This window comes from Sus scrofa, chromosome 1 (assembly GCF_054392235.1).
Source record: "Sus scrofa isolate SSC_HxYL_T2T_F1_AM1 chromosome 1, Sscrofa_HxYL_maternal_Yorkshire_Landrace_v2.0, whole genome shotgun sequence".
Taxonomy (NCBI): Eukaryota; Metazoa; Chordata; class Mammalia; order Artiodactyla; family Suidae; genus Sus; species Sus scrofa.
In genome coordinates, this window is record NC_139383.1 from 73,017,998 (window position 1) to 74,161,009 (window position 1,143,012).

Below are 1,143,012 nucleotides of genomic sequence, written 5' to 3' on the forward strand. Positions count from 1 at the left end.
CTGTGGGCCATCTGGAAAAGAGCAAGGTACAGAAGAGGAGTTTCTAAAAATGACAAAGAATGATGATTCCTACGAGGAAATCACCTGCACCTTCTAAAGTAGACAAGAAATACATTTAGGGGAGTTCCCGCCATGGCTCAGTTAACGAATCCGACTAGGAACGATGAGGTTTCAGGTTCGATCCCTGCCCTTGCTCAGTGGGTTGGGGATCCGGCGTTGCCATGAGCTGTGGTGTAGGTTGCAGACGCAGCTCGGATCCCTCGTTGCTGTGGCTCTGGTGTAGGCCGGCGGCTACAGCTCCAATTAGACCCCTAGCCTGGGAACATCCATGTGCCATGGGAGCGGCCCAAGAAGTGGCAAAAAGACAAAAAAAAAAAAGAAAGAAAGAAATACATTTAGGAATTTAGAAGAGACTCTGAAGGACAGTGAAAAGAGATTTGGTTACAGGATACCAATGAGTAGTCCTTGGGGATTCTGGAAACTGTGTCAGGCCCTTTTCCACTCAAGCAGGGGAGCAAACGAATGGAATTAGTTACTCAAGATTAACTACTTTTACTCTCCCTCCCTCTCCTCAAATGTCTGATTACCTGTACTGAGGCTATTGCCTGTGAGAACCCAGAGTAAAATTTATTCATTGCATTTAGAGCCTGGGGACAGTTTAACGGAAATAACAGTTTCCTCAGTTATTTCATAACTTAAGCAGTGTGTACATTAGAACAAAAGCCTGAAAATTCAATAAAGGCAAATAACACATGAAAAAAAAAAAAAAAAACAGCCAACAGTAAATAAGAGTAACTATAGGATTTCAGAGGGCCTTTTTCTTTATACCTCAGTGGAATATAAACCAAAAAGATTTTAGGCAGTTTATTAAAAATATATTATTGGAGTTCCCGTCGTGGCGCAGTGGTTAATGAATCTGACTAGGAACCATGAGGTTGCAAGTTCGATCCCTGGCCTTGCTCAGTGGGTTAAGGATCTGGCATTGCCATGAGCTGTGGTGTAGGTTGCAGACTCGGCTTGGATCCCACGACAGCTACAGCTCCAATTAGACCCCTAGCCTGGGAACCTCCATATTGCCAAGGGAGCGGCCCTAGAAAAGGCAGAAAGTCAAAAAGATCATAATAATAAAAAAATAAAAATATATTATTACAATGGCATAAAAGTAAACGGTTGTGGAAATCTCTAAATTGATTTTTTAAAAAAATAAGAGAAAGGGGGAAAAACCAGGAATATGATTAAAATTTAAATACTTGTGAAGGTATTTATACAGATGTTTAAGGTGATATGGTGGGAAGTTTTCCAGTTGCTTTCCTAGTAGATGAGGCCGCCAGATAAACCTGGGTTTGAGTCCTATTACTGCCATTTACGAGTTGTGTAAACTGAGCTTCAGTATCCTGACCTGTGATATGGAGATACATTTTCTTTTTTTTTTCTTTTTAGGGCCGTACCCCCAGCATATGGAGAGTCCCAGGCTAGGGGTCCAATCGGAGCTACAGCTGCCAGCCTACACCAGAGCCACAGCAATGCAGGATCCACATCTGCAAGCTACACCACAGCTCACAGCAACACCAGATCCTTAACCCACTGAGCAAGGCCAGGGATCAAACCCTCAACCTCAAGGTTCCTAGTCAGATTTGTTTCCGCTTCGCCACAACAAGAACTCCTGGAGATGCTATTTACTCCAAGGGACAGTTGGAGGATTAAAAAGGGATGAACGGAAAGCACCTAGTATAATGCCTGATAGAATCAGTACTCAAAAGCTTGTAGCTGTAAATGAGTGCATGTGATCATGAAGTTATCATTTTCTTATAGATGATATAGATATACATTAAACTAATATGGTCAAATTGCAATATACTGAAAACTTATGTTAGAGACTAGCTATATAGCTCTCTGATGACCTGGCTTCCTCTGAGGATAAAGTTGAAAATAATCTGGAAGAACTGATGGATGGCACATGTTTTAATCAATTTCCATGAGTTCTTGATAAAGGACCGGCTGACACTGGGTTCAAAGACCTGGAGGTCTTTTAAAAAGCCCCTGTGCTCTGCCAACCAAGGGAAGAGCAGGACCCACATGTTCTTTTCTGAATGAAGCCTCCCAAAATGTGGCTAGCCCCATACCCTGCGGGGAGACACTTTCCACAGAGTCAAAGTTCTTCACAAAACTCAGCTCCATTCCAACATATAGGCCCCAAAATACTACATCTTGGCTCCAATTATTTTAATATGGGGGAAATTGAGGATTTATGTTACCTAAAGCCAGCTAATCTGGCCATTCAGGGGAAAAAGTTAATGAGGTACCCATGGGGCCACTGACGGTAAGCAATTTCATTCCTTGGTGGATCTTCCAAGGTAAATTAGTTGCACAATGGACCTGTAGAATAATATAGAATTGGTATCAGGTATATGCCATGATGGGACGTGACAATTTTAGCAGAGGTCATATGGCAGGACCAGTTGTATTTAGGGACCAATCATAGTATAGGATTCTTATCTTTCTGTTTTCTATAAAAGTATATTCATCTAAATCATCCAAAACTGGTTTCAAGTCACTAACATAAATGCTAAAAGAACATGAGGCTGGAATTCAAAGTTTTAAGGCTTAAAATAACCAGGTAAGTTCTAATACCCTATACTCTTAGAACCATTCCATCACAAGCATGTAAAAAGACACGGAGCATTACATCTGTGGCATGCGTGGGTTCCCAGGCTAGGGATCGGACACATGCCACAGCAGCCACCTGAGCCATTGCAATGACAACTTCAGGACCTTGACCCACTGAGCCACCAGGGAACTCCCACAAGTGTGTACTTGTCATAGGATGTGATGGAAATGGCTTTTCACCTCCAGTCTTCCTCCCAATACCCCAAACCCAGTCTAATCATGAGAAGAACATCAGATAGATTCTGATACTGGAGGCTCCGACAAAATATGTGCCCAGTCCTCAAAACTGTCAAGGTCATCAAAACCGTGAACTCCAAGAACTGCCATAGCCAAGAGGAGCCTTAAAGAGACAGGACAACTGGAGTTCCCTGGTGGTCTAGTGGTTAGGGCTTGGTGTTTTCACTGCTTGGTGTTTTCACTCCCTGCTCTGGGACCTGAGATCCCACATCAAGCTGCTGCATGCCTTAGCCAAAAGAGAGACATGGTAACTAAATGTAATATGGGATTCTGCAACAGAAAGGAAGGACCATAGGTAAAAACAAAGAAAATGGATATAATCTCTGGATACTAGTTATTAAAGTATTAGCATAATTTTTTAAAAAGACATGGAGCATCAAATGACATGCAAATTATTTTCTTAGCTGTACTCCAGGGAAATGGCCACCAGGATGCAGCTAATTGGTATAGAATTAAGGTAGTGTTAATGGGAAAAGAAGAGAGATGTTGTAAAGTGAAAATCAGAAGAATTTAGGGGTTAAATGGATTTGAAGTTATGGGAAAAAGATGGGAAAGAAACATGATGTTTATACTGAGAAATGCTCTCAACTAGAAAAATTATACTCAACTTAATAAAAACGAGGAGAGCAAGAATGACTTGTAGGGGCTGAAGATGAACACCACAATCAAGAAGAAACACCTAACAGGTATTGGGAAAAGAGGCAAGTTAGAAAGACGGCACTTGCAGGGTCAGAAGGACAGATGGTGAGGTCTAGCCCCTCTTCCCTGTTTTATTACAAAAAAATTCAAATATAAAGCCCTGAACACTCACCTGCCCACCACCTATATTCTACCATTGACATTTTACTTTGTGTTATTATGTTCCTATCCCTCTATTATCTCCATTCATCAATCCACTTTATTTTTAAAACATACATCTCAAAGTACACATTACCCTGAATACTTAAGCATACCTATCATTAACTTGAGTTCAATATTTGTTTATGGGATTTTTTTTAGGTAAAACTTATATACAATGAAATGCACAAATCTTAAGGGTACATTTCCTGAGTTTTGACAGATGCATACACCTGTGTAACACCAACCCCTATCAACATACAAACCCTCACAATAATTTCTGTCACCCAGAAAACTTCCTCACACCATTTCCTAGTTAATCCCTGCTCCCACCCTTCCAGAGGCAACCCTTCTTCTGATTTTTTTCCCCCCAAACAACTTAGTTTTGCTTATTCTAGAATTTCATCTGAATGTAACCTGCATTGGGTCACCTAAAAGATTATTTGAGAAATGCAAGAGCTCTGGTTTTGAATTTGATTTGAACTGATTTTCAAGTTACAAAAGTAATGCTTGTTCCCTAGTAGGGTTAAGTGGAAACACACACACAAAAGAAAGAAAAAGAAAACTCACTATCTCACCATCTAGATGTGTATATGTGTATATATGTTTGTTAATAAAATCAGTGTCATAACACAGTTGTGCAACCATTACCACTAGATCCAAGAATTTTTTTGTGTGAGTGTCTTTTTGTCTTTTCTAGGCCCGCACTCTCAGCATATGGAGGTTCTCAGGCTAGGGGGTCGAATCAGATCTGTAGCCACTGGCCTGCACCAGAGCCACAGCAACGCAGGATCCGAGCCGTGTCTGCGATCTACACCACAGCTCACGGCAACACTGGATCCTTAACCCACTGAGCAAGGCCAGGGATCAAACCCACAACCTCATAGTTCCTAGTTGGATTCGTTAGCCACTGAGCCACGGTGGAAAAGTCCAGAATTTTTTTTAATTATCCCACGAAGAAAGCCCACACCCATTAGCAGTCACTCCCCATTCCACTCTACCCCCAGCCTCTGGTAACTGCTAATTTACTTTTTGTCTATGGATTTTCTTCTACTGGAGTTTTCATATAAATGGAATCATACAGTATATGACCTCTTATGTCTGGCATCTTTTTCTTAGCAACATGTTTTCAATATTCATCTACACCGAAGCCTGTATCAATATCTCCCTGTTCTTTATGGTTGAATAATATGCCACCATGTAGATATACCACATTTTGTTAATTTATTCATCGGCTGATGGATATTTGGATTGTTTCCATTTGGGGACTGAATAAAGCTGTTATGATCGTTCATGTACATGTATTATGTGTGAATATGTTTTCATTTTGCTTGAACCGTATGCCTAGGTGTGGAATTGCCGGGTCATGGGGTAACTCTGTGTTTAACTATCTGAGGAACTGCCAAATTTTTCCAAAGTGGCTACACTGTTTTACATTTCCACCAACAATATATGAGGGTTCCAACTGCTTCATGTTCTTGCTAACCCACTAGCCCTCATCTGCATTTTTTTTTTTTTTTTTTTTTTTGCTTTTTGGGGCTGAACCCAAGGCATATGGTAGTTCTTAGGCTAGGGGTTAAATCAGAGCTGTAGCCTGCAGCCTACACCACAGCCATAGATAGCAACACAGGATTCAAGCTGCATCTTCGACCTACACCACAGCTCACAGCAACACTGGATCCTTAAGCCACTAAGTGAGGCCAGGGATCAAATCCGCATTCCCGTGGATACTAGTCAGGTTCATTGCTGCTGAGCCACAATGAGAACTCTCTTGTAGTGGTTTTGAGTTGTAGTTCTCTAGTAACTGATGATATTGATATTGAGTATCTTTTCACGTGCTGATTGGACAATCATATTTATATTTAAATAGACATTTCTGCAAATATATATGCTTATTTTAACACTGGGTTGTCTTTTTATTGTTGAGTTTAAGAGGTTTTGGAAAATATCCATTTTGGATACAATCCCTTGTCAGATACGTGGTTTTCAAATTTTTTCTCCCATTCTGTGAATTATCTTCTCATGTTCTTGAAGGTTTTCTTAGAAGCAGTAAAATTTTTTATTTTGATGAATTTACTTGTTTTGTTTTTGTGACTTTTGCCTTTGGTGTCATAGGTCAAATGTACCTATAATCTGTTTTAGAAAACGGTACAAAGAAGAGACCTAACCTTAAAAAAACCATTTAAGTCAGTACCTGTCTGTACCACTATTAGAGTATAAATGCTCGTATACAGTCGGGTCTAATTTTGGCTCATGGCCAAAGCTTTGTTAGTTTGTCCTAAGATGGTCCCAAAGTAGTCTGAGTATGGCACACAAAAGAAATAGTGGTACCTCCAGTTTTGCCTCAGCCCACCCTTGTATAACCAGGTATCTTTTATTCTAAGGCATTTATAAAATGTTTATCAAGTTGAATGGGAAAACAGTTTTAGGGAAGAAAAAGCGTGAACAATCATGGACCAGCCAACACTGACCCAGCACTGTTCTCATTGTTTCCATTTCTGCTGAGATCATCCCTGCTCTCATTTAAACTCCTCTTTCAACACATTTTCAGTACACTCGGGGTAAACATTAGTCTTATTTGTCAAACATTTCCAGCTCATTCCTCTCTCAGACCCTCTCTCGTGGTTAGGTGAAATCACATGCCTGGTTCCAGCCAATGCACTGGGTGGAAGCACCAAGCAGAGTTTGCTGGGTTGGTTGGATCTCTCCAGAGTATGCTTTTCTCTCCAGCAATGTTCAAAATGGTGGCTATTCCATCAATCTAAGCCCCCAAGTGACTAAGATTAGATTTTTTTTTTTTAAAGCATGAAGACTTTCGTTGTTTTAAACCATTGATATTTGGAGGAGAAAGTTAATGAAGCATCACAGCCTGTCCCAACTAATATACCAGTCACTGTCCTCCTATTCTTAACTCATTGGTCTGCTTTATTGAATGGGGCGGGTGGTCGGGTAAAAGCATGGGTTTTAGGCAGAACATGAAGCAACTGGGCCTGAAAGGATTTCATGCAAGGGTCCTTATTCACTATTCTCAAATGCATGACTTCAACTACACTTTAGAGTACACCTACCAATGGTATAGAGGACTTGGGTGTTTCAGAGTGCTTCAGTGTCCAAAAGGGGAAATGCCTGGGCAATGAACATTTTCATAAAAAGTAAAAGAAACATTTATGTAGTTACATTGAATGGGTAAAATTTTACAGAGGGGAAAGCCCCCTACTTTTCAGTACAGGGCAAAACTTTTGACACAGCTCAGAAAAATCACTATAAAGAAATACACAATTAAGTCACCAATTTGACACATATCTACCACTTTCAAACTGTTTCATAGTCTTTTATACTTCTATTTACTGCACATTTACAAAACTCTTATCATTCGTATTGTGCCCATCCTCCAAATACACTAAACATTGAGGACTTGGCAAAATATAAATTGATGTAAGCTATGAGCAATCAATATAAACAAAATGGGTGTATATATAATCTGATAAATTGATCACTTGGCAAGTTGCTGTCTTGACCTAGAGCTTTTATAATCATAACTCAGATAATATTAGGGAAAGAGAAAGGGGAAGTATTATGTATCAAAGAGTTTCAATATGCATTTTTTTGCTTTATGATGATTAATTAGAATTGCAATGTTTCTAGAAGAAACAAGTCAGCTAAAAGTAAATTTAAGTTTACCCCTTTGTTTCTCTGTGAAACACAAAACGTCCTGGTATGAGAGCATTTCCACTAGGAAAGGATTATACATTTTGAAGCTTAATGAACTACCTGTATGAAATAGTTGCAAGCAAAGAAACTAGGACTAGTATAAAATTAACTTTGGAATTAGTGTACCAGCTAAACTGTACTAATACCACTATAGGCAAGCAACTTAAACATTAGCAGAAAATAACACTCATTCTTATCACGCATTATTTTTATGAAAACCCTCTACTTTACAAACACAAACGTCGTTTCAAAAAATGACTTATCAGAGGTACCACCTCACAGGGGTCAGAATGGCTATCATTAGTAAGTCTACAAATAACAAATGAAGGAGAGGATGTGGAGAAAAGGGAAACCTCCTGCACTGTTGGTGGGAATGTAAATTGGTACAACAACTAAGGAAAACAGTGTGGAGATTTCTCAGAAAACTAAGTATAGAACTACTGTATGACCCAGCAATCCCACTCCTGGGCATATACCCAGACAAAACTGTAATCCAAAAAATACACGCACCCCTATGTTCATAGCAGCACTATGCACAATAGCCAAGAAATAGAAACAACCTAAATGTCCATTGACAGATGAGTGGATTAAGAAGATGTGGTACAAGAGAAAACCACGACTCGCAAAGACACATGTACTCCGATGTTCATTGTAGCACTATTTACAATAGCCAAGACATGGAAACAACCTAAATGTCCATCAACAGAGGAGTAGATCCAGAAGATGTGGTACATATACACAACGGAATATTACTCAGCCATTAAAATGAAGGAAATACCAGCATTTTTAGCAACATGGATGGACCTAGAAACTATCATGCTAACTGAAGTCAGCCATACAATGAGACACCAACATCAAATGCTTTCACTGACATGTGGAATCTGAAAAAAGGTCAGACTGAACTTCTTTGCAGAACAGATGCTGACTTACAGACATTGAAAAACTTTTGGTCTCCAGAGGAGACAGTTTGGGGGGTGGGGGGATGTGCCTGGGCTGTGGGATGGAAACCCTGTGAAATCAGATTGTTATGATCATTACACAACTATAGATGTGATAAATTCATTTGAGTAATTAAAAAAAGGAAAAAAATAAAGAAGAAGATGGAATACTTCTCAGCCATAAAAAAGAACAAAATAATGCCATTTGCAGCAACATGGCTGCAACTAGAGATTCTCATACTAAGTGAGGTAAGTCAGAAATAGAAAGACAAATACCATATGATATCACTTATATGTGGAATCTAAAATGTGACACAAATGAACCTATCTATAGAGCAGAAACAGATTCACAGACATGGAGAACAGACTTGTGGTTGCCAAGGGGGAGGGAGAGGGAGTGGGATGGACTGGGAGTTGGGAGTTAGTAAATGTAAACTATTATGTTTAGAATGGATAAGCAATGAGGTCCTGCTATATAGTATAGGGAACTATATCCAGTCTCTTGTGATAAAACATGATAGAAAATAATATGAGAAAAATAATGTGTATATATATATATATATGTATGAGTGGGTCACTTTGCCGTACAGTAGAAATCGACAGAACACTGTAAATCAACTATAATAAAAAAGGTCTGCTGAATAAATTAATATCATGAAGTTATCAATGCACAAATATTAGTTTATATTTCAAAAAATTAAAAGACAAATAAATAGGAGTTATATTAATTGGAAGAAAAGTTATGAAATGATCACTTTCAGGTTATATTAGTTGCCTCTTTGGAAAACCAAGAGAATCAATCAAAAAATTATTCTAAATAATATAAGAACTAAATAAAGAGACTGGGCCCAAAACTAATGTTCAGAAATAAATAACATTTTTATATGCAAATAAGAATCTGTTAGAATTTACATTGTTCAGCACAGCAGCCACTAGCCACACACAGCTATTCAAATTTTATTTTATTTTATTGCTTTTCAGGGCCGTGCCCGTGGCATATGGAGGTTCTCAGGCTAGGGGTCAAATTGGAGCTGTAGCTGCCAGCCTACACCACAGCAACGCCAGATCCGAGCCACGTCTGCAACCTACACCACAGCTCATGGCAACACCAGATCCTTAACCCAAGTTTTGTATTTAAATTTTATATTCAAATTTTAATAAAAATTAAAGAAAATTTGAATTTTAGTTTATTAATAACATTAGCCATATTCCACATCCTCAATAGTCAATTGATATTTTGGGGAAACTAGCCAGTTGGAATTATTTTCCATAGGCCATATGATAAACAAGCAATAAGGGCCAGGGGAGTTCCCGTTGTGGTGCAGTGGCTAACGAATCCGACTAGGAACCATGAGGTTGCGGGTTCGATCCCTGGCCTCGCTCAGTGGGTTAAGGATCTGGCGTTGCTGTGAGCTGTGGTGTAGGTCGCAGATGCAGCTCGGATCCCGCGTTGCTGTGGCTCTGGTGTAGGCCGGTGGCTGCAGCTCTGATTTCCACCCCTAGCCTGGGAACCTCCATATGCCGCAGGAGAGGCGCTAGAAAAGGCAAAAAGAAAAAAAAAAAATTTTATTACAAAAACCAAAGCCTATAAGCTTTATAGGCTGCATTTCCCCTACCTCCGATTTCTGTCCCATGTAAGTTTAATTTCTTATATGAGAGCTGCAGAAGGTCTGTGGGCAGTCGTTTCAGGCTTCAGTGCAGTAAACCCTCATCTAGAAGGTTAGAATTTGACAATCTGCCTAATAAGTGTTTAGTAGGAACGAGGATCTGCTATCGATACGCTTAGTAGGCACGTATTCAGTCAGAATTTTCTATATATATATTTTTTTGTCTTTTTGCCATTTCTTGAGCCGTTCCCAGGGCATATGGAGGTTCCCAGGCTAGGGGTCTAATCGGAGCTGTAGCTGCCAGCCTATGCCAGAGCCACAGCAACTTGGGATCCAATCCGCGTCTGCGACCTACACCACAGCTCACGGCAACACCTGATCGTTAACCCACTGAGCAAGGGCGGGGATCTAACCCACAACCTCATGGTTCCTAGTCGGATTAGTTAACCACTACGCCACGATGGGAACTCCAACAGCTCAATTTAGATCTTTTAAAAGGCAATGGAGTTTTTCCAGGTATTGACATTATGTTCTTGGAGCCTAAGGAAATTACTCTAGAATAGGTTTGTCTGTCAAAGACTACCCTAGAAAACCCCTGGGTCGGGGGGTAGGTGGGGGGAATGCCATATAACACGATTGAACTTTTAACAATTTCTTTCCATCAGTAGTTGTTTTGTGGTGGGGGGGAGTGGGGTCGAAGATGGTGGGATGGGGTGGCCATGCCTGCAGCATGTGCAAGTTCCCAGGCCAAGGATCAGACCTGAGCTGCAGCAGTGACAGCAGTTGGATTCCTAACCTGCTGCACCCCAGGAGAACTCCTGTTAGTAATTGTTTTAAAATTCAAGACAACCAATTGAAACATAAAGGAACTTTCTTTGTAATTAATTTTGCTGTCCAGTATTTAGGCACAGATTTCATGGGTAAGACAAAGCTCCTCAGAGCCTTGATTTCCACATGTGTTGAATGGGGCTGGGAGTGATTCCACGGGGCAGGATTCAGAGGGTGTTGGATCAAAGCAGGCAAAACATTACTCTGGATAAAGAAGTGTTTACTAGGAGCACTGTCCTGGAGTATAGGAATCAACACCCTGGCAGGAACCCCAGCAAATGGTGCAAGTATCCTGTTAGGATGGTCCCAAGAAGTACAGAAAAAGCAACGAGACACGTTCACTGAGGCTGAAATGCCAGCACTGCCCTGGAAGGTGGTAGAAGTGGGGGGAAGGCTCAGAGAAGTGGGCATGCACCAGTGGATGTCCTCTGCCAGGCCTAGATGACTGCGCCCTGGGAAGGGACCACAGCACATGATTCAGCAGAGCAATAAGCAATGTGCTGGCAAAAGGGGTGCCAGCACTCGAAGACTGCAGTGGTAGCTCTCCTGTGCAGATCGGGGATGAGGTTCTGTCTTTTCAGATCTGAGCTCCTTGACAGCAGTGAGAGCAATAGGACAACTCCCACTGGTCCCACACCAGCCCCTCCTCATGGAGGCCAAGTGGTGGTATTTAGCCACAGAAGCCACATGCATGCAATTATTGTCATGGATAGTAGGGTGGAGTGACAGCCAGGTGGCCTGACCCACACAGACGCATGGAGAGGGTGAATAAATGTAGTGGTCCTGGAGGCAAGTGCATGAGTAGCCCAAAAAGGTATTTCTCAACCCATACAAACAAAAGAAATCAAGGATACAGGATGAAAGCAGTCAGCCCAATGAGAAGTCAGGATGACTTGCCCATTTTCCAGAACCAAGCCAGCTTTGGGACCCAACTGAAAGAGGCTAGGTGCTCAGGAAGCACAAGTATTCATAGAAATGATTTCCTGGTCCTTCCCAAAGGGATCCGTGGCCACGCGCTTGAATAACTCCACACTGGGGGATGGTGAAGACCCAAACATTATAAGGATTGTTGGACACAGAGTCCTGGTGGACATTAATACCTGGAACCCTGAAACATCAGTATGGAACCCTGTTAGAGTGGGGACGGGGCCAACATCATGGAAATGTCTGTGACCCGTGAGGTTCTAAGTGCGGTTTAATTCTGGGTGTAATGCTCTGGTATTGCCCTCTTGAAATGCTTAATAATTTTCAAACAAGGGGCCCTGCATTTTCAGCTTGTGTTGGGTCCTGCAAAGTCCACAGCTGGTCCTGCTGGGAATGTATGAGTGGCCTAGAAATGAATGGAGCTCTGGCCCTGAGCTTATGTTGCATCTCTTGGGTATGCAGACCCGTCACAAATATTTTGCTGCTCTCTGACTGTATACTTGAGATAGACATTCCCAGTAACTGACATATCATGCTGTCTCCTTGGCCTGTGGGATAAGCACGAGAGTGAAGACAGCCAAGTGGAAAGCTCTGAAACAATTTTCCCCAAAGGTCAAAAGCATCATGTTGAGAAACCCTGACCTGAGAAATCACTCAGTGTAAATATTTCTTCTAGCTGCCAGTTTTTTTATGCCACCTCATTTTTTTCGTCCATTCTTAGTTTTTGTGGTTTTATTCCCCACCCCCCTTTTTTCCTTTTTAGCACCGCACCCACAGCGTATGAAGGTTCCCAGGCTAGGGGTCAAATCAGAGCTGTAGCCGCCAGCCTATGCCACAGCCACAGCAACGCCAGATCCGAGCTGTGTCTGTAACCTATACCACAACTCACGGCAACGCTGGATTCTTAACCCACTGAGCAAGGCCAGGGATCGAACCTGCGTCCTCATGAATACTAGCCAGATTTGTTAACCACTGAGACATGACAGGAACTCCTGTGGTTTTACGCCTTTTAAAAATCCTTTACTGACACTTAAGAGTCTGTTCTGGGAGAAGTGATAGTAAACATAATTGTTTAACTGTCACATTTACAAAACCCATATGGTGAAATGTGAATTTATGTCTGTTGAAAAATACTTCCACTTCTGTCTGAAATGATGACTTAGGTGAATGGTTAGCATTAGGAAAAATGTGTGAACCAAAGAATGAAAACAGAATGATTGTGGAATCAGCAAGAAATGGACTTTGGGTCTTACGGAATATTCCATACAGTTGTTCTGAAGGTAAGCTGTCATTTTCTAAAAGTAAAAAATGAGTAGCTAAAAGCTGCAGACAGCAATAACCAGACATTATCAGTTGAAATGTATCAATTTTTTTTTTTTTGTCTTTTTAGGGCCACATATGGAGGTTCCCAGGCTAGGGGTCCAATCGGAGTTACAGCTGCCGGCCTACATCACAGGCACAGCAATGCTGGATCCTTAACCCACTGATGGAGGCCAGGGATCAAACCCACAACCTCATGGTTCCTAGTCAGATTCGTTTCTGCTGTGCCACAACGGGAACTCCTTTAAATACTTTTTAATCTTTCTAAAGGACGACTAGAATTTTCTGAAGGACATTTCACACACGCTGCCACTCCCTCCATTATTATTTAAACAGCGTTTATTTAAACTTAAGAGTTACAGATGTTTCTTATCGATTGTTCTGGGCTTAAACAGAAGTTGGATTACATGGGACTTGCTGCATTCATTCTGAATCTTAAAACAGGAGTCAGGAAGCCAGCATAAAGAAGTTTTTGAGGAACTCAGTCTAGGAATGCAGAATGAAAACCCTACTCTGAACTCAAAGACTGTCCCCTCCTTCCAAGGGACATCCCTATCATTCTCTTAACTCCGTGTGCCAGCGGGAGCCTTGGGGCATATTGGTGTGTCCTGGTCTTTTACTCTGGCCTCTCATTTAAAGGAGTAACACCCCCACCACCACCACCGCCTTTGAAATGGAAAAGCATTGAGAACCGGCTGTATAGCACTGGGAATTGTATCTAGTCACTTATGATGGAGCATGACAATGTGAGAAAAAGAATATATATGTGTATATATATATATGTAGGTGTGACAGGGTCACCTTGCTATACAGTAAAGTGATGGAACACTGTAAACAAGCTCTGATGGAAAAAATAAAAATCACTAAGAAAAAATAAAGGTGTAACGTCGCAAGGCATGTTTCTACAGTATCTTCTTAGCCTCTTTGCTTCTATTTTCTATGCTGAAAACTCCATCTTGTCCTGCTTTACTTTACCCCATATTCCTGCTTGAAAAACAGTCGCAGTGCTGGTAAATGACTTAAGCTTAAGAACAAAGACCTAAAGGCATAAGTTATTCATAGGGTCAACTGAATGAGGACAAAATGTGTTGGTCTAGGCACACCAGACCTGTGCAGATTGGCACACTGTTTACACAGCATGATATGTCCTCTTAACAATAAAAGGAAGAGGAACCCCATGGCCCCAACTGGTTTATGAGGGGTCGTTAGCATAATACGCATTAGCAAAGAGAACCAAGGTGCAAATTTAGGCACGCCCCAGGTTGCCACAGATAGACGTGCCAATTGCGAAAGCACAGTGATGATTCTCTAGATGCTATGCATAGATAGCTAACGCCAAGCTTCCTCAAATGTTAATGATTGTTAAATGCCTAAAGGTCAGAGTAAAAGCTTAACCATCTACCAGCTATGTGACTTTTAAAATAATAAAAGAACTATTAAAATAATAAAAAAAAAACCCTATATCCTGTACCTATAGCCCCCTCCTCACTTGACGTAATCCCAAAGAGCACAATAAAAGCAGTGTGGTTTCTTGAGGTGGCGCTCTTGGTCCCTAAGACCTTCAGTCCCCGGTTCCCTCCTTTAATTAAGATAAATGTCTCGTGCCTTGTTTTATGTTAACTTTTTTCCTTAAGTTTCACAGCACCCATTCTTCAGCCCTCACCTGCTGAGCTGGTCTCAGCAGTGTACCCTTTCATGACATCTTTGAGGCATTAATAAACCCCTTTATTTATTTATATGAAATCAAAACTGTTTTGTGGGATCTAATTAGAAATTGCTTGGACTAGAGTTCCCATTGGGGCTCAGCGGAAACAAATCTGACTAGCATCCATGAGGACACAGGTTCGATCCCTGGCCTCACTCAGTGAGGTTAAGGATCCAGTGTTGCTGTGAGCTGTGGTGTAGGCCAGTGTCTTACAGCTCCGATGCAACCCCTAGCCTGGGAACTTTCATATGCCACAGGTGCAGCCCTAAAAAGGCGAAAGAAAGAAAGGAAGAAAGAAGGAAGGAAAGAAAGAAAGAAACTGCTTGGACTAGAAAACAGCTTTAAAAAAACACATTGATTTATCATTATTACTTTTCCAATGGACTTTGGAAAATCAATACATTCCTATGAAGGAAAAATATCAAGTTAAAGAATCCAACTCTGTGGTTAATAAGAATGTATTCGGCATACCTCTGCAAGGTACACTTGGAGGGTTTCTGTGGAAACAAACATGAAAACATACAAAATATGGGTTAAAATGAAGGTTTAAGGGACACTTTATAAATTTATTCTTTAAAAATATGTTCTCTAACTTGAAGCTTTTTCTTATTTTTCAGTCATCTGTTTTGTGTGTATGTGTGCTTATAAATAAAAAATTCCCTTTATAAGAGGTTAAGTCCTTGGTTGAAAAGCATACACGTACCCTTCCATTTCTTTTTCCACGAAAAACTTCCATGACTCTCAAAATTACAAGAGAAATACCACAGTAAGTAAATTTTAACAAATTTTATATTCATTAGTAAATCATGGTTTCAGTTGTGTAAATAATTCCATTTGCTATTATTTGAAGAAAAGGGTATTTGTGTGGCCTAGAAAAAGACTCAGTCCTCATAGTCTTTATTATAGATAAAATGATTCTGAAACTAAATTTGTGTAATAGTCCTTGACATAAAAGGCAAACATATACCGTATCATTTCTCTCTGATACCATTTTCCATTCTTACAAAGAAAAAAATAAAAATAATCGCATTTCAAATAAAGTCTATTAGCAGGCTGAGCTTTGATCAGTTTCTAAACCATCAAGAAATGTCTTCTTTTTGAGAAATGAGAAAGCCTACCTATGACCTGGAGGTGAAATATAGAGCTCCTATAACCATAGCAGTACCAAAAATCTACCTACCAGAACTCTGCCAAAGTCAACCCTTCCAGTCCTCACCCCCAACATAGCTTATTGAATTCTGATCAGTGCCAATGAGAAGCAAAGCCAGTCATCTGGTTTCTGCACATCAGTAAGGGTGGCCTTTCTGCTGGAGGTCCTAGGAGGGAACTCCTGGGCAGTGCAGTCATGGTAGCAAGTGGTGGCAGAACAAGTTGACAGTATCACATGACAACATGCTCTAACCTCTCCCTCGTTCATGACTTTGGCTTCAAAGGCCACACAAGACACTTTTCAAGACAAAAGGCTTGAACTTCTGTGCACCCTGAGACGTGGATGGAAACCACAGCTACAAGCCAATTCCTTGCCTACACTCAATGAAAATGCTGTAATGCAGCCTCGCACGGGGTTTCCTCGGAGGTCAACCTACAGAACTTCTGCAAAGGTTGTTAATAATCCACTAATTGCTTTCCTGCACCTCCCCCAGTCCCATCAAATGACTCTGAAATCTAATTTCTTTGCTCTGACAAACAGAGCAAGGAAAGAATACATGATCTCAAGGGAGACAGAGGCCAAGACAAGATAGGGCCAAGGACCTTGGAACGATGGCCATGTTCACACAGCCCCTCCTGGAGTTCCCTGTACCATCCCCTCTTCGGCTCACAACCCATTTCTCTTTCAACAAACCTAGGAACTGGCAAAAAATTAGGGGGAGGGGGAGGATATTGTTTTTCATCCAACACGAGGTATTCAGCAAAACTCTGCAGGGAGGCAAAAACTTTTCCTCTCTCCTCTGACAGTCTCCAGCTGGGCCTGCCAATTAAATTGATCTGAAGACAGATTAACAGGCAAAAAGCATGCCAATTCTATTTAATATTTTTACCTGCTCATAGGAGCCTTCACAGGAAAATGAAGACACCTTCCGCCCAAAGCACTAAGGCCCAAGTACTAATGCACTAGTTTGAACAACAAGTAATCGTTGTGGAAAAGGAGCTAAAACATCTGTGGAGACTACAGGAAGATGAAAGTTACTCCAACGAGGTCTGTGTGTACAGAGTTCTTGCCGCCTGGACACCCCATCTTGGGGGATGTTTCTTTCCTCCTGGTTCAGGGAGGGTCCTTGTCACTTTGGGCAGAGGAAAGGGTGGGAGGGAGACTGTGGGAGTTTTCTCTTTTGCTTATGTTATTTTTCAAGTGCCTTGAACTCTAAACAGTCCTTATGCCAAAGTGGCATACTTTGGGGTGACATAGTCTGCTACTCTCTACCTCCAAAAGCAAATGAGGGGTTAGAGATGGCATCGTGCTCCTCACCCCCCAAATTCACGTGCTGAGGTCTTAACCCCTAGGGCCTTAGCATGTGACGGTACTTGGAGATGGGGCCATTTAATTAAGGTTAAATGATGTCATATGAGTGGAAATGATGTCATTTGAGAGGTCCTAAGCCAGTGTACCTGGTGTCCTGATAAAAACAGAGGTCCTGGGGTGCATGCACAGAGGGACCATCATGTCAAGGACACAGCAAGAGGGAAGCTATCTGCAAGCCAAAGAGAGATGGTGCTGAAGGACCCAACCCTGCCAGCACCTTGACAGTGGACTTTCAGCCACCAGCACCATGAGAAAATACATTTTTGTTGTTCAAGAAAATACATTTCTGTTGTTCAAGCCACTCCATCCTGATATTCTGTGACTGCAGCCTGAGTAGATTAATATACATGGCAAAAGAATATCACATAAAATGTTTCCCTGAGGAACTATCTAGACTTTCCCCTTGATACATCTCCTCAACCTGCCTATTTACAATCAGCACTGCCTTCCGAAAGGCTACATCTTACAGGTTCTTGTCCGATGTGTGTGTTCTTCCCTCCTGGCTCTCTGATAACATTCTCCCCAGTCATTTGGCAGCTCCCTAATTGGTTTTCTATTTTCCAAGTGCCAGTTTTCTGATGAAAGCTGTTTACAGCCTCACCACTTTGGGCAGAGGAGAGGGAGGGAGGGAGACTGTTGACAGAAGCTGTTTCTAAGAAACATCTCTTGTTTCCTCTTGACACAGTCTGTGATGGGAGAAGAGACTAAAGGGACAACTTAGGAAACAAAATATCAGATCACGAGCAGGGATGTGATTCCCTGCAGAGTGCTAGTCATGCACCATTTGGCCACGGTGGCTTGAGCTGTTCTGTACCAGGCTCGGCGCCAGGCATGGAGGATGCAGAATGAGTTAATGTTCCAGTCAAGTGTGATGTCTTAATTAATGAACCCCCAGACTAATGCTGCTCTAAAATGAAGTTGGGTGCATTTAAAACACACACACATTCTGAAGGCATCATAGAGAAGTTCAGAGACAAGAATGAAGAAAGGGGGAGAGGGGGTCTAACGAGCAGAGAGCTAAGGGGCAGAATCAGAGTGAGGAGCCCAAGAGGATGGGAGATGGGGAGACCAGGGCTAAGGAAGAGGCAGCCTTGGTGAATGGAAGGGGCCTTGACCTTCTCTCAGCTATAACCTCAGGGCAGCCCCCCACCTCCCCACCTCAGAGCAAATGCTGATGCCTTATCTGTGGTGGGAATGCCTTGCTGTCCACAGGGCTCCAGAGCCCTCTAAGGAAGAGCGGGACATTTAGAAGGAGCCTGTGCATTCACCATTTCTGGGGCCAGAAAGCTGCACCAGGGCATGAACTGTGAGCTGCAGCAAAGCGACCACCTTGAGAGCCATCGTAGTCTCCCTCCACCAACCTCAGACTCTCCCTCTCTCAACACCCCTATCCCATCCCACTGTGGAGAAAGAAAGCAGATACCCAAACAATGCCCAGGATCAACCAAACCAAAAGTTGGTTCTTTGGGAAATGTTCTATATCTATACACGTGGAAAATCAGCAGCCCTCAGAAAATTAAGGGCTTTACTGCTTTAGGAAACAGAAAAAGAAAAGGGGAAATTGAGAGGAAAAAAAATGCTAATGGTGAGTAATAAAAAGAGTGAACATGAGAAAGAACTTATTAGGGGCCGAACCCTGGCCTTTGTCATTGTTGAGCTCCGCCAGCAAGCATCCCAGTTGAAAAGATGAGTTCAGTGCATTTGACTTGGAAGGAAGAGATTATTCAAATTCCCCAAAGATGACAGCTTCTGGGAACACCTGGAGGGGTTCTGTTACTTCCTAGTTTGAACCTTTGAATCAGTATAGGTGATACAGTAGCACTATCTTCCATCTAAGAAAACCTTTAGATTCTACCTCTACCCTTCAAAACAGCGGCCAGGCCAGTCTCTTTGGAATTCTCATAGTCATCATGGCCTACCCAGGGTTTTTGGCATTTACTGCCTCCTGCACCTAAGTGTCTGTGTTAGCCTCTTGTCACAGTTTCTTTCATCTGTGGCCACAGTGAACCACTCCTGAAACTCATGCTCTTGTGCAAACCCTTCCCCTTGAGGCTGCGCTGGCCCTGTGACAGCTGCAGCTGATAAGATGTGGTAGATATGATGTTTTGGGGCTTCTGGGCCTAGGTGCTAAGAAGATCTGGGAAGCCCAGGCTAGTCATATGGAGAGGCTGCATGGGCAGAGGGTGCCTGGCCAGCCCCACCTGATGTACCAGGCATACAACTCAGAAGGCCATCTTGGATGGTCCAGCCAATAAAAGCCACATGCCACAGAGATGGGCCTTTTTTACCAAGCCCAAATCACAGAATTGTGAGTAAATAATTGTTGCTTTTACATAGTTTCTGTAGTGGTGCAGCAGAAACGAATCAAACTAGGAACCATGAGGTTGCAGGTTCCATCCCTGGCCTCACTCTGCAGGTTAAGGATCTGGCATAGCTGTGGCCATAGGCCAGCAGCTACAGCTCCGGTTAGACCCTTAGCCTAGTAACCTCCAAATGACAAGGATGTAGCCCTGAAAAGACTAAAAATAAAATAAAAAAAAAAATGTTGCTTTTAGTCACTGAGTTTTGGGATACTTGTTACCTAGTCATTGAAAACCAAAACATTTCTCTTCACCAAGTCTTTTTCAATCACTTCCTTCAAGATCTAGGTTAAGTTGTCCTCTCTGGAAGATGACCTGACAAACGCAAGGCAGTGTTTATTTCATTTTATTTTAGAACTTGATATATTGTTTGGATTATGCAGTCCTATGCTTTCTTTTTTTGGTCAGTTTCCTAAATTAACCTCTCTTTAAAGTTCATAATGATACTATCTAACATCGACCATCACGGACCAGGCCCTATAGCTGGGAATACATAATATTACCCACGTGTTACAGATTAGGAAACTGAGGCACAAAGAGGTTAAGTAACTTGCCCGAAGATGGTCCTGTAAAACTCATGAATTTGTTCATCATTCTATAGCATTGGTGGCATGCATCTGAGCTTTAAATGCAAACAATGAAAATTATATAGAAAAAATAGCATTGCGTCAATACTCTCAGTAAGAAGAAGAAAGGAGGAAGAAAAGAGACTACAGTAAGAGACTCAGAAACTGTGGTATGTGGTTATTGGACTAATAACGTCATGTAGACTCAGGGGCATTGGCTGGGCCAGTTTTGTAGTGTGTGGGTTTGTGGTGTGAACAAGAGTTAGGTAAGCCATGAAACGATGGAAAAACAGCAAATCATCACTTTAATTTTGAAGGTTTCCCAAAGCCAGTGCCATGAAGAGAGGCTCTACTTCGACTGGGATGCATGTGAGCTGGCCTGCTGTTGTTTTGTTTGTGTGTGTGTAATAAACTCTCTTTTGAGCTAATTTGGATGGGTTTCTGTATCCTGTAATAAAAAAGACCTCTGGCTAAGGTCCTTCCAAATGACCACATCTAGATGACCAAAGGTGATGGCCGTAAAACATTTCAAAATATATTTACTGGCTATGCAATTTTCTACTCTGTGAAACATAGGTTTCCTGACAAATTTTATATTAGGAGAGAAATGAAAGATCATGCCAGGAAACATAAAGTTCTTAGGAAGTAATTTGATTATAAACATATTTCCTTAATAGGATACAATTTGATTCTAATGCTCATTACCTTTTGACAAGAACATCAAATACTGGTTGTTTAGGTCAACGATTCATGACGCTCTCTCAAACGTTCACAGCCCAGTAGGGTACACAGCAGAGGCCAGCATCCATCTTCATTTTACTGATGGGCCTGAACTCTAAAGGGTTGGAGAATATCTGAGAGCACAAGGGCAGGAGGCAGGAAGCTGGCTTGGTCTTAGGGTTCTTGGCCCAGGGCTCTTTTAACCAGAGCGTATTATTCTATGATGCCGTTTTTCACTCCTGTAAGAATCAAGGAGACTTCTTTCTGACCATACAGACCTCAAGGTTCCATTAGAGCCTCTCCAGAGCTAAATGTGCTACAGAGGTCGTTATTCTATCATGGTCACTTAGGGAGCTCTTCCGAATACCATGCTTATCATAAAGTCATCTGCCTCCAAACGTTTCCTCCACTGACCAAACATTTCAGTGCTATGAAGACATCCTAGCTTTGAAATTTCTATTGAATCCATGTCTATCAATGTTATGAAGATCACTTAAGCTTCCATTCTTGCAACAAAGGTGACAGTAAAATTAAGTTTGGGGCACAGCATATGAACAGGACAAGAGGGTAATCTGGAGTATTGTTTTGTAAGCTCACACCTGTCTTCTGCTCATAAAGTGGCAAGGTCAGTGTGACCCTGATGCTGCCATTACGCCCTCCTCAAACCAAGGGGCTTATTCAATTTTTGCATCCTTTTGAAATATTTGCAACTTTAACCTGCCATTGGAGAAGTCATACATTTGGTTCGGCTCCAACAGCAATTTACATGTGAGAAAAAAATTCAGGAGGATTTAGGAAGAGGGGAAAAGCCATGGTGGCAGTTCAAGTGAAACAGTGACCTTCCGCATTTAAGAAGGGAAGATTATGTGCCGTTTAACAGACTTTGCAAGTTCCTTTCCTGGTCAGATACGCCATTCTTCAACCTCCTTTCCTCTAGTCCTGAGACTGCCCTGTAGGCAAAGGCCAAAGAGGCTGTGGCCTGAGGGCTGCTGGGGCCTGCCTACCTGCATCCTAGAGATTCTGCTGCTGCCTGGACTTCTCTCTGCCAGACAAGAGCAAGGAGAGGCTTGGATGTATATGATTTCGTGTCTCCCCAAGACAGAACAGTCCACTGTCCATTGACCTGCTGCTCGTGAGATGGCCAGGGAGAGGCTTGCACCAACGTCAGTGACACCACACAGTGCTGGCTCATTTCTCTGCTTTGTCTTATGTTTTAATCACAAATGGAAGAAGGTAGGAGGTTGTATAAACATAAAGATATAGCCTCTTTGGGGCTGTTGTCAACAGCAATCTAGAAAGTCTTTGGATCTGATTTGTGTTCATGTGGGAGAATCACACACAATTCAGTACAGTTGTTCCTTGGTATCCATGGGGGATTGACTCCAGGATTCCTGCAGATACCAAAATCCTATAGATGCTCAATTCCCTTATATAAAATGGCATAGTATTTTCATATAACCCACACACATTTTTTTTTTCTCTCTCTCTCTCTTTTTTTTTCTTTTTAGGACCGCACCTTCAGTATATGAAAGTTCCCAGGCTAGGGGTCAAATCAGAGCCATCGCTACCAGCCTATACCCCAGCCACAGCAACACCAGATCCAAGCCCCATCCGTGACCTATGCTGCAGTTTGCAGCAACGTTGGATCCTTAACCCACTGAGCATGGCCAGGAATCGAGCCCCCATCCTCGTGGATACTTGTTTGGTTCTTAACCCACTGAACCACAATGGGAACTCCATGAATATCTTACCATGTATTTTAATTCATCTTTAGATTACTCACAATATCTAGTACAATGCAAATTCTATGTAAATAGTTGTAAATACAATGTAAATTCTATGTAAACAGTTGCCGGAGCACAACAAATTCATGTTTTACTTTTTGGAACTTTCCGAAATTTTTTTCCCAAATACTTTTTTTAAAACTGATTGATTTACAATATTGTGTTAGTTTCAGGTGTACAGCAAAGTGATTCAGTTATATATATTATTTTTTTCAGATTATTTTCAGTTACAAGTTATTTACAAGATTTGACTGTATTCCCCTGTGCTATACAGTAGGTCCTTGTTGCTTATGCATTTTATGCATAGTAGTTTGTATCTGTTAATCCCATTTTCCTAATTTATTCATCCCCCACCTCCCTTCTCCTTTGGTAACCATATGACTGTTTTGTATGTCTATGAGTCTGTTTCTGTTTTGAATATAGATTCATTTGTATAATTTTTTAGATTCCACACATGAGTATACATACTATTTGTCTTTGACTTACTTAGTATGATCATCTCTATGTCCATGTATGTTGCTGCAAATGGGAGTTTCTTTCTTTTTTATGGCTAAGTAATACTACATTGTGCGTATGTGTATATATAGGGATGAAGAGAGAGAGAGTGCCATATCTTCTTAAACTAATTGTCTGCTGATGGGCACTTGGGTTTTTTCCAAGTCTTAGCTATTGTGAACAATGCTGCTATGAACATTGGAGTGCATGTATCCTTTCAAATTGCAGTTATCATCTTTTCCAGATATATGCCTGGGGTCATATGATTATTATATTTTTAGTTTTTAAAAGAACTTCTATACTATTTTCCATAGTGGTTGTACCAATGTACATTCCCACTGACAATATAGGAGGGTTCCCTTTTCTCTAAACCCTCTCCAGCATTTATTATTTATAGAATTTTTGATGGTTGCAATTCTGACTGATGTGAGGTGATAACTCATTGTGGGTATTGATTTGCATTTCTCTAATAATTAGCAATGTTGAGCATATTTTCATGTGCCTGTTGGCCAGCTGCATGTATTCTTTTGAGAAATGTCTATTTAGGTCTTTTGCCCCTTTTTTGATTTTTGTTTTTAATTGAGTTGTATGAGCAACAAATTAGACAACCTAGAAGAAATGGTAAACTTTCTAGAAACATACAGCCAGCCAAAACTGAGTCAAGAAGAAACAGAATTTGAACAGACTGATCACTAGAAGTGAAATAGAATCTATAATTAAAAAAAAAAAAAAAAAGTCCTGCAAATAAAAGTCCAGGGCCAGAGAGATTCACTGGAGAATTCTACCAAACATACAAAGAAGAACTTATACCAATGCTTCTCAAACTATTCCAAAGTATTGAAAAGGGGGGAACTCTCCCAAGTTTGTTTTATGATGATACTGAATACTGAAATCAAAGATAACACAAAAAAATAAAATTATAGGCCAACATCTCTGAGGAATATAGATGCAAAATCCTCAACAAAATATTAGCAAACCGAATCTAACAATATATAAAATGGATCACCTATCACGATCAAACTGGATTCATTCCAGGACCACAAGGATGGTTCAATAAATATGTAAGTCAATTAAAGTGATACACCACATCACCAAAAGACCAAAAAACCCCACATGATTATCTTAATAGATGAAGAAAAAGCATTTGATAAAATTCAGCATCCAGTCATGATAAAAACTCTCACCAAAGTGGGTATAGAGAAAACATATCTCAACATAAAAAAAGCCATTTATGACAAACCCACAGCCAACATAATACTGTGAAAAGCTGAGAGCCTTTCTGCTAAATTCAGGAACAAAACAAGGATGCCCATCCTCATCAATTCTATTCGATATAGTTTTCCCAAACATCTTCAATCCCCATTTGGCTGAATTCTTCAATGCAGAATCCATGGATATGGGAGGCCAACTGTAAACTTGTTTGAATCAAAACAAGTCTTCCTGAAAGGATCTACCCTGGTTTATATTTAAGTAGGCCTGAGGAATTATCAACCAAGATACTCCCCTTATATTCAGCATATCTGTGCTTTAATCTCAGAGCCCAGGTTAACATCGCACATTTCTCTTCCCACCAAACTAAATTCTTAAAAGTAAGCCCATGCTTTCATTGGTCTAACCTTCTTCTGTAGGCCTCTGTGATCCCAGCAGTTCACCTCAACACAGAAATCCTGGAACAGTCATGGTTAAACACCAGGGTTCTGTCTCCAGTGCTGCTAAAATCCGCATTTCTGTACAACTTTTCTTTGCCAGTGAAGTTTGACCCTTAGGCGAATTGAGACTTTTCTTTTATTCTCTTGAGACTTCATTTACAACATTTTTTTTAAGCCATAAAGGTGTTAAAGGGACTGTGATGGGTTGGGTTTTTTGTTTGTTTGTTTGTTTTTTAACCTCACATGACTAGCATTTGGGGCCAGGTGATGCTTTGTTGTGGGGGATACAGGATATTGAGAAACATCCCTAGTCTCTACCCACTTAGACACCAGCAGCCTTCCACCCCCACCCATACCAGTATGACAGTCAAGTGTATCTCCAGACCAAAAATGTCCCCTGAAGAACAAATGATTCATGATTGAAGGCTGCTGGGCTAATATACGGATCAAATCGCCTTCAAGGACTTTTCTCCTCGCTGGCTTTCTCTTGCATGGCTTTCAACGAAACTCTGCCAAACACTTAATCTTGGTTTACTTGCAGTAGCTCTATTCATGCAGAGTTTCATAACAAAATTTACAGAGCACTCAGCATATTACAGACTTTTGAGTGTTTTCTATACATTACTTCATTAAATCTTGACAATCCTAAACGGTCAGTACAATTGTCAATGATGCCTATTTAAAAAGGAAGAAACTGAGGCTTGGCAAGTTCAAGTGATTTGCCCAAGGTCACACAGTGGGTCAATGGCAGAGCCCTCCTTAGCCACCATGCTCTGTTGTCTCTTTGCTGCAGACCGTAGAGTTGATAAGTTAGAATTCATAACTTTGGGCAAAACCAAAGCAGACTCTACGGGTATACTCATGGTTTCTGAAAACTCTTCAAGTCTGTGTGAGTCTGTCTCCTTGCATTTTGTATGTTTTTATTAACACCAGGGGGGCAATAATCATTTGAACAGTTAAATCGATTTAGCACAGTAAAATCCACTTTTTTTTTTCAGTCTTGAAATTACAGTGGATTTTGCCATTCTGACTGGGCTACCATCCCTCCTTGGCAGCCCCGCCCCATCATCCCACATCTCTCCCACTGCTCCTTAGGCCCCATTACCTGTGCTTCTATTTTTCTTTTTAATTTTCCAAACAACAAGATTGTATTTTATAGTTCAAATATTACTCCAAGGGATAATAAGTGGGGAACTCTGCAGCCAAAATGCTCAGAAAGACATCAAGCAAATCAAGAAGAGAAGAAACAGAAAGGGAAAATTGAGATCACAAATATTTTCTAGACCCCTTGAAATTTAAGCTTGAAAAGCCACAGTGCTTTGCAAAATACCACATTCAATTGTTAGTTAAAAAAAAAAATTTGTTGGACGCGCCCTTTGTGCACCAAGGGGTGGGGAAGAGGTACTGGCTGGCCTAGGGAATGCATCCCACCCCCCAGGGGTCCAGGCCAGCTCTGGAGGCTTAGGCCTTTCTGATATGATCGATGGAAAGGTTATTAAGAGAATCTGTTAAAATCGCTCATATTTCTCACCTTTCTTGAGGCACCAGGAGCCCATTTGGAGTCCAGAGTTAGGTCCAGTTAGGTAGGTCCGCTCTCCCTCTGTGGCTGAGCCAGGCTCGACATCTAGAAAGTGGCCTTAAGACACTAATCATGAGGAAAATAGAGGAAAGAGCATCTTTAGTTAAGACAGCCCACCTCATGACTGCCTGGGAGCCTCCGGAAGCTGTGTAGACCCAATCCCCAACATTCCCTTCATCTGAGGGCCCACCTCTGACCTCAGTTAGACCAAATATTGGGAATAGCTGTGAATTGTTTATAGCTTAATACACAGGATATCGGGAGTTCCCCTTGTGGCTCAGCGGAAATAAATCCAACTAGTGTCCATGAGGATGGGGGTTTGGTTCCTGCCCTCGCTCAGTGGTCAGGGATCTGGTGTTGCCCTTGCTGTGGTGTAGGTCACAGATGTGGCTTGGATCCCTCGTTGCTGTGGCTGCGGTGTAGGCCTGGCAGCTGCAGCTCCAATTTGACCCCTAGCCTGGGAACTTCCATATGCTTCAGGTGTGGGCCCCCCCCCCCAAAAAAAAGTACAGGATATCATTTAAAATTGGATAGCTCCATTTCAATAACAGTTTTAACCACACTCATCCCTGTTCTTTTCCAAAAGCAGGGCCCAGTCAATATCACATATTATATGAGGAAGGTATTTGGTGCTACATTTCCTAAAGGAAAAATCTGGCCCTAAGGCCTCTCCTGCTCCCCTTTTACCCCATGAGGTAATAAGCATGGAACTCTGGGAGAAGAGGTGCAAAACTTTTAACAGACTTAAGTTTAGATTGAATTTTTTTTTCTTTTTTCCTTTTTTTTTTTTTTTTTTGCTTTTTAGGGCCACACCCATGGCATATGGAAGTTCCCAGGCTAGGGATTGAATCAGAGCTGTAGCTGCCGGCCTACACCACAGCCACAGCAACATGGGATCCGAGTTGCGTCTGCGACCTACACCACAGCTCATGACGGCAACTCAGGATCCTTAACCCACTGCACGAGGCCAGGGATGGAACATGAGTCCTCCTGGATGATAGTCGGACTCGTTACCGCTGCACCACAATGAGAACTTCCTAGATTGAATTCAGTATTTTTCAAATTGCAACTTTTTAGAGATGGATAAAAAACCAATTTGGTTAGTTGCAAATGGCACACACACACACACAAACACACACACACACACACACACACACACACACACACACACACACACACACAAAAGAACAAAACTTGACTCCAATGGCAGTTCTGGTTCAAAGCTTTGCAGGGTAAGAGTGCATCCTGGAAAAGCCTGGCTTCAGCCCTCCCACCTGGAGGGAGCCATCCTCTCCAAGTCACTGTCACAGTCAGATTTAGAGGTTCAAGGAAGTTTAGTATCTATTCAAGAACTCACCAACACAGGGGTGACAAGTCCTTCCCTATCAATCTGGTAGAATCTGCTGATTACAGAGCACACACAGTCTGTAGCCTTCTTCCCCAACATGGGTGCAGAGGGATACCTGGGCTTAGAGCGGTTTTTCCCTAATGTAGGTTCTTTGAAAGAAGGCTTCTAGGGGCAAATATTTGAGGAACAGTCTTTCCCATGGTCCTTTTATAGATTCCCAGGGCACAGTGGTTTATGGAAGAGAAGAGTAGGGGCCCTTTAACAGTTTCACCTGATGTGCTCCCTGCATATTTGACCTTGGCACCCTTTATTAAACAAGCTCATCAACAATTCCACGAACCCCCACTCCCACCCCCAAACCAAGGCCTCAGCCTCAGGGCTCCCCTCAGCTTACCACACAGCAGCATTGCCCTGGATCAGGTGGGACCTGTAGTCTTGACTCTGTTGTCCATGGTGGGCCCCCCACGTTCTCTCTCTCTCTCCCCTTTTCTTTTTTGCTTTTTAGGGCCACACCTGCAGCATATGGAAGTTCCCAGGCTAGGGGTCAAATTGGAGCTACAGCTACCAGTCTCTGCAACCTGTGGTGGATCCTTAAACAACTGAGTGAGGCCAAGGATTGAACCTGCATCCTCATGGATATTAGTCAGGTTCTTAACCCACTGAGCCACAATGGGAACTCCCCTGTGTTGTTTTGATGGAGACAGGAAGTAAAGTTTGCCAAAGTATCTCCTTGACAGTTTGAGGAGTTTTGTTTTGTTTTGCTTTTTTTTTAGGGCCACAGCGCACCTGCAGCATATGGAAGTTCCCAGGCTAGGAGTGGAGTCGGAGCTACAGGTGTGGCCTACAACGCAGGATCCAAGCCGTGTCTGTGACCTACACCACGGCTCACGGCAATGCCGGATCCTCAACCCACTAAGCGAGGCCAGGGATTGAACCTGCATCCTCATGGTTCCTAGTCGGATTCATTTCTGCAGCGCTGCAATGGGAACTCCCCAACTTGAGGAGTTTTAACCACTAGGGCCCCATCATCACTATTACACTTTGGCTTTTATTTAGCAAAGGAGTTGATTTCTACAGTGACTGGAATGAAATTGAATGAAATCTAAGTGTTGCTCAGTTGATCACCGTGGATGAAGTCAGTTTCTTGGCTTATAAAATCATTTTGTATTTTTTTCCTCTTTCTTCCCTGGGGTGCTGTGCTGGGCACTGAGCACCTGCCTGTGTGCCCAGTGCTGTGAACTCAACCATTCAGTCACTTTCTCTTTTTCATGTTCAAACAGGAGACAAGCCACGCTGGCTGGGGCTTGGGGACTCTGCCTGCAATTCATGAAGGAACTGAAGTTACAAAGTAGTCAAACACTGCAGCCTGTCCTTTAGACACAGGTGCCAAGAGAGGAAATGTTTCATATTTTCCACAGGGCATGGCTATCAGAGAGTGTTTCCAATCAAACTGAGTCTGTTTATGCAGCTCAATCAGAGGTCTAGATTCTTCCTTTCGCCTCAGGGCTCTGGTTGCTGGCTGGTGGCCGGCCTCTCCCTGCCCCCGCCTCTCTCCTGCCACGGTGCTGCTGTGGCAGCCGCCATGCCTGGGTGAAAATTTAGTTCAGGTCCCTTCCAGTGTCAGCTGGTTGGGCTATTTGCAAGCCACTCTTTTCAAGGAACCCTTCTTTGTCATTTCTGAAACCAATCCTGCTTTCCAGCAGCTAGGCGGTGCAGGGTATTCCACGCTTGCTGACAGCAGAAGCTGTTTTCTGTCCCCAGAAAGAACCCTGGGGACACACCAGCCCACTCAGAGCCACCCTTGCAGGAGACTTGAGGGGCAACCCTCCCGCTCCCCCCCGGGGGGGGCAAGGTGGGAGGGGCCACTGCCATGGCTTCTACTTAGCCCAGCCTGCTCCACCCCAAACCCCCATTTCTCATCCTCTCTTTGTCCTATTTTCTACATATTTTCCTCCCTTGCATTTAAACAGCACTGATGGAATAATTCAGAGGTGTGAAGGCTTTTTAATTGACAGGCTCTAATCATCACATTACCAAATTCTGCATGTCCCTGCAAAATAAGGCTTGGCTCTCGGAAGGTCTCATTTGTTCATTTTACCAGTAAGGATGGACTGTTAACTATGTACCAGATAGTTCTAAGGCCCTAGAGAAACAACAGCGACACAATCCCTGCCCTGGTGCCTACATGCTAATGAGAGAAGCAGATAATAAACCAAATCAGCAAAATATATGGAATGTTAGTGACAATGTGCTCAGGGTTGAAAACAAGGCTGTGAAATGGGGGATGGAAGTTTGGGGACAGGGGTGGGGGTTGAGATTATAGAGGGGGTGGCCGGGGAAGGCCTCTCTGACAAGAGGGTGTTTGCACAACGACCCAAAAGGGCAGGAGGAGAGAGAGCCGTGTGAGGAAAGCACATTTCAGGGCAAAGGACCAGCCTGTGCCTTTGGGGTGGCATATGCCAGGCGGGGTCAGTGTGCAGGGAGCTGAAGGGCTGCTGTGAAGATAAATGTCGATGGAATGCCCGGCATCCAGATAGGGTTCAATAAGTGGTAGCTATAATTTTGACAGTTGTCCATTAGATATTTGTAGTGTGATTGGTATAAATCCATACATAGGTACAAGTAGGCCCAAGTCTGTTCCTTGGCCCTGAGAGGAATGTTGATTGACAGCCCTGCAAACCTTTGAATGTGGCCCCAGCAGGCATCCCATCGGCGTCCCTAATCTTCTCTTTCCATAGAGACATAAGGCCATTATCAAGCAAAAGAAAAATGTGGCTGAGCACATTTCTTTTGCCTACTACAAGGCCGTAGGGCCTGACGTGTCTCAGGAACACTCGGGAACTTGCTAGAAATGCCAGATCTCAAACTGCACCAGATCTACGGAGTCAGAACCTCTGGGATGGGGCTCAGCTATCAGCCTTCACCAAGCCCTCCAAGTCACTGTGACACAGGCTAGGTTTCAGAACCACAGCCTGGAGTTTCTGTTCAAAAATTCTCCCAGGTATTTGTCTTTCTCTTTCTGACTTACCTCACTTAGTATGAGAATCTCTAGTTGCACCCCTGTTGCTGCAAATGGTGTGATTTTGTTCATTTTTATGGCTGAGTAGTAGTCTGTTGTATACGTGTACCACATCTTCTTAATCCATTCATCTGTTGATGGACATTTAAGTTGTTTCCATGTCTTGGCTATTGTGAATAGTGCTGCAGTGAACATAGGGGTACACGTATCTTTTTGAATTATAGTTTTGCCTGGATATATGCCCAGGAGTAGGATTGTGGATCCTACGGTAGTTCTACATTTAGTTTTCTGAGGAATATCCGTACTGTTTTACATAGTGGTTGTATCAATTTACACCTCCACCAACAGTGAAGGAGGGTTCCATTTTCTCCACACCCTCCCCAGCATTTATTATCTGTAGACTTGTTAATGATGGCCATTCTGGTAGATGCAAACTATTACATTTAGAATGGATAAGTAATGAGGTCCTACTGTACTACAGCACAGGAAACTATATCCAATCTCTTGGGTTAGAACATGGTGGAAGATAGTATGAGAAAAAGAATATATACATATACATATTCTTTACTCATAGTGACTGGCTTACTATGCTGTACAATAGAAATTGACACAACAATGTAAATCAACTATACTTTAAAAAAAAAGTCTTGGAGTTTCCATCGTGGCTCAGTGGTTAACGAATCCAACTAGGAACAATGATGTTGCGGGTTCCATCCCTGGCCTCACTCAGTGGGTTAAGGATCCAGTGTTGCCATGAGCTGTGGTGTAGGTTGCAGATGAGGCTCAGATCCCGTGTTGCTGTGGCTGTGGCTGTGGCTGTGGCTGTGGCCGGCAGCTACAGCTCCGATTAGACCCCTAGCCTGGGAACCTCCATATGCCACAGGAGCGGCCCTAGAAAAGGCAAAAAGACAAAAAAAAAAAAAAAAGTCTCCCAGGGCTGGCCTGGGGGAGGCTTAAGTAGGCCCCCATGGTCATTTCCTTTGCTCTCTGTGCCACCACCTGATCAGAAAGACGGTTTGTTTCTGTTGTTGCTTTTTAAGTTTCCTGAGATGCCCCCCTGGCTCTCTAGGGCTGCTGCTCCTCAGTTCTCTAGAGATTGCCCGTCTGTTTTTCCTATGTCACCCACTTTTGAATGAAAACAGCCACATCTGGGCTCTGAGACTCACCCAGGGGACTCTCCCCTCGTCACTTCACTTCTTCCAGCCCTTGCAGAAATGACAGGGACCACCTCTAAGAGCTGTTTTAAGTTTTGCTATTAAGGAATAAAAAAAAAAAAAAGGCAACTTTAAAAACCAAGACAGACCAGCTCAGATTTTCAGACACAATCAGCCTTTATTACCCTCCCTGTCACAGGTCATCTTACTGTTTACTATAAAGTAGATAAAGCTCCAGGAACCAAGGCACTTCCGGGAACTTTTCTGGTATTAAATGGCAACGTGACCCAACTTTTCCATAAGAAATGGTGTGACTGACTTAGAGTAACAACCCTTCTGGTCTTCCACTGTAATGATGTGGGGATGGGGGGCTGGAGGGAGAAGAGGAAGGAGAGGTCTTTGAAAAACCCCACTTTGTTTCTCCTCAGTTTGAACCCTCTGGTAACTTCCATCGGCCTAAGCAGCAGTTCACATTGTGGGGATCTAGAAAATATTTGTCTTAAAATTCACAGATTAAAAAAATGTTCTTTATGATGTAGGAGCTGCTCCCTCTCAAGACTAAATCTCCTACCATTCTTCTCTTACCATTTAGGATACTATTTGTTCTTAAATTTTTTTTTATAGTCTTCAATATATTTTACAATTTTTACAAATTTTTGTTATTTTTCTTCTATTTCTAATTTACCTTATTAGGAATATCTGCTAAATTTTATTTTAAAATAGTTTTATTGGTAATTATTTCTAAAAATCCAATCTATTGCTATAATGGATTATGTCAATAGGTTTCCTGATATTAACTCACCCTTGAATTTCTAGAATAAATCTTGTATTGTCAAGGGTGCTATTCTTTGAATATATTATTGGATTCTATTTAAAATAAAATTTGTTACATTTCAAAGTTTTAGCTTTTTTTGGCCATACCCATGAAATGCAGAAGTTCCAGGGCCAGGTAGCAAACCTATGCCACACAGTGACAACACTCCTGTGTTCCCCGATGGTTCTCCTTAACCATCGGGGAACTCATTTTTTTGGCCAATTTTTATTAAGGTAAAGAGTTTTAAAGGGTCAAGTAGTTCCATAAAACTTATAATACAAAATAGTAGTCCACGCTTTTGTCCCTACCTACCTCCACTCTCTAGAAGACAGCCACTTACAGCTTTCATATCTATTTCTTCTAGTATTTGCTTTTATGTTTCTAAGTGGCATGCTCATGTAATTATTTCTTGATATTTTAGTTTTTGATATCATGTACATCTTCCAACTACTGCATTATGAGATTTAGCTTCTTTACCTACACAAACTGTACACACAGAAGTTCATACACACCCCCCCACACACCACGCATACTCTTTTCCATACTTTGGTTAATGTTCAGTTTACATTATTATGACTATGTAAATAATATTCCCAACTAAATCATGAAATAAACTATGTAAATTTTCGAAAATTTTATAAATTTTCGAAAATTTAAACATTTTTTTCTCGTACAACTTCTGGTTTTCTCTGCTATTAATTTTCTCTCCTTCTATGCTTCTCAGTTTTCCTGCACATCAATCACTAATTCACATCTGAACCCTCTGGTGGAATTAAAATCTCATCTCAATACTTTCAATCATCAGATATTCTATAAAATTCATCTTTTTCAAGTAGATACCTTGTTTAGAGCCTTCTGTCCTGCTTCAATCAGGACTGATCATTCTCTAGGCTTGCTGTACAGTTATCTTCCTAAGATCTCCCTCTTTCATTATCTTAGGAATTTCCTGCCTCTCTCTCTTGGGGTCTTTATCTTCTTCCTTGGTTAACTCTCACATTTAAAAAAATTTTTTTTTAATTTTTTCCATCATAGTTGGTTTACAGTGTTCTGTCAATTTTCTACTGTACAGAAAGATGACCCAGTCATGTATACATATACACATTCTTTTTCTCACATTATCATGCTCCATCACAAGGGGCTAGATATAGTTCCCAGTGCTATACAGCAGGATCTCATTGCTAATCCATTCCAAAGGCAATAGTTTGCATCTATTAACCCCAAACTCCCAGCCCATCCCACTCCTTCCCCCTTTCCCCTTGGCAACGACAAGTCTTCTCTCCAAGTCCATGATTTTCTTCTCTGTGGAAAGGTTCATTTGTGCCGTATATTAGATTCCAAATATAAGTGATATCATACGGCATTTGTCTTTCTCTTGCTGACTTACTTCACTTCATATGAGAGTCTCTAGTTCCATCCATGTTGCTGCAAATGGCATGATTTTGTTCTTTTTCATGGCTGAGTAGTATTCTATTGTGTATATATACCACATCTTCTTGATCCATTCTGTTGATGGACATTTAGGTTGTTTCCATGTCGTGGCTGTTGTGAATAGTGCTGCAATGAATATACAGGTGCATGAGTCTTTTTCAAGGAAAGTTTTGTCTAGATATATGCCCAAGAGTGAGATTGCTGGGTCATACAGTAGTTCTATATTTAGTTTTCTAAGGTAACTCCATACTGTTTTCCCACTCCCACATTTGATTGACAACATCCTCCAATAGCTTTCTGAGAAAGGGAACATGGAAGTTAAGTTGTCTGAAAGATTCTGGAAAGAATTTTTATTCTGCCTTCAGATATGTTGGTCTGTTTAGCTGGGGGGTAGAATTCTAGACTGGAAATAAATTTTCTCTGAGAATTGAGAAGGCATTACTTCATTGTTTTCTGCTGCAAATTTTTGCCATTCTCATTTCTGATTCTCTGTATGTGGCTTGATTTTCTCTGTTTTGTCCTTGGTGCTATGCAATTTCATAATGATGTGCTTTGTCAGAAATTTTTTATCCTTGTGCTTGGCTCTAGGTGGACTCTATCAGTCAGTTCTGGGAAATTTCCTTGATAATTCATTCTGTTTTCTCTGTTCTCTTTTTCTGGAACTCCTTATTCAAATATTGGACTTCCTCAACTCATCTTTGAATTTTGTTATTTTCTATCTCAGCTTTTCTCTCTTTCTCTGGTTATATTTTCTTTGAGATTTCATCAAATTTGTCTTCCAACTAGTGTTACTAGATAAAATACAGTGTACTGAGGTAAATTTTAACTTCAGACAAACTAAGTATTGCCTGGGACCTTTTTATACTAAAACACTTGTTTATCTAAAATTCAAATTAAACTGAGATTCCTATATTTCTATTTGCTAAAATTGGCAACACTTCCAATTCTTCTCTTGAATTGTTCCTTTCTGCTATCCTATTTTTAAGGTCCAATTAAAAATAGATCCCCACAGACTATTAAATTTAGAATGGATGGGTGATTGGGTCCTGCTGTGTGGCACAGGGAATTGTATCCAGTCTCTTGGGTAAGAACCTGATGGAAAATGGAAAAATTTAAAAAAAGAAAATGTGTATGGGTGGCTGGGTCACTTTGCTATACAGCAGAAATTGAAGGAACATTGAAATCAACTATACTTTAATAGAAATTAAAACAAAACAATACAAAACAAAAGATCTCTATTCCTTGTTCTCTAAATGTTTTTTCAATTGCTTTCATTTCTTTTCTTTTTTTTTTCTTTTTTTGCTTTCATTTCTTGAATACAGTGTCTATTGTACGTTTTTTTCTGTGGCCTCTACTTTTTCCTCGTTTCCAAATTTCTTTTTCTTTCTTTTTGGTCCCTGCATTTCACATATCTTGGGATCCTTGATTGTCTGCTAGTATTTAAGAGTGATGCACTACAGACATAGAAAACAAACTTATTTTACCAAAAGGGAAAGGGATGGGGGATAAATTAGGAATTTAGGATTAACAGATCTACTCTGCTATATAAAAAATACATAAACCACAGGGACCTACTGTATAGCACAGTGAAAGTATCGTCAATATCTTGTAATAACCTATAATGGAAAATAATCTGAAAAAAAGAATATATATACACATACAAGTATGTCTGTCTATCTATCTATCCACCTATCTGAATCATTTTGCTGCCCACCTGGAATTTTGCAAATCAACTATACTTCAATTAAAAAAAATAATGGTGCACTAGATGGCAGTTTAGGAGTTCAGTGTGGGGACGGAGGCTGTTGATTTTTGGGCTTCCCTGAAGCCCTGTTTCCTTGCGGGGGGGGTTCTACCTGTCAATATCTTTGGGTCTTCTCCCCTGAGCTGGTCAGGTCCTCAGAGGGGAACCCTCTAATACCTTTCCTGAGAGGGATAAGCATGGCTGCTCTGTTCTGGAAAGTGAGGCACAGAGGAAGACCAGGACCCACTCCCCATTCAGCTCCTCCTTGGCCTCTTCGGTAGGAAGCCCAGCACAGTCACACTGGAACTGTGCTGACTTTAGTCTTGACAGCCCAACTCCTCCCAGGATTTGCTGCTGTCAATTTTTCCTCCTGGCCTTTAACATGATCCTTTAGGTACTTGACTATCCCACTGAGAGAAGGAACCTCACGATTCTCTCACCTTGGTGCCCGCTAAAGCCCAAGGCTCCACTCTCACCCAGCCTCCACAGGAACTAGCAGCTATTTGGCTCCAGAGAGGAAGAAACTGGGGGTTTTGGAGTGGGAAAGATGAAAACTGCATCCAGGTTGTTGTATTCCCAGAACCCGCTTCAGCCCCCACAAATTATTTTTGTAGTCATTAATCACATAGGGGGAGCCATGATTAAAAGAGCAGAGTGAATAGCTATCGTCCTAGTTGGACACCTGAATACAAGTTCATCCTACTCCTGAACCTCAGATTGGTCCATCCAGGAGACAAATGCCAATTCCTATGTCCTCCACCACGATGTTAGCACCACTGCATTAAGAGATAAGACAGAGTTACTGCTCTCTCTCTATGGAAGAAAGCAATCAAAATGATGCAGAGTAAAACTCTTAAGTCTCTCTGAACCCTGCTTCATCCGATGCGATATCTCTCTGCAGTGAGGAATCACTGCCTGTCTCCCCTTAGAAAGTTTAAAGATCAGGCTGGTTCTCAAAAGGAAGATTGAGTGGGCATATTATTAACCTAAATGGAATTAGGTTTCTGTTTCAATAAAGATTCTCATTAAAGCTGAAAGCAATACAGCTACAGCACTGCAGCCATAACCACCCACTGCCAGTAGGAAGATGTGCTTAAATTACACCTGGCTGTGTACCCCATTATCACTTTGCAAAAGGCAGTAACTTGAGGTGGACCTCTGTGATCACCGTGTCCTTCAGATGACAGCCTCAAAGGAATCCTAGCTTGGATGCAATCAATATACTGAACATAGGTTACTCATGTATCAGCACACGACCAGAGGCTGACAATGATTAATCAACTAATTATGAGAGGCTCTCCTCATTCCATAGTACGTGGCTTACTGAATGTTTGGTATTTTTGTATTTAGTCGCAATAAAAAAGGTATGACAGGCGTATTTCATTGAATCTGTGTTTACAGGTAAATCAGTGTCATCGTTCTCATCAGAGGGGCCTTGCCAGGGCCTACCATGCTGGGGAAAGCAGCAATTCAAGAGTCTCTGTCTCCTTTGCCTATTTCCATTCTGGTGAAAATATCCATTCTCCTCCCTTAAAAGACTCATGAAGGACATCACGCACTAGCAGCCTGGGGGCTGCATCCAGCTCTCAGATGTGTTTTGTATGAGCAGCATGGTCTAAAAAAATGAATTCACAATCAGCCTTTCAAATAAGAAAATTTAACATGAAAGTCTAGACTTCAGCTTTTCTTGCAATAAAGATCATTTAGCCACTCTGGGCACTGACAACTAGCAGGTCAAGTTGGAGTCTGCCCCTGTTTTTAATCAACCTTTTTTTTTTTTTTTTTTTTTGTCTTTTTAAGGGCTGCACCCATGGTATATGGAGGTTACCAGACTAAGGGTCGAATCTGAGCTGTAGCTGCTGGCCTATGCTACAGCCACAGCAACCTGGGATCGAGCCGCCTCTGGGACCTACATCACAGCTCACAGCAACACTGAATCCTTAACCCTCTGAGCAAGGCCAGGGATCGAACCTACATTCTCATGAATGCTAGTCAGACTCATTTCCGCTGAGCCACGACAGGAACTCCCTGCCCCTATTTCGATGACCCCAGACCCAGCTGTTATTTTATAACCAACAACTTCTCTCATTTTCATCAGCTGCCTGGCAGCTGCCTGGCTGTTGAACCAGTAGGAACAGTCACCCAAAGGCCACAGTTCCTGTCCCCACTGCCCTGGGCATCTCACATCACAATATTAAGGCTTTATTACATATCAGGGAACGGGGAAGAGAGAAGGGGAAGTGGCTGCCTGAGGCAGGAGTCCAGTGTCTTTCCCATGCACTGTGAGGAGGAACTCACACCTAGGGCATAGACAAGAGTGCTTCCATTGTTCAGGGACGAGGAAGGGCACCAGGAGCTGATGAGGCAGGTGGCAGAATGCCTATCAGGCAGGGTGCCTCCCTGGGTGACCAGATGTGTCTAAAGGACAATCCTGACTCTCTTCCTGTTTCCTCCATAGAGAGAGGTTGTTAACAACGCCACTTTCTAGTTCCTCCACACCTGCTACTTTGCATCCAGATAAGAAGTTCTCAGAATCCCTCAGAGTCTCCGGCCTGATTCTGTCTGGGGGCACCTCTGCCCAGATCAGAGCGCCAAGGGGATCCTGGACTTTACTCATTCAATTGGGACATCTTCTTGATCCATTCAGAGCTCAGACAAAGCCCTATGGGCCTTTCTGTTGATTTGAATCTGCTTAACCCCCAGCCAATGAAGACAACATCAACAGATTTGGTGGACATAGGAATCAATCATAGGCTCTTGTTAAAATGTGAATTCTGATTCAGAAAAGTCTGGGCAGGGGCCTAAAACCCTGCATTTCTAACAAACTCCCAGGTGAGGCCAGTGCTGCATGTCCAAGGACATTTTTGGTAGAGAGGAGCTCTAGAAAACACCTTCTATGCTGGCTCATGGACACTTTTGCTCTTCTTTCTGGAGTTCTTGTCTGTTTTCTCTACCTTGTTTTCTTTTTTCCTATCCTTTTTTTCTTCTCTTCATCTATCCTTCTTCTTGCCAACTCATTATTCCTACCAGGCATCCCTACCACCTCCCGACCTTCCTTTTAGGGATAAAGAAACTCCTGCTCCTTTTCCTCCAGAGATCTATCTCCCTTCCTCCTCTTCTCAGTAGGGCCAGAAAAATAAAAGTCACAATTTATTGACAATTGTGTGCCAAGCACACTCTCTCAAGTGTGTTAATGTTGGGCTGCATCCTGCAGGCCTGCAAGTACTGTAATTGCCCAGTTGCAAGACTCAAGAAAGAGCCCAGAGACAGAGATGTCAACAATTTATTGGACAGGGCATCTTGAAAGTCTGCAGTGAAGTCCTGGAGTAACACTGCACCATGTATGGCTGCAGACAGGAACCTTCATCACTTGGGGGAGAAGGAGGCTACCATTTATAGGGGAAAGTGACACTGGGTTGGCTCATTAGTTACCAGGAAATCCAGTGGCAGGGGCAGGGAACAAGCACATAGTACTGATTGAGCCCCGTGATTAAGCGAATCAGATAGTCATGTGAGTAGGGTGTAGTGAAGGAGTAACAAGTCCAGCATGGGATGTACAAAGAGCGAGAGAACAGTCATTTTGAGTGGCCTGACCATACAGTTACTCATATTATTTGGTTCTCACGACAGCCCTACAAAGTATATATCAATACTGTCGTTTTAGAAATGAGAAAATTGAGATTTAAGTAGTTAAAGAAACGTTGTCCTGGAGTTCCCGTCGTGGCGCAGTGGTTAACGAATCTGACTAGGAACCATGAGGTTGCGGGTTCGGTCCCTGCCCTTGCTCAGTGGGTTAACGATCCGGCGTTGCCGTGAGCTGTGGTGTGGGTTGCAGACGCGGCTCGGATCCCGCGTTGCTGTAGCTCTGGCGTAGGCCGGTGGCTACAGCTCCGATTCGGCCCCTAGCCTGGGAACCTCCATATGCCGCGGGAGCAGCCCAAGAAATAGCAACAACAACAACAAAAGACAAAAAAAAAAAAAAAAAAAAAAAAAAAAAAAAAAAAAAAAGAAAAGAAACGTTGTCCTCAACTAGGAAGTGATGAGTTGAGCTTAGAATTTGGATCTAATGCCAAAGGCTACAACCTTTATACTACATTATGCTCATATAAGGTGAAATGGTCTAGAAATCAGCAGGTAGAGGTGAATTGAGAAAAAAGAAATGAAGTACCCCAAGCATCACTCCAACTCTGCATCCCGTACAGTTCCCTGCACCCTTCTTAACAGATGCGTTATGGGGGTGGCTTGATGGAGGGATAATAAGAGCTGTTTTGGGAATGCCCAGATTAGCTGACATGGGACAGGAGTTTTAATAAAAACACAAACTTGCCAATATGTCTAAATTTCCATTGTAACTCTTAAATTCGGCTCATAACTGTACCTACTACTAAAGAGAGATTCCTACAATTAGCCAATCACCCAATCATAGAGTCTAAAGGATGATGTCAGATCAATCCACAGAAGTTCCTCTTTGGATGAGTAGCCAATTCCTCTCTCTCTCTCTCTCTCTCTCTCTAGTTTCTCTTCCATGGCTCCTCCTCTAGCATCCCCTTGGTCTGTTATTTCAAGATCCTGCCTAAGTGTCTTGGTCTCCAACCTAGGAGCCTTAGCCGATCTTAAAGCCTTTGTATCTTTCAGATTCTTCAAAACGGCAGAATCTACAAAATAAACACATCTTGCTTATGTTGGCTATCTCTCTCCCCTGACTTTATTTAGGTGTAGCAAAAAAAATTTCTTAATCTCCTTTTAAATTCTCCTAAAGATCCCACAAGATGTGAGAGGAAAAAAGGCAAGGGGTAGGGATGAGGAAAATTCCATATTGCTACAAAAATTTTGAAATGGTCTAAATTCACTCAAAGGAGAAGAGTCAGAATTTTAAAATATGGAATGGACAGAGAAATTGAGAGCTGTGTGGTTTGGGAGAAGGGGCCCTGGCCCAGGAGTCCTGAGATTTGGGCTCTAAATCCATCTTTGCCACCAACTAGCTGTGTAACCTTGGATAAGCTGTATCGGTTTTCTTGACACCAGTTTCTTGAAGTGAGGGCATTGGATTGAATGATTACCAAGATTCTGTTGATCTCTACTCTTCAAGGTCTTCCCTAGAGCCTAAAATAAAGTGAACCAGAAAGTTTTTGTGAAATAATGTTGCATCTCATCAGAAATTTAGACACAAACTAGGTTGAGTCAATGCATGAAAATAAGAAGGCAAAAAACTCCCACAGTGATTAATAATGAGAAATGAATAATAATGATAAAAATAAAAGACCAAGAAATTAAAGACAAAAATGGAGATTCTATAGCTTTTCTTTTTAAAAAATTTTTAAATTCTCTACCAAGTGGCCACCCACCAGCCGTAATTATCAGTTACTTGTAAAATATGTAATTGGGGCAAGGCATGTTCCATTTTGTAGTATATTGCCATTTAAAAAAATTATTTTCTAATAAAAAGTATTGAATTATAAGGTCAGCCATGGACATTTTGCTTCTAAACAATGGTAGGTAGATCAGAAATAAAATTAGGTCAACATGAATAATTTTCTTCCTGGCAGGTTATGGAATTTAGCATACATGGTATTTTCCATCTTCGAAGTTAACATGCAATTATGTTTGCTTTATGCCAACTCATCTGCCCCCAAATATTTCAAACAGAAAAAGGGAAACACAAATCCGCCTGTAGCTACCTCTCCGTCCATGCATTTACCTAGCCAGAAGAGAGAATTGCTGGGGCACACCTGCCCTGCATCCTTTTGGAGAATGTGCTTTGGGGGAGACCTACCCCTCAATAATATAAGGGCAAAGCTAATATCTCTGTGTTTTAGAGTCATCTGGATCAGTAAAAAAATATGTCAGTATACATCAGTCAGTCTCCATGGACACCACCTCCCTCAGTCCTGTAATTAAGGATGCCCTCCCGCATCTGGCCCTTTAAGACCTGCCCTCGCTGATCTGCCCACAATCACCCTTAATCTGCCCAAGTCATTTGTGGAGGAGGATGCCTCAACCACTGCACTCAGGGGGTGCCTTGGCCAGGAGGAACCTTTTCTGTGATGATGCTATGGTTTGAAGATTCATCTCATTAACTTCCTTCCATAGCCCCATTCTGGCCCCAAGTGCAAATAGCCTTTATGGCAAAAATCGCATCTGGAAATAATATATATACACATACAGTCTTTTTAGGGCCGCACCCATGGCATATGGAGGTTCCCAGGCTTGGGGTCTAATCGGAGTTGTAGCTGCCGGCCTACACCACAGCCATAGCAACACAGGATCTGAGCTGCATCTGTGACCTACACCGCAGGTCACGGTGAGGCCGGATCCTTAACCCACTGAGTGAGATCAGGGATAGAACCCACATCCTCATGGATGCTAGTTGGGTTCGTTAACCACTGAGCCATGATGGGAACTCCTGAAAATAATATTTTGATCATTTGTCCTGAACTCCCCAGGCCTAACTTACATTTACCATTGAGTTCTAGAATTCTCCTTTGTTAAATAGCAGTTATTACCTTGGAGAACCCTAGTTCCACTCTTTCATGTCCACTATGTTCCCAGATGGGGGAAATGAAAGGCACGGATTAGATGGGAGTGTCAGAATCCTTGAGTAGATCAAAAAGCAAGTTTGAGGAATAATCTTAACTCCTGGTGTTCTCCACAAATCACTAGGACCTACTTACTGTTTATCAAGAACAATTACAAAATATGCCTGAAGATATGCTTTACAAATTGACTCAATCCATTTGTCAATTCTGTAATTATTGCATTCCTGTGGTAAATACTGCTAAATACCTGGAATTAGAGGAGGATGGAGCCTCTTTATCCCTTTTCCTCTCCACCTTGCAACAGCCTGGGACCTGGGACCAGGACCCTTTGCTGCAGTGCTTGCACCTGAATCTCCCCAAGTAACAATACAAAGAAACTATAAGGGACTAAATATAACTATGCGTATGTGCAGTTGGGGCAAATTGTGAACAACAAGATGCAAAAAGACCAAAAACCTAACTGCTACTTCTGAGGAGTTGGGACCAAAGCAGGGTACTGTGCAGGGTCCCTGCACACAGCACCACCAAGGGGGCGGGCAGACCACCTAAGCCACCCCTCCAGCCTGACCCATAGATCCACCCCTACCCTCACCCCTCTTAAGGGACAAACTCACCTCCCCCCCGCCTCGGCCAAATCAGGGAGTTAGTTAGGGAACCTGTTACTTATTTTCCCTCCTCGTGCTACAGCACAAATCCCAATAAAGCCTTGCCTAAATTTCTCATCTGGCCTCTTAGCAAATTCTATTGATTAAAGAGTCCAAGAACCCAGGTCAAAAACAATCTCACCCCCAAGCAGTGCGTCATGATGAAAGCCATTCTTTGGCCAGTTTCTGCCACACGTACAAACCTTCATGAATATACAAATATTGAATCATTATGTTGTACACCTGAAAGTAATATAATCTCTTTTTTATTTTATTTTTATTTTATTTATTTTATTTTTTTTTTTTTGTCTTTTTGCTATTTCTTGGGCCGCTCCCGCGGCATATGGAGGTTCCCAGGTTAGGGGTCTAATCGGACCTGTAGCTGCCAGCCTATGCCAGAGCCACAGCAACTCGGGATCCCAGCCACATCTGCAACCTACACCACAGCTCACGGCAATGCTGGATCGTTAACCCACTGAGCAAGGGCAGGGATTGAACCCACAACCTCATGGTTCCTAGTCGGATTCATTAACCACTGCTCCACGACAGGAACTCCCAATCTCATTTTTTAAATGTATTTTACAAATGTAGGAATAAATGTAAACTTAAAAAAAAAACAAACCTGCAATAGCAACCAGGCACAAAATTCATCATTGAATTCTTCCTTTAATCTTGGTCAAGTCCTCACATTCAGACAATAACAACACCTTACGTGAGAAGGAGGCAAAAATTCTAACAGTCTGATAGCTGCTCGGCTGAGCCTCTGGTAGAATCAGGCAAGAGAACCCCCTCGTGCAGTGGAAGGAGGCAGGGCCAGATGGATTTCTGGACCTGGAGCACTGCCTCAATGTGTAAGCCTCTCGAGCTTGCTGTAAAGGTACACTATTTCCATGTAAGGATGGTGGGACCTATTAGTCTTCTATCCAAACTCAAAGTTGAACACTGTTCATTTAGCCAATAAAACAGTCTTTTTTTTAATATATCTCCAAGGCTAATTGACATACCCTTCAGAATAGATTTTTGTAACAATATTTACAATGCTTATATGACTCCTTCTAGATGGTGATTTCCTGATTAGCTTCCTTCAACATGCTATCCATAACTCCAAGAGTGAAAATTAGAGTTAATTTATACATAAGAGCATCACAGTGTTTATACTGAATTATTTTAAATTAGCAAAGAGACAACTCTCTGACATATCCTGTCTGCAAACTTGACATCTGAAACCCCTCCACTGTTCCCATTCATCATATTACTGCAGAAATTATGGAAGTATGCAAATAAAATAATAACATTCTTTTTGAGTTTGCATCCCAGCTCCATGTTTAGCCATTACAGAAACTGTATTTGAATAGAGCACAGAGGAAGGCAGGCAGGTGAAAACAAAGTGGAGAAAGAAATGACCTGGGGATGTAGGAATTCATTTTTAGCTTAATTGAATTGTCTTAGTAAAGCAGACTTTGCTTAAAAGGAGGGACGGGACAGAAGAAGGGATTGGAGAGAGATGGGTTTGGAAGGGGAGGGTGGACACGACAGTCTTCCCCAAGGTACTCTCTCTGCAAAAGGAGCCCAGACCATTTCGTAAAGGAGGGATTTCCTTTCTGGGCTTCGCATGGCAGATGCTGAGCTTATTAACAGTGGCTCATGGAGCCACCGCTCAGGTAAAGAAGAGTGAAAAGGACCACTGAGCAGATCCTTCCCTCACCTGTTCTTCAAAGGAGCAAAGCAAGTTCTTTACCAGAGTCACTTACAGACAACTCAGACCATTTTTCCCTGGAGTAGGACAATGGCTCACTTGATCGGTAACCTGCTGCTTTATCAGTTATAATAACTCGTGCCTTGCCCCCTTCCACTCGCTGTTGACATATGCTTTGCATGGTAAGTTAGCAGAGTAAAAGAGCAGCATAGTTTTATTTGGCAAAATGTTCAGAAACACGTTCAGAACTATTCCCTGTTATTTTACTTAATTATCAGTTATTGAGCTTCCGTGGATGAGTAGAAAGTTGTGAAATGGGAAGAGCAATGGAACAGAAAAAAGAGACCTGGATTCTTGTCCCAGCTCCATTACTCCCTATGTGCGTGGCAGCCTGGTCCCTTCTCTGAATTGAGACCAGACCAGATGACCTCTGAGGTCCCAGCATTCATTCCCTTAACCATTATTTATTGATCATCTTCTCCATGTGAAGCATGGTTCTGTTGTGTCTAGAGGATACAATAGTGAATAAAAAAGACAAAATCCTTAACCTAGTGGAACTTACATTTAATGGGGGATGAAAAAAATGAATACGTGAACAAATGCACAGTATGTCACATTATGTGATCACTGCTATGGGGGGAAATGAAGCGGAGTAAGAGAGATTGGGTGCGGGGGTTCCCGTCGTGGCACAATGGATACGAATCCGACTAGGAACCATGAGGTTGTGGGTTTGATCCCTGGCCTTGCTCAGTGGGTTAAGTGGTGTAAGAGAAGGCCTCCTTAGCAAGGGGAGCATTTAAGGAGGGACCTCATGTCTCTGTGTTTATTGGGGTGAGGAGTGGTCTAATAGAGGGAACAGCAAAAACAAAGCCCCTGATATAGGCATGTGCTTATTATGATCAAAGAATTCCTGTGGCTGGAGCAGAGTAAAGAGAGGAGGAAAATGGGGGAAAGACTGGGGGTGAGGTTAGAGGACAGTAGGGTGTGGGGGCATGTAAGGTCTTTGGACTGTATTCTGGAAACTTGGGAGACCCCTGGGAGATTTTTGATCTGAGAACTGCCACTTTCTGACTCATATTGGAACAGGATCCCTGTAGCTGCTGACTTCAGGAGTTAAAGTGCTAAAGCATAAGAAATGCTAGAGATAAGGGTAGCTTGGACCATATTGAAAGTTTTAGAGATGAAAAAGTGGTCAGGTTATGGATATATCTTGAGAACAGAACCAAAAGTTATGAGAGAGAAAAACCAAAAACAAATCTAGGATTTTTTGCAATTGGAAAAATGCAAGATTTTTTTCTATTTGTTTATTAGTGGTGAGAAAAAGAAAAAATAAGTTTGGCTTGGGACATGTGAAGGATGAGATGCTTATTAGAAGTCCTAGAGGAGATGTTAAGAAGCCTGTTGTATGTATGTCTGAAATAAGGGAGAGGTTTCAGACACAGATATAGGGCAGGCCCTGACAATGTCTTGCTCGTATCTCTTTGGCACACTCTGGAGGTCACCTTCAGCTTGGTAGATGGTTGCCATACCTACTGTAGCAGATAGACTCCTAGGTGATATCATGATTCTGGCCTCTTGGTGTTCTCCCCCTTGTGGGATGCCCTTCCCTGTAAGTATGGGACCTAGGAATTGACTCGAGCAAAAGTGGCAGGATATATGTGATTATATGTGCATGACTATGTGGTTATGTTCCATAGAATTACAGTGCCCATGTTCCTAGAGTCTTTCTTTCCCCACAAAGAAGGAAGTAGCCATGTTGAGCAATCCCAAGTGGTGGAGAACCCTGGGCATCCTCTCAGAGCTGAGAGCATCCTCTAACAGTCAACCCCAAAATAAGATCTGAGCAATACAACCATGAGGAACTATATGCTCCCAATCACCATGTGAGTAGGGAAGTCAAATCTGAGGGCTTTCTGTGGAGCGGGGCAGACATGCTAGAGGGTAAATGTCCCCAGGAGCAACCTTTAAGCAAGGGGAATACATATCCCAGATGCCCCAGGACTTGGTGGGACAAATCTGGGATATGAGGTCAAGATCCAAGGATGAATAAACCAAAGGAACAGGAAGAAGAGAGTCCTGAAACATACACACTTGGATGAACACTTGATGGTAACAAAGGTGGCACTGAAGAATAAGAAAAGAATGGCCATTTCAATAAGATGGAAAAATGGAAACTCAACCGCTGTCTCACACCATACTCAAAAATCAATCCAGGTAGTTTGTAGATATAAATTTGAGAAGCAAAATGATCAAGATTCTAGAGGTAACCTAAGAGAATAATTTTATATCCTTTGAGGTAGGCAAAGATTTTTTAATCAGGAATTGTAAAGTACTAACCATAAAGGAAAAGACTAATAAATTGAACAACCAGAATTAGGAATGCCTGTTCATCCAAAGACATCCTTAAGAGAATAAACCATGAAGAGGGTGAAATTATTTGTGACCATCTAACAGAGCTTGTATCTGAGCTATACAAAGACCTATAAAACTAAAAACCTATAAAACTGAAAACTGACAACACAATAGAAAAAAGGGCAAAACACTTGAACACAAAAGAGGAAATTCAAATGACTGAAAATTTGTGAGAGTTTAACCTCATTAGTTATCAGGGACATACAAATGAGATCTTACCATATACCCACTAAAAGGCTAAAACTTTAAGTTAAATACTGAGTATTGGTATAATGTACCCATTTAGTTTAGAAAACTGTTTGGCAATGTCTACTCAAGTTGCATGGTACATCATAAGGCTGCAATTTCACTCTGAGGTATACGCCCAAGAGAACTAAGTGCATTTGGGCATCAAAAGATGTGTACAAGAGTGTTCACAGCAGGATTATTTGCAGTAGCCAATAAATGGAGACATCTCACATGGCCATCAATAGCACAATGGATAAAGTTGTTCTGGTCACACCATGGAACATTATTCAGCACTGAAAATGAACAGATGTACTATTGATGAACCCCACAGGTGCAAGGCTGAGCAAAAGAAGCCTTTATAGGAATGGAGCAAGGAATGTCAAGGTTAAGAAATTTTCTTCATTTTCATATAAAACTGTGTCTGAAACAGAAGTAGGAAATGGCCAACATTTGTTAATTCTGGGTAATGGGAACACAGGTGCTTATATTACATTATTCTTTGTACTTTCCAGGATTTAAAACATATGTGCCCTTCTCAGAAAACAAAAACAAGCCAGTGTGTGGTGCATAAGCAGAGGTAGTGAGGCTGCCCATGCAAGGCCTAATTTCCTCTCTGCTAAAGCTCTTATTATTTTATACCACACAGTTAAGTACCTAATTACTGATTATTTTGCCTCATTGGCTAGTTGCTTCACACATGTTATTTTTGCAACTCAAACTAGATTGAAAATTCAGGCCACAGACTAACATTTCTCCAATACTCCTCTGTGGTTCTTTGTATTGTGAAAGACACATCTTGAAATAATCAATAAACACTTGAGTGATTTACGGCTTGATTGACAGAAGTAAATTTGGTAATGTCAGGCAAGACATTTATTTAACTTTCCAGGCCACATTTTCTCCATTTGCGTGAATTCTTTCCTTGTAGTTTAATATCCATCCCTGCATTTCCCTAAGGCTTTGCTATAATAGGCTTCAATAAATATGTATTGAACAAATAAATTAATTTCAAGGGGATTCACACACAAGCTCACATACTTTCCCCATCTGGAAGATGCAAGAAATTTTCAGCTGCATCTCTTCCACTGGCTGTTGAGCCTAGAAAAATGCCAATAACTCCAGAGAACTAACACTTTCAATTGTTATTAGTCATTTACACTTTAGCATAAATTAAGAAAGCCATTTTAATGTTTTTAAATGTTCAAAACCTATTAATTTGATTTTTCTTTTCAACAAGCCTGGAGCATAAAACCTGGAGACGAAGCAGTTTCTCTGTAAACGTATTATTGCCAAGTGAGTCTGGCCAGCCAGAGAATACAATCTGCAACAAAGAAAAAACTAGCACTTGCATTCTAGATCATTCTGGCGGAATGTGTAGTCGACTTGAAATTTGCTAAAGCAATGCCAAGGGTTTTTCCCTTTCACTGAGTTTGAGTTTCCTATAGGCTGAAAAAAAAAAAAAAAAAAAAAAAAAAAGTTTTTCAATGCCTAAGTACAGTACCATCGCTGCAGAACTGGCAGGAAATAGACCTTGTCTCTCTCACTCCTCTCACTTTTCTGCTTTCACAAGTTGCCCCAGCAGGACCTTTGCCTTCTGAGCAGCCCAGAGAGCCTAGGCCCAGGTCAGAACAGCACAGCTCTGGCCTCCTCCCAGGACCCTCTTTGAGGGCAGGAGCCATATCCCTGCTCAGCCTTGGCCTGTGGCTGAATAGCCCACCTGGAACTTAGTTCACAGTCAATTTCAGCATATCCTGAGACCCTCTGGGACTGGGGCTGCCAGGGGAGAAACAAAATTTGAAGGTTGATCTGCCTAAGCTCTTTGTTCCACAGAGCAGGTTAATTTCATACTAGCAAAAATTACATACTTAGTAATTATCTAGACTTGGGGGGGGTGTATCAGTGGGTTGATAGCCACATAAAATAGAATTTAAAGTATGGAGCACAGAGAGTAGATATCTAGGCGTTTGCCTCTAGCTATTCCAAACCAATATTTGCTTACAATGACTCTCTAATCTGACCCGACCTGGCTTGTCAGCTTCAGAGCCATATTTCAACCCTGTGACCTTTGATGGCTCCCACTTGCCCTCAGTAAGTCATTCGGTGTGTGTACAATCACTTTGCAAGCCACCCCCACTGACATTCCCTCCTCATACCCACACACCAGACATACATAGCAAATTCCTTGCAGTTCCCCACAGGCCCCGTGCCCTCTGGGGCTTCTGTGCCTTTGCACATGCTGTTCCTCCTGCCTGGAATGCTCTCTGCTTGGCCTTTCTGCCTGGCTCGCTCTGGACCATCCTGCAGAATGCAGCTCATGTACCATCTCTTTATAACCTACACTCTCTGCTCAGGGCAGTGCTTGTCTGGGCTCCATTGTCCCCAAGGCTCTGTCAGATGATGAATTACAGTGATCTGTTTTCTCATCTTTTTCATACCAGGTTGAATGGGGATCTGGGCCTTTCATCCTTGTCCCCTCAGCTCGGGTCTCTGGTACCTCTCCCAGGGACTTCTGCAGGCACCTTCGTAAGAGGTCTTGCTGCCTCCAATCAAATTCTCCCCTCCCCCAATCTCTCTCCCCTACTCCAGAATTATAGCTAAAACATGTAATTCCCCCTTTCTCTTTTTTTAAAATCTTCCTTTGCTTCTCATTGCTCCAACTCTATGGTCCACAAATCTTCAAGGCCTTTGTCAACCTGACCCCAAATGCCTCTTCCATGTGCTTCTTGCTCTGTTTTGGCCATATAGCCCATGCCACAGCCAGGAATTCCCTCAAGGGGTCACAGAATTTTCCTATGCTCTGGCTTCTGGGGTTTCCTCCTCCTCTGTCCCTGATAGGCAAATCCCAGGTGAAATGTTCCCAGTGCATGCCCTCAACTCCTAAGCCAGAGTTCAACCCTTCTCTGGGGGCTGGTGACTTGGGCCAGCTCGGCTTAACCTCTCCCTCTCACCAGGCTGGGCTCCTGACCAGAAATCTCAGCTGTCCTAGCAGGTAGCAGCTGGAATCGATGGTCTGACCTCATTGCTCTGAGCCTGAGATGAGTCCAGGAAGCTGAAGCAGTAATGGTGACCTTCCAGCACATCACACGCACACAAACACAGACTCACAACACACCGCCCTTCATCAAGGGGGGGCCATCTGTCCTGACCACCTGTCAGGCACTCTGTTCCTCCATGTCACTCAGCCTCCACCCTGAACCCCGTGCAGGATGACTGGGGTGCTCCTCGGTGCTCTGTTACATGCTCTATCTATCACAAACCCTATCAGACCCAGGGCATGGATGATAGCTGGCTCCACTGCAGGCAGCTGTTCTGGAGAAAGAAAACTTCTTCCCCCCTTCTAGGTTCCTCTGGCTGGTCAAAGAGCTAAAGGGACATAGACAGATTAACAGAAAATCACATGAACGTTCAATAACATGCATACATGAGGGAGACCCAGGAAGACTGAGAAACTCTCCCTCTGAGAAACTCTCCCAAGTGGCTGAAGCCACACCTTAAATACCATCTTCAGCTAAAGACAAAAGAGGAAGTTGGGGGTAGTGGTTTGGGACTTCAAAGAGGAGAAAGGCAATTGGCAGGGAGATGGTAGAACAAAAGTTTGGAAAACACATGTTTTCCGGACCAGGCAGAGGCAATGGGACATGGAGAGGAATTTTAATAAACAGATTTTTTGAGATTCCTCCCTGTCTACACACCTAGTTCATTACGTAGTTATCTAAGGTAATAGCTCCCTTCCTGGACTAGCCCCTCTGTCTGCATTCTTTTAGGCAGTTAAGGGGGAGGTCAAAGGTTCTTTCTGAGTCTTTTGGACCTTAATTGTTTTCAGCTTGAAATAATCCACTTGTCAAAGAGACATATTTTGGGGTAGCAAATTTTGCTCCCCTGCATAGACTCCATGAATGCTCCTCTCTACCGTGGTGTCTTAGTTCACTCAGGCTGTGGTCACGGAGTGCTAGGTGGCTTATGAACAGCAGAGATGTACTGCTCACAGTCCTGGTACCTGGACATCCCAGCAGATTTGGGTTCTGGGAGGATCCCCCTTCTGGTTTGCAGATAGCTGTGTCCTTGTACCCTCACAGGGTAAAGGGGGCACTCATCCCGTTCATGAGGGCTCCATCCTCATGACCTACTCCCCTCCCCCATCTCCTAATTCCATTAGGATGTCGACAAATGAATTCAGGGGAGACACAAACATTCAAACCGTAGCAAGGAGGATCCATTTAAACCTAAGAACAGGCTCTGAAAACCTGCCATCTGTCCTCTCAGCAACACTTAGCACAATCTGGTGCTTGGTTTTCACAGGCAGCTCCTGTGGGAGCTGCTCCAGCTAAGTGTGGAGATGTACACCATTCTACCCCTTCCAACAGGGCCTCTCCAGAGACGCCTCAAGCCCCGGGCAGGACGGGTTGGAAGCACGGGGCAGTGTCTGCCCTCGAAGTGAGGTCTGACCCACTGGGTGGTGCCCCTCTGCAGATAGATGGTGACGTGCTGGGGGAGGGGGGCAGGAGGGGGAGCCAGGTCACATCTGTCACTGGCACAAGTGACAGGTGCATATCATAGGTAGAGGATTAAAAGTGAGAATAAACTCAAGTAAAAGGTGGTCTTTTACTTGAGTAAAATTGTTGAGGTATGATTGCGGTATAATTGTCCATGAAAAATGATAGAGATTTAAAGTGTACAAGTTGATGATTTGAATATCATGAAATATTCACCACGATCAAGGCAATTAATATATCCAGCACCTCATAGAATAACTTTTTCCTTTCCTTCTTTCTTTCTTTTGTCTGCTTTTGATTTTTACCCGAAATGGGCAATTTAACGTAATAGCGATGACAAAATACTCCTCCTTCCCCAAATACTTTTTAGATGTAAACTCTAAACAATTTCCGCGACTGCTTTTGAGTTTTAATTATATGCTAAGCTTCAAAATAGCAAAGTGAAATGAAACTTATTCATTGATTTGCATTGTTCTCTATGAAAAGTAATTTTTTGGGGGGCTGTGCATGGGGAAGTTCCCAGACTGGGAATCAGACCCACACCACAGCAGCAACCTGAACCACAGCAGTGACAACTCCAGACTCTTAACCTCCTGCACTACAGTGGAATTCCTGTGAAAGGTAACTTTAGAAAACTCCCAGTTATACATCTCCCAACACACACAGACTCATATACACAAGATTAAGTCTAAAAAGTCAGAATCCTTACAGGTTCCTACAATCCTTGGGTACTAAACATATCTGCACTTAATTTAACAGAATTGAAACAAACACTGAGAACACAATGATTATAAGGATGAAGAAGTAAAACTTCAATTACTTCCATGCTGTCTAGAATGGTAAGTCTTTGGAGTTTTTATTTGTATTCAAAAGTTTAAAGCTGATAGGGACAGCGTGAAGGGACCAAGTAGGTGATTAAATAGTTAATCCCACTAGGGGATTGTAAGTCGAAAAAAGTATGGGAGAACTCTGCATGTTAATGATCACTCAAGAAAGCAGACTCAACTTAAAAACAAAATCAAGCAGGCTTGCTTAGCAACAAAACCAAGCAACAGAGCTTAAGACATGTCCCCAAATAATGGTGGAATAAGACGCACATCCTGCCCAGTGAAGTTAGTAAGTTAATAATTCCTAGGACATGCTCCTCTGTGCACATGGAAAACAAAAATATAGGGAAAAGTGACATTTATACTGAAACCTGAGATGATTTACTATATTTAATATATGTTAGAACCTTTTGCTCACTTCCATCGCACTGGGACAGTCCTGGTTTGACCACACAGGGGCAAGAAAAGTCCCCGGCCGGACACCGAGCTGAAGCTGGAAGCTTGACAGCTACTCAAGAATGAGGAAGAGGAGTTTCTGTCATGGTGCAGCAGTAACAAACCCAACTAGTATCCATGAGGCTACGGGTTGGATCTCTTGCCCTGCTCAGTGAATTAAGGATCTGGTGTTGTTGCCATGAGCGGAGTGTAGGTTGCAGACTCAGCTCGGATCTTGAGTTGCTGTGGCTGTGGCATAGGCTGGCAGCTGCAGCTCTGATTAGACCCTTAGCCTGGGAACTTTAGGATGTGGCCCTAAAAAAGAAAAAAAAAAAAGAGGAAGAAGGTGATCTTTCTTCCCCTCCCCATCCTTCCTGTGATTAAAACCTGAAGCCCACTAAGTCCTCAGGGTGCAGCCCTCCCTTGCCCACCCACTTGTATTTCTCACAAGCATCCTATTCTAATAAACTCCCTCCTTACCTGTCACGCTGTCTCTCACTGAATTCTTTCTGCACTGAGATGGATGAACCTACACTTTACTAAGTCCCAAGATATATTCTGCTGGTTTCAAAGCAGTGAAACAGAGCATAAACTGTGAGGTGTATTTTTTTCTAACTCTTCTGGAATTGAGATCCAATTCACACAACAAAAAATTAACCATTTCAAAGTGTCCATTCAGTGACATTTAGTATATTCACATGGATGTACAACCATCAACCCATCTAGTTTCAAAATATTTTCATTATCCCAAAGGAGACCCCACACCCATTGAATAATCACTCCCCCTTCCCTCTGTTTTTGACTCAAGTACAAATATTGGTCCATACATGAAATATGTTACTAATTTTCAATTTGTATTTTAAAATTGAAATTGATTCTTTGTAAATTATTCTTGTTATAAACTGTAATGTTGTCATCCAGTATTGCAACAAATATGTAGATATGTTTCTCCTTTTCAAAAACTGTATTAATGTGTTAAAAATATAATCCATAACCTTTCTTTTTATCATACGATAATGTTTATTCCATTTCATTTTTATTTTTTATTGGCATGACTATATTTGTGAAGTTCACTTTTAAAGATTTACTAACGGTGTTTCTTTCTGGACGTTACTCCTATCCATTCCATTTTATGATTCTTACTGAAGATAATTTTGTCATATAGATGAGTATGGACAAAATTGGATCTATTCTGTGTGTCAAATCACCCAGATACACACCAACCATAGCCACGGAAATGTAGTCTGGTCCCTGCTGGATCACTTAGCATTTTCTTGGCTGCCCCTGCCTCTGCAGGTACTCTTGCTCACACCTCCTCCTCACTCTTTCTTTGTGTGGGGATAGTACAAGTAAGGAAAAATCTTTTTTCCCTTTACCCTTCTAGGTTGTCCAGCTGGGGCACTGCAAACTAGACTGACAGAAGATGAATTAAGGAAAACAAACAAATAGAGTTTATTAACATGTGCAACACACACAAACATACACACAAGAGGTGGGAGGATTTCAGAGTAGCTCAAAGAGGCAGTGAGAACTTGGGCTTGTATAGCATCTTAACAAAGGACAATAAATTTGTAGAGAAGTGATAAGACAAAGGAAATAGATTTCAGGCTTCCAAGGGTAGCAAACTTCCAAGGTGGGAAGGTAAATATATAGGAGAAATGAAGAGAAGATAAAGGTGGTTTTAGTGAGTCCTCTGCTGCTGTCTCTGAACTGATAAGAATCTCTGATGATAAAGACGCTAAGCCTGCTTTTAGGCAAATAGGAGAGGGCAGAGAGGGTTTTTTGGCATCTGCTATTTCTCAGTTGTCTTCTGTTCAACAAAATCCTGCTGCCAAAGTGGTGTAGTTTGGAGTGGCACCTTCTGGTCACCTAAGTGGTGATCTCTAGAGACAGCTCCATTTAGGGGAGGCCGATGCTCTCTGCTTCTTCTGGGTATCTTGCTTCTAGGAGGAGCCCAGTGTTGCCAGCTTTCATTGCTCTTCCAAGAAAACTGGCTGGGGCAGAAGAACTCAGCATGCGGCCCAGGGCCACGCCCTGGACCCTCAGCTGCAAGGTAGCGTGAGCCCCAGTATACCCTAGAGAATCTCATGGAGCCTCTTCTTTCAAACACTCTCCTTAGTGGAAAGGCATTTCTAAAAAGAAATAAGCTGGGAAGTTTTGCAAAATATTCTCTCTCTGCAAGAATGACTAGATGTTCTGATCACACCAGGGGCATGAGGACTTCCTGACTATATCTCTACATGTCTGTTTGCATATTTACATCCAGTAGCCTTCAGCCTTAAATGACAGGAGTTTATTTAAGCCTATTTTAAGGATCCAGATCCCCACTCCTGGAGGAATGAATTTTTTTTAAGTATATTTAGATGTCTTACTATTAAAGAAAATGCTGAGATAGTATCATCCATTATTTACCCCATGGAGCCCACTGGTGTGGTAATGACATTGGCTTAGAAGTTTTCAACTCCCACATTGCCCCCAACATTGCAGTGAACCTGCTCATATACAGAGATAAGGTCACTGAGAGACTGATCAAGCCTACACACCTGCACAAAACCTTTTCAAAGCTCTGCACCCAATTTAAATTTTTTTTTTATTTTATTTTTTACAGCTGTACCTGCAGGATATGGAAGTTCCCAGGCTAGAAGTTGAGTTGGAGCTTCAGCTGCCTGCCACAGCCACAGCCACAGCAACACCAGATCCAAGCTACATTTGCTACCTACACTGCAGCTTGCGGCAACAATGGATCCTTAACCCACTGAACGAAGCCAAGGATCAAACCCATATCCTTACGGACACTATGTTGGGTTCCTAACCTGATGAGCCACAATGGGAACTCCTGTATCCAATTTTATATTCGTAATGTATACTCTTAAAAAAAATTTTTTTTTACTCTTTTTTAGGGCTGTACGTGAGGCATATGGAAGTTTACAGGCTAGGGGTTGAATCAGCCGCAGCTGCTGGCCCACGCTGCAGCCACAGAAGTGCCAGATCTGAGCTGCATCTGTGACCTACACTGCAGCTCATGGCAATACCAGATCCTTAGCACACTGAGCAAGGCCAGGGATCGAACCCTCATCCTCATGGATATTAGTTGGGTTCATAATCTTCTGAGCCACATCAGGCAATCCTACATTCTTTTTCTTAAATAGGGTTCCCCAAATTATATAAACTTCAAGCCCCACAAACTCTGGATGGATCCTGCTTCTACATGTCCCTTTAGTGGGCATGTGTGAGAATTTCTAAAGGACCTTTGCTATGAGGGGAATTGCTGGGTCTTAAAGTATCCGTATACTCAATTTGATTAGCTTCTGCCAGGTAATTCTCCTACCTGTGCTCCCACCAGCAGCAAGAGGATCTTGATCCCCATACTCTGCCAGCACTTGGCATTACCCAGCTTTCTAACTGTGCTAGGCTAGGAGCTGTAAGTCCTACAGCTTAATATGCTCTTCAAATGTAGGGTAATAGCGCATCATTGCTTTAATTTGCATTTCTCAGGTTACTAATAAACAGTTTCTTTCATGTTCTTGTAAAGCCTTTGGGTTTCCTCTTTTGTAAATTGTCTGCTCATATATATTACCCACTTTTTTTGTGTGTGTGCTCTCTGGTTGAGTTGCAGGACTTCCTTGTGTGTTCTAGTTGTCTATCCTTTGTCACTTTCAGGTGTCATAAGCCTCATACATCTCTCAATCTGTCCCCTATCTCTTAAATTCAATTCAACTGTGGTGCCCCTTTTAACAGGAACCCTTAATTTTGATGTAATCAGATCTACAGTTTGCCTCCTGGCTTGCACTTTTGAAGTCTGGTTTAAGAAATTTTTTTTTAAATTAATTAATTAATTTGTTTTTTGTCTTTTTGCCATTTCTTGGGCCGCTTCCACGGCATATGGATGTTCCCAGGCTAGGGATCTAATCGGAGCTGTAGCTGCCAGCCTACGCCAGAGCCACAGCAACGCGGGATCCAAGCTGCGTCTGCAACCTACACCACAGCTCACGGCAACACCGGATCATTAACCTACTGAGCAAGGGCAGGGATCGAACCCGCAACCTCATGGTTCCTAGTCGGATTTGTTAACCACTGTGCCACAAACAGGAACTCCTGGTTTAAGAAATTTGTATCCATCCCAGGTTACAAAACTTTTCTCCTGTTAACTGAATAGTTTTACCTTTTGTATTTAGGCCCCTAATCCAGTGGAAATCTCTTCTTTGCCTGTGGGGTTAGATAGAGAGCCAACTGTTTATTTTTTAAGTTTTTCCATTTATTTTCTCTTTCTCCCTTCTTTTTTTTTTTTTGGTCTTTTGTCCTTTTAGGGCCACACCCATGACATATGGAGGTTCCCAGGCTAGGGGTGTAATCGGATTTCCATTTATTTTCTCTAATTGAAGTACAGTTGATTTACAATGCTGTGTTTGTTTCTGGTATACAGCAAAGTGACACAGTTATATATACATATATATTCTTTTTCATTATAGGTTTTCACAAGATATTGAATATATTTCCCTGTGCTATACAGTAGGACCTCGCTGTTATCTATTTTCCATGTAATAGTTCTTAGCTGCTAATCTCAAACTCTAATTTACCCACCCCCTTCCCTTTTGGCAACCATAAGTTTGTTTTCTATGAAGGTGGAACACTTCACGAATTTGCATGTCATCTTTGTGCAGGGGCTGTGCCGATTCTCTCTGTGTCATTCCAATTTTCGTCTAACTGCTGCTGAAGCGAGCACGAGACCCAACTTGACGTCTCTCCATTCCCTTCTTTCACTGCCTGTTTTCCCACCACCACCTATTAAGCAATCCATCTTCCCCCTGTTGATTTGAGGTGCCAACTCTAGGTTAGGTGAAGTTCACAGGTAAACAGAGCTCCCACTGAACTCCTGATTCCATTCCACCGACACAGTAAAGACACTTTTGTAGGTGTCTCAATGTCTAGTAGGCAATTTTCCACTCTCTGTTCTTCTGTCTCAAGACTGGTTCATCTATTTTTGTAGCTTATTTTTCCCTATGTGTTTTAGGATAAATATTTCAAGGTTTTGTTTTTTGTTTTTTGGGTTTTTTTAGGGCTGCATTCGCGGCATATGGAGGTTCCCAGGCTAGGGGTCGAATCGAAGCTATAGCTGCTGACCTACACCATAGCCAGGGCAATGCAGGATCCGCACCACCTCTGTGACTTACACCACAGCTCATGGCAATACTAGATCCTTAACCCACTGGGCGAGGCCAGGGATTGAACCCGAAACCTCATGGTTCCCAGTCAGATTTGCTTCTGCTGTGCCACCATGAAACTCCTAAATATTTCAAGTTTCTAAAAAAACTTTTCTTCAGCTAGAATTTTGACTGGAATTCCAAAGAATTATCAATTGATTTGGAGATGTTTGCTATCTTTATAATTTAAGTCATGCAATTCAAGTCCTAATATAAGAGGTAAGAGAATTGTGAGAAGAAATGAAGCCAGCTATGAATGGATGCCTTTGAGAGGGCCTGCAGCCCTGTTCTCACCATTGGCCTCCTTATTTGAATCTTGGGGGATGAAGGAATAAAAACAAAAATCTCATGTTGGTGAAGGAGGAACCAGACGCAGAGGGAACTGTGCTTCGCTTCCCTGGGTGTGAGCCAGAAGCTCTGAAAGCATGCAAGAGATGGCTCTGTCTGGCATGGCTCCAGCAATGACTGGGCGAGGGGCCAAGAGAGTGTCTCAGAGACGCCCACTCCCCAGCAAGGGGATGAGGAAGCAGCCAAGTGTGCCCAAGTGGGCAGGCACAGCAGCCTGGCAGAGCTAAAGGAACCTGAGATGGGGATCAAGTGAATGCGTATGTGGGGGCCTGCTGGCTGCAGGCCGTGGTGGGACTGGAGGCATGAATGGTGGATGCCAGCCCATGGCTATGCTGACATGACAAGTTCTGGCTGAGTAGATGCCAGTGGAATGCAGAGGGTGGGGGTGAGCCAGAAACTCCTCTCCCTAGTGCCTGGGGGTGGTACCCGCTCTCCCTCTGCACAGGAACTGGGGTGGCCTCTAGGGAGAAGGTGGCCCAGAGGGACAGACAAAATATAGAAATGCACGCTGGGGAATATGAACTGCTATATAGCACAGGGAACTCTACCCAATATGCTGTGATCATCTAGGTGGGAAAAGAATCTAAAAAAGAACAGGTGTGTGTATATGTACAACTGAATCACTCTGTTGTGCAGCAGAAATTATCACAACATTGTAAATCAACTATACTTCAATAAAACTTTTTAAAAATTGACCATTTATTCAGAGGAATCTGGGTTTTAAAGCGGAAGCCATCTTAAACCAAGTTCAGCTCTGTAGAAATAAATACATGCTTTTTGAAAAACATGTGAGATGTCAAACTATTGGTTCTATAAATTTCATATCCACTCTATATCTTTTAGTTTCTACACATTGGGTTTCAGAATAGGAAAAACTCTGGTAAGGAGGGGCTGGGAGAATTAAGTAGGACATAACAGTAAGGCAGGGAAAAGAACAGAGGCATAAGGAAACGAAAAGCTTTGCTTCTCATCAAAGTGAATGAATGGTGGACAAATGCATCATTTCCAGTGCTCATTCTGGCTCTGAATTTAAACAAGTACCTTGAGGGGATTCTGAAATAACCCCCTTGAGACCACAGGACTTGTTCACAAGAGCCTGCTCTGTCTAGGATGCTGAATTATAAAACGGGGAGCTTTCCCCCAAGCCCACCCCCCCCAACCTCCCATCTCCAGGGTGATGTCACCACCTGACAGGAAGTATCCAGCACACCAGGGCTGGTCAGGTTTCCTGTTGTCACAAGGTGACCCCTTTCTCAGACAACATGGCAGCCCCTTGGTGGCCAGGCATCCTGCAGCTGCACTAGGAAGCCCTCCTTGTCCTGTAGCACAGGACAGGTGTGGCTTTTCAATATCTTTCCTTGTTCTATAAGGAAAGGCAGATGCAGCTGCTAAGAAGATCCCCCCAAGTCTAGCTCGGGGTTATTTCTGGATTGGTGAGCTCGGAGTGCACTCTGCTGCAAGTCCCCACTTCCTCCTGCACAAATAAGTAAAGGACCCCTCTCCCTGGTCCTCATCAGCTCCAGATAACCCACAGGATTGGAGGCAGGCTGCTTCTCCTCTGAGGAAAGCCTTGTCCACCAGGGTTTTTGGGGGTCAGGAACTGCCTCTACTGTCCTGCTGTGGCCCCTGGCTGTGAGTCCAGGCAGGTCTGTCTGCCCAGCCCAGCCTCCTCCGAATCTGCTGGCCACCAGTCAGCCTCCCCTCCTCTCTCTTCCAACAGGGGCTCAGGCACTTTGCGTGCCTGATCCTCACTGCTCTGTGCACTGTCACTGAGCCAGCTCCAGGCCCTTCTGTCTAGGCGCCTCCCTTGGCCACGTTTGCTAGATGCTCCTGTGCCGTGGGCTTCATGAAGCATCAATAGGAAGCTCACAGCCTCCCCAGGACTCACCCAAGGAGGAAAGCGCAAGCCTTTTCCACCCTGAGGCACCCACACTTACCTGAGGCATCTATTCTATATCCTGAACCCCTAGCGCTCAGGTGTGATAGGAGTCAAGGACCTCAGACCTGCATCCCTGGTCTCATCCTGTTTTGGCACAGCCTGCAAGGTAAGGCTGGCTCTTACATTTCTAAATGGCTGGAAATACATCAACACAAGAAGAATACCTTGTGGCACACAGACATTCTATAAAATTCAATTGTCAGGAGTTCCCGTCATGGCGTAGTGGTTAACGAATCCGACTAGGAACCATGAGGTTGCGGGTTCGGTCCCTGCCCTTGCTCAGTGGGTTAACGATCCGGCGTAGGCTGGCGGCTACAGCTCCAATTCGACCCCTAGCCTGGGAAGCTCCATATGCCGCAGGAGCGGCCCAAAGAAATAGCAAAAAGACAAAACAAAACAAAAAAAATTCAATCGTCAATGACCATAAGTAGAGTTTTATTGGAGCATGGCAGCACCCACTCAATTCTGAACTGTCTGTGGCTGCTTTGGTGCTCCAAGGGCACATTGGAGTCATTGTGACAAAGATGATAAGGCCCACAGAGGCTGAGCTATCAGGCCTTTTACAGTAAATGTCGCTGACCCTTGTCAGGCGCAATCCTCCCTCTCTCCCGAAGCCTGCCAGCCATGTGGAAAGAAGCCACCACTGCTCTTGGAATGTGAGGGAAGACAGAAGGAACAACTTCCACCACCAGACCGAGAGCTCCCAGAGGGGTCACGGCTTTCATCACTGTGTTAGGGGATCGATACACGCTCCTCCTACGGTAAATCATTTTCAGTAGCTCCAAGTTGAAAGTTCTCCTTATAACCAAGCTAATTTGTAATCTTTGGGAAAAAGGGTTATGGCTTTCTGATAATAAATTAACTGTTCTTCGAAGTTAGAATGAATTGAAAAATGACTTCCAGGAGTTCCCACTGTGGCTCAGTGATAATGAACCCAACTAGTACCCATGAGGACATGGGTTTGAGCCCTGGCCTCACTCAGTGGCTTAGGATCTGGCATTGCTGCAAGCTGTAGTGTAGGTTATAGATGTGGCTAGGACCTGACATTGCCATGGCTGTGGTATAGACTGGCATCTATAGCTTCTGTTGGACCCCTAGCGTGGGAAATTCCATATGCCACCCCCCGTGCCCAAAAAAAAGACAAAAAGTAAAAGAAAAAGAATTTCCAAACAGGATGATCCCAAACCAGTTCTGGTTCATTTTAAGATAAATCAGTTGGAACCAGAAACTTGAGTCCTAAAAATATTCAGTACCCTCCAAAATCAAAATGCTTTAATTCCTCTGCTTGTGTGTGTGACTGTCTGTGTCTGTGTCTGTGTGTGTTGTTGAGTTCAGCAAACTAGATTAAGACTAGGATAGGAGAGTTTATCTTCTCGAGGGAGATTTTAAAATCAGATTAGTGATTTATATATATATTTTTTTGTCTTTTACTTTTTGGCTTTTTGCCTTTTCTAGGGCTGTTCCTGCGGCATATGGAGGCTCCCAGGCTAGGGGTCTAATCGGAGCTGTAGCCACCAGCCTACGCCAGAGCCACAGCAACACGGAATCCAAGCCACATCTGAGACCCATACCACAGCTCACGGCAACGCCAGATCCTTAACCTACTGAGCAAGGCCAGGGATTGAACCTGCAACCTCATGGTTCCTTGTCGGATTTGTTAACCACTGTGCCACGATAGGAACTGCAGTGATTTGTATATATATTTTTAAATTAGCAGTGTGTCTCTGATCTCACAGAATAGGAAGGGCTTGGGAGGTAGGTGAGTGCTAGGAAATATGACCATCCTTCGTTCAACTCTGAGAGAGCTAAGCTGAAGATATTGCAACTTGGTCAATGATTTTATGAACTTGTCTTTTCATTTGGGCTTGCAAAAGTTCTCTTATTCAGCAGTCCCTTACTGAGAATCTGCTGTTCACCATGCATTGTATTAGAAGTAAAAGGCTACAAAGATGCATGGTACCATCTTTGCACACAGAGAGAATACAGTAAGGTGGGAGGGTTTTCTTGGTCCTAAGAAACAGATACACAGACAGGCTAACTTGGAAGGAGGAATTTTTTTGTAAAAACTAAACCTGGAGCATTCATGGGGTTTGTCTTTCACAGACAACCAGGGACAGGCCCTGTAGGAGAAAAACTCTCGGCTTTGGGTCTAGGAAGCCAGTCTAGTGTCAGGAAGCCACAGGGCTCTGTGGCAGGAGTTGGAGGTCATGCCCATTGACCTGGCTCTTCTGTGCTGCTTTCCCTTCACCTGAAACTTCTCTCCTCCATCACTTCCACTTGCTCATAGTTTTGGTGTGTTGTAATTTGGGCTCATTATGACTCAGTGTGACCTCAACTCTTATTTTCTTGTTTCTAAGCATCTCATCAAGGCTTCCTCTCTTGACATTTCCCTGTTCAAATGTCCAAGAAAGAAATGGGGATTAACCGAGTTTTCATGGGTATATGTGCCAGGTTATGAGTTGCTGACCAGCCTATCAATTGGCTCCCTCTTGGTTGGGTGTCCATCCTGAACCAATCAGGTCTAGGGGGTGGGGTCACACAGGGCAAAGCATAACCACTTAAAGCTGCTCCTTTGGGTTTCCCCTCACAGGGTTAATGGGAATGGCAGATAATGCAAGTAACTTGTTTGCCATGGAAAGATCGTGGAAAGAGACACATACAAAATCAACCCTATGTTGTGGTAACACTATGAGCCAAATTCACTGGGCATGCTTAGTGGGGATAAAAGAATCTATAACCAGGTAGGATTGGGGCTAAGGTAATTCTTATCGGGAGGGCTCACCCCCGGCTCCCAGGGGTAGCCAGGAGGGCAATATCCAGAGTTAGCAGCTTCAGGCTGTGTATCGTTTCTGAAGGGGATCATGCAGCCAGCCAGGCAGGTTCTGCCTGATGGGTCTGCTGAGAGTCAGTGACTGGTTGTACCATAACCAGGGTAGGTTCCCCATGTAGAGAGGAGCAGTAAGAGCAAGGCAGGGTCCACATATTGTCCAAGTTCAGAGCAAACCACTAATCCCAGTGAGGAACTGGAGCGCTAGGCAGCACCTAAGACAGAGGCTCCCTCCTGCAGATCATGCATGGGGCATGCACGTGTACATGTAAAAGAGATACCAATACCGCTCTGGGGATACACATCAGCTGCAATAACGCAAAGGGTCGGTTAGGGGCACAAATAACCTGAGACCTCTACCTGAGATGAGGCTCAGGCTCCTGGCCGGTGTGGAGTGGGTCTGAAGTGCTTCTAGTTCAGGAGGCAAATACTTAAGGTGATAGAAACAGTGGTGAGTATCGTGGCAGGGAATGTACTGAGGGGTGGGGACATGGAACAGACACACATTTGAAGGTTAATGTAGTACCTTCTTTTGTTCTGGAAAAATTCAAGTGCTCAAGTTGATGCCACAGGCCACTGGATAAATGCCCAAGGGCAATGATGTGGCCTGACCCTGTTACAGAGTTTGCAGCTCAAGGACAATTTTGAGGGCCCATGGTCATTCTCCTCCCATCAGTTTGGGCTCACATGGACACCTGGCTCCCTCCTATATTTATCCCAGAGGCCACTGAGGTTCAAATCCACACGATGCAGTTGGCAGATTTCATCCCCAGAGACCACAGCACGAGGAGGCTCAGTGACTTGTCCAAGGGCATGTATTGAGTCAACTGTAGAAATGAGAAAAAAAACTCAGTCACCTGACACCAGGGCCAGCTCCCCTTCTCTGACACATCACCTAACAGGGAAAATAATCTTCTGAAGTATCAAATAGCTTTGGTCTTTTGATGAGTGAGCAAGGTGATGAGCAAATAATGAGAAAAGTGGGTATAGAATTTCTTTTGACATAACCTTTTCGGAAAATGCAGCAATGGACATGAGAAGAGTGTGAGTTATGTCATAAATGAAAGAAAAAAAAATCTTCTAAAATAGCCTCAGACAGCTGATCAACAGCCACAAGGCCTGGCTGTGAGTGTCAAACACAAAGGAAAACAAAGAGAAAGAATCAAACATGTAAGACACTAGAGTTCTCAGGGAGACAAGGATTCTTGTTTCTATGCAGGGACCAAGCGGCCCTTTCCCATCCTCTTAGTGATGGAGGGTTGGGGAAAGATACTTTTGAAACACAGATCACTTAAGGGGAGTCCCACTTGAGACTTGGATGAGCTGACTAATGACGTTTGCCTGATGAGATCATGATTGCCTGAATTCTTGTTGAGATGAGAGAAAATAGTATCTGCTTCTGAGAAACAAACATATGGTTACAAAGGGGAAAGCGGGGGTGAGGAGGAGATAAATTAGGAGTTTGGATTAACATATGCACACTACTATATATAAGATAGATAAACAAGAAGGACTTAACGATATAGCACAGGGAACAGTATTGCATGTTTGTAATAACCTATAATGAAAAAGAATCTGAAAAAGAATACATACACACACATATACATATGTATGTATAACTGAATCACTTTGCTGTACACCTGAGATGTCGTAAATCAACTATATCGATTTTTTTTTTAAAGCCTGCTTCTGAGAGTAGAGGATCTGTGATTCGCTTCCCTCTATGACATGGAAAGGGATCCAAGGACAAGTCTGGCCTGTGAACTCTGAATGTACTGCCCATTCACACCAAACCGCTATGGGAACTAGGAGAGAAAGGCCTTTCACATTTCAAACTGTGAATTCCGCGAAGGGATGCCATTGCTTACAGATTTCCATATTCATTTTCTTTCCATTGAAATTTCTATGAGCTTCCTAAAAAGATTGTGGCCTCCCTTGGCTGCAAATAGGTTTGCGCCACATTAAAATAGTGCTGTATCATTGCCCCAGTAGGAGCGCCTAGGATTAGGTCTCTCCAGTCTTCCTTTAACAAAACAAAACAACAAGCACAAAATTGAAATGTTTCTTTAATGTCTTTCTTTTGAAAATGAAAAGGGAGTTCCCGTCATGGCTTAGTGGAAACAATCTGACTAGTATCCATGAGGATGCATGTTCAATCTCTGTCCTTGCTCAGTGGGTTGAGGATCTGGCGTTGTCATGAGCTGTGGTGTAGGTCACAGACATGGCCCAGATCTCATGTTGTTATGGCTGTGGTGTAGGCTGGCAGCTACAGCTCTGTTTCAACCCCTAGCCTGGGAAATTCCATAAGCTGTGTGTGCAGCACTAAAAAGCAAAAAAAAAAAAAAAAAAAAAAAAAAAAAAAAAAAAAAAAAAAGACAGAGAGAGAGAAAGAAAGAGAAAAGAAGGTTAGAAGACAAAAGGATTTCTTTCAAAACTTTAATCCACTCTGTTTTTTCAAACATGTCTGTGGGCTTCATTTCATAGATGCAACCAAATACAACCTGTCAGCATCAAGGAACATGGAACATCCAGGCCCCTGGGTAATTTCAAATTAGAAAGTTCAGATATGATTGGACTTGGTGTGATCACTCCATTTCTGTTTCCTCATCTAAGAGATACTCAAGTATTGATCAGTGGGTTGTATTGGGAAAGGGGCCGGGGGCAAAAGCCACTGAAAGGTGGTAACCTTTCCCAGGTTTTCAAAGTTTTCTAATGTGGGAACAAACCTCCATAGACCTTACTCCCCCCAAAACAAATTCTATTCACATGAACAGATGTTCCACTTAACAGGATGGTTCCTCTGGTCTTCTGCAGGTCAATTCTACAGAAGAATCCAGAAGCTAGTTTACAGAGAAAGCTCAGTGTGGATCTCATGCCTGAGCTCTATACACATATCCAACAGCAGAAGTCATCTTCCTCGATGACCCCAAACTTGACTTGTCCTTAGCAGAACCCCTTGTCTCTTCTCCTGGCTCCCCAGCCCTGCTCCACTGACCGTCTCCGTGAATGTGGCCATCTTCCTCAAGGGTATCCAAACTAGAAGCCATGGACTCCTCCTTGACACCATTCTCCTCTCACTCTCTCTACTTTCAATGTTGGCTAGTCCTGTTACTGCTGCCTCCCAAATCTCTCCCATGATTACCTGTTTCTCTTCATTCCTACCACCTGCCACTGCCTGAGCCCAGTTTGCCAGCACCTCTCACCTAGCTCATGGTACCACCCCCTTAATCAGCCTCTGCCTCCTGCCTTGCCCTCCATGTGTCCTCTGTGCAAGGAGAGTGAGCCTTCTAAGTGCAGCTCTGACCCCTCACTTTCCTGCTTAAGCTCCTGCAATGGTCCCCCACTGTCTGGGAATAAGGGCCAAGTAAGACCTTCTGTTTGAAAACATTCATCTCTTCCAATTCTTGACTTGATGCTCCCACACCCTCAAACTCCATTCTTGGGCTATGAAAATTTTAGGTCCCAGGAAATCCTGCCTTGTACCCTCTCCCCTCTTTGCTTTGTGTATCTCTCTTCCCAGAGCTTGGAACACTTCTTACTCTCACTCCTTCTCACCCAATTAAATGCTATTAGTCCTTCAGAACTCAGCTTATAAGTCCGTTCTTTTTTTTTTTTTTTTTTTTTTTTGGCTGCCCCATAGCATATGGAGTTCCCAGATCTGAGTTGCCGTTGCCACCTAAGCCACCTACAATAACACCAGATCCTTAACACACTGTATTGGGCTGGGGATTGAACCTACATACCAGGACTCCCAAGACACCACTGATCCTGTTGCACCACAGAAGGGACTCCACAAGTCTATTCTTGAAGTCACTTAGTGCTCCAATAGCACAATCTGTATGTTCCATTTGAAAGTTCTTGTCTCATTTAGGAGTGCAAATGCCCATTTTTAAAGCCATATTCTCTATTTAAAAGTACGTTCCTTAAATGATGTTCCATACAAGGCAAATTATAGTGACAGTGGTTGCAAGGAGCTGAGGGTGGGAAGAGGGGACTGACTGCAAAGCAGCCAAACTTTTTTAGGTGATAGAAATGCTCAATGGTGTGATGATGGTTATATTAGAAAAAGAGGTTTCTTAAAAACCCATTTAAAATTGCATCCAAAAAATACCTAGGAATAAACTTAACCAAGGAGGTGAAAGACCTATGCTGAAAACTATAAACTGAAGATGATTCAAAGAAATGGGAAGATGTCCAAAGATGTCTCTTGGATTGGAAGAATTAATATTGCTAAAATGGCTATACTACTCAAAGCAATCTACAGATTTAAAGTGATCTCTATCAAAATACCTATGTCATTTTCACAGAACTAGAACAAATAATCCTAAAATTTATATGGAATCAGAAAAGATTCAGAATTGCCAAAGAAATCCTAAGAAAAAAGAACAAAGCTGGAGCTAGAACCCTTCCAGATTTCAGACTATACTACAAAGCTATAATAATCGAAACAATGTGATATTGGCACAAAAACAGACACATGGATCAGTGAAACAGAATGGAAAGCCCAGAAATAAACCTATAGTCAATCTACAAAGGAAACAATAATATACAAGGAAGAAAAGACCATCTCTTCAAGTAGTGCTGGGAAAGTTGGAGAGCTACATGTAAATCAATGAAATTAGAACATTTCCTCACACCATATACAAAAATAAACTTAAAATGATTTAAAGACCTAGGAGTTCCCATCATGGCGCAGCAGAAATGAATCTGACTAGGAACTATGAAGTTCTGGGTTCAATCCCTGGCCTCACTCAGTGGGTTAAGGATCTGGCATTGCCATGAGCTGTGGTGTAGGCCATAGATGAGGCTTGGATTTGGCATTGCTGTGGCTGTGGCGTATGCTGGCCCCTAGTCTGGTAACCTTCCTATGCTGTGGGTCCAGCCCTAAAAAGCAAAAAAAAAAAAAAAAAAGATTTAAAGGCCTAAATGTAAGCTATGACATCATAAAAGAGAACATAGGCTAAATATACTTTGACATTAATCATGGCAATATTTTCTCAAATCAGTCTCCCAAGGCAAAAGAAATAAAATAAAAAATAAAGAGATAGGACCTAATCAAACTTACATGCTTTCGCACAGCAAAAGACACTATTAGCAAATCAAAGAGACAACATATGGAATGGGAGAAAATATCTGCAAATGATGCAATGAACAAGGGGCTAATTCCAAAATATACAAACAGCCATACAATTCAATATCAAATATGAATAAACAACCCAGACAAAAAGGGCAGAAGACTCAATAGACATTTTTCCAGAGAAGACATACAGATGGCCAGCAGGCAGATGAAAAGATATTCAACATCACTAATTATTAGAGAAGTACAAATCAAAACTACAATGAGAAGCTCAGCAGAAATGAACCTGACTAGCATCCGTGAGGATGCAGATTAAATCCCTGGCCTTGCTCAGTGGGTTAAGGATCTGGCATTGCCATGATCTGTGGTATAGGCTGCAGACGTGGCTTGGACCTAGTGTTGCTGTGGCTGTGGCGTAGGCCAGCGGCTGCAGCTCCGATTAGACTCCTAGCCTGGGAAACTCTATATGCTGTGGGTGCATCTCTCAAAAGACAAAAAAACAAAACAAAACAAAAAACTGCAAAGTACCACCTCACACCAGTCAGAATGGCCATCATCATAAAGTCTACAAATAGCAAGTGCTAGAGAGGGTATGGAGAAAAGGGAACCCTCCTACACTGTTGGTGGGAATGTAAATTGGTGCAGCCATTATGGAAAACAGTATGGCGGTTCCTCAAAAAAACTAAAAATAGAACTACCATATGATCCAGCAATTCCATTCCTGAGTATATAGATCAAAGAAAACAAAAACACTAATTCAAAAAGATATATGCTCTTCAATGTTCATAGCAGCATTATTTACAATTATCAAGACATGGAAGCCATCCAAGTGCCCATCAACAAATGATTAACTTAAGAATATCACACACACACACACACACACACACACACACACACACAGAGGAATATTACCCAGCCATAAAAAAGAATGAAATGTGGATGGACCTAGAAAGTACTATGCTTAGTGAAATAAGTCAGACAGAGAAACACCAATACTGTATGATATCACTTATATGTGGAATCTAAAAAATAATGCAAATGAATTTATATACAAAAGATAAGCAGAATCTCAGATATAGAAAACAAACATGGTCACCAAAGGCAAGAGGGAACAGGGGAGGGACAAATTAGGGGTATAGGATTAACAGATACAAACTACTATACACAAAATAGCTAAGTAACAAAGATTTACTGTACAGCACTTGGAATTATACCCAATTTCCTATAATGAAATATAATCTGCAAAAAAACCCCAAACTGAATCACTATGCTATATACCTGAAATTAACACAGTATTATAAATCAACTTTTAATTCAGTTTAAAATTTTAAATTAAAAACACATCAAATTTTATACTTAAAATGGGTGAATTTGTCATATAGAAATTATACCTCAAAAAAGCTGGTTTTAAGAGAAACAAATATATCCCCCTTGAAGGCAGGTTAATACTTAAAACAGGACTTGGCCCACAGTAGGTGACTACAATAAGTCATTGCTAAATGGATGGATGGATAAATGCATGAATATTATTCCCTTTCCCTACTGTTTTATGTAATTGGCATAAAAATGTAAAAAAAAAAAAAAAAAAAAAAAGATGTGTTAAAAAAGTGTTAAGTTATGACCCACCCTAGTGTTCCATTCATGGGATTCAAATTTCTCTCAGTGAGGCGTGTTAATGTAAGACCTGTGCATGTCCTGTGGAGAAAAATGGTTCCAGGAAAAACTCAGGAAAAGAATAAGCATTACAGTGACATGGGACAGCAGTTCTGCTAGCTTATGTAATGGAGAGGGTGAGAAATAAAAGCTTCAGGAGGACGGATACTGGCAGTTCTGAGTTCTTTCCAAGATGTGAAGACAGTGACAATACCAGCCTCCATTCCTTAGCTAGCAAGCATCCTTGTTCCCAAAGACCAGGCAGCTCCAGAGAAGTGGGGTGGGAGCTCCTTCCAGGCCACTATGCCAATTCCTGGCTGTCACTGCAGAAAGACTGGAAACAAGCATCCTACTGGCCTGAGACCCCCTTTACTGGACATTGTCATTTGTCTCTATATATTAATGGTGACCTAGACCCAGAGTTAACCCTTGCGTGGCTGTCCAAGGTTAGGGGCCCTTTCTTTTTATAGAGACCCACACTTATAATCTCTACCAAGAACAAAAGAAAAGTTAGAACTGGACAGGATCAGCTTGCTCATTACTTCACTTTCAGATGAGGAAACAGGTCAGAAGGGATGAGAGACTGGGCTGGACTCTGACCAGACAGCCAGGGCTAGATCTTTGTTTCTAGACTTAAGAGCTTCCCTGACAACTCAGCCTCCATATTCCTTTGCTCATCTTAAAACACTGCCCTGGAGACTGTGCTGCTCCTTTACAATCAAGCAAGCATTAATCCAGTTTGCTTAGCCAGTTTCAGAGAAGACTTGGTGAATCAAAATAATGGATCTCAAGAGACACTGCTTTGGGAAAAAGCCCCAGTGTTCTCCTTGTATGCTGTCAGTAATAATTAAATCTTTCCAATGGAAATTATAGAAAAGCTGGAGCAGCAATACTCAAATCAGACAAAATAGAGTTTAAAATAAAGAAGGTCACAAGAGACAAAGAAGGATCAAAGGATCAATACAACAAGAAGGAATAACAATTTTAAATGTATATGCACCCAACATAGGAGCAGCACAATATATAAGGCAACTACTAACAGCCATAAAAGGAGAAATTGACAGTAACACAAAAATAGTGGGGGACTTTAACACCGCACTTACAGCAGTGGACAGATCATCTAGACAGAAAATCAGCAAGAAAACACAGTTCTTAAATGATACACTAAACCAAATAGACTTAACTGATATCTATAGCACTTTTCGCCCCAAAGCAGCAGAATATACTTTCTTCTGAAGTGCACACAGAACATTCTCCAGATAGATCACACCTTGGGCCAAAGACCAAGCTTTGATAAATTTTTTAAAAAACTGAAATTATTTCAAGCATTTTCTCCAATCACAATGCTATGAGACTAGAAATAAACTACATGAAAAAACGAGCAAAACTCACTAACTCTTAGAAGCTAAATAATATGCTACTAAACAACCAATGGATCAATGAAGAAATCAAAGAGGAAATTAAAATATACATAGAGACAAATGGCAATGAAGATACAACAATGCAAAACCTATGGGATACAGCAAAAGCAGTTCTGAGAGGGAAGTTTCTAGCAATACAATCTTAGGAAAGAAGAAAAATGTAAATAAACAACCTAATCTTACATCTTAAACATCTAGAGCAGGAAGAACAGACAAAGCCCAAAATTAGTAGAAGGAAAGAAATCATAAAGATTAGAGCAGAAATTAATAACACAGAGACAAAGAAAACAATTCAGAAGATCAATGAAACCAAAAGTTTGTTTTTTAAACAGATCAACAAAATTGATAAAATGTTAGTCAGACTCATCAAGAAAAAAACGGAGAGGGTTCAAATCAATAAAATTAGAAATGAAAAAGAAGTTACAACTGATACTGCAAAAATATAAAGGATCATGAGACTACTCTGAGCAACTTTATGCCGATAAAGTGGACAACCTAGAAGAAATGGACAGATTATTACAAAGGTACAACTTACCAAGACTGAACCAGGAAGAAATAGCAAATATGAAGAGACTAATCACAAGTACTGAAATTGAAAATGTGATTAAAACACTTCCCAAAAAAGCAAAAGTCCAGGACCTGATGGCTTCACAGCTGAGTTCTACCAAACATTCAGAGAAGCGTTAGCACCTCTTCTTCTGAAACTCTCACAGAAAATTGCAGAGGAAGGAACACTCCCAAGCTCATTCTATGAAGCCACCATTACCCTCGTACCAAAATCCCAGACAAGGTTACCACAAAAAAAGAAAATTATAGGCCAATATCACTGATGAACATAGATGCAAAAATCCTCAACAAAATATTAGCAAACCTCATACAAATATACATTTAAAAAGATCATACGCCATGATCAAGTAGGATTTATCCCAGGGATGGAAGGATTCTTCAATATTTGCAAATCTATCAATGTGATATATCACATCAACAAACTGGAAAATAAAAACCATATCATCATCTCAATAGATGCAGAAAAAGCATTTTACAAAATTCAACACCCATTTCTGATAAAAATTCTCCAGAGAGTAGGCATAGAGGGGAAGTACCTCAATATAGTAAAAGCCGTTTATGACAAACCCACAGCTAACATCATTCTCAATGGTGAAAAACTGAAAGCATTTCCACTAAGATCAGGAACAAGACAAGGATGTCTTCTTTCACCAGTGTTTTTCAACATAGGCATGGAAGTCCTAGCCATGGCAATCAGAGAAGAAAAAGAAATAAAAGGAATCCAAATTGGAAAGAAGAAGTAAAACTATCACTGTTTGCAGATGACATGATTCTGTACCTAGAAAATCATAAAGACACTACCAGAAAACTATTAGAGCTCATCAATGAATTTGGTAAAGTTACAGGATACAAAATTAATACACAGAAATTGACTGCATTTCTATATACTAACAATGAAAGATCAGAAAGAGAAATGAAAGGAAAATAATACCATTTACCATTGCATCAAAAACAATAAATTACTTAGGAATAAACCTACCTAAAGAGACAAAAGATCTGTACTCTGAAAACTATAAGACACTGATGAAAGAAGTCAAAGAAGATACAAATAGATAGAAAAATCTACCATGCTCTTGGATTGGGAGAATCAATATAGCCAAAATGACATTACTACATAAGGTGATCTACAGATTCAATGCAATCCCTATCAAATTAGCAATGGCATTTTTTGCAGAACTAGAACAAAATATTTTAAAATTTGTATGGAAACACAAAAGACCTTGAATAGCCAAAGCAATATTGAAAAGAAAAAACAAAACTGGAGGAATCAAGCTCCCTGACTTCAGACTCTACTACAAAGCTACAGTCATCAAAACAGTATGGTCCTGGTACAAAAACAGAAATATAGATTAATGGAATAGGATAGAAAGCCCAGAAATAAATCCAAACACCTATGGTCAATTAATCTATGACAAAAGGGCAAGAACATACAGTAGAAGAAAAATAGTCTCTTCAATAAATGTTGCTGGGAAAACTGGACAACTGCATGTAAGAGAATGAAATTAGAACATTGTCTAACACCATACGCAAAAATAAACTCAAAATGGATTAAAGACCTAAATATAAGACCAACATCAAATGGTATCACTTACACGAGGAATCTGAAGAAAGGACACAATGATCTTCTTTGCAGAACAGATACTGACTCACAGACTTTGAAAAACTTATGGTTTCCAAAGGAGACAGGTTGGGGGGTGGGGGGATGCACTGAGGGTTTGGGATGGAAATGCTGTAAAATTTAGTTGTGATGATTATTGTACACATATAAATATAATAAAATTCATTAAGTAATTTAAAGAAATTGAAGAATCACAAATAAAATTTTAAAAAGACCAAACATGGAGTTTCTGTCGTGGCTCAGTGTTTAATGAATCCGACTAGGAACCATGAGGTTGTGGGTTTGATCCCTGGCCTTGCTCAGTGGGTTAAGGATCCGGCATTGCCGTGAGCTGTGGTATAGATCACAGATGCGGCTTGGATCCTGTGTTGCTGTGGCTCTGGCATAGGCCGGAGGCTACAGCTCTGATTCAACCCCTAGCCTGGGAACTTCCATGTGCCACGGGAGCAACCCAAAAAATGGCAAAAAAAAAAAAAAAAAAAAAAAGACAAAAAAAAAAATAAAAATAACATAAAAAAGACCAAACACTACAAAATTCCTAGAGGAAAACATAGGCAAAATGCTCTTTGACATAAATCACAGCAACATCTTGTTTGATCCACCTCCTAGAATAAAGACAATAAATACACAAGTAAACCAATGGGAACTAATGAAATTCAAAAGCTTCTGAACAATAAAGGAAACAATTAAAAAGCTGAAAAGACAACACACAGAATGGGAGAAAATTTTTGCGAATGACTCAGCAAAGGTTTAATCTCCAAAATATACAAACAACTCATACAACTCAACAACCAAAAAACAAAAACAAAAAACCAATTTAAATATGGGAAGACCTAAATAAACGCTTAACAAAGAAGACGTACAGATGGCCAGCAGGCACATGAAAAAATGCTCAACATCACTAATTATCAGAGAAATGCAAATCAAAACCACAATGAGATACAGCCCCACACCAGTTAGAGTGGCCATCATTAACAAGTCAACAAATAACAAATGCTGAAGAGGATGTAGAGAAAAGGGAACCTTCCTACACTGTTGGTGGGAATGTAAATTGGTATAACTAACATGGAAAATAGTATGGAAATACCCTCAGAAAACTAAATATGATCCAGAAATCTTACTCCTGGGCATATATCCAGACAAAAAATTCATTGAAAAAGATACATGCGTCCGTATGTTCATCACAGCACTATTCACAATAGCTAGGACATGGAAACAACCTAAATGCCTATTGATTGATGAATGGATTAGGAAGATGTGGTACATATATACAATGGAATACTAATCAGCCATAAAAAAGTACAACAACATGGATGGAACTAGAATCTCTCATACTGAGTGAAGTAAGTCAGGGAAAGGGAAAGACAGACATATGATAGCACATACGTGGAGTCTAAAATATGGCACAAATGATCTAGCTACTAAAGAGAAAAGATCATGGACATGTAGGACAGACTTGAGTTTGCCAGGGAGGAGGGGGAGAGAGTGGGATGGATTTGGAGTCTGGGGTTAGTAGAAGAAAACTCTTGCATTTGGAGTGGATGGGCAATGAGATCCTGTTGCATAGCACAGGGAACTATATATCTAATTACTTGTGATAGAACATGCTGGAGGATAATGTGAGAAAAAGAATGCACATATAGAGAGTTCCCGTCATGGCTCAGTGGTTAATGAATGCGACTAGGAACCATGAGGTTGCAGGTTCAATCCCTGGCCTCACTCAGTGGGTTAAGGATCCAGCGTTGCCGTGAGCTGAGGTGTGGGTCACAGACGCGGCCTTGCTCTGGCATTGCTGAGGCTCCAGCGTAGGCTGGCGGCTTCAGCTTCAATTGGACCCCTAGCCTGGGAACCTCCTTATGCTGCGGGTGCGGCCCTGGAAAAGACACGAAGACAAAAAAAAAAAAAAAAGAATGCATATACATATATATATATACGACTGGGCCACTTTGCTGTATAGCAGAAACTGATAAAACATTGTAAATCGATCATAATAAAAAATTTTAAAAATCTTTCATCCTCCCTTGGGGAGAAAACATATTGGATCTGGGCACTCAAATTTTCTCTCAGATTTTATCATTGAACAAATGAACAAAAAGAAAAAATAAATGGACGGACTTTCTGACCACACAACTCCTCTGGCTGGGAGAAGGGAGGTTCCCCACCTCTCTTCGAATTTATTGTCACCTGCAGAGGTGCCTGCTTCTCTCCCACCTGTCCAAGCACACAAATTACAAGTCTGCGCCCTGTATCACTCAACACCACCAGTGTTCCTCTCACACACCTGGTGGAGACTGTTGAATGAATAAACAGCCAAGCTCATTTGAAAGGAGGTGGCACAGAATCCAGAATACATTTTCCAAAGGAAACGACGTCATAAGAGGGTTTGGGTTTCCTGAGCCTGCCCACAAAACTGAATTAATCTATCACACCACTGAAAGGCTATATATTTTAGTAGGAAATAAGGGGAGGGGAGAAGAAGTACAGTTATCATACCAATCATAAAATAAACAAGCAAAAAAATCTGAACAAGAAATGCTTGCTGGGGCAGATCTTCCCCACACTGCCCAGCTCCGCTCAGAAGATGAAGTTGGGGTGGGTGGGGGTGGGGGGTCGCCTCTCTTTTAAGTGAGTGATTATGCCTCGAAATTAGTGACTTCCTTTGCTAACAGCCGAATCTCTCTCTGACAGCTGCTCAGAGCAGCCAGGCATATATTACTTTCATCTTTAATAAACAGGCACTCTGAAGTCAGTGGCTGGTCTCCTTGGCAACCAGATCAAGTTTTTTCCACTGATGTTGGGGGCAGAGAGGAAAAAGAGATAGATCACTTTTGCTGAGGCGCTGAACCCTGAGATGGCAGAGGAAGGCGGCTGGTGGCTACAGGAACTGTCCTCTATTTCTTTGCGGGTCCCAGGACAATAGGAAATGACGGTACATTTTACCCCATGGAGGAAGAGCAATTAAGACACAGAGGAAAGGGTTCTTTTGGAGAGTGTAGCACACATCACCTCAATGCAATTTGATCCAACTGAATTTGCGTTTGCTGTGGGTGACTGGCCCTCTGCTGCATGCTGCAGGGGTTACTTACAGGAGGAGGATGTAGACAAAGTGAGAGGCACCAGCAGCTATGGTGAAGGCAGGGCTGGTTCCCAGAAGACATGCAGCCCCTGCCTCTCCCAGCCTGTACAGCCATACCTAGTCCTTGAGCTCGAACCAGGATGACCGCAGCTGGAATCAATAGTTTGTTGATAGTTCACTGATGCAGCGTCAACCTGGGGCCTGCGGAATTTCCACCGTCTCTAAGCTCTTGCCAGCGGGGTCATTTGGTCTGCATGACTGGGATCTCAGTCTCTTTCATAATCCAGCCGGACCCTGCCCGGCTCTTGCCTGCCTCTTCCCTCAGGCACCTGAATCCTGGTTCCATGTCCCCAGGTGAGGTCCTGCTCTAAATAAGCTGGTTACCTGGAATCACACCGACAAGACGTCTCCCTTAACTCAGCTGTTGCCCCTGGACCTGCCTCCCGCTCTGCCCCAGCCGGGGGCTGGACCCTCCAGGTTACTGACTGATGTTTGCAGGCACTGAACTACATTTGCTATGGCCCCTGGAAATTGGACCTGGGGCCACCAAAATTCCCTCATGTTACCACCCCAAGGCCTGTCAGCTTCTGGCCCTAAGCTCTTCTTTTTCCCCAGAAACTAGGGCTGCTGCCCAAACACCAGAAGTCTTACTCCTGAGCCTGAGTGGGCTCTAATGGAGGCGCATATCAGACAAGTGTTAGAGGGCAGCCAGGATTTGGACGGGAGAAGAGAGGACGGTCAGAACAAGGGTCCTTGAGAGTTGTAGGGTGGCAATCCTAAATTCCTGTCCCCACTCAGCAGGGAAGGGCCCTGGGGGTCCTGGATGGGGTGGGGGTGGGGGATCAGGTTCTGCAGGGCACCTGTTACAGGAATTCTCCCACAGCATTCTCCTGGAATTGGGTTGGGTAAAGACAGTCGATACCCTCCAGGACTCTTGGAAGTGGAGCTAGACAGCCAGATTCTGTGAACAGGATTGTAACCAAATGTACATTTACTCATTATTCACAAAACAGATGAGGCTGGAGGAGTAAGAGGGGATTTGTCATGAAGGGCCTAGAGTTTTAATAGGAGATAATGTCAAGCTTTTAAACAATTTGTTTTTTCTTTTCACGGCCGCACTGGCAGCTTATGAAAAGTCCCAGGCTAGGTCGAATCAGAGCTGCAGCTGCCATCTTATGCCACCACCAGATCCGAGTGGCATCTGCGACCCACACTGAAGCTCACGGCAATGCTGAATCCTCAACCCACTGAGTGAGGCCAGGCGTCAAGCCCACACCCTCATGGATACTAGTTGGGTTCTTAACATTGAGCCACCATGGGAACTCCCTAATCAACAATTTTAATCTGGGGATTAATGTGATCAGATGAGGTTTTATGTTGTAGACACAGTGGAGGAAGGGGTGAACTCGGAGACTGAGAAGGAGCCAAGAAGCTCCGCCCACTTGCTCCTCAAGGGACAGGGAGACTCACAGGCTGCAGGTGCCCAGGGCACAGTGGTCCTTGCTTTGGGGTCTCATCCGCTCTTATGGTCTGTGTTTTCACTGCATTCTCTGCTGGGTTCCCTTCCCATCTCCTTGTCCCTGCTGTGCTTTCTGCTGCCCTGTACTCACTTTCTCCTGTGTTTTTCCATTTCCCCCCTCACTTCAGTATCCTCTATCCTCGCCTCTCTTTCTCCTGCTTTTTGTTCTGGTTCTCAAAGTGGAAGGAAAGCTGCCCAGAGACCCACCCTCCCGACCAGCTTTGGAGGAAAAGAGTGGCCCCAGGAGACAAAATGCTTCCGCTCAACTGTTGGAAACAAACACGCTGATTTTTCCATCATAGGAGCGGAACATAAGAGGCTGTTGGCCACACCAGTGGACCAGCAGAAAAGTCTATTAGGAGTTTATTGCTCATTCTACCTGTTCCATGTGGAATATTCTGGGAGCATCCCTTGACCCGAAATACCTCCTCTACAGATGCCTAAAAGCCCTTCATTGGTCTGTCATTCCTGTGTGTTAATCATTACCTTCTCTCAATGGTTTTCCTTTGAACATACAAATCCTCCTGGAAGGGGAAACACATTAGCTTCCTGATGCCTTGATGTGAATAAAACACAGAGGGGAAAAGTATAAAAGGTTTCCAGTTCCTCCTGAACATCACAGATGGGACTCGGGGAGAAATCTAATTCCACCGGATGCAGAATTTACAAAACATTTACATTCTAAAACTGCTGATATCCATATAATCCTTTACTTATTTTAACTTTTTCTTTTTTGTCTTTTTTATTGAAGTGTAATATACAATAGTCAAGTCTTAAGTGTACAGCTTAATGGATTTTTTCATAAGTCTACACATGTAACTACCACCTAGATTAAATATATTTCTAGCATTCCTCAAGGCTCTCTGTGCCTCTTCCTAGTCAATATTCCCTTAAAGATAACCACTGTTCTGGAGTTCCCCTCGTGGCTCAGTGGAAACGAATCTGACTAGTATCCATGAGGATGCAGGTTCCATCCCTGGCCTCGCTCAGTGGGTTAAGGATTCCACATTGCCATGAGCTGTGGTGTAGGTCACAGAAGTGGCTCAGATCTCATGTTGCCATGGCTGTGGCATAGGCTGGCGGCTACAGCTCTGATCCCACCCCTACCCTGGGAACCTCCATATGCTGAGGTTGCAGCCCTAAAAAGACCAAAAAAAAAAAAAAAAAGCACACACAAAAAAGAGACCACTATTCTGACTTCTGTTACTGTAGATTAGTTCTGCCTGTTCTCAAGCTTTATATAAATGGAGTCAGGTGGATTTCTAGCCTGCGGGCTCAATACAATTTCTCTGAGATTCGTATACAACGTTACATGCATGAGTCATCTGTCTTTTCTATAGAGGCTTAGTATTCCATTGTGTGGATATACTACAATTTCTTTTTCTTTTTCTTTTTTTTTTTTTTTTTTTGTCTTTTTGCTATTTCTTGGCCGCTTCCGCGGCATATGGAGATTCCCAGGCTAGGGGTCCAATCGGAGCTGTAGCCATCAGCCTACGCCAGAGCCACAGCAACGTGGGATCCGAGCCGCGTCTGCAACCTACACCACAGCTCACGGCAACGCCGGATCGTTAACCCACTGAGCAAGCGCAGGGACCGAACCCGCAACCTCATGGTTCCTAGTCGGATTCGTTAACCACTGCGCCACGACAGGAACTCCAATTTCTTTTTCTTTTTCTTTTTTGAACATGGATTGTTTCCAGTTTGGGGCTATTATGAATAAAGTAGCTATGAGCATTCTTATACAAATTTTTTTGTGAATAGCTGCACTAGTTTTTCTTTGATATATATCTACAGGAGGGACTGTTAGGTCAAAGAATAAGCATATATTTAACTTTATTAGAAACTGTCAAACATTTCAAAAAGGTTTTTTTTAAGTATCATTTTTTAAAGTTTTTGTCTGTTTGTTTTCAGGGTCACACCTGTGGCAAATGGAGGTTCCCAGGCTAGGGGTTGAATTGGAGCTGCAGCTGCTGGCCTACACCACAGCCACTGTAACGCCAGATCCACGCCACATCTGCAACCTACGCTGCAGCTTGTGGCAACATCAGATCCTTAACCCACCAAGCGAGGCTAGGGACTGAACCCACATCCTCACAGACACTATGATGGGTTTTTAACTGGCTAAGCCACAACAGGAATGCCTTAAAATTTATTTTATTAAAGTATAGTTGATTTACAATGTTGTGCCTGATTATATCATTTTGCTTTCCCACTAGCATGTGTATTAGAGTTGTGGTTGCTTCCCAGCCTTGCAAGCATTGATTGTTGTCAGTCTTTAATTTTAACTATTGTGGTAGGGAAACACTTGTAGTATGTCTGCCTGAGAGAGGTGGATTCCTGGGCTGGGGCTTCTGAGCAGGAGAATGGAGCCCTCATACCAGTGACAGCACTGGGAGTAGAGTTCTGATGAGTTTTGTTTCTTTGCTTAAGAACAAGAACCTGTCAGAATTCCCGTCATGGCTCAGTGGTTAACGAATCCAACCAGGAACCATGAGGTTGCGGGTTTGATCCCTGGCCTTGCTCAGTGGGTTAAGGATCCAGCATTGCCATGTGCTGTGGTGTAAATCACAGACGTGGCTCAGATCCTGTGTTGCTGTGGCTGTAGCATTGGCCAGTGGCTACAGCTCTGATTGGACCCCTAGCCTGGGAACCTCCATATGCTGTGGGAGTGGCCCTAGAAAAGGCAAAAAGACAAAAAAAAAAAAAAAAAAAAAAAAAAAGAACAAGAAATTGTAAGGGATAGAAAGCTAGAGGAATATTTCCTATCAGTACCAGTTTTAAAAAGCCAATCCTGGAGGCTGTGTCACCAGTGGAGGAAAGGCTATATAGGCTAATCCTAGGAGGACACTCCAGACAGGGTGGATTTGAAGACAATCCTTCAGACTCCCCTGTGATGGTCCAGCCAGACAGGGATCCTGTGCCAGGATTCTTGGTTGCAAGCAACAGAAACCAGCTCGAGCTAATATAACCAAGTGGGAACATAATAAGAACTATCTGGGTACTCACAGATGGACAGGCGAGTCAAGGGCCAGGCCTAGAGATGGGCAGGAAGCGGGGAGGGTCCAGAAGGTCAGGAGCAGACAGCTCAGACTATTCAGCATGTTCCTGCCAACTTCCTGAGGCTCTTGTGTCACTTGTTCAAGGCTAAAGTTCCAGAAGAGCTCATCAGATTAGTTGCACTTAGACCACAGGTCCACTCTCAGGGCTGGGAGAGGCAGAATCCGGTCTCCTTAAGAGCTTCCATGGTAGGGAGCAGCAGGCAACTGAATTTAAATCCCACTACAACTGTATACGTGGAGTGGAGCGAATTCCCTAAAAGAAGTCAGATGCCATCAGGAAGAGGGAATCGATGTTGTCATTCCCCCTTCCAACGAAATACCACATGTTCAGTACAGCCCTGCCTTCAACAGCTTTCCTTTCACACCAGGATATTCATTATAATGGAAGAGATAGAAGAATACTGGCCTGGGCCTACAGGGTGGGCAGGAAAAGGGAATTTGACAGGACAATAATGTCATGCTGATTTAAAAAAAATTTTTTTTCTTTATTTTTTTAGAGTAGCACCTGTGACATATGGAAGTTCCCAGGCCAGGAGGTGAATTGGAGCTGTAGCTGCCGGCCTATGCCACAGCCACAGCCCCTCTAGCTCCGAGCATCGTCTGTGACCTACACCACCGTTCACAGCAACGTCGGATCATTAACACTGATTGAGGCCAGGGATCAAACACACATCCTCATGGATACTAGTTGGATTCTTAACCTGCTGAGACACAACAGGAACTCCATGCCTCACTGATTTACTAACCTGTTTTCCAATAGACTTGAACAAGGTAGGCTCATATGACTCAAGGTTTTCTAACCTGTCTGTCGTTTTCAGCAAGTCTGAGTCACTCCATGATCACCTGACAGTGTGGTCAACCCTGACTGCGGGAGTCCTGGGTGAATGTGAGGGGTGGGGACTGCAGAAACCAAGGGAAAATGGCCACAGCATCGGAAAGGCAATTCTTTCCAAGTCCTTATCCCACAGGCTAACACTATTGGTATAGGGCCTAGGGCCTGTGAGCATCTCAGGGTCTAAGGAACGATTAGAAAGTCAGGAGGATGGGGTGGGAATTACGTGTTCCAAAACATATAAAGACAATGGCAAATTTAAATTTTTTTTTTTTTTTTTGGTCTTTTGTCTTTATAGGGCTGCACCCATGGCACACGGAGGTTCCCAGGCTAGGGATCCAATCAGAGCTGTAGCTGCCAGTCTTCACCAGAGCCACAGCAACTCAGGATCCAAGCCGTGCCTGCAACCTATACCACAGCTCACGGCAACGCCGGATCCTTAACCCACTGAGTGAGGCCAGGGATCGAACCTGCAACCTCATGGTTCCAAATCGGATTTGTTAACCACTGAGCCATGACAGGAACTCTTAAATTTAAAAATTTTAAATGTTCAATCAGCATTCAGGTACGTTTTGCCCTCTTTTGTGACACTCCTATCCCCAGGTCCAAGGTCCCCAACCTTCAGCCCATGGTACACTTTTCCAAATGACAGAGCCACCAGAAAATGAGAGCAAGCAAGAGAGGGCTGGGGCAGGTAACTTGGCTCCTCAGCAAGGTGACCACAGCTTGGTCTTCATCCGAAATGAAGAGTCCAAGCCAGCTCTAGAAAGAAGAAGAAATAACTAAAGCTTTAACCTTAAGTTCAGAGACCTAGTTTCTGGATCCTTTGTTTACTCCTCCAATTGTTGAATGGAGATAACTCAAAGTGGCTTTACACCCAGAAAATTGTGAAAATGCCCGAGTTGCCTGAAATTGGGCCAGAGGTCCCATCTAGCCTGAACTTGCAGAGCATGCATTTTCTTACAGTGTTTAAGGGCACAGGTCTGGGTATCCAAAGACCCACATATCATCCAGGCTTTGTCATGAACTCACTACGTGACCTCAGACAAGTCACAACCTTTATTCTTCTCTTTCCTCTTCTGTAAAATGAAGGGAGTTGACTGAGCACTGAAGTTTCTTCAAGTCTTATATCCCTTAAACTCTTAAGTGGATTCCTAAAGCAAAGAAAGAAACCACATGAGCCTCACTGACACATCTTTGCTCATGCTCCACAAAAGGCCAAACGATAAAATAAAAAGCATCTCTGTCCCCCAAACCACACTTAATCTCCAAGTTATGCAGCCTGTGATTAGTAGACCCTATTTCACTGTAATTGAGTGGGGTAGTTCTAGGAAAAAATTATACCAAATTTCACTAAATGTGCATCCATTTGGTTAACCAGAGCACTAGGGCTGACATACTGTACCGATTACCTAATGTGAGCGCCATCAACATCCTCCCATTTTCAGTGAATCGGCTTTTTAGCCATCAGGCTAGAGCCCACTATAATTTATTTTCTTTGTGGTAGCGGCAAACATGTCTAAATTAGTTAAATTACTTTAATATGTGGTGGCTTTAAGGATCAAAAATCCCTGCCCGCTCCTTCCAAAGGAAATATCAACCCACAACATGTGGAATAAATCTCTATTTTCATGTCTTTGTTTCATTTGGGGTTCTTCTGAATGACTTCATTTTTGTTGTTGTTGTTGTTAAATCAACTTAAATTTGGGATCTGACTAAACACTCGGATCGTTGTGCTCATCTCTTGACCAAAACCCTTAGCTTCATGTGGCTCCCCCCACTCTACCGGGCAACATAATTGTGATCGATTACAAATTGCTGGCTGGTGAGCTCTTCATTCTGTCCATAGCAAGATGAATGACTTCCTGCCTCAACCACCTCTCATGGAATAGTATTCTGACCTCCTCGCCTTCTCTGTCCTTCTCAGGGGAGGCCAGTACAAGTCACGCTGATGATCCACGTGAATGTAAGTGGAGCAGTTTGAAAAATGTGCAAACACGTTATTAGCAATGCGTTTAAACAGCAGCTGTCCCTTAGGTGTTCATAATCCTTTAAAGTTATGATATAATTACTCCTTCTGCTGTCAACACTAACATGTATACAGCACAGCAAGAAGCGTGTCTGTCAAGGAACACAGAAGTTATGAATAAATACAAATTATTTCCCATGTCTCACGCAGCATTTATCTTTATTGATAGGATCCATGTATCCTTTGTCTCTTTCAAAAGGGTTTGAGGGGAGTTCCAGCTGTGGCGCAGAGGGTTAAAGATCCGGCGTTGCCATAGCTGCAGCCTAGGCCACAGCTGCGGGGTGGATTTGATCCCTGGCCTGGGAACTTCCATATGCCACTGGTATGGCAAAAATAAAAGGGGCAGGGGTGAGACATCTTACAAACTAATGTTATAGCATAACTCTAATTAAACAGGAATAAAATCATGATGGGAGGTAGGAAAGCTCTCCCCAAACAAGACAAGAAGCCTTAGAGCAAAATGTGACGATTTGATCTCACAGAAATCTAAAAGTTTTAGGCTGCAAAGATCAAGCAGCATACCAGCAGATAAGGGGTTAACACCCATTTTGTCAACTGTATACAAATGCCTAAAAATCAATAATAGATCAATCACTCAAGTGTGTGTTTTGTGCAAAGAATGTGAAGATTAGGCCAGAAGAAACACAAATAATCAAAAATCTCAGGAAAAAATGCTTAAACTCTAGTTCCTACAGGAGTTTCGAATTAAAGCAAGATGACAGTTTGAACCCACTCAATGACAAAATAAAAAGAGATAATACACAGTGTTACAAGGTCATTTTGGTTGTTTTAATGTTTTCCCAGTGCAAAAAAATGCTGCAATGAATGTCCCGGTACATATATTTTTTTGGCAAATACACCAATATTTCTATAAGATAGGTTCCTAGGAGCAAAACTGAGTTAAAATGTACATGCATTTTAAAAACTGATAAACACTGCCCATTGACTCTCCTAAAATATTGTTCTGCTTTACACTTAGCCTGTAGCGCCTGAGTGTGCCCGTTCCCCTAAACATGCAATTACCATACAACCCAGCAGTTATATCCATGGGCATTTATCCCAGAGAAATATAAATTTACACTCACACAAAAATTGTCGGGAATATTCAGAACAACTTTATCTGTAACAGCCGAAACCTGGAAACGATCCGGCTGTCCTTCAGTGGTTGAGTGGTTAAACCAACTGGTACATCCACGTCATGGATGCTGCTCAGCTATACAAAGTGGATACGGCAATCTGGATGAAGCCCCTGGGAGATATGCAGAATGAAGAAGCCAATTCCAAAAGCTTATAAACTGAATGATTACATTTATGTAACATTTCTGAAGTGACAGACGCATAGAAGTGGAGAATGGAGTTGAGAAGCTGTCAGGAGTTAGGAGTGAGGGAACATGCAAGAGGATGTGGGGCAGGGGAGGGGGCGGTATATAAAAGGGCAACACAAGGGACCTTGTGCTGGGTCCTGGTGCTGGGACTGCTCTGTACCGTGACTGTGGCACACACAGGAATTGCACATGTGATAAAATTTCATACAACACACACACACACGAGTACAAGTAAAACTGGGGAAGTCTGAATAAGATGGATGGATTGAATCAATGTCAGTATATCCTCATTGTGATACTGTACTATAATTTTGCAAGATGTTACCACTGGAAGAAACTCACTAAGGGGTACATGAGATCTCTCTGTAGTCTTTCTTAAAATTGCCTGTGAATCTACCATTATCTCAAAACACAAAGTTTAATTTTAAAAAGATATAAGGTGGATCTTGGAGTTCCCTGGTGGCTCAGTAAAGATCAGGCCTTGTCACTGTTGTCTCATAGGTTTGATTTCTGGCCATGGGCACAGACCAAAAAAAAAAGAGAGAGAGACAAGGTGGATCTTTATTATGTAACATGAGATCTAGGATATACTGTTGCATGAGAAAAGCATATCACAAAATCATAGGTGCAGTATCATTCTATGTGTGATAAAGCCCTATATCAGCTTGTGTGTGAGAGTAAATAGAAAATTCAACACTGCTTAACTCTGGAGAGAAGCAAGGGCAAAGGGAGTCTGTAGTCTGTGTTTGGTCTGTGTTGTTGCAGTGCTTTACAAGCAACAGGTCTGACTTTTGTGACTTAAGTATTTTTTTAATTGTAAGGAGAGATTAAATATACTGATAATGAGGGTTAACCAATCTCTCCAGGGTATAAGCAGTGTCTCCTCAAGCAAGCTGGGACCAGGGAGGTGTTCGGGGACAGGCAAGTTTCAGTGCAGGCAAAGAAGCAAAGGAGCCTCCAAGGAGAGCAGACGGAAGAGGAAAGGGGGGCAGTCTGCGTGGAATAGGCACCGCGGGAAGGGCTGAGTGAGGGAACAGTATCCTGTGAAGAAATGCAGAGAGAGAGAAAGAGGGAAGCTGGAGAGGGTGCTTTGGGGGTTTCCCAGTGGGGACAGGAATAAAGAATTGCTTGGGGTTTGTTCTTTGGGGTAGAGTATCATTCATCAGGGAGGTTGAGGGCACGGCCATTGCAGCTCTCAGGGAAACAGCATGGGGAGTCTTCCAGCTACTAAGGCTGTTTTCTCAAACTGTACCTTCTGCAACAGGGATCACATTGGTCTATGGTCTCACTGGACCCCTGGTTAGGTGAGTTCAAGTCAAGTCTCCATCATCTGATCGCAACAGCCACTGCTCTGAAAATGAACCCAGGTGGCAGTTCTGATCTAGAGATCAGCATAAGCACAGCAACATACCCTAAGGAGATGGATAGTGACTTTTCCCCAGTACTCTGTCATCCTGTTAAATGGTCATTTGTCCCTCTAGGCTTGAAGTAAGTTGCAGGGTCCTTTCTGCAAAGTTTCTGGGTCTGGCAACCAGCCTAGGTCTGGGAACTGGATGAGAGGTTAGGAATTCCCACTCTGGTGAGGCAAGTTCAGTCCCTGCCCCGCAGAGGTAGCATTTTTCTCCCTGTTGTAAGGAAGTAACTTAGTAAACTGCCCGTCCAGTTCATTTGAAGAATCTGGTGATCAATTAGCCATTGATTTCCATAGATCCCTGCATGTTCTCCATCCTTGCGGCTTATTACGGTAATTGGATTTACCTTGTCTCTGATGGAAACCAGAGGCCACAGAAACCAATTTCCTTGCGGCATCAACACTGTTATTTCTGACCTTCAGAGAGTCACCTCAAAGCTATTTAATGACCCCGCTGCCTCATTTACCAATGCATTTTCCCTGCCTTGGTGGGTCCTCCTAGGACGAGTGGGGAGGTGAGAGTTGAATGGGCTGGAGTATTTGATCCATTCCAGCATTCTCGTTTCCCTGAGCCTCTAGACTCCTCCTCCTACTGCCTTGCTTCTCAAAGTGCAGTTCACAGACCAGCAGCCTCTTGGTGTCACCTGAGATCACATTAGAATCTCAGGCTGTAAATCAACTATATTCCAGTAAAAAGGAAGGAAGGAAGGAGGAAAGAAAGGGAAGGAAGGAAAAGAAAGGAAGGAAGACAGACAGAGAAAGAAAGAAAGAAAGAAAGAAAGAAAGAAAGAAAGAAAGAAAGAAAGAAAGAAAGAAAGGGAGGAAGGAAGGAAGAAAGAAAGGAAGGAAGGAAGAAAGGAAGGAAGGAAGGAAGGAAGAGAAAAAATCACTCTCAGGCTGTCCTAGACCTTCCAATCAGAATCTGCACCTTGACAAAATCTCCAAGCAATTCATAAGCCCATTAAAATGTGTTTTATAGCAGTGATTCCCAAACTTTAACAGGCATCTAATTCACTTTTGAAAGGACAAATTCCCAGGCTTCAACTCCAGAGTTTCTGATTCTGTAAATCTGGGGTGAGATTCAAGAATTTCCATTTCTAACACCTTTCCAGTTGATGCTGATGGTACCAGGAGATGTGGTCACCACTCTGAATGAACCACTGTTCTACTTTATGCTAGAGAATTTACAGAATTTTGACCTAAATAACCATAGGCCATCATAGACTCTAGGCTCTAATTAGCCAGTCTAACACAATCAACAACATTCCCTGGCTTGACCCCATCCTCAGCCTGATGGAGTCTTCCTAACTCCCTCACGTGTGATCCTCCAGCTTCTCCAGCGTCCATGTGTCAAGAGCTTGTAAATCATTTGGTTTATGACTGGCTATTTTATCCTGGAGCAGGACTTTTCCATTTCTCTTTCTAGACTACATTGAAATCTAATTCTTGTTACCAGGCTGGAGGCAAAGAAGATACTGTGGACCTGAGGAGTATAGGCACCACCTAGCAAGGCAACCACTCCAGCAGTAGTCACCAAAAATGCTGTTTTGCTGAAAGACAGCTCAGGAAAATTTAGGGCTCAAAGTTCTCAGCTTTATCCTTGTCCCACCAGTGCCTCACATAAGCAATAGAGATCTAGAAATGCTGAACTTGTAGCTGGCACTTTAATTCTGAAACACTTGCAATGAGGCTCAGGGCTTGAGTGTTAACTGTAAGGTCCTCAAGATAGATTTCTTCAAGCTTACCATGAAGGCTCAATTCTCTACAGGTGTTCATATATATATTCATACTCTTACCTTTTTACTTATATATGCACTTCAGAGCTGTAAGAAGAAAGTAGTTGACTCTAGAATCTTTAAAATCACTTCCTTTTTAACTTATTTATTTATATTTATTTATTTTTGCTTTTTACAGCTGCACCATGGCATATGGAGGTTCCCAGGCTAGGCGTCCAATTGGAGCTGTAGACACCAGCCCATCAGATCTGAGTTGTGTCTGTGACCGACACCACTGCTCACGGCAACGCCAGACTCTTAACCCACTGAGCGAGGCCAGGGATCGAAACTGCAACCTCAAAGTTCCTCGTCTGGTTCATTTCTGCTGTGCCACAACGGGAACTCCTAAAATCACTTCCTTTGACAGAGCACCTAAGTGCCACAGCCTCTTGATCTCCCTGTGTCTTGCCCTCCTCTTACTCTTCATCCCACACTCTGCCCACTAACATGAATAATTGTGATGCTCCTGAAGGCACTGATTTTACCAGTGTCCATTTCCATTCTCTGAACCTCCACATCCCCCTCAAGGTTATCTTTCCGCTCCTTAAACACGATCAACCCAATCCCAGAAGCACATATTGAGGATCATTTTCCTGGTGCAACTTCTAGTATCAATTGCTCTATCAAGTCCGAGTACCAGAAAGAACCAGCACATGCTCAAATTAGGCTAGTTTTAAGAGGGAACTACTTACAATGGTGTAGACAGAATATAAGGAAATCACAAGAGAGAAGGCAGTGACCAGGAGCTAGTAGCAGCTGAGCAGTACCACCCTATACTTAAGGAGGAGGGTCAGGTAGAGATGCTCCATTAAGAGAAGAAGTGACCTTCAGTCACAGGACTCAGCTTGTGGCAACATCACAGACAGGGAGCCAAGAGACTGAACACCTTGGCCTCACTCTCTCCCCGATCTCCAATCTCTTGCCAAAGACTCTTAGTGGCCAAACCCAAGTGGAAGCCAGAGGCAAGGGAGCCATTGATTATGGTCAACCAAATCAGCCTCCTGGGTGGAGAGTGGATCTGGAGGGGAAAACGCAAGGTCTCTGGCATGATAGGAAAGGCTCTGAGTCTAGTTCTAAACAAATGTGCTCGTGGCATCTAAGCAGAGATGTAAAGCAGGTAACCGAGAGGCTCTGGAGATTGGAGAAAAGTCTGGGCTGTTGTCCAAATTTGAGAGCACAGAGATGAGGCCATGAAGAGATGTAAAAAGATGAGATGGCTGAGATGACCTAAGCGAGCAGTGCAGAGTGAGAAAAGATGAAGATCCAGGGTTGAACACGAGCAGTCCCAACATTTGGAGGTCAAGTAGAAGAGGAAAATCTGCAAAGAGACAGAAATTGAGCCAGAGAGGTGGGAGAAAAACCAGGAGAGTGTGGTAGCTTGGACACCAAGAAAAATAGTTTTTCCCGGAGAAGGAAGGTTAAATCTATTCAAGTCTGCAGAGAGGCCACATGCCACGAGACCAGCAGGGGTGGGAGGGGGGGTGTCCCTGAGATTTAGGGGTATAGAGGTCACTGGATACTTGGATAAAAATAGTGTTAATAGACAAGTAGGGGAGGAAGCCAGTTGGGCCAGGCTGATGAGTAAAGAGTTGCTGAATAAGGGCAAACAATGACTATGCTCAAACTCTTCCAACCAGCCTGGGTGTGAAGGGGAAGAGAGGAAAAGAGTAGGACCACGAAGAAAGTCTGGGGTCCAGGAATGGTGTTTTTAGGAACGAGAGTGACTATAGCATGTTTAGGTGCTGATGAAAAGGATCCATTAGAGGGGAACAGAAAGGGGGGCAGGGATAACTGGTAACACACCTTTTCTGAGAAGGCTGGAATCCATGGCCTGTGGAAGAGAACTGGAGGGAGGTAAGACATCACTTCCATTTCATCAGAAGGGAAGTGCTGAGAATAGGCTCAGGTGCCATCACAGGGGCAGGTTGGGTTATGGTGCAGGTGGCAGGTAATTCCCACCCAAGGGCCTCTGTTTCCTTGGTGAAGTATGGACAGAGACACCTGGGCACCAGGGAGAGATGAGATGGGGACTAAAGACTAGGAAAGTCTGAAGTGGTTGTTTGGAGACTGAAGGTAAATGGACAAGAGGACAGCAGGATCCCAGGATTGAGGGTGACGATGGAGAGTCTCTGCTAGGCTGGGGGATCTTCTCCAGTTGTGTTTTACTGCCTGGAAGTAGATGTGAAGAAGGCATATTGTGATTTTTCCAGGATTGATTCTTGCCCCCAGTGAAAGGTGCTGAAAGGACAGAATAGACCAGCGAGTTTAGGATCTTGGTGAGATAGTGATTGACATAATGGACCGCAGAATCTAATGTGGCTTCCAAGGGGACCAAACACGGGTGTGTTGATGGATAAGGAAATGTAGCGGGGCCAGGAGGCTGAGGACCTCAGGAAGGCTGGGGCACAGAGTAGGTGAGCAAGCTCACCAGCCTAGAATGAGAGGGGGCTGCGGACAGAGGGGAGACGTGATGGATGGCAAAGTCCACCATGTGAGTGAGAATAGGCACTGGAGATGGTGGGTAGACGAAGGAATTGAGAGGCCAGAGTATGGATGAGGTCATACATAGGTACAATCACATCTTCCAGGAGGATGGCAGGGTTGTAGCAGGAGGGCATGCTGTGAGCTAGGAGGTGAAGCTCTTGGGAGATGAGGGGGGTGTTCTGGCAGTGAGTGGAGGTCAAGAACACCAGAGCTTCAGAGAGCAGCCACTTTTACAGGAACATTTGGATTCTGCACTAGGGAATGATGAGTAGGCTAGTTCCACCCCTTATCCTGGAGGTGTGAGCTGCGGAAGAACACTTAAGGGAGCTGCAAAAGAATCAATACTCTTTGGGTAGAGATGAGCTTCAATTCAGGCAAGAAAACAGAGGTTCTCCAGGAGGCTGATGTGAGCAGAGGGAGCAGAAGTGACCAGGGGGAGGCTGCAAACTGCATGTGTTTGGGTCACGGCTTGTAGAAAAAGTTGCCATTAAGAGTTTCCGCTGTGGCTGCAAAGGGATCAGTAGTGTCTATGCAGTGCCAGGATGCAGGTTCCATCCCGGCCATCACAGTGGGTTAAAGAATCCCATTGCCACAGCTGTAGCATAGGTTAAAACTGTGCCTCAGATCTGATCCCTGGCTCCAGGACCTGTATATGCCATGGGGTGGCCAAAAAAGAAAAAGAAAAAGAAAAGAAGTTGTCATTAGGAGATTCAAAATAAGCACTTACTGTGTTTCAAAGACAGATACATATACCAACTAACTCTCATTGTCTTTCACTTTCAACGGTGACCGTGTGTGTGTGGGGGGGGTGTGGGTGTGTGTGGGTGTGTGTGTGTGTGGGTGTGTGTGTGTGTGGGTGTGTGTGAGATCTGGCTCTGGAGAACAATGCCTAACCAGCAGAATTTTCTCCATGCTCAGGACTGTCCTTGGGCTTCTTTGTTCCAACTGCTGTTTGCTGAGTCCAGCATGAGTTTTACCTTTGTCTCTATATTTCTTAGTTTGCCAAACCCTCTGGTTTAAAGAGAACCCTCCCACTAAGGATTGTTTAGGCCAGTGTCCTCTGGATTTCCTATGCCTGCCTCTCACCACATCTTTCAGCCTTATACTTGATATTGTCTCCAAAGATTTCTCTGTGCTCCTCTGTTTCTCTTCTGCATGGGTATCCACCCTCCGCCTTTACCCATTCTCAGCACATCTAGGACAATGACTGGGGTTCCTGGGCAGTCAGGGTGCCTCTAAGATCAGCAGGTGGATGACCATGTAAATGATGTCTCTGTTCTTAATTAAAAAAAAGATGACACAAGACTAAACTTTCAAGACTTTTTCGTTGCACCTTAGATGACTAAACAAACTCTGTAGGTATCACTACGTAAAATAAAAGTTAGTATGTAAACAGTAAAACTGAACTTACTTTCCTTTTGACTTTCCCAATATGTTCTTTTCCTTTCCTTCTGACTTGATTACTCATTTTGCAGGCTGTTACCTAATTGATAGATTGTGATCTCTCAATGACAAATAGATCACAAGTGTTTGTCATTGTTTTTTCTCATTCCCAAGAAGGATACTCATGCACCATCGTGAACAGGTCAGCTTAGAATTCATATCTGGGAGTTCCCGCTGTGGCACCATGGGTTAATGATCTGGCTTGTCTCTATGGAGTGATCCCCAGCCCAATGCAATGGGTCAAGTATCCGGTATTGTTGCAGCTGTGGGATAGGTTGCAGCTCCAGCTCAGGTTCAATCTCTGGCCCCAGAACTTCCATAAGCCATGGGTGTGGCTGAAAAAGAAAAGAAAAAAAGAATGTATGTCAGGTTATGTGTGAAAAACACCCTTAGCAAATTGGTTTCTCTACGCAATAGGATGACTTAGAGCAGTCACGTAACAAGTTACTGCCCTTCAGGTACTTTCCATCAAAACCCTGCCAGTAATTTTTAATTCAGTGTTCTCTCCTCCATGTTGTTTTGCAATTATGGTTTGAGATTTTGCTGTTGTTGTGAGAGTTCTCAATATTTCTGGATGATGCTGTGAGCAGACTGGCTCTAGTATTGGCACTATGATTATTATCATCTATCCCTTCAAATGCTTATAAACTGTCTCAAACAGGATGCCCTTGCTGGCTCTCAGACCTCGTCTTGAGTGACTGGAGAAATGGCTGATACCACGGAAACCCCGCCCCCCCCATGCAGATAACCAAGTTCCCACAGCAACTCCATGGGCTTGTCAATTGCTCTTTCATAACATAAGATAAACAAAAATGTGATTTATTCTTGCAACAGAAGATTTACTTCTAAATTATCAAGATAGATAACTGCAGAACCTCCTTGATATCAGAGGCCCCTCTTAGGAACCAGGTAGAAACTCAAGCTTAAAGTTGCCTGACACATATCTGTTCTAAGATCGTATTATTAGTGTCTAGATAAATACCTTTTTTTCTTACACGTACAACTCAAGTTGGCTGAATCAGACTAAAGAGAAGGATTTATATTCCTTGCTTGAGGGGGGAGTTTTCTTGCCTTATCTTTCTCCTGCTGGATATGAACTAGCCTACATAGGTAGCTCCGTGCCCCAGTAGATTTTTAAAATCCAAAGGGAACCAAACTTGAGATGAAGCCTTTGTTCAGAAGAGCACAACAGGAGGAAACGTGGGTCCTTGTTGACATGGTTGAGTTGTTGACTCAACCAGCCCTGGAGTCCACCCAGCCTCTGGAATTTCAGTTTTGTGAGATGATGAATTTCTTTAGAGTTAAGTCAGTTTGGTATAGTTTGTTTTTAATTTTTTAAAATTGCTATTATTTGCCATGGAAAGCCTCCCAGGTGCCATGGGTACTCATGTGTGCGTGAACTGTGTAACAGAGGAGGACCCAAGAGGAATGTGAATCATGGTATGATTCCTGCCAATCTTTATTCTGCTCCCTCCACCAGACTCCTGCTGTGGGGCTCTTTGTGCCCTGAGTTAGCTTTCCTTTGCTTCTCCCCTACCCCTATCCCATTTTCTCCAGCTCTCAGAAGTCACTGTCATCTTCCCTCTCAATATAGCATGACCTTCAAGTTGAATTTTTTTTTTTTTTTTTTTGTCTTTTTGCCATTTCTTGGGCCGCTTCCGCAGCATATGGAGGTTCCCAGGCTAGGGGTCTAATCGGAGCTGTAGCTGCCAGCCTATGCCAGAGCCACAGCAACTCAGGATCCGAGCCGCGTCTGCAACCTACACCACAGCTCACGGCAACGCCAGATCGTTAACCCACTGAGCAAGGGCAGGGATCGAACCCGCAACCTCATGGTTCCTAGTCGGATTCATTAACCACTGCGCCATGACGGGAACTCCTTCAAGTTGAATTTAAACTGGAATTGGGGAATTCCAGTTGTGGCTCAGCAGTAATGAACCCAGCTAGTATCCATGAGGATGCAGGTTCAATCCCTAGCCTCGCTCAGTGGGTTGAGGATCTGGCATTGCCGTGAGCTGTGGTATAGGTCACAGATGTGGTTCATATCCCGAGTTGCTGCAGCTGTGGTATAGGCCGGCAGCCACAGCTCCAGGAGACCTCCCAGCCTGGGAACTTTCATATGCTGCAGGTGCGGCCTTAAAAAAAGACATAAATAAATAAATAAATAAATAAAAACAAAATAAAATAAAAAACTGGAGTCAAATCAATGCAAAATGTGTGAAGACCCCATCTCAGGGTAGCCTGAAAGAGGAATGTCAGATCACAACTGGCTCAGAAAAGCGTAATCTGTTGCTTTTTGGAGTCAGCAAAATTCTGGGAAGAGATCTTTGAAACTTTGTCAGCATCAGTGCTGTCCCTGAATAATCCTATCCCAGGCCCTATTGCACTTTCAGAAGTTCTTCTGTGTCTTGTCAGTTGAGTGGGTAAGGCTGGGTTTGGAGTCAAAGACATCTAAATGGCTGAAACTATCCTATTTGGAGTTTCTGAGGTTGTAATTTTTTTAACCAGGTTTGAAATTTTTCCAATATTTCTTCAAATATTTTTTTCTACTTCATCTGCTCTCCTCTCCTTCTGGGACTCTAATTACATGTAATTCAGATTGCTTGATACTGTCCCACAGGTAATAAGGCCTTGTTCTTTTTCTTTTAATCTTTTTATCCCTCTTTGTTTAGATAATTCCCATTGACTTGTCGGTAAATTCACTTGTTTGTAATTTCATGTATTGTGTTCATTGTACCTAACCAGTGAGTTTTCAATTTGATATATTTTTCAGTTCCAGGATTTCCATTTGATTATTTTTTTAATTTTTTCATACTACTTTTGAAGTTTCCCATCTCTTCACCTAATATATGCATATTTTCCCAAAGATTTCTTAAATTTTTTATCATAATTATTAAGACTTTGTTAGTGCTAACATCTGAGTCATATGTGGGTCTGTGCTTATTGACTATTGTTTCTCTTCACTGTGGATTGCATTTTCCTTCTTCTTTGCACATTTAGTAATTTTTTAAAATTGTTTACTGAGCTTTATGGATAGTAAAGAGATTTTAGATTCTGCCATCTGAAAGGAAAGTTGAGATTTGTCACAAGTTAAACTACTAACATATCATTTTGATCCTCTTGAGCTATAGCTTTCAATAGAACTTCTGTGATAGAAATGGTCTATACTCTGTGCAGCCCAATGAAATGGACATTAACCGCAAGTGGCTGTATTTAAAATATGACCAGTGTGACTCAGGAACTGCATTTTAAATTTTATTTAATTTGAACTAAATTTCAAAGGCCACATGTACCTAGAGGTTATTTTATTGAATAGTGTAGTTATAAAGAATTGGAATGAAGCTCTGTTAGGGTGGGTCTATTTAGGCTTTGCCTTTATTCCTGGGAAATAATAAGTAGTTCTTACTCCTAAGGTGTGCCCTCTGTAATCTCGATAGAAAGTCTTAGATGCTTACCAGAGCCCTCTAACTGGGTGGGAATTGAACTCTCAGCTCCATCTCCCAACACAAGGCAGCCATAAAAATGGCCTTCCAACTTCCAATGATGCTCTTTCCTGAGCTCCCTGCACCTCACCCTGCAGAGGCACAGTTCAGGAGTCAGCTGAGGATCTGAGGGCTGTTTGTACATAGATTTGGGAGTGCCCCACCTTGAGGCCCCCTCCTTTCCAAGATGCCTTCTTCCCCAGTTTCCAGCTGCTGTGGAAACCCCCAACTACAACTTCCAACTCCTCTGCTCAATAGGACTGCCGCTCTCCCCTTGAGCTCTGTTTCCTGCCATCTGGGAGGAGGAGAGGGCTGTCAGAAGAAATGCCTGCGCAATGTGGATGTCACCCAGTGGAATGCCCTTCTTCCAATGGTATTATATTCTCCTGCTTTTGTCTTCAGAACCCCACCATTTTGGTTGCTTTCTAGAACCCTAAGATAGATTTTGTTGTTATTGTCCTATCTGGGGTTGAGAATTTATCACTGTTTTTGGCAGAAGGGTTAGTCAGATACTACTCACTCAGCCATGATCAGAAGTGCAAACCGATCTGAATGGGCCAAAATCAGACACTAAAGTATTGAGTTCAGTGGGACAGTTTGGCTATCCTTCCCTCCAAGTACACTCTCCCATGTCTCTTTGCACCAGAAGAGGCTCAACATTTACTGAACGAAAGTTTGATGAAAACTGAAAATCCTCTTGAAGGAGCCATACTCTGAAGCATGATTGGTCATTCATAATTTAGAATGGACAAGCCTTTCCTGAAAGCAAATTTTGATAGGCATTAATGATGAAGAACTAGAGGTTCCTGGGTATATCTGTCTTCTGATTACAATGTAGGAAATCTGTCACAATTTTGGCTTAAGCCAAAGGAGAATTTATTGACAAGCCTAGCTTAACATTCCATGGTAGGGCTGGCTCCAGGCATCGCTGGATTTAGGGCTCACACAGTATTAGCACAATATTAGTTTTTCTTTTTTTGGCCCCAGCTTTCAGACCTGTCTATTGCATTGACAGAATTAATCTCAGCTTCCTGTGACTGCAAGAGTTCATTCAGTCTTGCATCTTCTCAGGGGTCCAGTCCAGAGGAGAAAGTGCAAGCCTATTTCCCAGAAATACCCACGAAAATCTCACTGCCTCTCATAGGTTCTGCCTGAGTCATGTGCCCATCCAGGACCAATTACATGGCCATGAAATAGGATGAAGTGATTGGCCTAAGAGTGGTTCATATGCTCCACCCAGCAGTCAAAGTGGTGTCAGTTTCACCAGATCCTCAGGGACTGGGAGTGGGGGAGCAGCTTTCCCCTGATAAATATCTGGGGGGTTCTTCACTGGAAGGCAGATACATGCTGGGACAGAAACAACTGACGCCCACTAAGATGGTTACTGGAAGAGACTAGAAGAAAGGTACCTTGAAGAGGTTAAAAGTTTACAAAGTAGAGAAGCAGGGAGCCTGAAGGAGAAACACTGTTTCTTTTTCCACTTAGCCCCTTGGCTCAGGGCTGCTGGAGGCAGGTGCTCCATGGTATCCTTGCTTCATGGTGATGGTGCTTGGGGACCTGCCATGAGTGAAATCCATGAAATTTCAATACCACCATGGTATCTTAAAAAGGTATCCAGTGGAGAATGGCTTTTTAATGTGGAATCCAGGCCTCCAATTAGAGACTTGTTCCACTTGATAAATTTGGTTTGGGTTAAATGCCCTCTGACCTCTTGTCCCTATAGCATTTCATCTCTGTGATGAATGCTCACGAACGAATCTTCTTATCCCCTGCTCTTCCTAATGGTACACACTCTCTGTACCATTAGAGATCTGACTTCTTTTCCTGGATAAATGGCCAGGTCCTCCTCTCCATCTCTTCCATAAGTGAGGAAGCAATCCAAGGAAAAACAAAGACCCACCAGATGCAGCAATGCTTCTAAATGTTCACTTGGCTTGGCCGTGAACTGACCAGCAGCCCCCATGGCTCCAAACCATCCAGCAGCATTTGGTGGGGGAGGTGGAGGCTTCCTTTTCTCTCCCCTTCCAGGAAACCCAAGAAAACATAGTGGACCCCAGAGGCCACTGGAGAACACCTTGGGAGTCCCTCAATTCACTCAGTCCTCAATGATGGCTCCTCAGCCCCTTCCAGCTTGAACCCGATGGTTCTAAGCTAGCTCAGCAAGACTTCCCTAAGCAATTAAGAGAACTCACACTGATCTTTCAAAAATGTCTGCATGTTTTAAGAGCTCATGTTTTTTCCACAATAGGCGTGCCTCACTTTGCCACACACACACACACACACAAAATAAAATAAGCATGGATATTCAAAGTTTAAGGATTTCCACAAAACTTCGCCCCCTTGGAAAGTTCCTTCCGTGACAAGTGACTGACTGAGAAGTTGCTGCTCACAGCATTTCAGGTTTTTTCTGTCAGTGCAATTACATCTAACGATAAAAAGAGAAACAGACTTCTGATGAATTTAAAAATGCAACAGGGCAGATTCCTGTGGAAAGAATCCCCATCAGTTCTTTTTTCATACCCAGGTGCCCTTTGTGATAAAGCACTAGTTTTTTAGGGAAGTCAGTTCACTCCTTGCTTGTTTTATGAGACATTCAGCTCACTTTTCTCAGTCTCACCTTCCTGGTGAGCCAGTCCTCTAAAGGCTAGAGCTTCTCTGGCAGATGCCCCCACTCTCCACCCATCTTCCTCACTTGCTCTGCGTCCCACCGCCCCAGGACACCTGCCGCTGACCTCATTCTCAGCTTTGTTTGTTTCCCCGATAAGATTACTGGGCAGGTGCTGTAATCTTTGGTCTGCTGGGCTCTTGCCTCCGTGCAGCTCCTGTGACCTGCCCTGTGGATGGAGCGGACTTCTTCATTATTCACAACGAGCCAGAGGTCCAGTTACCAGCAGGGTCCACCTCCGAAACTTGTTGAGCCAGTTTCCTTCTTTCACCGAGCTGTTCCAAGACCGGCACACGCAGATTGACAAAAACACTGAGAGTTTCTGTGTTCCCAGGAACGAATCCCACCAGAACAAGCCTCAGTCTGTTGCTAAACTGTGATTCTCATTTCCTGTGCCCACCCTGGCTTTCCCCTCCATCCCCACCTCCCTTTCCTACAAAGCTACGGGCCATCAAGTTTTAATGCAGTGTCGAGTTGTTGATGAAAACAGCGTGGTTTGTTCTGAATGTCAAACATATGACAATAAGGCAGGCATAAAATATCACGAAAACAAGTGCGTGCTGCTTCTGCCTGGGATGCAAAATGCACAAGTGGCTGAGCTTTAAAAGCTTCCGTGTTCACACGGAATTCTGGAGCATTAAAATTGATGACGGTGATTAGGTTGCCTTTCAGAGCAGCAGAATCTATATAACTGAATCCTCCTGGGTTTAGCCATTTCCAGCCCAGGCATATTAACTTGGCTGGCTGTACGTCGGCTTTTGTATACACACGCACCGGGTTTAACCGTGAGTGCAGTGGGCCCCAAATTAAAACCATATTTTGTGAGCACCACATGTTTCGGCCTTGACAGTATTTATCAAAGGGGGAGGCTGCTGGATTTATTGAACGAAATGAACCTCACGAGGGTCTGGCCAACCCAATCCTGATAGGGAGTTGTTATTTTTACCCTGCCTGGCGAGCAGTACTGCCGCTGTTGACTCAAGGCTGTTTACTCGCTCCGGGCACCGTTGTCGGCACCTTTTGCTACCGGACCTCTCCAGTGCCTGCCTCCCAGGAGCCTGGGCCTCCCGGGAGGTCAACAGCTCCACGGCCGTTTATTCTTCAAGCCCCTGTTTGTGTTCCCTTCTATTCTGTGAAGTCCTTGCTCCCAGAACAAGGACTTGCTTTCCTTCTCCTCTGATCTCTCCAACATCGCTTGAGGGCTGTGGTGGAAATGCAGAGTCCCAGGCTCCACAGCACACCTCCCACATCTTAGCAAGAAGCCCAGGAGATTCTGAAGTTTGAGAAGCACTGCTCTACCCCACTCACCTTCTCTGCCAGTGGCTCTCAGGGGGAGTTATTACCCCCATAGGTGTTTTGGAAACATATAGGGGGCTTTGGGGGTTGTCACAATGATGGGTGCTGGCTGGGAACCCTACTGACAACCATGGGCAGGAGGAGGCTGGGCATCCTGCAGGGCAGAGCTCAGCTCCACACCAGGAAGACTCGGTTCATTCCTCCCATGACTTTCCAAAGGGTTGAAAAACCTATTTTTAATTGTCTAAACCCGGAACCTAATTCCTCTCAACATACAAACACAAAGTATTGGTTGTACAGTTTTAATATCCACTGAATTTTCTAAGAATTCAACTTCTGTGAATGCAGGGAAGACTGTGCTTTGTTTTGTTCAGAATTTTACCTTTGTTCTTCATTTTGGAAGCATATTATCCACAGGAATGTTGCTCACAGGATTTCAGTCTCCAGGACACTACAGCACTATAGGATGCGTTAAAGTGTATATGTTAGGGTATACACACACACACACACACATATGTATGTATGTATGTATGTATTAGGATGTATTGGTAGCTATCCCAATAACAGTGATTTTTTTTAATTGCTGAATTTAACTTTTTAGAAGTTTTAGGTTTATAGCAAAATTGAGAAAAAGGACTGGTATTTCCCACAGCCCCCTGCTGGCCCACACACAGCCTCTTCTACTAACAACACACCACAGCATGGTGGTACTTTCATTACAATCTATGAATCTAGGTTGACACCTCATTGTCCCAAGTTATAGTTTTACATGGGCCAGGTTCATTCTTGGCCAATATCAGTGATTTTCTTTCCTTTATGTTTGTTTGTTTGTTTTATGGCCACACACATGCACCACATGGAAATTCCTGGGCCAGGGATTGAATCCAAGCTGCAGCTGCACCAGCACTGGATCCTTTAACCTACTGTACCAGCCAGGGATCAAACCTGCACCTTCTCAGCCACCCAAGCCACCACACTCAGATTTTTAATCCACCACACTACGGCAGGAACTCCAACAGTGATTTTCTATCCACTTCATGGGTTTTTAGTGTAAATGTGCCTAAGCATTTATATACTGAAATAAATTGTTTTTACTACAAATTGCTTTTATTTTTTCATATCAGAATTAAGAAATTCATTATACTGATTTTGAGTTAGTTGTATTATTCATGTGTGAATTAGCTATATTATTCATGGACTCTATTTTAAGAAAATAAAGCCATTTAAAACTATTTTTTGTGAGAAGAGAATGTTGGGTCTGATAGGGTTGAGAACCTTGATGTTATATTCTTCAATTCGCCCTTATCACATACTGTCTTATAATCTTGCTTATGTTTTTAAGAGACCATGCATAGTCTCCCCTACTAGATTATAAACGTCCTTGGGGTTGGACTGTGTTTTATAAACTTAGTATTCCAGTCACCACTAGGTTCAGTGTAATGCATCTATTGAGCACTAAGTAATTGATCATGTGACTATGTCAAGGAGAGCCCCCACCCTGAATTCCATTCCTCAAGTGCTACTGAGTTCCTATTGTGGGCAGAGCACTGGCAGCCTGGCTACAAAGGGTCGTTAAGAAAGGGTTGGGCACATGGGCTGGGCACAAAGCTTAATACAAAGATTTCTGAAAAACCAGAGGCTCGAAGTGGTTCCCTAGGGAAACAAAATCCTATGGGGTTAAGGAGAAGGAAGTCAGTCCAACATGTACATGTGCACATACCCAAGTCTGGGGTGGTGAATGCACTTAAAAGGTCCTTTATATGTGTTTTTAATTAATGGGTGGGCCATCATCTTCTTTGCCCCATTGAATTAGAAGCTTTTTGAGAGCCAGTCTCAAGTCCTGTAGTTCCTTTGTATGATTGCCAAGCTTCAGTGTTGTGTCAGACAAAATCCCTTCTATTTCTTGGGATGAATTCCGCAGACATACAGTCTTTACAGTTTCATGTGATAATGACTATTTTGTGTAGGCTAGGTTGGCCTGGTGGTCAGGGTCTGGATTTTAACCTATTGATTATGTGGATAGGTCATATCACCACCCTGGTGGTCATTTTTCTCATGAGAAAAGATGGACCAGATCGATGGTTCCCAAACTTGGCCACCCCTGGGGAGATTTTTAAAAATACAGAGGCTCTACTCTCAACATGAAAAGATTTTGGAGGTAGAGTCCAAATAGCTGTAGATTTTAATGGATATCAGGTAATTCCAGGAAGTGACCTATTAAAAATCATCCACATTTAGTGTAAGATAACCTAGCCAAGTTAAATTGTCATGGTAACGTATGGAATATTTCCTTTTTCAATAAGTGGTGCTGGGAAAACTGGAAAGCTATTTGCAACAGAATGAAATTAGAACACTCTCTAACACCAGACACAAAAATAAACTCAAAATGGATTAAAGACCTAAATATAAGACTGGATACTATAAAACTCTTAGAACACTCCTTGACATAAACTGCAGCAATATCTTTTCAGATCCACCTCCTAAAATAATGACAATAAAAACAAAAATAAACAAATGGGACCTAATTCAACTTAAAAGTTTTCCCACAGCAAAGGAAACCATAAATAAAACAAAAAGACAACCCACAGAATGGGAGAAAATATTTGCAAACGAAGCAACGGACAAGGAATTAATCTCCAAAATATACAAACACCTCGTGTAGGTCAGTATCCAAAAAACAAGCAACCTAATCAATAAATGGGCAGAACTAAATAGACATTTCTCCAAAGACATACAGATGGCCAAAAAAAAGCACATGAAAAGATGCTCAACATCACTAATTATTCAAGAAATTCAAATCAAAACTACTATGAGGTACCACCTTATACAGCCAGAACAGCCATCATCAAAAAGTCTACAAATAATAAATGCCGTAGAGGGTGCAGAGAAAAGGGAACACTCTTACACTGTTGGTGGGAAGGTAAATTGGTACAATAACTATGGAAAACACCATGGAGGCTCCTCAAAAAAACTAGAAATAGAATTATGATATGATCCAGCAGTCCCACTCATGAGCATCTATGGGGAAAAACCATAATTCAAAAAGATACATGCATCCCAATGTTCATTGCAGCACTATTTACAATAGCCATACATGGCAGCAACATAAATGTCCATCACAAGAGGAGTGAATAAAGAAGATGTGGTACATATATACAATGGAATACTACTCAGCCATGAAAAAGAATAAAATAATGCCACTTGCAGCACGATGGATGGATCTAGAAATTATACTAGGGGAAGTCAGAAAGAAAAAGACAACCATCATATGCTATCACTTACATGTGGAATCTTAAAAAAGGATATAAAGGAACTTATTTGCAGAACAAAAACAGACTCATAGACTTTGAAAAACTTATGGTTACCAAAGGGGACAGGTGGAGGGGGGGAGGGATGGACTAGGGATTTAGGGATTGGCATAGGCACAGTGTGGTATATGGAACAATTGGCCAGTGGGGATCTACTGTATAGCACAGAGAACACTAACGAAAATTCTGATAATCTATGTGGGAAAAGAATCTGAGGGAGAATAGATGCATGTACATGTATAACTGAACCACTTTGTTGTACAGCAGAAATTATCACAACATTAAAATCAATTATACTTCAGTGAAACTTTAAAAATTAAAAGCAAAATAAAGGTCAAGAATTTTTCCCTTCATTTATAAATTTTAAGTGATACTTTAAAATAACTATGGAGGGAGTTCCTACTATGGCATAGTGGATTAAGAATCTGACTGCAGCAGCTCAGGTCATAGCTGCAGCTCTGAGTCAATCACTGGCCTGTGGGAACTTCCATATGCCCTGAGTGTGGCCATAAAAAAATGTGTTTAAATTAAAAAAAAAAAAATCTATGGAGGATTTCCCCCTTAAGTTAGCATTCCAGAGTACAACATCAAAAGAGTTTTCAAAATCTTTAGAACAGAAAAAAGTTTTTCAACCAATCAGCAGACTTTGAACTAATCGTGGCCCAGGGTGTGATCTGAACGTCATGGCAGGCAGGATCTCTCTCCAAATCCCCCCATGGGCTGGCATGTGCCCAAAATTCCTTTACCAGGGGACAGAGACTCTCCCTCACTCCGTAATTAGTGAGGAGGCTTAAAATACAAACCTCCCCGAGGAGAGGAAAGCACGGACTTTGCATCTTAGCAGAATAGAGAAGTGATGGGCAAGATTTCCATGGAAAGAAGTTTTTTATAGGAAAGAGTTGGGCTGGGGTTACAGGCTGGAGCAGAGAGTAAAACAGATGTTTCAGAAAGGGAAGCCAGGGGCTGAAGTACACTTGATCTTCTTCATAATTTTGTCAGAAGGAGGCTGCACCGTAGGGTTTTCAGAGAACTGCAACGAGCTGGGAGACCATTGCGTTCTTTGAGGAGGCAGGAGGGAGAAGGGAGGAGGGTGGGAAACAGACCCCCCCGAAACAGACCCCCCCTTCACCCCTCCCACCCTCCCACCCTCCCAATTCCTGTGCTCATTTCCTAGGCTGCATGAGAGGCCCTCAGGCATCTTTATCCCACAAACAAGCGAAGGAGTGGCTTGAGGGGAGAAGGGTCAGGAGGAGGAAAACTGAGGTGCCCGAGCTGACCAAGAGGGCTGAGGGAGGCAGAGGGTCAGCAGGAGAACGCGGTGGACCCTAGGAAGAGAAAGGCAGCTGGGGCCCGGAAGAGGCGGGGCCACACAAAGCAAGGTTTGCCTCCTACACAGCGCAGCTGCTCAGACCCAAACCCTCTGCCAGGCAACCTCCTCGCAACCTCCTCCTAACCTCCTGCAACTCACCTCAAGGTCATGGCTGCCAGTTTGAGACGTGTCAACAAGGTGGAGGAAATTGCTGTTTCTTCCAGCAATTAAGACACTTAGTCTCCCCCACAAACTTGTAACACTCAAGGACACCCACATTCAAGGAAAGCAACAAGGCAGCTGGAAGGTCTTTTAGTCTGACTGCTGGATTTGCCTCTGGGCATAGCAGCCAAGGAGCTCAGATCTGGAACAATCTCAAAGAGCTGGGACAGGCTGGGCATCTGACAGGATGTAAAACTGGGAGGAGCTTGCTTCAGCAACCTCCCTCTCAAGGTGCATTCTTTTATCTCAATCATTTTTCTCCAAAAGAGAGGGAGCTGAGGAGTTCCCGTTGTGGTTCAGTGGTTAACGAATCTGACTGGCATCCAAGAGGTTCAATCCCTGGCCTTGCTCAGTGGGTTAAGAATCCAGCATTGCCGTGAGCTATGGTGTAGGCTGCAGAGGTGACTTGGATCCTGCGCTGCTGTGGCTGTGGTATAGGCCAGCAGCTATAGCTCCAGTTCGACCCTTAGCCTGGAAACCTCCATATGCTGCAGGTGCAGCCCTAAAAAGCAAAATAAAAAATAAAATAAAATAAAACAAAATAAAAAAATAGAGAGAGCTGAAAAGAATCAGGCAGATCACTTGGTCTGCTGAGGCCAAGAGGAAAAGAGTTCCAGATTCAAATGGTATTTATACATCTTTAAAGCACATGATTCCCCAACTATCAACTAACACGCAGACACACAAGTGAACACTCAATATAACTAAGGTGAGGGGAAAGAAACTGGTCACTGAAGCACACAGGAGTGCAGCCTGGCTGAGCAGAGTAATCCAGGTCTGCCACAGAGAGATGCGTGGAAGGTCTCTGGCTCCTGCTGACTCGGGTCATAGGGTCAGTGTCCCTTCTAGGGACCCCTAGCACCCAGGCTGCCCACAATGGACTTCAGCATAAGTCCATTTGTGCTGAAGGAGAAGAGAGGAGTGTTACCTTCCCTTACAGTAGAAGTCATTTAGAAGCAAGGTAACCTAAGAATTTGGGTGCTATAAGAGATTTTAGACCATTTAATTCACACTCATCATTTGATAGGTAGAGGCACTGAAACCCAACAAGGGAAAGAGGTTTGTACAAGTTCAGTGGTACAAAGAGGTTTTTACAGGTTCACCAGTACATCCTCAGCAGTGCTGAGTCTAGAATCCAGCTGCCTCCCTAGAGAACATGGGGGCTCTCCTGGCTTGTTGCAGTTTTCTGAAAACCCTTGAGTTGTCAGAGCTCACATTTACCTACCCTATATTCTCAGCCTTAGGGTGGGGCATGATGAGGCTCGCATATAAGCTGCCCCAGCTCCAAACTTGAAAACCAGTGGAGGAGTTCCCGTTGTGGCTCAGTGGTTAACGAATCTGACTAGGAACCATGAGGTTGCAGGTTTGATTCCTGGCCTTGCTCAGTGGGTTAAGGATCTGGCGTTGCCGTGAGCTGTGGTTGTAGGTTGCAGACGCGGCTTGGATCCCACGTTGCTGTGGCTCTGGCATAGGCCAGCGACTACAGCTCCGATTAGACCCCTAGCCTGGGAACCTCCATATGCTGCAGGAGCAGCCCTAGAAAAGGCAAAAAGACAAAAGAAAAAAAAGAAAAGAAAAGAAAAGAAAACTAGTAGAAAGGGAGTTCTTGCCAAAGGCCCATAATGGACTGGAAGAGACAAGACTTAGGTTCATGAACTTACACCACCCTTTTGAGAACTCCATTTTCTTTTCTTTTTTTTAGGGCCACATCCTCAGCCCATGGAAATTCCCAGGCTAGGGGTTGAGTCAGAGCTGCCGCTGCCAGCCAACACCACAGCCACAGCAACAGCAACACCAGATCCAAGCTGCATCTGCAACCTACACCTGTTTTTTTGTTGTTTTTTGTTTTGTTTTGTTTTCTTTTCTTTTTTGGCTACTCCCATGGAAGTTCCCCGGGCTAGAAATCAAATCTGAGCCAGACCTGTGACCTAAACCACAGCTGCATTGATGTCGGATCCTTAACCCACCACACTGAGCTGGTCATCGAACTGGCACCTCCACGGAGACAAGCTGGATCATTATCCACTCCACCACAGTGGGAAGTCCTGGCCCTTTTTAAAGGGTACCACTGTGGCTTTCCTCAGGCATACTCTCCCCACGGGGCGCAGGGAAGGTGTCCACTCACAGCTCACATCTCACCTTCTAGACAACTCTTTGATACCCAGGATCCCAGAATTCCCTGCCCAGGAGTCCTGCATGGGCCTCTCCTTGGGGTCTGAGTCCTGAGGAAAGACTTGCCTGTGTCCATGCTCAACCCCAGGCCTGAGGAATGAGCTGGACATGTGAGCTTGGTGTCTTTAATGTGTGAGATAGAGCTGGGAGAAGGCAGAGAAGGGGGAGCCTGGGGGAGCAGATGTAATACTGGGGGGGGGGGTCTGGGGATTTCTTGGGGGGTGGTCTGAGGAGTCTATATTCAGACTGGGCATTCTGGATCCTTCTGAAAATGTATTTTTTCAAGGCAAGAAGATAGAACATATTCTATATTATAGTTTCTAGGCCAGATGTACAGCTTTTAAACATCTGGACACATGGTAGGTGGGTCTCAATCTGCACTCTTGCCCCAGTCTATAAACCTCTGATGGAAGCAGCCATTTCTTACGCCCAGGTTCCCAGGCTAGAGGTCCAATAGGAGCTGCAGCTGCTGGCCTACACCATGGCTGGAGCAATGCCAGATCCAAGCCATATCTGCGACCTACACCACAGCTCACGGCAATGTTGGATCCTTAACCCACTGAGCGAGGCCAGGGATGGAACCCACATCCTCATGGATACTAGTTAGGTTCTTAGCCTGATGAGCCACAGTGGGAAAATGCCGGATCTTGTCTGATGTCAGAAGCTAAGCAGAGTCAGGCCTGGTTAGAACTTGGATGGGAGGCAGGATTTTTGAGGCAGACAAAAAGACTAGGCTCCCATAGTTAGATGCGGGGGGTGGGGAGTCATGTTATCCCCGGATATACCACACCAGCGCCCTACACTGAGGCCATGGTCCTTGGGCTCAAGGGTTTTTAGCCCTTATTCACACAGGGTCATTAGTCCCATTATATACTCCTAACCAAACACACATCGAAAAATCTGCGAGTTCTACTAAATCAAGAATTACTTCTGGAGTTCCCGTCATGGCACAGTGGTTAATGAATCCAACTAGGAACCATGAGGTTGCGGGTTCGGTCTGCCCTTGCTCAGTGGGTTAACAATCCCGCGTTGCCGTGAGCTGTGGTGTAGGTTGCAGACGCGGCTCGGATCCTGCGTTGCTGTGGCTCTGGCGTAGGCTGGAGGCTACAGCTCCGATTCGACCCCTAGCCTGGGAACCTCCATATGCCGAGGGAGCGGCCCAAAGAAATAGCAAAAAGACAAAAAAAAAAAAAAAAGAATTACTTCTAACACCCTTTTTAAAAAAATTTTTAATTGTTATCAATTGTCTAATACCTTTTCTGGAAAGAAAGCAACCTAAATTGTTAACAGAGACTAGAAGTGACTTGCTCATTTCCTCTACTAATGAACCCACAGTGAAGAGTTAAAACAGGTGTGGATTTACTTGTTCATGCACATGTCACATTACTCATGCCAGAGGATTTAAAAATAAATGACCGCAAGTACGACACAACAGCCAGCCTCCTGGGGCGCCCCTTTGTTCTTCAGCTGGACATGCCTAGGATGGGGCCAGAGGCCACAGGTCCTGGGGTGAGGAATGGACCTGGCCCAAGAACCCAGGACTCAGGGGCTCCCTGGCTTTCTTCCCTCCCTGGAGAGCCGTGCCACCCCTGAGAGACAATTTATATCACTGTAAATAAGAGGTGATCCTTTTGCCACTCAAAAGCCATGTACCCCAGGCCTATGTCCGGGTTTGGGATCCTAAACTATATACTGTACAATATGTATGTAATCTCTCTTTTTTTCTGTGCCAGTCCTACCTGTTAAGCAACTTCCCTTTATCTGTACTTATATTACAGGACCTAAGAATTTTCTGTTCACATCCACTGAGGGGCTTTCCATGAGGAGGACCCGCCTCGTGCAGACTTTCCAACTTTTGGCTATGGTGACTCTTTACACAAACTTGGGCCACCTTCACAGCTGTTTTTCAGCATTCTCAAGAGCTATGAGAAGGCAACACAGGGCCCCAAATGCAGAATCAGAACTAAAAGCTGTGACATTAAAAATCCCAGAGTTGTCTCCCAGATTCTCTAGAAAGTCAAGTGAAAGCCCAAGTAAATTAAAGCAACAGAGAGTGGCAGGTACAAACCTTAGTCTGCAGATATGTGAATGTTTATTTTTCTATAACCCAGCTTAATTTCTCTTTTAGCGGTCATTCATAAGAGGAGCCACATTGTATCAATTCAAGGTTGTATCTTTGTTCTAGGATATAAAGAGCCCTGTGTGGTGGTGGGGAGAGGGGGAGGGAGAATCTAGTCTTCAGTCACCTGTCCACATGGGCATCTGCTGAGACCATTATCATCTCAACTGGCCTTGGTCATCATCCATGCAAATGGCAGCTGGGCTGCCTCTCACTCCTACCTCCAAGTCCATTCAAGGCCAGCCCCTCTCAGTAGCATGGGGGCTCTTCCCTTGTTCTCAGTCCAAGCTGTGGCATGGACAACTTTGTGAGGCTATTTCTACAGCCCTGTCTGCCTAGGCCTGCCCCACATCCATCTCTTTATGATCCTGCCACTTTGCTAGGGCTCTACCCTAGAAGTAACAAACAGTTCCCTCTCCCTCTGGTCTCACAAACTAATCAGTGGGTTCTATCATGCAGCTCCATTTCCATCTGCCTGGGACACACAATCCTGCTTTCAAGACTCCCTTAATGACTATACAGTTCTTACTGTTCCTCTGAGCCACCCTCCCTTCCCAGTATCCCCAGGGACCAGGGACAGGGACCTTCGAGTGGGGCATATTGTCCTTTACCAAATCTCTGGCATATGTCAGAGTCCTTCCTTCACACCTGGGCTTAGACTTGAGAAACTCAAGCAAAACAGGCCCTTTTATCTCTGTTATCTGTTGAGCATTCTTCCCTGAAGCAATGGACACAGACTGAACTTACTTGAAGGAGCAAGAAGATGAGAGGTGGTGAGGAGGTGAAGAAAGAGATATGAGGATAAGAAAGACTACTGGTATCTCAACATTATACCCAAGCATAATACTAACAGTTTTAAACATGTTTCTATAGAGCCTGTTGATAGAATGATCTTTCTTTTTTTTTTATTTTTTTTTTGCTTTTTAGGGCCATACCCAAGGCATGTGGAAGTTCCCAGGATAGGGGCCACAGCCACACCAGATCCGAGCTGCGTTTGTGACCTACACCACAGCTCACAGCAACTCTGGATCCTTAACCCACTGACTGAGGCCAGGGATCAAACCCACATTCTCATGGATACTAGTCAGGTACTTAACCTGCTGACCCACAACAAGAACTCCAAATGATCTTTCTAAAATACAGATATGATTATCTAAATGCTCTGCTTCAAATCCTTCAAATCCAAGGTTCCACTTTGTCCACAAAGTCAGTCCAAGATCCTGGCCTTCCAAGAAGTGAGGTGCTGGGCTCACTGAGCTATTTGTCTGGGAGACCTTCTATTTGCACGAGAAAGCAAATGTTCATGTGGACTCTCCAACCACTAAAGCACTGGGTCCTGGGATCAAAACATACAATTTCCCAAACAGTTCCAAAACTTGGCTCTACTTGGGCAAAAATTCTGACCTAATTTTAAAAGATCCTCTTTGATTTCTTAAATCAAATATCCTTATCCTTCAGGCACTATGGCTGCTCTGAATCAACCAATAAGAATAAGAACAACATTTAAAAAAATACCATGAGCAGGAGTTCCCATCATGGCTCAGTAGTTAACAAATCCGACTAGGAACCATGAGGTTGTGGGTTCGATCCCTGGTCTTGCTCAGTGGGTTGGGGATCCAGCGTTACTGTGAGCTGTGGCGTAGGTCGCAGACATGGCTTAGATGCTGTGTTGCTGTGGCTCTGGCGTAGGCCAGTGGCTACAGCTCCGATTCAACCCCTAGCCTGGGAACCTCCATATGCCACAGGAGTGGCCCTAGAAAAGGCAAAAAGACAACAAAACCAACAAAAAAATACCATGAGCAGAGTTCCTGCTGTGGGGCAGTGGGTCAAGGATCCAGTGTTGTCTCTATGGCTGCACAAGTTCGATTCCTAGAACAGGGGTTTAGGGATGCAGTGTTACCACAGCTGTGGTGTAGGTTGCTGCTGTGGCTCAGGTTTGATCCCTGGCCAGGGAACTTCCATACGCCACAAGTGTGGCACAAAAAAAAAAAAAAAAAATGCCATGAAGGCAGTTTCAGTGTTGGCTTTCTCACCACCTTTCTTCTTGACAGATCCTGACTTCTCTTTTCCAAAATGTGACTGGGGCATCTCCTTCAAGAAGTCTTCTTCCCTGTCTCTGTCCCAGTTCTCATCACACTGTGGTTTATGTGAGTAGCATGGATCCTGTCTGTTGCAGTGTATGTGTCATGTTGTTTTTCCTGTCTTTGTTTTATTAGCCTATAAACTCTCCTCGACAAGGTCTGTACCCCGGTATCTTTTGCAGCATCCCAACCACTCAGTGCAATGGTCTGCACACAGAGGAAACAATGATTTTTGCAGTTTGATATCTGGGTCCCCACCCCAGCTCCTGGGTAATCATTGCCAGCAAGCAAATCGGTTATCAGTAAAACTGCCAAGTCTCCCAGAGTGAATCATTTGTATTTCCACTGCTGGAAAAAACAACATAGGCCACTCTTCTTGCAAAAGAAATTTCAGTAGAGGAATGTGGTCATGACACCACAAGCTGATCTCAAAGCTGATCTCACCTGAGAGTTTTGACATTTTTAACTCTTTGACCTGGAAAGATTTATTTTGAATCATGGGGCCGCCTAGGTTCTTTTAGCCTAAAGGCGTAAAAGTCAGAGAAGGTGACCCTGTCATACTGGCAATAACAACAATTAAATATACATATGGTCTTGGCTGAGCTCCACTAACAGAATTCCTGAGAGCCAAGAATCGCCTCACCCCTGTGGCCTCCGAGATGGCTTCCAGGCTGTGCCTGCCTTGGTCCATGCAGCACGGCCCCACCCAGATGCCATGGCTGCTTCTCATTTGCAGTGGCTGATACTCCCACTGAGGTGGAGAGCCTGTCTTTTCGGCCTGACTTGAGGCTCTAAGTCTATCCAGCAGAGGAAGCTCCTGCCCCTGGCTTCTTGTGGTCCCCTCCTCCCAGGTGGGCGGCTTCACAAGGCAGCCCAGCCCTGGGGAGCTTTTTGAGGAAGAATTCTTTCCCTCCACCTCCTGTTTCTGTCCCTCTCATCCCCTACCTCTCACTCTCCCTGCACAATGTGTTGGCCTTTGCCCAACACCAGCCGCAGCCTTGCAGGACCAGCAGAGAAATTCCATCCCTCCCTGCTACAGGCTTGGACACCCAGAATTTGGAGTCAGACAAGCTAGCTTTAAATTTTAGCTCCACCTTGCCAATCACGTCTCTTTTCTGTACCTCATTTTTGTCATCTGTACACCTACCTACAGTGCTGCCGTGAGGATGAAGCAGTGAGGTCACTAATACTGATAACACCTGATGGCCAAGGGACTTTCATGTGCCAGGTACTCTGTTGCTTTCCTAGATTTCCTTGAAGCCCAGCATGGTGACTGGCCCAGAGCAGCTGATCAACAGGTTCCTTGGATGATCAACATGTTCCTTCCTCTCTTCCTTCTTTCCTTTTCTTTTTAGTTTAGGGCCACACCCAAGGCATATGGAAGTTCCCAGGCTAAGGGTCGAATTAGAGCTGTAGCCACCAGCCCACACCACAGCCACACCAATGCGGGATACAAGCCATGTCTGTGACCTACACCACGGTTCATGACAACGCCGGATCCTTAACCCACTGAGCAACCTCATGGTTCCTAGCCAGGTTCATTAACCACTGAGCCACAACGGGAACTCTCCTCCTCTCTTTCGAAGTCAAGTAGGGCCTGAGGGCACAGCGTCTGGCCCCAAATAGGGGCTCTGTCCTCTCTGCAGTATCTCTTCTTCTCCCACGAGTAGCACGAGAGCACTGAGATCCCCCCCAGACTCTCCACCCAACAGAAACGGGGACTCTTCCCTCTCCTGTCTGAGTCCCCTGCCTAACAGGGCAGCTCTGTTTCTGAAGCCAGGTTTCCAAGCTCTGTCCCCACCCAGGGCCTCTGTACCTGGTACCCTGTTCCTTCAGGAAATGCAGTGGCCATTATCTAGAGATAGGGCTGGCTCCGTGTTCTCCTGGACCCTGAGAGCTGTTTCTTTCCGAGACGGCACGCGGGCAGGCCGTCTGTGCCAGCCATGCTGCAAAACACTTGCTGGACACAGATAACCAATGTCCTAAGGAGCACAGTCTGCAAAGGAGCAGAAGTGGGGGAACTAGCCAGGCCATCCACCACCCCCTCCTAGGGATGCAGCTGAGAGAAAAGGCCCTAGGTGGAGAGGGGGCTGCCTCCCAGCATCAGGAAGGCAGTGGGTGGGACCCCAGGAGTGTGCTGAACTTCAAGGGGCCATCCTGTTGTGGAGTTAGAAGAACTCTGAGGCACTGCCAGCAGATTCTGCAGCCCTTTGCGCCACCTCTGGTGTATGGTCTCAGCAAGGCTCCAGCACCCTCCTCTCCCCTCTCCCCTCTCCATTCCTGCTTCTGGAGGTCCTGCCTGATATCTGTGCTTTGGTTCCTAAGCATCAAATCTCATGCACAGCATACTTCGACAGTTATGGACTCTTTAAACGTTACTCCTAAAATTCTGTTCGCTTCCTTCACCCCCATCCCACTCCCTCCTACCCACTCCCAGTCCTTCCCCAAGGAAACCCTTGGTCAAACACTGGAGCTGCCCTCATCAGCCCTTTCTCCAAGTTTCCAGGGCCTTGTGAGCATCGGTGATCTCCTGTGAGGGCCTCAGAAATTCAAGCGCCTGCCCTGCAGCAGATCGCAGTGGCCGTGCCTGCTGGTTCCAGGCACTCAGATTCTTTCCTGCCTCTGTGGTAAAAAAAAAAAAAAAAAAAAGGACTGGTCACAGCAGAGGTGAGGGCCCCTTGGACAGTCCTCACCTTCCTCTGGCTGGAAGGAGGTGCCCAGCAGGACTCAGGACTCACGACTCAGGAGAAGAGACAGGACTGAAAGTCTTCGGAAGCTAGAAGATCTGAGAAATAATACTGGCAAGCAGCCATTGGACTCTGATCCCTGTTCCTGGTGAATTACGTTCCCCGAATCTTCACAATCATCCTGGTGTGGGGTTGGGGTACGTGCTGTTACCATCCTGCATGCAGACAAGTAAATTGAGGTTCAGAATGGCTCCATCACTGGCCAGTGGTCACACAGGCCAAACCGGAGAAAAGATGACTAGATGTCTTTCTCTTTGTAATTAGGCAGGAGGGTCCCCAGAACCTGGACAAAAAGTAGCCAGACCCAGGTAGCATCACAAAATTGGGGAAGTTTGCTGAACTGGCCCTAGAGCTTCACGAAAGAGTGGCTCTTGAAGGGAGAGGGGGTTCCCCAGGAAAGGGACAAGGAGGATTTGATACTCAAGACAACCTTCGAGACACCTGTAAGAACTCGCCTGGTGTTGACTTCGCAGGTTTTGGCACGGGGTTGGGCGGACCTGGGATTCCCTTTTGCTACCCCCCCAATCTCCTGCAAAAGGCAGCCAGCTCACACCACCTACCATCACATTAATTAGCAGGGGTAGGCATTGCCTGGAGAACAAAAGGACAGAGCAAGGGCTGGCCCAGAGGCAGGCAGTGGAGAAAGGACCGGTGGCTTTGCTGAGCCAGGCGGCACTAGACCATCAAGGATTTGCTCTCAGCTGGAGGGAGAGGGAGGCCGTGGGATGGACTTGCCCTGGGAATCCTCGAACACTCTGGGAAGAGGCTCGGCTCCCCCACGCAACTGGGGATGGAGGTGTGAGTCCTTTGATGAGGATATGAATATAAACCGATTCCCAGAAAGCTGAAGGATGTGGAAACCCTCTGTTTTACCTTGTGCCATTCTAAAAACCACCTGACGAGGTAAATAATTTACTTTCTTCTTGCTCAGATAAGAAAAGCTAAGTCATTTAAGAGGTGGAACTCGTCTGGCACCAAAAGCCAGGGACCCAACGAGGGCTGTCTGTTGGCTCTACCCTAAGAACTGCCCACCCACAGAGGACTTCGACCTGCCTCAAGCTCCTTCCTTTCCTGCACAGGCCTCAGGCAGAAGCCCTTCTTGATGATGAATTTCATGTTCTAACATACTCCCCCTGCCAGTGCAGCCTGCACCTCTTGCCCTGCCATGTTAGAAGTTCTGACTCTGAAGGCAAACAGCCTAACTGTGTGACCTTAACTTCACTGGGACTCAGTTTCTTTCTCTGTAAGACAGGTAATAATAACATCGATTTCAGAGGCCTGGTGTCAGAATTAAACGGGGAAAAAAGAAAAAAAAAAAAAAAAAAGGAAAGTACCTAGCATAGATTTAGCTTGCAATAAAAATGAATTGTATTGCTATCACAGTTTTGCTTCATCCAGTGGACACAGATTGTTTTCTTTAAATTCTAGAAGCATAATAGAAAAAGATCAAATTGTGTTGTACTCTACAACATATGGATATTAATGTTTTCACAAGAAAAGTATATGGATTTCGGAAGGACTAATAAATCCTGATTGGTTATTTTTTCTATTGCAATCATTTCAATGTAGATTTACACTAAGCAGTATTCCCAAGGGGTGTATAACCTGTTAATTAACTACTTTGATAGCCTCGAGGTAGAACTTCAGAAAATCACCAACTATAATTTAGCTCTCTGCATATTTTGGTATACTAACATTTCGTGGCATACTTTAAAATGAATAACATTTCTTTCTAATGATAAAAGTCAACTTGTTTATTGTAGAACATTTTAAAATAAATAGTATGAAAGAGGAAATAAAAATTGTCTGGGGGTGGAGGGGATGGTCTGGGGGTTTGAGATGGAAATGCTGTAAAACTGGGTTGTGATGATCATTGAACAACTATAAATATAATAAAATTCATTGAGTTAAAAACATTGTATGGATACTAACATCTGGAAATACTGTTAATACTGATCTATTGCTATTGTGTCTGCTTAAAAAATTAAATTTATCAAAACTGGCAATATCCAAAAAAAAAAAAAACCCTTGAATGAAACATAAAAACATAAAAAATACAAATTATATGAAGATCAACCCATTTCACTGAATATTAAAAAATGAAAAAATTTAAACATTCTTTAAAAATAATGTTTACGCATGTATAATAGTCCACAATAACATAACATACTCTATAATATAATTTACGTAACTATTTTCCTGTAGTTGTATATTTAGATTCCTTCTAATTGTTCCCACTTTTAATGTGGACAGACACCTTTATACATAAATCTATATGCGCTTCTCTGATTAGTTCTCATCCTTCCTCAGGTATCACAGCAACTTGTGAGTCAAATAAAATCATGTAACAATTTGGCCCAAGTTACAGCAGTACATACAGTTTTACCACCTCCCCAACTCCTGGCCTCCAGCACAGAAGGAAGTGAGTGGGGTCAGAGCTCCAGCCTGTATCCTCATGGAGATTAGCCAGATTCATTTCCACTTAGCCACGATGGGAACTCCTACTGTCCTTATTTCTGTCGTTTGGTGTGGATTGTCATACATTTTGCTGAAGAAATATTAACATATTTATTTACAGGATGCTGCCCCAGAATCACCCAGGGACATTATATATATGATAGACACACTGTATACCTTACTAAAATTAAAAATCTGACCCACAATAAAGTGATGATTCTCAGTCTTGCTTCAATTGGAATAATCTGGTAAGCTTTAAAAAATAAAACCAAAAACTGGTGCCCAGACCTAAATATTCAGATTCAATTATTTTTCCCAGGTTTTTTTTAATACACTTTTTATTTAGAAATAATTATAGATACATAGGAAGTTGCCAAAATTGTTCAGGAATGTCCTGTGGTGGGGGGGGGGGAGTTTAAAAATGGGAATCCCCATCCTGGCTCGGTGGGAACGAATCTGACTAGGATCCATGAGGACACAGGTTCGATCCCTGGCCTCGCTCTATGGGTTAAGGATCCAGCATTGCTGTTAGCTGTGGTGTAAGTTGCAGATACGGATCAGATCTGGCATTGCTGTGGCTGTGGTGTAGGCTGGCAGCTACAGCTCCTATTTGACCCCTAGCCTGGGAACCTCCATATGCCACAGGTGTAGCCCCCAAAAGACAAAAAAGGCAAAGAAGGAAGGAAGGAAGGAAGGAAGAAAGAAAGAAATGCCCTGTGTATCTTTACTTTTCCTCAGTGGTAACATATATAAAACCAGGATATTGACATGGCTACAACTCCACAGATTTTACCAGTTTTCCATGTTCTTGTCTGTGTGTGTATGTGTATGCAATTTTATCACATTCGTGTAACAACCACCGCAATCAAGATACAAAACTGTCCCAGAGGTCCCACTGTGGCACAGTAGGTTAAGAATCTGACTTCAGCTGCTGGGATTGCTACAGAGGCTTGGGTTCCATCTTGGGTTCCAATGCCTGGGGGAATCACTGCACAGGAGTTCATCAGATAGCACCAGGCGGAATTGTAGCATCACAGTTTAGGCTTGGCTGGGAGCCCCACTCATTTCAGGTTCAATTCATTTGACAGCATTAAAAAGAGATTAGCCAACTTCAGCTCAGGGACAAAATCATCAGTTTAGCACTTCAGTAATCTCATGCAAAAGACACATGTCTTACTGAGTCCAGCTTTGGTCCAAAATGTTGGATTATCTAAAGAAGATAATTACCCTCTCTTATTCCCCTCCCATCTACGATAAGATGTCTTCACCATAATTAACGGTGACCTCAGTATTTAAATTACAGAATGGCAGCGGGGGAGCGTGACTCAGCTGAGATAGGAAGGAACATCACCCAAAGATAGATACAAGGACTCTGAAACCACTTTGCTGGAGAGAGTAGCATGTTTTAGGTGGTACAAGAATAACTGCACCACCTTAGGCAAAAACACAATGTTGCCATTGTCTTTATTTGGACATTAAACGGGAGGAAAAGAAGGGTGCTTCAGTGCCAGGTTGCCAAGGCCAAGACTGTGGTGGCTTTGTAGCATTTGAACTGAGCTGAACTGGAACTTTGTTTCCAAGAACTCCCCTGTACTGTTCCAGGTTTGCGTTGGTCACAGGCAAAGTTTTGCAACAGGTTTGGAAGGTGGAAGTGAAGGAGTAGCCATGTTCTCACTTCCTGGAGGTACCTGCGGGACAGCAGGTGCCGTGGTCCCCTGTGAATATTGTCACTGACCCGCTGGCTTGGCTTGTCAATGTGAGACAACACCCAGACCTCAGTTCCTCCAGCTCCTGCCAGATCTCCACTGTTGGTTTTTTTTTCTCCGAGTTCTTGGCCAGGTACACATGTAGCTCTGACCCAGAGAGCTCCAGCTTCTCTTCCAGGTCACCTCGATATAAAGGGTGAAATTGAACAGAGACAGATGGAGGTCCCAGCTGGTCTTCCTTATGTCTATTTGTCCTGTTCTTACCCACTCCTGGCTCCCTTCTCAACTGTCCATCTGGTTGACCTATAGCAACTTCAAGGCTCAACACTAGATGCAGAGCCAAGGGTACACACAGGCAGATCCCTCGGCTAATACAAGTGCAAAGATAGGACTCCCTTCCCCCTTATCCTTACCCCTCACAGTGCTTCTGCAGTTTTGATCAACCCCTGATGGATATAGAATTATGTATTGATTACCTCCCAGAGACGTTAAAACTGACAGAACTTGGAATCTGTTGATTGAACAGAAGATCAAATGTTAACTGTATGTTGATTGAAGACAAGCAAGAAATAAAAACGCCCTGTGGAGATGCATAAAAATATATATTCTCTGCCCAGAACAACAAATCCTGGGTTGCACTGGCCCTTCTACTCTGACACTCCAATATCCTGCCTGTTCCTCAAACAGGAAGCGTCTTTACCAATGCTTAATCATTTATTGACTTGACAAATTATGTATGTTTACCTCTCAGGTATGTCTGCCCCACACATTATACCCTGGCTGGACTCAGATACATAGTAGCTATGGTTCCAAAAATCTGCTTAGGCATTTCCTTCCTCCCAGCCTAGTCTTTTTTTTTTTTTTAATTTTTAAAAATTAGAGTATAGTTGTGTCAATTTCTACTGTACAGCATAGTCACTCCGTAATATAAACACACACACATTCTTTTCCTCATACTATCTTCAATCACGTTCCTCCCAAGAGATTGGATATAGTTCCCTTATGCTGTACAGCCTCCCATCCTAGTCTTGCCTTCCCCCTAATCTTCTTTCCCTTTTTTTTTCTTTGGCCAGGCCCATGGCATGTAGAATTCCCCAGGCCAGAGATAAAACACATGCCATAGCTGTAATTAGAGCCAAAGCAGTGACAATGCAGACCCTTAACCTACTGAGCCACCAGGGAACTCCCTTTTTGTTTTAACTTTATCCCTAAAATTTGAAACTTGTAACTCTGGGTTCTGAGACCCTGACTCAGATCCCTGAGGACCCCTAAATGTCCCATTCCTCTGTCTGCACCCTGGGATCTGGGTCCCCGTCTGCCTAGGGACTCTGCCTTAACTTGGTTCTTCAGATCCTGGCATCTCCTGTGATCCTGGTGGGAGCCCACAGCCTCATCTCCCAGAGTCACTGGATGGTTATCCCAGTGAGAAGGAATAGTTGGTATCCAGACCCCATATGCAGGACCCAACAGTCTGGAAGTGGAGTTAAGCCAGAGAGAGAAATACAATGTTAAATATCTGAAAAGTTTTGAGGAAAGCACACTCCATTCCACCCAACCCAAGGTAATCAGGGGAGTCCTCTTGGATAAGGTGACCTCTGTAGGACTGGTACAAATTTAGCGTAACCCCAGCTATATTTCACAGTCCAAGAGCCGAGCTAGGAAGGTAGAAAGGGAAAAATGCTTAGACAATGGAGAAAGCCAGAGAATTGGAACATGGGTGTTGTGTAGACAAAAATCAATTAAATGAATAAAACAGTGAAGAGATAAAGGTAGGAAATACAGGCAAGTCTCAATTTTCTGTTCTAAAAAAAAACCAGGGAAAATATAACCACCAAACATATGCTTCCAGTATCACTTAAAACTTGTCTTTCATAAACTTCTGGCTGAGGTGAAAAATACCTGAACAGTGAAAGAGGAGAAAAATTAGATGAATGTGAAATATTATTTGGTTGCCCCCCCAAAATGTATGTATATACAGTGGAATATTACTCAGCCATAAAAAAGAACAAAATAATGCCATTTGCAGCAACCTGGTTGCAACTAGAGATTCTCATACTAAGGTGAAGTTAGTCAAAAAGAGAAAGAGAAATACCACATGATGTCACTTACATGTGGAATCTGAAATATGGCACAAATGAACCTATCTATGGAACAGAAACAGACTCATGGACATAGAGAACAAACTTATGGTTGCCAAGGGGGTGGGTGAGGAAGTGGGATGGACTGGAAGTTTGGGGTTGGTAGATGCAAACTATTACATTTAGAATGGAGGAGTTCCCTTGTGGCTCATAGGGTTAAGAACCCAATTAGTATCCATGAGGATGTGGGTTCAATTCCTGGCCTCATTCAGTGTTAAAGATTCGGCATTGCTGCAAGCAGATGTGGCTCAGCTCTGGCACTGCTGTAGCTGTGGTATAAGCCAGCTGATTCAACTCCTAGCCTAGGAACTTCCATATGCCACAGCATGGCCCTAAAAAAGTAAAAAAGAAAAAAAAAAAAAAAAGAATGGTTAAGCAATGAGGTTCTACTGTACAGCACATGGAAATATATCCAGTCTCTCAGGACAGATCATGATAGATGATAATATGAGAAAAAGAATGCATATGTATGTATGATTGGGTCACTATGCTGTACAGCAGAAATTGACATAACCCTTTAAATCAACTATACTCTAATAAAAATAAAATAAAATAAAACTTAAAAAAAAAAAAGAGCACACCATTTCCATAAGGATGAGACAAGTCCTGACTCTGAGGCTTTTGGCAGTTCAGGGAAGCACACATTTCTTGACCAGCTGAGCTGGTAAACATAGCTTAAGAATGCATTTTTGAACATGATAAATAATACAAACAACTCTCTAGTAAAACACAGGGAGAAAATTGCTGAGGATATTTCTGTTTTCAAGAAATACTGCACCACCGCATCTTTCTGACAGCTTATGGCAGTGGATGTTTCTCTAATAACAATTTTTTTTTTTTTTTTTTGGTCTTTTTGCCATTTCTTGGGCGGCTCCCGCGGCATATGGGGATTCCCAGGCTAGGGGTCTAATCGGAGCTGTCGACCTATGCCAGAGCCACATTAACATGGGATCCAAGCCTCGTCTGCAACCTACACCACAGCTCACGGCAATGCCAGATCCTTTAACCCACCGAGCAAGGCCAGGGATCGAACCTGCAACCTCATGATTCCTAGTCGTATGCGTTAACCACTGCGCCACGACGGGAACTCCTAATAACAATTTTTTAAAAAATAATTTGAGAGGACATCAGCAAAATCACTGTACCCTCTAAAGAAATGTTTCAACTACCTTTCTGCAAGACAGGTGTGGTTCTCATAGGATTCTCCAGACAAGAGGATGAAATAAACCTGGGATATTTTGAAGCTTATCTAACAAGTGTTACTCTAGTTGATCCGTTTGGAATAAGTTCCACAGATCCTCACTATTTTAATAAACTCTGATTAGAAAATTTCTCACTCATGGTAATAAAACCGTTCCTCTCCGATTCAGCAGATTTGTTAAAGTCGAGATGAACTATGTCTAGACTTATGGTAGACCCATCCAAAGGACTGTGATCTACCCCAGGAGAGCCAAATTGTGAAGCTGTGTCATCGTATTATTGAATGGAGCTAGGTGGTAGAAAACCTTAGAAAAGGAGGGAACATGGGAATACTTTTCACATAGAATCTGTTTAAAGCTGGGATCCACATGGTGCAGTCTCAGAGTGGTGTGGTGGTCAAAGAAATACAGCCCACTAAAGGTTATCATACTAAGTGAGTAAGCCAGAGAAAGACAAACAACATATAACACGTCTATGTGGAATCTGAAAAAAAGAGAGAGAGAGACAAACAAATGAACTTATTTACAAAACAGAAATAGACTTACAGACCTAGAAAACAAACTTACCAAAGGAGAAGGGGCCAGAGGGATAAATTAAGAGTTTGGGATTAATGTATATACATTACTATATATAAAATAGATAACCAACAAGACCTACTGTACAGCACAGGGAACTATACTCAGTATTTTGTAATAAACTATAAGGGAAAAGAATCTGAAAAAGAATATATATTGTATATACTACATTGTATATATAACATACATATTATATATTGTGTGTCATTATTACGTATATTGTTAAGTATATTATTCTATATATAGTATACATTACATATTATGTATTATTACACATTATATAAAATATAAATATATGTGTGTGGGTGTATATACAAACTGAATGACAGTGCTGTACACCTGAAACATAATATTGTAAATCAACTACACTTCCAATTTTTGTAAAAATTTTTAAATTAGATAAAACAGAAGAAAACAAATTTCATCTCCACACATTGGTTTGTTGATGGTGATGATGTGGCACAGACACCCTCAGACATGGCTGGTGGTTGTGTTTGTTAACACAACTTTTTGGGGGGAAACAATTCAGCAATATGTATGGAGAGCATTAGCATATTCAAACTCTGAGCCTGTAATTCAACTCATAGAAACTAAAGCGAAGAACAGTTTTAAATGTACAAAAGGCATTACCATGGTACGTATTGTGGATTGATTAATACTAGTGACAATTATAAATAAAAAGAAATATGATTCATATATTTTATTAATCTCCTGAATGAAATATTATCCCTTTGTTAAAATGTGTTCCTTAAAAAAAAAAGTACAGTCCAAAAAAGAATTTCACAGACTCACATTCTCTTTTTTTTTTTTTTTTTTTTTTTGTCTTTTTAGGGCCACACCTGCAGTATACGGAAGTTCCCAGGCTGGGGGTCTAATTGGAGCCACAGCAATGCAGGATCCTTAACCCACTGAGTGAGGCAAGGGATCGAACCTGCAACCTCATGGTTCCTAGTCGGATTTGTTTCCACTGCGCCATGACAGGAACTCTTAGACTCACATTCTTTAGGTAAGGGTCTGGAAACCATGAAGGGATGGCCAATACATGGTGCACGGCAACGTTTATGAATTCTCCTTTCTTCTCTGCCCATTTCACTCACAGCTGCTGCATTTGTCCTGAAGCATCTCTTTGCACAATGTCCCCACACCTTTTCCCAAACCTAGCCCCGTACTTGTGTCTTTCCTGTCTTTGCTTTCTCTCCTTTTCTATCTCTTCAGTGTATGTTGATACAGTCTCTCTCCCAGGGATTAAAAAAGGAATAAAACCACTCCCTTTCTAGGCAGAGGATGGAGGGAGGAAATTGGGTGGGCCAGGCCAGCATCATTTTTTTGGTTATCTGGGAAAACGAGGAAGGCTACAGATATTCCCACATAACGATTTTATCCTGTTGAACACCCTCCCTGCCAGAGAGAGATAAGAGAACTTAATTTATCCTGCGATCAGGGTGGGGAACCCAATTCAGAGACACAAATGAAGCCAGGACCACACTTTCAGAAAAAGCATATCCCTCAACAATCTTTGTTGGTTGAGGTATTGTTTCTTTATTGTAAGAAAGTAAATATAAGATAAAATATAAGACTAAATAGCTCATGCTTTGAAAATTAAGATGAGGCATCATAAAACTTGATTTAATAAATGCAACAGATAAAAATAACAACCATAGGGAGTTCCCGTCGTGGTTCACTGGTTAACGAATCCCACTAGGAACCATGAGGTTGCGGGTTCGATCCTTGGCCTTGTTCAGTGGGCTAAGGATCCGGCATTGCTGTGAGCTGTGGTATAGGTCGCAGATGCAGCTCGGATCTGGCATTACTGTGGCTCTGGTGTAGGCCGGCGGCTACAGCTCCAATTAGGATTAGACCCCTAGCCTGGGAACCTCCATATGCCTCAGGAGCAGCCCTTAAGCCCAACCATAAGTTAAAGTGCTACTATGTATCCAATATCTCTCTTAACTTTAGTAGTGTGAATAATAGAGACAGAGTGTTAGATCATTTGGGTGGGTGTCAGATAAAGCTATGTTCTCCCTCCCATCAAGGCTGCATCCTAACTCCAGCATGGGAAAACATCACAGAATTCACCCCTCATAAATCCCAGGGATGATGGCTGCCCTTAGAGCCACACCAATATTCTAAATGTCTATGAAGCCCATTTTATCCTTTTTTAAAGAAAAACTTTAAGTAGAATCTTATGATTGTACATACACTCTGGGACAGGATCTTACTTCCCTGACCCAGGCGGGGGCTGGGGTGGGTCGAAATCCCTTGAGGAATGAGAGCTGCCGAGCTCCACTGCTCAGCTTGGCAGGAGCGTGGAAACAGTCAGAGGAGAGAGGCCTTGGTAGCACACTGGGGGTGGGAGCCCTTGAAAATTACTCGAAGCCAAAAAGGTGTGGAGAGAGAGAACAGCAGGGACCTAATAACCTGAAGTGGCATTTCTGGTGTGCATTCAGGCAGGTTTTTTCCATCTGAGTTTGGGTAAAGGACTCCCTTACATAGAGCTCATACAACCCTCCGTGAACTGCTTAAGCCAGGGTGAGACACACAGCCTCTGGGGAAAAAACAAGATGCCCACTGCAACCTACGGCCCAAACAACTTAGCACAGTATCATGCTTTAGGGCCCACAGTTCTGCCCAGTAAATAAGGTGACAAGCCCTGCAATCTGAAGGTGACTTTACCTTCAAATCAACAAGGACTTCACCATCTCAGGAAAAGTCATGATGAGAAATAAGTTAGTTTTTATCTATTCAAATGCTGCTATAACAAATTACCATAGACGAGGTGTCTCAAACAATAGAAACATTTATTTCTCACATTTCTAAAGGCTAGAAGTTCAAGATCAAGGTGGTGGCACTGTCATGTTCTGACGAGAACCCTCCTCCTGGTTCACGACCTCCTTTTCCGTCTGTCCTCACACCACAGAGAGAGAGAAAGAAGCAAGCTCCCTCAGGTCTTTTTAAATTTTTTTTTATTATTTTTAATTAATTAATTAATTAATTTTTATTTTTTGTCTTTTTGCCATTTCTTGGGCCACTCCTGTGGCATATGGAGGTTCCCATGCTAGGCGTTCAAACAGAGCTCTAGCCGTTGGCCTACACTAGAGCCAAGCAATGCGGGATCCGAGCTGCATCTGCAACCTACATCACAGCTCATGGCAACGCCGGATCCTTAACCCACTGAGCAAGGCCAGGGATGGAACCTGCCACCTCATGGTTCCTAGTCAGATTCGTTAACCACTGAGCCACAACGGGAACTCCAGGTCTTTTTTTAATATGGGCACTAATTACATTCATGAGGGCTCCACCCTCATAACCTAAACAACCCCCAAAGGCCCCACTACTTAATACCAATTACATTGGGGTTAGGATTTCAACATATGAATTTTGGAGGTACACAAATATTCAGTCCATCACACACATACAATTTACAGGTACATGATCTAAAATCACACAGTGTGAATCCTCTTCACAGTCAGCAACATTCTCGGATCATCTATCTAAGCAGAGTTCTACATTAAGGTCCAGGTTTTGGGGGTTTTATTTTCTATTATAGAATTCTGCACTTTGCTAAAGAGGCATCATGGAAAAAAGGCAGCCCCAATGATACCACTATTTATTTATTTGAGGTAGTAATACACTTAGGGCTCAGAGCCTCAGTTTCCTCATCTGAATATTTGGGGATGATAAAACCCACCTTGTAGGATTTTCATGAATCCTAAATGAATGAATTACTCTATGAAAAGCAACTGGCCAGAAGTGGTAACACACACAGTAGAATTAGGGAAAGGATTTGCTTGGCTCCAAAGGTGAAAAAACAAGGTTGGTGAGAAAGGCGGTGGCTGGTTGATAACGAGGCTTTGAGAGCCGCCTGCCTGACTGCCAAGTTTGATTCTGAAATCTCAGGCCCTTGGAAGCTTCTATAAGGGGACAAACAGTGACAATGCTGCACCTTGTAGGGTGGCGTGCAAGGATGCTTGTAAAACTCTGCAAGTCTATTAACAATTCCCTGCAGACCTCTTCACCAAGATCCTTCCCCACCCCACACCCATGAGCCTCTACACACCCAAGGAAACAAAGAAGCAATTCTAAAGCACAAAGGAGCTGCCCAGCTATTCCAGCAGTTTCAGCCGCAGGGGAATGTGCATCCTGACAAGCTTGGCTGGAGCTCACTGGGAACCAGACTGCATCCACTAAGCAGGCAGAGAATGACTTGTCTCCAGCTTTGGCAAAACACATCGTCTTTCAAGGTTTTAAACATGCAGCTATTTACCTTGAAAACCCTCTTGTGTTCATTGCCTAGGTTGAGTAAAATAGGTCTACTTCAGTTTGTGTGAATTTAAATTTTTTTAGAAAGGTTTTTTTTTTCCTTTTCAAGTTTCCTTTTTCTTTTTTCTTTTTCTTTTTGCTTTTTAGGGCCGCACCTGTGGCATATGGAAGTTCCCAGGCTAGGGGTCGAATCAGAGCTACAGCCACAGAGCCACAGCAATGGGGTATCTGAGCCATGTCTGCGACCTACACCACAGCTCATATCAATGCCGGATCCTTAACCCGCTGAGGGAGGCCAGGGATCAAACCCGCATCTTCATGGATACTAGTCAGATTTGTTTCTGCTACACCACAACAGGAACTCCATTTTGTGTTAATTTAAACTCTTAAGAAGACTTATCTAACCCATTTGAGGAAAACAGCTCATGATTTGTTGAGAAGAAAGCACGGGAATCAGAGGCTACAGAACTGGGTCCCGGGCCACTCCTTCGCAGTGACCAGAAACAATCCAGGAACACTTTCTGGCCTCCATGTCCTCGTCGGTAAAATGGACTGAGACATCTTTAAAGTTCCTTTCTGAGAATTACAGGACTTAGGGACAAATGAACGAAAGATCTACGGGTTTGACTGACATCTGTGGTTTCTGTTCCTTGAAAGGAGTGGGGATTAGCTGCCTTTGAGACCAAGGAATGCAATGCTTTGATTATTTTGGTGTCTGTTTTCACAGGCATTGAAGCTGAACCCACTGCCAGCCATGAGACCTGACCAGTCCTCTCCTCTCTTTTGAAAGGAAGCAGGCCTGGCTGTTACGTGACACCGCAGCGGCATGGCCCCCCACCAGCCCCGCCACAGTTAAACTCCATCTTGATCTTCACTGGGTGTGTGGCCTTGGTTAACCACAAACGCACCTAAACGCCTCCCTGGCAGGCCCACTGAATGCCACTGCTTCTTAGCCAGCCACTAAGGGATGTGATTAGAAGAGTTACTTAAAATGTTAAGATGTTACAATCCGAAAGCCCTGGCTGTAACCCAACCAGACTCAAGGCAAGATGGGTGCCCAGCCATTTCACTCCAGAGGAAATCGAAGCGACCTGGTGCCCTTGGGGTGGCACGGCGAGAGAATGGTGAATGAAACGCAAGCCTTTTGGGTAGTTACCTGAGGTTCTCTGAGCAGGTGGCAAAGGAAGAAAGCTTCTTTATTTAAAACAGCAATTAAAGTTCAGGAAGAGAAGGAAGGGTTGTTCTTAATTTTTCACGCTCTCCCTGACCCCAACCTTGGTCCCACAAATTGCCCAGGGTACCTGCCAGCAGAAGTATATAGATACCTCTGGAAAGTTATGAATGATTTACAAGCCGGGTCAATAATTAAGTTGCTCCGGAATGTGTACAAGACAGAACCAAACTTAACTCTGTACATTCCAGGAGGAATGCCTCGAGGGCCGGCAATGGCTGAAAAAAAAAAAAAGCAAAATCCACACAGATTTGAAATGCTTTGAGGTAGTAAAAGGGGTGGATCTGATGGAAAGGCTGATGAATAGAGGTGTTTCCCATCTTGGTCTGTGATGATCTGGGGCAAAGAAAACAAGGTTTACTGGCAAAAGTGCCCACATCTACAACTTCTGTTCTAGCTCTGCTCTGGGAGGCTGGGTGGGTCTGAGTGGGTCCTCTTCCTGGAGCTGGCTCAAAGTGCTCGTCAATAAAGATTTGAGTCACGGCAGATCCAGATCATTCCTAAGGGGAAAAACCATCCACACGTTTGTTTGGGGCAATGGAGTTTGTTTTAGAGCAGTCTATCTCTGCTGGATCCATGGGAGCCACAGCCCCAGGCATCCACTCTAAATTAGGGGTCAAGGGTAAAACCCCCAAAAGGGTCACAAACAGGAGCCTTGCGTAGAGAAGTTCAGAGAAGTCAGCCAGATTTGGGGAGGCCTTTCAGTGGGGGCAGGGCTGGACCCAGGCCTCAAATGATGGGTGGGTGAGGAATGGGACACTTCAGGGACAGACTTAGCTTCTTTCATGTGGTCATTCCAGCCACAAGCCCCTGCTGAGCACTGCCTTGCCTGAGCCAGGTACGGGACTGGGTGCTGGGGGTTTGCGAGTGAGAGAAGGCTAGTGCCTGTTAGGGGCTGAGTTGTGTCCCCTCAAATTCATAAGTTGAAGCCCTCAGCCCCAGTACCTTAGACTGTGACAGTATTTGGACACGGAACCCTCAAAGAGGGGATTGCATGAAAACAAGGCCCCTGGGTAGGTTCTAAGCCAATCTGAAAGGTGTCCCTATAAGCAAAGAAAACTGGATACACAAGGAGACAGCAGAGCTGCAGGTGCACAGAGAGAAGGCCACGTGAGGATACAGCAAGAAGGCACCATCTGCAAGCCGAGGACAACTTGGTCTTGGACTTCCAGCCTCCAGAACTGCGAGAAAATAATGTCTGTTGTGTAAGCCCACTAGTCTGTAGCACTTCGTCCCAGTAGCCCTGGCAGATTAACACAGTGCCCCAACCCTCACAGGACTTGAGTTGGTTGAGAAAGATAGACAAGAAACAAATTGCACAATCAGTGCATTAATGACCGCTGTGCCAAGTACTAGGAAGGAGAGGACAAGGTGTTTTGAAAGCACCCCAAACACAAAATTGGAGAGGGGGTATCTGGAAGCCCAGCTTCAGAGAAGCAGGGAGCACAAGGAGGGATCTGAGTAGCTGCTGTGGCAGGGGGCGGGGGAGAGGGGAGGCCAACAAGCTGGGGACTTCAGAAAGCAGCAGAGCCCCCTGACAAGGGCAGAAAGATTCACCCTCCTCGTTCTCCCTCTCCAAGGCAGTGCAGCACTGTTTCAGGCTTCCAAGTGGAGAAAGGGCACATGGAATGTGTAGAGGGGTTTTTCTTGCAGGCATGTGCTGAAGCCTCCAGCCCCAGGGAAAGAGCATGAGGAGGGGGGCTGAACCGAGGTGGAGCAGGCAGTGAGGCCAGAGGGAGAGGCTGCACATGGAAAGCACCCTGAAGAAGTGACGGGTCTTGGTGATTGATGGGAAACTCTTTTTTCTATCTTGCCCTGCAGTGGCCCATCAGTGACGCTACCCAGCTATAGGAAGGCCCTCCATGGACCCATCGGCTAGGTCACTGGTTGCCATGGCACCCAGCTTTGCATAAGGGGATTTAAAGACCAAATGGAGAGTTTACCTGCCACCTTCCTTCTCCATTCCCTGGTGTGCACTGCTGAGACCCACAGTGCTGCATGATGGGGAGCGTCAGGACAGTGGCCCAAAGGCATTTATTTGATCGCAGCTTTGAGACTCAGTAAGAAAGTAATACCTGGATAACGGTCATAAAGTCATATTGCAGATTTCTCTCTGAGGGTCCTCCAACTTCTTGCAGCATTTTTGGCCATTCACAGCCAGAGTGGGGTGGCAGTGAGGGGATATGGGTAGAAAAAAAAAAAAGTTGTTGAAATAACTAAACGGCCCATACTTCCCCCTGAACAGACACTCTTGCCTGAATGACAGAAGCAGGCCAGCAGTTGCTTAGATCTGCTGGGAAGGAAGGGAAAATACGGAAATACTGGGGCCAACATTCAGGAGTACCGGCTGGCAGCCAAAGCCCATCGACTTGCAGAAACAGGCAGATGAAGAAAGCTGTACACAAGTGGATCCTGGGCTGTCAAGCTCTGCGTGAAGCTCATCACCGGTGTCAAGAAAAGAGGCCAAGCCCCTGGTCAGGAAACCACAGTTCTATAAGCCAGACTTCACAGCTACAGGGAGCTGCCAAGACCAGAGCCCACTTCAAGGTACCCAGGAGAATGCCAGCCTCATCTGCCGTCCGTCAGAGGCTGATGGTTAACTTAGAGACCAAATTAGAGGCACTGCTCTCTGTGAGACCCACATGTGAAGTACTAGGTCAAAGCTAACATAAGGACATGTGCATAAAACACAGGGCGAGAGAGTCCAGCAAAAAATCTTGACATGGCAGGTGACCCCATATGCATTCCCAGGATACCAGTGGAGGGTGGTGGAAGTGTTTTTGAAGAGCAGACCATTTAATAAACTACTTGCACATGGTTGGCAGAGTTTATTACTTTACTATGACTATTTAAAATCTCTTAGGGAGTTCCCGTTGTGGCGCAGTGGTTAACGAATCCGACTAGGAACCATGAGGTTGCGGGTTCGGTCCCTGCCCTTGCTCAGTGGGTTAACGATCCGGCGTTGCCGTGAGCTGTGGTGTAGGTTGCAGACGCGGCTCGGATCCTGCGTTGCTGTGGCTCTGGCGTAGGCTGGTGGCTACAGCTCCGATTAGACCCCTAGCCTGGGAAACTCCATATGCCGCGGGGAGCGGCCCAAGAAATAGCAAAAAGACAAAAAAAAAAAAAAAAATCTCTTAGAATCACGGGGCTTCAAAATGCTCCATTTTGGAGTTCCCCTTGTGGCTCAGCAGGTTAAAATCCCAACTAGTATCCATGAGGACACAGGTTTGGTCCCTGGCCGTGCTGAGTGGGTTAAGGATCTGAGGTCGCCATAGGTAACAGACACGGGTCAGATCTGTTGTTGTTGTGGCTGTGGCGTAGGCTGGCAGCTGCAGCTCTGATTCAACCCCTAGCCCAGGAACTTCCATATGCCATGAGTGTGGCCCTAAAAAGAAGAAGAAGAAAGATGCTCCATTTTGCCCTGGCCAGAAAAACTGGTACGTGTTATTTGCAAGAAGTCCAGTCTGAGGACTGGCCCCATTGGCACAACCCAGGGGCCTGATATAATTGGGGAATCTCAGACCCCAGCCCAGTCCTGAACCAGAATCTGCATGTGATCAAAGTCTCTGAAAGCTTCATGTGCACATTAAAACTGTAAAAGCACTGCTTTAGAGCAAGTTAGGTGGAAAGAAGAGCTGAGACAGATTGCTAACTAAGTGCAGGCTGGCTCTAAACAAGGAGAAATGCTATCGCCAGCCCAGTGCCTGCTTCCACTCACTGGGCAGGAAAACTAGCAACAGCCCCTGGGCCACAGCAAGAGGACGAAGACAGCGACAAAGAGGCAGAGGAAGAGGGCCTGGCTTCAGGTTCTCAACTTAAAGGACAACACAGGTTGTTGTCCTTCTACCCACTGTAAAAAAAAAAAATTGCAAAAGCACATGTTCTCAGCCCTTCACCACAGAAGGCCAAAGCCCCTAGGAATACAGTTCATATAAAAGAAGCCTAAACAATGTAAAAGAGGGGGAGAAAAAAAAAAAAAGATTTGTTTTTCCAAAGGATAATGGACCTTTTCTAAAAACTGGGCTCGGTGGTAGAGGCCACAGAAGTAATTTTCCTTTTGCTTCCTTTTCCAAAGAGGCCACCTCAGGACTGGCCAAGATAATTACTTTGCCTTCAGTCTAGTTGAGCAACAATTGTTCATGGTACCTGTGCTTCCAATCTGTGAGATCGGTGACAAAGGGATTTTTTTTTTTTCTTTTTCTTTTTCTTTTTCATGCACCCATGGCATATGGAAGTTCCCGGCACCAGGGATGGAATCCAAGCTGCACCTGCAACCTACACCACAACTGCGGCAGCACTAGATCCATTAACCCACTGCACCAGAGCAGGAACTCTGAGAAAGTGATTTTTTTTTCCCATGCTGTTTTAGTTATCATGTGACCCTGGACAAGCCTTCTATTTCCTGAAATGGAGACCGTCAACTATAAAATGCTGAGGGTTAATTACAATTGATTACTTGTTACTGAGTGGAAGCATAGAAGGACAGCTTAGCCTGGTCTAATAACAGGCACTATTCCTATGTTAGAGTCTAGGGGACTAAAGCTTTGAGAGGTATGGCCCAGTATCCTCCAGCTAGAAAGTGACAGAGCCCCTACCTGCTAGATGCCAGGACTGTCTCTCTCAAGAGCCCAGAGGATGGTTAAATCTGATACTATCATCTCAATGCCTAGAAAGTCTCTCAATGCTCACTCTCCCAATCCCTTCCACTCTGCCCTGTAATTGATGCTTCCACAGTTTAAGGTAAAATTACAAATGGACCAGATTTACAAAGGGTACACAGCGACAGTTTCTGTTCGGAGAGTCGTCAATGTTGACATCATTTATCTTACTACCCTTCTGACTGCAAAAGTCATTATTGATATTTTGAACTGTGACCTGTCCAATCTTTGATCTCCTTTGCTTCTGAATCATTTGATTTTCCACCCCCACCCCCGGAAAAATCTAACTCTTCATGTCCACAAGAAAAATCCCCAAACAAGATGGTAAAACAAACATCCTATTGACTCTCAGACTGTAAAATAAATAAACATCTTCCCCTCTCTTCCCATCAACTCTTCCCCCTCCTCTCTGCTCTTTTCTTTCTTTCTTTAATGTAAATGAAATCGAGGTTTCAGCTCCTTTCCATCCGAAAGAGTAGGTATACCCTTACCTTAAGTGAAACAGAGAAGGCTGAAACTGAAAAATTAAATAGATTTGAATTAAAACAACTTTCTCTCAAACCATAGCATTGAAGAGAGTTCAGCAAAGGTTAGGAATGCAGAGAATGATGTATTTCCTGGTATCATCTGATTAGCTCTGCAGATCATTAGTGGAGAGGAGAGAATTGCTTAACAACAACCACATTCCTGGAGAGAAGCAGGAAGGGGAGAGCTGAAACTCCTGAGCAGTAGCCCCATTGGCTCACTGGCTTCTTTGACATCCTGGCTTCAGTGCCACGTGGGTGACCCTAGGGGCAGGACTTTTGACGTGTGGGTTTGGTGGCATTCAAACTCCTAGTACTCCTAGTTACCCTTAACTATGTATCACACCCTTTTGCTGGGGGAAATATTTGCTATCCTCATATCGGGAAGAGGGAAATAGCTGCACGCACACAGTCCTCATAACAATCCAATGTGGCGCCTGCTATTATTATTTCCATTTTGCAGATGAGGCAACTGAGTTCTAGACAGATTTAGTAACTTTCCCAAAGCAGTTCAATAATTACTGGAGCCGGAATTAAACCCAGGTCTCTCTGACCCCGGAGTCTGAGCTACAACAAGTAATATTTCTGCCTTATCTCACTTCCTTGTTTTAGATCTACATTTTCGAAATTGCAAGGTAGAAGAGAGAAGCAAAAATCATTACAACAAAAATGCCATGTGTGTTTCCAATAACACCTAGGCTTCCTTTTTTTTTTTTTTTTTTTTACCATTTGGCTGGTCAAGGAGCCAAGCAGTTACCATCGAAATAGATATTCAACAGGAGTTCCCATTGTGGCTCAGCGGAAACAAATCTGACTAGCATCCATGAGGACGCAGGGTCGATCCCTGGCCTCCCTCAGTGAGTTAAGGATCTAGCTTTGCATGAGCTGTGGTGGGGGTCGCAGATTTAGCTCAGATCTGATATTACTGTGGCTGTGGTGTAGGCCAGTGGCCACAGCTCCAATTCCACCCCTAGCCTAGGAACTTCCATATGCCATGGGTTCGGCCCTAAAAAGACCAAAAAAAAAAAAAAAAAAAAAAAAAAAATTTTAACCAATTCTGGTTTCTATCTTTTCTCAGCCATGAACTACTTGTGAATAGTATTCATGATTTTTCCTTAAAAAAAAAAAAAAAAAAAAAACTCTCCCAATATTGCCACGTTGTAAAAAAAAAGATTGGCAGTTGCTGCATATTTAGTGTGGGCTATGTTAGTGCACAGACTGCCGCTCAACCCCTCCCACACCTTATCACACATTGTTAATCCGTCATACTTCTCTTCCCTAGTAAGGCTGAAAAGAACTTCAGAATCTTTCTCAACACAATGCTGTGGGCAACTACTAGCAAATCAACTAGGAGTGGCACTCAAGCCCACACAGTTTTGCTCTTTCTTATGCAAGTACATAGCCGGGTAACTCTCCTTGTCATATGAGCATTCACTACCCAAGTTTCAGTTGCAAGATTGCACAGAGAAAGCAAAAGTTATTATAAGACAAAAATATTCGATAAATGAACTGACCACTCTTCTATGTCAGGCCTCCTCAGCCACTCGCCCCCCTTTCTACACAAGCCAATTCCCCTGAAGTAAGAGTGTGCCCATCGACAGATGATTGGATTAGGAAGATGTGGTATATATACACAATGGAATACTCCTCAGCCATAAAAAAGAACAAAATAATGCCATTTGCAGCAACCTAGATCGAACTAGAGACTCTCATACTGAGTGAAGTAAATCATAAAGAGAAGACATACCATACAATATCACATACCTAGAATGTAATATACGGCACAAATGAACCTTTCCACAGACAAGAAAATCATGGACTTGGAGAATAGACTTGTGGTTTGCCAAGGTGGGGCCGGGGGGTGGGGCATGGCTTGGGAGCTTGGGGTTAATAGATGCAGACTATTGCCTTTGGAATGGATTAGCAATGAGATCCTGCTGTGTAGCACTGGGAACTATGTCTGGTCACCTATGATGGAGCATGATAATGTGCGAAAATAGAATGTATACATGTATGTGTAACTGTGTCACCACGCTGTACGGTAGAAAAAATAAATAAATAAAAGATTAAAAAAATTTTTAAATACAAAATTAAAACATTATAAATACAGAAGAAAAAGAATGTTGTGCTCTTGGTCGGCTGTTCTACAAGTGTATATTCAAAATGCAACGAGATGGCAAATGTTGAAAAATATAAATTTTTTGTGATGTGGGTGGAAGTAATATTGGCAAACTGCTCACATCTGACACGTGACGCCATTAACAAATGAGAATCTGGGAAAACTATACCAGCTAACAATTGAAGAAGAGAAAATCAGAGGGTGATGACAAGCCAGGTGCTTCAAAAGAGCTCATTTAAATATCAAAGGATTGGGCTGAAGCTCTTGGAAACAGTGTTAAAGCCCTGGAATATTTTTGCCAAGAAAAAAAAAAAAATGACCTTGTTTATGCATGTACTGTGAAAACCAAACATAAAGTGGAGGATTGTGCCATACCTCTGCACAAGCCTGGCAGGAAACAATTCTGCTGAGAAAAAAAAAAAATCAACACCACACTAATCATTGAATTCCTAATGAAGTATTTTTTGCCAGTAATGCTACACAAAATAAATCAAACCCAGTCTCACAACTTACATTAAGTTTGGAACTTAATATGAATTTGGAATTCACTGGGGGAATTTTGTTGTTGTTATTTTGTTTAAAAAGAAAGTTTTCAAGTCCAAACCTTTTTGCAGATGAACTGGCTAAACATCACAGAGAGAATCAGTGGTTTGCTGAGGTCACACAGCAACATAGAACCCAGACATAGTCCTAGAGATGCTGAGGATCCATTAATTCAACATTTCTCCCGGTCATGTCTCTGACCTGAGCCTAAACTCCTCAGTTCCCCAGAGGTGATAATGGGAGTGGTGAGGCCAGGTCTGATTCATTTGGTATAGCGTTACATGCAAATAAAACTTCATCAAGGAGTTTCCATTGTGCTTGGTGGGTTAAGGACCCGATGTAGTATCCAGGAGGGTGCAGGTTCAATCCCTGGCCTCACTCAGTGGGTTTAAGGATCCAGTGTTGCCACAAGCTGTAGAACTCAGCTGCAGCTCCAATTCGACCCCTAGCCTGGGAACTTCCATATGCCACACATGCAGCTGTCAGGAAAAGAAGAAAAAAGAAAGAAAACCTTCATCAAGATTTCAAAGAAAGGCACATGTCCCATCTCCTGCCCTGTCACATTTTTTGCCTGTCATATTTCCCAAGAGATAAGGTGTTTCTGGGTAGGTCCTTCCAAAAGCAGGTAAGTCAAAGATGCAAAATTCAAAGGGAATCTTCTGGGTGATGTACCCTGGGTAGTATGTTGAATGGTTAAGGCTACGGACATTGTGGCTTCACATCATATTAGCTGTGTGATCATGGGCAGGTGAACTAACCTCTCTGAGCCTCAGCTACTTTATCTGTAAAATGGAGATAACAATAGCCACCCCCCAGTGTGGTTGTAGGATGTAGTAAGCAAATGCCTGCCAAGTACCCAGAGTAAGATTCAGTCAAAGATAGGTTTCTACCATCCCATTACTTCCTTTCCCTTCCTATCCCAATCTTGGTCCAGTTCTTTAGGAATGCTTCCTCCCCTGCTATAATGTTGGCAATTCAAGGTAGAAGCCTGTGATGCTGATTACGGTAGATAAAAGGCAAGGGACAGAAGGAATTGGGCTGGGCTACCACTGACCCCACCGCCCATGAACCTTTGCAACCACCAGTGGCTGAGCCCTTCTGTTAAGCAAGTAGGATACTTTTCTTTTTTCTTTTCTTTTCTTTTTTTTTTTTTTTTTTTTTTTTTTTTGTCTTTTTCCCTTTTCTAGGGCCGCTCCAGAGGCATATGGAGGTTCCCAGGCTAGGGGTCTAATCGGAGCTGTAGCCGCCAGCCTACACCACAGCCACAACAACTCGGGATCCGAGCCGCGTCTGCAACCTACACCACAGCTCACAGCAACACCAGATCCTTAACCCACTGAGCAAGGCCAGGGATCGAACCTACAACCTCATAATTTCTAGTCAGATTCATTAACCACTGTGCCACGACGGGAACTCCAAGTAGGATACTTTTCTTAAGCTCTACTACTGTCCAGGCTGTAGATTGGAGCCTCTCAAAAGTCTCAGGTCCCAAATTTCATTTCCGAATAGCCTGTGCTAAAACCAGCTCCCACAAATCCTGTCAGCATCACTTGAGGAGGATGCTAGAGCTAAGTTCCCTGGCCAGATGGTCACATGCCTCCCTCCAAAGCCAGAAAACCAGGCACCTGGGTGAAGCTGCATTACAAGGCGGCTATTCACCATCACAGGGAGGAGGTAGGCAAAGGGGGAAGGGAGACACCAAGTTATAGCATTTCACTGGGACACTGGCATGGTCTCAGTCCCAAGACCCTGGTCTACATGCTTCACTTGGTCAACATCTATCAAGTGTCTATTTCATTATCTGCAATGGTGGTTTTCAACATATGGTCCAGGGGCCCCTGGGATGGGGGCCACAAAGTCAACACTATTTTCATAAGAATACTAAGATGTTGATAACGTCTTCAGAATTTTCTATGTATAGCGCCATGTAATCTACAGTGAGTGTTTTACTTTTCCAATTTGGACTTTTTTTATTTCTTTTTTTTTTTTATTTCTTTCTTGTCTGATTACTGTGGCTAGGACTTTCCACCATATTGTTAAATAAAAGTAGTAAGAGTGGGCGTCATTTTCTTATTCCTGATCTTAGAGGCTCTAAGAATATGTACTCTGCTGCTTTAGGATGGAATGCTCTATAAATATCAATTAAGTCTATCTTGTCTAATGTGCCTTTAAAGCCAAAGTTTCCTTACTGATTTCCTGTCTGGATGATCTGTCCATTGATGTAAGTAGGGTTTTAAAGTCCCCAGCTTTTATTACGTTACTGTAAATTTCTTCCTTTATGTCTGTTAATATTTGCCTCATGCATTTAGGTGCTCCTGTGTTGGGGGCTATAAGGATATACAATACAGCACAAGAAGTATAACCAATATTTTATAATAACTAAACGGAAAGTAACTTTTAAAAAGTGTGAATCACTATGTAGTACACTCAAAACTTATATAATATTGTACAGCAACTATATCTCAGTTAAAAAAAAAAATACTAAGATGGGTGTTCACATTATGGCTCAGCAGTAAGGAACCCGAGTGGTATCCATGAGGACCCCATTCAGTGGGTTAAGGATCTGGTGTTGCCATGTGCTGTGGTGTAGGTCGTAGATGCAGCTTGGATCTGGCGTGGCTGTGGCTGTGGCATAGGCCCACAGCTGCAGCTCCAATTCGACCTCTAGTCCGGGAACTTCCATATGCCACCTGTGTGGCCCTAAAAAGACCCCCCCAAAAAAAGTACTAAGATGTTACTTTTTCTTAAACTTATAACCTGATGTACAGTGTTTTTCAGCAGCTACACAATGCTTAGACGTCATCAGTACTCTGATGGATGATGGAATGTGTTTGTGTTTCCTCGTGTTTTCAAAACTTCTCAGCTTCAGTTTTTAACATGGTAAATATCAATAAAGTGAGCCTGCATCAACAAAAATTCTTTGGGATCAGCAATCATTTTTAAGACTATAATACACGGGTCCGAAGTGCAAATGCATAGACAATGAAAAGCAGCTCTTCCTTTCTACTCTGTTCTCTAATCCACAGTCCTCTCCCCAGAGGCAGGCATGTCAGCATATTCCTGTGATTACTTCCTGATGTGGTCAAAGCACATACAAGCATATGTGTGTCCCTGTGATTACCACACTAATAGCATAGCACTGTGCACCTGTTCTCATCTATCTCTCAAGTCATCTCGATGAAGGCTTCCCATCACCGAAGGTCTGTACCTTAAGCTACTCACCCAGGTCCCTGTTGAAAGATGCCTGGGTTGGAGTTCTCACTGTGGGGCAATGGGATCAGCAGTGTTTCTGGAGTTCTAGGATAAGGTTCAATCCCCAGCCCAGCCCAGCCCAGCCCAGATCCTTAACAGGTTAAGGATCCTATGTTGCTGTAGCTGCAGCATAGATTGAAACTGCAGCTGGGATCTGAACCCTGGCCCAGGAACTCCATAGGCCACAGGACAGCCAAAAAAGGAAAAAAGAAAAGAAAGACACCTGGGTTGTCCCTTCCATCTTTTGCAACTTACAAGCAATGCTGAAATGACAATGCTTCTACAAATGTCCTCTCATATATGGGGTAGGATATAATCTATATCCTGCAGAGTATTCTATCCTGGGAAGGTGCGTCATTTATTTAGTCAACTCACTAAACAAAACTGAAAATCATTTAAGTGATTTTCAATTTTTGTGTAACAAACAGTTCCATAATAAACATCTTTGTACCTGAATCTCTCTTTTATTTATTTATTTATTTATTTATTTATTTATTTATTTATTTATTTATTTATTTATTTTTGCTTTTTAAGGCCGCACCCACAGCACATGGAAGTTCCCAGGCTATGGGCCCAATGGGACTCCAGCTGCTGGCCTACACCACAGCCACAGCAACTCAGGATCCAAGCCGCTTCTGCAACCTACACCGCAGCTCACGGCAATGCAGGATCCTTAACCCAGTGAGCAAGGCCAGGGATCAAACCCGCAAACTCATGGTTCCTAGTCAGGTTCATTTCTGATGTGCCATGACGGGAACTCCTGTACCTGAATCTCTTAAAATGACTCCTTACAAAGAAACTGCTAAGTCAGAATGTGTTTGTATTTTAAATTTTTGTCAATATTGTCTATTTTCTCTCCAAAGAGGTTGTCCCAACCTACCTGTCTCCCACGTGTGTTTGAATGCCTCTTTCCCTGCAGCCTCACCCAAAATGTTTGTTATAAAAGCTTTTTGATTTTTAACAATCTAATAGGTGAAAATTTTTATCTTATCGTTGCTTTAGTTAGCACTTAATTATTAAAGCCCTTGGCATCCTTTTTTTTTTTTTTTTTTTCTTTTTAGGCCACATTGACATATGGAAGTTCCCAGGCTAGTGATCAAATTAGAGCTGCAGCTGTGACCAATGCCATAGCCACTGCAATGAAGAATCAGAGCTGCTCTGCATCCTACACCACAGCTCATGGCAATGCTGGATTCTTAACCCACTGAGTGAAGCCAGGGAGCAAACCCGCATCCTCATGGATACTAGTGGGGTTCTTAACCCACTCGGCCACAAACGGAACCACTTAGCATTCTTTTTTATGTTTAGAAATCATTTGTATTTCTTTTGCCTGGCTCTAGCTGTTTTTCACCCATTTATCTATTGAGTTGTAGGTCCTTTTCTTACTGAACTATAAAACTTTTGAAATATACATTCAGTAAATTAGTTCTTTGTCTCCTATGCATACATCTCAAATATTTCCCTAACTTTTTATTTATATTTTGAATTTCTTTTTTTTCTTTTTTCTTTTCTTTTTTAGGGCCTCACCTGCAGCATATGGAGGTTTCCAGGCTAGAGGTTGAGTCGGAGCTGCAGCTACTGGTCTACACCACAGCAATGCCAGATCCTTAATCCACTGAATGTTCTTAACCCTCGTGGATGCTAGTCAGGTTTATAACCCACTGAGCCACAATGGTAACTCCCTGTATTTTGAATTTGTTTATGGTAATTCTTTGCTATGCAGAAATTTAAATGTTTGATGCAGTCAAACTTTCTAGTCTTTTATGGTTTCTAGGTTCTGTGTCTTAGCTTCAGAAAGTCTGGCTTCAGTGTGAGATTATGAAATTTTAACATTCTTCATTTCTAAGATGTTTACGATTTCACTTTCCTACACTTAAGCTTGTGATCCATCTGGAATTTATTGGGTAGAAGGGGTGTTCTGTGCCCTTCCTCCTGGGGCTCTGCATAAGGGCTCTCGGATACTGTTTGGCAGCCACATATAAAACTCCTCGTGAAAACCCCATTTCAAAAATGAGCACAGTGCATGACACAGTAAAAGCAAAACATACAACTTCATTCACGATTTTGAAGCAGAAACTTAAAGGCAAAGGAACTTGGAAATGTCATCAACAGAGGGGCAGCCAGATGTGATACAAAGCACCCTGGATGAAAAGCCTCTTGTTCCAGCCATGGGCTTTGACATCTCCTCTCCTCCTCGTCTATAAAATACTGGGCTTGTGCTAGTAAAGCCCGAGTTTCCTTCTGCAGTAACATTTGAGATTCCAGAACTGCCTCGAGGCCTCTTTCCAAGACTTTTTCTTACGTCCCACAGATTCCTTGGTGAAATTCCCCTGAACCTGCTGCATGGTCTGAAGAAGCTTCCTTGTCTTGCCTTGTCCTGGAAACCTCAGATCACACCTCTGGAAGGAAGCCCCTCTGTGTTGTCATTATTTTCAAAAGTCTTTTCAAAAATTTTTTCCTGAAATTAGCAGTCTCCCATCTTCCCAGGTCTTACTCTTTGAAAGAAATTAGGGTAGTTTCCCCGATGTTAACAAGTGTCTCGGTTCAGCTAAGATACTGGAGCTGAGAGACATGAGTATGTGTGGTCCCTGGAAAGCATTAGGAAATGCTGAGTCTAGCTCTTGATAAGGAAAGAAGGTGACTTCTAAGGGATCTTCCATGCAGGCTGCATGACCCAGCAAAAGGCGCAGAAGCCAGGTGACTGTCATTTCCACCCTGAAGCAAGCAAATCAGAAAGTTCTCAAAGCAGTTATTTCATCAGAGGCATGAGAAAGATTACTGTTTTTCTTTTTTCTTTTCTTTTCTTTTCTTTTTTTTTTTTTTTTAATAATTAGGATTGTTTTCTAGGCAGCCAGAAGTACACATTTCACATATGAGGCAGGCTGAAGTTAGAAGCCCAGAGCCTTCCCTGAACCAGTCTAGCTAAGAGTTCATTTCAATGGTGGGCTGCACAGATCCAGATGGGATTGTGAGGAGGAAAGGGGAACATTAAATACTACGAATTAAGAAAAAATGAAAAGAACTGAGCCTTCAAGGTTGAGAGGCCTTGGTATTGATCACTCAAGGTCACAGTCTGGTTGTCTGAGAAACTTCTAGATCCCACGTTTGTGAATATAAAGATTCAGCACTCAAAAACCTAAATGCTATTTGTACATATTGCAGAAAAAAAGGCTTGGAAGGACTCATTTCCAATGGCAGCTGTGTCTCCCTTGGGGGCTGAGGATGGGGGTGGCAGGAGGTAAGGTGAATGGAAACTCACTTTTTACTTTACTGCTTCCATGTTTTTTTGTTTTGTTTTTTTAAATAAGAGATATTTATTCCACTGAATGTTGCAAACACATTTTTTAAAGACCTAATTGAGATCACTGTGTTCCATGAAAGAAAGAGGTGCTGGGGCAAGGCAATAGAGAGGAGGCTTTGGCCAGACCTGATGAACTCCGATGCTCTAACCAGAGCTTCCAGTGTCAGCTGAAGCCACCCTGGGCATTTGTATCATCTGCTCATCCCCTCATCCACGGAGATGACCTGCAAATGAAGTTCCTTTGCTGACCTGCTTTTGGGGTTGAGGAATGAGTAGGAGGTCAGAAGGGCAGCATGAAAGGTGGACCTAGTGGGCTGGACCAGGAGCCTGAAGGTGAGACAGTCAAGGTCAGCCATCAAGGTCAAAAGTGGAAACAACACACCTTTGCTGGGATTCTCCTCCTCTGCCTTTGACTCTAGCACTCTCAAGGGAGACAACAAGGCGGGTCCTGAGCTTTCCAATATCTGGCAGGAGGAAAGTGAGGGGCAGCTGGGAGGGCTTCCTCTGCCAGGAGGCTGGAGAAGCTCAAAGGTGCAGCAGATTTCCTGCTAAGAGAAATGGGAAATTGGTCTTGACTCCAGCCCTAGCATGGAGCACTGAGAGGGGCGCAAGTTGAAGAGAATAAGATAAATCTCTGATTCCAGGCCCCAGTGACTAGGTGACTGAACTGTTTTCTCAGGGGGTCTGCTGTCTGGCTAACAGGTGTTGATTTTTTTTTTTCCCCATTTAATAAATCTGTTTTCAAAGTCTCAGGTTAAAGTGTGCCCTCCATGTAATTTTTCATCTGGTGGAGGGACCAGGGTAGAAGGGTTTGGGATTTATGTGGTTTAAATCCCATGTAATTTATCTATGTCTTTCTCCCCCCCACCCCAATAAAAGTCACATCATCTTTGGACGTTTGCTACATGTATATTTTGCATGTACAAATACATAGACTCCTCCACTGGGTTGGACATCCCTATGTTTCTACAGCCTTGACAACCCTGCTCCTTGTCTAAGTTCATTTCTGATGCTTTCCTATGGATTCCACCATCTGTACCCCAGTATTGAGGCTGGGCATTGGGTAACTTGATACCCAATCCCTCAGTATTGTTTTAAAGCTTGAATCCAAGGTGACCACCCTTCTAATTCAGCAGTTGGTTCTGAAACATGTGGCTGCTGACCTCATCAGTGGCATCAGATTGGTGATGCTGACCATCCTTTGTCACGGGTTTGGGTGGTCTCTGATTTTTAGATAGTCTATGATATAAATTCATGGAGTCCTTCCACGCAATGCCTATCTCTGACTTATGCCTCTTCCAGGAGGAAAACAAAAGTAAACTAGTGTTTCACGTCTGGCATCACCCTGGAAGAACCCTCACAGGCCTAGGGGACCCTGAAAACCAATGCTCTGACCAGGCAGATTCCTGGACCGAGGAAGAAGGGACGGATTGAACCTAAAAGGCCTAATAGTTGCTGCTCAGACCTATACCGCTCTGCCAGGCCGCTTTCCGCTCTGCCAGGACGCTTCTTGCTCTGCTTCTCTCCCATCACACCCCTTATAAGCAACAACTTAACCAGAGGCAGACTTGAAAATTAACTACAAAATATCGGAATCAATAAGGTCTTTAGCCCCCTACCCCAGCATCACTGCAGCATCTTAGCCTAGACAAATAGGTAATAAAGAATTTTTTTGTGGCCCCCTTTGGCATCTCTCTCGGGAAAGCTGAGCTAATTAAACAATAAAAGTTACCAGCTGGTAGAGATCTTGGCTCTGTGCTTTGAAGCCGAGATAATAAGCCTTTTGAACAAACTGCAAGATAAGGGACAAGGGGAAAATTCAGCGGGAATTTTGCACAGATTCTTTCTTATCATATCATGACATGGTTTTCACATCAGATATTTTACAGCCCTTCAATCTGATTATGGTACAATTAGTCCCACTTCCAAACCTGATTAGCCACTCCAATCTTGTTTCTTACAAAGATTAATTTTAGACTTTTCTCAATTAGGATGAAATGTCAACCAAAATGTAGTACATGAAAAGTGTTATTAAAATTATCATAATAACAACTTATGCTCCCTCACATTAAAGCATGTCACACATTTGCCTACAATGTGTGGTTGAATCCCTTTTCTTCCCAAACTTAAAAGCAAGAGATACGGGAGCTGAATATGAATGAAACATGCTGTCAAGAGCTTTGCAAATGCTGCCCTAATTCATGCAAAATCAAATTTATCTCCACTGGATTAAGTTTAACTGATTCTGGGCCACACGGTTGCCAAAGATAGGGTGTTAAATGCCTTTAGGAAACAATAATGTAGGAAATATCCACTGGATTCTCACACTTTTCTATTTGAACAGTCAAATATAGGGCATTTGCCCTTTATGAATTAGCAATGAGATTGGATAGCACTGATTTTCCTTGGGAATTATATGAGATACTTTATTTTTAACCAGAAGCTTAAAAAGTGTGATGAAATCAATGCTTTAAATTTAAGTCTGCATAAGACCTCAAGAAAATGTTCTTATCAAAGGGACGAACAGGCTTGCAAAAATGAAGAGCAGATTGAGGAAATTCTGGCTAAATTTTTTTTTTTTTTTTTTTTTTTTTTTGTCTTTTCTAGGGCTGCACCCACAGCATGTGGAAGTTCCCAGGCTAGGGGTCTAATCAGAGCTATAGCCACCAGCCTACACCAGAGCCACAGCAATGCGGGATCTGAGCCGAGTCTGCAACCTACACCACAGCTCATGGCAACGCCAGATCCTTAACCCACTGAGCAAGGCCAGGGATTGAACCCGCAACCACATGGTTCCTAGTTGGATTCATTAACCACTGAGCCATGACGGGAACTCCCTAAAATTCTTGATAGACAAGAGTGGCTGTTATTCCTCTTTGCCATGAAAGTCTGATGTCTGAATGATGGTTTAAGAAAAGAAAGGAAATAAGAAGCACAACTTCTATTTCCAGCCAGAAGCTAGAAGAAACCCTCAGTTGCTGGCACTGAAGCTAACCTTGGCATTTATATTCTGAACCAGTTCTGGGGATGAAATCGCAAAGGCAAGGCCTGGGGTTTTAGCTGACATACAAATGAATTAGAAACACCTTCAATTTACGTTTTTGGAAAATGAAGGCAAGTAACCAAGAAAAAAAATAAAACCATGCTTTATTCAACAACCTAGGAATGTAGATATAATAACTACTATTTCTAATATTTCAGGGGTTTTCAAACAATGTTTTTGAGAAAGAAAGGTAGGGGTGTGTGTCTGTCTGTCTATGTCCGTGAGTGCACATGCATGTGTGTGTGTGTGTGTGTGTGTGTGTGTGTGTGTGTGTGTGTGTGATCTTTTAGAAACAAAATTAGTGGAGTTCCCTGGTGGCGTAGTGGTTAAGAATTCAGCGTTGTCACTGCTTTGCCTCAGGTTTGATCCCTGGCCTGGGAACTTCCACATGCTGTAAGCACAGCCCAAATGAAAAGCAAAAAACCAAAATTGGTATCCTACTACAATACAAATTTTACCATCAATATTCATTAAAGGGCTATCCCTGCAGGCCATGCTGTAAGAGGCTGCTCCTTCTTAACAAGGATGGATGCCAGCCACCACCACAATGGTGCAGGTATAAAAATGGTCTCTATGTTTCTCCTCACAGCACATAGGTTGAAAGGATGAAATGGGTAGAAGATTCAGCATCCAGGAACTTCCCGCTGTGGCTCAGCAGTACCAAACTGGACTAGTATCCATGAAGATGTGGGTTCGATCCCTGGTCTCACTCAGTGGGGTAATGATCCAGCATCACCGTGAGTAGTAGTGTAGGTCACAGACTTGGTTCAGATCTGGCATTGCTGTGGCTGTGCCATAAGCTGGCAGCTACAGCTCCAATTTGACCCCTAGCCTGGGAACTTCCATATGCCATGGGTGTGGCCCTAAAAAGAAAAAAAAAAAAGAAGAAAAGTCAGCATCCAAAGGTGGAAGGTGATACTGAGCCCATCATCTCATAATAGAGAGTCATCAGGTTTCCTCTGTTCAACTGAGCCAAGCCTACCCTTACAAAGCATGGCAAGTTCTAGTCCTGGAACCCATGTGGCTGATACAGGAGGACCTGGACACACGGAGGCAAGCCTTCCTGCCTCTACTCTGAGCCTTAGAATCATGAATGGAGGAGAAAAGGCAACCATACTGGGCACCACTCACCAGGAGCTCAGCCAGCTGCTCTGCGAATATCACCCCCTGCAGCCCTATGGCAACCTTGGAAAGTGAGAATGTGTTCTGCTCATAACAAAACTGAGGTTCAGAGCCCAAAGTCACCAGCTAATAAGTGGCAGAGTCATGACTTAAATCCAGAACACTCCATCACTGAACTGCCCCATTATTCAATTCTGTATCACCAGAACCGGGATCCTTTGGTCTCCTGTTACACACAGGATGAAAAAGTAACTCCAAGTGTCTGCAGAGCCTCATTATCCAGCATGTTATCCACCCATTCATTCTAGAGCCACCAAGCACCTTCTGTGGCACGTACTGTTCTAGATGCTGGCAGTGAACAAGGACAAAGGACAAAGCCCTTGGTTTGCCTTCAAGATAAAGAATAAACAAGTCAAATCAGAGGTGGAATGTCAGGTGCCAGGAAGGGTACACCTTATCAGAGAGGAAGGGTAAGGGGGCCAGGAGTGGTAGGGGTGGGGCTGTGTATTAGCTTCCTGCTGCAGCTGTAACAAATGACTACAATGTTGATGGCGGAAAAGAACAGAAACTTATTTTCTCACGGTTCTGGAGGCCAGAAGTCCAACATCAGCCTTATCAGGAAGGACTTGCTCCCTCCAGAGGCTCTGTGGGCGGGTCCCTTTCTTGCCTTTCCAGCCTCTGTGGGCTGTCGGCGTTGCTCGTGGAGGCATCGCTCCAGTCTCTGCCTCCATCTGCATGTGCATGGCCTTCTCCCTGTCTGTCTCAAATCTCCCTCTGACTTTCTCTTATAGGGACACCTGTCATGGGATTTGGGGCCCACCCAAATAATCCTGGGTGATGTCCTGATCTCAAAATCCATAATTATATCTGCAAGGGCCCATTTTCCAAAAATGGTCACCTTCATGGGTTCTGGGTATTAGGATGAAGACATACCTTTGGGGAGGCCACCCTGCTTCCATTCCTCACAGGGTGGTGGGGAAAGCCCTTCCTGTGCAAAGGACATTTGAGCAGAAGGAAGCTGAATAAAGTGAGGGAGAGATGGGGATCACTGGGCACGTGATGGCAGGGAGAGGCAAGCCCACAGCCTGAGGTGGGAGAGTGCCAGGGTCTGAGTCATGGCAAGGAGGCTGTGTGGTTGGAGTCGTATGAACAATCAGTGGGTGACAGGAGGAGGTAAACTGTGATGAAGGGTCTGGTTGCCACATGTGACAGCAGACTGTCTGAAGGGTACGAACTGTTTCCATCCCGTGACCCACAGGAGGCCAATGGGTCTAACAGTGGGTGAAATGAACACACAAGGACAGCTCACCACCACGTTTCTTCAAAAGAGTTCAAGAACTCTGGCAGAGTAAACTTTTATGATCAAAAGGTAAATGACAGTCTATAAATTATATCCCTCCTATTTTATAAATTGACACCTCTGAAAGGATTTCTCTGATCTACATCCCTGAGTTTAAGAATCTCTTTTTTATTTCCTTAGACCCCTGTCCATGGCAGTCCCACACCCATCGTGATGGGCTGTGATGGCTTAAGCTGCAGTGTCTCCCGGCCTGATCGCCACACTTCTTGAGAGCAGGAGATAATGCATCTTTATACCCCACACCTACACATGTCTGGCCTATAGAAGGCAAACAATGAATGCCTGTTGAATGAGTGAATGAGTAAATGAATAATGGAGCTCTCATTTCATTCATGCTTGAAACACCACCTGATCAGACTCCAAAGCAAGTTTTAGCCCTGAAGGGTTTATTTAACCTAGCAGTAAATGTAACTAAGAATATATTTATCCTCATACCTGGAGACAGTGAAATAAGAAACAGAGCTTTGCTTTCTTTTTCCTTCTTCTTTTTTGCTTCTTTTTTTTTTTTCTTTTTTTGGTTTTTAGGGCCACACCCAAGGCATATGGAAGTTCTCAGGCTAGGGGTCGAATCAGAGCTGCAGCTGCCAGCCTACACCACAGCCAATGCAATGCAGGATCTGAGCTGCATCTGCAACCTACACTGCAGCTCATGGCAACACTGAACCTGCACCTTCATGAATACTAGTCGGGTTTATAACCTACTAAGCCACAATGGGAGCTTTGCTTTCTATTAGCACAATAAGAGCACTTAGAGACCTTGGTTCTAGTTTTATCTTCGCCAAAAGCTGTGTGACCTCAGACAAATCACGTAACTTTTCTGGGCTCTGGGTCCTCACCAGCAATAAATCCCAGAGTCAGTGATCTCAGCCAGCTGTCCTCAGAAATCCAGAGCCTTTCTGGACATCCAAACTGAGCTTGAGAACCTCCTTCTCTGTGATTCTCACTGCCTAATAAACTCAATCGGTTCTGCTAAAGCTTGGTTCTGCTAAATTTTGTTTCTCAAAATTCTCTGCTGAAATAACCCCCAAAGAAGAAAAGACTTACTACTTCAAGAGAGACTGGGGCTGCCCTCAGAGGCTAGAAACTTATTGAAATGTTTTTTAAGAAATATATTTTTAAATCTCTGTTGAATATTTAAAACTCATGTGAATTTGGTATCCTACTCCACAACATATCTGCTTGCTTAAAAATAATGTATCTTTTCTGACGAAATTTCCAGCGTAACCATTACACAAAGGCTCCCTGGAAGACAGGATGGGCCCTTTCTTGTTTTTGTTTTAATAATTCAATGAATTTTATTATATTTATAGTTGTACAACCATCATCACAACCTAATTTTAGACCATTCCCATCCCAAACCCCCATCCCACCCCCACCCCAAACCTGTCCCTTTTGGCCACCATAAGTTTTTCAAAGTCTGTGAGTCTGTTTCTGTTCTACAAATAAGTTCATTTTTATCCTTTTTTTTAGGTCCCACATATAAGTGATAGCATATGATGTTTGTCTCTCACTGAGGATGGCCCTTTCTTTATGTATGGGTTGCCTTTCAGGATATAAGGAATTTTAGGAATTAGAGAAAGATTGCATATCTGAGGCCTTGCAAGGTCCTAGCAAACACTCCCTCCGTCCTTTTGCCGGAAACGCCCTTGGGGCAGCTTGGTTTTGGCTCCACTCACCCCTCCAAGAATAACTGAGGTTTGGGGGGGGGGCAGTCAGGGAAGCTTTCCCGGAGCCTCTATATTCCTCCCATGGGGACAGCTGTCTCCTCTGGCACCTACAGTAGACCTTGTCCTGGGCATTCCTGGACCAGTACCCTGGGTTAGCCCTGAGTTTTCCCTCACTGCTATGGAAGTGAGTCTCCTTTTGCCCTGTTGTTTTTAGTCCTGACCCTAAAGCAAGCTTACTTTCATTTCCTTCACTTTTCACAAGGTTGGAAGCAAATGCTCTTCTCATTCACCTCTGAAATAGAGGTCCTTTCATTCTCACTGTTCCCCTTTTACTCTTTCTTCCTAGAAACCTCTTATCTCTTGCCATCTCCCTATATCTCCTCCAAGGATGAGAGACAGTTTTCACCTTTGAGCATTCACCAGGAGTCTCCACATCAGAGACCAGAGGCCTCGGGCTTTTTCCTGGGCAAAAGTCCCTAGAAGGGCCAACCTAGAGGAACCAGGTTTCTGGGGAAAGCCTAGAGACCCTAGAAAGTCCTTCCAGACAATTCCTTCCACTGTTGCTGTAGTTATCAGAAATAATTTCTTTTGCACGGATCTGCATAAGACTCCGTCAAATCCTATTTTGAATTACAAATGAAGAGTGTTCCCATATACCTTAGCAAACGCACATGTTAAAAATGGCAAAGAGTAGAGTTGAGATAATCTGGAAATCTTGTGACAGTTTTGTGAACAATTTGTTAGTACAGGTTGGGGGGTGGGAGGTTAAATAGCTGTTTGTGGGTTTGCCCCATTGACTGTGGAAGGCGTTTCTGTAGGAAAATGCATTATTCGAAGATACATAATACTTAGCAAATCATAAGCAAGTGGAAAGTTGAAAGATACCTTGGTATCTTTAAAATGCAAATTTTATACAAATCATGCAAATCATAATGTTTTTATACCATGCCCTTCAAGTTATTTCTGGCATTTTACATTTTGCATAGTTCCTCTATTAAGCCTGACTTCTTGATTAGAAAGCAGAATGAGAGAAAAGGAGTCTATTAAGGTTGTAAGATTGAACAGCAAAAGTCCAGGATCCAAAAATTGGAGGAGAGTCATATTACTCCCCACTGAAAGAGTATGTAAATACCATTGTATCTGAGGTCTCAGCCATGAATGGGTCAGCCTATAAAGGGTTCTGCTTAGGTTTGAATTTTCCCCTTGTGGTGCCTTTTGGGGGTCCTTGTGGAAATGGTGGAAGTGGGTCTTACCTGATGACAAATCCAACACAACAGTGAGATCCACATGGTGCTGGATTCTACAACAGCACTGGCACCATACTGCACTGTAGACATGACATAGGTTAAATAGCTATTTGTAGGTTTGCACCCATTGACTATGGAAGGCATTTCTGTAGGAAAATGCATTTCCAATTCCAAGTGTATTTAACCCATATTGAATTCAAATGGTTAATATTTGGTGGCACTATAAATATATAAAAATACAGACACCATGCTAACAAATAGATATTATAGGAAGTTGAAAAAAAGATCTTCCTCGGAGTTCCCGTCGTGGCGCAGTGGTTAACGAATCCGACTAGGAACCATGACGTTGCGGGTTCAGTCCCTGCCCTTGCTCAGTGGGTTAACGATCCGGAGTTGCCCTGAGCTGTGGCGTAGGTTGCAGACGCGGCTCGGATCCTGTGTTGCTGTGGCTCTGGCGTAGGCCGGCGGCTGCAGCTCCGATTGGACCCCTAGCCTGGGAACCTCCATATGCCGAGGGAGCGGCCCAAAGAAATAGCAAAAAGACAAAAAAAAAAAAAAAAAAAAAAGATCTTCCTCCTCTAATAATGAAGTTCTCCCTCTTTTTCTTTAAAGTCAAGTTTCTGGAAAGAGCGGGATTGCCTTGACCTCACTCAGCTGCCCACACAGTCAAGTTTCTCTCATCCAATTTCCTCACACAGCTCTGGTAGAAATCACCAAGACATCTGAAGCAGTTTTGAAGATATATCCACAAATTCTTTGCGATTTCTCCCCTAAAGCGGTGGAGTGTAATCCCCTCCTCTTGAGTATGGGCTGTACCTAGTGACCTACTTCAAGTGAAAAGAAAATGGCGCAAATGGTGGGTTATCACTTCCAAGATTAGGTTGTAAAAAGACCACAGTTTTGTCTTGCCTCATGTGCTATGGAGAAAGCTAAGGACATACATGGAGACATTGTGGGTTTTGTTTCAGACCACCTCAACCAAGCAAATGCCAAATAAATCAAGTCAAATGAATTGTTTGGTTTCCCAGTGCATGTAAAAGTTATGTTTACACTATACTGTAGCCTATTGTGTGAAGTAGCATTGTGTCTTTAAAAAGTAAACACCTTAATTAAAGAATACTTTATTGCTAAAAAATTGCTAGCCATCATCTGAGCCTTCAGTCAATCATAATATTTATGCTGGTAGAGGGTGTTGCCTTGATGTTGATGGCCGCTGTCTGATCAGGGTGTTTACTGAAGGCTGGGGTGGCTGTGGCAATTTGTTACAATAAGACAATAATGAAATTTGACTCATCAATTGATGATTTCTCTGTAGCATGCAATGCTGTTCAATGGCATTTTACTCATAGTAGAACGTCTTTCAAAACTGAAGTCAGTCCTCTCAAGCCCTGTCACAGCTTTATAAGCTAAGTTTATGTGATATTCTAAATCTTTTTTTGTTTGTTATTTCAACAATCTTCACAGCATCTTCACCAGGAGTAGATTCCATCTTAAGAAACCCCTTTCTTTGCTCATGCATAAGAAGCAACTCCTCCTCCACAAAATTTTTATCCTGAAAGCATATCATAGCATTTCAATTACATCTTCAGGCTCCACTTCTCATTCTAGTTCTCTTATTTCCACCACATCTGCACTTACTTCTTCCACTAAAGTCTTGAATCCCTTAAGACATCCATGAAGTTTGGAATCAACTTCTTCCAAACTCCCGTTGATGTTGATATTTTGACCTCTCCCCATGAATCATGAATGTCTTTACTGGTATCTAGAATAGTGAACACTTTCCAGAAGGTTTTTAATTTACTTTTTCCAGATCCATCAGAGGAATAATTTTCTATGGCAACTACAGACTTAAAAAATGTATTTCTGAGAGTTTCCTTCATGGCTCAGGGGTTAACAAATCCAACTAGGATCCATGAGGATGAGGGTTCAATCCCTGGCCTCACTTGGTGGGTTAAGGATCCTGCATTGTGGTGTAGGCTGTGGTGTAGGCTGGCAGCTACAGCTCTGATTCAGCCCCTGGCCTGAGAACCTCCATATGCCACGGGTGTGGCCCTAAAAAGCAAATAATCAAAATTACTTTTTGATCTACAGGCTGAAGAATAAATGTTGCATTATCAGGTATGAAAACAACATGAATCTCATTGCACAGTACATCTCCAGCAGAGCTCTTGGTTGACCAGATGTCAATGAGCAGTACTATTGGCAAGGAATCTTTTTTTTTTTTTTAAGAAACAAGTTTCAGCAGTGGCGTAAAATATTCAGCAAACCATGTTGTAGATAGACGTGCTATTGTCCACACTTTGTTGTTCTATTTATAGAGCACAAGCAGACTGGATTTAGCCTAATTCTTAAGGGCCACGGGATTTTTGAAGTAATAAAGTGAGCATTGCCTTCAACTTAAAGTCACCAGATGCATTAGCCCCTAACAAGAGAGTCAGCCTATCCTTTGAAGCTTTGAAGCCAGGCATTGACTTCTCCTCTCTAGCTATGAAAATCCTAGATGGCATCTTCCAACATAAGGCTGTTTTGTCTACATTGAAAAGCTGGTTTTTAATGTAGCCACCTTCATTATATCTAAGCTAGAGCTTCTGGATAACTTGCTGCAGCTTCTACATCAGTGCTTGCTGCTTCACCTTATACTTTTATGTTCTAGAGACAGCTTCTTTGCTTAAAACTCATGATCCAACCTCCGCTACCTTCATACTTTTCTTCAGCAGCATCCTCATTTCTCCCAACCTTTATGGAATTGAAGAGAAATAAGGGCCATGCTTAGGATTAGATTTTGGCTTAAGGGAATGTTATGGCTGGTTTGATCTTCTACCCAGACCACTACAACTTTCTCCATGTCAGCATTTATTTGCTTTCTTTATCATTTGTGTGTTCACTGATGCAGCATTTTTAATTTCCTTCAACAACTTTTCCTTTGCATTCATAACTTATAAACTGTTTGATTCAAGATGCCAAAGTCCTATCTCACCAATTTTTTTTTTTTTAGGGCCGCACCCATGGCATGTGGAAGTTCCTAGGCTAAGGGTCAAATCGGTGCTACAGCTGCCAGCCTCCACCACAGTCACAACAACTCAGCATCTGAGCCTTGTCTGTGACCTACACTGCAGCTCATGGCAACACAAGATCCTTAACCCACTAAGCAAAGCCAGGGATTGAACCGGCACCCTCATGGACACTAGTCAGATTCGTGTCTGCTGTGCCTCAGTGGGAACTCCCCTATCTTGGCTTTTGATGTAACTTCCTCACTAAGTTTAATGATTTCTAGCATTTGATTTAAAATGATGGATGTGCAACTCTTTCTTTTACTTGAACACTTAGAGGCCACTGTAGCCTAATTTCAATATTGTTGTTTCCCATGGAATGGGAAGGTCCTGGGAGAAGGACAGAGACAGGGGAATGGTCGATCAGTGGAGCAGTCAAAACATACACATTTATAAATTATGTTTGCTGTCTTATATCGACACAGTTTAAGTTACCCCCAAAACAATCACAGTAGTATCATCAAAGATCACTGAGCCCAGTTCACCATAACAACTATAATAATGATGAAAATGTTTGGAATATTGCAAGAATTACCAAAACACAGAGACAGGAAGTGGCACAGAGACATGAAATGAGCAAATGCCATTGAGAAGGAGTTCCCATTATGGCACAGTGGAAACAAATCCGACTAGGAGCCATGACATTGTGGGTTCGATCCCTGGCCTCACTCAGTAGGTTAAGGATCCAGCGTTGCCATGAGCTGTGGTGTAATTTGAAGATGCGGCTTGGATCTGGTGTTGCTGTGGCATGGGCTGGCAGCTGTAGCTCCGATTAGACCCCTAGCCTGGGAACCTCCATATGCTGCAGATGCAGCCCTAAAAAGACAAAAAAAAGAGAAAATGCCACTGATAGAGGTCTCACTTGAGGCAGGGGTGTCACAAACATTCCATTTGTAAAAAATTCAATAGCAGCAAAGCACAATAAAGGAAGCCCTATAAAACTAGGTATGCCTGTCTGTCCTGAGCAGTCCTTAGAGAAGCCCGTGGGGGGACTTGAAGCCTCCAGCCAAGAGCCATGTGAGTGGCCATCTTGGGAGTCAATCCAAGCCCAGTCAAACTTTAGAGACGACAGCCCTGACTGTCAACTTGACCACAAAGCCATGAGGGATCCTAAGCCAAAACCACCACCCAGCTAAGTCATTTCTGCATTCCTGACCTTCAGAAACTGTGTGACATATTAAATGTTTGTTATTTTAAATTACTAAATTTGGGGGTGACGACTTATGCAATAATGGATAACTCAGTAATGATATCCAGCCAGTGAGTATATCAAAGATACAGTGGTGGATACCTATGCTTCTTATGGAACAAAACCATGACTGTGTTTTTAAACCTTTACTTGACTGAAGTTCTGCTGTATGTGACATTTCTTTTTCTTTTTCACATTCCCTTCCAGAATCATGAAGCCCTCTGCCCCCTTATCTTCTGTATAATCCCACCTCTCATATCAACCTTTCTTGGCCTCTCCTCCCTGAGGTTCGAGTTCTATCTTACTATTTTCTCACTTTACACACACTGCCTCATCCACCGAGATTTTGATTAACACTTATTCTCTTGAAGGCAGGTGACAACCTCTCAGGAGCAGATGAAGAACACATTATCTCATATAATTGGGTAAAAGGGGATACGGCTAGTGTAGCTCACAGAATTCCTACAAGATCTGCAAGCATTTGGCCCCAGGGACTAGAAACCAGGACTCAATACTACCAGGATATCTCTGGCCATTTCTTATCTCCCCTTCCTTGGGTGTGATTGTTTGTCACATTCTTTTTTTTTGTTTTTTTTTTTTTTGGTCTTTTTGCCTTTTCTAGGTTAGGGGTCTAATCAGAGCTGTAGACGCTGGCCTACGCTAGAGACCCAGCAACATAGGATCTGAGCTGCGTCTGCAACCTACACCACAGCTCATGGCAATGCCAGATCCTTAAGCCACTGAGCAAGGCCAGGGATCAAACCCACAACCTCAGAGTCGTTAACCACTGAACCATGATGGGAACTCCCACATTCTTTTTTAACTACAGATAGACCCTGTCTACAAGATGGAGAAGACAGCACCATATCTGTCAATCCCACTGGGACCACACAGAAGTAGTTCTGCAAAAGAGGGGACGACAGTAAGATAGAAATGTCCCATGTCAGAGTTCTTGTCGTGGCTCAGCAGGAATGAACATGACTGGTTTCCATGAGAATGCGGGTTTGATCCTTGGCCTCACTCAGTGGGTTAAGAATCCCACATTCCCATGAGCTGAGGTGTAGGTGCAGACGTGGCTTGGATCCCAAGTTGCTGTGCCTGTGGCACAGGCCAGTAACCACAGCTCTCATTCAACCCTTAGCCCAGGAAATTCCATATGCTGAACGTGTAGGAAAAAAAGCAAAAAAAAAAAAAAAAAAAAAAAGTCATATGTTCCCCATGGTGGAGAATGGATGGATGACTCCATCATTGGCCTCATGCTATCTCCTGAACTCCAGACCTGGGCATCAGCTAGTTCCCAGACATCTCCAGTTGCATAAATGCTAAGCACTATGTTAGTTTGTGAGGGGTTCCATAACAAAGAATCAAAAACTGGTTGCCCATGAACAATGGAAGTTATTGTCTCATGGTTATGGAGGTCTCAAAGTAATCTGAAATCAAGCTGTTGACAGGGCCCTGCTCTGTCTGAAAGTGCTGGGGAAGAATCTGTTCCAGGTCCCTCTCCTAGCTTCTGGTTCCTTGGATTATGGCTGGCATCACCACAACCTCTGCCTTGTGTACATGTCTGACTCTGTGTCCACATTTCCCTCTTCGTATAAGGGACCAGCCATACTGAATTAGGACCCAACCTCATGACCTCATCTTAACTTGACTACACCTGCAAAGGTATCATTTCCAAATAAGGTCACAGACTGATGGACTGGGGGTAGGACCTCAATATATGAATGTCAGAGGGACACAAGTAAACCCATAATGGACACTGTAAGAATTCCAATAGAGAATTGTCTTTGCCTATTATTTTCTCCCTTCCTGTTCCCTTAATTAGTTCCTTTCCTCATATGTGTTGTCTTCGTTACAGATGTCACTACATGCCCTGTCACCGAACCAGAAACCTGGAAGTCATTTTAGTCTGATTTTTTCTTTTCTCTTCAATCTTCATTAAGTCCTGCCAGGATCATACCAAAAATGTCTCCTAAGCTGGTCCTTCCAGCTCTAACCCCAGAGTGACATTCTTTAGCTCAGGTCCTTAATGCTTCCTATATGGATGTTACCAACACCTTTGAAGAGGTTTATTTACCTCCGGTTTAGCTCACTGTTCTGCCCACCGTACCCGCTCCCCTACCATCAATCCATCCAATACCCAGAAGCCTGTGAGATCTGTCAAAAATAGAAAGATTGTTTTCTACAGAAAAGAAACAAACTCATGAACATGGAGAAGAGACTTGTGGTTGCTGAGGGGGAGGCAGTCGGATGGACTGGAGTTTGGGGTTAGTAGATGCAAAATACTGCATTTGGAGTGGATGAGCAATGAGAGCTGCTATATAGCACAGGGAACTCTTATCTAGTTGCTTGTGATGGAACATGATGGAGGATAATGTGAGAAAAAGAATGTATGTATATGTATGACTGGGTCACTTTGCTGTACAGCAGAAATGGACAGAACATTGTAAATCAACTATAATAGAAAAAATTAAAATCTTATTAAAAAATGGAAAGGTTGTTTTTAACCCCTTTGGAACTTTTCCAGTAAGTCCCATAAATGAAATCAAAACACAAAAGTATTAGTAAAGCCCTCCACCCCAGGACCTGACACTGTGGTCCTTTCACAGTCTTGCCCTTGGCCATTCTTCTCTCTAACCTTCACCCAGACTGAAGTGGTTGCAGTTCCCCTGCAACCCAGCCTCTGCCCCTCCCCACCATATACCCATCCAAGGCCTCCTTATTCTTTAAGGCTCAAGGACTTCCTCTGGAAAGCCTGCTGTCTTAGTCTGTTTTAGATGAGGTAACAAAAAAGCCATAGATAGGATGGCTTAAACAACAAATCTTTTATTTTTCTTTATTTATTTATCTACTTTGCTTTTTAGGACTGCACATGCAGCACATAGAAGTTCCCAGGTCAATTCGGAGCTGCAGCTGCTGGCCTATGCCACAGCCACAGCCACAGCCACAGCCATGCAGGATCTGGAACCCACTGAGCAAGGCCAGAGATCTAACCTGCATCCTCATGGATACTAGTTAGGTTCTTAACCCAGTGAGCCACACAGGAATTCCCTAAACAACAAATCTTTATTTTTCACATTTCTGGAGACTTGGAAGTATTAGACCAAGGAGCCAGCAGATCAATGTCTGGTAAGAGCCCACTTCCTGGTTTGTGGTGTGTAAAGAAAATCTAAATGGAGTCACATTGCTAAGAGAGCTCTCTGAAATGGCCCCGGAAAGCCATTGAGGAAGAGTGACTTAATGCACGTCTCAGCCTGGATTCTGGATGCATCCTCACCTTTTGGCACATATTTTCCTAACAAAGTTATCCAGTACATCTGACAGAAACTCAAGACATTTATCAGACCCTTTCCCTAAAAGAGCTTGTCAGAGCCATCACTTAAGGACAGATACTTCCCTTCTGTGTCAGCTCACAACTTCATGGCTTTTGCCTTTGTAAGCCCCAGCTCTTCCTCTTCCCCCTCCCTGGAACACTCTTGCCATTTTACCCAAATCTGTGTCTCCCAAACTGCAATTCTTTCTTTTTTTTTTTTTTTTTTTTTTTTTATTTTGTCTTTCTAGGGCTGTACCCGCGGCATATGGAGGTTCCTAGGCTAGGGGTCTAATCGAAGCTGTAGCTACCGGCCTATGTCACAACCACACCAACTCAGAATCTGAACTGTGTCTGCAACCTACACCACAGCTCACGGCAATGCCATATCCTTAAACCACTGGGCAAGGCCAAGGATCAAACCTGCATCCTCATGGGTACTAGTTGGGTTCTTAACCTTGAGCCACGATGGGAACTCCCGAATTGCAATTCTTAGGACTCCAAATTTTAAATTTTAGGCCACCCATCTAGTGTCTGACAATTGCTTCTTAGTGTGGGAAAACTCCCCATTCTTCATCAGAATTGGAGTTAGAATCCTTTTGAGCACTGATGCTGCTGGGCAGCAATAGGCGAGGTGCTCCACGCCAGGCAGGTGAGTCCTCACCAGTACCAGTGAGTGGACCCACTGGCAGAAGCCCTGACACGGGCTGGTAGGCAAGGATGACTCAACTCACATGGGGTTCCTGGACCTGGACAGTGTCCTGGCTGAGGCTCTTTGCTAGATCATTTCACCCAACTCTTCCCGGGAGGATCCCCCTCCCTCCTTAAGAGGCAACTAAAAATAAACCAGCTAAGTCCCAGTAACAAGAGGAGTTAGAATATTCAGTTCCTACCATGTGATGATAGCCTCTCTTTTGGCGCTTAAGCTGGGAAGGACAGGGACTGTGTGTTCAGTTTTGTAGACCCAGCCCTAAAGACAGGGAGGGATACACAGAGAGTGACAATACCAGCAACTGCTATTTATTGAGCACTGTCCATGCGCCAGATACTGCTAAAGTTTCATGTGTATTCCATCTATTTGTCTTCACAGTATTATGAAGTTAGAGCTATGACTACCCCCATGGCATAGATGGGGGTACTGCGGCACAGAGAGGTCAAGGAATTCACCCAAGATTGCACAAGTAAGAGGCAGACCAGGGATTTGGGAGTTCCCAGGCCAGAGACCGAACCCACGCCACAGCAGCAACCTGAGCCACAGCAGTGACAATGCTGGATCCTTAATCAGCTGTGCCATAAGGGAACACCTCTCACTTCATCTAAGTACACACAAAGTCACTTTTAGGAAGGTCACCTCAAGGCTGGAGATCTTCACCCTCTAAAGCACCTAAAACATCCATGCCCACCAGAGGGCCCAATCCAGGCCCCATTCACTAGTGGGCAGGCACTAGAGCCAGGACCCCCAGGGCCCTGCAGCCAGATATCCTGGGACTCTATCAGTGGGTAGGTAGAGGCCCTTTGCCAGGTACCAGAATCCCTGGCCCCACCCACCAGTGAGCCTGCTCTAGCCTTGGGAGCAGCTTCACCCACCAGCAGGTAGACACCACTGACAGGACGACCACATCCCCGAAGCCTACAGATCCAGCCCACCCACCAGCAGGCCAGCACTAGCCCCAGGACTGGTGTGGCTCTAGTACCACCCATCAGCACGCCAACATCAGCTCTGAGACCCCTGCACCCCACAGCCAGACCCCAGGACACAGCTCTGCCCATCCACCAGTGAGCCAGCTCTATCCCTGCCTCCAACCTCCACCACCACCCACGGTTCCTTACTGAGCTGCCTTCCATGACCCAGCCCTGCCAACCAGCAGCAGGCAGCCCTGCATAAGCAGGGTCTGGCAACCAAATGGACCAGGCACCAACCAAGCCTACCAGACAGTCCACAGTAGTCAGCCTGCTGCAGCAGAAGGACCCACACAGCCCACATAGGAGGCACCTCCATAGCTCTGGTGATAAGAGAAGGGCGCACTTCTGGGAGGCATAGGACACAGACTGCTATGTGTAAAATAAATAAGCTACAAGGATATATGGTACAGCACAGGGGACAGACCCAGTACTTGATAGAACAATAAATGGAGTATAACTTTTAAAAATTGGGTGTCACTATGTTGTATACTTGAAACTTATTCATTGTAAGTCAACCATATCTCAATTAAAAGAGAGAGATAAGCTGCACTGGGGGGTAAATGAAGCCACTCAGAGAGAAAGTGTTTTTTACCTTTAAACTGCAAACCAAAAGCCATGAGGGCAAAGGTTTCCATGCACTTGGGTAACTTTGTGATGGAGGCCTTTCTCATAGGGGCAACTATTAGGGGTTCAATTGCTTCTCCTCCCAAAAAGGTATGTTGAAGTCCTAACCCCTAGTATCTCAGAATGGGACTTAATTTGGAAATAGGGACTTTACAGTTATAAGTAAGTTAAAATGAGGTTGTTAGGGTGGGCCCTTATGCACCATGACTAGAGTCCTTAGGAAAAGGGGAAATTTGGGAAATTCCCACTGTGGCTCAGTGGGTTAAGAACCCAACTAGTGAGACGGGATCAAGACGGTGGAATAGAAGGACTGGAGCTCAACTTCTCTTCTAAAAACAACAAAATTCACAACCAAAGACTGAGCAATCTCCACCCAATGGACCGGAAACCCATACCCTACTCCAGAAGAAAAAGAGGAGGCCACATCAAGAGGTAGGAGGGGTGATTTCGTGATATAATCAACCCCATACCTCCTGGGTGGGAAGCTCCACAGACTGAAAACTAACTGGTTCACAGAGACTCACCCACAGGAGTGAGAGTTCTGAGCCCCACATCAAACCCTCACATGCTGGGATCTGGCACTGAGAGAAAGAGCCCCTGGAGAATCTGGCATTGAAGACCAGCAGGGCTTATGCACAGGAGCTCCACAGGACTGGGGGAAATGGAGACCCCATTCTTATAAAGGCACACACAGATTTCACGTGTACTAGGTCCCAGGGCAGAGCAAGGTCTCCACAGGAACCTAAATCAGACCTGACTGCAATTCTTGGAGGACATCCTGGGAAAACAGGGGTGAATGTGGCTTGTTGTGAGGGAAGGACATTGAAGGCAAAGCTCTTGGGAATATTCAGCAGCAGTGCCTCTCTCTGGAGGTGGCCATTCTGGGAAAATGTGGCCCCACCGCTGAGAAGCCCCAGGGCAAACAACAATCCAGGTGGGATCACAGCCCCACCCCTCAGTAAACAGGCTACCTAAAGAGCCTCAGGCACACAGCTGCCTCTAATCCCATCCAGAGACTAAGCCCCATCTACCAGAGGGATTAGAGTCAGCTCCACCCACCAGTGGGCAGGCATCAGCCCCTCCCATCAGGAAGCCTACAACAAGCCCCCATACCAACTTCAGCCACAAGGGGGGCAGACACCAGAAGTAAGAGAGGCTATAGCTCTATTATCTACAAAAAGGTCACCACACCAAAAACCTATAAAAATGAAAAGACAGAGAACTATAACTCAGATGAGGGAGAAAGAAAAAGCCCCAGAAAATCAGCTAAACAATGAGGAGATTCTCAGCCTCCAGGAAAAAGACTTTAGACTGTTGATGCTGAAGATGATGCAAGACATTGGAAATAAACTGGAGGCAAAGATGGATAACTTACAGGAAACACTGACCAAAGAGATATAAGATATAAAACTTAAACAAGAAGAGATGCAAAATACAATAACGAAAATAAAAAATTCACTAGAGGCAGCTAACAGCAGAATACAGGAGGCGGAAGAATGAATAAGTGAGGTGGAGGACAGATTAGAAGAAATTACGGATGCAGAACAGAAAAGAGAAAAAAAATTGAAAACAAATGAAGAGAGTCTCAGAGAACTCTGGGACAACATTAAACACACCAACATCCGTATTATAGGGGTGCCAGAAGGAGAAGAGAGAGAGAAGGGGACAGAAAACAATATTCCAAGAGATAATAGCCAAAAACTTCCCTAACATGGGAAAGGAATCACTCACACAAATCCAGGAAGCACAACGAGTACCATATAAAATAAACCCAAGGAGGAATACACCAAGACACATATTCATCAAACTGACCAAAATTAAAGACAAAGAGAAAATCTTGAAAGCAGCTAGGGAAAAGAAACAAGTAACATACAAGGGAACCCCAATAAGGTTATCAGCAAATTTTTCAGCAGAAACTCTGCAGGCCAGAAGGGAGTGGCATGATATACTTAACGTGATGAAAGGAAAAAACCTCCAACCAAGATTACTCTACCCAGCAAGGCTCTCATTCAGATTTGAAGGAGAAATAAAAACCTTCTCAGATAAGCAAAAGCTGAGAGAATTCAGCAACACTAAACCAGTCTTACAACAAATACTAAAGGAACTGCTCTAGGCAGGAAAGAAAAGACAGCAACAGGAAACAAAAATTCCACAAATGACAAGGCTCACCAGTAAAGGTATATGTACAGTAAAGATATGAAATCATCCATGCACAATTATACCATCAAAATCAGAAATCATGAGAAGAGGTGGGTACAAATGTGGGACACTGGAGATGCACTTGCAATTAAGAGAACAACAACTTAAAACAATCTCATATACATATAAACTCTTACATCAAAACTTCAGAATAACTGCAAACCAAAAATCTACAATTGATACACAAACAAGGAATCTCTGGAGAAGAAATATATCTCATAGTAAATAAGTGCATAATCCACCATGAAGGGGGTCATTTGACATCATTCTTGGAATGCTGAAATCTTACATCTGATTCTGATTTCCTCCCCATCAAAGAATTTATGATAATTATAACTAAACAATGCCACTGTACAATTAAATAATACAGTTCTACAATTGTATTATTAATAACCATTTCTCTTCATGGTACAATGTAAGGTCTATAATGTCTTGTTATTCACATCACCTAGAATGGTGTAATGCCTATATTGAAGAATCAATAAGATATAGCAAATTGTGAGGACATATTTATATAGTTACATTGTTTTTTAACCAATTTATGCATTTTATATTTTACTTATTTTCAGAGGGTGTATTATTTTTGTTATTCTTACCATTTAAGTTATTCTTTTTATTATGCTATATAAGATTTTTTTTTTCTTTTTTTGTCTTTTTGTTGTTGTTGCTATTTCTTGGGCCGCTCCCGCGGCATATGGAGGTTCCCAGGCTAGGGGTTGAATCGGAGCTGTAGCCACCGGCCTACACCAGAGCCACAGCAAGGCGGGATCCGAGCCGCGTCTGCAACCTACACCACCGCTCACGGCAACGCCGGATCGTTAACCCACTGAGCAAGGGCAGGGATCGAACCCGCAACCTCATGGTTCCTAGTCGGATTCGTTAACCACTGCGCCACGACGGGAACTCCTATATAAGATATTTAATGGTATAAAAGACTTTCTTCTTTATAAATTTTAGTTGCATAATATACACAATTTTAATATAATGCTAATTTTTAAAGAAAAATTTAAATGTAATAGATAAAACTAAGTAGTAAAGATGAAAGCCATAAAAAAAAATGGGATAAAGTATAGAATAAATTTCCTATTTGTCTCAGCATATTTTCCATTCCACTTCTCCAGTGGAAGTCACTTAATCTGTTTCCTAAGATCCATGATATAAGAATCTGTGTGAATGTAATTGTGTTTAAATGTATGTATTTTATTCTGTTAAAAAAAAAAGGTAGGAGTTCCCGTCGTGGCGCAGTGGTTAACGAATCCGACTAGGAACCATGAGGTTGCGGGTTCGGTCCCTGCCCTTGCTCAGTGGGTTAACGATCCGGCGTTGCCGTGAGCTGTGGTGTAGGTTGCAGATGCGGCTCAGATCCCGCGTTGCTGTGGCTCTGGCGTAGGCCAGCGGCTACAGCTCCGATTCAACCCCTAGCCTGGGAACCTCCATATGCCGCGGGAGCGGCCCAAGAAATAGCAACGACAACAACAACAACAAAGACAAAAAAAAAAAAAAAAGTAATTATACATTTATGTTAAGTATTCAGAAAAAAAAAAAAAAAGAACTCAACTAGTATCCATGAGGATGTGGGTTCAACCCCTGGCCTCACTCAGTGGGTTAAGGATCCAACGTTGCTGCAAGCTGGGGCATAGGTCACAGACGCAGCTTGAATCTGGTATTGCTGTGGAAGTGGTGCAGGCCAGCAGCTGCAGCTCCTATTGAACCCATAGCCCAGAAACTTCCATATGCCATGGGTGTGCCCTAAAAGGCAAAAAAAGGGAAAGGGGGGGGAGGGAATTTGAACACAGAGACAGGTACACACACAGGGGGAACACAATGTGAAGGTGAGGGCGGAGATCAGGTGATGTAGCCACAAGCCAAGAAACACCAAAGCCTGCCAGCCAGCCTGCCACCAGAGGCCAGGTTAAAGGCCTGCAACAGGTTGTCCCCCTCGGGCCTCAAAGGAACCAGCCCTGTTGGCACCTTTGTCTCACTCCTCGCCTCCAGAACTGTGAGTTAATAAATTTCTGTTATTGAACCCCCAGCACTCCCTCAAGTTCATGGTGTTTCTTTGTTACCACAGCCTGGCAAACTCACAGTCAATTTTCGTAGATGTTCCTGGGTGTTTGGGAGTCAGAGTGACATAGATGGTATACGATTTTCCTGGGAGTCTCAAGTGAGGCCAGCACAGAAATGAAAAGCAGGGAAAGTAGGATCAATAGTGTAAGTCACAGTGGGCAGAAGGGGGCATTGCATGATCTCAGGATTGAGCTACCATCTTGAAAGATGGATAAGATTAGGGCTAGCAGAGAGGGGAGGTTAGGAGGAGGGTCCAGGGTGAGCAAGGGGTTGGAGGGCAGGTGTGCACTGGTGGTGAGAGAATGAGAAGCAGACAATATGACTTAAAGGCAGAGGGTTGGAAGAGAAGAATTTGGGTGGCAATGACATAAAAATGAAAGTCTGAATATGGCCTGATTCCACGTGTCGGAGATCAACAGAGAGGGCGTATGAAGAGCATTTACTCATTAAACCCATGTTCTCAAATGCTTAGTGTGTTTGCCATCTATACCAAGGGTGGGCGTAATTCATGAAATCCCAAGACAAGCTAAATGCTGAGACTTCAGCCAGCCTTCATCCTTGATGACAATAGCAGTCAATTTGACTTTCCAATTTTCTGCCAACTTTTAGTTCCACTGAGTGATTTTTTTTTTAAAAGAGTCCTAGTACCAAACTGCCCCAAATATGCCAAATATGGAAACAAGATTTTTATTAAAGGATCCCAGAAACCTGTATAACAATTCCTCATGTTCTGCATTTCTTTTCTATAATTCTCTCTAATTTTATAAACATTCAAGCACTAAGCATACAGAGTTACCATGGCTAGTGCTATGAGTTAGAGAATTTTGAGAGGGAATCTGTTTTCTCACTAAAGCCTTCCTGAAGTCTTCCTTCTGGTAAAGATAACCAGGAATGAAACCCAGGCCTCAAAAAAGATATTTAAAAAAAAAATTAATGGATTTCAACCTCAGGTTGGAGGTTTATTAAAGGTCTTCTTATGTACTCTTTAATCTTTCTATTATCACCATCTGTTATATTCAGTTCTTATGACTGCCCAGTCAGTTACACTGCGAATTTAAGTCATATTTACTTTAGCTTTAGTCAATATTTGACATTTTTAGCAAATGTTATACTAGTGTACTGCTTAAACATTTATTAAGCAGTTAATATTGAGTCTTTACTTCATTTAGTATTTATCTTTGAACAGACCAGGAACAGCACAGATAATCATAGAACTCAGAGCTGCTTTAGGCAGCTTGATCAAAAGTCAGTCTGCATACTTGGAAATGTGTGTGGCCAAAGCCATTCAACAGAGAGAAACCAGCCTGGAGTTCCCACTGTGGCACAGTGAGTTAAGAATATGACTGCAGCGGCTCAGGTTGCTGGCAATGCACCGGGCCAGAGATCTCCAGCATTGCCACAGCCACAGGGTAGGTCACAGCTGTAGCTTCAGTCCCTGGCCTGGACACTTCTATATGCCACGGGTACAGGCATAAAAAGAGAGAGAGAGACAAACCAGTCTGGTTAAGAACCAGGAAGCCCATTTATGGGTGGTTCTGCCAACTCCAACCCTCGTTGAAAGAAACCAGTCTGTCTTAAATTAAAATTGCAAATTAACTTTTAATTAATCTTGAAGCATAATTAATATTGAAGTCAGTACCCGCACAGCAATCCCATACCTTTTTTTTTTTTTTTTTTTTTTTGTCTTTTTTTGAGCCGCTCCCGCGGCATATGGAGGTTCCCAGGCTAGGGGTCCAATTGGAGCTCTAGCCACCAGCCTACACCAGAGCCACAGCAACTCGAGATCCGAACTGCATCTGCAACCCACTCCACAGCTCACGGCAACACCGGATCCTTAACCCACTGAGCAAGGCCAGGGATCGAACCAGCAACCTCATGGTTCCTAGTCGGATTCATTAGCCACTGAGCCACGATGGGAACTCCCAGCAATCCCATACCTTGAACAATGTTCTATGTTTCTTTTCCATCAGGTGAAATTCTGAAAACACAGTATTTCTTCCTCTAATAGCCAAAGTGAGTCACCCTCTGTATGATCAAAGCAAACTCGTAGACAATGGGGATGGAAAGGTGAGACTTCTTTGACACCAATAAGTGCTTTGAGTCCCACCAAGAAGGAGAGCAAAGACCACCCTCTCTAGAGAACAGCCTATGGTTCTGGAACCCAAGCTCATTTGTCCTGCAAATATTTATGAAGCATCTCCTATGTGCTACTTTGCATACTACACACTGTGCCAGGGGCTGAGGCTATGATGATGAACAAAACAGACCAGCTTTCTGCTACCTTGAGGAGAGACAGAAACTAGGAAAATAAACAAGAAAAATTCAGATGTTGACCATTTCAGGCAATTTTAAATAGGATAATTTGGTGGAAAGTTGACAGGTGTCTCCTCTGGACTGATCATCGAAGAAGATCCCGCTGAGGTGGTGACAGCTAAGTCTGAAAGAAGAGAAGGATCCAGCCATGGGAAAAGCAGGGAGAGGAGGCTGCCCAGAGGAAGTCATAGTCATGCAAAGGCCCTGAGGCAGAAGGAGTATGGCAGCTTCTGGGAATAGAAAGAAATTCAACTTTTCCCCACAAATGTTCACAGTGATCACTTACTATTTTAGAAAAAGAAAAAATGTTATTTTAGAAAAAAGAAGTTAATATCCTTTAGCACTTGTGGATATCAATGTAAATGAAATTCTGCATGAAGAAAATCCTTTTGGGCACACTGATATTCATAGCAGCATCATTAATAATAGTGAAAAAATAGAAACAACCTAAATGTCCAAACTTAGCTGAGCAGTTACATAAATTACAGCATATCCATTTGTTGGGGATTATATAAAGTTTTAAGAACTTGGAGATAAGGCTAAATGAAAACAATCAGAAAATAAAGTTGATACCCTATGTAGAAGCTATAAGGGAAAAAAAGAAATATTAAAAGGTTTTAAAATTGTGTTTGGAGGTAGAATTAACTTTCTATCCTCTATTCTCCAAATGTATTTTAATAAACATGAATTACTTTTATGATTTAAAAAAAAAAAAAAAAAACCTTGAAGCGTTCCTGTCGTGTTTCAGTAGGTTAAGGACCAAACATTGTGAGGATGCAGGTTCAATCCCTGGCCTTGCTCAGTGAGTTAAGGATCTGGCATGACTGAGAGCTGAGGCAGAGATATGGCTCAAATCTGGTGTTTCCATGGCTGTGGTGTAGATCTCAGCTATAGCTCTCATTCAACCCCTAGTCTGGGAACTTCTATATGTTGCCAGTGTGACCACAAACAGAAAACAACAACAACAACAAAAACTTGAGGATTTAAATAATATAGTCCTTTTTCTCTTCTCTTCTTTGGCTCCCCCAAAATGTCTTTCTCCCTTCCCATCCTCCACCCTAGGTTTTACTCAGAAGCGTATGCATGACACAGCTTATTCTACCTCATTGCAGTAGACAGACATATCTGTGGATATGAATACGTGTGAATGACTATATAAACACCAATGAACCCCATAGTATGTAGATCAGGGGCTATGACTGCTGACTTATAATGGGTGGTGCCATCAGCCCAGAGACTACGCTGAGTAATTCATACCTGGATAATACATGAAAAGAAAAACGTGGGCTGTGGTAGAAGGATGGAAAAGATTTCGACATCCTGGAAGAAGTGGAACTCCCCCCCGTGGGGAGGGGCACCAAAGAGAGGGGAGATAAGAGTTAGTCATGAAAGCCTGCGGGAGGGTGGCTGTGAATTCAGAATCATAAGGAAACTAGGTTTAGATGGTGTCACAGATCTGACTCTAAGAGAAAAGAGAGCTCTGCAAACAGGTAATTAGTTGGGGTTGTGGGTTGAATTGTGCACTCCCGCAAAATAAATCGATGTCCTAATCCCCATATCAGTGTGTATGAGCTCATTTGGAAACAGTCTTTGCAGATACAGTTAGTTAAGATCGTACTGGATTAGGGTGGGCCCTTAATTTAGTACAACTGGTGTCCTTCTAAGAAGAGGAAATTTTGGACACAGTGGGCAGGAGGCCCCCATGGTATGATGGAGGCAGAGATGGGGGTGAGGCATCCACAAGGAACACCCAGGATTGCTGGCATCACAAGAAGCCAAGAAAAAGTTATGGGAAGGATTGTCCCCTTAAGCCTTTGGGAGGGAGCAGGACCCTGCTGACAACTTAACTTCAGATTTCTAAGCTCCAGGACTGAGTGAGGATGCATTTCTGTTGTTTTAAGCCACCAAGTTTGTGAAACTTTTTTTTTTTTTTTAATTTTATGGCCACACCCGAGGCATATGGAAGTTCCCAGGCCAGGGATGGAATCCAAGACACAGCTGCCACCTATGCCACAGCTGCAGCAACACTGGATCCTTTAACCCACTGCACTGGGCCATGGATTGAACCTGTGCCTCCACAGCAACCTGAGCCACTGCAGTCAGATTCTTAACACACTGTATGTACCACAGTGGGAACTCCAGTTTGTGAAACTTTTTATGGCAGCCTTAGGAAACAGATACAACTGGGAGAGTGCTCTCCAGAACTACATGTCAAAGGAGGCAGGAAGCAGGACCAGGCAGTGGGAGACTTGAACTTGTGCAGTTGTCAAAGTGGCCTTGGCCCCTGAGAAACTCTGGAGTTGGGAACACCCTGCAAATGGAGGCAAAAGCCTTTTGGGCCTCCAGCATCCATCTGTCATTGGACTGAGGCTCCCCGAACACCCCTCGCCCCTGAAGGAGTGAAAAACTTGGATGAGGTGATTTCCTTCCACTGAGGGCAACTTTCTGGAGAGGAGACTCAGCTGTGAGCCATCAGCTTCCAACACACCAGCTGCTGGGGGTCTGGGGCAGTGAGAGTCTCTGGACAGAAGGGAGAGCTGGGCGGGTCCACAGGGCCCATTACTGGTGGTCATTTTGTCTGAGCTTGGGAAGGGCTGGGGGTCTGAGACAAGGGTCTGTTTCTTTAGAGACCAGCTGACTCTGGAGAGAGAATGGAAGGTGGGGGGAAGATGGAACAGAAAACATGGGCAGGGCTCTGAGAGCTTAAAGAGGCTTGGGATCTTGGTCCGAGCCCACAACCCAATGGCCAACTCCCAAAAGCGAGGAGCAAGTCTCCATAGGGACCCTGTCCCTGGAAGCTGGAGAAGTCCTTCCTCATTGTCAGCTGAGATCAGCCTTCCTGTGACTCAGCTTTTCCACCTTGCCGAACCAAGCCCTTTTCACTGTCACCTACTTATTCCCAGCAGACAAAAGATATGCTGGGTTTAGCTTTTTGTAGTTGGCCATTCGACTCTTTCCAACCACACGCCTTCCCTCCCACCCACTTTCCCAGGTGGCTGCTGAGGTTCATTGTTTGGGGGTCCGTGTCTCCCTTCCTCCATCAGGCAGCTCTTCAAATAGTACAAGACCTTCTGCATGTCCTCCCTAAATCTTCTTTCTAGGCCAAATCCCCTACCTCCCAGACTCGGTAAAGGCCTGTCCAGCTCTGCAATTCAATTATGCTAGGGCATTCCTCGATCTTTTTTATATGATCATGTTTTGAACACTCATTCAATCATTCTATATTTATTAAGCATCAATTTGGGGGCAGGCACGTCACTGAGTTCAGGGACACAGCAATAAACAAGGAAACTCCTGCTCCAGAAGTCTATACGCTAGAGAAGAAAAGTTAAGGACAAAGCTCTCTGCCACAATAAGCACAACCAACAGCAGTTGAGGGCAGAAAGGAAGAGCCCAGGACGGGTAGAGGTGTACTGCCCAAGCTCAGACTCAACCTCCAGCACGCACTAGCAGGGTGTCTGAATTACTCTTGACCTTAGTTCATGCATTCTTCAGAAGGATAAATACAATGCCTGCCTCGTAGCCCTGTCCCGAGGGATGAAGTAGGTTCTTACATGTGATGATCTTAAAACAACACCTGCCACATACCAGGGGTTTAATGAAAGTGACCCAAGATTATTGCCATTATTTTTACTGTAAAATTAAATATTCTGTCAGAAAGAGAGGCGTCAAGGATGACATTCAAGGTTCTGCCTTATCCACTGAGTGGAAGGTAGGAACGTTCACTGAGACAGGAACAGAGTAAGAGGGGCAGGCCTGGGAGACAGTGTTGAGCTCATTTTTGTACATCTTAAGTTTGAGGGAATGATAGGACATTCAAAATCAGTTGTCCAGGTGTTCCTGTTATGACTCTGGAGTAACGAACCCAACTAGTATCCATGAGGAAAAAGATGGATTTGCAAAGAGTGTGGGGAGTTCCCACTGTGGCACAGCAGAAACGAATCCAACTAGGCACTACGAGGTTGTGGGTTCGATCCCTGGCCTTGCTCAGTGGGTTAAAGATCAGGCGTTGCTATAAGCTGTGGTGTAGGTCACAGATGCAGCTCAGCTCTGATGTTGCTGTGGCTGTGGTGTAGGCTGGTGGCTACAGCTCCAACTGGACCCCTAGCCTGGGAACTTCCAAAGGCTGCCAGTGCAGCCCTAAAAAGACAACAAAGAAAAGAAAAAGAAAAAAACGACATCAATTGTCTGGAAGACAGTAGATATAAGTTTCTGGAGCTCAGGGATAGCTGTGGCTTAGAGTTGGAAATTTTTCATAACCTCTTAGCCTCTTAACCTCCCTTTTTGGAACACTCTCCACATTCTCAAGCCCTAGAAACAAGGTATTCAGAGCTGAGGATAGCCCTTCGGATGTGGCCAGACCAGCCAAAGGCACATACATGGGTGCCTAGGAGTAAAGGGCAGCTCTCACACACGGTCAGAGACAGCAAGCCCCTCCTTTTGTCAGCCCTGTGCTGGGTGCCAGGCCCACGAAGATCAGTAGCTCACACTCCTGCTCTTGAAGGGGTCACTGCCCGTAAGTTAGTCGTTGCCAAAGTGGCTACAGAGCTCTGTTCCTAAGGAAAGAAAAAAAAAAGCTCTGTGGTTTGTTTTTTTTTGGTTTGTTTTTTTTTATCTCAATTTAATTTCCAATAAGAGACCCCATCCTACTGGGTGGCAGAAACAATTTCAGACAATGTGGGTTTTCCTTGCCCTGTCCCTGAGGTTGTGTCTGCCTAGGTTCCAGCCAGTCTCCAGGGGCATTTGGAAGGAGGTCTTAGAACGCTGCTGTCACCTGTATGTGCTTTCAGCCACTGAGATGAGCCAATGAGCTTCACTGGTTCTCAGTTACAGGTTCACAGAGCACCTGCTGAGCTGTCCTTTTGTTCCTCTCCTCCCACGGGGCAACTAAGGTCTAAGACTCTCTCTCCCTCCCTCCATCCTCACCTCCTTCTCTCCATCCTGTGCCCCCCCCCCCCTCCATGCCCTCGCCCCATCTCCTCACGTCCACCTGAGGTGGTCACGGGCAAATCCTGAGGGGCCAGCTGAGGTGCCATCCAGCTGACGCACCACAAAGCGATTCCTACCACAGGTCCAGGGAGGCACAGGCTGCAAGGGGGCCACTTATCAGAGACCACACTGCCTGTCCACGCATCAATTCTCTCTAAAACGGGGCCCCCAAATAAAAGGAATGCTGCAAAATAAAAACATTCTATTTCTGGGAGTTCCCATCATGGCTCAGCAGAAATAAAATCTGACTAACATCCATGAGGACACAGGTTTGATCCCTGGCCTCGCTCAATGGGTTCAGGATCTGGCATTGCCATGAGCTATGATATAGGTCACAGACCAGGCTGGGATCCTGAGTTGCTGTGACTATGGTGTAGGCCAGTGGCTACAGCTCCGATTAGACCCCTAGCCTGGGAATCTCCAATATGCCACCAGCGCAGCCCTAGAAAGACCCCCCAAAAAATTCTATTTCCAAGATTTATTACACCTTCCAGTTCACCCCATCTCTGCCCCCTTGAAGCCGGGTGGATCCACTGACAAAGCCTGACTCCGCTTTTCAATTCTTTTTGATTTTTAAATCTTTTTGATTCTCATGTTCTTAACCGGATGTTCTCTCCCCATTGCCAGACTCCTGGCTCCATTATTTTTCTTCCATTCTGATTAGAACTTGACTCAGTCAACCTCCCTCCAGCTGAGTGGGCTTTACCACCTCCTGTGTCTCCTGATGTTTGAAGCAGGAGAGGGAGGTGATCAAAACCAGAGGCAGGTAGGAAGATCAGAGAAGGTTGGCTGTAGTCTAGGCAAGATGATGGAGGCCTAACCTGAGACGGGCCTGTGGGTGTTCAATTCCCCTCCCTTTGGGGATCCCAAGGCCGCTCCAGGTAGCTGGCTAGCAGGTATAGGGCCACAATCAAGGCTGAGAGGTCAGGAGAATCAGAAAAGCAGGATCAAGAGGGATTCTGAAAGCAGAATAACGATGCTGCTGGTAGCTTTGGGGGAGATCCTCCAGCAGGCCTGCAAGGTGTAGCAATTACTTTGAAAGGGTTGGCATGGGACAGTCAGGGGAATGGAGATGATGAAAAAGAGATTTATCTACAGAATCTAGCAACCAACTGGTGTGGCGAGCAAAGAACCTGACAAACCCCAGTTTTCCATTGTAGGAGAGGAAAAAACGACTTTTCTACCCTCTATGTTCAGTTCTATGTTCAATGACTGGGACCTGCAAATTAAACTGACAAAAGACTAGATTCATAGGAGACAAGGCCTGTCAGTTTCATTCAATGTTAACATTTTAATTTTTGTTATGTGCCCAGGAGGCTTTCCTAGATAAGAATTCAAGACCCAAAGATGAAGTTAGAACCAGGGGCTTATATAACCTTTAACCAAGAAAAAGCACAAATATGTGAAGCAGTGACAAGACAAAGAAAAAGGGGGTTCTAGGCATTGTAAATTGTGGGGAGGTAATTACATGGGGGAAACTAGTGATAGAGAAGGGTTATTTTAGTAAGGTTTATTTGTGCAGACCCATCACAGTGACAACCATCTAGTTCTAGTGATAAGAGTTGTTCTCAGAGTTCCTGTCGTGGTGCAGTGGTTAATGAATCCGACTAGGAACCATGAGGTTGCGGATTTGATCCCTGGCCTTGTTCAGTGGGTTGAGGATCCGGCGTTGCCGTGAGCTATTATGGTGTAGGTTGCAGACATGGCTCAGATCCCACGTTGCTGTGGCTCTGGTGTAGGCCAGCGGCTACAGCTCCCATTAGACCCCTAGCTGGGGAACCTCCATATGCTACAGAAGTGGCCCTAGAAATGGCAAAAAAAAAAAAAAAAAAAAAAAAAAGAGTTGTTCTCCCCCTGGTATGGGAGAAGAGAGGGTGAACACCTACACAAAGGGAAATTTTCATCCTGTGTCTAGACAGAAAGCAGGAGGGCAGAGAGCTCATTCTGCATTTGCTGCTTCTCAACTGCCTTCGGGTCAAAACAATTCTTATGCTACCGTGGCATGTTCTGATTCCCTTCAATAGTCAGGTCCAGGTGGGTAGGGGAGTGGGAGGGACATGCCTGAGTTGCTGGCCTGGAGCCGGGATAAGACACGGTGATATTCACTAGTGCAGAAGAGAAAGGAAGCAGAAGTTAGGAACAGAGAGAGGGTGAGCTCAGAACAGGTGTAGTGTGAGAGACGAGGTGGGAAGGGAGAGTTGGGATCATGTGAAGCAGTGCTTGAGAGCATGATGCTGGAGGGGCCCCCGGGGAGCAGCTCAGAGTAAAGGCAAGTCCCAGAATGTGCTCATGATGTTGAAGGAGCCAAAACTCCTTAGAAACAAACAGGCCCAGGACCTGAGGGCTGCGGGTGTTGAAGGGTTGTTCACATGGATGCAGGTGCCGACCAGGGCATGAGGCCACCTTTGCTGACAGGGCTGCTTCGCCTGTCTGTAACCACACAGCATATCGGCCATCCCTCCCAGCCTCTGTCATCCGGATAATCTGCAAACGCTCCTTGTACATTAACCTTCAAGTTGTGGATAGAAATACTAAACAGGCCTGAGCCAAATACAGACCTTGAACGTGCTTGGGGAGCTCCAAATGTGCTTTGATGAAGGGTTTTGTTTTATACAGTGAGGAAGAAATGTCAGGATAAGGTTCTATGTATTCAGCTGCCTAATAGCTCACCTCCACTTACTCACCCATGACAGCTTGATCATAAGGCACCGCTGAGAGAGAAGGGTGAGGTATTTATCTTGGGGCTTATTTCCTCGATTTTCTCAGGTATGGGTAAGGCATATCTTTGGGAATCTATGGAGCTCCAGTCCCCTAGATAATAAAAGGCCATCCTTCTCTCAATAAGATATATGCAAAAGGCAAAAAAGCTCTTGGGCTTTCCAGCAGTGATGCATTGTCCACTGTACCTGAACCTGATAAACTCAAATTTCATATGCAAGTCTAGGATGGGAAGGGGGTTGGGAAGGGGCAGGGGGGCAGAAGGAGGGGAAGCTGCTGGGTGGGAACAGCTTGGAATGAAGACAAATTGAGTCACGGGAGCTAGCCTGTCACCAAGGTCAGGCCTTTCTTAGCTCTGGGAAGTGGGCAAGTCACCGAATTCCAGTTTCCTTCCCCTAAGTGGAGATCATGTTGGTTCACTATGCCCAGTTTAGTAGGTTAGCCTGGGAATAAAGGTGAAACAATGGATGAGAAACGGCTTGGTAAACTCCAGGCCATTGGAGGTGTGCATTGTTTTTATTAGGAAGAACCACTGGGCCTGCATTTCAAACATTCAGCAGGTCTTTGTTGCTGTTAATTCTTTGCCCATCGCTCTGCATAATCCTCTCCATCAGCAGGATCTTTTGAAAACCATGGGTTGTCTGAAGAACTGATTGATTCTGGTTGCAGAGAAAGGCTTTTCCTGCCAATCTAACCAAAACCCAGGCTGGAACATCGATGCAAAAATCCTCAACAAAATACTAGCAAACCGCATCCAACAATACATTAAAAGGATTGTACATCATGATCAAGTGGGATTTATCTCAGGGATGCAAGAGTTCTTCAATATCCACAAATCCATCAGTGTGATACACCACAGTAACAAACTGAAGAATAAAAACCATATGATCCTCTCAAGAGATGCGGAAAAAGCCTTTGACAAAATCCAACACCCATTTCTGATAAAAACCCTTCAGAAAGTGGGCATAACGAGAACCTACCTCAACATGATAAAGGCCATATATGACAAATCCACAGCGAACATCATTCTCAATGGTGAAAAGCTGAAAGAATTCCCGTTGAGATCAGGAACAAAACAAGGATGTCTGCTCTCGCCACTACTCTTCAACATAGTTCTGGAAGAACTAGCCACAGCAATCTGAGAAGTAAAAGAAATAAAAGGAATCCAAATTGGAAAGGAAGAAGTAAAACTATCCCTATTTGCAGATGACATGATACTATACCTAGGGAATCCTAAAGACTCTACCAGAAAGCTGTTAGAGCTCATCCACGAATTTGGCAAAGTCTCAGGATACAAAATCAATACACAGAAATTGACGGCATTTCTATATACTAACAATGAAAGAGCAGAAAAGGAAATTAGGGAAGCAATCCCATTTACCATCGCATCCAAAAGAATAAAATACCTAGGAGTAAACATACCTAAAGAAACAAAAGACCTGTACTCTGAAAACTACAAGCCACTGATGAAAGAAATCAAAGATGACACAAATAGATGAAAAGATATACCATGCTCGTGGATTGGAAGAGTTAATATTATCAAAATGACTATACTACCCAAGGCAATCTACAGATTCAATGCAATCCCTATCAAAGTACCAAGGACATTTTTCACAGCACTCGAACAAAATATTTTAAAGTTTGTTTGGAAGTACAAAAGACCCAGAATAGCCAAAGACATCCTGAAAAAGAAAAATGGAGCTGGAGGAATCAGGCTCCCGGACTTCAGATTATACTACAAAGCAACAGTCATCAAAACCACATGGTACTGGCACAAAGACAGACATAGAGATTAGTGGAACAGGATAGAAAGCCCAGAATTAAACCCACGTACCTACAGCCAACTAATCTATGACAAAGGAGGCAAGGATATACAATGGAGAAAGGACAGCTTGTTCAATAAGTGGTGCTGGGTAAACTGGACAGCCACATGGAAAAGAATGAAAGTAGAACACTCCCTAACACCATACACAAAAATAAACTCCAAATGGATTAAAGACCTAGATATAAGACCAGACACTATCAAACTCCTAGAGGAAAATATAGGCCAAACACTCTCTGACATAAACGACAGCAACAGCTTCTCAGATCCACCTCTCAGAGTATTGACAACAAAAACAAAAATAAACAAATGGGACCTACTCAAACTTCAAAGTTTCTGCACAGCAAAAGAAACCCTAAACAACACAAAAAGACAACACACAGAATGGGAGAAAATCTTTGCAAGTGAATCAACTGACAAGGGATTAATCTCCAAAATTTATAAACACCTTCTGCAGCTCCATACCAAAAAAAAAAAAAAAAACAAGCCTATCAAAAAACGGGCAGAAGATCTAAACAGACAGTTCTCCAAAGAAGACATACAGATGGCCAAGAAACACATGAAAAGATGTTCAACATTGCTCATTATTAGAGAGATGCAAATCAAAACCATTCTGAGGTACCACCTTACACCAGCCAGAATTGCCATCATCCAAAAGTCTACAAACAATAAGTGCTGGGGAGAGTGTGGAGAAAAAGGAACCCTATGACACTGTTGCTGGGATTGTAAATTGGTGCAACCACTGTGGAAAACGGTATGGAGATTCCTCAGAAAACTAAACATAGAACGACCATTTGATCCAGCAATCCCACTCCTGGGCATCTATCCAGAGAAAACCATGACTCACAAAGACACATGTACTCCGATGTTCATTGTAGCACTATTTACAATAACCAAGACATGGAAACAACCTAAATGTCCATCGACAGAGGAGTGGATCCAGAAGATGTGGTACATATACACAATGGAATATTACTCAGCCATTAAAATGAAGGAAATACCTTCATTTTTGCATTTTTTGCAACACGAATGGACCTAGAAACTACCATGCTAAGTGAAGTCAGCCGTACAATGAGACACCAACATCCAATGCTTTCACTGATATGTGGAATCTGAACAAAGGTCAGACTGAACTTCTTTGCAGAACAGATGCTGACTCCAGACATTGAAATACTTATGGTCTCCGGAGGAGACAGTTTGGGGGGTGGGGGGATGTGCCTGGGCTGTGGGATGGAAATCCTGTGAAATCAGATTGTTATGATCATTATACAACTACAGATGTGATAAATTCATTTGAGTAATAAAAAAATTAAAAATAAATAAAAATATAAATAAATAAAAATTCCAAAAAGTAAAAAAAAAATATATATATATTTGCACAGATTTCCCATTGTAGCTCAGTGGGTTAAGAACCTGACCGAGGGTCCATGAGGATTAAAAAAAAAAAAAAAAAAAAAAAAAACCCAGGCTGCCTCTAGGCCCATCTCAGCACCAAGTGGAGGGGGCAGGGGGGACTGAATGTAAAACATCTTAAAAAGTAATTTTCAATTCCCAAAGGCAGGGCAGGGAGGGAAGGAAGATGAAGCCTTAAAAGGAAGAATTACCCTCCATCCTTGAATCTTCATTAGGCAACCCTCTCACCAAGGCCTGTCATACTTACTTGCATTTTTCATTCTCATGTGGATAATTTTCAGATGCTCCTCTCCACCCCTAACCTAAACCACCCAGCAGCTCAGCTTTGCAGGTGCATCAGAGGAAGTGCTGTGAATACTTAGATGGGTTTTTGGGTTTTTTTTTTTTCCGATGACACTTAATTTTCCAGGTCAGGGCTGCCTCTGCCCTGGAGCTAAGTCTGTGTGTGTCAGACTCAGGACTCAGCAAGAGGAGCGATAAAGATCTGCACACTTCCCCCTCCTACTCTCCTTCAGCTCCTGAGTAGGGCTTGCTCACCCAGCGGAGCTGTGTGCTGGCAGAAGCTGGAGTCCCTGGGTGGGCAGTTGGCACCAGGCTATGACCCACTCCCTTCCCTCTCTCCCCATAATAACCATTGCTCCACAAGTTTGAGTCCACAGGCAGGTAAGTGGTTCATAAATTGTTCAGGAAAGGGTAGCTGTTAAGATTACTAATAGCATGTGATGGGCTGTGGGGCATTCAAAGGAAATATGACCCAACTCGCCTAGGAGACAGTTAAGATCTATCCATCCAGGTAAATGGTGTTTCTTAGGTTCTAATACGGAACTTTAAATCTGGCAAGACCAGGGGAAAACCAAGATCTAGTCCTCTGCCTTTCAGCAAGAAGAATATCTTTAGTTTGCATATGACGCCCTTAAGGTTTAGATAGGTTGAGTAATTTTTTCAAGGTCACATATTTGTGAGTTCCTATTGTGGCCCAGTGGTAATGAACCTGACTATTATCCAGGAGGATGCAGGTTCAATCCCTGGCCTCACTCAGCGGGTTAAGGATCCGGTGTTGCCGTGAGCTGCAGTGTAGGTTGCAAACAGACTCGGATCTTGCATTGCTGGTTATGTGTAGGCCGGCAGCTGCAGCTCTGATTCGACCCCTAGCCTGGGAACTTTCACATGCTGCAGGTGTGGCCCTAAAAAGCAAAAAGCAAAAAAAAAAAAAATTCGCATATTTGGCTGGGGCTAGACCAGGTCCTTCCCCTGGCCTTTCGGTTCTCCTTAAGACAACGTTCATGTGCTTTCTTCAGAAAGTAGCACTTGCCTTCTGAAAGTGTCAAGTATAAAGCTGTGAAAATTGATCATGCCACTGTTTTTTCACTCCCTTCAGATATTTGGGTCATCGCACACCGAGGCTAATTAAAGCCCCAGAGATGGACAGAGGCTGAAGCAGACACCCTCCAGCCTGAGCAAGATACATGCACCTTTCAGAGGGAGGGAAGAAAATGCAACAAACAACATAACAGCCCCAGGACAACAGAGGAAAGATCTTGAAGGTATTGGCAGCACATTTAAAAAAAAAAAAAAATGTGGCAAGGTGGGAAATGGAAGAAACAGGATGTGGACTCAAGGAATGTAAGTCCAGAGACATGCTGATTAAGACGTGTGGGTAGTTGCACGAAATCCGTTTAAAAGAAACACCAGATCAGGTTAGACTCCACCACTACAAGACATCAGAGAACACGAAGTTCCTTCCTTCCTTCCTTTTGGTCTCTGTGGCTCTCTCTCTCTCCCTCTCTCTCTCGCGCTCCCGCTCTCTCTCTCTCGCTCTCGCTCTCGCTCTCTCTCGCTCTCTCTCTCGCTCTCTCTCGCTCTCTCGCTCTCTCTCTCACTCACACACACACACACACACACACGCGCGCGCGCACACACACGTACGCGCACGCACTTGCGCGCACACACGCACACACACGCACACAGAGAAGTGGGGTAAATATTGCGAATGCAGCACAAACCACCACATCAAAGCATATAATCACCTATTTCAAGGTTGCTGCAACTCCAGGACTTGAAACGGTTTATTTGAAGAGCTTTTCAAATGCTATGGGCTACAAAAGCCTCTGGACTTTTCTATTTCTTGCCTTTAAAGTCAGTTGAAAAGTCCTTTTCTTCTTCTCCTACCTCCCTGAGATGGAAGTCTGTGATACCATTAGTAGTTTGAAGACAGCAAACAGTAGAGTGCTGTTCAGCAGACCAGTAACTTAAATCCACTGGCCTGGACCGCTGGTGGTGAAAAATACCAGCTCCAGGATCTGCCTTTGTGGTGGCTCAGAAAAATCAGACCCATCATGCCATACTTCTCTTGACCCTCTAAGGGCATGCTTCTCCCCACACTCTTTTCTTTTTCTTTTTTTTTCTTTTCTTTTTTTTTTTTTTTTGCTCTTTAGGGCCACACTTGCAGTACATGGAAGTTCCCAAGCTAGGGGTCCAATCAGAGCTATAGCCGCTGGCCTACACCAAAGCCACAGCAATGCAGGATCCAAGCTGCATCTACAACCTACACCACCGCTCACGGCAACTCAGGATCCTCAACCCACGGAGCGAGGCCAGGGATCGAACCCGCAACCTTGTAGTTAGTTCCTAGTCAGATTCGTTCCTGCTGCACCACAACGGGAACTCCCCACACTCTTTTCAAATCCATCCTTCACTTTTCTTCTAATTAGCAGACTTTCTTCTAAAACAGTTTTAGGTTTACAGAAAATCTGAGCCAAAAGTCCAGAAGTCCCATCTATCTCCTCCCCCTTTCCCAGCTTCCTTATTACTAACTTCTTGCATGAGTGTGTGTTGGCTACAGTTGATGAGCTAATATTATGTGATTATTAACTAAAGTCCACAGTCTACATTAGGGTTCACTCTCTGTGTTGTATATTCTCTGGGTTTGGACAAATGTGTAATATCATGTACTCACTGTTACAGTATCACGCAGAGTAGTTTCATGGCCCTAAAAAGCCCCTGTGCTCTCCCTAGTCATCACTTCCTCCCCCCAACCCTAGCCAACTACTGATTTCTTTATTCTCTCTATAATTTTACCTTTTCCGAAATGTTACATGGTTGGAATCATACAGAATGTAGACTTTTCAGATTGGCTTCTTCACTTAGTAATACACATTTAAGGTTCCCCCAAGTCTTTTCACAGTTTGATAGCTCATTTCTTTTTAGCAGTGAATGATATTCTATTGTCTGCACGTCTCACAGTTTACGTATCCACCTGCAGAAGGACATCTTGGTTGCTTTTAAGTTTTGGCAATTATGAATAAAGCTGCCGTAAACATCCATGAGTCATTTTTTGTGTGTGTGGACATAATTTTTTAACTACTTTGGCTAAATACCAAGGAACATAACTGCTAGATCATGTGGTAAGAGTATATTTAGTTTTGGAAGAAACTGCCAAGCTATCTTCCAAAGTGGCTGCACCATTTTGCATTTCCACCAGCGATGAGTGAGAGTTGCTACACATCCTTGCCAGCATTTGGTATTATCAGTGTTTGGGATTTTAACCATACTTTTAGGTGTGTAGTGGTATCTCATTTTAATATGCAACTCCCCAATGATATATCATGAGCATTTTCACATGCTCATTTGCCATCCGTACATCTTCTTTGGGGAGGTATCTGTTCACATCTTTTACCCAGTTTTCAATTGTTTGTTTCCTTATGGCTGAGTTTTAATAGTTCTTTATATATTTGGAATACCAATCGTTCATCAGATGTGTCTATTGCAAATATTTTCTCCCCACTTATATAGGTTGTCTTTTCATTCTCTTAAATATCCATCTGTATTTCTAAGTCAATGTGTTTTCTATCCTTTTCCTCCTTGTTTCCGTGGCCAAATCTTCTCTGATTGTCTGAAAACTGGAGAAAAGGAAGTTTCTGTATCAAAACTCTCAAGGTCCTAGGAAGGAAGCCAGACAAACCCAAGAATTCTAAAACAACCTGACAAACTGAGTCCTAAGGAGGATCCACTCCTGGCAGTGACAGCTCTGGGCCCTGCCTCCACAGAGCCTAGGATGGAGCTTCATAAAAGAATCTGGATGGTGCTTGAGATTTTTCTTAACTTGCAGGGAGAGAGAGAGACAGTTTCAAGCCCTGTGATACATGTAATAGTTCTCCCACCTTTCCCAGGGTCAGGGAGAGCCGTGGCTGGTGAGCACACCACCAGCTGGCCCTCATCAGCGCATGAACCCTGCGTGCAAAAAGAATTAATAAATCAAATCTAAGAGAGTTAAAAGGGGATACAGTTACATCTTACCAATAAGCTCATTACTTTCCACGTTGGCTCAGCTCTGGACTATATCAAAGAAGTTGATGGTATTACCTCAGGCAGCCCAGACCACCAGAAGGGCCGGGGCGGGCAGGATGGTGCATGCACATGAGCATGAGCATTCAGAAAGTACTCTAAATAACAGAGGCCCAGGAAAGGGTGATTCCAAAGGGAAGTCTGAAATCTCTCTTCTAGACTTTACAGTCTCACATTTGCCCTGATTACTTGTGGAAACAGGAGGAACTTGTTGGGTAGGTTTTACTTTTTTTTTTTTTTTTTTTTTTTTTACCATTGCCAAACATAGGTCCCAGGGCTTGCATTTGATCACTTATTCTCTGGCCTTTTCTAGGCTCTCTTGATTAGGGGCCATGGAATGGGAAAAAATAACCCTTTTCTAGTTTAACCAGAGGCACCTGTAAAATCAGTTGCAATGGATCCAGTCTCACTGGGCCATGGGATTGGGCAAAGGAAGGCCAAGAATATTCACCTGAAAGGTGACCTGTCCCCCATGAACATAATTCAAAATAAAAATAAAATTGAACTATAAAGTAAATGTTGGAGTGTTAAAATATTCTATTCCTTATGATGATGATATTAACACTTTTTTTCAGGGCCGAACCCAAGGCATATGGCAGTTCTGAGGCTGGGGTGATGCCAGAAAGATGTTACTGGAATGCAGGTTCTTGTTCATGCAACTGAACGATGAACCTTGCAAACACACAGGTAGCAAGCAAGCAAAGTCTTTATTACAGGAAACCAAACAGCTCCCAGAACAGCTGGGAGGGGAGAGAAGTGGTCCCCTCTCTATTGTCCATAGGGTTTTTTTTTATCCCTTAAAGATGGTTTTCTCCCATTGGCCTTGCCCAGTTACCTATATCAGTCCTTGTCCAATAAGAGTCTTAAGGGTTGGAAATGTCCCATAAGTCTCATGGTTTCTTTGCCCTTCTCTTCCCATAGACTGAGTCACAGTGGGTTAGAGATTCATGTCCATCTGGGCATAGGTACACTCCCTGTAGTAAACAAGTCCTGTGGGGATGTTACTCCCTGGAGGCCTTAAGGCACAAATGTTAATCAATAGCCATATCAAAGAAGGCATGGAAGCCCACGTTCCTACATCGACTACCTGAATTATTATTCTGCCTCAATGAGTCGAATTGCCAGCCTATACCACAGCCACAGCAACACCAGATCCAAGCCACATCTGCGACCAACACCGCAGCTCACAGCAATGCTAGATCCTTAATCCACTGAGTGAAGCCAGGGATGAAACCCACATCCTCATGGATATCAGTTATATTCTTAACCCTCTGAGCCACAACAGGGACTCACCCAAGGATACCAACACCTTTTCATTCATATATCAAATAATACATCCTTTCCAAAATCTCTTTCTCTCTCTGCTGCCACTCCTGGTGACCGACCTCAAGGTCGGCTGTGGAACGAACTTGAATGATCCCACATGAAAGGAGCCCTGGGTTCCACTGGACATGTACCCCAAACCCACACATGACTCAGCCTAGCCCTAGGGTCATCAGAGTGTTGAGGAATGTCGCTTATTGACAGATATCATTCTTTCGTAGCTATTTTTCCATGGTCCACCCTTCCTTTTCTATTGCAAACTAGAGCAACACAGTATGGTGACATGGTATTTAATATGGTGGAGGATGAGGAAGGAAGGGTATCTCAAACCCACCGCAGAGTTTTCTTGGCTTGCTACTAAACACCGCTTCCAGGTACCTGACAAGTCAGTAAAAATAAAACATTTGTATCTACCGATTAACAATCAATGCTATTGAATTAATAATCAATGCTACTTGTTCGGGCCTCTCTGCCATTTGGTCAGTAAAATGTGAACTTTTAAGAAGATCCATGTGGGGACACTTTCAGGATTGGGAAATATTCATTTTCTACTCAACCTTGAAACTGTGGTTTCCTTTTTCTGGCAGGATTTAACCTTTACACTGCTCTTCAAACTGATCTGTCTACTGTCTTCCCCTTCCTTCTCTTATCACAATTCTCCCTGTGAGGGCTGACAATTCCTTATCTTGGGAGCCATGAGTCACCCACACTCCAGGCCCCTCAGCCAGCCCAGAGAGAGCAAAGCATGGCTCTCTCTTCCTGCAGAGAATTTGAATGGAAAATGCCGCCCATATTAGTACAGGAGTGGGTTATTCAAAGAGGGGTGGGCATTTCCTTCCCTAGAGATGCTTTCAGAAATAATTCCCCAGCCTGACAAACAGGTTGGCTCAGATACTGCTCTGCCTAAATTCAGAGCCAGACAAATGAGGAGACTTCCTTCTGCCTCACAGATCATTTACTGGCAATTAGGGACAATTCTGATTAAAGTGAGAATGCAAGGTGACTCCCCTATCACAGAAGTCCCATCCCACATCACGGCCCTCAAGGAAAAACCCTTCGCTTGCTCTTCCCAAGGTTATAGAATATATTCATGACCACAAGTGGCTTCATTGAAGGGATTGACTCTACCCCAAATACAGGGCAAAATAATCAGACTTAGCATACGATGAAGAATCTCATTTCACTTTTATCAACGTGCTTACTAAAATTCTGATTGTTGTGACAAAGTAATTACGTAGTGGAGGAGCTATTTATTACAGCTGACATTCTAATAAAGCAGCAGCAGGGGGCTAATCCACCATTATTGGGTAAAGAATTACAAGTTAGAACAAAATTATAAATAAATGTCTCACTGCTCTTACATAGTTTGGATATTCTGAAATTAATGGCTAGGACCTGGCACTGCAATTCATTTTCATATAACACCCAGTGTAGAATGAGGTAAATGGTACAGACAGGTGGCTCTAGGACTTAGAGTCTGAGGCACCAGACCATGGAGCCCAGACTTATCTCTTAGCTCACTTCCTCCAAATCTTCTGGACTGTAGCTAAATGATGCAAAATGTCCACCACACACCTGTGCCTAGAGGATAAAAGGGTTCTTTTCCAGGCTGAGGGATTTCAGGGAATGCCAAAAAAAGGTAAATTCCACCCTTAATACCAGGGCTAGCTAATCACTGCAGCAAAGGTGAGAATTGGAGCATCCATTCAAAAGGATATTTACCTTTTCTTTTTTTTAGTCTTTTGGCCTTTTCTAGGGCTGCTCCTGCGGCAAATGGAGGTTCCCAGGCTAAGTGTCTAATCAGAGCTGTAGCCACCAGCCTACAACCACAGCCACAGTAACGTGGGATCCTTAACCCACTGAGCAAGGCCAGGGATCGAACACACAACTCCATGGTTCCTAGACAGATTCGCTAACCACTGAGCCACGACAGGAACTCCAGAAAATTTACCTTTTCTAGAACAGAGACAATGTTTCCGAACCAACCACCAATGCCATCATGAGCTCAAAATTTGTTTTGTGTAAAATGTAATTTCTGTATAAAATGTTGACTTTTTTTTACGTGTTTTCACACAGTTTCAGTAGCTGTTCAAGTGTTTCTAAGATTATTTTCAACAGTCTTTTTTGCTGTCCCCTTGTACCGCATCAAAGCAGCTAAAACTCTGTATTTAATCTTAAGAAAGCATTCTAAAATGCCCAAGTTCTTAAACCCAAAGGAAAACAAGGCAAAGCTAAGTCCTCCACAAACAGTAACAGAAATGATCTCATTAAGCATCACTGTCCAAACACGTCTGCTCTTCAAACAGACCAGGTACTGAAAGATTGAATAGAGGTGCTGGTTTCTATTTTATCTCCACCTAAAGGTTTCTCTCTTGAGCTGAAACTGAAGCTTATGTTCTTCACAGAGTTCACTTGTTTTAGAAGGAAAGAAAAACATTCCAAAGAAATTACTCTAAAAACTAAAAATTGTGGTTTAAATAAAGCTATCGCTTTTGGTCAGAGCCTGAAATACAAAATCAGCAACACAAAAAGACTCTTTAAATGTTCACACTGATTTTCTTAATTTTGGTTTCCCTGCTGTACCCTTTCCACCTCCCTCCACCCTTCCCCCATCATTTGGGGCAACACAAGCACTCTCTGTTCACAGCAGTTGTTTAAGGGAAAACAAACCTTTATGTCACTTAACCCATTAGGAGTTAGTTAGTAATTTGTGTAAACGATTCAATGTAACAAATATTTTTGTGCATCTACCAGGTGCTTAATATACATGAGTGAAATAAACAATCATAAAGAACCTCTACCCGGAGTTCCCTTTGTGGCTCAGCGGTTAATGAACCCAACTAGGATCCATGAGGATGTGGTTCCATCCCTGGCCTCACTCGGTGGGTTAAGGATCCTGAGTTGCCGTGAGCTGTGGTATAGGTCGCAGATGCAGCTTGGATCCTGCATTGCTATGGCTGTGGTGTAGGCTGGCAGCTACATCTCCGATTCGACCCCTAGCCTGAGAACTTCCATGTGCTGTGGGTGCGGGCTTCAAAGAGAAAAAAAAAAAGAACCTCTACCTTTGGGGAGCATACGTTCCACTGGGGGAGACAAACAATAGACATTATACACAGTAAACTATTCAGTATCTTTAAAGGTATTGAATAGAATGGACAGAGTAAGCATCAGTGAGAAGGTGAGAGAGTGGCAGGGTAGACATCACATTTCAGGGAAGAGTTTTCTAGGCTGAGGAAAGAGCTGGAGTGGATGCTGGGAGGCTGGAGCCAAGCCAGAATATCCGACGACCTAGTGAATGTCCAGTGTGGCTGGAGAAGGGTGAGCAAGGGTGGCAAGAGAGAAGCTCAGAGAGGATGAGGGAGAGTACGTTGGAGAAGGATGGCAGAATGCCCCATCCCAAAATATGCCTCTTCAGCATGAGGATTATTTTGAGTTGATTATTTTGAGAAACAGCAGACACAGGAGAAGTTCAGAAAACAGAGGAGAAGTTTCCCTTACGTTAGGGAAATTTACATTTACAAAGAAAATTTCCATGTATGTCTCCCTCTCTGTACCAGGAAGAGAAGGTTCACTAAATCACAAAAGACTCTTGTCAGTGGAGAAGGCACCACTTAAAACTGCACCACAAATCTTACCCTGGTTACCAGCTTTCCCTGGTAACTTCCTCATTAAATAGCCTGCCCACATCTTTGTCATCAGCTGAAGATTTATTTAAGCTGGAGTTCTAAGCCACTTTAGGGAGTTCCTCATTTTTCCCTGGTTGTCTCCCATGGATTCAGGAAGTATACATGTTGATAAACTTTTGTTTGCCTCCCTCTTGTTAATCTGTTTTTTGATACAGGGGCCTTAGCTGAACACAGAAAGGTTGAAGGAAAATTATTTTTCTTCCTGTACATAAGGTTCCCAGTGTCTCCTTCTCAAAGACTGAAGGTGACACATCTCACAGCAGAGCCTTGAGCCCTGGAGCGCTTGTGCCATATCTTCGAACACCAGAAGGTGAGGCAGGGTTTAATTTTTCTAATGTGCCTAAGTCATGCTGAAAATCTCCATTTATTGGTGTCTTTAGTCCTTAACATTTAACTTGGAAATGCTTTCCAGCCATAGCTCTTTTTATTTGATAAAAAGATCTTCATCTTGGAATTTCTTACCCTCAGATGAATACTGTAAACTTTACCTTTCTGCTGGCTACAAAATTGTTGGCTCTTAAAAATGGCATTTGCTTTTGGTTCAGACATAAAACTTTCTTCTCCAGGCACATTTTCATCACAATTGTGAAATTTACCAACTAAAACATTTTCTCTCTTTCCAATTCTCAGTCTACAGTGCTCCACCTTCCACTCCCATTCTTATCTTCAGACCGCTTTTCCATGCCATCTTAAAAGGGCAATTATCTCCCCATTATTCAGACGTGGATTATCCGTCTTCATGGCTCATTTATACCCTTTGCTCATTACCTTCCTTTCCTGTTTTAGTCATTTCAAATTACCCTTACTAGAGAAAAGCTGGAGATAATATTTTATAAAACACATTACCTACATGTGATAGAGGCAATGCCATTATATCACCAAATCTCATTTTATTATTATTGGGCATTTGAGAAGCTACATTTTTCACTACGTTTTTGTTCTTTGGGGCCACGTGACTCTGTATTGGCCAGTGGGGAATGGATGGAAGTGACGTAAATCACTCTCAGGTCTGAACATTAGCAATATACTACATAGTCCTACATCCTCTCTCCCCTTTCTTCAATAATCTTGGAGGCCACACATTGAGGCTGCATCACAAGATGATCATGTAGGAATCTCAGGGTTTTTAGAAGAAGAAGAATCCCCACTGACTCACATCTGAATCCACTTTGGTTGTGTTAAGCCACTGAAGCCATGGAATTTCAGGGATTATTTCTATAGCACAATCCAGAGTGTTCATTACCATATTCCACTTTATTTAATTTGGGGGGGTGAGGGGGGTTTTGTTTGTTTTTTGTATTTTTAGGGCCACACCCACGGCATATGGAGGTTCCCAGGCTAGGGGTCGAATCAGAGCTATAGCCACTGGCCTAGGCCACAGCCATAGCAATGCCAGATCCAAGCCACATCCGCAACCTACAACACAGCTCATGGCAACACCAGATCCTTAACCTACTGAGCGAGGCCAGGAAACAAACGTGCATCCTCATAGATACTAGTCAGATTTGTTCTGCTGAGCCACAACAGGAACTCGCATCTTATTTAATTCTTATTTCACTCTCCCATCTGCCAAAAAAACATTTCATAGATGGGGAAACCAGCATTCAGTGAAGCCTATGGTCTCACTTAGCTAGCACAGCTAGTAAATGAGGCAGCCAGCCTTGGTCCTCTTTACACCAGAACTTCTCTCTTCCTGGGGTTCTCAGTGTACACTTGCTGTTCTTAGTCATGTAGATAAGGGGAAAAAAATCTTGTTCCCTCTACCCTACAAGGATCTCTGGGTGGGGCCCTGAAAATTAGACTGACAAAAGACACACTAACAAAAGGGAGAAATAAAACAAAGAAGTTTATTAACATCTGTGCTGTGCATACAAACAGGAGCACTCAAAGATGAGTAACTCAAAGAGGTGGCTAGAACTTGGCAAAAGAGCAAAAAGAAAAAAAAGTAGAGATGTAGCAAGACAAAGGAAAAGGGCTTTGAGTTTCTAGGGCAGCAGATTATAAGGCAAATATGTGGGGAAACTAATGGAAGACAAGGGTCAGTTAATCAAGTTTTTACGCAGATTCCTCTGATGCCATCTCTGGGCTAATGAGGGTCTAGAGTTGTCTTAGAGTTGTGGTTAGCTTTTGTCCTTCCTGATAGAGGGGAGGGGGGCAATTTTACAAATAGATGTCCTGCTTTGGGGTAAATAGAGGACAGAGAGTTTTTCTTGTTATCTGTTTTCTCTCAATTGTCTTTGGCACAAAACAATCTTTATTTCAAAGTACTTTTGGGTGGCATATTCTGCTACTTTTCAGTAGTGGTCTACAACTTGTTGGGTCATTCACCTCAAAGTATCCTACTTAATCTCTTCAGAATGGTCATTTGTTCCCAACCACTAGCACTCTATTAGTCTGCAAGGTGAGGCAGGACACACTGCAGCTGTGGCCTACTGGGGAATGACAGACTTCTCTGATGTTGAGGGGATACAACCAAAATAGCCACCAGTTTCATATTTCCAACCAATAAGACAAAACAACAAAAAGCTATGTATCACATAGTCACCAAAGTAAAAGTCACCAGGTGCTATAAAAAGAACTAAAGCAAATCATCATAATTCAGGCTTCTGCTGTGTTATGTGGATCCTGTACACCACCTATTCATTTTGCAGCCACACTGCCACCTCCCAAAAGACATGGCAAACATACTTCTACATTTATGGGCAGGTGTGTCTATTCCCAGACTTTAGCAATAACTCTGCCAGTGTCCTTTTATCTGGTATTTCCTCTCTGTGTCAATGGCACCACCATCTACCCAGTCATCAAAGCCAGGAATCTGAGTGTCATCCCCCAAGGAGTTCCCATTGTGCTGCAGTGGAAATGCAATGGACTAGGAACAATGAGTGTCATCCCCTGAGTCCTTCACCCAACATCAAGGCCAATCATTCTTCCTCCAAAATAGTCCTCATCCCTGACTTCTATTCATCTTCAATGTCACCTCATCTCTTACCTGAATTAATGGAGTAGTCTCATAACTAGTCTCCCAGCTTCCATGTGAAATCTCCATTAGCCCAATCACTTTGGCAAAAGTGATCTTAAAACAGAAATCTGATCATTCCATCCCTCTACCAAAGTTTTTTAAAATAATTTCTTACTGCACTTAAAACAGAATCCAAACTCTACTCTATAGCCACCAAGATTCTGCAGGACCTGGGTCCTGACTATTTCTCTGGCCTCATCTCACAGAGTTCTCCCAACTCTCCACTGCCAAGACCAGCTCAGCAGGATGGGGCTGAAGAACAGGTGCTGTGGAACTTAAGGAAAGAAAGTTAACATAAAACAAGACACAGAGACATTTATCTTAAGTAAAGGTGGGAACCAGGGGACTCAAGGTCTCAGGGACCAAGAGCCCTGCCTCAAGAAACCACACTGCTTTTATTGTGCCCTTGAGGATTATGTCAAGCGAAAAGGAGGTTGTAGGTGCAGGATATAGGGTTTTTTTATTATTTTAAAAGTCACTTAGCTGGTAGATGGTTAAACTTTTACTCTAAACTTTAGGCATTTAAGAATCATTAGCATTTGAGTTAGTTATCTACGCATAGCATTTCAGAGAATCCTCACAGTGCTTCCAAAAATGGCATGCCTATTTGTGGCAACCCTGTGTGCCTAGGTTTGCACCTTGGTTCTCTTTTCTAATGCATATTCTGCTAACGACCACTGATAAACCACTTGGCCATGAGGTTCCTCTTTCTCTTATTCTTTAGAGGACATATCATGCTTGTGCAAATGGCGTGCCAATCTGCACAGGTCCAGCGTGCCTAAACCATTGTATTATGTCCTCATTCAGCTGACCCCGCGAATAACCCATGCCTTTAGGTCTTTGTTCTTAAGCTTAAGTCATTTACCATCACCATGACTGTTTCTCAAGCAGGAAGACGGGACAAAGTAAGGAAGGACAAGATGAAGTTTTCAGCAAAGAGGCTAAGAAAATACTATAAAAACATGTCTCACAACACTCCACCCTCTAATCACCATCCTTCCAACAGCTCCATCTCACCTCTGCCTTAGGATTCGATCTTGCTTCTGCCTGGAATGCTTTGCCTTGGCTGCCTACTAGACTGGCTTCTTCTCATTTCCCAGGTTGATGGTTAGACATCACCTCTCCAGGGAGGCCATCCTGACCACCTACATGAAGACGGTCCCTCCCCCATTATTCACTATTATGACAAATCATCTCTCCAGAAAGCTCATCACAGTCCGCAGTGATCTCATCCATCTTGTGTTTACTTTCCTGTCTTCCCCACGAGAACACTGTGTTCATAAAAGTAAAATAATAGCTAACAATTTCTTTGTGCCAAGCACTGTCTTAAGTGCTTTATATATGCAAGCATAGCCTGCCAAATATCTCCCCAAAACAACACCTTTTGTTTTGTAATACCCAAACTTCATAGAATATCTCCCAATGGAGTTTGTTTGTTTTAAGTTGATAGAAAATTTTGTATTTACGGCTCCAAAAGTTCACTATATTTTAGCGCAACAACATGGAGGAAAGTTTTCCAGTTACTGTCCAAATTCAAGTGGTAGAACAGCAGGAATAATCATAAACATTTGGAAAAGCATAGCAAGTATCCAGGGAGGGAAAGTAGTCTTTGGATGTTGCTGATGCTTCCAGTGACCTCAGAGTATCAGTGAGTCATGCTTTGTCACTGGCTCTGGTCCTGAATGCATTTACCAGTGCTTTTCTATATGGAGCCTTTTTTTTTTTTTTTTTTTTTTTTTTTTGCCCAGAGCCGTACAATGAGTACCAGAAAAGTTGAGAAAGTTTGAAGAGAATGGCGGATAAGGAATGAAAGGAATGAAAATTGTCCTCCCAATGGAACAGATGTTATTGTACATCAAGCAACTGTGTCAGTTTTCTGGTGATCCGTGTTTTTGCCATTTTGGACTCTAATATGACCATTGTTACTAATATCCAGGTGTGTCAGGAGAAGAAAACTTTTTCTCTACTCTCTTAGGTCTGCTCTTGGAGACCTGCAAATTAACCTGACAAACGACAGATTAGTAAGAGAAAAAGACAGATTTTTATTCATGTGCATGTGTGGGAGTTCACAGAAAAACGTGATTCTAGGAGATGGTTAGAGTAGTTTATATACCATCTTCATGGGAGATGGAGACGAGCAGAAAGGCACTTCTGGGAGAACAAAGGGCTTCTTAGAAGAAGGGGAGAAAGAGCATTTATACAAACACCATCTTTGAAAAATAAATGTGCCCTTGGGAGAGGAGAGAGAGGGGATGACAGTTTGTGACAATGTCTCTCTGGGTGAGGTACAACTTGACTTCTCATCTGTAAGAAGAGAAAATTAGGGTTGCTATAGGGAAGGTATTTTATGACAAATGAAAGTAGGAAGAGAGTTCAGGACCTCAGATGCCTTCGCTTAAAATAATTCTTATGCCAAAGTGACAAATTTTGGGGTGACCTATCCTGAGCCCTTCAAGATGTATTAATGTATCTTAGTTATGCTTTAGGAAACTGGTTGGGGGTTGGAGGTTGATATGTAATATATTACAATTTTTCCCTTTTTAAATAATGTGAAGAAGTTCCCATCGTGGCTCGGTGGTTAACAAATCTGACTAGCATCCATGAGGATGCAGGTTCAATCCCTGGCCTTGCTCAGTGGGTTAAGGATCCACCGTTGTCGTGAGCTGTGGTGTAGGTCACAGATGCAGCTCCGATCCCTCATTGCTGTGTCTGTGGTGTAGACTGGCAGCTACAGCTCCAATTTGACCCCTAGCCTGGAACTCCCCATAGGCCGCGAGTTTGGCCCTAAATAGCAAAAAAAAATAAAATAAAAAATTTAGAAATTTTTTAAAGATAAAATAATGTGAAATAAAACCCAAGCAGCATCTGCACACAGAAAATCTAATTTTCAGAGGCAAATGACTGATACTGAGATATCGGTATGAACTCATTTCAAGCAAAAATCTGTGACAGGTATTTTTATTCACCTTCCCTTTCTGTGAGGCATCTAAAAACGAAGTTACATGCCCAAGATTCTAATAGAAATAAGTATATCCTGGACCTGAACCCAATAACACTGAATCCAAATTCTGTTTTCTTATACTTTTTTTTTCTTTTTTGGCCACCCCACAGTATATGAGTTCCTAGGCCAGGGATCAGATCTGAGCCACAGTTGCAACCTAAGCCAGATCCTTAACCCACTATACTGGGCCAGAGGTCGAACCTGCAACCCAGCACTCCCAAGATGCCACCAATCCCATTTCGCCACAGCAGGAACTCTTCTTACTACCACAGAGGCTACTAGGGCCTCTCCCAAGGGAAGGTCCATGTCCATCCAGGGTACCGTCTATCCCAATGCCTGACAAGGCTCAGCCCTTAGGAGATGATTAAGTACTTGTCCCAGATGAATGAATTTATAGATTGAAGGCAACCAGAATGGGTCATCCCAGAATATGCCTCTTTGACATAAAAATTATTTTGGGGTGAAGGCATTTAAGCAGGAGCAAACACAGGAAAAGTTCTCTCTACCCTCCTTCTGAAGGCAGGATATACATTCTTCTCTGAAGACAGGCCTTTATCAGATGGCATCAGAGGAATCTGCAAACAAACCTCATTCCATTAGTATTCTCCCATATATTTACCTTCCCACAGTTTGCCACCCTTAGAAGCCTAAAACCATTTTCTTCTGTCCAGTCATTTCCCTACAAAGGTATTGTTCTTTGCTGAAGATGCTCCATAAACCAGGGTTCTGAGCTGACTCCTTGAGTTATTCTTTCCTTGGGTTTCAACCATAGACAAGTTATACATGCTAATAAGCTTCTGTTTGTTTTTCTCTTGTTCATCTGCCTTTTGTTACAAGGACCTTGGCCAAGAATTTTGAAGGGTTAGAGGGACAAGAATTTTTTCCTCCCTTACAGATGAATAAATGCATAGATTAAAACATGCTAATTAAATTTTGCCATACTAACTGGCCTGTAATCTTTAAAACTGTTCCTGAGGAACTCTTCTAGATTGAAGAAAACCAGAGGTGGGACAACTAAATGCAATGGGTGATCCTGGATGGAAACTTATTTTGCTCTAAAGGATGCTATTAGGGCAACTGGTACAATATGAATGGGGACGGTAGATTAGAGGTTAATGATTCATGGGACTGATCGGAAGCTCCCGTTGTGCTCAGCAGTAATGAACCCAACTAGTAGCCATGAGGATGCAGGTTCAATCCCTGGTCTCGCTCAGTGGGTTAAGGATCTATTGTTGCTGTGGCTGTGGTGTGGACTGGCAGTTGTAGTTCCAATTCAACCCCTAGCCTGGAAACTTCCATATGCCACAGGTGTAGCCCTAAAAAGCCAAAAAAAAAAAAAAAAAAAAAAAAAAAAGATTCATGGGACTGCTAACCCACTTGAATGATACAAAAGTGACTTCCAGGTGGAAACATCTAAGCTACAACCAACGCAGAAAGAACCCTAATCTGAGCTCCTCTTATCTGACTAGATGCATGGCTTTATGAGAGTCAGCTGCCACAGCCCTCCAAAGAGATTTCCATTCAGAGGTCTGAGCTTGGGCACCAGGACATTCCAAAAGACTGTGTCAACAAGACTCATCTACCACCTTCCATCCTTTGAAGTCCTGATCACCCTTCCCCCTTATAAGGTCATATATAAATCCCTACCTCTAGCTGTTGCCTCTTTTTTGGGAGGGCCATGCCCTCAGCATGTGGAAGTTTCCCAGCCAGGGATCAAACCTGCCTGTGGCACAGCCATGGCAACCCTGGATCCTCAATCCACTGTCCTACTCAGGAATTCCTTCCTCAAGTTGCTTCTTCATCTGAAAGCTCCCACATACGTAAATAAACTTATCCTGTTAATCTGTCTATCATTAGATAGTTTAAAAATGGCCCCTGCCATTCAAATACAAAATGGCCAAAGATAATTTTCCTCCCAATATAATCTATCTCTGTAAATTTCTGATTTCGATGGTTGTAATGTGATTATGTAGGAAAGTGTCCCTGTTTGCAGATATGGCTCGCATTGGGCGTGGCTGTGGTATAGGCCGGCATCTAGAGCTCCAATTTAACCCCTAGCCTAGGAAGCTCCATATGCCACAAGTGTGGTCCTAAAAAGACAAAAAAAAAAAAAAAAAAAAAAAAAAAAAGAAAGAAAAGAAAAGAAAAAAAAAGAAAGTGTCCCCGTTTGTCGGGAGGAAAATTGGCTTCTATGAACACTTTGGCCATGATATCTACAGGAGTTGTTTTTAAGTTAAGAGATGAATACAGTTTGTACTCTCTTACAGGGGAGATGGGAAAGTTGAAAGGCAGCAGGAGTATGACAGAGATCAAGGCCAGAACCACACCTATCAACACAGGTCAGAGGAACCCAGGAAACTTCCTCCACACTCAGACCCCTGAAGGCCATGTGCTCAGGGCACCCATGGTAAATGAATCAGGAGCCGAGCAAAGGTGAGAACTTTGAGTGATTCCTACTCTTATGCTCGTGACTGCCTTAGCCCCCATGGCAGGCCATTGCCATCACTCTGGGCACACTCTCTAGAGCCCACCTGGGTTCCTGAGTGAGACCAAGGGCGACCAGGGCTGAGCAAGTGGGTTCAAAACACGCCACCCCAACAGCAAAAAAGCCAATCAAGCAATGGAAAAATGGGCAAAAGACCTGAATAGACATTTCTCCAAAGAAGATATACAGATGGCCAACAAACACATGAAAAAATGCTCAACATCGCTGATTATAAGAGAAATGCAAATCAAAACTACCATGAGATACCACCTCACACCAGTCAGAATGGCCACCATTAATAAATCCACAAATAACAAGTGCTGGAGGAGCTGTGGAGAAAAGGGAACCCTCCTGCACTGCTGGTGGGAATGTAAACTGGTACAGCCACTATGGAGAACAGTTTGGAGATACCTTAGAAATCTATACATAGAACTTCCATATGACCCCACAATCCCACTCTTGGGCATCTATCCGGACAAAACTCTACTTAAAAGAGACACGTGCACCCACATGTTCATTGCAGCACTATTCACAATCGCCAGGACATGGAAACAACCCAAATGTCCATCGACAGATGACTGGATTCGGAAGAGGTGGTATATATACACAATGGAATACTACTCAGCCATAAAAAAGAATGACATAATGCCATTTGCAGCAACATGGATGGAACTAGAGAATCTCATCCTGAGTGAAATGAGCCAGAAAGACAAAGACAAATACCATATGATATCACTTATAACTGGAATCTAATATCCAGCACAAATGAACATCTCCTCAGAAAAGAAAATCATGGACTTGGAGAAGAGACTTGTGGCTGCCTGATGGGAGGGGGAGGGAGTGGGAGGGATCGGGAGCTTGGGCTTATCAGACACAACTTAGAATAGATTTACAAGGAGATCCTGCTGAATAGCATTGAGAACTATGTCTAGATACTCATGTCGCAACAGAAGAAAGGGTGGGGGAAAAAATGTAATTGTAATGTATACATGTAAGGATAACCTGACCCCCTTGCTGTACAGTGGGAAAATAAAAAAATTATAAATAAATTTTAAAAAGTAATATATTTAGACGTTAAAAAAAAAAAAAAAAACACGCCACCCCAAAATATGTCAATTTGACAAGTTGATTGTTTTGATCTAAAGGCACTTGAAAAACAAGTATAAGAATGTTCCTCTGACTTATCCTTTTCTTCCTGAGGACAGAAGATAAAACACCTATATGAAACATGCCCTCCCTAAGTTTGGACAAAAAGAACATCCTCTCCCCCGCCGCCCCTCTTTTTTCCACCCCAGCAGCATATGGAGTTCTTGGGCCAGGGATCGGATCCAAGCCACAGTTGCTACCTATGCCATAGCTGTGGCAACACGGGATCCTCAACCCACTGTGCCCGGCTGGGGATCGAACCTGCATCCCAGCAAACCTGTATCCAGCTCTCCAGAGACAGCAGGAACTCCGAAAAGAACATTTTTTTTTTTTTTTTGGTCTTTTTCTCCTTTTTAGGGCCGCATCCAGGCTAGGGGTCTAATCAGAGCTATAACTGGCGACCTACACCACAGGTCAGGGCAATGCCAGATCCTTAACCCACTGAGCAAGGCCAGGGATCGAACCCGAAACCTCATAGTTCCTAGTCGGATTCGTTAACCACTGAGCCACGACGGGAACTCCGAAAAGAACATTCTTATCACCAGACATAGGGAGTGGAGAGAGACCAAGAAGTACTAGTACAAGGAAATCTTATTAAACTAACCCTTATCTTCCTTTAGTCTCCGCTTATTATTTCTCATAATTACTACTCTTTGCTGTACCTTCTATATAAACACTTAGGCCTAGCTGCTTTGGGGTCTTCACCTCCCTGTGAAGGGCCCCACGTACATACAAAAATAAAATGCATGTGCTTTTCTCCTGTTCATCTGTCTTAGGTCAAATGAATCCTCAGGCCCAGCTGGAGTTGCTAAGATGGTAGAGGAAAAGTTTTGCCTCCTCAACAAACCCTAATAAAGTCCATGAGGGGCAGGGAGCAGGGGAGAGGATGGCTTTGAAAATAATGGCCCCCACGACAGAATTTGCCTTTTCTGTCTCAGCAGCTTTGCTATCCCACACTCCTACGTGGGTTCTCCGCACCATGGACGGACAGAGGAAGGCACTGCACTGACCACATTTGAAACTGTCTGTTCCTCATGACCAGTGACGTCATGTGAGGAACAGCTTCAGTTCTTGGCTCTCTGATTCCCTGCTGCCACCGAGATAAATGCTACCAGTCTCAGGGATTTATTTTCATTCACTTCTGTATATTAACTGGATGCAAAGACATCGTTAGCCACTCCCCCACACCTGTGTTCTCCCAGGACTTCCCTCTGGGCCTGGATACCTCCCCACAGATTAGCTGGGGTGCTCTTGGTTGCGTCACACTTGCAAGGCCCAGTGGAGCTTCTCCTTTCTCCTTCACCTCCAGTACCAGCCATAACTGCCTCTGTTTATGTTCTATTTGTTGAGGCTCACTTTAGGCTTTATTTTCACTGCGTGGAGGCGTTTATTACTGATTTGACCCAGTTACTGTGCCCATTTCATTCTATTGTTTCACTTTCTTATTTGGATAAATCTTTCCAAATCTTAAGAAGGCATTTTAGAGAGCAGACTGGTTCCCGAGGTCTTACACTTCAGACTGAAGAACTTTATTTAAAATGAGCATGATTGTAAAAAGGAAAAAAAAAAAAAAAAAAAACTCCCAACGAAAGCTAGGCATGGAAAAATTTTCAGAAGAAAATGCATCCAAATGTGTTTTCTTTTTAATTTTCTAGATGAGTTTATATAATAGTCATAATGGGGAAATGCAATTACTTTGTTAAATAAATTGAACACAGACATTTTCTTTAAAAAAAAAAATCTTAGACGTATCTTTGGATCAAGGTGAAGAAAGGATAGCTCCAGTTTAACAATACTTTTTCAAAAAAAAAAACAGCCATAAGGAATATTTCTCTGATGCAAATCTTATTTCTAGCTGACTCTCGCTATAAAATTAATGATATGATTGCACTAAAAAATATCTTCTCACTAAAATGAGGTTTTAGTTTTAAAAGTCAAATAAGAAAGAATCATCTCAGGAGTGATCATATCACACTTTTAAAACTTGTAGATGTACTCGAAACAATGACTAACGTAATTTCTATTAACAAAGGACTCACTTATTCCTCCATCCATTCGTTCAATGAATCATCCAATTCCAGAGCCCCTCAAGGTCTTGGGGAAGCAGCGGTTAAGGAGAAAAGCCCATGTGCACTCTGAAGCTAGTGGCTGGTAAGGAATACAGCTCTGAAGCGGCCATCAGAAATAAGTACACCGGGGTCACAGAATTCAGAGAGTAGAGAGGGGGGCAGCTGGGAGAAGTCATTTGGATGATGTCCTGAGGAATTTACTTCAAATTTCCTAGCATCAAGATTTTTTTCAAGATGCAAATCCCTGAATGAGTCTTATTGGATCACTCCTTGGCAGGGGTGGGGGTGGACACACTGCCCCAACTTTGGATGAAGCCCTTCCATCACAACCCCCCCAACTGGATATTGACAATATCTGTCCCCCTGACACCCCAAGAGCTGTATGTCCAATTCACGTAGTCATCTTGGTGTCTGGCTCAGGGCCTGGCCCCGATAATACATTTAATAAATGCCAAGTGAACACTTTGCTGATACATAACAGGACTGTATGTCCTTGTCTATCAGGGAACAGGCGACTCACTCTACAAATCTAAGCAATGATGGATTTAGAAGGAGCATTACTCATTACCAGCTGAGAGTGGAGGTGGGGAAGTTTAACATGAGTATTTGTTAAGTGCAAATGTGTAAAATAGGTTCACATCTATGCAACCTTGTGAGGGCTTCTCCTGATCTTGTGGCTCAGATGGCCAGATGCGGAGACCACCTCACCAGGCCAAGGGCCACCATGCACCCACATGAGCACGTGGGGAAGGACAACATGCATTAATTAACACCGGTGCATTTGCCAACTTGTCTGCTCCCTTAATCTGCCAGCGAGGATCCCAGCACCTCTGGTTCAATGTCCCTTCTTCCCAACTGTACCCCAGCCTCTGAAGACAGGCCACCCCTGCCACAATTTCATCCTGGACATTGTGGGGTGGAGAAGCCAAAGAAGGAGAAAAAGAATGTGTGAGGAAGGAAAAACCCATCTTTCTTCTGCCTAGGTTCTCCAGCCAGAGCCTTGGACATCAGACTGACAAAAGGCAGATTAACAAGAGATAACAAAAACAGAATTTTATGAACATGTGCTTCATGCACACCCTAGGAACACTCGGTGATGAGTAACGCAAAGCTGTGGTGAGAACTTGGGCTTATATAGCATCTTACCAAAAGTACAAGACATTTTAGAGAAGTGACAAGACAAAGGGAAAGAACCTTAGTTTTTAGGCAAATTGTGGGAAGGCAAACATAGGCGGAAAGTAACGATAAGGAGGCCTGGTATGAACGAGGTTTGTTATGGAGTTTCCTTTGGTGCCATCTCTGGGTTGATAAAGCTCTAGAGTTGTGTCTGGAGATTAACTTCTGTCCTTCCTATTAGAGAGGGGAGGGGGACATCTTACCAAATAGGAAGTGGCCAGAGAACTTTGCTTTTTTGTTTTGTTTTGTTTTTTTAGTGAAAGGCATATGGAGGTTCCCAGGCTAGGGGTCGAATCCGAGCTACAGTGGCTGGCCTATGCCAAAGCCACAGCAAGGCCAGATCTGAGCCACATCTGCCACCTGCACCACAGCTAGCAGCAACGCCAGATCCTTAACCCACTGAGCGAGACCAGGGATCAAACCTACGTCCTCATGGATACTGGTCGGATTCATTTCCCCTGTGCCTTGACGGGAACTCCAGAGACCTTTCCTTATACCTACTTCTTCACAACTGCCATCAGCTCAAAATAATTTTTTATGTGCTTAGTGCGGCGTAGTCTGCTACCCTTCAAGTTCAGAGAGATTTAGTCAGTCTACAAACTGAAGAAACTCCAGAGCTGGAAGCCAACACACTGAGGCATTTGGAGGGAATGCAGTGGCCAAGAGGCATCTGAGAGTCTGGATTACAGCAGTTTGCGGAGAAAAGGAGAGGGGCATGCAAAGGCTGCTGGGGGTTATGACTTGGACCTTCTTTGGTGTCCTTGAAGAGGCCAGAATAAAGAAATAATTTCTTGTTTACCTAGCCACCTACCCTAGTCCATTCAGGCTGTTATAACAAAATACTAATAATAGGTATGTCTTTTGTAAATCAACTATAATAAATTTTTAATTAAAAAAAAAAAGCGGCTTATCAACAGCTGAAATCTTTTGCTCCTGGTTCTGGAGGCTGGAAGTCAGAGACCAGGGTGCCCACGTGGTCAGGTGAGGGCCCACTTCAGATCCCAGATCCCGGAGCAGATCTTGCTATATCCCGACATGCAGAAGGGACCAGGGAGGTGACATGTCTTTTATAACAGCGTTAATCGCATTCATGAGGGTTCCAGCCTCATGACCTAAGCACCTCAGAAAGGCCTCACCTCCTAACACAATCACTTTGGGGGGTTTAGATTTCAACACATGGGAGTTCCTGTCATGGCTCAGCGGAAACAAATCTTACTAGCATCCATGAGGACACAGGTTCGATCCCTGGTCTCGCTCAGTGGGTTAAGGATATGGCCTTGCCGTGAACTGTGGTGTAGGTTGCAGACACTGCTCGGATCCTACGTTGCTGTGCCTGTGGTATAGGCCGGCGGCTACAGCTCCAATTCAACCCCTAGCCTCAGAACCTTCATATGCTGCGGTGTGGCCCTAAAAAGACAAAAAACAGGACAAGATTTCAACACATGAATTTGAGGGGATACAAACATTCAGACCATAGCACCATATAGCTCTTTACTTCGCTTCTGAGGACAGAAGTTTTGTTGTTTGTTTGTTTTGTTTTTGCGTTTTAGGGCCGTACCTGCGGCATATGGAAGGTCCCAGGCTAGGGGTTGAATTGGAGCTGTAGCTGCCACCCTACACTTTTGCCACACCAATGCTCAGATCCAAATGGTGGATCTGAATAGCTCATCTATGACCTACACCACAGCTCACAGATCCTTAACCCACTGAGCAAGGCCAGGGATCGAACCTGCATCCTCATGGATACCAGCCAGGTTTGTTACCTGCTGAGCCATGACAGGAACTCCCAGATCTTATTTAAATATGACACCTTTCCAGGACTGAGTGGTGAGGTCCCGGGGTACCTAAGCATCTCTACTTGATTCTGATGAGAACCAAGGAGCATCTCACACCAGCATGTCCAGCCCAGAATTCTTGATCCTCCTCCACAGTCTGCTCTCCCCACAGCCCACTCCTTCTCAGCTGATGGCAACTCCATCCTTCCAGAGACTCAGGTCAAGCCCTCAGGCTCCTCCATGACTCCTATCTTCTCATTCAGCAGGCGAGTCTCGAGGCACTACCTCCCAAACACCTCCAGCCACCATGGCTCCTCCCAGTTTGGGCATCCGTCACCTTACGTTACAGCAGGGGCCTCCCAACTGGTGTTCCTGCCTCACCCCACCCCTTCCTACCATCTGTCTCAGCAGAGCAGCCAAGATGATCTTGAGGCACCTTCTGAGAAGGTACAAAATAATTCTGCTCATTTGGTTTGAGCTGCAATGGTTTTCCTTTCCTGGAAGATAAAAGTCAAAGTCCTTGCAAAGGCCAAGAAGGATGTGTTCTGCCCAACACACCTCACCCCATGACTCTCCTCTCTTTGGATAACAGCCCTGCAGCCAAGACAGCCTCCTCGCTCTTCTGCACACTCACTGGGCATGCTCCAGCTTGGGGACTTAGGAACTCTGGCTGCTCTCTCTGCTGAAACACTGGCCCCAACAGCCACCAAGACTAACTTTCTCCCCTCCTTCAAATTGTTGCTCAGATGTCACCTTCTAGTGAGACCTATGCCTTTAAAAAACTGCGACTCTGCCCTGAACCGCACAGTCCTGATCCCCTTACCCTGCTTTATGGGTTTTAGCATTTATCACTTTATCTGTGATGCTGTTAGCCTTACCAGATTGTAAAGGCCACGAATCCATGAGGATAGATGTCTTTGTTTTGATCCCTACTGTATCCTTATAACCCAGTATAGTGACTAACGCAGAACCAGCTATTCAATGAGTTTTTGCTGAATGAATGAATGAATGGAATCAGTGTACACCAACAAGCAATCAAGGATGGTTTTTAGAGGGGACTTCTCTGTGCCAGGTGCAGCCCTCGTGAGCTGAGGAGTGCAAGCTAGCCTTGCCCCTGTTGACAGATAACGATTGAGGTTCAGAGTCAAGTTCCAGGGACCCAGCCGTCTGGCACAGAAACTTTTATCTTCATGATTAATCTGCTTTGCTGTAGGATAAAGGCAAGGACATTAATGTTGACACAATTCAAAGGCAACTTCTGAGATTTCTAGGCTCCATTTTGTTCAGTGGCTGGGCGCGCTGCAGGCCCAAGGTGGAGGCAGCTGGATGGTTTCAACTAACATCTTGGGTTTGTATGATACACTCATATATAGATACTTGTGATAAATTCCATTCAGGAGGTGCAAATAGGTGACCAATTGGTTTCAAATACAGTATCTGGGAGCCTTAAGCAAGGTGGAAAGTGAAGCCAGAGGGAGACTCACAGGTGTCTTCATTTTTTTTCGGAGAGAAATGTTTACCCCTCTTCATTAAGATAAGAACAACCAATGTTTGTCCCCTTCATTGAGGACCAAACAGGAGAAAAAGCATCTACCGCTGCAGTCACAGGGTCTCACCAGCGAGCTGAAACCTAGCCCTGCAAATCAGTTCCGTGAGAACTATGAAAAAGATGTATCGATGAGCCCTGGGCTGGGGTAGGGAAGGTGGTACTATACACATACATAGGAAATTGCGGAGTTCCCATCGTGGCACAGTGGTTAACGAATCCGACTAGGAACCATGTGGTTGCGGGTTTGATCCCTGGCCTTGCTCAGTGGGTTAAGGATCTGGCGTTGCCATGAGCTATGGTGTGGGTGGCAGACACTGCTCGGATCCCACGTTGCTATGTCTGTGGTGTAGGCCGGCGGCTGCAGCTCTGGCTATTCCCCTAGCCTGGGAACCTCCATGTGCCTCGGGAAGCGGACCTAGAAAAAGCAAAAAAGACCAAAAAAAAATTTGCTCTTTTTCAAGACAGTCAAGCATATGGGTTGAATTGTGTGCCCCCCAAATTCGTATGTTGAAGTGCTAACCCCCACTGTCTCAGAGTGTAAACATCTGGAGACAGAGTCTTCAGAGAGATGATAGAGTTAAAATGAAGTCACTAGGGTGGGCCCTAATCCAGTATGACTGGTGTCCTTATAAAAGGGTAGATCTGGACATAGACACGCACAGAGGGATGAGGCTGTGAGTGATATAGGGAGAAGGGGGCCACCCATGAGACAAGGAGAAAGGCTTTGAACAGATCCTCCCTCACAGCCCTCAGAAGGAACTAACCCTGCCAGCACCTTGATCTCAGACTTGCAGTCTCCAGAATGCCGTGATGATATATTTTCTTTCTTTTTTTTTTTTTTTTTTTTTTTTTGTCTTTTTAGGGCCGCACCTGTGGCATATGAAGGTTCCCGGGCTTGGGGTCTAATTGGAGCTACAGCTGCCAGCCTATGCCAGAGCCACAGCAACACCAGATCTGGGCTACGTCTGCGACCTACAGCACAGCTCACAGCAGCGCCAGATCCTTAACCCACTGAGCAAGGACAGGAATCAAACCCGCAACCTCATGGTTCCTAGTCGGATTCATTTCCCCTGTGCCAAGACAGGAACTCCAAGATGATATATTTCTGTTGTGGAAGCCAGCCAGCCTAGCAGCCCAACACAAGAAATGCCATTTCAACGTGTAGTTAATATAATAATCTGATAATCCTACCTCTTCTTACTTTGCTGAAATTTTTTTCCTTTTCTTTTTTAAAGGGGCCACACCTGCAGCATATAGAAGTTCCTGGGCTAGGATTTGAATTGGAGCTGCAGCTGCAGGTTTACACTACAGCTTACAGCAACACTGGATCTTTGACCCACTGAGTGAGGCCAGGGATCAAACCTGCATCCTCATGGACACTATGTTGGGTTCTTAACCCACTGAGCCACAGTAGGAACTCCTTTATTTTACTTTTTAATTTGTTTGACTGCAGCCACAGCACGAGGAAGTTCCCGGGCCAGGGACTGAACCTGCACCACTGCTGTGATAATCCTGGATCCTCAGCTGCTGGGCCACCAGGGAACTCCTTTGCTGAAACTTTAGAACTTGTTATGACCTGGTCATTCAAGTTATGTAGCACTGGGCAATGGGTACCCCCAGATCACCCATATGTATTTCAGTGTTTGTATGCTACAAAAAGCCATCACTTCACCAGAAAAGACTGTGTTACCTTTGGTTGCCTTTACCTGCCTTCCATTTCTCACCCATCCAGGGTCTTCACTGGAAACTTGAAAAACTTTTCTTTCTTTCCCAAGTGCCAATGCCTCCAGCCCTTCCCCACAAGGCAACTATTCAGTCTCTCTCCAAGAACATGCCTGGCTAGTGATTCCTTTTGGCAAAACCTGATTACTCCTTTTCTCTATTCTCTCTGAACCATCAATTCATGCCTTTCGGGTGGGCCTTCCACAGCCCATTCCACAGCAGATTTATTGCCCACTCCATCTTCCTTTTGCACGATTTAATCTGCTGTATTTTAATTGGGTAATAAAACTCTGTGTGCCACCCAGCAAAATTCCAGAGCAAGCAATCACCAGGGACATTCTCTCAGCAGCCAATTTCTAATTATTTATTCAGGCCCCAAGCCTAATTCCACCCCTGAGTGCAGTGGCTCTGAGCTGCTGCATACCCCGTCTGTGGAGGGGGTGGGGGCAGGGCGGGCAACGCTGGGGATCCCCTATGAGCACATCCTGGACTGACAACTGCCTCTGAGTCAAGATGGCCTCAGTAATGGGCGAGGCCTCAGTCCTGGGCAAGGCCTTAGTCCCAGCAAACGGGAGGATGGCTCTGGGGCTCTGCTTTGTCAGCACCCCCACCCCCGCACCCCTCACTGCTCAGGAATGAGACTGCCCCAAGCCGGGAGGAATTGTCCCCAACACTTAAGGAAAAACAGGACCAGTCAGTTCATGGTGTCACCCTGTTAGCACAACAGGATAGCCATCAAGAAGCCAACTGTCATGGAATAAATTCCATATGAAGGAAAACACTGAAAGGCAGCATAATAGGCACCCTAAAATATGACCATAGGGGTTTAGGACATGTCACTCCCAAACATATGGCTTTGTTCAAGTACCACACTGTGGTACATTGATTATGTTGAACTGAAGGCCCTTGAAAAAGCAAATGCAGGGAGAGGCTTCCTCTGAACTCCCTTTATCTGCCTAAAAACAGATCTTCCGTAAGGAATTCAGAGGCCTTAGAGACCCTGCCCCCGACCCCGCCTGGATGAAGGGAGGGTCTCCTCAACCAGGGAAAGACTGACTCATCACAGGAGAGGAAACTAGATCCGAAAGGCAGCCAAACTCTCACGAACTGTCATAACTCCCTTCCGAGAGCCCATCCGTCTTTCCTAAAAATCATTTCTTTTCCCTAGGAAGCCTCCACTCTGTCTCCCCCCTGCCCTATGGAAACAGATTTCAGGAGTTCCCACCCATGGAGCACTAGAAAGCAGGTTCAGGCCCCCACACAGTGGGTTATGAATCCAGTGCTGGCACAGCTTTGGCCTAGGTAGCAACTGCGGCTTGGATCTTATCCCTGGCAGGGGATCTTCATGTGCTGCAGGGAGGCCAAAAAAAAAGAGAAAAGATGGCATTCGATTCTAAATTCTAAGCCGCTTCCGGGAATTCCTTACTTTTCCCTTGGGTGTCTCCCAGGTATACTTGAGGTATACCTGTTAATAAACTTCTGTTTGTCCTTCTCTGGTTAATCTGTCTTTTATTATAGGAATTCAGAAAGGTCAAGAGAAAATTGTTTTTCCTCCTCTACAAGATCAATATGAATATAAATTTATGAAAATATCAGAGAAGAACACAGAAGAATTTTTTTAGAACTCCAAAACAGAACAGGTCTTTCTAACCATGGCACAAAATCCAAAAACCTTAAAGATGGGGATTTTGACTCTGAAAAAATTGCAATTTGTTAAAACTTGCATCCTCTCCCCAAAAAAATTATAAGCAAAATCAGAAGACAAATGACAAATTGGGGAAGATACTTACAACTTATATTACCCTAATATAGGTTAAAAAACAAAATTCAACTGACTCTATTTTAAAGATCATGTTGGTTTTATTCACACACTAGGCATCATCTGGTCTAGCGGATAGAAAAGAGCTCCAAGGAGCTGTACAAAATGCGAGGTTTTTATAGGCAGAAAGAAGCAGGAACAGGGAAGTTACTAGCAAGGAATGGCTTGTTTGTGGCAAGGTGACCTTCATTTCAGGGACAGCAAGGGTCTAGCAGGATGATTACCTCACCAGTGCTGACCAGGTAATTCCAGACTGACTGGTTTAAGATTCCACTCCTGGGAGAGTTTGAAACTTTAATTAAGTTAGGCATTAATTCTCGGTTTGGTGACGTGGGGCTTGGCAAATGTGACTTCATTTGGCAGCCTGTTGTCTCTTTTTTAACATATATAAACACGCCCTCTACAAATCAGGAAGAAATATCAACAGCCCAGTAGAACAAGTTGCAAATGTCTAGGCAGAGAGTTTACGGAAGGAAAATAATGAGTACCTCGTAAATGTTTTTTAAATGCCCATTACCAAAGAAATGAAAATGAAGATTATAATGAAATACTATTTTTCACTTATCAGACCAGCAAAAGCAAAGTCTCATAGGTTGTTGGTGGGATTATAAAGTAGTTCAATTTCTATGAAGGGCAATTAAGCAGCATCTCTCCAGATTACCAATATATGTACCCTTCAACCCTAAGAATTTATGTTCCAGATACGTTCACACATAGAAAGCAACACACTATACAGGGGCTGTTTATGAGACATTGTCTGTAATAGCCCAGGGTTGAAACCACCTAATTGTTTATCAAAAAGGAGCTGATTTCATCAACTGTGGTAAGTCCATGCAATATCATATATATCAAATATATCATATATATATAAAGGAACAGAGTTCTTAGTGAATCAATATGGGAAAATTATGTAGAAAAATACAAATATACATACTGTATCTGGGTGTAAATTTGGCTGTCATGTTTATAAAAAAAGGTGAGGGGAATAAAAATGTCTATATGACTGAGTCATGAAAATACTATAAGTATAAAAAAGAAAGAACAATGCTGATATGTTGAGAAGGATGGGAACTAAGTGAAGAGGGCTAAGTTGGCAAAGATTCTTTTATTTTATAGGGGTTTTTTTTTTTGTTTTTTGGGGTTTTTTTTTTGGTCTTTTTGCTATTTCTTTGGGCCGCTCCCATGGCATATGGAGGTTCCCAGGCTAGGGGTCGAATCGAAGCTGCAGCCACCGGCCTACGCCAGAGCCACAGCAACGCGGGATCCGAGCCGCATCTGCAACCTACACCACAGCTCACAGCAACGCCGGATCGTTAACCCACTGAGCAAGGGCAGGGACCGAACCCACAACCTCATGGTTCCTAGTCAGATTCGTTAACCACTGTGCCACGATGGGAACTCCTATAGGTTTTTTTTATAATTTTAGTGTTTGAAATGTGTGAATGTTTTACCTATACAAAAAAACTTAATTAAAAAAAGAGATCTGGAGTTCCCATTATGGCTCAGTGGGTTAAGGACCTGACATTGTTTCTATGAGGATGCAGGTTCAATTCCTAGCCCCACTCAATGGGTTAAAGATCCAGTGATGCTGCAAGCTCCAACAGATGTGGCTCAGATCTGGCATTGCTGCAGCTGTGGTGTAGGCCTCAGCTGCAGCTCCTATTCAACTCCTGGCCTGGGAACTTCCATATACCACAAGTGCTGCAGTTAAAAAAAAAAAAAAAATTTAAAAATTAAAAAAAATTAAGAGTTCCCGTCATAGCTCAGCAGTTAGAGAACCGGACTAGCATCCATGAGGATGCAGGTTCACTCCCTGGTCTTGTTCAGTGGGTCAGGCATCCAGTGTTGCTGTGAGCTGTGGTGTAGATCACAGACGTGGCTCAGATCCCACATAGCTGTGGTTGTGGTTTAGGCTGGTGCCTCAGGTCTGATTGCACCCTTAGCCTGGGAACCTCCATATGCTGTGGGTAAGGCCCTAAAAAGACAAAAAAAATTTTTTTAATTAAAATATCAAAATCCACCCAGGGGCAGGGAGAGGAAAGGAATAGGGGAGGAGAAACGACCCCGATTAGACACAATGTGGTTTCCAAACTGAAAAAATCCTCCATGCCCTCCTTTCAGAATTCATCATAGTGATAACAGCACTGGGAGGTGGGAGAGGAAGCAGAAGGGGACGAAGGTAGACTTGCCTGACCTCATCCATGCAGTTCTGCTTTTGACATTGTTGTCATATGAAACTATACATACACCATTGTGTTTCTAAATGTAAAAATGTTCCTCTGCTAAATGTAAACAACCCCATTTTATCATTTCTTTGCAATTAAAAACACATCAAGAGCCTAAAAGAAAGGAAAACCCCCAGCATCATCCTGAGAGAGCCTGTCCACTGAGCTTTTGCTGCATCTCCTTTCTTTTCATCTTAACCGCCCCCCACCGCAATCTTGGCTACTGGATGGCAACCAACCATATTGGGGGCCAACAAAGCCTACCAGACCACCCACGGTAGTCAGCTTGCCACAACAGAAGGGCACACACAGCCCTCATAGGGGGCACCCTAGAGCATAGAGGAAGTGTGCTGCTGGGGTATAAAGGACCTATAGGACATTTCCTACAAAGGTTACTTCTCCAGGTCAGAAAACATAATGGACCTACCAGATACAGAGAAATAAAAGCTGCAAGTTAGACAAAATGAGGCAATATAGGAACAAGATAAAAAGCAAAAGAAGAAATAAGTAAAGTGCGTATAGGCAATCTGCCCAAGAAACAGTTAAGGAAAACGATTGTAAAGATGATCAAAGGACTCAGAAGAAGAATGAATGCACAGAGCAAGTTGGAAGTTTTTAACACTGAGTTAGAAAATATAAAGAACAACCAAGCAGATGGGGACTACATTAACTAAAATGAAAAACCCACTAGTAGACTAAATGAGGAACAGAAAAAAACAAAAAAGAATGAAAAGAAATGAAGACAGTTTAAGAGACCTTGGGGGTACCATCAAGTACTCTAAAGCTTGTAGAAGGAGAAGAGAGAGAAGGGGGCTAGGAACATAGTTGAAGAGATAATAGCTGAAAACATCCCAAACTTGGAAAGAAAACAAATATCCAAGTCCAGGATCCACAGGGAGTCCCAAAGAGGAACACACCAAGACACACGTAATTTATATGAGAGGAAAAAAGAATATTAAAAGCAGTGAGGGAAAAGCAACAAATAACACACAAGAGAACATCCATAAGCCTATCAGCTGACTTTTCAGCAGAAACTTTGCAGGCCAGAAGGGAATAACATCATGTATTTAAAGTAATAGAAGGCAAAAAAACTACAACCAGGAATACTCTACCCAGCAAAGCTCTCATTCAGATTTGACGCAGAGATCAAAAGTTCTACAGTCGAGCCAAAGCTAAAAGAATTCAGCACCACCAAACTAGCTTTACAACAAATGTTAAAGGGATTTCTCTAAGCAAAAAATAAAGAGCCACATCTAGAAACATGAAAATTATGAAAGGAAAAACTCATCAATAAAAACAAATATACAATAAAATTAATAAATTATTAAATCATCCACGCACAAAGCTAGTAGAAAGATTAAGAGAGAGAAGTAGTAAAATCATCTATAACCTTAATAAGCAATTAATGGAAACACAAAACAATTAGATATAAAATAAGATGTCAAAAGAGTAAATGTGAATGGAGGGGAGTACAGATGCAAGGTTTTTAAAAAACATTTGAAATTAAGAGATCAGCAATTTAAAACAATCACACGCACATACGTAGGTAGCTATATATAAATTTCTTTTTTTTTTTTTTTTGTCTTTTTGCCTTTTCTAGGGCTGCTCTCGTGGCATATGGAGTTCCCAGGCTAGGGGTTGAACCGGAGCTGTAGCCACCGGCCTATGCCAGAGCCACAGCAACGCAGGATCTGAGCCACATCTGAAACCTACACCACAGCTCATGGCAATGCCGGATCCTTAACCCAATGATCAAGGCCAGGTATCAAACCCACAACCTCATGGTTCCTAGTTGGATTTGTTAACCACTGCGCCACAACAGGAACTCCTATATATAAATTTCATGGTAACCACAAGCCAAAAATCTATAATAGATATACACACAAAAAAAGAGAAAGGAATCCAAATATAACACTAAACATAATCATCAGATCCCAAGAGAAGAGAATAAAAGAAGGAAGGAACAAAAACATGGTGTAAATAATGCTGCTATGAATAATTGGGGTGCATATATTTTTTGAATTAGTGGTTTCATTTTCTTTGGATACATACCCAAGAATGGAATTGCTGGATCATATGATAGTTCTATTTTTAGTTTTTGAGGAACCTCCATACTGTTTTACTGCACCAATTTACTTTTCCATCAACAGTGTACAGGGTTTCCTTTTCTCCACATGCTAGCCAACATTTGCTATTTGTGGGGTTTTTTGATGATAGCCATTCTGACAGCTGTAAGATGTTATCTCATTCTGGTTTTGATCTGCATTTCTCTGATGATTAATGACATTGAGCATCTTTTCATGTGCCTGTTGGCTAGCTGAATATCTTTGGGAAAATGTCTATTCAGGTCTTCTGCCCATTTATTAATTGGGTTTTCATATCAATTATTTGAGCTATTTGTATATTTTGGATATTAATCCCCTATCAGTCATATCACTTGCAAATATTTTCTTCCATTCATTAAGTTGTCTTTTCATTTTGTTGATGGTTTGTTTTGCTATGCAAAAGCTTTTAAGTTTAATTAGGTCCCATTTGTTTATTTTTGCTCAGGAGACAGATCCAAAAAAATTTTGCTGTGATTTATGTCAAAGAGTGTTCTGTCCATGTTTTCCTCTAGGACTTTTATGGCTTTCAGTTTACATACAGGTCTTTTTTTTTTTTTTTTTTGTCTTTTTGTCTTTTGTTGTTGTTGCTATTTCTTAGGCCGCTCCCGCGGCATATGGAGGTTCCCAGGCTAGGGGTTGAATCGGAGCTGTAGCCACCGGCCTATGCCAGAGGCACAGCAACGCAGGATCCAAGCTGCGTCTGCAACCTACACCACAGCTCACAGCAACGCCGGATCGTTAACCCACTGAGCAAGGGCAGGGACCGAACCCGCAACCTCATGGTTCCTAGTCGGATTCGTTAACCACGGCACCATGACGGGAACTCCTACATACAGGTCTTTAAAGCATTTTGAATTTTATTTTTGTACATGGTGTTAGACATGTTCTAATTTTACTCTTTTACATGTAATGTAGCTGTCTGGTTTTTCCAGCACCACTTATTGAAAACACTGCCTTTTCTACATTGTGTATTCTTATCTCTTTTCATAGAGTGTGTGTGTGTGTCTGTACATAAGTGTGTGGGTCTATTGTGGGGTTCTCTATTCTGTTCCATTGATCTATGTGTCTATTTTGTGCCAATATCATACTCTTTTGCTTGTTGTAACTTTGTAGTATAGTCTGAAGTCAGGGAGCATGATGCCTCCAATTCTGTTCTTCCTTCTTAAGATTGCTTTGGCTATTTGGGGTCTTTTGTGATTCCACATAAATTTTAAAATTATTTGTTTTACTCTTTTGAAAAAAGCCATTGGTAATTTGATAGAGATTGCATTGAATCTGTAGATTACCTCGGGTAGGAAGGTCATTTTAATGATATTATTCTTCCAATCCAAAAACACAGCATATCTTTCCTTCTCTCTGTGTAATTTTTAATTTCCTTCATCAGTGTCTTATAGTTTTCCAAGTACAGGTCACTTACCTCCTTAAGTAGGTTTATTCTTAGGTATTTTATTCTTTTTGGTGTGATTGTAATTTCTCTGAGAGTTTTTTGTTAGTGTATGGAAATGCAATCGATTTCTATATATTAATTTTGTGTCCTGCAACTTTATCAAATTAATTGATGAGCTCTGGTAGTTTTTTGCATTTGTCTTGCTTATACTAAGGATTTTTGCATCTATATTTATCTGTGATATTGGGCTGTAATTTTCTTTTTTGGTGATATCTTTGTCTACTTTTGGGTTTCAGGGTGATGCTGACCTCATAGAATGTGTTGGGAAGTGTTCCTTCCTCTGCAATTTTTGGGAATAGTTTGAGAAGGTTAGGTGTTAACTTTTTTCTAAATGTTTGGCAGAAGACACCTATGAAGCCATCTGGTCCTGGACTTTTGTTGTTGAGAATTATTTTATTATTTATTCAATTTCACTACTGGTGATTTGCCTGTTCATATTTTGAATTTCATCCTGGTTCAGTCTTGAGAAATTGTACATTTCTAGAAGTTTGCCCATTTCTTCTACATTTTTCCAGGTAGTCCATTTTATTGGCATATAGGATCCTTTGTATTTCTGTGGTGTTCATTGTAACTTCTTTTTTATTTCTGATTTTATTGTTTTGGGCCCTCTACTTTTTTCTTGATGAGTCTGGCTAATTGATTTTGTTTATCTTTTCAAAGAACCAGCTCTTAGCCCCATCAATCTTTCTTTATTGTTTTCTTGGTCTCTATTTCATTCATTTATGCTCTGATCTTTATGATTTCTTTCCTTCTACTAACTTTGAGGTTTTTTTTTTTTTTTTCCCTAGTTCTTTCAGGTGAAAGGTTGGGTTGTGATTTTTCTTATTTTCTAAGGTAAGTTTGTAAAGCTATAAAATTCCCTCTTAGAACTGCTTCTGCTGTGTCTCACAGGTTTTGAATCATTGTTTTTTCATTTTTATTTGTCTCCAGGTATTTTATGTTTTCCTATTTGATTTCTTCAATTATCCATTGGTTGTTTAGTAGCATATTGTTTAGTTTCTAAATGTTTGTGTTTTTTGCAGTTTTCTTTTTCTTATAGTTGAATTCTAGTCTCATAGTGTATGGTCAGAAAAGATGCTTGATGAAATTTCAATTTTCTTAAATTTACCTAGGCTTGGTTTGTGGCCTAGTGTGTGATCTATCCTGGAGAATGTTCCATGTGCATTTGAAAAGAATGTATATTCTGCTCCTTTGAAATGAAATCTCTATATATATTCATTAAGTCCACCTGGTCTAATGTGTCATTTAAGGCTACTGTTTCCTGCCTGATTTTTCTGTCTGGATGAAATGTCCATTGATATAAATGGGTATTAAAGTCCCCTACCATTATTGTGATAATGTCAATTTATCCCTTTATGTCTGTCAATATTTGCTCTATGTATTTAGGTGCTCCTATGTTGGGTACATGTATATTTACAATTGTTATATCTTCTTCTTGGATTGACCCCTTGACCATTATATAATGTTTCTTTCTTTGTCCTTTGTAACAGTTTTTGTTTTAAAGTGTATTTTGTCTGATACAACTGTAACTACCCTGGCTTTCTACCATCTCACTTTCAGTCTATATGTGTCTTTATATCTGAAGAGAGTTTCTTGTAGGTATTGTAGGCAGCAAACATGCAGGTCTCATTTTTGTCTCTTTATTGGAGCATTTTGTCTATTTACATTTAAAATAATTATTGGTATGTATGTTCTTATTGTCATCTTGTTAAGTGTCCATAAACAGATGAATGGATAAGAAGATGTGACACACAAACACACACACACACACAGTGGATTACTACTCAGCCATAAAAAAGAAAATAAAGTTTTGCTATATGAAACAACATAGATGGACTTGGAAGGTATTACATTTAGTAAAATAAGTTAGACAAACTCTGTATGCTATCACTTTTATGTAGAATTTAAAAAAAATTAGTGAATATAACAAAAAAGAAACAGACTAACAGATACAGAGAACAAGCTAGTGGTTACCAGTGGGAAAAGGGAAGGGCTCAATGGGGAAGGGGATTAAGAGGTACAAACTACTATTTATAAAATAAGTAAGTTACAAGGATATATTTACAGCACTGGGAATATAGCCAATATTTTATAATAACTATAAATGGAGTATAAATTTTAAAATTATGAATCACTATGTTGTACACCTGAAATGTATGTAACATTATAAATCAACTATATCTCAATTAAAAGAAAAACTTCCCTCCCAAGCATTCACTCTAACCAAATTTTACTTGGACACAAATATGAGATGGGGCATTCATGGGTGACTCACCTTCAGCACTACACTCTCCCCAGGAGGGCTCTAATCCCTCTAGTTCCATATTGAGGAGTAAATAAAGGCAAGATGCTGCTGTTCCAAGGTACATGTGCTCTTTCTTAGTAATTCGACAAACACTAAATATTTATTGAAGGACTGAAGAGAAGATATCTTAATATAACAGGAATCTTACCACAGGATTTCTCTGAGGCAAAGCCTCCATTCTGGGTTCAGTTTGGTCATTATTGAAAGGCAAGGGAAGGGAATTTGGGGAGGAAAAGGAATTGGGTGTCTTTAAAAAACAAAACATAGCATGAAAAAAGAACAGTGAAGTCAGAATTCCCCTGGGAAATTCACTTCCACTGGCAATATTATATACTGTTTATTTAAAGTGTCACACAACACTATGATTATACAGGAACTGATAGGAAAGATTTAGTGTTCCAGAGATGGAATACTCAAGGGCAAACCTAAGATTACACGCAGAATAATTATTTTAAAAAGACTATCTGCTTTTTGGGGGTGGAGTCATTGGTCATATATCTTTGAAAGCCTGGGATAAAAACTTCTGCTTTATGGAGTTCCCGTCGTGGCTCAGTGGTTAACGAATCTGACTAGGAACCATGAGGTTGCGGGTTCGATCCCTGGCCTTGCTCAGTGGGTTAAGGATCCAGTGTTGCCGTGAGCTGTGGTGTGGGTTGCAGACGCAGCTGGGATCCTGTGTTGCTGTGGCTCTGGCGTAGGCCGGTGGCTACAGCTCCGATTCAACCCCTAGCCTGGGAACCTCCATATGTCGCGAGAGTGGCCCAAGAAATGACCAAAAAGATAAAATAAAATTAAATAAAAAATTTTAAAAAAAAAAAGGGAGTTCCTGACATGGCGCAGTGGTTAACGAATCCAACCAGGAACCATGAGGTTGCGGGTTCGATCCCTGCCCTTGCTCAGTGGGTTAAGGATCCAGTGTTGCCGTGAGCTGTGGTGTGGGTTGCAGACGCAGCTGGGATCCTGTGTTGCTGTGGCTCTGGCATAGGCCGGTGGCTACAGCTCCGATTCAACCCCTAGCCTGGGAACCTCCATATATCGCGAGAGTGGCCCAAGAAATGACCAAAAAAATAAAATTAAATTAAATTAAAAATTAAAAAAAAAAAAAGGGAGTTCCCGACATGGCGCAGTGGTTAACGAATCCAACCAGGAACCATGAGGTTGCGGGTTCGATCCCTGCCCTTGCTCAGTGGGTTAAGGATCCGGTGTTGCCGTGAGCTGTGGTGTAGGTCGCAGACGCAGCTCGGATCCTGTGTTGCTGTGGCTCTGACATAGGCTGGCAGCTACAGCTCCGATTAGACCCCTAGCCTGGGAAACTCCATATGCCGCCAGAGCGGCCCAAGCAATGGCAAAAAGACAAAAAAACAAACAAACCAAAAAAAAAAAACTTCTTCTTTAAAGTCACTTTTGAAGCATGATTTTATTAGAAGGAGCCGTATCCAGGTACAGATTGGTTTGGGGAGGAGGGTCCAGGCCAAAGAAGAGGAATTGAACAAACCCCAGGAAAGGAGGGCAGGAACCAGAAACCATGCCACTCCATCCATGGCCCTGAATTCTTAACAAAAGAGGGCTTCTATATAAATTCACACCAAGGCCCCTAGCCCAACAATGGAGGCATCATCCTCCCCACCTACCCCTCTGTCCTGCCTCAGCACCTTTGCCAGGTTCTAGCTCTGCTGCATCACTGACGATGGAGCTTCCTGGGGCCATCACAACACACCATTATGTTTCACCTAGACACATAGCCTTGATTCTGGGGAAGGCAAAGACATTTATAAGGGGAGGTACAGGATACAAAAAGATACTCAGTGAGGTTCATTCCTATACAAGCAGTTCAAGTCCTGAAGCCTTGATAAAAGCAGAAGACTGCGAAGATGGGAAGAACACACTGTATGGCGCTTAGTATCCTCATGGGCCTCTTCAATAGAAGAGCAGCTTTTAATGGGGCTAAGTTTGCCTAACAGGGAAGAGAGTTATAAAGTGTCACATGGGGGATGAAAAGGCTTAACAGAGAGCAAAAGAAACTCAGATGCCAAAAGAAGTCAGAAAGCATAGGGCAGGGCCAGAAAGACCTTGGAAACTTTCTGGAACCTTAGTCATTTTCTCATGTTTGCTTCTCCTATTATTTTTCTATTATGCTTCCTGGTAACACTTTGAAAGCCCTTAAAGCAAAAAGGGTCTCTGTGTTTGCTTTCAGAGCAACATTTTTTCATGGGGTGGTGCTGCCAGAGAGGAAGACAACGTGGAGGAAGGAGTGGGGCAGATGGCCTTCATGAGAAGGAGGAGGGCGCAGCATCTTGGACTGTGGGGTGTCCCAGAAACTTCATAATTAAGGTTTCTTTAAAGTTTTTATGTTCATGTCATTGTGCATTTGGGGTTTGTTTGTTTATAACCTACTTGGTTCCATAAAATATTTAAGTGGCTCGTAGGTTGTAAGAAATGTATGGAATAAATCACGGACTGAGAGAAGAGACTTGTGGTTGCCAAGGGGGAGGGAGAGGGAGTGGGATGGACTGGGAATTTGAGGTTAATAGATGCAAACTATTGCCTTTGGAATGGATAAGCAATGAGATCCTGCTGTATGGCACTGTGAACTTTTATGTGGTCACTTATGATGGAGCATGATAATGTGAGAAGAAAGAATCTATGTATGTATGTGTGACTGGGTCACCTTACTGTATAGTAGAAAATTGACAGAACACTGTAAACCAGCTATCATGGAAAAAAAATTTTTTAATCATTAATAAAAATAAAAGATAATTTTAAAAAAGAAATGTATGAAATAAAATATAAAGTCAGAGGCAAGACAATGTAAATTTTTAAGAGGTCATGGGTGGGAGAACATTAGAATACATGTCCATATAAGGTCCTACTCAGCTACTTAATGGCAGGCTAGGATCTGTCTCTGAGTTTCCAGGCACCTGAAGAACAGGAAATCAGATGGGTTACCTGATTCTCATTATCCATGAGTAGACAATCAAACAGTTACAGAGGTAAAGTTCTTATGGTTCTTAGCTCTAAAAGATAATTCCATTATGGTACTTCATAGAGTAGTAGAGGAGAGCTATGACAAGAACACTTCTGCATTATCATCAGGAGAAAGATTCACGGAGCTGTCTCTAACATATGCTAAAAGGATGACTCCAAAGCAAAACTTAAGGTAGCATTTCGGTGGAAACCCTGCCCTGTCACTTCTCAGAAAGTAGCAGAACTAGATTTAGAATCAGGTCATATGATGTTAACTCCTTTTTGCATTTCACTGCCCTTCGGCTCCCTATTTCCTCCTCCTCTTTCAGTCTCAATTTAAACTTCACTTTTTGAAAAAGACCTTCTCTGACCCTAGGCTGGGCTAGGCTCCTGGATTTTCCCTTCCTCACAACACATTCTTTGTTTTCACTTTTTTGGTGTCTATCTTGGCAATGGACTGAAAGTTCTGTTAAATTATAGAAATTTGTTTGTTTGACCCATTCCCTACCTTATAGCAACCCTTCACCCTCAGGTCTGCTGCTAATTGGCAAGTGTTTTCAGCATTTTCTCATATTCTCTAGGGAGACATATTGATTGGCTCAGCTCATCATGTCAGGTCATTGTTTGCTGGTCAGCCTATGGATTTTCTTCCTACCCTGGTCTAATCAGCTGTGGTGAGGGTGGGGAAAAAAAAGATCACAAGATATAAAGGGGTTTAATATCAGGCAGAATCCATGAAATATCTCAACTCCAGGAGTACACACAAATGAATGACTGATCTGTCCAGAAGTGCCATTGTTTCTTCAAGTTGGGTAATGATGACAATTTCATAAAGGAGTATTTTAGAGGAGGATGGCAGGTGTCACCAACAGAGAATATACTGGTTTCCTACTTTCAGAATTTGTGTAATACGACTGTGATGGTTAATTTTATGTGTCATCCAGACTGGGCCATGGGGTGCCCAGATATTTGATTAAACATTATTCTGGGTGTATCTGTAAAAGCTTCTAGCTGAGATTAGCATTGGAATTGATGGACTGAGTAAAGCAGATGGCCCTCCCCAAGGTGGGTGGGCCTCATCCAATTCATTGAGGCCTGAAAAGAACAAAAGAGTAAGAAAGAATTCACTCTCTTTCCCCTGCTGTCTTTGAGCTGGGACATGTCTCCTTCTGCCTTCAGACTAGACTTAAACTATCCCGTTGGGTCTCCTGGGTCTCCAGCATGCAGACCTTGACACTTCTCAGCCTCCATAATTGTGTGAACCATCCTTCATAATACAGACGTATAACCTCATATGCAAGCATCCTATTTGGTTCTGTTTCTCAGGAGAATCCTGACTAATACAATGACTCAACTGTACAAAAATCAAATCATTATGAACAAGACCAAGTGAGAGTAGATTTCATTCCAGACTTTGTGATTCTTCTTGCAGAGCTATGGGATTCAGTTCTGCTATATTATCTTATCTTACACCCTCATTTTCAGACAGGTAGGAAACAAGAAACTGGAGAGGTCTGAGTGATTTGCACATTCATCCTCATTTCTCCCACTGGTCATAAATCCATCCCCTCAAATTCCCACAGCATAAAATCCTCATCACACTTAATCCTCTTCAGCCCAAAGAGAACTGCATGAACCATACCTAAAATACAGTCTCATTTTCTTTCCTCTGTTTAATTACTCACTTCATTTAGTTTTATTTTCCACTTTCTCACTGGGCAAAGACAACTGCATATTTGGGTGAATTAGTCTAAGGTCTAATAATAAAGGATGAATGTTTCTCTTTGACATTTATTAGCATTATGAAAATTCCCAAATGTGAACCTTGAGCCACTAATACTTACTTCTTGTTACAAACAAGCTCAGATGTTTTCTTTCATTAAGTGGCTAGGATGATCCCTCTTTCCTCCCAAAATGTTTCCCATTGGTTTTTCTATTTAAGCCATTGCTAGGAGAGGCAGATGCCAGTGTCAAAAGGAGGCAGTTGGTCTTGGGAATTTGCTTAGAATAAGAAGGTGGTCTGCGTGATTCCAGAGAAGCTCCCTTGCATTACCCTCAGCTATTACAAGTTGTACATCTGCACCTCTTTCTTCCAGAATGTCCTTTCTCATCATTCTAGATTCATAGCTGGATTTCAGTCCACGGCCCTGCTCTAGAAATTTGAAAGTGCCTCCTGGGGTTTTTCCTTAATGGATCACTTTCCCTGATGGGGACTATTAATGGTTATTCTTTCCAGCTGTTTTGATAACCACATGAAAGCAATGTCAATGAGATTGTGAAAATACTTATTTTCAAAGGCCACATAAACTAATTCATCAAGCACATCAGACCTAGCTCTGCCCCAATGAAGGGGCGGAAAGATTCCATTTTCTCATCCTACAAGAGTTAAACAAAAACTCTGAGGCCACATATGGTCATTTAGAACAGTTGACCATTTTCTTTCCATTCCTCTTCTTTTTTTTTCCCCCCTGATATCTGCTCACATCTACTTCAAATGTGGACTTGTCCTATTATGTGTAAAATAAGGAAAAACTAAGAGTAATACTCTGCTCTCACCAAACTAATGTGGTCTGGTGGATTTTGCACCCTCACAGGAATATAAAAGCATAAATCCTACCACTCGAAACTGGTTTTCTGGCAGAGTCTACACGACTAATGACATTTAACATATTGTAGCTTACCTGGGTACTGAGGAAACAGCCTTAGCTTCTGAAATGATTATGAATTAAAGTTTATCTAGTGTGTCAGATGCTTTCAATAGCTGTTCATTTCCCACTGCTTGTATTAGCTGTTAGTTCCTAAATATGATCCAGACGTGACTGGTAGCAATTAACAAAACCTGCTGAGCACTTTGTACTTTTCATGTCATCCTTTATCCCAGGGTAGTCCCAGGAAAGCACAGGGCAGTTCCTAGAGATTAGCAGATCTACTGTCCCCACTTTACAGAGGTGCTATGGAGTTCTGAAGGAAGCTTAATATTGAATAATCAAGTGTGATAAATATCTGTGCAGAGCCTTACCATTTTCTTGTATCTAATCCTCACAAAAATCCCATGAAGTATCTAAGATACTTCCTATGATCATGTTGGCAAAAGCCAACCTACTAGAACAAAGAGACTTACAATACAGTGGCTTAAAGGGCAAAACAGCATATTTCTCATTCATATAAGACTATTGAGGTGAATAATGCTGCAGTTCTGCTCCACACAGTCATTCAGAGGTTCTGGTTCCTTTCATCATGTAGTTCTGCCACTCCCTCAGGCATGTTTATAGTCAGAGCTGAGGAGTCAAAGATTTATCCACGGCAGAAATGGGAAGATGGCACAAATGATGTACATCCACTATTTTGAGACCTAGGCTCAGAGCAACACACATACATCCCTTTTGCTCACATTCCATTGAAAAAGAACCCAGTTATGTGGCCATCTTGACTGCCAGGAGGCTGGAAAATGTAGGATAATATACCCGGGAAGAAGACGACAATGGATTTTAGTGGGTGACTAATGATTTCCAACTTCCCATTCTCATTTTACAGATGAGGAAACTGAAACTCAGAAACTAATACAGATTAAACTTCTGCTCCTAATACAGAATTAAGTCATGAAGTAATTCACTTGCAAAATGTTATATAATTTCAAACGATAATTATACCCCCCTAAAAAAAGAGCATGGTTAATGTACTAGTGTTCTCCAAAGAAGCATAACCAACAAAATGTTTATATAGAGAGAGAATTGTAGAAATGCAGATCACTGTAACAAGGAACTAGAAACTATAAAGAGGGACCAATCACAATTAGACGACTCAATTGCCAAGATAAAAACTGAGCTAAAAGTAATGCATAGCTGATGAAATAACACAAAAGAATAAGTGATCTGGAAGATAGAATAATGGAAGTCACCCAATCAGAACAGCAAACAGAAAGATAAATTTATTAAAAAAATGAAAGCAACATATGAGTTCTATGGAATAATATTAAAAAGCATGCCAACCTACACATAATAGGGATTTCAGGGAGTTCCCATTGTTGTGGCACAGCAGAAACGAATCCAACTAGGAACCATGAGATTTTGGATTCAATCCCTGGCCTCACTCAGTGGGTTAGGGATCTGGCGTTGCCATGAGCTGTGGTGTAGGTCTCAGATGCGGCTCAGATCTGGCATTGCTGTGGCTATGACGTAGGCCAGCAGCTGTAGCTCTGATTCAATCCCTAGCCTGGAACCTCCACAAGCGTGGCCCTAAAAAGCAAATTAAAAAAAAAAAGTGATCCCAGAAGGAAAACAAAGAAAATGGGATAAAAAAATATATTTGAATAAATTATGGCTGAAAACTTCTCAAATCTAAAGAAGGAAACAGGAGTTCCCATCTTGGCTCAGTGGTTACAAACCCCTCTAGGAACCATGAGAACTCGGGTTCAGTCCATGGCCTCACTCAGTGGGTTAAGGATCTGATCTGGCATTGCCTTGAGCTGAGGCGAAGGTCGAAGATGTGGCTCAGATCCCATATTGCTGTGGCTATGGTGTAGACCGGCAGCTACAGCTCAGATTTGACCCCTAGCCTGGGAACCTCCATATGCCACAGGTGCAGCCCTGAAAAGATAAAAAATAAAAACAAAAACAAAAAACCTGTCATAATTAAGACGGTAAAATGTAAAGAGCGGATTCTAAAGGCAGCAAGAGAAAAACAAGGAGTCAGTTATAAGGGATCCCCCATAAGGCTATCAGCTGACATCTCTATAGAAACTTTGCAGGTCAGAAGAGAATAGCAAGATACATTCAAAGTCCTGAAAGAGAGATTATAAGGAATTGGCTCACATGATTATGGAAGCTGGCAGGCCCCAAATCTGCAGAGTAGGCTGGCAGGCTGGAAACCCAGGGAAGAGCTGACGTTGCAGTTCAATTCCATTGGTGGCCAACCAGCAGAATTCCTTCTTGCTCAGGGGAGGTCAGTCTCTGTGCTAGTAAGGCCTTCAACTGATTAGATGAGGTTCCCCCACATTATGAAGGGCAATCTACTTTACTCAGAGGCCACCAATTTCAATATTAATCTTATCCCCCAAACACCCTCACAATAAAGTCCAGAATAATGTCTAACTAAATATCTGCGCATCATAGGATTCACCATCACCCCTCAAAATCTCTTTTACCCCCCGACTACATAAAATGCACCTAGTGTCTAATTGCAAGTCTGCCAGGGACTTTAACCTGTCTGATCATCAGTTTACTCCTCAGCATCAGCAGAGGAAAGCACGCTGAGAGCACAGTAGAAAGTAACAATACATGTAACTATGTGAAGCTGTTAAAACCACAGACCACTCACTCTTTTTTTCAGGAGGCCTAAGGATAAAACTTTTAAAAAAGGAAAAAGGAAAGACATGGGAGCAGAAAAAGGAAGGTAGGTGGGGGAGGCGTTACTGAGCACCCATTTGCTATACCTCGGTCATCTTTCCTAATGCTCCCTATAAGAGCGCTGTGTTGCATCTAAGCATTAGTCTCATCAAAAATTTACTGTTTGGTACTGTATTAGATGCTGTGTCCAGCTAAGGTGTGAACATCAGCTAAAGCAGGCTTCCAATTAGAGTGCCTGAAAGCATTAGCTACCAGGTGTTTCACCAGCCGAATAAATAGGGATGATTTGGAAAATCAATGTCAAGAACTTCTAGCCATTTCCTAAAAAACTTTCCATTTGCACCTTGCATGGTGTCCTGCAAAGGAATGCACTGTGGTATGCTCTGTTCTGACAGCAAAATGCTGGAATTTTTATCCCCTTCCCATACTAGACTTCCTTTAGCTTGATGTGAATATTGACCTGACTTTGGGGTTGGGCCCTGCTCCTGACCTGGCTTGACTCACCTCCCACCCCATCCCCAAAAGTCCTTGGCTCTCCTTCCATCATTGTCACTTTCTTTGACATCTTCAAACAAGTTTCAAAAGTGCATGAATCTCTGGGCTTTTTTCAAAGAATCTTACCACGCATGATAAAATGTATAGCGTTCACATCACCCTTTTTCTTTTAATAATAGAATCTCAGAATTGGAATAAAGTGACTACATTTTTACCCTTTCAACAGTTGTTGTACCTCACGCGTTTGAACAAGCCTCAAGAGGGAGAGCTCACTGCCTCCCAAGGCAGTTCCAGTCCTTCTTCACATCACACTAATCAAAGTACCTGATGACTAGAGTCCCTGTCATGGCTCAGCAGTAACGACCCTGACTACTATCCATAAGGATTCAGGTTCCATCCCTGGCCCCGCTCAGTGGGTTAAGGATCTAGCATTGCCATGAGATGCAGTGTAGGTCGCGCACATGGCTTGGATCTGGCTTGGCTGTGACTGTGGTATAGGCTGCAGCTGCAGTTCCAATTCTACCCCTAGCCTAGGAACTTTCATATGTGGCTATTTTTTTTTAAAAAATGTATCTGGGGAGTTCCCGTCATGGCGCAGTGGTTAACGAATCCGAATAGGAACCATGAGGTTACGGGTTTGGTCCCTGCCCTTGCTCAATGGGTTGACGATCTGGCGTTGCCGTGAGCTGTGGTGTAGGTTGCAGACACGGCTCGGATCCTGCGTTGCTGAGGCTCTGGCGTAGGCTGGCGGCTACAGCTCCGATTCAACCCCTGGCCTGGGAACCTCCATATGCCGTGGGAGCGGCCCAAGAAATAGCAACAATAACAACAACAACAACAACAACAACAACAAAAGACAAAAAAAGACAAAAAAAAAATGTATCTTATGATTAGTTAGGAAACATACAGAAAGACAGTTAATCATCTTTCTAACATGGAGTAGAATATTTTTTTCAAGATTTACTACTTACAGATTTTATTAGTGGCATGCCCCTAATACTATAATATCTGTATCTATGATTTTAAAACTGATAACATGCTGGATAGTAAAGAGAACTCTACCCAATACTCTATGATAATCTATGTGGAAAGAGAATCCAAAAGAGAATGATGTGCGCACACGTATAACTGAATCACTTTGTGGTACAGCAGAAATTATCACAACCTTGTAAATCAACGATACTTAATAAAGCTTTAAAAATGAAAAAAAAATGATAACAAATTTTGTGTCTGTGTGTGTGTCTATATAAGGCCAAGTTATTTGGGTGAGTCTTATTGACTTTATATTTTGCATGTTAGCAATGGTGTCAAGTGGTTTAAAACGCAAAAAGCGTAAAAAGGCATACAGTGAAAAGTCTCCCTTTTACCTCTCTCCTCTATTCATCCTATGCTTTCCACCTCCTCTCAAACAGGGAGCCACTGTTACCAGTTTCTTGTGTATCTTTCCAGAGACTTTTTATGCAAACAGTTACAAGTATGCATTCTGTCTCCTTTTGTACAATTGGAAGCAGACCATGCCCCCTGTTCCTCAGTATCCTTTTTTTCTAATAACATATGTCAATTCTGTCCACATCAGAATATAAAGAGTTTTTTGCTTCTTTACAGCTCTGTAGTATTCTATGGTATGGATATGCCATAACAGATTTAGCCAGTCCCCCACTGGTGAACATGAGGTCATTTCCTTTTTTTGCTGTTATAAGAAGTACCATAATTGTATGGACATCATTTTTCATATGCCCAGTGATGTTGGTAGGCTAACGTCTTTAAAATAAATTGCTCTCTTAAAAAAGATATGCATTTCAGGAGTTCCCATCATGGCGCAGTGGTTAACGAATCCGACTAGGAACCATGAGGTTGCAGGTTCGATCCCTGGCCTTGCTCAGTGGGTTAAAGACCCGGCGTTGCCATGAGCTGTGGTGTAGGTCGCAGTCGAGGCTCAGATCCCGCATTGCTGTGGCTGTGGCGTAGGCCAGTAGCTACACAGCTCCGATTTGACCCCTAGCCTGGGAACCTCCATATGCCGCGGGAGTGGCCCAAGAAATGGCAAAAAGACAAAAAAAAAAAAAAAAGGATATGCATTTCACATTTTGATAGGTATTGCCAAACTGCCATCCATAGATGTTGCACCAGTTTATATTCCACCAACAATATAAAGAGTGCTTTGCCAACCCAATAGTTTATCAAATATCTGGTAATTTGCCTATCTGGTATGTAAAAGATTGTAAGTTATAAGGTAAATGTGTATATCTCCTATTATGGATCATGTGGAATATTTCTTTAAAAATATTTAACAACGCTTTGTGTTTGCTTTTCTGTGTATTCTAGTCATAGCATTTCCCTGACTTCCTATTGGGTGGTTGTTTTCTTTTCTCATTAATTTGTAGAGATCATTATGTAGGGAGGTTATCTCATTGTATGTGACATGAGTTGCAAATATTTTTTCAGCCTGTTGTTTGTCTTATGACTTAGCCAATAGTAATTTTTCTACAAACATTTTAATGTAGTTGAATCTATCATTTTAAAATAATTTTATATAATAGTTAGAAAGGGTCTTCACTATTTTGAGGTTAAAATAATTTTCCCATATTCTTTTCTATATTGTTATTGTTCATGTTTTAACATTAAATCTTTGATCTTTTTAAAGAAATATGAGTATGGAGATCTACTTATTGTCTTTCAGATAACCACCCTATTGTCCCAAACACTTATGATGACTCTCTCATATTGAAACTATTGTACCATAGAGCAGGGACAGAGAAACTATAATCTGTGGCTCCAAACTGGCCAACAGCTTGTTTTGTAAACACAATGTTCTGGGAACACAGCTGCAGCCATCCACCTCTATATCGTCTGTGGCTGCTTTTGTACCACGATGGCAGGTGAGCAGTGGCAACCAAGCCTGCATGGCCCACAGAGCCAAAATAATTAGCTTTTCTGGCCCTTTACAGAAAAATTTTGCCAAGTCTTGATAGAGAAGCAGAAGAGAAGAAGGAGGAAGAAGGTGATGCAAAAAGGAGAAAGCGAAGATATCCTGAAAATAAATCTAATTTTTTTGGCATAAACTGTGCAGAGGAAAAATATTCATTAGGAGGAAAAAAAATGAACTGAGATTGTGGCTTAGCTTCCTCTTTTATAGTCTTCTCCCTTGGTAGAAAGCGAGGAGCTTGAGTTCAATGGTATGTTATACTACAGTACATGTTATACTATATAAATAATGTTATATATACTTTGCTTCACAAAGACCCACATATCTCTCATCATTTTTTCTCCAGACAAGGCCAGGAGTCCCTGCAGAGGCTCCAGGTCTTGTTCGCAGATTTAATGAGGTGTGAATGGTTTCAGGGGACCCTTTGGAATATGAAAAGCTGGGGATCTTTTTTGGCACCTCTCTTTGGAATTATGCACCACCCCTCTCAAATCTCCTTCTTTCTCCTAGGACGAACAAGAACCCTCTCTAAACTGGCTTTTATTTTTTTAAATGTGTTGTACAGGACCCAAAGGATTTTTCCCCAGAAAGTATAGTGTTTCTCTCTTCTAAATAAGTACTTTTTAAAAAAGGAATTTCTACTCCAGTGTCTCAGTGTGCTATGCTGGCTTTTTAATGCTCTAGATGATTCCCCTCCTTATCTTAGACACCATGGTTTTCCATAAGTTACTCACTAATCCCATTAGGCCCTTCCCAGTCATCCTAAGCATAGTTCACCCTCTTCTGAAGCAGCTATGATATACCAATTATTAAAAATCAGACCAAAGTGCTTGAGAAGAGGGGCAGTAACAAGTATAGGATTAAGTTCCTTTTATTCGGGAGCTGTAATTATGGTGATGAACTCTAAAATGCTTCAAAAATATTTAATTTACTTTATATTATCATTATTTCAGTTTTATGTCCAGTTCTACACTCTAAAATTGAAGAAGCACATGAAAAATTTAGTGTCTACACATTATAATATTAGAAATAAACATTGTGTGTGAAGAACATTTATATTTTCAAAGCACATTTACAAACCTCATTCTATTTGATTCTCAGAACAATCAAACAGGTGTGGCTATGTCTATTTCATAGATGAGGAAACTGAGTCATGGTTGATTTATTGCATTTTTGTTAAGTTTATTTTTTTATTAATTTTTTAAATCCTTTTTTAGGGCCACACCATGATATATGGTAGTTCCCAGGCTAGGGGTCAAATCAGAGCTGCAGCTGCCAGCCTACACCACAGCTTTTAAGCCAGATCCTTAACCCACTAAGCAAGGCCAGGGATTGACCATGCATTCTTATGGATAATAGCCAGGTTTGTTACCACTGAACCACAGTGGGAACTCTTACATTTATTTTCTAAATACAGTTAAGACATTTGCATCACTCAAAACTCAAGAGCCATATAAAAGTAGACAGTGAATAACCCCCCTCCACTCAGCTACCCTTTTTCTCCTCCTGTAGGCAATTGTTTGTTTTCTGTATATTCTCTTAGAGATTTTGTATGCTATACAAAGCACATAGAGCTACACATGGTTTTCCTTTTTACATAAATATCACTATATACATTGTTCTGAATCTAGCTCTTTTTCATTTAGTGATATAATCTAGAGATATGTCATATCAGTATAAACTTCCTCCTTCTTATAGTTTCACAGTATTTGTTTATATGAATTTGCAATGTATTTAAAAATCTTACATCAATGTACTTTTTAGGTTGCTTTCAATCTTTGCTTTTAATTTTTTTAATTAAAAACTGAATAATATCATATGTTATTTGTCTTTCTTTATCACTAACTTTTGCCATTTTTATTATTATGTGTCCTGGTGTGGGTCTATTTGGGTTCAATTTGTTTGGGGCCCTCTGTGCTTCCCGTATCTTGAAAGTATTTGTCTTTCTTTTTCTGACTTATCTTCACTCAGTATGAGGGTCTCTAGTCAGAAAGAGAAAAACAAATACCATATGATATCACTCATATCTGGTATCTAATATACAGCACAAATGAACCTTTCCATAGAAAAGAAAATCATGGACTTGGAGAATAGACTTGTGGTTGGGGGCAGGGAGTGGGATGGATTGGGAGCTTGGGGTTAATGGATGCAAACTACTGCTTTTGAAATGGATTAACAATGAGATCCTGCTGTGTAGCACTGAGAACTATGTCTAGATACTTACAACAGAGCATGACAATGGGAGGAAAAAGTATGTATACATGTAACTGGGTCCCCATGTTGTACAGTGGGGGAAAAAATTGTGTTGGGGAAATAACAATAAAAAAATTTTTAACAAAATAAATAAATCTAAAAAAATAATAAAAACTGAGTAATTTTTATGCACAGGTCATTTACATGTGTGCAAATGTATCTGTTGGAGAATTTGTTAGAAATGTTAAATCAAAAAATACATGACTTTGGAGTTCCCATTGTGGCACAGCAGAAACGAATCCATCTAGGAAACATGAAGTTGCAGGTTTGATCCCTGGCCTCACTCAGTAGGTTAAGGATCTGGCATTGCCGTGAGCTGTGGTGTAGGTCATAGACACAGCTTGGATCTGGAGTTGCTGTGGCTGGCATAGGCTGGCAGCTGTAGCTCCAATTAGAACACTAGCCTGGGAACCTCTATATGCCATGAGTGAAGCCCTAAAAAAAAAAGAAAAAAAGGAATAAAAAAGGAAAGAAAATACATGCCTATAAATTTTGAGAAGCATTGTGAAATTTTCCTTCTTGGGATTAGAGATTTTAGATGATTTAGCCAAGACTGCAGAGCTAATTTTTAATGGGTTTAAAGTTAAAACAAATGTTTACTAACCAGAAAAATAGGAGCTGTAATGAATGGTACATTTGGGGGAACACTAACTTCTTGTGAAATACAATTAATTGGTGCATCTGAAAGAAAAGAGAGGGAGGAGTTGCCTCTCTTGCCTACTCCATCTTTCTCCACTGTCTTTGGTGTACTTGGTCCCTGAACCAGAGCACCAAGCAATGAACTAAGCTCAGCAAGCTTAGGTGGGCTTACCTCCTGTCAGCCTGGTCAGCTAGTCTCATAGAAAACTGAGATGTAGGCTTGTATGCCTGTACTTAAAAGCTGAAGAAAGCAAAGTCCTTTACCTCAAAAAGTACAATACTAAGAAGAGAAAGGGAATGAGTTAAACCCTTCTTCAAAGGTGCTCCTCTCCTGCAAGATGGACCTCACTACAAGGCTTGGTTTGTGGGTCACTGTCCATGGTGCTGACAGCGTCCCTATGGGCTAAGGCAGGGTTGCTTTTCCTATGCCTGCGGCACTACAGTTTTTTACAAACTTAAACCCTGGGCTGGAGAGGAAGGAGGCAATCAAGGGAAACAAAAGGCAAAAAGTCCAGGGGCTGTTTGGGCAGACTGTTTGTGAGGCTGGATGGAGAAGGAAAAGAGATTGGGGTATGATTGGGTATTGTTTACAAATCATCATAGATACTAAAAGATAATTCTGTCCCTTTGTGATTATGGTGGTGGGGAGACACATATAATAAGCGCCTTGCCTTATGCTTTCAATTATTTTATGCATATAGGCCCTGAGGACTTGATGAAAAGTAAGGTTATAGAAAGAACAGCAGAGAATGCTATCATGTTGAATTTCTTGAGTGGACAATTTTAGAAATAAGATGGATTGCCATCTGCCTGAGCTGATTTAACTATAATCCTGCCAAAGACTGGGAATAGATTGGAAAAACTCCTGAGGACCTCACGATATTTTAAGTTATGACTTCAATGAAAACATTCATCCCATACAGGCTCTTTATCTCTGTTTGAGCTTCAGGGCAGCCTGGATTTAAACTGAAATAACATCACAAGTTATACTGATTATTTTTGTCTTATCTAAAGTCAGTTGCCTTCAAGTGTTGTTTTAATACACACAAGAAGTTAATAACTCTCTCAACCTGTCAGATCTTTCCCTAGTAGCATAAAAATATAATACAGAACGTGAATTCAATAAATCCTATTCATTCCTCATTGCTACCCTAGAATTGAACAATCTTCCATCCACATGATTAAGTCTGAAAAATACTTATGTGTTGGTGCAAAAAAAAAAAAAAAAAAAAAGAAACCCTTAGATATATATGAAGTATAAGTATAAAAATATAATTGTTTCTGGAGTTCCCATCATGGCGCACTGGTTAACAAATCTAACTAGTAACTATGAGGTTGTGGGTTCAGTCCCTGGCCTTGCTCAGTGGGTTAAGGATCCAGCGTTGCCATGAGCTGTGATGTAGATTACAGACGAGGCTTAGATCCCACATTGCTGTGGCTCTGGTGTAGGCCAGTGGCTACAGCTCTGATTCAACCCCTAGCCTGGGAACCACCACATGCTGTGGGTGCAGCGCTAGCAATGGCAAAAAGACAAAAATAAATAAATATATAAATAAAAATATAATTGTTTCATTTCTATTTTTTTTCATTTTTTAAATGCTAAATTTTCAAATTGGAGGAAATATATAGTTTGGAGAGTTAAGCCGAAAATTCCATAAATGCTAAAATTTATTTCCAAATATTTTAATGGTTTCACTGGCAATGCAGTTGGCTTTGCGCGCTTGCTATGATTATAATCATTGCTGCTACAGGGACACACAGCTTTCAAGCTGTCTAGGCTTACAGGGCCCTTGCATTTGAGCAGTCAAAGCAACATTCACATGGCAGGTCACTAAACAGAGTCTCCAGGGGTTTCTACTCATGTATCTGTCTCCACATGGGGTCAGATTTCCCCACAGACCACCAGGAAAGGAAATTATTTTTCCCAAGTGTTCTATGATTCTGCCTGTGGGCATTGACTCTTCTAACCCTTCCCCATTCCAAGTTTAGAGACTGCCTTCAAGTTCTATATCAAATTTATCTATGCCGAGGCTGTGACTCAACTCTAGTCTAAAATCCATTTGAGAAAAGAAAATATTTAAGGGAAAGAGTACCCTCCTTTCTTCTGGATCATAAATTCTCCACATTTGCTTTTCCTCACAAACAGCTAACACAATGATCATCTCTTATTTGGGGGAGGTCTTTTTAGGGTCCCAGGCATATGGAAATTCCCAGGCTAGGGGTCGAATCAGCACAGCTGCTGGCCTATGCCACAGCCACACCAGATCTGAGACGTGTCTGTGACTTATACCACAGCTCACAGCAACACCAGATCCTCAACCCACTGAGTGAGGCCAGGGATTAAACCTGCATCCTCATGGATACTAGTCAGATTCATTACTGCTGAGCTACAGCAGGAAGTCCAATGGTCATCTCTTATCACACTAATGATTCTCTGAGAAGGTGTAGATGAGAAAATGTAGGAGGGCATGTCCTTTTCTGCTCCACCCAGAGACAGAGGCTTATCAAAATGGGGTGGGGGGAAGTTGGGTGATTAACCTTATACAGCACCCCACAATTTTTTATTTTTTATTTATTTATTTGTCTTTTTAAGGCCACACCTTCAGCACATGGAAGTTCCCAGGCTAGGGGTTGAACTAGAGCTACAGCTGCCAGCCTACGCCACGGCCAAAGAAACTTGGGATAGGATCCAGGCCTTGTCTGCAAACTACACCACAGCTCATGGCAATGCTAGATCCTTAACCCACTGAGTGAGGCTAGGGGTCGAACCCGCATCCTCAGGGATCCTAATGGGTTTTTTAACTGCTGAGCCACAAAGGGAACTCCCCCACATTTTTGATATGGCTTCTTGGGTGGTTAGCTTCTATGTGTAATGACATGGGCCCTATGAATCAACTAAGGAATAAAAACACACATCCTTGGGTTGGGGGAGGGGAATTCTATGGCCACAGTAAACTAAAAAACAAAAATGAAAGATTGTATTTTGGTAGCTATAAAGTTGTAACTATTCAGAGAATGAAACAATGAAAAAGAGTGCTCCAAGAAGGCCTTCTTGAAATGAAAATATAAATGAAGTATCACTTGATGCTTATTTCCATTTTTAAGTGTTTTTTAAATACAAAGTTTAAAGATAGAAACAGTTTAAAGAATAATAATAAAACAAACATTCTTAGGACAGTAAACCCGGCATAAGAAACAGAACATTTCTAACTCCTTGGAAGCTTTGTGAGTGACTCTCTTCAAGAGCACACCTTGCCCTCCAAGGGTTACTATGATCTGCATTTTGTAATAATAATTCTCCCACTGTTCTTAATAGTTTAATCACATATGGTTTCGTTTTGCCTCTTTAAAAGTTTGTCTCATATTTTTTCAGCTTAATTTCATGTTTATGGGATTCATCTCTAATGTTGTATGTAACTATAGTTTGTTTCCATTGCTATGCAACATTCCAGTGTATGAATAAAACATTTGATTCTTTTTCTTCAGGAACATAGTGGCTATTTTCAGGTATTTTCTTTCCTACTTTTTTTTTTGTTTGTTTTTTTGGACTTTCCCAACAACGCCAGATCTTTAACCCACTTCCCCACAAGAGAACTCCACACATCAAATTTAGGATCAAGTTTTCAAGTTCCTTTTGGGGGAGAAAAATGAAGCTTACTAGGATTGGGATTAAAATGGCATTGAAACTATAGATCGATGTCTATATGAACTGACATCTTTATACTATAGAACATTGTTATCTATGAACATAATATATTTTTCCCTTCATTTAGATCTTCTTCAACATCTTTCAGGAAAATTTTATGACATGGCACATGAAGACTTCTATGTATTCCCTACCTTTTATTTGTTAGTGCTATGTTAAATACCTTTTCATGCTCTATTTTCTAACTCTTGCTGGAGATAACAACAACAGTATTGATGACGATGACAACAATCACTAACATGTATTACCTGTTCACTATGTGCCAGACACACTTATTAGACTCCCTGCTCTGCCACCCTGAGGTGTTAAGCAACATGCCCAGCATCACACAGCTACTAACTGATGAAGCCCAGACTGGAGAAAGGAAATCCAGCTCCAGCGCACTTGCACTTAACCATGGTGCTCTGTTCCATGTATTCTTGGTATTAGTTTCCTGAACCTGCAAGAACCAGTTACCACAAATAAAATAAAATGAATTTATTCTCTTATGATTTTGTAGGTTAGAAATACAAAATCCAGTGGAGCCAAGCTCCCCCCTTCAGAGACTCTAAGAATTGTTCCTTGCCCCTTCCAGTGTCTGGTGTCTACCCCAGCATTTTTGGGCTTGCTGCTGCATCACTCCAGTCTCTGCCTCCATCTTCACATCTTCTTCTCCTCTGTGTATCTACTCTGCCTCTCCTTCCCTCTTGTCATCAGATTTAGGGCCCACTCAGATAATCCAGATAAACTTCTCCATTCAAAATCCTTAACTCAATCACTTTTTTTTTTTGGCCATAGAAGGTAATATTCACTTTTTTACTCTATCAGGTAGTATATATAGGCTCTGAGGATTAGGATGTGGACATATCATTTGGGAACCACTATTCAGCCTACTGCAACTCTACAGAAAAGTAACTCATGCTTATATTACATATACATTCAAAAACCCAGCTGTATTTTCTGACCAATTCTAACAAATATCTGTCAAGTCTTTTGAATATTCTTTCTAGACAATCGCATCATCTCTGATATCCAAATCTAGGTGGGGTTTTTTTTGTTTGTTTTTTGAGGTTCCATGTTGTGTAGTACATGCACCCTGTTGTGACTGTCATCACAAATGACAACAGTATTTTCTGTGTGTTCACTAGGTAAAAGACATGGAACTGGGTGATATGGGAATCAAAGGGATGAATGAGACAGAGCCATTGCCCTTGCAAAAGTATAACTGAGACGTGGCTTGTATACATGAAAAACAGAACCATTAAACAAAATGGAACAAGGTTACAATTACCTTTGCAGGCTCAAACTTCATTTAAAATAATTGCTTTTCTTTTGTCCCTAATACGTGGGCAGACTGCATCACCTTAGGTGAGGTGTTTCATAATTACCCACCCTTTTTTTCCCCCCTTGTTTTGGACAAGTGGGAAATGCCCAGGCAATGGTCTGAGTCATGAACATAATGATATTAGAAGTAAATGAAAAAGGAAAACAAAGCAGGAGAAGCTTGGAGCAGAATGGCTATGGCTCACTCTGCCCTTCTCTCCAGTTGATAGGACTTCCCGGCTCTCCCGTAAAGCAGAGATTACCATGGCCACAAAAGACTCTGAAACCTTGCCCAGAAACCAACTGCCAGATTGGGAATTCTGACGGAACATAGCACAAATGAATAACACATTATTTTCTTCTCTAAGAGCAACAGGTTATAAAAAGGAATTTTTAAAAATTACAATCATGAAGTCTGGATTCAGGAAACAGTTTTAGCTTGTCATTCAGCTGCTTACAGACAATTCTAAAGAAACTTAAATTTAGCTAATCCATAACATAGGTTACTATTAAAATTTTTAAGTGGTTTATAAAATAGGATATATTGGAGTTCCCGTTGTGGCTCAGTGGTTAACGAATCCGACTAGGAACCATGAGGTTGCGGGTTCGGTCCCTGCCCTTGCTCAGTGGGTTAACGATCCGGCGTTGCCGTGAGCTGTGGTGTAGTTCGCAGATGCGGCTCGGATCTGGCGTTGCTGTGGCTCTGGTGTAGGCCGGTGGCTACAGCTCCGATTCAACCCCTAGCCTGGGAACCTCCATATGCCGCAGGAGCGGCCCAAGAAATAGCAAAAAGACAAAAAAAAAAAAAAAAAAAAAAAAAAAAAGGATATATTAAAAAATGTTTTTGTAAAAAAAAAAAAGAAAGGGTTTTTTTTTTTTTTTAAATAGAAAAGACTAGCAACTCTAATTATTCCTAAGTATGGTGATTTTAGTTCATTTTATTTTTATCTTGGATATAGGAATAGGAATGAAGGAAGAGATTAGACTATTTTGAAATAAAGCCCATAGAACTACTTAACTTTTTTAAATGTTATTTGTCGGGAATTCCCATTGTGGCGCAGCAGAAACAAATCCGACTAGGAACCATGAGGTTGCGGGTTCAATCCCTGCCCTTGCTCAGTGGGTTAAGGATCCGGAGTTGCCATGAGCTGTGGTATAGGTCACAGACACAGCTAGGATCTGGTGTGGCTGTGACTGGAGCATAGGCTGGCAGCTGTAGCTCCAATTCAACCCCTAGCCTGGGAATCTCCATAAGCTGTGGTACAGCCCTAAAAAGGACAAAAGACAAAAATTAATAAATAAATGTTATTTGTCAAAAATTAAAAATTATATCTTTAATTAGAAATTTTAATATAGCTTTTGAAACAAAAAAGTGCTGATATCCAGTAAGCAGTCAGTAAATGACTGCTAATGTTATCACGTAGTAAGAACGGTCTTCAAAAGGAAATCAGGATTACATTGCTTCGGAAGCTCTTGCAAAATCAAGCCTTGATCTAACCAAATTGTTGACAAAAGGATGATATGGGCGTGGGAGCTACAAAAGCAGAGCTCACAGAGCAGGAATGCGGTAGCCAGTATTAAAAGCATACTGCACCATGGCCAGAGATCCTGCAGAGAGAAAGAGAATGGGATGCTACTTGCTGGCAATGTGTGCCCTTTGAGGAACAAAGAAAGTTCACCAAGCATCATCGGGACCACCTCCCTGACTTTTGATTCCTTCATCCTTTGCTCATCACACAACGTTCTGATAAATCATCTGTCTTCTGACTAGCATAAGTACAACTGCTGTGGTGACTAAAGGTTTATTTCCTTTATTGTAAGCTAACTGGTTTACACAGTGGCCTTGGACAAGTGTGTCTAATGTCCCCGTGAGATGATGAGCAAAGTGTGTAGTGAAGAAAGTGAGTCTGGGACATAGGGGCCCAAGAATGTACCATCTCCCTGGGAGGCTCCTTCTGAGCAGCCAGGCAGCCTCTCTATATTCATGGCTCTCTTTAATGCCAACCACAGTATTCCCACAATATTCCCAGCAAGAGTGCATATGACCCAAAATATTTACTCAGGACCACAGCCAAACTTTTGCTCATTGATGAATGCATACACTGTTTATGGTCTTTGTTGGCCCTACTTATCCTCTCCCCTTCTCTGGGAACTGACTGTACTCCCAAACCAGAGGTGGGCATGTGAGCTGGGCTGGGCAAAACACAGAGTACTCTGTGGTCAGTGATCCTGCCAGGGATGGGAACATGACTCAAGATAGACCCTTCAGAGTCCTGCCCCAGGATTGTATCCAGCTGGACTTCCTTTGCAAATCAAAATATAGGATTAAGCCATACATTCAAGCAGCCAGGAGACTGTTTGTAGCATTGGCCCAGGAGAAAAATAGCTGACTGACCTTGGGCAAGTCACTTAAACTCTGTTGGAAAAAAGTTCCTTCTATCAAGTAAGAACTCCAATCAAGGCCATCTGGAATGTTCTGAATTAGGAGATGAGAGCTGTTATGTAGACACTGACAAAGATAATTTGTCAAGCTGTCTTCTACCATGGATTTAGTCTGATGATTCCTTCTCAATCCAACAACTGGGCTCTCCCAGGAACCCAGCAGCAACTGGAGTCCCAACACAAAATAAATCACAACACTTGCTGAGCAGTTTCTTAATTTTTGAGATTGGATGAGATGCGTTTACCACTGTGTTCTCAAAATTCTGGTTGGAGACCAAAGAAACTGAACTGAACTGGCAAGCTCTTATCCAAAGGCAATCCCCACTCCATGTTGGATCTCCAGCCTCAGTTATGAAGGTTTTGCCAAAAACTGGAGTCACATGTACCATAGAATACTACTTGGCAAAAAAAAAAGAAACAAACTATTGGTACATGCAACAACTTGGACAAATCTCCAGAGAATTATGCTCAGAAAAAGAAAAAAAAAACATAAATGCCAATGTGCTACATACAATATGATTCTATTTGTGTAACATTTGAAATAACAAGATTTTAGAAATGAGTTGATTTACAGCATTGTGTCAATTCCTGCTATACGGTATACTGACCTAGTCATACATATATATATATATATATATATATATATATATATATATATATATACATATATACACACACATTCTTCTTCTCATACTATCTTCCATCTGAAACTACATGATCTCAATAAAAATTTCAATTATATAAAAAAAGTTTGATGGGGTAGGGGGTTAAAAGGAACAAATTACTATATAAAAATAAATAAGTTACAGGATATATTGTACAGTGCAGGAAATACAAACAGTATTTTATAACTTTAAAGAGCATATAGTCCATAGAGAGGTTTGTTTTCACACCTCCAGAATGAGGCAGGTGAAGCCTTTTTCTAATAATCTGAAGAAAGAATTCTTAACATGAGTCCTCACTTATCCAGATCAGCTTTGTTCCCTGTTTGCATTGACCCTGAAATCACAAAGAGGCAAACAAACTAGTTGTCCCAATTCCTGTCTTACATGGTTTAATATTGGTCAGAAATATTTAAGACCTCATTTTCATAAATAGTAAAAAAATATTCACAGACTTAAAAGGCAATGTTTTATGAGACAACATATACTACTTTCCAAATTAAGATGGAGGAGTTCCCATCGTGGCGCAGTGGTTAACGAATCCGACTAGGAACCATGAGATTGCGGGTTCGGTCCCTGCCCTTGCTCAGTGGGTTAACGATCCGGCGTTGCCGTGAGCTGTGGTGTAGGTCGCAGACGCGGCTCAGATCTGGCGTTGCTGTGGCTCTGGTGTAGGCCGGTGGCTACAGCTCCGATTCAACCCCTAGCCTGGGAACCTCCATATGCTGCAGGAGCGGCCCAAGAAATAGCAACAATAACAACAACAACAACAACAACAAAAAAGACAAAAAGACAAAAAAAAAAAAAAAAAAAAAATTAAGATGGAGAATAGTATATAGTAAAATTTTAAACAATCCTGAAACAAACCTCAATCATAAGAGATTCATCAAAATAGTCCTTTAGTAGGACACACAGGGAACATTAGACTCATCCCAAATACACAAAATTAGGAAGACAAAAAGGAAAAAAATGGCACAAGCACAAAGGAAATTAAAAATATTTGTAGGCATGTATGCACCTCTATGTCCATACCCACACACAAATGGAATATTACTCAGGCATAAAAAACAATGAAATAATGCCAATTGCAGCAACATGGATGGACCTAGAGATTATCATACCAAGTATGACAGCAAGTGAAGTAAGTGAAAAAAAAGACAAATATCATAAATCACTTATATGTGTCACCTAATTTTTAAAATGATACAAAAGAACTCATTTATAAAACAGAAACAGATTTTTAAATCAAACTTATGTTACCAAAGGGGAAAATATTGGCGGGGGAGAATAAACTGGGAGGATAGGATAAACACATATACACTACAATATACAAAATAGATAACAACGACCTATGGTATAGCACAGAGATGTATACTTAATGACCTGTAATAACCTATACAGGAAAAAAGAATGGATATATGTATAACTGATTCGCTTTGCTATACAACTGAAACTAATACAACACTGTAAATCAACTATATGCCAAAAACTTTTTTTGAAAAAATTATAGGTATGCACCCCTATGTTCATAGCAGCATTATTCACAATAGCTAAGACATGGAAACAACCTAAATGTCCATCAGCAGATGAATGGACAAGGAAGATGTGGTATATATATACAATGGAATATTATTCAGCATAAAAAAGAATAAGTTTAATAGCATTTGCAGCACCAGGGATGAACCTAGAAATTATCATACTAAGTGAACTAAGTCAGAGAAAGACAAATACCATATCATATCACATATGAGTAGAATCTAAAATATAACACGAGTGAACTTATGGTTACCAAGGGGAAGAGGGGTAGGTGGGGATGGATTTGGAGTTTGGGATTAGCTGATGCAAACTATTATATATAAGGTCCTACGTATAGCACAGAAAACTATATTCAATATCCTGTGATAAACCATAATGGAAAAGAATATGAAAAAATGTACATATATATATGTATGTATAACTAAATCACTTTGCTATACAGAATTAACACAACACAGTAAATCAACTATACTTCAATCAAATTTAAAAATATATATTCATAGGTGGATGTTTCATTTAACATTACTAATATATGTAAAACCTGAAGGCACTAAGAATTTTCTAGGAATATATGAATCAGTAAAATTTATTCCAATGAATAATGGTGGAATGAATGGCGAATCTTGACAAGGCGTTTTAAAGAGCTCCAGGTTTATTTGATTTCACGTGTGAATTCCTTGATGTCATCAAGAAGATAATTTTTCTCTGTACTATTTGAACCCTTCCAGAGATAGTAAAAGAATTCAAGCTTTCCAAATATTTTTGACAGCCAGCTGAAAACAAAGAGAAAAAAACTACAAATCAATCACAAAAACACCCTAAGTACAAATTATTGATGAAAACATCTTATATAAAACATTACTAAGTAGAATACAGCATTAGATTAACAATATAGTATACCAAACCAAGTAGAGTTCATTTGAAAAATGTAATGATTTTTTGTTTGTTTGTTTTGTTTTGTCTTTTCGACTTTTTGGCTTTTCTAGGGCCACTCCCTCGGCATGTGGAGGTTCCCAGGGTAGGGGTCGAATTGGAGCTGTCAACACCGGCTTACACTACAGTCACAGCAACAGGGGATCCAAGCCAATTCTGCAACCTACACCACAGCTCACGGCAACACCGGATCCTTAATCCACTGAGCAAGGCCAGGGATGGAAACCACAACCTCATGGTTCCTAGTTGGATTCGTTAACCACTGTGCCAAACTCCTGTAATGACGTTTTTAAAAAGAAAAAAAAAAGTGCAAAGATGGTTTAACGTATGAACTCTATTGACAAAACCCATCATCATAATTTTTAACGGTGAAAATCACATCATCTCAAGAGATACCAAAAAAGCATTTCAAAAAAATTCCAGGAGTTCCCATTGTGGTTCAGCAGGTTATGAACCCACCTAGTATCCCTAAGGATACAGGTTTGATCCCTGGCCTTACTCAGTGGATTAAGTATGGCATTGCCTTTAGCTGTGATGTAGGTTGCAGATGTGGATCAGATGTGGCATTGCTGTGGCTGTGATGTAGCTCTAATTTGACCCAGTCTGGGAAATTTCATATGCCAGGGGTGAGGCAGTGAAAAGAAAAAAAGAAAAGAAAAAAATTCCACTTCAGGAGTTCCCATCGTGGCTTAGTAGAAACAAATCTAATAATCCATGAGGACACAGGTTCCATCCCTGGCCTCACTCAGTGGGTTAAGGATCCGGCAGTGCCATGAGCTCTGGTGTAGGTCGCAGATGCAACTCAGATCTGGTGTTGCTGTGGCTGTGGTGTAGGCCAGCGGCTACAGCTCCGATTCGACCCCTAGCCTGGGAACCTCCATGTGCCATGGGTGTGGTCCTAAAAAACAAAAAAAAAAAAAGACCCCAAAAATTTTCTCAAAATACCTCAAAAAGCTGAATTTTTTTAACACTAAACTTTCTTACACGTTGATCATTCCAGTGTAAAAAATAAATAACAAAAACATTCTGTTCACAGTGGAAAAAGTAATTTGCACGAGTTAATTTTGCTTATTTCTAAGTGTTAAAATGCATAAAACACTTATAAATAAGTAAAATAAGTCATGTGCAAATGAAATAAGAAAACTATAAACGACCAAGGAATACTGAAGAAAATATAAGTAAATTAAGAGAAATGGCTTGCTACACTGGTGTACTATTTTTGTCACCCTTGTTATCATCGTTACTGTCCTTGCCCATCCCCCTTCCCTCCAACATCCAGCCCTTGGTCTCTGGAACAGCTACTGATGTCCTATCTCTGGGCATCCTGCCCCACAGTGCTCGAACTGTCATCCAGGTGTCCTGCCTCTTCCCAGACAAGGGGTGGACCAGCTACCCAAGCGAGGATCATTGAATCCTCTCTCAGAATCTGAAATTTGAGCAAATTATCTCAAAGCTGGGAAGCTGGTGGAGCTGAGGAATGGGAATGGAGTTGTATTTGACTGGTTCCAAATCCCTGAAACTGCTCTGCTTTTTGTCATCCCCTAATCTACTCTTCAACAGTCCTTCACATCTGTGAGCTACTCCAAACCCTTTTAGGAATTCCTTTATTTTACCTTTTTTCTTTAAGTCAGCTAAAATCTGTTTTTGCTTTTTTTTTTTTCCCAACCAGAGAACTGTAATTGAATCAGGTAGAAAAACATACCATTAAAAAGATGTCAATTACCTCCAAATTAATCTATAATTCAATACAATACACACCCAAACCATAACAGAAATGGAACAAAGTCATCTTAAATTTCATCTTGTAAAGTGGTACTCAACTTTGGCTACCCATTAGAATCATCTGGGGAGATTTTACAACTCTCTGCTCCCAGGCTGCAGCCCAGAGCAATTAAACCAGGACCTCTGAGAATAGAGCAAAATGTTTATTAGAACTTCCTGAGTGACTATGGTGTGTTACCAAGACGGAAAATTACTTCTCTAGAAGAATGAACATGTAGGGCTAGCAAGAAATCTCTGGGGAAAAAGAAGAAAAAAGCAGGCTTGTCCTATCAGCAATTGAAATATGTTATAAAGCTATAGAAATTAAAACATTGTAGGAGTTCCCTTGTGATGCAGCAGGTTAAGGATCTGGCATTGTCACTGTAGCAGCTCAGGTCAGTGCTGTGGCATAGGTATGATCCATATTTTTTGTCACAGTCAAAATACAAAAACAAAAAAAGCAGTACTGTAGTACTAGCACAAGGCTTGAAAGACAAATCAACAGAACAAAATACATCAAAAAAGATTCAGGTCTATACAATTTAAAATATATTAAAGATGGCACTTAAAAATCAGTAGGGAAAAGAGGAACTATTCTGTAAATAATATTGGGATAACTAGCTAACCATTTAGGAGAAAAGCCATTAAAATAAATTCTAGATGAATCATGAGTTCCTGTCGTGGCGCAGTGGTTAACGAATCCAACTGGGAACCATGAGGTTGCGGGTTCTGTCCCTGCCCTTGCTCAGTGGGTTAACGATTCAGCGTTGCCGTGAGCTGTGGTGTAGGCTGCAGACGCGGCTCGGATCCCGCGTTGCTGTGGCTCTGGCGTAGGCCAGTGGCTACAGCTCCGATTCGACCCCTAGCCTGGGAACCTCCATATGCCGTGGGAGCAGCCCAAAGAAAAAACAATAAATAAATAAATAAATAAATACATTCTAGATGAATCAAATGTTAAAATGTGAAAATTACAACTATAAAAATATGTTGCTTTTGCCTATGCAGCATATATTCATCCTTACCTTGGTAACAGAACCCCAGTTTTCCTTGGGAAATTACTGAGCACTTTTCAATCCATTTGATTGAGAGTTATAGTAAAAAGATGAAAAGATATTAACTCTCACTAGAACCTAAATAATATAATAAAAGCATGGTCATCATGTTGGCAAAATAAGTTTTTATTGGTAATATCTGGTCTTGTTTGGTGGGTAGGGATTAGAAACTCTCAGAGTATAAATAGCAGCAAACACTGCAAATGTATATACCTTTAATCCAGTACTTCAATTGTGGTAATATAAGCTTACAGTCAACTACAATCTCAAAGATGTACAAAGATTTTATTGATCTTTTTTTGTTTTCATAACGTCTTTCAAGAGGATAATATATCTATACATGTGTTGACATTAAATATTTCCATGACTCTTTCACACTCATTAGAACCACTATTATTAAAACATGCAGACACATAAACACACACAAACTAGGGCTGTCAAGGAGAAGTTGGAACATTTGGATACTGTTGATGAGAATATAAAATGATGCAGCCACTATTGAGAACAATGCAGTGATTTCTCAAAAAATTAAACATAGAATTCCCATATGAGCCGGCATTTCCACTTCCACTTTGGGTATATACCCAAAAGATCTGAAAGCAGGAATTCCAACAAATATTTGTATACCATGTTCACAGCAGTATTATTTACAATGGTCAAAAGATAGAAGCAACTCTGGAGTTCCTGTTGTAGCTTAGTGGTTAACAAATCCAACTAGAAACCATGAGGTTGCAAGTTTGATCCCTGGCCTTGCTCAGTGGGTTAAGGATCCAGCATTGCCATGAGCTGTGGTATAGGTCGCAGACACTGCTCAGATCCCGTGTTGCTGTGACTCTGGCGTAGGCCTGCAGCTACAGCTCTAATTCGACCCCTAGCATGGGAACCTCCATATGCCACAGGTGCGGCCCTAGAAAAAGACCAAAAAAAAAAAAAAAGATAGAAGGAACTCAAGTAGCCATCAATAAATAGATAAGCAAAATGTGTTCTACACATACAATGGAATACTATTCAGTCTTTGAAAGTAAGGTACTATATAGCACAAAGAATGATATTCAGTATCTTGCAATAACCTATAGTAGAAAAGAATTTGAAGAATTTATTTATATAAATAACTGAATCACCTTGTTTCACACCTGAAACTAACCCAACAACACAATATTGTAAGTCAGCTGTATACTTCAACAAAATAAAATTAAAGCAGGGAATTTGCACAGGAAGCAGAAGAGAAAGTTAGAATGCAGAACAAGAAAGACAGGATATATCATTGCCAACTTTGCAGTTGGAAGGGGCCCCATGAGAAGGATTATAAGTACTATCTAGGAGCTGAGGGTGACTCCTTCATGGCAGGAAGTAAGGAAACAGGGACCACAGTCTTACAGCCACTAGAACTGAGTTCTGCTAACAACCTGATGGTGTTTGGAAGCAGATTCCTCCCTGGAGCCTCTAGACAAGATCTCAGCTTTTCAATACCTTAATTTAGTCTTGTTGGGCCCCTAAGCAGAAAACACAGAAAAGCCCATCAGGATTTCTGAGAGGTATTTATTAGCAGTTTGGTATGTGTGTGTGCGTGCACACACTCATTGCTATGGGTTTTTTTAATGGCTGTAACTGAGGCATACAGAAGTTTCCCAGCCAGGTAATGAATCCGAGCCAGATCCTTCAACCCACTGTGGTGGGCTGGGGATGGAACCCATACCACTGTAGCTATCCAAGCCACCGCATTCAGATTCTTAACCCATTGCACCATAGCAGGAACTTGGTGGAGTTTTTAAGTCCCTGAACATATGGATATTCGTTACATAGCAATAGAAAACTAACAAAGCAGGATAAATGCTTAGTTCTTTGTTTTTAACTGCCAGTTCTCAGCATTTAGGGACAAAAAATTGTTTAATAAATAAATAAAAAGGATATTCTGACACATGTACAACATAGATAAACCTTGAGGACCTTATGCTAAATGAAATAAGCCAATCACAAAGGACAAATAGTAAATGATTCCACTTATATGAGGCCCCTAGAATAGTCAAATTCACAGAGACAGAAAGTAGAATGGTGGTTGCCGGGGGCTACAGGAGTGGGGAGGTATTTTTTAATAGACAGAGCTTCAATTTTGCAAGATGAAAAAAAAGTTCTGGAGATGGATGACAGTGATGGCTGCAGAACAATGTAAATGCACTTACTGCCACAGAACTGTACGTTTTTAAATGCTTAAGATGGTAAGTTTTATGTTATGCATATTTCTCCACAATAAGAGTTTTTTCTATGGAAAAAAAAGAAGTTTTTATTTATTTTGATTTTCCTTAAGATTTGTCTGTATCATTATCGTCTGGGAAACTTGCTTTTATGATGAGTCATTCAAGAATGACTCTGAAACACAAATTTCAAGAACAGGCAGCAAAGTTTCCTAGATGTCATTCTTCATGGTTGCTTTTGTAGTTTGTAATAATTCATCATTTTTATTTGTAGTCATTGTTTATAAAGTAGGAAGAGTCTCTTTTTAAAAAGAGAGCTCTATCTCCTAGAGTAATAAATTAAATAAATAAATAAATGAGGAGTTCCCGTCGTGGCGCAGTGGTTAACGAATCCGACTAGGAACCATGAGGTTGCAGGTTCACTCCCTGCCCTTGCTCAGTGGGTTGATGATCCGGCGTTGCCGTGAGCTGTGGTGTAGGCCGCAGACGCGGCTCGGATCCTGCGTTGCTGTGGCTCTGGCATAGGCCGGTGGCTACAGCTCTGATTCGACCCCTAGCCTGGGAACCTCCATATGCCGCGGGAGCGGCCCAAAGAAATAGCAAAAAGACAAAAAATAAATAAATAAATAAATAAATAAATAAATAAATAAATAAATGGGACCTAATGAAACTTAAAAGTCTTTTTATCTTTCCTTTTTGCACAACAAAGGAAAACATAAAAAGACAACCTACAGAATGGTAGAAAATCTTTGCAAACGGAGCAACTGGCAAAGAACTAATCTCCCAAATATACAAACTCATGCAGCTCTGTATCAAAAGTAAAAAACCAATCCAATCAAAAAATAGACATTTTAGGCAAAAGGCCTAAATAGACATTTCTCTAAAGAAGACATACAGATGGCAAAAAATAAAAGGGGGAGTTCCCATTTTGGCACTGTGGAAACAAACCCTACTAGTATCCAGGAGGGTGTAGGTTTGATTCCTGGCCTCTCTCAGTGTGTTGGAGATCCAGCATTGCTGTGGCTATGGCTATGGCCAGCAGCTGTAACTCTGATTCAACCCCTAGCCTGGGAACTTCAGTATGCAAAAAGCAAAAACAAAAACAAAAGCAAAAACAAAACAAAGAGGGAGTTCCTGTCATGGCACAGTGGTTAACGAATCTGACTAGGAACCATGAGGTTGCGGGTTGGGTCCCTGCCCTTGCTCATTGGGATAAGGATCTGGCGTTGCCGTGAGCTGTGGTGTAGGTTGCAGACACAACTCAGATCTGGTGTTGCTGTGGCTGTGGTGTAGGCCAGTGGCTACAGCTCCGATTCGACCCCTAGCTAGCCTGGGAACCTCCATATGCCGCGAGAGCAGCCCAAAGAAATAGCAAAAAGACAAAAAACAAAAAGACAAAAAAAAACAAAGAAAGGGAGATGCTCAACATGGCTAATTATAAGAGAAATTCCGATCAAAACCACAATGAGGTAACACCTCACACCAGTCAAAATGGCCATCATCAAAAAGTCTACAAACAACTATTACATTTAGAATGGATAAACAATGAGGTCCTGCTATAGCACAGGGAACTATAGCCAATATCTCAGGATAGAACATGATGAAAGATAATATAAGAAAAGAAATGTATATATGTGTATCACTGGGTTACTTTGTTCTACAGCAGAAATTGGCACAACATTGTAAATCAGCTATAATTTTTAAAAGGGGGAAGTCTACAACAATAAATGCCAGAGAGGGTATGGAGAAAAGGGAACCCTCCTGGGCATATATCTAGAGATAACCATAATTCAAAAGATAAATGCACGCCAATGTTCACTGAAGCAGTATTTACAACAGCCAAGAGATGGAAGCAATCTAAACATCCACTGACAGATAAATAGATAAAGAAGATGTATATTTATGCAATGGAATATTATTCAGCCATAAAAAGAATGAAATAATGGCACTTGCAGTAACCTGGATGGACCTAGACACCATCACACTAAGTGAAGTAAGTCAGACAAAGAAAGACAAATACCACATAATATCACTTATGTGCAGAATCTTTTTAAAAAATGATACAAACAAACTTATATACAAAACAGAAATAGACCCACAGACATAGAAAACAAACTTATGGTTACCAAGGAGGAAAGGGGGGTGAAATAAATTAGCAGTTGGGGATTAATATATACGCACTACTATCTATAAAATAGATAACCAACAAGGACATACTGTATAGTACAGGGAACTCGGTATTTTATAATGACCTATAAAGAGAAAAGAATCCGAAAAAAGTAGATATATGTGTATGTATAACTGAATCACTTTGCTGTATACCTGAAACTAACACAACATTGTAGATCAACTATATTGCAATGAATAAATAAATCAGAGAGAGAGAGAAAGAGCAGAACCCTTAAGAACATCAAAGAGGATCCTCAAACAGGGTCAATCACAAATGCAATTATGGACAATCAGGCGGTGACATCATATTTTATGTTACCAGTCACTTCTTTGTGGGGTAATTTTCCATACTGAAATTTTGTTTCACATTTTCTCAGCATCTCTATTTCACTCCCAGAAGCTCATAAGGATTCTAGTGGCCCAATCATGCATGCCAGCAACCTAAAATCTGAGAGGATTCACTTGGCTAGCCAAGAACCCTCAGCTAGAGGCGACCTGGTTTCTTTTTCAGGGCTGGAACAAAACAATGAAAATATTTCTACTCAAAATAGACACTGCAATCTATAAGAAATCCAGTTCCTTTTCTTTTAAAATAAGAACACAAGCAGAAATATGGATTGGGACTTTGGGATGTCTTACACTGTGGTTTAAGGAAGGAGCTGCAGCACATATAAAACAAAGTCTTCACTGGCACTAGACTGCATGACAAATATTTCATTTAAAAACTTCATCTAGTGCAGCTGCTTAGTATAGAGCATGATCAGGATAGAAGAGAAATAATACCAACCTCTTGTCAGAAAATCAAAACACTAAGCCATCTGATGGCAGATAAATAACTTCTCTTAATGTGTCTTTAAATATGTACTGAGGTTTATAGACAAAAAGTGCCATTGTGAATACAGGATAAGACCTTATGTAATCTGATCCAAGGAACTAGCTGACCAATGAAGGCCTCCATTAGCAAGCAAACTCCTCAAAATTGTTCAAACGGAACAAAAAGAACAGAAAAAGCCTTGGAAGTCAAACGAGTTATGACTGTCTGCTTCTCTTTCAATATAAAGTCACTCTTCTTAGAGACTTCACACCATCTGTTTCTGAGGTTTATTTAGACTAGCTTTAGTGATTTTATGCCTAAAGTGCATAAAGTGTTTTCACTCTGATATTTGACAAGAGACTTCTTGAGTAAATGAAAGGAGCATGAAACCTTCGTATTTCTAAGATTTTAGAATTATTTTCAAATAAAACACAAAAATGCAAAATCACAAAAATGCTATTAAAGTCTACCCCCACTCTTTTTTTTTTTTTTTTTTTTTTTTTGGCCACATCCATGGCATGCAAAATTTCCCAGGCCAGGGATCGACCTTGTGCCATTGCAGTAACCAGAGCCACAGCAGTGACTATGCCAGATCCTTAACCTACTAAGGCACAAGGAAACTCCTACCTGCCTTCATTCTTTTTTTTTTTTTTTTTTTTTGTCTTTTTTGCCATTTTGGGGCTGCTCCCGTGGCATATGGAGGTTCCCAGGCTAGGGGTCAAATTGGAGCTGTAGCCACCAGCCTACGCCAGAGCCACAGCAACTCGGGATCCAAGCCGAGTCTGCAACCTACACCACAGCTCACTGCAACGCCGAATCATTAACCCACTGAGCAAGGGCAGGGACCGAACCCACAACCTCATGGTTCCTAGTCGGATTCATTAACCACTGTGCCACGACAGGAACTCCTGCCTTCATTCTTATAAGTGACTGTAAATTATGTATTCCAGTCATCCCACTGTCCATGAGCATGCACTTAGAACTGAAGCGGTACCCTAAATCTAATAAGTGCCAATTCTTGCTAAGAAACCTCAGAAATCCATTCAACAGCAATCTGGGGGCTCAGTGAAGGCAATGCCAATAAATCAATTGACTAAATCAGTTCTTACTATCTAGTAGAGCTGAAAATGAGAAGACCCCCCCACCATGACCCAGCAGCCATGACTAGGCATATACTCTGAAAAATAAATGTACAAGACATGTAACAGAATGTTCATGCAATACTATCTGTAGTAGCATAATTGGGGAAAACCTAAAAGATCATCAAAAGGAAATTAGATGCATAAATTGTGATGTAATTGTATAACAGAGTTAAACAAACTAAAACAAAGTTAAGGGAGTTCCCATTGTGGATTAGCAGTTAACAAACCCAACTAGTATCCATGAGAAGGCAAAATCGATCCCTGGCCTAGCTCAGTGGGTTAAGGATCCAGCATTGCCATGACCTGTAGTGTAGGTTGCAGATGTGGCTCGGATCCCTAGTTTCTCTGGCTGTGGTGTAGGCTGGCAGCTGTAGCTCCCAGCTGCCAGGCCAAAAAAAAAAAGATAAAACAGATAATTACTACATGTACTAACTTTACTCTTAAAAACACAAATTTTTCTTTTTTTTTTTTTTTTTTTGCTTTTAAGGGCCACACCCTCGGCATAGGGAGGTTCCCAGGCCAGGGATCTAATCAAAGCTACAGCTGCCAGCCTATGCCAGAGCCACAGCAATGACAGATCCAAGCCACATCTGTGACCTACATATCTCAAGGCAACCCACTGAGCAAGGCCAGGAATCAAACCTGCAACCTCATGGTTCCTAGTCGGATTCGTTTCCGCTGCACCACGGCAGGAACTCCTAAAAACACAATTTTAGCAGAAATAGCAATACCAAATATTTCATTCAGTATAATACTGTTTATGTAAACTTTATTTATTTATTTATTTTATTTTTTTTTTTTTTTTGCCTTTTCTAGGGCCGCTTCCGCAGCATATGGAGGTTCCCAGGCCGGGGGTCGAATCGGAGCTGTAGCCACTGGCCTGCGCCACAGCCACAGCAATGCCAGATCCGAGCTGCATCTGTGACCTACACCACAGCTCACAGCAACACTGGATCCTTAACCCACTGAGCAAGGCCAGGGATCGAACCTGCAACCCCACGGTTCCTCGTCAGATCTGTTAACCACTGTGCCATGACGGGAACTCCTAAACTTTAAAGACAAATAAAATGGTAAAAATTTAGTAATGACCTAAGTGTCCATAAAGAGGGTATTGGATAAGTCAAAACAATATGTTTATTTATTTATTTATTTATTTTTGTCTTTTTGCCATTTCTTGGACCAATCCCGCGGCATAAGGAGGTTCCCAGGCTAGGGGTCGAATCGGAGCTGTAGCTGCCAGCCAGAGCCACAGCAACGCGGGATCTGAGCCACGTCTGCAACCTACACCACAGCTCACAGCAATGCTTAACCCACTGAGCAAGGGCAAGGATCGAACCCACGACCTCAATGTTCCTAGTCGGATTGGTTAACCACTGCTCCATGACGGGAACTCCAAAACAATATGTTTATACAATGAAAGGCATCACTATTTTTTAAATGATGGTGTAAAGCTCTATTGATTTACACTGAAAAAAGTCAATGATATTTTGCCAAATTTGCTAAATTACATAAAAATTAATTAAATTCTTATGCATCCATGCATTTAAAATGTTAACTGGCTATTTCTGGATGGCAGAATAATTGGTAGGCTTTATTTTCTTCATTATACTTTTCTGCATTTTTTGAAAAAAAAAATTTGCAATTAGTAGTACTACTTTTATAATCAGAAAAAAATTTCTTACTACAAAAAAGAACAAAAATACATTGTAGCAGATTTTATTTCCAAAGATGGCTGCAGCATATCTCATGCCACATGCTTTTATTACACTAAGATTTGACACAGCTCCATGGAAATAAAGGAAGGAGGCTCTCTTCCTGCCCCTCGGATATGGGCCAGCCATTGTGACTTGCTTCTAACGAATACGATGCAGTCAAAGTAACTGCTGTACTTCTGAGGGTAGGTCTTAAAAGATGATATGGCTTCTGCCTGGTTCACCCGCTTACTCCCCCTTTTCTCTCTCCACTTACCCTTAGAACCCAGCCACTATATTGTCATTTAGCCCAGACCCCATGAAGAGGTTTCACGGAGATGTTCTGGCCAACAGCCCAGCTAGGGCCTCAGGTAAGAGGCAGCATCAACCACCAGACATGCAAGTGGACCAGCCTTCGAAAAATTCTATTTCCAGGCTTTGGGTCCTCCAGCCGAGGCCCTAGACCCCTCTGAGCCTCGCCTGGAATCTGTGAACATAATGAATAGTTGTTTTGTGCCACTGTATTTTGGGGTAACTTGTTGCACAGTCTTTTTTTTTTTTTTGTACACAATAGAATTTTTTTTTTTTATTATTTTCCCACTGTACAGCAAGGGGGTCAGGTCATCCTTAGATGTATACATTGCAGTTACAGTTTTTTCCCCCACCCTTTCTTCTGTTGCGACATGAGTATCTAGACATAGTTCTCAATGCTATTCAGCAGGATCTCCTTATAAATTGCACAGTCTTAAAAACTGGAACACACACACGAAGAAATACTACATATTGTTTAAGGCTACACATGTGATAAGAAAAATCAATTGACTAAAATAATCAGTCCTCACTATCTGCTAGAGCTGAAAGTAAGCATATCCCCATGACCTAGCAACTCCTAGCAATTCTAGGTATAATTTCTGAAAAATAAATGCACAATGAAACATGGACTAGGATGTTCATTTCAACATCGTTTGTAGTAGGATAACTGGTGGGGGGGACAGAAAGTCCATCAGCAGGAAATTAGATATATAAATTGTGATGCAATTGCATAAGACTTATAGAAGTTAAAATAAAGAAATTATTCTATGTTCTAACAGCATAGATTGGGTACATATCAAATTCTTTATAATTTGTCCTAGGTGCATGGGAGGAAAATGGGACCAGAGAGAGGATCCCATGGGACTTTTAAAGGCATTTTTATCACTTTTTTTGCCTTTTTAAAATTTTTAATTTTTTGCTTTTTAGGGCCATACTTACATACATATGTAAGTTCCCAGAGTAGGGGTCGAATCAGAGCTGTAGCTGCTGTCCTACTCCACAGTAATGTGAGATTGGAGCCGCGTCTGCGACCTACACCACAGCTGATGGCAACACTGGATCCTGGGGATCCAGGGATCGAACCCACATCCTCATGGATACTAGTCAGTTCTTAAACTGTTGAGCCACAATGGGAACTCAAAGTCATTTTTAAAGGGCAAGGGGTAAAACAATAATAAAATAAACTTATTAAAACATTGATCTGAAGTATGACAAAATGCTAACACTCATTTATTCTGATTATGAAAATTCAGGTTATTATAACTGCCTATGTACTTTTCTATATTCACTTTCTCCCCACCACAGTAAAGATAAATCTAGTGTTTAAATGTTGGGTTCCTTATTTTTTGGGTTTCTTTGCTTGGTGTTCCCCCCCCATTGGAAACCATAAATTCCCTTACTAAAAATACCTTCAGGAGTTCCCATTGTAGCTCAATGGTAATGAACCCAACTAGTATCCGTGAAGACAAGAGTTCAGTCCCTGGCCCCACTCAGTGGGTTAAGGATCTGGCATTGCCATGAGCTGTGGTGTAGGTGCAGACGCAGCTCAGATCTGGCATTGCTGTGGCTGCAGCTCCGCTTCAGGCCCTGGCCTGGGAACTTCCATATGCCACAGGTGTGGCCCTAATCAAAAAAAAAAAAAAAAGACCTTCACATAAAATTAATCACTTTCACATCCAACCTAAAATCCTTGACTATTTTCTCAATAATTTGAAAAGGGTTTTGTTTGGATAGGAAACTTATTTTAAGAAGTCAAGTTATAGGAGTTCCTGTCGTGGCACAGTGGTTAACAAATCCAACTAGGAAACATGGGGTTGCAGGTTCGATCCCTGGCCTTGCTCAGTGGGTTAAGGATCCGGCGTTGCCGTGAGCTGTGGTGTATGTCACAGACGCGGCTCAGATCTGGTGTTGCTGTGGTTGCGGTGTAGGCCGGTGGCTACAGCTCCGATTGGACCCCTAGCCTGGGAACCTCCATATGCCCTGGGAGCGGCCCCAGAAAAAGCAAAAGGTCAAAAAAAAAATTAATTAAATAAATTTTTTAAAAAAAGAAGTCAAGGTATAAACTGATGCTCTGATTATTTAGGTGAAGGTGAAAAACTTTCTGGACAATAATAAATCAGATTAACTTAAAAACAATTATGCTACAACTACTCCATGATAAACTGAAAGCCTACTTCTTGGATCCATGATCTGTATGAGGAGCCAGTGAGTTTGAGGACAGACTATTCCACTGTAGATTTTGTATATATCATATTGGGAAGCAAGCTGCCAGGAGTTCCATGAGGTACTTTATCATACACCCAGTCTAACTCCGGGCAGGAACCAGTCATGGGCAACCCTAAGTCACTGTGGCTCCATAGAGACTCAGAGGCTCATTGCAAGCCTCTCCTCAAACATGGCCTTCGTTCAGGACCATTGGAGACAGCCTACAGACTAAGCGACGGACCAGATAGGACACTGTGAGAGGGTAAACTAGGATGTCTCAGAGGAGCCCCTGATTTTTTTCCCTAACTTTGATCTTCAGGGTAAGCCAAATGCACATTCCCTATAACAGGCAGGGCCCTGAAAACAGCTGGTATACCAAATGGTTTTAACTAAAGCAAACTGAATGAAGTTACTTGCAAAAATGTTGGCAGGGTTAAGGGGCCCAAGGAAGGAAGGTGAAGCACAGTCCAGCAATAACAAACTATCTAAAGAACAGAGAAAAACTCAGACATAGAGAACAGACTTGTGGTTGCCAAGGAGGCGGATGGGGGTGGGATGGATGGGAATTTGGGGGCTCGTAGACGAAAACTATTACATTTAGAATGGATAAGTGATGAAGTTCTGCTATAGCACAGCGAACTATATCTAATCTCCTGCCATAGAACGTGATGGAAGATAGTATGAGAAAAAGACTGTATGTATCTGTATGACTGGGTCACTTCACTGTACAACAGAAATTGACAGAACATTGTAAGTCAACTATAATAGGAAAAAATAAAAATCTTTAAAAATGGGCAGAAGAGAAGTTCCCATCATGGCATAGTGGAGATGAATCTGACTAGGAACCATGAAGTTGCAGGTTCGATCCCTGGCCTCGCTCAGTGGGTTAAGGATCCGGTGTTGCCATGAACTGTGGTGTAGGTCGCAGATGCAGCTCGGATCTGGCATTGCTGTGGCTGTGACAGGCTGGCAGCAATAGCTCCAATTTGACCCCTAGCCTGGGAACCTCCATAGGCCATGGGTGTGGCCTTAAAAGAGACAAAAAGACAAAAAAAAAAATTAAAAAAAATTAAAATGGGCAGAAGATTTCAATAGGCATTTTTCTTTTTTTTTTGGTCTTTTTTTTTTTGTCATTTATTGGGCTGCTCCCACAGCATATGGAGGTTCCCAGGCTAGGGGTCAAATCGGAGCTGTAGCCGCTGGCCTACGCCAGAGCTACAGCAATGTGGGATCCAAGCCGCGTCTGTGACCTACACCACAGCTCACGCAACGCCAGATCCTTAACCCACTAAACAAGGGCAGGGACCGAACCCGCAACCTCATGGTTCCTAGTCAGATTCGTTAACCACTGAGCCACGACAGGAACTCCTCAATAGGCATTTTTCTGATGAAGACATATCATTGGCCAACAGGTACATGGAAAGATGCTCAATATCACTAATCCTCAGAGAACATCAAATCAAAACCACAATGACAAAAAAAAAACAAAGCTGCAGCTGAGGACTAAGCCACAGCCACAGCTGCAAAAACCACAATGACATGCCACCTTACACTCATTAGAATGGCTATTATTTAAAAAGACAAGAAATAACAAGTGTTGGAGAGGATGTGGAGAAAGGGGAAGACATGTACACTGTTGATGAGAATGTAAATTGCTGTAGTCACTATGGCAAACAATATACAGGTTACTCAAAAACTAAAAATAGAACTTTCATATGATCCAGTAATTCCACTTCTGGGTATGTATCTGAACAAACCAAAATGACTAATTCAAAAAGATATATGCACCCCAATGTTCATTGCAGCATTATTTACAATAGCCAAGATATGGAAACAACCTAAGTGTCCACCAATAAATAAATGAATAAAGAAAAATTGAAAAAGAAAAAAAAAGGAAAATTGGTGTGTGTGGGGGGGTGTATCTATATATATATACAATGGAATATTCTTCAAATACAGAAAAGAGTGAAGTAATGCCCTTTGCAACAACAGGGACCTGGAGAATATTATTCAAGGTGAAATAAGTCAGAGAAAGACAAATACTCACTTTTTTTTCCTGGTTACACCCATGGCATGCAGTTCCTGGGCCAAGGATTGAACCTGCACCACAGCGGTGACCCAAGCCACAGCAGTGATAACAATGGATCTTAACTGCTAGACCAACAGGGAACTCCCTAATCTCACTTTTAATTTGGAATCTTAGGAGTTCCCATTGTGGCGCAGCGGAAACGAATCTAACTTGGAACCATGAGGTTGCGGGTTCAATCTCTGGCCTTGCTCAGTGGGTTAAGGATCCAGCATTGCCGTGAGCTGTGGTGTAGGTCGCAGATGCAGCTCGGATCTGGCGTTGCTGTGTCTCTGGCGTAGGCTGGTGGCTACAGCTCCAATTCGACCCCTTGCCTGGGAACCTCCCTATGCTGCTGGTGTGGCCCTAAAAGGACAAAAGACAAAAAAAAAAAAAAAAAAAAAAAAAAAAAAAAAAAAAGAAAGCTCATAGATACAGAGAAGGGATAGGTGGATCCCAGAGGCAGAGTGGGGTGAGGGGCAAGCAAAATGGCTGGAGGGAGTCAAAAAGTACAAACTTCTACTTATAAAATAAATAACTCATGGGGATGTGACATACAGCACTGTGACCATAGTGAATAAACTGCATTGCATATTTCAAAGTTGCTAAGATAACACATCTTAAAAATTCACATCACAAGAAAAAAAATTCTGTTTTTTGGGAGACAGACAGCAACTGGACCTGTTGGGGTGATCACAATTCAAGTATCGAATCATGTACACCTGAAACCAGCACGATGCTGTAGGTCAACTACATGCCAATTTAGAGAAGAATGCTTATTGTTTCATTGTTTGTAATAGCACTAAATCTGTGTGTCTGCATGTCTATACATATATATAAATACATTTGAAAACCATTTAAATATCCATCAGTAAGAGAACAGTTGAAAACATCATCTTCAAGGGTCTCCCATTTCAGAAATCACCAAACATTCACTCATACACCCTGGCAACTTAGGAGACAATCGACCCTTCAGGGCCTAGAAGAAGACATGGCTGGCGCAGAATAGGTATTCAACCAATATCTGATCAGTACTATCCATTATCAAGAGATGCTGATTTTCTTTCCTAAATATCTCTCAAATCCATCCACGTCCCTTCTGCTCTATTGCTAGGAGTGGGATCTTTCTTCCTCACCTGGATAATACAACTCTCCTATTTTGGTGACTCTGTGCCTAGTCTGGCCACTTGCTAATCTATTCTCAGCTGCAACCGGGCCTCTTTCCAAAATAAAGATCTGATGATGTCAGCCCACCCCCAACCATTCAATGACTCCAATGCTGTTAGTCTGCTGGGGCTACCATAACAAAATACCACAGACTGTATGGCTTCAACAACAGAAAATAATTTTCTCACAGTTCTGGAGGCTAGAATTTCAAAAGCAACTTGTTGGCAAGGTGGATCTCTTCGGAGCCCTCTCCCTTTGGCTTGTAGATGGTACTCTGACCTCACATGGTCTCCCCTCTGTGGATGTCTGTGTCCAAATCTCTTCTTGTAAGGACATTAGTCAGGTTGAATTAGAGCCTACCCTCTATAACTTCATTTTCCCTGAATTACCTCTTTAAAGGCATTCTCTCCTGAGGTACTAGGGTTAGGATTTCAACATATGAATTTGAGGAGGACACCATTCAGCCTCCAACACCATTGCTCTTAGGATAAAGCCAAAGATGTGTCCACGATTGTGCTGGAGATCTTGGGTTTGCCTCTCCTGGTCCACTTTCACTTGGCTTCTCCCTGTCTGCTGGGTTCCTGGAGGCTGACCTGTATGGACAGCATCAAGGGCTCCGGTGTTCTCTGGCTTCCAGGAGGGTTTGGCAACTGGGAGGGACCCATAAGAGATCTAATGGGTAGGCGAGTGAAGCTGAGGTGCCTCTCCCCACCTTTCTCTCTACCTGGTCACCTCAGGGTGATGGCTGTGTCCCTCCACTGAAAAACCACAGTCTCTGTCAGGCAGCCCTCTCCACACAAGGACCAACTGGGTTCCAGCTATTGCTGCTTCAAGCTTTGATCCTTAAGGGCTCCCTACTAGTACCCGAGGGGATCACGTTCATCCCCATAGCCACCCCCCTTTGTCTTTTTAGGGCTGCACCTACACATATGGAGGTTCCCAGGCTAGGGGTCTAATCAGAGCTGTAGCTGCCAGCCACAGCCACAACCACACCAGATCTGAGCCACATCTTCAACCTACACCCCAGCTCACAGCAACTCTTGATCCTTAACCCACTGAGCGAGGCCAGGGATCAAACCTGAAACCTCATGGTTACTAATCGGATTTGTTTCCTCTGAGTCACTATGGGAACTCCCCCACTGGGCTTTACTAAACCCTGCCCACAGCTTTGTAAGTAGTATCTTCACTCAAGTGTCTTCAAATTACCCAATTGGATGTGTCATCTGCTTCCTGCCATGAACCTTGCAACACTCTATACCCTCGCCTTGCACTCCTCTCCTTCTCAATCTCTCTGCCACAACCACTCCGGCCTTCTATTCATTCTTCAGATAGACCCATCCCTTTGAAATATTAACAAGCATTCACCCCTGTTGTTTATTTTTTTTAATGGCCATGCCCACAGCATATGAAACTTCCCAGGCCTATGCCCCAGCTGCAGCAATGCTGGATCCTTAACCCACTGAGCCATAATGGGAACTCCCACCCCTTTTTTTTTTTCCAACTATTTAGAATTACATAAAAAATGGATGTAACATCTTGTCTTAGATCAAGCTTCCAGGGAAGGAGATGCTAAGAGGAGATCTGTGTGGAGGAGGTTTTAGGAGGAATGTCGCAGGATTCAACACCTGTGAGGGAGGAGGGAAGCAGGACTGGGCAGAATGAGCTGGGCTGTGATGTACTGGAAACAAAGCCCTTACCCGGCTCCATGGGAGCTGGAGCTGGGCTGGCCCTCCAGAGCTGACGGGGACTGAGGCAAAGAGGCTGGGCCTTTGGACTACCACACCCATCATCATCATCATCAGAAGTAAGCTGCCCAGGAGAAGGGGTGTAACCTTAGGTGAGGCAACTTCCATCAGCCAAGGGAGGACCTAGGAAGAGAATCTGCTGTGAGCATCAGCAGTCAACACCCTCGGAAGTGAGGAAATGAATTGCTGGGTAGTGAAGGGAGGGTCTAGGTGTCAGACCGAAAGAAATCCTGCTCCTCAGAGTTCATTTAAAGGAAGTAGAGCTTTTCAGTGACTATGAAGCTGGGGAAATCCCAGCCAGGTGAGGATATGGGATCTCATTGCCCTGCAAGCCCTTCCACCCCGCCCCACTGAAGCCCCTGAATAAAATGGTTTGATCCCCCCCTTAAAGGAAATAAAGAGCTAAGCAAAGAGCTATATACAAAGATGTTATTAAACCATTATTTATTTATAATTGGGAGAACACTGGATGCAATCTAAATATCCAATGACAGGAAATGAATTAAATATAGTACATCCAAAGAATATAATACTATGTAGCTATTTAAAAACAATGTCATGGGAGTTCCTGTTGTGGCCCAGCACTAACAAACCCAACTAGTATCCAGGAGGACACAGGTTCGATCCCTGCCCTCACTCAGTGAGTTAAGGATCCAGCATTGCTGTGAGCTATGGTGTAGGTGGCAAATGTGACTTGGATCTGGCATTGCTATGGCTGTAGTGTAGGCCAGCAGCTGCAGCTTTGATTTGACCCCTAGTCTGGGAACTTCCATAAGCAAAGGGTGCAGCCCTAAAATAATAAAAATAAATAGTGTTGCAGAAATATAAATCATGTGATATATAATACAAATGAACTTATTTGCAGAACAAAAACAGATTCACAGACTTTTTAAGATAAATTATATCTCATTTATTTATTTATGTCTTTTAGGGCTGCACCCTTACCATATGGAAGTTCCTGGGCTAAGGTGTTCACATTGGAGCTATAGCTACTGGTCTACACCACAGCCACAGCAACACCAGATCCGAGCCACATTTGTGACCTACACCACAGCTGATGGCAACGCCAGATCCTTAACCCACTGATCAAGGCCAGGGATTGAACCTGCATCCTCATGGATCCTAGTCAGTTTCCTTTTCCCTGAGCCATGACAGGAACTCCAGACTCACAGACTTTTAAAACAAACTAATGGTTACCAATGAGGACAGGTTGGGGGAGGGAGAGATTAGGGGTTTAGAACTGGCATATGCACACTGAGGTATATAGCATGTCTGGCCAACAGGGACCTGCTGTATAGCACAGGGAACTCTACCCAATATTCTGTGATATCTATATGGGAAAAGAATCTGAAAAAGAATGGATGTGTGTATATGTATAACTGAATCACTTTGTTGCATAACAGAAATCATCACAATATTGGGAGTTATCTTTTGGTCTAGTGGGTTGAGGCTCCTGTGTTCTCACCACTGTGGCTCTGGTTACTGCTGTGTGACATAGGTTCAATCCCTGGCCCAGGAATTCCCACATACTTCCTGTGTGGCCAAAAAGAAAAAATAAAAAATGAGAGAACCTGAAATAAATGTTGCAACTCCCATTTAAAAAAAAAAAAAATTATCACAATATTGTAAAACAACAATACTTCCAAAAACTTAAATAAAATTTAAAAATAAATAAAATAAAAAGCATGTTGCAGAAATGATCATGTGATATATAATTAAGTTGAAAGTCAGGTTATAAGACAACTTTGTTGAAGTATATATGTTTGTGTGTATAAAATCTGTATAAATGCACCAGGGTGGGAGAAGACTGCAAGAATATCTGTCGAGGAGTTCCCATCGTGGCGCAGAGGTTAACGAATCCGACTAGGAACCATGAGGTTGCGGGTTCGGTCCCTGCCCTTGCTCAGTGGGTTAACGATCGGGCGTTGCCGTGAGCTGTGGTGTAGGTTGCAGACACGGCTCGGATCCCGAGTTGCTGTGGCTCTGGTGTAGGCTGGTGGCTACAGCTCCGATTAGATCCCTAGCCTGGGAACCTCCATATGCCGCGGGAGCGGCCCAAAGAAATAGCAAAAAGCCAAAAAGCCAAAAAAAAAGAATATCCGTCGAAATGCCAATTGCTGGGTGGTAGAATTATAAATGACTTATACTTTCTTCTTTGTGCTTTTTCATATTTTGAGCAATGAACATGTTGCTTAATCACAAAGAAACAATAAGTGTGGAGATTTAAAAAGTTATTTTGGTTGTGATAGCAGAGAACACTGATTTTTGACTTGTTTTGCCCTGGAATTTTTTTCTTTTCTTTTCTTTTTTTTTTTTTAGGGCTGCACCAATGGCATATGGAGGTTCCCAGACTAGGGGTCAGTTTGGAGCTGTAGCCGCCAGCCTACACCACAGCCACAGCAACACCAGATCCGAGCTGCATCTGCAACCTACACCACAGCTCGTGGACAACACCAGATCCTTAACCACTGAGCAAGGCCAGGGATCAAATTTGCATCCTCATGGATGGTAGTCAGATTCATTTCCTCTGAGCCACAACAGGCTCTCCATGCCCTGGAACTTTTTAATTAACATTTGTATGTAAACCCCAAAAGGCAAATAGATCCCCATGGCTGTGCTCTACTCAGGTGGATCGAGGGGGACAGGAGGGAAGCAGCGAGGAAAGGGCTGTGAGACACAGTCTGCTCAGTTCTCCCCTTCACCATCCCCCCAACATATGACCTTGTTGGATTCCCTCACACTCTGCTTGAAAACCACAGACCTCTGTAGCCAGCATCACCTATTCATTTGACACCCAGTGTAGACACACCATGGCTGCTCTTCAGCCCTGAGCATGATCCTTTATGTTCGTGACACCATGTCAACTTTACTATATATATAGGTGTAAAAACATATCCATTTGATCTTAAACAGCAAATGGCAAAGCCTTACTCCTTGATCCTCTCAGAGAAGGTGACCCCAAACGCTCAGAGAAGCAATGATGGCACAGCAGCTGAGAGCGAGGAGCCATGTGAAGTGGGTCCAAACACCAGTCTACTATGGGGTGACCTTGGGCAAGCTACGAACATCTTTCTGTTTGGGTTTCCTCACCTGTAAAAAGATGATGATGCTCATATCACTGACCACACAGAAATATGTTAAGCATTGAATGAGCAGATATATGTAAAATCATCTAGGGGAGTTCCCGTCGTGGCGCAGTGGTTAACGAATCCGACTAGGAACCATGAGGTTGTGGGTTCAATCCTGCCCTTGCTCAGTGGGTTAAGGACCCGGCGTTGCCATGAGCTGTGGTGTAGGTTGCAGACGCAGCTCGGATCCCGAGTTGCTGTGGCTCTGGTGTAGGCCGGTGGCTGCAGCTCTGATTCGACCCCTACCCTGGGAACCTCCATATGCCTCAGGAGCGGCCCAAGAAATAGCAAAAAAGACCAAAAAAAAAAAAAATCATCTAGGGTAGTGACCTGTACATGCCACTTGCCATTATTTTCTGCTCAATCCATATCAAAAACAAAAGATAATATCCATGAAGAATGTTGACCATACATTCCTCTAAATATTCAGTTTCTTATAAATATTCAATTGCAGAGGTGCATATTTGGTTAAAGTGTTTTGACGGCTGATAAAATTATTCTGGCTAAATTATGCTTTGCTATGTCCCTTGATGAAAATGGTAAGAAACAGACAAACATAAGAAACTTGCTCTTGGAGTTCCCGTCGTGGCTCAGTGGTTAACAAATCCAACTAGGAACCATGAGGTTGCGGGTTCGATCCCTGGCCTCGCTCAGTGGGTTAAGGATCAGGCATTACTGTGAGTTTTGGTGTAGCTTGCAGATGCAGCTCGGATCTTGCAATGCTGTGGCTCTGGCGTAGGCCGGTGGCAGAAAAAAGAAAAAAGAAACTTGCTCTCATTGCAGAGCCAGTTGCCAATGGTACTGACCACATCCACCTGGAAGCCCCCTCATAATAACCCACACTAAAAGCTTTGTACCTGGGTCCTTCTGGTTTATATACATGTGTTTTCAATGTACAGGCAATTTAGCTTATTTCAAATCATGGTGCCTTCCTTCCATTGGCTACAGGAGCTACTCAGGATGCTGTGACAAGCATTCTCGTATCCAGTCCATGAAGTTACGGTTTTCTTCTACCCTTATTTATTCTCTACCTCAAATACTTCATCATCTATTTTTAACTTGGTGTATAATGCATGTTTCTAAAAGCTGACTCCAAAAATTTTTAAATTGGAATAAGACAGAATTCATAAGTAAATAATAAGTAAATACAAAACCAAATGCCTACAAATAAACACAGTGTTAATGATGAGGCTACAGAAGGAAATTGTTTCCTCACTGCATTCACACCCAAGTCCCAACAAGGGTTGTGTCACTGGTCACATTGCACAAGCCCCGTGAAACAGCTCAAAGTTGTCGCAATCTCATTAAAGATGAACAGCAACTACCATTTAGACTGCGCTAATCATATCATCAAGCGAATCCTTTGCCAAGTCTTCAGAGAACGCAGCAGGGTACAAAATGACAACCAAGTGACAGAACAAATGAGGATGATGTTTGCCGAGTTATCTCCTAGAGTAATAAGGATGAATTTACATTCATTTTCGTAGGCTCAGCATGGAGCTCTGAGCCAAATTTTTTGTGGATGGGAGAGCAAGCTCACAAAAGCTCACCGGAAAAAGTTCTGAATCACGGAATTTTTTAAGTTGGATGGAATCAATATTTTTAAACTGGAAAATGTCTCCAAAAAGTTCAGTCCTCTTAAAGCCCAGAGAGGTTTCCAGGGGCCATAGAGCAAGTTTTCAGACCCAGGACTGGATCTGCTTAGAATGCAGGCTCAGGCACTAGACCCAGAGGACTCTAGCATGAATCTATGTGTCCTCTCTGAGTGGGATAAAGATCAAAAGCAATGGACTAGAGGAAAGTGATCTTACCTGTCTCCAAGCACAGCCTTGATGTAAGCACATTAGTCACAGTGATTTGAAGCCAGGTACCAGGACCATGTCTGACTCTCCAGCCCCTGCCAGGCAGACAGTCTAAGAAAATAGAGCTGCCCGAATCCCCTCTCAGGTCTGTGCTTTGCAATTTGGCTTCACTTTAGAATCATCTGGGGAGCTTTTTAAATCTAGTGATGACTGAACTCCACCCCCAATTAAATCAGAATCTTCTAGATAGCAAATGTGGTAGACATCACCTTTTTAAAGAACTTCCCAAGTGATTCTGATATGCAATCAGAGTTGAGGACCATTGCTGTAGATAAGCAGGGTGCCTATCTGATGAAAACTGAGCAGCTGCAAGAGACTAGCCTCTTTAGCAATAGTCCTAACCACTTCTTGTGCTTCCTCCCAAGACTTAATGTAGTATCAGAGGTCTGCCCTCCCCTCCCCCTGCTACTCTGCTACTCAGCCATCACTGATGGCTGTTTTACTAACTCAGTATCAACTGAGCACCTACCCTCAGTCACACATCAGGAATCCAGGAATGAAATATGACCCAGTTCCTGCCTTGAAGCACAGACAGGTCAACGCAATGTCCATACATCATAAAAAAGAACACTAGGAGTTCCTGTTGTGGCTCAGTAGAAACAAACCCGAGTAGTATCCATGAGGATATGGGTTCAATCTCTGGCCCTGCTCAGGGGGTTAAGGAACTGGCATTGCTGTGGCTGTGGTATAGAGCAGTAGCTGTAACTCCTATTTGACACCTAGCTGGGGAACTTCTATATGGTGCACCTGTGGCCTAAAAAAAAAAAAAAAAAAAAAATGTTGACCAATGTTTATGAAGTACTAACAATGTACCAGACTCTTTTTTCTTTTTGAAGTTTTATTGAAGTATATTTGATTTACAAAATTGTGATCATTTCTGCTGTACATCAAAGTGACTCAGTTGTACATATACACTCAATCCACTATCTTTCAGACTCTTTATTTATTGACTGACTTTTTTTTCTTTTTAGGACTGCAGCACATGGAAGTTGTTAGGCTAAGGGCCAAATCTGAGCTGCAGCTGCTGGCCTATACCACAGCCACAGCAACACCAGATCCTGGCCGTATCTGCAAGCTACACTGCAGCTTGCAGCAACACTAGATCCTTAACCCACTGAGGGAAGCCAGGGATCAAACCTGTGTCCTCATGGATACCAATCAAGTTCTTAACCTGTTGAGCCACGGTAGTAAATCCTCTTTCAGTTTCTTTTCCCACATAAATTACCACAGAATATTGGGTACCAGACCCTTCTAAAACTTTGTGTAACTCATTTAATTCTTCCAACAGCCTTATGAGATAGGTACCATTATCATCAAGTCTATTAACAGAAAAAACTTGTGTACCATAGAGAATTTATGTAAGTGCCTAAGCTCCTTTTGCTCCTCAGAGCTAGGCTGGGAGTCAAACTGAGGCAGACTGGCTCTAGCAGCCATGCCTTTAGCTGTTACGCTGAGTTGGATGCATGGATGTGTTCAAAGCCAGAGGCATGGAAAAACACTGTCAATTCAGAGAATGGTGAAAAATCCAGTGCGGCTAAAAATGAGGCTGAAAAGTCAGGCTGGAGCCAGACAATGAAAAGTGCTAAGGAAACCCAAAAACTACTTAAACTGATCAACAAATTCAGCAAAGTAGCAGGATATAAGATAAACATTCAGAAATCAGTCACATTTCTGTATACTAGCAATGAAATATTAGAAAAGGAATACAAAAATAAAATATCTTTTAAAATTGCATTCAAAAAAATCAAATACCTGGGAATAAACCTGACTAAGGAGGTGAAAGACTTATATGCTGAGAACAATAAAGCATTCACCAAGGAAACTGAAGAGGATTCAAAGAAATGGAAAGATAGTCCATGCTCCTGGGTTGGAAAAATTAATATTGTAAAAATGGCCATGCTACCCAAAGCAATCTACAGATTCAATGCAATCCCTATCCAATTACCCATGACATTTTTCACAGAACTAGAACAAATAATTCAAAAAAATTTATCTGGAACAACAAAAGACCCAGAATTACCAAAGCAATCCTGAGGGAAAAAAACCAAGCAGGAGGCATAACTCTCCCAGACTTCAGGCAATATTACAAAGCCACAGTCATCAAGACAGTGTGGTACTGGTACCAAAACAGACAGACAAACCAATGAAACAGAATAGAGAACCCAGAAATAAACCCAGACACCTACGGCCAATTAATCTTTGACAAAGTTGGCAAGAATATAAAATGGGAAAAAGACAGTCTTTTCAGCAAGTATTGCTGGGAAACCTGGACAGCTGCATGCAAACCAATGAAACTAGAACACACCCTCACACCATGCACACATATAAACTCAAAATGGCTTAAAGACTTAAATGTGGAGTTCCCGTGGTGGCGCAGTGGTTAACGAATCTGACTAGGAACCATGAGGTTACAGGTTCGGTCCCTGCCCTTGCTCAGTGGGTTAAGGATCCGGCGTTACCCTGAGCTGTGGCGTAGGTTACAGACGCGGCTTGGATCTCACGTTGCTGTAGCTCTGGCATAGGCCGGAGGCTACAGCTCCGATCTGACCCCTAGCCTGGGAATCTCCATATGCAGCGGGAGCGGCCCAAGAAATAGCAAAAAAAAGACAAAAAAAAAAAAAAAAAAAAAAAGACTTAAATGTAAGGCAAGGCACCATCAAAATTCTAGAAGAGAACACAGGCAAAACATTCTCTGACATCAACCTTACAAATGTTTTCTCAGGTCAGGCTCCCAAAGCAACAGAAATAAAAGCAAAAATAAACCAATGGGACCTACTCAAACTGACAAGCTTTTGCACAGCAAAGGAAACCATTAAAAAAAAAAAAAAAAAAAAAAAAAAAGACAACTTACTTACAGAATGGGAGAAAATAGTTTCAAATGATGCAACTGACAAGGGTTTAATCTCTAAAACATACAAACAACTTCTACAATTCAACAGCAAAAAAAGCCAATAACCCAATTGAAAAATGGGCAAAAGACCTGAGTAGACATTTCTCCAAAGAGGATATACAGATGGTCAACAAGCACATGAAAAAAATGCTCAACATCACTGATCATTAGAGAAATGCAAATCAAAACTACTATGAGGTACCACTTCATATCAGTCAGAATGGCCGTCATTAATAAGTCCACAAATAACAAATGCTGGTGAGGGTGTGGAGAAAAGGGAGTCCTCCTACACTGTTGGTGGGAATGTAAATTGGTACAACCACTATGGAAAAGAGTATGGAGGTACCTTAGAAATCTATACCTAGAACTACCATATGACCCAGCGATCGCACTCTTGGGCATATACCCAGACAAAACTTTCCTTGAAAAAGACACATGCACCTGCATGTTCATTGCAGCACTATTCACAATAGCCAAGACATGGAAACAACCTAAATGTCCATTGACAGATGAATGGATTAAGAAGATGTGGTATATATACACAATGGAATACTACTCAGCCATAAAAAGAACAAAATAATGCCATTTGCAGCAACATGGATGGAACAGAGACTCTCATACTAAGTGAAGTAAGTCAGAAAGATAAAGACAAATACCATATGATACCATTTATATCTGGAATCTAATATATGGCACAAATAAACCTTTACACAGAAAAAAAAATGATGGACATGGAGAACAGATTTATGGTTGCCAAGAGGGACAGGGAGGGAGTGGGCAGGACTGGGAGTTTGTGGTTACTAGTTGCAAACTATTGCATTTGGAATAGATAAGCAATGGGATCCTGCTATGTCTGGTCACTTGTGATGGAGCATGATAATGTGAGAAAAAAGAATGTATACATGTATGTGTAACTGGAACACCTTGCTGTACAGTAGAAAATTGACAGAAGACTGTAAACCAGCTGTAAAGGAAAAAATAAAAATCATTATAAAAAATAATAAAAATAACAAATTTTATAAGATGAAAAAAATTTTTAAAGCACTAAGGGCTGTGAATGGGGGTTTCTATTCTGTCTTCTATCAGCAAAGTTTAGCCTGCCAAATTTTTAAAGTGAGGATCAAAATGATCAGATCTACATTTCAGAGAATAGCCACAGGGTAGAAAGACTAAAGGCGGAGAGGCAGAACTTTGACAAAAGACTCAAGTCCAAGGAAGGCATGGGGAAGGGGGAGAGAGGCAGGACACCTAGACATTTCTGACTTGGAATTGACAGGATTTTGTGGCTGGTGGAAGATGAGGACTGAAGAGGAAGGAGGCTCCCAGGCGTGTGATGAGAGAGACTTGGCAGGGTGGTGCTCTGAACAGAAAAGCAGTGGGTCTGTAGAGGTCAGGTAATGAGTTCAGTTTTGGACACATTAGGTTTCTGCCAACCTTAGCATCCGGCAGTTGCTGAGACAGTTAAACCACCTCAGACACTTTGGGCTCACAGAGAGAATTCTTTGCAAAATCAGAAATATGAAAACTTCCTGAAGTTTCTTAGAAATTCATTTGATTTTAAATTTAGATATAATTTGAAGAGAAACTGAGAAGCAAATCATGATGGTGATTGTGCTGTTACAAAAAGTGCCGTCCTACCAAAATTAAGAGAAAATACTCTCTTTATACTAAGGAAGAAATCCAAAAACAATCAAGCTAACCCCAAATAAGGTCTATGAGAAACCAAAAGCACATACTTTTCAGCTACCTAAATATTTGAGTTCTATTTTAAAGACATTGGCATTGGGTGTATGCATTTGGGATATGTTTAGTTTTAAACAGATTTTTCTCATCTTGACCTTATGTCATAGTGCTTCTGCTTTTCTCCAAACTGTTTGCTTCTATCTACTAAGGCTAAACTTACTTCAAAAGACACCCATACAATAACTAATTATTACTTAATTTAGCCAGAAATTATATGACTAGATTTCGGCACAAATATTTAAAGCACACGCCAAAATAGAATTTTGAGCATTTTTTCTAATAAATAAAACAGTTCACATTTGTTTAAAACCATTTCACAAAAAAAAGTGGAAATATGAGTTATATTTCCTTCTCCATGAGCATTGATGATTACTTTTAAAAAGATATACACACACACATAGGGAGTTCCCGTCGTGGCGCAGTGGTTAACGAATCCGACTAGGAACCATGAGGTTGCGGGTTCGGTCCCTGCCCTTGCTCAGTGGGTTAACGATCCGGCGTTGCTGTGAGCTGTGGTGTAGGTTGCAGACGCGGCTCGGATCCTGCATTGCTGTGCCTCTGGCATAGGCCGGTAGCTACAGCTCCGATTCAACCCCTAGCCTGGGAACCTCCATATGCCTCGGGAGCGGCCCAAGAAATAGCAACAACAACAAAAGACAAAAAGACAAAAGACCAAAAAAAAAAAAATAAAAAAAAATAAAAAATAAAAAAATAAAAAGATATACACAAGTTTTTGGTTGCTTTTCTATACATTTATATTAAGCCAAGGGTTGGTATTGATGGTCAGTTTTAAGATTTCAGAGTAAAGCCCTGCAATCCTCTGCAGGTAGCACCTCTTTACTGAGAAATAGGCTTTGGCTTGTTATCGGGCTTTAGTAAAGACTGAATGCTTAACCATGGGCCTCCATGTAACCTGAGCTGCCCATCAGGACCCAAATGTGGTCTAACCACCAACCCATAGAGTTGAGTGTGCAATGCAGCACTCCGTTGTCAAATGAAGGTGGCATGTATGATACTGGGCTTGAGCAGGTCCTAAAGATACATACGAGTAAGTTACAAGAGAATGTGGCCCAAATGTCCATGGGCCATATTCCTGCTACACAACCATCTCTCTTCCAGCCTGTACCAACGCCTTCACAGAGAGTTCCCTATGACCAGTTGACAAAGGTAGAGAAAACTTGGACCTTGTTTACAAAAGATGCTGCACAATATTCAGGCAACACCCCAAAATAGACAGCTCCAGCTCTACAGTGCCCTGCTGGGACATCCCTGAAGGGCAAGCATAAAGGGAAAGGCTCCTGATGGGCAGAATTACAAGCAAGATACTTGGTCGTTTCTTTTGCTTGGAAGGAGAAAAGGCCAGAGTTATAAGTCTACACCAGCTCAAGGTCTGTGCTCAACAGTTTGGCTGGATGGACATGGAAAGAATGTGATTGGAAAATTGGTGACAAGGCAGGCCAAGAAAGAGGTATATGTATCCACCTCTCTGAATGGGAAAAGAATATGAAGCTATTCGTGTCCCATGTGACTGCTCACTAAAAGGTAATCTCACAAAGGAGGACTTTAATAATTGAGTGGATAAGATGGCCTGTTCTGTGGTTTCCAGCCAGCTTCTTTCCCTGACCATCCCTATCATCACCCAATGGCCTCATGAATAAAGTGGCCATGGGGGCAGGGGTGGGGATTAGGCATGGTCCCAGTAGCATCGGCTTGTATTAAAGCTGATCTGGCTACAGCCACTGCTAAGTACCCAATCTGCTGCGGCAGGGACCAACACCGAGTTTCCTGTATGGCTCCTTTCATTGGGGTAATCATCTGGGTGGAATATTGACTACATGGGACCACATCCACCATAGAAGGGACAGCATTCTTACAGGAATAAACACTTATTCTGGACATGGATTTGCCTTCCCTGCATGCAATACTTCTACCAAACTACCATCATGGGAAGTTCCTGCTGTAGCACAGTGGTTAACAAATCTGACTAGGAACCATGAGGTTGCCGTTCGGTCCCTGGCCTTGCTCAGTGGGTTAACGATCCGGCGTTGCCGTGAACTGTGGTGTAGGTTGCAGATGCAGCTGGGATCCCTCAATGCTGTGGCTCTGGCGTAGGCTGGTAGCTACAGCTCCAATTCGACCCCTAGCCTGGGAACCTCCATATGCCACGGGAGTGGCCCTAGAAAAGGCAAAAAGACAAAAAATAATAATAATAAAAAAATAATAAATAGTAAATAAATTTTAAAAACTACCATCATGGACTTAGAGAATATCTTATTGACCATCACAGGGATTCACACACTGCTTCTCTCAAAGAACTCCACCAATGATGTATGGCAATGGGCCCAGGGCCATGGAATTCACAGGTCTTACCATGTAACCCACTCCCCTGAAGCAACTTGATGGAACAGCGGCTTTATGAAAACTCAAGTTACAGCTCTAGCCAGATGGCAATATTTTTACAGGACTAGAGTATTGAACTCCAGGAGGGTATCTGCTCCAAATACGATACTGTTGCTCCCACAGCTAGAATTCAAGGGTCCAGGAGTCAAAGGGGAACCATAGGTGTGGCATTCCTCACCATCACCCTAATAAGTGATCCACTACCAAAATTTTTACTTCTTGCCCCTGAAACCATATGTTCTGCCAGCCTGGAGATCTCAGTTCCAAAAGGAGAAATGCTTCCACCAGGAGCCACAGAAACAGTTTCACCAAACTGGCCACCCAACCACTTTGAGCTCCCCCAGACCTATTAATCAACACAGCAGGGAGTTCCTGTACTGGCCGGAGTGACTGATCCTGACCAAGAAGGGGAAAGGGGATTGCCACTAACCAGTGGCCGTCAAAGATGTGGATGTCTGGAATATAGAACCTCTGTTAGGGCATCCTTAATACTACTGTGTCATATGATTGAAGTCAGTAGAAAACTACAACCAAATTCAGGCAAAGCTTTGGGTCAGCCCTCAGGCTAAGCACCATGACCAATAGAGGTGCTTGCTGAGGGCAAAGGAAATACGGAATGGATAGCAGAAGAGGTAATATAAATACCAGCTATACATGTGACTGGTTGCTGAAATGAGGACTGGAAATAGTTGCATTTCTTCCTTATGTTTGTATATACATAAAGCAAATATCTGTTTTCTTCCCTCTTATTCCCTTATCATCTACACAGTATGTACTGATAGTGGTTAACCTCACATTATTTACCTTGTGGGATATCAAGAAGTGAACACAACCCAAAGTTTGCATCCTCTTCCAGGGAAGGATTGGTGTTTTGGGTTGTGTGCAGGATAGTTCTATCACATTAGACAAAAGTACCACCTTGTTATTGTCTTTATTTGGAGATTGCATATGACTCAGAAATGAATATGGGTGCTAAGCTGACAAGAGTTCCCATCATGGCTCACAGTAACAAACCCAACTAGTATCCATGAGGACTCGGGTTCAATCCCTGGTCCCACTCAGTGGGTTAAGGATCTGGTGTTGCCAAGAGCCGTGGTGTAGGTTGCAGATGTGGCTCAGATCTGGCATTGCTGTGGCTGTGGCATAGGCTGGCAGCTGTACCTCAGGTTCAACCCCTAGCCTGGGAACTTCCATATGCCACAGGTACAACCATAACAAGTTTTTTTAAAAAAAGAGGTCAAATATGTAATGATGAGCTCATTCACCAACTTGGCCAATCCCAAATTAGTCAACCAAATACAAGCAAGGTTTTGCTGTGAAGTATCTTGAAAATGTTATTAAATGTCTACAATCATTGGCTTTCAACAGACTGTCCTAATCTGGGTGGGCTTGATTCCATCAGCTGAGTAGAACTGATTCCTTGATGAAGAAATGCCATCTGCGGGTGCAACATCCGCTTGCTTCCAAATTCCAGCCTTTTTTTGCCTAGAGCTAGTGGAGGAATATACTTGGAAGAGTCAAAGAAAAGAACTCAGGAATACAGATGGAAATGCCAATTTAGGGAATCAAAGCGACTTGTGGTCCTTTGTGTAGATATGAAAACAGTAGGAGTGATTAAACAGACTGAAGGATATAGGGGATGTGCGATTTCCTCTACCAGGAATATTCTTCCAGATCCTCCATAACTCAAGCTCAAAAGTACAAAACCATCCATAATCACTCAACCATGGCCATGACACTTGCCATCCTGGTGTGTTTTCCTCACAGCACTACTTGACAACATACTGCCTATTTGTGATTATATACATATTCTTTTTCTCAACTATAGTAAAAGACCTTGTCCAGCATGTTCAGCATTCAATCAAATCTTCAGTATTGAGACACTTGGCTGGCATTCAAGTTGCTAAGTACAGGTGCCCCTTAAAGGCTTAATGATGTCCACTTTCAGATGAATTCTTTTCACCAAGCTTCACTGCAATGTTCTGTTTAATGGGAAACTAGTGAGATATATTCTTCATGGTTTATAGGACCATGATAACTCAGTGTTCCTTGCGTTGGAAAGACTTAAAATTCAATGGATTGCTCTTTCAGCCATTTTTTATTTACAGTTTGTGTTTAATGCAAATCAATTCCATAACATGAGAAGTTACTATGAATCAAAGCATAAATACACAAACACAATATACAATCCAAAAGAGATGTACAGCATTCAGGTATGAAACAAGAGGGAATGTTCATTCACACACACAGTAGCTTGAGATCTGTTGGATGTGGCTGTTCCAGTGTAGGTTTCTAAAGATCCGGGCGGGGGAGGGGGAAGGGAAATGACTTTGGTTATCAAGACTACTGTGGCCATATTCAATTCTGGAACATCTAAGCATCAGTGTGTGACCATGCGAACAAAAGACTTTAGGGAGTGTCTAGTTTTAAAAAGGTTTCTCTGCATCGAGGCAGTCGTGAAAAGATTTACTTTCCAAAATCAAGTCCACTTTAGGCTTAGGACCAGGTTCTAACTATCTAAAAATATTGACTGTTAACAGAAAGTGTTCCAAATGTGGCTATTCTGATTCAATTTTTTTAAAAAAAGTATTTACAGAGAAGAGTATAAAAGTTTTTCTGAATTTAATATAAGCAAGCTTCCAGTCTTCACTTTCCAAATATTTGATTTACAGTTTGGCTCATTCACATGATTGCCTTTTTAATTTCAAGATTTGTCAAATTTACCTTCAAAACAGATCACTTTTTTTTTAAACTTTAAAAAGTACTCAACATATGCAGGAATAAAAAGCATTTTGAAATTAGTTGAGATCAATGTACTACTCTTGGTTATCATTTAGTTAAATGAATCTAGCACTCTTATTGAATAATTGATAAGTATATAAGCCAAATGTACTCATTATGCTTGGATTTAGGGTCATTCCAATCCATCATTGCGCCCTGGCACATTGCTACATAAACAGTCAAACACAATGTCAAACCCAAAGCCCCAGAGGAAAGAGTTCAGTTCCCAAGAGAACAGTGAGAGCTTATCATAAAATTATCTTGAGTACATCAGTATTAAATCAGTACTGCTGAAAACAGTACACTTGGGATGTACAGTAACACTTGGAAGTTCCTCCTAATGTACGTATAAGTAGAATCATGAAAACTTTCTGTATTACCTAATTATTTTATGGTCTTATAAATTTAATGAACCAAATGAAAACTGAATCTCTGTTCCACATCACATTCTTTCTAAGATAAAAATCTATTCTCATTTTCAAGGTAGAGTTTTATGGGTCCATACTTCTTAAGCCACATTTAAGGAAATCATCTCAACTAATTTTGGAGGTTGTTGATCTTCATCTTGTACAGGAAAACTCCAGCAGATTTAATAATGGCATTCATCAGCTAGTCAAACCCTTCACATGCTCTTCAAACCAATTAAATTTGGGATCCTCGACATTCTCTGTCAGTAAAATTAGGTGTGGGATTAGCAGATTCATTGAATGAAGATTCTTTTTTTTTTTTTTTTTCCTTGTCACACTGGATGTCTAGATGCCATTTGATTTGGGTTTAGAATATGGGGAAGAATAGATGTTTCTTGGCCTGAGTCTCTTAACAGTAGAGATGTAGAAGGGAGACCGAGAGCACGAAGAGACTGGCTGTGGACTGCAGAGCACCGTCACTTGCCTTGGTGGTGGCATTCGCTGGATTGGGGGCGGCCGAAGTACTGTGGGTGGAGTTACTTGAAACTGTTACAAGAGTTGTTTGATTTGAATAAATCTAAAATATATAAAAAGTTATACCGATTAACAGTTGTGCCCACATATACTTAATATGCAATTTAAATGATATATTCTTAGATTGCTCTTTTCCCGTTGTTCCCTTACCCACATCATTTCATTCTGAATTTTTACTTAATCCCACCCAAGATCCTTCTCTTTAGTTTTAAAACCAACTACCTAGAGATACCTAGCAACAGCAGCCAAAGATTAGCAAACAAAAACATTCTTTAGTAAAAGTATGACTTCGTCCTTAACTCTTTACAAAGTAATAAGGAACTAAATTAGTCCAGTTTCTGTGGTATATTGATTTACTGGCATTGAACAAAGGTTTCCTCTATTTTCCAAGACAGGGAAGATTTTAAAGTTACACAAATAATTTGGATTTTTAAATACAGTAATTTGAGACACACAGTATGAGAACTAAGTCACTGTCTATCCTGGATTTGCTTGGTAACTTTCGCATACTTGTTTAATACAGCTTTGCCTTTAACTTAAGGGGCCCTGGGTATCTTAGCTGCTCCCTTGAAATCTTGAAATGATATATAACCCTTCTTGAAAACAGCCACAATATTTGTTTTAAGCTGAAAAATATAACAAGTTCCTGCCTTAAGGCAAAATGATTTCACCCAAAGCGCCATGAAGTCGGTGACTTCACAACAGACAAGAGGATTTGGTGTTGAGTTTTCACCAGCCACAGTCTTCCTGCCTGGTCACCAAGCCCAGTGCTATGGCCAAGGACCGACGTCCCCTCAGTGTCCCACAGCCTGAGAGGCATCATTCACCACTGTATTTTTCAAATCGAGAAATGCACAGTCTATCAGGGGCACGTGCTAATCTCTCCTTTGTCATGGAACAAAGGCAGATGGGAGATTTCAGCTCTCACTGCAAGAGGGTTTACACGGGCTTCTGATTACAGGCGGCGGGACAGAGGACGTGGCACCAGGCAAGCCTGAGCCACACATACATTTATTTGGCTGCCTATCAATCCGAAGATAAAACCATTCTATCTTTTGTTGTAAACACATAAGGTAAACCCAGCTCTTTTTGTTGTTAAAACCCATAAGGACATTAAGCAAACACTGACTAAAAAATTTACAAATCCTATCTAAAATAGGCGAATTTTTAAAATCTCAATCAAGTCAAACATATTTATTGGGCACCTACGGTATCATTCAGCTTGTGCTTCCAGAGAAAGCACTCCCACTAAAAGGAAAGCATTAATGATATAGGAAGTAATTTAAAACAGAGCTCGCTGTTTGGGAACAAGACCTGGTTTGGGATCCCTGAAGGTAATCTGTTCTTATTCAACAAAGCTTCGATGCATCCGGTGACTTTTTTAATTAAGCTCACTGCATCAATAGAAGATGATCAATAGGATCAAAAGATCCTCTAAACCAGAGCAAAAAAATAATTTAATATATTAAATTGACATTAAACATTTTCCCTACCAAACTAGATTTATTCGCTTAATTAAACCCTCTTAAAAAAACTGGGGGGTGGGGGGTAAATCTGGTTGAAAATGAGACGGTCGCGCCCCTCCTCCACCGAGAAATCGTGGAAGGCTCGGGAGCGCAGCCGACCCGCAAGACAATAGGGTACAGTTACCCCGCCCGGGGAAGGGAGCAGAGGAGCGCTCCCCTCTCAGGCTGAGCTCCCAGGTGAGCCCGGCGGCTGGGCGGCTGGGCGGCTGGGGACTAAGGACCTGGCGCACTCTTCTTTTCGGAGGAAATGCTCAGGAGACAGTCCTCAGAAAGTCCCAACCGAAGGCGATGGAGAGCCCCCGCTCTGGCACCCTTGCCCTCCACTTCAAGCCACAGCTGCCGGAGACAAATGCCTCTTCTGGCCCTCCCGGCGCCCCCAGCGTGGGTGTTCCAGGGTCAGCCCCTAGTCTCCCTTGTGGCCACCGCGCAGCCACCCGTGGGGCAGCGCAGGCAAGGTCGGTTCCCGGGACAGAAGATCGGGGGAGGGGGTGGCCTGACGGGGACAAAGCCTGGCGGGGACTCGGGGCAGAAACGTCCCACCCGCCGCCTGCCCAGAGCAAGCCAATCTGGCTACCACGAGGTTCCGAGTAACAAGAGATAGACCTGTTAAGGTTGCTCCCGGAAAGCGCAGGGTCATAAGGTCCCTGCCCAGGTTTCAACCTCGAATCATGCAGGACTGGGGTGGGTTAATAGAGCCAGATAGCTGAGGCTTCCCTGGCATCCACGAACCAGCTGAGTGGAGGATGGGAGAGAGCGGCCCCCCTCCCCCCCGCCAAGGGGATCGTCCCCTCTCTTTGTGTGATGCGCTGGGGACGCGAAGACACTCGTACAGAGAAGCGGGGCGCTCATGGGATCCAAGGAAGACCTTCCCTAAGGGCCTGAGGTCTCCAGGCGCTCCAGAGGTGGGGAACTCACATTCTCTTCCCAGCTAACGCCTCGGACTTCTCAAAGGGGACGGTGGGCGACAGGCTGCCTGGGAAGGGCTGCGCGGAACCTGGGGTGGGGCAGGGTTTTCCTAGCCCACGCATGGAGCCGCATTGTTCCCGGGGCCGAGGAAAAGGTGGGGGCAGCCTCCAGAGAGTGAAAAGTGGGCTCCACATTGCCCTCTCCCACCCCCACCTCAGACCAGGTTATACCAGATTCTGCATCCGCGTCTGCGTCCGCGGCCCGAGATAGGGACGCCGGCTGGTCCCGTGGGAGCGGCCTTACCGCCCTACCGACCTCGGGCGCGGACCCCAAACTCCTCTGGGCCCCAGGGCCTCACCTGCGTAGGTAAGAGCAGTGCCAGAAGCAGCAGCCACAGTCCGAGTCTGGCCACCATCGCTCTGCCCATGTCCGCTCCGTCGGTGCGCGGCGCGTCTCACTGGATGCGGGGTGCGTGCGTAGAGGACCGCTGGCTCTTATCAAGCGCAGGCAAGGTGGGGAGCGCGGCCGGCGGGCGGGACCTTATATACCGGGACAGCCACAATAGCCGTGACGTGGCGCTGCCCGCCCACCCGCGCTCCCCTCCTCCGCCACCACCCCCCGCGCGCGCCTGCTGGCCGCCTCCCCGCCTCCGTGCCTCCCGGCCCCCTCCTTGCTCCCCGCGCCCTCTCCCTGCGCGGGCTTGGGGACCCCGGCGTGCAAGTGGGCGGCCGGCGCCTCTGGCTCCCCGCGGGATGCTTTATGTTTCCCCGGTCGGGCAGCGTGCAGGCTGGCACAAGCGCCCAGCGACTCCCACACAGGACCCGGGGCGAACTCGCGAGCCACACACGCCGCTCCTGGGGCCCGGCCCAAGTTTCCTTTGTTTCCCCGGACCTGCCATCTTACCCCCCAAAAGGAAAGTCTGAGCCTCCCGCGCCGCGGACAGCCTCCAGCCGCCGCTCTGACTGCGGGGCGGGCCCCGGAGCGCTCTCGACTCGGGTTTTCTCACATCCCCGCCCCAGAGGAAGGGGAACTGTGCGGGCTTTGTGTGTGTCCCGGACCTAGCGACGAGAACCAGGGGCGCAGCCACGCGCGTGCCCTTCCCAGGCTGGTCCGCTGAGCTCGCAGGCAGCGCCCGCGCTCCGAGCTGTTTGTGCTCGGCCCCGCTCCCGCCCCTTTCCCCAGCCATTTGCTTTGTTTTGGGAGCTCCTCGTGTTCGCCTGGCTGTGGGAGCCCAATGGGGCATCCCAGGGCTGCATCCTCTCGAGAGTCGGGGAGACGCGCGCCGGGCGCGGACCCGCTGCCTGAACACTGGCGACGATTGAGTTTCGGCCCCTGGCTCACCAACCTGGTGCCGCCGCCGGCGGGCGCGGGACCAGAAGACATCCCCCCCCCACAAGAGTGATTTTCCCCCTCCCCAGTCCTAAAGGGTCCTTGGGGGGAATCACTCTTCTAGGGTGGGGGCTGTTTTCTGGGGCCCCCCCCCACACACACACCCTTCCTTTGCGGCTTTGCTCCCGGGACATACGCAGAGAGCGGAAATCTCCCTGGTGGTCAAACTAGAATTCGTTGCTCCACTGGAATTCCTGGGGACGCACTTCTTTGGTCTCCGTTCCAACGCACTTGCTCGTTTTGTGTTTAAAGAGCAAAAGCTTTCGCGATAAACCTTTTACTTTAACACAGCTGCCATTAGGCAATGTAATGAACTGGCGCAGATAGGACATTAGTCATTCTGCAGCCTTGAGTGGAATATATTTTCCAACCATCCTATTGTGAAAACTTTTAAGCATACGGCGAAAGTGTAAACTACTTTACTCATGGAAGATTTTTGGTTTAATTTGTGATTGTAGGACTTAATCTTTTCTAAAGTTTGCCAAAGGGTTTGCCGTCTTTAAAGCAAACAGCGACCAAATATAGTAAGGCTGTAAATTTGTTTAAATTTTACTTTTGCAGAACAACCTGGTTAAACAAGGTTTGCTTTATGGAAGCAGAACAGTACTGGAATCCACAATAGTCGGTCTGTGACGGAATGGGCCTGTGTGCCTTACTGGTCAGCCACTTTAACTCAGTAACTTTCCATGTGTAGTATGTACTTGGGGACACAGGAATTTCTGTCCTGCACCAGAGGACTTTCCTGTTTAACAGTGTTATCACATTGTATGGAAATAACTTGTCCTTTTCCAGGGCGTGAACAGGCTGTGGCCCAGAAGTGCTTAATTCCAAAGCATGACCCACAGTAGGTTCTCCAGTAGCTGCTTGTTGAATTAAGTGGTGGTATTCATAGGATACATCAATTTTGTTCTTTATCTTTTTTTTTCTTTTGGGGGGATGAGGGCGCGAGGGGGGTAAGTCCTTAGCGTGTGAAAGTTCCTGTGCCAGGGCCACAGATCAAACCTGCAGCATAGCAGTGACCCAAACCACTGCAGGGACAATGCCAGATCCTTAATCTGCTGTGCCACAAGAGAACTCCTTTCATCTTTTTTTTTTTTTCCCCTATTCCTTTTACTTTCCTCCTTCCCCGTCCTTCTCTTTGTTATTAATTTGAAGAGATGAGCTAATGGGGTGGTTAAGAATAAACTCTAGAGCCATACTGCCTCAGTCCAAATCCTTGTTGTGCTACTTTCCCTTGAAGCAAAAAGCCTCAGTTTCAGAGTTCCCATCATGGCTTGTCTGTAATGAACCCGACTAGTATCCATGAGGATTCCGGTTCGATCTCTGCCCTTGCTTGGTGGGTTAGGGGATCCAGCGTTGTCATGAGCTGTGGTATAGGTCACAGATGTGGATCGGATCCTGCACTGCTGTGGCTGTGGTGTAGGCTGGCAGCTGCAGCTCTGATTTGACCCCTAGCCTGGAAACTTCCATATACCTCGAGTATGGCCCTAAAAAGGCCAAAAAAAAAAAAAAAAAAAAAGCCTCAGTTTCTTCACCTGTAAAATAGAGATAACAGAGCCATTATTAATTAGTTAGTAAGAGCTATTATATATAAAGTGTTAGAGCCATACCTGCCTTACATTGGGAGCTGTTAGGTGGTTCATTCCCAGGAACCTTCTTTGAAGCTGTGTGATTCATAAAAGAAATACGCAGCTTCTTTGCAACTGTGTGATTCATGAAAGAAATACACAGCTTCTTTGCGATTGTGTCGCAAAGAAATAAGAAGCACCAAATGGTCCCCAAAAACTGATAAGTCATGTCATCACCAGCTAATGAGACTGCATTAAAAAAAAGAAAAAAAAGCAAGGCTCTTGATATCCACCTAGCAGTTCCCATGGGTATTCTATAGGAGGTGTTAGCTGGGGCTTTGGCAGTTCTGTACCCTGGAGGCTTAGCCCTCCTAGGGAAGTCCTCATTGCAAATTCCCCCATATCCCTCTTTCCTATATGTGCAAGAAACTCAAGGCAACTGCCTGAACCTTTCCTCTAGATTTCTTTTTGTGATGCCTTCTTCCTGGTCGTTCTTCTCGTCTCTTGATTTTCCAGTTATTTGTTTGCTTTTCCCTTAGCCAATACAGCTCATGCTCCTAAGACTACACTGTGAATCTCAATTGTTATCCTACAATTTTTCTTAAGACACATGGCCAATTTCCATTTTTAGAGAAAAAGTATTTCATGGAATGACCTTGAAACCAGTGGATTCCATAAATTAACATATATATGAAAGACATAATTTTAAGTTTTAATATTTTTTCATGAGATAGCATGTGACCTTTTTGTGCCTTTTTTTTTTTTTTTTTTTTTGCCACACCCATGGCATGCGGAAGTTCCCAGCCAGGGATCGAAGTCACACCACAGCAGTGACCTGAGCCACTGCAGTAACACCAGATTCTTAACCCACTGAGCCATACAGGAACTCTGTGACCTAACTTTTTTTTTTTTGGTCTTTTTAGAGCCACGCCCACGGCATATGGAGGGTCCCAGCCTAGAGGTCAAATCCAAGCTACAGCTGCCGGCCTACACCACAGCCACAGCGGTGCAGGATCCAATCCACATCTGTGACCTATACCACAGCTCACGGAAACACTGGATGCCCTAACCCACTGAGCAAGGGCAGAGATCGAACCCACATCCTCATGGATACTAATCAGATTCACTTCCACTGAGCCACAACGGAAACTCTGGTGACTTAACTTCTTGGTGCTAGTTTTCTTATGAGTAAAACTAACGGAGTAATACATGCAGTCTCTACGTGCAGAACTGTGCGGGGTAATGAAGGGCCAGACTGACACACCCTGTGATAGGCTTTGGAGTCAAACCTGGACCTAAACACTGCTCCACCACTTTCTAGGGGTTTGATCTTACATGAGCCTCCCAGGCTCCTACACCTCATTTGGAAAATGGGCTAATAACACCTGCTTCACAGGGGTAGGCTCTTCACTGAGGTAATACAAATGTTTAGCAGAGGGCCTGGCACATATTAAGGACTCACTAAGCTGCCACTTCTATTGCTGTAGGATATGTTCAAGATAGTGTGACTTTTGAAGTCTTTCATTTGTATAGCACTTGTTCTTTTTTATTTATTTTTTTATTTTTTTGTCTTTTTGCTATTTCTTGGGCCGCTCCCGCTGCATATGGAGGTTCCCAGGCTAGGGGTCGAATTGGAGTTGTAGCCGCCGGCCTACACCACAGCCACAGCAACGCCAGATCCGAGCCACGTCTGCAACCTACACCACAGCTCACAGCAACACCGGATCCTTTAACCCACTGAGCAAGGGCAGGGATCGAACCTGCAACCTCATGGTTCGTAGTCGGATTTGTTAACCACTGCACCACGACGGGAACTCCACTTGTTCTTTTTTTAAGCATCATGGCAGCGGCATTTTATATGTCCATCTATGAGGTCAGTAAGACAAATGGGATTAGTTTCATTTTCATCTCCGAGGCCCAGAGAAGTTAAGTAACACAGCCACAGAGCCAGTTATCATGACTCATCTAAAGTCAGAATCAAAATTTCCTGATCCAGGTCTCAAGGTTTTCTGCTTTGCCAACAAAAGCAGAGGCATATCTTCCTATCCCATATTCTCTTTGTCAAGCACTAAATGTTTGCTGGTTGAATAGGCTCATATTAAGGGAGCAAGTTAGGAATTCCCATCATGGTGCAGTGGAAACGAATCCGACTAGGAACAATGGGGTTGCGGGTTCAACCCCTGACCTCGCTCAGTGGGTTAAGGATCCGGCGTTGCCATGAGCTGTGGTGTAGTTTGCAGATGTGGCTCAGATCTGACGTGGCTCGGAGCTGGCGTTGCTGTGGCTGTGGTGTAGGCTGGCGGCTACAGCTCCAATTCGACCCCTAGCCTGGGAACCTCCATATGCTGCGGTTGTGGCCCTAAAAAGACCAAAAAAAAAAAAAAAAAAAAAAAATTAAGGGAACAGGTTAATTTGCCTTTTAAGCTAAAATGATAAATTCTATTCTATGGAACAGGAGGTTTTTTTGACATTTTTAGCACTTAACAAAATTGATATGAAATCTAAGATACTCTATGCTTTATAGCAGAAATGGTGGCTGGAATAATTAAGTGATGTGTTTAAATTCTATTCTACAATTTGGTGCTATTATTTATGTTCACAGTACTCCTCCCCCTTATTCCGTGCCGTCCTTAAATGCATTAAATTCTATACATTTAATATTTTGATCTATCCTGGGTTTCTTTAGCTAAGCTTTGTTCCACACACAGGAACTCTAGCCTGCTCCAACCGAGATAGCAGAGAAGGTTAAAAAGTGAATGAGCCTTTCAATCTAGTCCCTGGGCTAGAGCTTGTTGAATCAGCTGGAAGAAGTCCAGCTTGACTCTCTGTGGGGACATGCTGCCCCCTGCTGGCCATAAGAACTCCTCCGCTCTCAAGAGTCAAAAAATAAAATAAACCCCTCCTTTGTGCCTACTATAAAAGCCTTGGATTTTTGAGGTCTTGTAAAGCTAGTAAACCACAATGAGCTTCCTTGACTATTAGTTCCTTTTTACCCTCTAAAGACTCTCAAAGAAATTCTCTCAGGTCTTGAGCTGCAACCAAACTAGAAAACAAATGTAAAGTGTAGGAGATGTATTATTTTCAAATGCAAATTTAGTAGGATGATGCCTACCTCTAAGCATCCCGGGGATTTTTTTCTTAAGGAAATGAAACAAAAGGAATTGGCTTTGGCCAGCTTAAATTCTTTGGTTAGAATTTAAATTCCACTGTGTTCATAAGGAGGTGAGAAAGCCAGCCTTCATCCATGCTGATGGGATTATGGAAAAGAATTTGACATCTTATCAATAGTAAAAATACATGTCCCCTTAGACCTCACAGTTCTAATTTTAGGAACTTAGCCTACAGATATACTTGCAGAAAGACAAAAGGGAATAAGTTCAAGAGTATTTTTCAGCACTGCTTCTAACAGTAAAGGATTGGAAATCACCTAATTATCCACAGATAAAGCCTCAACTAAAGAAATGGTGGCATATCCATATCACTAAATATTATAGATCATTGAAAAGAGCAAAAGAGCATACATAATATGTACTACAAAGAAAAATCTCCAAATAAGTGGAAAAAAAGTAAGGTACAAAACAGTGTATGCACTACCATATTGTCTGTGTTTATTTATTTTATTTTTATTTTTTTGTCTTTCTGCCATTTCTTGGGCTGCACCAGGGGCATATGGAGGTTCCCAGGCTAGGGGTCGAGTCAGAGCTGTAGCCACCGGCCTATGCCAGAGCCACAGCAACACGGGATCCGAGCCGTGTCTGCAACCTACACCACAGCTCATGGCAACGTGGTATCCTTAACCCACTGAGCAAGGTCAGGGATTGAACCCGCAACCTCATGGTTCCTAGTCAGATTCTTAACCACTGAGCCATGAGGGGAACTCTGTATTATTTGTGTTTAAAAAAAAGAAAAAAGAAATGAACGCTGCCGGGATTGGGCACCAGTGGCCCTCATTTGCATGGAAGATCGGGATTAGCTTGCCTCTTGGGTGGCCCAGGCGGTGTTCATTCTTTGCCATGCGGTCCGGGGGCTGTTTTCCGCAGTTTGGGTGCCTTGTCCGCAGCTGGGGCCTTAGGATTGGCCTCCTACGGAGTGCACAGAGCCCAGTTTCTGGATGCCTACGGGAAAAGCTCTTTGACAAGGCCAACAAACACCACTTCTTACACAGCCTGGCCCTGTTAGGGGTGCCCCTGTGCAGAAAACCCCTCTGGGCTGGGTTACTGCTAGCTTCTGGAACCACCTTATTCTGCACCAGCTTTTACTACCAGTCTCTTAGCGGAGACCCCAGCATCCGGACTTTGGCCCCTGTAAGAGGGAGCCTGCCAATTTGGGGCTGGCTTGCCTTGGCTCTTTGAGCTTCCTTGTGTTGAATTTCTGGGTGCTTTTTCAAGAAATGGAACAGGGAGGGCATTAAAAGAGAAAGGCAAATTAAAAAAAAAAAAAAGATGGAGTTCCTGTTGTGGCTCAGTGGGTTAAGAACCCTACAAGTATCCATGAGGATGTGGGCTGGAATCACTCAGTGGGTTAAGGATCGGGTGTTGCTACAACCTGAGGTGTAGTCATAGACCAGATTCAGATCCCACATTGCCATGGCTGTGGCATAGGCCTGCAGATGCAGCTCTGATTCAACTCCTAGCCTGGGAACCTGCATATGCCTTAGGTGTGGCCTTAAAAAGCAAAAATAAAATAAAATAAGAAAAAGTGATTATTTCCAAAGGGATAGTGAGAAATTGAGAACTGTACTTGCCACTGAGGAAGGGAACTGGCTGGCCAGGGCATAGAAGTAAGACCCTTTTTTCATTACATACTGGTTAATACTCTTTGAATTTGGTGCATTATTCATTCACAAATAAATAATCATTTAAATAAAATAATGTTAATACAGTCTGGGGGGAGTTCCCATCGTGGCACAGCAGAAACGAATCCAACTAGGAGCCATGAGGTTATGGGTTTGATCCCTGGCCTCGCTCAGTGGGTTAAGGATCCTGCACTACCATGTGAGTTGTGGTGTAGGTTGCAGACACAGCTTGGATCCCACGTTGCTCTGGCTGTGGTGTAGGCTGGCATCTATAGCTCTGATTTGACCCCTAGCCTGGGAACCTCCCATATGCCTCGGGTGAGGCCCTAAAAAGATAAAGGACAAAAACATATATAAATATATATATACAATCTGTGGCTGGCTCCCATAAAGCAAACATGTGGAAAACTTTTTCCAGCCCCTGGGGGCTCAGAATTTCATCCCCCTTCCCTCAGGAACCCTCCGTCCATAGTTCATTGGTTTCTGATCAGAAATTACAGCATTGCCTCAGTTCATTCATCCTACAACAACTATGAGACCAATCCTCTTAAGTCCAGACGGCACATGCAAAAAAGCTTTCTGGAGAAATGAAGAAAAATGAAGAACAGAGCTGTAGGAAAAATAAGGAAAAATTCACTTGGAACTTTGTCCTCTCTGTGGTGCCACATTTCGCTTCCTCATTTTGTCCTCTGTGTGGTGCCTTGAGCTGCCCAGGCTGTGGAGGAAAAGAAGAGCTTGGGGTTGGGCCATTTGCCTCAGAGGAAGGCCTGAGCTGGGTGAGCTCATTCCCTTTAAGGGATATTTTTAAGATTCCCCTTCCACTCCTGGGCAGGAGGTTGGGTAGAAACCGAACGGGGTAACTCCTAGGGTGAATGAAACTCTACTTCCTCCTCACAGAGGAAGAATCTCCAGGCCACAAGAGTGCTACATCATTTGCCATTTGCATGTGGACACTAAATGATCCTTTGCTTGGAAATAAGGAAATTAGAAGAGTGGTAAAGTATGTGTATTTTTCATGCTGACACAGGAGGGAAGGGGCAGGGCACAACCTTCAAGAGAATGACATCGCGCACTGTTTGTAAATGACGTGATTCATAGAAAATCCTAAAGTGCTACCAGAAAACAATGGGAGCTCATCAAAAAATTCAGTAAAGTTGCAGAATAGAAAATTAATACACAGATATCTCTTACATTCCTAACACTAACAATGAAAGGTCAGAAAGAGATTAAGGAAACAATCCCATTTACCATCTCATCAAAAAGAATAAAATACCCAGGAATAAACCTACCTAGAGAGGTAAAAGGGAGTTCCCTTATGGCTCAGTGGTAACAAACCTGACCAGTATCCATGAGGACTCAGATTCAATCCCTGGCCCCGATCAGTGGGTTAAGGACCTGGCATTGCCCTGAGCTGTGGTGTAGGTCGCAAATGTGGCTCGGATCTGGTGTTGCTGTAGCTGTGGCATAACTGGCAGCTGCAGCTCCAATTTGACCTGCAGCCTGGGAACCTCCGTATGTGTGGGTGTGGCCCTAAAAAGCAACAAACAAACTCTGAAAATGATAAAATGCTGACAAAAGGCACCAAAGATAACACAAACAAATGGAAAGATTTACCATGTTTTTAGATTGGAAGAATCAATATTGTCAAATGACTATACTACCCAAGGCAACCTACAGATTCAATGCAATCTCTATCAAATGGCATTTTTCAAGAACTACAACAACAACAAAAAATGTTTAAATTTATATGGAAACGCAAAAGGCCCCAAATAGCCAATGCAATCCTGAGAAAGGCTGGATCCTATAAAACTCTTGGAGGAAAACATAGGTATAACATTCTTTGACATAAATTGCAGCAATACCTTTTTGGCTACATCTCCTAAAGTATGAAAATATAACCAAAAATAAATAAATGGGACCTAATCAAACTTAGTCTTTTGCACAGCAAAGGAAACCATAAACAAAATGGAAAAACAACCTACAGAATGGGAGAAAATATTTGCAAACAAGGGGACAAACAATGGATTGATCTCCAAAATATACAATTAGCTCATGCCACTTTATATTTAAAAAAAAATCAAAGAGTTCCCATCATGGCTCAGTGGTTAATGAATCCGACTAGGAACCATGAGGTTGATGGTTCAATCCCTGGCCTCGCTTAGTGGGTTAAGGATCTGGCATTGCCATGAGCTGTGATGTAGGCCGGCAGCTGTAGCTCTGATTCAACCCCTTGCCTGGGAACCTCCATATGCTGCGGGTACGGCTCTAGAAAAAGGCAAAAAGACAAAAAGTAAAAATAAAAAAAAATCAAAAAATGGACAGAAAATCTAGTAGACAGTTTTCCAAAGAAGACATACTGCTGGACAAAAGGCACAAAAAAGAAAAGATGCTCAACATTACTAATTACTAGAGAAATGCAAATCAAAACCACAATGAGATATCACTTCACACCAGTCAGAATGGCCATCACCAAAAAGCCTACAAACAATGAATGCTAGAGAGGGTGTAGAGAAAAGGGAACCTTCCTATACTACTGGTGGGAATGTAAATTAATATACTCACTATGAAGAACACTATAGATGTTCCTTTAAAAGCTAAATATGGAACTACTACATGATCCAGCGGTCCCACTCCTGGGCATCTAACCAGAGAAACCCTAATTCAAAAGATACAGTCACCCCAGTGTTCATTGAACACTATTTACAATAGCTAAGACATGAAAGCAACTTAAACAGATAAAGGAATGGATAAAGAAGATGTAATACAACTATATAATGGAATATTACTCAGCCGTAAAAAGGAATGAAATTATGCCATTTGCAACAACATGGATGGACCTGGAGAGTATCATACTAAGTGAAATAAGTCAGACAGAGAAAGACAAATATCATATGACATCACTTATATGTAGAATCTAATTTTTTAAATGATACGAATAAACTTATTTACAAAATAGAAATAGACACACAGACTCTGAAAACAAACCTATGGTTACCAAAGGGGAAACCATAAGGGAGTTGGGGGATGGGGAAGGATAAATTGGGATTTTGGAACTGACATATACACACTACCATATATAGAATAGATAATCAACAGGGACCTACTGTATAGCGTAGGGAACTCTACTCAATATTCTATAATAATCTATATGGGAAAAGTATCTGAAAAAGAATGGATATATGTATAATTGAAACACATTGCTGTACATCCGAAACTAACCCAACATTGTAAATCAACTATACTCCAATATGAAACAAAATTAAATTAAAAGAAAAAAAAAAAGAATGACTTGCCACTGAGGATATGAGAAAAACTGGTTAGAAACAACTGGGTCCAAGATGGTGGAATATTTGTCTGCAGTAGACGTCAAGCCTCATTATAGCCTCACTGTAATGATCAGCATGCTAAATGACTTTTGGGCAGCTGCCATGAAGTTACAAGGCCAACCACAAAAGGCCAAAAAGTGGGCCCAGTTCTGGAAATCCTCACCCTTTCCCCAAGATAATTGGAATAATCCTTGTACCTGTTAGCCTATAGTTAGCCAGCCCTGGAGTTCCTGTCATGGCACAGTGGTTAACAAATCTGACTAGGAACCATGAGGTTGCAGGGTCGATCCCTGGCCTTGCTCAGTGGGTTAAGGATCTGGTGTTGCCATGAGCTGTGGTGTAGGTCGCAGACGAGGCTCAGATCCCACGTTGCTGTGGCTGTGGTGTAGGCCCGTGGCTACAGCTCTGATTAGACCCCTAGCCTGGGAACCTTCATATGCTGCAGGAGCGGCCCTAGAAAAGGCAAAAAGATCCAAAAAAAAAAAAAAAAAGTTACCCAGCCCACAAAAACTAACCTATATCTCTGGGTCTCATCTTCTGAGATGGCCTATGTGCTATCTACAGGGTATGACTCTCCCGGGGCCACTCTCACCTTCTGAGACCAACCTCATTCTGCCAAAGTAATGTCTAACTCTACTTTCACTTTACTGTCGCTCGCTCTTGAATTCTTCCCTGCGCAAAGCCAAAAGCTCTCACTTAGCAGCCGGTCCTAGAAACTCGCCCGAGACCTGGGACATGACCATCTTCTCACCTCCCATTTTCCAGCAAGCACTTTACAAAGGATATTAATAAATCTGCTTTTTACCTACGACTTTGCCTCTTGCTGAATTCCTTCCCCGCCAAGACATAAAGAACCTGAGCTTCATTAAGTCCTGAGATAAGTTGTGCCATTTCCGTTGGAAGGTTTTGGCTTCAAGCGCCATCTGAGATAGGCAGTTTCAATGCTTGTATGATTTTTAGTCTTATTTCCATATCCCTTTGTTTTCCCAGGTCCTTCACTTTGTTAGGTTTCAAGCTATAAGAGATTAGTAAAAATTTAAGTGGCTGGGAGGATTGGATTAAATATTTTTCCAGGAGTTCCTGTCTTGGCTCAGTGGAAACGAATCTGACTAGCATCCATGAGGACAAAGGTTCGATCCTTGGCTTCGCTCAGTGGGTTAAGGATCCGGCATTGCCATAGGCTGTGGTGTAGGTTGCAGACACATCTCCAATCCTGTGTTGCTATGGCTGTGGTGCAGGCCAGCAACTACAGCTCCGATTGAACCCCTAGCCTAAGAAACTCCAAATGCCTCCAGAGCCATTAAAAAAAAAAAAAAAATTTTTTTTACAAACATAAAGAAGGTTATAACATATAACACAATGGTCCATTTAATGAAATGTTACATTGAGCCTGAAACAAAAATCACATTTTCAGGCTTTGTGAAATCCTTTCTAAATCTGGACATGGTTGTTCAAGATCACACAATATCTAAAGCATATGCTGCTTACCTCCTATCCAATATAGTTTCAAGACGTCACCTTGCAGAAGAACCATTCTATAATAGTCAGCCACTAAAATAAGATTTGGCGAGGGGTTCTCCTGTGGCTCAGAAGGTTAAGGTTCCAGTGTTGTCACTGCAAAGGCTTGTTTGCTGCTGTGGTATGGGTTCAGTCCCTGGCCTGAGAACTTCCACATGCCCCAGGTATGGTCAAAAAAGAAAGAAAATAAATAAATAAGGCTAGGTGCATTTAATGAGGTAGGGTGAAAAGGGATCTCTCTATTGAGAGTCATATATTTGTATCTCTAAGTTTTTTTAAAAATTCTCTCAATATTCTTGGAGTTCCCGTCGTGGCTCAGCGGTTAACGAATCCGACTAGGAGCCATGAGGTTGCACCTAGGAGCCGTGAGGTTGCAGGTTCAATCCCTGGCCTTGCTCAGAGGGTTAAGGATCCGGGATTGCCGTGAACTGTGGTATAGGTTGAAGACGTAGCTCGGATCCCGCATTGCTGTGGCCCTGGTGTAGGCCGGCAACTACAGCTCCAATTAGACCCCTAGCCTGGGAACCTCCATATGCCGAAGGAACGGCCCTAGAAATGGCAAAAAGACAAAAAAAAAAAAAAAAATCCTCTCAATATTCTTTTACATATTCTTTCTTTTTCAGGTTTTAAGAGTAACATAGGCCCAATATAGAAAAATTTGGAAAAATCCAGAAACGTAAAAGTACAGTAAATAATATAAAAATTACTCATAGCCCACTAACCGGAAATAACCACTAGTGATACAGGTTTAATGTTTTCTTTTGTTTATATATGTATCTATATATTTAGATTTTTCTGGCTTATTTGTTTGCTGAATTAGGAGCAAAGTTCTATAAAGTTGTTTTTTGTTTTCTTGTGGAGTTTTTGGCCACCCCACAGCATATGGAATTCCCAGGCCAGGGATCAGATCCGAGCTGCAGTTGCAGCAGGCAACACCGGATCCCTTATCCCTTATGCCGGGCCAGGGATTGAACTTGCGTCCAAATGCTCCAGAGATACCACCCATCCCGTTGTGCCCCAGTGGGAACTCCTATAAAGTTTTCTATCTTGTTTTTTTGCACTCAATAGAAAACAATAAAAACACTTAATCATAAAATTTGAGGCCACATTACAAGGTTAATGAAATAATGGGGTGACCTGTGCAGATGGCCAGGGTTTCTGCAAGATCCAAATTCACCCACGTCCTCCTGGCTTCAGTTTGGTGCACTGGTGGCATTTCTCTGCTCCAGATATTGATGGGAATGATTCAGGGTTCGGGAGTTGGCAGGACTTCCGGAACAGTAGGGTCAGTTTCCGGACTCTTTTGGAGCTAGGAGAACACTGGGGGCTCCATATCCTTGCTTACCAAGAAAGGATGTCTGTGGTTCCCCTCCCCAGCCTTGTCCTCCCTCTCCACTCCCCAACCCTGGAAGGACTTTTGTGCACCCCTATTAGAATTAGAAAAAGGGAGCTGATAAGGATGAGAGCCCCGATAGCGTTGTATCTGAATTTGTGTTATCTTGGGACATATTTTTGGCAGGCTTTACTGCTTTACTGTATTTTTCTTGTCATTACATATTCCTCAAATACATTATTCCTAATGACTGTACAAAATTTTAATGGAGGGGGGAAGGGAATGGGATGGATGGGGAGTTTGGTGTTAGTAGACCCAAACTGTTACATTTCAAATGGATAAGCAGTGAGGGCCTATTGTACAGCACAGGAAACTCTATCCAGTCTCTTGGGATAGACCATGATGGAAGATAATATAAGAAAAGCTGTACATATATGTATGACTGGGTCACTTTGTTGTACAGCAGAAATTGGCATGACATTGTAACTCAACTATACTTTAATTTAAAAAAACCCCACAAAATCTAACTGGATATTTGTTCCTATTATAGATAACCTCACAAACATCCCAACGCACGTGGTCTTTTTTTTTTTTTATTTCTGGTTATTTTCTTATGAAATATTCCTAGTTTGGGTTTGAAATAAACTGCTTCAAATTGTCCTCTAGAAATGTACACACACAGCAGCAATGTGTGAGATTGCTGAATCCACAAACCTTTGCTAAATATGAGAATCATAATGAAATATATTTTTAAATTTCATAGGAGAAAAATCTCGTCTTCATTTGCATCTTCACCATCAGCGTGATTAAACCCTTTTCAGCTATTTACTAGCCATTTGGAATGTTCCTTTTATGAACCATTCTGCACACTTTTTGCCTAGCTACAGAAGTGACACGTGTTAAGAGTGTGCTTAGGGTGAGGAGACAGTAGACTCAGGTGGCATCTGGTTAGATCATATCAATCCTACATAAGAAAGGATGCAGGGGGAGTTCCCGTCGTGGCGCAGTGGTTAACGAATCCAACTAGGAACCATGACGTTGCAGGTTCGGTCCCTGCCCTTGCTCAGTGGGTTAACGCTCCAGCGTTGCCGTGAGCTGTGGTGTAGGTTGCAGACGCGGCTCGGATCCCGCGTTGCCGTGGCTCTGGCGTAGGCCGGTGGCTACAGCTCCGATTCAACCCCTAGCCTGGGAACCTCCATATGCCACAGGAGCGGCCCAAGAGATGGCAACAACAACAACAACAACAACAACAACAACAACAACAACAAAAAAAAAAAAAAAGAAAGGATGCAGGAATAAATTGATGCAATTAGCCACGCTTCAGAGCAAAGATCTACAGTATTTTCCGGGGATAGTCAGGACATGTTTTCAGATCCTGAAATCCTCCTTGGGGGTGCACAATTGTAGATATTAAAATCTTGGTGAACGAGGGTGAGATTAGACCTTCTGGAAGCTTAATGATCTATCTTGATACCTGATCTTATATTCCTGAGGCTAAAATTGTTCTGTACATAAATATATATTACATAATACATAGTATGTATCAATAAATATGTATTACAGGCCATATAATAAATATATATTACAAGCCACAGCCACTGGGCCTAGAGCACCTCTTCAATCTTGGAGTTATACTATGCACTTCATGTTTACAGAATATGGTGCCCACAGGCATTAACTTGGTCTCCTACTCTTTCTCAAAGGGGAACACAATCTGGTTCAAGGATTTTTTTTTTTTTTTTTTTTTTTGGCTGCACCCATGGCATGTGAAAGTTCACTAGGACCAGGGATTGAATCCTCGCCACAGTAGAACTAGAGCCACAGCCGTGACCATGCTGGATCCTTAACCACTAATCCACCAGGGAACTCCTCAAGTACATTTTTGAAGTTAGAATATTTAGGTCTTAATTTTCCACATATCTATGGGTATCAAGCTAGTACGTTCTTGAACCAGCTCGAAGGCTCTTCCTGCTGTTCTTATGTAAGAACTCTTTACATATTAAGAAAACTTTGCTCATTAGAGATTCATTTGAGTGAGCCTCTTGCCCATATGGTTATGACTGATCAGAGTCAAATTAAGGGTAAGAATTTCCAGACGGTTCCAAGTTTACCAAACTATAAGGCGCCCTACAGCATCACTAAGAAGGAAAATGAGAAAGAGAACATTTTCTTTAAAACCATTCTCTCGGGAGAATTCTGTATGTGGTTTGAAGAAATTGTTGATATGCATTTGGGGAAGTACTTGAATGAAGTAACATCCAAACTGTTAACCTCTTTTCTTATGGTTGGTTTTATTTTGCGGGCTCATTTGCTTGAGATAATGCGGGACATGTTGAATGGTGCTGCCACTGGAATTCCCTCTCTCTTCTTTAAATTTCTCAAACTCTTTTTTAAAGAAGGGTAGAAATATTTTAAAATATTAAAGGCACAACACGAGTTACCCTGCCCAGGGTACCCAAATGCTTTGGTTACTTTTTATTTATTCTCAGCACTTTTTTTCTGCCCCAACGTGCTGGAGCAGTATAGCAACCTTCATTATCATCAAAATAGCTCTGGACAGTAGCAATTCCCAGGGGAGTCACTGGGGGAAATCAGACCCTTCAGAGGGGCCTGTGGTTTGTTTGAAAGAGGCTCCTAAAGTTTAGTCAGGGCATTATAGCTTTATCGATTAGCAATATAGGGTGTAGCACAAGTTATAAAGAATTAATCAATAAAAGGCACACATATGACACATTGAGTAAACAAATAATTCAAAATAATTAGCATTTATTCCCTGACTGTAGAGCTGCCATTGCAAATAAGGAAGTTCAAAATATAGTGCTTAATTTGCAGTTCTTTTCCTTTTAATTGCATCTGCCACCTGCTGTTAATTTGAAGCAAATTAAACCCCGAAGGCAGCATACCAAAGTAAGAAGACTAAGCAGATTTCACCTTTCGGCAAAAATTATACAACAGCTTCCCTCATCTTCAAAAGGGTGAACCATTCTTTTCCAGATGTGATAAACTATGTTCTGTTTCAATAGCATGCCACAGTAAATGACAGGGTGATGCTAAGGATGTACCAACCACCCCCCTTCATCATACTGGGCTACAGGAAATCCTTATCTCCCTGGAGTTCTATGCCAGTGCTATACAACATAACTCTAACACAAGCCCATATTTTTCAAATGTTCAATTTTTCTAATAGCCACATTTTTAAAAAGTGAAAAGAAACAGGTAAAATGAATTTTGGTAAGATATTCTGTTCAACCCAGTGTATTCAAAGGAGTTCCCATTGTGTCTCAGTAGGTTAAGAACCTGACTAGTATGCATGAGGATGCAGGTTTGATCCTTGGCCCCAATCAGTGGGTTAACGATCCGGTGTTGCCATGAGCTGCAGTATAGGTCACAGATGCAGCTTGAATCTGGCATTGTTGTGGCTGTGGTGTAGGCTGGCAGCTGCAGCTCCAATTGGCCCTTAGCCTGGGATCTTCCATATGCCGTGGGTACAGCCCTAAAAGATTTTTTTTTTTTACTTTCAAAATATTATCATTTCAAATGTACTCAATATTAAACAATTATTTTTGGACTTCCCGCTGTGGTGTCTTGGGAATGCTGGGACATGGGTTCGATCCCTGGCCCAGCACAGTGGGTTAAGGATCCAGCATTGCCATAGCTACAGCTTAGATCATAGCTGCAGCTTGGATCTGATCTCTGGCCCCAGAACACCATATGCCATGGGGTGACCAAAAAAAAAACATATATATATATATATATATATAATTAGAATATAGTTGATTTACAGTGTTGTGTCAGTTTCTGCTGTATAGCAAAGTGACCCAGTCATACATACATATATACATTCTTTTTCTCATATTATCTTACATCATGGTCTATCCCAAGAGACTGGATAGAGTTCCCTGTGCTGTACAGTAGGACCTCATTGTTTATCCATTCTAAACATTAAACAATTATTAACGAGATAGTTTATATTCTTTGGGGGTTCCATATTAGTTATGTATTACACCATAATAAATTACTACAAACTTAGCAGCTGACAATAACATGTTTATTATCTCATAGTTTCTGTGTGTCAGGAATCTGGGCATGATTTGGTGAGTCCTCTGCTTCGAGGTCTCTCAATCAACAAGACTGTAATCACAGTGTCAGCTAGGGCCAGGGTCTCATCTAAGGCTTGACTGGGGAAGAATCCACTTTCAAGCTCAGAGAGTTGTTGGGAAGCTTCAGTTCTTTGTGGGCAATCAGACTAAGGGACTTACCTCCCTGCTGGTTGTCAACTGGAACCGACTCTCAATTCCTTGCTGCATGGGTCTCTCCTTGTGGTGGGTTACTTCATCCAAGCCAGCAAATGAACATCAACAGAAAGAATCTACCAGCAAGACAGAAACATAATTTTGGAAGTGACATCCTATCACCATCGCCGTATTCTGTTGGTTAAGAGCGACTCACAGGTCCCATCCACATTCAAAGGGGAGGAGATTCCACAAAGGTGTGAGGCCATCTGTCTGTTATTGGGAGCCATCTGTTATTGGGAGCCATCTGTCCACCACAGCACTGTCTTTGGGACCCCCATGGGAGTTCCTGTCGTGGCGCAGCAGAAATGAATCTGAATAGGAACCATGAGGTTTCAGGTTCGATCCCTGGCCTCACTCAGTGGGTTAAGGATCTGGTGTTGTCGTGAGCTGTGGTGTAGCTCTGATTCGACCCCTAGCCTGGAAACCTCCATATGCCAAGGGTGCGGCCCTAAAAAGCAAAAAAAAAAAAAAAAAAAAAAGAGAGAGAAAGAGAGAGAAATGCCCTGTGTATTTTCCCACTTACGATATACCTCAAGTCAGACCAGCCACATTTCAAGTGCTCAATAGCAACAGACAGCACTATTCTATAACATGTAAGCCCAGACATCAGGAATTACAGGGAACCCAAACACAGGTGTAAGTAATCGTGTGTTTATATAAACAATTCAAACTCAAAAGAATTCAAAGTATAAAAAGACAGACGTTTAAAAGCCTTTTACTGTTTTTAGGCGTTCCTGTCATGGCTCAGTGGTTAACGAATCCAACTAGAAACCATGAGGTTGCAGGTTCAATCCCTGGCCTTGCTCAGTGGGTTAACGATCCAGCGTTGCCGTGAGCTGTGGTGTAGGTCACAGACAAGGCTTGGATCCCGTGTTGCTGTGGCTCTGGCGTAGGCCGGCGGCTGCAGCTCCAATTTGACCCCTAGCCTGGGAACCTCCATATGCCTCTGGAGTGGCCCTAGAAAAGGCAAAAAGAAAAAACAAAAAAGCCTTTTATTGCTTTTAATAGGTAGAGAACTTTTTTTTTTTTTTTCTTTTTGTCTTTTTGCCATTTCTTGGGCTGCTCCCGCAGCACATGGAGATTCCCAGGCTAGGGATCGAATCGGAGCTGTAGCCGCCAGCCTACGCCAGAGCCACAGCAACGTGGGATCCGAGCCACGTCTGCAAGCTACACCGAAGCTCACGGCAACGCCAGATGGTTAACCCACTGAGCAAGGGCAGGGACCGAACCCGCAACCTCATGGTTCCTAGTTGGATTCGTTAACCACTGCACCATGACGGGAACTCCATAGGTAGAGAACTTATTACTACCATTTTAAGGGTTTTTTTTAGGGCTGCACCCATGGTATATGGAAGTTCCCAGACTAGGGGCTGAATCAGAGCTGCAGCCGCCAGCCTACACCACAGCCACGGCAATGCAGGATCCGAGCTTCGTCTGCGACCGACTATTATTTTAAATCGGGATCCTCAAAGCAAGTAAAGCCTAGAAAACATTTTTGTATTCATTTTTGTTGCGGTTTTATTTTTTTTTTAATTTTATTTATTTATTTATTGCTTTTTTAGGGCCACACCTGTGGCATATGGAGGTTCCCAGATTAGGGGTCTAATCAGAGCTCCAGCTACCGGCCTACACCACAGCCAACAGCAACGTGGGATCCGACCTACACCACAGCTCACAGCAATGCCAGATTCTTAACCCAGTGAGCGAGGCCAGGAATCAAACCGGCAACCTCATGGTTCCTAGTCAGATTTGTTTCTGCTGCACCACGATGGAAACTCCAATTTTTGAGTTTTTTTAAAGGTCTGGTAGTCTTTTTCAAAATTTGTTTTAAAGTATAGTTGATTTACAATGTTGTGTCAATGTCTGCCAGTTTTGCATTTACAGTTTTATACTTCACACTTTCCCTGCCTTATTGGGCAGGTCCTATAGGCTGAGGGACAGAGCTATACAAAGGCAGTTTACAGAAGGGTTAGGTAACCTTAATATCAGGGCTCTCCCAGGAAGATATCTTGGTAAGTAATCTTATACTTTTCCCCTCAGTTCCTAGCAGGACCACTTTAGCCAGTCAACACAAAGAATCGATCCCTGCATGACATTTTACCAGAAACAGGAGGCTCAGAGGACTGATGAAGAGGGGGGTAACTTCCAAGACATTCTCCAGTTTCCCACTTGACCCCTGTGAGTGGGAGCCCTGTGTGAAGAGGACCTGATCCCTATTAAATTAATTAAGCAAAGAGGCCATTAGACTGAGGTGACTCTATGCCTTGGCAGCCTCCTTGAGCAAACCCAAACCCAAGCCTGTAAATGCCTCAAGGTTATGAAATTGAAACCCAAGGACAACCCATCACAAACAGCCAACCAGGCTTTCCCAAATAAGGCAGTCAAAGAACGTCTTTGGTTTGCTTTTGCATCAGTGCTCTGAAAGTCTTGCCCCAGCCCCTGGAGGTGGAGTTCTCCTAACCACTTCCGGTTGGGCATTGCCCAATTGGAATGGATGTTTGCTTAAGTAAACGTCACAATTTTAATGCACCTCAGGTTATCTTGTAACAGCCCTGAGCATGACCTGGCAGTCACGAGGGTCTGCAGATGGCCTGTTTCTTTACTAAAGCCTGGGCACCCCACTTGCAAGCCAGTGGGCTCACCCCAGCTCCTCCGAGCCCTTGGTGCCGCACAGCACTCAGTCCAGTCAGGAACTGTAGATGCTGCACTCGGAGCAGCTCTTCACGTGATGTATTCATCCACCTGCTCCCATGTCTTCCCTGTCACCTAAGGACGGCCCCAAACCTATCCCAACTTCTGGTGGGTGTTTCCAGCCCCACCTCCCCACCTGCCTCCTGGATAGTTCACTGTGAATAGCCCCCTTTCATTTTCAGCTCAACATCTCTAACAGCAAAGGTTAAACGTTGCATGCCCATCCAGGGGTGGTTAGTCAGGCTCAGCAGGGGCTGAAGGCAGTGTGCAGAGCCCAAGGCCATGAAATAGCACTGCCCAGTCAGGGCTGTTTCCACACAATAAATAGATCCCCTGATTTTGAAAGAGTTTAATCTTCTCGATGTATGTAGTCATATCTGTAGACATGAATTAATCAGTTATTTTCCCCTTTCGTGTCCCCAAAAGGCCTTGACTCTGGAAAGGGAAGTACATCCATTAGTGGGCCTCAGGGCAGACCTAGGTGATGCCTTCTTAAATCAAACACCAAGCCTAGAGGGACATCCCCCATCCTGGGGAAATGGAATAAAAAACCTCCCAAGTCATGGTTCCCCCCGGTGACTATAAGTGGCAGTGAAACCGAAAACACCTCTGCCACGCACCCAGCCAGGACCCACATTGGGACTTGAACTCACATTTTTAAAAATTAGGATCACTAACCTGGTGTCTGGACTTATGGAGGCTCAGGTTCTTTTTGTCTCAGTGCGGAAACAATTTATCGAGGGACAGCGATTGTCAAGAAATTGATGTATTAAGATAGGATGCTTGTGAGGAACACAAGCGGGCAGGCAAGGAGGCTCTGCCCTGAGGATTAGGTGGGCTACATTTTTACAATCCAAGGAAAGTGGGGAGGGGGAAACGACCTCCTTCTTCCTCGTTCTCCAAGTAGACATCAGGCTTACATCATTAGCTCCTCCTTCACATTGGCTAAGAGAGTATTTGACTCTCTAAGGTCAAACGTGGACAGTCATGGTGCTTATTCAAATCAGCAAAAGGCTGGTAACATATGCTGAAATATGTTGAATCACTCCGGTTTCCGTATAATGTATAATGAAGGTCTCCTACTTTGGAATGTCTTCTTCCCCTTAAATTCCTCTCTTTGGTCCTAAGGAGCATTATGTTGTTGAACTTGAATGCAGGCCCATTTTATCTTTCTCTTAATGACCTGAGGTATATCTCGAGCTTTTACTTATGGTTTTATAGTTAAGCAAGCCTGCTTTGTTCCATGATGTTCTGATGGCTTTTTTTTCTTTTTTCTTTTTCTTTCTTTCTTTTTTTTTTTTTTTTTTTTTGTCTTTTTGCCTTTTCTAGGGCCGCTTTCCCGCGGCATATGGAGGTTCCCAGGCTAGGGGTCGAATCAGAGCTGGAGCCACCGGCCTACACCACAGCCACAGCAATGTGGGATCCAAGCCGAGTCTGCAACCTACACCACGGCTCACAGCAACGCCAGATCCTTAACCCACTGAGCAAGGCCAGGGATCGAACCCGCAATCTCATGGTTCCTAGTCTGGATTTGTTAACCACTGAGCCACGACAGGAACTCCTCTGATGGCTTACTAGAGCTATTACTAACTTACCATGGTCTCCCAAAGTTCCCTAGGCTTCCCTCTCTATCCATGCTCCCCTACTGGGACTTCTACAACTACCTGTGTAACTATCCTACTCCGTCCCTATCAGTAGTATAAAAATCATCCTAACGCTTTATCAGTGATTCACAGTCAGATGAAATATGATTCGTAAAATGTATATTGGAACCCAGGATGGAGAAACGATAGTGCCGAATTTGATTTTATGTGACGAGTAGATAATAAATGAGAACGATAATGTATTTCCACAAATGTCCTCACTCATTACATTCTTGCAGTAGTAGAAAGAGTAACATTTTAAAAATCATGTAATACAAAGAATATTATGATGGTTTGACACTATCATTCTCTCCCACTCACTCACCTTTTACCAAACAATTCTAAGAAGCTAAGATTTCATGTATCACCTAGATCTGAGCTAATATATTTGTTTTGGGGGTTGGGTGTTTTGTTTTGTTTTGTTTTTTGAGCTAGTATATTTGCAATAAACAAAATTCCAGATCCAGGGTGCTATAGACTGAATGTATCCCCCTAAATTTTACACTATAATAGAGGAAAAAAATGTTTTTCTTCATCATTCTAAGTTCTTGTCTGGGGCCCCTGTAACAAGACAGATTAACACAAAAAGAAAGAAAAAGGAGTTTGCGGTTCTTTGTTTTTGTTTTTTTTTTCCTATCTTTCTGTCTTTTCTAGGGCCGCACCCGCGGCATGTGGAGGTTCCCAGGCTAGGGGTCGAATCAGAGCTGTAGCTGCCAGCCTACGCCACAGCCACAGCAATGTGGGATCCAAGCCGAGTCTGCAACCTACACCACGGCTCACGGCAATGCCAGATCCTTAACTCACTGAGCAAGGCCAGGGATCGAACCCACAACCTCATGGTTCCTAGTTGGATTCGTTAACCACTGAGCCATGATGGGAACTCCTGGGTTTTTTTTTTTTAACATGCATACCTCAGGTATAGATGGAAGGTATCCTGGGAAAAATCAGTAACTCTCAGGGAGGTAGCTTAGAATTCAGGCTTAAATACCATTTTCAGCTAAAGCAAAAAAAAGAAAGGGAGAGGGATTCCAGTTGTGGGTAGGTGATCAGGAAAAGATTGCCTTCTCCATTGTTAAGTCTTTAGTGATTTAAATATTTTTTTCTGGCCACACCCTTGGCATGTGAAAATTCTCAGGCCAGGGGGTCAAAACTGCACCACAGCAACAACCCAAGCCACAGCTGTGACAGCACCAGATCCTTAACCCACTGAGCCACAAGGGAACTCCTGAGTTCTTTACTGATTTAGAGTCAATCCTCCCCTCCTGATTTAGAAAGGGAGTCACCCTTACAAATGGAGATTTCCTTTGCAAATGCAAATTACACAAGAAAACTTTTCAAAGTTTCTCCTGTGTCTTTAGTTTCTCAAAATATTCTTTATGCACAGGAGGCATATTTTGTGGTGGCATATTCTGCCATCTTTCAATATATTGAAACCTAATCCCTAATTTGGAGTTGGGGCCTCAGGAGTTGATTATATGATTAAGGATTTGTGCCTTTATAAAGAGCCTCCCAGGAGTTCCCATCATAGCACAGTGGGTTAAGAATCTGACTGCAGTGGCTCAGGTCTGCAGAGGCATAGGTTCAATCCCAGCCCAGTGGCCCAGCACAGTGGGTTACCGGATCTGGCATTGCCATACCACAGCTGCCACGTGGGTTGTAGCTGCATCTCGGACTCAATCCCTGGGCCATGGGCGCAGCCATTAAAAAAAAAAAAAAGTTTAAGCGATTCCGGAGAGCTCCCTCATCCCTCCAGCCACAGGAGGACTTGGCATCAAGAGGGCTGTTTATGAACCAGAAAGCAGGAGAAACTGAATCTGCTGGTGCCTTGATCTTGGGCTTGCCAGCCTCCAGAAACATAAGAAATAAATACACCATTTATAAGGCACCCCAGTCTATGGAACTCTGGTATAGCAGCCAGAACTGAGTAAGACAAGGTATAGGCACATCCAGGCCTGCCCTTGGACCCAGAGGAGGGGGTCCTGGTCCGGCCTGACACCTGCGCTACCAGGATGCATCTACTTTGTGACTAGCGCCAAACGCTTCTCCACATCTCTTTTTGTTTTTTGTGGGTTTTTTTGTCTTTTTGCCTTTTCTTGAGCCGCTCCCGCCCTAAAAAGACAATAAATAAATAAATAGCTTTAGTAAAACAACTCAATAGTATTTAAATTGTCAAAAAATAAACTTAGGACATTACTGTCAAAAAATAAATTTAGGACATTACTGTTAATAAACTTCTTTGATTTAAAATTATTGATATTCATTCATAATTTCCTCTTTACTGTTTAATTTTAGCAGATAATTTTGATTATTTTAGAAGAAAAATAAGGGTTTTTTTTTGTTTTTGTCTTTTTTGTCTTTTTAGGGCTGCACCCATGGCATATGGAGGTTCCCAGGCTAGGAATCCAATCGGAGCTGTAGCTGCTGGCCTACACCACAGTCACAGCAATGCCAGATCCGAGCCGCGTCTGCAAGCTACACCACAGCTCATGGCAGCATAGGATCCTTAACCCACTGAGCGAGGCCAGGGATCGAACCTGCATCCTCATGGATGTTAGTCAGGTTCATTAACCGCTGAGCCATGATGGGAACGCTGAAGAAAAATAAGTTTTAAATACAGATATTAAATGATTTAAATGTTTATATTGTTTGTATTAATTTTAATATACAGCTTAGGGACAATCTATTTAAAAAAAATTTTTTTAGGGCTGCCCCTGTGGCACATGAAAGTTTCTAGGCTAGGGGTCTAATCAGAGCTGCAGCTGCTGACCTACACCACAGCTCTGGGCAACATCAGATCCTTAACCCACTGAGCAGGGCCAGGGATTGAACCCGCATCCTCATGGACACTAGTCAGCTTCATTACCACTGAGCCACAATGGGAACTCCCTTAAATAATATTTGAATAAGACAATATTTTCATTTTTAATCCTCTAGGACATTGCCAAAAATCTTGATTATAACAACAGTATTAATAAGTTTGCTGAAGTGAAAGTAAAAAAGTTAGGTTTACAGAAACTACAGAAAATAGTGTATGAATTATGTATGTCTTTTTTTTGTCTCACCCAGCTATCAGTAGCCCATTAACAGAACACTCAGACATGTGCAATAATAATTAGATTTAGTCAAATTTCACCGACTTCCCATTGTGCAAAAACCGTCTCTTTTAACATGCTTTATTTTTGTCATCATGAAGGTATATTTATCAATGTAGGAGGGTAAAGCCTATTTTATTTAGCAGTTGTTGGTTTGATTTACAGCTTTTAAAATACTTAAGATGCTTGGAAGTTGCCTCCATTTGAGCACTTGCCCTGCATGTTACTGACCTAGGATGAGTTAGGAGCCTGTGATCAATCCACCAGAATTAAGAGCAATATGTCTGGCACATTTATTCACAACCGAAATCCCCCAGTCATTCAGAAATAAGAGAGGTCTTTTTAAAAAAATGAAGCTATTCCTGAAATTTGTCCATTTACAATGTTGTTTTATGATAGGATGTCATGGACAGAAATAGACACCAGAGACATCCCTTCTAAAGTCATATGCAGAAAGGTCATATATCACAAAGGGACAAGGAAACCTCAGCAGGAGAAAGAAAGCAGATAAGCTGAAGGAGACATTTTAGCTGATGTTGAAAGAACCATTCAATGAGCCCATAATAGATAGGAGGGTGAGATTCTGCCAGACTTAATTGCCAGGGAAATGAGAAATCAGCCACTCCTAGAAACTGAGAAACACACCATGGACAAGCCTGTAAAAAGCAACTTAAAAGAAAAGGGAAGTCAGGATTCCCTGGTGGGGAGTTCCCATTGTGGCTCAGTGGTTAATGAACCCGACTAGTATCCAGAGGACGTGGGTTTGATCCCTGGCCTTGCTCAGTGGGTCAAGGATCCTGTGTTGCCGTGAGCTGTGGTATAGATCGCAGAGGGGGCTCAGATCCCACGTTGCTGTGACTGTGGTATAGGCCGGCAGCTGTAGCTCTGATTCGACCCCTAGCCTGGGAACTTCCAAATGCTGTGGGTGGGGCCCTAAAAAAGACCAAATAAAAATGAAGAGAGAATTCCCTGGTGGCACAGCAGGTTAAGGATCTGGCCATGTCACTGCAGTGGCTTAGGTCACTGCTGTGGCAAGGGATCGACCCCTGGCCTGAGAACTTCTGCCTGCCACAGGTACAGTCAATGAGGGGGGGCACTAAGGAAAGTGAACATGCAAGGAAAAGGGACAGGAATTAAGATTTGCTGAGCCCCTCCCCAACATGAGCTAAGTGCAGGGCTAGTACCTAAGATACCCTGCCTTCAACTAGATGACATAGCGGAGTTGTTTTTTTGTTTGTTTGTTTTTTTGTCTTTTTGTCTTTTTAGGGCCGCACCTGCAGCACATAGAGATTCCCAGGCTAGGGGTCAAATCAGAGCTATAGCTGCCGGCCTACACCACACCCACAGCAATGCGGGATCTGAGCTGTGTCTGCAAACTACACAACTCATGGCAATGCCGAATCCTTGACCCACTGAGCAAGGCCAGGGATCGAACCTGTGTCCTCATGGATACTAGTCAGGTTTGTTAACTACTGAGCCACAACAGGAGCTCCGTGGAGTTTTTAATAGGGCTTAATATATTAATGCTGTAGAAGGGTTACTTAACCCTTAAAGTAACCAAGCAATGGCCTCATGTGCTCACCGCACAGGAAGCCAAACTCTGACAGCAGGTGTTCGCAGCAAAGTGAGGGCTTATTGCCAGGGCCCAAGCAAGAGAATGGAAGACAATCCTCAGATCCTCACCCACATGGTCTTTGAACTGGGGATGTTTTAAAGAGAAGGAACAAAGAAGCTGGGGTTAATCATCATCTTGTGACACCTCCTAATGGCAGTTACAGGAGTCAGGATGCCTACAGTTTAGGAGCCTCTGGTCTGGTGGTCCATCATCCCGGGGGTCTGTGAGTTCATCTTGCCCTGGAGAAATAGCCTGAGTTTATACATTAATGATGTTATCAACAGCAGCAATTTTAGCCCTCTGACTCCGGTTGATTAGTGTTCAGTCGGCACAGAATTGAGGTCAGAGGAGACAAGACAGGGAATACAGTTTGGATAGCGAGGTTAATCATAAACTCAGCAGGGGAAATTGGTTTTAGGGGATTTCATCAATGCCTGTAGGACAAAGTTCAAACTTGCCAGGTGTGCACCACCTGTAGGCACCTGGCCTAATTGGCCGCCCAGCGTCCCCTTCTCCCAGGATATTGCACTTTCCCCTGTCCCCAGCACATCAGCCATTTTCATGCTTCCGTGCCTTTGCACATGCTGTTCCTGTGGCTGGGGGTGCCTTAATCCACTGGCAAATGCCTAGCCATCCTGCAAGCCTCAGCTCAAATGTCACCTTCTCTGTGAAGTTTTATCAAATTCTTCGAGGTCCAGTGAGTTTATTTCCTCTTTCTGTTTCCATAAAACCCTCATGTTCTCACACATATTAAAACACGTTCTGTCACGTTACAATAACCTTCTCTCATATCTGTCTCCTCTAGACAGTAGCTCCTCGTGGACAGTGCAGGATCCAACACTGACACTATGCCTGGAATAAAAGAGGGGCGTAACAGATGCCTACCGACTGAAAGAATGATTGAATGTATGTACACTGGTGCTATTTACGGAACAATGACATGTAAACAACAGACACGTAAGCAACCAGCTAGAACATCTCAGAATAGCTTCCTTTCGTTTCAATTCAGTTTACTGGATGAGATCTGAGTGTCACCCTCCTTTCCTGTCAGTATCTTTCAGACATAGTGAAAGATTCAAATGATGTGACTTGTGTCAACATATGACATGACAACGATAGATCACTTTAGACCAGGGCATCCAAACACAAACTTCAGCAGTGATGGAAATAGTCTACATTCGCACCTGCTGATATGGTAGCCACTAGCCAAATGCAGCTGCTGAGCACTTGAAAGGTGGTAAGTACAAAATAAGGAACTGAATTTTTAATTTGAATTAATTGAAGATAACCACATATGGCTAGAAGCTACTATATTGGACAGCAGAGCTTTAGGTCATCGTTAACCCACAGCATTGTAGGATGTTCTACCTCATTACAGTTTTTTTGTACCGAAAAACCAACTCAGCCACTGACACACTGGGTCATCTTAAGAACTTCTTTTTCTGTTTCTCATTTTACTCACCTGTAAACCCAGCAAGAGGGACAAGATGATGGAAGATGGACAGCTCAAAGCTCCATGAATGTACATGTTTGGGCTCAGTTCTCTTTGTCACAGCAAGCCCCCCAGCAGGACAACTGACGAGAGTACCCCTCTCCCCATTCCCAAAGGCTTATGCACCCACATGGATTCCAGGGGTTTTCTTCTTCATCCCAACCCGTGAGTCAGAAGACCGAGCTGAAAACACTGATGGTCCCTGGGGGAAATCCTGTGTCGGAAATGGGCAAAGACCTCACTAGTGCAAAGCTACGCGTCCCCAGGTCCTTTCAGTTCTTCAGTTTGGAGCTGTCTGGGGTAGGGTGGCTGCCTGAGTCGGGGGTAAATCACTCAGCTTCTTTCCCTTAGGATTTTTGTGCTTAAAAAAAAGAATGAGGCTTATAAAGTCAGCTGGGCTTCTCCTCAGGTTCACTAAGCCTGATTATCTAATTTCCACCTGTTCAAAAAAGTGCTTTGCAATTCCACAGCTCCAAGGAGAGAAAATGCTAAAGCCACTTCCCAGGTTCTCTGGGAGGAGGAGAAAGTAGAGGAGGGGGAGGAGGAAGGGAAGAAAAGAGGGATGGCCGCTGAAGCTCTAGGCTGGTGGTACTCAGTCAGAGTTGAGTGCGCCTCAGAATCACCTGGAGGATTTGTTCAAGCACATTGCTGGGCCCTGCTCCAGAGTTTCTGAATTAGTAGGTCAGGAGCAGGACCCTAGGTTGTGCATTTGTAAGTCCCCAAGCGATGCCCATACTGACGATGATCATAGCACCACTCTTTTTTTTTTTTTTTTTTTGGTAGTTTTTTTTTTTTTGTCTTTTTGCCATTTCTTGGGCCGCTCCCGCAGCATATGGAGGTTCCCAGGCTAGGGGTCCAATCCGAGCTGCGGCCACCAGCCTACACCAGGGCCACAGCAACGCCGGATCCGAGAGCCGCATCTGCAACCTACACCACAGCTCATGGCAACGCCGGATCGTTAACCCACTGAGCAAGGGCAGGGATCGAACCCGCAACCTCATGGTTCCTAGTCGGATTCGTTAACCACTGCGCCACAACGGGAACTCCAAGCACCACTCTTTGAGAACCACTGCTCACTATCATTGCTTCAGCCCTCAGCTACTTTGAGTTCCATACAAGATTTGAGTCAAAATGAAAAGACATGTAAGTGCATATGCTTAGAGAGGGTGGGCTTGGTTCATGTGTTTCCCCCTGGAGCTCCCTCCTGCCCAGACAGACGTGCAGCAATGAGGGACCGGAGCAGGTGGGAAAGTCTGGAAGATCTTACAGTTGGTTTCAGTCACCTGGCTGGCACCCTGTGGCTTGAAAGCCTCAGCAACAGCAGATCTGAGCCACATCTGCCAGATCCTTAATCCACTTACAGAGACTACATCAGGTCCTTAACCACCTGAGCCACAATGGGAATGCCTCATCTTTCCTTTCCTCCTTTTTTTTTTTTTTTCTTTTTAAGGCCAACGTTTATGTTATTACTTATCACATGTCATGCACTGTTCTAAATACTTTACGTGTATAAGTCACTTCATCTTCACCACCATCCTTTAAGAGAAACATGCTATTATCCCTATTTTACATGCCAAATTGATGCATGGAGGTTAAATGATATGGCCAAAGTTACACTGTAAATAAAAAGCAGGACCAAAATATCTGGCTTTAGAATCCATGCTCCTAACCATTCTATAGAATTCTGGTGTTTTCTGTTCATCCATTTACTTGCTTGTCTTTTTAGGGCTGCACCTGCAGCATATGGAAGCTCCCAGGCCAAGGTTGAATTAGAGCTACAGCTGCCAGCCTACGCCGCAGCCACAGCAACTTGGGATCTGAGCTGCATCTGTGACCTACACCACAGGTCACAGCAACACCAGATCTTTAACCCACTGACTGAGGCCAGGGATCGAGCCTGTGTCCTCATAGATACTAGTTGGGTTCACTAGCGCTGAGTCACAATGGGAACTCCTGCAGTCGGATTCTTAACCCATTGTGCCACAGCAGGAACTCTGAGCTAGGCACTATTATTGTCTTCGTTTCACAAATCCGGAAACTGAGGCATAGTCACACTAAGAAACTTGTCCAAAGTCATGTATCTATCTGCTAACACACATTAGAAACCAAGATCTTAGGCTGTTTTGCTTCCCTCGGTGACCAATTTCGTGCATTTCATGTTGATAACTACCATCTTCTGTCTCACTGAATCCCACTTACTGACCTTGTTCTTAAATTATACCCTAGTCACTGACCAACACATAAAGTCCTGGGTTCTAATTTTTGGAGTTAAGAAATAGATTCAGGAGTTCCCGTCACCCAATAATACTTTTTGAGGACTGAAATTTACTGAGAAAATCGGTTCCAGGTGCTCTCATCACACATACGGAAAGAGTAACCATGTGAGGAGGTGATATGCCAATTAGCTCAACTATAGTAATCATTTCACTCTGTATATGTATATAAAATCATTATGGTGCATATTTTAAATACATACAATTTTTTTAATTAAAAAATACACATGAGATATAAATCAACACCACCCTCTTCATTCTCCTGGCCATTATGATAGTAACAAAAAGGTTCCTAGTTACCTGTACAGCGTGCACCCAAAAAAGAATCTTGAAATTATGGGATGGCAGAAAATGAATGGTGGCAAGGCTGCGTTCGTGGAAAATTAGAACAAATTATAGATTCAGAGCATGAAAAGCTGCCCTTTAGAATCTTCCAAACCACACAGTTCAAAGAATTGTGAATACTTCTGGTTAAAGAACTCTTCCTTTTCCTTTTCTTTTACTAGTAAACTATAATTTTTGGTTTCTTCTTCAGGCTAGGGTAGAAAACAAATCAGGAGCATATTCATTTTGTAAAAACTGCCATTGACCGCAATGTAATCCTTGATTTTTAAGTATATATTTTGGGGCTGAACTCTTTCTCTTCATTGTTTCATGGCTTGGGTCACTGTACTTCCTTGCTTACTGTTGATACTGTCTTATCCCTATTGACTCTAAGATCCTTTTAATAGAGAACAATATTAGGACTGAACAATTTCAAGGGAACGAGTCATAACAAAAATATACATTTACTTTACATTACGGGTAGAAGGAAGGAAGCAAACAGTATCGGAAGGAAGCAAATAGTATCTGCTGCAGGGTTTTCATATCGTAAGGTGATTACCATAGTGGCTTAGACTTAGTTGAGTACTCAGAAATTTTAGTTTACTTGCCACAGATCAATCTAGACCAGTAATCCCCACTGTGGTCCAAAGAACAGTACTGAAAATACATGTGGGATGCAGTTAAACCATCCTTAGAGGGAAATGTATATATTTAATTCTTATATTAGAAAGTAAGAGAGGATAAAAGTTGTGGAGCTATGCATCTAGCTAAAGAAACCAGAAAAAAATACAACAAAGTAAGTCCAAAGAGGAGTTCCCGTCATGGTGCATCAGAAACAAATCCAACTAGGAACCATGAGGTTGTGGGTTCAATCCCTGGCCTCGCTCAGTGGGTTAAGGATCTGGTGTTGCTGTGAGCTATGGTGTAGGCCACAGACACAGCTCGGATCTGGTGTTTCTGTGGTTATGGCACAGGCTGGCAGCTGGGGTTCCGATTAGACCTCTAGCTTGAGAACCTCCATATACCACCAGTGCAGCCCTAAAAAGGAAAAAAAAAAAAGTCCAAAGAAAAGGAAGAAAATGATAAAGAAAAAAGGAATTAACTAGAAAGCAAAGGTAAAAAGGATTTTTTAAAAGCCAAAAGTTTTTTTAAAAAACACTAAAAATTTACACCCTCTGGAGTTCCCGCTGTGGTGCATGAAGCAGGTTAAGAATCCAGCATTGTCTCTGTGGTGGCATGGGTTTGATAGGTTTGATCCCAGCCCTGCACTGTGGGTTTAAGGATCGGCATTGTCACAGCTGTGGCATAGGTCACAGCTGCAGCTCAGATTTGATCCTGGGCCTGGGAACTTCCACATGCCCCAGGTATAGCCAAAAAAAAAAAAAAAAAAAAAGATTCTTCTCTGCCCTTTAGCCTCCCCTCTCCCCTCACTATGCAGATTGTATCTGCATTATGTTTCCACCAAACTTCTCCCATGGGCAAGAATACCTGCTCAACCTTAAAGAGCAACATTCTCCCAGCATCAACAAGATAACTCCTTAAAAGATAACATTCCTCCTTAATCTTGTAAGAGGTCACATGACCCACTAGGTTGCCCGATCCAAATTAAATAAATTGTCAATAATACGTTCTCTGATATATATCCTTCTGCCTCAAAAAAGTTACCTAACCATGCCTTGATTTCAAACCAGCAGAACACTTCTCAGAGCTTTTTGAAATGCTCTTCCCAATTATAATCCTCAAATATGAATAAAATTTTCCAGTTCTTTCTTAGAACTGATGAATTTTTCATTGACATTATGAAAAATGTTATGCCATCTAATTAGAAAATAACACACAATTAAATAACTGATAAAAATTTAATTTAAAACTAGAGTTCCCATTGTGGTTCAGTGGGTTAAGAACCTGACTCATAAGGATATGAGTTCCATTCCTAGCCTTGCACAGTGGGTTAAGGATTCAGCATTGCCTTGAGCTGTGGTGTAGGTTGCAAAGGCACTCAGATCCCACATTGCTGTGGCTGTGGTGTAGGCTCACAGTGCAGCTCCGATTCAAACCCCTAGCCTGGGTAATAGCACATGCCAAAGGTACGGTCCTAAAAAGCAAAAAAAAAAAAAAAAAGAAAGAAAGAAAGCGTAACCAGCCTTGGGGCAGGATCTTGGTTCTCTCTCAAGGCATACACATATGATGTAGGCATTTTATACACCAAAGAGAAAAGTTGTATTCCTTATGCTTCTTTTAGCAATAGCAATAAATACTTTAAAATGGAACAGCTTAGAGTCCTTCCTTGTCCTTCTCCATGGCTTAATTGCACGGTAAACACAAATCACCCTTAAGCTAAAGATTAGGCACTCTGAGCACAATTGCCTGTGGGTTAAAGATTATTACCACAAGACGTTTTTTAGGAAATTTCTTAGTTTGTTCTAATCTTTGATCAATATACCCTTTTCACAAATACTGTTATTCTAGGCACTAACCCAGAAGACCACCATCGTGATCATGCCGAGGTCTCCTGAGTTCAGGTTTGATGGCTAAGATTCTCCCAAAGAAAGAAGAATGCATGTTTGTCCCAATCCGGATTCCCATATGAAAACGCGTTTTTCTCCTTTTTACTATAAAACTCCCCACAGTTCTTCCCAATGGCGGGACACAGTCTTTTTAAAGCATTAGTCTTGGAGTTCCCGTCGTGGCGCGGTGGTTAACGAACCCGACTAGGAACCATGAGGTGGTGGGTTCGGTCCCTGCCCTTGCTAAGTGGGTTAACGATCCCCGGTGTTGCTGTGAGCTGTGGTGTAGATTGCAGACACGGCTCGGATCCTGAGTTGCTGTGGCTCTGGCGTAGGCTGGCGGCTACGGCTCCAATTAGACCCCTAGCCTGGGAACATCCATATGCCGCGGGAGTGGCTCACGAAAAGGCAAAAAGGCAAAAATAAAATAAAATAAAATAAAATAAAGCATTAGTCTGCTGTGGCCTCCTTTGCCTGGCAAAACAATAAAAGCTATCTTTTTCTGCTTCACCCAAAACTCTGGCTCCAAGTTTTTATTCGGCATTGGTGGACAGAGGCCAAGTTTTGGCAACACAATCTCTGCTTCTACCATCACATGGCCTTCTTCACTGTGTTGACCCTCTGCCTCCACAGCCAAATCTCCTTCTCTTTTTTCTTATAAAGACAACAATTATTAGAGTCAAAATCTACCCTACACAGTATGACCTGTGAAGACCTTATTTCCAAAGAAGGTCCCATTCACAGAGATTGGGGGTTAGGACTTGAGCATATCTTTTGGAAGGACCGAACTCAGTCCACTACATAGCCCTACAGAAAACAAAAAAAAACAGATCCTCAAATGTGCAACACAGATGTAGAGAAAACAAAAGTTGCTAACATACAAATAAAAAGATGCTCAACTTCATAGTTAATCAGAGAAGCACAAATTAAAAGCAAAATGACATACCATTTCATACCCATTAGGCTGGTAAAAATTGTTAGGAACAAGTAAGTTAAATAAGTGTATACAGGACAAGAGTTTTTAGGTGAACTCTTTAATAATTATGTTTCAATAACTATGTTTTATATATATATATATATATATTGGCCACACCCACAGCATGTAAAATTTCCCAGACCAGGGCTCTAACCCACACCACAGCAGCTACCCAAGCTGCTGCAATGATAACACTGGATCCTTAACCTGCTGCACTCTAAGGAAACTCCATATTTCATGGTATTTCTACTTAAAACACTTTCTCCAAATCTTTTTGGTAACCTGACACTTTCCTAAGTTAAAGTAAATGATGAGTTAATTAAACTTAAATTAAGTTTTCTAAATTAAATTAAATGATGAGAATTCACTGAACAGCTAGATCATTTCCAAATAAGATAAAATACTGAAACATTAATTGCTAAATAAATCTAAGTTTAACAACATTTGTCTTTTTTTTTTTTTTTTTTTTTTTTTTGCTTTTTTAGGGCCGAACCCATGGCAGATGGAGGTTCCCAGGCTAGAGACTGAAGTGGAGCTACAGCTGCTGGCCTACACCACATCCATAGCACTGCTCTGCAACCTACACCACAGCTCATGGCTTAACCCACTGAGCAAGGCCAGGGATCGAACCTGCAAAACATGAATCCTAGTCAGATTCCTTTCTGCCACACCACAATGGAAACTCTGACTTTTGTCTTATTACAGAAAAAGTAGAGATGTTTGTTTATTAGAAACGTGTTTCACCACATTGAAAAAAAATAGGAGGAAATGGATGTTTTTAGAAATTATGATATTGTTGAGGAAGAAGAAACTTTCCTCTACCCTGGGTTCTTCTGGCTTGTCTAAGAATTAAATGGACATGAGACAGATTAGCAGGAGACACTCAAAGCTTAACATGTATACATGGAAGAGACCCAGGAAAACCGAATGCTCAGCAAAATGTCAGGAGCCCTCATACTAGGTGGTCTAAACCAGTGAGAACTATAATCTCCACAAGGCACCACAGCAGGGATGGGTTCCTGTGAAAAAAATTAAAAACCGCAAATATGTATATACACACACTACTGAATCTCATGGCAATTTTTTATATTAATTAGCACTTTGAGTTAAAAATCAACTTGATTCATTTTACAAAATGTTTATCATTTTAAAGGCCAGTGACTAAATCGATTGTACATAGTTGAATACCACTGTAGTAGGTTTTTTTTTTTTTCTTTTTATAGCCACACATGTGACATATGGAAGTTCCCGGGCTAGGGGTGGAATCGGAGCTGCAGCTGAGGGCTATGACAGAAATGCCAGGTCTGAGCCGCATCTGTGACTTACGCCACAGCTTGTGACAATGCCAGGTCCTTAATCCACTGAGCAAGGCCAGGGATCAAACCCGAATCATCACGGATACTAGTTGGGTTCTTTTTTTTTTTTTTTTTTGGTCTTTTTTTGCTATTTCTTGGGCCGCTCCCACGGCATATGGAGGTTCCCGGGCTAGGGGTCAAATCGGAGCTGTAGCCACCAGCCTATGCCAGAGACACAGCAACACCAGATCTGGGCTGCGCCACAACGGGAACTCCACTAGTTGGGTTCTTAACCCGCTAAGGGAACAGGAACTCCAGCACTGTATTCCTTTATCTCCTACCATAATCATATGTAATCATATAGAAATTTTACTGTTTATAATAATGCTGATTAACTTCTATTACTGGTGGATTTAATGATATAGTTGTAGTCTTTTACAAACAACTTAAACTACTAAATGCAACTGTGTATTACCTGTGGAAAATGTCAACAGTATAAACTGAATTGATATAATACATGAAGTTCTATTACTTCAGCACTTGATATAATTTGTAACTGCCTTTTCTTATTGCACAAATGCAATCAAGCAGCCTCTGCGGGAAGCAGCGAAATGAAAGCAGATGCAATGCAGACCTGGTATATAGGACAGGAAAAGGAAGGCGGATGCTCTGAAAACAAGAAAAAGAAACACATAATTTAACAGAGCATGTATCCCTATAAGTAATAATGTGAACATGTATGAATCCTCTTGAAACAGACTGTCCCTTGGAAGCTCTTCCTTTAATTTCTGGCTCATCTTTTCACACCATGAAAAGGCAGTATTTTCAGAGTTGGGTTTTGTTTGTTTTGTTTTGTTATCTAATCACCCACTGACTGACTGGTAAGGTGATCTCTTAGTTCTTGAAAATATGTTCTGAACTTCCCTTTTATTGTCAGAAAATTCTGGTGGGTGTGTGCATTTTTCTGGAGACAATATCTATAACTCAAAGATGTTCACAGAGGTTGGTGATCACAGAAAAATCCAAGGCCCACAGCATTAAAATAAGCTCTTGTGCCAAAAATAAACCCATGCACCAATGGTCAACTAATCTATGACAAAGGAAGCAAGAATATACAATGGAGAAAAAGTCTCTTCACTGAGTGGTGCTGGGAAGATTGGACAACTACATGTAAAATAATGAAATTAGAACATTTTCTAAGACCACATACAAAAATACACTCAAAATGGATTAAAGCCCTAAATGTAAGACCAGATACCATAAAATTCCTAGAAGAAAACATGGGCAGAACACTCTTCAACATAAATCATAGCAAAAATTTTTTGGATCCTTCTCTGAAACAAAGGAAATTAAAAGCAAAAATAAACAAAAAGGATCCAATTAAACTGAAAAGCTTTTTCACAGCAAAGGAAACCATCAACAAAATGAAAAGACAACCTACCAAATGGGAGAAAAAAATTGCAAATGATGACTGCTAAGGGGTTAATATCCAGCTGACATAAACAGCTCACCAAACTCGACAACACAAAAACGAAAACAAAAACCAAGCACTAACCAGATTAAAAATTAGACAGAACTGAATAGAAATTTTTAAAAGAGGAAATAAAGATACAAACAGGCACAAGAAAAGATCCTCATCATCGCTAATCATCAGGGAAATGCAAATCAAAACCACAGTGAGATATCACCTCAGACCTCTCAGAAGGGCTATCAGCAAAAAGACCACAAAAAAATGTTGGTGAGGCGGGGGAGGGGTTGGTCGGGAAGCTGGACAGAGAAAGACAAATACTCGATGTTATCACTTATATGTGGAATCTAAAAAAATACAACTAGTGAATATAACGAAAAAGAAACAGACGCTCAGCTATAGCCAAAAAACTAGTAGCTACCTTTGGGGAGAGAGAAGGGGCGGGGCATTCTAAGGGTAGGGGATTAAGAGGCACAAAAAATAAGCTACAAAGATAATATTGTTCAATATGGAGAATATAGCAAATATTTTATAATAACTCTGAGGAGTACCACCTTTAAAAATTACAAATCTCTATATTATACACCTGTAACTTATATAATGTTATACATCAACTATCTTAAATGAAAAATAAGTCAACTAATTTAAAAAAATAAAGCTCTCTTCAACCATGTGTAACCACCAGGCTCAGGCTTCCGGCTCGGCTCAGAGACGTGTCTGTCCTCGGGGCTGCCCTCCCGGCCCAGTCCGCCCGGCCGCGTCTTCCAGCAGAGGTCGCTGCGCCGCCGACGCCGCGCCCGAGTGCCCCGCCCAGCCCGCTCTCACTGCGCCGGCGCCGACGGAAGGGGCGGGGCGAGGCCAGGGAGGGGCCTGGAGGCCGGCGGTCTCGGCCTCGGTGGGAGACCGGGTGGGAGGAGCGGCGGTGACGTGCAGGTAACTGCGCCCCGGCCGGGCGTGCAGTGCCCCCGGCCCGCGCCCCCTTCTGTTGCTTCACCGCGCGCACGTGGCAAATACGGGCGTGGCGTTCTCCTGTCCTCTCCCTGCGGTGTCAGGTCTCCGCGTGAGTCTCTCGCGTCCTATCCTGGCCAGGTCGGGCCGCTCCGGGGGCTGCAGGGTCCGTGGGAACCCGGTGGGCAGAGGCGATCTGCCCCGGGCCCGGCAGCACCTGCTTGCTGCAGACACAGACCGTGAGCTCGAGGACTCTGGTGTCCTGTTTCCCTTGACCTTGAGGACCTGGGAAGGTGCGCAGCCCGAGGGGTGTAGGGAGGGAGCAAGGGGAACCCGACCTTGTCTCAGCATTTCGTCACTCTCCGAGGTCTCTAGGAGAAGACAGGATTTTTAGTTGCAGTTGACCTAAAAGCAGTTAGATCAGGTTCGCCACACAGAGTAGTTAGGCTTAAGAACGTGGAGAGATTCCACATGTCCCGCAGGTCACGGACAGCGTTGCCTTCGCACTCCACTCATTACTTTTTTTTTTTTTTTTAAACAGCCTTCGTTTATTTCACAGATTTTATATCTGTCTTGAAGATCTCGAAACCTCATTCAGGTTTCCTGCCACGATCATCCATCCCCTTTTAGGTTCACGCTGCCACCAAAGAAATCTTTTAAAAGGCACTCCTATGGGATCACTTCTCTACTTAAAATCTTTCTAGAACTCTCATGCTTTCTGGGTCAAGTCCACACTTTGATCTGGAAGCCCCTTGGAGATGTAGCCTCTTGCCCTTCAACCCAGGCCCATCTTTGTTCTTCATCCCAGTGCACTGGTTCTTCTGGTGTACTTTGATTTCACAGTATTTAATGAAGCATTTACCACGTGCCCAGCACTGTTCTGGGCACTTGGGATTGACACAGGCAAACAGGTTATATTCTAGTAGAAGAGACATCAAAAAACAAAACTCCCATAAAGTGTATAATATGATAGCAGGTAGTAAGTGCTGTGGTGAGAGAAAGTAGAACAGAGTAAGGGGAAATTGGGAGGGCAAGATGCCTGTTAAATGGAGTTAGAATGAGTAGACTTTATGGAGGTGAAGATGAGTTATCCACAGGTAGCTGGGCTAACAGTGTTCTCTCGAAGTTGGAACAAAGAATCCCCAGAAGTGTACCTGTTGTTTTGAGGATCATTGGGAAGGAGCTGTGTGAGCAAGAGAGGCAGGAGGTGATGAGGGGCCAGATTGCACAGGACCTGTAGGCCAAGGTAGGGATTTTGCTTTTCCAAGTGTTTTTTTAGGGTTTTGAGGGAAGGAATGGCATACTATAAATTAAAAGACTCACTTTGACTGTTCTATGGAGAATAGACTGCAGGGGGCCTTTTAGTAATGCTGGTGATAGATGAGGGCCTGAATCTGGTAGCAGTGGAAATGGTGACAAGTGATGGGATAATGGCCATGTTTTGGAGATAAGCTAACATCATTTCCTAATATAATGGATCTGGGTGGAAAGAGAAGAGTCAAGAGTGACCGGAAGCTTTTGCCCTCGGGAACTAGGAAGGTAGAGTTACAATTAACTGAGATGGGGAAGGCTGCAGGTAGAGCAGGTTTGGGTTGGGATGTATCAGGAGTTTGTTTTTGGACAAATTAAGTTTGAGGTGCCTGTTATGCACTCAGATGGAGATGTTGAATAGCCACTTGGATATTGTATCCGTGTCTCCAAGACTGCCCCTTGGTTCATTGATTTCACTAGGAAGACTCAACAGAACTCAGCTGTGGGTCATGGCCATGACTGATTACAGCAAAAAGATGCAAAGCACAATATGTAAGGGAGAAGATGCATGGGACAAAGTCTGGAGTGAACCGGGTGCAGTCTTCCAAGTGTCCCCTCCCAGTGGAGCACAAAGGACATGCTTCATTCTTCCAGCAAGAATTGTGACAAGAAGTGAAATGTTGGTCTGTCAGGAAAGCTCATTAGAGACCCAATGCTTATGATATTGATTGGAATTTAACCACACAGGCACCTTGTACCTAGAATGTTCCAAAATCCCAGACTCCCAGAAGGAAAGCAGGTATTCAGCATAAATCAAATTGTGCGGGCAGTTTAGGTACAGTAAGTCACTCATGTTGGTTCTGGGAATGGCAAGAACCCTCCAGAAATCCAAGTTCCCAGATACCAGGCAAGGGCCAGCCTGGCAGGCAGACCTGTCTAAGGATCACACTCTCAGACTTGCTGTATTATCTCTTGTCCTCAGGTATACAAGTCTGGGATTTGGGAGGCAGGTCTGGAATGGGGATATGGATTAGGGTGGTATTTAAAGCCATGGAAATATCTGGTGTCTTGATACGTAATTAGCAGAACTGACTGATGGAGCTGAGCTGGATGAAGTGAATGTAGAGGAGGACCAGAGGCTAAGCTCTGGGATTCTCCAATATTAAGATGTCAGGGAGGAGAAGGAGGCAGCAAAGGAGGCTTGAAAAGCAGCAGCGGGTGAGGTAGGAAAACCAAGAGGGAGCTGTCCTGGAAGAAGCGGGAGTGGTGAGTCGTTTCCTGTGCTGCTGAGAAATCAGATAAGACGAGGACTAACATGACCTTTTGGATTTAGAAAATGAGAGGCATTGAGGAAAATACAGACAGCATTTTGAGTTTTGTTGTAAAGAGGAGCAGAATAAAGGTAGCTGGGGTGGGGGTGGGGTTAGGAGAATGTTGATTAGGTTGGTTTATTCGAAATAAGAAATAACAGCTTGCTGATGGAAACAGGCCATTAGAAAGCAAAAAATTACTATAATATGGTGTTTCCCCAAAGCTCAGTTTCAGGCCGCTGTTGCTATCAGAACTGCTCAGGCGTCCTTGCTCTGGGCTCCAGCCTGGGCAGGGTCTAGCCTCCTCTGGAACTCAGCTTTCACTTTTGTTTTCTGACGGCTGGGTTTATTGCCCACGTTCCACTTAAATGGTAGTTCATGAGGACAAGGACTATGTGTTTTATATCCGGGCTTAGCTGGCCACTTGGCATAAGCAGGTAAGTGAGCGAGGGCGTGGATGTGGCAATGGATAGGATGCCCTCATTTCTAGAAGGTGAATCTGCAAGTACTCTCTGGTTTTTATATGTGATCAGCAGATTGGGGGTGGGGTGAGGAATGGGCCACAGTTCCTGCTCTTAGTTTGAGAGCTAGGGATGGTACAGAAGACACGGAGCATTGTGCAGGGTGAGTTTGAAAAGGGGCCTGGTGACTGTGGGCAGGGGAGGGTGGATCATGTGTGGAGCCTAGATGAGGGCGAGGCCTTGCTCAGAGGACAGAAACTTTTTTTTCCCCTTTGGTAGTATAATGCTTTTTTCGAAAGAAATAGAAGGAACCGCAGCACCACTCCTGATCTGGTTGAAGAGCGGCTGGTAGGTCTGTGAAGTAGGATTTTTGACCATGTGGCAACCCTTCTTCCATTACTAGATCATCTCAAACCATCCTGAGGTACATGGGGAGGTCTGCCACCATCATAGTAAAATGGTTTCTGCCACTTTTGAGCTAGTGAAAGAATTGATTGCTCTGTGGCCTGTCAGCACCTCTGAGCCTCAGCAAACAAATGTCTAGTTTGAGGGTCTCCAGGCCCCTTCCTTCTCTGCTAGCTAATGGCCTCTGTTAACAGTGGGAAGAAGAGGTAAAATGCAGATCTATCCCATTTGCTCATTCCTAACTGTGATTTGGTGGAGTTAGAGGTAGAAATAAAGTTTAGAGATTGACTCTGGGTTTTATAAAGTCATGATTGGGTGTCTTTGGCAAAGTCAAGGTAAAGATGTAACGTATGTCAGGAAAACAGTCTTTCTCACTGGGAGATTTTTCTTTTTTTAAAGTAAATCATGAGAACTATTGTTACTGTTTTTCAGTCGCAGTCAGTACCCATGCTAATTTGGGTGATGCAGAAGAGAAGAACCAATGTTTTCACCCATGTTAGTGTCTAGTTCGACCTTCAGGACCCCCCTGTGAGTGAAGCATGTTAATTACACCTAGAAGACTCACCTGATGTAGTGTGTGGCCCTTGGTCCATGCGGACCAACGCGGCCTTTTGTAGGAGGGAGCATAAGTACAGTCCTGGATGTAGAGTGTTCACAGGGTGTATGGTTTGTGTGGTAAGAATGCCAGGGTACTTCACTTATGAAATAAAACTGAGTTATGGTCTGTTTCAGGTCACATACGCCATGGCTATGACTAGTGTCCGATTGCCCAGCAGCGTTTTAAGAAAGCCAGAGGCCTGGATCGGACTCTGTGGAGCGCTACGAGGGACACCTTCACACAAGCGCTGTGCATCCTTGAACCGATACATCTGTTTTTCTAGTACCAAGTTAAATGCATCAAATTATAAAACTCTTTTCTATAACATTTTCTCACTGAGATTCCCAGGGCTTTTAATATCTCCAGAATATATTTTCCCATTTTCAACAAGACTCAAAAGTAATATAAACTCTAAAAAGTCTGCTGAAAAGGCTCTGCAAAAAGTAGAAGATGAAGGGGACTCTGATGAAGGGAGTGATCATAACGAGATGAGTGAGCAGGAGGAGGAGCTGGAGGACGATCCCAGCGTAGTGAAAGACTACAAAGACCTGGACAAAGTAGTGCAGTCTTTTCGGTATGATGTCATCCTGAAGACAGGCCTAGATGTTGGAAGAAAGTAAGCATGTGTGGTTTATTACAGAATCACTCATCATTTTGGTTATTTTAAAGCAGCATTACTAGGAGTTCCCATTGTGGCTTACCAGGTTAAGAACCTGACTAGTATCCATGAGGATGCACGTTCGATCCCTGGCCTCACTCAGGGAAAAGGATCCAGCATTATCCCTGAGTTATCCCTGGGTTGAGGATCTGGCATTGCAAAAAGCTGTGGCATAGGTCGCAAATGTGGCTTGGATTCTGTAAGGCTGTGGCTGTGGTGTAGGCTATCAGCTGCAGCGCCGATTCGATACCTAGCCGGGGAACTTCATATGCCACAGGTGCGGCCCTGAAAAGAAAGGGGGAAAAATATAAAGCAGCATTACCAGTCACGAGGCCCATATTATGATAAAGAGTCACCATAGATGTGAAAAAACTTTATAGGAGCCTGTTTCAGTTATTTCATTCTATAAATGAGAAAACTAATTCCCACAGAAGTCAAGTGGTTCCACATACCATAGTCCCTTGACTATAAGATGAACCACTGGTTTAAAAACAGCTTCTTGAGGGGAAAAAGGAATCACCATGTTAGATGTATATAGCAAGCATAGAATGCACCTGGGTTTCACAAATGCTGTATCGTGAGAAGAACAGAATCAACAGAAGCAGTGGCAGTTAAGACCGCAGGCTCTGGGGAAGTTTCCTTGTGGCTCAGCGGCGGTAAATGAACCTGACTGGTATCCGTGAGGACTCGGGTTCAATCCCTGGCCTTGCTCAGTGGGTTAAGGATCCAGCCTTGCCATGAGCTGTGGTATAGGTGGAAGACTGGGCTCGGATCTGGCATTGCTGCCACTGTGGCGTAGGCCAGTGGCTACAGCTCTGATTCCACCCCTAATCTGGGAACTTCCATATGCTGCAGGTGCTGCTCTTAAAAAAAAAAAAAAATTCAGGCTCCGTAGCCAGACTACTGGGGTTTGAATCCTGGTTCTGTGTGGGAACTGAAAATCTCTGCAGTTTCCTCATCTGTAAAATGGGGTAACAGAACCAGCTTTGGGAAATGATGGCTCAAATGAAATGAGTATCTAAAGCATTTATAATAGTGTATGGCACATAGTAGGTACTCAGTAAATGTTAGCTATGATGAAAATGCCATGTGTGTTCATTTATAGTGCACAGAGATATTAAGTGTAACTTTTTTTTTTTTTTTTTTTTGTCTTTTTGCTATTTCTTGGACTGCTCCCACGGCACATGGAGGTTCCCAGGCTAGGGGTCCAATCGGAACTGTAGCCACTGGCCTACGCCAGAGCCACAGCAACGCGGGATCCAAACCGTGTCTGCAACCTACACCTACACCACAGCTCACGGCAACGCCGGATCCTTAACCCACTGAGCAAGGGCAGGGAACGAACCCGCAACCTCATGGTTCCTAGTCGGATTCGTTAACCACTGCACCACAATGGGAACTCCTTAAGTGTTAATATTTAATTAATATTTAATATTCTCATTTCTCTGCTAAACTGATTATATAAGAATAGTGAGCCTCATTGTTCATCCATGCCTTTAGCAATCGCTGCGTGCATACTACGTGCACAGTAAGAACTGTGGTATGAATTAAGAATGAGTCCTCTGTGTTAGTTGTACCTTTATGTCCTCATTTAATGGCATAGTTTAATTTTTTGAATCCATGAAGCTTAAAAGAGCCATGCAGATGACTCTGAGCCCCTAGTAACCTGATCGCAACATGAATGTTCTCTAAAATCTGGCACGCTTGTAAGGGGCTTCACCGTCGCTCAGAGTAGTAACTGTTAGTAACTCATTTTACTAGGCAGAACCCCAGATTTCAGTTGCTTGGAGTCAGAGCATTAAGATGAAAGGGCACTTTTGTCTGCAGCTTGCCAGCCCACCTGGAAGCCCCAGCAGAGTGCAGGTTACCTGCCCACTGGTCCTGCAGGTCTTTACAGCAGCTGGCATCTACGTGGCATCTACCGTCTACTTTCCCAGCGCCCAGAATGGGGATTTTGTGGGGAGGCTGGTCATTGTCAGAATAAGCATTACTAACAGCAGGTATTTTTCTCACAGTTATGGAGTTGTTTTGAATATATTTCTATTTTAAAGCACTTTGACTTTTTTTTTTTTTTTTTTTAAGCAAAGTGGAAGATGCATTCTACAAAGGCGAACTCAGGCTGAATGGGGAAAAATTGTGGAAGAAAAGCAGAACGGTGAGAGGCTTTGACAGCCAGATATTTTTGTCTGTTGCTCTGCCAGTACTCAATTAATGCCTCCCCCAATTTCCCCTCGGGCTTCTTCCTAGGAGCGCCAGTGGCTCCTCGCATATGTCTGCCTTTCTCCCTCCGAGGCCTCCCTCAGCCCAGTTACATAGAATCACTAGCCACCTTCAGTCACACAGACCACTTGCTCTTTGCAGCTTTGAGATAAAGCTTTCCCTTTTTCTTTAAATTTTAACCACAAGTCACTATGATAATTGGCTAAAAAAAAAAATCTATTGATTAAATTTCTAAGTCATTAGTGTTAGCCCCTATGAAATCACAAGCAAGCTAAAAAGAAACATTTGATCCATGTAGAGGTTTCTTTGGCCTACTGTTAGCTGAGCAGATGTGTCTCTGTAGCCCAGCAGTCCCTCCCCACCCCCAGTACCTGCTGGATGCCCTACTCAGTGCACAGCCACAAAAAGAAGGTTCCGTATTTCCTGACAGCTTCATATCAGTACTATTGTTAAGTGAGAGACTCACTCATAAGTGTTATGAGAAAATGTATTTCTAGTACCCAGTGTCATTACAATAAATTAGATATGTATTTTTAAATGCATTTTTATAAAAATACATATGTTGAAAATTAAAATATTCCTATTACTAATGTTATCTTTGAGTGGAGCCTTGTGGGTTATATTTTCTCCATGCATTTTATGTTCTAAATTTTTTACAAGTATATTTCACTTCCATAATTAAAAAAAAATAATAATGATAGTAAAAGTTTAAAAAACTTTTTAAAGTATATGACAGAGACCCTTAAAAAGTTTGGAAGACACAGACTAACATATAATCTAACAGGGGACAAATGTTTCCAGGAAGTTAGACACATTTTTGAAAGTTGTTTTTATTTTAGCTTCTCTGATATTTCAAAACCCCCCTAGGGTTGGAGGATCTGAGCTGCATCCTATTGCCCTGGGGTATAGGGTTGGTGAGCATCGGCCATGGACCTGGGTGAGCACTGAGGCCGCCGGAGTCCCCAGGTTCAGAATGGTGCCTGCGGCTAAGTGGATGGGGGCGGGGTGGGTGGGGTCCCCAGTGCTTGTCTTGGCTGCCAAGTCACAAGGCCCAGATCCCTCTGATGGCACCTGACCTGGTAGGTTTAGATTGCAGGTGTCATTCCTTGCTGGGTGAGCTGCAGGAAGTAGGCACTGCAGACATGCATCTGGAGATCATCTCCTTCTTCTCCCTTAGGTGCTTTTTCCTGCTTATAGCCCAGCCCCCTTCTCACCAGTGTTCCAGGCAAGACCCATTCTCAGTGCACGATACCTCTGTGCCAGGGCCTCATTTGCAGACACCACAAGTCTATTTTTCTCCGTCTGCTTTGAGATATTGTTAACCGCCGCCTAATTGCTGCTTCTTCATTCTGCCTTGGGTGTTCTGTTGTCTTGGCCGCCTTCCAGATTTCTCCTGAGGGTCAGCAAAGGAAGGGGCTAGTATTAACACTGAGCTGCCTTGTTACTAGGAGGCCTGGTAGCCATAGTAACTGCAGCTAAGGGGAGATTGGAAATGTAGATACTTGGAACAGCCCCTAATCCCAGCTAGTTTTGCTTTGTGTCTACTGTGCCGTCTCCCACAGCAGAAAGGACAGGGCCTCGAAGGAAATAAAGAGCACCTCCCCTTCCACGGCCTGTTCCCTGAGGCCTGTGCATGGCTGCTGGTCAGGCACAGGTCTGGTGCTGCAGCTCTAACCTGGCTGCCTGCAGCTGCAGCTTTTTCTGTGAGGTGCAAACCAGCTGGGTCCCAGAGTGCTGAAGGCACTGGGTAACTGTTGTCTTAAATAGAGGGTGTGTGGAGCAAAGTATGGGCATGGAAGCCTTCCTAAACTCCCCTCTGCCTGGGATTGGCTGGGTAAAGGGGGCTCATTGCTTCCCTATTCTCTGCCCTGGAAGTAAGCCACCAAAGCCATCCGTTCTTCTCTTACAGGGCAGACGTCGCACATATTATATCTATGATAGGATACACAAGAAGGGTTCCCTTTCCTCTGTGTATACTTGTATACCTTTTGCATCTTGCGTATTATGTATTACAAATTGAATTTTAATGACACAAAGTCATGCCAAAAAAGGTAAAGCAGAATTCACAAGCCTTGTATTTCTAGACCTTGATTTTAAATGTCCATAGAGTTGGACTGCATGGTCATTTTTCCAAAAAATTGAACCTCGCAGAACTCAGGAGGACAGACCCGTCTCCCCAACCCCAGCCTACCTCTGGCCAAGATGATGCCAGGGTCATCCTTCAAACCCACGAGGAGAAACAGTCCTCATCCCTAGCTGTGGTGTGGGCTTTCTGCTTCTCAGCCCAGGAGGAAAAAGTTAATGATTTAGAGTCGGCCCCTGTGTGAGTTTTACATCCAGCCCCTGACTGCATTGACCAGTGTGGCTTTGTGGTGAGCAGGCGTGTTCCCACATCATGGACTAAGTATTGGGCCTTCCCAGGCCTTGGGTGGATGGCTTGCCCTGATGAGGTACAGATGTTCCGAAAGGCTAAAGTTATGACTGCCTCAGAGAGTGTTCATTGGAAAACATGGTAAACATAAGAATTTGCACCATGCTTCTTTTTCTTTTTTTTTCTTTTTTTTTCTTTTTTTTTTTTTTTTTTTTTTTTGGTCTTTTGTCTTTTTTTTGTTGTTGTTGTTGTTGTTGCTATTTCTTGGGCCGCTCCTGTGGCATATGGAGGTTCCCAGGCTAGGGGTCGAATCGGAGCTGTAGCCACCGGCCTACGCCAGAGCCACAGCAACGCGGGATCCGAGCCGCGTCTGCAACCTACACCACAGCTCACGGCAACGCCAGATCGTTAACCCACTGAGCAAGGGCAGGGACCAAACCCGCAACCTCATGGTTCCTAGTCGGATTCGTTAACCACTGCGCCACGACGGGAACTCCCTCTTTTTTTCTTAACCCCTCTTTTTTGGCCACCCTGTAGCATATGGAGTTCCTGGTCCAGGGATCAGATCTGAGCCATAGTTGTGACCTAAGCCGCAGCTGCAGCAGCAACGGATCCTTAACCCACTGTGTTGGGCCAGGGATCAAACCTGCATCCCAGGGCTCCTAAGATGCTGCCAATCCTGTTGCACCACAACAGGATCTCCTGTACCATGCCTCTTAAACAGAAAATTCCACTAAGCTTTTTTTTTTTTTTTTTTGTCTTTTTGCTATTTCTTTGGGCCGCTCTGCAGCATATGGAGGTTCCCAGGCTAAGGGTCTAATCGGAGCTGTAGCCACCGGCCTACGCCAGAACCACAGCAACGCGGGATCCAAGCCGCGTCTGCAACCTACACCACAGCTCACGGCAACGCCGGATCGTTAACCCACTGAGCAAGGGCAGGAACCGAACCCGCAACCTCATGGTTCCTAGTCGGATTCGTTAACCACTGCGTCACGACGGGAACTCCCAGCTTTTTTTTTTTTTTTTTTTTTACACTTTTTAGGGCCATACCCTCGGCATATGGAGGTTCCCAAGTTAGGGGTCGAATCAGAGCTACAGCTGCAGCAACACAGGGTTCAAGCCTCATCAGACCACAGGTCACAGCAACGCCAGATCCTTAACCCACTGAGTGAGGCCAGGGATCGAATTTGCAACCTCATTGTTCCTAGTCGGATTCGTTTCCACTGCGCCACAACGGGAACTTCTCTCCAGCCAGCTCTTAAACAGGCACCTGTGCCCATTTAGAGTCCATGGCCCCACATGGGGATCTTTCCATTCCAGGTGCTCCTATCCTGTCTCTTCACCCCTTCCCCACCCTTGACCTGGAAGCAGTGGTGAGGCGTCTCAGAGGACCTCTGGTCATCCTTGCTTGTGTTCTAGTGGAAGAAGCCTAGGGCGTCTGGCTTGGTTTAGCTCCTTCCTGAGTTGCTGGGCAAGATCCCCTGGGATCCTGAGCTGCCAAGACCAGGTGTCTTGCACCTTGGCAGCACTGATGGGACTCAACCCTGCACACACTCAACCCACAGCTCCCATCTGGACCAGAAGGGGATTGACCTCAGTCCTTTTAAACGATCAAGTCAGCTTTCCACTCAACCCTCTTTTCTGTAGCATCCCATCCTTGTGTGTTAAGTGGTGCCCCTTCTTGATGCTGTGGCATCACTGGGGTCAGCCAGTGCTGGAAAAGCAGTTTCTTCACTTCCATTTATTTAAGAGATTCAGCGGCCGTTGTTCTATCATGACTAATTTCCAGCATAGTTTTGTGCCCTGTCCCTGGTGTGTAGCTCATCCGGGTTGAAATCAGTGAAAGTCTGACACTGAAAACTGTCTTCTCAATGCATATAGCAATTACTGTGCACATACTCTCTAGGACTGTACCCTGCTTCCTTTGTTTTTTGCCATTGATCAGAATAAATGCCTCCGTTCAGGTGTTTCCTTCAGTCCTGCAGTAGAGGTAAGTATTGCAGCCACACCCAGGGCCCATTCCCAGGCAGCCAGCTGTCTTGGTCTGAAGGAGGGACACTGGCCCATACTGAGCCACATGGGTCTGTGGTGCCTTTGCAGAGAGGGAGGCCCTTTCACCTGGAGGCACCTGGGATAAGCGAGGGCTACAGAGGAGTCACCTGCCCCCCAGGTGCTGGTCACCTTGTGAAGACGCAAAGCAGAGCTGTTTGCATTGCCCTGCGTTTCCGAAAACATAAGGAAGGCTCTGTTTTCTTTTGCTTTTCAGGTAAAAGTGGGAGATACATTGGATCTTCTCATTGAAGATGATAAAGCAGCAGAAACAGAGACAGTGATGCGGATTCTCCTGAAGAAAGTGCTTGAAGAGAAGACTGACAGTGAGAAATACAGAGTGGTGTTACGGCGGTGGAAAAAGTTAAAACTGCCTAAAAAGAGTATGCCCAAATAAATGGATTGCTTTTTAAAAGTGATAAAGCTGCTTTCTAGTGGTGGGGAAGGGCCCAGATTAAAAAGAGGACTTGTTCATTAAAGTTCACCTATGATTTGTGGAGCCTGCTGAGCCATTTTGTGGAAGCTGGGATCCATATCTTGGATCTTGGAGACGCTTCCTTGGCCTGGATGTCACCCCTGGGCTTGATGAGCATGAGAGAGATGACTGCTGGATGAACTAAACCCAGGGAGGGTTCTCCTGACCAGCCTGCCATTTCCCACATTGACTGCCTCAGGGGCAGGGTGAAATAAACCTGCATTTATCCCTGTCAGCCAGCTTCCTTGGCTTCAGGCTTCTTAAGGCAGAAGCCAGCTAAGCAAGCTCTCCTTCATCTCCTTAGGGGAGCCCGTTGGGAGGTGCCTTCCTCCGCTGGCCTTCATTCCCTTCAGTCTGTCTCTAGAAGTTTGAATAGTAAAGTCGTTCCAACTAATTCGAAATGAGCTGCTTAGGGTCCATTTATTTATTTATTTATTTTTAAATTTTTTTTGGCTGCCCCGTGGCATGTGGAGTTCCAGGGCCAGGGTTCAGATCTGAGCCATAGTTGTGACCTAGGCCACAGCTAGTGGGACCACTGGCTAGTCACATGGCTAGTGACTATCACGTTGAACATCACAATTTTAGACTCTATACCTCTTATTTTAATTTTGCACTGTTTCAGAGTAGCCATGGACTCATTTTGAGGGTTTTTTTTTTTTTTTTTCCCTCCTTTGGCCTCGCCACGGCATAAACAATTGCAGCCTAAGCTGCAGCTGTGGCAATGCTGGATCCTTAACCCACTGTACTGGGCTGGGGATCGAACTTGCATCCCAGCACTCCCAAGATACGGCTGATGCCATTGCATCACAGCGGAACTCCAGGGCCCATTTAAAATTAATTTTTTAGGGAGTTCCCTTTTTCCACAGCAGTTTAAAGAGCCAGCATTGTCACTGCAGCAGCTTGGGCTGCTGTTGTAGTGCAGGTTTGATCCCTGGCCCAGGAATTTCCACGTGCCATGGGTATAGCCAAAGAAGAAAACAATTGTTTGGGGTGTGGGTTTGATAGACTAAGGCAGTCGGAAGCCTTTTGTATGGCCCCTAAGTTAAAAATGGTTTTTACTTTTTTTTTTTTTTTTTTTTTTTTTTTTTTGTCTTTTGTCTTTTTGTTGTTGTTGTTGCTATTTCTTGGGCCGCTCCTGCGGCATATGGAGGTTCCCAGGCTAGGGGTCGAATCGGAGCTGTAGCCACTGGCCTAGGCCAGAGCCACAGCAATGCAGGATCTGAGCCGCGTCTGCAACCTACACCACAGCTCACGGCAATGCCGGATCGTTAACCCACTGAGCAAGGGCAGGGACCGAACCCGCAACCTCATGGTTCCTAGTCGGATTCGTTAACCACTGCGCCACGACGGGAACTCCAGTTTTTACATTTTTAAAGGGTAAAAGAGGGATATGCAACAGAGACCTTATGTACCCACAAAGCCTTAAATATGTTTACGTTGTTTACGTTGACCCTTTACAGAAAGACTGTGATGACTCTCCCTGGTTTAAGCTGAGGATTTACTTTTCAGATGAAAGTAGAAAATACACAGATTTTATCATTGAAGCGAATAAAGAATCAGAGGCCAATTCTAACTCTCAAAGTATTATAAAAGGGATTAAAAATATAGAATAGTAATAGAAGGGAAACACATGTAATACACAGCATCTAAGAAAAGGGCATCTGCATAAGTAAATTGGTTTGTACCTTCCCAGGAGCTGTTTCCTAGCCCTGGAGGGGTCAGCTCAAATAGGAGACTTACTAGATTGTGTCATGTGAAAAAGACTGGTTGTGTTTGGGTCCTTTTATTTGCCCTCCAAGAATTCTTGAGAATTCAGGTTAACTGACAGAGAAGGGAAGCTTCTGTAGCCCAAAGCAGTGAGATATTTGGGGCTATGAGTCTTGAGTCCCTTCCATCAGCTCAGGTTTCAGAAGACTCAGGAAAATTGATTTTTATTTGAAAGCTTAAGTAAGCTCTCAGGAAGAAATAATATATCCTATGCAGTCGATACTATTATATACAAGAAATTTTTCTGTTTTGCCACTCGTTAATTAGGCTTTTACATTAGTAAAAACAGTGTAATTTTAACCTGAGTTAGTTACGAGTTATAACTTAGGAGATTATACTAATGACTATGCCTTTTCTCATTTCCTTCACCTCTCTGTGCCTTTCTTCCTCTCCTTCCCTCCCACCCTGTTCTCCCTTCTCTTGATTGCTCTTCCAAAAAGTAATAGAAAGCTGAAGAAGGCTTGGATGGTGAGGGGCAGCATGACCTAGTGGTATTTCAGGGGTTTGGGATTTTAGGCTCCTTCCTGCCCTTTGCAAGTTGGTTTTCCTGCTCTGGCCTTAACCTCTCTGAGCCTCAGTTTCCTCGCTGGTCAGAGGGGATCAGATTTTCCAAAGAGGCAGAAAGTTAACATGTGTTGTGTGAAGCAAGATGAGTTGATAGTGGCCAGAAAGAAAGAAGGGCCATTTCAAAGGCTTCTGGAAGGTCTATTGATAATTAGTACCTCAGCTTAGCTGGTGGGGTTTAACCCATTCTAGGCTTCTCAATTTATATTTATTTAAAGCTGCACCCGCAGCCTGTGGAAGTTCCCAGGCTAGGGATCGAACCCATGCCATAGCAGTGACCCCAGCCACAGCAGAGACATTGCAGGATTCTTAAACCATTGAGCCACACAGGAACTCCCTGGGCTTCTCTGGTTTTAAAAATCAAGTTGAGAAAAAAAGATAGCTAGGAGTTCCCTTGTGTTGCTCAGGTCACTGCTGTGGCGTGAGTTTGATTCCTGGTTCAGGAACTTCTGCATGCCACGGGCACAGCCAAAAAAAGAGAAAATAAAGACATTTGGGTTTGATCATAGAATGTGGCAAAAGCTGATCCCTCACGGTTGTCTACAGCACAGGGAATTTGCAACATACTTAGGAGACTGCAGAAACAAAAGCAATTCATAAAGATTTATGGAACTCTTGCAGCTCACTCAGTCTGACAGCTGCTTTATAATGCCATCCTGGCAAAGCCTCCTCAGTGGGAATGTGACCAACATGATGAAAAGATTAAAGAAAAGATTTTGGATGTTTCTAATGTGGTGCTTCTCAACTAGGCGTGATTTTGCTACCCGCCCCCCCAGCCCCAGGGACATTTGGCAATGTTTAGAGATATTTTTGTGTCATAACTGAGGGGGTGGGACAGGCATCAAGTGAGTAGAGGCCAGTAATGCTGCTAAACATCCTACAGTGTAAGATAGTCCCCACAACAAAGGATGATCAGACCCCAAATGTCAGTGGTGCTGAGGCTGAGACACCCTGCTCTAATGAGGTGACAGTTTTGGTTGGTTTTTTTTTTGTTTGTTTGTTTGTTTTTTTAAACAGGTCTGGCTTTCATAGCAATCAGACCAAAAAAAAAAAAAAAAAAATGTATCCACATCAGAAGAGAAGTGGTAAAATTGTCATTATATGCAGATATAGAATGATACTCCACATAAAAACTATTGGAACTGATAAATGAATTCAGCAGGGTAGCAGGATACAAGACTAACAGACATCTGTTGAATTTCTTTTACACTAGCAATGGAATATCAGAAAGTGAAAATAAGAAAATCCTGTTTAAAATCACGTCCAAAAAAAATTACCCAGGAATAAACCTAATCAAGGAGGTAAAAAGACTTACATGCTGAAAACTAGAAAGCACTGATAAAGGAAACAAAATAATTCAAGGAAATAGAAAGCCCATGTTCTTAGATTGGAAGAGTTAATATTGTTAAAATGGCCACACTACCAAAAGCTATCTATGGATTCAGTGTCAGCCCTATCAAATTACCCATATGACATTGTCACAGAACTAGAACAAATAATCCTAAAATTTATATGAAACCATAAAAGACCCAGAATTGCCAAAGCAATCCTAAGGAAAAAGAACAAAACATACTTCAGGCAATACTGCAAAGCTACAGTAATCAAAACTGCATGGAACTGGCACAAAAACTGACACATAGATCAATGGAACAGAAGAAAGACCCCCAAATTAAACCCATGTGCTTATGGTCAATTAATCTCTCTTTTTTTCTTTTTTAGGGCCACACCTGTAGCATATGGCAGTTTCCAGGCTAGGGGTCAAACTGGAGCTGCAGTTGCCAGCCCATGCCACAGCCACAGCAATGCCAGATCCTTAACCCACTGAGCAGGGCCAGGGATCAAACCCATGTCATGGATACTAGTCGTGTTCATTACCACTGAGCCACACGAGAACTCCATGGTCATTTAACCTTTGACAAGGGAGGCAAGAATATAAAATGGAGAAAAGACAGTCTCTTCAGCAAATGGTGTTGGGAAAGCTGGACAGCCACATGTAAATCAATGAAGTTAGAACATCCTGACACCATACACAAAAGTAAACTCAAAATGGCTTAAAGACATATATGGAAGTTCCTGTCATGGCACAGCAGAAATGAAACCAACTAGGAACCATGAGGTTGCAGGTTCAATTCCTGGCCTTGCTTGGTGGGTTAAGGATCCCATGTTGCAGTGAGCTGTGGTGTAGGTCACAGATGCAGCTTGGATCCCACACTGCTGTGGCTGTGGTGCAGGCTGGCCGCTACAGCTCTGACTAGAACCCTAGCCTGGGAACCTTCACGTGCCGTGGGTGCAGCCCTAAAAAAAGGCAAATATGAGACATGACAGTATAAAACTTAGAACATAAGTAAAATATTCCCTGACATAAATTGTAGAAATATTCTCTTAGATTGGTGTCCCAAGGCAAAAGAAAGAAAAGCAAAAATAAAAAAAGCTTGGGACCTAAAGCTTTTGCACAGTAAAGGAAACTATAAACAAAGTGAAAAGACAATATAGAGACTGAGAGAAAATATTTGCAAACAATGCAAATCTGTAAAAGTATATATCTATCTATATAAAGAGAAGTATACATCTCAGTCACTGCTGGCCTACACCACAGCCACAGCCATGCCAGATCCGTGCTGTGTCTGCAACCTACCCCACAGCTCATGGCAACACCAGATCCTTAACCCACTGAGCGAGGCCAGGGATTGAACCCACAACCTCATGGTTCCTACTTGGATTCGTTAACCACTGTGCCACAACGGGAACTCCGGGAAATTCTTAAGCCACGGTTTATTTAGTCCATAATGATTGGGGGGGGGGAATAGAAACTACCACTTTTCAAGAAACTAAAAAAGAAGGCAGACTTCCTTTGGGAGGGTGGTTCATGTTGGATGAACCTTCTCAAAGGGTGTGCAATGTATGTGAGGCAAGTAAAAAGACACTCTATGCACACTCCTGCCTTATCTTGGTCGTATATATTTTGGCTTTCAAAAAGTTACTACCAACATCGTCAGTCGATTCTCAACCATTCTCAAGAAACTATCAATTCCCCCTGAGCAGACTCTGGAGAGCAGAATGTAAGCATCTCTCCAACAGCTTTCAGGGAGTCACACGGGTAGCTTGAAATCAGCTCCAGTCGGAGGATTTTCACCTTGGAAATCAGCAAACACCATGAAGCAGAATCGATTTTCCCCTTGGAGAGCCAGCCGTCACACCAACACACCGCTGGGTGGAGTGGGGAGGCGCCCACAAGAGTTTCCACTGGGAGATGCCTGGGCACAGAACAGCTCCAAGTTCTTTCATGCTATTTTTTCTCTTCCCTTGTTCTCACACATTTCTTCATGTCCTCCTCTCTTACTTTTGCCAGTCATTCTAATATATTTAATGTGTATCTATTTGTTTGTATGCGTTTTCCTAAAATGTGTTTTGCTGTTTGTGCACATATATTCTAAATTTCATAAATGGCATTACTATATATATTGCATTTTGTGTCTTTTTTCACTCAGATCCATCCATGGCGCTCTAGGTACATCTAATCCATTGCTTCTCACTGCTGCATAACAACACTGAAGTGCATCCACCATGTTTTGCTCACCACTCTCCCAATGACTTTCTCCCACCCAGCTGCCCTCACCACAAAGCACAGTGCTGCTTGCTGCCCGGGAAGGCTGCACCGGGACACCTGAAGTGTCAGGAGACACTTAGCCTCAGCCAGCCGTGCCGCAACTCGGCTTCTCATTTTTGCCAGTCTAATAATACAGGTGTAAAGAGAAGTAGTCTGACATACAATCTTCCTAAGTTCTCCCCCCAGCTTGTGTTTCTGCCTTTTGGTAGCTGCCATTACCCAACCCGTGCTTGGAATTTCAGGGCGCTGAAACTGGATGCAGCTTTCTGGGACTACCACTCTCCTGTTCCTCTCAAAGACATGATTTTTTTTTTTGGCCATTTTTAGGGCCGTACCCACAGCATATGGAAGTTACCAGGCTAGGGGTTGAATCAGAGCTGTGGCTGCCAACCTATACCACAGCCACGGTAACTTGGAGTCCGAGTCTGTGACCTATACCGCAGCTCACAGCAACGTTGGCTCCTTAACCCACTGAGCAAGGTCAGGGATTGAACCCGCATTCTCACGTTTACTAGTCGGGTTTGTTAACCACTGAGCCATGACGGTAACCCCTCAAAGACATGCTTGATGGTTTTTTTTTTTTTTGGTCATACCCACAGCATACAGACTATCCCAGGCTGAGGATCAAACCCATGCTACAGCAGTGACCTGAACCACAGCAATGACAGTGCCTTAACCTACTGAGGTGCAACGGGAACTCCTACAATGGGCAATTTCTGTTTTAAGGTCTGCAATGGTAATGCTGACTTGTGAAACCCCACTCAGGAGAGGTTACTTATATTAGATACTTCCCCACAGAATGCATAAGACAATTTACTTTAGGATTTTATGGGAAATCCCTTAACTCTTGATTCTGAGTCAGATAAGTCAAAGGGGAGGTTACAATAATAACAGCCGACTTTCTGGATTCGAACGATCAGTATTATTATCCTAAAGACAAGGCAGCCATCACCATGGGGCCTAATAATTGCTAAAGTATATGCCTCATCATGCCTGGAACTGCTGAGATTCCAGCTTGTCAGATACAAGGATACATGGTTTTAATACCTCACTTCAGAAATAGCAGGCTACTCAGCAACTGTGTTTCAGCCTGTGAGAGACAGGAGAGTCAGGATCCTGCATCCCCAGAGGTGTGCCTCGGGCCACAGCCCAGCCCTGCCTGCCTGCCATGGCCCCGGCTGTCTGCACCAGGGCGGAGCCAAGGTCCTCAGTCTGCTAACACCCACGTGCAACTTGGAAATCAATTTAAGGCAAGAGACATCAGGTTTTGTGCTATTTACCGTCAGAACCTTCTCTCTGAGCTCAAATAGGCTTCTTACTTACCAAACAATGAGGTTGGGACTTGTTAGATTATGGAGCAGTGCCCAGGAAATAGCAGGTGTTACAAATATTTTTGCTGAATGAATGAACTTCCTTTAGAGACAGAAATGATTCTCACTGCATTCCTTGTTCTATTTCCCATGGCATTCAAAGGTTTCCTGAGTCAGATAGTCTGACTGGGACAGATCCAGAAGCTCAGAGACTGTGGACAGTCAGCAAAACCCCAAGTTAAATGGTGAGGGACCACTAGGCAGACAGACGGAGAGATTTACTCTACACAGCTACGCAAGTGGCAGCATGGAAAGCAAAAGTACAAACTTTGGAGTCAGCCTAGCCATCATTAGAGACCCCCAGCTCTGCCAGCCATATGACCTTGACCAAGCTACTTAACCTCTGGAAGCATCCTTATCTGTATAATGGAATAAAAATATCTATCCCACAGGGTTTCTGTGAGGAATAAATGAAATAATGTATGTCACATCACATTCCTGACCCACTAAAGGGGCTCAGAAAATGGGAGCGCTTATGAAACACAGAACTCCCTGTAATTGAGGGGCCCACCATCACTCCTGAATACACAACTGCCACACTGCAGGAGCTTCTGGAAGGAGAAGCTGCAGCATTCCATACTCTCAACCTCTGTTAAGGACGTAGTTCACCATCTGGACTATAAACTCTAGAATAAACGAATTCTTACTCCTTAAAATAGAACCAACACGCAGGCCTCCCCCTGCAGAAATGTACTGGCAAAAGCCACCACATTTGGCCAGTGACACTAAGCCCTGATAGTGAAGCATTTGTAAACTCACCTCTTCCCATTGACCTGAAAGCTATGATTTAGTTTACCACCAATTAAGAAGTCAGCTTTATGAACACAACAGGAAACCACTTATTTCAGCTTAGATCTAATAATCAGGAAAGTGCTAAGCCTTCAGTTTCTGGGACATACACAGCATATTTTTTGAAGTTACTGTCGTGCAGTGGTTCCTCAGCCCCCAGACATCAGCACCTGCATCACCTAGGAGCTGATTAGAAATGCAAAATTCTGGAGTTCCCGTCGTGGCGCAGTGGTTAACGAATCTGACTAGGAACCATGAGGTTGCGGGTTCGGTCCCTGCCCTTGCTCAGTGGGTTAAGGATCCGGTGTTGCTGTGAGCTGTGGTGTAGGTTGCAGACGCGGCTCGGGTCCCGCGTTGCTGTGGCTCTGGCGTAGGCCGGCAGCTGCAGCTCCGATTAGACCCCTAGCCTGGAAACCTCCATATGCCGTGGGAGCGGCCCAAGAAATAGCAAAAAGACAAAAAGAAAAAAAGAAAGAAATGCAAAATTCTTAGGCCCCAGCCCAGTCCTACTGACTCAGAACCTCTGGGGCCTGGGGCCCCAGAACCTGGGCTAACATGCCCTCGGGTGGTTCTGCTGGATGTTGACGGAGTCCCACCCAGGTCCCCTTTACCAGCGCACCCATCTGCATGCTGTAGAGAGCCAGCTAACCACTCGCAGTGGCCCTTCTGGAGTATTGCCCTGGACCAAAGGGAGCCACCCTGCCAGGCCAGCCACCGCTTCCCCTGGAGAAGACCCCCAATGACCAAACTGGCCCTTTGTTTCACTTCACCTGGACTAGTTCTGCCACACAATTCATATCCTAGGGCCTCCCAGTGCATGGCCGTGGGCTGGACTGCAGAGACCCAACTCTTGCTTACGGCCTTCCCTGGCCGCATCTTGCTTGTCTTGGGAGAAGGTCCTCAATTGATTGCACAAGAATCCCCATCTCAGGCTCTCTCCTAAGGAATCTGACTCATGGCAGTTACTTGCACAATCTCAAAAAATCGGACTCTTAGCAGAACATGCTGTCCACAATTGCCACACGTACTTCACCCAGGGCAATGGTAGAACCAGCACCCCCATATCTAAGATAAAACAAGCTGAGGCTTAGAGAATGTGGGACATAGGACACCACTGACTTGTGATTGGTTTGGGATCTGAATCTCCGAGTACTGTGCAATAGAAAGAGACAAACCTGGGTTCAGATGCTGGCACTGCAATTGCCAGTTGTGCAAACTTGGGTGGTAAACCTTCTCTCAGCTTCCTTAGCACAAAACACAGATAACAGAAGTGCCCAAGACACCGAGGCTTGAGAACTAAATAAGATAGCACACACACACTCTTCGGGGCCTTAGCTTTCTTAGCAAGCTTAATTCGGGAACTTACCTCACAGGGCTTCTGAGACAGTGACGCAGGTGCAGCTCCCAGCAGCACATGTGCTATCTATTCAATAGGCCCAACTCTGCCATCACAGCGAGCAGGTGATTCAATGTTTATTCCTTTCCCACCACTGACCAGCAGATTTCAGAGTCCTCTGGAAGTTTCCTTAAAGAGTCCTTTGCATGTCAGCATTCCAATAATCAGAATAATTTGGTGTGGCATTCTTACTTCTGTGAACTGGCTTTTACAAGTAAGCCCACATATACTGAAATTCTCTGGATTTTTTTTCTTTCTTTCTTTATTTTTTTGTTTTTTAAAGAAAACAAAGATACTTACAACCAGAAGGGATCTAAGTAATTTCACCTTCCCTCGTCTTGCTTAAACTCACTCACAGAATAAGCGTTTGGGGCTCTAGCCCCTGACCGGCTCTGGCCTGCACGAGGCTTAAAAGCACAGGTGTCAGGACTCACAGCTGAGCACTCGCTCACCGCAGGAAGAGGGTTCTGATCACAAGCCACAACTCACTTTATACCGCTTGACCCCGGGTCCAAAATACGTTCCTCTGATAGCTTGAGACATTATTTTCCCTGTGAAATATGCTTTAATGATTTATAATTCACCAAAGAGGTGAAGGAATAAAACATCCTTTTTGCATCCTTTGGTGATGAGTAAATAATAGGTTAGCTTTGAGAAACTAAATCCCATTTAATCCAAAATGGAGGGAAAAAAAAAGAGTGAACTGAAGTTCTGCTGGCCTGGCAGCAGGGCAGGTCTGGCCCTCCACCAGGAAGGGAAGGTGAGCTGTGCCTCGACAGCATGGCCAGGAAGCGGTTTGTGTAGAAACGGGCTAGGGTTTATTCGGTGACGTCTCAGTCATTCAGCCATGACAAACTGCACCCTGACACCCGGAGTGTGGACGCTGGAGAGGCCAAGGTCCCAAGTACCTGTGGCCGCCCCTGGGTTGGGGGAGGGGGCCGCATGCAAAGACAATAGACCCAGACATTCTGAAACCTCTGCCCTAAGAAAATAAGACGTTTCCAGACCGGGTTTTTTCTATTTTTATAACATTTTATATAACTCATAAAACAGTGCTTGTATAAAAATTCACACAAAGTTGCTAGAGAGCATACAATTTCCAAAATTGTCCTGGGTTTTTGTTACATTCAGTTTTCTAAGGACGCGCTCAAATCAATGGTAAAATGCAGACATAATGCGATATTTCATTATCTTTGGTAAAACTATTCTCATTATTTTGTCTCCTCACAGTATGAACTCTGATATCCACTTTGTGCAGGGTCTGCTATCACTAGGATGTCAGAACAACATTAAGGCTGGATCTACTCGAGGCAACATCTCCAAACGGCAGTAAGAGCCCCATGGGCTCCCCGCCCCCACATCGTATCATCTATCTACACAGCGAGGCAGGGTAAGAGCTCAGTGACCTCCAGTAAGGGCTCTCGAGACCCTCCTCCATCAGGCAAGAAGCAAACATTTGTGGGGAAAGATGGAAACTGAGGCCATCTCCGCAAGCACCTGAGTGGCCACGCTGAGGTGTGGTCAGACCAGTGACTCAGCATTAAAACAGTTAATCCATTCACCCCTAAGTAGATCCCATTGGCGGGTTGATGACAGCTGCTGACGCGGTGCCCCTCCCTCCAAACCTAAGCAGAAAGGAAGGTTCGGGGCCAGCGCTGAAGGGGGAGGGGCACACTAACACCCACGACACTGGACACAACTTTACTCCCTGTCAAACGTGTGTGGTCATGTAGACACAGCCAAAGTGAACTGAAGCAGGATTAGAACACTTAGTACATTCATGACTATCTTCATACATTCTTTTAAATCTTACTAACAGAGGGACACTACCACCTATTGTGACTTGCTATTTTTTACTTAACATCAGAATGTGTCTGTGCTACTTCTTTAGTCCTCTGGATATGAGCGGGGAAGGATCCCAATAAACAAACAAGTAAAAATCAAAGACTTTAGATGAAGGAGAAGAGTAATTAGGAGAAGGGGTTTTGCCAACAGATTTTATGGAACACAAATTTTGGGAAAAAAATAGCATTTTAATACTTCTATTGCTTTGTGTAAAAACAAAAACAAAAACAAAAACAAAAACACTGCTCCTGGAGCCCACCTGTATGGCTCGAGCACCGAGGACACCACACAGACAGACCCCGGACCAGAAGGCGGTTCCTGATGAGTCAGTCGAGAGAGAAAAGAAACAGCTCACAGAGAGCATCCACCTCTCTTCACTGAAAGGGACTCTAGGATTTGGGCGGAGGGAGAAAGCCCTACAAGGGAAAGGTATTCAGGAAAACACCAAAATGCAGTTTCCAAAAAGTGAACACGCTCTAGGTTATAAACACATTCCGTTCCTAGAACCTGCTGATGTCTCACTGTGGGTAGATAGGATGCTCTTTGAAAAAAAAACTATTAAATGATTGTGCTTCTGAAGTTGCAGGGTCACATTCCACCCTCTAGAAAGCAGGGCGGTTTTCACATGGCTTGGAATCCTCTTGGATACATCCTAGAGACCAGAAGAAATTCCACGGGCACCTTCCCACCCACAGGGCCGGGGAGCGAGAGCGCCAACGCCATCTTTGGGTCGGCCCTGCGCGCATGCGCGAGCGGCCATGCAGGTGTGTGCTGGAGCGACTAAGGCATAGAGAAAGGCCCGGGTGAGGGGAAGCGAGTCTCCGGCTGCTCCAGTTCTCCTCCTTTCCAGGCACAAAGAGGTTGAACTTGTTCTTCATGTCGGTCCCCTTCATCTCACTTCAGTTTTCTACTAAGAAATGTGTGTGTGCATGTGTGGGTGGGTAGGAGAGGGTCACGATGAAGTCCCTGTGCATTTCTGAACTGCAATAATTTAGGTCCGAAGTTTCAAAAGATATAATCTGTAAATACCATGACAAAGCAAATTTACTAAAGTTAGATCAGCAACTTTACATTGCTCAAAATCCTGTCATGTTAAAAAACAAAAAATGCCCATTGGGTGCAGGCAAAATTCCATCATACAGCCACTGGAACTGAAGCCCTCATCTGTATAAAGAAAATTCACAGATTGTTTCCATTATTTCTGCATTTTAAGGTAGCAAAATATTAGGCCATCAAGGTTATTAAATCTGTAATATTTCACAAGGGTTTTAGATCTACCCTGTCTGAATCAATTCATTTTCTAGCTTTCTGGTGGGATGTGTATTCAGTTTGGGTAGACTGTTTCCTTTCCCTCTTAGGCACAATATCAGGGAGGTAAAAAGTATTGTTTTCCTATTAAGGACTTTCTTTACCTGTTGGGGAGTTTCCTGGTTGGAATCCCAGAGAACATGCCGCTGGCCTGGATCAGTGTGACCTTCCCAGAGGGGAGAGAAGAGGTGTCTTACCCCGAGGCCAAAGGACTGGCCAGATGTAGGACAGCAGGGTCTTCTACGGGATGCAAGGGGAAAGCTCTGAGTGGACCCTGGGAAGGGACACGGGCGCCCCATTTGAGATGGCCTGTGTCCTGCCAATAGCAGGTATCCCCAAGAGGGCCCAAGGCCTGGGCCTGCCCTGAGGAACGAGGATGTGTACTGACTGGAGGAGCTGACACTGACGTGTGGTGCGTCACCATCCAGCTCCCAGAACCCGGGTTTTGTACAATTACACACATGGAAAGTAAACAGTTCTTGGTGAGCCCCAAGGGACCCATCCTTAAATCAAACAAGAAGCCAAATATCCACACACACTCTCTTCCAAGGAAATGTGTCTGCCCCTCCAACCAGCAACCTCGTTTAGAGAGGAAAGGGGGCAGTAGAAGGACACAGTTCAAATGAAGACATTGTGAACGTGTTACCACGTCTATCTACATTCATATCATCATCATCATCATCCAGTGTTCTCGGCTACAGAGTGAGCACAACATTCTACCGGCGCAGCAATGTGGGACAGGCCAGGCCACCCCCTGAGCCCCTTCCTCGGCACTACAGTAGGAGGGAGAGCAGGACTGACCATGGACAAAAGGACATCAAGCTATTTCATCCCCTCTACTGCCATCTGAGAGGCATCTTGACTCTTCCAAAATCTGATGAAAAAGACAAGGTCAGTAACATCCATTTCTATGCAACCTGAAGCTATTATTAGCCATCATGCATGAACATGGCACTTCTAAAAATTTCATTATCTGAAACCATCTTAAAAAAAAAATCCCAGCAACTTAAGTCATCTTACAGTACTTCATTTCAAATATTTAAAAGATTTTTTTTCTAAGCAAAATGGCTTCCATAGAGCCCACTGATTTTCTTAAAAACGGTTTCCTTTTTAATTAAAAAAAATTGATAAAAATGGAAGATGTAAAATGTGGGAAGCAGAACAAGAGTGTTGCTCAATTTGCATTTCAAATTGTGAGGGGTTTGGGGCGACACTGCCAAGGAGTGGGAACCCTGACTCTCTGCTCTCAAGGCTCAGCTCTCCCCCCACCCCTCCCAAGACTCCGGCTGGGCCACCAGGAGCACAGGACAAATGTCATAAGTACAAGAGACCAAATGAAAGGCTTCTGTCTTGTAGCTGGCTGAGCGATTACGTGTGCAAATGCAGTAGGCCACTCCCCTCCGACATAAGGTGCGCGCGGCTGTGGACAAGGCTGTGGACCCTCGTGTGCTCCCGCAGAAGGCTCAGTGCCCCGAGGTGTCCATCACTTTTCCACCTTCTTGGCTTTCTTCAGGATGTCGCATTTCTTCCTGTTGGGCCGGCGGCACCGCTCGTCGATGCTCGGGATACATTCGTAGTGCCACACCTCCTCCATCTTCTCCACCGGGTACACGGCCTCCACGTAGTGGCGGATAAGCCTCAGGCGCGTGGGGTCCAGCTGCTTCTTGTTGCAGGCCCCGGAGTGGTTGTACTGCAGCCGCAGGTTCTCGGCGGTGAAGAGTTCGGGGAAGAGCCTGACGAGCAGCCGGGCGGCGAAGTTGCCCACGGAAAGGCTCTGCTGCACGATCTCGCGCACCTCCTTGTCTGACAGCAGGTACGGCGAAGGCACCGGGAAGTCGGGCGAGGGCACCACCAGCTCGTCCAGGGGGATCTTGCAGAAGTCCTTGCTGCTCCTTTCAGGGGGCAGTGGGGGCCCCTCAAATTCCTCCCGGAACCGCTCAGGGTTGATTGCATAGCTGGCCAGGTCCCTGCACTCGGGCCCTGGCACATGGACCTTGCGCTGCTGCTGGTAGGAGCGCCTCTGTTCCGTGTCCCGGCGCCGGCAGCGCTCGTCCAGTTTGCCCACGAACTCCAGCGTCCAGACGCGGTCGTTCTTGGCCCGCGGGTAGAGCAGCTGCACGTAGTGGCGGATGAGCTTGATGCGAGACGGGTCCAGCTGCTTCTTGCCCAGGGAGCCGCTGCAGTTATACTGCTTCCGCAAGTTCTCGTGGGTGAAGAGCTCGGGGAACAGGTGCACCAGCAGGCGTGAGGCGAAGTTGCCAATGGACAGGCTGCTCTCGTAGATGCTGCGTAGCTGCTCTTTGCTGAGCAGGCAGTCGGCGCCCGGCACCTCGAAGTCGGGCTGAGGGATCTCCAGCTTGTCGAAATCGATGGGCACCAGCCAGATCTTCTTGGACCGCCGGCCAGGCCGCTCGCCCTCGAAACTGTCTTCCACCTTGACCACGGAGATGTCATCGGGCAGGCTGGAGGAGTCGTAGCAGTCATCCCGCGCGGCCTCGCCCTCGCTGCCCGCATCTAGCCCCAAGCCCTCGAGCTCATCATTGATGCGCTGGGCGCACTGCTGCAGCCAGGCCTCCTCCTCCTGCATGTCGGGGAAGTAGATCTCTGTGTAGTTGCGGATGATCTGCAGCCTCTGCGGGTCCAGCTCCTGCCTGCCGCCGTCCCCGTAGCAACTGTACTGCTCGCCCAGCTTCCGGTGGTCGAAGAGCTCGGGGAAGAGCCGGTGGAGAAGGAAGACGGCGAACTCCCCCGGCGAAGAGGCTTCATCCAGGAACTCAGTGAGGTCCTGTGTGTCCACCACATGGTCCGAGGCGATGGTGCTGCTCCGGTCCAGGGACAGGGCTTCCTCCTGGTCTTTGTTGTCCAGGAAATGGCCCGAGTCCACCTGGTCAGCCTCAAAGAAGCCGGCGACCTGGCCGCTGGGCTGGCTGTCCTCCATTTCCCGCTGGGCCCAGAAGCGGCTGAAGAAGTCGTTCAGCTGGGGCAGGCACTCCGCCTGCCACACGGCCGTGTCCTTCACCGACGGGTAGTAGACCTCCACGTAGTTGCGGATGAGCTGCAGGTGCAGCGACTCCAGCTTCCGTTTGGCCGCAAAGCCGCAGGCGCTGCAGCCCCGGGAGAAGTCCACGTCGCTGAAGAGCTCGGGGAAGAGCTGCACCAGCAGGCGGCAGGCCAGGTCGCCGCCTGACAGGCTCTGGTCCACGATCTGCTTGAGCTCGGCCGCCGTGAGCTGGTACTCAGGGGGCGGCTGGAATTTGGCCACCATCTCCGTGGGGCTCACCTGCTTCTTGATGCGGCTCACCTCCAGGGACAGCAGGTCCACCTTGCTGTGCAGCTGCGACATGTTGGAGGAGAGCGTGTTGAGCATGTAGAACATCTTCTGGATGAGAAAGTAGATGTTGGGGTCGCCGTCGGTGGCCGCCGCGCCACCGCCACAGTCTCGCTTCTGTGGCTCATTCAGGAGCCGCAGTGGTGAGGGGCTGTTGCTGGGATTCGCCTTCTCAAAGAGCTCGTACGTGTTGAGCACGTCCCCAGGGGGAGGGTTCTTCTTCTCCATGATCTTGTGCGAGATGCCGTACAGAGGCTTCTTGTAGGAGGGCGTGGTCACGTCATTGCCCGGCTCCTCCTCTCCCGGCCACACCGAGCCCGAGTTCCTGCCCCTGCCCGCCTGCTCCCCGTTGCCCTGGCAGGGCGAGCTGTTCTCCCGGTTCCGCATGCCTGCTAGGAGCGCCTGGAAAACAAAAACTGTGTTAGGTGAGTGTTCTGATTTACGACACTAGACACTGGTCTGTGTCCTGCACAGACGGGCCAAGGTCAATCTCAGGAACTTGTGAGAAAGTGCTTCCTGGGCCTGGGGAATCACTCTGCTGGTTCAGGAACACACAACTGATACCAACCTGCATCCCAGCACCAAACCTGCTCTAATTCCTGAGAGGCTCAGGCTGGACCCCAAAGGCTTCCAATTCCTGTGGAACATCAGTGCTGGACTTCCTGCCCACAGGGCCTGGCAGAAGACCAGGAACAGATGCTGGCAAAGCTGGGCAAGAGTCCTGAGAGGTCCAGGAGAGAGACCTCAGGAACAGGAGGAGCTCCTGTGGCAGTTTGGCCATGGGCAGGCCACCTCATGACCCTGACTGCTTTCAGACAGGGAGGATCCCCGCCTAGGGCACCTCCAGAAGGCAGCAGTCTGTTGTCCAGTTTGCAGCCTCTAGGGGAGCACGTGTCTCCACTCTGGACAGCTTCTGAGATGCACAGTGCTGAGCTTGGAAGAAATGGGGTTATGAGAGTGGCAGTCTGCTGCCACTCTACCACTGCCTGAAGTCATGTCTGAACTCAGGCTAGAAAAGGCCCAGAACTCCCCAAAGTTCAGGCGACTGTGGATTCCATAAAATGACAAGGCCTCCTGGTTTCTAAGTCTTGGTCTCCTAGTGGTCCAGTAGCCCATCTCAATCAAAGGAGAGTATTAAACCCCACATACTAAAGTACTCATTGCACGTAAAGTATTCTCGCTTCCCTGATGCATCTAGAAAGGTATTTTATAGGTTCTATCCAGTGTTGCTCAACAGAGGACGGTGAGAGGATTAAGCCCTACCAAAAATGATTTCAGGGATTATCTCAACTCACTCAAGGCTGGCACACTGCAGGTCCACCCCTAATGGACTCCCAAGGCATTAGTCTCCCCTAATCAGACTCCAAGATACTCTTTAAAGACTTCAAAGCTTGAGTCCAAACTCCCTACCAGAAGGCACCTGACCAGACCATTTAGGATCATGGAGTTCTCACTGCTTTCATTAGTGATTTTCCCCACTGCCAGGCCTGGACAGTTTTAGAGGCTTATTTACATCTATATGGACAAGTGATTCTCAACACAAATTGAAAGGCAATTCAGTGGAGCAAGGATAATCTTTTCAACAAATGATGCTGAAAAAACTGGATACATATAGGCAAAGAAAAAAAAAAGGTAAAAAATGAAAGGTTTTTATCCTACATATAACATACAAAAACTAACTATAAGTGGAAGGTTGATGTAAAAATAAATGCTGTCTTAAAACTCTAACACTTCTAGAAGAAAACCTAAGAGCAATCCTTTATGACCTTGTTTTAGGCCAGTATTTCTCAGCTATTCCACCACAAATATGATCCATGAGAGAACAAGCTGATCAATTGGACTTCATCAAAATTGAAAACTTCTTTAGAAGAATGAAAAACAAGCTCAGGCTGGAAGAAAATAGTACCAAATCATTTATCTGATAAAGCACTTGAACCCAGACATAAAGGACACTCAAACTCAGTAACGACATACAACCCATCTAATGGTTTCAACAGCCTCTTCAAAGAGGCTGTATAGGAGTTCCCTTCGTGACTCAGCTATAATGAACCTGACTAGTATCCATGAGGATGCATGTTTGATCCCTGGCCTCACTCAGTGGGTTAAGGATCCAGCATTGCCGTGAGCTGTGGTGTAGATGTGGCTTGGATCTGGTGTTTATGTGGCTGTGGCATACACCGGCCACCCCTATCCTGGGAACTTCCATGTGCTGCAGGTGTGATCCTAATATACAAAAAAAAAAAAAAAAAAAAAAAAAAGAACAATGCTATATAAATGGCAAATAAGCACATAAAAAGATAATTATTACAATGCACATTAAAACCACACTGAGGAGTTCCCATCGTGGCGCATTGGTTAACGAATCCGACTAGGAACCATGAGGTTGCGGGTTCGGTCCCTGCCCTTGCTCAGTGGGTTAACGATCCGGCGTTGCCGTGAGCTGTGGTGTAGGTTGCAGACGCGGCGGCTCGGATCCCGAGTTGCTGTGGCTCTGGCGTAGGCCAGTGGCTACAGCTCCGATTAGACCCCTAGCCTGGGAACCTCCATATGCCGCGGGAGCGGCCGAAAGAAATAGCAAAAAGCCAAAAAGCCAAAAAGCCAAAAAAAAAAAAAAAAACACACTGAGATACCACACACCCTCTACTAGAATGGGTGTAATCCAAAAGACAGACATGGAGTTCCCGTCATAGCTCAGCGGTTAGCGAACCTGACTAGCATCCATGAGGACACAGGTTCGATCCATGGGCCTACTAAGTGGGTTAAGGATCTGGTGTTGCCATGAGCTGTGTCTGTGACACAGCTCGGATCCCATGTTGCTGTGGCTGTGGCATAGGCTGGGGGCTATAGCTCCGATTGGACCCCACGCCTGGGAACCTCCATATGTCGGGGCTGCAGCCCTAAAAAGACCAAAAAAAAAAAGACAAACAATACAGTGTTGGAGAGGATGTGAAGGAACTGGAACTCTCATACACTGCTGGGGTGGATATAAAATGGTATGACCACTTTGGACAACAGTTGATTATTTTTTAAAAGAAATTAACTATATAGGAGACCATGTGATCCAGGCCTTCTGTCCCTAGGTATTTATTTACCAAGGAAAAGGGAAAGCACATGATCACACAAAGATTTGTATGCAGATGTTCATGGCAGCTCTGTTTGTAAATAGCCGCAAACTAGAAACAACCCAGACTTTTATCACCAAGTCTAGAGACAGACTCTGCTGTACTCATACAACAGAACAATACTCAGCAACTGAGCTGATAAACGTGGTGCTTGTGATGAATCTCAAAATAATTACACTGACTGAAAGAAGCCAGACTAACAAAAGAGGCCTGTAAGATTCCATTCACATAAAATTCTAGAAAAGCAAATTCATCTTTAGAGACAGAAAGCAGGGGAGTGGTTACCTGGGGGTGGTGGGAGGAGGCAAAGGACACAAGGAAACTTTCCTGATACCAGGTGACAGGTATGTTTCTCATCTTTTTCTTTTTTTGTCTTTTTAGGGCCTCACCCACGGCCTATGGAGATTCCCCAGCTAGGGGTCGAATTGGAGCTGCAGCTGCTGGCCTACACCGCAGCCACAGCAATGCAGGATCCGAGCTGCATCTGCGACCTACACCACAGCTCACGGCAATGCTGGATCCTTAACCCACTGAGCAAGGCCAAGGATCAAACCCGCCCATCCTCATGGATACTAGTCTGGTTCATTAACCACTGAGCTACAACGGGAACTCCGTAGGTTTCCCATCTTGATTGTGGCCTGGTTTCACTGGTATACACATGTTGACACCTGTCAAATGGGACACTTTAAATATGTGTCATTCATTGTATCTCAGTCATAACTCTGTTTTTGACAAATGCTGAATTTGACCCCCAAATGTACTGCAATATATTTTTGAGGGTCTAATTAAGCAGAAGAGCTAATTGGTGAGCACTGGTGGGCGTCAGGGGAGCAGGCAGTGTTGAAGCACAAAGCACGTGCTTCTGCAGACAGGCATGTGCCTCAGGCAACTAGAAAATGGACAAGAACAAAGTGCATCCTCAGGGCGCTTCCCCACCTGGAGGGAAAATACGGCTAGAGTGGCCTGGCCGAGCCCAATGCGCCTGCAAGTCTAATATCCACAGGGATCACCTGAGGGCTAGTTAGAATACAGATTCTGATTCCTGACTCTGCATTTCTAACTAGCTGTTGGGCCTCTCTGGGTGGCCCAGGCCCGGAAGACAGTATCTGCCCTCAGTTTATCTCATCCATGCAAATCAGTGTCTTCTATAAGCATTTCGATAACTAATACCAGCACAATACAAGGACAAGAGATGCTCTTTTCTTTCCTTTTCTTTTTTTTTTTTTTTTTGTCTTTTTGCCTCTTCTAGGGCCGCACTTGTGGCATATGGAGGTTCCCAGGCTAGGGGTCTAATCGGAGCTGTAGCCACTGGCCTATGCCACAACCACAGCAATGCAGGATCTGAGCCGCGTCTGCAACCTACACCACAACTCACGGCAATGCCGGATCCTTGACCCACTGAGCAAGGCCAGGGATCGAACCCGCAACCTCATGGTTCCTAGTCGGATTCGTTAGCCACTGAGCCACGACGGGAACTCCTGAGATGCTCTTTTCTTACAGCCAAAAAAAATATAAGGAACAGAGACAATCTCAGGGGGCTGGAGTTACAAGGCAGGTGAGTAATATGTAGGCCTGGGGCGGGGAAGAGACCATGAGGCCACATAAATATATCAAACTTTGACCCTTCTGAACCTCCCACATGTTATCGTTTATTTAAACTGATGAATTACTTCCTGGACTCTCTTTTAGATAACAGAATTGTCAGACTCATGTCAAACAAAGTTATTTTTTCTCTTGCATCTCTGTGGACAACGACCCATGCAAAAGAAGAGCTACCTCACTCTCTCAGGAGCCTGAAGGCAAAGGAATCCTTTTAAGTGTCTTAGTTATCCCACAGAGGTAGCCAGTACTGTCTTCAGGGTTTGTCTCTATAAGCTGATGCAGGGATCAGAGGTCCCTGGCCCTTCTCCCCTCTCCTCCTGCTACTAAACTTCTCAAGAGCAGAGCAGAGGACCAGGGGCATGCCGGGCTGGGCGGAGCCTGCCACCTGCCCCCTCTCCCTCATGGGGTCTCCTCACTCCTCACCAAGCTGTCCTCATCCTCATCACTTTGCATGATGGTTGCATGATGGGACCAGGTACTGCCCAAGTGCATCCCCAGTGTTTTGCAAAGTGCCTGGGACACAGAAGAGCTCAATGAATGTTCGTTAAGCAGGGCGAGGTGTCTATCAGTCTTACATATATGCGTAAGAAAAAGAAGCTGGAGTTCCCTGGTGGCTAAGGGTCTGGCCCTGGCCCATGAACCTCTGCATGGTGCAGGAGGGAGGGAGGAAGAAAGGAAGGGGCTGCTGTTCAGAGAGGCCACTACCTTCAGGAATAACATGACTGCAGGGAGGTATAAAGGCATGGATAGTGCCTCTGTGTGACCTTTCCTGCTTCGGCTTCCTGCGTGTAACTCAGGGATGTGTAATGGTACCCCATCTCAGGGCACCCCGGGTAGCTATGAGGACCTAATGAGATAGTGTGGATGAAATGCTGAGGCTGTGTCTGAATCACAGTAAGTGCCTGCTAAATATTTACTGTTACAGTATTGATTATTATTAAACAATGCTCTTCCCAAGCCAGAGCAGTGACAATGCTATGGGCCTTTTATTGAACTAGCTGTAATGATTACTTTCAACCAGGAAACAAGAGGACTTTCCTCCAGCGCGGCAGGCTAAGGCAAGCTAAGGCACTCACGGAAGGTATTCTTTGAGGGCTGTTTGCCCTAAAGGCTGGGGCTGGGAGGAGTACAGGAAGGACAACTGAGCTGAAGGTGGGGTTTCAAGCTCTTTTCATTTCTTTCACTTCTGCGATCTGGCGGGAAGCAGAGGATAATTTTTAAAAGGAAGGAAGGAAAGAAAAAAAGAAGCCACGTACACACACCTCAGAAACTTGGGGAATGGAAGGGACGGAGAGGTTGAAAGCCTTTACCCCTGACGCAGCATGTTTGGAAGCATGGATCATCACGTGACTCATTGGTAAACGATAACCCTGATTTGATGGGTCAAGCCCAGCATATAAGAAAGAGGGAGGGAAGAAGGAAATAGGAGAGACAGGAAGGAAGGAAAAATAAGGAAACGGAACAGAAAATATTAGAAAGCATTGCACACAGTAAAGTAAATTTGAGAAGTTGTTTCTCTGTGTCTATGTATTTACATACAAATCCATACACATTAACTGTATGTCTCCATAAAGAGGATTTATAACAGTATCACTGCTGAAAAGCATTACCCTAATGAATTCAAATTGTCTTACTTGCTAATTCCTATAGACTCTAAATTAGATTTTTAGCAACTCACTCACCATTAAATTCTATTACACCAAAATCATTTTGGAGGTCCCAGATCGTGAAAGTTTCATGAGGTTTTTACCAGTATAGAGAAATATGAGTGTGTAATGCCAATCATGAAAACAATCAATATTGCAAAAAAAAAAAAAAAAATCATAATTGCATCACAACTGACTTTAGAAAAGGGGCAAAGCAAGGGCTTTGGAACAAGTGCTTCCACTAATACATTTAAAATGGGAGTTCCCATCATGGTGCAGCAGAAAGGAATGTGACTAGCATCCATGAGGATGAGGGTTCAATTCCTGGCCTCGCTCGGTGTGTTAAGGATCCGGCGTTGCTGTGGCTCTGGCATAGGCCGGCAGCTGTCGCTCTGACTGGACCCCTATACTGGGAACCTCCATATGCCATAGGAGTGGCCCCAAAAAGCAAAATAAATAAATAAATAAAATAAAATAAAGATTCCGTGCAGAAAGAGATCACCAGAAACGTACACGCCATGCAGTCAGCATACCCGTTCTGGGGGAACCTGCTCTCATTAGCCCCCAGTGTAGGAAATAAGCACAGGGACAAGTTTCTTCTGAACAAAACAAACCCGAGTCGTTTCTTCCCCTCCCTCCCCCACCACCACATTCCTACAGCAGGCGGAGGCCGGAGTATATCTGAACTGGAAATCCCCCCTATAACTTGCACTATGCAGCCTCATTAATAAAAATATTTCAGTTTCTACCAAGCAGCATGTTAAAAACACTGCCATCGATACAAACATTTTTGGCTAACTTGCTCGAATAAAAAATTAAGTTAGAGTCCCAGCAGAGGGCAACATTCCTCACTCCCAGGGACCTTGGCTATACAATTCAGCACAAAACACGACACACGCACCAAAGAGAAGGCTCTTAGATGTCCCCACACTGGTGTCCTGTCAACTCAGTGCTCCAATTAATTCCACAAATGCTGCCAAGGCGACGAGGGGCTGGCTGCCTGTGCTGCTGCTGATAAAATCTCTGCTCAGCTGTCTAGGAGTATCAAGAAATCTTTAAATCTGTGCTACTTGGCACTGGCGTCTGGCTGACACCATTCCCAATTCTCTAAGGCTCATCTTCCAACCATATGGGAACTCGGCTGCATGGCTCAGGCTCGGCGGTGCCAGCATCTCTCCTGGACCAGAGCCACGCCTTTCATTCCACGAGCACCCTGAGTCTCAGGTGGGGATGCCCAAAGCTCTCTGCTGGAGAATCTGACCACTCAAAAGGAGGGTGATGCAGGATAATAAGCGAGCAGGATTTAAGGGAGACCCCACCTTTCTGTGGCCAGCGACAGCTGGGGGACCCGGTTTCCATGGAGGTGCTCCAAGCGCTGAACACCTACCCCAGGACTCCAAATCCAAGAGCAGCCACTGAACTCAGTTCAACCAATGATGAGTAGCTAAATGGTGCCCAGAGAGTCAGCAAACTGGAACACCAAGAAAGCAGCGTGCCTTCAGAGGAGTGAGTTGAGAATTAATGTGGCATCAAGGACAGACGATGAGAAAGGGCTCCTGGGGGGCTGGCACCACTACCCACCTCCAAACAATAGAGGCAGAGGTGAGGCTTTACTTTTTTCATTATCTTCCTCCTCCTCATCATTATTAAATGACCAGATATAGTTAGCAAAAAGGAATGGAAGAACTTGTTACCATGCAGAGTCAATAAACAAATATTACTGAGTGCCTAACACCTGTCGGGCACTGTGAAAGGCCCTGGGGAAACAGGGAACAAGCCTGCCTCGGGCCTTGTGGCTTTTATCCTTGGGTCACTCCTATACTGCTGACAGTGTATGGTGCTATTGTGCCTAAAAAAAAAAAAAAGCACCTGGGGAGATAAAGCAACTATAGTGAAGGGGGATGAGAAAGACCACAGGAATGGCAAAATATCAGAGCAGGGCATCCCCAGGGGCTCCTCACAGCATCTTACAAATACCCCACAGTGCTTGGGGCCTCCTGGATTTAAGGACACAGTTCGACATCCAGCAGGCTTGGCAGCGTTAGCTTCTCTGAGCCTCACTGAAATGGGCATGGGCGTGGTACCCATCTCTAGAATTGCTGTAGAAATGACTGCAAACCTCCAACTGGTTCCACAGCGACAGACACTTAGGTGTTTGGGACCCTTGTGCTGAGTGAATAAGATGGCATTTCCATTCTCATTCCATTGGAAGATAAACTACAAGGACACTTTGGGATCAAAAACAAACAAAAGAAACAAAGAACCCCAGGAGAACAAAGCTAACTTCTGCCTGGCATAGGGCTCTGGACTATCCCCCCCCAACCACTTCCATGAACAAAAAGATGGCTAGCAATAAAAATGCTGGCTACTCACCTCCCACATCTGCTGTATTTGGCTATGAAGCCTTTCCCAGTGGAGGCGCCAGTAACTCTTTATACACCCTTTTGTAAAATTTTTGAGGGCGGTTTTATTTTTCCTCTAAACGTTGTACCCAGTGTCATGGATAAACAAGAGGGCAGCACCGAAAGGAGTTTGAACGTGACGTACCTTTAGCATCAGGGCTACCACTCAAATCCTCCCCTCTTGGCTCCAATCCCCTTTCTGTGGGCTTGAAGGAGAAGATGGAAGGTGATCAGAGTTGAGGGCACTCAGGCCAGGGTGTCAGATGGCAATTCCATGCCATTGTCCTTCTGAGCCATGTGGAGGGAAGCAGCTGAATACTGACGAGAAGGGTGCGAGTTGGAGACGGGGGTTAGGGAGCAGTAAGTAAACATTTCTGGAGGCTGACATGGGGCAGGCCCTGTGCTGGGCTCCCTCCAAGGGTTGTCTCAAGGATCCACACAAGAAACCACTTGAGGGAGCAGTGTCACCCTACCATGGAGGGACCAAAGTCTGAGAAGCCACTAACTGGCCAAAGGCCCATGGTGAACTCCCCCTGATCTGGCCCAGACTCTACTCCTTCTGGAACTGACCATTCCCTATGGGCTGGACCAGAGAAGGTGTGGCTCACCTCCTGCCTGGGGAGCAGGGAGCCCTAGCCTAGTGTTCCCAGTCACTGCGGACACCTCACACCAGGAACAAGCTCACATTGGCATCTGGGCACTTGATTTTAACTTGTATGTCTGAGTTGGCTCTTCTGTCTGGGGGAGATATTAATTCTCTCATCACTGTTACACAGATAAAATGAAATAAGAAAAGGAGTGGAGCTATTTGTCAAGTGGGTAGTCAAGAGCTGTTAATGCACTTGCTTTTCACTTTTTTGGGTTATTGCTTGTTTCAGCCTCTGGGTCCTCTGTCTCACTCTGTGATGAAACTGAAGACAGTCCTGTATAGGACTTCCTTGTAGCACAGTGCGTTAAAGATGCAGCGTTTTCACTGCATTGGCTCCTGTTGCTGCGGTGGTATGGGTTCCATCCTTGCCCCAGGAACTTCCACATGGCGTTGACACGGCCAAAAAAACAAAACAAAACCAAACCCAAAAAGATAGTTGTGTATAGTCCCTGCTTCTGCTCTCTCACCTCTGCCTCCTGCTCTCTCACCTCCGCCTCCCCCCTCCCACCTGTGCCTCCCATGATGGCATCTATAAGATGAATCAGAGAAACCTCAGGGGGAGAATGATCAAGGATAGCTACTCTAGAAGCTCCCATCGTGGCTCAGTGGTTATCGAACCCGACTAGCATCCATGAGGATGCGGGTTCGATCCCTGGCCAGATCATGGATCTGGCTTTGCCGTGAGCTGTGGTGTAGGTTGCAGGTGCAGCTCAGATCCTGCACTGCTGTGGCTGTGGTGTAGGCTGGCAGCTACAGTTCCAACTGGACCCCTAGACTGGGAACTTCCATGTGCCTCGGGGGCAGCCCTAAAAGACAAAAAAGACCAAAAAACCCCCCAAAACCAGGATAACTTCTCTGAATTAGGACTAGTACTACTGTGGAGAAGTCAACATGTGCTATGATTTCACAAAACCAACGGATTGTTTCTAAAGTCCTCAGGGTTCCCAGGACATCGATTTACTGACACATCAACTTATTAACACAAACTTTTTTGCGGGGGGCATCCTCGCAGCATATGGAAGCTCCAGGGCCAGGGATCAAATCCAAGTAGTATCTGCAACCTGCGCCACAGTTGAGCTGTCACAAAGCTGGATCCTTAATCCACTGCACCACAGCGGGAACTCCAACTTACACAAACTTTTAAAAGGAAACACTGCCTTACCTTCATGTGACACCTTTCTACAAGGAGCTCAAGAATTTCAAAGGGTGTGTACATGCATAGATTCCTTTTACAGAACAGAAGGGGAGCAGGGCTATCAACCTCACTTTATCTATACTAAGGGAAATGAAGAAAGCTAATAACATACCCCAAATAAATGCTAGGACTTCACATGTCTTTTCCACTCCAAAATCTAGAGTGGAACTCTTTCTAGAACTGCCTGCTGTAGCCAATCCATTGAAAAGTAAACATAGGTGACCAATTAGAATATGAGAATTGGACAAGTCATATTAGAAATATTCAAATATATATTTGTTCCCTTTTCCCCAAACATGTCAGGATCCTAGAGGATACCTGAAGTTCTGGCCAGACAAAGGGTGTGCCTCATCAGATCCAGAAGAGCCCCTGCAACCTTCGCACCATTCCTGTGATGCTCACAGAGATTCCTCCATCAGGACCCCAAAGGAGCTCTAGCCGGTGCAGGACCTTTCCCGACTTGCTTCACGTGCTGAAGGATTCAACTAAAATACAAATCCTAAGAACCTTCTCCTTCCTCTTCTGCCCCCAGGATAGGAAGATGCTCTCTTCTCTATGAGGCCATGACAACAAAAACATAGTGGATGAAAGGATGAAGAGTGGCCACCATTTGTACATCACCCAGCCTAACCACAAAGGCCACAAACCAGCCTACACATGGTCAGAATGCCTTCTAGATACAAGAGCTTGCTGTTCCTTGCTGTAGTGAATGGTTTATAAAAACGGCCACCATGCCCACCCTACCTTGTGTGGAAGCCTCTTTGCAATGTGACTTTCTTGTGTCCACCATCAGGAGGGGGCATCTATTTTCCACCCCTTGATCTAGGTTTGGCCACATGACTTGATTTGACTAGTGGGTCAGGAGCAAACATGACCCAAGCAGAGGTGTGAAAAGTGTTTGCTCCCCAGAGCTTGCCCTCCTTGCTCCTGGGAAGGCTTCCAGGCAAGTGAGCAAGCCTGCGTTAGCCTCTTCCTTATAGGGGGAGAGAAGGTATATAAAGGGAAGCTGGAGTCATGTCAGCCCAGGTGAGGCCAGGATGGGAGTGGGGTCTTCCCCGACCACCTGGCCTCAGCCACATCAGGCCAAACCAGAGGACCCACCAGCTGATTCATGGAACTGTGAACAAATCAAATAGTGGCTGTTTTGGTTTTGCTTTTTTTTTTTTTTTTTTTTTTTTTTTTTATGGCCTCACCTTCAGCACGTGGGGCTTCCTGGGCTAGGGATCAAATTAGAGCTGCAGCTGCCAACCTACACCACAGCCACAGCAACATGGGATCCAAGCCGCCTCTGTGACCTACACCAGAGCTCGCAGCAACACCAGATCCTTAACCCACTGAGCAGGGCCAGGGATAGAACTCGCATCCTCATGGTTACTAGTTGGGTTCGTTACCGCTAAACCACAATGCGAACTCCCTATATTCCATCTCTTGAACTCAGATTTTTACTTGCAAAGAAAATGTGAAAGAGTTTACAGAACAGACCACAAGTAGAAATGTAATGTCCACAGAAGATGTTTTCAGGGACATAACATAGTGCTTCTCAAACTTCTCAGTACTTTCAGGCTCAAGGGGTCTAACCCATAGGATCAACCAAAAAGTCCATCAAGTGATGAATGATAAACAAAATGTGCTATATTCATACCATGAAATATTGAACAGCCATAGAAAGGAATGAAGAACTGATGCATATTAAGCACGGATGAGCACTGAGAACATTTTGCTCAGTGAGAGACACAAAGGGTCACATATTCTATGACTCCATTGATATGAAATATCCAGAATAGGCAAACCCATAGAGACAGAAAGCAGATGAATGGTTGCCAGGAGCTAGAGGAGGGGGGAGCAACTTGCTTAATTGGGTACAGGATTTCTTTGTGGGGTGATGAAAACGTTCTAAAAGTTATGGTAGTAATGGTTGCACAATCCTGTGACTTATACTAAAAACCCCTGACTTGTACAATTTAAACTGGTGAATTATATAGTATGTGAATTATATTATGATAGAGCCGTTTGGAAAAAAATCCCGAATAAATGAATGAATGAACGAACCCCTCAATGTTCTTTTTTTTTTTTTTTTTTGTCTTTTTGCTATTTCTTTGGGCCGCTCCCGCAGCATATGGAGGTTCCCAGGCTAAGGGTCGAATCGGAGCTGTAGCCACCAGCCTACGCCAGAGCCACAGCAATGCGGGATCCAAGCCGAGTCTGCGACCTACACCACAGCTCACGGCAACGCCGGATCCTTAACCCACTGAGCAAGGGCAGGGACCGAACTTGCAACCTCATGGTTCCTAGTCGGATTCGTTAACCACTGCACCACGATGGGAACTCCCCTTGTGAAAATCTTTATCTTATCATTTCGACAATTGAGAAAAAGGACAGCTTTTACTTAATGAAGACTCACTAAATCTCTAAAATCCATCAATACCCAATTTATTTCGATCTGGATCTGCCATAGCATCTAACAGAGGAGAATTAAAATAAACCCAGTAACAACCCAGAGTGTCCCAGGCTGACACCCCCAGGGGTACTGACTAATGATAACCAGCTCTGAAACACGGGCTCTTTGGGACACACATGCAGAAGCTGAAATGCCCATCTGGGTTCCCAAAGAGCGTGTGCGTCTGTGTGTGTGTGTGTGTGTGTGTGTATCCATGAGTGAGAGAGGGAGAAAGAGAGAGAGAGAAATGGTGGGAAAGTGGCTTGGTTGGAGAGCCTGGGAACATGAGTTTAAGGTGTGATCTGCTTGTCTGCAGGTGGGCTCTGTGGACCAGGCACCCCCACCAGACATCTCATCTTCCTAACTCCTCTCTCCTTACTCTTAACTCTTTAACTTCTGTGTACCTGTCTTATCTCCCATTTGGACCACAGGCTACTAGAGGAAACCACCGGGTCCAGTTCCAGAATTCAGCAAAGTTCACTACAACCAGCAGGGGATTAAGAAATAAAGCAAATTCATACAACTGATAAGTTAGAGGGAAGAGGCATGTTATAAAAACACTTTCTTCCTCCTTAGAAAAAATTCACTTAACGAGCTCCCCTAATAGACACGAAAGATGGATTTAGGAAAAGACCTGCTAAGCCTCGCCTTCTCTAGGAATCTACTTAAGGTGTACACTCTGTGAAATGCTGTAGGCTTTCCTTAACAGTCCTTGCTGTCAACAAGCTCCTGCTTTGCCTGTAGAGAAAGCAAAACAAAGAACTCAAAAGCAGCCGAATGGTGAAGACTCCCCTAACCCTAATAGAGAATTCAGACACAGACAAGACTTCCAGTTGAAGACACCTTCTAGAAACTTAAGCCAAAGCTGGGAGAGCTGCAATGAAAGCTTCTCGTGCCCAAAGCATTAGCAGCTGCCCGCGTCGTCCCAGTAGAGAGATCCGGTATCTCATCAGAGGGCTGGAGCCTGAGCAAACCCTCACCTCGGGAATCAGCCGCCGCCGCTTCACGCTCGGAACCGGGTCGGGCGGGCCGTCGCCGCCGCCACTGCCGCTGGGCTGCTTCCTCTTGCTAGAGTCCTGGAGGGCAGTGAAGACGCCGTCCAGAGGGTGCTTCTCGGAGGACCTGGAATTCACCGAGCAGTCCAGGGCAGCATCTTCGGCTTCTGTCTCCACTTTCACAGTGTTATTTTTCAGAACTGTGGCAGAGAGGAAAGAGGGCTCATCAGCGCCGAGATGAGCAGGGTCTCCAGCGGCAGGCTGTATGCAGGCCGCCCTCTGATACAATCACTCAGCAAACAATGTCTGAGTAACCATCACAAACTGCCTTTCCAACCAAGCAATTTGTATCTGGGCACACTAGTGCTATACAATGAAATCATACTCCAAGATCGTTTTGTTCAAAACAGGTTTTAAAGCCTTTTCCTTGGGGGGGGTGGGGGGGGGACATGGAAGAAGAGAAGCAAACACTATTCTTTTAAATGATGCTTTTAAAAAATTCCCTGGGGGTCTAGTGGCTAGGATGCGGGCTCTCACTGCTGCTGCCCTGGGTCCACTCAACCCCTGGTCTGGGAACTGAGATCCCACATCAAGCCAGCTGCATGCTGTGGCCAATAAATAAGTAAATAAATAAATATTAAATAAAAAATAAATTAAAAGTAACTCTAGGAGTTCCTTCATGGCTCAGCAGGTTAAGGATCCAGCATTGTTACTGCTATGGCTCTGGTTATAGCTGTACAGAGGGTTAGAGCCTGGCTGGGGAACTTCAGCATGCTGGCCAAAAAAAAGAAAGAAAAGAAAGAAAGAAACTCTGTAAAGATACACAAAATAAAATCGGTGTGTGGTGGGGGATGGGACTCAGGAGTGAGAGGAGACTTTTCCTTGACTTTCCATCATACATCTTTTAATATTTTGAACGATGGGACTGTATAGCCTAATAAAAGTATTAAGTTAAAATATTTTTAAAGGGTTTTTTTACCTTCTTCTACATCTTCACTGAATTCAGTTGCGTTCATCTTCTATTCCACTAAATGAAAAGACAAAGACAAAGTCTTGATTTATTGTTTATTTGTAAATTTACCTACCCATGAGAAAAACCCTTGCCCTCCCAACCCTGGCTCTGGGTAAGAGAAGGTTAAACCGATATGGCTCTGCGACATCAAGGAAAACTGCATCCTCTTGTTCGCAGTTGCTCAGATGCGGCCAGGCCTCCTGTATGCCTGCTGGGAGGGCTTTTCCAAGACTATGAGGGCAGAATGCATCCTAAAACATCAACTGAGAGCCACTTCCCAAAAAAGCAAACATATTGGAAAAAATCAAGTCTTATGAAAGACCCCAGTTTGGATGATCTGTTACTCCCTGTCGTGTAAATTCTAGCCATAAAATGAAAAGGCTGACTAAGGGTGGAGCCTGTGGACCCCATGATCTAAGCTGAGGTCTTAGGACTCCAGGTGGTCCAAAAAAGACCTGTGCTGTCTATGACACACACTAGTAGCCACTAGTCACATGTGGCTCCCATGGACTCCGAATGGAGATGTGCTGTAAGATACATGCTGAATTTCAAAGACTCAGCACAGCATCAAGAATGTAAAAATCTCATTAGTAAATTTTTATATTGACTATGTGTTAAAATGATAATACTTCAGATTTACTGGGCTAAACTAAATACTTTATTAAAATTAATTTCACTTCTTAATGTGGCTGCTAGAAAACTTTAATCTACATATGTGGCATATTTTTATTAGATGGTGCTGGTCTAGCCCTTTCTTCAGCAACAATGAGGAGAAAGAGGCACTGTGGGTTCCCAGATCTCCTGAGCGCTACACGATCTGGTCCAAACCACCCTTCTTATTGATGAGGGAATGAGGCAGGAGAGGTGGCCTGTATCAGCTGCAAGGTCTGGGGCAGAGCAGCCCCTCACTCTCACTGCCCCAGTGAAATGGAACAGACACTGTGATTAAAAGCACCGCTACAACTTTGAGATTCCCCTAATTACATAACAGTGTGTCCATAAATAGGATAAAGTATAAAAGAGGTCCTTACTTTGGAAAAGACTAGAGCGTTTATTATTTACATTGAGGAGATGCGGTTCCCACAAAGGTAAAGCTGCTTGCAAATTACTGAGTGCCCATTCTGGTTAAGGGTCAGAGGGAAGCAGGCTAAGGAGTAGCTTTAGGAAATTTCTATAAGGAAGAGAAACGTCATCTACAAAGTTCAATAAACTATTCACCCAGCAGCCGTGGAATGGTATGTGGTCCTGCTTCAGATGGACAGATTTGGGGAGGGCAGGAGAGTATGTCTAGGTAATCTGAGCACATGATAATAACTGCAAAAACCACTAATATAGCAACAATAATATAGTGCCATGATGTATGGCAGGCACTATTCTCAGTTATCACAATAACTTCATGATAGGCACAATTCTTTTCATCCCCGTATTACTAACTTTCCAAGGAAATTTAAGATTTATGTGAAATTGAAATTACAATAAAATGAATCCCTACTTACCAAACTATCTCTTATTTGAAAACCATCCCATGCAGGTGAGATGGAGGGCGAATAAATAGTAAATTCAAGAATCCGAGAACTATTTTACCAATGGTGAATTTTAGCAAAGACAATTTCCACTGTATTCCAAGGAAATAATCCTCATGTTTAGGTGTCTCTGAGGGGAGGGCGGCACGGGCACGTAGGTGGGCATGAGAACTCTTGTCAGGCAGAAAGTCTGGCCCATGCTGGGCAGAAACTCAGGCCTGATTCCCAGGCCAGCCAAGGGGCCTCTCAAGGAAATGATCTGAGCCTCCAACCCTGTGAGGGCCGGAGCTGCGCCCGCCCTGGGAGACCCTGCCTCCCCTGCACATAACCCATCCCCAACAGGGAGGCTCAGGAGGAATGAGCACTGAGTTGCTGGAGAAGGTATAGGGTACAAAACAAACTACATTCTGGAGAGAAGTGGTGGGAAAGGTAGGAGACAGCGGATGGTTTATTTGGGGAGAAAGGGGATCCACAAAGACTCTGGCTGAACAGAAAGCATGAAAAGGATGAGCGAATGCTACAAGAAAAGCCAGGAGTAGGTGAAGAAACAACCCGCGAGAAAAGCATGCACATGGCCGTCTAACACTCCATTTCCGTTTCCGGAAGCGGCGCGGGACCAGGGCGCAGGCGAGGGGCAGGTGAGCCGAAGCCTAAGTGCTGAACCACCACCATGTGACACTAACGTGGGCAATTTAGCACCTGAATTCTGATCTTCCCCTGACTCTCGCGTCAGAAAATGATGAAGGAGGGGTACACCCCTGAGCCACCTGCGGGTGGGAAGAGAGGCCAGAGAAGGCTGAGCAAGCTCACGGGAAGAGGTGAGAAGTGGGGGTGGCGACGGCGGCAGCTTCGTGGACGTTCAGGACACCACAGTGCATCTCCTTTGGAAGACATTTCCAATTTCATTTATAGGCCAGTTGACAGATGGTAGCTTAGCAGAGAAGTAACCTGGAATGCAGTGTGGTGGGCCCCTTCCCTCCTAGCCAGCAAAGAAGCCACAGCTCCTTGGGAAGCCGGGGAATTTCCCATTTGCAAGTCTGGAAAACCAAGTGCATCTGGCTCAAGTGGTGGGGAGTGAGATGAGAATTCTCATTAATATCCACAGCCTGAGAACTTGGGGCCTGGCGCTGCCTGGCCATTTGGTGTGCACCTCCATCTCACCCTAAACTATTTCAATCCCAATTTTGCCGGTAGAAAATATTGGGGGCGTAGTAAATACTTACAATTTTTATTTGTGAACTAGACCGCGATGAGGCTGGAAAAATTATTTTTATATCACTTTGATTACAGAAGTAAAATATTTGAACATTGGACAGGGGAGGAAGGGAACTGGGGACCGGTACTTGCCCAGTGTCACATAGCTAGTAGAGGGCAGAACTAGGATTTAAATCAAGTCTGTGTGTATCTCTTAGCCGCTGGGAGAGGGAATAGCAGAATCCTCATTCTTCTGATGAACACACAGGCCAGTTTCCAGCCTTGGATCTCTCAGTCCAACAGCAGCTGGAAATCGCCTTTCTTCTCCATGTCACTACCAGAAAAACCAGTCTGCTCTGTGCTTATACAGACTCCACGTCACAGTACAGACGTCCCTACAGAAGGATGGGATGTGTGGGTCACTTCCCAGCATCCCGAGCTGACACGGAGGCAGCACATCACCGTCCTGACTGGGTAGAAAGGGGATGGGTATCACACGCTGCTACCTCCATTTCCCGGTCATCTGCCCAGATGAAGGTCACAAGGTTGCTCATCCTGGGCGGACACTCAACACCAGGATGCCAAGCATGCCGCAGAAATTCCTTTGGCTTACACAACTATACGTTCCAGAGGAGCTACCAACTACCTCAGCACCCTCCCACCGGGCTGCTAGGATTACGATCTCCTTTGCCTGCAGGACCTGACAGAATTTCTCATTTTAACATTCTCTCCTCAAAACCGTCTTATTCCTCTCACCACGAATCTCAGATTGTGAGACAGTTCAACTAAGCATCCACGTGTCCCTGAAAATCAGCTTTTCCCCAAGGGGTGCCTGTTCTATGTTCCTGAGAAACCCACGCCCAGGGGGAGATTTAAAGGAGTGAAGGGGGCGTGTGTCAAGAAGACCCCTGTAGCTTGCTGCTGCCTCTAGTTAAACAGCCCGGGTTCTAAGACACAGGTGACCTATGGGAGAGTAACTCTCAAACAGGACCAATCTCCTATTTCACTTAATCCAATAAGTGAAAATGAAAGGTTTTGTTTGTTTTTCAACCAAATAGCTTAGGAAGCCTGAGGCAAAGTGATGGTCATTGGTAAACATTTAAATGTTGCAGACTATATATAATTTTATCATTATACCTAATAGTCTCTATCTTCAAAGGGAGAGATGGACAATGTTCAATTTTCCATGCAAGGCACATGGGTTGGGGGAAAATCAGGTCATCAGAAAGCCTTCAGTTTACCAAAAACACAAAAGAAAGGGTAATCCCAAATGTTCAAGAAACAAAATGCTTTAGACATTCAAGTATCAAAGTACAAAGGATAAACTGCTTAAATTGGCTACATAAACATAGTAGCTGGCAGGTATAACCTCTGTGCCTCATCCTGAAAAACAGCTGAATCTGCCTCCAAATATCAGGACTCACCTGGCTTGGGGCAGGAGGCAAGAGGCAGGCAGAGGAGTGGGAACCAGTCACTGGTACGTGGAAAGAACCAATTCTAACGGATGCCACAAAGAAATGGAAAAGCTGGAAGGATTGACAATTATAGGTCAACTCATAGAGGTTGTTTTGTTTTGTTTTGTTTTTGACGGCACCCTCTGCATGTGGAAGTTCCTAGGTCAGGGACTGAACCCGTGGCACAGAGTAGTGACAATGCCAGATCCTTAACCTGCTGCACCACAAGGGAACTCCATAGAATTCATTTAAGGGAAGATGCTTAAAGTCTTTTTTCTTCTCTTTTCTTCGGACTATATATACATGTGCCTGAAACAAAATCTGAAAGGTATAAAAGGCATTTAGTTAAAAAGTCCCCTGTCCTGCAGGCACTGGGCTACCCAACCAGGTCAATGCTCCTGAGGACTCTTTCAGACACTTTCTGCCAGATGTGACATGTATACAGTGCAGTGTGGCAGGCAGCTGGCTCGGACTGGCCTGCACAGACTGTGTGTCTCTCCCCAACTCCCTGACCAGTGAGGTCAAGCTGGCAGCTTGAAATTGGCCATGGTGGGAATTGACACTATGGAAATCGACACTTTTTTTCTTTCTGGAGAGCATTTACCACTACACCCAAGGCCCTTTCAGGGGGTCTAGAAGATCAAACTATTTTCATAATAACACTGAGATGTTGCTGCCTCCTTCCTGTCACAGACGTGGAGGAGCCTTTTCCAAAGGCTACATGATACATTATTTTGCAAAAAATTGAATACAGAAGCAGATAATGAAAATTCGGCTCTCTTCCATTAAGTCAGATATGAAAGAGATTTGCAAAAATGTAAACAATAGCATTCTTTTCACTTAGTTTCTTTGGAAAAATAATTATTTTCATAAAAAATGTTATTGACATTAATTTATAATGGATTTATTGTGGGTTTGGGTTTTGTTTTTTTGTTTTTTTGTTTGTTTTTTTTTTGGCCATGCCCATAGCACGCGTAAGTTTCCGGGCCAGGGCTCGAGCCCTCACTATAGCAGTCACCCAAGTAGATAGAGTAACAATGCTGGACCTTCAACCTGCGTCACAAGAGAACTCCCAATTTTGGTTATTTTTTAAATGAATTAGTAGATAAATATTTAAACTTTTTCCTTCTGTTTTAGTTTCTACCACAGTAAATATTGACAGTAAAAAAAAAAAAAAAAAAAAAAAAAAAGTTCTTTGTGGAAGTTCCCGTTATGGTGCATGGGAAACAAATCCGACTAGTAACCATAAGGTTGTGGGTTTGATCCCTGGCCTCGCTCAGTGGGTTAAGTATCTGAGTCCTTCCAGATACTTTCTGCCAGATGTGACATGTATACAGCTTGGTGTTGCCCTGAGCTGTGGTGTAGCTCGCAGACATGGCTCGGATCCAGTGTCACTGTGACTGTGGTGTAGGCCAGCAGCTACAGCTCTGATTGGACCCCTAACCTGGGAACCTCCATATGCCACCAGTGTGGCCCTAAAAAGCGAAAAAAAAAAAAAAAGTTCTTTGGGGTCCTCAGTAACTTTTAAGGGTATAAAGAGCCCTTGAGAGTACATTAATGTATCACGGGAATTTCTGTATCACTTATTTAGTTTGAGTTCCCCCAGAAGCAGGTTTTGAGACAAGGATTTAGAGTAGTTTCTTTGGGAGGGGACAGACAAGGGCTGAAAACCAGTAAGAGTCCCTAAGGCCAGCACTGAGGGTGCTGACAGAGGTGTCCAACAGGGGTTTGTGGGAGCTCCCCAGGCAATCCCTGAAGGCAGCAGCCTGCAGTGCCGCTACCTCCCAGCTCCCTGTACTGCCCTGTGCTTTTGCACACTAACAGCCTACCTGTGGAAGATGCTGTGCTAAGAACTCTACTAAGTGCACTTAACCTAACGATCGATCAATCGTAGGAGGTGGAAACTCTTCTTAGTCTCAGTTTACAAGTGAGGCAGAGCTTTAGAGCCAGTTGGGACCTCGGAGATCATTTCATTTTTCAGGTGTGAGACCCGAGGCTCGGGGGTTAGGAACCTGCTCCAAATCATCCCGTGGGGAGTGGCCCTGGCCTCCCTGACCTGTGCCTTGGTGGCTATGCTCCCCACCGTGTGACAGGCAGCTGGTGGTGCTGGTGGGGTGACTCTCCTCTGCACAGGGGGGATTAACCGACAGTCCAGCTTCTTTATAGGGATGGAAACCAACCCAGGGCAGAGGTGGGAGGACCTGGAGGATAAAGACGAAACCCTGGGAACTTGGGTTGGAGGGGAGGGTGGGTAAACATCAGAAGCTAACAGCAACAGGAAGGAAAGAGCAGTCAGAACCTCAAGGTTAGACGATATTACATTAAGGTTTCTATAACAACTGTAACTCACATCGAATAAACATCCCAGGCTGCGAGCTGCAGCTGTGGAGAAGACGACTATTTCGTGATCTGGATAGAAACCATTTTAACCTCTGACATGGACCAACAAGATTTATTTTCCTTTAGAAGAAATAACATTAAAGCAAATTCCAGAGGGAAATTATTATATACATATTTTTGGTCATCTTTTGTCTTTTTAGGGCCAAACCTGCGGCATATGGAGGTCCCCAGACTAGATGTCGAATCGGAGCTATAGCTGCCAGCCTACACCACAGCCACAGCAACACCAGATCCGAGCCACGTCTGCAACCTACACCACAGCTCATGGCAACGCCGGATCCTTAACCCACTGAGCAAGTGCAGGGACCAAACCCGCAACCTCATGGTTCCTACTCGGATTCATTTCTGATGCGCCACAACGGAAACTCCAAGAAAGATTTTGCTTCGGAAATAACCCTGTCGATGTTTTAAAAGGGCATAGCGTGATCTTCCTCATCACTTTCAGCTTCTAAAGACCTATAACCAAATCTTTCCGTCATTTACAGAGCCCCAAGCACTTTAAAATTACAACACGAAATGAGCCAAGACCAGAAGAGCAAAGAACCTGGGCCATGGGGTCTTTTTACTTCGAGTTGATCTCAGGTTAAGCACAGGCAGGAACTCAAGGGTCAGGCTGAGGGTGGAAATCCTGCAGTAGGCCCTCTGCACCCATCAGCTGTTATTAATTACTGATACGTCCACAAAAAGCTGCAGAGAAAATGGAAGGGACAACAAACTCAATGTGACCTGGATGGAGATCACCTTTGATCACAATGGTTATTTCCATGACAGAAAGTCGGGAAGTCAACTTCCACACATTTTCCTCAACACAGGACTTCAAAACCTCTATTGACAGAAAAAGCCGAGCATTAAATTATGCGTAAAGATTCAAAATCAATTGTTCATTACAGGGCCACCCAGTCAATAATAACATACTTCAGACGTCACTGAGGTATCTCAACAATGTAATATAAAAATGCCATAAAGCAGATGAAGAAAATACGTCAAAATGTTAATTACCTCCAGTTAGGAGGATTATGGATGACTTTTTTCTTTATAGTTTCCTCTACTTTCCACATATGCTAGAGGGAGCATGCAATTCTTTAAAAATGAGAAATTTTCAAAAATGAAAAAATAAGCATCTTCGCAATCTTTACTGCCTAGCCAGGTTATACCCACAAAGAACCACAAGCTAAGAATGTAAAAATCAAATCACTGAAGTACTTAAAATACTGACACTCTAAGAAACAATTTAACAACTGACAAACTAGCCCAGACCTTTCATTTCTGCCTCTGAACGTGTAAAAATCTCCTCAGTATTATACGGGGAGGGGAGATCAGTAAGTCTCAGCTCACAAGCCCAGGTGTGAACAAAAAGGTGAAAAGATCAGCTTTGAACACTAAGGAAATGCCATTTCCTGATGGGTGCATTGTAGGCTTCATCAATGTGTTGTCTGATCCTTCGAGGGTTTTTTAAAATAAGCCACATTTCATGGGAGGAAAAAAAACAAAGCCGGAGACCCAGACCAAGTCTTTTGGATCAGGGATCTAAGCTGCATGCTGAAGCCAGTTCACTTAGAGTCTGCTGGGGAAAAGAATTTAGCTGGAGAGTAGCTTTGCAATTCCCGTGGCTGGGCCTGCCGAGTCTCTGCATTCTGGATGACAGGCAGCCCTGTCTCTGGGTTCTGAGCACCCTGGGAGATGCTCTGACCTGCACCCAGAGCCCTCCTTCCCTAAATCCTCAAACTGGACCAAAGTGGGCAAATCAGGGCCTAGCTCCAGGGTGAAAAGGCAGGATGCAGCAGAGGGGAGGGGAGGTCTGGAGAGCTGAGGAGTGGCTGGGCCACAGAAAAAGGAAGGAGGGCTCTGAGGTCACCGGCTAAAGTGCATGATAAGGAGTCACGCGAGAGTCTGACAGGGGAACTGTCCCTGTTAGGAGCTGGATGCCAGACCACGGCCAGGCGAGCAGGGGGCACCTGGCCTGGCCATCCCTTGGCAAAGCCTTCCACCCGCACAGGATGGTGGGTCTCTTCCCTAAGCGCTCCAAGGGTTTCCAGAGCAAAGTGTCCTCTTGTCCCGGCCACAGGGGCTATGAGTGCTGGGGGAGCCTTTGCAGCAAGTTCTTTCAGGAGAGCCTAGCCCCAGGCTCCTGCGAGAGCAGCTTGAGGCTAATCAGAGGCACTGGCGGAGGACTGCGGCTGCCCAAGTCACACAGGACCAGCAGCAGGCCCAGAAATGGGAAGTACTTGGGCTTCCTGAAACCTTGACGTGCAACTCCCGCCAGCTGACTCAGGATTCTGCCCCACGACATCGGAAACATCCTCGGGACTCAGGGCTCACCCTGTGCTGAGGTTCAGTCCCAGGGCCTGGCCCTGCAGCCTGAGCTCAGGCTTCTCTGGGGCAAATCCTCCGGACCTCCACTCCCATTTCCAGGGTAAAGGGAGCCCCAGAATAGGAACGTGACAGGAGCCTGGGACCCTGGGGATAAAGGCTGTGCAGGGAGGCCACCTACAAAAGGCAGAGCTGGGAGAACAGGCCCAGTCCATTTTATTTTATTTTATTTTTGTCTTTTTGCCATTTCTTGGGCCGCTCCCGCGGCATATGGAGGTTCCCAGGCTAGGGGTCTAATTGGAGCTGTAGCCACCAGCCTAGGCCAGAGCCACAGCGACGTGGGATCTGAGCCATGTCTGCAACCTACACCACAGCTCACAGCAAGGCTTAACCCACTGAGCAAGGACAGGGATCGAACCCGCAACCTCATGGTTCCTAGTCGGATTCGTTAACCATTGCACCACGACGGGAACTCCCCAGTCTATTTAAAGATGTTAATAAAACATAGGCAAAGATTTAAACAGTTTAATTAAGACCTAACTAAACCTTACTTCATCCTGCCAAGTCACATGGTCTGACTTCATGAAACCTCCCCAGCACTGGTCTTACTGATTTTTAAAACTTCAACATAGAACAGGAGGACAGCAGCTACCATTCATGTAGCGCTGGCTCCCAGGTCTCAGTGTTTTACATGTTCGCCTGAGCAACCCTCACACGAGCCCTTACTCTGCAAACAGAGAAGCAGGGGGGCCAGCAGGCTATGCCTCGAGGGGAAGAGGAGGTGCTGCAGAGAGCAGAGGCAAGGAAAGAGGCGGTGGGCTTGGGGTGATGGCTTCGTTCCAGCCTTCTGAGAAGAGTTGGGCCTGAAGGTGGCATGACTGCCAGCTTTGCTTCCTCCTTTCCCTGCTGAGCACACCTTTGTAGGCTGTAGGGTGGGCTCAGAGGCAGGAGAAAGTCATCAGGCTGGTGGGCCTTGGGATCACCAAGGCAGGGACCAGTGCAGCTGACCTGAAAGAAAATGGAATTCCCTACTCAACTTTAGGGGCAGACAGATGTGGGTTCTATCAATCCCTGGGCAAGTGGCTTACCAGCCCAAGCCTTGGTGTTTTCTTCAGGTTAAAGGAGCTGCATGACACTGCCTCACCTCCTAAGGGCTTGGTGAAAACTACAAAGGAAAAAGTGCCTGGCACACAGCACTCAGTAAATGTTCTCTATGATAAAGCCTTCTTTAAAAAAAAAAAAAAAATTTAAGGAGTTCCTGTCGTGGCTCAGTGGTTAATGAATCCAACTAGGAACCATGAGGTTGTGGGTTCGATCCCTGGCCTTGCTCAGTGGGTTAAGGATCTGGCGTTGCTGTGGCTGTGGTATAGACTGGCGGCTATAACTCCGATTCGACATCTAGCCTGGGAACCTCCATATGCTGCGGATGCAGCCCCAGAAAAGACCAAAAAAAAAAAGTCTCCTTTAAAAAAAAAAAAAAAAAAAAAGGAGTTCCCGTCGTGGCTCAGCGGTTAATGAACCTGACTAGTATCCATGAGGACAAGGGTTCAATCCCTGGCCTCAATCAGTGGGTTAAGGATCCAACTTTGCCATGAGCTGTGCTGGAGGTTGAAAACTTGGCTCGGATCCTGAGTTGCTATGGCTGTGGTTTAGGCCGGCAACTATAGCTCTGATTCAACCCCTAGACTGGGAACCTCCATATGCCGTGGGTGCCGTCCTAAAAAGCCAAAGGAAAAAAAAAGCATGTTGAAAGTGCATCTTAATGGTGAATCTTTTTTAAAACTGTAAAATTAAATAAAATGGTTCAAAACTTTAACATTTCTTTCAAATGAAAGAATAAAGAAACATTCGGCTGGAAGGGGTGAAATCAAAATGCTCTCCCTAAGGACAGGAAGAATGTTCCCATGCCATCCACTCTGCCCGGGCTCAGTCTCTGGGTCTGTAGGAATGGCTGGGAGCCTCGAGGCTCTCAGAACCCGGCCCTCTTGGCAGTGGCATCCTGCCCATGGGACTTGCAGGACATGTTTGCAATTTGTTTTTATTTTTAGACACATCTGCAAATGCAGTTTGAAAAATACCAGTCCTCACAAAACCAGGGCAATTTTCCCCCAAGTTTTTCTAAAGCTGTAATTGTCGCTGCTTTCCTTATTCAGTCAGAGTACAACCTCATCTTTCAGCATGTATCGAAGGACAACTGCACGGCCCTGTCTGCCTGCAATGTGGCACCTCACCCTTTAGACACTGAATTTCCTGAATGTCACTTTATGTGATGTCTTCCTCAGCTAAGGGCTTCTACGTATTAAGCCCTCCCTGGCCTCAGGAAGGATTGGCTACCTGCTTAAACATCAATGATAGGAGGTGCCAGACTCAGCTTTTAATTTTAACCTTGGCATCCAGAAGCTGGGGTCAAGGAGAAAAGGAGGGCCAGCAGATCCCAGCAGTCACCCATGTGACTGAGTGGACATTGGTGACTAATTTTCCTAGGAGGTATAAGCAGAGCTTCCTCTCTACTTCCCACTTTTACAAGTGTGTTGTCTTGTGACCACATGAGCTAATTAAAGTTGGGGCAGAGTTGGGTATGAACCCCTAATGTCCCCAAGCCTCCCTCCTTCAATTTACCAGCTCCATGGTTAAACCAACAGCCCTCTGCAAACCAGAAAAGACCAATATGCGATTTATTCAACTAAGAAATCAATGCCTTTACAGATATGGATGCAACTGTGTTCCATTGGCTAGTGATAACTGAAAATCAGACAAGAGGAGAGGACAGGTGGCTGTTAGTAGAGAACAAAAAACTAAAAGGGCTTGGAGTTCCTGTCATGGCTCAGTGGTTAGCAAATACAACTAGGAACCATGAGGTTGCGGGTTCGATCCCTGGCCTCGCTCAGTGGGTTGGGGATCCAGCATTGCTGTGAGCTGTGGTGTAGTGCTGTGCTGTAGCTGTGGTGTAGTGGCTACAGCTCAGATTAAACCCCTAGCCTGGAACCTCCACATGCCGCAGGTGCGACCCTAAAAAGACAAAAAAAAAAAAAAAACCACAACTAAAAGGGGCTGATGTTAAATACAGTCAGCCTTCCATATCATGGGTTCCAAATCCCAGGATACAGAGGACTCACTCTAAGGGACATGAGCATCCAAAGGGAATCAATTCCCCAAGAATACTGAGGGATGGCTGTACATACGTTTCAAGTTGAATTACAAATGGAGGAAGGGCACATTAACAGGTGAGCTGCTGAGAAAAACCCAGCTGTAAAACTATACAGTTTGTAAAAAGTCTCATCATTCAGTGAAAAACAAGCCAGGCATTAGCTCTACTCCAAGTGAGATAGCAGCACCTCTCCTGTTTGACACACTGAAGGCCTGATGCCAGCATGGACAGCCCTTAGCTTGGCATGTGCGGGTCATGTGTGGCAGCTCGTTCCAGCAACCACAAGAGCCTGGGTTGAAATAATAATGCTGTAAGAGATACTGGAACGTCAGAAGGGAGAAGAAGAACCATTGTCCAATTTGGAGTGGAAAAGAAACAGCAAGATCAAGGTGATGCTCACAAACCACATATGATATCCCTTCGGGGGTCATATTTTATGTGTGACTTAAATAAAAAAAAAGAAAAATTACCGATTAGCAATGAGATCTTGCTGTGTAGCACTGGGAGCTATGTCTAGTCACTTATGATGGAGAATGATAATGTGAGAAAATAGAATGCATACATGTATGTGTAACTGGGTCACCATGCTGTACAGCAGGAAAAAAAAGTGGGAGTTCCTGTCCTGGCTCAGTGGTTAATGAATCCGACTAGGAACCGTGAGGTTGTGGGTTTGATCCCTGGCCTTGCTCAGTGGGTTAAGGATCCAGCACTGCGTGAGCTGTGGTATAGGTCACAGACGTGGCTTGGATCCTGTTTTGCTGTGGCTGTGGTGTAGGCCAGTGGCTACAGCTCTGATTAGACCCCTAGCCTGGGAACCTCCATATGCCTCGGGAGCAACCCTAGAAAAGGCAAAAAGACAAAAAAAAAAAAAAAAAAAAAAAGTATCAGGGAAATAACAATTAAAAAAATAATAATAACCTAAAATAAATAAATAAATAAAGCTTCTCTTTCGGCAAAAAAAAAAAATTACCATACAGTAAAATTTACTCTCTAGGATGGTTTACAATTCTACCACAAATAACACATGTACACATTCCTATAGCCAACATCAAGAGGATAAAGAAAAGTTCCATCATCCCAAAGATTGATTTTACAAATAATTCCCCCAGGAGTTCCCGTCATGGCTCAGTGGTTAATGAACCCAACTAGTAACCATGAAGTTGTGGGTTTGATCCCTGGCCTCACTCAGTGGATTAAGGATCCAGCGTTGCTGTGAGCTGTGGAGGAGCTTGCAGACTCAGCTCGGATCCTGCATTGCTGTGGCTGTGGTGTAGGCCGGCGGCTACAGCTCCAATTCAACCCCTAGCCTGGGAACCTCCGTATGTCATGGGTGCGGCCCTGAAAAAGACAAAAAACAAACAACAAATAATTTCCCCAAACTTGCTTTAGCCAATCATGGGCACAATGAATAACAGAGCAGGAACCATAAGTTGTCATCAAAATTAAGTGCCAGGAAAAAACAACAGCACTACACCCCAACCTCCTATACCCTTCCTAACTCCAAATTATTTCTGCTGGCTGGCTAGCAACCATCATGTGTTTCTACATTATAAAACTTGAGATATATACAGGACACATCCCCTAATTTTTCACCATGGTGTCAATACAATTCATAAAAGCATGTTGTCTCCTGTGGCTTCAGGGGCTTTCTAGATGGCTCTAACAAGTAGCGAGTGGGACATTCCTGCAGATTAAATTTTTACCAACTCAGACTTCTGTCAGGGTTGATTCCAATTTTTCTTCTCCTAATTATTAGACATTCTACTCTTTCACTCATTTAAGGGATGCTTAGGAACCCAGAAGTGACTAAAAGAAAGAAGGTAAAGAAACTATGTCCACGTGGTACTTTTAACAGTGCTACTATTTGTCTACTAGGTCCCAAGTGGTCTCTCTTCTTCCTTATTACTAGTGCTCTGTGTGTAGTGAGAGAAGAGGACATAAATCTATTAAATTACTTCAACAAGGAGATGGCCTCTCTGCTAAAACTCACTTTAGCAGTGTAAGTTTTTAGGTGGCAGATTTTTCTTTGGGGGGAGGGTTGCACCCACAGCATATGGAGATCCCCAGGCTAGGGGTTAAATAGGAGCTGTAGCTGCCGGCCTAGTCACAGCCACAGCAATGCCGGATGGGGGCCTCCTCTCTGACCTACACCACAGCTCATGGCAATGCCTGATCCTTAACCCACTTAGCAAGGCCAGTGATCGAACCTGCATCCTCATGGATGCTAGTCAGATTTGTTTCCACTGAGCCACGAGAAGAACTCCCCATGTGACAGATTTTAAAGACTGGTTTTTCCATGAATTTCATTTCATGCACACTCCAGTTAGCCCACTAATAGGAACAAGATGCACTGGTCCCACTTTCTTCTGGAATCCAAGAAGCTCTCCATACATTTTAGCCAAAATTTATTGAGCACCTCCTAAGTTATCAGACACTGGGTTAGTGGCTGGGGAAGTAAAACTGTGAAGATACAAAATCTGGCACAAATCTCAGTACTGAGGGTGAGGGGAGCTGACAGGGTCCCATATGAAACTGGAAATTAGAAATGCATGGTTAAAAGAAAAAAAAAAAGCAGGAAAACATGGGGGTAGGTGGGAGGGGGCATGGATAAGTAAAACTGTGAAGATACAAAATCTGGCGCAAATCTCAGTACTGAGGGTGAGGGGAGCTGACAGGGTCCCACATGAAACTGGAAATTCGAAATGCATGGTTAATAAGAAAAAAAAAAAAAAAAAAGCAGAAAAACATGGGGGTAGGTGGGAGGGAGCATGGATAACAAAAGGATCTCCTCCTAGGTCCTTCTTTATGCCAAGCCAGCCCCAGCCAGAGAGCTCACTTCCTAGCCTGTTTCCCAGAGCTGCAGCTTTGGGCACTCTTCGCATTGTCCCGTGACACGGGAAACATTTACAAGTTACGTTAAGAGGGTGAAATTGAACTTTTCTGACTTAGAAGTGCTTAGCTCCCGTGCGTACATCCTTTCCAGGTGGGCATGTGCGTGTCAAATTCTTCAGACAGGCCACCTGAGCACTCAAACTCTTGTACCTCTGCAAAAACACATTGGAAAAACTGTCGGCACGCAAGGCGCTACAGCACAACTCAACGGCGTGGCTAGGCAAGCTCTGCGTGGGAACTCACATTTAAGAAAGAGGGAGGGGGCTGGTCACGAGGTGGGTGACGCCTGGACTCTGGTTCCTCGGCTGGCCGGGAAGGCCTCGCGCCAACCGGGCGCACGCCCAAGGCGCCGGGCCCGCCTCCAGCTCCCGGGCAGCGGGAACCGCGAACCGTGCCGTGGACGGCCGGGGAGGGAGCGCTGCGCCCTCTGGCGGCGGGGCCCGTCCCTGGTCGCTCCCGACCGCCACCGCCGCCGCCACGGGCCTGCCTCGCTCCATTTGCTGACTCCGGAGGCTGCGTCCCTCCGAGCGGCGGCTTCTCGGGCCTCGGCTCCCCGCTCGGCATCTCGCTCCAGTCCCCGCCCCCTGCTCCTGCTCTGACACCCCATTCTGCATGCCGAGCCGTGCCCCGCCGTAGCCCGGCCGAGAGCGAGCGCCGAGCCCACCACGGGCTTCGCAAAGCCTTCCGGCAGCCCGGCCGCTCCATCGTGGCGCCCGGCGGGGGTGCGGGGCCGGCGCGAAGCGCGAGTGGGGCGGCGGCGGCGCCGCGGACCGTTCCACTGCGTGTCCCCCCCTCCCGCCCCCGCGCGGCGCGCGTGCTCCCCGGAACGCCATGGAGCCGCTGCGTTCCGAGCGGGCACAAAGGGGCGCGCGGCACAATGGGCGCGGCGAGTCCGTGGGCGCAGGGTGCCCGTTCCGGCGGCTCGGCCCTGCGCGGGGGTGGGCGCTCCTCCCGCGGGCGCGCTCCGGGCAGCCCCCCTGCGCGTCCCCTCCCCTTCTCCCGCCCCCACCCCGGCATGGATGTTGCAGCCACACTCTCGTCCGTCTGCTCTGGAGCCGCCGCCGCCACCGCGCGGCCGGCTTGATCCGCCCCGCACTTACCTGGGACACGAGTTCTGTACTTTGCTGAGCCGGCCCGCGCCGAGTTGGGGAGCCACGTGGGGGGTGGGGGGAGCGCGGGGCTGGGGAGTGGGGGCCGCGCGCGGAGGGCCAGGCCGGGGCGGCCCGGGGAGTTGCTGGGGGCGGCGGGCGGGCGCCGTGTATTTTCCCCTCTCTTTGTGTGTGTCCGTGCGCTGCGCTCTCGCGTGACGTGACGGGACTCCGTGTGTCATTTCCGCACAAGGACACAGGAGCCCCCGCTGCAGTGGAACCACAACCCCTCCGCCCCCACCCCCGGCCCGCCCCTCCCCCTCAGCGGGGCACACGCGGGACCGGCGGCGGCGCTCGGGCGTGAACGGCCGCGGCGGGGAGCTGGGGCGCGCACTCCGGGGACCCGGGCAGCCCGGCGCGCTCATCCGGTGCCGCGCCGCTCCACGTGGGCCAGCGCCTGCTGCCCGGGGCGGGGGGCGGCGGCCGTGCACCCACGGTGAGCCCAGCCCGTGCTGGCTAACGTCCCCTGCACACCGTGTGTCCTCCCTCCGCGAGTCATTTCTCTAAGTCGTGTTTTCTCAGACCCGAGGAGTTTGACCTGAAAAGCCTCTTTTTCTACTTTTTTTTTTTTTTTTTACTCTGCGGATCGGCAACTGTGCGGGGCGCCTCCCCTCGTGCCCGCGGCTTTCCCGCATTTTTGCTATCTCGGCTGTGCCCGTGGCCCTCCGGGCAAGAGTTCCCGCGCCGCGGTCTGCACAAAGACATGGGGCGCGGGGACCCGGGTGACCCCTGCGGTCCCGCGGAGCCGGCATGGAGTCTGGCGGGCCGCGGGAGAGCGACCCCGGCGCTGGGAAACACTGGCTCTGGCCACTCCCCCATAAGGGTGGCCGCCCTCTCTTGTAAAAGCCTCAAAAGCTGCCTTCTACTAGTAACCCGAAGTTTTGAGGTTTGAGGCTGCAGAGCTAGAGATTCAGAAGTGCGCGCGCTCAGACCCACATGCCACAGACAAACCCGCGGGATATCTGCGCCGAGTGCTTAAAATAGAAAAACACGAGTCACCAACTCAATAAAGACTGATTCTTTCTACTCCTAAGTCCCGGACTGGAGATTCCAAGTTGATAAATACGAAACCTACCCCTCGGGTATTTTCTCAAGTCTCAGGGGACTTGAAGGGGTGTGGTGTGTGAGGGTCAGGGAAGCCCAGTCCAACAGTTAAGCCACGTTTATATTTAAGGCAAACAATGAGAATGTAAATTTTAAAAAAATATTTTAATTTGCCGGTCGAAGAAAGTATAAAAAGAAAAATGCAAATGATCCCATCTGCTGCTCACAGCTGACTGGCTGGAAGGGAGGACCATGTGGCCCAGCCCTGCGCGGTCAGTGAATTGGTAGAATAGACTTTAAAAGAAGGCATATGCTGGCTGCTTGCTGCCCAGGCGCTGGGAAGGTTTGAATTAATGTATAGTTTTGGATTACGTATCCTCTTCCAGACCACTCCAACTGGGAATTTAGCAGTTAGGCAAGTTCTCCCCCCTCGGGTTTGAAATCTAGAGGCAAGAGGTTAAGACCTTTGAGGAACTGCATGGAACATTCTCGAACAGTATTTAGATAGCCAATTTTGAGAAGTCAGTACTAATTGCTAATGCAAAATTAGCGAGCAGCCGGGAGTACCGAGACCTGCATCCAGGGGGTGCTTTTATAAAAGAATCCATACGTGCTCAGTGTCATTCAAAACAGGATGATGAAAAGAATGGGGCCGAGATAGCAGCCCTTCAAATTCAAAAGACTTGAGTCGCCCTATCTACATTTAAAATAGGGCGGAGGGAGGAAGGGAGGAGGACCGCTTGGGGGCAGAATGGTTAATTTATACATTCCCAGAAGATTGAATGGAGGCACTTCGATTGGAAATTTGACTTTTAACACTGGTACGTTAAATAGCACGTATGGTACAAGTACATCGCTTGACTTAGTTAACAGGTTTAGCAGTTTTAGTTTCACCTTCAAGTTAATATAACAGTTATAATTAGAGTTTAAAAAGTGTAACTTGCATTTCATTAATTCAGTTTTCTAGGATTTCCCATTGGAAAAGTTAGCAAGAGTTAAGAGTAGCATTTAAGCTCACTTTGCATTTTTAAACCACTTTATTTAGTGGTTTAAAAATGTAAAATGACCTTGTTACATCTTTACAAAGGCGAGTAGATGTATTGTGTGTCAAGGGATATATCTTCTGTAAAATCATTCACAATAACAACTCAGGTATTGGAGGAGAAATTAAGTAATAAAACTGTAGAGGTAAAATATTTAGAAATTAACGTTTCTTCATTGTTTGAAACCAAAGCTTTTGTCAAATACAAAAATTGTATTAATAAATAGCATCTAAGGCAAGCAGCGTGTTTAAAATGACATAAACTGACTTTTCAAAACAAAATCTCACAGGAAACTACAACATGACCTTGAGTATTGTTATAAATTACATATCTTAATTTGCATACTGGATCAATATTGCCACTTAACCAAGTAAGCTGTTCCAAAGAAGTTATTAAAAGATAGAAATGGAAGTTATTGCTATGTAGGAAAGGAAACTACCTACCTTCAAGTGATTTTGTATGTTTATATGCTTTTTTTTTTTAATAAGGAGAAAGGGAAAATAGTACAAAAAGTAAGGAAAAATACATTGGAATTGAATTCCAGTTGTATCCTGGAGCTTTAAAAAATAACGCTTCTAAAAGTGCTACTGGATCAAAGTAATGCCTTATGAAAAAATATGAATAAACAGGGACTAAGATGGGGAGAGGAATGGGGTTTAAAAAACACAATTCTTACCTGATACAATCTTAAGAAGTCAGTAGGAGTGACTGCTGATGATTCAAAAGGATGTGTATAAAGACCTGGGGGCGGGAAGGGAACAGCCTGAGATTTAGAGGTCTGCTTGATTGGAAATTTCTTAATTAGAAATACATTTTTCAAGATTTAAAGTTAGAGCTGTTGCAGTTCATCTAATGAATGAACTTCCAATTTTACCTGAGTAAAAGGCAGCAGGAAGGAAATTGGCTACTTGACAATAATAAAGGATTCACATAAAGCACTAACTGTAAAAAGGCAAAAGGAACATTACACAGCATTTAATGAAGAGTGATATCTTTCATGTCAATGTATATAATTAAGAGTGGCAGATAGATAGGTATTGGGTTTTAGATATCTTTTAACTGTTGCTCTAAAGGTTTTGATCATGGCTAAAATGTATTTATAGCTGCCAAGGCAGTATTTAGTGGGACTACCCCCCCCCAAGTAGTTAGGTCTTAAAACAATGCAACAGATTTCACTGTTACTTGTAGACATTTCCACGTTATTTCTTGCCTGCTGGATGTATAGTTTTGCCAAGCCTTCAACTTCAAACAGAAGTAGCTGGCAGACCCAGATTCCGTGAATACTCAAAACTGAGAAGAGGGAAAAAGAGCAGGGATGGAGGAGCTTATATTAACTTTATTAAATAAGACCTGTTAGATACACCTTGCTAAATAACTTGCAAAACTGTTTGGGAAGTTGGGCTCAGGAACTTAACCCCTTGTGTGCTGGGGGCAGGCGGGGGGGCGGGGGGGAAGACAATCCCAATTTTAGTGGAATCAGGAGTAGGTAAATGACACACCATGACCCAAGGTGGAAAAAAAAAAATGAGGTTTTGAATGAAGAGCTGCTGAGAATTTGTGCTGGGCAGTTTTTCTTATTTGTAGGAGAACTACTGAATAATTTATAGCAGCTTGAGATTTTAAGCACCCAGCACAACCATTAGGATCTGATTTTAGTTGAATATCTGGCTTGCACAATAGGATTCTGCAAAAAGCAATATTAGGGAGAGTGAAAACTGCTGCAGTCCCGCTCTCAATTTCAAGCCCTTGAGAAAACAAATGCCAATCTGAAATCTAGCTCATTCTGAACCAGAGTGCTAGCTGGAGGCACTGCAGCCACTAGGGCCTCCAAGCCCAGCGGGGCGCCCAAGGGCCTGCAGTCAGGAGTCCCCACACTGATCACACAGCTGCAGCGACAGGCAGGAAGCAGGGAGTAGGGTGGCTGGCTTCCCAGCCAATCAGAGCCGACTTAAAAAAAAAAAAAAAGAGCTATATGCTGCTGTAGTAATTTGCTGATTTTTAAGAAATTGTTTCAATGCTCTGGATCACAAGATTCTAAACAAAATGCTATCCATTAATACCTATACTTTTTTTTTTTTTGTCTTTTTTTGATATTTCTTGGGCCGCTCCCGCAGCATATAGAGGTTCCCAGGCTAGGGGTCTAATTAGAGCTGCAGCCACCGGCCCACGCCAGAGCCACAGCAATGCAGGATCCGAGCCGAGTCTGCAACCTACACCACAGCTCACGGCAACGCCGGATCGTCAACCCACTGAGCAAGGGCAGGGACTGAACCTGCAACCTCATGGTTCCTAGTCGGGTTCGTTAACCACTGCGCCACGACGGGAGCTCCACCTATAGATTTTTAAAGTCTTATTTTCACTTGCCTGAAATCTTCTCTGTAAAATGAAACACCTCAGAGACATGAACTCAAGACCCAGTGATCTACTTCTAGAAATCTATCCTGGAGTCATACTCAACCAAGGCGACATCTATGAGGATGTTCATTGGAGGATCACTCATAATAAGAAAAAACTGGAGAGAACTTGGAAAACAGTTAAATGGATGACACATGCTATGGCAAATATGTCAGCTTTACAAAGAGGGAAGGTATTCTTTTTTTATGGGTACAGAAAATGTCTAGGACATATTATTGAGTAAAAAGATAATTACCATCTCTGGGAGTTTCCTTTGTGGCTCAGTGGTTAACGAACCCAACCAGGAACCATGAGGATGCAGGTTCGATCCCTGGCCTCGCTCACACCAGGAGCTGTGATATAGGCTGCAGGAGTGGCTCAGATCCCACGTTGCTGTGGCTGTGGTGTAGGCCATCAGCTTAGCTCCAATTGGACCTCTAGCCTGGGAACTTCCACATGCCCCGGGTATGGACCTAAAAAGCAAAAAAAAAAAAAAAAAAAAAAAAAAAAAGGGAGAAGAGAAAAGAAAAAAAATTATGATCTCTATGTGGTGTAATTCTATTTTTGAAAAGAAAAACACATATGTATATATATCTGGGTGTGATCAGAAGAAGTCTGGAAAACAGGGCTAACAGTGGTTACCCTTGAGGTATAGAATAATAGGAAAGAAAGGACTTGCACTTTTTCACATCAAACCTTTGTGAATTGTTTGATCCCCCCCCCCACAGTGAGCATCTATTTCTTTTGCAGCCCTTTTCCCCTCCAACAGACTAAACAAAGTTGTTACTTTGGCCTAAGGAGCAAAAGTCACCCTGGAGCAGCTAAAAGTCATGCAACACTGGTATGAGTTCCTGGATGGACACCTGTCACCCGACTGCCCTTATCCACCTATTTTGTTAAGACTCAAACAGAAAAAGGAGAAGGAGGAAAAGCAGAAATCTTAGTAATAATGCTGCAGAAGTACAAATAGTATTCGGCTACAGAATCCACAGCTCCCTTTCCCCCGGCTTCTGAAGTGTCAGCACAGTATTTTAGAGAAATGGAACCAAATATGTCTGATTTCCCTATAATCATGGCCCATTAGGGCCTGAGAAATAATGGATGCTAATGGCCTGCTTCTGTCAATAGGGAAACAGAGGCAAAAGGGAAAGGCAGTTTACCCAAGGCATGCTGGCCTCTGGAACAATGTTTTTGGGTTTCTTTTTGTATGTCACTCCTACCAAAGGCCAAACAGGTTTAAAAATAAATCAAGGAGTTCCCATTGTGGCTCAGCAGAAAGAAACCCAGCTACTATCCATAACGATGCTGGTTCTATCCCTGGCCTTGTTCAGTGGGGTAAGGATCTGGCGTTGCTGCAAGCTGAGGTGTAGGTGGCAGATGTGGCTTGGATCTGGTATTGCTGTGGCTGTGGTGCAGGCTCTGATTCAACCCCTAGCCCGGGAACTTCCATAAAATAAAATAAAATCAGAGTCTACCAAAGAAATATACAATGTTAGTGCTTCAGACAGTTGTATTCATTTAACATAGCAGCTTGGTTCCAGCCTCATCCTTTAGTCCTCAGCATCTTAGCTCTCTTCTTCAAGAGGCCTTGTGGGCCCCAGCCTGGGTTAAAGGCCCCTGCTTTGCATTTCCAGCGGCACCTTGTTCTCTTCCTGTCACAAGAGCTGTTATGGAGTGAACTGTGCCCCCCTGCAATTCAGGTGTTGGGGTCCTAACCCCCAGTATAGCTCAGAATGTGACTGTATTTGGTATAGAGCCTTTAAAGAGGCGGTTAAGGTTGGAGTTCCTGTAATGGCGCAGTGGTTAACAAATCTGACTAGGAACCATGAGGTTGGAGGTTCGATCCCTGGCCTTGCTCAGTGGGTTAAGGATCCGGCATTGCTGAGAGCTGTGGTGTAGATTGCAGACGAGGCTCGGATCCCGCGTTGCTGTGGCTGTGGCGTAGGCCAGCGGCTGTAGCTCCAATTAGACCCCTAGCCTGGGAACCTCCATATGCCGCGAGTGTGGCCCTAGAAAAGACAAAAAGACAAAAAAAAAAAAAAAAAAAAAAGAGGTAGTTAAGGTTAAATGAGGTGATATGAGTGGGCCTTGACCAATATGACTAGTGTCCTTATAAAAGGGGAGAATATGCTCTAAGGAAATGCCACGTCAGGACACATAGAAAAAGTCTGCAAGCCAAGAAGAGGATCTCAGGAGACACAAAGACTGCTCGCACCTTGATCTTTGACTTCCAGCCTTTGGAATTGTGAGAAAATACACTTCTGTTGTTTAGGCCCCCGAGTCTGTAGTATTTTGTTACAGCAGCCTGAGCAGAATGACATAGAGACCCCATTTACATGAAGCTGTAATTGCCTTTTGATCTGTCTCCCCAGTTAGAATATAAACTCTTGCAGGGCAAGACCATGTTCCGGCACTATCTCCAAGAGCCTAGCTCAGTGGCTGAGACATAGTCAATTCTCAACAAATAGATGCTGAAAGAATAAATGAATTTCTATATAGCATATGTTCCATTTCTCTTCCCCTTTGCATAGATGAAGAGATAAAGCATCAGAGGCTTGAAGCAGGCCAGCTCCTAGTCTACATGAAGAGCATCTTCTGGAGTTGTCCCTGCACAGCCTATGTGTTATAAGGGAATGGCCCAAGGGCAGGCAGCCAAGTCATGGCAGGATCTGGGCCACATGCCAGAACCCCACCTGCAACCTCCCAGTCTAGGGCTCCATCGGCCATTCTATACCAACTCTGGATTAGTAGCACACAGATACCAAGTTTTTTCCGTAGTTGTCTTAGTTTGCTCAGGCTGCTGTAATGAAATACCATACACCGGGTGGCTTAAATAGCAGAAATTTTCTTACATTTCTGGAGGCTGGAAGTCTGAGATCAGGGTGCCAGAATGGTTGGCTTTTTTTTTTTGTTAACTTTTTTAGGGCCACACCGGAGGCATATGGAGGTAACCAGGCCAGAGGTCTAATTGGAGCTACAGCTGCTGGCCTACGCAACAGCCACAGCAATGCTGGATCCGAGTCATATCTTCGACCTACACCACAGCTCATAGCAATGCCAGGTCCTTAACCCACTGAGTGAGGCCAGGGATCGAACCCAAAACCTCATGATTCCTAGTCAGATTCGTTTCTGCTGCACCACAAAGGGAACTCCCATGGTTGGCTTTTGGGGAGAGATGTCTTTTTGGTTTGTAGGCAGCCACCTTCTTGCTGGCTCCTCACGTAGTGGGTAGAGAGAGGGCAAGCTCCCTCTGTGGTTTCTCATTAGGGCACGAATCCCATCAGGAGGCCCCACCCTCATGACCTCATCTTGCCCTAATTACCTCCCAAAGGCCCCATCTCCAAATATCATTATATTGGTGGTTAGGGTTTCAACAGATGAATTTGGGAGGGACAGAAACATTTAATCCATAACAATAACATGTTCATGTTTTGTCATCATGTTTGCCCTTGATCACACACATGAGAGAGGTGGAATAGCTAGATCACCTCCCTGTATCAATCCACCCCATTCTTAAACAGATGAGAAAAATAATGCCTAGAGAGATGACATGGTTTATAATTCATTTTTTCATTTAACTAATAATTATTACAGGCCTATTATGTTGCCAGGTTCTAGATGCATAACTAGCAATTGGCATGACCTGCATTATATCCCAGGTACTAATTCTTCGGCTGTTTCCCAATTAAGTCTGGTTATTTCCCAGTTTGGTTGTTTAATACATTAGCAGTGCTGATCAGAATAGAATTTAATCTTTCCCTTTTAGAAAATTCTACTCTACTCCTTCCTGCTCAGGCTGGGCATTTCTGTCTCCTCTGCCTTTGCTTGTGAGGCTATGTGCCCTTGTCAACTCCTATTCATCCTTCAAAGTCCAACCAAATGTCTTCTCAGCTGTGAGGTTTTCACCACCCTCCTCCCACACCAGAGGTGACAGCACCCAAGCCTATGCTCCCAGTATCCTACTTACGTCTTTATTGCAGACAGCCCCTTCCCTAGCCTAGCTGGTATTACCTGACTATACTATTTATCACGTCTTCCGTCATGCTCTTGTATTGGACTCCATGAGACCTCAGAATGCCTGTCACCCCTCCTGTTACCTTGTACAGTATCTCAAGCAGCTCTTCCCTGCTGTGACTGATACACATGCGCCAGATACTCCAGCTGACTGGACTGGGGTTTGAGGCTTGAAATGTGGGTAGTCACTGGACGATGGGGTAGCCTGTGGATGATGACAGCCCTGCTCAGCAGGCCTCTGATGTGGACCGTGACAAACCCACACAATCGATCTTCTCTTTTAAAGTGTATACATGTTAGGTCGTATATTTCTTTCCTAGGGCTGCCATCACAAAGTACCACAAACCGGATGGCTTAGAACATCAGACTTTTATTGTCTCAGGGTTCTAGAGGCTAGAAGTCAGAAATCAAGATGTCGAGTTCCTGCCCTGGCTCAGTGGAAACGATTCGGACTAACAACCATGAGGTTCGATCCCTGGCCTCGCTCAGTGGGTTAAGGATCCAGCATGGCCGTGAGCTGTGGTGTAGGTCGTGGATGTGGCCTGGGTCTCGCGTTGCTGTGGCTGTGGTGTAGGCTGGCAGCTATAGCTCCGATTCAAACCCTAGCCTAGGAACCTCCATATGCCATGGGAGCGGCCCTAAAAAGACAAAAAAAAGAAAAAAGAAAAATCAAGATGTTGGCTGACTTGGTTCTCTGTCTGAGGGCTGGGAGGGAGGCTCATTCTAGGCCTCTCGCCTATTAACTTCTGGTGGCTTCCTGTGTTCCTTGGCTCAGAGGTGACATTCTCCCTGTGTCTGCACATCCTCTTCCTTCTGTTCATATCTGTGTCTAAATTTCTCCTTTTTATAAGGACACCAGTCACACTGCATGAGGGCTCAGTCTAATGACCTCATCTTAACTTGATCACCTGCAAAGACCCTGTTTCCAAAGGGACCCCACTTCACAGGCTGTGGAGGTAAGGACTTCAACATCATCTTGGGGACACAATCCAATTCGTAATGGTGGGGGTGGGGGGAAGAATTGTAAGCTCACCAGGACTCCCTCCTAACATCACAGAAGCCCTGGATCCCAGAGAGAATGCTCTGCTGACAAGGTGGCTGCCTCCCTATGGCACCACTCCAAAGATTACTGCAAAAATCTCAGTCGCCACTGGAATCTGCCTTCATTTTTCTTTCTAAAGAATGTGCCTAATTTGGAGTCCCCATCGTGGCACATGGGAATGAATCTACATAGGAAACAAGAGGTTGTGGGTTCCATCCCTGGCCTCGCTCAGTGGGTTCAGGATCCGGCATTGCCGTGATCGGCGGTATACATCACAGACGCGGCTCAGATCTGATGTTGCTGTGGCTATGGTGTAGGCTGGTAGCTGTAGCTCTGATTTGACTCCTAGCCTGGGAACCTCCATATGCCACGCTGAAAAGCAAAAAAAAAAAAAAAAAAAAAAAAAGAATGTGCCTAATTTAATTTTACTGCTCCTTGGGGACTTGGCCCTTTGCATTCTTACTTCCATCCTTCCAGCCCTATTGCTGTCCTGCAGGCAGCAGGTGGTGATAAATGCTGTTGCACTTGCCGGCTGCAGTGCACAGGGCTTAAGAAGTTAGACTGGAGTTCCCGTCGTGGTGCAACGGAAACAAATCTGACTAGCAACCCTGAGGCCGGTTCAATCCCTGGCCTTGCTCAGTGTGTTAAGGATCCGGCGTTGCCATGAGCTGTGGTGTAGGTCACAGACTCCGCTCGGATCCCGCGTGGCTGTGGCTCTGGCGTAGGCTGGTGGCTGCAGCTATGATTAGACCCCTAGCTTGGGAACCTCCATATGCTGCAGGAGCGGCCCTAGAAAAGGCAAAATGCTGAAAAAAAAAAAAAAAAAAGAAGAAGAAGTTAGACTGACCTGCATTTGAATTCAGGCTCCCACACGTACTAAGTGTGAGATTTGGGAAGCTGCTTAAGCATTTAGCTTCCATTTCCTTTTGCATAGCGTGGGGCAGCCACACCCTATAGGGTGGTTATAAAAGAGGTTGGCAATGAGGTTTAGCACCATGGAGTGGCCGCCATAAGGTTAGCTCAATAAAGGATAACTGTTATTTTTATTGGTTATAAATGAGGTGAGCAAACTGTTGAAATAACTAGCCCAGGCACCTAACAGTCAGGGCTTTGAAAAACACATTTCTAGTTTAACAGCAAAAGCACAAAAGTTCACGTGATCAGCCAGAATGCTGTCCGGAAGACACCATTTTCAATTCCAACTCCGCTCAGAAAGAAAACAAGATAGCACCATCTAATTCTAAAACTTGTGATGGTCCCCAAACCACAATTCTCATGGCCATTTTCCTTACCTCTCTCACAAGGAAAGACAGTGAATCTTTTCTCCACGACAGGCCCTGCTGGTCTCTGTCTCTTGTGTACATTGGTGTCACCAGAGCCCTGAGCTAAACAGCCGAGCCAGCAAGAAAGTAAAGGTACTGCATGCAAATCTCAGTCCATGCATTCGAGTATATGATATATGACTTTGTTTTTTTTTTTTTTTTTTTTTTTTTTGCTTTTTAGGGCCGCACCCACAGCATATAGAGGTTTCCAGGCTAGGGGTCCAATCAGAGCTACAGCCGCCAGCCTACACCACAGCTATAGCAACGGTGGATCCATGCTGCATCTGTGACCTACACCACAGCTCATGGCAACGCTGGATCTTTAACCCACTGAGTGAGGCCGGGGATTGAACCCGCAACCTCATGGTTCCTAGTCAGGTTCATTTCCACTGCATCACGATGGGAACTTCTGAAATAACGACTTTTATCATCACTTTCTATCTTGAGCCCCATCCTTTTGGAGTCCCCCCCACCCCCACCAGAGACTTCCAGGGGCCTCTGCCCTCCAGGCATCTGCCACATGGGCTCTTGCTGAGCCATCCATCATTCTGCTCCCCATGCCCTGCAGGCAGTGGCTCTGCCATGCCCAACCAGGGACATGCTTATCTCTTTGCAAGGCTGCCTGGAACGGGTACGTGATGCAAATGCCACAGGGAGCGGGCGGGGAAGGTCGTGAGTGAAGCAATCGGTTTGCCTAGTAGACACAGAAGAGTTTCTTCAGCTCTACAAAGAAATGTGCTAGCTCTCCTGTTTCTTTCAACATAAGCCATCCTCAGTCTGGCTTTTGTTTCTGCATTTATGGAAAAATCTGGGGGAGAGGGAACTAGGCTCTATCGCCTGGAGAATTGCAAGTGCAAGTGTCAACGATGAGTGGCAACTCACCGCGGGCTTCAGTGAAGGGATGAGGCAGGACGGGAAGGGACTCTGGCAAACTAGAGCCCTCCTTCCTTATCTAAGGCCGGCAGCTTTGGTGCATAAAAGACTGAACACAGTGTGGCCAAGCCTGCCAATTATTCAAGAGAAGCCCCAACCCAGATTTTTAGGTGAAAATGTTTAGATTTGTAAGGCTGCATAACTGAAATTCATGGGCAAAGTCAGATGTAGCCCCCAGGCCTCTGGCTGTGGTCATAGCCCACAACTCCAGCTTCTCCGGGGAAGGCCAGCCTCCCAGCTGGCTCTAGAAAGCCCACAGGGCAGCAGCAGCTCTGTCTGTCGCCACCAGCCTGTCCACGATCCTCTCACTTCTGCCCATGGCGCAAATCTTCTCCCTGCTGGGGCTTAAGCTTTTCGAAGCAAAAGCTTCAGGGTGATTTCTGCTTTCCACTCTATCTCATCCCTTCACCAAGATAATAAACCCAGATGGGAATATCTGCTTGGAGACAGGGAAGGGAAAGAAGGAAATGCCAGGAGAAAATATATAATATTTCAAAGATATTACCTTGCCACACATACTTACTGCACATGTTTGATCTGAGGTTATCTATAAAACAATTCCAGAGTTTCTTTATGCTGTGGACTCTAGGGAAGGAAACACCAGGGACATCTTTTCGGAAGGAAATCCCAATTCAGCCAATTAATCAGAGATTCCATTTTTCACAGTAAAATATATGCATCTAGTACAGCATCTTCTTCTTCTTTTTTTTTCTTTCCTTTTCTAGGGCCGCTTCCCGCGGCATATGGAGGTTCCCAGGCTAGGGTTCTAATCAGAGCTGTAGCCGCCGGCCTACGTCAGAGCCACAGCCACTCAGGATCCGAGCCGCTTCTGCAACCTACACCACAGCTCACGGCAACGCCAGATCCTTAACCCACTGAGCAAGGCCAGGGATCAAACCCGAAACCTCATGGTTCCTAGTCAGATTGGTTAACCACTGTGCCACGATGGGAACTGCTAATACAGCATCTTCTTAATAATATAGTACTATGTAACATTTACCTTTATTAGTACAGTCCCTCGTTTTCTTGATTCTGCTGTGGGCAGTTTCAGGATTCCCTAATAAGGTTTTTGAAAAAATATGTAATACCTTGAAGGTTTACCCATTGAGTTAATAGTAAACACAGTACTAGTTATTATTGAGCCATCATTGGTTTAAAGGAATAATGTTATGGAGCCATTATTGGTTTAAAGGACTAAAGCAATATAACCCTTGTGCTCTGAGAAGATGACAAATTGGGGAGCAGAAAGTTCAGACTCAAATTGCCTTTGTTTCCTCCTTTTCTTTGTGGTGGGGAGAGATGCTGGTCCCACCGTGATACTGATTTGAGTGGTCAGGAACAGGGCAAGAATATCAGAAAATACACCAGATGGAAATCCTTCAAATAAATGAACTTCTTACCCTCCTGACCTATATAATCAGCATGGAGCAAGGAGGAATAATTGCCCTTTGGAACGTGAGCATCTGAATTTGAGGGAAAAGGTACCAGAGGACTCCAATAATCCCCACTATCTGCTTCTTCCCTCTGAATATTTCACAACTAGAAATTAGAGATGTTTTGGGTTACTGTCTTTCAATGATGTTAAAAACATTTTTAAAAAGGTAAGTGTTGGAGTTCCCACTGTGGTACAGTGGGTTAATGATTTGGCTTGTCTCTGTGGAGGAGCCGGTTCCATTCCCTGCCCGGTGTGGGTTAAGGATCTGGTGTGGCTGCAGCTGTGGTGAGGGTCACAGCTCTGGCTCGGATTTGATCCCTGGCCGGGAACTTCTATATGCCATGGGGGTGGCTGAAAAGGAAAAATAAATAAATAAGATAAAAAGGAAACTGTTAGTAATCAACAGAAATCAATGGCATATCTATGGTGGCAAGGAGAAACTTGTAAGTTTTGGGACAAACATGGTACTCGTGTGGTTCTCTAAGACTCAAACATTTGGTATTTCCTAAATTTTCCTTCTAGAGATACTAAAGTGTCTATAATAAAACACACTACACCCAAGTTGATACACAATGATTTAATAACCTTTAAATATTAAAAAATTAAGACACACAAAAGGTACAGATTCTGCAGCCATGCAAATGCTTTGGGAGATGCTTGATGCAATCCTAGCCTTCAGTAAAGTAAACTTTGTACTTGTGGAAACTGCATTTATTCAGCCTTGACATTAGGAAAGAAAGCAAATCATTTCAGTGCCAAAGGGATCTCTGGTCTAGGCTGGAGTAAGTGGATGTGTTTTCCCAATGCCTACATTCCCAGAGAATTTTTGCAGTGACAGAATTTGGCTCCTATCAGCTATAGAGAGAGGTGGAGGAGAGCATTTAGTGCCTAAATATAGGGCTGAGCACCCATGCTGTTGGCAGAGGAGGTGAGACCTCTTTGGAAGATGGCCTGACTGGTTTAATGTGACAAAAGCTTTCAAAATTAAACAAATATTTATTGAACACCTATGACTGCAAAGCTTTGAGTTCTTTAGGGAATTAAGAAACGGAGAAGCAAGGTCCCTGTCCTTACAGAGATGTCATTCTACCCCAGGAATCAATCTTGAACCCTGAAAACTGTGATATAAAGCAGATGGGCAGGATTAGAGGAGAGGCCTAGGGTGGGGCTGAGTGAGGAGCAGGGACAGATCAGGAAGCTTCTGTGGAGAAGGGGCTGTCCTAGGAGCCTACAGGATGGCTGAGTGGGATTGTGACCTGCAAAGGCTAGTGAAGGGCATTCTAAGTGGGGAAAACTGCAGGCGGCAGCTGAGGCAGGGAACTGCAGGTCAGATTTGGAAACCTTTACATGGCCTTTCCGAGTAAAACACAGAGAGTCTTGAAGCTAGAGAGTGGCCAGAAGGAACAGGTAAGATCAGAGCAGTAAGTGGTGGGCAGATGAAGGCCTTCACTGATCTGTGCCACAAATCTTCCAAAATCCGACACTCGACTTGATGTTTGACAATTTCATCAAAGACACAACTGACCTCAGGCAGCCTCAAAGCAAGAAGACCCTGATCCCCAAATGCTAGTCCTGCCCATCTCTCCGGTGCCTTTCTTTGACTCCTTTTCAGTGACCCAGCTGTAACGCAGAAGAAGGAGGGTGTCAGGATGGCTGAAGGGGACAGAGCTAAAGGAAGCCAATAGGTGACCACTGCCCCTCTGTAGTCTTGCATCTCCAGGCCGCTTCCAAGAAGCCCAGTGTGAGTGTTTAGGGGGAACAACTAGAAACACTGGAGCAGGGACACATTTACGCAAGGAAGGAAAAGCTTCCTGCCCCTGTAAAAATCAAGACATCTGGGAGTTCCCATCGTGGCGCAGCAGAAACAAATCCGACTAGGAACCGTGAGGTTGCGGGTTTGATCCCTGGCCTCGCTCAGTGGGTTGAGGATCTGGTGTTGCAGTGAGCTGTGGTGTAGGTCGCAGACGCAGCTCCAATCTGGCATTGCTATGGCTGTGGTGTAGGCCAGCAACAGCTCTGATTAGACCCCTAGCCTGGGAACCTCCATATGCCGCAGGTGCAGCCCTAAAAAGACAAAAAGACCAAACCAAACCAAACCAAACAAAAAAACAAGACATTTAACAAAGAAATAACCATACTAGGAATTTCTTGAGCCTGCTGGGCAACAAGAGATCATATACAAAAGGCAGTTATAAATTTAAAGTTTTCATGGCATTCATCTAATAGGGTTACTATTCTCTGAATGGAATTTTTATCAGTTCCTGGGCTGGGGGATCAAATCAGAGCTACAGCTGCTGGCCTACACCACAACTACATCAACGCCAGGTCCAAGTCAAGTCTGCAAGCTATGCCACAGCTCACAGCAACACTGGATCCTTAACCCACTGGGAGAGGCCAGGGATCGAACCTTTGTCCTCATAGATACTAGGTGGGTTCTTAACCTGCTGAGCCACAACAGGCACTCTGGAATTTTTCCTTTGCCTGACTTGCCTTTTTGCTTTTTGAATTTCAATTAGTTTCAACCTAATAAAGGCTTTTTATAGCCAACCAGAAATGCTTACAGTAATCAAAGGATCTATGTTTCTATGTTGTAAGCATTCAAGGGATTCTGGATAAAGCACAGTAAAACTCCATGATAATGCACTCATTAAAAATATTATTTTTTTCATTTTTTAAAGTTTTATTGAAAAGTATAATTTCAGCTATAATGCGGAATTGGCAACTGGCTCCCATGCCCTGCCTAGCCCCTCTTTGAGAACAGGGCTGGGTTAAAGGTCAAGAGTGGGGATTAAAGTTCTCTGCTAGGGTGGGGAAGGGGAGGCCAAGGTCATGAAGGTGAAGGACAGGCACAGAAACTTGTTTCAGAGAGGACGTAAAGGGTGAGTCTCTCGCCCTTAGTATCCTCCCAGCTGAATTTCTGAATCTGGCCAAGTCACTGGGACATCTCTGGAATCAGGGATGATATCCTGCTGTCTCTGGGCTCGGAATTGTCCTCAACGTTATTTTGGTTGGAGCCAACCACCACCACCAGGTGGCACCAAATCACAGTTGAGTTTGGCATGAATTTAGAAAAGGGCACCTAAACTCCCAGAATTCCTCACCAGTTGGCTCTATATTGGCCATTTTTTGTTAATCTTATAAAAAATCTCACATTTCCCATGACTGAATTCTTTGGCTCTCAATTACCAATAATTGAGTCAAGTATTCTTTTACTAAAGACCAAAAAAGATGAACTGAGACATTGCACTAATTGCTTTATAAGCGTTAGCTGGTTTAATCTTTGCAACAATCTAGGAGGAATAATATGAAACTACCATTTCTATTGGTAAAAAATTCTCGACTAATGACATTTTCACATAGTTTCATCTAACAGTTATTATTATACCATTCCTTGGGTGCTGAGCTTTATATATAATTCATAGCTTGAGCTTATTAATTGTACTATTCAAAATTTCAGTATGTGTATTTCATATCCGCTTGGCCTATCAATTTCTGAAAGATGTAGTCAAAATCTTTTAACAATGACTTGATTTACCCATTTCTCCCTGCAATTTTTTTTCAGTTGTTCCTTTGTATATTTTGAGGTTGTATTGTTAGGTGCATATATGTTTCTGCTGGTTATATCTTCTTGCTGTATTGTTCCTTTTATCAGCATATAATACTCTTATTCGTCCATTATATTTTTTGCCTTATATTTTATATTATCATATATTGATATTCTTTCCCTTTCCGCCCCCCCCTTTTTTTTTTATTTTTAGGGCTGTACTCACAGCATATGGAGGTTCCCAGGCTGGGGTTCAAATCAGAGCTACAGCTGCCGGCCTATGCCACAACCACAGCAAAATAAGATCTGAGCCATGTCTACGACCTACGCCACAGCTCATGGCAATACCAGATTCTTACCCACTGAGTGAGGCCAGGGATGGAACTTGAAACCTCATGCTTCCTAGTTGGATTTGCTTCCACTGCACCACAATAGGAACTCCTCTGTGTATTTTTAAGTTTCTCTTTTAGACAACTTATTATTGGATATTGCTTTTTAATTGAACCTGAGATTTTGGTTTTTTATTTGGTCAATTTAATTTATATTTATTATAATTCATTCTAATATAAATACTAATTTCTGTCATTTTAGTCTATATTTTTTATTTACTATACATTTTATACTTCTTTCCCCTTTTCTGCTCTTTTTTTTCTGTCATTTTAGTCTATATTTTTTATTTACTATACATTTTAGTCTATATTTTTTATTTTAGTCTATATTTTTTATTTACTATACATTTTATACTTCTTTTCCCTTTTCTGCTCTTTTTAGTCTATATTTCTGTCATTTTAGTCTATATTTTTTATTTACTATACATTTTATACTTCTTTTCCCTTTTCTGCTCTTTTTTTCTTTTAAATTGAGGTACAAATACATATAACATTAGTTTCAGGAGTTCCTTTTGTGGCTCAGTGGGTTAAGAATGTGACTAGTATCCATGAGGATGTGGTTTTGATCCCTGGACTTGCTCAGTGTGTTAAAGATCCAGCGTTGCAGTGGGCCGTGGTGTAGGTTGCAGATGTGGCTTGTATCTGGTGTTGCTGTTGCTGGGAATTTCCATATGCTGCTGCTGCGGCCCTGAAAAGAAAAAACAAATAAAACATTAATTTCAGGTGTGCAGTGTAATGATTAGATATTTGTATTTACTGAGAGATGATTACCACTGTCCATCACCATACATAGTTACAAAGCTTTTTTCGCCTTCTGGTGAGAATTTTTAGGATTTATTCTCTTAGCTTTCAAATATGCAACACAGTGTTATTAATTACAGGTTACTGTGCTATACATTCCATCCGAATGATTCACTTTTTTGGTCACCCAGTGACATATGGAGATCCCAGGCCAGGGATCAGATCCGAACTGCAGTTGTGACCTATGCTACAGCTGTAGCAATACTGCATCCTTAACCCACAGGGCTGGGTTGGCAATCGAACCTGTGTCCTGGCACACCAGAGATGCAGCAGGAAATCCTGACTTATTTTATAACCAAAGGTTTGTTCCTTTTGACTACCTTCACCCATTCCCCTCCTGCCCCTATTCCCTGTTGTTGGTAGCCACCAATCCATTCTCTGAATCTATGAATTCAGTTTATTTTTAGATTCCACATGTAAGTGAGATCATTTGGTGTTTGTCTTTCTCCCCTTTCTGCTTTCATTTGGATAGGTGGATAGGGGTTTTTTGTTTGCTTTTTTTTTTTTTTTTTTTTTTTTTTTTTTTGCTGGCTTAATTGGTGAGCATTCCAGTTTGAATGGAATCTGTCTTACTTCAAAGCTTTTGTCTGTTGCACCACATCAAGAACTAGATGTCAGTGGAACCTTAGAAATTTGTCATATACCCACTGAATCTAAAGCTGGTGTGTGTGAAAATTACTTGAAAACTTATGAGAAACATTGATTCCTGGGCCTCCTCTTTAGAGATTCTGGCTTAGTAGGTCTGGGTAAAGTCCCGATTCTACCTTAAGGACAATTTTGATGCAGGTAGCTCACAGACCACATTGTAGGAATGCTGTTCCCATTCAACCCCAGAGCTTTCCAAATGGTAAGTTTTACACTTGTCTTTGACCTTTTAAATATTGCTTTTTAAAGACACACCCCCTGGGTGGGCTCTATCATCTCCTTTCTAGACCTTTTCTCACCTTACATTGTCCTATATAAAATAATTCTCTAGATCTACTTTATTTTTTTGGCCAGGTTCACAGCATGTGAAAGTTCCCAGGCCAGGGAATGAACCTGTGCCACAGCAGTGACCAGAGCCACTGCAGCGACAACAGACCTTTAACCTGTTGCACCACAAGGGAATTCCTAGACCTACTTTATGTATTTTATTTTATTTTTTTTAGGGCCACACCTGTGGCACATGGAGGTTCCCAGGCTAAGGGTCTAATCGGAGCTGTAGCCGCCGGCCTACACCACAGCCACAGCCACGCAGGATCCGAGCCACATCTGCAACCTACACCACAGTTCACGGCAACGCCAGATCCTTAACCCACTGAGCAAGGCCAGGGATGGAACCCGCAACCTCATGGTTCCTAGTCGGATTCGCTAACCACTGAACCACGATGGGAACTCCAAAAACATATTTTCTTTACCAGCATTTATGGAAGGTCAACCTCTGCAATAGTTGCAGTGATAAGTACTTTGGGGTACTCAGCAGCCACTTTACTAGTAAGCGTGACCATCTCCATTTCTACAAAAAAGCAAGACAAAACTTGGGGAATATGCCTAGTATCAACATTCAATGGAGAAGCTAGTATCTGAACCCAGATCTGCCTATTCAATTTGTTATATTCCACGGCCTTCAAAGAGACGCTGATCCTAAGAAGCGCGTGGTATAGCGGGGAAAGACACACATGATCTCTGGGCATCTTTGGGTCCAAGACTGTGGCTTTGCACATAGTAACAGTTAATAAATGCCAGTTAAAAGAAAATATGAATTTACCTTGGTTTCTTACTTCTTTCTCTATTCATGGTTGCCAAGTCAGGGGAATCACAACCTGGTAAAACAAAGACAAAGCAAAGAGGACTGCTTGGAAAAACGCAAATTTGGACACAAAACAGAAAGAAGAGCCTATGTCACACAGTGAGTTTCCTCTCAATAGCCACTCTAACAGGTCATCAAAGTCCCACTATGTGAAAATGTCAATTATAAGTTAGGGCTACTTTCATTTTGGATTCTTTATTTTTCTAATTAATTCGGTAAAAGTCTTTAAGCAATACAAAAATGTAATATGAGTACTATTTTCTCCTTTCAAGACTCAGTTTTATAAGGCTGATATTGAACATAACAGACCAAGCAACTACATGTAATTGTAGAAATTATTGCTGGGAATTTGCATATGAAACACACACCTTTTACTGCCTCTAGTTGGCATTGTTAACTAGGTTATAAATAGTACAGCTGACACACAGCAAACAGAAAGCGCTTTTTGATGGGCACATGCTATGAATGGAGGAAGTGTTAGCACACAATGGTTAAGCAGGAAAGCCTTCATTAGAACTAGTCAAGGGGGAAAGCGATTTATTTCCTAATCATAGCCTTGCTTAAGAATCCAATCATATAGAAAGACTTATGGTAAAGCTTTCTAAAAACAGATATTTATGCTACTATTTGGGTAAACAAGTAATACATCTAGCCTATAAACATATTTGAAGAGGGTTGATGGGTACTTTGAAGAAAATTGAACTGTTCCCTTTGGATTAAAGAATCTGTTGGTGGAGTTCCCATCGTGGCGCAGCAGAAACGAATTCGACTAGGAACCATGTGGTTGTGGGTTTGATCCCTGGCCTTACTCAGTGGGTTAAGGATCTGGCATTGGCGTGAGCTGTGGTGTAGGTTGCAGACTCGGCTTAGATCTGGTGTTGCTCTGGCTGGGATGTAGGCCAGCAGCTGCAGCTCTGATTTGACCCCTGGCCTGGGAAATTCCATATACCTTGCATGAGGCCCTAAAAAGATGAAATGAACAAACAATTATTGGAAAAACCCTAACTGCTGAGAAAGAATAAAAAGATGCCAGTTATTGTGACTATACGACCATAGAAAGTCTACTTAATATGGCTGTATTTTTGCTGGTGTTTTATATTGCTTGAGGGCAAAAATTCAATCACTGTTACTGTACAGGCTGTTTCAATCATTACAAGGTGTAGGTACAAAGATGGGAGATAATTTTTGCAAATGACAAAACATTTGCAGACATTGTTATATTTTAATGGTCTATAATAATTTGGTTTTCAAAGGTTTGGGGTTTTTTGTTTTGTTTTGTTACGGCTGTAAAACAAAGAATTTTAATGCTGGACTACTCATCCAGATGACGGGAGGTGAGGGGGCTAGGGACAAATTTCTCTTCCTACACATTCGTTTTTAGGCATTTATATTTGCCTGAGTGCCTTGGTACCATGGTGACAGCCAGCAACAGCTAGATACAAATTAAGGTAATCTGTCATGCTAGCCTCTGATCATAAAAAGTTGGTAGGTGGGACACTGGGAAGAAAAATATAGATATTTGGATGTTTAATCAAAGACTTGCTCTGTTATGTACCCTTGTCTATCTCTTCATCTTCTCTCTTTCTGAATCTCTTTATAAAGAGATGAGAATCTAAAAAAAAATAATAAAAAATTTAAAAAATCTCAAACAAATCCCAGTATTTAAATTGATAAGACAAAAGAAAATTTAAACTTCCTTAACCAGGAAACAAAACAACACACTTTAATCTTTCTTAAATAGTATCTAATGATGACAATGGTTCATGGAAAATGTTTTGCAAAGACATTTCTAAAGAGTTTTCTCATACTAATGGACTTTTGATTTCTGCTCATGGCTATCAGAACAGAGTTACATAAAATATAAATACCCATGGGAGTTCCCATCGTAGCTCAGCGGAAATGAATCCGACTAGGAACCATGAGGTTTCGGGTTTGATACCTGGCCTTGATCAATTGGTTAAGGATATGGCATTGCCGTGAGCTGTGGTGTAGGTTGCAGATGAGGCTTGGATCCTGCTTTACTGTGGCTGTGGTGTAGGCTGGCAGCTGTAGCTCTGATTGGATTCCTAGCCTGGGAACCGCCATATGCTGTGGTGAGGCCCTAAAAAGATAAGACAAAAAGACCACCCCCCCCAAAACCAAAAAACCCCCAAAACAACAACCCTATGGGACCAGCAGACTTGGATGACATGATGGATACTGTCATTCTTTTTTTCCCAGGCTAGGGGTTGAACTGGAGCTATAGCTGCCGGCCTAAGGTATAGCCACAGCAACGCCAGATCCAAGCCGAATCTACGACCTACACTACAGCTCACAGCAACGCTGGATCCTTAACCCATTGAGTGAGGCCAGGGATCAACCTGTGTCCTCATGGATACTAGTCAGTTTCATTTCTGCTGAGCCACGATGGGAACTCCGGATACTGTCATTCTTAAAGTCAACATATGTGATATCTTTCATTATGTTTATTATGATAATTTATATGTGAAACAGAGAAAATAAAATAATCTGAAAGGAAGAAAGCTATGGCTATGAGTTTTATTTCAAATACTCTGAAATGATAAAATATAGGCTAAAGCAAATAGATGGAGATGCAAACAGATTTCAACTTAGGTGCTGGCTCTGACACAATAATAATGGCTGCCTGGAGCACTGTGTTGAGGATTCTGAGGTTCTGTAGAAAAAGGGCTGTGAATGATGAGTGAATGCCTATTAGAACTGACAAGGAGATTAGAGGGTAAAAGACTTAAGTGGAATGTAGGGGGTGGAAGGGAAGGAAGGTTAGCCCAAAGCACCCAAATACAGACTCTTACATTTTATATTATAATAGAAGCAAATCTTACATTTAATTCCATGATATATATATATCATGGGAGTCTCTGTACCCCATTTAATGATGTCAACACCTAGAAAAGCAATAGAACTAAAATGGTTTATAGCAGCACTATTTACAATAGCCAAGACATGGAAACAACCTAGATGTCCATTGACAGACGAATGGATTAAGAAGATGTGGTGTGTATATATACAATGGAATACTACTTAGCCATAAAAAGGAATGAAATAATGTCATTTGCAGCAACATGGATGCAACTAGAGATTTTCATACTAAGTGAAGTACGTCAGAAAGAGAAACATAAATACCATATGACATTACATGTAAGTCGTATTTTAGATTCCACATATAAGAGTTGGCAAGGACATGAAGAAACTGGAGGCTACATGTGTTGGAGATATAAAATGATACAGCTACTTTCAAAAACAGTTTGGCAATTTCTACAAAGGTAAACATAAATTTATCATAAACTTTACTCCTGAGGATGTACTCCAGAGAAATGAAAAGTTATTTCCACACAATGACTTGTACATCAATATTCACAACAGCATTATTCATAACGAACAGCAGAAACAACCCAAATACCAATCAACTGGTAAATGGATAAACACATGTATCTGTACAATGGAATATTATTTAGCAATAAAAAGAAATAAATAATGATTAATTTTACAGTATAGATAAATCTCAGAAACATTATGCTAAATAATAAAAACCAGATGCAAAAGACTAAGTATTGTACAAATCCATTTATATAAAATGTCCAGAGAAGGCAAATTTATAGAGACAGAGAGTAAGTTAGGGGCTGCCTAGGATTGAGGATGGGAGTAGGGGTTGACTGCAAATTGACACAAGGGATCTTTAAAACTGAATTGTGAGAGTCCCCTGGTGGCTCGGCAGGTTAAGGATCTGGCACTGCTCTGCTGTGGCTCAGGTTACTGCTGTGGTGTGGGTCTGATCCCAGTCTGAGGAACTTCCACATGCCATGGGCAGAGCCCAAAGCCCAAAACCAAGCCAAAACAAACAAAAACACCCACTGAATTGTGCTGATGTTTGAACAAGTTAGTAAACTTACTAAAATTAACTGAATTGCATACTTAAACTAGGCGAATTTTATGGTATGTTAGTTATACTTCCACAAAGCTACTTTTAAAAATAGACTTAAGGCAATTCTAAATCTTCAAAAAAAAGAAGGATAAAAGGAAAGAGAAGCATGGTACAGAACTGCATAAACAGGCAGCAATTAGGAAGCTCACAATTAACTGATCATATTCCATGTACACAAGTAAGTTTAAGTTACTGTGCAATTCGTGATATAAGGGAGAGGGGCGGGGAGGGGGACTTCACTGAAATGTAAGAAATGAGAAGTAATACAAATAGTAAAGTTAATGATGAATAATTCAAGGAAGGAAAAGTTGCAAGAGCAGCTTAATTCTTTGAGGATGATGCTCTTTTCTTATTCATTTGAAGGTTTAAAAGAAAGATTCAGGAGTTCCCACTGTGGTGCAGTGGAAACAAATCTGACTAGGAACCATGATGTGGCGAGTTCAATCCCTGGCCTCAATCAGTTGGTTAAGGATCCTGCATTGCCGTGAGCTGTGGTGTAGGTCGCAGATTCGGCTCAGATCTGGCCTTGCTGTGGCTGTGGTGTAGGCTGGCAACTGTAGTTCCCATTAGACCCTAGCTTGGGAACCTCCATATGCCATGGGTGTGGCCCCAAAAGTAAGAAACAAACAAACAAACAAACAAATTAAGACAAAAACAAAATACATTAAGCTCATACTGTTATAGCAGGAACAATCTGAGTCAAAGTCACTTCGTTTCCCTTCGAACAAACCCTGGAGGTATCCTTCTCCTAAGTCTTTGAAGAAGCAAAGATGGCTTTTCGAGTTTTAGCAAATAGTTTCTCCATGGTCTTGGCCAAGAGTAGAACCTATGACAATTGCCTGAGGGCCTTTCCTGTCCTAGGAGATGGCGAACCTCAGTGGGAAGGAGGAAGCCATCCCATTGAAGTGTGGCTGGCTCGGAACTTGCAGCGAAGCAAGAGGAAAAGACGTAGATGTGCATCCATCTTCAGCATCATCCTGCAGGAATGGAACCACTAACCAAAGATTAATCATTCAGGTTGAAGAGTTTTAAGGGAATTTATTCCAAAGCTTTAAACTGCTGCTGTGGAGAACTTGCAGGTGCACTATCCAAGACAAAGACTTTCTTTTGCACAAACCATAAAAAAAAAAAAAAGACAACCTACAAAATGGTTTTATCTCCAAAATATACAAACAACTCACACAACTCAACAACAAAAAACAAGCAACCCAATTGAAAAATGGGCAGAAGACCTAAATTGACATAAGAAGACACATGGATGGCCAGCAGGCACATGAAGATGGTCAACATCGCTAATATTTGAGAAATGCAAATCAAAACTACAATGAAACTACAAAACTACTACAAATGCAAATCAAACCACCTCACTCTGGTCAGGACAGCCATCATTAATAAGTCTACAAATAGCAAATGCTGGAGAGGGTATGGAGAAAAAGGGAACCCTCTTACACTGTTGGTGGGAATGGAAATTAATACAACTGCTATGGAAAACAGTATGGAGGTACCTCAGAAAACTAAAAATAGAACTACCATATGACCCAGCAATCTCACCTGAGTATATATATACATATATCCACACAAAACTATAATTAAAAAAGATACATGCACCCCTATGTTCCCAGCAGCACTATTCCCAAAAGTCAACACATGGAAATAACATAAATGTCTATTGACAGAAAGATGGATTAGAAGACGTAGTACATATATACAACGGAATACTACTTAGCCATAAAACAGAACTAAAGAACGCCATTTGCAGTGAAATGAACTATGTCAGACAGAGATAGATACCATATGATATCATTTATATATGTTATCTAAAATACGGCACAAATGAGCCTATCTACAAAACAGAAACAGACTCACAAACATGGAGAACAGACTTGTGGTTGCCAAGAGGGAAAGGAGAGGGAGTGGGATGGACTTGGAGTCTGGGGTTAGTAGATGAAAACTCTTACATTTAGAATGAATAAAGAGTAAGTTCCTACTGTATATCAAGGGGACTATATCCAATCTCCTGGGATAGACCATGATGGAAAATAATTTAAAGAAAAGAACGTATATATATATATATATGTATGACTGGGTCACTTTGCTGTATAGCAGAAATTGGCACATTATAAATCAACTATACTTTAGTTCCAAAAAAACCAAACATTTTCTTAGTAGCAGATTGAGCGATTGATTTATAAAATATTTACCATATACCCACGTATACTGGAGACACCAATCAGGAAGAGAAATTCAAGACGTCTTGTTCAGAATTTAAAATACTTCTTAATAGTGGTTATGAAGACTGCAGCACCATGGAAAAATGCTTAGGAGGCATTATGTGGGAATAGCAGGGCCCAAAGTTCAATGGCATACTATAATTACAACCATGCAAAAAAAGATACACATGGCAGAAAAGGTTGGAAGAAATACAAATGTAACAGTGATACTGATTGTTATTAGCACATTGAGATTAAGAATAACTGATTTATTTTTCTATTTTCCAAAATTTCTTTCAAGTGTTCATTTACTTAAATGCATGAAAAAGTGAAAATTCAGAGTTTCCATCATGGCTCAGTGGAAACAAATCTGACTAGGAACCATGAGGTTACAGGTTTGATCCCTGGCCTCCGTCAGTGGATTAAGGATCCAGTAGTGCCGTGAGCTGTGGTATAGGTCGCAGACGCGGCTCGGATCTGGCATTGCTGCGGCTGTAGTGTAGGCGGGCGACTGCAGCTCTAATTAGACCCCTAGCCTGGGAATCTCCACATGCAGAGGATATGGCCCTAAGAAGACAAAAAAAAAAAAAAAAAAAAAAAAAGAAAAAAGAAAAAAGAAAAAAGAAAGAAAATTCCCCAAGAGTCAAGGAAGTGGGGAGCCTACTTGTTTTGCTCATAGGACATGCGGTGATGGACACTAGGTCTTAGAAGTGAACAGATTGCACTGAGAGAAAGCTGATGTAATTTTCCATGAAGACGGAATCAGCATCTATAAAAAGAAAGAAAAAGAACGAAAGCCTGAGAAACTTTCTCTTTCTATATATATCAAGGAAGAGCATTCTTTCACCAGTAGAAACCTAAAACCCAGCACTTCTGCACTCGAAGGGCAGGTGGGGGAGCTAGAGGGAGAGGCGGATTTCCCCGTCGGTTCTGGTCCCTCTGGATTCTCCCCAGGTGACCTTCTTTTTCAGAAGTATGTTATCTCCTTAATGGAAAGGCAGGACCTATTCTGAAAGAATAAAACAGTTAATTTGAGAAGGGATTAGGAGTGAAGGAAGGAACCGGAGAAAGAAGTAAATGATTATCTTGTTAGATTGCTTTGTGTTTTTAAAAGAAAGTGCAAATAACTTTGTTATTACGAAAAGGTGATTAACAACAGAAACTATTAATAATAATGGAATGACAATTGTGTCCTCACACTTAAATACATTAAAAAATCACCCCAACCCATCTCTGCCTTTTTGAGTTTCAGCAAAGGTGTGGCATGCCTTCTCCAGATTGAGAGGCAGTCCTTACAGATACTAAAGATAGAATTCCTGGAGCTTCATCAGAAAGGTGAGATCTTAACAGCAGGATTTCAAAGTGGGAAGACAAATGAAGGGGCAGGAAAGAATCTTCCTGAAACTAAGAACTCTAGGAAGGGACTCCTTATCAGTAATGAACCTGCTGATTAGAGTCTTAAAAAAGAGAGAAAGAAAAAGCAGTACCTTTAGCAGCAATTTTGTTGATTAAACACAATTCCCCCACACCTGCTTGCCCACAGAGATCCATGTTACAGCAACTTGTCAGGTTTCAAAAGACCATCACAAATCATTCACTCAGGTGACAGATTATTCAGATTACTTTCTGGTCACCTGAGTTCATTGCGCTGTGGTTACTAGCCCTTAAAAAAAGGCTACATCTTTTTGGGAGCATTTTGCATTAATGTATATGTCTTGTACCCCAAGTTTAAGGTGTCACCTGCATTCTGGGCCACAGCAATAATATTGGCATAGGTAAGAGAAAGTCTCAAACATTATAGAATGAGACCCAGACCAGGCAAACAATCACTGATAATTTATTTTTAGGTGACTAGGTAACCACATTTTATGAACAAGAAAACATGAACAGGATTTAGTGTTATCATCAAATAAAACTTACAACAAAGCTTAACGATAGTCATTAAGTAACTAATAGTACATGGCAAATAACCCACTATCTAATCAATCAATACCTAATTGGCATTGCTTTTTAGTAACAGTTATTCTTCTTCTTTTTTTTCTTTTCCCTTTTTAGGGCTGCACCTGTGGCACATGGAAGTTCCCAGGGTGGAGGTCAGATCAGAGCTGTAGCTGCCAGCCTACACCACAGCCACGTGACACGGGATCCTTAACCCACTGAGCGAGGCCAGGGATTGAACCTGCATCCTCATGGATACTAGCTGGGTTCTTAACCCACTGAACCACAGCAGGAACTCCCAATAAGTTATTCTAAGTTGGGGAATTTAACAGAAGATGACTTGGAGTTCCCGTCGTGGCTCAGTGGTTAACAAATCCAACTAGGAACCATGAGGTTGCGGGTTCGATCCCTGGTCTTCCTCAGTGGGTTAAGGATCCAGTGTTGCCATGAGCTGTGGTGTAGGTCACAGACATGGCTCAGATCTGGCATCGCTGTGGCTCTGGTGTAGGTCAGCGGCTATAGCTTCGATTAGACCCCTAGCCTGGAACCTCCATATGCCGTGAGTGTGGCCCTAGGAAAAAAGACAACAACAACAACAAAAATAAAAGAAGATGACTTAATGGGGAAAGAAACTGCTCTGTAGTTTCTGGGGGAATATAAATGTTTAGAAAAGAATGTCTGATGGGGTAAGACTAAGAGGAAGGGTAGTTGGAGAAGAGGGGAAGAGTAACAACAGGCTCTGAGGGCTGGGGGGGAAAGCTGCAATGAACACCAAGAGATGCTGCAGGCAAGTCTGCATGCAGGGTACGTATGGCCGGCCCATTCCACGGTGAGGCTGTCATCTGGGAACGTAAAGAAGGCATCTCGGTGGAGCCGAGCAGGGAGACCTGAGACATCTGTGGACAAGCATTCTTTGTCTAAAGTGCTGGTGCTGGTCTAGATGGTGGGGACCTGGCAGTGAGTGACCAATTCATTGCAGAGGCTAAGGGGTTGGTAGCCCCTAAGGACATGTGCTGCTCATGATGGGAGGAAAAAAAGTGGAGGTGGAAGTATGAACAGGGGAAGTGATGCGTTTCATTTTGGGGAGAATTAAGCACATTCATAGCCAGCAGAGGAGATGCAAGACTAGAGAATAGGGACATGAAGGAGACTGAAGGCTGGATGCTCAAGATTGGGAGCAGAGTCTTGTTTGGAAAGAGAAGCAAAGGAAGAAAGAGGCACTCTGTGGAAAGACTTTAAAGGGGTGGAGTGGGGTGGAGTGTGAGGGCAAGCCAGCCAGCCAGAGGTGTTCCCCTCTGCTGGCTTCTGCATCGATAAACAGGGGATAAGTCTTCACCCAGAGAGTGGTTGTGGGATTTGAACAAGTCAGTGTTATTAAGGCCCATAGCAGAATGCCTGGCACACACCTGGGGGCCTCAGTAAAGCAGGTTTTATCACACTTGAAGACAAGACGCATAGGGAGGAAGGCAGGTGCAGGTGGGCTCCGGGCCTGAAGTGAGAGAGCTTTGGAGGTGTGGGGGGGAGCAGGACAATGGCTAATGAATGCATGCTTCCCTCTAGCAAGAATCTAGGGATGGGGGTGATGCAGTGGGGGTGAAGGAGGAGACACTCTGAGATCACTAGCTCTGCCTTGTCAAGACCTTCCCTGGCAGCACCCAGGCAGTAGGCTGAAAAGTGTATTTAGGCAGGTCTTACTGCCCCAACTTTCTTCTTAGAGACTGGGGCTTAATATGAATTAATAAACAAATATCCCTTAAGAAGGGGCATGGAGAAGACTCCATTTAATAGCCTTACACTTTAGAGTGAACTAGCCAATGTATTAGGTTTAACAAAAGCAGAGCTTTCACTCAGCAGTGAGGGTGGGCACTGGGAGGCGAAGGGAAGGCAAATGAGAGGGAATAGACTGGAAGGCAGCTGGAAAGATGAAAGGGAGGTAGGAAAAGTCCTAAAGTAAAGCAGAAAGGCAGGTGCTGAAGCAGAGTCCAGGCTTACGACTCATATGAAGGAGAGCTGGGAATTCTTCAGGTCACCTGAGAGGCACACTTGCCAAGATGTCTGCCATTAAGCCTCATGCATTCCATCATTGTCCCTCTTTGGGTTTCACTTTCCTTCCTTCCTGAATCTCACACAGCATCTTTGTTATCTATAAAGTCAGATAGGGTAAATTTTTAGAAAATAAAGCTGGAAGGGAGTCCATATGTTTTCTTTCTTTCTTTCTTTCTTTCTTTCTTTCTTGGTCTTTTTAGGGCCACACGCATGGCATATGGAGGTTCCCAGGCTAGAGCTCTAATGGGAGCTGTAGATGTCAGCCTACACAAGAGCCACAGCAACTCGGGATCTGAGCTGTACCTGCGACCTACACCACAGCTCACGGCAACGCTGGATCCTTAACCCACTGAGCAAGGCCAGGGATCGAACCTGTATACACATGGATGCTAATCAGGTTCATTTCTGTTGAGCCAGGATGGGAACTCCCATATTTTCTTGTTCAACCTTATTTTACAGATGAGGAAAGTAAGGCTCAGAGGGAAGTGACAAGCTCAAGGTCACACAGCAAACTAGCTGCTAAAGCAGAATTAGAGGAGCCCTAGAGTCCTGCCTTATGGCCTACAGTATCTGACCATCTGCTTAATAAAACCCATCGCCTGTTTCAGTTCCCGAACATCCAGAGAACACAAAGCATGACTCCTCCATTGTGGAGGTTAATGATTAAAACCTAGTCTGATCTGAAGCATCTAACCATAGTTACTAATTAAGCCAATTTCTGTGAGAAAAGACACTTCGAACACAAGAGTGGTATGTTCTCTTTAGCTAAATATATAGGCCTTCGAATTGTAGCAGCATAAACTGTACAGTTACAACATTTCAAGTGTGCTTAAAAATATCACATAATATAATACCTTCACCTCTGTGGCTTACATTTTCTCTTCATTGTATGGCACATGCTGGGTCCTGATAAAAACGGTTTTGTAACTTTCAGGGAAGGAATTTAACTAAAATGACTTCACCTAATGTTTGAGCGAACTAGGTAATAAAATCTGTTTGCTGTGTTCGCTGTCTCCAGATAGGGCTGTAATTACACCACACAAGGAAGAAAGGTAGCTGAGTCTCAATCTAGATCATTTATGTAAACTCAGCCTTCTTGTCAAAGGTGTTCTCATATTACATGCATGCAAACCGCAAAAATCATCTCCTATGAACCACACAGAGACAGTGTCTGATTGCAGGCCAGTGAGATTGCTTATATTCCTTCTATAATTGGATGTCTGTGGTTCAAGATCAAAATTTGACATTCTGAGGTTAAAAAAAAATCACCAATGAATTCCCCAGTACAACAATTATATATCTGGCACTTGTAAAAATTAATGGTATTCTCTACATCAAGTATTACAAATGAATACATTTCCTTGTTAAAAAAAAAAAAAGCACCCTGTTCAGCTTTAAAAAGAAAAAGTTTGGTTCTTTGAAATGTATCTGAAAAATCTTTGGTCTTCTCGAAAGAAAAACAGGCAATTCCTACTACAACCAAGTTAACATTAGATAACATTTTAATCTCCTACTTCAAATACCTGGCATTATTTTTTCAGCAATTTCCCCCCCCCCCAAGCTTACAAAAATCAAAAAGCACAAAGTATACTCATACTGTGTCTATAAATACAAAGACATAATTGCAAGAAGACAAAGCATGTTTTTTTTATCATTAAACTACCCTCCGTTCTGACAAATTGGTCACTGGTTTTTGATTTGATGGTTCTCCCTGCTTGGCATTGACAGTGTTTCTCTTGACACCTGCAGCTTCCAGCTTGCTCTGTCCTCTCTAGAAGGAAAACCACAGGCCACCGCCCTGGTGCCATCCCTGGCTCGGTCCAATCAATAAGGACTTATTTCCTGTCCATTTGCTGAGGTCACAGGAGCGAATCTCATTAATTATTTCTGCTACTGCAGCCTCAAGTGTGCTTCTGGCGTGACAACTGAAAACTGCTTGACCTTTTTTTCTTCTGATTTTGTTTGCAGTAGTTCCAAAAAGAAGGCAGTATTCATTTAGCAGTGTGATAAAAAGGACAAAAAAAGTATACATTGTTAAAATCATTAACACATTTAGATATTGCCTCACAAAAGCTTTCCCCGATCACCTCATTCCCCGGTTTTTTCAGCTAACAAACAACGGTGTCTTTTTAATTTGGTGTCACGAAAATCTGGTCACAGCAAACACAATGTTTTCTAAAGCAGTTCTGGCCTCCGAGGGAGGAAAGCTCTCCAGGGCCTCCAGCGCCTTGTTTCCATGGTAACGACACAGGTCAATAGCTGAAGTCACACCTTTGCCAGCTTTGATTGTTTCTCGCAACTGTTAAGAAACAAATGCACAATAAAAGTCAGTTTTTAAGGTACCCCCAATTAAGTTGGGGAGGGAGGGTGGAGAACAAAGATGAGGAGAAACTGTAGATTCACTATTTCTGCTGCCTTCTTTTGAGGTTAAAGAGGACGTCATTCCCCAATGATTTTGAGGCACTAACATTCCCTAAGGCTGCTAGGTGTCGGCCTTCCGGAGCTGCACAATGGGCTCCAATCAGCCTAATTACACCTCCTCCTCAACGCCCGCCCCTTGATGGCTTCAAGTGGGCCCTGCTGGGGTTGGTGGTGATGAACGCGGAGGGCATTCACGAGTCTGGCATTTCGAATTCCGCAGCCTGATATTAAGTGAGGAAGACTTCACTCACATCCTAGTCAGTAACTAATATTTTTCCACCGTATGTTGACACAATAGTCCATATGGACATTCAAGAAAGAAACGTATTAGATCAGAACACTGCATTATTAAAACTTTAAGACTTTGGGAAGCATGAATTAAAACATCCTTTGTAAAGAATAAAGTCAATTCTCGCCCACAAATGGAGTTGATTTCCAATCCTTCTCCCTGACGACTGGAAAGGAGCACTACAACGCTACACTTTAGAGTCGAAAAAGATTTATCAGGATTTGGCCTGCCTGCTTCCCCTCCTCTTTCTCAGTGAGAACCTCCAATACCTGCCTCCCTCCCTAAATCAGAGACCAGGGAGTCCTCCTTCATCCAGTCAGGCACCATGGCAGGACCAGAGTTGCTCACCCGTGACTGAACTTTCTGGACTCCACACGTCTGTGGGGCCCAGTGACAAGTTCTAGGCCATGAGATGTGAAATGTGTGTGTCACTTCTAGGCTATAGCAATTAACAGTCCAGGTGAATCCCTCCAGAGCTTTTCCTTTGGTATATCAACCAGTCACCTCAGAGAAGCTCCTCAGGCTGGATCCCAGAGTGACCACAGTGAGCACCACGGTGCCTCTCCAACATGCACAGGATGTGTCGTGTGGGCAAGAAATGCATCTGTTGTTTGAAGAGATTGTGAGGTTGTCTGTGACCATCTTGATGGACATACTAAGTTCTAGCCATTCTCTCTCATCTAGGGCTCTCAAATTATCCTCTGCTCTTCACGCTCATGCCACTACATTAGTTTAGGCTATCATCGTCCCTTGAGTGGGCTGTTTTTTTGCAGTCACCTCCTAAAGAGTCTTCCCACCACCAGTTCTTTGCCCCTGCCACGGTGCCAAGGAGATTTTTATAAGATGCAAATGTGATCTTGCTTAACTCCCTGCACTGCTTCTAAGAGCCTTAAGAAATAAAAATCCAAGGGAGTTCCCGTCGTGGTGCAGTGGCAACAAATCCGACTAGGAACCATGAGGTTGTGGGTTCGATCCCTGGCCTCATTCAGTGGGTTAAGGATCCAGTGTTGCCGAGAGCTGTGGTGTAGGTCGCAGACGCGGCTCGGATCTGGCATTGCTGTGGCTCTGGTGTAGGCCAGCAGTTGCAGCTCTGATTAGACCCCTAGCCTGGGAACCTCCAGATGCCGAGGGTGCGACCCTTAAAAAAAAAAAAAGAAAGAAAAATCCAAGCTCTTTCATGAAGCATGGAAGTCCTTTCCTTATCAAGCTCTTTCTCAGCCTGTTTTCTCCCTCTCCTCCTCCTTTCCTCATTATTTAGGGAAACTACTTGTAGCTATCATTTCCCTTAAGACAGTCTCTACTCTGCCCACCCCCGGCAAAGGGACTTGAATTTGGATCAGACCAGCCTTAAACTTAAAAAAGAGAGAGAGAAAGAAAGAATATGTCTCCTATTTCCATTATCTTTAATTCTTCCAAATCTAAATTAGACAGGCCAACATTATCTATTCTGGACTTCAGGACTCCTATGTTAGTGTCTGCAGGCATGTGGATATCTGAACAACTAGATTTCAACTTATAAATATTAATTGAGCCCCTATTATGTGTAAAGAATACAATGACCCTTCTCTGCTTTCTGGGTTAGGAACTAATAAAGGGTATACTGTGAACAGCAGCAAAATCAAGGCACAAATTTAGGACTACAGATCATCAGAGAAATGAGAGAAAATTTGATTAGAAGAGATTCAAGAAGGCCTTATAGGAGTTCCTGGTGGCCTAGGTGTTGAGGACCCATTGTCACTGCTGTGGCTCAGGCCGTTCCCTGGCCCAGGAACTTCCACATGCCGTGGGCATGGCCAAAAAACAAAACAAAGATTAACCAAACAAAAAGATGGCCTTACAGAGTAAGTGGGATTTGAGGCCCGTCTTGAGGATGTTAGTAAGTAGTTGTGGTGTTCAGGTAGTTAATCAAAGTACAAATAACTGAGTAAAGGCACAGAGAAGACTAGAGTGAGTGGAAACAGATCTGTGTGATACACTTTGCAGGAGTAGGTGTTAGAGGATCCAGGAGGGTTCTGGAAACAAACTTCAGAACTTCATTTTATTTTATTTTATTTTGGTTTTTAGGGCCGAATCCGAGGCATATGCAGGTTCCCAAGTCAGGGGTCTATACCACAGCCATAGCAACACCGGTTCCTTAACCCACTGAGCAAGGCCAAGGATCAAACCCGCAACCTCACAGATACTAGTCGGATTCGTTTCCACCGAGCCACTATGGGAACTCCTAAGAACTTTACTAAATAATTTTTTTTATTATCAAATATTTTAAAAGTATAAGAAAGCTGAAAGACTAGCGCAGGAATTGGCAAACTACGGCCTCAGGCCAAATATGGCACACACACCCCACCTTTCTTATAAACAGAGTTTTATTGGAACATAACCATGCCCATTCACAACTATTGCCTATTGTTGCTTCTAGGCTGTAATGGCAGAGCGAGTCGCTACCACAGAGACCATATGGGCTGCAGTGCCTAAAATACTTACATTTCGGCCATTATAGGAAAAGTCTGTTGACTCCTGGACTAGACAATTAAAGAACACATATCCTCTATCTAAATTCAACAGCTGTTAATATTTTGCTCTCTATGTTCTATCTATTTGTATGTGTGTGTTTTCTGAATCATTTCAAAGTAAGCTGTTAGCAGTGGTAAGCTGGTAAATTAGCTCTCTGGAGGAGGGAAAAAAAAATCCCTATTTGCAGCATTTGCAGATTTTTGTGGTATGAATGCTCACATCATGGCTGATTTCAAGCTACCAAGGGTTATGGAATCACAAAAGTCCAGAATATTTAACAACAGGCTCTGGGCTGGTAGGACTTGGCTTGGACACACAACAGGCTGTAGGATTCTTTATCCTTGTTTTGACATACATCTCCTAACATAAGAACATTCTGCTACATGACAAGAATCCTGTTATCATGGCTAGGAAAGTTAACAGTAATACTCTCCCATTATCTAATATCGAGTCCACATGCACACTTCCCCAACTGGCACCCAAAGGCTTGTTTTTTTAGCTTTCCCCCCCAAGAAACCCCAAATGAATCCTGATTCACACACTGCATTCAGTAATGTGATGAACTTCTCCCCCTATGATACTGCTATTTCAAAAAGACTATGTTGCACGATGTTCTACGTTATTCATTTCTCTGATGGCCATGCCTAGTTTGTTTCTCTATAAACTTTATTCAGCCAGGCTCAACTTAATATCTGATAGTGACTTATACAGTATTTAACTCTACAATAAAGGGTAATTCAGGTTAGGGTAAAAGAGTACCTAGGAGGACATCACTAAAATTACTTGAGCCCTAAAAGAGTTCATTTCTCTCTCCCAGTGACTATCGTTCTTTAGTTCACACTACGATATGCTCTTCGCAGGGGTGGCTCACAGACTTTGCATTCCCAGAGCCCAATAGCTTCCACATGTAAAATGCCCATTTCAGGACTCAATAATCTAATCCTTCATGGAAGGTATTATTCCTCACAGGCCTCTGCTACCAAAGGCCTCTGTATACATTTCTACTAACTATACTTAAACTACTGGCTCAAAGGAAATTTTTTAGATGTAATACATAGAACATAAATGAAACTCATGTTTACTATAAGTTAGAATAGGCCAGGAGTTCCTGCTGTGGCTCAGTGGGTTAAGGACCCAATGCTGTCTCTGTGAGGATGCAGGTTCCACCCCTGGCCAACCTAGGTGGGTTGAGGATCTGGCATTGCCGTGGCTGTGGTGTAGGCCAATTCAACCCCTGGCCCAGGAACTTCCCTATGCCACAAATGTGGCCATAAAAAGGAAAAAAAAAAAAAAAAAAAAAAAAAAAGAATAGGCCATGACTTTAACCAAAAAAATAGCAGTCTTGTTCTTTGTAAATAAATGTGACAAAAAACACATTAAGCTGGAGCTCCTAAACTTGGCTTATCATAAGATTCATCTGGGGAGCTTTAACATCAGATGCTCAGGACTCATTCCTAGAAATGGAATCAATAAGGCCTAAAAAAGTGCCATTTGTATCTTGTGTCATTAAAATGATTAGTCAGATTTGGGAGAAACTTAGTCACTAGGGCATGTGTTTTGAGATCATATATTTTATTTTTAACTTTTTTTGTCTTCTTGTCCTTTCTAGGGCTGCACTCGCAGCATATAGAGGTTCCCAGGCTAGGGGTCTAATAGGAGCTGTAGCCACTGGCCTATGCCAGAGCCACAGGAACACCACATCTGAGCCGAGTCTGCGACCTACAACACAGTTCACGGCAATGCCAGATCCTTAACCCACTGAGCAAGGCCAGGGATGGAACCCGCAACCTCATGGTTCCTAGTCAGATTCGTTAACCATTGAGCCAGGACGGGAATTCCAATGTATTTTAAAATTGTTATGTTGCTGAAAAAATGCTCAACATCACTGATTATTAGAGAAAGCAAATCAAAACTACTATGAGGTACCACCTCACACCAGTCAGAATGGCCATCATTAAGAAATCCACAAATAACAAATGCTGGAGAGGGTGTGGAGAAAAGGGAACCCTCCTACACTGTTGGTGGGAATGTAAATTGGTACAACCACTATGGAGAACAGTATGGAGGTACCTCACAAAACTAAATATAGAACTACCATTTCACCCAGCAATCCCACTCTTGGGCATATATCCAGACAGAACTTTTCCGGAAAAAGACACATGCACCCGCATGTTCACTGCAGCACTATTCACAATAGCCAAGACATGGAAACAACCTAAATGTCCATTGACAGATGAATGGATTAAGAAGATGTGGTATATGCATGATGGAATACTACTAGGCCATAAAAAAGAACACGGTCATGCCATTTGCACCAACATGAATGGAACTAGAGACTCTCATATGAAGTGAAGTCAGTCAGCAAGACAAAGACAAATACCATATGATATCACTTATATCTGGAATCTAATATAGGGCACAAATGAACCTTTCCACAGAGAAGAAACTCATGGACTTAGAGAACAGACTTGTGGTTGCCAAGGGGGATGGGGAGGGAGTGGGATGGATTGGGAATCTGGGGTTAATAGATGCAAACTATTGCCTTTGGAATGGATAAGCAATGAGATCCTGCTGTATAGTACTGGGAACTACAGTCACTTATGATGAAGCATGGTAATGTGAGAAAAAGAATGTCTATATGTATGTGTGACTGGGTCACCTTTCTGTACAGTAAAAAATTGACAGAAGACTGTAAACCAGCTATAATGGAAAAAATAAAAATCATAAAAAAGATAAAATAAAATTGTTGTGTTGGGTTTATACTTTTTTAACCACACTTCCAATGGGTTGTCTCTGTGATGATCAAATTAAATTTGGTGAGAATTTATTGTGCACCTATGTGGCACAGGTATAAAGCAGGGGTTGGAGATGCAGTGAGAACCACAGTTGCTTCCTCCCAGGACCATCTATTAGAGGGCTGGTCATAGGGCTGTAGAAACAGAGAAGGTTGAATGGATCACTGAGGGATTAGACCCATGACCTTGGTTCTAAAAGCTGCAAGAGAAAAGACCACAATTAAAAAAAAAATTCTATTTTTACTTTCACCTACATTTTGACTGGGCAAATTCCTAATTTACTCATAGATAGAATTTCCCTATTAGGATATGACTAGAAATGCTAGTATGCCCACTCTGGCCTTTATGGCCTGAAAAATACTTTAGCTGTAGGACAGATTTAAAAAATACAAAAAGGTGAATTATCAGTCTGTGTTTCATTTCCCTGATATAGCACTTTAGGGCAATAATACAATTAAATCTCTAATTAAGTCAACTGAATAATTGCATAAGTGTAGCATCACCTGAAATAAATTAAGTCCAAATCCCCTGCTAGAGGATCCAATTAAAGATATTAACACAGAGAGAAAAGGATGCAAAGTACTTAAAGTTAAGTGCATTATTATTTAACATTTATTAAAAGGTGTTATTAAACACCTTTTCAGTGAGAAATGTTGCTTCTATGACACCCTTTTGAGAAATCATTGTATGTCTCTGAAAACTATTTGGTGCAAAATATTAAAGGCAAGCCCCTGCCATGGCATCTATGCAACACTGATAAGTGGAGGCAGCAGCCATTTCTCGCTAATAAAACCAGAGGAAGACTTTAGACCAAGAAGAAACCTCAAGCGCCATCTTCTCTTCTCCCCCTCATTTTGCAGAAGGGATTGTAAAGAGAGAGGCTATGTGATGTGCACAAGAATCAACAGCAAATTTGAGAAAGAGCCTGGGTTTCATCTCTGCACTTGCAGAGCTCTTCCACTCTAGCACTGGAAAAGATTTGGAGTTTTACCCAACCAGATGGAGTGCTTAGAGAGAACAGGGATGCTAAAACTCATCTGGAACTTGGGGTAGAACTTGATCTGAAGAAATTGTACAATAGAGAGTAAGGAAGTATGAAAAAACTATTTTAAAGCTTTTTGTTTTGTTTTGTCTTTTAATGGTTAAAAACAGCTGGATAAGGGTAAAAGGAAACACATGGAAGCCATACTGTTATGGGAAGAGACCATATACCTCCCAACCAAGTGGTAGAAGTGGACCACACTTCCTTAATAGAGATTATGAAGCTGGCAGAAAGGTAAGATGCAGTAATGATATTGGACTTCAACCTTGGAACATCTGCTAACACTCGAGTTTCATAGTTGACAAATTCTTGGTGTGCCAAAAACAGTAAAGATAGAGTATATTCAGATTTTGGAAACTTGGTCTTTCATAGATAAAAGAGAGAAATGGGATCTGTATTAGAATATGGTAATATGGATTCAGATATATAAAACAGCTATTCCTAGAAAACGTTTAGTAGTGGATTTATGTTGAGCACAAAAGTGATATCTAGCGTTGTACTGTAAGATGCAATACTTGGTTTCTTTCCCTTATCAATATGCTGTGCTGCTTACATGAAGATGGAGAAGAAATGCACATTAAATTGTAATTTTCAGACGTCATATAGCTAAGAAAGCAAGCTAACACATGGATAGCATCACAATTTTAACGATTTTGACATGTTGATCAATAGATTGATGCTAACCAGATGAAACATAACAGGGTAGCTGAAGAGTTGAGCGTTTAGGTTTTAAAAACTAATTGCAAAACTTTAAACCTTAGTTAGGTGGTGATTCATTAAAAAATGCTGAGAATCTTTGATAACCGCATTCTATACCTAAGCCAAAACTGATGTAGATACAAAATAAAAAAGCAAACACAAATTTTGGCAGTATAAACAGGTGTACATGTCCAAAAGACAGGCAGGAACAGTCTCTCTGTAGTGCTGATGGTCAGCTCATGCTTAGAAAACTATGTTCAGTCCCGGATGCTATGTCTCAAGAGTGACAGATCAGGTTCAGTGTTAGGATAAAGAGGTACATGGAATCCAATCATCTAAGGAATGGTTATCCTGGAGGAAAGGATTAAAGGAGGATATTAAACCCATCTTTAAATTTCCAAAGCAGTTAATGGAAGAAGGAGCAGTCCTGTTCCATATGCTTCAGGGAACAGAACAAAGAGCAACAAGGTGAAGTTTCTGGAAAGAAGATTTCAATCACAAATAAAGAGCTTTCAAATGACCAGAGTTGTCTAACAACGAATACTTTTAATACTTTTTTTTGACGAGCTGTGAATACTCTAGTATTGAAAATCCTTGGCAACTGGATGACCCCATCATCGGGGGCAGGTGGGACAAGGCTGGCTCCAAGGTCCTATGCCACTTCAAGAGTCCAGCTGACAGCACTTCAACTGAATTGTCTTGCCAGCTTCTGAATGGCAAGACTTGGTACAGAGGAAAAACAACAATTTAAACCTTTCTCTAGGAGTTCCCGTCATGGCTCAGTGGTTAACGAATCCAACTAGGAACCAAAAGGTTGCGGGTTCGATGCCTGGCCTTGCTCTTGCTCAGTGAGTTAAGGATCTGGTGTTGCCGTGAGCTGTGGTGTAGGTTGCAGATGTGGCTCGAATCCTGCATTGCTGTGGCTCTGGCGTAGGCTGGTGGCTACAGCTCCGACTGGACCCCTAGCCTGGGAAATTCCATATGCCTGGGGAGTGGCCCAAGAAATGGCAAAAAGACAAACAAAACAAATCAAAACAAAACAAAAAAAAACCCTTTCTCTAATACGATCAACTGTGAAATGTATTACAAATGACATTAAAAAATTCCTTTTTACTTAGAATAAAAAATTATTTAAAGAATCTATAGAAAAAAAAGTCTACTAATCTTAATTACCTAATCCACTGACCTCAATTAAATATCTTATTCTGGCTAAAATGGAAGAGGGTGGAAATAAGAGAATTTTTAGTTATTTCCTAAGTCATAGGAATTCACATGTGAAGACACAATTAGAATTGTAATGTTTTCCAACATTAAAATAGCAATTACAACAAAGACAACAAGAAAATAGCAATAACAACAATCTCATATATAGTACTTATGTGTGTCCAGCTCTGTTCTAATGTATCTATATATAGATATATAGATATATATAAAATAAGATACATATAATAGTATATAGTATATATAAAATAAGATACATATAATAGTAATAAGATAAGTAATAGTAATAAGTAATAGTAATAAGATACATATAATAGTATATAGTATATATAAAATAGTATATAGTATATATAAAATAATAGTATATATAAAATAGTATATATAAAATAGTATATAGTATATATAAAAGTAATAGTAATAGTAATAGTAATAAGATACATATAATAGTATATAGTATATATAAAATAAGATACATATAATAGTAATAGTATATAAGATACATATAATAGTACCTACCTCATAGGGCTATTGTAAGGATTGAAGGATTATATTATATATAGTATAATCTTCTGTTCTGTATACCCGATGAGGTGTATATGTGTGTGTATGTACATATATTGGAAAGACAGGAATTCCCGCTGTGGTGCAGCAGAAATGAACCTGACTAGAAACCATGAGGTTGGGGGTTCGATTCCTGCCCTTGCTCAGTGGATTAAGGATCTGGCATTACTGTGAGCTGTGGCGTAGGTTGCAGATGTGGCTTGGATCCAGCATTGCTGTGGTTGTGGCGCAGGCCGGCAGTTGTAGCTCCGATTAGACCCCTAGCCTGGGAAGCTCCATATGCCTTGGGTGAAGCCCTAAAAAGACAAAAATAAATAAATTGGAAAAACATTAGAATTTATTTGAGAAGAGAACATATATATTTAGAATTTATTTGAGAAGAGAACATATACCTATGTCAGTAATGTCCTTTGCACAAGTGCAAACTTTTAAAATACACATCATAAATTAAAAAAAATACATCAAGTACCTTTGGATAAAATCGTATTTACAGAGATGACAGAAAACCGAAGCCATCATTAGCTTAATTATGTACTTCTATTACAACATTTACGTTTTTTTCTACCACAAGTAAAAATGCCTGCCATATGGCTGTAGAACAAATGTCAACAAGAACTGAAGGTGGAAAATGCCCACATTTTCTGCTAAGAAGAAGGCCATAAATACCTTGAATGATTAAGTATGTTCTTTTGGACATACTTTTTTTTGTTTTAACAAAAAGGCACTGAATGTGACTACTTTGAGTTACAAAACAAAACAAATATATTTGTATTTAAAAAATTTGTAATAATAAAAATTTATTTTCACTAAAAATCTCAACCTAAGACTCTGACTGCAGCAGTGGTACTTGGGGTATCACACAACAACAGGACATTGTCTCATGTGGTTTTCATAATTTTCTTTGTTTTTTTAGGGCCATACCAGGGCACATGGAAGTTCCCAGGCTAGGGGTCTAGTTGGAGCTTTAGCTGCTGGTTTACTCCACAGCAGCAGCAAAGCAGGATCCGAGCTACATCTGTGACCTATACCACAGCTCATGGCAATGCTGGATCCTTAACCCTCTGAGCAAGGCTGGGGATCGAACCTGCGTCCTCATGGATGCTAGTCAGATTCATTTCCGATGAGCCACGATGGGAATTCTTCGTTTTCATGATTTAAAAAAAAAAAAACAATTGCAGGGTTTATCATACTAATTTAAGTCACTGGATAAAGGGTTAATGAGCTCAAAATATCAAGCACAATTTATCCCATGCTTTAACATTTTTACTCTTCTTTTTTTTTTTTTGGTCTTTTTGCTATTTCTTGGGCCGCTCCCGCGGCATATGGAGGTTCCCAGGCTAGGGGTCTAATCGGAGCTGTAGCCACCGGTCTACGCCAGACCCACAGCAACGAGGGATCCGAGCCGCGTCTGCGACCTACACCACAGCTCACGGCAACGCCGGACCCTTAACCCACTGAGCAAGGGCAGGGACCGAACCCGCAACCTCATGGTTCCTAGTCGGATTCGTTAACCACTGCGCCACGACGGGAACTCCCATTTTTACTCTTCTTTAATAAAATATCAGAGTATTTTTTTTTTTTTTTTGTGAAAGAGCCTATAAAATTTCTATAATATGGATTGGTATTGAGCTTTAAGATACTATCAACAAGTTCTGCTTATAGTTTTGCAGAATTAAAATCATTCTGTGTAATTGTGTGACATTGCGGGACACACCTGACATTTGTGACACTGCTCTCCTCTTCCCTTGCCAAGTTCTAGAAGCCCATGGAGATGAGGTTAAGAGGAGAGGTGGGCTCCGTGAGGGACAAAATGCCACTTATTTCTCGACATGATGGTCTTTCAAGCACCTTGGGCCAGCATCCTTCAGAAGAAGCCACACAGGAAACTTTTAAAAAAGATCTTATAATAGGACGAAGTGTTCTCCTCCTAAGACTAATTCATTTCTGCTCTTTCATAATAATATGAACAATAATCATAGAGAGGCAGCAAGCAAACTTTAGTAGGGAAACTCTGAAGCCGGACATGTGTGACTTTGGGCAAAAGCAACTTCTCTAAGCCCACCTGACCTGTGTAATTGGAACGATGATATTTATGCCATAGGCAATTATTATGAGCAACAAAGAAGATAATGCATGTCAAATTACTCTGACATCAATAAAATGCTACATTAATGCAAGGCTTGAAGAGTAAGGCAGCATGGGGGTTCATTTTAAAGCTTACATATAACGTTTACATAATGCACCTGGCTTTAATTACAGACATCCCTAGACTATATTACATATATTCATGGAAGTGTTTTAAATATTTATAACCCATGATTATTAGTGAATTAGAAACATGCTTGTTTTGAAAAGCATATTTCCAAATCATCTTGACCATTTAGAATTTAGTCCATTCCCCCAAAAGAGAAAAGGAAAAAACATGATAAAGACAGGTAAAGTCTCATTTTTCTTGCCCTCTCCTCCTCACGTGAATCTATCAGGCTCAGTCTGGATGGCGTGTGGCCTCCTGTTGAGAGTGAAATTTCAGAACTGATTTTAAGGCTTAACCTCTCAGCTAAGTACATTTATGAGGCTGTGCTGTGAACTGCTATCCACAAATACCTGAACATAGCCAAACAACTCATTTCATACAATCATCGTGTGTGAATATATACGTATATTATATGTATAAATATCTCTAAACATACATACCTATCATTTAATATATATTCTGTATGCATATATTATAAAGATGTGTAGTTCAGAGATACTTTCATATAATTAAAAACATTTTTTCTGGCATATTTAAAATTGACGTAAATCGTTGACTTTGTGGCTTAGAATTCAGGGAAAGTTGTGCTTGTTACTTAAGAAACAGAGGTCAACTTGTAATTCAGGGTATAAGTAGATGCGCCTAATTTCAAAATCTAACTGGTGGAACAAATGTACAATTTAGTTCAGATTTAAAAAGTTAATTTATAAACTTTAACACTTGAAGGGAGTTCTCTTACGGCTCAGTGGGTTAAGGATCCTGCATTGTCACTGCAGGGGCTTGGGTAGCTGCTGTGGCACAGGTTTGATCCCTGGCCCAGGAACTTCCCTATGTTACAGATGTGTCCAAAAAAAGAAAAAGTTAAAAAACAAAAAACACTTGATAGGTTGGGTATTTGAGGTTAGTAATATGAAATTACGTTAAGCTGAGGCTTGATTCCATAGGTAAAGCAATCACTGCTTCTTGATTATCACGTCTTCCAAAAAAAAATGTAATGATTTATAAATAATCATTGCTTTATCCATATTCTGACTCAAATTTTTTTTGGCCACATCCATGGTATGTGGAAGTTTCTGGGCCCAGGACTGAACCAGCGCCACAGCACTGACAATGCCACATCCTTAAGCCACTGCACCACAAGGGAACCCCAAGGTAATTTTTAATTTTAGTACTATATTCCAAAGAGGAGCTTAACTCTACAGATTGAAATTCAAAAAGCAAAACTGGGACCATTAAGCTTTTTAGCAAACTTTGTAATAGAAATTTAATAAGCAAAACATATAGGTTATAGACTGCAGCAATGAGTCACTCTAGCCCCTAGCTTTTTCAGGACTGAATCAATAAATAGTAAGCTCTGCAATCTCATGACAAATGCCATGCTGGTTATTTAATTAAAAAGAGCACTGTGGGACAAGAGCATTCACGTGATAGAGGTAAATAGTGCTGGGGGTGATTTGAGGAATACATAAACTGTGCACAAGAGTGAATTTGTGTTTCTATTATTTCACTTGCGTCTGTATCTTATACATTTCTTAAATTCTCCTCATGCCCCAATTCTTCACCTGCTGATACCTGGGGATCGCTTACTTCAAAACTACTTCTATCACCATCACCACCACCACTACCACCACCACATAAGCCTAGATTCCTGCATCCTGACCCAAGATGAGCTCAGAGCACATTATGACTGGAACACACTTCAAGCAACAAAAAAACTACATCTACTGAGAGCAATGACAATGAATAAATATATACCTCAGCTGAGTCTTGCAGGCAGCTTGCAGCCAACTGGGGGCAAATGTAGGAATTGATATATAGGGTGAAGATGTTACCTCTGTGCCATGTAAGTGTAATGATATCTGCAGGATTAACAACTCTTCCAGATACAGGAGGGCTCGACATTATGGTGCTATGGTGTTTAACATAAATCCTTGCCTTCCTCAAGAGAACAGTGATGAAAACTTGTTTTAAATGGTTGTATCTATAAAATTTGAAAGACTGAAGAATGCTTACCAGCTTAAAAAAAAATCACAATAATTACTGTACTGGTTTAGCAAACATAAATCACAAGTCACTTACGAGGCAATCACTACTGCCAAGATCAGAACTATGTTAGATTATAGAGTAATGCACACCATTTTCTGGATGTTTATAAGACCAGAGCCCACCTGCAGATTCTGACTTTTTTCTTCTAATGGCTGCACCCGCAGCATATGGAAGTTCCCAGGCCAGGGACTGAATCTGAGCGGCAGCTGTCGGCCTACACTGCAGCTGTGGCAATGCTGGATCTTTAACCTGTGGTGCTGGGCCAGGGATCAAACCTGCATCTCTGCAGCAACCCGAGCTGCTACAGCTGGATTCTTAATCCGCTGAGCACAGTGGGAACTCGTCTCTGTTGTTTTTTTTTTTTTTTTTTTTCTCTTTTTAGGGCCTCACCCACGGCATATGGAAGTTCCCAGGCGAGGGGTTGAATCAGCCTACGCCATAGCCACAGCAATGTGGGATCCAAGCTGCGCCTGTGACCTATACCACAGCTCTTGCTAACGCTGGATCCTTAACCCACTGAGCGAGGCCAAGGATTGAACCCGCATCCTCATGGTTACTTGTTACTGCTGAGCCATGAGGGGAACTCCTACCTTCTTCTAAAGCACCTTGGCAAGCTGTGTGACAGTGAAGAATACAGTGTGGAGTCAGCAGACCCAGGTAGAACCATGACTATGAGACAGTGACTGTTTGAACACTGTTACCTTACACAATTGCAATTTCTTCTCCATAAAATGAAGGGATTCAGAGAAAGAACTGGTTAGAACTACTTGATTAAAGTGCTTGATGCATGTCTTTTTAAAAAAAAAATTTTTTTTTTCTTCTTTTTTGGCCTCCCTGCCCCATATGGCGTTCCCCAGCCAGGGATCTGATGCCAGCCATAGTTGTGACATAAGCTGCAACTGTGGCAACACTGGATCCTTAATCCACTTGCCGGGCAGGGGACTGAACCTGTGTTCCAGCACTTCCAAGATGCACCACAGAGGGAACGCCTGTATGTCTTAAACAGTGTGTACACACTGAAAAACATGCATATGATAATAGCATGTATCTTCAGAGATCACGGGATGTAGAAGGCCTAAACCCTTCCTAACAGGTGCTCACAAATCTTGTCAGGAATGAAGAGAAAAGGTAGCAGAATTTCTTTAGATCTAGACCAGAGTTCCATAGGGGGCACCATTGTATCATGCATGAATCAGTCTTCGGAGGTACATCTTTGGCTTTATTATGATCTGGTAGAAGGTAAGGTCTTTCATCAAGCTGCAAAGTCAAGGACTTGGGGGAAGGAGGCAGAATCTACTTACTCATAATCTTTAGTTAGTAGCATCTTACACACCACTGACCTATGCTACAGGTCCTGGGATTGTTACCTCAGTAATTCTGTTTTGGAAACTGAGGTGGCACAGCCACCTTGCTGTTTGAGAAAGGTGGCTAAGCACATCCAGGATCAATATTCTGTCTCATGTGGTCAGTGGGGAGGCTGAGGAGTGCCTGCGGACACTGCTTAGGAAACGTGAAGGAATGGCTTCGGATGTACCAACTGAACAAATTACAGCTTTCTGAAAGATCAAACATCTTGAAATCACAAAAATCCTCAATTCATTCAGGCTGTAGGATTAGTGAATGAGTCTGGAAATCTCAATCTAAGGTAATGACAAGACTTCTGATTTACTAAAACCATATTCAACATCGACACAGAGATGCCTCCCTTCTCATTCTCTCAAAATATATGGTTTTGGAAAACTCATGCCTCTCCATTGATTTTTTTGTGACAAGGAAAGCATCACTATTCCCTTCAGATCTTCTTAAGACTGTTTCCATGGACTAAGCAGGCTCCTCTGTGGGGACAGAAGGCTCAGCCCTCCACATAAAGCCATACAGGCTCTCCCTGTGCACAGGTGGCTCCTAATACCACAAACTGGGAGCAATAATTGAATCCAGCTATCCCACTGTGCAGAGCATTTACCCACAGAAATGGCCTGGTGGGCATCTGTAGTTTCTAGTCTAACATGCAAAAGTTACCCCAACTGAATCTTTGATTCAACCCAGAGAGTGCATGGCATTGAGGAAACAACCATTTGATTAAAAATATGCTCAGGGAGAAATAAAAGGAGTGAAGATGGAGTCAAATATGCCTTATGAATTAAAAGGAATATAAGGGGGGTTCTGAGTTCCTCTTGTCCAGGGCTCCTGGCCACTCTGAGGGTCAATAAATCTTGCTTGAGATCTCAAAAAAAAAAAAAAAAAAAAAAAGGATATAGGCACAAATATTTGGCACACCTGGGGTCATTCATTCATTCAACAGATATGTACTGGGTATCCAGTATGTGGCAGGAACTGTGTTAGGCCCTCAGGGTAAAAGGGTGTATAAAACCAGACACAATTCCAGGTCTACAACTAAGAACTGGTCTTCACCAACAGTCTAAGTTTGCCTCAGCTTCCTGATAAATATTAGACATTATGTAGACATGTAATTTTTCAGGGCCCAGTAATTCAAAATGATAAACATAAAGAATGGGAGAGACTGCCCCACTAAATATTACTGTTATAAACTTAATAATTTAATATTATATAGATAAAATTAGACACCAAAGACATACAAGTTAGGAATATATGATTTGAAGACAAATAAAAAAAGACTTACAAATGCTTAGAGGACTGAACGCAAACAGTATCAACACTATTTGGGCAAACAACAGAGAGGGGGGCATATTTTACAATGTCATAAAGAACCTTATCAGTGATATCAGTTAATAATTTTATTCATGGCCCACAAGGAACTAGAAATTATGATCATTAAATCTATTGATGCTATTGAGGTGTGTGGGATTGGTAACACCTGAGAGAACGAGAATCTAATTTTAAAATAACATTAAGAAATTAGAGAAACAGATCATCAAAGCAAGATGATAGTCACTGGGGACAAATGCAAAATAATACATTCAGAGACTTAAAGAGGAAAAACACTAGCGTGATGATGGGGAATAAATGAATGTCCAGAGGGTGTCAATTGTGCAAGACTTGCTGGCTCACAATAAGGCACAACTCTGGTTCAAGATGCATATTATTGCATGTGTGATTAGAATTTGCTTTCTTTCTTTTTCTTTTTAGCATACCCAAGTGCTTAGGCTAGGGTTCGAATTGGAGCTGCAGTTGCTGGCCTATGCCTCAACCACAGCAACACGGGCTCCGAGCTGCATCTACCACCTATACCATAGTTCATGGCAATGCCGGATCCTTAACCCACTGAGCAAAGCCAGGGACTGAACCTGCATCCTCATGGATACTAGTCAGGTTCGTAACATGCTGAGCCATGACAAAAACTCCCTAAAATTTATTTATTTATTTATTGTCTTTTGCCTTTTTTTGGGGGGGGGGGGGTGTCTTTTTGCCTTTTCCAGGTCTGCTCCTGCAGCATATGGAAGTTCCCAGGCTAGGGGTCTAATCGGAGCTGTTGCTGTCAGCCTACGCCAGAGCCACAGCAACTCAGGAACCGAGCCTCGTCTTTGACCTATACCACAGCTCACGGCAATGTTGGATCCTTAACCTACTGAGCAAGGCCAGGGATTGAACCCACAACCTCATGGTTCCTAGTCAGTTTTGTTTCCGCTGTGCCACGACGGGAACTCCAAATTTATTTATTTATTTATTTATTTATTTATTTAGTCTTTTGTCTTTTTGTCTTTTGTTGTAGTTGTTGTTGTTGTTGCTATTTCTTGGGCCGCTCCCGTGGCATATGGAGGTTCCCAGGCTAGGGGTTGAATCGGAGCTGTAGCCACCGGCCTACGCCAGAGGCACAGCAACGCAGGATCTGAGCCGCGTCTGCAACCTACACCACAGCTCACGGCAACGCCAGATCGTTAACCCACTGAGTAAGGGCAGGGACCGAACCCGCAACCTCATGGTTCCTAGTCGGATTCGTTAACCACTGCGCCACGACGGGAACTCCCCAAATTTATTTTTTGATTAAAAGTTTCCCATGGTACAAAAGTTTCTTTGCTTTATTATGGGCAGGAATTGATCAAGGATTATTTTTTGATCACTGGCAAAACTGACGTTAGTAAATTGTTTGAAAAAAAGGATTAAACAAAATCTACCTATTATTGCTGAAAAAAAAAAAAAAACCCAAACAAAAGAACCACTTTTCTGAAATGTAATTTCCAAAAGAAAAATAACTGATCTTATCTGATTCTTTTTTTTTTTTGGGGGGGGGTCTTTTTTAGGGCAGTACCCGAAGCATATGGAGGTTCCCAGGTTAGGAGTCTAACTGGAGCTATAGCTACTGGCCAACCTACACCACAGCTCACGGCAACGCCAGATCCTTAACCCACTGAGAGAAGCCAGGGATCGAATGCACAACCTCTTGGTTCCTAGTTGGGTTTCGTTTCTGGGGGGCCTAGACAGGAACTTTGGTTTTATCTGATTCTTAAGGAAACAAGAACTGGGGGATTTAAAACATCCACTGGGGGAATTCCTTGGTAGCCTAGTGGTTAAGGACTCAGCACTGTCACTGCTTTGGCACAGGTTCGATCCCTAGCCTAGGAACTTCCATGTGCTGCACAGGCACACCCCCCCCCCCCCATGCAACAAAAAACCATAAAAATAACCAAATAGAAAAAATGTTTAGATGACCATTCTGGCAGTATCTTCTAGCACCTAGTCCTGGCTTGTGGGTGGGTCATCAGATCAGTGCCTGAACTGTGGCTCAGCACAGGAGGTTTCCCTCTTCCTCAAATGTTCCCCAGCACCTAAACTGCAACTTGAGGCCCTGCACAAAAATTTAGTGTAAAAAAATACAGTTTCCAACTGTGTATTCTTGCCACTGCTATAGAAGCAAGCAATTCTTTAGGACCCTAGAATTAAATTCTGGTCACTAAGTTTTAGGTCACTAAAAACATCAGGCAAGTTATTTTTCAAGTGTCAGTAGGTCAGGTCATAATCTTGAAAAATTCCAATTCAAATAAGAGTCCGCACACTTTTTAAACAGAGTCTATATATCTTTTTTTTCAGAAAAAAAAATCACATTTTCCAACTGTGAAAAAAATGTGATTTAATAAGGCATGTAATTACCTTAATGCCTTTATTTACATTTTTATAAGCTGTCATCCAGTTTTTACCAAGCATATAAAATTTTACATAGTTGTAACCATAACATAATGGTATTTGGATTTTTTTTCTTTTTTCCCTTTTTTTTTGGGCTTTTTAGGGCCACCTGTTGGATGTAGAGGTTCCCGAGAATCGGAGCTGTAGCCACTGGCCTACGCCACAGCCACAGTAACACGGGATCCAAGCCATCTCTTTGACCTAAACCACAGCTCATGGCAACACTGGATCCCTAACCCACAGAGCGAGGCCAGGGATCGAACCCCCATCCTCATGGATACTAGTTGGATTCGTTTCTGCTGAGCCATGATGGGAATACGGATTTTTTTCCCGTTAAATTCTATTATAGACATCTCATCTAATTGGACCACAAGTCCTTAGAGGAAAAAGATGGGAGAGGGGAATGTCAATACTTCTACATATTCTCCATATCATCATTAAAACTGAAATCCTAAACATTAAGACAACTTCAAGAGGTTAGAGGAAACAAGAGTTCGTACGGTGATGCTGTTTGGACTCCTTTACCAAAGGAGCGAATGCAAAGTCCCATGGTAGGAGAAGGAGCATCTGTCCAAGAAAGGGGTACAGGGAAGAGAAAACACAGCAACATCTGGTCTCTAAATGTGCCAATGCGAAAAATTCTCAGAGCCAGTTAGCCAGGGTTATGGGAAAGAACAAGCAGGCAAAAACTGTCTGCCAAAGGAGGTTAAAAAAAAAAAAAAAAGAGTCTGACTTTGTCAATAAAGAAAGGCAATAATGCTTACAGAAAATTTCTTATACCCAAAGGTCAAAAAAGAATTTTGGGTTCAATATGCAGCAAAATGGCTGAAGCAATCCATAGATAATAAAGGAGAAGAAACGGCAAACCTTGGAAAGGAGAACCATGACATGAAAGACTCTTTTTTTCTTCTTAAAGGGAAGTGATGCTATGTGATCATGCAAATGCAAATGTCTGTGGACAGCACAGTTTGCTGCTTTGAAGGGAATTTTAATGTGTACCCTATGCAAATGTGTTTTATAATAAAACAAATTTTGCAAGGCCTTTTGAGGGCGGGGAGGGAAGAGAAGCTCCTGTAATAGACACTGTGCCTGAGAGGCAGGGGGTGTAAAGCCAGGGAACACGCCACTCTGGACCCTCAACAAATTCCAGCAGAGAGGGCACTCCAAAAACCTACTCTCTCACATTTGACTGAGAGCTGGATACCTGGACGTCTGATGAATTAACACCTGCAAAATCTTTTTTTTTTTTTTTTAGGGCCACACCCACAGCATATGGAGGTTCCCAGGCTAGGGGTCCAATTGGCCTATGCCAGAGCCACAGCAACGCAGGATCCAAGCTGCATCTGCAACCTACACCACAGCTCATGGCAGAGCCAGATCCTTGACCCACTGAGCGAGTAGCCGGATTTGTTTCAGCTGCGCCATGACTGGAACTCCTGCAAAATCTTTCTTTACCAAGGGCTTAACCTTGAGCAAACTCTTTGTGCTTTGCATGAACCTCAGTAAGAAGACATGAAAAACAACAACTTTCTTTTTTGTACCAAGTCATGGGGAAAATTATATGAACTGCACAGGAGAGACTGGAGATGAATACAAAGAAAGCTGCTGCAAACCATTTATTGTCTTTGTGTCAAAATTAGCATGACTGTCAAAGCCCACGTAAAGCCCAGTCCCAAGCACTTGTGGAAGAACGAGCAGGAGGCCGGCTCACATGGCTCTGGGCCTGGGTTTGACCAAGTGATATTTATTCATGTCTGTATATCTGAAGCAATTATTAAAAAGATACGAGAAAAAGTCTGTATCTCTGTGATGGAGATATTTAAGCCAGCCATTTTGAAAGTGTTAAAAAATTAAAATTGTAGAAAGCCGTACCATAGGTGCCATGTTTTGCCTGAAGTGGTAAAAATACCATCTGCCTCAGTCTTTGAGCAGCATGCTTCTTTCAAGTAGCAGTAGGCTAAACTACAGGCATACGCTCAGCTCCAGCTGGGGAAAATACACAGACGTTTGTAGATGTTTTTCTAAGTAAGAGTAGTCAACATATTCATTTTCTTTCAGACGTATATATTAGTTACCATAGCAAACCAAGAGTGCATGTGGCCTGAGAAACTTTGCCACTAGTTCCAACGTGTGCCCATGAATTTCTACGATTCAATAGGTGGCACTCTTCCCTCTAACACTGAACCCAGTCTGCTGTCCTTAACCTTGGGGCCAGAAGCTTAGTCCAAGATAACACAGAGCTGAAGACCAATCCCAGTGTAATTAAGATCCCCATAGCATTGCGCATATGAGCAAAACTGTTAGGCCCTGGTGTTTTGGTCACAATTCAATTCTGGTAATGACATTCTGCTCAATAAAATTTCTCTTGCAGGTTTAACTAGGTAAGTGAGAGGATCCTTGTTTCTTCACTTTAGGAACTGCTGGGTGAATCGCCTTACAGTGAAACAGCTTCCATCCCGGCCCAGCCCCAAGTGGATGAGCTTCAGGAGTGGGTTGAGTGCTCCTGTGCTGGTGTTAACCACCTTGCAGAGGCGGGAGAGGCCTAATGAATTAATAGTTGCTGAGAGCTTTAATATCTTTAGATGAAAGGCACTGCAGCAGAGGAAAACATTCATACCCAGGCTCCATCTCAACAGGAACTCAATTAAGAAGTAATTCAATTTCTTTTCTGAGTGTTTGAGGACAGACTACTGTTTTGCTCAATGTGACAGACACTCTTGAGATTTAGCTGAGACTGATTTTGAAATGATGGGCTCTTTTGGCCTTTCCCTGATTCCTCACCATTCTGAGACTGACATTTGAGAGACAGTACGCAAAGTCACAGAGCACATGGCCAGAATAATTAGCTATAGTTCTTTTTTTTTTTGGCCACACCTACAGTATTGAGAAGTTCTTGGGCTAGGGAATGAACCCAAGCCACAGCTTGACCCGAGCCGAGGGAGTGACAACGTTGGATCTTTTTTTTTTTTTTTGTCTTTTGTCTTTTTTGTTGTTGTTTTGTTGTTGTTGTTGTTGCTATTTCTTGGGCCGCTTCCGCAGCATATGGAGGTTCCCAGGCTAGGGGTCGAATCGGAGCTGTAGCCATCAGCCTACGCCAGAGCCACAGCAACGCGGGATCCGAGCCGCGTCTGCAACCTACACCACAGCTCACGGCAACGCCAGATCGTTAACCCACTGAGCAAGGGCAGGGACCGAACCCGCAACCTCATGGTTCCTAGTCGGATTCGTTAACCACTGCGCCACGACAGGAACTCCTAACGTTGGATCTTTAACCTGCTGAACACCAGGGAACTCTTGTCTATGGTTCTTATTTTATTTATTTATTTTTTTGCTTTTTAGGGCTGCACCCGCAGCATATGGAGGTTCCCAGGCTAGAGGTCGAATCGGAGCTACAGCTGCCAGCCTACGCCACAGCCACAGCAACACCAGATCCGAGCTTCATCTTTGACCTACACCACAGCTCATGGCAACGCTGGATCCTTAACCCACGGCGCCAGGTCAGGGATCAAACCTGCAACCTCATGGTTCCTGGTCAGATTAGTTTTCTGCTGAGCCATGATGGGACCTCCTCTACAGTTCTTAAATTCTGATTTTTCAGATAAAATTTGGCTTTTGAGTAACTACTGATCACTTAGCAATAAGGAAACTTCTGGCTACAAATAAATCTCATGACACTCTCCAGAAATGGTTACTGAGTGTTTTGAATGTAGTTTTATAGATAAACCCACCAAGGGAACCCTAAGCTGCCACGCACGATGCCTGTATCAGTCAGCATGAGCATCAGACCATACCAGGGACCCGAGATACCCTGCGTAAGAGACAATACCGCAAGCTGCACCTTGCAGACACCTCTCTGACATTTGGCAGAGATGGATATAATCCTTTTACACATTACTTGTGTTACAATCTGTATTACTTGAGTTTGGGTCTGTGTATGGATGACAGGTCTGGATCAATTGCCTAGATCAAGTTGTGCCCTTAAATATCAGAACAGCATTTACTCTAGCGGGGTGCGTTTCTGTTTACCGCAATGAGAAATTGTCACTGGGCACTTGGGAAGGCAACCTTAGGGCTACTGAACATAGGGATGGACTGTGTTATATAGTCAATATACTCTTTAAATGGCTAATTTGAGTCTACAATCTCCAATTCCAGACCTCTTAGCCTCCTGCATGTCTCCTAGCATCACACTAACACAGCACTTGCCCACATGCATTTGGACCTATGCATTACCCCATGGGTAAGCCTGTGCTGGGCAGATGATGCAACTGTAGACAAGGCCATCGAGAGCCCTGTCCTCAGGGTTCTTACAATACAGTGGAAGAAGAAAGAAAAAACAAACAGCTAAATACAAATGATAATTTTAGATTATGTATGTTAGGGAGGAAAAAAAAGAAAACAGAGCAAAGGGGAGCTTTAAATGGGAAGGTCTGGATCAGTCCTGTTCACTGTGGTGGTCAGCCGGGCACAGTGTCCCACACATATTAAATATCAGATACACAGGGCTTGAGCGGATGAAGGAATGAGTCTGGACCCAGTAGTATACAAGATAAGAATGGCCCTCTCCCCTAAAAAAACAATGCCTCCTCTCGATGTGGGCCTAAAGAGTAGAACAGCACTACTCTAAATGGCTCCTTTTAGAAAAGGAAACACTTGGAGTTCCCGTCATGGCACAGTGGTTAACAAATCCAACTAGGAACCATGAGGTTGCGGGTTCGATCCCTGGCCTTGCTCAGTGGGTTAAGGATCCGGTGTTGCCATGAGCTGTAGTGTAGGTTGCAGACATGGCTCGGATCCCGTGTTGCTGTGGCTCTGGCGTAGGCTGGCAGCTACAGCTCCAATTCGACCCCTAGCCTGGGAACCTCCATATGCCATGGGAGCAGCTCAAGAAATGGCAAAAAGACAAAAAAAAAAAGAAAAGGAAACACTCTTATGCTGTTGGTTGAAATGTAAACTAGTGCATCTATTATGGAAAACAGTATCGAGGTTCTTCAGAAAACAAAAAATTGAGTTACTATATGATTCAGCAATCCCACTACTGGGCATATACAAAACAGTAATTCAAAGGCATACATGCACCTCAATGTTCACTGCAGCACTATTTACAATAGCCAAGACATGGAAACAACCTAAATGTCCATCAACAGATGAATGGATTGAGAAGAGGTGGTACATATATATAATGGAATACTACTCAGCCATAAAAAGAATGAAATAATGCCATCTGCAGCAACATGGATGCAACTACAGATTATCATACTAAGTGAAGTAAGTCAGACAGAGAGAAACAAATACCATATGGTATCACTTATAAGGGGAATCTAAAATAAGACATGAACCTATCCACAAAACAGAAACAGACTCACAGACACAGAGAACAGACTTGTGGTTGCCAAGGAGGAAGAGGGAGGGAAAGAGATGGACTGGGAGTTTAGGGGTAGTAGATGCAAACTATTACATTTATGTTTATTTTTAACTATTACATTTAGAATGCATAGACAGCAAGGTTCTACTGTATAGCACAAGGACAAGGAAATATATCCAGTCTTCTGGGATAAACTACAATGGAAAAAGTATTAAAAAGAGAATGGATATGTATAACTAAGTCACTTTGCTGTACAGCTGAAGTTATTAGCACAACATTGTAGATCAACTATATATATATTGGTCTTTTTGTCTTTTTAGGGCCGCACCCGTGGCTAGGGGTCCAATTGGAGCTATAGCCACTAGCCTACACCACGGCCACAGCAACGCAGGATCCAAGTCGTGTCTGCGACCTATACCACAGCTCACAGCAACACCAGATCCTTAACCCACTGAGTGAGGCCAGGGATAGAACCCGCCTCCTCATGGATGCTAGTTGGGTTTGCTAACCACTGAGCCATGACGGGAACTCCAAAATCAACTATACTTTAATAAAAATAAAAAAACCCTGCTCCTTTTATACTAAGGAAAGTGAGGGAAGACCAAAAAGGTTAAGTGATTGATACGAGATTTTACAGTGGGTGGTGACAACCATGCTTGGTCCCGGTATTCTATCTGTGCCCCACAATTTTTCCTTTCTTCTAGTCTCTTCCACTGTGATGTACTTTGAAATAAGAAATCGTAAAGGAATTCTCTGAGTCACAAACAAGCATCAATGATCAATAATTACGCCATTGCCAAATCATGATGTCATTTCTTCTACTTTTTTGTGTATAAGTAGCTTTTCTTTACTATCACAGCGAAATCCCAGCATTTATCTCTAAGTTAGTTTACTATAATCTTCCCAAGCAATCTTTGTACTCCTACTGATACCTGCAACCTGTGAAAAAGCTCTCCTTTCCTCTCTGACTGAAATAAAATGCCCTAAACCAGAATTTCTTTTGCAACTAACTTCATGGGTGTTCTATTTTCTTATGGCCTCACTCACTCAAACACTCACCATTTCCCAATTGCCAAGCACTCTGCTAGGCACCAAGTATACAAATAAGATGCTCTCCTCACCCTCAAGAGCTCACAGCCTATGTCTGTCTCATAAGTGGTCATTATAAAAGAACAGACTTAGGTGCAACAACTGAGAGATGCACAGTGTACCAAAGAATGGAGGAAAGCACCTCATTCAGCCCGGGGAACCGGGGAGGACTTCCTCTTGGAGATGCTGCTGCACTAAGCCTTACAGAAGAGGCAGATGTTGCCAGACAAAGAAGAACACTCTGTACTCCAAGCAGAGGAGACAGCATGGGTCAAGGCACGGAGAACATAAACAGCATGTCTGATGTAGTTTGGAGCTGCTGGAGCAGAGGCTGGGAGGACACGAAACTGGAGAGCTCCTCTAGGGGGCGAGATCGCAGTGGTCTAAATGCCAGTCTAGCAAGCTTTGAATTTGCCTTATAGACAACATGGAGCCAAGGAAAAATTATAAGCTGGAATGTGAAACTGTTAGTTTTGTGGTTTAGACATTCTGTCTGGTGATGGATTTGTGGGGACAAAAGAGAGACATGGAGACCAGTCAGCAGGTGGTCTTTCCAGTGGTTCAGATGAGGAGACTCAACATGAGCAATGGAAGAGAGATCAAGAGGAGGGGTTGGATTCAGGAAAATGCAGGATATAAAACTGGCATGATTTGGTCTTTGAACATAGGGGTGAGGGAGTAGGAGAGTTTGACAGTGACTTCTAAGTTTCTTACATGGTTGACTGGTGAGGTGACAGTGCCAACATCAGAAGAGTTATAAATAGAAAGGACCAGAGATACAACACTGAGACTGGAACCTTTTTTTTTTTTTTTTTTTTTTTGTCTTTTTGCCTTTTTTAGGACTGCACCTGCGGCATATGGAGGTTCCCAGGCTAGGGGTCTAATCGGAGCAGTAACCACCGGCCTACGCCAGAGACACAGCAATGCCAGATCCGAGCTGCGTCTGCGACCTACACAACAGCTCACAGCAATGCCAGATCCTTAACTCACTTAGGGAGGCCAGGGATTGAACCCACAACCTCATGGTTCCTAGTTGGATTCGTTAACCACTGAGCCACAAGGGGAACTCCTGGAACCTAATATTAACGATGGACTCTGGGTTACGATGATGTGTCAAGGCAGTTTACTGATTGCACTGAATGCACCACTCCGCTGCAGGATGCTGATGGTGGGGTATGCATGTGTGTGGTCAGGGGGTAATGGAAACTCTGCATTTTTTGTTCAGCTTTGCTGTGAACTTAAGACAGCTCTAAAAAAAAAAATAAAATCTATTTTTAAAAAAGTGACCAGAGGAGTCAGAAGCTTTTGAGCTAGGGAAGAGGAACTCACTCCAGGCAAGGAAAAGCATTAAAGTCAAGGAGCCATGGGTGTCAGGACAGCACAAAGATCTGGATCAGCGCTGGATCATCTTGACCACTTCAAGCAGAGCCCTGACAGGTTGAATTTCTTCCTTCTTGCCTGTGGAGTGCAGATGTGCTCACACTCTGGCTATTCCTGACTGTGGTGAAAACCAGATGGCTAGCAAGTTCCTTCAGCCAAGCAGCTGTATGCATCCCACACACCTGCTAAAATATTCCACTTGTTCCTCAGGAGAAAACAGAATGTGACCCACGTGTGATCATAGACTTGGACAGGTACACTGAAATCTGAAATCCCGCAGCAGTTTTTAAACAAGGCTATGTGTCAGAAATATCTGTGGAGCCTTTTCTCCAAACCCTTCCATCCTGTATCTTTTCTGTTTTGCCCACCAGGGGATTCCGACATTGGTGAATGAGGGTATGATGCTATGGTAACCCAGTATGTATTTTTCAAAAGCCACACAGGTGATGTGAAAAACTGCCTTTAGGAATCTTAATGTGCCCTGCATGGTGCTTCCTGGGTGTTACCTGATGATGCTAAAAGCTGTTTTCCATAATCTGAAGGCATCTTTCCAGCAATGGCTAGTGATCTTACCCAGTTTATTTTTCTTCATAGCTCTTACCACTATTAAACATTATATTATGCATCCACTTAGTTGTTTATTAGTTATCCATCTCCCCCACTAGCTTGTAAATGTCATGAAAGAAAGAGTTGATATGGCTCACATACATTCTCCACACATAACACAGTATCTGAAGTAGGCATTCAATAAACAAACTTATTGTTAAATGAATCCTATTTTACCTGGTAATGCCTGTTAATAGGGAATGTCCCTCAGCTTTGAATGTGATGATTCTCTTTTGACCTTTCAAATATAAACAGAAACCAAACCTCAGATTGAAAGGTACTGTGCAGAATGTACAAAATCTACCTACCTTAGCATAGTCTAATTTTCCTTTCTCTTGAGCCTAAAATAGAAAAGAAAGGAAATTAATTAGTTTTTAAAAAATTATTTAGTACTTCTACAACTTTTGCTTCTCAAAGAATAAGTCAACTCTCTCTCCCTCTGCTGCTCTCTATATATAGACAGTGAAATACATACAGATGTATGTACATGTGTATATATACATAAACTTTCAAACATATTGAAAAGTTGAAAGAACAGTACCATGAGCACATATACACTCTCTCTAGATTTTGACAGCAGTGGCTGCCATGACTCCTCACCCCTTGATGTTTCAGCACACATCTCGTAAACACAGGACATCTCATGCATGATCACTTTCAAATTAAAAAAACTAATAATAATGCCATATCATCTAACTTACTATGAATATTCAAATCTCTCCAGCTGTCCTAAGAATATATTTTATAGCATTTTTCCCCCTCAAACTAGAATTAATCAAGTCACACGTTGCATTTGGTTTTTATGTCTCTGTTTTACCTTTTAAATCACCTTTTACCTACACCACAGCCACCGCAATGTTGGATCCAAGTCATGCCTGTGACCTACACTGCAGCTTGTGGTATCACTGGATCATTAACCCACTAAGAGAGGTCAGGGATTAGAGCCGCATCCTCATGGATACTAGTCAGGTTCTTAACCCACTGAGCCACAATGGGAACTCCCAAACTTTATTTTAAAAATATTTTTAGTTATTAAAATACAATCTAAAACATATACTCAAAAGTGTTATGTATCAAGTCTGAACATAACAGAAACAACCAATGCGTTAGTTTTTGCTGGTAGGTCAGTTTGTTTTTTGTAGACTTCAGGATAAAATTTTTCTTGCCATCTCTGCACAGAACAAGAGCCCATCAACCAATGAATAGTTTAGTTCTTGAGATTATTTTGTTCTGAGTCCAAAATAACATTATATAGATAGTGAACAAGGGGAGATTACTTTCATGAAAGTGAGAATTTTGTAATGTTAGTCTTGATCCTTCTTCCTTGTTTATACTCTTTAAAAAATTTATCCAAAGATGCCTGCATTTTGTTTTTCCTATTTTCATAATTAGCAATTTATAATAAGACATCGCTCCTGTATAGCTGTTGACACCATCACAAATGACTCTAAGTTAAAACTGTGACTTGCATGCTTTCAATGAAACAAAAGGCCTCTGCAACCAAAGTAGCATAAGAAAGAATCTGGGGTTTTCAGTCTGCTTTTTACAGACATACATATATATATTTTGGATCTAGGATTTCAGTTACCTAAGAAGAGTCTGAACTTAGTCCTGGGATGCACTATTCCAACAGGAATATGAGTCTGTTCTTGCAGATATTTTATTTTATTTTAATTTTTTTATCTTTTTGCCATTTCTTGGGCAGATCTTTTAAAATCAGGCTGTTTCTTCTCTCTGCTGAGATAATTCAAAAATACTTGTTTGTCCGTTTGTCTTTAGACATCTTTTCCCAAGATAAAATAATTTAGTGGACACTGAAATCCCTCTACACAGGAGCAGTAGGGAGCCCCTGAACACATTTGCAGAGTGCACTCGTGACCCAGTTACTCACTTATTGTGCAAATATGAACTGGCCTTGATCTCATGAATAATCCATGGCTTGTGACCAAAATTTCAGCAGCAGCATTTCACAATATGCTTAGTCCTTAAGTTCTCAAACTCCCAGCTGTCTCTCGAATTCATTTCAGGTTAAGAGATATCTGACATGGAGGCTGATCTTGTGGTCACAAGTTTTCCACTTTTACAACTGTTGGTCCTTTCCCCTGTCTCTTACTGATTAGTATGGGTTGCTCAGGCACAGCACTTTTCCAATGACATACAAACTGGGGCCCCTATGGAATTTCTCCTACTGTCAACCAACTCATTCCTGAAACACATCTGCCATTTCTCACTACTTTCAATCTTGTTTCTGTTCTAACCAGCTACTCTTCATTCTAGCACTTTCAACATTCTCATTTTTCACTGTTTAACACAAAGGACATGATAAAAAGTGTTGAAAGTGATCTATCTGTTGAAAGTTAGAAAGGTGAGGAACATTCATATCTTGAGGTTGCAAAATAAAGTGTGGAGAAACTATAATTTACAACTGAGAGGTGATCTTTTCCATTCAGAGGTACTGGGCCATTTCCCTATTTGTCTTAGAAAAAGAAACTTCAATATTTTCTTTTGGCTTTTTCAAGTCATAAGACTGAATATACTGCTTTTTACAGATAAGGTCATCTAGAGTAGTCCTATCACGAATTTTTTTTTTTTTTTTTTTTTGGCCTTTTACGGCCACACCCATAGCATATGGAGGTTCCCAGGCTAGGGGTTCAAATTGGAGCTGTAGCCAATGGCCTACACCACAGCCACAGCAACGCCAGATCCAAGCTGCATCTGTGACTTATACCACAATTATGGCAACATCATGGTTCACGGCAATGCTGGATCCTTAACCCACTGAGCGAGGCCAGGGATTGAAACTGTGTCCTCATGGATCCTAGTCAGATTTATTTCTGCTGAGCCATGATGGGAACTCCATGAATTTTTTTTAAAACTGCTCTTCCCTTCACATACTTTATTTGTAAACTCATCATCTTAGAGAATTCTATTGTTTTGAAGTACTTGTGCTTAATCAGTCACAAGATATTTTCTTTTTAAAAAAATTGAAGTTGAAGAGTTCCCACTGTGGCTCAGTAATAACAAATCTGACTAGTATCCATGAGGGTGTGGGTTCGATCCTTGGCCCCACTCAGTGGGTTAAGGATCTAGGGTTGCCGTGAGCTTCGGTGTGGGTTGCAGATGCACACCATTGCTGTGGCTGTGGTGTAGGCTGGCAGCTGCTGCTCTGATTCGACCCTTAGCCTAGGAACTTCCATACGCCTTGGGTGCAGCTCTGAAAAAACAAAAAAGAAAAAGAAAGAAAAGGGAGTTCCCGTTGTGGCTCAGCAGAAACGAATCCCACTAGTAGTGATGAGGATGTGGGTTCGATCCCTGGCCTCGCTCAGTGGGTCAGGGATCTGGTGTTGCCCTGAGCTGTGGTTTAGGTCACAGACGCAGCTCAGGTCCCACATTGCTGTGTCTGTGGTGTAGGCTGGCAGCTGCAGCTCCAAATTGACCCCTAGACTAGGAACTTCCCTATGCCTCAGGAGCAGCCCTAAAAAGCAAAAAAAAAAAAAAATTGTAGTTGATTTACAATATTAGTATCAGGTATACACCATAGTGATTCACTATTTTTATAGAATCACAAGTTATCTTCAGACTCTCTCGTTTTATTTTTTTGTATTCATAGTTTGGCCACCACCCTTTCACCCAGTAGAGATATACTTTGCTGGGGATGATGGTAGAGAAATACCATGTATGTAAATTCCTATTTGTTCAACATCAGCTCTTAAATGTTTTGAAAGCTGAAAGCCTAGAAGCCTACATAAAATGACAGCACAATTACCACAGCCATTACAACCTGAGCAGACTGTAACTGTTGATATATTGCTCACTTGAATGTCCTTTTTATTTTATCACAACAAACATTCTAGTCCCGTGGAATTATTTCATCCTTGACTGCTTTAGCTTGTACATAAAAGCATTGTTTATTTTATAAAACAAAATATAATATTTAGATCTTTTAGGTATATAATATATATTTCCAACTGCTATGTGAGCTAGTATCGCTGTATGTCAGACACACACCTGAAAGTACACACTCTGATATAAAATTTTTTTTCACAACTTTGAGAGCTTAATACTGCAAATTAGACACAAATGCAAATAATGATTTAATCCTCTACATAAACAATATTTTTCATTGAACATTACCCACTGTTTCTTTTTGTGAAATAGTTAATTTGGGAGGGCCCATAGTTTCTATTTCATCTGATGGTTCATTCATTCAACAATTATCCATTGTTAGAAAGAGGAAAAAAGATCATCCATTGTGCACCTATGATGTGTTGCATATTGCTTAGGCACTGGAAGCGCAGGCAGGAATAGAACAAGTGAAGATCTCTTCCTCTAGGGGGTCGCACAGTGTTGTTTTCACATGCAACCTCCCCCAGAACTGAAGCTCCATGAGAAAAGTGACATTTCCTCTCCTGCTCACAAGTGTGTTCCATGCCTAGATCAGTGCTAGTAGACAGCAGGTGGTCAGTATCTGGCAAATGAATGGATAAATGCTTTTTCTTTGTACGTGCTGGTTACGTACTGTTTATTCAGCAAACTTACAAAGCAAAGTTCATATGGCTCACTCCTAGTTCTAGGAAAGCTGAGTGTTTAGATTCCGTCAGCATGTAGTTAATGTAGAGCCATTATCTGGTGCCTTACAAATAATTTTTACTCACATCGAAAACCACCATATTGTGACCTTATTACTCAATTTCTATTTACAGATAGACTACAGAAGGCAATCTACAGAAAATAAATTCAAAGAATTCCTGAAACTCAAACAACAAAAAGGTAGAACAGAGAAGAATAATCTAGCAGCCTTGTCAGATGCAGTGGTTTAGCATAATTAAGTGCCTTGACCTTGATATCAATGTACTGAAGTGAAAAGATTCTGAATGCAAGTCAGAAGACCTCGGGAGATTTCAAATGCACACCTCCAAACCTCAGGTGTTCAGTGGGCTTTGCTGATAAAGGGAAGCAAGTGGCCTAAGATCTAATCACTCTAACAGGTATTGTCGTGACCTCGGGGAAATGGATATGGTCAAGTCAGCAAATATGGCTTCTAGTCCATTATAGGTTAATACCTCAGGTAATTTTAAGTTTTTACATGGGTCTTCTGTAAAATAAGAGTACTGGCCCAGACCGGGCATTTCCAAATGCTGGGCTCTCATAAAGGCTGGACTGGCTGGGTCAGAATCACTTGGAGAGCTTGTTCAAATACAGATCCTGGAGTTCCCACCGTGGTTCAGTGGTTAACGAATCTGACTAGGAACCACAAGATTGAGGGTTCGATCCCTGGCCTCGCTCAGTGGGTTAAGGATCCAGTGTTGCCGTGAGCTGTGGTGTAGGTCGAAGATGAGGCTCGGATCTGGTGTTGCTGTGGCTCTGGCATAGGCTGGTGGCTACAGCTCCGATTAGACCCCTAGCCTGGGAACCTCCATATGCTGCAAGTGCAGCCCTGGAAAAAACAAAAACAAAAACAAAAACAAAACACAGATCCCGCTCAACATCACTGACTATTAGAGAAATGCAAATCAAAACTATGAGGTACCACCTCACACCAGTCAGAATGGCCATCATTAAGAAGTCCACAAATAACAAATGCTGGAGAGGGTGTGGAGAAAAGGGAACCCTCCTACACTGTTGGTGGGAATGTAAATTGGTACAACCACTATGGAGAAGAGTAATGGAGGTACCTCACAAAACTAAATATAGAACTACCATTTCACCCAGCAATCCCACTCTTGGGCATATATCCAGACAGAACTTTTCCGGAAAAAGACACATGCACCCGCATGTTCACTGCAGCACTATTCACAATAGCCAAGACATGGAAACAACCTAAATGTCCATTGACAGATGAATGGATTAAGAAGATGTGGTATATGCATGATGGAATACTACTAGGCCATAAAAAAGAACACGGTCATGCCATTTGCACCAACATGAATGGAACTAGAGACTCTCATATGAAGGGAAATCAGTCAGCAAGACAAAGACAAATACCATCTGATATCACTTATATCTGGAATCTAATATAGGGCACAAATGAACCTTTCCACAGAGAAGAAACTCATGGACTTGGAGAACATTCTTGTGATTGCCAAGGGGGACGGGGAGGGAGTGGGATGGATTGGGAATCTGGGGTTAATAAATGCAAACTATTGCCTTTGGAATGGATAAGCAATGAGATCCTGCTGTATAGCACTGGGAACTGTATCTAGTCACTTATGATGGAGCATGATAATGTGAGAAAAAGAATGTCTATATGTATGTGTGACTGGGTCTCCTTGCTATACAGTGGAGAACTGACAGAAGACTGTAAACCAGCTATAATGGAAAAAATAAAAATCATTATTGAAAAAAATACAGATCCTCAATACCTTAGCGCTAAATTCTGAGACATTTGAGAATCACTGGTATGGACTATATCTAACATTCTTCTCAATATATACTTCTGTATGCGGCAGTGTTTACTTCAAAGGCTAAAAAGAGAACAACTGTATAAACTTCGTAAGTCTCAAGGAGAATGGAATGCTGTAACTTTACCCCCTTTCTGTGACATCTGCCACTTACCATGTATAGTTCTAGCAGAGCAAGATATTATTAAAATAACTTTCTCACTGCAGCCCAAAATAGGCTGATATAAAATAAAATAAATGCAGACTGTATTTCAACAGCCAGCAGTCTTGAACCTTTTCCTGCCACACTGTTCATCTCCAGAAGCCACTGTAAATTCTGCCACACACGGCAATTCCCTGAGGGCTTCATTACTTGGGTCTTTAAAAGGGATTCACTCATCTTTTGCCTCCAGTAGGTGTGCTTCTTGTCAATCCAGGTCATGAGAAAAGAAAGTAATTTTTCCCAGTCTTTAGCAGTTCACAGAGAATGTGTGGTTTGAACCTTGTTTTATCTTTAAAAAAAATGTGAAAACAGACAAGCTAGTGTACCAGTGCTCATGACAGTGAAGGCCTCCTCCGACAGCTAGAGTGAGCGCCGTAAAACAATATTCCACACCAAAGCAAACAAAGCCAGCATTCTGATTGAGGGGATGCACAGAGGGATTAATTCCAAAGGTTTATATACCAGCCTCTGCAGACCAAAGGCAGACAGATTCCCTGTTGGTAAGTACTGGATGTACAATGTGGTCTTTTACTTTAAGAAACAAATGCTTTTTTATAAGTCAGGTCACAAAGAAGGATTGGATGACATAAATGAACTGTTTCCAATTTCCAACTACTGTTATCTGGACTTGAAAGCTGGATATGGAAAAACCTTTTTCTAAAAGCAGAAAACTAATATTCCACAGCAGGGAGTGCAGAAATTGCTAGGGACTGATCATCTCTCCTTATCATGTCATTCTTCCCCAGTGCTCCAGCTATATTTTGGAATAACAGTCAATTAAAAAAAAATGAGATTCTCTTCTTAAACCTTCAAGATAAACTACATTTTTCTTCATTTTTTTTTTTTTTTTTAGTTGAGAGAACATAATAAATACTCATTTGCCCTCCAACCAGATCAGCTGGTTGCTAATGTTTTGCCATTGTTTGCTTTCTTTCTAGATAATCATGTGCTGACTACCTGAGAGTCAGTTACAGACATAACAATGTCTCATCCCTACGTACTTCAGCATTTATCTCTAAAGGATGATGACAACATTCTCTGACATAACCAAAAGCCCTTGGGCACAGCCAAGAAGTTTAGCATTTCGTATGATGTTTAAAGTCCATATTAAAAATTTTAAGTCCAACCAATAGCATCCTTCAGAGCTATTTTCATCCCAGTCCAAGATCAAATTAAAAATCAGACATTCCTCTTCCATGCCATGACTTTTTAATCTCTACTAATCTACAATAGTCCTGACACCACCACTTTTACTGTCTTTTATAATACTGACATTAAAAAAAAAATCCAGGTCAACTGCCCTGCAGATGTTTCTTATCCTGGATTTGTTGTTTTCTCACAATTAGGTTCAGGTTAAAATAGTTTTGAAAAGATCACACACAGATGATGTTGTATACTTCTCCATTGCATTAGGAGGCACACAATATCACCTGTCTTGGTATTAGTGAGACTAAGTTTGTTCATTGATTCCCTTTGTTTTCAATAAGTAATCTGTAGTGTACCTGAGTCCATGTGACTATTCGGTTCATCCAACTGTTCTCACCGATTATTCATTAATAATCCTTGTTTGAGAAAAAGATTACTTTGGTGGCTACAAAAATAATGGTATTAATAAATAAAGGTCTTTTGCCTAGGCACTGGCAGAAACACCATCAACCCCTTTAGAGAAAACAGGCCTTAGTGAAAACAAACTCTCTTTGCATTAGCAAAAATTTGCTATTAAGAGGTGGAGTATATATACTATATCTCATATATAATAAAATACATAAGAGATTTGTTGGTGGATAGAGGAAGGGAAGAACCATCCCAGAACGGTTTGGGTATAGTGTACGAAGATTAAAAGGTCTCAAATCAGAAATCTACTAGATCTGCTAGCCCCTAAGTTGAAGCAGACAGCTAGCTAAGTTTGACTTGGAGAAGCGAGTCTTGTATTGCTGGGCTGTCCAATTAGAAAGGTGTCAGGGAGTTCCCGTCGTGGCGCAGTGGTTAACGAATCCGACTAGGAACCATGAGGTTGCGGGTTCGGTCCCTGCCCTTGCTCAGTGGGTTAACGATCTGGCGTTGCCGTGAGCTGTGGTGTAGGTTGCAGACGCGGCTCAGATCCCCCGTTGCTGTGGCTCTGACGTAGGCCAGTGGCTACAGCTCCGATTCGACCCCTAGCCTGGGAATCTCCATATGCCACAGGAGCGGCCTAAAGAAATAGCAAAAAGACAAAAAAAAAAAAAAAAAGAAAGGTGTCAGAATACAAGGGAAGAGGGTAGGCTTTTTCTTTGCTGTCTTGACCATTTTTACTTACTAATAAGAGAGCACAGAAGGCATCTGCTAGGAAGTCAATACCCTTCAGAACTGGATTGCTTGGATACCTGACTTTATCATCCCTTTCACCTGGGAAACATAATTTTTGGAGGCAAAATGTGAATGTCCATGCCATTACCTTCCTTGTATTCTCTTCCTTTGGTTCAATGGTAAAAGAGAATATAGACAGATGTAGAAAGCTATGGTACCACAACAAGAAAAAGAGGAGGGGGGCTTGTATTATCTACATAATAAATCTACACCAGAGCTACAGCAATGCAGGATCCGAGCCACATCTGCGACCTACACCCCAGCTCATGGCAACGCCAGATCCTTAATCCACTGAGCAAGGCCAGGGATCGAACCCGCCACCTCACTGTTCCTAGTCGGATTCGTCAACCACTATGCCACTACAGGAACTCCTCTCCATGACTTCTGAATCAAGTTTATTTTCTACAGACAGCCCAAAATCTTTTTTTCTTTAAATTGAGGTAAAATTCACATGCCATAAAATTCACCATTTTATACATTTAGTATAGTGATAATGTTGTGCAACCATCATTGCTATCTAATTTCAGAACACTGTTGTCATTTTGTAATAGACATCAATACTTCAATCCTTCTTATGGCTGGATAATAATCCATTGCATGGATATACCATGTTTTGTTTATCCATTCATCACATGACAAACATTGGGTCACTTCTACCTTTTGGCTATTGTAAATACTGTTGTGCGTGTTTTTGTTTGAACCAAAGTCTTTAAGTATAATCTGTATTATTTCAGCAATTCTTCATCTGTCCCCATACTGCCCCATATTTTTCACCTTCCATCCAAATCATAATACTTTAAAAAAATTTTAATGGAGTATTGTTGTCTTACAATGTTGTATTAGAGTGTACAGCAAAATGAATCAGTTATGTGTGTGTGTGTGTGCGCGCACACACGTGCATGCATCTCCTTTTTTCCGATATATTACAGAATATTGAGTAGATTTCTCTGTGCTATACAGCAAGTCCTTGCTAGTTATCTATTCTCTACATAATCATGTGTATGTGCCAGTCCCATCTCCCCAATTTACCCCTCCCTGCTATGATTTCCCCCTTTGGTAACCATAAGTCTGAATTTGAAATCTGTTTCTGTTTTGTAAATAAGTTCTTTTGTATCATTTTTACTAGATTCCACATATAAGTGTATCATGCAATATTTGCCTTTCTCTGTCAGACTCATTTCACTTAGTATGATAATCTCTAGGTCCATCTATGTTGCTGCAGATGGCATTATTTCGTTCTTTTTTATGACTGAATAATATTCTATTGTATATATGTACTGCAACTTCTTTATCCACTCTTCTGTTGATGGACATTTAGGTTGCTTCCATGTTTTGACTATTATAAATACTGCTACAGTGAACACTGGGGTGCACTGTATCTTTTTTTTTTTTTTTTTTTTTTTTTTGCCATTTCTTGGGCTGCTCCTGAGGCATATGGAGGTTCCCAGGCTAGGAGTCCAATCAGAGCTGTAGCCACCAGCCTACACCAGAGCCACAGCAATGCAGGATCCAAGCCGTGTCTGCAACCTACATCACAGCTCACGGCAACGCCAGATCCTTAACCCACTGAGCAAGGCCAGGGATGGAATCTGCAATCTCATGGTTCCTAGTTGGATTCGTTAACCACTGAGCCCCTATGGGAACTCCTGTATCTTTTCAAATTAAGGTTTTCTCCAAATATACATCCATGAGTGGGATTACTGGGTCATATGGCAGTTCTATATTTAATTTTTTTTTAGGGCTGTACCAGTGGCATATGGAAGTTCCCTGGCTAGGGGTCGAATTGGAGCTACAGCTTCTGGGTTATGCCACAACCACAGAAACGTGGAATCCAAGCCGAGTCTGTGCTATACCTCATAGCTCAGGGCAACACCAGATCCCCTAGCCACTAAGTGAGGCCGGAGATTGAACCTGCATCCTTAAGGATATTGGTCAGATTTGTTTCCACTACATCGCTTTTTTATGATGGCCATTCTGATTGGTGTGAGGTGATATTTTATTGCAGTTTTGATGTGCAATTCTCTAATAATTTGTGATGTTTATAACATCTTTTCATGTGCTTTTTGGCCATGTCTGTCTTCTTTGAAGAAATGTCTACTTAGATCTTCTGCCCATTTTTTTTTTTTTTTAAAATAAAGCTGCATGAGATGTTTGTATATTTGAGATGAATCCCTTGTTGGTCACTCTGTTTGCAAATATTTTCTCCCTTTCTGTGGCTTGTCTTTTTGTTTTGTTCATGGTTTCTGTTGCTGAACAAAAGCTTTTAAATTCAATTAGGGCCCATTTGTTTAATTTTGTTTTTATTTTCATAACTCTAGGATGTGGATCCAAAAAGTTTTTTGTTTTGTTTTGTTTTTGCTTTTTAGGGCCGCACCTGCGGCATATGGAGATTCCCAGGCTAGGGGTCTAATCAGAGCTACAGCTGTGACCTACAGCACAGCTCATGACAACACCAGATCCTTAATCCACTGATGGAGGCCAGGGATGGAATGGGGAACCTCATGGTTCCTAATCGGAATTGTTTCTGCTGTGCCACAACGGGAACTCTCCAAAAAGATATTTTTGAGTTATGTCAAAGAGTGATCGGCTTATGTTTTCTTCCAGGAGTTTTATAGTATCTGGTCTTAATGTTTAGGTCTTTAATCCATTTTGAGTTTATTTTTGTGTATGGCATTAGAGAACATTCTTTTTTTTTTTTTTTTGCTATTTCTTGGGCCGCTCCCGCAGCATATGGAGGTTCCCAGGCTAGGGGTCCAATCGGAGCTGTAGCCACTGGCCTACGCAAGAGCCACAGCAACTCGGGATCCGAGCCGCGTCTGCAACCTACACCACAGCTCACGGCAACGCCGGATCGTTAACCCACTGAGCAAGGGCAGGGACCGAACCCGCAACCTCATGGTTCCTAGTCGGATTCGTTAACCACTGCGCCACGATGGGAACTCCCGGCATTAGAGAACATTCTAATTTCATTTTACATGTGGCTGTCCAGTTTTCCCAGCACCACTTATTGAAGAGAATGCCTTTTCTCCACTGTATATTCTTGCTTCCTTTGTCAGACTGGTTGACCACAGGTGCCTGGGTTTATCTCTCGGCTTTCTATTCTGTTCCATTGATCTATATTTCTATTTTTGTGCCAGTACCATACTGGTTTGAATTATTTTTTTTTTCTGCATACACTGCATGTTTGTCCATCTGCATCCCTTTTTTATGGCTTCTGTTGTGTAGGGAGATCTCATTCCCATCTTTGCTGTCAAGATCTTCTTCAAGGACTGTCTCAAATATCATCTACCTGACAAAACCTTTCTTGACTTTCCCAATGGGTCTCAAATTTTCTTTCCTCTGAGCTCCCCAAATGATACCAATTACAGTATTCCTTATATTTGTGTGTTTCTCTTTATAAGGCCACAGATAACCTTCACATACTTTATTCTATAGTCAAGAACTTTGTTACTTCAAGTACAACAGAAAACCTTAATAAATATTTTAATTTAGGAGATTTTCAGAGCCATTTCATAGTCTTTGTGGTTTCATATACAGTCTTTTCAAATGCTCACACTGTACACCCTCTATAATTGTCAATATTACTCCTTTGAAACAAAATAACTTAACTAGAAAAAATATCACATGGCGTTAATGAGGACTCTCTGAATGTGCTCTTTCTCTTTTGTTTAAAAATATACATGTGTTGGAGTTCCCATCATGGCCCAGAGGAAATGAATCCGACTAGGAACCATGAAGTTGCCAGTTTGATCCCTGGCCTCTCTCAGTGGGTTAAGGCTCTGGCATTGCCGTGAGCTATGGCATAGGTCGCAGATATGGCTTGGATCTGGCCTTGCTACAGCTGTGGCATAGGCCAGCAGCTGTATCTCCGATTAGACCTCGTGCCTGGGAACCTCCAGATGCCACAGGTGGGGCCCTAAAAAGCACAAAAAAAAAAAAAAAAAAGAATATACATGTGTTGCGTTCATGCACACCAGCTTTGCCTGGCAACTTTTGATTCCCTTTTGGAATATGAAGTAAAAGTAGGTATCTAGGGACAAGTGAGTTATAGCTTAGCATTGGTAATATGTAGTTCACTTAAGATATTTTATGGCTGGTTATGACAGTGTCAGAATGTCACAAGCCTAAGTGACATTTCAGTACTTTCAGAAATAGCCAGGAAAATACAATCATAATTCTTACTTCTTCAGGTTACTTATAATGGCAGCAGAAAACTAAAAGGATCATTAAAAATAAAGCTTACTGACCTGCAATAGCCCCTGGATTCCCTGAATGTGAGAGCTCTGTGGTTCTCTGAAGGATTTTACTTTTGTTAGGAATCAATATGATAGCTGAGTAATGACTTCAGCTCCCTGGGGTGAATCACTCATTCACCACTGGTATTTTTACCTGATCATTATTTTTCAGCAGCTACAAATTTAAATTTAAAATTAAGGTAGGGAGGGATCTGTAGAATTTGTTATGGAGACATTGCTCAACAAATATTTTTCAGCTGTTTCGGGTCTGCCCTGGTGCTCTAAACTGCCCCTTATGAAAGTGCATAGTGTGTATGTGCATGCCTATGGGTGTGATGGAAGAAGGCTATCCAATCTTAAGATTTGGGAAGGAAGGGGAAGTTGGAGGAGGTAGGAGAGTCCATTATGAAAAATTCCAGAGGTGCTCTGCTTCTTGGTTTCACAGTGACATTGAATGGTCACTAAGGGTGTGTGATCTGGTCTTCTCTTCCTTGTCTAGATATTAATTCTCACTCTCCCTAAGCAGGAAATCAAAAGGGTAGATGGGACACAAACCTGTCTGAGGAGAGTAGACAAGTAATTTTACATGTGATAATAAGAAATCAGAATTGTCTTCCATCATTGAGAGCAAGACTTTTCTATCTCTCACTATCAAAGCTAGTATTAAACTTCTAATAAATATTTTTCTTATAGTGCATCTCTTGCTTAAAAGATGATTTTTTTTTTTTTTTGTCTTTTTAGGGCTGCACCTGTAGCATATGGACGTTCCAAGGCTAGGGGTCTAATTGGAGCTGTAGCTGCTGGCCCATGCCACAGCCATGCCAGATCCAAGCCGTGTCTGTGACCCACACCACAGCTCACAGCAATGCCAGATCCTTAATCCACTGAGTGAGGCCAGGGATCCAACCTGTGTCCTCTTGGATACTAGTCAGATTCATTTCTGCTGAGCCACGACGGGAACACCCTTCAAAGATTTTAGAAGTAACTTCGTAGATTTATTTGATAGCTGAAAGGGACCTTAGAGATGAGCTAGTTCCATGCCATCACTTTACGAAAAATAATAAAAAGGATGTTAAACAATGTGACTAAGATTAAACAGATGCTATCAGAGCCCAAACTAGAATCCAGGTATTCCAAACCCTGGTCCTCCACAAGCCACTTCTGCTATACCAACCTGACTCTGTTTAATAAAACAGCCTGCCACCAAACAGCCTGTCCGCTAAAGACCACACCACACAAATTTTCTGACAAGTATTAATTGGATGACTACTTCAAGTAAGCCACTACACTGGAACTATGGGTAATTCAAAGGTGAATTCGCTATTATCCTTAAGGATCTCACAATAAAATTCAAACCTGACAGAAGAAAGGATCACAAAATGCAGAGGAGGTAAATATCACAAAAAGCTGGAAAGACAGCATTAGAACTAATTTCAGGATTAATAAGCAACCTCCTTGAGATTTAGAATAGAATGTCCCTCCAAAGTGTTATGTAAATTGTCTCCCCTGGCTCTGATTGGGGGGCCTTCACAGAACAAGATCACTATCATAGAGCTTTATATAAACATAAAATATAATTTATAAAAATAAACTCAAGTAAGGATTCTTTAATCTGAAAAGTGTTGTACCCTGTATGCCAGAAACTAACTTATTTCTTATTTGCTTCTGATGAATTAACCTTCTCTTCTTCAATGATACTGTTTATAAGCCAGACATGTAGATTTAAGGAGAAGGGCCTGAAGTCCATGGGGTAAATCCCAGCAGCACGGTGGGGCCTTGAGGCAGGCAATAAACTGCCAATCTTTCCTGGAGAATGAGGGTTTAGAGATGACCACAGGGGACCTAGGTTAGAGGACGCAAACTCATCTGCTCAGGACAAAATTGAGTTGATAACTTGAGTTAATGCCTAAGCCATAGGCTCTTTGGAAAGGATATTCCTGTGAACTGAAAATCAACTTGAAGATAATGATTTGGGAATATTTTACCAGCTGTTTAGGAAATCCTGGACTCTCATGTTGTCTTTACCTACAATTTTGCCTGTTTGCAAAGACACTAAGAGTTAAATATGTCCCTTCTCTGTGAAGGTTCTTTAAAATTCATATCTATTGGAGTTCCTGTCGTGGCTCAGTGGTTAACAAATCCGACTAGGAACCATGAGGTTGCAGGTTCGATCTCTGGCCTTGCTCAGTGGGTTGGGGATCCGGCATTGCCGTGAGCTGTGGTGTAGGCCTGTGGCTACAGCTCCAATTAGACCCCCGGCCTGGGAACCTCCATATGCCATATGCCGCAGGTGCAGCCCTAGAAAAGACAATAAAAAAAGTCATATCTATGCTACATATACATACACACATACACACACACATACACACACACACACACATTGATATATAGCCAATACACACTGGCTATACTATGAATAGCCAATGGAGCGTTGATAGCTTTCATTTAACATATTTAGTTGTATCTTTTCAACCAAAACGTAAATCTGCAATGTATTTTAATGTAACCCACTTAGAGCTCCTAACACCATCTGTATATATATATATTTTTGGTTCAGCTGTCAAAAAACACACAAATATACTCTTGTAATACAATGTTTAATGGTTGTGTAATACTTCATTGTATTACACTTCATTTAACTTTTTTCTATTTTTAAATGGATCAATTTTAATTTTCTTCCTTTTACAGTTAGTATTTTACTACATATTTTAATATGTAAGTCTTTGCCTACATCTCTGATATTTTTACTGGGATACACTGTTAGAAGTGGAATTACTATAGCAAAGTATATAAACTTTTTTTTTTTTTGTCTTTTGTCTTTTTGTTGTTGTTGTTGCTATTTCTTGGGCTGCTCCCGCGGCATATGGAGGTTCCCAGGCTAGGGGTTGAATCGGAGCTGTAGCCACCGGCCTACGCCAGAGCCACAGCAACGCGGGATCCGAGCCGCGTCTGCAACCTACACCACAGCTCACGGCAACGCCGGATCCTTAACCCACTGAGCAAGGGCAGGGACCGAACCCGCAACCTCATGGTTCCTAGTCAGATTCGTTAACCACTGCGCCACGACGGGAACTCCAGTATATAAACTTTCAAACTAAATGTTTACAAATAAAAACAAATACATGTATAGTGTTTAAAATGTTGAATAGTACAAGACTTACAACAAAACATCCCTAGCATTCTGCAGACCTTGTCTTTCCCATTTCCCTCTCTTTAGTTATTTCTTCTGTTGATCTTTATTATTATTATTTTTAAGTGGATTCACTTAATTTTAAAAATTAAAAAAAATTTTTTGGCCACACCCATGGTATGCGTTAGTTCTGGCCAGGAATTGAACCCAAGGCACAGCAGCGATGATGTTGACTCCTTAGCCACTAGGTCACCTGGGAACTGCTGTTTATTTATTTTATTTGTTTTATAGGGCTGTACCCAAGGCATATGAAAGTTGTCAGGCTAGGGGTCAATCTGAGCTATAACTGCTTACCTACCCCACAGCCACAGCAACTTGGGATCCGAGCTGTGTCTGCAAACTACACCACAGCTCATGGCAATCCTGGATCCCCAGCACACTGGGCGAGGCCAGAGATGCAACCCACATCCTCATGGATACTAGTAGGATTCGTTTCTGCTGTGCCACAAAGGGAACTTCCACTACTGTTTATTTAAATATTGTTCTTCCTTGAGTTTTTTTTTTTTTGGTCGCATCCACAGCATATGGAAGTTCCCAGGCTAGGGGTCGAACTGGAGGTACAGCTGCTGGCCACAGCCACAGTAATGCCAGATCCAAGCCGTTTGTGTGACTTACACCACTGCTCATGGCAACACCGGATCCTTAACCCACTGAGCAAGGCCAGGGCACAACCTCATGGTTCCTAGTGAGATTCGTTTCCACTGCACCACAACGGAAACTCCCTTTGAGTTTTGAATTTTAGACATTATCGGAGTTCCCGTCGTGGCGCAGTGGTTAACGAATCCGACTAGGAACCATGAGGTTGCGGGTTCGGTCCCTGCCCTTGCTCAGTGGGTTAACGATCCGGCGTTGCCGTGAGCTGTGGTGTAGGTTGCAGACGCGGCTCGGATCCCGCATTGTTGTGGCTCTGGCGTAGGCCGGTGGCTACAGCTCCGATTGGACCCCTAGCCTGGGAACCTCCATATGCTGCGGGAGCGGTCCAAGAAACAACAAAAAGACAAAAAAAAAAAAAAAAAAAGAATTTTAGACATTATTGAATCTGTGATAAAAGTAATAATTACATTTCTTATATAACCAAACACATTCTTCCCCCCACATGATTAGACTTTTTGGTTTAAATCAGCATTTGGTATTTATATTTTTATGCTATACAAATATTATTCTCTAAGCTATGTAAATACTATTCTATTTCCTTTTTTTTTTAACATTAAAATTGTTTTCACTACAGCTAAGGACTGCTTCATTTTATTCCATATGTTTAATGTGGCTTTTAAAAAAAGTGGGCCCCAAATTCTTTGAAACTGTTCCCATTGGTAGGTGAGGTTTACAGCCTCTCCCCTTGATTCTAGGTGTGCTTGTGACTATTGTGATAGGAGATCACGGAAATGATGGGTGTTCATAAAAGAAGGTGCAGCTTATGCCTTGTTTGCTAGAACCCTTGTATTTGGAGTTCTGAACTGACAAGTAAAAAGTGTGACTGCTCTGAGGTTGCCATGCTGCGAGGAAGCCAAGCTAAATGGAGGGGCCATGAATGAGCACTCCAGTGGGTCACAAGCCTCATTTTCTTTTTTGTCTTTATAGGGCTGAACCCGTGGTATATGGAGGTTCCCAGGCTAGGGGTCTAATTGGAGCTGCAGTCTCCAGCCTACACCAGAGCCACAGCAAAGCCAGATCCAAGCTGCGTTTGTGACCTACACCACAGCTCACGGCAATGCCGGATCCTTAACTCACTGAGTGAGGCCAGGGATCGAACCTGCAACCTCATGGTTCCTGGTTGGATTCGTTAACCACTGAGCCATGATGGGAACTCCTTAAGCAGCTAAGTTTTGGGATAATCTGTTATGTAGCAGCAGTATCTGAAACACTGATCTTTCTATGTTCCTATCATTAATCTGTCCCTAAATTCTCAATATGGTCAGGTGTATCAGGGGATCATCAATTTCATTTTTCCTTAGAGAAACTTCTTCTGAAGATCTCTGTCCTTTTTCCCAATCTGGCCTGTATGCACAGCCATCAGCTTAGGACTTGCTTGGATGAGAGACAGTGTAGCATGTTACTTAATGATGCCGGCCCTGTAGCCAGGCTGCCTGGGTTTGAATCCTGGCTCACAACTTGCAATGCTGTGTGACTGTGCTCTCTCTGCCTCAGGTTTCTCATTAGAACACTGGTTGGCACATAGTAAGTGTTCTTATTGTTAACATCTTTGTTGTATTATTCTTCCCTTCATATGTCCTAAGAATTCCCATCACCTCACACCTATGTCTGATCCCCTGCTTCCTAAATTTCACATCTCTTTCTTGCTTGTATACTCCCTTGTCTTGAAAGAATTCATTACCAGCTCTAAAGAAAAGATGCTTGGGAGTCCCCTTGTGGCTCAGTGGGTTAAGGATCTTGCATTGTCACTGCTGTGGTACGTGTTCGATCCCTGGCCTGGGAACTTCCTCATGCTGTGGGCATGGCCAAAAAAAAAAAAAAAAGTTTTTTTGAGACTTTAGCTGTTCTAAATTGTCCTTATTAAATAAATAAATAGTCCTTATTTAATGTCATACTTGATAATATGACCAGCATAAAATTCTAAGTTGGAAACAATTTTCTCTTTGAATGTTGAAATTATTATTCCATTGTCTTAAAGCTTTCAGTGTTACTACTAAGACCATTTTGATTCTTGATCCTTTCTTCGTGTAAGTATTAGGATCTCTTCTTTATATCCATTGTTTCAAAATTTGATAATGATGTCATTTGATGTGGGCCTTTTTCAATTCATCCTTTAGAGTACCATTTCAGTTTGGAGACTCAGGTCCTTCAATTCTTGGAATTTTTTTCTTAAAAAAAAATTCTTTGTTATTTGTTAATTTTCTCACCTCCATTTCAGTTTTCTCCTTACGGGATTCAACAGATACAGGGTCTCTCGAATTGGTCCTCTAATTTTCTCATCTTTTCTAATTTCTATTGTGTTTTTTGGTCAATTTGCTGGGGTGTTTTCTTATTTCTATCTTCCATTCTTCTCCTAATTACAAAAATTCTTTCATATTTTATATTTTATATTTATTTATTCTTGGGCTATGATTTTTTAATATATCACTTGTTCTTATTTCATGGATGTAATACCTTATCTCACTGAGTACATTGATCATAGTGTTTTTGGAAATGCCTTTTTTTTTCCTTCTTGAACTGTCTCTGTTACCTCTAAGTTCCCGCTTTTCACCAGTTTGCTTTTGTTTGTTCTTTCATGGCAGAGGCTGTTCTCCAATGCCCAGTGGTCCTCTAAGGTACTTCAGTTGGCTATTCTGGGCCCTTAGATACTCTGAGGCTTGTCAATGGGTGGGCCTCGCTGCAGGGCAGCCAGTCAGGGATGCGGCATGTTTACTGAGGGAGCCTCAAATGTCCACATCTGCAGGGCTTTTTTTCTGGGTTTGACAGGGTCCCCAGAAAGGAATCCTCTTATTTTCTACCCGGTGAATATGAGGCATCTTGGCTGGCTGTCAGCATTTTAAGAGCCTTTTGGGGAGAAGGGGTAGGAGAGGGAAAATCTTTTCTTTCTGGAAGCAGATATCCTCAGGCTCTCTCTACATTAAGTATGGCATCTGCCCCTACCTCAGCTGCACCTGGTTCCTCATGTTCCAGAGTCTCAGATTAACCCAGTCAACTAGAACAACCAAGTTAAGTAATTCTATGAAACACTGGATAAAAGGGTGAGAACTTTTTGTATCAGAGTTCCAGGATTAAAAGAAACCCCAGGAGTTCCCGTCGTGGCGCAGTGGTTGACGAATCCGACTAGGAACCATGAGGCTGCGGGTTCGGTCCCTGCCCTTGCTCAGTGGGTTAACGGTCCCGCGTTGCCGTGATCTGTGGAGTAGGTTGCAGACGTGGCTCGGATCCCGCGTTGCTGTGGCTTTGGCGTAGGCCGGTGGCTACAGCTCCGATTGGACCCCTAGCCTGGGAACCTCCATATGATCGGCGGGAGCGGCCCAAGAAATAGCAAAAAGACAAAAAAAAAAAAAAAAAAAAAAAAAAGAAACCCCAAAAAGTTCCCTCTCATTTTCTACACCTTCACTCTTTCACAAAAAATAGGAAATTTTACCCAATTCAAGTCCTTTTACCCCTCTTACTTAACCATACTTTTTTTTTCTTCTTTGATAATGCCTCAGAACTTGAGTATTCAGGGTCCAAGTTTGTTTTAAAATAACCCAATGAGCTGACAGACGGAGCTCCTGGAATTCTGCAGCTTGTGCTAGAGTCTACAGATGGGAAATTGCCGTCAGTTAAAGGGTGGTGCTATTACCATAGCCCAATTTTTGAAAGCCTTTAGAAAAAGAAAAATCATCTGAGTTAATTAGCATTCACCACAGGCACTAGTTTTGTACTGCAGTATTCTAAGAACTCAGATAATAAGAAAACACATATTGTAGTCTCTCACTTTCAAACATTTACCTCACAAAAATGTAGATTACAAAGTAAGAATTTTACCTGTGATATGAATAAGCTCTTATACGACTGATCTATAGGGCTGATTAGTCTTAGACCATCATAAAATATGACTTATATTCTAAAATCAACCAAATACTACTGGTACCTAAAATAGGAGTAATTTCATATTACCTTTCTGATCTGCTTAATCCACAAATCTCTTCCAAGAAACTCCTGATGTAAGACTACAGGAGCTGAGTTTAGATTAAAAGTCAAGGAGTCACTGGTCTTTTCTTTAATAAAAGGCTGGAGATCAGAATTTATCTAGAAGAAGTAGCCAAAAGAGTTAAATCAGTGAAATGCATATACACTGGCATGTTTTAGTCATATTCAGAAAGCACCAGCTAATACAATGAAAAATAATGTGTAAGGAATGCTGTCTTTTGATGTATTTTAATAAACAAAAGAACAGTTCATATGGTCAACAGTAATCTTTAAAATTCTTTGAAATAGTTTTCTCCCAACATATTCTTTTTTTTTTAATTTGGCAGCAGCTTTTATTTGGCTTTTTGCTTTTTTATTTAAAAAATAATTTTTAAAAATGTTCTGGCTGTATCCATGGCATGTAGAAGTTCCTGGGCCAGGAACTGAACCTGTACCACAGCAGTGCTCCGAGCTGCTGCAGTGACAACGCTGGATCTTAACCCTCTGCGCCACAAGGGAATGCTTTATTTTGCTTTTTAAGTTCAAGGTAAGGATTTACAAAAAGCTTTAATAAGTATAAATGCTTAAAAAACTAATCAAGGATTTAATAAAATATGTAAAAACCTCATCTGGAGATATTACATATGTCTGTAGACATTTCCCCCCCTTATGGGCTAAGTACCATCTAAGAAATATACACTAAATAAAATTTTTAAATTATATATACATTAGAGGCAGCAATATAACACCTAATCTTGAGACATTTTATATTTCATTATCGTCATTCAAAAGAATCGGTTATTAGAATTAAAGCTTTTAATTTTGTTCCTTCTATTTCTAAATTTCAGTAACTTTCCACAATTTGTTTTACATAAGAAATATAATGGAACTGTAAGAAAAATGCAAATATTCTTCCATCCTTTGGCTGCCAATATTACACGTTATTTAGTAATTTGCAAGAATTCTTTCAAGATCCCTTTCAGGTGGTAAGAAAAAAAATCACAAATAATGGTTTAAGTAAGCTGTAGCTTTCTATCAAAATTATGCGGTACTCACCAATCATTCTGTTTATATTATATAATAACAATCACCATGTATGATAGCTTTTATGTATACAATAAACAGTTTTTGACATATAAATGCAGTTTATTAAATGGTAAGGAGTTTTTTGTGTATCATTTTAGTGAAAGGGTGTGCAAATACCTTATGACTCATGGCCATGTGCTTCCCATACTGAAATGCCATATCCTGAACCTCAGCATCATGCTTTGCTAATTCCATTGCAGCTTGGCAGCTCTTTGCTAATAAGGCACCATGGGAGAGAAAAGTCTGTTCCTTCCAAGTTGATATTCCAATATCATCTGTGATGCGATTTTCCTAAAAAATGCAACAAATGCCAAGATAAAAAAGGTTTTAGGAGTGATTTAATTGTTTCAGTTTTTGAATAATAAGCATTAAGAAACAAACTATTCAAAACACTCAGGCTATTATAACAAGACAGAATTAAAAGATGCTGAGCCTAACCTCCACCTCAAGAGAACTCAGGAGGTGGGAACTGCTTTTTTAGGGCAATTGAGAAAAGAATTTAAGAAATGCTGAAGCAAATTATATTTTGAGCTAGGGAACCTGTATAAAGACATACTTATAGGATAAGGCAAAATTAGAAACTTCTATATTCACATCAGTTCTTAATTAAGTGCTACTATTCCAAAATACAAAAATCCTACTGTCTTTAACTTATGTTGAAATGTCAGGGGCTTAATGAAGGAACCGCATTCTCTTATAAATAGAAAAATCAGAGAGGAAGTAACCCACTATAATGGAGTATGATTAGATTATACTATTCATCAAAGTTTATTCTCATAAGAATAAACAAGGCTATAAGAGAAAATATAACTAGTTTATTTAATTTCATCTTTTTACATTATGAAAATCATAACAGTATCTGTAAGTATACACACACCTGCTGACTTCAGATCAGTGATGACCAATAAAAATATAACGTAAGCCGCATATGCAATTAAAAATTTGCTAGTAACTACATTAAAAAGTGAAAAGAAACAGGTAAAATTAATCTTAATGACATTTTATCTATCCCAATTTACCCAAAATATTACTCTTATAATCAATGTAAAATTACTAATATTTTACATTCTTTTTTAATACTAAGTTTTCAAAATCAGAGTGTATTTTACACTTACAGCACATCAGAAGCAACATTTCAAGCCCTCAGTAGGTACAAGGAGCTGGTAGCTACCTTAGTGGAGAGTTCTGCATTAGGCAGTGAGCTCTCTGAGGACAAGAATGATGAAACCATATATAAAATGATGCTCATTTTATGGTGTTTCTTTGAAACCTCAAACTAACTAGAATCCATCCAGAAGGATTAGTTAACCCAAACACTTTACTTCCTGCCACCCATACTGCAATCCTCCTTTCACCATTATTTGGGGACAAAATAAAAAATATTAAAAACCTAAACAGAGACCACTAAAAAATGATCTCAGATTTAGCCCCACCTCTTTCACCATGCTGAAGGGAATCTTCAACCCATTGGTCAGATTGAATTTTCAATTTTATATTGCTTTTAAACAAAAAGAGTTCTACTTATAGCAACAGTTACAAATAGCCAACATAGAATTGTGTAATAATCAAAAAATCCACAAGGGAAGAAACAACAGCACATAAACCACTTTACAAAACATTAGTTATAAATAATAATATTTAATTTTAGAAATCTGAGAATGGATTTTTAGACACTTTTTAAAATTATAAATTAACAATGTTCTGTCATTTTTAAAATTATAATTGATTAACAATGTTCTGTCAACAATGTACTTATAGCAAAGTAACCCAGGTATACATATACATACATTCTTTCTTTCACATTATCCTTCATCATGTTCCATCACAAGTGATCAGATACAGTTCCTTGGGCTATACAAAATCTCATTTTAAAATACATGAAATTAAATATCATATTAATACACCTAAGATAAAAACCATGTTATCTCTCCATATATACTAAAGATCCATTTGACAAAATTCAACTCCTATTGTTAGTGGGAAAAAAATAGGAATAGATATGTATTTCTCTAATATGACAGGTGTTGAGGGGCGTTGTGCATACATGCATGGGCACACATGTTTAGGCAAAAGTCAGCAAATACTTTATGGGGAAACACACGAGTCTTTCTCTCTAAAATCAGGAATAAGACAGAGATACACACAATGCCACTGCTATTTAACAATGTAGTAGAAGAGTCAAGAAAAGGATAGATGTATAAAAATTAGAAAGCAAGAGTTTAACTATCACTATTTGGAGACAATATAACTCTATATTGGGAAAAACCAAGAGACTCAACCTAAAAAAACAAGAATATAATTCAGAAAGGTAGCAGCATATAAAATTCATAAAATTTATAATTAACATACTAGATGTATTAACCATAGCTTTCATGCATAAAAACAAATCAGAAAGTATAAATAGGGTCTTTTCTTCCATTATATCTATGAAAAGAAAAATTTAAAAACTTGGAATAAACTTAGAAATGTACAAAATCTATAAGAAGAAAATTTTAAAATACTATTGAGGGAAAGTTAATTAAATATAAAGGCATATCCTGTTTAAAGATAGTAAGGTCCAACCTCGTAAAGTTACTTCAATAAAATTAACACCACCCGTGCCCACAGTCCTCCTCCTCCCCAACTCAGGGAAGCTGATCCTAACGTACACATGGGAAAAGCCAAAAAGAATAGGTAGGAAGCTGTGAAAAAGAAGAGCAGGGTGGGATGGGGGTGGGGGTGGAGAAGAGAGGGGAGATGAGGACAGCAGATGATGTTTATTCCTACCAGATATTACAGCATTTTATAATAAGTCTTGATGCTTTTTTTTAATGTGTACTTTTTAGACAGACAAACACTGGAACAAAATAGAAAGGCCAGAAATCAATCAAACTATATATAAGAATTTACTGTATTTTAGGGAAAAGTTGGACTTCTCAGTAAATGGTGCTGGTACAACTGAATAGCCATCTGGAAAAAAATTAAGACTGATCTGCATTTCACATAATTTATCAGGATAAACTCCACATTGCAAAAATAAAAGCAAAACAGCCACAGAACCTCAGACAACATTAGAAGACAAAAGACAGTAAGGAAAAAGTATTTGCATTTCCTATCACAGACAAATGACAAATCTCCCTGTGATAGGACCCCTACCATATGGTACCAATGGGGCCCCACAAAGATGGCCTCCTAATCCCTGGAGTCTGCAAATGTTACCTTACCTGGCAAAGGGGACTCTGCAGTGATGATTAAATTCAAGATCTTGAGATGGGGGGATTATCCCAGATTAACTGGCTGAGTCTAACACAATCAAAAGGATCTTCAGAAAAGGGTGGTAGCAGCAGGGTCTGAAAATGGAGGATGGAGCCACAAACCAAGAGAAAAAAAAAAAGAAGAAACTAGAAAGGGCAAGGAAAGGAATTCTCCCCTAGAGCCTCCAGGAGGAATGCAACCTTGCCAATATCTTAATTTGGGGGCTTCTGACCAATAAAAAAAAAAAGTTTCCATCTCCCTAAAGCTTCACTCAGTGTCGGTGAGGCCACGAAGAAATGGGTCTCTCAAATATGTCTCAACATTACAAATGTATTTGCCCTATGACCCAGCAACCCTACTTCCAGGAATTAATTCTACACACAAGCCCTCACACTTATGAAATTAAATACATACAAAGTTATGGTCTATTGCTCATCCAGCTGTCAGGGTTATCTTTTTAAAACATAAGCCAGACAGAAGCACGCTGGCCTTCATGATGTTTCGCAACATTCCAGGCCTGGTCCCCCTTTAGGCCTCCACATGCGCTGTTCTTCCCAGACGTTTGCAGGGCTCAATGTCTCACTGCTTTTGGGTCTGTAATCAGATTGCAATTCCACATCCCTTCAGCATCATTTCCTGTCTCTTTACTCTGCTTGAAATGTTTTTCCTTGATACTACTGGACCTCTGAAATAGTTACGTGTTTAATTGCTTACTGCCGGTCCCTGTTACAAGAATGTCAGCTCCATGAAAGCAAGGACTTTGTTTTGCCCTCTGCTGAATCATCAGCACCCAAAATAGTGCACTAGGTGTGTAACAGTATTTGCTGACTCTTTATCTTTCTTTTGGTATCTTCCTCTTTTCCGCTCTTCCACCTTCTCCTATCCTTCCTGTACTGAGCATAACAAAGAATTGAAGTAGTTCTCCCTGAATGCCTTCCTCCCACCCATAGAATCAAGATAAGCTCTACTGCTTAGAATTCAAGGCAATGGTACAAGGCAATACTTCTGGCTTCTTCTTCCCCCAAAATAGCCTCTTTGAGGCCTGCATTTCAGCAACAGAGGATAATTTGCTGTTACTTGAATAAAAAATGTATTTGCACACTTGTGTGAATTAAAAAACATTATTCCTTTCAAGGAGAATACCATCTCCTCCCATTCCCTGCCCAGAAAATGGAACATATCCAGTTCAAATATCACTTTGAGAACCATTTGCAAATACTCCCAACAAATACTTCCCTCTTTAGACTAAATAACCTTATTCATATTTCCAAACAGTCCTTAATTCTCTCAGAATTGAATGACTGCTTATTTCTCTGCATCCTTGAGGGTTGGATATAGTCACCTTTACTTAGGCCATATTTAATTTTCAACAAATATTTGCTACATGAATAGAACTGTGTTTATCTGTTACATTTATTAAGTAATTGTGTGTGTTTTTTAAAAAATTTCAAAGTTAATGAGTAGATATATCTATTCAATGCAATTCTGTTGTGGAGTTCCCGTCGTGGCGCCGTGGTTAACGAATCCGACTAGGAAACATGAGGTTGCGGGTTCGGTCCCTGCCCTTGCTCGGTGGGTTAACGATCCAGCATTGCCGTGAGCTGTGGTGTAGGTCGCAGATGCGGCTTGGATCCTGCGTTGCTGTGGCTCTGGCGTAGGCCGGTGGCTACGGCTCCGATTAGACCCCTAGCCTGGGAAGCTCCATATGCTGAGGGAGCGGCCCAAGAAATGGCAAAAAAAAAAAAAGACAATGCAATTCTGTTGTGCAATGAAAAGGAAGGAAGCACTAACACCTGCAATGCCAGGGATGAACCTCAAAAACCTTACACTCAGTGAAAGGAGACTCCTGTGAGACCACATACTGCATGATTCTTTTTTTTTTTTTTTGGCTGTACCCATGGGCATGAGAAGTTCCTGGGTCAGGAACTGAACCTAAGCCATAGCACTGACCCAAGCCATGGTAGTGACAATACCAGATCCTTAAGCCTCTGGACCACCAGGGAATTCTGTATGATTCCGTTTTTATGAAATGCAGATTAGTGGTTGCCTGGGCTGGGGGTGGGAAACAGCCATGAAGGATCTAATGGGTTATTCGTGAAAATGTTCTAAAACTGATTTATGGTGATGGCTATATCATTCAATGCAGATAAATCATTGAATTTTATGCTTGAAATGGCCTAATTTTATAATACATAAAATATATCAATAAAGTTGTTAAAAAAAGAAAAATGGGTGATGAACATAAAATTTAATATTTCTTGGTCTCAAATGCTTAAATTAACATTTAAAAAAATTACATGACTCTCAATTATTTTGTGGTTTGTACACCATCCTCATTTATTCATATAACAAACATTTATTTAGGTTCTATAATGAGTTAGGTTCCTTGTGAAATAGTGTAGATATTAAGATATTTATTAATAGACATTTATTAATAAATAGCCTGTCCTCAAGAAGTTTACAATCCAGGAATAGCATCTATTATCTATTTATATGTGAATACCTGGGCCAACAATCAAACCTGAGCCACAGCACTGACCTGAGTCACAGCAGTGACAACGCTGAGTCCTTAACTGCTAGACCATCAAATAATTCCTATCTTCCTTATTGTGATTAAAACATTTTATTATTCATAATTTCTACATTTTAAATTACACAAGTAATACACAATCACAGAAAAAAAAAAAACAGAAAATTCAGAAAACCAAGAAACAATTAATGTATAGTCCCTTGAAATCTGCTATTATAAGTTAATCAGGTCATAAGTCATTTATTCTGTTCCTAAATAAATCAGAAAGTTTATTCCTTAAACATTAAATTATTACCTATCATGAACTTGATTACAAATGCAACAAAGTCCCTTCATTCATTTCTGTCAGCTTGCCATGAATAAGTTAAGAATATCAAGAAACTGATTTGATAACTACATCCAAATCAGAATCTTCAGACATCAGGTATGTAGAATTGGAGTGAAATGAATGAGTTTAGTTAGAGTAAATGATTCAGACTACTTACAGCATCAATCTACATCTGTGCAGTTAATAAAAGGAAGATACGTTCAGTGGAAATTTACTTTTGATAGGACTTTTTTCCCCCAGAAAGGTAATATAATATGTGTCAACATACCTATGAAATGATTGTCAGATTGAAGTATATTAATTTTAAAAATGTAGGTCTCTTACTCACTGTAACATGACCTTTTTGCTCAAGTAAGATTGGTTCAAAAAACACACAGGAAAAAAAAAATGAAGCCTGCAAGATGATGTTTCCCAAGATAGTGGCACTGGCGGTTTTACTCAGATAGAATACGCTGTTCAGCTACCGAGCTGTCTGGGGGACATCTACTTTGAGTTGCTTTCCTAATGGCAAGAATACCCTTGTACACACCCATTCACAAGAGAGCAAAGTATGTTTGTAAGATGGCCACTCAGGATTAAAAGTCTAGTCCCTGTACTCAGAACAAGGGCAAACTAGCTGACCCAGGAAGATGTCCAAGCCCCAACTTGAACCTGCCAAGCCAAACTTCTACATTTCACATTATAAGAAAAGAGAGTGTTAAAAGTGCTTTAAAGAAAGTATGCAAATAAGTCCTGTTTTTATGTTCCCTACTTCAGATTCATATTCTGAGCTGCTACCTTTATAATTTATCTTTAAAATATGTCTTTTTATATTTATGCAGCATAAATTTGGGTTTTGATAAGAGACCAGATCTATCTAATGCCTCATTTCAACATTTTAAATGTTTGTTTTGAATCAGCCTTTTCAGCTATTTTGAGAAGCTAAACAAGAGCCAAAACATCTACCAGCCTTATTTAAAAAAAAAAAAATCAAATTAAGGAAATTTTCCAATAAAGAACCTCTAAATTTAGGGATAAGAAGGAAGCAAGGGGTAGAAGTGAATTTAATATTTCCTTGGAGCCAACTATGTGATGACACTGTCATATTCATTATCAAAGTAGCTCTCAAAAATCTTAATTAGCATTATTTTTATTTAATAGGTAAGCAGACTTGAAGACTGTATTTTGATTGAGATCGGACATTATTAGTAAGTGGCAGAGATGGGTCTTGGCTTAATAACTGGATTATATTTTGCTTAATACATAATAGAAATACATGCAAAATATCTTTTATAGTTTAAAAAGTAGGTTGTATTTAAGAGTACATGACATGTTTCATCTATGTATCAAAGCATTTTGAACGTGTAAATTAAGTCTTTTAATATATCCATTGAAAAAAAATCCAAGAATCTAGAGCATGTAAGTAACAAGAGTAGAAACAGTAGATACAGTATTTTTTTCAAGAATCCTGAGGAAGGGGGGGAAAAGTATAATATTTTAACAGCATCATCTAATAGGATGAAATAATTTGCTTTGACTCTCTCCAATCACACTGGAGACAATCAAGTAGGTATCTGGAAACTTTACATCTATGCAAGTCATGGGAGAGAAAATGATAAGATTTGTTAAATGTTTATAACTAAAGTCTATTTTAAAAAGTGCTTCTATACAATAAATAAAGCTATTATATATTTACTCATGCATTAGAGAGAAGGGTTGCCAGGGAATTTAAAAGTCAAGAATTCCTCAGTCTAGGGCTAGCCAGCCTCTGTCTCTATTCTCCCTAGTCAGTTCTTGCTGAGATGAGTGGGAATGACCATGCTGAAGAGGGGTCAGGAGGGAGAAGGGAAGACTATTTTACAACACAAAGGCTTCATCAAGGGGTATCCTTAGGATGGGGAAAGTTCTGAACAGCTAGAGGGCAGCAGATAGTCTTCAGACGGGTTGCACAGTAGGAGCTGTAAGGAATGCTGAATAATTCTCTGAGATGAACAACAGCACTGAAGGGAAGCGTGGCTTGCACTGAGATGTGCAGTGTGAGTTGGTGCCCGACGTACCATGTAAATGTGCAATGGATGCAGTTCACTTAATTTTCGTGTGTGCTTACTATGCCAGGCATTATAGGTTTGAGAATTAGGTACTACTCCTTGATCTTTAGTAGAGGTTCAGCAAGGGAGAAACATAGTACATGGAAACTAGTTTGGTATGTGAAGAGAGCTATGCTTCCAATACAGTGAAGGGAGTGACTGGTTCTATTAAGGAAGGCTTCAGTGGGGGAACTATTAGCTGAATCTAGTTCTGGATAATAAACTGGAATTAGATACGAAGATAAGGTCCGAGATGACTTTGGGGCATCGATATTAGTTCCATATTGTTGAATCATACAGTGGGAGAAGCAGGTGAAGAAAAATGAGACTAGTCAGGGAGGTAAGAGGCCCAGAGGGTAGGATCTTATTATTTAGGTACTATGAAACTATCTTCAGCAGGAAATTATATGATTACATGTGCAAGTAGGTGGATTGCTCCAGAGGCAGTTTGGACTGGAGGGGGACCAATTGGAAGATCCATTTAGGGGTGAAGTTATATTACAGGTGAGGAGGGATGATACAAAGTGGTGGCCAGTGGGAGTGGAGAGCAAGAAAAATCTGAGCTGCTCTAAAAGTGAAAAGCAATAGCTCCCTGCTATGGACACAACAGTTTCTCACTGAGGATCCACTCTTTACTAAGAAACCCTAATTTTGTTCAGGTAGTCACTGCCCTTGACAATGATTAATTTAGGAGGGGCACGTGATCCAATTCTAGGCACTAGGATGTGAGGAAAGTCTACCTTAGAGCTCCTAGAAAGAGACCCAGGTAAAAGTGGTAACTGTGGATGCTGCTCTATCTTATGAAACACCCAGGACTGTAGCCAAACTGCCACAGGTTTGATAATAAAGAGGACACTAGGAAGCAGAGCAGAGAGGAAAACCTTGATATCTGGAATTGTCATGTAAACTGTCCCTTAATGCCTGACTGCCTCTGCGTGTTCAGTAAGAGTAAAATGTTTTTTGTTTTTGTTTTTGTTTTTTTTTTTTTTTTTTTGCAGCTGAAAGCATTCCAGTGAACTCAATCCTTAAGATGAAAGATGCTTACACCACATGAAGTCTATGCATGCTAATATTAACAAACTACTAAAACATTTTAGGAAGAATTTCCTTAGGATGGAGTATTAGTTACCTATTGCCGCATAATAAATTACCCACAAATTTAGCATCTTAAAACAACATTTATTATCTCAGAATTCCTGAGGATTAGGAATCTATGAATGGTTTAGCTGGCTGGTTATGGCTCAGGACTTCTCATGAGGTTGCAGCCCAGTTTAGCTTGGGCTAGAGTCAAATAAAGGGTGGAGAATCCACTCCCAAGCTCACTCAGGTGGTTGTTAGCAGTAGGCGCTAGTTCCTGGACACGTGGGCCACTCTGTAGGACTGCTCACATGACATGGTGGCTGGCTTCCCCAGAGCAAGTGACCCAGTAGAATGAGAGACAGTGAGGGCACACCTGGGAAGGAAGCTTCACAGTCTTTCATAACCTAATTTTGGAAGCAACACACCATCAATTCTGCTTATGCTATTGGTCACACAGTACAACTGGTCACAACCCAGTGCAATATGGGAGGGAATTAGACAAGGAATACTAGGAGGTGGAGCTCCTTGGGGGCCATCCTAGAAGATGCCTACTATAGACAGATTCTACGATTAGAATTACTGTATCAATGGATCTGGACATTTTAAAGTTTCTTAAAACATTCTGCAAGCTGTTTTATAGAAAGATTCTTCTGATATGCACAATGACCAGCTATGTTTGAGACTGTCTTGTCACTGAGTAGAATTATTTACTTATGCATTTAACAGGTGAAAAGTGGCATTTCATTTAAAAATGGGAAGTAATTTCATTGATTAGCCATTTTTATTTCCTCTATTTATCTACTGTTAAAGATTTACCGAGTATCATCTATGTACAAGGCATTGACTTAGGCGTTCAAGCCAGTGAGCAAAATCAGAGAGTCCTTGCACTCATACTAGTCTAGTAGGGAAGCCAGACAATCAGATAATGACACAGACAAATACATAACTGCAAACTGATGTACTTCCAATGGGGAAAATGAACATACTTTTATGACAGCAGTAATAAAAGAACCTGACTGAGACTGTGGCTTTGGGGGATAGTTTCCTTGAGGAAATGAAACTGAGCTGATGCAGGAAGGATGAATAAGGGAAAAGCAGTAAAGATGGACAAGTATGCAAGGATTGCACATGAGGTCACGAGGGCTACACATACTAAGGAGAATGATAGGTCTGAGGAATCAGGCAGAGGCTATTGGAGCTGATAATGAGACAGTGAGGGTAAAAATGGTAGAAAGCAAGGGTGGAGAAATGGACTGAGTCAGACTATGCAGTCTTCTTCAGTATTTGTCTTTACCCATAGAGTGATGGGAAGTTACCGGGGGTTGAAATGAAGGCATAGTAGCATCAGAGTAGCATCTTGAGATCTTGGTAGTAGTGTAGTGGAAAAAAGACGAGAAGAGGGGAAGATTGTATCCACGGAGGCAAAGGAAGAGGTTATGGGAATAGTTCAGGCAAGAGATGATGGCATCTTGGACTATGTTAAAGGGGTGGGCTTGGTGTAAAGCCAGGCTGCAGCCTGTGCTATTGACCGTGGGGGAGTGAGGACATCAACAAGGTGCTGCCCTCAACTACTGTTATGGACCAACTGTATTCATATGTCAAAGCCCGAACTGCCAGTGTGTTTATATTCAGAGCAAGGAAGTAATTAAGGCTAGAAGAAGTCATAAGGGTGGGGATTAGTATCCTCATAAAGAGAGACACCAGAGAGCTTGCTTGGTGCTCCTTCCACCATGCAGTGAGAAGGCAGTCATCTGAAAATCAGGAAGACAGTGCTCAACAGAAACTGAATTGCTAGAACGTTCATCTTGGATTTCTTATTTTCAGAATGATGAGAAAATAAATTTCTGTTGTTTAAGCCCCTCAGTCTTTGGTATTGTGTCATGGTGGCCTGAGCTGACTAAAATAGCTACCTTCTCTATAAATGTTAGGATTCAGTGATTTTTTGTTTGTTTGTTTGTTTGTTTTTTTCTTTGTCTTTTGAGGGTCGCACCCTTGGCATATGGAAATTCCCAGGCTAGGGATCTAATCAGAGCTGTTGCCGCTGGCCTATGCAGAGCCACAGCAACGCCAGATCCGAGCTGTGTCTGCAACCTACACCATAGCTCACAGCAACACCAGATCCTTGACCCACTGATTGAGGCCAGGGATTAAACCAGCGACTTCATGGTTCCTAGTTGGATTCGTTTCTGCTGCACCACAACAGGAACTCCAGTGATGGGTGTTTTTGTTTTTTTTTGGCTGTGCTCGTGGCATGTGGAATTTTCCATGCCAGGGACTAAACTTGTACCACAGCAGTGACCCGAGCCACTGAAGCAACAATGCTGGATCCTTAGCTCACTAAGCTACACAGTAAATCCCAATCAGTGATGTTTTGAAAGTATACTTAGATGTTCCTTCCAACATCTTTTTGGCATGGTCTTAACAATCCTCATGTTGGAAAGATCTATATTCTAGTTATCTCTTTCTGTGTAACAAACCACCCCAAAACTTAGTGGCAAAAACAATCACCATTTTAGTAAGACCACAGATTCTGTGGGTAAGAATTCGGGAAGGGAACAGAAAAGATAGCTTGTCTCTGTGCCATGATGTCTGGGGTTTCAGTGGGGAAGACTTAAAAAGCTAGGGATGATTCAAAGGGCTAGGGCTGGAACAGCTGAGTTATCAGGGATCCACTTCCAATAAAATGGCTTATCCACCCACACATCAAACAGGCCCATCTAGGATGGATGAATGGAGTACCTACCGGTGGTCCCTCATAGTCTAGTGGTTAAGTTCTGAGACGAGCAGACAGGGGAGTGTTTCAAGAGAGTAACTCTAAGAAACTCTTTTATGGACCAGTCTGAGAATTCAGGCAACATCACTTCTACTGTACTCTATCGATTGAGGCACTGTTTTTTTTTTGTTTTGTTTTGTTTTGTTTTTTGTCTTTTTAAGGCTGCACCTGTGGCAGATGGAAGTTCCCAGGCTTGGGGTCGAATCAGAGCTGTAGCTGCCGGCCTACACTACAGCCACAGCCACAGCAATGCCAGATCCAAGCCACATCTGCGACCTACACCACAGCTCATTTAACCCACTAAGCAAGGCAGATTGAGGCACTTATAATCCCAGTAAGGTTCAGGGGAAAGGGTCATAGATCCTCACCACTCAATAGGAGGTGATGGAAGAAGAGTTAAAACATGTGTGGGGAGTTCCTGTTGTGGCTCAGTGGTAACGACTAATATCCATGCGGATTCGGCTTTGATCCCTGGCCTCACTCAGTGGGTTAAGTATCCAGCATTGCCATGAGCTGTGGTGTAGGTGGCAGATGTGGCTAGGATCCTGAGTTGCTGTAGCTGTGGCACAGACCAGCAGCTGTAGCTCTGATTTGACCCCTAGTCTGGGAACTCCCATATGCTGCAGGTGTGGCCCACAAAAAAAAAAAAAAAAAGTGTGGGCTTTTTTTGGGGTTTTAACCACCACACTCTACAACTGTGCTCAGGAGAGCAGCTTGCTTTCTCTGCTTCCTCCCAGTTATCCTCCTGGCTAAGTTGTTAAGGAGAGGGAATAAGGCAGCCATGGGGCTGAGCCTGGTGAGGGGCATAAGTATTAAGAATGACTCATAAGTTTTTATTTTTAATAATAATATGTAAATTTATTGAACACCTGTTATATGTTGGATTGAACAACTTGGTGAGTATGCATCCTTGTACCTATTTTATCTTATTTTCATTTCTTAACATTTTATTGAATTTGCTGATTTACAAGGTTGTGATAATTTCTGCTGTACCACAAAGTGAGGGGTGACTCAGGTTTTTGATGTGAGAATTTGGATGAATGGTGGTGCTCTTCGTGAAGACAGAGAACAATGGGCTAGGTGTGGAGAGAAAGATTATAGATTTGGTCTTATATGTACTGAGTCTGAGATGCCTGTGACACCTCCAGGTAGAAATATTGAATAAGCAGCAAAATATTCAGCTCTGCAGCTGAGGAGTGATCTGGGACAGAGATTAAATTGGGACTCACTGGCAGATATATAAAGGTAATTGAAGGCTTGGGCTTCATTTTCTGAATGGTCTATTCTTGTCTCGTGATCAAAATGGTATTCTATTAAACATTTTACAAGCTTGATAGTGATGTTTCATCTCTCAGGCAAATAAACTGCCTTTTACGATGTTTTGCTGCAATAGCTGTCAGTGAGTGACCTGGAATACCTCTAAATGGCGTACAAATTCAATTTAAACATTTATCAAATAAAAACCTTCACCAACCAAACCCACTCAAACTTGAGGGCCTACTTAATGGAAAGGGCCATTATCTACACTAAGCTTTCTCAGTTACCAATAGCTTTTCTGCCTTCTCAGTATCTGCATCAAGCTTTGCCTTCTCACCTTTGCACATCTAACCTAATACTCCAATATTTGATTTCTAATATGCTTACTTCACAATACATTTGTTGTTTTTTCCTTTTAATAAAAATATCTCATGGATTAAAAAAATACAGACAGTACTATTTTTTAAATGTGGTAGTGGGCACCTAGGTATTTTATTTTATTTTTGTTCTTTAAACTATATATATATATATCTGTCATTTACACTCTTTTATATGCTTGATACATTACATAATTTAAAAAAATTTAAGCCATACTCAATAGCCTTTAAATCTGAATAAACTCAACATTTTTATTTGCAACAAACGATTTAAAACTATGTCTACTGTATGAAAAAAAGGATGTTAGTAAAATTACAGGTATTTATTATTACCTCCACCAGCATCTTCAAAGTCTTGGATATGTGAGCGATATAAGTTTGAACAGATGCCCAGAAAACAATAAAACACGACATGGCATGTTTTATTAGCTCGTCAATACATGCCTTGGGCATAATGTGAGGGACCGGTTGTGAGTAAATGTACCAATGAAATACACCCCGGAGTGTATTAATGCTTTTATACTGGGTTCCCCGTTTCACTTTTTTTTTTTTCTCCTTTGGGGGCACGTATTTATTATTATTATTATTTTTAATTACTCAATGAATTTTACTACATTTATAGTTGTACAATGATCATCACAAACTGTTTCACTTTTAAACCTCTTAAAATATGTTCTCTTTTAAAGCTAGTTTTTACATGTACCTATATTTGGGGTATTTTCTACTTCAAAGAAAGGAAAATAAAATTTTCCTATTTCTAATCTCTAAAAGAAAACTTTCAATGTGAACTCCCTTTGATAAAGTTAGTTAGCTTCTTTGAACTCAAACTCACTGATTTCCCCTCTTTAGTCAACCACCCACCCCTGGCCACCTTCACCCATTTTTATGGGAATAGTCTGCAAAGCTCTGAATTGTCTATCATTACTCTGTGCTTCTATTTGTACACTGTACAATAATGTTCCATATAAAACACTGAAGATGAGGGGGCTGGGGGAGAGATAAATAAGGAGTTTGGGATTAACATATTCACACTACTATATATAAAACAGATAACCAACAAGGACCTGCTGTATAGCCCCGGGAACGTCTTGTAATAATCTATAAGGGAAAAGAAACTGAAAAAAAATAGATGTATATGTATGTATAACTGGGTCATTCTGCTGAACACTTGAAACTAACACAACATTGTAAATAAACTATACTTCAATTAAAAAAAGGGGGGGAGCAATACCATGAGACACCAGAGAAACAAACACAGAACTGAAGAACTCTTTTAAAGAAGAATAAGCAGGAGTTCCCGTTGTGGCGCAGTGGTTAACGAATCCGATTAGGAACCATGAGGTTGCGGGTTCGGTCCCTGCCCTTGCTCAGAGGGTTAACGATCCGGCGTTGCCGTGAGCTGTGGTGTAGGTTGCAGACGCGGCTTGGATCCCGCGTTGCTGTGGCTCTGGCGTAGGCCGGTGGCTACAGCTCCGATTCAACCCCTAGCCTGGGAACCTCCATATGCCGTGGGAGCGGCCCAAGAAATAGCAACAACAACAACAAAAGACAAAAAGACAAAAGACAAAAAAAAAAAAAAAAAAAAGAAGAATAAGCAGTTATGGCAACTCAACGGATGATTAAATTGGAGAATTTTGAATTTTCCAAAAACTAAGAGGGGCTATAAATCAGCCACAATATTTAGCACATGCTCTCAGCCAGATAAACAAACCTCAAAAAATTCAGCTCATATCTATACATAACTACAAATTGGGTAGAATTATAACAAAGATCCCAGTAATTCTTATAAATAGCAGCCTTACCCCATCTTTTAATATCTTATAGTAAGATTTATTTTGGTATTTAAAATAAGTTACAGGGCAAAACAAAAAACAGACAAACAAAAACACTGCAGTCCTCTGGCTGCCTGAGGACAGACTGCCATCATGAACAACATGGTAACTATCCTAATCGTTTTCAGATTCTTGTTGGAAGTGCATGATCAACAAATTACTTCAGTGAAAACACATGATCATTGATGATCTTCTTCCTGGGAAGGCAGTAATGCCCAAGACAGAAATTTTGGCGAAGTTTTCTAAAATGTACAAAACCACACTTGTGATCATCTCTGTTTTTTCATTTGTTTTTGCTTTTTAGGGCTGCATGTGTGGCATGTGGAAGTTCCCAGGATAGGGGTTGAATTGGAGCTGCAGCTGCCAGCCTATGCCATAGACACAGCAAAGTGGGATTTGAGCCACATCTGTGACCTACACCACAGTTCACAGCAATGCCAGATCCTTATCTTACTGAGGGAGGCCAGAGATTGAACCCTCAGGCTGGGTCTGAAACTCGCTTAGGCACAATGAGAACTCATCTTTGAATCTGGATTCAAAAAACCCATTTTGGTAGTGGCAAGATACCTGGCTTCAGCATGACTTACAATTCAGGAAGCCAAACGCAGATTTGTAAGCCTTTCTTTAGGAGAAGAAAAGGATTTCAAGAAACCAGTAAAAGGAACACAAAAACAGACTGAAGAAAGCTGGTGCTGGTGATGAAAGAACATACACATTCTGCAATGACTTTGTGGTGACTGTGCAGACGTTTTCTAAGAGAATTAATAAACTATAGAAACTTTATGAAAAGCACAAAAAAATCATAGGTGCTTCATGAACAGTCCTGACATGGATTTCCTGAAATTCCAAACACCAAACTTCTGTTCTCTCCAGCCAGGGGACAGTTGGCACTGCAGTTATTAAGTGGGCCCTAGCCCCTAGGAGACAGGGCTTTGGTCTTCAGGTCAAAAGCCTCCTGTTAGCTCCTCAAACCAGAATCCTAGTGATGGGTGTGGCCTAGACCTTCAGGTCCCAGGGATTCTCTGACTCCATCTGACTCTAGTTCACTATTGATAAAGATGCCCCCCAGACTCGGTGGCTTCAAACAATAATCACTTATTATCACTCACATGTCTGTGCATCAGCCGGGATTCAGCTAATCTAGACTGGTAGCTCTGCTTCTCACTGCATGTCTCTGGGTTGGCTGGAGAGGCTCTGTTCCAAGTGTCTCATTCCTCTTGGACCAACAGTCTAGCCAGGGCACGTTTTTCTCATGGTGATGAAAGAGGCCCAGGAGAGCCTCTTACTGATCAAAGCAAATCAGATGGCTGAGCTCAGTGTTAAGGGCGTATAAGAACACTCTGCCCTTAGTAGGAGGGCATCACAGTTACATGGCAAAGGACATGGATGTGTAGATTAGTTATCTACTGCTCCATAATAAATTACCCCAAACTTAGTGGCTTAAAACAACAGTAAAGATTTATTGTGTCTCATAATTTCCATGGGCCAGGAATTCAGGAATAGCTCAGCTTGGGGGTTCTCCTGAAAGGCCAGAAACACTACATTTTGCAGACAAAGAGACTGAATGAACCTGTACAAATATCCTATGTCTCTACTGTCGAATACTTTTTAAAGTGTATTTTTATGTTTTAATGCAATACATTATATGGGAAAATGCTATTTAGAGGGTTCTTAGCACCCAAATAAAAGACTGTGATGAGTAAAGAAAAGATTAAGAGGTGGTGAACGCTGACTCAATTCCACAAAATACACAGTAAGCAAGTAATAAAACAGGAGACAAAATTGCAAATCACTTTATAAGTTGAGAGATAGGATACCTGCTGAATTCTTGGGCCCCTGCCCTGCACTTGTTTCCATTGCCAACAATCTTGTCTGTTGCCTCACACCTGTGTTATTTCAACACTCTTCCATCTGGTTTCTCTGCTTCTAACTTATCTGGCTTCCAATTTATCACATTCACAGCTTCTACAATAATCTTTATCAAAGATCTTCTCTTTGTGTAAGATCCTATGGTGCTTTCCTTCTGCTTACCACCTTAAATCCAAACTCCCCAATACCAGTGTTTAAGATCTGTCCATTGATTCACTGATCCTTTTAAAAATTATCACCGTTTCCTAGCAAGTGCCCTTTGCTCCAGTTCCAAATGTAGCTTTGTCTCCGTCTAAGCTCTCAATACACATGTAGCTGATTTGTCCAGCACAGCTGTTAGCACATAATAGGTACTCATTAACATTTGTTGAGTGAGCAAATCTAGAGTAATAACTAAGTAACCCTAAAACAAAACTATGTTTCTCTTAGTTCTATTTGAACCTGTGTTCAAAGCACCTTCATGTCACATATATTTTCACAATACCTGTGCGCCTCTCTGAACTTACCTCCAACCAGTTTTCTGTTTATCCATCCTGTTTCAGCTGGGTGGGCCTGCTTTCTATTTTTTGGACACATTAAGCGATTTCCTCTCCCAGGCCCATGCCTGAGCTGCTTTCTCTTCATGGAACACTTTTCCTCACCTCCCTCCACCCCCCCCTTTTTTTTTTTAACTAAAAAGAGTTTTTAGTAATTAAGTTTTTGTTATTCAGATCTCAACTTAAAAGATATTTCCTCAGAGAGGACTTCCATGAACATTCACTTTTTTTTTTTGGTCTTTTTGCCATTTCTTGGGCCGCTCCCGCGGCATATGGAGGTTCCCAGGCTAGGGGTCGAACTGGAGCTGCAGCTGCTGGCCTACAACACAGCCATAGCAACGTGGGATCCGAGCCACGTATGCAACCTACACCACAGCTCACGGCAGTGCCGGATCCTTAACCCACTGAGCAAGGGCAGGGACCGAACCTGCAACCTCATGGTTCCTAGTCGGATTCGTTAACCACTAAGCCACGACAGGAACTCCGAACATTCACTTTCAAGGAACTCCCTCAATCCTTCACCATCACTTCTGCCTATTTAGATCTTTGCTAGACAGTATTAGTTATTTCTCTCATTCATTTATGTGACTGTTTATAGTTGACCTCTCCACTAAGATGTAAGCTCCATGAGAACAAAGATGTCTTGTTCACTGAGCACTTGTACCACTAATGTTCGTCACAGAGCAGATGCTCAACAGATATGTTAAATGAATGAACATATCTGATCCCCTAGCCAATGCTCAAAGTCAATTTTCTGATCCCAATAAACTTCAACAACTTCTAATTCATTTCTACTATACCTTCTAAGAATCAACTTAAAAAAAAATTATCTCCCCCAAGAAGCTTTCCATGAAATAATGTTTATTCTTAATGCTGCATATTGACCTATATATTTAACTTGTATCATATAATTTGACATATGGTTGTACTGGTAAATTGCTCTCCAGTGGTTTCATGCACATGTTCTTCCTCTGATCTATAAGTATCATCAGACCCCTGAGAGTAGGAGTGCATTTTTTGCTGTAGCTTTGTTTGGAATGTTCTGATAGAACTTAGTGTGCTGTTGTGCACACAGCAGCAATTCAATACAAGTTTACTATAGGCATTTTACCAAAATGGCCTAATAAAGCTTTATGGCTAACACAGAATTCATGATAACAAGTAAACCAGAGTCCAGTGAGAAACATTTTATCTAGGTTTCCAAAATTCAATCTCTTTTATTATGTGACAGTATCAGGACACAGAATTTTTTTTTTTCTTTTTTTTTTTAGGGCCACACCCAAGGTTCCCAGGCTTGGGGTTGAAGAAGAGCTATAGCCACTGGCCTACACCACAGCCACAGCAACACGGGATCTGAGCTGTGTCTGCAACCTACACCACAGCTCAAAGCAATGCTGAATCCCTAACCTGCTGAGTGAGGCCAGGGTTTGAACCTGTGTCCTCATAGATGCTAGTCAGATTTGTTTCCCCTGAGCCATGATGGGAACTCCAGGACACAGAATAACACTCTGTCAGTTTTCCATCAAAAGAAACATCTTCACTGAGATACGAATTACTACATATCCTCAGATTTCTGAGTACATGCTAAGAGAATGTACTGTTTACAATTTTATGTTGAAGGTACTATTCATTGTACTTGCCAATACTCCTTACAAAAGGGCCCATCACACATATCCCTATTTGTTTAATTTTAGGAAAAAATTCCTATACAAGAGTTATTTGTAGGAGTTCCCGCTGTGGCTCAGTGATAATGAATCTGACTAGTATCCATGAGGATGTGGGTTCGATCCCTGGCCTCGCTTGGTGGGTGAACAACCCGGTGTTGCTGTGAGCTGTGGTGTCAGTCACAAATGTGGCTCAGATCCAGCATTGCTGTGGCTGTGGTGTAGGCCTCAGCTGCAGCTCAAGAAAATTATTTGTAGCATTAGTCATCAAATAATAAATTTAGAATATAAAATATTTCTCTTTCAGTCTTGGTTGGGAAGAAACCGTGTCAAATCCAAAATCCACTTGCAGTGTATCCTGGTAGTACTGATTACCATTTCTATCTACTTTGTAGTCTCCATTCTATTTTTATTTTTCTAAACTTTGTTTTTTTTTGTCTACCCAAACTCATTTACCTATAAGTTTACAAAGAGGAATTCCCACAGTATCTTCCTAGAGCTCTTGATTCTCTTTCTCATTTTGAGAGTCTGCTAGCACCTCAACATTATTCTGACATCAATTAAACTCATTTACTTCTCTCTATAACCAACCTTCTTTAAAAAAATGATCTCTTCTTTATTTTTTTAAGGCTACACCTGCAGCATATGGAAGTTCCTGGGCTAGGGGTTCAATCAGAGCACCAGTTTCAGCCTACACCACAGCCAAAGCAACACGGGATCTGAGCTGCATCTGCGACCTACACCACAACTTGTAGCAACGCCAGATCCTTAATGCACTGAGCCAGGCCAGGGATTGAACCTGCATCCTCATGGACACTATGTTGGGTTCCTGGCCCACTGAGCCACAGTGGCAACTCCAATAACCAATCCTCTTTTATGTCAAATTTATCATCAGTTTTTTGGTCAACCAGGTGAAAAACACTGGAGCCATTTTTGATTTCTTATTTTCATGGATGAAGTACCCAATGGACACACTAAAATAAGTGCTTTAGGGTACCAGCACCATAAAATTTATAGGGGGAAATGTTCATATCTGTTATTTTTTACAAGTCATTACTATGCACACCAAAAAGTAAAATTATGAGGACTGGCACTTCCAGCAAGATGGAACAATAGGATTGGATTACTCTCACAACTAGAATACTGTACAAAAATATATGAAATAAAAGCTTTTAAGCTATTTAAAATCAGTTAACAAGGGACAGTGACCTCCTGAGAAATGGGAAATAAACAAGCGTTACAATTGTTCCAGCTGGAGAGAATTGTTCCAGCCTGGAGAGAATGTCAGGTTGCAGTAGAACCTAAATAGTCTCCTTGAGTTGAGATGATGGATCTGCATGTCTAGAGAGGACAAATGGTTTGGAGTTAGGGCCCAGAGTTCACAATACAGAGTATTTAAGAAAAGAGAGCTGCACAGAGCTCTGGAGGTATACAGAGGGTTTCTCTGAAGTCTTCAGCTGAGTATTGCCAATACATGGGTGCAAAGAAACTTTCAAAGTCTGGGAAAAGAATCATTCAGAAGGTAAGAAGGGAACAATCCCTAGAGCTCACACAGGTCCGGGAACAGTTCCTGTTTCCACCAGTTGGAGTGGAAAAACTTGTAATTTACAGCTATGAGTAGGGTACTCTGAAGGGTTTGCTTTAGGAGTATGTAAAATTAGCCCTAGATTAAATGTGTTACTCTACTCCTGCAAAACAAAGCTGAAAGGATCAAATTGTTTCCAGGAACTTAACTGCCTTCCAGAAGAAAGTTCAAGAATATTTATAGAGACACAAAAAGATCTAGCATCCAACAAAATAAAATTCACAATGTCTGGCATCCAATCAAAAATAGCCAAGTGTGAAAAAAAAAAAGGAGGAAAATACAATGCATAATGAGGAATAAAATTGGTTAACTGAAATCACCTTAGAAATGACACAGATAACAGAATGAACAGATAGAGCTATTAAAACAGTTTTCATAACTGTATTCCACATGGTCTAGGAGCTAGAAGAAACACTGAGCATGTTAAGTAGAAACATAGAAGATATAAAATGATGAACTTGAATGCAAACCACTAAAAATTATCCAGAATAAAATGCAAAAAGAAAAATATGCAGAAAAAAAAGAATATAGCATCATCAGGCTCTGGGATAACTTCAAGCAGCCTCTTACATCTGTGATAGAAGACAGAGAAGGAAAGAATAAAAAAAATTTAAAGAAGTAATGACCCAAAAATATCAAAATTTGATAAAAACAATAAACTCACAGATCCAAGAAGCTCAGTGAACCACAAGCACAAGAAACATTAGGGGAAAAATAAAAAGGATCACCAAGCCATCATAATCTAATTGCTCAAAATCAGTGGTAAAAAGAAAATCATAAAAATAACCAGAGAAATTTAGGCATGTTATGTAAAGAGAAACAAACAATGACAGCAGCTGTTTTGTTGGAAATAATGTAAGTGAAAAGTAGTATCTTTAAAACATTGAAAGAAAAAAATTATCAATATTGAATTCTACATCCACTGAACTTATCTTTCAAAAGCAGGGTTGACCTAAAGACTCTTTCAGATATACAAAAGCTGAAAGAATTGATCACCAGCAGACCTGCACTATTAGCAATGTTAAAAGAAATCTTTTAGGGAGAAGAAAAATAATACCACATGGAAAGTTGGATCAACATAAAGAAATTAAAAGCACTGAAGATATTAACTATGTGGGTAAATATAAAAGATTTTTAAAAATGAAATCACTTTAAAATATAATTGAATGTTTAAAGCAAAAATAGTAACAATGTATTGTGGGATTTACAATATATATGGAAGTAAAATGAATGACAATGATAACCTAAAACCTGGGAGGGAAGAAACAGAAATAAACTTTTGTAAGGTTCTTACACTATAAGGAAAGGTACACTCTCACTTGAAGATAGAGTGTTATACGTTCAAGATGCATATTATAAACTCAATAGCAACCACTAAAAAAAATGCATCAAAGATTTATAGCTAAAGGAGTTCCCATCATGACACAGTGGTTAACGAATCCAACTAAGAACCATGAGGTTGCAGGTTCGGTCCCTGGCCTCGCTCAGTGGGTTAAGGATCTGGCGTTGCCATAAGCTGTGGTGTAGGTCGCAGACATGGCTCGGATCCCGAGTTGCTGTGGTTCTGGCGTAGGCCAGCGGCTACAGCTCCGATTAGACCCCTAGCCTGGAAACCTCCATATGCCTTGGAAGTAGCCCTAGAAAAGGCAAAAAGACAAAAAGACAAAAAAAAAAAAAAAAAAAAGACAAAAAAAAATTTATAGCTAATAGGTTAAAAAAGGAGACAAAATGGCATCATGTAAAATAACTTAGGAGTTCCTGTCGTAGCTTAGTGGTTAACAAATAAGACTAGTATCCATGAGGACGTGGGTTCAATCCCTGGCCTCGCTCAGTGGGTTAAGGATCAGGCATTGTAGCGAGCTGTGGTATAGGTCACAGACTCTGCTTGGATCCCAAGTTGCTGTGGCTGTGGTGTAGGCTGACAGCTGTCACTCTGATTCGACTCCTGGCCTGGGAACTTCCATATGCCGTGGGTGCAGCCCTAAAAAGAAAAAAAAAAAAAAACAAAAAAAAAACCTAAAAGAAGGCAGAAAAAGGGAAGAAAGAACAAATGAAACAAATGAAAAATAAATAATAAGATGGCAGATACAAACTGAACCATACTAATAAACATTCAATGTAAATGGTCTAAACACACAAATTAAAAGGTAGAGATTGCAGACTGGATAAAAGAGCAAAATTCTGCATGTTAGAAGCCCATTTTAAATATAAAAACATAAAAGTACAGGAAAAATACATACCATGTTAACTTTAATCAAAGAAAGCTGAAGTGGTTATATTAATATCAGAAAAAGTAGCTAATAAAGAAAATATAAAGAATATTATCAGAGATTAAAAAGGTCAATTAACAACAAAGGGATGAATCATCAAGATAACTTAATGATTCTTCAGGTTAATGTGCCTAAAGTAGAACTTCAAAATATATGAAGGAAAAACTGTCAGAACTGCAGGAAGAAATGGAAAAATCCACAATTATAGTCAGAGACTATAACAACTTTCAGTAATTAATAGAACAAGCAGAACAAAAATAATTATAGATATAGAAGACTTTAAGAACACTATCAATGACTTAGTTGATAATTATAGAACATTCTAAGAAATAATAGCAGAATGCATACTCTTTTTAAGAGAATATAAAACAATTACCAGGGTGGATCATATTTGTGGCATAAAACAATTCTCAATAAATTTAAAATAATTTAAATCATATAAAATATGTTTCCTAACTACAATGGTATTATAAATCAATAAGAGGAAGACATCTGGAAAATCTCAAATATTTGGTAACAATATCTGGAAACCTTTTAAATAATCTCTGAGTATAAAGGATGAGAATCAAAAGAGAAATTAAGTATTTTGAACTGAATGGAAATGAAAACACCATAATGGAAATCTGTGGGATGCCACTGAACAGGCACTTACGAGGAAATTTATTGTATTAAATGCTGTATTGAAAAGAAATCAGTCTCAAATAAATGATTTCAGCTTAAAAAAATAGAAAATCAGGGAGGAAGTAAAACCAAAGCAATTAGAAGAGAAAAGATTATAAAACGCAGAGTGAGGAGTTCCTGTCATGGCCCAGTGGTTAACAAATCCAACTGGAACCGTGAGGTTGCGGGTTCGATCCCTGGCCTTGCTCAGGGGGTTAAGGATCAGGCGCTGCTGTGAGCTGTGGTGTAGGTCACAGACACAGCTCGGATCCCATGTTGCTGTGGCTCTGGCGTAGGCCGGCGGCTACAGCTCCGATTAGACCCCTAGCCTGGGACCCTCCATATGCCTCGGGAGTGGCCCTGGAAAAGGCAAAAAGACAAAACAGCAACAGCAACAACAACAACAAAAAAACACGGAGTGAAATTCAATGTAAAAGAAAGGAGAAAAATAGAGAAAAATCAATGAAAACAAAAGCTGGTTCTTAGAAATCAATAATATTGTTAAAACTCTAGGAAAATGAAAGAAGGTATAAATTATTAATATCAGAAATGAGAGGTGACACTTACAAATTCTACAGCTACTAAAAGGATAATATTCCAATAAATTTGACAATTTAAATGAAGCAAATGGTTTCCTTTCAGGACACAAACCACCAAAATTCACTGAAGAAGTAACACATAAACCTAAATAGTGTGATACTTTTGAAGCAAGTGAATTTGCAGTAAAAAAAAAAAAATCATTCCCACAAAGAAAGATCTAAATGGATTCCTAGTGAATTTTAGCAAACATTTAAGGAAGAAATAGTACTAATTCTATACAAATTCTTTCAAAAAGTTGAAAAGGAACAAATATTTCCCAATTCATTTTGAGGCCAGAATTATCTTTTTTTCCAGCTGCACCTGCAGCATATGTAAGTCCCTTAGCCAGGGACAGAATCCAAGCTGAAGGTATGAACTATGCCACGGCTACAGCAATGCCAAATCCTTAACCCACCATGCAGGGCCAGGATCAAACTAGTGCCTTCACAGAGAGGAACTGGATCACTAAGCCACTGTGCCACAGTGGGAAATCCAAGGCCAGAATTTATCTTGATACACCAAAGACATTATAAAGAATTGAAAATAACAGACTGATATCCCTCATAAACATAAATTCAAACATTAATGAAATTTTAGCATATCAAATTCAACAATATATACAAAGGAGACTGCATCATCATTATCAAGTGGGGTTTATTCTAGGAATGCAAGGCTGGTTTAACATTTGAAAAGCAATCAATTAATTCATCATATTAACAGCTTAAAAAAGAAGATCCCAAAAGAGAAAAAACTAGAAAAGAAAAACATGATCACCTCAATAACTGCAGAAATAAAAACAGTCAAAATCTAACATTAATTCCTGATTTAAAACCCTTGGGGAGTTCCTGTCGTGGCGCAGTGGTTAACGAATCCGACTAGGAACCATGAGGTTGCGGGTTCGGTCCCTGCCCTTGCTCAGTGGGTTAACGATCCGGCGTTGCCGTGAGCTGTGGTGTAGGTTGCAGACGCGGCTCGGATCCCATGTTGCTGTGGCTCTGGCGTAGGCCGGTGGCTACAGTTCCGATTCAACCCCTAGCCTGGGAACCTCCATATGCCGTGGGAGCGGCCCAAGAAATAGCAACAACAACAACAACAACAAAAAAGACAAAAAGACAAAAAAAAAAAAAAAAAAAAAAAAAAAAAACTCTTGGAAAATTAGCAATATAAGGGAACATCTTCCCTAATCAAGAGCCTCTACTCAAACAAAAACAAAAACGTACAGCTTATATCACACTTAATGGTGGTAAAATACTGAATGTTTTCCTCCTAGCATTAGGAGCAAGGCAAAGATGCCCATCCTTACCACTTCAACATTATATTGGAGGGTCTAGTTGTTGCATCTTGGATTTGATTTCATCCCACATACAAACTAATGAGTTAGCCTGTTACTGTTTTGTGGATGTTAACAGAACACACAAGACTCCTGGCTCAGAGATATAGGGCTTTATTATTTATGGCACAGCAAGAAGCATGTGTGTTAGCATAAGTATGTTGGTTACCCTGGACCCCAAGTCCTACAGGGGCAATGCAATGGGCTCAGATGAATGCTATAATATCAGTGGATTTATGTTACAGCTAAAGAACACTAAGTTTGGGGGGGGGGGTCCACTGCTTTGGCAGAAGCAATAAGCAAGGAGTGATGGATATGTTTACTATCTTGATGGTGATGATAGCTTCATTGGTGCACACGTATATCAAAACATATCAGATTGTGTATTTTAAATATTTGCAGTTTACTGTACATCAATAAAGCTGTCAAAAAATCAGAAGAAATTCCATTCTAAGCATTCTAGGCCTTTCTATAACATTAACAAATATTTTTGGGCTACTGCTAATGTTCTAGGCACTGTGCTGGTACTGGGAATACAATGGTAAACAAAATCCCTCCTCCTATGGAGCTTCTACTCTTGGAGGAGGAGACTGAAAATAAAACAGTAAGAAAAACATCAGATGGTGATAACTGATTAAGATAAAGAGAATTAAGTAGGGTGGCTACTTTAGATTGGGGGGGTGGTCTCTCTGAGAAGACGATATTGATGTAGAGATATGAATAACAAGAAAGGGCTAACCACACTGAAATGGGAGAAGAATCCCTCTGACTCTCATTATTTTGGCTTTCCCAACTGTTCTCATCTCCCTCCAATCTCCTGTAAGCCACTGCTGAATTAACTTTCCCAAAGGTTGACATGATCATGTAATTACTTTGTTAAAAAACTTTCACTGTCTCTTACCTCAATGACGAAATATATTAGGTCGACATTCTGGCATGATGAGTCTTCATATACATGACAAAGCCTACCTTTCCAGTCTTCACACTATTCCTTTATTCTTACATGGAGGAAGCCCTGATCTTAAGTATGTTTCTCCACTTTTGATCCTGCTGTCTCCTCTGTTTAGAATACCATCATTCTCTTCAAGGAGACCATCAGTAGACATCCTTCCTATTCTTAAATGTCCATCTCAAATATCACATTCTCCTTAATATATTTCCTGATTTCCTCAACCGGATGTAATTTCTGTCCCTCCCCTTATATTTCTCAATGGGAAAAACTCATCATGCTCATCTATTTATTATATTTTACATGGTGACATAGAAATATCATTATTTTTATGTTTCATCTGAAAGCTGAATGAAAGCCAAAAAACAGGTAAGCATATAGATAATATAAATTAGTGGACAGAAGTGATCTTGCCCCCACAAAAATAATGATACTCCTCATATGAGAATAATCTACTAAAATATAATGTGTTTAATTAGAAAAAAATAGAATAGATTTTTAAGTTTCAGTGAATCTATTAACAACCAGTTCTTTTCTAAGAGAACTGAATTCTCTTTAAAACCCTCTTACTTTCCTGAAACTGGGACCAAGCTAACATTAGCAGAATCTCTGAAAATAGGGAAGAAGAATGCTATTCGCCATCTCAAAACCAACATGAGTTGAAGACACATCCCTTGTAGAGAACCTTGATTAGATTCCTAAGGAGAGAGCAGGAGTGGATGGGAAATAAAAAAAAATCAGAAAAAGAGTGTATTGGGGTCCTCCAGATCTCCCCTAGGTTTGATGATTTGCTAGGAGGATACACAGGATTTAGCAATAACTGAACTTACAGGTATGGTTTTTATAGCAAAACGACACAAAGTAAAACCAGCAAAGGAAAAAGTGCATGAGATAAAGTCTGCAGTAAACCAGGTATAAGGTATAAGTTCTTCTACCAGTGGAGTCATACTGGGTGTGAGTAACTCCTCCAAGAATTAAAGCAAATGAAAACACATGTGGGAGTTCCTGCTGCGGCTCAGTGAGTTAGGAACCCAATGTTGTTTCTGTGAGAATTTGGGTTTGATCCCTGGTCTCACTCAGTGGGTTAAGATTCTGGTGCTGCTGCAGGTTGCAGTGCAGGTTGCAGTGTGGCTCTGATCTAGTGTTGCCATGGCTATGGCACAGGCTGCAGGTATAGCTCCAATTCGATCCTGGCCTGTAACTTATGACATGGGTGCAGCCGTTTAAAAAAAAAAAAAAAAAAAAAAGAAAAAGAAAAGAAAAGAAAAGAAAACGCATGTGAAATGTTGTCTAGCAGGGCAATTCATTGGAGATGCAGTACTCAGGTTTTTTGTTGGGGTTGGTTATGTAGGCATCCTCTGCCTAGCACGTACCAAAATTTCATATTCCCAGGAGGAAAGCAGGGGATCAGTATAAAACACATTATTTGCAGAAACAGTTTAGGTATAGTTAGTTGCCTTTATAAGTTAAAGAATGGTGGAAACATTTCTAAAATTCAAGTTCCTAGACCCTAGCCAATGGCCAACTTTATAAGCAAAAATTTTTTAAGGACAGAAATCCTTATTAGAAGAGGATTTTTTACATAAGGATATATTGAAAATATTCTTTTTTATTAAAGAATCTCACTTTCAGAATTTTTTAGCAAATAGTATGAAACAGAGCAAAGTTATACTCTAAAATGTTCATCACAATGCTTTTTAAAGGAAAAAAAGTAAATAACATGTGTCTAAAAACTGTGGAATGGTTCAGTAAATTATAGTACAGCAGTATGAAGAAATACTACATAACATTAAAATTATATTTTTGAAGACTTTTTCTTTTTTCGGTCTTTTTAGGGCCGCACCTGCAACACTTGGAGGTTCCAGGCTAGGGGTTGAATAGAAGCTGTAGCCACTGGCCTACACCACAGCTCACAGCAACAATAGATCCTTAACCCACTGAGTGAGGCCAGGGATCGAACCTGCATCCTCATGAGTGCTAGTCAGATTCATTTCTGCTGCGCCACGATGGGAACTCCTGAAGACTTTTAATAATAAAAATGACTATCCTGGGAAGTTAATGGGGACAAAAACCCTATATATACAATAATAACTCAAAAATAAAAATATAGAATGAAATCTAGAGGAAATACATTAAAATGTAGTCATGATTCTTTTTAAAAAAATTGTTAAAAAATTTTACTGAAGTATAGTTGGTTTACAATGTTATGTTAATTTCTGCTGTACAATGAAGTGATTCAGTTATACATAAATGCTTATCCATTCTTTTTCAGATTCTTTTCCCATATAGGTTATGATTAATTTCTGGGGGATGGCTTATATAAAATAACTTTTATTTTCCTCTTGATCTTTTTCCATGCTTTCAAATTTTATTTAATGAACACATATTTACTTTTCTAACTAGAAAACAAGTTATAATAATAAGATAATTGTGTTAAAAAGATTTTAGACATAACAGTTTATGGAGTCAAGCCAAATCTACTAAAATGTAAACTATTTAGTGTACACAATGAGTAATATGAATATAATATATAAAGCAGAGCTTGACTAGATAACTCTTAGAATGGCAAACAACCATTTAAAATGAAAATTTTCTATTTAATGTGCTTCTTTAATTAGTTAACAACAAAGGAAAAATAGGTAGAGGGAGTGGAGATATTACAAACACTAAAGAGAGCACAATGACTAATTTTTTTGTATGTGTGTGTCTTTTTAGGGCCACACTCGCACCATATGAAGGTTTGAGGGCTAGGGGTGGAATCAGAGCTGTAGCTGCCAGCCTACAACACAGCCACAGCAATGTGGGATCCGAGCTGCAACTGTGACCTACACCACAGCTCAGGGCAATGCTGGATGCTTAACCCACCAACCCACAGAGTGAGGCTAGGGATGGAACCTGCATCTTCATGGATGCTAGTCAGATTTGTTTCTGCTGAGCCATGATGGGAACTCCGACTAATTTTTATTGCAAGGAAGAAATGGTTCTCAGATTAGCAAATGCAAAAATAAAAATATTATTTTTCAACGGGTAGAACAAAGGGTGCATTTCCTAAATAACACCGAATGTTTACATGATCCCAATTTACATACAATCTTTTAGGTATTACTAATGTAAGTCACATGAATTTTCATAGTTTTAAGGAGGATTAAGTAATTAGTCTACAAACTTCTGGAGAAGGTGATTTCCAACATATTCAGTTACAATTCCTCTCCATTTGCTTTACTGCATCTACTCTAGTCATACAGATACTACTCCCCAGAAAGCTATTTTTATACTACCCAGCTTCTCCAACACTGCCTGGCTGTACAGAAAACAGACCACTATTGTATCCTCTTATCCCTGGAGAGAAGAAATGATTTGCAGCTTATTTTAAATCACAAAGAAATTCTTTTGTGTACTGAATTGGCCCCAGGCTACGGAGGTTGTGCAACTCACTTCCCACATGACCTCTACTTGGGGCTGCTTCCCAATCATGTCAGAACATGAAAACCTTGAAGGTACTCCACGTGGGGCAGTGCTCTCTCTGCCTCTAAAGTGATTCCTGGGCCAAGTTAGAAAAACCAAATTCTGAACAGCCATTGCAATCAATGGCAAGCACACTCAGAATGGAGTAGGGAGGGGGGGGAACACCCAGAATGTTTCTGGTTAGGAAGGGAAATGTGGTTAACCTAAATTGGAACTAGAGAGCAAATGGAAGCATCAAGAAGCACTTCCACTGCTTCAGTTCAACCACGCATTTCTGTTTCCATTATAAAAAAAGAGCAGCTCTTTAAATGGTTTGGCTATATTTAGAAATGTAACTGCTTAAAAAAGGTCTCAAGTGTTTTAAAGGATTGTGTTTGGGGAGGTGGTGAGGAAAGAGGGAGATGACAAAGCCCTGCAACATATTCTTTTGAGTAAAACTTATTAGCTAATCAAAGTCAGCAACTGTTGCTTGCCAAGTGGTGGTTTGGGTATGATCAATAGTCCTTCAAAGATTTTATTTTATAACATATAAATATATTTATTTTCCAGACACTTATGCTTTCCTGCAATTTGCTATCTCTGAATTTTAGGCTTTCCCTTAACCCACTGAGCAAGGCCAGGGATTGAACCCTCAGCCTCGTGGTTCCTAGTCGGATTTGTTAACCACTGCACCACAACGGGAACTCCTCAAAGATTTTCTTGTTGCCTTTTTTTCTCTTTCCCAGGAAGAAACAGATTATATGGGGCGTGGAGTCAAAAAACATCCAGATCATGTCACTTTCAAACATGCATTAACAATTTCCAGACACTTATGCTTTCCTGCCATTTGTTATCTCTGAATTTTAGGCTTTCCCTCTATGAAATGGGTTCATTAACAACTGTCCCTCTTTTCATAGGTGACTATGTGGAAAGAAAGTTCTATAAGAAGTAAGTTGTGAAGAGCTATCTAAGCATTTATTATTGTTGCTGCTATTAGGTCTGCCTGAAATATATAAAGTACTGAAACATTCACAAACTTATTAATAAACTGGACTAATTATAGTGGACAATGGTAAGAGGGAATAAGAACTTTAAATCCAACAATAACACTTTCACTTAGAAATTAACAGATATTCAAACCTATAAACTATTAATATCTTATACGAACTAAGTTGAACACCTTGGAAATATCAAGTGCCAGAAGAGGTCACTGTAATCATCGGATATGGTGGGACCTCAGATATGGCAGAGGCGTGCTGGCAAGAAGGATTTCATTAAGGTACAGAGACAGTGAATGGGAGGTTAAGAGCCTGAGTTCTGAAGTTCAAATCTCAACTAACCAGTTGTATGACTATGGGCAACAGTAATCTTTCCTAAGCCTCAGTTTTTACATATGGAAGATGGAGAGAGTGACAGTATCTTCAAGATTACAACGAAGAGACAAGTGAATTACTTACCACAGTGTTATCATCTTCATCATCCTATATACAAGGTGAGCTTTTATGAGTGGAACGAGACCAGGAGTCCTCCATGTTACAATGTGCTATTAACCCTTAGCCATGGTAATGAACTCTAGTATGTTTTTGAAAAATGCAACAAAAGGGGTCTACTGAGGTCATATATTCTACCAGGTCCGCACATACCACTATGCTACTTAGAAGTTAGATATGCCTGAAGGAGCTGTGGTTCCCTGAGCCAAATGTTAGCACATGTTCAAGGTACAAGTCTTCCTTTTTCACTAACCACTCTCTGAATCACCGAGAATTCCTGGGTTATACTTTTAAATTTTAAATTTCATATCCAAGTTTCTCATGCCCTATGTTTCACATCCAATAAAATTTGTCTTTCTTTTTTCAAATGGAAATGTCATAAAGCTTAAGATGTGCATGCATACATGCATATTTTTTTTCTAATTTGCAGTGAGTGAAATCTTGCTAATACGGAAGCTAAAGAAGTTAGAATAATGAAACACTAAGACAGGAGTCTCTTACAATAGTATATAACATGTTAAATGATGGTGGTGGTCAATGAAGCAACTGCTTCACATTCAATATATCCTGCTGAAATGAAATAACTGCGTTTTGAGGAAATAAAATCTAACCTTTTTTGAGATGTCCTGCTAAATGAGTCAAAAAAGCCTTAATTCCAGATTTATAAAATTAATCAAAATAATTCAACTGTGCAACCATCTTCCTATCATAGAGAATTTAATAATGCAATAAATTTCTGGATCTTGGATATGACAGACATTCCTCCCCCATGCCCTGGAATCATGCCCACTCTTTCAGGACATGGAAAGCCCCTTCTTCTGGGGAAAGGCTGGGTCCAGCCACCTCAGCAAGAGCTGCTTCTCTAGCCTGCCTGCCTTGTGACAGTGCTACCTGCCAGCCAGAAGCATCCTGGTGTCTACTGGGCTGCTGCAAATTGAACAGACTGTGAATCCAGCCAGAGGATAAGAGGTTGTTTTAATTGGCTAAATCTGCTATGTACTAAGCGTATGGCCATGAATTTGTAGCCAAAACACTAATCTAAAAAAAAATGTCATGTACAATTTAAACACAAAACAAGAATGACATTTTCACTCGTCAGTTCTAGTTTTGCCACGAGGGTTTTTAACCTAACATTTTATAATGACTGCTAAATCCTTACCTTTGCTGAAGTAGAATTTTCATGGTATACTCCTTGTACCAAATCCATAAGGGCACTTGCTAAAAGTTCCACAACCTAAAAAACAAGCAAAAAATTAAAAGAAACAATTTAAAAATGTATCCCCATTTTTACCTCAGAATGCCACAGAAGGCTTAGAAGCAAGACAGTATTGTGCCTGATGAAAAAAAAGGAGGGGGATTATGTGCTAAGATCTTGGCAAATGGCACTGCCCACCTGGATGTTAGAGCTGTGATCAATTATTCCAGCCATAATTCAAGCAAAAAAAAAAAAAATCTTATAAGCAAAGCATTTAACTAATATATGTAAAAATCCAGTAATGGCCATATTGAACATAAGCTTAAATTTCAGGTAACTAATGAAATCTTAACCCAATTTATTTTCTGAATGTTCATTTCCATCAGGTGGATACTTTTTCAAAATCTCCATTCTGGGAGCCATCACAATGCTAATTTTCATACCTTATACAAAAAAAAAAAAGCAAAAGCACTAGAATGGTTAACTTTTCTTATGTGTTCATTCTGATGTACTAAAAATGCACTGTGGATAAATTTGGTGTAGGGTCCCCGGGTCAAATGTACCATAAATACTGAAAACTTTTATAGGACTGTAATATTGAAATTGTATTCATCAAATCTGTATTATTTTCAAGGCTCAGGCTATTAAAAAATTCAAACAAAATAAAAAGCTTTGAACTTGTTCCAGAATGTAAAACAAGCAGAAAACAGTAAATGGTCTCTTTGGAAATACTGTACAATTTAGAGTGGTTTGCATAAACCCTCTTAATTCAAGAGGATAAAATAGTGGTATTTATTATTATGTTCAACGTAGCCATTTCAAACAAGAATTGCTCAAGGCAACCCTATCCACTTCTTACGAAGTCTAGTATCTTGTATATTTAGCTTCCTATGTTATGCAGTCTGATATCAGATTCCCACTCTCTGCTTCCTAAAATTTAGCTCAGTTCTGATTGAATTAAAGGATTTTATTTCAGCTTTTATCATTCTTGTAATTGAAGACATTATTAAGCCAAAGGATACAGACCCAAACAACAAGATACTTCAATCTCAGGTAACTTGGATTTAATAAACATTTTCTTATGGGCAAATTATATTAATTTGTAGAAAGAGTTGCTTTAAAAATTTTAACACATGAGCATTTATCTCCAAATTTATATTTACATTCATACTGCATAAACACACAAGGCTGCTGATACAGAAATTTTGCTGATTAAAGGCATATTTTTTCCTAGCTCTGTAGATGGGTTAATCTGTAAGACCTATATGAAGTCTTTTTTTTTTTTAATCGCATTGCCCTTTAGGTAACCAAATACTTAAGAAATATTGTAGCAATATGAGCTGCAGAGGAACTGCAAGGACAATGATCCTACAGTGTTACCAGATGTGTTGAGTTATTTAAGCAGGGAAGAGAGAAAACTGAATGGATTTTTTTCCCCTGAAGGTATCAGATAAGCTCTATTCCCAAATCCAGGAGGATAGAGTATCGCCAATAGGTCTATGAAAGACTGTAACTTAATGCACAACATCAGATTGGATTACAGTTTACACATGCAACATCCCAAGATCCCTCTGATGGCTGGACACATAATACAGATCAATCAGTCACTAAGAAATGTTATGGTTTTGAAACAGTTTGAGGTCTGAGACCAGCAGTGGCAAAGTGAACAGGGATTTACAAAGAGAAGTCTGACACTAAATCTCAAAATGATGGCATGAACTTTTAACAATGGATCTGGCTTTGGATAACCAGAGTGTTCCTTTACCTCCCTGAAATTCCAGGCCAAGAAGAGGCAGGAAAAAACCATTTTATTCTCTGATTCTTTTTCTCTTACTACAATTAGCAAATAGAAGTAGACCTGTACTTACAAATTTATATTTATAAATGACCTGTACTACTCTTGCTTTTTGCAGAATACAACTGCATTGCCAACAACAAGCACCAACTAAAAAGTTCTGGACCTCCTTGGGATAACAAGTCCAGGAAGGTAAGAGAGTATGAAAAGCAGGATAGCCTAGGGGAGTTGAATGTGTCTCAGACAAGGTAACTTACCCAGCACACATGTAAATGTCTTTCCATTGCCCGAAATGTTTACTTTTAAAATTATATCCCCCAAAAGATATGTTTAAGTATCATTCTCCTTTAAAATCGCAAATATTTCTAGGAGGACCACAGGGCTACCAGTCATACATAACTTTAACAAGACCATTTAATAATCTCATCTTTTTAAAAATCATTACACGGCTTACTACCACAGCCATTCACCTGTTTAGATACCTATTGTACTTAAATATAAGAAATTATTTGCTCAATGAGATTCCCCCCACCCCTCAGATTCTTTAGGAATGATTTGTACAAGTAACCCAAAACCGGAGCAAGGATAATAGCAGCCAGAGGAGAATCTAGAGCCCAATTGCCAGACTTCCTGAGATTAAAAGCCCTGACCCCAGACTTGGTGCTCTAGACCAAGCCATGAGACCCACCGTGAGAAAGTTTCAAGGACTTCTGTTCCAAGCCCAGAGGGGCAAGCAAACACTTCCTATGAGAAAAAGAAGATAGGCTGAAAGAGCCTCCATGTTAGCCATTCTCAGAAGCCCAACAAATTAGAGGCCATAATGAAACAGAGTGAGACACTAGGAGGGAGAAATCTAGGGTCTACTTCAAACCCTACTACCAATTTCATTGTGAGAGTTGGGACAAATCAATTACATTCCCTGAGTTTTGGTTTTCCTCAACTGTGAGCCAAGGGAAGATGCAAAAGATAATTCCTTAAGGTCTCTTCCAGTGCTAAGAGTCTGAGCTTTCTAGGAATGCATTAGTATTTAGAATTAGGCACGTAAATTAGGTAAACTTTTTTTTTTTTTTTTTGTCTTTTTGACATTTCTTGGGCTGCTCCCAAGGCATATGGAGGTTTCCAGGCTGGGGGTCAAATAGGAACTGTACCACCGGCCTAGGCCAGAGCCACAGCAATGCTGGATCCGAGCCACATCTGCAACCTACACCACAGCTCATGGCAACGCCGGATCCTCAACCCACTTAGCAAGGCCAGGGATCGAACCCGCAACCTCATGGTTCTCAGTCGGATTCCTTCTCCACTGAGCCACAACGGGAACTCCTAGGTAAACTTTGTTGAGACAGCTTTGCTCATGCTATTATTTTTATCTGTTCTCTTCACATGGACCTTCTCCTCTATCTAAACTTTACTGATTACTTTCTGTGAAACTTTTTGTACCCAATCCCCCTTGGTTCCAACATGTGGAATCATAATGAAATCATTTCCATTTTTAAGGCATTTCCACTTTTTCAAACATAATGACTGGTAGCCTATTCTACTAACTGGCAAAGAAGGCTTAGTTGGGTCAATTAAAGGTCACTTTGGTAAATTCTGTGTCTTGAAGGGTTCTAATGCTTGGGAATAACCCATATATACTGAGTTCAGAATAACATCAGGTTTAAGTGCAAAGCTGCATCAAACAAGTAATGGCACTAGCTGACCATATCAGTTTCTTCGCTAATGAGTAAATATGTGGAGCACTTAGAAGACAATCTGGAACACAGTGTCAGTGAGTGTTAACTTATCCTCTATACTTTTATATATACAAGTCTTGGATTGATGAGGTCATAGTATGGAAACCAAGATTAAAGTGTGCCCAAATATTTTGGAAGGAAGTGGGTTTTAATTCAATAACAGAAAACATGAAAATATTATTTTAATCAAAATCAGAGATCTCTGTAACGTTGACTTGGATCCCGAAACAGTATTGCAAATTATAGGACTGTCATCATCAATATTATAAAGTTTACTGTACCTGCCTTCAGAGCAATCAAATAGGAGATAGGTTTCTCTATTTCTGCACTTACGGAGGTTGTGAGAATAGCAGAATTGCTTGCCTGTACAAGCAAATGCAAAAATGCTTTTTTCTACAGTTTATGTTGTGTCTGAATTTGACTCTAGTCCCAATCTCCTGATTAACACCTTAGATTTCAGTGACCCGGAAGTGGTAACCTCTCACAATGTCAGTGTTAGGAGCTGATTTCTCTTCATTTTTGTTTTTGTTTTCTTTTCAGGGCTGCATCTGTGGCATACGGAAATTCCCAGGCTAGGGGCTGAATTAGAGCGGTAGCCACTGGCCTAGGTCACAGCCGCAGCAAAGCCAGATCCTTAACCCACTGAGCGAGGCCAGGGATCAAACCTGCATCCTCACGGAGACTATGTCAGGTTCTTAACCTCCTGAGCCACTATCGGAACTCCTCCACCTCATTTCTGGCTACCAGGGAGAAGGATGCATAGGAAAGGAAGTGAACAGTGCACATCAAATTGCTGTTCCCAAGCAAACTGTTGATCTCTCCTATATTAATCACTACCCTCTCATCAAAGATATGGAATAGGTAGTATGCAGATGCATCCAAACCTTAGCATAATCACAGAGCTGATATAACTGACCTTTGGAATTAATTTCTTAAACAGTTAATTTACAGAACAAATTTTACCAACCTCAGGAGAATATGGTAATTGCTTCATTCTTTATCTTTTGGGGAGGGTTACTGCAATTCAATGATTTTTCTTAAAATGAAAAACTAAAGTAATGCATACCCTCACAAAAGGTGGTTTGATTATTATGCCCTGAGCTATAATAAAATTCCCATCTTAAAAATGAGAAATTGAAAGAATTAGGAGGTTGTAAGAGAAAAACAATGTCCCAAAACCCCCCTCACTTACACTGCTTATACAAAGATATCTGCAGCACATTCTTAAGGAAAAAAAAAAGAAAAGCTGGTTACAAAATAGAACAACAGATAGGTATTTTTAAAACAAAAATGAGGAGTTCCCTGGAGGCTCAGTGAGTTAAGGATCTGGCATTGGCATTGCCATGGTTCTGGTCACTGCTGCGGTGTGGGTTTGACCCTGGCTCATGCCACAGGTGTGGCCAAAAATAAATAAAAATAAAGTCAATCTATGTGTCTGTATATACTGAGAAAAAGTCTGAAAAAAGAAACGCCAAATATTAATAATAATCTCTAAGTGATAAGATTCTAGACGATTTTTAATTAAAAATTTTCAACTCTTCTGAATTGCTAAAATCTGTAATTGTTTAAATCTATAATGTATTATATTACTTCCCTCTATCATTATCTTGCTTTTATGATTAATAAATATACTTCCCGGGGAGGGGGGAACAGGAGGAAGCATACCTTGTTTTAGTTTTAGAAAGGTTTCAAGCTAAACTGTGTCCACAAACTGATTTATGGACTATAACCAAGCAATAGTCCATGGATTAGGAAAAAGAAGATAAGAAAGTGATGGTAAGCATTCTGTGTCGACAAGTTCTGCCTTTCTCAATAAATGTGATTCAGGAGTCTACTGTCATTTTGCATCCGACAGACGGAATAGACTCAACAGAGTTAGAGATGTTGCACTAGTAAACCAGACCACTTTGGTTTGAGCAAAGGAGTGCCTATCCTAAATTTAAAGTAAAATGCAGTTGAATCTTGAGAAAAATGTTAATTATAAACTAATGTAGCTCAATTGAAAGTCAAACCAGCATAAGCTGGGTTGTTATAATAAGGCAATGTAGTTGTATTTTAATTCACTTAAAACCGGCTGCTATGTACTTAATTTGTTTGGTATATTAAAACTGTGGAGGCTATTACATATTTATAATGTCTTTCAAAAACTTGCACTGAGGTTATTTTAATGACATTTTCTTACTACAGCTTGGAATGACAGGACAATATATGATCCATCACTCTATTTGGGGGGCAAATGAACACACAGCCTTTCGGCCTTCAGTACTCTTAGCAGCTGCTAGCAAAGGAAACAGTCATGTGTGTACACGCATCTGCAGTGTTGATAGGATTAATTACACACAAATTTATTGCACTCCTCCCCCAACCCCCAAGAACAAACAACAATGCATGAAGAAGCAGCAAAGGTAAAACACCTTTATGGGAGAATTAATACTCATATACATATATACATCTTGGGAGGAAGAAAAGACATATTTAGTGTAAATATACCTTTTTTTTTACATTTTATAATTTACTTATTTTCATTTATAATGATTTTTTTTTCCATTATAGCTGGTTTATAATGTTCTGTCAATTCTCTACTGCATAGCAAGGTGACCCAGTTACACATACATGTAGATATTCTTTTTTCTCACATTATCCTTTTTAAAAAGCTTTGACATTTGAAGGGATATTGTCAAGTTTTTTTTTTTTTTTTGGCACAAAAACTATATTGTCAGTGAAAATGTTTTACAGAAAAATACTTTTATAGATAAAAAGATGCCAAATAGCCTGCTAATGATAACCAAAGAAGATTTACTCCTCAGTTCCTCTTCATACAAATGGAGCATAAAATATCTGAGAGATGCTTTTAAAGATGGAAAGATTTACTTAGTAACTAAGGTAAGGTAGAGAAGGACTGGTAAAGGAGTAGTGCTCTCCCATAGAGGCCAATAATATCTAACATTTGTAAAGCACTTTATCATTTACAAACTGGGTTTAGGCAATCTATCTGCTTCCAGGTGGATTCAGTCCCCAGTGCTCAGCCAGAGCTTCCAGGCTGGCAGTGTCGGTGGAGAAGCAACCTCTGAAGAACACAGGGAGCAGCAGCCGTGGCCAAATAAGGGGTGAATCTACTCACCCACCACCTGGGCACAAACAACCCAGATGAGTCCTAATCTGCATGCTGATTAATATAAATGAGTGGCTTTAATAAAGCCATTGATGGAGTCTATGAAAGAACGGTTCTCTCCATTCCTTCCTACCAGACAAGGAACAGGTTTAATGAAGACAATGATGAAAGGTCTGTTGCAATAAACACACCACTAACTCACAGGAGTTCTGGAAGAAGCTTCTAACTTGGCTTTTTGAAGGGAGCCTTTTCAATGCTGCCAAATGTGTAAGGCCGTGCTTATTTGTGGGAGGGATGGCAATCTGTTCTAGAAAGCTGGAAGTCCTTTCTGGCTACGGGGGAAGAGCAGAGAGAGAAATGGCACTACCAGAAGGACAGGTGCAGCAAAAACTAAGCAAATTGATAATCTTAATTTTTAATTTAGAACAGCTGATACATTGGTTTATAAACTCTAACTACTGGTAACATTTGTCAAAAAGGGTTCAAGCAAATTCAGTGAACTACAGAAAAGCATAAAACACAACTATTAAAACTTAAAAAGAAGAGTCTACAAGTTCAGGAAAATGGCTTGAATATGAAGTGCTGAAATTTAATATTATATTGGCTAGTGCACTTATTTCATGAACATTTGCTGATAGCCTACATTGTACCTGGCACTGCAGTAATGAGACTAGTGAGGGCCTTACAGAGATAAAGACAATTAACTTCTCTTTGCTCACTTAGAGGGTTAATACACAGATGAGCTGCATGACTGTGGGTCAGCACATAACTTCTTTGGGCCTCAGTTTGTTTATCTAGGCGAGAGGTATCTGTGCTTTATCAACAGTAAGCCTCATGATCAGATATACCTAAATGTGCAGGTGTATATGTTTTTTATTCATAGCAATTTTAAGGAATAGTTAACAAAAATGTAGATTTCTTCTACTAGCAATACAAAAGTAATCAGAAAAAGCTGTTCACTTTTTGAATGAAGGTGTATGATTCTTAGCCTCATTTGTCACTGAATAAATGACAAATACTGTTTATTCACTTAAACAACAATTAGGTTCCTGAAAAAGTGGCAGTTTATTGTCTTTCTGGGCTGCACCTGCGGCATATGGATGTTCCCAGGCTAGGGGTGGAATTGGAGCTGTAGCTACTGGCCTACACCACAGCTACACTCAGTGGATTAAGGATCCGGCGTTGCCTCAAGCTGCAGCATAGTTGTGGCTCGGATCCCATGGTGCTGTGGCTATGCTGTAGGCCAGGGGCTGCAGCTCTGATTTGACCCCCAGCCTGGGAACCTCTATATGCTGCAGGTGCAGCCCTAAAACGAAAACAACAACTTTTTATAAAATATAAAGGAAAAGGAGATGCTTTCCAGCAGGTTAAGGCAAAAGTTCTGTCAAGTATCTTGCATTACTACCAAACTGTAAATACCTGCTGAGGATTGAATGCTTAGTCTTGAAACAAAGCAATTCTAACATTATCATGAAGCAGTTAGTTGCTTTAATTTCTACTTTCTCCAACATGGAAGTTCCTGCACATGAAGTCTCCTGGACTCAGGATGTTCCACATTAGTATGCTCTGTACTTAATGACAGTTACATCTTGCTGTTTTTTTTTTTTTTTTTTAATTATTTCACTTAAGTATAGTTGATTTACAGTGTTAGTTTCTGGTGTATAGCAAAGTTATTCAGTTATTCATATTTTCATATTCAATTATGGTTTATCACAGGATATTGAACATAGTTCCTGGTGCTTTACAGTAGGACCTTATTGTTTATTCATTCTGTATATAATAGTTTGCATCTATTAATCCCAAACTCCCAATCTATCTCTCCCCCACTCCCATCCCCCTAGGCAACAACAAGTCTATTTTCTATGTCCGTCTGTTTCTGTTTTGTAGATAAGGTCATTAGTGTCATATTTTTTTTTTATTTTTTATTTTTTTTAAACTATTTTTCTTTTTCTTTCTCTTTCTTTATTTACTTTTTTGTCTTTTTGCTATTTCTTTGGGCCGCTCCCGAGGCATATGGAGATTTCCAGGCTAGGGGTCGAATCAGAGCTGTAGCCACCGGCCTATGCCAGAGCCACAGCAACGCGGGATCCGAGCCGTGTCTGCAGCCTACACCACAGCTCATGGCAACGCCAGATCGTTAACCCACTGAGCAAGGGCAGGGACCGAACCCGCAACCTCATGGTTCCTAGTCGGATTCGTTAACCACTGCGCCACGACGGGAACTCCTAGTGTCATATTTTAGATTGCACATATAAGTGAGAGCATATGGTATTAGTCTTTGACTTACTTCACTTAGAATTATAATCTCTAGATCCATCCATGTTGCTGCAAATGGCATCATTTCTTTTTTATGGCTGAGTAGTATTCCATTATATATATATAAATATATGTCACATCTTCATTCATCTGTTGATGGACATTTAGTGTAATGTCTTGGCTAGTGTAAATAGGACTACTAGGAACAGAGGGGTGCATGAATCTTTTTGAATTACAGTTTTGTCTGGGAGTGGGATTGGTGAATCATATGGTAGTTCTATATTTAGTTTTTTGAGCAACCTCCATACTGTATTCCACAGTGGCTGCACCAATTTACATTCCCACCAACAGTGTAGGAGGGTTTCCTTTTCTCTATGCCTTCTCCAGCATTTATTGTTTGTGGATTTAATTCTCATTCTGACAGGTATGAGATACATCTACTCATTGTAGTTTTGATTTGTGTTTCTCTAATAATTAGCTTTTTGAGCATATCTTCATGTGTTCTACCTTGTTTGGATTGGACTTTCTCTGAAGAGAATGTCTGCCATCTCAGGGATTTGGACTACACTTTTCCCCATGTAGCTGATAACCTCCATTTTGCTTTCACTGCTTCTTCATTTCAGGGCCCACTCTGATGCTAAATGATGTTTGCTAAGTGAGATTTTAATCTCACTTTTGAGAAGTTCACAATGTGAATCTTCAGAACATCAGAATTATAGTAGAGTGTTTCATTCAACTGAAAGGATGCTGCTAGCTAGAACACCACCTAGTAGTACCTGCTTTCAAATTTTTAATTGTAATCCATAGTAAGAACTGTATTTTATCTCATGACACAGAATATGCATATATGCATATGTATAAAAATGAGTGAGAAGTTTCATAAAACAAATGTTTCATTACTGTTATTTTCTTTTGTTTTTCATTAAAAAAGTGTTGATAGTAATTTACTCAACTGATTTCACCACCCACCAGTAAACAGGAGATGATTTGTAGTTTGAAACACTATCTTATGCTGAAATACGTCCTGTAGAGCTCAGACCTTGGTTAGCCATCTTAATTGCAAATGAAACCCCCAAATTTTTGACATTGTTATTCTGAAATATATTTGTAAAGGTGTTACTTTCTTTATCACTTTATACCCCAAACATATAAATTAACAGTGTAAATAGAGGCAAGATAAAACAGAATCATTGAGTACTACCGGGTATGTTTTATTAGGGTGCATATCAAGTGTGTTGGTTTCTATCACTGATGTTGACTATTAGCTTTAATCTTTTTATCAGATTCACGAAAACAAATTGGTTTAGATCACATTTGGCCAAAGAGTTAAAAACTTCAGAATTGTTCTGGGATTCGCACATACATCTTGCAAATTCCAGGGACACCACGTCCTTTGGGTAACATAGTTCACCTTGCAGCTCATCAGTTCCTCTTCAAATTGGGCCACACTAAAAGGCAGATGTTTGTAATTTAGAGATATCCCAAGGTCTGTACTTCAAAGCAGTCACAGAAATAAAAGCATGACTCATATGCATTAAAATCCATGCACCTTGTATAAAAATTGTATTTCTTCCAAAAACCTTTGCAGTTTTTCAAAATTTGTGATTCAATGGAATTCTAAAAACAACTGGCCCTACTGGTACTGCATTCTGAAAAATTAGGTAATCCTTTTTGTTCCCTCCTTAAAAAAAAAAAAAAAAACGTAGTAGAAACTTGAGGCTAGTGTATTTACCCTTGAATCAAATAATGGATATCCTTGAGTTAGAAATTCTTCAATCTATAAAGATATATAGTTGGTATTGAGTGACTGATTGATTGTGATCCACTCACCCCTTTTTATTTTTTTATTTTTTGGCTGCACCGTGGCATATGGAAGTTTCAGACCAGGAAGAGAACCCATGCTGTAGTTGCAACCTGTGCCAGAGCTGCAGCAATGTGGGTTCCTTAACATGCTGCTCCACATGGGAACTTCTACAATTGGCTTTTAATTAATTACTTAATTAATTTTGTTTTTTTAGGGCCACAGGCGTGGCATATTGGAAGTTCCCAGGCCAGGGGCTGAATCGGAGCTATAGCTGTGGGACTATGCAACGGTCACAGGAATGCTGGATCTGAACTGTGTCTGCGACTTACACCACAGCTCACGGCAATGCCAGATTGTTAACCCACTGAGTGAGGCCAGGGATTGAACTCATACCTGCATGGATACTAGTTGGGTTCATTTCTGCTGAGCCACAGCAGGAATCCGTACACAGCTGGCTTTTAAAATGATATCTCGAATTCCCATAGTGGTGCAGCAAAAACAATTCCGACTAGTATCCACAAGAATGCCGGTTGGATCCTGGCCTCGTTCAGTGGATCGGGATCTGGTATTGCCATGAACTGTGATACAGGTCACAGACACAGCTTGGATCCCCAGTTGCTGTGGCTGTGGTGTAGGCCGGCAGCTGTACCTCAGATTCGACTCCTAGCCTGGGAACCTCCCTATACAGTGGGTGTGGCCCTAAAAAGCAAAACATAAATAAATAAATAGATAGATAGATAGATAGATAAATATCTCCAATGCTTAGCACATGCACACAAAACTTGTGAACTACCAATACTATTCTAATATGTGAATTTGTTGTATCAGTCCTAACTATTTCAAAACAAATTTGCACAGTTAACACTTTGCTCAATTACTATTTTTAGAAATTTACATTAATATATTATGGCTTTTTAAAGTACTTGAAAAAAATGAAGCCATATAAATATCCGACGGCACAAATCTGCCATAAAGGTGAATTTCAATAATTTAGATTGCTGAAGTATGCATGTCAATCTTAAGATCTCAGACATTTATAAAATATTTTGGTTTCTCTATTACATCTCTAATCTTATTGACCATTTTTCTTGATTCCTATTTCTTCATATTTAATGCTATTTTCAGAATCTGGCTATATGTTATTCCTTCAGACTCTTTCTTACAACACTCAAAATTGTAGAATACTGGAACTGGAAAGGCGGTAGGGGATGAAAATAATATTTTATAGATGAGGAAACTAAGAAAACCAAGTTGCTTTGCTTAGTAGTTATTTTTCTAAAATGTTTTATAAAGCTTTATTGATGTTTGTATTGACATGTTTAATCCAATATTTAAAAACTCCTAGTTGTTTAAAATATTACAAATTCTAAGATTGGTAACCGTAAAATTACTGGCAAAAAGGATATTGTGGTTCTTTGTTGGTTTGTTTTCTACTTTAGTTAAGCATGAGGATTTTGGAGGCTGATTGCCTAGATTTAGACAGCAGCTCTACCATTTATTACCTCAAGGAAATTATTTAATCCTTTCCTCTGCCTCAGGAGAGATTAAATGGGTTAATACACAAATAATACACAGTGTCTATTACTTGAACACTCAAAAACATAAGCTATTATTTTTTAATGTCTGGTGCTAATTTTAATAACTTAAATATTCTATACTACCAAGTTTCTAATCTCATTTCTATGTTTTAAATTATAGTTGGTTTACAGAGTTGTGCCAATTTCTGCTGTACAGCAAAGTGACCTGCAGTGTAACATATATATACATTCTTTTTCTCATGTTACCTTCCATCATGTTCTATCACAAGAGAATGAATATAGTTCCCTGTGCTATATTCCTCATACCTATCCATTCTAAATGTAGTAGTTTGCATCTACTAACCCCAAACTCCCAGTCCATGCCACTCTCTTCCCCATCCCCCTTGGCAACCACAAGTCTGTTTTCTATGTCTAATCTCATTTCTATATTAAGACATTAGATAAGCAATCTGGAGAAAAAGATTTCAACTGGAATTCTGAGAGATAAAATGAGCTGTCCAATATTATATGATTAAATTTTTTTTAAAAAAAGGTAGGAATAGGAATTAGGTCCATACACTTCAACTTCAGGGCTGTTTCTACTTTTCTTCGTAACTTTTTATGTCATCTCTGTGGAGTATAAAATTGATGAATGTTATATAGCTACATACATTATGAAAACTGAAGTGATCCACAAGAGTGGAGCTGCTTAGTAATGAAATAGTTAACTTGATATTCTAAACAGGGAAACTGTCCTTTGAAAACTAAAGGTTAGATGCAGAGACACACAGTATATAGTTTTCGTGTTTACTTATATCTGACTTGAAGGAAGACAATTAAACCACATGAATAACAACAACTTAATTCATTTTCCAAGATTCCTAAAAAGAAACTTCCTTGGCACAGCCAAACTTTCCAACAAACTCACTTTAATGTCTTCAGTTTACAATATCAGAAATGACCTCAGGGTCAGGCATTTGTCAGTTAATGACCGGCTGGGCTAATGGCCTTCAGCTTTGCCTTGGGCACGCCGGTCTTCCAGTAGGTCATTAGCTGCCAGAAAAGGGCTCTTCCTCAATCACTATTGCTAAATAAATAAAATTTGCTTCTGGGTGAAGGCCCCTTAAGCCAATTTTGGCTTAAGGTGAATTTTCTCCTTGCGTATTTACAACTCAGAAGATTCCAGAAAATGATGGAAATGCTACAACCAAATTTAGATCAATGTAACTAATGAAAAGTAGTCACATGGATCCTTTAGGATGCTTTTAAATTTTCTTTTGCTTATGGTGTTCAAATTCAGTATTAATCTAATATAGCAGATTACAAATGCACTGCATTTTGGAATTTCATCTATAAGCAAATTTTTTGGAGCTCATTCTACATTTTCCCAACATAAGCTTATAAATGGTGGCTAGATTCCCAGAATAGCCCACGAAAAGCTTGGTTAGTCCATAATGTTAGAAATATCATGTACTTGTAATTAAAACTAGGATACAAAACCACAATCTTACAATACCTGCAATTAAACAAAATAGGAAAATAAAACTAAGTAGGAAATTAAAAAAAAATGACCTTTAAATTTGATGGTTACAGGGAAATTTGGTTTAATAAGAGAATGAGGGAGTTCCCATTGTGGCACAGCAGAAATGAATCCAACTAGGAACCATGAGGTTGCGGGTTCGATCCCTGGCCTCACTCAGTGGGCTAAGGATCCGGCATTTCTGTGAGCTGTGGTGTAGGTTGGCGGCTACAGATCCTATAGCCTGGGAACCGCCATATGCCGCGGGTGCGGCTCTAAAAGGACAAAAGACAATAAATAAATAAATAAATAAGAGGATGAGGGTAGAGACACTGGTTTTTTCTTATGCCTATTTCATTTCTTTTTTCTTTCTTTCTTTTTTTTTTTTTTTTTTTTTTTGTCTTTTTAGGGCCTCACCCACGATATACGGAAGTTCCCAAGCTAGGGGTTGGATTGGAGCTGCAGCTGCTGGCCTACACCACAGCCATAGCAACATGGGATCCAAGCCGCCTCTGTGACCTATACCTCAGCTCACAGCAATGCCAGTTCCTTAACCCGCTTAGCGGGGCCAGGGATTGAATCTGTGTCCTCATGGATGTTAGCTGGGTTCGCTATTGCTTAGCCACAACAGGAGCTCCCCAATTTCTATTTTTTTTAAAATTGAAGTGTAGTTGATTCACAATGTTGTGTTCATTTCTTTTGTACAGTTTTATATACATTATTTTTAAAATATTCTTTTCTGTTATGGTTTATCACAGGATAATGAATATAGTTCCCTGTGCTAGACAGTAGAACCTTGTTTATCCATTCTATATATAATAGCTTACATCTGCTAACTCCAACCTCCCACTCCACCCCTCCTCCAACCTGCTCCCCCTTGACAACCACAAGTCTGTTTTCTATGCCCATGAATCTGTTTCTATTTCGTAGACAGGTTCATTTCTTTTTGTGGCCTTTTTTTGTCTTTTTTGCCATTTCTTGGGCTGCTCCCACGGCATATGGAGGTTCCCAGGCTAGGGGTCTAATCGGAGCTGCAGCTGCCGGCCTACGCCAGAGCCACAGCAACGCGGGATCCGAGCTGCATTTGCAACCTACACCTCAGCTCACAGCAATGCCGGATCGTTAACCCACTGAGCAAGGCCAGGGATCGAACCTGCATCCTCATGGTTTCTAGTCGGATTCGCTAACCACTGAGCCACGATGGGAACTCCAGGTTCATTTGTTTTGTACATGAGAGTCTACACATAAGGGACAGGTAGGTATTCTATGGTATTTGTCTTTCTCTTTCTAACTTACTTCATTTGTATAATCTCTAGTTTTATCCACGTTGCTACAAATGGCATTATTTCATTCTTTTTATGGCTGAATAATACTTTGTGTGCATGTACCACATCTTCTCTATCCATTCATCTGGCAATGGACATTTAGTTTGTTCCCATGTCTTGGCTATTGTAAATAGTGCTGTTATTTCATTTCCAATTATAATATAATTTTCCTTTTTATTAACACTTGGGTATGCCAAGCTTTGCTCTTTTCTTTGACTCCAAATAAAGTTTCTTGAAAAAAGTAAGGAGAAGGCAAAAAGTTGGGTGGAAAATTTTCCCAAAACAGCAAATAAAAGGAGAAATGAAAAACTGGAGGCAAAGAGTTGAAGAGGATATATACATTTTGGGGACTGCCTGATGTGAAACAAACTGAATTGTGAACAGTAAGAGACAAAGAAAGGAGCACTGTGTACAAGTCTACTGGGTGAAGAAAGGATGAGAAGATGAGATGTGGGGTCCAATTGCTGAGGATGAAGAGGAGAGAATCAGTTGCTCATCTGTACAGTACTTTTGTAAACTATGAACTTAGGAGTTTTCTTAAATAGTAAAATCATTAAAAAAACAAAAGCAAGAGTCCAGAATAACTCCAGTTGGAAAATTGATTTTTTTTCTCACTCTGGCTGTGGAGAAATGAAAGTTTATGTCAGTGAAATTAGAGGTAAAAAAGGCTGGTTTAATTAATTTTAATTCTAGAAAATGGGGAAAAGTAATTACAAAAGTAGAGGTAGCCAAAGTGTGAAATAAGATTGCCATAATCAGCATATTTCACCTCTCACAGCCAATCATGGTGTGGGGTTCAACTCTACCTATTTCAGAGGGTTTTTCTCTTTTAGAACATAGGCTTAAAAGGGGGGGGGGGTTCTTTAAATGCCAGGCATATGGAAGAAATGCTTCTCTTGCTCTTTTTTCTTGTCATTAGGTTTTTGGTATGACACAGAGATTCAGAGGAGTGTCCATTTTGCATGATGGCATTTGACCTTCCTGTGCCAAAAAGATACTTCATTCCATTGTTTTATGGCATCAAAAGGGTAAAGTTCAAGGTTCTAATGAGATAATTACATTTTAAAAGAAAATAATATTTCATCTTATTTCTAGTACACATCTCAAACATTTATCACTTTAAAGATCAAGGAAGCAGACTCAATATAAATACAGTACATGGCTATATTAGTAAATGGTAAGAAAAAAACTAAAAAAATTAGTTTTGGGATTTTGAAATTGTAATATGACACCCCACTTTTGCACACATTTACCCTAGTCATGAAAATCTACACTGAAGTGCATTATATTAAGAACATTAATCCTGGGTGTCAAACTAAAGGGCTAAAAGATATTAATTCAATAATTTCCATAAGTAAAATAATGACAAAACTGTAAATATACAAGATCACAATAATTCCTATTTTAAATGAATATAATAGAAAACAAATTTCATAGGACAGAGCATGTTTTTAGGTTTTCAGTTTTTTTTATCTTTTTAAAATCTTACAGCTGCACCTATGGCATATGGAAGTCCGCAGTCCAGGAACTGGATCCGAGCCACAGCTGAGACCTAAATTGCAGTCATGCTGGATCCCTTAACCCACTGTACCAGGCCTGGGATCTAACACTTACCTCTGCAGCGACCCAAGCTGCTGCAGTCAGATTCTTAACCCATGACAGGAACTCCTTCACTTTTCAACTTGTATTTGAAAGTAAAACTAACATAACAAATAAGAAAAACATAAAATAACCAATAGCAGGCTCTTTATTAAAAAATATAGATGGAATAAAAGGAAGAGATTTATATGCCTAAATTGAGCATATTTATACAAACAAAATTCTTCCTTGTAAACAACATATTTATGCCTTTAGGAAAACAAAGTTAACATAAGGAAATACATCAGCCATGTAAGGAGTACATCTGCGCCACTGGTTATTTAGAAATATAAATCAGTAACGCTTAATAGAATGGCCCCCAGGAGTGACATGTCAATGTTCTAGGCTGTTTAGACAAGACCTAGGCTAACTCACAGTCTCCCATTTGATGTATAGTGAAAGATTAGAGTCATCAGGCTCATCCATTAAATGAAAATTTACTACAAATATTTAAAAAATAACATGGTGAATTAAATTCTTTAAATACCAGGGTTATTTATCATTGCACAGATGATATAAAACACTTTTTTTTAAATTTTAAAGATGACAAGTAGTAATGTGCACAGTCTTATTTGCACTGTGGCTTAGTCCTAAAATATAAATCCAGTCTACAAATAAACACAGGGACCAGAGAAAATGTGTAATGGTCAGCCAGATTTCTAAATTACAGTGCTTTTCCATGTCATGATTTTCCCTCAATTATTCAGCATGTCTCACTGACAGCTTCATGCTCAAACACTAAAATTTTAGGTTCTGGCATGACTGCATCATTTCAACGTTCAGTAATGTTCTACATGAACACAATATAGAGCAGTTTATTTCAACGGCATCAGGGAATTTACAGCTTGAAAAGAGGCATTATGAGATCTCTTAGTCCAGGGTCTTTATATAGTGAAGTACTAAAATAAAAAGTTGTCCTTAGGTTCTATAACTGAAAATGAATGAATAATCAAGCATTAATTTTTTTTTTGTCTTTTTGTCTTTTTTTAGGGCTGCACCCACAGCACATGGAGGTTCCTAGGCTAGGAGTCTAATCCGAGCTACAGCTGCCAGCCTATGCCATAGCAATGTGGGATCCAAGCCGTGTCTGCAACCTACACCACAGTTCATGGCAATGCTGGATCCTTAACCCACTGAGCAAGGCCAGGGATTGAATCCACAACCTCAGGGTTCCTAGTCGGATTCGTTTTCGCTGCACCATGACGGGAACTCCTCAAGCATTAATTTTTAAACTCACTCTTGAATTCAAAATCTTGTTAATTCACACTTATGTGACTACAGCTATAGTAGTAAGAAGACAATTACCAGAGGATTAATATACCAATTTTTATACTTAGTGATACTTAAAAATCTAAGTGTTACCTAAGGCAATTACTTTGAGGACCCCTAAGGTCTTCAGGGAAAAGCCAAAGGGAGAATAACTGACTTTGCTAGTTTTACCCTTGGCAATTATAAAACAGAAACCTTTATCTAATGGTCTGCCCCAGGAGAAGTATAGTGATAAACATATAATACAGAAATACAGACAAGAATCCAGTAGCAAAAGAAAATGGGAAATCGGTAAAATGAAAAAGTCATAAAAAATTAAAGTTGCCACAAATATGCTAACTTTAATTGCCAAGATAAATATATACCCTCAAAGAAAAAGCAGGCTGTTACGGTGAAAAAACAGAATAGTACATATAGAAATCTGTGTTACATTCTGCCTGCTCCCTTATTGCTGTGGTCTCTATGCTGTTACTGTCAACAATTTTTCTTTCTTATAAAAGAAAATTAAAACATCATTAAATAGAAATCTAACTTTACCAAGACATTAACCATATATATGTAGATGGCATAAGAAAACTTAATACTGCCTCAAAGAAATATTTATCAACACCTCTTCTTCCCCTTCAAAAATCCCCTATTGTACTTAAGCTTCTAGGAACTCGTTTAATAAAACTAGTCCTCTTCTGAGATAAAACTTTACTTTCCTTCTTAAAGAAAATATTCTAAGGGGAATACTGCCAAGTATTTAAAAGAAAGGAACTGGTTCTATATATGAGAGATTTGTTTTATCAGAGAATTCTTTGATAAAGCACTCTAGTTATTACCCTTTACAGTCTAATCTGTTTACTGTTCGCATGGTTTGGAAATCATCTATTATGATTAAAAGAGGGCTACATAAGCCCACATTTGTAGAAGATCAGTTATGGACCCCTGGACATGGTACTCAAGGTCTTTCACAAAAACTTTGCCAGTTGGAGCATCTTCTGAAATTGACATTGTAGAGCCTTCAATGACCCTTTGAAGAAGAATGTGAAAAAAATCCATATTTTGGATGAATGGGAGGGTTGCAAAGAATAAAGGCTTCAATTCAACTACCAAATTCAGAAAAAAATATCCCATGGCTTTAAAAAGGAAAACAATTCCTCACCAAAGGTTGACAAATTGCAAATCTAAAGGTCCAAACCTGTGCAGAGACCATGAAAGTACAGGGCTCACTGGAGGGGAAGGAAATGCTTGATCATTCTTATTTCAAGGAGGAGCTTCAGGCTTAACTGTTGCTTGGATATGCTAAGCATTTTCTTTTTTTTTTGGGTAAATGAAGTAGTGCTACTGAAATCCAGTGCCTAATGGAGCAGATGGTGGAGGTCTTAGACTCTGGAACATTTATAGTGATGCTTCTGAATGCAAAACACCAAGAGTGGATTTCACAGGCTGTGAATCTGATTTGATTTTGATGGGAATAAAGCCTCCATTTTCTCTGAAGTCAAACCACACCAAAAGAAGGTGTGAATGATACAAGCTAGCTAAGAAAAAAGAACATATTAAATAATATCCCCATAAAGTGAAGTGGTTAAATGAGTACCTCTTTGTGTCATTAGAGCATGTTAATAATATTTGTACTTAGTATCCCCATCTTAACCTTATATATAAGATTTCATTAGAATAGCTTAAAGTAAGAGTTAAAACTAATAATTAGAACAGATAGAAATTTGTTTAAAAGCAATAAGCTTTGTTTTTTTGGTTTGTGTCTTTTTTTTTTTTTTTTTTTTTTTTTGTCTTTTTGCCATTTCTAGGGCCGCTCCCGTGGCATATGGAGGTTCCCAGGCTAGGGGTCTAATCGGAGCTGTAGCCGCCGGCCTACGCCATAGCCACAGCAATGCGGAATCCGAGCCAAGTCTGCAACCTACACCACAGCTCACGGCAACGCCGGATCGTTAACCCACTGAGCAAGGGCAGGGACCGAACCCGCAACCTCATGGTTCCTAGTTGGATTCGTTAACCACTGCGCCACGACAGGAACTCCTGTTTGTTTCTTTTTGTTTTTTACAGTAGGGGCCAGGGTGAGGGCTAATTACTGAAATGTGGACCTAGCTGGTATGTCCAAAATATCTCTTCCTTTCTGGTATGTGGGTCTAACCCATGCGTGGCCAACGTGTGTGGCTAGAGCTAGTCATTTGCAGCTCAAGGCACCCAAAAACCGTATCAGACCTGCACTTTCTGAGGCTTCCTTCCTCCTTCTCCAAGATCCAAAGTTCAGTAAAGACCACAGCGGGTACGGTGAAGAGGGAAGATGGACAATTCAGGTCAGAGAGTGGCTCCCAGACTGAAATTACTTATTATTCCATTTTATATGGCCAATTCATTTTTTTCCTTAGCTTCCTTTTGAGGTGAATATACCCTATATATTAAAGGTATCATACTATTTTCTCCGTAAAAGTCAGCAGGTCTGTCTCATAAAAACATGTGCTAGCCAAAAGTGTTGATGGCAAGGTAAGGCAAAATAATACTTAACTTCCAGTATCTAATCTCTGCATCTTCCAGATTTTTGGCTGGCCACATAGGGACCTATGATAAAGTTTACATTTCTAGTCTCCCTGACGGCTAGGTGTGACTATATCATTAAATTCTGGTGAAGAGAATGTAAGCAGAAGGATTTCAGATAACTTCTGAGAAATGTCTTTAAAGCGGTGATACTATGTAATTTATCATCCAAAGGGGACACTTCAGAGTAAAATGGAATGCTAAAATAATTAAAATTTCATACTTCGGGCAACTTGTTTATTTATTTAACTAAAAATTGATTTTATTATATTGGGGGACTTGTTAACTAGTTCTATTCAAAAACCATTTTCAAAAAAGTCCAAAATAAATAAATATAACATATATCCATGTATGTTAAAATAAAAAAGAACTTCTTTATATTATCTTAATATTAAGAAATAGCCGACAGAATAATTATTCCTGGTACATATTCACATACTTTATCTTGTTTCTTAGCCCTGTCTGTCTCTAATATTATACCACTGGCATTTTGTGAAGAATGTGTTCTTAAAAACATGACATTTAAAAATAAAGCTGCCAGCAATATTATTCATAATTGCATTTTATAATTAAATTTGAAATTATTGATATTTTACATTGATTCTTATTAGTAGACCATAATATTGTTGATTAAGAAAAATGCTCTTTCTGTAAGTTCTGAATTACTTGGTAAACTCAGAGCAAATTTGCTAAATGGAAGAGATACTCAATTCTATTTTTTTCACATTGAAAAGTATAACTATTCCAGTCCAAATATTTTCAAGGTACTGTCTTTTTGCTTCCTTTGGAGTGCCTTTCTTTGACACATATTTTTAAAGACAAAACTTGTCAAATAAATTGACTCTAAGATTCTTTTGAATGTTTTGTCAAAATTAGATGCTGCAAAATCTAGGCCTTCTCAATTTCATTTCATTCATGCATGTGTATAATTTATTCAAAATAGGAGCACCTCCAAAAGATTCTTCCTGCAATGTGAGATATTCCAAATCATAATCACAAGGCCACAAATTGTACTCTTGTAGAGCATATGAGTTCTTACTACTTATTTTGTTCAACTTCTTCTTTGCCTCTGTAGGGGAAAATTCCAGTGGAACATTTGTTTTCATTAATTGCAATTCTCTAAAAACTTCTTGGAGTTCCCATCGTGGCTCAGTGGTTAATGAATCTGACTAGCAACTATGAGGTTGCAGGTCTGATCCCTGGCCTAACTCAGTGGGTTAAGGATCCAGCGATGCCGTGAACTGTGGTGTGGGTCACAGACGTGGCTCAGATTCCTCTTTGCTGTGGCTCTGGTGTAGGCCGGGCGGCTACAGCTCCGATTGGACCCCTAGCCTGGGAACTTCCATATGCTGTGGGAGCGGCCCTAGAAAAAGCAAAAAAAGACCAAAAAAAAAAAAAAAATTAAAAGCTTCCTTTGGTGTTTCATCTATGGAACACTTGATTTAAGATTTCCAATTGATTTTGAACAAAATGTCACCAAAATTTGATGACCCATTTATAACAAAGTTCAATACCATTGTTGGGAATTAAAGATTTCTAAAATCTGACTGATGATAGGCAACAAAGAGACACATACTGTGGTGTTGAAATACAGTTTTTTACTCAACATTAGCTATATACCCAAAATCTTATAAATTTTTATAGCAATAGCTTCTATTTCAATTAGTACAATGTTGATGCAATTATGAATTATGAGTATGCCTCACCCAATTCCAACCACTCCACAGGTTTCTCAATATAGTCAGATGACCATTTTTTAAATCACAACAATTTCCAATCTCACTCATAATGGCTTTACCTTTGATAGAATATCTTTACCTTGATTTCATGAATGGATGGAAAAAGTATACACATATATACACTTTCTTCAGTTACATATATTAAATAATCATCTTCAAGAAGTCTTCCTAAAGTAACTACTAACTTTGGAACTAGCTCCTGATACTTTTTCTGCAGATTTGACTCTTCTTGTTTTCCTGTAGTCAGTGAGACCACCATGGCCTCCATAGTGGATAGTAAATGTCAACAAACATTTTATGCAAGTTACACATTCTTTATCGACTTCCTTCAGAAACAAAAATTCAGTACTTTGAAAACTTAAAAATATATACTTTTACTTTTTTGAGCTTACTGATGCCAAAAGGTTTACTGCAAAAACAAGGTACTGCCAAACAGTAAAATAATTACCAGTTTACATCATACGAACAAGTGTGCTCAACCTATTCTTTACTCAATCTACACAGAACTGATCAGCCTCCATTTCCCATATGTCTATTTCTTAGACAATGGACCTCTAACTTAAACACACCTACCACTTTGCTTCTGAACTGCTACCTGGTGGTTTTGTGATTCTTGAAGGCCAGACAGGGGCCATAACACCAATTGGGTAATACACCAAGTGGCCAGCTACAACAGCAGTGTCACCTGAGATAGGAATGAATTAACAGTCCCTAGACATTTCAGTGCATTTTGTTATATCAACAATTGCCTTGCATTCTGTCCCTGTTGGGAGGTATCTGAAAGGGCTGGGAAAAGAGATGAGTTATTGCTGGCTGTCTTTCAGGTTAAATAATACCTTAACATGATGGCTCTCCCTGTGTGGGTCCCACATATTACTGGCTTATGTTAGACAAAAACTGAGGCAGAGGCTGGAAGTAGAAAGCTGAGATCTATTAAACCCGCACTGCTTTATTCTAATGTAATTGTCAGTAATAATTCTCTGCTAAAAAAAATCCAGGACAAATGCTAAGTCAGATAGGATTCTGGGACAGGAGACTGACAGAAGACTGTCCTTGGTGCTCAGGATTCACAATGACTTGACCTTCAATGGAGGACATCTGCCCTTCTTTGCCCTTCCTCATCCTTCCTTCCTTCTGACTGGTGTGAAGACATGATGGCAACTCTCTCAGGCCATGAGGTGGTAAGATAGGAATGGCAGAGCAGTGAGATAGAAGGAGCCTGGGGTTCCTGACTTTAGAATCTCCATACCAACCTTGTATTGCCTACTTTTGGATAATAAAAATTTGCAAAAAATGAGAAAAATAAACTCCTATTTTGTTTTTTGCCCACTGTTATTTTATAGTCACACCTAATCCTAACTGATAAATTAAGACTACCTCTTCAATCTTTCTTACAATCTTTCTAGAAAGTAGCTAGGCAATATGTATCAGGAATACTAAAAATGTTTAAACCCTCTGAACCAATTCTAGGTATTTATCTTAAAGAAATAATCTGGAATGGGGAACAACTGATGTGTAAAGATATTTCCTGCAGATCTATTTATGACAGTAAAAAATCAGAAGCAACCTAAATGTCCAAAATAAGGAACTTGTTAAGTAAAAGAATATTACATCTAAATAACTAAATACTGTATAAGCATTGGAAATTTTATTAAAAAAAGTTAACATGGGAAAATACCCAGATCATATATGCAATGGGAGAAAATAGGCAGGATTTTTAAAAAAGCTTGTACATGTAAGTTTTCACTTATGTTACCCCCAAATCCACATAATTCATATATGAAGGTCTGAATAAATAAACAAAAAGACTGACAGGAAATATATGAAAATATTAACCAACAGTGATTACATTTGGATGGTGAAATTATAGGTAATATTTATTTATATCATCTTTGAATATTTAACATACAATCCTATAATAAATAATTCCATCTATAATCATTAAAAAAAGAAATTAATTTCAAAACTCTTTACCAGCATTTACCAGTTTTAACTGGTATCATCACTGCCATTATCATCGTCATCATTATCACCACAATTTTACCGAGCATCTATGTGTGGGGAGTTGGGGCAGCAGGGTGTCTAGACCTCTGCGGCTCTTGCGGTCAACCCAGAGCTACCTAAAGGCCATCCAGACATAGCAAACCCTGCCCAGTTTTACCTTGGTGTTCTGTAGCAGAGCTAGTCCATTGCAGGCATTTGCTAGAAGAAAGTCTCCACTCAGGATAGCTATTTTATTTCCAAATTGCATGTCTTTCAGTGGCCCATCAGAAGATTGCAATTCATTTAAATTTACTATCCCACGATGTACAAGGAGAGCAGTATGGATAAGTTCTGTGATCTCTGCCAAACTTCTTTGACTAAAACATAAAGGTAAGACTTTAGTGTAATGAATACCATCTTATCACTAATGTCAGACTTCAGTTTTCAACAATACAATGTTTCACAGATCAGTCTCTTTTTAGGTTATTCCTTTTTGGTGAAGATTCTTTCTGTTGAAATATAACTGACATAACATTATATTAGTTTCAGGTGTACAATATAATGATTCAGTATTTGTGCATACAATTGACTCTTGAACATGGGTTTGAACTGTGCAAGTCCACTTATATGAGGGTTTTTTCAATAAAAACTGAAGTGCTACACAATCCGAGTTTGGTAGAATCTGAAGATGTGGAACGACAGATATGGACAACCAACTACGAGCCTCGAGCTTCCTCAGATTTTGGTATCTGAAGTGGGTCCAGAACCAATCCTCCGCAGATTCCAAGGGAGGGCTGGATTGTGAGATGATCATCACACAGTAAGCCTAGTTAACACCTGTTACCACACAGTCACAAATGTTTTCTCTTGTAATGAGAACTTTTAAGATCTACTCTCAGCAACTTTCAAATATACAATACAGTAACATTAATCACAGTCACTATTTATACATTATATCTCCAGTACATTAGATCCTCACGCTGGCCTTCTTTTTTACATAACTAGAAATTTGAATCTTTTGACTACTTTCACCTATTTTATCTACTTCCCACCCCCCCACCTCTGGTGACCACCAATCTGTTCTCTGTATCTGAGTACAGCTTTTGGTTTTGTTTTGTTTCTCAGATTCCACATATAAGTGAAATCGTAGTGTATTTGTCTTTCTATGATTTATTTCATTTAGCATTTTGGAGTTTTGTGGTTTGATTTTTTTGATGGTTTCAAATGCGCTTTATTTCTTCAATCATGCCATATTTTAATGGGTACACAGTGCTTTTACTTGGCATCAGTTACAAGTTGGTTTTGAAGCAATTCAGTATTACACCAGCTGGATGATTACTGATTTCTCCATTCTTTTGGGGTTACTCTGCCAACAGAGGACAGGTTCCATTATATTCTAATTTGTGTCGCTGCCTATGCCCATACAGCAACACAGAAAGTGGCTCCACTAGCATTACTATATTTGTCATGGAAATCAGGTGTACATTTCTCGTATTTCTTCCTTGCTGTTGTTAACTGACTACTTCGAACTCAGGGAAACATGCTCAAGACAGACCTGTGGCAACCACAGCTGCTGGTCTGGTGTAACTTCATATCAGGTACCCTTGCAAAGAGACTTGAATGCAGTTTTTAATAGAGGCCTTTCCACTGAGTAGTTTGGGATTTATAAGCAGATCCTGACACCTCCCTTCTCTCTACCATTCCAACTGTCTACACCACAAGTCACCAGGATTTCCCAGAGAGAAGCTGACCAGTAAGGGCCACCCTCCATAGTTCCATTTAGATGCTTTGTTCTCAGTATAACTTTGTTCTCCATAACATTAGGATTTCTGAGAATCCTTACCAGTATCTAACAAACTCCAATTTAAGTGGGAATATAATCTGCGCCAGACATTAGGCTAATAAGCACTTTTATACATTATCTCTTTTAATTCTAAATGCAAAGCTGTAGGATTTACAGAGATGAATAAAATGTGGTCCCTTCCTTTTCTTATTGAGAAATTGACAGAAAACATTTTAAAAGAGAGCTAATATTTAAAACTTTGCTTTAAACTGGTGACTAAACAAAAGGAATAAAAATGTATTTTATTAGTATACTGCTAATATATTCTAGTTTACAAAAATGTTCGTTGTAAAAATCTATACTGTTACATTTCACAAAAATTACACAATGAGATTATGAGCAGGTATAAAGCTCACGGAAGGTTAAGCACTGGATAAATTTCTCATGTAGTTCAGCTTATGAAAGAAAGTAATAACGAGGCAACAGACGTTGTAAGGGTTCTGAATCACCCTAAGGATGAAAATGGTGAATGACTGGGAGCTTTTAATAAAGACATCTATAATCATAAAACTGCATTCATTAAACAAATAGCAATCTTTAAATGCCACATAGCCAGAAACAACAAAAACAATGGTGGTAATAAAAGTGAAAAACTGTAATTTGTACAGTACCTACTATTTACAATGACTTTCATTTGTATTATCTCTACTTGTGATTCTAATTACAGGAGATCTGGGAGGTTAAATACCTGGTCAGAACATTCAGTTTATAAAGGACAAAGCTGAAACTCAGAGCCACCTTGTCATAGTGACCAATGATAATTGAAAGTGCTTATTTACCCAATGACTAGTAAATGGGGGGGGCAGAGTTACCAATGTTACCAAGACTAGGATATGTCCACCACTAACTTGTCTAATTTTCATTCTTAGTTCTAAGCACTACAAAGAGCATTTTGCTAGGATAAAGTATATTATGACTGGACTTAACTCTTTCTGTCATTAGTAGCTGGGGAAAGTAACCAAGTTGTTTCCAAATCACTTGGTTAGAACCAAATCAAGTGATTTAGCTCAATCAGGAATCTGGATAAGTTTTATCTCTGCCTATAACAGACGGTTCATGGGCAAATCCCTAAAGTCTTAGGCCCTTGGTCTTCTCATCACTGAAAGGAGGGGAACTGAAGAAAACAGTCTCTTTCCTTCTAAGATTCAGGGATTTCCGTCCTAAAGTTTCAGACTCAGTCCTAAAATAACATCTGGGATTTTAAAAAGTTACCTAGACTGGTAGTTAATAGTTAAAAAGAGACAAAAATTATTACTGGTGCCTACTTTTCTATAAGAAACAGAAATGAACTGACTGGTCATCTTGAAATCTGTTCTGCAATTCCACTATCTAGTCCTATCCTCTCAACTTCTAAGATTTTATCATTAGATAAACAACAGACCACATTAATCAAGAGTTAATTTAGACTATACCAGGGAAGCAGAGACAATATGAAAGAATCTGGAAATTTTTTCCTCTCATTATCTTACTCCTATTTTAGCCACCCAAGGCAATTTTGTAAACTTTTAACATACTGGATTTTAAAAATTATCTTACATAAAAGTCTTCATGCAATCTTATGTGTACATATTTTAGTACTCTTTTTCATGCTAAATCTTGATTGGAAAAGAGTTACAAATGAATACTGTTTACGTTAAGTAATCAGAGTAATTACCACATTGAATGTAACCCTGAGGATTAATTGATGTTTTTACAAGAATTTTCAGGAAATTACTTTCTTTCAATTATATGTTAAACAACTTAATCTGCTTTGTCCCATATTCTTCCAATATTTCTCCAAATTTTTTAGCATCCCAAGCTTTGGAAAAATAAGGATGGCAGACATTGCTAGTTACCCATCCACTCTCTCCGTCCTCCTACTATTAACATTTGGTCGTGTGTGGAGTGACAATGCCTCATTTAAAAATATTCACCTCCCCAAGATCCCCTGAGCTAGAGGTGATCCACGTAGCACAGTCTGGCCAATGAATGTAAGTAGAAGCACCTTAGGTAGAGTTTCTGAGAAATCTACTGAGTTCCTGAGATAAGGGGAGAGATTCAGATAGCATGAACCTTTGGCATTTTGAGCTTGCCTTCTCCTCTGTCTGGGACATGGCCCAGGTGCCTAGGAGCACAGCAGACACTTAAGGATCCTAAAGAGGGCCCCCAACCTAAGGATAGTAGAGCAAGAAGAAATGAGAAGCCTGGGCCCCTGATAATTCCTCTCACAGCTGCACCAGCTCTGATGTGCCCATCTCTGTTATCTGAGATAAATAAACACTGCATTCCTTTAAGCTACTGTTTGTTGGAGTCACATAAACTCCTGAAAGATATGGTCAATAAAAACTATACCACAGAAATGGTGAAGACATTTTACATTCTTATTTCTCCACTCTGGAGGTCCATCTGTATATATGCGCTACACTTTTGCTGCTATAGAGTGAATGATAAATATATTTTTGGTCTAAATAATTTTTAAGAATCAGTCCATGTGTTACTTCTTCTGTGAAGTCTTCCCTCCTCCCAAGTTAACTCCTTCTAGGCTTGAGAGCCTTTGAACACAGCTCAGTCATTTACTGTACTATGTTGTAATCCTTTCTTCAGCTGTCTTTCATCTGCTGCCCTTCTCCCTCACTACACTGTAAATGACAGTATCCTACTTCCTGGGGCTCCCTATAAATATCTGTTAAATAAATAGCTCTTTACTTAGCAGTCAATTTGAAAAAGTAGGAGAGATAGCTGTCACTCTTAGTTTCAAAAGATAAGGAATGATATAAACTAAAAAGTCACGTTTATAGAATCAGAGTTGGAAGTGACCTCATAGGTCAATTAACCTCAATTAGCCCCTTCCAGGGATGAGTAATAACAAATTACACAGGAGCCAGGTTTGCTGATGAATAGTTTTAATTATCAGAAATTATTCCTTATATTAACTTGAACTCTCTTGAAATGTTTTACATGTTTAAGTTGGCGTTAAAATAATAGAAGGGTCAATTGTGTTTCACCACACAGGCAAAGGAGATAAAAGACAATGGAGTCTTCTTTCGCTTTCTTTTTCTTTTACCCTTTTTCTTCTTCCTTCCTTGCTTTTCTTCTTTCTGAGAGGTTTATAATACAAAATATTCCACTTATAAGTAACAAATACACGCACTTTGTCTTTTTTTTTTTTTTTTTTTTCTGTCATTTCTAGGGCCGCACCTGTAGCATATGGAGGTTCCCAGGCTAGGGGTCGAATCGGAGCTGTAGCCACCAGCCTATGCCACAGCCACAGCAACTCAGGATCCAAGCTGCATCTGCAATCTACACCACAGCTCACAGCAACGCCGGATCCTTAACCCACTGAGCGAGGCCAGGGATCGAACCTTCAACCTCATGGCTCCTAGTCGGATTTGTTAACCACTGAGCCACAACAGGAACTCAGTGTCATTTTTAACAGTTTTTAAAGATGCAGTTTTTTGAAAAAAAACCTTATTTTGGTAATTTTCAAAAATAAGAAACAAAAGTAGAAAATACAGCATAAAGAAACTCTGTGGACCCTAATCTTGTTTTAGCTACACCTCTCACTCTCCCTCCAGGTTTTTTTTTTTTTTTCCCCTTCTAGATTATTTTGAAACAAATGCCAGTTATCACATCATCTCATCTGAAAATACTTCAAATAGCCCATTTTTTAAAATGCCTTATAGTGGTAAGGGCTCCCACTTACTGAATTAACTACTCTGAGCCAGTTAGTTAGTATCCTGAGCAACTTTACATAAAATCATTTTGCAAGTGTAATAACTCAATTAACAGATTAATAAATCAAGTGATGTAAAACAGCAGCTCTCTGAGGTAAGCATTATTATCTCTACTGTACAGAAGGAAGCTAAGTGGACAGAATATGTAACTTGCTCAGGTTCACATAGCTGGTAAATTGCACAGCTGGATTCAAGTCCAGGGCTCTCTGACTCTAAAGCCCCAAACACAAAACGTCAGGGTGTTTCTCCAAGTATTTAAAATAGTAGGAAGAGTTATTTATCTAAAATCATTTTATTTTATTTGAGTTATTTATTTAAAATAATTTTATTTGAATATTAAAACATTTTTAAGTTGGAAATTTGACTCATCTTCATCTAAAAATAAATCTGAAGATTACAAAGAAAACTTTGCAAGAGTGCTATCATTGTAGATTTTAAAACTTATTGTGAAGCTATTGCAATTTTTTAAGGTATAGTAATATCATGGGAACCAACAGATTAGTGGAACAAAATCCAGAAAGAGAGCCAAATATATTTGGAAAATTATTTATGCTAAAGATAACATTTCAAATTGTTAGGGAAAGATGGATTATTCTTACAAAAAAATGCTGGAGCAAAGAGATACAGATTAAGGGAAAAAAATAAACTTAAATCCCTATCTTACACCTTGCAATTTTAATAGATTAAAATATATTTAGATGGATCAAATATCTAAATGAGAAAAAAAAACCCATAACTTTAAGAAAACACTCTTATGACCTTGGGGTGAGAAAGCCTTGCAAAATAAAATAGGAAGTCAGCAAGACATAAAGAAAATAAGGGATAAAACTGGGTAGATAAAATAACATATACAAAAATGTTTACATAGTAAAATGTAGACTGAGGCAACTACAAACTTGAAATAATATATTTGCAACACATACAATAGATAGAAGAATCTACTCAAAATGTGTGGAGATTGGACAAGACATTAAGATAAAAAAAGACAAACAGCTTAAGAGCAAAATGGGAAAGGATATGAAAAAATAATTGCAGAAGAAACACAAACGACCAAAAACTATATGAAATGATGTTCAACCTCATTACTAATTTGGAAAAGGAGTATTATAACAAAAATGAGATAATATTTTTAGTCCACTAGTTTTGCAAAAAATGAAAAAGATCAGAAATGAGGCAGGCGGAAAGGTGAAGAAACCATGAGGTCCATCACTTCACTCCTTTGCTCGAAACCCTCCAGTGGCTCCCATCTCAGTCATGGTAAAAGCCACTGTCCCAACAAAGGATTCCAAGGCCCCACACAATCTGCCCTTTTACCTTTCTGACTTCACTTGCTGCTCTCTTTGTCCCTGCTCTCCCTTCTCTAGCTACATTAGTGTCATTGGTGTTTCCTGAACATACCAAGCCTGTTTCTCCCACAGGACCTTTGCCCCTTCTTCTGTCTGGACTGATCTTCTTTTACGTATTTGCAAGGCTAGTCATTTGCTTCCTTCAAGTCCCTACAAGGTGCACCTGATCAGTAAGGTCTTCTCTGACTACTCCACTTACAATAGCGGAGGTTCCCGTTGTGGCTCAGGGGTAACGAATCCAACTAGTATCCAAGAAGATGCAGGTTCGATCCCTGGCCTCACTCAGTGGTTTAAGGATCCGGTGTTGCCATGAACTATGGTGAAGGTTGCAGAGAAGGCTCGGATCCCGAGTTGCTGTAGCTGTGGTGTAGGCCAGCAGCTGTAGCTCTGATTCTACTCCTAGCCTGGGAACATCCATATGCTGAGGGTGTGGCCCTAAAAAGTAAAAAAAAAAAACAAAACCAAAAAGCAAAGAAACAAAAAAACAATAGCAACCTTCCTATCCAGCATGCCCTATCTCTACTTACTGCTTTTTTTTTCCCTCCATAGCACTTATTGTTATTTGACACACTAGTTACTTCGTGTGTCTGTTTGTCTCTCTACAGCCTCACAGAAAGAAAATGCCACCGCCTTCTGCAGCTCAATACCAAAAAAACCCAAACAACTCCATCAAAAAGTCGGCAGAAGATCTAAACAGACAGTTCTCCAAAGAAGACATACAGATGGCCCCAAAACACATGAAAAGATGTTCAACATCACTTTATTGTTAGAGAAATGCAAATCAAAACCACTATGAGGTACCACCTTACACCAGCCAGAATGGCCACCATCAAAGTCTACAAACAATAAGTCCTGGAGAGGGTGTGGAAAAAAAGGAACCCTAGTACACTGATGGTGGGATGGTAAATCGGTGCAACCACTGTGGAAAACAGTATGGAGATTCCTCAGAAGACTAAAAATAGAACTACCATTTGATCCAGCAATCCCACTCCTGGGCATCCATCCAGAGAAAACCATGACTTGAAAGGACACATGTACTCCAATGTTCATTGCAGCACTATATACAATAGCCAAGACATGGAAACAATCTAAATGTCCATCGAAAGAGGAGTGGATCAAGAAGAAGTGGTACATATACACAATGGAATATTACTCAGCCATTAAAAGGAAAGAAATAACGGCATTTGCGACAACATGGATGGACCTAGTAATTATCATGCTAACTGAAGTCAGTCAGATAATGAGACACTAACATCAAATACTATCACTGACATGTGGAATCTGAAAAAAGGACACAATGAACTTTGCAGTACAGATACTGACTCACAAACTTTGAAAAACTTATGGTTTCCAAATGAGACCAGTTGGGAGGTGGGGGGATGCAGTGAGGATTTGGGATAGAAATGCTATAAAATTTGGTTGTGATGATTGTTGTATAACTAAAAATGTAATCAAATTCATTGAGAAAAAAAACCATAAAATGCCACAAGAGCAAAGCATAGAGAAAGTAGGGGGAAAAGCAGATTAAGAGCAAGAGAATTCCTAAAACACACTTCAGAAATACCAAAATATTAAAAATATCAGGGCATATGAGCAATAATAAAAAAGAAAAGTATATGCTTTTAGAGACAGTTAAAAGAAACTTTCATGGTGATAACTTTAGTGTCAAATACTACTTTTTTTTTAAAGTAAGTAATCTAGGCCCAAAGTCCTAAGAGGTTCTTTCAGTTCACTGTAATAATTATAGAAATATAATGATTTTCCCATTTCATCATTTATTGTATTGATAACACAAGTGAAGCTGGAACTCTGAACTTTAGGTCTGCCATGACCACAGTATTCAAAACTAATGTTGTTTCATGCCTTCATTTGGAAATGAGAATTCTGATTTTAAAAACAGGGTACAGAAAAGTATTTGTGGGGCAGTGGGTTAAGGAGCTGGCATTGTCACTGCAGCAGCTCAGGTCACTGCTATGGTGCAGGTTTGATCCCTGGCCCCGGAACTTCCACATGCTGTGGGTGCAGCCAAAAAAGCAAAACAAACAAAAAAGAGTACTGAACCCAGAATCTCAAAGCTATAAGCTATAGTAATATGACTTCCAAACAGAGATCAAGTCACAGGTTCAAGGCTAAAACACTGACAAGGCCTTACCTCCAGCTCTGACCATACTAACTAAGCCATCACTGAAACTACTGAGGGTTCAGTGTCTCTTTTAGGAGAGTTCACCTGACATTCTAAGTCAGAATAGATAGAGGCAGAAAACAAAAATGTCTTTTGTTTCATTCAAAGAGATTAGATATGCAAGCAATGTTAGAATCTTGCCCTGCAGTGAAAACACAAGGTCTGATAGTGAGAGGGAAGAAAAGACAAAAATCCTTAAAGAGTACTTCAGTGAGAACCTTTAAATGAAAGCAAAGGTCTCTTATACTCAGTACTGTCATTTTGATCTATTAGTAGTTTTGCAGAAATAGGATTTTTAAATCATTACTGCCCAACACAAATATTTATCTCTTGATTTATTTTCAAAAAAGAAAGCTTAGTATTTTTTAAAATTTTAAATATAATTACATATCTGTAAGGTGTACGACACGATATTTTAATAAAAAGATAGTGAAATGATTACTTTAGTCAAGGTAAGTAATTACATATCTGTCTCCTCACAGTGGTTTTGTTTTTTAAAAGGCAGCTCAGTACTGATGTGTTGTATAATTAGCTCCCTCCACACCTGCCAGCCAGTCTACACAGAGGTGAGCTACCTTCAGTGGTGGTACTCATACTTAAGTGATATTGGGACTCGGCAAGGAGTCCCAACAGTTATTACTAGAAATTAGCCACCCAAAACAAAATTTGTAATAATTTTCTTTTTCTGCATGAACATAATAAAGTTCTGCCTAGTGATCAATTAATACTCCTATGAAACTAATAATGCATAACCAAGCCAGGTAACTTACTGCACTTAAGAGTATTTTAAGAAACATTATTTTGAATAACTAGACACAACTTGACACTGTCAACACATAATTATCGTGCAGGTTAACTAGATGCTTATTGTGACGAGAGGTAGCTAACTAAGAATATCTGGATTCTGGGAAGAGTTTAAGTTGGGCTGTTTTCTGCCCTAGAAGCAAAGGGCAAGCCCAACTGGGCCTCCTTATCTAGGTCTCTCAAAGTACTTTTTGGTTTGGGCATCACAAAAGGGGTTAAAAATACTTGGGACTACCAAAAGAGCCTAACAAGACATCTGGGTGCTGCGGCTGTCACTGTCAGGGCAGCCCTTGGAGGGAATGCCCATATCAATTCAGTTTATCAGATGGACAGCTGATCAACATTAAACAGATTTGCTCTGGGCAGACTGAGCTGAGCTTCCTGACAGGAATTCTAATGAGAGCCCTCTGCACTCTACCACTGAGCTCTGCCATTTTTTACTGCTGCAGCTCCCTGGACATATGGGAATCCCTAGTGATGAGCACATAAAGCTGCCTCTAACTCAAGTGACGGCTCATTTCCCCTGGCTGAAGGCAGACATTAATATCCTGAGGAGATCAGACCCGCCTCTCTGACCCCCATCTACCGAAGCAAAACGACTGTCCTATTTCTTCATTTAATAAGCTTTTAATGAAGAAAAGCAAAACCCCTTCTCTGACTGCAGCACAGTTCTACATGAAAAGGTTATACAAATACATCTGATTCTGTGTCAAAGTTTCCAAAATGCCTGTCCCCCTCACCACTGGAGTGTAGATTCTGTCACTTGCTCTCCCACATTGCTCATTCTTTCTGCTGCAGAAAAGGAGTTTGGTTCTCTGCTCTGATAATTATGAGCCGTCTCTACACTATGGCAGGTGGAGGATTAAAGAACTGATTACAAAGAGCATGCTGGTGTTTCCATTTTCATTACAAACCTCCCTTTTCAAAGGTTTATCATTTAGCTATGAAAAGTGCTTCAGGCTCAACCAGACTGGGAGAAATGACAGTCCAGTGACAACCCAGATAGTACACCAGAAAATGCTTCAGAGCTACATTAGAATATGAGAAAGCTAAAAATAGTTGGTGAATTAGAGTTGGCATACATACTTTGGTTTGGGAGGGATAAAAGGAAGAATGTGTGATGGCAAATGAAAAAAGCAAATTTTTACCTGTGAATCTTGGAGATTGTTTAAAAAAAAATAAGAGGAACTGGAATCATTACTGAAGTTTAGTGCTAGGCCCATTGCCTGCTGCCAGGGCTCCATGAGTTCTTAATTGTTCACGAGAGGCTGTTGTTTGAGTTTTCTCTTCTTTCGAAAGCGAGTAGGGGTTAGGAGAAATGTGAAGGCTGCATGTTAAATGGGGCACGGGAAGCACTGCAGGAGGGAAATGTCATTCTGCAAAGACCTCTCCAACTGAGTAACAGGAGGCAATGGTGTCTGAAAAGGGAAGCTTGGCAGGCTTCATTTAGACCATAAAATGGTGAAGGTAAGGTGAGTGTAAAAAGGGCAAAGATTTGTCTCCTTTGAAAAAAAGTGCAGGGTGGAGGCTATACAGTGCTTTCCTTTAAACTGCATTGCTTACACTTGCTAACTAATCAACGTAGGCATATAGAGTCTCAGAACCTAACTGGTCCCCAAAATATTTCGTGTATAAAAGTAGAGTGGTTCCGCACATTTAAACTATAGACAATAAAAGCCATGGTCAGGTACTCAGTGTATAGGTTAATGCACAATTCATAACCTACTACATCCCAGATGTTATGATTTTTTTCTTATAGCACCTCCTTTAATCTTCACCAAGTTTAGTTATTAACCTTATTTTGTAGATAAATAGACTTCCACAGGGGAAAGAAATGTTAGGGACCTCTACAAGAAATATTACACGAGAGGGAAAGACAAACATTAAACTTAAGATTTAAAATCAAACGCCATTTCCAAATACCTCTTTAAACAATCAGATCCTACAAAATTCTCGTTACCAAGCATAAAATTATTTTCAGACTACAGATATGGCTATACAAATTTTAATAGGATCACTGAAGGCGTTTTATCTTATTTTAAAAAATAGTTTCATCAAGATAAAATTTATCATAAAATTCACCAATTTGTAAGTGTACAATTAAATGAATTTTTGTATTTACATATTTGTGCAACCACCACTACAACCTAATTTTAGAACATTTCCATCACTCTAAAAAATAAACCCTATGTTCATTTTGAGTCATTCCTTATTTAGGCTATTTGTCTTGATTTTCACATGTACTTGGAAATTTTAATGAAATTAATTATAAAGAGAAACAATATAAAATGGAAATGTCAATATACTTTTACTGAAAAAATATTACAATCTGTGACAAAGAGTAAAATGTTCATATGATATAATGTTCTTTGAAGCCAAATATAAATGACAGATCTATTGGGTGTCCTGAAAGTAGTATGTGTTTTTTAAAAAAACTGACCATAAAGTATCTCAAACAACGTAAGCAAAAGTGGTATCCATATAGAACTTTCAAGCAAATTAACTTTGAAAAGCAAATGTATATAGCTTGTTTATTCACCAAAAAATGAATAAACCTTATTACTTTATAATCACACCTCACAAAACTCTTTTAAGTTTCACATTTCTTCTTTAGTGTGTTTTTGTTTACATTCAAAGAAACAAAAGAAATGTTGAAAAGGCTGCCACAGGAAAACTGCAAAGAAAGGAATAAAACATACATACAAAGTAATGAAAGTCTATGAATCACAATTTAGAAGTTGTAATAAGCTATCTCCATTCATTTTTTCCAAATTTTATCACTTTTATTTAATTCCAATTATGGATTCAATGTATATATTCACTGGGATGAAAATCCATGACTACTGATTTCAAGCGAAATAAGTATGCCATCCAGATTTCTGCAGCCAGACTGCCTAGATTTGTATCCTAGCTCTGCCACTCGTTAGCTGTGTGATCTTGAACAATTTGCTTAACCACTCTCAGTGCCTAGTCTTTTCTGTAAAATGGAGATAACAACATATGTCAGTGCTGTGGGGGTCAAACGACTATAACATATACTTCTTCTATCACATAGGAAGTACTCAATAAACATCAAATATTACTGTTTTTAAATCAATTCACCCTTCTACTTAAATAAATCTTGAAAGTTTCTATCCCAATTATCTGGTTAGTATAGGTCAGGAGTGAGTGACCTACAGCAAGACCTGAAGCTGTGGCAACAAGAAGTCATCTGTTATACTTCCGCAGGCCTTCTTCCAGGGGCATCGTAGGCTTGGGGAAGACCACAGAGTCCACTGGACTTCAGGATGCCTCTCTTGGTGATGGGCAATCCTCTCTCATCCAATTCCTACTTCTATCCCTGTCTAGCCCTTAAAGCTCACCTATGAATCTGCAAAAAACACACCTATATTACAGATGAGGAACTGGCAGATTGAAAACGTCTACTGAATCACTTAAAAAGTCCCATGGGTTGTGGCTATTAGAACTAAAATCCATGTGTCCCAACTCCATCCAGTGTTTTTTCTTCTATACTCAACAAGTTTGTTTCATGAGTAAAGAAAATACATTTTTTTTTTTTTTCCATATTGATACCTCACCTTCCTGAAAAGAAAACCACTAAAGATTTCAAGAAATCTCAATGGTTGGGCCCGGTACAACTCAAGAAAGGTGGTCAACTTGATTTCTGACTTCCTCTCTTCCTACAGGAAGTGATCATCTTCCACCTCAAGTATCTACTGCCTTCTTGTTCTCATCTTGCCTTCCCATATTAGAACCTTTGGGAATAATCACGAGTCATTTATACTTTATGATGAATTAAGTTTATCAAAACGGTGAGTTTTGTTATCAGAAAGCTGTGGTTTTAAATCCTGGCTTCATTTCCTATGAGCTGCAAAACCTTAACAAGTTATTTTATCCCCCTGAAGTCTTGGCTTCCTCTGATTTGAAAATAGGCCGAACGACAAGTATTTCATAGGACTTTTGTAAGGAGGGAGTAAACTTCACTCATTAAGCAAGCAGTAAAGATTTATGGAATACCAACTATTTGCTGGGTAGCAGACAAGGCCTTTTCCTAATTACACTGATTGAGTAAAGGGGTAGACAAATAATGAATGTCATTTCTTTTTTCCATCTTTGCAAAATGGGACTAGTTCCTTAGTTTTATTTTTTCATCTAAGAAACATCTAGTAAGTTCTTGTTACATGGCAGGTACTACCCAGGGCACAAGGAATACAAAGTAAGCTAAAACATGGTTCCAAAAACCTATAGTATAGTGGGAAGCGGCTTAACGTTATTCTTGGTTCTTTCTAAGCCAAACACCAAATTTAGGACTCTGAATAACAAGGACATTGGGAGTTTCTGTCATGGCGCAGTGGTTAACGAATCCGACTAGGAACCATGAGGTTGCGGGTTCGATCCCTGGCCTTGTTCAGTGGGTTAAGGATCTGGCGTTGCTGTGAGCTGTGGTGTAGGTTGCAGATGCAGCTTGGATCCTGCGTTGCTGTGGCCCTAGTGTAGGCTGGCGGCTGCAGTTCCGATTAGACCCCTAGCCTGGGAACCTCCATACACCTCAGGAACGGCCCTAGAAAAGACAAAAAAGACAAAAACAAACAAACAAACAAAAAAAGCCAAGGACATTGGATGCCCATCATCTAATTCTGCTGCCTCAGGTACAGATGTAGAAAATGAGGTTCAGAGATTCTAAAACTACTGTGTTCAAGGCCATACAAGTAGTTTATCCATTATATCTATAAGTATCAATGCAGTTACCCATTGTAGCTATAAGTACAACCCTTATCCTCTAATCTTTTCTATATATAATGCTACCCCAAGAAGTAGAGAAAAACAAAATAAATTCAGGTATCACAGAATAATCTTTTTGTTTGTTTGTTTGTTTTGCTTTTTAGGGCCACATCTGCAGCAAATGTAAGTTCCCAGGCTAGGGGTCAAATCAGAGCTGCAGCTGCTGGCCTACATCACAGCCACAGCAATGCCAGATTCAAGCCATGTCTGCAACCTACACCACAGCTCCCAACAATGCCAGATTCTCAGCCCACTGAGCAAGGCGAAGGATAGAACCTGCATCCTCATGGATGTTAGTTGGGTTCACTTCCACTAAGCCACAATGGAAACTCCAGAATAATCATTCTTTTATTATGCTGGAAAGTATATGTCTCAGAAATTATAACTTATTAGTAGTCTTTGAGATATGTATATGGTATGCAGACAATGTCCAAAAATTGTTAAAAATTGAACTAGTATTTGCCAATCTTAAAAATCAATTAATTTTGATTACACGGTATAATCAGAGAGGATGACAGATGAATTTTATAATACAATTTGTAAATTATTTTCTTTTTATGCACAATAAACAGAAATAGAGACATCTGAAAATAGCTCCTGATCATCTCAGAAAATACATGAACTTTATAAAATATGTTAAGTTTGCAAATTTTGGCTTCAAGCCCCCAAAAGTTCTTGGCATAAGCATCTGTTTCTTACAGAGATTTTTAAGGCCACATTACTTAGGTTACACCTTCTTCTCCCCCGCCCCCCAAGTTATCTTTCTCTTTTCCTGTGTCTAATCATGATTTCTCACCTTGGTCTTCTGGATCTACAGTGCTCAACTCTATTTCTGGAAAGGCAAAATATGTGCCTTATTAAAATGGGCACATATTTTAAGAACATACCTCTTAACCAAACAACTAATTTCATTTAAAAGAATGGCCAAACATGCACAGGGTTCCGCCAACCTTGCATTTTGTGAGCTCCTGTGATGTGCCGGGCAGTGTGCTTGGTGCTGCCTTTACCCACAAACACAGTGGAGCTTAATGCCTGGCAGGGACAAAAAAACAAATACAGAGAAACAGAGACATCTGAAAATGTCCCTTGTTTACCTCAGAAAATACATTAACTTTGCGAAGGGATAAAATTATACATTCCAATCAGCAAACATTCGTTCATGCTTTCAACTGAAATACCAAGGCAGCATTTTTAAAAGTCTGAATTCAAAGAATTAAATGGCAAACTTCAAGCTCATCTAATATATGTCCAACTCATAGACAGTTCTACTCCATAAGACTTTTTAGTAAGCAGGCAGTTGAGAATGTGGCTGCCTACATTTACTGTGCTTATTCTGACCAAACTCTGCAATGTCTAATTTTCCAAGTAATCTGATCTTTTTCCACTTCTTGTGGGTTTTATACTGCCTTTCATGTCTTTATACATTTCCACATTTAATCATCTTGGCACTCTGCTGCCATTATTGTCTTCCCTATGCACTGGTCTAATTAATTCTTATGTCCGCAGCATGGTTTCCTTAAAGGAAACCAGCTTCCTTTCACCACTATGCATTCTTAGACACTCTTCTAATCAAGTTCAATCACTTAAAAAGAGTAATCTAAGCCTAGAGTAATAATTTTAAAAATACTGATGACTCTTCTCTTTATAAATGTGTCTGTAAGTTTTAAAAATAAGAAGGCTTAGCGTTCCCTGGTGGTCTAGTGGGTTAAGGATCTGGTGTTGTCATTGCTGTGGTTTGGGTTCAATCCCTGCTCAAGAAAATCTGCCTGTGCCGGCGCAGCCTGAATAAACAAACAAATAAATAAAAATAAGAAGCTGGAGTTCTCGTTGTGGTGCAGTGGAAATGAATCTGACTAAGAACCATGAGGTTAAGGGTTTGATCCCTGGCCTCACTTAGTGGTTTAAAACTTTAGCATTGCCATGAACTGTGGTGTAGGTCACAGCCGCAGCTCGGATCTGATGTTGCTATGACTGTGATGTAGGCCGGCAGCTGTAACTCCGATTAGACCCCTAGCCTGGGAACCTCCATATGCCGCGGGTACAGCCCTAAAAAGAAAAAAATCTTCCTAAAAGTTAATGATACCAATTTGGAAGCCAATTTGGAAGTCAAAGATCAGCAAAATGCAATAAGAAAAGAGAAAGAGTCATTCATTCAATTCGGATTATATAGACTCCATTATAATAAGCTATAATATGTTTACCTTAATACATGTATTTCATGACCACACAAAATAGCCCACTCCTGAGTTAATTTATGGGGAAAAATACTTTAAAGCAAAATATTTTTACTTATAACTTAAAAGAGAACAAATGAAAACTGAGAAAACTGTTAGTCTGGGTTATTTGATTACCATTATCGTCAATAAAAATATTAATAGAATACCTACTATGTGTCAGAACAAAAAAAAAGTGTTTTTGTTTTACCTATGAGTATGTATCAAAGTATGAGTGTATATGCAGTCTTTCTCTTAAAGTAGTTAAAATATGGTCTGTGCCCAGGGGCTCACAGTTTAGTTGGGGATAAACCACGATGACATACAATTTAACAAGAAAACTACATGCATATGATAAATGTAAAATGAAGGCTATGGTCTGTAACTGCTGTAGGGAATACACAATTACGATCACTGAGGATTCAGGGAGAGGAATGGAAAGGCTCCATGGAAGCGGGACAGGAGAGCTGGGCTATTCTTGGAAGAGGAGCACACAGATCAAGGAGAGCAAGGCTGCTGCTCCTCACCCCCACCATGCCCTGTGTGGCACCACGGCAGTGCTGGAGGGAGTGGGGGAGTGGTTACAGCTCTCCAGTCAGCTTGCTGCTGCTGCTGCTGCTGTTGCTGCTGGTCCCAACAGGGCTCACTGATCCTGCCAGACAATGAACAAAGTCGACAGCTGCCATGGAATGGCGGGAGAATGGCTGTAGCCAGCAGACAGAAACCGGAATATGGGCGGAGCACAGGTTTAGGACAAAGGCTTGGGTGTCTCCTCTGACAGGGCTTGGGAGGAAAAGAAATGAGAACAATATAAGAAAGGAGAAGAAAAGTCCAGAAACATCCTTCATCCTCAGACACATCCCCAAATGACTTGGATAAATTAAGAACAAAATAATTGAATTGTACTATTTGCCCCACAGTCTTTTTCACTCAGAGACAAAAGAAAATTAACATGCTTCTTATTTTTATTTTGCTTAAGTAAGGTTACCCAAACAAAGAAATATGACTTAACAGTTGGGTCTTAGAAATTGCAGTAAAATATTCACTGCCAGTTAATTATCAGAATGCCAAGTCATTTCACCAGCACACTTTCATGTGGACACAAGTGCCCAGCTTGTGGTCTAAAACAGAGCCCTACATATTAGTCAGAGTGGACTGACAGAGTTAACTCAGATTAAAGAGAGTAGAGAAATGAATCAGCTAATGTCTCCAATCTCATTCTCAAGAGAAGGCAGTGAAGATTTTATCAGGGAAGGTGATACAGAAAATACTCTGACTTGTCCCTTTAGCAAGCCCTCTGAAAAGATAAAAATGTACCCACAGTTTGGCCTCCCTGTGTCTTCGGCTTAGGTAATAATTTAGATGGTTCCTAAGTGAACTGCTTTCTGCTGTAGGAAAGGACTAAGCCAGGAATCCTGGGAGAGGGGACTGAGAGGGGACGGCTGCTGAAGCCCTGGTGCCTGCACAGGAGAAAGGGCAGGATGCTGGGTTGTTCCACAGGGGGCTAACGGAAAGTGGCTGTCATTCTGAACTGATAATACCCACAGTTTGATTTCTCTGTTTTATAAAAAGACCTTATAATTATTCTAATTATATTATTAATGGCATATTGTAAGTAATTTTATGATGGTACAATCTTTTGTTGGATATTTAACATGTTAAATTATCAATGATAAACATATCTTCTGTGGGGCGGTGGGTTAAGAATCTGACAACAGCGGCTCAGGTTGCTGTGGAGGTATGAGTTCAATCTCTGGCCTAGCACAGTGGGTTAAAGGATCCAGTGTTGCTGCAGCTCCAGAACCAATTCAATCCCTGGCCTGGGAACTTCCATATGTAATTAGTGTGGCCATTAAAAAAACAACAACAACATTGCTTCACATAATATTTCATTTAAATCCTAAAGCAAGAAGATCTAGAATAACCTACCCAGCAAGATCTGTATGTAATTTTTACAGTTTGATAATACATTAAGTCAAAAGAAAATTACATTAGACTCTGCTCATTACAAAACACATTTAAAATTCAAGTTCATTTAGAAAAAATAAGCATGTTTTAATATTCCATTTCTTTCTTCTCTAAAGCAAAATTCTAATAGGATCTGGGTTAAAAAATGAGGAAGACACAGTGCATTCCTTGAAGGGTTTGTAATCTGATTATCTGTAAGACAAAAGCAGATAATGTCAACAAAGCATGGTAAATATACTGTGATTACCAAGAATGTGAATTTGGGGCAAGAAAGATCTGATTTAAACATTCCAGATCTGCTACTTATGTCTGTGTGATCTTGGCTAAATTATTTAATGCCTACATCTTTTATTGTCCTCATTTATCACTACTGACCCTTCAAGACTATTGAGACATCAATGAGATGACGTGTACAGTGTTTTCAACACAATGTCTGGCACATGCTCTGTGCCCAGTACATGGTAGCTATTACTTCCATCACCACTAATGTTTGTATGGACCTATGCAGAGTGTGCTATGGGAGCCCAGAGATCTCTTAGCCTGGAGATCAGAGGAGGTTTCCTGGAAAAGATGAGAGCTAATCTGTGTTTTAAGAAATAGGTTAAGAGTTAGTCAGATGAAGAAAAGTTAAGAATGGAAAAGAACAAAGCAGGAGTCATAACTCTCTCAAACTTCAGACCATGATACAAAGCTACAGTCTAAAGAGGATGGTGGTGGCATGAAAAGAGAAATTTGGATCATTGGAATAGAATAGAGAGCCCAGAAATAAACCCATACATCTAGTCAATCTTTAACAAAGGAGGCAAGAATACACAGTGAAGAAGTCTCTTCAGTAAGTGGTACTTGGAAAGCTGGAGAGCTGCATGTAACTCAATGAAGTCAGAACATACCGTCAACACCATACACACATGCACACACAAAAACTCAAAATGGCTTAAAGACTTAAATGTAAGACATCACACCATAAAGCCCCTAGAAGAGAACACAGGCAAAACATTTTCAGATATAAATCTTATCAATGTTTTCTTAGGTCAGTCCCCCAAGGTAATAGAAATAAAAGCAAAAATAAACAAATAGTACCCAATCAAACTTATAAGCTTTTGCACAGCAAAAAACAAAAAGACAACTTAGTGAAAATATTTGCAAATGATGCAACCAACAAGGGCTTAATTTCCAAAATATACGAAGAGCTTTATAACTCAATAACAAAAAAACAAAGAACCCAATTGAAAATTGGGCATAAGCCCTAAACAGACATTTTTTCTAAAGAAGACATACAAATGGCCAATAGGCACATGAAAAGATGCTCATCATTGCTAATTATTTTCAGGGAGTTGTTTTTTTGTTTTTTCTTTTTTTGTTTGTTTTGTTTTGTCTTTTTAGAGCCACACCTACAGCATATGGAGGTTCCCAGGCTAGGGGTCAAATCCCAGCTGTAGCCGCCAGCCCATGCCACAGCCGTGTCTGCAACCTACACCACAGCTCATGGCAATGCCGGATCCTTAGTCCACTGAGGGAGGCCAGAGATTGAACTTACATCCCCATGGATGCTAGTCGGGTTCATTAACTGCTGAGCCACAACAGGAACTCCATCATTGCTAATTATTAGAGAAATGCAAATCAAAACTACAATGAGGTACCATCTCATATCAGTTAGGGTGCTCATCACTAACAAGTCTACAAATAACAAGTGCTGGAGAGAGTGTGGAGAAAAGGAACCCTCCTACACAGTTGGTGGGAATGTACAAAACTATAATTCAAAAAAAAAAAAAAAAAAAAACTATACACAAACCCCTATGTTCACAGCAGCACTATTCACAATAGCCAAGACATGGAAACAACCTAAATGTCCATCAACACATGAATGGATACAGATAATGATACATATACAATGGAATACTACTCAGCCATTTAAAAAGAATGAAATAATGGCATTTGCAACAACACTGATGCACCTAGAGATTATCATACTAAATGAAGTCAGAAAGAGAAAGACAAATACCACAGGATATGACTTATATGCGGAATCTAAAATGTGACACAAGTGAACATATCCATGAAATAGAAAGACTTACAGACATAGAAAACAGACTTGTGGTTGCCAAGGGGGAGATGGAGTAGGGGAGGGAAGGATTGGGAGTTTGGGATTAGCATATACACACTACTATATATAAAATAGATAAACAACAAGATCTACTTGTATAGCATAGGGAACTATATTCAATATCCTGTGATAAACCATAATGGAAAATAATATGAAAAAGAAAAAAATATATATGTACATACATACATACATATAATCAAATCACTTTGCTGCACACCAGAAATTAGCACAACACTATAAATCAACTATACCTCAATAAATTTTTTAACAAAGAAAATCAGGAATGCTATTCCATGCTGAGGAAACAGCATTGTGTATACAGGGCAATGCAAATATTTGGTATTTGCCGGCAGTTCTAGTACAAGAATAGTCATCACTCAGTTCCCTCTTTTCTTGGCATCCTATATGAGAGCTGCCTCTCTCTCCACATAGTTTTACCATCTGTCTTCCCCAGAAATACCCAACCTACCCAAGCCAGCTATGTTGGCTTTGGCCCTTAAGGATAACTCAGCCTTACAAAGACAGGCAGACCAGGCCTCTCTAGAATCTTCTCAGAACTGCTCTTTCCCTTTGACATAAGAAGGGGTAAACTGCAGAGGCAATGTAGTTTAGCTGGTGAGAGTCTGGGCTCTTGAGTTAGACTGCCTGGGTTCAAATCCTTGCCCTGTCACTGTCACTTTGGGCAAGATGCTTCACCTCTGTGTGCTTCAGTCTTCCCTATCTGTTAAAAGGGGATGATAATAACTTCTTAGGGCTGCTGTGAGGATTTAGTGAGTTTCTTCTTTTTTTTTTTTTTTTATTTAAGAAAATTAGAACGGGTCTGGCTATTAAAAAGCATTACCTATTATAACCTAACAAAATTAAAACTCCATGTTTCATGGACAGGACATCAGTAAGAAAGTAGAAATGTCATTGGGGGTGGGAGTGGGCAGAAAGAAGCAGCAGGAATAAAAGGACAAAAAGAAGTGCAATACTTACTAAGTGCCTACTAGGTACCAAAAGTACTATATTATTGTGCTTCATATATTTTTCCAAATGATCCTTATAACAGCTGTGCTAGTAGGTAGGTGGTATTGTCCCTATTTTTATACATGAATACACTGGGGCTCAGAAAGATTAAGAAATTTGTCTAGACAAGTGGACAATTCAAAACCATGGATGGATGGATGAATACAGAGCCATGCTCTTCCAAGCAGCTACTTCTCTTCACCAGAATGGTGAAATGGGCCCTCATCTTAGCTTGAAAATTTTATCAAACTTTACATTGCTAAGAAGAAACCTGAGAGCTGCCCAAGTTTTCACATGATTTTTTAGGCCTACCCCAGGAAATATAAACATTTGTTTACGTTCCATTCTGATTTCATGTGCTAAGTGGAGGATTCTATTTCATAAAAATCACGAACTAAAGGATATAAATCAAGAGTGCATTTCCTTGTCCAGAAGTTCAGAGCATATTACAATTATATAGTGGTAACAAAAATATTATTCTTTAGAACTCAAATTTTACATTTTTAGACATGAACTGACTAGGCATACATTTGCTTTTTTTTTTTTTTTTGCTTTTTTAGGGCTGCACCCACAGCATATGAAGGTCCCCAGGCTAGGGGTCTAATTGGAGCTACAGCTGCCGGCCTTCGCCACAGCCACAGCAACAGGAGATCTGAGCTGCATCTGTGACCTACACCACAGCTCACAGCAACGCTGGGTCCTTAACCCACTGAGTGAAGCCAGGGATGGAACCCACAACCTCATAGTTCCTAGTCGGATTCACTTCCACTGTGCCATGATGGGAACTCCGGCCTACATTTGTTTTATAATGTGAGGTAGGCCCAATTCTAATCTGTAATTTACATTTTTTCAAGCTTAAATATTATGTAAGGTATTTTGTGGAGTTTTAATATCCTTGAGATTCATATTTCAGAGTAATTTGGCTTCTTGGGCATCCTTTTTTTTCTACCAAAGAACATATATGTCCTATAACAAAATGAGAATAAAGTTAAGAAAAAATAAAGTTAAAGAAAAACCATGGAGAAGGTGAATAATATGAGACTTTCTGGTTATGAAGCATTAATTTCATGAGCCACGCCCAGAAGTATAAACTACAGTCTTGTCTTATACATACCTAGAAGCTTTTCATATTGTCACTTCTTTGTCAATGGAGATGCTTTTTTCAAGTATGGAGGAAAATCAATCTCTCTTTTTCTCTCTTACACACTACCTCCCCCCACCACAAGTCTTGTCACATGTTGGTCCTATACTGATAAAAGAGCATCAATCCTCAGGGAAAGCTTCAAATACTCTAAGACAAGAAGCTGCAAAAGGGGGTTGGAGGGCAGAGGAAAGCAGACAGTCCTCTATGGAGACATTTTATATACATACATACAGTTTTTCTTAAACCTAAAATATATATAATTTTTTTCTTTAATTACAGTTTCCCATATAACCATTTAGTGGGTTCCAGCAATGTGAGCCATATTTATTAGAAGCAGCATGTCAAATAGGAGTTGACAATTACAGTCTCTATCAATACATATTATGCCAGACAGTAATGAGCCATCCACAAAGGGCTAGCCATCCAAAATAATCACTCCGCTTTCCAGAGAAATGTCGAAGAGGTTATGGTTTATTACACAGTGCTCATTAGATATACAGTGGCAGCATTAGCAATTTTTCCTTCATTTGCGTCTCATTTAAGGATCTGCCCCCACAAGCACAGTCAAATTAGTACACAAGGTTAAAACCATTATGCCCAGAAAAAAATTAAGTTGCATTTTATTTTACAGTAATGGTGGATCAAAGGTCCCTGGAATCTATTATTTGCGAAACCATTATCTAACACAGAATATTAACAAAAGGGAAAAGAAAAGCAATGCCCTGCCAGCACGGCTTTGACAGGAACAAAGACATACTGTTTGAAATAAGCAAACACCACATTATTTAATTAAATATTCCTAAAAAAAAAACTATTTTAAAAATAACACTAAGGTTGTGACATCAACTGACAAAAGTCACAAAATTAAAGTTCATGATGAAGCACCAACCTATACTTTGAAATGCTTTTTGTTCACATCAACTTATTTTTAAACATTTCTTATACTGCCTTTGTGCACAATTTGGTTATAAATTCACTTACTGCTATAACATACTTATTTTCTTAAAAAGATAACCTAGGTTCTCATCTTTGTGACAAACCTACACTTAATTGATATTTAATAATTGGAAATGTGGATAAACATTTAACTAGAAAGATTAGGTCAAGAAAGTGTATCTTGGAGTAGGTAACAAAAACGAAAGTAGTAATTATTAAATAACAGCTACTTAATGGATTTTGTCAAATCATCAGATAACTGATTAACAGCATCTGAATTACTGACAGGGTAAACAGTTACAGCAAGAAATCTTAAAGAGATTTCTAAAGTCCTGATTGGTTGTTGTTAAAATGTTCAAGTTAGTTACAGTTAGAGGGATAGTATTTCAAACATACTTTCCCCATATTTTATTATTAACGGACTGTAATTGTACTAGATATTCAAAGATCCCTTGCTTTCATTTAATGAACATTTATTGTCAAATAAGTGTCAAACTGTGTGATCAGGCTCTGAAAATTCGTCCAAAAAGGGCAGATGAAGGCAAAACACTGTAGCTATGTTCTTAAGAAGCTCATGGCCAGATCAGTGAAGGATTTAAACAGGAAACTAAATTATTTCAATCCTAGGCGACAGTCACTACCAGAGAAGTAAACACAGGGTTCTGAGAGCCCAAATCCCAAATCTTGATGGAGTAAAGGGAAAGATTTCCAAAGGAAGTGATACCTAAAGGATAGTTCTGCCTAGTAGAGAATGAGGGGGAGAAACATACTGAGAATGTGAAGTAGAGTGCAAGGGGGCTAACGTGGGATCATTTACCTCAGAAAATCAGAAAACAGTTTTGGAGTTCTGACTGTGGTGCAGTGGGTTAAGAATCCAACTGCAGCAGCACGGGTTCCTATGGAGGTGTGGGTTCGATCCCTGGCCAGGTGCAGTGAAGTAAATGGGTCTGGTGTTGTTGCAGCTGTGGTACAGGTCACAGCTATGGCTCAGATTCAGTTCCTGGCCTAGAACTTCTATATGCTGCAAGTGTGGCCATAAAAAAAAACCTTTGAGTTTTAAGGAATCGCTTTTAAAAGAGCTGATCCAAATGAGAAGAAAACTTCAGGATGCTGGACAGCAGAATGCTGGACTTTAAGACAGCAGGGATAGATCTTGGAAGTTCAAATGATCACGTTAAGCAGAAAAAAAAAAAAAAGATATCTTATGGAAAACATTCTCTTGTTAGGTCCACATACAGGTAATCAAATTTCAGACTGAATAAATGTATTCTCCACCAAATGTTAAATGTAAGTCCGAGTGAATAACTTGCCACGACCAAATTTTGAATTTCCCTGGTTATTCTAATTGTTCTTTACCTCCTCAAATGAGAGAAGAAGACTTGTCTCTTTCCCCTTAAACTGATGAAGGTATGAGCAACGATATGTTATAGTCTAATATATATGTGCCTTCTCTCAAAATACATGTAAAAGACAGCAAACTTTTAAAAGACAGAGAAGAGAATTACTTAATTCTTTGGTAAGGGACCGGGTACAGTTCAGGTATAACCAGATACCCAGAAAAGTTTTTGTTTTTAGTTTTAATGGAAATTCCATTATGTCCTGGAATAGCCTCTATACATAGCTATGGTCTATGATACAGTGAGTTCCTGAACGGATTATGGCATCATGATAGTAATACTTCATTTCTTCAGAGTATAACAGATTTCCTCTTTTTGTGACTATCGTGATATTTCTAAACTAGGTCCTATATATCTATGCTGATTTAGTTTTTTTATGTAACAGTCATAATGCCCCCTTCCTAAATGGTGTTTTAATTCAGTAATATTTGACCTTCCAAGATTTTCATCTGTAAGATTCCAAAGATTTTTAAAAACTATACATAAAATGACATCTATAACTGTGTATGTATTACATATATACAGCTTTCTGTAAATGGTTGCAGCATCATTCCTGACTTTGAATTTTGCTTGGCTCAATTTTTTTCTGTCTGGAAAAGGTCCAGCTAAAGAACATTAGAAGTCACGAGAAGTAAAGAACATCATGAGATGTAATCATAATACAATAAGTGCTATTGTTAAACTATAGAAAAGGAAAAGGCTGTGGGGCTCAATACTGGTTATTTACTGCTCTAAGTTTACTTCATTACTCTGTGTAATTATGAGCTTCAAGGAACAAAACAAAAACGAGACTGTTGAAGGTGGACAGAGAGAAGAGCACGGGTGGTCCCCTCATGAGAGGGCATCCAGAGGCCCTGCCAGAGCAGCCGTTTGGTCAATGTCTTTTCTTCCCACCATTCTAAGGACTATAATTTATTCATTTGCTCTCATTTCTGTCTTATTCTGAGAGTTCAAAATGGTTAGGTATTACCAGATGATGTTCAAGGTTCAAAAACAGATAAAAAGCACAACCAGCAGCTGTGGGGAAAACAAGAGATGAGAGTGTAACAAGAGATGAAGTATGATAAATTGAGAAAGAAAGGCTCAAAAAGAAAGCGGAGAGTCCATGGCAATAAGCTAATAGTCTGAATTACAGACTTTAATGGAGTCCCCAGAAATAGAGGCTTTTTCCTTGTATATAACAAATCTACTATTTTATCTCAAAATGTTAAGATGTCTGAGTTTTAGATTTGATGACCATGCATCTCTAAACCAAAGACAGTACATAGATTAACACCTTGCCTGACCTCCCAGTTTTAGGAAAGAAGGGAAATCTGTCTTGAAAACCATCAGGGCTTTGGGTTACATCTCCAATTCCTATGAGTGAAAATAACAGCTTCTGATTCAATAGTCATCATTTATAACAATAACAGAGGGGCTTACATTTTATTGTTTGGAAATGGTGCAAATTGGTAATGATCACCATTTGCATAGCAAATATATTTGAGTACTTATGGCTTGATAATACACTCTAAGTCAGTGGTTCCTTCTCTAGATTTTCCAGATCTTTAAGGATTCTTCATAGGAGGCAAAGAATTCTTCAGAGAAGTGAGTCATTTTCCTCTTTCCAAAATGTTTAAGGAAAGTCATTCATTCACCCTCTGAATAAAAGTGCCTCTATTAATAAAAACGTCAATTTCCTTTAGTTCTATACTCATGAATAAGATGTGATAGTAGCAGTTACCTCGTGGCCATGAGGCACCCAGATTGTCAGTTACAAGTGTATCTAATAAAACAGAAAATCAAGTAATCATTATTTTACATGTGAAGTGTGTTTGATAAACACACTTCTTTATAGGAGGGTAGGAGAACAGCAAAAGGAGTTCTGAGTGGTGAAGAGGCTGAGAGGTTATCATCCACAAAGTCTACGCTGGCTAACTTCCCTCCATTTTTCTTTGGCCCACCCCCTTTCACCGAGGTATTCTAAGAGAGTAGCTGTCTACTTCAACAACACTTCTAACAGAGGCCAGAAGAGGTCAGTGGAGAGCAGGGCTGGGCACCCCCATCCTCACACCCAGGGTTCTGGCACATCTCAAGTCTGTTTACTGAAAAGGAAGAAGCCAAAAAAACACAATGACTCATTACACTCAATTTTTTACTTTGGCACAATCAGAGATGACTTTAAGGCTGGTGTAATGTTTAACTTACAAAAGAAAAAAAGGTTTGACATAGAAAACAAAGAAACTTACTTGTGTGACTGTAAAATATGTTTTTATAGCACAAAGTTCCTTGAAAACAGTGACAATAAAAATGACAATGCCTTGATATTGACATAACAATCCTATATTCTCTGAGATAATAATCCATTATTTGTCAAAAGCATGAACTGTAGGTATACACAATAGTGATTAATAAGAACTAATCAATTATGATAATATCCCAGCTTCTAAATTAATTCTACAACAAACAGGGGAATGGAACAGTTAAACGTGTTGTTTTAATTATTTAAATATAATTTTTTTCTCTCTTGCCATCAGGGAAATGTAAGCTAAACAGAAAGCTCGTCCTCTCTAAAGAGCTGAAGAATTAGAAGGAAAAAGGCTGCATAATTTTAAACACCGTGTTTTTACTTCTTTCTCTAGGGAAGTTCCTCCACTGAAGGCCCATGTATAAGGACAGAACCTAAAAGCGAGCCCTAGTCCTTCACAGAGCAGCTATTTTCCCATCAAAATGAAGGTCGTGGTCTGGGGCATATTTATTGATTATAAACTTACAGTAGTGTACCAGGCACAGAGAGACTGGCCACCACAAAAGACTATGTGGTACCTGACTTTAGGGGCTTTATGAATCTAAGAGTGAAACCAATAAATTTAGAAAATGCTAAGGAAAGACGTAGAATGGGTAGATTACAGAGAGATCCAAGTTACCTTGCTGACCCTTCTAAATATTCCTGAGGAAAGTTAACTTCCAGCCAAAGTGCTATAGACAATATAAAAAAAATTTGCCTAAGGCACCTTTGAAAAATAACAAGATGCCTATTAAACACTGCAGGTGTGTCAAAAACAGGTTTTGCAAAATTGAAGCCATAAACTGAACTCTAATAATTTAGTACTATTCTATTTACATTCCCTGACAACTCTGATTTTTCAGCTTATTGTTTTGTTAAATTAAAATTGCTCTGGACTCTACAAAAAGAAATAAAAGGTAAATTCTAGTTTCTAAAGTTCTTTATTGAATGATATAAAATTAAATACAGAGATACATTTTAAGTGCACAGTGTCCTTCTACTGTTGCCAGAAAACTAACAAAAGGGAGTTAAGTAATTTCACAGCCGTATTTTCTCACTCTCCTTCACTGAGAACACAGTCGTTTGCATGGCATAATAAGCTGTAAATTATAAACATTTTTACATAGCCTGCTGCAAAGAAAAGTCTGCCAGCTTTTCTACTGTATTGGAAAGGATTCAAGTGATTAACTACAGCTTTAGAAAGAAGGGGTGGAAACTTGTTTTGCGTCTCAGTTTGTTGGTTCTCTATGCATAGCCTCTAAAAACCCATTACATCATTATTTGCAATGAATATGTAAGCTATTTATTGCAATTATAGTAGAGTAATAGGAGCTCCATACTACTGCAGGATGTAAATTACCCATGGACAGCAGCAAATCTTCTAGGTGCATAATTATTCAAGTATTTCTTTGAAAGTGTCTCCAATGAGGATGAATATAATGATTTCAACACCAAAATTTGTAGCACTGAGCATTTCAGGACTAATGACAAATGAAATACACTTTGTTTTTTGTCTATGGAAAGCCCATTAGACAGAACATCTATCTGGGGAACAAGTCTATTTTAAAAAATGGTTTTTATAGCAAAGAAAATATACAAGTATCTGTATTCCCAAGAGATAAAGAAGAATGGAAACTGTAGTAAAAGAGGTATGGCTTGCAAACATAAATGTTTTTATTTTTAAATTGTATAGAACACTACCATGATCCACATTCAACCTCTAAACAAAAGGTCTGAATAAATCAACAATAATTCATGGAACACCTGAGTGCTCACCAAGTGCTTGGGCTTTAAAGACCAAAGGAAAAAGTCTATAACCTGGTTTCTATACACTACGTAATTCAATCTTCAAGATCTGTGCTTAGTGTTGAGGATGTCAAGATGAAAAAGAGTACAGTTTGTCCTCTGTATCCTTGGGCTTTGCATCCATAGATTCAATCAACTGTGGCTGAATCAGTAAATGAGAAACCCATAGATACAGAGGATCAACAATCTTTATTGTACTCTACCATTTTATATAAGGGACTTGACTATTTTCCTATACCACATTTTACTATATTATATACACACACACACACACACACACACTATATATATATATATATATATATATAGAGAGAGAGAGAGAGAGAGTATATTATATAAGGGACTTGAGCATTATACTATATATATATATATACACACCACTTTACTATATTATTTATCTACTATATAGTATAGTAGATATGATATATATACTGTACATAAGGGACTTGTGCATTGTACTATATCATTTTACATAAAGACTTGATTTTGGTATCTGCAGGGGCTCCTGGAACCAAGTCTCTGCGGATCCCAAGTGGCAACTGTATATTTAGGGCATTCTAAACCAGAGACTGTCTACAGTAATGGAAAGAAAATGAATTCCATGGTCAAATGGGGTTTGAATCCCAACTCTGCCATTTATTTACACTATCAACTTGGTCATGCTTTTAAATTTCTCTGTTTTCCAAGAAAAGTTAATTTATTTTATTAACCAATATTGTAAGCATTAAATGAATTAACATATATAAAGCTCAAGGAACAGTACCAGACATATAGAAAATTTCTGTGTGTTAGCTATAGTAATAACTACTTTTCTATATTTAACACAGTCAGCTTTGCACACAGCAGGTGCTCAACAAATGTTTGTTGAATAAATGAATGAATGAATGGATGAGTGAATGAATCAATGAGTGACTGAACAAATCTAGTAGAGAGATAAGGTAGGTATAAAAATTACTACAAAAAGATAAGAAGGTACAAAATGTAATAAAGGCTCAGTGGTAGAAGAGGTGCTGAGTTGGAAGATGGCTAAAACACAGGCCCTGACCTCTAGAAGGCACTATCTAGTGGGAAAAAATGCACATAAATCAGTCGTTATAAAATGATATGTTAACATGCACCCACATGTTCATTGCAGCACTATTCACAATAGCCAAGACATGGAAACAACCTAAATGTCCATTGAAAGATGAATGGATTAAGAACATGTGGTATATATATATACACAATGGAATACTATTCAGCCATAAAAAGGAAGAAAATAATGCCATCTGCAGCAACATGGATGGAACTAGAGACTCTCATACGAAGTGAGGTCAGTCAGCAAGAGAAAGACAAATACCATATGATATCACTTACATCTGGTATCTAATATACAGCACAAATGAACCTTTCCACAGAAAAGAAAATCATGGACTTGGAGAATAGACTTGTGGTTGCCAAGGGGGAAGGGGAGGGAGTGGGATGGATTGGAAGCTTGTGGTTAACAGATGCAGACTATTGCCTTTGGAATGGACAAGCAATGAGATCCTGCTGCAAAGCACTGGGAACTATATCTAGTCTGTTATGATGGTGCATGATAATGTGAGAAAAAAAGAATCTGTACATATATGTGTAACTGGGTCACCATGCTATACAGTAGAAAATTGACAGAACTCTGTAAACTAGCTATAATGAAGAAAAAAAATTATACAAAAAAAAAAGATGTGTTAAGTGTTCTAAAAATTCCCAAAACAATCCCTCTCGGTTCTGGCTTTCTTGAGCCAGAGCTTTTCCTGGAACATACCTAAATGCTAGGTGGATTGTGGACCCAGTAGTGAATATGATTATAGCTTTAGAAGTTAAGTTCCAGAAACAGAGTTCTAGAAATGAAATTGCATCAAGAGTGGCAGAAGACTACTAGATGCATAAGTTGTTTCCTTGCCTTGTCACTGGAGGTCAAAGACTACTTCTTATTAATAGTGGCTTTTCCCTCAATGCTTAGCCATGTGCCTTGCAGAGAGTAGGTGCTCGGGACATGCTATGTTGGACTGGATGTGTAGCTGTTAAGCTCTCCGACTGGAAGTCCACTGTGGTCCTATCTATTTTATAGATGACTAATCACACAGCATTAGTGACTTGCTTAAGATCAAATAACTAATCAGTTACATATTTAAGTCAAGAACCCAGATCTCTGGCTCTTTACTCATGTCTCTTTTATACCACACTGTTTACCATTGGGGGCACTTGGAGTTTGGGCTCAAAAGATAAGCATTAAGGCTTGAAGCTATTAAGCAAACTCTGTCATTAAACATTTTAAATGACTGCAATTCTTCTACCACATGGAACTAACATTTTATTATAATTCCACATGGAATTAAGCACAGTTTAAAATTGAGAACTAGACACTGGACAATGCCTTTGACTGTGGCTTCTTATTGGTCCTTCTTGAAGGAAAAGATTTAAACTTTTTCACCATTGACAAAACAATTTACGCAGCTTGTTTTCTGTTGTGATATAGTTAGGCAGGCTAATCTATATTAAGATATTTATATACGATTAACTTTCAGCTGAGTAGATTAGTAGCTGAGCCCACCTACTTTTTGTAGTTAATTACACTTGTTTTGTAAGAGGCTGTTTTTATTTTGTGTTTTTCCAACAGCTCTGATGAAGTAAAGACTTCTGATGTACAGTACATTGAACATAAAGAGCCTTCCCCTTTCTTACTCAACATATAATTGCTGCATTTGTGCATGCTGTGTAAGCTGAAAATAACAAAAAGTTAATGAAGAAAATAAGTACTGGTTGTAATGAATTAGTAATATTGCTAGATTTGTATCTGGGGGTTATTTTTATTGTTGTAAATGGAATACAATCAATAGGAATATGCAGTCAAACTGTACATGCTTTCATCTCTTGAGATCTCTCTGAAAAGGAGCTGAGTTATCTTTAGGAAATTATCTTCAAAAGCCTACTCTAAATTCAATTATTCAGCATAATCATTTAAATCACTGTCAATAAAGCACTCCTCATTTTCAAGGTTCTTATAGCATAAAAAGATACATTTCTTAAATAGACTTTTATTGCTTTCTTATAAAATATAACCTATGAAATATAACTTCCTTTTAATTTGCAAGATAATTTTAATAATACAAAATATGAATAGATTTTCTTTATTAAATAAATGAAATATTACAAATAAAGTTCCCTTTGACTATACCTGCTCCAAAACCTTTCCTTCTCCTCACCTCCTCCAACTACTGCTAGTATCAGGTAGGTGAGGTTTCTTCCACTCTTTTGTATATGCATACACATGACATCTTAAAAAGTAATAATAATAGCCGTAACTTTTAAACGCTATTTTAATATTAATTATTTCACATTAACATAATTTATCCCTAAATAAATAATATGATCAACATGTTCCTGGAGTTCGTTGTGGCTCAGTGGAAATGAATCCAACTAGGAACCATGAGGCTGTGGGCGTGAACCCTGGTTCAGTGGGTTAAGGATCTGGTGTTACCGTGAGCTGTGGTGTGGGTCGCAGACACAGCTCGTATCCAGTGTTGTTGTGGCTGTGGCACAGGCCAGCAGCTGTAGCTCTGATTAGACCCCTAGGCTGGGAACTTCCATGTGGTGCAACCATGGCCCTAAAAAACAAAAAACAAACAAACAACAACAACCCCTCCCCCCCCAAAACCATGTTCCTACTTAAGTCCCATTTCTTCTGATGGTTTTTTGATTTGGTTAATCCCTAAGGGAAATATGGTTTCTTGATTTTGTTTGGCATTTTAAAGTGCTAGATAAATTCTAATACTTAGTCTGAAGGTGAGGACTGATAGTCACAGCCTGTTGTTACTATAACTAGAAGTCATCAGAAGCTAATTAGTACCACATTAAAATGATAAATTATGAACTATAATGTTTGCAGCTGAGACCAAGTCCAATTCCCTAAATTTAAAGATTTATTTAAAAAACCCCAACTTGCTTCTTTCATGGCTTTTTATAATCTCCACTTCTCCTAATTTAAGATTTCACATAGGCTTCTAAATATCCTACCACCACCTCTTCTAAGAGCACACCAAGCCTGACTAATTTTTACTTAGAGGAGAAAGTAATGGTTTGTTTTTTTTTTTGAGAAAGTAATATTAAGATCAGTAGTTTGATTATGAGATGTTTTCTAGATTTAACTTATAGTTATGTTTATAATGCTTTTTTTCTGATTATTTCTTTAAGCCTACAACTACCTTAGCATGTTTAACCTTAATCATTATTTTAACCTCAATCAATTGAAAAATACACTGAGTTGGAAAAGAATTAGCAGCATTACCAAGAAATTGATGGTGTCCATTATAACATGGATGGTACTGAAGAAAGTTAATCAAAAGATATCATTTTGCTTCACTTCTGCTTTCTTTATTTAAAAACATCTAGAGTTTATGCATTTTCACAGTATATCTGATTCTGTCAAAGAAGGCAAAAGATAAAAATTCGAGTCAGCTCAGGGACTCTAAGGTCCTCATTTTAATAGCAGGATAAAATTTCTAAGCTAACGACCTTCATTCAACAAAAATGTTTACGTTTTTAGGAGTTCCCGTCGTGGCGCAGTGGTTAACGAATCTGACTAGGAACCATGAGGTTGCGGGTTCCGTCCCTGCCCTTGCTCAGTGGGTCAACGATACAGCGTTGCCGTGAGCTGTGGTATAGGCTGCAGATGCCGCTCGGATCCCGCGTTGCTGTGGCTCTGGCGTAGGCCGGTGGCTACAGCTCCAATTAGACCCCTAGCCTGGGAACCTCCATATGCCACGGGAGCGGCCCAAGAAATAGCAAAAAGACAAAAAAAAAAGTTTAAGTTTTTAAAGAAATGCATAAGTGAAATGTACATACATTAAGAATAACTCAAGACCACTGACGTGAACATAAAATGAACACAGCCTCTCATCCCGTTTCCCCCAATATTTGCCCTCCCCAGAAAAGACCACTATTAACAGCCTTTTGTGTCTCCTTTGAGATATTTTCCATGCCTATAAAAATCCACCGCCCATCGACTCAAGCCCTAGTTGGAAGAAAATATAACATGTTTCTGAGTCTTGCTTTTCTTACATGTTTTTTGAGCTCTTTCCAGGTTGACACATACAGATATCCTTAATTGTTTTAAATGGTTATTTGATACACCCCTGCATCAATATCATGACATTTGCCCTTTTGGTAGACATTTTGCTTATTTTCTTTTTTGTTGTTGTTGTTGTTGCAAAGTATACTACAAAGAGTACTCTTATGCACATATCTTTGAGCACTTACGCTAATATATCAGTACACAATTTTGTTAAATCAAAGGGTAGCTGATCAAAAGAAAGGTTATAGCTATTAACAAAGTGCTCACTAAGCAACTATACCTATTAACATCCCTACTAACAAAGCATTCAAGTGCCTTCTTTCTCACAAACCCTGCCTATCAAACTTTTTAATCTTTGGCAATCTGACGGGAGAAAACTATAATTTTGTTTTAATTTGCCCTTCCCTTTTGTTTATTAACCATTTATGAATGAGTCTTCTTCACTAAACAGCCTATTTATGTCTTTTGACAATGTTTGTGTTGTACTATTTTCTTCTGATTTATAAGATCTTTGATTTATTTATTAAAACTCAATGCTTTGTCATGTATTTTGCAAATATTTTTGTAATTTTGGCACTTATCTTTTAACTTTATGGGAATTTTTTTCCATTGAAGAATTTTTTTTTATGAAGTCAAAGGTCCTAATCTTTTTGTTCATAGGTCCAGAGTGTTGAGACCTCTTAGGAAGGTCTTTCTTGCTTCAAGATTAAATAATAACAGCAATAATATTAATGGTCATCATTATTATTCAGTCATAATCAAATAGTTACTGACTGCCATCTATGTGCTAGGTATATGTTGAATGCTGGAGTAATATGAAGAAAACAGATCATCTGAACTATGTTTAATGGCACATAGAGCACACCATCTTTTATCAGCACTACAAAAAAAAAAAAAAAACCACAGAAAATAATCAGTTCATAGTTTTATTCTTACTTAATCAGCTCACCTGCCACTCAGAAATAAGTAATAAAATAAAAGTACTTGTTTTACAAATAGACTTGACATGCTTTAAAATGTCCTGGTACCAGCATGTATCCTGGCCAACAGACCATCTAAAAGGCAAAAATAGCATCACTTTACCCCTGATGCATTTAACAGTTTTTCATTCTTGCATGTTCTACTTATCACTGACTTTAGCTCTAGCAAACCAATTAGAGGGCAGAGCAGGGTGGGCAAGAAGAAGGTAGCAGCCTATCTATAACGGTACCCCAGGATACATCAGATTAATTTGGTGGTTATGCCTCAAAATGACAGGAGTGCCTTGGCAATTCCAGTCAGCCAGGCTGCTCTGCTAGGACTCTGATGGCAGTGGGAACACTATAGCTGAACTGGTCCCCCAGCAACAGCTCATTCTCCTCTCTGTGCTGCCCAGAGGAAATTAAGTTGAGAAATTAAGTTAAAACTTCAAGCCATATAGATACCAGAATGGAAGCTGCACATAACAGGAGTAAATAAATGTAGTAAAAAGGAATAGATTGAAACACTGAAGAAACAAAATGAACTTTTGATATTTTAAAAAAAATTTTATGTGTATATTTTTAGGTTTTTATTTTTTCTATTATAGTTGATTTACACTGTTCTGTCAATTTCTGCTGTACAGCAAAGTGACCTAGTCATGTATTCATATATATATACATATACACACACAATTCTTTCAATAGATATTGGGCAATACTTTTTTATTGTGTTGTTTCTATTATTTTGTGATATTTCACTAACACTTTTCATTCTTTAAATGTCACATTATATATTGTTCTACATGATAACTAAGTTAAAAATTAAGACAGTTCCAAAAAGAGTGCTTTAGAGTCTGATTACATCCTGTATTAGAGGTTGCAAAAGACGTAATAAGGTACAGTGACTGTAAGTTACACTCCATGTTAAACTAAAAGGCACACACTGTAAAACATGTGATTCAAATGTGATTTTGCTCTAAAACAGTTATGTATATAGAAGATTCAGTCATCCAAAGTTTTTTTTGGTCTTTTTAGGGCCATGCCTGTGGCACATGGAGGTTCCCAGGCTAGGGGAAGAATTAGAGCTGTAGCCCCTGGCCTACGCCACAGCCATAGGAATGTCAGATCTGAGCCATGTCTGCTACCTACACCACAGATGATGGCAACGCCGGATCCTTAACCCACTGAGCGAGGTCAGGGTTTGAACCTGCTCCTCATGGATGATAGTCAGATTCGTTTCTGCTAAGCCATGATAGGAAATCCCAGACAAAGATTTAAATGAATACTATGGCCAAGGCACTAGTGAGACATTGAGGCACAAAGCTAAGTGCCTGCCCTGAAGAAGTGAGAAATCTGATAAAGGACATAAAGCAGCAGCATGACAGAGGTCTCGAATAACAGTGAGACAACACTTGTTAAGCACAATCTAAGTAAAAGGTACTATTCTAAGTGTTTTGTTCATATTACCTTCTTTAATTGACTCAACAAACCTGTGAGGCACAGAGAAGTGACCTAACTCGTCTATAGTCACAGAGCAAATAAGTGAATAAGTGATGGAACAAGGATTTAAACTGAGGCAATTTATAAACAAAATGATATATTTCTTTTTTTCCTTTTTTTTTTTGTCTTTTTGCCATTTCTTGGGTCGCACCCGTGGCATATGGAGGTTCCCAGGCTAGGGGTCGAAGTGGAGCCATAGCTGCTGGCCTATGCCAGAGCCACAGCAACACAGGACTCAAGCCGCGTCTGCAACCTACACCACAGCTCACGGCAATGCCAGATCCTTAACCCACTGAGCAAGGCCAGGGATCGAACCCACAACCTCATAGCTACTAGTCAGATTCGTTAACCACTGCGCCACGACGGAAACTCCAAAGTGATATATTTCTTAATGTAGAATCTCAGAAAGCTACTTTACCTGAATCTCAGTTTTCTCACTGGTGAACTGTTATTTCTACCTCACAGAGTCCCTTTTAGGGTTCACTAGGCACCCTAACAGAATAATGTTTACTAAACTGTTTTGCAGCGTTCCACAAGAGGTACTGCTGACAGAGGTTAAAGGGTTTTGTAGTCAAATAACTGCAAAACAGTATCTTTGTTAAAGATTCATGATGCAGGCTATATAGTAATTCTTGAGAACTCTGAAATGAAGAAATCTTTTTTTTTTTTGTCTTTTGTCTTTTTAGGGCCACACCCGCAGCATATGGAGGTTCCCGGGCTAGGGGTCTAATCAGAGCTATAGCTGACGGCCTACACCAGAGCCACAGCAATGTCAGATCCAAGCCGTGTCTGCGACCTACACCATAGCTCACGGCAATGCTGGATCTTTAACCCACTGAGTGAGGCCAGGGATCGAACCTGCAACCTCATGGTTCTTAGTTGGATTCATTTCCACTGCGCCACGACGGCAACTCCAAGAAATCTTTTTAACTCTGTTGAACTTGCATGCTCAAACTTATTTGACTATAGGATCTTCTGTCCTACTGACTACATAGTAAAGCCTTCATCCTAAATGAAGCACGAATTGGAAAATGCTGGTAGAAAATGGCATGAGATAAAGGATCCAAAGGGTCTGAGTCTGCCTCAGCCAAATGCTAACCTCTTGCTTTGGGTAGAGGCTCTTTCCCCTCTCCAGGTCTGTTTCCCCTTTCAGCAATCACCTAGACTATGTCAATAAATCCTTGGCTGGTTCTGTCTACCTCTTGGACCTCAACTCTCTGGGTTATCTTCTCAGCTAATTGCATTCTATAGCACAGAGATATTAAGGTGACTCCTTTGCTTAAAGTCCTTTATAATTAAGCTCTGAATAAGAAAAGACACAGACTGTTATGAATTACTCTATTCATTCGATTATTAAAATCATTCTCTGGAATGTGAGAGCTGAAATCTGAGGCCCAGCTAGAAGATAATAGTCTGTTTTCAGACTCCATGTCTATTCTGCTGCCTCTTGGATAGTTCCCCACTGTTTTCCCAGGATATAGCTCTAATTCCTTAGGCTCTTCACATTCTTTTTTACACCATCTCCTCATCAATATTCTGTAACATATTAGCTGGCTAGGGCTGTAAGGGAAGAACCTGTCCCAGGCCTCTCTCCTTGACCTAAAGATGACCATCTTCATGTTCACAGGGTGTTCTCCCTGTATAGCCATGTTTGTGTCCAATTCTCTCCCCTTTTAAAATAAGGACATTGAATTAGGGCCCATTCAATGACCTCTTTTTTTTTTTTTTTTCCTTTTTCTAGGGCCGATCCCGTGGCATATGGAAGTTCCCAGGCTGGGGGTCCAATCGGAGCTATAGCTGTCGGCCTATGCCAGAGCCACAGCAAAGAGGAATCCGAGCCGCGTCTGCAACCTACACCACAGCTCATGGCAACGCCGGATCCTTACTCCACTGAGCAAGGCCAGAGATGGAAGGGAAGGTAAAAGAATGGGAGTAATTAAGGATTACCAAATTCACTGAGGTAACTGTGTGACAGAAACAGTAAAGGCATATTAATTATTAAGAGGCCATTGTTACTAACAGATAAACCCTAAAGTGTAAGTGGTTGAACAAATAGATTTTTTTCTCTCATACTTCAAGTCTATATGGATGTTCCTGATGGACAGGTGGCTGTCCTCCGAGGAGTGTAGGCATATTTCATCTTGAATAAGATCACCTGGTTAAGGAGTACTGCAGATGTAAGATTTTTATAGTCAAGAAATGGAAATTTTTATTGGCTAGATTTCATTCACGTGGCCCAGCCAATTACAAAGGAAGGCTGGGAAATATAGTTTGGCTGAATACTCAAGAAGAAAAGAAAATTTATTGGCAACCTTGTTTCAATCTCTTCTAACACAGTTAACAAGAGGTGCTGAGAAGTTTCAGGGAATGAAGTAGAGTGAAAATCTGGGGTTGGTTATAACTGCTAGTGAGATGAGAAATATTCGAGTTAGTTCTTCCTAAGCCAACTGAGAAAACCGAACCATTAGTCACAAAATTCACCTGCATTTCTTTAAACTTAATAATCACGTTACACTAGAGAAGTCTATACTTTGTAATACTATGTAGTTATATATTATAGTGATCTATCTTTTGTACACAAAGTAAAAATATCCTATCATTAATAGAATAAGCTGTGTGACTGTGGTGTAGGTCAGCAGCTATAGCTCTAATTCAACCCCTTGCCTGGGAACCTCCATATGCCTTGCACTAAAAAAGAAATAATAATAATAATAATAAGCTGTAAACCTATTTTCTCAGTTGTGGCTAGGAATCCTTGTAAATTTAGTAATACCATTTTGCCTGGTCACCTTTGTAACCAATTTTTAAAGTCAGGGTTGGTAGAATAAACCTAAAGCCTGTGGTTGCTTTGTTTTCCTTTTCTTTACATAGCTGCACCTGTGGCGTATGGAGGCTCCCAGTCTAGGGGTTAAATCCGAGCTGCAGCTGCCAGCCTATACCACAGCCATGGCAACGCTGGATCCGAGCTGCATCTGTGACCTACACTGTAGCCTGCAGCAATGCTGGATCCTTAACCCATTGAATGAGGCCAGGGATTGAACCCACATCCTCATGGACACTATGTGAGGTCCTTAACCTGCTAAGCCACAACAGGAACTCCAATAAAGGACTAAAGCCCGTGGCTTTGCTGGCAACAAGTTATGGTAGATGTTTATAGTGCATTTTTATAAATGTAACTCACTTGTCTGTTTTAAAAAATGTAGTTAGGAGTTCCTGTCATGGCTCAGTGGTTAACAAGCCTGACTAGTAACCATGAGGTTGCAGGTTCAATCCCTGGCCTCGTTCAGTGGGTTAAGGACCCAGCGTTGCCGTGAGCTGTGCTGTAGGCCGCAGATGCAGCTTGAATCCTGTGTTGCTGTGGCTCAAGCGTAGGCTGGTGGCTACAGCTAAAATTAGACCCCTAGCCTGGGAACCTCCATGTGCCACAGGTGCAGCCCTAAAAAGACAAAAAAAAAAAAAAAAAAAAATGTAGTTAATACATTTTTTAAATGGCCAGTGCTTCTCTTGGCCATTATGTGATAAGATCACAAGACACAGCCACAAGATATATCTGTCAGTTATATTCTTAGGCCAAACAAAAGAGGTCACCTAACTAACATTTGTTCACTTGTGTAATTTACTCAGGCCCCATTATCTGGCATCAAAATCAAGTTTATGAGAGAAAACCACCAACAACGTAAATCCCAGTAGTTTGGAGGTGAACTAAAAAGCTTCCAAATCACTACTTCCCTCAAATGTTAAATAATTCACTGTGGCATTATAGATACAAGCCTCCAGCAAAAGTACACTTGAACAATTAAGGAAGCAGGGGCCAAATAAATGACTTCAGGACTAGAGAAACAAATGAATGGTTTCTCATTGTACTATGTCAAATTACATTTTCACATCAACAAGTGTGTAGAACACCCAAGCACCACCTATGACTTGCCAGATAAAGTTTGACTACAGAAAAACAGCCTGGAACCACATACCAGGTTTATTCCCTAGATGTAATTGTGGATTCCATTAATTTAGGTATGAAACCAATTTATGCCATTTGGAAAAATTTATATTCATAATGCACCACCTAGTCTTTTGCAAAGTTCTTTTACCATGACTCATATTACAACAACCATCTACCAAGTGCATTATATTCCTATGAAGGATCAGAAGGTGATTCAGCTATTTCTTGGAGGCTAGATAGGAAATTGGAAACACGAAGTCATGTCACAGTGTACTACTGTACATACAGATAAGAGAGTTGCATAGTAGAAGGGGTATATATTTTATTTTTATTTTTTTTGCCATGCCTGTGGCATGTGGAAGTTCTTGGGCCAGGAATCAAACCCATGCCATAGCAGTGACCAGAGCTACTACAGTGACAATGCCAGATACTGAACTGGCTGAGCCACAAGGGGATTCTGAAAGAGTATACACTTTAGATTTAAATCCCAACTCTGTCACTTTCTACCTAGGGGATTTTAGACAAGTCTTAATCTCAGTATTAGTTTCTTTTCCTATAAAATGGTAATGATTCATTTATGCAATAAATATTTATTGCGCACCTGTTACATGGGGAATAGTACTTTCCAAGTGTTATTTTTGGATTAGCGATAGTAATCCACAGCTGGCATTCCTTAGAGATATGTATGGTTACCCAAACACAAGAGCAGATAACTGACCAATACAATGGTTAACGAAGGTAGACTATGACTTCAATGGAGTTCCAAACAGGAAACAGAGATGCATGGGATACAAGGTGATGTGAGGTCCATTTCCTCTCCAGGGACTAACAGTTTATTGCTATTTATTGTAGATGTTTATGTATTTTCTCTATTTCAACTAAACTCAGCCAAGAGCTTTTCTAATTCGTAAAATTCATAAGGTAAAGTTTTGAGCTCTAATTCAAACAGGTTAGGGGAAGGATATAGATGTATTAAAGATCTACTAAATTGTTTTCCACTCAGAAGTTTTCCAAGAGCTACTTAGAAGACCTTTTTTGGTATACTAATTTAATGGCTAGTCTAATCTACAAGTGAAATAAATTCTTTGAATCAGACTAGGAAGGCAAAATGAAATCAAGAAGAAAACACGTGATGGAGTTCCTGTCGTGGCACAGCCGAATCAAATCTGATTAGGAACCATGAGGTTGTAGGTTCAATCCCTGGCCTCGCTCAGTGGGTTAACGATCCAGCATTGCCTTGTGCTGTGGTATAGGTTGCAGACGCAGCTCAGATCCCATGTTGCTGTGGCTCTGGCGTAGGCTGGCAGCTGTAGCTCCGATTAGACCCCTGGCCTGGGAACCTCCATATGCTGTAGGTGTGGCTCTAAAAATGCAAAAAAAAAAAACCAAAAAACAAAAAACCCCATGAGATTTGGAGGCAAGAGAACTGTAGTTAGAGCCTTATCTTTCCTCATTTGCCAGTCATGTTACCTTGAAAAAAATCTTAAGATTTTTGGATCTCAGTTTTCTCAAGTGTAAAAGAAGTATAATGACAATTCTTGACTATGGAATTACTGTAAGGATCAAATGGGATAACTATTATTAAAATGATCAGTAACCTACAAAGCACTAAACAAATATAAATTATCTCAGAGTGAAGGAACTAAAAACGATCCTAAGATATCCCTTCTAGTGAAGACACTTATATGGATAAATGGTAAAAGGCTTACAAAATTATCCCAGCTAGAGAAGGGGTCATTTGTAACCCGAATAGTAATAATCTATTTTTAATAGATTTATTAATTATTTTTTAATCTAAATGTGTGAGATGTAAAAGTTTCTTATTCCAGTCACTTTAGTAGAACCTCTTCACCATAAAAATAAGCAAAATAAAATAAATGATACAGCACTGACATAAGACTACAACTCCTAAAATGGTAGTTGCATCATTATATATACAACTAAATTATCATGCTAAGTAGGTTTAAAAATCATGAATCCTGTACTAAATGACATAGAGGACACTACAGAGATACAATAATACCATGATGGGGCAGGAGGAGAGCTGAACAGGAAATTTTAAATGCTCAAGTAGAAATTTAACGCAAATGTGTGAGAAAATTTACCAAAGTTACATGCAAACCAGCCAAGACCATTGTTAAAACAATAAAAATCCATGTTTTAACTTTACAAAATATTTTAACCTTTGAACCAGAAAATCACAAAGCACTAAACAGTGATTTCTACTCACCACCATAAGAAAACACAATTTAGATAGCAATGTCAGAAGACTAATTTCTTCTTACCATGAATAGATCCCACTGACCATGTCATAGTTCTGACAAGAAGCATTCACGCTGCTGGGCCCAGCTGCCTTAGAAATAAGTAGCACCACCAAGCCCCTCAACTGGAGGTTATGCTGGCTGTCATGTACAAGGCCCCTGTCAACAAATAAAGAAAAAAGAGGATTAATACACCCTCACAAAATCAGTCAGATCAAGTTAGAGATTTGCTTCAAATACACCTGTGCTTCTAAAATCAGACAATGGGACTTGCTGGAAAGAAACAGGACTGAGGGAAGAGTTAATAGGAGGAAGCAGTGAGCTCAGGAAACAGCTGGAGAAACCCAGGGCTGGTTTTGACAGTGTCATTCTCAAAATTGTGAGATCTAATAATTTGGCTTCCTCCTCTTTCCAGGCTTTCCCTATATCCTACCATACAATTTTATGCACTTGCTCTGATAATGAGAGGAACCCAGTTTTTAACTGTTTTGTGAGAGTGGATAGCAAGTGAAATACCAATTGTATGGCTTGGAAATAAGTGGTATTATATGGCGATGATGGCGGTAAGGGGAAGTGGTAAAAGATGATTTCTGTCTTCATAGGTAGAAAAGCAGCTCAGAGAATGGAAGGAATAAACCACATCCAAATGACTTAATTTATTTTGAGAAGCGAAATGGAAATAAACACCATGGGCAAATATCTTGCCATTTCTATTTATGCAAGGAATTATCATTCTAGACAACATTAGGCTTTAACAAACAATACAAATTGTTTTGCTATGAGGACTGAATTTTTATAATTCCTACTAAAACTAAGGTTAGGAATATGTTTCAGGAATACATTTTTGGGTTTTTTTATTTAAGTATTGCAAATGATTGTCATACAAGAATTAAATGGCATTAAAAAAAGAAAAAACCTATGGGTAATATATTATAATAAATTAATATTTAGTACAATGTTCATAAGCACTAATCAAAGAGATGCATAAAATACAAATACAAGTCTTGAATGTGAAAACATTAAAAAGTTTATATCATTGAATTATTAAGACTTCCTTAGGTGAAGTTAACATAACCAAAATTAATGAGTTAGTTCATTACTTAAGAAAAATTTTCGTCCCTCATACTTCCAAATGAATTTTTTAAAGGACCCCTTCATACTTTCATTAGTTTCAAAATAAGACAGATCTTCAGGCTCTCTGCAAAATAACAGTTACAGCTCTTTCTCTACCTATATTTTCCCCTTAATTTGGTAAGTGATCTTCAGCAAGTTAGAGGGGTTAGTGATTTTTACAAAAAAGTTATAATTTCCTAGGAAAAGGAAACTAATTTAAGGCAATTAAACTATAACATAGTAGAAACAAGTGATTATCAGAAATGGCCAAAGTTCTTTATTATCATGTACCAATCTACTTATATCCTATAGAGCTGAACTATAGGGAGGCTGGGAAGCACCTTATTTTGGAAGGAGAAAATGTGAAATAGGAGTTCTTTCTAAATTTTTTGCTTTGAATTGAAGATTTTAACTTATGCCACTAGGTCCTTATTCAAGTATTACCTAAGGTAAATCTTTATTCTTCCTTTCTTGCATAATAATATTAAAGAGAAAAGGCCTGAATTGACTCCTAATTCTAGAAGGGGAGAAAAGGCAGGTGAGACAGTGTGTGTGTGTGCGTGCGTGTGTGCATCTGTCTGTCTGTCTATGTTGGGGTTTGAGCCTGGTTAGGAATGAAGGACATGATCATAGGAACTCTTAAGATGTGAACCTTGAGACGTCTGAACAAGTGAGGCTGATGAAACAGCCCGTGGCAACAGTTCTGACAACACTTTCCTCAAACTTCTCAGAGATGGGACCTTTCACAGGACACACACACACAACAACAACAACAACAACAACAATAAAACAATAAAAATACAACAGCAGCAGTGGCAACAATCAATCCTTATAAATGACTTTATATATGCCAGAAACAGTTCTAAGAATTTACTATATATTAATTAAATTAATTCTCAACTCTATTGAGGATGGTACCACAAATATCTTGATTTTACAGATGAGGAGAATGAGGCACACAGAGAGACGGAGCACCTTGCCAAGGGTACCAGAGCTAGCAGGTGTTTAGCCTTATACAGAGCCAGGATTTGAACCTAGGCCATCTGGCTCTAGAGTCTACATACATGCTTACTCATTATGCTATCGTGACTCTGCATCTGCTTCATCTCACGTAGAAACTATTTGCTAAATACTGACCACTCTGGAACCAGGTTTTAAAAAATCCTTCTGCCATTTATTAGCCACAAGACTCAGACTATCACTTCTGTAAAATGAGGCTAATAACAGCATCTACTCTCTGTGCAGTAGTTACTGCATAGAAGAGACAACATAAGTAAAGTTTAACACTGCAGGAAGCACGTGGTAGGGGATAAGGTGATCAGAAAACTACATTCTCTTGCCTTCTTACTTTTTTTTTGCCTTTTCTAGGGCCCCTCCCTTGGCATATGGAGGTTCCCAGGCTAGGGGTCGAATCGGAGCTGTAGCCACTGGCCTACGTCTCAGTCACAGCAACACAGGATCCGAGCTGCATCTGTGACCCGCACCACAGCTCACAGCAACACCAGATCCTTAACCTACTGAGCGAGGCCAGGGATCGAACCCTCAACCTCATGGTTCCTAGTCGGATTCGTTAACCACTGAGCCACAATGGGAACTCGCCTTCTTACTTTTTTGCCACTATTTTTTCTCTACTCATATTTTCTCTTTTGCTGTTCCTCCTTCTATCTCTTAAAGTCTTCCCCACTACATAATCTCCTATGAATATTATTTCCTTTCTACCTCCCAAAATAACAAAAGTTAAGGAATTCCTCCCACCATGACCCCCAAACATCATCTATCACTGAAACACTTGACACTTTCGGAATGCATTACTGAAAACACTAGGAAAAGAAACTGCAGTGGACTGGTTGACAGAAAGCAGGAGAGCAGTCACAAAAGCACACCTACTAACTATCAATTTTCATGTAAGACAATAGTTTAACAACCCAGAGATAGATTAGCAACTTGAGTAAATTAAATGTTTTCAAAACACAACTCCTTTAAACTCACTTCATTAACACTCTTAAAAAAACAGTACTAAGATAAACTGATAACATCCACAGCTCAAAAATTAGCATACAACAAAAAGAGAATAAGAGATTTTGCTCCGGAGCATTAAAAAAAAAAAAAAAAAATCCCTAGGATACTAAACTTGCAAAGATGTTTCATATAGTCCCAGGTCACCTGGAACGCTATGATTTATTCTGAGTGCCTCTCTTAAGAAGGAATATTGACAAGCTAGAGCATAACCAGAAGATAGTGAAATCACACACTGCCACATGCGTGGCTGAAAAAAATCTATGAATGTGCTAGCTTGGAGAATAGTAAAATTGATGTTCTCAAATTTATGCAGTCAAAAATGTAGTAAGTGCTTACTACATGTCAGGCACAGTGCTAAACAGAGAGTGGAGGACATGATGAGCACCAGTGAGATAGATTAAAAATAATAATAAGGGAGTTCCTGTCATGGCGCAGCGGAATGAATCTGACTAGGAACCCTGAGGTTGCAGGTTTGATCCCTGGCCTTGCTCAGTGGGTTAAGGATCCGGCGTTGCTGTGAGCTGTGGTGTAGGTTGCAGATGTGGCTCGGATCCCACTGTGGCTGTGGTGTAGGCTGGCAGCTGTATCTCCGATTAGACCCCCGGCCTGGGAACCTCCATATGCCACGGGTGCAGCCCTAAAAAGACAAAAAAATTAAAATAACAATACAATGTGTTGTTTTACTGTTAAATATTCTCCTATCTTATGAGACGAACAAGGCCTGTGAGAGTACAGAGGGTAACTAACATAAGCAGGGGGCAGGTGTGAAAGAAAGAGAGACCCCCCCCCCCCCCAGGACCTAAAGAATGAGGAGGAAGTCGTCAGGGGAGCTGAAGCAGGAAGAGAAAGTGAAAAATATGTTCCAGAGAAGAGACAGTATGAGTGAAGGTTTGGAGGCGAGGAGGACACAGCTGTTTCCTGATTCAGTATGGCAGGAGCACAGTATCTGAGTAAAGAAGGGTTGGGAGAGTTAAAGCTAGAGGAGGACGTGATAGCTGTCTGCTTGTATGGATAGGAGCTAGACCTGGCAACTATTACTTTAGAGACTAACTCTAATATATAGAAAATGTAGCTGGTGAATTCTGGCTCAACATGGTGAAAAATAGAGTAGCCTCTGCTAATGCTGAATGAATCTCTTATGAATAAACGTGTTCTAGAAACTGCACAGCTTCTAATGTAACATATGAGAGGGAAGCCTGGACTATCTGACACCTGAGATTTTTTTCTTCTCTGTGATTCTTTATGATCTGATTTTACTACATTTAATTACCTAATATTCTACAATATGTGTAAGTATAAAATTGGGCACAATCTTTGATATATATAAAACCCTCAATCATTCATTCAGCATAGACTGAACACCTTCCATACATCAGGCACTGTGCTTGGCACAGATGCCATAGTGAGCAAAACCAGGCACGGAGCTTGTGAAGCTTATAACCTAATGGAAGAGACTGGTAATAACAAAAGCGACAAATAAATGTAAAATTACAATGGTAATAAACATCACAAAGGATAAAGAGTAGTGGTGTTGTGAAAGCTTACAACTGGGAAATAACCTAGCCAGGAAAGCCAGAAGCTTCCTTAGGAAATGATGCCTAAGTTGACATCCAAAGGAAGAAGAGATATAAAAGAGAGCTGTGAGAAGAGAAGAGGCAAGGAGAGTGTTTGTTTTTTTCCACAGCACAAGAACAGGCATATTCAGGGTTAAGAACACGGTATGAGATGAGGCTAGAGACAGACAGGGACTAGACTACACAGGTCAAATAGATCATGATTAGAGGTTAGCTCTTTATCCAAAGAGTCCCTGGCAAGGTAATCAGATATATTTTAAAAACATACAAAAAAAAAAAAAAATCTTCTATCATCAGTGTGGAAAAGTGACTTGGGGGTGTGTGGGCAGGGAGTCAAAGTAGATATAAGACTAGTTAGGAGGCTTTTGCGGTAGTTACTGAGAAATATGGGAGTAGCTTGGTGGACAAACTAGTCATGTTCTAAATCTAAAATAATATTTCAATACAATTTTTTATTTTATTTATTATTTTTTCCAATTCAATTTAAATAGATATCATATACTATATAGTTCTGGAAAATTAGCTAATATGGATATATCACTAATTTTAAATAATATCATTCTGAAAAGCCTAAAAGTTGAATTTTGGGGGGGGGGACTTTGCCCCCTTCAAAATTCTGTCCTAGAGCTACAACAGATCAACAGTTAACACTAATATTCTAATAGCTTTACGATTTCATGGAAATAAGGACTGAACTGGTAAACTTCATGCAACCTAGCTCCATAGCCTTCTCACATTAAGGTTTCTATGGCTAACTGCAGATCTCACTGCACCATCATATCTTTCCACAACTATCAAGCAGGTTTTCTTCTTAACCCGATCCTGTAAGTATTTCAAAGCCTCAAATCACAGTGATGGCATCTTTTCATAGTCTCTCAAATTCCATTTCTTCAACAAAGATACTAAGAGATATGCAGAGAAATAAGAAGTTTAACAAAAGAGCTAAAATTATATGTTGAAAAAATGGTTAAATTGAATAATATAAGGAACAGTTAATAAAGATAGTAGAGTAACAGAAAACTATCAGTACACAAAGGAAGAAAGAAAATTGCTTCGTTTTAGAAGAATGCTCTCTCATAGTAAAGATAGCATTCAAACTGAGCCTTAAAGATGGTCAAATTTTCCAGAGCAGAGTATGCAGGTAGGACTGGGATGGCATTACTGGAAAGAAGGGTATTTTAGGAGAAAATAACAGGGTATATAGAATGATAAGCAGGTAAAAGAATAGGGAATAGGTTCTGGAGCTGTGGGGCTACCCATTTGGGCAATGTGTGAAGATGGACAAGCCCAGAAGACGGTCTAAAGAGTGAAGCACCTTGAAAGTAGGGATTAGGGTTGGGACCTTATTCTGCAGGCAGTCTGAAGGCATGGACGGTTTGTCAACAAGGGAGCAATGTGATTAGAACTAAAGACTAAAACTGTTGCTCTGGGCCTAATATGGTTGTTCTGGCAATAGTGTGTTGGGTGCATGGGAAAGGAGAGGGAAGATTAGTTAGGAGTAGCTTCTTCCAGTATTCCAGGTGGGAGATAATGAGGGCCTAAATTAGGGTAGTGGCAGTAGGTATGCAAAAGAAAAGCTGAATGATGGCAGCAGCATGGATGTGGATCAGGCTAGTCTGGCCAACTGACTGCATGAGGGAGACATCAAGAAGGGATCGGTAAGCACAGGAAAGACAAGGGCTGAATTTAAGATTCAAACCTGTTTGCTGGAGGTGATGATGCTAACTAACATTAGCAAGGACTGGAAAGAAAAGGGGTGTTAATGGGGAATTAATGAGTTCAGTTTTGGACAGGTTAACTTTGAATGCAAGAAGGACTTCCAGATGGAGATGCCCCGCAGGCAGCTGGAAATGCTGTGGGTATACATTTGGGAAGCATCTTCATAGAGGTGATGGCTGAAGCAGCAGGAATTGATGGATGAGTTTTTGAGGGGAGAAAAGAGAAAAAAAGAGGAAAGGAAGATGGAAAGGGAAGGTATGGGGAGAGAAAGGGAATCTTGGGGAATCCTTCTGTTTGTAGGAGACTGAGAAAGGATGGGTGACTCACATGAAGGTACACAGTTTGTCTACAAACAAATAAAAGGGGTCCCCACGGACACCCAGAAAGAAGAGTGAACGTATATGTACAACGGAAACAAAGAACTATGCCAGGCCGTGTACAGAAACTGGGGCCAGTTGCCTCTTACATGGGCTTTTATGGTACTTTTTATACTTTTTTCTAGTTTGGTTTTAATATGCTGACTATATCATAAAGATGATAACAAGAACAATACAGACAACAAGAGCTACAACCTACCATAATGCCAGGCATGTGCTGTATAACATGTGTACACTCTAATTCTTACAAAAACCACGCAAAGTAACTGGAACATCTCTTTATAGATGAGGAAAATTAGCAAGATGGCTTTAAAAAGTTAAATAAATGATTACCACTTACACTGGTCAACTAGTAATATAAGTGCCAAAATTTTGACATATTTTGGACTCCAAAGCCCAGGAGCATTTATGGCCCTGTTATTTAATTATTTGTTCTCTGGTACTCCTCACAAGGCTCTGAGAACCTTAAGGGCTCCAGGCTTAGTCATCTTTGGATGTCCTGCACCCAGCAGAGTAACTGATACAAAATAGGTCTCAAAAAATGCAAGATGAGAGAATAAATACCTTATACATCTTACCCAAATAGACCTATTACTATTCCCAACGTTCCTCATCTCTCCTGTTATTCATTTGCTACTTTCAGCCATTCAGCTCTGAAGTCTTGAGTCCCTCTTCCTAAACCACTGGAATCTTTATAAGTGACAGCTACAAAAGGAGAAAATTATGCATATTGTAGTCAGTTCTTTTGTTTTAGTTATCTGTATGTAAATTTAAAACTTTTTTGACTTGAGGTCACAGTCTGAAGTATTATTAGGAATCATATCAGCCAACCCACGTCATGTATGTTAGATTGTTACCATTCTCAAAAACATGATGAGACTTGTTTTAATGCAATGTTGAACAGTTACTGTATGTAAGAATTATGCCACATCAAAGGACCTCTTCCTTAAGTTTTAAATAGAGAGAACTCAATACACTGGAGTGTTCAAGTGTTTTGTTTCTTCATTTAAGAGAAATGACTGGATTCACGACTGCATCAGTGCTCATAAGAGAAGGTAGGCCTCACTCTGAACAGAAGGTAGTGGTAGTTCCAAATGGAGAGCTGAGGTAGGATGGTAGAATTGGAGCACGAGGTAAAACTTTTGAGATTTATGCTTGAGTTCAGAATTCTAACGTATGCCATTGATTCATATCACAATCTTTTGGTAAATTCATAATCAAGTATTAAGGAAACAATTTATCATCCACAAGGGATCATCACCCTTGAGTTGGCTCAAAGCCTCTCAGACTAAAACGGAATGGGAAAGAAACAGCACTGCCCAGATCCCCACAGGGGAAGAACACCCTCCAGTGCTAAAACCTAGAGGTATAGAGTTTGCGCCATTATTTGATTACCTCACTCTTAAAGTATCCAGTTCTAATAAATCAATCTAGAAAATGTATGCATAAAAGACAGAAGTCAATCTAACATACATGACGTGGGTTGGCTGATATGATTCCTAATAATACTTCAGACTGTGACCTCAAGTCAAAAAAGTTTTAAATTTACATACAGATAACTAAAACAAAAGAACTGACTACAATATGCATAATTTTTGCCAAAGAATCATAGGAATATCTTGATCTTGTCTATTCTTTTTTAAAAAATGTTAACCGTAACCTAAGTTAATTTTGTGACCCACTTATGAGTTGCAACCTGCAGTTTTTTGAAAAACAGTGTTTTAAGTCATGTAAAGTATATGATATATTATGTTAAAGGAACTAGAAGTAAATGCAAAATTAATTAATTAAATAGGAATAGAATTATCACTTTAAAAACAACATCTGTGCACATATATAGAATAAATTTAGTGTTGCAACAAAACATTAAACAAGTTTTGATGATATGGAAAAACACTAAAAATGTTAAAGATAGAATATAAAACTATATATATAATATGATCTCAAGTATGTTTTAATATATGCACACACACACACACACACACACACACACACACACATCAACAAGGCCAAGGATAAAAACTAGAAATAAATACGACAAACACTGACACTGTATTAAATTTTCATTGAAGTATAGTTGATATACAATGTTGTGTTAGTTTCTGGTGTACAGTAAAGTGACTTAATTATATGTATAGACACATATACTTTTTCATATTCTTTTCCATTATGGTTTGCTACAGTATTCTGAATGTAGTTCCCTGTGCTATATAGTATGACTTTGTTGTTTATCCACTTTACATATAGTAGTTTGTACCTGCTAATCCCAAACTCCTAATTTATCCCTCTTCCATCCCCTTTCCCCTTTAGGAACAGTAAGTTTGTTTTCTAAAGCATTAATAGTTCTGAGTGTCCTTATGTAGGTATTCAGTGCACAAAGTGTCCGTTTATTTTTCTGTGTGTTTAAAATATTTTGTTAAAAAAAAAAGAGAGGAGTTCCTGTTGTGGAACAGCAGAAACAAATTTGACTAGGAACCATGAGGTTGCAGGTTCGATCCCTGGCCTCAGTCAGTGGGTTAAGGATCTGGCGTTGCCTTAAACTGTGGCAGGTCGCAGACATGGCTCGGATCCTGAGTTGCTGGGGTGTAGGCCGGCATCTGAAACTCCAATTTGACCCCTAGCCTGGGAACCTCCATGTGCTGCGGGTGCAGCCCTAAAAAGCAAAAAAAAAAAAAAAAAAAAAAAAAAGAGAGCGAGTGAGAGAGGAAAAAAAAAATGCCTCTAAATGGTAACAATGGTATCCATGAATTTTCAGATTAAGGGTGATTTATTTTCCAAATTGCGTAAGAGCATAGATCTCTCTTTAAGTCTAGAGAAAAAAAATAACTGCATCTTTAACAGAATTTTAAGAAGGCAGATGACTTATTACATTATAGTTGTTTCTCATCTGAAGGAAAAAATTTAATTCATATTTAATGAACCCCAGAGTTCCATGCTGGGTTCTCATATTCACCTTTAATTTCTCCAAGGTTTACATACAAGGCCAAAGTTTAAATGTTATCAAAGAAGTGGTGTTAAAATATATATATACGATTAGCAAATCAGTGACAGTAATATTACTCAGTTATAAAAGAAAAACATTAATGGTCAGGAAAATTGTTTTAAAGCACTATAATTTGAGGGAAACTAAAAATAGTCTGCATGTCACCAATTTTTATATAAAATTAGCAGAAGAGCTGGAGGTTAATTTCCATTGACAAAGTGACCCAAATTGTATTATTCCTGCCATATCTATCATGAGACTAAAATGTCCTAGACTTAAAACAATTTTAGGGCCTGAGGTGACCAGCCTTTAGAATCTGGGAGCTGCAGCAGCCACTGACATGGCTCGAGGGCCACATGAACATCCCACCAGCATTAAACCCCTAAGGGACGGTGGGGCCAAGGAACTGCCTCACCAAAGCTCTCCCAAAGCTGCAATTAGGCTTGATGGGCATGTGGCAGGAGACAGGCACTGGAAAGAAAGGAAGAGAGAAGAGAAAGTAGAACAGGTATGGGGCATGGGGTTGTTCAGCAGGGGGAAAAATCAAGTGAGAAGCTTTTTAGAAACAGCTAATGAATGAACACCATTAATGAAATATGATTGAAATTTTCAAAAAGTATAAAATAATGCCATAATTGATCACGCTTGCAGCAAGATGTAGGCTGGCCATCTAAAAATTAAGCTACTAGCAGGAAAAAAAAAAAAAAAAAAACCCAAAGATTTCCTCACTCAAATGTTAACTGAAATTTATTTTTCAATACTAATACAATAAACCAGGCTGTTAAAAAATATTTTAGTCACACTGAAAATTCTGTCAAAATGATCTCATACAGTAAGTTTTACGTACAACCCCCTTTTGTTCAATTAGAAAAAAATCAGCTTAATGTTAAAGCAAAGGGGTAGAAAAACTGAGTGCTAAATAGAGGCATCATTATACCAGACAGATAGACAAGACTCACATCACCACTCGAGCAGTGACCCTGGCTAAGAGCTGGTGTGCTGTGAATCACACTTCGCACTACCACAGTCTGTCTGTGTAGGGAAATATATCAACCAAACATGAGTGTTCCCTTAGTGCTCAGTGCTTTTCTCAACTTGCAGTCTGATTTCAAAAGACACTGCTGTTTGTCTACGGCCATACCACCCTGAATGCGCCCGATCTCGTCTGTCAAAAGATGCTGCCACTCAAATGCAAAACTGCTCTCAGATTAATCTCCTATAGTTTTCTTTGGTTTTACTCGGGTACAAGCACATTTTATCAAAAAGAATATCTCAATGTTAAATACTTGGTGTATCAGTCCTACTAGTAAATGAAGGTGGTTCAATTGTGCAAAATTTAGAGTATCTGCATTAGGACAAGATGGAAAAGACAAAAGGATAGAAGGTCATTCAACTGGCTTTACACAACAAATTATTAAGAGGCTAAAGCCAAATATAGAAAATCCAATAGCAGATGGGAGAAGCAGTAAAAATAAGCAAGCTGGAAAAATATTATAAAATACTTTGTAGAGAAACAGGTAATACATCAAAGGTAAAGTGAGATGGGAGTGGGGGGATAGAGCGATACATCATGGATTTTACCTGGAGAAATTAGCTTTTTTAAAAATGAAAGGAAAAACAATCAAAACCTTTAATTATATTATTGCTAAATGATGGCTCAGAAATCAAGCTCAAAACTTTTAGGAAAACCTCGTTTATTTTTCCAAAATCAACACTGAAATCGGGGTACAAGAGACCAAAATATGGGAGAACTAGAAGTGATGGGTGCTTTGCGTTCATCTTTCACAAAAAGAATTTTCAATCCAGAAAAGACTTCATGTTTGTCTACGTTCAAATCTCAAAATCACAAATATTGCCACCCAAATAACATTAAGACCTTATAGATATTTAAAATAGCCACTGGAGTTCCCACTAGGTACAGTGGGTTAAGAATCCAACTGCAGTGGCTCAGGTCACTGCAGAGGCACAGGTTCAGTCCCTGGCCTGGCAGTAGCTTAAGGAATCTGGTGTTGCCACAGCTGTGGCACAGGTTATGGCTGCGGCTTGGATTCAATCCCTGGCCTGGGAACTTCTGTATGCCACAGGTATGGCCATAATAAATAAATAAATAAGCAAGCCACCAACAGAGGCAGTAAAGGAAAATGATTACTAAGATAGTGGCATCTCTCAAATTGTGTGTCAATAGGAAAACATGATTTGATTTTTTATAGGAAGGCACGATTTGATTTTTAAAATACCATTTACATGGTATTAATTAATAGATGGCACCTACCGAAAGAAGAGAGACACTTGGAATAAATCACATAACAGGTTACTCTAGTCAATTTAATCCTCAGAACATAACACTTCCTGTACTCCAGCAGGTCAAAAGGGTCTGGGAAGAAATCCCTCATTTCCAAGTTACCTAGAGGCAGGCTGTCTCATCCATACTGGTGTATCCCTCAAGACTTGACAAGTGCCAACACAACTACCTTGTGAGGTGGTGGTTTTCCTCATTTTATTGATGAAGATACTGAGACTCACTGGGAAAGTTTATTTTCTTCACATCAGTGCTGAACACTGATAAACTACATATTTGGATTCATTTATTTTGGTTATTATTTGTTTTCCTTGACTAGAACATAAGCATGCTACAGCATATTTATTTGTCCACAGTTGTATCTCCAGTGCTTAGAATACTGTCTGGCACCCAAGACATTCAATAATACTTGTTGAATGAATCAATAAGGTAACCTGCCAAAAGTTATATAGCCAAAAAGTAAGATACCTAGGGTTCAATTCAGATGTCTGTCTCCAAAGCCAACCTAGAGAGATAAAGATCACAGCAGCTTCAAAATACAAAGAGTAAAAAAGGAGCAATGGCTTAGAATTAGAGCTTAGAAAGCACCTTACGGGTAAAAAATGTGAAAAAAATATTAAAGTTCATTTCTCCTAAGCACCCCCTGGACACTTTTCTTGATTACACGTCTGGTGCACTGAGAGCTAGACTAGAAGTTAGGTGCTGCCTTCCCCATACAGTCAAGTTCAACAAGACTCCCAAGGAGCACAGAGCCAGAGGATTTGCGGTCCATAGACCACAGAGCCATGGGAAGCTCTGAATAGCCCCCATTCACACAGAGGCTGAGAAAAGTTGGCACAGCAGTGAAAAGTGCAATCCAGGTTAAAAACCACAACTAAAAAACAACAACAAAAACCCTCACAAACTGCAGGAGTAGCCAGGGTCTATACCACAGCCAAGAAGTCTTACACTGAAATGAGGATCTGCATAGGCCAAGCTTGTGGCATATGGCTCTGTGTCCTCCTGGTGGCCTGTGACAGTCGATTCTATAAAATAGTCCACAAAATTATAACTTTTAGGGAAGCAGGAAAACACATTTTTCATCATTCTTTACCTTTGGTCCTTCCTTGAAATTGGGCAGAATGTAAATTTCTCCATGGAAATAAGTGATTGAAGGACTACTTAGTTAAAACAATAATTTATATACATCTATGTTTTTATTTCTAGGAATACATCAAAATAAGACAGGAAATCTATGTTTGGAGACTTTTTGTTCCCATATATAGCTGTATTTTACACTAATTCATACTAAAATAATTCTTTTTTTTTTTTTTTGTCTTTTTGCTATTTCTTTGGGCCGCTCCCACGGCATATGGAGGTTCCCAGGCTAGGGGTCGAATCGGAGCTGTAGCCACTAGCCTACGCCAGAGCCACAGCAACGCGGGATCCGAGTCGCGTCTGCAACCTACACCACAGCTCACGGCAACGCCGGATCGTTAACCCACTGAGCAAGGGCAGGGACCGAACCCGCAACCTCATGGTTCCTAGTCGGATTCGTTAACCACTGCGCCACGACGGGAACTCCTCATTTTTAAAGATAAAAGAGACTAAAAGATGGCACTATAGCTACAAAATGCTAGGAAATGCTGAAAATGCTGTGGTCAGCATTAGGCTTTCTCTCACTAGGATGCCATTTCTCTTCTCCCAGTTTCCCTTCCCAAAAAGTTGTAGGGCATGGGCTAAAAATGATGGCCTTTATCTTACTAGAAATAAAAGTAGTGACACAGGTCACAGATTCTCCTCTCCTCCAAATAAAGCAATAGAATGTACAGACATCTCTCATCTAATCCTTCTGATTGACTTTGGGGGCAAGTGGATGGGCAATGGGCAAAGGGCAAGCTGCTCTTTTTACAGCACATTTTACATACACTCAACAACTCTATGAAGCAGGTAGTACAGTTATCTCCATTTTACAGGTGAGAGAGCTGAGGCTTAGAGTTAGGTTAGTTTCTTGTCCAAGGTCAGAGGTAAGTGGGAGAGTCAAAATCAAAATCGCAACTGTTTGGTCCCCAGGAACCAAAAGTAATGTTGAGATAAAGAAACAACTCCAGTGTGAAAGGGCAGATGGAACTTAGAGTAAAACAAAGAGGCCAGATTTTTGTGACTTGATACAAGGCTTAGAGCCTTTAAGCAATCACTGGAATACCAAGCGAAAATAAAACATAGATTGTTCGTAGTCTTTAAACTACCCAAATAAACGCAATAAAACTAATGGAACAAAAGAAATAACTGTTTTATATTACAGGGCCAATATAGTTCTAAACCATATGAATTTGAGGACAATGATAAAAGCATGAAACTTTTGCCTCTGAGAACATGTGTCTAAAATCTAAAGAATTTCAGGAGTTCCCGTCGTGGCGCAGTGGTTAACGAATCCGACTAGGAACCATGAGGTTGCGGGTTCAGTCCCTGCCCTTGCTCAGTGGGTTAACGATCCGGCATTGTTTGAATTGTGGTGTGGGCGCGGCTTGGATCCCGTGTTGCTGTTGCTGGCAGCTACAGCTCCAATTCGACCCCTAGCCTGGGAACCTCCATATGCCGCGGGAGCGGCCCAAGAAATAGCAAAAAGACAAAAAAAAAAAAAAAATTTCAGAGATACATAATAGACACTTTGGTCCCAAAATGTAGGTGATGATTTCCCTTGGTACAACGTTCTAATGTGGTTATGTTAACAAGAATTAGATTATCTGCATTGTCTGATAGCAAAAGCCCCCCCACATACACACAAAATAGGCAGATAAATACTAATTTTGAGGTCAGGCAAAGCCTGTGATCAATACATTTCAGGACTATTTTGTTTTGTTCATGCATAGATGAAAAATAGAAACCGGGAGTTCCCATTGTGGCTCAGTGGTAATGAACCTGACTAGGATCCACAAGGGTGCAGGTTCAATCCCTGGTCTTGCTGAGTGAGTTAAAGATCCGGCATTCCCAAGAGCTGCAGTGTAGGTCGCAGACGTGGCTTGGATCTGGCATGGCTATGGCTCTGGTGGAGGCCGGCAGATCGTAGCTCCAATTTGACCCCTAGCCTGGGAAATTCCATATGCCACAGATGGAGCCCTGAAAAGCAAAAACAAATTAAAAAATTGTTTAAAAAAAGAAACTTATTAATAGGTTATTTAGGCCTATCAAAATGTTTAGTTGGATGTGTTCCTCACCTTCGACAAATATTTTGTAGTTAAATCAATGCCTAATGAATGGTTCTAACTGCTGCATATTATTTAAGAACTGAAAAGTACTCCATAATATACAAGCACTAAAAATTGTCACTGTGTACCTGGTCCCCATTCAATCTGGTCTTAAAATGTGATATAAACATTGTACAAGCTTTTGTCTAGAAAAGATAGTTAAAATGTACAATTATTAAGTTCATCTAAAAGTTCTAATATTCTTTTTCTTATTGAAAAAGCAATTCTCTATGTCTGCATTCTTCTAAAATGGTGTTTAGTCAACTATAGTGAGATCTAGGAATTTCCTACTGAACTGCACTAATAGAGCAATTTATTAATATACATTTCTGAAATAATATTTTGGATGATAGAAAAATATTTTCACATTCTTAGGAGACTTTAGGAGCTAAGACTTTGGGAGTAAAGAAACTTCATGAAACACAGATACCTGATTACCTTGATCAATTCAGAGGGCTACTGAGTCCCATTTCTCAATACCACAATTTTTAAAAGTTGCTAATAAATGAGCTTTGTATTAAAGCAAACCTTCATAAGAAAATGCAGCAAAAACAGTCATGCTTTTCAAAAAGAACAGAAAATTAACAACTATTTAGTTAGTATCCCTGTTATGAGTTTATTTTTTTTAAGATTCTTTAACCTTGTAAGAAAGGGGCCAAGACAGACCATCTTTAGTTGTTCAATATCACAGAAAATATTGACACACCTTCAACTGTACTAAATATTCCCAGACAGGTTAATAATAGGAAAAAGGAATAAACAGAATGATCTTAGTTTGGCACTTATAGTTGAATACATGGGAATAAAGATTTCCTTCAGTTTTTAATATATGAAACTCAGTAGGAGGTTTTAATAATTTTATTATTAAAATTATCTTTTATGAATATATAATTTTATGTCGATTTTATTAATTACTCCATTTATTTCATTATGCTACAAAACAGTTTTGAAAATACTGGATAAAGTGGGCTATTACAATACATGGGTTCTGGCTAAGTTACTCAGACCAATAACAGAACAAAACTGGAGAGCAGCTGCTATTAGAAAGGATGGTGGTGTGGGTATACAGCATGTCAACAGCAGGAAGTGGTGTACAAGTTACCTCTGCCAGAAAAAAAGCAAACTGCTGTTTCTTTTAGAGCAGTGGTTCTCAGATGTGTGTGTGTGTGTGTGTGTGTGAGTGAGAGAGAGAGAAAGAGAGAGAGAGAGAGAGAGAGGTTTGAGTCCCCAAGGAGACTCTGGAAGTGCCCAGAGATATTTTTGGTTGTCACAACTTGAGGGAATGATGTTGAAATCTAGAGAGTGGAGGTACCTCCATACTGTTTTCCATAGTGGTTGTACCAATTTACATTCCTACCAACTAAATACAGAGTTACCATATGACACAGCAATCTTGATCCTGGGCATATTTCTGGACAAAACTTTCATCATCAAAAAGATACGTGCACCCCTATGTTCCTACAACACTATTCACAACAGCCAAGACATGAGCACAACCTAAATGTCCATCGAGAGACGAATGGGCTAAAAAGATGTATACACAATGGAATACTACTCAGCCATAAAAAATAATGCCATTTGTAGCACCATGGATGGAACTAGAGACTCTCATATTAAGTGAAGTAAGTCAGAAAGAGAAAGACAAATACCATATGCTATCACTTATATCTGGAATCTAATGTTTGGCAGAAATGAACCTATCTATAGAAAGAAAACTCATGAACATGGAGAACAGACTTGTGGTTGCCAAGGGGGAAGGGAAGGGAGTGGGATGGACTGGGAGTTTGGGGTTAGTAGATGCAAGCTATTGCATTTGGAGTGGATAAGCAATGAGGTCTTGCTGTATAGCACAGGGAACTGTGTCTAGTCACTAGTGATGGAACATGATAGAGGATAATGTGAGAAAAACAATGTGTGTGTATATATGACTGGGTCACTCTGCTATACAACAAAATTTGACAGAACACTGTAAATCACCTGTAACAAAAAAAATTGAAAAAAAAAAAAAAAAAAAAGAAGAAATCTAGAGAATGGAGGCCAGGCCTGCTGCCGAACATCCTCAACATACCTGGTAGTCTCCCACAATAAAGAACTATCAGCCCAACATGTCAATGATGCCAAGATTGAGAAACCCTATTCTAGAGTCTATACTGTGTACTTCTAGGACTTAATTCATAGGATTATTGTGAAGTCTAACTATAAATGTTTAGCATGTAAAATGTTAAGTAAACTCCCTGGCACAACCATGTGCACAATATGCATCAGTTATTAATATTATCAGTAGTATTACTTTAATGCACATAGACAATGATTTTTAGCTTTAGCAAAAGCTGGAACAGATCCTATTTTACCTGCCCCCATGTAAAAAACATTAAGAGTAACTTTTAAAATGTTGAAAATAAAGGTGTTTTAAAAAGAATATAGCAGAGTTCCTATTGTAGGTCAGTGGGTTAAGAACCTGACTAGTATCCATGAGGATGTGGGTTCGATCCCTGGCCTTACTTAGTGAGTTAAGGATCCAGTGATGCCACAAGCCGTGGCATAGGTCACAAATGCGGCTCAGATTTGGCATTGCTGTTGCTGTGGTGTAAACTGGCAGCTACAGCTCCAATTTGACCCCTCGCCTGGACACTACCACAAGTGTGGCCCTAAAAGAAATAAAATAAAATAAAATAAAAAAATAAAAGAATATAGCAAAAAACTTCTTGAGTATCTATGTAGACACCAGGTTTGTATTAAAAAAAAATGTGGATGTACACAATCATTTGGGATTAGAAAAAATTCATTCTAGATTTTCATTTTTAGTAAGAACAAGAGTAAAACATGTATTTTACCTCTTTCTTCCCTAGGCAGGATTCCCAGGAATACCAACTGATTTTATTTGCAGTTATCATAACAAAGTATTTTTTAGTAGCCACACTTTTTAAAGTTACATGGTATGTGGGGAGGAAAAGCAGCTGTAATGTAGTTACAATGGCTAACCATGTTTAGTTATTGCTGTCATATCAGGCAATACGAGAAAAATTAAAGCAAGGGAGCACTTGGCTTTAAACAGAATGGTTCTGACTTTAAAAAGTCAGTAAAAAGTTTTTCTGAAGAAGGAAAGCCTTTACTTATAAAGACAGGTAGCAGCTCTCAATAAGATAGTGTTAACATTTTTCTTCAGTTCTTGAAAATGCCAAAGAATTCTCAAATTAAGAGCCCCTCAATTTAATTCATGAAATCCTGAGGCAAAATATCAGACTAGAAATAATAAATGAATTTTACACAGCAATGACTTTAAGAAAAATCACTGGAAATTTTAAAATGTATTTTTCTATTCTTTTTCTCAGGAAAAAAGCTTATGACTTTAAAAGGTTGGAGAATTTAAGCAAGCACTCAGTGGTTTTGGAAATGTAGTTTCCATGGCAACCAACATGGTCTTCTTTATATAGCATTATAAACAGATGGTAAAGAGTGGTCATGTTTGTTTCTTTGCCAGTATATCAATAAAACTGCTGTAATACAGTATTGAATATACTTGAACTATTTAATAAATTTAATATACTAACCACAAGATCTAGTAATTTAGACAGACAAATATAATTAACTAGTATCTGGGTGGTTTTTTTCTTTTTTTTCCTTTTTAATAAACACACACGGATCTTGAACAGTGAAGTCACTATACTCTACAGAGTCAACAGTCTTCCTTGGCAAGACTTTGTACAAATGTTTTCTCAGCACTTGCCATGCAGGGCATATCACCACAAATATGAATCTGATGAGGAGAAAATAATGCAACGAAATAATAAAAGTAGGACCACATCTATGAATGCATTCCTTGGCCATCTTTTCTTAAAGAACAAATGAGAAATTAAGAAGCACAAAGAGTTCCTTTACATTAAAGAATATGTTGTAAAGCAAATGGCAAAACTGTTGTTTAAAAATCAGATTCCACTTCCAGTATAAATGCCTTCAGAAATGCAGGTGCTCTGAACTCTATGGATTTAACTACAGTAACTTGCTAGGTACTATGTGCTAGAAAACTAATAAGCCAAGAAACTATAAACGGATTAGTCTGGCAGTAAAAGTTTGAATGGCAAATTCCTATATGACTTATCAACACATTTGAGGCAGTAACCCCTGTTTCTGGAAGGCAGTCAGTGAGAAGGGGCCGTACACGGGCCTGTGGCTCCACAGGGCACTGGCAACCGTTCTTAATGGGCCCATCTCAGAGACTTTGACATATTTTCCAAGCAAGGCAAGGAATGCTTACCTTAAAAAAATTTTTGGTACAGTATTTACTATTTCAAATTATATAAATGGCCATTTTGATTACATTATAAAACCACATTCTCCCTCTCATGTATCAATGCCTACTTTTTTATCCCTAAGTTATAAATGACTTTTATCATTTATAAATTCTATGTTTCTCACACCAAAGCAAGTTCACTGGAAATGAGATATTTCATTTTGCAGAATATGATGGAAATATAGAAAAGGGGTATGTATATTTATGAAAGGAGTGATTTTGAATGATGTTAAAGTATATCATGGTTTGACTGAAAAACAAAAAAAATTTCAATTAAAACACTTTAAGACTAGTAGAAACTGTCCCAGATTTATATTTGACTCAAAACTGGGAAAAATTTTAAAGATTATGTATCTTGGATGAGGTACAGTGAACCCCACAGTCTACCCAAAACTGCTTCCATTATACAATTTTGGGGAATTATTTAAACCAGGAGAACCCAGGAAAGAGCCTCCTTTCTCATATGAGGCTGGGGAGTCTCCAACAAGGCACCAAGCTCATCCACCCAAAAAAAACATGCCTACCTACAGCAAATGATCACAATCTGAGTGACCATGTAACCAGACGCCCTTTTCAAAACATTTTCACAGTTTGTTTTCTATAGTCCTTGTAGTGTGGGAGAGTATCTAGCAACAGATAGCTCCTAATTTAGGCTACCTTCTTCTAAGAGTGGTTCTCAATCCGGGCAGCGAATCGGAATCACCTGAAAAAGTTGTAACTATAACAACATTCCCATCCTAGCATATGTCAATTTAGGCAGAATCATTAGGGGTGGGGTCCAGGCATGGGTATTTTAAAAATACTCCTCAGCTATGATTTTCTGTGCAGCCAACATTAAACAAAACACCAGAGAGACCGTGATTCATATTTTTCTTTACTCATGATGAGGAGAGCTTAAATCACCACTTTCATCTTTTCAGGACGCACAGTTCAATTAGACTTCCTTTTCATTACAGAGAGGCACAAGACTAACGAACAGGAATCGCTGGACTAATTTACTAAATTTTATTACGAAGGAGTTCAACAAAATACAAACTGAAGTGTGAAAAAACTTCCCGTGAATTGTTCCAGATACTAACGTTCACCTCTTACAAAGATTATCATTACCAAGAAGATTTGTGAATAATTTATTTTCACTCCTTTTGGGATATATTCAGTGTTTGAGCTGGTGACAACATATTTTCCACCTTAAACAGTCACAAAATGAATGCCTTCTGGGTTTCCAGTGCACTTAACAGATATTCTGAAGAACTGTCTTAAATGATCAGCAGTGTAATTCTCACTTATTACTTCAGAGATAAGATACTCTCTTTTTCAAGACTGACCTTTAAACTATCACCAACAGGAGTGAAAATTCAGGCATTTGGAGAAGGAAAAGCTGCATAAAGAAGTATGCCATTTATCTTCTGCAGCACACATAAATTTTAAAAAAGAAGTTAATATACTGTTTCCAAAAGAGAGTAGATATGAATGTCCTGGATCACAAATTATTACAAGCCACACATTCATGACAAAATTTTACTGTGCAGAAAAATGCAAAGGTCTGGTAGGTTGTGATAATAGTTCTTTATATGTACGATTTTCTCCTTTCAAATTATTTGTAGGAAGACCAATGACTTTTGGCTTGTTATGAGATAGCAAACAGAAAAAAATAACTACAAACTCTTTAAATTGTCAGTGATAGAGAACAGGGAGAAGAATACACAGCTAAGTAATCTCAGAGGATAAACCATGACAATACAAGAGCCTCGGAGTCGATTCCTACATTTTTGTTTGTTTTCTTACATTTCCACAGGTTACTAAAATTTCCACAAGTCATTTATTCTTTCCTTGAGAAGCTTTATTTGGCTTTGCGTGTCTGGTACTATGAACTCATCATAATTTTACATCAGATTCTCATAACATAATATGATTGAGGTTTAATTCTCCCCAAAATTCAAAACACACAAAACAGGAAAAAAAAATATCACCCTAATGCATTTGGGAAGAAACAACCTATTAAAGGGATTAAGTGTGTCTGGCAGAATTCTAAAGATGACAGAAAATAAGAGGAAACAACATTTCTTAATTTTATTTAAATATGCACAAAGGAGACAGGGAGATACACTAGGACAGAGAATCAACAGGAACTCTAGTCTTCCTGCACATAAAATAGAGCTTCATTAACAATAAAGGAACAGGTGTCTTGGGACCCATTTATACAGGCTATTAACTATTATGAGCTGCTGGTATCCAAATTTATTTTAGTACTAGGCAACTGATTAAAAATAAATACAAATTTAAATTCCATCGATTAGCATGTGAAAGCAATGTCTAGCTTCCCAGAGTCTAATTTAATACAAAGGTATTTTTCTATGGTCCCAATCACAGAGGACACCAAAGTTCATGTACAATATTTCCTCAATCCCCAAATAATATGCAAGCTTCATATAAAGCCTCATTTGGATATAAAAAAAAAAAAAAAAAAAAAAAAAAACGATGACTGGCCTTTTGTCCTGACTGACAAGACCAAACACAGTTCGTTTACTAAGAACTAAATTTTTATTCAAACTTAAACAAATAATGAAACAAACATGCATCTATCTTTTTAAAACTGGGAGAGAGAATTACATACACTCCTACTCTATTCAGTGCATTTCACCACATTATACTCTACAGTAGCAATGATAATTTTTACTATCTCATCTATAAATATCACTTAATAAAATATTTGAATATTTCTGAGGAATCATCTGTACACCTAAATAAAAATATTTAGAATATGAGAGTGGGAACTGCAGCAGGGATAATCTAGTTCTATCTATTTTACAGTATAAAAAAATAAGGTACAGCACAGGGAACTATATCTAGTCACTTATGATGGAGCGTGATAACGTAAGAAAAAAGAAAGTATATATGTATGCGTAACTGGGTCACCTTGCTATACAGCAGAAAATTGATAGAACACTGTAAACCAGCTATAATGGGAAAAATCAAAATCATTATAAAGAAAAAAAAGAAAATGTATTGCCAAATTTAATCACATAAACTGTCAAAATACTACTATACTATAAAATCAGTTAATAGTATCTATCTCCCAACAATGCTATGAAAATTCAACATGTTAATTATTGTTGTTGATGTTATTTCAAACTATTACATTTCCTGCATCTAGTTTTTTTAATCATTTGGTTTAGTCATATAGATATATATTGGTAGTAATATTATTTCTACTTATTCTAGAAGTATTAAGTGATTACACTTTTTATGCCATACTCTGTGGAGAATAAAGATGGTATAGCATGATCTACACCCACAAGTCTCTAGTAAAAGCCACTGTGGAAACCAAATGGTGAAAACTTTGAGTGAATGATGAGGGAGTCAAAGATAGAATCATGAGTCTTAAAAATATGGTGATATTTTAAATGGAAATAGTTTGATAAGACCAGTGTTTCTCAACCTTGGCACTACTGGCATTTTGAGCTGAAAATTTCTTTGTTGTGAGAGATTGTACATTGCAAGCTGTTTAGCAGCATCCCTAACCTCTACCTACTAGAAGCCAGAAACATGTCCCAGGTGAAACAACCAAAAATGTCTTGAGACATTGCCAAATGTCCTCAAGGTGCAAAATCATCCCTGGCTGAGAACACTGGATAAAGCAGACTAATATACCTTATGTTTCTTTTCAAGCTAATGATACATACTAAATATCACCTAGAGGCAAAGCAAATCTGAAGCTTTAGTATTCTTTTAAAGATAGCTTTAGCTCTAAGGTATCAAGTATTAGGGTATTGAATAGAGGAATAAAAATCACAAATTCAGTATCAGCGTGTGTCCTGGGTTTTGATTCCACAGTTTTCTGCCACTATCTACCTGAAAGTCTAAAGAAATATGAATAGGCCTATGTTCCTAATGAGAGACAGATTATATTTCATTACATTAAAGTTTCTCAAATTAGAAATACTGTGTCACCCTCCAAGAAATCCTTAGCACATCCTTTCCCACTCTTCCAAATACAGTAACTTGTCATTTTGCTGAAGCATGAATTTATCTCAAGAACAATTCCAGCTGGCATTCAGGTGCAAGTCATTTAGTTCACATGTAGCCTATCCAGTGGCCTAGGAGCATTAAAACTATGTGGTTGTATTGTCTGTGTATGAATTTTGTGAGGAAATTTTGTTAAAAAACCATTCTCATATTTCACACTTTCCAAAGGTCTCAAAAGTACTGAGGATTTATTATACTGAAAATTTTGAAAATGTTAGATTAAGAACCAAACAATTGAGGTGGCAAGCAAATGTTAGAGCTATATATGAAGGGGAAGAACTGAACTCCTCTGCTTCATGCATCTTCTCTTACTCCCTACTCTAGCCTTCACTCCTGCTGAATTGTGACACTTAAACAGTTGCTTGGTAATGACAGCACCTCATTAAAAATCTGCGGCCACTATCACATCAAAAAGGATAACATACCCAGCAATAAACCTATCTAAGGAGGCAAAAGACTTTTACTATGAAAACTGTAAGACACTGAAGAAAGAAACTGAAGATGACACAAAGAGATGAAAAGATATATCATGCTCTTGGATTAGAGGAATCAATGTCAAAATGATTATACTACTCAAAGCAATCTACAAATTCAACATAATCTGTTTTATAATACCAATGCCATTTTTTATAGAACTAGAACAAAAAAATGTTTAAAATTTGTATAGAAACACAAAAGACCCTGAATAGCCAAAGCAATCTTGAAAAAGAAAAACAGAACTGGAAGAATCAGGCTCCCTGGTTCAGACTATACTACAAAGCCACAGTCATCAAAACAGTATGGTACTGGCACAAAGACAGAAATATCAGTGGAACAGGATAGAAAGCCCAGAGATAAACCTAAGTACCTATAGTCAACTAATCTACAACAGAGGAGGCAAGAAAATACAACAGATAAAAGACAGTCTCTTCAGTAAGTGGTTCTGAGAAAACTGGACCGCTACATGTAAAAGAATGAAATTAGAACACTGTTTAACACCATACAAAGAAATAAACTCAAAATGGATTAAAGACCTAAACATAAGGCCAGATACTCTTAGAAGAAAACATAGAACACTCTTTGACATAAATTGCAGCAGTAACTTTTTTGATCCATCTCCTAGAGTAATGAAAATAAACCAAAATAAACCAATGGAACCAAATTAAACTTAAAAGCTTTTGCACAGCAAAGGAAACCATAAACAAAACAAAAAGAAAACCCATAGAATGGGAGAAAATCTTTGCAAGTGAAGGACTGACAAGGGATTAATCTCCAAAATACACAATAATTTCATACAGCTCAGTATCAAAAACAAACAAACAAACAAACACACCACCACCATCACCAACAAAAAACAACCCAATCAAAGAATGGGCAAAAAATCTAAATAAATTTCTCCAAAGACAGATAGATGGCCAAAAAGCACATGAAAAGATGTTCAACATCACTAATTATCGGAGAAATGCAAATCAAAACTACAATGAGGTAGTCTCACACCATTCAGAATGGCCATCATCAAAATGTCTACAAACAACAAATGCTAGAAAGGGTGTAGAGAAAAGGAAACCCTCCTTCACTGCTGGTGGGGATGTAAGCTGGTGCAACCACTATGGAAAACAGTATGGAGGTTCCTTATAAAACTAAATATAGAACTACCATATGATGCAGCAATACCGTTCCTGGGAATATATCCAGAGAGAACCATAATTTGAAAAGATAGATGCACCCCAATGTTCACTGCAGAACTATTTACAATAGCCAAAACATGAAAGCAACCTAAATGTCCACTGACAGATGAATGAATAAAGAAGATGTAGTACATATATACAATGGATTATTAATCAGCTATAAAAACTAACAACCCTGTAGATCAGACTGAAAAGGCTCAAGTTTGAAAGTGACCTAAAGGATGTTATTGGAGAGAATTGCAACCAGGCATGCCGACTGTTTTCATTGCTGTCATTGGACTAAATCTCAGGAGCTTTACTGATGGAGGCATCATTACACAGAGAAGCTTATATAATTGCAAGTTTTCATTTCAATGCTCTCATAAATATTAGGTGCATGTATTTAAAATTTTCACTTATCACAGGAATAAAATTGTGATATTTAAAATTGATTAATGGGGAGTTCCCGTCGTGGTGCAGTGGTTAACGAATCCGACTAGGAACCATGAGGTTGCGGGTTCAGTCCCTGCCCTTGCTCAGTGGGTTAACGATCCGGCGTTGCCGTGAGCTGTGGTGTAGGTCGTAGACGCGGCCCGGATCCCGCGTTGCTGTGGCTCTGGTGTAGGCTGGAGGCTACAGCTCTGATTAGACCCCTAGCCTGGGAACCTCCATATGCCGCGGGAGCAGCCCAAGAAATAGCAAAAAAAAAAAAAAAAAAAAAAACCCAAAAAGAAAAACCGAAAAATAAAATTGATTCATATAAAATCATCTTCTTCAAGATTTCAAAGGACATGTAAATTTGTGAAATATGTTTTTACTTTGCCTTTTATTTTCCTAACTCTACACATCCTTTTGAGTGTATTGATAAAGTAATATACAAGTCATTTCAGGGTCCATAGCTACAATTTTTCTTTGCAGTAGATATGATTTATTTATTATAATTTGTCCAACTAATTTGTTGAAAATAATTCCAGTGAAGTAGAACTGCTTGTACTAAGGATACCCCAAATTTGTATTTTGAGTCCAATCTACAGATTCCCCCCTACTGTATGGATGGGTCCTCATTAGTATTTTCCCCAATGTTGGTTTATAAGTGTCTGTTTCCTAAAACTGTACACATATTAGATTTTTAATCTTTGGCAATATGAGATTATAAAGAAATTGCTTTTTTGGTTATTGTTCCACTTAGTCATCTGCAGGTATGCTTAATTTTACTGGTCACTTGTATTATTTCCTTTTCCTTGTTTTTTTTTTGTTTTTTTTTTCTCATTTCCTTGATATACCAATGTCTGTGTTACTGGTTTCTAAGAAATCATTATGACTAAGGAATGTTAACCATTTGTCATGCATTGCAAATGAAATACCATGGATTTATGTCATCAGTTTCTTATGATATTTTGTATTTTGGTTGTATATTAAAATATAATTGTGTTGTGTTTAAAAAAAAACAAAATAATGCCATTTACAGCAACATGGATGGACCTAGAGATTATCATACTGAGTGAAGTCAGACAGAGAAAAACAAATATCACATGACATCACTTATACATGGAAGCTGATTTAAAAATAATACAAGAGTTCTTATTGTGGCTCAGCAGGTTAAGAATCCAACTAGTATCCATGAGGATGTGGGTTCAATCCCTGGCCTCACTCAGTGGGTTAAGGATCTAGCATTGCCACAAGCAGTGGCATAAGTCATATATGTGGCTTGGATATGGCATTGCTGTGGCTGTGGTGTAGACCAGCAGCTGCAGCTCTGATTCACCTCCTACCCTGGGAACTTCTATATACCATAGGTGTGGCCCTAAAAAGAAAATAAAAATAAAAGTAATACAATAGAACTTATTTACAAAACATTAACAGACACATAGAGTTCAAAAGCAAATTTATAATTACCAAAGGGAAAAGGTGGGGGCGGGGATACATTAAGAGTTTAGGCTGAACAGTATGTACCCTACTCTCTCTATATATATATATGTATATATATAAAATAGATAGCTAACAAGGACCTACTGTATAGCACAAGGAAATCTACTTAATATTCTGTAATAACTTATACAGGAAAGGAATCTGAGAAAGAATGCATATATGTATATGAATAATTAATTCACTTTGCTATACACCTGAAACTAACACGACATTGTAAGTCAACTACACTCCAATAAAATTATTTAAAAATTTTGCGGCATAGGGCAAATGAAAGTACGCTACAAGAAGACTACTGAGACAGAAAGATGGAAAGGAATGTCTGAGACTCAGTGACCAATTATGAGTTGGCTCAGAATCAATTTTTAAAAGAACTGGGGCCACTGATGGCGTAATCCATGAAACAGGACTGCCATTAGTGCCCCCTCTGCTTCTAGGAAACTTTAGGCTTTAAAAGAAAGCAAGCAAACAAAAAGTCTAGACAACAGATGAATCTGGGAATCATAACCATCAAGAGGAGAGTACTGCTCATTTTGTTTTTCCCTTCGGTTGAAAAGTTACCAAGTGGTCTCCATTTCATGTACTCAACAAAACTTTTGTTTCTTCAACATTGTGAAAGAAGCGAGTGGTCTGTGTTTTCACAAAGGGATATCTACAGGCTGAAAAGTTCTGTAAATACTGTTTTGTTTTGACTCCATGTTTAGTGACATCTCCAACATTAGAAATTTGGACATAATCTACTAAATCTGAATTTACATACTGGGCAGTATTTCCTTTAACAAAGTCTAATTGGAAGAGCAACTTTATGGCATATGAAAATTTAATTTCAAATGTTAGAGATACTGAGAAATCTGATTTAGGTGGATGAAAATTTATTTTTAGTTGCAAAAAACTGTAATGCCAAAGTATTTCACATTTTATGCTATAATTTACATATATTACAATATTCATGATACATGCCTCTATTTGGAAAATCTTCATAGTGAAAATGAGAATTTTAACAAAATGGTGTTTCACATTTTAAAGAATGTTCTCATTAAAAAAAAATAAACACACCAGTCTGGCAAATGATATTGAACCTATGACTAATAAATTCAGATTGCTTTGACATTCCTTGAATGATTGTAAATTCTGAAGGTAAACACCATATATATGCTAATAAATTTCTAAAATTTTACTATAAATAAATAGGCACCTCCATTTTAGTACATATGGTGAACATTTCACAGGTAAAGGATTACTTTAACAAAGCATTCTTTAGTTATTACACACAACATGCTGCTACAAACTAACATGAAAGAGCTCTGAAAAAATTGAAGCTCTCTGATCCATTTCATTTATAGACATGTTTCAAGGAAAATTTTTAGAGTTAACATTTTCTATGTGACCCTTTACGTATCATATAAATATCTTTTCTCTAAAGTATTATTTCACATACGTAGCAATACGCAATGGAAATGAAAACTCCCCCTAAAAAGATTAAGCAATGAGATATTATTTATAAATAATACCAACATAAAATGTAGAACCACACACGTAACATAACCCAAATCACTAACTACTGCTTTAAAATGTATAGAGACTTCCAACTACATCATGATAGAATAACGTGGCTGACAAATCTTCCCTCAGCAACTATTACGCTGGACAAAACTGTCAAAAACAACAGTTTTAGCACCGTGGGATTTAAAGGCATACACTTCATGAAGACTATTGAACTTCAAGGAGGAACAGTGTGAGTCTATGACATCTTTGCTACGGGCTGTTCCCACGCCAATCCCTGGCTTTGTCAGTACAGTAGTTCAGTCAGGGCAGGGCAGGTCATAAAAACCAGCAGCTTTGTTACCTCTGCCAGAGAGGGATGACTTGATCTGGAGTACTGTGAGTTACAGTGCTGATCTCCATGGCAAGCAAATAGAAATGGTCAGTGGCTCTGCAAGCCTGAGGAAGCAAACCTGATTAGGGCAAGTGGCAGACAAGACTAGCCAGGGATTTAACAGGGAGTTCCAGCAGGTAAGCCAGCCAGAGAAGACGCATTTGGGATTGACTAGAGGCTGTGTGCATTACTGCAGAGACCAGAGAGGGCAGGTATATCCCTGGATGATGGAGGCTCAAACACGTGAGGTGGGACACCAGAGGGCCCAATGAAAAGTGAAGCCAGGACAGCCTGAAGTGTGAATGAGTTTCCCAGTTCATACACAGATCCATCAGGAGAAGTTAGAAGCTTTACTGGCTAGAGGTGTTTGAGGATAAGTTTGAACCCATCTTTGATCACTAAGCTATGCAGATAGAGGGGCAAGCCCTAGAAAGCCAGGCTTCTAAACAAAAGAAAAAACAGTGAGCAGAGATAGCAGGGTGACCCAAACTTTAAAGGTTAAGTCCAGGCAAGTTATATATATAAAGAAAAAAGAACATGATTAACAAAAGTGAAAAGTCACAAACTAGAGTTGCTACAATATACTATCTAAAATGTTCAGTATTCAACAGGAAGTTATGAGTCATGCAAGAAACAAGAAAATGTGATCCATAAAAATGCAATCAACAGAAATGTCTGTTGTTTTTAGATCTTGTATTTAGCAGACAAAGATTTCAAACTAGCTATTACAAATATTCTCAAAGAACTAAAGAAAATCATGTTTAAAGAATGACTATGACCACAGATTCTCAGTAAAAGTTTAGAAATTATGTTTAAAAGAACCAAATGGAAATTCTGGAGATGAAAAATACAATGACTAAAATGAAAATTTCAATAGTGAGGCTGAACAGTAGGTATGAGATAGCAGAAAAAGAATTAGTGAGTGTGAAGATAGATCAATAGAAAATATTCAGTCTGAAGAATACAGAAAAGACTAAAGAAAAATGAACATAGCCTCAAATATCTATTAAACAATACCAAGTGTACTAATATATGTGTGAGGAGAGCCCCAGAAGGTGAGGAAAAGCAAGAAAAGGGCAGGAAAAAAACACTTAAACACTGGATGAAAACTTACTAAATCTGAATAAAACACTAATTTATAGAGTCTATCTATTCAATGAAATTCCATGCTGGACAAGCACAAAAGACCTAGACACATCATAGACAAGCTGTTCAAAGACAAAGAGAAAACATTAAAAACAGCAAGAGAGAAATGACTCACCATGTACAAAGGAACTATAATTCCACAATGGCTGATTTTTCACAATAGAGACCAGAAAGCACTGGAATGATATATTTAAAGTACTAGGAAGAAAAAGGTTGGAAAAAATTATCCTTTAAAAATAAAAGTGAAATAACGGCACTCTGAGGTAAAAGATGGAGAAAATTTATCATCAGACTTGCCTTACAAAAAATATTAAAGGAAGTTCTTCACAATGAATAGAAGTGATATCAGATAACAATCTGAATTCACATGAATAAATGATGAGCACCAGAAATGGTGAATATGCAGGTAACGTAAATGATTCTGTAAATATATTTTTTCTCATTTCTTCTCTTAAACTCTATAAAAGACATACAATCATATAAAGCATAAATTATAACCATGTATTGATGGGTTTATAATATACGTGGAATATATATAACAATAACACAGACAAAAAAGGAAAGGAGATATTTTAGAACAGGTTCCTATATTTTTCTGGAATTAAAATTAGTACTATCCTGAAACAGACTATGATAAATGAAGAGGCATACTATATGTAATGTACAGAATCAGCACTAGGAAAATAGCTCAAAATTATATAGTTTAAAAAAACACAACAGAGAAATTTAAATGATATGCTAAAATATATTTATTAACATAAAAGAAGAGAATGAACAGAGGGACAAAAATGACATGAGACAAATTAAAAATAAATAAAATGACAGGCTTACATCCAACCACAAGAAAAGTTAGATCAGATATGAGTTGTCTAAATAACCTACTCAAAAGGCAGGGATAGTTGGACTAAATTAAAGAGTAAGATCCTACTGTACACTGTATCTAAAAGACATACCTTCGATACAAAGACATAATAGGTTAAAAGTAATAGGGTAGAAAATGATACGCTACACAAATAGTAACCATAAGAGAGCTGTAATGGCTATATATATATATATATGAATATCAGACAAAATAGACTTTAAGAAATGTTACTAGAGACAATAAAGGATATTTCATAATCATAAAAGCATCAGTACATCATGAAGATATAACAAATATAAATGTGGGAGTTCCCGTTGTGGCGCAGTGGTTAACGAATCCGACTAGGAACCATGAGGTTGCGGGTTCAGTCCCTGCCCTTGCTCAGTGGGTTAACGATCCGGCGTTGCCGTGAGCTGTGGTGTAGGTTGCAGACGCAGCTCGGATCCCGCGTTGCTGTGGCTCTGGCGTAGGCCGGTGGCTACAGCTCCGATTCGACCCCTAGCCTGGGAACCTCCATAGGCCGCGGGAGCGGCCCAAGAAATAGCAACAACAACAACAAAAAAGACAAAAAAAAACCCAAAAAACAAAAAACAAATATAAATGTGTATACACCTAATAATAGAGACCCCAAGTGAAGGAAAAACTGGAGACTGTAAGAAGAAACAGGCAAAAGACAACTTATGAAATGGGAGAAAACAGTTGGAAATGATGCAACCAACAAGGGCTTAATCTCCCAAATATACAAACAACTCATACAACTCAACAAAACAAAACAACTCCAATTGAAAAATGGGCAGAAGATCTAAATAAACATTCTTCAAAGAAGACATACACATGGCCACTAGGCACACGAAAAGATTCTCCACATCACTAATTATTAGAGAAGCGCAAATCAAAACTACAGTGAGGTACCACCTCACACCAGTCAGAATGGCCATCATTAATACATCTACAAATAACAAATTCAGGAGAGGGTGTGGAGAAAAGGGAACCCACCTACACTGCTGGTAGGAATGCAAATTGGTACAACCACTATGAAAAACAATATGGAGGTTCCTTAGAAAACTAAATATAGAACTACCATATGACCCAGCAATCCCACTCCTGGGCATATATCCGGAGAGAACTATAATTCAAAATGATACATGCACCCCTTTGTTCAAAGCAGTACTATTCACAAAAGCCAAGACATGGAAGCAACCTAAATGTCCATAGATAGATGAATGGATTAAGAAGATGTGGAACAGGAGTTACCATCACGGTGCAGCGGAAACGAATCTGACTAGGAACCATGAGGTTGCAGGTTCGATCCCTGGCCTCATTCAGTGGGTTAAGGATCCGGCATTGCTGTGAGCTATGGTGTAGTCACAGACTCAGCTTGGATCTGGAGTTGCTGTGGCTCTGGTGTAGGCCAGTATTAACAGCTCCGATTAGACCCCTAGCCTGGGAACCTCCATATTCCGTGGGTGCAGCCCTAAAAAGACAAAAGACAAAAGACAAAAAAAAAAAAAAAAAAAAAAGAAGACGAAGAAGATGTGGAACACATATACAATGGAATAATATTCAGCCATAAAAAAGAATGAAATAATGCCATCTGCAGCAAAATGAATGCAAATAGAGATTCTCATACTAAGCGAAATAAGTGAGAAAGAGAAAGACAAATACCATATGATATCACTTATGTCTGGAATCTAAAATATGGCACAAACGAACCTATCTGAAAAACAGAAACAGACTCACAGACTTGTGGTTGCCAAGGGGGAGGGGGAGGGAATTGGGTGGACTGGGAGTTTGGGGTTAGTAGATGCAAACTATTGCCTTTGAAGTGGATAAGCAGTGAGGTTCTACTCAATAGCATAGAGAACTATATCCAATCACTTGTGATGGAACATGATGGAAGATATTATGAGAAAAAAGAAAGTATATATATGTATAACTGGGTCACTGTGCTGTACATAAGAAACTGATAGAACATTGTAAATCAGCTATAATAAACAAAATTTTAAAAACAACAAAAAATGAATAGCACAGGGGTCAAAGAGGAAATCATAAAAACATTTTTAAATATTTTGAACTGAATGAAAATGAAATGACATACCAAATTCTATAGAATGCAACTAAACAAGTGATTGGATGTAAAAGAATGAAATTAGAACATTCTCTAACACCATATACAAAAATAAACTCAAAATGGATTAAAGACCTAAATAAATGTAAGACCAGATACTATAAAATCCTAGAGGAAAACACAGGCAGAATGGTCTTTCACATACTGCAGCAGTATTTCTTTGGATCCATCTCCTAAATAGATGGGACCTAATCAAGCTTTAAAGATTTTGCAAAGGAAAGAAAACCATCGATAAAATGAAAAGACAACCTACTGAATCAGAGAAAACATCTACAAATAATATGACCAGTGAGGGATTAATATCCAACATATATAAACAGCTCATACAAATCAACATTTAAAAAACAAAAAAACAAAAAACAATGAAAAAATGGGCAGAAGAACTGAACAGACATTTTTCCAAAGAGGAAATGTAGGTGCCCAACAGACATATGAAAAGATGTTCAATATCACTAATCATCAGGGAAATACGGATCAAAATCACAATGAGATATCACCTCACACTTGTTAGAATGGCTATCATCAAAAAGAACACAAATAACAAATGTTGACAAGGATATGGAGAAAAGAGAACCCTCACACACTGTTCTGTTGATGGGAATGTAAACTGGTGCAGCCCCTGTGGAAAACCGTATGGAGATTTCTCACAGAACTAAAACAGAAATAGAAATACCATATGATCTAGCAATTCCAATTCTGGATATATATCCAAAAGAAACAAGACTGATTTGAAAAGACACGCACCCCAGTTTTCATGACAGCATTGTTTATAATTGCCAAGATATGGAAGCAACCTAACTGCCCATCAACATATAAATGGATAAAGAAGATGGGGTGCGTATATACTATTCAGCCATAAAAAATGAAACTTTGCCATTTGCAGCAACATGGATGGACTTGGAGGGTATTGTGTTAAGTGAAATAAATCAGTATTATGCTTAGTATTATGCTAAGTAAAATAAGACCGATACTATATGCTATCACTTAGATGTGGAATCTAAAAAAAAAAATACAACAAACTAGTGAAATAACAAAAAAGGAAAGAGACTCACAGATATAGAAAACTAAGTAGTGGTACCAGTCGGGGGGGGGGGGGCAATATAAGGGTTGGGAAGTGGGAGGTACAAACTATTAGGTGTAAGACAGGCTACAAGGATGTACTATACAAAAGGGAGAATAAAGCCAATATTTTGTAATAACCATGAATGGAGTGTAACCTTTAAAAGTTGCATAAAAATATGCATATGGAAGAAAAACAAGTAAAATTTTAACAAAGAATTGGTTAGAGGGAAATTTATAGCTTATCATCAGGAAGAGTCTCAAACCAATAACCTAAGCTTCCACTTTAAGAATCTACACAAAGAAGAGCAAACTAAACCCCAAGCAAGCAGAAAAAAAAGTTAGTAATAAAGTTTAGAGTGAATAGCAATGAAATAGATAACAGAAAAACAATAGAGAAAAATCAATAAAACTCCAACATGGCTATTTGTAAAGATCCAATAAAATTGACAAACACTTACTGAGACTGATCAAGAAAATAAGAGAAGATACAAATTACCTAATTTACTAAAGAAAGAAGAGATCTCACTATTGATCCTACAAGAATTAAAAGGACTATAAGGGGAGTGCCCATTGTGGCCCAGCAGAAACGAATCTGACTAGGAACCATGAGGTTGCAGGTTCAGGATCCAGTTTTGCTGTGAGCTGTGGTATAGGTCGAAGATGCGACTTGGATCTGGTGTTGCTGTGGCTGTAGTGTAGGCTGGTGGCTATAGCTCCGATTAGATCCCTAATCTGGGAACCTCCATATGCCACAGATATGGCCCTAAAAGGACTATAAGGGAATATTACCTTATACCAACAAATTAAATTAGACAACTTAGAAGAAATGAATAAATTCTTAGAGAAACAAATTTCCAAAACTGAAACAAAAATAGAAACTAAGGACAGACTTATAACAAGGAAATAAATTATTAATTAAAAAACTTCTCAGGATCTGCTGGCAAAATCTATTAAATGTTTGCAAGAAAGAAATACTAGTCTTTGACAAACTCTAAAGAAACAGAGAACTTCCCAAGTCATTCTGCCAACACCAAAGGCAGACAAAGACTTCATAAGAAAACTACAGATCAATATCCTTCATGAATACAGATACAAAAATCCTCAACAAATTATCAAACTGAATCCATATAAAAAGGCTCATACATAATGACTAAGTGGGACTCATCCCAGGAATGCAGTTTGTTTAATACTCAAAAATCAAGCAACATAATAATATACATTACAGGAGTTCCCGTCATGCCGCAATGGAAACGAATCCGACTAGGAACCATAAAGTTTCAGATTTGATCCCTGGCCTTGCTCTGTGGGTTAAGGATTCAGTGTTGCTGAGAGCTGTGGTGTAGGTCACAGACACAGCTTGGATCTGATGTTGCTGCAGCTGTGACGCAGGCTGGCAGCTGCAGCTCCTATTCAACCCCTACCCCAGGAACCTCCATATGCTGTGGGTGTGGCCCTAAAAAGAAAAACAAACAAACAAATATACATTATAGAATAAAGAATAAAAAACAATGACCATTTCAATAGACATGGAAAAATGAACAAAATCCGATATCCATTCATGATAAAAACTGTCAATACATGATGAACAGAAAAGAATCTCCTCAACTTAATAAAATTCATCTATGGAAAACCTATAGCTAATATCATGAAACAAAGACTGAATGCTTCCCATCAAGTACTGGGAATAAGATAAGAACAACAGTTCTTGCTTTTTCTATTCAACATTGTACTAAAACTTCCAACCAGTGCAATAAAAAATTAACGGTATTCAGACTAGAAAGGAAGATGAAAAAATATTTTTATTCAAAGATGGTCATCTTTGTAGAAAACCCTAAGATATCTATAATAAAAATACTAGAATTTATTCATGATTTTTATAAGATCTCAGAATACATGATCAATATATTAAATTATATCTCTATATATTAGCAAAATAATAATACAAAAGTAAAATTTACAAAACAATCCTATTCACAATAACATCAAAAAGAGTATTCAGGAATAAACTTTTAAATTAAAAAAAAAGTTGTTTTTTTTTTTTTTTTTTGTAGCTGCACTTGTGGCATATAGAAGTCCTGGGCTAGGAGCTGACTCTGAGCTGCAGCTACAGCTTATGCCACAGCTATAGTAACACCAGATCCAAGCCACATCTGTGATCTATGTCACAGCTTGCAGCAACACTGGATCCTTAACACAGTGAGCGAGGCCAGGGATCAAACCCGCACCCTCACAGAAACTATGTGGGGTTCTCAGCCCACTGAGCTACAATGGGAACTTAAAAAAAAATGCAATATTTGACACTGAAACTACAAAACTTTACCGAGAGAAATGAAGATCTAAATAGAGAGACTTTCAATCTTTACTGTTAACCTCAATATTAAATATTAATTCTTCCAAAATTAACATACAGATTCAATACAATCATTATCAAAATTCCAGTAAATGTTTTATAGAAATTGGTAAGGTGATTCTAAAATTTATATGGAAATGCAAAGGACCTAGATAGAATAGCCAAAAGGACTTTGAAAACAAAGAACAAAGTTGGAATACGAATACTGTGTGAACTTACTATAAAGTTATAATACTTAAGGCAGTGTAGCATTAGCCTAAAGACAGGTACACAGATCAACGGAACAGAATTGAGAGTGTAGAAATAAATTCTTAACATTGATGTCAACTATTATTTACAAAAGTACCAAGACAACTGAACAGGTAATGAGTCTTCACCCAATGGTTCTGGAGAACTGAATAGCCATGTATATGACTTGAATAAAAACAATTTTATTTCTTCCTTTTTAATATAGATGTCTTTAATTTTTTTATTGCTGGCTATAAACTTCAATTCAATGTTGAAAAAAGTGTCAAGAACTGGCATTCTTTCCTTGTTCCCAAACATTATATATATATATATATATATTTAGACCCTCACTTCACAGTATACACAAAAACTAACTCAATGAATCACTCAGTCAAAATGGATCAGTTTAAGACCATGCCACAAAGAAACTTTCAACAGAATCCTAGATCTTCCTCCTTTTTCATTCTTAGATCCAATTATCAATCAAAAACAGCCTGCACTCTTAACATTCTGATTTCAAGTCAGAACCTAGTAGCTATGTAGTTCTACAATCTTTCCACCTCAGCAGTTTCCCCCTCTCTCAGTTCAACTTTTGTCAACCTATTTGTATTATCTGGTTAAGTCTGTCAGCTCTATCAAATGAAGGAAAGGATTGTTTTATTCATCATTACATCTCTTCTGTATTATAGCATATTACATGGATACATTATATTTTTAATAAATGTTTAGAAGTTTTCAATGTATCCTTTGTATAATTTCCTTCATACAAGATCTTTATACATTTGTTCTTAACAATTTACCTGTTGCTTGAACAAAATTTCCTTTTCAGTGTCTAGTGCTTATCTTTGTGTTTGTCCAGAAACACATTAATAGAATGTTAAAACAGGATAGTACTTCAGCTTAGAAGTACTAATCCATTTTATTACGATTCACCTAATCCATTTTATTTCTTAGATACCAAAGGCAGTTTGCAGAATACAAATAGGGCATTGCAAACAATCTGGGCTTGACATCAGCTTGACCACTTACTTACCTAGATGGTTCAGCACAAATCACTTAACTTCTCTGAGCTTAAATATCCTTATCAGGATAAAATCTACTCAAAGGGTTTTATGAAGTCTATAGGAAATATCCTGGAAATAAGCTCCCCCAATCAACTTTCACAGAATCTAAGTACCAGAGAGTTAAACTGATTCAACCGAAAACCAAGAACATATATTTCTCTTAACATTAAAAACAATTAATTAAATATCTTTCAGATTCAGCTTTTACACGTTCTTCTTTAGACATTCAATTGGTTATCCAAGCCGAATTATCTCTTTCAGTAGATCAAGTGAATTTTATTGTGCTGATGCTTTATTAACACAGCAAAATGTGTTTGAGGGTGTTTTTTTTTTTTGTTTTCATATCAGATAAATTTAGAGTATATACATATACACATAAGGAACTAAGGGGTAAGCATGACAACTGGACTAATATCTATGATATAATTTATAGTTTGAAAATATGGAAATAAAAGGCTGAATAAAAAGGAAATAGATTCTATATATATAACTGAATGACTGTGCTGTATACTTGAAACTAATATAACATCGTAAATTAACTATATTTCAGTTAAAAAATCATAAAAAAGGAAACAGACTCAACTGGACAGAATATCAGTCATTAAATAATAAATATGAAGACCTACTACAGTAATATGGAAAATGTGCACATTTAGCCTAAATGAAAAGTAGACCATAACTGCAAATACATTATGACCACACCTATGAGAAACATATAAATATGAATAAATTTGGAAAGGAAAAACATTGGAAGGCTGCCCCCCAAAATATATTATTATCATGATGGGGTTACAGGGAAATTTATTTTCTTTTAGTGCTGATATGACAAGTACATATCATGTATTTGCTTGTTTTGACACATGATAAAGTTGACAAGTCTTTTTTGTAGTTATTTTTAGCCACTAGGAAAAAGTAACCATTACAAAAGAGACAACATACATATTTCTACAAAACTTATTCCTTAAAATCTACTCCTATTAAGTGATTTAAAGAACTCAGTATTACTAATAAGCATTTTAAAGTACAGAGAATGCCAAAACACCTTGAACTATGAGAAATTGTTTTCTTAACTATGAAAAATAAGCAACAGCTCTATACTTCTGAGTTATGGAAGCACTCAAGAAATGGAATGATGATGGGATTTCCGTCATGGTCCAGTAGGTTACGAACCCAACTAGTATCCATAAGGATTGGCGTTCGATTCCTGGTCCCCCTCAAGTGGGGTTAAGGATCGAGCATTGCCGTGAGCTGTGGTGTAGGTCACAAACGCGGCTCAGACCTGGCATTGCTGTGGCTGTGGTGCAGGCTGGTAGCTGCAGCTCCGATTCGACCCCTAGCCTGGAAACATCCATATGCCACAGGTGCAGTGCTAAAAAGAAAAAAATAAATAAAAAAGAGAGTGATGAGGAGCAAGAAAAGACTTTTGAGAACATCACCTCATATCCTGTCCCATAGCTACAATTAGCCTTGGATTATGCTCAAGAGTTGTGGCAGGTTTGGTAAAACTCACAGAATCATCATCCTGAGGTCCAGATACTTTTAACACCAACTACTAGCAAAGTCTGAGTAATTCAAAGAATATTCGCCAGTGATAAGTGAGACGTTTATCAGTGAATACATCAGCAACCCTTCATTGGATCACTTGCACAAGATGACCTTGAAGAGTGATCCCAATTTGAAGAAAACAAGACCAGGCAAAGACCTGACTATACCACCAGACTGATTTCCACGAAGAATTTCATAAGTGAAACAAAGATTGTTGATCTGCAGTTTCCACTGGGAACTTGGCATTCAATATTGAACCTGAGCCACAGCTGTGACCTACATGGCAGCTGCAGCAATGTCAGATCCTTTAACCCACTGCACCAGGCCAGGGACCAAACCCACACTGCTGCAGCAACCTGAGCCACTATAGTCAGATTCTTAAACTACTGCGCCAGAAAGAGAACTCCTACAATGTTGAATCTTTTAAGTCTGTCCACAAAGCACAGGTGGAGTGTATTTCAAAGATAAGGAAGTGCACATTAAAAAACAATGAAATTTTAATTTCTCTCTCTCCAGTTACAATGCAGGGTATTCAAGTATCAATTTTGTTCTTTCCCCATTTAGCAAACATCAATTCTAGATCTAGAGATAACAATTCTAGAATATATTTTATCACCTCCTCTCCTCTCAAGTGGCAGAAGGCAAGATAGTCTTTATTATCTAAGAAAATCTGGGTACCTCTAAGCCTCCAGTTTCTAGATCACAATCAGAGCAATCCTCCTTTTAACCTCTTTAAATACAGATGTAATGAATGATTTAAGAAAATGACAACTACCAAAAGCCAAAGAAAAGCTTACTGAATATGAGGTTTCCCTGCAAAACATCATTTTAAAAAGGTCAATTTAGAAAGTTTCTGCTGTGGCACAGTGGGTTAATGATCTGGCCTCATCTCTGTGGCTGCACAGTTTTGATTCCCGGCCTGGTGCAGTGGGTTAAGGATCTACTATTGCCAGAGCTGTGGCAGAGGTCACAGCAGTAGCTTCGATTCAATCCCTTGTCCAGGAACTTCCATATGTTGTGGGTAGTTGAAAAAGAAAAAAGAAAAAAAAAAAAGGTCAATTTATAGGTAACTACAGTTATTCAACTTGGATAAAATGGACGAAATTCTTTTCATCACAGGACTGGGGTACAATGGAAAAGAGACTATTTCAGACTTTCTTTCTAACTCTCATACTAAGGGAAAGAAAATGTTTAAGATTAAACTGAATATAGCAATATAACCTCAAGTGCAAAGAAATTATCTGCAGGTCACATGTTACAATTTTTTAAAAGATTTTAATTTTTTCTATTATCCTTGATTTATAATATTCTGTCAATTTTTGCTGTAGAGCAAAGTGACCATACATATATTCTTTTTCTCATATTATCCTCCATCATGTTCCATCACAAGTGATTAGATATGGTTCCTGTGCTATACAGCAGGATTTCAATGCTTATCCACTCCAAATGCATTAGCTGATATTTTCATTTATTTCAATCCACGGTTTCCCTGTAATCTACTAAATAATTATTCTAGCAAATGTTAAGTGCTCCCTGGCATGTTGATTTAGGTTATTTTAGAGTGAAATTATGCATGTGGAAAATAAAGTTGGTAGCTATCCATTAGTACGAATTAGCAAGAATGAAGGAATACAGATAACCCTAGGACCAAAACTGAGCTTGGTCTTAAAGCATCTTAGGGTCTATCGTACTTTAAAATGTCAGTTCCTTGAGGAACTATTTACAAATTAACTAAACAATTTGTCAAAGACTCTAACAAGAAGGGAAAGGACTTAATGTCTGTTGAGTCTCTATTGTGATGCAGGCACTTGCTAGGGAATATGCATTATCTCATGTAATCTTCCTCATACTTCCAAGAGGCATTTTTTTCCTCCTGCGTTACAGATAAAGAACCTGATATTCAGAAGAATTCGGTAATTAGCTTACAGTGGGACCAAAGCAAAATTCAAACCAAGGACCCAGACACTAATTTTTCTTCTGTATCTTACTACATTCATTTAAAATATAAGAAATTCTATTCTTTTGAAAGATGCAGATATGAAGGAAGTAATAACTATTTATTATATCTTGATGTTATGGAGTTCCTATATTGTAACAGGCAATCAGAAAGGTGTCAACAAATTGTGCTGGAGGCAAGATGCTCAGGCAAATGTTCTAATAGGTACCCACTTTCTTTTTTCATTGTGGGTCTTGCTCTCTTTCACTGCTGTACAGTAGTACTTTAAAGAATTATGGTCAATAAGATGGGATTAAGAAGGCAGAATAGAAGGACTGGAGCTCAACTTCTCTCTTAAAAAAACAACAAAATTACAACCAAATGCTGAGCAACCTTCAACCAAATGTACTGGAAACTTTCAAAAAGATGTCCTACTCCAGAAGACAAAGAGGAGGACACATCAAGAGGTAGGAGGGGTGATTATACAATATAAGCAACCCCATACCTCCTGGGTGGGAAGCCCCACATACTGGAAAGTAACTACATCACAGAGACTCACCTACAGAAGTAAGAGTTCTGGGTACCATGTCAAATCCCCATGCCTGGGGATCAGCATTGGGAGAAAGAGCCCCCGAGGCATCTGGCATTGAAGGCCAGTGGGGCTTATGCACAGGAGCTCCATGGGACTGAGGGAAACAGAGACATCATTCTGTAAAGGCACATACAGACTTTCATGTGCACTGGGTCCCAGGGCAAAGCAAAGTCTCGACAGGAAACTAGGTCAGGCCTGACTTCAGTTCTTGGTGTATCTCTTGGGAAAAGAGAGGTGAATGTGGCGTGTTGTGGGGGAAAGGCAATGGAGACAAAGCTCTTGGGAATATTCATCAGCCTGTACTTCTCTGGAGGTGGCCATTTTGGGAAAACCTGGCCCCAATCATCAGCACTGAGAAGCCCCAGGCCAAACAACAATCCAGGTGGGATCACAGGCCCACCCATCAGTAAACAGGATGCCTAAAGACCCCCCAGGCACACAGCCACCTCAAATCTCACCCAGAGACAAAGCCACACCCACCAGAGGGATAAGAATCAGCTCCACCTACCAGTGGGCAGGCACCAGCCCCTCCCATCAGGAAGCCTACAGCAAGCCCCTGTACCAACTTCAGCCACAAGGGGGGCAGACATCAGAAGTAAGAGAGGCTACAACTCCACTGTCTGCAAAAAGGTCACCACACCAAAAACCTACAAAGATGAAAAGGCAGAGAACTAAAACGCAGATAAGGGAGAAAGAAAAAACAAAAACAAAAACAGAAAAACAGAAAAAGAGCTAAGTGATCTGGAGATCATCAGCCTCCAGGAAAAAGACTTTAGACTGTGGATGCTGAAAATGATGCAAGACATTGGAAAAAAACTGGAGGCAAAGATGGATAATTTGCAGGAAACACTGAGCAAAGAGATACAAGATTTAAAACTTAAGCAAGCAGAGATGCAAAATACAATAACTGAAATAAAAAATTCATTAGAGGCGTTCCTGTAGTGGCTCAGTGGCTAGCGAATCCGACTGGGAACCATGAGGTTGCGGGTTAGATCCCTGGCCTTGCTCAGTGGGTTAAGGATCCAGCGTTGCTGTGAGCTGTGGTGTAGGTTGCAGACGTGGCTCGGATCCCACATTGCTGTGGTTCTGGCATAGGCCGAGGGCTACAGCTCCGATTTCACCCTTAGCCTGGGAATCTCCATATGCCATGGAAGCGGCTCAAGAAAAGGCAAAAAGATAAAAAGAAAAGAAAAGAAAATTCATTAGAAGCAGCCAGCAGCATAATACAGAAGGCAGAAGAACGAATAAGCAAGGTAGAGGACAGACTAGTGGAAATCACTGATGTGAAACAGAAAAGAGAAAAAAGATGGAGAAGAAACGAAGACAGTCTAAGAGAACTCTGGGACAACATTAAATTCACAAACATCCGTATTATAGGGGTGCCAGAAGGAGAAAAGAGAGAGAAAGGTGCAGAAAAAAACATCCGAAGAGATGATAGCCAAAAAACTTCCCTAACACAGAAAAGGAACCACTCACTCAAATCCAGGAAGCACAATGAGTACCATATAAAATAAACCCAAAGAGGAACACCCTAAGACACATATTAATCAAACCAATCAAAATAAAGACAAAAAGAGAAAACACTGAAAGCAGCTAGGGAAAAAACAAATAACATACAAGGGAACCCCAATAAGGTTATCGGCAGATTTTTCAGCAGAAACTCCACAGGCCAGAAGGGAGTGGCATGATATGCTTAACGTGATGAAAGGAAAAAACCTCCAACCAAGATTACTTTACCCAGCAAGGCTCTCATTTACATTTGAAGGAGAAATCAAAAGCTTCACAGATAAGCAAAAGCTAAGAGACTTCAGCAACACTAAATCAGCTTACATCAAATACTAAAGGAACTTCTCTAGGCAGAGGGAAAAAAAAAAAAAAAAAAGGCCACAACCAGAAACAAAAATATCACAAATGACAAGGCTCACCAGTAAAGGCGTATATACAACAAAGATAAGAAATCATCCATGCACAATTATGCTACCAAAATCAGAAATCATAAGAGGAGGATACAAATGCAGGACACTAGAGATGCACTTGCAATTAAGAGACCAAGAACTTAAAACAATCTCATGTATATATATATATATATATATGTATCTATCTGTATATATATATATATATAGAGAGAGAGAGAGACTCCTATATTCAGGGCAACTGCAAACCAAAAAACTACAATTGATACACAAACAAATAAGAAAACTCAACTCAAATACAACACTAAACATAGTCATCAAATCACAAGAGGAGAGAACAAGAGAAGAAGCGAAGAAAAGAGCAACAAAACAAATCCAAAGCAATTAATAAAATGGCAGTAAGAACATACCTATCACTAACTACCTTAAATGTTAATGGACTAAATGCCCCAACCAAAAGACACAGACTGGCTGAATGGATACAAAAATAAGATCCATATATATGCTGTCTTCAAGAGACCCACTTCACTTCTAGGGACACGTACAAATTGAAAACAAGAGGATGGAAGAAAATATTCCATGCAAATGGGAATCAAAAGAAAGCTGAAGTAGCAATACTCATGTCAGACAAAATAGACCTTAAAATGAAAAATATTTTAAGAGACAAGGAAGGACACTACATAATGATCAAAGGATCAATCCAAGAAGAAGATATAACAATTTTAAATATCTATGCACCCAACATATGTTCACCACAATATGTAAGGAAACTGTTAACAACCTTAAAAGGACAAATTCACAATAACACAATAACAGTGGGATACTTTAACACCTTACTTAAGAGCAATGGACAAATCATCTGGACAGAAAATCAATAAGGAAACACAGGCCCTGAATGAAGCATTAAACCAGATGGACTTAATAGATATTTATAGGACATTCCATCCAAAAGCAACAGAATACACATTCTTCGCAAGTGCACATGGAACATTAAGATTGATCACATCCTGGGCTACAAATCAAGCCCCAGTAACTTTAAGAAAACTGAAATCAAGTTCCCGTCGTGGCGCAGTGGTTAACGAATCCGACTAGGAACCATGAGGTTGCGGGTTCGGTCCCTGCCCTTGCTCAGTGGGTTAACAATCCGGCGTTGCCGTGAGCTGTGGTGTAGGTTGCAGACACGGCTCGGATCCTGCGTTGCTGTGGCTCTGGTGTAGGCCGGTGGCTACAGCTCCAATTCAACCCCTAGCCTGGGAACCTCCATATGCCACGGGAGCGGCCCAAGAAATAGCAACAACAACAACAACAACAACAACAACAAAAGACAAAAGACAAAAAAAAAAAAAAAAAGAAAAAAAAAAAGAAAACTGAAATCATATCAACCATCTTTTCTGACAACAAAGCTATATGACTGGAAATCTACACCAAAAAAAAAAGCAAAAAACCACAAACACGTGGAGACCCAACAACCAATGGATCACTCAAGAAACAACCAATGGGTCACTCAAGAAACCAAAGGGGAAATTTAAAAATACTTACTAAACAACCAATGGATCACTCAAGAAACCAAAGGGGAAATTTAAAAATACCTAGAAGCAAATGACAACAAAGATACGACACCCCAAAACCTATGGGATGTAACAAAAGCAGTTCTAAGAGGAAAGTTTATAGCAATACAAGCCCACCTCAGGAAACAAGAAAAAGCTCAAATAAATGACCTAACTTTACATCTGAAGCAGCTAGAGAGAGAAGAACAGACAAGATCTAAAGTTAGCAGAAGGAAAGAAATCATAAAGATCAGAGCAGAAATCAATGAAACAGAAACGAAGACAACAATAGGAAGAAAAATCAATGAAATGAAAACCTGGTTCTTTGAAAAGATCAACTAAATTGATAAACCCTTAGCCAGACTCACCAAGAAAAAAAGAGATAGGACTCAAATCAATAAAATTGGAAATAAAAAAGGAGAAGTAACAACAGACATCACAGAAATACAAAGGATCATAAGAGACTACAACATGCAACTATATGCCAATAAAACAGACAACCTAGAAGAAATGGACAAATTCTTAGAAAAGTACAATCCTCCAAGATTAAACAAAGACAAAATAGAAAAGATGAATGGACCAATCACAAGTACTGAAATTGAAACTGTGATTAAAAAACTTCCAACAAACAAAAGTCCAGGACCAGATGGCTTCACAGGCGAATTCTATCAAACATTTAGAGAAGAGATAAAACCTATCCTTCTGAAACTATTTCAAAAAATTGCAGAGGAAGAAACATTCCCAAACTCATTCTATGAGGCCACCATCACGCTGATACCAAAACCAAAGATAGCACAAAAAAAGAAAATTACAGGCCAATTTCACTGATGAACATCGATGCAAAAATCCTCAACAAAATACAAGCAAACCACATCCAACAATACATTAAAAGGATTGTACATCATGATCAAGTGGGATTTATCCCACAGATGCAAGGATTCTTTAACCTTCACAAACCCATCAGTGTGATACACCACATTAACAAACTGAAGAATAAAAACCATATGATCCTCTCAAGAGATGCAGAAAAAGCCTTTGACAAAATCCAATACCCATTTCTGATCAAAAACCCTTCAGAAAGTGGGCAGAGGGAACCTACCTCAACATCATAAAGGCCATATATGACAAACCCACAGCAAACATCATTCTCAATGGTGAAAAGCTGAAAGAATTCCTGCTGAGATCAGGAACAAGACAAGGATGTCTGCTCTCACCACTACTCTTCAACATAGTTTTGGAAGTCCTAGTCATGGCAATCAGAAAAGTAAAAGAAATAAAAGAAATCCAAATTGGAAAGGAAGAATTAAAACTATCACTATTTGCAGATGACATGATACTATACCTAGAGAATCCCAAAGACTCTACCAGAAAACTGTTAGAGCTCATCCTTCAATTGGCAAAGTCAAAGGATACAAAATTAATGCACAGAAATCAACTGCATTTCTATACACTAACAATGAAAGATCAGAAAGAGAAATTAGGGAAGCAATCCCGTTTACCATTGCATCCAAAAGAATAAAATACTTAGGAATAAACCTACCTAAAGAGACAAAAGGCCTGTACTCTGAAAACTATAAGATGCTGATGAAAGAAATCAATGATGACACAAACAGATGGCGAGACATACCATACTCTGGGATTGGAAGAGTGAGTTTTATCAAAATGACTATACTATCCAAAGCAATCTGAAGATTCAATGCAATCCTTATCAAATTACCAAGGACATTTTTCACAGAACTAGAACAAATATTTTAAAGTTTGTTTGGAAGCACAAAAGACCCAGAATAGCCAAAGATATCCTGAAAAATAAAAATGGAGCTGGAGGAATCAGGCTCCCTGACTTCAGACTATACTACAAAGCTACAGTCATCAAAACTGTATGGTAGTGTTACAAAGACAGAACTACAGATCAGTGGAACTAGATAGAAAGTCTAGAAACAAACCTACTCACCAAACTACTAAACTATTCTATGACAAAAGTTATGCATTTGTGGCAGGAATACCATAGAAGTAATATTTAGTCCCTCACACCAGCAAGCATGCTTCTCAATAATGGTGAAGTTGGGGTGGTGTCTGTTAGTTCCCTCCAGTAATTATTTTTCCTTTTATAATTAGTAGGAATACTATGGATAGATATTTTGCAGCTATCAAAATATTATTTATTTATTTATTTTTGGCTTTTTGCCCTTTTCTAGGGCGGCACCTACAGCATACGGAGGTCCCCAGGCTAGGGGTCTAATCAGAGCTGTAGCCACTGGCCTACGCCAGAGCCACAGCAATGCAGGATCCGAGCCATGTCTGCAACCTACACCACGGCTCACAGCAATGCTGGATCCTTAACCCACTGAGCAAGGCCAGGGATCAAACCCACAACCTCACGGTTCCAGTTGGATTTGTTAACCACCGAGCCACGACAGGAACTCCAAAAATATTCTATTATTATTGATAAAACTTTACCTATCAATTTTAATGTCTATTGATGATTCTTGCCTAAAACAATTATTATGATATGGATGCCAAACGGTGACTTTCAATTATTCTTTCTACTTTTATAGCTGGCATAATACTTCAAAAAAGAAATGTCCTGGTTCTTTCATCTATGCATTTACTTACTTTTATCAGTATGAATTCATGCATTCTTAATTGATTCAATGAATTATAATTCATTATTTTCATTCCTTTGATGCTTACCATTGTTTAAGATGTGGCATATGGGGAGTTCATTCAATCTGGTTGCAGTATCCTTTAGGACATGTCTTCCTCATTTTTTGAGCGCCTCTCACTGGCCACAAAAAGATGTTCCAGGAACACCTTGTCCTTTCAAAGGGGTTCTTCTTAGTGGAGAAGATATTTAGTAACCAATATATGGCATGAAGTGGCCTCATTTCTACAAAGGTATCATTATTTCTAAGTCTCTCTGCAAAATTAAGTAGGAAATAGGCATATATGTATATACGCATATAAACCTATACATGCATACCTATATTTATTTACATAGCTATATGTATCTATGTAACTATCTAGCTAAAAAATGAGTTTCTATGACTACCTCAAATTCCAAATGGCTGGAAATAGCAAATATGAAGGTAAATATAAAATTCATTTTCTTATTTATAATTGTCCAAGAGATAAATGTAAGTTTAAGGAAAAACAATAAAATAGTAATAATATATTGTATTTTTACAGCAGACATAAACATAAAATGTATAACACCAGTATCACTAAGGATGGACCAAAAAGACTAGGAATATACAGCTATAAGGCTGTATATTACACACAAAGTCATAAAAAAAAAATGCTTTGAAGGTAGGCTATGATTAATTAAACTAAAAACCTACTACCAGGATAGTAGATTTGAATTCAGCTACACCAATAATTATATTAAATGTAGATGATCTAAAAATACCAACTAAAAAACTGAAGTTGTCAAACTAAGTATAAAAGCAAGACCCAACTAAATGCTATCTATAAGGATCTGTCTTTAAATATACAGACAGGTTTATTAAATTTAAGGATGGAAAAAATATATAAAGAAATCAAAAGAAAGGTAGAATGGTTATATAACTATCAGACCAAGTAGACTTCAAACATGGATTATTACCAGTGATAAAGAAGGATGTTTTAAAATGTCCTTTGAATAATAAATCAATTAATCAAGAAGATAATACAATACTAAATGTACTTTAAACCTTAATTTGCTTTAAAATATATAAAGCAAGAAATGATAGAACTAAAAGGAGATATACCAAATCCAAAATAATAGTTGGGAATTTCAACACTACTGTCTCAGTAACTAACAGAAGTAGTAGATAGAAAATGAGTAAGGATATAGAAAAGCTTAACAATACTATCAACCAACTCAACCTAAAGGACATTTATAGACACTCCACCTGACAACAGCAAAATATATATTCTTTGAAGAACACATGAAACACTTAGTAAGATAAACTATATTCTGGGCCATAAGACAAACCTCTGCAAATTCAAAAGAACTAAAATCATACAAAGAATGTTTTCTGACTATAAGAGAGTTAATTAAACTAGAGATCAGCAATAGAATGATATAAAGAATATTACCAAATATTTGAAATTAAACATAAATTCCACATAATTTCTGAGACAAAGAAGCTATCACAAGGGAAATAAAAAATATTTTGAATTGAATATAAAAATATCTAAAAATTAAAGAACTCAGTGACAAATTGTTAGTGCTAAATACTTATATTAGAGAAGAAAGGTCTCAAATCATTTTTCATCTCAGAAATTGGAAAAAGAAGAACAAAATAAACCTGAAACAAAAAAAAGCATAAAACAATGAAATAAAATCAGAAAAGCAGGAGTTGCCATTGTGGTGCAACAGAAAGGAACCCGATTAGGAACCATGAGGTTGCGAGTTCAATTCCTGGCCTTGCTCAGTGGATTAAGGATCCAGTGTTGCCGTGAGCTGTGGTGTAGGTCGCAGATGCGACTCAGATATGGTGTTGCTGTGGCTTTGGCATAGGCCAGCGGCAACAGCTCCAACTGGATCCCTAGCTTGAGAACGTCCATGTGCCGTGGGTACGGCCCTAAAAAGACAAAAAAAAAAAAAAAAAAAAAAAAAAAAAAAAGAAAAACAATGGAGAAAACTAATGAAACAAAAAATTCCTTGAAAAAAATGAAACTGATAAACTTCTAGCCAAAATGACTAAAAAATACAAAGAGAAGACAAAATTTCTAAAAATCGGCAATGAAAGAGACCTCACTACAGACTTTATATATTTCAGAAAGATAAGGGACTATTATAAAGAACTTTATACCTATAAATCCAAAAACTGAGATGGAATGGATAAATTCCTGGAAAAACACAAATTATGAAAACTTATGCAAAAGAAATAAAAAATTGGAATAGTACAGGCCCAGATGTTTTTATTGGTAAATACTACAAAGCATTTAAGAAAAAAACCCACTCCAGCTTTTTCAGAAAATAGAAGAGGAAACACTTCCCAATTTATTTTATGAGACCAACATTACCCTGACAGTAAAACTGGACAAAAAGAACCCTTACATAAAAGCAGCCAAAAACATTATAGAAAACAGCACCCTTCATGAGACTGAATAGGAAAAAAAATCCTAAAATAATTATTAACAAACCAAATTTGGCAATATACAAAACAGGAAACTTCTACAACTTAATAAAGAATATATATGAAAATCCTACAATTAGCATTAAAATTAATAGTGGAAAAAAATGGAAATTTTCTCCTAAAATCTGGAGCAAAGCATAAATGTACACTCTTCACCACTACTCAGCATCATACTGTATATTCTAAAAAGAAAATAAGGCAAGAAAAAGAAATAAGACATACAGGCTCAAAATGAAAAAATACCCTATTTGCAAAAGACATGGTTGTCTCTGTAGGAAATCACCAAAATCTATTGAAAAGCTACTACAAGTAATAAATAAGCTTAGCAGGGTAACATGATACAAGGCCAATTTATAAAAATCAAATGTGTTTCTATATGCTAGCAATGGACTATTAGAATATGAAATTTTAAATGCAATAACATTTACAATAGGACCAAAACCATTAAATATTTACATATAAATCTAACAAAGTATGTTCAAAATTGCTAAATTGAAAAATACAAAAGCAGGCGTTCCCACTGTGGCTGAGCAGGTTAAAGACTCATTGTTGTCTCTGTGAGGATGCAAGTTAGATCCCAGGTCTCACTCAGTGGGTTAATAAGGATCTGGCTGCAGTGTAGGTTGCAGATGTGGCTTGGATCCAGTATTGCTGTGGCTGTGGTGCAGGTCAAAGCTGCAGTTCCAATTTGAATTGGCCTGGGAATTTCCACGGCCTGGGAACTTCCATATGCCATAAGTGTAGCTATAAAAAAAAAAAAAAAAAAAAAAAAGCCCTGATGAAAGAAACCAACAAAGATGTAAGTAAAATAGGGAAATACTATGTTCTTGAATTAGAAGTCTCATATTGAAACATCAATTTTACTCAATGATCCACATATTCATTGCTTTCTAATCTCCAATGCAGTAACTGTTGGTAAACTATATCTTCCTTGGAAATTACTGATTTCATTTACACTTTCATTTATTTGCAAAGATGTCTGCTGTGTGGTTTTTTAAAAGATATTTTCTCTGGTCTCAAAGGTCATTTCTTCCTTGTCATCCTTCCTTTGTAAATGTCTGCTTTCTCCTATTTTGGTAAGATTAGCTGGTAACTTGTCTATTTTAAAAATTCTGTTTCATTAATAGATCTATTTTTCTATTCTTTTTTCATTAATTTATGTTTTATCTTTATTATTTATTTCATTCTTTGTATTTTCATTTGGTTTACTTTGTTGTCGGCTTTCTAGATTTTGATCTCAGGACTTTTACTTATAAAAGGGATTGAGGGTATGAATTTTCCTTTACTTACTACGTTAGATGTATCTGACAGAATATGATACGTAACTTGTATAATTTACTAAGGTCTACACTTTATTTGAATTTTATTAGCTTTTAACAGTGTTCCATTTTCAACCTTTACATCTCTTCTAGGATAGCACCCTACATTTAGCTGGTATGACTCCTTAGTCTCCTCTTGGCTGTGACAGTTTCTCACAAGTTCCTTGTTTTTGATGACCTTGAGAGTTTTGAGGAGTATTTTAATTGTTTTATAAAATGCTCTTCTATTGAAAATAGTTTGTTTTTCTCATAATTAGACTGGGATTATGGGTTTTGGGGAGGAATGCACCAAAGTAATCTGCCACTTTCATTATAGTATTTCAAGGGCACATAAAATCAATATATCACTCTTGATGCTGACCTTGATCACCTGGTTGAAGTAATGTTTGTCACATTTCTCCACTGTAAAGTTACTCTTTCTCTCTTCCCCACTCACTCTTCATACTATAGTCTTTGAAAGGAAATCTCTATGCCTTGCCCATATCTAACAGTGGGGAGTCACAGTCCCTGTCCTCAAGGATGGAATAACTACATAAATGAAAGATTTGTCTCATCTCTCTCTTTTATTTACTTACTTAGTCAATCATTTATCTATGTCAGCACAGATGTTTATTTTGTATTTTATTTTAATTTATAAAATAATTTCTGGCTTTATGGCATTTGATCAAAACATGTAACTTGTAATGTTTCTATATTAGGACACTATTTGAAATTTATTTTTGTGATCCAGAAGATGATCAATTTCTGTGAACATTTCACATGCATTTGAGAAAAAGATGTATTTATATTATCAGAGTTTTAAGTTTGATATACATATACACACCTACCTATTTGGGTGTATTTTAAGGCCTCTTTTATGTATTTATTTTTGTCTGTCTTATCCTGTATTGAAGGGGGTATGTTAAAGTCTCACACTATAAATTACCATGCTTATGTCTCCTTGTATGTCTTGGATTTTTTCCTTTATAAATGTGGGTGCCATGTTATCTGTTGCACAGATACAACTGTTATCTCTTCATTTTGAATTGTGGCTTTTTGTATTGAAATGTGTTCTTCCTCATTTTTAATGATTTTTGGCTTGACTTCTACTTTGTTGTCTGGACTATAATCCCTGATTTTTAATCATTTTTCAATTTGTGTGGTATTCTTTTATTCATCCCTTTATTTTTAGCTTTTCTAAATCATATTGTTCCAGGTGTGTCCTTTGTGCACAGCATGTAGTCCTGGTTTTTTGCCAAAGCAAAAATACTTTTTTGTTAATAGGTGAGGTGAGTCGAGGCTATCATACTACTGATACATAATTCATATGTTTGGTCTTAACTATACCATATTGTTTTATAGTTATTATATTTATGGCTATATTTCCTTTCCCTATTACCTTTCTTCTTTGGCATTTTTATTTGGAAGATTTCTTTTATATTTAGAAAAGATTCTTTTCCCCTGTTCTAGTGATTGCCTTTATGCTAAACTCCAAAAAGGCCTTTAGTGTGAGGTTATATGTTTATCTGGCTAGGAGTTAGGCTAGGGTTAATATGTGCTGTAACTGTAGGTTTCAAGGTTTCAATTTTCTCTAAGGTCCTTTTTTTTTTTTTTTTTTGTCTTTCTTGATATCTTTAGGTTTCCCTAGGAACTCCCCCTTTAATAGAATCTGCATCATGTAGTTCTCTCAGCTGTAATCCGTTAGTTTATTAGAGCTCTGCTGATGTGGTGGGAAGCTACTGGAGGTGGAGGAGAAGTGTTCTATATTCTTAAGATTAAATCTTGGGTTTTTCAGTGGGCTTGAGCCCCTGTCTGTGATCTTCAGAAGAGTTTTTTAGTGTTTTTTCAATCCCCTTTCACGAGAAAGAAAGGATATAGGGGACTAAGTTGCATAACTGCCCTTTCCATAAGTCAGACAAGGCTCTGAGTTTCCTTTGAGGGCTGGTCTTCCTTACTGAGAATAGAACACTGGGAGCATTTCAAAATGGTTACTTTCCCTCTCCACCTCTCAGAAGCACAGGGGGACTTTTCTCAGATCTTCAACTTGAAAAGGCAATGGGACACCTGGAGATAAAAGTCATGAAAGTATGGGGACCTCCTTAGACAAGTTTTTAACTCTCAAGCTAGTCCACATTCTGTCTTCAGCAACTAGTAAGTTATCATTTAAGTGATCCTGCCAGTTGCAGGAACTTGTGCTCTGGCAAGCTGTGATACTCTCTATTCACCTGTCTCTCTGGTTTTCAGAGTGGTGATTTGTCTCTGCCCTCAATTCTGTGATATTATGAAAGTTTATTGATTTTCAGTTTTTTAAGTTTTTTCTTTGTTGTGAGAAGGGAAGCAACAACTTCTAAGGTCTTTACATGTCGGAGCAGAGACTGGAAGTCTCAAAAGGTACAGACTTATTTTTCTATTTTTCTATCCCCCCACAGTTGTTAATAATCTGAACTAAAGAATGGAATGTGCTGGAAGAGGTAAAAGGAAAACTTAAAGGTTTACTTTAGTGTTTGAAAAGCAGTACTTATTAGACCATATTACATGCCATCCCCTCATTTATCTTTATCAGTCTACCCTATCAATTTCTCAACTCCCTAATGTCAGGAGCCTTGTTTGCCTTGGCCATCCTGTATTCTTGATGCATATAACAGTATAGAGCACACAGTAAGCATGAAATACATATTTGTGAGACTAATGAGCTAGGAGATCAGGTGCTTTTCTTGACTCTGATCTCCATTATTGTAAGGCAAGAAAGGGACCAAATTCAGTCCTTGTTTTCTGTGTTTTAATGGTCATCACCAATTGAGAAGGAAAACAATTTTAAATCAAAGAGCTTTAAAGCATATGTAAATTACTATTAAATACCTGGTAACAACAATTTCTTCATAGCAACAGAAAATTGACTCATCCTCTCAATAATCTTGGAAATGAAAAATTTTTTTTTAACTTCATTCATGGACATGTTCCATTTTCTTATGCTGTTTATGTTTACTTATTGTATCCAAGAAATTGAAGTAGTAAATTCATTAGCTGTCTTTTAAACAAAAACAGGCAGTATGGTCAAAGGCATAATTTAATATTTTAGAACATTTGGCACATTGATGACAACAATTAAGATAGATATGCTGTGATCTAGTTTCATGCAATGCAACTCAAATGCTTTTACTATGAGATAACTTTTGTGGCTGTATACTTTTTGTCTTCCATATTAGGATGTCAAATTATAGCATTTAATTAAACTATATTCCAATATACAAGCCAATACTGGCAATATACAAGCCAATATGTTAAGATAAAAAGAGCCCACTGAAAACTTTTTATAGCTACGGATGAATTTTTAAGAGGTTTAGTACTAGCTACACAGTTTACAAGAAACATTCACAAAAGAAGATAACAAAGAACTTAACAGAAAGAAGCTAATGACAAAAAAAGTTCTCTTATACTTGGATAAGATAAAGTGATCTTATAACTAAATGAGGAACTTGAACTTCATCCTGAAAGTAAAGGGGAGTCACTGAAGAATTTGAGTCAGGAAAGTAGCCAGATTAGATGTATTTTTATAAAGATTATTTTAATCCCCTTCATCATACTGTTTTAAACTTATTTATTGTGTTTTCCCAACTAGAATGTTAAGTCCAAAGGCTATAGATCATATCTGACTTATTCCCTGCTATATCCCCCAATACCTATATAAAGTCGGGTGCAGCAGGCAAACAAACAAAATGGCTGAATGAATTAATGTAAAGAACCAGTTAAGAAGCTAATGCTTTTTTCGGGGGGAAGGTCTGGATAATAAAAACAACACCACCAACAACAAATAACTAGGATCCTAAACCATCATACTAAGTGAAGTGCCAGACAAAGACAAATATCATATGTGTCACACTAATATGTGTAATCCAATAACAAACGATACAAAGGAACTTATTCACAAAAGAGAGACTTCGGAGTTCCTGCCATAGTGCAGTGGGTTAAGAAACTGACTGCAACAGCTTAGGTTGCTCTGGAGGCACGGATTGATTCAATCCCCAGCCCAGTGTAGTGGGTTAAAAGATCTGGTATAGGTCACAGCTGCAGCTCAGATTCAGTCACTGGCCTGAGAACTTCCACATGCTGTAGGTGCAGCCAGAAGAAAAACAAACAGAAAAACTGCAACAGACTCAAAAACTTCCAAACCAATCTTATGGTTACTGAAGGGGAAACATGGGGAGGGATGGATTGGGAGGTTGAAATTGGCGTAGACACACTGCTATACACAAAATCGATCAGTAATATGGACATACAGTATAGCTCAGGGAACTCTATTTAATACTCTGTGATAGCCTATATGGGGAAAGAATCGGAAAAAGAATGGATAAATATGTATGTGTTTGGCTGATTCACTTTGCTGTACACCTGAAACTAATACAACACTGTAAGTCATTTATACTCCGACAGAACTTATTTTAAAAAAAACGATCCTAAACCAATGAATTGTTAGTGGGAACACAAATAGTCTCAAACCAGGATGAAAAAAATTAAAAAGTGAGATTTGAAAACTGGTAACCAGGAGTTCCTGTAGTGGCGCAGCAGAAATGAATTCAACTAGGAACCATGAGGATGTGGGTTCGATCCCTGGCCTCACTCAGTGGTTTAAGGATCCGGCATTGCCTTGAGTTGTGGTGTAGGTCGCAGACAAGGCTTAGATCGGATGTTGCTGTGGCTGTGGTGTAGGTCAGCAGCTGGAGTTCTGATTGGACTCCTAGCCTGGGAACCTACATATGCTGCGGGTGCAGCCCTAAAAAGCAAAAACCAAAAAAACAAAAAAAACCCTGGTAACCAAAAGAATATGGGCAATGAGGAAAAGTAAAAAGTGAAAAATCACGTGTGGGATTTCAAAATTTGATACAAGGCCATAACAATAAAGACAGTGGTAATGGCATAAAGATAGACATATAGATCAATAGAATAGACTTAAGAGCCCAGAAATACACACTGACATTTATGGTCAATTGATTTTTAATGAGGGTGCCAAGTTTATTCAGTGAGGAAAGAATAGTATAAATGGTACGGGACAAACTGAGTAGCTATGCACTAAAGAATGAAGCTGGACCCTTACTTCACACCATATATAAATAAAAATTAACTCATTGGATCACAGAACTAAACTATAAATTCTTAGAAGAAAATATAGGCGTAAATCTTTGTAACCTTGGGTTAAGCAATGGTTCTTAGATATGACATGAGCAACGAAAGAAAAAATAAGTAAATCGTTATGTCATCAAAATAAAAATTTTTGTGTTTTAAAGGATACCATCAAGAACGTGAAAAACCTGGAGTTCCTGTCATGGCTCAGTGGAAACAAATCTATTATTCATGAGGATGCAGGTTCGATCCCCGGCCTCGCTCAGTGGGTTGAGGATCCGGCGTTGCCATGAGCTGTGGTGTAGGTTGCAGATGTGCTCAGATCTGGCATTGTTATAGCTGTGGCTGTGGCTGGCATCTGCAGCTCTGATTTGACCCCTAGCCTGGGAACTTCAAGATGCCATGGGTGCAGCCCTAAAAAGACAAAAGAGAAAAGAAAAGAAAGGAAAGGAAAGGAAAGGAAAGGGAAACAAAGTGAAAAACCAGAAAAAAGAGAATATTTGAAAATCATATAGCTGATAAGACTTTGTATCTCTATATAAAGAACTCTTACAATTCAACAACGAAAAGACAAATAATACAATTTTTAAATGGGCAAAGGATTCAAATAGATATTTCTCCAAAGAAGATAATCAAGTGGCTAACAAACACATGAAAAGAGGCTCAATGCCATTAGCCATTAGGGAAATGCTAATCACAGCCACAATGACACACCACTTCTCATCCATTAGGATGGCTAAAATTAAAAAAGAGATGACAGTAAGGTTTGATGAGGATAGAGAGAAAGTGGAACCCTCATTCATTGATGGTGGAATTATAAAATTATATAGCCACTTTGGAAAACAGTTTTAAAAACTTAAATCAAGTCATCATACAACCCAGTGATTCCACTCATAGGTATATTCAAGAGAAATGAAAGCATACATCTATACAAAGACTAACATGCAAATGTACAGAAAGTATTATTCATAACAGTCCAAAAAGTAGAAACAAAAGTAGAAACTCAAATATCCATCAGCTGCTTGATGGATAAACAAAATGAGGTATAACTATACAAAAGAATAAAAATAAATGAAATATTAAAACATACTACATGGAATTCCCATTGTGGCTCAGCAAGTTAAGGACCCTACATAGTCTCCATGAGGATGAACATTCAATCCCTGGCCTCACCCAGGAGGTTAAGGATCTGGCATTGCCACAAACTGCAGCATAGGTCACAGATGCGGTGTGGATCTGGTGTTGCCCTAGCTGTGGCATAGGCCAGCAGCTGCAGCTCTGATTCAACCCCTAGCCTGGGAACTTCCATATGCCACAGGTGCAGCTGTAAAAATAAATAAATAAACAAACGCTACAAAATAGATGAACCTTGAAAACATTATGTAAACTGAAAGAAGTCAAACACAAAAGGACAAATATTCTATAATTCCATTTACACAAAATGTCTAGAATAGGCATATCCATAAAGATGAAAACTAGATTAATGGTTACCTAGGGCTGGTGGTGAAGGGTTAGGAGAGAAATGATCACTTATGGGTACAGTTCTATTTGAAGGTGCTGAAAATGTTCTAAAAATTAGCGGTGATGACTGCACAACTCTGAGTAGACAAAAACCCACTGAACTATATACTCTTTAAAAGGGTGAATGTATGGTATGTAAATTACGGTAATGTTATGGTATGTATCTCAATAAAGCTATATTAACACATACATGAACATATTTGTGGGCTTTTGAATAGATCATTCTCCTCCCTGGTGCTTTCCAACTGACTGATGCAAAATGCTCAAACAATTTCCAAAAATAAAAAATATCAGAGTTCCCGTCGTGGTGCAGTGGTTAACGAATCCGACTAGGAACCATGAGGTTGCAGGTTCAATCCCTCATGCAAGCCTTGCTCAGTGGGTTAACGATCCAGCGTTGCCGTGAGCTGTGGTGTAGGTTGCAGACGCGGCTCTCGGATCCCACATTGCTGTGGCTCTGGTGTAGGCCGGTGGCTACAGTTCTGATTAGACCCCTAGCCTGGGAATCTCCATATGCCGCGGGAGTGGCCCTAGAAAAGGCAAAAAGACAAAAAAAAAAAAAAAAAAATACTCCCAGATTTATAAATACAGGCCTGAAAAGTAATTAAGGAACTGTGAGAGTGTGAGGTCCTTCACAACCATAAAACTATCAACATCATAGTTCTATTTCCCTTCATTCCTGACCCCTTGTTAGCTTCCTATCACATTATCTTATGCATAGTAAGTGCTCGATAAATATTTGCTCAACTGAATCTTCAAAAAAAGAAACTAGAGTACCTGAATGGTAAGAAGTACTTGCTATATAGCAAGGCTTTCCAGAGGAATAATGCTTTCTGAATTTCTTCTCTTTCTTTAGTCTTCAACCATTTTCTTTCAGAGGAGAGATTTGATAAAAAAAATTTTCAGAATATGACCCTAATATAGGGAGTTTCTAGCATTACCTTCTTGAATGCTATAATTTAAAAAAAAAATTAAAAACTACTTTCATGCAGAACATCTCTACAACAGAGTTGAAGTAAAAGACAACAAACATCCTGGTACCTTCTTGGATCAGGGAATGTAGTATTCTGGTTAATATCAACTTACTAGGTATAGATTAGTACTTGACAAATGAACTGGAACAAAATGCACAACAACTTGAGTTGATTATGATCGTATCTTTCTTGAATAAACCAAAAAACATTAGGTATATTGCACTGTCTTAGGGTCATGGTTATAACTAACTACTGTTATTTTCTATGTTAGACTGTTGCATGTGTACTGAGTGAGGAAGTTTCAGCTAATGCCAGATATGCCAATTTTTACTATAGGATAGTGAAAATAAGAAAATTGAGAGCTCAAGCTGAAAGCTGAAACATCTTTTAAAAAAATAAATCAACAGGAAGTTCCCTTGTGGCACAGACGATTAAGGGACCAGCATTGCCACAGCCATTGGCACAGGTCTCAACTTTGCTGCAGGTTCGATCCTTGGCCTGGTAATTTCCACATGCTGTGGGTGCGGCCATTAAATAAATAAATAATAAATAAATCAGCAATTCATCACTAAATTATGAAAGGAAAAAAAACCAAAAGCTGAATGAAAGCTTAATCAGGAGAAATGCTGGCATTTGGGAATCTTTAGAGAGGGGAGGGATCAAAGGAGGAAGTGTCACAAAGTCCTTCAAATATGAAATATCTAATTCCTGGGGGGCTATAAAAAGAAGTAGAGAAGTTACTCTGCAAATACTGGTTTCATGAAGACACAAAAACAGAAGTCCATTTATTTCTTCATGCCTTTTAATGGCTTTCCCTGTCCATTCAAAGAATAGACAACAGTATCAGGCCAAGTATACCTGGAATACAGAGTTATAATGCTCCTTTAGGTGTTTCACAGCAGCAATTTTATGTGGCTTAGAACTTTCATCACATTTGTAAGTTTTCAGGAGTTCCCATCGTGGCTCAGTGGTAACGAACCCAACTGGTATTCATGAGGACACAGGTTCAAACCCTGGTCTCACTCAGTGGGTTAGGGATCCAGCATTGCTGTGAGCTGTGGTATAAGTAGTAGGCGTAGCTTGGATCCCTTGTTGCTGTGGCTGTGTTGTAGGCCGGCAGCTGCAGGTCCAATTCAACCTCTAGCCTGGGAACTTCCATATGCCGTGGGGGCGGCCCAAAAAAATAATAGGAAAAAAAAAAACAAACAAAGTAAGTTCCCAGGCTCTGCCAATTTACCTTTTAAAAAGCATTACTGTACATCAGCAAAAAATACACAGTGAGAAATATGTAACAGGATTGCTTGGTGGCACAAACAAGGCATATCATTCCCTAAAAAGTATAGTAACGAGTCTACAGAAAATCATATGTAATATTTAAAGATCTTAATTAACTGTTAGGTGAAAAAAACATCTATCTTGGAACTTCATGTTAAATGAAGGTAAGTTAACCTGCCTTTCCCACCTTCTTCATTCCCTATCCTGTCCTCTAAAAAGGTATCTTTGAAAAGGCAGCTATAAGTTTTTCTCTTTGAAAACCAACTCAAACACATTTTTAAAAAATTAACGTTATAGTATTTAATAAATAGTTATATGTATTCACTGGGAAAAGAATCTGGCATTGAACATAGTTATTCACTTTTCTTCTGGGTTCCCATATACAAGAATCAAAACAATTTTCAAAGATATTTACACAATGAGGAATACGGTAGGCTTAAAAATTCAGACTTATTGATGTTATAAAATAACTTCATGCATATTAGATACATGCAGAAAGGTTATAATTGTAAAAAGAACTATACCGGGGATATAGAATTTTTTTAAAAAATCAAAACCTGAAAAATTGATCCTGTATTAAAATGTTTTTTGGACACAGTAAACATTGCTCTGTGTTCTACTATGGTTCATAGCAAGACTAGGCTTACACTGACAGTATTTAGTAATTATCCATTTTTGGGTAAAATCTAATATGACCACTCATATCATAAAACCATAGACCATAAAGCTGGAAGGTGTCCAAGAGTTCACTATCCCAAGTATTCTCATTTTACAAAAGAATCAACTGGGGCCAGCAGAGGTTTACTGACTTGTCCAAAAAGGCTTGGTGCTCAAGATTAGGGCACAGAATAACACTAGATATAATATTTCAACATTGAAGCTAACCGAATCACATTTAACCAGGAAGAAATATCTTTAAAGTCTTAATTTTTTTCTTTCATCATAAAGTTATTTTCTGAGTTTGAAGAACATGAAGATCAACTAGCAATCACTTTCAATAAAAAAGGAAATCTCCAAAATATTTACCCAAGATCTAAAGTAACTGAAAATTAAAAATAAATCAGGGAAGTCCAAAGTTATGGTTCTCCATGCTATCTTTCTCCCACACTAGGAGACATACACACATCTTTTACGTGAATTTGATGCAAAGGAAAGGAAAATAACTAGTGGAGCAATTTAATCCACAAGCCGCCACCTCCTCAAGTAAGTCTGACAGGGTTTGTCAATTTTTTGCTAACTACTGAATTCTGCTTTGGTATTCTGACCACTATGGACTAGACAGTCCCAAAGAGATCTGACTTGACCTACTTAGACCTTGACATATGGAAACTGTATTGTTCCCCTGCTTCTTCCCACTACCTATGAAAAAGATCAGATGGTTGGCTGTTCCTAAAGATGACAGGCCTGCAGATGCACCTGTGACCTCTGACCTGTGAGTAGAATTCTCACTTGCATGATAAGATGAAGCAGTAGCCTAGATTTCTAGAAATATTACCAGTTTTCCTTTAAGTGAACTCTCTCTAGAGACACTGGGTAGATAACACAAATGAGGTGCTCATAAGTTTTTCTCAGCAAACCTTTAACTCTCATTTTTACTGGCACCATTATATTTGTATGAATAAGAAGAAAGAGTACAGAGATAGGGAAGAAAATTTTTAAAGAAAAGCATTATTTGTTCTGTTTGGCTTCAAGATAAGGCAAAAAGGACACAGGCCCAAGGCTAATATGCAGCATGCAAAAGGTATAACTGAAGAGTTATAAATCACAGCAATATCTCTTTTGATCCACCTTCTAGAGTAATGAAAGTAAAAGCAAAAATAAACAAATGAGACCTAATTAAACTTAAAAGCTTTTGCTCAGCAAAGGAAATCATAAACAAAACGAAAAGACAACCCACAGAACGGAAGAAAATCTTCACAAACAAAATGACAGACAATGGATTAATCTCCTAAATATGCAAACATCTCATACAGCTTTATATTAAAAAACAAATAACTGAATTTAAAAAACAGCCAGAAGATATAAATACATTTCTCTGAAGAAAAAGCACATGAAAAGATGCTCAACATCACAGAAATGCAGATCAAAACTACAATGAGGTATCACTTCACACTGGTCAGAATGGCCATCATCAAAATGTCTACAAACAAACGCTGGGAAGGGTGTAGAAAAAAGGGAACCCTTCACTGTTGGTGGGAATGTAAGCTGGTGCAACTATTATGGAAAACAGTATAGAGATTCCATAAAAAACTAAATATAGGAGTCCTCATTTGTGGCTCAGCAGGTTAAGGACCCCACATAGTGTCCGTGAGGATGCAAGTTCAATCTCTGACCTCATTCAGTGGGTTAAGATCTGGCATTGCTGCAAGCTGTATGTATTCTGTATGGTATTGGAGTGGTGGATACATGACATGGTGTATTTGGCAAAGCACAAAGAATTTTACAACATAAAAGTGAACTTCAATGTATGCACATTAAAAAAAAAATCAGGGAGTTCCCGTCGTGGCGCAGTGGTTAATGAATCCGACTAGGAACCATGAGGTTGCGGGTTCAATCCCTGCCCTTGCTCAGTGGGTTAACGATCCGGCGTTGCCGTGAGCTGTGGTGTAGGGCGCAGACGCGGTTCGGAAATAGCAAGAAATAGCAGAAAGACAAAAGAAATAGTGGCCGCAGACGCGGCTCGGAAACAGCAAGAAATAGCAAAAAGACAAAAGAAATAGCGGCCCAAGAAATAGCAAAAAGACAAAAAAAAAAAAAAAAAAAAATCAACTAAGAGTTTGGGGACCCCAGGCTGGAATGCAGACCCTGTCAAAAGAATCTAACTGTATTATAAATGTATGACATTCTCATGGAAGAAGGCACGTGGAGGGAAAAAAAAAAAAAAAGGAGCTTACTTAAATTACCCTGGAAAATCATGGGGGTTTTTTTGTCTTTTTTTTTTTTTTTTTTTTTTTTTTTGTCTTTTTAGGGCTGCACCCGTGGCATATGGAGGTTTCCAGGCTAGGGGTCAAATCGGAGCTGTAGCCACCAGCCAACGCCACAGTCACAGCCACACGGGATCCAAACTGTGTCTTCGACCTACACCACAGTTCACAGCAACGCCGTATCCTTAACCCAATGAGAGAAGTCAGGGATCGAACCCAGGTCCTCATAGATGCTAGTCGGGTTCGTTAACCACTGAGCCACGACGGGAACTCCCTGGAAAATCATGTTTTGACTAAAAACAGTAATGGTAGAAGAAAAGGTACTATACATGAACACTGTTTTCTGGTTAGTAGGTTTCTCACAGGGATAGGAGTTATTTCGGAAACTGCTTTATATGTATGTATCCAGTTGAACATGTAAGTAAATGGATGATGGATGGTGGAAACCTGGTTAATCACAGTTGGAGAGGGAATTTAGATAAACAAAGGGGGAAAGCTAGAAAGAATTCTGTAGTACTGGATTAGACAGCATCATCAGTATGAACTCATGTTTGGTTTACCACACAAACAGATGAAGAAAAGATACAGAAATAATTACAGATATGTGTATGTGTGTGTGTGTGTGTGTGTGTGTATATATATATGGATTAGTATATACACATATATTTCCTTGCTCTGTCGAGAAGGCCCCCAAACAGTGACATTTCAGTAGCAGTGAGCATACTCACTGCCCAGATATTGGTTTCTAAACACCGTTGTCCATGGAACCAGGGCTCCTTGGACAAATGGCTGGTTCTAGGACTAGGGCTGGGAAAATACAAGAAGAGCCCAGAAGAGTTCCCTTTGTGGATAAGTGGCTAATGAACCCAATTAGGATCCATGGGGATGCAGATTCAATCCCTGGCCTTGTTCGCTGGGTTAAGGGACTGGCATTGCCATGAGCTGTGGTGTAGGTCGAAGACACAGTTTGGATCCCATACGGCTGTGATGTAGGCTGGCAGCTACAGCTCCAATTCAACCCCTAGCCTGGAAACTTCCATATTCTATGGGTGGGGCCCTAAAAAGACCAAAAAAAAAAAAAGTGCCCAGAGCCTCTTGTAGTACCAGAAAGTAAACAAGTACTTTAAAAAAAAGTGGGGGGGGGGGGCAATAAGAAATGTCATGTCAAAGGAACATAAGAGCCGATCTGAAAAGGCTTCCATTTGCCAAAGCTGGAGCCATCTGAGCAACAAAATCACATAGTAAGGAATTATAACTCAAAGTTTAAAATATGCATGAGTCCATACTGATATAAATAAATGATTGAAGAAATAAATAGAGGAGAAAAGACAAATCTTCCTCACAGACTTCCAGATAACTTATGTAGATACTCTAAAAGCTTAACCTACCCCCTCCACTGAAAGTGGAACGGACTGAGTGATTTGTCAAGGAAGACTGTGGGAGGTGGGGGTAACTTCATAGTGGAGAAACCTAGCAAACACTGCCTTGGCCAGATGATTCAAGGTGAACATCAACAATGATAAATCATATTGATAGAACGTACCCCTAGTATATGTGATGAGAAGGGCAATTTATTTCTGTGGTATCATTTCCCCCCCCCAAAAAAAACTCAGTCTGTATGTGGAAAATATCTGGCAAACCTAAACTGAGAGATATTTCAGAAACTGTTAAGTCATGAAACATAATTAAAGACTGATAAACTGACAAAGAACAGAGGAGATGAAGGAGACATGACATCTAATTGCAATGTGGTATCCTGGATTTAATCATGGAACAGAAAAAGGACATTAGTGAAAAAGCTAGCAGAATTTGATGAAGTCTGGAGTTTAGTTAATAGTAATGAATTAGTTTAGTTAATAGTAATGAATTACTGGAGGTCTCTCATGGCACAGCAGCTTAAGGATCCAGTATTGTCACTGTAGCAGCTCGGGTCATGGCTATGGCACAGGTTCCATCCCTGGCCGGGGAATTTCCACATGCCATGGGTGCAGCCCCCCCCCGCCAAAAAAAAGAGTAATGAAATACTGTCGATCTCTTAGTTTTGACAAATGTACCACGGTTATGTTACACGTTAGCTATAGGGGAAAGGGGATTTACAAAAACTCTCTGTAATATATTCGCAACTTTTCTATAAATCTAAAATTATTCCCAAAATTGGAAGTATATTTTATTTATTTATTTAGTCTTTGTCTTTTCTAGGGCCGCACCCATGGCATGTGGAGGTTCCCAGGCTAGGGGTCTAATTGGAGCTGTAGCTTCTGGCCTACGCCAAAGCAACACCAGATCCGAGCCGCAACATACACCACAGCCCACGGCAACGCTGGATTCTTAACCCACTAAGTGAGGCCAGGGCTCGAACCCACAACCACATGGTTCCTAGTCGGATTCGTTAACCACTGAGGTACAACAAGAACTCCTAGAAAGTACATTTTAAAATATGGTGGGAAAATAGATATAAGCCCAGGAAAAATCAGGACATTATGCTCATTCAATGTATGACCAAGTCTACCTTCACTCTTAACATCCTTTGTTGAAAATCTAGAGCATAACAATTGAGTTTGTGCTATGTGGTGAACAATGGAAAATCTAACTGGATTCCATCACAGCTTGAAAAAAAATTTTAACTTTCTTTTGTAATTCTTAGCCACAAGAAATATAAAACAAGCTTTAAATAAGGCTCCTTGAATTGATGAGAGGGAGAGAAATGTGGAAGAAAAGACGATTTGTGATGAAACTTAAAATTTCCTTTCCACTTAGGTTTCATAGTAGGACTTATATACTCTATTTTCATGGAAAAGATAATGACAACACAGCAACTGGAAAAGAAATCCCATTACTCATAACATGGGTGGTGAACTAGGAGGTCCACAACACTATATTGCTTCTCAAGAGAGATAAGAAACAAATTGGTAGAATTAAACAAGACCACTTACAAGGATAAGAGGAAGTAAAAGAAGATACTGAAAACTGACAAACCACCTTCTATCCTGGCTAGTAGCAAGCAGACTATATTTTTAAATTAACTCTTTGTACAACTCTGCTGCGGTGAGGACTAATATTCTCCTTAAAGAGCTTCTGCTGTCAGAAATATTTTCTATTCCAAGCAGGGGGAAAAAAATATTTTCTATTCCAACCAGGGTACAGAAATCATTTGAAAGCAAATATTTTTCTTGATGCTCTTCCCCCTTCAACAGCTGTATGAGGAGGTAGGTGTTTAAGGGAGTTACTGGTATTTCTAGAATACTAAAATGGCATACACTCATATATTTCATGGCCTGGCTGGTAACTACAACAAACTAGAATTCCTGACAAAATGACTTCCTAATATGTCCAATATACCAATGTATAACTAAACCTAACAGTAATATAATAAATACTACCCTTAATTTTCTCACAGAATCCATTTTACCCATTCATTTATCAGTAAATATTTACTTTAAGTTTCTCGTGTGCTAGGCACTTTTTTTTTTTAAACAGTTCTGTAGGTTTTGGGGGGGAAAGACACATGCTTGTTATTTTAAAATGCATGCAATTCAAACAAGTACAAAAATGACAGGCAGTAAAAAATCACCCCACAACTTACCATCCAGAATTTAACATTTGGTGAAAAAGAATCTAGACATTTCTCTATGCCAGACACACTAATAAATATTTTATAAAAAGCACTTTAGCAACACTTTTCAAATAAAAAAAGTTTCTTAAAAAAAAAGGATAACCAGCTATAAACTTTGAATTTTATATTAATTTAATCTTAGACTCTATTAAAAATACTCTGAGAATTCAGTCCAATGATTTCCTTCCCCTGAAATATACCTAACAGAACTTTTCTCTGCCTATTTCAAGTTAGCCTATAGTACATAAGATGGTCAGCTATTACTTGCAGCAGTAAAAAGTAACAAGAAAACAGTAAAATATTTACTGTTGAAAATCATATTTAAAAGGGGGCAGGGGACTACATAAGCATTTGTTTATTTCTCTTGATGTTTCACTTCCACGTTACCTTGAAAATTCTTAAAACAAGATGTTCAGGCATTTTCTTACTGAAAACAATTTTAACTTGAATGTGACTCATTAGCTTAAAAGTTTACAAGGACCACATAGGGCAGTTCCTATTGTAGCACAGAGGAAACAAATCGGGCTAATGTCCATGAGGATGTTAGTTCAATCCCTGGCCTCGCTCAGTGGTTAAGGATCCAGCGTTGTGGTGAGCTGTGGTGTAGGTCGCAGATGCGGCTTGGATCCTGCATTTCTGTGGCTGTGGTGTAGGCTGGTGGCTGTCGCTCAGATTCCACCCCCTAGCCTGGAACTTCCATATGCCATGGGTGCAGCCCTAAAAAGACAAACAAATAAATAAATAAATAAAATGACCACATGTACGGCTTTCACGGCATCTGAATTTTTAATGCAGACTAGAGTAAAAAAATTTTTCACTAGAGAAGAGCAAACATTTCTCTCTTCCAAGACATAGGATATTCTCCACTCCGCTTCCTTTAATTCTCAGTTACACAGATATCAATAGACAGCTTGTTGGATCCTTGACTTTCATCCTGGCCTTCTTTCATTTTCTCTTCACCTCACTCTAGTGTCAAAGTACAGGCACACTATGGATTGATCCCGGAACAGTTCCACCAAGAACTCAAACCTGGCATCCCCCTGCTTGACGCTTGGCCTGTTTTGCCTTTTCTCTTGCTGCCCCATAACTCAATATATACTGTCTTATGACCAACTGGGAACTTCCCACCTCTCTACCTAGTCTTCTCCCTATTATTTCTGATACTGGTGAGATTACTGATCATCTCAAAACAGAGTATTTGTTTTATTATTTGTTATCCATTTTTGTATTCCTCTAATTTTTGTGGGTTTTGGTTTTTGGGGTTTTTTCTTTTGCTTTTTAGGATTGCACCTGCAGCATATGGAAGTTCCCAGGCTAGGGATCGAATCAGAGCTGCAGCTGCCAGCCTACACCACAGCCACAGCAATGTGGATTCTGAGCCATGTCTGCAACCTACACCACAGCTCATGGCAACGCCGGATCTTTAACCCATTGAGTGAGGCCAGGGATGGAACCCGCATCCTCAAGGATACTAGCTGGGTTTGTTACCACTGAGCCACAACTGTAACTCCTCTGCTCTTATCTTTATTACTTCATTTCTTCTAACTCTGGGTTTACTTTGCTCTTTTTTTTTTTTTTTTTTTTCCTAGCTTATTCAGGGAGAAGAGTAGGCCATTATTTTAAAGTGATAAATTCCCCTCTAAGCTTTGCTATAGCTGCATCCCACAAACTGCCATGTTGTTTCATTTTCATTCAAAATATTCTCTAATATTCCATGTGATCTCTCATTTTATCCATGAGTTATTTAGAAGATTGGTGTTTAATTTCTAAATATTTGAGGATTTTCCAGATATCTTTCTAATTTAATTCTAGTTTTGGTCAAGGGCACATTCTCTGTGTGATTTAGAAACTTTTAAGCTTATTGAAACTTTTTTTAATCACCCAGCATATGATCAATCTAGATAAATGTTCCATATGCAATTGAAAAGAATGCTTAATTTGTAGTTTTGGGAGGTATGTTCTATAAATGTCAATTGGGGCATTAGTTGATGGTGTGTTTAAGTCTTCTATATCCCTATGAATTTTACATACATTTGTTGTATCAATTAATGAGACATGAATGTTGACATCTCCAACCATAAATATATGTCTATTCAGTTTTAGTTTTTGCTCCGTGTACTCTGTCTGAAGCTCTGTCATTACATATGTATACATTAAGAAAAGTTAATCAATTAACCTTGTTATCATTTTCAAATGTTTCCTTATCCCTTGTAATAGTCTTCTGAGTATTTAATTCTTTAAATTAAAAAGCATTTTGACTTCTTTATGATTAACGTTCGGTATATATTTTCCCACACTTCAGTCTTTATATTTAAAACACAGTGGAGAGATTTATCTGTAGCCTGAAAATCTTTGCTTTTTAGCTGCAATATTTAGATCCTTTATAGTTAATGAAATTATTGCTGAGATTGGGTTTCAATCTACCATCTTGCTGTTTTCTATTTGACTCACATGCTCTTATTCCTTTTTTCCCCCTCATTTCCAGTCATCCTATGAATTAAGGAGTTTGGGGGGGGGGCTTAATATTTCACTTTATCTCCATTATCTGGCTTATTAATTCTTTTTTTTTAAAAAATCAGTGGTTAGTCCAGGACTTGCAGTATGCATGTTTTACTTACCATGGTCTACCCTTTCATGTAAAAGAAGTTTTTAACAGTGTACTTCCATGATCCCTTTCCTGTTGTTTGTTCTATTGTTTTTAATACATTTTATTTCTTCATGTTATAAATCACACAATATATTGCTATATTTTTCCTTTAAACAATTAACAGCTTTAAAATGTTTAAATATGGGAAAAGAACTGTTATATTTAAATACATATTTAACATTTTCACAGTTCTTCATTCTTTTGTATAGCTCAAAGTTTCTATCAAGCATCATTTTCCTTCTGTCTAAAGAATTCTGATCAACATTTCTTGGTGATCTGCTGGTGATGAATTCTCTTGCCTTTATTTGTCTGAAATAGTATTTCACCCCATTTAATGAAAGATACATTTGTGGATATAGTAATCTAGATTGGCAGGTTTTTTCTTATTCCTAGTAACACTTTAAAGATGTTATTCTACTACCTTTTCTTTCATAGTTTCTGATAGAAGTCTACAATATTTATCTTTTGTCCTATGTACTTAATGTGTTTTTTTCAACCTGAATTTAAGAATTTCTCCTTATCACTTTTTTTTTTTTTTTTAGCATTTGATTATGATGTATTCTGGTGTCATTTCCTTTATGATTATCCTGCTTAAGGTCTGTTGAGAGTTTCCTGGATGGGGAAGTTTATACTTTTCATCAGAGTTTGAAAATTTGGGACATTATTTCTTCAAATAGTTTTCTGGTCCCCACATTTTTTTTTTAAACTATAGTTGGTTTGCAGTGTTGTGTCAATTTCTGTTGTACAGCAAAGTAACTCAATCATATATTCACATATATGTACATGTATATATATATATATACACACACACATATATATATATATATATATACACACACACATTCTTTTTCTCATATTATCTTCCATTATGTTCTGTCACAAGAAATTGGATACAGTTCCCTGTGCTGCACAAGTAGGACTTCATTGCTTATCCATTATAAATGTAATAGTTTACATCTATTAACCTCAAACTCCCCCCAGTCCATCCCACTCCCTCCCCTCCCCCTTGGCAACCACAATACTATTCTCCATGTCTATAAGTTTGTTTCTGTTCTGTAGATAGGCTCATTTGTGCCACCTTTTAGATTCCACATATAAGTGATATCATATGGTATTTGTCTCTTTCCAACTTACTTCACTTAGTATGAGACACTCTAGTTGCATCCATGTTGCTGCAAATGGCATTATTTTGTTCTTTTTATGGCTAAGTAGTATTTCATTGTATATTTGTACCACATCTTCTTAATCTATTCATTTGCCAATGGACATTTAGCTTGTTTCCATGTCTTGGCTAGTGTGAATAGTGCTGCAATGAACACAGGGGCGCATGTATCTTTTTCAGTGAAAATTTGTCTGGATATATGCCCAGGAGTGGGATTGCTAGATCATATGGTAGTTCTATATTTAGTTTTCTGAGGAATCTCCATACTGTTTTCCATAGTGGTTGTACCAATTTACATTCCCACCAACAATGTAGGAGGGTTCCCTTTTCTCCACATTCTCTCCAGCATTTGTTATTTGTAGACTTTTCAATGACAACCATTCTGACCAGTGTGAACTGGTACTTCACTGTAGTTTTGATTTGTATTCCCACCTTTTGATGTTCCAATTAATCCCATTTTAAACCACTTGACATTGCTCTAAATTGAAATGAAGCTCTGTAATTTTTTCAGTCATCTTTCTATGTTCATTATGGGTTGTTACTTTTCAAGAACACTGATCTTTTCCTCTGTTGGATATAATTTGTCTTTAATCCCATCAAGCAAAACCCATTTAATATACTTTATATTTCATCTCTAAAAGCTCCATTTTATTTATTTATTTATTTTTTTATTTGCTTTTTGGCTGTACCCATGGCATATGGAAATTCCCAGACCAGGGACTGAATCCAAGCTGGAGTTGTGACCTATGCCATAGGTTGCAGCAATGGATCCTTAACCCACTGTGCTGGTTCAGGGATAGAACAGGCAACATCACAGAAACAAGCTGGATCATTTAACCCACTGTGCCACAGTAGGAATGCTCCATTTGGCTCTTTATCATTTCCATTTCTCTAATTATATCGTTCATCCATATTTTCCTTTAATAACTTGTCTACATTGAGCATATTTATTTTAGTTGTTTTAACATTTTGTCTGTTAATTCCATCAATTCTGCCTTTCCTGGGTCTGTTTTTCATTTGGCTATGAGTTTCTCACTTCCTGACATGTCCATAATTTTTTTACTGTATGCTAAATATTGCTGATTTTATGTTCTTGAGTATTAGATTTTGTTAAAAAGGATTGGACTTTGTTCTAGTGGGCAGTTAAATTACATGTAAACCAATTTGATCCACATGGGGCTTACATTTAGGAAAAGTCTAAAACACCTTTTATTCTAGAACCAGTCCCACTACAATAGGGTGGACCCTTCTGAAGTCTTCCCTGAATACCCCAGGTTTTCAGAGAGGTCTTTTTATTCTGATGATGGGAACCCAAACGATTTCTGATGCTATATGAGCTCTGGGAATTGTTCAACTTACAGCTCTCAATAACTTTTTTCCCAGAAGTTCTTCTTTGCCTAATATCACAGCATTTCACCATACCCATGTGCAGAACTCAGGGGACTCCTAAACAGCTTTCTAGAACTCTTTCTCTGTGTAACTCTTTCCTCCATGGTATATTACCCTGTAAATTCTAGCCACCATAGCAATCCCAAACTTTGGTCTGTGTCTTACACCACAGAGTTCTATTTGGGTTTCCCCTCTCCACACCAAGATCTGCAAATTGCCTCGACAAAAGGCCAAAGCAATTATAGAGCTCACTTCTTCTGTTTCCCTTCTTTTAGGAATCACAGTGTTATGTTGCCGATTGTCAAGTACATAAAGACAGTTGTTTCAAGTACTGGTCCAATTTTCTAGTTGTTTACAGAGAGTAGGCAATTCCAGATCCTGTTATTCTCTTGTGGTGAGAGAATGGTCCTTTCTTATAGTATTTGACTGTATGTCAAACACTATATAAAAAATAACCGTAGAGACTGTAGTTGATATTATTTCCCACAGAAAATTGCCATTTCTTCTGTCAGGCAGAAAGGACTGAGCTGGGCTGGGGACTTGAAATGCAGATTTAGACTCTACTCATCTCTATTTTTTTCCAATGTCTCAAGAGTGAAACTGTCATGTGTTTGTTGCAGGGCCCATTCCTCTAGATTAGTGATTCTAAAAGTATAGTCTGTGAACCTCCAGGGGTCCCTAAGTTTTTTTTTAGGAGGGAGTCCATGAAATAAAAACTATAATATAATAATACTCAGATATTTTTTGCCTTTCTGTGTTGACATTGACACTGATGGCACAAAACCAAGTAAAACTGTTGCAGCCTTAACACAAATCAAGGCAGTGACACCAACTATACAATTATATTCTTCAGTGCCATGCAGTTATAGTAAGGAAAACATCAGTATTATTTAAGAATATCTTTGATAAAACAGTATAGTTAATTTTATTAAATCTTGACCCCTGAGTATGTATCTTTTTTATAACCCAAGTTACAAAATCAAAGTATGTGTCAAGTAGTCTGTTATATACTAAAGTACGGTAGTTGTCTCAAGGAAAAGCACTTGCGTGATTGAGTCACCAGCTAAATTAGCTAGGTTGGGGTTTTTTGGCTTTTCTTTTTTTCATGAAATACCATTTTTACTTGAAAGAATAACCAATAGATAAATTATGGCCTTTCAACTTGGATGTTCACCAAGTGCTTTCTCAAAAGTGAATGCAGTGAGCCTGTTACTTCAAGGGATAAAAATAACAGCATTTATTGCCAACAATAAAATGTGAACTATCAAACAAAAATTAGAATTGCAGAAAACATATCAGCCACCATAAACTTGACAACTTTCTAATACTTAATACTTTTCTGATGAGAGAAACAGCGTTATTAACAAATATGGGGGGGACTTTTTATATTGCATACTGAAGATCTGCACACCTCAGTAAAACAATTATTTCCAAATGACCAATGAATGATACAAAATTATGGGTAGGTAAAAGATTCATTCAAAATACAAGTCAGAACAACAGATTTTAATGTACTAACATACAAAAAGGTAACTGATATGGTTTCAAACTCCATACTGGAGCTAACCTTTAAGAAACTACTTGTTGGAGTTCTCGTCATGGTGCGGTGAAAACGAATCTGACTGGGAACCATCGGGGTGTGGGTTCGATCCCTGGCCTTGTTCAGTGGGTTAAGGATCTGGCATTGCTGTGAGCTTTGGTGTAGGTCGCAGATCGCGGCTCGGAACTGGTGTTGCTGTGGCTCTGGTGTAGGTATGGCTCCGATTAGACCCCTAGCCTGGGAACCTCCATATGCTGCAAGAGTGGCCCTAAAGAGACAAAAAGACAAAAAAAAGAAAGAAAGAAGCTACCTGTTAATTTTGCCATAGGATCAAAGAAAAATATTCACAATTATCTGAACAAGTGATTAAATGACTCCTCCTTTTTCTAACTACTTATCTAAAGCCAGATTTTCTTCATTTATTTCAACCAAAACAACATATTTCAACAAATGAAAGCAGAAGCAGGTTTAAATATTCAGTTGTTGTCTGCTATTACCCCAGAGATTTACAAAAATATGAAACAATTAACTCTTCTCAATAATATTTTTTCACTTTGGAAAATGTAATTACTTTTCAAAAATGTTTATTAATGTTAATATGCAATAAGTTTATTAGTTATTTTAAAATTAATAAATATTTGATGGTTTGGGAGATTGGATTAAGATGGCAGAATAGAAGGACTGGAGCTCACCCTCTCTCATAAAAACAAAATTATAACCAAATGCTGAACAACCTTCAACCAAATGTACTGGAAACTTTCAAAAAAATATCCTACTCCAGAAGATAAAGAGAAGGCCACATCAAGATGGTGGAGGGGCAATTACACGATATAAGCAACCCCATACCTGCCGGGTAGGAAGCCCACAGACTGGAAAGTAACTGTATCACAGAAACTCACCCACAGAAGTAAGAGTTCTGAGCCCCATGTCAGGTCCTCACATCTAGGGATCTGGCACCGGTAGAAAGAGCCCCTGCAGCATCTGGCATTGAAGGCCAGTGGGGCCTATATGCAAGAGCTCCACGTGACTGGGGGAAATGGAGACCCCATTCTGGAAAGGCACACACAGGCTTTCATGTGCACTGAGTCCCAGGGCAAAGCAAAGGCTCCATAGGAATCTGGGTCAGACCTGACTGCAGTACTTGGTGGATCTCTTGGAAAAAGAGGAGATGACTGTGGCTTGTTGTGGGGGAAGGACATTGCAAGCAAAGCTCTTGGGAATATTCATCGGTGTGTGTGCCTCTAGAGGTGGCCATTTTGGGAAAATGTGGCCCCACCTATCAGCACTGAGAAGCCCCAGGCCAAACAACAATCCAGGTGGGATCACAGGCCCACCCATCAGTAAACAGGATGACTAAAGATCCCCCAGGCACACAGCCACCTCAAATCTCACCCAGAGACAAAGCCACACCCACCAGAGGGATAGGAATCAGCTCCACCTACCAGTGGGCAGGCACCAGCCCCTCCCATCAGGAAGCTCCTGTACGAACTTCAGCCACAAGGGGGGCAGACATCAGAAGTAAGAGAGGGAGTTCCCGTTGTGGCGCAGTGGTTAACGAATCCGACTAGGAACCATGAGGTTGCGGGTTCGGTCCCTGCCCTTGCTCAGTGGGTTAACGATCCGGCGTTGCCGTGAGCTGTGGTGTAGGTTGCAGACATGGCTCGGATCCCGCGTTGCTGTGGCTCTGGCGTAGGCCGGTGGCTACAGCTCCGATTCAACCCCTAGCCTGGGAACCTCCATATGCCGCGGGAGCGGCCCAAGAAATAGCAACAACAACAACAACAAAAGACAAAAGACAAAAGACAAAAAAAAAAAAAAAAAAAGAAGTAAGAGAGGCTACAACTCCACTGTCTGCAAAAAGGTCACCACACCAAAAACCTACAAAGATGAAAAGGCAGAGAACTAAAACGCAGATAAGGGAGAAAGAAAAAACAAAAACAAAAACAGAAAAACAGAAAAAGAGCTAAGTGATCTGGAGATCATCAGCCTCCAGGAAAAAGACTTTAGACTGTTGATGCTGAAAATGATGCAAGACATTGGAAAAAAACTGGAGGTCGGGATGGATAATTTTCAGGAAACACTGAGCAAAGAGATACAAGATTTAAAACTTAAGCAAGAAGAGATGCAAAATACAATAACTGATATTAAAAAATTCATTAGAAGAAACCAACAGCAGAATACAAGAGGCAGAAGAATGAATAATCAAGGTGGAAGAAAGACTAGTGAAAATCACTGATGTGGAACAGAAAAGAGAAAAAAGATGGAGAAGAAATGAAGACAGTCTAGGGAGTTCCCATCATGGCTCAGTGGTTGGTGAATCTGACTGGGGGCCATGAAGTTGCAGGTTAGATCCCTGGCCTTGCTCAGTGGGTTGAGGATCCGGCATTGCCTGTGGACTAATGGTGTGAGTTGCGGACATGGCTTGGATCCTGTGTTGCTATGGCTGTGGCGTAGGCCAGCAGCTGTGGCTCTGATTCGACCCCTGGGCTGGGAACGGCCCTAGAAAAGGGGAAAAGCCAAAAAAAAAAAAAAAAAAAAGAAAAAGAAAAAGAAATGAAGACAGTCTAAGAGAACTCTGGGACAACATTAAACACATCAACATTATTGGGATGCCAGAAGGAGAAGAAAGAAAGGGACAGAAAAAAACATTCAAAGAGATAATAGCCAAAAAAAACTTTCCTAACATGGGAAAGGAACTACTCACTCAAATCCAGGAAGCACAATGAGTACCATATAAAATAAACCCAAGGAGCAACACCCCAAGATACATTCTAATCAAACTGACCAAATTTAAAGACAAAGAGAAAATATTGAAAGCAGCTAGGGAAAAGAAACAAATAACATACAAGGGAACCCCAACAAGGTTATTGACAGAGTTTTCAGCAGAACCTCTGCAGGCCAGAAGGGAGTGGCATGATATACTTAACATGATGAAAGGAAAAAACCTCCAACCAAGCAAGGCTCTCATTCAAGATCTGAAGGAGAAATCAAAAGCTTTACAGATAAACAAAGGCTAAGAGAATTCAGCAACAGTAAACCAGCTTTACAATGAATATTAAAATTAATAAATATTTCAAATTTCTCTTACTTTTAATTTCTGAATTTCTGATAAAGTAAATATCAACAGATACAATCCATTGAAGGAAAATCTCCTAGGTATCTTTAATAATTTTTAAGATTGAAAAGGGGTCTTCAAATCAAGAAGTTTGAGAACCTAGCAAGTCTTTTATGTACCATGAGACTACAAGAGATTTTATTCAGCTTTACCTGGCTAGCCCCAGCCTCTGACACTGCCTCAGCACTCAGTAAGCGTCTAATGGGGAGGAAAAAAAAAAAAAAAAAAAAAAAAAAGGCTGTGCATTTTGGGTTCACCTAGATTTCTATCTGTCAAACCAGTCCACCTGACTGTTAAAAACTCTTCTGATTTCTCTTTTCCCCTATGGACTCCCTCTGCCTGGACCAAACCTAATCCTAAGAACATGCCCATACATGGCAACTACTCTCAAGAAAAAAACAGCTGGCTATCTTAGTTCACATGAGAAGGGAGCTAAAGAATTTGAGTTTACCTTTTCCTCTTTGCTTCCACAGCTCAATAACTTCCAAAATAAGATTTTTAGGATTTACCCTTTTTTTACACAGGAGCTACAGCCTGCCACTACTTACCATATGCTACTCAGAGTCTTTTTAATCAAGTACCAAATAACAAAAGCAAACACATATCACTATCTGCCAAGCAATATTCTAAGCATTTTATATAATACTTAGAACTTGTTTAATTCTCAAGAGAACATAATAATGTATCATCACTAAAATTATACAGCTTATAACTGATGAAGCCAGAATTCAAATCCAAGCAGTTTGGTTTCAGAGTCCATGACTTTAACCTCTAATGAGCTACCTTTTGCCTTATCTATCCTCAGGAAAATCAGCCCATTTTCGTGGTTTCTACTGTCACCTTAAAGTTGAAAATACCTAAATCTTTATCTCTAGGTTTAACCTGTTTAATTGCTTGCTGAATTTCAACCTGATTTTCAACATATCTAAAGCCATCTTCTTCACTCCCTGAAAACTTCCTTTTCCAAACATTGCCCTTTCACAGGCACCATCCTTTCCACCTTTGGTCAATCCAGGAAATTATGATTTTCCTTTTCTCTAAATTTCAGAAACATTTACATCTATACCCAAACAATGATTTATAACCAAGACTACAATGGTGCACAGAAAAACAGTAATATGCTGTTCTGTTAGAATGCTTTTTTCTTCTTTTATGAAATTGTGATAACAAATTTTTTAAAACAAATTTTTTTTGGTGAACTGAAAATCTGACAACACTATAATGATTCCCAAAGTTACTTGGTTGATTTTTTTTTGAAAATTTACTGATCCAGGAAATTAAAAGACCTGACAACTACTGGTCTATTCCAACTTTATCAATTTATCAGTGTCTGTTTTCAACTGTCACATCTCTTCTCTAAGTCATGTATATCAAGTCAGGTATCCTGCTCAAACAGGAGCAAACAAAAGCAATAAAAGTAACTTCTGTGGTGGTATCAGAGTTTGAAATGTATTGAGGAGTTCTCATCGTGGCGCAGAGGTTAATGAATCTGACTAGGAACCATGAGGTTGCGGGTTCAATCCCTGCCCTTGCTCAGTGGGTTAACGACCCAGCGTTGCCGTGAGCTGTGGTGTAGGTTGCAGATGCGGCTTGGATCCCACGTTGCTGTGGCTCTGGCATAGGCCAGAGGCTACAGCTCCAATTTGACCCCTAGCCTGGGAACCTCCATATGCCGCGGGAGCGGCCCAAGAAACAGCAAAAAGACAAAAAAAAAAAAAAAGAAATGTATTGAAATTGTTCCCAAGTGGTATCTTTGGCAAAGTGCTCAAAAAAGATACTGCTTTCTCACTGCACTTAAGACTCAGTTAACCATTCTTAAACTCATTCCCTTCTCATACACTATGCTTATCTATGGGAGAAAAAAAAAAGAGGGAATTCCTTATTTAATTCTTAAGCTATTTCCAACAGCTGTGTACAGAAATCTTTTTATAGTCTTAATCATGGTAAAAGCACTTTTTTCAAGCACTTTCTGATATATAATCTTATTTGATTCACAAACACCTAAATGAATTTCCATCAATTTTTACTTTTACCTCCACACTGATAGCAAGCAGCATGTATAATAATAAAATATGAGTCGGAAGAAATTGGAAATATCATCTACTCCAAAACTCTTCATTTCACAATTGAGAAGAGTATAGCTTAAATTCACACAGCTAGTTAGTGAATGACATAGCTGAGACCAAAAGCTAAGCCTTCTATGTATCTAAGGAGTTGTATGAAGAAGGTGTAATTCACAGGAGAAGAAACCAAAGTCTTACAGAACCAAGTAAGAATCACAACACTCCTAGAATCAGGCAGGAGAGTGGGTCAGGATAAAGTGGGAATATACGTAATACAACAGCTTCGCTTGTGGCCAAAGAAAGCATAATTGTTTTGAGTTTCCAATGACTGAAAGGCATGCTGATGTGCAAGGCTCCTAGGGAGATCAGAGAGAAAAAACACCAAGAAGCCAGTAAGGATGAAGAACACCAACAAAAAGACTACCTTTCTACTTAGCTACTAAAGGAAGGTGCGGTGCAGTCAAAAGTTTTGATTCATCAACAGGTAAATGAATAGATAAAATGTTGTATACCCATACTATGGAATATTATTCAGCCCTAAAAAGAACAAAATTCTGATACATGATACAACATGGATGAAACTTGAAAACATGCTAAATAAGCCAGACACACACAAACACACACACACAAACACACACACAATGTGTAATTCCACTTACATGAGGTATCTAACATAGCAAATTCATGGAGACAGAATACAGAATAGAGGTTACCCAATCTAGGAACATACAACATTGTATTAGTTTTAGGTATACAACACAATGATGTGATAAAATGTAGGTACTGCAAAATGACAGAATACGTTTAGATACATTCATCACTTAAAGTTAACAAATTTTTTTTTCTTTTGATTACTTAAGATCTACTCTCTTAGCAACTTTCAAATATACAATACAGCATTGTTAACTCATCATGCTATACCTTAATCCCTAGGATTTATTTATAACTGGAATTTCATTCCTTTTGGCCACTTTCACCTATTTTTCCCACTCTCCCACCTCTGGCAACCACTAATCTGTTCTCTGTATCTACAAGCTCACTCTCTCTTTTTTTTTTTGTTTTAGATCCAACATATAGGTGATATCATGATTTGTCTCTCACTGTCTGAGATCATACAGCATGTGTCTTTCTGTCTGACTTATGCCACTTAGCATTAATGCCTTCAAGGTCCATCCATGTTATCATAAAAGGCAGGATTTTCCTTCTTTATATGAGTGAATAATATTTCAGTGTGTGTGTGTGTAACATTTTCTTTATCCATTCTTTGTGAATGAACACAGGTTGTTTCCATGTCTTGGCTACTGTAAATAATGGGGAAACAAACATATGGGTGTGGATATCTTTCTGACAGTGATTTTTGTTTCCTTTAGATAAGTACTCGGAAGTGGAATTCCTAGGTAATATGGTAGTTCTATTTTCAATTTTTTGAGTATTCTCCATACTGTTTTCCATAATGGCTGCACCAATTTACATTCCCACCAACAGTGCAAAAGTGTTCCCTTTTCTCCACATATTTGCCAACTTTTTGATAACAGCCATTCTAATAGGTATGAGATATCTCACTATAGTTTTGATTTGCTTTTCTCTATGATTAGTGATGTTGAACACCTTTTCATGTACTTGTCAACCATTTGTATATCTTCCTATTCAGACCCTCTGCCCATTTTATAATTGCATTGTTTTGGTTTTTTCCATTGAGTTGTATGAGTTCTCTATATATTTTAGATATCAACCCCTTACCAAATATAAGATTTGTATATTTTCTCCCATTCAGTAGGTTGCCTTTTCCTTTTGTTGATTTCCTTTGCAGTATAGAAGTTCTTTAGTTTGATATAGTCCCACTTGTTTCTTTGTGCTTTCTTTGCTGTCAAATCCAAAAAATTCATTGCAAACACTGATGTCAAGGATTTCACTCTCTGTGATCTTTTTCTAGAAATTTATGGTTTCATGTTTTACATTCAAGTCCTTAATCCATCCTGAGTTGATTTCTGTGTATGATGTAAGATAATGGTCCAGTTTCGTTGTTTTGCATGCGCTGTCCATCTTTCCCAACACAATTTATTAGAAACTTTAATTTCATTGTTATGTTCTTCCCCCACTGTATACCTTTGTTATAAATTAACTGACCATGTACGTATGAGTTTATTTCTGGGCTCTCTATTCTGTACCATTGATTGATGTGATCTATTTTTATGTCAATACCATACCGTTTTGATTACTAGAGCTTTATAATATAGTTTGAAATAAAGAGGTGATGCCCCTAGCTTGATTCTTCTTTCTCAACACTGCTTGGCTATTTGAGGTCTTTTGCATTCCATACAAATCTTATGATTATTTATTCTATTTCTGTGAAAAATGTCATTGGAATTTTGATAGGGATTGCAATGAATCTTGTATTTCTCTTTTGACTTTGCTTATGGTAGGTTTTGGTCATGCAGATTTTTAAAAGCCAAGTTAACCAACATTTTGAGTTTAGGATTTTCAGTCATTATTTTAGAAAGGCTTTATAACTGTAAGGCTATAATTAAATTTTCTCATGATTTCATATTTTATGTTTAAATCTCTGAGCAATCTGGAGTTTATCCAAATATACAATGTCAAGTATGGACCTAAAACATTCTCTTTCCAGACGACTACATAGTTATACCAACACCAGTTACTAAGAGCCCATCCTTCCTCCCACTAGATGACAGACTGCATTTACCATATCCTAAGCTGCTATATTTTCTAACTGATTTGTGAATTTCCAATTCTGCTCTATCAGTCTGTCAATTCATGCACTAGTACTACAATGCTTTAACTGAAGCTTTACTTTATGTCTTAATATCTAGAAGGGCTAATCCCCCTCTCATTACTCTTCTTTTTCAAGGTTATTCAGGGTCCAATAGTTCAATAATTAAAATTTGTGTTTGTTGTATTTTCACTGAAATCACAATTTGTAAATCAGTATGGGAGAATCAGCACTTTATGGTGTTGAGATTTTATTTGAGAACATGATACATTTATGTTCACATCTACTTTTGTGTTTCAGTAGGCTGGAAGGAGGCCAGGAGGGTAGGTTAGACTAATACAGACTGCCTCTGGTAACTGAAGGATATGGAAGGGATAAACTGGAGAACTGAGTGATAAGAGGGCAAAGCAACATTTAGTCACCTGGATAAGCCTGCCACAGGGGAAAGGAATGGTAGAAAGAACAAAATTAAGTAAAGAGTATTTTTCGGAGTTCCCATCATGGCTCAGTGGTTAACGAATCTGACTAGGAATGATGAGGTTGAGGGCTTGATCCCTGGCCTTGCTTAGTGGGTTAAGGATCCAGCGTTACCATAAGCTGTGGTGTAGGTCTAAGACATGGCTTGGATCCCGCATTGCTGTGGCTCTGGTGTAGGCCAGTAGCTACAGCTCCGATTAGACCCCTAGCCTGGGAACCTCCACATGCTGCAAGGGCAGCCCTAGAAAAGGCAAAAAGACAAAAGAAAAAAAAAAAAAAAGTATTTTTCAAGAAAAAAATGAACTGTCAATACATTTTAAATAAATCCATCAGATTTAGTGATAAAGTCATTAGCAATCTTACTAAGATCTATTTTGGGTAAAATTACAAGGCTAGAAGCCATAGTGGGACTTATATTCCAGTATTTTGCTCTAATATCCTAAAAAGATCTTCCTAAAGTCAAAATGCCACTAAATTCAGAATATAACTGTATAGTTATTATTCCTAAAATGGAGTTCAAAGAGTCTTAGAAGGGTGTGCTGTAACAATTCATGCAAAGAATGCACATATCAGAAAATACTGCCAATAGAAGTAAATATCAGGAACCAAGAGTAGGAAGTAAAGATACTGAGTAAAGGGGACAGCACACAAAAGGAAATTTTCTCCAAAGCAAAATAAGCTATAGCTTCAGAGAAGGATCTGACTTGGAGGTAGCCCCTGCTAACATTCTACACAACAGCTGGAGGACCAGATAAAATAGGTGGCTCCTTAACTGGATACACAGAACAAGCCCTGACTGCTAAGAAATACCTCCTTCTACATCTTTTCAAGACACCACTCTCTCTCTCCCTCAACCTGATCTCCAAATTCCAATTGCGTTTCTTTTTTGGTTAGTCCCAACAGAAGCATAAAGACTTCCGTGGTAGGAAAGTAATGATATTGGTAGGAAAGTTGGGGTAAGAATTATTCCTAATTTTTTCCCAATATTCAGAAAGGATAGCACACAGTATCTAGCTTCAAGGAGACAGAAGAGGGGTCAGAAAATAGAGTAGTTGGAGTTCCCGTTGTGGCTCAGCAGTAACAAACCCAACTAGTATCCACAAGAACGCAGGTTTGTTTGATCCCTGGCCTCATTCAGTGGGTTAAGGATATCATGTAGTGGTGTAGGTCACAGATGTGGCTCCGATCTGCAGTTGCTGTGGCTGTGATGTAGGCCAGCAGCTATAGCTCCAATTTGACCTCTAGCTTGGGAACTTCCATATGCCACACGTGCAGCCCTAAAAAGCAAAAAAAAAAAAAAAAAGGAAGGAAATGAAACGGAGTCAAAAAATAGTAACAATACCTTAATCAGATCCAAACTGAGGAGACTATCCCACAGGAACTGAGAAACCTGGGACTGAGTGAAAATGGAGAATATACAGGAATGAGGCAAGGCACTGAAGGGACATAATCAAAGAAACTTAAGAGGAGACATTAGACGTCATCTAGCTCAGAGAGAACACTTTTTTAAAAAAAGATGAAAGGTGATTTTACATTATAATTTCATCACTCATATTTGAGTCAAATAAACAAAGACTCTCAAATGGAACTGATTACAGAGTGCATCCTAGGTGTTTAAAAAAAAAAAAAAAAAAGGTTCTTACAGAATTCTTCAGAACAGAAAGAACTTTCAAGCCCATGTGAGTCGATCTGAATGCCAAAAACAATTTCCAATGTGGAAAAATAAGGTAAGTGAAATTACCAATAACTTTTGACCTTTCATTTTTAACACTAATTTGGACCATAGCTCTAAAATGCAGAAGTTCCAGGTCCCTTCTACCACTTACCCATTACATGAATACAGGCACATTCTTTGTGACAGTGTTACTACCAAAAGCATTAGGGAGATCTCTTCTGGGTATGAGATCTTTGTTTGTAAAAAGAGTATACTCTCAGATAAGGATTATTATCCTCTTTGCTTTCGAAAGATACCAAGCAGGACAAGTAGATTTAACTAAAATCACTAAGGTAGAGGTAGAAGAGAATGAAAAAGGGTATCTGAAACAGAAAAGGCAATTAACAACTCTATTTTAACAAAATCAAGGGAGCTGATTATCATTTTCTTTACGTTGTCCTACCCTGTTTTGTACTCCCCACACTTTAGCCCCACGCCAATGTTCACCCTAACATGCTGGTGTCCAAAAAAGTTGGGGTCAACTAAGGAAAAGAAATGCTTCTAAATTATTCTGTGGATCTAGTGTCATTGGTTGTTCGTTCTGTCATCAGACTTAAGTGGTAGAATTATAAGGAGGTAATGCATCAGAGAAATGCATTCACTTTTCTGCACAAAAGAAAGAAACAGGAGCTGCTTCAGTTTAATCTGCATACCCCCTTTTTGGAATCACCAAGAAGTAACAGGGGATATTAAAGGATGTTGTGGCTGTTCTAGGGGGCAAAGTCCTTATTTCTTTATAGAAATAGAATTGTGTTAGTTCTTATCAGGGCAGCAGGGATAAATCACATATTAGTATACTATGATAAGTTTATTCTATTTACAGTTACCTGGGGGGGGGGGGGTGGGAGTGACAGAACACTTTCCCAGGCATGTGCCTAAACTTTATTTCAAGAAAAAGAATTTGTAAGCACAGGATTCTATGAACCTACAGCAGGCTGGGTGGGGGCACATAAGTCATGAAATGGGAAACAAACAGGAAAGAAATTGGTCATAGGCATTTGAGAGTAATAAATATGATAGCAATCTAGAAGATGAACGGTTCATATTGTTTATGATTACAGACTAATTATTCCTCTAAGTGCAAAGGCTATCCAGTAAGTCATATCCGGGTTGATTTGTTAGCAAGGTACTTTCACTAGATAATAAATTAGAATGTAATTAAAGTGCATTCTGTCTGTTTATCACAGACTAAGATAGCTTACTATAATTCTCAATTATCTGCATGAATACACAATATGACAGCATGGTGAATAAACCTTTCAGCAAAGAGCAATAAATATCTTAAGAATGAACTAAAATTGCTAAATTTCTTCACTTGTCCTTTTAGAAATTTGTTTCCAATTTTGTAAACTATGTAAATGCAATCAAATTAATTTGGTACTTGCTTCTGTACAGTAAGTCATACAGTAAGTTTGGACTCATAAGTCTCCAAACTTCTTAGCTTGCTGGCAATTTGCTAAGGGTAGTAACTAAATCATGAAAGAAGTCAAAGAAAACAGAATTGAATGTTTACTACAAACCTTTGCTAGGTGGAAAAACTTAAGCACAGAGAAAATAGAAAAAAACAGATGTGAACATTTAAAATTTTTTAAAGTGTTTTAAAAAGCACATTTGTAGCTTTTAAGACAATAAATGCACTATATAAAGTTCTCAAGTATTAATAATGCATAGTCACATACAAAGAGAAACATAAATAAAAATATAAAAAATAATTGCAACTAAATAAAAATTAAATCAGGGCAGCATTTTCCCACCTATCTAACTAGTAAAAAGTGTTTTCTTAATGCTAATGACCAATATTGGCAATGACATAGTGGCAATTGTATTGTCATACACTGCTAATTATTTCTTACAATAAACTGATTAGAACTTTTCAAAAATACAATTTGGCTTTTTTTTTTTTTTTTTTTTGCCACACCTGCAGTATGCAGAAGTTCCTAGGTCAGGGGCTGAACCTGTGCCACAGCAGCGACCCAAACTGCTAGTGACAATGCCAGATCCTTAATCTGCTGTGCCATAAGGGAACTCCCAATTTGTTATTTAGAATTAAACAGTTTAAAGTTTTTATACTGTTTATTAGCTCAGCACTCCTACATCATAGGATCTGATAAAAATATTTATCACATCTTGATCTATCAATAATAAAAATCTGAAACAACAGAAAAAGGACAATGTAAAATATGGTAAAGTCATGGATGGAATACCATGTGGCTATTTTGAATGATGCTTATGAAAACTAAGCATAAAAGGCTAGAAAAATGTATATGTAAGGTGATCACATTTAAATTAAAAAATAGGCATTTTAAAGACTAGGATGGAAAATATCAAACTGACAATCAGGTTAAACTGGTATCGTATGCTGAATAACTGACACTGCCCTCACCACCACCACCCCATCTGCCCCCATCCCACCTGCACCCACTCCCTTGCCCCAGTACCATCCTCCAAAGATGTCCAGAATGCCTGGAACCTGTGACTCCTACTTTACTTGGCAACAGGAGCTTTGGAGACATGATTATGTTAAGGATTCTGAGGTGAGGAGATTGTCCTGGATTACCTGGATAAGCCCAATATAATCACATGGGTCCCTATAAGAGGGAGTCAGAAGGGTCAGTCAGAACAGGAAACATGAGAACAGAAGCAAAGGTTGGAATGATGTAGCCACAGGTCAAGGAAGATGCGCAGCCTCTCGAAGTTGGAAAAGAAGGAACGGATTCTCGCTAGAGGCTCCAGAATGAACACAGACACACAAAGTGAGCAAATGTGATTGGAAAAATAGTGCCCAAAGGCTCACTTGATGCAGGGTTACCACAAACTTTTAATTTGTTAACAAAAAAAAAAAAAAAAAAAAAAAAAAAAAAAAAAAAAAAAAAAAAAAACCTCACAATGAAAGTGTAATAAAGAGAAGCACAATAAAATGAGTATGCTGGTATCAAGTAATCAGCTTTAAGAAAAATAAAAGAATACCAATTCATGCTTTCTTTCCATTCCCTTAGAGTCTGATTTAATTTTTGATAGGCTCAAACATCAATGCTTTTAAAAAACTCCTACATGCAGCCCTACTGTGCAGCCAGGATTGAGAACCATTGCTCTAGTGTATCAGTTCATGACTGACAAGTTTCCCTGACACAAAGCAGAATGTCTACCAACCTGAAAACTACATTCCTTTCAAGAATTCTACATATGAAAACATTCAATGACAATCTGTCTTAAATTTAAGACTGAGAGATGTGTTCTAGTTTAACTGACACTGTCAAAGGAAAAGAAAAGAAAATGTCACTCTTCTTCCTCAATATTTTTCATTCATAGAGTTCAAAAGACTCTTTAGAGATAATGTGCTCCAATAAAAAGATTTAATTAGCTGTTAATTATTAGCCATTACTCTAAGGTCCCATATTTCAATATTTAAATGAGTAATTCATAAGAAGAATTGTTCTTCCTTCTACTTTCTACTGACAATTGACTTTATTATTAGACTACTAAAATTATGTAGGATATTTAGTCTTTGAATTTTTATGGTATGTTTTAGAAGTATAGAATAGTCTGTCAAATTCTTCTGATAATGTATTCTTTAAAGTGACATTTTCCCTCTATTTTCCAGGTAGCAAACTTATACATTAAAAAACAAGGCTATACACACAGGCTTTAGTATGTTTGTGAGCAAATATATAACTTAAAGTTTTCAAATGTGAGATTCTCAGCTACAGAAATCACTAAGTCTTATGCTTCTTTTGGTCAACTCATAACAGCAAAATCCACATATGTGCGACATCATTATCAACCAAGTGTGTCCAAAGATTGATTTCCATAGCAACTGCAACTCTGCCACATGTAGCGTATAAGGCATCAGAGTTAACACCACGTGCACACAAAGTGTTGGTATTATGCAGTCCAGACTGTGGTTGCTGTAGAAACCTAAACCCAAGTCCTTGACAACAGTGGATAAAATGAAAACAACAACAGAAGGGTCCTTGAGTATTTAGCCATATACTACTTTGCTTTCAGGCAGGACAATGACATTCTAAACACTGTATAATGGTTTTGAATTGGTATTACTGAAGGAAAATCTTAAACAAAAATAATTCTAAATGATGTCAGGTGTCTGTTTTAACATTAGGAACTATTCTGAATTCCCTAAAAAATTCTCCCTCCTATTCTGCGCACAGTTGAATATTCAGAAGCTCACTCCTACAGAGTACTATCACCTCCTCCTGGCCTCAGCCACAGCCAGTTTCACACACTGGGAAGGTGGAGAGGAGCCAGGCTTTGCTGCCACTACCATGATAACTACATACAAGATACAGACAAACTTATTCTAACATAGTTTTGCAAAGAAGAATAAAGTAGGAAAAAATCACTCTATTTGATGTTAAGTCTTACTATATAGTCATTATAATTAAGATAGTGTGGTTTTGGCAAAAGAATGGACATGGAGATCAGTAGAACAGATAACCTAGAAATGGATCAATACAAAGGCACCGACTGATTTTTGATAAAGGTATAAAATCAGTCCAATGGAGAAAGAGGAGTCTTTCCAACAAATTGTCCTGAAACAACTGGACTTCCATAAACAAAAAAGAAGAATCTTTACTTAAAACTCATGCTATATACAAAAGCCAGTGAAAACTGGATCATGGATTTAAATGTAAACTATGAAACTGCAAAGCTTTCAGAAGAAGACACAGGAGAACATCTTTGGTACCCAGGGCTAGGAAAAGAGATTTTAGATATGACATCAAAAACTCGATTCATAAAAGAAAATCAATAATTGGACTTCAGCAAAATGAAAAACTTTTACTTTGTGAAAGACTCCACAGCAGCAAAATGTGTTTAAACATGTAAAAGGAGAAAAAAACTAAACTTACACCTTTGGCACATGTCTTTCAAAGTAAAACAACCATCATTTAAGAAATAAGCTACATTTATTGGAGAATCGTCTAAGGGGAAATCTGAAGGTACAACCCTTGTACATTAATGAATTGCTTTCCTCTAAAAGCATCTGAACTCCATCAGTATCCGTCCCCAATGCTCCCAAACTCTGCACTCATGACTCGTGGAAGCTTCACCAATTCAAAGATAGTTTTACCAATCATGTGACTTCCATCTATCCAAGAAAACTGTTCAGTGCCAGAGAGTTTTATGATTAGGGGTCTGTTCTTTTAAGAATATTTATACTGCCTAAATAACTCCAGATGTTTTCTTTTGGTTTTCAGTTAAGGAGTAGGGGCAGGAGGGCAGAACTCAGAATGAAGACCCTCACAATAAGAAATGTTTGCCATTCCATCCTAAATGAGCCCTTTCTTATATTTCTGCTTGGAAGCCTCAGAATTTAAACTTATGACACCCATATGTAATGCCAGAATATGAGGATTTAGATAAGACTGTTACTTTAAAAAAAAAAAAAAAAACGGTCTGCGGATAGCTTACATCAAAATTATTTTTACAAATCACAATCATATGAAACAGAGTGCTTCCTGCATTTGTAATTAATTTGCCAACTGTATGAGGCACTCTTTGGAGGCAGCTGTTTTTGATAGAGGAGCAAATTATGGAATGACAAATTCCACTTTTTTTTGCAGAATCTGTGCACCTGTGGATTAGAATTTATTCTCAAATTCTGTCTAAACCTATGATGTCTTAAAGCTAATACATTTTCATACTATATATTAAATATAGTCAAAGTGTTCTGAAGCATTCTGACTATTCACTAGACTCATAAGGAATCTAATTTGCCCTTTCTGACTTCAAGAAGGTATAGGCCAACCCCATGAAAGATTTCAAAACAAAAGGATGCAACAGCATCTCATGGTAATCCATTACTAACAAATGTTATAGCTAGGAAAATGTTTCCCTACCTAATTTTACTCAAGTCTACTATAGTTTAAGTGCATTTTTTTCCCTCCCCTATCTTCAGGAAGAGTTGATCACTATCTTCAACCATGATATTCCATGCTATGAAGAATAATATGTAAGCTAAACACCATGATCTAATTAAAGTAATGAGTCAGACAAGGGTCAGGGAAAGGCCTCTAGCTAGGAAAGGCTTTACTTTATCCAATTCTCTAAGTACTTACTAAAGGCTTTCTACATGCCAAGTATATGCTTGGCAATATAATTATAAAGACAAAATTATCTCTTTTAAAAAGTTCACAGTCTTAGAAATACTTATACCTAAATCAGAGGTCCAAAAGAAGGATCTGGATAGGCCAATTAATCCATGAAGTGGCTATCCTTCAGCTATAATGGAAGCATCTCAAGTGGGGAACTAGAGAATACAATTCCAATCTTTTTCCCCCCATTTATTGAGGAATAATTGACAAACATAATTTTATATATTTAAAGTGTACAACGCATGCCCAGCCTAAGGCTGTCACCACTTTACACCAACAGCTTAAGACTATGAGAATGCAAGCTCAACAGTGTCATTGCTCCAACAAGGACCTACTGTATAGCATAGGGAACTATACTCAGTATCTTTTAATAACCTATAATGGAAAATCTGAAAAAAAATACTATATATATTTATATATCTGAATCACACTGATACATACCTAAACCTAACACAATATTATAAATCGACTACACTTCAATTAAAAATGATAATAAACTTTTGAAAAATAGTGTCATTGCTTATGATTTTTTGAAGAGAAAAGGAATAAGCAAAATATTTAACCTGGAGAAATCAGGAAATGCTTAGCAAAAGAACTAACACTTGAGTCGAGTCCTAAAGGTAAAGCAATGCTTACCAGGTATGAATGGAGATGATTCATCTCCTATGGCCACAGCTTAGGGTGGAAAGTGGGGAGTGAAAAAAGCAACTACAGAGTAAGCAAGTTTGGCCATGCACAGTCCAAACTGTATCCTACAGAACATGAGGAGCTACTTAACAGTCTCTAACCACGCACCATAAAGGGGTAAAATTTATCAATCTGGGTAGCTTTACCAAAATGCCATCTAGTGAGATGTCAAGATTTCACAGGCATATAAAGAGGCAGGCACCTTGTTTATAATCCATAATGCTAAACTGGGCATCACCATATCTAAACACTTGTCAGTAGGCCTCTATTGTGATGTCTAAGCACCCATATGGTTCTGATAGCAGCAATTGATGCTTAAACACCTACCAATAAAATTACCCATGGAGAAGAGTATACCAAACCCAGAAATAAAGTTTTGTGAGATCTACCATACCCAGACGTTTCCCCTTTAATTTGCTCTTGCAAATGCTGGGGGGAAAAAGGATGGGATATAATACCTTATTCTTTGCTAAAATGACTTAAAGTGTACAAAATATCTTGACATATATTATTCTTTCCCATCTATGAGACCCTTGGCTTCCTATTTTCTATTTTGTCTGGTTTTATAACACACCCATAGAAGCCAATTATATTCATATTTGGAATTTCCTTTATACTAGACTACTTTGAATTCAAAAGCTCTAAAATCTAATTTAAGGCCACAGGTTAACCAGCACCCTTATTTTCTTCAACCTCCTAACCCAGTGGTCATTCTCCTAAACCACTGGTCAATCCTATTTTACTTGCAACTCATTAATGAAAATATAATTGACTCTAACCCCAAAATAATCTATATTTTGCTTCAGAAAGGAGTTTTGCCAGGGATGTTTCCTATTCTCCAGTTAGGAAGGGGGGAAGAAAACTATGCTGTCACCTAGGCCTTTCACTCAAGCCTCACAAAAAACGTAGTTATTATTATTCCACACAAATAGGCCTTATTATTCTCATTTTCAATGATGAGAAAAACTAAAGAACTGAGTAGTTAACCTGCCCAACGGTAGCTTATAAATGACATAAGCCAGGTCTGAAAAGGTCAATCTGCTTCCAAGCTATGTTCTTTTCATTATAGCACACAACTTCAACTGCTATTTCTAATGATAACAGTTATAATACTCTACTTACACCTTATATTTGTACAGTGCAGCATACCTGTCAAATCATTTTCATCTGTGATATTTCTTTGGGTACCTAAATCCAAACTTCAAGCAAAGTTAGGTAAAGGGGGTGGGAGGAAGACAGAGAAACGATTACTGGGCACAAATAACAGCTAATCACAGCAGCTATGTTTATTGAGCACTTAGCTAAACATTTTACAGTGTTGTCTCGATATAATCCTCACTATAATCATGTGAGACAGGAATAATAACAATCTCATCTCTCTTACAGATGATGTAACAAGGCTCAAAAAACTCTGTAGTTCACACAGCTAGGACATGACAGTGTTGGAATTAATATCAGGTATTATTAAGCTCGCAAGCCCATGCTCTTCTCTAAAACCTCTCTAGTACTGCCTCCTTGCACTGTGGTGCTCCTTACAGAATATTATGCTTTCACTGTAATTAAGTTAAAGTAAAATTAGCTGGAATTCCAAGTTAAAATTAAATTCAGGATGCATTCCCTAACCCACTACTAAATGAAAGTGGTAGAAGCAGCAAACAGGTGGCAGGATAATATCTACCAGGAATTTAAAAGAAATTTTTCACTGGAAAACTTGACACATAGATAATCAGAAACTCAATATAATTTGGGGGAAAAGTACATCATCAAGCTCCCAAGATGGCCCTCTACGGATCAAGAGACATCACCCTGACCATTTAACAAATGAACTCATTGTTCTAACACACATTCAAAATCACAGACATTATTTTTTTTAAACATAACCTATGAAATAATAAGTTATCCAGGATGGAAAAGGTCCACCCTATTTTTTTCCCTAAGTTTCCCAGGTATATCTAAAAGTATTTTGAAAGTTAGATTAAAATGCTGGTGCCTCAGAGTTCCCTTAGTGGCGCAGTGGTTAATGAATCTGACTAGGAAACACGAGGTTGCGGATTCAATCCCCGGCCTTGCTCTTGCTCAGTGGGTTAAGGATCGGGCGTTGCCGTGAGCTGTGGTGTAGGTCGCAGACGCAGCTTGGATCCGCGTTGCTGTGGCTCTAGTGGAGGCTGGTGGTACAGTTCTGATTAGACCCCTAGCCTGGGAACCTCCATATGCTGCGGGAGCAGGTCAAGAAAAGGCAAAAAGACAAAAAAATAAAATAAAATGCTGGTGCCAGGACCTAACTAACTTCTAGGTGTTCATTTCTGGGGTTCTTTCTATGTACTTACAAAGTTGTACCAGGCACACATTATTATTGAATAGTCACACTTGCTTTTAACCATGGGTACTACAGAATAAAAAGTACATGAAAAAATAAAGAATACTTAAAAATAATCGAATATATAAAAAATGTTTTTGGGAGTTTCCGTTTTGGTTCAGCAGTAACAAACCTGACTAATATCCAGGAGGAGGCAGGTACGATCCCTGGCCTTGCTCAGTGGGTTAGGGATCTGGTGCTGCCGTGAACTGTGGTACCAGTCGAAGATGCAGCTCAGATCCCACATTGCTATCTATGGCTGTGGCACAGACTGGCAGCTGCAGCTGTGACTCGTCCCCTAGCCTGGGAACTTCCACATTCCACGGGTGTGCCCCCCCCCCAAAAAAAAGATTTTTAATAAAAATCTTTATTAGTATTAGTTCTACGAAACTAAATGGCATTCCTTTAAATACACAGCAACATAAAAACAGCCTAAAGTTAGAAAGAATGTTGATAAAGTAGATGATGTGTGAAGCCATTTTTATTCTGAGGAGAAAATAAATTTCATTTATTTGGTGATATTTAACCATTTAAGATAGAGCACACCTGCCACAAAGCCCTTTAATTATTTAATACTATAAAGAATATGTTCATGCAAATTATCAATACTCAAAAAATTTAAACAACTACTGCTAGGTTTTTAGAATATGATATAATATTCACTAGATCTATCTCTAGCCTCACAATTCTGGAAATAAAACCAATTTGATTTGCTAAAAAAAAAAATCTCTGAGGCAAATGAAATAAAATTCCAAAGAGATTCCAAGAGAATGGTAGTTTTTAAAGCTATTTTTAAATATTTGTTAAAATGATGTTTCAGTGCACGAAAATAGAAAAAAATGAAAGGCTTTGAGAAGCCTTTGGTGAGTCACAGGAAGAAAAGCAAATCCAGCTGTACTCCAAAAACTAAAGATTTGTATCAAGAAATTCAAATTAAGTATTAAATCAGAAAGAACTATCTGAATGGTTAGCACCTAGTATCCATTTTTAAAACCTACTTTAGGACAGCTATTTTTGGAAAAACCTTCATTAAACTCTTTAAACCACAAACAAAGATAAAATGTCTTTTTGGTGCTAAAGGAGCTTCAAGGTGTTTAAAACACACACAAACAAGAAAATTCTGAATCTTACAGAAGAATAAAGAAGGGACAATTATAGAATACAATACTGATGAAAAGAAATTGGCGATACAGCAGTAATGAGCAATATAAGAAATGACATGTGGGTGTCTGAATCCTAATTTGTTAGAATCTAAGCACAAAGAATTAAGTAGTATAGCACTTAAAAACCCACAACAAACACATATTTATTAACTTGGCCCAGAAATAAGAACACATACTAGTCTGTATTCCTCAGCTTTGAATACTATTTAGAATACTTTTTTTTCTTGGCAGGGCCTACAGCATACAAAAGCTTACAGGTCGGAGCTGAACCCATGCCACAGTAGTGACCCGAGCTACAGCAGTGACAACACCAGATCCTTAACCCACTAGGCCACCAGGGAACTCCTGGAATATTTTTAAAGGGTAAAAAATTCAATCATCCAGTATGGCCTTAAATGATTTTTATTAAATTTTTATTTATATATACTAATATAGAAATTATAAACACTAAATAGTTATGGTCCTTATACAACTGAAATAAATAAAATTACAACTTGAATACAAAACTTATTCAGGAGTTCCTGCTGTGGTACAGGAGAAACAAATCCAACTAGTATCCATGAGGATGCAGATTCAATCCCTGGCCTCATTCAGTGGGTTAAGGATCTTGCGTTGCTGTGAGCAATGCCACAACTCTGATCAGACGAGGTCTGGATCCCATGTTGCTGTGACTGTGGTGTAGGCTGGTAGCTACAGCTGCAATTCAACCCCTAGCCTGGGAACTTCCATATGCTGCAGGTGTGGCCCTAAAAAGCAAAAAAAAAAAAAAAAACTTATTCAAATTGGCATTAATTTACTGTAACATGATGGTACGTGACTGAAACTAAACTGTAATTCCCAATATGAAAATGGTTCTGACTTCCTGTAAAGGATCTTTGGAATAAGGGAAGCCTATGGGGAAGAAGCCATTCTCGCACCACTTTTCTCTACCAAAACTATATGAGCCTTTTATTCATTTAACATACTACTTTTACCATGCCTCCTGACTGGGCCCAAAAGATTCTCTCTTCATTCCTGATACAAGAAAATGACTGGTGAGGGGCATACCACAATCATTAATAATCACTTTCAGGGCTCCTGGAAAGGGCTAAGGGTTTGGGTGGAAGGGACTGCAAATGAAACTCCCTGAACTTGGAAAGCAATGGGAAGAGCTCAGGGGAGGCTGAGTCTAGGTGGAAGCAGTTAACTGCCAGAAGCAGAGTGGGCACGGTGACTCAAACAGGCAGCATGGGGAATATGGGAATATTAGGTAATCTCAGGCTTCGTTGTGAAAGGCAGAAATCTCCATCTATATTTAATTAGATAGACCCAAGAATTCACATCAACAGCCATCCCACTAAGATCTGTTTAGATTTAAATACCAAAAACAAACAACTCCTGGTCTAGTGAACAGATACCTGTCTGAGAAGCTATAGTAGAGTCATGGCCTTTCCCCCAAATCTGAGCTCATTTTTTCCCAAATATGTCTCTGGCCATTACTCATGTTAATGAAGAGTTGACAAGAGGAAAATACCTACTCCTCTTGAGGATTATCACCCAGTCTCTCTGAGCTAACATTAATTAGGAGGAATTAAGACTACCACTGGTCCTATTGGTAAGGCATTGCTTTTCTTGGGTCTCTAGAGTGCCAGCTGTACAAGGTCTTTTTTTTGTTTTTTGTTTTTTTTGTCTTTTTGCCATTTCTTGGGCCGCTCCTGCGGCATGCGGAGGTTCCCAGGCTAGGGGTCGAATTGGAGATGTAGATGCCGGCCTACGCCAGAGCCACAGCAATGCGGGATCTGAGCCGCACCTGCGACCTACACCTAAGTTCAGGGCAACATCAGATCCTTAACCCACTGAGCAAGGCCAGGGATGGAACCCGTAACTTCATGGTTCCTAGTCAGATTTGTTAACCACTGTGCCACAACGGGAACTCCAACAAGTTGTTTCCACATTGTCCAGCCAGAACTTGCAATGCATCCCAGCTCTGGGAGAACTATGAGAATTGTACAGCTTATAGCACCCCCACCTCATGGGGTTTCATCCTACATGTGTGCTGCTTAGTTTTCAACAACAGACTCAAGTGGGGACTTTAGATTTCTGGAGCCTTTCTCTGCATGTTCTTTCTTCTATGTTCTGTCCCACAACTTCCAGCTGCTTCAGCCTCCCCAAAATCTGATCTCTCTCCTCATCTCAGGAGTATCAGCTCAAGTTCCCCCTCTCTGTGCTGCTATTTGGAAAGTACACCTCAGGAGGAGTTCCCGTTGTGGCTCAGTGGTAATGAACCCAACTAGTATCCATGAGGACATGGGTTTGATCCCTGACCCCGCTCTGTGGGTTAAGGATCTGACCTTGCTGTTAGCTGTGGTATAGGCCACAGACACAGCTCAGATCTGGCGTTGCTATGGCTGTGGTGTAGGCCGGCAGCTGTACCTCTGATTCAGTCCCTAGCCTGGGAACTTCCATATGCTGCAGGAGCTGCCCTAAAAAGAAAAAAAAAAAAAAAAAAAAGGTTACGTCCCAGCAGAAAGCCAGAGTGACCATAGTTTCCACTTCATTTGTTTTCTTACAAGGATCACAATTCTGTGCTGCCTGTACTCCAAACAGAATATAGTTGTTTCATATATTTTATTCAGTTTTCTACACGCTTACAGTATTTGTTAACCTATCTTAGCAGAAGCAGACATTTCCAATCTACCCTTTTTGACTCATCCCTTCCCCTGTTCAGTGCACACCAAACTACAACTTTGCTACACTTTGCTAAGCAGCTCCTTGTGGCTTAATTCCTTTCTCTGCCTTGGTCATTTTCTTCTCTTCCAACAGGACCCAACTCTTAAATCGCCTCAACTTTGGAAGTCTTCAATTTTCTCTAGAGCTTTCTGTCTCTACAACATATTATTCACCCATACTACTGCATTTATCTCAACATACTCTATATGCATGTCTCTCCCTAAAATGAATTTCTAACAATAACCGCTAACATGTGGCTACTTTCTATGTTCCAGGTACTACTTTACCTATATTTGCCCATTTAGTCTTCATAATGCTCTAAGATATAGGTACTATTATTATCCTCATTTTACAACGAGGAAGCTAAGGCACAGAGAAGTCAAGTAAATTGCCTGATATCACATAGCTTGGTAGTCATCAAGCCAGGGTATAAAACTAAACAGTCTGATTCCAGAACTCATATTCACCTTACTGCCTCTCATGAATTCCTGAAGGGCAGCAACTATGCCTTATTCTTGTTTGTACATCCATGCCCAGAGCACCTCAAATATTTGTGGAATGAATTAAAATTTATAATTTTCTCCTAGTCATCCAAGAAAAAGCCCTTCATAAAGAATGTAGGTTTTCAGGACAGTAATTACAGAACTGAATCTAGAAAGGGTCTTTCATAAACATGGAAAAGACTTAACATTAAATTTCTAATAATAAATTCAAAGAGCTCTGAAGAATTTTACCATGCAGAAAAGACTAATAAGGTTTTTAGGTAGCTAAGTAATGCAGTGAACTCAGGAACAAAAAGTCTATCAAGGAATAAGTACCCTCTAAAAGAGAAACTAAATGTCATAATCTGTCTCCAATAAATGCATACTAAATTGATCCCATCTATCTAAATCTAAAATAGAGGTCAGAGTTTTTTGAAGGCAAAAATAAAAAGACAAAATATTCAAATAAACATTTAATCATAAGAGCCAAATTTGTCAAGAGTGATCATTGAAAACAAAGCCACATTGCACAATGAAATCAGCTACATTAAACAAAAACTTAACCAACTCTATATGAAAGAAGTATTAATCATTCACCTTTGAAACAATTAACTGTTCCCTACATATTTATTAAAGGCATTTAAATTCTTGACAGTTGATAGTATACACAGTAAATTTATAAGAACTAAAAGTACTTTAAAGTAATATTGATTTATAGAAATTTAATTAAAAATAAAAATATTACACAAATGGATAATTACATTTAATAAGCAAGAGAGTAATGGACCACTGGGTGCAAACTGTACTGGGACAAAGTAGAGACTGATGCACTGTCACTACCTTCACCCTCTTCCACACTACCCATCCACCTCACACACCTGGACTTCTACTCCATCCTACATACCACTGTCCACCTTGGACAGGTCCACAATCCCAAATTTAAAGTCCTTGAAACCAAATGTCTTTCAGAATTCGAAATTTTTCTGATTTTAGGAAGGTGCAATTCACCCAGCACTCCAGAAGAATCTGGGGCAGCATCCTGTAATCAAACACATTAACATTTCTGTAGCAAAATGCAAGAATAATACTCACATTGATGGGACATCAGTTCCAGGTCAGACTTGTAAGTTTGAGAAAATATCATTTTTTTGGATTTTTAAATAGTAAGGAAAGGTTTGATAGATTTGTACTACCACATTGCATTCAATCTGCTCATTCCCTGCTTGAGAAGTGACAGTGGCTCCCTTACCTGCCATATTTGGTTACCACACTAATTTCTATACTAGTCTAGAATTGACAACACCTTTGGAAATCATTTAGTCAAAGTTTTGACTTCATTGCTCAGGAAACTATCTTGCCATACTGTTACCTACTGACAGAGGTGAAACTAGAACATACAAGTCTCTCTTCTCCCAGGCTTACTTATTGTTTTTTCATTCATCCATACATCTATTCACTCATTTTTCTCTCTCTCTGTTCAAAGTGATTTTTTTTTTTTTTAGCTTTTCAAAATAATGAGAAAATTATAGACTCAGAATGAAGCAAAAAGAATACAATCATCCCTCAATATCCATACAGGGATTGGTTCCAGGACCCCCTGAGGATACCAAAATCCACTTAGAGCAAGTCCATTACATAAATTGGCGTAGTATTTGCATACAGCCTATGTACCTCTTCCCTTCTATTTAAAATCATCTCTAGATTACTTAGAATACCTAGTACCTGTAAATGCCTTGTAAACAGTAGTAAATACAATGTAACTGTTATGTAAATATTTGCCTGGCTTTGCAAGTTCAAGTTTTTCTTTTTGCAACTTTGAGGAATTCTCGCCCACCCACCCCGCCCCCCCACCCACCCTGCCCAAATATTCTCCATCCATGGATGGTTGACTCCACAGTTGCAAATAAGAAAGACTGACTATAGAGAGAGTCCTACCTATATCTGGCTTCCCCCCAATATAAAGCTGTAGTACAACATCAAAATCTAAATATTAATGCTGATACATTACAGTTAACAAAACTACAGGTCTTATTCCACTTTTGGCATTTTTTTTAAACCTGCATTCATTCAGGGATATACAGTACTATATAACTTTAGCCCATGTATATATGTATGTATGTATGTACGTATGTATGTAGATTCATGTAACTACCATCACAATCAAGATTCTGAACTGTCTCATCACCTCAAAATACCCCTTTATAATGACACTCCTCCCAGTTTCGCACACTGTCCCTGACTTAGCAACCACTCATCTGTTCTCCATCTCTATGGCTTTGTCATTTTGAAAATGTTGTATAAATGGAATCACACAGTATATAAACTTCTGAAATTGACTTTTTCCTTAGTGGGTTTTTGTTGTTGTTGTTTTTGTATTTTTGTCTTTTTAGGGCCACACCCAAAGCATATGGAGGTTCCCAGACCAGATCTCAGATGCATCTGCGACCTACACCACAGCTCACAGCAACGCCGATCCTTAACCCACTGAGCGAAGCCAAGGATTGAACCCACAACCTCATGGTTTCTAGTTGGATTCGTTTCCGCTGCACCACAATGGAAACTCCCTCCTTAGTCGTTTTAAGTGCACATAAAATTTACCATCTTAACCACTTTTAAACATAGAGTTTAGCAGTATTAAGTATATTCACATTACAGTTCATTTATTTTCATTGTTGAGTAGCATACCATTGGATGGATGTACCAGGCTGTTCAACTATTCACCAATGAATGACACGTGGGCAATTTCCAATTTTTGGCTATTACAAATACAGCTGCTTGGGCATTTATGTATAGGTTTTAATATGAGTTTTTAATTTCTCTGGGATAGTACTCGCAAGTTGATTGCTGAGCTGTATGGTAAGCAGATGTTTAATTTTATAAGAAATTTGCCATACTGTATTCCAGAGAGGCTATGTCATTTTTACAATTTCATAAGCAATGTATAAAAATCTAGTTTCTCTGCATCTTCACCGACTTCATGTTGCCAGTATTTTTTATTTTAGCCACTCTAATAGGTATGTAATGGTATCTCATCATGGTTTTAATTTACATTTATCTAATGACTAATAATGTCGAACATGTTTACTTGCCACTTAATACGCTCTTTTTTGCCCATTTTCTAACTGTATTATTTCTTTCTTGAGTTTAGGAAGTTCTTTACATATTGTGGATACAAGTCCTTCTTCAGATAAGTGATTTCCGAATATTTTCTCCTAGTCTGTGGCTAATCTTTTCATGCTATTAACAAGGTCTTTTGCAGAAGAAGATTTTTTATTTTGACGAAGTCTAATTCTGGGGTTTTCTTTCTTTTATAAACTGTGTTTTTGGTTTCATGTCTAAGAACTGTTTACCTAGCCCCAGGTTCCAAAGATGTTCTCCTATGTTTTCTTCTTAAGTTTTATAGTTTTACATTTCATATTTAATTCCATTTTACACAGACCTTTTTTTTTTTTTTAATATAGTATAAGGTTTAAGTTAAGGTTAGTTTTTTAGCCTATAATTTCCAATTTTTCCAGCTCTGTTTGTTAAAAAGACTATTCTCCTTTTTGTACCTTTGTCAGAAATCAATTGGGTATATTTGTGTTGACCTATTTCTAAGTCCTCTATTCTGTTCCACTGACCTATTCCTCTGCCAATACCACAATGTCTTAATCCCTGAAGCTATATATATTAGACTTAATGTTAGTTAGAATGACTCCTCCCAAAATGGAGTCTGCTTTTTTTTTCAAAACTGTTTTAGCTATTCTAGCTTTGTTCATGCTGCTCATTTTACTTTACTGCACTGCTTATTCTTGCTTTTAAGGTCCTTCTAATACTTAGCAGAGGGATGACAATCTAGGAAAGAAAAGAGAAAAAAGAATCATGAAGGAAAAAAATGTAATATATTACCATCACCCTAAAACACTACCCATGTAATGTCTATCCATTTAGCCTAATCACATCCCAATTTCTTCATAAAATGTTCTCTACAATTCCAGGCCTATTTATTTATTTGTCTTTTTAGGGCCATACCCATGGCATATGGAAGTTCCCAGGCTAGGGGGCAAATCAGAGCTACAGCTGCTGACCTATGCCACAGCCACCATAAAATCAGATCTGAGCCGCATCTGCAACCTCTACTGCAACTCACAGCAATGCTGGAGCCTTAACCTACTGAGCAAGGTCAGGGATCAAGCTCACATCCCCTTGGATACTAGTCGTGTTCATCAGCGCTGAGCCACAACAGGAACTCCACAGGCCACTTTACTTTTTAACTTTCAGGTGTATGACATAATGAATCACAATTTTTAAAGGTTATACTCCATTCATAGTTATAAAATACTGGCTATATTCCCTATGTCATACAATATAGTCTTCTAGCTTATTTATTTTATACAGAGTAGTTTGTACCTCTTCATCCCATACACCTATCTTTCTCTTCCCCACTGGTAAGCACTAGTGTGTTCTCTATATCTGTAAGTCTGTTTCTTTTTTGTTATATTCACTACTTTATTTTTTCATTCCACATATAAGTGATATCATACAGAATTTATCTTTCCCCAGGCCACTTCAGTATTTCTAAATGTAATAGCTAATATATCTCTACTACTCATTAGTCACAAGTCATTTGCTTCCTTCTGTTAGATATTTATAAATATATTTGTGTTCACCACAATGTCTATCCTCAAGGGACACAGTTCATGTTTTAGAATTCTTTATATTCCTCCATAAGCTTTAATAAACATTGAAATAATTGAGGATCATTTATCTAATTGGAACTTACAACAGAGAGATACTAGAAAATCTAGAAGAACACAAGCAAAAATTACTTCTTAGTAGAAAGAACATCATCTCACTAAATCTCAAGATTTTAAATTTAATCTCACTTCTCAATTAAACTATTATAAAAGTATACTTCTAAGTTCTTTTTTCTTTTCTTTTTTTTTTTTCTCCAGCCACATCTGAGTCAAACGAAAGTTCCTGGGCAAGGAATCAAACCCTCACAACAGCAGTGACCTGAGCTACTGCAGTGACAATGCTGGATCCTTAATCCACTGAGCCAAAGGGAACTCCCCTTTTTCCCTCTTCTTGATGAGATGGCTCAGGTAAAAAAGAGAGAAGATAATGAATTACATTGATTTCCTTTTTTTCTCCTCTTGTTTGCCAAAAATGTCACCATTCATCCTCATGTACATTTTAGGTCTATTACACATGATTCACCCCTAATATATCATGTATATTTACCCAAAAAGTAAAAAGACCCAAGGGATTAGAATATTGATTTTTAAGTAAATAATAGAAACTCAGAATGTAAACTGAAACTGGTACAAGAATTTCCCAAATCGAATTTCCTATGGTTCTAACTATATGAACTATACGGGGTCTTTGTGTCCTCTGGCTAGCACACTTGAGAGGATCTTCCTCTTAACAATGCTTTGCTGACAAGATTTCAACAAAGTAAGGTGCAGCATGTGAAATAATATAGCTGATTAATGCATGTTTTTAGCTATAATTTACAATAAATGTAATCTGCCTACCCTATGGATCAAATGCCCGTTTCTTTGTTAAATCAGATATGTCCACGACATTCTCCCTAAAAGTTTTTTGTTCATTGGCTGCCTGTGAGGTTAGACTTTATTTATTTATTTATTTATTTATTTATTTATTTATTTATTTTGGTCTTTTTGCCATTTCTTGGGCCGCTCCCCGCAGGATATGGAGGTTCCCAGGCTAGGGGTCGAATTGGAGCTGTAGCTGCCAGCCTACACCAGAGCCACAGCAACACGGAATCAGAGCCGCGTCTGCGACCTATACCACAGCTCACAGCAACGCAGGGTCCTTAACCCACTGAGCAAGGCCAGGAACCTAACCTGCAACCTCATGGTTCCTAGTCGGATTCGTTAACCACTGCACCACAATGGGAACTCCCAGACTTTAAATAATTGTAATAAAACTATATGTAGATTAGCTCTTTCTTTTCTTACAAAATAATCTACATATGTTACAACAACTTTGCTAAAACTTATTTATTTTGTTCCTCTCCAATTCTTTCACTGTAATACAGGACTAAGAAGGTGGAGTAGGCTACAATCAGGAATGTTTCAGAGTTGTTAGTCTTACAAGCTTTCATCTGGTGTGCCTCTGGCGGCCTTAGAGGGAATCTTCTCTAAAATCTTAATTGATGCTCTGGCAATTAAGTATGAAGAATCGAAATTCTCGGAATATACACATTAATAAGGCTCTTTCTAGTTCTGCTCTTTTCATTTCAACACTTTATTACAGAGACGACAATATGTACAAACACAGTGCAACATACAGCCCGAGATGGGCTGGATCCAGGAACTCCCCATGGATACCAAAATCCGAGGATGCTCAAATCCTTCATTTAAAATGGCAGAGTGGGAGTTCCCACTGTGGCGCAGCGGAAATGAATCCAACTAGTATCCATGAGGATGTGGGTTCCATCCCTGGCCTCATTCAGTGGGTTGGGGATCCTGCATTGCCGTGAGCTGTGGTATAGGTAGCAGACACAGTTCGGATCCTGCATTGCTGTGGCTGTGGTGTAGGACAGCAGCTGCAGCTCCTATTTGACCCCTAGCCTGGGAACTTCCACATGCCACAGGTGTGGCCCTAAAAAGCAAAGATGAAAATAAAAAATAATAAAATGGCATAGTATTTGCATATAACCGAAGGAACATCCTGCCCTATACTTTAAATCATCTCCTCATTACTTACAAGAGCTAATACAATGTAACTTCTATGTAAATAGTTGTAAATACAATGTAAATGCTATATAAGTAATTGCTATTGCAGAACAAATTCAGGTTTGGCTTTTGGGAACTTTCTGAAAATTCTTCCCCAGGAATTTTCAATCCATAGTTGGTTCAATCTGTGGATGTGGAATCCGCAGATATGGAGGGCTGACTATACTACTACAACCTCTGCCACTAACCATACCATTCCCGTCACACACAGAGAAACCCATTAATTGATTAGCAAAAATTAAGACACTTCTTGCCTTTTGTGTTGTGAGAACACAGAGTAACCTGAACTTAGACACTGCTAGTGAGAATGTAAACTGCTACAACCACTTTGGAAAACAATTTGGTATTATCTCCTAAAGCTGAACACGCATGTACACGTCTTTACTCTCAGGACAAGTACACCAGGAGACACGTGCAGCATATTCACAGCAGCACTTTCGTAACACAAAAAACTGCCAACAACACACAGCCGACGGAAAGAAGACTGCGGTATAGTCACACAATAGGATTTTACACACCAGTGAAAAACTAATGAAATACAGTTAAGCACAACATGGATAAATCTTAGAAAAAATGATTTTAAAAAGCAAGTCATAGCAGACATATGCAATAAACTACTATATAAATTTCAAAAACAAGCAAAATTAAACACATTATTATTTAAGGAAACACTCATATAATTTCAAAAAGGAAAAATATACACAAAGTTCAGTACAGTGGGAATCAGGGAGATGGGTCAATTAATAGGTTTGCTAACAGGCTTTTCAACTATGTGTAAACTCATTCATTACTAAGCTTTAAAATATATGCAATATGTGTGTTTTGAGTGTATATCGTCTAGAATCTCTGTAGAATTAACATTCCATCTTCAGGACAAGTTTTGCCTACTCAAAAAATGACATTACTGGTAACTGGCTATTTGGTAACTTTCATAGTAACAAAAAAGTGGCAGGGGTCTCATAAAAAATAAAAGCAAGAGGATGGGCAAGGGAGGTGAAGGTGGATATTAAAAGGGCAACATGAGAGATCTTTGCAGTGATGGAAATGTCCTGCATCTTGACTTTATCAATGTCAATATCCTGCTTGTGGGAAGAAACTGGGTAAAAGATACCCTGGATCTCTCTGTATTATTTCTTCCAACTGCATGTGAATCTCCATATTTCAAAATAAAGGTGTATTTAAAAAGAAAGAAAGAAAACATTTTAAAAAGATCATTTTTGTCCAGGATTTCTCCACCTTGGTACTACTGACATTCTGGTGCACATGATTCTTTGTTGCAGGGAGCTGTCTTGAGCACTGTAGGGTGTTTAAACACTGACTAAATGCCAGTATCATGTCCCAGCTGTGACATCTCCACACACTGCCAAATGTTCCCTAGGGGGCAAAATTGCCCCATTTGAGAACCACTGTTCTAGTTAAAAAAGCAAAGAACTGTGGAAATGTTCCCACCTGAAGGGGACTAAAGAGCTATGACAACCAAATGCAATACCTGATCCTGGGCTGTATCCTATACTAGAGAGGAAAGAATGCTATAAAAAAACACTATTGGGACAATTAACAAAAGTGGAATACCGATAGTAAATGAAATAAAGGTACTGTATTAATATTAAAAAATAAGCTGATTAGTGTAATGTAATTATGCAAAGAATATCTCTGCTCAGGAAATACACAATGAAGTACTTAAGGGTAAAGGACCATGATATTTCCAATGTACCTTCAAATGATTCAGGAAAAATATATGTATGTATGTGTACATTTACATACATTCGGCTTACATATACATGAGAATAGTATACTTACATCATAGGTGAATCTGACTAAAGGGTATATAAGTGTGTTCTCTGTACTATTTTTATTCTTGCAACTATTCAGTATGTTTAAAATTATAAATAAAAAGGAGTTTTTTTTTAATGGAAGCAAAAGTTGTGGTCCTTAAAGTTCTAATTGCAGGTTTCACAGTAGCAGTCGAGAATAAATGTACAAATCCCAAGGGGAAAAGGACTACTACTGGACAAATTCCCAATTCACGCCTGAGACAAACGCTGCAGTTACCTTCCTTCCTTCGGCCTATCTCCCCCTCCCCATTCTTTCTACAGTGACCTCTTGAATAATGTGTAACCGAAAATAAATCTATCCCACTCTTAAAAGGCCATTTCTAGGAAGTTACTCAAACCCACATCCCTACTCGATTTCTCCACAAATCACTAGGGCATCTTCACCTTCAACAGATAAGAAGCAAAAACGCGAAAAGCGCACGTGGTCTTTGAATTAGTACGTCAAGGTGAGTGGACCAGAGAAGACACAAGATCGAATCTTTTGGAGCGCTAAGAAAAGGAAAGGGTAAAAAGATAGGCAGGGAACCAGTCTGAGAGACGCAGGAGAAATGACTCGAGTGGGTGCAAGCGTGTCGGGGCGAGAGGGAGTAGCTCACCTGGCTGTGGTAAGCAGAGGGTGCTGAGTTCCCACCAGCTTCCGCACCTGCATAGCGATGTTGCTGAGCTCGTCGCTCAGCAGGCAGCGGAGGCTCATGAAGGACGTGGGATAGCCCACGATCTTCTCAGCCTCTGACACCACTTGGTTCCAGTGGGCTGGAGACCTGGAGGACTGACCACGCCAGGAGACCACCGAGGAAATGGTGTCGAGGGGGCGACGCGGGGGACCCGAGGCCCCGAAGTAGGGCAATCGCTTGAGCAGCTGCCGAAGACTCATAGTTTTGAGTCTGGGGGTGTCAGGGACTTGAGAGTGTCCGGAGGTGGAGCAGTGAACAAGTCAGGGGCAGATGAGTAACCTGCAGGAACTAAAAGGAAGCGGCGATTCTTGACTCTCAGAGAAAAGTGGGTTTCTGAAGCAGTGACCAGGTGCAGAACTTTAAATGCAGCTTTCTGCAGCCCGGGTTAGAGAGAGAAAACACTCCCAACTCAGCACTGCCCACGGCCATCTAGGGTAGACGCTACCTAAATGGGGAACGCCATATTGGCCGCGTGAAATGCGGCTTGCCGTAAAGACGGAGGCGAGCGGTTCTGCAGCAAAGAATTTTTCCCTACTTTACGGCGCAGCCGCGAACGCCCCCAAGGGGCGGGGTTTTGGAAGGGAGCTCCGGAAGGCGAGGTAGGGTGAAAGCCTTAGCTCCTCCCACCTTCTCGTCCGGGCGTGTGGGGACAGAGAGTGGCAGGGTTGTCGGGGGTGGGCGCCAATTAATGTCCCAGCCCTTGGAATCGGGCCGAGTCTGATTCGGAGGATTTCCAGCGGCCAGCACAGAGTGGGAACGCGTAAATGTGTGTGTCATGATCGAGGATCGGTGTCCACTAAGTGTGTTTTCGCGGCCCCCCAGCCCTAGAAGGAAGGGCTCCGGCTGAGGTGACAGCTCCTCTGGGAAACCTCTCGTTGCTGTCCACTGTCAGGTCTTGGCAGTGAGGCTTAGGAGCTGAGGGCCACCGCTCCTGGCAGGGCACGGGAGGGGACCGTGGGGTGAGCTCTCAGTGCCCTTAGCTCCAGTCTACGAAAGGTGGCGTGGCCTGGCAGAAAGCGTGTTTTTTTTGGACTTGTTTTTCCCAGGGTCTGCCCTCATTCCTGGTCTGGCCTCTTCACTGAGTTACAGCTCAGGCACAACCAGGGGTGCCTCCCACAGGGGTGCGGAGAGGCACTTCTAGAAGGAAACTCAGGGTCCCATCGAGGATCCCAAGAAATCACTGACTCAAGTGCTTTCCACTTATAGCTCATGTATTAGCTCATTGAATCCTCATTAAGTAAATAATATTCGTATTCTCCATGTTCCATATGAGGAAACTGAGGCACAGCCAAGTCTGTAAATTGCTTAGGGCCACACTAGGCAGGAAAATAAACCCAGGCAACTTGGTTTCTGAATCCATGACACTTTACTGTGTCTGTAAGTAACAGGTTATCGAGCATTCTTTTCATTGTTGTCATTGTGGTTCTATAATGCCACCTATTCTTTTATCAGGTATGTCTAGCATCCTGCCCCTTTTCTCATCACCCAAAACACGCTAACAAACCCTTGTTGATAATAAAGGTATATTACCAAGTTTTACATACTAAAAACAAAGCTTGTAAACCTCCTTAACTTCCAAAATACTTTCAAATTCATGATTTATATTTTTTTAAATTAGCATCTTGTGTAATACTGGCCTAGACTTGGGCTACATTTTTAAAAAGTTAACTTAAAAACAGGCAGATTAGGAGTTTCCGTCATGGCTCAGCAGAAACGAATCCAACTAGGAACCACAAGTTTTCAGGTTCGATCCCTGGCCTCGCTCAGTGGGTTAAGGATCCGGCGCTGCCATAAGCTATGGTGTAGTTTGCAGATGCAGCTTGGATCTGGCATTGCTGTGGCTCTGGCATAGCCCTGTGGCTACAGCTCCAATTAGAGCCCTAGCCTGGGAACCTCCATATGCCACGAGTATGGCGCTAAAAAGTAAAACAAAAAACAAAAACAAAAAAACAGGCAAATTAAAGAGTATTCATTTTGCACAAAAGATGCTTTTTCTCTAAAAAGTTTTTGCCTCAGACTCGCTTTGAATGGAAAAATTTCCTTGTGATTTAAGAATCCAATTTTATTTCCAAAAATTCTGTCTAAGCATAGCCTTTCAGGGGTACATTACTACATTTTAGATGAAGTGAATTATGCTCATAAGTATTAAACAGTCTATGCCTGCTAAATAAATAAGGCAAGCCGAAGTTCAAAAACAATTCCTGTGAAAGAGATAACACACTCCCGGCAATAAAATTCAGGTCTGTTCCAAATGAAAATAAATATGGACAGTGAGATAACTTAAAATTCCAAAAAGTTCCAAGGCCTGAGCTTCTGGGTTATCCAAGGTGAAAAAGGTCATGAAAAATGAGGGGAGACAGACAATGTGATATATTGTCCTCCTGAGGCTGTTTCTTCAGAATCATGGTACTTTAAGACTAACTTTTCATGTAATTTCCTTAATACCAATTCACAGCATGTACTTTAATTTCTCCACAGAAGCCAAGTGCATTATTCTCTGGTCATACTCTATTAACCAAGTTTTTGATTATTCATGGGACTTTTGGTCCCATTTACTTTAAATAATCAACCCTTTCCTTTATTCTTATGGTTAAAAGGTTGCATTATACCTAGTGATAATTGGTTTTTAGAAGGTTAAAATAGTATATTATTTAATCTTTCAGATAAATACATAACTCCTTAGAGGCTGGCTAAAGAGAGTTTTGAATTGCTAGTGACTTTTGAAGGTACAAAGACAAGGAGTGTCTGTGGTTCTGCCCTTCCTCTGCCACTGGTAAGAGTCATTTTGAGGATGTCTGGGAATGTGTGCACAAAGAAAGACTACAGCAGGGTTCCTTACCTTGGCATTAATGCCATTTGGACCAGATAACCCTTTGGTATGGGAGGTAGGGGGGAGGTGAAGGTTGTCCTGTGCATGGTAAGATGTTTTGCAGCATCCCTGGCCTCTACTCACCTCACCAGATGTCAGCAGTACCCCTCTCTAAGTGTGATGGCCAGGTTTATCCAAGAACATAGTCAAAAGTCCCCTGGGTCAGGGATGAGGGGTGGGTGGCAAAATCACCCATGAGAATATAGGAAAGTGGGAGATGCTGAAAGAAAATTTCCATACATGACATTTACTCCTAGAAAGTAGCAAAAGAAGAGGTCCTCGGTGTGGGCAACCCTGAAGGTTAGAGTGGTCACTCTCCAACCTGTGGAAACCTCCAGCCTCAAACAGGGACACCTTCTCCCTGGGACTGGGGTTGTTCTGAAGTCAGCAAGCTGACAAAAGATGGTCACAGTTCCTGCTTCACTTTTTTCAGGATCCTGAAGCCGGTCAAGTGCCACTGGACTTCATTTACTGTCTTCTCTGCCTTCTGCTGGCCTTAGGGGAAAAAAAAAGTGAGGTCATATTTGATGTCCTTTTCTTTGGCTAGAAATCTGAACTGGTCTTTGGAAATACAAGGTCTTAACAAGGATGGTGTATGCTTTGGACTTTGGCATTTCCATGATGAGGTGAGTGGAAATAGATAGGGACACCGTGGCCACCCTCCTTCTTTGATCCTTTACACAATCACCTATTGTTTATTTTAAGAGAGTTCTTCCAAAAGTAGATGAAAGCATGGCAGTATACCTTGGGGCAGAACAATAAAAGGAGGCAAGTAATGAGATTAGCAAAAATCCAAAAGTTTGACCACCTACTGAGCTGGCAGGCTAGAGAACAGGGATGCTACATTTTGCCAATGAGAACATCAATTGTTGAGATCCCGTCATGGCACAGCGGAAACAAATCTGACTAGGAACCATGAGGTTGTGGGCTCGATCCCTGGCCTTGCTCAGTGGGTTGAGGATCTGGCGTTGCCGTGAGCTGTGGTGTAGGCCTCAGACAAAGCTTGGATCTGGTATTGCAGTGGCTGTGGCGTAGGCCAGTAGCTATAGCTCCAATTAGCCTCCTAGCCTGGGAACCTCCATATTCTTTCAGTGTGGCCCTATAAAGACAAAAAAACACCCCCCCCCAAAAAAAATATATATATATAAATTGCTGTGTAAAAACAGGACCTATGGAAGGGAATTTGATAATCCCTAGCAAAATTACATTACATTTATGTACTGTTAAGTAATTACATATACATTTGACCCAGAATTCCAATTCTAGAAGTCCTTCCTAAAGTACAAAAGGACTTATGCACAAGGTTATTCATTGCAGTAGTATGTATTGCAGTATTATTTGCTATCATTTGCAAAAGATTGGAAACAAACCAGAGAACCACAAGAAGGCCACAAAGTTGAAAAAACTGGGGTGAACCCATACAAGGAAACACATTGTGCAATTTCATTCAGTAGTTGTTAGGAATGATTTTCAGAGTAAGTAGAATCCATGTAAGATTAAAGTGAATTGGAGGAAATTCCCACTGTGTCGCAATGGGTTAAGGATCCTGCTATACTGCTGCTGTGGCTCAGGTCACAGCTGTAACTCAGATTCACTCCCTGGCCTGGGCACTTCCATATGCAATTAGTGCAGCAAAAGAGAAAAAAAAAAAAAAAGGTTGAATTGAATTGGAAATAGTATGAACTTAAAGATCTTTCCTTTTAAAAAATGTTTCTTATATCCTAACAAGAAAAGTTTTACATTGGAGTTACTGTTGTGGCTCAGCAGTAATAAGCCTGACTGGTATCCACAGGGACACAGTTCAGTCTCTGGCCCCATCTGGCATTGCTGTGAGCTGTGGGGTAGGTTGCAGACACGGCTTGGATCACCTTTTGCTGTGGCTGTGGTGTAGGCTGGCAGCTGCAGCTTTGATTTGACCCCTAGCCTGGGAACTTACATATTCTGTGGGTGCAGCCCTAAAAAGACCAAAAAAAAAAAAGTTTTACATTTATTGAAGAAGAAGGTGACATTTAATTTCTTTACCCCTTGAAAAGTCCTGGAAGTAATGATGATTGTGTACCAATAAGTGCCATTAGCATTTATGTCATACTTTCAATACATCATTTCCCATTAAAAGGAAAGAAGTTCTTTGGAGGAATGGCAGATGTCAGGCCTGGGGCTAGAAACGTGCATGAAGATCCTGGGACAACCTGTGGTGCCAGAAATCAAGGAAGCTATTAAAGTCTAAAGTCTAATGGGACAGTTCAAAGGGAAAAAAGGATCAGCATAAAGGAGCTTCCACTGGCTGAAAAGGGGACAATCTGAGCATCCGAAAAGAATGAGACAACTACAACTGATTGAAATTCGTTGATGACATATAAATCCTTGATTTCATTATTGAACATAACTAGGGCAATACTTTATTTGTAATATAATGAAGGAATTGAGCATTTATCCTGCCTTTCCTCTATGAATAGTGGTGTCTTAGCCTGGCTTACCCCCTTGAAAGCTGAACGTGAGACAAGGGCTTACTTTTAGGTAGTTTATTTTGGACAGTGACCTCAGGAAACAGCCATAGATGACTAGGAGGGTGAAACAGGGAAAGTCAATACAAGGGTGTTCTTGAGTTAGTCATCACTGTTGGCCTTGAGGCTGCTAGGACTCCTTGAGTTGCTGTGTAGAATATTCTTCAGAAGTGTCAGCTTATTGAAAGAGAGGAGCAGTTATCTACCAGGCTCCATCTCCCATGGGTCCAAATTTCCCCCTTAAGACCTTAGCCCCCTCACACTTCTAAGCTGTCAAATGTAAGTGCTAGCGGTTGTCCCACCCTCAGGGAGTCAGAGGAACTTGGGGGGGCAGAATGTGAGGTGTATGCAGTGCATGTGAGGAGAGGTGCTATCATGTTATATCTGTAGGAGACAGATTGCTTCAGCAATGGCTATAGTAGGAGACAGGCTGGGAGGACGTGAAGCTGGGAACAAGTGCCTCTTCTAAGGTGGTAACCAAATAGCTCAAGCTACTTGAGGGAAGGTTTATGACACAATTCCATTTAGTAGAAGGGGGAGTAGAGGATAGAAATAGGAAATCACCATATTGTAGTTCCAATTCAGGCAACAACCTCTCAATAGATGAGAGGCTGGCAGGGAATTTTGCAGTGAAGGCCTTAGGCCAATACCACCTGCAACCACTAACCAGTCTCAGCATCACTAGGAGTGGGGAAGCCATACAGATACACCTCTTGGTGTGCTGCGTGATGAAGTACACAAAGATACCTAGGAAATATTCTTGCCAAAACAGTTGAATCTAAATCTTTGAGAGTTCCCTGGTGGTCTAGTGGTTAGGATTCAGCACTTTCATCACTACAGCTCAGGCTCAATGCTTGGCCTGGGAACTGAGATCCCACATCAAGCCTCTGCACACTGCAGTCAAAAAATTTAAAATAAAAAATAATCTCTCAAAGGAATTCCCGTTGTGGCACGGCGGAAACGAATCCAACTAGGAGCCATGAGGTTGCAGGTTCAATCCCTGGCCTCGCTCAGTGGGTCAAGGATCTGGCGTTGCCACAAGCTGTGGTGTAGGTTGCAGACGTGGCTCGGATCCAGCATTGCTGTAGCTGTGGTGTAGGCCGGCGGCTACAACTCTGATTAGACCCCTAGCCTGGGAACCTCCATATGCCGTGGGTGTGGTCCTAAAAAGACAAGACGATAATAATAATCACCACCATCATCATCATCATCATCATCTCATCAAGCTTGCAGGTCTAATTTCCAATTTTCTAGATACAAAGAAGGGAGCTGAGCAAGTGAAATGACTTCACAAGGAAGCAAACAGCCTGTAAGACATTCTACAAGCCAGTAAGACAAGGGTGTAAGATGGTACTGAATAGGGAATTCTTGTTGTAGCTCAGTGGTTAATGAATCCGACTAGGAGCCATGAGGTTATGGGTTCGATCCCTGGCCTTGCTTTTGCTCAGTGGGTTAAGAATCCAGCATTGCTGTGAGCTGTGGTGTAGGTCGCAGACGCGGCTCGGATCCCTGCGTTGCTGTGGCTGTGGTGTAGACCGGTGACTACAGCTCCCATTCAACCCCTAGCCTGAGAACCTCCATATGCCTCGGGAGTGGCCCAAGAAATGGCAAAAAAAAGTAAAAAATAAAAAATAAGTTTTGAAGCATTTAAAAAAATCGGAGGCATTCCCATTGTGGTTTAGCGGGTTAAGAAGCCAGCTAGTATCTATGAGGGTGCGGATTCGATCCCTGGCCTCACTCAGTGGGTTAAGGATCTGCAATGCTGCAATCTGCAGCATAGGTCACAGATGCAGCTCATATCTGGCGTTGCTATGGGTGTGGTGCAGGCCTGCAGCTGGGGCTCTGATGTGACCCCTAGCCTGGGAACTTCCATATGCCACAGGTGCAGCCCTAAAAAGAAAAGAAAAAAAAAAGAAAAGAAATCTAAGTTACAGTTTTGATATATATTGCAAAGGAATTATTGTTAATTTTATGTGTGAGTCTCTAAGAAAACATCCATATTTTTAAGCAATGCATACTAAAGTATATAGGGATAGAATAACCCATTATCAGGAATTTGCTGTAAAACACTCCAAGAGGAGAAAAAAATAAGTATGCTAAAATCTAGAAAGTTGTTGATTCAGGATGATGACTATATGGTATTTATTATTCAATACCATTTTGTATATGATTGAATGTTTGCATAATAAAAATTTAAAGAGACAAATATACTCATCCCATTTTTATAAATGGAAGGAAGTCAAATGAATTCCCTAAAATCATAAAGCTGGAAAGTGGTTGAGCTAGAATTAAAGTCATCTCATTACTTTTCCTGTATCCTATCATCAGCCTTAAATACATATAATTGCTTCATTTTTTTCTTTTTCTATGTGACTCCATTTATATAGTATTCTTTTTATTGAAGTTGCTGTGTAACACTATGTAAGTTACAGGTATACAATATAGTGATTCACAATTTTTTTTTTTTTTTGTCCTTTTGCCATTTCTTGGGCCACTCCCGAGGCATATGGAGGTTCCCAGGCTAGGGGTCCAATCAGAGCTGCAGCTGCCAGCCTACGCCAGAGCCACAGCAACACGGGATCCCAGCCGCGTCTGCAACCTACACCACAGCTCATGGCAACACTGGATCCTTAACCCACTGAGCAAGGGCAGAGATGGAACCGGCAACCTCATGGTTCCTAGTCAGATTCGTTAACCACTGAGCCACGACAGGAACTCCGTGACTCACAATTTTTAAAGGTTATACTCCATTTGTAGTTGTTATAAAAGTATTAGCTATATTCCCCATGTTGTAGAATATAACCTTGTAGCTTATTTTATACCTTATGGTTTGTACCTCTTATTCCCCTACCTCCAACTTGTCCCTCCCCCTTGCCTCTCCACACAGGTAACCACTAGTTTGTTCTCTATAACTGTGAGTCTGCTTCTTTTTTGAGGGGAGGGGGCACTGTGCCCACAGCATATGGAAGTTTCCAGGCTGGGGTTCAAACCTACACCACAACATTGACCCGAGCTACTGCAGTGAAAATGCTAGATCCTTAACCAGCTGTGGCACAAGGGAAATTCCCGCTTCTTTTTTTATTATAATCACTAGTTTGGTGTATTTTTCAGATTCCACATATAAGTGATATCATACAGTATTTGCCTTGCTCTCTGTGATTTATTACACTTAGCTTAATGCCCTCCAAGTCCACCCATGTTGATGCAAATGGAAAAATTTCATTCTTTTTTATGCCCGAGTGGTATTCCATTGTATGTAAATACCATATCTTCCTTATCCATTTTTTTTTTTTTTTTTTGTCTTTTTGCTATTTCTTTGGGCCGCTTCTGCGGCACATGGAGGTTCCCAGGCTAGGAGTCCAATCAGAGCTGTAGCCACCGGCCTACGCCAGAGCCACAGCAATGCAGGATCCGAGCTGCATCTGTGACCTACACCACAACTCACGGCAATGCCAGATCCCCAACCCACTGAGCAAGGGCAGGGATCGAACCGGCAACCTCATGGTTCCTAGTCAGATTCGTTAACCACTGAGCCATGACAGGAACTCCTCCATTCATTTTTTAATGGACACTTAGGTTACTTCCATATTTGGCAATTGTAAATAATGCTGCTTTGAACATTGAGGTGCCTGTATCTTTTCAAATTGTGTTTCGGTTTGTTGTATCTGTTAATTTGTTTGTTTTGATATATACCATGGAATAGAATTGCTGGGTCATATGGTAATTGCATTTTTAGTTTTTTGAAAAACTTCCATATTGTTTTATACAGTGGCTGCACCAATTTGTATTCCCACCAACAGTGTATGTACAAATGTTCCCTTTTCTCCAATTCTCACCAGTCTTTGTTATTTGTGCTCTTTTTGATGATAGCCATTCTGACAGGTATGAGATGATATCTCTTTGTGGCTTTGATTTACATTTCCCTAATAATTAGTGATGTTGAGCATCTTTTTATGTGCCTGTTGGCCATAGGTATTGCCTCTTTTGAAAATGTCTATCCAGGAGTTCCCACTGTGGCTCAGAAGTAACAAACCCAGCTAGTATCCATGAGGACACGGGTTTGATCCCTGGCCTCTCTCAGTGGATTAAGGATCCAGCATTGCCATGAGCTGTAGTGTAGGTCACCTGTACCTTAGGCTTAGACCCAGTGATGCTGTGGTTGTGGCGTAGGCCAGCAGCTATAGCTCCAATTCGACCCCTAGGCCGGGAACTTCCATATGCTGAGGGTGCAACCCTAAAAAGACCCCCCCCCCCAAAAAAAAGAAGGAAAGATAAAAAGAAAAGAAAAATTTCTATTCATTTTTCTGCTGAGTATTGTTTTGATGTTGAGTTGTATGAGCTATTTATATATATGCTGGATACATAATTACTTAACACACTTTCACCATTGGTTCATAAATTGTTCTTTTTTGTTTTCTTATTGTGATAAGCAGCCATCACAATATTGGTATCCTAATAGTCATACCCTGTATTGTCCCCTACCACCTTGTCTCGGGGTTGGTATGTGTGATCAGTAGCATCCGGCAAAAGAAATGATCTGTTCATTCAATATTAGTTCTATGAAAGACACTGTAGCTTCCACCGTGGGCTCTCTCTTGCTTCTCTCTCTTTCTCTCTCTCTCTCTTTCCCCTTGCTCTGGTGGGGGAAAGCCATGTCATAAGCAGTCCTGTGAAGAGGTCCATGTGTGGAGGAACTGAGCCTTATGCCAAGAGCCATGTGAATGAGCCATCTTCGAAACAGACCCTCCAGTTCTTTCAGGGACCACAACCTTGACTCACAGCTTTACTGTAACCTCATGACAGACCCTGAGCCAAATCACCCAGCTAAGATGCACCCAGAAACTATGTGAAATAAATGCACCCAGGAAACTGTGAAATAAATATTTAGTTGCTAAGTTATAGGCAAACTTGTTACACTACAATAAAAAACTAATACAGGAGTTCCTGTTGTGACTCAGCAGGATGAGTGAACCCAACTGGTATCCATAAGGATGTGGGTTTGATCTCTGGCCTCTGTCAGTGGTTGGGGATCCAGCTTTGCCATGAGCTGTGATATAGGCTGCAGATGTGGCTCAGATCCTGCATTGCTGTGGCTGTGGCATAGGCCAGCAGCTGCAGCTCTGATTAGACCCCTAGCCTGCCACATGCCCACCTGCCACAAGTGCGGCCCTAAAAAGCAAAAAACAAACAAACAAAACACCGAAAAACCTAACACAATTATCTATTTATCTATTAATCTTCATATAATATAATACATGTAGTAAACCCATCACCAGCACAGGAACTAGAATATTGACAGCCGCTTACTTCTGACTGTGTGGCCCTCCTCCACCCCATTCTCCTTACCTCCTTAATCCAAGGTTATCTTTATCCTAAATCTTGTATTTATCATCCCCTTATTTTATTTTATTTTATTGGCCACACCTGTGGCATACCATGATTTTTTTTAAATCATAGTTTAATCCTATATATTACATATCCTAAAAGGTATATTATTTAGTTGTTATTTTTAGCTTCAAACGGAGGTTCCATGATGAATGTAATTTTCTGTGACCTTTTTAATTTACTCAACATTATTTTTCTGAGATTTACCCAATTGATGTTTATAGTGGCAGTTCATTTGTGTTGACTGCTGTGTAATACCACTGGGTGAACAGACCACTCACGCTTCATCCCTTCTCCTGTCAATGGACATTTGGATTGCTTCCAGATTTTTTTTTTCCTATTACAACAGCGTTGCCCAGGAAGAGGTTTACAAATCCCTCCAGGTTCACAAGTTAAGAGTTTACATCTAATATTAAAATTACTGGGTTAGAGGGTATGTAAATATTCAACTTTCATAGATAATGCCAAACAGCTTTCCCAAGGGGCTTTTCTTTCCGTACCTGTGGCATATGGAGGTTCCCAGGCTAGAGGTCTAATCGGAGCTGTAGCTGCCAGCCTATGCCACAGCAACTCAGGATCCGAGCAGTGTCTGCTCACAGCAATGCCGGATCCTTAATCCACTGAACGAGGCCAGGGATAGAACCCGAAACCTCATGGTTCCTAGTTGGATTTGTTAACCACTGAGCCATAATGGGAACTTCCAAGGGGCTTTTCTAATTTGCATTTCCACCAGCCACTTACAAGAGATCCTGTTGATCCTTCCCTCTAAACATTTGATATTGTCAGCCTTCTTAAAATTTCCAACAAATTGGTATAAACTGGACTCTCATTACAATAGGAATCTGCATATATCCCACATCACTGAATGTTCTTAACATTTTACAGATTAGCTTTCCAAGATAAGGTGGGGAAGTATATATAAGTATGATTCTTCATTGTAATTGTCCTTTTTGTTTAATGTTTAGGTCTCAAATCCTGAGTTCCAGCTGTGGCGCAATGGGTTTGGTGGCCTCTTGGGAGTGCTGGGATGCAGCTGTGGCTCAGATCTGATCCCTAGCCTGGGAACTCCCTATGCCATGGGGCAGCCAAAAAAAGTTAACAACGACAAAAAAAATCCTCTCCATGTCCGCAGTAGTACTTTCTTGACACCTATTTTTTTGTTTTGTTTTGTTTTTTTAGGGCCACACCCTCAGCATATGGAGGTTCCCAGGCTAGGGGTCGAATTGGAGCTGTAGCCGCCGACCTACACCACAGCCACAGCAACACCAGATCTGAGTCATGTCTGCGACCTACACTACAGCTCACGACAATGCCAGAACCTTAACCCGTTGAACAAGGCCAGGGATCGAACCTGCATCCTCATGGATACTAGTCGGATTCGTTTTTTGCTCAGCCACAACAGCAACTTCGACATGTTCTAATGTTCTGAGCATCTGACCTTAACAACTGTAATTAGAGAGGAAATGGACCAACACTATCTTTTTTTTCCCTAGTTTCTCTCCCTACTGGGCAGCAATATCAAATTGACTAGCAATACTGCTAGTTAATTTCACACTAGGATTAGCTCAATGGGAGAACTTGGTCCTTTTCTTTTACAAAGGCTTTTTTCCAGGAGACCATTTCTTTTAGGAACTAAAAAAAAAAGAAAAAGAAAAAAAATCTCCTGGAAGATTTTTACTTGAACATAGACAACATTAAAAATGGCTAGCAATCTGAGTTCTACAGCTCTGTCTTGAATCACTGTGTGATCATGGCTAGTTATTAACCCTCTGCATTTAAAATTAGTCACCCGTAAAACAAAAGTATGCAGTGGAATTTTTCTCAGCTATAAAAAGAATGAAATAATGCCATTTGCAGCAACATGGATGGGTCTAGAGATTATCATACTAAGTGAAGTCAAAGACAAACATGATATTATTCATATGTGGAATCTAAAAATGAGATACAAATGAACTTATTTGCAGAACAAATAGACTCATAGATTTTGAAAACAAATTCATGGTTACCAAAGGGGACAGGTGGGGGTGGAGGCAGGGATGGATTGATTGGCATATGCACACTATGGTATGGAATGATTGCCAGACAAGGACCAACTACATAGCACAGGGAACTCTACCCAATATTCTATGATAATCTATATAGGAAAGAATCTGAAAAAGAATGGATGTGTGTGTATATATATCTGAATCACTTTGTTGTACAGCAGAAATTGTCACAACATTGGAAATCAACTATACTTCAATAAAACTTTTAAAAATGAAGAAAAAAAAGGAAAGTAGGAGTTCCTGTCAGGGCACAGCAGAAACGAATCTGACAAGGAACCATGAGGTTGTGGGTTTGATCCCTGGCCTCACTCAGTGAGTTAATGATCCGGCATTGCCGTGAGCTGTGGTGTATGTAGGTCGCAGACGTGGCTTGGATCTGGCATTGCTGTGGCTGTGGTGTACGCCAGCGGCTACAGCTCTGATTCGACCCCTAGCCTGGGAACCTCCATATGCTGAGGGTGTGGCCCTAAAAAGACAAAAAAAAAAAAAAACAGGAAAGTAGATGATCTTTGGGGGGATCCCGTTAAGTATCAAAATGTTTTTATTCCATGAATGAAATTAGTTAGTAGACTAATCTTGTCCTTATGGTCGTTTCATTTTCTCTCTCTCTTGATCTCTGTCTCTGATCCATCCAACCCACTTGATCTTGGTATCAACATAGATTGAAATAGGAGGCCCATGAAGAGGATTTCGGAGAGGACCATATCGTTCTTCTTTAATTGTTCTGTTTGTCACTACATACCCACTCTCAACCCTGTGTCTGCTGAAGACTAGACACCACATAAATATTACTTGGTCAGTGGAGTGAATAATGAATGATTAAGCTGGGTCTTTATCCTCCATTCCTATCTTCACTCCATCATCACATTCAAATTCAGAAGTTATTTGAGTTGTATTTTATTTATGATAAGATCAGGAAGCCCAGATCAGAGAATATCTCCATGACTATAAGTTCAGTCAGTTCTCCACGGCCACTTAAATATTTCTCCTGAAGGCCAGAAAGTCAGTACAACCAACTGAATCAAAAATCTCTGGACTTGAGGACCAGGTATCAGTATTTTTCAAATACTCCTCAGGAGATTCTAATTTGTAGCCAGGGTTGAGAATCACTATTCTAGAAAAAATATAACCTTTTTTTGTTTGTTTGTTTCCATTATTTCTTATTCTTTCTCTCTCTTTCCTACATTCCTTCTTTCTTTTTTTTTTTTTTTTTTTTTGTCTTTTGTCTTTTTGTTGTTGTTGTTGTTGCTATTTCTTGGGCCGCTCCCGCGGCATATGGAGGTTCCCAGGCTAGGGGTTGAATCGGAGCTGCAGCCACCGGCCTACGCCAGAGCCACAGCCACGCGGGATCCGAGCCGCGTCTGCAACCTACACCACAGCTCACGGCAACGCCGGATCGTTAACCCACTGAGCAAGGGCAGGAACCGAACCCGCAACCTCATGGTTCCTAGTCGGATTCGTTAACCACTGCGCCACGACGGGAACTCCCTTCTTTCTTTTTTTAAAAAAGAAACATATAGGTCAGACTCCATTCCCTAAGGTTCTAGAGAAATTGTGACAGAATTCTATATGCAGAAAAATCCTCCTTTTGTTGCATAGAATGTATATATAGGTACCATCAGGTAGAAAGGAATCATGACATACTGTATTTTCCATATCTATAAAGGCTGGCAACTTCAAATTATAGAGTTGTCAAGACATCTTGTCAGTAACTGCTGCCCTACAGTAATAAATATAACCCCTAAATTACCTGAAAATATTTCCTCTGTCTTAAAATGCAGTTTTCTTCTAAAATTAGAAAATGTTTCATTTGGGAATGGATGTATCTATGGGTGAACAATCAAATCAGTATGGTCAGCTAATTCTAAAAAAAAGTCACTTTTCACAAATTTACTGAAACAACTCAGTCAAGCCTTTTTTTTCGTAAGTTCAAGGACCAACTCAATTAAATAGGTCATTTTGAAGCCCCATGTAGACTCACACGAATTCCTGTCTACAAATAGCTATTAAAAGTCCCCCAAATGAAAGTCACCATATGCAAAGGCTATTATGATGTGGCCCATAGATAAATGGATCTTTAAAAACTGCTTTTTCCAAATAAAGATAATGTGTCTGAAATGAGAGTGAGAAAGAGAAAGAAATTCCATTATTAATCTTGGAAATATGGAAGCAATGGTATTAACTTGCTAGGCTGAAAAGAATTTGCAAAAGACTTTTCTTTTTTTTTTTTTAGATCTTTTGTCCTTTTAGGGCAGCACCTGCGGCATATGGAGTTTCCCAGGCTAGGGTTTTAATCAGAGCTGTAGCTACCGGCCTATGCCAGAGCCACAGCAACGCCAGACCCAAGTGCATCCTCAACCTACACTACAGCTCACAGCAACACTGGATCCTCAACCCACTGAGCGAGGCCAGGGATCGAAACCACAACCTCATGGTTCCTAGTCAGATTCATTTCCGCTATGCCAGGACGGGAACTCTGCAAAAGACTTTTCAAAAGACCATCTGAGAAGATGGTGGGATTAAGAAAAATCATATGAGGTCATTTCCCAACAGCTGACACCCACATAGGAGGGATGTCATTGTCAACTGCTATGGTGTCAGAGCTATTTCTCAAAAGTATTCTGGTTTAAATCAATCAGAAGAGCTTGCTATGTTGTTTTCTGTTCTTTGAAATCATGCCATAAACAAACATCTGTAATAAATATGTTTGGATATTATAGGGCTGGTACGGCCATGATGGGAGTGATAGGTCTGAAGTGGATAACAAAATAAAAGAAATATGCTGATGTCAAAGGAAGTAAGAGTTGCTTTATTTTTCTAAAAATAAAAGAGACTGGTTTGCAAGTCTAAACAAAGGACAACTCAACAAGACACTCTGTGTCGAGAGTGACAGAGCTTGGTGATTAAGGGATCAAGCACGAGAGCCAGATGCCTGCATTTGAATCCCAGCTTTGCTATTAACCATTAGCGCAAAACTGGGCAAATCATGTAATTTACTCTCAGTACTGTGGTTTTCTTAGTTGAAAAAAGGGAAAAACAGTAATACCTATGTCAATGGGTAGTTTTGAATATTGGCATAAGTTCATAAAGTACTTAGATCAGTGCTTGGCTTACAACACGAACTCCCATCATTTTCCACTCTTCAACCATAGGTCCTCCCAACTTCAAATCAGACAAATATAAAGTGTTTTTATTTTGTATACTCTTATGAGAAAGGCTGTTTTTAACTGTAAAGCAAATCACACAATTAACCCACATAGCATAAGCATGTGTTACATACAAAAGACAACTGAAATGCTGCGTTGCCTGCGGATATGATGGTGATGTATAGTTTTAAGAATGTTGCAAGAGGGGTTCCCGTCATGGCTCAGTGGTTAATGAATCTGACTAGGAACCATGAGGTTGCGGGTTCGATCCCTGGCCTTGCTCAGTGGGTTCAGGATCTGGCGTTGCTGTGAGCTGTGCTGTAAGTTGCAGATGTGGCTCGGATCCCATGTTGCTGTGACTTGGCATAGGCCAGCGGCTACAGCTCCAATTCGACCCCTAGCCTGGGAACTTCCATATGCCATGGGAGCGGCCCAAGAAATGGCAAAAAGACAAAAAAAAAAAAAAGAATGTTGCAAGATACAGGGCTTGGAACTTCTTTTATTTTAGACAAAATCTATTCACCATTTAACTCTTCTGTTGAATTAGACTTCTCTTACAGAGGTCTTTTGGTGGTATTTTAAAGTGAGTATTTTTTTATTACTTTTTATTGTAGTTTTCAAACTCTACCCAAAATTTAAAAAAAAGAAAAAAGATAATGAGCCCACCTGTACTTATTATCCAGTTTCAACAGTTATCCACATTTTTCATTCCTCTTCCCAACAATGCTGGAATATTTTGAAGCAAGTCCCAGATATCATTTTGCCTGTAAAAATTTAAGAATTTATTTATAAGAAATAAATATTTCCTTAAAAAGAAACCACAATACAATTGCACCTAACAAAGTTACCAAAATTCTTAATATTCAAATTGTCTCAAAAATATCTTTGTATGGTTTAAATTGAGATCCAAACAAGATGAAATGGGAAATTTAACCTGTAACTCTTTGGTTTTATATTTTGGAAGATGTTTCAGCTTTATACTTACTCTAAAGGGGAATGAATGACCACAGCTGCAGTTTGAAATTGAAATCATCATAATAATAAAGTAGAGAAAACTGGAGTGAGAAGTGTGAGTCTCATAGTAGGTTTGGCTTTTAGTAGTAACACTGACTTACGGGTCTATTTCATGACAGTAGCTTCTTTTGCTACTGTAGCAAGAAGAAAAACAATCCTTCTAAAGTATTTGTGCTATAGGAAGCACACGGAGTTAAAAAACAGCGGGTCTGTGAGCGTTCCAAAATACTGAAGCTTCATGAACTGGTCAACATCTCAATCTTTGAAGTACCCAAGGTGTAGAACTCCCTCCTGTTTTTCATCTATCCGAGTTTCTAAGAGAGACAGAGTCTCTTTTTAAAAAATATTTCCAAAGGATTTGTTGGTGACATTTGCACCTTGGTTCTCATATTTTGTAATCATATCTCAGGTTTCTTTATTTTTTTTGTACAGGACTATTTGCAGGACTCTTAAGGCTTGGATCTAGTGTTTTCATTAGATGTCATTTTTTCTCATCTTTAAAAATTTTATTGAAGTAAAGTTGATTTACATTGTTGTAATAATTTCTGCTGTACAACAAAGTGATTCAGTTATACATGTACACATATCCATTCTCTTTTAGATTCCTTTCCCACATAGATTAAATCCACAGAATACTGGGTAGAGTTCTCTGTGCTATACAGCAGGTCCCCATTGGCCAGTCATTCCATATACTTCAATATTCATATGCCAGTCCCAAACCCTCAGTCCATCACTCTCTCACCCACCTGTCCCCTTTGGTAACCATAAGTTTTTCAAAGTCTGTTGAGCAGACTTCACTATTTTTAATATTGATTTAATATGACTGCCACTGAAGCCCCCAAGTATTTTTACAAGGAGACATTTTATAATTCCTTTATAGGTTACTTGCAATTATCAGAATAAATGAAATTTCCCTTTCAAAGGAGGTGGGTAGGAAATAAGTAACAAAGGTAATATTTATATACATAAAATGTTAACATATTTGTATGGTTGAAAGGGAATTTAAAAATAAATGAGCCCACATCCTTCTGTGGACTCCTACGATATAACCTCTTGCAGTTATGAAAGCTAGTGAGAAAATCATCTTTATTGATTAGGACCTCAGAATAGTCTGTCTTTGTCTTGCATTTGTCTTTTCCTCAGGTCCCATTATTTTATTGTAAAATGACCACTGCTTCTATATTTCCCTTTATAGTGCCCCTGGTGTCTCATTTGTTAAAACTGTACAGAGTGATAGTTAACATACTAGGCTCTGGAATCAGGCTGGATATAAAACTTGCTTTCATCACTTCCTAGCTGAATGTCTTTGGACAAGTCACTTAACCTTCTGTGCTTTGGTTTATTCATCTGTAAAATGAGTGTTAAATACCTATATACCTATATTATTATAGAATATATTTTTATTAAAGTATAGTTGATTTACAGTGTTGTGCCAATTTCTGTTGTACAGAAAAGTGACCTAGTCATTCATATATATATACTTTTTCTCCTATCATCCCCCATCATGTTCTATCCCAAGAGTTTGGACACAATTCCCTGTGCTATACAGTAGGAGCTTATTACCTATCCATTCTAAATGTAATAGTTTGCATCTATTAACCCCAAATTCCCAATCCATCCCACTCCCTCCCCACCCCTTGGCAACCACAAGTCTTTTCTCTATGTCTATGAGTCTGTTTCTGTTCTGTGGATAGGTTCATTTTTGCTGGGTTTTTTTAAAAAATTTTTTTTGCCTTATTTATTTATTTATTTATTTTAGGGCCTCACCCACAGCATATGGAGGCTCCCAGGCTAGGGGTCCAATTGGAGCCACAGCTGCTAGCCTACATCACAGCCACAGCAACATCAGATCTGAGCTGCATCTGTGACCTACACCACAGCTCACGGCAATGCCGAATCCTTAATCCACTGAGCGAGGCCAGGGATCAAACCTGAAACCTCATGGTTCCTAGTCGGATTCATTTCCACTGTGCATTGACAGGAACTCCCCATTTTTGCTGTTTTTTAGATTCCACATATACGTGATATGATATGGTATTTGTCTTTCTCTTTCTGACTTACCTCACTTAGTATGAGAATCTCTAGCTGCATCCAAGTTGCTGCAAATGGAATTATTTCATTCTTTTTTATGGCTGAGGTAGTAGAATATTTTTTTGTTTAGTTCCAGAAATTACTCCCTCCATTCTCCCTTGAGGTATTTGTCCCTTCCAATCAATATTGGTCTTGGTCATGGAATGTGGGTGGAAGTGACAGTGTGCCAGTTCTAAGCCTGGAAGCATGTGTTTTCACTTGCCCTCTTGTCCTCCTACCATCATCATGAGAATAACATGCCCTGGTAGCTGTTCTTCCCAAAATAATGAGACACATATGGAGCATGTCTAACCTAAATGCACCCTGGAGCAGTCTCCCTTGCCCACAACTTGAAGCAGATCTATGCAGTAGAGCACACCTTATTTCACCCAAACCACAGCTGGCCTGCAGAGGAATGAGAAAGAAGAAATGCTTGTTGCTATAAGGTACCAGTTGTGGGGGTAGCTTGTTACAAAGCATTATTGCAGCAATAGCTGACTAATACATAAGAGTATTGTGAAGAATAAATAAGATAATTTAGATAAATCGTTTAACCTAGTGCTAGGCAGATAGTCAGTGCTCTGCCCAATTAGTGTTTACTATCATGATGATTATTATCATCATCACTGTTATTTTTTTCTGGGTAAAAATACCCATGTCATATATTGTGATTAATTTATACATATACAGTGTTAGACTATAAACAGTGAGCAATGTTCTGAGATGGCATCCACAGAGATCCTGGCATTGGCAGTGGATGGTGCTTATTTTGGCAGATGATGACATTTCTCGAACTCTGCCTGCGGCTCATGTGGTTCCGCCTCTTCCCTCCTTCAGCCTGTTCAGCCTCTTATCTAGTTTGGAAAGTATAAAAAACTTGTTTCATAAGCATCCATCCAAATATTTTGTCTTATGTTTATGCTAGTGGCTACTAAACTCCATTTTGCTCCCTTAGTTCTCTGGTTAGCTTCCAAATAATATAAGACTAATATCAAGTATATGGGCTATGGAGGGCCCAGAGAGAGAGGAAGTCCTTTGGCATATAAATCATGAAATTATGTGAGGCATAAGGAATGGGGTCAGATGAGAAGTAATGAAAAGTCCCAACTTACCTTTCATTTAATTTGAACTTCGCTTGCTATATACATTTTAATTTCATTTCAATTATTACCTAAAGTTACACACGGTGTGTTAAAAAGAAAAATTTGCATCAAGAACTCTCACTAATGGGAGTTTCCATTGCGGCTCAGTGGGTTATGGCCCTGACTAGTGGGTTTGATCCCTGGTCCTGCTCAGTGGGTTAAGGATCCAGCACTGCTGTGAGCTGTGTGCAACACAGCATTGCTGTGACGGTGGTATAGGCTGGCAACTGCAGCCCCAATTCAGCCCCTAGCCTGGGAACTTCTATATGCTGCCGGTGTGGCCCTAAAAAGCAAAAAAAAAAAAAAAAAAAGAACTCTCACTAAACATATGAACTCCACATCACCATGTACATAACATCAGTATCAACAAATACTTATTGAATATTTGTAATATATCTTGTGCTGGTATATGATAACATATAATACATATTTTGTTCACTTTTAAGACATATTTTTTCATACTTTAACATCTCTGAAGTCAACATGCAGCTTACATTTGGTTGTATGTAGTAGGTTTTTTTTGTTTGTTTTACTTTTTAGGGCTGCACCTGCAGCATATGGAAGTTCCCTGTCTAGGGGTCTTATTGGAGCTACAGCTTCTGGCCTATGCCACAGACACAGCAACGTGGGATCCAAGCCACATCTGCAACCCACACCACAGCTCACAACAATGCTGGATCCTTTTAACCCACTGAGTGAGGCCAGGGACCGAACCCACATCCTCATGGATACTAGTTGAGCCAAAGTGGGAACTTCCGGTATGTGGTAGTTTAACTGTCATGGCTGTTATTTTGATTATGGATAGCTCACTGGCTTACAATGACACCTACTTCTTGTTTACCTTATATAGGGCTGTGGGTTGGCGGTGGCTCCACTGGCCTTTGCTCGGGTTGGTTTGACTGAGCTTGGCTTCATATGTCTGCACAGCTACACATGCATTCTCAAATCCAGGTAGAAGGACTACTCACGTTCTGGGACTATTCTACCACTATCTCATGGTTGACGGAAAGCACAGAAGCTGAATCTAACACCACAAGTGCGTTTAAAGCTGCCTGGATATGGCCTTTGTCATGTCTACTCACATCCAATTGGTCAAAGCAAGTCATATGGTCAATTCTGACAATGGAGTGGGGAAGTGGACTCCACCCACTATGAGGCTGGGAGAGGCAGTGGGAACAGACCTTGAGAATAACAACACAATGTACCACAGTAGCAGTTTTCCTTTTTTCATAGTACATAAAACAGTGGTGTGTCTCACAACAGTTGGCATTTATAGAGGCAATGTAATACAATAATCTATATTAGGATTTAAGAGAATCTGTTGTTTAAGCCTAATATTTTTATGAACTACTTTTTACATCTTTCTAATTGGGTTTTCTTTCTTTGTTTCTCCCTTTTTTTTTTTTTTTGACTGCTCCCGTGACATGTGGAATTTCCCAGGCCAGGGACTGAACCCTTGCCATAGCAGCAACCTGAGCCTCAGCAGTGACAACCCCAGATCATTAACCCATTAGGCCACCAGGGAGCTCCTCCAGATGGATTTTCTAGTAGGCTAAAAACAGAGATTCATTTACTGTTTTGGTGTTTCTTTTTCCTCATTAAATCAGACTACTTTATAATGGAGGTAAAAGAGACTCACTGGCTTTCTTTTGTTAATCCTGAGTGAAGTCATTCTTGTTACCTAATTTGCCCTAATTTCAGCCGGTAGGGAGGCTGAATTATGAACCATGCTCCAAGGCCTAGATTCTTGGCATCATTTAGTACTAATCATTGCTTGTTTATTTGCACAATGGATATTTATAGAGCACCTACTACATGCAGGCACTTTCTTGGCACAGGAGATTCAGCAGAAAAAAAAGCAGCTAAGAGTCTCAATCTTATGGAAATTCTATTCTAGTGGAGACTGACAGGCAATAGATAGATAAATGAAGAAATTTAAGGTGCTGATGAGTGTCACGAAGAATAGAACTCATGATGATATATTAGAGGGCCACACAGGGGAGGGAACTTCATATGAAACAGTGAAACCTAATCGCAAGCAGTCAGTCATGGGGGACTTCTGAGGGAAAGGCATTCCAAGAAGAGAGAATAGCAAGGACAAAGACTTCAGGGTAGTAGAAGAGAAGAGAGAAAATCGGTGTGGCTAGAATGCAATAAACAAAGAGCTGAGTAAGTTAAGGTATAGGTTGGGCTGTGGCAGTAAAGAGACAAAAAATGCAATGATTTAAGTACAAGATAGGTCAGCCCTGTGTCTTGCTCATGTATAAGACAAGGCAGCCTTGGTGGTATTGAGGACCTAGGCCCTTTTTATTGCTGCTTTGCCATGCTTGCCATGTAACCTCCATCCTGCAACTTGAGTTGGCTAGTCCAGGTTCTACCCTTTTACCATCATATTGGTATTCCAGTCAGCAGGAATGAGGGAAACGGGAACAGAAGCCATATCCTCCATTTAAAGGCACAACTCAGTAGTTACACACATCTCTTTGCTCATATCCTATTGGCCATAATTTGCCATATGACCAATTCTAGCTGTGAGGGAGGCTAGGAAATGTGGTCCTTTGTTTGAATTCATGTGTCTGGGTAAACTTTGGTGACTCTATTTCTATATAAAGAAAAGACAAGTTTTTTTTGTTTTGTTTCATTTTTTTGTCTTTTTGCGGCATATGGAGGTTCCCAGGCTAGGGGTTGAATCTGAGCTGTAGCCACCGGCCTATGCCAGAGCCACAGCAATGCCAGATTCAAGCCGCATCTGCAACCTACACCACAGCTCACGGCAACACCGGATCCTTAACCCACTGAGCAAGGCCAGGGATCGAACTGGCAACCTCATGGTTCCTAGTCGGATTCATTAACCACTGCACCATGACAGGAACTCCAAAGAAAAGACAGTTTGTTGATAAGGGATAACTAATAGTCTTTTCCACAAAGTGAGTGGTAGACAAAATTAGTAATATGGGCAGAATCCCAAGTATGTAGGACCTTGCTGGTTATGGCAAGGTGTTTGCATTGTATTTTAAGTATGTGTATTAGTTATCTGTTGTTGCTTTACAGATTTCCTCCCAAACATAGAAGCTCAAAACCATTATATCTCGTAGTTTCTGTGAGTCAGGAATTGGGAGTCACAGGGCAGAGTGGTTTTGACTCAGGGCCTCTGAGATAATCATAGTCAAGATAGTGTCTGTGGGAGTTCCCGTCGTGGCGCAGTGGTTAACGAATCCGACTAGGAACTATGAGGTTGCGGGTTCGGTCCCTGACCTTGCTCAGTGGGTTAACGATCCGGCATTGCCGTGAGCTGTGATGTCGGTTGCAGACTCGGCTCGGATCCCGAGTTGCTGTGGCTCTGGCGTAGGCCGGTGGCTACAGCTCCGATTCGACCCCTAGCCTGGAAACCTCCATATGCCGAGGGAGTGGCCCAGGAAATGGCAAAAAGACAAAAAAAAAAAAAAAAAAAAAAAAAAAGATAGTGTCTATGGCTGCAGCCATCTGAAGGCTTGATGGAGGCTGGAGGATCTGTTTTCAAGATGGCTATTGGTAGAAGCCTTCAGTTTTTCACCATATGGACCCCTCCATAGGGCTGCTTAAATGTTCTCATGACATAGTAGTTATCTTCTCGCAAGAAGTGATTCAAGAAAAGGGAGCAAGAAGAGTTCCTATTGTGGCTCCGTGGGGTAAGGACATGACGGTGTCTCTGTGAGGATGTGGGTTAGTTCCCTGGTGTCACTTAGAGGGATAAAGATCCGGTGTTGCTGTGGCTGTGGCAGAGGCCACAGCTGCAGCTTGGATTTGACCTCTGGTCTGGGAATATCCATATGCTGCAAGTGTGGCTGTAAAAAGAAAAAAGAAAAAAAAAAAAGAGCAAGAAGAAGACCACAATGTTTTATATTCTAATCTTGGACACCACACATCATCAATTTTGTCTTGTTTCTTAGAAACAAGTCACTAAGTATAGCCCATAATCAAGGGAAGGGAAATCAGGCTTTATTCTTTCTAGGGAAATGCAACAAAGGATTTGTGGACATATTTTAAAACTATCACAGTATGATAGGAAGTCACTAGAGTAGTTTCAGCAAGAGGGTGAAAAGTCTGGTTTTTTTGGTTGTTTTTTGTTTTTTTTTTTTTTTTTTTTTTTGCTTTTTAGGGCCACACCCGAGGCATATGGATGTCCCCAGGTTAAGGGTCCAATCAGAGCTACAGCTGCCGGCCTTCACCACAGCCACAGCAACATGGGATCTGAGCTGAGTCTTCCACCTACACTGCAGCTCACGGCCAGATCCTCAACCCACTGAGCGAGGCTAGGGATGGAACCCACAATCTCATGGTTCCTAGTCAGATTCATTTCCACTGCGCCACGACAGGAACTCCTGATTTACCTTTTTGAAGAACTGGTTTGGTTGCTTTGTGGAGAATGGACTGCACAGGAACAAGAGTGGAAGCATGGAACTCAGGTAGATAGCAGCAACTTTGTTTTGGCAATCAATCAATGGGCCTAAGAGTAAAATGGGTGCGGTAGAATTAGTAGTGAGATTCAGGCTATGTATCAGAAGTAGACAGAACATAATACTGCAGAATCGGATGTCATTAAGTGTCACTTCCTTTTCACATCTTCAACTGCAGTACTTTCTTAAATTGACTGATTATCAGAATCCTTGGAGAGATTTATTTTTTTTTATTTATCTGTCTTTTTTTTTTTTTTTAGGGCCACACCCATGGCATATGGAGGTTCCCAGGCTAGGGGTCTATAATCGGAGCTGTAGCCAGCGGCCTACGCCAGAGCCACAGCAACTCGGGATCCGAGCCGCATCTGCAACCTACACCACAGCTCACGGCAATGCCGGATCCTTAACCCACTGAGCAAGGCCAGGGATTGAACCCGCAACCTCATTGTTCCTAGTCGGATTTGTTTCCACTGCACCACAACAGGAACTCCTGGAGAGCTTTATAAATGTGAATTACTGGTTTTCATTTCCACGCAATCTACTTCATTATGTCTGAGCTGGGGAGATGATTAATCAAAACTGGAATCCACTGCTCCACTTATTCAATAAGCCAATTAGATGTGCAATTATTACTATTGTTGTTTTTGCAAAAAGGAGTCAATTACTATATGATGAGCCCTAATATCCAAATACTCATTTTTTTTTCACACAATCTCCTCTCCCCCTTGTTCAATCAGATACCAATTCCTATGGATTCTGTCTCTAAGGTAACTCTTAGAAAGAATTCCTCCCACCCATTATTGCACTAGTCTGAGCAATTATTTATTACCTCTTAACACCTCTCATGTAATTTCCTACCTCTGGTCTCTCTTTCTGCCTTTTACCTGTTGTCAAAGTGATCTTTCTGTCCTGCATTTGTGATCTTATCACCTTCATGTGAAAAAAGACTCAGTGGACTCTCAAAAAGAAGTCCACACTCCTTTAGGATGGTATTTGCAGCCATTGACAACCTGGTGTTACCATCTCTTTGGGGTGATCTCATAGCCCCTTTAACACACTCATGTTAGGCCCACTGAATTATTCACCCTTCCCTTCACTTTGCTCTTTCTGCCTATGGGATGCTCCTCCTTCTCCCTCCCTCACCTGACAATATCCTGCTTGTCATCCCTCAAGGCCCAACTCAGATGGTTCCCATCTCTATCCTTAATTCAGAATTAGTCATCTCTTTTTCTTAATTCCCATCTCACTTTTGAAACACCTTTATTGTTTTATGTTTAGAGCCTAGGAGTATGCTTGCCATTAGTTGGCTCCAGAAAAAAAGTTTATATGGGCACGATTTATTTCCTATTTATCCAGTTCTTATGCAATGGAAAAACAAAAGGCAAACTCATATTGGAAGTTCAGCTAATGAAACATACAATGAACATATACCCTGGGATCTGTACACATTTAGCACGGTCTATGCCCACTGCATTTTACACCCATATGTGGTGGCATCAGAAATTCTAAGGCCGGAGTTCTCATTGTGCCTCAGTGGTTAACGAATCCGACTAGGAACCATGAGGTTTCGGGTTTGATCCCTGGCCTCGCTCAGTGGGTTAAGGATCTGGAGTTGTTGTGGCTGTGGTGTAGGCTGGCAGCTGTAGCTCCAATTAGATAGACCCCTAGCCTGGGAGCCTCCATATGCTGTGGCTGTGGCCCTAGAAAAAGACCAAAAAGAAAAAAAAAAAAAAGGAATTCTGAGGCATTGCAAAATCTTCACAATCCAAATATTTTATTAAGAATTCCAGTGACAAGATCTGAAATATAAAGGTTTGTGGGTCTTTTCAAAGGCTTAATCACATTCAGTTAGAAATTTAAGTTAACAAGAATATTCCATTCCCTCAGCATTCCAGTTAATTGCTGTTTAGCATATGGGTTACCAAATTTGTCTTTTTGAAGTTTGCATTTAGAGATTGCAAATCAATCTAATAGAATAAATTTCTAGGTCAGTCAGGTTTTGATTTGTGATATTTAATGTTTGCACAATTCCACCTTTGCCTGACCTTTCAAAATTATTTTAACAGCCCTACACTGACTTTCCTAATGGAATGATTTGCTACAAAGTGGCTACAGTGGGTAGTCTGGAAGGACATTATGACATTCCTTTGGCTATCAAAATCTATCTGTCCTTGCATTTAGGGGAATTCTTCATTGCATGTGATCTTGGTATATAGGACCTCACTTTCCATTTTAGATGCCAAGGAGTTTGAATCTAACTCTCCACACACTTTGTAACATGAATCAGGAACCCCAACACCCGGCCATGGACCCTCCCACCCAGGTCGGTGCATCTGGGGCAGCTCGTAGGGTTGGCATGATGTTCAGTGGTCATTTCTAGATGGTTCAATGTAGCAGAAGCTGAGATGCTGGCATCTTGGATAAAGTGTTCCTATGACCTGGCCTCCTGAGGCCCTGGATTCTTCCCTGTTTCCCAAACCTGTTCTCTCAGGCTCTGGAATTCTATGAGCCCCCTTTACTCCAACATTTTTTTTTTTTCTTTAGATAGGGCTTGTTTTGTTGCTTATAAGCAAGAACCCTCACTGTTGGTAATTGGTACTGCAAGGTGGCAGAGAGAATTCTAATCTTCAGTCAGACTGCTGGCCCACTTACTAGGCAAATGCTTGATGTCTTTAAACTTCCATTTCCTTATCTGCAAAGTGGGACACAATCTGTAATTGTGTCAACTGTGTGAGGATTGACTGCAAAATCTCTGTAAAATATTTAGTATCGCCCCTGATGCCTAAAAAGCATTCAATTAATAGTAGCTTTTTTTTCTTTTTTTTTTAAACAGCCACACCTGTGACATATGGATGTTCCTGGGCTAGGGGTCAAATCGGAGCTGCAGCCGAGGCCTATGCCACAGCCCCAGCAACGCCAGATCCAAGCCACATTTGCAATCCACACCGCAGCCTGTGGCAATGCTGGATCCTTAACCTACTGAGTGAGGCCAGGGGTCAAACCCTCATCCTCACATAGACAACATCGGGTCTCCAACCTGCTGAGCCATAATGGGAACGCCAATAAACAGTAGCTTTTGTATTACTAAATTCTATATTATTGTCCATGTGCTCAGGCCACAAAACTCCACTGCTCATCACATAAAAAGATGTGTACAGTATTGAACTTCATTTCCCCCCCATGCTGGAGTTTTAGTTTGCTTTGTTTTGCTTTCCAGTTTAGGACTTTGGCTCCTTCCCAGACTGTACATGCTGAGACCTTGGGGAGCACGGCTTCCAGTCAATGTGCCTGGATCTCCTCTCTTCTCTTCTGCCTGTCCCTGCCAGCCCTCCTTCACTCCAGACTCCCTGTCAGCCCTCCCTCACCTCCAGACTCCCTGTCAGCCCTCCCTCACTTCCAGACCCAAAAGAAGGTCAGCTGCAATAAGGACTGACTGACTTGGGATGGGAAGGGCAAAACTGAATTGAAGCAAGAGTTCTACTTCAGCATCTGGTGCACAGATTTAGTAACTTTAGTGAAATTAAAAACCAAGACAAAACAAATGCAGAGCCTATATTACAAGATTTGTTATAGGATCCTTAATTTATCTGCTTGGCTTTTGATGAAATTGTTTTTTTTTTTTTTTTTTTTTTTTTTTTTTCTTGCACTGAAATGTATAATGTCCTCTACTAGTTAAGCTCTGGAATCTTTTCCAGTCAACTTCCTCCCTCTGGGATGTAATAAAGAGACAACTTATGACCCAAAAGCATGTGGGAGACAAATTTTCCATGGGAAAAAAAAAGGTTTTTACTATATGTTATGTTTCTCAAAGGAAAGGGGGTCAAAACATAGATAACAATCCTCTGTAACCACTTACTGAATACCAGATTTGTTTTGAGAATAGTAAAATGTAGTTTGTTATTTTTGAAAAGATGAGTATTTTGTCACAGATGTTTTAATTTCTATAACATCCATGTGTAAATTAGAATAAAGAAGAAATTAAAATTAGCTACTGTATCTGCATATTCTATTTCCTCCCCAAAAAAGGGTGAGCAAAGAGATACAGAGTGTCATATAGGTGGAAGCAGACCTCGTCTGTCTGGGGGTCAGATGACTGAAGACTTTTATCCTTGACCCGCCACTTCCTAGTGTGACCTTGAGCTCAGCCTCACTCTCCTAAGATGTGAAATGGGAACAATTATACTCCCAAGAATGTTTGTGAGAAATAAATAATTTGTGCAAAATACTTGGCTCTAGCACGAATTCAATACATGATAGTTGATAATATAACTCAACACAGGATTGTCAAAGTTCTAATAGTTTTAATGGCATTTGATTACCTAAAGGAAATGTGATATTATTCAAAGTCTACATTAGTATTTATATAAATCTCATAAAGATAAATGTTCGGCATTCATCAATGGATGTCATCGAGGAAGGCAATAACAATTCAAGACAATTCAGATTTATATTTATCAGAATTTGGACTAATTATTGAAAATAGTTTGTGTTTAAGTTGGTCTTATTATGATATTAAAGCCATCATGTCAAGGAAACTATTTTGTTTGGGTGATATTACTTAGATATCAGGAGTCAGAAAATTCCATTTAAAAAATTGTTTAAAAGCAAATTTGAGTTATAGGGTAAATATATTTATGAGCTGTAAGTATAATATGAAAACTTTAAATATTGCTACATGTAAACTTCTTTGTCTCTTTATAACTGAGCCAATTTCTCTTTCCCAAAACTGCTATGCTAGGAGGTAGAAATGAGACCTCTAGCTAATCTCAGCTGATTTAGTCTTCTCCCGTGCCTACCCCCTATACTTTTCTCACTGGGCTGGCATCCACATGGTAGGCAGGTGGCATTTGCTGCTAAGCCACAGTCACCTCCCCTGCTGGCTCCCTCTGAGGTGGAAGTCATTGTGGGATCTGTGATCAAACATTTGAGGTGCAGGCCTGCTTCAGTTCTGCAGTCCCACAGAAGCAAACTAAGTGTCCATCAATGGATGAATGGATAAAGATGTGATACGTATACACAATGGGAACCTGCTCAGCCACAGAAAAGAACAAAACAATGCCATTTGCGGCAATACTGATGGATCTAGAGATTATCGTACTAAGTAAAGGAAGTCAGAAAGAGAAAGACAAATATCATATGATGTCACTTATATGTGGAATCCAAAATATGGTATTATTTACAAAACGGAAGCTGACTCACAGACATAAAAATCAAGCTTATGGTTACCAAAGGGAAAATGGGGTAGGGAAGGGATAAATTAGGAATTTGGGACTAGCAGATACACACTACTATATATAAAATAGATAACAAGGTCCTACTATATAGCAAGGGAACTATATTCAATATTCTGTAATAAACCAAAGCGGGAACTAATATGAAAAAGAATTCTGAATATATATATATCAGAATCACTTTGCTGTACACCAGAAACTAACACAGCATTGTAAATTAACTATACTTAAATAAAAAAATTTTTTTTTAAAAATCTTCAGTCTCAGAGCTCGAGTTGTGGCTCAGCAGTTAATGAATCTGACTAGTATCCACGAGGACGCAGGTTTGATCCCTGGCCTTGCTCAGTGGGTTAAGGATCTGGCGTTGCCATGAGCTATGGTGTAGGTCACAGACATAGCTTGGATCCAGCATTGCTGTGGCTGTGGTGTAGGCTGGCAGCTGTAGCTCCCATCAACCCCTAGCCTGGGAACCTCCATATGCCACAGTGTGGCCCTAAAAAACAAACAAAAAAAATCTTCAGTCTCAGAGCCACACCTGCTCCACTCACAGCCACACATGAAAAACAGACTCTAATGAGTGGACAGTATTTACGGCCACCTTTTGTCCAAACTCATGTACACCGCTGTGCCTACCCTCATTGTGCCTGGCTATGCTATGTTGGGCTGGTGCTGCTCCAGTCTCCATCTCAGAAAGGAGGCACAATTCCCCTCTACCCTCTGCATTTAGACTCCCTCAAACCTAGCAAGTGTTGCAGTTGCCCCTCTTGTTTCCCAGGGAACTGTCACAAGTGTTGGAAGTGAGCTTCCTTCCTTTGCTCCTTCTTTCTCCCAACCACACAGTCTCATATTCCATTTCTGGATTTGGAAAACTTCCTCTGGCTTATCACTTCTTTTTCAGAACTTGCTTTTTAAGGCATAAACTTTATAATCTAAATCCTTCAGTTTATTGGGTCTTGATACTCGAAATCTAGACTTTTTGTTTGTTTGTTTGTTTTTTTAGGGCCATACCTGCAGCATATGGAAATTCCCAGGAGCTGCAGCTACCAGCCTGGGACACAGCCACAGCCACAGCAATGCCAGATCCCAGCCACATCTTCGACCTACACTGTAGCTCACAGCAATGCTGGATCCACAACCCACTAAGCAAGACCAGGGATTGAACCTGCATCATCATGGATACTAGTCGTATTCATTTCCACTGTGCCACAATGGAAACTCCCTTAAAATCTAGACTTTTGAAATGCAAATAAAAAAGTTTTCTCTCAAACTTTTTTTCCCCTGCCTTGAATTTCACAAGTCCATTTTAAATATCAAAAGTCACAGACAACTCATATTTTTCTGTAAAGTTCTTTTGTATCATCCTTAACCTTGAAGTAATGGATGCTAAAGTCTAGTTTGAATGAATGAGTGCATGGGATATAAAGAAATTAATAGGTACAAACAAACAAAAAAATCCCACTTGTTAATATATCAAAATACCATCTCACCCCAAATGGAAGCTGCCTTTCATCTGGATTTAGTTTCTTCTTCGTTATCTGGGCTACATTACTTTCTAGTTAATGGTTTGAGAGACTGACTGTACAGATGGACAATGGCTGGACCATATATGACAAGAGAACTCTGACCCATAATCTCTGAAGCAACAAATTAGAGAAGCCAAACCAACTTTTCTGCTACAATCAGGCCAGAATGAATGGAACTTGGAAAATGACTGCCGGTTTTCCAATTCCTCATCACCACCCACTTCCAACTCAGGACCAACTAGAGGAAGCCAAATAGGTTCCCAGACTGATCCTCCCCAAAGCAGGATGCCCTTCTTCTAGTTAGTCCTCTCCAGCTTCTCCAAGCTAGCAACACCCAAACAGAGCATACCTGAAGTCTTGTCTTTTTTTTTTTTTTTTTTTTTTTTGCATTATAAAGTTTTCCTACTCCTATGCCTGCGTTTGAGTCTCTGCCAAATTCAAGTGATGGCTAACTTCTTTGCTTGAAATAGCCTTGGCTTGTTCTCATTTGAATGGTCTTCATTTATTTCCTACTTATACTGCATATAACAATGTTATATTCAGATATGCACATTGGTAGTTGAGCTTAACATTTTTTTAAGTATAGAGATACTTGGGATGAATAAATACTGGGCTTTGATCTCTCTTTCGATGGATAAGAATTAAAAATTAACTCAAATTGACCTTTTCCTTGAATTTACAGTTACTGATATACTTGCCTCAATGGATACAGTAGAACTGTTCTTGAAAATATATGTGGGAGTTCCCATTGTGGCACAGTGGAAACGAATCCATGAGGATTCAGGTTCCATCCCTGGCCTCGCCCAGTGGGTTGGGGATCTCGTGTTGCTATGAGCTACAGTGTACGTTGAAGTCGAGGCTTGGATCCCACACTGCTGTGCCTGTGTTGTAGCCCCAAAGATGTAGCTCTGATTTGACCCCTTGCCTGGAAACGTCCATATGCCACGGGTACGGCCCTAAAAAAAAAATTTTTTTTTTTTAATTTAAAAAAGGAGAAAGTAGGTGTTCTTGTCGTGGTGCAGTGGAAACGAATCTGACTAGGAACCATGAGGTTGCCGGTTGAATCCCTGGCCTCAATCAGTGGGTTAAGGATCGGGTTAAGGACCATGAGCTGTGGTGTAGGTTGCAGATGCGGCCTGGATCCTGCATTGCCATGGCTATGGCTGTGGCATAGGCTGGCGGCTATAGTTCCCATTTGACCCGTAGCCTGGGAAGCTCCATATGCTGCGGGTGTGGCCCTAAAAAGCAAAAAAAAAAAAAAAGGAGAAAGTATTTATTAAAATCTCAATTTTATAAATTGTGTTTTAGCAAATTACTATTTAAAAGTACCTGGTGGGCATTATTTTGAAAATGAACATTTTTATGATGTAGGCAATTATTCTTCATGTGTCAAGTTTCCTTAAACTGGCACACATCTGTATCCGTTGGTACATATAAACCTAAGGCTATTGTAAAGTAATAACGGTACTCAGAAGAACAGATGATACATATTTGCATACAGAAACTTGTGCAGTTTCATTTTTAGGTCATTTAATGGACATTATGTGGTCATAACAACAGCACTCCAAAATACAACTTCCTATTCTCATTTCACAAATGAAAAAATGAGCATTAAGGTAAAAATGACTTGCTCAAAACCTCACTAAAGGATGAAGCCCCTTATTCTCCTGCAAAGAATGTTGAGTCTGTTTGAAGCTACCAGCTGGGGAACTTCTTATATCCCTGCATCTGTTGGAAGGCCCCCATTATTTTGGGAAAGCCATGGTATTCACTATGACACCATGGCAAAGGGCTTGAGGATGTCCTTGGAACAGCAAGGAGGGAAGGGGATCCCCACTCAGGGATGCGCCCAGTTGAGCTAACCTAGTGTTTACTGGCAGAGCTGATCATGGCCTGATGACCCACACATACAAACAGTGGAACCAGAAAGAAATTGGGGCCTTCCCATACTAAGGGGTTCCTTTACACTGTGCATTTATCTACCTTGCTCTTAAAATAAAATTCTGATCTATTACCTAACACTTATCTACAGGTCCCATATAACTGGCTCTTGCATTCCTCTTTCACTGCTTTTCCTACTACTCTTCCCACTCTCCATGCTCTAGATACTTTCAATTTCTCCAGCATGCACAATGCATTCTTCAGCTCCTTTAGAATTCTGACCAGAACACTTTTCTCCAGGATTACAAGGCCTCTGAATAGGCAGTTCCTTCTTTTTTTCTTAATTTTTAAAAATTAATTAATTAATTTTTTTTAGGACTGCACTCCTGGCATATGGAAGTTCCCAGGCTAGGGGTCAAATTGGAGCTACAGCTTCAGGCCTACACCACAGCCACAGCAATGCTGATGCTGCATCTGTGACCTACACCATAGCTTAGGGGTAATGCCAGATCCTTAACCCACTGAGTGAGGCCAGGAATTGAACCCACACCCTCATGGACACTAGATGGGTTCTTAACTTGCTGAGCCACAACAGGAACTCCAGTTCCTTCTCATCTTTCCTGTTTGAGGTCAGATTTTCTCCTCCTAAAGGTCTATTATGACTATTTTAGCTAAAGCAAACCCTAACCTCTATATCCACTTCACTCCAGTTCCTATCATATTTTCCTTTTTTGTCACCTCTCTGGATCTAAAATTGTCTTTTTTATTATTTACTTGCTTTTTTACTATCCTTTTGTAGACTATAAGCTTCAGGAGATTTGGGAACTTGTCTGTTGTCTTTGCTGCTGGATCCCAAGCACTCAGAACATCATGTCTGGAATATAGTGGGCTCTCAATACATATTAGTTGAATAAAGTAATGAATACATCATAAATCCTTATTGAGATTGACAGATATGTACCTATTCCTCAGAAAAAAATGCACTGAATATTTTTTACATAATTTCAGGAGGTTCCAAATCCCCGGAAGTTCATCTGTGGATTCCTGGTTAAAGCCCCTGTGTTAGAGTTAGGTTGTTTCATAAGGTTCTATTTTAAATTCCGAATTTTGTCCTTTGAAGTTAAACTGAGCATGAATTTTGAAATTATGCTTAAAATGGAATGTAGCAAATTACAGGCCAATTGCTGCTGCCTTTTTTTTTTTTTTTTCTGTCTTCTTGGGGCCACACCTGCAGCACATGGAAGTTCCCAGCCTAGGGGTCTAATTGGAGCTGTGGCTGCCTGCCACAGCCAGAGCCACAGCCACACCAGATCCTTAAACCACTGAGTGAGGCCAAGGATCGAATCCACGTCCTCATGGATACTAGTCAGGTTCTAAACCCACTGAGCCACAATGGGACTCCTGCTCATTGGTTTTGAATAAAATAGATCTACGATATTTACATGAACTGATCCTTATGGTCATATTTCTTTGAATGAAGATCCTTTGCGGTACCAACGTTAAACACTCACCCATATCCAGTTCTCTCCTTTAGGGACCATGGGTGGATTAAACTCCCAGCTTCCCTAGCAGTTGGGCAGAGCCATAGGAATAATTTAGCCAATGGATTGGAGGCAGAAGTGACCTATGTTACTATCAGGTTGAAGCATTTAATTGTTGTACGAGATCATCTAGGGTTCCATCTCCTACTCAGTGACTGTGGAAGCACATGCTGGTACAGAGGCGCAATGCCAAGCCATCGCATGGACAACAGTTACCTTGGAGAGTCATACAGATCTTCAGCAGACTTTGTGTGAGCAAGGAGTATGAACCTCTCCTGTTTTAAGTCTCTTAGATTTTCTGATGATTTGCTATTGCAACATAACCTATCATAACCCAAGACACCATCGATTGGAAAATGGGCTGTTTCATATACCTTTGAGGGGGAAAAGGCTTTTATTCATAACTGAAAGAATCCTTACAATATATATCACAATCTTAGCAGTGTTAAAGTGTGAAAAGTATGGGCCTTGGATTTGATGAAATAAAGATTGTTAAAGGAATTCATTCAAGCAGATTAATATAGTCTAAAGAACTCCAAATCCGGAGTTGAACAGAAAGTTATGAATTCCAATAGTGGAGTTATTTGGTGGCACAGCGGGTTAAGAATCCAGCCTGTCACTGCGGCTGTGGTATGGTTCCATCCCTGGGCCAGGAACTTCCTCGTGCCATGGGCATGGCCAAAATAAATAATAAATAAATTCATAAATAAAATAAATAAAATACTTACTAGGCTTGTGACTTAATAACTTAACTTGTATAAGCCTTTGTTTCCTCATCTGTGAAATAGGTATAACTGTAGAAGCTGCCTCCTAGGGTTCTGTGGATATTAGATGAGACAATTCTGATAATGCGTCCAGCATAGTAATTACTCCACATATTTTTGTTCCCACATTTGGTTAGATCACAGAGCTTGTTTAAGATAAGCATTGATTTCAAATAATATACATGGGGAAACTCTTCCAAAGTTTGTTACTGTGCTATACTAATCAATCAGCAAATATCTATTAATTCCTCACTAGGCACGAAGACTGATTTGAGCCTCTGAGTTGGGTGTTCTTGGAGATAACAAAAAAGCAGATCTAGAGCTTGAGGGAGGGCTTGGGTTCTTCCTACCCCCTCTCTGGTATATTTACTGAGTGAATTAGGCTAGAATGAACATCAAGAGCAACCCTGAGTAAAAGAGGGTTTTAAGTATTAGTAAAAGAGGTCACAAAAATATAACTTAGGAATGCATAAAAGGTCAGTCCTGTACCCATCTTGGTGACTGGCAGGCCTAGTAAAGGGAACATTGAAGACATTTTCTATGTCTGGGATCTGTCCCGGATGTGTGTGTGTGTGTGTGTGTGTGTGTGTGTGAGGGAGAGAGAGAGAGAGAGAGAGAGAGAGAGAGTGTCCCTGGGGGGCGGAGAGCACTGATGATTGGGGAGCACAAGTTAAGTCACAGAAGCAAAAAATAGGCTCTTTCAAGACAAGTATGAGAGTGTTCCTATCCACATAGGGTTATATTCTTATGGAATGTATGAAGTTATCCAGGATACATTATTGGGCTTATAATATGTCCAAATTCATAAAGCACCAACTCGTTATAATTGTCATCTGTAGCACATTTGAAGAAGCCTACACTTTGTCATTGCCAAGGTGTAACAATCATCATTTCTGAGGTTTATTCTGAACTAAACGTCTCCTCGCACATACTTTATGTGCTTTTATTCTGTCACTGAAGACATGCATTGTGGATTCTAGTCCAATGTTCTCACCTCAGTTTTCTGGAGGAATATGCCTGTGAAGGAACAGGTGGCTGATTAATGTAATTATTTTTATTAAATGCCTGAACCATGGCAGAGCAAGGAATTTTCTTTACAGGAAGTATAGCTGCCTCTAAATATAACTTTGGGCTACAGTTCACCTTTTCTGTTTATTTTATCCCCAACTTATGAAACTGTATTTTAGGACTTGGGCTATATAACTTGTTATTTGATATCATCTGAACAACAGTGAATCAATTGTAATGGTTCTGGCACCAAAGGAAAGATAGGGGACTTAAATATGTTTCCAGAAGACAAAAAACCTCTCTTTGTGTACACTTTATAACATATGTTTCCACAGTTCTCAAAAGTCCAAAAAAACTTTTCTCACTACTTCTCATTAAAGACCAAGAGGACAAAACAGAGAAAACAAACTCCAGCCCACGTATTATTTATCAGAGGTTTTGGATGACATTCAGATTGAAAACCAAAAAAGATTCCCTTTTCTTCTCTCCAGCTCAATAAACGGCATTAGGATGCTTATTCCTCACTGCGAAATACACCCACTCTCACACACTTGGGAATGTTGTGTTAGCGTTCCAGGAAATGGGGGGCGGGAGGCTGTGTTAGTGCAGACAGGTTTGGGCTCCTCTCCACGTCCTTGCTGCTGGGTCGTCTTAGGTCCGCAGTGGGCTGCTGAGGTCTTCGAGGTCCGACCAGAGCACCTGGGCTCACAACTTATGTATACCTGGGTACACTCCCAGAGGCTACCGGAAAAATCTTGAATAGGGGACCGCTTTACCGCAGAGCGCTCGCTGAAACCTCAGAGACCCCCTTCTCTTGACTTTTCCGCGGCCCGGATAACCGCCCCAAGATTTAACTTTGCTCCGGGCAAGTGTTTGGCGCGGACCCCTTGAAGAAGCGAAGTCTGGTTCGGCTCCGCTCAACTCTGGCCTCCTCTCTTGCCAGGGAGGGATCCGGCGAGCCACGTGGAGCCGGGTGCGGCTTCACCTCGCTTCCTCCAGGCAGGGAAGAGAAGAGGCGAGAGGAGGTACTCAGCTCTCCTGGGTACACTCCCAAGCATTTGTTATTTGGCCTTTGCGAAACAAAATGATGCTAAAAGGCAAAATGGCCAACGTGGAGGTACTCAGCTCTTCCGAGTACGCTCCCAAACAGCTCTAATTTGACGTTTAATAACCAAAACAATGCCAAAATGCAAATTAGGCGATGGAATACCCAGGATGAGCCTCATTTGACAGGCCAAACTGAGATTTTAATGGAAAGATTACTCATACCTGCACACCAAATTCATTCTGTCTTTTAGTACTTTTTAAAAAATGTGTAATTTTAATTTCCACCACTGTCACAATGCACACTCCACAATAACACGCACTGAAACAATAGACACCCCCATATCGCATTGTGTCAGGTTATTATGAGGTGTCGCGGCGCGGGAAAGCGAAGCCCGGGACGTCAACCAGTCCCCCGCCGCACTTACGAGCACTCAGGGCCGCGTGTCTCCAAAAACTCAATAAACGGTTCAGGCCGACGCCTCAACCCAGAGAAGGACAAATGTCATCGGAGCATGGCCCCGGGCGTAGACGGAGAGGGTCAAAGAGGAGGCGAGCGAGGACAGAGGGAGCGAGCACCGCTCGGGGGAGAGCAGACGCGCGTAGGGAAGTCGAGGAGACCAAGTGCATCCCAGCGGGTGGGGAAGGTCCCTCCCGGGGTGATCGGGGTGTCCCGACCCCCGGAGAATGGAACCCCGCGCGTGGCCCTACGCTCTCAGCAGCACCCAGTCCTTGGGGGAGCGTTAAACCCAGGGCACCAGGACAAGGGTGTGTGCGGGGTCACAGGATAACGCTGTTACTTTGTAGTGAGACACGTGTGTGTCTGTGTCTGTGTGTCTGTACGTGGGGGGGGGGGGGCGGAGAGAGGGAAGGAGAGAGAGGGAGCGAGAGAGTGATTGAGAACCAGAAGGAAAAGAAAGAGCAGGGGGCTGAAGGCCGATGTCCTACTTTTAAGAGGCATTGAGAGGCAAAAGCTTTCTTGTAAGCAGAGTCGCAGCCCGTGCCGCGTTAGCGACCAGCGGAACAGGGCGCGGGGACCTCTCCAAGGGGCCTCCAACCTCACGCGCCCTGAGGTGGCCCCGGAGGGGGACTCTGTCCTGGCAACTGGGGGAAGGTCGGGACTGGGGGTTCCTTCTCCCAAGACCCCGGCGCTGCCACCCGGAGGCGGCGAGCTCAGTCCGCCTTTCCAGGGGCAAGGAAAGCGGCCCTCTAGCCTCGCGACCTCGGGTCCCCAGACCCTCCCACCGCCCGACCTCCTCCCCTCAACCTCATTCATTTTTCCTCAGCACCTTCTAGTTCAGGCTCAAAACCCAACTCCAAGCCCTCTCGAGCCCTCATCACCGAGCTTAGGAGAAGGGCCAGGGTCGGAACGGGCTCGGGGGACATCGTACCGAAGTGGCGGCCGCGAGGGGCGCCGCGTCCCGCGGGTGCCCGGCGCGGATGAGCCAGCGGCCGAGAGCAGCCCCCGGAGCCGCGCAGCATCCGCGTCTACAGTGACGGTGGAAGCCACGCCCGCTCGGGAGCTGGGGGCAGTCCTAGCCCCCCCCCACCTTTCCCCCGCCCGCCCGCCCCCTCCTCCCGGCGCCGGCCCCCGGCCCGCCCCCGGCTCGGCTCGCGGGAGGCGCTGGGCGCCGGGGCTGGCGTGCTCTCCCGGGCGCACACACACATCCACGCACGCACGCCCAGAGCCGCTCTCTCCGCGCCCGGCCCTCGTTCCCCTCGCCCATGCAGACGGACAGAGCGACGGAAGATGGCTGACGACTCCACGGGGCACCGAGGATGCAGCCCGGCGGCGGCGGCGGCGGCGGGAGCGGCAGAAGCAGCGGCGGCGGCAGGGGCAGCGGCGGCAGCGGCGGCGTTGGCGGCGGCGGCGGCGGCGGCAGCGGGAGCAGGAGCGGCGGCGGCGGCGGCATCCCCGAGACTCCTCGAGCTACCTTTCCCTCTGACAGCCACTGACGTTCTCCGCCGCTAGAAGAGACCCCGCTTCTCAGGCGCCTGCCTTCCCTCCCCCCGCCCAACCCCAGCCCCAGCCCCGCCAGCACCGCTACCTCCGCCAGCATTGCCACCATCAGCACCACCTCCACCACCACCACCACCACCGCCACCACCACCACCGCCGGCGGCGGCAGCAGCCATTTCATCTCCACAGAAACCAGACACAAAAACATGGCAGAAATGGAGAAAGAAGGGAGACCTCCGGAAAATAAAAGGAGCAGGAAACCGGCTCACCCAGTGAAAAGGGAGATCAATGAGGAAATGAAGGTATTTTTGGACTTCGGGGCCGGAGAGCCTGAGCCCTTTCTTCCGCCTGCTCCCTTTGGGCCGTTGTATGGATTTGGGGGTTACAGGGGAGCGCTTGTCAGTTTCTGTAGGATGCCCAGAACGCCTCAGCTCCTCCTCCAGGTGCAAAACAGAGGCCAACTCGCGGGCTGCATCCCCGAGATTTGCCTACCTCAGATTTGATGGGGGTGGGGGCGGCCGGGAAACCACATACTATTTAACCTTATAAAGCCCAGGTTGGTCCGGGCGCGTTTCAGAGGGAGGGGACCGGGGGCTCAAGTGGCCCGTTGGTGAAGAGGTTTTCTTAATCGGTGGGCTAGTTTTTTCCTCTTCTTCGGGCACCATCCCTAGGATCCCTCCAAAGTTAGAAGCCGCCGGGCCAAGGCACCCGGGGAGCGCTCGATTCCACCTCTCTCCCCAGTTCCTCTCCCGGCTCCTTGATCCCGCTTGCCCCCTAGTAGCCAGCTGCGACTAGGTGCGAGGGTGCCAAGAGGCTGTTAGTGCCGGGGCGAGTTTTGGCCCGAGCGACGCTGGTCTGGGTACCGTTTTGACCGCAGGCTCGCCTCGCCCGCCCCTGCCGGCTCCTCTCACTCGACTGCCTCCGCCTCCCGTTCGCCTTTGCATGCTCCACTTCCCAGTTAAGCAGACCCGGGCAAGCCCTGCTGAAAGATAGCTGTCTGAGGGGCGGCCTTCGCAGAGCGCCTGCCCATTGTTCGGAAAGGCCAGCCTGGAGTCCTGTCGGAGAGGCCGGGCTCCCCGCCAGGCCAGCGGTGCCCCAGAGGTGGCAAGCGCAGCAGCCTGGCGCTCCAGCTGTGCGCATTGGAGTGATTGCACAAGAGCACCGCTCAGCTCCGGACCCCTCGCGTCTGATTTCCCCCCCATACCACACTTATTTTCCAGGAAGTTGCAGCTTTTGCCCGGTGAGGGTTTTATTTTGTCTTGATTTCACGAGTCTCTCTTAATTAATTTTTTTTTATTTTTTGTTTTTCTGTGAGTTACAAACAAGCAGCAGATTTCAGGGGGAGGAGGGTTAAGTTTAATTCTGCAGCCGTCTTATTCCCCATCTTCTGCATAGAATCTGTAATACTGCCAAGTGACTTGGTCAGGTTGGTTAGGTTGGTATTTAAAAGACTAGTGATGAAAATAGCAAGCAACTAAGTAAAATTTATTGTGCTTTGACGTTGTGTTGATTAGAACAAGCATATTCTGGAGAGTGCCTTGTATGAAGCCCATGTTTAGAAAGGGGCACATGGATAATACGTCCTGTATGTGTACCTAAGTAAATATGCTTACTGTTCCTTTCTTCCAGAAAATGTGTATAGCAGTCTACATTGTGGAATAGGGTTTTTACTTCTGAGTAAGAAACTTAGTGCATGAGGTGCAGCATCAGTCCAAGGAGAGTTAAGGAAAATTTGCCTTGGAAATCAGTGCTGTTCCTTGTGATGGAAACCACCATTGCTTCCATTGATAGATAGTTTTTTTGGTTTTTTTGTTTTGTTTTTGTTTTTTAAGAGGCTGGTAGGAGTTGTCTTCCCCTGGGGATAGAATTCAAACAGTCTACAGTAACCATTCTTCCTCACTTGCCCTTCCCTCCTGTCCTGCATTTCCAAATTACTTTTTTATTTCATTTTAAATTGGAGGTGGAGGAACAGGAGAGAGGTAAAGCCACTAAGAAATCACAGTGTGCACTGTCCCTTTAAAACACTGCCTAGTGTGATCTATAGGGATGGCAGTTTTTAAGTTTCATAGGTTCTAGAATTACAAATTAGCTAATTTTAATCAAAACATGTGAAATGTTATCCCGGCTGGATATAAAGGCTGACTGTGCTCGATGCTTGGGGCTCACGTTGTTGACTTTGGCTGCAGGAGCACTCCGTGGTTTGGGAGATAGTTGTCCTTCTACAGTATAACAGATGTTTGTCTGAACTGGTGAGGAAGAAACAAAAACAACATTGTGCGAAGGGGAAAAATTACACAATTTTTAGTCAATGCTGCAGGACTAGGTATGGAATTAACCTTCGTGCACAGAATTTCCTCTTTTTAAAATGTTATTTTTCTTCCAAATCACCACCTACTGTTTGAAGTTTTAATCCTCATCATTTCGGTACAGAGCAGCATTAAATAAGTTTTCCGCGGCAAATAATTCAATTGCCTGAAGGGTCAGTATTTTCTCCCTAGTTTGGAACAATGTAGAAGAGACCCCAGGCCATAATCTCCGGTCGTGTCAGTGCACACCATGCCAGTGAGTCATGGACTCCCATTTCTAGCAGGATTGTTCAGTACACATTCTTCTAATATAGTAGCACCCAAGTCCTCATTTTAAAAGTGATTTCTCAAAGTCAAAAGGTGGAAGGGTTATTTCGAACACATTCTTTTTCTGCCTTTACTATTAATAACCGCATTAGCAAAACCCCTCCCCAAACCTCATGGTTTTGTTACCCCCCCCCCAGTCTCTCCAAACCTAAAGTGTAGAGTAACATAAGACGTTGGTTGCCCTGTATAAAAATATGTGCAACAAAATGTCACCGAGAACACAATGTGGCCTTGTGCAGCTTCATATCGGTGCCTCTGGAGCTGCCTGGCTGTGTTTGCCTTCATCTGAACGGCTTTCATCTGGACCAGTGTAAACTAAGCTCTGGTAAGTAATCACTGCCCGGCAGAAAGAAAGGAATGTATACAGCTAGCACGGCCTAAGCTGTAAAAACGGAAACCTGAGCCCTCACCGTAGATCACATATCAAGGCTTGAAGGTAGGGGAAATGAAAGGGGGAAAGAGGAGAGAGCAATGCAAAAGTCAGCCTGGGAAGTGGAGGATCAGGAGGAGGCCCCCCTTAGGGAGATTTGGCTCAGGGATTAGGGAATTTTATCGTGGTGTACAGTGACCTACTCAGGTTTCAACACTGGTTAGATCAAGTTGCTTCTCTGCAAGCTGAAAGAAAAAGGACTGGTGTGTATGTGATTTTCCCCTCTTCGGGTAATAGAAAGGACATTGGTACAAGTGTCTATTTTAAGTACAGCAAATGCAGGGCACTGAGAATGAGCAACAAAATTGCCTTATCGTAGAGACGTCCTTCAAGATTTCCTAATTGAGATAGTCACATATTTATTTAAAAATGGCCAGAGAAGACAAACTGGCAGAGGTTTAGCTGACACCAGTAATGGCATTGAAGATTGTCTTCATGTGGCTGGGAGCTAATGTTGGTTGCTGTTTCACTAGATCAGATATTGAGTTACATTTTCGTTATCACTGGCTTAATGTACATGGCAGTTGTAACAAATTTAAATTTGATACAATATAATTTTGTGTGTGAAAAGTACATGACTTGGCATAGCTCCCCTTTAGTGTCCTTTAGTGAAAATAGCTTCAAGTAGAAATGTTTGTCTCATTATGACCTTTACGCTGTTTCTTTATCTTTCCTTTTCTTTTTCCTCCCTTCATCCTGGTTTTTCTTAATTAAAAAGACTCATACTGTACTTATAATCAATCTGCCTTATTATTTAGTGACCAATAGAAAGGATTTTCAAAAATCAGATGTCAGTGCCATTTGTATTTTTCACTACTTTCGTTTTCTAAAGCAAATATTGTGATTGTAGCCAATGTAGTATGCCTTCAATATACTGTTAGCTCACATTTATCATAATGGATCTTAGGAGGGAATTCTGATACGTATTGTGTTAATTCGTTTCAGAAGTTTTATAATTTTGGATGTGTAAATGTAAATATATGAGTAAGTATAAATATAATTGTGCCTAAGGGTATGTATTTTATGCACATAGATCTTGGTGAATGTGATTAGTGACTACCAAACAGTGATACAATTCAAAAAAATCTAAACTGTGAGTAGAGGTAATGAGTCAGATTTTTATCTTTGAAAGCTCTCTGACAAAACCCGGTGTGATTGATTAGGTCAAGCACTCTGCCCTGGAAACTTTCCTAGACAAACCATAATTAATGCATTTACAATGTTTGACTTCCTTATCAATTGCTCAAGTACAGTATAATCTGTGTTAACTGTCTCAGGGTCTTTGCTAAAGAAGTTCTCTGTCTATAAATATTCTCAGTAAGTAATTTGTACCTAAAATTATGCATCAGTCCTAATGTCTACAGTTGGAGTCAGGCACATCTGTTAGAGTTTAGTAGTAAACTCACCATAAGATTTTCTAGTTTAGTTTCTGATGGTCTCCATTTGGCATTAAAAATGACCTGTGTCAGTTGCACAGACAATAAAGCAAGTTGCAGAGCTGAGCTGGTGAGTGCAGTGAATTAAATAGCTTGCCATAATTTTTTTTTTTTTTTGAATAGAGATATCAGAGCATGAATTGGGAAAGTCAGCATGTTTAAGGTTGAAATCAGCTCATTACTAAAACAGGTAATTTTAAGTTTTGCTCCTGAAATTCCATCCTGATGTCACAAACAGTAAGTCTCAGGAACCTAGAAAGTGGCTTGGGACCAGATCTCACTGTGGCCTTCTCAGATTATGTCAGACCTCCCTGGCTGAGCAGTGGTCTACAGTGTCTGTGTGACAGGGGTGAGAATGGATGTCATTTGGGACACGGGCCTTGCCCCTTGGAAACTGGTTACAGGGTGTTGCTGAGCCCACTGGCCCTGTCCTGTTCATTGAGCTCAGTTGTCCTGCTCGAGGTTCTAGTCTCAACCTATAAGGCAAAGTCCTGGGAGGGCACAGAGAGCTATGAATTCTGCTCTGTTCAAACCAGGGCTTTTCTGAAAAGAGTCTCTTTCTCCATCTGTGAACCTGTGAGTATGATGTGTGGTAGAGCAAAACTCGAAGCCTTATACAGCTCGCAGGTTCCAGAGAGGAGGAAATGGAAAGGAACCACTGCACTTCCTCCCGAATCTGAAATAAACATTTGAACTAGAAGAAAATGAGTCTGACAGACTCATTCCCTTCTTCGTTTCCTGCCTCTGTGCTTGCCAAGCACTGCTCTGTGAAGCCAAGCTCTGCTCCCCTTGTGTGAAAGACAGACTCAGAGAAACCAAGAGGTAACAGTTTTTAAAGGAAAGTCGAAAACAGGGCTTCAAAAAAGGCAAATATCAGTGAATGCAAGTGACTGTCTGAAAAAGGAGAGTTCAAGGGAAATAGAGTGTCTTGCTAGGGTGACCAGACTCTTTATATCTTCTAAGAAAGGGTCCTTTTTTATTGAATCTTTATACTTCTTTTCTTAAAAAAAAAAATTATTAGAAGTAGTAGACAGTGGATCATTTAAAAACCTCTGAAGTCTAAAACTTCCTCTTGCGGAATGGGAAGTCAGCCACACTTGCACTCTCAAGCTAATAAGATTATTGAATATTTTCCTAAAAGAGAAGGGATATTCCAGGGTAGAATGAAAAAAAAAAATACTTTGTTTTTGATGGTGCCAATTGAAACATGTAAACAGACATGAAAGCATGTGGTGGGTGAGATTTGCTGAATGTATATTCTAGGATCTGGAGACTGATGGATGTTAATATCTCTTATGTAACTAAAGAGTTGTAGAACTCTGGCCTGCTTTAGGGCCAATGGCTTTGGCATGGACAGGAAAACAATGTAACAAGTCTTGGTGATTTGGGGGCCAGTGCTGCAGCTGTGATGGGACACAGCTGCACACAGCTGCACACCTGCCATGCCTGCCACAATGTTAGCGAGGGCTGGTCTCCACAACTTTACACATTTGTTTGACCTTTTTAGAACATTTCATGTCTCGGCCACATATTAAAACCAGACAAGTGGGGACGTACTCGTACACTCGGTGCCACAACAAGACAATAAAGCAACATAGATTTTTATATGTGGAAACACAATTTTGGTTTCATACGACAACTATACAGCCATCTAGTTCAGACCATATCACTAAGCGAACAAGACTTTCTCCTCAGGGCTGCTCCAGACTGGAGCTGAATTTTAGTGCTATGATGTGTCCTCTACCCTTTAGAACTGCATTATAATCATTGCGTTGTGGCTGAGAATAATACTGCAGAATGACCCCAACGAAGACCCAAATCTTCAAAGGATTTCAGCCAAAACTGTATGTAGTTCAGGTAAAAACAACAGGGCTTTAATGAATAAGGTCTGCAGCAAGATTGTAAATCTGGCTGCTCTTATTATAGCATGTGTGTGGATGACCCTCCAGAGGGATGACCCTCCAGTGGGATGTCTTTGAGGCGTGTCTGAGGATGCCATCTGAACCAGTGGGGTCATGGGTGTGAAAGTACTTTGAAATCTGTAAAGGGCTCTTCCAATATTTCTTTTGTGCTATTTAAATTTTGCCTCCTCCTTGGTAGAACCTTAAAAGAAAACCTCTCCGTTAGGTCTGTGTTAAGAGAGGTGACTTGGACTCAGCCCTAGGCCAGACCTGGGGACAGATAGAGCTAGAAACTGATCTCTAATCAATTTTATTTTAATTCCTACTTCCTAAAAAGAAACTGCCTCTCTTCTGCAGCTTCCTTCCTCCAGCCCTTTAAAAATCTTAATTAGCGAGTCCACTGATGCTTAATAGAAATCTACTTCAGAAGTCAGTGAGAACCCATGGAGGTGAAAAGGGAGATAAAATATTTTCCAAAAATAACCATCATTTTAATCTTAATTGTCAGAGATACTAACTTTTTTTTGTTTTGTTTTGTTTTTTGTTTTTTTGCACCTTGTCATTTGTTCAGGATTGGGGGTTTCCTTTTCCTTTGATAGTATTTCTCATATGCTCCACTTTCTTGGATAAAGTGTGTCAGAATGTTTTGAAGTTAAGTAATGTAACTTACTGATCCTTTTTATTGTCATTAGGGCTGTGAATATGATTGACATTGTCTATGAGAGGACTACATGTTAATTTTTAATTAAAACTATTATTTTTAAAAAATTAAAGACATGACAGCAGTAGGAGAATAAGCAATACAAATAAGCAAAAAGAAAAACAAAGCCTGTAATTTTCCCACCCAGACACAATTACTGTTAGCATTTTGATGTATGTCTTTTCATGCCCTTTTCTGTATGATATGTGTTTTTTTAAACAAAAATGGTCTCATAGTATATTAACCTTCCTTTTAAAACTTAAAATATTGTTAATAGCTTTTCATGGCAGTAAAAATTTATCCATAGCATATATTTTAGTGGCAAAATAGTATTCCATTTTAGTCATTTCATGACTAAACTGTAATTTACTTAACCAAGTTCCTATTGTTTGGCATGTAGTTTGTTTCTAAGAAAACAGCGCTGAGATAAACATTCCTGAACATGCATATTTTTGCACCTATTTCCTTAGTCCCTACTATGCCTAGAAATAAAATTGCTGAATCAAAGGATATGTAAAATTTTATGTTTTTATTGTGTAAAGTCAAGTTACCTTTTCTAAAAATTGAATCATCTTGAATTCCCAATAGTCTGTGAGTGCTCATTATATTGGATATTGTAATTTTTATTTTATTTTATTTTTTGGTTTTCCAGGGCCGCACCCGAGGCATATGGAGGTTCCCAGGCTAGGGGTCTAATCAGAGCTATAGCCGACAGCCTGCGCCAGAGCCACAGCAACATGGGATCCGAGCTGTGTCTGTGACCTACACCACATCTCACGGCACTGCCTGATCCTTAACCCACAGAACAAGGCCAGGGATCGAACCTGCAACCTCATGGTTCCTAGTCATATTCGCTAACCACTGCGCCACTATGGGAACTGGAAGTTGTAATTTTTTTTTTTTTTTTTTTTGGTCTTTTTGTCTTTTGTTGTTGTTGTTGTTGCTATTTCTTGGGCCGCTCCCGCGGCATATGGAGGTTCCCAGGCTAGGGGCTGAATCGGAGCTGTAGCCACCGGCCTACGCCAGAGCCACAGCAACGCGGGATCCGAGCCGCGTCTGCAACCTACACCACAGCTCATGGCAACGCCGGATCGTTAACCCACTGAGCAAGGGCAGGGACCGAACCCGCAACCTCATGGTTCTTAGTCGGATTCGTTAACCACTGCGCCACGACGGGAACTCCTGAAGTTGTAATTTTTTTTAACTTTCACATTTTTTTTTTCCTTGTTAGGGCCGCACCCACAGCGTATGGAAGTTCCCAGGCTAGGGATCAATTTGGAGCTACAGCCGCCAGGCTACACCACAGCCACAGCAAGGCAGATTCCAAGCCGCATCTGTGACCTATACCACAGCTCCTGGTAATACCTGACCCACTGAGCAAGGCCTGGGATTGAACCTGCATTCTTTTTTTTTTTTTTTTTGTCTTTGCTTTTTCTAGGGCCGATCCCGCAGCATATGGGGGTTCCCAGGCTAGGGGTCCAATCGGAGCTGCAGCCACTGGCCTATACCAGAGCCACAGCAATGCAGGATCTGAGCCGCGTCTGCAACCTACACCACAGCTCACGGCAACGCCTAATCCTTAACCCACTGAGCAAGGCCAGGGATCAAACCTGCAATCCCATGGGGTTCCTAGTCGGATTCATTAACCACTAAGCCACGACAGGAACTCCTGAACCTGCGTTCTTATGGATACTAGTTGGATTCATTTCTGCCATGCAGCAACGGGAACTCCTCACATATTTATTTTTAGAATCAGATTTCCTGGAGTTCCTGTTGTGGCTCAGCAGGTTAAGAACCTGACTAGTATCCATGAAGATGCGGGTTCGATCCCTAGCCTTGCTCACCTGGTTAAGGATCCCGTGTTGCTGAAAGCTGTGGTGTAGATCACAGATGTAGCTTGGATCCCGTGTTGCTGTGGCTATGGTGTAGGCTGGCAGCTGCAGCTCTGATTTGACCCCTAGCCATATGCCACACGAGCAGCCTTAAAAAAATAAAAAAGCAAAAAAAAAAAAAAAAAGAAAGAAACATATTTCCTGAATTTTGTTTGATCATCTTTCTGTATTTACACATTAAAAAAATATTTTGAATGTATCCAAATGTGTTACCATATTTATTAAGAGTACATTCGAAGTGCTAGGCATTGTGCTAGATGGGGCACAATATGAAATTAAAGTTTCTGTCTTAAAGTAACTTACAGTGGGTTTGGGATAGATGATATATTTTACTAGCTCTGTGGAGGGCAGTCAGACTTGGAGGAAAAGTGGGAATTATGTTTGTGGGAAGAGGGAGAGCGTGGCTTTTCCCTCAGTTGAGTGAATGGGAACTCTCTGAAAATCTTTTTTTCCTGAGTAGGATTCCAAGTTGAAAACACATCGACATTTAGTTATACAGGGCCTGAGATGAAAGAAATCAGTGGTTCCTACCCTATATTGAAAAATGTGCTTGGTGTTTTCAAAATAAAATCATTAGTCCTTTTTGAAGACCTGGAAGTACTTGCATTTCAGAGATATTTTGAGACTTTGTAATTACTGTAATTTTCGAAATGACTTGCAGTCAAGTCTTTATTATTTACCTGGTAAAACGTTCAATTAAAAACCATTTAGGAGTTCCCATTGTGGCTCAGCTGTTAATGAACCCAACTAACATCCATGAGGATGCAGGTTCGATCCCTGGCCTTGCTCAGTGGGTTAAGGATCCAGCGTTGTGGTGAGCTTGTCGTGTAGGTTGCAAACACCTCTCGGATCATGCGTTGCTGTGGCTGTGGTATAGGCTGGTGGCTACAGCTCCAGTTGGATCCCTAGCCTGGGAACCTCCATATGCCATAGGTGCAGCCCTAAAAAGACAAAAGAAAAACAAAAATCATTTGGACTGAACTTTGACTTGTATACAGTACTTCCGGTTGAATAAGGAGAGTGTCTATCGAATATTCTGGGAATTAAGTTCCAACAAAAGTATATTTTGCCAGTGTAGAAAGAGCTCAAAGGAAATAGCAATGTTTCCTGTCTTTCCATTATCTTTCTGTGACCCTTTATAAAATTTTTAGGAAAAAATTATGCTATCAGATTAAATGTTAGGATTTGCTTCTTTTTAGGAGCCCTGGAGGTGAGACAGGGGAATTGGAAAGAGAGGAGAAGAGGTATGGGGGTAAAGTATTAGAAGTACAGTCTTAGAATCAGGTGTGATGTCAAAAAGTTGTCAAATGAGAAGATTAAATTTTAATTGTGAATTTTAAGAAATCCTATTCCAACAACACAAATAATTAAAAATACTAGAGGCCAGTGGTCAAATCTGACCAAGCCAAGATTTAGCATAGGTAGATATGCCCTAGTTGGAAAGTTCTTTATATGTGGCACTAATATCCTTTGATGTGAATTCTCTTCGGTTCTTCAGTTGGTCCAAGGAGGTAGCTCCTTTGGAATTGCTGACAGATTGCACTGTCTAGAATTTAGAATAGGAAGAGTCCTGGCATAATTAGATCTGTATTTTTGTTCTGACTTACTAGTTGATCTCTCATGCCTGTCATTTACCTTCTATTAGCTCTTATTTTCTGTAATGAAATGAGGATGTCACATGGGTTCACCAGAAGTTTATTGTGGACATCAAATACCTAACTCATAGGGCTATTGAAAGGAACAAGAGAGTTAAAGGCTGTGGAAACACTGTAAAGTCCTATAAGAATATTAGACATTATCATTATAATTATAGTGACCTATTTTCCAAACCCAAATTGGACCACATGGTATGAGAGAGGATTTTTGTGCCACTTCCAAGGGCGAGAGGCAGTCTGCAAAATGTGATTTGGATGCCAGAATCTTGAAATTTCTGGCACATTTTGATGGTTTATGGGAACAATGATAAAATATTTGAGATAGTGGCTGTTCAGTAAAATTTATGACGTGTGATCACAGTAATTATGATTCTTCTCTGCAAAAGATATTGTATTTCTTGTATAAGTGGGACTTTGATTTCACAGAATCTTAGAGCTGGAAGGGACTCTGAGACTCTAGTTTCCTATTCTAAGTCCTCGAGAGGCATTCTGGGTGAAGATTTGGGGGAAGCAAATTTTACAGCTTCCCTTAATACAGTAGCTTGTCCCATTATTAAACATCCTTACCTCAAAAATTTCTCTGGGAGTTCCTGTCATGGTGCAGCAGAAACAAGTCCAACTAGGAACCATGAGGTGTGAGTTCCATCCCTGGCCTCGCTCAGTGGGTTAAGGATCCAGCGTTGCCATGGGCCATGGTGTAGGTCGCAGACATGGCTCGGATCCCAGGTTGCTGTGGCTGTGGTGTAGGCCGGTGGCTACAGCTCTGATAGGACCCCTGGCCTGGGGACCTCCATATGCCTCGGGTGCGGCCCTAGAAAGGACAAAAAGAAAAAAAAAATTCTCTGCATTTTAACTCTAATCATCTTTATTTTTCTGGTAGAAAAACTCAAAAACCCTTATGGGCCATAAACATTATATTCACTTCTCCTAGAATATGTTTCTTGGATAATAACTGCAAGCAAATCCATGTAATTTCCTTTGGTTTAGCCCCATAATGAGCCCACGGGAGGTCTAGCATCACATTCTCCCTAGAAATTAAAAATTATTTATTTTTGAGGTTCTTCAATTTCTTAATGTAGTAGTATATAAGACAGCGGGGATACCTATTTCTTGTAGTTACACTGCAAGAAACTTTGGTGTTTGATTTCGCTTTCTTTTGCTCCTCTTTTTATGAAAGGTTTGAGATTTATGGCTCAAGGCTTTATAAACCTTTTGTTTTCTGCTTTTGTAGTCATATATCAAAACATTAAGATGTTTATTTTTATTTTCAATGACGAGAAAGGGTATGTTTTAGAGTTTATTTTCACTGACGTTTATAGTAACTCAAAAATCATAGAATAGATCAAGTTCATATTGATTGTTCCATGAAGCCTCTGAGTTTTCAGCGTAAACCATAAACTAAGTGATGCAGTTAAGATGCCCAAATAATATGAATTTGGTATTAATAATCCAGTTGAGGTTTCAGTTTTTACCCAAATGTCTGAAGCTTCTGGATCCCATCCCTCGGATTGGTTCTGAAAGGCTGAATGGATTTGCAGCTGGACTAAAACAAACAAATCTATATCCTTGGCTGGGAGGTTGCTCCATGAATTATGCATCTTTTGCCTTTGTGTCACTTCAGAGGTTAGACAGACCAGAGCGAGAGGCGTCCAAGATACAAACGATCTAGAAAATTAGATATGGTGGCCAGGAGTTACTATGCAAGAGGTTTTCTGTCTTTCTTGGCACGTTTCTCCTAGAGGTTGGGGCAGACAGCATACAGACCAGTAGGATGGCTTGAACTTGGCTTTTTAACACTGTTGGGGACTGTTTTTCTGAAGTAAGGTGTCATCCCTATCCTTGGTGATTTCTGCTGCCAGACCACCGAAGGAGCACCTCGATTTGTGTGTTTAGGGCCTATCATTCTCCAGTCCAGGCATTCAGCTCAGTGAAAGAAATTGGGTGTTAGAGGAGACTGACGCCTCATTAAAGGGCTCTGTTTTGATTGAGTAGAACAGCAGTTAGCTGAATCCTCCTCAGTGGTATTCCAGAAGTTGCTGCTGAGCTTATTATGCATATTGATCATATCATCTTTGTGCATTCATGAAAAGAATGTGTCTTTAATGTGGACATGACCAGCTATCAGAGAAAATAAATGCCTCCCTAAAGCTTGATCTGGCTGACTGTAGACCTTGTGGATGCTAACACTGAATCAGTCTGGCTAGATTTTTTAAAAAATTGCTTGTGCATTAGACCACCACAGATTGACCAATTTGGAGTGGATACTAAAGCAAAAAAAAAAAAAAAAAAAAAAAAAAAAAAATCTAGCATTCTGCGGGTGGTTTGAAATGCCAGGTTTGTTTTTGTGGAGTCAGGAGTGTAATATCCTTTTTTCTGTGTGTGTGTAACCCCTGCTGAAATCTAAAGTGAAATTCAAGAGAACATGGAACTCACACGTTGAGGCTGGGCACATGCTGGTTCAGCCTGGGTGCTTTGTTTCAGGTATAAATTATACATCTCAGTGTAATTCAGAAATGACAGCTTCTATGGAGAAAGAGAAAAGATTTTTTGAGCCACAGAGAATGGTAGAATATATAGTTTTTCTAGCTCAGCCTAGGAGGCTCAGGCTGCTTTGCCTGATAGAGATGCCTTAAAAAGAAAAAATTCAGGGGTTCCCACTGTGGCTCAGTGGGTTAAGAACCCAATGTTGTCTCTGTGAGGCTTCGGGTTCCATCCCTGGCCTAGCTAAGTGGGTTAAGGATCCCTCGTTGCCACAAGCTGCAGTATGGGTCACAGATGCAGCTCGGATCTGGCATTGCCGTGACTGCGGCGGAGGCCTCAGCTGCAGCTCCGATTCAACCCCTAGCGTGGGAACTTCCATGTGATGCAGATGCCGTGCTAAAAATGAAAACAAAATTTCATTCAACAAATGTTTATGAAGTTCTTACTCTGTAGTATAGAGTTCTTCTTTTTATTAAAAATTTATCCAGCTTTATTGAGATATAACATTGTGTAAGTTTAAGGTGTACAACGTGTCGGTTTGATACATTTATGTGCTGCAGAATGATTAGCTACCGCCTCCATCCTATCACATAGTTACAATCTTTTTGGCAGTGATAGATGTAGGATAAACTCTGTCAGCAACGTTCACTGTTGTTAGCTGTAATTACTCTACTGTACATTAGATTTCCAAATTTGTTAATCTTATAATTAGAAGTTTTTATCCTCTGACCAGGATCTCTCCATTTTCCCCACTCCCAGCCCCTGGTAACCACCACTCTACTCTGTTTCTCAGGGAGAGATGCTTTAAGGCACATATCACACAAGCATTAAGATCTCGCAGTTGTTAAGTTCATTAAAAATAGTCACCTGGTAGTATAAGCTTTAAGTCCAACTATACCCATTATTTCCACAGCTTGGTATCTATAATAACAACAATAATAATCTCTCACTTGTTTAGAGTTGTCTCTCTGGATCTACAGGGGATTTCTTCCAGGACACCTTACCCCCCCACACTAAAATTCCAAAATCTGCAGCACACAAATCCCTTAGATAAAATGGTGTAGTATTTTCACATAACTTAGACACATCCTACTATGTACTTTAAATCATCTCTAGATTATTTATAATACATAAAACAATGTAAATGCTAGGTAAATAGTTGTAAATACAATGTAAGTGCTTTGTAAATAGTTGCCTCCACAACAAAGTCAAGGTTTGCTTTTTGGAATTTTTTGGACTATTTGTCCAAATATTCTCCGTCTATGGGTGCTTGAATCTGTGGATGCAGATCTCCCAGATATGGGGAGCTAACTATATATTGATTTACAGTTCATAAAGTGTTTTCACACATTATCCAACATCTGGGCTGGCTAGTAACCCTAAAGTTACTTGGTGCTTTCATGTTACTTGTCACATAGTGACCTTTGATTTCATGGGGAAAGAATCTGTCACTAATGGAATTTGTAAAGCAAATTATGCTTCAGTTTTTAAAGAATACTATTACAAAGGGAAAATTAAAAAGGGAAACCCTTGTAGCCTGTTCAGCTTTCTGGATGGTAGTGGTTGACAATTGAGAAATTTTTTTCTTTGCTGAGATAGATTTTGCTTTATTTGAGATAAGAGTCATGTTAAGAAACAACACCTGAATTAGAAAGCAGTCCTAATTTAAATTAATCTGAGCCACAAAATGGTCGATTGTTTTCAGTTTCAGAAATCTTTTCTTAGCTGCTGTGGTGCTTTATCTCTCAGTATTTTTGTATTAGTGCGAGATTTAGACTTTGCAGAAGAATATGCCAAAATATGACTTCCTATTCTTAAGCAAAACTGACAAATAGCTTTTTTCTTATTATCTTTAAATTGCAAATGTCTGAAGGTCTGTCATAATTGGATGCGTCATCCTGAGATTTAAATGCATGACAATTTTTGAACGTGATTTGAAAAATGAACACGACTCTAAGGGAGGTGGGGCAGGGCTGGCAGTAAGCGGGTAGTGCAAACAGAATTCGATATATGCGTTCTTTTCAAATAGTTATTGATTATACACATAAGTAGCCTATGCTTCCCTTTCAGAACTTTGCAGAAAACACCATGAATGAACTCCTAGGCTGGTATGGCTATGATAAGGTTGAATTGAAAGATGGTGAAGATATTGAATTCAGGAGCTACCCTACAGATGGAGAGAGCCGGCAGCACATTTCTGTTCTCAAAGGTAATGACATTTAATGTCCCTTTGTTCATGCAAAGAAGGATTAACTATCTCAACCTGCCAGAATTGAGTTGCTTTGGGACTCGTTTTGTTGATTATGCCAATGGTTGATTTAAATATACATCCCCCAGTAGTGCTTTGCCATAGGCAGAATTCTACAGACTATAAGAGCACAACATAAAACCAAAACTAGTCACAGCTTAATCTCCTTCCATCAGTGGGAGAGCTGGCTAGACAAGGGCTAGGGATCTTAAGCACACTGGTCCTGCCCACAAATGTATAGAAAGGGACAGAGTCTGCTCACATCTCCTAGTTTCCTGAGCCTTTTGATATATCAGTTGTTAAGAACTTGTGCTTCCTTTTAAGTAAAAGGTTAGATTTAGATTTTCAGACTGCAAGAGATAGTCACGGTTAGTCTGGTAATTTCTCCCCTCCCCCCCACTTTTTGATGGGAATTCTAAAGGAAAGCCCTACTTCTTTTTCTCTGTTTAAAGTTTCTGGCTTTAAACAGCTTTGGCTAGGGTAAGAAGAGTAGGTGAGCAGTAGTAGATGCTATATTATTCTATAAGATCCTATATTATTCTATAATATTCTATATTATTCTATAAGAATTTTCATCAAAGCCCAGAGAAGGAATAGAAATTAGAGGCTCGGCCATGTTGAATTAACTCTGATTCTGCTGCTGAGTAGCAGTGCCAGCTATCTCACGAGGGAAGCCTAGAACCATTGGTGGGTATGGATATGGATACTGACTTTATGAACCTAAATTCAGATCATGAGTTTGCCAAAAAAAAAAAAAAAAAAAGAAAGAAAGAAAGAAAGAAAGAAAAAGGGATATGTGAAGAAGCAGCCCATTTGGGGAACTTTAATAAAATGTGGGCAAAACTAATTGTGTGTCATTATTGGCAATTTGGTCAGTATTTGCATTGCATTCAAAAAATCTATCAGCATAAACTACCCGTTCATCCGTTTTTAGTTCCAGTCTCTAAGACAGCGCTTTTCCTTCTTATGTGCCAAGCAATGAAATGTAAATGAGCTGTCCTGCAGGCTTGTGGAATTGAATGTACGTGACAAATTTTATGTTAGGTTTGCTAGGAAATTGTACACATCATGTTACGGAGATAGTATCATCAGTTTCACTGTGAATGAAAAATGCAAGTCATGAGTTCATATTCTATGAACTAATAGCTCATATAATACTTGGTCTAGGAAATAATCTTGCTTCCGGGGAACATGGAGAGAATGCAGCATATGCTACTAGAGGGAAAAAGGTATTTTTTCATACTTGAGGTTGTTTGTTTTTAATGACCCACATGAAAGGATAAAATTCACAAAGTTCATATCACTACAAGTTTTCTTTATTATCATTTTTGCTAATTTTTGATGGATATTAATGGGGTATTTGATTGGTCTACTCTGTGAAACAATTTTCCCTCCTATATTATCAGCTTCTTTCTCATTGGTTCTCTTTTTTTTTGTCTTTTCTAGGGCCGCACCCGAGGCATATGGAGGTTCCCAGGCTGGGGGTCTAATCGGAGCTGTAGCCACTGGCCTACGCCAGAGGCACAGCAACTCGGGATCCGAGCTGTGTCTGCAACCACACCATAGCTCATGGCAACACCGGATCCCTAACCCACTGAGTGAGGCCAGGGATTGAACCTGAAACCTCATGGTTTCTTTTTTCTTTTTTTTTTTTTTTGTCTTTTTTGCCATTTCTTGTGTCACTCCCGCGGCATATGGAGGTTCCCAGGCTAAGGATCTAATCAGAGCTGTAGCCGCCAGCCTACACCAGAGTCACAGCAGCGCAGGATCCGAGCCGGGTCTGCAACCCACAGCAACGCTGGATCCTTAACCACAGCTCACAGCAACGCTGGATCCTTAACCCACTGAGCAAGGCCAGGGATTGAACCCAAAACCTCATGGTTCCTAGTCGGATTTGTTAACCACTCCTGAAACCTCATGGTTTCTAGTCGGATTCATTTCCTCTGCGCCACAACGGGAACTCCTGTCATTGGTTCTTTTGATTATATTATCACCAAAGTTTATAATACAGTAGGCCCTGGTTAGAGTGCTTGGGGGCTGCTTTTTAAGATTCTTCTCTGGTAAACAGAGTGATGCCTGCTGTATATCAGTTTGTATATGGAAAAGGTTAATTGCCTCTCAGTTTTCTGTGGGCTTTTACAGTGCTAAATTTCATCACCGTGATACAGTTGAGATGTTAGCTATCATAGCGGAGTGAATTATAAAGGAGCCCATTAGAAATTTATGGTAACATGACTGAAAAGGTCCAGGATGGTCTATGGAGTTCTGGTAAAGTGTTTAAAAATTTGCAAGAAAAAGTCTGTTTTGTTCCATAGCCATTTTACTTGAGAAAAGGTAGTTATAAGGAAAATCAGTCCTTCTGTTATATTGAATGTGATTTTTTTTTTCTTTTACAGAAAATTCTTTGCCAAAACCAAAATTACCTGAGGACAGTGTTATTTCACCGTACAATATAAGCACAGGCTATTCAGGGCTTGCCACAGGAAATGGACTCAGTGACTCACCTGCAGGGTCAAAGGATCATGGCAATGTGCCCATTATTGTACCTTTAATTCCACCACCTTTCATAAAGCCGCCAGCAGGTAAGTCGCTACTGGGATTTCCAGTACTAACAATTTATAGAAAATTGTTTTGAGCATCCTATGATAATTACTAAATTATTAAATACTCAATTTTGGAAAAGGCTGCTTTAGAGACTATGTAGATAAGAAATGTTAGTATATTATTCAAAGTAATATTGCTTTATTAAGCAAATCCCCCGGTTTACTACTGCTTAGGGTGTCAACTTGCAACTGACAATAAACTTTTCCTACCCATGGCTACAAAAAAAGTTATTTTCCTTCTCTGTAATAAAGGATGAGCTAATTAAAAATAAGATACTGGCTGGTTAGCAAGAAAAACAAGGAACCGTGTTCGAACTGAGTGGTGGTCCGGTGAGGATCATGTCTCCTCTGTGGGTTTTCCAAAGGAGGGCGGGCAGTTTTAAGGCTTGTGGTGCAGGCATATTCCTCAGTGTGCCTTCTTCCAAATCCACTTAAGAAACAACCTAGGTCACCCATCTCTGCTATAGAGTTCTTTCTAATTCCTGGAAAGCTTTCTTTGGGAGCTTAAAAAAAAAAAATGGAGATCTGAATTTCACTTGCATGAAAATGTAATCAGTTCTTTTATATTTCTAGAAAATTAGGTGGTAGCGTATTACGCTAGATGGCAATGGGCTGAGTATGATGTCATATTGAAAGCTAGCTTACAGTTACGTTCCAGACAGAGAATGAAGTTCGGTAATATTGTATTTGGCTTGAAGTGTTAGAATTATGCTAGAATGCTTAATTGCTATGCTAGTTATTTTTCTGTATGTTGAATTGAACAGTGATAAATACTGAGTTTTGATAGCAGTACTTCCTGCAACTCATAAAGGTAATTAATGCTTGCGCTTTTTTAAAGGCAGATAGACGTTTGGTTGTATTTCTGTAAACAGTGAAGGTATTTGTAGATATAAATTCCTGGGCTTATGTTATAGATAAGTGTTACTAACATCTTCCCTCATGGTGCAGGCACACTGTCTTGCTTAGCCTATGATGTTTTAACAGCAAAAGTTTCCTTTCATACAGGGTCCTCAGATATGTCATTAAAATCCATTTACCTATCAAAATCACTTCTAATCATGTTTGTCTGCTAAATACTAATGTAATTTGTGTACCATATTAATTTTGTCTTTCTGATGCCACGATTCTTTTGTTGATTGTTTTGTGGTGCAGAAGGGCCCAAATTTATCTCCTAAAGGTCACAGAACTATTTTGCATAGGACAGCTGAAGAGAGGGTAATTTTGTAAATGTAGGGATCATGCTGGAATGTATCCCCAGTGGCTTATGTGAGTGGTGATGAGGAAGGGGGTATCAATAAAGCAATGTGAATACGTGAAAAGAACACAGCCTTCAGATTGAGATGGATTGGGTTCAAATATAAGCCTTGCCATTTACCAGCTCTGTGAATGTGGACAAGTTACATAATTTCCCTATCCATAAAATGGGGATCACACTTTTACCTCATGGGATAGTTGTGGTCCTGAGATGAGAAAATGTACGTAAAGCACCAGCATAGTGCTTGCCACATGAAAACCATTTAGTAAACACCATGCCTGTTTTCCTTTTTTTTTTTTTTTAAGTCCTTATTCTGTCCTCAAGTTATCATGCACATAATTTCTGCATAAAAAGGTGTGCATCCAAATGCAAATTCCCCCCTAAGATTTATTTGAGCAGAGCAAACAGCTCTAGAAATTAGCATAGCTGAGGCTAACATGAGTTTGGCATGCCAAAAAACCTGCCCTGGAGTTTCCTGCTGAGCCAGCCACGTGGAATTCAAGCACACAGCTCCTATTTAACTCTAATTCCACATCAGATCAGGAAATAAATATGCAAAGGATAGAGGCCAAAAATTGAGCCTTGGAAGTCTTAGATGTAGGAACGCTGAGGAATTAGAAGCCAGAGTAACTGAACACCAGTGGTTTTATGCTGTCTTCCATGGAACTCCAAGCAAGGCACCCATCTGTTGAAAACAGAATGTAGGGAAGGACATATTTAATTTTCTGCATCTGCTCTAAACCCTGACTCCTTCCTACTCCAGGTTTCTCTATGACAGGACACAGATACACAAAGGTTCTCTGCTTTCAAGGAGCTTTGTCTGTTATTCATTCTCTAAGCAGAGACTTAGAGGACCAATGAATTTTGATTTAGTCATGTTATCTTGTGCAGGTGTTGGCAAACTTTTTCTGTAAAGGGCCGGAGAGTATTTTAGCCTTTGTGCTTTACTGCCTCTTATCACAACCACCGACCTCTGCTGTGGTAGCAGAAATAGGTAGTACATAAACAAATGGACGTGGCTGTGTTCTAATAAATCTTAATTTACAAAACAGGCAAGTCGGGGGTGGGGGGTGTTGGCTTGGGGACAATAGCTTGCTGACTCTTGCACAAGGGTAAGATTGGCCAAAGTTTCATGATAATTGGAAGGCGAATAGAGTTTCTAAGAGTCAACCTAAGAGCTTTGATAGGGTGCTCTGTGTAATAGCATAAGGAAGGGACAGGAACAGGGCAGGAAAATAGCAGGGTTTTCAGGGATGCAGTGTGCTCTGGCATGTACTAGGTGCTCCACCAGCATTTGCTGTGTAAAAGAATGAATGAGGAGTTCTTGTTGCGGCTCAGTGGAAACAAATCTGACTAATATCCATGAAGACGCAGGGTTGAACACCGGCCACGCTCAGTGGGTTAAGGATCCGGCATTGCCGTGAGCTGTGGTGTAAGTCGCAGACGCAGCTCGGATCTGGCATTTTTGTGGCTGTGATGTAGGCTGGTGGCTACAGCTCCAATTCGACCCCTAGCCTGGGAACCTCTGTAGGAGGTGGGTGCGGCCCTAAAAAGACAATAAAAATAAAAGAATGAATGAGTGACTAATATTCAAATTACTACTGCACAGGCATAGGATAATACCACCTTCATTCACTCCGAAAGTGAATCTTGTTTGGGTAAGTCCCAACCTCTCTGTTTGTCCATTGTCTCCCTGACAGTTATATGAGTACTTATCAATAGATAAGCATAAAGTCTGCAAATTATCCACAACCCTCCCTCTAGTTAATCATTTCATTCCTTCTTTTGGTAAAACTTTTACCAGAGTTGTTATTCAAGGTAATTGAGTTGAAGGACAGTCGCTGTCAATTTTCTAGCTCGCTGTGGGTTAACATGGAGTTCCTGAGGCAAACTAATAAGTGATACAGTGGCTAGAAGCAAAAGGCTTCTTGAGCAATTCCCTTTGTGGCCCAGTGGGTTAAGGACCTGACCTAGTCTCTGTGAAGATGCTGGTTTGATCCCTGGCCTCGCTCAGTGAGTTAAGGATCCAGCATTGCCACGAGCTGCAGTGTAAGTCACAGATGTGGCTCAGATCCTGCCTTGCCGTGGCTGTGGTGTAGGCTGGCAGCTGCAGCTCCGATTTAACCCCTAGCCTGGGAACTTCCATATGCTGCAGGTGCGGCTGTAAAAAGACCAAAAAAAAGCCTCCTTGATAATCAGCCCCTGAATAGAGTTGACTGTGTCATGCATGTGTCCGTCCACCTCTTGGGACAGGGATGACAAGGACTGCATGTATGCTTTGGATTTCTGGTGAGGAAATAGCTATTAGTGGTCAAATTATTCCTGTTGTACTGTAAACCAGCTATGTGAAAATGCTGATAATACTTTTGTTTGTGTTAAACCCTTTATAGTTTGTGAAACTCATTCAAATTTATTATTTTTTTAATTTGGTCTTTATAATAACCCTGGGAGATAGCATTTTAGATATCATTGAATAAAGAACTGAAGCTCAAATAGGTTAAATGGCTTTCTCAAGGTCAGGTCGCTTCTAAGTACTTCAGTCAAGACTAGTGCTAATGTCTTCTGACTCCTAACCCAGTGTTCTTTTTATTTTATTTTATGTTTTTATTATTATTACTTTTTTTTGGTCTTTTTTGCCATTTCTAGGGCCGCTCCTGCGGCATATGGAGGTTCCCAGGCTAGGGGTCCAGTCGGAGCTATAGCCGCTGGCCTCCGCCAGAGCCACAGCAACGCAGGATCCGAGCCACATCTGCAACCTACACCACAGCTCATGGCAACGCCGGTTCCTTAACCCACTGAGCAAGGCCAGGGATCGAACCCAAAACCTTATGGTTCCTAGTCGGATTTGTTAACCGAGCCACGACGGGAACTCCCAGGGTTCTTTTTAATATAAAGTTGCCTTTTCTGCATATTTACACAAAACTTACATAGACTGTATCAGAATAAGAATACTTATTATCCTGCTACTTCAGATTTTCTAGTGACAGGGGATGCAGCTTGTTCCTGCAAAAGGTTATTTTTTTCAAGTCTACATCCTTAGGGAGACATGATGAGTTCTCTGATTCTGAGTATCTGTGGTTCTGTGAACCTGGATAACCTATTCGTAGCAAAACCCAAGCTTGGTTTTAACGTCTTGCCATCAGAGACAAGTTGCTTTTCCTCTGAGGTGCCAGAGGGCTCCATCTGGTCAGGCACTAGCTCCAGAGAGTGTTTCATGTGCTCAGGCAGGCTCACCCCTGGATCCTGTCCACGTCTGGCAGCCAGTGGGCCCAGTGGAATACTCGTGATCGGAACACGGTGATACCATACTCATTTGGATTTCCATTCTCCTTTTGCACAGCTGCAGACAGAAGTGTGGGTGTAGCTTATTCCTGGGCCTGGGGAACTGCCTGTCTGCTCCTGTGCCCCCTTTCTGTCAGAGAAGGGGAACTCCTTGTGCTTTGGTGGTTACCACATGCATTGACCCTGCTCTGGCTGCACATGTTTGCATCCAGCTTCATCTGATTTCCAAAGCTAAGCTGCCCTTCCCCCCTCAGAGACAGAATCTGCCCCTTGGCGTAGGGTTTGTGACATCACAGTCGTTACTATGGTAATAGACTTGTTATAAACACAGAATAATAGCCCCACTTTACTTTTTTTTCCCTTCTAAGCAGCGAAGGGAATCACCATGAGCCTTAAATAAGAATCACAGACTTTTTGCAGACTCTGGAAGTGGGCAGAATAAGGTTTTGCCACACAGAATCACCTAAAATAATAACTTGTAAAAATAATATTAGAAAATAATAGAAAGTACCAACCAACTCTTTTTGTTAGATGCATGCATTCCTTTATCCTTTAAGTTAGAATGAATATGAAAACCTCTTTCTTTGCTCATTTAAAAAAAATCACAGCATGAGCATAGTCTGAAGTGACAGAATATATATCAGCAAGAATTTTGAAAGATAACTCAGGTTAATTACATTGTAACCTTGCTGTAATTCTTCTCATATTAGAGATCTTAATAAGGGTTCAACCCTATGGGACTTCATTCAGAGAGAGTTGTACCAGTGAAGGACTTTGAGCATGGATTCTAAGAGCTGTATAATAGCGAGTCTCCATACTTAGGCCTGCCCTGCTCCCCCAAGTTTGACTATTGAAGTAAAGGCATTCAAAATGAATTTTAAATATGGTTTTTTTAAACAAAGATCTTATATTGGTCTTTGTTGCTTTTCAAGTGTAATAGCTCCCAGTTCCATTGACCAGACAGACATCAGCCCTCTGCAGTGGTTGGATAAGCTTGGGTCTCCCCCACCTTGCCCACCTCTGGTTAAAGTAATCACCTGGGGCTCAAACCAAGATTTTTTTATCTCCTGGTTTCAGACTTGCTCCATGAACAACATTTTGCTTCCAAGACTTAAAAAAATCAATAAACAAGAGTACTTGTTTTTATTCACGAGATAAAGATGAAATGCAGTGACTTTGCTAGTGCAAATTTCACTGAACCCAGCTACAGAAAACACCGTCTCTAGGAAATGATATTTTAGATCCGAGTCTTTCACAGGCTCTTCCAGAGGCTTACGACGTGCATATTACAAGTCCAGAATCCCTCTAAATCCTTGAATACCTTAAAATAAAATGAAATGTGAAAAAAAGAGGGAATATACTTTTCTGGATGAATTTATGTGGCAGTTTTGAATAAAACCTTTTACCTCAAATGGTAAGTGACCTTATTTTTATTCCCTAGTCTGTTCCCATGTGTGAGGTGAAAGGTAGAGACTGTCCACACAGCAGGTTTATGTGAAGGGCCAGGCTCCTAAGACCAGCTTGGTGTCTGTGTGCAGGAACATCTTGCCTTTCTTGGAAAACAATGACCATTCCATGTCTTCCAGGATGGTTTACTTTCAGTGAGCTTTCCAAAGTTGTGTTTGGTCATAGTCATGGAAATATGATCTATTTTTTCAGGCAAATCTGGACATTCTTAAGGGGTTATAAGAAAGGGGCTCTAAGGAACCATTAGCTTAACTGAGAATATGGAAACATTCACGTGATCTGCTAAGCTCTGTGGATATAGCTGAGTAACCCATAGTTAATAAGCATGTTACTTTTTGGCTCTTGTAATTCTGACATGGAGCTGTGCTTACAGGGAAGTGGGAATCAGAATGTGGTTTGCATTATGATCATTATTTATTTTATCTGTTATTCAATATTCTTGGGGCTTGCATATAAATGCTGTATTCCAAATAGCCATTGAGAAAACAGGGTTTAATAAAAATTGCTTTGCCATTTGTTTATTTGTCCAACTTTTAAAATATGATTATCAAATAAAATTACCTAGAGTTAATGGGATTTGGATGACTTACTATTTATGTAGCAGATACATTTCTCAACAGAAAGAAGAGGTTCACTGAACCCACACATGTGGAGACTTTTTCAAACCACTTAGGACAAGGACAGGAGGAATGGTGAATGGCAGGAATAGGAGTAGTTAATAACGGTATTGATATAATCTCATCATAACTAATATTTTTGAGCACTTATGGGCCAGACATTGTGTTAATAGATTATCTCCTCTAATTTTCATAACTCTGGGTGGATGCTATGATTAACCTTGTTTTACAGATGAGGAGACTGAGACTCAGGAAAGTTAAGCAACTCACCTGAGGTCACACATGTAATAAGTGGCGAGACTGATTATTGAACTTTGGAACAGTGTCTCTTTAACTCGTATTCATATTACTGGATCATCCAAAACACCATGTCAGTCTTTCAGTCAATAATGTATCTACTGAATGTTCTTCACATTGTATGAGGTAACACACATACGCTATATGTATGTATGTGTGTGTGTGTGTGTGTGTGTGTGTGTATAAAATTCCTGGCCATCAAAAACTTACGGTGTAAGTGTTCCTATTATGGCTCAGTGGGTTAAAAACCTGACTAGTATCCATGAGGATGCAGGTTTGATCCCTGGCCTCACTCAATGGGTTAAGGATCCAGCATTGCTACAAGCTGCGGTATAGGTCATAGATACAACTCAGATCTGTGGCTGTGGCATAGGCCAGCAGCTGCAGCTCCAATTTGACTCCTAGCCTGGAAACTTCCATATGCCGCAGGTGTGGCCTGAACAGAAAACAAAAACAAAAAACTTAGTGGACTTGGCATATAATCAAAATATCACACTAGTTTGACTTTGAAAAGTATGATGTAATTTTAGTAACATACGGAGGGTGCAGGGTGGGAGTAGAAGGGCAGTTAAAGTCTTACTAAAACAAGACTATAGGCAGATAATCAGGAACGGTTAAATTTGTACAGTTGAGGATAAATGGCATCTGAAAGAAAATAGGCTAGGAAATAATTATTTGAAATTCAAGATGATAAAAAGACACAAAATGAAGCCTTATTGGCAAAGTAGGAAGAGAAGGGAACTTCCATACTATGACATAGATTTTAGCTACTATGATATGGATCCTCTTTTATCTTTCTTTATACTGTCAAGGGATCTTGAAAAGGTACAAGTCAAACTTCAGTATGTTTAGTCATTCTTTTTTTTTTTTTGTCTTTTTGCATTTTCTAGGGCCGCTTCCCATGGCATATGGAGGTTCCCAGGCTAGGGGTCTAATTGGAGCTGTAGCCGCCGGCCTACACCAGAGCCACAGCAACTCAGGATCCAAGTCATGTCTGCAAACTACACGACAGCTCATGGCAACGCCGGATCCTTAACCCACTGAGCAAGGCCAGGGATGGAACCCGCAACCTCATGGTTCCTAGTCGGATTCATTAACCACTGCGCCACGACAGGAACTCCTGTTTAGTCATTCTTAATGCCAAGTGGAATGTGTAGCTTGAATGGTAGCATGTTATGGTAGAAAGACTACCAGAGCAAGAACCAGGAGATCTGGATTGTTAATGTTTGCTCTGCCATTTACTGGCTGTATCACCTTGGGTAAGCCACTTAGCCTCTCTGAAACTCAGTTTCCTTGTCTGATTTAGTTTAGGAATATGTAATATCCCTGCATTTATAAAATATTGGTTTTGTGACTGGTATAGTGAATTCTATGCTTTGAAAGCCAATTCTATGATTTGAAAGGATCTATTTTAATACACCGTAATGTGTATCTGTAATTGATTGAATGTATTTTTTTTTGATTGAATGTATTTAAAGCAAACTATCTATATGTGTAGTTATAGCAGCTGAAAGTCTGATGGAAGATTTATGCTGCTTAGGACAACTTTCAGTGATTGTTAATTTTTACTCTGAAAGAATGACTTGAAATAATAGATTTAAAATTTAGCAAAAGTGCTAGAAAGCATAAAATATGAGTAAATAAAAAGACAATGTCACCCATGTGTTATTAAACCTAATCATTTTGATGTTATACATAAGTTGTGATCACTGGAAGTAATTCCAAGAATGTCTGCAAAAGAGAAATCACATTATGTGAAATTTAATTCACCAAAACAGGCACAAGAAGAAATAGAAAACCTGAGTAGTCCTACTTTTCCCAAGTAGTAAGGAGAATAAATAAATCATTTTACAAAGACCATTCTAGATCAGATAGCTTGCCTCAGTGTTTAAAGTCTACCATTTAAGGAAAAAATGAAACCTAACTTAGATAAACTCTCCTAGAGAATAGAAATCATTTTATGATTTCAATATGACCTTGATCCCATCACATGACAAGGGCATTAGAAGTAAAAATGATAATTTAATGTGATTAGATTACATTAAAATGGAAAACGTCTCATCATGAACAATTATTCAAAAGTCCTGAACAAAATCATAGCAAACCAAAGTCAGTGGTATAAACAATAGGATAATCTACAAATGACTAATGTGGATTTTTTTCTAGGAATGCAAGTTTGATTTAAATTTTAAAAATTAGTCAGTACAATTAACCACATTAACAGAACAAAATAAACCCTCATATAATATTCTCAATAGATTCAGAAACATAATTTGGTAAAATTTAACACAATAATAAAAACTCTTGACAAAGTAGGAATAGAATGGAACTTGCACAATATGACAAAAAGTATCCCCTCAAAACTTAGAGCAAAACATCATTCTTATGGTGAACTACTGACAGCTTTCCTCCTGAGATCAAGAATAAGATAAAGATAACCATATCGCCACTTCTATTTAATTTTATACTAGAATGTAATAAGGCAAGGAAAAGAAGCAAAAATAGAAGTTTGAAAGATAGAAATGCGATTTTGTTTAGAATCTCTCTCCCCTATCGATGTACAAGTAAGCTATTATAATTAATAAATGCATTTATCAAGGTCTAAACACAGTCAATACCCCCAGATCCGTTCTTTGTGTATATGCCAGACATACATGCACGCGCACGCGCGCACACACATATACACACACACACACACTTTAAAATACCATTTAAAATAGCATCAAAGCATCATATACCCAAGGGATAAAAACTAACAAAATGTGTGCAGGATTGTTACACAGGGAACCATATACATTGCTGAGAGAAATTAAAGAGAGCGTAAATCAATGAAGTGACACACCATGTTTCTGGATTTGAGACTAAATATTCTAAAAAGGCAGATTCTTCCTAAATTTATCTATTTATTTAGTTCAATGCTGATAAAAATTTTAGCATAAAATGTTGTGGAAATTAAAATCTGTTTATAAAATATAAATCAATATGCAAAGGGGAAAGAATGAAAACTATGTTGAATAAAGTTGGAAGACTCATACTCTCAGATCTCAACATTTATTCTATGGGTAGAATAATGATTAATCAATTTATTGTTATTATTATTGTTAATTGTTGCTAGTGGTGTTATTCTTCTTTTGACCGTATTTAAAATCACCCTTTAGGAATCTATGGATCTAAGTTTGAGATATTAAAGAGGAAAAACACTTCCTGTTTCACTTTAGTTCTTTTTTTGGTTTAATTTTTGTAAAGAACCTTTCCTTGGAATTATGAAATATATACCTTTTGTAAAAATGCATAAAACATAAATTATTCTTTTTTTTGTTGTTGTTGGTCTTTTTAGAGCTGTACCTGTAGCATATGGAGGTTCCCAGACCAGGGGTCAAATTTGAGCTGTCGCTGCTGGCCTGTGCCACAGCAACGTGGGATCCAGCCTGCGTCTGCAACCTACACCACTGTTCATGGCAATGCCAGATCCTTAACCCCCTGAGCAAGTCCAGGGATTGAACCTGCATACTCATGGATCCTAGTCAGATTAGTTTCAACTGAGCCATGGCAGGAACTCCACAAATTCTTTACAAATAGTGATTCTTGTGTACTCTGTGCTTCTTTCCTCTGTGAGGTAACCACTTTTTTTGGTAATCATTAACTTCCTTTCTTCTATAGCTTATTTATTTATTTTAACTTTGTATTATCTCCAACTCACTGTCCCCTTGCCCCTTCTCTTCTCTTCTATAGTTTAAACACCTCAGTATGCCTCCCTAAGTAATAGGGTTTATTTTTTGCTTGTTTTTGGACTTTAGATAATGAAATTAAGGTGGCCAGGTGGCCAGCTTCCAAGATGGCCCCCAGTGCTCAGCCTCCTGGTGGTGTCTTCCTACATTCAATCAGGGGTGATCTGTGCGGCTAACTTCTAAGGTTATCTCTCAGATTGTTCACTCTGGGGGAAGCATGAGGAAGGTCAAGCAGTCCTGTGAAGAGGTCCATGTGGACAGGGGCTGAGGCATCCTACCAATAGCCAGCTCTATCCTGCCAGCCCTGTGTCTGAACCACCTTAGAAGTGGATCCCTCAGCCTGAGTCAAGCCTGCAGATGACCGCAGCCCCCAAAGACTCTTGATTGTTATCTCATGCACAATCCTGAGCCAGAATTATTCCAAATCGTCCTCAAATATCTGACGCACAGAAACCATGAGCAATAATAAATGATTTCTGTTGAATTAAAAGAGATAATGAGGTAGTGATATAAAGATATACATATAAACCATTGCAATAGAATCCAGAAACAAATCCAAATAGATACTTAATTTATGACAAATGTATCAGTCAGCTTGGGTTTCCGCAATAACATACCACAGCTCGGATGGCTTAAATAACCAAGATTAAATTTCTTACAATTCTGAAAAATGGAAGTCCAAGATCAGGGTCATCAAATTTGTATCTGGTAAAAACTCTGTGAGTTGCAGGTGGTTGCCTTTTCCCTGTGTCCTCAAATGGCACAGAGAGATCGCAAGTTCTTTTGTGTCTTTTCTTATAAGGGCACTAGTCCTGTCAGACAAAGGCCCCACCCTCATGACTTCATCTAACCGTAATTAACTCTCAAAAACCCCATATCCAGATAGCATCACACTGGAAGTTAGAGCTTCAACACGAGTTCTGGAGAGACACATTCCATCCATAACAGTAAAGATGACAATGTAGAGCAGCGAGGAAAGAATAGTCTTTTCAGTAAATGAGCTTTTGGGGAAAAAAATGTATGTTGATTCTTTACTTCACACCATTTACAAAAATCAGTTCTAGATGGATCTAAATGTGACAGGTAGAACAACAGAGCTTGTAGAAGAAAGCCTAGGAGAATATATTTATGATCTACGCCAAATATTTCTTAAACTATACACCACAAGCACTGACCATAAACAAAAAGGTTGATAAAATAGATTGTTATAAAGCTAAGAATTTGTTTTGATTAAAACACATCTTTCAAAAGAAAAATGGCAAATCACTGAGTGGGAGATGATGTTTGTAATACATGTCCCACAAAAACTCATATTCACAATATATGAAGAACTTCTAGAAATAGAAAAGAAAATAGCCCAATAGAAAAATGAGCCAAAAATATAAATAGGCCCTTCACCAAAGAAAACATCCAAGTGACTCATAAACATATTAAAAGTTGGCTAATCTCATTAGTCACTGGGAAAATAAAATATAAACTCATAGTGAGATGCCAGTACACAAACATTAGAATGGCTAAAATGAAAAGGACTGACAATACCCAGTGTTGAGCAGGATGTAGAACAACCAGAACTCTCATGCATTGCTGGTAAGAGTATAAATCAGTATAATCTTTTTTGTTTTTTTTTAGTATGATTACTCTTGAAAGCTGATTGCCAGTATCTATGAATGTTCAACATATACTTATCCTATTATCCAATAATTCCATCCTAGGTATATACTCAACATAAATGTGTGGATATATACATATATATGTGCATGAGTGTGTGTATGCCAAAAGATTTGGAAGAGCCTTTAAAGTAGCATTTATTCATAATAGCTAAAAATTGGAACAGCTTAAATGCTCATCAACAATAGTTAGTATTTTCTCCTAGAGGTTCCTTGGATGGGCTTAGGTAGGTGAGTGTAGGCCTTGAAATTGTGTGTATATCATATATGCATAATTCAGAAAAAAGATCCTTGTCTCAAGAAATATTGTCTTTGCTATAGAGCCCTAGATTTCAAAAAAAAATTTTTTAACTCATTCTCTTGACTTCAGCAACTAAATGTAATTTAAACATTTTTATCCTGTGTCCAGTCTGCTCATAGCTTTCTTAAATCAAGTATTTAACATCTCATCATTCCTTATTATTAAGGAATTAACATCTATTCACATGAATTATATCATGATGAAACCTAAAAATTAATTTATAGGTGTAAGACATAAATCTCTCTCTCAGTGATCTACTTGAGGCTGCTTTTGATGTGGTATAAAGTAGAGAAAAACGAAGGACACTGGGCGAGTGACATAAGTAGGATGCATATCACTCTACACCAATGGTTCTTGTCAGGGGTAAATTTGTCCCTCAAGGGACATTGGGCGACATCTGAAGATATTTTTGGTTGTCACAGCTGGGAGAGGGGGTGGCACTGGCGTGTAGTGAGTAGAGACCAGAGATGCTGCTAAACATCCTGCAATGCACAGGACAGTCTCATGCAAGGCATTATCTGTCTGAAAATGTCAGTAGTGCCATGCTTGAGAAACCAGGCTCTACAGTGATGACAGCTGTGCATGGGCCACCTCTGTGTACCACTCCAGATCTTCCTGGCCCAACAGTGACCACTGTAGTATTTTGGCTGCTTAGGCACACATTCTGAAAGGACTTTGCCTCATGCTTGTGGCATGTGTCTAGCTTCTTCCTTTGGGACTTCTCTGATATGGCAGCATGGGCTTCATGTAAATCCTTGCACACACCCACATACACAAACCAGAGGAAGTAAAAGGCAATTAACAGACTAGGTCAATGGGGCATGAGAATTGATGAATAAATTCTTTCTCCTTTTCGTCCCCTGGGTAAATAGTTGTGAAATGTATTTCACATACTCCAAAGAATGTTCTTTAGGATTGAACACCAGCCCCCCCTTAATAGCGGCCAACTCACTATCACATCGTTACATTGGCTCTTTGTCCTCCCCAAGTTCATCCTCCTTGTCTCCATTGCTACTTCCTGGAATCACATGCCCAGTAAACCACCTGCATGCAAATCTTTGCCTCCTCGGATTCTGTTTTCTGGGAAACTCAGGATAAAATACCATGTGTGTGGAGGTCCACACTATACGATAAGAAATTAATGGAAAAGAATATAAAGGTTAGAATTTTATAAGCGTTTATATTTGCCTTGAAAATGAAGCAAAAATATCTAATAAAGGATTAAAAAAAGGGTACCTGATACGTGGTGGTGCGAATACTGGAGAGCTCAGAAAGGTCTTCTTTCTAAAACTGTCCCATCAGTCAAAGAATTTACTAAGCCTCTGTGGTAAGGGCAAGGGACAGCAGTGGTAGCCATACAGAAGGAAGAAGGAGGGAATTCAGTGAGGGGTACAAGGAAAAAAAAAAAAAAAGGATATTTTCCCAGCTGCTACACTCCTTTAAATGGATCTTATTATTTTGAGAGATTTAGAATACTAGAAGGGATTAGTTCGAAAGGACCAGAGATCATCTAGTCACATTCTCTCTTGGACAGATGAGGAAAATGAGGCTGGGGAGGGAAAATGACCTTCTCAAGGTCACCAAGTTATTTTCATGGCAGAAGCAGGGACATCATCTAAGCATGGATTCCAAGTCACACACCTCAGTGATCTCTGAGGCAGCCTGGAACTTTCCTTGGCATTGTATAAACTCTTTTGGGGGGTATGACCTAGCTAGGATTTTAGAACACCCTGCCCCAGGTCACCTAGGAGCTAAGATGCTAACAGGAAATAAGAGGAAATGTCAGCTGTACTTTCCCTTACTTGTGGAGGGTGGGTATGTTTCTGGAATGAACTTGGACTCCACTGAACTGTTTGCAATTAATTATTTGAAGGTATAAATAAAGTTTGGTTAAGAGAGGGCAGTGATGGTGAAGTCGGTAACCCTTGTTATTCTAGGGACATTCCCAATGCTGACTTCTCAAAGTTCCTGTTAAATTGCGAAGACGTGGACTTGGCCAACGAGAGTGGAAATTATGATCACACTCTGTTCTGGGGCTTTTCACCGGTGTTTCCCGCTAAGGCAACTTTATTGCGAGTGATTAGCAAAGACGGTGCCCTTGGCTTCCTCCCCCATCCCGCCCCCACCCTGGTCATCCAGCCACCCAAGGTACATCTAGTAAGGGTTCTGCCTTTTCTTCTCCTTGTGCTGAGGCCCAGATTTAGACATTTCATTCCCGTGAACAAGACAGATATGGTCCCTGTCTTAACTGGCTCACAGTCTGATGGAGGGGACAGCCATTAAAAAGAAACAAGTCTGAGGATGGTCAGGTCCAGAGTACTGTGGGATCTGACCAGGTTTGGGGTCAGGGTGGCCCTCTCTAGGATGAGGTTTAAGATAAGATACAAAGGAGCAGTAGATCTGAGTCAGTCAAAGATTTCGAGCCTGTGAGTGAGGAAGCAACACATGGAAAGGCTTAGAGGGGAGAAGGAGCCTCAGGAAAGTAAAAGAAGCCACAGCTGAGGGGCTGGCCTGGTCATAGGAGCTATGGAGAGGCCATGCTGAGGAGTTCCAGCTTCTTGAGGGCAGTGGTTGCCACTGAAGGGTTTTGAGCAGGTGAAAGTGATCAGATTTGTTTCAGAAGAATTCCTCACATCCAGAGTGGAGGTAATGAACTTAGAAAAAATGAAATAGGGAGTTCCCATGGTGGCTCAGTGTGTTAAGAACCTGATATAAAGTCTATGAGGACGCGGGTTAGATCCCTGGCCTTGCTTAGTGGTTAAAGTATCCAGTGTTGCCACAAGATGCAGCATAGGTCATAGATGCAGCTTGGATCCAGTGTTGCTGTGGCTGTGGTATAGGCCTGCAGCTACAGCTCTGATTCAACCCCTAGCCTGGGAATTTCCATATGCTGCAGGTGTGGCCATTAAAAAAAAAAAAAAAATGAGTGAAATAGGAGGCTACCTATAGTTCGGGCAAGAGGTGTTAGTGGCTTCACTGGAATGGACAGCAGTAAACTCCACCAGTGTGGGCCTGGTACAGGCTGGAACAGTGCCTGTTACATAATTAGACTAGGTCAATAGTTATTGAATTAATGAATGAGTGGCTATATTATAAAAAATATTTAGGAGGACCTGGTGATTAATAAGAATGTGGGAGGTGAGAGGGAAAAAAGAGGCAGGAAAGATGCCAGATTTTTGCTAGCAGGTAACTGAGATGGGAACGAGTGAAGGGGCAGGTTATGGGGAGGGCTGTGTATGCAGCTTTGGCTATGAAGAGTTAAGATGCTGGGAGGCAGTTGAAAATAATGTGAGAAGCAGCTGGTTTGACTCGGAAATCTTCATCTTATCGATGGTAACTGGAGTCATGGGAGTGCATAGATGATGTGGCCCAAGAGAAATATGTAGCAGGAAGCCAGGCTCTGAGTGGTGAGCCTCCACCGTTCCCACAGCGGGGCTGTTTGGGAACGGGGCATCTCGTCACATTTCCAATACGGACTGGCATGGGACCCCTTCAGAGAGCCCTTCAACCATTCATTACCCATTTGAGAAACCTAAAGGAATATTTCAAGATGGGAATGTGAAGAGGGAAGAAAGTCATCTTTGTGGCAGTGTTCCAGCCGGTTCAGCTTGGTTCTTTTAACACATTTATTTGAGGGAAGGTCTTCCTCCTCTTCATAAAGTCTGCTCTACTTGCAGTTCAGGTCATGGAGGGAGGAAGAGGCTCAAGGAGAAGACAGTGGTGCTTGCTGTGAAGGCTTTCCCCTTCTCACATGTCCCTTTGACACTCCACCCCTGCCCTGTCTCCAGCCTGTCAGTTTCCCTCCCCTATGAGGGTAGCTCCAGCGTATGCTGCTTGCTTGAACCTCCTGGAAGGCTGAGAAGTAGGGCTTGACCTGCCGGTCACTCACAGCAGGGCTGCTTACACCTCTTCTCTGTGGTCATCAAAAACACCTGGCTTGGGTGACCCCTTTCTGGTGGCCCCTTCTGTGACCCCTTGCTGCCCTGGGAGCACACCTGGATTTTCCCACGGTCCTTTTCCACTTCATGTTGGCATTTTATGCCAGGGGCAGCCACAGAAAGCTCCTTGAGGATTGGGATCATGTCTGTCTGGTTTGCCAGCAAACATATTTCCAGCCCCTAGTATAGTGCCTGGCACAAAGCTGAGTAAATAAATGAATCCTTTATCTACAATTAAGGTTTTCCCTCGGGGGAGATTTGTCAACCACTGTGGGGCGCATTATGTGTAATTAATGGGACAGCCAGATTTCAGAAGGGGAAATGAGCCCTTCAGATAAATAGTGGGTAATGGGAGTACTTTTCTTGCTCTGAAATCCTATAGAAAGCAGCTTGACCCTTTAGTCCTGATATGCTGCTCTTTGTATTTCTCTGGAGATGATGCCCCTCGATGGAGGGCAGGGGGCGTGGAATTATTTTTGCTGCAGGGATGGATTTGCTGGTGCACACTTTTTGACCTTGTTCCCTTGTCCCTAATCACGTGCATTTGTTGGCTAGATGCTGGGCTTCAGCATGTGGACTTGAGCCACATTGAAGAAGGAGGTCCAGTGGAGAGCAAACTCATCCTTGCAGCATCATTGTCCCAGAGCACCTGAGATTGGACAGAGGCTCAGATCCAGGATACAGGAATGGGGGACATGATTTTACTTGAGCTTCTTGTCCATAGCAACCACCCCCTGAGTAAGCATTATTCAGTCTATTGAGGGCAGTGTTACTCTCCCATTACGATATTATTGATTTCTGCCATTTTCTCTGTAGGACTTCACAGGAAAGGATTGACTTCTGTGTATGTGATGCATGTAGCAGCCACCACAGGACTTAGTGGGTCATGGATATCTGTGTTCCGTCCAGTCGTGTTTACTGAGGACTAGTAGGTGTGGTTGGCATACCTGGCAGCCACAGGGCTGCTGGCCTTGCTCTTCTGCCCAATGCAGACAAAGCTCCTGGCAATAGAGAATCCAATTCTGGGCAAAAGAGGAGAAACCTTCCTGATAATGAATGACCCGACACGGATGTGCTCATCCTTCAGCGCTAATATGGGGCATAGGGCAGAATGTCTCAGGGAGACCTCCTTAGAAGTCCAGTTGTGTGGATTCTCTGTGAAAATACCTGTCCACGGTCAAGTTTGTGAAATACAGCACATTCTGTCTCCCTCTTGAAGATTCCTAATTACACATTGGTGGAACCAAAGAGTCTTACAGTAAAAGAGCTTATTGTTTAGTTTTGTTTAGCCCAGTGTTTTCCACACATATTTGACCATGGAATTCTTTTTAAAAAATAATACCTTAAGTATTGCATGGTATAGTGTTCTGTGGGGTGTGTTTTGGGAAATGTTGCATTGAGGATTCTGGGCTTTCCTTGCTCTTAAGTTCTGTCTTCTTCCTTTCTTATTCGTGCTTTATTGGGCAAGTACATAGGAAAGACAGACTCTACACCGAGTGCTGAGAAGTGGAGGTGAGGTCTTAAAGAGACTTATAAGAAATCCCTTCACTGGCTAATCAGTGAAATTATTCGCTTAATGTCAAAGAGCATGTGTTTAGTCTTGTTTTGTTAAAGAATCCAAGTTCAGCATGGTATTCAAGAGAGAACTATTTTGTGAGTTTATGGGATGTCTCTTCTTATCTTCTTTGTTCAAATGTTGGGAAAATAAGTGAGGAAGGGATATGGGAAGTAAAGCAGATTCACTTTGTTTGAATTTTCACAAAGAACTCATTGGGCTTTTCCCTGGTAAGCTTTGACTAGATACACGGAGATGAATTCTCTGAAATTTGGGTGACTTACCTTCCTACATTTTGGTAATTATTTAAGTCTCACTCTTAAATCCATCCTTTCCTTTTCATTTCTACTGTTACCCTGTAGGTTTGGAACCTCCTCTCCTTTCCTCTGCACCCATCCATCCATCCACCCTTCCATCCTTTAATTCATTCATTCAGCATAGTTTAAGCACTGCTGTGTGCTAGGCACTGAACACACAAAGGTGCCTGAGACATGGAGGCTGCTCTCATGTTGCTTACTTCTAAGATGTGGAACAAGAGTCCAGTCCTTCTGAATTCAGATCCCCCTGCTGCAGTAACATTTCTCAGCACATCTCTGATCTGGTCATGACCTATGAGAAACATTTGGGAGGTCATTACCTGTGGGAATGAAGAGGAACCCCTGCTACCCCAGAGCAAGATAATGTTCAAGGGACCACTTGTGCAGGTCCCACTGGCCCCGTCTCATTTCCTGCCTTTCTTTCCACACAGTTGTAGTCAGCAGAGTGACTGCAGGGCTGTCCTCCATCCTTGAGTGTGTCTGCCACTCCCTGGCTCCTGCTGGTCCTCATCCTTCCCCTCCTTCTCTTGAATTTTCCCTCCTCCAGATCCTTCAAGACTCGACTCAAAAGCTGTGCTCTCTGGGCTCTAACAAGTTTCTGAACCCCTCTCTTACCACATTCTCCCTGTCACATAATGAGTCACACTTTTGTATTTGTTCTATTGGGAGCAGGGTCATGTCCCATTCAACTCAGCGTTCTTGATCCATGACCTAGCACAGGGACCTGCACCTGTGTGTGAATGTTTAATTCATTCTGGAGTCAAATCTTTTACATGTGTGTGTGTGTGTGTGTGTGTGTGTGTGTGTGTGTGTGTGTGTGTGTTTTATACACACATGTGTATACTCACCCCATGTATATGTATCATACATATATATAAATTCTTTTACATTGGCTAGTAAGGTTTCATTAGAAAATTGAAAATTGGGAGTTCCTGTCATGACTCAGTGAGTTAAGAATCTGACTAGTATCCATGAGGATGAGGGTTCAATCCCTGGCCTTGCTCAGTGGGTTAAGGATCCAATATTGCCTCAGGTTGCAGCATGGGTCACAGATGTGGCTTGGATCCTTCATTGCCTTGACTATGGTGTAGACCAGCACCTACAGTTCTGATTCGACCCCTAGCCTGGGAACTTCCATATGCTGCAGGTGTGGCTCTAAAAAAAAAAAAAAAAAGAAAAGAAAGGAGAATAAAGGAAAATTGAAAATTAATTTTAAATTCTATCATTTTTGTGTCATTTTGTGTAATATGTTCTCATTCCTTTTACACAGTGGAACCAAATTTTAGGTATGTACAGCAATTTTGATTTTATTTAGGGGTTAAATACTACTCTGTCCAGAGGGGCGTGGACTAATGAAATTCTTGTAATCACTCCAAATAATTCTGTTTCCAAAAGAAAAATAGGAAGATTTTAGGTACTATAAAGAATCATAATTGTATGGAACCGCTGTCATTTAATTGCATCTCTTCTTTTAATGAGAAATGAGTGCAATAAAGTTTTATTAATTCAGACTCTATTCTCTGGCAATTTTTGATTGTTCAGTTACCAAGTGGCAGACATTTTCAGTTGCTTGCTACTATGATGCTTTTTATTTATTTATTTATTATTTTTTTTTTGGCCTTTTTGCCATTTCTTGGGCCGCTCCCATGACATATGGAGTTTCCCAGGCTAGGGGTCTAATCGGAGCTGTAGCTGCCAGCCTATGCCAGAGCCACAGCAACGCGGGATCCGAGCCGTGTCTGCAACCTACTCCACAGATCACGGCAACGCGGGACCGTTAACCCACTGAGCAAGGCCAGGGATCGAACCCGCAACCTCATGGTTCCTAGTCGGATTCGTTAACCACTGCGCCACGACGGGAACTCCTATGATGCTTTTTAAAAGAGCAAGCTTCTCAGGTGCTTAGAAAGATTCACCCATGTGTGGATAGTTGATGTAATAATTACAAAGAATTCCCATCTATTAATTACAGAATATCTGGCAGTACAGTGATATATTTGGCAACATCTTGTCAACTATTAATTCAAGTTAAGTAATTTTTAAAAAGAATAACTGTAAGTGAAGCTTTTATTAAAGCTAATGGCTTTATTCTTAAATAGTCTGAGTTAGTGAAATTTAACCGGTTACTGCGTTGTTCTTTGTATTCAAAGATCGTGGTTCTACGGATGTCATCCGTTGGGGGGATGTGTTTGAGGAGATGCTCAACAGGTCTTTCCAGACTGCGTAGAGCTCACCTCTGCCCTTTTCTTAGGGCTCTAATGGCCAGTAATTCTAAGGCAGCCTCATTAACGTGGAAAATGTGCCTGCGTTCTCTCATTTGACCCTCCTCTCAGCTAGAGAGTGAGGTGGGCATTACTATCCCTTGAGTGGCTTGCCCACGTCACACAACTCGAAGGGGCAGAATTAGTACTTTCACCAGTATCCTCTGTCTCCATCCCTCCACACCCCACTACAGTCTCTCAAATAATAGTAACTTAGGTTCGAAGAGCAGTATATACCGATTACCTCATTTGCTTAAAGAAAGTCACCCCCTTGAACTGTAGTGGACCTGTCTCTTGTTTTTCTTTTTTTGGAGATCCCCAGCTACATGCCCTTCTTCCCACCTCCTTCAAATTCTACTGTGCTTTAAATTCACTTCTCAAAGTCTTTCTGAAAAGAGTTGGCATTGTGCTACGATATGGGCGACAGTATTTTTTTCTATCCAGGCCTGCCTTGGCAAGCCTCATTTTGCTCTGCCTGTATGCCCAAGGCTAGTCATTAGCAAGGTAGTGACCAGAAGCTTCTTGTGCCCTCACATCTCCCATCTCTGTCCTCCTCTTTTCTCATTGGAGCTCTGTCCTCAGTCCTCCCCGACTCTTTGTGAAAACTTGTTCGAAAGTAACACTTAAAAAAAATTTTTTTTTTTTAAATGGTTGTACCCATGGCACATGGAAGTTCCTGGGCCAGGGATTTATTCTAGCCACAGCTGTCACGTATGCTGTAGCTGCAGCAGTGCTAGATCCTTCAACCCACTGCCTTGGGGTGAGAATCGAACCCTTGCCTCCACAGCAGTCTGAGCCGCTGAAGTTGGATTCTTTCTCTTTTTTTCTCTTTTTTTATGGCTGCACCCATGGCATATGGAGGTTCCCAGGCTAGGGGTGGAATTGGAGCTGCAGCTGCTTACCTACACCACAGCCACAGCAACTTGGGATGCAAGCACGTCTGTGACCTGTACCACAGCTCATGGCAATGCTGGATCCTTAACCCACTGAGCAAGGCCAGGGATTGAACCTGTGTCCTCATGGATGCTAGTCAGATTCATTTCTGCTGAGCCATGACAGGAACTCCCTGAAGTCAGGTTCTTAACCCACTGCACTACAGAGGGAACTCCAAAAATCACTCATTTTCAATCATGGATCATTATAGACAAATATGTATTGAGCCTTCTTGCTTTCAGGGAATATGTGTTTTAGTGGAATATGAGAAATATTTAGCCGAGGAAATTACTGTCTAATAGTAGAATTAAATTTCAGTGAATAGCTGAGGATAATTTTTGATACTAGGATATTGTGGAGTTCCTGTTGTGGCACAGCAGAAACAAATCCGACTAGGGACCATGAGGTTGTGGGTTTGATCCCTGCCCTTGCTCAGTGGGTTAAGGATCCAGCATTGCCATGAGCTGTGGTGTAGGTTGCAGACACAGCTCGGACCTGGTGTTGCTGTGGCTCTGGTGTAGACTGGCAGCAACAGCTCCGATTAGACCCCTAGCCACAGACACAGCCCTAAAAAGACAAAAGCAAAAAAAAAAAAAAAAAAAAAAAAAAAAAAAAAAGAAAGAAATTAGGATATTCTTATTGGCATCTTTGAAGTTATACATGGACATGGTTCCCCACTTCACCCACATGGAAAGTCAGTCTTATCCATGTCCTGCTGTGATCCTCCTCCTTATAAAAGAGAATGCTGGGAAGAATATTGCTTGCCTGTGAATAGAATGACGGCTTCCTGAGATCCAGGTATTATTGGTTCTGTCTCATCATTTCATGTTTATGTGGCACTTGCTGGTGAAAGTTCAGACAGAATGTTTGCAGCAAATCCAAGTCTCACATAAAGAAGTAAAGGCTTGCACTGTGGGCCTTTAACTTGTCTTTAAAAGAATCAATCAACAAATCTTGATTAACACTTCAGCTATGTGCTCAAAGACATTTTGACCTTTTTGATTTTATTTTCTTTGTCTATTAGCATGTCTTGGAGCAGTGCTGTGTATGTAGCAGAATCCGTGACAGCTTTGAGTTCTTTTTGTAGAGGGAAGTCTGTGTGGATGATGTATAATTTCGCACATTTAGAAAGGCTGTGGCCTCTAAGGTGTTGTGGTCAAGGGCTTGGGCTCTGGAGCCAGATCCCCTGGTCTTCATCTTGGCTTTGTATGTTCTGGCTCTGTGATTTGGAGCAAATTACTGAACCTCTAAACCTGTCACTTTCCCCATGTGCACATTGGGGGTAATGTTAGTACCTGACTAGGGATGGTGGTTGTGATGTAGATTAAATGGTGGGTTTAAAGAACTTTGCACTGTGCCTGGCACCTATTAAGTACTAAACAATGGCTAGCAATAATTATTTTCCTTTTGGCTCAGTGGTCAAGATTTTCTCTGGGTCTCCTTTATGTTTACTTCTGTTACCCAGGGAATTAATTGTACGGAAGGTTCTGCAGGACTCTGCAGAGACTTTTAAATTAGACTGCCTTAGTTTTGGGCATTCAATTATTCCAAGAAAGGCTTCAAAGAAAGCAGAGCTTGCCTGCCTTCCAGGCCATCTCTTTATTCTGTTCTGGAATATAGCTTCTCCAACAAAAAGATTGGTAGAGTGTTACCTGTGCTTTCATTTCATGGCATGGAGAACACACAGGGATCACTTCAGATTTGAGATCACTTGTCTCAAATATAATTCAAGTCTTGAAATGACTATCTGGACATGTGCATTCTAGGAACTGTTGGAGGGAAGAAACATCACCAGCAGATAGTTTTACCTTTTTCCCTTCAGTCTTGGATTCCCATGAAAGTTACAAAGGGGTGCTAAATCTACAGTTTAATCCCTTGGGGGTCCATTAAGGCCTTCCAGATTTTCTTTGGGCTCTGGTCAGGTAAGATAGTTTGCTTGTTCGTTGCCAATTTAAATGCCTCTAGAATGGCATTGACCAACGGCCAGCCTTATTTTTAAGTCATCAGATAAAGCAATTTCTTAAGCAGCTTCAGCAAGGCTTGGCTTCATACTTCTCTGCACAGTGATAAATACAATTTTGATTTTATCTCAGAGTAATTAATCTAAATTTCTCCTTCTGGGATATAAAGTAGAATAATGTTCTATAGCTCTTTGAACATTAGATTGGAAAGAAAATGCCCTAAACATTTTGCTTAATTAAATCCTAAAGAGGTGGTATAAACTTTTCATGATTAATTGAAACATGCATATTTTGACTGATGCATATTTATATGATATTATCATATGAAAAATTTATCATGTTATATAAACTATTCACTTTGGGGATGTGATTTAATGGCTGTAAGCATTTTGCATTTGTTGTTGCATTGTTCATTATGAAAAATACACAGGCGAATATGGCTGTAAGGAAAAATCTGTTATGTGAATTTTCTTTGAGCTAATCTCATCTCTAATGGCACAAACCTTTAGCCTAAACATAAGATAAGAAATCAGGTTTTTATAGTTTAAAGGAAAAAATTTTAAAGCAGGTCGGGTTTAAAAAGCTAAAGGGCTGGGCTTTCTGTTTTGCTAATGTAAAGCATGCACACAATTCCTGGGTTTCAGATTTTAAAAAAAGATGTGGTTGTTGAAATGAACCAATCCTGGGGTTCCCCTTGTGGTGCAGCAGAAACGCATCCTACTAGTATCCATGAGGAAGCAGGTTCTATCTCTGGCCTCCAATTTGACCTCTAGCCTGAGACCTTCCATGTGCTGTGGCTGTGGCCCTAAAAAAAAAGAAAGGAAAAAAAAGAAAAGAAATGAACCAATCTCTATGGCTTTAAGCACTCAAGAAAAACTCACTTTTTTAGAGGCTGTCATACTATTTAAAATGGGGCACTATCTCATGGCTGCTGGCAGAATTTTGAGCTAGGTTTTAGCTGACAAAATTAATTTTAATCTCAGTTTTTTCTTAGTTTTGTAAATATCATATTATTAATATGGCATTTAAGTCTTATAAGACTACCTGAAATATCCAAAAATGTTTTCTTGAACTTTTGAAAGAATTCCTTTATCAGTCTCTTCTTTGGCGCATTAGCTATTGATAACAGTTTGGTGACAGAAAAGGAGATATCAGATGGATGTTTTCCAAAGGGTTTGCCTTTATGGAACAATTTTATGAAAAACAATGGGAATACTGAATTATTTATCAAGACAGATGCTAACCAGCATTCTAAGAGTTTTCCAACTGACAGATACAAAAGAAAAGTGCACAATTTCTGTTGTCACATCTTTCCATGTTGTTACTTTGCGGTACAAATGATTGATAAAAATAATCTGCTTTAAAATTCTATTGTTTGTTTTGTTGTTAGCTCTATTGTAAGAAAATAGCATAGCCTCTCCTTAAAAAAAAGCCAAGTGGGTCTGCGTGGTGATGGTGGAGTAAAGCCTGAGAAAGACCTTCGAGTGGCCTCTTTGCCGCAAACATCATTCCTTCAGGCCAGACCAGAGAGCAAGCCAACTGCCTGGCCTTCTCATAGCTTTGTTATCTACCCTTTGTTATCTCAGTTTTAGTCCATGACAGTTAAAGATCTAGGACTAAAACTCTTACCTTTTTCTCCCAAAGCAGACTATGTAAAGGAAGAAACTGAAAGGAGAAACCTAATGCATGTCCTAAAGTGTATCCTGGGGCAGTGGGGTCTCCTCATTGAAGTCTGAGGCCAAATAATTTCCCCCATAAAATTTTTTTTTCCTTACAGATTTCACCAGAATCAAGCTTATTGCCAACGGATCATTTGTGAGAGTTCTGCTGTCTCATCTTCTTTTTCAGGAATTTAAGATTTTAAAAGCAGCATATCAATTGGGAAGATAAAAACTATTAGTGCTAGTTAGTTTAGTAATGATAGGTGATTATTGTTTAACTATACTTTCTAGTCCAATTTTTAAAATGCTTCCATACTCTAAGGTAAATTATAGAGTCTTGTTAATTTTTCAGATCATGTAAAATGTCTGTATGTAGACATGCCATATTAGAAATCATATAAAATATAAATAAATCTTTTTAAAAATAGAACAAATTATTAAATGCAGTCTTTTGGGATTCATGTTATGACTCCATTTAAAAAAAGTTATGTTATCAAAAATGTTTGATTAACATCAAGGGTCATTTTTTACACTGTCTCATTTGATAATTAACAATAAATCAGCACAGGTAATTTGTGAGATAAAAATGGTCTTTAAAATGACAATATTTATTCCATTAAGGTAAATAAAATGCTACACATAGTTCTGAGTGATGACACTCAGGGGAAGAAAAAAAGCCGTAGCACTGGAAATTAGTTTGCTTCTAATTTTGCAGGCTGATGGCCGCACTTCCTCAAACCAAATCTTTTCCCTGGAAATGGAATGATTGCATGACAGACCCTATGAACCATGAATATGTCAACAACTCATGGACTAGGCCTAGCTTAGCAATTAGTCTTTGGGGGATTTTATTCAGAAATTAGACAACACTATACTAGAGTTTGTTGGGGATTTTATGATTACCATTCATGTCTGGAGCATGAGTCTGGATTAAAAAAAAAAATCCATAAAGGAGGGAGAGATGTGTCTAAGAGTAGCAATCAGTCATGCACACACACAGTCAATTGGGAGGACAGAGAAAGCATAAGACACAGTGAAAGCCCCTAGGAGGCAGCAAGGAAATATTTCTTGGGCTTCTACTTATAGTCTTCTATTGTTCCCCATAAAGAGGGCAGTGTTTCCCAGACTTTCAGTTATTTGAATATCACCGTCACATTTTTGTTACAGTGTCTTACCACCTGCACTGTGATTTACTCAATCTCTTTTATTAACGGATTCACTCTAAAAGCCTTTCTTTGTTTTATGCCGTAATATTTGTGATACCTCGGGCTTGTTGTGACAGTTAAATTTGTTTTCTTTTCTTACAAAGGAACAAAAATATAGTAGTTTAAATACTGAAAATATTTGCATATTCCCCCCAACATTATTCTGAGCATTCCCATGACATGGGTGGCAGGTGCTATAGGAGCTACAAGGACCACCAGTCTGGCTGAGAAAGATCTAGGCAGCTGTGTGACCTCAGGTTTCATGGGTAACACCCCATTACCATTCTTCCACCCAGGGACCATGAACCATATTGCCTGGAGGAGAATTTAAATCAGGCCTGCACCTCCCAGAGGATACCCTTGCAGGAAGGGTATATATAGTAGATCATTGAGCAGGCCAGGATAATGCCTTTATGTTGGCAGATCCTGGCCAGTCTTACCCTTCCTTTTCGTGACTAAACATATCACTTGGGAATCACTAGATTGCAAGAGTAAACAACACCCCCTATCATGTGACCTAGGGAACATGTCAAGATTGAGCCTGGCTCCTGACTGCCCAGGTTCACTTTGGGGCATCACCTTTGCAGGTTAGCACTGCCTGACCCACTCAATGTGGATCTTATAGGCTGTTGGCAGTACCTTTGAAGAAATGGCTCACTTTACAGGCTTCACTGGTACTGAGTCTGGTTGAAGCAGGCAGAATAAGCATTTGTGCCAGGCTAAGAAGCTCTTGGAACCCTCATGGGTCTGCTCCCGGTCTGGTTTTTAAGTAAAAGATGTCTTTTGGAAGCTCAGGAGCCAACAACAACAAAAGGCAGAGTCTTCCCACCAAGAGCTGGCTATTTTACTAGGTCAGAAAGTGCCGAGGTACGGAAATTAAGATCAGACCTCAAGTAGCTCAGTGAGGTTCAGGGTGTGTCTAAGTTTGAAGGGATGTTTGCTTCTGATATGAACATTTTTCTTATACTTTTATTATAGAAGATGATGTGTCAAATGTACAAATAATGTGTGCCTGGTGCCAGAAAGTGGGAATCAAGCGCTATTCCCTGAGTATGGGAAGTGAGGTGAAAAGCTTCTGCAGCGAGAAGTGCTTTGCCGCCTGCCGACGAGCCTACTTCAAGAGAAATAAGGTAAGAGCACCGTAGAGAGAGGCGGCCCCTCGCAGGCCTCACACAGACCCCGTGCGCATGCGCCTCTTAGCTTCTAGCTGAAATCACTGCGCACCCTGCACTTATGTATTCTTTCTGTTTTGTCTGTTCTTTTTCTCTGTCATACTTAACCTTCCGGGATAAGGAACCCCCTTCTAATGTGTAACCTGCCCTTCAGTTTCTCTTGTCTTGGTGTTTGAATTCTGAGAGGGTGAATGAATCTGACGAGGACCTGGTGGTTGCAGCTGGTATCCTGAGTGACAGTGTCTCTTCAGTGGTAGATTTTAGACTAGGCTCGGTGACAGAGAAGTGGTAGAGATTTCTGATCAAGGCGGAGAAACCAGCCACGGAAGCTTGGCCAGAAAGCTGTAGAGCACTCCGCTTCATACTTATTCTTAATGGGAATATTGCTCTGGCTCTTTCCAAAATCTGATCCACAAATTCTAATTACGAAAAATGTCAAGTCTTTCTTGACATCTTACTTTAAAAGTTGATATTGAGAAAAGATGAACTAATGAATACACGGACCAACTTGGCTCACACGGCCAAGTGGTCCTGAGAAGCATGGTGGGTGAACACAGGAACAGCCATAGTTATGGTTTCTTTTGTTTGTTCATTTTTTTGTTTTAAGATATCTCAGACCTGAAAATATCCTTTTAGAATAGCATTAGCCACCATTGATGGGAAATGGAATGCATTATGCTTTTTACAATCAACACATACATACACACACAGCTAATTTCTTAATCTTTAAAGAACCACTATTACATTTTGCCACCAATTACTGAAGTAAATTGCTAGTTCTTGATTCTTTTCCATTGATCTGTAAATCTTCCTTAATTCACGAAGACGTCCACATTTTGCTTAGCATTTCCATTTCCATAATACAAGATCAAAACCTGCCCGTCTTTGAAGCAAACAATTACTTTTTTTTAAAGTGTGATATTTGCAATCTTGAAATGCTAATTTGGGGCTCACTGCTTTGCAAGAAGTACTGTTGCAGCAAATTATCTCCTGCAAATTTGGGTCACATCATGCTGCCAAAAAACATAATGCTGAAAGAATTAGGCTGCAGAATTCAGCGGGGTGGAATTTTAGTAGCAGTCTCTAAGAATTAGGCTCATAATATTCACTGGAATGGGGAGGCGAGTAAGGAAATTGTTTGGAATCCTTTTGCGACAGTCAACAGTCAAGTTCACTTTCCCTTGGGAGGGGCCAGAGAGGCTGCAGAGGAAGGTGGTTAGAGCAAGGCATGGGAGACACGTTTTGTTTTAATATAGGGGGATTAAAATGATCTCTGAGACCCTGGGGCTCCCGTTTTGAATGCTGAGCACTGGGGTAACAATGACAAGAGTGGACCCAGGGCTTTCATCTTCAAAGCCTTACTTACCACAGCAAAATACTTTGCATTCCATCCCAGAAGATGGCTATAGAACGGGATTTTTTTTGTCTCTCTGTGCTTCTGAAGGGTTATGGGGCTGAATCTTGCTGGATGGCCTGTAGTGAATAAAATCAAGCAAGGTGAATTTGTCACAATCTCAGTAACACGTTACACTTTGGAAAGTGATCTAACTTTGGTAAGCCTCTGATGAAAATCACCTATGCAATTTGGAAAAACCGTCCAGAATAATATATATATATATGTATAACACATACCATAAATATAATGTATACATTTTATAAAGTTTAAGGTCCAATGGAATTTCAACTTCTATAGCATACAGTTTTGAAAAATGGGTAACTAAGCACCAAGATAGGAATTAGCATTTGGAATACTTACAGTAAGTAAAATCAGCAGGGGAGAAAGACCATTACCTTTCACTTCCTGCAGGGAGTTATTGGGGTAGTTCTTTGAACGTCCTGCAAAATCTGGGAGTTGCAGAGGCTTGAAGTTTAGCCAGAGACTTTGAGAGCTGATCCCAGCAGCCCATTAGTGTACATACAATACCTGTCTTCTCTGCAATCCTCATGCTTATTTATGTATTCCAAAGCTCTGCCACGCTAGACGGTCTCCGTTTTCAAATAGAGAAATAAACTGGTCACATCGCTTGCTGGATTCTTTTTTTTTTTTTTTTTTAAATTTTAAGAGTGTTATCTCTGCAACAATATCCTATTGTATTACAATAAACATGTACAGCTGCTGCATTTCTGTTAACTGATAGGATTTTGTGGTCATTTCATTTAGAGCTTGGGTTTCCTAATGGATTGTGTTAGGTACCAGTCTCCATCCTGCCGGTTTCTAAGAACTGCTGTAATAAGCCCCAGGGTGTTCCCCACTGAAGACAATAGCAAATAGCTACTTCTGTTCTTGTATCATTTAGCAAAGTCTTCAGTCCTCATTATTAAAATTGTGGACTTTCTCAATCTCAGAAAAAGGGCAGAATTCTTTCCATTCCTACATAAATGATTTTCTGGCTAAATTCTACACTTTTAAATACTGAAAAGTGGATAGAAAACAGAATAATGTGTATGCAGAACAGAATTTTGCCTTAGGTATAATGTAGATTTAAAAAAAAATGTAAAATTAACTGTGCTGTAAATTATGCTTTATAATGACAGCCCGCTTCTTGGTGGATAGCATGCTGGGATCTAAAAATGGTCTCTAAGTTGAACCCAAATTGCATGCATAGCTTTACAAAGAAAAATCCTAGTAGAAAAGGTAGCTAATTAGGAGCAGTATTCAGCTGACCTCTGTTTTGTGTCTGAGCAACACCTGCATTTGTGAATGTAAATTGGACAGCTGTGCCTGTGTTTCCCCTGCTATCCTCTTCACAAATGCTTGGGTATAGAGGCAGGAACTGATTTTCTGCTAAAAAACAAGGACAAAAATAGCCCAACTCCCAAAATGAAGGCCCACTGAAAATTGGCTCTTCAAATTCCATTTGCTTCTCAAACCCTCTTTCTCCATGGGTCTCTGTGTTTGTTTGATGGAGTAGGTTAAGTATGTCACATCCCTCGTTCCCAGACCCTGGTGTTATGGAGCAAGGTGGGATGGACCGAAGCCAGGTTAACCCTTTACGGTATGTAGGTTATATTTTTAAATCAATTTAAACTTGAATTTGGGGAGTTCCCGTCGTGGCTCAGTGGAAATGAATCTGCATCCGTGAGGACACAGGTTCGATCCCTAGCCTCACTCAGTGGGTTAAGGATCCGGCGTTGCTGTGAGCTGTGGTGTAGGTTGCAGACGCGGCTTGGATCTGGTATTGCTGTGGCTCTGGTGTAGGCCAGTGGCTATAGCTCTGATTTGACGCCTAGCCTGGGAACCTCCATATGCCGAGGATGTGGCCCTAAAGAGACAAAATAATAATAATAATAAAAAAAATTGAATTTGAAGAGTAGTTTGGATAGCTGTAAGTATGTAGGCTTTCTTTACAATGCTTCTGTAGGCGGGGACTGAGTCACAGCTGTATTTGGTTAAGGAACCTAACTACTAGCTTACATGTTTCAGCATGTTGGCTCTAAGAAATGCAGAATGTCAATTCATAATCATATTTGGTAGCAGCTTTAACCCCAGCAGGCTCAATTGCTGACTCAAAAGTGTTTGAAACAGTGGGTAAGAGAAATACTTTTCTGGACTATGGGCATTGGCCGAACAATGGGATGTCAATCTCATTACTTGATGTGCTGCAGACTTTTCAGGGAACTAATAGCTCATTCTTTTCCCAGCCCCTTCTTGAGGCCACAAGTAGAGAAGAGCTTGAGGACATTTCTAGCCTAGTGATTTGCCTAGGAGTTGGAAAGCTGCAGAGACTCCGTAGTGGTTTTGCAAGAGATTCTGAAGTGTTTAGTCCAACTAATACCAGTTTTATTCTGAACAATAACAGACACTTAAAAATATTCTTTCCTAAGGGAGTGCTGCCTTGTAATCATTATCCCTCTTAAAACAAGAGTACCAAACAAGACCACAAATAGTAGTCATTTCCAAATATCTTGTATTTGATCTTTTTCCTTCTGCATGGGAAATACCCTGGTCTCTAAAGTGATGTCCACAAATCAAGCAAGAAATCAAAATTCAAGACAAATGGCCAATGCAGGCATGTAAAGAATGATTGTTTTCTTTCCTTGGTCAGATCCCAAATTTATAGTGTTCTGTATGGATTAGTGGCATGCATACTTTAGTAATAGACACAGATTCCTAAAAGCACCAAAGTTTTGCTTCCTTGTTCTAGTTTTTCCATAACTTGAGACAAGATTAGATGGAAATGCTTCTTTGGTATCACAACATTGCTGTTCCTCAATAGATCATAATGGGAAGAAGTCTATGTGGAGAAGAAAGAAGGGTGAATTAAAAATAAAAGTTTAAATAGACAGAAACAGCATTTGCAGATGATGTCATTAAGATCTTTTAACAATCATGATATTACTAACAAATATTCACTGAAGGGAATGTTGTATAATAAGCATTTCCTTCGCTTTCAAACTATATCCCTGGATACACAGCATGTATCATCATATTATTTAGAGTTACATTTTATTTAGACTATTGGTTGCTTTATTAAATTTGAATATATCCTGGGGAAGGTTCTCAGTTTCACACGTCACTGTAGAACCTAGTGGTGCAGAAGGAATGTGTAACAATTGCTGTGTTAATATAGTGATTAACCTGTCTACTTTTTTACCTTTAAACACCTGCAAGATTTAATTGGCAAGACAGCTATCATTCATGAAGGTTTAGGGCAGGACATTAAGAAATTGCTTGTAATTAATGTTCCCTGGCTGCCTGAAGCTCAGGCCGCAGACTTGCTTTTGCCTGTTATTTGCAAATATTCTTGATTGACAAGAACGCTTAGGGAGCACCAGATTTCTTCCTGTGGATTCACCATGTTTTTATGGGGCACCAATGAGCCTGTTGAATCTGTCCACCTGCACCATGGCCTGCGGTAGGATTGCTTTGGTTCTGCAGTGTCTTGGAACTGTGCTACAAGCTTGCCTGCCACCTCACGTAGAGTGGCCTCCACCTTCCAGGGCTTTGATTTGCAGACCAGTGGCTGAGTTAGTTCCCTTCTGGCCACTGCAAACAGGGGTGTCCTCAGGAAACTTTGGGGAAAGGCCAACAAGCCCACCTGTTTTCTTGTTCTCGGGTATTTTGAAATATGGGATCGATTATTTATTTATATATTTATTTATTGTTTTTTTTAAAAGTTTCATTTTTTTATTACTCAAATGAATTTATCACATCTGTAGTTTTGTATAGTGATCATCACAGTCCAATTTCACAGGATTTCCATCCCATAACCCAAGCACACCCCCCTCCCCCCAAACTGTCTCCTCCAGAGACCATAAGTTTTTCAATGTCTGTGAAAATGTCTGTTCTGCAAAGAAATTCAGTCTGTCCTTTTTTCAGATTCCACATGCCAGTGACAGCATTTGATATTGGTGTCTCATTTTATGGCTGACTCCATTTAGCATGATAATTTCTAGGTCCATCCATGTTGCTAAAAATGCTGGTATTTCACTCATTTTAATGGCTGAGTAATATTCCATTGTGTATATGTACCACATCTTCTTGATCCACTCCTCTGTTGATGGACATTTAGGTTGTTTCCATGTCTTGGCTATTGTAAATAGTGCTGCAGTGAACATCGGAGTACATGTGTCTTTGTGAGTCATGGTTTTCTCTGGGTAGATGCCCAGGAGTGGGATTGCTAGATCAAATGGTAGTTCTATGTTTAGTTTTCTGAGGCATCTCCATACTGTTTTCCACAGTGGTTGCACCAATTTACAGTTCCACCAACAGTGTACTAGGGTTCCTTTTTCTCCACACCCTCTCCAGCACTTATTGTTTGTAGACTTTTTGATGCTGGCCATTCTGGCTGGTGTAAGGTGGTGGGATGGACTATTGATGGGCTGTTGCAAATGAGAACCTATTTAAAAGGCATCAGCAGAGGGAGGGAACGTGTTAGTCCTTGGGAACATATTCAGGGTGGAGTTAGAGCAGGAGAATTCTGACCTGTGAAGTAAGATGCACGTCAGGTTAAAGTGATACCTAGTCTCTTGAAGAAAGGCAGAAATGGAGTTCCCGTTGTGTCTCAGCAGTAAGGAACCCAGCTAATATCCATGAGGATATGGGTTCCATCCCTGGCCTCACTCAATGGGTTAAGGAGCCAGCATTGCTGAGAGCTGCGTTGCAGGTCACAGACACAACTTGGATCCCATGTTGCTGTGGCTGTGGTGTAGGCCGGCAACTGAAGCTCTGATTCTGCCCGTAGCCTGGGAATTTCCATAGGCTGAGGGTGTGGCCCTAAAAAGCAAAAAAAAAAAAAAAAAAAAAAAGAGAGAGAGAGAGAGAAAGGAGAGGCAGAAAGAGTTCCAGGGCAGAGCTTCTGCAGACCAGGTGAGACCCAGTGCCTAGGGAGCCATCCATGAGAAGCTTGAGGGAGAGGTGTGTGGTCTGTGTTTAATAGAACACTTGAATACCACTTGAGAAACACTGGTCTGAGGGATACCCAGGACAAACAGAATGGGGCAAGCAAGTTTGTACTGAAAGAAAGGGAAAGCAACCATGTCTAGTTTTGAATGGGCTACATTGGGGAGGTTGTGGGAAAATAATTTTAACCTGTTACCCACAGTAAGTATCAACTTCTGAATAACATTAGGCATTTTAGATTAAATATGAAGAGACGATTAAAACTCCGGGTAGCTTCAAGCCCCAGTACTTTATTCAACATTTCTTTTCAAGGAGCAGAAGGAAGAGAGGGTACTTTTCATAGATTTGAATTCGATCACCTGGAGAACAATACACAGGGCTATTGACATAGATGCTTGAATGTTAATTTTCAGACAGTCAGTCTCTGGCCCTCCTTCTGGTGATCACTAATGCTATACACTTAAATCAAGTTTTTTCTCATCGGAACTGCCGGTAATTATCCAATCCATCTCAAAGGCACGCTCCCTTTTAACATTAGCCACAGTGTCAGATTGCATCAGCTACATTGTGTTCTGGTGACTGCGGCTGCAGAGTGATGAATGTGCATGCTTTCAGTTTGTAGTTTGGGTGTCTGTTTGGGTAGTGGACAGTCCAGTGGAAAAAAAATGATCAGGAGGGGATCTAGTTCTTTGGGACCTACATTCTCCTTATTGATCCAGTCACTTGTATGGCCAGCTCTCTCACCTTGCTGCTAACAGTGTTCAGGTTTATCTGAAGAATGAGCTTTTAAGAATTATCTGACGGGTCATTTTCATGTATTTCTCCAATCATAAGCTACATTCAGCACAGAGTTACCCTCTATGTCTGACTTTAAAAGGCAGGTGTCATGAGACCTTACTAGTAAAGACTAGAAGGAGGGAAGTTTCTAAGCGTGCTTAGTGCACTGGCCAGAGAAACCAAAAGAGAATGATTGTGCATTTTCTTAGGATTGTAGTTATGCTCTGTTAATTCAAATGCTTTGTTAAAAATGTTAACTGTCTAAATAAGTGCATGCATAAGACAGGCCAGGTGGCTTGCCTTGAGATATTTTAGGGTAGTAGTTTGAGTCCAGAATTTCTCTCATACACTTTTGCAATGTCTGGTCATAAAACCTAGTACACCCGAGAGGGCCATATGTAGGAGATGCAAACTATAGGCACACTTGTGGTTATTTTTATTTCTCCCCTATCTCCGTACCTCTGGATTGCTTTGGTACACATAAGCAAAAGGGAGAACTGGGCAAGCCATGTGCAACTCTTTGTTCCTTGGGCTCTTTGCTCTTTGTTCTTATTATCACAGATTAGGAGGGTCTAAAGAAAAATCCTGCTGCAGAAAGCCACTTAATTTCTGCCCCAGTCCTGCAGCTCAGACTGCGAATTGGAAGTTGCCTAGGTTTCAGTCCACTCTTAGAGTGGCCATGCACACTGTGGAATCTAATGTCTCCTGACAGATTGCCTTTGGAGGTTACAAACGTCAGTCTGTTGTATTCTCTGTAAACACAGGCTGTGGGCCAGCACTGGGCACTACTACAAGCACTAGAAGGCCGATCAATGGTTTAATGAATCCATAAAAGATGCTTGAACTCTGCTGCAATTTACTGAGCACTCTAGTTAAATGAAACTCCTGTAGTCTTTAACAAAGATAGAAATAATCGATGGCCAGAGATGGACGCCAGGGTCCAGTAATCATAACCTTGCAGAATTTGTGTCGTTGTCTCATTGCTAACAGAGGGTTAGTCTGGTCCAGGCACCGGAGCTGACTGCAGCTATGTTGATGTTTTCTGAATGTTTGAGCTGAATTTGGCCCAGAGATGACATATGGGTATTAGTGTGACTTCTGTGAGAACTATACTTAAAAGCTATGTAATATTATTTAAAATAACATTTTCTTAAGGCAGCAAGATTAAACTCAAGAATCATATTTATTCTAACATGTGGTGTCTTTGTAAGGCATCCCCATGATGAAAAGTAAGTCAGTGAATAAAATTCATTTGTGATTAAGTCCTCACATTGTCAAATTGCATAGTGTTAAGGGAGCCCTGATTGATCCTGCCATAGTAAAACTGTCTTCATTAGTTTGCTATGGTTAAGGGTTACTCTCTCCTAATAAAAATTCAGATATTAATGTATTTTCTGCTTAATTCATCTTCTAATAGAGGAAAATATAATAATAGATAAGTGTTTTTTACTTCCAAATGGGCTTTGAAAATATTATACTGATTTATGTGAACACTTTGGAGGCAAGGAGAAGAATTCCTTTGTAAATATGTTGAAATGTATTTGAAAGTTTATTTAGCCATTTTCAATTGTGAAAAAACAATTGCTTTGACTTTGAAATGATTATTTTTTCCCACAGAGATAGTAGCATTTGTGACATAAACTAAAGATTTTGCATCCAATTTTTGCTACACAAACTTAAACTGGGTTTCATTTTCTTAGCTAGTAATTAGCATTAAGAGAGCTGGTTTCTACCCCAACGAGTATATTTTGGGGGTTCAGTGGGTCATAGGAATTTTGAGGTATGAAGACTGCTAGTCTGCTTTGTAGGCCTTTGCCAAACATCCCATGAAAAAGTGGCGACTTCTATATGGATCCAATAAATGATGTGTTATCTTGTATTCTGCTTTGATAGAATGATTTCGTATTACTTAAAATACAGTGTGTTGCTGTGGCTGTGGCATGGGCCGGCAGCTAAGGCTCCCATTCGACCCCTAGCCTGGAAATCTCCAAATGCTACAGGTGGGGCCCTAAAAAGCAAAAAAAGAAAAGAAATACAGTGAGCAGTTCTGTGACTGCACATCCAACTCCTTGTTATAGAATCTTTGAAGGTCCTGACACTTTCTTTGATCACTTGTGGGATTGTATATTTCATAAGTTGGAGCAATTTAAGTTGTTGGTGTCAAAGGATTTAGAGTTACAGAGATCCAGGAGTGGGTGAGGTAAAGCTGGGCAAATAGTTAAACGCAAAGGGGATTTGTCCGGCTGGAGACAGTTGCCTCTGTGCTGCTTTTTTGTTTGCTTTTAGCCAAGCTTAAGGAAGAAAACCTTGCTATTTATTCATTATTAGAAAATAAAATGGAAAGATATATTGAGCTCCTCTAATGTTCTAGGCACTGTTTTAGACTTGGTGGATACATCATTGAGTAAGAGAAAAATCCCTGCCTTAAAGGGATTTACCTTCTATTCTCTAAGGGAGGTGGATAATACACAAGTTAAAAACAGTATATATCTAATACAATTTCAGGTAGGGAAAAATGCTAAGAAGAAAAATCAGGGTGAGGGGATGGATAGTGATGAGGTGCAGCTTTATATCTGATGGTCACAGAAGTTATCCTTGAGGAGGTGATATGCAGGTATGGACAAAATGAAGTGATGGAGTTGGTCACGTGAAGAGGTGGTAGCAGAGGTTTCCGGAGAGGAGAGGGAGCAAGTGAAAGGCAGAGGTCCTCAGGCAGGAACAGGCTTGGCATTTTTGAGCAACAGCAAGAAGTTCAGAGTATCTGGAGTTGAATGATCCAGGTGGTTTGGGGCCAGATCATGTAGGCTGGAGAGGAAATAGTTTGGATTTTATTCTTAGTGCGATGGCGGCTATTGGAAGGTGTTGAGTAGTCTGCGTGACATGATTTGATTTTTGTTGTTGACTGGATCTCTGCCAAGGAAGTAATACATTTAAGATCCTGGATGCAAAGGGGATTTGGAGAGTAAGAAAGGCAACAGCATCCCCGTCAAAGTTGGGTGTGTCTGGCAATAGAAAACTAAAAATACCGTAGTCACTGAATTATTCATTTGTAGTTATGAAACATTTCCCAGTAGCAGAAGTGTGTTGAACCAATTAGGTTTCTCTTTCTTTTCTTTTTTGGCAAACTGTGGGAAGAAGTGAACCAAGGATGGACATTGTTGGTTAAATGTTCTGACGCAGCAATTTTTTTTTTTTTTTTTCTATAGGATAGACAGGGCTTGCTGTCAACCTAGTGAGGAGGTTAAGGCCTTGGGAGGCAAGCTCAAGCTCTAAACAGAACCCAACTGTTGTACTGGGAGACATACAGCGTCCACAGTCCTTCTCAAACTCTACCCCTAGAGATAGTGTGATGAAAAGGAGATGGTAATTTTAATGAGACTCTCTTTGGACCAAATTATTCTAAAGTTTATTTTATTCTAAGAGTAGATTTAATTTGGTGATTACATACGTTTAGGGTATATCAGGATTTTTTCATGCAAGTAATGGAAGATCCAGCTCAAACTGGTTTAAGTAATAAAAGACATCTTCTATTTGATGGGACTATAGAGTCCTTAGCTAGAGTCTCCTTCAGGGTAGGTTGATCCTGCAGTGCTGTGGTCTTATCATGGTCTCATTTTTTCCCATCTTTATATTCTTCTCTATAGAGTGTTGGCCGTATTCCAAGGCAAGCTCCCCAGAGCCCATTGGATGGCTGCTAGCAGCAATCAGGGCTATATGCTTCCTTGTTCACATCCAATAGAAGACAGAGTGCCTGTGTTCTAGCATTCCAAGCAAGAATCTTGAAATTCACACTCATTTTCTATGCTTAGGTCACCTACTCATGCCTGAACTGAGGACTGTGACCTGACTGGGGCAGTGGATGTTCAGATTAGTGTGAGTCAACTAAGGCTTCCCTCTGACATTGATGCTGGGCTCATTTTCCTCTAATACTCATAGGAAGCTGCATGGGGGAAGGGCAGCACCCAGAATGAAAATCTGGAAACTGTTTAAAGAGGGGAGGGGTCAGAGTGATAGCTGATGCTAGGTGCCAGCACATGTCCACCAGAGAGAAGGAGAGGTGATCTCATAAGGTTGAATTCTTTACACAGTGCATATGACATGCCCATCAACTTTTGTCATGTAGAAGAAGGAGTCCGAAACCCATGTGTAGATTGAAAGCTACAAACATGGTTAACATTCCTCATCGGGCCCTTTGATAAACTACCCTTTCTACTCAGGACCAGCTGCTTTGACAAACCCGATAATTAGAATGTTGGTTTTAGTGCCAGGACCAAAGTGCTGACTCTTTCTATTCTTTTTGGACTCTATAGAACATGAGATTGCACAGAACTAAGACAAAGGGATTGTAGTTAGCTATTAGATATACTCATTTATGAGGAGGAACAAGGGTGCCGTTAGAACAACAGATAGCCTAGCACATCATTTCGTCCATGCAAGTGGCCCGGGAAATGTTGGCCGAGGACCATATTGGATGTGGGGAAGCAGATGCCTGGGATTGGATGGGTAATGGGATGAGGCCGCTGCTATCCATCAAGAGTTAGCCTGGTAGCCCACACTTTTTTAGTCTTTTTGCCTTTTCTAGGGCCGCTCCTGTGGCAAATGGAGATTCTCAGGCTAAGGGTCTAATTGGAGCTATGGCCACTGGCCTACTCCAGAGCCACTGCAACAAGGAATCCGAGCCTCGTCTGCAACCTACACCACAGCTCACAGCAACGCCGAATCCTTAACCCACTGAGCAAGGCCAGGGATCGAACCTGCAACCTCATGGTTCCTAGTTGGATTTGTTAACCACTGTGCCACGATGGGAACTCCTATCCCACACTTTTAAGCTGCTTTCTCTGTAGCCGAAAACTGCTAAACAAAAAGGAAAGAGAATATTCAAACGAATTATGATTTAGTCTGAAGCTGAATACCTCAAATTCAGGTGGCCAAAAGAGCAAAGCTTTCACAGTTATTAATTAATCTATTGATTAATTAATTTATCCAACCAATATTTGTTGAGCAGCTATGTGCCAGGCATTGTGCTAGTCATTGGAACTACAGTGACAAAACAACAACAACAACAACAAAACTCCCTGACAAATGACTTATCTCTGCCCTCATGAGTCTTCCAATTCAGTTGGGGACAGACATTTATTTAAATGATAACACAGATGTGACATTGCCACTGTGACAGGTACAGTGATGATGTGGGCACAGTGCTATGCAAGCCTCTCTCTTGGGAGATTTGACGAGTCAGGAGATGTGGAAGCTTCCCTGAGGAAGTAGCGCATGAATTGAAATCTGACAGATGAAGAGGTGTTAAGTAGGGGAGAAGGGAAAGGAAGAATTTACTGGGCCCAGGACACAGCAGCTTGGTTTTTAACCCTGGCCCTGATTTGCTACTTCTTTGCTAATTTCTTTTTGAAGGAATGGGAACTTTACCTACAAAACAAACAAGAAAACAATTTAACAAATGAATATTCCCTAGAACAATAACCCCCCTTATCCATTTGTTTGTGTGTTTGTTCATTCATTCATTCATTCTACCAACCCTTGGAGATTCATTGTTTACCTGCTGGCCTCTGCCTTCCTTGACTCTTCACTCCACTTCATAGCTATACAGTTAGCACATTAATATTAATTCATTTCAGGGAGTATACTGACAGCTTGTAACTCCTGTTAGCAGAAGCATTTTGTAAATAAATAATAATAAAATCATGATAGTGTTAAGAACCCAAGTGTTTTTAGTTATCAAATGTATCGGAAAAGCAACAATGGCAACAGAGAAAAGCTTGGGTGCACTGATGTGAGAGGGGAAAGTAGTGTTGTGACTGTCTGACAAATGTGATTGGGTGGTTGAAAATAAATAGGGTGAGCAACTTTAAGATGGGAAGACTTCCCTCCCACCCCCCATACCTCTGAGTGAGGAAGGAGACGTGGTTTTGTTATAGAGAGAAACTATAGATCTATGTTAACATTAATGCCAGGGCAGACAGGAAGTTTGGATGATGCCAGGAAAAAGGACTACTGATTGACACTCAGGTGCCTAGACTAGACAATTGTGACGAAATGGAAACAGAACATCAGTCTGCTGGCATCATGACATAGGGTGATTCTCATGGCACAGTGATGTGGTGGGAAGGGAGGAATTCTCCTCGATTTCTTTGGATTCTTTGTCTCAGCCTGGTATTTCATGTAGTGCCTAGGATCAGGATGACTTCGCCGTAGACGTGTAGTGATAAATAAACAGGCAGGTAAATAATTCAGGTTTAATATGCCTGGGTCCTAACTGGGTGATGTGGACATGGCTATTCTAAGTGAAAGGGGTCTCCATTGCTCTTCTGGATGCCATAGAGAGGAGATGACCCTTATCAGGCTTAACCATATCAGAACCTGCCTCAGATGACTCTGAATGGAAACCACAGTACAGTTTGGCTGGAGTCAGCAGCCCCCTTCCCAGTTCCAGTAACTTCTGAAAACTACATATAGTGACAGTCGTTTCCAAAAGAGGCTGATTTTAAAAACTGTGATGAAAATGGCTAACAGCAGGCTGAAGGTTAAAGTAAAAAACTTAAAAACCATAAAATCTGCCTGGAGGCTATTTAAGCAAACTGTTTTCGAGGCACAGATGGTTCATATACCTCTGAGCCAAAAACAAAAAAGTAAAAAAGGGACAGTAAAGCTGGCGTGATTAAGCAGACAAGTATGAAAGTTTTATTAGTACTAAAAAGGCGTCCTTTAGAAAAGTGAAAAATCTGTCTCAGGAAACTCAGAAGACATGTTAAAGACCAGTGGGAAATGGAGAGGGCAAACAGATGACGCTTCAAAAAGCAACCAAAGATGGGGAAAACACGCAGTGTGTGTGTGTACCTTGGGTATCAGAGGCTGTGCTCCAAGGAGACCAGAAAGCAATGCGAGAGAAAGATGTAGTATGGGGAGAGTTGGGTGTAGCGTCCCTGTGCTGTATTTTTGATGCAGAGCAGTTTTTACGGGGATTTGATGAAACATAAATGGCGATTTGAACGTCCAAGAAAAATCAGCTGGAGCAAAGTGGAGACGTTAAGTGCCATAAATCAGAAGTTCCAAAGCCTTTGAAGGGAGTAAAGTATGGTGTTGCTCTTAGTGTTATTAAAAATTGCAAGCACACCTGGGAACTGGGAAGTCTCTGAGGTGGGAGGGCCTCCAGCCTCTTTTGAGGGTACCCCTGAGTGCTTAAGGATGCAGGCCTCCACGCGTGTTCCTCTGCACGTGCGGTGCAGGGGCATATACAGAAAGTCTGGATTTTATATTGATGAGCTTCCATCACCATAATTTTAAGAAAAATCAGACTCTGAAGAATAACGTAGCAGTATAGAGTTGGCAGGGTCACCATTTGAGAAGCTTCCTCTGATGAAAAAAAACAGTGTTTGTGTCTTGAATTAACATTCAATGTAAGCCTAAATAAAAATGGCCAAATATAGCCTCGCAAAAAGGTAAATTTGGATTTTCAAAAATTGAAGTTATTTACTTTGAGTTTGGCTGACTCCCTCTGAAGGGACCCTTGAGGAAAATAAATAACCAAAGGCAAGGAGTAAAGCCTTGCCTTGGATTAAGAACCTAGGTAAGGAGTGGAAGATAGTCCTCAGAGTACCGTTAAATTAATAGCATACCATCCCAAGGGTTTATATTAGGAGCAATGTCACTTAATATACTGATTGCTTATTTGAAAGTAGATGTCAGGAAAGAGGAGAAGTTTGTTATTTTCTCTAAGTTGCTTTCATTTGAAAAAAACAGAGGGATATCCCCCCTCTCTCCTTCCACCCCTAAAACCTCTGCTCTACAAGTAACATAAATATAATGAGGTAACCTGACATCAGATGCAATTCCATTCACTGAGCTGTCATAAGGGAACAAAAAATTTCAGTCTCCATACTCATTGATAGGGGCTGTTTCTCAGCATCTCCAGAGAGGGGAATTAGGTGAAGGCAGCTTAACTGTGTTCCTTGCCTAGACTTAAAAAATTAGCTTTTAAATGTTTGGCTGCATTAAATACAATTTTTTAGAGTGGACAAAAGTCCATCAGACTATATGCTGATAATCAAGCCTCATCCCATCCTCATAGAAAATGTGAAGCTCATTCTTCTTTAACCTGATTTTTAATAAAAGGGTAATGCTGAACTTTAAAAGAGTTGACATAGAGGATTAAATATATTTTCATTAGACTCCAGGCTATACAAATACGGGACACAAGAGTCTGAAAAGGTATTCTGGTGAGGACAAAAGAACCAATAATAAAACTAAAGAATTGGTACAGATAAATGTAATGAAAGTGTACCCTATCTCTTAACACGCAGAGGTAACCTTTGCAGTTGGCCACCATGGAGGAAGACGGGGTCCTACTTCGTGGCAGATGGTTTAATAGTTAGTGCATATATTAATCCACCAGGGCAGCCCTGGAAATGCAAGCAGGTTGTTAATGATTGGGTACAGCAGTTGCGAGCTGCTCCTGCTCTTGCAGTAAGGTATTCAGATGTCATGCTTCAGGGTTCAAGTTGATGAGTTTCTGGGTTGGGAAATAATTCCCCCCTTTGTATTGCACTGCAAGGCTGATGAGACATGCTCCAGGGAAGGGGTGCTTTGGACTATGTCAGGTGACTGGAAGACAGAGGAGGGGGACTCACATCCCCGGTCTGTGGTTTAGTTTGACGACTGCTTACTTCCGGTTAAAGTGCTGCCATCGAGTACATGGAATATGAGGAATTTGTGAATCTGATGTGAAGGCCAGTGAACATCACGGCTGTAAATCCAGTGAAACTTCAAACCTGATTAGCCAGTCAATACTGATTTTTTAAAAAAAGAATCCCCAATTCCCAATTTTATAGCCTGATGGCACCAAAGCAAGCCTTTGCCAATAATACAATTTTCATTTCCTTATATCCTGAATCGTTTAATAAGTGAAAAAAAGGATATTGGCCTCGCCAATTCCAGAGTATTAATATTGACTTAAAGAGTGAATTAAAAACAGATAAGCTCCAAAGAATTAACTATGAAGAGTGTACTCCCAAGGCCAGGGGTGGAGGTCATAGAAATTATTTGTATTTATTGAAGCTTAAATCAAGACAGCCAGAACGTCAGGAAGAGTCGGATGAAAAGTTTAGATGCCTTGTAGTGTCTCCTTTAGGGCATCGTTTGGTTTTGAATGTGATGAGAGAAGAAAATGAAAGTGCACCAAAGTACACAGAGGTGAGATTAGCACTTCCATTCCCCACAAACAGAAGTCCCCTCCTCATTCCAGCCTTTAGACTTGCTTCCTTTACATTTCTAATGTAGCCATGTATCACTTACCACATGTCAGTGAAGTTGAATTCTTTATAACTGTGAAATTCAGCTCTGGACAAGGAGATGTTCGACACCCTAGGGCCTAGATATTTGGCTGCACACTTGGTCAGGGGCTGGTCATGGTGATGTGGCCCCGCATGTCTTTCTCCTCATGTGTGTAGGGAGAGGAGAGGAGGTGTGCAATAAAACCTGTATCCAAGCAAGTATTACCGTTGTCCTCCGTCACCCCCAGCTCCCAGTAGCCACCACCACGTTGCTCTAAACCAGCAGTGCAGGGGTGAAAAGTGGAGGAATGAGCCTCGCTCACTCCTGGGCAGCCCCCCACCCATGGGGCTCTTCCTCGCCACATCTGGAAGGCCACATTTGCTCCTAGTGGGCATAAGAAGGAGGTTGCTTCCATCTGGATCAGGGGTCCTGAGGCTGAAATAACTCCTTCTGTTACTCCTGCCTCTTCCCAGGGGCTGCTGCTTGCAAGGCCAGGGCCAATTGAACCCAGCACTCCTGGCCTGGGCCCGAACACTGGCCCAAGTTGGGGGAGTAAAAGGCTGGGGAGAAGCGCAGGGACTTGGGTATAGATTGGTGTCTGTGCAGACAGTGAATGAACCAGCAAGTCAGTTAGCTTCTCAGAGGCTGGACCTGTCTCAGGGCTGGGTGCCATGGAACACAGAAATCTGAGATGTGGTTTCTGCTCAGAAGAATGTCTGCCTGAATGTGTGAGTTTTCCTGTGCTTGTGTGGAAATTGACCTCATGCTGCACATTTATTCGCCTATGCATTTATGCAGCGTGCACAGCACGCTGGCCATTGCTCTGTGGTGGGAGGACCAAGGTAAATAAGGAGAGGCCTAGAGTTCCCCCTGTGGCACAGTGGGTTAAGACTCCAACTGCAGTGGCTCAGGTCACCATAGAGGCTTGGGTTCGATCCTCAGCCCCACACAGTGGGTTAAAGGATCCAGCTTTACCACAGCGATGGTGTAGGTCAAAGCTGTGGCTCAGGTTCAGTCCCTGGCCAGGGAACTTCCATTTGCCATGGTTGAGGCCATAAAATAAAATTCAACTAACTAAATAAGGAGAGGTCTCTGCCTCTAAGGTTCTCCTAGCTGAATAGGGGAGACTTACAAGCAAATGAATGATGTGGTGTGAGATGAGCTGGAACAGATGTGGGTGAGAACTGAGGACCCGGTCGGCGATTTCTTCAGCACCAGAGCCCAGGCTGGAGGCATGAGTGAGTGCATGTGACAATAGAACCAAAATGGAAATTCAGCAAATGGGATGAGAAAAAAGCGAAGGGTGGTGAGGCAGGAAAGAAGGATCTGAGTCAGGAGTGAGTGTTCCACATGTCACACAGAAACAACGGTGCAACCCTTATTGCAATTCCCACATTATGTTTTAACATTTTGAAATATTACAGACTTTATAGGAATACTTAACTCATTTTGTACTTGGGTTGGATTATAAAGATTCTTCTAGAAGAGATAAAGGAAGCAGAGAAGGAGACAGTAAATAGACAGGGCTCATGACAGACATGTGAAGCGTTGAAGGCTTGTCTGCACTCTTCCTGGACTCTTCCACACTGAAAGGGATATTAGAAATCTTCTCCAGCCTCCTCTTGGTACAGGTGAGAATACTGTGGCCCTGATAAGTGACTTGCAGGGGTCACACAGTTCATGAAGGGCAGATGCTTCAGATACTGCAACTAGGATGAACTCTTGGATGTCAGCACGGGGGAGAGTTGCAGTGGCAGTTGTTAGAAGAGCAGTAGAAGCTACTCTTTCTGATTAGAACATCAGTAGTAGTAAGTGTACATATCAACTTTATGAAAGGGCTTAGTATGCTATTTTTCAAACTTTTACTTGCCATAAACCTATAGTAAGAAATAAATTTCAAGAGTTCCCTTTGTGGCTCAGTGGGTTAAGAACCCGACACAGTGTCCTGGAAGATATGGGTCTGATTCCTGGCCTTGCTTGGTGGGTTAAGGATCCAGCATTGCTGCAAGGTATGGCGTAGGCCTGCAGTTGCAATTCGATTTTAACCCCTGGCCTGGAAACTTCCATAAGCCACAGGTGTGGACCTAAAAAAAGAAAAAAAAAAAAAAAAAGGAAATTTTGCTTTGTACTTTGGTACACACACACATATGAACACACACACACACCACACACCCTTCATACCCTAAGTCACTTTGAAGCTGGCATTATCTTGATTTTACCAGAAAGTGTGAACAGAAGATTTTCACATAATTATGTCACAACTGCAACCTGGCTGACAACAATTGTAAGCTGCATCACGATTTCAAGTATTAAAATGTGAAAAAAAAAAAAAAGGTTTAAGCTTTAGTGTACACAAAACAGGGCTTATCTATTTTAAAACTGAAACAAAAGTTTCATGAAACAGTACTTATTTTTCTCTGTGATACACTCTGAAATTTTCTGTTTTGTTCTAGTCTATTCTATTTCATTAAAAAGTTGCTGGTTGGATTCGTGAGTGGATTGGGAACTCAGCTTGAAAGTAGATAAGTAGATAGATTTGTATTAAACGTAATGATTACGGCAGATAGAGGGCCCTTCAAGGTCTCGCCACTGGTTTCTCATTGACCTTAACTCTTCAGTTTTTACCAGGTAAAAGCAAGATATTTCAATCAGCTATTCTAAACTTTCCTTTTGGACTCTTTTAATGGAGTCATATTTATCCCTTAAAATGGCCCATGGCTGCTCCATTTATAATTTTTGTTTGTTTTTTCTTGGTGACCAAATGTATTTATTTTTATTAAAGTATAGTTGCTTTTGGAGTTCCCATCATGGCGCAGCAGAAATGAATCCGACTAGGAACCATGAGGTTGCAGATTCCATCCCTGGCCTCGCTCAGTGGGTTAAGGATCCAGCGTTGCCCTGAGCTGTGGTGTTGGTCACAGACTCGGCTTGGCTCCAGCACTACTACTGTGGTTGTGGTGTAGGCCGGCAGCTGTAGCTTTGATTCGACCCCTAGCCTGGGAACCTCCATATGCCAGGGGTATGGCCCTAAAAAGCAAAAAAAGAAGTATACTTGCTTTACAGTGTTGTGCAAATTTCTACCGTACAGCCAAGTGACCCAATCACACGTACAGGTTCTTTTTCTCATGTTATCTTCCATCACTTTTTTTTTTTTTTGCTTTTTAGGGCCACCTTTGCAACATATGGAAGTTCCCAGGCTAAGGGTTGAATTGGAGCTGCAGCTGCCAGCCACAGCCATAGCCACAGCCACAGCAATGCCAATCTGAGCCACATCTGTGACCCACACCACAGCTCACGGCAATGCCAGATCTCTAACCCACTGAGCAAGGCCAGGGGTGGAACCCTCATCCTCACAGATGCTAGTTGGGCTCTTGACCCACTGAGCCACAATGGAAACTCCATCATGTTCTATCATAAGTATGCATTTGTCTTGTTAGAGAACTGGGGGCACTGGGTATTCTGATCAGACAGTAACAGGGAAAGTTTAGACTTAAAATGTGCTATGTAATATGTAACATACAACTTCTTGTATCAGGTGAACATGAAGGAAGGGAGAGGTGACTTGGTGGAAAAAGCCAGGAGGGACGGAGGAAGAGCAGACAGGGAGGAGGGGCTGGAGAAGTGAAGTGAAGGAGGAGGAGCAGCCTCCGAGACAGCATCCACTGTGGTTCTGAGCCTTGGGCCAGACAGAGGTGAGCAGTCAGGTGGAGGGATAGATGGTTGCCATGTTTAGCCTCATCTTCATGCCACTGTCAGTGAGACAGTGGCCAGGCTTATTCAGCAGAGCCACCATGCTCATCATGGCCTGAGGCTCATCCTTCATCAGGGCTGGCCATCGTCAAGGGGAGTTGTTTGGTAGGACAACTTGGCTGCCAGGGGAAAAAGTGGTTGAATCTATTTTATAGCAGGCTGATAAAGAAATGATAGCTGGGAGTTCTCATCGTGGCTCAGTGGTTAACGAATCTGACTAGGAACCATGAGGTTGCAGGTTCGATCCCTGGCCTTGCTCAGTGGGTTAAGGATCCAGTGTTGCTGTGGCTTTGGAGTAGGCCAGTGGCAACAGCTCCAATTCAACCCCTAGCCTGGGAACCTCCAAATGCCGCGGGAGCAGCCCTAGAAAAGGCAAAAAGTCAAAAAAAAAAAAAAAAAAAAAGAAAGAAAGAAAGAAAGATAGCTAAGGATTCTACATTTAAGTGATTTGATATGTTCAGCCAGATTAGAAGCAGGATGCGGGTGGAGAGGGACATCAACCTGCCTAGGAAATTGTCTGTGGCAGGGGTTCTTAGCCTCTTGCTTGAATCATGACCTTGGATAACTGAAGAAAATGTGACAGTGGACCTTTTCTCTAGCAAATAGACACACATAGAGAATTTTATAGCTAATTACATGGGTTTGTGGACTTTCTGAAATTCTTTCATGGACCTCTTGAAACCAGGTTTAGAGTCCTAACTAAGAGTTGGTTATTGGAGGTGGGAGAATTCAGTTCCCCATCTGCTCTTCTAAAAACTAGAGTTCTTCCCTTGAACTAGAGAGAGAAGGAAAAAATGCTCTATCAGTATGAGCAGGCTTGGGGTGGATGGGTACTGCTTGATGTCCCCAGGCAGCTTTTTATAAGTGTCCAATAATAAATAATAACTTCTGCCTTCATACCAGAGGTAATGCTCTTTCTGTAGGCCTGGAGAATCAAATGACACAGATTTTCAACAATTTGTCCAATACTTAGAGCAGAGAGAGAGAGAGACCTCTCAAAATAGATGTCCTTAAAGTCACAAAAGCTGGTGATGTTATGGACAGATCCTTCCATTTGCACCACAGAGACATAACAGATATGGGAAAGCACTCAGTCTTAGCAAGAGGTTGGATGAAATAATGCTTGCTACCTGGATGTCCATCCTTAGACGCATTGTCGTACTTAACAGAACTCCTTGCCACCTCTGAAAGGAATTTAACTGTCAGCCCATTTAATGTTCATCTCTAATGTGAAATTTTTAGATGAAGCCAATTTAGCTTAATTTACCAAGACGTCCCTTCATGTTTGGGGAAGGAAAAGCAGGGCCGGGTGGGGTCCACTGGAGCTGTTCCTTTGTCCCAGTGTGGAGCATACATGACACAGAATGGCTTCTGTGGGTCACCGTGGCATTTGTTAGGGAAAGGCGGTGCCTCCCTGCTGCCGCCTCCCCCTCCTGCTCTGGAGAAAAGTGTTATTCACGCCGCCATATTCCATAGACAGGGGAATGAGCTCAGGAAGCGATTTCTCTTGCACTTCTAGAATGGCCCAAGCATTGACCATTCTGTCTTCAGAATAGGGGCGGGGAGGGGAGAGATTTGTTCTGGGAGCCTGCCTGGGACTGTAGATGGAAGGGCTCGGTCAAGTCCTGCAGCAGCTTTGTGCTGCAGTTAGTCCTTTTACTTTTTTCTAATCCCCTCCTGAGGGAAATCTGTGATGACATTTTTTTTTTCTCTGCACAGGTGCTAGAATGCATTGCGCAAATACAAACATATCCCACTTCATGAGAAAATTTGGAAGTCATTTTCCTTCCATCTGTCTGAAGTAGACTGTGCTCTAAAACTGGCCATGCACCCACCCATTCTCCCACGCACCTTCTCAGTGACAAGGAGGAGATGGCATTGTAAAAGCAGGAAAAAAAGAAAAGATAAACCCCGCAAGGCATTTAGAAGGATGGCTTATTAGTATCCTTTGGGCAGCTATGACTAACACACAATCACTTCTGGGGCTGCATATTAGGTCCAGAAGAGTAGTCTTCATTTTCCCTCTCTCCTCTTGCCCACCCAATCCAGTGTCCATTTATTTATTAACAGGGACCTTTCTCCATCTAATTTCCAAATCCTTGCTGAACCTGAGCATGCTTTGATCACAGATCATTTTCCTGTATCCACAGTGAGTTCTCCTGCACGTAGGTAAGTAAGTGATGCTCTTTTAGAAAAGGGAGGCCGCGCCTGTTTCCAGAGGACGCTGCAGCTGTACGCGCTCTGCAGTCAGACAATCAGAGGCCCAGCAGGGCACCTTCCAGCGCAGCTGCACGGCTCTCCGCGCCGAGCTCTCCAAGGCACTGGGCTCTACGTGCAGATTCCAAGCTACATTTAACACAATTGCCCATCAGCACTTAGGAAGCAGTTACCACAGAAACCCAGCAGAGACCAATTAGTCACATGATTAAATTAATTAAAATAACCCAGGGCATCTGCCATCTTGCCTCTTTCTGCAGCAGATAGCGCATGACCCAGACAGAACAGTAATTGGTTAGCAACACTGTTGTGTCTCCAAATCCTAGAATTGTCTTCTTATACCATGGAAGGGGGTTCTCCTGCTTTGCTTTTCTTTCCCTAAGAACTCTCTTGGGTTGCTTTGGAAGCTACTCCTTCCCTATAAGCCAGGCAGTATCAAATTGACAAAACATCAGATTTAACAAACAATGGGATTTGTTATGTTGGGGATGAGAGGATCTGGAAACACTTCCAATGGCACAGTTGATGTCTTTTGGAAGTTTTTTGGTGAAGGCTTTAACAATACATGCCAGGGGGTGCTCTGTAATATGTATTTACACTTGACCGGAGAATTCTGTGGCCAGTTGGGAAAACCAGACCACAGCTCTGCTTGTTAAAGTAATAGAGGTGTTACAGCAGGGCACAGGTGGCCTGTGTTCGAAGATGATCCTGAGTCGAGGGTGGTGTGTAATGATCTCACTCAGGGACTTGTCATTCATAAAAGGCAGTAATGTACACTCTGAAGGTAACGCAGTAAATCAGTGCTTTGTCCTTGATATACTGAATGACCTAATAATGGCCTCTCCAAAACCTCCATGTGGTCAAAGGTTTTCTGTTATGCCAGTGCCATACTTTTACACACACATGCACACACACAAATCAGCTGACCTGAAATCTCATAGTGCTCACAGCAGCGTGATTTCCATCGCCTCAGGCACTTTTCTGGATCTGTCACACCTGAGAGCAAATGATTGCACACAATTTGGAGATATCAAGCGAGGTAATGGTGTGGTTTCCCAATGCTCTTTCTCTGTGAACTGGCTTGGCAAAATGGCCTGCATTAATTATAGAGTCCGACTGCATTAATTTGTGCCTAACAAAGCAAGTGGCACCATCTCATCCACAAACCTTGACTCTGAGCTGGAGAATCGTTGTTGAATGTGAACAAGAGGTAGCATGTAAACAATCAGCTGGGGACAGACCTCTCAGCAGCTGTAGGCACTGGGCTTGTTTGAACCTTACTTCCTGGGTGAATCAGAGTCTAGTCGGACCTCAGAGCAGATGTGTCCATCTGGCAATTCTGAAAATCAGGTGACTGATAAAAGACAGAGCCACACGGTAATTCAAAAAGCTGTGGCCTAACATATTATCTAATGAGCCTTAGAGGAAATTAATGCATAGGATGTCACTAGTAGTAATAAGAATAAGAATACACATTTGTATCACATTTTATAATTTACAAAGCCTTCACATACCTCCAGGGCTTGACTTAATTTTTCTCTCTGATCTTTACTAATTGTGTTATTTAATTACATATATTTTGTGTACACTTGGTACATTCATTTTGTTACTGGTGGTAAGGATTACTTTGTGGATAAGATATAGTACAAATGCAAAGCAGAGCTAAAACTAAGGGATAGAAAATATATTTCACATTTTAGAGGATTTTTCCCCTTTGAAATCAACAGAAAAATGAAAACGTATAAATCTTTCTTTGAGAAAGTAATTAATGAACGAACTCCTCCAGTAAAGGTGATTTGAAAAGTAAAATATATATATTTTAAACTATTTTATTATTAAATAAAATACTAACAAATATTTATTAAATAAATGTTAGTACCTCTGTGAACCATAGGCTTGCTTTTACCAGCAGAAATCTGTTTCTGTTATTTCCACTAAAATTTTTCTCAAGCTATTAGAAATGGAAGATATAGCCATTTCAAACTGCTAATGGCTACTCTTTTGAGAATGGTAAAGTGAACCACAGATCAGTGTGTCTCAAGTCCTATAGCTGCATATCAGGCATGGTCAAAATAAGTCAAAGTTGGAGTTCCTGTCATGGCTTAGTGGTTAATGAATCTGACTAGGAACCATGAGGTTTCGGGTTCAATTCCTGGCCTCGCTCAGTGGGTTGAGGATCAGGCGTTGCCGTGAGCTGTGGTGTATGTAGATCACAGACGCGGCTGGGATCTGGTGTTGTGGCTGTGGTGTAGGCTGGCAGCTGTAGCTCTGATTAGACCCCTAGCCTGGGAAGTTCCATATGCTGTGGGTATGGCCCTAGAAAAGACAAAAAAAAAAAAAAAAAAAAAAAAAAAGCCAAACTTTCAGAAGGTTATTCTAGGAGTTCCCATTGTGGCTAAGCAGGTTAAGAGCCCTGCATAGTGTCTGTGAGGATGCAGGTTTGATCCCTTGCCTGGCACAGTGGGTTAAGAGTCCAGCATTACTGCAATTTGAATCCTGTGTTGCTGTGACTATGGTAGAGGCCTCAACTGCAGCTTCTATTTCAGCCTCTAGCCTGGGAACTTCCATATGGCACAGGTGTGGCTGTAAAAAGAAAAAAAAATCTCTATCAGAAAGTTATTCTAAAATATTTCAGCAGATGGACACCGAGTGCCTAGTAGTGGATTTGAAGCAGAGATTTCACTTTATCTGCTAACATTTTGTGCAGACTACACCTGATTATCCATGAATTAAGTTTTCATGGCAATGCACAGGGTTGTCTGTCACCATCACCTTCTAAATTCTGGTTGCCAAGAAGAACTTTGAGGGACCAGGATTGGTTAAGGAGGGGGAATGTTTTTTGTGCCTGTTCCATTCCAATTTTTAGGTTACCCTTTGTCTTGTGTGATTCACACTTCTCCCATCCTACCCAGGAGGGTCAGCAAAAGATGACTCTGAACAATTTATAAATCATTTCTCCCTTCATTCTGCCCCCACCCTCCCATATCATATTGACATTCATTGTGTATCAACCAGAATGTGAAATTTGAAATTTTAGAGTTAGGATGCTGACTGTAGGATCAATCCTGATATGCTTCTGAGACTGACACATTGTGGGGGAAAAAATCACAAAGTTACATTTCTATGAAAATTGGGATTATAGGAAGTGGTTGGTACCTATATCGATTTTTAGCCTTTTCATTTGATCTTCCTGGAAAATCTTGGTTCACAGTACTTACTGACACACTTAAATTGTCAAAGAAATCAACTTGAGATGAGAGAAGATAAAATACTTTGGAAATGAGTTTGTATCTCTACTATTTTCATAAAGATTTAGTCCTTTAATGGAAAAGGGACAGGACAATTTGTGGAACCGTATAGTAGCTCTGCCATGAATCTTTTCAGGATGAGACAGCATACAAATAAATTAATAAACAAATTTGAATAAGTAAAACTGCATAATATCAGGCCTCATGTTTGTTCCAATGTGCTAATTCATAGCACACTAGGGAAGATAAGAAAAATTTTAAATTCACCCTAGTGATATTAAAAATGGAACACTTGTTATTTTATTCAACAATATCTATTTAGATCCACAGCCCCCATCACTCTTTAACTTCTTAACAACTGCTTTTCATAGAATATAATACCACTGGATATGTCATATATTTTTTATAGATATTTGTCTATTGTCTGTACTTCCCATCATAATAAAACCCATAATCAAAGACAGTGATTTGTCTGCCTTGTTTACTGGCGTATTCCCAATGTTTAAAACAGCATCAGCCGTATAAAAGATTCTTGATAAATATTCATTGTATGAATGAATGAACTAGGTCTGAACTAAATGATGACCTCAATAAACTGGAACAGACTTTTTGAAAAAAGGATCATTGAAAGGAATGTTAATTTGTTTACCAAATTAGATTAATTAAATGTTAAAAAAGAGCTAGTTTGTAGGCTAATAGATTCTCTTTTTCACCAGCAAGTGTTGGGTGCATTTTTTGAAACTGGGAATCCTTACAGAGGATGTGGAGGCTGAAAAAATAAATAGTATACTAGCCGATTGTCATATTTTTTCTCCTTTCATTATGCAAATCTTTTGGCACAAAGCGTCTAAATGGATTGGAGATGAAAAATTCAGATGAAATTTATTTTAGCCAAGAAAACAATAGAAACAGTTATGAAAAAAGAACTAGAGGATATATTAGAAAAAAACTAGAAACGTCAACGTATGCCTAATCCTGTGTGGGGTAAATGGACCCACAGTGGGGGACCCTTAATCTCCTGATTACTCATCCACATGGTTTTGTCCTTGAATCACTGGGTTGTAGAAAACCTCTGCAGATTAACTAATCTGCCTTCCCAGGTTTATAGTAGTAGGATTTATTCTCATTCTCAGCCATTCAGTGGTATCACCATACAAAACTTCTTATTTTGTATTGTGTGAGAGAATATAGATTTGTATGCTGTTTGGGTGACATATAGATCTGATTATTTTCTCTTAATACCATCCACGTGTAGTTTGGACCTTGCACCAAACACAGTCTCTTATAATCTAAAGTAGACATCTTAAGTCATCCGCCACTCACTGGTTTGCAATACACATGTCGGTTTCTTTTTCCTTTGAAAAGAGGGTTCAATGCATTGCGTAGAACTGACTTATAACTTTATGAGGAGAGAGGGCAGCAGTGGGAGGGGAGAGAGTCTGATGCCCCAGTGTATAGCAAATGGAGCTCAGAAAAAGGTGGAAAGTAACTAATTCAAAATGACCTTTTATAGATAGTTGAAATAACACTGTGTACCATAGAAGAACCGCTCCTTTTTCCCTCTTGTCTGGGGGTTTCTACTTTCTTAGCAGCTTCTTGCCTTCACCTTACCTATCAGCTTGTAAAAAAGAGAATTTCAGGAGCCTTACCTAATCTTCCCCAGCCCAAGTGATGTTGAGATAAGCTTTATGCGGCTCTCTCCTGGATCTCCTGTGTAGATTCTCAGGATGAGGACAGGAATAGCCCAGGAAGGATTTGAGGAGTTTCCTAGGGACCTGCCTAGGGGACAGTGGGACACCAGGATGAGAGGTCAGCCAGGTGCAGGAACGCCCACCCGTCCTTCCTCCACATGTCACCTCCACCCACCCATCAGGGGTTCCTTCCTTCCTTGTTCCTTTCCTCCTAAGATCTTTTTCCCAGATTCTGGCCCCAAGAGCCTTCCTGGCTCCCAGGGGGTCCCTGGGTTAGTGCCCTCTCTCTATATACCTCTGGATACTCGTAAAGTTCTCTTTACATGAGACAGTGAACCAAGCATTTTATGTTGTTTTAATCTTCACAGCAACCTGATGAAAAGGATATTTTGTCCTCTTCTTACATGGGAGGCAACTGAGACTCAGAGAAGTTAAATAGCTGACTCTGGTTAGGCAGCCTGTAAGTGACTGGGCTGGCAATGAGCCCAGGTCTCTTTTCCCACCAGCCTGTGCTTCTGACTGTCCCTACATCAGGCTGAAGGTGGGTGTGCACGGCCGGGGAGTGCAGTGGTGCCATATACACCATCCCTGCTCCTTGTCTTGTCTGCTACTAACAACCTAACTCCTTGGAAAAGCCCAACCACCTTTTCAGGCTTTTTTTTTTCTGAGGAACTCAGAAATGTGTGCTTGCAGCGTGAGACCACTGTCAATAGTATACTTGTTTTCAGTTTCATAAACACTTCTGATGCCCGCTCTTTGGAAAGTTCTGTCTCCAGGATTTATCTGACCTACCAGAGTGAGATGCCAATGAAATCCACATGCAGTCTAAACACATGCAAATCAGGGCTGTGCCGAGCCAATCAGCGTAGAGATTGCAGGCATCCTCAGCATCTTCCTTGAGAGTGTCCTGACTAGTAGACAGATGTAGATGAACGCTTCTTCCTGTCTTTGAAACATTCCAGCTTAATTTGATCTGGAAGACATTATGAGAAGGAAAGCAAGGAGCATATATACTTCATAGGGTTTCTTTAAAAATTTTATTTATTTATTTTTTTGCTTTTTAGGGCTGCACCCATGGCATATGGAAGTTCCCAGGCTAGGGGTCCAATCAGAGCTGTAGCTGCTGGCCACAGCCACAGCTACACCAGATCTGAGCCATGTCTGCGACCTACACCACAGCTCACGGCAAAGTAGGGTCCTTAACCCACCGAGCAAGGCCAGGGATTGAACCTGTGTCTTCATGGATACTAGGCAGGTTTGTTAACTGCTGAACCACTACAGGAACTCCCTAATTTTTTTTTTTTTAAAAGAAAGAAAAAGGAAGTAACCTAAGCTTAAATTTCATCATCGTTGGAGAAAAATTGGACTTTGTGTTTTCAACCGGATGTGTGGACAGTTCTCCAACTGTAGCCCTTTAATGGGAATTACATTTTCTATAGCCTTTCATTCCCTTGAATAATCTGTGCTTTTACAGCATGACTTCAGAGACTCCTGCTCTCCATGAGGAGGCCTTCTCCATGAAGCTGAGACAAGTACTGGGCTTGGCTGGTCCTTCCTCTGGGACAAGGCACTTTTTCTAACCTGGTCCTACACATGTGCAGAGCTGCCTGGTCGGGAGCTCTGAATATCACAGAGGAGCTTGCCTGGTCAGACTCCTTGTCAGGTTAAGAAGCCCTTTGTTTCTGTTTAGTTTTCTGAAACAAGACAAATTATGATATTTTCTGTTAATTTCTTTCCTTAATGAGTTTCATTAAAATCAAAGCTTCCGGAAGACTGAGCCTTGACAGCTGTCTAAGGGCTGTTTCATTTACTGGGGGCTGCTTAGACTGAATAATTATTACAGCTTGATAGTTTAAAAAGAAGTAAGAACAACAGAGAGAAATAGATCTCTTGAATGATGTGTCATACGTTTCTACTTCTTTCCAGGGTCTAGGATTCTGTGGTGTTCAAAAGAGATCATTAAAATCATGTATTCTTTGAACTAAAATATTATTAAATCATCACACGCTTGCTTCTTAATGGCTCCCTGGTTCTTAAATACTGAATTTCATTTAATGATGGTAGATTAAAAGGAAGTCTTTTAGAAGTTAATAAAAGAAATTTTAAAGAAATATTGTCTTTAGACCTTGGTAGGTACATGGTGCCGTGAGGTCCTGATGAGAATATGGGCAGCAGCATATTTCATCTTAGGGTTGCTGAGTAGTATTTATGCAGTTCATTTGTTTTCCCCAAATAATTGTATATGCCAATTTGGCATAATAAAAGAGACTTTGAAATCATGGCCAGAATCTCATATTTCATGAGAGGGTGTTCTTATTTGTGAGGCAAACCTTTCCGCCTGATCCCTCAGCCTTTCCAAAGTAGATGTAGTGAATACGATATGCGGAGATGCTGAGATCCTCTGAGACATTCTGAATGGCTTACCTGAAAGGCCAAGCCCAAAAAAATCTCCAAAAAAAAAAAAGGGAAAATTAAAAAAATCAAAATGATTAAAACATTGATAGAATGAAAATTGATGGAATGATAAACTGCTGTATATACAGATGAAATGACTCAGAATTACGTGAAATACTTCTGCAAGGAAAAAATGAAAAGAAGGGATGGATGAAGTAAGTGAAGTAAAAATTCGATAATTGCTGAAGCTGAGTGATGGAAATTTGGAGTTTCACTATTGTCATCTTTATTTTTGTGTATATTTTAAGCATTCATAATAAAATTTAAAAGCAATAAGATAATAATAAGAGCATTATATGTAAGAGATCGAAAAGTAAGAATTATGAATTGTAGCAATTTGATGGTCCAGAATAATTTCACAAGAAAAGCTTTACATCTTTTGAAACAAATTACATCATTGGGAAACTTACATAACTGAGAAAAAAATTAATGAGACACAATTCTGCAGTCCTTCAGGTTCTGATTTTTTCAGCAGATAAATTATCCATTTAGGAGAAATTAAACTGGGGAAATACTCTACATTGAGGGAAGAATTTCTAGGAGCAGATTTAAATTTCATAAAGGAAGCACCATTAGTAAAAATGAGTTTAGTGGCTCATGTGGAAGAAAAGAAATTGGATATATATAGTGAGGAACAAACTGCAGAAAAGGGTAAGCATTTTCATTGTTCTTATTTTACCCCCAGCTCTTTCAAAAACTTGTAATAGACAAAATGACATTGCTCACAGATTGGTCAGTATGCCCAGAAAAGCAGAAGATCCCCTTCTCACAATGGTATTTGGCCTGCAGGGGATGGAGCCTTATAGCTACCCTTTGTGGAGGTTCAGAAAAGCCCAGGGAAGCCCCCCACAACTTGAGATGGAAAGCCAACAATTTTCAGCTCTTGGGAGGAATCAGTTCCGTTGGCTGTGGTCGCCCTCAGTAACATCCCGTAGGCTCTCATGGCCTCCTTGGACCACTTCCAAAGGCAGCCTCCCATTTTGAGACACTTCTTCTTAGTGATAGAACTGGATGGGCAGTTGCACCAGAGAGTCTCTAAGTTTCCTTGAGATTCCAAGATCTTAGGATTATATAAGACAAAGAGAAATGGCAGCATCCTCAGCGGTAGCAGTTGGATCCCAGATAGGTATGTCTGTGAAAGTGACTCTGCATGTTCCGGGTAAAGGGGAAGACGGATCCATATTGTGAGCTGGAGGCTGGCTGCCCCCCAAGTAGCAGACTGGATGTAATCTGGTCCTTCTATTTCTTAAAGCTTTTAATACCGAGGAGCCTGGTCGCTCTCAAGAACTCCTCATTAAAGTATAAAACACTCTCCCGTAGTTTCGACGCTAGGAAGGCGCTCTCCTTCCAGAAAGTCTATCGCTATCTTATGGAAATCTCTCCCCTAGGAGGTCACTGAGCCCAGAGCTGCAGCTGTGTTTTAATAAGGGCTGGATAATTTTATGACCAATAACATTTGTTGTTACACATGCTACAAGAAGGTTAATCAAATCTCAGCCTTCAGGGCATAATCCGGGTTCCCGCAGGAATTTTCCTGCGGAATTCTGTGTTTGGCTCCGGAAGCCGACTTCCCTCCTCACACATTAGTTGTTGACTGTGGCTCTGTGGTTCCAGATTCGTGCTGTGATCATTCCTTATTGTCACTAGAATATTTCAGTATCGGAAGGATTTGGGGGCACCAACCCGAGTGGCATGGCTTTTAGATCTTCTCTGTGTTCTGGCCAATGCTTTGTTTTTCAACTTGAAACTTTAGTGAGACTGGAGTATTCAATCTATCTGTTTCATTTGCCTCAGGGAGCCAGAGTTTAAGGCAACTTTCAGACCTGAGATACCAAATATTTTTCCAGCATTTCTCTGTTGCTTAGGAAACTCATAAACTGGTTCAAACATCTCACTTGGGGAAATATTGAAGTGACATTTAACTCAGAAACAAACTGCTTTTGGTCTGCTAAAGAAAACAGCATCACTGCCTGGAAGGGCAGCAGATCAAAATAAAGAGGGCAAGAGAGAAAGAAGAGATAGCTATTGAAAGCTGAAGTTTGCGTGGCTGCAACACACATTTTGAGATTGTCTATGTTTTTTTCTCTGGTTTGGATTATCTGGCTAGATCAACTTCTGGTATTTCCAGTCTTGGTATAATAAAGGAACGAAGTCTCCTAGTCACATAAAGGATTGAGAAACCCCGAGAAATCTTTTTTCAGGACTGAGTGATATTTAGTGATGCAAAAGAGGTGACATAGACAATCCTTAATAGGACCTAGCTGTTCATGGGTTCCAGTCTCTGTTAGGCCCCATTGAGCTTCCCTCTGTCTTGAGCTGCTGTAGACTGTTTGCGTATGGCTCCTTTGCAGGTACCATGTGATGGAGACCAGTTTGCTTCAGAGTCTCCACCATGGTAAAGAATTTTACCCCCCATCCCCCACCTTCCCCCACATCCAGTACGAGGCAGGTACAAAGGGTCTGATTCAGATTGAGTAAGTACTGGAAGGGGTGTGTGTATGTGTGTGTGTGTGTGTGTGTGTGTGTGTGTGTGTGCATGAGAGACAGAAAGAGAGAGAGAGAGATGTGGTCATCTGGAGGTGACACCAGCCTACTCTAGGTTCCCAGGGCTCCTGGCCTGAGAATGGAACCAGGTAGGTGTGGGATGGGCTGGGGGGGGGGGCCCAAGGAGAGGAGGCAGAGTTTAGAGAGTAACTCTCCACTCCTTAGCACTTTCTTGGACTTTGGCTATAATTGGAGATAAAATGAAATGAGTAAATAATATTAAATGAAAAAACAAAAACAGAAAACAAATGAGATTCTTAAGTGCTAGAATATACACCTAATCTCTAGGCATTAGTACAGAGCCAGAGACGGAAGAATCCAAGGGAATCTAAGTATTCAGGGTAATTGGCCAGTCTCTGCACCTTCCAGAACTGTAAGCTGGACTATGGGAAATGGAATTAAAGGAATTGGGGTGGGAAGGCATCCTGGCTCACCCCACCCCCTCCTGGGCAGAGAGGGCACCGGAAGCCATGTCCTTAGGTTGCTTCAAGCATAATCTTGTTCTCTCCCCAGTGGGTTTCAGCTCAGGTTGTGTCAACTTATGTGTACAAACAAATTTTTAAAAATTGTCCCTTGCTAAGGGAGCTGACATCTGCCACTCTCAGAAATTAGAAATGACAGATGCCCTGAAGGGTGAAAGGCTATGGCTGATTTGCCATAAAAAGATAGTATCTACTCACAGTCCACTGTTCACCAAGTAGATAGTGTTGTCTAATCTATGCGTTTAGTCGTGATTTCAGGTAATGAAGGAAAATGGGCAACCTGGCTCTGCTTGTTATCATGGCTGTTTTCTCCTGCAAAACAAAACCAAGCCTTCCTCACTCCCTTTCCTAAGATTTAATGCAGTGCCCAGTGCCTCAGACCCAGCAGGCAATGGGGGTTTGTGACGAGAGACTTGACGGTTTCAGAATCCTCATGTTTGCTCACCCTTTGAGACTCCTGCCACCTGCAGGAGCCTCTTCCCCCTCTCCACCTTGGGAGAAAAGAAAACAAGCAGCAAGACTTTTGCAGGGGAAGAGAATGGAGTCAAATGGAAGACAGAAGAAGTTCCTATCTATTTCAGCCAGGCTCTTTAGGAAAGGGGGGGCTGGAATTGGAACCAGAAAGCAGTGTGAACTGAGGCAGCTTTAGGGCTTGGCTTCTCTCCACCTCCTCTCTCTTGGTATCTCTGAGTTTCTCTGGCTGTCTGCTCCATGTTTTTCTCTCTATCGACCAGACTTTGTTGCTTCTCCACAGTTCCTGGTCCTCATCACTACAGCGAGCACGGCTCCATCACGGCCTCTCCGACTCCTCTCAATATTGTGATCTTTCTGTTAGGGTCCCATCCTGACCTGCTGTAGTCGTTTGCTGTGTTCTTTTTCCTGAGAGAGGAGATCTGATTGAATCAGTTCATATTTTTGCAATAGGGCCTATCCAGCTTAACCAGTGGCTGCCTTTGGGTCACGTGCATATCCTTGCTCTAGTCAGCTAAAGCTCTGTCACGTGGTACAAAACACGGTACACAGTCCCAGTGAAGGGAGTGTGATGGCTAGACACTTTGACTGACATCTCAAGTTTACTGCCCAGCATTGATTGAGCCTTCACATGTGTCTCTAGCACCATACTAGGCATTGAGGGTGATCAAAAGCCTTTCATTCATTTCCTATTTCTATAGTAAGGAGGAAAGAAAAAAATAATGACCTATATCTAGAAGCAGGAAGCACATGGGGAAGGTGCTAGAAGTATAGGGTTTAATAATCTACAGCCAGATTTGTGGTTCTGATCCAAAATCCAGAACATACTTTCTTCCTCTTTAGTCTTGCTCCTTGCATATGAAATTGAAAGGTGGACAGGTCCTTAAAAATGACTAAAAACCCCTATTGAAAGCCTCTCTCTCCAGGGCCTAGCTAAATCCCATCTCCTTCTGACCACTTCAGCCCCAAGATACCTCTTTCCCACAGCCTTGACAAGCAGGGTATGTACTTAAACAAGAATCTTACCACTTTTTTCTTCCTTTAATGTGTGTGTGTCTAATCTTGTTAACCAGGCAGAAAACTCCTAGAGAGAAGGAACCAGATCTTACGTGTCTCTTTCCCGTATTCCCATAGTTGGAGAGATAAGGAGAATGAATTTGGGAGACTGGAAGAAGTTCCTGAGAAGGAGCTTTGGTTAATAATTGAATATACTGTGTGTAAAAATGCAGTCCAACCCCAGAGTTGGTTTAGTAAGATATACAGATATGTGGATGATACAAAACGAAAATAGCAGTATTTGAAACGCCCAAGAATATAGACTTTGAGGAGGTAATTTCTTGACTGAGGAAGGACGGGGTGTAGAAAGTGGTTGCTCATCCAGGGGTGAGCTGTGATGCTGAAGGTGTCTTTGCCCTGGGAGGCCTGGCATGGAAGGGAGGTTGGAAGCGAAAACAAGTAAAGAGACTCTGAAAGTAGCCCAGAGGATCTCCCCTGGCTCTGCCTTGTCTGGCTCTAGTGCGGATGTGTGGAAGGAGGGGCAGTATTTAAACTCAATTGGCTGGTTCTCTTATGACCTTGTTAAAAAGTCCATTTTAAGAATCTGGGGCTTTATCTAAACATGTAGTATGTTTCTTTCCCTTTGGTTTATATATACTGCTCAGAAATCTCCACTAAGAATTTATATATATATATATATGTACATATATTTATAAATAACTGGATCATTTTGCTGTATTGGAGAAATTGACAGAACATTGTAAATCAACTATAATGAAAAATTTTTAAAAAAGAATTTCAGGAGTTCCCATCGTGGCACAGTAGAAATGAATCCGACTAGGAACCATGAGATTGTGGGTTCCACCCCTGGCCTTGCTCAGTGGGTTAAGGATCTGGTGTTGCCGTGAGCTGTCGCGTAGGTCGCAGACACAGCTCAGATCTGGCATTGCTGTGGCTGTGGCGTAGGTAAGAAGCTATAGCTCCGATTGGACCCCTAGCCTTGGAATCTCCATATGCTGTGGGTGCAGCCCTAAAAAGCAAAAAAAAAAAAAAAAAAAAAAAAAGAAAGAAAAAGAAAACAAAAAAACAACGGAATTTCAAATATATCAGTAGTAATTAATCACACTCTACTGTGAATGGAGTTAAATGGCAAGAGTCCCTTACAATGACTGACTTTTTCCTGTTTTCTGTACATTTCAACTCATTAAAACAAACAAACAAAAAGCAGCCACAAGAACGAAATGAAGAAAAATAAGGCTAGACAAAGTGCTGAACAGTGCAAAGTGTGGTGAAGTTGCTTGTGGAGTCCTTATAAAACATCATCTTTTAAAATATGTATTTCATTGCTTCTAGCAACTTGACAAACTAAAACCATATTGAAAATGAACAACTGACTGAAACGAGCCAAAGCATGCCTCAGGCGACTCAGAGCTTCCCATCCGTCTGGGGTTAACTTCCATCACTCCTCCCATTTGTGAGAGATTGATTCTGAATAACGTGGAATGGAAATCACGAATTCTCCACACGGAATAACTGAGGGAAGGAGCAACACACACATAGTGTTAAGGCTGCTGCTCCTTTGCAACCTCTCATGTTGCACAGACAAAAGGGTTAGGAGGGGAGAGAGAGATCCTCGAAAAGGGAGACAAAGCCGGCAGAGAGTGGGCGCCGCAAGGGGCATTATCCTGAGTACCCTCTGCTCTTTTCCTCTCATACCTTTACCACTCAGTATCTTGCCGAGAATCCCGTATGATAATTCTTTTGTGCCTTCGGTTGGATCACCTGATTACATCTCAGTGTCTTCATTTGTGAAACAAGGGCACATTACCATTCTCAGCAAGCTGAGATACAGGGATAGAAATCTTAGGGCCTTGACCCCTATAAAAGTTGTCTTCATTTATTAAAGAAAGCTTTACACTCGCTCGCATTTTCCCTATGTATCTACCAGGCTAATAGAAAAGAAAGGAAGTTCTCTGATTTAAAGGGAGAATGGATTTTTATATCCATCTCCTTAATTAAGGACCCAGGTATTTTAAGAGTTAGGCTGAGACATCGTACTTTATTTGGGGGTCAGGTAAAGGAGGAGTGGGAGAGAGGGAAGGTCAGAACACTCCAGCACTTTGCCCCTTTTCCATCCCTAATATACAGGGAGTTCTGAATCCTGAGCAGCATCAGATTTTGCTTTTAGAAACACTTAAGAAGTGAAAATGATGCCAGTGACTTGCTAAGGGCTGTAGCATCTCACTGCAGGATCGTTGGCTGGAGACCTCAGGATGAAACAGAGGATGAAAAGAGCCATTTCATCACTAGCCCCTACCAAGGTAAATCTGAGGCATTACATGGAATATTTTTCCATATACATTTCAAGCATTCCAAAAATAAATAAATAAATAAAGCAGCAGTGGATACAGGCAGAGGTTCCCTGGGGGCATTGCGTGCATGGAAGGGAAGCCCATCCACTGGGCCTGAAGCTGCAGGGTGGAGGGGAATGAGATAAATGCTGGCTGTGAGTCCCTGCCTTGCAGAGCTGCCTTTGTTGCAGTGAGTGTGAAGCACACGCCTTAACTTTTACTTTGGTTTTTTTGGCTAGTGTAGCATCTTATAAGTCACAGTCTAGCTTCTCCTGTCCGTATTTTTGCTGCACAGAAGGTTTCCCAATTTGCAAGCGTTTGCAGCACGGCTGGGCCCGGAGATAAAACAGAATGTGTATGTAGTACAGCATGCATTCAACTGATGCACAAGATTCTTTCCACCATATGTGCAAAGTAGTGTGCTTTTCACTCGAGGTGCCACTGCCAAAATTGCCAGGAGCACATGAATAAGTGGAGGAGAGACTCGCCATAGGCAGTACAGCACCAGGCCTTGCCCCCTCCTTGGAAGGAAACCCTCGCTTTCAGAAGCCACCTGCATGTTTATACCCCGTTTTGGGGGAATCACCTGTCTCAGTGTTTCCACTCACTTTTACACAGCCCCCCAACCTCATCCTGTTCCCCCGGCCTTGGACTGGGGTCCAGCCTGGTTGCCCTTCCGGTGGGAGAGAAGAGGTGGTAACTAGCACTTATGCTAATAAGGGGAACAAGACTGTGGTTAAAAACTCCTCAGTTACAGAGGAATGACATGAGCAGAAAGCCAGCTGATATTTTTTTCCTTCTCCATGAATGTTTATTGTCCTTCTCATGCAAAGCATCGTTTACCAGGCTTTTTGACAGGAAAGTAACAGTAGTCCAGGCTCTGTAGGTATATCTTCCAGTGGAACATCTTTCATGATTTAAAAAAAAAAAAAAATGAAAGAGATGAAAGAATTGTGTTTTTCACTCACCTCTTTGAGTCTATCTCGTATTTCCTTGTATCCTTGAGCTGAAATAGGCCAATTCAGAGAGTTTTTTGGTTAATTGTATTTTGTTTTCACATTTGCTGCCTGAAGTTTGAGTCCTCACCTCTTTTGGTGTCCCTGGACTTATTTGTTTGATAGCGTACAGTATTTCTGACCAAAAGATTTCAGGGGACCCCCAACTCAAACTCTCTTCTTGGTCTATGCCATCGGTGTTACATGGAAGTTATAACCATTCTGTCACTCAGCCAAGTGGGGGCAACAAGTCCTAGCCCCACTTCACAGGTGGGAAACCAATCCACAGGGCAGTTACTGCCTTTCACCTGTCCTTCAGCTTCTTTAGCCACCAGTCTGGGAGGTTGGGCTCCTCCACCCACAGGCCCTGCAAGAGGAGAGGTTGGTTTATTATATTTGATGAAGCATAATAACAGTGGTGTTGTAATCAACCTCTTGCAACTAAGTCATTATCTCAAATCTCTGCTGATTCCATTAGAGTTATTTGCTGGCTTTCTTCTCCAGCAAGTTAACACAAAACCTTTGTGCCAATAGAAAGTGTGCCTTTTGTGCTTCCATTTTTTTTTTTTTTTTTTTTTTTTTTTTTGTGAGTGCTGATGGATTGGCTGCTCTTGACTATACTCACAACACAGAGCAACACATGACTCTTCAGGGACTATGTCATCTTTCCTGAGCAGTAGAAACAATCGGGGGAAGTCTTTGCCTGGGAGAATATGCTTGGAATGGCAGGGCTCTTGGGTTTCAGCATTGCCCTTTGTCACTGTGGGGTCTGGGTGGTGAACACCATGGGGGAAAGAATAGGCAGATGGTAGATACTACCCTGTTCACATGGAAATCTGGGTGGGCAGGCAGTCATTGTGCTGGGGGCGCTTGGTGGGAGGCAAGGCAAGGATGATCTCTTCTGGAAAGATCAAGGACAAGAAATGGTAGGGATGCTGGGTTGCCCAGGAAATCCCACTGACCATCCACGGTGGCCCTGCTGGAAGCTTCTTTCCCAAGGACAGGGGCCAGGGGAGGAATATTGTGCATTTTTAGCAAATTCATCACAGAGGAGGAAAGGCTTCTCGGCCTTGGAGAGCATCCTTGGCTGGGGAGGAGCCCATCAGAGCCTCCCCTTCAAGCCTGTGTTCTAGATGCACATCCTCACTTTGCAATGGTGGCGGCCGTCACACTGGGGCTCGACTCTCATTCATTTGGTAATTGGTTATTTTAACACAAACTGTGACTAAGGAACATGATTACACACCTGTCAGCCATATGATGGGAAAGAGAGCTGTCTGTGAGCAGGGGAACCGGCTGCATTTCCACCCAGGTCTCTGTGGAGTCTTCTCCATCAAAGATGTCATTTTTCATTTTTACCTTGAAACAAGACAGACGTTATAGCTACTGCCTTGTCTGTATCATTTATAGGAATTGCTGCCACAGATGCTAATCTAAGCTAATACAATTTCATTCTGATTATATCTTTGTAGACATCAGATCCTGGAGCAGGGGAGGGCAGGATGTAATATAAAGAAACAAATGAGCATAAACATTTTATGTGGTACCCGCACAGCAGCTTCCTGTGACAGGGCAAGGAGTGGAGAGAAATGAAATGAAAGTGTTTTGTACACGGAGGACACATTAAGATGAAACAGATCAGTAAAATAAAAGAAAGCTCTTTCTGATTATATAGGTGGCCAAGCAGGGTCCAGAGGAGGGATTCTAACTTATGGTGAGGGGATTACCACGTGATCCAGAGTCCTGTCTTAAGGGTCGAACAAGAGGGATGATATGTCAGGAAGATAGGAATAAACACATTAAAAAACAAACAAACAAACAAACCTTCAAAGGCATTTTTTTTTTTTTTTGTCTTTTTAGGGCCACATCTGCAGCATATGGAAGTTCCCAGGCTAGGGGTCTAATCGGAGCTGTAGCTGCTGGCCTACACCACAGCCACAGCAGCAGGGGGATCTGAGCCATGTCTGTGACCTACACTACAGCTCACAGAAACACTGGATCCTTAACCCACCGAGTGGGGCCAAGGATCGAACCCGAGTCCTCATGGCTACCTGTTGGGTTCGTTACCACTGAGCCACAAAGGGAACTCCTCAAAGGCAACAATTTTAAGATGAATTCTAAAACAAATAAGGACTTCATAAATGTTGCAACATGTCATTTAAAAAAGCCCTACCCTTTTGAATAAGAAAATAATATCCACTCATTTGCACATCTTCTGAAAATGGTGGACCAAATATTAGATTGTTGAGAAGTTCTTCCTCCTCTATTTCTCTGCTCCTGTTCCTCTTTGGTGAGGCTGCTCAGCTTGGAAAGAGTGTGGTCACCATGTGCGCATGTCCAGCCTCTGCTGAGCATTGAAATCAGCACGTGGTCCAGGGATCTTCCGCTTCTGGATTAGAAACCAGGTTGATACAGCATGAAGTTAGACGCTGGAAAATAAGGAATAAAGGGAGATGACATGACTGATAAAGAAGGGGACCAGCAATAAAATCTTGGTCAAGTTACTTGGCAGAGGTGTGGTGAGGGTGGGGGAATTCAACAAGGAGCAGTCTCTGTGACTCCCCGGCTGCTTAAGTGGGTTGAAACTGCCCAGGGAGAGAGGACGTTTTCTTGATGGAGATGTTATTCATGAAACTTAAGAGGAGATAAAAAGATAAGACAAAACGATGCCTTATTTGCAGGGAACCAAATAGGTAGTCAGATGGCAGAGAGACACGGTCATTAAGTACACATGTGTCTCAGGCTGTGTGGAGGGTTAGGATCCTGATTAGAGGGTGTGTTTATGCATTTCTAAGAGTCCTCAAACCTTCACCAGTGTCTTCTGATTGGCACTCGCCTTTGGCTGCTGAGCATGCTCTATAGCTGCACGCAACTTAATTTTAATCAAGACTTCCGTGATAAGAAAAGATATTGAGTCCCTATTGCCTTCCTGCCAGCTGAGTTTTTCTCTCCAGAAAAGAAGTGGGTTTGTGAAATTTAAATAACTGTCATCTATTGAGTTCTTACTCTGTGCCAGGCATTGTACGGGACGTGAGACGGATTTTCTCATTTACTCCTTGCGACGAATTTCTGAGCTGGATGTTATAGCCCCCATTTTCACTGGAAATCAAACTCAGCTCATTATTGTCACCAAATGGTTCTCCTCACCTCTTTCTGTACCAACATCTTCAATCAGATAGCACATGGGGTGCTTGACCTTTAAGAATTTGCTCTAAGAAAATTAGTTTTTACTTACTCATAATTCTTGTGTATTTATGAAAATATTTCCTACTCCTTACATTTTGTGGTTTTACTTTTATTTACTTTTCAAATTTTATAATATTTTTAAAACCTAAATTTTAAATAGAATAGAAATGTATGATGTGTGACTCCAAATGGTATATGGTTAGACCTTGGCAAGGGGTCATTTGCTTTATTATTACCATTGAACTTAAAAATTAAAATGTGTTGAACTTGCGGGCTGGATACCATTCATTTTGGATGCTTAGTTGTAGATGCTGAATAAATGATGAATGAGTGACCAAGACCCAAGGAAAAAAATTATGTAAGTGCCCTTGTCATTATTGTCTGTTTTCTGTGGGGCCACAATGCCATATGTAGTGGCTTGGTATAAATATGGGCTAGTGTAACGTACAGTTTATGAAGTTGGGCAAAACATTTCATATTCAGAGGCAAAGGTCTGCCATCCCTTAAGGCAAAGAAACAAATGAAATTTCTTTATCTTACTGGGCTACTTGATTGTGTGTAAACACTGCTCATCATTATTAGTAAGGGAAGGTTAATAGCTAGTAATAGTTATATCAAGTGATCATTCTTATTCCCCTTTTACTGTTTTCCACATCAAACCATAACAGTTTTCTGTTCTGTGCTTAGGCAAGAACCACAAGAAGAGTTTTATGAATTTAGAATCCTTTGTCCTTGAAAATATGTCTCAATCTGTCTTGATATCCAAGAAAAGATTTGGGCTCCTTTCCTAACCTTAGAATCCCGTAATCTTACTTTTTGTGTGTGTGTGTGTCTTTTTGCCTTGTCGAGAGCCGCTCCTGCAGCATGTGGAGGTTCCCAGGCTAGGGGTCCAATCGGAGCTGTAGCCACTGGCCTATGCCAGAGCCACAGCAATGTGGGATCCGAGCTTATGGCAACCTGGATCCTTAACCCACTGAGCAAGGCCAGGGATCCAGCCCCGCAACCTCATGGCTCCTAGTCAGATTCGTTAACCACTGCGCCACGATGGGAACTCCTCCACAATCTTAAATTTGTTGAATGTGCAAGTGAAACCAAAATATAAGCGAGGCTTGGAAACAAGCAGGCCCCCTAATGAGAGGTCTGTCAAGTCTGTGGATGTGTCTTTCTCTGTCTCCATGCAGAGTTCTCCTGCTGATGCACACACTCCCATTCCCATGTCCACTCCCCAGGCCACTCCCCTCCCGTCCTTCCCCATCTCTGCCCCATAGGTCAGGGGCAGAACACTTGGAAAGGCCATTGCCCTCTACCTTTATGGGGTTAGGGTTTGAGTCTGCTCAGCCTTTGGCTGTGTTCTTGTCACTTGTGTTGTCCTTGGTCTAGTAGACAGACTCACTCTTGTGGAGTGCCCACTTCCACGACCACCTCCATTTGAGCTGCGTTGGGCATCACTGCTTCACCATGTAGAGGGGAGACCAGAGGGCAGGATTTCCCTCTCACACAAGGATGCACAGGGACATTTGAGCCATCACTTGTGTGCCTTCCAGTCATGTCTGCAGTTTCTGTTGCTCCTCATCAGCCAAGCTTCCTCTGCTGGCTGAGCCCCTGTGGTGTGGGCTCAAGAGCCTGTACCTGGTGTCATGATCCCTGCATTCAGAGTCTAGTTCTGCCTCTATCAGCTCCTTAGCTTTGGACAAAGTACTTAGCTTCTCTACACTTCAGATTCCTTGTTGGTGAACTGGAGCTGGCAATGGTAATATAGACGTCACAAGGGTTTGGGGGGCTTTCTGAAGTCTGCAAAATTCTGTGTGGTGTCTTGCATAGAACAAATCTTGAGTCTTGTATTGCTATCAAAGTGGCTTCCATGTTGAATATTCTTCCTTTGTAGTGACAACTCTGTAAAGCAGTGATTAAATTGGAAGTTTCTGGAAGTGGTAGTGTTCTCTCCAGTGGGGTCTAGTCTGTGGTCTGGGAACCTCCTTCCCATGGGGCTACAGTTGTCTTGTGTCTAGACCACACTGGGCAGTTGAGATACCAGGGTGCAGAGGAACTGGAATAGTTTGGGAATTTTGGTACCAGAATGGTTGGATGAGGGAGGGAATAGAGCAAACAGGAGGGCCAGGGCTGCTCACTGTGCAGGGAGTCTGCACATCTCTTGTTCTCAATTATACTAAAAAGGGAGAGAATGTTGAAACCTGGGTCACTTTTTGTATTTTTTTTTTTTTCATGGTTGCACCTGTGACATGTAGAAGTTCCCAGGCTAGGGGTCACATTGGAGCAGGAGTCACTTTTTGTCTTCTGTCACTTGGGCTTTGGTTCCAAAATATACCTCCTGGAAATATAGTAATGATGACAGTGCTAATAATAATAATAATTGTAATTATAACAGAGGAGCAAGTATTAACTGAAGTTGCATCCAGAAATGGACCTTAACCTAATACTCATCTGTTGGCCTCAACACCAGTCAGATTCCGCTTGAATGATTATCTCCTTTGTAAACAGGCCACAATCCCACCTTTTATTACCTCCATTCATCATCTGCAGAATGGCTGGGATTTAAGACTAAGACTCCAGAGAGTGCTGGTTGAGCAAAGGTTGTTATTTATGAAGCCTCTCTGCCGCCATCCTTGCATTTGGGTCCTCAGAGAGGCCGACTGCTCCTGGGGTTGGAAACAAGGCGATTTAGACTTTGTTCCTCTAAGACCGATGCCTCTGTTAGCAGGTCAAGTGGCACGTGGTTTGTAATTGAAGCTGTCAGGAGGACCATCCTGCTCAGAATCGCATTCCAGCTTCACAACTTTGAAAGACCCGGGGGCAGAGCCAATGGACTGGTCACCCTGTCTTTCTCCTTTCGCTGCCGTCTCCGCATAAATCACAGCACCACTCCACATTGGTCAGGACATTTCTGTGGGCCTTGCACAGTGACCGTCAGGGTTGGACTCCTGGTCCTGGTCTTTCTTCTTCATGTTCAGGCCAGTTTTATATCTTTACAAACACTGCATGATGCTCACGTCTATTTCTTACTAAAGAAAGCTTATCTTTAAGACAAATTATATTTGGGGCCCCATTGTAGGCTGCTGACTGTAAAACTGTCCCAGGCCCGAACAGTGACCAGAGTAACTCTTGTGGCTGTCCAGATTGGAGACCTGTCCAGAGTGACCTGTCCAAAGCCAAGTCCTTGAGGGACAGCAAGCTTTAGGCAGGCCACGTCAGAGATCTAAGGGCCCAAGGCAGGGCCAGAGTCAAGGGTGAGTGGGAAGAGCTGCGAGTGTTACAGAAGAGTACTCAGAGCTGGAGCTGGTAGGGAACCAGAGACTAGAGTGCAGGGTGATTGCTGAGAACAGTCTGGGGGCCTCTACGGTCCTCCTTTGCAGTTAGTGGGCACCCGGGGGATGGGGTTGACTGAGACTTAGCATATGAACCATCCAGGGAAAATGTAGGCAACTGTTGTATCTGAACCTTGACCGAGGTATTTCTGTGGTTGCTGGTGGGAGAAAAGGAAGTATAGTTGGTCTGGGTGCTGAACCTTTGTTACTGACAGATAACAATTGTGACATCATGGTCTTTGACAAATATTGCTGCTCATTCTGAATTTATAGTCCTTGACCTCAGAATTAGAAGCTAATTCAAGGAGACCATTTGTTTCAGTTTGTGACTCATCACTTTCCATGACCACTATCACCGGGGTCTGCCCTTTGAGTTATTTCTTCCAGAAGTAGTGAGAGATGGCTCCCATTCATCCACGTCCTCGCACAAGTTTTCTGGTGTCCGACTCCCCTTTGCCAAGACCTCTATGCATATGATGTGGCAGGTCATGAGGGTGTGTTCTGTGATGGACCCAGAGCAAGCTAACTCTCCCAGGACCGTGACCTGAGCTTCTTGCCTCATCTTCCCACCAGCTGAACTAATTAGCCTATCGACTGGATCAGGATGCATTGCTGTTGCTCTGTCTCAATTATTCCTAGTAGTGGAGGGGATTGTGGTATTGAACAGAGACCCCTGAACTGGCCTTTGGCTCCCCACACCCCAGCTTTTGAAGGATCACCAGGCCTGTTGCTCCTCTAGGCAAGTCCAGGGACTCCATTTCACCAATTTGTACAAGGGTCTCCACTGCTTTGAAGAGTTGACTCATGTTAACTAAAGTCACAATCGGCTTTTTTTTTTTTTTTTTTGGCTTTTTTAGGGCCGTACCCGTGGAATATGGAAATTCCCAGGCTAGGGGTCGAATCAGAGCTACAGCTGCCGGCCTATGCCACAGCAACACCAGATCTGAGCCATGTCTGTGACCTATACCACAGCTCATGGCAAGGCTGGATCCTTAACCCACTGAGCAAAGCCAGGGATCAATCAAATCTGCGTCCTCGTGGATGCTAGTCAGGTTCGTTACTGCTGAGCCATGACAGGAACTCCCATAATTGGCATTGGTATACCAGAGAGCCAAGACTAAATGAGATAAGGCATGTAAACATCCTTTACAGTCTGTATGGCATTATCTATGGGATCAACATGAAATAATACAATAATATTGATAATGCTTTTAGAAATTCACAAAGCGGTTGCTAAAGTTGACTGAACTCGTAGGATATCCTTCAGGAATTGATGGGCTTAGGTGTCCTGGTCACTGATTGGAAGGTTATTTAATAAGAATTAGGTTAAAGAGGTTGATTTGTTTTAAGGATTAATTTTATAGATTTCAAAGTAATGTCTCCCTCAGGCTATGCAAGAGGACTACTGCTTGCTCTTGGATTTCTTTTTCCTAGGCTCTTTTGCAGACCACCCCACCCCCTTCAGTTATATTTGCCATTAAATACCCTCATTTTTAGGAGTTCCCATTGTGGCTCAGTGGTAATAAACCCGACTAGTATCCATGAGGATATGGGTTCGATCCCTGGCCTTGCTCAGTGGGTTAAGCGAGGCGTTGCCATGAGCTCCGATGTTGCCGTGAGCTGTGGTGTAGGTCATAGATAAGCAGCTCAGATCCTGCTTGCTGTGGCTGTGGTTTAGGCTGGCAGCTCAGCTCCGCTTTGACCCCTAGCCTGGGAACTTCCATATGCTGCAGGTATGGCCCTAAAGAAACAAAAAAGAAAAGAAAAAAAAAAAAATCCCCTTTTTTTCTGATGTATTCAATTTTGGAATGTTAAAACTAAAGAACTATGAAAACCTCCCTTAAATAATAAATAATATATATTTTAAAATTACTGACAGTGGTATTTTCAAATTGTTCCTTTTTTTTTTTTTTTTTTTTTAATCACTAGCAGAGATAGTGGATTATGCAGCTTTAACGTGGTTGCTCTGGAGGCAGAATGCTTGCCTGGATTTGAATCTTGGTTCCACCACTTTTTAACTGTGTGACTTTGTGTAAAATACATAATCTCTGTGTGCTCCAATTTCCTCATATAAAAATGGATGCTAGTATCTACCTCATGAGGTTTTGCTTTTGTTTTGGTGTATGTATGGGTGTGTGTATTAAATGGGTTAATATGTGTAAAGCACTTAGAACAATGTCTGGTGCGTACATAAGAGCTTCAGGAATGTGAGCTGTTACTATTAATCCCTGATAATATCCAGAGCAGTATCTTCATCTGGTTCTAGTGTGTTTCTTATTCCCATTTGAGACCAGGTGATTTCGGGGGCGACTTCCTGTGGATTGTAAATCTCCTCAATAACATTTGGATCTTTTCCTAGCCTTACAGATGGGGTCCTGGAGTCCCCTTCCCGCCCTTGCCTGTTTCACGTTTTCTCTCATTTCTCAGGTCCATCATGAGGTCTGTATATAAAGACATAAAGAGTCCAGCCCCTTCTGCTTAGTGATTTCAGAGAACAGGAAAAAAAAGGACCACCTGAAATGCCTCGCTTAGGCCAATTATTTGAGCTTTTTATAAGCACCAACCAGTAGCAAAGTAGAGTCATCTGTGTTTTCTTGCCTTTTGTTTCCCCTTTAGGGTCCCTGAGTAATAGATGCAAAGGAATAGTGAAAAGCCAAAAGGCAAGCAGTGGGTGGAGGCAGGAGGTAGGGGAGGGGAGCAATCAGTCTGGATAATCCACTGTGGATCAAGGGTCCTGGGATAATCAGATGCTGCCTGGGATGTGATGATTTCCTTAGCAGAGAATGGAGAAGAAGAGGCCATATGCCCCAGCTGCTGGGTCCCACCTGTGGTCACTTTGGAAAAATAGTTCTTCCCAAACAAAGACACTCAGGTGACCTGACAAAGAGCAGTGCAAGATCAATCCAGAAGGGTCACCTGTTTGATAAAGGAAAATAGATTTAAAAATGAAAAGCAGGAGTTCCTGTCGTGGCTCAGTGGTTAACGAATCCGACTAGGAACCATGAAGTTGCGGGTTCGATCCCTGCCCTTGCTCAGTGGGTTAATGATCCGGCGTTGCCGTGAGCTGTGGTGTAGGTCACAGACGAGGCTCGGACCCTGAGTTGCTGTGCTCTGGCGTAGGCTGGCAGCTACAGCTCCGATTAGACCCCTAGCCTGGGAACCTCCATATGCCACGGTAGCGGCCCAAGAAATGGCAAAAAAGACAAAAAAAAAAAAAAAAAAAAATGAAAAGCAAAACCAGGGATTTCAGAACCACTTAGCAACTGCTCTGATTATTCCAGACACAGCTGTAATGTGTGGGGACCACGATGATATATTTTCGTTCGTGTGGAAGCTGTATTTCAGGCTGATGTGGAATCTGTTGCCGTAACTGTCATGCAATCCATTAGGCCCCTGAGTGAGGGCAGCCATTAATCAGGCGCCAGATCAGCCCTGTAGCCTCACACGCTCACAGCTCCGAGTGGCTCTGACCTGACATCGTTTAAGGAAATGCTCGTGGAGGCCATAAACATGATTCGATTCCCATTATCTTCATGTTGCATGTTTGTTACCATTATTCTTTGAAGACTCCAAACTAGATATTAAAAATTTATGATATATATAAAGGTTTGTATGGAGTGAAAAAATAGCCCCAGCCAGTAAGTCTGTCTCATCCATCAGAGATATGTGAGCTGTCAGAGCAGCCTGAAGAGGTATGGGAGAGCCCCTCTGCGTGCCAGCTGGGGAGGATGGAGACTTAAGAGGAACTTGGCCAAGGAAAACAGCTTCTCCTTTGGTCCACCTGCTAAGTGGGAATTCATATACATTTTATTAAAAGAAAAAGTAAAACAGCACCACTGTAGGAATCCCAGAGTCAGTCTTTACTGACAAGCTAATAAAAGGGAGGGTCAGGGATCATGATGCAAAGATTAGTAGCAGCTTGAATTGAGCAGATGCCTGGGTCCACACATTGATGTTTCTGGGTGCCTGGGGTGTCTCCAGAGCAAGAAGCCCCATGCTGGGTAGGAGTCCTGCCTGGGAGAAAGCTCTCTCCCCAGGCTGCATGCACACAGTCCTGTCCACGACCCATTTACCCTCTGCAGCTTGGTGACTTGAATACATACTTACATAGAAACAGCCCATATTCAGGGGATCCAACTGTGGAGGTAGGAGAAAAATAGGGCACTTCTGGACCTCACCTTAAGGTGGAGCAAAGGGTTAATGAATCCATTCACCATACACACACACACACACACACACACACACACACACACACACACACACACACACACACACACAGGATGATTATACAAGGTACTGGCTGACCAGGGGACTTCATACATAAGCATGGTCTCTGCCCTCAACAGGTTCCTTTCTAGTAGGGAAGATAAGACAGAAGTCCTGACCAGGGTGACTTATACCGAGGACTGGACTTATACCCAGACTGACCTGGAGCACTATGTCTAGGCACCAGGTTGCTTAATCTGGGCATGGAATTGGGGGGATGAGAATTTGGTAGGCAAAGACCAGAGGTTAGACTAACCTTTGTTAGGCAGAAGTTAGTCCAGGTGGGAGGTGGAGGAGAGAAACATGGGGGACAAAAGGATTATTGACTAAAGTCTAGATTGAGTACTGGATCTGCAAGCTAAGATCCTAGTATCTAACCAAGTGGGAAGGACAGGTGTTGGTCAGGAGTGCATGGAACAGTCAGTGAGGGTCCAAGTGTGAGGCAGGTGCAATCAGAATCCTCCAGGAGAGGCCTGTTGAGACTCAGGTATGAGGAATACTGTTGGGTTCAGGGGCAGAACACTTATCTCTGAGGATTAGAGTGCGAAGCAGAAGTGTGCAGTTGCTTGGGGTAGAGGATGGGAACTCATTCATTCATTCATACATTCACTTACTCACCATTTGTGGAGCCTTTATAATACACCAGGCACTAGATGAGGCCCTGGAAATTTGCAGCTGAATAGCCCACAGTTTTTGCACTCGTGGAGCTCACAGATTAGCGGGGAAGGTGAACATGTAGATGGATGGAGTGGGTAGAGAGGTGGAGGTACAAAGTCCAGGTTAGCCTGGGAGGAAGAGGTCTCACATGGGCTCCTAAAGGCACTGCAGTCTGAATAAAGCCTTAAAAGATGCCTAAGGATTTTCAGGGACAGGAGATGGAATCTAGTTTTACCCTGAGTAAGTAAGGCAAAGGACAGGAATCCAGTTGAAGGGAACTGGGCTTTCAGTCATGAGACCTGGGCCACAGAGATGAGCATAACCAGGCACTAACTCAAGTGGAAGCAGGAGCTACTCTGTAGGCCTCCCTGTGTAATTTCAGTCCTGGACCAGCACTGGCTGAGTTTCACTGAGGGGCTAAGAAACTGGGCTACTGTTTCTTAAAAACAAGGTCACAAAGATGCTCAGAATACTCTGAAAGGCCACATGTGGCAGCTGCCCTTTGTTACTCTCTAAACTTCCTCGAGAGAGTGTGTGTAGGTATTTAACAAAGGAACGACAGATCAGAACTGGTATATGAGAAAATGAAATTTCAAGGGTTTTCAGAAGTGGTCTTCCCATGATAAATTCAATTTTTCTTGAATTTTGAAAAGAAGTGCCGTTGCTTTTTGGTTCCAAAAATTAGCTATGAAATATAAAAGCTTTTTTTTCTGCACAACTCTTCATCTCTACACTCATTCCCACAACTTGGAGATGCACTATTTTTGATGTTCCCGAGTCTAGTCACCACACCACATGTGTGAGCTGACATGTGCTACATCTGCTAAAGACTTGGAAAGCTAAGTCTGGAAGCTCCACTGCACTCTTCCGAGCTCTGATTCCAGGCGGAACCTTTTCTGGTTTGCAAAAGACACTCTGAAATCACAATGACACAGAGGTGTAAACTCCCATTCATCACAAGGAAGTATTGACTCCAAGCCTAGTTTGCTTTCCACTTAAATGGCAACAGTATTAACCTTTTCCTCCAGTCACTTTTCTGGAGTAGGCCAGTGGAGCTGTTTTTAGAATGCTCCACATTTGCTAAAGGAGTCCTTTGGAGGAGGAAAAAAAAAAAAAATTCTAATCTTGTTTGGATATGCACATGACACCAAGGTTTTGGCCCCAAGGGAGAAGTGGCTTCTTTGAAAGAGCTCTTCAGTTTTCTGTATGGAAGAATCAAAATTTAAAAAATAAATTAGTGATGATTCATAGGGAGAGAGAGGTGAATATAAAGCCTGTTTAAGCCAGGGGTGTTTGAGATAGGGAGGCAATTAGCCTAAGTTTCTCACATAACCTAATATTTATTCAGATGCTAGGCATGGCATGAAAATAGATGCATGACTGGCAGCAAGATGGGAAAATCCCCTTGTGGTTTAATCGAAGGACTTTAATTTTCATTTCTGTTTTATGGCAAGAAGGGAAGGGCTTCTTAGAATAGTGGGTCAAACATGCACCTTTGGTGTGACAATCACATTTGTCGTTAAACGTAAAAAACAACTTCCCATTTGCTTTTCTTCATAGTTGGCATAAATATCTCGCGTATTAGTCAGAATAAAGCTGTTGAGAATAAGACACATGGAGAGAGTTAGTTCATCATGATGTGGCTTGACCTTCCTGCTGTCAGAATGGGTCACTTTAGAGCAAAGTCAGACACCAACACAGCTCCTCCTGGCCCCAGTGGATACCGAGAGCCGGTGGTGGGGTGGTCCGCCTCGAGACAGGCAATTAGAGGAGGCACTGTCCATGGAGAATTGAAGAACAATAATAAAACCAGCTGAAAGCTGGTCTGCTTCGTGTTATCACCAGGAGCAGTGATTCTGGACAACTTTGGTGTTTACACACACCCCTCCCTGCAGGGGTCGTGGGTTCGCTCTGTCCACCCGCCTCCTCCATAGGCCATTGTCTGCCACCCAAAATGGGGCAGATGCAGAAGGCACTGGCTTCAATATCTAAGAGGTGACAAAGCCTGCTGGAAAGAAACTACATTCAGGGTAGGAAAGTTCTAATGGATTTTGTCTAATGTTGCCACTGAGTTGCTGTGGCCTGATAATAAGGCCCATTGGTACAGAGCACCTACTGCTCTCCAACCAGTGGCTGAGGACAAAGATCCAATGAGAGGAAGCCAAATACTATCCTGCCCTCTGGAGGCTTGCAGTCGGGTGGGGAGGACAAAAATCACATCAGCCAGGGAAAGAGTGCACCTGTGTCAGGCCTAAGAGCTGGCAGAGTGGAGCTATTTGACTTAGTTAGAGAGGTTCAGGAAGGCCTTTTTCTGAGGACATGGTGTAGTGGTTCTTCTGAGATTATTTGTCACACCAGACACTAAAAATACATAGATACAAACAAAGAATTTTTGGCCTGCAAGTAGCTAGTCACGTAATCTCATACATCTTCAGAGTAAGCTGCATTGCTGGGGCCACATCCTGTATCCTCCTGGTGTGTACGGCTGTTCACTTCAGTGGGCCTGGACCCTGGTTAGAGACCATTCCGACAGGTCTGCCCAGGGCCTCCTTTTAATACCCACCTCCAGGCACGCTCCTTAGCTCAGTGCTTCTCAGACTGTCCATGCATTGCAGTCACCTGAGCTATTAAAAAAAAAAATCATGGTGTTCCCAGGTGGTGCAGCAGGTTAAGGATCTAGTGTTGTCACTGCTGTGGCTTGAGTTGCTGCTATGGCACCGGTTTGATCCCTGGGCCAGGAACTTCAGCATGCCGTGGGCGTAGCTGAAAAGAAAAAAAAAAAAAAAAATGCCATGTCTAGCCAGGCCCCACCCTGGACCAATTAAATCAGAATCTTGGAAACATGATGGGGAGGGGAATTCAGGCATCAATATGTTACAAATCATCACCCCAGATGATTCTAATATGCAGCCAGAGCCGAGAACTCCTGCCTTAGATGCATGCACTTAATTTCACTTAATCCAGTGGTAATAACTTAAAATTTTATGTTAAAAAAACTTGAGAATGCCGAGGGAATTACTTTGGTGAGAGCTATGTGTGACACGGGTGGGGGTGAGGGTGCTGGGTCTCCTTGCATAGCGTGTACTTTCTGTCTCTCCGGCGGCATGTGGTGGAAACGGCTGGAGGACAGAATTTCTTGGACTCAAGAATCAGGATGATTGTCAGAGGCAGAAATTCCAAAGGCCATGGAGTATGATGCAGAGGCAAATACACGGCTTCATAAAGAAGCAAATTTCTGCCTTTCTCTCTCTACTTCTAATCACCCCAGCCCTCCTCTCCTTTCTCTTCTCCTGCTGTTTTATTTAACCTCATAAATTATGAGCCTTTATATGAAATCTGCAGCCCCCTCTGAGGAAGCACATTCAATGCTTAGGGGGTTTTTGTTTTTTTTTGTCCTTTGAAAACATAAAAAGCATTGTGAGCACCTTACATGTAAGTGGAATGAATGTATTTTTGCCACTAATGTTGAAAATATCCCCAGGCATCTGGTGTGTATGAATGTGTATACATAGTACATGCATAATAAACATATTCCACCTTATGAATATTTATACACAAGATACATATATATTGAATATAGACATACATATGTAAATAGTAGCCCTTGTAAACTGTATGCAAAGTATGTTTCCAAGCATATGTATCATACTGCATCAGGACTATAATAAACCTACCACCAAGTTTAGCATATTTTGAGGTGGCATTTTCTACAGAGTTGTTTGTGGTAGGGTCTAGTTACCATCCATGTCTGGGTTTTTTCCATTATTGAAATGTTTGTTAAGCACCAACTTAAAGCACTGGGCATAGCAGAGTGAGAAAGATGAAATAGGTGTGGTCCCTGCCTTCACGAGGCCTGTATCTCATAGAGAGGCTTAAAATTCACTAAGGAGGAATCTGGCATGTTTGCACTCCATTGGTATCTTTGTACAGCTGCCTTTTATGTACAGACTCTGCTTTAAAACAGACCCCGTTTAAGCCTATATTGACCTGAATCCTGATGTAGCTGCAGGGTAGAACTGATGCTGTGATAAGAAATATCACTGATTTCAGTGCCTTCCTAGCCACTGGACCTGAACATGCTTACACTTTTTTCTCTGTCATGTAGAATGCTTTTTCATTTTACTCTGATTTGGTACAGGGGAAAAAAGGTGCAATTAAAAAGCACCAAGTCCCAGAGATGTTTATACATCTCAAAACTGAAACCAAATCAGAGCACTCGCTTCACCTCCAAACTTCGGTAACCCCAATGTTACTATCATATCCATCCACTTCCAAATTCCATCAGTTCCCTCCCTGCAATAAGCAGAAGCCTTTATTAAAGACAAGCTATGCATTCTAAAATGTGCAAAATAGGGACCTCTTTCTAAAACAATAACCAGTCTAGCTGAGAGCTCTGAGTGATACTTGTCAGGGGCAGATTTCACGCAGTTAAAAGAGAAACACTGTATCAGCGCTGTCATCGCTAGGCACAGACGTATGCTCATTGTTTTCTCCCCCTCAATCCATACATCACAACAGGTAGTTCTCAGCTGTTCCCCCGGTGCCAGACATACATTTTATCTAAAGAGACAGCAGACAGAACTACCTGCTGCTTCCTGTGCGGCTCTCCCTGTGTTTCTCTCCTTTTTTCCTACTTCGCTTGGGCTTTTTAAAATCAGCTGGCAGGGAGCCAGGAGCTCATCATTTTAATGCAGTGCAAAATGGAATATGCATAATTATATGCAAGCCATATGTGAGGGAGACAGCTCAGCTGTGAATTTCGGGAGGCCAGGAAAGAGAGAGCAGTTAGGGCTGAGATAAGAGGAGAGCAGAGCGGAGTGCAAGTGTCACCCAAATGAATGGTTTAATGAGTGTGCTGCAGGCACGCCTCCTTTCACCTACCTCTTTCTTCTCTCCAACTGCAAACCAGAAACCGATGGAGATTAGAAAGGGGAGACTGTATGCAAGGGGTATTGCTAATGGGTTCTGTTAATGTCTCCATTTAAACTTCAGCTTTCTTAATTAACAGTGTAGATGAAAATAACCAGTAACTTTTAATGCAGCTTCTTAATTAAATCTTTTTTTTTTTTACTGCATTTGATTGAAGAATCATTGTTCTTACTAGATCATTGCTCCTTTCAGATCTTTATTTAAAAATTGAGGGGAATCAGTTTATCTCTAATAGTATTACAATGCAAAATATAACTATGCAAATTGCTTTTCTTATGGCCTTGCTATTAGAATTTTTTTTAAGTGCATTATCTAGAGATTGCTTAAGCATGCCAAAAAGTTTAAACACGTATGTATGTCATATAATCCTAAATATGCAACAAAACTCACTGGAAGTCTGAGGTGGTGGTAATTTTCAACAGAATTATTTGATTTTCATTTGTTTTGTATCCTCTTAAATATTACACCACAGTGAATTTGCATGTTCAAACTGAACTATGTTAAATCCCAAATTTCGATATCTAAAAGGCGTACTGCGTATTTAAACAATTTTCTTAATAATGTGTGATTTCTGGATTCCCGTTTGTTTAATGATCTGAGCTGTTATGCTTTTAGCTTTTTTTCTTCCATTATTTGTAAGTCCCTAAATAGGCCATTATATTTCCCTTCAGGCTAGAGATGAAGATGGACATGCTGAAAATTTTCCCCAGCAGCACTATGCTAAGGAAACTCCAAGGCTTGCCTTCAAGAATAACTGCGAACTACTTGTAAGAATAACATACTTACAACAAGTCTAGAATGTTACTTTAGCACAGTGAAAACAGTTTTTGAAAGGGTTTGTTCATTATTACATAATTTTTGAAGTATTATAGTTTTCTGTATAGAGTTCTAAATGCTAATTCTGATATCACTGAATATTAATTATAAGATCTCAAGTTGTTTGCAAATCTTTTATATCTGATTATAGAGCTTGGATGGCCCTGTCTTTATTAGCTTGTTCTGTGTAGTAGTTGATAAGCAGCCATTTGGAGAATGGCTAGTAAAGTTAAAAATATAGAAAAAGACAGTTGATATATGTAGCTTGGAAAGAGAGAAAAAAAAAAAACCCCAACAATCCCTCCCCCCTCCCTCCTCCCACTTCCTAATTGTACACTATTTTAGGAGACAACATGGTAATATTTTGTTCTGCTAGGAAAGATAGAGTTGACACGCAGTACTCCCTTTAGAATTCAAGTATTCCTGCACTGTCTTTGCCAAGCTCAATCAGGCGCTTTCGTCTCTCCTAAGTAGAAGAAGTCAAAGCAGCGACAGGATGCGGGGATGTTTCCAAGTCGTGAGAGAGAGGATCTCAGCTGTGACAGGGCCTCTGTTCCAACGCAGGGTTAATTTGCTGTTCATTTTAGCATTTACAGCGAGACAAAATGAAGAGCGAGCAGGAATGCCTATTATATTTCTATTAAACGAATCTTTTGGGACCTAATGTTCTTGATTAGCTTTTGAAAACGAGTGCTCCGCAATGCATTTTCTGTTTACCTAAAGTAAACAGAGAATGAATTGTCATTTATTTAGGGATTCAAACACCGCTTTTGAAAATGAAGCTTTATGAGGGATCCAGCTCTGTTGTCCCTAAATGTTCTTTTCTTTTCAGTCGCATTAAAGCAAAACATTTGCTCCAACTAAATGAAAACACTGAAAGAGAATGAGGATGCTCACTGGGTACATTTTGAGGTAGCCTCCTGTCTGTGGAGTCTTTTGGCCAAACAGAGTCCAGCCCTGCCAGGTCTCTGCATTAGGAAATCCCACATGTAACAGTCTTTGACCTTAGCTCTGCTACCAACTATTCATTAAAAACACAGTGTCCAAAGAGCAGGAGAAGACAGAGAAAGGCAGTTCTTACTCATTCTAGCCGCAGTAGCTAGATGTTGACAGTAAGAAACTCCTCCCCAGTCCACAGTGTGCATGGTTACAACAGCATCACTTATTCTGGGTGTCGCCGCTTGACCAACCAATCCACAGACAAATTCGCTGCTTAGAAATGCAACAACATACCCCTGAAAATTTAACTCACCTTATATTTTACCTTAGGGCTCTTAAACTTCCAGGCTTGCTAGTGTTACCTGTTTGGGGGAAACCCTTTTCAGTCATTTCCGTGTTAATGTTTTACTCCATAACTCTGGTTTTCCAGCAGAAGACCACAGGGGCCATTTATGCTCTGTTTTCGTATCAAAATGCTTTTAGGAGTAGCTTACTTCATTTTAGAGAAATCGTTGAAAGTAATATGCCATGTTTGATTTTATGTTTCTATTTATTGGAAAAATGAATGTGCTTGAGTCCTGGTTGTGGTCAGTTTATACTGGAGAGAGTAAAACATATATGTGAACATCTTTTTCAGCTATCTTTAGAGAAAATGTATGTTTAGTTATTGCTGTGCTTAAACACAATATTGTGCTGGCAGTAGTTTTGAGAGATTGGTACAATCTTTGTCCTTTTAGTCAGTGTTAGAAATGCTTTATTTTGGTCAGCGCACTTTCTTGTGATAAAAGAAAAAAAAAGATTAGTAGTTCCCATTGTGGCTCAGCGGATTAAGAACCTAACACATCCGTGAGGATGTAGGTTCGATCCCTGGCCTTGCTCAGTGGGTTAGAGGATCCTGTGTTGCTGCGGCATAGGTCTCAGATGTGGCTCGGATCTCATGTTGCTGTGGCTGTGATGTAGACCAGCAGCCGCAGCTCTAATTCAGCCCTTAGCGGGAGAACTTCCATATGCTGCAGGTGTGGCCGTAAGGAGAAAGACAAGAGTAGAGAGAAAAAAAAAGTAAGCTTGTTTGGCTAAGGAGAAATGTAACTTTTTTCAGCTGTGGGAGAAGAGTGTATGGCTTGTTATGAAGCCCTGAGAAGTTATGCTTCTATGTGACAGAGATTTGTTCATTCTTAAGAGAGAAATAGGAAGTTCTTGGAGTTTTCTTAGTGCAGCTTAGAGCAAATTTTAAAAGACTCTGAGGGTTGCAAGCCCTTTTCCAGAGTGCTTTCTTGGCCTGGGGTGGGTCTGCCATCTTGCATGGTTCACTAGAGCAGAGGGGTGGTGTTTAGAAAGTGGGGGAGCTCTTTGGGGGGGTGGCGATGGATCTTGGGAGAAAGTGTTGAGGGCATGGTTACTTCTAGGCTTCCAGGGGATCAGGAACTGGCTGGAAGGCTGACCCTCTGGGTCACAGGTCCTGAGTGCTGTGAAAATGCCTGGCCAGGTAGACAGGACATGGCCTCTGACTTTATTACTGACTGTTGATTGTCTCTGCCCTTCCCCCACACTCCCAGGCTCTGCTTCTTGGAAGAGGGAGGAATATTAAGCAACCTAAACAAAAGCAAATTAGAATCCATGCCTAGAATACACAAATGTGTGTAATCAGAAGGCACTGACAAAGAAAGCATTGGCTGATAGAAAAATCTGCTATGCGACTGTCGATTTCCTGTAGGTATTGATTTGCCCATTTAAATGCCAAACTGTGATATGTGCCTTCACACTTAATGTACAACACAGATGACTAGATATTTAGCTTGGTGGCCAAGATTCTTTGGTTGGTGATTGTGCAGCAGTTTCCTTATGCTTTTTATTAATTTTGAAAACGCAAGGCTGTCAAGATGAGTGACATTAGGTAAAACTTGAGTATTAGTTGGTATGTCACAATTCAGGGTGGTCCCTCTACCTCTTCATAGCTAGGTGTGTACACACATGCACACACACACACACACACACACACAAACACACTCGGGTGTTTTGCTGCCCTAAGTTTATGACCAAAGCAAAAAACTTTCAGTAAAAGAAAATGTGGGAAATTCATAGCACTTCAACAATACAGCTCCATGGCTTATGAGAGCCCAGAAGAGGGGACATTTAGAGCCAGCCACATGACTAGCTTTTGTCCCAGATTCCAACTCTGTTGCTGGTCCTTTTATCATTATTGCCTCATTCCTTTGGGACTAGAAAGCCTTCTCATTTCCCCTATTAAAATCTTCCTATTGATGGTGGAAATTGGATTAAGAGCCAGAGTGGGAGGAGAACCTAATCACACTGGGAGCTCACACCTTATGTCAGCCAGTCCTTGCTCAGTTCTTGAAAGTGAGCCAGGATAAGACCCAGCTTCTGCTAGCATATGATATGTATGTATATAATATAGCAGAAGCTGAGACCTTGGAGGGAGAAGACTTCTAGCTAGAAAAAAGGAAGGTTGAGAGGGTTTGGGGAAGGAAGTGAAGACAATTGACCCTACTCCCCAAGTGTTCTTAGGACCAGTCCAAAGAACATCACTATATTCAGGAAGAAGGTCAAAATAGAGTCAAAGATTAGCAGCAAGCAGTGTGGTGTAATTTGATCAGAAAGAAACCCGGTTTAGGCAGCCTGAAAGGGGAAACAAGAGAAAGCAAGCTCGGGGGAATCAGCTTGTCTTCCTTAGTTCCAGATTCCCCAGTCATTACCTAGGCAAAGTCTAACTCCTCTTGGCTTTTCCTTAGGTGCTTGGGGGTGGGAGCTTTGCAGAGGAAGGAGGAAGGGGGAAGGGACCCTTAGTTGGGAGGCCAAATAAAAATAGCATTGGGGAAGAATTCTTTCTGGTCAGTTACAATGCCAGTGTACGGAGAAGATGAAAACTATTTTAGTTTTGTGGCCTAGTGAGTAGAGCTGGTGGAGAGGAGAGATGCTTAGGCAGTTCAGTGGGCTGATGTGTCCATCTCATTTTCTTGTGGAGGCAGACAGGTAGATTCTAAGGGCTGGACCTAGGCTTTAGGAGCAACTGCTCTGTCTCAATGCAGTGTTCAATTAACAAACAGTACTGAGGATCTTCTATGTACAAGGCATTTTACTAGACAGTGCTTGTGGGAGGCGCAAATAGAAAAAGGCACAGTCCATTCCCTGAAGGGGCTTAGAGTTCAGTAGGAAGAATAGGCATGTGCAGTGTTGTAGTCATCAGGAATGTGGGCTCTCGGGTCTTCCTGAAAGTTAGAGTTTTGCTGCAGCTGGACTTTAATTTGTACCACATCCCTCTCGTGGTATAGCTAAGGATCATAGGCACAAAGGCTTAACATTTATGGTGACACATCTGGCATCATATCACATTGGATCTCCATTTTGCCTCTTGGACCTTTTTGCATTTGAGATCTTCATCTGTAAAATGTGATAGTAAAAGGTAATAGCCTCAGAGGATATTGTAAGGATCGAAAGTGTTGACATATTTAAAGCGCCTAATACATAGTAACATTCAGTACATGTTAGCTGCTATTATTCTGATCCTTCTTCCCTTCATGACTGTTACCATTATGCAGTGAGCTGTGGCCCAGAGAGCCCCAGCAAAGTTCTGGAGGACAAAGGAGGAGGAGATTATTTCCACATGCAGTAATTAGAGGCTTAACAAAAGAGGATACCTTTGATCTAGGCCTTCCATGGGTTGGATTTTGATAGTCAGAGCTGGGGTATAAGGGAGGGGGCATTCCAAATAGAGGGAAATAGCACAGGCAAAGGTTGGGAGGTGGGCAAATAACAGGCCAGGTGACTCACACTTCAGTTAGCATCTAAGTTGGCTGGAGTATAGGATTCCTGAAGGATACAGGATGAGCTGGTAGGCTAGCCATTTGCAGAACTCTGAATGACTGACACCATCCTATCAAGTCTAGACTTTGGTGGTTCTACTTTATGGAAATTCCTAGTACCTCTGTGGATTAAAAAAAAAATTATTGGAGTTCCCGTCGCGGCGCAGTGGTTAACGAATCCGACTAGGAACCATGAGGTTGCGGGTTCGGTCCCTGGCCTTGCTCAGTGGGTTAACGATCCGGCGTTGCCGTGAGCTGTGGTGTAGGTTGCAGACGTGGCTCGGATCCCGTGTTGCTGTGGCTCTGGCGTAGGCTGGTGGCTGCAGCTCTGATTCAACCCCTAGCCTGGGAACCTCCATATGCCGTGGGAGCAGCCCAAGAAATGGCAAAAAAAAAAAAAAAAAAATTATTATGGAAAATTCCTAACGCAGATAAAAGTAGGGGTCATATAAGTGGACCTCCATGTACTAACAATGATCAGCTATTGATCGTGCTTCATCTACCTCTTTACCCTCTACCTATCCCATCCTTTTATTCTGCTGGAGCATCGTGAAGCAGATATGCTGCTTTGTTTATTGTTTTTGGGTTTTGTTTGTTTTGGTAAAGATTAGCACAGCACTTCACTGGCTAGAAAGAATCCATTGAGACTGATTAATTTGGGAATTGGAGCTTTGGGGCTAGGTATACTCAGAACAGATGACTCTTGGTTATGCAGTGTGTTCTTCTCTCCCTGCTCAACACAACCTTGTAAGGCTTGGACGAGCAGATCATGTTTTAAAAAAAGGTGAAAGACATGCCATGATGCTAATGATGATTTGCATCTTCTTTACTCTCAGGCCCCTGGTTCTAAATGTAGCTATTTAAAAAATAAGATGAAATCTCTTTACAGCCCAGCCCAACTCACCAGTACATGTTGCCCTCATCACAGCAACGAGGGAGAATTCTGGCTTGCTGTCAGATATTAGCACCTAGCTGATGGTGACTTCATGAGAACCCCCAAAAGGTGAAAGAAACAACCACATTTCACTTGAAACTTGAAAGGCTTTTCAACATAGGTGTAATTGACCAAAGACCTCCCCTTAATACTGCTAGTCCAGCAGAAAGCCAGATACATGCCCCAGCTCAACTTGAATTTACACACTGTTTCTTTGATGTTACAGCTGAGCAGCCCAGACACTGAGAATTAAAATTCATGGTGACACACTTGGACTCCCCTCACATCAAATAAAATATCATATGACGTATGCATGTGCAGTATGCTGTGTACGACTTTCCCGAAATAGTAATTGTAAGAGCCCCAGAGGTGTAAAATGACTCAGAAATCCCCAGGGATTGGTTGCTGTCTAGAGAGGGTGGGCCTATCCAACCTTTTTTTCTTTTCTTTCTATTTTTTTTTTTTTTTGTCTTTTTGTCTTTTATAGGGTCGCACCTGAGGCATATGGAGGTTCCCAGGCTGGGGGTCTAATCGGAGCTGTAGCTGCTGGCCTATGCCACAGCCACAGCCACAGCAACGCCAGATCTGAACTGCGTCTGCCACCTACACCACAGCTCATGGCAACCCCGGACCCTTGACCCACTGAGCAAGGCCAGGGATCGAACCTTCAACCTCATGATTTCTAGTCAGATTCGTTTCTGCTGCGCCACAACAGTTACTCCTCCAACCCTTTTTTCTACCCACCCTCTGGATCCCTTTCATCTGGAGCTATTCCTGTGTTTCCACAGTTCTCTGAACTTTTTTTTTTTTTTTTTTTAGAAAAATTGATCTTTTTAGAAAGAAAAGGACCAATCTTAGACTAATAAGCAAGGGGCAGTTTCAGTAGAGGTGGCACCATTTTGCTCTCCATCTAGACCAGCTAGATTAACACAGGCAGAGGATTAGATCCCCCCTGATCTGCCCTATTTTCTCTAGCACAGTCCTCTGTTTCCATCAGTACTGTTGTTTCACCTTGTTCCCCAGCTGGCTCTGCTGCTTCTCTCTTTTTCTTCTTAGCCTCTTGGTTCCCATTGCTGCCATAGGCTTGAGATTTACAGCCTTTTCTTCCATACCAAGGCCCTCTCCCACAGAGACCATCTCCCCCCACCTGCCGCCCATACACACCCTATTTTAACTGTTTCTTTTTACTTTCTTTCTTTGATGGGGAAAGCTGACTGCAGGAGGGCTAGAGTTCCTCTGCTTCTGCTCTGCTATAGGGACTTTTCTTGGAATGAGGTGACCCATCCCAGGATTTGGAGATGGGTTGGACACCTTGATCCATGTGAGGTCAAGGTCTCTTTGATTGGAGACCTTGACCCCTGCAAGCTCCCTTTTCTAAGGCATGGAGATCTTTGTCTTTCCCATTCCAGAGCCATTGCTCAAAAGGTCAGGGGTGTACGGTTTGGTGTGCGCTCGTGCTGGCTCTCACATAGTACATCACAGTGGTTCTTGGAGCCAGAGAGAGGTAAGGAGAATTATGTGTTCTCCAGGGGAGACACTGTGGCGTGGTGAGTAAGAGTGGATGTCCCAAACCCTGCTCTGCAGACACGCCAGCTGTGCACCCTGGGCAAGTTTCTTACTTGCCCTGAGCCTCAGTATCTTTGTCAATACGATGAAGATAAATAAAGTACCTACCTCCTAGGGTTGTTTTCAGGAGTAAGTGAAATCATTTATATGAGGCACTTAGTCTGCCTGACACATACTAAGTAAAAGTTCAACAAGTGGTAGTCTTACTACTAATAAGATCGATCTAGAAAACGGCATTAGTTTAAATAAAATCTTAAGGCAGATGTTGGGAGTACCTGCCTTTATTCTCTAACTAGAGTTTCTTCTCAGTTGGGTTGGACAGAAGCCCACATGTGATATTTTAATTTAGGACAAAACTTCAGAGAAACCCTTGAACATCCTCCCATGTGTCTATTTATGCCGGTGGCACTAGAGATGCCTGTGGCTGCACAACAAATGTTGCTGATTTGTGAGCTACTGTAATGTTAGAGTACTTTTTCAAAGAATTTAAAACTTCCAAAAAATAGTGTGTTGTTGGAGTGAAGAGCTTGGACTCTTGAACCAAGACTATTTGGTTCAGATTCAGGAAGCTCCGCACCCCCACACACTGACTGTGTGAACTTGGGCAAATCACTGAATATCTTTGTGTCTGTTTCCTTGATTGTAAAGGGAACAATGTATATATCTGGTAGGGTTGGTGTGGGGGACAAGGTACATTATGCAGAAAATTCTTAGAGCTAAGCTTTTAAAAACATTTGTGTAACTGTCAAGGAAGGTTCTGTATGACCCAAGACCCCTTGGTCTTGCCCTCCCATTTAATAGTAAAATTGTTAACCTTGGAAATATGCAGTGAAGAAAATAAATGCAAAGCTAAGGGACAAATATAATTCACACATGGAAATATCTGCATTTGCAAGTGGATGCGCCTCTAATATGCTTGTTAAGGGAAGGAGTCAAGAAACCATCCTTTGTGGTGTGCCTCCATCATGCTATTATGCTTGGTCTTTATAGACCCTTTTTAAAGACCCTGTATGCTCTGTAACTTTGATAGTGGATATTATTTCCATTTTACAGATGGGGAAATTAAAAATCAAGGATGTTATGTTCCTTGCCCTGAGAGAGGGGAGAGGATCCTGTGAGAGAGCACAGAGCCTAGATTTGACCCACAAATCTAGGTCAAGACACACTGCCACCTTTTCAAGGTGGGGACTGGTTCTGATGCATCCATCCATCCCAGGGTGAGACAAGGGGTTCAGTCTGTGTTTGTGGGATGAGGGACTTAACCATTTAATCCAGAATCACTCTGTGTAGCTTCTTTATGATAAGAGTTCTTTGGTAGCATTTGGAAACCATTCGAATGAACGTCTGTGGGAATATTAGAAAGGAAAGCTTATTTGAGAAGGTATGTCAATGTTTGAGAATTTCCAGTGAATACTAAATTATAGAGAAAGGAATCAAACTATGTATTTTTAAATTTGGTAGTCTATGGAGTTCCTGTTGTGGTGCAGTGGAAACCAATCTGACTAGGAACCATGACGTTTCAGGTTCAATCCCTGGCCTCCCTCAGTGGGTTAAGGATCTGGTGTTTCCATGAGCTGTGGTATAGGTTGCAGATGCGGCTTGGATCTGGTGTTGCTGTGGCTGTGTGTAGGCTGGCAGCTGTGGCTCCGATTTGACCCCTAGTCTGGGAACCTCCATATGCCGCAGGCGCAGCCCTAAAAGGACAAGAAAACCTAAAAAAAAAAAAAAAAAAAAAGACAAAAAAAAATTTAGTAGTCTATAGAAAATATACTTTCCAAGGTAATATAAACATTTGAGTGGGTTTTTAAAGACCTGACAGTAGTAGATGATATATGATAAGTGCTAAATTTTCTTTTGAAGATTTTGATTCTTATGATCAGCAAGGTCGCTTCAGAAAGGCCTGGCCTCTTTTGACTTGGTGGGATTGTATTCCTCTGGGTGAGCTGATCTATTTCCTTCAAGACCTCTGGCCATCAGGTAGCATACTGGGGTTAGGTCTCAGTGACGTTTTTCCTCATTGTTTTAATTGCTAGAACTGAACAAGTACCTAAAATACCAAAGAGAATTCACCTCTGATGGCTTGCCAGAAACTCTGGATCATATATCAGGCAAAACCAGAAAACCAGATAGGATGTCAATTATCAATATAAAAGTGCACAAGAAACCAGCCAGAACTAGTATTAATCATATTTAGTCATATGCTTGGTTTCTAGCTAGAAGAACAAGCTAATAATGGAAGCCTCTTGGGAGAAAAAGGGAAGGGTATAAAAAATATTTGGAGTTGAGAAGAATGACATATGCGAGCAATAAGAGAGGCAAGAAATTGGAGATGGGAGTGTTGGGGGGATGGGAAGTGGTGAGGGAATTTTCAAAGAGAAGAAGAAAGAGAGAAGGCTATGATTAAGCTGCACATAAGCAGGTTTGGGCAAATAAGGTCTTTAAAGTAATGCATTTTCTCACTGCATTTGGCTTGAAGTGTCTTTTTGTAATCACGTTTTTTGTACACTTCCTACTCTTCTGATTTGAGGTATCAGACTTTCTTGGAGGGCTCTCTTCCCAGCTTCTCCTCCCCGGCCACGTACAACCAGAAGTTGAGATTTCCTCTTCTAAGTCCACATGAGCCTCCCCTGGCTGAGAGCTCTGTGAGGCGAGGCCTTTGTCTTTCCTCGCAGTACCCCTGAGAACCATGCCTGCCTAGTCCATATTTAATGGATTCTAAGATGTGCTTTTCCCGCCTAACATTTTAACATCTTGGAAATGGGATTTGTGTGTTACAATTGATGACCTGTCATTTTTTTTTTTTTCAATTGGCAATGTTTTTCCTCGTGGTATAAAATAATAACATCTCAACAGTCAATGGTGATACAGATTCAATGAACTGTGGAGGTAGGTGCCAAAACATTATTTGTTGGATGAATGCATGCAGTAACTTGGCCCCTGGTTCTAGTTCAGGTAAAAATGAAATGCTTAAGGTTGGTTCTGAATTGTGCACTGGCCCCAAGCCAAGAGGAGTGGAAGGCTGTCCTGTGGCTATCTTGGCTGGGCATTTTACTGGTGTATACTTTTCCCTTCAGTGGAGCAGATAGATGGCATTGTTATAATTTCAAGGGAAATGTTGAACCACTTAAGACACACCCCTGATAAGTCAGATTTAAAATAACAAGCAGTCCTTTTGCCTTAATTATCCAGAAAATTGCTTAATGTTCTGCTTTAGATTGCATATCCATCCGTATTTCTCTTGAAAATTTATGAAGTTACATTGGTAGAGAAACAATGGTTTCTCTCTCATTCTCACTCAATACCACAAGCTGTAGATTTAGGATAGAATATGTTGGGTTTTTTTTTAAATTAGCATCTTTTAACCCATCATCACCATCAACACCATCATCTCTTAGAGAGGTTCCTACTCTACAGAAGAGACAAGTACACACATGTGTACACATTTCCTACACTTCAGATTTTTTAATCTACCTTCGGGTGTCAACTTCTGTAGGTAAAGTCACACCCTAAATTTAAGTGTGTGAAATACTCTGCTGTTTTATAGTGTTCAGATCTCAATATACTTTGGCTTCCTTTGAATGGAAAATTTGAATTTGATTCCAGTATTGCCCCAGCAGCTGTTATACTCTCTTCTTTGTGTGAACATGGAAGGGAAAACCACACACATATTTTTTAATGTCAAAGCCCAAGATGAAAAGGGAGGCAATATTTAAATATTGAGCATATGCAAGGATAAGGCTTTCATATGTAAATTATCCTGATTATTAAGATATATGAAATACTTTGGGGGTCTCCATTATATAGCCGTCTCAAGCAGTGGTGTTTTTAACTTCTAAATCATCTGATAAATGTGTTAGCCATTTCTGGCTTAGAGAAATATTTCCGCATTTGCCAGATAGCTTGAATTTTGAAATTATGTGACATCGTCGTGTATATACAAGTATAAAATATAGTATATGAAGGCAAATTTTTATGTCCCATGCAGAGTCGTGGATACATACATAAGGGAAGATGAAAATAGACTAGAGCATTACAGAAGTGCTTATGAGCCTATGGCATTTAATCACTTATGCAGTATTTGGTATAAACATCAAAAACATAATTTGATGTTTATACATGAATACATAAAAATAAATAACATGGAAAAATAAAGTTGTAGTGAAATTTTCATTTTCACTTTTCCTTAACATTTTTATTTTTTTATTGTTATTACTATTTTTTTTAGGGCTGCACTCATAGCATGTGGAGGTTCCCAGGCTAGGGGTCAAATTGAGCTACCGCTGTCAGCCTAAGCCACAGCCACAGCAACGTGGGATCTGAGCTGCATCTGTGACCTACACCACAGCTCACGGCAATGCCAGATCCTTAACCCACTGAGCAAGACCAGGGATTGAACCTGCAACCTCATGGTTCCTAGTTTGCACTGAACTCCGTTTTTTTTTTTTTTTTTTTTCCAGGGCAGCATTTTAATTTTTAAACGATGTTCTGACTGTCATCAAATCAGCCAAATTGAAAATTGAGCTGTATCAGTGGAGATAGCTGGTCTTGATAATTCAAACCCCAAAGACCTTTTCTTGAGGGGTACATTCTCTTGTGTGTTTGGTCTGAAGTGTTTCTTATATTTCTAACTTATTCTTTTGTGTAGAAAGACAATATCTATAATTTAATGCAATCTCTGTAAAGATTTGAAACCTTTTTAAAAAAAAGCTGAGTATTTAGTGTCATGGGTATATCTCAGAAAGTGGAATTACTATGAGAATAGGTGGTTATGGGGTGGGTATGTGACCCAGATTTTGAAGATATTTGTCTTTCAATTGACATACATTTATTGAATCCCTACTGTCTCCCCAGGGCTGTGCTTAAAAGGCACACGTTGTAGTGCAAACCAAATATAAAATATGGATCCTTCTCATAAGGAGTTTATATGCAAACAGTGAGCTTCCAGTGTATATTAAAGTGCCAGATGGGGTGGAATGGTGATTAGAGAATAGAAATACACATTAACATATTATGTGTGCAGAAAGGAATATGGGGTCATTTAATGGGGAAAAGATGGTGGACTGGGGCCACCAGGAGTAGATCCTCTGAGGAGGTGGGGCCTGGGCTGGTCCCTGCAGGGGGGATGGACAGTGCAAGTGTACCTCAGAGGAAGAGAAGACTATTGGTAGAATGATGGGGGAGAGAGGTGAGCAGGGAGCATGAGCGGGCCACTGCCTGGACCAGCATCCTTCTGTGAGTGGTGAGAACTGAGTTAACTTGGTAGGTTATAGTCAGATAATAAAAACGGTGAGAGCTAAGCAGCTAATTTTACATTTGGTGTTTTAGGCTATGGGGATGTGTATTAGGTACCCGAGCCAGGAAGAACTGTTATGAAAGCAGTGCTTTCACAGCTGGGAGGATGAGAGCGGCAAGACTTCTAGGAGGCAGTTAGAACAGTCCAGGCACACTGTGATGAGGACAAAGGCTTCTCACAGCTGGAAAGGCAAGAAAGAGACTGCAAATGACTGTCCAGAATTATTGGCCATCAAGGTCTTATGACCATGTTAATATAAATAACTGGCAAAGAGTTCATCTCAAGCCAATTTTCTTATAAATTTAGATTTTGGATAAGAATCTCAATCAGGTGAGTAGCCAGTTGTCTGCAATCGGAAAAACAGAGATCAAAGTAGAAGCAAAAAACTGACTTGTGATCCAGAATGATTCAGGGATCAGTGTGATTTAACTGTAAAAACAAAAACATGAGGGGAAAACAGGCTCTTACGTTCGGGTTAAAGAGGGATAGAATCTCCCTTAACAAGGGTGCAGTAACCCCTTCCCTCAGAGAACAGCACAGAGACAGTGCCACACATGTGCCCTGGAGTCACAGTGACTGGGCTATGGGCTGGCTAGCTTTGTGGCCTTGGGAAGGTTGGTTTCTGGATCTGTAAAACAGGAATGATAGCCATGTACGCCATTTAGAGTTGCTGTAAAAGCTAAATGAGATAATACATTTAAAGGGCTTGGTATATAATAAACACTCAATAAGAGGTAACTAATAAAGGGAATAAAACCCCTTTTTGTTGTATTCAGCTCTTGAGAGAAAGAAGGAAATGCCAATACGTAAAACTCACGTGAGAATTTAGACTCCTTCCTTTTTTTTTTTTTTTTTAAAGAGAACAATCTTATGACACATAGGATTAGACTGTGTGGATTTAGCTTACTCTTTTTTTTTTTTTTTTTTTTTTTGTCTTTTGTCTTTTTTGTTGTTGTTGCTATTTCTTGGGCCGCTCCCGCGGCATATGGAGGTTCCCAGGCTAGGGGTTGAATCGGAGCTGTAGCCACCGGCCTACGCCAGAGCCACAGCAACGCGGGATCCGAGCCGCGTCTGCAACCTACACCACAGCTCACGGCAATGCCGGATCATTAACCCACTGAGCAAGGGCAGGGACCGAACCCGCAACCTCATGGTTCCTAGTCGGATTCGTTAACCACTGCGCCACGACGGGAACTCCTAGCTTACTCTTTACACATTGTCCATGTACACAGGACTCCAGAAGGAAAACTGGTATTTATCTGGTAATGACCCTAAAGGTTTTTAAGATCTTCATCAGAGAAAAGACATCTTACTGAATTTGCTGTCTTTACTAAGATAGAGTATTAGACTAATATAAAATGGTCTTGGGGGTGGGTGGGGAGGGAAGTCTTACCCAAAAAGAACTTGCTAGTTAATCCCCCAAATTAAATTATAATCTCACATCCCCTCATATTCCTAATTACCTATTTAAAATCCCACTTTTCTTTTGGAAGTAAACACTGTCAACTTCTTTGTTCATATGCTGATAAGTTTCAGAATATAGCCTTTAGGCACTTAATAATTGATTTGATAAATCAGTTTGCCTTTGGTCTGATTTTGCTGTCTGGAATTCATTTGGGACTTGTTATAGTTGTAACAATGAAAAAAAAAAAAGAGCAAAAATCCAAAATCATGTGAGCAAAATGTCATTAAGTGAACATGATGACACTTGAGAGCATCTCTCATGGTTAGAACTCCTAACTCCTTTGAAATTGTTGGGCTGCCTCTCCCCTACACAGGTTAACAAGGTCATGTTTAAGATTAAAATGAGCTGCAGGACGATAAATTGCCCATTATAGCAGAAAAACATACAAACAGAAAATGGGACCTAATGCCTTCCCACATGCCCTGATTTTTTTTTTTTTCTTTCTGAGCCTAATACACCTATTTAGTCTATGTAGTTTTAGCTTTAGTTATGGTTTCTAAAATTACAATATGTGTGAGGATTGGAATTTTGTTCTTCCAACAGGAGTTAGAGTATATGTAAAATGCTTTTCTCTCCTCCTTCCGGGAATGGATCTCCCTCCTCTCTGGGTGTCTAGGCCCTCTGCAGTGGTCATGCCTCTCACGGGGCCCATGATGGGAATGGATCCTTCCAGAACAAGCAGCATCATAGCTTTGCATTCAACTGGCTCTCACGTCATCAAAGTGCTGGCTCCAGCAAACGATGAAAGTATAATAATGCCTTTTTAGATTGTGAAACTAACCATACAGAGTTATTTTTAGATTTGGAAGAACAACTTAAAAAATGTGGTTGAATCCACGGGTGTTGTTGTTTTTTCATGACCACAATGCCTGAGTTTACATTTTAAGTTTTCTATTGCAAGAAAAGAGTGACAGGACTGTTAAGGATACTGATGAGTAGAACAAGAAACCTGGGAATAGACAGAGGTTCTGGAATCAGTTCTCCTTTATTCTCAGCTGCCATCATTGCCATCTCTTTGGCTTACTCTGGCCATGCATTAACATCTCTTAACTGTTTCCACAAATTAAATAGAGAACTTTATGCAAGTAGCACACACCGTGATGCTTTCCTCAAAGCCCACATCCTTCCATCATTCAGTCAGCAGGCTTTTATTGAGTACGCACAATGCCCCAGGGCACAGGAGCATCTTGGATGGGTATGCAGCAGACTCCATCTTCACAGAATTTCCTCCCTGTTTTTTTATAAGTTCTTTGTACGTTTACTTTATTATATATCTAGATAGATAAATAGATAGATAGATGGAGACATAAATAAGTATAATAGAATCATCTTGCTTAAAGCCCTTGAATAGGTGCTTAAGAAATAATGATTGTATGTATGAATGAATGAACAAGCGATACTGCCGTGGCTCGCTTTTGGCATCTCTCCACAGTCTGCTCAGACTCCAAGGTCTCTCCTGTGTCTAGGCAGTTGTCAGGGATGTCTGGAATGCAGCAACATCACCGAGTCGAGTTCCTCTCTGACAGATTGTCCGTTTCTTGGGCAGAAGGAATGGTGGCAAAAGATGTAGGAGCCACGTATGGGCTCAGAACTATCAGGAGCTCCCTCTTGAAACTATGGCATATCTCATCCTCCCCTCTGACTCCAGCCACCCAGCTTTGTCTCCCAAACGAGAGAGCGGGGCCTGAAAAAGAGTTTTCTCCAAATTGCATTCAACACCCACATTCATGTTTATGTTTGAATTCAGCTCCTCGACAAGGTATCAGATGTAGTACTCAAGGCATTAGATTTAAAAATATGTATTTTTTCATTCTTTTTGAACTAGTTAAGATTTTGAATGAAAGAATGGCTTTGGAAACATGACTCCATTCCTAAGTTTAAGTGAGACACTAGCTCAAGCTGTTCTAGCATGGCAAGCAAAGCTTCCAGAAACCCCCCTACCCCTTCCAGCTCCCTCTCTCTTTAGGTGATTTTCATCCAAGACGTCAGGTGGGTCTAAAATGTAGTTTTCCCTGGAAGCCTCATTCTGCTGAATTGGCCCCATAGAATTATTCTACTTCTTTTTGAAATAGAACAATGCAGTCTTGAATTTTATTACAGAATTTAATACCAATAATTACTTAAAGTTTAATGAATTTCACTACTGACTTAATTGCTTTTGAGTAGTTCCACTTAACTTATTAAAAAGAAGCAAGGACATATTCATTTAATGAGCAGCAGAAGTCTTGCCCTCACATCTGCCTACATTCTCTTTTCAATTAATCAATTATAGTCCGATGGTGTGTAATTACACATTAAGAAAGTTATTGGCTAGCGCAGCATGCCTGTCCCGGGGGTCTCATGAATACACTAATATAACACACCTGTAATGACCTGCGCTCAGTTCTGCAAATTATACTCATTTCTCTCCCTCTCTTCCTCTCTCTTTGCTGAATGAAGATGAGAGCAATTACCATTAACTTTTTGAGTCGCATCTAGTCAATGTGATGTAGAGAAAGTGAAAAAGAAAGACTGAAACAAAAGTAAAAATGAGTGCAAAGACAATCTCCAAGTGTGAGCAATCTCCCTTTTGAAACTATCGCCCTGAGACCTGCCCTGCCATTGCAGCCATGGTCGTCCATCAGAACGGTGTCTACTGAATCATACCGAATACCTGAGAAAATCAGGCCAGCATTTTTTGAACTCAAATAGTGTGTTGCTTCCCAGCTTCCTTCATTCTCCTGATGAGAGAAATAGGAAAACCTTTTGAAATCACATTCAGGCAAATTTGCTTGGCTTATTTCAAATCAAACCAAAGTCTGGAACTGATCCTTGTGCGGGAGCGCTAAGCCTCCGCATAGCAACTAAGCTGCATTTAAAAAAAAAAAAAAAAAAAAAAAAAAAAGAAAGAAAGAAAAGAAAGAAAGAAAAAAGAACCCACTAAAAATGCAGCACAAACAAAGAGCAAATTTTACTATGTTCATGGCCTAAAGGCTCTTGGTTATGTGAAGGGGTCTATTCCAGTGTGTCTTTCTGATTTATGCTAAATCAGTAAAACCCTACAAGAACCTCTTAATCCAAATTATATAGTGAGAGGCATTCTAAATGCCTAAACCAACCAAGTGATTTTAAGCAAATGCCCCGTTAAAATAAGCTTTTGATGTCTGCACAACTCCAACTCAAGAAGCAATCTGTTGACATTTTCGGCAAATGCTATCTTCGTCTGAGACAGAGGCAGCCGTGGCTTCTTCAGAGTATTTTTCAGAGTAAAGTGATTCTTCTCCCCTTCCCTCCCTCCTACCTCACAAAAACCCTGCTTCTATTATCTCCTCATGGAGGTACTGACAAGGTCAAGTCTACTGTGATTAATGGCTGTCCATCAGGCTAGAAAGAAGGAGACATTGGTACTCGGCTAGCAGATGCTCATGAACATGCAAATGAATGTGGTGAGCTTCCTTGGTAGGGAAGGATTTGCTTTGTTGATGTTTTTAACTCTACAGCCAATTTTGGGTATTCTGTGCGCTGTTTTCCCTGCTTCCAGCCACTGACCGTGCATATCCCACCATCACTTGGGCAATGCCTGCCTCTCCTGGGGATGCCCAGGACTCCACTGGCCCAGAACAGAGGATGTGTGTCAGTGGCAGAGGCACCCCGTGTACTTTCAGGGTGTGTCCTTTCCTGGCACTCCTGGCCTGTCGGGACAAATGTCTCTGCCGAAGGGGCTGTCTTCCTGTGTGGGCTCCACTTGTGGCATCTCGTGGGCCTCTATGGGGTTGAATTGTAAATAGTGGCCACCACATAAAACATGCCATCTGTACCCCTGTGGGTAGTAGGATGGAACACAAAAAAGATTTATTCCAGGAATATGAACTGATGTTTACAGACATGCCGGGGCTGGCTTTGAAAACACAGTGGAAAACTGTCTCAAAAGCAGTTTAAGTACCATGTAATAGAAGTCTGAAGAAAATGCTCTAGGAGCATGAAGGAAACCTCTATGCCCAGGGCGATGCTCCAAGCTGGTATATCCACACCAGCCCCCTTCACCCAGGGATAGGAGGTACCGCGAGGGAAGGCGGGGCCAGAAGTCAGAGCGTGCCTGTGGCTCTCATGCTTTGGGGGCCTAGAGTTGCCCCAACCCGAACCCCTGTAATAATTCCTTAAAAACTGGAAGGTAAGGAGATACATTTGGACTGAGCAAATTAGATTGCCATGGTGGGAAAGCTTCCTCATTTGCTGGGCTGGGATTCAGGGCTGTACTGGGGGGCATTATACCCACAGGCAGACACAGGCACCATGGCTATCAGAGTGATGATCACCCATCCCGAGATTTGCACAACCTTTCCAGTTTCACGTATATCGTCTTTCCTCAGAAATCAGTGGTCCTCAAATAAGCTCTGGGGCCCAACATTTGGAAGTAAGTGTGACTCTTGAGGACGCTAAGATATTGGCCTCTTTAATCCCAGTTGTGTGAGCTGGGAATAATTTTTGCCATCTATAGTACACAAATGAGATATAAAGTCCTGAAGAGTTTAACAAATATATTGTCAAGCTAACTAAGCAGGACAGAGAGTTTCTTGTTTCCCATTCATATTCCTTTGCTGCTTGCCCATTGTGATTTTGTCGTGTTTGAATGCTTGCTAGCAAACACATCAGCCTCAGTCTGTGAGTTGAGTCCTTTCCTCCTGAACTTGGGTCATTTTTGTGTATGCAGCCTGTGGTTACTATCTTGTGATGTGAGTTTGTGTCTCTGCACAGCCTGTTCTGGAGACCTGGCCACTGCGTTTATGAAGAGACTGGGAACTCACCCAAAAAGATGGTGCCTCACGTTTCTAAACTCAACCCCACATCTCTACTGCCACCCCAGTTGTCACCTATTTCCCTTTATCACCCCCTTCCCTTCAGAAACCAAGAAGGGTGAGGGCAGGGGAGAAGCAGCCTGTCTTGGCCTTCCCTACTATGTGGACGTCTGTGAGGGCGCCCCCTCGTGGCTTGTGGTATAATAATGCTATCTCAGTTGGCCCTCAAGTTGGATCCTGTGTCTGATCCCAGGCCTGCAAATTGTGCCAGCACTTTGGGACCTGTGAGTGTGATATTTTAAGATTCTCTGAGCCAGACGGCTGGTGTGTGTGTGTGTGTGTGTGTGCGTCCGCTCACGTGGGCGTGCATGTGCATGCAGCAATTTCTACTGAAGTTTTGAGTCAGTGAGGGCTTTTCTATCACAGGACTGTGAAAAGCTTCAATGTGACATTCCAGTTCATAAAAGTTTTTCAGCCACCTGCCTGCAGGAATTTCTCCCTGGCTGCATTTCTCCACAGGTTCTGGTCACCTGTCAGCCTGCTCAGAGCCATCTTCCCCTCCTCCTGTTTCCTTCTCTCACCTTTCTGCCCGTTCCTGCCCCATGCTCACGTTTTCCTCAGCTTTTTATGCTGAACGTAGCAGCCATCCCTCAGGCAGCCTTTGTGCTTCCTCTGTTCTCTGGGTACATTTCCCTTTTGTTCTCATATACTATATACTATAATATCTTTTTCGAATTCCCAGTGGGAATGAAGCAAGTCAAAGGAGGGCTGACGCTTGTGCCAGTGTGTTAAAGACCAGGCAGCTGCCATTTCTAGACCCATGGGGGGCCAGCAGGGCTGAAGCGCGGGGGTGGGGGGAAACCCCATAGGTGGTGAAGCTCAGGAGTCACTGCCTCTTGCTTAGTTAGCTATCCTTCTCCTACCAGAGGTTCTCCTGCCATAGCTAAATCTTGAAGGCTTCTAATTAAAGCTGAGGAAAATATATAGGAGAAAATCCTAAATTTGCAAAACCAGTGCATTAACATTTTTCCTCAGTGGTCTGGGAGGAAACAAAACTGATTTGATTGCAGTAGCAGCTCCAGCTGGGCCAGCTTACAGGCAGTGGTGTCCTCTGGAGCTGCATTTGAGATCCACCCGCCCAGTCTCCGCAGGATGTGTGAAGCTTTAGCATCCTGGTCTGGCTCCCAGACTGCCTCTGGCTCCAGGAAGCAATCCCAAGTCTTTCCTCAGGCTACAGGCCCTGGTTTAGGGTTCAGAAGATGTGGTCCCCTTGACTGTGGGCTGACCCTCCCACCCCAACCTGCCCATTGCCCCTTGCTGTCAGAATGTGGTCACCCACCCACCTGCATCCTAAGCTCCCACTGGGGCCTTGGCAGGAATGCAGACTCTCAGGCCCCACCCCATTTTCCTGAATCAGAACCTGCATTTTAACAAGATCCTGGGGGAGTCACGTGCACCCTAAAGTTTGAGACGCTCTGGGCTAGGGTATGATGTTTGATTTTTATCCTGTAAATTTGGGTCTGGGTCAGTGGGCTTATCATTTTAGGACATGTGCCCACAAGGCATTCAGAACTTCACACGCTGCCCTCCTTCTCCTGCTGGGGTCTTATTCATAGCCAATGAGAAACTTACTGCGTGCAGCAGATAGATTTCTTCCTCGCAGCTGAGAAGTGTCTTGCTGGGAGTCTCTAGAAGGAGCAGATTGGGGATTGGTGACAGTAGGTGGGACGGGGGACACAGCCTCAAGAGAATGCAGCTGCTTGGGAAGTTCTGTCCACTGCTTCACCACCTCTTGAAGTATGAGTCTTAGGGCTCCAATTTAAGAAAAAAGGTGAGGCAGCTCATGGGAAACTGGATCCCAAACTGCTTCTGGTGCCTGGAATTTGGGCTTCCTTGTTTAATCCCTGGATGGAAAAGAGAGAGTTCCCGTGTGACCTCTTGCCCTGGGGGAGGTGGCTCAGCCAGGTGGGGTGGGAAGTGGAGTCCACAGACCAGGCAGGGCCTGCACCAGGATTCGCCCCCTTGTTTTCTGCCAGGAGGACCAGAAGAGGTTGGCCTTGGCTGGCCTCCCTCTGCTCAGGCAGATGAACATGTGCTGTGGGAAGGTAGCCAGGTCATTCCCAGTCCCTGCCACGGGATTTCAAAGTAGCTGTCCACCGTGGTGCCCAGCTTAGGGCTTAGCACCACCCCCGTCCCTCCTCCCAGCACCGTGTGCACTGAACAGGTGAGGGAGCTTAGCACATGGCCGCCTGGGAGGCCTTAGGTTTCTCATAGTCTGGGGACAGAGTCTGTTGTCCATACCAAGAAAGGGGGCTGGGAAGAAGGTGTGTGTGACAGGGGATTAGGGCCAGTGAAGCTGACCTTAAGTCCATTCACAGGGATGTGCTCTGGGTGATGTTATTAATATGGCTACTGTACATTTTCCAGGGCACCTGCTTTCAAATGTTCTGCCCATCGCTATAAATCATCAAGATCACTTAGGGCTCCAGCCATACGTCCCAGTCTGCCTTTCACACCCCACCCATGGCAGAACAAATATAGGTCACATCATGTGTCCTGATTTCTTTTTTTTTAGGCAATTGATGACAATTTATTGCACAACAGGAAATGGACAGTTAACTTAAAGGATCATGTCTCTGGCCACCTGGAATTTCTTGGACAGGCTCAATGTAAAATCTTCTGACCTGTTATCATTAAGCTCCCGAGGAACACTGGTGCGCCTCCAGCTGGGCCCTCATGTTCTGCTGTTGATGTCATATATTGGCATTGTTGCAGAAAAATAAACAAGTTAATGAATAGAATTTTTTCCATTTAGGAGTTTTTCTCCTAAAATCCCAAAGATGTGGTTCAGCCTAGGACCACATGATTTTTACCTCAAGCTGGTAAAACATCTCCATCCTTTTCAGCCTCTCTCAGCTGTAGAGCACATGGACTTTGCTTCCTTAGGAAGCTTGGAGACCAGCAGTCTCTCAAATGTCGCGCTCCATGTTAACCACAGTTACGGTTGATTCTACCATTGGGCTGAGGTCGGGGAGCTATGTTGGGGAAAATCTGGTGGTACTGAGAGATGGGAGTAGGGAATGAAAAATAATAGGAAAACGCCTGGGAAGAAAGATCCAGGCTTTGACTGCAGTTCTGAACCAGGATACCAAAGTCGAGGTCCTAAGGCTTTGGAGTCCCAGCTCTGCTGATCAGCTATTGTCCTTGGGCAAGTTACTTTACTTCTGAGTCTCTGCTTGTTCACTAGCACAATATGAACAATAGGGAGTTCCTGTTGTGGCCCAGTGGAAACAAATCCGACTAGTGTGCATGAAGATGTGGCTTCGATCCCTGGCTTTGCTTAGTGGGTCGGGGATCCGGCATTGCCATGAGCTGTGGAGCAGGGTGCAGTTGTGGCTCGGATCCCACATTGCTGAGGCTGTGGTATAGACCAGAAGCTGTGGCTCTGATTTGACCCCTAGCCTGGGAACCTCCATATGCTATGGGTGCAGCACCCCCCCCCCAAAAAAAGAATAATAGTATATACGTTAAAGGGCTATTAAGAGGATTAAATGAGAAAGTATACATAGTATGAATAGCATATTATGAGAACTCGGTAAATGATAGTCTGATTATTTAAAAAAAGTTTTTCTTCTAATTTTTTTAAAGCATTTTATACTTGGTACCAATTATAGCAAGCATATGCTAGCACTTGACAAAATGAAGAAGCAATAGAAAAAAAAATTAGTATGAAGAACTCAGGAAGAACTGATTATGTGTAGTCCAGCAGTCTTTTGTGTGCATGTGGACAGTATGTGGCTTGAGGTTGGGTTTTCTTGACTGCGTACATGCACTGCCATTGGTATCATCAATGTTCTGGGTATAACATCGTTTTCAGTTTAGCTGATAGAATTGAGCAGATCAGCATTTTATGCTGTCCTCTGACCAAATGTGAGAGGCTTTGTGTCAAGCAGGGTCCCTGTGGCTGCTGGAGCTTCGGACCTCCCTTGGGGTCCAGCTGGAGAGAGGAGGACAGCTTGGTAGCCATGAACACGCTGGGATTTGAGGGGATGTTTAAGGGGAAGGGATAGGCCACCCACCCACCTGAAATCCTACCATCCAGGGTTGGTTTCTTTGGGTCTCACTGCTATCTAAGGGAAGAGTCTTGATTTGACATTTGGGGTTTTATTTGCCTGGCATCAGTGCCCTGAAAGAAGGATAAATAACCAAGGGGGAGACAGACTGTTGAAGGAGAAGGTAGGACAGCCAGCCTACCTCTCATATGTCATAGTTCAGTTCAGAACCAGTCTTGTCTTTTCTTTGACAGCCCAGGGGAGCAAAGTGCTGTCTGTGACTTGGTGGGAACTTTCTGTGTTGCTGCCCACCTCCACCTCGGCTCTTCCTAAATGGTGATCTCCGGACCGGGCATGATGAATGGGAAAAATGAGGGTGGTGTTTAGGTACTTTACAGGGAGGTGTAAGGTCCCAGTCCTTTTCTGGGAAGGATGATCTTTTCTTCCCGAGATTGTCTTTCAGTTTTGTGGTACTGAAATGTCTCTTTTCTTTTTTTAAAAAATGAAATCGCAGTGATAATAAAGAGTGGTTTTTCTAAAGTCTTTAGGCAAGAGACTGACATAGGGAGGCAAGCTTAAAAGCTGTTTTTGAGTTTTCACTGACTATGGAATCCAAAGCCAGGGAAGCACTTAGTGCCCAGTGACCTTGCTAGGACATGGTCGTATCTTTTAAAATGAAAGCTTTATGTTTGCAAGGCTTTTCCATCAGATCCTATATGCAAAGCCGTCAGGAGATGAGTTAAGAAACAGACATTGCCCTCAAGAAGCTAAGAGGCTAGGACAGACAAGATAAGAACTCAAGTGACATCAGAAATTACAGTGACCTGAGATTTGAGCAAGCGAAAAAGTGCCAAAGAGGGGTCCCAAGGAGGGACTAATCACCTCCTAGTGAGAACAGGGAGTCAGGTGAGTCTGTTAGATTTGGCTTCAGAAAGCACGCCTTGGGCTGACCCAGAAACAAGGGGGCATCCATCCCCTTTGATCTGTTCTTTATCCTCCTTCCCAAAGAAAAACCTAGGGAGTATCATACTTACCCCACAGCTATTCACACCCTAACTGCTGCTTTCAGTATTTCATGGAAAGTGAGGCCAGACTCTCCCTTAGGCTTGTGATCTCAGCTGATTTTTGGTTATATGTCTACCAGTTAAAAAAAAAAAAAAATTGGATGCCCTAATATTTTCTTTCACCACTTCAGGGGATGTCTTTTGCACCCTCTGGGGTACCCTGCCCCACTTCAAAGATCAGCACTCTAGAGAAGAGCACATAGGCTGTTGAAAGAGACTGGGTTTTATAGTAGTAGCTCCTCTAGATAAGGAGAGCCTCAAGATGTATACCCTAGGCTACATATCCTATTCCTGAGCAAATCTCTAGAATGCATGGATGTCTCTGAATGGTAGAGAGAAATTCCAGAACCGTGGGGCACAGTACTGAGAATCAGCTTATTGCACAGAATTTGTTATCACACAGGTAGTTAATACATCCCACAGGACCTCGCTGCTTGATCCTGAGGAGTTTTCAGGCCAGGGGAGTATGTGGCATTAGCAACCCTCGTCAATGGTGTGATCTTGCCTATTGGCTCCATTAGGCATTAGGAACCCCAGGTAGAAGGAATAGGACAGAGGTTCTAGAAGGTCTCGCGGGGAAGCCTGCACCCCCCAAATCACCACTGTCCCTGGGGAGGACTAAACTGGAAGGGAAACATTAAGTTAGGGCTGGGCAGTGGGGTCATGGTCTTAAAATGCTGCCCAGGTGTTCCCGGCTCTCCATCATCTGGTGCTCTTTGACCCATTCCTGACCTGGGGAACCAGTTCCGGGAGGATACTCCCACCACAAACACACCTCCCCAGTTTCCATAAGCCAGGTTGGGACCCACAGAGGCATTACTTCCTGGGAATTCATTTAAAGAGCCTTCTTGTTCATCACATCCCCTCTCCCAATTGGAGGCCACCTGTCCCTCCTCATAGGTTGCATGCTCTGGAGAAAACTCTGAGAAAGCAGCCAGCACTTCAGCAAACCTCTGTCAGGCACCTACCCAGGGTCAGGCCATTGGGAAGAGCCGGGAGCAGAAGGGGAATGAGGCAGCTTCTTCCTTCCCCACAGTGCTCATTGGGTCCAGAGCTGCCTGGGGTCCCCTGGAGCAAGGTAGCTGGTCCAGGACTACAGAGCTGGCCCGTCTTCCTTTTGTGGGGAGAAGGGTCCATAATGGCTCTCTTGGACTGTCTGCCATGAGACATGTCACAGCTGGAGTCTTTGCCAGCTCCTGAAGAGGAGGGCGTATCAGAGGTGACTGTCCACCAAGGTGGCGGGTAGTGAGCAGGGCTGGTCTGGGAAGAAGGCACACAGCATGCCTGAGCAGCCCAGTGATCCAAGAGCCAATCCGTGGCTTTTACTCAGGAGGCCTGGGCAGGTGCCACGTGGCTGCCTTGCAAGCCCTGAGGGAGGCCCCACCCGCTGTGGACCAGCTGAGTCAGAAGCCCTGCGAATGGAGGCCAGAGAAAAGCTCCCACAGCGATTTTAAAGTGTTATAAGCACTTGGAGCATCTCTAGGCGCCCAGGTCCTGTTCCAAGCAGTATCTTCTGGCTGGTTCTGAAAATTCCTAAGACAACTTTAATCTCTCTTGCTCCCTCCCTCTCTCTCTCTCTCCCTTCCCCTTTCTTCTCTCTCTTTCACACACATACACACACACCACGGGCAGGAAAGAAGGGGAAAGAGAGAATAATAAAGGTTGTTGAACACTTGCCTCGAGAAGAATTAAACATTTGCTCAAAGTGTATCATTACCATAGTTACCATTTGCTGGGTGTCACTGTAATACCTGGAAAACAAAATTATTCCAGCACACAGGAGGGAGCAGGCTGTCCACTTGGCCGTAGCAGGTGTGGCTCCCGAGTAGGTCCCAAACACAGAAGTCTCGCTCTCTGGTTTTGCTTCCCAACCTGCCCAGCCAGTCCCATCAGGCTCCATCTTTTACTTCTGAAGGTCAAATGATTCTGCCCCTCATCGCTCCCCAGTTCCCTCTTCCCTAAAGACTTCAGAGGCAAGGGCTTGTGATAATAACTGAGAACCCATCCGAGGCCGTTGTGGAACTGTCTGAGCCTGGGGTGTTTATTATCTTTCTGAATGGCGTTCTCCTGGGGAGGGGGGAAGGAGGGGGCTCTGGTGGAGCCAAAGAACAGTAATCTTCGGAAAAGAAAGAAAAGGGCCAGCAACAGCAACAAAAACTTCCTGCAGATGTGGAATTTGAAGGCATCCAGAGAAAGCAGGCCTATTTTTAGCAGGAGTGAGAGTGCAAACCGTGATAGTCTCCGCAGGCTGCTGTCACTAACATTTGTCTAAAGCAACATTTTCATACTTATACATGACAGCCCTGCACACGGAAAAGCACCCACACTTTATCTGCTCACTGAGTAAAAGCCGTCGCCTTCCCTCAGCCCGGTGGGAGGACCTGCTCTGTGGGGTGAGCGGCCGGGCCGGGTGTTGGGTTCACCTGTGTTGCCATGGATAGTCCCATGTCAGCCACTGACGGCAGGCTACTCAATAGTGGCAACAAGGACGCTGTTCTTTCCGGGTGAGAAAGCTGTGCCGTGTTACCTCTGTGGGCAAAAACGTCCAGTGCACTCTGCTCAATTAAGCATGCATGTGTGGAAATTCAACACTCAAATGAGCAGGAATAAAAATATATTAAATTTGAAGAAGTTAAGCAATACCATCGGGAAAACTGGTGAACTTGAGGTGAACCCAGAAGTGTCAGAAAAGAGAATCTCAGAAACGTGAGCTCCTCGGCAGTTTACCAGACCCCCAATGAGACATAGGCACTGCATCCTTGATGCCCTGCATGAATATCTTTCCCAGAGTGATATCAGGAAGCCTGGCACACAAGTTCTTTTGAAATTGTAGGCAGTAAGCCCTTTTCAAAGTTCTATTGGAGAATGATTCACTGTTAATGTGGTGAGTTTGGATTGGGGGCCAGTCCTCTGGGGATGAGGCCCTGAAGATGAGTCCACATCCCCACTGCCTTTTTTGGGGGGAAGGGGCTGCACCCCTAGCATATGGAAGTTCCCAGGACAGGGGTCAAATCAGAGCTGCAGCTGCCAGCCTATGCCATAATCACAGCAATGTGGGATCTGAGACGCATCTGCAACATACATCACAGCTCACAGCAAGGCTGGATCCTTAACCCACTGAGTGAGGCCAGGGGTCAAACCCACCTCCTCAGGGACTCCAGTCAGGTTTGTAACCCACTGAGCCACAGCAGAAACTACCCCCCACTGCCCACTTGCACCTGTCTACCCTGCTGAGGTTGATGTTGGTTATTAGCATTCCTACTGGTCAATAGCTCAAAAACTGAATGAGAAGAAACAGAGAGAGAGAGAGAGAAAACAATGGGGCAGCACTGAGAGCCTCAAGTTGGCCTGGATGCCACTGCTTTGATTATCCCCAGCTTGGGTTGACATTGCTGTATACACACAGAAGTTTGAGGTTTTTAGACAATCAGCAAAGCAAAGCAAGAGGAGTAGAAGGGTTTGCTATCCTGGGGCACTGGCCTTGGGGCAGTGGTTTCAAAATGTGGTCTCCATACCAGCTGGGTCAGCATCACCTGGGAGCTTGTTAGAAAAGCAGATTCTTGGACCCCCATCCCAAACCAGAATCACAAACTCTGGGGCTGTGGCCTTGGAATTTGTTAAATTTTGTTACATTGTGCATACACACACACACATACACACACACACACACATAACATTTGCCATTTTAACCATTTAAAGTATATGATTCAGTGGCATTCTCAATGTTGTATAACCATCACCACTATCTTTTTCCAGAACTTTTTCATCATCCCAAACAGAAACTCTGTAATCATTAAGCAGTAACTCTTCACTTCTCTCTCTCCCCAGCCCCTGATAACCTCTACTCTGCTTTTGGTCTCTCTGAGTTGTCTGTTCTAGATATTTCATACAAGTGGAATCATGTAGTGTGTGGCCTTTTGTGTTTGGCTTCTTTCACTTAGCATAATGTTTTCAAGGTTCGTCCACGTTGTAGTGTGTATCAGCAAGTCTCTCCTTTTTATGGCTGACTAATATTCCATTGTATGTATATCCCATGTTTTGTTTATCCATTTATCTGTTGGTAAACATGGATTGTCTCCATCCTTTGGCTGCTGTGAATGATGCTGCCATGAACATTGGTCTACAATACCTGGCATCTGTATTTTAACAAGATTGCCAGGTGATTCTAATGTGTACCTAAGTTGGAGAAGCTCTGGCCTAGAGTCCAGAGCTATCTTTTTGCAGGAACTTGAACCCTCGGTGCAGTGTGCCCTGCAGCTTCATCCATCTCAGCCAGGGGTCAAGGCAGTGGCATTTCATTTCTCCTGCAGACATCCGTATTTAGAGTTTCTTGAGGGTCCTTCTAAGACTGATCCCAAAAGAAAAATGTCTGTCCAGATTAGAGATTCTCTTTGACTTTGTTTCAAGGGTGATGCCTCAAAATATTTCAAAGGGGTGGCAGAAAAACATTTATTAAAAATATATAGCTGCCCATTTGTTGTTGATAGGAGTTTCACTCATGTGTTTTGTGTTACCCCATGATGACCTTGATATTAACTATGACAATGACCCAGTCTACTTCTGTCTGTAGAATTCAGCTTTTTTTTTTCCCCCCTGAGAATTGTAGAAGTAGTAAATGGGAAGAAAAGAAAGAAGGAAAAATGTATTTGCTGTAACACAGATATTTGGGTAATGTTCAATGACTATTGGCTTAAGAATTTACAAGCCCCAATACCTTATTCTCAACTCATTATTCTTCCTATTCAAGAGAGGTTAAATAGGAGTTCCCGTCGTGGTGCAGTGGTTAACAAATCCGACTAGGAACCGTGAGGTTGCGGGTTCGATCTCTGGCCTTGCTCAGTGGGTTAAGGATCTGGCGTTGCCGTGAGCTGTGGTGTGGGTTGCAGACATGGCTTGGATCCCATGTTGCTGTGGCTGTGGCGTAGGCCAGCGGCTATGGCTTCGATTGGACCCCTAGGCTGGGAACCTCCATATGCCACAGGAGCGGCCCTAGAAAAGGCAAAAAGGCAAAAAGACAAAAAAAAAAAAAAAAAGAAGAGAGGTTAAATCACTTGCTTGTGGTTGTAGAGCTGGAGAATGAAAAGGCACCGATTAGAATTCAGGTCTCAGTCCAAAGTTGCTGAATCAATCAATTCATCCTGGCTGTGGGTGGGTTAAAAATATTACCCCTTTGGGGTTACTTGGATTTTTAACAGAGGACTCCTTTTAAGGATAAATCTTTAAAAGACAAAATGTCATCCCTAAAGAAGAGAAAGGGGGGTTGTTTCCCGCAACTACAAAAATCACACCATGGCGTCTCCTGCAGTCTAAGCTCTAGCGATCCCTGGAGGGGATCAGGATCAGGAGAGCTGTGTATTTCACGTTGGGTGTCATTTATTGAGAATGGAATGGAGGTGAGATGGAAGCAGCCTGGCTCTGATGGTTGAAAGTCATGATGCCTTAAGGACAGTGGAAGCCATCGAGGATGTTCCTCTTGGATGAGAAGGCCAGGTATATGGAGGGCGGCTGTGTGGAAAGGACGCAGCCACACTGAGTGGCTCTGGGGGAAAGGACTCTGGGTAGGGGTTGCAGGAAGGCAGATCTCGTCTCAGGATAAGAAAGAGATTGTTAACAAGAATAGGACAGACACCTATATGAAGCAGTGAATCCCCCGTTGGCAGAAGCATCACAGTTGAGTTAGATGACCAGCCAAGCATACTGTGGCAGGGCTCCCTGCCCTGCCTGGAAGGGGAGATAAAATTGACTCCCTGGTGCCAGTTCCACTCCAAGGCATTATGACTTTGAACTTCCAAAAGGTGCTGAATTGTTATATGCTGAATGCAAAACCCATGTCAAAAGGGAATTTGATAATCTTCTATCATTTTCACAGTTTAAAAGTATGTCTCTCCCTTTAAAAAAAAAGAAAAAGAAAATCACTCAGCCTCACTGAGGGAAATTTCTGAAATATTTAGAGTTAATTATTCTTGGGGGATTTTGTCTCCTGTTTATGAATTCAGTGGGAGCATCAGTTTGAATATCCTCTGAAAACTGTGTACTGCTCTGACCTGTTGGCATTTCCCTTTTTAGGCTAATAATTGGAAAACTCAAAATGGAGCCGCTCAGTAAGGATCTTGGGAGCTAACAAAGCAGGAAAGACCCAGCTGGAGTCTGAGGCAAACACAGGGACTGTTTGTATTATTATTCTTCCTATTGCATTCGGCTCACATTAGTGAGGTCTGAGGATTTGGGTGGCATGATCATGGTCCTCAGACATCTGAAGGATGTAAACACTGAGGAAGGAAGGAATTTATTTAGCCCAAGACAAGGGGTATAATTAGGGTAAGAGTGATGGAATGAAATTAAGCAAAGAAAGATTTAGACTGAATATTAGCGGGGTACTTCCAAGCACTAGATTGATGGAGCTTTTAGTTATTTTCTAGCGAATGCTGTCCTATGTTTTCCAAATCACTTGAAAATCAGAGGGACAAAGGCTGAGATAATCTGGAGGAAACCACAGTCTCTGGGGATCAGGCAAATGGAGAGTGCTTAGCTGTTTCTGCTTTCTAGTCTGTCTTATAAACATGAAAAGCTCAGTGGGCGATCTCCTACTGAATGACTTCTGTCTGCTTATAGCAAGGGCTTGCCTTTCATAAAGCCAGGTATTATTCAAAGGTTGGTGTGTTCCCAAGGGTAAAATCTGAATGTGAGAATCAGAGGAGAGTTCTGGAGACAATCTGAGCTGGAGCGGGCATCTGACTTCTCTACCTTGTTAGTCTGGCTTGTTAGTCCGCCTCTGAAGGGCAGGAAGAGGAGGTAAAAGTCAATCCGGTCCTGCAGTTGGTGGGAAAGGATCTTGAAACTCTGGGCTGAGACCCCTGCTCCAGGGAGCACTGAATGCTGCTGGTTGAGAAAGATGGAGCCCTTTGCAGAACCCTCCTTAAGCCCGGAGCTTTTCTTTTCCTACATGCTAGGAAGCTACTTGTTCTTTCCAAAGTCTAGTACACATAGCTCTTTCAGGATGGACTCAGCTTCCGGGGACCACAGTCCCACAGCCTAGGACTCGAGGCTTTCCTGGACCAGCCACGTTGAGCACCTTGCATTGCCTGGGGGGTGGTGGGACTGGGCTTCCTTCTGAGACTAATTAGAGACATTTGCATTGAGGTATTTTGCATAAGCCATTCAACAATACTGACAGGTAAAACAATAGAAAGATATACTGACATTTGGTAGAGATTTTTGTATAATCTCTTGAGACTCTCAGTACTCCTGGCTTCCTCTGTGGTCACTGAGGGGCAGTTGTAGGGCGGGTGAGGAGCCTCTTTTGCTGTTAACAAGAGTAGCTCCCATGTAATTTTCCACTTTGAATTCTACATCTTTTTTTATTAAGTAAAATAGAGTTTTACTCTTTAAAATAGACCATGACTGGTCTGCCCAGCTAGCTTTATCCTTAAAGGGAACACAATTCTTACATTGAAACCAAATCAGCGACTGCTCGATGGCGCTCAGTGAGGGGCCAAGCAGAGCCGTGGGTCTGTCTGATGATTACTGTAATCCCTGGGGCAGTTGGACCCTTGCTACGTGGGTTTTCCCTGTCCTTGAATTTTGATGGTCCCGCCTGGCCTAGAATCCCGAATTTCACTGATGCCCAACCTGAGGCCGTCCAGGCTGCATTCAGGCATTTAGGAAGCCCTCATCTCTGTCCCCAGAATGTTCTGTGTTTGAGCCGGGAGAGGACGGACAAGATGGCAAAAATCAGAGTCAGAAACCTGCGGCAGTGGAGAGAAGGGCCGGGAGCTGCTGTCAGGGATGATGAAATGGGAGGAGGGCAGGCTGCCGAAGCAGCAGCATTCCCCAGAAGGACAGCGGCCACCGGGCACCCGAGGAGAAGTCCTCTCGGCATGAGGGCGCTGTGTAAAGCAGGGTTAGCCTTTAATGAGGTTTTTATGTGTGCTCTGGGTTTTGAATTTTTCTGCTGGTGTCTCATCACAGTGTGGGGTAGTAGCCAAGGAAACCCTCACATGCCTTCCACATCCATCTCCTAACCCTGGTTCTGAAGAGGGCAGATACCACCCCCCCACCCCCTGAGGTCTTAAGGGGCATTATAAAACCCTCCAAATAAGATGAATTTGGATTTTTGCTAATTTAAAAAGTCAGTGTAATAATGAGTGTGTTGGAAAGCGGAAGAAGCCGCCTTCTAAAAGGGGGGTAATTATGGCATAGGATGGGATTGAACGGAGGGTTAGTGTCGCGTTTACTGTTCCTGAACATCAAAGATGTCTTAAGCTAGGAACACAGTTGTCTCTCTCAGTGTGACTCCCATTTACTGCGTGTCAAGCTGCAGGAAGTCCGGCTGATGTAAATAGATTAATATTTAAAAAGTAATACAGAAGAATGAGGCTCCAAACATGTAATGTTTAATTATTAAAAACACATAATGGAATTCCAATCCCAACTCATGTCTCACATCTCACTGGGGCTCAGTAAAAAACTCAATTAGCCAGCTAGTCTGCTTATTCCATGGCTCATTTTGTCTATCCCAGGCCCAAGCCCGAGTTCTCTGAAAGTGTCTAGAAACATAGGCGTGGGCACCTTAGGTGGTGTTGGGATTTCTCGTTAGATAGTTGTTGCAGCCCTTTGTAGTCAAATTGATGGGTAAAATGACAATACATCGTTAACTGGACTTAGAAAAGAGCTTGGGTTACTTCCAGCTGCTAGAACTTGGAAAGAAGGTGATTTGTTAGAAATCTCAGTATTGGAGTTCCTGTCGTGGCTCAGCAGTAATGAACCTGACTAGTATCCATGAGAACATGGGTTCGATCCATGGCCTTGCTCATTGGGTTAAGGATCCAGCATTGCCAGGAGTTGTGGTGTAGGTTGCAGACACAGCTCGGACCCCGTGTTGCTGTGGCTGTGGCTGTGGCGCATGCCGGCACCTGCCGCTCAGATTTGACTCCTAGCCTGGGAACTTCCCCATGCCATGGGTGCGGCCCTAAGAAGACAAAGAAAGAAAGAAAGGAAGGAAGGAAGAGAAATCTCAGTATCAATGTTAATATTAGGGCATCCTTGTTCCTGTTGGGTTTATCAGGCCATGAAGTGTGTATTATAGGATGCAGACCTCTGATTGGAAATTTTTCTTAGCCCAAGGATAGCTAACCACCCGATTCCTCTCCTGGCCTTTAGGACACACACTTGTCACTTACTCTTGCCCAGATGCCTGTGATGGAGACTGGCCAAAGGAAGAGATCACATGATCACTGGGGCTTAGGGTAGAATAAACCCTCATGGACCAATTGAATTTTTTCAGAATTGGTGTGCCAGCAAGGCTGGTTGGAGTAGTCTGTCTCTCTGTCTGTCTGTCTTTCTTTCTTTCTCTCTCTCATTTTTTTTTTTTTTTCTTTTTAAGGCTGCACCCTCAGCATGTGGAAGTTCCCAGGCTAGGGGCCGAATTAGAGCTACAGCTGCTGGCCTACACCACAGCCACAGCAACGCAGGATCCAAACCGCATCTGTGGCCTACACCACAGCTTACGGCAATGCCGGATCCTTAACCCACTGAGTGAGGCCAGGGATCAAACCTGCATCCTCATGGATCCTAGTCAGGATCATTAACTGCTGAGCCACAAGGGGAACTCCCTGGAATAGTATTTCTTGATTTTATCTTTTTATTTGGCAGGACAGATAGGGTTGGTCCTTTGGTATGAATGTGACAATACTGTTAGGCCATTTGTCTTTCTTCTTCTTGTGCTCTAAGAGTTTGCCGCCTCAACTGTGGTGCCTCAGTTCTCCTGAGATGCTCATGCGTTCATCTGTAATGCAGAAAATGCGATGGTGTGACCTAAAATGCTCTTGGGCGGAGCTTTAGGGTTTGAAAGGTCACACGAGAGGTAACAGTATTCATGACATCCTGTGGGCTGGCGGGCTGTGGGGTAACCAGAACTGAGAGGACAGAAGTTGAGTTTGTAGTGACTATAGAAGCTGAAACCACAGGGTGAAATGTAATAGGTTCCAGGCCTCAGTGCACACAGGAAGCTGATGAGAGATGAGTGGGAAGCTGCAGGCTGAGAAAAGTGCTGCACGGGGACCAGTAACCTTGATTCCCAGCAGGACAGAGCCTGTGAACATGCAGAAAGGCAAAGGCATGGGAATTATCTTCACCTTCTCTTACAGTCCAGGTAACAACCAGCAGTTCCATGTGGGAACCCTTACTGTGTGCAAGACAAAGTGTGGGGTGTGGAGGCCCAGGCCCAGTACCACAGAGGAAAGCTTTAATCAAAGGAAAAATAGGGGAGTTCCCATCATGGCTCAGTGGTAACAAACCCAGCTAGTATCCATGAGGATGCGAGTTCGATCCCTGGCCTCGCTCAGTGGGTTAAAGGATCTGGCATTGCTGTGAGCTGTGGTGTGGTGTAGGTTGCGGATATGACTCAGATCTGGTGTTGCTGTGGCTGTGGCCTGGGTCAGCAGCTACAGCTCTCATTTGACCCCTAGCCTGGGAACCTCCATATGCTGCAGGTATGTGCCATCCCCCCAAAAAGGGAAAAATAGTAAGGCCTAGTTTTGCTGCTTCTGTCTTCCAGGCATCCACATCCTAACAGTAGCATTTCCCAAAGTGTTTTTCTATAGGATCCTACTAGGAAAAAAAAATTCTATTTTTGGAAAGTTGAGGAAGCTTTGGATTAGTGAAATTAAACACTTCTTTTCTGCAGAATCTCTCAGAGGATTAAAAATGGCAATGTGCATTGAGAACCTCCCAGAGGAGCATAGCGTGTGCTACTTTCCCCAGACTCATTTGACCATGGAATTCTTTTCCAGGGGCAGAACATTGATGGGACTGGTGTTTCTCACAATACCCTGTAGACGTAGAGTTGGGGTAGGAGTGGTCGATGAGGATGGGGAGGGGTTTGCCATGGGTTTAGGGACAGGCAAGGACTGGGTGTATCTATCACATTTCCTTTCCGTGGTGGCCCTCAGAAATAGTGCTGGTGTAAAGAGGCATTTCCTGGTGTCAGCTTCCTCCTTCCCTGGACTGTGGCTGCCCTGGTCACCCCACACCCACAGCCGGGTACACAGTAGGGTGGTGCTAGAAGGAGCTCTGTAACCACAGGAGGAAGTATGGTGGGATCATGCAAGGACTTTGAAGTCACGGCCTCTCCCCAAATTTTCCTCATCTTTTAATAGAGAGTAATACTGGAAAGGGCTGTGGTCAGGACTCAATCAGAGGATGTATATAAAGCTGGGTTAGAGGCTTGATCTTCCTAAAGTTATGGAAGCTTGCTCTATAGAAGCCTGAGGAAACAAGCAAGATAGGAAGAGCCATTGCTGCCTATCCTCATGGAGCCTGGGCAATCCTTCTGGCAGCAAAGATGACCCCACAGTGCTAATCAATGGACAATGGGCCTGTCTTATTGCTCCAAGGAATGGGCATTGTTGCTTCCTGGTCCAGCTCACAGCCTTTGAGGACTTGCAGTTGCTGCTGTGTGACTTCTACTTCTGCCACTTCCAGCCCTCTTCTACCCTCTCCACCTCAGGCCTGTGCTGCCCCAGAGCTTCTTACTGCCCGTCCAGTGTGGTCGTCTCATTTTGTGCCCATAGCCATCACTACTTAGTCTCTTGGGGTTATGATTCCCAGCTCCCCAAAGAAGAAAATCTGATTGGTTTGTTTAATTGATCTGTCCCCACCAGGCAGATGCCCGTCCCCAGGTCTTGAGGTATCCACAGTCTGCTGTGGCCAGGAAAGCAGCAGGGCTGTGGCCATAGCAGGCACTCAGCATCTAATGGGTTCTGTTCTGATACAAAGATAGTTCCTACACAGCTCTTTCTCCTCCTTTCTCCCCTTACCTGTTCCTCCCCACTTCTGTACATGCCAGTCCATACCAAGGGCACACCTGGATACAGCAAATCTATCCAGTGACACTTTTTTTTCACTCTTAGATACAAAGCACAAGAGGAGAGATGCAGTCTCATGTATTTGGACTATCCTCCCATAGGCTTTTTTTTTTTTTTTTTGGTATCTTCCCAGACCTCAGGGCTGATACACAGGTACTTGGCTGTGCAGTCACACTCGTTTCTCTTTTCACCCAGAAGCCAGTTGTCCAATGGGTCAAATGGAAGGATTCTTTTCCATTTCATTTCCTTTTTTCAGAGTAGACCAAAGAATGAGGTAGTTAGTTATATGGGGGTCATGAAGTGGGGGGATTTTACTCAAATACTGATAATGGATATATAATTGTTGCTAGTCTCAATTTACTTATCTCTAAAATAAGGTATGTTATCCAGCTGCTTGTCCCTTTACAGACTTCTGTTGAGTGATATTCTGATAGTGTCTATTGCACCACTTGAATTTACTAGAAGAAAGGAGTTATACAAATAACAGGTGTGTTTAAACACATACCGATACGTATCTTTGTCCCTGGTTGTCTTGCTTCAAACCCTTCAGCGCTTCGTACATTCAGCCTGGATGAGGAGATGGGTTGGGCTAACGCAGAATTTGCTTATGAGGATGGAATTGTAAGAGGGATGCCCAGGGGAGAATCTAGCATTACTGGAGTGTTGGCTTTCAACTAAGTATGTAGCCCAGCAGGATGGTGGCATTCACAGAACAAAGGTGGGAGAGAACGAGGCAACCCAGCAGTCCACAAATACTCAGGAAGCTTTTTGGAGACAAAGGAACCAACATTTGGATCTGAAATCAGAAGCAGTCTAGGAGTTCCCGCTGTGGCGCAGTAGGTTAATGATCTGGCTTGTCTCTGTGGAGCTGCCAGGTTCGATCCCCGGCCCCCTGGGTTAAGGATCCAGCTGTGGCATAGTTTGCAGCTCTGGCCCAGGTTTGATCCCTGGCCGGGGGAACTTCCATATATCACGGGGTGGGGGGTGACTGAAAAAGAAAGAAGAAAACGAAGAAGAAGCAGAAGCAGTCTAGCACATCCTTCCTAGAAGCCTAAGAAACTCACTAAGTAGGTGTTTTCACACTGATTTTAATTAACCCAAAAGACAAGACAACAGGCAACCTAGATTATTTCTTTTTCTCAGGTTTGTGAGCCCAGCACTCTTGGCCTTTTGAATTGGTAGCATTGTGTACCAGATGCCATAAATGTCACATTTATGTGTTACTGAGCATAAGGGATTCCATTGGTGATTCTGGCCTGGGCGACTGGTGCTGGCCTGAAGCTAAGCCTAGGGCTAAAACATCCGTGAGTTAAAGACCACAACCTGGCCAGTGAATCTCATTATTGCAATTATGTTACTGTCAGACACTCCACAAATCCTTGGAAACACCATGGAGAAAATTTGGAGGGTTGGGTGTTTTGTTGATTTGGGTTTCTGGGTTTTTTTTTTTTTTTGTGGTATGCTTTTGACTTTGATGTACACATCATGGGAAATTTCATAGTAGTGAATTTTCTCTCTGTTTCTAAGAACTAAGATTTAATAAAAGAATAATGAGTAAATAAGAGTGTAGGTAGCCCAGTTGGCTCTGTTTTAAACCTGTAAAACTCGACACATCAAAGCCAGAGATGGGAAAATGAAAAAGGGGCCAGTCCTTTTCAGGAGTAAATAAAGTCATGAGCAGAAACAAACAATGGCTTCTGCCATCTCTCTATCAATGCAGAGAGTGGGAAGGAACAATTTACCTTGGATTGTGGGCACAAAAAGATAAAAACAATCTCGGAGATAACCACTGAGATTTGACGGGGTTGGGGGGGTGGTTATGCCTACTAGAGCTAACATGTAGAACTAAAATGTAAAATTCCATACCCCACCAACATATCTAATAGATGGGTACAATTTAGGAAAATATATCCTTGTACGGCAATCCATGCACTTGAGGGGAAGTGCAAGATGGAAATTTTAAGAAAATTAAAGGAAATTTCAAAAGAATTTGGGGGGATATTGAGTACAAAATCTGAAGTAGATATTAAAAATGGATTAATTAGCAAAGAAGCAAGACATGGGACCATTTACCTAGATGTCTGTTAAGAATATTATTCTCTTAGAAGCAGAGCAATTGATCCTTCTTCCCAGGCCCTGTGGCTAGTTCTGAGAAGGTGGAGATGCTGTGAGAGGAATCCTACTCTGATCACCTGTGGATGAATACAGGGAAGAGCTGCTTGGTGCGAGGATGGAGAGGGGAAGTGACGCAACCACCCTGGACAGTGCAGTGGCAGAGGGAAGGAATGCTGGAGGGGATCAACCACCTCCCCTACAATTTGGAAAAACATTCTTTTTTTTTTTTTTTTTTTTGCTTTTTAGTGCTGCACCCACAGCATATGGAGGTTCCCAGGCTAAGGGTCCATTCGGAGCTGTTGCTGCCAGCCTACACCAGAGCCACAGCAATGCCAGATCTGAGCCGCATCTGTGACCTACACCATAGCGAATGGCAACGCCAGATCCTTAACCCACTGAGCAAGGCCAGGGATTGAACCCGCAATCTCATGGTTCCTAGTCGGATTTGTTTCTGCTGCGCCACAACGGGTACTCCCAGACTTTTTTTTTTTTTTTTTTTTAAAAATCCAGGGAGAGGTTGATTCATTCCCCAAATCAGAGGCTCGGTGAAGTTTGTGGGGATGAGGAGGGCAAAATGGAGGGTGGGAAATTCTGGAAATGATTGTTGTGGCAGGAAGGCTAGGGTGCATAGTGGGCTAGACCTTGGGGGGAGCTGCCCAAGGTAATAAAAGGAACGATTAGGGCTACATTCATGCAAGAAGAAGTAGAATTGGATAGATCAGTGTTTAGAGCAAATGGTATAATATTTAACCAGACAGGGTAAGAAGACAAGGCTGGGTGATTTTTCTTTGGTTTCTTTCCAGTGTCTCCATAAAGAGAATGCTCTTTATACTGGAAAGGGTAGAACAGATACCATAAAAAAGACTCTGAATCCCACACTGGGAGCAAAGAGAGAGGCAGAGAGCACCTGCTACATTCACATCTCCCTGCTGCTTTGAGGAAATTTGTAGATAATTTCGTATCTACTTTTGGATAATCTTTGTTCAATGGTGATGAATGGGAGAGGTGTCAGAAAGACGGAAATGGACTAAAATTTGAAATTTGGAAAAAAGGATTTCTGAAACTCTAGACCAGTAGGCGTGATGGCTTGCCCTCAAAGGTCCTTGAATATATCATCAAACAAGTGGCTGACGAGCACTTAAGAAAAAGGTTTTGGTTGACCAAAACCTGGAAGTGAAGCAAGCAGCAGGGTAGGGTGAAAAGAGGATGGGTTGGACGTTCTGATCTGGATCCCGGCCCCATTATTTGTAGGCGGTGAGAGCTTAGGGAAACCACATCCTCTCTTTGAACTTTTGTTTTCTCATTTTTGAGTAAAATGGGAAAAACAGTAACTTTTACAAGTTTGTGATGAGAATTAAAGGAGATCAGTGAAAGCTTCAAACTTGGTACATAACAGATATTCGGAAAATGCTTGTTTTGAAAAAGCAAATAGGGAGTTCCCATTGTGGCTCAGTGGGTTAAGAACCCAACTAGTATCCAGAGGGATGTGGGTTCAATCCCTAGCCTCACTCAGTGAGTTAGGGATCTGGCATTGCCACAAGCTGTGGTGTAGGCTGGCTGCTGCAGCTCCGAATCAGCCCCTAGCCTGGGAACTACCATATGTCACAGGTGCAGCCCTAAAAAGAGAAAGAAAAAGGGAAATCAGATTCCTGATAGCAGGATATGAATGCTAAGAAAGCACATGCATTGTGGGGTGGCGCTTTTGGAGCTATGGTGTTCCATGTGAGAGAGAGCAGAATTCCCTGGACCCTGTGCCTGACCAGCATGCTGCATTCTGTTCTGGGCTCCACCCAAAAAAGGAGCATTGCCAAGGTAATGTATGTGCCTGGGTAAAGCACACAGGAGGGGAGTTCCCATCGTGGCTCAGTGGTTAACGAATCCGACTAGGAACCATGAGGTTGCAGGTTCGATCCCTGGCCTTGCTCAGTGGGTTAAGGATCCGGTGTTGCCGTGAGCTGTGGTGTAGGTGGCAGACACAGCTTGGCTCTGGCGTAGGCTGGGCAGCTATGGCTCCGATTCGACCCCTAGCCTGGGAACATCCATGTGCTGCGAGTGTGGCCCTAAAAAGACAAAAAGACAAAAAAAAAAAAAAAAAGGTTTTTGAAAGGCTGAGATTTGTGCTGGGAGACCCTGGTGAAAGGAAATTCTGTCAGTGGATGGAAGTGACAAGGATGTTGAGTGGTTAAACTTTCTCATACTCAAAGCTGTCAACAACAAAATCAGCGGCACAGGGCTCTGCATTGTATTGCAACCCCCTTTAGAAAGATCACCACAGTGTGAATCACTCTGGCTGTGTAGACGGATCTGGATGGTCTCCCTGTCCCGGGAAGGCGAGTGGCACCTGGATGACCATCTGTGTAGAAGGAAACCCAGGCTCACTCGGGGAGATAGGTTGGGCTTGACCTGTGAGCTTCCTTAGAGGTCTCAATGTCTATGATTGTGAAACATCAAGACAAAGTTGTTATCGAATACAGACCTACCTCAGAGACATTGCGAGTTGGGTTTCTAGACACCAAAATAAAGCAAATATCGTAATAAAGTGAGTCACATGACTTTTTTGGCTTCCCAGTGCATATAAAAATTATGTTTACACCATACTGTAGTCTCAGTATGCAAACAGCATTACGTCTAAAGTAATGTTCATACTTTAATTAAAAATTACTTTATTGCTGAAAAATGCTAGCCATCATCTGAGCCTTCAGCAAGTTTTAATCTTTTCACAAGAGTGAAATAAAAATCACTGATGACAGATCACCATAGCAAACATAAAATAATGAGAAAGTTTGAAATACTGTGAGAATTAGCACAGTGCCACAAGAGCCACGAAATGAGCAAATCCTGTTGGAAATAAGACTTGCTCGATGCAGGGTTGCCACCAACCTTCAATTTGTAAAAAAACCAAACATCTGAGAAGTGCAACAAAGCCACGCTCGATAAAACGAGATGTGCCTGTGTTCATCAGTCATCTTAATCCTGCAGTTTTAAAGGAAAAAGCAAAAAAGTCCTTGAGAGAGTGGGGGCAGGAGGGGCTTTGAAACCAGATAGATCCAAGTTAAAATCTGGATCTGCCATCTATTATCTTCATAGGTAATCTTGGGCCACTTATTTAACCACCCAAACCCAGTTATCTATATGATAAGGTACTTGGGGAGATTAAAAGAGTTAATCCATGTAACGTGTTTAGCGTGGTTGCTAGTGCTTAAATAATGCAAGCTATTGTTACTCATATGATCTATCATTATTACATGAAACTGGGGCTTCCAGTAGGCTCTATAATAAAAGCCATAGCTTTTGATGGAGTGTCTTGGAGAGGCTTGAGGACTGGTCAAAGATTGACACCAGGGGTTGAACTGGGGGCAATCCTGGCATTCACAGGAAGGAGCTGGTTCCGTTTGGAGCCCGGGAGCAGAGAATCGTGCAAGACTGTTAAAAGGTGATTGAATGAGGCATTGCAGGGAAAGCCCTTTCCCAAGTGTCTGGGGATTTCAAGCAGTATATAGTTGGTAAACAAACGTGAGGTCACCAGGAGCAGCTCTGAGCCTTCGAGACATCCGGAGAGGAAGCTGAGGAGTAGGCTGCCAGAGGAGCTGTGAGTTCTGCCCAGCAATGCCCTTCACCTGGACCACCTGCATACCTACAGCCTTGGTCCTGTGGCATTTCAGTGGTGCCACATGAGCACATCACTGATGCCAAAACACAGCCCAAGAAGGTGAGGCCGGGAGGCAGATTCAAATAAAATCCCTAGGAAACGAGACTGTTTCAAATATCACAGATAATAATCACACTCCTTCCAAAGGTCCTATTTTTGAGGTACGATAAGCTGTGTTGCAGAATTAAAGCCATGTGTTTTGAAAAATGATTTTTGCCGTTTTCTAAAAAGTCTGTATGAAGGAAGTAGTGGGGTGAGTGACCACAGATGAAAAGAAGCCAGGTAGCTAGTACTCTTCACTTTTTAACACATCACTTTGATGGATCTCTCTTTATACACCAGTGCAACCCAAGGTCCCTCCTTACAGATTTTTTTTAGGTGTATAGTCACAAACAATGAAACTTCAAATATTCAAGTATACATTTAGAAAACAGAGTGATCACGATAAATGAGATCAAAGATGTATTTGAAAAGAGATTCAGATATCTACTTTGAAAAGGAGAGTTATAATAGCCAAGGTAAATTTATATCTGAAAAAAGATTCAGATATATATTTGAAAAAAAGAGGAGTCATAGGGTTAGAAGAGCAAAGGGGAGTTTGATATGGAGAGAGTAAAATATTAAGACTATCTTTTAGTTAAAGACTGTTAGTTGAATTTAGAACAAATCTGGGGGGATGGGGTTTGTGCATATTTCTTCCTTGGCTGATAATAGACAGATTTTGAGCTTCTTGAGGGCAGGTGCTGAATCTTTCCTGCACTCTTTGACAGTTCAGAGTCTTTCTTGAGCACAGCACAGTACTTATTTTGGTATAAACAAAAGCATTACAATTAGAAGCTCAGTTTTTCTTACGTTTCAGTTTGAAGCAAAGATGGTTCAATAAAAACAAAACAGGAGCTCCCTTGTGGTGCAGCGGGTTAAGAATCTCATTAATGTCACTACAGTGGCTTGGGAGGCTGCTGTGGCTCAGCTCAATCCCTGGCCCAGGAGCTTCCACGTGCCACAGTTGTGGCAAAAAAAAAAAAAAAAAAAGAAAAGCAAAAATGTGCAGGCCTCCTGTTTTCTGCAGTAGATGCTAAGCTGTATGAGGGCAGGGGTGTATCTTGCTTAACTGATATCCCTGAGTCCTAGCTCAGTGCCTGACACAACATGAGCCCTCAGTAAATGTTCACTTATGAATGAATAAGTTGGATTATGGGATGGCCAAATTTTCCAGGCGGGTCATTGTTAGAATATCTGGAGTTGTTAAAAAAGGTGAGAAAATCTAGTCACCGGGCATGGCTGCACCGTTTCATAGCTCTTTGCTTTTATGGACCACACTTTCCGTGTCTGTAGGCCCTTGCTGATTCTTTCTCCGTCACGTTTCCTGGGTACTTTGTCTCTATGGATGATCTGAGTTTACAGCTGAGCACCTGAGGCTCAGTGTGATTAAGTTCCTGTCCCACAGGAGCTGGAGACTGGAGGAGTGGGCTAGACAATGTCCGAGGTTCCATTCAGGGCTGAATTTCATTGCTCTGAGATCTCTTGGGCTATTTTTGTGTCCTTTCAGGGCCACAAGAACTGGAAAACAGGCAGAGAGTTGGTACCAGGTAGACCAGATTTTCTGATGTTTGGATGTTTCAGTTTCTATCTGGATGATTTGTGTTAAGAAGATGTAAGTTGTATTTATCTAGCTTAAATGAAGGAGAGAATTGTGTGAGAATATGCTAATGTGTTCGAGTGACCTGACATGTCAGAACCAAGGGGAAAATCACCTTCTTCTGAACCATGTGTCTGGCTGTGAGAATGGACCTGCGGTCACTAAACACAGGAATCCATCTCTTGCTTTGGCTGTAGGAAGAGAGACTTGGGTCAGTAAGGAGCTGTTGGTCAGTGTTCATTGAGATCCTGAAAACCAAGCCCATGGGAAAGAGAAGGATCTTCCCAGGTGACCTGGGCCAAGGTTCTGGAATCCAGCTTAAAAGTAGAACTTGAGTCATGGTATAAAATTCCCACAGGGCAGTTTTCTGTCTTCTTCTTTTTTTTTTTGTCTTTTTAGGGCTGCACCCACAGTGTATGAAAGTTCCCAGGGTAGGGGTTGATTTGGAGCTGCAGCTGCTACCCTACACCACAGCCATAGCAACGCTAGCTCCTTAACCCCCTGGGTGAGGCCATGCATCAAACCTGAATCCTCATGGGTAGTAGTCAGTTCTTAACCCGCTGAGCCACAATGGGAACTCCGTGCCTTTTTGTTTTGTTTTGTTTTTAATGGCTACATCTGCAGCATGTGGAAGTTCCCAGGCCAGGGACTGAATATGAACTACAGCTGCTGATCCTTTAACCTAATGCACCTGGCTGAGGATTGAACCTAGACCTCTGCAGCGACCTGAGCTGCTGCAGTCAGATTCTTAACCCACTGCGACACAGCAAGAACTCCACAGGGCAGCTTTTTTTTTTTTTTTTTTTTCACAATGGGAACTCCCTTTATTGTTTTTGTTCTCCTCTCAGATGCCAGGTTGTAGGACACCATGAGATCTACTTTTTTTTTTTTTGTCTTTTTTGCTATTTCTTGGGCCGTTTCCACGGCATATGGAGGTTCCCAGGCTAGGGGTCTAATCGGAGCTGTAGCCGCCAGCCTACTCCAGAGCCACAGCAACGCCGGATCATTAACCCAATGAGCAAGGGCAGGGACCGAACCCGCAACCTCATGGTTCCTAGTCGGATTCGTTAACCACTGCGCCACGACGGGAACTCCACAGGACAGCTTTTTAATAAGATTTTCAATTCTAACAAAGATGCTAATTAGCGTTTCCTTGAGTTCCAGATCCTTCCGGGGTTGGGGCAGGAGGAGAGAACTACGAAGCAAAACAAAACAAAACAAACCCCCCCAAATAAGACCCTTAAACAAAAAGAACTGATGAATATCATTATGTTGGATTCTAAACCTGCAGAAAGTTTATTTTGAAAATGAACTCCGTGAACTGGCTTTTAAAAAAATAACAGCCCTTGCTGGTTCTAAATCCTCTTCTAATTTTTGTGTGGCTGTGCATGTCTAAGTCTAGGTCATCTTTTTCCTTCCTTCACTATAATCCATCTTTGCAAGGAAATTTGGAATGGTGAGCTTGGTCCCCCCATCAGGGTTTGGCGAACCGCTACATGGGGGCTTGCTCTCACACGCACTCTGCCATGCAGGGCTTGGGTCATCCTGTCTTCAAGGCATGTGATGCTGTGGCTTCTGGCCCTTCCTTTGGAAGATAGTTCTGCCATGTAATGAGCCAAGCAGATCGTTCGTCAGCTCTGTTTTTTAATAAAACATGAATAGCACAGTTTATGGCTTCCACTATTCAAACAGCAGTTGAGCTTAAGAGGAATTATTCATTTTAATGGTTCTAACACTCATTTCCAAGCAGCCGTGCTGCTTTATCAGGCTTTTGCCTGAATTAGAGAATGACTAGCCTTGGAAAAAGTAGACTCAGCAGGAGCTGAATACAGCCTTCCCAGGATGATGGGCAACTGAGATGCTTATAGGCCTGTTGCCCAGTTCATTGTCACTGCCGACAGTCCCTCTGTCACCCTAGAGATGGCCAGGATGCAGGATGGGGGCTGGGGTCTGTGAGATTCAACATGTGTTTGCCCAGAGAGGAGCATGCTCCATTCTATCTCAAAGACATGTAGGCTCCTAGGAAAGCCTAGATGAAAACCTCCATTTTCTTCCTCACACTGGCATAGAAACATCCTCCTAGTAAATTAAATTGAACTCAAACACATGGGCTGTTCCTGGGACATCAGCAACCATGAGGAGGAGGCAGGCTAGGAACTGAAAAAATACTCTATGGAACGAGGTTTCTGATATGCCAGACACACGATCTTTACCTGTTACTACTATTAGCTCCATTTCACAGATGAAGAGACTGAAGCTGAGATTCTCTTAAGGTTACACTGCTAGTAAATGATGGAGACCAGACTCACACCCACATCTGATTCCAAAACCCATGTGATTTCTGTAGCTTCTTTTGCCACCATAGGCAGCATTGAATTGGGGCCCTGATGGAGGCAGTCTAAACCCAAAGGGACAGTTGATGCTGGGGCCAGGGGACTCGAGGGTCAGGCTGGAAGCAAGTATTTAGATGGGGTCAGCCTGAGCCCTTCACATCATGCTGTGAGGTGATTATCTACGGGTAAGGCAGACCCAAACCCTTCAAGCACTGACCACCCCTGTCTGTGTCTCTCCATCCTCCTTTGTTGCTCTTTGCCTGGGTGAGCTCATGAATTTTTGAGCTAGTATGGACTGCAAGGCCAATGCCACATTTAACAGGCCAAGATCTAGAGAATCAGTCTCTTAAGGCAAGCTCCAGTTTTGGTTAAGGGGCCACAAATTCTGAGCTGTTACCTGAGTGCTGTATGCATGAAAATTCAGGAGCATGTGAAGATTTTGTTTTGTGTTTCAAGTTGTTGACAGCATTCAAGGGATTGCTCATATCTTTTTACTGTTCCATGGCTGCAAATGTCTTTGCCCCGATGAGAAAGATTTCACCAAAAGAGTTTCTTAATGAAACATTGCCTGATGCCAGGTTACCACTCAGAAGGCAGTGGTGGATGAACTTCCCTCCCACAGCCGACAGCTGATTAATGTGTTAATTAGAAACCCTCTCCCCAACCCTGATCACCGGAATCTTCTCCTTCTTCTAAGCCCAGCAGAATGTATGTACTGTGCCCATGTGGGTAACCTCGTGGCATACTTTGGCTTTGACTTTGGCCGTTTATATAAAAATAAAGGCTCAGTTGCCAACACGAATAGCTTTTTTTCTTTCCAGGGGAAATACAAGATGGAAAGAGTTATAGGAACCAGAAGTCCTGCCTTTCAGTTTTCTTATATCAAGAGCAAGTGATATTTCTGCTGAGGCAGTGTCTTTTGAGTCGTTTAGCGGTGTAGGTTGCCACATTTATTTCACAGGAAAGGAGTGAATCCATCAGGCCACTGAGCTTATAAGTACTACCCTGGCAGTCAGCCACTAAAATATAAATACTCTAAATGGACTAAAGGAAATGTTCATTCTGTTGTTTAGAATTGGACACATCCCAGGAAGGTAAATTTAATCTTTTTGAGGACGGCTGTTAGAGGGTTGAATGGAATACGCCTTTGTTTATCTCCTTTGTGATCTTTTTGTCTTCCCGGTGATACATTATGTATTTGTGATACGAAGCATTTCAGCTGTCTCGCTCAATGGCCTCACATTAGCTGATTGTTGGGTCCCCAGATTACCATCGTTAAACAGCCTCAGCCTCAGCTCTGTCCAATCTGGGACCTGTTAGGGAGAGAAGTGGAACCAAAGAGGCCAGACTCCAACAGAAACAAACCTGGGTGGAATTAGGGGGAAATCATTCTGGAGCCCAGTGAGTTGAGCTCTGCACTTCTTAGTCTTTATCTTCTAAAATATCTGAAGGAATTTTGGTACTTCTTGGCATAATGGGGAAAAAATCATGCCTCAGAAAGTTTAAAAAAAAATTAAAGCCGTCTGTGGAAAAAAGAAGGGAAGCCTACCCCATAACCCCGCAATTCAGAAAATCATGGTGTATGAGACACAAGATGTGTATTTCATGGATATGCAAATGTTAATTTATTAAAGAGAGAGATCTACAGTATATATTTTCACCTAACTACCACATCTTAAGTAATCAGCTCAGGCTCTTAAGATGAAATCTTTAATTACCAGAAGTGTGTCATTAGTTAGATGTAGAATGAATGATGTGCTGAATTTTATTGCTTCACATGATACAGCCATTTGTGCCATAAATTCATTGACCTAATCTTAAATGATGAGTCCCTCTAAGACAGATGTGATTCATTATTTCTTAAGTGACAATTTTTTCCTCTAATAATTTCTTGCTCCATCAGAAAGATTGCTTTACTGTATTTTTAGACCAGTGTTCAGAATTGAAATGTAATAAGACAAGGATACACACACATTCACACTCATTACCCAAAATGAGAGAGTCATAAACTGTCACACTGTTACCTAAACCCTTTGGGATGTCGCAGAAGATCAGGTAGATAACCATTAGGCTTTGCGTAACTGGAAAGTTTGATGAAATAGGATTTGCTTTGAATTCTGATGTCTGTAATAAAATATGATGGAGAATTCTCATTGGATAATTGGGATGGACCTATAAACATTCCTTATTTTTCAATGAATTATTGGAAGTGAAGGGAGAACGTTTAATTTATATTTAGATTATTTTTCGTGAGTCTACTTGAAAATATTTATTTAGCTCGAGGAAACAGAGGAATCCTCTGGAGGCAAATAATTCAATCTGGCAATTTGAAAACCAATTAAGGGTTTCAAAAAACTCTTTCCCCTTATGGTTAAAAAAATATGATCCAAAAGAAATGTGCCAGAAAATTTGGTATATTATTTTAATTGGTTTAATTCATTGATAATGCTTTTTAGTTCATGATTAAAGAAGCTATATTTGCTCCTTCACTTCAAGCTTAAACATTTATATTTTAAGCTTTCTATGGGTGCCTAATATTAAAACAGAATCAGGTGGCTGTCTTTCATACTGGGATTTAAATGTCATGTCATTATACATTAACTTCATAAAAATGATCAGTTTTTTAAAAATAATAATTTACATGTGTCAACTTTTCACTACTAGTTTGTTTAACCTTTATCTAGATGAGAATTTTGAGTCTCGTAGATTTTGCATGCCTCTTCTCATTAGAGGCAATTCTGTACTTATTTGTAAACTAGACATCTCAACTATGATTAAAAAAAAACACTTCTTAATTCTGGATAAACTTGAAACACTGTAGTGAAACACAGGAGTATGTTAGTATTGACAGTGAAAAGAGTATTTTGATGTGAGACCGAACAAAAAGCTAATGTTTGCCAATAAATGCTTGTTATTCAATCTCACACCATCAAGAATATTACCTGCAAAAATCAGTGGGAAAAAAAAGTGAGAAGAAAAAGAGTGGATTTACACATACAGTCCCACATCTGCCATGAGTGTATATACTCACAATCGCATACTAGCTTGACACCACTGTTTACAGTTAAGGAAAGCTGAGAGTTAAATGAGTGGAGTAATCAAATGCCCAGCATATGTTGTTTTTACATTGTTTATGTGACCAATCATTATTAAAATTTATCATCTTTTAATGCTATCAGTTTACCATAGTTAAAAAAAAACAACATGCACCAGCAACAGAACAACAGACACCCTCCTCAACAAAAACAGGGTTGCATTTAGAGCAATATTGGAACCAGGGCTTTATTGAAAAAGATTCTAATTCAGTGAACTCACTATTGCATTGTGTTTCAGATTCTTCCTCTGCTGCTGTATGGCTTGAGTATGGAGGAAATGACTAAAAAAATAAATAAATAAGAAAAAGAAAAAAAAGATTGTGTGTAATGTTCAGTCAGAAAAGTAAGGCACTGAAAGAACTATTGAAAATTTTGACATCTGTTTATCTGTTTATAGCTATGGCAAGATTACTCATATTAATTCTTGTTTAAAATGCCATATGAAGGAAAGACATTTGTGCAAACAAGAGTCATATTTGAATTGTAGATCATGTCTTCACCATCTGTGAGAGCTGATGGTGTTGCAAAATTAATGTGTTAATGAAATCACAATAATTTCTCCAAAGTAATGGGCTCTGAAGCCGAGAATGACTATTTTTTGAACTTTGATGTCTAGTGATTTTCAGTTGGGAAAAGCTCTCAGCCTTTAATTAGTTCTGCAGCCCAACTTTAAAATAAATTTGGTGATGTCTTTCTTTTGCCAGGAGTAGATTTGAAGGGGGGGGAGAGCCATAAAAAGTTTTGGAAAACGTCCTCTGGTGTTTGAAAAGTTGTTAAATAAGACTGCCTGCCAAGAAATGTCACCAAAAATTCTGACTACTGAGAGAGAGTGGGCAAACAGCTCAAAAAATAATTCTAGCTTGCTGCAACATCACAGGTTGGGAATAGCTAAACCTCACACAGACTTCATGACTAATTCCAAGTTTCCCCTTGGAAGCCAGACGTAATGATGTTCAGTGCTATGTGTTATTGGTTAACACAGCACTCTCCTTCCAAAGGCATTATCGAACAGTCAATAGTGTAAAGTGACTTCACGTGAGGAGAATTTTAAGGGTCTATATTTCAAAACCCACTGAACTTTCTGGAGAGTCCCTCTCGCCAAAACTATTTAGACTTGCAAGTATGCTGAGCTTCTTTGACCGGTGAAAATATGTGGGCAGCTATATGTTTTCCTTTTTTGTCAGCTCCACCTTTAAATCAGACTTAAAGGAGATAACAGTTTCTTTTTCCTTTCCTTCTTCTTCTTCTTCTTTTTTTTTTTTTTTAATAGGAGATGGTGGTAATTGCTATTCTGAAGAGTTAATATTTATCAGGCAATTCTGGCTTCCAAAGGGAAATCATTTCACAAACATTTAAGTGTTTTCCTTCTTAGAAGGAAACACTTGAGCCTATTTGAAAAATTATGAGAAAATCTGAAAGAACCTACCAAAGGAAATTGCTTATCTTACTTTTGTCTTCTTTGTTACTGTGTTGTAGGTATGTGACTGGTGTAAGCACATAAGACACACAAAAGAATACCTGGATTTTGGGGACGGGGAAAGAAGGCTTCAGTTCTGCAGTGCAAAATGTCTCAATCAGTACAAAATGGACATTTTCTACAAAGAGACACAGGCCAATCTTCCAGCTGGGCTGTGCAGCACATTACACCCTCCCATGGAAAATAAAGCAGAAGGCACCGGGGTGCAGCTGCTCACTCCAGACTCTTGGAATATCCCTCTAACAGATGCTCGCAGGAAGGCCCCCTCCCCCGTGGCTGCAGCTGGCCAAAGCCAGGGCCCTGGCCCATCGGCGTCCACCACCGTCTCTCCATCTGACACTGCCAACTGCTCGGTCACTAAAATCCCTACGCCAGTGCCCAAGTCCATGCCCATCAGCGAGACTCCAAACATCCCTCCTGTCTCCGTCCAGCCACCTGCTAGCATCGGGCCTCCCCTCGGCGTCCCGCCTCGCAGCCCTCCCATGGTGATGACCAACCGAGGCCCAGTACCGCTGCCTATCTTCATGGAACAACAGATCATGCAACAGATCCGCCCGCCCTTCATTCGCGGACCGCCGCACCACGCCTCCAACCCCAACAGCCCTCTGTCCAACCCTATGCTCCCCGGCATCGGGCCCCCGCCGGGCGGCCCCAGGAACCTGGGCCCCACTTCCAGCCCCATGCACCGGCCCATGCTGTCGCCTCACATCCACCCCCCAAGCACCCCGACCATGCCGGGGAACCCCCCGGGCCTGCTGCCCCCGCCACCTCCGGGTGCGCCCTTGCCGAGTCTCCCATTCCCGCCGGTGAGCATGATGCCAAATGGCCCGATGCCGGTGCCCCAGATGATGAATTTTGGGCTGCCGTCGCTCGCCCCGCTGGTGCCGCCCCCCACCTTACTCGTGCCATACCCGGTGATCGTACCCCTGCCCGTGCCCATCCCCATCCCTATTCCCATCCCTCACGTCAATGATTCCAAGCCTCCCAACGGATTTTCCAGCAACGGGGAGAACTTCATTCCGAGCGCCCCCGGCGACTCCTCAGCGGCAGGAGGCAAGCCAGGCGGACACTCCCTGTCCCCCCGGGACTCCAAGCAGGGCTCGTCCAAGTCTGCGGACTCGCCCCCTGGCTGCTCCGGCCAGGCCCTGAGCCTGGCGCCCGCGCCCGCTGAGCACTGCCGGAGCGAGGTGGTGGACCTGACCCGGCGCGCCGGCAGCCCACCGGGCGCGGGCGGCCAGCACGGTTTCCCCGGCGTGTTGCAGGGCCCGCAGGACGGCGTCATCGACCTGACCGTGGGCCACCGGGCCCGGCTGCACAACGTGATCCACCGCGCGCTGCACGCGCAAGTCAAGGCGGAGCGCGAGCCGGGCGCGGCGGAGCGCAGGACCTGCGGCGGCTGCAGGGACGGCCACTGCAGCCCGCCCGCCGCCGGCGACCCGGGCCCGGGCGCCCCCGCAGGCCCCGAGGCCGCCGCGGCCTGCAATGTCATTGTGAACGGCACGCGCGGCGCCGCTGCGGAGGGCGCCAAGGGCGGGGAGCCACCGCCAGAGCAGCCCCCGCCGCCGCCGCCGCCGCCGCCGCCACCCGCGCCCCCCAAGAAGCTGCTGTCGCCGGAGGAGCCCGCGGTGAGCGAGCTGGAGTCCGTCAAGGAGAACAACTGTGCTTCCAACTGCCACCTGGACGGGGAGGCGGCCAAAAAGCTGATGGGGGAGGAGGCCCTGGCGGGGGGCGACAAATCGGACCCGAACCTTAATAACCCCGCAGACGAGGACCACGCGTATGCTCTGCGGATGCTGCCCAAGACGGGCTGCGTGATCCAGCCTGTGCCAAAACCTGCGGAGAAGACTGCCATGGCGCCGTGCATCATCTCCTCGCCCATGCTCAGTGCCGGGCCCGAGGACCTGGAGCCGCCACTCAAAAGGAGATGTCTCCGAATTAGAAATCAGAATAAGTAAAAGGTTTGTATGTCGACCGGGGCTCTTCTCCGCACCAGTCAGCGCACCTCTCCTTACTTCTTACAAGGCAGAGGCGAGAGAGGGAGAGTTGTATTGATAATGATTTTACCTTGCTTGTTCTACAGCACACCTTGTGTGGTCACGTGCTATCAACATTTGATCCACCATCACTCCCATTTTACAGCTGAGAAAACTGAATCTTAGCATGTAAGTGCCATGCCCTAGGTCACTTACTTAATAGTAAAGCCCAGTCTTGAACCTGACTCGAAACACTCTCTGCTTAATTCCACCTATATTATTAGGCTCTTCTCTGTAATTCATGCTGTTGACTTAGGGGAGACAAATGAAGAGGAAGGAGGGGTTACTTGGGACCCCTAAAGGTGTGGTCATGAGATTACAAGGCTGTGATCAAAGACAAACTGAACCACTTCCCGGTGCTGGTGGACTCCTTGGCAGAATGTCCCAACTCACCACATGTTCTCAGTAACCAGGAGATTCCATTTCCAAAATGAAAATAAAAGCTAACCTTCTCAAATGCTTAAGTTAATTGAACCCAGGCCATGAAGCCCCATTTGCCGGGTTGAATGTTGAAGCAGCTCTTGTTCCTGGGGTCCCTTCCTTCATTTGTCACCAACCAGCATTACCCAGGGTGGGCCTCAAGCATCACTGACCAGCTATGCCTTCTCCCCTTTTTGGGTTCAGCTAGTGGGTTGCTCACTGCTCACTTCTGAAGCAGTGGGAGGCTTTGACAGGGAAAAGGGCCACATTGCTGAAGTGGGTAAGAGTGCACAGCCCTGGCCTCACGGGGGTGGGGAGGCGGGGTTGTGATGGTGGAGGGGGGATCCTGCTTAATACCCTGTGGACCATAAATAATCCAGAATTTCAGGGAGGGGAAGGGAAAGTAGCCCGTGTGGCATGTCCACTGTAGCTCCATGGGCCTCATTTGACCTTCCCATCAATCCTGGTGGAAGAGGCATCATCCGCATCTGACCAAGGAGGAAGATGAGGCTTGGAGGTGTTGCCCAAATCAGAGGTGCTGAGTGAAGGAACCAGTATTCAGCTTGGGCCTGCTGGACCCTGACTTTCTCCTCTGTCCATGAGGACAGCAAACAGGCTAATGTTCAGGTGAGGTTTACCAGCTGTTTATGGAGAGAAAAAGGAAGGGAAATTAACATTTAATGGGCACATAATTGATGCACCGCTCTTTCCAGGAGGTGGGAGATACAGAGGTGAATATGATGCAGTACCTGCTCTCGAGGCTCTTACAGTCTGGTGATGTACACCTGGGGAAGAGGGAGGCCTGGGTAGGAGAAGTGAACCTCCTGAGACGAACAATTGCTCACATTTGTAGGTACAGGCCCTCTTCTAAATGTTTTTCAGTAATGTTTATTTGGATCAAGATCTGTGTAGCAGCCATCATTGTCTCCATTTTATTGATGAGGAAACTAAGACATAGAAATTGGGTACTTTGCCCAAGATTATCAAGTTAGTAAGCAGAGTTGAGATTCAAATTTAGTCTCTTTGATTCCAGGGCTACATTTCTTTAAACCACTGCAGGAGAATGAGTTAATTGGTCCCTTTATTACCCTACATGATAAAATTCTTTTCTCTACCTCTGTCGTCTTGGAGGAAAGTTCCTAGACAAAAACCAAGCCTACCTACCAACTTCTCTAAGTTTTATTTAGACAATGTTCAATTTTTTTTTTTTTTGGTAGAGTGTTCAGTTGTTTTTTTCAGCAACAAGAGTGGAAAACCTAGAATACCAACCTATTACTCCACAGTAGGAAATGTATCCCAGAATGCTTGAGGTGGTGTCCCCAAATTGTTGTCTCCAAGTCAGCATATTTACATGGGCACCTACCTAACTTCTAGCCAGGAGTCAGCATGGGAAACACAGAGCCAGCACGAGGGGCCTTGCTGGGTAGTGTGAGAAGGGTTTCTCAGCCACCATAGTTTGAGGCATCCTTTCCAATTGATGGCTTGGCCAGTAGCAGCAGAATACTAAAAATCAGTTCACCAAGCCTTGATTTTACATCTGCAGGTTCTGCTCTCCAAAGACAGATGGCCTCAGCCTTCTCATAGTCACCTCAATTGAAAATGCCCCTAATTTCTCCACCAGAGTAATTTAATCTGGTTGACAAAGCAGTGAGTAATGGGAAAATGTGGGGCAAAAAAAAAGCGATGGCCTTTAAATAGCCAGAAAAGCATTGGGAACTGTAATTTTCAACACGTTCTAGTATCGCTCATTCAAATGACATTAAAGGAAGAACAAGAGGGTGAAAGATTTTATTTCCAGTACCGGAGTGAGAATTGACCAGGTCAAGAAGAGTGTCACTAGTCCATAAGTAGCATGGGCCCAAAAGAACAAAAAAGCACGAAATATATGATGGCTATTTGGGTGATATATGTTTCTGAATAAGGAACCAGGCTAGGGTCTTGTATGTGGACCAGAGTCGTTACTAAAAATATTAACCCGGCTTCAGCCAATTTCAGAAGATGCAATGACGAAATTGCCCATAGTCCCTTGAGATTGGAAAGTTCTTTTTATGATGGGTCCCCAAGAAATTACAGCTTTTCTCTAATGCCAGGACTCTCAGGCTTTGCCGGTTACAGTAGGGTGACAAGGCAAGTGATTTAAGATGAGGGAAGAACGCCTCTCTCCATTAAATCACATTGCCTCTTGCCCTCTGTAGTCCCGAGTCCGCTTGCCACAGTCTCAACCTGCCGTAATTCACTTGCATTCTCTGACCCTTCCTGATCTTCTGTGCACACGTAGTGCTGTTTTTCTTCTACGCTTTCGGAAACCCAGTGCAAGCGTATGGTTACGGAAATTAGAAATGCATCCGTTAAAGAACTATATGGCTTTTGTACCCTGACAGTGAATACTGTTGGGTGACATGTTAAAGCCAAAGGGAAAAGCATTAAAAACCAAAACCAAACCTGGGCTGAGTGGTGGTAGGTGAGGCACTGGTGAGTGAGTTCTCCATATGCCTGTTGGTGACTCATAGTATTATCTCTTAGAGGAGAGTCTGTTGGTAACTTCCAGCAGGGTTCATCATTCCTTTTGCCATTTTCATGTGTATTACTATTTTTAAAAAATCATTTAAGGAGTTCCCGTCGTGGCTCAACGGTTAACAGGTTAACGAACCTGACTGGCATCCCTGAGGACGAAGGTTTGATCCTTGGCCTTGCTCAGTGGGTTAAGGATCCGGCATTGCCGTGAGCTGTGGTATAGGTTGCAGATGCAGCTCGGATCCTGCATTGCTGTGGCTGTAGTGCAGGCCAGCAGCAGCAGCTCAGATTTGACCCCTGGCCTGTGAACTTCCATATGCCACAGGTATAGCCCTAAAAAGACCAAAAAAAAAAAAAAAAAAAAAAAAAAAGAAGAAGAAGAATTTATGTCTTATGCATTTTTACAAAAGGTTTATATTTTGGTGTAGGCCAGCAGCAACAGCTCCGAATGGACCCTTAGCATGGGAACCTCCATATGCTGCAGGTGTGGCTGTAAAAAGAGAGAAAAGACAAAAAATAAAAAAAATAATTTAAAACAGACTCAAAATCAACTGTATCTTGATATCAATAATCCTATCAACTGTAGGCAGCTACAGTTGTCTTCACAGAGGTCATTTTTGCTAGCTCTTGGAAAATTATAGGATTTTTTTTTTTTCCATTCTGAAGTTACTCTGTTCCTGGATACCTGACTTTATATATTCTTGTTTGTTGATATGATTATGAGTGATTTTAATAGGCAGATATTTTCCTCGATGCAGAACTAATTAAGTTTAGTCAAAGATTGTAAAAGGTTGGAAACTTCCTTTAATCTTCAACTTTTAAGACTCCAAATACCAGTTCTGCAGCTTCTGTAAGCTGAAAAAAAATCCCCCCAAATAATAAGGAAAACAATGTATAAACATTTCCCAAGCTATTCTCTCCACAAAGAATTCCATTTATAAATGGAATACTCCCTTCTTTGTCTTTGCCTTGGAGCTTGGGGGATAGCTGTTTGTATTTGTACATTTTCTGAATTTCTACAGTCTACACTTGTTTATGGTACATTGGGGAGTTCAGAGTAACCATTTGCAAATGTTTGAAGATATTCAAAAGAAAATATCCCCCTTCCTTGATTTTCCAGGGAAATGACATCTTCTCTTTAAGTAAAATAATCAGTGGAAAAAATGTGTTCATGAGTAACCCTTTCACCCTCACTTTTTCCATTCCCAAGGAGGGGCAAGACCTACAGCTTCCCACCTTTGTGGCTCCCAAATTTCTTGTGTGTTTCTAAAACCAGAAAGAAAATCTAAGGTTCTTGTCCCTCGACCCCATTCCAAGAAGCTCCCCCAGCCTCAGCAGCAGGGGTTCCTTCTATTTTTTGTTTTCTCCGCGAGAGCTGAAAAAGAGGGCTGTAGTTTTGGCTTTTTGGAGTTTAGAGTTTCATTACTAGTCTGGTCACAGAGCCACAATCCCAGAAAGGAGTGTTTCAAGAGGGGGTCAGGGGACGTGCCTCATTAGGAAAGCCAGAAGGGTGGAGGTAGCAGGTAGCATTTTGCCAACTTGGTTTCTCCAGCTAAGAAGTTTGAGAGAGTCAGCAGCCTGCAAAGTCAAGTCCATCCAGTCGAAATATGACTGTAGGCGCCAACTATGAAAGTGAGGAAAAGAGGAAAAACTGAGAGAAGAAATCAGTACAAATAGGATGTGTCACATCCTCTGCCAGACTTGAGGCTTTTGACATTCTAGTGCTTGATTGTTGGAAATGTTCATTGGCGACGTGAACCCCGGATGGTAAAGCTCTGCCCGTCTGTCAGAATGCAGATGGTTGTCCAGTTCCAGGTGTAGGTCATTCAAAGAGCCAGTGAGAAATGGCCAGGTCTCCCTCACATGCACGAGTGAGAGGTGAAGGCCTGGGAGAGCACTTGCTGGGATCATTTCCAACTCATAGAGGAGAGTTTTCTGGATGAATAGTGTCAAGGTTGACCTTAGACACATCTCGTTCAATGTTGCCGGGTCACCTTTAACCCTTAGGACAAGGGGGTTGAGGAGGGTTTTGAGGCACAGGCATCTGGCTTTTAGGTATTATTTCAATCAGACTTTGATGCAATAGGCAATGGCATATGTGACTGGGTATTTCTTTCTTTCAGATGTAGCCATAACCCTCCATCTTCAGCAGGGCTGGGACCGGTGCAAGGCACGCAAGGTGCTTAGTGTACAAGCTTTAGAGAGGGATTCACTCACAGGGTCAAGCACTGTGGCTCTAGTCTTGGTCCTGATATCCAGACCTCCTGATTTATGTGACAGCTTCCCAAAGCTGGTCTCCATGAACTAGTCCCTGCACAGCCTTCAGCCATCCCCCGTGGAATTTTGTGGGAAATTTTATGTGCTGTGCATGGAGGGCTTTTCCCGGGAGGCATTTTGGCTTCAGAAAATGAATACTTTATATCTCTGAAGAATTATTTTATATCATCACCAAGCAACATCTGAGTTGGAATTTTTCTTGTTACTCTAAGGAAGCTGAATTAATTTTAAGTTTCTCTTAAAACTTGAAATTTATTTCTAGCAAATTTTGCTTTGGACCTAATATTGCAGAATCACTGTTGCAGCTACATAATGTTGCCATTGCCCTCAATAAGATTGCCCTAGTGACAAAATGCGAAAGGGGATAGACCTTTCTTCAAGTTACTGTGAGTGCCTATGGGGAAGAAGAAAAGGGAAGCAAGAAAAGACACGAGCTAGATACATGTCCTGCACTTGGATCTTTAAAGTTGATACTGTCTAGGGAGATGCTGGCCTTCAGTGGACACCTTCTACCCTATTGTTGAGGCCAAGGGAGTGGAATGGCTGGAGCCTGAGAAGTGGCCAGATCAGTAAACACCAGGGCATTAGCGTGGCCGTGTCTGGAAGCACTACTGGGCTGGTCTCCCCAGCTCCCTAGCCTGCTGCTTCACCTGAAGAGGGTGTACTTGAAAAGGTAAAGGCATTCCACCAGCTACTAAGAAGCCACTGCCTAGAAGGGCACTGGAAATAAGTTCCCTGTTTGGTTTCCAATGAATCACTCCCTTGCCAGCCCGAATAACTGCTTGGGCATCCTGGTTCAATCATTTACACCTACCCTCATGCAGACAAGCCTCGCGCAGGGGCAGAGGTGTTTGCGGACCAAAATACACCACAGCATGGAACACTTACCTCATCTAGCGGAACACTTACCTCCATCGCCAACACTCTGCCTTTTCCAGACTCCCTTGTTCAAAGAGACTGTGTCAAAGGGACAGAGGGTGGCCACTCCAATTTTCCTTCCCCCTGTCCCATGCAGAGTTATTTTGTATTCTTCAGCTGCTGATTTAAATGCATAACACTTTATATTGCGGATGCATGTTAAGGAAATGCATTCTGCATGTGTAAACTTTTTTTTAAAGCCTCAAACACATAAAAGGAATCATTTTCAGAGAAACAAATAAATTAGCTTTAGAAGATAAACAATTCAGAACCATCGTCACTTAACAGGGTCCCATCGTCAAGGAAAAAGGAGTAAACTCCATCTCAGATGCTAACTCTAAACACTAACCCCGGAGAGCTTTTCTCCAGATTTGTGGATTTCCACAGCATTCTGCTTGAGAAAAAAAGTAGGATGGGGTCAGGATTGAGAACATTTAGGCCATCAACAAGGAGAGGAAACCCACATGCATGCACATGTGTGCACACAAATTATTTCAAGGGTCATTTAAAAGATTCTAGTGAAAATGACCGGAACAAAAGCACAGGACAATAATAGCGCACACTGGAATTCATCTATTGAGCTTTAAAATAGCTCCTGAGTGTAGTAAACATTCTTGATTTGGACACTCGTCAAGTGACCCCTGAGATCCCCTAACTATGTTCTTAGCACCAAACTACAGCCAAAAGCAATGACATGCTCCGCTCGTGCAATTTTACTGGATGCACAGGTCTGAATAGAGGAGGGAAGCTGAGAGCGGGACTGCCTTTCCTTGTGGGCGTGGGGTCAGGACTGGGACAGTCCAAGCCGTCCAGCACGCCCCAGCCCCATTCCATCCAGAGAGTTGGCTGCAGTGCTGGTCATCTCATCATTTCCCCCTTTGAACCTCTAGTTTGTTTTCTTTCTTTGATAGCAAGCTGTGTTTTGTTTGGGGATAAAAAGGGAAGTAAGAATGTGGCTGATGGCCTTTAAAGAGCAGAAGGGAGAAACACACTTTATAGACTCATTTGATATGAAGGATTGACCTAATGTCCAAAAAATGCAATTAAAAAGTATATCTCTCCTTCATTTGCATGGCTTATTTCCCCAGACATGTTTTTGGTATTGAAAATGAATGGTATTCCCATACAACATGTGTCTCAATTTGTAATGATATCCTCCTTGCAGCTGGCTTAGTTCTCCAACTGTTTCTAAAATGTTACTGTCTTAAATTTGAGCCAACCTACAATAACAAATTATCTAGAAGCAAAGTAGCTAAGCTGCATTTGGTGAGAGAAGGGGAAACCCTATATTTCACCCTTCAGCTCTTGTTTTGGAAATTCAGGAGGTAACATGATCTTTTTCTAAGGAAATCTACACACGCACACTTTAAAAATTGTGCAGATTGGGTGTTGTGGCAGCAAGAGTGATCAGGTTTAAGTTTCTCTGCAAAGTTCTGCATCCCATCAACAAGGCCTTTTGATATTTTAAACCCATATTTAGAGTAATTTCAAGATACTTGGAGCACATGTGGTTAAATGTAAAAGTTTGTCATTGTGATTTGTTAGATGCTTATACTTTAAATATTTATAAGCCATTTTTAAGTATTTTATACAAGCTTTCTCCTGCTGTAATACTGTAATCGAGTGGTACCTGAGTATCCTCTGAACATGTAGTAGATGCTCAGCGAAGTCACTGCAGCACGTGAGCACGTTCTTCCTGCTTTTCTGGTTTTAAGGTTTTAATTCAAATGTCATTTTAAAACAGATTCAGCTTATTTTAAAACTGTATAAAAAGTCAATAATAGGATTGGTTGTCTGTGATTTTTTAAAAAAAATTACCAGGTCCCCCAAAGGTAAAATGTTCGCCTTTGAATCATGTTGATTCCTACCTCTTTTCTTACCCTCAGAATAATGTGTCAAAATTTCCGTTAGAGTGTTGGATCTAAATCTGTGTGCATGTGAACTTAAAGTGTCATATTGTTCCTCTGAAATGTCTTAGGGACAGTTTGTTGGTGTTTAGATTGGAATTCTTTACTATTCACCTTCAGCCATCTCGGAAAGTAAGACATCGGATCCCATCTTTATCATAAGTAGTCTGTTGGAGCACTTACCATGGCAAAGGGGAGAGGGAAAATAACTATTTTTTCAAACTCGGAATCCATTTAAGCTTCAGCGCTTATAAATTTCAAACTGACCACAGGCCTCTGGGGCTCACACTCTTTATAGCTGGCAAAATACAACCTTCTGGTAAGAACGAGGAAAAGAAGGCTTAAAGGGGGCTCATAAACTTGCTTGGACATCTAATAGCTCTTAGCAAACAGCATTTTCATGAGTTAAGTGTAAATGAGTCAGAAACATATAGATTGAATTTCTTTTAAAATACACATGGGTTGAAAAATTAAGGCCAAAGTGCTTGGCAAAATAAGTTTTGGTTTTAGCCAAACCCCCAAAATGTTTGAAAAGATAGTTCTACAATTTGCCAAACCAAAAATGTATCCAGGTCCCTCCATCTCCCTCATTTAATACGATGGCATCATAAACATGGGACCAAATGTCTATTTTCATATACCAAGGGCTGACAACATGAATCCCAAATACTAATTGAAAAGCTCTGAAAAACTGTGTTGTGGAAGAATGTTATGATCTTGCAAATGAAGATGAGTGGCCGTGGGTACAGGGTTCTGATTTTGATAGCAACCCTCACTGTCTGATCCTCTGATCAACTCATTCTCTGTCTCAGCTGTGTGTGTGTGTGTGTGTGTGTGTGTGTGTGCATGTGTGACGTGTGTCCTATGTACAGGAATAATAACTTAAAAATCCTATATGGAATGCTTAATTTATACTTACTTAATGTATTACAGTCCTCAAAGTTATAAACTCTTTGTTTTTTATTTTATGCTGCACCCCTAGCATAGGGAAGTTCCTGGGCCTGGGATCGAATCCAAGCCACAGCTGCAACCTACACCACAGCTGTAGCAGTGCCAGGGATTGAACCTGGACCTCTGCAGCGACCTGAGCCACTGCAGTTGGATTCTTAACCCACTGCACCATAGTGGGAACTCCAGCTTAATCATATCCAAACAGAGGGAGGCAGTAGCCTTTCGCTCATTTATGGTTCAAAGGTGGTCTTCATTTATTTCCCTAGAGGACATAACAAACCCATTTTTCAACTAGCCATATAGAACACTGACTCCATCAGGGTCACTGTTATTAAGAAACAAAAGGAAGGAAGGGAGGAAGGGAGGGACGAAAGGAGGAAGGAAAGAGGGAAGGAAGGAAGAGAAGAAGGAAAGAGGAAAGAAAAAAGTGGGAGAGGTAGTGGTAGGAGTCTTTGACTTGTTTTGAAGAGCCAATAACCTCATGAGAGACAAATAACCAAGGTCACTTTTATAAGCATCAGGCAGAACCTGCAAATGGATGTGACACTGTAGACAGCAGCCTTCAGCAAGGGCAAGGACCGGGGCAGTCCACGCATTATTGTAACTGAGTACTGAGCTCAGGGTTGGTGGAATGGGCACATGGGTCTTTACTGAGCAAAGAATGAGTGTCAGGAATGAATAGGTAATGATAGGGTTCCATGTAACAGGTGTATTTGGAGTTAAGCTCTAAAACTGGGGAGGACCATGAGTGAGTCAGGAGTGGAGGAGTAAGGGAGGGAGTAGGATGCCGAGAAGAAGAGCCTGAGTGAGGGACAGCCTTCTCCTTCCCTGGGCTAGAGCAGAGGGCTTGGCTGCAGAAGGAGAGGAGGGGGAGGATGGAGGAGGGCAGGTGGGCAGTGGAGCAGGAGGTTGTGGAACCCATCCACTGCACATTAGGCAACATCAGCACAACCTGGAGCAGAGGAGTGATGGGAGGAAGTCTGTGTTTGAGGAGAAGTCTTTCTGCAGCTGTTTGTAGACTGGAGGGAAGCGAGAGAAAGACTGGCGTCACTGAAGCCGATCGTTGCGTTCTGATGACAGGCTAATGACCAGTGGTTGATTCTGAACATTGTGGGATGTTATCGCTGCAGTGTGAGGGATGAAGCCTGCCATGTCTCTGTTTTAAGTATGCAAAGCCATCATGGCAGTGCGGGGGGCGGGGGGGGGGGATGATGGATTCTTAGCACCGAGATTCGGCCTGAAGAGGCTTCATAAGCACACAGTGGAAGGAAACCTCACAACTGATGGAACAGTCCAAAGTTAGTCAAGGGAGGTGCTGGCTGTGGTCCAGATTGCCCTGGAAATAGGGCCTCCACCCTTCTGAGGACCAGCTGCTCTGAGCCTTAGGTTAGCAGGGCAGGGCGTGGTGCAGGCCATCGGCGGTCGTCTAATGGGCATGTGAGGCAGGCAGCAGTCTGCCTAGCAGAGGATTTCCCTGAGGATGGACATGGAGCCTGGACAGCAGCTGTAGTGATCCCAAAGCTCTGTCCTTGGACTGAAGGCAGCCACCAGGCTTGGGGGTGTCGGGGGTGGGCGGCGGGTGGCTTGCTCTGCCTCAGACACCTTCTGAGATCTACACAGAAGCTGAACCAGATCCTCCCAGGGCCTGCAGGGACTTTTGCAGAAGTTAGACAATTTTTGGAGATGTCCTTTTATCCTGTTTACTTCCCAAGCCATAGGCTTTCTGAAGCTACCACCGGTGGTGACAGTGGGCCCCAGGTAGCCAAGGAAGGCAGCAGCATGGTTGAGGGAATAAAAACATCTGATTTGGGGTTTTGACTGACCTGGGTTCAAATCCCAACAGAGCCAGTCAATAAGAGAGGGAGGAAGCAACTTTACCTTCCTGAGCCTCAGTCTCTAGTTGCTGTGAGGAATGGATAAGAAAACATATGGAGAGGATGTCACATCCTGGGTCCCTAGAAATGGACTTACTGTCCTATTAGAAAGGCTGTGATGTCTGGGAGAAAAGTACAGAGTGATGTCTGCTTAGATCTGGAAACTGGCTTTGTCTCTTACTAACAGTGCGTTTGGGCAACTTTTGTAACCTCTTGTGCCTACATTCTTTTCATTAAATCAGCGTAACAGCTAATAGTTACTGAGCACTTTCTAGATGTAAGCCATGTTCCAAATGTTACATGCCCACAACAACCCAATGGAATACCACTATTAATCCCATTTTATAGATGAAGAAGCTGAGGCACAGAGGGGTTAAATATCCTACCCAGAGTCAATGGCCAGTAAATAGCATCACTGGGATCTGACTGGCAGCCTGCAAAACCACTGAGCAATCACCCCTACTTCAATAGGGGTATCAGGTTCTGGTGTGAACAACAGGAGTCAAATGCCCAGGAGGCACCTGGCATGTATACAGTAGGAGCACATTATAAGAATTGTCATAGTGGCCCCTGAAGCCCAGAACGTCTTTCCGCAGTGTGTAATGGAAGGAAATGAAACACTTCCATGCCTTTCACCTCGGAGGTTAGGGAAACTGTTCCAGAAATTCTCCTAAGATGTCTGGTTCCACTTTTACAAGTAGAGACTGGGACAGACAGAGCAAGAGCTCAAGGTCATGGTGTGCAGCAGCCAGGATTAGAACCTGAGTCCTCATCTGCCTTTCCCCTCTGTGGGACACGGGATACGACCAGAGCTGCTTGAGTTACACGCCCGGTGCCAAGGACCAGAGTCATATTTTTGTCACCCGCAGCCTCGCTTCCTCACACTGGGCAGCTGATTTCAGAGAGGAGATAGGTTGAACCTGAACATCTGGGATTGAAGTGTAGAAGGGTTGCAAAAAAGCAGTTATTAACCTCTCTCTCCATCTCCAGGGCTGGTTTTTTTTTGGGGGGGTGGGGAGGTGCAGGGAATCAGTATGCTTGCTCTTATTCTTTACAGTGAAGTTTCCATGAATATGAAGCTCTCCTCTCTCTCTCTCTGCTAATCGGCTGGTTGTAAAGAATAAATAAAATGTCAGACTTCTTTTCCAGATCTAGCCTGAGATCTTAAAATCTATTGATCCATAGCTACTTACCACATATAAAGCTGCCTTTTTTCTCTAGGTTCTCCCTTCCCTTTTTTTTCATAGACTACCGTGTTCACATTATCTAAATAAATAACCAACTCAGTACAATAAACACCTACTTTTTTTCGTCCAAGGCAGACTTTTTGGAAGGCACGAGAACCAACCTCAGCTAGTTTGTGTAGTGGATAGGACTTGAATGGAAATGTAATTGTCGGGTTTCTTTTCCTTTCTTTTTTTTTTTTTTTTCTTTTTGCTTTTTAGAGCCACACCCGAGGTATCTGGAAGTTCCCAGGTTAGGGGTTTAATCAGAGCTGCAGCTGCCGGCCTACACCACAGCTACAGCAATGCCAGATCCAAGCCACGTCTGTGACGTACACCACAGCTCACAGCAAAGCTGGATCCTTAACCCACTGAGTGAGGCCAGGGATCGGACCTGTGTCTTCATGGATACCAGTCAGGTTCGTTTTTGCTGAGCCACAATGGCAACTCCCAGTTGTTATTTCTTATCAAATAACGTCTCAGGGTTCTTGTTTGCAAAGCAAGGGGACTGAACGATGCATGTCTCTAAGGCCCCTTCCAGCTCTGACAGCATGACCCCTGCTTATAGAGGCAAGAAGCGGGGAGGTGGAAACCTGGTCTAGGGGGCATGCCATGGAGGGGAGCGTGGATTTTTGGGGTTGTAGGAACTGGGCTTCAATCCAGCTTTGCCCCTTGCTAGCTGGTGCCCTTGAGCAAGTTCATTAACCTTCCTTGGAAAGCTTCCTTATTTGTAAAATGGGGACAGTAATAAATACTTCGGCAGCGTTGTTGTTTCAATGAAAGTAGTATACAAAATATACTTGTTTTCAAGGGAAAGAAATACATAAAAGTGCCTAGCACAATATTTGTCCTAAAGTAGGTACTCAGTAAACTTTGACTCCTTTCTTGGAAAACACTGCAGCTTTCCCAAACCATCGTAGGAGGTGCTTGGTCCTGAAAGCCAGGAGGGGAGTGGGCTCCAGGCTCCTCTAAATTTCTGGCAAAAAATTAGCTGTACCATGAAGTTATTTTTCTCTTTCGTGAATGGATGTAGCCACTTTCTCCAGTGCATTTGCCAAAATGTGCACTGTTAGTCATGAATTCCTGCCTGCTTTTAGAAAAGGACCAGAGATAGGGTAATTTGTTTTGCTCTAACTCTCAGGTTCCAGAAAAGATTTGAGATAAAGAAGATCCATCGTCCAGGGTGCAGATAAAGGCTTTGGTGAGTGCCCAAGGGGGGATTTGATGGTTCAGGGTTCTTTGTCCCCAGGAACTTTTAGAGGTCAGCAGGAGATAGCAGTGGTCCCTTGTATGAATGGCCTCTTCACCCATTTAACTCATAGAACCAGGAAAGCAAAGAAAAGCAAAATTTAAATTTTTAAAACAAAGAATTAAAGTGGAGTTATCCCAGTAGGGAGTTTTATGTGGCTGTGATTTTTATTGATTAAAGAGTAAAATAAGAGATACTGCTAAAGGAGAAAATGATTAAAAAAAAAAAAAATAGAGTTCCCGTCGTGGCGCAGTTGTTAACGAATTGGACTAGGAACCATGAAGTTGTGGGTTTGATCCCTGGCCTTGCTCGGTGGGTTAAGGATCCAGTGTTGCCGTGAGCTGTGGTGTAGGTTGCAGACTTGGCTCACATCCCAAGTTGCGTGGCTCTGGTGTAGGCCGGCAGCAACAGCTCTGATGGGACACCTAGCCTGAGAACCTCCCTATGCCATGAGAGTGGCCCTAGAAAAGGCAAAAAGACAAAAAGAAAGAAAATAAAAGCAAGGCCTTGTGTTTGGTTTAAGTTTTTTTTGTTTTTTGTTTTTTTTTAAACATATGAGCCTTAGCTTATCAGAGCCACAGGGTGGGCAGCACCATGGTGATGGAGTTGTAATTGAGATCAGAGCCCAGCACTGAGCTGAGCTGAAGCTTACCCTTGGTCCCACAGCCCTCTCCTCACCACAGGTTATTTCCCATACCAATCACTCTAGAAAGGAGAAGGGGTGTTTTTAAATTACTTTCATCAATTAGGAAGCTATAAGAAAAGAGATGCCATCTACTTCGTAAATGAAAATGGTTTCCAACTTGGTAAAAGCCACTTCAAAACTTTTCATGCAGCAATGGTGATGGGGGAGAAAGGGAATCACTTTTTTGGCAGACCTCACCAAGCCCTGGCCCTTCTGGGATGAGCTTAGTGCAGAGACCATTCACTATCTGGCATCACACCGGGCTTATCAGCTGCTACAGGTGGCTCTGTTCATTGACCACAGGTCTGTACCCTTGTGAGTGTCCAAGAATAGCTGCGGCTACCTGAGAGCAGCCCAGTCCTGAGGGACTCATTATTGTCCCAGATAAACAGCGTGGCCAGAGCCAGCACGTAATAGCTGTATTTAACCGTAATAAGTGATGGGCCAACGTGCCCAAGTGAGTGGCATCACGGGCAGGGCCTGGGTCACTGGACAAAAGCAAGCCAGCCTGGCAGTGGGCATTTCTTGCACATCACAGAGTTGATGCCAAAGGTTTTTGGACTCCGGGGAATAAATATGACAGTCCCAGTGAACTTGTTTTCTAGACACATAAGATAGGACAGACCTACTGGATTTTGATTATGCCAATGCAAAGGTATTTGAGAAAGCAAAGAAGAATACAGGTTTGGAAAATGGATTAGATTAATGGAGGCAGGCTTCCTGGTAGAGGTGGAATCTTGTACCACAGAGGGACTGTCTTGGAAATGTTGGCATGTAGAATAAGAGACAATTTCTCTGGAGGCACACTTACTTTGGGGAGTGGTTGCCTGGAAATGATAACATTTCCTTTTAAATGTAACCAGCATATGTCTTAGGCTGTAAAGGCCAAAGAAGAAAAGGTGAGAGTGACTCTATGTTGACAGTATCGACATTGAAAGAAGTTATTGATCCTCAGGCCTATTTTTGTTTTCTCTAATGTTCTGAAAATGCTGTGATGAAGGAGGAGAAGTCACGCAGTACATTCTTAGCAGTGCTTTCCTGATGAAAAGGGAAAGTGCCGGGGGACAGAGGCGCACGCAATGCACTTGGTGTGCCACCATGACTCCATGGGGGACACTCTTCATTCTTCTGGCCAAAAGGGGCAGCTGGACCTGGTGTTCTGAGGACACCTGGTTGTACATGCCCGCTGGAGTCCATGTGCTATGGAGCTGGTCTTCATATATGGTGCATACCCAGTACCTGGGGTGGGCTCTGTGTGTCTGTGTGCGTAGAACAGGGCCCTGAGTTGTCATGCCTTCAGACAAGCCCTCAATTCAGAGGAAAACCCAGATGGCACAAGTAGAGCCACTTCCCCAGAACCTCCTGCATTAAGGGACATTCCAAAAATCCCTACCAAAGGTGAGTGTGTATGTGTGATTGATAGAAGACTTTGAAACTTGGGACTTCAGGGTCAAGAAATTCATAGTCTTTCTTACTCATTAATAACAACTTGATGTGGCTTTAGCTCAAAGATCCTACAGTCACAGAATATGAGAGATGGAAGATGTAATAGAAAAACCTCACTCAGGCCTTCATTTCACAGAGGAAGAATCCAGGCTTGAGGAGGTTAAGGAATAGGCTCAAGGTCACATGGCTACTTAGGAGTCACACTGGCCTGTTACCTGCGTCTCTGTCTCACTTATTGTAGTAATTTCTTCTTTGCTCAGATCAAGAAATGTAGACAGAGAGGACAGGCTGTGCCATAAGGTGCCTCTGCGTGGTGCAGGCCAAGTTGGAACCAGCTCTGGCTCTGGACCTTCCTGCCATGGTCACTTTCTAAAAATCCAAGCTTGCTTCCTCCCCGCTTTTGAGTTTCATACCTTGCAAACCAGTAGTTCTCAGGAAGGGGACACCCAAGCTTGGTTCTTCATTGATTCCAGAGTCCATCCTGTGTCACCAGCAAGGGCCTACCCAGAACCAGCCAGAACCAAAAGGACAAATGAGGATGACTTCCGTCCACCCCCTCCTCAAATGTCCCTAGAGATCACCACCCTCTGGCCACTCTGTGGCCTGGCAGGTGTCCCCGACTCCAGACTCGGCGAGTGTGTGGTGAGAGGGAAGGAAACGAAGGGCACAGAGCACAGATCGTCTCCTTTGCCATTCTCTTAAAATAAGCCTGGTGTGAGGAGGCTTTCCGAGCAGCAGGAGTGGGGCTGCAAAAAATAGAGTGTGGTGCAGCTGCACCCTTTAGAACTTTGGGGGAAAGCACATATTATTTACTAGACAATAATAGATACCAGAAAATAATGATGATTATTATAGTGTTTGGGATGGCAAACGCTGTAGTTAAGGTTCCAGAATGGCTCTCATTATAATCCCGTTTTCCCAGTCCCTTATGAAAGCCTTGAGATTGTCTCCAAGTAAGCTGACACTGTCCATGTTTGGCCTTTGTCCAAAGGCGATTTTAATGTAAGGGAACTTATTTGAGAGATTTTCCTCTTTTGGAGGGTCAAGATTACATTCAGAAAGAAAGCTACATCCTTGAAAAAGCAATTGTAGCATTCTTAAGTAATTCAGAACCATGGTGTTTCCCAGTCACTGGAAGAAAGCATTAAACATCTTTTTTTTTTCTTTTTTCTTTTCCTTTTCAAAGAAAGGATTCAGAAGTCCCCGCTGACTATAAGATTTGGTCACTCTTGGTCCCAAGCCCAGAGATGGGGAAGGCTTTCCTCCCTCCATAGCAAGTTCTAGCTTGTGCTTCCTAAACAAAAGAGAATTGTCCCCAGAAGAAGCTACACTGTCTTTGGATCCATTTGTCATTTCCGAGGTCCCTTCCCAATCCTTTGTGACCTCTCATTTGATGGTAGCTCTTGGAGATTTTAGTTTTGCATCTCTTCTTGCCATTGTCAAAAGAAAGAAAGAGAAAGAATGAGGAAAGAGAAACTGAAAGAAACAAGGAGAGAAAGAGAGAGAAAGGAAGAAAGAGAAAGAAAGAAAAGAAATTAAAGTAAGCCCTTTATTCAGAGATAAATAATCCACATTTCCAAATCTGACCATGCCAAATGAAAAGGTTTCCATGGCCTTGTAATTCCACTCCCATTGCATATTTGTGGTGTTTTGCATTTTCACTTTGGTTATTTAATATACATATTAAATGCACACAGACCTGGTGATTTAATGTGATTTGGGGAACTCAGGCATTTCCTGTCATGCACATTCAGATTTTCAAGCCTTGTTTTTGGCTGATCATTATTATCGTTACCGTTAACACCAGGATTTGGACAGCGGGGTTCAAAGCACAAGCTTGGACGGAGTCCTTCCCGTGGGCATTTTGACCTCCTCACACTTGTACTAAATTCATGCTACAGACACTCTGAGCAAGTTTCCAGGTCTCTTTGTGGCCTCCATTTCTTCAGCTATAAAGTGAGGACATTGTGTATATTATCTCTGGGGTCCCTTCAAGTTCCACATTCTGCCACCTGTAATTATTTGTTCATTGTTCTAGGAATAATCTCAACAGTTGTAAAGATGTTTACGAGTCCTCTGTCACCACCTCATGTGAGCCAAATTTTACCCATTCATATTTCTCACATCCCCATTTATTGGCAGGAAAAAAGGTCCTGTTTGGGGACATGGGGGACAGGAGCTATTTGACTCTCATTCATTTGACAAACATGTGTCGAGCCAGACTTGGGGCTGGGTGTAGGGATGTGAGCAAAACAGACAGCCCCAGACCTCAGTTTGGCTGCCCAACTTCTGCGTGGCTGGGCTTCCTGGGGGTGTCCTCAGGAGGTTGTGTTTCAAACCGAGAGACTGGTAGCAAATGAAATAAACCAGTAGGGATAGAGAGGCAGAGCCCCAAATCTGTGGTGGAAGTTGGGATGGGCGTTCCCCAGAAACTGACTTTCCCGGTGAACGGTACTGTTCAGACCCTCTGCCCAGGGATCCAATCCCATGCTTGATTTGGCTTTGGAGGGATGTGAATGGCTTACTTTTGTCAGGCGAGTCCCACAGAGAGGGACACTTCTTCCGGCTCAGTTGCCCCTGGAAGAAACCTTTGAAGAAAGGTCTACACCTCCCAGGAATTTTTCACATGCTGAAAATTCCATGTCATGGCCTTTTTCCTTTGCAGCAAACCCCAGGGCTGTTACCCGAGGGCACGGGGGTGAGGTCCATAGCACCAGGATTCCCCAGTCACCTTGCTTGGCTTTGAGGTGACCTTGGGCAACTCCAAGGCACCTCCCGCCAGTGAAGCGTGCAGTAACGTGGAGAGTGAAAGTTGCCTGGTTGCAAAGGATGCTGTTGCGGTCTCTGGGTGAGGGCGTGGTGCGCCACGCTCATTATGGTATTCCAAAAAGCGACTCGAGTTTCATTTCCTCACACAAAGCTGGCAGGGCTGACTCTGTGCAGAACCGTGAATGAAAGTCGTGTGGAAATCAGGCTGTGCCGCCTCACTGCTGGGGCCTCATCTCAGTCTGACCTGACGGCTGGAGACTGCTGCTCTGACTCATGCCTGGGTTCTCCCCAGCCTGGGGGTGGGGTAGGGGGGTGGGGGGTTGGTCTGGCGGATTCTAACAAACCCCTTGTCCTCTTTTTCTAGGAACGCTCACTCACAGGGTACCTTGCGTGGAGAGAGGGCACAGAGCAAACTATGTCTCGCCATCCAATGACACCAGCTGGTCAGCTCACCACCCCCTCTGGCTGAAACTCAAGCAAATAAAGCCGCTTCCTGTCATTAAGCATCTCAGAGGAAGCAGCCCTCCCTCGGTGGCCTCTAGCCCAGAGAAGCCAGCACGTCTTGGACCCACCAAGCAGGCCCAGCCTTCCTGCTGCCACCATCTCTGCTTCTCCCCAGAGGAACTTAGGGATTTTTGCCCCTGGTTTAAAAAACAACAACAACAACAACAAAACAAAACACCAACGAAACACAAGGACCAATGTAGGTATTCTCCCCGCCCCATCTTCAAGGCTCAGAGGGTGAGGCTGGAAGACGATACGGATTTGAAAACAAAAATCTTTTTTTAATCTTTTTAAAAACTGCTGTGGTTTTGCTGCTACACGAAGAGTTGTGATTTGCATTGTACGGTTTTGGACCTATACTGTTCACGTTTTGACGGCGGGGAGGGATCCTTCTGGAGTCCCAACACTTCAGCTTCATCTCTGTCCTGCCCAGGATGCACTTTTAAATGAAGAGTTAGAATATTTTATTGGCTAATATACTTTTCTTGTTATTTTTACAAAGGCCACCTTTATCCTTTTTAATGCCATATTTTCAGTGTTACACTTTTATGGCTTTTAATTTTCGATTTGACAGATGTAAGAAGCAGCATGAATAGTTTATACTGTGGTTTTTCAGAGACTGAATGCCAAGAGAACTCGGTAAATGTTTATTCTTCTCAGCTTTCTCTTTAAATTCCCCTAAATAGTGCCCCATTTGGGAACAGAGCAAGAGTGTTGAACTGAAGACCAAAATGCCCTCAAGGTGTAAAATAATCCGAGGGGGAATATTTGCTGGGCGTCACGAAAGACTTGGATGAAATTTCAACCCTGATGGTTTTCGGTGATCCAGGAAGTCAGTGAAGCAATGTCTCTATACGCAGAGCCCTTTCATGATAATTAGAATGGTATGGACAAACCAATGAAAACAAGAGGGAAAGTGAGAAAGCTCACCCATGATTCTGTTTCACTGTTTGCTTTCTCCTGTCATGGTTAAGAGAAATGTGCAATTCGATCCTCAGTCAGTGGGTGGAGGATAACAGGGTAGATTTTCTTGTGTGCACTTGTACAGTTGTAGCTGCGAGTCCAGAAGTCCTCTAGAGCATGTGTCCTGGCACTGAGTTGGTCGAGACAGTCGTGGAGTATCCCATTCTGATGAGTACAGAGAAAAAAAAAAAAAAAAAAAAAGAAAAAAGAAAAAAAAGAAAGAAAAAAATAAGAAAAAAAATCCAAAAAAAGAAGAAAACTAAAAAAAAAAAAAAAAAAAAGAATCAAATCACCTTGTGATTCAGTGTATCTGTTTACTAACTCCAATAAAGCAATTGTTCCCTCTGGAGGGGTCCGGGTGCCCGCCCCCCGTCCCCCGCCTGGACCCCTGCCCACAGGCCGCTGAGCCGGCAGCAGGAGGGTGGGGGGCGGGCGAGGCCGGGACGGTGTCACGCTGGCCTTGAAGCACCACGGGCCCGTGGATGCGGTGTACATACTGTATTTCTATATTCTCCTTTGTACAGAGTCACTTAACACGTCAAGCTACTGTTTTACAGGTGCTCCTTATTTATTAGAGCTGTGAGAGCTTGGGGATACACCTGGCGAGCGAGCTCGCTTTTTAAAAATGAAATTGGGGGGGCAGGGGAAATGGGGCGGGAGGGAGGGGGAGCTCGCAAGCCCGGGGAGAGATTTATAAAAGTGAATAAAAGGAAAACTTCCAGCAACCAGTTAAACCGACCGACCGACCCCAACACCAAATCCGCCCAGGCAGGGCGCCGCCGCCTCACCTCTGCGTGCCCGTTTCCCTGCGGGGCTCCCACGTTCTCCTCTCTCCCTGCCCGGTGTCCAACTCATCAAAGAAAAATAAATCTCTAAGAAAGAAAAAATGCACTTACATGTGCTTATTTTGCTTTTCTCATTATTATGACGATTGTCGGTATTTTCCTTGTTACAGAGGGTGTTCATTCCCCCCCCTTCCTCCCGCAGGGGTTGGGGGGGATCTTTTTCACGAAGCTAGTAAGTTTCAAAAGATGTGGAAATAGAAGGGTGACGGTGGCCCTTCCAAACCTGCTTCTCTGCAAAGAAGAGCCGGTGTGGTCTGTTGGAGGGTCCGCTTGGCCCCCAAGTCCATTGCTGGCAATACATGGTGTCTTTGGAGGGAGCTCCTGGCCCTGTGGACTGGGTGTCCCTTCGCAAGTATGCTCTCCAAGTCCTGATCTGTTCTGGCTCCAAGGATTCAGGTCTAAGGCTCAAGAAGCACGGTGCAGTGGAAGCAAAGCTGCCATCAGTACATCATCGTACCTCTGGGGGGTGGGGGTGGGGTGGGGGTGTGAACGGAAGGGGTCAGTCTGGTTTTACTTTGGTACCTGAATTAAATGTCAGAAAGTTTCTAAGACAGAAAGCACATTAATGCCTAGTTCTAGTCCATGTAGATCTGAACGAATCCTCTTGTTCTATGTATGAAAAAAAACCCAAAGCCTAGAAAGGAAGGTAAATTGACCTATCCAGAGTCCACACTGAGTTAGTTTAGCCTTCTCAAAATCAAATATTCCTTAAAAACTCAGGCACCCTCCACAATCTTCTCTAAATAACCATCTTAAAAGTGGATTCTAGCAGACTGGTTTCCTTCTTTCATGGAGCCTGAGAGATCTTGGAGGTTCCCGGCTGGATCTTGGAGGTTCCTTGGTGGGGTTATGATTATGACTCCATCAGAAGGCCTCAGACTCAGCCGAGGAAGTGGGGGGGGGCGTACCCCACTGGGGCTGTCTGGTGTACAGTCCCTGGTAGCCTTATTCATCTGGACTTGGCCGTAGACACAGTCATCCAGGATATTGATTTTGCTTTTGTCTAGAGTCCAGGATCGACCGGCAAATACGTTGACCCTTCAGGCAACAAAAGGACCCTTTGTTCCAACAAGAAAAGATTCCGTGGCGTCTCATTAGACAGCACACCTCTTCCTCGTTCTTTTCCTTCTCTTAATCTTAATGTTCCCCGAATACAGAATCCTCTTGGGCTCTCAAAAACGTATTCAGCGAGAAGTAGAAATTATCATGCCAACAGTTACAAGCCCATGTTGAGTACATGTACATTAATCTCATTGAATCTTCACAACAACCCTGTCAGGAAGGTCCTAATATTTTCCCTTTATTGCATCTAAAGAACTGGGAGCTCAGGGAGTTTAGCAGTTGCCCGAGATCACACAGCCAGTGAGTTCCAGAATGAGATTCCAAGCCAGGAGGTTTGACACCAGAGCCCAGGCCACACATCTAACCTGGAGAAAAACTGTTGACATCTTCGGGAGCTGTCATTCTGACCTCCTGTTGGTTTGTGGCAGTGATTCAGTCCTGCTCTAAAGGGGCTGTCGTTTGAAACTAAGCCAGAGAGTTGGGTGTTCCTGGTCACTGCCCTCCACACCTAGTTGGGTGTGGGGATGTGCTGAGACCACTCTGCTTTCTGAGAAGTTAGGCAGTGAATTCCCTGTGGTTTATCAAACCCCACCAAATGCAGGCCCCCTGTGTGATGCTGAGGGGAGACCAGAAAAGAATAAAGCTCACAGCCCCCACCCAGTGGCTTTTACAGACAGTGGAGAATGGGGCTGTGGGAAAGGTAGACCACTTCTTGATCTCAGCAGGATCTCTCTGTAAGTTTCCAGGGTTTATATAAATGCACATCCAGAGCCTGGATTCACAGCTTTGCAAAGCCACTCTCTTTTTGCAGGTGCTCCCTTGACATTGGAAGGGCATCTTTGTAGCTGCAAGCAGGCTTATTGGTGCCAGCTCATGCTGCCCACATGACAAAGCCAAAGTCCAGGGCTGGAGGTCCAAGTGCAAAAGCACTCAAGACTCACACACCCTCCCCTCCTTGGCTCTTCCTCTACCCCAGAGCTCAGTCTTAGCTTCCTTGACCAGCTTCAATGAGATCCCATTAGGGGACATGTCACATGCCCCTTACAGCTCTTTGGCGGTTACCTGTGGACTACAGGGTGGCTGGCAAAGCCCTCCCCACTTTGTCCCCTGCTGGCCTTTCCAGCCCCACCTGCTCCATGCACCCTAACCTTACCTGTGCTCCACCTGCTGAATTAGGTGCTGTTTCCTGATGCTCCCTGCTCTCTCCCCCTCCTTTGTCTTTGCACAGAAGGCTGCCTTGGACTTGAATGACTTTCCCTGTCTTCCCTGGGCAATTTCTGCAGCCCAGCAAGACTCAGGCAACTACTCTGGTAACAGTCTCCTGGAGAACCCTCAGGCACCACCTCTCCCCTCCCAACTGGGCTAGCACCCCTCCACACCCACCTCCATCCCCTGCACAGGACACTCAGCTTGTCCAGCAGCTCACGCACTTCTGTCCTATGCTAATCTGCAAAGTCCTTAAGGCCTGGGAGCCTGCCTTATTTGCCTCATACCTCCTATGCCCAGCATATGGAAAGGCCCCCTTATTACCATTATCTTTAATTCACAAACCACCCCCTTCAAAGCTCTGATGACATGCTACCTCTCCTCCAAGAAGTCGAGCCTGACCTCCCCAAGGGGCAGTAAATTGCTTCTCCCTCTGGCTCCCACGGCTTTTGCTGAAATGGACCAAGATTTCTTCTCGAACTGTCCTTTCCACATTATCCGGGCTCCTTGAAGGTGGATACTGTGGCCTTCCTGACTTCGCATCCTTCCAGAGCAATCATCTGCCACTGGAGCAGGAAGTGGGGCTGAGCTGAGGCCCCTTGCTCCTACTAGACTATGGGAGAAGAGTACAGGAAACACTGGAACCCCAGAAACCAGAGTCGTAGTGCAGCAGACACAGGAAGCTGATGAGTTTCATTGTTTCTAGTGCTCAAGGGAGGAGGTGCCAGCGGCATCCCTATTACATGGCACATCTTCTGGCTGCTTTTGAAAGCCATGGGGGGAGTCTCCATTGTGGGTCAGGGGAAACCATCCTGACTAGTATCCATGAAGACTTGGGTTGGATCCCTGGCCTTGCTCAGTGGGTTAAGGATCTGGTATTGCCATGAGCTTTGGTGTAGGCTGGCAGCTGTAGCTCCGATTTGACCCCTGGCCTGGGAACTTCCATATGTCACGAGTGTGGCTCTAAAAAAAAAAAAAAAGTAGAACCACTGCCACCAGTATATGGAGTTCTTTTAGTAAAAGAAGGGGCCTCTGCTGGTTCATACACACTGGATGCTTCCTCTGTGCACGGCCCCACCTAACAGCTTTGCACACATTCACTTATTTAATTCTCACCACAGCCCTGGGAGGAGGTGATACCATTATCATCATCCCCATTTCATAGTTAAAGAAACTGAGGCATGATGATGAAGGGGGTTTCTGTCCACAGACAGAGGCAGAGCCTGGCAGTGGGCTTCAGCATCCACGCTCGCCGTGGCAATGCCTAGTGGTCTCCCAGGGCCAGGACGCCAGGTGGTTCAGGACGTAGGGCAGAGTTCAGGCATTTACTTGGTGCCTAAACCATGAGATCGAGACACCCTTGACCTCTATATTGTGTTTGGAGAGGGGGAAAAAAAAAACAAACCACTGCTTCTCTTGACCCCACGTTTTGACATCACCAAAAACACAACTGTCAATGTATCCATAGGTCATTGTGAGGGAGATGGGGTGGGGGCTGTGCCAGCAGCTTGGGGGAGAGGAGAGAAGAGAGAGGTGCTTTGGTCCCTGTGTTAAATTTCCTGGGGAAGGAAAAAGAGAGCATGTGGGGCCAGGGGCTGTTTTTCTTTCCCTTTATTCTGATTTGGGATAAGATGGGCTTTCTCCTGCAGTTTTTGTTTAGGTGGATGAAGGGGTGTCAAACAAGAGCAACAGGGGGGCTGCCAGGGCCACACAGGATTGGGTCTCTTTGCCCAGAGGGCAGGGCGCTGAAGCCAAGCCTCACAGTCTTGGGCTGGGCCATTGGATCTGGGGTCAAGCAGCTGACCAAGGGAATGGATGCAAATGTCGAAAGCCTCCACATGCCAGAGAGCACAAGGGGCCATCCCCCCGGAATGTCTCAGCAATTCTCACAAACCCACCTGCTATAGGCTATGCCATCATCATTTCTGGATGAGGAAGGTGCAGTCCAGGAAGATTATGTGATCTGCTCAGGTCACTCAGCAAGTAAGTAAGGGAGCCAAGATTTGGACCTTTGGCCCCCACATGCCGTGTTCTTTTTCTTTGTTTCTTTAGTCTTTTTAGGCCCCTGCCTGCAGCATATGGAAATTCCCCAACTAGGGGTTGAAACAGAGCTTGTACCTGCCACCCTGTGCCACAGCCACAGCCATGCCAGATCTGAGCCACATCTGCGACCTACGCCATAGCTTTTAGCAGCACTGGATCCTTAACCCACTGAGTGAGGCCAGAGGTCAAACCTGCATCCTCATGGATACTAGTCGGGTTCGTGACCTACTGAGCCACAACCGGGAACTCCACATGCCATGTTCTTTGATGGCACCACAGCTGGAGAAATACCAGCATCAACTCAGGTTATAACTCAGTTTGAATTTGAATCAGCCAATAGGACACATGCCTGATGATGTCATCCCAGCCTGATTCCAGACCTCTGGGACCGGATCACGCTCATTTTCCTCACCCGTTCCTCACATGCAGGCTTGGGCCAAACCGGCAGTCATGAACCCTCCAAAGGAGGGTAACCCTGGCTAATCTTCATGGACATTTATCCAACATGTCCTACGTGTCATTTTGGTTGTGTTATTTTATTTATGCCTCACAACAACCAACAGTCATTGCTATCATGATTCCCATTTTACAGATGTGGAAGCTAAGCATACAGAAGCTAAGGAAGGCAGAACCTGCCACTGGTTTGGGAGGTTGGATACCTAGCCCTCACTAGCACACTCACATTTCGGCTTCCCTCTTGTGGATGGATGGACGCCTGAATGCATGAACGAAAGAGCATTTAATTGAGTACCTGGCATGAGGCTGAATCTTACAACAATCACTTCCACAAATGTCATCTCATCTTTGAGCATGACTGGAGCATCAACCCTGGAAGTGACGTGGAGGAGCACACAGTGGTTCCATTCTCCCGATTGGAGGAGTCAGTTGCCCACATCTTCACCTGACCTCCCTTCAACTCCTGTCTTGAATGAGAGCCCTTCTTGGCAAACACTGCCGACCTTGTGATCCAACAAACAGGAGTGTTCAAAGGGATTCACTCCAAAGCTCTTGATGGTGCTTATTTCCATCCACGTGCTTTCCTTTGACAGCCTGGGAGCAAGGACCGGGGCTGATTCACTTTTGCATTCCCTGCGAGCACCTGGCACGCAGCGCACCCTCCATGCTGAAGGGCTGAGATGTTTGGCAGGTCGATCCCGGCCGCTGTGCCTCCCCTCGCTGTGGGAGCAGGATCGGTTGAGGCCCTTAGATCTCCTCCACCACCTGGGTGTCTTCAGAACCCCCTTTCCCATTTCCCGCTCTGGGCTTCCCTCGAGAGCATCTGAGCAGCAGGTGAGGGGCCATCATACCCTTACTTTTGCAGAGAAGGCCCTCACGGGGAGCCTCAGCTGGTCGGGGAGAACAAGGAAAACCCCTCATCATTTCCCATCTCCTGTTTTTCATGCCAACGCCTCACATTCCATTGAAATATTCCATATAAATTCATTTCTGGCATTGGGAAGGCTTGAAAAAAGAATGTGTTTGGGAAAGGCTGGTGTTGGAGCGAGTGAGCTCTGGAAGATGTGCCCTTCGACCTTGATCAAGAAAGGGAAGGTCAGGGCTGAAGCATTTTTAGCTAGAACATTTAGACAATGGGGGTATTTCCCACCCTCGCTTCTTTCTAGGTTTATTTAAACAAAAGGGAAAGATGACTACAAAATAAAAACAATGAACACAATCATAGGCAGAAAGAAGGTTTTATAAAACAATAGCACCCATCAGGGGTCCTTGAGATTATGTGCTACCCAGCACCCCGAGCCCCCAGCCCACACCAAGACCTCCCTCCCTGGTCTCAGCCCTTTGCCTCACTATATCCCCTTCATGCACAGTAGCTGGATTAGGGCTCAGGACCTAAGGCCAGGAATGCAATAAGATACTTTTATACCTATTGATCCTTTAAAAAAGAGTTTGTTTTCATGAAACTTTAATTCTTCTTCTTTTTTTTTTTTTTTTTTTTTTTTTTAGCTTTTTAGCCTAACTGCTACACATTTTATCCCTGTTCTTTGTGAAATGCTAATCCAGCCTGGGGTTTTCATTTTCCGGGTGTTACTTTTCAGAAATTGTATATCTGCATAGCAACCCAGCAAGGGCTGCCTATGTCATGGTATCACATGTCAGAAAGATGAAAAGGACTCCAAATCTCAGCTCTCCACAAACTTGGCCCTCCCATCCTAGGGCAGAGAGCTTCTTGGCCTTAATAGAAATGGCAGGAGAGCCATTTCAGGGCCAGAGAGGTGCAAACTTTTATCTTGTTGATGACAGAAAACGACACATGACCTCAGCTCGGCTCAGTGGGGACGAGCAAACCAGAAACAAAGGCCGTATTTTTCTCTGCTCTCGTCTCTGCTGTCAGCTTCCAAGTGCAACCTGAGCCTGGATTCCGAACCCAGTGTCCAGATTAGAGATTGTTGACTCAGATTTAGTGGTGAAACGTGAGCCCAACTCTGTTGATGGCAGGCCTTGAAGGAGCAAGTTTACTTAAGCCAAGAGAGATTGTATGTCAGACGAGAGCCTGGCTTCTCTTTATCACAAACTTCCTGATCTGCCTCTGTTTTAATAGTTTCCACCACCACTACCAAAGAAAGACAGCGAAAGAGAGACAGAGACAGAGGGAAAGAGACAGAGAGAGAGAAAGAGAGACAGAGACAGAGAGAGAAAACAGAGATAGGGAGAGAGGGAGCATTGCCCTGAGTTCCATCTCCTCCGTGTCATAAATCAGGAAATTAACAAGTGTGTAACCGGCCTTTGCCACAGTCAAAGACAATGAGCTTTTTGTGTTCCTTACCGTGGCCAGCACTTAACATAATCAATGGAGAGCTCCACTCAGAAAGGATGAAAAATGGGGGCCTGATCTTGCCTTTTAAAGGATCTTTCCCGATACTCAGGCACATGGCTTTTATGAGGCTCAAATATGGCTTAGAAACTTGCCTTTTCGTTCCGAGGGCAGGTCATTAAGAGAAATCATTATATCGCTTTCCCTGTCTCTGTCTCTCTCCGTTTTTTACTTTGGCACCTTCCCGGCTTTTCCTTGGCTTCTGATTTCATCCCTCTTTTAGATTCTCTGTGCCTTCAGTAATTTATGTGCAAGATATTTTCCCAACCTCCAAATGTTTTTCCATTTGGCAAACCGTGTCCCAAAGCTTCCACACAATGTAACTGTAGAGTTCATTTATACTAGAAAACATAAGCTTGGTTAATGGAAAAGCCTAACACGCTGATGTCAGTGACCCCGGGTGCAGGGCCCCAACACAGACGATCTTCCAGGCCACCCCTGGGGATGCACAGGGGGTGGGGGTCGGGGAGGAGTGTCTTTCCCAGGTTGCCACAGATGCTTGGCTTCAACCCTCCTTGTCTCCGAAAAGGAAAGAATTCCTTCCAAGCCCCTTTCTCGTACAGTTTTTGGAAGCTTCAGGGCACCATATGGAGGAATCATTTCATGATCCTCCTGATGGCTTTTACGTGAGCAGCTATAAATTGGACAGTTTCCTGCAGGTCTGATATCCCTACGGTACCTGCTGAGGGTTGTCGGGAATCATCACTGAAGATGTTAGTCCTGTGCTGTTCTTGATAGGAGAGAAAACCCAGGCCCCTCCTGGCCGGGGACAATGTTACTTTGGGAAGCGGACATGGGGGTGGGGCAAGCCACAGAGGCCTTTCCAACTGGTCACAAGGAGGTGCTTGCTTGCTTGCTTGCTTGCTTGCTTGCTTGCTTTTCTTTCTTTCTTTTTTTTTTTTTTTGGCTGCCCCCAGGTCATATGGAATTCCCAGGCCAGGGATTAGGTCCAGATCCTAGCCATAGATGAGACCTAAATTTCAGCTGCAGCAACACTGGATCCTTAGCCCACTGAGCCAGGTCCAGGATCAAATCTGCATCTCAGCCATCCCAAGACGCCACCAAGCCATGGCGCCACAGCAGGAACTCCACGAGGGTGCTTTGCTCCACCGGTGACTTTTTCATTCCAAATCATGGATTTAGGACAGAGGTGGGAGTTGAGGCCCCACCAGTGCAGGACTCCTGGGCTTCTCCCAGGGCTCTCAATACTCTGTTGGCCAGGCTGGGCCAACTGGTGAGATACAGTTGAGGCTGATGGGCTGGGTTTATGTCCAGTCACTCACAGGGCATATCTAGACAGCCCTTTGGCTTCTGAAAGATGAGCTCTATTCATTGAGTAACTGGCAATTTTTTATAAACAGTTGCAATGATACAAACTCCTTGCATTTTACCTTTCATTAATTTTTTAATTTATTTTTTATTATAGTTGATTTACAATGTTCTGTCCATTTCTGCTGTATAGCTAAGTGACCCAGGCATATATATATATATATATATTAATATATATATATATATATATACATTCTTTTTCTCTCCATCATGCTCCATCACAAGTGACTAGATAGAGTTCCCTGTGCTATAGAGCAGGATCTCATTGCTTCTCCACTTCAAATACAATAGTTTGCATCTACTAACCCCAAACTCCCAGTCCATCCCACTCCCTCCCCTCCCCCCTTGGCAACCACAAATCTGTTCTCCAAGTCCATGAGTTTGTTTTTTTTTCCTGTGGAAAGGTTCATTTGTGCCATATATTAGATTCCAGATTTAAGTGATATCATATGGTATTTGTCTTTTTCTCTCACTTGCCAGAGTGGCTCACAAAGTGCTTTCTCTCTTGATCCAATACTGTTGACTTAATAAGCCAGTCAAAGGCAAGAAGTCCTAATAACGATAAGACTGTAGGCGAGTCTTTTTAGGGTACTTATTTTGCTCGAATAGCGTTTTCTTAACTCACTGAATTTCTCTGGCCCTCTGGGTCAGTGCCTAGAGGGCAGAAGTTGGTTAATATCTTCTACAGAACCACCCATGAATGAGGCACCGAGCCCTTAAATTGTTTCCCAAGCAAGTCCCTAAAAAAAAATAAAAAAATAAAAAAATAAAAATCATAGTACTAAAAATTGGTTGGCTCTAGGAACTCATTCCCTCAGATGTATTTTTAGGCTTTTGTTTATCTTTCTTGATTGATAAAGTAATTATCAAAATGCGTTAGAAAATAATAGCCAACTGGTGAGAAAAGGAACAGTTGGAGGAGGCAAAGCAATGGAGGAAAAGCATGCACAGATTCTACTCCAGGCCTTCCAGCGAAACTCCATGAAAATTCATCTTCTCTTTTGCCTTTTCCTTCCTGGGAGGCTGATCAGGGCTCTGGCTTGATAAAGCCTCTCCATCACAGGGTAGCTAATTAACTCCTCCAGAGAGGCTGCGCTCATCCTCCCTCCCCCAACCCCTCTCCCTTCCTCACCTTTCCTCCATCCCTCTCCACTCTGGAGTCTGCCACAGGCCAACCAGAACCCCAGCAGATGTTTGTGTTTTATGAGCCAAATGGGAGCCTGAAGGATCAACCAAATACCAGCCCCAGTGAGAGATGGAACTAGGCCATCTGACATCAGAAACACAGAACGCCCATCCGTCCAGCAAGGCCTGGGCTTCCAGGGAGCAGAAGGAGAGCTAGATAATGAGCTGGCACAGCCTACCGGCTGGCCCATTGCTCTGCCTTCTGAAGGCACACAGAGTCCTTTCATGGAGGCTTGGGGAGGTTCCGCAAGACCCTCCATGAGTCCACCCCCGCTGGATGGCAGTCCTGGCCCACCGTGGCCTCCTCTCACGCCAGAGCACCACTTGGTGCCTAAGGCCAGTGCTGCCCCGAGGGCTGGCGAGGGAGGCAGGAGGAAGGGCTGAGAGTTGGTGTTAGAGCAAACAGCCGCTAGAGGGCTCCAGAGCACCTGTGTTAATCACGGATACTAATGAAGAACGAATCTCATTTATCTCTGGTGGGAAGGTCTGATGGGATCAAACTCAAACCGTATCAAAACCAGGTGATTTCCCCTGACGTTGCTATGAAAGGAAGTATCTGTCCATGGTAGGAGTGGCTGTTGAATTCGGAGCAGTTTTGGGTGGTCCCAGGAGAAGAGTTTGCCTTGACAGAAACCAAAAATCTGCTCACATTTTAACCCTGTGAAAACGCTCACGGACCTCAAACCTGTACCACTCCTGTGAATGCGCCATCTCACGTTTATTCTTCCAAACACACAACCAGCACAATTTATTGGGAACAGGAGCCCATGAGGTCCAGCGAGCCTCCCAGTATGAGATAAGCACTTTCATAGAGCTTCTAAATATTAAAAAAAAAATAGTTGCTCTGAGATTTATGAGTTTTTAAATTGTACTTCAAAGATGTCCTATTTATCTCCTGGTCTCTGGTAGCAACGAGGCGTTTTTTGCCTGAATCTTGCCTTCAGGAAAACTTGCTTTTGGAAGTTTTGATTAAAAGTGCCTTGTCCTCCTCATGTGGGCTTTTGATTTTAAGATACTGCCTTCCAGTTAGTAGGAAGCACAGATGTTATCTGTTTCCAAGAAAGTTTTCTGTAGTATTCCGGGAATCAGAGGCTGTGATTCTTCCCATCAGCGGGTGATCTGAATCCTCCATCTTAATTGAACACCTTTAGATTATATTGACAAGAAGAATTAATCTTAGAGGGAAAGAGAATGAGTTAATGGTGGAAACTTTATTCTCATCTGCATTTGAACCATTTGGAACCCAACTGGATGTATTTATATGGTTTGCAGCAAGCATTGCTGTCTTCTTTTCACAAGTTTCCTGACAGAACACCTGCCTTCAAAGGGGGCACCTGAAGTTAAGCCCTGGGGACCTGACAGAGGCCAGCAGGTGATTCGAGGCAAGATGGCCCCGCCCCCACTGTCTGGAAAGGAGCCCAGGTCCCGCAGAGCTCAAAGCCCCTGCTCCGCCTCTTCCTTCGCCTATGCTGACCCCTGACCCCTGACCCTTGACAAACACATCCCCAAACCGCTCAGGGCAGCACCGCCCCCGAGCTTCCAAGGGACGTGGCTGGCTGAAGCTCGTTCTCTGGCTGCGCACTGGGTAAGTTTATGGGGGCCTGGCACCTACAGCCCTGGCCTCAGCTCGAGACAAATTTTTAACGCACAGGGGTTCTGCCTGAGCCGCCTGTTCTTAGTCTAGGGGAACTCTGGTGCCTTGACTCGCCCTTGCCCTCGGCCCAGCTTGCTCGGCCCCCGCGGGGCTTTGGGGGGCGCCCACTTTCTTGAACTGAGCGGAATGGGGAGGGGGAGGTGCAGAGTCCCGACTGGAGTCGCAGCGCCCCTCCTCCTCATGGGACCGGGGTGCTGGGTGGGGTTCCATCCAGCCCGCTGCAATGGGCTCAGCCTTTCAGCATCCTAACCTCCCCTCCCCGCTTACAGTAGGTTCCAATAATAGCCAATTGCCTTTCATGCGCTCCGGCTTAAAACTCAGCTGTAGGCTCGCAGGTCTCTTAATTCAGCCTAGTCCCTCTGTGCTCCTTCCTCTATTAGATAAAGTACCGGAGGTGGGGGGCGGAGAGGGAATGGAGGGACCTCTGAAGCGCCGGCCTCAGCCAACTGAAGAGGTCGGTACCCGCGCTGTCGCGGACTTCGGAGGACACTTAGGGCGGAGTCAAGGTGGACAGTTACGAGGTGGTCCCTGCCTTGTCACCATCAGGTGGGGAGCAGGCTGAGCTGACCCCTGGGAAGTACAGTTAGGAAGATCGTCTCTCCATCTTCTTGAAGGGCGTGGGTGGGCATTAAGGCTCCAGCCCCCCTCCCCCGCTCCGCGTCCGACCGCACCCCTTGGCGGTGGTGCAAGTTTGGCTTTCGGTTCCAAACTATCCAGGCTCCAGGAAGAATCCAGGCTGCAGAGATGGTCCCTTCGGACCTTGAGAAGTGACCTCCACCCTTGGTGGAGGGAGGGAGGAAGGGTGAAGGGAGTAGTGGGGTGGGGTAGGGAAGGGTGAGTGCCCTGGGAGACTTTGAATACCCGCCACCCCACCCCTGCCAGGTGGACTATGGGAACCTAGTGAAAGGTGGAGGAGGGGAGGTTAGGGGGTTGAGGCCAAGTTTCACCGCTGCAAATCCAGGGTAACAACACAGCGTTTTTCTTGAATCACTGGTTTGTCTTCTGGAGACCCTGCTTTCGGAAGTTTTGATTAAAAAGTGCTTTGTACTCTAGGGTTTCTTGGTGGACTTCTGATTTCTAAAATACTGCATCCCAGTTAGTAGGGAGCACAGATGTTATGTTTCCCAGGAAGTTTTTTGGAGTATTCCAGGAAATAGAGACTGTAATTCTTCCTATCATCGGGTGAATAGAGTCCTCTGTCTTGATTGAACACCTTTAGATTATACTGACTAGAAGGAATAATCACAGAGGGAAGAAAAATGAGTTAATGGTGGAAACTTTATTCTCATCTACATTTGAATCTTTTGGAACCAAGCTGAATGTATTTATATGATTTGCACCATGCATTTCTCTGTCTTCTTTTCACAAGTGCCCTGTAATAGAACAACACTCTGGACTTTGATGACCACCTGTATTCACATAAAGAAAGAATTCTTCAGAGTTCGTGATGTGGCTCAGGGGAAATGAATCTGACTAGTATCCATGAGGACATGGGTTTGATCCCTGGCCTCAGTCAGTGGGTTAAGGATCTGGTGTTGCCATGAGCTGTGGTGTAGGTCACAGAGGTGGTTTGGATCCCAATGTGGCTGTGGCTGTTGTGTAGGCTGGTAGCTGTAGCTCCAATTCAACTCCTAGCCTGGGAACCTCTATATGCCATGGGTGCGGCCCTAAAAAGACAAAAACATAAAATAAAAAAAAGAAAGAAAGGGAGCTCTCATCATGGTGCAGTGGAAACGAATCCGACAAGGAACCATCAGGTCGCAGGTTTGATCCCTGGCCTTGCTTAGTGGATTAAGGATCCGGTGTTGCCATGAGCTGTGGTGTAGGTCGAAGATGCGGCTCAGATTCGGTGTTGCTGTGAGCTGTGGTGTAGGTCGAAGATGCAGCTCAGATCCGGTGTGGCTGTGTTTGTAGTGTAGCTATAGCTCCGATTGGACCCCTAGCCCGGGAACCTCCATATGCTTTGGGTGCGGCCCTAAAAAGACCAAAAAAAAAAAAAATTTTTTTTTTCTGGTAAACATGATAGAGGTGAGTAGTTAATATTGTGTATAAGCAATGCCCCACATTTTCAGAGGGCCCTCAATCCAGAAAAAATAATGAGAAGAATTGACGGTATTAATTGCAAGAAAGTCTCTATACCCATTGGGAAAGTCACTGCATGAGTTTTTGTACTTTATTCATTGGAGATATGACTGGAGGATTTGTAGTTAATGCATCTTGAAGAGGAAGGGGCTGAATTTGTCCTCCATATTTACTTTTGCCATTTTTCTCATGTTAATGTTAACAAACCCAACAAAACCCCCTTTGGGTCCCTGCAGTAGCCCACTGCAGGAAGTCATATTGCCTTCCTGATGGTAGCTAGTCCACTGGAGTCACAGAATATCAAGACAGAAATTTAAGATACACTTCAAACAAAATGTCCCCTGGTTTAAGACCATCCCCTGTGCATTAGAACTCACCTTCCAGCAGGTAATGATAGAGTCACCTTTACTCTGCCTTTCTCCTGATTGAATGTAGATAGTCAAGACAGATTACAGAACTTGAATTCTTTTTAGGATGTCCTAAAAAATTCTAGAATGGTTTTTCTTTTGAGGGAAGCAGGTTGTTCACATTCAGGGGATTGGAGTTACAAATCTTTTCTTTGAGTGAGGTGGTCTTACAAAGGTTGGGGATTAGTCCCAAGTCAAGCTCAATCAAGATGTGCTGTCTTTTCTATTTTACGTGAAATAGACAATATTTAGTGTAGAACCTCACTTAGCATTGCATTCAACCAGTGGTTATCTGCTAAAACTTGTGCCTGAAGAAGAAAAACATAGTAATGCCTACATAGACTTTGTCTTTCTGTACTAGGCATCTCATTGATGTGTCTCTTTCTGTTTCATCTATGAACTATTAAATATATGTAACATGTAGTATATGTTTTTCTGAAGTTAGCCAGTGCTGGAAAGTCCTTCATTTGGCTGCTGTATTCTTGGGAAAGCCTCTTGAAAACCACTAGCTTCTCACTCAGTAAACTTGGGAGGCCTGAAGGTAAATCTTGAAAAGTGATAAGGAGTTCCTTGTTGGCTCAGTGGGTTAAAGCTATGGTGTTGTCACTGAGGTGGCTCTGGTTACTGCTGTGACTCGGGTTTGATTCCTGAACCAGGAACTTCCACATGTTGTAGGCATGGCCAAAAAAAAAAAAAAAGTGATGAGGTGATAAGGATGACTTATTTGGGACAGTTTATCCATGTCCTATGTTTTGGAGCCCTTCTAGGGGTGAGGGAGCCTGTCCAAGCTGGGCTGTGGTGTCCTCATTCATAGCTGTGAACAACAGCTTTATCCCTTTGAATCTATGACACCCAGAACACAAGTTCCCTGGAAATAATGACTGTGGTGTCACCATGTGCACTGATGATCTGAGTTGGGAATGGCTCCCACCTCCAAGAGCAGGAGCAGGCTCCAATCTTATTATTTTGCTCACTCTCAGAGCCCAGTATTTACCCAATAGATGTGATTCAGTTGGTACAAAGCCCTTGTCTGCTGCCATCCCTGTTAATGTGCATGTTTTGTGAAGAAGAGTTGCTCATGCACAGTTTAGCTTTCTCTTTTCAATGTTACAAACGACTCAAGTCAACAGATTATATGTGTTTACAGTTCAAGGAATCCACAGGAGCATCCTTTATTCTGGCTTCAATAATATGTCCATTAAAAAAAAATGAAACTTTCTAAAATGTTGCTTTTTCATCTCTGGCTAAGAACATCATATTTATAACTTTGTATTTCTTATGACCTAGAGAAAACCAGAGCCATTTCCCTTTAGAAACATCAGGAGAAAAATTCAGTATTTCAGGTTCCTTCTCAAAATGATTTTCTCGGGGTTAAGGTGTATTAACTACAAGAGCTTCCTTCTTCAAGAGATCCTGTAGGGTACTTCATTGTACTTAGGGGGAGAGGGGGGACACAGTGAGGCTGGTTGGGGGCCCCAGGGGAGTGCAGCCCTGGAAGTGGGGACTTCAGATATCGGAGGAAGGGCTGAGAGTTGGCATTAGAGTGGATGGCTGCTAGAGGGTGCCAGAGCGGAGCCCATCCCCTGAGGCCACTATAGGCTCCCAAGCTGGACCTAAAGGCTCAGAGACTGGATTGGAGGATCCCAACAACATGCCCAGAGGGGGGGTGTTGGTGACCAGGAGTCTCTGACTCTCCAGCCCAAATTACAACACTTCAGAGAAGGGACAGAGGTCCACCTTCAGCATCACATGGGGGCACTTCCAGCCTGGCCAGGTGATCCAGTGGCAGAACAGCCAGACAGGCTGTGTGCAATCTGACTGCCCTTTGTTTTTACAGAGGCAGGGCTCTGGACCCAGAGATACTTGGCTTGACTCTTGGGCTTGCAGTTTGCAAGCTGAAGGTCTGAGTGGGTGTTGGCATCTGGAAAACCCTGGGGCTGGTGGCCGTGAATGTGGGACCTGTAACAGCCATGGGATTTTGGTGGGCCGGCTGTGTTCCTTTGTGTGTCCTTTCTCCAGAGAGTTCTCCCCAAACTTCCTTCTTCCCTTTACATCTGAACCTCTGTCTCTGTCCCCACATCCCTCTCTTCAGTCGAAGGGTCTCACTTATCCATCCTTTGAACAATCAGTGACCACAGCCTTTATGACAAAAGCTATGTTAGCACTGGAATCGTGAGTGAAGTTCCCAACTGTCAAAATTGCAGGCTTTAGGAACAGACAATGATGGAAATCAAGGTCATGTACGCAAAGCTGTGTCACATGATGCAAATCCATCACCTGACATAAAGCATTGGGATTTGAAGTAAAGCCAGGCATGTGGCTTAACATGCCACCTTCTGAAAACAGAGATTGTATCTCTGGCCTGAATCATGGAGACTTCAGAAACTATCACTTGCCAGGAAAAATAAAATCTCTTAGCTGCCTTGTACCATTGATCTTCAAGTTGTCCCACTATGTAATCTCTTCTGTCCCCAAGGAGATCTGTCCCTGCCCCCTTTCCCTAACTGGCATCCAACTTCACAGTCAGTCACCAAATCCTATTTGTTTTCTGTCCTTAATATCTTTAATCACAATCTTCTTCTCACCTTCATTTCTGTCCCACCCTGTTGTGTAAAGCATAGGAAATTATTCCAAGCTTGAGGATAAAAGATGAATAGAAACGAAATGATGTAGCAGCTTCAGGACAAGAGTGAAGAGGGAGAGGCAGATGCACGATTTAAGGAGGCATCACTCTCAGGATCAGGCAAGTGTAGGGTCAGCTCAGAAGAGTGCCTTCCTGAGTTTGCGCCCTGGTCACCTCTTGTCTTAACCTAATCTCAGCCCTAGGATATTTTTAAAAATTTTAAATTATAGTTGATTTACAATGTTCTCTCAATTTCTGCTGTACAGCAAAGTGACCCAGTTACACATATACACATTCTTTTTCTCATATTATCATGTTCTATCACAAGTGATCGGATATAGTTCCTGTGCTATACAGCAGGACCTCATGGCTTATCCATTCTGAATGTGATAGTTTGTATCTACTAACCCCAAATTCCCAGTCCATCCCACTCCCTCCCTCTCAACAACAAGACTGCTCTCTATGTCTGTGAGTATGTTTCTGTTCTGTAGATAAGTTCATCTGTGCATATTTTAGATTCCACATATAAGTGATGTCATATGGTAATTTTCTCTTACTTAGTATTAGAATCTCTGATTGCATCCATGTTGCTGCAAATGGCATTGTTCTTTTTTATGGCTGAGTAGTATTTCATTGTATATATGTACCATATCTTCTTAATCCATTCATCTGTCGATGGACATTTAGGTTGTTTCCATGTCCTGGCTATTGTGAATGGTGCTGCTATGAACGTAGGGATGAATGTTTTTTCGAATTACAGTTTTGTCTGGATATATGCCCAGGAGTGGGGTTGCTGGAGCATATGAAAACTCTGTCCTTAGTTTTCTGAGGAACCTCCATACTGTTCTCCATAGTAGTTGTATCAATTTACATTCCCACCAACAGTGTAGGAAGTTTCCCTTTTCTCCACACCCTCTCAGGCATTTGTTATTTGTAGACTTATTAATGATGGCTATTCTGACTGGTGTGAGATGGTACCTCATTGTGGGTTTGATTTCAAATTTCTCTAATAATTAGAGATGTTGAGCATTTTTTTCATGTGCCTGTTGGCCATCTGTTTGTCTACTTTGAAGGAATGTCTGTTTAGGTCTTCTGCCCATTGTTAACTATTGGGTTGTTTGTTTTTTTACTGTTGAGTTGTATTAAGTTGTTTGTATATTTTGGAGATTAAGCCCTTGTCAGTTGCATTGTTTGAAACTGTTTCCTCCCATTCCATTAGTTGTCTTTTCTTTTTAAAAAATGTTTTCTTTTGCTGTGCAAAAGCTTGTAGGTTTGATTAGGTCCCATTGATTTATTTTTGGTTTTATTTCTATTGCCTTGGGAGACTGACCTAAGAAAACATTTGTATGATTTACATCAGGAAATGTTTTGCCTGTGTTCTCTTTTAGTAGTTTCATGGTGTCTTTTCTTATGTTTAAGTCTTTAAGCCATTATTTTTGTGCATGGTGTGAGGGTGCATTCTAGTTTCATTGATTTACATGCAGCTGTCCAGTTTTCCCAGCACCACTTGCTGAAGAGATTTTTTTCCCATTTTATATTCTTGCCTCCTTGGTGTAAAATTAATTGATGGTAAGTTTCTGAGTTTATTTCTGGGCTTTCTGTTCTGTTCCCTTGGTCTGTATATCTGTTTTTGTACCAGTACCACACTGTTTTGATTACTGTAGCTTTGTAAAATTGTCTGAAATCTGGGAGAATTATGCTTCCTGCTTTTTTCTTTTTTTCTTTTCTTTTTTTTCCCCACTCAGGATTTCTTTGGCAATTCTGGGTCTTGTATGGTTCCATATAATTTTTTTTTTTTTGTATTTTCTAGGGCCACGCCCACAGCACATGGAGGTTCCCAGGCTAGGGGGTCTAATCAGAGCTGTAGCTGTGGGCCTTTGCCAGAGCTACAGCAGCTCAGGATCCGAGCCATGTCGGCATCCTACACCACAGCTCATGGCAATGCCAGATCCTCAACCCACTGAGCAAGGCCAGGGATTGAACCTGCAACCTCATGGTTCCTAGTTGGATTTGCTAACCACTGAGCCATGATGGGAACTCCCATATAAATTTTTGGATTGTTCGTTCTAATTCTGTGAAAAATGTCATGGGTAATTTGATAAGGAATACATTACATTTGTAGATTGCTTTGGGTAGTATGGCCATTTTAATGATGTTAATTCCTCCTATCCAGGAGCATGAGATATCTTTCCATGTCTTTATATACTCTTTAATTTCTTTGATTGTTTTATAGTAATCAGCATATAAATCTTTCACCTCCTTGGTCAGTTTTATTCCTAGGTGTTTAATGGTTTGGGGTGTGATTTTATTTTATTTTATTTTATTTTATTTTATTTATTTTATTTATTTTTGTCCTTTTGCCATTTCTTGGGCTGCTCCAATGGCATATGGAGGTTGCCAGGCTAGGGGTTGAATCAGAGCTGTAGCCTCGGGCCTACGCCAGAGCCGTAGCAACGCAGGATCCGAGCCACGTCTGCAACCCACACCACAGCTCACGGTAACGCCGGATCGTTAACCCACTGAGCAAGGGCAGGGATTGAACCCGCAACCTCATGGTTCCTAGTCGGATTTGTTAACCACTGTGCCACAACGGGAACTCCTTGGGTATGATTTTAAAAGGTTACTTTTTTAAATATTTCTTTTCTAATATTTCATTGTTAGTATACAAAAATGCAAGTGATTTCTGAATGTTGTATCTTGCTACTTTGCTGAATTCATTGTGTGTTTGAATAGTTTTTGTGTGGAGTCCTTACAGTTTTCTATATATAGTATCCTGTTATCTGCATAGACTGACAGTTTTACTCTTTCTCTTCCAATTTGGATATGTCTTATTTCTTTTGTTTGTCTGGTTGCTGTGGCTAGGACTTCCAATGCTATGTTAAATATAAGTGGTAAGAGTAGGCATCCTTGTCTTTTTCCAGATTTTAGTGGGAAGGCTTTCAGCTTTTCTCTGCTGAGTATTATATTGGCTATGGGTTTGTTATAAATTGCTTTTATTATGTTAAGATAGACTACCTCTACACCCACTTTGGTAAGAGTTTTTAATCATGAATGGATGTTGGACTTCGTCAAATGCTTTTTCTGCATTTATTGAGATGATCATGTGGCTTTTGGCTTTGCTTTTTTTAATGTGGTGTTGATATTGATTGATTTGTGTATGTTGAACCATCCATGTGAACTTGGGATGAATCCCTCTTGGTTGTGGTGTATAATCTTTTTGATGTGTTGTATTTGGTTGGCTAAAATTTTGTTAAGGATTTTTGTGTCCATATTCATCAAAGATATTGGCGCATAATTTTCTTTTTTGATAGTATCTTTGGTTTTGGTATTAGGGTGATGGTGGCTTCATAGAATATCTTTGGGAGTGTTCCTTCTTCTTTAGTCTTTTGGAAAAGTTTAAGAAGGATTAGTATAAGTTTTTCTTTGTATGTTTGGTAGAAAGTCTGTGAAGTGGTCTGGGACTGGACTTTTGTTTGTAGGGTGTGTTTTTATTACATACTCAATTTCATTTCTAGTGATCAGTCTGTTCAAATGATCTATTTCTTCTTGATTCAGTTTTGGGGGTTATATGTCTCTAGAAGCTTGTCCATTTCTTCTAAATTGTCAAATTTGTTGACACATAATTGTTCATAGTATTTTCTTTCTTTCTTTTTTTTTCCCTGCAGCATCTGTTGAGATTTCTCCTTGCTCATTTCTTATTTTGTTTATTTAGTTTACCTCTCTTGGTGAGTCCAGCCAGAGGTTTGTGAGTTTTGTTTACCCTTTCAAAGAATCATCTCTTGGTTTTATTAATTTTTTTTCTATTGCTTTTTTGAATCTCTATTTTATTCATTTCCTCTGTCATCTAATGATTTCCTTCATTCTACTGACTTAAGGTTTTGTTTGTTCTTTCTCTAATTCATTTAGGTGGTAGGTTAAGTTGTTGATTTGAGATTTTTCTCCTTTTTTTTTGAGGAAAGCTTGTACTGCTATGAACTTCCCTCTAAGAACTGCTTTTACAGTCCATAGATTTTATTTATTTATTTATTTTTGAATTTATTTATTTTTTGGTCTTTTTGCCATTTCTTGGGCCGCTCTCGTGGCATATGGAGGTTCCCAGGCTAGGGGTCGAATCAGAGCTATAGCTGCCAGCCTACGCCAGAGCCACAGCAATGCAGGATCCAAGCCGCATCTGCAACCCACACCATAGCTCATGGCAATGCCGGATCGTTAACCCGCTGAGCAAGGGCAGGGATCGAACCTGCAACCTCATGGTTCCTAGTCAGATTCGTTAACCACTGCGCCATGACGGGAACTCCTGTCCATAGACTTTAAATGGTTGTGTTTTCATTGTCATTTGGTAGTTTTTAATTCCCCTTTTGATTTCTTCATTGACCCTTTTGTTTTTTAGTAGCATGTTGTTTAGTCTCCATGTAGTCAGTTTTTTTCTCATTTCTTTTCCTGTGGTTTATTTCTAGTTTCATGCCATTGCAGTCAGAGAAAATGCTTAAAATAATTTTTATGCTCTTAAATTTGTTGAAGTTAGTTTTGTGCTCCAGTTTGTGGCCAATCCTAGAGAATGTTCCAAGTGCACCTGAAAAGAATATATATTCTGTTTTTTTTTTTTTTTTTTGTAGGTAATGTCCTGAAAATATCAATAAGTGTCACTGTTCTACTATGTCATTTAGGATCTCTGTTGCCTTACTGATTTTCTCTCTAGAGGATCAGTCCATTGATGTGAGTGGGGTGTTAAAATCGCCCACTATAATTTATTCCCATCAATTTCTTCTTTTATATCTGTTAGTATTTGTTGTTGTATGTATGGGGCTATATATTGATGAGTATGATATCTTCTTTAATGGATCCTTTTATCATTAAATAGTGTCCTTCTCTGTCTTTCTTTATAGCCTTTGTTTTAAAGTTTATTTTGTCTGATATGAGTGTTATGACTTCTGCTTTCCTGTTATTTCCATTTGCATGAAATATCTTTTTCCATCTCCTCACTTTCAGTTTATGTGTCCTTTGCCCTAAGGTGAGACTCTTGTAGGCAGCATATTGTAGGCTCTTGTTTTTCTATTCAGTCTGCCTCTCTGTGTCTTTTGATTGGAGCATTCAGTCCATTGACATTTAAGGTAGTTATTAATAAATATGTATTTGTTGCCATTTTAAACATAGTTGAGTTTATGTTTCCTCTTTCTTTTTTTGTTGATGATTTCCTTTTATTTTATGCCTGTGTCCTCTTCTTTTAGTTTTTGTGAATTTATTGTTTGGTTTTGATTTGTGGTTGCTCTGTTTTTCAAGCATGTTAACACTTTCCTATATCTGCTTGCTTTACGTGGTAGTCATATAGGCTCAAACATATTCTAAAAAAAAGTCTAGATTTTACTTTCTCCACATTTTATGATTTTGATGGCCTTTATTCCATCTTCATGTTTACCCTTTTGCTCTTGCTTGTGCATATCATTGCTTTTACAAATATTTTTTTTCCTTTTAGATCTGTATACTGACTGATTTAAGTGACTACTTTCCAATCGTGATTTCCTCCATCCTGTATCTTCTTTCCTATTTAGAGACCTTCCAGTATTTCTTTTAGAATGGGTTAAGTATTGTATTCTTTTTGGTTTTGTTGGTTGGAAAAATTCTTTATTTCTCCTTCTATTTTAAATGATAATCTTGCTGGGTAGAGTATTCTAGGCTGAAAATTTTGCTTTTTTAGAACTTTGAGTATATATCTTGCCACTCTCTTCTGGCCAGTAGTGTTTCTCTGAAGCCGGAATCTCAGCACCCAACCTGAGTGCCTCAGGCTGTAGTGTCCTGGGCAGTGGTACTGATGTTCTGTGCAGCTGTCTCTCTGCTTTGCCCTCCTGTCTGGCTGCTGCAGTTTTCTCCAAGGCTTTGAGGTTCTCCCTCTGTCCTAGTTGGCCTCCCAGGGTGTGGATTCCTTTTCTCTTTCATTGCCCCCTCTCAGGAGTACTGGTCCAGTGTTGATTCCTCTTTTTTCCCCTCTTCTTCTTTTTCTCTCTTTTTTCATCCTTTTGTTCTACCCAGTTACATGGAGGATTTCTTGCTCTTTTTGGAGGTTTAAGGTTTTCCAGTAGTGTTCAGTAGATGTTCTGTGCCAATCGTTCTACATGTAGGTGGTTTTTCTGATGTTTTTCTGGGAGAAGGTGAGTGCCACATCTTACTCCTTCACCATCTTGTTCCCATTCCAATCGGATTTGTTTTTTTAGTATAAATTATTGTCAAAATCTATTAATACGCTTCCTGTTGTTGCATACACTTCTCCATATACCATAGGTACTCATCCAGGTGATAGATCTGGACTCAGATGCTGCCACTTGGTGCCTGTATGCCTAGAGGATCTTGTCCATGCCTGGAGCAGGGTGGGGGTGGGGGGGATAAAATGTTCAAGGGTGTTTCTTGAGTTGCCATTTTCTCTATGGGGGTTTCCCCCTCCGCTCTTTATATTATCTGATTTTATTCTCTGGTTTTACATGAAAACACCAGCATATTTTTGTCACCACAGATACCCTTGCCAGATAGGTGATCATAGAGTGGATGGTCCACGTTGAGGGGCATCATAAATAGAAGTGAGGGGAGCCCCAGGTACTTGTTAGTAATAATAAAGTATCAACACCTGCCAATGATTTTCAATACTTGCAGTGATATTAAAAAAACCAGAGCAGGAGTTCCCGTCGTGGCGCAGTGGTTAATGAATCCGACTAGGAACCATGAGGTTTCGGGTTCGGTCCCTGCCCTTGCTCAGTGGGTTAACGATCTGGCGTTGCCGTGAGCTGTGGTGTAGGTTGCAGACACGGCTCGGATCCTGCGTTGCTGTGGCTCTGGCGTAGGCTAGTGGCTACAGCTCCGATTCGACCCCTAGCCTGGGAACCTCCATATGCTGCGGGAGCGGCCCAAAGAAATAGCAAAAAGACAAAAAAAAAAAAAAAAAAAACCAGAGCAGAATCAATATTACCTTCATAATAACATCCTTGCATTCTCAAGAATTTTCCATAGTTCTAAAATTCTTTCCTCAGTAGAAGAGAAAGAGGTAGCTTTACTTTTAACCTTCCCAGCACTATTTTTACCTTTTAAACACTATGTAAACACATATAAAGTGCCATGATCTCTTAAAGATATCTCTTTGGGACAAAAAGAGGGAGGAAAGTGGTTGTGTGTTGGAGCTTAGTAAAGCTAGGAGGCCCCGAGATGTTTGATTTCTCCAAATACTGGCTCTCAGGTACCTCTTGGGTGTTCTCTTCGGAGTTTTCCGGGGTTTGTCTGCATGTATCCAGACCTCTGTCTGGTTGGGGCCCCATAAGGGGTCCTGGAATGCTTTCTACCTCCTTTTTGTTCACAAAATTCATGTAGGCTCCCCTCACTCCCACACTAGCTTTTCACACAGTTCCTGACTGAAAGGCCCTTCACCTGCTGTCTTCCTCTCTTTTTACCTTTAGAATGAAACCTTTCTCAGAAGATACTGTATTTCATTGGTCCTTTAGGTCAGCCTCAGTCACCTTCAGTTCTCCTACTATTTTACACACGCGTGCACGGGCATGCACACACACATACACAATTTCAATTACTGTTTTCCTACCTTTTACAGCTTCTTTGGTCATGAAGAGCTGCTCATTCAAGGCATTTCTTCTCTCCTAAATTACAATAATTGCCTCCTGGTTAGTTTGCTTGCCTCCAGGCCAAGCCAAATCCCCTCTTTTTTTTTTTTTTCTTTTTGTTTTTTTGTCTCTTTAGGGCTGTATCTAGGGCATATGGAAGTTCTAGGCTAGAGGTCGAATCAGAGCTACAGCTGCTGGCCTACGCCACAGCCACAGCAACGCAAGATTTGAGCTGCAACTGCAACCTACATCACAGCTCACAGCAACGCTGGATCCTTAATCCAATGAATGAGGCCAGGGATCAGACCTCTGTCCTCATAGATACTAGTCGGGTTTGTTATCACTGAGCCATGACAGGAACTCCCCACCTCATTCTTTATAGGAGTGAAACATACCTACGAGACATCTGGATATGCTGGTCACAGACTTACTCATTCTCTTTGGCTTATAATGATAGGATAGAGAAGCAGAGTCTTTGGAACCATAGAGACTTGTGTTTAAACCCAGCTCCATTCCCTATGACCATGTGATTTTCATCACCTTTGAGCATTAGACTTTTCAGCAATAAAAAGGAATAGCAATCTCTATCTTGGAAAGGTTTTATGAAAATGAAATTAACACAATGCCTGTAAAGCAGTCAGCACAGGCGTCTAACACATAGTAGGGTTTTAACAGAGGTTACCCCACCCTTCTTCCCTTTGTTGTCCAAAATAAGGACATCTAAGGGTTGGGGAAACAGCAATTTTTCTTCACATGACCTTTCCTTTTGAAACAGTACTAACATTTTATCCATTTGTACTACCTTGTTGAAAACATCTGGGGATTCTGAAAATAGAATTTGAATCCTGCTTAAATTTATTTTCAGCATAGTTCTATGGAGGGGTGAGGATGAAAAGGGGGAGAATTCAGTGATTAAAAAAACAAACTTTATGAAAAGAGCTTGTAAGTGAATCACTGTTAGTGTATTGCTTTTTCTCTTTTAGTTCCTTTGATTTGGTTGGAGGCTTACAACATAAGACATGGTGGCATTTTTTTCATCAGTTTTGCTGTTAGGGTCTGGTCCTTTAGAAGCAGGTATAAAGTCAGCCCCTTTCCCAGTCCTTCCAGAACTAACATCCTACCTGCACTCCACTGTTACATTCTAGTTATTTCTTATAATGGAATTTTGCCCAATATTCTGCAAATAACATTTCTCATTCAAAAGCTCTTAAGAGAACATAGAGCCCTTCTGTCATCAGTCAGCCAGTGAACAGATTCTGCAGGGCCAGATGCATCTTGAGCATTTCTTCCTTTCCCTACAACTCCTTTCATTTTAATTTCTTTTGCCCCATTCTCCATCCCCTACACTTAAGCATTTCTTTGTCGAGGTTTGCTGGGTTAACTTACATTGAAATGCTAACGATGTTAGAAGAAAAGTGCCTTCCCCTTTTAGGCTTAAGCATTTTGTTGTTGTTGGTAAGAAGTGTCGGATGAGTCAACTTGTATTTAGATGATGATGGTATTAGGGGTCAGAAAAAAATTAAGTTCAAGGATAATGTCAATTAGGTGGCAAGACAGAGGTTTCTCTTCTCCACTTGCCACTGACAATGCCTCATCTGGCAGAAATTTTATCATATCCACTTCTATTATAATCTCTCTGCAACTGGTCACTCCTGAAAGTAACCATGGCTTTGTTATACAGACTGCATCTTTAACACTGAATTTAGTTTTAAGGGCGTTTATGTAGGCTTCAGAGATGAAATCGTACTGTCTGGAGAGTACAGGGGACTTTTCTTAGTGAATCACGATATTCCCCCCCCCCCTTACCCTTGCTGCCTGGTGATGTTGTGGATCAGGAGCCCCTGGGCTTTCTGACCTGGACATCAGTCTCAAGTTCCATTTCAGACAAGCAGAAGAGAGGGCATGGGGAGGCAGAGATGGAAGGCTATGGAAATGACCTCAGCCAAATTAATAACTAGTTTTTAAAGCTAATGGATTTCTTCACCTCTGCTTATCGGTAGGGTGTGTAATGCACCCTGTCTCTCTCAAAATGTGTTCACTTTAAATCTGCCCATTCTCCTATCTTCCCTTCTAGGTAGTTATAGATTCCACTGCCTCCAACGAGGACCCCAGCATCAGCTGTTCCCTACACTACATCTGAAACTGACAGCATTAACGGCCTGAATCCGGCCTAAACCCAGGTTAGGACTTGAACCCACATGCCAGGACTCACACCCAGCCTAAGCCCACTGAGGTTCAGGCTCTTCATGTCTCCGTGCCGAAGGAATTCAGCGAGAGAGACAAAGTGATAGGGAAGAAACAGATTGATGAAGATAGATGCAAGGGGGCAGGCATGGAAGCTCTGCCCATAGGATCCAGTGGGCTACAGTTTTATCATCCAGAGAGAGTGCTAATTGGAAAAGCCGGCCTCTTCCTTTCTGGGAGTAGTAGCTCCTCTTTAGTAACCACTAAAGTGTGTATTCTAATCCGAAGAAGGGTGGTCCTCAAATTTTTGCCCTAGGTCTGAATATGAATGCAGGCCTAATCCCATCCCCACCCAACGACTTGAGGCAATTCTCAAGTCTCCACTAATGAAGCAAGCCTGACCGCTGATGGTTTTCTTGAGCAATTTACTTTACTTTATTTTATTTTATTTTTTTTTTGTCTTTTGTCCCCTTAGGGCTGCACCTGCGACATACAGAGGTTCCCAGGCTGGGGGTCTAATCAGAGCTGTAGCCACCAGCCTACACCAGAGCCACAGCAATGTCAGATCCTAGCCTCGTCTGCGACCTACACCACAGCTTATGGCAACGCCGGATCCTTAACCCACTGAGTGAGGCCAGGGATCGAGGCTGCAATCTCATGGTTTCTAGTTGGATTCATTTCCACCGCGCCACGATGGGAACTCCTTGAGCAATTTATTAACTTACAGTGATCTCCCAATGTCCCTTAAGTTTCCCTCTTTAAATATGGTCCTTTATTGGGACTTCTACCACTACCTGTGCCTTCTCCAGGTATGCGCCTTGCTGTGCGGTTTGGTCCACGGACCAGCAGCATAACATGATCATCACCTAGGAATTTGGATTGTCCAAACCCCACTTGGGAATCTGAATCAGAATCTGCATTGTGACAAGATTCCCACATGATTTGTGTGCACTTTGGAGTTTGAGAAGCAAGAGCTTACTAGGCGCTGTTCTCTCTGATCCTCAAGTTACCTGTCCTGTAAAGGGCATTGCTTAACAAGAGAGGAAAACTATGCAGGGAGGTGAAGTAGTCTATGTCCTATCCTTCAGCCAGGGGCAGGATTTGAACCCAGATCCAGCTCACTCCAAATGTAAACTTGTAACTGTGGGGTTTCACTGACCTCAAAATCGCTTGGTAACTTTAGCAGAGGGTGTGTGTCTGCCCATGGTGTGTGTATGTGTGTATATAGAAAACCTGATCTTGGAGTTCCCGTCGTGGCTCAGTGGTTAACGAATCCGACTAGGAACCATGAGGTTGTGGGTTCGATCCCTGGCCTTGCTCAATGGGTTAAGGATCCGGCATTGCCGTGAGCTCTGGTGTAGGTTGCAGACGCAGCTCGGACCCCAAGTTGCTGTGGCTCTGACGTAGGCCGGTGGCTACAGCTCTGATTCAACTCCTAGCCTGGGAACCTCCATATGCCATGGAGCAGCCCAAGAAATGGCAAAAAGACAAAAAAAAAAAAAAAAAAAAAAAAAAAAAAAAAAAAAAAGAAAGAAAGAAAACCTGATTTTGAGATCAGATCAATATTTATTTTTCCTTGATGGCAAATATTGACCTTTGATACCAAGAGAATTCTCTGTAAGAAATGACTCAGATAAATTACATTAAACTGAATTTATTCAGCCTTTCTATTATTTCCAGATTCAGGTGAAGTTATTCACATATTTGATCAAGAAGGGTCTTTGAGATAGAACCAGTATAAATATAAATATGGGTAAGTCTCAGTTGACAGCCTGGTATGATTATAAAATAGGGCTAGTTCGTAATGAGAAGAAACTATTAAACCAGGAAAATAAAGACCTATTAAACCAGGAAAATAAAGAAAGTGACTCTGTCCTCCAGTTTCAGAGAGATTTCATGGAATAGCCTGATTTCTGTTCTTTCTAGGCTCATGATTGGTGATAACAGTATTAAAAACCTGGTACCCAGGCACCATAGGGAGTGACACAACCTAGTGTCCAGAAGTACAGAGAAACCAATAGGACAGGCCATAGAAAAGTTTCCATCAGTGTCTTTCCCACTGGCGAGTCTCTGGATACAGCTTGGTCATCACCAGCATCACCAGCAAATGGGTATGAATGAATAGATCCAGTCAAATCAGACAGCTCTAAACACCAGGCCCCTGCCAACCCTTGCTTCTTCTACCTTTGGAACAGAGGGCAATAATAAATTACCTTATTGAAGTGATACTTACACTTAACCTTGAGGTATTGTCCCAAAGACAACTTGAATCTCAGCTCTGGTTTCGTTAGGCCCCAGTTCAGGGAGGATTCTCAGATTCATGTCATAGGGAAATTTCTACCAAGGATGGAAAAGATGGACAGGTTTGCATCCCCACTGTCAGAAACTCCTCCAGATGTCCCCAAGACACAACAGATCAACCCTCTCCCTTCTCTTTTTCACATACACAATTGATGGAGGGGACTGTCCTTTCCCTGGTGTATGTCCTTGGCAGCTTTGTCATGAATCAACTGGCCACATATATGTGGGCTTATTCCTGGGCTCTCTGTTCAAATCCTCTGGCCCATGTGCCTATTTTTGTGCCATTTCTGCACTGTTTGGTTATTGTAGTTTTGTAATATGCAGCTTTCAAGTCAGTAAGTGAGTTTTTTTCAGCTGCTGTTCTCCTTTCTCAGGATCCCCGTAGCTATTAGGGATCCTTTGTGGTTCCATATAAATGTTAGGCTTATTCAGTTTCTGTGAAAAATGCCATTGGAATTTGGGTAGGAATTGCATTGAATGTGCATACTCTTTGGATGGAATGGACATTTTAGCACTACTAATTCTTTCCATCCGTAAGCACAGGATATCTTCCCATTTATTTGTGTCTTCAGTTTCTTCATTGATGTCTCTAGGTTTTCCGTGTGCAGCTCCTTCACATCTAGGGTTAAATTTATTCCTAGCGTCAAGTTCTTTTGATATTATTGTAAATATGATTGTTTGCTTGATTTCTTTCTCTGATGGTTCATTATTAGTATATAGGAACACAATTGATTTTAGGGTATTGCTTTTGTATCCTGCAGCTTTATTGAATTCATTTATTAATTCTAATAGTTTTTTGGTGATTTGATGTAGAAAACGAATTAGAAATCTCACTATTTGCATCATATCCAGGTCATCCACAATACCCAAGGCATAGTGGATACTATGATAATCTTCCCACTATGCCCCTTAAAAAACTTACAAAATCTTACAAGGGTAATTACATCATCACTCTGGGTAAGCAGGATCTGGAAAAAGCTTGGCATGTGTACCAAGTAATGTCTTCTCTACTTTTCTGACCATTTACTCACATGGTTGTTTTGAAAAGTAATTTATTTTCCAGTAGTTTGGGATGTATAGATTATTTTCAATAGTAGTACAAAGTAGAAAGTACTCACATTTGGCACTTTACACAAATCACATCAGTGTGCTTTACCTCAAACATGGACTCACTCCCAGGGAACAAGCACTTAACTGCCAAATGAGGATCATTACAATTTCTTACAATAATAATCCAATCCACAAGTCTGCTTCAGCTTTCACCATTGATTCCAACTCATGAAAATGGCTTTTTTCTTTTTTTTCCTTTATCACATTTTAAAAAATTGAAGTATAGTTGATTTACAATGTTGTATTAGTTTCTTATTCGGTTATTCGCATACACATATGCTTTTTAATATATTCTCTTCCATTAGTATTAGAATCTCTAGTTGTTCCCATGTTACTACAAATGGCATTATTTCGTTCTTTTTATGGCTGAGTAGTATTCCATGGTATGTATGTACTCTATGTTCTTATCCATTCATCTGTTGATGGACATTTAGGTTATTTCCATGTCTTGGCTATTGTGAATAGTGCTGCTATGAACATAAAGATGCATATATTTTTTCGAATCATAGTTTTGTCTGGATATATGCCCAGGAGTGGGATTGCTGTATCATATGGTAATTCTGTCCTTTGTATTCTGAGGAAACTCCATGCTGTTCTTTTTTGTTGTTGTTGTTCCTTTTTTTTTTTTTTTTCTTCCTTTTTAGGGCTGCACCCATGGCATATGGAGGTTCACAGGCCAGGGGTCAAATCAGAGCTATAGCTGAGGCCTACGCCATAGCCACAGCAACGTAGGATCTGAACAATGTCTGCAGCCTACACCACAGCTCACGGCAATGCCGGATCCTTAACCCACTGAGCAAGGCCAGGGATCAAACCTGCAACCTCATGGTTCCTAGTCAGATTGGTTTCTACTGTGCCATGATGGGAACTCTTTTTTATTCAACTGTTGATGGACACTTTATTGTTTCTATCTTTTGGCTATTGTGAAAAATACTATATGAATATTTGTTGTCAGTTTTTAATTTAAACACTTGTTTTCAGTTCTTTGGTGTCTGTAACTAGGAATGGAATTGTTGAACCCTATAGTACTGTACATTTATCTTTTTGAGGAAATGTCAAAGTATTATAGATACAGATTGCACCATTTTACATTTCCATAAGCAATGTTTAAAAATTCCATTTGCTCTACATTGTTGCCAATATTCATTATTTTTTTATTTTTCTTGAGTATAGCAATTCTAGTGTGTTTGAAAGAGTATTACATTATGGTACAAATTTGTATTTCCATCATGACTACTGATGTTTGACATCTTTTCATGTCCTTATTGACCATTTGTATGTCTTGTCTAGAGATGAATCTGGTCAAGTCCTTTGTGCATTTAAAAGAATTGAGGTCTTTGTGTTTTTATTGATGAGTTTCTTGATATGTTCTGAATGACACACTCTTACTGTATATATAATAGGCAAATTTTTTTTCTCTCTGGGTTGGCTTTTCACTTTCTGGATAGAATTTTTTTTTTTTTTTTGTCATTTCTAGGGCCGCTCCTGAGGCATGTGGAGGTTCCCAGGCTAGGGGTCGAATCGGAGCTGCAGCTGCCAGCCTACGCCAGAGCCACAGCAATGCGGGATCCAAGCTGCGTCTGAGACCTACACCACAGCTCACAGCAGTGCCGGATCCCCAACCCACTTAGCAAGGCCAGGGATTGAACCCACAACCTCATGGTTTCTAGTCAGATTCATTAACCACTGAGCCATGACGGGAACTGCAGAATTTTGATGCAAAAAAGTTTTTAACTTTGAGGAAATCCAATATATCTGTTTTTCTTTCATTGCTTGCTTTGATGTCAGATCTAAGAAACCACTGCTAAATGCAGGGTTGTGAAGATTTATTCTCTTAGTTTATTTGAGAGATTATAGAGTCATCTCTTGGTATCCACTTTGCTAGGGTTAAGGTTTATGGTCAGAGTCAATGTCATGGCTTAGGGATTAGGGTATAGGGTTATGGTCAGGGTTGGATAGTCAGAGTAGAGGATGATCAGAGTTGGGGATTAGAGTTGAGTTATCAGGATCAAGGGCCTAGGGTCCAAGGGTAGGATTGTTAGGTTTAGGGTTATAGATTAGAGTATTAGGGTTAGGGTTAGAGTTAGGTTAAAGCATAACCTACTCTCACCCTTCTTATCCCTCTCCATCTCTCTGAGGCCTCCAGGAAGTACAGAACTAGTCCAGGGTCACACATGACCCAGGAACCTAGGAACTTGAGCTGGGCCATTGCTTCTCTAACCCCTAGTCCTGGGCATAGTATTGTGTACTGTATGTATACCTTCTTTGACTAGGTGTTTATTCAGAGCTTTCCCAGTTTTTAATGGGGTAGTTTGTTTTAGTTCTTTGTATATTTTGAAATGAATCCTTTGTTAGATATGTGTTTGCAAATACTTTTCTCTCAGTATGTTACCTGTCTTTTGATTTTTCTCAATAAGGCCTTTTACAGAGTAGAAATCTTTAATTTTACCAAGTCCATAGTATTCCTTGTTTTTCTTTGTGGATTGTCTTTGTGTATTGAGTGTTAAAACTCAGAGCTCATGATTTGCATGACCAAACCAAAGCTCCTGTTGATTTTCTTCTATGTTGTCTTCTATAATTTTGAATAGTTTTGCATTTAAAATTTGTCTCTGAATAATTTTGAGTGAATTTGGTGTAAATTGTAAAGTTTGCATCTACATTCCTTTCATCCCATACAGATTCCAAGCAATTATTTCTTAACTATTTTTGGAGAGGTTATGGGATAGTGCCTCCATTTAAGTTCGGATTTCCACAGTTTAATGGATTCAGCAATTGTGCCAGGAGGGAGCACTGTCTCGAGTGAACTGTGATGTAGGCATGACCTGCACTTCCCACACTGACTAAAGGGAGGCCAGAGACCACAGCCCATGCACATTCCACCCAGGGCTTGGCTCTGTATACAACTGAGAGGAATTACGTCTCCTCAAGTGCTGCCAGGGCTTTGCCTTCAGATGTCACTGGCCAGTGTCTTTACTGATAGGTGCTCAGTCTCCTTGGGACTTGTCTAGGTTTTGGCTTTAAGACAACACAGGACTGCATCCATGCTGACAGGAGCTGGGTTCCCTGAAAACACAGGTGATGTCAGAAGGAAAAGGTGAAGAGAAACGAGGAAAAGTGGGGAGAAGCTTCCTGTTTGCAACTGACTGTTGAGGGGGGTTTAGCTTCATGTGACCCAGGAAGGGTTTGATGTAGAGAACTGGGTTTCTAGTCAGCTTTGTGTACAGTGTAGGTGGTGTCCAGTGTTGTTATGTGGCTTGTGGTGGTGTTTTTCCAGCACTGTTTATTTTGGAGACTATCCTTCCCCTTGGTATGTTCTTGGCTCCTTTGTCAAAAATTAACTGACCCCATCAGTGTGGTTTTAATTCTGGCCTCTTTGTTCTGTTCCTCTTGTCTATGCACCTGTTTTTGTGCCAGTTCCACCCACACTGTTTGGGTGACTATAGCTTTGTAATGTAGTATGAAGTCAGGGAACAAGAAGTCTAGGCTGTTCTTTCTCAGGGTTTCTTTGGCTATTTGGGGTCCTTTGTGATTCCACATAAATATTAAGATAATTTTCTCTATTTCTGTGAAAAATACCATTGGAATTTTGGTAGAGATGGCATTTACTGTGTGCATTGCTTTGGGTAAAATGACCCAGTCACACGTACATATATACCTTCTTTTTCTCACATTATCATGCTCCATCATAAGTGACTAGATATAGGTGCCAGTGCTATACAGCAGGATCTCATTGCTTATCCATTCCAAAGGCAATAGTTTGCATCTATTAACCCCAAATTCCCAGTCCATACCGCTCCTTCCCCTCCCCTTTGGCAACCAGAAGTCTGTTCTCCAAGTCTGATTTTCTTTTCTGTGGAAAGGTTCATTTGTGCCTTACATTAGATATAAGTGATATCATATGGTATTTGTCTTTCTCGTTCTGGCTTAGTTCACTCAGTATGAGAGTCTCTAATTCCATCCACGTTGCTGCAAATGGCATTATCTTGTTCTTTTTTATGGCTGAGTAGTATTCCATGTGTATATATACCACATGTTCTTAATCCAATCATCTATCGATGGCTGTTTAGGTAGTTTCCATGTCTTGGCTATTGTGAACAGTGCTGCAATGAACATACAGGTGCATGTGTCTTTTTTTCTTTTCTTTTCTTTTTTTTTTTTAATAATGATCATAAGAATCTGATTTCACAGGATTTCCATCCCACAGCCCAAGCACATCCCCCCACCCCCCAAACTGTCTCCTCCGGAGACCATAAGTTTTTCAATGTCTATGAGTCAGCATCTGTTCTGCAAAGAAGTTCAGTCTGTCCTTTTTTCAGATTCCACATGTCAGTGAAAGCATTTGATGTTGGTGTCTCATTGCATGGCTGACTTCACTTAGCATGATTGTTTCTAGGTCCATCCATGTTGCTAAAAATGCTGGTATTTCATTCTTTTTAATGGCTGAGTAATACTCCATGGTGTATATGTACCACATCTTCTGGATCCACTCCTCTGTCAATGGACATTTAGGTTGTTTCCATGTCTTGGCTATTGAAAATAGTGCTGCAATGAACATTGGAGTACATGTGTCTTTGCGAGTCGTGGTTTTCTCTGGATAGATGCCCAGGAGTGGGATTTCTGGATCAAATGGTAGTTCTATTTTGCGTTTTCTGAGGAATCTCCATACTGCTTTCCACAATGGTTGCACCAATTAACAATCCCACCAACAGTGTACTAGGGTTCCTTTTTCTCCACACCCTCTTCAGCACTTACTGTTTGTAGACTTTTGGATGATGGCCATTCTGGCTGGTGTAAGGTGGTACTTCATCGTGGTTTTGATTTGCATTTCTCTAATAATGAGTGACGCTGAACATCTTTTCATGTGTTTTTCAGCCATCTGTATGTCTTCTTTGGAGAATTGTCTGTTTAGATCTTCTGCCCATTTTTGGATGGGGTTGTTTGTTTTTTTTTGGTATGGAGCTGCAGAAGTTGTTTATAAATTTTGGAGATGAATCCCTTGTCAGTTGATTTCACTTGCAAAGATTTTCTCCCATTCTGTGGGTTGTCTTTTTGTGTTGTTTAGGGTTTCCTTTGCTGTGCAGAAACTTTGAAGTTTGAGTAGGTCCCATTTGTTTATTTTTCTTTTTATTGTCAATACTCTGATAGGTGGATCTGAGAAGATGTTGCTGTCATTTATGTCAGAGAGTGTTTGGCCTATGTTTTCCTCTAGGAGTTTGATAGTGTCTGGTCTTATATCTATGTCTTTAATCTTTTTCTTTTTTTTAATGTCTTTTTCTTTTTCAAGGAAAGTTTTGTCTGGATATATACCCAAGAGTGGGATTTCTAGGTCATATGGTAGTCTATATTTAGTTTTCTAAGGTATCTCCATACTGTTTTCCATAGTGGTTGTATCAGTTTATATTCGCACCAACAGTGCAGAAGGGTTCCCCTTTCTCCACACCCTCTCCAGCGTTTGTTATTTGTGGACTTATTAATGATGGCCATGTAGAATGGACATTTTAATAATATTAATTCTTCCCTGAGAACAGGATATCTTTCTAATTATTTGTGTCTTTTTCAATTTCTTCATCAGTGTCTTCAGTGTTTTCAGTGAGCATGTCTTTCACATCTTTGGTTAAATTTATTTCTAGGTATTTTGTTCTTTTTGATGTAGTTGTAAATAGGATTTTTTCCCCTCTTTCTCATGGTTCATTATTAATGTTTAGAAATGTGGTTGATTTCTTTGTATTGATTTTTGTAACTTTACTGAATTCATTTATTATTTCTAATAGTTTTTTGATGGACTGATGTGGAAAATTGTAATTAAAAAATCCCACTGTTTCTACCACATCCAGATCATCCACAACACAGAAAAAAGTGGCTTCTAGTATAATTGTCCCACAGGGCCTCTAAAATACACTTGGCCTCTATATGGAAGTTGATGTTTTCTCTGCTTTTCTGGCATGTTATTGACATGGTGTTTACTTTCCAGTAAAAGCCGTTTACTTTCCAGTAATTTCAAATGTACAGACAACTTTACATACATAAAAATAAGCCTTGGAGTTCCCATTGTGGCTCAGCAGGTTAAGAACCCAACTAGTATCCATGAGGATGCAGGTTTGATTTCTGGCCTCACTCAGTGTGTTAAGGATCCAGCATTGCTGCAAGCTGCTGTGTAGATGGTGGATCTGGTGTTGCCGTGGCTGTGGCTGCAGCTACGTCTCCAGTTCAACCCCCGGCCTGGGAACTTTCATATGCCATCATACAGCCCTAAAAATATAGAAACAAAACAAAAAAAGTCTTGTATCTTCATTAAATATATTCCTTAACATTAATGTTGAAATTATTTAAAATAGAATTGTTCTCATAAATTCTTTTTCAGGTTATTTATTTCTGGTGTAAATATACAAGATAGATTTTTGTGACTTGATATTTTATCCTATAACATTATGGAATTAGTTGACTGGCTCAAATAATTTTTTGTTGTTATAGGAAGTTTTATGTATAAGATGATATAATCTGTGTTCTGCGAATAGACATAATTTTAATTTTTCCATTCATACACGAATGCCGTTTATTTCTTTCCTCAGGACTCTGGGGAGAAATTCCAGTACACGGTTGAGTACTGGCCTTCTTCCTGATTTCAGGAATAAATCTTTGAGTCTTAAACAATGAGCATGATGTTTTCTGTGGCTTTGTATACTACTCTTTTCCATATTGAACAAATTTCTTTTATTCTTACTTGCTTGAGTGTTTGTATTATAAAATAACACTGAATTTTGACCATAGCTTTTTCTGCAGTAATTAATATGGTCATGTTTTTATTTCAGACCTTTATAGTGGTTTACTACATTGCTTAGTTTTAATATGGTAAACAAGCTGAAATTTCTGGTGCAGAGATACTTGCTTATGGCATCATCCATTTACCGTTCTGTTGGTTTCATGTTGCTCTTATTTTGTGGAGGAATCTTACATTCCCATTTATAAGGTATACTGATGTAGATTTTTAAAAAATGATGTGTTTATGCTATTTTACTAGATTTGGCTTGGTGTTAGTGGTTTGGAGGGTTAGATTAGGGCTGGAACTAGTGTGGGGGCTGAGGCTGGGTGATGATTTTTGGTTACCATTTACTTTTGGTTTAAGTTTTATGGTTATGGTTTATGATTATGGCTTATTTATTATATGGTTAATAAATACCTTTTATGGTTTATGGTTTTGGTCACAGTTATGGGTTTGTTTATTGGTTAAGGGTTTGGTCTCAGGGTATTAGTGTTCTGTCTTAGAGTGGGTGTTAGGGTATGGCTAAGATATAGGCATGAGTATTGGTAAGGGTATGGTACAGGTTTAGGAAACAGGCTAGGGCTAAGGTTAGGGTCACAGTCAGAGTTGAGGCTTAGGATCAGTGTCAGGATTAGTGTCATTTTTTTCTGCTCCTCTACCCTGGGCTCTGATAGAAGATAAATGAAATGTCTGCTTTGGTCACTCCCTGTTTTGAACTGAACTCAACATCAGTTAAATGTTCTTAGGGTCTCGGATGTCATGCAGGATTTCCCCCCACCCTCCCACCTAGGAAAGTTAGCACAGGCCCTGCTCTAAGCAGCCCCAGGTCCGGCACAGCCCTGACATCTACTCAGTAGACATGTGGATTATACAGGACTGGTGTATCAGGCTGCCAGCTCCCAGGTGATGCTATCCTAAGGGCCAGAGGGGCCCTCCTGGGACTGGATGTATCCCTCTCTTACAGCTGCATGGTTGTAGAAACAGGTCTCAGAACAGCCCTTGGTGTCTGTATCCAGGCAGGCATGGTCTTCCAGCTCAGGCCAGCCTTGGCCCCTCAAGCCCCTGTGGCCAATTACTGAGCTGATTGTGCTGCTGGGTAATTGAACAGCTACCCGGGCAGCCTAGACAGTTCCTTGGGATATTTAGTTCCAATAGTTCCTATCGGATAGATGGAATGTTTACTCCATATCGTTGAGACAATCCTTCACAGCCTCTTAGTCTGTCAAGAGAGGAAATAACCCTCCAAAGGTTGAGTATGGCCCTGGTCACAACAACCATGCACAGACTCTAGCCTGCAGTCTTTTGACATTCTGGTTCTAACAAAGATTGACATTCATATTTATTAAGAATCAAAGGGAAGCATCCGGGTGCCCTAACAGGCAGTTTCACATTGAGGCCAGGTGGCCTTGGGCGGTATGTACATTCCCTAGCCCAGTACCCTGTGGTCTCTGGAAAGCCACAAACTCTGTCATCTGGTAAGAATAATCCTTGAGACTCCAGCTGCTTCATTGAGTAAGAATTTCTTTACCACTCTTAGATTTGGTCTCGGCTTTTTGTAGAGAGAAAGAGACTGGAAAATGAGCAAATATGTTCTTCACAGGTGGGTGATTAATGTGGCCATGGGGCTGGCGTGACTCCTGGGCTCCCATGTCCCAGGGCCAGGAATGAGGTCTGTGTGCCTTCCCAGGGTATACAAGCTATGCTTGGCCAGTCTCTGAAATGTGAGGATCTGATGCCCAGGGCAGGAGCCCTGAGTTTACCACCAACAATAAAGTTGCTTTTTCAGCAACTGCCAGAGGTTCTTGCCATCCTGGGAGTATAGCAAGAGCATTGGATGGGTGGCCACAGCCTGACCCTAAGTGAACCTCTTCCTTCCTTGGGCTTCAGATAATACAGCTAGGCAGTGGGCTGTCAGTGCTGCTGAATCATCTGCTTTGCCCAACCCAACATCCATTCTCAGCATCTCAGCTTTTGGAATTCCATCTCAGCTGCTTCTGGTCCACACATTTTCAGAGGACCGATCCCATGGCTCACCTTCTTCGAAGATGGACATATGATCTACTGCCTCTAGTCAATCCCATGTTCCATCCTCTTGGTTTTCTGGTATATTCAAGGATGAGAATGTGACCTAAGCCAGAGCAAGGGTATTTAGCCGTGGCTTTTCATGGAACCTAAAGGAGAGATTTTTCCAAGTAGAATAGATAGGAGTGGGTGTTAGCCTAGAGTTGCTGAAGTCCCCTGATACAGAGAGAGAAAAACTGTGCCTGTGAATGGGGCCATGACAAAGTCACTTAGTAGGACAAAAGGACCAGGTGACATTGTGACAGTGAGTCTCTGTCCCACCAGGTCCAAAACCATTCCTGTAACTGCCTCTTACAAGTATTATTTATTTTCTATCATTAAGAAATTTATTATTTACAACAGTAAGTGTGTCAGGTCCCTTGGAATCAAAAAAGTCCTAACTTACATATCGGAATTGATAATCCCTGAGACTCCCTCCAAGGTGTCCTCCTTCAGAGGATCATGGGGGTGAAGGTAGGGTCAGATTTCAGGGGAGCTGCTAGACATCTCTGTTCCTGTTCTTACCCAGCTCGGGAGCAGGAAACCCCTGAGTAGTGAGAGCGGAAGCAGCAGAGAGAAGAGGTCCCTGGGTGACTAATTGGTCTGTTTGCATTTTCCTTAATTTAGGGTCATTTTGTTAATGTGTTTTTTATTACAAACACCCATTTCCTCTATATTTCCAGTTTGATACAATAGATTTCTCTTACTTGACTTTTCATTTTTCCTCTTTTAGCTTCCTGCAGAATGTCACAATTAGTGAACATATGCGGATACCTTTTTATATTCTGGTTCTCTTCATTCTTCCCTTTTCTGTTCCAGATCCAATCCAGGGCACCACATGAAATGTAGGCACCATGTCTGTTTAGGCTCTTCTGGGCTTTGACAGTTTCTCAGACCCTCCTTGTTTCTATGAGCTCAACAGAGTTGAGGAGGACTGGTCAGGTATTTTGTAGACTGTCCCTCATACCAATTTACTTGGCGTTTTTCTTACGATTAAACTGGGTTTATGTGTTTTGAGGAAACTGGTCACAGAGGTCAAGTGCATTCTCATCATTTTATAAGAAGGGAATAGGCTCTCGAGGCAAACTTATCACCATTGATTAAACTTGGGTCACAGGCCTGAGGTTATGTTTGTCAGTTTTTCCTGCTGTGAATTTGTTTTTCCCATGTCCCTGTTCTATGTTATTTAGGAAGAAGTCACTGCACAGAACCCACACTTCTGAAGAGGATTATGGTTACCTCCCTGATGGATGGCTATGTGTCTATATCAATTATTTGGAATTCTTTTGCATAGGACATTTGTATTCAGCCCAGTTCATAAAAATTGTTTGTAATCATTTTATTTTACTAGTGTGGACACTTGAATAGTTATTTTATACTAGTGGTTATAGTTCAGCAGTATGGTATTTGGGTGCTTAGTTCATTCTTGCTTTGGCTGATGAGAGCTTTTTCCATTGTCTCATGGAATTATGTCAAATGAAAACATCTGGGGATTTTTTTTGTTGTTGTTCCTTTGGTACTTCTTTGTGACTTCAAGATTATCCTGGCTCATATATGTACTCTCCAAGTCCTAGAAGAAGCCATTTCTTTAAAGAGCCCTGATTCCTTTTATTAAAGGATAGTATTAAAAACTTACATTTGAAAGTTAAATGTACTCAGCTGACAATGCACTGAAATATATGCATGTATTCCAACCTATGCATGTACACCTAATCATAAAATTTCTATGTGGAGCTGTCTATATCCATGTTGAGCGAAGATGAGTTTATATAGATGTCACCAACCTAACCCATTATTACATGATATTGTAACCTCTGTTTGTTTGAACTCTTACTCCAATAGTGAGAAATGTGGTTTCCACCATCTGTCATTTTTTAAATTCATCACTTGCTCCATTCCAGATTATAGATACAGTAGTTTCAGCATACCCTCAGGGAGAGAACTTTACAAAGCAGAGTCCACTATTTAGGCACAGTATATTTTGCCCTTAGTGTATAGATTCCATTTATTTCCAAAGTTACTGAGGTCAGCACCTTTTGTCCCACCACCAATAGTTTTTTCATACTTTTTTTTCTTTTTCTTTTTTCACTTTTAAGGGCCACACCTGCAGCATATGGAGGGTCCCAGGCTAGGGGTCAGATTGGAGCTGCAGGTGCTGGCCTATACCACAGCCACAGCAGTGCAGGATCTGAGCCATGTCTGTGATGCACACAGCAGCTCACAGCAATGCCGGATCCTTAACCCATGGAGCAACGCCAGGGATTGAACCTGAATCCTCATGGATACTAGTCAGATTCGTTACCACTGAGCCACGAGGGGAACTCCGCATGCATATCTTTTTCTTTCTTTCTTTTTTTTTTTTTTAGTACAGTACAGTTGATTTACAATGTTCTATCCATTTCTGCTGTATAGCAAAATGACCTAGCCATACATATACCTACAGTCCTTTTCTTATATTATCTTCCAACGTGTTCTGTCCCTGTCCTATACCATAGAACCTCATTGCTCATCCATTCTAAATGTAATAGTTTGCATCTAGTAACCCCAAACTCCCAGTCCATTCCACTCCAACCCCTCCCCCTGGCAACCACAAATCCATTCTCTATGTCTGTGAGTCTGTTTCTGTTTTGTAGATAGGACATTTGTGCCATATTTTAAATTCCACATATAAGTGATATCATATGGTATTTTGTCTTTCTCTTTCTGATTTACTTCACTTAGTATGAGAATCTCTAATTGCTTCCATGTTGCTGCAAATGGCATTATTTTATTCTTTTCTATGGCTGAGTAGTATCCATTGTACCATATCTTCTTAATCCATTCATCTGTCAATGGACATTAGGTTAAGTTAGGACATTAGATTTCCATGTCTTGGCTATTGTGAATAGTACTGCAGTGAAGAGAGGGGTGCATGTATCTTTTTTTTAATTATTACTCAATTAATTTATTACATTTGTAGTTGTACAATGATCATCACAATCCAATTTTATACGATTTCCATCCTACAACCCAAGCACATCTCCCTACCCCCCAAACTGTCTCCTTTGGAAACGGTAAGTTTTTCAAAGTCTGTGAGTCAGTATCTGTTCTGCAAAGAAGTTCAGTCTGTCCTTTTTTCAGATTCCACATGTCAGTGAAAGCATTTGATGTTGGTGTCTCATTGTATGGCTGACTTCAGTTAGCATGATAATTTCTAGGTCCATCCATGTTGCTAAAAATGCCGGTATTTCGTTCATTTTAATGGCTGAGTAATATTCCATGGTGTATATGTACCACATCTTCTGGATCCACTCCTCTGTCGATGGACATTTAGGTTGTTTCCATGTCTTGGCTATTGAAAATAGTGCTGCAATGAACATCGGAGTACATGTGTCTTTGTGAGTCATGGTTTTCTCTGGGTAGATGCCCAGGAGTGGGATTGCTGGATCAAATGGTAGTTCTATGTTTAGTTCCACACTGTTATTCACAGTGGTTGCACCAATTAACAATCCCACCAACAGTGTACTAGGGTTCCTTTTTCTCCACACCCTCTTCAGCACTTACTGTTTGTAGACTTTTGGATGATGGCCATTCTGGCTGGTGTAAGGTGGTACCTCATCGTGGTTTTGATTTGCATTTCTCTAATAATGAGTGATGTTGAAGCATGTATCTTTTGAATTACAGTTTTGTTTGGATGTATGCCCACGAGTAGGATTGGTGGGATAATATGGTATTTCTATATTTAGTTTTCTGAGGAACCTCCTTACTGTTTTACATAGTGGTTGTACCAGTTTACATTCCCACCAACAGTGTGGGAGGGTTCCCTTTTCTCCAAACCCTCTCCAGCATTTATTTGTAGGCTTATTAATGATGGCTATTCTGACTGGTGTGAGATGGTACTTCATTGTAGTTTTGATTTGCATTTCTCAATAATTAGTGATATTGAGCATTTTTTTTTTATGTGCCTGCTAGCCGTCCATATCTTCTTTGGAGAAATGTCTATTTAGGTCTTCTACCCATTTTTCAGTTGCATTGCTTTTTTGTTGTTGAGTTGTATGAGTTGTTTGTATATTTTGGAGATTAAGTCCATGTCATTTGCATCATTTGCAACTATTTTCTCCCATTCCGTAGGCTGTCTTTTTTTTTTTTTTTTTATGGTTACCTTTGCTGTGCAAAAGCTTATAGGTTTGATTAAGTCCCATTTGTTTGCTTTTGTTTTTATTTCTTTTGCCTTGGGAGACTGACCTAAGAAAACATTTGTATAATTTATATCAGAGGATGTTTTGCTTATGTTCTCTTCTAGTAGTTTTATGTTGTCTTGTCTTATGTTTAAATCTGTAAGCCATTTTATTTTTGTGCATGTTGTAAGGGGGTGTTCTAGTTTCATTGATTGACATACAGCTGTCCAGTTTTCCCAGCACCGCTTGATGAAGAGACTTTTTCCCATTTTAATTCTTCCCTCCTTTGTTGAATATCAATTGACCATAGGTGTTTGGGTTTATTTCTGGGCTCTCTGTTCTGTTCCATTGATCCATATGTCTGCTTTATCCCAATACCACACTGTTTTGATTACTATATTTTTGTAGTATTATCTGAAGTCTGGGAAAGTTCTGTCTCCTTTTTTTTTTTCCCTTCAGAATTGCTTTGGCAATTCTGGATTATATTTCCATATAAATTTCTGGATTATTTGTTCTAGTTCTGAGAAAAATGTCATGGGTAATTTGATAGGGATCACATTAAATCTGTAGATTGCTTTGGGTAGTAAGGCCAGTTTAACAGTATTAATTCTTACAATTCAGGAGCATAGGATCTCTTTCCATTTATTTAAATCATCTTCAATTTCCTTTATTAATATTTTAGTTTTTAGTGAATAAGTCTTTCACTTCCTTGGTCAGCTTTATTCCTAGGAATTTAGTTTTTTGTGTGTGTAATTTTAATTGGCATTTTAAAAAATATTCTTTTTCTAATATTTCATTGTTAGTATACAGAAATGCAACGGATTTCTGAATGTTAATTTTGTATCCTGCTACTTTGCTGAATTCCTTGTTCGGTTCAAGTAGTTTTGTGTAGAGCTCTTAGGTTTTTCTATTTAGAGTATCATGTCATCTGCATACAGTGATAATTTTACCCCTTCCCTTCCAATTTGGATACCTTTTTCTTTTCTCTTCTTTTCTCTTTTCTTTTCTCTTCTCTTCTTTTCTTTCTTTCTTTCTTTCTTTCTTTCTTTCTTTCTTTCTTTCTTTCTCTCTTTCTCTCTTTCTCTCTTTCTCTCTTTCTCTTTGGTCTGATTGCTGTAGCTAGGACTTGTAATACTATGTTGAATAAAAGTGGTGAGAGTGGGAATTCTTGTCTTATTCCAGAGTTTAGTGAGAAGCCTCTCAGCTTTCCTCTTGAGTATTATATTGGCTGTGGTTTGTTATAATGGCTTTTATTATGTTGATATATGTTCCCTCTATGCACACTTCAGTAAAAGTTTTTATCGTGAGTGGATGTTGAATTTTGTCAAGCTTTTTCTGCCTCTATTGAGATGATCATGTGGTTTTTGACTTTTCTTTTGTTATTGTGGTGTATTACATTGATTTATCTGCATATATTGAAACATCCTTGTGAATTTGGGGTGAATCCCACTTGCTTGTGGTATATGATCTTTTTTATGTTTTGTTGGATTCAGTTAGGTAAAATTTTGTTGAGAATTATTGCATCTATATTCATCAAAGATATTGGCCTATAATTTTCCTTGTTGATACTATCTTTGGTTTTGGTACTCGTATGATAATGGCTTCATAGAATGTCTTTGGGAATGTTGTTCCTCAGTCTTCTGGAAAAGTTTAAGAAGGATGGGTATAAGTTCTTTGCATGTTTGTTAGAATTTGTCTATGAAGCCATCTGGGACTGGACTTTTGTTTGTAGGGAGTTTTTAAATTACAGATTCTGTTTCACTTCCAGTTATCCAGTTACTGTTCAAATCATCTGTTTCTTCTTGATTCAGTTTTGATGGCTGTATGTTTCTAGAAACTTGTCCATTTTTTTCTATGTTGTCGAATTTGTTGGCATATAATTGTTCATAGTATTGTCTTTTTTTTGTATTTCTGCAGTATCAGTGGAAATTTCTTTATATATATATATTTAAATGTGGGTTCTCTTCTTGGTGAGTCTGGTCAGAAGTTTGTCAGTTTTGTTTATCCTTTCAAAGAACCAGTTCTACACTTGATTTTTTCTTTTTTTTTTTTCTTCTTTCTTTTCTTTCTTTCTTTTTTTTTTTCCTGGCTGCACCTAAAGCATATGGAAGTTCCCAGGCTAGGGGTCCAATCAGAGCTGCAGCTTCCATCCTATACCACAGCTACAACAACACAAGATCTGAGCTGTGTTTGTGAACTATGCCCTGCCTTGAGGCAGTGCTGGATCCTTAACCCACTAAGTGAGGCCAGGGATCGAACCTGCATTCTCATGGATACTAGTGGGGCTTATAACCTGCTGAGCCATAAGGGGAACTCCTCTATAGTTTTTAAATCCCTATTTAATTGATTTACTCTCTGATCTTTATGATTTCCTTCTTTCTGCTGACTAAGTTTTGTTCTTTTTCTTATTCTTTTGGGTAGTATGTTGTTGACTTGTGATTTAAAAAAAAATTTTTTTTGAGAAAGTCCTGTATGGCTATGTACTTCTTTCTAAGAACTGCTTTTTCAGTATCCCATAGATTTTTTTTTTTGTCTTTTTTTTTTTTTTTGCTATTTCTTTGGGCCGCTTCTGCGGCATATGGAGGTTCCCAGGCTAGGGGTCTAATCAGAGCTGTAGCTGCCTGCCTACACCAGAGCCACAGCAACGCGGGATCCGAGCCGCGTCTACAACCTATACCACAGCTCATGGCAATGCCAGATTGTTAACCCACTGAGCAAGCACAGGGACCGAACCCGCAACCTCATGGTTCCTAGTCAGATTCATTAACCACTGCGCCATGACGGGAACTCCTCCCATAAATTTTGAATGGTTGTGTCTTCATTGTCATTTGTCTCAAGGATTTTTTAATTTCCTTTTTGATTTCCTCATTGACCCACTGGTTTTTTAGTAGCATGTTGTTTAGTCTCCATGTTGTCAGTTTTTTCTCCTTTCTTTTCCTGTGGTTGATTTCTAGTTTCATGCCAGTATGGTCAGAGAAGATGCTTGAAATAATTTCTAGGATCTTAAATTTGTTGAGGTTAGTTTTGTGCCCCAGTAGGTGGTCAATCCTAAAGAACGTTCTATGTGCACTTGAAAAGAATACATATTCTGGTTTTTTTGGATGTAATGTCCTGAAAATATCAATTAAGTCTCACTGTTCTATTGTGTCATTGAGGATCTCTGTTGCCTTATTGATTTTCTGTCTAGAGGATCTGTCCATTGACGTGAGTGGGGTGTTATAAAATCTCCTACTATTATAGTATTCCCATCAATTTTTCCTTTTGTATCTATTAGTATTTGTTGTATGTATCTGGGTGCTCCTTTATTAGGCGCATATATATTCATGAGTGTAATATCCTTTTTTTGAATTGATCCTTTCATCATTAAATAGTGTCCTTCTTTGTCTTTAGGGCCTTTGTTTTAAAGTCTGTTTTGTCTGATACTAGTATTGCAACTTTCAATTTCCTGTCATTTCCATTTACATGAACTTTTTTCCATCCCCTAACTTTCAATTTATATGTGTCCTTTGTCCTAAGGTGGGTCTCTTGTAGGCATCATATTGTGGGTTATTGCTTCTTTTTATCCAGTCTGCTGTTCTGTCTTTTGATTGGATAATTCAGTCCATTGACATTTAAGGTAATTATTGATAAATACGTATTTATCGACATTTTAAACCTTGTTTTCTAGTTGATTCTATATTTCTCCTTTGTTCCTTTCTTTTTCTTTTAGTTGGATGATTTTATTTTATGTGTTGCCCTTTTCTTTTTGATTTTTGTGAAGGTATTGTTTATTTTCGATTTGTGGTTGCCCTGTTTTCCAAGTATGTTGACCCCTTCCTATATCTGCTTGCTTTAGACTGATGGTTGTCTAGGCTCAATCACATTCTAAAAAAAGAGTCTAGATTTTCTTACTCTCCTTTCCCACATTTTATGATTTTATGTCCTGTTTTACATCTCCATGTTTATCCTTTTGCTGTTCCTTGTGTTCATCATTATTTTCACAACTTTCTTCTTCTTCTTCTTCTTGATCTTCATACTGGCTTCTTTAAGTGATTATTTTCCAGTTGTGATTTTCTCCATCCTTTATCTTACTTCTTTCCTATTTAGAGGAGCCTTTCAATATTTCTTTTAGAATAGGTTTAGCATTGCTGTATTATTTTAGTTTTTGTTTGTTGGAGAAATTCTTTATTTTTCCTATTTTTTTAAATATATTTTTGCTTTTTAGGGCCTCACCCACATGGCATATGGAGTTTCCCAGGCTAGGGGTTCAATCAGAGCTACAGCTGCCAGCCTATGCCCCAGCGACAGCAACTCAGGATTCAAGCCCAGTCTGTGACCTACACCACAGCTCACTGCAATGCAAGATCCTTAATCCACTGAGTGAGGCCAGGGATGGGACCCACAACCTCATGGTTCCTAGTTGAATTTGTTTCTGCTGCACCACAGTGGGAACTCCTTTCATTTTTTAAATGATAATCTTCCTGGGTAGAATATTCTAGGTTGCAAATTTTTCCTTTTTAGAACTTTGAATATATCTTGCCACTCTCTTCTAGTCTGCAACATTTCTGTAGAGCAATTAGCCCTGTAAGGATTCCCTTATAATTAACTCTTTTTCTCTTGCTGCCTTTAGAATCCTCTCCTTATTTTTCACTTTTACTATTTTTATTATAATGTGTCTTGGTGTGTTCTGTTTGGGTTCAACTTATTTGGGGCCCTCTCTAGTTCCTATATCTGGATATCTGTTTCCTTCTTTAGATTTGTGACATTTTCAGCCATAATTTCTTCATAAATTGGTGTTGGATTTTGTCAAAATCTTTTTTCTGAATCTATTGAGATGATCACATGGTTTTTATTCTTCAGTTTGTTAATGTGGTATATCACAGTGATTGATTTGCAGATATTGACCAATCCTCACATCCCTTGGATAAAGCACACTTGATTATGGTGTATGATCCTTGTAATGTATTGCTGAATTTGGTTTGCTAGTATTTTGTTGAGGATTTTTGCTTCTATGTTCATCAGTGATATTGGCCTATAATTTTGTTGTTGTATCTTTGTCCAGTTTTGGTATCAAGGTGATGGTGGCCTCACAGAATGAGTTTGGGAGTGTTCCTTCTTCTGCAGTTTTTTGGAAGAGTTTCAGAAGGTGTTAACTCTTCTCTAAATGTTTGATAGAATTCATCTACGAAACCATCCAGTCCTGGACTTTTATTTGTTGGAATTTTTCTTTTTATGGCCACAGCTAAAGCATATAGAAGTTCCTGGGCCAGATATTGAACTGGAGCTGCAGCAGTAGGCCTATCCACAGCCACAGTAACACCAGATCTGAGCCATATCTGAGACCTACACTGCACCTTGCAGCAATGCCAGGTCCTTAACCTACTGAGCAAGTCTAGGGATTGAATCCAAATCTTCACGGAGACTTTGTTGGATTTTTAACCCACTGAGCCACAATGGGAACACCTGTTGGAATTTTTAATCACCATTTTAATTTCAATTTGTGATTGATCTGTTCGTCTTTTCTATTTCTTCTTAGTCATGGAAGATTGTACCTCTCCAAGAATTTGTCCATTTCTTCTAGGTTGTCCATTTTATTGGCATATAGTTTTCTTTATCAGACTTTTATGATCCTTTGTATTTCTGTGATGTCCATTGTAACTTCTCCTTTTTCATTTTTAATTTTATTGACTTGAGTCCTCTTACTCCTTTTCTTGATGAGTCTGGCTAAGGATTTATCAATTTTATTGATCTTTTCAAAGAACCACCTTTTAGTTTCATTGATTTTTTTTTTTCTGTTGTTTTCTTCATTTCCATTTCATTTATTTCTGCTCTGATCTTTATGATTTCTTTCCTTCTACTCACTTTGGGTTTTGTTGTTCTTTCTCTAGTTGCTTTAAGTGTAAAGTTAGGTTATTTGAGATTTTTCTTGTTTCTTAAGGTAGGCTTGTATTGCTACAAACTTCCCTCTTAGAATTGCTTTTGCTGTATCCCATAGGTTTTGGGTTATTGTGTTTTCATTTTCATTTGTCTCTAGATATTGTTTGGTTTCCTCAGTGTTACACTTTTTTTTTAGTATCATATTGTCTTCACGTGTTAGTGTTTTTTTTTTTCAGTATTTTTCTTGTAGTTTATGTCTAGTGTTACTATATTGTGGTTGGAAAAGAAGCTTGATATGATTTTAATTTTCTTAAATTTACCAAGGCTTGATTTGTGGCCCAGATTGTGATCTATCCCAGAGACGGTTCCATGTCAGCTTGAGAAGAATGTATATTCTGCTGCTTTCAGATGGAATGTTCTATAAATACCTTTTAAGTCCATCTGGACTAATCAACAAGGCCTGTTTTTCCTTGTTGATTTTCTCTCTAGATCATCTGTTCATTACTGTAAGTGGGGTTTTAATGTCCCCCAATGTTATCGTGTTATTTTCAATTTCTCATTTTATGGCCATTAGCAGTTGCCTTATATATACACCTGTGTTGGGTGTATATATATTTGCAATTGTTACAGCTTCCTCTTGGACTGATCCTTTCATCATTATATAATGTCCTTCTTTGTCTCTTGTAATTATTTTCATTTTAAAGTATTTTGTCTGATATAAGTATTGCTACTTTGGCTTTATTTATTTATTTATTTATTTATTTTTAAATTTTTTTTTTTTGTCTTTTTGCTATTTCTTGGGCCGCGAGGTTCCCAGGCTAGGGGTCCAATCGGAGCTGTAGTCTCCGGCCTACGCCAGAGCCACAGCAACGCGAGATCCGAGCCGTGTCTGCAACCTACACCACAGCTCACGGCAACGCCAGATCGTTAACCCACTGAGCAAGCGCAGGGACCGAACCCGCGACCTCATGGTTCCTAGTCGGATTCGTTAACCACTGCGCCACGATGGGAACTCCACTTTGGCTTTATTTTGATCTCTGTTTGCATGGAATATTTTCTTCCATCCTCTTACTTTCAGTTTGTATATGTCCCTAGAACAGAAGTGGGTCTTTTATAGATACAGATGGGTCTTATTTTTGTATCCACTCAGTCAGTCTATATCTTTTGGTTGCAGCATTTAGTCCATTTACACTTAAGGTAATTTTCAATATGTGTGTTCTTACTACCATTTTGTTGATTGTTTTGGATTTGTTTTTGTTGGTCTTTTTTCTTCTTCTTTTGTTCTCTTGTGGTTTGATGACTATCTTTAATGTTGTGTTTGGATTTCTTTTTCTCACTTGTGTATGTATCATAGATTTTTGGTTTGCACTTAACATGAGGTTTCAGTATAAAGTTTTTGTTTTGTTTTGTTTTCTTTTGTTTTGCTTCCTAGGGCCGCACCCATGGCATATAGAAGTTCCTAATCTAGGGGTTTGATGGGAGCTGTAGCTGCCAGCCTACACTGCAGGCACAGCAACGTGGGATCTGAGCTGCATCTGCAACCTACACCATAGCTCATGGTAACACCGGATCCTTAACCCACTGAGCAAGGCCAGGAATTGAACCCACATCCTCATGGTTACCAGTCAGGTTTGTTACCTCCTGAGCCACAGTGGGAACTCCTACAAATTGTTTTAAGTTGATTTTTAGGCTGATGCTAAGAGTATTCTGGTGAATAGTTTTATTGTTATAATTATTTCAATTTATGTCTAAGCATAGTGGGACATCTGATCCCAGTTTGAATCTTAGCTGTCATGTAATCAGAAATGTTAAAGTTACTTTCATGGCTTATTCTTATTTTAGCTATGGTTTTTTACAGCTTAGCTAGTACTTTATTTTGGGATAATCTTTAACATGAATTACACTGGATTTCTATTAATATGGGTTAATCTTATGGCCAAGGTGGCTGATAGGAAATTTACCAACCCTAATTAGTTAATATAACTCAAACTTTCTTTTATGGCTTAATTTTTATCACTGCCATTTCCCATGGGGCTAAGCAAAGCCAAGCCTTGTGAGCTACTTTTCAGTGAGGTTGATGCCTGTCCTTTTTAATCTTTTGTGATTTAGAGGGCATTCTCAGTGGGATGCATATTCTTACGTGTGTATCTTTATTAGAAACTAATAAGCTATGACCCCACCTATGCCTTTACGGAGTTAGTACATTCATCTAGCATTTACAGTGCCTCACTTTAATTATTAATCTACATCTTCAGGTTGAGTTGGACTTCATGTGTATAAGATTAAGGTATTTATGTAATGTATTGGTATTTAGTGTGTAGCTTAGGTTGTGTTAAAATTGGTATTGAAATATTTTTCTTTTGGAGGTTATTATATTGTATTTTTTATTTTGTTTGAGGTAAATGGCAGATCTAGGGTAGTATTTTTCTATAGAAGACTTGTATAGGAATTTGGTATTATTAGGAGGTAGTTTGTAGTTTACTAACTTTGGATTGGTGAAGAAAGGGCAATATGTTTTGTTAGATGGGCTCTTTATGTAGTTACATGCTTTCCCTTGTTTGGGGGGTTTGGCAGGGTAATAATGGCATGCAAAGTATGAGATTTTAGTGGGAGGTAGGAGGAATTAAGGAAGCTATTTAAGGATACACATATATGTGTAATTGCTCTGTCTCGTGATCATTGACTCATTAACAAATTATAGTTAATTATGTTGGTAAATAATACTCAACTTAAGATCAGCTACAAGTTACTTGACTGTTTTAAGGCCTCTGCTGGCCACAGCTGAGTCAAAGCATCCCTGAAAATTAAAAAATACCATATGCATGAAACTTACGTGTGAGCATAAGCTGATTTGATAGTCCATAGAGATGTCTTATTTAAGGGGAAAGAGTGGGCAGTTTTAAGTGAGATGGTCCTGAAGTAAGAACTAGATGACAAATATAATTCACTTATAGAAATTCCCATGGTTTTTTGTCCCAGAACAAGGATCAAAGCACGTTTGTGGCCAGATTGATGATTTATCGAGGCTTTCTGTTTAATCTCTGGTTATTGGTTATGATGAGTGTGTTGACTAGAAATGTTAGGGCATAATGTGATATGTATAATTAATAAGCATGTCTCAAAATATCAATCATTTCAATTACTTCTGTGAATATTCTGTAGGGACTGAAATCAACTATGAATTGAATTATTTAATGTCTTGTAATATTGATAGGCTGAAGTGCATGCTTATACACGAGGTAGATAATTAATGCATGATTACATGACCATGTATTATGATAAAACATATACATTGTACTTATATATGTGGAAGGACATGTAATGCATAAAGTACATAGTAATACCAGTGTTTATGTCGTTTTTTAATACTTATGCAGCACTTAAAGATATGTTAATATCCCATAAACAAATTGTTTAGAGAACAATTTAAATAGAATCTCAGCTTTGAGAGCTGAAGGTGGAGCTGGAGCTTCTTCCTTGAGTCTTAGGGAGATATGCTGTTCTCCTTTTCAGATTTACAAGCTAGGATAATAAATACACTGCAAGGACTCTTCTTTTTAGGAAGTTATTTTTAATAATGCTTGTTATTGGTATAAGGACAAGAATTAAAAGTAAGTATAGAATAGATGCTAGTTTCTGTTTGTGCAGTCAAAAAAAAAAAAAAAAAAAAAAGAAGCCGAGATGGATGCAGTCCAGGTTTTATTCAGTGGCCAAAGAATGGAGAAGCAGGAACTTAGTTCACAGATGAACTTCTCTTCCATGTGGTGAGAGGGCTTTGATTTTTAAGAGTAAAGATAGAGTTCCTGTTAGGGCTCAGCAGGTTAAGAAGCTGGGTAGTCTCCGTGAGGATGCAGGTTTGATCCCTGGCCTCACTCAGTGGGTTAAGGATCTAGCATTGCTGTAGCTGTGGCATAGGTTGCAGATGAGGTTCAGATGTGACATTGTGGTGGCTGTGGGGTAGACTGGCAACTACAGCTCCAATTCGACCCCTAGCCTGGGAACATCCCATTCTGCAGGTGTGGCTGTATAAGCAACAACAAAAAAAGAGTAAGGACGAAGGAAGGAGGAGTGAGGCTGATGATGGGAGGCATATGCATTAGTCTACTGGAGAAGGGGCAGGGCTTTCCTGGAAATGGGGCGCCACCCCATTTTTATCCTTTTTTGGTCTGCATTTTCCTGTCATGGCCACCAGTAGGTGTGTCATCTAGTAGCTAATGTAGTAAAATCAGTGTATAATAAGACTGGGGGTCTGTTGGAGGTCAGATTTGTTGCTACCTTGGTTCCAGCTGGTTGTATCTGGTTTTTGTCTGTCTCTTTGTATAGTTTCCTCCTTTTGCCTCTGGAACCTGTGACCTAAAGATACATATTAATACCTGTCCAAGTGGGGGTTGGTGGGTTTTGAGCAAAGACCTGCACAGCTCTAGCAACAATCCCCACCCCCCACCCCTTCCTTGTTCCTGCTCCTCAGTTCTGCTAGTGCTGAAAGGTGAAGGTCTGTCTTGAGGCTGCTTCCTGCTGAACATAGGTGTAGTTTTCCACTGGATTGGAGGAGCAGAACTGTTCCCTGACTAGCCTAAGATAATTCTGATTGTGGTCAGGCTGCAGTCCCACTTGCTGAAATCCTTGTGTTAGTGTCATCTGAAGTTTGATGCCTTCAAGGCATTTACTAATGAAGTTGACAAAGAAGTTAATGAGGCAAGGCCCAAAGATGAGCAGGAATAATACCAGTTAGTGGGCCAAGAAATGGAAGAAACCAAGTTAAACTGGGGAGGTTCTGTTTGACCATATTCTAGATGGAGCTTGGATCTGGACCTTGTGTGTTACATCTGTGTAACCATTGAGCTTGCATATATATCTCTTTTATGTTTATTTCAGTCGGATCAGAGTTAGTGACATACATGCAGCAGTTTTATTAATAACTGCACATACTCCCCCTTGCTCAGCCAGGAGATAGTCAAAGCCTAGCCTGTTGTTGAGAACATTTTCTAGTAAGAAGTCTGGAGTCCTCATAAGGCACTTTTAGACAAATCCTCAAGGGCCCATGTAAGATTCTGTAGAGTGATTTCATGATATGCAAAACTTCCTCAGAGGGTCTCCAGTCCCAGAACAATCCCTACTCCTGCCAAGATGAGCCCTATTGCCCTTTTATCTTGCAGCTGGTGATAGTATGAAGAATTATACCTAGGTTCCTAGAACTTAGCCAGCCTAGCATGCATTGTGGACAAATTCGGCATTATCTAAGCAAGGATAGGCCAAAGTACCCCCTCTGGAGAAGGGAATTAATTAGGGTTGTTCTGATGGGACACCTGGTTTATTCTCAGGCCACAAAGGAACAGGTACCCAGGGGGAGCTTGTGCCTGGCACACTTCTGAGGGGTTGACCTACCTCTGTAAGTGGCTAGTCCAAGAAGCATGTCCTTGCAATGTGGGGAGAGAGGTCTACCTGCATAGCAGGGGTCACTGGGGGGCGGTTCTTGACTAGGAGCTTTTCCCCAGGCCTCAGGAGGGCCACATACTAAACACTACACAACCAGTGTCTTCTTTCCCAGTAAGTACATCTCCCATCTGGTCCCCCTGTGTGTTCACTGAGTCAGTGCACCGTTGGCCGATTTCTGTAGGAGTGAATCCCTTGAAAGTTCCTCCCTTTGGGAGGGGCATTTGATAGGGGCAGTGGCAGCCACACCATGATGGCACTTTAGAGTGAGTGCTTTGTGTTCATTAAAAATGTTAATAAGAGGGGTGAGATCTAAGCAGAAAGCTGCATTAGGGATGGGATATAAACTTCAAGAGGGGAAGGTTTAGCAGAACATTTAACCAAGTTGAGAGTGAAGTTGTTCTTACAGGTAAAATGTAATATGTTTAATCCATAGATGTCACTTTGATGGATCCAGCACCAGGAAAGATTTTGTCCATGGGCTATAATCCTCAAGAAATTTACTATTGCACTGAATTCCTATTCCATGTGGACAGTTAGAGCAGAGATGATAAGAAAGAATAGGCAGTAATGGCCACTCATCCTGCTTCCAATATTAATATACCCTGTATCCTGCATGGACAGAGGGTTTGGCAGAAGAGCAGAAACCAAGTAAGGCAATAGCAGTGACAAGGCCAACAACTAAGCCTCTCCCCCACATTACTTATCTATTGGTGAGTTCATCCCTTTAAAAGTAACTTAAGGTCTGTGACAGGTTCACAGGTGTATTGAGTGACTGGTTCAGTTAATTCTTCCTCAGGCGTAGGTGCTGTCTTCACTCTAGTATGGGGGCCCACCGAGTTATGCCCTGTACTTGTAAGGTAGGATGAGTAGTCAAGATGACTAGGTAAGGTTCTGTCCCCTTGGGCTCTAACTGGTCTTGTGGATTTCCAGCTTTTCATTTCAAATCAACCCAATCCGCAGTGGAGAGAGGATGTAAAACCAAGGCTGAAGGAGAAAGCAGTGCTAGATTCCTATAGGCGTGTAAGGCTTGGGTCGTTTCTGCTCTCTGTAAGGCGTATTGCAGTTGGTCCATATCCCTGATGTTGGCTTTGTAGCCAGTCCTTCAGGAATGGGCCTCCTGTCCATGAGCTCATGTGGACATAACCTGAACTTTCCTTTATGGGCTGTTCAGATTCTCGAAAGTGCTGTGGGGAGAAGGGAGACCCAGGGTTGATGAGGGTCTTGACATAGTTTGGCTAAGTTTCTTTTGAGGGTTTGATTTGTTCTACTTTTCCTGAGAATTGTGGTCTCTAATTGGAATGTAAACTCCATTTCATTCATAGGGCTATAGAGACTCCCTTAGTAATTTGGGAAACAAAGGGAGGCCTGTTGGCACTCTGGATGGACTTAGGGAGACCAAACCAAGGGCTTATTTCCTTGAGCAGGACCTTAGACACCTCCAAGGCCATCTTGGTTCACGTATAGAATGCCTCCATCCAGCTGGCAAAGGTGTCAGTCAAAACCAGCATATATCTAAAATTTCCTTGTGCCTGGGGTGTTACTGTAAAAGCAGTTTGCTGCTGTAAAATCAGTTTGCCACTCTTGACCTGGGTATGTGCTCGATACTGTATGGAGGTCATACTCCCTTGACCTTGGGGGTGAGTGTTGGGCTCGTACCTGAGGCAGACGGGGCAAGTTTCAACCACCTGTTTAAAGAGACCGTGGAATTGGGAATAGTCCTGGATTTGATGGGCCATTGATATAGGGCCTCCTGCCCATAATGTGTGTTCTGGTGAGCTTCCCAGGTGGTGCAGTGCAATGGCTGATGGGAGGAGGAATAGCTGCCCATGACCGTTAACCATCTGCCCTGGGTATTCTGGGCTGTTAAAATAGCCCCATCTCAAAGCCTTTTCCCTTTCTTCTGGGGTATATATGTAGTGTTTGAGTTAGGGTCTGGGGGAGCCAGTAGGAGTGGCATTTGAAGCCTGTCCTCATCCTCTGCTGCTGGTTTAGCTGCCATGTCTGCTCTATTATTTCCTCTTAAAATTTCTGCTTCTCCTTTTTGATGGGCTCTGCAGTGAATAAATGCTACCTGCTTTGGCAGGCATATAGCCTCCAGCATCTGCATAATCCACCCCCCCCATTCATAATCTGTTTATTCCCTGACATCGGCATTCCTCACCCCCTCTAGGTGACAACCATAGGCATGTAGGATTGAACAGGTGTATTTAGAATTAGTGTAGGAGTTCCCGTCGTGGCGCAGTGGTTAATGAATCCGACTAGGAACCATGAGGTTGCGGGTTCGGTCCCTGTCCTTGCTCAGTGGGTTAAGGATCCGGCGTTGCCATGAGCTGTGGTGTAGGTTGCAGACGCGGCTCGGATTCCGCGTTGCTGTGGCTCTGGTGTAGGCTGGCGGCTACAGCTCCGATTAGACTCCTAGCCTTGGAACCTCCATATGCCGCGGGAGTGGCCCAAGAAATAGCAAAAAGCCAAAAAATAAAAAATAAAAAATAAAATAAAAAAAATTAGAATTAGTGTAGATAACTGACAACTTTCCCTTTCCCAAGTTCTAGTGTTCCGATTAGGGTGGTTAACTTACCCTTATAGGCATAGCAGATAGAGGCAGAGCTTCAGCAGTTTGGTCCAGTTGTTTTTAAAAATAGGCTACAATGTGAGTCAGAGGTCCTGGTTTTTGTGTAAGTACCCCAAGGGGGTTCCTCCTTTGTCATGTACATATAGATGAAGGGGACATGTTGGGTAAATTTAAAGTGGGAGCTTTCATGAGATGGATTTTTCAGTTTGAGGAAACTTGGTCACAGTTGGGGGTTCACTAGAAAGGGTCAATGTCCTTCCCTTTTAATTGTTCATAAAGGGCTTAGCAATTAAGCCAAAGTTGGGGATCCATATGCAGCAGTACCCAGGAAAACTCTGAAACTACTTTCTTGTACAAGGGGGTGATATTTGGCAAACCAATTCTTTCTACTCCTTAGTGCCCTGTGCCCCTTTTCTATAATGAACCTTAAATTCTACCCACTTGAGGGAGATTTGGGGTTTTTCCTTTGAAACTATATCCTTTCTCAGCCAGGTGATTTAAGACATTAACTTTATCATGGTCAGAAAGCTCTTTGCTGGGGCTGGCAATTAAGATGTCATATACTTGATGGAGAATAGTTCCCTGTTCTAACTTGAGGTCACTGAGGTTCTCAGCTAAAACTTTTCCCAAAAGGGCATGGGAGTTTTTAACTCCCTGGGGCAAAACCATCCAACACAATAATTGCTATTTTTTCAAGTTGTTGGGTTCCTGCCACTCAAATGCAAAAATGTATTGAGATTCTAGGGTTGGGGGCACGCAAAAGAAGGTGTCTTTTACATATAACACTGAATACCAGATTCTCTTAGGTATAGGGTAGAGGGTAATGTGTTTGAGTTTGGTACTACAGGGGGACTCTCCTCTGTAGCTTCTTTTATGGCCCTGAGGTCCTGAACTAGCTGGTATTTCCCATTTGTCTCCTTTCCTGGCAGAATAGGAGGGTTGCAAGGGGATGGCAGGTTCTAAGAAACCCTTGCTTGAGTAGGCTATGTCCCTGCTAGGGCTTCTTTGCTTAAAGGGTATTATTGTTGTTTATGTGGGTGACTGTGTCAGAATCACAGCTTGACTATAACCAGTGGTGCCCTCCTGGCTCTGCCCATGGTGTTCTGGGCTTGTACTGAGGGATTAACCTCCTCAAGATTAATCGGGCCCTTATTCTTGACAGAGGGCATTTGCACTAGGGCTACAGAATGGAAGGGAGTCTTAGGTATTTTGATGATAAGGTTTTTGTCTCTGAGATAAATTGTAGCTCCCAATTTGTATACTAAGTCTTTTTCTATTAGAGGAATTGGGCATATAAGAGTGAAATAAGATTCTCCCTTCCACATCACACACAAGGGGCTCTGTAAAATTAAATTCCTGTGGCTTCCCTTCCACTTCCATTATCTTACCTTTAGCTTTGCTCATTCTGCCTTGGCAGGTGTTCAAGAGTGAGTAGGTGGCTCCTGTATCGACTAGGAAGCCAGTCCTTTTACCTGCCACCCCCAGTAAGAGTCAGCTAAGGCTCCTGCAGGAGCTCCTGAGCTCCTTTAGTCCTCTTTTTCTTTGATATATGTGACCAGTGAGGATAGCCTAGGACATGGTGGTATCCTTCCAGGATGTCTGAGGCATTACCCTTTCCAGTGGCCCTCTTCCATGCAGTGTGCACACTGATTGGCTTTGAGCCCTCTCCCCACTGTGGGCATGACCTGGGGTGACTCATCAGTGTCACAGGGTCCCTTCTGGAGGGCTCCATCATCACAGGGAGGTTGGTTGACTCTGAATCTGCTGAGCCCAGAATACTGGAAGTTTGTTCTACTCATCTATCTTCCTTGGCATCTGCCTCTAGATTGGCTACTGAACACTGGAAATGCTGACTCTACCCCAGGAAGTGGGCAAGGTGGGCCCTATCTCCAACTTCCCTAATTTTCCAGCTTCTCCAACTTTCTGTAATGTCTGGAGGCACTCTGGGAAGTGAAATGGGACCTAAGAGTGGCCCGCCCTTCCACTGACTCCGGGTTCATGTTCATGAATATATGAAGGCACTCCCTCAGGCATTCCAGGAAAGCCTAAGGGTTTTCCTCAGTATCTGGATGACTCCCTGAACCCCAGTCCAGTTTATGGGTTTCTTCCCAGCCTGTCGAATACCCTTAAGAATCAAATCCCTGAAATGTGTGAGGAGCTGCCAACCATTTTCTAAGTGGTCCTACCCAGGGTTCATATCAAGAATGGCCCAGAGTCAAGGCTAGTATACAGCACACCCCACATTATTTTGATTGGTCTTATCAGCTTCCTCCCTTGTATTAGTTAAAATCAATTCCTTTTCTTCTCTGGAGTATAAGATGTTCAGGAGGGTTTGGACATCCACCCAAGTGGAGTGTAGAATATTTCCTGGACTAAGCTAAGGACTCCCTTGTGGTCTTCCTTCAAACCCTTGGATCTATTCTTCCAGTTATATAGATCTGAGAAGATAAGGATATATTATACATAGTGATCAAAATGCCCTTTCCATCGGGGACCTCCCAAAGGGGAAATAGCTTATTGATTCCGGAGGGCTGGTACTGAACACCACTGTGGGTATGCTCTGGACTAGTCCCTGAGGGAGGCATGCCAAGAGATGGACGGGGGCGGGGGGGGGATGTCAGGGAGGAATGAGGGGACCAAGTGGGTGGTGGTGAATTGAAGGGAATAGCAGGTGTCAGGGAACTAGGAGAGGTAGGAGTAGATGACTCAGGAGTCTTGGGTTAACTGGTCATAAAGGAGAGCAGCTACTCGTGGTGCAGGGAGGAACTCAAGAGGATTCTCAGCCTGAGATTCCAATGCCAGAAGAGAAAGATTAGAAATAACCTCTCATTTCTTACAGAGGCCCTTGTTTTGGCAAAGCACCATGAAATGCGGGACATATGGGATCTCATTCCATTTTTCTTCAAATGCTGGCAGTAGAGGTACAACTGAAAAATGGTATTATAATTTAGAAAGTCATTTAGTTGGCCAACTTTCCCCATACACAAATTTATACTGGGGCCACAAAGTGTTGCAAAAGAAAGTAAGCTCTTTGTTAGTGGGTGGCAATTTCCAGTTACGGGATGAACCTTAATGGTGATTTTGCTAGCATAAAGGCTTGATTATCCCTACTGGGTATTTCTAGTCTGTTTCAAACTTTCCAGTGGTCTCCTTCTAGGGTTGGGGGTGATACATATGCCAAAAGATCTAGCCCACACCAAGTGGCCTAGGTGCTCTAACTGAAACATGAACCAATCTTCATGGGGGCATTGAGAGGGGAAATGATGTTTAAGGAGGTCTTAGTTATAAGGTCCCCTGAACATTCCCAGACCAGTGTGGGGCTCTAGGAGATACCTGATGTAGGTGAGTGCTTTCAGCAAGCAGTCTCTGGAGATAGGGTGAAGGCAGGGTGGGAAATAAGGGTTCTCTAGCCAAATAAATTAACCAGAAAGCCTTTCAGGACATCAAGGAGACTTGATAAAAGAGGGCTTGTGCCTGGAGAGAGGGGATTAAAGTGGTGCAGTAGAAGGACTGGAGCTCACCTTCTGTCATAAAAACAACAAAATTACAACCAACTGCTGAAGAAACTTCAACAAAATAGACTATCAAAAAAGATAATCTACCCCAGAAGACAAAGAGGAGGCCACATCAAGATGGTAGGAGGGGTGATTACATGATATAAGCAACTCCATACCCACAGGGTGGGCAGCCTGCAGACTGGAAAGTAACTGTATCACAGAGGTTCACCCATAGGAATGAGAGTTCTGAGCCCTACATCAGGTTCCCACGCCTGGGATCTGGCATTGGGAGGACGAGCCCCCAGAGCATTTGGCATTGAGAGCCAGCAGGGCTTGTATACAGGAGCATCATGGAACTGGGGGAAATGGAGACTCCATTATGAAAGGCTTTCATCTGCACTGGGTCCCAGGGAAAAGCAGAGACTCCATGGGAAAATGGGTCAGACTTGCCTATGGTTCTTGGGAGGATCTCCTGAGAAAATGAGGTGTCTGTGAGCCAGGAGGGAAGGACATTGGAGACAAAGGTCTTGAGAATAATCATCAGTGTATATTTCTCTAGAGGTGGCTCTTTTGGAAAAATATGACCCTCCCCATCAGGACTGAGAAGCCCCAGGCCAAACAACAAACAGGATAGGAACACTACCCCATTCATTAGCAAAAAGGCTACCTAAAGATCCCCCAGGCACACAGCTGCCTCTAATCATACCCAGAGACAAAGCCCCACTCAACAAAGGGATAAGAATCAGGTCCACCTACCAATGGGCAGGCACCATTCCCTCCCATTAGGAAGCAAGAAAGTCTACAACCCTACTGTATGCAAAAAGGAGTCAATCTTAAGACAACAATGGGACAGTGTTAAACACACCAACATCCATATTATAGGGGTGCCAGAAGGAGAAGAGAGAAAGGGTCAGAGGAAATATTTGGAGAGATAATAGCTGAAAACTTCCCTAACATGGGAAGGAATCAGTCACTCAAATCCAAGAAGCATGAGTACCATATAAAATAAACCCATGAGGAACACCCCAAGACACACATTAATCAAACTGACCAAAATTAAAGACAAAGAGAAAATATTGTAAGCAGCTAGGGAAAAGAAATAACATACATGGGAACCCTGATAGGGTTATTAGCTGATTTTTCAATAGAAACCCTGCAGGCCAAAGGGGAGTGCCATGATATACTTAAAGTGATGAAAGGGAAGAACTTCCTGATAAGATTACTCTAGCCAGCAAGGCTCTCTTTCAGATTCAAAGGAGAATTTACAGACAAGCAAAAGCTGAGAGAATTCAGCACCACTAAACCAGCTTTATGACAAATACTAAAGGAACTTCTCTAGGCAGAAAAGAAAAAGCCACAGCTAGAAACAAAAATATTACAAATGACAAGCCTCATCAGTAAAGGCATACATATAGTAAGGCATACATCATCCACACACAAATATGCTACCCAAAGCAGAAATTGTGAGAAGAAGGTATAAATGCAGGATGCTGGAGATGCATTTGCAACAGAGAAACAAACAACTTAAAAACAATCTTGTGTGTGTGTTCCTATGTCAAAACTTCATAGTAACTGACAACCAAAGATCTACAATAGATACTCAAATAAGAAAAAGCAGTCTAAACAACACTAAATATAGTGATCAAACCACAAGAGAAAAAAGAGAAGAGACCAAAACAGTAAAATGGCAATAAGAACATATGTATCAATAATTACCTTAAATGTAGACTAAAAGCTCCAACCAAAAGACATAGACTGGTTGAATGGATACAAAAACAAGACCCATATAGATGTTGTCGCCAAGAGACCCCACTTCAGTTTTAAGGACACATACAAATTGAAAGTGAGAGGATAGGGTGTTCCTGTTGTGGTGCAGCAGAAACAAATCTGACTAGTATCCATAATGATGTGGGTTTGATACCTGGCCTCAGTTAGTGGGTTGGAGATCTGGCGTTGCCATGAGCTGTGGTGTAGGTCAGATCCTGTGTTACTTTGGCTGTGGTGTGTAGGCTGGCAGGTGCAGCTCCGATTCAACCCCTAGCCCAGGAACCTCCATATGCTAGGGTATGGCCCTAAAAAACAAAATTAAAAAAAAAAAAGTGAGAGGATGGAAGAAAATATTACATGCAAATGGAAATCAAAAGAACGCTGGAGTAGCAATACTCATATCAGACAAATACACCTTAAAATAAAGAAAATTACAATTATTATAATTATTGATCAAAGGATCAATCCAAGAAGATGATATAACAATTAGAAATATATATGCACCCAACATAGGATTGCCTCAATATATAAGGCAATGACTAATAACCTTAAAAGGAGAAATTGACAATAACATAATAATAGTGGGGGACTTTAACACCCCACTTAGAACAATGGACAAATCAGACAGAAAATCAACAAGGGAACTCAGGCCTTAAATGATGCATTAGACCAGATGTATTTAATAGATATTTATATTCCATCCAAATGCAGCAGAATAGACATTCTTTTCAAGTGCACATGGAATATTCTCTAGGATAGATCACATTCCGGGACACAAATCAAATGTCAGTAAATTTTAAAAAATTGAAATCATATCTAACATCTTTTCTGACCACAATGCTATGCAACGGGAAGTCAATAAGAAAAAACTGCAAAAAAACACAAAACACCTGGAGTCTAAGCAACATGCTACTAAACAACCAATCCATCATTGAAGATCTCAAAGAGGAAATTAAAAATACCTAGAAACAAATGACAACAAAGACACAACAATCCAAAACCTGTGGGATGTAGCAAAAGCAGTTTTAAGAGGAAAGTTACAAGCCTACTTCAGGAAACAAGAAAAATCTCAAAAAAAAAAAAACCCACCTAACTCTATTTCTAAAGCAACTAGAGAAGAACAGACAAAACCCAAAGTTAGAAGAAGAAATCACAAATATCAGAGCAGAAATCAATGAAATAGAAATGAAGAAAACCATAGAAAAGATCAATGAAACTTAAAGGTGGTTCTTTGAAAAGATCAACAAAATCGATAAACCCTTAGCCAGACTCAAAAAACTGAGGACTCAAATCAATAAATTTAGAAATGAAAAAGGAGAAGTTACAATGGACATCACAGAAATAAAAAGGATCCTAAGAGACTGCTACAAGCAACTACATGCCTATAAAATGGACAACCTAGAAGAAATGGACAACTTCTTAGAAAAGTACAATCTTCCAAGTCTAAACCAAGATGAAATAGAAAAGATGAATGGACCGATCACAAGTTACTGAAATTGAAACTGTGATTAAAAAACTTTCAACAAACAAAAATCCAGGACCAAATGGCTTCACGGGAAAATTCTATCAGACTCATAGAGAAGAGTTAACACCTATTCTTCTGAAACTATTTCAAATAATTGCAGAGGAAGAAACATTCCCAAACTCATTCTATAAGACTACCATCACCCTGATACTAAACCCAGACACCATGAAAACAGAAAATAACAGGCCAATATCACTGATGAACACAGATGCAAAAATCCTCAACATAATACTAGCAAACAGAATCCAGAAATACATGAAAAGGATTGTACACCAGATCAAGTGGGATTTGTCCTAGGGATGGGGATTTTTTGATATCCTCAAATCAATCCATGTAATATACTACATTAACAAACTAAAGAATAAAAATCAAATGTTCCTCACAATAGGTGGAGAAAAAGCTTTCCACAAAATCCAACACCCATTTCTGAGTAAAAATACCCTCCAGAAAGTGGGCATAGAAGAAAGCTACCACAGCATAGTAAAGGCCATATTTGACAAACCCATAGCCTAACATCATTCTCAATGGTGAAAAGCTGAAAGAATTCCTGCTGAGATCAGGAACAACACAAGGATGTCCACTCTCGCCACTACTATTCAACATAGTTTTGGGAGTCCTAGCTGTGGCAACCAGAGAAGAAAAAGAAATAAAAGGAATCCAAACTGGAAAGGAAGAAATGAAACGATCACTGTTTGAAGATGACATGATACTATACTTAGAAAATCCTAAGGATGCTACCAGAAAACTGTTAGAGCTCATCCATGAATTTGGTAAAGTGGCGGAATACACAATTACTACATAGAAATTGACTGCATTTCTATATACTAACAATGAAAGATCAGAAAGAGAAATTAGGGAAAAAATCTCATTTACCATTGCCTCAAAAAGAATCAAATACCTAGGAATAAACCTACCAAAAGAGACAAAAGACCTATACTCTGAAAACTATAAGACGCTGATGAAAGAAATCAAAGATGACACAAGCCAATGGAAAGATATACCATGCTCTTGGATTGTAAGAATCAATATTGTTAAATTGAGCATACTACCCAAGGCAATCTACAGATTCAGTGCAATCCCTATCATATTACCAATGGTATTTTTTTACCAAACTAGAACAAAATATTTTAAAGTTTGTTTCAAAGCACAAAAGATCCAGAATAGCCAAAGCAATACCGAGAAAGAAAAATAGAGCTGGAGGAATCAGGCCCCTTGACTTCAGACTATACTACCAAGCTACAGCCATCAAAAGTGTATGGTACTGACACGAAACCAGAAATGTAGGTCAGTGGAACAGGATAGAAAGCCCAGAATTAAACCCACTCACCTATAGTCAACTAATCTATGACAAAGGAGGTAAGAAAATACAATGGAGAAAAGACAGTCTGTTCAACAAATGGTGATGGGAAAACTGGACAGCTACATGTAAAAGAATGAAATTAGGATACTCTCTAACATCACACACAAAAATACACTCAAAATGGATTAAAGACCTAACTATAATACCAAATACTATAAAACTCTTAGAGGAAAACATAGGCTGAACACTGACATAAACCATAGCAATATCGTCTCAGATCCACCTCCTAGGGTAATGACAATAAAAACAAAGAGAAACAAATGGGATCTAATAATCTTAAACTTTTTTTGCACAGCAAAGGAAACCCTAAACAAAATGAGATGACAACTCACAGAATGGGAGAAAATATTTGCAAATGAAGTGAGTGTCAAGGGATTAATATCCAAAATATATAAACATCTCCTGCAGCTCAGTACAAAAAAATTTAAAAAATAGGCTGAAAATCTAAACAGACAATTCTCCAAAGACATGCAATGGCCAAAAAAAAAAAAAAAAAAAAAAAAAACCCCACATGAAAATATATTCAACACCACTAATTATTAGAGAAACGCATATGAAAACTACTATGAGGTTCTACCTTACACCAGCCACAATGGCCTTATCAAAAGGTCTACCAACAATAAATCCTGGAGAGGATGTGGAGAAAAGGGAACTATCTTAGACTGTTAGTGGTAATGTAAACTGGTGAAAGCACTATTTGAAACATAAAATAGAATTATCATTTTATCCAGCAGCCCCACTCCCAGGCATCTATGCAGAGAAACTGTGATTGAAAAAGATACATGTACTCCAATGTTCATTGCAGCACTATATACAATAGCCAAGACATTTAAGCAACCTAAATGTCCATCAATAGGGTAGTGGATAAAGAAGATGTGGTATATATACACAATGGACTATTACTCAGCCATAAAAAGGAATGAAATAATGGCACTTGCAATGCCATGGATGGATCTAGAAATTATCATTCTAAGTGATGTTAGACAGTGAGACACAAACATCATATGTAGAATCTTAAAAAAAAGGATACAGTGAACTTATTTGCAGAAATGAAACTGATTCACGGACTTTGAAAAACTTTTAGTTACCAAAGGAGACAGGTTTGGGGGGTGGTGAGGAATCGGCTGGGGGTTTGGGTTGGAAGTGTAGGTTGTGATGATGGTTGTACAACTATAAATATAATAAAATTCATTGAATTTTTAAAAAAGAGGGCTTGTCCCTGCTTGGTTACAGGTAATGGAGCGGGGAGGCCAAATGCCCACTTGGCATGTGCCCACTTCTCTATATAGTCAGCTACAAGGACCCAAGAACTTTGGATAACTTGGGGTCTTCTTCTTCTTTCCCTGGCAGGCAAAGTGATATTCCTGAAATTTGGCAAAAATAATATTTTTAAAGGGTTTGTGTCTAAGGAGGGATCCTGAGGGATTTGCAATGGAGGGTAGTGGGGAGAGACCTACCCAACAGAGAACACCCTGTCCCAGGATGGCAAATTGGGGTAAGACAGACCAACACAAAGGATGTACTCCTGGATTTTTGACTATTTCTTTTTCTTTTCTTTTCTTTTCTTTTTTTTTTTTTTTTTTGTATTTTTGCCATTTTTTGGGCTGCTCCAATGGCATATGGAGGTTCCCAGGCTAGGGGTTGAATCAGAGCTGTAGCTGCCAGCCTACGCCAGAGCCACAGCAACGTGGGATCCGAGCTGTGTCTGCAACCTACACCATAGCTCACAGCAACACTGATCCTTAACCCACTGAGCAAGGGCAGGGATCGAACCCGCAACCTCATGGTTCCTAGTTGGTTTGTTAACCACTGAGCCATGACGGGAACTCCCGACTATTTCTTAAAGATGGGAACACAGCAGGGGTTGGGTGTTGATGCTGTGAGTGTTTTACAGTGTACCTACTTACATGGACATTTGCTTCCAGTCAGTAAGGTGCCCTTGTGCTCATTTACCCTGACCTATGACCCTTTCCCTTAACCAGCAAACCCCTACAACCCAACCTTATTAGCCAAAGTGAGGGCAGCGCCCCCTATGTCAGTCATCTGTCCCCTGGACACTAACACAATCTGTAGCAAACATGCTTATAGTACATATGCCTGGGTGGGGAAAGCACTCCACTAGCACTTGGCTGCCTTTTTTTTTTTTTAATTTGGCTTTTTAGGAATGCACTGGCAGCATATGAAAGTTCCCAGGCTAGGGGTCAAATCAGAGCTGCAGTTTCTGGCCTACACTGAGCAAGGCCAGGGATCAATATCATCATGGATACTAGTTGTGTTTGTAACCTGCTGAGCCATAATGGGAACTCCCTTGGCTCCTTTTTGATTTCAGATTGAATTCAGCAGCCCTTGCTGGCTCCAGAGGTCAAGGATTGGGGCAAATAACCTGGTTGTTAAGCTGGCTTTGTTGACCTTAGGTCAGTGAGCAAGTCCTGGCTGAGTTACTGGGCAGAATGATTGCTCTTCTGCCTGGTTCGACAAAATTTGTTACAGAGTTAAATCATATGGACCCCCAAGAAAGGATCCATACAAATTAATTAGGCAACAAATCAGTGTACATATTCAATGAAATCCCTCTAAAATTTAAATGGCATTTTTTATAGAAACAGAATAATCCTGCCCCTTGCAGGAAACAACAAAGAACCCTGAATAGGGAGCTTGAGAAAGAAGAACACAGGTGGAAGCATCTCCCTCACTGACTTCACAGTACATTACTAAGCCACAGTAACCAAAACAGTGCAGTGTCTGGCACAAAAACAGGCACATGGGCCAGAGGAACAGAATAGAGAGCACAGAAATAAGCCCATTTGTATGTTGTTAATTTAAAACAAAGGAACCAAAAACACAAAACAGGGAAAGGACAGTCCACCCAATAGAGTGCCAAAAAAACTGGACACTACACATCTAAGAACACTAGATAACATCAACTCCACACACAAAACTAAAATCCACAATTTTGCACCTAAAGCCCTTCCTCTGCTCTGTGCTCTAAAAGTGGACCTCCACTTTGGAGTAAGCCATACACAGGAAGTTTCTTGCCACTTTTCCCCTCACCTTTTGCTTCTATGATGGTGCCTCCTGGCAGTTCCTGAAGATAATCTGGTTCTTGCCTTCATGGACTCAGCTGAGTGTTATCCAAAAACTGAAACCATGGTGGATCCTGAAGAGACCAAGCTTCCTTTTCTTCTTTTTTTTTTTTTTTTTTTTTTTTTTGCCACATTGACTTCCATGGCATGTGGAAGTTTCTGGGCCAGGGATTGAACCCACACCACAGCAGCAACGTGAGCTGCTACAATGATGATGCTGGATCCTTAACCTGCTGCACCACAAGTGAACTCCTGAGATTGAGCTTCTATCAGTGGTAGGAGAAGCCAAGCCCCTTCACCAGCCAAGTCCATCAGTGGGAACACATGCACCTCAAGGGTCAGAGAGGCAGCCTTGGCACTGCCTGCTGGCCAGTTAGGAAGTGTAGCCTGCAATCTCCTAGTTCAGAGAAGCCCATGCTTCCAGGTGGAAAGCCTGCAGAAACCACTAAATTTGGAAATCCGCACTGAAATGGAGCCAAATATCCCATGATTTCTCCAAAAAGAGCTGTAGAATAATTAATTGGGATCCATATGCAAGCAAAACACTGTAGACACAAATTTACAACCTATAACAAAATTCACTCAAAATTGTACATAGACAAATTTATAATGCAAAACTATAAAAGTTGTAGATGAAAACATAGAAGGAAATCTACATGACTCTGAATTTGGTAAATTTTAACACAAAACCTCAAAACCCTATGCACAAATAAAATTTTGAACATGGATTTAAAATTTTTAAAAAAACTCTGAAATGTCTTATTCAGAAAGCCAAAAGACAAGCCACAAACTGAAAGAAAATTATTTGCAAAATACATATCTGATAAAAGATTTGTACAAAAAAAATTATTCCAAGAACTCTCTAGAACAAACACCCTTAAAAATAGGTAAAGATTGGAACAGATACCTGGACAAAGAAGATATACAGATAGTAAATAAGCATACAAGAACATGTTCAACTTTATAAACCATTAGGGAATTACCAATTAAAACAATGAGATAGCTCTGCACAGCTATTAGACTTAATAAACGCCAAAAAAGTGATACGCTGATGGATGGGGGATGAGGAACAAAAGGAACTTTCCTTCACTGCTGGTGAAATGCATATCCAACCACTTTACATGATATTTTTAACAACAAGATCCTACTGTGTAGCACAGAGAACTATATTCAAAGTCCTATGATAAATCACAATGGAAAATAATATTTTTAAAAAGTGTGTGTGTGTATATTCACACATATTTAAAAAGTACATATGTGTATGTGTCATATATATATACATTAAAAAACTGAATTATTTTTCTGTACAGCAGAAATTAACATTGTAAATCAACTATACTTCTATTAAAAAGAAAAAAGAAAGAGACCAGAGCTTGCTTTCTCTCCCCTGTGTGGGAATACAGAAAGAAGGTGGCCATCTATAAGGCAAGAAAAGGGTTCTCACCAAGAATTTGACCATGCTGGCACCCTGATCTTAGATTTTCCAGCCTGTAGAACTGTGAGAAATAAATGTCTGTTGCTTAAGCCAAAAAAAAAAAAAAAAAAAGATATTTTGGAAGATTTTCCCAAATAGGGAAAATCACAGGACGCAGATAGCTAGACATGAGCAGAGAAAGGGAGGCACGGGCCAAGCATCAGGAAACCATGCATCTTGTAAACAGCAGGAGTCGAGGCAGACAAAAGTGGGAACCTCCATCCCACACATGTGGGGTGACAGTGTCCTGAAGGTAGACAAAGAAAGGTGGAAAGGTCAGTAATCTCCAGCATACCAGTGTAACTTGTTGCTCATTATGTCCTCATTACAGTGAAATTAGTCTTACAGATGAGAAATGCCCATCATGCACTGATGCCATGACACTTCCAATCAAGGTTAAGTAAGGACAGAAATCCTTCCCCCCTCAGCAAGGTGGTGCTGCAATGAAAAAATCAGAGAATACAACCCACAAACCCTTCCTTCCCTAGTGAATATTCTGCCCCTTCATGTGTATTCTTTTCATAAATTGTTTGCCAAAGAAACCCAGGGAAGGTACTGGCCTGTTTGCCCACTCTCCCTCGAAGAGTGTATTCATGTTTAAATAAATCCCACTTTACTATATCTCCTTGTCTCATTTCTGAATTCTGTGATGAGACAAGAATCTTTCACCAGGAACAACCTGAGGATCCAACATTGTGCCTCCAATATTTAGACAACTCCTTTTAAGAATTATGTTCAAATGCAAACAAGAATGTAATTAAGCACAGCAGCTCTATTCATAATGGCCATAAACTTAAAGGAGTCAGAATGTCTGTCAGTGGGCGAGAACATAAGCAAATTGGGGTTCATCCATTTCAAGGACAGCAGAATATACCACCCCCATATATACCTGTTGGCATAAGGATAACTTTAAGCTGATTACTTTCTAAAACAAACCAACAAACAAAAAACAGAGTTCCCTTGTGGCACCGTGGGTTAAGGATCCAGCACTGTTGCTGCTGTGGCTTGAGTCACAGCTGTGGTGTAGGTTCGATCCCTGGCCCAGAACTTGTGCAAGCCACAGGGATGGCCAAAAACCAACCAACCAAACAAAATTAAAAAAAAGAAACCCATACCAAGAATCTCTGAAAACCAAGTCAAGATTGCCCTTTTTTGAGGAAATTTATAAGGAAAATCTCCATTTGAAAGGTTGTCTCCCTCTCCATATCAGGAATAGAAGGATGATTAAATCTCCAGAAACTCTTATCAATGGAGAAAAACTTCAGTCTGCACAATGACCAAATCTTTTCCTTTTATATTTAGATGAAGATGACTTGGGCCATATTCGGGGAAACTGAGTAATGCCCTAATATCTCCCTTGAGCACAGGAGGTACAAATGTTATTAAAACTTCTGGAGTTCCCGTCGTGGCACAGTGGTTAACGAATCCGACTAGGAACCATGAGGTTGAGGGTTTGGTCCCTGCCCTTGCTCAGTGGGTTAATGCTCCGGTGTTGCTGTGAGCTGTGGTGTAGGTTGCAGACGCGGCTCGGATCCCACATTGCTGTGGCTCTGGCATAGGCCGGTGGCTGCAGCTCCGATTCGACCCCTAGCCTGGGAACCTCCATATGCCGCGGGAGCGGCCCAAAGAAATAGCAAAAAGACAAACAAAACAAAACAAACAAACAAAAAACAAACAAACAAAAAACCCCCAAAACTTCTGATTGTTTTTCTCCAGTATATATTCCTTTCATTTTTCATTATAGGAGGGAGTTTCAATAACGAACCAAAAGGGTAGAGGGAAAATTATTTGTCCCCACCCCCACATGCAATGGAATAGCATTCAGAAAAATAAAGGAACAGCACATGCAAATCAATCAACGTCATACACCACATTAACAAAAAAAAAGTCAAAAACCATATGATGATCTCAATAGATGCAGAAAAAGCATTTGACAAAGTCCAACATCCATTTATAATAAAAACTCTCACCAAAGTGGGCATAGAGGGAACATTCCTTAACATAATCAAAGCCATTTAAGACAAACCCACAGCAAATATAATACTCAATGGAGAAAAATTGAAAGCCTTCCCACTAAAATCTGGGACAAGGCAGGGATACCCACTCTCACCATTGCTATTCAACACAGTATTGGAAGTCCTAGCCACAGCAATCAGACAAATGAAACAAAGGAAATAAAAGCCATCCAAATAGGAAGAGAAGAGATAAAACTGTCACTGTATGCAGACATGATACTATACATAGAAAACCCTAAGGACTCAACCCAAAAACTACTTGAACTGATCAACAAATTCAGCAAAGTAGCAGGATATAAGATTAACATTCAGAAATCAGTTGCATTTCTGTATACTAACAATGAAATATTAGAAGAGGAATACAGAAATACAATACCCTTTAAAATTGCACCCCAAAAAATCAAATACCTGGGAATACACCTGACCAAGGAGGTAAAGGACTTAGATGCCGAGAACTATAAAACATTAGTCAAGGAAATTAAGATGTAAAGAAATGGAAAGATTTTCCATGCCCCTGGATTTGAAAAATTACAAAAATATTGTAAAATTGTTACCCAAAGCAATCAACAGAGTCAATGGAATCCCTATCAAATTACCCATGACATTTTTCACAGAAGTAGATCAAACAATCCAAAATTTTATATGGGACCACAAAAGACCCAGAATTGCCAAAGTAATCCCGAAGAACAAAAACCAAGCAGGAGGCATAACTCTCCCAGATTTCAGGCCATATTACAAAGCCACAGTCATCAAGACAGTGTGGTACTGGTACCATAACAGACATACAGACCAAATGAATAGAATAGAGAACCCAGAAATAAACCCAGACACCTATGGTCAATTAATCTTTGACAAAGGAGGCAAGAACATAAAATGGGGAAAAGACAGTCTTTTCAGCAAGCATTGCTGGGAAACCTGGACAGCTGCATGTAAATCAATGAAACTAGAACACACCCTCACACCATGCACCAAAATAAACTCAAAGTGGCTGAACGATTTAAATATAAGATAAGACACTATCAAACTCTGGGAAGAGAACACAGGCAAAACATTCTCTGACATCAACCTTATGAATATTTTCTCAGGTCAGTCTCCTAAAGCAACAAATAAAAGCAAGAATAAACCAATGGGACCTAATCAAACTGACAAGCTTTTGCACAGCAAAAGAAACCAAAAAGACAACTTACAGAAGGGGAGAAAATAGTTTCAAATGATGCAACTGACAAGGCTTAATCTCTAGAATATGCAAGCAACTTAGACAACTCCACAGCAAAAAAGCCAACAACCCAATGGAAGAATGGGCAAAAGTCCTGAATAAACATTTCTCCAAGGAAGATATACAGATGGCCAATAAGCACATGAGAAAATGCTCAACATCCCTGATTATTAGAGAAATGCAAATCAAAACAACCACAAGACACCACCTCACACCAGTCAGAATGGCCATCATTCATATGTCCACAAATAACAAGTGCTGGAGGGGGTGTGGAGAAAAGGGAACCCTCCTTCACTGTTGGTGGGAATGTAAGCTGGTATAGCCACTATGGAGATCAGTATGGAGGTACCTTAGAAATCTATATATAGAAACACCATATGATCCAGCAGTCCCATTCTTGGGCATATGTCCGGACAAAACTTTCCTTAAAAAAGACACATGCACCCGCATGTTCATTGTATCACTATTCACAATAGCCAAGACATGGAAACAACCCAAATGTCCATCGACAGATGATTGGACTAGGAAGATGTGGTATATATATACAAAGGAATCCTACTCAGCCATAAAAAAAACGAAATAATGCCACTTGCAGCAACATGGATGGAACTAGAGACTCTCATACTGAGTGGAGTAAGTCAGAAAGAGAAAGACAAATACCATATGATATCACTCGTATCTGGTATCTAATATACAGCACAAATGAACCTTTCCACAGAAAAGAAAATCATAGACTTGGAGAATAGACTTGTGGTTGCCTGGGGGGAGGGGGAGGGAGTGGAGCGATTGGGAGTTTGGGGTCAACAGATGCAAAACTATTGCTCAAGGAATAGATTTACAATGAGATCCTGCTGTGTAGCACTGAGAACTATGTCTAGATACTTACAACGCAGCATGACAATGGGAGAAAAAATTATGTATACATGTATGTGTAACTGGGTCCCCATGGTGTACAGCGGGAAAAAAAAAAAGTGTGTTGGGGGAAATAGCAATTAAAAAAATTTTTAAAAATAAAGGAACAAATCATCAACCCATTCAAAAAACATAGATGAATTTTACATGCATATTGCTAAGTGAAAGAATACAGTCCGAAGTGCTCCACACTGTATGTCCCCACTTATGACATTCTGAAACAGGTAAAACAGATGAAAATTAGGTTATGGGTGGGGTAATGCACTATTCCATACCATACTTTAGTGATGAATACCTGCCACAATGCATTTCTCTAAACCCATACATTTTATAGCCCAACAAATCATAATATATTCATTTTTAGCTATTTGGGATAAATAGGATATATTACAGAAAACAAAAACTGATTTAGAAATGTATGAAAAAGGGGTGGGATCAAGATGGCATAGGAGTATGATATGGAGCTCATCTTTTCCCACAAACACATCAAAAATAATAACTACATGTAGAACAATTCACACAGAACATCTACTGAATACTGGCGGAAGATCTCATGCTCCCAAAAAGGGCAGGAAACCCCCCACGTAAATGGGTAGGACAAAGGGGGGAAAAAAGGAGAGCAAGAGAGAGAGAAGAGGGGGAGAAAAAAAGAATCAAGATGGGACTAATACTCTTGAGAGGCAGATGTGAAAGAGGAAAGGAATCTGCATTCTAGGGGCCGCCTAACTGATCAGTCAGGATGGAGTGGGAGCCTCAAGTCCTTGGAGAAAAGTACAGGAGCTGGTCTGAGGAGGGCAAAGCAGAGAGACAGCTGCACAGGTGATCAGTACCGCCACCCCCTCACACCATAGCTTGAGACAGTTGGGTAGGAGCTGGGTCCTGAGACTCTTTGGAGGTAAATTCCGAGGAGAGGGCTAGGTTTGATTATGTGGAGGGCAAGGGAGCAGTGCACCACAGTCAAGGGATGTTGGAAGAGGCCTAGACCCACCAGAGAAGCAAGGCACCATTGTTGGGGAGTGAAGTGGGGTAGGACTGCCATAGGAACTTCTTTCTCTGAGCACACATGGGCTCTCAGGAGGTAGAGTGACTCTTATCAGGGGGAGCAGGAACAAACTACTGTAGCCATCTTGGACTCCTGAGGTGGGCCGGCCCACTACCACTAAGGGTTCCACGACCAGGTACTGCCTGCAGCCCCAGTCACATTAGGGTCTACCTCCACAGGGGACCCTGCAACCAAGCACCTATCATTGTTCTCACCTCCCTGGGAACACACATGCTCTGCCGTTGCTGCTGCCAAGGGCTCTAGGCATGGCTCCCACCTCCCTGAGAGCCATTGCCACTGCCCAGAGTCCTGAAACCAGGAGCAGCCTGCACCCCCACCTCCCTGTGGGATTTCACCACTGCCAAGGGCAATCAGGCACTGGCTAGAGACACTGCCCATTTCCCCCACCTCCCTGGAAACACAGGCAGGTGGTACACCTGCACACCCTCAATCAAGGGGATACAGCCTGCACATATTGAGGAAAGAGACAACAAGCCTCCAAACCAAAAGCAGTCCTCATGCAAAAAAAAAAAAATCCCTCACAAGACAATCCAGAATATAAATAGTTCTCCAAGAGTACAGTAGAAAATTGTTTTCCCTAAACTCACAGAATAAGAAAAACATAAGCAAAATGAAGAAGCATAGGAACCATCCCGAGTTAAAAGAGCAGAATTCCCCTGAGGAACAAACAATGAGACAGACCTCTGCAGTCTGACAGACACCAAGTTCAAAAAGGAGGTAACAAAAATAAGGAATTAAGAACAGATAAATAGTAAACACAGATTACTTTAAAAAGGGACTAGAAACTATAAGGAGGAAATGAGAAAAATTAGAAAATTCACTTACAAAGACAATAGCTGAGTTAAAGGCATTGAACAGCAGAATGAATAATGCAGAGGAAAAAATAAGTGACCTGGAAGACAGAATAATGGAAATAATGTCCAATCAGGACAGCAGACAGAAAACCAAGTGAAAAAAAAAAATGAAAGCAATATAAGAGATCTGTGGGATAATAGAAAGCATGCAATCTATGCATAAAAGGGATTCGAGAAGAAGAAGAAAAAGAAAAGGGTATTGAAAATAGATTTGGAGAAATTATGGCTGAAAACTTCTCATATCTAAAGAAGGAAACAAATATCCAGCTACAGGAAGCACAAAGCCCCCAAACAATTTGAATCCAAACAGAACCACACCAAGACATAATAAAAGTGGCAAAAATTAAAGATAAGGGGAGGATTCTAAAGGCAGCAAGAGAAAAACAAATAATTATGAGGGAATCCCATAAGTTTATCAGCTGATTTCTCTGCAGAAATACTACTGGCCAGAACAGACAAGCAAGATAGATTCAAAGTTCTAAAAGGGAAGAGTCTGCAGCCTAGAATACTCTACCCAGCAAGTTCATCACTTAAAATAGGAGAAATATATCATTTCTCAGCCAAAGAAAAACTAAAAGAATACAGCAATGCTAAACCTATTCTAAGGGAAATATTGAAAGGTCTCTTCTAAATAGGAAAGAACTAAGAAGATATAAGATGGAGAAGATCACAATTGGAAAGTAATCCCTTAAATAAGCCAGTATACAGACCAAGAAGAAAAAAAAACTATGTGGGACTTCCTGTCATGGTGCGGTAGTTAACAAATCCAACTAGGAACCATGAGGTTATGGGTTCAATCCCTGGCCTTGCTCAGTGGGTTAAGGATCTGGCATTGCCGTGAGCTGTGGTGTAGGTTGCAGACGCAGCTCGGACCCCAAGTTGCTGTGGCTCTAGCGTAGGCTGGTGTTTACAGCTCTGATTAGATCCCTAGCCTGGGAACCTCCATATGCCATGGGAAGCGGCCCTAGAAAAGGCAAAAAGACAAAAAAAAAATAAAAATAAAAAATATTTGTGAAAGCAATGATGAACACAAGGAATAGCAATAGGATAAACATCAAGATATAAAAAGGGAGTTCCCGTCGTGGCGCAGTGGTTAACGAATCCGACTAGGAACCATGAGGTTGCGGGTTCGGTCCCTGCCCTTGCTCAGTGGGTTAACAATCCGGCGTTGCCGTGAGCTGTGGTGTAGGTTGCAGACACGGCTCGGATCCTGCGTTGCTGTGGCTCTGGTGCAGGCCGGTGGTTATGGCTCCGATTCGACCCCTAGACTGGGAACCTCCATATGCCGCAGGGGCGGCCCAAGAAATAGCAAAAAAAAAAAAGAGACAAAAAAAAAAAAAAGATGTAAAAAGGACATCAAAATCATAAAATGTAGGGAAGAGTAAGAAAATCTACATGCTTTTTTTTTTTTTTTTTAAGAATGTGTTTGAGCCTAGATGACTATCAGTTTAAAAGAAACAGACAGGAAGGGATTAACATACTTGAAAAACAGTGTAACCCCAAATCAAAAACAAGTAATACTGAGTTCCTGTTGTGGCTCATCAGAAATGAACCTGACTAGTATCCATGAGGATTCAGGCTTGATCCCTGGCCTCATCCAGTGGTTTAGGAATCTGGCATTGCCATGAGCTGTGGTGTAGGTTGCAGATGCAGCTCAGGTCCTGTGTTGCTGTGGCTGTAGCTGTGGATGTGGCTGGCAGCTGTGTTCCAACCCGACCCCTAGCCTGGGAACTTCCATATGCTGCAAGTGTGGCCCTAAAATAAAATAAAATAAATAAAGTAACACCTTCACAAAAACCATAAAGAAGAGGACTCATGCATAAAACAAAAGGAAAACCTCCAACCAAAAAAAAAGAGAAAGTAACATAGGAAAAATATAGAATCAACTGGAAAACAAGGTTTAAATAGCCATAAATACATATCTGTAACTAAATGCTCCAGTTAAAGGACATAGAGTGGCTAGAAATCAACCACAGGAAAAGAAATGAGAATAAAGAGATTATGTGGAGACTACAAAACATGTCCCCAAAAAAACCACAATGGGTCAATGAGGAAATCTAAAAGGAAATTGAAAAATACCTTGAAACAAATGACAATGAAAGCACAGTATACAAAATCTATTGGATGCTGCAAAAGCAGTTATTAAAAGGAAGTTCATAGTAATACAAGCCTTCCTCAAAATACAAGAAAAATCTCAAATCAACAATCTAACCTACCACCTAAAAGAATTAGAAAAAGAACAAACAAAACCTAAAGTCAGCAGAAAGAAGGAAATCATAAAGGTCAGAGAGGAAGTCAATAAAATAGAGATCCAAAAAAAATAGAAAAAAAATCAATAAAACCAAGAGCTGGTTCTTTGAAAGAACTTTGGCCAAAATTGACAAACCCCTGCCTGGACACACCAAGAAGAAGAAATTACCCATATAAAGAAAATAAGAAATGAAAAAGGAAAAATCTCAGTTGATACTGCAGAAACACAACAAACCCTAAGAGAATACCATGAACAATTATATGCCAACAAATTTTACAACCTAGAAGAAATGGACATCTTTATAGAAACATACAGCCCACCAAAACTGTATCAAGGAATAGATAATTTGAACAGACAAATCACTAGAAATGAAATTGAATATATAATAAAAATACTTCCTACAAACAAAATCCAGTCCCAAATGACTTCAAAGGCTAATTCTAACCAACATACAAAGAGCTTATACCCATCCTTCTTAAACTTTTCCAAAGATTGAAAAAGGAAGACTCCCAAAGACATTTTATGAAGCCACCATCAACCTAATACCAAAACCAGGCAAAGATACTAACAAAAATGAAAATTATAGGCTAATATCTGTGATGAATATAAAGCAAAAATTCTCAACAAAATTTTAGCCAACCAAATTGAACAACATATAACAAAAATATCATACATCACAACTAAGTGGTATTCATCCCAAGTTCACAAGGATGTTTCAACATATGCAAATTGATCAACATAATACACCACATTAACAAAAGTAAAAAACCACATAATCATGTCAATAGATGCAAAAAAAGCATTTGACAAAATTCAACATACATTATGATAATAACTCTTACCAAAGTGTGTATAGAAGGAACTTCTCTCAACATAATAAAAACCATTTATGACAAAACCACAGCCAGTGTAACACTCAACGGAGAAAAGCTGAAAGCCTTCTTGCTAAAATCTAGAACACTGCCCACTCTCAATACTTTTATTCAACATAGTATTAGAAGTCCTACCTACCCACAGCAGTCAGCAAACAAAAGAACTAAAATGCATCCAAATTGGAAAAGAGATAAAGTTGTCACTATCTACAAATGACATGATACTATATACATAGAAAACCCCAAGGACTCCACACAAAAACTGCTTGAACTGATAAATGAATTCAGCAAAGTAGCAGGATACAAGACTAGCATTCAAAAATCAGATGCATTTTTGTATACTAACAATGAAATATTAGAAAAAGGAATATTAAAAAATACCTTTAAAACAACACCCCAAAAAATTAAATACCTAGGAACAAAACTGACCAAGGAGGTAAAAGACTTATATGCCAAGAACTATAAACATTAATAAAGGAAATTAAAGAGTCAAAGAAATGGAAACTTATCCCATGCTCCTGGATTGGAAGAGTCAATATTGTTAAAATGGCCATACTAATGAAACAATCTACAGATTTAAGATGATCCCTATCAAATTACACATGACATTTTTCACAGAACCAGAACAAGTAATCCTAAAATTTATATGGAACCATAAAAGACCCAGAATTGCCAAAGCAATCCTGAAGAAAAACAAAGCTGGGAGGTACTCTCCCAGACTTCAGACAATATTACAAAGCTATAGTAATCAAGACAGTGCAGTACTGGTACATAAAGAGATATATGGATCCATAGAATACAACAGAGAGCACAGAAATAAACCCAGACACCTATGTCAATTAATTTTCAACAAAAGAGGCAAGAATATAAAATGTGGGAAACAGTCTTTTCAGCAAGTGGTACTGGCAAAACTGAACAGTTTCATGTACATGAATGAAACTAGAACACATCCTTATACAATGCACAAAAGTAAACTCAAAATGGCTTAAAGAGTTAAACATAAGACATGCCACCTTAGAATTCCTAAAAGAGAACATAGGCAAGACATTCTCTGACATAATCATACAAATATTTTCTTAGGTCCATCTCCCAAGGCAATAGAAATAAAAACAAAAACAAACAAATGGGACATAATCAGACTTACAAGATTTTGCACAGCAAAGGATACCATAAAAAAAAAAAAAAAAAGACACCTACAGAATGGGAGAAAATAGTTTCAACTATGAACCAACAAGGGCCTAATCTCCCAAGTATACAAACAACTTATACAACTCAATAACAACAATAACAAAAAAAACCAAACCACTCAATCAAAAAAAATGGGCAGAAGATCTAAACAGACATTTCTCCAAAGGAGACATATGAATGGTCAGCAAGCACATGAAAAAGTTGTCAACACCACTAATTATTAGAGAAATGCAAATCAGAACTATAATGAGGTACCACTTCACACCAGTCAAAACAGCCATCATCAATAAGTCTACAAATACCAAATGCTGGAGAGGGTGTGGAAAAAAGGGAACCCTCCTACAGTTCTGGTGAGAATGTAAATTGGTACAACCACTATGGAAAACTGTTTTTTCCACTACGTAAAAAACATATGGAGTTCTATATTTAGTTTTCTGACCTATTTCTGGTCAGAAAACTAAATATAGAACTACCATATCATCCAGCAATCCCACTCCTGGGCACTCCTGGGCATATATCTGGACAAAACTACAATTCAAAAAGATACATGCACTCCTATGTTCATTTCAGCACTATTCGCAATAGCTGAGACTTGGAATCAGCCTAAACATCCATCAATGGATGAATGGATTAAGAAGATGTGGTACATATATACAATGGAATACTACTCAACCATAAAAAAGAATGAAATAATGCCATTTGCAGCAGCATGGATGCAACTAGAGATTATTATAGTAAGTGAAGTAAGTCGGAAAGAGAAAGATAAATACCATATGATAATATATGTGGAATCTAAAATATGGTACAAATAACCTCTCTACAAAACAGAAACAGATTCACACAGAGAACAGACTTGTGGTTGCCAAGAGGAAAAGGGGATGGAGTGGGATGGACGGGGAGTTTGGGATTAGTGGATGCAAACTAATACATTTAGATGGGTAAGCAATGAGATCTTATTGTATAGCTCAGGGAACTATATCTAGTCTCTTGGGATAGACCATGATGGAATCTAATATAAGAAAGGGAATAATTAGATAGATAGATGGATAAATAGATAGATAGATATAAATGAATTGATATATATGACTGGATCACTTTGCTGTAGAGCAGAAATTGGCACAATATTGTAAATCCACTATAATAAAATTTTTTAATTAAAAATTACTAATTGGAGCTCTGCAGGCAGTGACACAATCTCATATCAAGTAACAGCAATAATTCTCTTATCAGTCCTACTAATAAATGGGTCATTTACAGTTTCAACAGTAACCATTACATAAGACACCTATGACTAATCTTCTCATCCTGATCCCTACGCAGAATTTGATTATCTCTATTCTAGTAGAAATCCAGCAGAGCCCCATTTGATTTAACAGAAGTAGAAGTGAAACCTGTATTTGGCTTCAATGTAGAAAACATAGCAGGCCCACTGACCCTGTTCTTCCTAGAGAATATGTCAATATCATTTTCATAAACATTTTCAGAACAATCTATTTTTAGGAGCATTTCACAGCCCCTACATGCCAGAAATATATATAGCCAGTGTCATCATGAAAACACTGTTCCTAACAATCTCCTTCCTGTGCACTCGAGCATCCTATCCACAGTTTTGATATGATCGACTTCGACATCTACCAAAAAAAAAAAAGTTTTTTACCACAAACATTAGCACTATGTATATGAGAGGTTTCACTGCCTGTCATTATGTCAGGCATCCCACCACAAACCTAAGAAACATGTCTGGCGAAAGAGTTACTTTGATAGAGTAAATAATGGAGGTTTAAACTCTTCTTCCTAGAGTCATAGGAATTGAACCTACTCAAGAATTTTTTTTTTAAATTTTTTTAAAATTTTTGTTGTTGTTGTTGTTGTTGCTATTTCTTGGGCTGCTCCCACGGCATATGGAGGTTCCCAGGCTAGGGGTCAAATCGGAGGTGTAGCCACCAGCCTACGCCAGAGCCACAGCAACGTGGGATCCGAGCCGCGTCTGCAACCTACACCACAGCTCACGGCAACGCCGGATCCTTAACCCACTGAGCAAGGGCAGGGACCGAACCCACAACCTCACGGTTCCTAGTCGGATTCGTTAACCACCGTGCCACGACGGGAACTCCCCTACTCAAGAATTTTACTTTCTCAGAGTTCCCATTGTGGCTCAGTAGGTTTATGAACCCAGCTAGTATCCATGATGATGCGGCTTTGATCCCTGGTCCTGCTCAGTGGGTTAAGGATCTGGTGTTGCCGTGAGCTGTGGTGTAAGTTACAGACGTGGCTCAGATCCCGAGTTGCACTAGCTGTGGCTTAGGCTGGCAGCTGTAGCTCCAATTCAACCCCTAGCCTGGGAACTTCCATATGCCACAGATGCAGCCCTAAAAAGCCAAATAATAATAATTTTACATTCTCCATACTACCACATTTATACCACATGCTATGTTAACGTCCATTAAATTAGCTATCAGGCCCATACCCCAAAAATGTTCCCTCCTGTATTAATAAACTCTCTTGTTTTTACTATCATTCCACTGACCATCATCTCAGGTACCATAATTGCAGTAACAAGTTCATATTGGTTAATGTTATTTTAATAAAAACATTAACCTATGAGCTATTTGCTAAAACAATCCACCACATCAATACTACTTACAATGGCTATTATTGTTAATGTAATTTACTCTGGTCAGTGAACACAATGAATTACTAAAGTCTTTCATCCAAGAGCAGCCACCAGCATAACAAGAGCCCTTGTCACAAAACTGGGACCTTTTCCATTTCACTCTGAGTGCCTGAAGGCACAAGGCTCTGTGAACAGCAGGCTCTATGCTATTAATTCAACAAGCTTGCACCCCTATCAGTTTATACCAAATCTCACCATCCATCAACCTCAACCCATTATTAATCACAGCTATAGTATGAGTCATAATTGGAGGCTGCGGGGGACTCAACCAAACTCAACTAAAAAAATTATAGCCTGCTTATCAATTGCCCGTATAGGATGAATAACACCTATTATAATGTATAATCCAACCATAACAATCCTAAATGTACTAATTTACATCATAACACTATCTTCTTACTATTTATGCCCAGCTCATGAAACAAAACATGAAGTAAAACACCTCCCATCACAATACTTATCCTCACTTTTATTTTTTTTTAATTAAAAAAAATTTTTTTTTTTTTTTTGTCTTTTTGGGGCCGCACTCATGGGTGGGGTCTAATTGGAGCTGTAGCTGCTGGCCTATACCACAGCCACAGCAAACTAGATTGGAGCTGAGCCTGCAACCTACACCACAGCTCATGGCAACACTGGATCCTTAACTCACTGAGCGAGGCCAGGAATCGAACCTGCGTCCTCATGGATACTCATCAGGTTCATTTCCACTGAGCCATGATGGGAACTCCTTTATCCTCACCTTCATAGCATCATTATGTGTTTTTACCTAAAAGAATAATTATCCTAGAGATAAGAAAACTGATAACATCATTCTACTAACAGCATATGTGTTTTTACCTAAAAGAATAATTATCCTAGAGATAAGAAAACTGATAACATCATTCTACTAACACCATTAGCCACTGGAGCACTACTTAATATATATTTCTACTTGCTAACATACTCCACATCCCTAACTAAATAAGCAAAATAAAAATAAAATGACAATTCAAACATACAAAGCAAATAACCTTCCTATCATTACTAATTGTAATGTCCACACTATTGCTACCTTTAATATCTGTTCTGTCAGTGCTGGACTAGGAATTTAGGATAGTGTAGACCAAGAGCTTTCAAAACCCTAAGCAAGTACACTTTACTTAATTCCTGAAAATAAGGTTTGCAAGACTATTCTACTTCAACTGAATGTAAATAAGACATTTTAATTAATCTAAATCCTTGAGAGATTGATGGGCTTCCACCCCAGGAAATTTTAGTTAACAGGTAAATACTCGAGTCAACTGGCTTCAATCTACTCTCGCTGTTGAGCGGAAAAAAAAAAAAAAAAAAAAAAAGGCAGGCCAAACACCAGCAGAACTGAAGCCACTTCTTTGTATTTGCAATTCAATTTGTTGATTCACCACAGAGTTTGGCAGAAAGGTTCAGTCTCTTTAGATTTATAGTCTAATGCTAGCTCAGTTATTTCACCTGTGTTCACAAACCGCTGATTATTTTCAAGAAATCACAAAGATATCAGCACTTTATATTTACTCTTTGGTGCTTGAGCTGGAATAGGAGGCCACCATTTGAAGTCCTTTAATCCATGCTGAGCTATGCTAATCTGGAGCGCTGCTTGGAGATGTCCAAATCTGTGACGCAGCCATGACCGCCCCTCATTTGTAACAATTTTATTTATAGTTGTACCAGTTATGATTGGAGGGTTCAGAAACTGATTTGTCCCACCAGTAACTGGGGCACCTGATAGAGCATTTCCTGGAAGAAATGCTGTGAGCTTTTGACTGCTGCCCCCTTCCTTATTCCTCTTCATGTCATCAGTAGTAGAAGCTGCTTCTTGTACTGGCTGAAGTGTACAGCCACCTCTAGCCAGCAATCTGGCCCACGCAGGAGCCTCTGATGACCTAACAACTTTGTCCTTACATTTAGCAGCTGTTTCCTCAGGTCTTGGTGCTATTACTTGTATGACCACAATCTTTAATAGAAAACCAGCAGACATACCCCAATACCAAACACCATTATTTGTTTGAGCTGCCCCAATTATAGCCATAGAAGTATAATTATCACTCCAGCTTTATCATGCTGCTACCAGATAGAAATCTATACCCTACTTTCTCTGACCCTGCAGGAGGAGACCCAATCCTATATCAACACTTATTTTGATTCTTTGGTCACCCTGAAGTTTATATTCGTAGCCTACAGAGTTTGGAATCATTTCACATATCATTACATACCGCTTAGGACAAAAGGAGCCTTTCAGATTTATGGGAATATTATGAGTCATGTCCATTGGCTTTTTAGGATTCTTGCAGGCCCATCACATGTCAAACCCGTGAGCCTACTTTACATCAGCTACTGTAATTATTTCTGTCCCTACAGGAGTACAAGTATTTAGCTGATTAGCAACTCATTACAGAGGCACTATTACATGATTTCTCACTACAGTATGAGCTTCAGGCTTTCTTTTTCTATTTTGAGTAGGTAGTTTGACAGGAATCATCTTAGCCAATTCATCCGCGGCCACTGTCCTCCAAGATACACGCTCTGTAGCTGTGCACTTCCGTAATGCAACGTCAGCGGGAGCAGTCTTCACTAGGATAGCATTTCGAACACCGATTTCCACTATTCGCAGCTTATACATGTACCAAGCACGAAAATTCACTTCACAGGTATATCTGTAGTAATAAATATGACCTTCTTCCCACAGTACTTTCTTGACCTTTCAGGGACGTCACAACATTACTCCAACTGCATGAAATATTTCATCCGTAGGCTCATTCATTTCATTACCGGCAATAACTATAATAACCTTCCTCAATTGAGAAGCATTTGCATCCAAATGAGAAGTCTCAGTGGTGGAAACTACTATTAACCAAGAATGGTTACACCGCTGCCCCCACCATATTCTGCATCTGAAGATCCCACCTGTGTAACATTAAAAAAAACAAAAAACAAAACAAACAAACAAAAAAAAACAGGAGTTCCCGTCATGGCTCAGCGGAAATGAATCTGACTAGCATCCATGAGGACTCAGGTTCAATCCCTAGCCTTGCTCAGTGGGTTGAGGATTGGGCATTGCTGTGAGCTATAGTGTAGGTTGCAGATGTGGCTCCGATCTGGCATTGCTGTGGCTGTGGTGTAGGTCAGTGGCTGCAGCTCTGATTCAGCCCCTAGCCTGGGAACTTCCTTATGCTGTGGGTGCAGCCCTAAAAAGACAATAAAATAAAATAAAATAAAATAAAATAAAATAAAATAAAATAAAATAAAATAAGGAAGGAGGAAGCAAGTCCCTGTCAGCCAGTGTCAAGCCAACATCATAACCATTATGTCTTTCTCAATAAGGTAATAGTAAAAAATTATATAACTTTGTCAAAAAAATTATATAACTTTAAATCATAGGCAGAAATCCCCTGTACCACTAAGACATATCCATTTTCATCTAGGCTTTCAAGACACAGTATCACCTATTATGGAAGAACTTTAACATTTTCATGATCACACATTAAAACCTTTTTGGAGGAGTTCCCTGGTGGCCTAGTGGTTAAGGATTCAGTGTTGTTACCGCTGTGGCACGGTTTCAGTCCCTGGCCCGAGACCCTCTGCATGCCACAGGTGTAGCCAAAAAAAATTTTTTTTTTTGGATAAGTTCTCTAGTCCTCTATATTATTTCACTAATTTGACAACTAAACTGATTCGAGACATATGAGCCATTTATCAGCCATTATTCTAATTTTAATTGCCCTATCGTCATTATGAATCTTTTACAAGCTACATGCCATCAATAACTCTTCGCTAACTGTAAAAACTACAGGTTGCCACTGATACTGAAGCTACAAATACACAGATTATGAAGGTTTAAATCTTGGCTCTTCAATAATCCCCACATCAGATCTAAAACCAGGAGAATTATGACTCATAGTTGACAACCGAGCAGTATGGAGAGAGTCATGAAGTATTTCATTTGAAAATGTTTTATACTCGAGCTGTTCCTTCTTTAGGCCTAAAAACAGCTGCTATCCCAGGATGCCTAAATTAAAGACTCCTAATATTGGCAGGAGCAGCCTATGTTACGGACAATGATCAGTGGACGTTTTCCTACATTCAAGGCAGGACAGAAGAAGGGGCTGCTGTGAGATACGGGGCGAATCGAAGCCCACTGAAGACGCACTCTCTGAGCTCCAGAACAGGAATGGGGCCTCTGAAGTCCCAGGCCACCCACCACACCGTCCCAAGCGGGATCTTGGGGACATCCCATGGCGGTGATGAGGCAGCCCGAGCACTTGTCACAGCCCCGACACTGTGACCTCTGGGGGCCGTGTGCTCTTGGGACCCATAGCATCCTGAAGGGCCCTTGCTGCCACAGGAGCAGAGACCACCCAGAAAACAGCCCCATCCCCAACAGTCAGGAAGAGGGGAGGGGAGCAGGGGTGGAGAGGAATTACACTGGCATCCCAGATGCGCCAGCAAGGACAGCAATGACACAGAGGAGGCACAGCCCAAGACAGGACCGGGGGCCCCATGGGTGGCTGGCCAAGTCCTCGCTCCTCTGCATCCGGAACACACTGTCCCTTGTACACCCTCTTCCTAAAGGCAGGTTCTTCAGATGCAAACAGGCAGAGCTTCAGATGACGATGGTGAAGGGTTTGTAACATGTGGTGGTTTTTTGTTTGTTGGGTTTATTTTTTGGGCCACGTCTGTGGCATGGGAAAGTTCCCAAGCCAGGGCTTGAACCTCTGCTACAGCAGACCCAAGCACAGCAGTGACTTAACCCACTGCATCACAAAAAAACTCTGATGTGTGTTTTAGTTCACTAAAATTTTTTAAATGATGTCTTATTGAGATTTGAATTCAACTCCCCTTTATTACAAATGTGTGAGGGCCAAGCACTGTCCCCATGGTACTCTCACATGGCATATGGGGGGCCATTTTTAGGGGAGATAGTTTGTGCCACCTGAGCTTTGTCCAGGGGAACCCAGACAGTGGTGACCCCCATGGATCAGATGAGATGTGCTATGGTGTTAATACGATACCGTCAAGGGCTGTCACTCAGAACACAGAGCAGCAACCTGCTCCAAGGTGCCTGTCCTCACGTGAATATGATGAGATGAAGAGAAGGGACCACAGGTTAATCAGAGCAACACCTTCAATTCAGATGCTGGAAAGCTCAGAAGGAACAAGACACACTACAGGCAAGGAGCAAATGTGGGGTCTCCCCTGCACAGGAACCTGACCCACACAGATGGGGTGAGACTATACCTCCCCAGACCCTGCAGCTGGAGTCGCACATCCACGCCCCCCAGGTTGACCCCACCTCCCCAGACCCCGCACCTGGGGTCATGTGTCCCCTCGGTCACAACACCATGGCTGCCCTGGATGGGCCCCCAGCGTGGGAATGGTCCAGGTCCCTGGGACCTCCAGCGACGTAGAAATAAGTGCAGGGTCAACTCCTGTCCCCACAGTCCTCCCAGAGCAGTCAGGCCCCTCCCGTTTTCTCTTTGGTTTTGAGTGATTTTAATTGTTTCTAACATTTTCATGCTAAGGTGGAACACACTACCTTGCTTCTGGTGGGCTTGGCCCTCTCCTTTCTCGCTGAAGTGTTGAGAAAATTCATGGGACAGCGGGGCCGAGAGAGGAGAGGCAGGTCCCGACTCTGCTGAGTGGGGCTGGCTGCCTGGAAGGTGAGCACAGCGGCCAGCACACCTGCTGTCGATCAGCCTTAAGCTGGGATCCACATTCCCAGCAATCAATTCACCAGGTAAACCTGCTGCCCTCCTCGCCCTGTGTGTGCTGATGAATGGGAATGATCACCAGGTAGCTCACCTGAGGAGTCCTCACCAGCTCCAGGGAAGGGAACCTTTTGGGGGGAGGAACAACTCCCCCCATTCCTCCCAGCACCAACTCCTAGGAGGGCCATGTAACCAAACCCAGAGCAGAGGTGTTACCCAGACAAGCACCCCCGTCAGCTCTACACCAGACCTCTGAGCACTGACATCCAGATGCAGGCGGGGAGCTTACAGGCTGGGTCCCCCCAAAGCTCCAGAGCTAGAGCCACATTGGCTCTCTACCCAGTTCTCCATGTCCACCCTGAAACTCCCAAGACGGAGGCCAAGCTGAGTCTCTACCCAGGTCTCCATAGTCTGTGTACACAGCACAGGTCAGGTCTAAATGTCCTTGGCGTTAAAAAGATGGTCATGTTTACATTTCCCAGTATAGACAGAACTTGGTCACGTCTAAATATACTCAGTGTAGACAGGACACCTTCATGGTAAGTGTTCCAGTGTAGGCAGAACATATCTAGGTATAAATGTGCTCAGTGTAGACAGATCACTCTTGGGTCTAAATATCCAGTGTAGACAGAATCTAGGGAGGTCTAAATCTATTGTGTAGACAGAACTTGGTCAGATTTAAACTAGCTTACAGCTGCTCTCCTGGGAGGCACAGGTCACACATGAGGGGGCTCTCATCTCTGGACAGGGGACCAACCCTCCTGCTGGGAAGCACATTTCCTGGTGAATAAATTGCCATCGGGCTCCACACTTCAGCCACCTCAGGAAATTGAACACAATCTTTCTGTCACTAAACAATTCAACATGCAACACAAAACCATTACCAGTTTCTCTGGCCACGTGACAGTTAGGATCCAGGGCTAAGCCAGGAGCTTCTTGTGGTGCAGCCTAGTTTCTGGCAAGGACAGACGGAGGTGGCCTGATTCCTGCATCCCCCGGCAGGAGGTGGCTGTGCTGGAAGCCTGAGAAGGACAGTCCCTCATGGTCCAGGTGGTGAGAGCCAGTCGATCCAGCCTGAGGACAGATTCCAGGGGGAAGCCGAGAGCGCCATACTGATTCACTGCAGTGGGAAGGTGGGGAGGGGGCTGAGGGCTCCTTGGGCCCGGGGTCAGGAGACTTCGTGCACAGGGCTGACGCCCTGCGCTGTCTTAGAGGGGAGAACATGGGGGAGAGTTTGGGGGCCAGAAGCCATGCAGGTGCACAACCCATCAGCCGAGCCCATCACTCACCAGCCCATCTCTACACAGCGATGCACCTGCCCACCGTGCACCACATCCACCCTCACCCCCAAATGCATGGTGCCTGCTCTTTCAAAGGCACAGGGTCTTACATGGGGGAGACCCAGTGGGGACTGTCAGCGTTAGGAGAGGACGATCCTCAGTGACTAAACGTGGGGACCCTCCCAGGAAACAGGCCCTGGGCCCATCCATGTGGATGCCGTGGTGCCTGATGGGAACACAGGAGCTAAGTTCAGGGCCTGGAGGCCAGGCCAACAGGAGGGGCACGCCAACCCTGGCTGGGCTCTTTAGTCGTGATGCTGTAGCTTAAAGAGGACCTGGGGCAGAAGACTGAATATTACAGAGCCTAAGCTGGACCCGGAATGGAGTTTAAAGAAAGTGTGAAGTACGTTACTGAGACAGTAACAGTGATCAGAAGGCAGACTCTGTGTTAGGACATCCTACTCCATCCATTTAAATGCCCGAGACCCATGAGCTTTATATGGCGATGCAGGATCGTTTGTGCACTGGGGCCATGATACCCGGAAGGAGGCTCTGGGAACTCAGTCCTGGGTCACTGTCTCCTCCAAGCCTGCCCCACCTGGTCAACCTTCTCAGTTATTCTATGCCTGGTGATCTCACCTTGGTTGTTCTGGCACAGCTCAATTGTCACCATCACTGGAAGAGAAAGAAGAAACGTCAGAAGAAAAAAGCAGGGTTCAAACTGATGCCCCCTCCTTCTACAGAGATGATGCCACTGCCTGCAAAAGAGGATGGCAAGGCCATGGAATCCAGCCTTGTTGGCTGAGGTCTGGCATGCTAGGACCCCAGGTGTCTGATGCCCTGGGGAGCTTTCATGACGTGCCCTCAGAGCACCTGGTCAGACCAACAGGGCTTTCAGACACACGGATCCTGCCTGACTCTACACCCAGGTTCTGGAAGTGGCCTGGAAGCCTCCAGTTTTACTTTTTTTTTTCTTTTTTGGTTGCCCCACACATATGGAGTTCCCAGGCCAGGGATCAGATCCAAGCCACAGTTGTGACCTATGCTGCAGCTGCGGCAACACCAGGTCTTTTAACTCACTGTGCTGGCCACGGATAGAACCTGTGTCCTGGCTCTACAAAGATGCTGCTGAACCTGCTGTGCCACTGCAGGAACTCCCAGTTTTTCGCTTTTGGTAACTTTATTGAGACTGACTTTACCTACCACACAATTCACCCATTTTAAATAGAAAGCTCAGTGGTGTTTTATATATTCAGAGAGCTGTGCACCCATTAGCACAATCTACTTTAGAGCATTTCCATCATCTCCTGCAAACTCCCATCCTTTAGAGGTCACCCCCTCATTTTCCACAGCCCCAGCACCACCAATCCACTTCCTATCTTTATGGATTTGCCTGTTTTGGACATATCAAATAAATAAAATCAACAATTGTGCTTTTGTGTCTGGCTTTTCTTTGAGTGTCATGTTTTCAAGGTTCATCCATGTTGTACCTTATGTCAGTGCTTCACTCCTTTTTGTGGATGAATAATATTCCCCCCATGCCTTTAACTCGATAATTTATTGTGACTCCCTGCATGTACTGCATAGGGCTGATGAGCAATTCACCTTATGTCAATATTGGGGAGGAACCTCCACTTTCAACCAACACTCAGGAGTCTCGTGCCAAACTTAACACAGTGCATAGTCCCCTATGTGACCAGAGCCCAGGAGGAAGGGTGAGATGGGCCTGCACATCTACAGGACCAGTGCCCTGCAGTCTCCTGTGAAACCAGCTTGCTGATCAGTATCCTGTGAGAGCTGTCCCCAGGGCGCCATGTGGGGAACACAGAATGGTCAGAGACCATGCCATGCTTTCAGTTCAGGCCCACCCATGGCAACTGTCCCTTTGTAAAGTGCTGAGGCTCCAGGCGGGGATCCTTCCTGCCTCTTCCAGCTTCTGGGGGTTCCAGGCATCCCTGGACCTGGGGCTGCATCTCTTCTATCTCTGCCTCCGTCTTCACGTGGCTTCTCCTCTGTGTCTCCCCTCATCTTATAAGGACACAGTCACACAGGATTAGGGCCACCCTAAGGCTCTTGTCTTAACTACTTTCAGGACCAGGACCTACTTCCACATGAGATCACATCCTGAGCACTTGGGTCAGGATGTAGCTGTCTCTTTCCACGCAGTGGGGGTAGGTGGTGGGGATCACCATCCCCCTTCACTCTGAGATGACAGATCCCATAGGACAGATGTTTGTAAGACCAGAACATCAGAACACGAGACACCAGGCACATACCCAGGACCACTTGAGGTGACCAAGACTCTCCTCAGCCATACCTCACCCAGACCCTGTCCTTGGCCTGCACCTCGGCCTCATCCTTTCTGGGCCTGCCCGGCCCAGTATTAGCAAGAATCCTGCTGAGTCAGTGCAGAAGGGAGGGCACCAGAACACACCACCCCAGAGGGTGCTGCTTTGACATGTGGATTATTTTAGGTTAAAGGTCACCAAGAACCAGCAGATGCAGGGAAGGCTCTAGAACAGGGCACAAGCATTCCTCCTGCCAAGGAAATTCACACTTACAGAGGAGACGCCCATTGAGCAAACCCCACTGAAGACCTTTATTCACTGTGGTTTTCTGTCTACCTTCCTGTAACTTACCGCTCTCAAAAGAAGCCCAAACTCCTTCCCTTTGTACAAGCCACGGTGGGTGACAAACCGGAGTTCTATTTCCTCTTGGGATGATCATCGCAGAGGGTCCTTGTGAACTGTATGATGTCACGAATGCTTCTAAACTATTCTAATTGTGTCTTTCTCTTGTTTGATCTGTTCTGGCCAGTCCTTTTTTTTTTTTTTTTTTGTGTGTGTGTGTGTGTGTGTGTTTTAGGCACTTACCTGTGGCATATGGAAGTTCCCAAGGCAGGGGCTGAATTGGAGCTGCAGCTGCTGGCCTATACCACAGCCATAGCAATGCTGGGACCTACACCACAGCTCATGGCAACGCTGGATCATTAACCCAATGAGCAAGGCCAGGGGTCGAACTTGCATCCTCATGGATGTTAGGTTTGTTACTGCTCAGCCACAACAGGAACTCCTTGTCCTTGGCCAGTCTTAGGTACGGGGACCCAGCTGGAGAACCCAAGGTGGGCAGAGGAAAGGATATTATTTCCTCCTCTGCAGAGAGACCCTCCCTCAATATGTGGTCCCTCCAGATACCTGGTCACCCTGGATATTTGATTGGTTCCTCACCTACCACCTCCCCCAGGTGATGTTTGATTGCAAGGGTACTGGCAGGTGAGTTTACCCTGAATCCCCACTGACCCTGGATGTCTACTCTTAGTCAGTGTCCATCACTGCCCCCTCATTCTGCTTGTTGGCTGTAAATCCATTGCCCACGCTGAATTCAGGATGGGGCCAGGTTCTATTACAGAGGCTTCTTTTCCCCCATTGCAATAGCTCCTAAATAATATCTGGTTTTGCTGCTTTACTCACCATCTGGCTCTCATTCTTTCTGAGAGAGGACACAGCAGGAAAAGAAGAGGGCTGTCTACACTAAAGAGGCAGAAACCAGCCCTCTGACACCCTGAATTTAGAGCTCCAGTTTCCAGAACCCATGAGACCCATGAGAATAAATGAGTTAATCACCTGGTCTGTGGTGTTTGTTACCGCAGCCCCCGGAGACACAGATCCCATCCTCTATGGAGAAGTGCTGAAGAGCTGGGTTTGCACGTTAGAGCCACCGCCGATGAGCCATGCTTGCACCAGTTACCCCACCACTCTTGGCCTGGTTTCTAATGTATAAAACACAATTGGTAACAGTGCCCATCTCACAGGGTCATAGGGTGGATGCCATGAGCTAAAGCATGTGATGTGCTCAGAACTGGTGTCCATGGTATTGGCCATCACCCTGACATCCTGGCCCCTCTCCTCTGGGTGGAAGAGGTCCCTCTAGTCTGGAGGCAGCCCGTCCAGCAGTACCATCTCTAGCTGATAGAAACTCTTGGTATGTAGCTGAGGGGGTTCAGAATTTGCCATCCTCCATATGCCACTTTGGCATCAGGGTTACTTTGAGTCAAGGTGATTGAGAAGCAGCAAAAAAGAAACACCCGGAGTTCCTGCCATGGCTCAGTGGTTAACGAATCCGACTAGGAACCATGAGGTTGCGGGTTCGATCCCTGGCCTTGCTCAGTGGGTTAAGGATCCGGCGTTGCCGTGAGCTGTGGTGTATGTTGCAGACGCGGCTCGGATCCTGTGTTGCTATGGCTCTGGTGTAGGCCGGTGGCTACAGCTCTGTTTTGACCCCTAGCCTGGGAGCCTCCATATGCCTCGGGAACAGCCCTAGGAAAGGCAAAAAGCCAAAAAAAAAAAAAAAAAAAAAAAAAGAAAAAGAAAAGAAACACCCTGCTCTCCCCCATCTGCCTGATCCCTTTGTGAGGATGCCCCCTCCCCTGTCCTGTACCAGGAAGGGAAGAAAGACCCTTATCACCCAAGAAGGCACAACTTCAATCTGCCGCCTTCTTGAGCAACATGTCTTTATAAACTCTCCCATATACAGATGATATTCAAATATTTTTTTCCTCTTGTTAGTCTGTCTTTTCTCAGTTTAGGTTCCAGGCGCTGAACATAGAAGTGGAGAGGGTGCTAGAGCTGGCTGCTGTCCATTGTGAAAACCATAGTGGAATTCAGGAATGGGCGAACCACTGTTCAACACAGCTACTGCTAGAAGGTAACTGACAGGAGTTCCCATTGCCGCCCAGAAGGTTAAGAACCTGACTAGTATCCATAAGGATGTGAATTCAATCCCTGGCCTCGCTCAGTGGGTTAAGGATTGAGTGTTGCCGCAAGCTGTGGTATAGGTCACAGATGTGGTTTGATTTGGGGTTGCCATGGCTTTGGCGGAGGCTGACAGCTGCAGCTCTGATTCAGCCCTTAGCCTGGAAACTTCCCTATGCCACACGTGTAGCTCTAAAAAGACAAAAAATTTAAAAATTTTTAAAAAATGAAGTTAACTTACAACCTCGCACTGAATAAACTATATTAAGAATAAAAGCATCAAATTTTCGAAACTCACCACTATCACTACAAACCTCGCTGATTATTGTCCTGCGTCTACTACCATCTCTTCCCCTCCCCCTGTAGCGGGTGTGGTGGAAGCACCATCTGCAGTTCTTCCCCACCCCATGTTCAAGAATACCACACGGGAAATCTGAAACTGGCCACTGTGGGAATATCTACATCTCAGAAATGGCAAACGCCACAACCCGACCTTCATTGTTTTATTGATGGTCTAGTCTTAGAAAGTGATGGTGAAAGAGGAGCAGATGCACAGTGCGTGTCCGCGGTGCTGCACTGTAAAGACGGAGAGAACCCCCTTCTGCATCTGAAACCCAGGGTGCGACTCAGCAGAGGCTGCTGTTGTCACGGAGGAAGCAGTGAGGTTCTGCTCCATCGGGTTCACAGTCTTACTCCTTAATTATAGGAAAATACTAAGCAATGCCAGGAAACTCTCATGTGTTGACTACAGGGGCATGGGTGGTGGAGGAAAAGGAGCCAGGCAAATGTCCACAAAAGCATCCTGTGAGGTCCTGGGCTCTCTGGAATTTATACCAGAGTCCTGGCCATTAGTAATTTTTTTATTAACTGTGTGCTACACGTCCTGTATATTTGGCTAATAAACGTATGTGCCCATGTTTGCACCCTTGGGGGCCCTATTGACAATAGAGGATGGTGTGTTATCTATTATCACATGATATCAGCATCATCATCTTTGTTCCCTGTACCACTGTCCTTCACATCAGCTTATATCATAAACTGTGCACACATGCTAGCTCTTCTCTCCCTGGAGAGCAGGGTCCTGATCATTGGCCAGCATGTCCTTGCCCATGACCCTGTAGACACCTTCAGTGGAACCTGGACCCTGAAATGTCAGCTGGACTTGCACCCAAGGCCTGGATGTCCAGGGGTATGGATTTTCCAGATTTTCACCTCAATTCCATGACTTGCCAAACTGGGTGAACATGCCACTTTGCACACCGGTGTCAGCGAGGGCAGTAGGAAGAGCTCCTATGAGACAGAGGAGGAGGAACACGGGATGTCTAACCAATGGGTCTGTGATTACGGCCATGGTGAAGCCCGGTGCCCTCATGTGAGAACCAGACAAGGATGCTGTTGCTGCAGGATGCCTGCATCCAGGTGCCATCACCACTGGAGGGATGATCCCCCCAAGAGACCTCAGCCTTGCTCACACCCCAGTGAAGAAATGAACAAATGAAGGAAGGAGTTGGGGGTAACCTAAAAGGATGTCCACAGGGACCCCATTTGCTCTGCCAGAGTTGTTCCCAACAGGGAGCTCGCCCAGCACCGGCACTCTAGGCCCTCGACACATGCTCCTTGACCCCAAACACAATTTTGCTGAGTGAATGAACAAATGTCACCCCCAGGTACAATCACAAAAGCCCCTACCTTTTAAGGTCACCCTGTATTTTAGAAGCACACAGACATTTCTATATATAGAATCCAGGGTTCCTAGCAAAAAATCCAGCTGCAATGTGAACTTGACAGTGGAAAGATCACCCCCTTCCCTGTACCCACCTGGTACCTCCCCTAGACCCGTCCACTTGCTCGGCATCCTCAGGCGCACCACCTTATCACGTTGCTGTGACTGTTAGCAGCTGTTCCACACATAGGGGTGGGGTGCTAATTGTTCCATTACTAGCATATTGCTTTGCAATTTTAATCCTTGACCGAGTGAAGTAATTGCTGGGGCCTCATCTACCTTGAGACAAAATAGAAAACGTCCATCCGCAGTGCAGATAAATTTGCAAAGCAGACCAGGGAAGTGGGTGTCTACACCACCCACCAGAACTCACACTGGGCAGTGTAAGAGCAAATCCAAATTCAAAGCTGGGGCTTAATTCCTTGAGAATAAAGGAAAACTTGCCCCCTCCCTTTTCTTGGGGCATTTACCGTAGAAAAGGTGGGGATTCCTTCTCCATTGCTTTCAAGCATGCACACATCTTTTAAAGGCAGATAGGCCTCTGACACTTTCACAACTCAGGTTTCCTACAGGCCTGGGGGCGTCTCTGAAATGTGATGGAGAAGCAAACTCCTGTCTCCCAGCTCCTGGGAAGAAAGAACTGGCTCCAAACACAAATGTGCCTCCATCATGAAGAAATCAGATTGTCCATCTGGAAACACGGATGGAGCAGGTGAATTCCACTCATCTGAACAAAGAGGGTGACACTTCCTTCTCTGCAGCCTCTCAGTGGGTCCACCTCTGAGGCTGCCTATGATGTGTGTCTCTCTTTGGTTTTATGCTGGTTCCAAAGTGAACAGTGTTTTTTCTCCTAAGTTTGTGGCATGTCCCCTCCCTCCTATCACAGATCAGGGTCTGAATGTCCCCGCCTCCTGTCACAGCCCAGGGTCTGAGTGGCCCCTCCTCCTGTCACAGCCCATTGCCTTTTGACAAAATTGAAGGTGACCTGAAGGTCCAGAATCCTCTCAGTCTCTGTTCAAGAAATGGCTTCCGCCAGAGATTCTTCCCCACAAAGATTCTGCTGAGACTCGGGATCCCCCTTTCCTGACCAGGAAGCAGACCCAGCCCCCTATGGGCTCATCAGCCAGGAGCTGCCCTGCTGTTTCCCAGGATCAGTCAGAACGGGGGCTGGTTACCCACGCGATCCCCTCCTCCATGGCCCAAATGGCAGCCACGGCCCTCTCCTTGGGCAGAAGCCCTGCTCTGGGCAGCAGCCCTGCTCAGGGCAGCTCCAGAGTCAGGCCTCTGATCCCTGGGCCACTTTTCATGCCAACCCCATGCCCAGGCCTTTATGCATCTATTGACCCCTCTCCACAGAGAAACCTCCTTTGCCCCAACTCTTCAGATGCTTGCAGACCTTGTCAGGCATTATTTCTATTGTCATAGATCCCCCCTCCACAGCAATAAGAAATATGCCCCCTCTACAGTGACAGTTCATCCTCTACTGTAATAGTCCCCCTCTATTGCCATAGTTCCCCCTCTGTACTAACTTCAGTGTCATAGTCCTCACTCTACAGTAATGATGCTCCTCCATCAGCACAGTCCCCCTCTCCAGTAACAGTACTCCTTTGTTGCGCATCAGGAGAGAATGTTACAAAATGCAATAGGGGTGCTGTTACTGTCGTGGCACAATGGGATTGGCAGTGTCTCTGCAGAGGCAGTTTGCAGGTTCAATCCCTCACCCCCACATGCCCCCAGGCAGCAAAAAAAAAAAAAAAAAAAAAAAAAAAAAAGGAAAGGGAGGAAAGACGGAAGACAGACCGGAAACCAAAACACAAGAGGTGCAAGATGAATTAAGCCTCCAGTCCCGCTGACCCACCTGGATGGCAAGAGACATCTGAGATGCCCAGGAAGGCTCCTTCTGTGCCCACGTGCTTCTACAGGTGGGGACTGTCACAGAGCAGACCCTCGGGAAATAGCTCTCAGGTGAAGGGCGGATGGACGGCACACACCTGGTAAACCCACCGGCGCTCCCATCCTCCTCCTCACCTAGGCCCCCCAGCACCCACCAGAACCGCCCCCCACCCCAATGCTCAGCGGGCTCCTCAAAGGCTCCTCAAGTGCTCATCAGGCCTCCCGAATGCTCAGTGGGCCCCCCAAATGCTCAGTGGGCTCCCCAAACACTCACCAGACCCCAACCACTCAGCAGTTTCCCCAAAAGCTCTCCGGACCTTTCGAACGCTCACCGGGCTCCCCAAACGCTCAGCGGGCCCCTTCACTGCTCACCAGGTGCCCTAAATACTCACTCACACCGACCTGTCCCAATGGCTCTGTCCCGGGAGCGGCAGAACAGGACAGGAGACCTCAACCAAGTTTTTCCTAGACTCCGACCTGACCTACCCACCCAGTTAGTGGCAGGGGAGACGGTGGGCTTGTCACAGCCCCCGTGACCGCAGCCCAGGGGCTCCTCCGGGCTTAGCGGCTCTTTTCCCCGGAGCTCCATTCTCTGCGTTGCGAGCAAACGAGCGCGAGCTCCGGCCTCTTTTGCAGCCCTCTGGCCCCTAAGTCCCAGGAAGGAAAGGAGGATCCGGGGCCCGAGGCGACCGCGGACCACCCTCTACCCTCGCCCCACCCAGAGCCTCTGAATTGGACAATCCTGGGGCACTCACCGCAGCTCCGAGTCCGCAGAGTTTCAGGCTGCAGCCCCGCCTCCTCTGGGCTGTGATTGGATGCAAAACACCCACTCCTCGGGGAGGGTGGGAGGAGCTACAGCCCAGAGTTGACCCGCCCCATCCCGAGCACTGGCAACAGCCCAGACTCCAGACAGGACACCACTGTGGTGACAGCGCTGCCCAGCTCGGGGAGGGCGGGGGGTCTTCGGGTCCTCATGGTAGACAATGTGCAGGAACCAAACCGTCACAGGGCCTCCAGTGGTCAGATAATGGGATACGAAGATGTTCTGAGTGTGACCTTGGGGTAAATGGCCAGAGGATGGGGTCTTGAAGATGTCCTGTGTGTGACCACAGGGCCTGGTGGTCAGTGGACGGGATGTGAGGATGACTTGAGCTCTGGCCACTGTCCATTACTGCAATCACAGGACCCCAGGGCTGGAGCCAACAAGGCTCTGACCCCAGGGGTCTGTCGCATCAACCCAGCAGCACCCTGGCTGTGATCTCTGAGCATGTTGGTCAGCAGATGATCCAGTCCTCCACTGAAGAGCCCAGCGCTTCACCTTGAGTGACTCTAGCCCCAGCAGTCACCAGGGTGTGTGTGGCCTCAATGGGTGGAAATGGAACCTGAGGGCATAGGCACACCTGACCTGCCCCTGATGCTGGCCCCAAAGTGACTACAGCCCAAGAGGGTCGGTCTCTCCACATCTCCTTGTTCCCATCTGCTCCTCTTGATCAGTGGTCCACTCAGGGAGGCGCCTTGTCCACTTGCGTCTCCCCCCGACCCTTACTAGCTGGAAGTCAACAGAACAGAGTGGACAAATGTTGGGGCAGCTCAGAGGGCTAATTGGCATGAATTCTCCAAGTGGCTTCTCTGCGCTTCCATTTGGAACCCTTGGCCTTCAGTCATCGCATCACGTTATCATAGTTCCCCCATTGTAATATTCCCCCTCTACAGTAATAGTCCCCCACCCCAGCGACAATAGCGTCCTCCTTTATTGTAAGAGTCCCCCTTCCTCAGTGATATCCCCTACATTGTCATAGCCCCCATTTTTTGTCATATGCCCCCTCTATCACATTAGTCACCTCTCTACAGTAATATTGCCCCTTGTACAGATATAGTCCCTCCTCTGCTGTAATAGTCCCACCATTACTATACTCTTATCCCCTTGTAATAGTCCCCCTTCCTCCCCACAATAATTCTTTTGCAGTAAAATTCTCCTTTTTAACCTGGATTTGATTTTATTTCACAGGCCTCAAAGGACTGCAAGGGTGACATACAGTAAAACACTTAACTGAAGAGCCCAGGCGTGGGTGTTACAGAGGCACCTGTGGATGTGTTTCACACATCACATAGGGCACCTGTGAGTGTGCCTGTGTCACCATCATGGGGACACGTGTGTGTGTCACCACTGTGGGGACACCTGTGTGTATGTGTCTGCGTCCCCATCTCAGAGACCTCTCCCCAAACACAAGACACATGACACTGAGTTCCTGTCTATTCCTATCCCATGTCCTCAGGCCTCTCCCCATAATTTAGGTCACCTGGCCGCTGAGTGTCCCGGTCCCTCTGTCCTGCACCCCCAGGCCTCTGTTTCATCAGAGTCTGGGACACTTTCTAACAAGTTTCTCATTCTCCCATTTGCTCCCACCTGAGAAAGTCATGGGTTTGTCCATGGTGGGAGGAAAGCTGTCCCATCCCCATGGACACTAATCCTGGGCTTGCCAGGTACTCGCCTCCTCCCAGGTGTATGGGTGTGGGTCACCTGTCCTCTCCCTTGACTGTAGACCTCAGCTCTCTGGTTTCCAAGTACAGATTCAGGTGTGCTGAGCACTGGTGCAAACCCAGAAACACCCAGGTGATCCCCACTCCCTAGGCGCAGCTCCAACCTAGAGTCTTGGGACAGCAAGGAGGAAAGCCAGGTTGCCTGCACAACCTGCTGCCTTCCCCACAAGGCTTTCCTCGGCTGGATCCACCCCACCCTTGGCCTTTTCAATTAACATGGGGCTCAGGTGGGCACAAGAGAGAATGACACAAAACACAGGGGGTGCAAGATGAGTCAAGTCTCCAGTCCGGCTGGACTCACCTGTATGGCCCGGGGAGACATCTGACCACCACCTGTGACCACACAGTAAGGCTCCTTCCACCCCCAGGGGCACCTGCAGGTGGGGACTGGCACAGAGCCGACACTGGTAAAATGGCTCTCAGGTGAAGGACGGATGGCACACCCATGGCAAACCCACCCGATGTTCCCATCCTCCTCCTGTCCTTGGCCCCGAAGACTCACCAGGCACCCCACTGCTCAGCGGGCTCCTCAAAGCCTTGCCAGCCCCCCACCCCACCGAGGGATTCTTCACCTTGAGGTTTTAAAAAAGCAAAAAATGGGATAAGACCTATGTATGTTTTTAGCATATATTAATTTAAAAATTCATACTATGACAAAACCATCCAGAGGACTTCTGGTCTGCCTTCCAGTTACTCTCTGCTAGGGCATCTACAGGCCGCGTGGTTTGGTGTGTCTAGACTCTTCTACATTCTGCTGCTCTTCCTCTAAGTCTCCTGTTAGTCCTGTTCCATACCTGGGAGAATTTTCTTGTTTCCCAGCCTTGTTCCCCAGTTCCGTGAGTATGAGGGTTCAGCCTCATCCCTGTACCGCTAAGGAGGGTTGTGTCCATTAATTTCCTGTCCATTAACCTCCTAGATTCACTTTGCCCCCCGTTTCTCCCCATCTGCCTTCTGTCTTCGGTTCTGCTGCGCTGAGGGGATGGGGAAAGTCGTTCTCCACTCTTTTCGGCAGGAAGAGTAACTTTCTCACTGAGGTCAGATTTGAACATGGATTTCTCCTTTAGGTAGCGAGAAGGAGGCCCTGCTTCCCATGTAGTGATATTAATCTGTGCCCTGCCTCTGCTGTGGCTGCTGCTGGGCTCAGGACAACCCCCATTAACCATTTCCTGCCCAACCAGCATCATAGAGGCTACAGAGGCACCGTGTGATCTATAAAGTGCTCTCTATTTGATGACTATGTTTTGTGGGCTGTCACTTGTGTGTGGAGCTCCCTGTGCTGTGTGGGGAGGGGGACAGTTAGAACAGCAGTGCCTTTGCTGAGGAGCATATTTTATACATCTTTCTCACTCCCATCTCCACAGGCAGAATTATGTTATTTCATCTCAAACTGACAGGACTAGGAAGACATTCTCTAATGGGTAAGGCTTCTCTCCTTCCCTTGGACTGGATTTCATGTCATTCCTATTGAAAGTATAGTAAGCAACCAATACAGGGGCATTTTAAGCACACCTGTGATCTCACTGAGATCACAGTCTAGAGCTGGGAATCCTTGGATTTGTACTGCCAACATCTCCCCGATTGCAACTTCAGAGTCATCCCTTTCTCAACATAGTCCTAAATCGTAACAGTTGGGAGCTGGAAGTGACTTTACTGTTCATACCATTCAATGCACCTATTTCTGCACCTAAGGGAACTGAGACATGGAGATGGGCTGAGTGACTTGGCAGGTGGCTAGTGAGGGGCAGTGTCAAAGGTGAGAACCTGGATCTTTGGGAACCTCAGTCTATTGCTCTTTCCAGTGGCCACCATGGCAGTGGTTATTTAAAGCCAATTACGGCTTTACTGTCTTGATGTGTGTGAGTTGTGTTTCACAGATGTGAAGCTCAGAGAAGATTAATGGTAAATGTTTAACCGTGGACTCTATGGAAAATACAATATGTCCATTTACATATGTACACACGTTTGTTATATATTTTGCTGATACAAAGGATGTGTAGCACACAACTTACAAATAATATACAACACCCTTTTGTTATAAATTCCTTACAGCCAGTTGTTTCTTACAGGATGCTTTTGTTGATTTGGCAGAATTCTTGTCCCTGTACCTGGTAGCGATTGCTGAAGGAGTGTTCAGTGAGATTTTCTTGTATGATAACAAATAGGACAAAAGCAAAACCACAAAGACACAGGTTGGAACTGCGCTTATTCACCAAAGATTGGAACGACTATTTTTCTTAATTAGGTAGTAGTCTTCAAATAAAGGACAATGTTCCCTCGAATTTTTGTGCTATTTGCAACGTAACAGCCATAGATAGGACACAATTTTAAGTTTAATCTTCACTGTTAATAATTTTCCATCTTTTTTTTTTTTTTTTTTTTTTTTTTTTTTTTTTTTTTGTCTTTTTGCCTTTCCTAGGGCTGCTCCTGAGGCATGTGGAAGTTCCAAGGCTAGGGATCTAATCAGAGCTGTAGATGCCAGCCTACACCAGAGCCACAGCAATGCGGGATCCAAGCCGCGTCTGCAACCTACACCACAGCTCATGGCAACGCTGGATCCTTAACCCACTGAGCAAGGGCAGGGATCGAATCCGCAACCTCATGGTTCCTAGTTGGATTCATTAACCACTGCACCACGACGGGAACTCCTCCATTACCTTCTTATGTCTAGACAATCAGCAAAACAAAAAATCAAGCCCTGGTGTCTAGCATGTGCTGATTTCCGTGGTATAAATATTTTCACCATGATCAATTTACTGATAGGGCGATGTCATTGAACTCAGAGTTGGCAAGGCATGTGCAGTGGCTCCTCATTATATGGTATTTCCACTCTTTGGATAAAGAGATGCGAATAACCCCAAGATCATAGATAATATTTAATGTGGTAAAATAACTGAGGAGTGATAAGTTTTGAGCATTAATTATTTTGTTTTAACATTATGCATATAACTATAAAGTGTATAGCTTAATTATTAATAATGTCTATATGTAACAATGGTTCATAAAATTCCTGAAAAGTGAGAATGAGCTCTTGTGAGCAGATAGAAGCAGCCTCCAGGGAACCACTACAGACAGAATATAGAAGGGAAGGTGCTTTGCTCCTCCTCAGGGTCTGCCCCAGGCTGAGGCCACCCAGACTCCGGCTATCTGTGTTCGAAGGCCTGGACAGATTGCATGCTGAAGGATAGAGGGCAGATTTCAGAACATGGATCAGATCCCATGTAGCAGGTAACTAAAGGTGGGGCTGATTTTTTTTTTTTTTAAGGCATCTTTCCAAAAACTCCAGAAAGTAAAGTTTTAAATATTAGAGAGTGAAGGAAATTGAAAGGAAAAGGGGGAACAGAGAAAGAGAAATAAGGAGAAAAAGAGGCTATTTAAACCTCCTTTCTTAAGAAAGTAATGAGCTGATGCAGAATCCCAGGCTTTCGGAAGCTCCCAGGGCTCTCCCACGTGTGGGGCTGGGCACTCCCTCCGTGAGGACTTGACCTCTCCTTGCTTTGGAAGGAGAGGATGAGATTACCAGAGCTTTGGATCCATTTTTGGATCAAATGAAAACGTCAAGCTGATCCTTCGCGTGTTCCTCTCCTCTTACAGATGCTGGCCTCACTGTGGGGGTGGGGCTTCGGAGCTCTAAAGGTCCCCGCGGATCCTAGGACTGGACGGAAAGTCACATGCTGCTCACAAGGCCCGCGGGGCCCCTCCTGACTTCTGTCAGCAGCACCCTCTCTGCACCTGGTCACCTCATCTTTTCAGACAACTTCAGTGTCACCGCCTCCAAGAAGCCCTCAGGGATGAAGCCCGCAGCCATCACTCACTCTCTCCTCTTTCCCCCACCGCATTTGTTGTCCTTTGCTAGAGCTTTTGTTCACTCAGCTATGTTCCAAGCAGGACTGTGGGCTCTTTGAAGGAAAAGATCTACTATGTGCCTGGTGCATATAGATCTCCATAAATCTTGGATCCCACCTCACCTTGTTTAGGGAGTTACTTGATCTGTGCATAAGAATCACCTGAAGAATGGACTAAAGTGCAGACTATCAGACCTCAGAGCAGTAATATCAAAATCTGGGTTTTTAATAAGACCATGTGACTCAGATGTACCTATGTTCACAAGCCACATTTTAAGAAATACAGATTTATTCAGTCTTTTCATTTTATAGGTAGGGAAACAGGAGCTAGAGTTTAAATGATCTACTTCAGGACCCATAGCTACAGAGTGTAATGGTGCTTTGAAATAGAACTGTCTGAAATTCTTATTAAGTGAATCACACAACCACACAGTTGATTACTATGATGAATATTTATTAAAAATACCTTGATCTAAAATCATTGCACACTACATCTTAAAACACTGATGGACTCTCCAGACTTAGATGCCTCCACTAGAAGCATGTGCCAACAGATAATCAAAAGGCACCCCTTTCCTATTACTTTACTGTCTCCTGAGAATTTGAAGTGTTTTCTTGCTGACATGGGAACAAGTCCCCCAATGACTTCTGCCTCTAAATTTGCCACAGTGTTTGTCACTAGAGGCCATCTGCCAGAAGCTCTATTTCCAGCAGTGTGTCTTCTGCCCACTTCTGATGCTCATGGTTTGCCCCAGCAGACACAGGGTCCCAAGCAGATCCAGCTTTCCGGTGTCCGGTTCTGGCCTATTTTTACGATCAAACCCTTGTTTCGTCTGTCGGTTGGTGAGTGCCATGTGTGCTGGTTACTGCCTTGGGCAGCAGGTGCCACCTACAGGGCCCTGTGACCGCTGCTGTGACTTGGCAGGAGCTGGGCAGCCCAGGCCTGAGGAAGCTCTGAAGTCACCCACTGAGGGTTACACCAGCCCCTAAGCAGCCCTGGCACCGAGGGTTCAGAGGAAGGGGTTGTCAGGGGAACCCGAGAAGGACAGAAGAAAGATCGCTCTGGTCCTAGCATTCAGCTTCCTTTCTTGGTGTGATTCCGAAGGGAAATGGACAGGCGCTCTGTTTCTTGACCACAAGGTGGCAGCAGTGGGCTGGCCAGGTGCCCGCTCCGTGAGCAGCTCTGCGAGGAACGCCCAGCACTCAGAGAAGGTGTTTGTTGTTGGCTGCGCTTTAAAATTCCTTTCACTTTTGTAGGGGCACAAAGGTTAAGTTACCAAAAGCCCCTCCCTCGATCTTTCCAGTAGACTAACCACATCCTCTCTCTGCCTTCGGGTGAATAAAGCGGCCCTTGGGGACTGATTGACCAACCCGCAGCTTGAAGAGATCGAGGCAGGTGGGATCGCAGGGGAATACGCCCAGAAAACAATGAGGTACAGAATGTGGAGACTGAAGAGCCCGGACAGCTATTTTTAGAACATCTGGACAGGAGTTCTGACTCGTTTGCTTACTAGATGTGAATTCTGGGTCTGGGTTTGCTTCCCCATCTGTAAAACGCCACATTCCCCATTTTTCACATGGCAATAGTTACGGGGTCATTCTGTGGCTCAAAGGTGACAAATTGATTTGCAAATCGAAAGGTCCCAGGTACCCAGGGGTACGGTTGTTGGGGTTCAACTTTCCACTGCAGCTGTGTCACAGAGCTTCCTTCAGACTGAGGAGGAGAAGGAACCTCTCCTAGTGGATCACTGGAGTCTCCTGCATGAGCTGCCTGCCGTAAACTCTGGATCTGGCCTGACAGAGTCATCTTCCAACGAGATTCTTCCCGGATGCCTTTCCATGGCATGTTTCCAAGCAGAAAGCTGGCAGTGACTGCTCCCTCTTCCTCCTCTGAGCCTGCTTTTCCATATTGGAAGAGGATGAAATTCACACTTCAGAATGTAAGTTTTTCCTGCAGAACGCTATCCCCAATGGTGGAGTGATGGAGAAAAATATTAGATGAAGTCAGGGGATAACTGAGTAACATACTGATTTATAAACTCATGGAAAGAAATGAAGGCTTTTTTTTTTTTTTCCACTGCTGGGGTTATTTATGATGTCCTCGCTGGCCAGATCCAAGGGTTGAAGAGGCTTTGGTTCCTGAGCAATAGAAATGGCAGGAACCAATTTTCTTCATGGCTCCTCTTTCAAAAACACAGAACTCAGTTGATGTTGAAATATATCTCAGTCTTAAGACTCCCTGCTCATCACCTTATTGGGGTGAATAGGGACTGAGACCAAGACCCCATCATCTTGGGATGATGGCAAAAAGGAGATGAGACTGTTGTCACCAGTCATTGCTCTGTGGGGCTTTTCCTGTGGCCCATCCCTCAGTGGAAATGAACTACTCTGGAAATATCCCATGAAAAACTCTGATGGGATTTTGATCATAATTTTACGAAGTTATATATTAATTTGTAGGAAAGTGGCATTTTTATAACATTTTCTTTCCATAAACATGGTACATCTTTCCTTTTATTCCATTTCTCCTTTATGTCTTCCAATATAAAATTTTGCTTCTTCTTTTTTTTTTTTTGGCTTTTTAGGGCCACACCCAAAGCATATGGACATTCCCTGGCTAGGGGTCAAATCAGAGCTGCAGCTGCTGGCCTACACCACAGCTCACAGCAATGCTGGATCCTTAACCCACTGAGCAAGGCCAGGATCAAACCCACATCCTCATGGATACTAGTTGGGTTCATTAATGGCCAAGTCACTGACGGGAACTCCAAAATTTTGTTTCTTCATAAAGATCTTGTACATATCTTATGTTAGATTTATTCCTACACAAATAATAGCTTTTATTGCTATTGCAAAATTATCTTTAAAAAAAAAAAATCTACATTTTCTGGAGTTCCTGTTGTGGCTCAGTGGTTAATGAACCCAACCAGCATCCATGAGGATGAGAGTTTGATCCCTGGCCTTGCTCCGTGGGTTAAGGATCTGGCATTGCCCTGAGCTGTAGTGTAGGTCACAGATGCAGCTCGGATTCTGTGTTGCTGTGGCTCTGGTGTAGGCCAGCGGCTACAGCTCTGATTGGACCCCTAGCCTGGGAACCTCCACATGCTGCGGATACGGCCCTAAAAAGACAAAAAAAATTTTTTAAAATTTAAAAAAATTTAAAAATCTACATTTTCTAATTATTTGTATGTGTGTTAATAATAGTTGACCAAAGCCTTAGCGGTTCTATTAGTTTGCCTATTGTTATGCATTTTCAGTGTAAACAAGCACATTGAATAACCCTAGTTTTTGTTTTTCCTTTTTAATCCTAATACATTTTATTTTCTTTTTGTTTTCTTCAGTGCTTATTAGCATTCTGACATCTTACCATTCTTCTTGACTTGAAGAGAAATATTTTTTCCATAAGTGGTTTATTTTGGAACAATTTTAGATTTGTAAGAAAGGTGCACAGATAGTACACCAAGTTCTCATGTACCCCTCACCCAGTTTCTCCCACTGTTACCATCTTAGGTAAGTAACCACGGTACCCATGGCAAAGCCAAGAAACCAGCACGTTGATGTTAACTGAATTTCAGACTTGATTCAGATTTCATGAGTTCTTCCATTCGTGTCCTCTTTCTATCCCAGGATCCAAGGCAGGAAACCACATTGTGTTTGGTCCTTGTGTCCTTAGTTGGTTATGTGTTTTGTAGTTTGCTTCTCCACTTGTTTTCTTGTGATGCATCCTGTGGCTTTTTTTTTTTTTTTTTTTTTGGCTGCCCCATGGCATTTGGAATTCCCAGGCCAGGGATCAGATAGGAGCTATAATTGAGACCAACACCACAGCTGTGGCAATGCTGAATTCTTTAACCCACTGTACTTGGCTAGGGATCGAACCTGCGTTCTGGCACTGTGGAGACACTGCCGATCCTGTTGCACCATAGCAGGAACATCTCCTGTGGCTTTTACATTGAGTGATTTGTCTAAGGCCAAAGGATAAGTTTTTCTGAAAATGCCTTACTTTTTTCTGATGACAAAAAACACAAACTAAAAAAACGCCATGAAAATTAAGTAAATAAAAGTAATTTAAAATCCCATCACCCAGAGAAAAGCACCATTTACATACTGGTGTGTATCTCCCAGACTTATTTCTATCAAAGAGTAAGTTTATTTATTTATTTACTTAGCTTTTTAGGCCACACCTGTGACATGTGGAGGTTCCCAGGCTAGGGGTCCAATTGGAGCTACAGCTGCCGGCTTTCACCACAGACACAGCAACACAGGATCCGAGCTGCATCTGCCACCTACACCAGAGCTCTCGGCAACGCCAGATCCTTAACCCACTGAGTAAGGCCAGGGATCGAACCCACAACCTCATGGTTCCTAGTTGGATTCGTTTCTGCTGTGCCACTATGGGAACTCCAAAGAGCAAGCTTAGAAGATGAACCCAGACCAGAATTGAGGTCTCTTGGTGCCTTTTAAGAATATATGTTTTTATTTATTATGATATATTTCAAATACACAAGTATAGAAAATTGTACAAAAATCCATGAACCCAAGGCCCTCATGTAACAAAAGTTCGATCTGAAATGTCAGATCCCTTTTGTTTTAATAAACACTTTGTTGCAGATTTGTTGACCTGTTCTTCCACCCCATCCCTTTCCTCCCTCCTGGAGATGACCACTTTCCTGAAGTTGGGCATGTCTTTCCCATACATATCTTATTTTTCCATGTACATTTGCAAACTTAATATAAGTTATCATTTTTGTGGTTTTTAAGATTTGTACAAATTATATCAATGGTTCCTACTTTCATTTTTTTTTTTTTTTGTATCCACCATTGTATTTCTGGCATTTATCACATCAACACATCTATACCATTTTAGTTCCTGTATGGTGTCCCATTGAATGACTATACCAGAGTTCTTCTAGCCTTATTGATCAGCTTTTATGTTGTTCCAATATTTTGCTACTTCAAACAACGTTACTGTTAATATATTTGGCCTCATCTCCTGTGACCACCTGTAAGAATTCCTAGAAGTGGAATTTTGACATCGTAGTAGAGAAGTCAAAATTCAGCTTTATTAGATATTGCCACACTGCTCTCTAAGATGTAGATTCAGGTACCAGCCATCCAGATCCACACATTCTCCTTGGATTTGGGCTGGAGTTGGAGCGGCTCTGATTATGACTTGTGCTGTTCTGCCTGTCTTAGAGCCAGGTGGCTGCTGCCACGTCCACCATTGCCATGGACCCAGGGCCTGCTCACAGGCATAAAGCAACAATGCTTGCAGTACATTCTCTGTGAAGACAGCTGCACTGATCCCTCCCACAGCTGGATGCGGGCCCATTGCAGGGTGCCTGTCCCATCTCTCCCATCAAGAGGCCTATTTCCCTTTCCTTGAATCCGGGCCAGCCTTGCAACTCTTTGACTAATGAAATATGGAGGAAGGAACTTAGGTGATGTCTGAGCCTCAGCCTCAAGAGACCTTGCAGCCTCTTGTCTCCCCTTTTGAGAACACAATCCTGACACATCAGGAAGAACAGGCTGGCTTGCTTGAAGGTGAACCAGAGAGAGGCCCTGTCATCAGCAAGCAGCGACAGCCCGATGTGTGAGTGTAGCCATCTTGGACCATTCAGCCCCAGGTGAGACCCAGGTAGACCACCAGATGCCTGCAGTGATGGAAAAACCCCTGCCAAGATCATCAGAAGAACCATGCCATGGAACCCAGCCTATAGTAAGTGGCTTACCTGTAGAGTGGTGAACCAATGAAATGGTTGCTCTTTGAAGTCGTCAAGTTTGAGGGTGGTGTGGGTTCCACAGCAGCTGTTCCGGTGCCTCTCTTCACACACCAGGCTGCACTGCTCCTGCCTCTCCCCTTCTGAGATGTGGGATTTCATGAGAAGTTTGCAGATATGTACACAACCTGGAAATGGCAGCTGGCAAACCAGGGCCAGTGGAAGATGGGAGCTGGAGGGTAAATCCTTCTCCCCTCTTTCCCGGGGAGGGACAGTCTGAGGCTGGTAGTGTCACGTGGTCTCTGCAGCTGGGCTGCAGGGTGGAGCAATCAGTCTCTCATGGAGCTGGGACCAGCTTGGTAACGCACCTCCTTTTATCAGCCCTCTCTCTTCCCTCTGCTCCCTGGAATTCTGTTGCTTAATAAAGTTGTAGCACATAACCTTCTGCTCAGCCTCTATTTTCTAGGGATTCTCGGCAGAGACCGTTCCAAGTATGAGACCTAGAGAGCAGATCCTCAGGATGGGAGCTGAATTGCCCACCAGTTGGTCCGAAGGCACAGGGTCCCTGTTGCCCGTGGTAAGCAGACTGGGAACAATCCTGATGCGCTGGGGCAGCGCTAACACTTTCACCAGCGTAAATGCGCTGTGCTGGAGGTGGGAGTTGAGGCCCTGGGATGTGTCGGGTAGCTTTCAAACTGCTGCACATTAAAATCACGTGGGGACCTTTCTGATAACCCCGTGTTTGGGTCCCATCCCACACCAATTAACTCAAATTGTCTAGAGTAGAAGCCGGGTGCCAATGTTTTAGGGTTTTTTGGTTTTTGCTTTTTTTTTTTGCTTTTTAGGGCCACACGCACAGCATCGCTGGATCCAAGCCATGTCTATGACCTACACCATAGTTCACAGCAACGCCGGATCCTTAACCCACTAGGCAAGGCCAGGGATCAAACCAGCATCCTCATGGGTATTAGTTGGGTTCATTTCAGCTGAGCCACAGCAAGAACTCCTTAGGTGCCAATAGTTTTTAAAGTTTACCAGGAGATTCTTTTTTTTTTTTTTTCTTTTTTTTTTTTTAAGGCTGCTCCTGTGGCATATGGAAATTCCCAGGCTAACAGTAGAATCAGAGCTGCAGCTGCCAGCCTACACCACAACCATAGCAACGCCAGATCCGAGCTGCATCCGTGACCTACACTGCAGTTGCAGCAACACTGGATCCTTAACCTACTCAGCAAGGCCAAGGATCAAACCCAAATCCTCATGGGCCACTCGGGTTCATAACCTGCTGTGCCACAGTGGCAACTCCCTACTAGGAGAATCTCATATGCACCAAAATTTGGGCCCCACTGGAACATGCATGGGCCATGGCTCTTGATTGGTGGATGGGGTAATTACAATGATAAGGATTATGGTTGGTGCTGGCTGCCTTCAATGGCACTGCAACACTTGATTTAAAAAACATGTTTGGGACAGTTTCTGCCAACTTAGAACATGATGGGAAAGCCAGGGGTTGCTCCGTAGCACCCCTTAACACACATCTCCTGAACCTGCAAGACAAACCATGTTGAAAATCAGCCTGAGATCTGATAATAACAGGAGCAGAGCTGAGAAGGCCACTAATGAGCAGCCTTAGGTCTCCTGCAGCCCTAAAAGTGAGAGAGTGGGGCCCTGAGACTTGGTGTAGGGACATTGATTGGAAGCACCCAAGAACCTTCAATCCCCAGTTCTCCTTAGCTCTCCAGGCCAGAGAAGCAGGCCCCACCTGTTACACAGAGGAAAACAGCTTCTCTTTGGAGACAATGTAAAGTCCTCCTCTAAAGCCTCAGAGATGGTCCATGTTCTCTTCGAGAACTGCCCCCGACCTTCACCCCAACCCCTTGCCGCCTCCAGGCTGTGCACCAGGGGCAGGTCTCAGCATCACTAAATGAGGAAACACAGTACCCGAGGCAGGAGGAGGTACTCATGCACCAGGGCATCCCACGACCTGGAAAGGTCTGCTGGCAGGAGCAATAGGTGTTCAGTGAACGTGAGTCTGCAGAGGCTACGGGAAGAGGACTTACAACACGAGTCCTCACCTGTTGGCGGGATTCAGCGCACTGGCGAGGAGGTCGATCCTAAGAGTTTGCTTGGAAGTTACATACACGGGTCTACAGTAAAGGATGGCTCATCTGCTAGTGCTGTGGGTGCGTGTGTGTGTGAGAGAGTTGTGGGTGTATATGAGTGTGTGTGTGTGTGCCTGTGTGTGCCAGCCGAGAAGTTGCCCTGATCCTTGACTTCCAGGTAGGCCCGGTGACAAAAACCAAAATCTCCATCCATTTTTGTGCTTGGTGTCTTGGTTGCTATTGAGAGGCTTGTATGCAAAGTCCCTGAAAGAAGGAACGAGTCCACCTAGACTGAGGGCTGGGCCTGCGAACTGGTCCTTGCCGAGGACAGAGCCCTAATCACAAGACCCAGTGACCTACCTCGGTTCTCAGGGAGAACCAAAGGCCTCACAGAGAGACAGGGGTCCTGCCAGTGCCCAGGCAAGCCCATCGCCCAAGTCCTCACCTGTGTCCATGGGGCAGGGGCGGTCGGGGAACCTGCGAGATGTTTGTGGTGCGTGAAACACCCAGTGCCCAGCCTGGCTCTGAGGAGGAGCCAGCTTGCTGCCTCCACCTTGCCTGCTTTGGCCAGAGTTCAGCGAGTGCTTTTCCCCAGGCCCTGGGTTCCTAAGGCCCTGCCCCGGGACTTTGCTCCAGGCTTGGATTACATTCTGCTGGGCCAAAGCCCCCAGCTGGGAACTGGCCTCTTAGACAGGACACCGCCCAGCTGCATAATCAAACATGAGGAGCCCAAATGAGAAATCAGAGCTTGGAGGTAGGTCCAGAGCCTCGACCAGCTTTTCAAGTCATAAATCATAGTCAGTTCTCCGCGGGTCATCGGGACCTCCAGGCACTGTTTCAGCCACAGTCAGAGTGCGAGCAATGGGTGGGAAGCAAGGCACCAACCCACCAGGCTCAAAATCTCCCCGGCCAGTGAGGGGGAGGGATTCTGTGTCAGAAAGAGTGGGTTAGAATCCCAGTGTGCTTGGTCCTGGCCTCGGCTGAAGCCCTTGGAGCAGAGCCTTACCACCTTGGAGCAGACAGAGGCCCATTGGGGATTCTCAGAGTTTTTACTGGATGCCTCTTGAAAGTGCCTAATTTTAATGAAGAAATCTTTCATCTGCCACCCTGTTTCCAGGAGACGAGTTTGGAGAGAATTTTCACAAGTCACTGAGGCCCTTGGAATAATGTTTGCGGGTGGAAAATGTAAGGCTGTGAGACGTGAGCGGAGATGGTCCCACCGGGGAGGGGGTGGAGGAGGCAGAGGAGGAAATAAAACACCAAGAAAAAATGCTTCAAGAGCCAAGTGGAGGAAGGATGCAGAGGTGCAACCAAAAGGGGAAAATGTTTGACTGGAGATGTAGAGAGAGTAATTCAGCCAGAAAACACAAAGTCTGTCCCTGGGGAAATCATACCATACACAGCTCCAAGAAATGCTAGGGACCAGAGGATGCGTGGGAAGAGGTGGGTGGAGGAGGGGAAGGGGGCGAAAGTGCGGGAGGGACAATGCCATCAACAACCGGAACAAGGCAGAGAGAGTCTATGCATGCACGCCAGAAAAACGTTCAAATTCATCACCTCCAGAGCTTTTTGAGCCAAAAAAAATAAAACAAAACAAAACAGCTGAACTGGAAAGTGGAGCACTATGGAGAGGGAATAGCAGAGCTGCTGAGCTACAGCTGTGGGTGATGAGTGGCGCTCAGACACAGCCCTGCCTCTCAGGAGGTGATGCTGAAAGGAGGCCTGCACTGCCTCTTCTGGCTCCCTGACGCCTTTCATCCAACCTCCCATCCTGCATCTTGCATGGAGGGAACGGCTTCCCTTGCCTCCATCCCTCATGGGCCACAGGGCTTCCCATCCGCCACAAGACACACTCACCATCACACCACCTCTCTGTCCACAGGGGACATGACACCATCTTGGTAGGAGGTCAAAGCAGAGGCCAACATGGTGAGCATCACTGGTCCTTCTCTGAGGTTCCCAGGCCCTGCAGGGAATGGGGTGGATGAGCATGTATGAACTCACGCAGAGGAATTTGGCAGATGAGGCTATGGCATTTAAAGAGCTCCCGGGTGAGAGGATGGGGAGGCAGAGCTCACAGGTAACTCTAAGAGCCCTGGATGAGGTCAGAAGTGAGATCCGAGGGGGTTAATGGAGGTGGTTCTGTTGGAGGACAATCAGTATCCTGGATCTCTAAATCACTAGAAAGTCTCGTCCAAAGCTGATGAGCAAATGGAGCTGAAGTTGGCATTGACTTAGCGAGGCTTTTCCAAGCCTATGGATTTATTCTCAGTGGACACAAGAGTCGGTTTCCTTCAGCTGGTGATGAACGAAGGAGCAGCTTCCTACCTTTTCCTGATGGAGAAGGGAAGGGCAGGCTAGCATGACTGTAAAATATTTGGATAAAAACATCAACCTGATTTGCACACAAATGGCATTTTCAATGTGCTTCTGTTTACCCGGTTTCTGCTAATGAGATACTGCTTGTAGATGCAAGATTTTAAGGATGTTATCTTCAGCCTGGAGAGAAAGAAACTGTAATTTGCAGCTTTTGCTGAGTGATAACCTTATTAAGTAATGGGATTCGCTGATTAAATGCTGCTAACAAAACATTGTTGCCAAACCCGTTAGTCTGAAATCCACAACAGAGCTACTGTCAGATCCAGTTCTCCACCAACCAATCCCAAGGGGTTTTACAGAAATATTTCTCATTTAAATAGCCCTTGCCTTTCAATAGTTTTTTATTGCTCCCACTAATAGGTTAACAGTAAGTTAACTTACTCCTAGATGGATATCGAATCAACCTCAGTGAAGAGTTCAAGGAGAAAAGCAATTCTGCTTAAAAAATGATTTTTTTATGAAAGAGGTAATGGGGAAATGTGCAAGTTCATTGAGCACTAAAATGAATAGAGGTTCTTAGAGATCAGAAGGCGAAAGAGGTGTCTGTGCTCAACGTGTGTGATGGCACCTTAAATTCCTACAATGGAGCCGTGTCTCTTTCACCATGTGAATCACAGATTTTCACAATGGAGGAAATTCTCTTTTCTGGTGACTGGCCTTAGAAAAGCAGCTCCATTCTGTTCTTAAGAATGACGTTCCTCGAGTTCCCATCATGGTACAGTGGGTGGGTTTTCTTGGGGTGGCTCTGCAGTTCATGAATGTAGGTGAAAGGCCACCTGATTTGGACATGTGCTGGAGGCGAGAGGGGAGAGATGAGCTCCGAAATGGCTTTGTTTGAGGCAGGGCACGTAGCAGGGTGAGTATTTTTGAGTCTCTTTAAGTTTTTTTTTTTTCTTTTTTGTCTTTTTGCCTTTTCTAGGGCCTCTTCCTGCGGCATATGGAGGTGCTCAGGCTAGGGGTCTAATCAGAGCTGTAGCCACCGGCCTACGCTAGAGCCACAGCAGCACAGGATCTGAGCCGCGTCTGCAACCTACACCACAGCTCATGGCAACGCCAGATCCTTAACCCACTGAGCAAGGCCAGGGATGGAACCCGCAACCTCATGGTTCCAAGTTGGATTCATTAACCACTGCGCCATGACAGGAACTCCAGAGTCTCTTTAAGTTTTAAGCAAACCGAGGGCAGATAGTGAGAGACGGTTTTGGCGGTCTGAACCCCTAACCCTCCTTAAGAGCTGTCTCCAAGCCCTCCTTCCTGGCCTTATCCAACCCAGAGAGCAAGGGCCTGGGAGAATCCCCCGCCCTGAGTTATTTCACCGAGAACCACGTTGCCCTTGTCAAGGATCATTGCAAAGCCCTGGGGAGGGGATGGAGGCCTCTGAGCAGGGAATTGGCAGGTCAGCGTGAGGGCTGGACCAAAACCTCAGAGCAGTCATGACCCCCAAACAGCTAGAGTCACAACCAGCCTCAGGGAGTAAACCGCCTAAAGTAGGATTCCAGATTCAACAGACAAGGTCTGAGAAGCTTTCCAAGCACCGTCATTTATTTCGATTCTCCTGACCATCAGAGGAGGTGGCTCTCTTGTCCCTGATTCCTGACCAGGAAGGAGAACCCTGGTTCAAGATGACCTTGGGCAGACCCTTCCCTGGCAGCTCTGATCAAACCTCAAGTTCCTTCCCTGCCCTGGAGTTGCCCCTCTGTAGTCTTGGGCAGGGTCGGGAAGGTCAGGGAGAGGGGAAGCGAAGTGGGTGGAGACCCCCAGGGCTCCTATAACAAGTCACTCCTGAGCCATCAGGGGGGCTGGGCTGCAGGCACCGGTGGGAGGGACCTCGCAGGCAGCTGTGAATCAGGCCTTTGGGGTCTTGGCTGTTAAAAGGCTGCCTTTGAAAGACTTTTCCTTGCTATGCTTATAGGAACTATTCCCAATGAAATATTAATGAATGCTAAAAAAGTTGATCAGACAAAATACACAGAGGCTCATATAAATTCCATTCTTTATTAAAAATACTGAAATACTTTTTACAGCAAGAACAGAAAATACTGCATTGTCTTGGAATCTTCAGATTTAGAAATTCTTTTGAATTGGTCCCAGGTTCATGATACTCCATACTAGAAAAAAAAATGCTACATCAAAAATGAAAAAAAGCACCTGAAAATACTAAAATCATTAAGGCCAGTAGTGTTTACTTGACGAAAGTGTACATATCTGACTACAGGGTACCTACAGTCACTGTTTATGGGAATACATTAAAATCAGAGCTCTCAGTAATGAAAGAATTGGCCCAAGGGACAAAGTTATAGACAGTAACCAAAAGGTTTTGAAAAATTAAAAGCACATTTTGATATGGGGTCATATATAATGGGCTATTTGCTAACAGTCTATTTGCACGGAACATTGTGAACAATGACCACATCGACTTACTCCTGAAGAAGCGTTTCACTCAGAGGCTGCTTATTACAAAGAAGACACACTGTAAATATGTGCAGAAGACATGTAGATTCACACACACAGGATGCATCTGTGTTACAGTATGTGGTGAAATTAAACTAGAGGATAAATAAGTTTAATAAACTCTACACTTCGAGGCACATGAGGATTAAAATCACGTTGTTTCTAAGTTATGAATACAGCATCTTTTCTCCCCACCCCCGCCCCCATTTTTCATACCTTAGTGTAATGCCTATTTGCATTTAACCTAGTTATCTTATGTTTGCATGCTTTGCAAACTGAATTACAGAACCAAATTGCCTATTACAACTTCCCATTACGTGACACAATTACATAGGAACATGGTGAGGTGAGCGGATGGTCCCAACGTCGGGAAACACGGATTGCATCTTGCTCACAAAGAGCAAAAATTAAGGAGCTGCTCCTTCCTCACATGACAGGGTTTACTGCTCTTTCTCTCCAGTGTAAATGCTGTTTCCCAGCACAGTCAGTCCCATTCACTGATTTCTGGTTTGCAAAATTAGACCCACTGGCATTTAAAAAATAAAAAAGCCAGACCCAAAAACTATACCACTGCCTAAGCTCCAAGCGCTCCACATTCCTCAAGCACTTCTAAATAAAGCAGGGAGTTGGAGTAATGTTCCAGAATTACCTTATGTCCATAAAAAGTGAAAGCACAATGAATTTTCAAGTAATTAGAGCATCTGTAGTACACACACCAGGCCCTTTTGCACACGTGCCTCAGCCCAAGCAAATGAAGCAAAAACTTTCATGGGATGACCTTTGTCTCAAATCCCCAGACCTAACCACAAGTATACACAGGAAAATGTGCCCACACACCCTTTTACAATCTTTAATTAAAAGGGAGGGGAGACCGTCTAGGTGGAGACAATGGCCATAGTCAATCCTGTTTTTCTCTTACCGAGATGAGTAGCTGCGGCACCTGTACTCTCATTAAGGACAGAATTTAGACAGGGAAAGCGTGCAGCTGCCAGTCTCCCAGGTGGATGGGGAGCAGAATGTCTCCTGTGTGGGCATGTCAGGGTCGAGATGCAAAATAAACAGGTGGAAACATGAGATTAACTAAGGCTGAGTTGAAAGAAGGAATCTGAAAATAAACCCCTCAACTTATAAAACGAAAGGCACAACATTTCAATCACCATCATTCAACCTCGAGAGTTTAGCAAACATGGATTTCCACTGACTCAGAATTCCTCATCACTTAGCAAGAGCCGTGTCAGACAACCGCAGCCTAGCATAGCTGGTGTAACACTACCTTTTGGCCTCACGAGGCTTCATGATGTTACCATGGCACTTAACAAAAAGCTCTCACTGTTAATGTGAAGAAAAAATAGCAACAGGATACAATTATGATGAAATGATTTTATTTCATCTTATTTAGTTTCCGTGTGTGTATAGCATAAAAAGTAAATTTATCTACAAAGGTACTTATAGTATAAAATCTTTGTATTAATAAAATTACTTCTGGGGATACACAGGAGAAAATCTCATCAACTGATATCTATAAAATGAAAATATATGCTGTATAAAGCAACTGCTATTTCAAAATTTCTGGAGGATGAGATGGAAAGGCTCATTTTTTTTTTTAATCCTCATATGATCAAAGCCATAGCTGGCAGATGGCAACAAATTAAGTATTGTGGCTTAGAACACAGTGGATAATGAAAAATACCAAAGTCCTCCCAACTCTCTCACACCTGGGCAGAAACACTTCCAGTTCCTATGGAGGAAACAAGTTTACCTTCTAGAAAGACCACTGCGGGGGTGGGGTGGGGGGAGCAGTGGCACATGATGGTGCTGAATAAAGGCCAGGAATAGAGCATCCCCATTCCAGAATTTTGCTTCCTTTCTTCCTCCTCTAAACCACATTTCCTTCGGGAAATATGTCATCATCTTTACCTACCCAGACATAAGCCACTTAATACTGTCACATCTCGGTAGACTCATAAATGTCTAAAAACAAACCCTCACCGCAGAAGTGCTTCTGAGGTAGGTCACGGTGCTTCATCTTTGATCCTGGCTGGCCCTCCTCATTAAGGCTGAGACCCTGGCCTGGCTTCGGTCACTGGGAGGTGCAGTCAGTGCTTTGGGGGTCTGGACAAAGCTACGTGTTCTATAAAGGACTGTGGATGATCCTAATTGCTCCTGGAGGGCACTGACTTCGTGTGGATTGCATGAGGCAGCCTGGCTAGGAGAAACAACTCATGCTTCTCAAGAGGTAAGTCACATCGGCTTCAGGTCACTTGGCTCTTGACCTTTGGGTCTGAATGAGGAGGGACGCCTCGTGGGACAGGCACTGGGCCTGGGCTTGAGGAAGGATGCGAGGCCTATCAGTGAGACATCAGGGCGAGTCACAGAGTGAAGCCATCAAAAGGGACAGGACTCTTCCGCCACTCAAGGGACAGACTGCATGGGCAGGACCTTGAGGAATGGAATGAAAAAGCAGAGATCGGGTGCAAGCATGACAGGGCTGGAGGCCGGTGACGAGGGGACGATGGGAGGCAGGCAGGGGGCAGGATGGTCTAGCCACGGAGGGAAAGGCTACCTGTTAATTCTCTATTTCTCTCTCCACCACCTCTTCTTCCCACAGGGCATCTGAGCTAGTGGAATGAAGAGAACAGAAAAGAGGAAGCAAAAGACGCACGGAGACAGGAAGGAAGAGTGAAATGGAAAGTAACAAATAATGAGGAAGGAGAGCAGAGTGATGCTTATGCGGCTCAGAGGAGGAGCTATGGGCCCACAAGAGAAGAGAATGAGAACATATCTAGACGCGGTCAGACGGCAGGAGTGGCAGAAACTAGAAATCATAAAACAGAAGACTGAGGAGCCCACAGCCCCACTGGCCTTAGCTGTAAATGCCTTTGCAAGTCAGGTGGACGCCAACCTCCTCTTCCAGATGAGGAGATGGGAGTTGGGGGGTTGTTTCTTCGCACTGCACCATAATCCGCCCCAGCAGAGAGGAGTAGAACAGGTGGGAGATGCTGCGGAGAAGGAAGTGAGTTGTCCATACGCCCCCTAAGGCTTCTTGCTCCCAGTCCTCTGGCATTCCAGGGTCCTAGGTACACTCACAATACCCTGCACTTACGATGCCTAAAGATACAGCAATGAGATTACTTTAAAATGAACGTGCTGAATGTTCATCCAAGTGACACTGCCCTTCAAAGTAGCCTATGCCTTGCTGCTCCTCATCCTGACACCTGCCTAGTACATATAAGTTAACAATGAAGTATGGCTGTTATTGCTCAAACCATCTGACCCAGTAAGGAAAACAGACAAGGAAAAGACACATGAGCAAGGAGACACACTGTTTACATCTCAAATGGGATACCTCTGTTGCTCATCAGACATGATCCCAGTGACTTTGGCTCAAAAAAAAAAAAAAAAAAAAAAAAAAAAAAGAAATCCACCCTCAGGTGACGATAGCTTTTCCACTTTGAAAAGAATGTGTTCTAGCCCTTCTAAAGACCCCCAAAAAGATGCACTAGAAATATTCTAAGCAATGACAATATCCTTGGAACATGTGCTCAGGCTTTTGAGGTGAATACTTTGAAGGTGAAACACTCAAAGTTTTGGTGTGGTAGTGAGAAAAAAATCAGTCATATGATTCTATTCTTACCACTCCTATGTAACCATTTGGGGGGGGTGGGGAGGGAAAAGCCCCTGATCTTTTCTTTTCTTTCTTTTTTTTTTTTTTTTGCTTTCTAGGTCCACTCCTGTGGCACATGGAAATTCCTGGGCTAGGGGGCGAATCTGAGCTGCAGCTGTCAGCCTAAGTCACAGTCACGAGTCTTATCTGCAACCTCCACCATGGCCCATGGCAGTGCTGGATCCCTAACCCACTGAGAGAGGTCAGGGATGGAGCCCACATCCTCGTGGATGCTAGTTGGGTTACCACTACACCACAACAGGAACTCTGCCCCCGATCTTTCTGAATCTGTTTTCAAGGATGGAGATGGGAAAAGAGTGAAGAGAATGGGGAAGGCCTCTTGTGGGCTGGGCCCTCCCAGGCGTGCTACCATCAGCTCTAGGACACAGTGGCCTGTGGGGAGACCCGGCACCCACCTATCCTCTGCAAGGTGAGTAAGGCAGTGGGAATGAGGGCTCATGGAAAGTGCTCTCTGCCTCTTGGAGACACTTACCACCACTCTTAGGCAGTGAACCAGCCCAAGGAAACCCTACTCATTGCTGAGAGGCGCCATGGATTGCAAATGAAAAGGAGAAGGTGTCTTAAAAGTAAAGCTGTAAAGAATCCGTTGCTGCTCTCTAATGTCTGCAGTAGAGCAGGAGGCCATTCAAGACAAAAAGAGGAGAGCGACACGCAAGGTGCTGAGACTGTGGGGTTGACCTCCTCGGGTGTCTGGGGAATCAGAGAAAGGCCTCATCGCTTTTGGTCTGTCCCTTCAGCATGCCTCCTTTTGGTAAAGGTATGGGGTCCAAAAAGAAACTAGCGGCTTTTTGAAGAACATATGGAAACTAGTCAAGCATTCGTTCATTCCATCAGCCAGTGAATAGTAATGAGGTGCCTTATTGTGGCAGGTGCTGTGTACAGTGCAGGATAGTAGCTACTTTTTCCAAGGACCAAGACTTAAAATATTTTCAGAGAATCTGCTCCATAATCCAGAATTTTACCTAAGTAAACTATATAAACTACAAGTTATGTGAACTTTGGGGTTTGATTTCTACATCATTGCTAGATAGTTCTTCTGAATAAGAACGCTCTAGAGAGCAAAATCTCCTCTGCAATCCCTTTTCAAACCTTTCCCAACTCCTTGTTTGTAAATACACATTCACTGGGGCATGTATCCATAAGCACACCGACTTGGGCTTGGCGTCATAAACTGCATAACTTGCATAAATTCACAACAGACCATGTTTACTTTTCTACCATCAATGATAACTTGTTTCTGTCTCAGCTAAAGCTCTTAGTTTATTATATTACCGGTGAGGACGATGAAGAGATAGGGCCTCCACGTCTCAGAGCATCTTCTTCAGTTAATGAGGCACAGGGACTTAATGATATTTATTCCCACAAGCTTTCATAACTCACATGCTTATGTGACCACAGCCAGATTTACAACTACACTGAAGATCCTGCCAGGACACCCTTTGTGTATGTGTGTGTGTGTGTGTGTGTGTCCACAAGAGTTTCAATCGTTTTTCATGACGGGGCTGATTAATCTGATGGCCATGACCTATTTGAGTCCTACATTTACACTGTCTGCTCCTCTACCCTGATGCGGTGGAGCTGGGATCTACTCGTTGATGTCAGTTTGTATTATAGGCGTGGTGACTGCCTGGACAAGCTCTGTTAAAAAGAGAAAGACTGCAGAGTTGGCTTCATCTCAAGCATCTGTGATTCACAGACATCTGTGTCTCCCTGAGAAATAACTTTTTCACAACCAGAGCTGTCCAACAAAGAAATAAGCCACTTCCTATGGGAGTGAATGCCCCCTAATGGGAAGTGGTCAGGCAGAGCCATTTCTCAGGGCTGTGGGGAAGGTGCTCCAGTGCTGCATGGGGAGGTAGAGCCTTCCTGAGATTTGGGGGTGCCACGCTTAGGATGGAGGTAGCCTCCGGTCACACATGCTTACTGAAAAGTGACACTCAGGGAGGGTCTGCGATTTCATAGTGAGCTGTTTGGAAAAGCAAAGCGTTGGTTGTGTTCCAAAGTAGGATCCAGTAGATGTTTGTGTTGGCCTTTGCAACAAGCATCTAGTACATGGAACCAACTCTAAGGCTCGGGTCATGCAGTCGAGCTACAGAGCAGAAGAAGGGTGGGCTGGCAGCCCAGAGCAAGTCTCAGTGGTACATTTAGACCCTCTGGATGGAGAGATGCCCCATCATTACTTAACCAACTGCTGAACAGCTCTTGGCCTCGGATGGCTCGCTCCCAGCCTCTCCATATCAACTCTGGATACAGCACCCTGACCTGGAGGAAGCTGTCATTTTTCAGCTCTGCTTGCTGTCTTTTCCTCTGGAGGAAATCAAGCTCAATGCCAAGCATGAGGAGAACCCCAGGCTCTTAAGGATTTTAAGAGCACAGGTCTGGGGCCCTGCTTAAGAAAGCAGGGAGTGAAGAGAAGCAAACCCTCCTCCAAAAATATGTTTTTGCCCAGAACTGCTTCTAACTCAGGGGAATTTCCTGCAGCTCGGGAGAGCCGGAATGAGCCTTCTTCTCAAGTACAGATTTGGTGAAGTCCATGTGTGATAATACCACTGTAACCACAAAGGAATTTACCACAGGAAGTGTCCCAGCTGTTGCTTATTAGCATTAGAACAAATTACACAAAGCAAATTGTTAGCAGACCTGTTTCCATAATATTTAACTGGTGGCAATAAATAAGAGGGATTCTCTTTCAAGCAAATGCTAGATTTCCAAAGATCCAGCTCCCAATCGTCTGTGGGGGAAGCCTCTCTGATTAGAACAATAGTTGGAGGGAAGGGCACCCTGAGGCCGAGGCTTCCAGAGCTCCCCCACCCACCCATCCACCCACCCCAGGCAGCACAGCTGGGAGCTCTGGGAGACCAGCCGCTGGGGTGACAGCGCAAGATGCAAACAGGACTGTTCATACCTCTGGATGGCTGACCATCTGCTGGGCTCACCGTTGCGGTTCTCAGCATGGTTTTCTTATGCCATGTGGCAAGGCTACTCCAACTACGCAGTTCTTGGAGTGTGTTTGTGACAAACAAAAGACCACAGCCACAGATGGGTGTTCATCCCTCTCCTTAACAAAATATTGCTGTTTCAAAAAAATCAACTATTCCTTCCCAACCACGTCTTGTTATCTGAAGTTTAAAAAAAAAACGTTGAGTCCCATCTCCTCATCCTCTAAGCCCATCAAAGAAGGTTGAAAAAGCACTGGGTCGGGACGAACATCGGACAGCACTCACCTTCTGCTCACACGTATGGAAACCTGGCTGGTTCTTTAGAAAGAAAGCAGACCATCTCCATCTCTCAAGACCTTCTGGCAATGACTAAATTCGAGGCCCTGGTTACTTCTGGGCATTTCCAATGATCTTCACAGCTATGGAAAAATTCTTGTAAAACAATCTCAGAAAATAATAAAAAAATATAATTTTAGTTTTAAAAATTCCACAGAGCACAAAAATACAAAAACAAGGTATTGGAGCTTATAGGGCCTTCTAGAAGAGGTGCTGACTTAGCTTCCTAAGACGTCATAGTTTTGTTTTCCCTTCCTTCCTGTTTCCTTCTCATGCACACCAACCTCAGCTCAATATTCCTTCCCAGTCTATTTTAATATCCTATTTGGTTCTCTGGAGGAGCTCCCAACTCCTTCTCCTGCTGTAAAGAGAAATACACGGCAACTCTGCTGAAGGGAAGTGATGGGAGCGCAGTGTAACTCTGGCGGGCACGAAACCGGGCGATCTCTGTTCAGCAGTACCCCTTTCAGGCCTGTTCCCTTGGTCACACGAAACAGAGCCTCGGCAGGCTGGACGAGTCCAGTCGGCGCCAGGACAAGGCAGGCCCAGAACTGGGCACCTTCCCCCAGCTGCCTCCAGGGCGCGCCCTGCTGGCACTAGAGGGGATAGCTGGTAATAACAGCCTATAGCGGGTTCTGCCTCAGTGCTGCAAAGCTGGAAAGATTTTGAAAGGAGCAAATGCAAAAAGTGATACACTCCCAGCTACTTCTAAGGCTCTTCCAACTAGAGCTTCAGGAAACACACACACACACACACACACACACACACACACACACACACACACACACAATGCACATCTTTTACCTGAATTTTTCACAAAGGGAATGACGCGCTTCATAAAATATTTAAAATGCCTTAGGCAATAGAACTGTCTGTAGATTTCTTTTTAAAGTGTTTTACAGTCAAGTGTAATTGGAAATGTTTGGAACATGAACACACACACATACACACACACATACTCTCACACACTCTAATTTGGAATTATGCAAAACTGTATCATTATTCACCACAACCCGAAGCAAATCTACGGCCGTGGAATAACAAGTACCACATCTGTACAAGTGTGAGACCCCCCCCCCCCCCAAATAAGCTCCCATTTGGATGACAGTGACACACATGGCCTGACTCTGTAAGGTCCGTTTAGAGGAAATGGCCTGGAGTGTTTTACATTTGCTAAGCTATTTAGCTGCCTGGTTTGACAAGATTTTTGAAAAGGGTGAAAATTAATTATAATTGCCGTATTGCTACAATAATTTGGTCGGCTAATTGCATTTCAGTGCAAAAACAGGCAAGAAAGAATTTCCTCCCTGGGTTATTCTCTGATATGGCAGCATTCATTTTAAGAGTAATGAGATTTTTAAAAAGTCAAACCTTAAATATCATGGCTTCGGCAATCTGTCCTGCTTCAAGTTTAATGCAAAATGAGATAGCACCTCCGTTAGAGCAGTTCCACAGGAACATGGACCCAGTTTTCTGCTAGATTTGAGATGGGAAAATATCTCTCCCGTGAAAACTATACCAGGTATCTCTTGGACATGGTTTGGGGATGATTTTGATTTGACGGCACCAATGTTGATGTTTTTGTATGGAGGGAAGCACTGGTGGGAATGGGGACGAAGTTTTCAAAGTCTCTATGAGGTATATGTGGATGAAGAGGCACCGCAAGTTTCAGAGGACTGAGCAAAAACAGTGGAGTCAGGGATGTGGGTTGTCATGGGATTTTCTGCATTTCACTGATTTCACATTGGCCAATCTGAATAAACTGGCCATGGTTTCTTGAGGGAGACTAACTCCAGACGTGGAGGTGCTCCAGTAGTGAGCACTTCACAATTACCAAACTCTGAGGGACATAGCCACTCTGTCACTTCAAAATCTTGAAGACTCTGTTCCAAGGCCTGATTCAGGGTAGTTTTGTCAGGAGCCAGAACCAAAAGACATTCAACAATTCCACAATCTAACTTGAGCTCAGTTCCGTGGGCTATTTTAAGACATTCTCCTCCATCCCCTCTCTGTCATGCTTTAAGTCCAGCCACCATTTGTGTGTCTATAAAGGATTTTGCTGTGATGTGCTTTCTCAAATACTACTCATCAAAGTGGGTTGGACAGCCTGGTATGGAATGTTTCTTCCCATCCTCATCCAAGTTCTGATTTATAGAGGATTAGCATACAAATCTACCCAGGGCTGCCCTCAGGTTTGTTCAGGTCTAGTTCTGCACAAGGGCACCGGGTGGAAGAATGAGAGGGCTGAAAACCCACCCTGTTCCATTCACCAGCAGACCTCTGCCCAGGCTGCATCCCCAGGATGATGTGCCTTTTCTAATTTGCATTTGGGCCCAGGGAGGCCCTGGGTGGTCCTTGATCCTCCCCCTCCCAGACATCACAAAATCTAGCATTCATCTCCTCACCTCCAACTCCACAGATGTGTTTTTAAGGAACAGGTTATGCCCATGGCACATGCGAATTCATTTTGAAGATATGTTTCCTGTTCAGTAAGAGAAGAAAGAAAAGAGAGACAAGGACAGAGAGAAAGGAAAAGGATAAAAAGAAGAACAGAGACGAGGCTGCCCTTCTGTCTAGTAAATTGTGGCTTCATTGTCCTTCCCTGGACACAGCTGCAAAGGGGGAGAAATCAATTTTTTTCCATTACTCCATGGTAAGTAAGGAAAACCTATTTGTCAATGGAGTTAAACCCAATAATAGCATGTCTGTGTACATGCCGTTATTATTAAAATTAGCCAGATACAGCTACATAATCCCACAATGTTACTAGAAACCAGCACTCTTCCATTTCAAAGCTTAGTTGAGAATTTTTCTTCTTCCTTTTTAAAGAAACACCACGGCTAAATGTCACTAAGATTCTCTGGCGCGCCAACATATCAACACCTCAGTAAGGACTCTGGAAGGGAAGGAACTCCAAAGCCCATCTGGGAAGACCATGCTTCCAAATTCTTGCCTTTGCAGTTCAGTCAGTAATGCTTGGGTATGAACTAGAACCTTCTAGAAGATGATTTCTTTCTAAATTGCAATCTGTGGTGCTTATGGTGGAATAAATTCCCTATGTCTGTGTAGGCTAGATCTTGTTCATAGAAACCCTAATCTATCCACTGGTACTGAATTTCAGGCTATTGCAGTGAGGGTCCTGAAATTTCATTAGCAGTCTGCCCTCTAGTGGGGCAACACAGTACTTCAGATAACTAAGAACAGAAAAGATTTTTCTCCTTCTCTTTCAGAGAGCAAAAGAATTCAAGTTTTCCAGATAGTGCAAGGTGAGGCATCTGTCCTCAGAAGACAGCTTCCAGAGCTGAATCAACCAAGGCTCACAAAGATAGGTCCTCCAGTCAGAATTAAAAACAAGTGGTGCTGTGGTGGGTGTCTCTGCAGAGCCTGCAGAGACAAAGGTCCTTCTTCTCACATTCTTGGAAGCCTCAGGGTTCTCCTTGGGCAATAGCATTCAGTTGTTCCCCACCCTCTCATTATAAAAAAAGGACCCATGCTGAGAGCAACCAAGCTACCAGAAATGTTAAAAATAATAGTCTTTTTTGATAATTTTTTGGCAAATCATTAACACAGAGGAACCTTTCAAGGGGGCCGTGTTGGGTTTTTAAAAAGCTGAAGATGCATGAGTTTTCTAAAAAGACCAAGTCTTTGTGGCTTTTATTTTTCAGAAGAGACTCTTCGTGATGGTGGCTTATGTTGGTAAGGCAGAAGATGATCTTGAGATCTGTTGTCTCGACTTTTGCCTCTATCTTTTAAACACCTTCAGAACTTGGCTTGCTTCAGTTTATCAATGTGGTAGCAGAGTTTCAGTGCAGGTCCTAGCTTCAGGCCCAAGTATTTCATGATCATGTCACTCTTCAACAACAAGAGGGCATTGCCATCAATCTCCTGGTGGAAGAGGATCAGGAAAAAAGAAAACCCAGAAAGGTGGTCAGAGTAATCAAATAGAGGATGGTCAGGGAATACGGTAAGGGAATATGGATTTACCTATATGTATATTCTCTCAGTCCTAAAGCAAGATCTTAAAAAAACAAAGCCCACAAATACTATGTGCTCCTCTTCCCATCATCTCCCTGGGGTCATTTGATACCCTGGATCTTTCATAGTCCTGCTCTCTCTTGATTGAAAGAATCTAACATAATCCCAGCCATATTCCTAAAATCCCATGTATGATGTTTCTTTCTTTGTCCAATTTAGGGATAAAGGAGCAGGAAGTGTTGAACGAACTGAATGTGTCCCCATCACCCCAAATCCATATATTGAAATCCTAGCCCCCGAGGGATGATATTTGGAGAAGTAATTACATCACGAGGGTAGAGACCTCAAGAATGGGGTTAGTGGCATCATGCAATGAGAAGATGGCAGTCTGAAACCAAGAAGAGGGCTCTCAATAAAAGCTGACCTTGACAGCACCCTGATCTTGGACTTCCAGTCTCCAGAACCCAAATATATTGCTGTTATTCATAAGCCAGCCAGTCCATGGTACTTTGTTACAACAGCCTGAACCTAATAAAACAAAGTGTCACCCATTCAGACCCTGAAACTAGTGGTTATCTTTCCATTCCAGGTGCTGGTATAAGGCTCTGATTTGCATCCTCATCCTAACCTCTCTTTCTTTTCTTGGTAAGACCACCTACTTTAGCTGATTACCAACTTGCTAATGACACTCTATAAAGGATTTCATACACTTTTTTGGCCCTGTCAATAATATTAGGTAGCAAACAACTAAATAATGCACCTGCTTCATCTGGGGATTTAGCGCAAATAACTACTAAAGGAATGCCAATCCTTTGAGGTCCTAGTATTGCTCCCATTTGTCTCTGAAAATGGTAACCCTCCAGACCATATGTTGAATTCATGAACTTAGTAAGGCTGGGTTTCCTCCTTAACCTATAGTGCTACTTTCAGATTAATAGAGACAAAGGGTAGAAATTTGGAGTGCCCAGATAGGGAGAAGAGGCACAGTACAGGACTCATATAACCAAATGTGTCACAAGCCCCTCTCATTCCTCTACCTAGCCAGCCACTCAGCCAGCACCAGGGAAGCACCTACTCCATGTCATTTGCTCTCCGTGTCTGCAAAATAGCAGAGAGGGCAAAGCTCATGTGCAGGTCCTCCAGAGCCTCATTGCCTACTGTTCTCTCTTTATTCTATGTCCTAGACTTCTGCCATCTCCTACCACGCTAGAAAGAAGCCAGATCGGTCTAAACATAACCCCTCTGTGGTCCTCACTCCCAAGGCCCCATTGTTAGCTGAGGTCAAACACAGTCCCAATAAAATGGGAGTGTCAGGTTAGATGATGATTCTTCCCAGATCTTAGAGTATGATTTCTGAGGTTTTCATTTCAAATAAAATGAAAGACAGGAAGGAGGAAAACAATGGTAACTCTGGTGGACAGAATAATGCTCCTTCTTCTCCCCACAAGATCCCTGAAATCTGTGAATATCTTTGGTTACCCTGCAAAGGGGAATGAAGGCTACAGATGGAATCAAGGCTACAACTCAGCTGACTTTAAAATAGGAAGAGCATCCCGGATTATTGGGAACAGAGGGAGACAGGGTAATCACAGGGACCTTAAAAGTGGAAGAAGAAATCAGAGGAAAGAACCCAAGAGCTGGCAGCCTGAGAAGGACTCTGCTTGATGTTGTTGGCTCCGAGGTTGAGGATAGGGAGCTAAGAGCCAAGAATGAGGGTGGATCTCGATGCTGACAAGGCAAGGGAACCACTTCTCCCAGAGCCTCAGGAAAGCGTGTCCACCCCACCAACACCTTGCTCTTAGCCCAGTGAGAGCCTTGTCAGACTGCTGACCCACTGAACTGTAAGGTAATAAATGTATGTGGTTTTAAGTTGCTACGTTTGTTTGTGGTAACTGGTTATAGCAGCAACTGAAAACTGACATAGTAAGCTTGACAGGTAAAATATTAATTCTTATCTTTTAAAAAAATTTACAGCCTTTATATATTTATTAAGAATCTCTCTCTCTCTCTCTCTCTTTTTTTTTTTTCTGTCCTTTTGCCTTTTCTAGGGCTGCTTCCCGCGGCATATGGAGGTTCCCCGGGCTAGGGGTCTAATTGGAGCTGTAGCCGGTGGCCTACACCAGAGCCACAGCAACGCAGGTTTGGAACTGTGCCTGCAACCTACACCACAGCTCACGACAACACCAGATCCTTAATCCACTGAGCAAGGCCAGGGATCAAACCCGCAACCTCATGGTTCCTAGTCGGATTCATTAACCACTGAACCACAACGGGAACTCCAAGAATCTAACTAATTACACAAACACCTGCTAACCGAAGGTCTTCTATGAGCCAAGCACTGTGTTGAACACTTTATGTGCATTTCCTCATTTAATCCTCAAAGCAGCTTAGGAATAGGCACTATTAGACTGCTGGCATATTGTAGGTGTGCTATAAATGCTTGTTGAAAGCACAGACAGACGGATGGATGGGCAGGAAAACACACACTCCTGATAAAGGCCAAAGTAAGGGAACAGATGGGACAAACATCCCTTAAAAACAAAACTAAGTAGGATGATGGTAGTGTCATAGAATGTCTTTGGGAGTATTCCTTCTTCTTCAACCTTTTGAAAAAGTTTAAGGAGGATGGGCACCAGATCCTCTTTGTTGAAATAAGTAAGAAAGAGAAAGACAAATACCATATATCACTTATAACTGGAATCTAATATACAGCACAAATGAATGTTTCTACAGAAAAGAAAATCATAAACTTGGAGAAGAGGCTTGTGGCTGCCTGGGGGGTGGGGGGGGGGAGAGGGAGGGAGTGGGTGGGATTGGGAGCTTGGGGTTAACGGAGGCAAACTATTGCTCTTAGAATGGATTTACAATGAGATCCTGCTGTGTAGCATTGAGAACTATGTCTGGATACTTACATTGCAACACAGCAATGGGAGGAAAAAGTATGCATACATGTATATGTAACTTGGCCCCCTTGCTGTACAGTGGAAAATAAATAAATAAAACAAAACAAAAAACTAAATGGTTGTTCTGCCTGAGAAACCTGTAGTTCCATCCGGCCTCCCTTGAGTGGTGTCCCCAGGACATAGTACAGACCGCCCCCACCCCCCACGCCACAGCTCCCTGAATCTCCCCTCCTGCCCACCAGGCCCACCCTGTGCATACATGCTTCCGGAAGAGCTCCACGTGGGGCCCCAGAGCTTGCGGGTCAGCATCTTTCACGAACCAGACCACATCCTCCACTGACCAGGTGGAGGGGTTCCTGCTCCTTGGCCGCCGGGCATCCTGCCTGTCGGGAGAAGGGCTTGAGGCTGGAAGGGAGAGCACAGAGAGGGAGGCCATGAGACAGCAGGCCTAGGGCCTCCGTGCTGATCTGGTCCCACCCTGCCTTGTTCCCCCACCCCCGCCCCTGCCCCCTAGTCCAAGGTGGCAGCCTGAGTGACCCCTGTGACAGAGAAAAGCTAGGCACGACTGCTCCTGACAGGAGCCTGGAGCACCAGAGGCAGCATCCCCCCAATCTGTGCAGAAGTTTGCTCTCCCAGGGAGTAGAGCATTAGAAAACAGGTCTTCTCAGGCAGGCTGAAATGCTGACCCTGTTAAGAGTTTCAAAGACCCATCCTGCTCAAGTCTGTGTCAGTGGGCCAGAGCCTCCTGTAACGGGACATGGTGACCAGAGAACACTCATTGTGATGAAGTTCCAAATAGGTGTGTGCAGAGCGATGAGGTGCAAAATGACTTGAGGTCCTTTCTGCCTCCACTGGTGTCGCAGTCAGACAATAAAGACGCAGCAGAATGCAGGGGCATTTTGGTGCTTGTCCTGTGTCTCTGCTGCCACCATCTCCAGAGCCCTGTCTGTGAGAGGTCCGTGACCTGCTCCATGTGTAGGAAGAAGACGTTGTCTGAATGAATACCCGGTGTACACGCTGAGTGGCTCTCACCCTTGTGTCCATCAGAGCGCTCACTCCCAACTCTCCACTTGACACCAGGAACCTAATCCTGTGCCTCGTCCATGGCTGACCCCTGGTCAATGATTGTGGCATGAGTTGTATTGCTACGTAAATGCTTTTCCCACAGGGTAGATTAAAAGATGTAGGACAAATAAAGGAGGGAGAGAGTAGGGAATCAATTCAGGCAATATTTAGGGGATGACTTTCTTTGTATGCCCCAAACTAAGCTCTTTCCCCAGAATCAGCTTCTCCTCCTATCTCTCATGTCTCTGAAACCTCAGTGATATTTCTACTCCTGCCCCTTATTTGCTCCCTGCATTTAATTATTCTGAAGTGCTGATAAGTTTGCCTCTCACATTGGTTTCCTCCTTTTCATCCCTGCTTCCACAATCCCAGAACCACTTACACAACCCTCTGCAAAGATTTTCTAACATGTAAGCTCATCATGGGCTCTCTTCCTTTTAGAGCAAAACTGCCACCACCTCATGCTCTCCCCAGTTCCATCTCCAGCCATGCCCCTTGAGGCTGCCCCTTGCCTATGCACTGAGTCCATAGTCTAGTGCAAGGTCAAGGGCTCTCTTTGGTCTCATAGTAGTTTTCCTGCCTGGATGGAAGGGAAGAGCTTTGGGGCAGAGAGACCTAGGGATGGATCCTGGAGCTGCCTGTCACTGGCTGTGAAATGGCAACACTCTCCACCTGGAAAGGCAGGTGTGAGGATGGAAATAGGATCAGGGCTGGCTCTACGGCCCTGTGTCAAGTGGTCTGCAGAGGGACGGAGGCACCCTGCCCGCCTCTGCCCTCCTGCACACCCCCATCTGGGCACACTGCTTGTGACCTAATGTTCTCCCAGCTTCCAGTCTCCACCTTAGCTGGTGCTTTTGCTTTTCTCTAGAAGGTGTTTACCTTGCCTCCTTTTCAAAGAGTTTCTACCAGCTGCCAGAGCCTGGGGAGACTCCTTCACAGGCAGCATTTGTGTATACTGTCGCTGGATGTCAACTTCGACCTTTAACCCGCAAATCTTTGTTTTCTCTTTGCTTAGAGATGCTCTCCACACTCCGCTTTGTATCACCATTTTGCATGTGCTTGCCTGTAACCTCCAGTTAGTTTTAATATCTGGAGGATGTCTGTTATCTTCCCCCTCTTCATCCACAAGCTCCTCCTAAGCATCTCTCCTATACCAGCTCCTGGGCAAAGTACTTGGTGACAAATGAGATGCTCTCATTACAGGGTTTATAATCACTGAATGCTCCATGTCTCCAAGCAAATATATTTGTACATATGGGTTCAATGAATGTAAAATGAATCAATATACTTTGCAGAAGCAGTATAAGTAAGTTAGACAAAAGCTTTGGGTAAGTAATCCTAATTCCTATTTTCAGGCTCTGAACAATGAAGCAGCTTCCCTACAGAATAATTCTAAGTTAGACGCTGAAAAGCCTTCACTTCCATTTCCCTTCTGTAATGTCAGGGTGCAGTGGTTTTCTGCTATCTCCTTTTTCCTCCTCTTTTCAAAGGGCTTGAGAAGCATACAGTTCTCCACTAGAGCTGAGAAAAATACAGCATCACATTTCTGAGTCTGTCCTAAATACATAAGGATTTGGTTGAGAATCAGATTTACGTTGAGATTTTCCCTGCCTTTTCCTTGCTGGACCTAAAAGTGTCCCCTAAAGTGGTTCGGCACAAGGTGGGGGGTACGTTTAGCCAGGAAACTGTTAATGCACCCCGGGGCCTTCTGAATGCTGATGCATGCTTATTAGAGATGATTTCACTGCATTTAGAGACATCTGCACTCAACATGGGGAGGAGGAACCACGGAAATCGCATTTGCCTTTGGATCCCGCCCCATCAGAGCATCAGCAGTAATCAGGGTGATAATAGATGCTCTGATTACAAAGGCGGGAAGTCTTCAGTGCCAAGAATGATTTTAGAGTGATCAGAGCAGAGGTCAAATCTAATTTCCTGTGTTTGACAGGAAGGAAACACACCAGACCGACTCACAGCATCCTCCATGGGAGCATAAGGTCCTTTGAGCAAGATGAGGGAGCCACAGCCATGAGAACGAGCAAGGGGGTCTGGTTTGTTTTAGGGGGAGGTTCTCCAGGTGACGAGGGTGGAAGGAAAGTGGCCCCATTCCTGGCTCCTGGTGCAGGCTGTGGGCATTTTCATTTTTCTAGGCTGGAGTGGCAACAGCCAGGCCTGGCTCAGGAGCCTCTGAGGGGGCTTTATAGTCATACAAGACAGAGAGCAGCAGGAAGCCAGTCTCACCTCAGGACCTGCTCAGGATCCAAAGCACATAAATATACTCTAGAAAAGAGAGGAAAGTTTCCAGTGGCAGGTTTGTAAAGCCTTCACAATGGTCTGTGCTCACACAAAGATAATGAGTGCACTAGCCCCTCCAGCTGCTGTGAAGGTATCAAGAAGACAGATGGGTCCGGCCTGACACAGCCAGGACTGGCAGATGTGATCAGACAGCAGTCAGACATGATGGATGTGAAAAAAACCTTGCTCCTAAAGGAACAGAGCATGCAAAGCACCACCAGTCACTTTTTTGGAAAGGCGGTGTTCTCCAGCAAAGATAAATTTGTGCATGGTCAGATCTGTTCACTGGGGGCTGCCACAGACATGTGTAAAGTGAAAGCCAGATGTGAACAGACGTACAATAAAAGACGGTGGTGGCTGTTTCTAACACCGAATTCATATCTATCAGGAACAGAATAACTGTGAATCAGGGTCTAAGGCAACCCTGGACGTCTTCACAGCACAGATACTCATGCTGCTGCCTGTGAGTCCCTCTCTGTCACACACACACCCACAAGCACATATATAACTTCCTTCCACTCACTTATAATTCAGAGGTAACTTTTTAGCTAACAATGGAATCAGGTGGAAGAAGGAAAGGGACAATGAGCTGGGAGTCAGAAGCCCCTACACCCACCTGCTATGCCAGCGTCTCTGTGCTTCTCCTGTGGGAAATAAGGGAGCTTGGAAGGAGCTCTAAGGACCCTTCACACTATGGGCTGCCCCAGGCAACACAAGGGAGTTACCTTCTCACACATTTGAAGCCTCATCAGTGTGTCGGTGTGCAAAGCAGAGTAAATGCAGAGCTAACGGCCAGGCTTTGAGCCCTTCCCTGGACCTGATCATTCTATTCTCTATGGGCCTTTCTTCATCATATTTCTCAAGAGTATTGTAAGACTCAAGTGAACATGTGACTTTGGACTGGACCCTGATAAACATCTTGAAGGGAGGCCCATCGGTCTCCAAAAGGAGCCCCTCGGTGGTTTGTTAACTTCTGTTAACATTTGTCTCTCTGGAATTGGACACTATCAGAAAACAGGACCCACATCTGTCTTGTTCACAGCTCCATCCTTAGACTTCAGAAGAGCACCTGGCATATTGTGCTGAGTTGGTATCTGCTGGCCAGGACTGACCAAATCTCGCCGAGTCCTAGTGCCTCACCTGTCAAACCTCTACCATGTTGTGAGGATTAAGTGGGATGATGGAAAGCCTTCAATAGTAAGAATTAATCAAAAGGTGGCTGCTATTCCTATTATTTATAACATGTCATTCCATAATGGCCAGTAGATTTGTCTTCCTAAATCCTGTAGCCATCAGCTCACTTCCCTCTTCAGAAATGTCTGATTTCCACAGAGTAAAGAAAGCCCAGTCTGCTTGACATGGATTCCAAGTCTCCCAGAGCAATTTGCCTCTGCATCCCTGCACAAACCCTTCTCTCCCTGGGAATGAATAAGCCCTTGCTATGCCTTCACTTATTCCACCCCCTCACATGGTGTGCTGTCCCCATTCTTCTTTTTCCGGCTGAACTGTTCTCTATGCGTCACTCAACGCCATACACTATGGAATCAAACTCCAGCCCATAGAAGGCATCTGGGTGGTAATAACAATGTTAGAGTCACTTCAGTTCTGAAGCTCAGACCCACTTCTGGGTGGGAATTCTACAGCATGTCCTGTTAAATGCAAACAGAAGGAAGCTTTTGGTATCCAAAGCCTCCTCATAGTTCTTGGTGATTATGTCTTGAATGAGAGACAGAGGACAGCCCCCAAATTTTCACCTGAGTATCAGCGAAAAACAGCGAGATATATCCCGTGAATATACCCGTTCAGAGTCCATTGGCAGAGGAGAGAGGCATGCTATACCAAGACAGCAGGAGGCCAGGGTAAATTGTCACATGAGCAAGAAGGCTGAGAAGTTTGTCATGTTCTCGATACTTACTGTCCTGCCTATACCCTCATGCCATCTTCTGGCTTTTGCAGTTTTAAACTATTTTGATTAACACCATGGGGGAAAATCTATTTCCACGTCCTTTTCCAGGTTTATGACTTGGGTCAAACCCTCTTAAAGAGATATGGTTTCTTAATACCAACTGCTTTCACTTCAGACACAATTTCAGAGCAGTACTGAGCACTTTTTTGAGAGGAGGGAAAACTTAACAGTCCTCCAGAGGGCCTGCAGCTGGCACCCAGACTGACAGCTAGGTGACAAATGGGTGAGGAGGGCAGGGGTTTCCTCTCCTACTTTAATATACTGCCATTCGATTCAGCATGGTTTGTCTCCATGGTTTCTGAATATGTTTAGCTGTGCAAACTTTGGTCAAGCAACATAGACCTAGAATCCCACTCTGCAAATGTGAAGAGGCCCTGATTAAAAGAGGGTGGTGTTAGAGTCCTAGCTGCTCCCATCACCTTTCTCCCATCCCCTAAAACAAGAGGGACCCCTTGAAGCCCATTGAGCATGGTTTTGAAAGTCCCTGGGATAGTTTTGAAAGACACAGGCTTTGAAGTCAGTTGAAGACCAATCCTGGCTCAACTCTTGACTGACCCTCTCTTGATCTTCACTTGCTTTCTCTGTAAATTGAATATAACAATACCTACAATAATAATATATACCTGTTATTACAATAAATTGTAATATATAACTAATAGTAAGTCATAAATAATGTGTGGAAAGTGTCTGGCCCATAGTAGGTGCTCAATAAACAGCTGTTTAGGATATGCCTCCAACAAGCAGCCAGGCCTCTTTGCTGGGGCTGCAGAGATTTCAGATATGAATGAGAGACCTCATGAAGCTGAGAGTCTGGTTCCTATTATGGGAAAGAAGAGAGGAAGCACCAGGGATGAGGAAACAGAGTGCCATGGAGGAAACAGGAGGGAAGGGACATTTCTATTCAGGAGTGGCTGAGACTGCCAGTTGCCTACCTAACTTGTTTTCCACTTCTTCCTTTGCAGTAGAGTTCCTGATTTTCAGTTGGGATCATGGTTGCCTAGAAGTGAAACCAGCTTCCTTTGTAGCTAGAGGTCATGTGACTAAGTTCTGGCCAATGAGATGTAAGCAGAAGTGAAAACTTCTTTCAGAGATGCCAGCACTGCTCTGTCCACTTATTGTCCCCACCTCCTCCTCCATCTTGGAACTAAAAATGTACATGGCTTGTTGGTTCTTCCCCGGTCTGTGGTTCCATTTAGCACTCTGAGAAGGCACTGGTTAAGTGGAATCTTTGCAGCATCAGAGTTAATGCTCCTACAAAGGGTGAATAATTTCATTTTTCTTCAACAACAGCTCAACAGTAAACTTCAACTGTTACATCCTGCAGCAGCTTTAACTCCAAGGAGGTTAGTTGGTGTGTGATTTTGAATATCCCACAGCCTCATGGGGTTCTGCTGATTATGAACAACTCTGATTTTCAGGGTATAAGGCAGAGTTCTTACTACTATTTCTAAGTTGTAAAAGGGATAATCAATATTCAGGATCCAGATGGGGTTTGCTTGGAGTGGAAGGCAGCAGTGCTTCTTCTTTCACGTGGGCTCTGTTTCCCTGATTTTACCTAAAATCCCAAGAGGCAGAAGTCCTGAGATACTGGGGGTCTCCTGGGGTGCAACCAGGGTGCTGATGGAGAGGGCTTTCTCAGAGCATATTCTGAGCAAGGCTCTGGGCTTCCCTTTGGTCAGATTACTCAGACAGCATATCAAGATCTAATTCCAGGAGAACAAAGGGCAGAAGTGGAGATGAACATGAAGGACAGGAGAGTTGTTGAAGCTGGGATGGGAAGATATCCCAGAGCTCTGCTGAAAGGAGGCAGAAAGAGAAGGGAGAGGGGAGCTACCTTGAGACCCTTTTGAAGGGTCCTGGATTCCCCTCTTCCAGGGGCACCAGATGGACTGGGATGGGGCAGACAATTCTTCAGTGATAGGTGGAGTGATAGACCTTTCCTCCAAACTGTGTCTTCCTCTTACTTCTTGAAATCCTACACTTAAGACATAGAGTCTGAGATTTCACCAAATTGAATAGGAGAGAGAGTAAATATCTCCTTTTTAAAGAGTGGCAATACCCTTAGGTTTATGAGTCAATTCAATCAGCCTGGTGATTACCACCTTGAGCAGATGGGAACTGGGTTGAGGAAAAGAGGTTGTAAAAGGAGATAAGTGAAGGGCAGAGGGACACAGGATGGGAACTTTGACAACCAGGACAATGTGAGGGTACTGGGCTCCATGGGGGTGGGGTGAGGTTCTGGAGAGATAATGAATGTTTATTTAATACCTACTCTACGTCCAATATTATACTAACTCTGGAAACCAACCTAGGAAATAACTGCTGCCCCTTATGTAATTTATGATGTTGGTTTGTGTTGGATCTTGTTCCCTTCTCTTGCTCTTAGAAATCAGATGGAATAATGTCTCTTTCTTTGGAAAATGGGCTCTGCCTGATGATGCTACATGACAATGTTAGGAAGTGGTCTGCAGGGTGCTTCTACACTTGGCAAGAGCCCCCAAGGCTGAGGGAACAGTGCTCTGTCCCTCAAAACTGCCTCCCCTCCTTGCACAGCAGAGGCTTGTTTGGGATGGTGAGAATCTTTGAGGGGAGCATGTGGAGTATCTTGGATCATACAAAATAGCTCATCACTGTGGCTGTCAGGACTACCAGTAGACAGATCCAAGGCTCATAATAGAAACGCCAAAGAAGACAGCCAACCCACAGAAGGCACAGAGAGGGAAGATGAAGACTCCCTGACTCCCTGGCCTGGGGCCTCTTCTGTTCAGCAATTCTCAGGTGTGGAGTTGACATGCTGCAATTAGTTGAGGGGTTTGTTCACATGATCTGAGACTACTAACATTTATTGAGTTCTTACTAAGTTAGCCTTGTACTAAATACACATATGACCTTATTTAATCCTCCCAACAAACCTATGAGGTAGGTGCTATTATTATCATTTTAATTTCACAGGTGAGGAAACTGAGGCACAGAGAAGTTCAGACTTGTGAAAAGTCACACAGTCAGGAAGTGGCAGATCCACGACTCTAGCCCAGGCCATCTGGCTCCACAATTCATGTAATTATCAACTATGCTCTATTCATTAATGAAATAGTGAAGCTTAAAAATGAGTTTTTAAAATAACATAGGTCAAAAGATGGACATCAAGCTATCCCTAGGATGACAGTAATTTCATATACTGCATCCTAAAGAGCTGACTTTGATGGGTGAGACACAAGTAGCATCGCAACCAGCATAGCAGGAATTTTACCTAACTTGTGCTCTGCTATGTATTTGTTGTCCACCACGCAAGAGAAAACTCTTCACCAATATCTGGCTCTTCTTTTTCCTGGCACAGAGCTGGTCTATACCTCTCAGGCTCCCCCAGCATTAAGTGTGGTAAAATGGCCAGCTCTTGCCAGTGAAATATGAGTGGAAGTGATGGGCATCACTACCAGGTACTAGGGAAATGTGTTCACATTTCCCACTTGCTCCTTTCCTTTATACCCAAGAAAGGCATGGGGCATGGAGGCCATAGGGGATAGCAGAGCCACAACTTGGACAGATCCTGGGTCCCTGAATCTGGATACACACACAAAATAGGAACGCCCACCTTGAAATCAAAGGAAAACAGAAGTAGCAATACTCATATCAGACAAAGTAGACTTTAAAATAGAGAAAAATCACAATAGACAAAGAAGGATACTACATAATGATCAAAGAATCAATCCAAGAAGAAGGTAAAACAATTCTAAATATATATGCACCTAACATAGGAGCACTTCAATATATAAGGTAACTGCTGACAGCCACAAAAGGAGAAATCAACAGCAACGCAATAATAGTGGGGGACTTTAACACCCCACTTACATCAAGGGACAGATCATCCAGACAGAGAATCAACAAAGAAACACAGGCCTTAAGTGACACTCTAGGCCAGAAATATTTAATTCATATTTATAGAACTTTCCATCCCAAAGCAGCAGAATATACATTCTTCTCAAGTGCATGTAGAACATTCTCCAGGAGAGATCACATCTTGGGCCACAGTCAAGCCTTGATGAATTTTAAAAAGTTGAAATTATCCAATGCATTTTCTCTAACCACAATGCTATGAGACTAGAAATCAACTACAAGAAAAAAAAAATGACTCCTTCTGAAAGCTAAACAATACGCTATTGAACAACCAATGGATCATTGAAGAATTCAAAGATGAAATCGAAAGATACTTAGAGACAAATGACAATGAAAATAAAACAACCTAAAACCTATGAGACACAGCAAAAGCAGTTTTGAGAGGGAAGTTTATAGCAATACAATCTTACCTCAGAAAAGAAGTAAAAGCTCAAATAAACAACCTAACCTTACACCTAAAACAACTAGAGAAGGAAGAATAGACAAAGTCCAAAATTATCAGAAGGAAAGAAATCATAAAAATCAGAGCAGAAATAAATGAAATAGAGACAAAGAAAACAATAGAGAAGATCAATGAAACCAAAAGTTGGTTTTTTGAAATAGCAGATAAACCCTTAACCAGCCTCATCAAGAACAAAAAGAGAGAGAGCTCAAATCAATAAAATTAGAAATTAAAAGGGAAAAATTACAACTGACTCCACAGAAATACAAAGGATCATAAGAGACTACTACAAGCGACTATATGCCAATAAAATAGACAACCTAGAAGAAATGTACAGATTCTTAGAAAGGTACAACCTACAAAGACTGAACCAGGAAGGAATTGAAAATTTGAACAGACCAATCACAAGTACTGAAATTAAATATGTGATTAAAAACCTTCCAAAAAACAAAAGTCCAGGACCTGATGGCTACACAGGTGAATTCTATCAAACACTTAGAGAAGAGTTAACACCTATTCTTCTGAAACTCTTTCAAAAAACAGTGGAGGAAGGAACACTCCTAAGCTCATTCTAGGAGGCCGCTATCACTCTGATACCAAACCAGACAAAGATACCACAAAAAAGAAAATTATAGACCGATATCACAGATGCGAAAATCCTCAACAAAATACTAGCAAACTGAATCTAAATATATAGTAAAAGGATCATATACCATGATCAAGTGAGACTTATTCCCAGGAATGCAAGGATTCTTTAATATCTGTAAATCAATCAATGTAATATACCACATCAACAAAATGAAAAGTAAAAACCATATGATCATCCCCACAGATGCAGAAAAGGCTTTTGACAAAATTCAACACCCATTTCTGACAAAAACTCTCCAGAGAGTGGGCACAGAGGGAACCTACGTCAACATAATAAAAACTATATATGAAAAACCTATAGCTAACATCATTCTCAATGGTAAAAAACTGAAAAAATTTCCACTAATATCAGGAATAAGACAAGGATGTCCACTTTCAATGCTATTATTCCACATAGTTTTGTGAGTCCTAGCCATGGCAATCAGAGAAGAAAAAGAAATAAAAGGAATCCAAATTGGAAAGAAAGAAGTAAAACTATCACTGTTTGCAGATGGCATGATACTATACCTAGAAAACCCTAAAGACAGCAGAAAACTGTTAGAACTCATCAATGAATTTGACAAAGTTGCAGGCTACAAAATTAATACACAGAATAATTGCATTTCTATATAGTAACAATGTAAGATCAGAAGAGAAATCAGAGAAACCATCCCATTACCATCACATCAAAAAGAATAAAATATGTAGGAATAAACATACTTAAAGAGACAAAAGATCTACACTCTGAAAACTATAATTCGCTGATGAAAGAAATCAAAGACAACACAAACAGATGAAAAGATATACCATGCTCTTGGACTGGAAGAATCAATATTGTCAAAATAATTATATTACCCAAGGCAATCTACAGATTCAATGCAATCTCTATCAAATTACCAAGGACATTCTTCACAGAACTAGAACAGAATATTTTAAAATTTGTATGGAAACATAAGAGACCCAGAATAGCCAAAGCAATATTGAAAAAGAAAAATGAAAATGGAGGAATCAAGCTTCCTGACTTCAGACAATACTACAAAGCTATAGTTTTGAGCAATGTGGTATTGGTACAAAAACAGAAATAAAGATCAATGGAACAGGATAGAAAGGTCATAAATAAACCCAAGCACCTATGGTCAACTAATCTATGACAAAAGAGGCAAGAACACACAGTGGAAGAAAGACAGTATCTTCAATAAATGGTGTTGGGAAAACTGGAAAGCTACATGTGAAAGAAAGAAAATAGAACACTACCTAACACCATGGACAAAAATAAACTCACAATGGATTAAAGACCTAACTATAAGGCCGTATACTATGAAACTCCTAGAGGAAAACATAGGCAGAACGCTCTTTGACTTAAATCACAGCAAAATTTTGTTTGATCCACCTCCTAGAATAATGACAATAAAGACACAAATAAACCAATGTGACCTAATTAAACTAAAAAGCTTTTGCACAGCAAAGGAAAACATTAAAAAAAATGAAAAGACAACCCACAGAATGGGAGAAAATCTTTGCAAATGATGCAATAGACAACGGCCTAATATCAAAAGTATGCAAACAACTCAGACAATTCACATTAAGAAAACAAATAACTCAACTGAAAAATGGACAGAAGACCTAAATAGACAATTCTCCGAAGAAGACATATGGATGGCTAATAGGCACATGAAAAAATGCTCAACATCACTAATTATTAGAGAAATGCAAATCAAAACTACAACGAGGTACCACTTCACACCAGTAAGTATGGCCATCATTAACAAGTCAACAAGTAACAAATGCTGGAGAGGGTGCAGAGAAAAGGGGATCCTCCTTCATTGTTGATGGGAATGTAACTTAGTACAGCCACTATGGAAAACGGTATGGAGGTACCTCAGAAAACTAAATATAGAATTACCATATGATCCAGTAATCCCACTACTGGGCATATATTCAGACAAAACTTTTGTTGAAAAAGATATGTGCACCCCTATGTTCACTGCAGCGTTATTCACGATAGCCGAGACATGGAAATAGCCTAGATGTCCGTCAACAGATAAATGTATTAAGATGTGGTACATATGCATAATGGAATAACACTCAGCCATAAAAAAGATAAACTAATGCCATTTACAGCAACATGGATGGAACTAAATATTTTCATACCAAGTGATGTAAGCCAGAAAGAAAAAAACACCATATATCACTTATTTGTGGAATCTAAAATATGGCACAGATGATCCTATCTACAGAACTGAAGCAGATCACACAGCCAAGGAGAGCAGACTTGTGGTTCCCAGAGGGTGGTGAGGGCAGGAGGAGGGAGTGGGGCAGATGGGCAGTTCAGGGTTTTGGGATGCAAACTCTTATATTTGGGATGGATGGGCATTGGGGCCCTATGGTACAGCACAGGGATCTGTGTGTAATTGGACTACTTTGCTGTATAGCAGAAATTGAAGAAACATTGTAAATCAACTATGATTTTTAAAAATTTTTTAAAACAATATAATCATATTTTATAAGTAAAAAAAATTATAAAAGGGAATACCCGCCTTGAACTCCTGAATGAAAAATATACTTATGTTGTATTTGAGTCACTGTACATTTTAGATTCTACTCATTCCCACAGTCTAGACTGCTCTAATACACCACTTTCTTTGTTTTTGGCCAAAGGTTGAAGTCAGTTGCCTTCAAGAATAACAAACATCCATGAAAGGATTTGTGGAAATTTCTAATTTCCCAGTGTTCCCATGTTCAAACAGCCACAGTCCCCTGGTCCCTCTCCATGCGGTGGTCCCAAGGCAAGGGCAGAGAAGGTCAGGTGATGGGGAAGCCAGCACATGCATTACATTACCACATCTGTTTCCTTCAAGAGAGGTCCCATTTTTCTTGGGGCTGGAGCCAGGGGGCCTCAGCCCAGAAGCTGAGAGGCCTCCAGAGGTCATGGGGCTGGTGCGGGGACCACTGGATGTGGTGGCTGAGCCTCCCCCAAGGTGGCCGTCTCCAGAATTCTGCCTCTTGCAGTACAATGAAGAGGAGGTGGGCAGGGAGCCCCTGTGGCTAAAGGCAGAGGAGGAGGTATCCACGCTGTAGCGGTTCATGCTTGCAGGGTTCACCAGGCACTCCTCAGTGGTGACTGTTTTTGCTAAGTGAGAAGGCAAGGCAGAAGAGCAGAGATCAGAGAGCAGTTCAAGAGGCCACCTGGTGCTTAGTCTTGGAAAACCTTTCCCCAGCAGCATGGGCACCATTATCTTTGGGGATGGCGGAGGAGATGGGATGGACCCTACAGCATAATCCCAAATAAATCCCCTCTCAGCATACTGATACCTGAGTCACCAGTGAAGCATACCGTGGTAAGAATTGGGAGATGTACCCCTCTATGTTCAGAGGAAAATGTGATGTTCTTGGGGTTTGATGACTTGGAAACAAAATTCAATCAAGTCTTTCTCCCTCCATGATTCTGCTCCTCCTGAAGTCTCTGTCAGCTTGCTGGAATCTCCCTGCACCCTCTTTTCTTACCCACCACCACTGCCTCCTCCCCCTGGCCCAGGATTCCTGGGGTAGATCAAGCTGGATTCATAGTGTCCCAGAGTTAGAAGAAACAACTTTGGCCTGGGTACTGACACAGGTGTGAAGGTGCTGCCTGCCCACACTTTCAGCCCCAATATATATGAAGGCACTAACCTTCCACCAAAGCTAACAAACTAGGGACATACGGACACAAATGCTGATCTGGCTGGCCTCATGGTCCTCCCCAAACCCTGAAGATGAGAGATAAAGAGCCAACCTAAAGCACAGGTGGAGTAGAAGACCTGAAGAGCCTGCCAACCTCATCATTAGCTCCCACACTCAAGGACTTTCCACACTTTTTTTTTTTTTATGGCCACATCCATGACAAATGGAACCCCTGAACCAGGGACTGGACCCAAGCCACAACTATGACCCATTTTGTGACCATGCCAGATCCTTTAACCCACAGCACACACCCATGCCTCTGTAGGGACTGGAGCTGCTGCAGTCAGATTCTTAACCCACTGAACCACAGTGGGAACCCCGGACTTTCTACACTTCTAAAGTTCAGTCTTGTAGCCTGTTGAACTCTATCTGTGAGCTATACCTGTGGACAAATGGTGTGGAGTGTTTTGTTTTGTTTTGAAGGAAAAAAGTCCAAAGGGATAGAAAGAGGAAAAAAGTCTTCTAGTAATTCCTTCTCTTCAGTCCCTCCCACTCCAGACAAGATCATATCTACCTAGCCCCATCAATCATAACCATCAATAATATACTACACACAGTCAAGACAGATATTGACATCTCCAAAGAAAATACACTAAGATAATAAAAACCAATGGATCCTCCAAGGGTGATGATGAGAAAACATTTAGGGTCACAGATCCAGATGTCTTCTTCATGTATGAATTCCTTCCACAATATAGGTATTGAAAGATCAGCATGATTTTATTAGGGGAACCAGCAGGTCTGGGGGATGCATATGGAGCTTGCCTGGAAACAAAAACCTTGTGTATGGAAGGCAGCTAAAGTAGTACCTAGAGCAAATTTCTTCTTTAAAAAGAAGAAAAATCTCAAATTAACAACCTAATCTTCATCATTAAGATACTGGAGAAAAAAGGGTAAACTAAACCTAAAGCAAGCAGGAGGAAGAAAATAATAGAGATTAGAACATGAAGTAATTAAATAGAGAATAGAAAAACAGAGAAAATCAATGGAATCAAAAGCTGGCTCTTTGAAAAAAGGAACAAAACTGACACACTTTTAGCTAGATTGGCCAAGAAAAAAAAGAGAGAAGACTCAAATTACTAGAAATATTATCACCAATCTCAAAGAAATAAAGTGGATTATTAAGAAATATTGTAATACTTATATGCCAAGAAATTAGGTAACTGAGAAGAAATGAACAAACTAACAGTGACAAAAAGAAATAGACCATCCAAATAGACCTACAACAAAAGATTAAATTAGTAAAAAAAAAAAGAAGAAATCCCAGGCTCAGATGGCTTCACAGGTGAATTCTCCCATTAGAGAAAAATTAAAAGCAATTCTTCACAAACTCTTCCAAAAAGAAAAAAAGGATCACTATGGACTGAATTGTGTTCATATGTTGAAGCCTTCAACATATATTTGGAAAGAGGATCCATAAAGAGGTAACAGAGGTTAAGTAAGGTCTAAAGGGTAAAATCTTAACCCTCGATAGGACTGTTTAAAAAGAAAATACTGACAAGAAGAGGAAAAGACTTGCGAGAGCTCTCTCCCTCTTCACACACATACACAGAAAAGAGGCAATGTGAGGACATACAAAGTGACTGTTTATAAGCCAGGAAGAGAGGTATTACCAGAAATTAACCCTTGCGACACCTTGATCTCAGGTTTTTGGCCTCTAAAACTGTGAGAAAATAAATTTCCGTTGTTAAAGCCCCTTAGTAGTCTATTATGGCAGCCTGGCAGACTAATATAATGAGGGAATACTTCCCAGCTCATTCAATGAGAACAGTAATACCCTGATACCAAAACCAAAGACATCAAAAGAAAACCAAAGATCAATGCTCATTAATATGAATGAAAAAAATCCTCAAAAAATACTACCAAAACAAATCCCTAACTTATAAAATGACATACCTCAAGACCAATTTGTTTCAGGAATTTAGGATTGACTTAACATCCAAAAATCAATTAATGTAATATATGATATTGATAGAAAAAAAAACAAAGATCATGTGATTATTTCAATAGATGTAGAAAAAGAATTTGACAAAATCCAACATTCTTTCATGAGAAAAATACTCAGCACACTAGGAATAGAAAGAAACTTCCTCAAACTGAAAAAAGGGCATCCAAAAAAATCTACACTTAACACCATAGTTAATAGTAAAAGACGGGATGCTTTTCCTCTTAAGATCAGGAACAAAGATGTCTCTGTTCTTATACTTCTATTCCATATTGTACTGGAGGTTCTATCCAGAGCAACTAGGTAAGAAGAAGAAAAGTATCTAGTTTGGGAAGGAAGAAGTAAAACTATCTCTTGGTTGTAGAAAATTCTAAGCAATCCAATAAAACACCATTGAGGAGTTCTGTTGTGGCTCAGTGGAATTAAATCTGACTAGCATCCATGAGGATGAAGGTTTGATCCCTGGCCTTGCTCAGGGGGTTAAGGATCTGGTGTTGCCATGAGCTGTGGTATATGTTGCAGATGTTGGCTTGGATCCTGCATTGCTGTGGCTGAGGCGTAGGTTGGTGGCTGCAGCTCTGATTCAACCCCCAGAAACCTCCATATGCCATGGGTAGGGCCCTAAAAAAAAAGACAAAAAAAAAAAAAACCCTCACTATTGAAATCAATAAATGAATTTAGCAAAGTTATAGGATACAAAATTGACATGCAAATATCAATTGTATTTTATACATTTGCATTGAACAATCTGAAAATGAAGCTGGGGAAATAATTTATAATAGCATAAAAAAGAATAAAATACTACGGAATAAATTTAACAAAAGATGTACAAGACTTATAACTAAAAACCACAAAACATTCTGGAAATAAAGTTCTAAATACTTAAACGGAAATAAATTTCATGTTTATGAATCATGAACAATGTTAAGATGGCAATACACCCTAAATTCATCAATGAAGTCAATGCAATTCTTGTCAGAATCTCAGTTGACTTCTTTGTAGAAAGTGACAAGATGAATCTAAAACTCATACAGATTTTCAAGGAGCCATGAAGAGCCAAAATAATAATGAAAAAAAGAAGAACAAAGGAGATTATTCACACTTGACAATTTCAAAATTTACTACTAAGCAATGGTAATAAAGACAGTGTGGTACTGACTTAAGGAGACACATATAAAACAACGGAATAGAGTTGAGAGTCAAGAAATAAACCTATGTGTCACGTTCAACTGATTTTCAACAAAGGTGCCAAGATCATTCAATAGGAAAAGAATAGTCTTTTCAAAAACTGGTGCTGGGACAACTGGATGTCTACATGCAAAACAATGAAGTCGGAGCCTTACTTCATACCATATACAAAAAATTAACTTGAAATGGATCAAAGATCTAAATGTAAGAGCAAAAACTTAAAAAAAAAACTCTTAGAAGGAAACATGGGGTAAATCTTTATGACCTTGGGTTTGGCAAGGTATTCATTCTTAGATTTGACTCCAAAAGCATGAGCAACAAAAGAAAAAGACAAGTTGTATTTACCAAAATTTAAAAGTTTTATATTTTAAAAGATACTATCAAGTAAAAAGATAACCCACAGAATGGGAGAAATTACTTGCAAATCATATATCCAATAAAGAACTCATACTCAAGAGTATATTAAAAAAAATCTTACAACTCAACAATAAAAGAATAAATAACCCAATTTAATATGGGCAAAGTACTTGAAAAGACTTTTCCCCAAAGATACACAAATGGTCAATAAGCACATGAAAACTTGTTCTAAATCATTAGTCATTAGGAAATGCAAATCAAAATCACAATGAGGTACCACTTCACACTCACAAGGATAGTTATAATCAAAAAGTAGGATAATAGCAAGTGCTGGTGATACTGGAGATAAATTGGAACCCTTGTACACTGTTGGTAGAATGTAAAATGGTGCAGCTTCTTTGGAGAACAGTCTTGGTCTTCCTCAAATGGTTAAAACTAAATTCATTCTATGACCAAGAAGTTCTACTCCTAGGTATATATATTCCTAGGAGAAATGAAGTTTCCACACAAAAATTTATACATGAATATAAGAACTATTCATAACAGCCAAAATGTGGAAACAACTCAAATAGCTATCAAGTGATGAATGGATAAACAAACCATGGTATATCCATATGATGGAATGTTATTCAGGCACAAAAAGGAATGAAGTACTGACCCATGCTACAGTGTGAATTAAGCCTTGAAATGTTATGCAAAGTAAAGAAACTGGGCCTCAAAACCCCACATATTAAATGATTCCATTTGCATGAAATGTCCAGGATAGGCAAATCTACAAAGACAAAAAGTAGATTAGTGGTTGCTTAGGACTTGGAGGTTAGGAGAATAGAGGGTCCTAGCTAAAGGGTATGTGCTGTTCGACATGTGGAAAACTCTATACAATTGACTGCAGTGACAGTTGTACATATCTGTGATATATATACTAAAATTCACTGAGTTTAATTTAAAAAAAATTTGTTGTTGTTGTTTCAGGGCCACGCCTGTGGCATATGGAGGTTCCCAGGCTAGGGGTTGAATTAGAGCTGTAGCTGCCAGCATACACCACAGCCACAGCAACAGGGGATCCCAGCTGCATCTGTGACCTACACCACAACTCACTGCAATGCCAGATCCTTAACCTAATGAGCAAGGCCAGGGATCAAACCCTCATCCTCATGGGTACTAGTCGGGTTGGATACCGCTGAAGCGCAACAGGAACTCCTCACTGAGTTTAATTTTAAATGGATACTATTGTATGATATATTAATTATATCTCAAGCTGTTTTTTAAAAAGCCATTGCAGAGGCCCAGTGTTTGGCTGTGAACACATTCTTGAGAGTGTTATACAGTTAGGTCCAACTCTGCTTTGGTCACTAGGACACAAGGAAGCTGAGCAGCAAGGGGCACACATGCTGTGCCTCATGCTTCGTGGCTGATGCAGAGCTGCAAGATGTCTTCAGGAACCTGGAACTCTGCACCTTCGCCTGGAGGGCCTCTATTGCATCTTCCCTCTGGGTCAGAAGACATCAGCAGAAAGGACCTGGCTATGGAGCTATATACCTGGCTGCTTCTTGAATGCAGTGAGGAAGAGGAAGGCTAATGTTTTTTTGAGCACCTACTATGGGCCAGCACATTCCATTCCAGTGAGTGGGAAGGCTGCCATTATATTCTCTTTATTGGAAAGTTTTCATATTCTGGAATACTAATCCTTTTTGTGTCCCCAGTGGCAAGAGCTTTGGTATATGTGAGGAAGCTACTCACAGCGTCTGGCATGGTGTTTGGCATTCAGAGGCACGCAATAAATATTTATTAAACAGATATTTGGGCAGTAAGTCTGCTGTTACACAGAAAATACATTAAAATTCAGATGATAAAGAAGTAAATATAAATTCTTCATGCATATTCAGGATAAACAATGAAAAATCTAACTAAAACATTTATTCTATTTATTAAATATTTTAAATCCAAATTAAATACGCCTATGGAAGTCTGAAAGTCTAAGGTAGAGAATGCAGATAATTCCCCAAACTGCGCAGTAGCTGGAAAATACAGATGCAGATGGAATATTGTTCTCTTATGACAATGGGTGGAAATGGGGAACAAGGGAATATGGACCTTATTGGTTGAAAAACTGCTGACAACCATGGGTGAGATCGAAGGTAATAAAAGCCATCTTCTGGGCTGTAATCCAAATGAATTCATCAGAAAGTAAAACTGACTTGAGAGAGCATCAGCCATAGCCCTCAACCCAGCAAATACATGCCAACGATTCTGGAGGCGGCCAGGTGGGCATTCATGGAGACAGATCACTAAGCCCCAGCCTTGATCCAGCACAGCCTGTAGCTCCTAGGAAGCCTGGGAGTGATTAGCATGTTCAGGTGCACACACCAGGGTGCCATTCAGAACTGAAGAGGATGCATCTGCTCAAACCTGATTAAAAAAGGTTTTCCTCACCTTTATAAATAGAGGTGCTGACACCTACATCATATCTGAGTGTAAAAAATGACTGATACAGTGAAGGCCATCATGCTTCAACCACAGGACTGAAAAGGACCTTCACAGAGCACTTGGCCCAGCATTTTTCCGAGTGTTAAATGCATCCCACTGGTGGGACAGGAGATGAGTCTTGGTGGTACTTTGGTGCATTAATTTCCCAAGGCTGCAGAAATTACCACAAATTTGGTGACTTAAAACAAGAGAAATGTATTCTCACCTAGTTCTGGAGGCTACCAGTCTGAAATCAGCATGTTGGCAGAGCCACGCTCTCTCTGTGGGCTCTAGAAGAAGATCCATCTTTGCTTCTACATGCTTCTGGTGGAAGTCAACAATCTGTGGTGTCCCCTGGCTGTAGACACACCCTCCAGTCTCTGCCTCTGTTGTCACATGGCATTCTCCCTGTGAGTCTGTATCTGTGTCCAAATTTCCCTCTTCTTAGAAGGACTCCAGTCATGGAATTAGCACCCATAATCCAGTGTGACCTCATGATTACCTCTGCAAAGACCCTATTTTCAAAGAAGGTCCCTTTCGCAGGTACTGGCAGGTAGGACTTGAATATATATCTTTTTGGCAGACACAAAAACAAGTGAACGTTATTTTTTTATTGCCATATGTTTTAGCATACAGCAATAAAATATAATTAGCCCATCAAACTATGATTTCACTGATAAGGTATCACTGCTTAAGAAGACTAAAGGCTAAGGTTAAAAGAAACATCCATTTAAAGGAATATCTTGAGTAAACACTTCTATAGGTTTTACTCAGACATAACAAGAATTATGAAGGTGGTAAATTGACATAGGAATGCCTTGAGCTTGCCCTAAATCTTCTTTTCAGGCACGGTGGTATTTGGAGAGGAAAATAAAGGAAATAACTGAGCCTCTTATCTAACACTTTCCCAGAAGAGATTTTACAGTTGCCTCACAGGTATGTCATTGTGCCACAAACCTCACTGCCTGCACCTTCTTCCTTATATCTGACCTCAATTCCTCTTGCTCCAGTTAGAAAGATGACTGCTGGATACATACTTTTTATACTAGTAAAACCATTCAGTCATCCAACACATAGGTAAGATGAATTATAGGTATCAGAACTCCTTGCAGCTTAAGAATTTAATAAAGTGTGGCTCATGAGTTGCTACCTAAACCATTATCTAAAATTGAAAAAAAAAAAAAAAAAGGACCAAATCTATGTTTGGAGAGAGAATGACACTTTTCAAGCAGTTCTGCAGCTAACTGGTAAGTGAACACCAGATGGGGCCAGCAGACCTGGGATTGCCCTGCATGAATCCAAGTCCCCACACAGACTCATGGCAAACCACAGGGTTGGCAAATTAAGATGTTCCTGATCCTTTTGTCCTAGATTCTTAGAAAATCTCTTTTCATCTGAAATGAGCTGTCTTATCACCCTGGCACCTCTCCTTAAACAAGAGGATCCAACCCAACCTCTATTTAAGCCATTGCAGCGCTGTGGACACCAGCTCAGCAGAACAGGGTAAACAAGAGGCACTTTATGTACTTCTCTTCTATAACCTCTGCCTCTATCCAAGATACTAAGGATGCCACTTATAAATCATTAAATCTTTCCTCCAGAATAATCTGCTTTCGTGCCATCACAAGAGCATGCTTAGCTAAAAAAAAAAAAACACAGGTGCAAATGGCACAGAGATGCCTGCCGCATTTTCAGGGTTTAGTGTCTCGGGAAATTTCAGGAGGCTGACATGCCTTTTTCAGTATGGCTAATCTGTGTGTGGACTATGGTTTTCCCCTATGAATGAAGCCTGCCTATTAAGCCAAAGAATACTCTGGAAGAGTTCAAACTCACTCAAGCCTCCAAGGATACCCTTTTGCTCCTGAATCTGAACCATGTCTAAGCCTCCTTGTTTGGAGAACAAAGCTCCAGGATCTGAGTGTGTGACTTCTCTCTGCCCCTCCCACTGCACCCCTGGGGGATTCCCAGTGCAGCCTATCCTGCTGCACATCTGGAGGGTATCCTGAGCACCTGGAATGGGGAGAACCTCTAAAGAGAAGCAGGAAAAGGCAGAGGGACAGGAAAGAGAAAGCCAAGAGCCAGAGAGAGGAAGAGATGGTGCTACAGCAGCAAGAGTAGCCTGGAGAGGAAAGAAGGGCCCATGTGGATGAGACCAAGGCTTAGTTCAGGGGGTATGGGCCCCTTTTCATGTAGGACACAAGTCTCAAGTAAGCCTGGACTATTTAACTCAAAGAATTTAATGGTACTTGGATTCTCTAATCAAATGAAGCCCTGAAAAACTGCAACACCACCATCTGCAAAATTATTATCAAATAATACCTCTGCATGCAATAATAACCCTGCATCCCAGAGTCTCAAACACTGTTCTTCCCAGAACTAAATAGTTCTCTATCTCTCTCTCTCTCACAAACACACACACACACACACACACACACACACACAGACTCACCCTCTAACCCCTGCTTTATTTCCCCATGTCAGTTACAACTTCCCAGTTGAAGGAACAGCTGCACAGAATGAACCCTTTCTACAATCATATCTGCCAGCTTCCCTGAGGCTGAAAGCCATTGCCTCTCTTGGGATTGATTGCCAGTGGGTCTGCCAGGCCAGCAGGCCACACAACCCTGCCTAGGCTGGCAAGAAGGTCAGACCATGGGATCAGTGTCCAGAGAGCTCTGTGTGTGTGAGTGCCTTGGCTCTGCCACTTAAAGAGACAAAGCACCATGGATCCTTAGGCCTGAAACCCAGATTAGAAAGGGAAGTAACACAGTCAGTCCATAATACCACCACTGGAATAGCTGTGGAATAACTATTCCCCTAAGGGCACAGCCAGTAGGGTGTGGGATGCCAGAACGAACTGCAAGGAGAGAAGCAGAAAGAGGAAGCAGGGGCAGGAAACCATAGCAGGTTCCAGCAGAGTTGTCCCTCCCCTGCTCAGAGCCCTGACACGGTGTGGGGGGGGGAGGGGCTTCGTTTCCTACCTTGGGTGGCTGTGTCTCTGCCACCAGGCAGTCTCACACACGCTCCTCTCCAGCACTGCTGGCGCCCAGCACGTGCTCAGTGCTGTGGGAGGCAGGGAGCACCTCTAAGGGACTTCTCGGTGGCAGAAACACGCAGATTTCCTCTCTGTCCTCCTGCTGCCTTTCACTGAGGCTCTTGTGGAGGTTTGCAGATTTCCTTTACTGGGGCTCAGTCCCGCCCCTTGTTCTTGCTCAGATAAGCTCATCACGTTTTCCCTTAGGGCTCTCTGCAGCCTCATGTCCCAGTCTTCCTGGTTCAAAGGGCACCAGGCCACACCACCTACGAGGCTTAGCCTGTCATTCACTTCAATTAAATTTTCCATTAACTTGGTCTCTGGCCAGTATAGATTTTCTCTTCAAGCTTATCTCTAAGTTCAGATGACTCAGCCCTAAGAATCAACCTTATGACTCCCCTCAGGTCCATTTAAGTACATTTGTATTTTTTTCTTCCCTAATGAGATGTGCAGAAACCAATCATAATTTTAATGCCCAACACCTCAACCTCTTTAGTCCTTTCCAATGTTTCTGGTTTGTCTGAGACTTTGTTCTCTAAGATTTCAGATTTCCTCTTGTGCAAATTTTGCCCCAAAGCAATTTTGTCCCGTTTGGAATCCTGAATGCCCTTTCACTCTCCAGAGGAGAGAGCAGGTTCCATCACCACCTCTCTATGGTCTTTTCTTTGCAGCTTTGCCAAGCTTCTATCCCAAGGTTGCCCTGTTGTGAGATGCTCTGGGAGGGGGTCTACATGGCAAGGAATCAACAGAGTTCATGGGAAATAGAATTCTGCCAACAACCACATGAATGAGCTAGGAAGTGAACCCTTCCCTAGTTGACCTCTGAGATGCTTGCAGTCTTGTGAGAGACCCAGAGCGTCGAGGAACCAGTTCAGTTGCATCTGAATTTCTGACTCACAGAAACTGTGAGATAATAAATGTTATTTTAAGCCATTCATTTTTGGGGTCATTTGTCACACAGCAATAGATAACTGATACAGGTGGGAAAGTGGGATTTGTTTCATTCTTCTTGACTCTGCATATCCAGGTTGAAAGTTGCAATTATTCAGGAGCAGTTAGGATATATCTGCTATAGAGTATCTAATTCTCTGTCAGGACATTTATGGGATTTTTTTTTTCAAAATTAAAGGGTTTGCTGCTTATGTCTAAGACCCAGACACTACCCCTTAGTAGGTCATGAGTTTATCTTAGAAGAATACCGGTATCCAAAGTTGCTTCAATTGCTCTGGGCAGGGCTTGCCATTTTAACCCTAGTTCTGATGTATGGTCAGTAGATACTGGTGTTGATAACCTTCAGGTATTACTTTAGGACCCACCACAGGGGCTCAGAGTATCAGTCCAGTGGAGCGGCCCAAAGAATAGAGTATCCAATTATAGCTACTGTGGGCCCTGGAAGTTTTGGAATAGCTACATCTCATGTACTTGGTCCTCTGTTTCCATCACTCTTGAGCTTTCTGTGTTCTGATGTATAAATCAGAGACCTTGTCCACCATCTCCTTGAATCTCCCTAGAGAGCTCACCTATTTGCTATAGTTACTCTTCCACCACAGGCAGGAGCCCCTTTGGACAGCCTGCCTTCTGCAGCTGACACAGGTGCCCCCAGAATCATCACGCCAGTTGGAAAGGGGCTCATGAGGGATTGAGGATGGAGGTGTCACATAAAGGACAGTTAGCTGCATAGAACACAGGAGATCTCCGGTAGGTTTCTTTATTTGAAGATAGGCATAGGAGAGGGCTAGGAATGTCTTTCAGAAAATCCCTGAGATCAGCCTTGTAGGAAGAGAGAGTCCACACAACCTCTTTTTTGACGGGCTCTTTTTCTCCTAGCAGGAGCTTTCCCAAACAGTAGAAAGCCTACTGGAGATTTACCATTATCATCGTTCTGCTCCTCAAGTCTTAGGTGTTGGCATCTTTAATCCACAAAATGACTGTATTTGTGATCTTGGACAAGAGGAGTGTTAATTTCTTTTTTCATTTTAATAGATATGCTTTCTACTAAAATACTGTCAAATCGATCAACACGATTCAATATTATGCTATTTATACCATATTTAAAATACCTTGGGAGGTCCAAACTACTTCATTAGAACATTAATTCATTCATTTATTTAACCAATAATTATTGAATTCTTATGCTTCCTCAATATTTACAGGACTCAAAAAGAGCGTGTAAGCCTTCCAATGCAAAAGGGATACAATAAATTACTGAACATTGTAAAAATCTATTTCAAATTCTACAAAATCCAGTATTTCCTTACAGGTTACATTTTTCCCTTTTAGATCAATGTTTTAAAATATGTACAGATATTATACTTTAATGAATGATATCACCGAAAATATAATAAACAGCTTTTCCTAAATGAACTCGGGTAGAACTAAAACCAAGAATTCTGCCCTGGCAAATGCTTCCCATTCCATGCTGTAAGAGCTCTGGCTGGGCTTCTGCTGAACATGTCTGAAAATATAGGAAGGCCTTTGTATTTGCTGCAGAACTTGTGGACACTTTTCCTTTCACCTTTCCATCAAAACTTTCTGCAAAGATTCATAAGGACTGAGCTTGACACTGACAGTTTGTTATCCTTCCAAATGATCCACTTTCCAATGCATGGCTTGAGAAACAGACCCATTTTGATCACACAGCATGTGGCTAAGACAGGACAGATAGAGCCCTGCAATATTCTAATCATCAGCCTGCACACATCTTTCCTCCTATCTTTGGCATCCCCACCGTAACATACATTATTTAAAATACCAGATCAAACCATGCCTAATGTCAGTGGAGTGGGCCACTCTGTGTGGGTATTGTAGGGATGAGGAAATTTCCCTGGTGTCTAGGATGATAGGTTCTCTCTGTCCTATGGATGTCATCCAGTAACCATGTAGCTCGGGCACAAGGTTAAGGATGAAACCTTGGGGCCAAGATATTAACCCAGAAGGAGAAATGATAATTGATTTACTTGGAGTTCAGTTTCTGCCTAGATTTTGCTAAGTGGGCATTCGTGTTTGTTTTGTTCTTTTACATCTTAGCTAGAAGTGACACCATGGTACCACAAGCCACTTGTGAACATGAATTTTGTTCAGTCAGGCTTCTGAGCTGGGAAACAGGACACACACCCCACCCAGAAAGGGTTGGGTAATGTGACCCTACCAACAGACAGTCTAGGAAGGAAAAGCAAAGAGCCAGGGAGGAGAAGATCTGGGCTCAGTTCCCCCAGATACTGCCTTTCTGTGTGACTCTGAACAAGTGGCCTCAGCTCTGTAGGCATCACAAGTAAAGGGAGCTCATGGAGTTCCCATCATGGTGCAGCAGAAACAAATCTGACTAGGAACCATGAGGTTGCAGGTTTGATCCCTGGCCTTGCTCAGTGGGTTAAGGATCTGGTGTTGCCATGAGCTGTGGTGTAGTTTGCAGAAGTAGCTCGGATCTGGTGTTGCTGTGGCTGTGGTACAGGCCGGCAGCTGTGGCTCTGATTAGACCCCTAGCCTGGGAACCTCCATATGCCACGCGTACAGTCCTAAAAAGAAAAAAAAAATAATAATAATAAATAATAAAAAATAAATAAATAAAGGGAGCTCAGGAAATGTTTGCTGACTGACCACATAGATATGTCTATACAATGGAACTCATGCCACTTGAAAAACTCTATTTCCTTTTAGAAGTAAACAAACATTTGGAAAGAGAGGTATTCTCTGGATAGTCATTCTCTGTAGAAATATTAGACAAATCTGTAGTTCAACAAGGAAGCAAATTTGATTTCTCGATGTTGGGTATCAAGGTTCAACCACAGTGGAACACATTGTGTCTGTTACTCCAATGGTTTTCTGGTGCCTAGTTCCAAGACCACCAACCAAGGAAGAAAACATCAAGTCTTAAGAATAAATGTCCTTTCTCATCTCTTACGCCTACCATCTGTGCATGAAAAAAGCTTTTCAACAAAAAGTAAACAATTTGTTCCCATCATGTCAGACCTACAAAAGGCAGGAAACCAATCACTAAATTACATCTTGCAAAAGAGTTCAGCTATCACACCTGTGGTTTCCAAAGATCTCCCCTACCCTTGGTGAGCAGTTTGTTCTGTTCTGTTGCATAGAATTCAAGTCAGTAAATATTTACTGTGGACCCATTACGTCTCAGGCTCTGCTGAGGACAGCATGGCCCTGCTCTCTAGGCTCTTTAGCAGGGAGATGAGGATTGGACCCAAATTCTAGCAGTGTAAGGGAGAATTAAGGGCCACTCAGGGTGTATAGACAAGGGTCTGAGAGAACAGATCCTGAGGGTTTTCTAGGGATTTGGGGAAACTTAAAGGGCAACAGAGAACCCTGCCACCAGTGGGGGCCAGTCCACACTGAGAACTTTTCCTGTCATCATTCTTTCCTTTCTTTCACCTTCTTCCCCAGTGCTGCAAACCTCCTCTTTCTCACCTGGATTTGTACATGTGCCACCTTGTTATACTGCCCTGCCCCCTCATGCCCCTCTTCTCCAGCCCACAGACACCTCCAGGGGGCACTGGATCATCCTCAGCAGCAACACTTGTACAGGGGCAATACCATCCTAGTGCACATAAACTTATTTTATTGAAAACCTAAAATAAATTTCCTTCTATGAGTAGGACTCCATCAGCACACACTTTCTTGTTCAAGTGTGGTCCCCAACCAGCAGCAGCATGGACATCATCTGGGAGCCTGTTAGAAATGTGGACTTCAGGCCCCACCCCAGCCCCCTAGCCTCCTGAGCTAGAACTTGCATTTTATCAAGATGCCCGAGTGGTTCCAAGGTACATTAATGTTTGAGAAGCATTGGCTAAAGCTTACTTATAATTGAGATTTTTTTTCAACATACAAAGGTAAGATAAAATTTACCCTATAATCATCTCATGATTTCTGACAGATCTATGAAGGTTATTGAAGTCATGTTTTTGCTTCCATTCTCCGAAAGCACCCAGAGAACTGCTCTTCCTCCAAAAACATGAGCGTTTGGCTGTCAGTTAATAGATCTGGAGGAAAATTACTGAAGTTCTTGGTCAAGCCAAGAATACTAACTTCCAGATTGAATTCAGGCAGCTGAGTAGATCTGGAGCCCTGTTTTCCTTGGGAGAAGACCTCTCTGCTCTAATGTGAGCCCTTCTGGGTTGCTACCCTCACTCATCTTCACTTCTGGGACACCTTGACCTTCTGCTCTCCAGAGCCTGCCTCTATCACCTTCAGCCATGACTCTCAACTTGAAAGGGAACAGAGAGGACAGCTTGCTCTCACTCCTCAGGGTTGCCAGAGTTTGCCCTACTTGGCCTGACAAGGGAACACCTGAACTTGGTACCAATAAGAAGGAGATCACTCCATCTAAGCAGCTCCTTCTACTTCTGAATGGCTTTGACTTTTCAAAGTTCTTTACAATGTCAACCCCACCTGACTCCTGAAGGCACTGTCTCCCAACTAGTTATTCAGCTGCCAAGTCCTCTACCTGGGAGAGTATTCCTTAAACCTATGTGTCTCAGACTTTTGTCTTCAAAACACCGGCGCTCTATTGTGAGAGTAGGGGAGAGCTGTTGAGCTTTTCCTTTCTCACTTGATAATGATGATGGTCCTGACCAGAATTTGAATGGCAGGACCTCAGGTTTAATTAAATCCATCTTCAAGACCCCAGAGAACAAATCCACATGGCCTGCTGTCATATCCTGGAACTGAAAATCATGTCTTCCCCAATTCATCCATTTTTTTTTTACCATAAATATCATAGTTTCTTTGATAGTTCCTTACGTGTCATGGCTTTGCATTTTCTTGTTGTCTGATTAGCTGTCTTCTAGAAGTGTCCTAATGAGTGTTGACAAACCCTCTGTGTGGCACACATGCCTGGAACATTTCAGCTTTGACTAAACAATTTTGGGGCAGAGCAGGACCGGGTTCATATGTTTTCAAGACTGTACCATCTTGTTTAGGAATGATGTGGTCCAATGGATGGGTAGGAAGCCTAAAATCAACAAAGACCTCCATCCCTTCCCTCATACATACACCTGCCTTTCTTGCCACAATGGTGGGAAAGAGGGTAGTAAACTAATTCCTTACTCAAGGTAATAATAACTGGATATGTTATCCTTTAGGGGAACTTTGACAAGGCAGTCCTAAAGAAGCGATGCCTTAATCTAAAGGCAAACTCTCTTTGATGGTGTCATCCCAGGCCCCATGGCAAACAGGAAATACATGTGCACAAGCTGCTCAGAGATTACTCTGCTGTAGCTGCTTCATCCACCCTCCCTGAGGCCTCAAGACACATGAAACACATGGCACTTGGTTCTATAACACCCAGAGCATGAGGAACAATTTCCACAAGGTCGACTGATCTGGAGCAATTCATTTTTTCAAAGCAAAAATGGGCTAGGGAAGGGCTAACGAAGACAACTGGAGCCATTACTTCCAAAGCCAAGTCAACCGCGAAGGAAATGCTTGCAGGTAGAAATACCTGCCTCAGTCAAGGGAAGATGTGAGGTGGCTATGCTACTTCTAAAAAAAAGACAGAACTTCTTTGTGAGCATGGAAGGAGGGAGAATAAGGTGGGAACCAAGGCAAGGGTTTCCTCAATGATCATATAAGAAAAGCTGGAAAGGGGCTCCTTGGACAAGATGTGAAAATGGAACTATTTTAGTTTCAGTTTTGGTTGAAGCTGCAAGACAACAGACACCCCATACCAGAGTGAAGTGTGCAGATCGTGGAAAAAGAGGTGGTAGAAAGGCAGTTTTACACCTGTGGATGACCCCACATGCAGCCTGTGAAAGAAACTGTAGAGGTTGAGAAACAGGTTGAGTAGAAGATGGATTATGGAGAAAACTGTCCCATATGTTCCCAAGGGCTTCAATGTGGCCTCATTGATATCTGTCCCTGGAGCTCGAAAGACAAAATGGATTATTATTTGATTCTCATGAGAAATCGAAAAGTCTGGCTGCTCTGATGGCAGAACAAAGAAGAGGTGACTGCAGAGATCAGACTGCACACCCTGAGTTTGTTTGGGCAAAGGATGTGTGAGTGTTTCTCAGGGACTTGATGTGGGCCATCAGAAGAGAGATCTGAAGTGAGATTATCTTAGATCCTTTCCACAGGACTGTGTGGAGGCACAGGGGGCCTCAGCAGAAAAAAGCTAGAGATTTACGCACAAATGCCTTGAGACTGTGGGAAGAATTCTAAGTGACCAGCTGGAGAAGAGTTACTTTTGTCCATTGCAAGGAACATGCAGGTGAGAGATGGTCGGATCACCAAAGGACCCATGTCATAGCCAACAGGATGAAGAATCAGTTTGAATCAGAACCAGGGAGCCTGATGCCCCTCACAGCAGGATTTGCCAAGTGAAAACAATCCTATCTCTTGCCTCCCCTCCCCTCCTCACTCTCTTCAGGAAAGATTTGGAAGCAGTATTAGCTAGATATGGAAGGGGCAAAAGCATAGGGTTGGGCAGCAGGTGAGGAAAAGCCAACCATGGCCTCTTTTACTGCTGCAGCAACCAGCCTGAAGCAAGGCTGAGCTGGGAACAGGGAAAAGTAAAATCTAAACTTTGATTATCACACTGACCTGGACATATTAACTATTGACTAGAGAATGTTTCGCTATCTGAAAGGAGCCAGAAAAGTCACGAGATATGCCCTAAATTTCATCCATTGACAAGGGAGAAGTGGTCTCAAAGGACACATTTAAAGGAGAATGGGAGACACAAATTATGTGGCTTTATGAATATATCCCAGGGGTCATTACTTGTTCAGTGGAAAAATGGCTCAAGGGTTTGCAAAATGAAATCAGCCCATTCTGATATTTCCCTTGCAAGATTAACTAGAGGATACCTAAGCCTAACAACATGTTTCTGAGTCAACTAAGGTTTCCAGGAGAGGCCGGATTCATAAACTGTCAGCACCAGAAGGAACATTAAATACAAGCAACTCCAACCCTTCATTTCACACAGGAAACTGAGCTCAGAGAGAGGAGAAGACTTTCCCAAGCTCACACGTATAGAGACATCAAGGAAAACATAGAAGTATACAGCACTGCTCACACAGACTATATTTAACCAGGTACCTTTCTTTGTAAAGGCCAAACTTCTTCCTGTTTCCCAGGTCTCAGAAAGTTTAAAGTTGTAGACAAGGTTCTTGACAGAATGTGAGAAAATCTATGCCAAGAATCTAAGTTTATCCTTCGCTGATGTCCTCCTAGGCTTTAGGCATAGCCACTCTTATTACAAGTATCTTTTTGTTGAATGTTCTAGGCCTGTCTGTGAGCACGTATCTGCAAATGTATCAGTTTTTCATTATTCGTACTGGTCACTCAAAACCTCAAAAGCTTTCCTGAGCTCCTTAACCCAAGACAGGGTCTCACGTGGTGCTTGGAACAGAAGGTGGTTTAGCAAATGTTTGTAGAATGACGGTAATGGCTAAATACCAGTTTCACTGTCTATGTGTTCTTTATGTATCAACAACACTGCCTCCGGGAGTTCCCGTCATGGCTCAGTGGTTAACAAATCCAACTAGGAACCATGTGGTTGCGGGTTCGATCCCTGGCCTTGCTCAGTGGATTAAGGATCCAGCATTGCCGTGAACTATGGTGTAGGTTGCAGATGCAGCTCGGATCCCAATTTGCTGTGACTCTGGCGTAGGCCAGTGGCTACAGCTCCGATTGGACCCCTAGCCTGGGAACCTTCATATGCTGCAGGAGCGGCCCAAGAAATGGCAAAAAGACAAAACAAAACACTGCCTCTGGACAAAGAAAAAAGGTAATACAACTGCTCATTTTTGGGAACCTGAAATCCAGAAACTGAACTCTTCTTGAACTCTTTGCAAATCCCTACCCCAGGGCTGCTAAATGGGGAGAGAGCCCTTCCCATGGGCATCTGCCTCCTCGGGCAGATAACAGTGTACAAGTTTGCCCATGAGGCCTTGCCACTTCCCACTGGCCACTTCCCTGTGCTGAGCTATGCAGGGCTGATGGTACAAAAGGCACTCAGTCCCTGGGCCACTTCCCAACCTGCGATGAGAGAGAAACAATAACTCTCACTGGAGGACATATGTGATTTATGGCCGGGTCAAATTCCTGCCATGATAGACACTCTGTTACACCTTTTATTGACATGGGTAAGCATCTGAGGCTCCCAGACAGGACCAACATAATCAATTCATTAGCCCTTATTTCTTCAAGATTTCTTAGTCCCTTAAGTTAGTTGTCCTTCCATTACTCAACAATGATGAATAAATGCCTGTGAGTCTTAAGCAGAAATGAGGGGGGGGGGAAATCACTCATTACATGTGATGTGGTATCATTGTCTAAATTCTTATAACATTGGCCTAAAAGCTATAATTTCAGCTCTCAGTAGCTGGAACCATCTCTTGTAAGTTCAGCCTGGGAAGGGGCCATCCGGGTGTACTTGGTCTTGGCTGGCATGACTATTCTTGGGAACCCAGATGGCAGCCTGTGAACCTCCAGTGGCAGAGCTCCCGGGAGTCCCCTCAGTGGCAGTGTCACCTGCCCTGGAAGGACTGGGACATCTGGAACCACCTGCAGGCCCTGGACAAAATACAGGCAAAGCTTACCTGACTCTATCCTGCCTTCCTGGGTCTCAGGGGTGTCCTTGGGGGTGCCGGTGCCTCTGGGGAAGGGCTGGTGGCTGAAGAGGTCGTCACACAGGAGGCTTCGGCACAGCTTGGCCAGGAAGCGGAGGACGTATCCCATGCTGTTCACCACAGGTAGACTCCGCAGGTGCTGCTTCCCGTCAAAGGACGCAGAGACTAGAAAACCACAGAGATAGTGACTCAGAGCGGGACTCTGGAGAAAGCCACAAGCCTGTCAGCCTGCGGAAGAGGGCTGGGTTTGTTCAGTTTTGTTTCGAACTAAGTTTTGTTTGGATTTCATCCGTTTTTTTCACTAATTCCTATTTCAGTTCCAGGATCTCATTCAAAAGACCACATGGGGTGTAGTTTTCAGGTGAGCTTGGTCTCCTCAGGTATGTGACTATTTCTCAGTCTTTCCTTGTTCTTCATGATCTTGACAGTCTTGAAGAATACTGGTCAGTTTTTTTTTTGTCAAAGGTCCCTTGATTTGGGTTTGTCTGATGCTTTTCTCATGATTTGACTGGGGTTATGGGTTTTTGAGGAGGAAGAACGGCAAGGCAAAGTGCCCCTCTCACTGCATCAGAGAGGGGACATGCTCTCCCTATGACATCACTGGGAGGTTAGCCTTCGGCTACTGGCCAAGACAGTGTTTGCCACATTTCTCCATTGTATGCTTCATATTCTGTTCCTGGGAAATTTGTCACATGGTCCTGCCCACACTCAGGGGCAGTGGAGGGATTAAGCTCTGCCTCCTGGAGAGGGGAGAGTCTCTATATCATTTGGAATTCTTCTAGAAGGAAGAATTGTCCCTTCTCCTCCATTTATTTATTTGTTTATTCACTAATACTAGTGCAGACTCAATATATTTATTTTGTACTCTGGGTTGTCCAGTACTATATTATTTATCTTATTGCTAAATTATTCCAGTGTTTGTCTTTGGGAGATTTGAGATTGATTCCTGTGTCCCTATGACATGCCTCCCCCCCTTTTTTTAGCAACTTGAGATAAATAGATCTAGATCAATAGGTGGCTCTAGACAGATAAGTCTAGATCTAGATATACAGGTATATTCAAGTAAACCTTGAGTTCATACCGAGGTCTCCAACTCTAATCCAGCATCCCAGTGTTTAGGGTTCACTGAGCCTTCTCAGGAGGAATCTGAATAAAAGGACAGTAATGTTTCTGCAATGATGCTAGATCTAACTCAATTTCTTTAGGGTTACCAGAATTTAGAAGAAACACCAGTTTCTTCCAACCCAGAGCACATTCCTTTCTGTAATCTTCCTCACAGCTCTCTGCTGCTGCGTGAAGCTTGCACACAAGCTCCAGCGTGGGGAACCCATGAGAAGATCCCTAACAGGATATTCTGCCCCAACCTGGGCTCTGTCCTCAGCGCCAACACCTGGAGGGCAGCCTGTATTTTGATACTGTATTTCCCAAAGGCTAGCACACTGCAGGGGCTGGGGTAGGGAAGGGCAACCAGAGCTAGTTCTGATTTCAGAACTAAAAAACGAACAATAAAAAACCCTACACCCACATAAATTAGAAATCAAAATAATCCATTTCTTTTATGTAGCTTTCTATAGTTTAACAAAAGCTTTCATATCCATTACCCCATTTAGGCTTTCTGACCATCCTATGAGGACAGTGGAGAAAAGGATATTATTATTATTCCATAATACAGATGAAGAAACTGAGGAGAAGACCTGGAGTGGCTTTTCCAGCTCATATGGCCTCTAAGTGGCATTTGCCTGTCACTTTAATACTCCAGGTGACTCTAATTGGAAGAGCCAGCAAAGAGCTGCCTAGATGCTCAGTAAGGGGCTCGTCCTGGCCACTCACACACTCTGGAACTTCCCTCTTAGAGGGGCACTGATGCTTGCCTCCAATATCTTAAAAGACTAGGTGTGATGGAAACTGAACCCACAGCAGGAGGGTCTGGGGCATCAGGCCTATGCCACAAATCAGTGTGCAAACATTGCCAGAAGTGCCTAGAAGGTCACATAGTGGGAAAATACCACCTTCTAGAAGCAGACAGGAATTTGTGGGATCACAAAGTCTACCGCTCTGGAAGAGTGTGGCAAAGGCACAGCATCCCAACAGGTGTGCTAGGAATGGGTCATGGGTATTGCAATAACATTCCTCTCTGGGGTGGCCCAAGACCCAGCCACACTTTAAGTTCCCTTAGACCATGGTGCCAGCACCTGTGTCCCCATTTTCTACATGTGTAGAAATGTAGTTGCCATGGGAATGTTAGGAAAGCTGTGCCCTAAGGATCAGGTTCTAAGTGGAGGGTGGGAGAATCTGGTATTTCTCCTTGAATCCCTTCCTAAACCACCCTGGAGCTATCACTGCCTTGATGGGCTTCCATGTCACCATCAGAAAGGTGAAAGACCACCTTGCTGCTTCATGACCTCAAGGAGGTGGCATGAGGAGGCCTCTTGGTGCTACTGCACCCTCCAAGAGTAAGTTCTCAGCTCTGGCCTTCCTGGGAACTCCTCAGCCAGGGGAAACTTAGCAGGGCTCTGCCCACTCCTGTGTTGGTGCCAGGCACTGAAGCACCTCCTACCAGCACCAAGGCCCCTGAGGCCACAGGAAGGCTAAGCAGGAGAGCAGGGAGAATGGGGGTCAGCTTAGGGGGCAGGGGCCACAAAGAACTCAGTTTGATGGGATTCACTCTAGAGCGAGGGCACACTATACGGGAGGAGATTTCTCTTAGTACCAGGTCTGTGTCTTGAGCTCTGCTGATTAGCAAAGACAGGCCTTCGACCTGAGGGCAGCCCAGGATCAAGAACCTGGCTCCCAGACAGAACCAGGAGAACGGCCAAGAAGCTATCAGAGGCCTGACAGCAGGACTCTCCTCCTGGCCCCCTCTTGGTTCGGTACTTCTTCCTCCTGTCTCTGCCTGCATCTGCTGAAGTCTCTTAAAAGTCACCCTGGGTCAGAAACATGCACCTAGACCTTGACAAATTCTATTTTAATCAATTCCTGGCAGGTCAGACCCAGCTTCTTGCTCAGAAGGAGCTCCAGAAGGAGGGCTGAATCAATCAGAGCTGGGGAAGCTGTGTTGGACAATCTCTCCACCGCAAGCCCTGAGGATCAATCTGGAGTTAAATAAAATGCTTCTGCTTTGGTTCTTCAGGACGCAGCCACATTAGAGGCCCCTCTCCCCACCCTCTCTTAGCCAACCAGCAGGGTCACCAGCACCAACCCACAGCTGGGGAATCATCTCCCTTTTCTCTGGTGATATGGAGGCCATGTCCATGATGCTGGGCCGGAGACGACACCAGGCTGTCCCCCTGGAGTCAAAGCATATTGCAAAGGACTGGCCCTCACGGGCTTAAGGGCAGGTGGTAAAAACCATTGTCCATGCAGAGAGCCTCTGCAGACAAACATTTGAAGGAGGAAGGGCTCTCAATTGTGCCTCTGCCTTGTGGTGACAACTTCCATTCCCTGTGGATGCTGTCAGACAAGGGTAGAAACTGGAGGAAGGTGGTGACAATGCATATGAGATTGACCATGAGGCTCTTGCTTAAGAGAGAAAAAAAAAAAGACATGCCCTGTGAGATGGGGCTGAAGCCAGGAGCTTTCCCCACTGTCTCGCATGGCAATAAGTGCTTTGAAAAAGGAATGAAGCAGAGGAAGGGAGAGTAAATAGTGACAAGGGCTGATATGTTAGACAACGTGGTCAGGAAAGCTTTTTGATAAAGGTGGCATTTGAATAGAAACCTGAAGGAAGCCTAGGAGCAAGCCACATGGATGGCTGGGCAAAGAGCATTCCAAAAAGAGAGGAGAGAAGGTGCAATGGCCCTGAGGTAGGAGGAGCATGGATGGAGGACACAGGAATAAAGCCACCATGGCCAGAGAAGAGTAACTCAAGAGAAGTGACCAGGAGATCAAAGAGGTGGCCAGGACCAGGTCACATAGGGCCTGGGGGCCCTTGTAAGGATATGGGCTTTTTCTCAGAGTGTCATGGGAGCCAGTCAGGGTTTAGAGCAGTGGAGAGGAATAACTGACTTAGATTTTGAAAGAACCAGAGGAGATGCTGTGGGTTGTGACAGGTGTCTGGATTCTGGACATATTCTGAAGTTAGAACAATAGGATTTATTGATGGGTTGGAAGTGGGAGGTGGGAGAAAGAGACGAGTCAAGGATGAGGATTCAGATGTCTAGTCTTCTTGTCCAGATCTGGAAGCATATTCTCTTCAAGCCCCAAGAGAGGCCTTCAGCATACAGGCTCACTTAAGACCCCTAGAGCCCGGTAGATGGGGACAGAGCCTGGCCATAGCCCCTGTCGTCCAAGCCTGATTATGGCTTCTCTCCTCTTTAAAGAGATGCCTACAGCCTTCCTCATACAACCTGCCCCAGGACCTTACCTGACACCATCTCACCACCGTAGCCCTGCTTGACCAGGGAGAAGACCAGCTTCTGCTGGTGGGCACAGTCAATGCATGCTTGCACGGCCTGCTGCAGAACAGCTGATGGCCTCTCAGGCCCGAAGTGCTCAGGGAGCTGCTGTACCTTTCTCCTCTCCAGGTATGGCCCCGCGTTGGCTTGCTTGTTGATGTAGAGGCAGACTGGAAAAAGACCCATAAAGCCCTCAGCATCAAAGAACATCAGGCCGGTGGTGGCTCTCGTGTGTGGGGGGATGTCTCAGTCATGTCCCCTAGGCCCTGACCTTGGGAATGCTGAGAAGGCCAAAAAAAAAAAAAAGCAATAAAATAAAATAAAGTGATATACCCTACTGGTAAAAAATTGGGAGGTACATGCCCCAAAATGTGTTTATTTATTAAAAGGTTATACACATTCTCAACTGTATTAACATATCACATACATTTAAAAAATAACAAAAAACCTCATAAATTTTAAAAGGATAAGAAGAAATATTAACAGTAGGTGTCATATTTTCTTCCATATTCTAATGACTTCTCTTATGTCTCCCCCAGCCCCCAGGTATAAGCATCTTACCTTGGGGGTCATTAGTGCAGAGGAGTGTTGAAGAGGGACTTTAAGACAAGACTAGTAGGATTTTGGAAGGATTAAACAGCAACAACCAAGTTGAAAAAAATTTGTTTGTTTTTTGTTTTTTGCTTGTTAGGGCTGCACTTGTGACATATGGATTTTGGAAGGATTAAACAGCAACAACCAAGTTGAAAAAAATTTGGTTTTTTTTTTTTTTTTTTTTTTTTTTGCTTTTTAGGGCTGTACTCATGGCATACAGAGGTTCCCAGGTCTAACTGGAGCTACAGCTGCCAGTCTACACCAGAACCATAGCAATACCAGATCCAAGCCACGTCTGCGACCTACACCACAGCTCACAGCAACACTGGATCCTTCCCCCACTGAGCGAGGCCAGGGATCGAACCTGTAACCTCATGGTTCCTAGTCATATTCGTTTCCACTGTGGCATGATGGGAACTTCAAAAATTAGTTTTTATTGAACACCTACTATATTCTAGGTGCTGTATATACTTTATCTTGTTTGATTCTCAAGATAAACCTGGGAATTAGATAATATTACTTCCTTTACTAATGAAAAACCCAAGGGTTAGGTGGCCTCTCAGAAAGTGTACTTAGTGGTACAACAGAGATTCAAACTCCCATCTTTCTGATGTCATGGGCTGTGCTCTTTTCACTTTACCAGGCTACCTTCTCTTCTACTATCCCAGATGATTAAGAAAATCTAACTGATAAGGGATCTTCATGCCAGGCAGTATTCTAGGCCCAACAGAGACAATGCTGCACCAAATCCACATACTCCCTGACTGCAGAGGGCTTAGAACCCAGCAGCGGAGACGGACCTACTCAGAGAATCACTGGAAGTGATGTGGGACCGTGGCTGCAAGAAACACTCATGACTTGCTAGGATAGCCTGTCCTGGGAACCTTGGCAGGAAAGTCAGTGAAGGCTTTCTGGAGATACAAGGGAGGAATAGGGTAACCAGAGGAAAGATCATTCCAGATGGAAGGAAGAGGAGTTCCCTGGTGGCTCAATGGGTTAAGGATCCAATGTTGTCACTGCTGTGGCACGGGTTTGATCCCTAGCCCAGGAACTTGCCCATACATGCCTCTGGTGTGACCAAAAAGAAAAAAGAAAGGGAAAGATAGAGAGAGAATACGCTATGATCCTCTGGTAGGTTCTGAAGACTGAGAGCAGGGACTTGTTGGCCGTATTACAGTCTGGTCTTTTCCTAACAGCAATAGGAGGACACTGAGGGATTTAAGTGGGATGGGATTTAAGTGGTTTGTGATGGGGCGGAGGGGGGGGCTATGGATGTGTGTGTGAGGAAGAGAGAGAGAGGGAGGGAGGTAGACAGAAAGACAAGCAGAGAGACAGAGAGACAGATAGAGAGAGAGCACCTGAATGATGCTGTTAACTCTTATGATGAACTGTTGGTTGGTGGATGCCCCATGAGAAGGACTGGGCCGAGTTCTACCCTGACTGGGTTGAAAAGCACTGGGTGGGACTGAGGAACATTAGGATCCTTAGGAGATCTGGAAGTGATAGAAACCCTTTAAAGTGACCAGGATCACTATTGGTGCAAAGTAAATCTGGCTCTGAAAAGAAAAAACCAGGGGTATATGCCCCAACCACTCATGGCTAGTCCTCCATCCACCTACAGAGACCAGATTTAGACAAGATACATTGAAAACCAAGTTTAAATAATCCAACCTGTGAGACATTTAAACTCCTGTTCTCAGAGAATTTGGTCATCCTACCTGCTGACGGGCTAACACACTAAGTCCTTCATTTGAGTGACCTCAGTGGCAGCTCTCTAGCTCTCCATCACAGCCCTGGAGTTCATTTACCTGACCTACCTGTGAGAGCCTGCGGGGCTGCCAAGCTGGGTATGGTGGCTGCATCCTGAGGGATGGAGCTGAGGTCGGGCTCTGGTGTGCTTCGTGGAGGTGACAGGGCCAAAGGAGTCATGAGAACCCGAGACTTGAGCTGCAAGAGAGAGACCACGTAATCAATGAAAATTTGGAGATGCTCTCTATACCTTCCCAAGATCTTTCCTGGGCTCAGTTAACCAGTGCTATTCTTTCATACTTTCATGCCTTTCTATCATGCAGCTGTGGAGGCTTAACTTCAGATTCAAGTTGATGATGAAGATTCAAGTTTGAGTCACACCCCGAGGTCAGCTCTGTACCCTGACCTCACAGTGGAGCCACCCAGGAAGTGATGTCTGGCAGCAGGTATGGGACACACAGAGGTGTGAACATTGAAGCCTATACTCCCCTGGCTGTAGGATGCAGAGTAGGGGGCAGTTCCCAGGTCGAGCCCCTGTGACCCTGAGACTCCTGTGGACAGGGCTTTCCCAACAGCCACCCAGAGACTGACCCCAAAGCTCTGCTCACTCTGCTGAGGCTTCTGCTCAAAAGATCACGGATCCTTCTAGAAAAGGGAGCAGGAGTCATTCCTCCAAAGGGCTGACATGCTTCTAAGTGTTTATTTCCTGCAACAGAGACCATCAAAAGCAGTCTGGGGCAGATGTGAGCACATTTTCTACTAGTGACAAGTGGCCACCTTGAAGGTTTCTCACTTGAAATTACAAATGAGGAACTGAAATTTGCTGTTATGGAATAAGGTGGAGATGGCTTGGTGATGTGTCAATACCAACAAGTCATTCTCCTTACTAAGGTTAAGAGGCAAGTTTCTAATCTCAGCTCTCTATTCAAAAATACTGAGTCAGGAGTTCCCGTCGTGGCGCAGTGGTTAATGAATCCGACTAGGAATCATGAGGTTGCGGGTTCGGTCCCTGGCCTCGCTCAGTGGGTTAAGGATCTGGCGTTGCCATGAGCTGTGGTGTAGGTTGCAGACGTGGCTCGGATCCCACGTTGCTGTGGCTCTGGCGTAGGCCAGTGGCTATAGCTCCAATTCGACCCCTAGCCTGGGAACCTCCATATGCTGTGGGAACGGCCCAAAGAAATGGCAAAAAGACAAAAAAAAAAAAAAAAATACTGAGTCAGTCACTTCACCTCTTTACCACTGACCTATGTCTGCACTCCCCTTCAGACCACTTAAGTCAGTCTCTGGGACTAGGACCCAGGTATCAGGCATTTTTAAAGACACTCAGATAATTCCAATACACAGATAAGATGAAGGACCACTGCTCAACACCAGCGCTTTTCAACTTCAAGGTGCCATTAATCACCTGCAGGGGCCTTGTTAAATGCAGATTCTGATTCAGGAAGCCTGGAGTAGGGCCTGAGGCTCTGCATTTCTAACAAGGTCCCAGGCAGTGCCAATGCTGTTGGTCCATGGACTGCACTTTGAGTAGCAAGGGTATACATTCTGTTATTAATATATATACAGTTCCCGTTCATATCCTAACTTGCTTCCTGGATTTTTAGGATGTAATAATAATAATAATAATAATAATAATAATAATAATAATAATCACCGTGGAGAAATAGTTATCTAACATTCCACATTCATTCATTCATTCATTCAACAAATATGTATTGAGTGCACACTGCAAGCCAGACGCTAGTCTTGCTGCTGGGGATATAATAATGAATAAAGATGAGAAACATCTTTCCCCTCATGGAACTGACTTTCTATTGGGGGAAAACACAATAAATAGAATAAACAAGAAAATGATGTAGTATGTTAGACGAGCTGAAGCTGAAAAGAGAGGGAAGGCCATGGAAAGTGAACTGAGGAGCTGTACTTCAGCCTGAAATTTGAAAATAGAAATGGGACAGTTAAGGCACTTCTTGGGTGATATTGCATAAAGGTTTCAAGAAGGCGAGGGAGCAAGTCATACTAATGTTTAAGGGAAGAACATTCCAGTGAATGAGAGCATTAAGTGCAAAGGTCCTGAGGCAGGAGCATACCTAGAGTGTGAAACTTTAAAGAGGCAAGAGTGAAACTGCAGAAGTGGTAAAGCCATGCAGCTTGCCAAGTTCTTTGACTTTTGATCCAAGCTCTTTTGAGCAGAGCAACTACAGAATCTAAACTGACATCTTAACAATCTTTCGGATGGTTGTGTTAAGAAGAGATGAAAGAAACAAAAGTGAGAGGACCACTAATATACAGCAGATGAGCAAGGATGGTAAATTGGATCAGGATGATAGTAATGCAGGTGATGAGAAGCAGACAGATTTTGGACAGATTTTAAAGGTGGAACCAGCAGGACTTTCCAACACACTGGATGTGGTATATGAGAGAAAGAAAGTAGTCAAAGATGACTCCAAGACTTTGGGTCAGGGAGTCAGGAGATGGAGGAGGGAGGAGGGGAGAGTAGAGAGAATTAGGAAGATCAGGCATTACTTTTGGACATGTACAGATCCAAGTACAGATAGTAAGTAGGCAGATAGTAAGTACAGATAGTAAGTAGGCAGGTACATACACTGGAGGGTGGAGTTCTGGGGGAAAGTCTAGACAGAGATTTAATTTTGGAATCATTAGTAAAATGTTGATATTTAAGGTCATGATGATGGATGAGATCGATCACCAGAGAATTGAGTGTAGCAGGAGATGAGAAGGACCCAAGCCTGAGTCCTGCAAGACTCCAACATGAAAAGGTTGGAGAGATGATGAGGAACCAGCAAAAGAAACCAGGAAAGACATCTAGTGGGGAGAAAAGAAAACTGGGCAAGTATGGCATTGCAGCAGCAAAATGGAGAAAGTGTTTGATGGAGGAGAGAGTGATTAACCATGTCAAATACTCTGATCAGACAAGGAAGTGGCCATGTAGCAATTTTTCAACAAGAGAGGTTACAGTGCCATGGGTGGGATGAGAACCTGGCTGGAATAAGCTCAAGAAATAATGGGGGGGGGAGTTCCCATTGTGGCTCAGTGGTAATGAACCTAACTAGTATCCATGAGGATTCAGATTCGATCCCTGGCCTCACTCAGTGGGTTAGGATTTGGCAGTGCCATGAGCTGTGGTGTAGGTAGCAGATGTGGCTTGGATCCCACAGTGCTATGGCTATGGTGCAGGCTGGCAGTTGCAGCTCTGATTTGGCCCCTAGCCTGGGAACTTCCATATGTCCCCTTTTTAGGTGCAGCCCTAAAAAGCAAAAAAAAAAAAAAAAGAAAAAAAAGAAAAGAAAAATGAAGAAGGAAAGAAGGGAAGGAAGGGAGGAAGGAAGGAAAGAAGGGCAGGAGGGGGAGAGAATGAGAGAGGGAAAGAAAGAAAGAAAGAAAGAAAGAAAGAAAGAAAGAAAGAAAGAAAGAAAGAAAGAGAAAGAAAGAAAGGAAGGAAGGAAGGAAGAAAGAAAGAAAGAAAGAAAGAAAGAGAGAGAGAGAAAGACAGACAGGCAGACAAAGAAAGAAAGGGAAGAGAGGCATTCAGATCAGGAAGTAAAATCAACTCTTTCAAGGAGTCTTGTCTTAAAGGGAAGTGGCCAATTAGCCATAGCAAGAGGAAAAGTAGGATTAAAAGATTTTTGCCCCACACTTACTCTCCAGAATATACAAGCAATTTATACAACTCAACAGCAAAAAAGCCAACAACCCAATTGAAAAATGGAAAAAGACCTGAATAGACATTTTTCCAAGAAAGATGTACAGATGGCCAAAAAGCACATGAGAAAATGCTCAACATTCCTGATTATTACAGAAATGCAAATCAAAACTACCACGAGATACCACCTCACACCAGTCAGAATGGCCATCATTCATATGTCCACAAATAACAGATGCTGGAGGGGGTGTGGAGAAAAGGGAACCCTCCTGCACTGATGGTGGGAATATAAGCTGGTACGACCATTATGGAGAACAGTGCGGAGGTACCTTAGAAATCTATACATAGAACTACCATATGATCCAGCAATCCCACTCTTGGGCATATATCCAGACAAAACTTTCTTGAAAAAGATACATGCACCCGCATGTTCATTGTAGCACTATTCACAATAGCCAAGACATAGAAACAACCTAAATGTCCATCGACAAATGATTGGATTAGGAAGATGTGATATATATATACATATATATATACACACACACACACACACAATGGACTGCTACTCGGCCATAAAAAAGAACAAAATAATGCCACTTGCAGCAACATGGATGGTACTAGAGACTCTCACACTGAGTGAAGTAAGTCAGAAAGAGAAAGACAAATACCATATGATATCACTTATATCTGGAATCTAATATATGGCACAAATGAACCTTTCCACAGAAAAGAAAATCATGGACTTGGAGAATTGATTTGTGGTTGCCAAGGGGGAGGGAGTGGGGTGGATTGGGAGCTTGGGGTTAACAGATGCAAACTATTGCCTTTGGAATGGATTAGCAATGAGATCCTGCTGTGTAGCGCTGGGAACTCTGTCTAGTCACTTATGATGGAGCATGATAATGTGAGAAAATAGAATGTGTACATGTACGTGAAAAAAAAAAAAGATTTTTGCCCCACAATGAGATACCACCTCACCTACTATAAAAAATTTTTCATTAAAAAGAACACATGTTGGCACTCCCATTGTAGTGCAGCAGAAACAAATCTGACTAGAAACCATGAGGTTGTGGGTTCAATTCCTGGCCTCACTCAGTGGGTTAAGGATCCAGCATTGCTGTGAGCTGTGGTGTAGGTCACAGACACAGCTGAGATCCCACGTTTCTGTGGCTGTGGTGTAGGCTAGCAGCTGTAGCTCCAATTCTACCCCTAGCCTGGGAATCTCCATATGCCATGAGTTCAGTCCTAAAAAGCAAAAAAATGAAAATAACACATGTTAACAAGGAAGTGGAAAAATTGCAAGCCTTGTGCACTATTTGGTGGGAATGTAAAATGGTGCAGAATGCATAAAATGGTGCATTCTTCAAAAAGCTAAAAATAGAATTACCCAGCAATTCCAATTCTGAGTATATAGAAGAATTAAAAGCAGTGTCTCCAAGGGATATTTGTATACTCACTCATATTCAAAGCAATACCATTCATACTATCACTATGGAAGCAACTACAAAATGTCCATCAGGAGATAAGTGGATTAAAAAATGTTGTATATACATACAAGGAAATATTATTCAGCCTTAAAAAGAAAGAAAATTCTGATACACGCTACAATGTGGATGAAACTTTAGGACATTATGCTAAGAGAAATAAGCCAGTGACAAAAAGGCAAATACTGTCCAATTCCACTTATACGAGGTACCTAGAGTAGTCAAATGCGCTGAAACAGAAAGTAGAATGGTGGTTGCCAGGGGCTAGAGGAAGGGGGAAATGGAGAGTAGTTTAATGAGGATAGAGTTTCAGTTTTGAAAGGTGAAGATGTTCTGGAGATTGGATGCACAACGAAGTGAACATACTTAACGCTACTAAACTGTACACTTAGAAATGGTTAGACTGTCAGTTTTATGCCATGTGGTTTTTATTAAAACTGAATTTTTTATTTTAAAAGGATTTTTTTGCTTTTATTTTTGAGATGGGAGAAACACATTCCAAAGCTGATGGAAATAACCCAGTGGAAAGGGAAAAACTGATAACACAGGGAAGTACACCAAGAACTGTACGCATCAGGGCTCTGAGTAGATGAGAGAGGATGAGATCTAGTGAACTGGGGGTTTGGGCTCTGGTCTATGGCCTTAGAGAGAAACAAGGACTTTTCATCTACTGCAACAGGAAGGAAGGAGAAATATGGGGGTCTGGATCTGGGCAGATGTGGAGGAGGGAGCTTACAGAAGGCTGCTTCTGAGAGCTTCTTATTTCTCAATGATCCTGGAAGCTGTGTGTAATGGCAGAGAGTGATGTATTAAGGAAACAGGAGGGTGAGAGAAATGGGGGAATGGAGTGTGGCTGCTGAGATGATTGTGGGCACAATGGGATATGTAGAAATGAATCAAAAGTCATGGAAATGAATCTCTAGGAACACATAGCTTGTGATAGAGAGGCTGGTGGTGACAGTCCCCAAGAACTGTGGGCAGTAGGCTCTGGAAGAGCCTTAGCTAAATCCTCTTTTACAGGCTTAAAGCCCTCCAATTCCCAATACACAGATAATAATGTTGGTCGTGGAAAGAAAAGGATTGAAAAGTCACCATTTTCCCTCCTATTGTCTTAAGTAAATTAACAAAGATCCTGTGATCCCTTCTTACAAAAATGATGATGACAATGATGGCAGCCAAGACTCAGATAGCCAGACACTATTTACTGTTCACATAAACCTCGACAACCCTAACATCTAATTCTTGCTCACCATTTTAATATTTACTAGAGAGGTATCTGTCCTTTGAACCCACCTTCAAAAGTAATATAATTATAATTGGCTGTTACATCTGTCCATCATTTCTGCCCAGGTGAAGCAATTAAAGGAATTAGAATAAATCAGCTGGTTGCAGGAAAAACCTGATGTATTCATTCAACCTCTAAAACAACTTCTGGGCCTTCTGAACAAAGAAGGAATCTCATGCAAGTATGGCTTTTTTTAAAATATTCTTTTGGCAAGAGAATAAATCATCAGTAGGAATATCTTTTGATTTGGCATTCTGAAATTTCCATCTCATTGCTTAATATAAAGAATCACAACACAACATTGTAAATCAACTATACTTTCATTAAAAAAAGAATTGAAAGTAACCTATCCTAGAAAAGGGGATCACCCATGATTTTATAAAGGCCCTAAAACAGATGTGAGCCCACTGGCTAGAAACCTTCCTTTGGTGTGATGTGGAGCCCTGTGGCCTCTCCCATGTGCGCCATGAGGAGTTCCCCATGTGCCCCGGCCTATCCAAGCTACTCTCTGGCATTTGTTTTTGTCATTGCTGATTTGTCCTAAATTAAAAAACAAAACATTTAAAAAACAAAACAAATAATTGCTGATTTGTCTTAAATTATTTGTTTTGTTTTTTAAATTACAAAATAAAATAGAAAACTTCTATCTTGATTTCTAATACCACTCTTCAATAAAAGGAATCGGGTATTCTCAAAGAAATGGCTGATTCTAGGACTAGGTCAGGAAATACACAAGATGAACTCTGATCATCTTACTGTGCCAGAAGGTAAGAAAGTACTAAACTAAAACACACACACACACACACACACACACACACGAGAGGGATAGGTCACAGGGACACAGGAGTCAACTGAAAAAGCTTTCAGTGGCCAAACCTGGAACTTCGTGAGCAACAAAGAATGTAATAATGGATTATAATTCAAAGTATACCATGAATATCCATGACTCCATACTCACATAAATGAGTGACTATGTAAAGACATTGGGGAGAATAGACAAATCTTCCGTGCATAAAAATTTCATTGTGGAGCATAACTCCTCACTCCTTAAGTGTGGGCCACATGCAGTGACTTCCTTCCTGAGGAAAAAAGTAACTTTATAGTGGAAAAACCTGTCAAACATCACCTTAGCCAGGGGATCCAGGTCACCATACATAGTGATAAACCATGTCAATAGTACACGCTCGTTTCTTTTTTTTCTTTTTTCTTTTTTTTTTGTCTTTTGTCTTTTGTCTTTTTAGGGCCGCATCCACAACATATGGAGGTTCCCAGACTAGGGGCTAATCAGAGCTGCAGCTGCTAGCCTATGCCAGAGCCACAGCAATGCCAGATCTGAGCCATATCTGCGACTTACACCACAGCTCACGGCAACACTGGATCCTTAACCCACTGAATGAGGCTAGGGATCGAACCCACAACCTCATGGCTCCTAGTCGCATTTGTTTCCACAGTGCCATGACAGGAACTCCAATAGTACACACTCTTGATACAATGTGATGGAAATGGCAGCTTACCTCTGAGATTTTTCTCTCCAAAGATCCATAACCCCAGTCTAATTATGGTATAAACTTCAGACAAACCCAAACTGCAGAACACTTTACAAAATACTTGACCAATACTCCTCAAAAGTTCAAATGTCATCAAGAACAAGAAAAATCTAAGAAACTTTCACAGCCCAGAGATGCTTACAAAGACAGGATGACTAAAGGTGATGAGGTATCCTGGATGGGTCCTGGAACAGAGTAGGGAAAAACTACTGAATGCAAATAAAATAAGGACATCTTTACTAAAGTATTATTATTTGTTCACTAGCTGTGACAAATATACCACAGTAATGCAAGATGTTAACAACAGGGAACTGGGTGTCAGGTATATGAGAATTCTCTGTATCTTTGCAATGATTCTCTAAATCTAAAACTATTCTGAAACATGGTTTATTTTTAAAATATTAAAAACAGAATCTGGCAGAATAAACTGGGTAAAATGAAAAGGAAGGAGGTAGGAGAGGCCTCTTTCTTGGCAGCATAAGACTAGAAGAAGATTTGCTGCCCAGGATGCATTGCTCTGACATACAGGAGCTAATCCTTGGCCTCCAAAGCCAACAGCCTATACAGATGCTGGCAAAGTTGGTACCTTTACCTGAAATTCAAAACCTCAATCAAACAGTTGTCATGACTCTTCATCCAGGGCATGGTTGCCAATGGCTGTGCTTTGCCTTGTTAAAGTATTGTGGGGGGATGAAGCAGAAGGGTAGAGGCGGCCCCTGCCAGCTGGAGTCTCCACCAAAGGGGCTGGGGAGTCTGGGATCAGCTCATCTTTCTTTTCCATTCACGTGTCCAAAATAAGGGCCTGGAGGGTTTCTTGCTCCTGCTGCCTTCAGGGGAAGACCTTCTCTAAGACATTTGCTAGAGAATCACTGCAAAGAGTTGGGAAGGGTTTGTTTGCAAACTGAGATGTGTGGCCAGGACACACTAATGGACACTAAAGGAGAAGGAGTCAGCTGATGTAAAATTCAAGTATTTTTCTGGAATTATGGAAGTGTGTCAGAAACAGAAGTACTAACCAAATAGTATTTGTTAGATTGACGGTAAGAGGTTGGTAAATGGAGGATAGAGAATGTTGTTGGGGGAATATAAAGATGTGTAGAGCCTTCCTGCACATCAGCAGAGGATGAAGCAACAAAGGAAAATTTAAAAATAAGTTTGGGAGTTCCCATGGTGGTGCAGCAGAAACGAATCCAATTAGGAACCACGAGGTTGTGGGTTCAATCCCTGGCCTTGCTCAGTGAGTTAAAGATCCAGCATTGCCATGAGCTGTGGTGTAGATCGCAGATGCAGCTAAGATCTCACATTGCTATGGTATAGCAATGTATGGTATAGCAATGTATGGTATTGCTGTGGTATAGGCCAGAAGCTGTAGCTCTGATTAGACCCCCTAGCCTGGGAACTTCCATATGCTGCTGGTGTGGTCATAAAAAGCAAAATAAAATAAAATAGAAATAAAATAAATAAATATAAGTTTGGGGTGGCAGTGGATACATACAATGGGGCACTAGCTTTTGGATCTAAGTTCAAAGTACAGCTCAGCCATTCAGTAACCCTGTCCTAAGTCTCATTGCTTAACCTTTCAAAGCCTGCCTTTCCTCGTCTGCAAGATAATAACACATTCTCACAGGATATGGCAAGAATGAAAGGTAAACATTTTACATAGGGCTAGTGCAAAGGGAGAATAAGTGTTTATTATCATTATTCCTGATAGTATTATAATTCTATTATTAGAAGTTCCAGATATACAAATGAGTTTTCAGTTTCTTGTTCAGGTAGCCATGGCAGGGAAGGGGACTTGCCCATCTTTCTCCTAGGACCCATCTATATTTTCTACACTTATCCACTTGAGATCACATCTTCACAAATCTTTGTTGCGCATCTATATTTCTTCATCTGGGAAATGGACACTGAGAACTGACATGATTTCACATTGCCCAATGAGCTGCAGGGGAGTGGTGAGAATACAGGCCTCAGGGAGGACTGGGGTTCTAATCCTGGTTCTGCCACCAACTCACATGGTACTCTGAGCAACCCACTCAATGCCTCTGGGCTTTATCTTCCAAAGCCATTAAATTGGGGCAGAGTTGTTGGTTCCTAAGTTCTCTTCCAACTCATAATGTTGTGTATCTTGCATTAGACTACTTTTGAAAACATTAAAGAGTTTGAAATAAAGCCAGTGTCAGTGCCATATTTTGAATATTGATCAGAAAAAAAATGTGCATCCTAAATTACTTTGGAGTTCTGTTTCTGGGAATGTAGAAAACTAGGTTATTTGGATCAACTGAAAACAACCGTTAATAAAGTAAAGAACATAAGATTAGTAAAAATATGGAGGAGTTAACAACATACAAGGATTAATTGGGCCAAAGTATAGGTGAAACTAGGCCTTGAAATTGCCATGGATCCCAGGGCTCACCCAAAGGACTACAACCTCAGGGTAAGGTTAAGCCAGTTATAAACTTATCTTGCCCTACCCTACCCACACCTGACTCTAAGAAATGTTTCCTTGACACTGGCGGAGGGGCTGTGCAGAATCCCTGAGAAGATATTGCCATAAGTCTGTTGGGTGACCAAGAAACTTTCAGACTGTGAAGTTAGTTTAAAAATTACCCAATCTGGCAGTGCTCCCAGATACCTAGAAAAGCAAACACAAATCATCTCTAGAGAAAAGCCTCAAAGAAGTCCCTCAAATAAATTTTCAAAGGCAATGAATAATAGCCCAAACATACAAGGAAGCAAGGAACAAAAGCAGGAATGGGCAATAAAAACACATAGCAATAAAACCCCAGAAATATTTAAGATATTTCAATTATCAGACTTATATTATAAAAACAATTGTGATACTATGCATAAAGATACACATAGTATGAAATATGAAAATATCTCTGGAGAATAGAAAACCATAAAAAATAGCAGAGCAAATTTGTAAAAGAACCAAGTTTAACTTCTATAGATGAAAAATACAATAACTAAAGTTAAAACTAAATGGATAGATTTAACAGCATACAAAACATAGCTAAAGAAAGAATTAGTGAGCTAGAATATATGTCAAAAAAATTAACCAAAAAGTAGCATAGAGATAAAGAGATAAAAACTATGGAGGGGAGGTTATAAGACATGGCAAATTTGAAAAGTTTTAACATTAGAGTTCAGAGAGAATGGAATAGAGGTCATATTTGAAAAGATAATAATAACTAAGAATTTTTCAGAGATGATGAGAATTCTAATTCAGAGGTTCAGGAAGCCCAATAAACCCTAAATAAGATGAATAAAAAAGAAATCCACAGGTAGACACAACAGAACAAAACTGTAGAACACCAAAGACAAAGAAAAGATATTAAAATTAGCTTAAAAATACAAAACCTTCCAGGGAACTTTCAAATAAGCTAGATGGATATCTAAGTTCTTTACAAAAATGGGCCCCCAAAGACAAGTGGAATAAGGTCTTCTATGTTATGCAAGGAAATAACTATCAACATAGAATTCTATACCCAGCAAAAATGTCTTTTCCAAAAATAAAGATTAAATAAAGATACTTCCAGATAACAAAAGCTAAGAGGATTTAGGAGTTCCTGTTGTGGTGCAGTGGTTAACAAATCCAACTAGGAACCATGAGGTTGCAGGTTCAATTCCCGCCCTTGCTCAGTGGGTTAAGAATCCAGCATTGCTGTGAGCTGTGGTGTAGGTCGCAGATGCGGCTCGGATCCCGTGTTGCTGTGGCTCTGGTGTAGGCCAGTGGCTACAGCTCCGATTGGACCCCTAGCCTGGGAACCTCCATATGCCGCAGGAGCAGCCCTAGAAAAGACAAAAAAAAATTTAATTAAAAAAAAAAAGCTAAGAAGATTTATCACAAGAGGAGCTTCTTAAAGAGACTTGTAAAAGAGGTACTGCAGGCAAGTGGAAAGTGATCTCAGGTAGAAGGTCTGATATGCAAAAAAGAATGAAGAATTTTTTAAAATGGTAACTAAGAAGATGAATCTGAATGAAAAGGACAATACAAAACAAAAATAATTGTTTTGAGGGATTCAAAAGGCAAAAAGAATTAAAATGCATAACAGTAATAATATTCAAGTCAGGGAGACAAATGGAGTTAAAGTATCCTAAGGTCCTTGTATCATCTAGGAAGAAACAAAGGTAAGGTTAACTGCAGAAAACTCTAGCATGCAAGCATGGTGTAATTTCTAGAGCAATACAATAGAAGACAGTGCTTAAACTTCAAGGAATAGAAAAGAAAGAATTACATACTTGAAAATCCAAAGAGGACATGAAAGACAGGTAAAAGGAACATAGAACCACTGGGACAAATAGAACGCACAAAATAAAATATAGATTTAAACCCAAATTTATCAATAATTACTTTAAATATAGACCAAATGACTAGTTAAAAGATGAAGATTATTATACTGGATGCTATGGATTAAAATGCATCCTCCTCAGAGTTCCCGTCGTGGCTCAGTGGTTAACGAATCTAAGAACCATGAGGGTACAGGTTTGATCCCTGGCCTTGCTCAGTGGGTTAAGGATCCATGGATGCCATGAGCTATGGTGCAGGCTGCAGACCCGGCTCGGATCCCGAGTTGGTGTGGCTCCAGCATAGGCCAGCGGCTACAGCTCCAATTCTACCCCTAGCCTAGTAACCTCCATATGCCGCAGGAGTGACCCTAGAAATGGCAAAGACAATAAATAAATAAAATGCATCCTCCTCAAAAGATGGTGAAGTCCTAACCCCCAGTACCTATGAATATGACTTTATTGGGAAATCTTTGCCAATGATCAAGTTAGGATGAGGTCATTAGAGTGGGCCCTAACCCAATATGACTGTGTTCTTATAAAAAGGGGAAATTTGGATACAGAGATAGACATGTACAGAGGGAAGATAATGTGAAAACCCAGGGAGAATGCAGTCCACAAGCCAAAGAACACCCGAAGTCACCTGAAGCTAGGAGAGACCTGTAACAGGTCCTCCCTCACAGCCCTCCAAAGGAACCAGCCAGACCAACTTTGATCTCAGACTTCCAGCCTGCAGAACTGTGAGATGATAAATTTCTATTGTTCCATCAACAAATGAATAGACAAAAATGTGGTATATATACACAATGAAATACTACTCATGAAAAGAATGAAATAATGTCATTTGCAACAACATGGATGGATCTACACATTATCAAACTACCTAAGTCAGACTGAGAAAGACAAATAAATATAATATGATATCATTTATATGTGGAATTTTTAAATGATACAAATGAACTTATTTACAAAACAAAAAGGCTCACAGACATAGAAAACAAACTTATGGTTACCAAAGGGGAAAGGGCAGGGAGGGATAAATTAGGAGTTTGTGATGAACACATACACACTACTATATATAAAATAAACAACAAGGACCTACTGTATAGCACAAGAAACTGTGTTCAACCTTGTAATGACCTATAATGGAAAACAATCTGAAAAAAAAAAATAGGTGTGTGTGTGTGAGAGAGGGAGAGAGAATCACTTTGCTCTATACCTGAAACTAACAGTATAACATTGTAAATCAACAATACTTCAATCAAAAATAAATAAATTTAAAAATTCCTAATAAGTCATCCAATTTCTTATATTTTTGTCTACAGCAGCTCTAGGAAACTAATATACCAGATTCTATTTTTTAGCATCATGTTTCCCCCTCTTTTCCCTCCCACCTCTTTTGAGGATAGCTTTGTCTATGTCCCTGCCCATAGCTTTTTTGGGAGAACATTCCTTCATTAGGCTCATGCTCTTCACACAAAACTCCCTCAAGGTTCTGAAGGGATGCTGTGGGGAGCAGAGTGGGGGAAACTGAATACCTCATTGTGTTTAACCTCAGACTTTAGTCTAAAAACTTGCCTGTTGGAAATGCAAATCAGCTCCAACAACAAGAAGTTTGTGGCCAATGACCTAATTCCATTCTGAGGAGTCAGCCTGTTTCTGGGTCTATCCACGCCTTTTTCTTCCTTCTCTTGGGAGAGATTAAACACACAAAGTATGGAGGGACCAGTATCCTTTGGCCTTGAGATCTGCTTTGGCGACCTGCCCCTCAGTCAAATCTGAAATCCTAGTAAAATGATCTTTGCACTAAATCTTCCCTAGGAAAATAAAATTACCCCTATACCATATTCTGTCTTCATTGTGCCTTATTCTGTCACAATGAAGACAGTAGGTGATGCTCAGAGGTGGCAGAGGAATGGTCCACCTCTCTTGTGCATTTTAAAAGAAAGGATGAGGATGCTGGAGCTTTCTCCCACCAAGTCTGTGTTGGATTCAGATTCTCCCCTGGGCCCAAAGAGGTAGTGAAACTGGTGAAGTATAGCACAGGCTGTGTGTGTGTTGGGAGCAGGGGGCAATGGTGGTGGTACTATGCTGCCTGGGTGGGGCTGAAAAGAATGAGGACAGTGCTCTACTCCATGGGTACCAGGAGACAGGTGGAAGAAAAAAAAAGAAAGCAGAAACCACTATCATGATAAAGGCAAAAACTAGTGGGTGAAACTTTTAAGAAAAACAGGATATATTAAAGTATCTCCTCCAAATATTTATTAGTTACTGCGATGGTTTTAATGCATGTCTACAAGTTATTTGACAACTGCCCTTCAGGAGGTCAAGCTTAATTTCTCTTTCTTTGAAAGTTGATTGAACCTAGTGATCATTTTTAATGAATAGTATATGGAAATAGAAAAATGGTAACTTTACAGTGGAGAAACCTGATAGGCATGATCTTAACCAAGTATGGAAGGTTAAAATCACGAGTGATAATTCATGTTGATATCATGTACCTCCTGATATAAGGCAATGAGAAGTCTTCTTCACCTCTGCAGTTTTCTTCCTAAAAATCTGTAACCTTGACACAAAACAAGTGTCAAGGTCATGAAAGACAAAGAAAGGCTGAAAAGCTATCAGAGATCAGAGGAGACTAAGGAAAAAACGACAATTTAGTTCAGTAATGTGCTCTCTTGTATTGAATCTTAGAGCAGAAAAAGGACAGTAGTGGAACATTAGAGGGAACTGGGTGAAGGGCATACGGGAAATCTTTGTACAATCTTTGCATCTCTTCTGTAAATCTAAAATTATTTTAAAATATTTTAAAATTAAAAAACAACTATCATTAAAGTGGAATTGAGGGAAACAGATCCATTCATAATAATGAGAAGTATTAATGGAATGCTGTTCACTCCACCCTGTGATTCCAGTGATCTTTAGTAGAGACCACACCTTTCAAGGAATGCGTGCTGTGATTGAGTTTCTTTATAGAAATTAGTGAGGGGGCCAAGTTCTATGCATCAGCAGGCATGGGGTCAGACCTGCAGATGAAGGGGGGACATGAGACATGCAGTTACAGGTATTCTGTGTATAGCAGAGGTCAAAGCAGTAGGGAGCTGGAGCAGCTTACACTGGTTCACAAGAGATGATTGTTAAATTTTTAGGAATATTGCAAGTTGTTTGTTAAACAGTGATTATTAAATATTGAAGTGTATACGGAGAGTATTAATTAAATAAACACACTAAAAACAAAGGTAATAGGTACTTAAAACTCATCACTTTCTAATTATTTTCCTGTTGCATCTGTGTGGAAATATAAATGCAAATGTGTGCTGCTGCACATCTTTTACCAACCCCATTTTGGGGGATGTCACATTGGTACCTTGAAATTGGCCGTGTTGAAAATATTTACACCTTAGCAATTGGCAAATGCTACAAACAGGGCTGGTTTACTGTTTTGTTGACATATAGACTTAACAGAGTGATAGAGAAAATATTAAAAATGCAAATCAAACTTAATGGTGTCTTGTCTGTAGCTGTTACACCATGAATAGCACACACACCAAAAAAAAACTGAAAAATTTTTTCACAAGGTATTATCCAATTTAGCAAAGAATTCATCATATTTATGACAAATGAGTGAAGTCCAACATACAAATTTCACTGTTTATGTTTCTTTTACTCCTTAACATAAGCAAAAAAAAAAATATATATATATATATATATATATAAACCAATATTCATGTCAGAGTTACACTTAGAAGGCTGGTCAGGAAACATTCATCAGATTCCAGTGCCCCAGAACCACTGCTGAGCCTCACCTCTGACGCCTGCTCCAGCCCTGTGGAGGGAGCAGAGGACCACAGAAGACCTCAGGAGAAATAAGCCCTTCCCTAGGTGCTGCACACTGTTCAGCCTCAGGAAATGACCCATTCTTTGTGCCTGTGTAATCATTTCCCCCCACAGGGTGCAGGTGGTACTTTATTCCCAACCACCAGCACTTGAAAACAGGCACAGGAAGGAAGGGTTAGGTATCATCCATCATTTCCATGTTATTAGGCTACATTTAATGTTCATAAATATGATTCTAAAGTGGTATAAGATCTGGATAATCAAAGAAGTATTGAAGCCAGTTCAACAGTTCTAATGAAAATACATTTCAGAAGGAAGCTTTAAACAAGTTGAAACAAACAAAACTTTTCTACTTAAGTTTGAACATTCTCTTAATTGAGATTTTTACGAACTTGACATTCTTGTTACACAGTGCCAAGAACACATACTTTTGGGGGGAAGAAAATGATGATAATTAGAAAGGAGGAAAAACACTGCTTACCCATGGTCATTAGAAAATTACTTTCTTTATAAAGTGAATTTTCCCGTTAACAGAAGAACTGTCCTTTAAGTATGAAGCAGAGGCTGCTGGTTGTGCTCAAATATCCATGCTCCCTTCTTCCTTTATTAATGGAATCCTTGAGCTTTAGCTCATCATCTGTTCACCCAGCACTATATTTTCCTGCCTCCTGTGGAGTTATGTGTGGCCAAGTGACTTGGTTCTGGCCAGTGGGACACAAGTGTAAAGGTGTGTGCAGCATTAAGGGTTTTGCCCTTAAAGGGGAATTGCGCTGCCCTCCACTGCCTCTGTCCCCATTCTGCTGACTGGATTAGTGGGGTGATAGAAACTGGAAGAGCCATTTTAGAACATGAAGCAGAGACTCTGTGTTAAGATATCACAGCAACAACGTAGAAGGAGCCTGGGTCCCCAACACAATGGAACCACTTTATCAGCCCCAGATAGCCTTCCTAGACAATAACATGAGAGAGAGATTAGTTTTTATCTTCCTTAAGCCGCTGGTATTCAGTTGTGTTAAAGCACCTGAATTTAAATGCCAAGTGATACAATCACCATCATTTTAGAACATTTTAACCATTTGCTTTTAATATTTCAAGGATGATATTCTTTCTAGAGCATGTTGCACTTTTCTTAGCTCATTAAACAGAGGAGACAGGAAATCATCTACCCTTTTTTTGAATCAGAAAACATCATTACTGTTTCAAACAATAATGTAAAGAGTTTGCTGAGGTATAGATGGCTGTTAGCCTATTAGCATGTGGCCTCAGGCTGTGGGGCATGGTTAATTCATGCCTAATTCTTGTAGTTTTTCTGACTCCTCTCACTATCAAACTATCAAGGATCAAAAAAGAAAACACACATAAAGCACTTAGGCCCAGAGCCTCAAATATAAAAGTGCTCATCAATAAGTGTTATTTATATTATCACTATTAGTATTTATGATTATCATGATTATGTACTGGAGACAAATGGCTACCTTAAAAACCCAGCACTTTTTTCTTCCTGCTTAAATCAGAAAGATACAGAAGCTAAAAATATCACTATTTGGAGCCATTATAATTGGCTCTGTTGGCAGAATGGAAGCTAGGGTTTGTCCCTGGAGCAGACCCTCTCTTTATCTCTTTAAAAACACCTTGATGGCCCCTTTAGTCATGAAATATAAGGGAAATCTACTTGTTGAGACCACCCTGGAGAATCTCTGAACTGAGAACCTAAATCAACAGCAGATACTTCAAACTGAGATATAAATGTTCTGTTTGATAATGAAGAAGGCTGTTTTAATGGAAGTCAGAGTGTGGCTCTTCAGAGAAAATACAATGTTAAGAGATCTTTGCTTCTTTTGACTGGGATGAGAAGCGGGCAACAAGGCCGTAAAATGATGCTCTCACAGGCATGAACATGCTGGGGCCCAGAGACAGGCCAGGTGGGCCCTGGGAGACAATATGACCCATGAACTGTGCAGCGCTGACATCCAAATGCCAGTTACACCCTTCTTTTTCTGCCTGCAACTCACTCATGTTATTCTCAAGACTCAGAGAAGGGGTTAAATGTCACAGCCTCTGTTGGCTGTGCTTGAGTCTTAAAGGCTTGTGCCCATACCTGGACCAGAAAGCCCGCATGTTGCAGGGGCACAGAGGTGATTGACAGAGCAGCTTGGGATGGCACCAGGCAAGAGATGACAAATGTCAATCAGCACACACCTGTGGTACAGTCGGCACAACCAGGGGTCCTCAGGACCTCCTGGGGAAGAGCTTGCCAAAGGCTCAACAGTTATCATTTTATTATGACAATATTGTTAGTGTAAATATATCATAATAATCTTACAAAACAAAGTTAATATTGTCATTATTTTTTAACATTGATAATATTATTGTATATTTTGTTGTTCTATATAATTAATGTAATCTCATATAATTATACTTTCAGTAACCAGCTGTTATGTGCAGTCTTCTCCCCAAAAATATCTTCCCCTTCAAATTGAAAGCCATTAAGCTACGATAATCAAGCTTGTAAGACATGTGTCTACAATAAAGGTAAATAGACTCTGAGGAAGGGCTTGGAAGCATTCTCTTAGTAATAAAATACAAGATCTTTAAGGGGAGACCAAGTAATATCTTATTTCCCTTGCTCAGGATTTTTTTTTTTAACAACTCTGGCTCCCCAACTGTGTCCAAGAGAGTAAAACTGCCAAATGAGTGGCCATTTGGTAAATGGAATGAAACTGTACAGTTTCCTTGCCGGCCTCTCCACAATTAAAACCCTTTCATTAATGGTAAAATGGGGCTTCAGGGTCTAAGAAATTGTCAGAATAAAATTGGAGAGACTTAATAGGTTGCTAATTTTATATTGCCAAGTAAGGACATTTTTAAAAAGTTACCAAACCCTCACAACATACAATACTTAGCAAAATAAACTTTAACACCAAAATAGTAGGAAGCAGGTATTGCAGGATAAAGGATGATCCTTTAAGCGGAATCATTTTAGCTTTGTGAAGACTTTAAGACATTTTTTTCCTGTCACCATGAGCGAGTGGAAACTTCATGCAGACTGGCACCTGGTTTGGAGCTGTTCTTCTCAAACACAAAGCCCGTGGCTTGGGGAGCTGATTGCCTGAAATAATTCCCACAATTTTCTCAAAGGCATGAGAGGTGGACTGAAGGAAGAGCTGTGGCCCACTGTCCCCAGAAAAGAGACTCCATGAGGCTTGGGAATGAGACCCACCTGCTGTGTGCAGGGCCCCTATGTCGACTAACCGTCCCCAAAACTTTCTTCCTGCCCTGAGCTGTCTCAATGTTCGGAGCACTGAAAACTGCCCTTTTCAGGAGACAGGAAAATTGCAAAGTTGGGTTCTTTCCACGGAGTGAATTTCCATTTTTCCTGGCCCCAGAAATGCTGTGTCTGTCAGTAATTTTCATTCTTGGGTCACAGCTCCCAGGGGAGCAGGAGAAAGGCCAAATAGGAGAGAGAAGTTTTCAGTGTTTCTTCAGATCTTGGATTTGCTCCCTGGCTCTATAAACAGAAGGGCTGCCCTGCTCCAGCCTTCCAGATGCAATTCCCAGACCCCAGCAACTGTGCAGGTAGCTGAGCAGGGAGACCTGTCCTGGGCCAGCTTCAGAGACACATAATTCTGATGCTGGTATGCCCATGAGAAAAAGTAAGCTCTCTTTCTCAGAAAAATAACCAGTGACAGAAGACTTTATTTCAAGAGATGGCTGAGTAAAAGCTTCTTTTGCTAAAACCAATGACCCCCAAATAACTTTGAGTCACCTTCCCCCCACCTACTGTGTCTATTTTCCAGCAGTTGGAAGAACTGTGGAGAACCAAAGGGATAGAGGTTGAATTCATTACCAATTCTTCCGGAAGCTTTGTCTTTCTGCTGACCTGAAATAATTTCCATACATTTTCCTAAATTTATGGGAGTTAATTGCCAATTTGCATTTTGGTTTGAGTATTCAGATCTCAAGATGGAAACATAAGCTCTTTATTTCAAGAAAAATAGATGAAGGGAAACTTCTGAAGCTCATTTTCTAATGCCCAAAAGGCTCATGGAAAACAACTCAATGGTCTTTCTTCTCTAGCAGACTCTTTAAAAACATCTTAGAGAAGCTCTCCCTTGGGTTCGGGTTGTTTTATGTGATTTCAGTTACATCAGAGAATTTATTCTCCACCCCCCACCCCAGCCTCACCAAATCAGTAATTCCTGAAAGAGTAATGGGATTTTCATTTTGCCTGATATACTCCTGTAGCCAAGCTTGACGTCAGCGTCTTTTGTAAGCAGGAAACCATGAATTAACACCCTGAATTTTCATGATGAGTCCTCTTGTTGAGGCTCCATTTGGGAAAACTCTTCATGTCCTTTGACACCAGCTTGCTCACATTATTAATTTAAATGTCTCAGGAACATCATCCGCTTCTACTAAAATTAATGACAAATGAGTTCCAGAAAGCGGCTTCCAGAGCTGCCCTGGTAAGAGCAGTCAGGGGAAAGCTCAATGTCTGAAACACTAATTGAGATGCAAGACTTAATAACGTGTGTTTAGCTATGACCCTAAAATCTGCTCGCCTTACAACTTTCCCCATCTGGTGTAATTTGCTTTCTCCATTTGTAAAAATGCACACAACAGCGACAGCAGGCATTGTGTGCCATGTTGCAACAATGAAGCCTGGTCCGTCACACGCTTCATTGAGAGAAACTTATTTCTCATCCTGTCTTTACCCAGATTCAGCCTCTTATCACATTTTGCATTGGAGTTCTTCCCAAGCACCATGCCCCAGCCCAATCCCAACTTGGAGAAAGGAGATGATGGAGCCGTACCTTGTACCCAGGTTTCCGCCCTCTTTTCTTTGGGATCTTCACTGCTGGTAAAGAACCAGCTGAAGCAGAATAAAGGTTATGAACTGCCATCTTCATAGGTGTTGAGTGAAGTGGGGGTCGGCCTCGCTTTCTCCCCGGGATCCTCTGAGACTGCATTTCTGCTGGTGCCAGTCTTACAGAAGGAAGTGACAAATCGCTCACAGGCAGAAGAGGTGCTAAGAATTAGTCCAGACACAAAGCAAAACAAAAACAGAAGTGTTTGTTTGGTTTGCAAGGCAAACATGGATCCAGTTTGGTGATTTTGGCCATACCTACCCCTTACTGGAGGGGAAGACCAAATATGAGAGAGCCAGGCACCAGTAGGAGCTTTTTAAAGTGCTATTGGGCTCCTGATATAATTTCAAGGATAGTGAATTTCCGTGGGACTATAGTGAAGTAGGGAAGACCTGACTAGGTGGAGAGGACAATGGATTCCCGGCAACAAGCACAACTGATAGCATCACTAGCAAGGAGACAACTTCGTGTCTCAGTTTTCTAGTCAGTTCAACTTTGAATTGAAATAATAGCAGTATTAAGTATACACAGCTACCTTTTTTTTTGGCCTTGCTTACAGCATGTAGAAGTTCCCAGGCAAGGGATCAAACTTGAGCCATAGCAGTAACAATGCCAATCCTTAGCCACGAGGCCACCAGGGCACTCTGACACAACCACTTCCTTGTAGTCACTTCTGTCCCTTTGGGTAACAAATTGTTATGAACTTTTTTTTTCCCATGAGAAAAATTTAACAGAATAAATCAATTGTATTAAAGTTGATTATGCCCCTTGATCAAAATGCAGACATAGATTTGCATACAGATTCATTCTGACAGTGATTCAGAATTGCAAAAAATAAAATGGATGCAGCCCAATAATAAGCAATAGGGGAATAGTTAATATATTTACAGAATAAAGCAATTAACTTGTCAAAAGCCTTTAACAACATTTTTTTTTACTGTACTGTTTCTGCATGTAGCCCCTCCCTCCACCTGTACACCCCTGAAATGCCTTTAGAAAGCTCTTGCCCACTAACTGTCAGCAGGAGAGTTGACCTCTGGACATGAGTCCTTCCCACCCCCCTCTCCCATGCTGTTGCTGGCCTCTGGAATAAAACTAACTTTCCTTATCAAAAAAAAAAACATATACTCTTTTTAATAACATGAGGTTCAGTGAAAAGGCATCACCTAAATTTCACATAAAAGTTACTCAACGCTGCAAAAATTTATGTGATGAAAAAGTGGAAGGAATGTGCTAAAATGCTGCCAATGGCAAAGATAGTGCGACTAATTGTTCACCATGTATAAATCCTTTCCCCCATACACTATAATATTCTTAGCGTTAAAAAGACCAATAATAAGCTTCTCAAGTAGAGTTCGCTAAATCTTACAGCAAGAAATAGTTGATCAACCCCAACTAAGAGAATACAGCTGTATCATGAGCTCAAGCATCAGATTTCCTGGAATGTTCAGGAATGTGACAAGTGGGACAGAACTTTAGACTTTAATTCGGGGGTGATGTTAGGTGATAAAATTCATTTCTGAGCATTAGTGGCATCCAACAGTGGAAACAAGAGGCTCTTGCTCAAGAGGTTACAGAAAGAGTTGGGAAAGATGATGGAAACAATCCCTAAACCCTGGTTCCGGGCAGCAGCACCGCAGCGACCATACTGCTTTGCTCAGGAAGGAAAATATCAAATAGTGGAAATTCTTTAAAACATGACAGGAGAAAACTGGGGTATTATCTACAGATATAAGGTCGCATTGGTACTCTACCAAGAATCTTGTTTGTCTTTGGAAGTATCAACACCTAGTGAATAGAATTTTTTTTTCTTTCTTTCTTTCTTTCTTTCTTTCTTTCTTTCTTTCTTTTTTTTGGTATTTTTGAGTGTGTGTGAATAGAATTTTAAAGCATAAATTCATTTATTGACTATACTGTTAAATATTTCAGATAGATGGACAAGCTATTTAGGATGTCAATTTTCCCTGCTCTTGTCAATTTAAGAAAAATACTATATCTCATTGATTCTAAGATGCATATTTTTTCATGTATTAACATCTCTGAAGTCAGGATGCACTCTTAAGCACTGTAAGCATATCAGAATTCTACAGAGAGCATTTTTACTTTCTTAGTGGTACATGAAATCATGATGTGTGATATAATCAAAGACATCTTGGATTCAAGGAATTATGAACAATGCAGATAAAGTCATAGGTAAATGAAGAACATCATTCCATTTCTAGACTTAGAGTCTCTATTCCACAGTTGCCAGGAAATACCCAAATATTCATTTCAAAAAAAGAGGCTTTTAAAATACATTGAAAAACTATAAAAACTCATTCAATCAGATTTTTGCTATGTGAAACTTTATCTGAGTACCACTTTGAACCACCATGATCAAGTTTCTACTTCTTCATTATTAGTTTATCTTTAGAGACTTTGGAAATAGGAATTTTTCCTAGTCTAGTGTTTTCTATGTTTCTCTAATGAGGAGGTTAGCAATGTACTCACGAGTATCAAGATCAAAAGTCAACAAGAGAAAATCTATAATCAAAGAAGGCATTGAATCACTTTTCTCTCATAGAAGTGGGAGTCCTCTGGAAGGCTGGTTACCTGCACTCCTTCCCTGGTAAGTTGGGATACTCTGCTGACTGAGATACTCCTTCACCAAGCGCTTCTTGTTGAATAGGTTTTGAAGAGTAAACGAGGGTTAAAAGACTAATTATCACATTATCCTAAGAAATTGTATCAGTCAAAATTACACTAAACTATCCCTAAATTTTTCAATATGTCAGAAATAATTTCCTAGGAAAAACAGTTGTTATTTAGTTATTTACTTATTTATTTTGGCCATACCACAGCATCCAAGCCAGGGACTGAACTTGTGCCACAGCAGCAACCTGAGCCACAGGAGTGAAACACCGGACACTTAACCCACTGAGCCACCAGGGAATTCCAGTTGTCTTTTAAACTGGATATTTTGTTGTTGTTCTACTTCCCTCTCCCCAATGGGAGGAAAAAACTAGATTTGTGCTACTTTCCATTTCCTTCTATAAAAGCATATCCATCTCGAGAGTATGACATATCTTTCTAGATAGCTAAATTTGATCAATGGACCTCACGCTAATAATGGAGCAAGAATGAAGCATTTTTTGTAGCATACTAAGCACTGCAGAGGTTGGGGAGATACTTGGAGAGAGGAAGTCCTCTCACAGTGTCCTCATTTTACCAAAACTAAATGATACATATCTTATCCATCAATCAGGAAGATGCTATTTCACAATTCCTTGTCACAAATAAATATAATATTAACACGCAAATAAATAAATTTTAAGAAATGAGACAAACAGCTTGTAAAAACTGGATAGATTATTTTAACCATGGGGGAGTCTCAATATGTCTTCTTGGAATAATTTTAAAGAGTTGAGGGAAAGCATTTACAAAATGATTCCTTCAATAACAGATCCACACACTTTGGAAAAGACGGTGACAAAAAGGCAGGATACCCAAAATCTCCCTTTCTAAAACTAAGAAATGAACAAAAAAAAGTTTAAAATAGCAAAGACCAATGCTGAAAATAAAGGAAAGTCTTGATCTTGAAATACAGTGGAAACAAAACAAATGGAATTTTTTAGGGAAAACATAACTATGGATGATAGACAATTATCATTTTATCAAATGTTTAAAGAAAAGGTCAAAACTGTTAGCAAAGGAAAATACTCAAAGATACATTAAGAAGCTGTCATCAAGCACGAAGAGCCTCTTTCTGTCTTAAAATTTCTTTAAGAATTAAAAAAAAACTAATAAAAATAACACACTCGAAGGCAAAGGCAAAAAAAAAAATCTATAAGCGTTTAGACAGAACAAATAGATCATTCACAATAGGAAAAATAAACAGTCTAGCTCTCTTCAGCACCATCAGCCAGAAGATAATGGAATCACTCTGGTGGCCTTTTTTTCCCCAGATGTTTAGAGTTGCCACACTTCTTCCCATCACAGGGCCTTTGCGTATATAGTTTCCTTTGCCTCTAGTGCTCTTTCTTCCTGCTCTGGCTTATTTGCCCCCCCCCTCCCCCATTCTTCATCAGTTAGCTCAAGGAAGCTCACCCTGAGCTCTCACTAGGGTTTCCTAAGCTTAGAGTTCCTCAGCTGTGACTACTGCATATAAAGCATCCACAATGGAACTTGGACAAGAGAAGCAGATGCAACTCTGAAGATTATACCACCTGCTATGCCTCTGACCTAGCAGCCATCTTTCTTCTGGCAGCATCCATGACACCAGGGTGGGCTAACTTGTTTGCTTGCAGAGGATAAAATTTCAGACACTTCTCTGTTCTTCATATACATTTAATAAGAAGTGGAAGGACTAATTTGAAGAAAACAATAGTTTTTGAAATTCTACTTATGCCCTAAAATAAGACTTGAATAAATTAAAATATTATTCTATCATTTGGACAGATAAAACTTTTAAATATAATCTTCACCCAAATTATTCTATAAACTAAGTATAAGCACATTAAAAATCCAGACTGGCTTTAAGGAAAGAAGGACAAAACCAAAGGCTAATGTGAGAGACTTGACCTCCTGGTTCTTAAAATGTATTATAAAGCTAATAATGTCAGCAGCATGGAACAGAAATAATCAGATCAATGGAAAAGTTAGTCCAGAAGTTAAACATATATTAAATTTCCATTTATTTGAAACTTAGGATCATTTCATATCAGTAGGAAAGCTCAATAAATAATTCATGGACAATTGGCACTTAGAAATCCATAAAATTTTAACTATATTTCAGCAAAATAAATTCTAGAGATATCTAAGACTAAAATGTAAAAAAAATAAAAGAAATATTAAGAGGTGCTGAAGACAATATAGGTCAACATTTTTATACTCTTGGGATGAGGATGAAATTTCTAAGAATGATGGAAAATTCAGGAAGTGAACCACAAAGATTGATAGACATGACCATAAATGCTTTCATATAGCAAAAGTAAAATCATGAAGGAAAATAAATGACAACCTGAGGAAACTGTTGGCTACATATGGAAGCAACAAAAGGTTAATAATACAAAGACTCCTTCAAATCATTAAAATAAAAATGAACACTCTGGTAGAAAAATGGGCAAAGGGAGTTCCTCTGTGGCTCAGTAGATTAAGGATCTGGCATTGTCACTGCTACAGCTCGGCTAGGGTTGCTGCTGTGGCATGGGTGTGATCCCTGGCCTGGGAATTTCCACATGCTGCAGGCACGGCCAAAAAAGTAAAAAATGGGCAAGAGACACAATTCACAGAAGGTGGGGGGTGGGGTGTTGGAGAAGAAAAAAAGAAAGAAAGGAAAAAGAAAGAAAGGGAAAAGAAAGAAAAGGAAGGGAGGGAGGGAGAGGAAGGAAAGGAGGGAAGGAAGAAGAAAGAGAAAGAAAGAATGATCAATTATTATAAGAAAGTATTCTAAACGTCGCTGGTAACCTCCCAAAAAAGTAAACTGAGGTATCATCTGTCACTTATCAGACTGATAAACTTGAATAACCCCAACAATGCTCCGTGTTGGTGAAAGGATAAAGGAAATTCTCATTTACTATTGGCAAGAGTGAAAACTGGCTAACTTTTCTGGAGACTACTTGAAAATCACTTACAAACTTTACACAGACACATTTCTTAATCCAGCTATATCACTCCTAAAGATTTATCCTAGGAAGATAATCTGAGAACACCAAGTTATTACATATATGGTCAAGGATATTCTTCTCACATTGTTTTTAACAGTGAAATACTGAAAGCAATAAAAATATGTCTCAAAATACCCTTAGTTTGATGAATTATTTCACATTCATAAAGTGGAACGCTTTGTAATTTGTGTGTATATACATGTATATATAAAGATTGCAAAATGGCATTTATAGTATGATTCTATTCATTTTTTTATAGATATAGATAAATCTGCATGTGTTTAGGCATAGAAAGAGGTCTGGGAAAGGTAATCATCAAAAAGGTTGATGGTAGTTGTTTCAGGACAGAAAAATATTGAAAGATGTTTTTGCTTTCTTCCTTGCACCATTTTGCATTGTTCGGATTTTTCAAACCATAGGTAGAAAAATAGTATAATGGGAAAGATAAACTGAGTGAATAATTCTCATTCTCTGGAGGTTTTTACTGGAAATGTGTGCTTCTTAGATGGCCTTTTGTTTTCTTGTTCTCTAATGGTTTTGGCTCCTAAGCCACAGAATTTTACTGGCCACTGCTTTAACTTCTCAAATAAATTGTTATAATAGAGAAGGTTGTCCAGAGCTAAGAAGAATGCTCATAAAGAGATGGTGGACAAGCATCCTTTGCTGGGTCCCTGAGAAAACCAGCTCACTGCCCTTACCTTCCTTGCTATCCCACCCCTGCTGGACCTTCCATTGAGGGACCAGTTGGCAGCCAGATTACTGTCCCCTAAGATTTCTACCCATCTCCAAAGATCTTCAAAGACCTCAGTGCTGTTCATTGACATCCTAGGCATGGACACATAATCTGATACAGCCAACTACATAAAAAATTTAAGGACTGTCAAAATCCCAACATATATGTGATACTTCTGAATTTCTCTGTTTTCAATTGAAGACTTTGGTGAATACAGACTGCTTCAGTTCACTTCAGAATCGGAAGCCATCTTGGAGCAAAGAGCTTTAGTAAACATTAAAAGATTCTGTCCCTAGAACAGTCTAACATTAAAGTCTCTAAATCTCCAAGGTATAACCTTTAAGTGGTTGTCAAATCCTGACAATGTAGTAAATCAAGGGATTTGCTGCTGGTTTCCGAAGTCTCCCTCTTCTTATCAAAAAAGTCATGGCTAGAAATACTACAGCCAAAACAAAGAGAAACTAGGATCTGGTCTATGAATTTGGGGAGGACAGTTTACTTGTTAGTCTTGTAAATCTAATACATATAAATCAAGGTCCCAGATAATGGTGTGTCATCAAAATAAAGAAGAAAAAATTACCAAATTCGAAGCATACATCAATCCCAGGGGCCACTGAGTCACCTAATTCAATCCTGAGGCATGTCTTCATGTATCCATTCATTCATTCACTCTTTCATGTATTAACTCATCCAGAAAATATCTGTGGAATATGCAGTGAGTGTTGAGTACTGTGCATAGGCACTTGGATTACGGATGAGAATAAATAAGACACATCTCCTAAAACATTCACTGTGGAGAAGCAGACAAGTAAGGAGGCAGTAACACTTTATGAGGTAAATTGTATTACAAATGTTTCTTATGAAATGCTATGAGAACACCACAGAGAAAAGAAATCAATTCTTTTATCAGGGTTGGAAAGAGTGGAGACAGAAGCAGCACAAAAGGTGGCATCAGAGCTAGGATTTTCCTAGACAGAGAAAGCTAAATGCTCAGAGCTGGCAATAGAGCAGATACGTGCAAGGATGTTTGTGGTGCATGGAGAAGGGGTAGGCCAGACAGACTGGAAGCAGAATCAATGGGTTTCTGTTGTTTCTAAAAGCATTGAGAAGAGGTAGTTATAAGGATCTCTAGCCTCCAAATGAACTTGAGATTTTTTTCCTTCTATTAAATGCATGGGATGGGTTTCTGACTTTGGTGTCATGCTATTTCTTACTGTCATTTTAAAAGTACAAGTAGAACCCCATTTTTTCTCATTCTGGGGCACCATGATGGATTCACCATGATCCAGAGTCTTGAGTGCCATTCATTGACACTTTGATGGTCAATGTAAGCACCTTAATACCCACGGCTCCCCAGGCTGCTTAGGTCTGTAGGGGAGGTAGTTTCCAGCAATTAGAATGTGCCCTGCCAGCTATCTAAAATTCACCCACTCTCAAAAGTGGCCCAAACCCTCCTGCTTTGGAGACCTTTCTTTCTCCATGCACTGAGTTCTCCCTTCTCTCAACTCTTTCACTAACTATTGCCTGCACCCACAGTTTCAGCAGGCACTGATTAAATGATGGTTCATATAGTTGTCTGCTTGTTTCAAGCACACAAATGATTTCCACATTCCTAAAGGCCAGGAGCCATGTTTCTTTCATCTGTCACTCTGCTCTTCATAGCACCTGGCTCAATGTTGCCCCCACAGAGTGCACCTGGCACCTGTGTCAATACCATTTGCCATTGGAGTCTGCCATCTCACCTAGGCTAATGGCCCACAGTTGGGGTCATAGCTGTGTGTTTTTTCATATGTTTTGATTTTGGATAGAAGTATATTAACAGAACAGAACACTTTGATGGTCAATGAAAGCTTCCTATCATAGGAAGCAGTACATGTTAAATAGAGAAAAGGAATTCCCTTAATACGTATTTTCCCCAAATTCTGACACATACAAAAAAGGGGGGGGGGGGCAAAACAAGTCAAAGCCAATACTCATGTGGGAATCACTCCTAGCACTCACATTCTGCTCTCTGATACTATTCTCCTCTTGAAATAGAACCAAAACTCCTTAGAAATAGCTGATTCTGTATCATGGGGACAGAGAAAAGTCAGGATTAGCTTGGAATATCTTACTATTATCAGACAAGGATGACTTTAAGAATATCATGGATGGTGCTAAGAGGACAAAGAAGCAAGTTGTAACAAGTTATGAATCAACAATAGTGATAACAATGGTATTATAGTGAATTGAAATGTTAATTGAATACATGAGTGAATGATCACAACCTCGCCCCTCTGCCAGGACTCCCTCCCCTCCCCAGCACTGAGGCTGCAAGATCCAGCTCAGGGCACTTGCCACCACCAGGCTCAGAACTCCATCCCACAACAGCCACTTTCCTACAATAAGGCCACCACAGCAAGTCCCCGTGCACCACATGCTACCAAGATGGGTCTTCACCTGCTTCATCTCTATTCATTTTTGTGATTCTGTAAGATAAGCATTACTGTCCTTTGGTTTATAGATGCCAAGATGTGGCCCAGAGAGGTTGCATGAGATCACCTAGTAGTGGGCAGACCTCAGATTCCACCCCAGGGCTCTCTCAGCACAAATCCTAAGAGCTGCCTCTCAGGGTCACCCCTGGCTAGCATGCCAAGAGCCAGCAATGGAGCTGGCTAGGGGCATAGGAGGGAAACCTGACCCTTCAAGGCACATCTCCACAGCTCTATAGGACATAAAGAGGTGGCCACTGACACAGAGGGAAAACTTAGGTGGTATAAGGCAACCCAACCAACTCTCTACTGGCTGGATACAGGAGTACCCTTATTTGACCAGTGCCTGCAATATACAGACTGATCCAAAAACTTTTCAAAGACTGTTAAAGAGTAGTTGCATGTAGCAGTAAGGCTGGAAGACACTTGTCTCTGCTGTGAGGTGGAACCAATGACTTTATGTCACTTGGTCTCTGAACACAAGTTTACAGTGTAAGGAAAGGCACCTTTTAGGGCAGCTACAAGTATTTCTTCTCTTGCAAACCACAAGTTCCTGTTTTGTTCTCTATTTATGTTTTACATTTAGTTTTGAGAAAGCACTGGTGGTTTGGTGTTTTGGTTGTTTCTAGATCAGTCTTTATCAACAAAGCAAACCTTCTTTTCAAGACAATTTTTTTGCAGTATAAGCCCACTGTAGACCTAGATTTCTTTCAATTGCTAGGAAAATTTCTTAATGCTTTAAAAATAATCAATGAGACTTAAATAAGACTAATCACAATTTTCTAAATCAATGCCTCATGGAATAGGAATCCATTCAGCAGTCACAATCTTGGGGATAGTGAATTCCTCAAGGATTTCACACAGGGTTGTTTTAGACAGCATCCTTTTCAAAACAAGTATTATAACACAAATTTCAATGTATCTAGTTTTTCAGGCTAAAGTATGAAAATGTATAAATGTAATATCTGCATTATGATACTCTTTGTAGAATGCTGAAGTATCCAAGACACCCTGCTGGTGGTTTGCAGTGAGACTTAGTAACTCGGTGTTTGCCCTCGATGAACTCACTGTCTAAGAGAGATACACACCTTGGCCCCACAGAGGCAGCATACAGCCATCAGCAGAAAACAAATATGACAATGACCCAGGAGCCAATACCCTCACCTCTTGTGCAAATCAAGGAGAGATGTGGTTTAGAGGTGAAAGGCAACAGCAAGTGCATATTAATCTTGAAACTGATTTTGGTCCTCTGTGTTTAGTGGTAGGAAGCTTTGTATCCTTAATAGACAAGGACTGGGTTTCTGTGACCAAGGGGCCAGCAGGAGAAGCCAGTGGTCAGGGGCCAGTGAGCAAGGATTTACGAGAGCCAGCTTGAAGCAGGAAGCAAGTAGTAGAGCAGTAGAATTCTTGGGTGTCAGGGTCCTGAGCTGTCAAACAGAGACATCAGTACTTGCCAGCATCATATCACCAGGCTGACTGGAGAATCTGATAAGAAACTGACCACAAGGGTCTATGCTAATCTGTAAAGTCAGGTGTGATATAAATTCCTGCTGTTCCCAGACAAGTAATTTTCTCTTTCATTCCTCTGCAAAGAACAGAGTCGATTGGAAGTGTATTTCCCAACTAACTTGTTTCCAGGGCCCCCAAAGACCTCACATAGCAAAATCATGCTAAAGAAATACCCCCAAATGCATCCGGAGAGCCCCACGCTCCTCATCTCCTCCTGCTGAGTATCACATTAGTCCTGCCTCCCAGCTAGATTGTACCCATCTCATGGGAGTGAAGCTGCTACAGACCCCCTGGCATCAGGGGGCTCAGAGCTCTCTAGAAAGCCGTGAGGCTGGATGAAGGTGGGGCTCTTGGTGCCTGGCACTGTTGTGATTCATCATCCGTACTGCACACTGATTCACTCTCCCCTTATTTCACAGAGAAGAATCCCAGGGACCTTAAATAGGGATGCAAACTATCACCAAGTCTGGAATAGAATGGGTGAAGGGAAAGAGGGTCTGGAACAAAGCATACAGGGAAACTTTCCCCAGTGGTTGTTTGTTTCCCTAACTTAGAAGAAGGAAGACAAAGTGCAGTCCTAATTTTCTTCTGACCACCAAGGGTTGCAAAGGCTCCTCAGCTGTCCTGTTAAGTGCCGTTGCAGCATCATCCTACCAGGGACAAGGGGGCTGGTGACTACTTCTTGGCCAGTGTTCCCCAATGGCCACCCTTACACAGCTTGGTGGTACTACAAGACCAGCGCAAGAAAAGCAACTTCTTGGCCTTCAAAAGGGAAGTACGGGTCAGAAATAGACTCTCTCCCCTTATTTATTCCTTTACAAATATTTTCTGGGCACCTACTCTGTGCCAGGCCCTGTGCAGAGCCCACTGGGGACAGGAAGGTGAATTCAGAATGATCCCTTCCCCCAGAGACTCTCAGGAGGAGAGGAGGGAAGCAGAGCACCTATGTGTCATCGTGTCTCCTCAAGTCCCAGCCCATCCCTACTACACATATATGCACACACACACATGCCTCCTTCCAGGGTGGGGGGGTCCCACTGGAGATGTGCAGATCACAGACCAATTCTCAGTCTCAGTCTCCCAGGATGGCTCTTAGCCTAGTGACACTCTCATTGGAGAAGGGGAAGCAACCACAACATACACTCAGTCCAGATAAAGAGAGGTGGCTGGTAACCACAAATGCAAAGCCTTTGTAGACCAGGCCTTCCAGCCCAGAGCACAACAGCCAAGTTGATGTTCAGGTCTCCCTTGAGCAAGTCCATTTCCTTTGGGACACCCCACCCATGGAGTGTGGGATTCCCGGTCCCTCCAGCCCTTGTCAACTCCTTCCCTCACACCTGTGCTCCCCACACTGCAGGCACTGTCCCTGGTAAACACGGCTACACACAGGGTCCAGTTCACAGACCAACAAGGCAACAAACAGTGGATGAATAAGTAAATGAATGAAAGAAGCGTATCTATGTGCATATATTATTTTGTTAAATTCTCACTACAAGCCTTTAAGGCAAGTATTATTATGTATCCCCATTACACAGACAACAGCTCAGAGAGACTCTGTGTCTTGTGCCAGACATAACCTTGCTCCACTAGTATCTGGTTAACAAGATGTTAGCTACTGAGACCCAAGGAGTGTCATCTCCCAGGGCTTCTGTTTCTGGCTGGAGGTGGAATGGGAGTTGTTGCATTTTAAAATACATAGGCAAAAAGTCTAGAAGCCTCACACACAACCTAAGAGAAGTCAAGGATGTTATTACCTCTGTATTCAGGCTGAGTAAAGCTTATGTGACCTCCTGGGGCCCTGCATTCAGTGACTCCTCAGAAAATATGATTTGATTGACTCATAAAAAGAAAGGAAGGGAAGGGAGCCTACAATGGCACAATTATGGCCTTCTGCTGCTTGATTGCAAAAGAAAAGTTCAAAAAAAGGAAAAAATAACGACTCTTTTCATCTTGGCCCCTCTGCAGTGGGTTAACAGTCAGCAAACAGGGGCTTCCTGGATAATTTTGCAGATCTCCTCCCCTTCTCAGAGGTCTCCTGAAGCCATGTGCCAGTAGTTAAATCAATTCTTAATTATCTTTTACAACATACCTTTTTGAAAATCCATACCTAATAAATATTTATTGAACACTTACCACTTACTAGGTGCAAGGCACGTGTGCCAGGCCCTGAAAATACAAAGGTGAATGGGGACAAGCATGTAAACAGAAAGTTCCTGCAGTGGCAGGCATACCTGGCCTGGGACAAACCTTGCACACTTACTGCAGGAGGCAGGCAGAAAAGTCTTAGCAGAGGTCAAAGCACAGAAGGAGCTGAGAGTGACAAAAAGTATCAAGAATACAGGGAGGACACATTGGAGCAATTTTTATTTTTCAGAGCAAGAAGACCAAAGATGGAAGTAGCCCGTTGCTTAAAGTAGACTGGAAATTCTACAAGTTGCGGTGAGATGCCAGAATGGCTCAGGGATTTTTTGTTTCTGTTTAGTACAGCAAGGGGAAGGATCTCAATCTGGAGGAGAGGTGGCAGAACACAGGGGAAGAGAGAGGGCTGCCTGAGGGGGGCAGAGGTGTAGATAACTCTTCTTCACTTCGGTGAGCTCAATCTCTCCAGGCTCAGACAAACCCTCCCTCAGAGCAGCAGGAGTTTACACACAGGGTCTCAAAGCTGCTGTTGGAAATTTCTAAGAAATCAGGGAAAGGAGAGAGGTACCAGAAGAACAGAAGAGTATATTTTATCCCAATTTTCAAAACAGGTTGGATTCTAGATATGAATAATCCATTACAAAATTTCCCTTAAAAAAGACACATGCACCTGCATGTTCGTTGCAGCTCTATTCACAAGAGCCAAGACATGGAAACAATCCAAATGTCCATCAACAGATGATTGGATTAGGAAGATGTGGTATATATACACAGTGGAATACTACTCAGCCACAAAAAAGAATAAAATCATGCCATATGCAGCACTTGGGTGGAACTAGAGACTCTCATCCTGAGTGAATTAAGTCAAAAAGAAAAAGACGGAGTTCCCGTTGTGGCTCAGTGGTTAATAAACCCAACTAGTAACCATGAGGTTGAAGGTTCGATCCCTGGCTTTGCTCAGTGGGTTAAGGATCTGGCATTGCCTTGAGCTGTGGTGTAGGTCACAGACTCGGCTTGGATCCCATGTTGCTGTGGCTCTGGCATAGGCTGGCATCTACAGCTCCAATTAGACACCTAGCCTGGAAACCTCCATATGCCATGGGTGCGGCCCTAGAAAAGACAGACAAAAAAAAAAAAAAAAAAGACAAATACCATCTGATATCACTTATATCTGGAATCTAATATAAGGCACAAATGAAACTTTCCACAGAAAAGAAAGTCATGGACTTACAGAATAGACTTGTGGTTGCCAAGGGGGAGGGGGAGGGAGTGGGAGGGATGGGATGCTTGGGTTAATAGATGCAAACTATTGCCTTTGGAATGGATTAGCAATGAGATCCTGCTGTGTAGCACTGGGAACTATGTCTAGTTACTTATGGTGGACCATGATGTGCAAAAATAGAATGTGTACATGTATGTCTAACTGGGTCACCATGCTGTACAGTAGAAAAAAATTTGTATTGGGGAAATAACTATTAAAAAAAATAGTAACTAAAAAATAAATTAAAATAAAAACTTGGAGTTCCCGTCGTGGAGCAGTGGTTAATGAATCCGACTAGGAACCATGAGGTTGCGGGTTCGATCCCTGCCCTTGTTCAGTGGGTTAATGATCTGGCGTTGCCGTGAGCTGTGGTGTAGATTGCAGACACGGCTCAGATCCTGCGTTGCTGTGGCTCTGGCATAGGCTGGCAGCTACAGCTCCGATTAGACCCCTAGCCTGGGAACCTCCATATGCCGCAGGAGCGGCCCAAGAAATGGCAAAAAAGATAAAAAAAAAATAATAATAATAACAACTCTTTTCTCCTTTGGAAAAAAATAAAATCCTTTCAATCAAAAAAATAATAATATTCCATTACAGAACGGACTGTTAAATAAAATGGTAAGCTCTAATAAAAAGAAATTGGTCATCACTAATATTGGAACATTGACTTACTAAGAGCCAATTCCCTTAAAGTTTAAGGGTTAACCTAATTAGATTTACCAGTGGGATGAGGGGGCTGGAGAGGTAGGAGGGATTAGGTGGGAAGTCAGGAGGGCTATAACCATGAGCTGTCTTTTTTTTTTTTTTTTTTTTTTTGCTTTTTTTTTAGAGCCACACTCATGGCATATGGAGGTCCCCAGGCTAGGGGTCAAATCGGAGCTAGGGCTGCTGGCCTACACCACAGGCACAGCAATGCCAGATCCGTGCCACATCTGCAATCTATACCACAGCTCATGGCAACGCTGGATCCTCAACCCACCGAGTGAGGCCAGGGATCAAACCTGCAACCCCATGGCTTCTAGTTGGATTCGTTTCTGCTGTGCCACGATGGGAATTCCACAATGGGCTGTCCTGATTACCACAAAGTATTTGACAAAATTTCCCAAGATCATTTCATGGATCAGCTAGTAAATGTGAGTAGTAGATTAGTGCTTTGGGGGTAGATCATAACTAATGAACCACCACCCAGGTTCCCAGTTACATAATAATGACAACACCAGTCTGCAGGTCATCTCTAGTGGCATGCCACAGATCTCTAGTTTTAGTTATATCCTATCTCATGACATGGATGAAGATTTGAAAGCCTGTCTATCAAATAAAAGCAGATGACACAGCTTGGGAGGGACAGCTAATGCTGCAAATTACAGAATTAAGAGTCAAATTTTTTTTTATCCAGGTAGACCAAATCAATCACATGAAATTTTTAAAAGGTGAAATATATAAAATCCTCATTCAGAGATGTGCAGGAGAGATTTGACAGGAAAGGCTTCCTATGTGAAAAAGATCTAGGAATATTAGTTAAGAGCAAGTCTTATTTAGATTATGGTGTGGGCTGTTTTATCAAAAAGCTCACAAGATTTAGATTATGTATAGCACCCAGATCAAGGGAAACAACCTCATTGTTTGCAGAACATCTAGAAGCTTACACTTGTTTCTGGGGGTAAAAATTAGGTAAATATTAAATCCAAAAGGAGGGGAGAACCACATATGGAAACTTTCCTCTGTGGAACAGTTGAAATAACTGAGCTTAGAGAAGAGATCGATTATTCCAAATGGCACAACAAGGCAGAACCAGAACATAGTAGAACTAGAACCAGCCTCCACCATGGTCCCCAACAAGCCCCATCTCCACTCACACTGTTTTGAGAATTCAAATTACTAAGGAAAAGATTGATTATTCAGAATTCTTCATAATCTAAGACCTAGGCAAACTCAAAAGTGGGAAAGGAGCAGTTGATATGCTTCCTTACATCAGCAGCAAGAAGAACTCAGTGAGATGCCATGTATTACCACCAGTGGGTATTTATTCTATAGGACAGGAAGCCCTTGCATGCATGTAAAACATGACCAATAACTGGGAATCATATTGGACCAAATAATACCTAACACAAGCTGAATAGGGCAGGACATTCGGTTTCCCCTCACTGTTTCTGGGTGAGTCTCTTTCTCTCTGTGAATCGATGGACTCACGTTCTTTCTGCTTTCATCTCTTCTCTCACTTCTTTATTAGATGAGTTGCACCACTCCATCTGGGGCAAATCCTAAATTCTAAGAAACCCAGTTAAGTAAGGACATTATGGTCTATTAAAATAAGAAAGTCGGTATAAGAAAAGAAAAATATTTTATCCATTCCAAACATCAGTCTATTTTACTCTGGTCTTATTATCAGTCTCATTATATTTCACAATAGATTTTCAAGAAGAATCCTTTCTATGAGATCTGAAGGGTAGAGGTGGTCAATTAAGATGAACCAAAGATGTGATCATAGTAGAGTTACTGGAACAAGAAAGGTGCGCTGTAGATGCTTATCGAGTTGGTTTGCACTGAGTTAGATTGAACTGAAAAGATTTAAGTAGAAGCACCCAGGATGAGGCATTTAATAAACCTACATCTGGAGTTCCCGTCATGGCACAGTGGTTAACGAATCCGACTAGGAACCATGAGGTTGTGGGTTCGATCCCTGCCCTTGCTCAGTGGGTTAACGATCCGGCGTTGCCGTGAGCTGTGGTGTAGGTTGCAGACTCGGCTTGGAGGCTTGGATCCCGCGTTGCTGTGGCTCTGGTGTAGGCCGGTGGCTGCAGCTCCGATTCAACCTCTAGCCCGGGAACCTCCATATGCTGCGGGAGCGGCCCAAGAAATAGCAAAAAGACAAAAAAAAAAAAAAAAAAAATTAAAAATTAAAAATTTAAAAAAAAAACCCCTACATCTATCTGAACTGCACTGGCAAAATGAATCATAGGAAATCCATATCCTGGAACACCTGGCCTTCTTATAATGATGCCGGTCATTGGATTTACAACTCATTCTAATCCAGTTAGACATCATTTTAACTGATTTCATCTACAAAGATCCTATTTCCAAATAACTTCACATTCTGAGGTTCTGGATGGACATGAAATTTGAGGAACACTATCCAGTCCAATCCAAGTAGTATGCATTGACCTTTCATTTGGGAGGAACACTGTCTGTACCTTACCAGCTATGGTTGTATGTTAACTAGACTATAAACTTATATAAATATAAACTCTTCTGCTATGATTTAAGGCATTTTTCTTCCTATATCCCCTGGGAAGATGAAGAAAACCTGATAGCCCTTCTTGCAATTTAAACATAATTTTTTTTTTGCCCTCAAGCTAAGTTGTGCAAGCAAAATTTTCCATTTAAATTTATATTTACCAGATAAAAATACTTGCTTTAATTGAGATACAGCTCATAAAAGTGAAATGCATAGGACTTAAAGGTGCAGTTTAATGAGTTTTGACAAATGTATACACCAATTCGATTCATATTCAAATCAAAATATAGACCATTTTAATCACCTCAGAAAGTTCCTTTATGCTTCTTTCAGTCAACCTCACTCTTTCAAAGCCAATCACCATTCTGACTTTCTTTTTTAAAATAATTTTTTTGGAGTATAGTTGACTTAGAAAGTTGTATTAGTTTCAAGTGCACAGCAAGTATTTCAGTTATACATATACATATATCCATTCCCTTTCAGATTCTTTTCTCATACAGGTTATTACACAGTATTGAGTAGATTACCCTGTGCTATACAGTAGATCCTTGTTACCTATCTATTTTATATATATATTAGTGTGTATATGTCAGTCCCAACCCTCTAATTTATCTCTCCAGCCCTACGTTTTTACCTTGGGAAACCATAAATTTGGTTTCAATTTTTTTGAGTCTGTTTCTGTTTTGTAAGTTCTTCTGTGTCATTTTTTGTTAGATTCCATGTATCAGTGATCTCGTATGATATTTTTCTTTTTCTATCTGACTTACTTTACTTAGGATGATAATTTCTAGGTCCATCCATTTTGCTGCAAATGGCATTATTTCCTTCTTTTTATAGCTGAGTAATATTCCATTGTATGTATGTACCATAACATCTTCATCCACTCCTCTGCTAATGAACATTTAGGTTGCTTTCATGTCTTAACTATTATAAAGAGTGCTGCAATGAACATTGGGGTGCATGTTTCTTTTCTAATTATGGCTTTCTCTGGATGGATGCCCGGGAGTGGGATTGCTGGACCACACAAAGTTCTATATTTAGTTTTTTTTAAGGAACCTCCATACTGTTCTCCATGGAGGTTGCACCTGCTTACATCTCTACCAATAGTATAGGAGGGTTCCCTTGTCTTCACATCCTCTCCAGCATCTATTGCTTGCAAATTTTTTGATGATGGCCATGCTGACTAGTGTGAGGTTATACCTCATTGTAGTTTTGATTTACATTTCTGTAATAATTAGTGATGTTGAGCATCTTTTCATGTGTGTGTGTTGGGGGGTGGCCATTTGTGTGTCTTCTTTGGAGAAATGTCTGTTTAGATATTCTGCCTATTTTTTTTTAATTGGGTTGCTTGTTTTTTTGAAATTGAGCTGCATGAGTTGGTATATTTTGCAGATTAATCCTTTATCCCACTATTCTGATTTCTATCACAATAGATTAGTTTTATCTGTTCTTAAATTTCATATAAATGGAAATACATACTAAGCATTCTTTTGCATCCGGCTTAATTAGTTCATAATTTTGCATATATCAGTAATTCATTTCCTTTTATTGCTGAATAGTATTTTGTTGTATGAACAGACCACAATCTGTTAATCCATTCACCTGGTGACAGACATTTGGATTGTTTCTGGTTTTCAGCTATTTTGAATGAATCTGCTAGAAACATTTATAATTAAGTCTTTGGTGGGCATATGTTCTCATTTTCTAGGGTAAATATCTAGAAATGGAACTGCTAAGTCATAAGCTAGGTTTATGTTTAACTTTACAATAAACTGCCAAACAATTTTCCATTAATTACACTATCACACTCCACCAGCAGTGTGAATGAAAGAGGGCTAGATGATCCATGTCCTCACCAATATCAGTGCTGTCAGTCTTTCATTTTAGCCATTCCAGTGGGTGGAATTTAATTTGCATTTCCTAGATGAATAGAGACACTGAGCACCTTTTTAATGTGTATCTTCTGTTTAAAGTACCTGTTCAAGTCTCTTGCCCATATACTTATTGGGTTGTCTGCCTTTTTTATATTTGAGCTGTAGGAGTTGTTCATATATTTTGGATACGAGTTCTTCGTCAAATATCTGCACCACAAAACTACTCTCCTAGTCTCTGGGTTGCCTATTTACACTCTTATCAGTGTCTTTTAATGAGCAGAAGTTTGGGATTTTTTTTCAGTGAAGTCCAATATAGCAACATTTTGTTGATTAGTGAGGTTTGTGCCCTCTTCAAGAAATGGATCATGAAGATAGTCTCCTATTTTCTTCTAATTTAGAAGCTTTGCAATTTTACTTATTACAGTTTAAAGTCTCTGATTCATCTCAAATTAACTGCTGTGTTTGGTGTGAGATAGGTTCAGGATTCATTCTTCTCACACAGAGATACCCAGTCATTCCCAACACAATTTGTTAAAAAAACCATTCTCTCTATATTGAATTGCTTTGGTGCCTTTGTCAAAATTCAATTAGCCATATAATTTTTTTCTTTTTTAAATTTAATTTGATTTAATTTTTTATTATAGTTGATTTATAGTTTTGTGTCAATTCCTGCTACACAGCATACTGACCCAATCGTATGTATATATATATTCTTTTTCTCATATTTTAGTCTATTTCTAAACTAAGTAGTCTATTTCAATGACATATTTGTCTATCTTTATGCCAATGCCAAACTCTTTTGGTGACTACAACTTTACAGTAAGTCTGAAAATCAGGTAATGTGAGTCCTCCAACTTTTTTCCTTTTTCAAGATTATTTCACAAATTACATTTGAATTTCCACTTGAATTTCCACATAAGCACACACACACACACACACAAAAACCTGCTGGCATTCTGATTGGGATTGCATTGAATCCATAAATCAACTTGGTTAGAACTGAAATTTTACCAACCTGGAGTCTTACAATCCTTAAACGTAGTTTATCTCTGCGTTTATTTATGACTTCACCGATTTTTCTCAAAAAAGTTTTTGTAGTTTTTGATGTAGACATCATGTAAACATTTTGTTAAATGTATCATTAAATATATTGTGGTTTTTTAATGCTATTGGAATGGTTCATTTTCCAATTGTTGCTTTTACGTAGAAATAGAAAAGATAAAGTTTTTCAATATTTTATCTTTTTATGGTATCATTAGGTATTTACAGATGCCCTTTATCAGATTGAGAAAGTTTCTTCTATTCCTAGCTTCCTAACAATTTTGTTTTGTTTTTTAAATGATGAATGGGCATTGAATTGTATAAAATACTTTGTCTTCACCTATTGAGATGGTCATGTGATTTCTATCTTTTGTTCTGTTATTGTGAGGGATACTGGCTTATAATTTTCCTTTCTTATATTAGTCTTGTGAAGGTTGGTGACAGAGTTATGCTGATCTTAAAAACACAATGGGAAGTGTTTTCTCCTCCCGTATTTTCTCAGAGTTTGTATAAGACGTAGTATTTCTCCCTTAAATATTTTATTTATTTATTTATTTCCCACGCTAGGGGTTGAATCAGAGCTACAGCTGCCAGCCTACATCACAGCCACAGCAACACAAGATCCGAGCCAAGTCTGCAACTACACTGCAGCTCACTGCAACGCCAGATCCTTAACCCACTGAGCGAGGCCAGGGATCGAACCCACAACCTCACAGCTCCTAGTTGGATTCGTTTCTGCTTCTCCCTTAAATATTTGATAGAATTCACCAGTGACGTCATCTGAATCTGAGGTTCTACTCATAGGAAAGCTTTTAATTATAAATTCAATTTATTTAAAAGGCAGAAGACTATTTTCAGTTTTCTATTTCATCTTGTCTTAGAATTGGCAAATTATGTTTTTCAAATGTATTTTGGTTAGCTTTATTAGCATATATTATTCATAATACTTCCTTATTATCATTTAAATATTTTTGGTATCTATAGAGATACATCTTCCATTTTCTATTCCTCTATTAGTAATTTGCATTTTTCTTTCTTTTTCTTGATCAATCCTGTCAGGGAGTATCAACTTTATTCATCTTTTCAATGGATCAACTTTTGGCTTTCTTGATATTTCTCTACTTTTTTTAATCGTCTGATTTTCACTTTCAACTTCATTTCTTCCTTCCTTCTACTTATTATGGGCTTAATTTGTTCTTTTTCTAGCTTCTTAAGGTAAAAGTTTGAATAATTGATTTTAGGGCTGTATTTATTTATGTTTTTTGGCTTCCCCCACAGCATGTGGAAGTTCTGAGGCCAAGGATTGAATGCGAGCCACTGCAGTGACAACATATCCTTAACACATGGTGCCACAAGAGAACTGCTACATGCTTTTTCTCTATGAACTCCAACAAGACCCTCCTCCACTGGTGCTGTCTCAAAAAATTCTGAAAGGGGGAGCTAACAATGATGGGGGTTTTTTTGTTTTTTATGTATGCATTTTTGTGCCACTTATTAATTTATTGCTTCTTAGCAACAAACGTGTCTTTCTTGGCCCTCTTCTGTGATACTGGGGCCAGATTCTTCAAGCTATTTTTCTCCTTTGCCAGTTGGCTTGATGCTAGGCCATGTCAACAGACGGCATTGGAGAGACATTGCAAATTTGGAAGAGAAAGACTTTTTTTTCCCCAGTGCTTTGTTTTTCTACATGGTGGGAAGTGGGTATGCAGGGGCCCTGGCAGTATTCCTAGACAGGAGGATGGTTCTTGGGTCCTACACAGGAGGATGGTTCTTGAGTCCTAGACAGAAGGATGGTTCTTGGGTCCTATACAGGAGGATGGTTCTTGGGTTCAGTAGCAAGATCTCTCCAATGTATATCAACACACTGTCTCCAGAGACAGAGGTCTGAATCTCAGCCTTGAAGGACCCCTTCCTCTGAGTCTCCAAGCCCCTTCATTATTCACTTTTCCTTCAGCTTTAGGGGAAGTTACTGCTCTCTACAGTTACTACTTTAGACTTCTTTGCCTCTTTCAATAATTAATATTGGAATTTAAGTTGGTGCAACCACTGTGGAAAACAGTATGAAGGTTCCTCAGAAAACTAAAAATAAAATTACCATATGGCCCAGCAATCCCATTCCTGGGCATATATCCAGACAAAACTAAAATGCAAAAAGATACATGCACTCTTGTGTTTATTTAAGCACTATTCACAATAGCCAAGACATGGAAACAACCTGAATGTCTATCGACAGATGAATAGGTTTAAAGATGTGGTACACATATACAATGGTCATCCTTTAAAAAAAGAATGAAATAATGTCATTCATAGCAACAGGGATGCAACTAGAGACTCTCATACTAAGTGAAGGAAGTCAGAAAGAAAAAGACAAATACCATATGATATCACTTATAAGTGGATCTAAAATACAGCACAAATGAACCTATCTACGAAACAGAAACAGACCTATAGACATAGAGAACAGACTTGCAGTTGCCAGGAGGGAGGGGGGAGGGTCTGGAATTAATAGATGAAAACTATTACATCTAGAAAGGATAAACAACAAAGTCCTACTGTATAGCACAAGGAACTATATCCAATCTTCTGGAATAGACCATGATATGTGTGTGTGTATGTACACACACACACATATTTACACATATATATTTTTTCCATATATATTCTTTTCTATATATATAAACTGAGTCATTTTACTATAGAGCAGAAATTGGCACAACATTTTAAATCAACTATAATTTAATTTAAATTTTCTTTTTGTGTTTTTGTTGTTTAGGGTCATACCTGTGGCATATGGAAGTCCCCATTCTAGGGGTCAAATTGGAGCTGCAGCTGCTGGCCTACCCCACAGCCACAGCAACACAGAATCCGAGCCTCATCTGCAACCTCTACCACAGCTCACAGCAACATTGGATCCTTAACTCACTGAGCGAGGCCAGGGATCAAACCCACATCCTCATGGATACTAGTTGGTTTCATAACGCACTGAGCTACAATGAGAATGCCCTAAAAATTTTTTTTAAATAATAATTAACCACCTTTAACCAGTTAGCAATTCTTTATATTAAATCTTTCCTATTCAAACTTCTGGTGTGGTTTGACTGAACCCAAAAGTCTTTTAGCACTTTTGACCAACTGCTTTCTCCCTGTAAACTCTCTCTTTTACAGGCCACTCCAGACAGTGCTATCTATGCACAAACTATTCCCAATTCCTGCAACCTCATCCCCACCACCCCTCCTGGCCTGGTGCACTCAAAATCATCCTTACAGAGGCTCAGAGGGCATCCCCTTGAGGAAATTCCTCATTCCAACATCTACCTACCTGCCCACCCCCTGGGTATGGAAAAAAAAAAGTTCTCTGTTATACCTAGGAAGGGCTCATTTCTCTCTGGAATGTAGTTCATCAAGGTTTCTTTGCATCCATAAATTTTTGCTAGTCTCATAAAAAAAAATGGGTTTTATTTTTCCAAGTTTTCTTATTATTGCCCAGGATCAAAAATTTTTCACTTTTTTTACATCCTAACTGGAGGTAGAAGTCTCTAGATATTCTGAAAATTCCAAAGAAAATTCCCAGAAGTATATGCTATTATGATGCTAAAAACTGAGAAATGTGGACTGGGAGTGAGCACATATAAAGAGAGAAACTTTTGCTTTTTACTATAATTTTCACAAATTCATTCATTTATTCCACAATTATTTATTTATTTATTTTTCTTTCTTTCTTTCCTTTTTTTTTTTTTTTTTTTTTTTTTTTTTTTTGCCTTTTTAGGGCCACACCTGCGGCATATGGAGGTTTCCAGGCTAGGGGGTCTAATTGGAGCTGTAGCCACTGGCCGACGCCAGAGCCATAGCAACTCCAGATATGAGCCGCATCTTCTACCTACAGCACAGCTCATGGCAACGCCGGATCCTTAACCCACTGAGCAAGGCCAGGGATCAAACCTGCAACCTCATGGTTCCTAGTCGGATTCGTTTCCGCTGCACCACAACGGGAACTCCTCAACAATTATTTCTTGAGCACCTACTATTTGCCAATGTCCTGGGCACTAAGAATATAGTATAAATAACAACAAAAACTCTGCAGTCAGAGTTCCCATCATGGCGTGGTGGAAACGAATCTGACTAGGAACCATGAGGTTGCAGGTTCAATCCCTGGCCTTATTCTGTGGGTTAAGGATCCAGCGTTGCTGTGGCTGTGATATAGGCTAGCAGCTGTAGCTCCAATTCAACCCCTAGCTTGGGAACCTCCATATGCTGTGGGTATGGCCCTAAAAAGCAAAAAAAAAAAAAAAAAAAAAAAAAAAAAGCTGTTCTCATGTAACTTCTGGGGAGGGGAGGGGAAGAAACGAAATAAACAAACATATAAATATGTAATAAGCCAGGTGATGATAAAGCTATAAGAACAAATTAGGTTAATAGGGATAAAGTCTGATGGCAATGAGGCTGCTGTTTTATACTGATGGCCTGGGAAGGCCTCTCGCATCGACAGATATTTGAGCAGAGACTTCAAGGAACTTGGAGAGTGAGCCACGGGAATATGCGAATGAAGAGTGTTCCAGGCAGAGAAAATAGCAAGTGCGAGAGGCCTGTGATGGGTGTGTACTTGGCATGTGCAAGGACAGTAAAGAGGGCAGGATATTAGGTGCAGAGTGACTAAGGGGAGGGGTGGGAGAATAAGAGGCTAGAGAGTGTAGTGCCCCATAGGCCACTTATGAGTCTTGGTTCTTTCTCTGAGCAAAATGCAGAATCACTAGATGTTTCCCATCAAGAGAAGTAACGTGACTTGCTCTGGCTGCTGTGTTGGAGAACATGGCTACGTGGATTCTGTAACTGATACAGAATTACTGATTTTCATTCTAAACATGGACACGTGTGTATACAACTTGCAGGACTTGACAAAATAATTTAATATAAACAAATAACCCTCAACAGCCTGCCTCAAAGTTGTCCCAGCAGAACACCCACCATTGCCTGAGGCCAGGCCCCCTGGGAGGGCAAGAGGGGACCCAGGGCTTCGCTTCTCAAGTTTCATTTCTGTCTTACAGATGCAGGACACCCAGAAGGGAGTCCAGAGGAGACAGAGAATGGGAGCCAGATTCAGACAGCAATGTGTGGTTTAAGCATCCAAGTAGACCTAATATTAGAATCCAAACACAGTATTTTATACTTGGGTGTCTGTCTATAAACATACAAAGACACATACAGCCTTCTAATTTTAAAAATTGGCTAGCCCTCCAAATTTCTTCTGCTAGCAGAGGATATCATCCAGTAGTCCCATTTTTGTCTTGTCCCTTGAAAGGAAAAAGTGTGGCAAAACTTGGGTTCAGAGCTGAGGTGGACATGCAGCCCTTACCTGGGAGGGGGCCCTGCTTGGCCTGAGGGGTAAGGCAAGCACCAGCCATCAGAGCAGGGTGGGGGCTGAAGTCAAGTTCATCTCTCCCTCTCATCCCATTTATGAATTCCTTCTACATTTGGCAGAGGTGCCACACCCCCCACACTCCCTGCCCTCACAGACTCGCTCCTTGCTTGCACACATGGGAAGTAGAAGCCTGCTCCATTGCCAGACGTGATTGATTACAAATCTTGAGCTGAACTTTGCCTACCAGAAACTTCTCTTCCTTGGCCCTAGTTCTATCACTTGATTTACATAGAGAAGTCACTTTCCCCTCCACATACGAGACTCTGTGTTCCTAGAGGAAAGTCTTGGTGAGACTCAACCTTCAGCCTGCCTTTCTCACCTTGCCTCTCTCCATACCAGACTCAGGGCATGTTTCCCCTGATCCCCAGTCTGTCTGGTACACACTGTTGAGCCTGCTGGAATCCCTCCCCATCTCCCTTCTCTGCCCTGACACACTCAGAATCATCCTTCCAGATGGTTCAAAGGGTATTTTCTTGTCAAGACTCCCTACCCTGTCCTCAGAGAGGACCATTCCCTTCTCGCACCCCCACCTTCTACAGCTGGCCTCTCAGTGCCCAGGAATGATGTGTGTGGGACTTGTCTGGCTTGCTTCTCTGCACCTCCAACCAGATTGAGAGTGTCTCTCAAGCAGGAGCCACCTTTATGTTCCCAGGCCTTTCACAAGGATGAGCATATAGCTGATGCTGAATAAGTATATGTTGAGTAGATTGATGATGTAATGACATCAAGCTGGGCATCTACCCATTTTCATAGGAATTGAATCCCACATTGCTATTTTCCAATTCCTAACAAAGATGGGGGGAAGAAGAAAAGGAAATGTCTAGGCATATCTTCCCAGCTCAGAAGACTGTAGTAGGTACTTCTGGGAACAATAAATGGCCCCCATTTACCCCCTGCCCTTTCTTAATCAGCTTGTGGAGAAGAAAAGAACAGAGATTTATTGAGTGGCACCTGCCACATGCCAAGGCCTGCACAGTAGCTTTCATCAATCTCCTTGTTGAATTCTCAGAATCCCTTCATGAGGGAGACCTCATTGTTCCCCTTCTGTAGATGAGGATCTTGGTTCTAAGTCGCTCAGGGTGACTACACTGTGACACTACAAATGCTGATGTGGGGGTTATGCTTGACTCTAAAGCCCTCCTTTTCTACCGCTCAGTATGATGCCTCTAAGAGGGAAAACTTAAGGAAGAAACAGAAATTAATGAAGAGATAACGAGAAAGTGAAGGCAGCTGGAGACCAGTTGGGCAGAAGAGAAAAAGAATGGTAGCCAAAGGAGGATATGAGGTCAAATACAAGTTGTTCTCCTCCTTCTTCTTTAAGTCATTCTTTTAAATAGAGGAGAACTGGAGTTCCCATTGTGTCTCAGCAAGTTAAGAACCTGACTAGTATCCATGAGAATGTGAGTTCAATCCCTGGCCTTGCTCAGTGGATCTGGCGTTGCCATGAGCTGTGGTATAGGTGGCAAAGCAGCTTGGATCCCGTGTTGCTGTGGCTGTGGTGTAGGCTGGCAGCTGTAGCTCCAGTTTGACCGCTAGCCTGGGAACTTCCATATGCCGTGGGTGTAGCCCTAAAAAGACAATACATACATACATACATACATACATACATACATACATGAGTTTATAGGCAAAGTATAATAAGACAGAGGAAAAGGTAGAATGTTTGAGAGAAAGATCTGGATGGATAAGAGTCTTGGAGAAGATGTTTAGGTTGTAGTGGGCACAGAAAGATGGTTCTCAGCCTGGAAGAGGTGGGCGGGGGAGATATTTTACTTTCTCAGATTCATAAGGAAGGAAAGGAGACCACTAGAACTTGAATGAGAACTTTGCACTGTCAACTCAGCTCATCCTCACAATCAGCCTGTGCCCTGGATATTCCTACCTGTCCTACAGGTGAGATAATGGGTGTAGGGAGAGGAAAGAGGGGTCAGTAGGCTTAAGGGAGGGAGGACTGGAGAGCTGAGGGATATGGAGAAGGCACTGTTGAGGGACTTGCACACAGAGGGCCCTCAAACCTAAAATACTTGCTATTTGGCCCTTCACAGAAAATGCTTACTGAACCCTCTAGTACATCATCAGCACCATGAAGGCTGAGACCCCAACTTACTTTTCCTTGTATTTCAGAACACTGCCTAAAATATAGAGATGTTAATAGATATTAAGAAAATACAAATGGGAGTTCCCGTTGTGGCTCAGTGGTTAACGAATCCAACTAGGAACCATGAGGTTGCGGGTTCGATCCCTGGCCTTGCTCAGTGGGTTAAGGATCTGGCATTGCTGTGAGCTGTGGTGTAGGATGCAGACGCGGCTTGGATCCCGTGTTGCTGTGGCTCTGGCGTAGGCTGGTGGCTACAGCTCTGATTAGACTCCTAGCCTGGGAACCTCTATATGCTGTGGGTGAGGCCCTAGAAAAGGCAAAAAGACCAAAAAAAAGAAAAAAAAAGAAAGAAAGAAAATACGAATGAATGGGGAAACATCAGATACCATCTTTTTTAACAGCATGCTTACTCGTACTCACTGAGAGGAAAATTGAGATTGTGGCCTTAGTAAAACCACACATCCTGCTATTTTCATAACCTCATTTTTTAAAAAGTGAGGGATGGCAGCCACTGCAGGGATATTTAATACAGCACCTTGAAACTCTGACAGTGGACTGACTTCACAAACCCTGATGTTTCTGTTAGATGAAAGCTGCCAAACTATACCTGAAGATTCCAATTACCCCCAGACCCAACCAAAGCCACATTTTCAACTTGACTCTGTGTTCTTTTAAACTCTAAATTTTCCAGCTTAGTTCAGCAAAGGGGAATGTAAAGTTTCACATATGACATATATGGTGAGTTGTTTTATAGGCCTTAGGATCTAAGAGCATATGGCAGCTATACTACTAGCAATGAGACCTGATGAGAAATCAGCCTGGTTGTGAAACATACTATTCCTAATTATAATAAGAGCAATGGCATTGAAATGAACAGACTTTACCTCCGGGAAGAACCAGGATCAGTGGGGGAGCAGAGCACAGGAGAACCCAGGGATTCCCGTGGAGAAGCCATGATGATGAGCTCTTGAACTACAGATTCCCATCAGCTTTGGAAGAATATATAAGTAGATGTTCCTTTTCTTTTCTTTCCTCATTGAATAAAATAAGATTTATCACAGGGCCAGGTGACACCACAGAGTCCCGTGCCTACCACCATCTCTACTTCTCCTGGGCAGCTTTCAACTCAGAGAGTCCCTTGACAACTCAAAGAGGACAAAGACTCACAAAGAGATTTTTGTCCTGATAGACAATGAACAGGCACTCATGTGCTGTTGATAATCCATGTGCTAAATGACAGAATCACATTAGCTTAAATTTGTTTCACACTCCCTGTGGCCAGACAATATGCTAGGTGTTGGACCCATCTTAGCTCATTTGTTTCCCATAGCTACCTGTGATGTAAGTGTTCCTGTCTACATTTGAAAGGTGGGAAAGCTGAGCCTCAAGGAGATGAAAAGAGGCAATCTAACCACCTAGGCAGTAGCAGGGCTGGGATTCAAACCCTGGGCTGCCCAGACAACAATGCACCACAGACCCTCGCATGCAAGGCAGCAGCTGTCCTCAGAGTTTGCCCTAAGTTAGGAGAAGACAAAATCTCTCTCTCTCTCTCTCTCTCTCTCTCTCTCTCTCTCACACACACACACACACACACACACACACACACACACACGAAATAAAGAACCACCTCCAGCCTACGGGAGGGAGCAGGGGATTGAGGTGCAGACCTGAAGGGCCCTTCAGGAGAAGTACAAGAACTGGAAGAAAGCGAGGAAGCTTCCCAGAGGTGGTGTTGCTTGAAGGGCAGGAGACTCACTTCTGGTGCTGGCAGAAACTGACTTTATCTATCTGCATGGCCAGAGTAAGTTATTCTATGTGCCTCACCCATCAGAGGGGATCAATAATTATTTGTCAAGTTCTTGATAACTAACAAATGTAAGTAAAACCACCAACTGGTTTCTACTTCCCCACTAGCAATGAGACCCAATAACCACCACCCAGGGTACAACTGTGTGATCCTGCTCCTTTCTGCTGACCTCTGGAGGGCCTACTGCTCTGCATATACCTTGCCTTCCAGGTCTTAGCATTGGCCTTCAAATTGGGCTTTGCACTCACTTCCCTGAACAATCACAGAAGTGACTGGCTTTGAGCATTAAATCCCCACCCTGGCCTGAGAGCAGGTCCCTTACCTTCAGTCAGTCCCACTACCTCCCAGTGAAGGTCTTCACCTTCCAGGGCTAAAGGTGAAAGAAATGGGGACTGAGGCCTGGCACCAATGGACCCTGCCACCTCCAAGGTCGCATCGCTGGCCTTGGGGTATTTGCCATCTTTCTCTTGGTTACTGGCTCTTTGCCCATGTGGTAGCTGGGAAGAGCTTTGAGATCAACCCCATAAGAATCCACCAGCCTGTCTGATGGCAGAGCTGGCTCCCTCCGCCTGAGGGCTCAGGTGCTCTTGTGCAATAAATTGTTGGCAGCCAGCAAATGTGTTTCGGCAACAGGGGACGAGGAGGGGGGAAATTTAAATGAGTCTTAGGGGATTGGAAAATTATTTGGTGAAATGTTTCTAAGCTTTTCCTACTTAATACCCATAAATTTCAGGGGCCATGTATGCTAACAGCTTTTGATTTATGATGTCTTTATCCTTGCATTGCATTTAAGCCAAATTATGAAAAGGTAGCAGGAGTCAAAAGAATTTTTTTAAAATGCTTTGGGACCCATCATGGGGTCGAGCCATTTCTGTCAATCTTTGCCACCACTTGGTTAAAACGAGGGCTCTGAGTGCTGACAGCCGAGTAGCTAATTGGCGTTGGATGCCAGCCCAGCAGGAGTCCTCCTCTTCTTAGAAACTTTTTCCTCACCTCCCCCAGCCCCCTGCCTCCTCCAGTAAGACCTTTTAATGGCTGCTGAGGGTGAAGAGGAAAGCCCGCCTTGGGTAAACTTTGTGGGGCCAGGTCTCACTCAGCTGCCACAGCACAGAGATATTCCCAAGACCTCTAATTAAAATGCCTACAGTCGACCAACATGCTCCTGTTTCATTACCCAGGGGTTGCAAACTCCCTGCTAATGTGGAACACAAATTAACTAAATGCCGTGTCAGCCTTTCTGGTCCCATTACAATGTTATTGTCATATTTATTAGCACAGTTCCCTGGAGGACCATGGTTGGAGTATCTGAAAAGTGAGTTAAGTACTCTCCTTGGCTAGATGAGGTAAAGGCTTGGCCATTTCCCCACACACACATCAACTTTGCAGTTTGTGCTCACACCCACTCCCCGCCAAAGACAAGCTGGCCCACTGCTGGTGTTCCTGCGGTGGATGGGAGGTGGAGATGTTCTCTCAAATGAACTGTCTTGCATTCGAGAGGCTATAAAAGTGGTAGGCTATTGCCACCGCTTTCAAAAGAACCATTCTATTATCCATTTACGAAAATTTAGCAACCTACAGCACTTGCATGAATTAATTACTGTCTGAGGAGAAAACAAACACAACCTCACCCATCACATTGTTCCAAACCATATCAGCCTAATTGCCTAGTATTCAGAATTCAGTTTACTTTTGCACATCTCCTTCCACTACTCCCTCCTGCTTTGCCTGTCTAGCTGCCTGCTTCTGCACTCACTTGTCAGAGATATAATTTACCCAGAGTAATAGGAGACTTGAATGAGGAAAAAAGAAAAAAAAAAATCTCTTTGGAATGTTTGACAAGGAAGGAAAGACATGTTACTATCACAATTTTGTTCTTGGCAAGTGCAAGAGATGTACATCCTGCACCTTCCTTCTTCCTCTTGTCCACCAGAAAAATATATTCAAACATGCAGCAGGAGATGGTTAAGGATATAGATACTACATACAGAGTGGGTGGAGAGTCAGGGTCAGGGCAGTGACATGTGAGCTATGTCTTGAAAGACATGGAGTTTTATCACATGGAGACCTGAGAGAAGAGAATTCCAAGACACAGGGAAAGAAAATGAAAAAACACAGAGGCTTTGGGAATGTAGGGGAAAGGGCAAAAAGCTCATATGGCCTTTCTCATTTCTATTTGTGCATCTGTTTTATAATGCATTAATACAAGTGTATTATATAACCTATGAATATACATATATTGAGAATGTACACCAAAGGATTTATTTATGATGGAGAACACCGTTCGAACACTTGGTGCCCATTGACATAAGCAATGGTATCTCTCTCAGATGTTCAAGCAGTTGAGTGGCTAGAGTTGATCCGTGTCTTTCAAAGGAAACCTTGCTACAGTACATGAAGTAGGCGAAGGGAGAAGGAACTGCAGGTGGAGGGGCAGGGCTGAAGGCCATGGCTCTGGTGCAGCGAAAGGGTGCCAATGAGAGGGCCCTAGTAAGGGCAATAGAGGGTGGAGGGAGAAGAGGGAAGTGCAAAAACTCTTCTGGAAGTAGCATCAACTGGGACTTGGTTTCTAGTTGGAAGGCATGGGGTGAGGAGAGTCAGGGATTCTGAAACTTATCTTGGGTAGCTGGCAAAGCAGTGATCACTTCCATGAATTCAGAATAAAGGAGACGGTGTGGGGATTAATGAGTCCAGTTTTGGAAAATGTCAATTAATGAGTCCAGTTTTGGAAATGTTGAGTTTAAGGTACCTGTGGAACATGTAGGTGGAGATGTCCACTGAAACAGTTGAAACTCCAATCTGAAACTTGGGGTAGCTAGCCAAGAAAGTCTGTAGATATATGACCCCCTCACGTAACCAACCCTTTCTGTCTATATAGCCTTTGATCCATTTGGAAAACATGGGGAGCAGCTCTGTGCTGGGCCAGATACTCATGTGGTCCAGGGAAGGGGTAGTTAACACAAAGCCTATTCCTGGGCTGATAAGGCCAAACCTGGCACGAGCCACGTTGAGCATAGACCTCTGTCCTGGAGGTTCACATAATAATCTTGATGTCACCACTATCAGGTGAGGAACCCAAACACAGGGCACTCATTTTCACTGCCCTCCCTGTAGTCCCTCCCACTATATCTGCTACACTGAGGTCCAGAATCACTGGAAATCTTCAATCTTGGGTATCGGGTGGTATGCAGATAAAGTCACTCAAAAAGACCCCAGAAATGCCCCTGGCCTCCAAGCAAGGCAGCTGTCCCAGTGCTTTCTCTCAATGCCTGAATATCAACCAAAACCACGACAATTCACACCATCAGATATGAGTAAGGAAGGCGCTGCATTTATATGTTAACAGCAATGTATTTTCAAACTTCTTCATGCTCAGCCATCATCTACTGCCCATCCTCAAATCAGGGATTCTAGGAAAACTTTACAGGTTAACACTGCAGTGGCTTTGGCCTAGGATTCAAGAATACAAGATTTCTATCCTAGCCTTGCTACCGTCATAGTCCCTAAAGCAAGGGCATTTCAGTCTCCTTGCAACGAAGCTTGTTAACCACTACACAATGCATCTGAACATCAGTGTTAAAATTCAGGCCACAATAAAATTATTATTAATTTTCAACAGGTTAATTGGTTAAGAATAAGAAGGAAATCCTAGATTGAAAAGTTCAAGAAAATCTAGTTAAAGGAATGAAAGTTGGATTAATAATTTTCACTCAAATAGAATCTGTATCCTTAAGACTCCTTGACCCAACTGGTTCACAAATCATCTCAGGATGTCTTGTGTCCTACTGGAAGAGGCAGAATGCACTGTGGGAGCTGTGTCCACAGCATAAACTCTGGAGCTCTATCAGTACAAGTTTCCTTGTTGAGTTCCATCAACTTTATGAACTTGGTGAACTTGAATCCCTGGAGGAGGAGGAGGAGAGATAGAGGGATATTCCATTTAAAAAGGAATTGGAGGACTTCCCGTCGTGGCTTAATGGTTAACGAATCCAACTAGGAACCATGAGGTTGCGGGTTTGATCTCTGGCCTCACTCAGTGGGTTAAGGATCCGGTGTTGCCATGAGCTGTGGTGTAAGTCGCAGACATGGCTTGGATCTGGCATTGCTACAGCTGTGGCGTTGGCTGGTGGCTACAGCTCCAATTAGACCCCTAGCCTGGGAATCTCCGTATGCTGTGGGTGCAGCCCTAGAAAATACAAAAAGACAAAAAAAATAAAAATAAAAATAAAAAGGAACTGGATATATGAGACTACCTCCTCTGCCCTGAGGGGAGAATTGGAACTTTGCAAGATAGGTCCCTCAGCTATCTGGAGTTGGATTTGGCAATTATGTGACTGACCTAATATTCAAAGAAATGTAGGTGTTTGCTAAGCCATAAGAGACCATTATGAGACACATTTGCCATAGATAGTTTATAGGGAAATAGATGAAAATTGTCAGATGAAATCCTAAACACTGTTGTACACTGAATTGTATACCCCCAAAATTTATATGTTGAAGGCTTAACCCCAAATGTGACTGTATTTGGAGGGAGGCCTTTAAAGAGGTAATTGATATGAAATGAGGTCATAAGGGTGGGGCTCTGATCCAACAGGACCAACATCCTTCCAAAAAGAGGGAGAGACACCAGGGTACTCACCCACAGAGGAAAGGCCATGAGAGGACACGGCAAGAAGGTAGCCATTTACAAGCCAAGGAGAGAGGCCTCAGGAGAAGTGAAACCACTAACACCTTGATCTTGGATTTCTAGTCTCCAAAACTGTGAGAAAATAAATTTCTGTTGTTTAACCCACCCAGTCTTTGGTATTTTATTTTGGTGGCCCAGGCAGTCTAATATAGGCACTATGAATACATTTTTTTTCTTCAATACCAGAAATAGCTGTTTTCATCCTGTAAACATATAATCAAAATAAATACAACTTGTTTGTGAACTTACTTGTTTTCTTTATTGTATTTTGTGCTTCTTGTTGTTTCTTATATGAATTGACCTACCCCTACTCTCTTTAGTCCGAACAGGACCCATCATTACACAGGGTGAAAGCTCCAACCCTCTCTCAGACACTGAGGATGGGGGTGAGAACAATCACAGGCCCTGCTGATTTGCAGCACGTCATGTAAATGAGGGCTGCCCAGAAGGCCTCCACTCAAAAGGCACCTGCCTGGAGCAAAAGCTGTGTCTTCTTTAAGAGGTGCCCACCACTGATTTTATGTTCAGCAAAGATATTAATTCAAAGAGATAAAACCTCTGTCCTAGAGAGTTTTTATCCCACTTCTGAGGGTGATTTAGACACAAATTCACAGAGTCAGGACAGTGGGTAACTGAAATTGATGATGCCACATGACAACATCTAAACAAGCAGGGTCCAGAGGGGGACATGAAAATGTCCAGCTACCTTCACAGTCATGAAACATGGACCCATCATAGCGGCTATGATATCACATTGTATACATCACATCTGAGCTTCTTGTCACCACTGAGCCAGGCTTCATATTACATACTGAGACAGGGTGTCCAGTGACCCTGACTTCCAGGGCAGACGTTCTCTCACCAGAGGACCAAGCAGGCATACAACCCTGTGCGGGAGCCGGCAGGGAGCCTGAACAGCAGCAGCATACCTGTGGGCAGCCCAAGCAACTGGGCTCCCAGGAAGGCAGCCAGAACTCTGAAGGGCATCTCAAACTTCCCCAAAAGTAGAGTCACCAACACGGACAATTCTCCAAAAGCTGCTCTGAACTTTTCCAGGAGACATTATGGGAAGGATTCTGAAGATCACAGTCCTTACCGGTGAACTGAGCAATATCACCAAGCATTTCAACTCCAAACCCTCAGACCAGAAATAAGGGTGACCTAGGGCATAAAGCAATCCTTACCAAACTTTAGATCCTTAGGTAAAAACTTTGAATATTTTTCATGGCTGAATACCTCCTATGATGGTCAATTTTTATGTTTCAACTTGTGACTGGACCATGGGGCAACCAGATAATCCAGTCAAACATTATTCTGAGTTATGTGTGACATGATCTTAGATGAGATTAATATTCCAATCTGTAGAGTGAGTAAAGTTGATCTGCCCTCCCTAATGTGGATGGAGCTCATGCAATCAGGTGAAGACCTGAATAGAACACAAAACTGAGTAAGAGGGGACTCCTCCTGCCTGATGGCCTTTTCACTGGGAAATCAGGGTTTTCTTGTCTTCAGACTTGAACTAAAACATCAGCTCTTCATAGGTCTCAAGTCCACCAACTTTCAGACTGGACTTCTACCATCAGCTCTCCTGGGTCTCCAGCTTGCTGACCACAGATCTTGGGACTTCTTAGCCTCCATAATCATGTTAGCCAATTCCTTAGGGTAAATCTCTATCTGTAATCTGTCTGTCTATCTATCTATCTATATCTAACTATCCATCTATCTATCAATCTATGCTCTTAGCTCTATTTCTCTGGAGAACCCTAACAATACACTTCCTGAACCATATTTACTTAATATGTACTAAACCTTTAAATAGCTTATTTCAATAAATGCATTTTAAAATGCAACCCTGACTTATTCATAAATTTACATCAAGTATTTTTATTAAACATAAATATATAAACTAACCAAAAAGTTAAATACACACTAATTAAAATTATAGTTCCCCTGAAAACACACACACTTCTGATGGTAACTATATATGGAACTATGGAACAAAACATCTTTCATTTCAATCCCTAGCAAATGGAGATCAACTATATTTACTAGTAAATCCTACCCTCATTTTCTTTGTTTTTTGTCTTGTTTTGTTTTGTTTGTTTTGTTTTGTTTTGTTTTTTGACCACATGTGTGGCATGCAGAAGTTCCTGAGCCAGGGATTGGCCCCGCACCACAAAACTGACAACATCAAATCCTTAACCTGCTGCATCACCAGGGAACTCCTTATGCTCCTTTTTGAGCAGAAAATCCTTTTAAGTTCAAAAATAACACAAAATTCAACAGAAAGAATGCCATTACTATGTACTTCAGTTATTAGTTGCTACATTTAATAAAACTACCTCAAACTTTGTGGCTTATTATGTAGGTCTCATTATTTTGTGGGTCAGGAATTCAGGGAAGGCTTGACTGGGCAGTTTGCTTGTGACCCCATTGGCATCAGCAGGAGGATCCACTTCCAGAATGGTACCTTCACCCACATGTTTAGTGGCTCTGTATTTCCTGCCTCTTTCTCTCTCCCTTGGTCTCTCATCCTCCAGGGCCTCTCCACAGAGTTTTGGCTTCTCACATCTAGCAGCCCTAGGACAGTCGTACTTCTTATGTCAGATGGCTCAGAGCTCCAGAGGCCCCTTACGTCTGCCTTCTGCCACATTCAATGAGCCACACAAGTCACTTGGGACAGCCCAGGCTCAAGAAGAGGGAATAAGACCACACAGCTCCATGGAAGGAATGTCAAAGAAACCGTAGCCACATTTATTTCTTCCTTCCATTCTTATGTACTGAAGAAGGCGAAAGTCCTCATGCATGGGATTTCCACATCACAGGTAAAAGTGTACCATGTATCCAAGAACAAAAGCAGGAGTCAGCTCACACTGGAGCAAAGGCATCATTCTGGAGTTGGGCACACCTGGCTTTGAGACCAGGAATACCACTTACTGGGTGACCTTGAGCCAGTTGCTTAAAGTCACTGAAGCCCAGAGGTTTTGTCTGTAGAGTGAAATGATACATTCCAGGGCTATTATGTGGATACCTAGTAAAAAGCTTTACTTTAAATGCTTTTAAGCAAACCCAGAGAATGGTGAGGATTTTACAAAGTCATTATTTAAATACTGCATTTATGATAAAACTTACACAAAATCTGAAGAAGAATGAGACATGATAGAAAAGGCCTTCTCACTTAGCTTAAAGGTGCAGTTTTTGGAGGAAATTTGCTAGCAAACATCTTCCGAAAATGTCAAAGTTGCCCCCAATTTCCTGCCATGATGTTTGAGATGGCTCTACTTAGTAATCATGTAGGGAGCTGGCAAAATAGTACCATCTTTTTTCTAACCCATAATTAATCAGGTGCTTGGGGAGGCAGGAAAGAGTGAAATGCACAGCAGGTTGGCATGCTCTGATCCACAGGTGCTCAGGGGTGGTGATAACACCCTTGCAGAGGAGCATTGTGGAAATGCCTTGGACTTGGTTTTACCTGGTCCAGTGCTGGGAGCAAGATGAGTATTCCTGCAATTACAGGACAGAGACCAGAAATGCTGGGTGCATGCAGCTGGCCCACATAATGAAGCACTGTCTCACCATAAGTGAAGACCTCATTTTTCTGAACCTAGAACTAAATTCATTTTATGTATAAACATAATGTATTTCTATTCAGCTATAATATTCTCCAGGAAGGCAATTAGTATATAAATCAAGGAAAGACTGTTCTCTGTTTTGTTCAGAATTCCAAGATTTGATTGCCATTTTAGAAAATCCTGTCACTGGCAGAAACACAAGATCATGTTACCTGAGTCCCCAGAACCATCGTGTGTTTTAGCTGCACTGGAGGTAGCAGGTGTCAAGCATCTGAGCACTTCACTGTGGCGTATGGAGTGGGATGCCTGCACTGGAAGTAATCATAAATTACATTGTCTTCAGTCCGCTTTGTATCTCAGTTATGACATCATGCTGATTTTTCTTAAATCATGAGTGTGGGTGGGTTATATTATCTGGGTGAAGTGAATTAACTAATTCACTTCAGGATTGTAAATAGGGCATTAAAAAATATTTGTAATAAAAATAAGGGTTTGAATCTGACAAGTCTGAGAGGCCACTGTTTTAAAAGAAGTTCGCTGTGGATCAAAAATGCCTTTCCAAGTAGAAACACCAGGGAATCATTTCCTTTCTGGAACCAGCTGGACCTGGGAACAGCCCAGCCAGGCCAAGCAGGAACAGCTGGCTCTGAGCATGAAAGGGCTCTTTCTCTTCAGCCCTCACAGGTGAAAAGACGTAGATGCTTCATCAGCTTTTCAAAACTGAAGGAAAAGCTGAGTGGTCTTCATATGGCCACGTGACCATACAACAGGTTAACATAAGCCTCAGTCTCCTTATCTGTGTGGTGAAGATAAAAATAGCCCCACCCTTGCTGAGGAACTTGCAGAATTCCTCTATGGATTCAATCAAACAAATGGGATAAAGTACATTCAGTACTTTCCCTCAGCATCCTTGAGCATATGGTGCTAAGTGGGGACATGTATTTATTACCATTCTTACAGGACTGCACAGTTTACAAAGCCCCTTTCCATATACCGTTTTCTTGAACTTTATATACATTATCCCAAGTAACCCTCCCAACAACTCCTGAAATAGTATATCCTATCATCTAATAAAGTAGGGGTAACGCCAAAGAGCATGCGTGTCCTTTCCACAACACTATGCTTCCTCCAACTATGCCATCATTATCATTCATTTAATCATTCATTCATTCATTCAACAAATATATATAGAGAGAGAGAGAGAGAGAGAGAGATAGTTTTTTTCATTTTTCTTTTTTGGCCACCCTGAGGCATGTGGAATTCTGGGACCAGGGATCAGATCCAAACTGCAGTTGCCATGTAAGCCACAGCTGCTGCAAAGCCGGATCCTTAACCCCCTGTGCCAGGCCAGGGATCAAACCTGAATCCCATGTGCTCCAGAGACACTGCTGATCCCATTGTGCCACAGTGGGAATTCCCAACAAATATTTATTGAGCACTTGCCATATTCAAGGCACTGGGCCTCAGCAGTGGGGACTGACAGGAGTATTGACCCCAGAGAGGTCCAGAGTTGCCTCGATACTTGCCCTAGGCCACACCGGTAGCCAGCCAACAGAATTTTCCCATTCAAAATCCATGCTGCCCCACTCAGATTTATTATGTGCAGCTCTGAGGACAAAAGAAGGCCCTCACGGAAGAAAGAAATTACTGGAGAAAGAAGCTGAGAGAATTTCTGGGGGAAGATTCCCTTGCTAACCATTAGTGCCCCCGACAATGGAAGAGGCAGCCTCTTGAGGGTGGAGCCTATGCCCTCTGCAGACACCAGGGGAGAGACTGAGCTTTGCCCTGGGAGGGAGGCCTTCAAAACCCATTCAATCCAAATAGCTGGGAATCACTTGAGAATCACTTAGAGACCACCTCTCAGAATATAGATTTTTACTTTTAATTCTGCCCTTCAAATGTCAGATGTTTTTCCCTCAAACTCATTATTTAGGTTATTATTTTACCCTTCCAGCTTCCACAGAGGGGTAAGCTGGCTAGAAAATGGTCTGGGACTTAAGCGACTCCATGGTCCAGTGTAAATTCCCCTTATCTTGTCCCAGGTCTGTATTCTCAGGGATGAAAAAGAAAACTCCTTGGAAACTGATGATCCATCTATCAGGCACACAAGCAGAATATAGGAAATCTCAACCAAAGGGCAGCCTGGGTCTGCTTAACTATGTCCAGGAAGCCATGTAACATACACTGCCCATGAACTAGAAATCTATAAGGACAGGCAAGGTCTTTGGTCCCATAGAAATATTTTTTCCTCAGGCATGAAAATGTCAAATATAGTCATAAAAGCAGTGGCCTAACAGAAATAGATTCTTTTCGTAATGTTTATACTTCTAGTTTATTCCACACTACTCTGGTCTCAAGCCAACTAGTAAGAACTCAGTTTCTCCGTACTTGACCTTAGCAGATTTGGGCTGCTTCCAGGGAAGCAGTGTATAAGAGACAAGCTTTTCTGAATGAGCTTTTCCTTTATTCTGCTGTCAGAAAACTTAGGTCCTTTATGTTTTACTAGGTTCATGCCAAATGACTTCTAACTAAAAGGAGGGCAATTGAAGGAAAAGATGGTATAACCAGCGCATTATACTATCACATATCTTTGGCCCCCACACATCATCATAACACTTCGCACCCTAATGAGATCCTAACTTCGATTCTCTGGAGAGAGTTTATATTCACCTGATCTCATTAACACAATGCACAGTTGAACAGCCTCTCACTGTGGGACCAATTAACTATTTCCACATCAGGCGCCACACAGCCCCAACGTATAGTTTGCTCTCATTATTTATGCTAAATACTTAGTACTAATTACATTACAAAATTCAATATAAGGGCTATATTTTCACACTGTGGGTGGTGATTTCAGGCATTAGAGCCAGTTGGGATTTTTTTTTTTTCAACTATTTCTATGCTTCGTTTGTAATTTGTGCACCAAAACTTAAAGCTCTCTACAGCTTTCTACTTGAAGCATTTTTGCAGACAAGATCTTAAAAGTGACATAATCAAACATGCTTGAGCATCTTTTGGCATCTCAAAGAGGAGAATTCTCAATAGAAGGGGGAATGCAATGATTGCTATTGGATTGACCCCTCCCCCCCCCAAATCTCATGACAAAATCCCCCAGCCCAAGCAACAATGCCAATAGCATGAACCAAACCAGTGACTGGCTTCTCAGGACTGAAAAGTGACAGAACTCTATTCCCACAATAGCGTTCTTTACTGATCCATAAACCCAATGCCTCACACAACATTTTTTAACTATTTACCTTAGGATAAATGGCATGTCTTAAAAACTAATTGTTTGATTAAGCCTTGACATCACCATAATTTCCCAATAGCAAGGGCCACTAAATCTAAAAGGACTGTGAAGGAACTAGGTCAGCCTCTTTTCTGGAAGGCCATGAAGATTGACAGTGACTCCTATTGACTCCAAGAGTTTAGAAACAGTGAGGTCCAACGGAATTGTTTTAGTAACATGACCTCAGAATCCCGGCTCCAAAACAAAAACCATGAATGCCTCAAAGGTGGTTTTCACTTTGGGTTCTTCTTTTCAGTTCTTCCTTTTTTCTTTTACCAAGGCCCTGTCCAAATAGGATTCAAGTCCTGAGGCCAGCCCCAGGCCTGCTCAAAGGCTTCATCCAAGGCAGACCCTCGCACACGCTGCTGCGAATGTTAGAATGTCAGTCTGGTGAGCGGGTTTTGGACTCGGCTCTGGACCTGGCTCTGGACACCAGGGAAAAACACAATCCTTGGTGTTCAACCCTGGTTTTCTCATCAGAACAAGGATGTCCCAGGTACGACTCATGGACAAATGCAAAAGGGAACATAGAAAATCTTTCCTTCAATACAAAAGAAATCTACTCATCAGGTCTGCGTGCTGACAGCCAGGCTATTACTGAGTCCTTTCTGAACTGCACCAGGGGGACCTAGGAGGGCGAGATGGTCAGGTCCTCATTGGAAGGGGCATGGAATAGGCTCTCTCCTCTGGGTTTTATCTTTGTTCAGTGCCATTTTCCCTAGGCTTAACTGGGACCCAACCAGTGTAATTCTTTGCTCTGCCCAGATCAGCTTTTTCTCCCTAGTGCCCACCTTCATGAAAGGCTGATTATTTCTTTAGGATGAATTTCAAGCCATATGTTTCCATTTGGGAAGAATTAGGGCTTTTGCTCTAGAATGGTCAGTAGAGAGACAAAAAGGGCAAAGGCTTTTATAACCCAATATTCAGCTCCCAAAAGGTGAGTCACTATTGCAAGGGCTAACCAGACAATGTCACCACCTTTCAAAGCATAGTATTGATGCCATTTTTCCCTGGCACGTTAATTTGCTCACAACAACCAACTCCATTCCTCTGCCTCTGCCCCGAATGCCTTACAGAGGCAGTAAGGCCACTACTCCACAGTCCAGCCCCTTTCCCAAAGGGCTCAAAGGAGTGTGCAATCCTTTTTAAAAAGCAGTAATACTGGGACCAAGTTCCATTTATCTGATGAATAAATGCAGCTGCTGAAAAAAAAATGCACACATACCTCCCCACAGATAAAAATTTAGGTAGAAAATGTCTGAGTTGGTGGGAGACTAAAGAGGAGTGTATATGGTTCTGTGCCACCAGATTCTCTATAGAACACAACTGGTCAAACAGTAACAATAGCAATCCCAGGAAAGCTTGCCATGTGGATGTCAGAATATACTCCCATCACTCCAGGGTGTCACAGAGACTTGGTGGAATGACTTCTCAGCCTAACACAAGGTGGGAACTGCCACTGGGTAATAAATGCTTTTCTGTGCTAAAATAGTAGTTCACAAAGGAATCACGGCAAGAAGCAAGAGGTATTTTATCTCCTCAGTGGTGGCAAAGTGCCTCTTCAGATTGAAAAATGCTGATTTATTCCAGAAGCACAAATCCTGCTGGCTGTTCGTCTCCATCCCACCCTCTTGAATGCAGGGATATTCTTGACTGGGTCGGAACTGTCAGCTTAACCCAGCAGGAAGTTTTGCCTCCACCATCCCATCCTAGCCAGGTCTCTTGGCTGAGAGAAGCAACAGCTCACCAGCGCTAACGTTTGAAGAATCCAGAGGGTTGAGAGAGAGGTCTAACTCCTGGTAGGAATGATCTGTACCCATCACACTTGCCTTCCAGCTGCTGTAGCCAAATGGCAGTGTCCCTCCTCAGGCTGCCCCTGAACGCTGCCCACAAGTGGCCAGCAGCACCGGGGAATGTGTGTGTGTTGGTGGGGGATGAGGGGCTGTTCATCGTGGAGCAGGCTGCTCTGAAGTGCTTAGCGCTCCCGTGCCTTCTTAGACACTAGTACATATAGGTCAGAACAAGCCAAATTTCAAACACCCGTGAACTCCGTAGCTCCTCTTCTTCAAGTCACAGCCTAAATCTCGGCATCTAACAAACCACGAGTGAGAGTTTGCAGAAATATGAAGGAACAAACCCTCGCCAGAACTGAAACCGAGATAAATGCAACAACAATGAAAAACACTTAGAACCTCGTGGGCTTGTAGCCAAACACTTGAACTCGGTATGTACGTACCATTAAATGCAGGACTCATCACAGTGATTTACAGCAGAGATTCTAGCAGAGATTTATGGCAGAGACTGGCATGAGCTCTTGCAAATGCAGAGGTTTGGGAGGGAAAGGTAGAAAAGGAGGCGAAGAAAGAGAAAGCGACAGATGCAAATGCAATTCAAACACTCTGAGCCACTCTTTCAACCTCAGAAATTCTACCACAGTTTGGGTGATCCTAATGGTCTTTGAATCACGTTGGAAAATGTCACAATAGACATTTGAATTAAAATCCAGCAGGTTCGCCAAAAGACCAATTGTTAAAAATTGGCAAGATTCCAGAGAACTTACTAGACTGCATACTGCCCAGGGCTGAGAGAATTACTAATTCCAGAGAAAGTTAATTATCACCTTATTGATAAAGGGGTAATTTTTTAAAGCTTATGGTGTGGCTTTTGTGACTCATTAATTAAAATTTAGAGTAATTTACTAGACACAGTCGAGGCTTCTGTTACATTATATATGTACCAAACCATTTGATTTTTTTTCCAGGGGATGTTTTTAATCCCTCTTACCGCTCCTCACCTGCCTGCCTTTGAAGGCAACAAAAACATTAAAAAAACGAGTAAATCTCAAACTAGCCTTTTGGGAGGTTGCAGGATTAAGAGAGATGACCAAGGAGGCACTTAAACAAAGCTCTCTCCTTAGAAATGACAAATTTGCTTGCCGAAATTAGGAAGCACATGTGCTCACATCAAAATGGACTGCTTTCACAAATTTCATTTCCAAAATGCTAGATGGAATTTCCTGCCTTTTGATAATTTGATGGGAAAAGAGTCTTTGTTTATTTCTTTTGCCTTCTTTCCCCCACCATCGCCGAATAAATGCTGATGCTCGGGGAAAGAGAAGCCGCACCGAATGAAACTGAAGGTGTTGGACTCTGAAGCCCCAGCCCGATGAGGGTTAGTGTCGCCTCCGATCTCCCCAGGACGCTCGAATCACTAAGCACCCCCAGCCACCTGGTGTCACTGTGCTGCTGAGGCTTGCAGGGGTACAGGCTTGGGGAGAACCACGTCTGAGCTCTGCCCAGGGACCCAAGGAGCCGGGCTCCAGCTCCGCCCCAACCCCTGCAGGGACCCCAGGCTTCGCTGGAGGGTGTCTTCAGCAGCGTGTGGATGTGTGTGACGTGTCCTCTCGCCACACCAAACTGTCAACAGACCTACAAACACTCTAAAATCTAACTCCCCACATGTAAGGAAAGGTGGTCTCTCTCTGAGCATTCCCTGTTTTGATTTAAGGGAACTTCAGCAATGTTTTCCTCAAACTTATGGAAGTATTTAAGATCCAAAACTGAGAGTTAAAAAAAAAAAAAAAAAAGCCACCACAACATGAGAGGTTTAGCCCAATCTGCTTGTGATTTTTCACATCATTTAAAGTTTAAATTTTTTTTTAAATTCTGTCTTTGTACTTTGGGGCATCACTTGAATTTTATAATTAGCACATATTATTTCACATTTTATAAGTCATCACTTTTTCGAAGTTTCATACAGAACTTCTCACAGCAGAGGAGAGTATTTGGGACCAGCTTGTTTTCTGGCAGCTGGTCTGCTTGTCTTACCTGCTGTTGGAGGAGCCCTTGTGACCCCAGCCCCCAGAAGCCAAGAACCAGAAAGTGAAACTGCTTCTGCTGGTTTCACTTGCCTTGAAAACACCCCATCAAAAGCAAATAAATGACCGAAAGCAATTTACTCTTTTTCTTATTGTTTTCTGTTACTGTTCACATATCGGTTTTGTTGTTCTTATTTGGGTGGGTGGGTGGGTTTGGGCAGTAAAATAAAAGTAATTTTAGTGGCATAGGGAAGAAAAGTAAATAGTGAAACTTATAAAAGAACTGGGTTTTTGTGGAATTTGCACTTTTCTTATAATTCCACGAATCAAACAGACATAAATTTACCAAAAAATTACAAAGTCTCTCCACATACAATTGTGAGCTAAAGAAAACACGTTCATATTTTTTACCATATCTGTCACGAATATGTTTGAAAGATGAAGATTGTAAAGCTACCGAACAACTTCCCTAAAACTGATGGTTCTACATTAACATTTTATTTGAGTTTAGATGATTCCCTGCTGCTGCTTCTCTAGGTAATCTTCACCGAGAACTGTTGCTCAAATACTCGCCTCATTTTTTCAGGCTGGTTTGACCAAACAACACACAAAAAAATGCTCCACACGAATACTGCACCCTTAGGTAGTTTACTTTTCCACACTATAAATTCCTTCATAGTTATTTTTATGCTTTCACTCCAAATATTTTAATTTTTTTTTAAGTCTTGAGAAAAAAGAAGCAGCTATGTTTCTCACTCTTCAAAAAATGATTCCTCCGGTTGAAAAGGAAGAAAAACAGAATATACAACAAATGTCTGGATTCTGAAGTGCCAGGATTACTTTCTCAAAGACCACAATGTCTGAGACTAACCAAAAAGCCACTTTCTCAGGAAGCTACTGATTGTCTGACCCTCCTGAACACCGTCTTAGAGCCTCCTTGCTTCACCATTACAGGTGGTGGAAAAACCTTTGATTTGGCACCTCAACCACTGGTCAAATGATTTACATGCAGCCAGCACCTCACCCTCATCCACTGTCCTGTCCCGCTCGTGGCAGCAACCTGGAGAGGAAGCTTCATGGTGCCAGGTTCCAGTCACACAATGTCCCACCTGGGAAGGAGGTGACTCTGTACTGGAACTTGGGAAAACTGCTCCTGACAATCCACAGTCACCTGTTTTTTGTCCCCCCCAAACTAACAAATACCAGCAACTGACAATAAACACTTTTCTCATCTGTCCTGGTAAATTAGGAAAATCCAGCACAAAGACATATGAAATACCCATCTGAGATATAAAAAATAAAATTCAAGTTAAAAACAAAACATTCTTGCATGTTCATAGCACATTGATTGTAAAAATTAAATTTTAGGTAAATATTTTTATCTGAAGACAAATGACATTTTTTTTTAAATTAAAAACCAAAACAAAGCAAAGTGAAATCATCAAAGTGATAAAATTAAAAAGCTGTCCAATAATTTGAGTTCACATATGGGGAAAAAAATCACTTTCTACATATTCAAATGCAGAATGTACAGGTAGTGTATGTACCCCAGACTGTAAACTATATAATTCTATGCTGTATCTTTTTCTCTGAGATCTGGTTAAGAAATCAAACATTGTATTTTGAGTAGGAAGAACTAAAGTTTACCTGCTGGCCTCAGCGGTTTTAGTGCAGGGCACTCATGCATTGCCATAGAGGTAGGCATGCAACCCAGAAGAACTGAAACAGGTAACCTGTCATGCTGACAGTGAAAAGAGAAGGATCCCATGTCAACAGCACACCCTCCAATTGTGCATTTCCCTTACCTACAGCTCGTTCACCAGAGCCTGATCAGGTTCTTTACCAGGCCGGGAATGTTGACTCAGAAGACAGATGACTTTCAGTACATGCAAATCGAGTATTGCAAAAGCTAGTCTTCCACCCGTGTGTTAGTAGCTCACAGTTAGTCTCCAGCAGCCCTGCTCTCCGGCTGCAAACATCTCATTAGACTAATGCATTCAGCACAGGCAGAAAACTCGATTTACCATAGCTACAGCAATGAATTTCCATTACGATGACAGCTTCAACCACATCATGTCCGGAAAACCAGCCAACCACTGGCTTTTAAAGAACACACACATTTTACATGCAGAAAACGAGGCATGTGTGTATGTATGTATGTGTGTGTGTGTGTGTTTCGTGTTTCCTTCCTCTCAGCAGCCCAACTAAGAGAAATATGCAGTGTAGCTTTTTGCCGACACAAGCTGCAAGGTAATGACACTTCTGCTTCTTTGGTAGTTACGTCCTTGTAATAACCTGAATTATGTCACAATTGTCAGAATGGGTGTTTTTGACATTTCGGTTTTTATTACCCCTCCTCTGTTGCCATAGAAACCAGACTGTAACATCATCTCTTTGTCCCAGTCCTGCAGCAGTGTGGGCTAGCACCGGGCTTATAAGATACTGGTAATCTGAAGGAGTGAATGTTTGACTTTGAACAAATAAAACAAAAAGAAATATTCTAATGATGTTGTTCGGGACAAACTATGTGTTTGCCAGAGGAGTGCACCTGCATAGGGAAGCACACAGTGGTCATACGTGTTAACCCACAGCTGCATATGACACGTGTGGTCAGATATTTAGAATGGGGCATTGACTTGGGCTCTGGATTGGTTTGTAAGTGCAGAAGCATAAATATGGTTTACACTCACAAACGTGGTCAGGGCCTGCATGGGGGGGCATGGTCCTCACATGGGAAAAGAGCTGCTATTCATCCTCAAGGCCCTATTGTGTTCTCTGTGGCAAATCAATTTATACTGGCAAAGGGACTTTTTCTTCTTTTTTTTTTTGTAAAGTGGAGCAAGGTTCCCAATTGTCCATTTCATTCACCCCATTCTGGCTTATTATTCCCAAGTATTTCCTACAAGATGAAACATCCATTCAGTATGTGACCACCCGCAGGCTTACTCCTGGGGCTGAGCAACAAGCAAATTTAGCCAGGACTAAACATCAACCAGGGCTAATTAAGGCTTAGGCCACAACTTGGACAGTCACAGGGAGTGAAAAAAATAAAATTACAACTGGAGGTTTTTCTGAATATATATACAGAATTACATCAGAAAGAATAAGAAATCTCTCTCCCCAAATTATAAACATAGAAAAAAATCAGGTTTTTTGAAATCGAAGCATTGTACTTATTGACCAAGAAGTAAATTCACTGCTCTAGTTCACTTAATCATCTAATTTTGTTGTTTTGTTTTGTGTGGGAAAAGGCAAGTGTGGTAATTCTACATTTGGGTCATATAATATAAGCTGATTTCATTAAAGGAGGAGGTTAAAGTAAAGTTAGGAAGAGGAGGAGGAAAGAAAACAGGACCCAGTGGATGATTTCAATGTGGCCAGCATTTCTGCCGTAGACACAGTGGTTACATTTCTGCCCATGACCTTGAACACAATCCTACACTACACTCAGTGAAGCACCCTGGCCTAAGGTGCTAGACCAGGCTTCACTGTAAAATGCTTCATCAGATAAATTAAATTAAAATGTCCTAAATAATCAGAAACATTTCCCAAATCCTATAAAAGAAGAAAAAGTCTTGGCAGGATCTGCCTGAAATAAAGGAGTTTCCAGTTTCCCTAGGTCAAGTGTGTCTGGGATGCAAGCACTGGCCTCACAGATCAATTGCATAATGAGGCTTAAAATGCAAAGTAACTAAACCTGATTTGCTTTAAAAAAAAAAAGAAGAAGAAGAAGAAGCAAGAGAGATAGACAGATAATCCTATTGAGATTTCTTTCTTATGCAACTAGGACTATAAGCCTTAAGTAATTTTTAAAATCCTAATGTTTTTAATTCCAAGAAAAATTTAAGGGAAACCTGTAAGAGAAAAGAAATGCGGTGGGATGGCTGCCTACAAGCTAAGGAGTCTATAAAGAAGCAAAAGGACCCTTCTGAGCTAATGTATCTCCAGGTCTTATACATTGACTGCTTACAATCAGGATGCTTAGGCTGTGCCATGTTAATTTTCTTGACATTGTGGTTATATTTCTGTTGCAGACCATAGGGGGCATGCTCCACTGTTTCCACACAAATGCTCCTGGATTGGCAGTTAGCTAGAAGCAGCCAGAAGGAGCAGGTTAGTTTGGGGGCATCCCAAATGCAAACCTACTTAGAGTAGCCTCCATCTGAAAAGTAATTCCTCTGTCAGGGTGAAGAGGTGTGGCTCCAACACAAGCATCAGGAATAAATTGGTTTATCTGCTGGGCTGAAATAGACCCATGCTTTGGGTGGAAGGAGAATTCAATTGTGGTTGTGGCTATGGCTATGACTACTAAGGGGAAAAAGACCACCTCTTTCATTGGAATAAGAACCAATAAACTAGTGCTCTGGACTGTCAATTTGGGATGGAGGTAGAGGGGGAAAAAGAACAGGGAAGTTTTAAAGACCAAGAATCCATTCCTGAAGCAACAAAAGGAGACAGGTCTCCCACACTCGAGAGGCCCCATGACACCGCTTCCACATCAATCAACACAGACTTTTCCCTAAATGTTCCTGAAAGTTTGAGAAGTTTCAGGATTATGGAACTTCTCATTTTGCCAGAGGAGATACGGAGGGAGCAAATGGTTATCTGATTAGTCAGAGAAGAGAAGTTAACAATAGACTCAGACTCCAGACTTCCCCAACCTACCACTTCTTCAGCCCAAAGCCCAGCCTTCCACAGGCCAGGTCTTTGTTTAAACTACACAAACAGGGATCATCCAAAATTAAAAGCAAAACTATTCTTTGTAGTGAAGTTAAAAGGGAAACAACCTCAATGTCCAACTAAAAGGGCTTATTTAAGTTAATGTATCATGTGCCCACCTTATGGTGTATGGCATAGAGGATACCATAAAAGGCCATGACATGATATAATGTTCTCAATATAGAGCTGCTTAAAAAATACAGGTTACAAAAGAATATGCAGAATGGATTCTTATTTTGAAAAAGAAATTATTATTTGCAAAATACTGGAGGTATGGTAATAGTGATGGTCCCTTGGTGACAGGATTATGACTAATTTTTATCTTCTTAATCTTTCTTTTTATCTTAATTTTTATTTACTTATTTATTTATTTGGCTGTGGTGTGCAGTGGCTTGATGGGGAATTTCAGTTCCCAGACAGGGATTGAACCCAGGCCACAATGGTGAATGCACCAAATCCTAACCACTAGACCACCAGGGAACTCTCCATCTTTTTTATATTTATATTTATATTCTCTTTTCTACAAGGGAAGAGCTACTTTCTGTGATAATACAAAGTTACATGAATTGATTGATTACCGACAATTTTTCCTTATCATATCTGCAAACATATTTGCTTATAATTCTCATAAATCTTAAACCTCAAATTTATTTTTCATTCATGAATAAAAATAAACCCTTTGCCTGGTGGCCACCTACAGCCATGGCCTTAGCCAGTGCTTCAAGCTTGAAGACTAGCCCCACAACTTGTTCAAACCATCCTACTCATGTGACTCTGGGCTTCACCATCACCTGGTATCTTTGAGCCCCAGCAGTGCACTTGGCACAACTAACCTGAACAGAGGACAGATTCCCTATCCTTCCATATCCAAGGGCTCCCACAGTCTGTGAAGTCCTTTCAGATCTGATAATACTCAGTCGTCTTTCAGTAAAGTCATGTGCTAAAGACATAGGAGTTGGGAAGAGCGGAAAGAGATCGAATAAAGTAAAAAACTCTCATCCAAGGAAAAAATGACTCATTCAAATTCTCGTGGGCCTAAAACATGGTCCTTTCAGATGGGGCCTCCTGTCTTTGTGGCTCTGGGCCTGTGGCTCTGGCTGATATTCAGGGATTGACTTAGTGGAAAGATTTGTCTCAAGGTCTGGCAGTTTTGGTGATAGCAAGCTCGGAGACCCTCAGCGCAGAAGCAGTGTCTGGTAACAGGGTTGGTACAGTTAGGGCATGTGCTGACAGCCAGGAGAGCTGAGGGGACAGTAGCCAGGACTTTTTCTTTGGTCACTAGGCTATAGATTCCAAACTGTCAGGGAACCAGTCTTGCTTTCCACTGAATCCCAGCATATGTCTGATCTGTAGTAGGAAATCAACAAATAATTATTGATTAATGAATAAAAGAAACTAAGGGTTAAAAAAGTGACCTAATCCTGGGAGTTCCCTTCGTGGCTCGGTGGAAATGAATCTGACTAGTATCCATGAGGATGCAGGTTCAATCCCTGGCCTCGCTCAGTGGGTTAAGGATCCAGTGTTGCCATGAACCGTCGTGTAGGTCACAGACATGGCTTGGATCCCACATTGCTGTGGCTGTGGTGTAGGTTGGCAGCTATAGCTCCAATCCAACCCCTAGCCTGGGAACCTCCATATGCTGCTGGTGTGGCCCTAAAAAGACAAAAAAAAAAAAAGTGACTTAATCTTAATCAATATTAATATAGACCTTTAGACCTGATTCCTTTTTCCCTCAAGAAAAAAAAAATCTGCCATCAGGAAAAAAAATATTCCTAATTTGCTAAAATTAAAAGGATGTTATCCATTTCCTATCTCCCTCCTCCTTTAGGCTCTTAAAATGCTGTCTCCTTGGGATGAGCCTTGTTTGTTTGAAACTGATGAATTTTTATTTGAAATTTATACAAGTGATCTCCAAACACTTTTGGCTATTTGCTAGGTTTCCTCTTACGTCCTAAAATATTTTTCGCAAGCTAAATATAATAAACCAATCTTGGAGTTCTGAGAAACTGTTAGAATTGGAGAAAGTGACCCTCAGCCAGATGTGTATTCTGTCACTCCAAAGACACTTTAAATAAATAAAGAGTATATGCAATTCAGCAGATTAAGTTACTATTTCTGAGACCAACATCTATAGAAAGGAGTGTGTGTATGTGTGTGTGTGTGTAAAGTAGGAAAGATATAGAAGTGGGCCCAGCTAAGAGAAACTCTGCATTTTAAAAATATCATTTTGAGAATAACCTGTTGGGGGTTGCCTGCAGTTTCAGTTTCCAGAATAAAGTCATTGATCACCTGATGCTCCATCTCCCTTTATTTGAGGGAAGATCTCCAAGTGTGCTCTTGAGTTACCAAAAGGCAAGAATACAACCATTGTCCTTGAAACAGAATCGAATCTGAAGACAGATGATGAAGTCTAAAATTTTTCACTGTCTTTAAGTAAAAAAGAAAGTGGCTGATGAATAAAAAGCAACTGGTTGGTGAATTCCATGTAAGGATAATCAACTTTAGTATGGATCATGTCTTTGATTAGCCCACTTGGGTTAGAAGCTGAACCCAGAAAACAGGTCTGGGGCCAGGAGGAAGGAAGAGAGATGTAAAGTTGCAAGTAACAGTAAAAACAGCACAGATTGTCTTTAAAATAAAAGTCATTCCTTGGCAGGGAGTCCAGTGACTTCTAGATGAGGCTGACTCAACTCAATGATGTGACCAAAGACCTGTTCTGAAACATTCTGTGCCTGGCTTCCCTCATGGTCACAGTATAGCTACTACTTGCTTCCAGGCCACATACTTTCTCATTCACATTCAAAAAGAGGGAGAGCTTCTCCAGGTACCTTCTACAGAGGAGCAAGGAAGCTTCTTTCCTAGAGCTTCCTGGCAACATCTCATTGGCTGGAATTGGGCCACACCCCATCCTTGAACCAATGACAGCTACTAATATATACCAATTGGCTTAAGTCTACCTTTGGACTCTGCTCTCCCCAAGGCACTGCTGCCTGGGGAGGGCTTGATACATGAATAATTGCAGTGCTCTTGGCAAAAAGGAAAATGAATGGGTGCTAAAGGACCGTAATCAGCAAGACACAATTAACTAGTAGATGGTAAGGAAAGGGAGGGTAGGGAAATGGTAGGATGCTGTGTGTCGCACATGTGATCCTCACCCCTATAGCACTCTCAGACATGATCTTTAGGAAAGACCACAGAAATTGTGAAGTCTTTGATGTGGTTGAAGTTCTTGTAGAAACTGGTAAAGAGGCTGAGTTTTACATCCTGGGTCGATGCAGGTGAAACCAAGATAGCACATGAGAAGTCAGGGGCCAAGACAAAAGGGACTCAGAAACTGCTAAGCCTGGGAAAGTAGTTAACTGTTAAGTCATATGGAGAGAACTCTGGGCTTTCCTGGGATGTGAAAGTCAGGAATTTAAGGGGCAGAAAGGCAGCCAGCTGACAAAGGGGCTAGAGCTATGTGAGTTGGGTGTATATTTAGTTTACTGCATCCTTTAGCAAAGGAGAGGGGTCTTCTGGAAAGGAAGGCTTGACTGGAATTGGTACTCTCCAGATGAGCTATTCAGGACTGAATAACTCACACTTTTAGAGAAGTGCTATGGACTATTGGGATAACCTTAATCTAGCCATGCAGCTTGCCCCTCAGATGCATGGCTGTTTTGTGGGATGGGCAATAAAAGCTAGGCCCAACCTGCAGGGAATGGGTGGGAGGGTCAGTTCTGTCCTATTGAACCACATGGGGGCCACAGGCAAGTCTCAGGAAAATGGCCAGGTGGGAACTGAAAGTGCTGGTGAGAGGTACCCTATGGCTTAGGGTTCAGGGATGCTGTGGGGACTCAGAGATTACCTGCTTTTGGCAGCACCATCTTTACCAACCTTCTAGTGACCAGGACAAGGAATGACCTCTGGGAGAGTTTGGGAGACTCTCCAAGAGGGATACCCATCTTCCCCTTTTTTGTGGGAAGGTGTCCAGCCCAGAGTTATATTCATTTTAACACTAAAGGAGATGAGAATAGCAAAAACTAAAATGAAAAGAAAATGTAACAGCAAATATGCAAGTTTTATATGAAGGTAGGTAGCTCAGAGCAAGGACTCTGGCTTGACCACATCTGTGACCTTGGTCAAGAAACTCAACTGCTCTGTGCTTTATTTAGCTTCTCTCCTCTGTAAAATGAGGACAGCACTACTATTGTGAGGATTAAACAAGTTAGAATAGACATAATGTCAAGCTGTTAGAACAGTGCCTGGACTAACAGAAGCTCAGAAAGAGAAATTAAGGAAACAATCCTATTTACCATTGTATCAAAAAAATAAAATAAAATACCTAGGAATAAACCTACTTAAGGTGGCAAAAGACCTGTACTCTGAAAACTATAAGATACTGATAAAAGAAATTAAGATGACACAGATGGAAAGATACTGTGTTCTTGGATTGGAAAAATCAATATTGTCAAAATGACTATACCACTCAAGGCAATCCAGAGATTCAATGCAATCCCCATCAAATTACTAGTGGCACTTTTCACAGAATTAGAACAAAAAAAAATTTTTTAATTTGTTTGGAAATACAAAAGATTCAAAATAGCCAAAGCAATCCTGAGAAAGAAAAAAAAAAAATGGAGCTGAAAAAAAATCAGGCTTCCTGGCTTCAGAATATACTACAAAGCTACAATTATTGAAACAGTATGGTACTAGCACAAAAATCGAAATATAGATCAATGGAACAGGATAGGCCACCCAGAAATAAACCCACACACCTATGGTCAATTAGTCTAAGACAAAGAAGGCAAGAATATACAATGGAGAAAAAACAGTCTCGTAGATAAGTGGTGCTGGGAAAACTAGATAGCCGAATGAAATTAAGACATTCTCTAACACCATACACAAAAACAAACTCAAAGTGGATTAAAGCCCTAACTGTAAAACCAGATACTATAAAATGCTTAAAGGAAAACATAGGCAGAATACTCTTTGACAAAAATCACAGTAATATCTTTTTGGATCCACCTCCTAAAGTAATGAAAATAAAACTAAAAATAAACAAATGGGAGCTAATTACACTCAAAAGCTTTTGCACGGCAAAGGAAACCATAAACAAAATGAAGACAGCCCACAGAATGGGAGAAAGTATTTGCAAACAAAGTGACCAACAAGGGAGTACCCTCCAAAACATATAAACATTTCATGCAGCTCAATATCAAAACCAAACAACCCAAAAAATGGGCAGAAGATCTAAACAAAGATTTCTCCAAAGACATACAGACTGCCAAAAAGCATGTGAAAAAATATTCAACATCATTAATTATTGGAGAATGTAAATCAAAACTATAATGAAGCATCACCTCACATCAGTCAGAATGGCCATCATTGAAATGTCTATAAACAATAAATGCTGGAGAGGGTGTAGAGAAAAGGGAATCCACCTACACTGTTGGTGGGAATGTAAATTATACAACCACCAAAGAGAAAAATATAGAGGTTCCTTAAAAAACTAAAAATAGAATTACCATATGATCTGACAATCCTATTCCTGGGCATATCTGGAGAAAACTGTAATTTGGAAAGGCACAGGCACCCTAATGTTCATTACAGCACTATTTATAATAACCAAGACATGGAGGCAACCTAAATGTCCATTGACAGAGGAATGGATGAAGAAGATGTGGTATATTTATACAATGGACTATTACCCAGCCAGTGCCATTTGCAGCAACATGGATGGACCTAGAGATTATCATACTAAGTGAAGTCAGAAAAAGAAAGACAAAATATCATATGATATCACTTATATGTGTAATCTTTTAAAACGATATAAAAGAACTTATTTACAAAACAGAAACAGATTCACAAATCAAAACAAGTTAATGATTACCAAAGAGGAAAGGTGGGGGGAAGGATAAATTAGGAGTATGGGGCTAACATATACACACTACTATATATAAAATAGATAATCAACAAGGACCTACTCTATAGTGGAGGAAACTCAACTCGATCTTCAGTAATAACCTGTATGGGGAAAGAATCTGAAAAAGAATGGTTATATTTAAACGTATAACTGAATCGCCTTGCTGTACATTTGCAACTAACATAACACTGCAAATCAAGCAAACTTCAATAGAAAATAAAAATTAAATTGAAAAAAATTTAAATAACAGTGCCTGGAATAAATAAATGAATGTATAAATAAATAAATAGCTATAATAAGAAAAGGGGAATCTAAATGACACAAACACACTATGAGAAACATGAGGAAAAACAAAATTGTAGAAGCTGTGAGGTAGATGGGCTGATGGACAAGAGGGAACAGATCCAGTGGACCCACAAAATCTGACCCTTTATTCTGAAGTGTAGGCTCCCAGGAAGTATACGGTTCACACCAGGAAAGCCTCGGGAAACTGGAGGCTTCAGGAATCTCCAAGAGTAGAAGTGAGGGGGGACTAAGAAGAACAAATCCTCCCACCCCCGCCACCCCTGTGCTGCTAGCAACAGCCCCTTAACGCTGACCAAACGAAGGCTTACTCTGTTCTCAAGGATGCAGACCCAGCCGAAGGCAGACGTGCTATACCCAAAGGAGGATTCAGAGAAAATTCACATCCTTAACAGTGGGACCCACAGCGCCCACCCCACTCAACTGCCAAACTATTTATACTGAGGCTTAGACCCCCAGGCAGGACATAAAGACAGCCAGAGGTAGAAGACAAATTACATTCCCTGGGGAAGATAGGAGACTCTCAAAGAGAAACCAGAAACACCATTCCAGTGCCCCTTTAGAAGGTCATCAAGCCAAAAAAAAAAAAAAAAAAAAAAAATCTAGAATCAATTTTACCAAACTTGGAGCATCAGTTCTTCACCAACCTTAAATCTTCCAATAAAATGCAGTTTGAGCATAAGATATTAAAGAAGCACCTTATTCAAAGTAATCCAGGAAAACAGCTCCCCACTCACTGAATGCTTCTGTCACTAGTTTCTTCACCAACCTGCCCGTTCTCTGCCTGCGAACGTTGCTGTTGACTTCTGAGCTGTTCTCTCCACAGGCCCTAGAAGAGCAGGACACCTGGAGGCATATTTGGCTTCAAGGAAAGAGACTGAACATAGCGCCCAGTGGGAATGACCCACCCAAACTTCCTGAAACAGGCTGGAGGGGGAGGGGAGGGGATTTGCTACACCTGCTCTCACAAGAATGCAAGAGCCCAGCAATGAAGAGACTAGAAGTTCTGGCACCAGGGCTGCTGGTGAGGTGGACTAGCATCAGCATCTGCACTCTGCTTTTCATACCCCAAGAAAGTGAAAAAAACAAAGCAACAGGAAAAAAAAAAAAAAGAAAAAGAAAAATTACAAAAAAATAATAGCAACTGATTAGGGAAAGAATCAAGGACAAAGCCTCAGAATGCAATGAATATGTGTTTGCTAAAGAAAAGGAGAGGTAAGATAGGAAAATTGAAAAATAAAACATACACCGTGTACAGAACAACTAAGAGATGGGAAAGAGATGTGACTGTGTGTCAGGAAGAACAAAGGAACGAAGAGACTGACAGGAAGAAAGCACGTGCTGGCTATGAGGGGGTGAGTGGAGCTTCTGGAGCAGGGTTGACTCACAAAAGCCCAGGGATGGATGCTGTTGAAGGAGGGTGCCAAGGAGAGAGGGCAGGAGAAAGAGATCGATGCCCATGTGTGCAAGTGATTGAATTAGTCTTCTACTTGCAACCTCTTTTGACCTTAAATGTATTGAGAAAAAATATTAATTAATGAGCTCACAATGGATCAAGAAACTGATAATTTAAATGATTTGTAGGTACTAATGAGCAGTCACAAGCCTTTAGCATCCTTAAAGGTGTGCAGGAGGGTGTTAGGTCCACAGCTGCTCCTGGGCTCGCAGCTGTATCAAGGCTTCTTCACTTTGCCGAATAACTTTACTTTTAAGGGCAGAACCCAATTCCTTTTCCAAACAGCTACCTCCAGAGCCCCAACTGGCAAGAGCAGCCTCAGCAAGGGGACTCCCTTCCTGAAGTCAATTCTTCATCTTACTTGTTCGATGCCAAATTTTGCACCTTCAACATACTATATTTTAAGGAGATTAAAAATTCATATCCCCAACATAGTGACATAAAAGATGCCACATTGGCAAAAAGGACTATCTGAAATTAGGCTTTGGGGGGGTCAAAAAAGCTTTCCTAATGCATCAGAACATCATGGTACTAACAACCAATTTAGCATTGCTGGAGCCCAGGAACTCCAAGGGGACCAGTAAAAGCGGGAGACTGGATGTGCTATTAGCCTGTTTTCACACTGGACTTAGCAGGTATTGGAAAGGTCTCTGAAAATTACAGAATGATGGACTGGATTCTCTTTGTCTCCATGAACATATGGAGGAACTGGGACTCTCTTACTTGTTCTCATGATTTCCTCTTACTAATTAGAATATTAAAATCTTCTGGAACAATAGGTGGCCAAAGTCTGAGTTTGAAACTCTTCAGTGACTATACACTCCCTCAGAAGGAAATAGGCAAAACATGGAGTCCCCATCATGGCCCAGTAGTTAACAAACCCGACTAGCATCCTTGAGGACGAGGGTTCAATCCCTGGCCTTGCGCAGTGGGTTAAGGATCTGCCATTGCTGTGAGCTGTGGTGTAGGTCATAGACAGGGCTCGGATTCCACGTTGCTGTGGCTGTGGCATAGGCTGGTGGCTACAGCTCCTACTGGACCCCTAGCCTGGGAACCTCCATATGCCACGTGTGCGGCCCTAAAAAAAAGAAAAAGAAAAAAAGAAACAGGAAAAACATTATTTTGAAGCCTCAGATTTTGATCGTGAGTCACAGAGAGAGAGTCATGATCGTGAGAACACGGAGTTGCATTAGAATTTTATCACCCAAGTAAGAGGATATAGTATGGGGAGGCAGGGTTTTGTGAGACCCAAATTATCACGAACATTTATTACACATTATTAAATTTTTACCTCAAATCCTCCAAATGTCTGCGTTTGTTTTTCTCTCCTGGACCAATTCCTAGCTCCCCATCTCAGGCGCCACACGTGTTAGACAAATCTGTGGAGGATGCTCTGCCCAGTCCCCATCCTACCTGCAGTGAGAGGAGACAAGTGGGCCTCCAGCCTGGGAAAGAAAAGAATCCCTCCCTGAAGTCAGCGTCTCCTCCCCAGAAAGGCTCACTGTAGAGAGGAAAGTGTCTCTCCTGGCAGGAGCTCAGCTATCCTCTTAGACCAAGTTTAAGTAGCTGACAAGACCAGTGCGCTCTCCCAGGAAGCCTGAGCACTTCCTGGGTTCTAAGAGCTTCCTGACCACAGCTCCAGCCTGGCAGCCAATGCCCTGTTTACCAAGGTGCTGATGGGACACCCCCCCCCAATCAGGTACCAATGAATTGCACCTCCATTCATTGGGTTATCTTGGCATTATGGGTTAAATTGTTTCCCTCGCAAAAACATATGCTGAAATCCTAACCTCTCGGTTCCTCAGAACATGACCCTATTGAAATAGGGTCTTTTCAAAGGGACTCGGGGTAATGTGAGGTCATTAGGGTGACTTTTAATCCAATATGACTGGTGTCCTTATAAAAAGGAGAAATTGGAACACAGAGACAGACATGCCTAGAGGGAAGACAAAAACAAGAGACATGGGGAAAAGACACCATGTTTGAGCCAAAGACATATCCTGGGATGATCCTCTCCTCACAGCCCTCAGAAGGAATCAACTCTGCTGACACCTTGATTTCAAAAATCTAGCCTCCAGATCTGAGACAACACCCTACTGTTGTTAAAGGCACCGCATTCGTGGTACTTTGTTTCATCAGCCCTAGGAAGCTCATACACTTGGCTTCCTCTCCTCCAAGACTAAGAAGGTCAAAATCAAGGAGGAGCATATCTGAGCCAGTCCTATTTGGATGGGGTTCCACAGTGGAGTGAGGGAAACAAGCTCAACAAGGGCCAAGTGGTGTGAGTGTGCATGTGTGTGTGTGTGTCCCATAGGACAGTGGCTGTGAAATGGTTCCCCAGAGTGAGGTCCCCAGGAGGCTCCCACAGGCCTTGCTCAGGGTGGTGTGCAACTGGTATGATGACTTCTCTCTTTCACCCACCCAACAGTTCCTATTCAGCTTGGTCTTGGGTCAGAAAGTAAAACCTCTCTGCCAAAATAGCAAAATACAGATTTATCCATTCAAATACATTAATATAAAAATATTAAGCTTCTCAAAAGGACAGGTGCCACAGACATAAAAGGCAGCAGCTTTAGCTGATTCCATGATCTAAATGATCAACTGCTTGTTTTTAACATCCGTTAAGAGAGCTGATGGCTTGCGGGGAAAAAAAAATCGCAGACAAGGTTACACTTGAGTTTAACAGGAACAAAACAGAAATTTGATTTTTTTTAACTAGCCGGTTTCTATAAATTAAATTAAAATGTAGAGATAAGAAGACATTCAAAAGATAAAACAGAAATGAGTATCTCTTATAGTGAGGCCTTCACACATTCTTACATTTGCCCAAAACTTTCCCTTCCTCCCTCCACAGAAATTCATCCCTGGCTAGAGGTGCCAGAAAAAATACAGGACACTCAGTCAAATTCGAGTTTCAGATAAACAAGGAATGCACACACACACACACACACACACACACACACACACACACATTCAGTATACTAAATGTATGTATTATATACATATATGTGTATATTTATTCATATATTCATATATTTTATATTATGTAATACATATTTAGTATAAGTATTTTCCTAAATATGTAATATATATTTAATATACATTTTAGTATCAGTAGCTACCAAATATAGATAAGACACACTTAAACACTAAAAAACAATTTGTCGTCTCTCTGAAATTCAGATTTACCTGGGCATCCTTGTGTGTGCGCTAAATCTGGCAACCCTGTTCCTGGCCCCAAAGCAAGGCCCCTGACAGCTCTGAGGGCAGTTGTGGCGGCGCGTCCTAAAGAGGATTACATTTAACCTGGGGGTGGCTGTGTGTTCCCCTTGCTCTAGCGAGAGCCCTAAAGTTACTTGGGTCAACCCTCTGAGGCAGTGACTCCAGGTAGCTGTCCACCCCCAAGGTGGGTTGGGGTCAAGGAAGCCCGGGCCCGGGAAGGGCGGAGGCGCCCCCTCGGGCAGGACCCAACGCTGAAGCGGCAGTGACTCTCTTTTGCCTCCAGGGGTCCGAGGAGCAGCTGCTCGACCCGGGAGTGGGCGAAAGGGACGTGATCGGGACTCCGGGTCGGGGAAAGGGTGTCGGGAGTGGCTTGGGCCCCGCCCGCGACCTTGAGGCGTGGCGTAACTGAGGGACCTCAGCGGAGCTCCTGCCACAACCGCCAGCGCCGACTCCGGGAAGGGGCCCCGGAAGTCCCGGTTCCCGCCGGCCTGCGCCTGGCCTTCTCGCGCCCCCTGGCGGCCGCAGCTGGACACGCCGCTCACGACCCTCAGTTCCCGCTGGAACCCGGACAGGGCACAGAGCGCCTACCCTGAGGATCAGGAGTCCTGGGGTAGCTAGTGCTTCGTGGGGCAAGGAGCAAGAAAGTGACCGTTTCCACCAAAGACACCTCTTTCAAGGTCTTCACAGTTGTATTGCCCCCAAACTGCCTGGTCACCTAGTTCTGGTGGCAGAACGAGCGCTTGGTGGAAAGTCCCCCAGGGATAATACCACTGTTGCTGAGAGCATTTTTGCCCATCTCTTCTGCAGGTATTGAGTAGCGTCATGCTCCGCTGGCCCCACTCCTTAGACCGCCTTGAGTATGTGTGATAAGAAATCCATCTTTTCAAATATAAGACTTGCCAAACTGTAAGCAAAATACGAGTAGACATCTTCCTCACTGAGAATTAATACCCTCAGGCTCTTGCTGAGGATATTAAAACTCAAACCAAAAAGATCAAGGTCTTGGGATTGTTTTACATAATTCACACAATGTTTCCATTCTCTCCCTTCCCACTGTGCTGAGCCCACTTTCTCTAGGCAGACAGAAGAATCAAGATGCAGATATCCTAAGTGAAAGCCAAAGAAAGAGATGTCAATCTGAACAGCCAACTATCTCTCACCCCCCTTCTCCACTCAAGCAAGTTAACACTGACAAAATCTGTCAAAGTTTTCATGGTGGGTGGTTAATTTTATGTGTCAACTTGGTTGGGCCAAGGTACTCTGATATTTGGTCACACACTGGTCTGGATGTTTCAGGGAAAGCTTTCTGGGTTTTTTGGTGGTTGTTGTTTTGTTTTGTTTTGTTTTGTTGTTTTTGGCATGCAGAAGTTCCTGGGCCAGGGATGGAAACTGCACCACAGCAACAACTTGGGCCACTGCAGTCACAAGGTCAAATTCTTAACCCACGATGCGATGCCGCAAGAGAACTCTCTGAAACTATTTTTTAAATGAGATTAACATTTCAACCAGCAGACTTAGAGTAAAGCAGATTCCACCCCCCACCCCATAATGTGAGTGGATCTCATCCAATCAGCTGAAGGCCTCAAAAGGAAAAAGATTGACTTCCCCTGAAGGAGGGAATTCTGCCTGCAGACTGCCTTTGGACTCAAGTCTCATCCACTCTCCTCTGGTCTCCAAGCCTACCAGCAGCCAACTCTGGAGATTTGGGACCTTTTCAGGCTCTGCAATTGTGTGAGCTAATTCCTTAAAATCCTCTCTCTCATACATACTTATAGAGATAGATGGATACAGGCCCACTAATAGAATGTATAGAGCTATAGGTACACCCTGCTGGTTCTCTTTCTCTGGAGAATCCTGCCTAATTCAGCATCCCACAGCCTACCAGCTCAGCCCAGACCCATCCCTCTCACCTGTTGCAGAACTTGGCTCCTGCAAGACCCCCTCTTGTCTTTTAAATTTTTCCTGTCCAGTAGATGATTTGCTTCTGCATAAAATGTACTGTTCTTTCTTTCCTCTTAAAAAAAAAATCTTGAGTTCATTTCTCTTCCAGCTGCTACTCTCTTTCTTTGGTCCTCTTTGTAACAACATTCCTCTAAAGAGTTGTATATGCTCTTTGTCTCCAGTTCTTCCCTCCCATTCTCTTTGCTTGCTTTTTATTGTGAAATACAACACATATACAAAAAAAAAGGGAGTCCGGAAGGTAAAAACAGAAGCATACAGCTTAATGATTTATCCAAAACAAATACACTTGCTACCACCATCCAGGTCAAGAAATAACACATTCACAATAGCACAGAAGCCTTTCTCATGCCCCACCCCCTACCTGCCCCTGTCTGCCCCCAAAAGTAGCCACCATCCTAACTTTTATAATCATCATGCCCTTGATTTACTTTATTGTTTTACCTTCTAAGTATGCACCGTACTTTAGTTTTACCTGTTTCTGGCACTTTAAACAATAGAATAATAAAAAATGTCTTCTGTGACTGTCTTCTGTCACTAATATCGTGTTGGTAAATTCACCCATGTTAACAAATGTAACTGCATTTCAGTTATTTTCCTTACTTTATTGAAATCCAGTTGCATTAGTTGTCTATTGCTGTATAACAAGTTAATATTTAGCAGTTAAAACTAACATTAATTATATTGCCTATGTCCCGAGAGTCAGAGATCAATTGTGGCTTAGCTAGGTGTCCTGGCTTTGGGATTGTCATGTAGCTGCAGTCAAGCTGTCATCTGAGGCTATAATCTCTGAAGGCTTTTGAAGATTGGAGTTCCTGTTGTGGCTCAGCAGAAACAAATCTGACTAGCATCCCTGAGGATGCAGGTTCGATCCCTGGCCTCGTTCAGTGGGTTAAGGATCCAGCGTTGCCATGAGCTGTGATGAAGATCACAGATGCAGCTCGGATCCCACGTTGCTCTGGCTGTAGCATAGGCCAGCAGCTACAGCTCTGATTCAATCCCTAGCCTGGGAACCTCCATATGCCTCAGGTGCAGCCCTAAAAAGACAAAAATAATACTACTAATAATAATTTTGAAGATTAACTTCCAAATCCACTCACATAGCTGTTGACAAGATTCTAGCTCCTTGCCACATGGGCCTCTCCATAGAGTTGCTTATGACGTAGATTCTCCAACCCAAGAGAAAAAAACTGAGTGAAATGAGCTCACAAGATAGAATCTGTGATCATCTTTTATAACCTGATCTTACACTGTCACTGCTGTTGTTTGGTATTGACCTCATCCCGGTCACCTGTGGGAGGGGACCACCCAAGGATCTGAGCACGAGGTGTCAGGGATTAGGGGGGACCATCTTGGAGGCTGCCCAGCACAACCTCTGTGTAAACATAGAAACCTTTATCCACTCTATTATCAAATCAATATTTTGGTTACTTCTAGTTTGGGGCTGTTAGAAAAAGAGCTTCTGTGAACATACTTGTACATGTCTATTGGTGCATATATGCAAGCTTTTCTGCTGGATAAATACCTGTAAGTGCTAAGTGCTGGGTTACTGCCTATGCATAAGGTCAAGTTTAGTAACTTGAAGTGGCAAACTGTTTTACAAAGAGATCCACAGACGTACATTGCTACCAGAAGTAGATGAGCATTCAGTCCGTTCCGTTGCTTCAGTTCCTCAACACCCCTTGGTATTAATCTCTTCAACTTCTGCCATTCTGATGAGCATGCAGTGACATCTCATTGTGGTTTTCATTTGCATTTTCCTGATGCATAAAGAGCTCGAACAGATTTTTGTGCATGTTTTGGGGCCTTGGGGTATAGTGTTTTGGGAACTTTGGAGACTTGGCACTCCCCTCCTTCTTTGAGAGTGGTGCAGCCCAGGTCAGGGAGTGTCGTCTCCGGACAGCCTCCAGTGAGCCGCTCTGTCACTCCACTGCAGAATATCACCTTGTCCAAGGTCACGCTCTTCGTGAGCCCATGCTCTGACTGCAAGCAAGAATGGCAAGACTGAGCAAAATGGACTAGACAGGCACAGTGGTTTTTTAGTTTGACATGGGACACGGGACACCGGATGTATTAACCCCCATGGGTTAGCCCAAGCTTTCCTGGGCTTACATCGAGGTTCAACTCTTTTCCCTGCCCAGTCCTGCTTCCTCCCCCTTTTATTCACAATAAGCATCTTGATTTTTTTTTTTTTTTTTAGGGCCACACCTGTGGCATATGGAAGTTCCCAGCCCAGGAGTCTAATTAGACCACTACACCTATGCCACAGCAACTCAGGATTAGAGCCATGTCTGGTCTGCAACCTATATCACAGCTCACAGCAATGCTAGATGCTTAACTCACTGAGCGGGGCCAGGGATCAAACCCAGGTCCTCACGGATGCTAGTTGGGTTCATTACCGCTGAGCCATAATGGGAACTTCAACATCTTGATTCTTAATAAACATCTTAAAACTAACTACAAACCCTCGTGGTCTGCTTCTGAAGAATCCAATCTGCAACATAAAGTGTCTTTTTAAGTCTATTGCCCAATTTCCTACTGAGTTGTCTGTCTTTTTTTTTTCTTAACAATTTGTAGGAGTTTTGTGTTTAGTATGGATATAAGTCCTTTGTCAATTATGTGGCAAATATCCTCTCCCACTCTGGGGTATGCCTTTTTCATTTCTTTATTGTGTTTTGAAGAACAGAAATCCTTCATTTGAATGTAATTCAATTTCTCATTTTTTTTCATTTTAGACATGCTCTTTATATCCTACCCTAAGGTCATGATATATTCTCCTGTATTCTGAAAGCTTTTATTGTTTTGCCTTTGAATTTTAGACTTACATGCCACCTGGAGTTAATTGTTATAAAAGGCATGGGAGAAGAGCCATGTATTATTTTTTTTCCCCAAATGGCTATCCTATTGTCCTAGCACCATATTTTAAAAATGCCTTCCTCTCCCCCACTGTTCTGCAACACCAACTTGTCACATACATCAAATGCGTGAGTCTCCCCACACAAGTGGGATTTTTCCTGGATTCCCATTCTGTGTCATTGGCCTCTTTGTCTGCTCTCATCCCAGTACCACAAGCCTGCTTGGAGAGGGGTTTTTGTCTCCAGTTGTTCCACTGGAATGTCTCTTAGGAAGATTGGCAGCATGCCCTCCTGGCTGAATCCAGGGTCCATTCTCAGTTCTCATCCTCCTCATCTTCTCAGTGCAGTTGACACCACTGATCCCTGCTTCTCCTTGACTGCGTCTGCTGAGATCCCACACTCTTGGGTTTCCTCCCAACACACTGTGTGCTCTTCTCTGCCTCCTCCACCATCTCCTCCTCCTTACCCCAGGGTTATCTCTGACAGGTTACCCTTCGTCAGGGCTCAGATGTCTGTGTACTTGTGTCTTCATTGATCTCATTCCTCAAGTAAATGTCATTGCACCCCAAATTTCTCTTCCCCAGGTGGACATTGTTCTTAAGCTCCAAACTTACACATTCAGCTGCCACCTAACTTTTCCATTTGAAGAATCTCAAACCAAGATTTCGAACACAGAACTTCTAAACTTTCCCCGTAAATCTGCTCCACATCTTGCCTTGATCTTTTAGGCTGATGGCAACTCCATCCTTCTAGTTGCTCAGGCACAAAGCCTTAGAAGCATCTTTATTCCTCTCTTCTCTCATAACAGCACATACACTTCATTAGGATGTCCTCCTGGATTTACCCTCAAAATATGCCCAGTCCAAATCCAAACACTGCAACCCACCTCTACAGCTGCCTCCCCATCAAAAACTCCAGAGAGATACTGCTTTTTTTTTTTTTAAAACAAATTGAAGGTCTGTGGCAACCTGTGTTGAGAAAGTCTACCAAATCCATTTTTCCTACAGAATTTGCTCACTTCGTGTTTTCGTGTCAGATTTTGGTGCATTGATTTTGGTATTTCGCACAATATTTCAAATTTTCTTTATAATATTTGGGTTTTTTGGTTTTTGTTTTTGTTTCGTTTGCTTTTTATGGCCTTACTGCAGCTTATGGAAGTACCTAGGCCATTGGTCGAATCAGAGCTCCAGCTGCCAACCTTTACCACAGCCACAGCAACGTGGGAGCTGAGCCACATCTGTGACCTACACCACAGCTCACTGCAATGCCAGATCCTCAGCCCACTGAGCGAGGCCAGGGATCAAACACACATCCTCATGGATACTAGTCGGGTTCATTACTACTGAGCCACAACTGGGACTCCTCATTATAATATTTGTTACAGTAATCTGTGACAGTGATCTTTTTTTTGTTTGGGGGTTTCTTTGTTGGTGGTGGGGTATTTTTTTTTTGGTTTTTTTTGTGACTGTGATCTTTGATGTTACTATTACAAAAACATTATGACTCCCTGAAGGCTCAGATAATAGCTGTTTCGTAATAAAGTGTTTTTAAATTAAGGTACATACATTGCTTTTTTAGACATAATGCTCTTGCATACTTAATAGACCAAGTATAGTACCAACAAAATTTTTATACGCACTGAGAAACCAAAAAATTCTTTTGACTCACTTTACTGTGATATTTGCTTTGTGGTGCTCTGGAACAGCTGTGGTATCTCTGAGGTATGCCTGTATAGCAGGCATTCATTGCCTTATAACACATGTAAAATTTCCAGGAAGATTTCTGCAATGACAATCTAATTGATCCTCTTACTTCGACCCCTCTCTCGTTAGTCTTTTTTTTTTTTTTTTTTTTTAAATAACAGCAAGAGGGATCCTTTTAAGATACAAGCCAGATCCTGTCCGTCCTCTGCTCAAAACCCTGCAGTGACTCCTACCTCCTTCAGAGTAGAAGCCGAAGTCCTGACCACAACCTGCAAGGCCCTGCCTGCTGTGACTTTGACCTTGGATCTCTCACTGAGCTTATTTCCTGCTGCTTTCCCCTCGTTTACTCTGTTCCAGCTGCTCCAGCCACTGGCCTCTTTGATGTTTCTCACACATGCCAGCTGCTCCTGTCTTACAGCCTGTGTGTCAGCTTTGCCTGAAACACTCTTCCCCCAAACGTCTGCACAGCTTCCTCACTCCTTCAAGCCTTGGCTCAAATGTCAGCTTTGAGATGAGACCCATCCCATCTTGATTATAAAACGGGAAACCTGTCCTCCTGCTGCCTTCCCTCCCTCTCTCTACCCTTTCTTTTTTCCATCACACTTAACATCTTCAATTATACTATAGAAATTATGTATCCATTATGTTTATTGCTCATCCTCTTTCTCCCCTTCTAGAATGTATGACAGGGATCTTTACCTGCCTTTTTTTGTTTGTTTTTTTCCTGTTTTATTCCCTTTGCATCCCAAGCACCTAGAACTGTAAACCAGAGTCTGCCGTAAGCTTTGTCTTCTGTCCCTCCCCATGGCCTCAGGCCTCAGCACCTAAGCCCAGGAGGCACCTCAGTCAGTGATGGGCTGCTGCTCTAGCCCCCGCTGTTGGAAGCAGTGGCGCAAGTAAAGACACGTGGATTTTGCAATTCAGCACAGCCCCTGGACTGGAAGGTGCCTGGGTCCCAGCTCCAGTTCTACCACCAACTAGAGACAAGTCATTTCTATTTTTTGAGTCTTCATTTCCATGTTTCTCCCTCAGATCAATCCCTGGCCTTCTGTGGGTGCAGTCAGGAATTTAATTTACTTCAAATCAGAGCTGCTGAAAGGGGGGGCCCCCGCAGATTCTCAGCGCTTACACACACATGGTCATTAACTCCCCACAATAATGCCACCCCATGGAGGTAACTCCAAGACTAAAATCCACAGATTTTGTTTCCATGCCCACATTTCAGCTCTGCTTATATCAGGCTGTAAAGGGGTTAAGGGACCAGGAACTTGATTCAATCAGATTACAAGTAGCTAGTAATATATGCAAAGAAAACTTTACAAGCCATACTGAAGGAGAATTTTTTTTTCTTGCCTAAAAATTATTTCACATGCTGAACTATTCACAATTCTCCTCAAGACTCTGTTAGTATTACTAAACTAATCTTGTCTGAAAATCGATGCTCCCTGAGGTGTCACGCCTGACACTTGGAGAGGTACTCTGTCATTAAGCCAGAAGACTTGAAAGATGTGGGGGTTCAGTGTTTAAAGAAATAATGCTGTGAGTCACAACACTGCAGTTTCATCTCTAATTCTCAAAAGCACTTTGCCGAAAATCACATTAATCCTTATAATTTCCATGATAATAGGCCCAGATCAGCATTTTGTGAGTAGGGGTGGGGCAGGTGGAGCAAGATCTCCTTGGGATGGTGGGAAAGAGTAACTGCAGAGTTTGGAACCAGTAGTTGGTTGTGGGGAAAGCTGCAACTCCAAGACATTTGGAAGAGAAGGGGTGCCTTGCTTCCCTTCAATGTGGGGTAACTCTCCTGGTGCTCCCCTCTCCCAAATGTGTTGTCTCCTCAAAAAGAGGAGATGTAGGCTTTTGGGAAATTATGGAAAGTTGATATACAGCATAGCCAGCAACTGGACTCCCAAGAAGATGGCAGATAATCAAGAAATGATAAAGCTGGAAAAACTTTGGATGTGATTAAAGTAAGTAGACAAATTTTTACGAAGATATAGATGCAGGTTAGTTCATATAAATGAGGGAGGTTATAGTTATTCCAGTATTATTACCAAATGACTCCCTGGAATCCTCAGGTGGACTTTATTTTTTTGCTTTTTTTAAGGGCCATACCCACAGGCATATGGAGGTTCCCAGGCTAGGGGTCCAATCAGAGCTGTAGCCGCTGGCCTACACCACAGCCACAGCAATGCAGGATCCGAGCTGCACAGCTCACAGCTACAATGGATCCTTAACCCACTGAGCAAGGCCAGGGATCGAACCCACAACCTCAAGTTTCCTAGTTGGAGTCATTAGCCACTGAGCCATGATGGGAACTCCCCTAAAAATCATTTTTTAAAAGTCACTCAGGAGACGGGATTAAGATGGCAGAATAGAAGGACTGGAGCTCAACTTCTTTCCTAAAAACAACAAAATTCACAACTAAAAGCTGAGCAATCTTCAACCAAATGGACCAAAACCTTCAAAAAGATATCCTACCCCAAAGACAAAGAGGAGGCCACATCAAGAGATAGGGGGGTGATTATGTGATATAAGCAACCCCATACCTCCAAGGCAGGAAGCCCCACAGACTGGAAAGCAACTGATTCACAGAGACTCACCTACAGGAGTGAGAGTTCTGAGCTCCACATCAAACTCCCATGCATGGGGATCTGGCACTGGGAGAAAGAGCCCCTGGAGCATCTGGCATTGAAGGCCAGTGGGGCTTGTGTACAGGAGCTCCATGGGACTGGGGGAAGCAGAGACCCCATTCTTAAAAGATGCACACAGACTTTCATGTGCATTGGGTCCCAGGGCAAAGCAAAGCCTCCATAGGAATCTGAGTCAAACCTGACTGAAGTTCTTAGAGGACCTCCTGGGAAAACAGGGGTGAATGTGGCTTGTTGTGAGGGAAGGACATTGGAAGCAAAGCTCTCAGGAATATTCAACAGCGTGCCTTTCTCTGGAGGTGGCCATTTTGGGAAAATCTGGCCCCACCCATCAGCGCTGAGAAGCCCCAGGGCAAACAGCAATCCAGGTGGGATCACAGACCCTCCCCTCAGTAAACAGGCTGCCTAAAGACCCCCCCAAGGCACACATCCACCTCCAATCTCACACAGAGACAAAGCCCCACCCACCAGAGGGATAAGAATCAGCTCCACCTACCAGTGGGCAGGCATCAGTCCCTCCCATCAGGAAGCCTACAGCAAGCCCCCATAACAACTTCAGCCACAAGGGGAGGAGACACCAGAAGTAAGAGAGGCTACAACTCTATTATCTGTAAAAAGGTCACCACACCAAAAACCTACAAAAATGAAAATACAGAGAACTATAACTCAGATGAGGGAAAAGGAAAACCCTAGAAAATAGGCTAAGTGATAAGGAGATTCTCAGCCTCCAGGAAAAAGACTTTAGACTGTTGATGCTAAAGATGAGGCAAGACACTGGAAATAAACTGGAGGCAAAGATGGATAACTTACATGAAACGCTGAGCAAAGAGATACAAGATATAAAACTTAAACAAGAAGAGATGCAAAATACAATAACTGAAATAAAAAATTCACTAGAAGCAGCCAACAGCAGAATACAGGAGGCAGAAGAACAAATAAGCGAGGTGGAGGACAGATTAGTAGAAATTACGGATGCAGAACAGAAAAGAGAAAAAAGATTGAAAACAAATGAAGAGAGTCTCAGAGAACTCTGGGAAAACGTTAAATGCACCAATATCTGTATTATAGGGGTGCCAGAAGGAGAGAGAGAGAGAAGGGGACAGAAAAAATATTCAAAGAGATAATAGCTGAAAATTCCCCTAACATGGGAAAGGAACCACTCACTCAAATCCAGGAAGTGCAAGTACCATATAAAAAACCCAAAGAGGAATACCCCAAGACACATATTAATCAAACTGACCAAAATTAGAGACAAAGAGAAAATATTGAAAGCAGCTAGGGAAAAGAAACAAATAACATACAAGAGAACCCTGACAAGGTATCAGCAGATTTTTCAGCAGAAACTCTGCAGGCCACAAGGGAGTGGCATGATATACTTAACGTGATGAAAGGAAAAAACCTCCAACCAAGATTACTTTACCCAGCAAGGCTCTCATTCAGATGTGAAGGACAAAATCAAAACCTTCACAGATAAGCAAAAGCTGAGAGAATTCAGCAACACTAAAACAGCCTTACAACAAATACTAAAGGAACGTCTCTAGACAGAAAAGAAAAGGCCACAACCAGAAACAAAAATACCACAAATGACAAGGCTCGCCAGTAAAGGTATATACACAGTAAATATATAAAATCATCCATGTACAATTATGCCACCAAAGTCAGAAATCGTGAGAAGAGGAGGGTACAAATGCAGGACACTGGAGATGCACTTGCAATTAAGAGACCAACAACTTAAAACAATCTCATATATATATATAGACTCCTATATCAAAACTTCAGAATAATAGCAAGCCAAAAATCTACAATTGATACACAAACAAATTAGAAAATTCAACTCAAATACAACAACTAATGATAGTCATCAAAACAGAAGAGGCAAGAGCAAGAGAAGAACGCAAGAAAAAAGAGCAACAAAAACAAATCCGAAGCAATTAAGAAAATGGCAATAAGAACATACACATCAATAATTTCCTTAAATGTTAATGGACTAAATGCCCCAAGCAAAAAAACAGACTGGCTGGATAGATACAAAAACAAGATCCATATATATGCTGTCTTCAAGAGACCCACTTCACTTCTAGGGACACATACAAATTGAAAGTGAAGGATGGAAGAAAATATTCCATGCAAATGGGGAACAAAAGAAAGCTGGAGTAGCAAGACTCCTATCAGACAAAATAGACTTTAAAATGAAGAATATTTTAAGGGACAAGGAAGGTCACTATCTTTTTTTTTTTTTTCAATAAGATTACTTTTATTTTGTTTAAATCAGAGTTCAGTGTTTACGTTCCTTTGTAGATTTATTTTACACAGTCATATGTATTATGATTACATTTTATTTCTGTTTTCTCTGGAATTAATCACTGCTTTGGCAAGAGGACTGGGTGCAGTATTGGTTTGCCTCTCTATCACTAAATCATTGACAGAATCTCTTTCTGTTTGTAAAACCAGTCTTATAAGGGTCAAGCAAGGCAAGGAACCTATCAGTTCCGCATCTTGCCCATGCCATCTGCCTCCTTCCTCCTCCATGGCTATCCATTGACAGGTGTCCTTCACCATCATTCTGAAGAATCCTGCTGCCTGTCTTGGGTGTCATATCCCCTCTCACTTGATCTCTGTCTTCCTCTTTCATAGATGAGAGCCTCCTTTTGATGGGATGCTTTTCTAGCAGTTTCCTAGGGAAAAAGTTCATCCAAGGCACATTCTCTGTAAGATTTTACCTGAAAACATCTTCATTATACCCTCACATTTGAGTGTTAATTAGTATAGGTAGGGAATCTTAAATTGAAAAATATTCTCCTTTAGAGTTTTGACATTACTTTGTTATCTTCCAACTTCCATTGTTGTGCTTGAGAAAGTCAAATACCGTCTTGAATTTTTAATCCATTTTCTGTAAACTGTGATTTTTTTTTTCCCTTACTCAAACTTTGAATTCTTGATAGCCAATTTTGCAATCTTGGAAGAGGTGCCTTGGTGAAAATATAGGTCTTCATATTCTGGTTCTGGGCACTCAAAATCTGAAGTTCATGTCTTGTGATTCTGTGACATTTCCCCTATATCATTTTAGGATCTTTTCCCCGGAAGGTCACTATCTAATGATCAAAGGATCAATCCAAGAAGAAGATAGAACAATTTCAAATATCTAGGCACCCAACATAGGTTCACCACAATATATAAGACAAATGCTAACAACCTTAAAAGGACAAATCGACAATAACACAATCATAGTGGGGGCTTTAACACCCCACTTACAGCAATGGACAGATCATCCAGACAGAAAACCAATAAGGAAACACAGGCCCTGAATGAAGCATTACAGCAGATGGACCTAACGGATATTATTAGGACATTCCATCCAAAAGCAACAGAATACACATTCTTCTCAAGTGCACATGGAGCATTCTCTAAGATTGATCACATCCTGGGCTACAAATCCAACCTCGGTAACTTTAAGAAAATGGAAACCATATCAAGCATCTTTTCCGACCACAACACTATACGACTGGAAATCAACAACAAGGAAAAAACTGCAAAAAACACAAACATGTGGAGACTCAACAACATGCTACTAAACGACCAATGGATCACTGAAGAAATCAAAGAGGAAATTAAAAAATACCTAGAAGCAAAGGCCAACAAAGATACGACACTCCAAAACCTATGGGATGCAGCAAAAGATGTTCTAAGAGGAAAGTTTATAGTAATACAGGCCCACCTCAGGAAACAAGAAAAAGTTCAAATAAACAAGCTAACTTTACTTTTAAAACAGCTCGATAGAGAAGAACAGACAAGACCTAAAGTTAGTAGAAGGAAAGAAATCATAAAGATCAGAGTAGAAATCAATGAATCAGAAATGAAGGCAACCATAGAAAGGATCAATGAAACTAAAACCTGGTTCTTTGAAAAGATCAACAAAATTGATAAACCCTCAGCCAGACTTCTCAAGAAAAAAAGAGAGAGGACTCAAATCAATAAAATTAGAAATGAAAAAGGAGAAGTCAACAACGGACATCACAGAAATACAAAGGATCATAAGAGACTACTATATGCAACTATACGCCAATAAAACGGAAAACCTAGAAGAAATGGACAAATTCTTAGAAAAGTACAATCTTCCAAGACTAAACCAAGATGAAATAGAAAAGATAAATGGACCAATCACAAGAACTGAAATTGAAATGGTGATTAAATAACTTCCAACAAATAAAAGTCCAGGACCAGATGGCTTCACAGGCGAATTCTATCAAACATTTAGAGAAGAGCTAACACCTCTCCTTCTGAAACTACTTCAAAAAATTTCAGAAGAAGGGATACTCCCAAACTCATTTTATGAGGCCACCATCATACTGATAACCAAAAACAGACAAAGATACCACAAAAAAAGAAAACTACAGGCCAATTTCACTGATGAACATCAATGCAAAAATCCTCAACAAAATATTAGCAAACCACATCCAACAATACATTAAAAGGATTGTACATCATGATCAAGTGGGATTTATCCCAGGGATGCAAGGATTCTTCAATATCTGCAAATCCATCAGTGTGATACACCACAGTAACAAACTGAAGAATAAAAACCATATGATCCTCTCAATAGACGAGGAAAAAGCCTTTGACAAAATCCAACACCCATTTCTGATCAAAACCCTTCAGAAAGTGGGCAGAGAAGGAACCTACCTACCTCAACATAATAAAGGCCATATATAACAAACCAGAGCTAACATCATTCTCAATGATGAAAAGCTGAAAGAATTCCTGATGAGATCAGGAACAAGAACACCACTACTCTTCAACATAGTTTTGGAAGTCCTAGCCACAGCAATCAGAGAAGTAAAAGAAATGAAAGGAATCCAAATTGGAAAGGAAGAAGTAAAACTATCCCTATTTGCAGATGACATGATACTAACCTAGAGAATCCTAAAGACTCTACCAAAAAACTGTTAGAGCTCATCCATGAATTTGGGAAAGTCACAGGATACAAAATTAATACACAGAAATCGATGGCATTTCTATACACTAACAATGAAAGATCAGAAAGAGAAATTAGGAAAGCAATCCCAATTACCATCACATCCAAAAGAATAAAATACCTAGAAGTAAACCTACCTAAAGAGACAAAAGACCTGGAGTTCCCGTCGTGGCGCAGTGGTTAATGAATCTGACTAGGAATCATGAGGTTGCAGATTCGATCCCTGGCCTTGCTCAGTGGGTTAAGGATCCAGCATTGCCTTGAGCTGTGGTGTAGGCTGCAGATGCAGCTTGGATCCTGCATTGCTGTGGCTCTGGCGTAGGTCGGCAGCTCCAATTAGACCCGTAGCCTGGGAACATCCATGTGCTGCGGGAGCAGCCCTAGAAAAGGAAAAAAGACAAAAAAAAAAAAAAAAAAAAAAAAAAAAAAAAAAAAAAAAAAAAAGACAAAAGACCTGTACTCTGAAAACCATAAGACGCTGATGAAAGAAATCAAAGATGACACAAATAGATGGAAAGACATACCATGCTCTTGGATTGGAAAAGTTAATATTATCAAAATGACTATACTACCCAAGGTAATCTACAGATTCAATGCAATCCCTATCAAATTACCAAGGATATTTTTCACAGAACTTAAACAAAATGTTTTAAAGGTTATTTGGAGGAACAAAAGACCCAAAATAGCCAAAGACATCCTGAAAAAGAAAAATGGAGGTGGAGGAATCAAGCTCCCGGACCTCAGACTATTCCACAAAGCAACAGTCATCAAAACTGTATGGTACTGGCACAAAGACAGAAATAGAGATCAGTGGAACAGGATAGAAAGCCCAGAATTAAACCCATGCACCTACAGCCAACTAATCTATGACAAAGGAGGCAAGAATATACACTGGAGAACAGAGCCTGTTCAATAAGTGGTGCTGGGAAAACTGGACAGCCACATGTAAAAGAATGAAATGAGAACACTCTCTAACACCATACACAAAAATAAACTCAAAATGGATTAAAGACCTAGATATAAGATCAGACACTATAAAACTCTTAGAGGAAAACATAGGCCAAACATTCTCTGACATAAACGACAGCAACATCTTCTCAGACCCACAACTTATAGAGTAATGATAGTAAAAACAAAAATAAATAAATGGGACTTAATTAAACTTAAAAGTTTCTGCACAGCAAAGGAAACGCTAAACAAAACAAAAGGACAACCCCCTGAATGGGAGAAAATATTTGCAAATGAACCAACTGGCAAGGGATTAATCTCCAAAATTTACAAATACTGCCTACCACTCAATACCAAAAAAAAAAAAACAAAAAAACAAAAAACAAAAACAAAAACCAAAAAACCCATCAATAAATGGGCAGAAGATCTAAACAGACAATTCTCCAAAGAAGACATACAGCCAAAAAACACATGAAAAGATGTTCAACATCACTCATTATTAGAGAAATGCACATCAAAACCACTATGAGATACCACCTTACACCAACCACAATGGCCATCATCAAAAAGTCTACAAACAATAAGTGCGAGAGAGGGTGTGGAGAAAAAGGAACCCTAGTACACTGTTGGTGGGATTGTAAATTGGTGCAGAAAACAGTATGGAGATGCCTCAGAAAACTAAAAATAGAAATACCATTTGCCCCAGCAATCCCACTCCTCAGCATCTATCCAGAGAAAACCACGACTCGCAAAGACGCATGTACTCCAATGTTCATTGCAGCACTATTTGCAATAGCCAAGACATGGAAACAACCTAAATGTCCATCAACAGAGGAGTGGATCAAGAAGATGTGGTACATATACATAATGGAATATCACTCAGCCATTTAAAGGAAAGAAATATGGGCATTTTTAGCAACATGGATGGACCTAGAAATTACCATGCTAAGTGAAGTCAGTCAGACAATGAGACACCAACATCAAATGTCATCACTGACATGTGGAATCTGAAAAAAGGACAGAATGAACTTCTTTGCAGAACGGATACTGACTCACAGATTTTGAAAAACTTATGGTCTCCAAAGGAGATAGTTTGGGGGCTGTGGGTTGGAAATCCTATAAAAGTGCAGTATAATGACCATTGTACAACCATAAAGATAATAAATTCACTGAGTAAAAATAATAAAAAAATAATAAAAAAATAAGTCACTCAGGAGTTCCCATTGTGCCTCAGTAGTTAACAAACCCGACTAGTATCCATGAG

General features: G+C 41.9%; 5 protein-coding genes, 6 long non-coding RNA genes, 1 other non-coding gene and 1 pseudogene across 82 annotated transcripts; 5 read left to right on the forward strand and 8 right to left on the reverse strand.

Annotated features, from left to right (window-relative positions):
* Positions 1-57,842: 57,842 nt before the first annotated feature.
* LOC146406143 (U6 spliceosomal RNA) lies at positions 57,843-57,949 on the reverse strand. Its single transcript, XR_014832508.1, has one exon. It is a non-coding gene; the product is annotated as a U6 spliceosomal RNA (small nuclear RNA).
* Positions 57,950-240,111: 182,162 nt separating this feature from the next.
* LOC146406144 (uncharacterized) lies at positions 240,112-263,824 on the reverse strand. The gene is made up of 2 exons (XR_014831642.1): positions 263,665-263,824; positions 240,112-240,250 (listed from the first exon to the last, which is right to left on the reverse strand). It is a non-coding gene; the product is annotated as an uncharacterized LOC146406144 (long non-coding RNA).
* Positions 263,825-272,827: 9,003 nt separating this feature from the next.
* Positions 272,828-278,539, reverse strand: LOC100519934 (uncharacterized). Of its 2 annotated transcripts, none has more exons than XR_014840160.1 (3): positions 278,428-278,539; positions 277,261-277,441; positions 272,828-274,513 (listed from the first exon to the last, which is right to left on the reverse strand). It is a non-coding gene; the product is annotated as an uncharacterized LOC100519934 (long non-coding RNA). The 2 variants fall into 2 exon arrangements; XR_002343684.2 differs by lacking the exon at positions 278,428-278,539 and adding an exon at positions 277,806-278,222.
* A 5,196-nt stretch (positions 278,540-283,735) lies between these two features.
* On the forward strand, positions 283,736-284,284 carry LOC100521350 (transmembrane protein 256 pseudogene; annotated as a pseudogene).
* Positions 284,285-315,351: 31,067 nt separating this feature from the next.
* MTRES1 (mitochondrial transcription rescue factor 1) lies at positions 315,352-327,272 on the forward strand. 5 transcript variants are annotated; one of them, XM_085016695.1, is made up of 4 exons: positions 315,352-319,405; positions 319,610-320,091; positions 322,216-322,288; positions 326,991-327,272. In XM_085016695.1, exons 2-4 carry the CDS (start codon positions 319,622-319,624, stop codon positions 327,168-327,170), a joined length of 723 nt encoding a protein of 240 aa, XP_084872821.1. In that variant the 5' UTR covers positions 315,352-319,405; positions 319,610-319,621; the 3' UTR covers positions 327,171-327,272. The 5 variants fall into 5 exon arrangements, with proteins under 5 accessions (XP_084872821.1, XP_020946247.1, XP_020946255.1 ...); XM_021090588.2 differs by having other exon boundaries at positions 315,352-315,743; XM_021090596.2 differs by having other exon boundaries at positions 315,352-315,562.
* Positions 327,273-338,753: 11,481 nt separating this feature from the next.
* On the reverse strand, positions 338,754-374,504 carry BEND3 (BEN domain containing 3). The gene is made up of 4 exons (XM_021090612.2): positions 374,304-374,504; positions 358,250-358,297; positions 357,256-357,470; positions 338,754-343,624 (listed from the first exon to the last, which is right to left on the reverse strand). Exons 2-4 carry the CDS (start codon positions 358,284-358,286, stop codon positions 341,378-341,380), a joined length of 2,499 nt encoding a protein of 832 aa, XP_020946271.1. The 5' UTR covers positions 358,287-358,297; positions 374,304-374,504; the 3' UTR covers positions 338,754-341,377.
* A 1,037-nt stretch (positions 374,505-375,541) lies between these two features.
* On the reverse strand, positions 375,542-663,592 carry PDSS2 (decaprenyl diphosphate synthase subunit 2). Of its 10 annotated transcripts, XR_002336490.2 has the most exons (10): positions 663,049-663,592; positions 556,259-556,393; positions 513,146-513,344; positions 488,701-488,775; positions 455,806-455,979; positions 454,591-454,722; positions 433,926-433,958; positions 400,919-401,023; positions 394,060-394,114; positions 388,141-389,198 (listed from the first exon to the last, which is right to left on the reverse strand). XR_002336490.2 is itself a non-coding variant. In XM_084976744.1 (9 exons), exons 1-8 carry the CDS (start codon positions 663,324-663,326, stop codon positions 394,085-394,087), a joined length of 1,056 nt encoding a protein of 351 aa, XP_084832870.1. In that variant the 5' UTR covers positions 663,327-663,592; the 3' UTR covers positions 375,542-377,179; positions 394,060-394,084. The 10 variants fall into 10 exon arrangements, 5 of the variants coding, with proteins under 5 accessions (XP_084832870.1, XP_020920956.1, XP_084832747.1 ...); XM_084976744.1 differs by lacking the exons at positions 388,141-389,198; positions 400,919-401,023 and adding an exon at positions 375,542-377,179; XM_021065297.2 differs by lacking the exon at positions 400,919-401,023.
* A 104-nt stretch (positions 663,593-663,696) lies between these two features.
* On the forward strand, positions 663,697-692,272 carry LOC102159561 (uncharacterized). 7 transcript variants are annotated; one of them, XR_014806972.1, is made up of 5 exons: positions 663,697-663,725; positions 665,790-665,899; positions 666,429-666,621; positions 668,112-669,475; positions 671,855-673,432. It is a non-coding gene; the product is annotated as an uncharacterized LOC102159561 (long non-coding RNA). The 7 variants fall into 7 exon arrangements; XR_002343705.2 differs by lacking the exons at positions 668,112-669,475; positions 671,855-673,432 and adding an exon at positions 690,955-692,272; XR_002343710.2 differs by lacking the exons at positions 668,112-669,475; positions 671,855-673,432 and adding an exon at positions 674,850-678,726.
* Positions 666,038-703,145, reverse strand: LOC110260430 (uncharacterized). Of its 2 annotated transcripts, none has more exons than XR_002343702.2 (3): positions 702,959-703,145; positions 679,742-679,839; positions 666,038-666,490 (listed from the first exon to the last, which is right to left on the reverse strand). It is a non-coding gene; the product is annotated as an uncharacterized LOC110260430 (long non-coding RNA). The 2 variants fall into 2 exon arrangements; XR_002343704.2 differs by lacking the exon at positions 702,959-703,145 and adding an exon at positions 687,672-687,781 and having other exon boundaries at positions 666,357-666,490.
* On the forward strand, positions 702,581-875,169 carry SOBP (sine oculis binding protein homolog). 3 transcript variants are annotated; one of them, XM_003121331.7, is made up of 7 exons: positions 702,581-702,991; positions 717,888-718,026; positions 720,462-720,647; positions 748,092-748,243; positions 802,922-803,017; positions 853,147-855,105; positions 873,778-875,169. In XM_003121331.7, exons 1-6 carry the CDS (start codon positions 702,896-702,898, stop codon positions 855,100-855,102), a joined length of 2,625 nt encoding a protein of 874 aa, XP_003121379.3. In that variant the 5' UTR covers positions 702,581-702,895; the 3' UTR covers positions 855,103-855,105; positions 873,778-875,169. The 3 variants fall into 3 exon arrangements, with proteins under 3 accessions (XP_003121379.3, XP_013848189.1, XP_084818266.1); XM_013992735.3 differs by lacking the exon at positions 802,922-803,017; XM_084962140.1 differs by lacking the exon at positions 748,092-748,243.
* On the forward strand, positions 740,887-742,911 carry LOC146406145 (uncharacterized). The gene is made up of 2 exons (XR_014807016.1): positions 740,887-742,291; positions 742,739-742,911. It is a non-coding gene; the product is annotated as an uncharacterized LOC146406145 (long non-coding RNA).
* Positions 875,170-958,422: 83,253 nt separating the features above from the next.
* Positions 958,423-974,094, reverse strand: LOC102159995 (uncharacterized). Of its 3 annotated transcripts, XR_014806978.1 has the most exons (8): positions 973,567-974,094; positions 973,262-973,483; positions 968,553-968,698; positions 967,803-968,036; positions 965,569-965,604; positions 963,252-964,723; positions 958,767-963,196; positions 958,423-958,695 (listed from the first exon to the last, which is right to left on the reverse strand). It is a non-coding gene; the product is annotated as an uncharacterized LOC102159995 (long non-coding RNA). The 3 variants fall into 3 exon arrangements; XR_014806976.1 differs by lacking the exons at positions 967,803-968,036; positions 968,553-968,698; positions 973,262-973,483 and having other exon boundaries at positions 973,787-974,094; XR_014806979.1 differs by lacking the exons at positions 958,423-958,695; positions 958,767-963,196; positions 963,252-964,723; positions 965,569-965,604; positions 968,553-968,698 and having other exon boundaries at positions 967,803-967,898; positions 969,194-973,483.
* A 17,761-nt stretch (positions 974,095-991,855) lies between these two features.
* Positions 991,856-1,128,787, reverse strand: SCML4 (Scm polycomb group protein like 4). 46 transcript variants are annotated; one of them, XR_014806769.1, is made up of 12 exons: positions 1,128,571-1,128,787; positions 1,124,730-1,124,851; positions 1,066,408-1,066,622; positions 1,045,555-1,045,684; positions 1,043,113-1,043,313; positions 1,038,720-1,038,914; positions 1,019,292-1,019,582; positions 1,006,423-1,006,568; positions 1,001,691-1,003,170; positions 999,235-999,368; positions 995,228-995,433; positions 991,856-994,764 (listed from the first exon to the last, which is right to left on the reverse strand). XR_014806769.1 is itself a non-coding variant. In XM_084962249.1 (10 exons), the coding sequence occupies exons 4-10, from the start codon at positions 1,066,561-1,066,563 to the stop codon at positions 1,003,045-1,003,047; spliced, it is 1,245 nt and encodes a 414-aa protein (XP_084818375.1). In that variant the 5' UTR covers positions 1,066,564-1,066,622; positions 1,066,997-1,067,140; positions 1,124,730-1,124,851; positions 1,128,571-1,128,787; the 3' UTR covers positions 993,691-1,003,044. The 46 variants fall into 46 exon arrangements, 21 of the variants coding, with proteins under 21 accessions (XP_084818361.1, XP_020946419.1, XP_084818375.1 ...); XR_014806825.1 differs by lacking the exons at positions 995,228-995,433; positions 1,019,292-1,019,582 and adding an exon at positions 1,104,159-1,104,257 and having other exon boundaries at positions 991,856-991,982; positions 993,245-993,348; XR_014806776.1 differs by lacking the exon at positions 1,128,571-1,128,787 and adding an exon at positions 1,126,628-1,127,150 and having other exon boundaries at positions 993,691-994,764; positions 995,188-995,324; positions 999,235-999,394.
* Positions 1,128,788-1,143,012: the final 14,225 nt, after the last annotated feature.

What these genes read in the sequence shown, in the direction of transcription:
- SOBP (XM_003121331.7), top strand. Translation starts at nt 702,896, where the DNA reads ATGGCAGAAATGGAGAAAGAAGGGAGACCTCCGGAAAATAAAAGGAGC. An exon ending in GCACATTTCTGTTCTCAAAG is followed by an intron (nt 718,027 to 720,461) that starts GTAATGACATTT and finishes TTTCTTTTACAG; the next exon opens with AAAATTCTTTGCCAAAACCA. An exon ending in CCTACTTCAAGAGAAATAAG is followed by an intron (nt 748,244 to 802,921) that starts GTAAGAGCACCG and finishes ATTTCCCTTCAG; the next exon opens with GCTAGAGATGAAGATGGACA.
- BEND3 (XM_021090612.2), bottom strand. Translation starts at nt 358,286, where the DNA reads ATGAACGCAACTGAATTCAGTGAAGATGTAGAAGAAG. An exon ending in CAGTGAAGATGTAGAAGAAG is followed by an intron (nt 357,471 to 358,249) that starts GTAAAAAAACCC and finishes TCTCTGCCACAG; the next exon opens with TTCTGAAAAATAACACTGTG. An exon ending in GGCGGCGGCTGATTCCCGAG is followed by an intron (nt 343,625 to 357,255) that starts GTGAGGGTTTGC and finishes TTTGTTTTCCAG; the next exon opens with GCGCTCCTAGCAGGCATGCG.
- MTRES1 (XM_085016695.1), top strand. Translation starts at nt 319,622, where the DNA reads ATGGCTATGACTAGTGTCCGATTGCCCAGCAGCGTTTTAAGAAAGCCA. An exon ending in GGCCTAGATGTTGGAAGAAA is followed by an intron (nt 320,092 to 322,215) that starts GTAAGCATGTGT and finishes TTTTTTTTTAAG; the next exon opens with CAAAGTGGAAGATGCATTCT. An exon ending in TGTGGAAGAAAAGCAGAACG is followed by an intron (nt 322,289 to 326,990) that starts GTGAGAGGCTTT and finishes TTTGCTTTTCAG; the next exon opens with GTAAAAGTGGGAGATACATT.
- SCML4 (XM_084962218.1), bottom strand. Translation starts at nt 1,128,748, where the DNA reads ATGTTGTTACAAAGAGGACCAAAGAAAGAGAGTAGCAGCTGGAAGAGA. An exon ending in CGGTGGTGAGATGGTGTCAG is followed by an intron (nt 1,038,915 to 1,043,112) that starts GTAAGGTCCTGG and finishes GTGGTTTTCTAG; the next exon opens with TCTCTGCGTCCTTTGACGGG. An exon ending in TGGAGCTCTTCCGGAAGCAT is followed by an intron (nt 1,003,171 to 1,006,422) that starts GTATGCACAGGG and finishes CTCTTCCACCAG; the next exon opens with GAGATTGATGGCAATGCCCT.
- PDSS2 (NM_001167653.1), bottom strand. Translation starts at nt 663,326, where the DNA reads ATGAGTCTTCGGCAGCTGCTCAAGCGATTGCCCTACTTCGGGGCCTCG. An exon ending in AAAATTCTACTTCAGCAAAG is followed by an intron (nt 455,980 to 488,700) that starts GTAAGGATTTAG and finishes TGCATTTTTTAG; the next exon opens with GAAAATCGCATCACAGATGA. An exon ending in GGATTAAGCAGATCAGAAAG is followed by an intron (nt 433,959 to 454,590) that starts GTAATATGAAAT and finishes TTTCTATTTTAG; the next exon opens with GCTCAAGAGAAAGGAAAATT.